The following is a 975,175-nucleotide window of genomic DNA, read 5'->3' as shown; positions in this document are numbered from 1 at the left end:
GGGTGCCAGGCAGAGTTCCCGCAGGGGTCCGAGTCAGCATATATAGCCCTAAGCTCCCAGGAATCAGCTAGGTTTAGGGACAGATTCAGCCACCTTGTCCCAAGGGGGTTGGAGGGCAAATCTTGCTCCTAGAAGGACTAATGTGGGGAACAACCAGTGGGGACACTGGACGATCAAGATGCTAAAGGAGCACTCAAGGACAATAAGGCCATTGTGGAGAAACTAAACGAATTATTTGCATTGGTCTTCATGGCGGAGGATGTGAGGGAGATTCCCAAACCTGAGCCATTCTTTTTAGGTGACAAAACTGAGCACCAGTCCCAGATTGAGGTGTCATTAGAGGAGGTTTTGGAACATTTTGATAAACTAAACAGTAATAAGTCACCATGACCAGATTGTTTTCACTCAAATGTGAAATTGCAGAACTACTAACTGTAGTCTGTAACCTATCATTTAAATCAACTTCTGTACCAAATGACTGGAGGATAGCTAATGTGATGCCTATTTTAAAAAGGGCTCCAGAGGTGATCCTGGTAACTACAGGCCAGTAAGTCTGACTTCAGTACCAGGAAAACTGGTTGAAACTATAGTAAAGAACAGAATTGTCAGACATATGGATGAAAAAACGGTTACTCACCTTTTAGTAACTGTTGTTCTTCAAGATGTGTTGTTCATGTCCATTCAAAGTAGGTGTGCGCGCACCGTGTACACGCCAGCCGGAAGATTTTCCCCTAGCAATGTCCGTAGGGTCGGCCCGGGTGCCCCTGGAGTGGCGCCACCACGGAGCCCTATAAAGGGGCCCGTCGACCCTCCATCCCCTCAGTTCCTTCTTGCTGGCACTCCGACAGAGGGGCAGGTGGGTGGGTGTTGGAATGGACATGAACAACACATCTCGAAGAACAACAGTTACTAAAAGGTGAGTAACCGTTTTTCTTCTTCGAGTGGTTCTTCATGTCCATTCAAAGTAGATGACTCACAAACCTAACCTTAGGAGGTGGGGTCGGAGATCACTGCTGACTGGAGTACTGTGCGACCAAAGGCTGCATCATCCCTAGCCTGGTGTGTGATGGCGTAGTGAGACGAGAATGTGTGGATGGAGGACTACGTGGCTGCTCTACAAATCTCCTGAGACGGAACCTGAGCCAGGAATGCGGCAGAGGAGGCCTGTGACCGTAGGCACAGGGGTCTTAGCTATATGGTAGCATTCCCGGATGCAAGTTGTGATCCACTAAGAGATTCGCTGAGAGAAGACAGGGAGCCCCTTCATCCTTTCTGCCCCTGCGACGAAGTGCTGGGTTGAGCGTCTGAACGGCTTGGTACGCTCTATGTAAAAGGCCAAGGCCCTGCAGACATCCAGGGAGTGCAGCCTCCGCTCTTTGCTAGAGGAGTGTGGTTTTGGATAAAACACCGAGAGAAAGATATCTTGGCCCATGTGGAACTGTGAAACGACCTTGGGTAGGAAAGCCGGATGAGGTCTAAGTTGGACCTTGTCCTTGTAGAAGACTGTGTACGGGGGTTCAGATGTTAACGCTCGAAGCTCCGACACCTGTCGGGCCAAGGTTATCGCCACCAGGAAGGTGGCCTTGTACGACAGGTACAGCAGGGAGCACAAAGCCAGAGGCTCGAAGGGAGGCCCCGAGAGGACGGAGAGGACCAGATTCAGGTCCCAAGCAGGGGTTGGCTGACGCACATGCGGGAAGAGTCTGTCCATACCCTTGAGGAAACGCCCAACCAGCGGGTTCGCAAACACCGAGGCACCCCCGTCTCCCGGATGAAAAGCGGATATGGCCGCCAAGTGAACGCGAATGGAGGAAAGGGAGAGGCCCAGTTGTCTTAGGTGAAGCAAATAGTCAAGGACAGCTGGAATTGGCATCCCCAGTGGGTCGAGACCCCGCTGGCCTGACTGGAGAAGTGCTTCCATTTAGCCAGGTAGGTGGCCCTAGTTGACGGGCTTCCTGCTACCCAGCAGCACCTGCCTGACCTGCTGGGAGCACTGCAACTCCACCGGGTTCAGCCATGGAGCATCCAGGCTGTGAGGTGAAGGGAGTCGAGGTTTGGATGGTGGAGGGAGCCCCGGTCCTGCATGATCAGGTCCGGGAGGAGGGGCAGTGTTAGGGGCACCTGAACGGACATGTGCAGGAGTGATGTGTACCAATGCTGGTGCGGCCACGCCGGAGCTATCAGGATTACCCTGGCGTGATCCCTGTGAACCTTTAAAAGCACGCTGTGTATCAGGGGGATCAGAGGGAAGGCATAGAGCAGACCGTCCTCCCATGGCTGAAGGACGGCGTCTGACAGAGACCCCCGACTGCGGCCCAGGAGGGAGAAAAACCGTCGGCACTTCCTGTTTTCCCTTGAAGCAAACAGGTCTAACCGGGGAAATCCCCAGAGCTGGAAAATTGAGTGCACCACATCCCATCAGAGGGACCGCTCGTGACCCTGGAACGAGCGGCTGAGGGTGTCCGCCAAACCATTCTGCTCCCCCGGAAGACAGAATGCCGTCAGGTGAGTGACATTGTGAACACAGAAATCCCACAGCGTGAGGGCTTCCCTGCAGAGGGGAGAGGAGCATGCACCTCCCTGTTTGTTGATATAAAAGACTGCTTCTGTGTTGTCCGAAAGGACTGAAACACCTACTGACCAGGTGAGACCGGAAGGTCAAATACGCCAAGCGGACCGCTCTCAGCTCCCTGACATTGATATGCAACTCGAGGTCCTCCGGCGACCACAAGCCCTGCGTCCTGAGGCGTCCCAGGTTCGCTCCTCAACCTCGATCTGAGGCATCTGTCACCAGGGAGAGGGAGGGCTGCGGGGCAGCAAAGGGGACACCCATGCAGACTTCCCGCAGGTCGAGCCACCACCATAGCGAGCTCAGCACCAAGCAGGGAACGGACACCACTGAGTCCAGGGGGTCCCTGCCCGGGCGATAAACTGTCGCCAACCAGGACTGCAGCGGGCGAAGCCGGAGTCTGGCATGGACCACCACGTAGGTGCACGCCACCATGTGGCCCAGCAGCCGGAGGCAAACTTGTGCCGTGGTGACCGGGGCACAGTTCAGTCCAAGGATGAGCTAGGAAATTGCACGGAACCTGGACTCCAGCAGATACGCTTTGGCGTGTGTGGAGTCCAGAACCGCTCCTATGAATTCTATTAGTTGCATCAGAGACAGGGTGGATTTGGCTTCATTCAAGAGGAGGCCAAGATCGAGAAAGGTCCGCCTGATGAAGCGCATCTGGGTCTCTACCTGCTCCTTGGAGTCGTCCAGGTAGGGGAATACCTGGATGCCCCGCCTGTGCAGGAAGGCAGCCACGACTGCCATGCACTTCATGAAGACCCTGGGAGCAGCTGACAGGCCGAATGGGAGCACCGTGAACTGCGGATGGACGTTGGCCATGACGAACCTGAGATACCGACGGTGCCGTGGAATTATGGCAATGTGGAAATAGGCGTCCTTTAAGTCGAGGGCAGCATACCAATCTCCTGGATCCAGGGAGAGGATAATCGAGGACAGGGAGACCATGCGGAACTTGAGTTTCCTCACAAACTTGTTCAGCCTCCGCAAGTGTGGGATGGGTCTCAGGCCCCCTTTTGCCTTTGGTATGAGAAAATACTGGGAGTAGAAGCCTTTGCCCCTGAACTCCCACGAGACTTCCTCCACTGCCTCTGCCTCCATGAGGGACTTCACTTCTTGAATTAGAAGTTGTTCGTGAGATGAGTCCCTGAAGAGGGATGGGGAGGAAGGATGGTGGGGTGGAAGGGAGGAGAGCTGGATAGAATATCGCCTCTCTACCGTGCGGAGCACCCATTTGTCCGACGTAATTCGGGACCAGGCACAGTAGAAGTGGGACAGACGTGACCCAAAGGTAGGGGTAGAAGGATCCAGAGTCTCTATTGGTAGGTCGCCCTCGACTGTACCATCAAATAGAGGGTCTAGGTCCAGATGGTGGTCTCGATTGGCCAGACGCCTGGCCAGAGACGTGGCACTGGTGACGCCTCCTGCCATTTCTGCCCTGCCTGCGCCCCAGCTCCTGGCGAGCCTGTGGCTGGTATGGGCGAGGGGCCGCCTGAGGCCGAAATTGTCTGCGCTGGGTCGCGGGGGTATGCAAGCCCAGCGAGCAAAGCGTGGCCCTCAAGTCCTTTAAGCTATGGAGACGTTTGTCCATTTTCTCTGAAAACGGCATCTGACCTTTGAAGGGGAGGTCTTGAACCGTCTGCTGGACCTCATAGGGCAGGCCCGAGACCTGGAGCCAGGCTCCCAGCCGCATGACCAGGCCTGTGGCCAGAGTGCGTGAGGCTAAGTCCGCCGCATCTAAGGCGGCCTGGAGGGAGGCTCGAGAGATCAGTTTGCCCTCCTCCACAAGGGCTGAAAACTCTGATCTCGAGTCCTGGGGAAGGAACTCCTCAAACTTCGACATGGCCGAACATGTGTTATGTCCACATCAGCTTACTATTGCCTGTTGATTGGCAATGTGGAGTTGGAGTCCCCCCATGGAGTACACCTTTCTACCAAAGAGCTCAAGTCTTTTTGCATCCCTGCTCTTCGGTGTTGACCCCTGAAGCCCTTGACGCTCCCGCTGGTTAGCCGCATCTACTACCAGGGAGTCCGGGGAAGGGTGGGCGTACAGATGTTCATGCGCTTTAGAGTGGACGAAGTAGCGCCGCTCCGTCCTCTTGGCGGTAGGGACCAATGAGGCTGGTGTTTGCCATAGGGTGCGGGACATATCAGCTATAGTCTTTATCAGTGGGAGGGCCACTCTGGATGGCCCTGAGGGGGCCAGAATGTCCACTACAGGGTCCACGTCCACTTTGATCTCCTCCGCTTGGATTGCGAGGCTTTGAGCTGCTCGCCGAAGCAATTGTTGGAGGATTTGAGTGTCCTCTAGGGCCGGTGCCGCAGCTGTGCCTGAGCCACCTCGTTCGGGGAGGAGGACGAGGAGATTACATGGAGAGGCCCTTCCTCCGGTGCATGCGGCCCCTCGGGGTCCTGCGGCACACAGTATTGAGGTTGCGGTGCCAGTTCCGAGTCTAAATGCGGCACCATGGCAGGTACTGGGGTCGCCAGTGAGCAACTTGGCGTATCATGCGGTGCTGGCGGAGCCCAAACGAAAGCCGTTGCCGGTGCTGCTGCCAGTTAAGGGGTGCTGAACTTGACAATGGCACACCCGTGCCCGGCGACGGTGCCGGAGGCAGCTGCGCCGGGGCCACCGACGTCGAGGACACCGAAGCCGACCATGACTGAGAGCCAAACGCCTGGCCTACCGACTGATGGTAGGCCCAGGGAGTCCAAAATGGCCACTGCGAGGGCGGCTGCCATTGTTGCTGCCACTGCGGGTAACGTTGGTGGCTCACCCCAACACCGATCTCCTGCTCCAGGACCGGCTGGAGCGATAGGAGTCTGCCTCTGAGTCTGAGGTCTCTGAGTATGAGGACCTGAGGGGAGCAGCGCCTGGTGCCGAAGGAGAGTGGTGCTGAGGCGGCGGGGAGCCTCTCATCTGGCCCTGTGCCGCCTTCACAGCGCGGTGTGGGGAGGGAGGCAACAGCATGGCCTGCTTGCCTCTAGATTGCACTAGTGGACAGGCCACAGTAGGCAACTCCCTACGATGCGGGGAGGCCGGTGCCAGGAGACCCATTAGGCCTGAGGCCGCCTCGAATGCCTCCGGCGTTGACGAGGGGCGTATGTCTCTGCTGAGGTCTGGGGAATTAGGCTGGTCCGGACTCGACTGCCCTCTCTGCAGTGCAGGAGTCGACGGAACCGCTGAGGGCTGCAGCCCAGCCTGTCCGCTTACACCTGCAGACGGCATTGTCCTCGGATCCTGGTGGGGTGACCGATCCCTCACTGGCCTCCTTCTCTTTGTGGGCACCAGTGAAGGTGAGCGGTGCTGCACTGAGGCTGACTTCCTATGACCCGACTCCGTCCGGTGCCGGGTTTTCGATGACTTGGGCTGGGCCGTAAGTCCTGATGCCGGTGCTGGGGCACTCCACACCGAGGACGACGTGCTGGGCCCCGCCTCGGCTGGCTCTGGGTCCAAGGGTGGTCATAGGGCCGCCTCCATCAGGAGGACTCTAAGTCTTTGAGCCCTGTCCTTAAGAGTTTGCGGGCGGAAGCCTCTACAGATAGAGTACTGGTCCTTTTGGTGGCTCTCTCCAAGGCACCTCAAACACGCAGAGTGCGGGTCACTCTTGGGCATGAATTTCCCGCAGTTCTCACAGAGTTTGAACCCGGGGGACCCGGGCTTGCCCCGGCGAGCGACGAAGACTCTGGGGGGGAGAAACTCCCCAACTACGAAAACTATATACGAAAATCTATCTAACTATAAAATAACTGAATACACGGACTAAATGGTAAGGATAGGACACTGCCAAAATGCTACGCAAGAGAAGTTCCAGCTAGCTGTCACTGGCGGTAAGAAGGAACTGAGGGGGTGGAGGGTCGGAGGGCCGCTTTATAGGGCGCCATGGTGGCACCACTCCAGGGGGCGCCTGGGCCGATCCTACGGACGCTGCTAGGGGAAAATCTTCTGGCTGGCGTGCACGCGGCGCACACACACCTACTTTGAATGGACATGAACAACCACTTGAAGAAGAACATAATTTGTTGGGGAAGAGTCACCATGGTTTTTGTAAAGGAAAATCATGCCTCACCAATCTACTAGAATTCTTTGAGGGGGTCAACAAGCATGTGGACAAGGTGGATCCAGTGGATATAGTATCCTTAGACGTTCAAAAGCTTTTTGAACAAGGTCCCTCACCAAAGGCTCTTAAGCAAAATAAGCTGTCATGGCATAGAGGGAAGGTCCTCTTATGGATTGGGAACTGGCTAAAGGCTAGGAAACAAGGGGTAGGAATAAATGGTCCGTTTTCAGAATGGAGACAGGAAAATAGTGGTGTCCCCCAGGGGTCTGTACTGGGACCAGTCCTATTCAACATATTCATAAATGATCTGGAAACAGTGAGGTGGCAAAATTTGCAGATGATGCAAAACTACTCAAGATAGTTAAGTCCCAGGCAGCTACAAAAGGATCTCTCAAAACTGGGTGACTGGGCAACAAAATGTCAGATGAAATTTAAAGTTGATAAATGCGAAGTAATGCACATTGGAAAACATAATCCCAACTATACATGTAAAATGATGGGGTCTAAATTAGCTGTTACCACTCAAAAAAGAGATTTTGGAGTCATTGTGCATAGTTCTCTGAAAACATTCACTCAATGTGCAGTGGCAGTCAAAAAAGTGAACAGAATGTTGGGAAGCATTAAGAAAGGGATAGATAAGAAGGCAGAAAATATCATATTGCCTCTATATAAGTCCACATCTTGAATACTGTGTGCAGATCCAGTCGCCTCATCTCAAAAAAGATATATTGGAATTGGAAAAGGTTCAGAAAAGAGCAACAAAAATGATTAGGAGAGATTAATAAGACTTGCACTTTTCAGCTTGGAAAAGAGTTGACTATTGGGGGGATATGATACAGTCTATACAATCATGACTGTTGTGGAGAAAGTAAATAAGGAAATGTTATTTACTCCTTCTCATAACACAAGAACTGAGGAGTCAGCAAATGAAATTAATAGGCAGGAGATTTAAAACAAACAAACGGAAGTATTTTTTCACTCATCACGCAGTCAACCTGTGAAACTTCTTGCCAAAGGATGAAGACCAAGACTATAACAGGATTCAAAAAAGAACTACATAATTCATGGAGGATAGGTCCATCAATGGCTATTAGCCAGTATGGGTAGGGAATGGGTGACGGGGGTGGATAACTTGATGATTATCTGTTTTCTGTTCATTCTCTCTGGGATACCTGGCATTGGCCACTGTCAGAAGACAGGATACTGGCTAGATGGACTTTTGGTCTGATCCAGTCAGGATATTCTTATGAAAACTCTGTGATACCCATCTCCTCCCACAGAGCCCTTTCTGAAGGCATTTAATGCAGGAGGGGATGAACTAGTTTACTGAAAAGGCCTTAAGGGGATAACCTCTCAGTTGCAAACTGAAGGGCCAAAATCTATTTGCTGTGGATGTAAAATCTTAACTACAGTTTCTGCTAAGAACTTTTTATATAGGCCCACATGAGGACTAGCTAACAAAGAACAATATATAGCTAAGAGAATGCTGGGGTAAACAGATAACCTTGTGTGTTTCAAGTCAGTGAGGAGTCAGCATAACTCCAAATGTAATTGGGTGTCCTTATCATGACCTTATCACGGTTACTCCCCAATGTAGAGAAGAGATAGTGGCACAATACCCCTCAGATCCCAGACAGTGTTCAGGGAGAGGCCTAATATAATTAACATCAGTTATGCATCAGAGGGGTAGCCATGTTAGTCTGGATATGTAAAAAGCGACAGAGTCCTTTGCCACCTTACAGACTAACAGACGTATTGGACCATAAGCTTTTGTGGATGAATACCCACTTCATCAGACATATTAGCATAAGTTATGACACCCTCCCCTCACAGATGTATGCCAATCCTAGCCCACAGAAATGCAAGGGTAAACTTATAAACAATTGTTATTGTTAAATACTGATTACTGCTTTTTTGCTTTAAATCTCCAGGAATGTACCTGTTGGTCATTCCTCTGTACCCCTCCAAATTAGGATTTAACCTATACACTTTAATAGACATAGTTTGGGGTTACCTGTGTGTCAGCAATATGTTAATTTAAGCCTTGGGTGAAGCCATTATGTAATCTTTTAGACTATTGGCTTATTGTGCTTATCTTGTCTTGCTGCTAGAACCTATCCAGGGGCTAGGGAAACCCATTCCTGTTGCTTCTCTCCGCCCAATGAACACCCTATATAATCTATTGTAATTAATTGTTCTGCAGTGTCTCTGAGCCTGATAAGCAAAGTGACACTCCACCAGCGCTGTGCGTAATAAACTCCTGTGCTTGACCCTACACGGTGTCCATTTTTGATCCTTCACGAACACATTTCCCTGCCTTGCATTAGACCACCAGCTATTTATTACTAGGGCTGGGCAGACACATTTTGCCTAACTTAAGGCATTAAGAATTTGTAACTAAACTCGAACCTTTCAAGGGCCCAGAGTTAGAGTTGGACTGTGGTCTGCAGCAGCCCTGGGCTGGGCTCACATGCATTGCTGGCCACGGGAGATAACCTTCCCACCTCTTGTGCAAGTGAGGGCTGATGTAGAGAAGACCCTAACTCAGTTACCTATCTTCTGTGAGGAGAAATGAGAACAGCCCTTTGGCCTTCCATCTCTGGGGAGAAAAGACAATCAAATATATAAGCTCACTTAGAGATGGGAGGAAACCTTCTCTCTCTTTCTCTTGTGGAGGTGGGAGAAAATCTATCACATGCATTTTAACTGAAGTAGAAATGTGTGAAATTACAAACCCATGAATATAGAAATAGCTTAAGATGTTCAATCAGGAGAACAACATTCATTCTTTGATATTCTCCAAGAAGGTAAAAATTAACAAGATGTTCATAATTTCCCAACTTCTTTGAAAAATCTGAAACTATTGGAGAACTCCCCACTGCTTTGAAAGTATCAGACACTGTAGTCAGCCAGAAGTAAGCGATTACCATGAAGAGATTGCAAAGAGACCACCACACTGATGATTACTCTGTTAATATGTGTGAAGCCCTGTTTTTGCCCTCTTTTGATTTTTTGCTTGTTTATCATCATGCAGGTCAGGTTTTACTACTATAACAAACTCAGACTGGAATCCATTTGAAAATACAGCTTTAGGATTATTGACAGGACCTACTTCAGTTCTGCAGTACAGATCCGGGGGGGAGGGACAGCAAGTGTGTGAAAAGCTTTCTATGGCTATATGAAAAGGCTTCTGTCCAACATAGACTATTATGGAAGAGGAAGATAGTGTAAGAACAGCATGGCACATTAAGTATTTGTTGCTTCTCCGAGTAATAATACATCAGCTAAAAAGCTCATTAGAGTGTTGATTTTTTAAAATATGTATTGTATTCAGTATTAGCCTGTGCCTTCTTCCTTCAACTGGGAGGCCTGTTCATTATGTAGCAGCAGCTTCCTCCCAACTCACCATGGGTTCAATCCAGCTCCCACTGAAGTCAATATGAATCTTTCCATTGACTTTAATGAGCGTTGGATCAGACCCCTTTGCTTTTTTGCAGCCACAGTAAAATGCAAGTCAGTTGGGTGTCTCAGAAAGAAGGGGTGTCTCATGATCAGGAGCATGCTGGTGAGACCATCGCTAGCAGTCAGCTTCAGTTCCCTGCTGGACTGAAGATAGTTCTCATGCAGTGAATCCTCCTCTCACAGCAGACAGCAAAAGCTTCTCTGGATTAGAGGCGGCAATGAGCTTCAAAGCACACAAGACAGTTTGTTCTATGAAACCCTTTTCTTCACCCCTGCTGGGCACTCCTGTAAAGTACTGCCTCTCCTGAAGGATGCACTGGCCGGAGACCGGGAAGGAGGGCAAGGGTGAGGGGAATACAGAAAGCTCGCTCTGAGCTCCTTTGTGTTCCATCTGAAAACTGTTTCATCCCCACTCTACCCCTAGGTATTTTTGCCTGAGGAATAACAGGCTGTGAGAGCAAATATTTCCACTTTCAGGGCACACTTTGCATGAGCTTCACTCTTTGTTTAAGCACTGTCTGTGCAGTGCCTTGTCCGTATTATCCTGTTTGACTAGGTTACTGACCTGATGTATTTTAGAATCCCTGTCCCTTGAGCAGTCTCTTTCAACACACACATTCTTAAATGTGTGCGCTCTACAGGCAAAAACCCCCTGCCTCCCTTGGCTGATGTTTTAAAAGACCCTTGTAATCATTATCCTAGGAGAATGCACATGCCTGTGGAGAATCCAGTGCTTAATTTGTGCCAGGGCTAGCCAAGGTTGAGCCCTGGCACTCCTGGCTTGGCAGTTCATAGCCCCAGCACCTCTGGCCGCTTAGGGCATCAGTTACGAAAGTAAAAATTGCTTGAGCCCTGGCACCTCTTTCATTATATATTAAGCACTTGGAGCATCTCCCATAAAAATGATCCTCAGAAATGCACTCTGTAGAGTTTAGTCTGGGTTGCTGCTAACTGAGAACCTTCCCTTGAATAGACATTTCCAGGGAAGCCATGGAGAGTGAGAAGAAATAACAGTGTTACTAGCATTTCAGAAATATGCAGGGGTATAATTTGTCACCCTGCTATATCATTTTCAAACAAATGGAGCAAATTAAAGTACACCAGTGGATCCAGTAGTAATAGTAAATCAATGATATAAAACAGGTATTTAAATCTACCATAGAAATTTCAACAGTTTATGGGCTGTATCACAGCAGCGGTATCCTGCTATTGTATTTGGAGGCTGAATTGTTCTCTAAAATACCTTGAGAGGAGAATGTTATGGCAAAATGCGTATGTGTGAGACAGCAAGCGAGCTGAGAGTTCTTCATTCCACGAATGAGCTATAACAGTGACAGGCAACATCATAAAACCAGCTTGGACTCTTTTCTTCTGTAATTTATGACAATCACCTCTCCATCCCCACTCCCCCTCACCCCCGGACAATTAGATGTAAAGAAAAACCATGAAGGTAAAACTATCCATTAGGGCCATTACCTCACCCCCTCCCAGAAGCATTTAAGCTGGAACAAGATGGGTGCCCTACTCTACTATAGTGGAGATACTATACAGTTTTTACTATACTGGGTTCATTTTTTTCATTAGAATTATTCCTCCCCTCACCCTGCCCCCCCAAAAAAAACCCCAAACCCCCCAACTCTTTCCACAGCTTCGTCCTCTGTTTCTGTGTTTTTGGGTTGACTGAAAAAATGCTTTATTATCCACCTCTGTCCCCTTACAGGCCCCCCTGGGACTCCCAGGTCTATCAAAACACCCCTGTTCCACATCCCCTGACTGCCCCGGGACCCCTGTCCCTTATCCAAACCCCGTGCTCCCCACACCCTTACCATGCCACTCAGAGCACCAGGACTGGTAGCTATAAGTAGTACACCATAAGTAGCACATTCCTACGAGGAGCAATTTAATACACTACACCTGTGGCTCTTGCAACTGCGCTGCCTGGCAGGAGCTTGCAGCCCAGAGAGCTGGCGGCACGGTGAGCTGAGGCTGTGGGAGATGGGGGACAGCAGGGGTGGGGCTGGGGGTTAGCCTGCGCAGCAGAGAGCTCAAGGGCCAGGCAGGACGGTCCCGTGAGCCATAGTTTGCCCACCTCTGAGTTAAAGTCTGTGGTGGCAGCCCCACGTAGTGGTAGGGGAACCCAGGCTCTCTCACTCCACCTGGTTCTGGCTCAGGGCCTTTTTTGGGCAACTGTACTAAGCTACCTGGGGTCCTACTAACTCCCTCCCCTGGGTCTCTTCCTACCGTACTGTCCCTCCTTGGGGTTTCCATGGGCCTCTGCAGGCTGAGGAGTCCTGGCTTCACGCAGCAGTCCTCCTCCTGGGGATACCTTTCTGACATAGTCTCTCCATGGCAGCGAGTTCAGGTTTGACTCTCTCAACCTGCCACCTTGCTGTGCTGAAGAGATTCCCTTGTAAGCCCCTCCCCCAAATGAAGCACATCCAGCTCGGGTGCGGCTTCCCAGATTCAAAGTTGTTCCTGTATCCTTATCTCTTCAGTGTGAGTTTATCTGCTCCCTATTTTTGACTCTCCTCACCTCCAATTCTCCCTCCCTTCCTTTCCTTTCTTCTCATAATCTCTCTTCTGAAAGGAAAACCAACAGCATCATATTAGTACTGCACCATCAAACTCCTTTGGTCATTGTGGTTTCTAAGTTAGGCACAGAAAGTTTACCCATCCTTACTATGGAGGCTTGCACCATGCACGCTGGATGCACAGCAGTCTGCAGAGGTGGCAGCCTGCGCTATCAGATGCAAAGAATTCCATATTAAAATAATCCACAGCTGAGAATTTTTACTGTTTTCTTCACCACTAGCACGAGAGGAATGGCACTGCCAAGGAATAGTCACTCTATGTAGCTGATGATGATTGTACATACATTGAGGCATGCAGGTCTAAACCTTCCACAGGTGATTCTCAGACCTCTCTCAAATGTTTGGTTCATCTAATCTCAAGGTTGTACGTTAATGTTTACGAAAACAACCAATCCACGTAGTTTGCTGAATTAAATATAAGTAAACAACTGGATTAAAAGCACAGGGACCTTATAAGGACTAATAAAAAACTATGGCTTTGGTTTATAACAGTGGCCCAGATCAGCCCCTCTCACACTATAACTTGTGCGGAGGATAGTGCTAGGAGAAACTGTCTTTGAGGGTCCATTTGCAGAATTCTATTCACATTCTCATACTGGGCTTTGAACCCTCCACAGTAGAAAAGTCATGAGGCCTACACCCAAAGCTGCCAAGTCTGCCTAGAGCCACAGGGATATGTGGGAAGTCACAGCCATCCATGCAGAGCTCCTTTGTTTCGCAGATTCCAAGGCAGAAAGAACAACTGCGGTCATCTAGTCTGACTCCGGAATAACACAGGCTGTAGAAGAATCCATAGACTAGATCTTTTAGAAAAACTTCCAATCTTGATTTAAAAATTGTCAGACATGGAGAATCCACCAAAACCTTTGGTAAGTTGTTTCAATGGTTAATTACTCTCACTGTTAACAATATTTCCGGTATGAATTTGTCTACTTTCAACTTCCAGCCATGGGATTGTGTTACACCTTTCTCTGCTAGATCCAAGAGCCAATTATCAAATATTTGTTCTCCAATCGAAGAGCCAATTATCAAATATTTGTTCTCCATCTAGATATTTCTAGACTGTAATCAAGTCACCTCTTATCCTTCTCTTTGTTAAGCTAAACAGATTGAGCTCCATGAGTATATAAGGCATGTTTTCTAATTGTAATCACAAGTTGTAATCATTCTTGGATCTCTTCTCTGAACACTCTCCTATTTAGCAACACCCTTCTTGAATTGTTGTCACCAGAACTGGACACAGTATTGCAGCAGTGGTTGCACCAGTGCCAAATACATTGGTAAAATAACCTCTCTACTTCTAATCAACATTTCCCTACTTATGCATCCAAGGATTGCATTAGCTCTTATGGTTACAGTGTTACAATGGGAGCTCATGTACAGCTGATAATCCACTATGTCCTCCAAATCCTTCTCAGAGTCACTGCTTCCCGGAATCGACTCCCTGACCTGTAAGTATGGCCTACATTTTGTTCCTAGATGTATATATTTACATTTTTAGACATATTAAAACACAAATTGTTTGCTTGTGTCCAGTTTAACAAGCAATGCAGATTGCTACATATCAGTCCTCTTCATTATTTATTACTCCTCCAATTTTTGAGTCACCTGCAAACTTTATCAGTGATAATTTTATGTTTTCTTCCAGGTAATTAATACGTATGTTAAAAAGCATAGGGCAAGAGCCCTGGGTGACCCAACTAGAAACACACCCATTTGATGGTGATTTTCTGTTTACATTGAGACCTATCTGTTAGCCAGTTTTTAATCTAATTAACATGTGCTATGTTAATTTTAATCATTCTAGTTTTTTAATCAATATGTCATGAGGTATTAAGCTTTCACATGAGCTCAGCCTGCAAGTAGCCTGGTGTACTGGAGTGATGCTTCCAAATATTCACCCTGGCCATGCCTGACCCTGCCACCTCTGGAGCAAAGAGGCTGTGCAGAACAGATGATAAAGTTCAGGCTCTCTCTCTCTCCCCCTCTATATATTTAGGGGAAAGTTCCTTGTGCCCTGAAGAGGGATGATGTGATGTGTTTCTCTCACTCGCTACCGCCAAATTCCTTTTTGGCCCACTCACATACACATACTTGTCCACTCATTCTTGCCTGGTCCCCTCAGTCTTTGCCTATTTTCTCAGCACCAGACACTGGGACCATTTAAAGAGGCTTCTGTGAGGTCTGGGAATAAGTGGAATGAGTCCCCATTTCCATAAGGTAGCGGGGAAAAAAAATCTATGTGCGGCAGGCCCCCTCTGTACACAGACCTAGAGTACAGGATCTGCAGTAAATTTAAACCTAAGGCTACATTTTTATGAGTGAAACTCACCCCAGTGCAGAGGGCCACACAAGGCCTTTGCAGCTTTCTGTGCAGAAGTGAATGTCATCCTACGATTTTAAATTAAAGGAGTTAACACAAGTCAGCTTACTAAGTGTTGTTAGCCTGTACCAACAGCCCTTTCACTGGAAATTCAGGCAGGCCAACCCTCACTTACAGTCTCCCAACCTGAAGCAAATACTCACCAGCAACTACACACCACATCACAGAAACACTAACTCAGGAACCAATCCCTGTAACAAACCCTGTTGCCTTCTGTTTGTCCCCATATCTATTCTAGCGACACCATCATAGGACCCAATCCACCAGGGCCAGCTCAAGGCACCAGCCGAGCAAGCTCATGCTTGGGGCGGCAGATTCTACGAGGCAGCATTCTGCCAAAACCTAGGGTGGCACGCCCCCCCTTTTTTTATTTGTTTGCTGCTCCGGTTGCCCTGTAGGGGACGGTGGCGCGGAGGAGGGGAGCGCCCTGCAGCAAACTTGGCAGGGCAGCCCGCATCCTTCCCTCCCCACGGATGGAGCGGCACGGAGCCCTCCCGGCAGGCGGCGCAGTGGTCGGGGCCACGTAGCAAGCACCTTGCTGAAGCGCTGGCCACCCCCCTTCTCTCACTCCCCCCTGCACCCTCCCCCTTCTCCTCCCCTCCACTAGACCGGGCACGCACTCTGCAGCACAGGAAGTCCCCCTGCACACTGGCTCCAGCTGCCCTGTAGGGTTTTTTGTTTTGCTTTTTTCCCCCCACTTTGCTGGCCATGCTGTTGTTCTCCCCTCTCCCTGTGCTGGCCGTGCCGTTGTTCCCTCCCCTACTTTGCCACTGCAGCTGCGCCGCGTTCCTCCCTGGCTTTGCCGCTCCATGTCCCCCCCCCCCGCTTTGCCGCTCCAGCCGCACCGTGTCCTCCCCCCCTTTGCTGCTCCAGCTGCAGTGTCCTCCCCCCCCGCTTTGCCAATCCGTGTTCTCCCCCCTTTTTATTTTTTTGCAGAGCTGGCCCTGTCAACCACATCAGCCACGCCATCAGGGGCTCATTCACCTGCACATCTACTAATGTGATATATGCCATCATGTGCCAGCAATGCCCCTCTGCCATGTACATTGGCCAAACCGGACAGTCTCTACGTAAAAGGATAAATGGACACAAATCAGACATCAGGAAAGGTAACACACAAAAGCCAGTAGGAGAACACTTCAGTTTCCCTGGACATTCAATAACAGATTTAAAAGTAGTCATTCTTCAACATTAAAAAATTCAAAATCAAACTTCAAAGAGAAACTGCAGAGCTACAATTCATTTGCAAACTTATCATCATCAATTTGGGCTTGAATAGGGATTGGGAATGGCTGGCTCACTACAAAAGCAATTTTCTCTTTCTTGGTATTGATACCTCCTCATCAATTACTGGCAGTGGACCACATCCGCCCTGACTGAATTGGCCTTCAACACTGGTTCGCCACTTGTAAGGTAACCACTTTTCTTCATGTGTCAATATATATTTATGCCTGTATCTGTAATTTTCACTCCATGCATCTGAAGAAGTGGGTTATTTACGCACAAAAGCTTATGCCCAAATAAATCTGTTAGTCTTTAAAGTGCCACCGGACTCCTTGTTGTTTTTGTGGATACAGACTAACATGGCTGCCCCTCTGATAACTGGAAATTCAGAGAGCTAGCTTCTGAACTGCAGTGTACTACACTGCTAAAAAACTGGCCTGTTCATATTACACTTACCACTATGGGATCCCAGATACACACTGACTGCCTTAATAGGAAGCAAGACCATCACAAGTGTTATACAGATGTTGGATAATATTGAAAAGCAATCATGAAGCCACTGACAACAATTTGTAACTGGGTGTTGGTACTGTGACGCTGACAGAACAGCTCAGGCCAGAGCCTTAGGCCAATTCACTTGTGAATATCAAAGGAATTAAATGTATTAGTATATATTCAGGCCAATTCACTTGTGTGTTAATAGATATCAGAGGCAATGTTAATTGTACAGTTTTCACCTATGCTTATCTTGTGGTTTACTATTACATTACATTATATATACACACCTCTACCCCGATACAACGCTGTCCTTTGGGAGCCAAAGAATCTTACCCTTTTATAAGTGAAACTGCGTTATATCGAACTTGTTTTGATCCACCGGAGCACGCAGCCCTGCCCCCCGCCACCCGGAGCACTGCTTTACCACATTATATCCAAATTCGTGTTATATCGGGTCGCGTTATATTGGGGTAGAGGTGTAATTAAATAACCCTAGATCAAACTGTGTGTAAATGTAAGAGTGTATCAGGTATTAGAACTTCATGAAAACTAATGGAATGTTACTTGTATTGTTTTCACTTCTCTATTCCTATTATAATGTAATGACAAGCATTTCCATTTTGTATATCCTTGTAACTAAATAACTCATTGATTGCAAAGTAAGAGAGCTAAATTCAAAGAAACTGGCCATTGTGCGGGTACAGACACTTGTCAGCTTGTTGTCTGTGAAAAGAAGCTATAAGTACTGATCCAAAGAGATCCTTTATCTCTGGACTGTTTCGATTCTAACAGGGTGGAATAACTGAATGAGAAGATGGAGATCACCGGAGTTATTCTGGCTATCTCTGAGAGACTTCTGGGAAGCTGGCAGATTGCTACATCTCTGCTATGATTTTGGATTTACAGACTTTGACTCACATGTTGTTATATTTTACCTGCTTTAATCACTCAATAACTCTCATTCTTTTTTCTTAGCTAATAAACCTATAGTTCATTTACTATAGAATTGACTGCCAGCATCGTCTTTGGTGTAAGATCTGGAATACCAGTTGATCTGGAGTAAGTGACTTGGAACTGAGTAAGTGACTCTTGGGACTGGGAGCAACCTGATGTGATGCGATTTTTGGTTTATGTGACCATTATCACTAAGTCAATGTATCTAGGTGGCAAGATAGGTTGGAGAGCCTAAGGGGACTGTCTGTGACTCCATGATAAGACTGTATAGTGATCCATTTGTTACTGGTTTGGTGAAATCTAATTACAGAACATACCACCATTTTCGGGTATCTGCCCTTGTTTTCTGACAGTCTGCCCTGAGACAGACACTCACATTTGAGAGTCATTCCAGACAGCACGACAGGTACATTATTGGGTGATGGGGGAGTGTTCTGATACATCTCTTGCATTATCTTCTGAACTGCTTAATGTCATTAAATAAGTCTTAAAACTACATTTATTCATAATGCATAAAATTCAAATGAGAGCTTTATTTACAGTAGCTCTGGGTGCTGTAGCATACATAACAAATTTCAGACTACATTTTTGTAGAAGCCAGGAAGAAAAGCTGATCTACAGAAACAATTTGTCAAAACTGCCAAAGCAGAAAATGTGTCAGCTCATTTTTACAGCACTTCACTGTCATTTTTTTTATGGTCTCCTATTGTTCAGAGTGTTTCTGATGTCCTGGTTATAAAAACAGGGAGTTCAAATTGCCATAAATGAACCTAATTCTTTTAGTAAATTTTACAGTCCTCCATTGATTAGATGTGCAGGTGAATGCCCTCCAAATCTTTACTGTCTTGGCAATTGTCTCACAAAGCCATTACAGCTCCGAGAAGGGAAAAGACTAACTCAATCCAGGAGATTTTTATCAGAAAGAAAGCTGGATCTTTGAAGCAAAGGAGGCAGAAAGTTTAATTTTATGACAAACTGATTTATAATCTACTACTATGTGGAAAACAAATTATACCATAAAGATTAATCAAGTAACTTCATTCTGCAGCAACCTATATGAGCATCTGGGTAAACAGAAACCTCATGAAATGTTTTGCTGCAAAGCTGACTTCAATAATATATGCAAATGATAAATTCAGCAATTCTGCTCACTGCCAGAAATAAAATAAATGGCTTCAGAAGCAAATAACACTGACTCATACTGTGCTCAAGCACTAGTCAACCAATCTATTAAACTACACAGGGGGAAAAAAAATCAAAGCAGCTTTGTTATCTTACTTGTGACACCTTAGTTAAATCTCAGGCATTACCTCTTTATATCAGCATAAATATGTAGCCTTCTACATCTTTTATAATGTGGTTACAGACACAAAAATGTTATAGTCAAAAGCAAGAGCTAGTTCAAGGAATTTCAGACTTCCAAATAGGCAAGACACAAAGCTAAAATTCATATGTTCCTTTTCCAGTTATGAATACTTTCACTAAAACATAAATATTTTAACATATATTAATTTTTCTGACATTCAAAATTGTAAAGTCAATATGGCAGAATTATTGTTAAAAGCACATATGTACAAATATTCTTTTTTCCACACATAAAGTATTTGGCATAATTATAACAATCTTACTGCATACACAACTGTTTGCTTCTTTTTTCACATAATGGTACACTCCTTATTAAAATTAACCAGTTATGTACAAAAATACTTGAACATTTATTATAGAAAACCTCTATAGCTACCATCAACAGCACATACCTGCTGAAGGTTTCACTGAGTGAATATAAAAAGTGGTCACTTTCTTCCAGTTAAGCTATCAACAAAGCAAACAATTAAAATCAACATGAGCTTCCCCAAAAAAGAAGGAGAATATTTTTAACAACATGATTTAAAATACAATTCATAAATCTGTTGTCAACCAAGTGTTAAAAACAGTAAGAAAAAGAAAGAGCTACAAAAAATACATACACAAGGTGCTTTTTCCACACTCCTACAACTGGGCATTAGCTTTCCATAGTTTTACAGACGCTATCTAGTGAAATTCAGCCTAGAACTGTCTGCCATCATCTTCCTTCAGTAAAGATGACAATGATCAACTAAGTTAAAACAAACAATCAAAAATAAAAATCAATAACAAACAACAACAAAAACCTGCACTAGTAAGAATATACATGAAGAGCTGTTAGGAATTTTGCTAATTTGTGCAGCATTGTGAATTAATGCCCTTTATCTTTTAAAAATTTACTGATACATAGCCAGTGATTTATATTCTTTAAATTTGTTCACTTGCTGCATTAATTTGATACTAACCAGTATTGATTCTTGTGTATCCTTATTAACGAGACACTTCATTTATGCCTTTATAATATCTGGATATTTGTTCTTCTGGTACAGAGGGTTTTTTTTTTTTTGAAGTTAACTTTCAAAGACAGGAGAAAACTGCCAACTAACTGTTAATGGGATTTTTTTTTTGTATGGGCTAACTGAAAGAGTAAAGGTAAATCACACCTTAAAAAGAAAGAAGTGCACCAGATACAGCGGATGAGCTACTGTTATAGGACTAAAGAGTTTCTCAACAATCAAATTAATTCCCAGAAAGGTGTTCTACACTGAATGAAATGTGAATATTTGTCACTCTTAGAAAGCAACACAGAAGTAGTATTCTGTTTCAAGAACTCACTCCAACCTATGTCCTTACAACTTTTTACTGCAGGGTAACTTGCATTGATACCCCCCTCCCCCGCCCCACCCCTAACCCCACACGCACAGATACTTGAATTGACCAACTTGCTCATGGGGAAATGGGAACAACCTTCAGTCTACTTGCAGAAATGTCCTAGCCTACAAACAATGTTGTTAGAAAGTGTGCATTTATTTCTAGTAATTAGCTCAGTTAGCATAGTCTACATTTTGTAAGAAGCACACAACTAATGCAAATGAGAGCTTGTGGGGTTTTAGATTTAATTAAATTATATTTTATGAAAATGAACATAAGATACCAAAAAGCTATGCATCCATATTTACCACCTTGAAATTAACAAAATTCTCTCATTCATGCTTCCTGCATGAATATCTGGCAATCAAAATTATTAATTTTATTTAATAATGTGCAACATAATATTAATAAGCATTTTAAAAATCATTTAAAAGAAAAATTGGGTAAAATATTAAAGTGCCCACACTAAATGTATTTTACTTTTTTTAAATATTATTTCGTAAACGGTAAATAATTCATTGCAAGTAAATATAAAAGTGACGTCTTATAACTGAGACACTTTCCGAGGAAGAGGCCTGGGCCGAGGAACCTGTTCAGTCCTCCGGCTGCTGTTTTCCAGATTGTTTGGCCGCGCCAGCAGGGGTTTGGGTGGCAGTGCTGGTGGATCTGAAGTGACAGGGATGGAGAGGCTGTGAGGTAGCGGAACAGGCCGTCTCAAAGTTCGTTCATAAACGCTGTAAGGTGGTGGAGTTTTACTTTCTTTTCTCATCGGCTCCTCAGAAACACTGTAGTTTGGAATAGTTTGTTCACTCCCTTGACTTTCAAAGCCAGAAGTTTCTGATGTGCTACATCGGCTAAGTGAAGAGATTCCACTGCTGTAACTTCCTGACAAGACTGGGGAGTTGGATATGAGCCCCGAGGAATGACATTCCACTGGAGATGGGGTAAATGATTGCATGGATCCCTGCAAAGAAGAAAAGAGAAGGATTCACGTGAAGGAAAATTAAGAGCTATGTTTCTCCATGAACACTAAAAACCCAGGTAGATTTTTTTTTTGCACTGATTCTTGGGAGCTTAATAGATGGAACATGTATTTATGATCAAATTAAGATCCAGTAAAAACCTAGTCCAAGGTTGTCTACAGAATGCTTATATTTTCAAACTATACATCAAATACTGCTCATGTCAACAATTTATTGTTGTAAGCAAGCTATATTAAAATGTTGTATTCCTATCATCAGTCTCTGGAAAAATCTGTCAATGTTTAAAAAGAAATAACTTTCATAGTACTGACAATGGAATATAGCTTGCAGCGTAACTAGTAGCACTGTGCCCTCTACTGCCAGAACACTGTATCTATATCACATTGAGTACTTCTGCTACTTCAGTCTCTGGTTTAGAATATATTTACAGCTTTCCTCCCATTTTTTGTAATGAATCATGCTATAGAAAGAGCACACATGAAGCAGTGTTGTATCTAATATTCCATGTATGATTTTTTAAAAATTAACTACTTAATCATTTTAAACACAGGAATAATAGCTGTGTAAATTAGAATAAAGTTCTATTAAATTCCCCTGCATTGTATCAGTGTGGTGTCTGGTTTCAGGACCATAACTTATTACCAGATACCATTAACAGTGCAGGTAGCTTCAAATTCTGCAGTGTGCATCAATGTTATTGAAAATTTTTAGCATCTTCTGCTTGGGAGAGCCACAGGACTTCCAGGATTGGGAATATACTCAAATTACCATTACCAGCCTGGTTTAGAAGTATTGTTTGCTCTGAGCCAAGTGGTGATGAGGCAGCTCAAGCTATTGTATATGTGATAAATATTATTTATTAAAGATATTATCCACTAAGATTCTCATTTATGAGTCCTAGCTCCTCAGCACAAGATTGGTAGAACTCCCTAAACTCTTAAAGAATTTTTATCCTCAAGAACAACAGTACTGGAGTAGAGTATTAAACAGACCCTCTGTTGGCAGTCATGTGCCACCCTCGACACCTGAAGTCATAGGTATTGAGTTCATGGTCCTCAGCACTGAGTTCTTGGGTCCTCAGAAAAGGCAGAGCCTCCCCCATAAGGATGAGAGAGGGCCAGGATCTCTCCCATGTACTCCTGTTGAGGCCTCCAACTCAAGGCAGCTCCACATTATGGTTTCCAGACTTCCCCTTTCTACATTCATGTTATACAAGTGGAGATGGGAAGAGTGAGTCCAGCTTTGCTGGTTCACTTGTAATCTTTTGCAAGGATACTATTCCAACTTCACGGCACTGCTTGCATTCTACATTGACAAATATAGGATTTCTCGGCAGAGGCAGACCGGTTTTTGCACTGATGATGACATCAAACATCAGTGCTCTTGGGGCATGAAATTCTACCGTTGATGCAGAGACTATACTGGTGCTACCTTATGTCATTTTTCTGCTGGCACATTTCTTAAGCTTCTTACCTTCCAGAAGTGAGAATCCTGGCAGTGAGAATCATTAGAGAAGTGAAAATTACCTGTAATTATAGTTTGCTGTGGATTTTACCCCAATAGGTTTCTTATGCACTTACCCCACATATAATTTGGGGATTATTAGAGTTGGTTGTGATTTTTCTTTTTTTGAAAAAACAAACAAACCTGTTTAACAGTAAAAATCAGATAGTGAAAATTATACTTTTTCTTCTCCTCAACTCTAGTGATCTTTTTTTAAAGTGTCTCAGTGCTTGCACTTTGTTTCTAATTTTTCTCTGGATCAATTTTTTCAGTGATGATTAAATATTTTTAATTGGTCTCTCCTGGGAACTCTGCCACCGATGTAAGTGGAGGATCTGACTTGCAATGTTTGTTGGGCAGCATTAATACCAGATAAGAGATAGTGCACAATGGTCAAAGTGGGGACATGACACACACTACTCCATTACTGCTATCTGGGTGGGTCAAAATTCTTCATGAACCAACGGAATTTTGTTGGTCTGACGCTAAGGAGTTAAGAGAGAAGAAGGAAAATTTTAGCAGAACATCTTCAGGGAAGCAGAATCATAGTAAAATAATTTTCCCTTTTGATTCTGATTTCTTTACAGCACTCAACTGAATTGTGAGGAACTGAATGCGTTAGGAAAGGTGTAGACTTCTAGAGATTTGCTGAAAACTCAGTTTTTCCTAAGCATTTTTATATAATGCCCATCACTGCAATAATTAGGCACCAGTAGTATACTGTCCATTAGAATCGCCTTATTCTCCTCTGACTGTCCTGGAAGTTACTAGGCCACACGGTACTACAGGCCAGAGGCTCACGATTCTGCTGAAGAAAGGAATGAAAGAAGCTTGGGTTTGAAAAACTGTAAGAAACAGAATTAGTTTTTAATTATGACTTAGTCATAAACTCAGACTTCTTAGTATTAAGGCATGAAATATACAACAACAAACAACTGAAGAGATAAGAAAAGATATTATACATACAAAAGTTTGTGCTAAGTACCAAACACGTTAGACTTATGCTAGCTAGTTTGAGAGATAGTTCGGACACACCAGACTCAGTCCTCAGCTGAACATTGGTGGAGGGATGTGGATCTAAAACAACTTTCTGTTTCCCTGATCTTGAGCTGGCTGGTGCCCAGCTGTTCTGTTCCAGATTAGGATCAGATAGCTGTGAGCACTGCAGTGGAGTGGAGACATGTTTAGAGCTGGCTTCATGCACCTCCACCCCATGCCGGGGGAATTCTTGGCTTCCCATCTAGGGATTGATTCAAAGCCCACTGAAGTCATTGGAAACATGGAAAGATTTTCATTTACATCAATGGAACTTAGATTAGATTCTTAGGGGCAGCTTTCTCAGGCAATGCAAAGGGGCTGGAAGAAGGGCCAAAGATTGAGTCCAATGTATGGCAGGGGAGGAGTGAAGAGGCTTTTATTTAATCTTCACTGTGGGCTAAGAAAGTTGGTGTATTCTGGAAATCCTGCTAAACTGCTTCCTTCAGGTTGTGTTCCTTTGTGTAGTAGGAGGCTTCCACAATTGTTAAGGACATTTCATCTGATATATTATCTGGACAAAGTCTTAGGCCAAAATTTTCAAATGAGAGCTTCTGGGTGCTCAGAACTTCTGAAAATCACGCCACTTAATTTCAGTGCCTAAATATTTAGGATCCTAACTTTAGGTACATGGTTTTGAAAATCTTAGTGTGAAGGTTTTAGGGCTGCTACTGTCAGTTACATTTGTGAATGCGAAATGTGCATAAATGCAGTAGCACAAGAAACAATCTAAACCAGACAATATAAATTAAAAGTTATACATCACACAACATAGACATAACAAGCCCCATGGAATAGGCCAGTACCTTCATTGGCGATCTGCCAGCAGGAGAAGGGGAAACTGAAGCTACATGCCTTGCTGGTGAAGCTGTGAAGTTAGAAAGGTTTCAATTTAATTTCACAGAAGCTAGGCAGATTTTAGAATGCCACCCTCATGAAAACTGTAAATCAGGTTTATTACAGAAATTCTACCAGATACAAAAGTCACCAGTATGTTTAGATGGATCACAGAAACAAACAAACAAAAAATGATACAAAAGGTATTCCTGGGAAAGCTTTGTTAATGGAAAAGCGATGATCCAATTTTTACTACCCACTACCTCCCCCCGTTCCATTCTGTGCATCTTGCTCAAAGGCTGTGCAGACTTTAGAAGATTTCATTTGTTTCCAAAGTTATGCAAAGGTTCTCTTACAAGAGAATACATACAGCATGAAATATTTATGCACTCATCTCCCCTGGCAATTTTTTCATCATTCTAAGCTAACTGGCAATGTGATCGTAAAAATTTCCTTATCATGCTCTCTTCCCCTCCCTTTGTTTTTTCTTTTAAGGAAAAAATTCTGTACATATGTGTTAAACAAGCAATAACACATCACAAAGCATCCTTCTCCCAGAGGCCTGCAGGTCCACAGTGTATTGTGAGGATAAATGGAAAATATCTTCAATCACTTGAAAACAATCATACTTAAAGTAGCACTTAAATATCTTTCCCTTTAAATTGACAAAATGATTTTTTGAAGGGCAAACTGGTTAATGAAACTGAAACCATGTCCTTACATGACTGCCTATATAGCATCACCCAATAAGATGCTTCTTTTCATAGTCCCCAGGTTGTGATTACTAACCTCCAATCACTGTAAGAGCAAAACACACAAAAAAAAAATCAATCATCTCTTCTGGGTATCAACATGAACTGTTTGAATCTAATAAGTCATTAAATGAAGATGCAGGATATTGAAAATGGAATGTTACAAGAGTACAGAACGTTAGCAAGATGAAAGTAACTGCAATTCTACAGCCTTCCATCTGAGGCAATGAACTGATAAATTACCCGCCCAGGGAGTGAAGTGTTAATCACAGTGGAAAGAGTCAAAGCCATCAAGTAAATCATTTTGTATTGGAGGTTGGCCTGAAATGTTCCTATACTCACCAGTTTGTGTGGGTCTTGGTGGCACAGGGGGAGACATAAGCTTTCCACTTTCTGACATGTTCCTGGCTTCTTTTCCACTGTCCAGACTCCAGCTGCTGGGGGTGGTGTTTACAGCTGGAAGAGAATGACAATGCTGACACATCCACTAATATTTCCAGCTCTCAATTCCAACCTCTCCACCTTTCCTATAGCCATGAAGATTACAAATATGTAGAGTTAAAATGTTAACCAACTTAACAGCAGGCCTGAAAAACTCGGATGATTACAATAGCATTTAAAAAAGTACTTAAAATCATGCATGTTAGACTCCTGGCCTGCTTGATGTGTGTATTTGGCTCCCTAGGTGTGTTTGAGATTGTACAGCAATTTGGACCTCATAAGAACATAAGAGCAGCCGTAACGGGTCAGACCAAGAGTCCATCTAGCCCAGTACCTGTCTACTGACAGTGGCCAATGACAAGTGCCCCAGAGGGAGTGAACCTAACAGGCAATGATCAAGTGATCTCTCTCCTGCCATCCATCTCCATCCTCTGATGAACAGAGGCTAGGGACACCATTCTTTACCCTTCCTGGCTAATAGCCACCATGAAATTATCCAGTTCTCTTTTAAACATTGTTATAGTCCCAGCGTTCACAACCTCCTCAGGTAAGGAGTTCCACAAGTTGACTGTGTGCTGTGTGAAGAAGAACTTCCTTTTATTTGTTTTAAACCTGCTGCCTATTAATTTCATTTGGTGACCCCTAGTTCTTGTATTATGGGAATAAGTAAATAACTTTTCCTTATCCACTTTCTCTATATCACTCATGATCTTATATACCTCTATCATATCCCCCCTTATGAGCAATAGCAACTGAAAGAGCACTCTGGTGCTTTGCACACACAGATCCAGCTACAGAGGGAAACAGACTATGATCCCATGAATACGGTCAGGGCTACTCTACACTAGAAGCACTACATAAGACGCAGCTGCACTGATGCAGTTGTGCTCCTGTAGTGCGTCTGATGGAGACGCTCTATGCTGACAGGAAAGTGCTCTCCTGTTGGTATAATTACCCCACCTCCAAGAGAGGCAGAAGCTACGTCAGTGGAAGAGCATCTCCCGCCAACATAGCGCCAGTGTGGACAGCGCTTAGGTTGCTGTAACTTGCGTTGCTCAGGGGAGTGACTTTTTCACACCACTAAGCATGGTAAGTTACAATGACTTAAGCAATAGTGTAGACCTGTCCTCAGATTCCCTCTCTAGCAGGCTCCCTGTTTAAACAGTTCTATGTGGAATGAAACAGACTGTTCCTAGGCAGTTTCCTCTGAATCGCTTTACATATGGAAAGACTGGAGAAGTGAACTGACTAGGATTCCAGCCAAAATTCCCTCATAATATCTTCACTGTTAACACACTTCTATTGCCCTGGCATAGACACCACCCCCCACCCCCAAAAAAACAGAGAGAGAGAGAGAGAGAACTTAAAATGGAGGAGTAGAGGAACTGAACAAAAATACATAGGCTGATGGAGAAGAGAAAGTTAAAACGTTAAAAACTGCACAAAATAAAAAATGGAGCGAGGGCAGCATATGACCCTTACTTTGTATCCATGAGGTCCAGAGCTTCTTATTAAAAATTTAATTTTACTTGGTCGCAGGATGACTTTGGCACCCTTGACTTGTATAAGATCATTGTTTGGTATTCATCAGTGTCATTTTCTGGGGCTTGTACATCTTTAATTGAATTGTAGTGCATGGAATAGCAATTACTGCACAAAGCATGGAATATTCTCTATGACGGGAACCAGAGAGATCTCATTCTATAATATTCTCCACACTTGTCCGACAAAAAGACATTTAACACTGGCAGGCCCAAAAGAGATCTTAAAAATTGCAATTTTCCTTAAACCTACCCTCTAGTTAATGAAAAATCTATTACCTTCAAAAAAATAAGGACTATAGAATTGGTAAAAGCCCTTTTAAGCTGAACCATCTGTTGACAATAAATTAAAAGTGCTTCCAAGATATAGGGAGCACAAGCCCTGTCTATACCAGGGGCCAGCAACCTTTCAGAAGTGCTGTGCCGAGTCTTCACTTATTCACTCTGATTTACGGTTTCGCGTAACTCATTTTACTGTTTTTAGAAGGTCTCTTTCTATAAGTCTATAATATATAACTAAACTATTGTTGTATGTAAAGTAAATAAGATTTTTAAAATGTTTAAGAAGCTTCATTTAAAATTAAATTAAAATGCAGAGCCCCCCGGACCAGTGGCCAGGACCCAGGCAATATGAGTGCCACTGAAAATCAGCTCGTGTGCCGCCTTTGGCACGCGCGCCATAGGTTGCCTACCCCTGGTCTATACCATTTTTCTCTTGGCCTGCCCTCCATACTTGTGTGCAAATATGATACTGAAACACAAGAAGGACCTTGTGCTCATTTACGAGAATGGAGTGAAAGTCAGAGTGCAGTGTCGTTGTTATTCATTATTTCTATTGAAGTACATTTAAGGACTATCAGATTCCTATTGTACCAGGCACTATACAAATAACACAAGGATAGTCCCTACCCCAGAGATCTTACAATTTAGAAAATACATAACAGGAAATAAATACCCAAATGAGGGGAGCATAAGGTAAGAGGGAGAGGGAGGTGTGTTTAAACCAGTATCCAATTGGTTTCTATAGTCACATGTGCCCTGATGTTCATGTGCCCAGATAATAATGACCAATCTGATATTGGTCTGAACCAATCTTGATAGTAATCCATTTGCAGAAATATTGCTCACAACCTGTCACTACATTAAAAAACAGAACAATGACGAAAATTTCCTGACATTTTATGACACATTCTAAAGCAGAAACATTTTATAAAATGTTCCCTGTAGATATTACAAAGAACTAATTCGTGATGAGTGAACAATTTTATTCAAGGGGAGCTAAATAATGCAATTGTTTGCTTAGAGAACAACAAATTCATGAACTAAACTAAAACAAATGTATTTAAAGCACCAAGAATCCTTGTATATTTAATTTTCCAGTCCTAATATCCAGGATTCAGGTTTACCTGGCAACTCACCATTTACATTTTAATATTCATTTATTCATTTATATTTTCTTTATAGCAAATAGCGGATGTTTCTTATTTACTTTAACATGGCAAAGATAATTAGATCTATTTCCACTAGCATTCCAGATATAAACAGGGAGCAGAAGTGAATTATGTATGGCTAAATGGGGAATGGATGAGCCAAACTTCAGGGTTCCCTCCCAACCCAAGGCAAGATCATCTCAACCTCCTCTTCAGCCTCCAGATGAACATGTATCTTTCTTCCACTCCTGAGCCTTTAAACTTCCTCCCAAGTGATCCAGTCCAGCCAGCTCAAGACCACACTAGCAGGCAGACAGCCGCAGCAATGCCTTGCCATCTGCTGTTCCATCTCTGAGACTCTGACTCCCTGCTATCTCCTGGGCCCTTCTGAACGCAAGGCTCAGATCACAGGTACATTGTCCTTTCCTTGTGAAGCACTTTGAGATGTATGGATAGGAAGTGCTATATGAGATCTAGGAACAATTATTATTCACCAGCCAGTCAGGAGGAATGACATTCTACAGTGACAACTTTAGTTGATCTTCACTGATACTCAGATTGGCAGTGGTATAGGATTCTACTCACCTTTCTCAGGGCCAGCCAGGTTAGGATCACTTCGGGGCAAAGCACCATCTCCAATATGATTAAACAGCATTCTCTGGAAATTCAGAACAGTGCATTTTATGGGAAAAGACAATGGTAACCCAATGACCTTTTAAAAGACAATTACATTAATTTTGCAGAAACAAAATGTTCAAAAGAATTTGGCTCAAATTATTTAAATAAGGAAAATGATCTTGAAAACTGAGGTAATCCAAATATACAGAGCTGGTAGTTTTGTATGTTTGTTTTTTTGTTTACTAAAGAGGCATATTGGGGTAATCCTCCCCATGCCCTGAGAACTTAAAATTGTATGGAAATGAGCAGGAAAAAATGGAGATTAATTTCTCCTTTTTGGAAACGTGTGCATATTGGAATAATTTGAGATAGTTATTATTTATTGGCTTTAGCAGTATATAAGGCAGTTCCCTGTCCCATTACAATTACAACCTAAGGCCCAATCCTGAAGTAAAATCTGTGTGCTTTGACTTCAGTTGGATACCAAATGGGTACAGAGGTCCATCTGCAAGGATTTCATTGTAGGATCAGGACCTAAATCGGATACTGATATTTGGTGATATCTAGGATGTTGCTATCTCCTTGGTAGAGGGTCATTTTCCTAATTCTGCCCAAGATCTGACTCTTCATGGTAGTAGGGTTTCTTAGATTTATAGTGGGTAAGAATTATCCCCTGCATTATGGCAATTCCCTCCTACCTGAATATTGATTACTACAGAAATCATAGGAATACAGTGCTATGAAATTATTCTAAGTTCCTAGGTATTTCTATTGGCAACATTCACACAGCATATTGATCACTTTTTGGAAATCCTCTTTGACATTAAATAACGAGAAAATAAAATAAGTAGCTATTCCCACAAATAACTCAGATCTATTTTTTGAGGCAAATCTAAATAGAGTGCTGTATTCTGCAATTTAAATGCAGACCAGACCAACAATCAGTGAGGGAAAATCAATCCAGCCAAATCCTGTTATCACATCTTCTTCCAGCATAAACTACTGCTCTTTGACAAGAAAGTGAGGCAATAAGTAAAAAAAAAATCTGGTTTCCCTTCTGAAGGAAAAGTACAGGGGCTGAAAAAGCACTGAAGTCACTGGTAGGAATCAAGGAAGCAAATTCATATGAAAATAAAGGAAAGAGGATAGACTGAAACAAAAGAATGACAGTTATGTAGTTTGCAATGCTGTTGCAGTTGTGTAGGTTCTAGGATAAGAGAGAGACAAGGTGGAAGAGGTAACTTTTATTTGGACCAACTTCTGTTGGGGGAAGATACTAATATTTGGTTATGTCCAAGATGTTGAAACTGATCATGGCATCCAGGAACAACGGCACAACCAACATCAACTTCCTGGATAGCACAATAAGCTTCAGCAATGGAACCCTACAGACAATTATATACAAGAAACACATGAATCACCACTCCTACCTTCACAGATCCAGTAGCCACCCCAAACACACCAAGAAATCTGTTGTCTAAAGCCAGGAACTCAGATTCCACAGAATATGCTCCAAGGATAGATCCTGAACATCTTTATAACTGTTTTCATCAAACAAGGACACTCCAGAGAAGCAAATCACATTAGGGAATGGGCCACCCAAATACCTCAAGAGAACTTACTTTGATTCCACCCTCCACCCCCACCCCAAAACAACAAAACACAAAAGAAAATACCAACCCAAAACCCACCCAAACAAACCCCCAAATGCACATCCCTGCTTGTCACTCACCAACCCATACTGGAATCCATATAGAGTATCAAACAATTACAACCCATACTTGATGGGAACCATATCCTGAAAGAAATCTTTCTCAAACCCTCTCTTCTGGCCTTCTAACAACTCCCCAAATCAGAAGCAAGCCTCCCATAGACCAGGACACACTAAGTCAAAGCAGCACCAGACCCTACCAGAACAGATGCAATACCTACAGACAGAGGCGGATTAAGATCTCCTGGGGCCCTGGGCCAGAGCAAGTGTGTGTGTGTGTGCGCATGCTCTGGAGCCGGAACCGTGGCCCTGCCCAACCCCATCTGCCTGCGGTCCCACCCTCCATGGCCCTACCCCATTCCACCCCTTCCCCTGTGTCCCCTATCCACATTTTGCCCATGATCCCGATCCATTCCACCCCCTCATCTGTGGCTCCATCCCTCTGTTCACTCCTTTTGACACTTCCCCCACACCCGACTGTGGTTCCAAGACCATAGAAGCTCTATCTCCATGCCACAGCCCCAGGGCCTCAGAGGGGAATGAGGGCTCCTCCAGTCCTGGGGCTGCAGCCAGGGTCTGAGTGCTGGGGCTTTCCATGCCACCCCGTCCTTCTGCTGGGGACCAGGGTCCAGGTGCTGGGGCTTCCCCTGCCCCACCTCACCTGTCTGGCACTTCTGCCAGAGACCAGGGTTGGGGATCTGGGGCTTTCCTGCCTGCCCCACAGATTCTGCCATGGCTCTGAGCTTCTGCTGCCCCATGGCAGATTTCTGCAGGGGCACCCATTTTTCCAGGGCTGCCCAACTGGCCAGGACTCCGGACATGGGCCCATGGGGTCCATGGATAATCTGTCACAGCTCACAGACTTATCTCCACTGCTAAAATGATTAATGTCTGACATAACACACAAGATCCATGGGTCCTACGTATGCCTATCACAATAAGTGGTGTACCTCATCCAGTGCATCAAATGCCTCAACAACTATATGGGTGACACCAGACAATCACTTCATTCTTGAATGACCTCACAAAAAAAAAAATGATAAAAGACAAAAACATCCTACCACCTGTGGGAAAACACTTTTCACAAAGTGATACTCCATATCTGACCTCTCAGTCCTCAGCCTCAAAGGAAATGTGCACAACACCTTCAAAAGTTGAGCTTAGGAACTTAAATTCATAACTCTTGTAAATACTAAAAATCATGGTCACAACAGAGACACTGGGTTTATGGATCATTACAACATTTTGTAACCTACTAACCTTTCTTTTTTCCTATGACTGAGAGGTGTTAATTGCCCACTTCATTTTAAGTAGTTTCTTCCAACATGTGCTAACCTCTCATGTTTAACAATCTGTCCCATCCTGTGTTTAGCTGTTACACTTCGGTTATCTTTTCCAGACCTGAAGAAGAGCTCTGTGAAGATTAAAAACTTCTTTCTTCCACCAGCAGAAGTTGCTCCAATAAAAGATATTACCTCACCCACCTTGTTTCTCTTATGCAGGACAATGACTCCAATCATGGAGCAAATAAGGACTAAAAAGACAAACCAATTATGGGGGCAAGTGTCTATGGAGATTTTTCAAGCTAGGTCACCAACAACAGGCATTCACATTCTTCATATTGAGAACAGGTAAGAGAGACAAGGCATCACAACCCATCCAGAGACCAAGCAGCTAGCACTGAAAAGTAGTCAGTAGATGGATAGATGTAATCTTAAGCAGCCACTCAAGTCCAATACTTCCATGGCTTGGGTCCTACTCAGTCCTTGTAACTTCCTCAAACGAGGTGTGCAGTGCTCTGGCAGCACTGGATTGGAAGAGCAGGCACATCCCTTCGTGCCTCTTCTCTTTCAGGTTGAAGACAACAGTATAAATTACTCTTTTCACTTGGTGACAAAGAAATCCAGGGAGTATAGTATGAATGCTCTGATAGAGACCCTGAATGCAAACTAGTGCCAGAATAAAAGTAGTAGGGACTGGTGTCAGCATCCATATCTAATTTTTATAAAGTGCTAAAGATGTCTCTGTAAGGAGTGTGATGATTTGGCCTTTAAAATCTCTCAAGAGTGAATATGTTTTTCTGATGATAGAGGGTTAGAACGGTATCTTTTGAATATGACCCATTCTTGCTATCCTAGAAGGAAGGGGCTCTGAGAAGGATACCTGCCCCTTTCCTAGAAAAGTTAGACTCCCTTTAAGGATGAGAGGAAGAGGGGGAATAGTTGAAACTTCCTGCCTTTGAAATATACTTCTTTCCATGAGAAAAGTAATTTTCTACTTACCTGGTCTGGGGACACTGAGGGTAGAGATAGATTGGGAGATTTTCCTGTCAGGTGAGCCTCTGGGAGAGTGGAGATTGGGCCTAGCGGCTCCTCATGCTCTCTTGGTGAATCTCTGGTACAGCGGGGAACGGAGGCCACATTCCACTTGGCAAAGCAAAAGTGTACAGGCTGGAGGCAAAAATGGCACAGTGCTTTCTTCATGGCTGACTGAAAAGCCACTTTACATACAGAGTATCTGCAGGTCTTTGCTCTATGCAGCTTTGACTGCTCTGCCATTCTGAGTTTGGCAGGAAGCTGTCAGTTGAGAGTACTCATTTTGTGGACCCTGAGAACTGCTTCTCAGCCTGGCTAAGATTAAGTATTCATTCTGAGATTGTCAGCTATCATGATGATGGGCATGGTATAAAAGCTTAAATAGAAAAGAGGAGAATATTTTCTCTTCAAGAACCACCTTAATAGTCAAGAGGTGGAGAATGAGTGAGAGAGAGGCAGAACTAAATCTTAAGAGAAAGCAGCAAATAATTTCTAAAGTAAAAGAACCAGAACTACTGAGTTTCATGTTGTCATAGGCAGAATTTCTGGGGGGGGAATCAGAATGGATGTTGTTTGCCACTGTCATAGGCCTCCTTGTCAAAGTGCTTCAGTTTCTCCCCGTCTCTGCAATAACGAAGGCCATGCTGTGGAGACGGAATGGACTGGAAGTGCTTTTACATGTATAACAAAGGGAAAAGTACTGGAAAGAAAGTAGGCCCATTAATAAAAAGCATTTAATTAATGAAGATTCAAAACTAGCTGGTACAGAACTCATTTTGTAAGCCTTTTTAATTCACAGAACTAAAAGGATAGGGATATTCCTACACAGGATTCAAAGATGGTGATTTTAAAGTGAAAACTCATTTCTCCTCTCTCTCCTCCCTTCTCATCCCCATGCCAGAAAAAACGCCTCCCCTTTCCTATTTGTCCCTCCTCTCTGAAATGACATAAGGATTTAGAAATTGCCATATGTGATTGGCTTAGTAGCATATCTTGCCTTTGACAATGGCCAGTAATTATGATGTTTCAGAGGAAGGAGGATGGAAGCTCACTATGGACAACTGCTATTGTAACAGCCCTTCTACCTTCCTTGCTCCTGACCTCACACAAGAACAGTCACGTAATGGCTGGGAGATGGACTATATGACCTTCGCATCTTCCGCTTCTTTGATTATATATCAAAACCAGGTCTAAACTGGGCAGATGGTAATCACAGATTAGATCAATTTAAGCAGATTCACATTTCAATTCTTGCTTCTTCTCTTTAGTATGTACTGTATATTATACTAATATTACCTATAAATATGCAGATAACCTTTCCTTTTTCCCATTGAATTCATAACGTTGCCAGTTCAGAGGAATACCTACCTACCAAAAGCAACAACAGTGGGTAGAGGTTGTAGCGGTAGGCAATTATCTGTCCTATCTGAAAACATCTGAACATTACCAAATGAGGAAGTGCCCAAATTTTCTCATACTGATTTCTCTGATCTCTTCTAAAATAAAATTTTCCTGCTGAATTAGAGACATAGTTAAAGAAGCTTTATTATCATATTCACCAGAGTAAATGTGAATAGATCTCCATAACAAACTGTGTACCTGTGAAGGTTCTGCAGGAATTGGGTAGATGGCACTGCATGGTCTCTCTCTTGGGGACAGGCAAGAATTTTCTCTGGAATGTTTATGTTTGTCAGACAACAAAGGAGAAGCTGGAATATAACCCCCCCACCAAAAAAGATAATTTAATGCACTGAAATACTGATCACTTAAATTCTGTGGGCCAGTTTCATAACACAGAGACGTCCTATTGTGCCCGTCCCAACAATTCACCTTCCTCTGACAATAAACTGCATTCTGTGTCACACAGGCAATAATTTGAGATTCAGTGGGTTAGTGTATTGAGAGCCATTTAACTCAGTGGACAAGCACTAACCTCTGGCACTGGATGGGGCAGAGCTGGTCACATTCGGTGAAGCGGAATGAGTAGAACTCAAGCTTGAGGTAGATGGACTTGGCTGGAAGTTGATGAGACACTCTTATGATCACATCGTACATACAAGTTTGTAAAATACAAATACACTGCATATGTATTACACAAACGTTTTGCCAAGAGCAGAGTTTTATAATTTATTACATTCATTTTCCAAGAGCTCTAAGCAGCAAACTGATGTAAATAATATGAATATCATTTATTACATTTTGAACTTGCTGCAGTGTTAATGATAATTAGACTGAAAGGTCTGATTAGAGAAAATAAATGGATTTGTGTTAGATTGTGTAGCTTTAAATAACTTTTCTCACATGCATTTATATCTTCAAATTGGACTGTATAGTTATGTAAATAATCACTCTTTATAACTAAAAAGGCTGACAGCACATAGAATATGAAGGTCTGTTTATAAAAAAAGTTTTTAACACTGTTTCAATCACAATTCTAAAGTAAATAGAAGATGATAGTGAGTAAATAAATCTAGTGCTTTCTTGTGAGAAAACTCACAATAAGATTGTATTTAGCTTAACTATGGCAATACTTTGTACCTGCATGTTGAAAACTTCGTCGGAGCTTTCTGATTGCCCAGTGATATTGCTGACTTCAGCAGAGGCTTGTGATGACAATGATGAGGATGAATATCTGTTTACAGCTGGGTAACTTAACGGACTGTTACAGGAAAAATAAAAAATTGATCTAGTCAATTCCTATTCCAAGTTCTCCAATTTATTAAACACCAATGAGGAACAAAGAGAAAATAAACACTATCTCATCTCTTATCTCTAACACTCTAATTTGGGTTTATTTATTATACTCTGATTTTTATCAGCTATGGATGTCCGCAGATGCCTGTGGACTGATATATTAAGAAGCATATATATGATAAATGACACCACATAGAAAAACTGTTCTAGTATATCATATGAAAGTGCCAAAAACTAGAAATTCATGGTAATTTAATCTTTGATTTACCTGCGCCTAGGAATTACCCTGGCACCATCTGGGCTCATAGAAGCAGGCACTGAATTTCTACATACACGAGGGCTTCCATTTGGGAAGTGAACAGGACTAGCTTGCACACATGCAGAGAATTCCTAATTATTGGTTAAAAGAAAGGTTAATTAGAATAGGAAAAGCACCATCAAGCATTTTGTGACATACTTTTTCAATTTACTAGCTGTACATTTTCACTTTGAATCAGGTGCATTAAATATTAATATCTAAGCAGCTAAAGTATTTTTTCTGCAATGATGTTCAACATTTTCCTTTGATAAAGTCAATATTTTTCTTTACGTCGCAAAGATAATTTCAAAAAGTGAAGAGAAGCTCCAGCTACATCAATGTAATGCAACCAAAAGATGTCACTATTCATCACTTAGCAGAACTAACAACCATGTTCAAATGAAGCAGTCGCTGCAGCTAAGCTGTGTCCAGAGCCGGCTCTAGGAACCAGCATTCCAAGCACATGCTTGGGGTGGCACTTTTCAAGGGGTGGCACTCCAGCTCTTTGGGGGCAGCACTCCATTTTTGTTTGTTTGTTTTGGAGGCAGCATTCTGCCCACCCCTCCTTTTTTTTTTTTTTTTTTTTTTGCTTGGGGCGGCAAAAAACCTGGAGCCGGCTTGGCTGTGTCCTATGGCCTGTCAGTACATCTGCTCACATACCTGTATTCCCAAACTTGACTTCATCACAAAGAACTGATCTACTAGCTTTTTGTGTAAAGGTCTCATATCCTGAGGCACAAACTTCTCATGTACAGCTAATCCAAATTCTAGAATCTGGGCCTTCACAAAAAAAGGTGAGAAAAAAAGACATTTATTTGTTGCGTTTCAATTTAATTTTTGCTTTCCATCATTAACCACCATGCTACAATGCTATGAATTCACAGAAATACATATTTTAGAAGGACCTTGATATTAAACAAGGCCTAAAGCCAAAACCAGGCATCTAGACAAAAATATTTACTTTTCTCCTCTTTGTGCTACTTGACTTTCAGAAGAATTTAGCTGGCTTGATACCAATGACTCAGTGTGAATGTGTGAATAAGCAGTTCTAAAAATATGAATGAAGACTTTCCCCAAACAATACTGGGAAGAAAATGTCACTGCATAGAAATGTGAGAGAGGATAACTCTGGTAAGGAGCCAGCAGATCTGGGGCAGGCAACATGGATGTGTGCAAACACAGTTCTTGGAATGCACATCCTGACTATAGAGCCCATGTTATTCCACTACCAGGTATCTCCTAAGCAGTGATAATTAATGTGGTGGCTTTATATGAAGGACAAAGGTGCACCAGGCTTGAGAGTAATAGCACCAAAACATATCACTTATTATCTTGTTCAGATTTACTTAGACGGATTTAAAATATTGGCTTAGTTAAATGATGAGCCAAATTAACGTAAAATAGAATAGTTACATTACGTTGTAATATCTTTGAATGAGAGCATCCAGCGGACATTCTGGGCCAGCATCTCAAAGGGTGTAAATCAGCAGAGCTGCACTGACTTCACCATCACATGTGAAAATGACCATTTTGTTTCAGGGCAGGTCAACATTAATCTCTGCTTCTGAGGTGTTATGGTGCCTCATGGAAGTTTACTCTTAGATCCCTTGTGCTCCATTCTCTCGTAGGGGCCCTGCTCTCCAGCTGGACTATATCTTCCATGATGCATCATGGCTTTCCTTGCAACTGAGCCACTGCAGTGCATCATGGGAGTCTATGCGGTCAACATGCAGAAATAAAACATTTCATCTAGGTTTTTCCCAATGAAAAATTGATTTTTCCTACAGAAAATTTCTAATTTGACAAAAAAGGATTTTTTTATTGGAAAATGTTTTGTTGGATGTTTTTGACCAGCCTAGGAAGTAGGTAAAGTGTATCTGGCTTATCACTTAACCAAGTGAATATTTAAAGTTCCTTTTTCACATTTTATTTTATTGGTGAAACAAAGGGGAAATAAGATATCAAAACAAAAAGTAGACATAGTAATTAATGTCATTTCCGAGCAGATCTCTTCCTTTCAATTCATCACAAACTATGCAGCTCATCTATCTTTATTTTCCATAGATAGTAACTTCTACACTAAGCAATTCAAACCACATAATAAAAACAAATACAATACAAAAAAAGGAACAATACAGTTCAAAGATCAAATAGCGATCCTAAGTTTTAATATAAAGTGCAACCTCTCAATTCCTTAGTTGCTGTCTATTTTTATTTCCTAGTCAGGCAAATATTTGTGGAAATTTTTTTTTAACATAATACAAGTTGTATTATTACTACACTTGTAATAATTTTTAGTCAGAGCAGAGTCAGTCTGTCGTAGTGGTAAAATATGTAACAACATGCAAATAAAACAAATATTTGCAAATGTCATCATATGAAAGGATGTTCTGCCTCTTACTGGTCCACTTACAGTTTTTTTGGAGAGAGGAAAAGAGGATGAAGAGGATCAGAGAGATTAAGTTAACTACAGTTGGAAACCTACTTATAGAGAGTTGCAGGCTATCTGAAAACTTATACAGCAAATATTGAGGGCCACTGAGCAGCTAAACATTGCAATTTCATATCTTATCCGGGCACATATCAATTTCAGCTAGAATACACAGTAGGCTCACTGCTATGTCTTTTCTCCATTTTACCTGCTCAAGCATCAGCTCTCTCAAGCGTGTGATCTTCTCCCCATCCTCTGGGTGGTTCAGGATATATTCCTTCACAAAGAATGCCTAAGCAGAACATAATCATGGCACAAAGTCACAACAAGTTTGATGAATATGTTTACAACAGCTTTAGGGCACCACGTTTTTCAAAACAAAACCCCAACCCTTCCCACAGCAGTACAGAATAATAAAATCACGTATCACAGTTATAGACCCATTTTTATATTTAAAGATACTGCTGTTCTTTTTTAACAAACTGAAATTCAGCTTATACACAGAGAGCACCTGCACAAATAAATGGCATGAAAAGCCTTTCACCAAGGTCCAAGAAGTGAACCGCTTCCATTTGGCCAGGTAGGTCGCTCTGGTAGGAGGCTTTCTGCTGCCCAACAGGGCCTGTTGAACACCGGCCAAGCACTTCTGCTCCTCTGCATTTAACCACGCAGCAGCCAAGCCATCAGGTGCAGCACTGCCAGGTTTGGATGCAGAAGACTGCCGTGGTTTTGGAACAGCAGGTCTGGCCTGACCAGCAGCTGTAATGGAACAGTCACCGAGGGGTACAGCAGTGTGCCGAACCTGTGCTGGTGCGGCCAAGCTAGTGCTATGAGGATCACCTTTGCCCTGTCTTGCTTGAACTTCATGAGGACCCTGTGAATTAACAGCACTGGGGGGAAGGTGTACAAGAGAGCCCCCAACCATGGGAGTAGAAAAGTATCCGACAGGGAGCCTCTGTCGATCCCCCAAATTGAGCAGAAAATGTGGCATTTCCTGTTCTGCCTGGGTGTGAACAGGTGCATCTGGGGAGTCCCCCACATCTGGAAGTTGATGCTGACCACTTCCAGATGGAGGGTCCACTTGTGGTGAGATGAGAAAGTCCTGAAGAGGCAATCTGCCAAAGCATTCCTGGCCTCGGTGGGTGGCTACGAGATGAATGTTGCGTTGTACACAGAAGTCCCAGAGCCTGATGGCTTCTTGGCAAAGGACAGATGATCTGGCTCTGCCTTGCTTGTTGATATAGAATATAGCCACTGTATTGTCTGGCAGGACCTGGACCACCATGCTTTCTGTGTGAGATAGAAAGGCTTGGAAGGCCAGGAAAACTGCACCCTGACGTTGATGTGTAGGGAGCGATGGTGACTTGACCAACAACCTTGTGTTCTGAGATCGCCCAGGTGGGCTCCCCACCACAGGTCTGAGGCATTGGAGATGAGGGTCACTGATGAGGATGGAGCTGTGAAGGGAACTCCCTCCAACACTGATGCAGGATTCTGCCACCAAGTGAGCGATGACAGTACAGGTCCAGGATCCTGACCACATGGTCCATGCTGTGTCTGTTGGGGATGTAGACCAATGTCAGCCACACAGAGTCAGAGCCATGCGTGCCGGACTATGTAAGTGTAGGCCACCTTGTGGCCCAACAATTGCAGGCACGTGAGAGTGGCGGTGAGAGGGTGGGCTTGCATGCACGAGAGAAGATCCACCATGGCTTGGAACCAAGCTGTGGGGAGGAAGGCTCTGGCCCAAGTAGAGTTGAGGACCACTTCAATAAACACTATATGTTGCACTGGAATTAAAGTAGATTTTTTCTCATTTATTAACAGCCCCAGGTCACGACAGGTGGAGCAAACCAGATCAAGATGCCACTGTATCTGATCCTGGGACCAGCCCTTTATCAGCCAGTTGTCAAGGTATGGGTAAATTTGAACACCCTGGCACCTCAGGTAAGCGGCCACTGGCACTATGCACGTTATCACTACCCTTGGGGCTGACAAGAGACCAAAGGGCAGCACCGTGAATTGGAAGTGGTGCTGGCCCAGCAAAAACAGAGGAAGTGCCTGTGCCCTGGGAAAATGGAAACATGGAAATCCTTCAAGTTGAGGACAGTGTACCAGCCCTTCAGATCCAGGCAGGGGGTGATGGAGGCCAGGGAGACCATGTGAAACTTCAACTTCTTGAGAGACTTGTTGAGGCAACACAAGTCCAAAATAGGTCTGAGGTCCCCTTTTGCTTTCGGGATTAGGAACTAGCGGGAGTAGAACCTTTTCCTTTCATGTCCCGGTGCCTCTACTGCTGCCAGGTGTAGGAGGTTCTCAACATCTTGGACGAGAAGTTGTTTATGAGAAGGGTCCCTGAAGAGGAATGAGGAAGGGGGGTGGGAGAGAGGGTTGGCCACGAACTGCAGGGTGTACCCGGAAGATATTACGTTGTGCACCGAACGGTCCAAGGTCAGCTGTGACCAGGCCAACCGGAAGGGGTACAGATGGTTGAGGAAAGAGAGTGGGAGGGTGTATCCTGGGAACTGACTGAGGCAGTGTCCTCGAGGACACTCTCAGAATGACTTCTTCTGGCCTCCTTGACTCCTGGAAGGGCCAGGCTGAGCAGACAAATGGGAAAACAAAGTGTAATGCCGCTTAGACCCCTTGTCTCTATCCTTTCTCCTATAGGTGCCCAGCCGGAGAGTCCCCTAGGACCTAGACCGGGGAGGTGGTGGGACGAACAGTTTCCTGGTCTGTGGATATGAAGCCCCAAGGAGCGGAGGGTGGCATAAGAACGGCCGTACCGGGTCAGACCAAGGTCCATCTAGCCCAGTCTCTGTCTACCAACAGTGGCCAATACCAGATGCCCCAGAGGGAGTGAACCTAACAGGCAATGATCAAGTGATCACACTCCTGCCATCCATCTCCATCCTCTGATGAACAGAGGCTAGGGACACCATTCTTTACCCATCCTGGCTAATAGCCATTTATGGACTTAACCACCATGAATTTATCCAGTTTTCTTTTAAAAACTGTTATAATCCTAACCTTCACAACCTCCTCAGGCAAGGAGTTCCACAAGTTGACTGTGCGCTGCATGAAGAAGAACTTCCTTTTATTTGTTTTAAACCTGCTGCCTATTAATTTCATTCGGTGACCCCTAGTTCTTGTATTATGGGAATAAGTAAATAACTTTTCCTTATCCACTTTCTCAACATCACTCATGATTTTATATACCTCTATCATATCCCCCTTTAGTGTCCTCTTTTCCAAGCTGAAGAGTCCTACCCTTTTCAATCTTTCCTCACATGGGACCTTCTCCAAACCCCTAATCATTTTAGTTGCCCTTTTCTGAACCTTTTCTAGTGCTAGAATATCTTTTTTGAGGTGAGGAGACCACATCTGTACACAGTATTCAAGATGTGGGCGTACCATCGATTTATATAAGGGCAATAATATATTCTCAGTCTTATTCTCTCTCTCCTTTTTAATGATTCCTAACATCCTGTTTGCTTTTTTGACCGCCTCTGCACACTGCTTGGACATCTTCAGAGAACTATCCAAGATGACTCCAAGATCTTTTTCCTGACTCGTAGCTAAATTAGCCCCCATCATATTGTATGTATAGTTGGGGTTATTTTTTCCAGTGTGCATTACTTTACATTTATCCACATTAAATTTCATTTTGTTGCCCAATCACTTAGTTTTGTGAGATCTTTTTGAAGTTCTTCACAATCTGCTTTGGTCTTAACTATCTTGAGTAGTTTAGTATCATCTGCAAACTTTGCCACCTCACTGTTTACCCCTTTCTCCAGATCATTTATGAATAAATTGAATAGGATTGGTCCTAGGACTGACCCTTGGGGAACACCAGTAGTTACCCCTCTCCATTCTGAGAATTTACCATTAATTCCTACCCTTTGTTCTGTGTCTTTTAACCAGTTCTCAGTCCATGAAGGGACCTTCCCTTTTCTCTCATGACAGCTTAGGGAGTCTTTAAGGCCGTGAAGCCTTGTGTCTGTGAACATGGCCCCTCAAATTGGAGTCCTGAATAGTGACCTGCATCTCCTGGGATAACCCGGAGAACTGCAGCCAGGAGATGCACCTCATGACCACCACTGAGGCGACCACCCTGGCCTGTGAGTCCGTAGTGTCCCAGAGGCCATCTGGAGGACCCCTCTTGCCACAGCTGTGCCTTTTCCAGCAAAGCAGCGAACGCCTGGGGTTGGTCCTGTGGGAAGGTCTCCTTGAATTTGCTGTTAAAATGGTACCTGCCTAAAAAGGTCCGTTGGTTAGACACCCAAAATTGCAGGCTGGCAGGCGAATAAACTTTTCTGCCAAACAAGTCCAGTCTCCTGGCTTCTTTGTTTTTTGGCGTGCCACTGACTTGGCCCTGCCTATCCCTTTCCTTAACAGCAGACATGACCAGCGATGCCGCTGGAGGGTGCATGTACAAATATTCAAACCTTTTTGCAGGGATGTAATACTTCTTTTCCACCTTCTCAGAAATAGGTGGAATGGAAGAGGGGGTCTGCCACAGCAATTTGGCGATCTTAAGGACCCCTGGGTGGACAGGCACTGGAGGAGGATATAACATTAACGAGGTCGCTGGACTCCTCTGCGAACTCACTTTTTAAGTTCATATTGGTAATCACCCTTTTAAGAAGGGTCTGGAGTTCCTGGAAGTTGTCGGGGAAGGACCTGCCACTGCTTCATCCAGAGACGATGATGATTGCACTGCGGGGGAGGGGGGAGTTCACCTTCCCTCTCTGGGGATGGCTCCTTAGGTGTTGGGGCCTGCTGCACTGTCCCCGCATTGGATTCGGTGCTGTGTTCAGAGGCGGCTTGTCCGAGGTGGCCAGGGAAGACTGGTGGGAATATGGGACGGGCTTTATGGGCACATCCCACAGGTTCCAGCATGGCTATTGAGCGGGACACTGTCCCTGCTGCCATGACGTAGCTGCAGATGCCGCACCTGTGGGTCAGCAGTGACTGGCTTGCCCTTAGATGTTTAGGTCTTAGTTAAGTCTGGTGCCTGGTGCGGCAGCAGCAGTACCAGATGGCCTGCTTGTTCTTTAGCCCTGGGGCCGCTTTGGGCAACGAGTGACCTAGGAGAAACCGGGGTCCCCTGCCGCTCCCAGGACTCGGAGGCAGATCTCTGGACAGGCCAGGGGGTCCGACGGCAGCGGTACCCCCGGGAAGCCTCAGTACAGGCACTTGACTTGACATAGGTCCTTTGCTTTAAGTCCCTTTCCCCTCTGGTGCTGGGAGGCTCTTCTTCTTTTGTTGCTTCTTAGGCATTAGCGAGTGGGAATGGTGCTGAACAGAGCCCGGTGCTGGCAGTGCACTCCATGCCGATGTTGAGGTACTCGGTGTGGGGTCCGAGCGGGAGGGCTCTGACACAGGACAAAGTGCAGCCTCCAAGAGAACGGCCCTCAAGCAGATATCCTGCTCCTTTTGGGTTCTATGATGAAAGTTTTTACAGATTCTGCACTTGTCCTTCCTATGGGACTCCCCCAAGCACTTCAAACAGCTCTCATGGAGGTCACTAATAGGCATCGGCCTGTTGCATGACGAGCGTGGTTTGAAATTGGGGTAACAGGGCATGCCCTTCTCTGGGGCGAAATCCCAGCAGGGACTCTAACTAACCTGACACTTAACTTAATAGCTAACTAAGTACTTACAAACTATATACAAAGAAGATAGACAATGGGCTAACGGCTACCATTCTTGCAACATAAGACAAGGTGCTCTGACCAACCATCCCAGGTGGTAAGAAGGAAGTGAGAGGGTGTAGGGCCGGCATCTCCTAATATACCAGGGCATGGGCACGACGACACTCAAGGGGTGTCATAGCCGACCCTTTGATATTTATTTTAGGGTAGGTGATTATGTATAATGCAGTGTCTATTAGTACTATTTGCACCCATTATATATAATACCATCTGTATGTTTTTATACAGAGCAAGAGTTAGACAGAAAGAGCTTAAAATTAGTAAAACTATGCATGAAACAGATGATACAATAGATCCGTAATATATATTTTATAAATAAACTGCTTACCTCTTGGTACCTAGCAACTCCACCATTAACTGCTGCATCTATGACCCCATTTAGACACATTGTGAGTGGGTTTATATTCTGCATCTGTCGGGTCTGACACTGACTAATCAGAGTTCTCAGCTGCTGGTTCTTATTTTCTAGCACTTCAATAGCATTCTCAAGGGGACTCATTTCCACCTGGGGGAAAAAAAAAATCACCAAGAACATGCTTAATTCTCAAATATTTAAGAGATAATTTATTAAAGGCTGTTTTTGCTGAATTCTAGACTCTAAAGAAGGTTATTCTATATTACTAATTTCTCCTATATTTGTAGATAATTCCTACATGCTTGAGTTGCCTTGTGATATATGAGGTCAAAGACAGAAAGACTTTAACCACACAAGCAAGGACCAAATTCCACCAGCAAATCATATTATCTGACTCTGCAAGGCTGGTGAGCACCTCCTGCAAAATACTGAGCCCTTTAACTCCTGGTGAAATTAACAAGGCACTCATTATCAGGCCTGGAGTGATATAAATTTCTGTGCCTTACTAAAGGCTCACAGGATTTTCCCTAGCTGCTAATATATACTGCAAGAAGACTGAAAGGCAGAAGAAAGTTTACAGTTCAGTAGCTAGAGTAGAGAATAGACTGTTCTATGGCCTCTATAGTTGTCATCATTTACCAAATGTTACCACACTGTGGTATTTGAGACAATGCAATTACGCGCTATGCTAAGCATAGAGGAAACTGTAGTATTTCAGATATAATTGTTGGCAAAAACTGATTGTAATGGTGATAAAGGTACCTAAGGTAGGGCCTCCTGCTATTTTGGGGTGACGTTTTTCATGCAAAATATTGGGCTGTGCAGTATTGATCTCAGAATTTACGTGTATTGGAGCAGCAGCCACAGTACCAATCAGCTAACAGATTTTCTCTTGCTTTACACAGAATTGTGTACTAAATTTGTACTAAACTGAGTAGCTGTTTTTCAGTTGGGACTATACCAGAAGGATGACAGAAAGACTGACAAACAAAATAACAAAATAAAAAAGAGAGAAAAAAGTACATTTTTTCAAGGAGATAATTTGTACAGCAGTAACTGTGCGTTGAATGGGGACTAATTAGTATTGGACTGTCTTCTTTGGCAAGAGGGAGAATATTGGCATGTGCCAACCCTCTGGGCCTGAAACTTGCCAGGTTAGCTAGAGAACTTTGAACAAGAAGGATTATTTTTCAGAATATATTTCGAATGTATTAGAGAAGTTTCCCTGAAATTTAACTATGAAGAAAAACAATAAATTACAAGCTGTTCGTAATGGGCTGCTACTTTAGACCTTGATCTTACAATGAGCTTCATGTAGGCAGGTTTCTGTGCCCATGCAGAGACCCAGTGACTTTAAGAGGACTCCATGCAGAGAGAGGGATCCACCCCCGTCACTTATAGCAGAACGAGGGCCCTGAGAATGATTACCTTTCAAGTACACCAAAGACATGTTAGGCTAGAAATATTCTAAGCCCTGAACCCTGTCATACCAGGTTCTAAGAAATAACTTGCTGACATTAAGTGTCACCTCTGACTATATTTTTTTTTCTTTTTTTTTGGCTTGAATTGTTTGAATCAATCACAATGACAGTTGGTGGTTCCTATCTGTGCTATTCAATTATTTATGGGAATTAGATATCATAGAAGGATTTAAAAATCATTTATTAGCTTTATTCAGCATAAAAAGCAGGCTGAGATGGATTCCTGCCACTAGCAACTCTAGATATTACTAATAAATCTTTAAATCTGGTTTATTACATGCTGTACATATAAAGAAGTAACTTAGTTGCTAACCCAGTATCCAAAATGAACTCAGAAGCAAGAGTCTATTAACGGATCTCTTCATACTCACTACTTCACGTTTTTCCACTTCGAACCAGCGGGAAATCCCAGGCAAACTCTGCACTAAGATCAATGTTGTTCTTTCCACCCATAGACTCTGCAAAATACAAAAGCAAATTATTTTGTGTGTTGTTCTTTTGGAGACATGATCTAAAATGCACATTGCTATTGCCATCTTGCCCTATTTTCTGTGGTTTGTTAAATCTTCTGCAATTTTTTTTTTTTAACTGATGGATTTCTTCATTCTTGTGATATTGAATGGCAGAAATGTGGTAATAGCCAAAACTGCTCAAATGACTACCCAAAAGTGTACAATATGCAATCTTCTTCACCGTTTAGGACTGACTATTAATTTCTGTTGATCTCATGAGTGGAAGATACTGTTTTTAATAATATCCTGGTCTGTCCTCTAAATGGACTACAGATGAAAGCTACTCAAAACCTAATCAGCTGGGAAAAAGGACAGTTTCTAGTTTTTGTATTCCTGAGATACGGAATAAATGGGAAAAATACTTATGTTTAAAAAGAGTGACTCACTCTCCTTTATCAATTCCTACAATATATCAGAGTGTATTGCATATGTCACGCACCCACACACATAATACTATTAAGTGCCTTTTAGAGAAATATCTTAAAGTAATTTAAAAGCATTTATTATGACATAAAAGTCTGTTGAATTACAAGATTCCTTCAGTATACAATATAATACTTACATAAAATACAGTTAAAGAATCCTAAACCTTGATCAGAATATAGAATTGATTCATTGAGCTCATTTTTATGGTGCTTTTTATTACCCTTATAGTTCTTACTCTAAGTTTACAGCAATACCAACATGTGATAATGCACTTTATCAATTTGAATAATTCCCTTATTGAAGCACAAGATATACAAATGTATTTCATATATACATTACTAAGAGATGAATATCTTTATACATGTATATAAATAAAACCAGGCAGGCATATGCTGAAAGAGTTTCTAAGTGTCTTGTGGGTCAGTGTTAAGGTTGGCACTGGAAAATAAATAGGTGAATTTTCCGCACACCAATGTTTTTGTTACTAGGATTAATAACAATTTATTTATTAGGGACTAAATTGTGGCTAGGACCTGGATTACAAGATAGCATGTAGTTGTCATGTCACAAGCTCAGACCAGGAATCATATTGTAACTTAAAGAGTCACAGTTTGGTCCCAGCTTCCCTCTTCTTCTACAGGAGGAATCACCTGTGCCAGCCTTATGCCTGGCGCAGATTACTTTACTTCCCAGTCTGTGCCAGTTTAACTGTTTTAGAAAACTGTGTGGACACTGCTCTCCCCCTGCAAAGCTACATAGGTAGTTTATGCAGGTAGCGTGTGGAGGGAAGTAAGGGAGCTTCTCACGCTTTCTCACTCTCACTCACTCAGGTATGTAGGACAAGTGACAATCTTGCATTATGTTTGTCTTCCTTATTAATTAAAATCAGAAGAGTATGGAAATGACACTTGATTTACCATTATTTGCATGGTCCATTTAATTTATTCTTATCTACTTCATTCAGCACATAACTATAAACCATCTTATGAACAATGTTGAACAGCATCAGTAGCACAGGAAACTATACGGTACTGTACCTTGAATTCATTCTCCTTGTCTTTGGTCCCTTTGTGGAATGGCCTGTCATATCGGAATCTCCAGATGTGATTCACTTTATAAAAACTCTTGATGTTATCTGGGATACCCTCTCTCTGCAGGACCTCCTGGCTTTCAGGAATTGGTGTCACTGCATAGATCTGCAGATCTGTGTGTAAAAAGTTAAGGGCCAAACTAGCTTATTACCAGCAAAACAAGCAGGCTCATTCCTGAAGCTGGAAGGAATAAAAATTCTGAAAGTTCACATCCTTAAGCTTCCAGACCATTATTTTCTTTTAACAAGTCACAATTACTTCTAAAATGCAGCTATCTAGTATACAGAAATTAAAATATTTAACAATGGATATTCCTTCAGATTTCACCATAGCCTATGATGCCATGCTCTGTAAATCAAGAACTAGAAGCATTGCAACTTAAACTGACATACTAGTGCTCCAAGTCTGACAGTTCTGCAAAATAATTTAAATGAAATCAAAATGTTTAATCAGTAATCTCCTATCAAGGATTTTTAAAGAAAGAAACAAAAACATTGAGAAGAATGACTGGATATAGTTTACCTGAGGAAATCATGAATAAAAAAAGTGTTACATCAGGAAAGAATTTGACTTCTAATTCCAATTATTTCAGTGGAATTAGATCATATGTGAATTTGGCTGTAACAATATATATATATATATTTTTTTTTAAAAAGTGTGCAAAAATAAACTGCAGAGTATGATCTTGTGAAAGTATGGATACACTGTGCTTCTGCCTGAAAGATCGTCTCATCTGGCTGATTGGCATGTTGCATCGCAATGGCATGTGGGAACTCATTCAACATTCGCTGTTGGAAAGCCTCCAATCTCTCATAGTCATGTCCTCGGCAAACAAACTCCTTGTTCTGTACAGAAGAAGCAGAGCTAGTTACATGAAAATAACTGGGTACCATTAAATAAAGACACACACTTTTAAAAGAGGGCTTTTGGGGATGCTTATTGCACTAGCTGAACAAAGGAAAAGGTAAGTAACAAAAGGCAAAAGCAGAAAACGAATATATATCGAGGGAAAAAGTGATTTAGTCAAAAGGAACAAATGTAATTGTGTCATATAAAATACATTTTATTGCTTGAGGCATTCTGAAAAATCTAATCATTACATATTTCTGTAAGCTGTGATCTGAAAGGCAAACATTTTTTTTTACTAGCTGAAAGTATGCACGGATAATGTAAAGTAATGGATGGTGAAGGCAACAGGAGAGTCATAAGTCCTTTGTGTGGTGTACTGAATTTTTTTGCTCGTTAGTCCAAAATCTTGCTTTATAGATATGCACCTTGGAGAAAGGGAAGGGACAAGAAACCTTCAAAATGCATTATTATTGCCTCTTCCTCTAAAGACTGCGCAGATCACCAGCCTGATATATTCTGCCTGTCCTGCCTTAGAGGGGAAGAGAGAATAAGGGTAACTGAGCCTGCTCCAACTCTGAATCTTCCACATGACCACTCACTGTTCCTCTGCACTACCAGGTCAGCTTGGCCGTTTTTAAACATTTGTGTGTGCAACATGAACCTCACATAAACCATCAAATGCCAATGGAATTCCCAATGCAGCACTGATTGTTTACAATGGTTGTGCTGATACCTACAAGTGCTATGGAAATAATTCTTCATTAGCTTCCTATACCCGTGGGCAGAGGGCACAGGACTTAAGACAGGGCCTCATCTTTGTATAGTATAGGATCTTATCCAAGTTATCAGGAGTAAATATGCACATTCACCATTTCCCAAGCAATAATGTTAAATCAGCTGGGTCAACACAAGGGGAAAACTAGGGTAAAAATATTCAAAGGCACTTAAATTCCATTTTCAAGAGTGACTCAGGCACTTCAGAGCCTAAGTCTCATTAAAAATCAATGGGATTTAGGATCCTAAGTATTTAAGCCCTTTTTCAAAATGAGACATAGGTAGCTGAAAAAGTTATCCCTAGTCTGTACTTGGTAAAGGGGTGGTGTTGATTACTTTCTCCAATTGCCCCTTTGCCCAGTAGAACCCACCCCACCCCCAAAAACACACCAACAGGTTTCTGGGCAGTCGCTAATAAAAACAAAATGGGAGTAAGGTTCTTGAGGAAGCATTGCTCCCCTAGTATCCCACAGCTGATGCCTGATTTCTCATTTGTATGCCGAGACATACTTGGAGCTCAAGACATGTATGGTTTTGGAGGAGCTGTTGTCCACTCTGTGGAAACAAACATCTCAATCCCCTAAAAGAATATTAAGAGGCTACTCCATTAGATAAAACACCTGGAGTTTTCTATCTCCTACAAAGAAAGAACTGGCATAAGACATAATCAAGTTCTCAAGTAGGGGAAGAGATGATGAATGAAAGCATGACTAATAGAATTAGTGAATAAAATTGATTTTGAATTTACTCACTCTCAAGAAAAATGGAAACTTTTTCCCATAAAATCCAACTCTGAAAAACTCTGGCTCCAAACGTTGTTGATCCATGATTTTATCATACAAAGAAGCTTCCATCATCTGAATAAGATAGAGAAAAAGAAATATATGTTTTATACTTAAAGCTTTTACAGAGAAGAAGCTGCTCAGTGCCCCAAGGTATTAGAATCACATTTCAGTTCTAATTAGCAATAAGGAGAACTAGATGGCTCTTTTATAGTGGATTGAAAGCTTCCAAGAATTTTTGTGAAGATATTTTCACTTAGGAAGAACAGATATTACCTTTTGTTTTTGTTTGATTGTTTTCGGGTGAAAAATCAACACACAAATCTCTTAGAATAATAAAGATGTGCACATTTTTCTTCTTTAATCTTCCTAATTTACTATCTACATTCTTATTATATACACATACACCCACACACAGACACTCCCCCCCTCACAGCCAGTTTGAAAGTATTTTGCTGATTACTCAAGTATTTAGCTATAATATGGGCACTTTCATGAGCACAGGGCATTAAAGTTTGGGATTTTCAAAGAATCCTGCTTAAGGGAGCTAGGTGCCCAAATCTAATTTACTATCAATAGAAGCTGAGTATTTAACTTCCTTGGGATCATTTGAAAATTTCAGTCTAGAAAATTTATAAAAATCCTTTCTTTGATCAATATATACAGTAGTTGTTTCACTCAAAATATTGGCACAAAGTGACTTGGTTTCAAAAGTTTCCTGTTTTTCCTTGATGTGATTCAAGAGACAGGTTCTCTGTCAATATTTTACAATAGTGTTAAAAAAAAAAAAAGGATCAACATGAGTCAGTTATTGATACAATTTTGTTAATTTGCTAATACTGAAGTCTCTGGGGGGAAATGTAACCAGAAGTAATATTAATTGCCATTCTCCTTAAATTACTTGAAGAAACCTCAGTTTTATACAAAGTCAGATTAACATCAACAGTGCATACGTACTGGATGACTACTTGGCATTTCAGACTTTCAGATACTCACAACATAGATATGTCAAGAACCAATTAAATAGGGAAGACTAGGGATGCAGGTTTGTCATGATGTGAAAAAGTGTCAGGTAGCAATCTTCCCATCATTTGTGACTTTTTTAGTGTGCCTGTGATGCAACCCGCAGTGGTGGCTCCTGTCCGACAGGGCTGGACCTGGCAGCCCACTCTGGGTGTTGTGACCTGGGTATGCGGGGTTGTAGCACTGGTCAGGTTTGGCTCAGCTGCCTCTCTGTCATGACTGGGGGTAGGAGGAGGTGAAGGGGCCAAACTTCAGTGAGCAGCACTGGAACCTGGTGCATGGGGCTGCAGTGCTGTTGAGGTTTGGCTGCCCCTCCATTGTAATGTGGTGCTCCATCCCAGTGACCTCTCTATTCTTCCTTGTCCCCCCAGCCTCCCTTCCACACTGGGCCAGGATTAGGGTTGCGAGGTCTGGGTGGAGGGATGCTGTTACGAATGGTCTGTGCCCCACTGTCAGAGTGAGGAGGAGGAGGAGGAGGAAGACATGTTTCATTGAAAATCATAGAGCAGTCACAGTAAATTTAGTGACCTATGACTTTTAGTAAATTTACTGTGTCTGCTCTATGATTTTTGATAAAAAATGCTGAGACAAATCTGCTGCCCTATGCATTACTAAGGGAAAAATTTTCATTGTAATACCGAATTTGCTGCTGCTTATATGTGTGGCTCTATCTCTCCAATAGAGCAAACTAAATATTAAATATGCTTTTGAGTTCCTAAAAAAAACTTTTAGTGGAACAGGAAGGTTCTAACAGGAAAGAGGACAAAACCCTCATTTAGGTTCTGAATTGCTAAACTGTCATTTAAAAAAAAATCATGGCTCTCAGAAAAATATTTATACAAAACTAATGATCAATCGCTCTGCTTTTCAAGCAATTAGAATAATGAAGGTGGGTGGCTGCTCATAACAGAGTGATTGTGTATAGTGTTAGCTAGAAATATGAATACAACAAAAGTACAGCTTTGAACTCACTCGTGTGTTAAAAGTGTTTTGCAGCAGCAGTCCAATTGGATGGCTGCCCAAAATGAAAGCATTGAAAATCTATCCATTTACTGTTCTGCATATATTCCAGAATACTTATATACACACACACACACACACACACACACACACACCCACCAGGTGTGGCCAACCAGTGGCTGTTTTACCGGTAAAATGTGGCTAATGGAGCACCTTTCATGTCCCCCCTCATTTTTCACCTACCAGACAGGGGGGAGAGGGGGCTCAACACTTCTGCCTTGTGGCAGGGTGGTGGGGGTAGGGGCTTCTGCCAGAGATGACTGGTGCCTGCTGAGCATGGGTGGGAACACAATTTAAAGGTTCAGACCCCCACAACAGCTTGAGTCAGCACCTGCTCCCCTCCACCCCCCAGCATGACCTCCTCTTACCCTCAGGGGTCCCTCCCTAGAACTCCCAGGTGTTAGCTCCATGGGCAGAGGCAGCAGCAAAAGCGGCAGCTCTCCCTGCAGCTCCCAGCTGTTTGCCGCTGCCTCTCCCTATGGCTGCAGCTCCCAGCTTCTGGCTCCAGCAGGTGTCGCACAAGGAGAGGGACCCAGAGGCACCATGTGACTAAGCGGAGCCAGCAAACCCTGGAAAAAATCGGGGGTGGGAAGGGGGAGGCATGTGAACCCATGTGCCCCCCCGCATGCATCACCTCTGGCTTCTGCCTAGCTGGGAAGGAGGTCTCGGGGCTTCAGCTCTGTGGGAAGCAACTGCCGAGGCTCAGGGCTTTAGTCCCACTTCTGCTGAAGCCCCAAGCCCAGGTAGGTGCACCCCAGCTCTCGAACTTCTGAAGATTGTCATATGCAGCTCAGAGGGTCAGTAAGTTTGGCCATTTCTGACATATACATTATAGGGAACAAATAAGAGTTAAAGGTAAGGACTGCATACTAGTCATACTAGGCTTACAAGGCCAAATTTAATACGCTAAGAATTATTTTGTTAAACTCTAATCAAAAGGGAGCTCCGTATTATGAATGACCAAAATGCACCCAGGTACATTACCCTCATCTTGCTGAGATTTCTGTAGTCATAATAGCTCTCGTACTGCTCTGCAATCTTCCTGCATAAGATGATGCCATTCTCCCAACACTGAAGACAAATAGGTTATAGAAATATTCAAGAGAGAGAGGAATCATGCTTTGTGGTAATTTCAAATAGCTTTCCAAATATCTTCTATTATTGCTACAATTTCCCAGTAGCCAACAAATATGAGGCAGGCTGCTACCCCAAGGATATAACACAGACAACACCTGTTGTGTGACAATTCACAATATGTTATTAAAGCTCCTTCTTTGTAGGCTGACTGAACTGCACTCCCAGTTACTAAACACACTTGAACATAATACCCACTGTCTGCAGTACCTTGATAAGGGCAAAACTCCCTAACTAAACTTCTGGACTCTTTGAGGCATCAAAACACATATTTCCAGAATTAGTAGATAAAAGGAATCATCTGAGATAAGACACACTGTGCCACTGCAGAAGGTAGAGATCACTAATGAAGTGATATCCATCTCCTCTAGCACTGAACATGGGATTTATTAGACTGGTTATATGCTCCTATACAAAACATAAAAGAGTAGAAAAATTAGGAAAAATATTCCTTCCTTGAATTTTTTTGGGTGAGGAGGAACAATCTGGTTGAAAACAAGTTTTCAGTTTCACAATCTCAGAGTATCCTTAAATTGTTTCTGACTCGTTGCTAACAAGCATTCAACATCAGTTTTAATTCTACTACTTACAAAAATTTACATGGCTATTACCCCAGATACAAAAAATTACAGTGTATCTATCTGTACTTGTGTAACAATTATCAAGGAGAGAGATTTAATTAAAAATTAAGCAGAGTATAATTTTTAACCAGATAATATTGGTAGCCAATATTTGTGCCAGTTTTCAGACCAATCAGCTATGGTTTCCTTCTAATTTGGGATAAGATTTCTGAATAATGACAATATACTACGGTCACCATTAAAACTTACCAACAGCAGCATCTGAAATATTAGTAGTAGTACTACTGCTGCTGCAGTTGCTATTCAAGGGAGCCAGCCTGGTTCTGTAGATAGAGGACAGGCCTAAGAGTCAGGAGACTTGGGTTTTAGTCCCAACTCAGCCACTGATCTGTGTGAATTCAGCATGTTTCTGTCCTTATGTGGCTCAGTTTTCCCATCTGTAAAATGGGGAAAATGACACTATCTTTTGTAAAGTTCCCTGAGACTTCCATTTGAACAGCACTATGCAAGTCCTAATCAACAGTATTTCAGACACCATGTGTGGTAATTTATGGCAAATGCTCACTTTTATATGGCAGTCATTTCCCTGAATATAAGAAATAAACACTGCAAAAACTGGAGGGGATTTTACAATCCTACTAACCATTCATGATAAAATCAATAATCAAACACACTTACCTTTCCCCGGTCAAAGTTCTGGATGATTGTAAGGTGAAGATACTCTTTGCGCTGCCACTCTGTTTGCATGGGATAGTTTAGAAATTCTCTCAATGGTCGGTCAGACCATTCTAATAGCTCATCGTATAGCAGCAGTGTGTAGGCAGCCTCTGTCAGACAAGTTACAAAGTGTTATATGTAAATATGAAAAATATAAAATACCTCAAAAGCCATGTTATTTAAACCTGCACCTAGCATAATATTCTCATAAGTTATACCTCTGCATAGAACGACTACTTTACCTAAATCATTATAGGGGGAGCTGGTAGCACAAGGTTGTTCTATACTTCCCACAATAATATGTTGTTTTCAGTTGCTTATAACTTTGCCATACTTTAACTGCCCGGGATGAAATTTCCTATGCTGGGTGTCTGCCTCAGGCTGAATATTTTTGCAAGTTTTAGCAAAAATGGCCCAGCCATTAACAAGAATGAGATTAGGGAAAAATATGTTGTTTTGCCCATGTTAAAAAGTTCTTACAACTGTTTTGCTGAGAAGCTCTAGGTCTGCTATGCTTTGGAGTATGGACGTGAAGTTTGGCAAAGGGATGGGCCTGTGTGTCAGATATGTTCCTTTTGCCATCCTCATGAAAAAATGGCCAAACTATAGGACACTGAAAACTGTCAGATGCTCAGCAGAGACTTGTTAGAGTGTAGCACCTAATTTCTCCAAAGATTCCATCTACGCTGGGCATGTTCACTGCAAAGGCTGAGCAGGACTTTCCCTGCAATTGCTAATCCTGGCTGCTGCCAGGCACATGGATTGAGAGCAGGGAGACTGTCTCTCTTGTGCTCTGAGTGTTCCCTCAGCAGCATGGAGAAGGAAGAGGAACAATCTGATTAGAATGCAGAGGAGTAAGGAGCTGGACCTGGGGGCAGAAAGAGCAGAGGGAACAGACTGGGTGAAGGAGACTAGGGAGAAAAGGGGAAGACTAGGAGCCAGGAAAGATGGGGTGTAGGGGGGGAGAAAGGATAATGGCTGTATAAGACGACAGACAGGGAGCTGGGGGATGGGGGAAAACAGGAGAGGAACTGGGACAGAGAGCCAGTGTGGGGGAAGGGTATGTAAATGACTGGAAAATGAGAGGAGGGGCAGAAACTGGCACTGTTTAGACAAGGAAACTAGGACTGGAAGGCAGTGGTGAGTCACTGGCATGAAGAGCTGGGGTAAAAAGACAGAATTTGTACAGGGACAAGCTGAAGGGTACAGGGCAGAAGGGATCAGGGCTGGGAGGAATGAGGGCAGAAGGATCTGTGCCCACTAGAGCACACTCCCCTGCAGCCTGCAATGAAACCCCAGAGTCAATATTTCCCTTCTGTCAAAAGTATCAGTGAAACCCTCTGGCACAATGTCTCATTCCCCTCTACTGCTGGTCCACATAACAACAATAAATTGTCATCCTCTATCAGTTACTGTTAGCTTCAGTGGCAAGAACTGAGCTGTGGATCTAAAGGTTCTAACCCGGCTGATGATACCCATAGTGGAATCTGTTTTTTCAGTTTGCTTTTTTAAAAACCTAGGAAATTACACAAACACACACACAAAATTGTGTAAAAAGAACATTATTAAGGTTGCAAAGTCAAACAATCAAAAGTTAGGATATGCTAGAATTAAGGTTGCTTGTGCAATCTTCATTTGGCCCTCCTGTATACATGCATTAGGATGTAGTCTTTAATGACATGATCACATACTATTTTTTTCCTCTGCCTCATTCAGTGCACATGATGGACTATGCTACGGGAATGCATAAGGGTTGTGAAGTGTTAAACTGTTGTGTGTAGGACCCCCGCTTCATTTGTTGTAGGATTTGGAAGACGTGTAGTGATTGAAGCACAAAGGCAACCTTAATTCTGGCATTTCCTAACTTCTGAGTGCTTGTCTTTGAAACTTAAACAATGATATTTTAATATAATTTTTGCATATATTTTATATTTAAGATGTCCAATATATTTATTTACAATTTTATTTACAACTAATTGCTATAAGATTTATATAGCTTGACTTCTTTATTGCTAACAAACTACTAAATCTAAATACACACTAAAAGAAAATTTATTAGTGTTCCTTTCCTTTTCAATTTCTACCATGGAAGCCTTAGCTTGGAAGATTTCTGTAGTACAAATCTGTATTTGCAAGTTCTTGGATACATTGTATTGTATTTAAGTAACTTATTAACATCACTGGCATGCACCAAAAGAAAGCAAACAGGAGGGGTTGATTTACGATATGGAAAAATCTGTCTGAAGAGGAAAGGTTCAAAGAGTTAAACATTTCTGCAATTAATGGAAACTGAAAGGTTATCTCATTCCAGTTTTGAGGTCTCTGAAGGGCACCCACAAGGAACTAGGACATTATATATTCTACTCACAAGGGGATTAAACGTATACCATGACTGGAAGCTGTGGAAGGAAAGATTTATGCTAGATAGATTTTAAAAGGCCTTTTCTCACCAAGAATTATTAGAATGTGAACCAGTCTTGTAAATCATATTGTGAAGGCAGATAAAATAAATGAGAATAAGAGAAAGCTGCCTGCATCACTGGAACAAAACTATATAACTAGATGAAATAAAAGTGTAACATACTGGAGTGCTGGTAAGAGAGGGTAAGAGAGTGAACTTTACTTCCTGTCCTCAAGCAACTGACAAGGGTCAAGGTTAAACTAACCTTTTTATATGTGTTCTTTTCACTGAACATCAGTATGTAAGGCAAAGGAATGGACTAGATGAATCTTTGCTTTTCAGTGTAAGGACCGTTTCTATCCTTTGTCATGGACTGAGGCCAAACCTTCCTTAATCAGGTAGTACTTAAGACTGACTGACTGTCACAAGAAAAAAAAAAAGCAAGTGTCATGGATTGCAAATGCTATGAAAGAAAAAAAGAAGAAAAATCTATAGAAAAATGAAAAAAAACTGTCATGGAGGCATTATTTTGAGCAAAATATTGCTTAAAATAAGAAGTGAATAGTTTATAAACAAAAAAAATCAGGTCACAATCAGTGCTCAGACTACACTGGACATACATATAGAAACTAGTGTGTAAGGATCCATTGACGTGCCTTGCTCAGTGGATTATTAAAACCTGTTATGTAAAAAACTATAAGTCACAGTTACGTCACAAAAATCATGGCTGTGGCAACCATATATCTCTAGTTGGTCATTATGCCCAAATTATATGAGAAGGTCCCTGAAGCTATACAACAGGGTCATGAAAAAACTCTCTCAATACAACTTCCCAATCCTCTGACACACTAAACATAGAGAGGCCAGACAGGTATGGTGGAGTTAAAAAAAATCCTCTCTCCTTTGTACCTTAGGAAATCCAAGCTCCATGTACCCAACACAACTCCACCTTGCCCAGCTGGTCTCCTAATGACCTTTTTTTTATATACTACAGGTTTTGGTATTGAACCCTCATAATTACAACGTGCAAGTTACAGAAGAAAAGCTGGAGTTTTTTTGGCTGAGTCGATGTCAGCTGGATTGAGGCCTCTAGTACCCATACGACAGAAGGTCAGTTTGGGATTTTGCAAACCCCAAGTATTGATCTCCTATTTCCTTCTTCATTTTGGACAGAGGCTAATGTGACATAAAATTCAGAGTGAGGCAACTGAAAAAACAGTTACCTACCTGGAACTGTTCTTCGAGATGAGATGTAGACATGTATTCTACTTAGGTGTGTGCATGCCCAGCACACTGGAGCTGGAGACTTTTATCTAGCAGCACCAATAGGGGCAATGCTCACATCTTGTGGCCATAGCCCTGCTCCTAGCCTTATATGGGGGATGCCACCCCAATCCCCTCTGTTCCTTCACATCAAACTTCAGATGTATAGACTCAGATCTGGAGGGGACTGAGGGTCAGATGTAGAATACACATCTGCATCACAGAATAACAGTTACAGATAGGTAACGGTTTTTTTTAAACAGACGCAGCAATGTAATCTACTAAGGTGACTCAAAAGCAGGACTAATAGGAGGTAGGGTTCAGAGTCTGCAGGACTGCCTTCCCAAAGTTGCCATTTGACTTGGATGCAGCAATAATGGCATAGTAGTTTGTAGAAGCATGCACAGAAGACCAAGTTGCAGCCCTGTAAATGTCCAATATAGGAATGTCACTTAGAAATACCATGGACATTGCCTAAGCTCTTGTGGAATGAGCTGACACCTCTTGAGGCAATATAGCTCAGGCTACTTTGTATGTTGTCAAGATACAGGAAGTTATCCACCTGAAGACTGTTTGTGAAGAGACCATGGTCAGAGATCTCAGTGGGGGTTGGGGGCAGATGTGGGGACCTGCATGAAAGACCCCCCTAAGCTTATATTCTAACAGTGTAGGTTAAAACTTCTCCAAGGCACAAATTCCTTTCCTTGTCCTTGGACGGTATTGCTGCCACCACCAAGTGATTTACACAAAAATTCAGGGAAGAGTCACTTGGAACCTCTATACCCCCAAAACATTCCCCCAAGTTCCTTCACCCCCTTTTCTGGGGAGGCTTGAGAATAATATACCAACCAGTTGCCTTAGCAATGTGAGCACAGACCAGACTCTGTCTTCAGAACACTGAAATCAATCAGATTCTTAAAAGAACTTTTTTTTTTAAATAAACAAAGAAGAATCGCACCTGCAAAAATCAGGATGGACGGTAACTTTATAGGGTAATAAAAAGATTTAAAACACAGATGTTTTCCCTCTGGGCTCAGCATCACAGTTACAAAAACAGGACTAAAACTACCTCTGTAGCATAGGAAAATTCACAAGCCAAAACAAAAGATAACCTAACTCATTTCCTTGCCCTACTTACAATTTCTGTGGTTTTAGATAGATTATATCAGGTATATTTTCAGGAGATATTCTACCTGCTTGGCTTCTCTCTCCTGGAGAGGGAACAACAAAAGAGAACAACAAACAAATCCTTCCCTCCCAGATTTGAAAGTATCTTCTTTTCTCATTGGTCCTTCTGGTCAGGTGCCAACTAGGTTATTTGAACTGCTTAGCCCCTGACAGGTAAGGCAATCCAGTACAGCTGCCAAGGAGGGATTTTAGGCTACTGCATACATAAAGATTGCTACTCTTCCCGCTATTTTCATGACAGACCACTTGACCCTCAATTTGGCCTGCATAGGAAACAAACAAATGAGATGAGGAACAGAAAGATTTGGTCCTCTCCAGATAAAAAGCTAAACATCCCCTGACATGTAGTACATGAAGACATTTTTCCTCTGGGGTTGAATGCAGCTTGGGGAAGAACGCTGATAAATATATAGTCTGGTTCAAATGAAACTGGGAAACTGCCTTGGATAAATCTTAGGGTGCAGCCACAGGGTTACTTTGATTTTAGAAGAGCCTGAACGAAGACCCCTTCGAGAGCAAAACAGATGGCATTTCTTATTTCTCTCGTGGCAAACTGGTTGATCGTCGGAATGCTCTAAACTGCAAGATGGACTTCAGGACCCTGGCTTCAGAGACCATTAATGATTCAGGAATAAATTTCATCTGAGGTGATCCTCCAGGTGATTCTGTATCCCAGGGAAGTGATCGGCTGTGGAGGTAACGTCTTTCCCAATGCAAAACTGCCGTAGCCTAATCGCTTCCTGGTACAGCATGTTGGAGTGTTCTCCCCCTTCACCTGTCCACGTAATTCATTGCAGTGGTATTGTTGGTAATTATGAGTGCCACTGAGCCCATGATGTGATCCTGAAAGGTCTGACAGGCACTGTAGATGGTTCGAAGCTCCAAGGCATTGATACTCAGAGAATCTTCTTGTTCTGACCAAAGACCTGGAACTTTCAGCAATCCCAGATGTGCTCCCCAACCTATTAAGGGGGCATTGGTGATTACAGTCTTGGTTGGTGAGGACTGATTAAAAGGAATGCCCTGGAACACAATATCTTAATCATTCACCACCATAAGGAGTCCAGGATTGGTGGACCAGCCAGTCCAAGGGATGATGAATCGGATGATAGATCAACTTCAGCCACTTCTGAAGAGGATGAAGGTGTTGTCTGGCATATTGGACTAGCTGTGGATCTGCAGCCATATGGCTTAGGCTGTGATTAAGCGTTGAGACTGCAGTTCCAGACATAGGTGGGGAATTGCCTGGAATTGCTCAGTTGGCAGAAATGCTCTTGAGCTCAGAGTAAAGCAGGGATGCAACGAACTCAATTCTTTGAGTTGGAGCCAACCTTAATTTCCCAATTTTTAGGATGAGACCTAGATGATCAAGTAAGTGTAGTGTGAAATGAACATGAAAGAGGACTTCCTCTTTGGACTTGCCCTCAATAACCAATGGTTGAGATACAGGAAGATAAGAATTCTCCTCTTCCTGAGGTATGCTGTTACCACAATCATACACTTGGTAAAAACCCAGGAAGTGCAAGACAGGCCGAAAAGCAGCATGATGTATTGCTTGAGGAACCTCCTGTGGCTTGGCAGGATTGCTATATGGAAGTAAGTGTCCTGAAGGTCCAGGGCAGAAAACCATTTGTTGTGATTTAAGATGGGAAGGATAGCTGCTAGGATTACCATAACAGATTCGCACGTACCTGAGGTATTTATTGAGATCGCAGAGGTTGAAGACATGTCTCATCCCTCCCTTGGTCTTGAGGATCATGAAATACTGGGAGTCTCTTGCCACTTGAGTCCTTTTTATGAATGACTTACCAGTACCTCATCTGCCTTTAATGTGCTCTTCACTGAGACACAACAAGCCCCTCATGTGAGGATATCTGTTGAGGATGGCCCCCACACACAACTAGCAATGCTTGAACCCCAGTGAGGTCATTGCACAGGGCAGCCAGTGCCTGTAACCAACGCTATACTAACACTAAACTTAACTTAAGATACTCTTAACTACTATACACAAGAAAAATTAATCAGAAAACAGACTGAAAGCATGAGGTAAAAACACCACACAGAGCTTCAGCTCTAGCCAAGGATTGTGAGATGGAACTGAAGGGATCATGGGAGCTGCAGGGAACCAGCAGGTACTGCTAAGCAAATGTATTTGGCTTTGGAGTGCTTTATGTGCACATATTTAAGTAGAATACACAGCTGCATCTACTTGAAGAATATTTTGTTATCCACTCCAGTAATTCTCTACAGCATCTACTTGCCCAACAATGATAAATACCACTGTTGGGCATCCAATGCTGTATGTACAACAACGGATAAATACAAATAGCAATATATTTAACAACACTGACATTTAAATGACCATATCAGGCTTCAGAGTTAATTCCCCATTCAGATGAATTGATACAGTTCAGACTGCTTAAAACAGTGGATCTATAAGATGCATGAAGACTCAGGCATACATAACTGCACTGGTTACGTTCCTTCACATTTTTAAGGGTATTAAGAAAATAACAGGTCAATGAAGTGACCATATTACTGCATTAGGAACCAGCACCTCATATCAGTTTCCTGGGTACAATTCTATGGCCCGTGATATATGAACTGGAGGTCAGACTAGATCTAATGGTCCCTTCTGGCCTTAAAATCTATAAATGAATGAACGGTGCCAAACAGTGGGAAATACACCACTTGGAGAAAATCCAAACTCTCTCTGTTTTACAATCAACTTAAATGTGTTAAGAATACAACATGTCCTATTTTTTCTTATCTGCATGGAATCACAGGAGTATATGGAATACAGCCAGAAATACATGTTCTAGTTGCATTCGCTCAAAGGACTCCATCGGAACAGGAAAAAAAACTTTGGTATTTCCATTCTCCATTCATGACAGAAACACGTGAAGGCTCAAAAGCCCTGGTAATTCAACCTTAGCAGAGAAACACATCTGATTTGACCAGCCCAATCCTTCATACTCTTTTAAAATTATTGAACAGAAAGAATGAAAATCCAGGAGTTGCCTCATTTAACTCTGTAGTAAGAAGAGGCCCTGAAACATAAACCCTTATCAGAGGCCCATAGGGCCTAAGGTCTGAACTAAAATAATGGTCAAGACTTTGCTAACATAAAGCAAAGTTAAGCTGTGAGCCAGAGGCAGGCCCTGCTCACAGAAGCTGGCAAGGAAAGGGCTAATGCTGCAAAAAGAGACATACCTAAAAAGGTAATGGACACCAGATATCAGAACATTTGCATACTTGTACACTCCACACAGATAACAAGGAACAGGCTGACCCATCCCAATGACAGGGCCAAAAGGGTAATATGATGGAAAGAGTTGTTTTGTTCGAACCAACATGTACAAGGTGAGAGGTGGCACCTTACTATGTAGAGGGGTTGTACCTTGCTACGTAGAGGGGTTGCACCTCAATACATCAGGAGTGATGTGTAACTTGTTTGTACCTCCGTATAAGAATGCACCCCTGAGTGGATGTCTTTGTCCAGCCTAGGGGGCAGTGGAGAGTCCCGCCACTGACTGAGCTGAGTCCATTGCCAGGGGGGCACATATTTGTAGTATGTTCTGTAGAGTAGAGTCTAGAGAACTGTGCTTCGTTTGACAAAAAAGCTGGCCCAGGTGCCTTCGTACCTTACTAGAGTCTGTGGTCATTGGGGGTTCTCTCAAGATCTGCTGTGCCAGCGATCTGCAGAGTGGGGGCAACACACAGAGGGAACACACGCACGCAGCCAATTGATATCAACTTTGAACAGAACAGAGCACCACACTGGAAGTGTCTGAAGAAAAACTCCAAGTCAGTTTTGTGAATCAATATGGACTAAACTGTGACTGGAGACACAATCTGAGGTGGGTTGTAAGCCACACCAACCCAACAGGCACTGTGACTCAGAGAGAGACAGCTTAATCACAATTCCGTCTTTCAATCCTACTTGTTCCTGGGTGGGAAAGAGTAATAAATTCATTGCTACCTTATATTGTTACTGTTTACCCCACGTAGCACAGCTACTCTGAGCAGCATGTAGGGGAAGTGTGTGAAATAGAGCCAAGGCTCTGCATATTCCCTGCTCACCTGTTTTGGGGAAAGTAAGCTGGCAAGTAGCCCCTCTTATTTTACTTGCCTGGATCTAAGATCCGGCTGACCTGCAAAGGGGTTAAAGGAGATGTCTTATTGCCTATGACCTCACTGTGACTGTGAAAGGGCATAAGTCACAATCTAACTCTAAATATTTTTTTCTAGGTTGTATGTACCAACAATTACCTGTGAAGTTTTGTGCCTTCAGATGCAGGTCGTATAGCTTATGGATATAGCGAATATACATCTCCTCCTTATTCAGTTCGGTCTTATAAAAGTTCTGCAACAAAAAATTATATAGGTGGTTAAACAAAATGTTTGTGACAATGTAAAATGGCAGAATAAATAGCTGAAAATTGGTGTTGGAAGTAATTTTTAAGTGTATAGAACATACATATCAAACCTAATGTTGCAGAAATACATTCAAGTTTCAAGAAGTTGCATGTTTACAAGGCCAATTGATAAAGGTCAGTACATATAGCAGTACATGTAGTCCCTTATAAATAGGCCTCTGACATTTTGTTGAGAACAATCCCAATATCCAGAATATTTTTAAAATTATTCTCCCGCACAAGAGTCAGAATCTGCTAGAACTAAAATCCCATAATGTTTTATCTATTTGAAACATTTTATTCAAAAATACCAGTTCAGCCATCTAAAAAATACATCTGTACTTCTATCAAGTGCCGGTGAAGCCACTTAATGTCTCATTGAAAGCTCTACATTGATTTAAAAAATTGAAAGCACTCTGGCTTTTATATTCATATTTTAACAAAATACCTACTCTACTATATATCCACCCTTCACTGTGTGATAGCACAATGCCAGGATGACTTTGGCAGCATTGCAAAGAACTATTCAAGTGTTATAAACAAAATAACCCTGAAAGAAAATGTGATTTCTTCAGCTCTGGCTTACGCTCATTAAACTGGCAACTGATGCATGACTATTGCATACCATATCTCAAATATAAAAAACATTCTATTTTGAACTTATGTTGAAGGAGGTGGAATCAGGTTTTCAGAGTTACTGAGGATTTTTAGATGTGTCAGTCTTAGTGACCGATGTGGGCATCACATGAATAAAGTCCTGCATGCAGTTTTGAAACTTTACAGAATCATAGAATATCAGGGTTGGAAGGGACCTCAGGAGGTCATCTAGTCCAACCCCCTGCTCAAAGCAGGACCAATCCGCAGACAGATTTTTGCCCCAGATCCCTAGATGGCCCCCTCAGGGATTGAACTCACAACACTGGGTTTATCAGGCCTATGCTCAAACCACTGACCTATCCATGATGTTCAATATTTAATTCTGTTTGTCAGAGTAGTACAGGCCCTAAAACAGGTGTTCCAAGGCCAGCAGTAGGAGAATGGTGTCTTACACCAAACACCACAAATGATGTCATCTTGAAGACAGAATTGCAGGGAATGCACATACAGGTCCCAGCATGCAGTGCTTAATTTTGTAATTGGTCTGCTCAGATCAAAATATATCACTGCACGCTACAGCCTTAATGCTGAAGGGTTCGCCTGCACATTCAAGATTGTGATCTGTTCCACGTTAGTATGCATCTCTTCTGGACTCTTAGCAAGTTGACAATGTGCCCCTCTGTTGGAATAAACTGTGGATGTTCTTGTTCTAGACCACAGATTCCCAAGCTGTGGGTTACAATCACTAAAGTGAGGAAGATCGGGAGGAGCACTGTGAAAGAATCTCAGGGAAGGCTGTTGTAAGAAGTCAGAGAAAAAATGTAAAATGTTACAAAAATAAGTGTATATTTTTAAAAAGATAAAAATGGAGACACAACATGAGCTCTGCAATAGCATATCCCTTTAAGGCCACCATAATACTATAATCTGAGAAGCACAGCTAGCAGTGCAGCAGCTGCTGGAGCATCTGCTAAAATACAAAAAAGACAAAATATTAAATCCATACTTGCATGTGTGCCTAGAATGCAAAACAGCACCAGGCCCATAAAAAATGTTACTTGGACACCAATGAAGTGCAAGCATCCATGCATGCAGATCATGACAAGACGTGGCACTGAACTGTAATACCAGACTGGCTCTACTTGCTAAGGACTAAGAGCTCTGTTGCTCCTCACGCACCTGTATTGCATAAGTTACTCAAGTCTTTGTTGAAGCTAATTTCTGACTGGAAATAGAACATTCTGTGGAATGGATAGTGGTAAGTTGCTCCATTAATAAAATAAAAATAATTTGTGCAAATACAATGAGAAATATGCTACACGTTTTCTCATCAAATGATTCTAAGGCATAATGTGCAGTCTATGAAGAGTATTACACCTTCAAAAAAGGTAATATTTAGAAATTAGACAGCCATTAATAGGGATTTTTTTCCCAGACAAAATTAGGGAGCTTGAAAAATTCAACACCACTTTTTTAAACTAGCAACATCAATAAAAATGTCTTTTTCAGGTGGTATCTTTATGAATCACATGATCACGTAAAGCACAAACTCTTGCAGAAAATCTTATAATTCCCTGCACAGTAGATATGGTTTCAAAAATCATAGGGCCTGTAGCACCTAATAAACTGAAAACAGTACTTTTGTCAAATAAAACTGTTTTTTGTCCGACATTAGTGACATGGTTCAGGATGTCTGAGAGCAAGTACTTTAACAAATCAGCACTGAGCGATTCAACTTGATGAGTCAAACAGCATGTCCGGTGTGACACAGCTCCTAACGTTCGTCAGACCGATGATTTTGCTGAAGACAACTAGCTGTGCTGTAAAGCTGTGACAGTGTGCACTACAGAAAAATGGTAATCTGAGACATTTTAGGAAGCAGTACAAAATGTCCACATTCAGTGGGAATGGTGTATTACAATCTACATGGATAGTATCAAGACAGTGAAGTTTAAGAATAGTAGTCTGGTCACATGAAACCAAAACACTACACTTAATGAAGCATGACTTTACAATTTTGTATATCAGTCACACTCTTGCTGCTAAGAAAATGTTTGAAAAAATATAACTAATCCATCATGAAGCTGTTGAAGGAGCAAGCTTCATTAAAGGCCATCCAGTAAATTATTGATTTTTTGCATTGCTCTGTGGTGGACATACATTTATTTCACCAGCAACTTCTCTTCCAAGCTGAAGTGGGGCTCTCATGCAGTTGAATGACAATAGGACTTTTCAGATTAAGAGCAGAAGCGCAGGCTTCCCTCAGCAATCTTCAGAAATTCATCTTGAGTAGCATGTTAGCCTATTGTGCTGACATCTCAGGGCAATTATGCAAGCTGAAACCTTCTCTGTGGTTGGAATATAACTATACTGGACATTATGGTGGGAACATTCAACAGAAACTTGGAAATTGGCCTTCGTGGACACAAAAAAGAAATCTGTAGCTGTTTCCTTGTTTCACCATTCACAAAGGGAAAGGGGCAGCTGTTCAAGAAACATCAAAATTTTAGAGAACTTCAGATCCAGGTGACCTTTGGGAGTGGGGGAGAGGGAAATAAGTGGATCACTAATTCCTTCATTCAAGGTACAATTTGACATGGCAGCACTGACTGTGCCACTGTAAGGCAAAATGAGACGCCTTTCCTGTGACAAGATGCCGCAATGAACTTGCTCTAGGCAGGAACTCAGCAGATTTTGGATGTTTCTTTGGAGGTTTATGACCTAGGTTCAGTGTGGACCCTGAAAGCTCCATTTCCATGTCATTTCCACCCTCCTGCTTTTGCAGGTCAGGTTTCTTTTCAATGGTGCCGATAAAAATGAAGTATCATTGCCTCCTGATGATTGACAGTGATTAAAATCAACGTATTTCCCCAGTTTAACCTTGCGCAGAACATCTTTTGAGAGCATGATGGGCTCATCCATCATAGTGTTTTAAAATTTGTGTACTTTCTGCATAATGAAGGTTCACCTTTCACACTCTAAAATTAGTTAATTCTTGGAGTATGTTAGAGATACATAGTTTTGCTTACTGATTGTTAGGCTATGGTTGTCCCAGTGGAGGGAATCACAAAATATTTCTTAGCCTGACAAGAGATCACTAGTTGTGAAATCCCATTCAAAGATGCTGTTAGAGTATTCCATGTTTGTTTTGTTCATTTTTGTGTGTGTTCATTCATTCTATATAAATTATGGGTCATTTCTTGTAGTAAAAATTGACTTCAGAACACAAATAACCAAAATGTTTTTACTTCTTTTTAAACCATGCTGGGTAACCTGGTAGAAAGCAAGTTGTCCTATAATCAAGTTACATATACTGTTCCTATTTTGAAAGTATTGTGCCCATATAGAAGAAATCCTTCATCGTTCAAAAACTTCTCCAGGAATACCTAATAATTAGATTTGTCTTTGTGCCCTATAATTCTCAGTTACTACTTAAAACAGCACAGTTGCACTGTTTCATAACAAAACTTGAAAATTTCTGAAGTTCACAGCCTCTCAATAAATCTTGGTCTAGGATCAAAATACACCTCACTAATAGGCAATAATTAATAGAAAATAATATTAATAGGGATTCACAATTTGCACAGAACATTCTTGGGATATTGGATAATGGGAGGGTGTATCTCAAACCTAAAATGAGATAAAGGCCCATCAAAAGTGAGAGCAGCAGGCCCAGAGGAACATTTTCTAGTTTTATTAAGAGGGGAATTGGTAGAACAACTCCTCAAAAGACATTTTTTCATATATAAGAGTAGCTGAGACCTGTTGCTGGGAAAAGGAGAGGACAGAGGTAGGAATCCAGGTGAGTTTTGTTGTGTATTTTTAAACAAGCCACAGAAACTAATCAGATTTACAGAAATGTACAAATCTTTGGTTTGAATTTTCTGTGAAAGTTACTTTCTAGTAAGATTTATTAAACGCCTATGAGCTGATACTAAGGGGATTCTCACTATGAACACGGAGGATAAAGCACAAGAAAACTGTATCAACTTCATTCTGAAATATCCTGAACTTTATCCTATTCTATTAGGGTCTAGCTATTGTATCATATCAGCAACTTGTAGTCATACCATCAAATTATATTATAGTGAACTATAACAGTATGTATTTAAATATCACCCATCTTTGACAGCATAAATATACTTTCTGAATTCACTGGCATTAATTACACCTGCCATTTGGAGTGTACTGTGCATTGAGAAGTAGGTTAGTAAAAATATACTTCTCATACAATGTATAGCTTTTTATTATGTAAGGTTAATAGCTTGAGTATAAAAGAGATAAAGATTATTATACAAACCAACAGGCTAACAGTGCAGCCAATCTTTTTACCATCCACTTCTCCTATTTTCATGCAGTCCCTAAAATCAAAATGTAACAGAAGTCAGAACATCTGCACTGTAGGACAATACAGTTTTCCCCCTCTGAACTAGGAACACATTTCATAAAACAGAATTAAGTAGACGCAAACTAATTAAAACAATTCAGCCTCAGGGCATTTTGCACTGCCAGAAAGCAGATCCATATGTGTTTGCCCTTATGTCTCCTTTTTCTTGCTTGCACAGGCTGTATATCCCACCTCTAGATCAAAAGTTAAGATAAAACTACTCAGGGCCGCTAATGACAACACATGAAGAAAAACAGTACAAGCATGACAGCCTTGCATTAAAATGATGGAAATTACTCTCACACAGTTACTAAGGAAAAATAAAACTGCCATTGAATGCAGAGCTTTGAAAGGTGCTGGACTGACAATCCAGGAGATTGAAGTTCTATTTATCCAAAGAAGAGATGTAGCACTAGCATTTATCTAGAAGTTAAGAGTTCAGTCTCCATGACAACTAAATCCTTCAGCTTTTCTCAAACTGTAAATAAGGATGACAACTGTGATAGATTTTGATGCGTGGACCCTTCCCTTAGGGTCTGGAAACACAGTATCAGCCCTGGAGGTTCAGACACTGGACTGGGACTCAAGAGATCTGGGCTCAATTACTGGTTCTGTCACAGACTTCCTGGGTGATCTTGGGCAAGTTATCCTTTGTGCCTCTGTTCCCCATCTGTAAAAATGAGGGTAATAATACTTCCTTTCTCCCTCCTCTGTCTGTGCTGTCTATTTAGATTTAAGTTCTTCAGTCAGGAATGGTCTCTTGTTATATGTACCTGTAGTGTCTACCACAATGGGCCTAATTTTGGATGGCACCTCTAGGCACTACTGAAATAATATTAACAATAATTTCATTTAGGCTGTGAAACAGCTGTTAGATGATGACTTCTGGTCACTCCCAACCCAGAGGCGTATTTGAACTGGTAACTTGGGCCACGTCCAGACTAGGGTATTAAAATCGATTTCAGATACGCAACTTCAGCTACGTGAATAACGTAGCTGAAGTCGAATTTCTAAAATCGAGGTACTCACCCATCCAGACGGCGTGGCATCGATGTCCGCGGCTCTCCGTGTCGATTCCGGAACTCTGTTTGGGTTGATGGAGTTCCGGAATCGATGTATGCGCGCTCGGGGATCGATACATCGCGTCCAGACTAGACGCGATATATCGATCCCCAAGCAATCGATTTTAACCAGCCGATGCCGCGGGTTAGTCTGGACGTGGGCCTAGTGGTGGAAGTCTCCATGTTCCAGTTATCAAAACCCTGCAGGAAAATTTTGTTGTCAGAACTTTGAATGCTTCCATATTCTGAATATAAGCCATGTGACAATTACTCACCTGTAGTCCAGTAACCTTTCCATTAGTCGAGTCACAGTGGCAATTAATGAAACACCACTTTCTCTCCACGTTTCCCGCTCAATTTTCTTCAGGAGGCTGGAAAGAACAAACCCAAAGCAATTTCAACATTTATTTTTATCTATCACCATGGCAACCACTTTACTTTCAACAGTATCTTAAATGCCTCGGCAATGTCTGCAATATTCACAAATTTAATTTTGGACTCTTCTCACAAGCAGCACAATTTACAAACAACATCTTACCTAGGATAGGGACCAAACAGTGGAATTCTAATCCAGGAAGCATTGACAAAGCAAATGGATTTCTAGGTTAGCCATGTCAAAACCAATACACATATAAATATAATCAGATTTATAAAATATATAAACATTTTAAAACCTTAATACATTCCCAGATTTATAACATTTTTTGGTGTTCTCAGATTTCATTACACGCTAACTGCGTGGGTTATATGCTAACACTTCAGAAAATAGAAAGAAACAAAGACTAGAGCGGAGTGAATAACTGATTTTCCAGTTTGGTAGCTAAACCAAAATATATGCAAAATAATTGATTTTTTTCCAATAGAAACTGAAATTTTTTAGGTTTTCTTGATTAAATGGAAAACACAAAAACATTTAGTTCAGGTCCATTCAAAATGACATTTTCTAAATTAAATGTCAATTAGAAATGAAATATTAAAATTGTTCATTTAGAAAATGTCCGAACAAACTTGACTTTTTCCAAATTTTTCCTTTTATTTTTTATTCAGCCAAAAGTATTCACTGAATTCAACCTGAATTCACAAATAGTTTCAGTCTTCCCAAAACTGCGTTTTCTGGCAAATGTACTATTTGACTGAAAAACGTTGCTCCACTCTACTGAAGACTGTCATCTAGAAAAGAACATCGAGCATTTCAAAATTCCCTTTCAATGGGACATCCAACTTGTTAACACAGGTTTTTCCTCACTCATTGTACAATAGTTCTGCACCCACACAGTTTAACTGTAGCATAATTGCTACAGGAAAAGCTTTTTATTGAGAGGTAGCTTTTTAAAAAAATTCTCCTTTAATTTAACATTTGCCCACTCAGTACATGCCATTTATACACTGATAGTTTCATTCCTTTAAATATTAAATAACCAAAAGATTCTGAGTGGTAAATGTACTGTGCCTAATTCTCCTCTCCCTTATATTAGGGTAAATTAGGATTACACACTGAAGTGAACAGATTTCCTGGGGTAAAAGTAATATTGTATGGGAACTGGCAGTGACACTTAGAATGAAGGTGCCCTAATACTTTCCTTAATAAACCCCTGGTTTTGGTTGCTTATAGCGCTGCCAAGTTTGAACCATTTGGAATCAAATTTTCCACATTTCCTCTCTACCTAAACTAAGATTTTTTAAAATTTCAGCAAAAATTGTTCAGCCATTTCAGAGACCAGGGTTTGCGTAAAATAGGAGGTTTTGTCAATGCTAAAACATTTCCCCCCAACCGTTTATTTGAAGAGCTCTAGGGCCTCTGTGCTTTGGTACACAGATTTAAAACTAGGCATGACAGTGGATCCTGTCCCCATGAAAATCCATGAATATTTGGTTGAGTTAGGAGCCAGAAAAAACTACTATTTGCACATGCCCAGTAGGCAAAATCTCAGAAGATTTCTATCTGCTGTGGGAAGGCAGCCAGCTCCACTCACCTTCAGCTACACTGAACATGCTCAGCCCCACAGAACTCTTGTACATCAGCTTCACTGAGCATGGTCTCAGGCCTCATTCAAACTCCAATATACACAGTGCTCCCTATCCTTTGACATAGGGGAGGGTATACAGAGCTGGGAGTTAGGAAGAGACCTACCACTGTCTGGTGCTACCTTTGTGTACTTCACAGCCCATATCATTGAGCAAGGCATCACACCTCTATCTTAGGAGGCAGACAGGTATCATTCTCCCAATTTCAAAGAGGGGAACCTTAGAATTATAATATGGCAAATCCATGTCTTTCACTAGCCACACTGCTTTTCAGAATGAATGCACGAGCAAACTTAATTCTGGCATTTCCTAACTTTTGAATACTTACCTTTGCACCCTAACATTCTTTTAACACCAATTTTTGTATGTAACCTTACTTTAACTGAGATTATTTCAAACTAAATTTAAAAACAAGAATATTTAGTATGCTTTTAAAAACTGCAGAAGTCTAACTTTTCTAAAAAAGATGAATCTTTTGTATATCTGACTTACATAAGTTCTCTTTTTATATATATATATATATATATATATATACACACACACACACAATATACACTATACAGTTTCTACTTGAGAATGTATGAATATATTAAATGTCTTTATCCAAACAACAAATTGCTTTCTTCAATTTGACAGCTTACTGACTCCTCTTTTGCATCATTCATACTTCACAGATAATGCACAGAGAAAACATTCATAACAGAAGAGCCACTCAAACACATCCCCAGGCTTCTCACAGCAAGATCAAAATAGAATTTGAGAGAGATGACTGGTGTTTCAGTTAAGCTTCTGTTCTTTCCTGCATGTTGTATCACAGGGGTAGGCAACCTATGGCACGGGTGCCAAAAGCGGCATGCAAGCTGATTTTCAGTGGCACTCACACAGCCCGGGTCCTGGCCACCAGTCCGGAGGGCTCTGCATTTTAATTTAATTTTAAATTAAGCTTCTTAAACATTTTAAAAAACTTACTTACTTTACAAACAACAATAGTTTAGTTATATATTATAGACTTATAGAAAGAGATCTTCCAAAAATGTTACAATGTATTACTGGCATACGAAACCTTAAATTAGAGTGAATAAATGAAGACTCAGCACACCACTGCTGAAAGGTTGCTGACCCCAGTTGTATCAGAAACTCTGTGAACACTATTTTCTCCTCTGTGATCTCTCTATCACTGCTTTCCAGCCCCTCCCCATTTTTGTCTGACCTGGAGAATGCTTGCTTTCATCATTCAGTTCTTGTTAGATACTGGACTTTATGCACAGCACAGGTGAAGAGTGTTGTGAAATACTGTGCAAATGTGATGAACAGGACAGATAGTTCAGTGGAACCTGACTCCGCATTCCTGAGAGTGCTTCTACCTGGCCTCATTACTCCTCACTCATAACTGCAGTAACTCTAAAAAGGGGAGTATGATACTCGATGCCTCAGCACCATCCTTACCACTTTTTTACTCTGTGCTCTTAGAAACAAAGGCGTGGGTGTTAAAACGAATTAGATCTGCAGAGTGTGGAAGAACACACACAGTTCTTAATCCTGGTATTAGCTAGATTGTACACAACCACTTTGCCATATTAAGGTCTTATTGATGAAAGAATTGATATTTCCCCACCTGATTTGGGTGCTAAAGGTTAGTTGTCAGGAGTGAGTTCCTTCAGCTGAATTTGAGGATTAGCCAGACCTGCTTCCAGGCAGATTAAAGAGTTCAGATGGGTTGTGGTAGGATGGACTGATTGACTGGCCCTCTTGACTGGCTGAGGGGATCCAGCAGCAGGCAGTTTAAACTCAGCAGCAGCAGGGTTGCTGGCTGCTCAACGTGTATGCCCACAGTCACTATCACTTCTATGCCTGTCTTGGTTCTAATCTTGCTCCAGTCCTGAATATAAGAACAGCCATAATGGGTCAGACCAATGGCTGCCTAGACCAGTATCCTGTCCTCTGACAATGGCCAATGCCAGATGCTTCAGAGGGAATGAACAGAACAGGGCAATTATTGAGTGATTCCCATCTCCTGTCATCCAGTCCCAGTTTCCGGCAGTCAGAGGCTTTGGGACACAGAGCATGGAGTTGTGTTCCTTACCATCTTGGCTAACAGTCATTGATGGACCTATCATTCATGAGCTTATCTAATTCTTTTTTGAACCAAGTTATACTTGGCCTTCACAACATCCCCTGGCAATGAGTTCCACAGGTTGACTGTGCGTTGTGTGAAGAAATACTTCCTTATGTTTGTTTTAAACCTGCTGCCTATTAATTTCATTGGGTGAAATTTCATTCATAACCTGGTTCGTGGGTTCTGCGAAGGGGTAAATAACACTTCCCTATTTCTCCGTGCTATTCATGATTTTATAGACTTCTATCATATCTCCCCTTAGTCATCTCTTTTTCAAGGTGAAATTTCCTAGTCTTTTTAATCTCTCCTCAAATGCAAGGTGTTCCACACCCCTACTTATTTTTGTTGCCCTTCTCTGTACTTTTTTCAATTGTAACATACTTGCTCCAATCCACTTTAGCCCCACTTTCCTGCTTGCTCCTGCCTATGGCTCTGACGCTTGGCTTGACTCCTTATTCCTAACTCTGACCCTTGCTTCTGGTTCCTGGCTCCTGACTCAATCCCGCTTCAAGCTTACATTACTCAGGCTTCTCCCTCTAAATTTTCTGGTTGAGCATGTTGGGCATTACTATCCGACAAGTCTCTCTGTAACGCGATAACTTCTGACAACAACTCAATTCCAGAATTTCAGGGTCTGTTGTAGGCATTAGTAGGTAAACCTGTTGATTTTGGTGAGAATCAGAAAAACAGAAGAGGGAAATGGGGACAGATGGAGCTCCTGGCATCTGCTTAGCAGACCCAGCAACTTCAACCACTTGGTAATGGTCTATAGATCAATGCACTGGTTGATGGTAGACATTAACATCTTCCAGTATAGCAACACCCAATCTCAGCTCTACCCATCCTCCTAATATAGTTTAAAATGTTGACATCCTGAATGACCAAGACAGAAAGAAAAGAAATAAGATTGGTGGGGCATAGGGAAATGAGATGCAGGGGAAATGGTGTGGACAAACAGAACCCCTGGCATGGGAAGAAAATGGGGGACTTGGTATGGGAGGGAGAGGGAATAGGGGAACACAGTGGGACAAGGAGGAGAACACAGAGTTCCTGGCATGGGATGAGTGGAGACATGGGGGCACACAAAGCCTTTGGCATTGGGGGAGGGAAACGGGGGAGGAGGGAATGGGGCAGCATACAATGTCCCTGGCAGGAGGGAATGGGAGACACACAGAACCCTGGCACGAAGGAGGGGATGGGGAGCTGCAGGGAGTCCCTGAAATAGAAGGGGATGGGAGGGTGGCACACCAGGAACTCATGGGAGAATGGGGAGATACCAGGAGTGCCTGACAGGTACAATAAGCTGGCCCTCTATTTTATGTGTAGCCCTCTAGTTTAATACCACTGGAGCGCATCAGCTGCAGTTTGCAATACATACCATATAAAAATGAATGGCTCGTCCAGTAAGTTCAGAAGGTTGCGGTAATTTTCTACACATTATTTAGCATGAGAGGTTTTTGGAAAGGAAGGGCCTGTGTAAAAGTCATACATTACTTAAAAACTAAAAGTGAGCTTCTGATCTGAGCACCTGTGCAGCACAACACAAAGATTTTGTTCTAATTGTCAATCTTTTTGTAAAACAAACACGTATTTCAGTTAGATCCCTCAATTGTTTTTAATTTCAGATTAACAATTTAAAGGGAGATCAGGGGTTCTTTTTCTGTCTGGATTATATTAGGCAGCAAATACAGCAACTGGCCCTTAAACACAACAAAACATCTACGGCTCCGCCTCTTTGGTACCATTCATTAATGACTAAGCCCTACAACTATGTCACTGAAGTCACAGAATCCGTGACTTCCAAAGACTTCCATGACATTCTCTGCCCTGGGGCTCGAGCTATCAGCAGGCAGTCCTCAGACACTGCTGGCGGTAGGTCCCCAGCAGCTCCTAGTTGCTATGCAGCAGGGGGACCCTGGAGATCCCAGCCCTTGCGGGTGGCAGGGGGATACCCCAGAGCTCCCAGCCCTTATGGGCGGGGGGTGGGTCCCCTGGAACTCCCAGCTCCTGCGGGAAGGAGGGTCCCCTGGCGCTCTCATGGGGGGACCCTGGAGCTCCCACGGGTGGGGGGGCTCCCCACAGCTGCCCAGCCATGGTGGGCAGTGAGAGGACCTTGCAGTGGCTCAGCCACGATGCACAGCAAGGAGACTCAGCAGCAACTCAGCTGCTGGGGGTCAAGGGGAGGGCAAGGGGAACCCAGAGTCCCCAGCCGCTGTGGGTGCTGGACCCTCCTCATTCAACATTTCATCAGGGACCTGTCCGTGATATTTACTAAAAATATCCCTTACAAAATCTGAGCCTTATTAATGACATGTTGGTGTCTGTGAGACAGCTAACCTCTAGTCACTTCTAAATCTCCCTGGATGATGCCTACCAAAAGATAAATAGCAGCAATGTTTCTTCCTTTGCATTTTATAGGATATTTAATCAGAAACATCAAAATCCCAAACATACAACAACATTTTAAAGATGTCCAACGGCATCTATAATTTGGCTATAAAACCATGATGTGTCTTCAGTGGAAAAGTGCTTATGGATTGCGCCAAAAAATTAAGTTAAACTGGGAACATGGAGATATACTGTTTTCTGATTCATGCTATCTCTAGAGAGAGAGAGAGAAACAGGACAAACACTCAAATGCTATTTAAATTGATATGCTGTGTCCAGACAATGCATGAGGATTATCTGTGTCCCCAAGACTCCATACAGTAATACAAATACTAAAAATTATGAGGGGGCAATTTCAAGACTCATATTTGATCATGTAAAATGAATGTAGTTCCATTTCCCAAAACAAAGCTATGATTGCTTGAAAACTGTGCTGGCGCTTTCCACTTCCTTGAACTGATGTGCACATCATTTTATTATCACCTCAGTCTAATCATATGTGCATTATTTTTAAATCAAGGAGGCATGTGAAAAACCCTCCAATAATAGCTGCTTAAATTGATGATGGAAGAAAATCTCAGACTCCTTGACACTAAGAATCCGATCCCTTGAAATAATGATTACAAAGCTTTTAACATTTTCAGGACTCCTTTTCTCAAATCATGTGTTACACTAGTGTCCTCCATTTTAGATCCATAGGCACATATGCCCCCAGTCAGGAAAAGTACTATGAGACTTCTTATAAATTAAAATTACACATAGTTATTCTTAACTAACTGGGTTTACAAAATGCTTTACCCATTCTTCCACTACCTTCTTAAATCTATCTCAAAATCAACACTCAGCTTTTTCAAGAATTATATTTCAGATACCAATATATTTTCTGAGATCACTAGAAGTCATTTCAATCAGTGAATGACACACTTGCGCACTGGATTAAATGCAGGCTTTGTAACTTCATAAACGAACAACTTCTTTAATGCTGTTGTCTTAAAATCACATTAAATTTCTGAAAATTTTCTTAGCTTTTATTATTTTTACTTCATCTAACTTAATGTTGAAAGAATGATCCCTACACAAATTATCTTTTACTATACTCTTCAGCTGTAATTTCACCTAATAAACTTCCCTTTCCTTCTCTGTATGTTATGGTCAGAAGCATTTATTTTGGTACTTTTTTTCCCCCACAATGGAATTAGAGTATTATCTGCTTGGCATATGTACCAACAAAAAGACATAAATGCAATTGTTTTTAATTCTAGAGCAATAAAGCTAAAATATCACTTTTCCCTTCCACTTAAAAAGGATGAAACCTAATAAAGAAAAAATACTGTATGTGCAATAGTACTGGGAAATACACAAATAAAATGGAATCCAGTGGAGGAATAATATATCTTGCTCTAAAGTGACTACAAATAGGTCTCCCACATCATTGGCATTGAAATGGGAGGGAGAAAAAATCAGTTCATGTTTTTGTGTCCATGATGGTCACCAGTTTCAGTCAGCAGGGCTAACACAAGGGCAGTCCTCCGAGTTTCATTATCAGGGAAGCATTTGTCCTCTTTCACCACTAGATTCTAATGTTCTGAACCAAAGACATGCCAATTACTAAAACATGCAATGTCTCATATAATAATTCTAATCATTCTGTAATCCATCAGGAAATCAACAAGCGAAACATTATTTGTACAATAGCAAATGTTGGTCAGTTATGAGAAAGATTTAACAAACAACTATTTATTAAGTTCTTGTTTTACAAATGCGATGTACAAAATTCATGTTCTAACTGCGTCCCACCCACTTACTAAGCATTTTTGGCTTTTCTGATTTTAAAATTAGAGTGATAATAGAGAACAGTTTATGGTATAACATAGACACAACTAGTCATCAAAGATACAATAAGATACATTACTTTATTTAGGCAACGAGCCTTTATTTCACAGGTTTCAAAAAAAGCATTCCAAGATGACAGCTCTTTCTGCAGTTTTTGTCTACAATGATATTTAGCAGCTAATCCATCAAATTGAATAAATGAATGAATTAAAAACCAATTTATTACTCACATGCTGTTGAAGAGCTCTCGGTACGTTTCGTCACCTTTGCCTTCTGACATCAAGCTATCCAATTTGTCAATCAGTTTCGCCTCCACCTGGAACATATGCATATAAAAGGCTTCTTTGTACTTAAATTATTGTTTGAGCAAATTGAAAAAAAAGGATTTTTTCTGTAAGAGGTTTTGTTAAATGGATTCCCTAGTATTATTGTAAAAGAAATGTAAATTTCAGGATAGGTTACTTCATTTTCTGTTATCCCTAAGGATTTTTTTGGACTAATTTAAATGAAGCAATGTGACTCTAAAACTACAGGCTGAGTAGCATTTGCTGCTGCTAAGGCAGCTATCTATTTATAGAGTCAAACAAAAACGCATGCAGCCCAACGAGACTGCCTGAATTCTTACTGCAGGGCTGCAAGAGCAAGTCATTATTTGGACCTTAATATAAAACCAACTCTCTCTGATTTCCACATCCCACTCTTTAAATCCGGGGATTAACAGTTTGGGGCTCATAGTTACTCCGACTGCTATTGAAAATCTACCCTGACTCCAATGTAGGGTGACCAGATGTCCCGATTTTATAGGGACAGTCCTGATATTTGTAGCTTTTTCTTATATAGTCTTCTATTACCCCTCACCCCCGTCCCGATTTTTCACACTTGCTATCTGGTCACCTTACTCCAATGTAATGTATATAGCAGATGAACTGAAAATCCGAGTCATCTGTCAAGAAGAGTTGGAGAATAAAGGTTTTATAGCTGAAAATCATTGCATAAAATATATGTAACTGTATTGATTATTGAGAAAATGTAGACAAGGTTGCTTTGTTTATTAATACATCAAAAGAGAATAACCTCCCCTCCGGCAATAAAGATACTTAGTGACTGAAAAACTAGAGGAGAAACTAGTCTATTATCGAAGTGCTCTATTAAATCATGAATCATAATTACAGTGTACCTTTAAGCCAATGATCAATACAGAGAGAATCAGAAAGTCAGTCCTTTGCTTATGCAGAATCTGTTTTTCAATTAGCCCTCATCAACATTTTTACAATTATTTTAACAATGTGTTTAAAAAATGTGATGGAAAAAACCCACTTACATCACATGCTTCTCCATTCGCATAGTTTGTTTTGTGTTTCCAAATACTCCAACTGCTCCTACAGCTCCCACTCCAATCCTGATCATTGCCTGAAACTAATTCAAATACTTTCTGCTTTGCTTCATTTGAAACAGCAGGAAGCAGAGCACAGTGAAGAGGTTTGAGGCAGCCTGAAAGAACTGAGTGGGAGCCGAAAGAGCAGATGGTATACTTAGCAGTTCCTTACTTGATGCCTAAGCTGGTACTTGAGAAGCAAGAATAGTTGGATACTTGCAGAACTTGGTTTCTCATAAAAATCAGTCTTTTGCTGGCTGGGCAAACAAATATCAGACATTATGTCAGTAAGCCATCACTGTATCGTTCTTGAGTTTCTTCTTCATTATTTTTTTTTTCCAAATTATATTACTAAAGTAGAAAAATAAAACAACCCCAACAGGAAGATTTCAATGGGGCTAGAATACCCCATCCCCATCTTAAATTAGCCGCACCAAAATATTGAACAGACAAACACACAGAGAGCTTAGAGAGCCAAAGGGTCTTCAAGAGCCATTAGCCTAGAATCCTACCATCTTCCCTCAAATGAAGGTTGTCATTTCTCCATCTGCTCCATCACAGATTCCGCTAACAAGTTAATAGTTCAGTGCCAAGGCTGCCTCAGAAAAATTTGAATGTCAATCTTCCCTGCTAAACAGCTTCACACACATTACCTGTTTGAAGTTGCCACTGCGCCTTTGTTCCCAATCCATCATGTCATGGAAAATGGGGATCATTACATTCCGCAGGTCAGGCTGAGGTATCAGTGTCACTTCTAGGAAGGGGCCAATGAGAGCTGGGATGAAGTGAAGTTTATGTTCCCCTAAAATTAAAAGGAAGCTGAACGTGAATTGGGTTCACTCTTGGGTGAGTTACCAAATGATCCAAATTAAACAACACTGTATGAAGAATTATGAAATGGCATTCTAAATGTTTACAGTTTGGTTGGCTGATAGTCCATGCCAGGCATGGACTATTTCTCAAACACCAGGAAAAGGAAGAGGAAAAGCCATAGAAAAGAGCTGAATAGAGGATCAGCCTGACGCATCACCTTTTACAATGAAGTTCTGAGCTCATGAATGATGTTGGGTTGTTCACTCTTGATGCTGTTTTTTTGGCAGGGAAAGAGGGAGCAGTAAAGGGTTCAATGGGCATTGCTTTATTTAAAACTCATAGACTCATAGGTCAGAAAGGACCAATCGGATCATCTAGTCTGACCTCCTGCACAAGGTAGGCCACAGAACCCCACCCATCCAATTTTATAACAACCCCTATCCCAGGACCGAGTTATTGAAATCCTCAAAAATGGTTTGAAGACCTCAAGCTGCAGAGAAACCACCAGCAAGCGACCTGTGCCCCACGCTGCAGAGGAAGGCGAAAAACCTCCAGGGCACCTGCCAATCCACCCTGGAGGAAAATTCCTTCCCGACCCCAAATATGGCGATCAGCTAAACCCTGACCATGTGGGCAAGAGTCACCAGCCAGCACCCAAGAAGGAATTCTCTGCAGCAACTCAGTACCCATCCCATCCAACATCTCCCCGCAGACCATTGAGCAGACCTGTCTGGTGGTAATTCAAGATCAATTGCCCAAATTAACGATCCTATCATAACATCCCCTCCATATACTTATCAAGCTTTGTCTTAAAGCCAGGAAAGTCTTTTGCCCCTACTACTTCCCTCGGAAGGCTGTTCCAGAACCTCACTCCCCTAATGGTCAGAAACTTTCGTCTAATTTCAAGTCTAAACTTCCTAATATCCAGTTTATACCCATTCGTCCTCATGCCTACATTAGTACTAAACTTAAATAATTCCTCTCCCTCCCTAACGTTAACCCCCTTGATATATTTATATAGAGCGAGCATATCCCCCCTCAGCCTTCTTTTGGCCAGGCTAAACAAGCCAAGCTCTTTGAGTCTCCTTTCATAAGGCAGTTTTTCCATTCCTCGGATCATCCTTGTAGCCCGTCTCTGAACCTGTTCCAGTTTGAATTCATCCTTCTTGAACATGGGACACCAGAACTGCACACAGTATTCCAGATGGGGTCTCACCAACGCCTTATATAACGGTACTAACACCTCCTTATCCTTGCAGGAAATACCCCGCCTGATGCATCCCAAAATCGCATTTGCTTTTTTAACAGCTGTATCACATTGGCGACTCATAGTCATCCTGCTATCAACCAGTACCCCAAGGTCCTTCTCCTCCTCCGTCGCTTCCAACTGATGCGCCCCCAACGTATATCCAAAATTCTTATTATTAATTCCTAAATGCATGACCTTGCACTTTTCACTATTGTATTTCATCCTATTTCTATTACTCCAGTTTACAAGGTGGTTCAGATCTTCCTGAATAGTATCCCTGTCCTTCTCCGTGTTAGCAATACCCCCCAGCTTCGTGTCATCCGCAAACTTTATTAGCACATTCCCGCTCTTTGTGCCAAGGTCAGTAATAAAAAGGTTAAATAAGATCGGTCCCAAAACCGATCCTTGAGGGACTCCACTAGTGACCTCCTTCCAGCCTGACAGTTCACCTTTCAATACGACCCTCTGGAGTCTCCCCTTTAACCAGTTCCTTATCCACCTTACAACTTTCATATTCATTCCCATCTTTTCCAATTTAACTAACAGCTCCTCGTGCGGAACCGTGTCGAACGCCTTACTGAAATCTAGGTAAATTATATCTACCGCATTTCCTTTATCTAAGTAATCCGTCACCTTCTCAAAGAAGGAGATCAGATTGGTTTGACAAGATCTACCTTTAGTAAATCCGTGTTGCAATTCGTCCCAATTACCATTGACCTCTATGTCCTTAACTACTTTCTCCCTTAAAATTTTTTCCAAGACCTTACATACTACAGATGTCAAGCTAACAGGCCTATAATTACCCGGATCACTCTTATTCCCTTTCTTAAAAATAGGAACTACATTAGCAATCCTCCAGTCATATGGCACAACCCCCGAGTTCGTCGATTGCTTAAAAATTCTCGCTAACGGGCTTGCAATTTCACGCGCCAGTTCCTTTAATATCCTCGGATGGAGATTGTCCGGGCCCTCTGACTTCGTCTCATCGAGCTGTTCAAGTACGGCCTCTACCTCAGCTGCGGTAATATCCACTTCCATATCCACATTCCCGTTTATCATCCCTCCATTATCGCAAGGTTCCTCACTAGTCTTATTAAAAACTGAGGCAAAGTACTTGTTTAGATGTTGGGCCATGCCTAGGTTATCCTTAACCTCCATTCCATCCTCAGTGTATAGCGGCCTCACTTCTTCTTTCTTTGTTTTCTTCTTATTTATGTGGCTGTAGAACCTTTTACTATTGGTTTTGATTCCCTTTGCAAGTTCCAGTTCAATGCAGCTTTTAGCCTTCCTCACTTTATCCCTACATGTTCTGACCTCACCAAGGTAGCTTTCCTTACTGATCCTGCCTTTCTTCCACTCCCTGTAAGCTTTCTGCTTTTGTCTAATCCCCTCTCTGAGTTGCTTGCTCATCCAGGATGTTTAGGGCATCTTTTGCAAAAAGGTTTTTCCCTTTTGCAGGTACAAATTGCTCTTACATGTTTGTGTCTCCAAATATGGTTTACTACTTGAGAGCATATTAACATTAGATGGAGGCACAAGTACTCAGATTTGCAGCCACCCTTCATTTTGGGGGCACAGAAATGGGAGTATAAATTTTGCCGGCAAAAAATAGATTTCTGGACTGTTTAGAAAAAAAGCTGATGCCTCTGCCATTAACTCACTATGTTCTACTTGGATGTTGTAGAAGGTCTCCAGATAGTAGGTAAATTTACACCCCATAGTATATGTTGCACAAGGAGGTGAAGTTAAATTAGGAGATTTACCCATAGCTTTGAATTATTTAGCTTCTGTCACTTGCAGAAAAATCTTTTGGATCTTTTTCGAGAGTTCTGGTCTGTTACAATTGCCAGATATGCGAAGAGGTTGAGAAGGGGGAAACAGCAAACAACAATTGTGGTGAAAGAACAAACAAGAAAATTTGTATAGAGCAAGATTTTCAAAAGCACCTCTGTCATTTAGGAGCACTAGTTCCAATGTAAGTTGAAAATTGCTTGTTATATATTTTCATTCATTTCAATGGAACTTGTGCTCCTAGGTCACCTCGTTATTTTTGAATATTGATTCCATAGTTAACTATCAAATTCAAGAGCAAAACCCCTTTAGAATATGATGCTTTATCAAATGTCTATACATAATTAAAGTAACCACCTTATACACTGCCAGCACCTGGTTCACCGTTGTGTTTCTCCAATTTACACCAGTGTAACTCCATTGACTTTAGCTAGAGTTACACAGATGGGAAATCAAGCCTCTAATGTTTAAAACTCTACAATAAATTTAGAGAAGTATTTATTTAATCATTCTTTGATTGCATAAGGTTTGTTAATTAATTGGTTTAGGAAATTAACATGATTTATTGTTGCTTTTACATTAACTGTAAGGTGCATAAATGAACTTTGCACACTTTTAAACAACTAAATCAATTTCTCCAGGCCTTAGAAAACATGCATCCAGAATAAAGCCACTTGTACAGGTATAATTAAATCAAATAAGCTTCTACAGTAGGTGTGTCCTTCAGCAGAGCAGTCCTCCAGCCTGTGATACAGCAGGGTTCCTTGTATGCTCCTCCTCCATGAATACTGCTTGTGAGTCACCTTGTTGGTGGCCATTATTTGGACATTTCTTGTTCCCTTGAGACACAAAGTGATTCCCACAAAAAGAAAGATGCTCTTTACACCAAGTTGTGTAGTTCCTTTGTTGAGAGGATGATCTTTTGGTGAATGCATCAGTTCCAGAGACAGGCAGTTTCTATTCAGAGAAGGAAAGGACCTTGCTCCTCCCTGTTTGTTAATATAATAAACAATTGTCATGTTGTCTGACATGATCTGATGATGAAAGGTACTCAAAGTATTCAGCCACTTCTGAGGTAGCTCCTACACCTGGTTGTTGTCAGGTTGGTTGCTGTTTTGTTCCAGCTCTGCTCCTGTCTTGCACTCAGCCCTGCCTTTGATTCTGGCTCCAATTCCTGGCTACCAACACCTGCACTAACCACTAGGTCAGACTCCTGTGCTAATCACTAGGCTTGACCGCCCACATCCTAGTCACTGACAGGTATGCTTCTTATGAGTACCTGGTGAACCTGTACTGGTGGAAGGAATCCCAGCAAACTTAAAGGTGGTGTGGAGGTGTGTCAGAAAAGTCATCATCATCTTGGATGAGGACTTAGAGGGAGATTTCTCACTTTTCACGTGAGAGTATCTAGTCTTACCTGCCTCAGGTCTCCTCTGTTTCTCAGAGTCTTTGACGTGCCTTCAGCAGTCCTGGAGTCAGAAATCATTGTGTACAAAGGTGCACTTCTCAGTATCTGGGGGGAAGAGGAGGGTCTGACAGGCTCGGGTTGGACTAAGGTCTCATTGAACAATCCATGATGAACCTTGGAAGCCTGAATTCATGGGATTGATGGGTTTGTTGAGGAAAGGATTGAGATATGTTACACTTTGAGAGGATATAAGCTTCCCTGAGACAGAGGCCCAGTGGCAGGCCACGCAGAACTTGAAGCTGAATTTTTTGTAAGTGTTTTAATTTCCAAACCTTGATCATCTTGATTGATCGGTCTTTCAGCCCTCATATAGATTGCACTGATTACGACATGCTTTCCATTCATATTTCCAAATAATAGGAAAAATACACTAGAAATGACATACAATAAATACAGGTCACTCAAGCTGAGCTCAGTGCACATCAGTGGAAGGGGTATAGGTGGCCTAATGCCAACTTTCAATCTCTGCAATCCAACATACACCCCAGCTAATTTCCCTGTGAGATGTTCCACAGTCCGAGGATCAATTGGAGTGTTGGAGCGTACTGCCTTGACCCCTTTCGAGTCCTGCCATGCTCCTTAACCGTAACAAGTAGGAGCGGGTGGAATAAAGGCCTTCCTGGATGGAGCTGATGCTCCTCTGTTCACTGACCAGTCTGTGATCCTAGCTGCGAGGCCACTGGCATACAGTTCTACATGGTGGAACAGAGACAGATGGGTCTCCAGTTGCTGGGGTCGTCTCACTTGCCTTTCTTGTAGACGAGCACCATCATAGATTTCTTCCAGGAGCTGTGAGGACAGTGGAACTGTTTGCATTTGTTGAAAATGACAGTTAATACCAGGCAATCGGGGTCTCGTTTTTTCAGGAAGTTACAGTGAATGCCATCTTTTCCTGGAGCTCTGTTTTTGGTCTTTGTAAGTCTGGTCATTACACCTTCCTGTGATGTAAAGTCTTCTTCCAGGCCCCCTGCATAGTCAGTCTGGTGTAGAGGATGAATGCATCCTAGACGCTGTGTGTCATTCTGGACACCTTAAAGTAAGAGAAAAGTCTCTTGGACGGGATTGCGCAGTAAGATGAGGGCCCACCAAGGATCTCTCTCAGAATCTTGGGGGCATTTGACTGATAGAGCTTCTGGATCCTGGATGCTGCTGCTGGATCATAGCAGCAACTGATGTTCCTTCTCCTCACTTCTCTGTTGTTTTTGTTATGGCTCCACACAGGAGTTCTGTGAGATAGTTGGTGTGTTCTCCTGAGTTACTTTCCTCCCAGATACTTTACCTGTCAGTGGGTATTTTTGATTTACAAGTCATGGGAAGATGATGGTTTTGAGAAAGGAACAGCTTTAATTAATAAACAAGAGTGCTCGAATTACTGGGATGGCCAGATGAGGAATACACACTTACTTACAGAATTTTTGTATGTACAAATGTAACCCTCTTGTCAAAAAATAATATCTATCATTTAGATTTTTCTTATCTTTCAGTATCTTGGAAAACAACAGTTTCTCATAGAGGAAAGAAGACGTCACAATGATGATAATGCTTTGATTTGAGCATTATGTTCATTCTCAGTTTTTTCAAGAAATAAATGGTATTAGACCTAGTGGACAACATTTGTATCCAAAACATTAGGTGAGTTTCAATCAAGAGGACTGGTGTATGTCAAACAAACTACTTTCATCAAAGGATCTGAAAACACTTTGCAAATCCAAACAATTAATTCAACTCCTTAACATTTATGAAAAGAATTAGAACTGTTTTCCAGGAGGACAAACCAAGAAACAAAGAGGTAGTGGCTTGCCCCAGATAAACCGGCAGAACCAGTAATATAATGCAGGAGTCTTAACTAAAATTCATTACATATTTTGTTCAACTTTTGTGTGCTACTTTGTTTCACTGTCAATCTTCATTGAGATTTTTTTCAATTCCTTACCTAAATTTTGCCACATGCTGAAGATTTCACACCCCATTGTTACCCGCATGTCACCATATCTGTGAAATATTTAAAAAAAACACTTAAGCAGAATATTATTTAGGAAATAATTTTACAATATCATATTATAATTTAGGTTCCTGTGTAGCAAGATGAACTGTGAGATTTCCATGCAGTAATGATTTTTCCTAAGTTTTGGATGGATGTAGTACACAGAAAAGGAAAAAGGAAGTTTGCTACTGTCCAATACATATCTAATCAAATGGCTTGTTTCACAAAGATACATTAATTTCCACATATTGTTAGTACAAACTCCCTAAACGTTACAAACAGTAACAATGATATGACAAAGTAGTGATACCAATCTATTCTCTTAATATGCCTTAGATTTTTTCCCTTCTCTTCCCCCCAAGATAACTAATAATTTTATTTTACCCTGTGATGTTCTTTTCTGGACACCCAGAACTATAAGGCACTATGTTACCGCTCTGTCTCAGCAAGCGTGAACTTCGCTGGAAATAGACTGGGTGTTAGACACCGTAGTCTAACTCATCAGCAAACTCCTTGAGATTCTGCAAGCCTAAACCTTGATTTACAAGTAACAATCACTCAACCCAGTTCCTGAGACATGTCTGTCTACAGTGTCCAACCCCTCTCACTGTGACTCTCACAGACATTATCAAGATCACTGCCTCCAAACACCCAGAGCACATACTAGTCTGTTAGCGTTGAAGCCTCATACTTTACTTTAATAGTCAGTACTGAGATGGTTTTGTAATAAAACAAGAATAAGCTTTCTAATAAAGAACAGAGATATAAGTGATGCTAAGCAAAAGAAAAAGAGACAAACAAAACAAAAACAAAACATACTTTCTAGTGTCTAAAGCTTAACAAATTACAATCCTGGTCTCAGGCAAATCTTTCGTATACAGTCAGTTCTCTACACTTCAACCTACATGGCTGAAGGAACCACCTTTCACAGTTTCCAAGAGCTCTGACTCTTCTGTCCCTTAAGTGATGGACAACTAAAATAGCTTTCAGCTCCCTTTATATTACCCTAAATCCACTATCTATTCTTCTAGAGCCAGGAAAGCTTCCTGGGGTGAAGACTCCCTTTGCCTCTCATTAGCTTGATGGCTTTGTTTAACATATATGTAAATATACTTTATTGTCCCTGGCCTGTAACAGAGCCAGTCAGACAGGGGAATCCACATTCCTTTGTCTAGGGGAGGACTGATTTACGCACTGCCTCCCAAACACATTTTAAGAACATATTTCCAGCACACACACACAATTCTTTATATACAACACATATATACATCACACAAATGATTTTCGAATCCAGCCTTCCACCAGTTTATATATAATACCTAACAAAACATCTTTTAAATACATATTATCACAACAGTGTGTTTGGGTAGTAAGTGCATCAGGCCTGATATGAGCCACACTATAGTGGGCCCTCAGCCAGTGGGCATTGAGGGGCTCTTTGGGTCAACAATTTTATTCTTGGGGGATTGTGAAGTCACATAGGACTTGATCCAAAGCCCATTAAAATAAGCAAAAAGACTCACCTACTTCAACGGGTTTGGGATCAGGTCCATATGCTGCATAATGCTGTTTTATAAAACACAATTGTTTGATCTGCAGTAATTTTATGGAACCTGACTGGTACTTACTTTTCCAACACCTTTTTCTTCTTGGAAGGTGTGAACATCTCCAGTTGCAGACATAATTGGTTTATAAAAATGACAGCAAGGTAAAAGTAGGAATCCCAGATCTACAATAAACACAAGATATTTGGTTATTTTCCATTTCTCAGCACTAACATTTTATGTCCACTCTAGGTGCAAATTTTCAGTTGTACCGCTTGTCTTATTCTTCACCAGTAGAGCTGGTTACAATATTTTTGATTAAATGTTTTTTCAACCAAATATTCTGCTTTGTTGATGCTGAAATGTTTTGTAGAGACATTCTAATTTTGATGATTTTTTGGCGAGAAGGTTTCTGGGGTCCATGCTGGACTCTCACAGAGACAATGAGAACTAAATTAAAAATCCAGCCATTTTGATCTGAAAATAAATTTTGACACAATTCTGTTCTGCAAAAACTTTCAAAAGAATTTGTTTTCTCTAAGTGGAATGAAAACAAATACAGAAAAAGGTGTACTCTGGGCAGCTCTGCTTGCTACTGATACAACTTGCAAGCATCAGTGATTACAGTGTCTCAGCAAGGCAAAGATTAAGTAAAGCATACTGCCCCATAACTGACTTCCGTGCACGTGCACGTGCACTGGGAGGATCAGCTGCTGAAACTTCTGTTTTTTCAAACTTTTGCACTGGTGACCTCTTTCACATAGCAAGCGCTGAGTGCGACCCCCCCCCAATCAATTAAAATACTTTTTAATATATTTAACACCATTATAAATGCTGGAGGCAAAGCAGGGTTTGGGAGTGGAGCTCACAGCTTGCCACCCCCCACATAATAACCTAGTGACCCCCTGAGGGGTCCTGACCCTCAGTTTGAGACCCCCTGCTCTAGGCCAGATTATGGCTGCTCCAATGTAGCTATGCAGGAGAGGAAAATAGGTGCAGGAAACAGTAATAACCGCTAAATAAGCCTGGGGAATAGCCCGTTAGCAGTTAATGATGTGGGCTTTAGCTCCTGCACATTGGCAGAGCTACACAAGGGAGTACTGGCTACATAGTTTCATAGTATCTAGTACTTCAGGCCAACATTCTCTCCAATGAGTCCTGAGGCGTAGCATGGACCTAGATTTTCAGAGATGCTGGGCATCCACAACTGTACTTGAAATCACTGGCAGCACTGGGTGCTTAGCACCCCTGAAAATCAGCCCCTGTGCCTTATAACATGGCACAGCTAGAATAATGCCTCCAAGCACTATTGCTTGGGCTGTATGCTCACTTGCCCTTTCCCCTATGAGTAAACCTCTTTGGAGCCATCACTGACCCTTTTGTTTTTAATCCCCTAAATAACACTCTGGCCATGGGTTATTACAGATATCACAGCTCATTGAACACAGGCTAATATCTTTAACAATATCCAGCATGACATATCATAGCATTATAATTTTAACAGTACATGCCATGTTAATTGGTCTTGAGAGAATTTTAAAAAAGATCTAAAACCATATTTTTGGCAAATATGCCAGGGAATAAGTAATAAAGTTCATTTTATTTTCTGAGATAATCTTGAAATACGAGCAGAACAGAAAATATTTTTTTAATCACGAAACCTTGATCCAAAAAACATGACACAGGTGCACTTAACACTTCAAACCAGAAGGCAAAAAAAAGCATCCCAAATACAAAACACACAATCTAATAATTTTTAAACCAATCTCATGAGTTTTGAACAGCTGAGACTGGTAGCACCACAGGAATCTAACAGCTCAGAAATTAGAGGTAAATTTAATCCAAAGAGTAACAACCCAAAATCAAAACAGCCACAGGATTGACAAGCTTTTGCACTACTTATGTCACTGAACATATATTTTGGGGGAGTGCACTCTTACAGTACCTTATAATCAAAGTTTTCATTTAGGAAGTTCTTACGAAGGGCATCCGAAAGATACAGGACTGTTGTAATAATAACACTGGTAACAGAAAAAGAAGTATTACCTTTCATTAACTGGAAAAATGTAACTTTGATTCTTTAAGTACTAGGTCATTTTTCAATAAAATAAAGCCAGGCACCACGCGTAAACTACAGTAATTACTATATTCTAAGCATATATAAATAATTGGATACCAATATGATCTGTTGCCAGAAAATACATACGTCAAGAAACAAATTGATGACGACAATATGTACGGTGTAGCTGTATGAACAGTGCTTGTAAAAACAGTTGTGGTAAGATAAAATTAACAGGAAAAATACATACCACATTATTGTGCAACCCAAACCACGTAGGTATCTTATAATCTCTATTTGGTCCTATCAGTGATCATGTATGCAATGAGAACAACTTGTTCTAAACATTCTTTTTAGTGTGTGCGTGAAAGAATATTTAATATTGCACCATTTGCAAACATTATTTACAGACAGAAGAGACAGAGACAGTAGTAGTGTAAACCACTGCAATGCAAATCTGCATCAATAATACCTGAAGGAACTACATCTCTGGCTCTCTGGACTGCCAACAAGAGGGCAGTGACACTGTGACAATGATATTTTACCATATTGATACTTATCTTGAGGATATTAATCTATCCCAGCTGGACTGAGATAGCCAAACTCGTTTCACATTATTTATCATTAGTACTCAGATGGTGGTAACTTTGGTGTAACTTTTGGTCACAACAGTGCTAACCTGGCTTGAATGAACAGGCAACAGAGACAAAAGTGCAGGTTTTGAACTCTATGAAGATGGAACATATTCATGGACCACCCGAATACATCCTGTCTGAATAAATCAAGATTCAGCTGACACCTGCTGTGCCTCTGTCACAATGCATCTCACTACATTGGGCTGCAGTACTTCGTTCTCATTTGTAATCACACAACAGTTTGTGAACTAACTGCAAAAGACATGAAAAATTGAAACTGAAGTAGAGCAAATACACAGTATGTAAAAGGCCCTTAAAGGGGGTATCTGAATAAACAGTGACAGTTCTAAAAAAATAAATACTTAGTATTTGGGATCTAGCATTTTTCATCTTAAAAATATACTGGATAGTTATTCCTCCAGCGCCTATTAGAGGTAGATAAATATTAGTGTCCATTTTTTAGAGATAGGGAACCTGAAGCACAGAACTTCAGTGACTTGCCCAAGATCATAGGAGGAGTCAGTGTAAAAGCCAGGACTCCTGAATTCCTCGATACCAGTCCTGCACTCGGACTATTAGACTATCCTTTACAGGAACCCAGAGGACAAAGACTCAGCAGGCCCTTTCCTGCAATCTCCATATGGGCTATTGGCATTCATGACTCTTCTTGGCTGGTGGCCTCATACACAGTACAATGTGTAATCCAATGGGTTTTTCAATGCTGTATCTGCCAAACCAACCTCTTATTGTTAGAATTTGACAAAGCAAAGTGACACATACTTAGATGCTCATAGATTTCCAGCCAAAATATTTGCTCAGCCTCTCTATAATTATCAATTTTTCTTCATGCCCTTATTGGTGGATTTAAGGTTTCAGAATAAGACATTTTTCTCTAAGTAAACTCAGAACTTCACTGGTTACAGAATTTGGGTTCCAGTTCCTAATTTGCAGACTGGTCCTGCAATAACGCCAATCCCTTTTTTTTCAAATCTGTGAAGTGGCTGAACATCTGGAATGAATAAAATCATAGATCTCTTTTGGAACGCTATCTTTGGTTCTCAAATTTCACTAGTTTTAGTTTTATGACAATTTCTAATCACAATATTTATTTATTTTCTCAATAACTGTACTGCATCCTGGCTTCTTATTTGTCCAAATATTGTTCCATGTTTGTCGTTCATCTTTGTAGCTCATTCAAATTCCCCTCTTAGCCTGTGATCTTAAAATAAAAAAATAAAATTTGAATATAAATTCCTGTGGACAAATGGCAAAATATTCATCTTACGATAAAAAAAATGACTTAATTCCTTAGTAGCACCAGCCATTGATATATTTAGAACTGCCAATCATTTTACAAGAAAAGACTCCAAATCTCATCCATTGAGTTGTTCCAGACACATATCAAGAACTCAAAACTTCAATTTTACATTATTCTGATGACATCCACAAGTACCCACTTGCATCCACTTTGCACTAGTATCCACTATAAAGCAATGCTTTCAAGTACAGCTTCTGATCCTCAGCTGGTGTGCTATTATTTCAAAATGAAACACAAGTACAGAAATCCTCAACAGAGAAAAACTTCCTTCACAGAGAAAAAAATTACATTCTCGCAGACCCATGTAGATATATTTATACACATACATGCTACAAAATTAGAATTGTGGGCAAGTATTTCATATATTTAACTGTTTAAGCCACATTGTTATATCACAAAACATACTTGTATCAAGAATTTATTGTACATCTCTCAGATTACAGCTAACAGGTGAGCTAACAGGATGATCCTAAGTGGTCATAATGAAGAAACTAACACTAATTTGACATGTTCCTTTCTTGCGTATCATCACAGCATTCCGGAATGTGCTGCCCAGATCAATAATGAGTTGTTTCAACACTTGCCATGCAGTTTTAAGTGCCTTACAATGCTTTTGCTGCTGTAGCTTCCAGTTTGCCTTTTGCGCTGTTTACTCACTTTTACTCTTTCGTTTCTTCTATTTTCATTGCCCAAAATAATCAAACAAAAAAGTAATATAACTGTAACCTTTCTTTGATTGTTCCCAGCCTTTTCACTTCAGAATCATTTAAAACTGTTTTACGAGCGCTTGAAATGTAAAGCTCAGTTAAAATAGCCTGCTGTGGGTAAATCCTGCCAACTACCCTAGTGTCATACTTTTCGGTGCAATCCAGACCAGTGAGTGGTTCTGTTCCCGCTTAACCTTAAGTGCCTCTCAATGATTTGCTACTGTTGCTTTCTGCCTGGGACACTCTTGGTCAGCAACAAGCATGCGGGTCACACCCAGAGTGTTTGTGTGCTATGCAGCCAGTCCTGGATCACCAACTCTGACCCCAGGAGTCTGTCCACAGTCCCACATTCCCACTCTGGCTTCCACCAGACTTGGTTACAATCAGCAAGGTGACTAACAAACTCCCAGTCCCAAATTTCCTGAAACCATGTTCCCTGAAATGCCCAGCTCCCTCTTAGACCATTCAGAAAAATAATAAGGTTCATTTACTCCTCTAAACACACAAAATGTACAGCTTACCATTTTAATTGAAGTTACCTAACACTTTAATTCAAGAACAGTATTGTTGGTTTAAATTAAAAGTAAAACAAGTTTATTAATAAAATAGGATTTTAAGTGAGATCAATTAAAAAAATGCTTTCTAATGACTAAACACTTAACCTAGCAAGATATAGACTTTCTTGAAGATGTTTTTTTTATCCACAGTCTTCCAGAAAAATGGATGATCCCCACTCTCTCTGTCAGAATCTCGCCTGGAAGCCAAAAGAGCTAGTTCTTTTGTCTTCTTAAATGGAAGCGATAATTTGGGACTTCTCTGCCCCTTTCTTATATAATCCAGTGAACCTTTGAAATGGATTCTTCAAGCTGTGAGAAGCAACATGGAGTCTGATAGTGAAGGAAGCTTTATACTGTTCTTTTCCCCCACTGGTGTTTTCCAAAATGTAAATTGTTCTGTTTCTTTCAATTTTCTCTCCCTGCTGTCTTGATCTTCCTATTTATGTGTATATGTAAATTGAGGTAAATCCACATTCCTTTGTTTAGGACAGACCTATTTAACCTTTGCCTTTATTTAACTATTTGCCTTTATCTAGGTAAGGCTTAGCTCTGGTCTTGAACATGTTCTAGTAATATCATTCAGGGGGAATTCATAACTTTACATATAATGTTGCTACATACATTTCACCACGATATTGTTGACCAGCGAATTAGTTTTTGAATGATATCTACATGACATATTCTGTACAAAGATTATCACAATTGTGACTACCCGGGTGCTTTGGGTCATGTGTATATTCTGCTTTCATTGATGAAAAGAAGGTTTTCTAAATGACATTACAGTCCTGGTCATATTAAGTTCAGAGGAAACCAAGAGAGTCTTCTAAAAGTTAATGTTATGGTTGTCAAATGATATATCTGGGATCTTCATATACCCAAAAAACAGAATATACCAAAGCTTATTTCACAGAGCACCTGCTTAACTATAAATATGAACTTCCATTGCCTTTTTTTCGCAAGTGAAGACATATTAAAAAAATAGCCCATTGGGTTTTAAGAGACAGATGCCCTAGCATTTCTAACATTTAGAAAACTGCTGAAAGAAACCACATTGGTTAATATCATATAGACAAATGAGACTTCTGCAAATTAAGTGATCTTTTAAATGAAAGCAACTTGTTGTGCATCAGGAGTGGAAAGATTAATGCACAGTTATATCATACTGTATCAGAATATTATTTAAATATCAAATCTCTGCTTAATGTGTAACAGAAACCTCACTTCATTGTCAAGAAACATTGTCCTTCATTGCTAACGAAATATGACGGTACTGGAATTCAGGCAAGTCTGTTAAATACCCTGGAAAGATGCCAACCAACAGAATCATCCAGACAAGGGAAATTATTCTAACCTAAGGATTATTTAATTAAATGAATAATACTGGGTTATTTCCAGTTTTTGACAGATGTATAGTATGGCATTCATGTGGCAGAATTTTGGATTCCTCTGTGGAAGTAGACCACAGAATATTAGGATTGGAGGGGACTTCAGGAGATTATCTAGTCCAACACCCTGCTCAAAGCAGGACCAATTCCCAACTAAATCACCCCAGCCAGGGCTTTGTCAAGATAACTGATTTAGGAGTCCTTCAATCACATGGCCTTCCGCTGCAGTTTATGATTAGAAGCATTGCTAAAATGGCATTTAGTTTCAGTTAACTTAGGTAGTAAGCAGATGTTATACTGAACAGAAACATGAAGAAAATATTTTCCATTATGAAGACTAAAACACACTTGTAATAGCAACATTCTTGCCAACAATGCTTAGGAGCTTAAGTAATTACCCTTTTTGTTGCATATATAATTATGGAGTCTTGATTTGTCCAGTACAGATTAATGTCTGACTAATTATATAAAATATATAGAACAAGACAGTATCAAATGAGGGCTTTTATTTTATTCCATTGTTTAGTCATTACAAGTGACAGACATAGGAGACAAGATCTTTTCCATGTCCCTATTTCTGTCACACGACATTTGAAAAATATGTATTTCTCCTATTTTTATACCATTTCTCTCTTTTTGTTTGCAACTGTCTCAGTTTCTTAAATTTTGGAAGAGTTCACTCACATTTTGTGCCACCTATTCTCAAAGTGAAAATATGTCAGCAATTCTGGTGGTGCACATTTGGCAATTTTGCAAAGCCACTCAGTGATATTAGTCAGTGATGGACATTCAAGCACTCAGAATTGTAGCAGCTGTCATACAATGGACGCTTGATCATAAATCATTCATCTTTGGCTCCTTAAGTACAGAACACTCCTCCCTAAGCCTCTCTGTTTTTGATTTATAGCAGACAGCATCCAACTAAGGATGACCTTATTTGAAAATACACATCAGATGCCACATCATTACTGACAAGATAGTGAAAAAAGAAAAATTTCACAGGAGCCAGGGCAGCAAAATAAAAATATATCCCCATATGAATCCTTCAGCATCAGAAGACCCAAGAAGCTTTTAATTAATAGAAGTTCTGCATGTGTAAAGAGGAAAAAAATAAGTGAAAGACAGATATTTGTAATGTGCTATAGCTTCTCTATGTTTACACCTCTCCCCTGGTCGCAGACAATGTGGTTGCACATCTCTTCCTGAAAATACTGGATACAATTCAGACTTGACTCTGGGGACAGGAGGGTGACAGGATAGGAGTCCCACCTGTCCCCAGTGCTTCTGGTGATCTGACTGCTGTTGAGGGAGTCTAGGCTACATCTTTCCTGGAAGCTGTTGCTTTTACCTCCTCCTTTACCTTTCCCTCTTCCCAGCACAAGCATACATAGCTGAGGGAGGGCCTATCTAGCCCTAGTGCTGCAGCTGCTCCAACCATAATTTCTGTCTGATTGAACTAGGAAGTGCCCCTTCCCTCAAGTGATCCTAAGTCCCAACTGCTCATCTCTAGGAAGTTGATAGTTTGGAGCTTTTCTGACCTTGACCACATTCCTTATGCATTGTGCTGTCCTGGACATATTCCCCAACCTGATGGATTGCTATCCATTGTTAGAATTTGGGGTCCAGTTGTGGCTGATTCTCCCATCACTTGGGCTTCTGATCACCACAAACTGAGGGAATGAATCACTCTGCAAGGTAACTTCACTCTCCTTTGCTTCTGTTTGGAATGGTTTCAGGTCCTTTACGGGTTTGTCTGCACTGCAACAGAGAGGTGGGTCTGCAGCACACTTAGACATACCCAATCGAGATACTTGCTAAAAAGGGCTAGCTCATGCCATCGTGGTTGAGTATAATCCCACCTAGAACCTTGAGTACATTCTCCAGCAGTTAGCCTGTACCACTGCCCATGTTACCACAACTGCACTGCTAATTTTAGTGACAAGACTTGATCAAAGATAACTCAGGTGTGCCCATAAGTGCTGCAATCACACTTCCCAAATGTAAACATGCCCTAAAAGAAAACTCTGAAGTTCTCACCCCCATGGAATAATGAGACCAAAAGATCTACAAGCTAAAGATGGATAAAATGACACTCAGAGTCACAGTAAGTGGCTGGAGGGAGAGATGAGTGAATCTTGTTGAACTCTTCCTGGAGAAGGAAAACAGAATCTTTGTACTCTAGTACCATGTAGAGTTTCAGGGCTTGCTGCTTAAGGTCTTTCCCTCTGTTTCCAAGTCTCCCTAAAGTCTGTCTGAAGGAGGAGGACTTAAAAAAGATGGCAAATCCTATTTAGTTTTTGGAGAGGTAATATCTATCCTTGAAGTTAGCCAGAGAAAGAGAACAAGCAGGTTGTCTCGTGACGGCAGCCACCAACTTCCTCTCTATTGCTTCAAACATGTCTGGGGAAAGAGCCTCTCGTGACTCAGGCACCCCTTGGTGCCAACTCGTACAGGGCATGCACAGGGTCTTATATATACCCCCTAAGTCGCATATCTGAATGTTAGGTGGCATGTAAGGTTCCAGCAAGAGCTAGTAGCCCACTGGTCATCATAACTATTGTAGAACGTACATACATATAATATGTAAGGAATTATCTATCTATATTAAAATTATGTTTTTAAGGTCTTGGAGTTAAGGCAAATCACTAGGAGGTAACATGTCTCAGACATGTTTCTTTCAGGCAGGAGGTAATGGACACCTATCTCCCTGTCCAGGCCATTGTGTATTGTTTGCCGCACAATGTATCCTATTTGCACATTAGCCAGAGCCTATATAAAAGACTGCAAAATCTACAAGAGAGAAAATCTATAGGAATAAACAATATTCATATATAGGACACTCCTGTGCTGTAAAGACAAAGGAGTGGACTGTTATACCTCGGGGGGCAAAGAAACACATAGCGTCCTTCACCTGGGAGACAAACTGACAGTGTACATGGCTCATGAAAGGGGGATCACAGCCAATCTGGCTGCAAAGTGGTACAAAGGTTTTTGGTGAGCGTTACTTTATATGACATGAGAGTATCCAGTTAACTAAGCCTAGGATCCCAAATGGATGTTATGGTTTTATTTCATACGTAACCATTTCATTCCAATACTTCTACTTGGTACTACGCCAGTCTCTTTGCTTTGTTAAGTAGATTTATACTCAATTTCACTCTGAACCTATCAAAGTGCTGTGTGTTGAGGGAAGTGGTATCTAAGGTGTAATTAGTAAGCTGGGGTATTTCCTTGGAAACAGCAGATCCGTGAATTCTGCAAATGTCCAGAGGACCAGAGGCTGGATGCTCCAGGGAGACACTCAGAGAGTTTGAGGGTGGGAGTATCCAATGCTAATTTGTAGTGTGACAGTGTGGGCTGTAGCCTACAATAGAGTGGTTAGGTTGCTCATGGCAAGTGGAGTTGGGGATCTGACCCATGGCAGGCTTCCTCACGCTAAGGGCAGGGGGCAGTGAGGAACCTCACAACCCTGGATTCCCCTGGGAAGCACCACAACCTCTCTCCTACTTCTCCAGTTTTGGGTTATCGGGATCCAAAACAAAGTTTCCCTTCTTCAGGGGAGGAACCACAGTTTTTGGAAGAAAAATTAGGCTCTGGAGTGCTTTTGAGCTTTATTCTGGTGGATTGGGGGGGGATAGTGGTTTTTTTTTTGGCCTTTCGGTTTACTTTTGGCTCTGGTGGAGATGGCTGTCATTAATGGAGACCCAGCCTCTTTTCTTGTCTGATGTTCCCTTTTGTGTCTTAGCCACTTGATACCACTCCCCATCCAATATATAATTGATGAAGTACAAGGGAATATCCCTTAGAGAACCCAGATTTTCCTTCTGGAAAGAAGGGAGTCAGAAAAGATGCCAGATTTCTCAACAATTACACTCTTAAGAACCTGGGCTAGCATCTTGTAGTTCTTCCCATTAGAGGTGAATTGGAATAATGAGTTCAAGAAGAGTCCTAGGTCAGTGAGAACAGCTGGGTTTGCTGAGCCACAGGAGCTAAAGACTATTGCCCCACAACTCCAGAAGCATCTCTGTAGTGATCTCATCTGCTGTGTCTTAGAGCCTCAGAATGTCACCGAACTCCTCAGTCCCTTCCTCTGACTCAGGAAGGTGCTCTGGTTGTGGCTCAGCTACTCTTCTGTGGCTTCTTGCAGGAAGAGAAGTTCTTAGCTTTGGGCTTTTCCTGGGGCCCTGCTCCACATGACTAATAAATGGAGAGCAGTTCAGCAGATGGTTCCAATTAGGTTAAAAAAAGGCGGTTACTCACCTTTGTAACTGTTGTTCTTCGAGATGTGTTGCTCACATCCATTCCAGTTAGGTGTGTGCGCGCCGCGCGTGCACGTTCGTCGGAAACTTTTTACCCTAGCAACTCCAGTGGGCCGGCAGGTCGCCCCCTGGAGTGGCGCCGCCATGGTGCCCAATATATATCCCTGCCGGCCCGCCCGCTCCTCAGTTCCTTCTTGCCGGCGACTCCGACAGTGGGGAAGGAGGGCGGGTGTGGAATGGATGTGAGCAACACATCTCGAAGAACAACAGTTACAAAGGTGAGTAACCGTCTTTTCTTCTTCGAGTGATTGCTCACATCCATTCCAGTTAGGTGAATCCCAAGCCATACCTAGGCGGTGGGGTCGGAGTGAGAAGTCGCGGCATGGAGCACTGCAGTTCCGAAGGCCGCATCCTCTCTTGACTGCTGGACCAGGGCGTAGTGGGAAGCAAAGGTGTGGACCGATGACCAGGTCGCTGCCCGACAGATTTCCTGGATGGGCACACGGGCGAGGAAAGCCAGCGACGACGCCTGCGCCCTGGTAGAATGCGCAGTCACACGGCCCGTAGGGACATGGGCCAAGTCATAACAGGTCCTGATGCAGGACGTTACCCAAGAGGATAACCTCTGGGAGGAGATAGGAAGCCCTTTCATGCGGTCCGCTACTGCCACGAAAAGCTGGGGGGATTTGCGGAAGGGCTTGGTCCTCTCCACGTAGAACGCGAGAGCCCTACGGACATCAAGCGAGTGGAGCTGCTGCTCCCTGCCTGAGGAGTGAGGTTTCGGGAAAAAAACCGGGAGGAATATCTCTTGGTTGACGTGGAAGGCTGAGACCACCTTGGGGAGAAAGGCAGGGTGTGGTCTCAGCTGCACCTTATCTTTGTGGAAGACCGTATATGGGGGGTCTACCACAAGAGCCCGGAGTTCCGACACCCGTCTAGCTGAGGTGATAGCTACTAGAAAGGCAGTCTTCCAAGATAGGTAAAGCAGGGAGCAAGTAGCTAACGGCTCAAAGGGGGGTCCCATGAGCCGGGACAACACCAGGTTAAGATCCCAGGTTGGAGCAGGGGGACGGACGTTAGGGTATAAACGTTCCAGCCCCTTAAGGAACCTAGACACCGTTGGGTGAGAAAAAACAGAGCGACCATCCGCACCCGGGTGAAAGGTGGAGATAGCTGCCAGGTGGACTCGCAACGACGATATGGCCAGACCTTGCTGTTTGAGGGACCAAACGTAGTCTAGGATGTCGGCCACCGAAACTTCCATAGGGCGGAGATTTCTCTCCACGCACCAACAGGAGAAACGCTTCCACTTGGCCGAATATGTCGCTCTCGTGGACGGCTTCCTGCTGCCCAAGAGCACCTCCCTCACCGGCGTGGAGCAGCGCAGCTCGGAGCCAGTCAGCCACGCAGGAGCCACGCCGCTAGGTGCAGCGACTGCAGGTCCGGGTGACAGAGGGTCCTGTGCTCCTGGGTAATCAGGTCCGGATGAAGGGGCAGGGGAACTGGGTCGGCTATGGTCAGGTCCAGCAGCATGGGGTACCAGTGCTGTCTGGGCCATGCCGGGGCTACCATGATCACGTGAGCCCTGTCCCTGCGCACCTTCAGAAGGACCCTGTGGACCAGAGGGAACGGGGGAAACGCATAGTACAGGTGGGTCGACCACTGAATAAGGAATGCATCCGCTATCGACCCGGGCTCCCTGCCCTGAAAGGAGCAGAACGCTTGGCACTTCCTGTTCCCCTTGGACGCGAAGAGGTCCACCCGGGGATAACCCCACCTCCGGAAGATGGAGAGGTCGACGTCTGGGCGAAGGGACCACTCGTGCGACAGGAAGGATCTGCTCAATCGATCCGCCAGCGTGTTCCGTACTCCGGGGAGGAAGGAAGCCATGAGGTGAATGGAGTGGGCTACACAAAAGTCCCAGAGTCGCATTGCCTCGTGGCACAGGGAGGAGGATCTGGTGCCTCCTTGCTTGTTGACATAATACATGGTCGTCGTGTTGTCGGTGAACACCGCGACACAGCGACCCTGAAGCTGATGACAGAACGTTTGACAAGCAAGGCGGACCGCTCTCAACTCCCGCATGTTGATGTGTAACCCCACCTCCTCCTGGGACCACAGGCCCTGCGTCCTCAGGGTCCCTAGGTGGGCCCCCCAGCCTAGATCCGAGGCATCCGTTGTTAGGGACACCGAGGGCTGAGGTGGGTGGAAAGGGAGACCCGCACATAACACGGACTGGTCTAGCCACCAGCCGAGAGAATCTAACACTCTCTGGGGGATTGTGATTAACATGTCTAGCGGCTGTCTTGACGGCCTGTAATGACTGATGAGCCACAACTGAAGGGGCCTCATGCGGAGCCGAGCGTAACCGGTCACAAAGGTGCAAGCCGCCATGTGGCCTAACAGGGTTAGACATGTCCGCACTGACGTCAAGGGGGCTGTCCGCAGTCGTTGAACGATCGCCGACAAGGCCTGGAACCGCTGCAATGGCAGCAAGGCCCTGCCCACAGTGGCGTCCAGGACGGCCCCGATGAATTCCACCCTCTGTGTGGGAATCAGGGTGGACTTGTCCGTGTTTATCAAGAGGCCCAGAGTGGCGAACATGCCGGTGATCACGCGGACATGGCTGCAGACTTGTTGTTCCGACGTGCCCCGAATCAACCAATCGTCCAGATAAGGAAACACGTGGATACGATTGCGCCGAAGATGCGCTACAACAACTGCCATGCATTTTGTAAACACCCTCGGGGCCGTGGACAGGCCAAATGGAAGGACTGCAAATTGATAATGAAGGGGGCCCACCACGAAGCGGAGGAAACGTCTGTGGTGTGGCCAAATGGCAATGTGAAAATACGCGTCCTGCATGTCGAGGGCGGCGTACCAGTCTCCCGGATCCAGGGATGGGATAATGGTCCCCAGGGATACCATGCGGAACTTCAACTTCACCAGGTATTTGTTGAGCTCTCGCAGGTCGAGGATAGGCCTGAGGCCCCCCTTGGCCTTGGGGATCAGAAAGTAGCGGGAATAAAACCCCTTGCCTTTCTCGTTTTCCGGAACCGCCTCTATAGCTCCTTTGCTGAGGAGCGTCTGCACCTCCTGTCGAAGGAATTGCTCGTGAGAGGGGTCCCTGAAGAGGGACGAGGAAGGGGGGCGGGAAGGAGGAAATGAAACAAACTGCAGGCGGTATCCCGTCTGCACCGTGCTTAAGACCCAGCGGTCCGATGTTATTTGGGACCACGCCGGGAGGAAAAACGAAAGGCGGTTGGAAAACGGGGGGGAAGGATCCATGGGGGAAACTGTTACTGCGCCCTCGGGCGCACCTTCAAAATGAAGGCTTAGGTCCAGGCGGGGGCTTAGAGGAGCCTTGGTTCTGCCCCCCTTGGTTCCCCGAATGCCTGCGCCTTCCATTCCTGCCGCGGCGCCTGTTAAGGTCCTGCCGCTGGCGGAATTGGGAATACGGCCTGCGCTGTTGTTGTTGCTGTGGCCGGAAGGGTCTGCGTTGCGTCTCCGGTGTGTGCATCCCGAGGGACCGCATAATGACTCGGTTATCTTTCAGGCTCTTGAGCCTGGGGTCTGTCTTTTCAGAGAACAGGCCCTGGCCTTCGAAAGGGAGGTCCTGTATGGTATGCTGGAGCTCCGGCGGAAGGCCAGAAACCTGCAGCCAGGAGATGCGACGCATTGTTACTCCCGACGCGAGGGTACGGGCAGCCGAGTCTGCAGCGTCCAAGGAGGCTTGCAAGGACGTGCGTGCAACCTTCTTGCCTTCATCCAAGATGGCTGCAAACTCTTGGCGAGCGTCTTGTGGCAGCAGCTCCTTGAATTTGTCTGCTGCCACCCAGGAGTTGAAGGCGTATCTGCTCAGCAGGGCTTGCTGGTTGGAGACCCTGAGCTGCAGCGCCCCAGCCGAGTACACCTTACGGCCGAGGAGGTCCATTCGCCTGGCCTCTCTGGATTTGGGGGCTGGAGCCTCCTGCCCATGACGCTCTTTATCGTTGAACCACCAGGGAACACGGTGTCGGGTGCACATGGAGGTACTCATAGCCTTTGGAAGGGGCCATGTACTTCCTCTCGACGCCCTTCGCAGTAGGAGGGATGGAGGCCGGAGACTGCCAGATGGTGTTGGCGTTGGCCTGGATGGTTCTTATGAAGGGTAGAGCGACCCTGGTGGGAGCATCTGCTGAGAGGATGGTGACGATTGGATCCTCTATTTCCGAGACCTCCTCGGCTTGCAGACTCAGATTTTGAGCTACTCGCCTGAGGAGGTCTTGGTGCGCCCTGAGATCCAGCGGGGGGGGGGGCTGTTGGAGGAGGTACCAGCCACCGCTTCATCCGGGGATGAGGATGAGGAGACCCCCGGCAAGAGAGTGTCTAACGGCGGGTCTCCTTCGGCCCTCGCTTCTGCCTCAGGAGCCAAAGCGGAGTCTTGTTGCTTGGACCCTTCCTCCCCATCCGGGGAGGGAGGAGGGCGAGATAATGAGGCTTCTGGTGCTCTGCGCTCCGCCGTCGCCGGCCTAGCAGGGAGCTGTTGGGGGCCCTGGGCCTGATGGTATGCCCAGGGTGTCCAGAATCCCCATTGATGCGGGCCTTGGTCTTGTTGTGGCGGATCGCTAAACAGCGCCGCCTGCCGGTCGGTGCCCAGCGCATACCCACTGTCCGTTTGAGAAGATACGGACGGCTGTCTAGAGGGCCATGGTGGGGCTGACCCTGGATGGTAAGGGTCTGCGCGGGTCGGCACGGACGAACGTCTCTGTGCCGGGGACCGGTGCCGGGAGTCATATCGGTGCCGGGATCGGGACTGGGACCGGGTTCTGTCACGGTGCCGGGATCTGGACCGGTACCGGGCGCCGCTTCGGTGCCGGGATCGGGACCTGCCACCAGCTCGGTGCCGGGAGGTCGACCGGGACCGGGACCTGCCACCAGCTCGGTGCCGGGAGGTCGACCGGTGCAGCGAGTAACGCCGGGACTGGCTCCTGGAGTCGCGGTGCCGGTATCGGCGGCTGGAGTCCGACCGCGATAGTCTTGATGTCGACCGGCGCCGCGAGTGCGACCGGTACCGCCGAGGGGAGCGGTGCCGGGACTGCGAGCGGCGGCGGGATCTGGAGCGACCGTGGCGTCGGGACCTGGATCGTGAGCGTGAGTCCCGAGACGGTGCCGACATCATGGGCTTGCCTCTGGACACGACCCGCACCGGAGGTACCGGGGGAGGCAGCTGAGTGGACTCAGTGAGAGCTATGAGGTCCCGAGCCGAGGCGAAGGTCTCCGGTGTGGATGGGACCACTATCTCAACCCCAGATCTTATGGGGGAGCTTGGCGGCACCGGACTCGACGGACCCGCCGGGCCCGGAGTCGACGGTGCCGGCGGCGCCGCGGCCGATATTGAGGCCGGGCGCTCCAGTCGGGTCTGCCTGGCCGGAGTAGCAGACTTCGACGGCCTCGGCTCTGTCCCCAGTGCCGGAGAAGGTCGGTGCCGGGGAGTCTTTTCGGTGCCGGCGCGATCCGGTGCCGGCGCCGAGATCACGGCCTGCGAAGCCGCCGGGTCAAGTGCCGCCTCCATAAGGAGAGTTCGGAGTCTTTGATCCCTCTCCTTCTTTGTTCTTGGCTTAAAAGCCTTGCAGATGCGGCACTTGTCCGATCTGTGCGATTCCCCCAGGCACTTCAGGCACGCGTCGTGGGGGTCGCTGGTGGGCATAGGCTTCTTGCAGGCCGCACACTGCTTGAAGCCCGGCGAACCAGGCATGAGCCCGGTGCCGGGTGCCGGGAAGGGCTAAGCCCCCGGCGAAGAACTATTTACAACTTACTTAACTACTATTATCTACACTTAACAATCTAATTAACAACTATAATAGTACTAGAGATAATCGAGAGATAACGAGGAGAGCTAGGGACGTGGAGGACAGCTATGCCGCGCTCCACAGTTCCAACGACCGACACGGCGGTAAGAAGGAACTGAGGAGCGGGCGGGCCGGCAGGGATATATATTGGGCGCCATGGCGGCGCCACTCCAGGGGGCGACCTGCCGGCCCACTGGAGTTGCTAGGGTAAAAAGTTTCCGACGAACGTGCACGCGCGGCGCGCACACACCTAACTGGAATGGATGTGAGCAATCACTCGAAGAAGAAGCCCCAGATGTGTTGGTTTCCTAAGGCAGAGCAGAGAATGAGGGCTCAATGCTGCCCTCAAAAGCAGGTATAAAAGATAGGATTGCACTGGATAGGGTTGGAATGATGAATTTCCACCTTGATTATCCTGACAGAGGCACAACGATGTAAAGGGCCTGGCCAACATCCCCCACCCCCAGTTTTGCAGACAAGCCAGAGCTGCCTCTGGTATTTACAGTAAGAGAGGTGCAGGCCAATATTATCAGAATGGTGGAGAGGCCAAGATCCAGAAACTCCTTTCTACAGGAATATTTTTCTCTTCACAAATCGCCATATGATATAGCATCAAAGTGAATTTTTATCTCCCTTATTCTCTCTCATGGAATCAATTCCCAGCATGAGCTATTATCATTATTCCAGTATCTATCTTGTTTGGTGATGGAGCTGGTCACATGGTTCCCACCTAGGCAGTCAACAATGGCATGATGTGAATTCAGTAACAGCAATGCTTGTTGCTAACTAGGATAATGGTGAGGCCAATAGCCTCCCCGCAGAGCTCAAAGACTTCACCTTTAGCTGATTTGATCATCGTCAATCTGGGGAATGAATGTCAAGGTCACTCCTAAATCTCAGTGTTCTATATGTCAGCTGTTGCCAAGCCATCTGACAACCCAGCTGTTTCTGAAATATGTAACACTTTCTTATACTACGTTCTCATTTTGAAGGTTCTTGTGTTTTTCTCTTTCACGTTTCTCGATTTATTTCCTCAGTATGATTACTCAGCCATATGTTCTCCCTCTCTGTCTCATCTTTCGTAAACCTCACGAAGAAATAAATGATCACATCCATTCCTTGATTATTAGCATTTCTCACTGAAATTTAAACTCAGAAAGATGAGGAGAATTAAATCAGGTGAGAAAAATAAGTGAGGGAAAATATTTGCCTCCTAAATCGCAAGAAAGCTTGACAAATGCTCACACACGGACACACAGTCATGGGACACCAAGTATTGCTGAACTGAGCCATAATAGGCAGGGACTGTTATAATGAGTTTGTACAGCATCATTGGAGCCTACAGGCACTGCCACAATACAAACAAGTAACAATAACAGTAATGATAATGGTTTAATTCCTGTCAAGTGTCACCCCTGGGACTATAAAAACAAAACATTTAGCTATTTAGTGATCTTGGTGAAATTAGTTTGGTGGTTTCAGTCCAGCTGCCAGTGATCAGTATTCACATCGGAAAAACTGAAATGTTGTTGGCAGCCTCTTAGGTGCAAGAAATGAATAAGCAAAGAGGTGGCTTCATTGCAGTCACTGAGGCACATTTGCAGGGCAGTGGATGGAAGCCTGCACTATGACTGCTGCACCTCTACCTGTTTTGTGAATAGAGATGATGAATTTGGGCACTTTTCACAAGCCCTATTTTTTTAAAAATGTTCTTGCAACAGTTTGATTTCCTTTTGAGAACAAGCAGATCTGAATCATTACCAACGTATTATTTTAATAAACAGTTATTTAGATGAAGTTCTGTAATAATTTGCCATTTGCAACTTGGAAAAGAGAGATGGCAATTATTAACAACTGCCTTTCTGTAAACATATTGAAGTGGGCTCCAGGTTATAAAGAGTTGATTAAAATTAATTCTCAACAGTATAAAGGATACCAGTTAGGTCATGTGACAATTAACTGAAAGGATCAGGAGAATTATAAAAATATTTTGTGTCCATCGAATATTGTAAATGGAAAGATTTAAAGGAAATTTTGCATATTTATTATACATAGCTCACAAGTATATTCACTCCTCTCAAATATTAATTATACTGTATTTAAAAATGTCTTACTTGTTAGCAACCAAACGCATCACAGTCCAGTCTTTTGGAAACATCTCAGGTCGTATGAGTATTCGAAACACAGTAAAAATTTGCAGCAGGAAATCCTAAGGAAGGAAGACAGGAAACCTCACTATCTTTTTGTTTAAAATAAAGTAAAAATGAACTCCAAAAATATTTTCCTAACCACAATAAAAGCAATTACAGAAAAGAGCAGAACCACAAACATTGTGACACTTGTTTCCAGGAGTACCTTTTTTCCCACACTTCCTTGCTTCCCAAGGAAACATCAATACATTGTTTACTCACTTTTCCTAAAAATAGCGAAAATGATTTAATGTGTTATATTTGAGCGACAACGACATACAGAAGGGAGAAATCTCAAAGATACTCCAAGTTTCCCACACATACATTTCCACAGAGGTGCTCCCACGAGCACTTTGCAAGCCAAAGCAACATTTCCTGAGTATTACAGAGATCTTAATGCCTCAGTGATCATGTCCATTTTTCATCACTCCTAAAATGTGTAAGCATATCTCCACTGTATGCAGCAGGAGGTCAGAAACTGAGGGGACACACTTATAGGACTGGGCAATAGGGATGACTAGGCCAGAGACTTTTAACCCCAGCTGTCTTGCTTTAGGCAGGTCAATTATTCTCTCTGCCTCATTCTTTTCACTTGTAAAAATAGCTAATGTTTGTAAACTGCTTTGAGGATACAAAGCACCATTTTTGAGCTGAGTAATCTCAAATAATTTAAATCAGTAAGATGAGTGAAATTAAAGAGCCACAGTAGAGAGTCTTTCAAATCTTTATAAATAAAAAATTCCTGGATAAGGCATTACTTCCAATAGCCTATTCTTATTTCGTTTAACATTGTCTGTATTTTTCTAGTAAGCAAAGTGAGCATCATATCATGAAAAATGTGATGCGAAGGGTATTAGCTGAACAGAATCAATTGCAGCACATGACCTTGGAACAACAGTATTTGATTCTGCCTATCTCAATTGTATTGAATTAGCTCCCTATATAGATTTGATGCAGATACAAGCTGAGGATATCCAATAGTTCTGAATGCCCAGAACTATTGGGCCCTTCAAACCCAGTATTTACTGAATTGTAGGTGATGGACATTGCCTGATGCTGAGATGGTTCCTGAAAGGGGAGTACAGCACCTAAGGATGACTTTCAAGATGCCAGCGCCCAACAAGCTGGAAGCAGATTACACTGACCAGACTTTTTTTCCCCACAGCAGCATGCTGAAAAAATCCCTGTGTTTATGGTATGGAGGGCATTATTTTTCATGGATGCCAGGATAGCTACATAGCTGCCCTTTCTTGGGGTCTCTCTGAATGCATCCCTCAAAGAGGTCAGGCCTTGGGCCTTTAGCTCTCTGAATTTATCCACTCTCAGAGTAGAGTATCAGAGGGGTAGTTGTGTTAGTCTGGCTCTGTAAAAGCTGCAAAGAATCCTGTGGCACCTTATAGACTAACAGACATTTTGGAGCATGAGCTTTCGTGGGTCAATACCCACTTCGTCAGATGCATTCACCCACAAAAGCTCATGCTACAAAACGTCTGTTAGTCTATAAGGTGCCACAGGATTCTCAGAGTAGGACACTAGTTAGGCCCTCTTGATACCAATCACATCTAATTCAGCAAGTCTAACTGGGGATGGGTCCTGCCAGGGTTTCTCTTTGGGATTCCGTGATAGTATATGTTTGTAGTGAGACACAAATGGCTTCTTCAGAACAAAACCTGATTTATTTTGCCCAAAAGACACACAACGCTTAGGGAACTATATTTACAATGACAGAGACCTGCATGCATAATCTCCTCCCTAAGCTTAGCCTCTCGGCATAGAGAGAGAGAGAGAGAGAGAGAGAGAGAGATCAAAGGGGTCTGGCTTATTCCTTGTCTCTGAATTGGGAGAAACAGCCTGCACTGCTTGCAGCCTTTTCCCTCTGTCTGTATCTCAGCCCTTGTCTACACTACGAGTTTAGGTTGAATTTAGCAGCGTTAGGACAATTTAACCCTGCACCCGTCCACATGAACGAGCCTGTTTTGTTGACTTAAAGGGCTCTTAAAATCGATTTCTGTACTCCTCCTCGGCGAGGGGTTTAGAGCTAAAATCAACCTCGTTGGGTCCAATTTGGGGTAATGAGGACACAATTTGACAGTATTGGCCTCTGGGAGCTATCCCAGAGTGCTCCATTGTGACCGCTCTGGACAGCACTCTCAACTCAGATGCACTGGCCAGGTAGACAGGAAAAGCCCTGGGAACTTTTGAATTTCATTTCCTGTTTGGCCAGCATGATGAGCTGATCAGCACAGGTGACCATGCAGTACCAAAATCGCAAAAGAGCTCCAGCATGGACCGAACGGGAGGTACTGGATCTGATCGCTGTATAGGGAGAAGAATCCATGCAGGCAGAACTCCGTTCCAAAAGACAAAATGCCAATACATAAGCCAAAATTTCCAAGGGTATGATGGACAGAGGCTACAACAGGGATATAGAACAGTGCCGCGTGAAAATTAAGGAGCTCAGGCAAGACTACCAAAAAACAAAGGAGGCAAATGGTCACTTCAGGTCAGAACTCCATACATGTTGCTTCTATGATGAGCTGCATGCAATTCTAAGGAGGACCTCTACCCCTACCCCACCAGTGTCCGTGGACACCTGCAAGGGGGGAGTCTCATGAATCTGGGATGAGGATTTTGTGGATGATGAAGATGAGGAGGAGGTTGTTGAGGATAGCGCACAGCAGGCAAGCGGAGAATCCCTTCCCTCTGGCAGCCAGGAACTGTTCATTACCCTGGAGCCAATACCTCCCAACCCTCCCAAGGCAGGCTCCTGGACTATGAAGCCAGAGAAGGCACCTCTGGTGAGTGTACCTTTGTAAATATAATACAGAGCATAAAAGCAAGCATGTATAATGATTAATTTGCCCTGAAGACTTGGGATACATTCACAGCCAGTATAGTGTAACCCTTCTGCCCCTCTGAGTTGGCAGCAACAAGGGCCGGGTTCAGTATCCAGGGGTTCCGTTTCAGTAACACAATGCATAACCAGCTCGAGCCCCCACCCAGTGACCTGGGACACTCACATACCACATCCCCCTGGGCGCCTCTAGGAGGCAATACTTCCCCTCTCGCAAGCACGGAGTCTGAGTGTAGCAAAATCTTTTTAATAAAGGAAGGAATCAATGCGGCATCCCATTGGAGAAACACCACAAACAGAGTTATAACACAAACCATAAACAAAAACCCACCTCCAAGTATGTTTGGCAATGTCCCTTTTCCCCTTGGGGTTTTAAGTCCAATCACCCCAAAGTCCAACAACTCAAAAGTCTCTGGTCAATGCCACCCCAGAGTTCGAGAGTTTATCTGTAGAGGTCCCTCCCCCCAGCCTGGGTAGAAAGGGGCACCTTACGTAGTCCAGGGCCAACTGCCCTGCCTCTCCGTGGGTTCTGCTTCTGGCTTCTCCACAAACTGCTCCGCTTTACCAGCCACTCCACTCTGCTCCTCCAGCCATCCTCACAAACTGCTCCGCTCCACCAGCTGCTCTGCTCCATGAGCTGCTCCAGTTCTCCCTGCAAACGGCTCGGCTCCGCTCGCTCTGTGGGCCGCTCCACCCCGTCCCACAGCTACTCCGCTCTCCCAGTCGCTCCGCTCCACCAGCTGTCCCGTGATCCACTCCAGCCATCCCCACAAACTGCTCCACTCCGCCAGCTGCTCTGTTCCTCAGTATAGCTTCAGGCTCCCCCACTAGTTAGCACAGTACTCAGTGCTCTCACCTCAGTAATTTCAGCTCTTTAGTGATTTCAGCTCTTAGTGATCTCAGCTCATAGTAGGGGAGCCCCAGTGCTAGTGCACGATTAGCCCAAAGTGAGTTCAGCTCAGTCACCTGTATCTAGATTCTTAAGGGAATAAAAAATCAACCTTGACATTGCACAGTGGAGAGAAGAGGGGGTGGAACTGGTGCTTCTGGCTCCACAAGGAGACTGCACCACCAGGCACAGATACCTGTCCCCAGCCTCTCTCAATTCACTGGGTTTTGGAACCCATGTCCCTTGTCTAGCAAATACCACCCAACTGAGGTTGAGTCATTTCTGTCACAAAGCAGTCCCACAGCTCGGCAGCCTGGGATGGGGTAGGCGTGCCTATGCAAATACACTCTCTGAAATTCTTTCCACCAGATGTCAGGGTAGAGCTCATCCTGACTCTGCTTACATCAGCTACTGGAAAAGTCTGTTAATGTGTCTCGGGATGGAGTGGAAATCCTCCAGGGATATCTCCATGAAGCTCTCCTGGAGGTACTCAAAGCTTTTGCAAAAGGTTTCTGGGGACTGCAACCTTATTCCACCCTCCATGGTAGGCCACAAGCTAGTAGCAAGTAGTCTGGAATCACTGCAGAACAAAGCATTGCAGCGAGTGGGCCCGGGCTTTGCTGGATTCAAGCAACATCCGTTCTTTATCTCTTTGTGTTAGCCTCAGGAGAGTGATATCATTCGTGGTCACCTGGTTGAAATATGTGAAATTTGTTTAAGGGGACATTCAGAGGTGTCTGTTCCTGCTGGGCTGTTTGCCTTTGGCCGAAAAGAAATCATCCTCGCTGTTAGCCATGCGGTAGGGGGAGGCCTGTTCATGCGGAGCTGTTCACGTTTGGCTGACAGGGAACTTCCCTGATACTAGGCATGCAGTGAGGGGGTGGTGGTGGTGAAGCGATCATCCCAGAGAATTGGGGCAGGGGTGCTGTATATTCACCCTAAAACCGCAGGCACTCTTTTTAAATGGTCAACCCAGTGGCTTGGTATGGGAAAGGAGGGTGCTGCTGTTTGAAACCATTCCCACATGTTATGAATGTTGAAGAAGCCAAAACCCTGTGCCTTACCATGACTGACTGCAAGCTGAATTCTGTTGCCCAGCTGAGCGTGTGTGATGTCTTACAACAAACCGGCAGGCACTCAATATGAGAGGCAAAATGCGACCTTGTACCAAAAGCACATGTGCTATGTAATGTGAATCACTTGGTTCAGTGAGAAATAGTTGTCCCTTTGTTCTCTAAAATGTATCTTTTTAAATACTATTCTCCTTTTTTTATCTCCAGCAGCTGCAACTGTTTCAACACTCCATCATCTCCGTCCCAGAGGCTAGCGCAGATTAGAAGGCGAAAAAAAACACACTCGCGACGACCTGTTCTCAGAGCAAATGCAGTCCTCCTGCACTGAAAGAGCTCAGCAGAATGTGTGGAGGCAAACAATGGCAGAGTCTAGGAAAGCATTAAATGAACATAATGAGAGAAGGGAGGAGCATGCTGAGAGGAGGCAGAATGCAATGCTGAGGCTAATGGAAGAGCAAACTGACATGCTCAGGCGTCTGGTGGAGCTGCAGGAAAGGCAGCAGGAGTACAGACCGATAACCACTTGCCCTCCTCCCCAAGTTCCATATCCTCCTCACTCAGATGCCCAAGAACACAGAGGGTGGGGGGGAGAGGAGGCTATGGGCACCCAGGCACTCCACCCCAGAGGACTGCCCAAGCAACAGAAGGCTCTCATACAATAAGTTTTGAACTGTAGTGTGGTCTTGTCCTTCCCTTCTCCCCTCATCCACCACCCCACCTGGTGCTTCCCTCCTCACCCACCCCTCCCGAGCTACCTTGTGGGTTTTCCCCTTATTTGTGTTGCATTAATAACGAATGCACGATTTTGAAACAATAGTGACTTTATTGCCTCTGAAAGTAGTGATTGAAGTGGGGAGGATAGTCGGCTTACAGGGAAGTAGAGTCAACCAAGGGGGCAGGTTTTCATCAAGGAGAAACAAACAGAACTGTCACACAGTAGCCTGGCCAGTCATGAAACTGGTTTTCAAAGCCTCTCTGATGCACAGTGCACCTAGCTTTGCTCTTCTAATTGCCCTGGTGTCTGGCTGCTCAAAATTGGCTGCCAGGTGATTTGTCTCAACCTCCCACTTCACCATAAATGTCTCGCCCTTACTCTCACAGATATTGTAGAGGACACAGCAAGCAGCAATAACAATGGGAATATTGGTTTTGCTGAGGTCTAATCTAGTCAGTAAACTGAACCAGTGCACTTTTAAATGTCCATATTCACATTCTACCACCATTCTGCACTTGCTCAGCCTATAGTTGAACTGCTCCTTACTACTGTCCAGAGTGCCTGTGTATGGCTTCATGAACCATGGCATTAAGGGGTAGGCTGGGGCCCCAAGGATAACTATAGGCATTTCAACATCCCCAACAGTAATTTTCTGGTCTGGGAAGTAAGTCCCTTCCTGCAGCTGTTCAAACAGATCAAAGTTCCTGAAGACGCGAGCGTCATGCACCTTTCCCAGCCATTCCACATTGATGTCAGTCAACTGTCCCTTGTGATCCACCAGCGCTTAAAACACCATTGGAAAGTACCCCTTCCGGTTTATGTACTGGCTGCCAAGATGGTCTGGTCCCAAGATAGGGATATGCGTTCCGTTTATTGTCCCTCCACAGTTAGGGAACCCTATTGCAGCAAAGCCATCCACTATGACCTGCACATTTCCCAGAGTCACTACCCTTGATAGCAGCAGCTCAGTGATTGCCTTGGCTACTTGGATAACAGCAGCCCCCATAGTAGATTTGCCCACTCCAAACTGATTCCCGACTGACCGGTAGCAAACTGGCATTGCAAGCTTCCAGAGGGCTATCGCCACTCACTTCTCAACTGTGAGGGCTGCTCTCTCTTAGATTCTTGTGCTTCAGGGCAGGGGAAAACAAGTCACAAAGTTCCATGAAAGTGCCCTTACTCATGCAAACGTTTCACAGCCACTGGGAATCATCCCAGACCTGCAACACTATGCGGTCCCACCAGTCTATGCTTGTTTCCTGGGCCCAGAATCAGCGTTCCTTGGCAGGAACCTGCCCCATTACCACCACAATGTCCAAATTGCTAGGGCCTGTGCTTTGAGAGAAGTCTGTGTCCATGTCCTCATCACTATCGGATCAAGCTGTCATCACCTCGTCACCTGCTTTTGCAGGTTCTGCACATGCTGCAGGATAATGCACGACGTGTTTACAATGCTCACAGCAGCAGCAGTGAGCTGAGCGGGCTCCACGCTTGCTGTGGTATGGCATCTGCAGGAGAGCAGAGTTGCAGTGGAAGATGATGGATGCCTTGAGAATAGATATTTAGACAGAGTGACAAGAGCACCTGCGAGGTGGATTCATAGCACCAGGAGAGCAGAGTTGCAGCAGGAGCGGTGGATGATGACATATGCCCGCAGAATAGATATTTATACAGAATGATGAGAGGACCTGCCAGGTGGATTCCTGGCACCAGGAGAGCAGTGGATGATGACTGTTAGCAGTCCTACTGCACCGTCTGCTGACAGCAGCACCCAGGACACAACAGCAGCAGTGACAGTGAGCTGAGCTGAACGGGCTTCATGCTTGCCGTGGCATGGCATCTGCACGGAAGAAAGGCGTGAAACGATTGTCTGCCATTGCTTTCACGGAGGGAGGGGCGACTGACGACATGTACCCAGAACCACCCGTGACAATGTTTTCGCCCCATCAGGCATTGGGAGCTTAACCCAGAATTCCAATGGGTGGCGGAGACTGTGGGAACTGTGGGATAGCTACCCACAGTGCACTGCTCCATAAGTCGATGCTAGCCATGGTAGTGAGGATGCACTCTGACTTAATGTGCTTACTGGGGACATACGCAATGCACTGTATAAAACTGATTTCTAAAAATTGACTTCTATAAAATCAACCTAATTTCATAATGTAGATGTACCCTCAGTCAGACTGGCAGCCTTTTCCCTGATACATCCTGGCCAGTCTCTCAGATCATCCAAAAAATCCATCCTTTTTCTAGGGGAAAAGGAGCTAGGTCTTTGAGGAGCTAGGTTTCCTGACACCAGGCTTAGCCTTGGGAAGAATAAAGATGGATTGAGCCAGCTAGGTGAATTTTCCCCACCAATTGATGGCCCAGTCATTCTTATCTTAATTCCTTTGAAGCTGTTTATGTGAGGCTGATTTATCCCTTTCACTGTTTTACTTTCCCATCAGCTTCTGTAACAACCTCTTTACAGCCTTCTTTGATATAGCTCTCTGTATTCAGTCATACAGCACGGAAAACAGTCACACGTAATATTCATAAAATATAATATAGATATTTTCCTAGTTTGTCTCACTGTTTCTGGTCAAAATTTGTTCAATGCAGTTTTTCCTCTCTAAATATGATTAAGTTAACAACAAAAATCCCACCCTAAAAACAAACAAACAAATCAAAAACAAAACAAAAAAGTCGCACAAGCCTTGGATTTCAAGGGGTCTTAAAATAACTATACATTTAGATACCTTGATAACAATCTGGGTAAGCTACACCAGAACAATTATTATCTAAATTGTGTAATTTTAACAGAAAAATAAGAATATTGCAAATCTGTTTCATAAACCCAGCGACAAATTATATTAAAACAAAACATGCATTGAGGTGCCTGATACAGTAATTAAAGTTGTATGGAAATTTACAGTTGTGATTTTATACAAATGCAATTATTTTGTTCTTTTTATACACACACACACCCCCCGTATGTAATTAAGGTTGTAAATTTGCAGCTGTGATTTATATATATGTAAAGCACAATTGCAAATGTCCAAACAACTTTAATTATGGGGCACCTTAAAAAAAAATATACACACACACACACACACACACACACAAAGAGCGCGAGCGAGAGACAGAGAGAGCGAGGGCGACCTATGAATTATTCTGGCTCTATATAAGTGGGAGAAAGGTGAAGCAAGGGGAGAGGAGTAGGAGGAAAGAAACATTTTCCAAAACTGAGCTTTTTGTAATATTTGCTGATAGGCTATAATGTCTTCAAGAGAGCAAATAATCCATAGATAATTTTTAGTTTATTTTATTTCTTAGAAATCATACAGTGTTTGGTTTTTAGTTTTTGTTTAGGTTTTTTTATTTTGGTAACACGTTTACCCAAGGATCCACTACAGCTTTGTGAGAAAATGGACGTGTACATGTATAAATTTAGTAACAGTTCAATTATTGGTGTTTTACTGTCTAGGGCATTAGTTGGCTAGAATCCATCCATATGTCAGCACTACTCCTAAATACTAAGTGCCAAGCAGTTAAACTCTATAATCACTTTAAAATAAATTCCATAGCACATTTCTTGTCAGAATTAGGCCTCCAGGTGGCATAGGATAAAATTGCTCGTTTCTGTTTCATGGTCCCTATATTCCAAAATCCTCATGAGGCGTTACTAACAGGTACTACTTGCTGCAAATCAATTTAATAATCTGAAATTCCAAATACATTTGCTTTTCCATAAACTATTGTCTCACACAGCTGTACCAGCCCCAATGAACCATCATAATGATTCAGGAACAGATTTTAACATTTAAAAAGCATTTCAGCTGGCAGTATAACTGCAGTAACGTTTGGTCGGTTGGAGTACAGTTATAATTAATGTCTCGTATATGTCAGATTTTAATTGGCAGCATGGGAGTAGTTTCTCCTTTTTCTATGCTCCAGGCAACCAAACATGGTCTCTTAATAATCCTAACTGAAATTTATATAAAAACTCTTCCATATTTTACTGCAAGATGCAAGCCACTTCACAAAAGTGACATTTTGTGCTATTTCTTCCAGCAGCAATATTCTTTTGTGCCAACAAATGGAATATGTGTACTGTTGTGATTCAATGCAAGGCACAGCCTTTTGAAATAGTGAAGTTGTTTGTTGATTTCTTCCACAAGTGCCTTTGAGCTTTCGTCCATATAGTCTTCTTACATGGAAGAAACTGCCCCAAACTAGTGAAGCACAGAACTCAAAGCCTACAAGCTAAGGGGGGTAAATTGGCTTTAAACCACTTTTGCACCCTTCCAACCATCGGCTGCTGTAGGGGCTAGAGTGTGGCTGTCCCATAGATAGGGTGACAAGATAGCAAGTGTAAAAAATTGGGACAGGGGGTGAGGGATCATAGGTGCCTATATAAGAAAAAGCCCCCAAAATCAGGATTGTCCCTATAAAATTGGGACATCTGGTCACCCTATCTATAGGTCACAATACTACATCCTGCATCCGTATCCTTGACATGCCACTCCTTCCCCTAGTCTATCCCTCTGCATTTGGGCTTGTGATGGGGTACCTGGAAGGCAGTCTGAGAACGGTCTTCCACAGTGCCTGTGCTGGGGAGAATCCTCCCCAGATTGCAACTGGGACTTTTAAGATCCCTTTATACCACTCTAGCCCTCTTACGTATTGTGTGAGGGGCCAGAGCAAGGACGAAGATCTCACCCATAGTCTGTAAAATTACTATCCTGTCCTCCTTCAAATCTCTCCTGCAGACCCATTCTGTCACTTTGTCTATGGTAAACTATAAATTGATAAAAAGCAACAAAGAGTCCTGTAGCACCTTATAGACTAACAGCTGTATTGGAGCATAAGCTTTCGTGGGTGAATACATGCATCTGACGAAGTGGGTATTTACCCATGAAAGCTTATGCTCCAATACATTTGTTAGTCTCTAAGGTGCCACAGGACTCTTTGTTGCTTTTTACAGATCCAGACTAACACGGCTACCCCTCTGATACGATGAATTGACAAAGGTTAGGTAGATGGCCAGCAGGGACTTCTGATCTGTGCACATAGTTGGATTTTGTTAGTGCTCATCTTGCTGTTTCCTATTCCTCCTTCTCCTCCTCTTTCCCACTCCTTTTTAGTTTTTGTAATTCCAACTGTTCCATTTAATGTTAAATTAGATTTGAGCTCTTTGGGGCAGGGACTGTCCTTCCACAATAGTGCTCTGAACCTGACTGGTGCCCCTAGGCATTATTATAAAATATATACATTAAAAGTTATATAAAATTAGTTTGTACTTACTGGTGTCCCTCCTCCCTGACCCCCAAAAAGAGAAAGAAAGCAGTAGCTCTGCTACTATAAAATTATACTGAAAGGTAAACAAAAAGACATACATAATCTTAATTATATACACTTGAAAGTGATGCTGCCAAACGAAATTGCATCAGTTTCAAAAACTGAGTAAAATGGAGTTTCAAGTGCTATATTTCTGTCCCTGAATTCTTTGTCATTTTCTTGTCATTTTACAGCCTCATTTCCTTTCAAAATATATTTTTTTCTTTTCCCTACTGCAAGGTGAAAGAACCACATAAACAACTTGGAGCACTGACTAAAATGAAACAGTAACTATATTCAAAGCACTGTCAAGTATACAAACTAAACCAAAGAAAGGTAGGAAATATTTGTCTATATACACATCTTTTTCAGTTACAACAATCTGAGGTATTACTTGTAGCTGTATTAGATAAAAAATGATTAGATACAAACGTTACTTTTAAATTGATGGTTTCCTTTAAATTATCTTGGGTGGTATATAGTAATTAATGAACTGTGCAGAGTCTTTAGTAGAGTTAGGTTAATACTGTAAACAAAATTACCATTAAAAATAAAATTCCAAATTCCACTTTGATAGTACCTGTAACACTTTTAGTTCCCTTTTCACAAGTGTTCACATGTGAATTTTTGTTTGCACAAGCATTTTTGAAAAGAGAAAATGTCATAAATATTGTGCAAACATATTCATGCAAATGTTCGCACTGCAAGTGTTCATAAGGTCAACTTGGAAATCAGTAGTTTAGGTGACCTATCATTCAGCACAAATAGCAAATTACAAAGACAGAATACTCAAAGCAATATTCACAGTGAGAGCAATATAAAGTCTGGAATATGTTTACATAAGCCATTTATAAAGTCCCAATCCCTCTAGGTTTTCAAATTACCTTAGACAAGCACTCTGCTCAAATACCTGGCCAAGGTGCCAATGAACTGGTACCATAATGCAATCATCTGATGTCTACTATCACTGATGTCTTGGCCAAGTCACCCACTCTGTCATAAACAGATAGCTAAGGGTTAATGTCTCTTTCACCTGAAGCACCTGACCAGAGGACCAATCAGGAAACCGGATTTTTTTCAACTCTGGGTGGAGGGAAGTTTTGTGTCTGAGTCTTTTGTCTGTCTGCCTGCTTTCTCTGAGCTTTGGAGAAGTAGTTTCTACTTTCTAGTCTTCTGTTTCTAAGTGTAAGGACAAAGAGATCAGATAGTAAGTTATATGGTTTCTTTTCTTTGGTATTTGCATGAATATAAGTGCTGGAGTGCTTTGATTTGTATTCTTTTTGAATAAGGCTGTTTATTCAATATTCTTTTAAGCAATTGACCCTGTATTGTATCATCTTAATACAGAGAGACCATTTGTATGTATTTTTCTTTCTTCTTTTTATATAAAGCTTTCTTTTAAGACCTGTTGGAGTTTTTCTTTACTTCAGGGAAATTGAGTCTGTACTCACCAGGGAATTGGTGGGAGGAAGAAATCAGGGGAGATCTGTGTGTTGGATTTGCTAGCCTGATTTTGCATTCCCTCTGGGGGAATAGGAAAGTACTTTTTGTTTCCAGGATTGGGAACAGAGAGGGGGAGTCACTCTGTGTAGTTTCACAGAGCTTGTGTCTGTGTATCTCTCCAGGAGCACCTGGAGGGGGGAAGGGAAAAAGGATTATTTCCCTTTGTTGTGAGACTCAAGGGATTTGGGTCTTGGGGTCCCAGGGAAGGTTTTTCAGGGGGACCAGAGTGCCCCAAAACACTCTAATTTTTTGGGTGGTGGCAGCAGGTACCAGGTCCAAGCTGGTAACTAAGCTTGGAGGTTTTCATGCTAACCCCCATATTTTGGACGCTAAGGTCCAAATCTGGGACTAAGGTTATGACACACTCCCCAAAAAATACATCAGAGTATCTGTATAAGTCTCCAGCTGTTATGAGAGAACTGGACTTGACGTAACCTGTATCCATCTTGTGCACTTACCGACCATAAACTGGAAGTGAGGACATCACGTAGCAAGAAAGAATTTGGCCTTGCTTAGGCAGATAAAGACATCTGCACAGCTGCAGTGTTATTAACAAGGATAGCTGACCTTGTTCTGAGTGCCTGTGTTTGCAAATTTCTTGCGAGCTGTTTTGCTGATAAGTAAAAATGATGAGTTCTTTGCTGCTGTTAGGGAAATTATTAGCTTATTACAAGTTATTTTGAGTTAAGCGCTTTGTCTGAAGAAACCTATAAAGAGTTTAGTTAGTGTGTGCACTTTGGAGAAGCCTCAGAGAAACTTAGATTTCTATGAGCAAGATGACACTGACATTTATCTCCCTAACAGCGAGGAGGAAGGCTGGCCACTGGAAACTTGCTGTCACTCAACACCACCTCCGATTTTGGGTAACTATATTCTGAGGTGCTCTAGACTATTGCTATTTTAGATGTGTGCTTTGTACTCAATAAAAACAAGGATTTGGGGGTGGAAGTACTCTTGGGTAGCAATCATTTATCAGACAGAGGTGCTGTGTTCCTCTCTGATTTATTTCTGGACACCGCCTGGAAAATAGAGAATAGTTCATCAATCATCATCCCTCCCATAACCACATTGGTCATTGGGGCACCATCACTGATGAGCAATCAACTGATTGTCTCCACCCCGATGATTGTGTGTTAGTGCGTGAGTCTCTGCGAAGTCCATTCCTGTCCACTCTTATGTTGTCAATCCATCTCTTCTTCTCTTCCCCTGTACTATCCCTTGGAGAATGATCTTAGATGGGCCAGATGATCTTGTTACATGGCTGTACCACTTCAGTTTGCACTTCTTCATGGTCATCAGGAGGTCTTCATATGATCCAGCGCATCGGGTGATGATGTGGACTTCTTCATTAGTGATGTGGTCGAAGTTGGAGATGTTCAGGATTTTACGAAAGATCTGATCTCTACTACCTATACACCTCTACCCCAATATAACGCTGTTCTCAGGAGCCAAAAAATCTTACCGTGTTACAGGTGAAACCGCGTTATATTGAACTTGCTTTGATCCATGGGAGCATGCAGCCCGACCTCCCCGGAGTGCTGTTTTACTGCGTTATATCCAAATTTGTGTTATATCAGGTCACATTATATCGGTATAGAGGTGTATTTTCTGTTCAAGTTCTGCTGTAAAGGTCCATATCTCACATGCATACAGAAAAATGGAGATGACCAATGCGTATGGCCGTTTTAGTTTGGATTCCAGGGAGGAGTTCTTATTCCTCCAAATTGGTTTTAGCTTTGCCACTGCTGCTGCTGTTTGTGAAGCTCTGGCCCGAATTTCTGCCTTGTATCCTTCATCAGTTATGGCTGCCCACAAATATTTGAACTGTTTCATTGTCTCCAGCTCTTGTCCACTGATAGTGACGTGAGCTGAACCCATCACATTTGTTTGTCATCAGCTTGGTTTTCTCTGCACTCATTTTCATGCCATATTTTGGGGAGGTTTCATCCAATCATTTCATAAGGTTGGCAAGTTCATCTTCGCTGCCTGCCAGACCATCAATGTCATCAGCGAACCGAAGACTTGAGATTGTTCGCTCGTCAATGCTGACTGTGCATATGTGATCTTCTAGGGCATCAGTCATTATGCGCTCCAAGTAGATGCTGAACAGTGTGGGCAAAAGAAGGCAGCCTTGCTGGACTCCAACAGTGGTACGAAATCACTCTCCTATTGTGCCACTGACAAGAACTGCACTGCTGGCCTTCGCATACAATTGTTGAATGGTAAGAATTAGCTTACGACCAACATTTTACTTCTTCATGGTTGCCCAGAGAGCTTCATGCCATACTCTGTCAAACGCCTTCTTAAAGTCAACGAAGATGTGGTAAATGTCCTGCTGGTGTTGTAAGTACTTCTCACGTAGAACACAAAGGTTGAAAATCTGTTCTGTGGTGGTACTTCTAGCACAAAAGCCAGTCTTGTTCTTCAGCAATGATATTGTTTTCTCGTCGCTTCAATGTGTTCAATATGACTTCCAACATCATTTTGCTGGGATGGCAAATTAAGCTTATCATCTGGTAATTTTGACAATTGCAGGTTGCCTTTTTTTGGCTGAGTGATGACTAGTGAGTAGAAAATAGTTATCATAGCTTTGAGTTTAGATAACCCCGGCTAACACAGAAACATAGGAAAGAAATGTCACCAGATGACAGATGCTTTTACTTTTAAAATTTGATTTCATGTTGATGGTGTCTTTTTTTTAAAAAACACTACAAACAGTATATCATGAAAATTCAATGCTCAAAATAAAACAAACATAAGAATACAGAGATAAGTGGCAGGATGTAGTTTAGATGGGTGTTGGACTAAAGCATACCTAAGTCAAACAAAATGATTAACATATCAAATGAGAGAGAGAAAGAGAGAAGATTAACACAAAACACTGATTCTTATCTTTGCTTTTTCCTTTGATTTATAAACTTCTTATGTTGCATCTGCCATATTCAAGTGAAATTATAAAAAAAAACTTGTGGGGTTATTTCAAATTGAGAAGTGCAGGTATGCTGCTCATGTGTACTGAACATATTCTCAGTGAAAATCAGTATCAAAGCTCACATTGATTTTGATGGGAGTAGGGTTCATCTCTTGGGGAATAAAAGATGCTGGAGATTAGGCAAACACTGAAAGGGTGCAGGGATGCCACATACTCTGCCCATAAATTCTGTCTTCAGTTGATGGTATTCTTTTGATGACTTGATGCAAAAGGTCGCAAAATGTATCCTTTTCCTTGGGGCTTGATTTGAGTATTGGTGCATAAGCATTAATGATGTTCACGGAGCCAATGGTCATCTGAAGTTTAAATGAGATGATAACGCTCTGGCTTCCCAATGGGTGTTTTTACGAGCTTTAACCACTTGTTTCTCACAGCAAAATTGACACCGTACAGACGATTTTCTTCACTGCTTTTACCTTGCCAAAAGAAGGTATAATTGGCCTCTTGGACAGAACTAGCACCTGCAAGTCTTGTTTCCTGGAGTGCTGTAATGTCAACTTTGAGTTTGTACAGCTCACAGTCTATCAAAGCTGACATCCGCATGCTGCTTGTGTATTGTAGGTTGTCATTGTCTGTCAGTCCCAGACACATGGTCCTGACATTCCAGCTTTCATGCCAGAAAGTTCTTGGTTTTTTATTTTTGCCAGGTGCAAGATTTCTGTCTGCCTTTCAACTTTTGGTCTAGCCGCACGCACCCCATGAGGCAGACAGACTGTGGTGGGTCAGCACCCAACTCTCTGGGAGCTGCCCAGCTTTGTGGTGGGTGGGGCTGACCAATGGAATGCAGTGATTCTTCCCATTGTTGAAGGTGACCTGTGACACTCTCCTTTATGCCAAACAAGTGCGAGCTTATAACCCATAACTGCCACCTTTCATGTTGTGTCCAAGGTGCCAGAAAGGATGGAGTATCCTCTCCATGTGATGTGGCTGCAACAGTCTGGGTGGTTGATATGGAGGTGCTGCTTCGCCCATGCATCAGCATCCCCTTCTCAACTTCACTGGTTTGGACCAAAGGACGGACTAGAGTTGATATATTTGGAACCAGCTATGCTGTAGGAGTTGCCAGTGCAGAGGAGATCTTCCCTCTGTCCTCCTTTCGGGGCTCCACTCCTAGATTGGTTATCAGCCACAGCTGAGGGGCCAAATCTATCCTGTATGGATGTCATTGGCAAAAATCACTGAGTGAATTTGCTCATACACCTTTTGTACCTTGTTTTTGTGGACCTAGCATTCAACACAGTCAGCAGAGCAGGTCTATTTGCAATACCAGAAAAGATAGGATGCCCATCAACCCTGTTAAGTCTGATATATTCATTTCACAACAACCTGAGAGCAACTTTCCTATTTGATGGGTCCACTCTGGACAGCTTTGAGATGAAAATTGGAGCGAAGCAAGGATGTATTCTTGCCCCTACACTCTTTGTAATCTTCTTCTCGGTACTCTTGAACTGTGTGTTTAAGGACACGAAAGATGGAAAGTATCTCCACACAAGACTGCATGGGAAAACTCTTCAACCTGTCATGACGTAAGTCCAAGACCAAAGTAAAAAAGGTGCTAATCAGGTAACTTCTATTCACTCATGATGGTGCCCTCATAGCCCATGATGAAGATCTACTATAAGAAATTCACGGACTGCCTTTCAGGTGCTTCTCTGGCATTTGCTCTCACCATCAGCATTAAGAAAAAGGTTGTATTAGGACAAGAGATTCCACAAGATGCTTCAATCAACTTAAATGCAAACCAGCTAGAAGTAGTCCAAAAGTTCAGCTATTTAGTTCTACAGTGACCACCATCCATCTCACTGGATGAAGAACTAACTGTTTGTATTGGAAAGGCTGCTACAACTGTTAGCAGACAACTAAAAGAGCATGGAACAACTCAAAGCTTACCATCAAGACCAAAATGGTAGTGTACCAAGCTTGTATTCTCTCAGCACTCTCATGTATGGTGGGGAAACATGGACAACTTATGTTCATCAGGAGAAAAGCTTAAACAGCTTCCACCTATGTTGTTTATGCCACATACTCAACACCAAATGGCAAGATAAAGTAACCAATGTAGAGGATTCTTCAAAGGGCAAATTTACCAAGTGTGACATAAGGAACATGCTAATTTCTCTGTCCATATGAGTGAAGTCAGCCATAGTACTGGAAGATGTTAGGATAATAATAAGATGTTGCGGAGGGAAATGGCACTTTAAAGCTTTTAGTGGACAGTGTCAGGGATCTACAGAGTTTCATGACCTGTGGGTAAAGGTATGTTCTTTCTGAATCTGGTACTAGTGTGAATGTGTTTTCTTTCAGCTGCCAGCCTGCCATTGCATCGTGTCATATCAATTAAACTGTGGCTGATAGGAAAAATCCAAGAGAATTTTGTCTCCCTGGATGTAAATTTTTCATATTTGTTACTTGGATTGTGATAAGTTTATTCTCTGTGATGGGATTAGAGAATAAGGAAAGGACTATAAACACAATTCGATAGTTTTCCTTTCCCCATTCTTCCCAGCTTTAAATACAGAAACAACAAAATCCAACCCACAGCCACAAGAATTCCCCTGAGTAAACATGAATGAAAAAAGCTTATGTAGCTATTAGTTGTCATCAGCGTGTCTGAGAAACAGATTATATTTAAACATCAAAACACCCCTTCACTGAGACAGGGGAGTTCCTGAACAGAGGCAGAAAAAGAAGAGGAGAGAACATTTAAAGGCATAAAACTAAAGCTCTGTTACTTACTCTCAGCTCATCCTTTGTGTTGAATCTATCAAGAAGTTGCTGGTAATGTCTGTCTGTCATTTGTCGTAATAGTGACAAGAGACAGGAAACAAATTCCCCCTAATGCAAACCAAGAGAGGAAATGTTATACTTCAAGCCCAAAATATAGAAAACATCAAAACAATCATATTATGAAACTCCTAAAAATAAATTACTAATCTAAAGAAAATGAGCACTATGAAGTGTGAACATTTTTTCAAAGACATTCCCGGATATTTTGTGTAGTATTTTCTTAATAAAAATGGGGTTATAATCCTTTAAAATGTCATACATTTTACCTATGGATTTTCTTCCCATTTACATTCTTTTGTTTTCCAAATGCAATATCCTCTATATGAATCAGTTCAAAAGAAACTAAAACAATACAAGCATGACATGAAAAAGTAATCAATATCAGCTGATAGTATGTTTACATAATCATGAATTGTTTCCCTTGCATCTATATTTATGCAGATAGTTTACACTGCAAAAATTCCAGCTCTTCCTGTCAATTTGCTGTTGAAAGAAAATAAAAATATATTGCAACAATTCTGGGAAGAACTCTTGTTTACCTGTGGGGAGGAAAATGAGGAGGGAGATCATAGGAAGGAGAAAAGGACAGACAAAAACATTTTAGAGTATTTATACACACTGTTTCGATAGTTTGCCATCCCATATTTTGGGTATATTTTCCTCTCTCGTTTAAAAATTGAATTTTTGAAGTACTAATGCTATATCTTCACTGCAAAAAGTGTGCTTTTACAATGAAATCGCTAACTAACATTGAGAGTGCAAAGGCACTATAGTTTCTGCCTAGATGTTGCTAGTTGAGATAAACCCTACTGGGGGTGGAGTGAGAAGGGTATTTGTTTTATCTAGACTAGTGACACCAAGATAAAAAATACCTGTGCCTTGTCTCTACTAGGATTTTACAGAGAGATGGCTCTCTCAAGATAATAAATATTTTTTTTGCAGTGAAGATGTAACTTCAGATTATTATACTAATAATAGCAGCCTGGGATAATATATTTCTCAACTCCAGGCATAATCACTCAGGCTACCACTAGTACCTTGTAAACAGGAAGCAACTTTAAATGATCATAATATATCAGGAAATTTATTCCTGACCCTTGTTGATGATCTTCTCTGGTAATGAAGCTTTTATAATATTTAAAAATATTTTATATTTCATTATATCTCCAGAGATTCAAGCTGAATTAATGTGTCTCTGAATACAGTGTAGAAAAGAAAAAAATGGTGGTCCAATTAGATTAGCTGTTTAAAAAAACAGCTATAAGTTTCTGAGACTGCTGTTCTCCTTCAGTTACAAGTCAAGACCCCTGTGTGTCATTAGGTTACTCAGCTCAAACAAACAGTAGAGTAAGTAAAAATGGTCTTATCTTACTTTAATCACAGCTAGATCAACACATTTGAACATGAACCTCAAACTCATATTCTTTAAATAAAATGAACTATGCATACGTCTTTCTTTTTGTTTCTATGTTTAGACCCTTCTAACCACTTACACTGCATATCTTTTGTGACCCCATATTAACTTTATATTACAGATAACACACTGAAGTTAAAATAATATAGTACAACATCTATATTACATTATATAGTTCTACATTGTTACTATATGGTACACAACTTGATTTTCAAATGAGAGAGAAGTTGTAGCCAAGATTTTTTAAATGGGTTCCCAAAGCTGAGTGCCTAGTTCAGACAGACACCTAAAAAAGTGGCCTAATTTTCAAAAGTGATGACCACTCAGTAGTTCCCATTGAAATTAACTTTGGAACCTATTTTGTAAAACCTTGGCCTAGCTTCCTGCCAATGCCATATTCACAGAGTCAGGAAGTGTAAGCAACATCATTAATTTCTTTGTTTGTTTGTAAGATTGAAAGCATAGTCTGCATGTCTCATCCTCTCATATTATATAGCATAGGGTAGAGTCTACCACCCTAAGGGCATGTCTACACTTACCTCCGGAGCGATCAATCCAGCGGGGGTTGATTTATTGCGTCTAGTGAAGACGCGATAAATCGACCACCGAGAGTTCTCCTGTTGACTCAGGTACTCCACCGGAGCGAGAAGCATAAGTGGAGTCGATGAGGTACAGTCAGCATTTGACCTACCGCAGTGAAGACACCACGGTAAGTAGATCCAAGTATGTCGACTTCAGCTACATTATTCCAGTGTAGACCAGGCCTTAGTCACTTACTTCCACAAGTAGTCTCATCAAGTTATTTTCCATTTTCTCCCGTAAAGAACAAAATTATTTAACACATATAGCATTGACTGTGTTGCAGTAGCACTCAGTTCTAGCTCATTATGCTTCACACGGACTGTAATTCTAAGATTTCACATTCCTTTCATTTAAATTTTAAAAGTATTTTGTAAATAGGAAAAGCTTCATTGTAATTGGTTTCCTTTCAGCAATCTAATTGTGTGCAGATACATTTCTCATAAAGCAACCTAAAGGGCTAATTTATTGACATCACTGCATTACTCCAGTTCTTGCTGGTGTAACTGAGATCACTGGACCTGGAAATTATAAAGTTTTCTTTCAGGCACACAGCTTCATCCATCCCACAGAGTGCACTAAATAATTCACAGCACAATATAGGGCAAGATTGAGATCAAATATACATTTGTGCAGAAACACAATACAGTCTGGGCCTATGGCAACACACTGAGACATAGTCTTGAGACTACTTGCAGACTGAGGCAGTACCCAACGAGAGGAAGAGTGACAGAATTTAACCCATTGTGTTGCCATAAAACCTATATACCACCTCACAAAGAGCATTTAACAATACATGATTGACTCATGGCAACATGCTGGGCCAGATTCCACCATTTGTACTCATGTTGGGTGGTGCCTTACTCCACAAACAGTTCCAAGAATCTGGCTCAGTGTGCTGCCATAAGCCTATACTGCATGATGTTCTCACATTAATGTACATAATCGCCTTATGCTGTGCTGTGAGTCACTTCCTCATTAAGTTTTCTGTGAGGCGCATGTAGTGATGATGACAAGCGTTAGTGATGCGTATAGAACTAATGAAAACTTTACATCTTGCAAAGACCTTCAGAGTCTAATGTTTGATAGAGTGATAAATTAGACCTCTATGCTACTTTATAAAAAAAATGTATCCACAAACAATTGGATATTTTAATGGAAACCAATTACAATGGAGTTTTGCCACTCTTCCAACCCAGTTCTACCACCCTTTATTTAGTTAAAGCAGAACTTCCCTATGCAAGAAGTTTGAACTTCAGAGAAGATTTTTGTAGTTTAAAATTAAAGAAATGTGAAATCTTAGAAGTACAATGCCAATATTTGGATTTTTGGGAGGTAAAAATGTTAATGTTCTGCCACACTATTTCATCTTCATGAGTGCTGTGTACTAGTACTTCCAGGAAGCTGTTAAACGCTCAACAAAAGCAGCATAATAAAATTGCCACTGACCTAAGAAAATGTCAAATGGAAGAATTTCACCCCCTTAATTTTTTGGCTACTACAATGAATAAAATATATATACACATATATATACACATACATACATACATATACATACACATACATACATATACATACACATACATACATATACATACACATACACACACATATAAAACCGTACAGCACTAATGATTCCATTGAAAGTCAGAAAAGCAAGTAAAATCTACTTCACTTCAGCCCCATAATGCAATCTTTTCAAACCAGCAGGTAACCTGATTAAAAATGAGCATTAAACACAGTGGGATGAGTTAAGAGCCCAGTGACTGTCTTAAATCGGTATGGGTCTGTTTTATGATGAAAACCTTACAGTCACATCTTGAAACTGCAGGTGCATTGCAGACCCTGACGGCTGAGGTCTGCTTGTGATCTCTAATATGGTTCTCAGCAGTATATCTAGCAGGCTGTTCACAATCACATCTATTTCTTCCAAGATGGATTTTTCCTAAGATAAAGAAAATTATTTTTTCAGATTGCTATTATTGAAAAAGGAACAGACACATGCAGAATTTTCCCTAGGACAGTGTTAACGCCTGGATTAGTTTAGTTGAGGTGAGAATTAGTTTTCATCATGGCTGCTGCACTTTATAAACCTCAGTAACATTTTCTACCCAAGATAACATAGTCATTCCATTTACTTGAATCCTCTGTTCTCAAATGAATTATGTTACTGATATATAGAAGACAGTTATAAAAACAGGAGTCTAAGTACTCATCATACAACATAATCCTTTTTCCAAGGTACAGTATAAAGGAAAGTAGTACATGGTTTATGAAGGCTATTTGGCTAAGATTTTTAAAGTCAACACTCATACATTTTAGCCATAGAAACTGACAGAGGAGATTTAAAGTCTAAAGCATAGAGAATTCTGTTTTGAATACTTTATGTGATCAGCAAAGAAACTACCACCAAAAACCAACAGATGGGTACTAAGTATAGCAACTTTTTAAGGCCAAATACCCAGTAACGACCAGCTACTTTGCAGCACTCCAATGACAGAAAGCAAACATATATCTGGCCAGTTACACAAGTTTATAGCTGATTTGCATCATCAGAATAATGCAAAGGAGCCACAGAATAGACCATTGACCATGGCCATAAATGTTAACTAACAAGGAAGAACAAAGTTAGTGCAATGTTAAAGTTGCATAGTTATTACAAAAACCAGGAAACATATTTTAATTTTGCTATCTTACACATATGTAGCAATCTCCCCATTTTAGTTTTCAAATTAAATTTTTATTATATTTGTTATTCATTTTATTTAATTAATGTACCTATTAATTTATTTTTATTTTATATAATCATTGATTACATTTTCACCCATTTACCAAATGGTAGCAGATTTTGGGTCTTGCAGGTCAATTTTCTATTGGAGAAGAAATCAGCAACACAGAATCTGGGTATTTTCTTAGTGTAACTTCTTTTAGTTACACTTTATACATCAGTCCTTGAACAGAGGTGATCACATATGACACATAAGCAATCCTATCTTCCAGTAATCTCTGCCCAAACAATCTGGTCCAAGAATTCCACCTCTCTTTTTAGAGGTCAAGGAAGGGAATAAACTCTCCTGCTGTAAGGCAACAGCTCTCCCAAGAGAACCTGCATTACAAAATAAACCCTGCATTTCTTCAAAGACTGTATGCTGCTCGCATACTAAGAATAAGAACTTGTAGGACCATGTGGAAACAGCACCATCTGGTGATTCCTGTCAAAACAATATGTTAATGTTCATGGCCCCAGTCCTTGAAGGTAATTCATGAGTGTGCATACTCCCTTTAAGAGATACGGGCCTGTCTTAAAATATGTACCATATTCCTAGGATTTGCAATTTAGTTAATATTTCTGTAAAACCCTGAACTTCTGCACTTCCTGAGTTTATTTAATTTTTACTCAACATTCTTAATGTCATATTAATTTAAATTTCAGTTAGTTTGGGAGGCTGATTTCTTTTACTGATTTTTACAAAAAGCAACTTATTGTGATAGTAAATATTAACATTTGAATGGTCCCAGTTATTCTTTGTGCACCTGTGCTACAACTGCCAGTTGCTTTCCCTCAGGCAAGGACACAAATACAAGTTCTGAGAAATCATGTGGTGGCTTCCCTCAAAACACTAACATATCCTCTCTGTCTTGTCTTGATTAGTCACAGACAGCTAGCCCGTATCCAAGCCCTTAGTATAAACACTGGGTTATTGGCTTCACTTCTCTGGCCTGGTCAAACATGGAGACATAGCATAATGAATGCAATGTGGTCTATTGTCTCACCACTCACCCTCTCAGTGCTACAAGTTGAGCAAAAGGGGTGACAATACAGACTCTCTGCAAATAAGAACCCTGAGGCAGAGAAACAATTGCCTACAACTATCCCTGAGCAATATTTCTAGTGGCCAAAAAATGGAGCTATTTAATAGCAATTCATCCATCCATACTAGGATCTACAAACAAGTCAACAAAATCTCATGGTCAATGGTATCAAAAGCTGCTTATAGATCTAAAAGAGTCTGCAGACACTACCTCTATCCATTGCTATGGTAAGAACACCAGTTAAGGCAGCTGCCTCAAGTTTTCTGTTACCTTTCCTCAAAATGGGAGATTTGGACACTCATTTATTACTAGAGTAAAAATCTGGCTTCTTGAACATTGATCTCCCCACGATTTCTAGTGCCTCACCCTCTGTAGGGAAATGCTGACAACTTCAGTTAACTATGGACCAGTAATTCATCATTGCTCTCTTTTTCTCACCACCCTAGAGAGACAAAATTGTAGCACAAAGCTGCACACCTGCACCTCTCTGAGCTCAATCAGTTGTAACTGAAGCTTTTTTCCGCCCTCAATACACTGTTCTGTTTCCATGGCAGTAGACTGCTCTGTCCCTAGCTGAGCAATTTTATCTGCAAAATAACGTGACATTTCTTCACAGCAAGAAACACTTGACTCTGTAACCAAATAGAGACAACCAGCAAATAGTCCAATTAACTCTTTTGCGTGGGACTTTGCAGATGCTATGATGGAAGTGAAGAAATTTGTCTTTGCCTCCCTCACAGCCAGAGCATCTGTTCTTTAAACAACTCAAAAAAATCCTCTATGTCGCTATTGTTTGGACTCAGCAGGAGTCTGGGGCCCTAGCCATTTCCTCTCTCTCTTCACCTGTAAATCCAGGTGACTTATGAAGTCAGAGCCAGCACACAGTTTACTTAGGGTCTGCTGTATCAATACGGGAGGACAAATGATTATTATGAACTCCTACCAAATTATTGTCAGAGGGCAATGGAAGAATAACCTCATCCTTCAAAGCTGCCTGGAAATGGTTTCCGAAAGCAGACCATCCAAACATTTTCATCGCCCTGTCAAGACAAGCATATTCCAACTTCAGACCAAAAGAGACAGTGGTCAGTCTGTAGCTGAGGAGTAATATCTCTCCAATCTACACTCGTGACCCCAACATCAGAGTGTTTAGAGTAAGTCCAATGTTTATCTTGGCAGCTGTGAAACTGTGAATTGATCCCGAAAATTCAACACCGATAACACAGTGATTGAAATGTCTAGGTACTATCAAGTCTCAGTGACTCAAGTGAGGAACATGATCAGCTCAGCCTCTGACTTAGAGAGGGACAACCTACATAACACCACCAACCATGTACTTTGTCCATCTTTGGACCCTGGCCAGGAGGACACATTCAATGTGACATAGCTTCAGGATGCAAGATCTCTTGTATTTGGAGGCGAGATGAAAAAAACATAGCTACCCACCAGCCTAGATCATGTATCACCTCATTCTGAACTATATACCTTTCCAGGGCAGCTGCAACAAAAATGTGTCAAAATAACAGCTCCATATCAAGTCATAGATGGTATTATCCAACATCATGAAATGGAGATCCAGATCCAATGTCCTGCATTCCCGACAATTGTTATAATGTGAGACCAAAGGAATTGAGACTAACCATGCTGGTCATGGTTCACACTTACTACACTGATTAGTGTATGTTGCTATTTTCTTCTTGCCTTGTCTCTCTCTCTACCACAGGGATTGAGGGGACCTAACCCTCACAATCAGGATACTTCTCCATATCCCCAATATGCAGCACTGTCATTCAACCTTCACGGCCAACCTAGGACGGCCTTCAGAGGGATGCAGCCATCACAGCTAGATGCCCCAATAAGAACACTGAGACCCATCAGCAAAGTCCATCATAACCAATAGCCCCACAAACAGTCTCCAAATATATCAGATCAGCCCTCTCCAACAGTGCATAGATTAGCTCAGAGCACATCCTCTTCACTTATCCTACATGAATAAATGGTCTATTAATTCCAACACACTTCCAAACCACTGTGGGTCAACCTTCAAATTGACAGCACAATGATCCCAGCAGGACAGTTCTACTAGAGGGGTCTATCCAAAGGGCTAAGAGTCCATCACAACTGGTGACTCAACAGTCCCATAAGAGCAACCCAACACAAATGATCAATCCTGTTAAACCCTTTCATAAATTTCTTCCTTGCCTACTCCACTCAGTCCCTGGGCTTTTAAACAGTCCTCTTATCCTCCATCTATGAACTCATTAAGAACATCATCTTTCTCACAGTCAGTACACCCTTTCATATCTACTCTCCATGAATGGGTCACCCAACTCAATCCCTTCATCCAATACACACACAAGAACTATCGTCAGAATGTCAGCTTCCAACAAACCCACCAAAACAAGGTCAATAATAAGGGCCAGATCAGGCTACATGTGGAGAAGCAGCCCTGGGTCCCTCGATTCTTGCTTGGCTGTAGTAAGCGTCCCTCTTAAAAGATCTCCCTAGTTTGCTCTTCTCAATGGAAAAATAGCAGGGCAGGCTGCAAGTGAAGAAGCATTTCTGACTCTAAACTTTCTCAAGTCCAAGTGGGCTGAAACAGGAAGGTGGCCTCTTTTAAAGTTCCTACAACCTTAAAATATGGGCCTGACAAGAAGGTGCTATTTATAACAGAATTTATAACTTAAACCAGACAATCTTTCTCTGTTTCTCTTTTAAAACAGATCTGAATTACTGTATGTTAGAACACTGGAACAGTGTCAAAGCTCAGCAGAACACAGAGTGCTAGATTAAAAATACTCTTGCAACAGTCCAAAAAATTGATGAAAAATCAAACTGACACATTCATGAAGGTTCCATTCGTAGAGAATGCTCTAAATGTCACTTTTTGTTCAAGGGACAGTTTATTTTATTATGAGGAGCCAAATAATGAAGTTAAAAAAAAACTACTGTTCATAACCTGAATTTACTTACTGAGCTATTTTTCTTTATGAAACAAAATATGTTGCTAAGGATACGTGCACACATTGTAAGATCCTTCTGCTCTTGTAAATGCATGTGGAGGTGATGTAAAACTACTGGAAGAAGAATATATCTGGAATCTGCAAGGAGAGAGAAAGGGTATGAGTGGACTCCTTTCATGACACTTTCATTTTATATATATTTTAATAAAATATAATCATATATAAACTGTAAATGTGTCTTATATCCATACAAATATTCCTGAACATCAGATGCTTTCAGAAGCTTCACACCATATCATAACAAATACAAAAATTTCACGTACTACCTTTTCCTGAGTAAGAAGAAATCGCCTCTAGATATATACATTACTGTGTGTGAAATAAAACTACATATTTATACAACTTTCATGCAGAAAACGTTAGCATAATAATGTAGGTATAGGAAATGACATGGAAACTATTTCCTCCTACTTCCTCGTTTGTCACTGGCCTCTTTTGAAACTATATCACTTTCCAAATTCAGATCTAATTTACTGTCCACTACTAACCTCAGTTCTTTTTCACTAATACTGCTTTTCAGATTTCTCCCTCCTACTGAGACTGTGTAATACAAATTATTTGTCTCTATTGGAATTAACCTGCATTTTTCCTAGCTGAATTTCATTTTGCTCCCAGTCCTTTTGTTATCATTTTTCTTTTCTGACTTCTCACAATTTAGTATCAGCTGTGAATTTCACTCATGTACTGTTTACTTCCTTTTCTGATTATTAATTAAGATATTAAATGAGAGCAGTCCTAACACTGATTTCTGTGGTGCTATACTAGACACCACCTTCCTTCCTGACAGATGGAACTTGTTTTTATCCTTTGTTTTAAGTTACTCTAGACACACACATACTTATATATATATATATATATATAAAACATACACACACACATATATTTGAGACACTTTTTATTTTAAATCTACTCTAATTAGTATTTCTATTAAGATATTTTAAAAACTAAACCCACTGCTGCCATTAATTCATTAAGTTTGCCATTATTTCACTAAAGGAAGCAAGTTTGTCTAGCCAGAACATTTTTTATAAACTCATGTTGCCAATTGCTTACTATTCCATTAACCTCTGAATGATCAATGATTTGTTTCTCTTTTACTATTTAATCTACTTTTAAAAAGGATACAGAAGTTTGATTTACGGGATAGTAGTCTCTACCAGGATTAAGCTTCTTTCCTACACTGAAAATTACCGCTGCTCTGCTTTTCCTCCAGGTCTTCCCTCATTGTCATTGCGTCAGTAAGTTCATTTGCTAGTTACCTATATAACCTTAGACAAGTGCCATAAGGACCTGTGGCTTTGAAAACGCATTTCGAAGTACTGTACTCCTTGTCTGCTCTTTAACTATTTTACAGGATCTCCTATCCTTGCTAGTTATTCACGTGGAAGCAAAATTTAGCACCTCAGCTGTCTATGAGACATCTTTAATTTGACTCCCCTCCTTATTTATTAGTAGACTTCTTATCAAGTTTACTTTTGCAAAAGTGCCTTGGAAATCTAAAGTGCCACAAATGGCTAAGACCTGTGTTTTACACCTCAAATAAAAGATGGCATAATCAAAAGCACAAAGCCATCTAATACTACGCTGACTGACTTTGACTGACTCAGGGAAGGAGGGGATAGTGCCACCTACTGAGTTACTCGGATCACTTCCTGCACCACCTAAAGGCCATGTTCCTTAAAAATGTCTAACCGAAAAAACTGATCTGTCACAATTGCTTTAGGTTGTGAGATCTGATGAGATCACTGAACAGGATGAGATAACTATAGTCTCCACCACTAAAACCTATTCGTGAAAGTTCAGAGACAGCAATGTGTATGTTTTGCCTACAGGCTTTACTGTTTTCTCAACAACTGTCAGGTACGTCAGTCACTGTAGATAGTCAAATTATTGAATGCTCGTACAGCCCAATATTTAGAAGCCTTAGCCATTGGCCACTCTGTCCTAATTCCCCTTACCCGCTCCAAAAATCAAATTAGCTGACTGTTTAAAATGTTAATACTCTTTTAAAAATATTATACAGAAATTGGAAAAATACAATTTTCACGACATCAATCTTTCCAAAAGACACTCAGGGCATCTCTGTGCCTTTTTTCTGCAATACTCCTGGCAGAATTCTGTGCCACTACGCACATGTACAATTCAGGTTCCCTGCAGTTTTTTTTAATTCTCAGCTGAGAATACATTCTGCTGGGAGGCACTGCAATTATATCTTTTACCCACCAGGGGCTGCTGTAGCGCAAGAGGAGAGGGCAGCTGACTCAAGGCTGAGCAGCCAGCAGTGGAGAGAGACGGGTCATAGGCTGCTTTCCTCACTGCGCCCTGCCCATAGGGCCAGGTGAGAGGAGACAGGATGAGGGAGGGGAGAGAAGATGGACAGAGCAGGGCACACAGGGCTGCTGGGGATTATGTAGACGGGTTCAGAAGGGCTAGTGGAGGGACAGAGTGGCGTGGGGGCACAGAAATTAGTGGGGTGACAGCACTGAGCCAGAGGCTGCATGAGAGTGGGCGTGCAGGGACATATGGAGATGGGTGGCTGGGGGTGGCTGACTGGGGTGCAGGGACACATGGAGACAGGGGAAGGAGGGTGCAGGGACACACAGGGATGGGGCAGATGGTGCCAGTTGAATGGGAGAGGCTAGAGCCAGAGTTTGCATAGGGAGGGTCCCCAACTCTCTAACAATTCCCCCCCCGCCACAAACAAAACCTGTTCCATACTTCTCCCACCCACAGCTAGCAACCCTCCAGGTTCACTCCCAGGATCCTTCCCAGTGGTTACTTTCCTCGCCCTCTGCTTCTCCGTTATCCCTGACTCCCCCAAATCTTTTTTGTTGCCTGTATTCTTATAGACATACTTGCTAATAGGTATTTTGAAATAAATTACTCAAATAATTGAAACAGGCATGATTATATTGTGTTATTTTGACAAATAAAATATGCCGAATTTTGTAATATTGTGCACAGGATTTTTAGTTCATTGCTACGTTACTAATTACAACCTAGACCTTGTAGACAGAAAGAATTTAAAAAATTCAATTAACTTTTCAGTATGTATTCTGTTTGTATTTTATTTTTCTTTCTGCTTGAGCATGAAAATCAAGGAAACCATTTGCTTTTTTTAAAATCAGTTTCATTTGCACACACTCAATTTTGCATTTATTAGGTTGGAAGCACTGTGTGGGAATGTTTAGTTGCACAAGAAGAAAAACAATTCCCACTGGAATTCTGAAAAACAGACAGACATTTCTGGTCTGTCTAAACAGAGCATTTCAATTTCCAGAGCTCTTAGTCTGACACTTTTCATAAAGCATTATTTTCATTTTAAAAGTAGTACTAGATAGAGTGAAAACTCCACCAGAGAGGTCCTTTGGGGCCATCTGCCTGTCCCAAGTCAGGATAAAGGAGGAGGGCTGGGCGTGGGGCTAGCAACTCCACCTCGTAAAAAATCAACCTGCTACAGAAACGCCAACAATAGAGACAACAGAGACTTTTACCCTGGAAAAAGAACAGTCTTCAACTCGAAGATGCATGACGCTGGGTGGTAAAAGCCGTGAGGAAGCCACTAAGCCGATTACCCTTCTTGCAACCAGGAGGATTACCAGAGGCACATGGAACGTGAGGACCATGTACGAGTCAGGAAAGATGGCGCAGGTTGCAGCTGAGATGAGGAGCAACAACCTGACCCTATTAGGCATTAGCGAGACAAGATGGACGCAAGCGGGACAGAGATGACTGTTGACAGGAGAGCTGTTGCTGTATTCAGGACATGAAGAGAGCGATGCACCCCACACACAGGGAGTAGGCTTCGTGTTGTCCAAGCAGGCACAGAGCACTGATTGGTTGGGAGGCACATGGTCCCAGGATCATCACAGCATCCTTCAGAACTAAAATGAAGAGGATTAAGATGAATGTTGTTCAGTGCTACACTCCAACTAACGACAGCAAAGAGGAGGACAAAGATTATTTTTACAACAGACTCCAGAAAATATTAGAGATTCTCCCAGACAAAGACATCATCATCCTTACGGGAGACTTTAATGCCAAAATTGGACCTGACAACACAGGATATGAACAAATCATGGGGAACCACGCTCTGGGAGAGATGAGTGAGAATGGAGAGAGATTTTTGGATCTGTGTGCACTTAACAACCTGGTCATAGGAAGTAGCATCTTTCCTCACAAGCGGATCCACAACAGTACCTGGGTATCACCAGCAGGCACGACAGAAAATCAGATCTATCATGTTTGCATTAGCAAGAAGTTCAGAAGATCCTTCCAGGACGTTAGAGTTAGAGGAGCAGACGCGGCATCCGACCATCACTTAGTGATGGCCAGATTGAAGCTGAAGCTGAAAAAGAACTGGATAGACGCGTCAGACAGAAGAGTGAAATACAACGTCAGCCTTCTGAAGGACCATAAGACCAAGGAAGATTTTGGACTGACACTGAAGAATAAGTTTTCAGTATTACAGGATCGGTCTGAGGAAGACAGTGTACTAAACAGATGGCAGAAAGTGAGAGAGACACTTAGGTCAGTATGCCAGGAAGTGCTTGGAATTAAGAAACACCAGCAGAAAGAGTGGATCACAGCAGAGACCTTGATCAAGACAGAAGACAGAAAGAAGAAGGCGGCAGCAGTCAATAACAGCAGGACTAGAGCAGCAAAGGCCAAGCTCAAAAAGAGTATGCTGAAGCCCATAGAGCAGTGAAGAGGAATATCAGGAAGGACAAGAGAGAGTATGTGGATGAACTGGCAGCAGAAGCAGAGCAGGCAGCATACAGCGGTAATATGAAACAGCTGTATGATACTACCAAGCGACTCTCTGGAAAGTTCAGCAAGCCAGAACGTCCCGTTAAAGACAAGCAGGGAAAGTCTATAATAGGAATAGAACAACAGATGAACAGATGGGCGGAGCACTTTGAGGAACTCCTGAACAGACCAGCACCATCAAATCCACCAGATATCAACCCAGCCAATGAGGACCTCCCAATTAATTGCGATAAACCAACCAGAGATGAGATCAGAAAAGCCATCACCGTGATGAAGAATAGGAAGGCTGCTGGACCTGATGACATCCCAGCAGAGGCCCTGAAAGCAGACCTGGATGCTTCAGTGGAAATGCTGTACCCCCTCTTTGAGAAGATATGGGAAGAAGAAGTGATTCCAGTAGACTGGAAAGAGGGATATCTCATTAAAATCCCCAAGAAAGGAGATCTTAGCAACTGTGCCAATTATAGAGGAATCACACTCCTGTCAGTGCCAGGGAAGGTCTTCAACTGAGTCCTCTTAGACAGAATGAAGGATGCCGTCGATCCACAGCTACGAGATGAATAGGCAGGTTTCCAGCAGAATAGATCATGCACGGACCAGATAGCAACGCTTCGCATCATAGTCGAGCAGTCCACGGAGTGGAACTCCGCGTTGTACATCAACTTTGTTGATTATGAGAAAGTGTTCGATAGCGTGGATCGAGAGACCCTCTGGAAGCTCCTTCGGCACTACGGCATCCCAGCAAAGGTGGTCAACCTGATCAAGAACTCATATGACGGTATACACTGTAGAGTGATCCATGGAGGGCAGCTTACTAACAGTTTCCAGGTGCAAACTGGAGTCAGGCAAGGATGCTTGTTGTCACCATTTCTCTTTCTCCTCATCATCGATTGGATTATGAAGACATACACTTACGAGCGTAGGAACGGAATCCAGTGGACGTTGTGGACCCAGCTTGATGACCTGGACTTTGCTGACGACCTTGCACTCCTTTCGCACAGTAAACAGCAGATGCAAGAGAAGACCAACATAGTGGCAGCCACGTCATCACAGGTTGGCCTCAACATTCACAAGGACAAGACCAAGATCCTTAGGATTAACTCCATCAGCAATGACCCAGTCACACTGAATGGAAGCCCCCTGGAAGAAGTGCAGTCCTTCACCTACCTAGGTAGCATCATCGACCAGCAGGGTGGCACAGACGCAGACATCAAAGTAAGGATTGGTAAGGCAAGAGCAGTCTTCTTACAGCTCAAGAACATCTGGAGCTCCAGAGAGCTGTCTTTGGCAATAAAAATTCGGCTGTTCAACTCCAATGTGAAATCAGTCCTACTGTATGGAGCTGAAACCTGGAGGACAACCAAAACAACCATTAGGAAGATCCAGATCTTCATTAATAGCTGCCTCAGAAGGATTCTCCAGATCCGCTGGCCACACCATCAGTAACATCCACCTCTTGGAGAGGACCTGTCAACTCCCAGCAGAGGAAGAAATCAGAAGGAGAAGGTGGGGTTGGATAGGACATACACTACGTAAGCAGCCAACTATCACCACCAGACAGGCACTGCGGTGGAACCCCCAAGGCAAGCGGAAAAGAGGCCATCCAAGAAACACCTGGCGACGCGACCTTCAGGCTGATAGCAAAAAAATGGGCTATACCTGGAACCAGCTAGAGCGAATGGCCCAGGATAGAGGACTCTGGAGATCTGTGGTTGGCGGCCCATACCCCGATTGGGGTGATGGGCATGAGTGAGTGAGTGAGATACAGTGAAGAACAAGAAACACTGTTAGGGAGAAACGGTGATTTTTTTTAATTGAAGGGGCATTAGTCAGATGGCTGCAAAAGTGTGTTTGATTGTCTGCCAGGTAAGTACTTAGAGAGAGAGAAGATGGGTGAGGAAGTATCTTTTATTGGACCAACTTCTGCTGATGAAAGAGGTTAGCCTTTGGCCATGGCTACACTGGCGGTTTACAGCGCTGCAACTTTCGCGCTCAGGGATATGAAAAAAACACTCCCCTGAGTGCTGCAAGATACAGCGCTGTAAAGCCTCAGTGTAATCAGTGCCGTAGCGCTGGGAGTGCAGCTCCCAGTGCTGCAAGCTACACCCATAGAGGATGTGGTTTACGTGCAGCGCTGGGAGAGCTCTCTCCCAGCGCTGGCACTGCGACCACACTCGAAACTTCAAAGCGCTGCCATGCAGCGCTGCTGGGGCAGGACTTTGAAGTGCAAGTGTAGCCATACCCTTTGAGCTTACATGGAGCTCTTTTTCAGGTACTTACAAAGATACAGATATATTAATGACTGAAAGATTTATCTCTGAATTTATATAGGTTTTCAACTGAATGTAAGGATTACACAATTAATGCTCTTTTGATGGGCAGTGTAACCTCACATAAACCTATCCACAGTGGGATGAACTGAGGTAAAGATCAGCCCCCAAAAGAAAACAGTTGGGTAATACATTTTCCATTCTGTACCTTGTCTTCCTCTAATTTCTTACTGTAATAATACAGTGAGTATTAAAGAGAAACAGAATGTAGGGAAGCAAGAAAAGGAATCTATTTAGGCACTATTCCGTGGGGATCCTTGCTTCTCTCGATACTGGTGATGTGATGAGGAAGATGTGAGACAAGGAGACTAACTTCAAGGTGTACCCCAACTTCAGGATCTCCAGTACCCATCTGTTTGATGTATAGTGAAGCCAAGGGTCTATAAATTATGAGATTCCTCCTCCCAGGACGCTATCTGGTTGAATGCAATACCCACTGTAGTCACACTGAAAGTTTCAATCAGGAAAAGGAGAAGTTATCACCTCTATAAAGTTTCCCTCTGGGATTGCAATTCCATGATTTGCCTCTGCAATAATGAAGTCTCTTCTCTCATACCTTTGCTGAGAGGGATGACAGGATGCTTGGTTCTGTGTGAGGACCTGTAGCACCAGCTAGGTTTAATCTGGAGTGCATGGAGAATGTTTAGACAGGGTCAGCTCCAGGCACCAGCCAAGCAAGCTCGTGCTTGGGGCGGCAGATTCTAACGGGCAGCTTCCGCCCAATCTTAGGGCGGCACGGCTGCCCAATTTTTTTTTTTTTTGCGCTTTGCCTCCGGGTCCAGCCGCCCTGCACCCAGGGTTTTTTTTTCTTTCTTTCTTTGCTTTGTTGAGCTGCCCTGTGCCCTAGTGTTGTTGTTTGTTTTTTTGTTTTGTTTTTTTTTGCTGGGGCAGCAAAAAAGTCAGAGCCGGCCCTGTGTTTAGACACTTACTACAGACAAGCAGGAGTTGAGGGACCAGGATGTAAATGGTTTACTATTTTCCAGATCAACATATCTTAAATAATTCAGCACAATTTTTATTTTCCCCTATGGAGTCTTAGAGAGGGCTCCCCTCTAGGCCTGGGTTGATGAAAAGTCTACATGCATTTATTTTTAGGAATGGAACATTACAGGACTGAAAGAGGTGAAGACTATGAGCTCCAAGAAATCCTCCCCTAATTGGTGACCGAAATGACACTGTACAATATATTTCCAAGACGTGTCTCTGTTCCCTTATCATTTATACTAGTTGTTCATATTACTGATTTTGGTAATAATTTCTTTCATATCCATTATGCTTAGGACAGAAATTCTCTCTAAATTCCTTTGGTACTCTGCCCTTTCTTCACATTAATACCACATTGTCATTTTTGTCAGGGCTTGTTCTCTTAAAGGAGTATTCATTTTACCAAATCTAGTTTCACTGACACTTTTTTACTAAGAACACTGTATCATAGGCACTGTCCTTATCGTATCATTTCCAGACCAGAGCAGGATACAAAATTCCTTATAGGGAATTAAATACATTTTCTCTTAATTTCATTCTGTAGGCAAGATTCTCTGCTCTGGCTGAGCTGCACACAGTACAGGATAGAGAGAGGGAAGAGCAAAGGTGGCTTTAAGTCACCTTTACACTGCTTTGATTGTGAAGCTTTCAGAGTGATTTAGTGGACATAGTGTATTTGGACTTTCAGAAAGCCTTTGACAAGGTCCCTCATCAAAGGCTCTTAAGCAAAGTAAGCTGTCATGGGATAAGAGGGAAGGTCCTCTCATGGATCAGTAACTGGATAAAAGATAGAAAACAAAGGGTAGAAATAAATGGTCAGTTTTCAGAATGGAGAGAGGTAAATAGTGGTGTCCCCCATGGATCTGTAGTGGGACCAGTACTGTTTAACATGAATGATCTGCAAAAAAAGGTGTAAACAAGGAGTTGGCAAAATTTTCTGACAATACACAATTATTCAAAGTAGTCAAGTCCAAAGCAGACTGCAAAGAGTTACAAAGTGATCTCACAAAACTGGGTGACTGGATACAAAATGGCAGTTGAAATTCAATGTTGATAAATGCAAAATAATGCATATTGGAAAACAATCTGCAAATAAGGGGTTGTACCGTATGACTGGAGAATTGCTAACATAGTTAATTTGTTTTCCTTTCTTAAAAATAGGATCCGGGTAACTACAGGCCTGTTAGTTTAACATCTGTAGTATGCAAGGGCTTGGAAAATATGTTGAAGGAGAAAGTAGTTAAGGATATTGAGGTCAATGGTAATTGGGACAAAATACAGCATGGTTTTACAAAGGGTGGATCATGCCAAATAAACATTATCTCCTTCTTTGAGAAGGTAACAGATTTTTTAGACAAAGGAAACACAGTGGATCTAATTTACCTCAATTTCAGTAAGGCATTTGATACAGTTCCACAAGGGGAATTATTAGTTACATTGGAAAAGATGAAGATCAATATGAAAATTGAAAGGTGGATAAGGAACTGGTTAAAGGGCAGACTACAATGAGTCACACTGAAAGGTCAACTCTCAGGCTGGAGGGAGGTTACTAGTGGAGTTCCTCAGGGATCGGTTTTGGGACCAATCTTTTTATTACTCACCTTGACACAAAAAAGTGGAAATGTGCTAATAAAGTGTGCGGATGACACAAAGTTGGGAGGTATTGCCAACAGAGAGAAGGACCAGGATATCATACAGGAAGATTTGGATGACCTTGTAAATTGTAGTAATAATAATCAGATGAAATTTAATAGTGAAAAGTGCAAGGTAGGTCATGCATTTAGGGATTAACAACAAGAATTTTTGTTATAAGCTGGGGACTCATCAGTCAGAAGTAACAGAGGAGGACTTTGGAGATTTGGTTGATCACAGGATGACTATGAGCCGTCAATGTAATATGGCCGTGAAAAAAGCTAATGCGGTCTTGGGTATTTCCAGTAGAGATAAGGAGCTGTTAGTACCGTTATACAAGGCACTGGTGGTACCTCATCTGGAATACTGTGTGCAGTTCTGGTCTCCCATGTTTAAGAAGGATGAATTCAAACTAGAACAGGTTCAGAGAAGGGCTACTAGGATGATCCCAGGAATGGAAAACCGGTCTTATGAAAAGAGACTCAAAGAGCTTGGCTTGTTTAGCCTAACCAAAAGAGGCTGAGACGAGATAGGATTGCTCTCTATAAATATATCAGAGGGATAAATACCAGGGAGGGAGAGGAATTATTTAAGCTCAGTACCAATGTGGACACAAGAACAAATGGATATAAACTGGCCATCAGGAAGTTTAGACTTGAAATTAGACCAAGGTTTCTAACCATCAGAGGAGTGAAGTTCTGGAACAGCCTTTCAAGGGGAGCAGTGGGGGCAAAAGACATATCTGGCTTCAAGACTATGCTTAATAAGTTTATGGAGCAGATGGTATGATGGGATAGCCTAATTTTGGCAATCAATTGATCTTTGACTATATGCTCAATGGTTGTGATGGGATGTTAGATGGGGTGGAATCTGAGTTACTACAAAGAATTTTTTCCTGGGTGTCTGGCTGGTGAATCTTGCCCACATGCTCACGGTTTAGCTGATTGCCATATTTGGGGTTGGAAAGGAATTTTCCTGCAGGGCAAATTCGACAGAGGCCCTCGGGGTTTATCGTCTTCCTCTGCAGCATGGGGCATGAGTCACTTGCTGGAGAATTCTCTGGAGGATTCTCTGCATCTTGAAGTCTTTAAACCATGATTTGAAGACTCCAATAGCTCAGACATAGGTTAGGGGTTTATTACAGGAATGGGTAAGGTGAGATTCTGTGGCTGGCATCGTGCAGGAGGTCAGACTAGATGATCATAATGGTTCCTTCTGACCTTAAAGTCTATGACTCTACTTTGAATGGTACATGGCACTAGCTCAGGGGTGGGCAAACTACGGCCTGCGGGCCAGATACGGCCCCTCGGGGCTTTGGATCCAGCCTGCAGGATTGCCCCCCGTGGTGCCGTGGGTCCCGCACTGCTCTCAGAAGCGGCCAGCACCACGTCCCTGCAGGCCCCGGGCGGGGGGGCAGAGGGCTCCGTGCATTGCCCTGGCTTCCAGGCACCATCCCCGTGGCCAATGGGAGCTTCAGAGGAGGTACCTGGAGGCACAGCGAGGGCAGAGCATGTGGAGACCTCTGCCCTCCCTCCCCCAGGGGCCGCAGTGCTTCCTGGAGGGGTGAGGGGCTGGAGACAGGGCAGGTGTGCAGGGAGCCTGCACTGGTCCTGGTGTGCGCCGCTGCCACCCTGGAGCCATTTTAGGTAAGCAGCGCTGGGCCAGAGCCCAAACCCCTCCTGCACTCTGCCCCCCCAAAACCTGCCCTAAGCCCCCTGCCTGCACCTTGCACCCCAACCCCCTTCCCTGAGCTCCCTGCTGCACCCTGCACACCCCAACTCCCTGCCCTATTCCCTCTGCTGCACCATGCACTCCTCCTGTACCCCATCCCCCTTCCCTGAGCCTCCTCATACACCCTGCACCCCTCCTCTGCCCCAATCCCTTGTCCTGAGTCCCCTCCTGCACTCAGCACCCACACCCCAACCCCGTGCCCCAGCCCTGCATACAATTTCCCCACCGAGATGTGGCCCTCCGCCCACAAAGTTTGCCCACCCCTGCACTAACTGCTAATGTTCCTACTCTTCCCAGATCATTCTGAAATATTCTGCCACTTCTGTTTGTATTGAGCCTGCCCTTCCAATTTTGTTTTATCATTAAATTACTGTAAGTGTGGGATTTTCAAAAACACCTATGCATCTTTCATGGGGCTTGTGCTCCTAAGTCACTGAGGTGCTTTTGAAAATTCCAATTAACGCTTCTTCCATTTGTTTTGCCTTTCCAAACTTTGCTGTGTTAAAATTCAACATCGTTGTCATCTCATTTTTGGTGTCACATTGTACCAATAAACAGAGACAGATTAAAGTCACTCTGGCTAGGATGCAGCCAAAAATCCACATATTCAGTCCTTCCCATGGACATAAAATAATAGGCCAAATTCTCACTGCAACAAAGCTCTGCTCGGAATAGCCAAAGGGAGAAGGGAGCAGAGTGTATTCTGACAAATATGTTTGTAAGCCCCTCTGCATTCAGGGACACTGGGGCTGATTTGTTCACAAGTGTAACTTAGAGCAGTCCAATTATGGTTTCCCGGGATAGATAGAGCACAGCAATATTCTGGCCCTACTTGTGATATACTTCTTACACCAAGAGGGTCCCCAAGTAGTCGGATCTGCTAGATTTCTATCTGGTTTGCATTACTGAAGTGGTACAAAGCAGACAAGGAGCTATGGGGCTGCTGGAGGATCAGACTCTGGGAGCTGGCCACTTTCACAATGTACAAGAAGAAATTGCAGTATGAATGGGGAAGTGGTTGTGTTCCATTCTCATAAAGTACTGTCTCCAGTGGTAAGTCTGCTCTTTCTGCAAACCTCTTTGATTTTTCTATTACATAGCTACCCTGGTACCACACATTTAGGTATTACTACAGTTTTATGCTGTCATGACTCCACTGATCTCAGTGGAGACACAACAGCATAAAACTGGTGTAGGGCAATGGAGGATCATAGGTCCTGAACTTGCAATACTTACAGAGACAAAACTCCTTTTGGGTGTGTAAGAATTAGACTCCAAGACTTCCCATTAAGATAAAGAAAAGCTTGTAACTTTCACAAAAAGACACAATAGCAGAGGTAAATATGTAACAAAAACTCCACATGCCTACACCTATCCAGCACTAGCTCATGGTTCAAACACAACCACAGCTTTGGCCATTACTAGTCTCACTTTTACAACTGGAATCTTACTGACCACATTGTGTAAAAAAGAGACTTTTTTAGTGTAACTGTCCTTGCAAAACAATGCTTTGGGAATTGTAACTTTCAAAAAACATAACTATGAAACCCTGCCTCTGTTGACCTGTGCATGAGAGACGTCATTAAGGCTTTTCTGACTGCAGGCAGCTCAGGATGTTATCACCTTACCTGGATTAGTGTATAGTTGACTTTCCACTGTTTTACCAATGCACTGCAGTTTAACAGCTTGAAGGGATTCATCCACATGCATGATGGTTGGCAAGCTGCCTAGAGTATCATGCACCAAGTTTGCCACCTCTCGCACATCAAAGAGCTTCAGCAGCTCAGAGTATACAGCTGGGAAGGAGCAGAGAAACACAGCCTAAAGAAGGTTAAAAAATAACAATGAAATACAGTGAAACACTTGAAATTTTCAGCATTTACAGAGTGACCAGTGACAAGAGCATCACACACTCTTAGCAGTCATGGGAACCTATTTTCACATTTCAATTTCAAGTTATAAAATGTGATTCTGATTTGAAACATTCAAATAAATTAGTTAGAATTTAAGAAGAAATATCCTCCTTACTCAGATTTAACGCTGTATATCTATTTTCTTTTAAAACATGATTCAGCCTATTACTTATTGTTCTTTGTTTTTCTCTCTCATGAACATCCCAACTTTTATCAAATAAAAAAACTGGACTTTGACTACAGATACTTTACCACTTACAGGCTTCACAAGAGCCACAAGTAAGAGGAGATTATTCACTCACAAGGACAACAAACTGGCAGACACCACGAACAGGTGACATTGAGGTTCCCCAAGTAAGGAATATAAGAGTCTCTCTCATTTTTTCTGGTATTTAAAGAGGTTATTTTGGATGGAAATGGCACTGGAATTATCAGTTAACTTTAGAAACCTAAAAATAGAGCTAGTAGTTCATTGGAGAAAGGAAATGGATTTGGAAGATAAACAAGAAATACTGAAGAAAAAGAAAGTTACGTTACGTAAAGATAGTTAGAACCTGGAATGTCTTTCCTTCTACCTTTCTGACTCTAGTTCCAGGGCTGCCCAGAGGATTTGGGGGCCTGGGGTCTTCGGCAGCAGGGGACCCCACTGCTGAAGACCCGGCACTTCTTCAGATAAAGGGTTATGGATACCACTTGGAATGTGGGAAAACCCCAGAGTTGCTCATTTATATGATTCTGCCAAAATACTTCAGTTAAGCTGCTCATATGAGATCTGATGGAAGAATTTGGCCTAATCATCTCTCTGCTCTTTTGCTACTAACTTTGTCTTTCCCTGAAACAGTTTTCTGTGCAGCTCAAAGGGATGAACTATCATGGAAAAGCAGATCTTTGGTCAGGAGAATCTAACATGGAGAGGGCTGGGGATGCACTCAAACATTTTCTGAAGACACCTAGAGTCCAATGTTTTTCCCAAAGTGAGAGCTCTGTTCATTGTATAAAATTTTGGATTTTTAGACTTGTTCTCAATGTGTTTTGAACACTGCCTTTTGCACTGGTCAATTTTAATAGGCCCAGTGTAACTTAAGAATATGATTACAGCAGAATGTGCTCATTAGCAAGATTATTATAATAAACCTTTAAAAGTGAGAAATCTTTTTGAGGGTTCAAGAGATCAGGTTTCAAGGTGCTTAAACAAGCTGGGCAATGATGCAACACTGAATACCCAAAATCATGTGGAGACATCATTTGATTTCTGTTTTGCAGTTATGATTTCTTCTAACCACTGGAGCAGGTATTAACAGAATACAATCCCTTTCCAATTCAAAACAAATAGTCTGGCTAAGGTAACCCTAGTTCTGCTATTCATAAGTTAGAGATATGGAAAATTTCCACTATAAGCCACAACCGGTGCAAGCATTAACTGGAACCATCAATTTACTACAGACAACATGAATTTGATGTTCCATGTAACAAACACACGTGAGCACACATTTTCCCATTGAATACTGGTAATGATGATAATCAAACCGAGCAAACTCATGATACTTACTTGTGATTGAGATAAAGCGCTAGCTCCTTTACTCTCTTGGGAAAGGAAAAATCGTATTGACATAAGCAGCTCTTGAATACAGCAGCGGAATTCCTCCTCATTTTGTCCACCAGTGGCAAGCGAGAAGAGCCTCCGAGACTGAACTATATATTTAAAGATATATTCTTGTGCCTACAAATGTCAAAACACAAAGATCCTGAATCATATTGAACTCATTCTTCTTTAAAATTAGTAAACATAAAACATAGAAAAATTATATAACTCAAACATATTTAGAGCATTTGTCAGTATGGAGAACATGCCATTTAATTCTGGAAAGTTTTTAATCTTCTTATTAGCAGTGATCTACTGCCAATCTTTTAATAAGGCCTCTCAACATTTTTTACTCTTTTTCTTTTAATAAAATCAATACACCAGGGAGTACCTGCTCATCAAGAGGTAGCACTGAGGACTAGGAAATCTAGTTATTTGTTTTCCCATTTAAACAAAAATGCTTTCCCCTTAACGGTAACCAGAGAATGAGGCATCATCAGTGACAAAACAAGCTGACCTGAAGCTGCAAATTGCTCGAGTATATACTAAGTAGATTGATAATATAACACAATGTTCAACTTCAAGTAAGAGGTGAGACGAGACCTTATGCCAACAGCTGCAAGTGAGGAGGGAAATGGATGACAGAGAGGCAGAGAAAGAGGAACAGAGAGGGTGACTGATGGTAGCTTGGTTTGGCTGAAACCAAACCAAAACTCCATTTTTAATAGAACTGTCTGGGACACAAGGACTGTCACATTAAATTGCTTTATCTGGTCATTGTAGTCTTCTATTTTATCGCAGACATAATTACCACGTGTGTAATCTAATAAGGTTTCTTGAAAGCAACCACTATCCGTATTGCAATCAACAAATGAGTCCTCAGTTCTTGAGTTCTACTGGAGTGAACACCATGAATCAACTCTTTTTCACAATTAAGAGTTTCCAGAAGGGTGAATAAACTGACTGACTGTACCCAACTGGTGTGTGAGTGAACTGAATAGGTTTTGAAATTCTACTGCTCATTCCTACTATGCATGTGAAATCTATTGATTTAAATTAGTACTGCTATACAAATGCACTGGTCAGGTATATTACTGTCTCTGATGATTTCTAGTACCTTTAACACTTCATGGATATGCTCTTGTATCTCCATGTCTGTTACTCGATCAACATGCCACTTAAGTACTTTTATGAGATCTCTAGAAAATAAAAAGGAAAATGATTACAGTGCAGAAGCGTGGAAAGCGTGCATACCACTTAACAAATTTCCTAATATGGACTATCATAATTTAGGATTTAAAATGTGAACAAATAGCTTTCATACAACACAAAAAAAAAGTTTCAATAACACAAGGTGTCTTCTTCCAGCCATTACCATTTTGCTCAACTTATAAAGGCAGTGTCTTGTGCATAATAACAGAGCCAAACTTTCACTCAATTGTAGATATGCTACAAAGTCATCTGATAGTTAATGAAAAATTTGAAAGTGGTATTAAGTATAAAAACTTAAACACCTTTTGATAAAGATGCAAAAACTCATTTAATGCATAAGAACAAATCAATTTGCATTTAAAATAGTCTCTGCGTCTCCCTGAAGTCATGTGATTTTGAATTGTGATCTCATTAGATCACTAAAACTAAGCAACATTGGACCTGAACAGTACTTAGGCCCTGTCTCCACTACGGGTGGAGAGCGATCTAAGTTACGCAACTTCAGCTACGTGAATAACATAGCTGAAGTCGACATACTTAGATCTACTTACCGCAGGGTCCATACTACGCTATGTCGATGGGAGACACTCTCCCGTCAACTCCCCTTGCGCTTCTCGTTCAGGTGGAGTACAGGAGTCGACGGGAGAGTGTTCTGCGCTCAATTTAGTGGGTCCTCACTAGACCCGCTAAATCGACCTCCGATGCATCGATCGCAGCATGTTGATCCCCCAGTAAGTGTAGATAAGCCCTTAGATCGTAAATCAACAATGACCAAGCAGAGTATGGAAATAAGGGATGTTCATGATTCAGTATTCAGTACTGTATACTCTGAGGCAGTAAAACACCATGATGGTAGGGGTACTGCATTGCTGGAAGCAGTCTCTCTTGATTTAGATGTATAAGAAATGTCCTCCTAACCATTTACAGTCATTAAAGATCCCATGGTATTTTTCACAATAGTGGGGCTATGAGCCATAACCTGGCCAAATTCCAGTGTGGATACTTGCATTCTGAATACCTAAGAATCTTCAGTTGGATATAGTACAAAGTCCTGATCATGCAAAGACTTACGCATGTATTTAAATTTTAAAGTACTGTGGGAAGTTCCATTGAAGTCAGTAGGACTTTTTAGGGCATAAACTTAAACATGTGTGTAAGTCTTTCAGGATCACCACCATGATCTTCACTTCCTGCCCTAAACAGTTATGTAGCCATATAATATCCTCCAGGTGGCTGCGGTTCATAATGAGATGAATAATAGGAATATTAGAATTTACAGTCCAAAAAACCCAGACATCAATTGCTACATTTCAGGTGGGCCTGAATAAAAGGACACCACTGGTGAGATCAGCATTTGAAAAGTTTGGGGAAGAAGTGGATTTTAAGTTGAGCAGGCTGACGGGAGCAGAAGGCTGGCAGATGGACAGAATATTTTGCAAAATTTTTCCCAAGATTTTTGAAATTTGGAATTTAAAATTTCAACTGGCTCTAGTTTTAAGATCTAGCTAGCTAAAACGTGGTGGTAAGTAACAAATGTTCAAATCCAAGATCAAAATCTGGTTTTCACCCATTATGCTCAAGCTAAGGATAGACTATTCTAAGTCTAGTTCTTAATCCAATATTAGAACTGAAGGGAGTCGTTTCTCTGATCATTTAAAATTATTTCAGCAATTATTGGACTTCATTTTGGGGATAAAAATATAGGATCAGAAGAAATTAAGTTCAATACATGTATTAATTGAAGTTTATGGCTGGCTCTGCTTAGTACCTATAATTGTCAAAATTCCAAACAGTTACAAAAAGTTAGGACCTTACCTGTATGCAAGTGCACCTGCAAAATGACTTTCAATGTAAGTGTCCATTACTGGCTTAAAATGATGAAACTTGCTGTCCTGCAGCAAATTTATTATGTGAACCTAAAGAAAAAAGGAAAAAGAAAAATGATAATGCCCTTTCTCATTTCTTAAAGTGTTAAAATCTTATTCAAAAATTATCAAGTATCTTTACTGTAAGCATGGTTATGCAGAACCATGAAAAATACAACTTACCAAAGAATCAAATACTTTTGACCCATATTTTTGGGAATTTTCATCTAAAATGCCAAATAAAGTATCCAGTGTGTCTTGAAGAAACTATAAGTGGAGGAAGAACAACAATAATTAATTATCAAAGGTACTTCTTTGTAAGATGTAAAGAAATTATTTTCTTTACATTAGTTAATTCCAAAGCAAACAAGAACAATATATACCTTTACTATTTCTGAACCATCGATTTCTTTTAGTTTTGTGAGGCAGCCTGCAATTTTGTCTGGGTGGGCTCTCCACTTAAGAAGGTCAAGCATATCCCCTGCAAAAAACACACTGAAAATTACAGCTGAAAGAATGCCAGCACTTCAGGTTTTAAAATTCTTCAATTGCAACCCATATACAAAAGATGAGCTTACATTATCTCATAAGGAAACTGCCTATGGTCTGCAGTAACATGGTCTGGCCAGCTTGTTCACTCACAACTTGCAATTGCTCCATTAATAATTTTGAACACTTGTCAAAGAGATCATGCTTGATTAAGGCCAGACTCAGTACCCCATTCCAGGAAAGGGACAGGAGTGTTGGAACAATTTGTATAGGGGAGGTGCTGAGAGCCACTGAACCAAACTGTAAACCCTGTGTATGATGGAAACCACTTTAAGTCAGAGCGTGCGGCAGGGATTCATGCAGTGGACCCTTAAGTCCCCATGTAGAATTCAATGGAATTCTGCATGGGTATAAGGACCAATGCTAGATTGCAGCTCTCCTTACTTCTTCAAGCATATGCGCACCATATCTTTGATGAAATGCAACTTTTGGATGGTGCAACTAGCAATGTAACTTGATTCTTGGATCATCTCTGACTCATCAAGTAGTGAGACTGGCTAAAGACATAGCAGGAAAAATGTTTACGTTCACTTTTTTCTGAAGGAACTAGACGGGTGGAGGGTTGATTCTCATTACGAAGGATTTGTTGGGGATAAAAAAAATGCAACTCTCAGACGTTCACTTCAAATAAATCATTTAAGGGGAAAAATACAACTAGGGAATAGTTAAGTATAAATGAAAAACTGAATACGAGAACAATATGAGGTCTGAGAATCCCAGGTGACAGGGAAAAGAAACCATCACTTTCACATGTCAAGAGAAACCAGAAAATGAAACAGTTCTCAGAGATATGAGAATATAACATACCCTTCAGGAAAATAGAGGTTTGAATGGAGAAAAAGTCAGTTTGAATAGGGAAAAAGTCAATGGTGGTGAAAAAAATTGCACTCAAGAAGAGCGAAAAACTCACATTTCACAAGCCTACTCTTTCAACGTGAGCTGATTTTGTTTGGCACTATGGCAATGGCTTTGATCTAACTTCTTGAGTTAAAAAAAAAAGGGTTACAATCATCTTTATAAGGAAAACATTCGGGATTAAGTTTCCATCCTTCTCTCATAAATCCTAAAGTTTTCTTGTGAGGGAAGGTCATGTGGCCTACTATTCTCCAAAATGGAATACGAAATTCCCATATATAGTATGTATAATATTCTGAAAAGTTCAGTTCTGCGAACTCCAGAATCCCCCAAGTGCAGTCACTCCCGTTTTCTTATTAATTATCATCAGATATTGAATGGTGTTTGTTGGAAAGTGAATAGATTAATTTTAAGTACAGTTCCATCACTTGAAATACACACACTAATATAGCATGTCTTTCACTGTGGAACAGCTGCTTCTTTGCGCTCATTTCAACTGGTAGTGAGCATCAGTACTGAATGCACGCCAACTGTCTAAAATGTCCTCACCTCCTATTTACAGACAGGGTAGATACTCTTTGTGTCTAGGCACATCAGGATCTCTCATAACTTTGAAAAATGAACAAACAGACCTTAGTAAAATTTGTACTAGTTAATTTGATACAGTTGTTTGCTGGATAAAAGTAAATCTATGTATAATCTAAATTTTGTTGACTATTTTTAATAAACATGCAGAATCCCAACAGAGTTAATGCTCACATGACCAAATATCCATGTCCTTTGCATTAATTTCCTAAGCATGCAATGTTCTGGCATTTTTTTGTTTATTCAGAATGAGAGGCTGGAAACTCACCAACACAAACCTTCCCAAAGAAGATACTTGGGAGGGAGAAGCTTTACAACAACACCCTCCACAAAGCATAGAGGAAGGTCCTGTAAAGGAACTCAAGTGAAACCACATAAGTTCCTGGAAACTGTAGATTTGCAGATCAATCTAAAAAACTATGACCCACAGAAGGATAAGTGCTTCTCTGGCAAAGTCAGGCCTAAGTCCACCCCATGTCCTAAATTCTCAGTCTGCATGCTGGGAGACCAGCAACACTGTGATGAGGCCAAAGCAGTCAACAATCCTCACACAAACACAGAGGGTCTCCAGAAACTCAACAAGAAAAAGAAGCTAGTGGTGAAGTTGCCTAAAAAAGTACGATGCCTTCCTGGCTTCAGAGTCACTGATTTAACAGATTCTGTGTATCCTACGTCCAGATCTGAACAAAACTGGTAAGTTCTGCTCTCTCCTCATTCACATTGAGAACATGGTGGCCAAGGTCAATGAAGTTATGTCTACTATCAAATTTCAAATGAAAAAGGTCCTCTGTCTGGCTGTGGCTACTGGACATGTGAAAACGACTGAGAACTAGCTAGTCTACAACATTCAGCTGGTCATGGACTTCCTGGTGTTCCTACTGAACAACAACTGGCAGAACAGACCCCATGGGAAACCACAGCATCTCTACTAAACTGGCAGTAATAAATGGTATCAGAGCACTCAAAACAAAAAACTAACAACAATGAAACCAAAACACACACAAAAAAACAAAAACAAAAGAGGATATCAAAGAACTGTCCCAAGTGTATATAAAGAATATTTATGAGAAAAAAAGATCTAGTTGTTTGTGAGTAGTTTCTGTGACAAAGTCAGGCTGGATGGCTGCAAGCGGGTGCTAGAAGGCAGATACATTAGCCTCAGAATATTAAAGGTCCTCTTCCCTACTTGCTGAGGAGTTAGCTCAGGTCAATGAGGGACACCTGATTCCAAGTAAGGGCTGCCTGAGGCCTTTAAAAACCCCTCCTCTGGTGAGAGAAAGGAGGGAGAGAAGCTGCTGCCAGGCTAGTGGCAGTAGGGAAATAAGCATCTCCAGGGTGAGAGGTTGTGTTCCTTCCCACAGGGGAAAGGACCAAACCTGAGTGCCTGCCAGGGGAAGGACTGACATCCCAGAGCAACCAACAGGACGACACCCTGCACCAGTGAGAAGGCAGCGAAAGGTACCAATCCTGAGTTTTGTTTGTTTGTTTATGAGACTGTTTCCTTTTTGTTTGGTGGAGGATCACCCCTTAGGACAACCCTCAGGCCTACCCTGAAAATATGACCAAGGGAGCACCAAAGGGGGAAGGCAACCCCTGCCTGAATGGGGCTGATGACCCCAGACCCCCCATCGCCAGAGGGGGGAAGTGCTAAGTGTGGCGAGACGAAGGAGGTGCCCTGCCACACTTTCTTGCTGTAATGAATCCTACTATTAGGCATACGGGACCAAGCCAAGAATCTTATGTGGTATACTGGAAAAACTCATAACAGAAATCTGCCTGTATGCCTCATCACAGATTATATATTCACAACACTATCAGGAATATAAGGTTCTTTTCATTAATCTTGACTTGCTAAATGATCACTGACTTAAAAGGGAGGAAAGCAATGTTATATCAGAAAAGCAATAACCATCTAATTAAATGAAAACTGCTTTACCCTAAAGCCTAAAATAAACATTTTTTTAAAAACTATCAAACAAACAGATTAAGAGATTTTTTTTCAAAGCAGCTGGGTTTTGATGACTGAGTCTAAAAAACATATGTGATTCCAATATTATGTTAATTTAAAAGCATCCTTGAACTGCATAAATTCAGTGGTTCGCCATGTACCATTTGTTTCCATCTGGTCATCAAAATGAAGGAAAAATACTGATTTTTAAAACCTCAAAACAGAGCATCAGCTATCTTTTATGTCACAACAGGAGTGCTTTAGTGCCCGTTTGGTGTTGAAAAGACCACTCATCAAATTCACTTGAGTTCATCACGTTTAAATAATCAACATATCATCCTACCATTTTGCGTGAGTTTAGTGGAGCAGAGAAAAGACGTAATCCAGAAAGACTCTTTAGTAGCTTTTATTGCTTGGTGGTTATTCCCTAGGAGAATTCCCTTTGAAAAGGGGAGTTTGAGGTAGCGACTAGAATCCTGAAGGTTTGTGTTTTCTTCACACTGTGAAAACAGCCAAGCGAAAATCATTGCAATTAATAAAAACAAAGGATTCATCTTGTGCAAACTGTGGTAACTCTGTTGAAGTCAATGGAGCTACGACAATTTTCGCCAGCAGAGGCACTCACCCAACTGCATTGCAACAAGCAAAATCTGTTAGAAACAGTATGTTTTTTATTTCAAAAACTTTACATATAAAACGTTGCATTGTCTTTGTTGCTGACTGCTTTATTTTACATAGATAGCCTACAATCTTTAATCAAGCACCTCTCAAAACACAAAACTTAAAATAATACACATACAAATCATTGAATAAATTATGAAGCAACCAGACATGTCTCTTAAAGATGTTTAAACATTTATAAGAACAGTACAAATGTCCAAAGATTAGATTTGCATTATAAATGCACAGAGAAACAGCAGAAAAACTGAGCACCCTGATGTTTTAAGCCACCTTATTTCAAAAATATACTTAAACATCTAGTACAGAGGTTGGCAACCTTTCAGAAGCGGTGTGCCGACTCGTCTTTTATTCACTCTAAATTAAGGATTACGCGTGCCAGTAATACATTTTAATGTTTTTAGAAGGCCTTTTTCTACAAGTTTATAATATATAACAAAACTATTGTTGTATATAAAGTAAATAAGGTTTTTAAAATATTTAAGAAGCTTCATTTAAAATTAAATTAAAATGGAGAGGTCCCCAGACCGGTGGCCAGGACCCAGGCAGTGTGAGTGCCACTGAAAATCAGCTCATGTGCCACCTTGGGCACCCGTGCCATAGGTTGCCTACCCCTGATCTAGTATGTTATCGGTACTAGAGTCTAACACAACAAAGTATCAGAGGGGTAGCCATGTTAGTCTGGATCTGTAAAAAGCAACAAAGAATCCTATGGTACCTTATAGACTAACAGACGTATGAGAGATTAAGCTTTCAGACGCATCAATGAAGTGGGTATTCACCCACGAAAGCTTATGCTCCAATACATCTGTTAGTCTATAAGGTGCCACAGGACTCTTTGTTGCTTAACACAACAAAAAGTTTTTATAAGTCTTATTAATTCTTTATGTCTTCTCTCCAGCAGAGTCTGTCTCTGGCCTTCTCAGCCACTGACTGGCTCCAGAGTAGCTTCAACTATTGACAAGATGAGTCTGCCTGTTGCATAATTAAAAAGGACTAGTGTTTTCAAATAGCAAAGTTAGAAATAATTTTAAGCTTGCTTCTCAGCATAACAAGAATGTTTGCCCATAAAAGAGCTTTCATGGGTGGCTCTTGTTATAGATAGAAAATCCTTATTCAATCTGTGGGTTTAGATAGTACCCAAACATCTGGTGTAAAAGACTAATCATTCTGCATAGTTTTTTGACTAGAGCAGCACCTACACATTGCAAGTTTTATTTATTAGGTGTATATCAAATTCCATCTCAACACAGATAAAGCTTCTTGAATGCACGTTTGAATTAAAAATTTTTTTAATGAGCCTCACATAGAGATCTGCTGCAGAATAGCTGGCCCTGGGAGGGGTCAACCTGGTCAAATATATTCCAAGAGTGACTATTTTTACATTGTGACAATTTTTAGCTTTATGGAATTATTTATGCAGCTGAGGTTTTATTTATATCTACATTCAGAGGTACTGTGACTTACAGTACGTGCTGCATTGAAATACATAACTAGGTTGAACTGCAATTATAAGCAGAGGACATAAGCTCAACAGAATGTTGAGAGGACATTTTAACAATAAGACTATCACTCATTTGCTAACAGTTCAGTCTTCCCTTGTTTAATGCCTCTGGGCATTTGGCACACTTTTCAGAGGAATCACCACAAAATGATTTCTGACTGAAATTACCTTGTGCACAATGAGTTCATGAGTGCCATCTGGCAATGTCCTCCCATTTTCCTGCATCAGGGGCACGAAAGAAAAGCCAAACAACTTCTTCTCACCCTTTTCTTTTGCTGAAAACAAATATAAATAAAAACATGCACATTCTGGACTTAGGTTTATACTGTATGTCGTAGCGTTTTTCTTTACTGCACTGTTAGCTTGAGGTATAACCTGAGTTTTGCCCCACCCCAACTCTGTCCACACACAAAAATCTCTAGCTTGAGTTAAAGTGGTTCTTTAAACTCCAGGTAGCTGGCCAGTCAGGAGTAAAGGGGTGGGTGTGTGGGTGTGTGTTGAGGACTGAGTGCTGCTGACACTCTGCTAATAGTGCAATAGGGATGCAGCAGCTCCAGTTACAACAAATCATCAACTGCTAATCCAATCACTCTGTGTAGCTGCTGTGTTGTTTCCCAGTATGGTTGTTCTCACTTGAGCTAGGCTAATACCAGTGGAGTAACTTGAGTGCATTTATGCTAAGCTTTGCAGTGAAGAAAGACCTTAGACAAAGCAACTGAAAATAATCCAACATGTGAATGTGTATATTTGGCATCCATTTGCATCTAGTTAGCACCAACACAGCTTATGTCTCTTTTCATGTTTGTTTATGAAGTGAATCCCCTTTCTAAAGTTATGAGTGTGTTGTTTTTCTGGGAATTGATGCCAAATTTCCAAAAATTACTAAGGGCTAATCTACACTGGCAACGCCCCTAAGTGAGAAAGTTGCAGTGCTGTAAATTGCCAGTGTAGACAAGCCTTTAGATAAGTCAAAGGGAATTTTCCTTGCTATATCCATTTGTCGTTTCCTTTGGTGTGATGAACTTGTAATTTCTTTATGCAATGTATTTACTGCAGGTGGGCCCAATTCAAAACCTAGGACCTAACATCCTAAAGTTCAAGGGAAGTTGAGATCCACACCTGAGCTTTGCAGCTCAAAGTATTTGCAACTGTGCATATGTCTTATGTTTTAGCCCTGCTGAGGTTTTTGTTTTTATTATTATTAATGTTACATAAAAACCAGAAAGTCAGAAAATGTCCACTTCCAATAACAACATTATCCTGGCTACACTACAGGTATATGTAATACTTTCTGTTACTGGGTTAGACTGCTACCTGTGTAAGTGAACAGATATCACTGTGCAATTAGTCAAGTTAATTCTGGGATTGGATTTTGCATTTCCTGAATTTGTGTTCAAATTTGCACCCTTCATGACCAATAAAATTAGGTCGGTTTCTCAAGGTATTACATTTTTTTCCTATTTCACCAAAGCAGACAGCAAAACCTGAAAAACTGTCATGAAACTTGATAGGTAAAGAATATTTGCCCCATGTCTCTGTGCTGTTTAGATGCTATGAAATTCAATACGTGTAATGCAACTGTAACACAAAGCACTGCAATAAATCATGAACGCTTACTAGAACAATGCCGAAATTCGAAGCGGATGTGTGCTCCCCTGAACTTATCCACAGGAATAGGAAGTTTCAGAAGCTCAGCCCATCTGGGACTGTTGTTGTGATAAAGCACAAAGGAATGGAACTTGCTAGCTGGCGGTTCTCCAGAGCCAAAGGAGATAAAATCCTAATGAAGAAAACAACTGGGTTAAAGGTTTAAAGATGGATTAACTATATAGTGTTGTGAGATCATCCCTGAAATTAGTGTTCTCCAGGCTCCAAGATCTTTGGGATAATCTAAAATAAACTTGTTTGTTCTCGTAATAGTGTGTACCTGCATGCATGGGGAATGCAACTGTGTATTCTCTGAAGGCGGTTAGCACACAGTTTAGAGTGCCTTGTGGTCTATGGATTCTTCTCTGCAGGGTAGCAGGTGGGCAGGCTGATTTGTATTGTTTCAGTCTCTGGGCTGTCTGCCCACTTCCTATAGGTAATATAAGCTGGAACACACTCTTCATCCTTTGCAGCCATGACCCTATAACTTTTTTATACGTAATACGGGCCATTTGTTTTGGAAGTTTCTTCACTTTGAAGTTTCAGGTTACCTATCATTACATATAGGAGATAAGTGGTGCTTGCTAACATGCTAAGGGCAAGAGCTGGCCACCAAATCTGGAGAAGGGAAGGAATATTTACCCCATTCTTGTGACAAGATCATGGTGATTTTGGATTTCCTCTAGAGCAGCTAGCAGGTACCATTGCTGTGGGCTCTGCAAATGTCCCAGCTTCACCTAGTGTTATTACATGAGGATGAGGTTTAGCCTTATTTGTTTTGTCCCAACTTTGCAACCGGCAAGAGTCCATTCTCATTTGGTACATTAGCAGGGTCACATCTCACAATAAACCTGACTATAGTTGGAAATGGGTGGGAGGATATGCACTGATGTGGTATGAGAATCTAAATGGGAGCCATATTTAATACTGTACAGAGATTTAGCACATTCCGTGTGTGACCTCCCATTCTCCTCTCAGGACCTTGGTCTGCTTGGTCAAACATTAAAGTGACTCAACACATGTAGAACTGACAGGCTATAATTTAAATGGAACAGGACAAAACAGGAGGGATAACGATTGAGAGTCTTGATTGATAATGGAAATGCTCAATAAAAGCTGCAGGCTAAGGCATTGCCATCTCTGCCTTGGGTCTTAATCCAAGTCCTACTGGGAGCAATAAAGACACCATCAGATTGCCTTTTGAATTCATCACAGAAAAAAAGGTAAATTTTCAAAGAAATGTACCTGGAATTGTAAGTGAAAATATTGGGAAGTCAAGGACACTTGTTTACATATGAATGTCTTAGACAGGTGGTACTTAAGGTTCCAATCAAGTAAAGAATTTAGGCAAATGTTCAACTCTAAGTATATAAGTATTTCCACTTAACTGAAATATTCATATGCTTAAAATATAAGGACATAGAGCTCTGCTGGATCTGTGCCTATGCTACAAATTCAGGAAAGTATTTAAGCACATGCTTCATTATAAACATGCGCAGAAGGCCTATTGACTGAAATGGGAATTAAACATGCACATTAAATACCCACTTAAATACTTTCCTGAAGAGGGATACTTTCCTATATTTGCACTTTAGAGTGTAAAATCAATTCTGTGCCTTAAAGGGAGTGTAGAAATAAGTGGGTGGGTCTGGGAATGGCTCATTTATTTAAATAGGCAAATCTACTTTCAATATAATTAAGTGAACTAATTATGCTCTTAAATTAATGGGTTAATTTCCACATTGTAACAATTATGAATTAATTAAAATAACTTCATTTGCTAATCTTTGTTGCCTTTTCTCTAAACATCAAATAACAGAGATATATTTGAATGTGAACATATTTATTAGAGGTTTTCATTTTTATTTTTAAAAACCTTCCTCAATATTCAAGTATTGCAACATTAAAAGTTAGCTGCCACAAAAATATCCAGAAAACCTATGACCAAACAACGAACAAAAATGGAAGACAGAGTAAGTGGTTTGTAAAAAACATATTAGTTATTACTGATTGACTAAACTACAGTAGTTGGGGTAGCAAGTAGCTTATTCTAAGGAGAGAGAATTCTGAATTTAATTTATATCTCACAGTACAAGTGAAAATATTTGCTCTAAGGCTAGTTGTCACGTATCTTTTGCTAAAAGACGGTTACTCACCTTTGTAACTGTTGTTCTTCGAGATGTGTTGCTCACATCCATTCCAGTTAGGTGTGCGCGCCGCGCGTGCACGTTCGTCGGAAACTTTTTACCCTAGCAACTCCAGTGGGCCGGCAGGTCGCCCCCTGGAGTGGCGCCGCCATGGCGCCCAATATATATCCCTGCCGGCCCACCCGCTCCTCAGTTCCTTCTTGCCGGCGACTCCGACAGTGGGGAAGGAGGGCGGGTGTGGAATGGATGTGAGCAACACATCTCGAAGAACAACAGTTACAAAGGTGAGTAACCGTCTTTTCTTCTTCGAGTGATTGCTCACATCCATTCCAGTTAGGTGAATCCCAAGCCATACCTAGGCGGTGGGGTCGGAGCGAGAAGTCGCGGCATGGAGCACTGCAGATCCGAAGGCCGCGTCCTCTCTAGACTGCTGGACCAGGGCGTAGTGGGAAGCAAAGGTGTGGACCGATGACCAGGTCGCTGCCCGACAGATTTCCTGGATGGGCACACGGGCAAGGAAAGCCAGCGACGACGCCTGCGCCCTGGTAGAATGCGCAGTCACACGGCCCGTAGGGACGTGGGCCAAGTCATAGCAGGTCCTGATACAGGACGTTACCCATGAGGATAACCTCTGGGAGGAGATAGGAAGCCCTTTCATGCGGTCCGCTACTGCCACGAAAAGCTGGGGGGATTTGCGGAAGGGCTTGGTCCTCTCCACGTAGAACGCGAGAGCCCTACGGACATCAAGCGAGTGGAGCTGCTGCTCCCTGCCTGAGGAGTGAGGTTTCGGGAAAAAAACCGGGAGGAATATCTCTTGGTTGACGTGGAAGGCTGAGACCACCTTGGGGAGAAAAGCAGGGTGTGGTCTCAGCTGCACCTTGTCCTTGTGGAAGACCGTGTATGGGGGGTCTACCACAAGAGCCCGGAGTTCCGACACCCGTCTAGCTGAGGTGATAGCTACTAGAAAGGCCGTCTTCCAAGAGAGGTAAAGCAGGGAGCAAGTAGCTAACGGCTCAAAGGGGGGCCCCATGAGTCGGGACAACACCAGGTTAAGATCCCAGGTTGGAGCAGGGGGACGGACGTTAGGGTATAAACGTTCCAGCCCCTTAAGGAATCTAGACACCGTCGGGTGGGAAAAAACAGAGTGACCATCCGCACCCGGGTGAAAGGTGGAGATAGCCGCTAGGTGGACTCGTAACGACGATATGGCCAGACCTTGCCCTTTGAGGGACCAAATGTAGTCTAAGATGTTGGCTACTGAAACTTCCATAGGGCGGAGATTTCTCTCCACGCACCAACAGGAGAAACGCTTCCATTTGGCCAAATACGTCGCCCTTGTGGACGGCTTTCTGCTGCCCAAGAGCACCTCCCTCACCGGCGTGGAACAGCGCAGCTCAGAGCCAGTCAGCCACGCAGGAGCCACGCCGCTAGGTGCAGCGACTGCAGGTCCGGGTGACAGAGGGTCCCGTGCTCCTGGGTAATCAGGTCCGGATGAAGGGGCAGGGGAACTGGGTCGGCTATGGCCAGGTCCAGCAGCATGGGGTACCAGTGCTGTCTGGGCCACGCCGGGGCTACCATGATCACATGAGCCCTGTCCCTGCGCACCTTCAGAAGGACCCTGTGGACCAACGGGAATGGGGGAAATGCATAGTACAGGTGGGTCGACCACTGGATGAGGAAGGCATCCGCTAACGACCCGGGTTCCCTGCCCTGAAAGGAGCAGAACGCTTGGCACTTCCTGTTCCCCTTGGCCGCGAAGAGGTCCACCCGGGGATAACCCCACCTCCGGAAGATGGAGAGGGCGACGTCCGGGCGAAGGGACCACTCGTGTGACAGGAAGGATCTGCTCAATCGATCCGCCAGCGTGTTCCGTACTCCGGGGAGGAAGGAAGCCATGAGGTGAATGGAGTGGGCTACACAAAAGTCCCAGAGTCGTATCGCCTCGTGGCACAGGGAGGAGGATCTGGTGCCGCCCTGCTTGTTGATATAATACATGGTCGTCGTGTTGTCGGTGAACACCGCAACACAACGACCCTGGAGCTGATGACAGAACGTTTGACAAGCAAGACGGACCGCTCTCAACTCCCGCATGTTGATGTGTAGCCCCACCTCCTCCTGGGACCACAGGCCCTGCGTCCTCAGGGTCCCTGCGTGGGCCCCCCAGCCGAGATCTGAGGCATCTGTTGTTAGGGACACCGAGGGCTGAGATGGGTGGAAGGGGAGACCCGCACACAACACTGACTGGTCCAGCCACCAGCCGAGAGAATCTAAGACCCTCTGGGGGATCGTGATTAACATATCTAGCGGCTGTCTTGTCGGCCTGTAATGACTGATGAGCCACAACTGGAGTGGCCTCATGCGGAGCCGAGCGTAATTGGTCACGAAAGTACAGGCCGCCATGTGGCCTAACAGGGTTAGACACGTCCTCACTGACGTCAGGGGGGCTGTCTGTAGTCGTTGCACGATTGCCGACAAGGCCTGGAACCGCTGCAATGGCAGCAAGGCCCTGCCCACAGTGGCGTCCAGGACGGCCCCGATGAATTCCACCCTTTGTGTGGGGGCCAGGGTGGACTTGTCTGTGTTCACCAAGAGGCCCAGAGTGGCGAACATGTCGGTGATCACACGGACATGGTTGCAGACTTGTTGTTCCGACGTGCCCCGAATCAACCAATCGTCTAGATACGGGAACACGTGGATACGACTGCGCCGAAGCTGCGCCACAACAACTGCCATGCATTTCGTAAACACTCTCGGGGCCGTGGACAAGCCAAATGGGAGGACTGCAAATTGGTAATGCAGAGACCCCACAAGGAAGCGAAGGAAACGTCTGTGGGGTGGCCAGATAGCAATGTGGAAATACGCGTCCTGCATGTCGAGGGCGGCGTACCAGTCTCCCGGATCCAGGGATGGGATAATGGTCCCCAAGGAAACCATGCGGAACTTCAACTTCACCAGGTACTTGTTGAGCTCTCGCAGGTCGAGGATGGGCCTGAGGCCTCCCTTGGCCTTGGGGATCAGAAAGTAGCGGGAATAAAACCCCTTGCCTTGCTCGTTCTCCGGCACCGCCTCTATAGCCCCTTTGCGGAGGAGCGTCTGCACCTCCTGCCGAAGGAATTGCTCGTGAGAGGGGTCCCTGAAGAGGGACGAGGAAGGGGGGCGGGGAGGAGGAAATGAAACAAACTGCAGGCGGTATCCCGACTGCACCGTGCGTAAAACCCAGCGGTCTGATGTTATTAGGGACCACGCCGGGAGGAAAAAAGAAAGGCGGTTGGAAAACGGGGGGACAGGATCCAATGGGGAAACTGTTACTGCGCCCTCGGGCGCACCTTCAAAATGAAGGCTTGGGACCAGGCGGGGGCTTAGAGGAGCCTTGGTTTTGGCCCCCTTGGTTCCCCGAATGCCTGCGCCTTCCGTTCCTGCCGCGGCGCCTGTTAAGGTCCTGCCGCTGGCGGAACTGGAGATACGGCCTGCGCTGTTGTTGCTGTTGCTGCGGCCGGAAGGGTCTGCGCTGCGTCACTGGAGTGTGCATCCCCAGTGACCTCATGATGACGCGGTTGTCTTTTAGATTCTTTAGTCTAGGGTCTGTCTTATCCGAAAACAGCCCTTGGCCTTCAAAAGGAAGGTCCTGTATTGTGTGCTGGAGCTCCGGCGGAAGGCCGGAAACCTGCAGCCAGGAGAGGAGACGCATTGTTACACCCGACGCGAGGGTACGGGCAGCCGAATCCGCAGCGTCCAGAGAGGCTTGCAAGGACGTGCGTGCGACCCTCTTGCCTTCCTCTAAGATGGCCGCAAACTCCTGACGAGCGTCTTGTGGCAACAGCTCCTTGAATTTGTCTGCTGCCACCCAGGAGTTAAAGGCGTATCTACTTAACAGGGCCTGTTGGTTGGAGACCCTGAGTTGCAGCGCCCCCGCCGAGTACACCTTACGGCCGAGGAGGTCCATCCGCCTAGCCTCCCTGGATTTGGGGGCTGGAGCCTCCTGGCCATGACGCTCCTTATCATTGACAGATTGGACCACCAGGGAACACGGAGTCGGGTGTACGTGGAGGTACTCGTAGCCCTTAGAAGGAGCCATGTACTTCCTCTCGACGCCCTTCGCAGTGGGAGGAATGGAGGCCGGGGACTGCCAGATGGTGGTGGCGTTGGCCTGGATGGTCCGTATGAACGGCAGGGCGACCCTGGTGGGAGCGTCTGCGGAGAGGATGGTGACAATAGGGTCCTCTACCTCCGAGACCTCCTCGGCTTGTAGACTCAGGTTTTGGGCTACTCGCCGGAGGAGGTCCTGGTGCGCCCTGAGGTCCAGCGGGGGGGGGCTGTTGGAGGAGGTCCCAGCCACCGCTTCATCAGGGGAAGAAGATGAGGAGACCCCCGGCAAGAGGGTGTCTGAAGGGGGGTCTCCCTCGGCCCTCGCCTCTGCCTCAGGAGCCAAAGTGGAGTCCTGTTGCTTGGATCCTTCCTCCCCATCCGGGGAGGGAGGGGGGCGAGACAACGAGGCCTCAGGTGCCCTGCGCTCTGCAGTCGGCGGCCTAGCAGGGAGCTGTTGGGGGCCCTGGGCCTGATGATACGCCCAGGGTGTCCAGAAACCTCATTGCTGTGGGGCTGCGTCCTGCTGTGGAGGCTCGCTGAACAGCGCCGCCTGCCGGTCGGTGCCCAGCGCGTACCCACTGTCCGCCAGTGAAGACACGGACGGCTGCCTCGAGGGCCATGGCGGAGCGGACCCTGGATGGTAATGGTCCGCGCGGGCCGGCACGGGCGATCGTCTCGGTGCCGGGGACCGGTGCCGGGAGTCGTAACGGTGCCGGGAGCGGGACCGAGTTCTGCCACGGTGCCGGGATCTGGATCGGTACCGGGCGCCGCTTCGGTGCCGGGATCGGGACCTGCCACCGGTTCGGTACCGGGAGGTCGACCGGGACCGGGACCTGCCACCAGCTCGGCGCCGGGAGGTCGACCGGTGCGGCGAACGTCTGGATCGGCTCCTGGACTCGCGGTGCCGGTAACGGCGGCTGGAGTCCGACCGCGATCGTCTCGGTGTCGACCGGCGCCGCGAGTGCGACCGGTACCGCTGAGGGGAGCGGTGCCGGGACTGCGAGCGGCGGCGGGATCTGGAGCGACCCTGACGTCGGGACCTGGAGCGAGAACGAGAGTCCCGGGACGGTGCCGACATCATAGGCTTGCCTCTGGACACAACCCGCACCGGAGGTACCGGGGGTGGTAGCTGCGTGGGCTCGGTCAGGGCTATGAGGTCCCGTGCCGAGGCGAAGGCCTCTGGTGTAGATGGCACCACTATCTCAACCCCAGATGTCATGGGGGAGCTTGGCGGCACCGGACTCGACGGACCCGCCGGGCCCGGAGTCGACGGTGCCGGCGGCGCCGCGGCCGATACTGAGGCCGGGCGCTCCACTCGGGTGTGCCTGGCCGGAGTAGTGGACTTCGACGGCCTAGGCTCTGTCCCCGGTGCCGGAGAAGGTCGGTGCCGGGGAGTCTTCTCGGTGCCGGTGCGATCCGGTGCCGGCGCCGACATCACGGCCTGCGAAGCCGCCGGGTCAAGTGCCGCTTCCAGGAGGAGAGTCCGGAGCCTTTGATCCCTCTCCTTCTTAGTCCTTGGCTTAAAAGCCTTGCAGATGCGGCACTTGTCGGATCTATGCGATTCCCCCAGGCACTTCAGGCACGCGTCGTGGGGGTCGCTCGTGGGCATAGGCTTCTTGCAGGCCGCACACTGCTTGAAGCCCGGCGAACCAGGCATGAGCCCGGTGCCGGGTGCCGCGAAGGGCTAAGCCCCCGGCGAAAAACTATTTACAACTACTTAACACTTAACTACTACTATCTAACTAACAGTCTAATTAACAACTACAATAGAGATAATGATAGAAAAACAAGGAGAGCTAGGGACGTGGAGGACAGCTATGCCGCGCTCCACAGTTCCAACGACCGACACGGCGGTAAGAAGGAACTGAGGAGCGGGTGGGCCGGCAGGGATATATATTGGGCGCCATGGCGGCGCCACTCCAGGGGGCGACCTGCCGGCCCACTGGAGTTGCTAGGGTAAAAAGTTTCCGACGAACGTGCACGCGCGGCGCGCACACCTAACTGGAATGGATGTGAGCAATCACTCGAAGAAGAATATGCAGTTTAGCAATATGGCCTGCTAATACGACATTCAGGTAAAGGTTAATATGACAAATCATAATATGTCAGGAAATAAAAAAAGGATTTTGAGAAAAAATATAGTTAGTTTAAATTTACAATAATTGCTCAGCATCAACACTACACACAAGCCTTCACTCTCGCTATTTTTGTTCTTCACAGTTAGTGTCAAAATAGTACCTTTAAAATTTGGCCACCACTGTCCACAATGTGCATCATCACTTCCACGTTTCTGGCCACACTTTTTCCTCCTTTTTCAAATTCTCCTCTTTCTATAGTGATGTATAAATCATTCCTCATTTCGCCTATAGAAAGGAAACAAAATCCAACAGTATAAGGGGCAATGCAAACCACATCAATACAGCCTGAATTTTGCAGGAAGGAAGTAGAAAGGCAAATTCCATATGAGAATGATAAATTCCTTTGACGTGTATGTTTCAAAGTAAAAGCCAGTCTGGCTTTAGCTCTCTCTAGGGATGAGATTAATTAGAGCTGTTTAGCAGCAAAAGGACAGAACTCCCAGTCAAACTGTGTCAACAATGATGGGCCACAACCGTGACTTTAGGAACTTCCTCTTCACAGCTCACCTCTAGGTTCAGTAGAAGTCAAATTGAGGCTACACTCCTATAGCAAGTGGAAGCCAAACTGTAGAATAAAGTTAAATATGTTCCATAATTTAAATATCTCCCCTTAAGTAGTACAATAAATTGTCTATTAGGGTTTAGTTAAATCAGGCATAATACTTTTGCGGGTCAGTTTATTTAAAGTTTACTCTAATCTGGCCAGCTCACCACAACTGGTAGATCATCTAATAAGAGGTTGTTCTATAACAAAAATAAGAGCTCTCACTGTGGTGACATGAAATATACAGAAACTAAAGGACAGAGATAATACATTAAGACCTGAAAGATGTTCAGCACTGATTGTAAGATAACTTGCTAGATACCGCATCAATGTAGCTATCTTCAGCAAAACCAGATTTGCAGATGAAGGTTACACAAAGGAATTAGGAGGTGGCTATACCTTCTTTCGGGAAGGGAAAACAACAGAGGAAAACAGAATGTATGGCATGAGTTTCTCCATTAAAAACAGTTTCCTGAAATCAGTGAAAGACTTACCTATGAGCAAAAATGAACACCTAATGACTCTGTAAATTCCCTTAGAAATTCATGCTTTGTGATTTGTATCAGTGCTTATGTTCCAACCATGAAGAGTACAGAAGAACTAAAAGAACAGTTCTATTCTGATTTGGATGACATAATCAAATCTACATCCAGTGAAGACAAACTCATACCTTAGGGAGACTTTACTTCCAGAGCTGGAAAAGACAGTGCAGACTTCAATTAGTCTAAGAAAGAACTATAGTATCAGAAAAATCACCAGCAACTGTCTCCTCCTGCTCAAGAAGTGTGCTGAACATGAGCTCGTTATCATCAACATAATCTTTAGGCAAGCCGACAAATATAAAACTTCATGGATGCATCTGAGATCAAAGCACTAGCACCCGATTGACTATGTCATTATACAGCAAAGAGACATTAGGGACATCAAGATAAGCGAACTGTTGGACCGATTACAGGATGACCAGAGCCATTTTCATTTTACAAGTGGTATTCCACTCAATGAAACAGTGCCGAACAGATCAAACTAAAATTGAACATAGCAAACTTGAAATGTTCATTTCATCAAGAAAAACTGAGGGAAAACAGAGAAAAAAAAACTGATAGCATTACATCATCCAAAAAATACACTCAGTGGTATATACTGATATCAGCCAACCTCTAAGCAAAAGAAGAAACTCTAGGCAAAAATCAAAGATGGCACTATGATTGTTTTGATGAAAATTATGATGAAATCAAAAAGATCCTCAAGGAAAAAAATGATGCATTTATGGCTTGGGAAAACGATAAAGAATCAACATTAAAACAAAGAAATTCAAGCACCTGCAAGCCAAGGCTCAAAAACGGCTTTGTGTTCTACAGGATAACTGGTGGGAAAAGAAAGCCGAAGAAATACAGCATTATGCCAATAGTAACAACTCAAAGTTGTTTTAACTCCCTCAAGGCCATTTATGGCCCATTGAAATCAGGTCCAGCTCCACTAAAGAGTTCAACTGGATCTACCTTAATCAAGGACAAGACAGACAACTCTGAAAGATGTGTGCCACTTTACTGAACTACTCAACCTTCCCTCTACTGTCAACTCACAGGTGCCAGAGGAACTGAACTAACACAGCATCCCATACATGAAGAAATTGTGAAGTTACCTCCCACTGAAGAAATGCAAAAAGCTGTGAACAAATGAAGACAGGTAAATCACCAGGGAAAGAGAGAACAGCAGTTGAAATCATTCAGTTTGAAGGCCTCCAAACTGTCAACTAGCTATATGAAATTATTAAGGATATTTGGGAAATGGACAAAATTCCTCAGGATTTCAAAAGATGCAATAATAATTATATTATACAAAAATAAAGGAAATAAATCTGACTGTGGCAACTATCAGGTTGTCTTCCTTGCTATCAGGGCTTTACTATCAGGGCTTCCCTGCTATCAAGGCTCCTCCTTGGCTCTACTGTTACCAGCAAAGTAGATCTTGATGTTGAGCTCACTAGTATAATCGGCAAAGTAGCCAGGAACTTTGGTCTTTTCCAAGACAGAACCTGGAACAGTAACAAATTGTCAACTAAAGTAAAAATCCATATTTATGGAGACATGCGCCTTATGCACTTTTTTATGTAGCTCAGAAACATGGACGACTTATGCCAAATTTACCAAAAGACTAAACAATTTTCATATCAGATGCTTGTGAAAAATTCTTTGAATAAGACAGCAAGAAAGGGTGACAAATGTGGAAGTGTTAAATCATGCTGGTATGTCATTCATGGGAATGTTGATTAGTAAGAAAAGACTCAGGTGGCTTGGACACGTCAAGCAAATGCCAGATTACAGGATCCTGAAGATTGTGCTGTATTCTGAAGTTCGCAAAGAGTCTAGAAAGAGAGGCAGACCGCAGGATGCTTGCAAAGATGATTTACTATCCTTTGGAACCTCTGTGGATGATTGGGAAAGGAGTGCAGAATGCAGCTCTGGTTGGCAGAGTCAGCTTGTAAATGGAGCAAGGCATTGTGAGGCAGACTGGATCACGCTTTGTGATGACCAGCATCAGAGGAGGAAAGAATCTGCTGCTCGGACTCAGAGCATTGCTAGTGCACGGGTGTGCCCTACCTATGGATGGGACTGTAACTGATGCATCAGACTCAGCAACCAAAGAACTCATCAGCATGTACACCATGCTCTGTAAAGATCAAGTGTACCATTCTTCTGTCAGCAGGGTGGTAAGATCCTTGCTTGTACTTTGCTGCATTGGCTTGTTGAAACAGTATCAGAGAAACTTCTATCAGAGACCCAACGTAAATTTAGATCACGTCCAAGCACTCTCAGTCACTCATGAACCAGCAATAGGGAGGATCCAGCCAATTCCCCCCAACTCCCCAGCTTTGCACCCGAGAGCTGTACTGTCTTGCATTGGTCAGAAGCCTGTCTAATGTAAGTTCATTATCCAGTCTGCCCCTCCCATGATGTGGAGAGGGCACATACTAGGCTTGGTAAACTGAGCTGAGATTTCCAAAGCCCTTCATCCAAAACACACTGTTTTATATAAAATATAAAACAGATTTATTAACTACAGAAAGACAGGTTTTAAGTGATATGTAGCAAGCATAGAGATCAAAAGTTGGTTACTTAAGAAATAAAAGTAAATTCGCAGTCTGAGTTCTACAAACAAAATAGGATTTGAATCAAGCAGTGTCTCACCCTGACAGATGATACAGACAGATCTTTAATACACAGGCTGGAACTGCCTTCCATCCCAGGACCACCCTCGGCCAGTTCAAGGTCTTTGTACTCTAGACGTTTCTTCCAAGTGTTGAGGGGTGGGGTGGGGACAGGCCAAGTCATTATATCACTTCTCTTTTATAGCTTTTGACTTGGGAATCAGGCAGTCCCGATTGCCTACAGGTTCTCTCTGAGAAGTCTTCTAGGACGGCCATTGGGAGAGTGGATTCTCTTTAATTGGCCATCAGAGCATCTGGCTACTCCATTGTTGTACCTGAAAGGTTGGTTGTGGGTGTTCCCAACCTCACAACATATTTCAGTAACACACACACACACCCCCCAGAACTTCATAACTTCACACACAAGGATAGTACACACAATCCAATGGATCAAAACTTTTTAAAATTATACGTCACAAGGCATACTTTGTACAAAACACATCATAATTACATGACAGTGGTGACTATGGGGGTTCCAGGGTGCTACTCTGGGGTAGAGTGTCACAGACAGATCAAGTTATCACAATGGGTGATCGCAGACTCTCAAAAAAGTCCTCTATGGTGAGCTGAAACTCAGAAAGAGCAGGAAGGGTGGTCATTGTAAACACTTCAAAAATACCATTAAGTTGAATGTTAACTCTTGTGGCATAAATATGGATGACTTCGAAGACACAGCCAAGGACAGACCTGAACAGAGAGCAACTATGCATAAAGGTTGTATATACTTCAAAAAGGACAGATGCAAAAAACTGACCGAAAATAGTACGAAGAGTCATGCCAAGTCTTCACTGGGAGCATACACATTCCTATACAACATCTGATCATGACCTTGCTGTACACAGATGCGGGCTACACGACAAAGCCATATGTATGTACTTTTTAAAAAAATCATCAAGGATGCCCAATCATCAAGGGTGTTCTTTTTATTGTAGAATCATAAATATTCAAATAAATATTCTATAAATAATAACAATGACGACACACCAATACAACAGTTCATCTTAAGATTCAATCAACTTAAACTTTGCAGGATAGAATCATATTGTGTCACTTTTCCTTGCCTACTTTCTACTTCATGCGTCTAACGATTTTCAAGTAGCAGAAATGAGTGAGTGTTTTCACATTATTCAGCTGATACACGTGAGACTGTTAATAAAATCATCCCACCAAAACATCATCCAAACTATGGCCCTATGAACAAAAGGTACAGAATTTTTTTTTTTTGCTGCACAACCAATTTCGTTTTAGCCCTTTAGGACTACACCATAACAAAGAGGAGGATGGGATCTAAATTATGTTATTCAAGTGGCAAGCAAACCAGGAATATTAACATTTTGCTATTTCTGGATTTTACAGAAACTTTGTCTACTCTTAAAAAACAGCTTATAAAATTTTCTAGAAATGATAACACAGCATGCTAACTAACAGAAATGTGTGACGTGAGGGCCTTGTGTGGCACATGTTTACTCAAATATTGGTTCTAGTTTCTCACTTTGAAGAGCTTTAAATTCAGATAAATTGTTAAGAAATGCATCTCTTTAATTAAAAAGATGATTTGCAAGAGGAATAATTTTGGCATGGAAGTGAGAACTATGAATACAAAGGCGATGCATCTGCTGTAAATTCAGTAGTTCCACTTCATAAGGAGTTGTGCATACTTTGTATGTGGTCTTCATAAAAACACATACCACCAAGTTCCAGAAATATTAGGTCCTAATGAATCTGCAATTCAGCTGAAACCACAGAATCCTCCTGATTCTATTTTTTTCAACTGTGCAGAAGTCTGATGCAAAACAAGATGATAGTTCTGGCAGGCCCAAAAGCTTTACAAATTTTTGTGAAGCTTTCAATGACATGGCCCAAGTTTCAGTTTTTTAACAAAATGCCAAACCAAGTCATTTTTTGTTGCCCACAGAGCTCTAACTGCAGGGAAGAAGGGACAAAAGAGGAGGATGTGCCCTTCATAACATCAACATGCTATCAGAGGAATGTGCCACAGCAGACTTTAGTGGGGCAGAGGGGGGTGTATAATTTAGACAATACACTTCCTGACCTAAATTCACTCCGGAAACTCTACCCTGTTTTTGACATCTCAGATAAACCCAGTCATCTGGGTTGCCTTACTGGAAAAAAGATGGATTTTTCCAATGGTAATTAAAACAATGAAAAGCATACATCTCTCATGCTGTAGGAGGAACAACGTGGCTTTATAGGGTAAAAGATGGGTAGAAAAGCAAGGGGAAATGATTGAGTCACACAGAAAGATGAATCATGTAGAATGGCTGCTATACTTAAATACCCATATGAAGCAAATACACTCAATGTCAGGCAGATAAAACAAGAAGAGGCTAGTCACAAGGCCAATATCAAATCTGAAGCACTACAATGCAATGCTTTTGATGTTTTTATTGCATCATAGCCCATTTTATTTATATTAAATACCTTTAGATGATACAGTTAGTTCAACAAAACACATATACACGCTGTAGACATAACAGTACTGGGATGCTACAGTACTTGAAGCCAAGATCTCAAGAAATCTTTCGCATTTTCTATATATGTCTATATATTATACACAAAAAAAAATAATGTTACAAAGTACCTCCTCTACCTTGGTGGGTCCTGCGCTTATTGGCAGATTTGCTCACCTCAGTGATCTTCCCCACAGTCTGGATCAACTCCTCCTGTGTCTGATCAGGAGTTGCGAGGTTTGGGGGGAACCTAGGCCCGCCCTCTACTCCGGGTTCCAGCCCAGGGCCCTGTGGATCACAGCTGTCTATAGTGCCTCTTGTAACAGCTGCATGACAGCTACAACTCCCTGGGCTACTTCCCCATGGCCTCCTCCAAATACCTTCTTTATCCTCACCACAGGCTCTTCCTCCTGGTGTCTGATAACACTTGTACTCCTTAGTTCTCCAGCAGCACAGCCTCTCACTCTCAGCTCCTTGCGCCTCTTGCTCCCAGCTCCTCACACGCACTTCCTCTCCTCTGGCTCCTCCCTGCCTGACTGGGAGTGAGCTCCTGTTTAAACCCAGGTGCCCTGATTAGCCTGCCTTGGTTAGCTGCAGGTGATCTAATCAGCCTGTCTGCCTTAATTGGTTCTAGCAGGTTCCTGATTACTCTAGTGCAGCCCCTGCTCTGGTCACTCAGGGAACAGAAAACTACTCATCCAGTGACCAGTATATTTACCCTCTACCAGACTCCTGTACTCCACTGGTCCGGGTCTGTCGCAATAGAGTAAAAGAATGTTTAAGTTGTAAAGTCAAGTCTTCCTAAATTAGTAAATGTTAGAATTAAGGTTATGTGCGCAGCCTTAATTTAGCTCCCTTGTGCATATGTGTTATCCTACAGTTTTAATTACATGATACCATGCTATTTTTTCCATAGGACCACTGCCTCAATCAGTGCACAAAGCGGATGGTCCTCTGGGGACAAATCAGGGCTGTGTAATAAGAAAAGCAGCTGAAATCAGGAGCAGTAATTGTAGAGATGAAGCATGATCAGTACAAATTTAGCTGCCAAACTAGTAAGTATATGAGCATATGGGTTTTGTTTGCTTTTTAATATGGGAAAACAATGTATTTCCCCAATCTCATTTCTGAAATATCTGAATTCCTTGGGTGAAGCATATATATTTATTTTTTAAGAGTCATCCTGAGGCAGATACCTAGCATGGTAAATTAAAACCTGTTAAGTTTTCTAAAATTATAAGAAACTGAGATCAAGATCTTCTAATGGGTAGTGTCAAACAACTTTAAGTATAAATGGCACTACCAGCTCTACCTATTATATACATATTGGGTATAAAAAATACAAACACAGATGTGACTTGTGCATCTCCTCAAAAACTGTGTGTGTATAGATAGCATTTGTCAGTTATCACAAACTCCAGTGGATCACAGCTGGTATTATAATGGCCCACCATTAAGGGCTCTTGATGTAGAAGGAACTCTCTAGAAAGGGGTAGGTATAAATCAGGTATATATCAACAAGGTCACTAATGAAGCTAATAATGACCAGAGTCTGATAACCAATCACACAGCTATAGCAGAGCTAAGAGCTGCTTCTCTGTGTGGATCTGGAATCATGAGATGAGAGTCAACAGAAGGTCTGGCAGACAGTTCTGGCTTGTGAGTCTGTCAGTCCTTGTAAAAGACAGAGGCAACATGGTCATTTCTTGGACAGGACCTAGGTGCAAGGCCTGAGGTTTCTGCTAAAGGGATTTTGCTGTTTGTTACCATTCCTGTTTCAGAAAACAAACAGATTATACAAAGAAAGCACCCTGACTCTATGTCACCAAACAGGCGACTGGCCTGCATGGCCCTGAAAATCTGGCACCACTTGGCCAAAAGGTAACAGTATATTTTTCCTTTTCTTCTACATCAGATCGGCCATACTGAGTGGGAGCAAAGGTTCATCTAGCCCAGTATCCTGTCTTTTAACAGTGGCTAATGCCAGGTGCTTCTGAGGAAATGAGCAGAACCGGTAATAATCAAGTGATCCATCCCCTGTTGCCCATTCCCAGCTTCTGGCAAACAGACACCATTGATGGACCTATCCTCCATGAATTTATCTAGTTCTTCTTTGAATCCTGCTACAGTCTTGGCCCTCACAACATCTTCTGGCAAAGAATTCCACAGGTTGACTGTACATTGTGTGAAGAAATAGTTCAATATATTTTTCTACCACATCAAAACCTAAACATTAAAAAAAAAAAGCAGCTATCTACCTTTTTCTAACTGTTGTTCTTCAAGATATTGCTTGTGTTCATTCCATTTTATTTGTAGGTGTGTTCAAACCCATGTGCACAGTCATCATAGATTTTTACCTTAGCAATATGTGTACCTTCAGCTATAGCGCCCCCTTGAGTGCCATGCCCATGTGTATATTAGGCACTGCCCACTCTATGCCCTTCAGCTCCTTCTTGCCTGCAACTCTGACAGAGAGGAGACCAGGTAATGGAACAGACATGAGCAACACATCCTGAAGAACAACCTACCTTTTTGTAACTGTTTTTTCTTCTTCGAGTGCTTACTCATGTCAATTCCATTCTAGGTGACCCACAAGCAGTATTCTTGGAGGTGGGCTCGGAGTTCACAGTCTAGTGGCTTACAGTACTGCTCTACTGAAGCCAGCATTCTCCCGGGCCTGCTAGGTAAGTGTGTAAAGGCATGCAAATGTGTGGATGGATGACCAGGTGGCTGCCCTACAGATACCCTGTATAGGCACCTGGGTAAGAAAGCTGTGGAAGAGGCTTGTGCCCTGGCTGAATGGGTGGTTACAACTGCCAAAGGGAGCACCTTTACTGATCACATCAGAAGTGAATGCAGGCAGTGATCCAAGAAGAAATTCTTTCAGCAGACACCTTTCATCCTGTTGGCCTCTGAGACAAACAATTGCGTTGACTTGCAGAATGGCTTGGTCTATTCCAGGGGTAGGCAACCTATGGCACGCATGCCGAAGGCAGCATACAAGTTGATTTTCAGTGGCACTCACACTGCCTGGGTCCTGGCCACTGGCCCGAGGAGCTCTGCATTTTATTTTAAGTTTAAATGAAGCTTCTTAAACATTTTTAAAACCTTAGTTTAGTTATATATTATAGACTTATAGAAAGAGACCTTCTAAAAATGTTAAAATGTATTCACTGGCACGCAAAACCTTAAATTAGAGTGAATAAATGAAGACTCGGCACACCACTTCTGAAAGGTTGCCAACCCCTGGTCTAGTCAATATAGAAGGCTAGTGCCTTCCTGATGTCTAGGGAATACAATCTATGCTCCTCCTCCGACTAATGTGGCTTTGGAAAAAAGACAGCCAAGTAAATGTCCTGGCCTGTATGAAACTGCTAGACCACCATGGGCAGGAAAGCCGGGTGGAAGACCATATAGGGCGGTTCCAAGGCAAGCACTCTAATCTCAGAGACCCGGAGGGCAGATGTTATCACAACCAGGAATGCAAACTTCCAGGAAAAGAGAAGGAGAGAGCAGGAAGCCAGAGGCTCGCGGGGGGGGGGGGGGAAGCAGGATCCCATGAGCCATGACAACACAAGATTCAGGTCCCATGGTGGAACGGGTTCCCTAACATGTGAGTAGAGGTGCTTGAGTCCCTCGAGGAACCTGGCAGTCATGTCCTGGGTGAAAGCTGACTTACCATCGAGCGGCAGATGGAAGGCCGAAATAGCAGCCAAGTGGACCTTGACAGATGAAAGGGTCACCAACAGTGACAGAGCTGCAAAGGGAACCCCCTCCAACATCGATGCAGGATTCCGCCACCATTTGAGTGATGACAGTACGTGTCCGGGACCCTGACCATACAGTTCACACTGTGTCTGTTGGGGACATAGACCGAAGCCAGCTACGCCTGCAGGAGCCTGAGGTGGAGCCACGTGTGCCAGACCACACAAATGCAGACCACCATGTGGCCCAACAATTGCAGGCAATGTGAGCGTTGGTGAGACGGTGGGCTTGCATGCACAAGATCAGGTCTGCCATGGCTTGCAACCAAGCCTCAGGAGGAAGGCTCTGGCCTGAGTAGAGTTGAGGACTGCTCCAATGAACTATATGCATTTTTCGGGTATTAAGGTCCATTTTTTTCTTGTTTATTAACAGCCCCAGACAGAACAATGGACTGTAAGAACCATTAATGCTCTTGTGATGCATAACAAAGCACTCCGACCAACTGTCACAAGCGGTAAGAAGGAACTGAGAGGGTGTAGGATTGACAGCACCTAACGTACCAACGCATGAGTACAGTAGTCAAGGGGGTTTTACAGCCCACTCTACGGACACTGCTAAGGTAAAAATCTCAAGATGATTGTGTACATGGGCACGCACTCACCTAGAACTAGAATGGAATCGACGTAAGCAAACATGCGAAGAAGAACTTACAGATCTGAAGATTCTCACATGGACTTCCACTGGGAGTTGTGGGATTAAATCTCCACGCAAATCTTGGAAAATACAGAAGTTATGGTATGGTCATATTAAATTAACGGAAGCCGGGGAAACTGCAATAATACCGTCTGTGATTCAGCCCTAACTTTCCCATGAATCCTGAGTATTTGCTGCACATAGTGTAGGGCTATTTGCCTGATGCTCCATATGATCCTGCAATTGTATGTCAACCTCGATGTGAAGAAAACACCTCCAGAGCTTGGTTGCCAGGCTGAGAAAAAATCTTATTGCCCAGAAGCCTGGGGCAAGTACAATTGCTATCTGACCTAGTAAAAAAGTGTTGAGTTTCCTGCCTGCCTAACAAAGAAGATACAGGATCCCGGAAGCAGGCTTAATGACATCAGACAAGATAGCATTGACCAGCCATTCAAAGGGAAAAGTATCTAAAAGGGGCTGAGTGGGAGTGGAGCAAAAGAGAAAAAGTTGCACCAGTCTACAAAAAACTTGACAACAGCTAGGCTGCTGATGTATGGAGACAACTGCCTATCATGCTGATTAATATTGTCTCAGGTGTTTCCAGACTGTCTCTACCCATCTGATTTCTCTTGTCTTAGAGTGTAAGTTCTATGGGGCAAGGACTATCTGTTCTGGGTTTGTGCACGCTGGGATCCTGGTCCATAAATAAGGCACCTACGTGCTACAAAATGAAAATAATAGTAAGTCATAGTGGGAAGAGAAACAGCTGACTAGAGAAGCAGAACTGAGCCTACAGGAGCTTAGGCAGCCAGGAATGGGATATGCTTAGCTGATCTCAGCCACCCATGCAATGGCTTGGGAGGAAGGCGTGGGACCAAGGTAGAAGTGCACAGCTGAGTATCTGTTGGAAACTTATAACTATTGGTGAGCGAATCAAATATTAGCCATGTTTTATATGAAAAGTTAATTGATAGAGAGTTAATAAATGTTTACTAAAACATGTTATAAGTATGTTACAGATACCACCAATATGCGTTATTGAGGGTTATAAATAAGTACAGCAGAAAATGGTGTTATAGATTATTATCCATGGATATAAGCAACTTATTTTGATTTTTTGGGGCTCTATTGCAATCTGTAGCATTCAATAAACCTTTTATTAAAACATCTATTCATCATTTATTAACAATTTATGAATAGAACCTTAATATAGAATCTGATCCAAATTACAATTGGGTAGGGGGAAGAGGTAGGGACTAGTTTGGGGGTTTTCTGCTACAGCGAGCTAGTGCAAAGGGAGGTAGTGCAAAGACAATTATTTTTTTTACAGTAAAGCAAGCAACAATTTTAATTTTCCAGCCAAGCCAGAGCAGCCTGCAGAATGACTTGTACAGCCTTGCAAACTTTTTGAGACAGGACATTATCTGAGGTGATTTGAAGATGGGGAGTAAGGTTTAAAACCTATAAGCTGCAGTCGAGGGCAGTTTTTTCCTTTTCTAGCAAAAAAAAAAAAATAATGACAGTTTAAGTTCTAACCATGTTGGAAAAAGCTTTGTGGTGAAATAAACTACAATTTGATTACTTGCTACTGGAGCCAAACACAAATTGATTGTATTTTAGGTGGGCGATGGCCTCTTCCTGACGCTTTGTTATGGCTTTGCAATTGTGAATGAAGCTGCAGCTGCCAAGGCCAGTTTAGTTTGCAAATAAATCCTTGACTTACATAGTATTTTCAACACATTCATATAAAAACTACTCTCACAGAGACTGTGTTGATTTTTAATTGAAAAATGTGTGGGGTTTGGGGAGTTTAATAAAATGAATCAGCTAAACAAAAACGAACCACTCATCAGCCTGAATCAGTAGAAACTAATACTGAGCTAAGTTCACGTATGTCACATGACAGAATACAATTATAAGAAATATGCCATTTTTTAGAACTCAGGGAAAGCTAAATATCTATGGTTATAAGTCCAGAAATATGCAATATTTTGTGCAATTTCCAGAAAGCATGAAGAGCTTTTTGATAACGGTACACCTTTTGGAAGTCAGCTTTAAAACTGATTCCCTATGTCTACTTGATCACTCTGCTGCAGTGCAATATATGTAAGCAGAAAAGGTATAATTTTATCCACAAGAGGCTTCTACTAGTAATATTGCATCACTCTCTGATACAACATAAGGAGATAGCAAAGGTTTTTTGTACTGTTTTTGAGCACCACTTACACAGCTGTTAAACAATATGATATCAGTTTGCAACTTGCAGGCCAAAAATGGCCTTAATCTTGGATCAAATTATACTAATCACTAAGGGAGCAAAAGACTGTACAGAACCAACCTCAAAGCTTATTAGAGAAGTGTCTCTGACATGCATACAGAAAAGCTATTTCTCTTCTTGCTGATAGATCTAATGACAAGATTCTAGATGAGAAAGAATAAGATTAGTGAAGCATAAGAGACCTTGTATTCCCTTTGCTGGCACAGGAGACTTGGAATCTGGGACAGTTGATGGTCTCTCATAGGGAATAAACACAGCTTAAGGAATTACAGGGTACCAGGCAAATGAGCTCAAATCAAAACTGTTTGGGCCTATTTGGATTGTGCAAATTCTTCAAATATGTTAAATGCGGTTATAAAAAAACAGTGATCAATTGTTCTCCATGCCCACTGAAGATAGGGCAAGCATTAATGGGTTTAACCTGCAGCAAGGGAGATTAGGTTAGATAGTATGAAAAACTTTATAACTATAAAGCACTGGAATTGGCCTCTAAGTGAAGTCATGGAATCCTAAAAACAGGAGGTTTTTAAGACCAGATTGGTCAAATACCCGTCAGGGATGGTTTAGGTTTACTTGATCCTGCCTAACTGCAGGGGGCTGGACTTGATGACTTCGAGGTCCTTTCCAGCCCTACGTTTCTATGGTTTGGCTGCCATCCATACGGGTCATATTGCAGAAGTAGAACTGGAGCTGATATAGTCTCAGGCCTGCTCTACACCACACAGTTAAGTCGACATAAGTTGTCTAATTATGTCAGTATCTACACTACAGCCTTGCTCTCGCCCGTTTAAATGCCCTACTACACCAACATAATTCCATCTCCATGAGAGGTGTAGGGCTTATGCTGGTTTAGTGAGGGCGACACAGTGTCTGTGTAGACACTGCAGGAGCCATGAAATTGAGAAGAAAGCCAGAGGGCTAGAGACCAGCTGTCTCTCACTCTTCTGGGGAGCTGGGCAGCTGGATCCTGCCCCCGGCTGGGAGCCGGGGCGAGAAGCCTGGGCAGCTGGATGCCGCTGTGAGGCTGTATGATGGAAATATAACCACTGATATAATTAATACTGCTACTGTTAGATAATTGCAACAAATCTTGTACAAAGTATGTCATGTAAGGTATCAATGGACAAGTTACAATCCATCAAATATGATTATCCTGTTTGTATGCATATATCATATTTGCATCTAAAGATACCAGTATTGACTATGTACCAGTATTTCAAATGTGTTTGCTCCTGGGGTAACACCCACAAGCTAGTCTACTTCTAGTCTAGCCAGCACATTGTGAATGGTCCATTCAAGAAAGAACTCCTGACTCAATAGTTTTGTAATTTTGTCTCATACAGGATTTTAACTAGTAGACTTAAAACAAATTCTTTCGAACAAAAGTGAGGTAAAAGATTTACAAAGACATAATAAATAAAAAATAATATTAACAAAACACAGGCCACAACAGTACTAATTAAATTATGCACATATTTACCAGGAAAGGTTGAAATTAGTGAAGCATTTTTCACCAGATTTCCAACAGTTTTCATAAATTGATTCTAAAATAGCTTTTGAGTCCTCAACAGGATTTTGAGACACCTAAAGTTTTTTGCATGACGATTTACGAAATTCAGTTATTTTGCCTATGCTAGCTCATGCAGAAGTAGATTCCCAGACTACTTTTGCCAGCAGTCTCTTTAAAGAAGTGCTCTTCCCCCTGGGGCTTTTAGGGAAACACACCTGACAGTGCCTTGCTGAAATCTTGGGTGCACTTGAGGTCAGGGGCATCTGGCTAAATGAATTTGCTTACCACACACAGGTTGCTCCTCCACTTCAACTGCAGAAGCAGCAACCTGAAAGCAACCAGATCTCTGAAACACTGTTGAATTTCACTTTGCAGGCTCTCTCTACTCCCCTCTCCAGACTCATAAGCTATAATGGGAGCAAAGCTGCAATTAACAAGTTCTCCGAGCACTCCACAAGTCTAACCCCTTTCTCAGCCCACTACTTTCACTACCTTGTCTCCCAATGCACCAAGCAAATCAACACAGCAGGAGGAGAAAATTGTGTGTGGAGAGAGAAAGCTCATTTTACTCATCCATCTTGAGACGTGCTCATGTATATCTCCTCCAGTCCCCCACTCTCCAAGGCTTGCACAAATGGTAGCTTGTCTGGCAGAACTGAAGATTTTAAAAAGGAATTAGAGCAGGATTTTGAATGCAGAAGATATATTCCTCACAGATCATAATAGTTTTATGGACACTGGAATTTACTTGACAATATTCTTTTAAACTCATTTCTGGGTACCTAATGCAGTCAGACAACATTACTAGCAGAGGTAAAAAAATTTACTAACTTTTGTAGTCTTGGCAACTAGGAAAAGAAACAAACATAGAAAAAGTAGGAAGCCCTGCGTCATCTAATGTGGAAGGTGAAAAATTCACACCATTTCTTCATGGAAGAATACACAAGTGTGTTTTGTTTCTCGCTGCATGCACATTTATTTAATAAAAGTACTGGTTCTTTATTAAGTAAATAATGTACAATCAGATGCAGAGGTAAATGCTCAACATGATGAGCAGTGAATTAATGCCACAGCTCTCATTAGCATTACTTTTAAATTCACCTGAGCTCTTGTATGCTAAACATGCAATTTTCCTTCTCAAAGTCATAAATTATTGAAAATAACTTATAAAGAACATGCTCACAGCTTCATCCATCATAGGCTATGAGGTTATTTTCATAATAACTACACAACCCACAAGCCTCTACGTACAGCATTTTTTTAAATTCCAGAGAAAGGGGGCAAAATGTGTGAGTGGAGGAATAGATTTATTGGAACATGTGTTCCTACACACAAGCAGAGAAAAGAATAGATCCAGAAGTGACATTGGTAGTTATGGAGTCAATAGCTTCTTGAAAAGTGGACTGTCAGGAACTTCAGAGACCTAACACAGATAGGTGAATGGGCAATGCAATGCCAAGTGAAGTTCAATGTTCACAATGTGAAGTTATGCACACTATGGGGGAAAAAATTAAGTTACAGTATAGAACCCTGTGAGGGTTCTATATTAACTGTAGGAAAGGGAGCTGAGTGTCAGTGTACACAGCTCAATGAAGACTTCAGCTCAATGTGCAGTTGTGGTCAAAAAAAGCAAACACGATTTTAGGATGCATTAGGAATGGGATGGAGAATATTAGAGAAAAAATAACGTTGCTATATAAATGTTGCATTTCCAATGCTGGGTGTAATACTGGTCACGCCATTCAGGAAGGATATTGCAGAATTAGAGGAAGTTCAAAAAAGGGAAGTGAGAATGAGTGGGCAAGGAAAAGAGACAGTTACCTTTTCTGTAACTGGTTTTCTTCGAGATGCGTTGCTCATGTCCATTCCATAATAGGTGTGTGCGCTCATCACATGCACCAGTGCCAGAAGTTTTGCCCTCAGTAGTATCTGCAGAGGACCGTCTCTGCCGTGCCGCGGAGTGGCACACATTTGCCACAATGCAAGGGCTGCCGCCAGATCCCTCCACTCTCAGTTCCTTCTTGCTGGAGACACTGACAGTGGGGAAAGAGGGTAGATCATGGAATGGGCATGAGCAACACATCTCGAAGAACACCACTTACGGAAAAGGTAACTGTCTTTTCTTCTTTGTGTGCTTGCTCATGTCCATTCCATATTAGGCGACTCCCTAGCAGTACCCCTGGAGGTGGATAGGAGTTAATGGACGTGTAGCTTGTAACACAGCTCTGCCAAACCAAGCGTTGCCTCTGGTGGTGTAATGCGCCATGAATGTGTGATCATTGTTGCTTTGCAAATATCCTGGATAGGAATGTGCCCCAGGAAGGCCACTGAGGGTGCCTGAGCTCTGGTGAAATGGGCCCTGACGATTGGCAGCGATGGGATCTGTGGCAGCTCGTAACAGGTCTGGATGCAGGATGTGATCCAGTTGGAAATCCTCTGCAAGGACATCGGAAGGCCCTTCATCCTGTCTGCTGTCACGATAAAGAGCTGGGTTGACTTGACTGGGCTGACGATAAAACGCTAGGGCACATCTGATGTCCAGGGCATGCAGCCTCCTTTCCTCACTAGTGGTGTGCAATTTGGGATAAAACACTGGGAGGAAGATGTCCTGGTTAACCTGGAAGGAAGACACCACTTTTGGCAGAAAGGCCCGATGTGGTCACAGCTGAATCTTGTCCTTGTAGAACACTGTATATGGTGGCTCTGATGTCAGGGCTTTAGTCTCAGACTCGTTTTACCGATGTTACCACTACAAGGAAGATGACCTTCCATGACAGGTGGGAAAGGGAGCAGGAGCCCAGTGGCTCAAAAGGCAGGCCTGTGAGCCTAGAAAGAACCAAGATAAGGTTCCACTGTGGGAATGGAGCCCGGAACAGCAGGAAGCGCCTCTCGAGACCTCTCAAGAATCTGACCGACATGACATGAATACCTTCTGACCTTGGATTGGCAGGTGGAAGGCAGAGACGGCCATGAGATGCACCCTGACTGAACAGTGTGCTAGACTCTGGTTCTTCAGATGGAGTAGTTAGTCTAGGATAGACTGTACAGATGAGCATGAAGGAGAGATACCGCACTCATATGCCCAGTGGGAAATCCTTGGTGGCCAGGTAAGTTGCTCTACTGGAAGGCTTTCTACTTCCCAGGAGGACTTGTTGGACCTCATGAGAGCAGATCTGTTCCTCCAGGTTCAGCCTTGGAGCATCCATGCGGAGAGGCAGGGGGTTTGGGGGGCATGGTTGGGAGGTAGAAGACATGCGTGGTTCTGAGACAGCAGGTCCAGATGGTTGGGCAGGGGCCAAAGAGGGCCCGTTGCCAGAATCATCAACGTGCCAAATCAGTGCTAGTGCGGCCATGCCAGGGCGATCATGATAACTTGTACCTTGTCTCTCTTGATCTTTGCCAGGACCCTGCTGATGAGCGGAATCGGTGAGAACATGTACATCAGGCTCCATGACCACAACAGGAGGAAGATATCGGAGACAGAATCTTTTCCCAGATCCTGCCAAGAACAAAAATGATGGCATTTTCTGTTTTGTCTCATGGCAAACAAGTCCACTTGGGGAGTTCCCCACCTCTGGAAGATCATGCAGGCTACCTCCAAGTGGAGCAACCACTTGTGGTGACAGGAGGACTTGCTGAGGTGATTCACCAGCAGGTTTATGATGCCAGGGAGATGACAAGTTTCCAAGTGGATCCTGTGGCTGATGCAGAAATTCCACAGACAGCGTGCCTATTGGCAGAGAGTTGATGAGCATGCTCCCCCTTGCCTGTTGATGTAGAAGATTGAGGCTATGTTGTCTGTTAACACTCTCATCACTTTGCCCACAAGATGCGGTAAGAAGACTCCGCATGCAAAGCAGACCGCTCTGAGCTCTTTGACATTTATGTGCAATGTCATCTTCTCCAGGGACCACATGTCCTGAGTCTGGAGGTTGCTGAGATGCACTCCCCAGTTGAGGGCCGAGGCGTCCGATATCAACTCGATTGAGCGACAAGGGCTGTTGAATGGAACTCCCTCCAGGACCACCCTGCGGTCGGTCCACTATTGCAGGGAGGTAAGTATCATTGGTGGGATGGTAACAACCTTTTCCAGATGATCTCTGGACTGGGAATAGACCATAGCCAGCCACTGCTGTAAGGGCCGCATCCGGAGCCTGACATGGTGGATATATACACATATACATGCTGCCATATGGCCCAGCAGGTGCAGACAAACCCTGGCAGTGGTCAGGGGGAACATGGAGACTTCTGCGATAAGGTCCACCAATGCTTGGAACCTCTCAGTAGTATCTGCAGTTCATGTGTGAACCAGCTGATGAGAAGAAAGAAAAGAAGGTTCTGGTTTTTACCTGGAAGAGGTGGTGGTCAGATCTTGAGAGTGGAACTTCAGCAATATCTCCTATGTCCCTCCTAGGCTGAAGACAGTGTCCATTCTGAATGTGTGGGTCAAGAGATGGCTTGTGAGATTCCTGTTATTGCCAAGTGAGCCAAGAGATCAACCACTAAAACAATGCATGACCTACTGCAGTGTTTTATGGATTTAGAGGAGTATGACATTGACAGAATCTGGGACAGTATAGATCATTGCTGCAACCAAGGTCCTGTAGTGGCACCAAATCTTGTATAAAGGGGATCAAATAAGGTGTCTAAGACGAGGTAATGGTTTGCTGCTTATGATTATGCCATTTGTATGCATGTATCATTTTGTATTTAAAGTCATAAGTATTGGCTCTATACTGTCTATAGTTCAAACTTGTGCTATGCTTCTGGGTGACACCCCAGACAAGTTGGTGTCAGTTCTTCCTAGCCTGTTTGATGGCCCATTAAGGACCATCGGCTATACAACTGACCCATTGAAAGAAGGCACATACACCTTGTGACTCAGCAAGGTATGCAGGGACATACTAATGGACAGAACTCTGAGGTTTTTCCATGCCATGTGATGGACAGCTTATCTTTGGGACCCAGAAAGCAGAGACCACATGGTAAGAGACTATAAAAAGCTCCTGCAGCTCATCCATCTTGTCTTCAATCCTGCTTCATACTCTGGATGGACTTTGTGTAGAGCTTCTGTTTGTAGCAAAGGACTGATGATCCATTCCAGCTGTGGATGTACTCCAGAGACAGAATAAAATGCAGGTTCAGATCAAATCACTGCCACAAGCCTGAACCAAGAACTTTGCCATTACTGTTTGTGATTGATTCCATTTAACCAATTCTAGCTCCCATCGATATCTTTTTCTTTTATGAATAAACCTTTAGATTTTAGATTCTAAAGGATTGGCAACAGTGTGATTTGTGGGTAAGATCTGATTTGTATATTCTCTTGGGTCCTTTGGGATCGAGTGAACCTTATTTCTTTTACTGGGGTATTGGTTTTCATAACCATTCATCCCTATAATGAGTGGCACTGGTGGTGATACTGAGAAACTGGAGTGTCTAAGGGAATTGCTTGTGTGACGTGGTTAACCAGTGGGGTAAAACCAAAGTCCCCTCTGTTTGGCTGGTTTGGTTCACCTTAGAGGTGGAAAAACCCCAGGCTTCAGCTGTAACTGCCCTGCTTGAAGCCATTTGTCCTGAACTGACACACACAGTTGAGTCTCACCAAAGCCAGCATCGTTACAAGGGGGTACTAGAAGGACAGCTTTCTCCCTAGAAGTTCATAGCCTGTGGAAGTCAGCTTTAGTTATTAGATAGTTGCTTTCAAATGTGATTCTGTCTTAATTCATAGGAAAAACAAAGGAAGAACTCAAGGACATGAGAGCTTTAAAATCCCTTCTTTGAGTTAATTGAGCATATGGGGAAAGATAGCACCCTACATAAATCCAAGGGATTAATTATTTTATGTGCAGATGTCTCAGACCTGTAATATTATAGCTAAAACAAGATTTCCTTATGATCAAACAAACTGAGTAACAAGCCAACCATTAAGAGAGAGAGGCTGAACACTGTTCGCAAGAAGGTCCCACAAATCAGACTTTTCTCTCTCTTGACCCCATAGAGGGAACTGGATACAGACCGAGACACACTTCTGTTATCATTTCAGCTGTGAAGAGTTCTGGTGACACACACTGAAGGTTAGACCTCTCTACTCCAAGGACTGCCTCTGAAGATCAGAGAAAGAAGGCATATGAATGTGTGTGGTAGAATAAATGAGTATAAACACATTACACAAAAGCTGTACACTGTGATTCAGATACTACAAATCGGACTTATATTCCAGTAATGTGTGCTGTACAAACAGCCAAAAAGTGTATAAAACCTGTATAGAAGAGTACAGTAGAACTTTTACAACAAACAGTTATTTAAAGGTCGTTTCAAGTACCGGTCAAGATGTCTGGCTCGCTTGTTAATATTCAGTGTAAATATTTATATACTAAACAACTGTGGTACTCTGTCTATGAAGGTTACTTGGAACTGCTAAGACCTAAATTCAGGGTTTAAATAAAACTACACTGAGTTTAACTCTCCTTAAAGCTTTCTGAGCAATCCTGGAAAGAGAACTCTGGCCCGTGCTTCAGCCCACTGATAAACTGAGGTGCAGGAAAGTGTGTGTAGCTGTAGTTGTACAGAATCTGCCCCAATATCCCACTTACACTTAGAAAATACATTTGTAGTTAAGCATTTCCTTCTCCTTGCTAGCTATAGGCTCATGAGCCGCACAGGACTTGAATAAGGTTGACATATAAGTGGCTTTTCCTGTCCATCAGAGTCTATCTCCCCATTTCCTAAAAGATGTGGGGTTTTAAACTGTGTTACATCTGCCCTGGAAAGAGCATCCTGGGGCCTCATCCTGTCAGACTTCAGTGTCAGAAAAAGGCACTGTTTTATAAAAAACATGCATAATTGCTTTCAATAGTAAAACCCCCCAAAGAGAAAAGGAATAACGAAGATAGAAAATGAAGGGCAATTATAGTTCAAAAAGCACCAGTAAGGGAACGTGTTTTCAGATTTGACATGTTCAAGGTAGACACTGCAATTTGTGCTAGAGAATCTGAACTACACTGTACAGCAAGCTTATTATTTAATAATTCAACTATGATTTGATTATGAGCATGACTTGATTATGACTTGAGTTAATTGAGCTTGACATAATACTAAATTGCAACAAAAAGAAAGGAATCAATAAAATAACGGATGTTTCCAATATGAAATGACTATATACGTTCCCTAATATTTCAATTGATCACAACCTCAAAAGCATTTCTGAAGAAAAGAAGCTTAAAGAGAAAACAAAAATGAAAAAAGAGCTTTAAATTTTAAAAAGTCCACAGCATTTGTAGTGACCAATCTTCTGCATGAATTTCACTCTCTATAGTTTACTGTTCTGCCTAGCAATGTGGAACTTGTCACGACTAGAGTACAGTAATTATCTGAGTACGATAAAAATCTCATTTACATCAGTAAAGATAGACAAAAGCGATTTGATTTCAACACAGAAATATGCAGGTAATTATTGAGCACACTGAAATCTATTTACCATGTATACATAGACAACTTTCAAATCAATCCGCACAATACTTAGCTGTGAAACTGAACTGTGAAATTTCTCCAGCAGCTGGCTACAGTACTGCTGTATTATAACATGTTTTTCATAATATGTTAGTATATCACTTTGTCTCTCACCAGGAAGATAAGGAAAAAATCTAATGAGGAAAGAATTATTTACAACAGTCATAGACAATGTGACAAAGCAGCAGCAGCTCATTAACTCGTACATGAACAATGAGCTGTAGATTCTTCCCTTACTGGGAATTATCTTGTCCTCAGTAAAGCTACATCCACAGTTGTCATTTATATAATTTTTAAAATGTTACTTATTTTAAATTATAGAACACCCCACACCGACACACCAAATAAATAAAATTAGATAGCAGTCCATAATATTTAAATTTGACTCTTCTGTTAACGTACATGTAAAATTGATATTTACAATATGGTGTCTGACTCATTTGGCAATAAAACTTCCCAAATATTTACACAACAATCATGACTTTTTTTTTTTTATTAACTTACAGATTGTGTACATCCAGTTGCTGGATTTAAGTGATCTGAAATACTGATACTGAAAGTCAGATATTTTAACAGGTAGTAAAAGCATAAGAATGATTTATCAGCTGCCAGATTTTAGACACCAATTCAGGAAGCATGTGCTTAAATTCCATTACTTCAATAGGGCTTAAATTGGAGTATAAGTGCTTTCCTGATTTGGAATGGATTTAAGCATGTTCTTTCTTGAATTGGGACCGTGATTTGTCTCTAGTTTGACTGTCTAAGAGTGCAAGGATACAGCTTTATACAAGGCAGAGCAGTCCCTATTAAAAATCCGCACTAAGTCATGAGGACAATTTATACCACTGGTGCATTTCAAGGATTTTGTCAGTAATAATATCAAAGTAATAAGGTTTCAGGTCATTATGGTTTTAAGTTTGGTTTTCTTTCAAAGAGATATTGGCTATATAAATTCTATTACATTTCTTTAAAAAAATCATATTTATTTTATACAACCAACCAACCAACCATTAGGCTAGGCCAGAGAAAATGGTGATCAGCATCATCACCAGTTATTTTACTATATTCACACCTCCACATTCATATTAATTCTTTATCCAGTCTTTCTTAATACTTGTTTAATCACATGCTTTTAAAAATACCATTTAATTTTAGTAAAACCTTTGAGCACCTCACATCATCTGCATCTGTGCAGTTATTTATCTGCCCCTTCTTTTTCATCAAATATACATACAAGAGACTGGTCCAACTATCTACCATACGGAAAGTGTCAGCCAAGTTACATGAGCCTTTATTTAGAATGGCAGCTTTTAACAACAAACTCCCTAAAAACTCCACTGATCACACCTTACTTTACTTACAGCTTGATTCTCCAGTGCATTTCATCTTACGTAGTCATTTGCACCTGTGCAAAGTTAGGATTAAATTTTACCAAATCACGAGGCATAGGCAGAAATGACTTCCAAGGCGTGGAAGAACAGACCAGTGGGTTGACATTTAAGAATTGTTGAAGTAAAGAATTTCTTTGGAAAGGAATCACAAATTAAATGATTTCCATTTTTTGTTATTTCTTTCTTATTAACCTACCAGGCATGATAATATTGGAAAAACCCAGCTTCCTTGTTATCGATACCCCATGAGTAAACATAGATGTGTAATCTCTCCTAATTTGTTCAATGTCTCCATGAAACAGTTGAAGAGAAACTGCCAGACCTGGAAATGAAAAGAAGAAACAAGAGACATAAGAATGGTATAATGCAACATTATGTCTAACATCCACTCAAACATTTTGTTTCAAACGGAAACATGATATTTAATATTACAAGATTTGCATAATTCATTACAATCTTTCTAATTCAAAAGTCAATAACTCTAAACCAGGGGTAGGCAATCTCTGGCACGCAGGGCCAGCTCCAGACACCAGCCTACCAAGCACGTGCTTGGGGTGGCACCTTGGGACGGGGCGGTGCTCGGGGTTTTGTTTTTGTTTTTTTTGGTTCAGCCAGGGAGCGCTGAGGCGGAGGGCTTGGGCAGAGTGGCTCGGCGCTGGGGAGGCGGTGACTTGGGTGGCGCAGTGCGGTGCTCGGGCAGCACGATGCAATGCTCAGGGGGCAAGGACTTGGGTGGTGCGACGCTTGGAGGGGGCGGGGACTTGGGCAGCGAGACACGACGCTCAGGGGGGCAGGGACTTGGGCAGCGCGGTGCGGTGCTCGGGAGGGGTGAGGGCCTTAGGCAGCACGGCGCTCAGGGGGGCGGGGACTTGGGCAGCACACTGTGGTGCTCGGGAGGGGTGGGGGGCTTAGGCGGCATGGCGCTTGGGGGGGCGGGTGGAGCTCTTGGTTTTTTGTTTTGTTTTTTTTTTTTTTGCTTGGGGCGGCAAAAATGTTAGAGCCGGTCCTGCTCGCACGTGAGCTGAAGGTGGCACGCAAGCTGATTTTCAGTGGCACTCACACTGTTCAGGTCCTGGCCACCCATCTGGGGGGCTCTGCATTTTAATTTTAAATGAAGCTTCTTAAATGTTTTAAAAACCTTATTTACCTTACAGACAACAATGGTTTAGTTATATTTTATAGACTTATAGAAAGAGACCTTCTAAAAACATTAAAATGTATTACTGGCATGCGAAACCTTAAATTAGAGTGAATAAGTGAAGACTCAGCACACCACTTCTGAAAGGTTGCTGACCCCCGCTCTAAACCATCTCAGAAGTTGTATGCATTTGGGAAGGGTGAACACTGTAGAAGAATCCTCCATGTAGAGAGCCAGATAAGCACTAGACAGCCATCCACAAGCAGTAACAAGGTGGCTATCATTGGTCTGTAACTGAGGCAATTACAGCAACTCAAACCTTAGCCAAATATACCTAATAAGACCTTACAAGAACTCACTGTGACATTGCACTCCATGTGTTTTATGAATATGTGCTTATGAATGTGTATATAGCATAACTGGAATATGCTTTATGCAAAAGGTCTCTTGTAATGTATCATAACAAAGATTATAACCTACTGAATATATTCCTCCTATTTGTATGTATGTATAGTTCTTGTATCTGAAGCTAGAAATATCAAGTATAACTCTGAAGTCCTACTGTAATTATGCAAAGTGTGGGCCATTAATGGGGGCTTAGAATCTTGATGGCTCCCATTGACAAAGACAATTGGTTGTGAAAGGGTTTATTTACCTGCAAGCCTTCCTGTGTATGTGTGGGCTAGCTCATGGGTAAAGAAGAATGAGGTCTCATAGGACACGTGACCATGTCACATGATACTGGAATCCATCTTTAATCTGGTACTTTTCCATTTAGAAAGAGGGCTGGGGACCCAGAGAGACAAAAAACTCCGGCCTTTTGCCAAAGCTATAAAAGGAGGTGGAAAAGAACAAAGGGGACTGCCAGTCATGAGAACACCCCTGCTTTCCACCTAAGATGTTTGCTGGAACTAACAAGAACCGTACCATGGGAAAGGATTGCACCCAGATTAGGAAGAAGTCTAGTCTGTGAAAGAAGCTTATTGGGACATTTCTGAGGGTGAGATTTTACCAGTAATCAGTTTCTTAATGTATTAGGCTTAGACTTGCGTGTTTTTGCTTTATTTTGCTTGGTGACTTACTTTGTTCTGTTATTACTTGAAACCACTTAAATCCTACTTTTTATATTTAATAAAATCACTTCTGTTTATTAATAAACCCAGAGTAAGTGATTAATGCCTAGGGGAGAAAACAGCTGTGCATCTCGCTATCAGTGTTATAGAGGGCAGACGAATTATGAGTTTACCCTGTTAAAGCTTTATACAGAGTAAAACAGATTTATTTGGGGTTTGGATCCTACTGAGAACTGGGTGTCTGGGTGCTGAAGACAGGTGACCTGGTGAGCAGTTTTTGATTAAAGTCTGCAGTTTTGGGGGCATGGACCAGATGTGGGTCTGTGTTGCAGCAGGCTAGCATGTCTGGCTCAACAAAGCAGGGTTCTGGAGTCTCAAGATGGCAGTAAAAACGGGCTCAGAAGTAACTTCAGCATGTCAGGTGACAGTCCCAAGGGGGGGGTCTCTGTGACCAAACCCATCTCACGCACTTCTGGGAAATATCAATTAGTAATACTGTGCTGCCACTTAATCTTTTCATTTGCTTGTGTATCAAACCAATCACCGCCTAGTCTTACAAAAAACTAGAATTCAGCATGTATCTTAAAGCAGTAGGACAAATGCATCACTCTCCTCATTGCCAATAGATAGCCACATGCTGGAGAGCCCAAGAAAAAATGTGCATATGAGAAAAAAAAATTAAGGTGCAGAGTCACAAAAATACCAATCTTGATAAAGGTTCTACAGAGGTATTTCTATAATTAAACTCAATGTTTTTATCGTTACATGTCACAAAGGTATTTGAACATTAATCAAAATAAAAAAATGTTCTGATATCAACATTTACATAATAGGAAGTCACACCATTTTTCTTGAAAGGCATTAATTGCATTGGTCTACAATTTTTGAGAAGTCGTCTGCTTCAGAGATAAAATGTGATATTTATTATGTATTTTGATGTGCTGAATTCAAATATGACAATTAAAACAACTGATTGGCTACTGTTTCTAAGATATTTAAGTTTTTACATTTTATGTCTATGTTTATTGTGTAGATAGTAGAGTTTTAATCATAAATTGTAAACCTAGGTCTTTTCATGTGTTTAAGGTTGCTTTACATGATAATATTTCACCTGTCCTGTTTATGTAACACTTTAAAAATCAGCAAAAGGGTTATATAAATAAAATTTATTATGAAAAAAAAGGCAAAAAACTAGTATGTACATAGTTTAGTCCTATTCAGTGTCTACTCGGCGCTTCCTGGCTTGTCTCTTGTATTCATTAAATGGAGCATCTCTTGTCAGTGTCCAGCAACAGTCTGCAAGCACTGATGGGCTCCATTTGCCCTGATAGCCTGCCAGGAGATTCCACTGCTGTAGTCTGGAGCCCAACAGCTCTGCCTTACTCTTGGGTAGTTCCAAATCCCTGACAAGGTCATTCAGTTCACCTTGTGTTAGGAGGTGTGGTTCAGAGGAGGAGGATGGGAGAAAATGTGGGTCCTGTGACACTGATGGTTCAGGACCAGAAGTTTCATCCTCTTCCTCTTCTTCATCTGACTCAAGTGAGAATGATTCTGGTGCATCAGGAACCGGCAGTCCTTCTCCGTGGGGTACTGGGCGTATAGCTGATGGAATGTTTGGATAATGCACAGTCCACTTTTTCTTCTTTGACACACCTTTCCCAACTGGAGGCACCATGCAGAAGTAACAATTGCTGGTATGATCTGTTGGCTCTCTCCAAATCATTGGCACTGCAAAAGGCATAGATTTCCTTTTCCTGGTCAACCACTGGCAAAGATTTCTTGCACAAGTGTTGCACATATGTATGGGGCCCACCTCTTGTCCTGATCTCCAATTTTGCAGCCAAAATAAAGGCGATAGGCTTTCTTAACCATAGTGATTATACTGCGCTTTTGTGATGCAAAAGTCACTTCACCACAAACATAGCAGAAGTTATCTGCACTGTTCACACAAGTACGAGGCATCTCTGCTCACTCTGGCTAAACAGAAATGTGTCCCTTTGCAAAATCAAACACTGACAAATAAGAGAGCACGACAATGTATGATTTCTAGAGCTGATATAGGGCAATTTCTTCAGCAGAGTGATGTAAGCTTCGTTATGATGGCATCATCCATGACTTCTAGGAATAAAATGATGCAATTCATATCATGTATGACGCAATACCCGCTTCAGATTGCATCATTCATTGTTTTGCCTCAAAAGCAAGTACTGTCCAAACCCAGTCATAGATTTATTCATAGATCCAGTCAAAGATGTATTTTAGTCATTCTGGGTTAAATTGAGATCCCTTCCCTTTATAACTCACTTATCCTCCACCATTCCCAAGTCAAGGGTCGTATATACTGACCCAATAGCATATCTTGAAAACTAGAGCCATCAATTTTAAGCGTCATTTTTGTTCTCAGTGACCCAGAATTAGAAAAGTTGGACTACATTTATTTCAGAAGCATTTTGGCTGTAGAGCAGTGTTGTCTAAGAAAGTACTATACAAAGGGAGAAAAACGATAGTACTGCTTGCAGTGTCCTGAAAATTTAATAGAAAAGCAGATGCAAATAAAATACTGTCTTGCCTGATGCAGAGCAAATGGTATAGTGGTTTTGAAGGTGACTACCTTGTGGAAGAATGTAGGAGTCTCAATGAACACCTGTTATCATTACATATGGCTACATCACCAGTGCACTTCTAATCACAGCAAAGCTTATGAAATGCTTGCTATTAAAACTAAAAGCTCAAGGTAAATTAGAACAATGTAAGAAAACCAAATCCTTGCAACTTTTCTGCTTAAACACAACAGTGTGTGTTGAACACACTTTAACTCTCATAATGGCTCAAGTTATAAACAATCATTTTTTCACTATGTTTAATTCACTCTAACAGAGGCTCTGTTCTGTGTGCTGGAAGACATGGTGCTCAAGGGTATATATTGTATATGAGTACAATATACTACTCCCCTTCCAATGAAATAATGGTTCTAGAAGAAAGGAATGCCTCACCTTTGATAATTTCAGTATAATAATGTAACTGGAAGCACCATGCTTCATCATAGCTGAAATTAACAAAAAGGATATGGTTGCTTTTTGGTTATTTCAATATAATCATTGTGACAAATATCAGGATGACATAGCTTGTAAGGATTAATCCTCCCTGATCTCAGCAATACTTCAACTTATTTTATGTGTCAACAGACACATATGGATGCAGATAGGGACAAATTCCTGACCTACATTAATAAGCAGAAACAAGCAGATTAACTTAAAAAGTCATGAAGAGGCTTAGAAGATAAAGGAAGGCACAATAAATAAATAAATATACACACATATAACAGCAGAGCAATCATTCTGTGGGGTTAGGCTTTCCCCACTGAACAGTTTATTTTGTAACTGATCATTTTGTGGTTGTTGTACCATTGCTTACAAAATCTGGTAACAGCTATGGTCAGTCAGAATACTGGACTAGATAGACCACTGGTCTAATCCAGTAGAGCAATTTTTATCTTTCTTCTATAGTTTATTATTTACAATAACAATTTATTATTTTGATGAAGTGTCAGCTACAGGACACGTAGTGCCTTTGATCAGACAATTTCTGATAATATTTATGTAGTGTTGTTGTAGTAGTGTTGGTCCCAGAGAGGCAAGGTGGGTGAGGCAATATCTTTTATTGGACCAACTTCTGTTCGTGAGAAAGACAAGCTTTTGGGCTTACACAGAGCTCTTCTTCAGATCAGCTCGGTGTAAACTTGTCTCTCTCACCCATAGAAGTTGGCCCAATAAAAGATATTACCTCATCCACCTTGCTCATTAATACTTATGGCAGTTCATTTTGGTATTAATGAGTGACTAAATCCCTCGAGGTAAAAGTGCGCTTGCACCTTAGGTTGTTAATTGCGCTAAATAGCAAATGGTTAATATGAATATGCTCAGCTCACGAATGGGCCTTTTCATTTACTTTGATTTCATTTGCAAATCGCCACCACAAAAGACTGATGACATCCACTCCATTTCTAAGGTACTGCTCCCATTCCCAACAAAGCTACAGGAATTGGTTGTCTCAGTCATAGACATTTGTTCTGTAGGAACTGTACAGGCCAACCAACTCATTTCATATAAGCAACTGAACAGCTGTGAAGGGATAATGACTTTCAGTTTCTATCAACCTGGACCACATGACAAACCACGACCTAGAGAGATAAATTTTATCCCGTTACCAAAACCTCATTCTTTTTATATATTAAGAAATATTTCACTACTTTATCAAAGATTTTTTTTTTTTAATTACAATGTTGTCTCCCGGGAAACCTGAGAAATATTTGCCATGAACCCAGATCACATCAAGTAGAAGAACAGTGTTAAAAACAATCAGATATTGTACACTGCCAGGGGTCATGTAATGTTGTTATCCTCCCTAAACATTTTAAGTTTAAGTTCAAGACTTTGAATCCAATTAGCATTTAAAGATTTCTACAATCTTCCTTTTTCGTTTATCTCACAGATTTGCTTTGGAGAATTCTATTTTGCTCATAAAAATGAGACATTAAAAAATATCATTGGCAAAAGCAGTTTTAACCAGGGAATGGAACTGATTGTCAAAGGAGTGCATACACTGACTCCTGCAAGAGAAGTCACGTATTACAGCTCTGTGTTTCATAGCGTTCACTGTTTCAAACTGAAGGAATAATCTTCTGATCTACAAAAGCTTAAAGAAAAACTCTCTAAGGGATCTATAATTTAGACACATACAAAGATATATAATTCAATATTTTTATTTTGTGTACCAACTATACCCCAAAATACATTAGAATTAAATAATGCAAAAGATAGTATTTAGACACAAATCACATACTGTATGTGGCAAAAGATTTTAAAAACATTAAAGACATTGTATGGTAAGTACATGCAAACATGCAGTAAATGCCAATAAGAAAGAGAGAGAAAAAGTTAGAGGCATAGGCAGATGGGAGGCAAAATATGTTTGAAGATAAAATCTGAAAAAAGGGAAGGAGAGATACAGGTAGGTCAAATGGAAGAACCTCTGAAGGACAAGTATAATAAGCTTATACTAGGGGACTCAGCTGATAGATGAGAAGAGGAAGTAGAAAGGTGAGAAGAAAGAGGAAATATTAGCAAGGTAAACTGTAACACATCTTTCATGGTATAATTCCCCACTCTGAACCAAAAGATTCAAAAGCGTCCAAAAGATGGGGTACCAGCATGAATTCCTCTAAGCTCAATTACCAGCTAGAACCTGTAGCGCTGCCACCAACCAGGAATTACAGTGCCTGGTACACTCTGGTCCCCCCAAAACCTTGCCTGGGGACCCCCAAGACCCAGACCCTCTGGATCTTAACACAAGGAAAGTAAACCCTTTCCCTCACCGTTGCCTCTCTCAGGCTTCCCCTCCCTGGGTTACCCTGGAAGATCACTGTGATTCAAACTCCCTGAATTTTAAACAGAGAGGAAAATGCACCTTCCCCCCTCCTTCTCTCTTCCCCTCCCAGATGCTTCCTGAGAGAGACAGTAATCCTAACACAGAGAGAAATGAGCCTCTCTCTCCCCCTTCCCTCCTTTCTCCCCACCAATTCCCTGGTGAATCCAGACACAGTCCCCTGAGGTCTCACCAGAATAAAAAAACAATTAGGTTCTTAAACAAGAAAAGCTTTTAATTAAAGAAAGAAAAAACAATAAAAATTATCTTTGTAAATTTAAGATGGAATATGTTACAGGGTCTTTCAGCAATAGACACTGGGAATACCCTCCCAGCCTAAGTATACAAGTACAAATTAAAATCCTTTCAGCAAAATACACATTTGAACTCCTTCCAGCCAAATACACATATGCAAATAAAGAAAACAACCATAAGCCTAACTCGCTTTATCTACCTAGTACTTAGTATTCTGAACTTGTAAGAGCCTGTATCGGAGAGATTGGAGAGAAACCTGGTTGCACGTCTGGTCCCTCTGAGCCCCCAGAGTGAACAACAACCAAATTCTAACAGCACACACCCAAACTTCCCTCTCTCAAGATTTGAAAGTAGCCTGTCCTCTGATTGGTCCTTTGGTCAGGTGACAGCCAGGCTTACTGTTCTTATTAACCCTTTCCAGGCAAAAGAGATATGAAGCACTCTTACTTATCTGTTTATGACAACATCCATGAAGAATTTAAAACACAAGAAATGCAATTTTGAACTAGTTCACAGCAATTAATGCATATGAAGACAGAAGTGACACGAATATGGTGTAAAGGTGAACCAAAGTATTATGCATAGGCTAGAGAGCTGAGACTTTTACGGTACATCTAACACTGAAGCTGGGAGTATGCCTCCCAGTTTAGGAAGGCAGCCTCTGCTCAAGCCAGAGCGCTAAAAATAGCAGTGGGCATTTTGTGGCATAGACAGCAGCACAGATTAACTACCCAAGTACAATCCCGCTCACACACCTTGGGTCCATACTCCAGTGGCTAGCTTGTGCATGCTCTCAGCTGCAGTGTAAACGCACCCTTAGAGGTAAACAAATTGCAACAGTCAAGGCAAGAAGAAAATAAGGCATAAATGAGGATTTCAGAAGGAGAGTCAAGGCAATAAGATATATGGGCAACATTGCTGAAAGCTGTGATAAGTTGATTTACAAGCATGGGAGAGAAGAGGAGGAGATGTCTCTAAATATTTAGCTGAAAAAGTTGAGGACAGAGCCATAGTTTTGACTCACCCAGAGAAAGGTGAGCAAAGGCATCATAAGATTACACAGTATCTGAACTGTACATTCAATAAGACTAAGGTCTGGTCTACACTATGAGTTTATGTCGAATTTAGCAGCGTTAAATCAAATTAATCCTGCACCTGTACACACAACGAAGCTATTTTTGTCGACATAAAGGGCTCTTAAAATCGATTTCTGAACTCCTCCCTGATGAGAGTAGTGCTGAAATTGACATTGCCATTTCGAATTAGGGTTAGTGTGGTCGCAATTCGGCGGTATTGGCCTCCGGGATCTATCCCGCAGTGCACCATTGTGACTGCTCTGGACAGCAATCTGAACTCGGATGCACTGGCCCGGTAGACAGGAAAAGCCCCGTGAACTTTTGAATTTTATTTCCTGTTTGCCCAGCATGGAGCGTTGATCAGAACAGATGAACATACAGTCCCAGAACCAAAAAAGAGCTCTAGCATGGACCATACGGGAGATACTGAATCTGATCTCTGTATGGGGAGATGAATCTGTTCTATCAGAACTCTGTTCCAAAAGACGAAATGCCAAAACATTTGAAAAAATCCCCAAGGCCACAACAAGGACTCAACATAGTATGGCGTGAAACTTAAGGAGCTGAGATAAGCGTACCAGAAAACCAAAGAATCAAATGGACGCTCACGGAGGGAGGGGTGACTGACGACTGTAGCTATCCCACAATTCCCGCACTCTCCGAAAACCATTTGAATTCTTGGCTGAGCTATGAATGCCTGAAGGGTCAAAAACATTGTCACAGGTGGTTCAGGTTATATGTCGTCACCACTGGTGAAAGCAAAAAGCAAAAAATAGTTCTCTCGCCTTTTTTCCATTTCACCGTATGTCTACTGGATGCTGCTGACAGACACGGTGCCGCAGAGCTATACAGCAGCATTCCCTTGCCTTGCCTTGCGAACAGCAGACAGTGCAGTATGACTGGTATCCATAATCGTCATTCCGTGGGTGCTCCTGGTAGGCCGCAGTGAGGTCAGTTGGGGGCACCTGGGCAAAAATGGGAATGACTCCAGGTCATTCTCTCCTTTAAGTTTTGTGTAATGGAAATTCAGTCCTGCCTGGAATATCATGCCAGCTGGAGGCTTCTGCCTCAGGCTGTTCTTCCAATCAGCAGCACTGCGTGGTTGCGCCTACCTCAGCCTACTCCTTGCTACCAGGGCTCACAATCAGATACTTAAACCTCCACTTTTTGCTGCAAATAAAAAAAATTAAGCTGCCATTTAGAACTGTCCCCCAACATACATATTCTGGGACATTTTGCATTTTACCAGTGTCAATCAAAGGCCCACACACAAATGGAGATTCAGTCCTGCCTGTGCTTCTATCCTAGTGCTTATCACAGATTCTCATTTTCAGCTATAGGCTGAGCAAGTGCAGAATGGTGGTTCACTCTACTTCGCTGTAAGCCAATCGCCCTCCCCTCCCCCTTTGATCTCTGCTCGCAGAGGCAATAAAGCCAGTGTTGTTTCAAATTCATGCATTCTTGATTATTTTATCACACAAATGCAGGGATAACTGCCACGGTAGCCGAGGAGGGAAGCACCGGGTGATGTTGTTATAGGGGCACCCCCTAGAATGGCATGCAGCTCATCATTTCTGCGGGATGTCTGGGGCTCTGACCTGGAGCGGCCATTTGCCTCTCTGGTTCTTTAGTAGACTTGCCTGATATTCTAGGCAGGACTGACTCTCCATTAGACAAAACTTAAAGAAGACAATGACCTGGGGAGTCATTCCCTTTTTTGTCCAGGTGCCTCAGATTGACCTCACAGAGGCCGGCCAGGAGCACCCATGACAGCAGCAGATGGTACAGTATGACTGGTAACCATCTTTGCTAACTTGCAAAGGCAAGGGGATGCTGCTGTGTAGCACTGCAGTACTGCATCTGTAAGCAACATCCAGTAGACATACGGTGACAGTGAAAAAAGGCTGAATGGACTCCATGGTTGCCATGCTATGGCGTCTGCCCGGGCAACCCAGGGAAAAGGGCGCAAAATAATTGTTTGCCGTTGCTTTCACGGATGGAGGACTGACTGACGACATTTACCCATAACCATCCGCAATAAATTTTTGGCCCCATCAGGCATTGGGATCTCAAACGAGAATTTCAATGGGCGAGGGAGACTGTGGGTAACTATGGGATAGCTATGGAATAGCTACCCACAGTGTAATGCTCCAGAAGCCCACTCTGGCCTCGATACATGGACGCACACCGCCAAATTCATGCGCTTAGTGTGGCTGCGTGCACTTGACTTTATATAATCTGCTTCCAAAAATTGATTTCTGTAAAATCGGAATAATCCCGTAGTGTAGACATACCCTAAGGAAAGAAGTAAGACAGAAAAAGCATAGTGGCTGAGATTTAAACTTCGCGATTTCCACACAGGAGGCATTTTAAAACAAAGTTAGAACAAACACCAAAGAGGAAGCAGTGTGATCGATATAATGATAACCATGACAGTAGGGAAACAAACATTAGCGCATAGCTCTGGGGGCACTTTAGGAGGATGGACTGCTGCACAGTATTGAAGAGACTAGAATATAGGGACCTGTTATAACTCAAGTTATTTGACTGTGAGTGAACTCAAGCCAACACCTTCTATAATCTAGGCACCCCACAGACGTTTGTTCTAGGACATTAATATTTTAAAATGTTATAACTCTAGTTAATTTAAACTGGACCTCAAGTCCTAGTCTAGACATAGTGCAAGACAACGAGAACCCATGAGTAGCTGGAAGAAACAAGATTTTTAACTACAACTACAATGTGCTATAGAGTTGTTTGTTTCCACGCTATGACCAGAGACCAGGGGCGTGCACAAGGAGGAGCAACCAGGGGCACGTGCCCCTCCCCCAATAATTGGAGGGGGCACAGAACTCCTCCAACCCCGGGGCCGCAACATGGGCACAGAGGTTCTCCAGCCCCAGGGCCGCAGCGGGGGCCCTGGTGCCACAGCAGGGGCACAGAATGTGCCCCCACAAAAGCAGTCAAATTTAAATTCCTGCACACACGCCTGCCAGAGAGAGAAACTCAAGTTGCAAGTTATCAAAATTAGTTTTATATGGAAGGATTAGAAAGATGAGAGAATATTGCTTTTCTGTGAAAGGAAGTTTCAGTGACAGGACAGTATGCGGCAGACTTCAGGTGAGGTAGGTTATTAAGAGTGTGGTCAACAGTAGATTTGAGAGAGGTGAGGAAGATACCAGAAAAAAAGGAATGCAGTCATGTTAAGAACTTGGAATGTAATAATATGATAATACTATCGTTTCACCTCTGAAAACTTGCATTCCTTTCTGTCTTAGGTCAGGTCATGTATCTGATGGCTTCATATCAATCCCCACTAATCTATGTCCCTATCACCTCCCAACCCCACTCCCATCACACAATCAGTCAAGTCCAGAGAGGCTCAGTGTTAGTAAAAACTGGAGTGAACCTGTTAGAACTTAAGTGCATTGACAACAGGGTGCTGCAAATTTTACAAAAATCCCTGCAATGTGTCTAGCTCTAGCTAACACAATCAGTATTTCAGTAGCCCCCCATGAAATATAAAGTATATATTTGGTACTCTTAGAAAAATGTTCGCTAAAATGTGCAAAGAAACCAATTCATCTGCCTCCAAAAAGTTACTACACTATTTTTTCCCCTTAAACCAAATCTCTTATGTTTTTATCCTCTTAATATTTAACACAATAAATGCACATTAATCCAGTTGCAAGAATAATACTAAAAATAATATTGTATGGTATTGCAAACTGTTTTTCACTCCTTTCACTTGCAGCTTCAAGAGATTTTTCCCCATTTAGTTGCATTACAATTTACCCTAGATTATTATTCCCATTCAGAACAGAGATGGTGTATAAAATAGACAAGTTACTGAATGAGCATTCTACATTTTTGTTAGGTCTGTCATTTTATATTAGGCTGGTTCTGATACTGCTGTATTGATTCCTGTGTGTAGCTCTGAAGTGAAGAGAAAGGAAAACTCTATTCGTTATGCCCACAGCGTATTCACTTATGTTTGAGGTTTTCTGAATAAAAAGTGTTTACATTCAATTTCTATCCACAAGCAACAGAAACTCCTATTAAGAGGAAAATGTCGAGCAGCTGCTCAGGAAGCTGACATGAAAAACTTGGACAGACCACTAACCAGCATTGCTTGTTTTTCAGAAAGGTAATAAAATAAGGCATCTGTCCAAACAAAGCTCTCAAAAGATTTTAAAATAACTCTGAAAGCGCACAGGTGTTTGCATTTCTGACAGTTTTTAAAGTGTCCACATTGCAATGGCACAGACAACAATGAGCACAGTCGGTATCTATCCTGCCCTAAAATTACCGGTGTGTCAATTCACTGCAGTTTAAAACAATGGAAAACAGAGGGTGTACGAACCCTGTGAGTTTCGATTCACAAAGGAATTCATGAACTAAAGTACTGTTCAAGTTGGGGGGAAGGGGGGGAGCCAGCCAACCCCCACAAATTCACTTGAAGGCATGAGTCTGATTAATCTGAATTGTCAAGGAAAAGTCCAACAGCTTTCCCTCTGTTCCCAGCCTTTGATGTCTGAGTGAGGATTCTTCAAATCGCTGGTACAGGAAGGGAGGTTCATTGGCTTTCCAATTCACTTTTGACCACATGCCCTGCAGCTCATAAATGAGCTGAATACTTGTACCTAAGGCCTGGATTCAACGGGATTGAGGTTGGATGTGAATACTGTCAAGCCCTCTTAAAGTGAAGTAGTTTTTTTCTACTTCTATTTTTCCTAACCTCACAGAATGATGGCCCTGCTGTCATATGTATGTATATTTATTGATTATGCCTTTCTTTATCTTCTAAGGTTCTTCAAGACTTTTTAAATTAATCTGCTTGTTTCCACTAATTAATGTAGATGAAAACAAAGACTTCTATGTAAGTGGTGTTTCATGGTAACAAGAGTGTATGCCTGGCATTTCTTCACCCTGGAAATGGTGGAGACTTACTTCACCACCTGGGAATTGCAAGAAGCACTGGCTGATTAGTATCTGGAAGATCATCTTCATAAAGTTCAAGGCCAGAAGGGACTATTATGATGATCCAGTGTGACCTCTTGCATACAGAGTGAAGAACCTCTCTCATTCAAGCTTTTCCGAGTAGATCCCATAGCTTCTGTCTGAGCAAGAACATTTTTTAGAAAAACATCCAGATTGAAAAGATTTCATATAATGAAGACTCCACCATGTTCTTAGATTTGTTCCACAGATTAATTACCCTCACTGCTAAAAAACTGTCTTATTTCTAGTCTGAATTTGTATAATTTCAACTTTCAACCATGGAATCTCACTCTGCCCTTTTGCACTAGATTCAAGAGCCAATTATTATCAGAAATCTCTTCTCCACATACGTACTTGTAGACCATCTTCAAGTCACCTCTTAACCTTCTCTTAGATAAACCAATTAGTTATGTTAGTCTCTCACTGTAAGGCACCTTTCCTTGACCTCAAATCATTCTTGAAGTTCTTTTCTTAACTCTCTCCAATTTTTTAACATCCTTTTTGAAGTGTGGATACCAGAACTGAACACAGTATTCCAGTAATGGTCTCACTAATGCAAAGTTTAAAGGTAAGACCACATTCTTACTTCTACTTGATACTCCTTTGTTTATACATCTAATAATCTCCCCCCACCCCTTAATTACAGCACTTCACTGGGAGCTCATGTTCCTTTCAGTTTTCTACCATGTTTCCTAAGTCCTTTTTAGTGCTACTGCATTCCATGGTACAGTACCCCATTTGTAAGTGCAGCACACATTCTTTGTTCCTAGACACATGACCTTGTATCTGGCTTTATTAACAGTGACCATGTTACCAAGTGATGCAGGTCACTCTATATAAATACTGTATCTCCACACCCTGCTGAGAACAGCTGCACATGACCGGGTGATAGGAACTCCTCCTTATACCTCCAATGGATCAGTGGCATCTTTTCTTCAGACAAAGCGATACTTGGCAGGTGATATCATTGCATTCAAACTTCCCTAGAGTTGACATGCTAACACATTTTTAAACATGACTGTCTTTATCTACCCTACGTGATAAACGTATTAATGAACATGTTAGCAGATATGTTGTTTTAAAACAAGTCATTTTGCCCCCATCTGGGAACCAGGTGGGTTTATTTTTCCATGCTAATTTCAAGAGTAGTATTCTACTTTCTACATTGTCTACCTTGCTCTACTGATTACAGACCTTCCTTTTCTTTTAATGAGACATACAATATGTAAAGTCTGATACTCACATTGCATTGTTTGAGATACAAAGTCAAGACATCTGAACTGAACATTAAACTTTGAAATGGGTTTTTATGCATTTTATGTTAACTAAAATCTGTACCTAATCTACAAAATACCCAATCTCACATTTTTAAATACTTTATGTATCTTTTAATTGCAATTAAGATGCTAAAGGCCCAGAGGGGAATATCTGCTATTTTCTCCTTCATTAAGTGAATCTCTGTCAGCTTTCACTTCATTGTACTAGAAATATTATACAAAGCTATTTAATCTCCAGTTATTACTTAAACCTGGTTTCACAAAGAAATCCAATCAAGATTTAACCGAGACCTAAGGAAAGACTTAGAAACATATCCCACAGCCAAGCAACCCCAGAGATTTTTGGTAATAATTCTGTAGGTATAACCCCTGGAGGAGCTAAAACCTTATAGGCATGTTCATTAAACTGTTCATTTAAAGTTTCCTTAGTGCTAGCTATTCCTTCAGTAGATAAAGTTAAGCAAGTCAGCAGCACTACGCAACAATAACCAGCAGAATGAATTTGGGAAATGAAAAGGCTTAAAAAACTTCACCAGTAAGACATCGCCAATTATTGAAAAGCTGGAGAACTGCAAGAATGAAAATGGGAATGAGCTTTTCTCATTCTGTAACCTTACCACAGAAGTTCAGGCTCTAAACTGGGAGCCAAGGCTGGATAAATCACAGGCACAATACAATGTGGAGGTGAACAGTAAGCCATCCAGTGTCGCTATTATGCAGATGCCCCTTAAAATCTCACATAAAGCCATACATTTTTCACCCTTTGTAGAAGCAAGAAAAAGTGTATTCACAAATACTTCAGAGTGCAGTTCAAGATGAAACTACTTATTATTGAAGCCCCTCTCTCCCCAGCAGCCTATTAGTGGAGCCATACTACACAGCAATGGTACATTAAAGTTATCTTCCGAAAATCACTTCCAGTATACAAGCAACCAGAACACCACAAGGACTGGCTCGCTGAACCTGCCTTGAAGAATTAGTATCATCTTTGTCTCACAGTAATATGTTCCCTCAGTAGACTAGTCTATATTTATTTTGACTATTCCTGTATTCAGATACTAGTTAATTTGTTGTTAGTTGTAAAGCTATATTCACTACTTGAAAAAATGAAGGGAGACAAAGTACTCTAAATCCTGTTTAAAAACTGTCAACTCTAATGCAGCTTTTTTCTACTGCAAAAGTTATCATTCAAGGTAATTTAGCAATACTTTCCCCACAAAGTTCTCTATAAATATTCAATCTTGCAGCCTTCACATTTATTGAGAACAAAGAAAGATGCTTTTATGCCTTGTGTACTTATATCAAAGCACAATATCTCAGCACTGCTCCTACTTTAAATGTATTTCAAATAGTCTTCAGTGACAATTAATTCTTAAACACATGAAAACATCATATACATAATCCCTTGTCACAAAATATAACGAAGGATTACACTGGCAGATGAATAAACTGCCACAGAAGTGGCAAGTAATTAAACAAAAGCACTCTGCTGTATAAATGCTAGCAATGTGTCAGTAGAAAAGCTTCAGGAGCTCTGTTGACACATCTGTGAACCCTGGCAAGAATCAGACTCACTACAGTAGTTCTGTTCTTTTAGCTGAGAGAGGACACAGAGGGTAGGTTTGGGTGACTACTCATATGCCTAAAGGGCTATTTTATATGGTGCACAAAATTCTCATGTCATCCTTTCTGTTCAATAAGTATGAGAGGACATCAGAGGAGATAGTATGAGCTATGGAGTCTCTAGCCAATAGGAGAATGACACTGAGCCATAAGGACCTGATTCTCTATTTTATTCTGCCACCTGCATGCCTCTTTATGTCACACAAAGGTGGAAAGTTGCTGCTCCTGAGTGCAGGGGGTGCCTCAGCAGCTGGCCTACTGTTTCTTTAACACCTCCACCCCTCACCCCAGCCCTGTTGTGAGCATCAGGTATGAGCAAGGGATTAGTTTTGATGGAGAAGAGGGAGAACAGCTGGAGCACATTGGTCTCCAGTGATTCTCTGCTTCCTGCTGCCTATATGCGATGACAAGAAAGAGAATGTAACTTAGAATTGTAGGTGACGACCCCGACAGTTGGTGGGTGGGGGCTGGGCATATCAGCTTCCCCAGAAAACTGAACCACTCAAGTGTCTCAGAGCCACCCAAACCCCTCAGTTACAGCACTGAGCACAGGAGCAAACAATGCACAGTTGGGACTTAAGTCTCTATGGGTATGTCTACACTGCAATAAAAACCCTGTTGCACCAAGGCTCTATGACAGTGCTGCCCGTGGGAGCCAGCAGAGGTGACTCAATCAGAGTGAACTGCAAACAAAACGGGGCAGACAAACCCCAAACGCTGGTGGTTATTTCAATACTTAGATTTACCAACCAGCACAAAATAGGTTCTATAGTACCTCACTGGTCACATAGAAGTCCCAACAACGCAGTTCCCTTAAAGTGCCCAGCCTCAAGCCTCCGTCCAGACACACCTGTCAAACATATGATGATGATTCCTGAAAATCTTACTTCATCATATAAAAGAAAAGGTTCTTCCAATCCCAAAGGATCAGCCACATACCCAGGTCCAATTACAACTTAGATCTTACCCAAAATACATGCTTATAGCCAATTCTTATTGACTAAACTAAAATTTATTAGAGAAGAAAAGACAGAGTGTTGTTAAAAGATCCATATACATACAGACTTGAATTCAATTCTTGAGGTTCAGATACATAGTAGAGGTGAGTCTGTAGTTGCCAAAAGTCCTTTTAGAAATAGTCCATAGGTTATAGTCCAATTTCCAGATTCAGGGAGGTTCCAGTCAATGACTGAGGATCTCAATCCTTGTGGCTTAAAGTTTCTCCCTCTTGAAACCCCAAAGCAGATCTGAGATCCAGCAGGATCGTGTCCGAGGGTTCTTATACATTTCCAGTAGCCTTTCGGCCTGAGAAAAAAATAGGCTTAACTCTCCTTCCAAATATCCTGGCAATTAGTATAGGGTAATTTATTCATTAAACAGTTCAGATACTGGTTACCACAACCTTCAAAGAGACACATAGACAATAATACTATTTCATTCAAGTATCATCTTAAATGCTAATATTCCTTTTTTGATCTTTGAATTAAAACTATAGCAATAGACAAGGCTTGTTTGCTTACATCACAAGACCTGAGCAAACATCTGCCCTTCTTCCTCTAACAATGCAGACTTGCATTTCAAAGCTCTATTCATTTACATATCTTGCTAACCAGTTCTTAAGGTTCACCCATGGGTCAGGTCAGTTGGTGAGGTGTGTTAATTAACTCTTTCTGGCCCTGTCACCTTTCAATGAATATTATATTATACTCATAACGTCACAGGCTCATAGCCCTGGTTAGCTGGCTTGGGCTCATAGGACTTGAGCTGAGGAGCGAAAAATAGCAGTGCACATGTTCAAGCTCAGGCTGGAGCCCGGGTTCTCAGACCCATACCCCTCGTGGGGACTCAGGGCCCAGGCTCCAGCCCAAGCCTGAACACCTGCACTGAAATTTTAGAGTCCTGCAAGCCCGAATCAGCTGACCCAGGCCAGCTGCAGTCATGCCATGGGTCTTTTATTGCAGTGTAGGCAAACCCTACTTTGTCAGACCTGGCTGATGTTGCAGACTGATTTGCCCAGTGCCTTTCTTGGACTGGGGTTTAGAGGAGAGTGAGCTGGTTGGATTTAAAACAAATAAGACTATGGTGAAGTTGATACATTAGGACAAAATCAACTGAGATGACATCAGCTCCCAAATCAAGGGACTTTGCTCTACTTTAGTTTCCCAGTTCTGCAACTGCTGATCCTGTGGATCGTCAGCTGCTTCTGGATGCCAAGATAGTATCCGAGCCCAAGAACATATTTATTTATTTAGTTTTACCAGAATGCCGTGACCTTTTCCTTTGTATACTTTCCCTTTCCCTAGCCCAATATGACCTAAGCCTATGCCATCTCCTAATTAGATACCTGAAAAACACCTTAATGAGAACTGGGCCTTTCAGCCACTCAAACTTCAGATGGTGCAGCGTGAAGTTGCCCACTTGTTAAGCAGCTCTGCTATCAGTAGGATAATATTATGCCTGTACTTCATGACCAGGACTAGCTTCAGATTTTGTTTTAGATGCAGCTGAAGGTATTGAGTTTTAATGTTGGACTATTAGGGCGGTATTTAACAGCATCTGATATGTAGGAGGTCAGACTAGATAATCTATGGCCTCTTCAGGTTTTCAACTTTATGAAACCTATACATCTTCAAATGATTTAGATCCTAGACTCCTCCATGAATCCTCCATCTGGATTCCACCTCTTTCCTCTATGATACCACAGAAGTTGAATTCAATGCAGGCACTTAAATTAACAGTCCCCCAACTTAAACAGGAGAGATCAGAGACAGGATATTTCCAGAGAAGGGTCCCTCCAAGTTACACATTTAAGTTTGTCTTATTAGTTTGAAAAAGCAAAAATTTGTTGCTCTTTAGATCACATTTCAATGCTTGTCTTTTCAAACAAGATTTTTCTGGGGAAGAGATGGCAGGGGCTAAGTGGATGCTAGAAGGCAAGATAGCAGTGTCTTTGTTTCGGAGGATAATCTGGGCAGGGTTTTCCGTGTGGACACTGATTCATTTGCTGATGTACTCTGTACAGAGCTTCAGATTTTCAGTTGTATCAATTATACAATTTATTCTGACTGCTGCAAAACCTAGTGCAATTCCTCAACCAAGTAACTAAGGGGCCACTTAATGGATTCTGTTAGCAAGTCTGGTGCAATTTACTTGAAAATGGAATTCATAAACACACATCTCTAGGGGACCAATCATGAATGGTACCCAAAATACGCATAAATCATCCACTTCAGTGGGAGCTGGGGCACCCATCACCTCACTGGTTAAGGCCTCATGTGCACAAAAAGAGAAACAACTAATATATTATCAGAAGGTGCACAAACTAAAGAGTGGGAGAGGATAAAGTAAACAGGCTAAAACTGATATAATACTGAATAATACCATAATATTCAGAATCTACCTACACAAAGGTGTGTGTATAAAAAGTATAAATGGTCTTAAAAGTTAGAGGCGCAAGAAGAAAAATGTCCAGAAGCTAGTGTAACGAATGCATCCACCTTTATCTGACCTTGACAGCAACATGGAAATACTGCTTTCCACAAGAATGAATGATATTTGAACAATTTCTCTAACATATTCTCTTGTTCATAAGCTTCCTTATTCATCATGTCTCGTTGTTGAACAGAGGCGACTGAGAACAAAACAAGACAGTATCACCCAATTCATGTTCTAATTTCCTCTACAGTGGAAAGATCAAGTTACTGCACAGTTATCAGAGGAAAGAGAGAGAATTTACTAGGGATGGTGAGCTAGGCATTGTAAGAAAGAGCCTGAATCTCATCCCTCCTTTCAAAGTTTGGGGTTGGTGCACTCTCTTCCACAACTCAACCATACCAAGCCCTGGCTTTCTCCCTCAACACAAGTCACCTCCCCATTTAGGTCTCACACCCTGCCCCTCCCATTTCTCTTTCTCCATGCCCTGCACATATTTAAAGATGATTTTCAGGGTCCTGCCTAATCCTGGCCCCTGCATGTTCATTTCTCATGTTGGTCTTGGACTACATATGCCCCAGACTCATGTAAGAAGATGAAATATTTGTTTCAAGTTTCAAGAAAAACTCTCATCTTGACCCCCACAATGCAGCTTTGAAGATAGATGGTGCCAGAAGACTGAAAAAATATTTTTTTGGAGTCCTACTCAAGCTGAAAGTAGGAGAAAAACTGTATAAAATTTTGGGTTTTTATCTGATCTAAACCTTGAGGTCTGCCCATCAATTCAAGTTAATATATAGTTAAAACTGTTTCAACAGTTACTATGTAGTCAGTGCATTACTGCCACAAAACAACATGCTGCTTCTCAGTAAACATGCAATTAAGTTGTGTCACCACTGTAAATCTCATTAAGAGCATTTCAAGATACTGGGATAGCAAAAGATTTTTCCCCCATACTTACTATTTCTGTGGAACCCCTTTGACAGAGGCCAAAGTTATAAAGTAGTGTGGGAGAAAAATGAGTTCTCACTCTGAAGTTGGCTGCAACATGCCAGAGGCAGCTTTATTTTCTTTAACATATGCAAGGGGAGAGAACTCACAGGCAGGAGTTCCCTTCCCGAGTCCCCCTCCATTCGATAAACAATTAAGGCAAGCATTTATACCTTTTGTGACATACAGTAATGATCAACAACTGCACTTTGTTTATACATATTCCTTTCTGATATCTTACTTTTCTCAGCAATTTCTGCTCCAGTCTGCATTCTATTCTTATCTAACACAAGGTTGAAAAACAGCCTCTCTTACAGTTCTTTTCCACTCGCCGAGGCCCTGCTTGGAAGTCTCATGTTATCAGCTGTTAGAGTTAGCCTGACACTTGCTCTTTCTGGAAGACTAAGATGTCTGCTTTTTTCCCAACTTCCACAGTAGCTAGTTAAGTTTATAATCTTCACCACCCGTATTTTAATTTGTATTGGATTTAAATTGATTTTATTCCTCCTGGCATTAGCTAGTGAAAAATTGAAAGTGTATTTTTGCCCCCTAGTCTTCTCTCTCAAGAGCAAAAATACTGCATCAAGAGCATAGGAATTTTAAGGGGCTTTTATTAGAGCATCAAAGTTGGCATCTGCACAACTGTTGGACCTTTCCTGTCTGATCCTAGGCAATCCATTGCTCTCTTCTGCATGCAGATGGATTTAGTCTGGGTAACGGAGATATATGAAAGTAATAGTTTACCTCAGAACTTGCCGAGTTATTTCACATTGATAAATGAAAGCATTAAACAGATTTAAACTGTATGTTGAAAAATGTCAAATCAAATCTATTCTATTTGTGTTTCTCCTTATCTAGCTATTTTAGGGCCTGGACTCAGATGTTAGGCAACTAGACATTTGGTCAGTATGTTGATTCCTGACAGCAGCCACAGGGCCAGTGGAGAGCAGGAGCTTTACTCTGCATTCTGTTACCTGTGCTGCTTTAGCACTATGATAGGTATTACTACCAGACAGCAAAGCCCCTTCGTTTTCCGTTTAAATCGATTTTTACTGAAAATTTCCCAGGTTTTACAAAAAGTATTACTCCGTTTTTTTCTGATTTTCACCCTACTTTTGTATCATTCAACTATATAAAAATAACATTAGGAAAATACTATACATTGCATGAGATACATGTATTATGATAATACATTAGTCTGTGTGTATACGCAAAGTTGCCTGTTGAAGTAAGGCTATGTATTAGTCTAGAAGATACATACAATAAACAAAAAGGCACGCACACAAGCTCTGAAGTGTGTGCACATCTGAACATACTGATGAATCTCACACCCACCACATACACATTTCACACTGTTAGTAGATAATGGTTTAAAGATTTGATACACTAAAATGGGAAGAAAATGAAAATCTGTATTGGAATACGTTTCAGAACACAAGGAAGTATTCAAAAGTTTTTAACAAAAACAGGAGAAAAGGATGAAGTTGAGTGTATGCACTGCAAATGGTATAGTCCAATTAATAAATGTAAATATTTATAGGTGAATAGCCCTAAGTCTACAAAAGTAAACTGTTTATTCAAATGAAAAGTTTTATTTGGGGATTAGAGATATATTGTTTTCTTAAGCTCAGAGGTAGCATTGTGTTTCGAGTTTTGTTTTAGTTCTGCAGCAAAACACACTCATGAACGGAATTCAAAGCATTAATCTACTGAACACTTTTCCCTGTCTTTCTGTCCACCAAAATAAACCCGATATTTACTCAAAATTATTATTAATAGTTTTTTGCACTGACTGTCACCTGTTTTTGTTGTGGTGGTAATAAACACTGATAAATTCCTGGGAAATATTAAATAAAATAAAAATTGAAAACAAAGGCCCTACAGATAGTACACTACGGCTACCTCCACGAAAACCTAATTATGATTTGTCCATGAAGCTTGAACCTTACTTTCCTCCCATTTCCCTCCCAACAGGCAGGAATATGAGATCATAACAAAACATCCAGCTACTACTCCATCCTGGCCTGTGACATGGGGGAGCAAGTACAGAAGATCCGCCTCCCCTTTGGAAAGAAACCAGGATGAAAATTTATGAGGAACACCAACCTTCAGGCTTCTGAAATAAACCAATCAAGGAATTGGCAGTGTCTGCTCTAAGGGCTAAATACAAAAGCAGTGGAAACATTTGACATTTATATTTAGTATGTAAGGAGTCAAATTCTGGTTTTGATCTGGATTTCCCTCTTTTCAGATGAGGAGAATAATTGAGTGTTTGAAAATAGAAAAACCACCAGTTCGCTTTGAAAATTAGTCTCTACAAAAATGGCAAGGCAAAATGTTATGCAGAGAGTAAAGAGGTTGAAATGGGGTTTTGGATTAAGGGAAATCTCCACCAGGCTGCTTATTCCAGCTTTCAGTCCACATCTGCACTGACAGCAAGGTTGAGGACCTAGCACTGTCTCTGTTTTCTTATACAGTTAAGGAGTGGAAATCCAGTAACATATATATCAGTAATTCAGAAACAGAATTTTCAAACCTTTTTTCTTTTCATCAGACAGCTACCACAAATCAAACAGCATTCCCCTGATTCTGATTATACCTCCTATTGTTTACCAAACAACTATGAGTTGGTTGTTAGGGTGCAGTTCAGACTTCTGCTGGAGATGCAATAGGCAACTGTTTTTGCACAAGAAAGAAGTCTTGTTGCTTTGTTCAGCATCAGCACTTAAATAAATAACGATGCTGAACAAGAAAGAGGAAGATTCAAATGCAGGTTTTTCCTCTTCTTTTGGAAAGTATAAGACATCAAACTCTGGTGGTGGTGGTAGTACTGGGGAAGATTCAGATCTTGTCATGCTAGCTTTTGGAAGGAAAAGACTGATGCTACAGAATATGTGTTATACACTTGTCATAAACAGATAGCTAAGGGTTAATGTCTCTTTCACTTGAAGCACCTGACCAGAGGACCAATCAGGAAACCGGATTTTTTCAACTTTGGGTGGAGGGAATTTAGTGTCTGAGTCTTTGTTTTCTGCCTGCCTGCTTTCTCTGAGCTTTGGAGAAGCAGTTTCTACTTTCTAGTCTTCTGTTTCTAAGTGTAAGGACAAAGAGATCAGATAGTAAGTTATATGGTTTCTTTTCTTTGGTATTTGCATGAATATAAGTGCTGGAGTGCTTTGATTTGTATTCTTTTTGAATAAGGCTGTTTATTCAATATTCTTTTAAGCAATTGACCCTGTATTGTATCATTTTAATACAGAGAGACCATTGGTATGTATTTTTCTTTCTTTTTTTATATAAAGCTTTCTTTTAAGACCTGTTGGAGTTTTTCTTTACTTCAGGGAAATTGAGTCTGTACTCACCAGGGAATTGGTGGGAGGAAGAAATCAAAGGGAGATCTGTGTGTTGGATTGCTAGCCTGATTTTGCATTCCCTCTGGGGGAATAGGAAAGTACTTTTTGTTTCCAGGATTGGGAACAGAGAGGGGGAATCACTCTGTTTGGATTCACAGAGTTTGTGTCTGTGTATCTCTCCAGGAGCACCTGGAGGGGGGAAGGGAAAAAGGATTATTTCCCTCTGTTTTGAGACTCAAGGGATTTGGGGCTTGGGGTCCCCAGGGAAGGTTTTTCAGGGGGACCAGAGTGCCCCAAAACACTCTAATTTTTTGGGTGGTGGCAGCAAGTACCAGGTCCAAGCTGGTAACTAAGCTTGGAGGTTTTCATGCTAACCCCCATATTTTGGACGCTAAGGTCCAAATGTGGGACTAAGGTTATGATATGGTGTGGCAGCAGGTGGGATATAGACAGAATCCAGAAGCCAGTAGGAATATTATATTTTTCTTTTCTCTGCTAAGGGCTTTTTAGCAGAGAGAAACAGTTTGGTTTTAAAAGGGAACCAGAGAGAATTTTTTTTTCTGCTCTCTCTGGCAGTTTGTGGCTTGCATGTTAAGCAAGAAGCCATTACCAGACTGTTAAGGGTCTTTTGTCACACAATAGCACTCCCATTGAGAGTCATTACCAGCACTATATATATATGCAAATAAAGTGTTTTTTCTAGTTTACGCTAGAGAGAGAAAAGGAAAAAAGCACTGTTGCTAGGCAGACTCCAGGAGGCAACAGAACCTGCAGTTCAGAAGATAAACACCGGAGGGCACCCCAACACAAGAAAACAGGAATCATGACTTCTAAGGCAAAAATTGAGGCCGAAGAGCAACTCAAAGAAGCTGAACACAGGCGACAACTGGAGCTGAAAGAAAAGGAAGAAAGCATCAAACTGGCAGCCTACCAAAGAGAACAGGCAGCCAAAGAGGCAGCACACAAAAGAAAACTAGAAGAAGAAGAGGTGGCCTACCGAAGGAAGCAAGCAGAAGAAGAGTTGGCCCACAGGAGGAAGCAAGAAGAAGAAGAGTTGGCCCACCGCCGAGAAATGGAAAAACAACAAAAAGAGAATGAAGAGAAGGAAAAACAGAGAAAACATGAACTGGAGTTGGCAAAAGCTGGGCTGCCTGTGCCAGCCAACCCTAACAACCCGGCGCCCATTATTGCTCCACAGCACAGGAAATTTCCCACCTACAAGGCAGGTGATGACACCGAGGCCTTCTTGGAAAATTTTGAAAGAGCCTGTCTTGGGTACAGCATTCCCGAAGACCAGTACATGGTAGAGTTAAGGTCACAGCTCAGTGGACCTTTAGCAGAGGTGGCAGCTGAAATGCCTAAGCAGCAAATGAATGACTATAAACTTTTTCAAACCAAGGCCAGATACAGAATGGGGATAACCCCAGATCATGCCCGTCGGCGCTTCAGAACCCAAAAGTGGAAACCAGAGGTGTCATTTCCCAAACACGCCTACTACATTGCAAAAAACTATGAGGCCTGGATAACAGGAAACAACATTCAAACCTTGGAAGAACTGCACCTCCTCATACAAATGGAGCAGTTCCTGGATGGTGTTCCTGAAGACATCACACGGTACATACAAGATGGAAATCCCAAAGATATCGCTGAGGCGGGGGAGATTGGAGCCAAATGGATGGAACTGGCAGAAAGCAAGAAAGCTACTGTCAAGGGGAACGATTACCCCAGGGGGCACACAGACCATAAACCCTACAACCGAGGACAGCCAAAGACCCCACATACCACCCAAGTAAAGCCACAGACACCCTACCCTTCCACCTCACCAGTCTCCAGTAACTCACCTCGGCCCAGTGACCCATCAGATGGAAGATGCTTTAAGTGTAATGAACTGGGACATATCAAGGCCAACTGTCCCAAGAACACCATGCGAGTGCAATTCATTACACCACCATCACCCCAAAGATCCCCAGGCCCGGATGCCTCTCAAATACCCTTGGAGCGAAGGGAAAATTTGAGAGTGGGCGGAAAGAAGGTTACTGCGTGGAGAGACACGGGGGCACAAGTGTCAGCTATCCACCAATCCTTCGTTGACCCCAAATTCATCAACCCAAAGGCCAAAGTTACAATTTACCCCTTCATGTCACAAGCTGTAGACTTGCCTACAGCTCAACTGCCTGTCCAGTACAAAGGCTGGTCAGGAATGTGGACTTTTGCAGTCTATGACAATTATCCTATCCCCATGCTACTGGGGGAAGACTTGGCCAACCAGGTGAGGCGGGCCAAGAGAGTGGGAATGGTTACACGTAGCCAAACCAGGCAAGCTTCCAGACCCATTCCTGTTCCTGAACCGTCCACAGATGCCCCGTCTGGGTTACCAGAGACCCAGACAGAGGTAGTGGACCCAGATTCCATGCCAACCACTGAAACAGCCACAGCACCTCCAGTCCCAGGCCCGGAACTGGAACAGCAACCAGCACCAGCAATTGCAACCCCATCTTCAAACTCAACGCCAGTGGGCGCCAGCGAGCCAGAACTGGCAGAAGCAACAGACAGCCATACCCAAAAGGCTCAGCCAGAGCCTGAAATACCCTCAGGTGCACCAGCGGAGAGCGGTTCACCAGCAACGGAAACAACCCCATCACCTACATCGCTTCCAGAGGGACCAAGCCCAAGTCCACAGTCTGAGGAAGAACTGGTGACCCCAGCCTCAAGGGAACAGTTCCAGACTGAGCAGGAAGCAGATGACAGCCTTCAGAAAGCGTGGGCGGCGGCACGGAGCACCCCACCGCCTCTCAGCTCTTCTAATCGATCCCAGTTTGTTATAGACCAAGGACTTTTATACAAGGAAATTCTTTCTGGTGGACACCGGGAAGAATGGCAGCCGCAAAAACAGTTGGTGGTTCCAACTAAGTACCGGGGGAAGCTCTTATCTTCTTTTGGAAAGTATAAGACATCAAACTCTGGTGGTGGTGGTAGTACTGGGGAAGATTCAGATCTTGTCATGCTAGCTTTTGGAAGGAAAAGACTGATGCTACAGAATATGTGTTATACACTGCATACAGTAATGCAACAACAATATTTTCCATGAGGTGTCAGCAAATCTATCTGAACATACTGGCAATCTCTTCAAAAAAGCTTTTTCCTGGTTGCTAAGCAACCACAGAGGAGTTAATTTAATTAGTTAATGTGAAGGAAATAAAATTACCGGATAGCTACTGAATACTCCACTTATATTACTGTACTGTACAGCTACTGAATACTCTACTTAGAATGACATCATTCTTGCTTGAATTACATGTCCAAGTCTCTCTGTCACCCCATCCCCCTCACACATCATGGCTTTCTCAAAATAGGGCTGATCATCAATCATGCAGGCTTTAGTTACCAAACCTTCCTGTTATCTGTAACAAGTTCATGCTCCCCAATGTCTTGTGCATTGAAAATTCATATAATTATATTATCCAAACCTGCTAACGGTCTTCTGGGACACATGAATAATTACATCTGAGCCACATTACTTCATGAAACTGGAATATACTATACAATATATCTGAGTAAACAAATAGGATAAGTTGTATTGTGATGTAAAATCATGACCCTATCATTTTTCAAGTTGACAATTTTCTGATTGTTCTTTTATATTCAATGTTATAAGTCTCCTTTCTTCTCCCCTAAGCACACTTTGGATCATATCTTTAAATAGTAAATCTGTTTTTCCTCAAAAGTGTACAGAGATGTACAAGACACACGATTGGAACCATATAAATGCTTCCTTGCAGGGATGAACTATGATGAGGGGTACCATAATCCCAGGGCATTGTAAAGATAAGGATCCTGAGTCTGAGTTATGATGCCTGGAAGAACTGATATTCACAATAATCCTACACACCATAGGTGCTGCAGCTACATAAAGGGCCTGATACTGTAACCCTTATTCACATGAGTAGTCTCCTTGATTTAAGTGGAACTACTTGTGTGAATGGGGATTGATGGAGCAGGCCCTTTACGTAGCTGCATAATATGACTAGATTTTCAGATTAGAGCAAGAGCATTAAGGCTTTGCACACTGAATAGGAGTATGCTGTCTACTGAATTTTTCACTAGTGCAATTATTGGCAGAACTGGTCTGAAATAAAATAGGAGAAAACTTCTTTTGTCAACTTGTTTAATTGTGAAATGCAGTTGCAGTTATTTCAGTTGGCTGTATGCATAACTTGCAATACGGTGGTCATACAGCATAGAGCAGCAGACAATGTGTTCACAACTGTACTTTTGGTATTAACATGGCTACTAGAAAGAACAGCTTCTATTCCTCATTCAGATACTCTGGCTCCTCAGAAGCAGTATTCATAATCTCATAGACCAGGGGTCAGCAACCTTTCAGAAGTGCTGTGCCGAGTCTTCATTTATTCACTCTAATTTAAGCTTTCATGTGCCAGTAATACATTTTAACGTTTTTAGAAGCTCTCTTTCTAAAAGTCTGTAATATATAACTAAACTATTGTTGTATATAAAGTAAATAAGGTTTTAAAAATGTTTAAGAAGCTTCAATTAAATTAAATTAAAATGCAGAGCCCCCCAGACCGGTGGCCAGGACCCGGGCAGTGTGAGTGCTACTGAAAATCAACTTGCATGCCACCTTTGGCATACGTGCCATAGGTTGCCTACCCCTGTCTTAGACTTTAAGGCCAGAAGAAACCATCGTGGTCCTCATAATCCCTTCCCTCTGTTCCCTGCTGTTCTATCATTCATCATCCTGTGCCTCTCCAACCCACCCTGGGATTATCATTTTCGTTGTAATCAATTCCACTGAGATTGTAAAATCCTTGAGGCAAAATCATTGGTCTGAATTAATCCCATGTGTAACTTCATTAGCAAAAAAGATACACTAGAGATGAATCTGGCTCATTGTTTTATGTGCCTGTAAATCACTGTGCACGCCAATGCCACAACTATATAACAGATTAAATAAAATGCATTAAAGGAACATTGTGGTTGCAAAGTCAAGGACTCAAAGTTAGGAAACTCCAGAATTCTGGTTACTCGTATCATTGTGTGCATGAATTATAATAACTTCCCATTAAAAGTCAAGGGGAGTTGAGCAACTAATGCCCATTGGCATCAAATATATACACAAAGGTAACTTTCATTCTGGCATTACCTAAACTTTGAATAATTGAATAAACATTCTTAATGTTGTTTAAACAGGTCCTTGTGTGTAATTCCCTCAATTTTTTAAATAGGAAGCTGAAAAAACAAAATTACATCATGTGGAGCCATACTGGCCCATGCAAACAGGTCATCAGCAGGCTGGAACTCAGGACTGTGCAGACTTCTACCACTTGAGCTTAAGGTGTCACTGGCAGCAATAACAGACCTGTTTACTAAGCAGATCACCTACTAAAATGGGATACAACATCTCTTGGAGTACGTCTACACTACAGGAAAATTCCGATTTTACATAAACCGGTTTTATAAAACAGATTGTATAAAGTCGAGCGCATGCGGCCACACTAAGCACATTAATTCGGCGGTGTGCGTCCATGGTCCGAGGCTAGCGTTGATTTCCGGAGCATTGCACTGTGGGTAGCTGTTCCGTAGCTATCCCATAGTTCCCACAGACTCCCCCGCCCCTTAGAATTCTGGGTTGAGATCCCAGTGCCTGATGGGGCAAAAATCATTGTCACGGGTGGTTCTGGGTAAATGTCATCAGTCATTCCTTCCTCCGGGAAAGCAATGGCAGACAATCATTTAGCGCCGTTTTTCCCTGGATTGCCCTGGCAGTCGCCATAGCACGGCAATCATGGAGCCCGTTTAGCCTTTTTTTTTTTTTTTTTTTCAGTCACTGTATGTGTACTGGATGCCGCGGATAGAGGCGATACTGCAGCGCTACACAGCAGCATTCGTATGCTTTTGCATGATAGCAGAGACAGTTTCCAGTCATTCTGTACCGTCTGCTGTCAGTGTAATTTGGCAATGAGATGACGGTTATCTGTCCTTCTGTGCTGTCTGCTGCTATCATGGGTGCCCCTGGCTGAGATCGGCCGGGGGCACAAAAGCAAAACTGGGAATGACTCCCCGAGTCAATCCCTCCTTTATGGTTTCTAAAAATAGAGTCAGTCCTGCCTAGAATATGGGGCAAATGTATTAGAGAAGCAGTGTTTCAGAGAGCATAGCTGCTCCGTGTCAGATCCCGCAGAAATGATGAGCTACATGCCATTCACGGGGGGTGCCCTTGCAACAACCCCACCCTTTGCTTCCCTCCTCCCCCAACCTTCCTGGGCTACCGTGGCAGTGTCCCCTCCATTTGTGTCATGAAGTTATAAAGAATGCAGGAATAAGAAACACTGACTTGTTAGTGAGATAAAATGAGGGGGAGGCAGCCTCCCTGTGCTATGACAGTCCAGGCAGGACATTAAGCGGTGCGGGGGAGAGGAGCCCAGCATCCCACTGCTATGATAGTCCAGGCAGGACAAAATCTTTTCTTTACACAGGAAAGGGAGGGGGCTGATGGAGCTCAGCCCCCAATGGCTATGATGAAGACGGTTACCAGCCGTTCTGTCCCATCTACTGGGAATGACCAGGAATCATTCCTATTTTTACCCAGGCACCCCTGAGGCCAGCCAGGGGTATTCAGCAGTTATAAAGCAAGTTCTACCATCTGCCACCAGGGAGGGAAGAGGAGCGGATGCTGCTCTTTACTGCCGCAGCATCGCGTCTACCAGTAGCATTCAGTAGACATAGGGTGACATTAAAAAAAGTCAAGAAACTATTTTTTTCCCTTTTCTTTCACATGGTGGGGGGAAGGGGGTACATTGACGAGCTATTCCCTGAACCATGCTGGACAATGTGTTTGAACCTACAGGCATTGGGAGCTCAGCCAAGAATGCAAATACTTTTCAGAGACTGCTGGGAACTCTGGGATAGCTGGAGTCCTCTGAACCCCCTCCCTCCCTCCATGAGCATCCATTTGAGTCTCTGGCTTCCCGTTACGCTTGTCACACAGCACTGTGTAGTCTGTAGATTTTTTTTTCAAACGCTTTGGCATTTCATCTTCTGTAACAGAGCTCTGATAGAACAGATTTGTTTCCCTATACAGCGATCAGATCCAGTATCTCCCATATGGTCCATGCTGGAGCTCTTTTTGGATTTGGGACTGCATTGCCAGTTGTGCTGATCAGAGCTCCACGCTGGGCAAACAGGAAATGAAAATCAAAATTTTGCGGGGCTTTTCCTGTTTGCCTGGTCACTGCATCCGAGCTGAGATTGCTGTCCAGAGCGGTCACAGTGGTGCATTGTGGGATACCGCCCGGAGGCCAATACCGTCCATTTGTGGATGCACTAACCCTAATCCGATATGGTAATACCGATTTTAGGGCTACTCCTCTAGTCAGAGAGGAGAACAGAAACCGATTTAAAGAGCCCTTTATATCAATATAAAATGCCTTGTAGTGTGGACATGTACAGCGTTAAATCGGTTTAACGCTGCTAAAATCGGTTTAAACGCATAGTGTAGACCAGGCCTTGCTCATAGAATACTTAACTGTTTTGCTAGACAGCAGAGGAATGTGGGAATCAGGAAGGCTGTGGAAGTGAGTGTGTTCTAATGGTAAGAGAAAGCATAGCCAAGTACTCAGATTTGGCACAATCATTCTGAAAGGCAATGGGCTAAATTGTTGAGATTTCTCATATTAGAAAGCTTAGGTAAATGTTGAAAGATATGCAGCTGCTTCCTACAGTAGGGGTATGGGATCTTGTTCAGTAAGAGCTGTGAAGTGCACAGAATTAACACCAGTCAGTGGAAGAGCTGAGACTGGAACTTATGGTGGTCTCTCAATCCAGTTCACTTTCCCTTGGGCCAAAGTGGGCAATGTCTGCAGCTACTGCAACATGTCCCCATCCAGAAATATAGCTCTGTCTACCCAGTAGGAACAGAGAACATGCTCAGTGGCATGGACATGCAGGTAACTCTTTGGGGCTGGGGCACGTTCAGTGGAGATTTTAGTAGCATCCCTTTCACAAGCTATAAGAATATGTGCAGAGGGTGATTTTCAGAGGCTTATAACTTGTCCAATTATACAGAGATTTTCACAAGAAAAGCAAAAGGCACTTCTGTGATCCCAGAACTATCTCCCTGCCCAATTTCAGCTTTTTGTCCAAAAACATGGAAGCACTAGAGCAAAGAAATTGTTGGATTTTTTTTTAAATTGCCAAAATTATCATTTTTTCACTAATCTTGAATCATTTTCGCTTTTCTGAGACTGAAGTAGGTAGATCAAGCATGGTACGTTTCAGTATGAATGGTTAAAGTATGTCAAAGTTACAAACAACTGAAAATAGGTTTAAAACAAAGTGTGAGGCAATCTTAACTACTGGTGTAGTTACTGGCTCAACCTATAATATTGGAAATGTAATCTAAAATGAGCAAATTACATAACATTTTATTAAATAAGGACTGGTAAAAACAGATTGGGTTACCCTCCCCACTCAACCCGAAATATTATTGATTATGATCATTCAAAGCTTTAGAAGACACTGAAAATATTTCAGCCATTATTTAACCAAAATTTAATAAGCAAAGAGACAATGCAGTAACTTCCTACATCTCACTTTCAAGGTGTTACATTTGAAGGGATATTTGTGATATACTGTGAAATAGCCCAAACTTTTGATTCTGAATACGAAGGGAACTAACTGATTGGTTTTCACTAATGTCATACTCATGTCAATAATATCCAGTAAAAGGTTGGGTCTGATTTATCATTTTAAAAGTTATATATATTTTGTTAGAGTGAAAGCTTTGCATGAAGCATACATGCTGAGGATTACAGCAGATCTCAGATGGTTAAAAAAATCACTCTGCCATCAGCCTTGTGTCTCGAAGCATACCACTACTCAAGGCAGTCAATAACCACCCAGAAAAGCACTGTTTCTCGTGTCCTATTGCTTAGTGAGTGATTCAGTGATCACCAAATAATGCCAATTTTGCCTTTCAGATAAGGAACTGAAATAAGCAATATTAAGTCTCATATCTCATGTTAATATCAATATTTACAGCAACCCACATTTATTAAAACAAACCACCTTTTGTAAACTGTGAATTTATCTAAATCTATTCAGAAGCATACCACATGTTTAGAAACTGAAATTAACTGTTTACTGCTTATATTAACATTATGTCTATGAGTTCTCTCACTGATTAAAACGTAAACATATCAGATCTTCCATCTGTTTAATATGAAGAGGAATTATTTAAACTAATCATAATTTAAATAGCTTTTTCCACTGATTGGGTTGCTGAAAGGTTTCATCAATCATTGCTCAGGCATCTTTCCTGGGATTCCAAATGAATGTATCTTAGGCAAAAATACATGGTTGTAAGGTGTTGTTTTTTTTTTAAATGCAGGCAGGTATGAACAGCCAACAGAACAGAACAAAACAAAACAAAAAAAATGAAGACAGCTCTGTAGAGCCATAAATATTTTCATATAGTCCACAAAGATGTCAGGCTTGATAACAATATACATCCCCTCTACATTAGGAGTCACTCACAACCCATTAAGAACTTTAAGACAAATGTCAATTTTCTGAGTGACAAGGTGGGTGAGGTAATATCTTTTATTGGACCAACTTCTGTTGATGAGAAGGATAAGCTTTTGAGCCACACAGAGCTCTTCTTCGGGTCTGGAAAAGGTAGTCCCAACCTCACAGGAAAATGCAAGGTGGAACAGATTGTTTAGCGTAAGTGCTTAGCACAATTGCAAGGGACCATTCAAAGTCAAGTGGCCTATTAACACCTCTGCAGACACGGAACTAAAAGAGGTGGTTAGTGGGTTACAGATTGTTATAATAAGCCATAAATCCATGTGCCTCTGTTAAATCAAAACCATGCCTCTGTTAAATCCATGGTCTTTAGTGTCTAGAATAGTTATGAATTTAAGCTCCCAGGCTCATTTTTTGAAAGTGTTGTAAAGGTTTTCTTTGAGGATGAGAACTGGCTATATCAGATACCTAGTGATTGCTTTGGGAAAAGTGTTCACCCACAGGTGACAGATTTCAGAGTGGTAGCCGTGTTAGTTTGTATCAGCAAAAACAATGAGTCCTTGTGGCACCTTAGAGACTAACAAATTTATTTGGACATAAGTTCTCGTGGGCTGCATGGAGTGTAAAATATAAACACACAGCACCTGCCTACTGTATTTTCCACTCCAAGCATCTGATGAAGTGGGATTTAGCCCACAAAAAAACTTAAGCCCAAATAAATTTGTTTGTCTCTAAGCTGCCACAAAGACTCCTCATTGTTTTTACAGGTGATAGAGTGTTTTTGTCAACACACCTACATTCACAGATTCAGTAACGACCCCAAAACAAACCAAGAAAGCAGTCAGGCACTCAGCAACTACAGAATACGCTCTGAAGAGAAAGTCCGGGATATACACCTTAATATACTTAAAACCACCTTCATCAAACAAGGACACTCAACTATAGAGGTAGACCACATCATGGAACAGGACAATCGCATATCCTGAGAGACCTTGCTTCAATACAGAAATAAAAACCCCACAGACTGCGCATCCCGAGTTGTCACCTACCACCCCAAACTGAAACACATATAGAGCAACATCAGTCACAACCCAAACCTGATGGGGAGACCATGCTGAAAGAAATCGCTCCTGAACCTCTACTTTTGGCCTTCAAAGAACCCCAAACCTCTCCAAGCTCATCATCAGAAGCAAGCTCCCCCTAGACCAGGACACACTAACTTAAAGCGGCCAGAACAACAGATGCAAAACCTGCAGACATATCTCCCCTGCTACAATGATCAACACCCACCACAACACCTGTTTCAAGATCCATGAACCCTACATGTGCCTATCACAACATGTGATGGGGTATACCTCATCCAGCACACTAAATGCCCCCAAAACAACTATTTGGATGAAACCAGACAATCACTATGCTTTTGAATGAACTCATACAGAAAAAAGATAAAAAACAAAAACACCCTAACACCTGTATGTGAACACTTTTCACAAAACAATAATTTTATATCTGACCTATCAGTACTTATCCTCAAAGAAAACTTGCATAACACTTCCAAAAGATGAGCCTGGGAGCTTAAATTCATAACATTGCTAGACATTAAAAATGATGGACACAAGAGACACGCTGGATTTATGGCTTATTATCCCACTTACAGCCCCGCCCTTTTGCAGAAGTGCTAAGGGGCCACTCTACCTTGAATGGTTACTTACAATTGTGTAAACAATCTGTTCCACCTTGCATTTTGCTACTACTCTGGGCATAGAGGACCTGTGCTCAGAGACAAACCGTGCCCGCTGATAGTAGGGGGGCAGCTGGCTTCAGTGGTGTTACTGAGCATTCTCAGTACAAGCCAAGCAGCAAATCCGGTGGGGGAAGAGGGAGAAGCACATGACCCGCATGCTACCTCTCCCCACAACGCATTGCCTCTGACTCTAGAAGTACCTTTTCCAGACCTGAAGAAGAGTTCTGTGTAGCTCAAAACTTTGTCTCTTTCAGCAACAAAAGTTGGTCCAATAAAAAGATACTATCTCACCCACTTGGCCTCTCTAATATCCTGGGATCACCACAGCTACAAGTACACTGCATACAATTTTCCTAGTGTCATTTTTTTTCCAGTGGCTTACGGATCATGATATCATACTTACTATTTTTGATGGCTGAAATGTGTCACATATTTGCAAACATTTTTAAATGAAATAATTTAATAATTTTAAATTTAAATAATTTGGGAGGAGGGATAGCTCAGTGGTTTGAGCATTGGCCTGCTAAACCCAGGGTTGTGAGTTCAATCCCTGAGGGGGCCATCTAGAGATTTGGGGCAAATCAGTACTTGGTCCTGCTAGTGAAGGCAGGGGGCTTGACTGGACTGGACGACCTTTCAGGGTCCCTTCCCATTCTATGAGATAGGTATATCCAGTGATGAGCTGCTAAAGTCTTAACAACCAGTTCCCTATAAAAAGTTCTGATTTAAGGGATGTGCCACAATATGTATTTTTTGTACCAAAAGGGTTACCATAGGTCCGTATATTCCTGGGAGGAATTTTTAAATTTTAAAAATTCCGCCCGGACAGTGTTTTAAGAACCAAAAAGCCTGACATCTCCAGGAAAATACAGACGTATGTTAACCCTACGTGAAGTTTTTTTTTAAAAAGATCGGCCTGAACTAGAAATGAGCTCCATTTCACATGTGTGGGTCCCCACCACTTCCTGGGGATGTGCTAGGGTGACCAGGTGTTCTGATTTTATAGGGACAGTCTTGATTTTTGGGTCTTTTTCTTATATAGGCTCCTACTACCCCCCACCCCATCCCGATTTTTCTCATTTGCTGTCTGGTCACCCTAGGGTGTGCACATGTGTGGGTCCCAGCTGCTCCCTGCCCCCCTCATTGAAACAGATGTGCAGGGTTACTGCCCTGGGAACTGCAGGGCACCAGTGGACGTGGGGCTGGCTGCAGACAGAGATGTGGGGCAAGGGCTGGCTGCGGGCAGCGTGGTGCAGGCAGGGGCTGGCTGCGGGCAGGGAGTGTAGGCAGGGGCTGGCTGCGGGCAGGGTGGTGGGTACTCACATGGGGACAGCAGCCCGATCAGCAGGACGCAGCCCAGGCCCAGCAGAGCAGCTGGGGACCCACCACGTAGCAGCAGGAGCCCCAGGACCAGAGGTCCAAGGAGCAGCAGCAACAGGGCCAGGAGGCAGCCCACATGGCTCCCTGAGCGCAGCGCCCCCCGTCTGCCGGGTGGAGGAATTACATGCTTCCCAGCTGGAGCCCATCAAAACTTGCCTCGCAGGGAAGCCAGTTAACAAGTTCTGCTTCAAAATTTAACAACCGATTCGTGCAAACTGGCTCCAGTTCACCACTGGGTATATCTCCATATATTATTAATATATATTATAATTCAAACAAAGAACAAGATACCTGGGTTTCTCCAAATTAATTTGTATATTCAAAACTCAGTAACTTCAACTTCAGTACAACAGTTTATTCCAATAGGTGGTGCTAGTAATTTCTGCATTAACTGTAATAGCCATTCCTTTCCTCCTCTGTTAGCAGGCTCTAATGTGAAATGTAAATTGCTGTGCACTCACAAATGAAACTGAGAAAAATAAATTACTTTTACTTTTATCGGCAGCTGAACAAACTCCAGTACTTTAAGTGGACCCTGTCCAGAAACATACAGGGAGACCCAGGGCCGTCCTTAGGCATAGGCAGAATAAGCAGGTGCGTAGGGCCTCACTCTGCCTGGGGGCACCACTCTGCAGGCAGCCCAGACAGTGTAGAAGCAGGGCTGCTGGGTCCTAGAGAGAGCCGAATGCAGCACAGTCTGAGGAATGGGATTGGCTGCTGGGGTCTCTGGGAAGGGGTAGGGGTAGGGGTAGGGGTAGGGGTGGGGAAAAGGAGCTCACCTGTGAGTGTGACTCTTTCCCTTCGGCTGAGGTCAGGTGAGGCAGGCTCTGTGGCTCTGGAACCAGTATCCTTTGTTGTCTCCCATAACATCCATTCTTCTCCCCCTTGCCCCACGGAGCACTCCCTCCTTTCTCCCTCCTCCCCAGGAGCACCCCTCTCTCTCTCCTCGCTCCCCTCCGTCAGGGCTGGGTTGGGTGAGGTGCTGGGGGATAGGTGGGGGGAGGGCTGGCTAGCTGCCTGCTGAGGAATGAAAGTGAAAGTAACTCACTTCCTCGGCAGGCAGCCAGGATTGGAATGTCACACAGGGCTTGGTTGGGGTTAGCCAGATGTGTGAAAAATCAGGATAGGGGATTGGAGTAGGGTGAGCAGATATCCCTATTTTATAGGGACAGTCCCAATTTTGGGGTCTTTTTCTTATATAGGCTCCTTTTACCCCCCCACGCCCACCCATCCCTGTCCTGATTTTACACACTTTCTGTCTGGTCACTCTAGGTGGGGGTAATTGGTGCCTATATAAGACAAATCCCCAAATATCGGGACTGGCCCTATAAAATCAGGACATCTGGATCTATCACCCTAGCTGGAGAGCGCCTCTCCCCCGGGCTGGCAGCTGCCAGCGATCCATCTCATCCGGGGGGAGCTGCACAGGGCAGGATGAGCTGCTGTGGCTCCACGGGTGCCCCGCCCCTGAGATCAGATGCTGTGCTAACTTCACCATGGTCTGTTGGGCTGGCGGCGGTGCCCATTGGCGTGTGATTGGACCTGAGGGTTTGCTGCTGCTGTTGCCACTCTGCACCCCAAGAGGTGGATTTTGGGGTCCTGCAGTTTTCCACCTATCTCCTCCTCTACTGCAGCTGTTGGACCAGCAGGCTGGGGGGTGAGCCAAGCATGAAAGCAGTACTGTGTTGCCATTTAGATTGCCAAAAATTCTTGCTAACAATCCTGAATCCAATTTCAATGTTTTTTTTTTTAAATCAATATCTTAGCCAAAAACAGAAAATTAAGTTGTTAACAATTATTAGTGACAGGTTTGGTTTGAGGCAGGGAGTGGGTCAGTTTTCATCAGAGAAACAAAAAAGGTTGACTGACTTTCCTATAGCCTGTTACTCCTGATAAGAGCCCTCCAACAACTGTAATATGCTCATCTCCTTACTAGTATATAAAGCAGGGTTCGGCAACCTACGGCACACCTGTCAAAGGTGGCAGGTAAGCTGATTTTTGATGGCATGCAGCAGCACGCTGAGCGGCTCAGCCCATCACTGCTCAGGGGTTCCAGCTGCTGCCCTATTGCCAGCTGGGATACCAGCCATCGGTCCCACTCAGCACCTGCTGCTGGCCTGGGGACCCCCAAGAAATCCCAGGCTGGCAGTGGGCTGAGCAGGCCAGTTGAACCACTCAACTTGCTGTCAGCCTGGGGTTCCATTCACTCAGCCGTCAGCGGGCTGAGCAGGCTGGTGGCGGGCTGAGCGGGCTGGTGGCGGGCTGAGCAGGGCCGGTGGGGGGTTGAGTGGCTCAGTCTGCTGCCAGTCTGGGGTGCCAGCAGCACTCAGCCTACTGCTACTCTGGGGTTCCAGCTGCCGGCCCCTTGCCAGTCAGGAGCTCAGCCGCCAGCCCCACTCTGCCTCCTGCCAGCCTGGGTGAGCAGAATTCCAGGCTGGTAGCGGGCTGACTGGGGGTTGGCGGCCGGGATCCTGGCTGGCAGGAGTTGGTGGTCAGAACCCCAGACCAGCAGCGGGCTGAGCAGGGCCTGGGATCCTTGTCTAGGGTTCCAGCCACCAGCCCGCTGCCGGTTTGGGGTTTCATTTACTCAGCTGGCAGTGGCCTGAGCAGGACCGGTGGCCAAGACCTCAGATAACAACAATAGTTTATTTATATAATATAGACATAGAGAGAAACCTTCTACAAACATTAAAATGTATCACTGGCACGAGAAACCTTAAATTACAGTGAACTTGGCACACCACTTCTGAAAGGTTGCCGACCCCTGGTATAGAGTGACCATATGTTGTACTAAGATTCTCCTGCTTTTTTTTTTCCCTGTGAGTCAGTATAACTTTTGCCAGCCCAGAAGTTGGGCAGTCAATGTTTTACGTTTTCACAATGTTTTCTCCAACTTTCATAAAGTAAATACATAGTTAATATGAGTTAAAAAGGCCAGGGACACTTCTTTGTGAAGAATCTGTACAGCAGATCATGCCCATAGACGATCCAGAAAAGAAATTTGAGGTTGAATTTTTTAATGTTGTGATGGATAAAGCAGTATCTGCTGTTGATGAAAGGTTTACTACCTTGCAAGTACACCATGAACAGTTTGGATTTTTGTATGACATAACTAAATTCAACGAAATAGGAAAACAAGAGCAACTAATGACAAAGTGCAAGAATCTAGAGAGCCTCCTGAAGCATGGTGATAGTTTTGATTTAAATGGACTTGAACTGTACGAAGAATTGAGTACACTGTCATCAATGTTGCCACATGCAAAATTGGTGATGGACATTGTACAGTTTATTCATACCCGCAAACTTGTTGACATATATCCTAATGTGTACATTGCCACTCGTATTCTACTGACAATTCCTGTAACAGTAGCATCAGGAGAACGGAGTTTCTCAAAACTAAAGCTCATTAAAAACTAACTCCGCTCTACAATGAGTCAGGAACGCTTGACTTGTCTTGCGTTCTTGCGATCGAACAAGACACGACTTTGTCTTTGTCATACGATGACATTATTACTGATTTTGCAGCCAAAAAAGCCAGAAAGATTGCTTTTAATTAAAAACAAATCTTTGTTTCAATACCTCTTCATATAAATTTCCAATAAAATTTTGATAAATTAAAAAAAATATATTATTTGCATCATTCTGTCATATCAGAATTTTTTCTTTAGTGCTGCTTCTTTAGTGCTAGTCCATCAGCATTACAGTGTGCTTAATTAAGTTAAACTGGTTTTAATAATGTAAATGTGGCAAGTTTTCCAATACTATAAGCTTATGTTTGTGTTGCTAAGAGCAGATCAGGCACAGGGGCACCAGTTTAATAATCTCGCCTAGGGCACCATAAATCTTAAGGCCGGCCCTGGGGAGACCACACATCACAATATCAAACGCATGAACAATCAGAAGGGTTTACCACAGAAATATACCCAGGCAACTCTGTTTGAAGAATAAAATCTTCCTGGGGAGTGTGACTACCAAGTAGCAGGCATTCACATTTGCACCAATAGTGAATATTCCTCTCTCAATTTCAGAATGTTTTTTACTACACATCTCAAAGAGCATTTGTCCTAGAGGGCGTATTGTATTCCAAATGTTAAATTCTAGCCCACCATCCTAAATACAAATTGTCCAATATCACTGCAAACACTTAATACTTTGGTGCTACTATTTTTTCCTTCCACTTCCATAGAGGGGTGAGGCTCAGTGTCTGAGGAACCCAGAAAGTAGGTTTCTTATTATATACACTGAATTCACAAACAAATATTCTCTTTGCATCATAATACCCTTGCAAAAGAATTTAAATGACAAGCTACGGCTATCATAGCCAGGCTTCATATTAATTACAGAGCCTTAATTAGTGTCATTTTAATTCAATTAATTTGAATCTTTAAAAATGAAATGGAGCATTAGAGCTTTTTTCCTCATACCTTGCTGAAGACCATGTTTCATGTAACATTTCAATACAAGCTTCACATTCACAAATCGAGTTAACTGAACTGTACAGACCTATTTAATCTACTAAATTTATGGGCTTACAACTTCAATAGATAAAGAATTGCAGTGAATCATAACATTAAATTGAAAATTAGCTCATCTGAGTTTATTCTGCAGTTAAATTTAAAAGAATGCATTTTCAGGACCAACCTGGAAGATACAGGATTTGAAAGCAAAAACTAAGGGCTTGTCTGCACAGTTGGGTCGTGCGCTCTATAGGGTGTGATTCCTAAAGCGCATCAATGTTCTACATGTTAATGGGTCCATATAGACCCCCTTGGTATTCACTAAACATTCCCTATAGCACTTAAAAGTAGCACACAACCTTTAGTGTGCACAGGCAGGGACTACGTGGATCAGTTAAGGTGCATCACATTAGTGTGCTTTAGAAATCACATACTCGTAGAGTGCATTACCCCACTGTGTATTCAAGCCCCAAGACATTGTAGTATACATCTATGGGTTTGTCTATACTATAATTAGACATCTGCAGCTGGCCTAGGTTGCAAGGTGGGAAGGTCCCAGAGTGTGGGCTCCAGCCTGAGCCCAGAAGTCTACATAGCAATGAAAAAGCCCTGCAGCCTGAGTCCCAGAAGCATGAGTCAGCTGGCATGGGCCAGGTGCAGGTTTTTAATTGCAGTATAGACTTACCTTATCTTTCCAGATGGAAAAGGTTTGATTGCTTTCCTGTAGTGGTTAAAAAAAATTGCCAGTTCCAGGAAGCATGTAAATCCCAGAGTCTCCTGTCCGCCAATAAGGAGCAGTATTACAAGACCAGCAGCCCAACTGTTTCTGTCCCTTAACATTGCTTATTGCTCTTCCCCCTTTATCCATTCTGATGACAGCTATGGATGCTGGCTATGGAGGCATAGCAAATGCTTTAGATGCCAACAAAATGTAGGTCCCTCACCTAGTAAGCAAGAGGTTCTGCAAACAGTGTGGTGGCCTCCCACTTCCCCTTTCCTAGAGATTTTGATGCATCATGTCAACAATGTGATCAGTTTTCTATTTATAATTCAAGATCAGCAGTATTATTGACCAGGCAGTACTTCAAGTTGGATATCAAACACCAGCTCACACCAGCTGATGATTTAGCCTTATACGTGACTACTACATCTAGGGACTTGACTGTAATCAAAGTTGCATAGCAACTTGGCACCCCCTCAAAATAAAAGTTACTAATCAGTTGCTTCTGTAAGGGAATTCAGTGATGGCCTTTTAGGTTTTTAAGTTGCAGATGAAAGGCAGGTTGTGCAATTGCTGTGACACTCCTCAAGTTTGTACCCAATACAACAACAGTAACAATAGCATTCTTTTTTCATGAGTAGAAAATAATAGTAATAAACCCTTCAAAAAGAAAAAGGTTTATTTGTAAAACTTTAAAAAATAACTAAAATAATGCAATAGAACATTTTGCAACATACACTCACCAGCATTGGAGCCTGTCAAGTTGTAACGAACATTTAGCTTTTTGATGATGTTTTCATGGATCTGATACCAATCACTCTCTGTGTTGCACCTATGAAAATGGTAACACTCTTAAATCTGAAATGAGAGCTCACAGTTGTCAGACCTACTGTAACAAAGTTAACTGGCTTCTCCAAATAAATCCTCTTCTGCTCACCAACTAGCAGCTTGCGATTTATCTAAATCAATAGGTCATATTGTTGGCACAATGTGGGTTTTGGCATGATGCCCAATGAAACAGCTTCCCAGAACAGGGAGCAGTATCATGGCAGTGCTCAGATGCACTGGTTGAGGATGTCACCGTAGGGAATGCTCACTTTGCATGGGAAAATTTGAGCATAAGGGTGTCCTTGGTGGCACTCAGTAATTCAGCAGTAGCTGAATTACTCATGTGTATTAATCTCTTCTTCAGCTCTAAATTACAGTGAAACTTGTCTAACGTGACCATTCAAGAGCTCAGCAGAAACAGGACATCTAGTAGAGATGATGTTTACTAAAGGGCAAAAGAAATTATGTTCTTAGTCTCACAGGGATAGGTGGCTGCCTGTAGGAGAAAGCCATTTGAATAGATTAAAAATTTCATAAGTGCAACAGGATCTTGCCACAACTTTAAAATATAGCATTTTCAGTTGCTTTAATTAAAAGTGTTTCAATTCCATAATCTGACCATTATTTGAGAAATATTCCACAGAACTTTTTCTTGTCATTTAGACTAAAGTTAGTCTCAGTATCAAATTTGTTCTGTTTTATCTGAACTGAAGTACTAATGCCACATTTATTTTTACCAATGACAGACTTTGAAAGCGGAATTCAACTGTCCAACAAATACATTAACAGTGTGCTATCCAACAGAGAGCACTTTAATCTAGACTGACAGAAAATTAAAGTAAAATAAAAGTCAGCCACCTGTCCACCATCATAGTAAATTGCTGTCAGAAGCACTGCTTCCAGCAGTTCTAATTCAGCACAGTGGGGAATAAGAGACAGGTGAAGGGTTGCTTTTTAGAGACTGAAGTGCCTTCTAGGCTCAAGTACTAAACTTTACTGGAAGAGGAATCCCTTAAGTGTCTGACTAGTGTATCTCAGTTTATACCCTTAGAACAGATCATTCCACAAAATATTTCTTAACTTATGGAGCCCAAGGTCAGTGGAGAATTCTATGTTCTGTGTCACTGCATCCAGGAAATTGAACTTTCTGCCTGTCTACTGTCTGCCAAAATCTCATCTGCCATTTAATAAACCCACGCATTTACAATAATTAGATTCTGAGTGAGATGTTTTGGTTTTCCAGTCCCCTGCACTTATGGCATTGTTAATATTTTACACTTTTTGCTATTGCAGTTTTGTAATTGTTTTACATCATTATATATAAATGATTGCCCTGCCTACTTCTTTCTGGAGTGATAAAGTACTCTTGGCAGACATCTGGGTGGTACAGGGAACTCAAAAGAAGTCCCCCAAACACTTCACATTGCCAGATAAAGATCAGCAGAGAAATTACTATAATTAAGATTGTTTAAGCATTTCCATTCTAAGCCTCCATTTCCAGTGGCTTTTAAAACTTTCTGAAACTTAACCTCTCTCAAGCTCAAGTCTTCCAGGTTTAGGCTTTGCCCAAAGGAAAATCATTTTGAAAAGTTGGAGCAAAAGCAATTCAACTATTTTGGAGTATGAGTAGAGTGAAAGACAAAATACACTTTCACGGTTATCAAAACACTACTCGGACACTGAAACTGGCAATTAGAGGAAGGAAGTATGTAGGAATATGAACTATGAACAAATGAAAAATCCCACTCTAGGAAAGGAAAGTACATTTTTCAGGGAGCTCTTGCAAAATGTATAAAGTGTGCACTAAAAACAACCTGACTGTAGATGAATGCATGGCTTAGCTGCACAGTGAAAACTCTAGTGAGGGTGTGCAGCAAATTGTTCACTGTGTTTCTTGTAAAATGGCACACTAAATGAAATTACACAGATCTCAATCCTGCAAACTTAACAGGACTGTTTGCATGGTCAAGGTCTATAGGTATAGAAAACAGTTATGATATCCTAATGCATCATTTGATAATTGTAAAGAGTCAGGGCCAGATTAAAGTAACACATGTGCTCCAAATTCACATATTTCCTGATTTCTGAACGTTTAATTGTGCAATTTTTTTAACATAATATTTTCATTTTTGAAAAAACAAACATGAAGAGTTGATGGAAGTTTTTCAAACTTCAACAAAAATGATGAAAAATTCTGATTTTTTAATGACATTTTTTATGAAACCCTTTCCCCAGTCTTTGACCAGCTCAAAAATATACTATTTTATATTATGGGGGATTAGAATGGAAATGCTTAAACAAACAACCTTAAAGGACTAAAGCCCTTTACTTACACTAATTAAAAACCATTGCTTCTTGGTACAGACTGATATAAATAGACTCCAAAACTCTTAAAAAATTGAAAGCTAACAATCTCTTACATGTATACTTTTAAGATAAGGTCATCCTTTGAGTCTCCTGCCAGTAGATCTGCAATGCTGAGGACTGCACAGCCAAAGGGCCGTCGGTACTGTATGTTGCAAGCATTTTTCTTTTCTCCAGCTCCCATTCGGCCTGTCAAATATAACAAAAATATGATGCATAATCCACTAAAATGCCTCCTTCTAAAGCCACAGAAGAGGGAGAGACCAGCTCAGCTGATACCTGTGGATAATGTAATGGTTTTTATGAAATTATGGCAAGCGTAGTGGTTACAAATCTCCTCCATCTTTTCGTATTTTCCACTTAAATTAGAACAGTAGAAAATATGAAAAGTGCATTACACTTCTAGTGCATTTGTAAGGTCCAAAACTGAGGGGACACTGGTTACCTTCCCCTGACCTCCCCTATCATACACTTTCTGTGTCATACCCAGAAACTATATTCGATTGGGCAATGCTGCACCAAATTTAACATTCAGGTATCATGTACTACTGGACATTAGGTCTTATCACATTTGTAAATATTATTTCACTATGGTTGTTCTTAATAGTCCTCTGTCCTGTGACTGATAGGAAGTGCTGTCTCTGGCGATGACAATTAAGCAGATGGGTGCTGCCCCCATAAGAGGCAATTCAGTAACATGGTGATAAGTGGACTAATGCAAGAACAGCTATTAAAGATGAAAGACAAGAGGAAAGAACAACAAGAAGAGGAAAGATGCTGGAGCACAAGAAAGCAAATAAGTACAAAGAAACAAACAAGGAAGCAAAAGGAAGTGGCGATTGAAACCAGACCTTTTTCTAACATTCTTTCCCCTTTGATTCAAAAACAATAGCCCAACTGCATGAACAAAGCAATAGTCCAACATGCAGCTGCATGTCCTGCATCAAAATAGAGGGGAATCCCTTCCTTCACCTATTCTGTTCAATCACAGCTATGCACCTTTCCTACCAGGTGCATATGCATTAGATGCCAATTTCTGAAATGAAAAGCACCTGGTCCTAGCTGTTGTCAGAAAATACCTCTCCATAACATTTCCCTGCATCACAGCAGCTAGGACAGTAATCTTTCATTTTCACCAAGTACACTGTCCAAATCTTATTTTAATCTAAATATTTCAGCAAGTGTCCTTGGTCTTTCAATGGTGCTCTCTCATAATCCCACATAAGTGCTATGTTTATGCAGTGACAAATGGCCAACTATTTATGACTCTGCAGCGTTTCTTGCTCCTTCTCTCTCTTTGGAATAAAAAGATGCTGGGTTCTCTACTGAAGGCCCTTAAAAACTGCACTGGCCTTTCAGATGGTCTGACTGTGGAGCTAATAAACATATAGAACCTATTTCAGCTTTACAGAATCAGAAGACATAGAGGCTTTGAATTGATGCAACTCAAATAGCATATGCAGTGAGTAGAATATCAAGATTATCATACAAAATTCATAGGCATACTTTCTGGAATCTTAAACTGATCTAAATGCAAAGACTTGAGGTTTTTTCCTTGCTCTAAAAGCCTAGATTGTCAGTATTTTAGAAAAATGGTGAAACAAGGAGGATACTACGCTGTGCCCTTATTTTAAAGGTTTATTCTCACCAACTTGGCTCATTGGCTCAAAAGTTAACATTTTACACCATTTTTGCCTCAAAATTCTTTACTATCCAATTTCCTACATCTTACCCATTAAATGAGTACATGTCTCCCAGCTTTGAAGTCCTGGTTACGCACCACAACCATATAAAAAGGAAAAAAGTATACAGAAAAGATCTGACACACATTGCTTATTCTGTATTAAGACAGGTGTGTATTACAGTATCCAAACCCAGAGTGCAGTACAGAGGATTATTACAACAAAAATAAAATACTCTTCAAAAAAAATCAGGAAGAAATGAAGGTACACTTTGTGCTGTACATCAACTATACCATTATTTTACAGGCAACAATGCATATCTCTAAGAAGAGAAATACTCAGGAATGATGTGAAGATTACTGGAGTTAACTCAATATAGCCACAAGACACTTTCTTAAAGAAATAGATTAAATAAAATATATGCTCTTCACTTCTACAGATCATAAGCATTGTCTTTGGAAGAAAACAGATTTGTTCATATCATATGTTAAAATATTCTTAAAGCGAACAACAACATCTCCTCCATTGCAGTTTTTTCTCTTATTGAATTCATTTGAATTATTTAAAAGAAAGGGTACACATTGTCATCAGTCCATTGATGCTAATTAGGTCTGTTAAATTTCAAGACAAGTTGTTCTACTAGTGCAACATGCCTGAAGTTACTCTGTGGGAGTAAAGCAGGTTTTTTGAACTCCTTTTAAAGTCATTTATTATGCTAAGACAGTTCATATGATAGGCATGCATGTGCTTTTTGGTACTAATGAGAATAGTATCCTATATTGTTACGGGGCCTCTGTCCTTAAGGGATTATAAATTTAGCTTCTTAAAGTGTTTAAAATATTAACACAGAGCAATGCTGGGAAATTCTAGGCACACATTATTTGCTATTGCGTATCAGAATGTAAGCACATTCTTTTCAAAGCTTACTCAGACATACAACCAGCGAATGACAGATGCCAAAAGCAAAACTCAAGCACATTGTCCTTCCTTTATTTACTGTCCAATGCCTTCCAAATGTACAGTTTATGCTGGCAAGCTGTCGTACATACCTATGCGGATAATGTGCACAGTGATGTAGATGTCCTTCCTGAGTTCACTGCTACTCAAATCCTGCAGAGAATCAGAGTCTCATTATTTTTGACCCACAATTAAAACATGACATTTAAAGATCTTAGCATATTATTATATGTGCCAATGAAAGTGATAAATGAATATGGAGTGCACTTTTAACAGAGGATTTGTTACAATATAGTATTGAAAAATTATATCCTGGAATACTTTAAATTTGTGGCCATGCAGGAGTATGGGCAACTTCTGTCCTAAAATGCTATGGAACAGATTGTGCCCTACTGCATCAAGGCTGCACAGGGGCAGGATGCAAGGAGCTCCCTCGTGTGCCCCTGCACATCAGTGATGCATGACTGCAGTCCCTACACTCTTTAAAGCACAAGGATTGCTGTCTCCAAGCAACCCCAGGGTGCAGGAGAGACAAGGAGGAGTGGGGTCTGCCCAGCCTTGCAGGGAGGACTATGCTGTACTTGTGCACTGGGAAATCACCAGAAAGTAGGCACGCTGTAGCCCACGAAAGCTTATGCTCAAATAAATTTGCTAGTCTCTAAGGTGCCACAAGCACTTGTGTTCTTTTGCGGATACAGACTAACATGGCTGCTACTTTGAAACCTGTTTGAAAGCAGGCAGAATTCTTTCTGGTGTTCCCCCAGGTGACGTGCAGCACTGCAAGACCTTTAGCATTGGTCTGTGCCTCAATGATATAACAGAATCTTTCATTAGGATTCAAATCAATAGCTAATCAAAATTGCTCCGACACAGCACTGAACTATTTAATGACACAACAGTTAATTTACTCCATATTTTATTTAAAATATTCAGTACAATTGCATGAAATGAGCATAAAGAATGTGTAAAGCTCACCACAAAGAGAGAACAATGTCTTTCTGGCTTCTCTGGACATTTTGGCAAACCATTCCTATTCAGTCTTAAAAAAAACCTCTCGCTGAAAGAAAATAAATAGAGTAGGCTGAGTAATGTTAAGGCAAATGAAACTTCAATCTGAATTTCTTTCAAGGTGAAATCTTCCTCAAAATATAGAAGAATTACATTTCTATGAACTTGATAATAAAAAAGTATACTGAATGTTGATGTACTGTTTATTGTAATTACAACAAATCTGAGATTAAATAAAATTATTTTTTGGACTGTGATTTTGTAGAATTGTATTCACTTCCTGTGAAATGATGTACATACATAGAAATATGAAAACTATAAAATCTAGGTACACTGGACATTATTACAGAAGGTTTGCAATATGCTGCTATGGATTCTAAACTGTGCAGGTATTGGCATAATCACACAAACTGGCATTCAGTCAGTATCTCTCTCACAGATTAATAAAATTGTCAGAGAAAAAGGTGATAGGTAAGATGATGTTGACGATAGTTGTCCCTACTATTAAGCCTTAACTTCGACCCTCCCTAATGTAGCTAGACTGGATGGATTTTAGTAGACTATGGAATAAGAGCCACTATAGCTGCAGTCAGGAAAGTATTATTTCCAGAATTCTGCCTTGAAAAATCTGTCAGTGTTTGCTAAATGCTATTGTGGAAACAAGTATCAAAACAAAGAGTTTGGCAAATTTAACACTGCCTCTGCTAAAGCAGAGAGAATTTTAGAGCCAGTGAGGGGGCAGGACCTATGAAAAAGGGGAGAAAGGGTATTTGTTTCATTAAGGAAAGATTCCCACTGAATTTTAATGGGAGTTGGATCAGGCCCATAGGAAGGTTCACTATATGAAACAGGCAATTCATGTGTGGAGGAAGTTCACAAGAGAGACAGAACCCTTCATGCGTTGGACCAATTCTAATGGGATGGGTTATAACCCTATTTTTAAAGGGTGGGAGCAACAGGGTCACAAATAGTACTTCCCTCCCACCCCCAGCTAAGCAGCTGTCTGGATACCCCAAAGTTATAAAATAAATTACCAAGAGATCATCCTGCACATACATTCTTAACTACAGCTTTCTCAGCTGTTGCTATCTCTTCTGCCTATGGCTAAGGCCCGAACATTTTTGCCAATGTTTTATACTAATATACATCTTTTAAAAACAGCAGTAGGAATATTTATAGGAATATGCCGGATGAGACACAAAACCCTGAAGATGAGTTAAATCTTTCTTTTTCTGTCATTCCCCAGTCACAAAATCTGGAGACCAATCATTTAATCAAAATCATATTTAACCTGAACTACAGTTGCGTGTTGGTTTAATTTGTATAAGTCAGCCAATCTGGGCAGTTTGAATCCCCAGGTACTTCGACTTTTTATTGCAGTAGTTCATTTTAAACCACATTCCCCATTTGTAGCTACCTAGTTTCCCATTTGATGGCAGAATAATTGGAAGCTAAGAGTAGGGTAGTCTAAACTCTTGTATATTTCATAGGCAGAGACTTCGAAATGTCATTTCTCAAGCACACACACATACTTTAGTGTATAGCCATCTCCTGAAGCCTAAATCTCCATGGTAACTTTAAAAGAGGATTTAAAAATAAGGTCACTCAACATTCTGTGCAAAACCCAACTGTTTTCTGCTGCATATGAATTTAAAAGATGAAGTGTTTTTCAAATTAAAAAAAAATAGCTCATTTTAATACAAATAAAATACATTAAAAGAGTGCTGTTATATCAGATGCTGCATCTCCAGGCTCTAAATAAACTTCAAGTTAGCAATCAGCATACCAAGAATATTACTGTGTGTATTATATAGCACTTAGGGGCCGCAGTTATTGGCCAGGATGTCATTATGGTAGATGCCATACAAGCACATAACAAAAAGATGGCTCTTATCCCACATTGGCTGCACACCCTGTTTATATGATCTGCAACCAGCAACGAATCTGAACTGTGGCAATATAATTTTAGTCCAGGCAACCAACAAGGCTGTGCTGAATTTCACCACCTTATCTCCAGTCTATAGACCTGTCCATCAGTCATGCCTATCAGCAGCAGTGGATGTTTCACTGCATGATTTGTGCTTAAAGCAAGCAAATGGAAATGACTGTCCCAAACAAGAACAGCAGCTTCCAAGAAACTGGGTCTTTGGCAGACTTACGGTGTTTATAAATAGTTTTTATAGGCTGGCAAATGTTGAAAGAATATTCATGTCCTCCAAAACCCAGTGCCTGTTGTAACAGCTTACTGTACATTCACATGTCACTCATCTTTCAGGTGATCCATTCATTCCTGCTCTATACCTTCTCATATAGCAAAATAGCTTGTTATCGCTTACACACGCTTGAAAAATTTACTCAGCACCTCGTAGCTTGAGATATAAATCAACCAGTCAGGGTAAGAACACATGGGCTGTCTGCCTGTAGATTTCCAAAGACACTTAGCTCACATTTGGAAGGTTGCTTGCATAAATATAAGAGCTAGGAATTTATTTTTAGAAAAAAAAGTACATTTCAATTCTGCAGATGTCAAAGGCACTGCCCTAGTAATGCTTCCTACTTGCCACAGGTGTGTGGATTTTTCAAGCCCTGATTACACTCGCTCTCTGCAAGGCTACCCAAGTGTAATTCAGGATACAATTACTAAAAACCAGCAGGCAAGCGCTGTCATGCTACATACAGAAATATACCGATTGAGATGACACTTAATTGGTGATGCAGAGCTAAATTTCTCAGATGTATTTTAAATGTAGCGTGATTGAAGGGAAAAAACTCTAGATGCAGTTTCCACAGTATGACTTAAACAAAAAACAAGCAAAAAGCTACAGTTCCAACTACAACATTAGAATACGTTGGCAGAGAGCAAATGTGAGCAGTCAGCCTTTTAAAATGTTAAAAAATGTTGATATTCAGTTACTTTTAAGTACAGAGGGCATGTGTGTTCATAAAACCTCATGTGGATTTCTTCATAGAAACCACGTTAGAAAATGAATGAGAAAAGTGAACTGCTTTACTAAAAGAAAGAGAAAATACAGAATTTGAGAGAGTTAAAGCTTGGCTTCAATCAGCCAAAACTCCAGATGATTAAAGCTGAGGTTAGCATTTTACTTCTCAGCAGTCAGTCACCGGTAAATATACCTGGCGATATGCAACGCAATAACCCAAAGGAAACAGATCTTTTCTTTGTATTAAGGGCATTTGATTATAGCTTAGACTTCTAACCATTTTTATGAGTGCTAAACTTGGCACTAAAATATGCTGTGCACATTCTACTCTACTGTCTTCTGACAAGAAATATAGAAATAACGAACACTGAAGAGATTAATTTAAGCAGGTCAGCAAGGGATTTTTGTACTGAAACATCCTCTGTAGTACTAAAGTAACAATGTGCTCCAAATCTGCAGTTTACCGATTGCCTTTAAAAGGAACATGCCATAAACTGTTCTATTTTCATAACTGATTTTTATTGATTTATATTACTACTTGTGTGTTATTAGTCTAGACAGATTGCCTATTGTATGACTTTTAAACATAAATCTGGCTGTCTTTTTTAATATTATGCCACATGACATGTTGTAGAAAAGATTACCTTAGAAATTGGCCAAATTCCTCAGTATAACATTTAATTTTTATGTAATCAACATAAAATGTATGTCTTCAGGTGGGGAATAAAAGACAGGAGTCTTCAGTAATTGATAACATCAAATTAGTTGCTTGCTGTAAAATTCAGCAGAACAATAGAAGCAGATGAAACTAAACAGCACAAATTCTGTTTTACATACAAACGTTGTGGGTGATAAACATAGGAAGACATTTGTTTGATATTTCCCCACTGACACAAAATGTACCTGCCTCTTTTGTTTGTATAATATTTTGGACTGTATTTCTACTCCTTTGATTGGTTCAGTATGGCAGTGTGTGTCATTTTGAGCAGGGTGAGGTAAAAAGATGGATTCGAGCTGGATGCTTATGAAAACAAAGATGGATGACTAGTTTTTTCATTTTGTCTTAATGGAATAAATGCTACAGATCTAAGGACTGCCCATCTAGGCTGGAAGATCATCAATTCCATAGAGCAGATTCAGATTATAACATTTTGCTGATCTGGGTTAGGAAGAAGATTGCTGCTGATACCATTAATTAAGAAAACAGAAACCTATTTGCTTAGATAGGTACACCAGGAATGGATTTGTTCTGATGGCAGATAGATAATAAAATGGTAATTGATTTGTTCTTTTTAGTCCTCTGATTGGCATGAACTTTATTATTTATAGTTAGAAGCTACTGTAGGTGCTTAATTACAAATCTGAAAAAAAATAAATTACATAAACCCGCTCACAACAGGTAGCAGTAAAAACTTTGGATCAGATCCTGCTTGGCTCCTGCTTCATGCCCTTTGTGTTGTTGATGTGGTACAAAGGGGCCAGAGAGCTGGCTTCAGCAATGAGCTGGGGATCCCCCAGCATAGTGGGCATTCCAAAGGGTGTGACAGTTCTGAGCTCAACCAGTTTTGGGACAGTGGGCCAGTCCCTTTGGGGCTGTCCAACCACTGCAAGCTAGAGCATCGCAATACTAAGCCTGGTTTGATCCCTGGCTCCCAGCAGGATGGGATGGGAGGTAAATAGAAAACCACTTCTGCACACCCCTGAAGCTGGTTTTATAAGTGAACCTTACAAGAGAGCAAATACCAGAGCCAGGGACCCTCATCTGAGGGAGCATCCCAATGTATGGAGATTCTCCACTAGCATAACACTCTCCTGCAGTCTCCCCATGCCAGACACCACCCTCCAATACCAAGCGTAAGGGAAAGAGGGGTTCGGGGCATGGCAGAAATGGGGGACTGGATATGGTGGAGCAAGGCTGCTCTACGGCCAATTCGCCACTGGTTTAAGGTGCCTGAGGGAACTTGCATCACAGATAAAAGTTAAAACTGCCCCCTTGTAGCTTTAACTTGAGCCAGGGCTCGACAGCTGATAATCAGTGAGCTGTAACCAGTTCTTGACCCACCTCAATCTCCATTGCACCTGAGCAGCGCTGGCCCACATCTTTAACCGTTACAAATATACCAATAATGTGACCTATGCAACAGACATTATGTATTAAAACAATGTATGACTGTATTGCAATTTTAAAAGACATATATTATCAAAGGCCATAACCCACTGCTATCTGTAGAAGTTTTCTGAATGCAAAGATCGAGGGTAAACGATAACCCTTAATTGTGGACAGGAAAAATAAATTATGGATGAAGTAAAATTACTGAACATTAAGTGTAAATTTATGCTGGCTGAAATTCACTCTACTCACAAAGTAGAAGTGCCCATACTATGCTGACAGAATGACAAATGGTTGGGGAGGTAGAGTCCATCCTCCAGTCAGGACAATAGTGGGGATTTGCCATACACCTCCTATTGCAGCCTAAAGGTTAGAATAATGACGGCAGCTCCTCCACATTGGTTGCACACAGCGCTGTGGTCTGCATAAACATGCATCAAATAGCCTCCCCCTGAGGCACCCAAGTGGCCTTCCGTGTTGGCCTATATAGGGCTAGTGCAGAGATCTGTATCAGTGTGTGCAGGGTGGGAGCAGGCAGTCTCTACAGATACTCAGCAGACAGACTCCACTCCCTATATCCCAGTGCAGCCTGTACACGGCATGAAAGGGTGCAGATGAACCTGCACTGGCCTTCAACGTCTCAGGTGAATTTCACCCACTGAGTCTAGCTCCAAATCAATTACATCAAGCAAGACAAAGGGGCAAAAAAGGCTGATTACGCTTTCCTGCTCAAATACAAGGAAACCTTCACCCAAAAATGAGGGCAGATACAGGATCTGCAAGAAATACTGAAAACCAAATGGGGGAGGCTGTTGGGTTCTTTCCCTTCTTTGTACAGAAAATGTGACCAAAGGAAACTAGAATTTGTAACTTGGATGTTAAATGGGAGACCCACTTAGTTTGTATAGAAAACCAAGTGGGGTCGCAGGCAAAGATGGTAGCCAATATTCTGGCTGGGACATTCAAGAAATATCTCACAACTCCAGCAGCGCTGCCTAACTGTCAGACAGAAGCACTTGAGAACTCTGCCAGACCTAAAAACCTCTCCAGTCTGGGAATCTGGTCTCTAAAACAATGGACAAAATCTATGTGGCCCAACCACCAGCCTCCTGTACTTGCCATGCAACAAGAGAAGGAGCCTGCACTGTGCTCTTCCAAAGAGCAGATGAGCTGACAATTCAGCATGGAGTCTCCTAGAATCTTAGGAAGAATTTTTGAGCTAACTAGAATTCCTCCTGCAACTGTCACCATCACACAGCTCCTCCTCTACTCCCACCACAATGACAAGCTGATCCTATGAATTCTCAAGGTCTAGCTGAAGCAAAAAGAAAGGCAGCATTCTTTCTATATCTTAAAAAATATCAAGCACTGAGAAAACTGCATGTCTCATTTGCACTATTGCCAACACTAAGCATTCAAAAATTGAGAGTCTGGTGCCAAAAAAATCATGAGATTGGCTTATAAGTCATGAGATATTTTTTAAATAATGTGCAGATATTGTTTATTTGTCTTCTTATTTTTGAGCCTTTAGTTACATTTCCAAATTTCCATAACCCGGAGAGCCAGAAACTTCCCTTTTATTAAAATAAAAGCTGAATTTCTCTTGTAATTGCATGAACCTGGGGCTTTAAGAGATGTTGTAAGACTTGCATTAAAATCATGAGAGTTAGCAACATTACAACTGCTATGCTTATTTTCAACTTGTTGGGATGACAACACTTTGAAGTGATGCCTGTTGTAAGGGGCAGCTGTGTGAAATTATACCAAACACTGTGGTCAACTTCAAGCTAATGCCTCATGTACATCTTTAAAAATGTATTTAGAAACAGTTCTGCTGATGAATTTTGTTTTTAATTTCCTTCCCACCAAAAAACAGTAGCTTTATTTTTTAAGAATTCATCACATCCTGCTGTTTTATTTCAAGTCAAAATCCCATTTTGTGACATCAGAGTCATGTCCAAGGCAACCACCAACAATGTTACAAAGGATGTGGATTTAAAGTAAGAAATAAGCAGCAGGATCCGATTAACTTCTAAGCAACAAAGATCCTGGTTTTCATGCAAATGCCACAAGTATTTAAAAACAGAGCATGAAAAATACCAAAAACATAACCATACTCTTTTCTAAATAGCAGGGTTTTCAAATTTTTCCATGAGTTGCCAGTAGATATTTAAAGTGCAGCTGTAATCAAAAAGTGAATTCAAATTACATCATGGAGTTCTATGATTATTTGCTTGCCATGACTTCCACATCAGATTTCCTCAGTTTAAAAATAAAAACATCTTTTTACTTGTAAGAGCTAGCGCTGCAAATTTAGCCTAAGTTCGGAAAGTTCAGCTGTGTGCTTTACAGCTCACTCATCAGTACTAGAGATTCTATTACTGGAACTTGTTTAGCAATTCTCTTTCTATTGTGAAAGGCAAAATAGAATCCAGCTAACTCTCACTTAGCTGTGTTGACTCCACAGTGCAACCAGGTGTTAGAAAGTAGCCATTCAAACACACCCAGGAATAGGCCATTGCACAATAAAGCATCATTTTACATAGTCACTTTTCTGACTATGCCTGCATCTTAAGACTATGTGTGTTGAGTTATGTTTTAAGTGCATGTTTTAAATATCATTTAGCATCCAATGTAGAAGATGACAGGTATGTTCACACCAGATGCCAAGTGGTGATTGTGTTGATCAAAGCATGTTAGCCAGCACAACTCATTTTCCTAGCATAGATGAAGCCCACATAATTACTACGGGTCCAGACTGAAACACAGAAATGAAGCTTATAGATAATGAACCTCAATAGAGGGAAATGCTGAGGTATGTGGTAAAGAAGAGGGGTTTTTAAGCTACAGCATTGCAGTTCTCAAATTTGCATGTATAAGAACATAATAGACATCTGAAATCATTCCTTCCCAATTGGAGGGGGGTGGGGATGTTGTCAGCTTATTAACACAGAAATTAATGGTTCCTAACTGTCAGAAGCTGGCCAGAGGAATAGGCAGACCCAGACTTGGGCCTTCTGCCAATCCAGGGAACAGTGAACCTTACAAAGAGGAAGGCATGTATATAGACTGTTTTATTGTTTAAGATCTGCTTTCTCTATATGGATTTTGTTCTAATACTTCACTTTAAGGAGGCTGTTTGGTTATTGGATACCACCATCATTGCCCCTGGAGGGGACAGAACTTGAGGCACTGAAGATAAGTCAGACCTGCTGAAGTCATCATAGGGGATGGTAGTCCAGGACCTGATCTGAGACGATCTTGTGATTCCACCCAGACAGAAGAGCATTGGGCTGAAACCTTACCGGGTTGCACTCAAGGAGACCAAGAGGGGCCTGAGGTGCAGGAAGCCTGGGAACAGAGTCACAAGTGATCATGTTACGCACATCCCAGCTCTTCTTAACCAACATTCATTATACAATGAGCCATGTGTCTGAGTCCACCGAAAAACCCTTCTAGAAAATCCTAAAAACAAACTAGCCTGCCTTACATTTCTAAGCTTCTAAATGTCATCTGTGCCTTTCACAAACAAACCTCTCTAATGTTTTCTCTTTTCTTCACTTTCTGTAAAGGATTAAGCTTATCTGATTTTGCAATTAGTGCAGCTATAATAATGAAAATATAATCCATTATTAATTAGCTTAACTCTCAGAAAAACACAACAACAAAAATTTCTCTCTTCTTTTTTGTGCTAAGTATATTTGCTGAATTTGTGGAGTCTCAGAGCAATACATGCTAAATGATATATGAAATGAAAACTCCGTGCACAGTGCACAGAGAAAATTACAGACAATACTGAGCTGTCTGCTATCACATCAGTACTCCATGCTACAGCACAGACATAGCCAAATAATATCCAGCTCCTCAACTACAGAAAAATCCCAAGATATGTTCTGTCTCAGGCAGGTGACCACAAGGAATTAGTGCAGACTTGTGGGGGAAGGTGAAGAAGAAAGGAAAGGGAGACTTTTAATCCTTTATATGGAAAAAGGAGTGCGTTTAAGTGACAAGAAAGATGGTCAAAGTGATGGGTAATAAAACATTTCTTAATTGTTGCACGCTGTACTCTACCAGCAATCCTATTCACACATTCACCCTGAGACAAGAAAGGCACAAAACCAATACCAAAACATATGCAAACTTCTATGCTGGTGAGAAATACCAGCTTCAAAAATTCAGACTAAACTGTGTCTATATAATCAGAGTTCACCCCAGTTGAGTCATATTTTTCCACTAGGACTGGATAATTAAACAGGAAGCCTCTTTTTAGACAACTTGAAAGTGTACAACTTCTTTAGTGTTACCTTGGTGGATGGCATTAGTTCTTTTAAATGGTAGTGGAGGCCAATCCTTCTCTTCAATACCTGTCTTCTTGTTTACAATACAAACCAAAACATTCTGCCAAATTTGCACAACCTTTAATAACACTGGATTTAACACAATGTCTAGCACTTAGATGCTGGTTTACATGGTCAAAGCATGTACAAATATTATCTGCTGTTAAAAAATATTTTAGTTATAGACTTATTTTCTGTTCCCTGCCCAATTTAGATACATAATCTACGTAAACGGCTTTCCAAAACTGGATTTTAGACCTGCACTTGACTTCTTTCCTCTCTTTTGAGGTATTACTTTGTTCTCTTATTGCCATTTGAGAGAAGAGCCACAATATCAAAAGACTAGAAAGGGCAGTAACCACATGCCCCACACACATCAGAGAGGACCAAAATAAAATTCCTGGTTGGCCATTGGGCTTGGTGGTCACATTACCAACTAACCATGAGGAAATATTCAAATTGTTGTGTTTCTCTACCATAAATTTCTTATTTAAATGACATCAAAGGCACCGTTGCAACTGATGGACAGTCGTATCCTGAAATTCTTTACCACCAAATCTTGACATTATTCCTTGCCAGGACACCTTTGTAAGAGCCACCAGGCTGCTAATCACCCTTTCTAATAGCCCTTTGGTAGCCTAAGCAATGTCTACTTGGAGAAGGAAATGAAAAACAACAAAATAAGTAATACTAGCCATTAAAGCATGAGTTGGTTGCAACTAACTGACTTGCCCTCTTTTCAGAAAAACTGGAGGAAGCGATGTCAGGACAACTGGCTAATGTTTCCCTCAACCTGGGGAACCAACACAGCACTGGTAGCAAATTCTCCAGTAGCTATCACCACATACAAACCCCTTGGAGAAGAGAGTTCTCCTAGAGGAGCCTCAGCCCTCTACAGAATAAGCTCCAGCAGTCTTGCACTGACCACACATGACCCTTCTGAGGACAGTCTATCCACAGCCCATCTCCTCTGCTTACTTTCAGGAAGTGTTGTGTACTGCCATGCAGGTTTGAATTGTTCTGGTTTCCTGCATTCACAGGATGGCAATGTTTAGGACAGGGGTTGGCAACCTTTGGCATGCTGTCCATCAGGGTAATCTGCAGGCGGGCCCTGAGACATTTTGTTTACATTGACCATCCATAGGCAGGGCCCCCCGCAGCTCCCAGTGTGATTGGAAGGGACCTCAAGAGGTCATCTAGTCCAACCCGCTGCTCAAAGCAGGACCAAACCCCAGACAGATTTTTGCCCCAGATCCTTAAGTGGCCCCCTCAAGGACTGAACTCACAACTCTGGGTTTAGCAGGCCAATGCTCAAACCACTGAGCTATCCCTCCCGCCAATGTTTACCTCCCTAAAAACAGATGCTGTAATGTTCTTTTATTCCTGAAATAAAAATCATTAGTAGCAGCCCAACCCTTGAGTAATCTTACACCAAAAAATCAACACGCATGCAAAGAAGGAAATATTTTGATAAATGGACAGATTACAGTTCATAGGTTGCAATGGATTTTCAAAAGTACTGTTTAAAAGCAATTGTAAAATAGAATGAGGAAAAATGTGAAAATATTAATTATTTATATTAATGCCACTTAGAAAGGTGAAGTTAAAAGTACTACATGGAGATAATGAAATGATAATTCTGATTTATTCTTTTATATGGTTGAGAAAGGGAGTATATTATAACCTTTAAGTATATAACTAAGTGCACAAAAGGAAAAAATGCATAATACATCTTACTCATTAGCCTTGGATAAATGATCTACCTCTACTTGTCTATACAGTTTATGAATCTGTGCTCATCTGAGGACAATATGATATTTATAAAACAAGTGAGTTCAAGGTGATGGAAAGAGGGGGATTTATCTTTGCTTCTCACATATATGGGTCCACAGGCATCAGTCATTTGTGGCAAGACTTTCATATCATATTGACACAGACACAAAGTATACACATCTCTATTTTTTTGAATTTCTACCTTATAATTGTTGCGTTAATAGACTACCTTATTTGGAACAATGTTAACACCATAAACCAAATGGTTTAGAAAAGACATGATTAGATGGAAGCTTTGTGCCTTGTTAGCAAATGTAAGTTTTACTCAATAACAAGAGACAAATCACTTCCATGTTCTGCTGCAATGCATCAGATGAAGTACAACATACAAAGACACAGATACTGTACAGATTTCAAGGTCAGCAAAGCAACTGGAATTTTAGGAAGGTGCTGGTGCACTGTTCTCTTGCATACTAATCTATGATAAGAACCTAATACTTGTGATCTGAACAAACACACATAGGATATGTATACTCTCTATTCCCTTTTCCATTTCAGGTTTCTGAGATGACGACAGCCTGTGTTTTAAATAAAAAAAGCAGCAGAGATCTCTAGTTAGCAATGTGTTATGAATTTAAATTTGTGTTAGCAGTTTCCACACACTACAGGTAAAAGCCTCTGAGGAAAATGAGATAAACCGGTTATCTGGAGAGTAGATATAATTGCGTCAATCTGCATAGGGTCTTACCATCTAATTTAGGATTTTCTATAGCACTTACCACTGTAGTATGTAAGCACTTATGGTCTGTAATTTCAAGACTGAAGAAACCTAAAAATATTAAAAACAAGATTACCCTGCTTCCACACACAACTAAGCTTTTCATACAGTTTGCCTCAGAAAATGTTAACTATTTGGAAGACCCTGTTTAATACTATCTGCATCCACTTTGTACTCATTAAGTCAATCCCAGCTGCAAGAAACTGGCATGTGCTATTGTACGTTAAACTATCGCCTTCAGGTAGCAATGTGAGGTAACACTAGATGGATGTAGTACTGTTAAGAAAAATGCCTATACTTCACTCTGATACACATATAGAATTAATATAGTGTTCTACTGGGCAAACCGTATTATTCTGAAGTGCTGTACATAATTAATAATATTTAGCATTGCTAGAGCTATTTTTATCAGAGGATCTCAAAGCATTTAATGAAGAAGGTGTTTTAATCCCCACATTATAGATGGGGAAACTAGGACACAGAAAAGCTAAAAGGTCTCAACAGAGTCACCCAACTTATGATGGTATCCCTTGTTGCTTATAAAACTAATTTGAATTAAAACAGATAAGCTGCATTTTTCTATGATCTGATTTAAAAAAATCAATGTATTTTTGATTAAAGAATCAGTCTTATCAGAGCTCCAACGTAATTGGGCCCTCTGGCTATGCTGAGGCCACGCTGTTTCACAAACTACCACAGCTGGCAAGTTGCAAAAGGGGAGGAAAACACACCATGATCAGATGTCATATTTATTCAGAGAGAAATAAAGAGGCAATAACCACAAAATTGTCATGGATTCCTAAGTGTGTGTAACCTGTTAAACACTTATTAGCTCTGTCATTCTGACCTAATTACAATAGAGATTAATTTAAATGATCTGTTTGTGCTGGTATGAGGGCAAAAACTGCCCCAAACAAATCCAAATAACCACACAGCACTTTGCACGATAATAGAGGAGTGTCTATATGCAGACTTAATAGCAGACATTCAAAATGCTGCATGTTTACCACTGAAGACAATGTCGCAAGGCTAAAGGACTTTCCAACTTTCCGAATATTTGCCCATCAATACTACCATCCATGGTTTTACATCAACCCAGAAAATGAATTGTTGTATTCTTTCAAACACAGTAAGTTATGCTAACAAGGTTCCAAGGCTACGTCTACACTGACCCGTGGTTCAGAGTATGGGTATTTGCACCAAAATGCTGCACTGAAATTCCCCCTTGTGGACAGTATGGGCATGAACTAAAAGGTTCCTACTTCGTATTAACATTGTCTTCTCTAAATAAGTCTGCATTAATTACCTGGTCTGAATAAGGAAGAACATGGACTTGACCCTGGGACTATCACATCCCAGGAAAGTGCTTGATCCACTGGGATACGGGCTATTCTGAGGTCTCTCTCTTGTTTTTCACAAAAAAGAAACTGAAAAGTCTCAGTTTCATCCCATCCCAGAATGAGAAAATATTTCAAGTCTCAAAAGATTTTGGAGGATGGGAAAACAATTTTCCAATCAACTGTCATGATGAGGTCACTTCAAATTACTAGAAACCAGGATTCTCCTGAATTCTACTTTTAAGTTCTGACACTGACTCCTGCTCCGATCCTGGGCAACTCAATTTACCTGTTCTTACCTCAGGCCTTCCCATCTGTAAAATGGTAGGAATTTTAGTTATCTATCTCACAGAGTACATTGGGAAAATTAGTATGCTAATATTTCTTAAATTGTTTGAAGATGACAAGTGCTATATAAATGCTAACTACTGTTATCAGTGACTTGCCAATATTTCCTTATAAAACACAACATAGAAAAAGAACGATTGATTAAAAATACTGACTCAAGACTAGAAAAACAAAGTAGTACAAGCCAGAAGTTATGGAGAATCAATACAGTTTTAATTTCAGTCTCCTGCTGGGTCCAGGGTGTGTGTGCACACAAACTGTTTTATGAACAATCAATCAGGTTAGGCCCTGAGAAGTCACCCATTATCTCAGGACACATTTAGCTGTTAAGATGTGAATCCCATAAATGTACACATTGACAACCACGGTACTGAAATGAGACAACGCTCAGACAACAACTAAATCATTAAAAAATTACCAAAATTTCAACATTGATAAAATAAAAATAATTTCCACGGTATATACAGTATACAATATATACTCAGTATCGCACCCTTTATCCAGGTACTCTCTTAAGTGCTTTGTAAACATTCTATATCTAAATCCAAATAGAGACTATATATACACACGGTAGAAGTGCATCATCTTCACGAGGTGATTTCCTATTTATTCATGTGGGGCTTGATTCTGTTCCCAAATGAAGTCAACGACTAAAGCTCTTACACCATTATTCTCTCTGTCCATTGTTTGGTTTGGCTTGCTTGCTAGGGTACACTTGTGTCAGTGAGAATCTCTCAGCCCTGCCATGGGAACAACCCCTCAGTCCCTTTCATAGTGCAAAGGCTAGATTGTAAATCTGGTCTGCTTCTGAAAATACTGTGAGGAAAATTAAACTTCACCATGGCCAGAGGACAAACTCTTTCTTGCACCTTAATATGAAACTCAGTTTATTAAACCATCCTTTTCCCAATATTACTAAGTTTGTTTGTTTATTTATTTTCAAAGCACAGAAATGTACAGAGATATCATGAATCACTTCAATATCCCCAAAGGAAAGAAAGAAGCTAACATCAAACCCTTCCAGCTCTATTCTGAAACTTAAAGGTCCTACCTACTGTGGATTAGAAAATCAACAGTTGTGAATTTTGCAGACATAACATGATCACAACAAGATCGAAACATCAAAATGTATCAAAGTCTAAGATTATATACCCTATCCATTTATGTCAAAATGCTTAAAAATGTGCAAATAACTAACACTGTAACTTGTAAAACACAACTCACTATGTGGAAAAAATAAGGCAATATCAACCTGACTTACTTTCTAGTGGGACAATGTATTTTCCCCCCTTAGTAAAATACAACAAAAAAATTCAGTTTAATTATGCATCAAAAAATTTTAGGAACAATGGGGGGGGGGGATTTGTTGTCCTGCACCCTTTGTGACACTCAGATGACACAAAGGGAGTGGAAACAAACTGCATTGCTCCAACAGGGGATTTCCAGTGTACACAGAGCTGACAGTCAGTTCTTCTGCCTCTGCCTTCTAAAGCCCCAAAATAGTGGGCATGTCATGGGAGGAAAGGGAATGTATAGCTGCAGTATGCTATGCTCCATCTATTTTCAGCTGGAAGATAGCCCCTTGTGAACTGATGCCAGTTGGCCTAGTTAAGAACAACCTGGAAGCTTGCAGACTAGAGGCTGCTCTAAAGTACTCCAGGTTGCAATGGGGCAGAGAAGAGAGGAGCTGTAATCAACTCCCTAAATTCCCACTCATCCTTGCTGCGCTCAGCAAATCTCTGCCACTGTACAGAATCTAGCCCAACGAATGTTCTTTAATCAAATTTACTCACAAAGTACAGGTAAATGAAACTTCTGATATAACATTCTCTACATTTTGTGTAGGGAGAAAATATTTTCTAAAAAAATCATGTGTTCCACAGGAAAAAAGCAAACCCCTTCTGTTAAACTTTATAGGCAATAATTTTCTCTGACTACTTTTTTAAACTGGTATTTCAATTACATACAGTCTGTCATATCTTCAGGTTATGAGAAAAAACACGAACTTTAAAAAATACAGACATATTGCAAACCATATGAAAGGGAGTTGGGTGCTGCATGAATGACAAAACAGTTGGGGAATGAAACTGGACACAAGAACAGCCATACTGGGTCAGACCAAAGGTCCATCTAGCCCAATACCCTGTCTTCCTACAATGGCCAAAGCCAGGTGCTTCAGACGGAATGAACAGAAAAGGTAATCAGCAAGTGATCCACCCTCTGTCACCCATTCCCAGCTTCTGGAAAACAGAGGCTAGGGACACCCTCCCTGCCCATCCTGGCTAATAGCCATTGATGGACCTATGCTCAATGAATTTATCTAGTTCTTTCTGAATGCTGTTATAGTCTATATCAGTGGTCCCCAATGCGGTGCCCGCAGGTGCCCGGGTCCTGGCCCCCAGGATAGCACCGGCCGAAATGGTGCCAAATTTCAGCGGCATTTTGGTGGGGATGTCTCTCGATAACGCCGCTTGTCACCAACAAGTGACATCAAGAGGCGTCATCCCCGAATTTAGACGGGGACGCCTCTCGATGATGCTGCTTGCCGTCGACAAGTGACATCATCGAGAGGCGTCACTCCTGAATTTCGGCGGTGACGCCGCTCGATGACGTCGCTTGTCGACGGCAAGTGGCATCATCGAGAGGCGTCGCCACTGAAATGCAGCCGAAATTCGGCAGCATTTCGGCAGGTGCTCCACCGCCGCAGTGGTCCTTCGTCTGGCGCCCGCCAGACTAAAAGGTTGGGGACCATTGGTCTATATACTGCCATTAGGACACCCACTTCTCTTCTATTTTCCCTCCACATGCACTTCATACTTAGGAGATTAGCGCAGACCATGTCTCTTATGACAGATCAATGTAGTTTGTTAATGTACTTTTTATTACTATTAAGTTTACTGAACTCTGAGTAATTGGCCCCAATCTGTAAAAGACTTACACTTCAGCAAGTAATTCCCCTGAAATTGGTGAGACTATTTATATGAGTAAAGCTAAGGACATGACTAAGCGTTCATAGGAACAGGATTTAAGATTGCAAAATTATACTTAAAATCTACTGAAGTTTGTAAAAAAGAAAAAATTAAAATGCTTTCTCAACTTCACTATCATTAAATATTCACATTTGTATGACTAAACAACTACCAACCAATGTCTCCTTATAATTATTTACTTACAACTTGTATCAAATAGTACTTTTTTCAAAATGCTATTATATATTTACTCATTACTCTGAAATTGATTAAAGAGTATCAGTTAGTTAACACAAGGTGCACAGGCTGCTACTAACAAGAAAATTATGCTAGCATATAGCCTTGTTTTTGACAGAGAAGGCATCAGTGCTGTGCATCTGTAGTTTTCATTCCATTGTACAGATCATGTGGTTCTAATGCTTTCTGGAGGGTAGTAGTGGTTAAGACACTCTCCTTACCCACTTAAGATAATGATGATGGGGATTCTTCCCTCATACAGTCCCACTGAATTTATTTATTTACAGCAAAAGCATCTTCCCTTCCTACCAAATTCACACACACACACACACACACCTATTATGAAAAAAAGAGAGCCCATTTATCAGTAGGTAGCCGTTATAATACAGTTTAATTCCACTAATGCCTTTAATGTCTTAACTCAACAAGCAGCAACGCCCTGCAAGAAGTGCCATTTCCTCAGCTATGAAAATAATTTCTCAAACACCCCAAATAGTTTGGTGTTTTGTCTTAAGGAATATTTACAAAAAAGTGTTTTCAACTGTGACAAAAAGCACATCTCTACAGCTGCTACTCACTCCAGTTTCACAAGGCTTTTGCTATTTCTAGACAGCTGTCACTTAATTATTTTAATTTGTGCTACTCATCAAAATAGCAAATCCTGAGAGGTTCCAATTCCCTTGATTTTGAATTTTAATACAATTTAAAAAACAAAAACAAAAATAACTCCACAGCCCTAGCAAAAACAGCAACAAATATATCATGGATGTGTTGAACACTGACCTGCATGACAGACATTTGTACACACATGGGGTGCCATAGTCTTCAGTTGTCTGAGGGATCTCTCAGTTTTTAGGTACACATTCCTTTATCTGACTATTATAGGTAAGGTTTTTGGAAAGTTTATATTGTACTGCTTTTACTGTCAAGTCCTGAGAGTCTTTACTGGCTCGCTGAAGCCCTCAAATAGGTCCTGATCATTTTAAGTTTGTCAAGTTTCATTCTACAGAGGCAATATTAACAGGCAGAAATGTGAGAACATGCAGTGCACCACTGCAGGTGTGAAAATAAGCCTGCTGCAGTCTATTCTTCACAAGAAAACTGGTGATCAAGGTGAGGCCTGTATCATTTCAGCAAGACTATGCAACTTCTTTGTAAGAATGATCTTTGTTTTGTCTACTGGTATTTTATTTTGAGATCTCTGCTTTACTCGCAGTACATTTTCTGAAAGATTACTGCATAATGTGATGTAAGGAAAAATCCACATTTTTGTTGGAATTCAGAAAGTAGCTGTAAACACAAGTGAGGCTAATGCTGTAGAAATCCACTTTGAATTAAAGTCCTGGACTGTGCATGTTCTCATCCTGCCATACCTAATGAAAGATCTTTTCTTTCTTGTTTCAAGGAATTAAAATTATAAATCTAGTTCCTTAACTACCGTAGCAGTATCAACAGGAGGTTGATCAGCATTGATTCCACTGTTTTTTCTTCTAACACACCATGACTTGCACAAAGAAGCCTGAATTAGACAGACGCCTTAGTTGAAGCATTCTGAAATACCTTGCAGACATGGTTCAGGTCAAGCAGCACATCACACCATTCTTTTACACGCATAATGAATGTGTAGGACCTGTGTTTCCTATAAGCTACGCAGTCACGCTGCCACCTAGGAGTGAATCAAGTGCCATGCACTTCATTAGCAGAGCTGTGCATACCCGTGTGTTCAGGTGCCCCTCCCCACGCTGCCTTGCAGACATGTTGCTCCTGCCCTCTGCCTTGAAGCCCTTGGCCAGCTGCTCCTGGGCCCCTCCTGCTTGCTGTGCAGAGCAAGGGGAGAGAGAGAGAGGTGCTGAAGTCAGAGTGTCCCCCTCCCCCTTGTCCACGTATGCCATCTCTGCAGAGCTGAGGAGAGGGACAGGGCTCAGGATCAGGGGAGCTGCAGCGATCTGAGGTCTGAACGAGCCTGGTGAGTGAGTGCACAGTCTCTCAGACTTCCCTAGCAGCTAGTGCACACTCTCTCTCTCTCTCACACACACACACAGTCTGTGTGTCTCTCACTCACACTCACTCACACAGTCTTTCACACTCACCTCCCAACACATACTTTTATTGTTGTTGTTACTTCTTGGTACTTCCTGCAATTCACATATACTCTCTGTAATTTTATTCAAAGTGAGTTATTTTAGTTTTTGACTGGTCTATGCATTTCATAATTTTTATTTCTCTCTTGTACTTAAATTTAATTCTTGGAGTAGTGAGTTCTAAAATGCTAGTAATTAGCATAACTAATTACTTACTTAACTTTTAAAAAATATATACTATATCTAGGTTTTTCTGTTTCTACTGGTGGTGCACATTCACACATTACCTCAATATTGGTGCACACAACAAAATTCATTCCGACATGGAGGAGAAAAAATTAGAGGTAACATTGTATAGTACTGATATTTCATTTACCAGTTTGGCAACATCTACAAGGAGTTCATGCTCTACTGGTTTCAATATTTTCAGCATTCTTTAGTAGTGCATCTCAAAAAATGCTTCAGTGCATAGGAAACTGCTTTCACAGAGTTCACCCTGCTTTCCTACTATGCTCCAGGAAGCTATTTTGGAGTCATGGCAACATGCTTTAAGATTTGCCAGTGAGGTGATGAGAAAGCACAGATTGTAAAGCTACTCTAAACAGCTATAGAGCAACTCCACAATTTCTGAGGAATGGACTGTCAATAACAACCTGGTTCAGATCATGGCAGGCACATGGGTTGCAGATAACCCTAGAAGTTGTGCATGCTCACACAAAAGCATTTCAGTTACTTGCTTTTCATACTACTCCTGCCATACCCTTGCCTTCAGCAGTCCTAAATTATGCTCCTTCAAGTTCTGAAGCTCTCTCTCAATTAACCCTTCACCTGTTCTGCCATTCATTGGAATTAATTCCAGAAAATATTCCTTGATGTCTCCTACTCACAGATGACCACAATTCTCAATACGACAGTAAACTGTTTTAGGAGACTAATGTCAGATGTGTTGTCTAGGATTACATAATAGTACCTAGCAGTTTTGATCCTAGTAACAAATGTTTGTGCGATTTCACTAGCAACAGGAATCAATTTATTCTAGGTGGTTTTCCTCCAAAATAGCGGGCAGACATCTCCTTGCCCTTTTTCTACCAAAAATGGTCAGATGTCATTTTGTCAAATTCTGTCATGATTTCCACTTGATCCAAAACATGCCCTCGGCCATGAATGAAAAGATTCTCACAGATTTCATTTAACATCATTTGCTTTCACACTACTAACAACTATCATCCTATTAATGATCCCATACCAGTGACTTATTTAACTCTTTCTGAGGTCTTGTGCCATCTTATCTAAGATCTGTCTACCCTGAGGTCTGCTCTCAAAATTCCTTCTCTCCCGAAAGACATTTCCCACTTCTATCCTACACTCCGTCTATACCCAGGAGAGCAGGAAGCATTACATGATTTCACATTCCCAATGTCCTCGAAACACTGCCTATCAGATCAGACCCTTGAGACTCTTGCACACTGGGCTCCCCTCCCTATGCTCACATACGTTGAGTGTGGACAAAATGCAGCATGATCCTATCTCCGCATTATTTTCTCTCCTGTCCAGAGGAGTGCAGAGGATGGGGGTGAGCACCATACAACACTTCCATGGCTCTACCCCCATCTCTTGCTCCTCCCCATCTTGCCCACAACACAACAGTTCTCTTGTGTCCTTCTGAGAAACATACAGCACATGTTTGCTGTCTGGGGCCCAGCACTACCAGTACTGGTGAAACTGATGATCCAGATTCAAAAGGTGACTAAAAAACAAAACATAGGGAATTAAAAAATACGAGCCCCACAGAACTATAGAAGCCAGTTTTGCAAGTGGAAGGGGGAAGATGATATTGTCACAGCGATGAGCAAGGAGGATGACTTTAGAAGTTGTATTTTGTATGAAATGGAAAGGGATGGCCTGGCTATTAATAAGTCCACAGACGGTTACAGTAAGCAAAACAGGAGATAAGGTCTGGACAGAATTTTGGCTGTCTGAACATAAAGCATATGGATCTTAGAAACATTATGGAGAAAGTGGAAGCAAAATACGGATGCAACCTGAATGCTGGAAGAGAAGGAGCAGCTAAAAATGACCTCCACATTACAAAGTAAACACTCATTATATGTGCAAACATGCACATGGGGCACACACCTTCAACCTCTCACACAAAAACAAAATAATATTTGAAAAAAGTGAAGAACTTGGTGGATAAAAGAAATATTAATTTGAAACTACATTTCCGAGTATTACAGAGGTTACTAATGCTCCTCTAATAACCAAGGCCATCCTATACCTGTTTCTGAAAATATAACTAAGGGCTTGTTTACACAGTGGGGTGCAGCACACTACAGGGCTGTTATTTCTAAACTTCACTAACATGTTGTGCATTAATTAGTCTGAGAATCAACTGGGGCAGAGGTTCTCAACCAGAGGTCTGGGGCCCCCTAGGGGTGCTGCAAGCAGATTTCATGGGTGTGACCGATTGGATCACAGAACCCCCCATGGAAGCTGCCACCTGATGTGCCAAGACTACTTCTGCCCCTGCTTTCCTGCTCCGTTATCTTAGGACTTGAGTGCCCTGCCCAGTTTGAGCCAGACTCGCTAGCCTACTGCAAACCCAGACCCAGGTCTGAATCATGTCCCCAAACAGCTGCAGGCTTACCTGAAAGCACCTTACATAAGTGTTCTTGTCTTTAATACTCCCATTGGGGTCTAAACTCAAATAAATCTGTTTTATCCTACATAAAGCTTATGCAGGATAAACTCAAACTGTTCACCCTCTATAACACTGATAGAGAAATATGCACACCTGTTTGCCCACCCAGGTATTAACACATACTCTGCGTTAATTAATAAGTAAAAAGTGATTTTATTAAATACAGAAAGTAGGATTTAAGTGGTTCCAATTAGTGACAGACAGAACAAAGTAAGTCACCAAGCAAAATAAAATAAAACATGCAAATCTATGTCTAATCAAACTGAATACAGATAATCTCACCCTTAGAGATGCTTCAGTAAGTTGTTTCCTCAGACTGGACACCTTCCAGGCCTGGGCACAATACTTTCCCCTGGTACAGCTCTTGTTCCAGCTCAGGTGGTAACTAGGGGATTCCTCATGATGGCCCCCTTTGTTCTCTTCCATCCATTTATATATCTTTTGCATAAGGCGGGAATCCTTTGTTCCTCTGGTTCCCTCCCCCAGGTTAAAGATGGATTCCAGTTCAGGTGACATGATCACATGTCACTGTAAGACCCCAAGCCTTCATTCCTCCCAGCCTGATTTACAGGAAGGCTTGCATGCAAACAGAGCCATCCATAGTCCCATAGATGATGGGAGTCATCAAGATTCCAAACAACCATTAATGGCCCACACTTTACATAATTACAATAGGCCCTCAGAGTTATATTTCATATTTCTAGTTTCAGATACAAGAGTGATATATTTATACCAATATGATGACCACACTCAGTAGATTATAAGCTTGTAATGGTACCTTACAAGAGACCTTTTGCATAAAGCATATTCCAGTTACCTTACATTTGCTCATTAGCATATTTTTATAAAATCCTAGAGTGCAATGTCATAACGGGGTCCACCAAGCAGGGTGAGCGTTGGACTCACTGGGACTCCGGGCAGAAAGCCAAAGCCCCACCACATGGGGCTGAAGCCCAGGGCCCTTAGCCCAGCCACCTGGGACTGAAGCTAAAGCCTAAGCAATGTAGCTTTGCGGGGGCCCATGTGGCATGGGGCCTCAGGCAACTACCATGCTTGTTACCCCCTAATGCCAGCCCTGGCTTTTATATTCAAAAATCCAATTACTGTGACACAGGTGGGCCGAGTCTTTATAGTGTGGCGGGGGGGCCTCAGGAAGAAAAGGGAGCCCCTGAACTAGTGCACATCAGCAAGGTGTATATGGACTAATCAATGTGTAATGCATAGATGCCAACTTTCTCGTGCACTGGTGGGAGCACGCCCCCGCCCCCTGACCTCACCCTTTCCTCGCCCCTGGCCCCACCCCCATTCCAACCCCTTCCCCAAATCCCCAACCCAGCCCCACCTCTTCTCCCAGCGCACCACATTCCCCCTCCCTCCCTGCCCCGCGAAACAGCTGTTTCATGGCACAAGTGCTGGGAGGGAGGAGGAAGAAGCAGGATGTGGCAGCACGCTCAGGGAGGAGGCAGAGGAGGTGGTGGTGAGCTGGAACAGAGGGTGGGGCCATGGGGAGCACCCACGGAGTCAGTGCCCATGGCGTAAGGCATCAATGCACTTTAGAAATCACACCCCCATAGTCAGCTCTGCCGCACTGTGTGGACGAGTCCTAAAAGTATCACTATCTCCAACATGTAAGATTCATGGAACACACTAATCTAAGTCTTTCTGAACTGTGGTTTTGAAATATTTACATGAAAACTGATGTTATTACCTGATTGGTCGATTCTCTTTACTATCAAACAGTGAGAAGATAACTTCCAGTTCCTCTCCCAGATTGGAGCACATCAGACTCTTCATCTGCACAAAAAGATGGTGGCTGCTTGCTGGGATAGGAGTGTCTTTCTTTCGATGACGATGCTCCATCTACATATTAGCATCAACAACAACCACATGTATCAGGAGGTTCAAATATTTATAAAAAAAGTCTAATACATTAAAACAGTACTAGTTAAAAATTCTAAATGTGGAGTAATTTCTTAATCCCAAACCCCTCATTTTAGATGTAGCACCTGTTCTGCAATGAGCCAACTGATTTTCATCTATTTCCCAGATAAGAGGCATAAGGTGCTGGTGTGACTTAATCAGAGTTACCCACTGGCTCAATTGGGACTGTTAGATCTATTAACCCCAACCTTCCAGCTCCTTCTTCTAACCACCAGAACCCAAAACCACCTTAAGCAGGTATGTACCCACACTTTATTTAAAATCTGGTTTAAAGAATTGCTCCCGAAAAAGCTTTAAAATAAACTATATAGTTGCTTTGTAGTTATTATTCTAAAACCAAAAGGTTCACTTCCACATAGCATAATCTGTGCCAGACTGCTCTTTACGTCAGTTGCTTTTTTCCTTAAAAACCTCATTTATCAGTTTATAGTTTGACCATTTTAATGGAACCCGGGATCAAAAAAAAAAATCAAGTAGTACTATTTTTGTGTCTTACATTTTGATTAAAAGAAAACATAATTTTAAATGCTGACACTTCCAAAGTACTTAATTCTCAATGTAAGCAACATCTTTTGCTTTTCTCTCTCTTTTATTTTTAAAATTAATATTTCTTAGCTGATCACTAATTTTAGTAAGGTAGCCCACGTTAGCAATATCTAATTTTATTTCTTTTATTCTTCTTATCTAATTTAGCTAAACTTATGAAGTAGTCAACATTTTTCCACTTAATTGTATTTTTCATTTTTCTTCACTTGATTAGTTTCCTTTCTACATAATTAGAAAAATATTTCATATTAAGTGTCCAAATATGATTCTGTAATACTACATACAATTTTGAAAATTGAGAAAGACTAACCCAGTGTTTTCAACACGTAACCCAAATACTTAACTGACACCACAATGAAACAGGTGATCTGTAATGTCAAGTCAAATGACAATCAGAATGTATAGTAAAAAAATAATATTAGCAAATGTAAATATGCCAGCTCACATTTATATGGGCCCAATCTTCTCATCTGTGCTTTATTCTATGGCCCAGGTTAATTATTCAAATACATTTGTGTTAACAAGAGTAAAACTTAGTTTAAAAAAAGTTTTTAAACTTAAGCAGAGAAGACTCTGTTCTATATTACTGTAGCAATTTAACATTACCATAGGTCATATCCAAATCCTACTGAAATCAATTGGAGTCTTTCCATTCACTTCAATGGAGTTTCTATGGATCAGGCCCCTTGAAAAATATTTATGATAATTTCCCATACAATAAAATTGATCATTCTGCATCCAGAGAAGCCGAAATGAGCGTTGTCTCATACAGCTTTATTGACATCCATGTTGTTATATTAGCTGAAGAGACCCCACAGTCCAATATGATTAAGAGTGACAATACTCATACAATGGATATATTATTACAATTCCATTAATCTTGGCATAGCCTAATGCAACTGAGGGCCCAGTTACAGTATGAAAGAAAGCATCTCATATGCTTTAACTCATGATTAAGCTTTTATGGAACCATTCCAGAACTGTAATGGTTTCACTGATGATATATCAAATCCACATAACATGTGGAGTGAGCGCGCGCGCACACACACACACACACACACAGTCAGTAGAAAGTTTAACTCAAATGAAAGCATCTTTCAGAACTACAGACTCATCAAAATAGCCCCAAAGAAATTTCCGATATCCAGACAAATTCCATTATTTTATCAATAGAAATATACTGACTCAGATACTAGATTCTATTTTATTTTGAACTCTCATAGGACACAGGAGGTGCATTGGGTTTTATAGAGATCCTCTGGGAGCGATATTTACATAACAGTTCACCAAAGGGAGGAATGTGAAATCTCTACCGAGAGCCAATAGCCCACTGGTCATCATGATCATTGTGAAATGTATATACGGATAATATTTAAGGAGTTATGTATCTATACTAAAAATTATGTTCTTAAAGTCCTGGAATTAAGGCAGTCACCAGGAAGCAACACACTTTGGATATGTTCCTTTCAGACAGGAGGCAATGGACAACTATCTCCCTGTCTGGACTTTTGTGTATTATACGCCTCAAAATGCATACTGCATACGGAGCCAGGGTGGGCTGAGAGACTGCGAAATCTATAGGAGACAAAATGTACAGGAATAAACCAACAGCAAGGAATGGGGTATCTGGTTTATGAATAAAAACTACGGAATGTGTTTTTTCTTGGAGTACAAGGGGATACACAAAGTCCTTGGAGGAGACAAATTGACAAGAGTTTTTTCTCATGAAAACAGGGTCACAGCCAGCCAGGCTATAAAGCACTGCAAGGATTTTGGGTGAGCATTACTCTACAAGACACAAGAGCAAGGGTCAGCACCACCATGTTGTGTGACGGACACTTGACGAAATTACTTGACTCAGTGATGGACATTGGGAGGGGCAGCGGGAGGGCTCTGGGCTGGAGCAGGGGGTTGGGATGTGTGTGGGAGGACTTCAGCTGGGGGTGAAGGCTCTTGTGTGGGTCTGTGGATGAGGGATTTAGGGTGCAGAAGAGGGCTTTGGGCTGAGACTGAAGGTTTGGAGTGCTGAAGGGGGCTCCAGGGTGGGGCAGGGTGTTAGGGTGGGCAGGGGGGGTGAGGGCTCCAGAGGGGGGTGCAGGCTCTGGGGTCGAGCTGATGGATTTGGAGTGTAGGAGGGTGCTCCAGGTTGGGACCAAGGGGTTCGGAGGGTGGGAGGGGGATCAGGGCTGGGGCAGGAAGGTGGAGGTTATGCAAGCTCCATGCAGCACTTACCTCAAGTAGCTCCCAGAAGTAGAGTCATGTCCCCCCTCCGGCTCCTATGTGGAGGCATGGCCAGGCAGCTCTGCATACTGCCCCATCCGCAAGTGCTGTCCCCGCAGCTCCCATTAGCTGCAGTTCTCAGCCAATGGGCGGGAGTTGCGGAGTCAGCACTCAGGGAAGGGGGGAACATAGGCAGCGTGCAGAGCTGCCTGGCCATCCCTCTGTCAACAACAGCAGGGACAGGTACCTGCTTGCGGGGACCCGCCCATGAGCGCCCTCCATGGACCTCTAATTTTTTAGAGTGGACACTTGTGTCTGTGTACGGACACATTGCTGACCCCTGCACAAGACTATCTTGTTAATTAAGTCTGAAGTCTAGAATGCAAGTTCTGATTTTATTTATTATGTAACCATTTGTTCCCAATATTTCTATTTGCTACTACTTGAATCTCTAGCTTTGTTAAATAAACTTAGACATGTTTATAGTGAAATAAAGTAAGTGCTTTGATATGTTTATAACAGGCAGTGATCTGAAGTGGAACCGGTAAGCTGGCGCATACTGCTTCTTTGGAAGCAGCGAATCCGTAAATACTGCAAGTGTCCAACAGACATGGGGCAGGATGCTCCAGGTACACACTTGGAGGGCTCAAGCACTGGAGTGTGCCAATGGCTAACCTGTGGAGAGACAGCAGGGCCTGCAGAGGCCTAAAGGGGGGTCCTTGTGTTGCCCATGTCCAGTGGATTTGGGAATCTGACCCCATCAGGCACAGACAAGGCTTCCTCATGCTAAGGGTAAGCGGTAGCAAGGGCTCTCGCAACCCTGGGTGCCCGGGAAAGCACAGTTGCCATCTACTTACCAGCCTATAGAGTTCTGTAATACTGATCTCGTCAGGATCCACCATAGCATATTCTTTTCTTGGAACCAAGTCTAGCCCCAATTGCCTGTAAATGAGAATATGGAAATAATGGAGAGAGATTCCAGGGCACATGAAAAAATTATATTTAAGGACTCTTACTTTCCATATTTGCTTGTGCATATTTTGAACTCATTGTTTCCCCCATATTAGAATTTTGATGGAAACAGCGTTTAATATTGTGCATGGATTCCAACCAGCCACTAATATTTATTTTAGAAACCATTTTGTCTAGTTACCTAATTAGTTATAAGTTAATTGATAACTTCTCCCTCCCTTTTGCTGTGTAACATTTACACTGGGATATGTTCCACCACAGCTTTTAGAATTACATAATATTGTTAATTTATATTTCATGCCTCCAGCCTGACTCTTGTGCAGATAGCACACTTTGAGGTGACTTGTAATGTCAAGTCAGATGGAAACCTAAAACAGAAAAAAAAATCCTGTCCCAATCTTACTGCTGCCTCAGAATCACCCCTGCTCTTGCTTTCCCTAACTCCTGGTAATCTAGTTCTGACCCTTGGCTCTGATTCCTGGCTCTGACTCTGTCTCGACCTTTGGCTCTGGCATTTGGGCTTTGACTTTGGTTCTGATGTTTGGCCCTGGTTCCTTGTTTTGATCCTGTTTTGCCCCTTGACTCTGGCAGTCAAATTCTGACTACTAGGTCTGACCGCCTACAAATCTGTCCCGACATTTTATTTCAGAGCTAAGGTACTTTCAAAGTATGCAGCGCTGGCTCTGTCGGGAATAGCAACAATTTTCATGTGCACTGGGGAAAACACTTATATAAATTCTTTTATTTTCAAACACTTTTACTTATTTCTATCTTTTTTCAAGTTAATGAAAGAAAACACACACGTTCACTCTCCAAAGCAGGTGGTTTCCTTAAGAATAATATCCATTGGAAGATGTTTTAAAGTACACATTATGTCAGACAACAGAGCAGAAAGTACTAAAATCTGTTACACTTACAGAGGAAAAAATAACAATGAAAGGTTGTGGCACATCCAGGGTATCACCAACATTTTTTTGACTAATTAATGGGAATTCATATTCTGCTACATTTTAAAAATTTGTTTATATGTGGCAAGAAAAAAAAATCACTGTTTTACCAGAACATTGGTATCTACTAGTAAAAGATATACCGACAAAAGAATTCTCAATCTGAAGCAAGATATAATCATATACAGTGACTGTACTTTAAAGATTATTCCAGTTTGTCAGCTATTCTCTGTACTTAAAATGAGAAAGGTTAATATCTCTCAAACCACAGAAACGTTTTAATTGTGACCACTGTGTGAAGTTTTTCATTTTATTCATGTGCTAACTATTAAGTAGATCCAGCATTGCTATACAAAATGTTGCCTGGTTATGTTTTCTGTGGACTTACTAGTTTGTATTAAATGTTTTTTAAAAATAAATGCTGTATTTTACACAACTTTATTATTCTCAATATTTTTATACTTCTATTTAAGGTCTTAAACTACACGTTAATCTGGCATTTAGAGAAAACTAAAAAGCATTATTCATCGTACTCTTACACTCAATGGGAATTTAACTTCTCACACATTGCAATATTAAGTAATCAATAAACTCTAAGCATAAGAGAGATCTTATCGAGACTGAAATGGCTGTAAAGTTCAATAATGAAAGTTGAAGGCGCCCTTATGAAAGGAAGACAAGATTCACTTACATTTAAAAGGTTTGGAAGATTATCAACAACAAATGAAGTATTGTCAAGTGAAATGGAATTCAGAGTTCTTTCTCCACCACCCATTACAATATAGATGTGAAGCACTACCCTTGTTGGTAAGAAAAGGAGTGTGGGGGACAAACACAGTGACTTATGTCCACCCGCATAAAGGGTTTCTGTCATTAATGGGAATTATGTACACACATCACTGAAATACAAAATCATGGGTTCAGTTAGGCTTATTATGGAGGCCACAGAGGGCACATCTACACCTGGCTAAGAAGCCCATGGCTGGCCTGGGTCAGCTGGCTCAGGCCCTGGGGCTGAAAAATAGCTGTGTAGACATTTGGGTTCGAGCTGGAGCTTGAGCTCTGGGACCCTGCCAGGTTGGAGCCTGAATGTCTACACAGCAATTTTTAGCCCCGCAGCCCCAACCCCACGAGCCTGAGTCTGCTGACCTGGCGAGCTGTGGCCATACCGCACGTCTTTTACACTGGCTACACCTACACAAGGATATTGGTCAGCAGGATTTGGAACCCCCGTTGCACAGGTATAGCAGTAGGCCTACTGATATGAAGTGAAGGGGAAGTGAAGTGATGCTACAGCCCTACTCTCATCTTGCCTCCTCTGAGGCTGGTCCTTCTGATGGTTGTTATAGCTGGTCCCTGACTTGCTCTCCCCAAACCTGCATCCAAATGATAAATCTGCCTCTGAATGTGTGCGCTGGGTCCTTGACCTCACAACGAACCCTCTGCTGGCCAAGTCTTAATCTTCCCTAAGTATCCAAGCTAATAAATCAAACTTTTTAGCTTTCAAATAGAGATAATGATTCTAAAGAGGCTAAATATGAAAAGAAAGAAGATAGGTGTAACCAGAAGGCTTAAGTTCTGATAATGAAATATGGAGCTTTAGACTTTTAAGTCACTTGTTCAAATCTAGTCCAAGTTTGGTAGTTTGTCCAGTTTTCAGTGAACAGATGTTCCCATTATAAAACTCACTATCACAATTGACACCCATGCTGGCATTTTCAGCAGTGGCATCAAGAACTACATATACATAGATGCTGATATTGCCCTCTTTTTTCCTTTCTATCTCCGTATGTGCCTTGTTGGGGCAGAAAATGGGTGGGAGAAAGAACATAACTCTGTAGGGTATCCTAGATTGGTAAATAAAGGAATCAACTGCTATAGAGTGTATTGTAGCTATAAGCTTCAAAGGATTTGATTATTTTTATGCCTAGTAAAAGCATGTGCACTATGCAAGTTCGAGTTACCTAACTATTCAAATCACATACTGTATGTCAAAGTGCAAGCTGATGTCTTTAGAAGATCAAGAAGAACTTCCCAACTATAGATGTACAGCATTATATAACTATCTAGATATGTAACTGAGAAGGCTTCCTACAGAACATGGTACAGACCACTGCCAGACATAGGACACTGTGACCAGCAAAGGGCACATCCAACCACAATGTTGTCAGAATAACTAGTCAATTAGTGTTTTGTAAGATATCATATGAAAACTGGTGACATGCTGGTGACCTCCTGAGGTCTCTTCCAACCCTAATCTTCTATGGTCATGAATATCGTTGTGTGATTGTATGTATGGGTTGTGCAGAAAGAAGGGTGGGTGTGTGCGCGCGCTAGAAATAAGTTCTGAAAATATCTTTTGGAGACAGTTGATAAAACAAGCCTGCCCTAGACAAAGGAATTTACCTGTCTGCATGTATCAAGCTAACAGGCGGATAAGAAAACAGCATGGCTTGATTACAAGCAAAGGGCAATGAAAGTACATTTGCATCTAAGATAAACAAAGTGATCAAGAGAATCAAGAAAGCAAACTGACCAGATGATGAAGAAGAGGGGTGGAGCTTGCACCCCAAAGAATTTGCAGCAGGGGAGAGGGACTTTGTCAGGGTTTACTTTTTAAAGAATACATTTCAAAGATTTTCCAACCTGTAAAAAGAAAGAAAGAGAACTCCTTTTCTATCCATCACTTAAGGAACAAAGGGATCAGCACCCTCTGAGTCTGTCAATGGTGGATCCACCTACCTGTGGGGCTGGAAATGGCAGAAGCTTGATGTGATACTTTTGTGGGAATTCTGTGCCACTGCACAATGCAGGATTTTGAAGAAATTAACATTGTGCACGCAGAATTTCCTTTCTCCCACAAAAATCGGCTGCAGTACTGATGGCCACCATTAGGGGTCAGTGGACTTGGCAGAGCCCAGCTTGCACATAGAAGACACTGCTGCAGGGAGGGGGAGGGAGCGAGAAGTTTCCTGGCAGCTGCAGTTCCCAGAATGCCCTGAAGGAAGGAGATGATGGTGCACAGGAAACTCCATGCAAGCCTGGCACAGAGCATTAGGCTGTTTCTCCATCTCGATCCCTGGGCTGTGGGGGGAAGGGAGGCTGGGTGGGGAAGGGGTGGGGGTATCTGGGCCAGAGGGACCCATGGCTGAGCTCTTGGGGGGGAATGAGGGGTGGGTATCTGGGCTGGGAGGCCCACACAGTTGGACTCTGGGGAGAAGGGTTCGGGTTTATTGGTTGGGGAGGCCCCGCAGGTGGGCTCTGGGGGGAGGGGGTGTCTGGCCCCAGCTGGGGGCAGGGTGGAAAAGGAGTAGAGAAACAGCAACTGGGTTATCACAGGGATTTCTTTAACTCTGTATTCCTCGGGAAATTTTTGTGTCTGTCTGTTTTGTTACAGACATACTTGCTGACAGGTATTTTGACATAAATTACCAAAATAACAAACTGGCATGATTATGTAGTGTTATTTTGACAAATAAAATTTGCAGAATTTTAAAATATTGAGCGCAGAATTTTTATTTTTTTGGCACAGTTTTTAGTTTTTATTTTTTGGGGCATAGAATGCCCCCAAGTGTGGGTCCTTGGCTAGACTAACAGGCTGGTGTGTGCACTCTCTCTTTGGAGGAAGCAAACTTGGTAATTTCTATGAGTGACAAGTGACAGGGGCTGGATGTTATGGACATGTTTCCAGGAAACTCAGGAACGTTATCTGCAAGGCAAGCTGAAGACTGGCAGAGTCTTAAGAAGTTTGCTGGTGAGGCAAGGAGCTGACACACCATTAGCTTGAGAAATAGAAGGGGAAGTGAAGAAGATGGAATATAGACAGGTAAAGAAGAGTAACAGGAAATTATGTCAATGGGGAAAAAAATCAATAATTTATTTGGGAATGATCTGGCAAGGAAGAAGATTCCACCTGGAAATCAGGATTCATTTTTCCTTCCTTACTCCTTCTCCCCAATTCTGTTAATTATTTTCTCTGTTTTGCCCCCTTTTACTGTATTTTTAATTAATCTTTCAAATCCCTTATCCTGAGAAGCATCACTTGTGCACTTTATCTTCTTTCGAATTCTCCGAAGTATGGATCTCATCTTAATCCACTGTAGTCATTGGAAAAACTCCCATTGACTTCAAAGGGTTTTGGATCAGGCTTTATGCTCTCACATAATAATTACAAGTCAGACCATACTCATTCCTCATGGCTCACAAAAAGAACAAACATAATGGCAGAAAAGCTGTCCAATGACCAGTTGTTTATAGAGGAAATTGACATACCGCTTCAGAAACGAGTGGCCTGATTTTCAGAGTTGTTGAGCAGTCACAGCTCCTGCTGACTTTAACAGGAGTACATGTGGCTCACCACTTCCAAAAAAAATCAGACTAGAAAGTCCTTGTAATTAAGACAGCAGCAAAAGACAAGTAATGTATGACAGGTCAGCTGCAGGTTAATCTCAGTGCCGTCTGTCTTCTTCCCTCTCCTCCACAATCTCAGCTTTTCAAAATCATGCTGCAAAGCTCGAGGCAAAAGCTAGATACATATACAGATGTCGTCACTCTAGGAATACTCTTCATTTTCTGGCATCTGTGCTGTTCAGCTGCCAAACATGGCCCAAGCCAGGAGACAACAGTTGGCACTTCTCTAGAAAAGAGTCACAAGAGCCTTATGCCCCATTGCCAGCTACAAGAATAGGATATCAAGTAAGTCTTGATTTTGAATGCAAGCGCCAATGTGCTTTTAATCTGTGCTGCCGTTTTCAAAAGTAATATTGAGTCGAGAGTAGCCTATTGTGTTTACTTTTCCTACGTGCAGCGTGTCTGGAATAGAGATGAGCTTGCTGGCCTTTCAAACTGTGCAAGATAGTGTCAAGATCAGCATGAACTGTATCTGGAAAAGTTAAAGCCACATTCAACATCAAAACTTTAAGCTATTCATTTTTTATTTCTAGAATTCATGATGTTGTTATGCAGTTAGTAACAGTGAAGTGAAAGCCTTTGATATGGTACGAGTTTAGCTAAATAAAAAGGCAGAAAAATACTTGTTTGCTATCAAAACAGTGACAGCATATATGATTTACTTAGTGCTCCTAAATAAATATTCAGGTGAAAGCAAAATGCAGGCATCTAATGGGTTTTCTTTAATAATTTTTGTTTGTTTCTTAATATATTTTGAAGCTGCCCAGGTAAAAACTGACCCATGACAGAATTAAAGTAAAAATCTTGGACCAAAACCTCATCTGGCATCAATCAGCATATGGTGATTTGTACCATTTGAAGATATGGCCCTGCATGTATTGATAAGGTGTTAAAAAGGAAGTCACCTTTCACCTCAAGATTCCTGCTAGCCCTATATTTCTAGGATTGCTAGGTAAATGCCAACATGAAGCAAATATTCTTTTTTTGTTTTATTTTTGTTTTTTTTTTAAATAAAGGAAAGCTATGAATCATTTATTTTCAAAGTGTAGAATGTGCTGGTTCAAATCCACTCCCCTTGCAGAAGAGAACTGATGGGAGGGGAGAAGTCCTCAGAAAATGCTGACATCAGACTCAGCATTTCTGCCACAAACCAGTTCTTTATTTTAACGTTACCATGAGCATACAATTGTGGCACAGTGATTCATTTATTATGACTGGGTTACCATAACTGTTTCTATTATTAAGCTCTTACTCACTCATTGCCCCAATCTAGGCGAGCAGTGATATGCCGTTTTACATCCTTCATCCGGTCATGGGTGAGATGGCCAACAAGCACCTGCCTTCTCAGGTCCAGGATTTCATTCATTATGTGCCATAGTCGATGAAAAAGATCCCCTTCATTTCTCTGTCAGATATACGAACAACAGTTATACCAACTGAGGAGGTCAACAATGCGAACAGGTACATTGTGAGGTGGGGACAAAAGCTCTTCTAGGACCCTCCCTAACTTCTCCCTCTGTGCTTCATTCTCTCTTGGCCCCATCTACTGTGATCCTCCGTCAAAGAACAGGTGAGGAGGGTAGAAACAAATCCAGAGACTCAACATCACTTCAAGCACAACCTAATTGTGTTCACTAAAGGCTAATTTTGAACCACTGCCTCCATAGCCTTCACTACTTCTTGCCGGCCTGAGAAGCAAAGGGTCCGTTTCAGTCCTTATTTAGACATGCCTGATTACTGGTAGTATATATCATGGGTCAACTGCAAATACTTATAAGCACAAGTTTTGAAATCTTTCCTGACAGGCACCTTCTGCTTAACTTGACTCTCAAACAGGGGGAAATATCTGAATTGCCTTATGACTTCTTCACCCCACATTTTCCCACCTTAACAGTGGTTAAGGGTATATTTCATTTCCCGTAAAAACCAAGGACATCAACAGTCCCCTTCCCTCACCAGTTCCAACTCTCACTAATTAACGTTGTCATATTTCTTGTATTGTCTGGAGAACCTTGTTTTGAGGAAGTGCTTTGAATCTTTAAGATCTGATGACGTAACACAAAGTTTTGAAAAACATTGTGTTCAGAGCTAGTTCTTCTTATCCTGGCACAGTATCTCCTCTTCCTCTTTTCCTTGTTACTATGAACAGCTGCATAAACACAGGAACATCAGCTGCCCCTGCTGCACAATTCCCATGAGAAGTCAAAATCCTCTGTCGCATCATTACTGCGTATCTGTAACTTCTGTACCCAACAACCCCTCCCAACCGCTTTGTTTTGTCTTCCTTATTTATTTCATTTACAGCATAAATCCTTTGAGGCAAGCACCAAGCCCACTTTTGGTGCCAAATAATCATAATTGGTTGCTATGAAGAAGATTAAGCAACAGGATCCTATGAACTTCTTAGCAACACAGGTCTTGATACTCATGCACAGGTCCCTTAAAACAGAAACAAACCAGAATATCTAGATGATAGAGCTGCTTCCAGATGGAAAACTCTGAAAAACATTCCATCAGGCACCAGTGGGTCAATATTCCTTTCAGTAAGTGATAGCAGGCCCTAATTTTGTTGAAGAAATATACTTTTTCAAATAGCTCAACTCCAATATCAAATATAGGCTAGGCCATGGACAATGGACACCACCACAGGACACAAAATGTGACCTTCCTCACAATTATTTTAGTCTGATGTTCAATATCTTACAAGCTCTATAAATATTTTGGATATTTTATAATTATCTGCATTGTGGTTATGCCTAGTGGCCTTGATCATGGATCAGATGCTGTACAGAGACAGAACAAAAATATGGTCCCTGACCCAAAGAACATCTTGTTTTTCCAATTGTCACTCTTGCTGAGAAATTAAAATATCCAAAATATTAATCAAATCTATGCTTTACAGCTGCACTTTGGTACAAAAGGTATCCTAGTATTATTGAATACATTGATATACTAAAATGCTTTTGCCTACAAAATTATAAACTTAAGGAGGGATTTTTTTGTTTTGGTTTTGAGGCAGAAGACGAGGGAGGCTTAAGAAAGACCCTAGAGATGTATTAATTTCACTTTTATTAGAAACGTAGTGCAGAAAAATACAAGTTAGCAGAGAAAGATTCCCATGAGTTAAAATAATGAAGAACAGTTCTAAGCACCTTAATAAGTACGTACATTTAAAATAATTGTATTTACAGACTATTTGGTGATATATTAATTCAACTAATCATATATGTTACGAAATTAGAGCCCACATATCTTACTACAAAAAGGAGTAGATTCCACATCCCTGTCATATTAAATATGTACAGGAGCCTTATTTAATGAGATCTCTTTGCTTGACTCACATTAAATAATGAAGCACTGAAGCCTATCTCAAATTAAGAAGTAGTGCATACAATTTCATTACAGCTTCACTGTCAAATTTAATTGCTATTGTGTTACCTGAAAAGCAAGAGAATCCCAAAGGGAGACAGACATGCTTTTATAGGGTCCTGTACAAGATGAAAACACACCAGACAGATTAGCAAACGCACGCAGTCTTAGGCTGAAAAATAAACTGTAGTGCCATCAGATTAAAAATGTGGTAGACTAGCTGCTTCTATAGCACTCTGCCTTATACGAGCTCTACTGACACTAGCCAGGCCTGTTGTTTTATGGACCATAGAGAACCATTCTTTACTACTGACAGCAAAATGGAAAATGACTAATTTCTGAATTTATAATTCTAATTTTACTCTTCTGACAAACGAATCCTTGCAGTCACTTTTGGATCTTTAAAAAAGTTTGATTTCTACTTAATGGCAAAACAAAACAAAAAACGCAACTTTCAACTCCCCTACTGCTCAAATATTCTTAAATCAAGAAAGAAATGAAGGTTACTTACCTATAACCAGAGCTCTTTGAGATGAGCCTTTACATATTCATACTTGTGGGATCAAGGTGCCTGTGATGCGAGCTTCCAGAACATTCTTACTGGGGCCACTTGCCCCTCCCTCTCCCTTCCATCCTGGAAGGTTCAGACAGTATAAAAGGGGGAATGGTCCTGACCAGCTCTCAGTTTCTCCCACTAATTCCAGAATTCTTAACATGAGACTGAAGAAGTGGGGAAAGGCGGTAGGGAATGTAAATATGCAGAGGCTCATCTGGAAGAAAACCGGGTACAGGTAAATAATCTTCATTTCTTCTTCAAATGGCATCTGCATGTTCTCACTTGTGGGAATTTAGCAAGCAGTTTATCCCCCAGGAAAGTAAGCTGAGGAGTTCTAGATAAACAAGCATCAGCTTTGGATGACAGTTCAAGAGTGAATAGAAACCATTGATCTTGCTCTCCCGAAACAAAGTTAACGAAGAAACATTTTTGCTAAAAGCATATATAGCTGCAGTATCAATCATGCAACATGATGCAATGGAGATTATGTCAGGGCATACCATGGAGGCTATATTTGTCCAGTAAGTCAAAGCCCTGTCAGGTCCCAATAATTGTGAAACAGAGCACATTAGATGGGCAACCTTTGTACTATGATGGATTAGCTCCTCATGTCAGCTCCGTTTCTCCAAGGGGTTGGAGAACTAGTAAATAGGCTTTGCCCTGGTATTAATCATGACAAAGTTCTCTGAGTATGCAAAGTATGATACCTCTCATTCTGAATGTAGGTGATGCCAAAGGATGTACAGACATCCTAGTGGTCTGAAAGAGATGCACATCTCTGACATTTTAGACTGATGAGATGGAGATGTCGGCAAGATCACCTGTTCTGTAAGAATGCAACTTAAAGGACATGGAACTATCTGAGCTGTCATGAAGGCATCTTCTTTTAAATAATGTACAATAATAGTTCAGGAGTTAATGAGGTCCATCCAGTTAAGAGATGCCCAGATGGAAGATGTCTTCCAAGCTACAGAGAAGATTTGACTGATCAAAAACTCCTGCTTTTCATTAGAATCTTTTAGATCTTAGAATAAGACTCATAATCAAGAGATCAAGCAATCTGGACTCAAGATGTCTGTCAGAGAATTTCAAACCTGGATGGAGACTTGTGTCTCATCTTTCAGGCAGGAGACCCAGTAGTTTGGAAACAAGGACTTTATGGATATTAATATCATACCCATGATACTGATGATAGAAGTGCCGATCAGTAACCATACCTAATGATAGCTAATGATTGGAGGAGGGATAGGTCAGTGGTTTGAGCACTGACCTGCTAAACCCAGGGTTGCGAGTTTAATCCTTGAGGGGGCCATTTAGGGAACTGGGGTAAAAATCTGTCTGGGGATTAGTCCTTCTTTGAGCAGGGAGTTGGACTAGATGACCTTCTGAGGTCCCTTCCAACCCTAATCTTCTATGACAGCAACTTGGTACCAACTGGACCAACATTCAAAAACCCTGTTACTTCAATGGCAACATATAGAGACTCTTGGTACTGATGTTAGGACTTATTTGTCTTTGGATCAAAACCATCCATAACCATGGTATCCATGTGGGGAAAGGACTTAATTAGTATTTCACAGAATCATAGAAATGCAAGGCTGGAAGGGACTTCATGAAGTCATCTAGTCCAGTTTCCTATGCTGAGGCAAGACCAAGTATATCAAGACCATCCCTGAGAGGTACAGTAACTCCTCGCTTAACACTGTAGTTATGTTCCTGAAAAATGCAACTTTAAGCGAAACGATGTTAAGCAAATCCGATTTCCCCATAAGAATTAATGTAAATGGGGGGGGTTAGGTTCCAGGGGAATTTTTTTCACCAAAAGACTATATAAACACACACACACACACACACACACACACACACACACACACACACACACACACACACAGAGTATAAGGTTTAAACGAACAATTTAATACTGGTACACAGCAATGATGATTGTGAAGCTTGGTTGAGGTGGTCAAGTCAGAGGATGGGATATTTCCCAGGGAATACTTTACTGCTAAATGATGAACTAGCAATTGGCTGAGCCCTCAAGGGTTAACTCATTGATAATGTAGCTTCACACACTACAAGGCAGCACAAAAGGAGGGAGGGGAGACAGCATGGCAGACAGAGACAGAGACACACACCATGTGTGAGAGATTGATGCGCATTGCCCCTTTAAGTATGCTGACCCCACTCTAAATACATTGCCTTGTTAAGTAGATCAACAAGCTGAGATGGCAGCTGCTGCCAGGAAGCTACCTCTGTCCTGAGCCCTGTCGTGTGTGTCCCCTGCTCTATGGAAGATGGGGTAAGTGGGGTGCAAGAGAAGGGGGAAGGGAGCCACCCTTACATTACCCAACCTTTTACACAGACAGACACACACACCAAGCAGGAGGCTCTGGGGAGCAGCTCCAAGGCAGAGGGCAGGAGCAGCACAGGGCAGTGGGGGGGAGGGACAGCTGAACTGGCAGCAATTGATAGCCTGCTGGGTGGCTGCTGCACAGGGAACTTAGGGCAACTGGGAGCTGGTAGGGGGGCTGCCAGTCCACCCTGGTTCCAAGCCCCCACCTGCTAACTGCAACAGGCTGCTCTATCTGCAAGCAGTGGACAAAGCAGGCGGCTATCAAATGATGTTATAAGGGAGCATTGCACAACTTTAAACAACCATGTTCCCTAACTGATCAGCAACATAACAAAACAATGTTAACCAGGACAACTTTAAGTGAGGAGTTACTGTATTTGTCCAACCTGGTCTTAAAATCTTCAGTGATGGGGATTCCACAATCTCAAGTGGCAACCTATGCCAGTGCTTAACTAGCCTTACAGTTAGAATAGTTTTTCCTAATATCTAACCTAAATCTCTCCTATTGCAGATTCAGCATTAACATTACTGCTTGTCCTACCTTCAGCAGACACAGAGAATAACTGATCACCATCCTCTTTATAATAGCCCTTAATATACTTGAAGTCTGTTATCATGTCCCCCTTCAGTTTTCGTTTCTCAAGACTAAACATTACCAGTTTTTCTAAACCTTTTACCATTTTGTTGCTCTCTTCTGGACACTCTCCAGTTTGTTCACATCTTTCTTACAGTGTGGTACCCAGAAGTGGATACCCTACTTTAGCTGAGGCCTCACCAGTGCCAAGTAGACGGGGACAACTACCTCCTGTTATCTCACACATACCACTTGCGTTAATATATCCCAGAATATTAGCCTCTTCACAGCTGCATCACATCGTTGACTCATATTCAATTTGTGATCCATTATAACCCCTAGGTCCTTTTCAGCAATACTACAACGAAGAAGCTAGACAGTGCTCAACAAACAGAGTGGACGAGCTTATTCTCACCTGTGGACGCTTCAGTCATGCCATGACTCATCAGGAGCATGTAAAGGCTTGTGACCAGATCACACGATACTAAACTCCATTTTGGTATCTGTACTTTTTCACAAACTAGGCTGGGAACCTAGCTTGGAACAAAGGGGTGCAAGCCATATGGAAAAACTATATAAGGGGGAAGTGACATGATGACTAGGACTCAATCCCCTACAAAACAACACCTGGAAACACTGGAGGAACAAAGACTGAACTGGGGAAGGGGGCCCCAGGTGGGAAAGAAGAAAGCCCTGCCTGTGGAAGGAAGCTAAAACCTCAGTCAGAGTGAGATATTGCTGATTCAAATCCTATCTAGTTTGTATGAGACTTAGATTGTGGTTTTGTTTAATTTCCTAGGTAACCTGCTTTTGATCTGTTTATCACTTATAACAACTTAAAATCTATCTTTCTGTAGTTAATAAACTTGTGTTATGTTTTATCTTAACCAATATGTCTTTGAGTGAAGTGTTTGGAAATCTCAGCTCTAGTAACAAAGGCTGTTGCATATTTTCCCTGCATCACGGGGGATGCAGACTAATTTAATAAGCCTGCACCGTACAGACCTCTGTGCAGTGCAAGATGGTATAATTCTCAGTTTATACTCCAGTAGTGCTGCAAAGCTGGGGAACTGGGCAATTGGTTGGTGCCTCTATTGTCGGTCCATGAGTGGCTTAGGAAAAGCCCTCAGGTGACTCAGTTGGATGTATGGCACAACCTGCTGTCATGTTGGGTAGTAACAGTCCCCAGAGCGGCTGGCTGGTTATCACAAGCAGAGCAGTGTGGGAGGCCAACCCAGCTGAATGGTTTGGGGGCACAGCAGTTCCAAGGCTTCCAGGCTTGTGTGTGTGTGTGTGTGTGTGTCCGTGTGTGTCCGTGTGTGTCCAGTCACACAAGTTATTCATGAAAATATTGAATAGTGCTGGACTGGGATAGACCGCTGTGGGATTCCACTAGTTACGTCCTCCCAGTTTGACAGAGAACCATTGATAACAACAGTACTCGGAGTACAGTCTTTCAACCAGTCGTTCACCCATCTTATAGTAATTTCATCTAGACCACATTTCCCTAGTTTGCTTATGAGAGTGCAATATGCCTTACTAAAGCAAATCAAAAGTCTTGCTACAATCAAGATATATTACATATGCAGCAGCATCCCCCCAACCACTAGGACAGTAACCTTGTCAAACAAGAAAAAGAGGTTGGTTTGCATTGATTTGGTCTTCATAAGTACATGCTGTCTATAACTTATTACCCCTATTGTCTTCAGGATGCTTAAAAATTGATTGTTTAATAATTTGGTCCAGTATCTTTCCAGGTATGGAAGTTACCCAGGTCCTCTTTGCTTCCCTTTTTCAAAAGAGGTACTATGTTTCTTAGACCTTTCAGACCTCACCTGTTCCTCATGAGGTCTCAGAGATAAATCACTAATGGGTCCAAGATTGCGTCAACTATTTTCTTAAGTACTGCAGGCTGAATTTCATCAGGGCCTGCCAAACTGAATATATCTAACTTAACTAAAAATACTTTTCTTTTCTTGTTTTGGCTTATGTTCCTTCCCAATTGTTGTTAATATTAATCGTGTTAAGTATCTAATCACAGATCTTGTTCGCAAAGACTGAAGCAAAATAGGCAATAAATCCTTCAGCCTTCTTGAAGTCACCTGTTATTAGCTCTCCTACCATGCTACGTAGAGGACTTGCACTTTCTTTTGTCATTCTCTTGATCCTAATATACTTATAGAACCTCTTCTTCTTGCCTTTTACGTCCCTTGCTAGGTAGAACACATTTTATGCCTTAGCCTTTCTGATTTTACCCCACTTGTAGAACAAGATAATATAAAATGGACCTATGGTTAGAGAACTTGTACAGTCCAGTGAAAAGCTCTTAAAGAATCTATGAATATATCATTTTCCTGTGGTAGATGAGATATAGGACCCATACAATGAGGATACTGACCTTTATGATCAGGAAATTTGACTGACAATTGGCTAGCATAAACTTCTTTTTGGTGATGTGTATAACGCATTCCCATAATGCTGTCCCATCAGAATTTAGACAGATTCTGACTGCATCTTCCACTGAAATCACAAACATTGGAGCAGACGAATATCAAGGTGAAGAATCCCTTACATCTTCTAGGATTTTTACTGCAGATGTCAGGAAGGAAGGAACTCCCTGGAAGGATGTTCTTCCCCATGTTATGAAACAAGGAAACTGGAAAGTACTGAGACATTATAGTTCATGTGTTCCTAGTCTCAAGAAAAGATGGTAAAGTCACAAAAAGCCCAACCAAGGCCTCAAATATAGCCTGGTATTCAGTATATCACATCAGAGCACCAATACTGAACCTGTCCACTGCCTGAAAGTTTCAAAGTCTGGAATATATCAAGGCATCAGTGAGCACACATCTCCTAAATGAGTACCCTTGTTTGTGCAAATTACTAGTGAAGAACCATCTGGACACTCTACTGATGGACAAGTCTATGCAAAGACTGATACCCAATCATTTGTCAGCCAGGTATTTAATGGAACTCTTGCTGCCACAGAAAAGAAAAGCCAGGTAGTAAGGTACAGTTTTATTGACAGAGGTCTTCTTTGACTCCAGTCAGAGTTATTTGTAGAGACAGACAAACATGTGACCATGGCACAGAAAGAGTACCAACTCTGGAATATGTCTGGAAATTAGGAAGAGTTCTGTTTCTGGAACCCAGAGAGCAATACAATGAATCTCAGGGAGTTAGTACAGCCAGACATTTTGCCCAGTGACACACACTGTATGACAGATGGGCAAATCTCATTCGCATTGTGGCCAGGAAACAAATCTTATGCACCATTAAGTGTAGGTGATGGATGTCTCAACACTTAGGCCTTGTCTATACTGGCAGTAGTGTGTGCAGTAAGTGCAGCTACATGCTGCACTGAGAAGGCTGCATTCGCACTGTGGCATGTAGCTACATGTAGCTGGGGGAAGGCACTGACTGAGAAGGAGGCAGCATGGAGCTGCTGGAGACTTTCCCCGCTGCTGGAACCTTTCCATGTTGGGAAGCCTGAGAAAAACTCAAGTTCATACCCAGAACCAAGGGAACTGACAGGCCCAGAACTAAGTAAACTTGCTTTTTCCACTTCCGATAATAAGAGAGCCTAACAATGGACAGTCCCTTTTCTCACCTCATCTCAGGGCAAGAGTCTGACAGATAGAACGCTGGAAGGGAAAACTTTCTCCCAGACAAGCAGGGGATCTGAAAATGGCCAGACAGGAAACACAGTGTGTAAACACTGTCATGTAAACTGAGGGATCCACCATTCCAGATCTGATCATTTCTTTTTTTCCAGTGTTGCGAGACCTCCACACTGATCTGCTTCTTTACACCACTCTGCTGGGCAAAGAATCAGTGAGGCCAGAGTGCTGCAATAATTTTTATAGTGGGAAGTGATGATGATGAAAACCATGTATTTGGTGTTTGTTATTTCTATTTCAAGCTAGTGTGGCAGCACCCCCAGCACCCTAGTGCCAGCACCACAGAGTGAGGCAAGCAGTTCTGCAAAGATCACGGTGTTGGAAATGTAGCACTAGACTCCATCGATCTGGGTGAATGTTGGACCTTAGTGGTAAAGCACCTGTAAACAAGTGACTCAATGGTCAAAGATGTCAGATCCTCATGCTGGCTGGATCCCAGGTAACAGATCCCTTCTTGAAGAACTGCCAAGCACAGTTTCCATGTTTAACTGTAGAATCTGGATTCAGACTCTTACCAGCGATCCAAAGCAATATTTATCAGACATGGATTCATATACATTTTTTTGGTTTGTTTGGGTTTTTTTTTGGGGGGGGGGGGGGAGGTGGGGAGGTTTGGTAGCACTCAATCAGTGCTCTCTTGTGGATCCAGGTTTTGCAGCCCCAGATCCACACTAGGCTGCTGGATCTAGATGTGAGTTTCGTAGCTCCATATCCACATTGGGTGGCAGAAATTGGAAACCGTAGATCCAGATCCTTTGGAAACATCAAGAGAGACACTTTAAGCACATAGGCAGGTCTCCTAGGTGAACCTGAACAGGGCCAGGGACCTTGACAGTGACCAGACTGAGATGCCTCCCCTGTGCAGCAGTGTGAGAGGCAGCCAAACTTACTTCTAAGGGACTTTTTTGAAGGTGACACTGAACTTATTCAGTGTCATCTTAGCTGACTGGGCCTGGTGAGCTACCATACCCGTTAAGGTGTGTGATGTGGTCCAAACAAAGCAAAGGCTGGATGGAGATTGCCTTGTGTCATTTAAAGGAAAAATCTGGCTGACAAACTATAAACAAAATTTGCATCAAAAGGGCAGAAAAAGGCAAAGAAAAAAACAAGAGGCAAGCATCAAGGACACTATGTGCAACTGGAGCTTGCTGAACCTTCAGCAGTTAGAAAGGAACTGAGGGGTAGTCGGAACCACTCTCCGTTTTATACCTTCAGAACCCATCAGGATGACAGGGGGAGGGAAGGGCAAATGGCCCCAATGGACACTGCTTTCCAGAAGGTTCCAGAAGCTTTCAGTGCAGGAACCTTGATCCCGCAAGTGGAACTATGCAGAAGAAATACCGCTTTGGACATTTTAAAGGCTGCCCCTGGGATTTGTTTGGCTGGAAATTTGCAAGACCCAGAGAGTACTCTGAAGAATCCTGCAGTTCATCCTGCCAGTTTAACACACTGTAGAAGTACTATGTTTATAAGCAAACACATTTTTTTAAACAAACTTTCCCCAAGTGGCAATCACTGCAGCAACTTACTCCGGAAAGCAAGAGGTACATGTACACTACTAAATTACTACAATATAGGCCTGCCTGGGGGTTCAAATATACTGAAAACGAAATGCACTTCCAATGCGCCTCTGCTCAAAGTGCTGGAGTGGTGAGGGTTCACAGAACAAGAGATGCAAGCCACCTAGGCAGCACCACTCTATCTAATGACAACGCTACAGATCTGACTCAAAACACTTAAATCAAGAGCAGTCTTTCCATTAACTTCAACAGGCTTTGGATCAGGCCCTCTCTCTTTATATCTGGTCTGTGCTAACCACAGTAAAATAGGTTCTTTAAAAACACAAATGCCATGCAACCTGTGTAGAAGATGCCTGCAGAAACAACTCTCAAAATTTCCTGATCTAAATTTTCTAAAAATCACTAGTGATTTTGCACATCTCCATTTTTAAGTGTCCAGCTGGAGATATCTTAAAGGGATCTGGTTTTTCAGAGGGCAGATACTCAGCGTGTTTGGAAATAAGGTCCCTTAGTAAAAATAAAATGTAAAAGTTAAGTCTAGCAATGAACAATTAAGGGATCCAGTCAATTCCCCTAATATTCTATGACTCAATATGACCCAACGTATCTTAAGCTTGCCCCTTATTTTGTTCTGTATTGAAAAATATGCTGTTAGACATACATTGTTGAATCTATATGTAAGTTCAGCATGCAAAGATTGTGAAAGGAACATCGTTCGAGGAAACATTCAGATTGGTCAGTTGTATAAATTCTCTCACTGATGTGTGGGTGCAGTAGAAGAATATTTTACTCACAGAAATAGCATGATTGCATTTGTTTAGTGCTATAAAGTCTGTTGATTATAGGATGTTTAAGTGTATGCAAGACCCTTCAAGTTCATACTTATAACTACATTATGTAGTAACTAACTCATATAGTTTTTTTTTGCAGTCAACATCATAACATAGTTTACTGGAATACCACATATGAACATGTTAATAGTAAGGCAAGTTAGAAGAGTATCCTTTAGATAGGAAATTGGATTTTATGATATACGAGTAATTTGTTATTTTGACCGTTGCTTATATTTTACCTAATTATAGGGTGCATAATTAATGTTGGGTGGGTTATGTAAATTAGACCTGGCAATAGTCAATGATGGACAACTGGCTGGAGCCCTTAATCAGCCATTTCCAGATTCAATATTTGACTTTTATAAAGCTGTGGAACTGTCACAAAGAAAATGTAATTCTGGGGAGATGCTAGCTAAATGCCAATGAAACACTTTCTGCCTTATCTCTTTCTAACAAACTTTGGGGGAGAGTTCCCTTTTTTAAAAAACAAATTCCTGAAATTTAAATGGAGTTTGTGTGTAGTGTCTGCAGGTGGGGAGATCAGTAAGGCCGAAAGTGACATACTACTTCTACTTATTGCATTCATAAAAGGTGATGGGAGGGAAGGAAAGAAAATTCAAACTGGGTAGGGTATAGGATTAAGAATGGTGGAGGGAATGTTCAAAGTGGAGGGCTTCTATCAGTTTTGTGTATCTACAAACCTTTTAATGTAGATGAAAAGGCTGCATCTATCTATGGTCCTCTGTCTCTATGTCCTGGTGTTCCCTGCCTCTCTCAGTGCCAATCCTCTATGCCCTATAGTTCCCCCTCTCCATGTCCCATAAGTCCTGCCCACCTCCCCAGAATCCCCACATTTGTAGTCAGGGAAGAATGGGACCATGTCCCTTCCACTCCCCTGTCCCCCTTTCAGTCAATTTTCTTAATGTTTATAAAACATTACTGTTTATAGATTTAAAAACCATTACTAACATGGCTGGGCCACAGCTGCAGGTATCAGGAAAGGGAAATAAAACAAGGAAAAAAGAAACAATGTGTTGTTCATGGCCACTATGTTACAGGCATCCCTGCCCAGAGCAATTCCTTGGCCTGGCTGAATACACTGGTCTACAATTTTTGAGAAGTCATCTGCTTCAGAGATAAAATGTGATATTTATTATGTATTTTGATGTGCTGAATTCAAATATGACAATTAAAACAACTAATTGGCTACTCTTTCTAAGATATTTAAGTTCTTATATTTTATGTCTATGTATATTGTGTAGATAGTAGAGTTTTAATCATCAATTGTAAACCTAGGTCTTTTCATGTGTTTATGCTTGCTTTACATGATAATATTTCACCTCTCCTGTTTATGTAACACTTTAAAAATCACCAAAAGGGTTATAGAAATAAAATTTATTATGAAACAAAAAGGCAAAAAACTAGTATGTACATAGTTCAGTCCTATTCACTGTCTTCTCGGCGCTTCTTGGCTTGTCTCTTGTATTCATTAAATGGAGCATCTCTTGTCAGTGTCCAGCAATAGTCTGCAAGCATTGATGGGCTCCATTTGCCCTGATAGCCTGCCAGGAGATTCCACTGCTGTAGTCTGGAGCCCAACAGCTCTGCCTTACTCTTGAGTAGTTCCAAATCCCTGACAAGGTCATTCAGTTCACCTTGTGTTAGGAGGTGTGGTTCAGAGGAGGAGGATGGGAGAAAATGTGGGTCCTGTGACATCGATGGTTCAGGACCAGAAGTTTCATCCTCTTCCTCGTCTGACTCAAGTGAAAATGATTCTGGTGCATCAGGAACCGGCAGTCCTTCTCCGTGGGGTACTGGGTGTATAGCTGATGGAATGTTTGGATAATGCACAGTCCACTTTTTCTTCTTTGACACACATTTCCCAACTGGAGGCACCATGCAGAAGTAACAATTGCTGGTATGATCTGTTGGCTCTCTCCAAATCATTGGCACTGCAAAAGGCATAGATTTCCTTTTCCTGGTCAACCTCTGGCGAAGATTTGTTGCACAAGTCTTGCAGCATATGTGTGGGGCCCACCTCTTGTCCTGATCTCCAATTTTGCAGCCAAAAGAAAGGTGATAGGCTTTCTTAACCAGAGTGGTTAGACTGCGATTTTGTGATGCAAAAGTCACTTCACCACAAACATAGCAGAAGTTATCTGCACTGTTCACACAAGTACGAGGCATCTCTGCTCACTCTGGCTAAACAGAAATGTGTCCCTTTGCAAAATCAAACACTGACAAATAAGAGAGCACTACACTGTATGATTTCTAGAGCTGATATAGGGCAATTTGTTCAGCAGAGTGATGTAAGCTTCGTTATGATTGCATCATCCATGACTTCTAGGAATAACAGGATGCAATTCATATCATGTATGACGCAATACCAGCTTCAGATTGCATCATTCATTGTTTTGCCTCAAAAGCAAGTACTGTCCAAACCCAGTCATAGATTTATTCAAAGATCCAGTCAAAGATGTATTTTAGTCATTTCTGGTTTAAATTGAGATCCCTTCCCTTTATAACTCACTTATCCTCCGCCATTCCCAAGTCAAGGGTTGTACATACTGACCCAATAGCATATCTTGAAAACTAGAGCCAATCAACAATTTTAAGCATCATTTTCGTTTTCAGTGACCCAGAATTAGTAAAGTTGGACTACATTTATTTCAGAAGCATTTTGGCTGTAGAGCAGTGATACATGCAGTGTCAGGACTGAAGCCTTCTTGAGCTTGGTCCAGAAATAGCAACAAAAGATAGTTTGCTTCAAATAAGGGAAAAACCAACCAAACTTACTGACCCTCTGAGCCACATATGAAAATTTTCCGACATTCCAGAGCTCGGGCACACCTGCCAGGGCTCATGGCTTCAGCCCCGTGGGAGGCGCCTGACAGGGGTTGTGGCTTCAGCTCTGCTCCTGCTGAAGCCTCGAGATACCCCTCCCCACTGGGCAGACGTCTCTACACCTATACTACTCCACTGCAAGGTAATGGTTCCAAGTTGTCCCCCCACTCCCCGCCCCATCTAGTAGGTGGGAAATGGAGGGAGTTGGTGGGCTCCGCAAGCCACACTTTAATGGTAAAAGAGCCACATGTGTCTCACAAGCCACAGTTTGACCACTCCTGAAATGGTCCCTATCTTACACCATCCCCAACAAGCAATATATTCTTTCTACTTAAACATCACAGTCAATTTCCCAAATTCTCCTTGCTTCCTGGTCTAGGACATGATAGTGTGTCCTCCCTGGACCTGGGGACAGAGTGCACTTCCTCTTCCCTTTAGAAATTCTCCCTTCGCCTCTTTTTTATGCCCTAGCTCTAACAAACCTCTAGCAAACCTAAACCCTACCTTCTTAAGCCTTACGTATGTCCATTCTATCACAAGATCTTTAAATCATATTCAACTTTGAATAGCTCCCACTAATCCTCTGCTACCCAATCATCAAAATATTAAAATGGTACTTTTGCTCAACGAAGCGAATTTGGAGTTTGTAGGAGAAGGCATTTTAGAAGCATGAACCAAATCCTTGAAACGCTATAACAGGGGTCAGCAACCTTTCAGAAGTGGTGTGCCGAGTCTTCATTTATTCACTCTAATTTAAGGTTTTGCGTGCTAGTAATACATTTTAACGTTTTTAGAAGGTCTCTTTCTATACATCTATAATATATAACTAAACTACTGTTGTATGTAAAGTAAATAAGGTTTTTAAAATGTTTAAGACGCTTCATTTAAAATTAAATTAAAATGCAGAGCCCCCGGACCGATGGCCAGGACCCGGGCAGTGTGAGTGCTACTGAAAATCAGCTCGTGTGCCACCTTTGGCACACGTGCCACAGGTTGCCTACCCCTGCACTATAACTTTAAAACTCCTTTTCAGATTTTTTTCTCTCCAAACTTTCAGTAGTAAAGGTTCAATAGATTTTATAGAAACGGATGGAGGGTGGTCACAATTACAAGTTTTTGTGAATCCATGGGAAATAACTTTTAATCAGCCTCCTTTCCACAAGTAGTGCTGTGATTTCACCTTTTACAATCCTCCTGAATTAGACCTCACATAAGAAGCACATTTATCCCTATTTAGCGAAACTCTTATACACATGCTTAGCTTTGGGCATGTTAACTTAAGCACCACTGACTTTAATGGGACTTAAGCAGATGTTTAGGTGTGATGCCGAATAGGGATGGCCTGACGTCAATGCTTTGCTGAATTTGGGCTCTACTCAGGAGGTGCTGAGGTAAGTGAGAATGGATTCCCTCTTTGAAGGCTGGACGCAATCTATAATCAGGCCTTCAAATTAATGTATGGGGGTTGGTTTCTTTGCAAGCCTTGCAAACAGAATAATAGGGTTCTCAGATCACAGGCTGACCCATGCTGAGTTTGCAGGGTTTTAAGTATAAACAAGGCAAAAACAATAAAATTGTCCTTGCTAAGAATAAAGTAAAAGGTACAGCAAGCCAAAATAAAAGCTGTTCTCTCCCATCCTGCCAATATTTTTAAAACTAACCTATATGCCATACTTATGTAACTGACAACTTCAGTACTTGCATTTTAACATCTCTCTTCTGTCTGGCAGCAGGTCATTGTTTCAGGTCGGGAATCACACTTTTACTTTGTGCAACATATTTTATCTTACTTTTTACCTAAGTATCAAGCTGTTTTCCTTCCACTGGCTATTCAGCATTTCTTTCAAAAGAAGTTCAAAGTCAGGCTTGTGGGTACTTGACTTTTTGCCCATCAAAAAAATCTTCTTTTAAAACAATCTTTGCAAAATTTAACCTACCATTCCAAAAGCTAAGTCAAATCAAAGCCACAGCTACTATAAAGGTGTCCGATTTTGGAAAAGTCTTTTTCACTCTTTCCCCCCTACAATAGCTGCAACTAACTGTGGCAGTTTACTTTCTTGTTTGATTAATATTATGGACTGAAACTGCAGTTTTCATGTTACCTTCTGGTTGTTACTATGTTCTACATTATTTCCTTTACCTTATTGCTTGTAGCTTCTGATTGTTTATATTTGAAAAAGAACCATTTGATCTTCTTCTTGATCTCTTTTAGGTCTTTGTCTTTTAATAGCCATGCTAATATTATCATTCGGATTTCTGCAGTCACAGCTCCCAAATCGTACCATTTTTAAATCTCGACTTTGATAACAGTGTAAGCCATTCCCATTTATTCATTTATGTTACTATCAATTACACAGTCAACAGATGTCTTAGTTAGTCTCTGGCAGAAAACCATAATATTGGATTTAAAAAAAAACAAACACTGGGGGAAAAAAAAGAGGTTTAAATAAATGCTGCGAGGGGCAGGGGCAATATGATCTTTGGAAGAATACTTTTTTCCTTTTGTTTTTTCTTAAATACAAACCACTTTCTTTTATTATTTGTAAGCTGACAGAAACTATTTTAAACTGCATTCAAGCGAGGCAATATTATATAGTATTTACCACATAAAGTTGTTTCCACATGGTCCCCCAGTCTCTTAAAGTTGATGTCATCTCTGTGATAACGGAGTCTTCTGTTGGAATAACCATTTCAAACTGCCTGTGGCATCCAGAAGAATATATGGCATTATACAAATAATATAAACTACACTGCTGTTGCTAACATAAAATCTCTCTCTAACCACTGATATTTATTAACCTCCATGGGACTTCTTTCTTTTTACTTGAAAAAAAAAACCAGAGGGTGAAGGGCTGGTCCCACTGAAGTCATGGGAGTTTTGCCATTTTGTCTTCAAAGCGAGCAGGATTTCACCCATAGCTTTATATCAATACAATTATTTCAAGCACATTTGTATATATCTATTCAACTAAAAGGAAAGTTTGTTGGTGCTACTACAATTTAGTGTCTAAAGTGAACATGTCCCCTTTTTGTTTTTTACTTCTGTTTATGTAAATGACTCCAGAAACGCAATTTCCATAAAAAGAGGTGATAGAATGGAAGCAAGAACTCAAGAAAGAAAGCTAGCAAGGTTGTTCAGTATAGAAACAGGGGTTGTGGCGTTATTGCACTGGCTAGGAAAATGTATAAGTCAAAGTCTGTGGGCAAAATCCTCCATTGTGTTGCACTGATTTTACACTAGTGCAGCTCCATTTGTTCAGAGTTACACAGATGTAAAAACAGCACACACAGTGGAGGATCAGGTCTAATCTGGAGGAGGAGGAAGCTGTTTGCAATAAATAGTTAATTATGGCCTGACTTCTTTGCTGAACTACATCTCCCATGAAACACCACAGTCTCTCCTTTTGTTGAGTTGTTGTGGAGCACCATGTGATTCCCTGGCCACAGACATCATGGGAGACGTAATTTGGCTACAGAACAGAGCACATAAAGGAAAATTGGGGCATGAAGCAGCTGAAATTTTCCACACAAAGCCATTTTTGTGCACTTTCAACAAAAAGTTTTATTTTGTCAAACACCCTATTTTCTGTCTACAAACAATTTCAGTGGAAAATTTTCAACCAGCCCTACTGAATGGCTTAACTGGCTGGGCAGAGACAGCATAGTAATTTAGAAATGTACAGACAGTGGCTTATTCAACTGCAATAAGGAATTCAATTGCACTTGTCCTGACCAGGTTTCCAGTTGTTAGAGGATGCCAAACAGGAAGATTTTCTTTGCCAGTCATGGAGCTGTGACCTTCTACTTACTTCCTTATTCTCGCCTCCCATAAGGGAGATGTAGTTTTAAACCTTCAAGCATTTGTGTAATACATGCTATCCAGGTCCTTTCAGTTCAAAAGGACCCTGAAAACAAGAACTCTTCCATGATGAGTAATTCCAAATTATTTTTGCTAATTTCAATCAATAATTCCTCTCAATGCATCTAGCAAAAGATGGCCAATTCTAGGAAATAAATATTCAGGAATTGTGCGAACACCTAAGAAAAAAACTGTGCTGGCATGATAACCACTGATAAACAGGATATTTTAAATGGGATGTCAAGTTAAAAGCTGCACCTTAAAAAACAAAATGTCACTCTCTCTTTTACTCACGTTCATTTTTTTTTAATTGAAAGAATTTCTAATCTATTGGTTTTTACTAACTCTGCTTTCGATAATGAAAACAGACTAGCAGACATCCAAAACTAAAACAAAAAAATGTTTCACTGTAATTCAGAAACAAATACATGAAAACAATGCTATTAATTTTAGATTTGTAAAATCTTTTTCTAATGCGTACACTGACTTGAAAACGTCCCTTTCAAAGTTGTGTGTGAATGCCAGGAGATTGTTTCAAATAATGGCAACCTAGTTCTGCCATGAAGCAGCTGTCACCCTAAATAAAATGAGCAATGTTCAGCAACGGCTAATAGACTATTCTATGCAGAACCCTGTAGGGAGCTGTGTTTAAATAAGAGAGCCAGCCTATTAAACTCAGTCTGATTAACACCAATAGTTAAAAACAAGTAATTGTTTTCTGCATATGCTAGACAACACAGAAATCATTTCTGCTCCATGTATTTTTAAAATAAGTGACTTCTACCTTAAGCTTGAATAAAAGTGCCAGGCTGGTTAAGGATATTCACTTAAATCCTTTGGGGCAGTGAGCTGAAGTTTTACAGGGTTAAATACAAGTTAAATTTATATCGTTATCCTGCCTGAAATGCAGCCTTGTTACAACAATCTGGACAATTTCAGATCCTTCTCCCCAGCTAACTTCAATAGCTGAATACAAAATCACCACCTACCCTTTGTTCTTAACACATGCATTTTTCAGGTGGATATAGTTGGATGGAAATATACCCTGAAAGAGAAAATAGTTTAATAAATGCACAAAGTTTTAACAAGCTGCCTACTGTAGGAGAGAATCTTAGTTTAGGCTAACCATTTCAGGGAAAACCTTGCACAGTGTATAGCGGATTCTTTTTATCAGTGACAATATTTATGACAAAAAAAATCCCACTGCGACTATTTAGTATATAGAGATTTAAATGACAAACTTCAAATATGAAACAAAAATTTGTATAGAATGTATAGAACAGTGCAGTATAGTTCTTTGATAGTTACCATTTTTACTAAGTCCTATTTTAAGGAGATAACGTCAAATAGTCTGTGGCCAACATTTATCTATGACATCTTAAAATTCACATCTGGAATGGATTTTCAAAACACAGTGGTTTTTAATGACTCCACTGTTTATTTGGGATCTACTCAAGAATACACTATTCTTTTATGTTCTCTGGTAGCAAAGCAGCAACAATTCACCACCACCAAGCAATCCTTACAGAGCACTGTGATTCACAAGCAGGGCAGTAAATAAAGCAGGCAAGTTGACGTAAAGAAAAAACTGCAAGAGAAAGCCCTGATGAATTTTCCAAAAAGGACTAAGTTGCTAGTTTTAAAAAAATCTTCTGATAGAAAATTTAAAAATAAAATCCGTCGTGGTTTAAGAACCGTTGGTGGTGCCCCATTTCGCTATGAGACAGATAGTAGAGTAGCTAGTGAAGAGGTCTGGCAGAGCAGCACTAGCAGGCCATGCTGCCCTCAGGAAGACTTGTTTTCAAGGTCAAATTCAGAAAATCACCTTCATCCACAAAAGGTGACAACACTACACAAATGGCTAGCTCATTCCCTCACAGAGCTTGAGTTGTGTTTAGGACGTCCCATTCATAACTTTTTTTGACACATCTGGCAGGGTACAAACTTACACTGACCGTAAGCACATGATGATCAAATGCAATCAATATTCACTTTAGGCTATAGAACAACTCCAAAGCCACGCAAGGGTAATTGCGAATGTCTTACAAAACAGATTAAGATACAAAAATGAGAAACCAACATCACCACAATCTAATTCTGAACCTATTTTCATCCAAAAAAGTATAAGTCAGAAAGAATAAGAGGTCTCACTCTAGCATTATGACTTTCACTAGCATCAAGAAGTGTCATATGCATGTAATGTGCATTTGCAAGAGGTACGATACTTAACTGGTCTCTGAGGCCACACTTAGTCTGAACATTAAAGTTAAAGAATCTGATCAACACTATTTTCACCATGCATTCATGGTAGCTAACTCTCTATACTTTCATTTAGCTCTCCCGTAAGTCCCCTACCCTAACTTATGTTGCCTAAACAAAAGCTAATTTTGCCAAGAGATCTTGACATCCAAGGGACTCACAGTATTAACATGAGAGCATTTCAAAAAAAATATAATCCACTATCAAGGATACTTCTGTCAATGTTGATTTTAAAATACATAACACCAAATACCATAGTATCTTATCAAACTGTGTCATTCCCATAATGGTAAATATCTTTCTTACACTCAGCTATGAATACGTTTGACTGAATTCACATGTCTGTCAAAGAATTCAAACTATAGTTAGAAACATTTGGGTTTTTACCTTGATATTTGGGTTTTTTACCGCAAATCCTCTGTACCAGCCTGTGGAGAAATAACATTTTTGGTTTTTTAACTATGTAAACCATTGTCATTTTCAAAAACTTGTTTTATATTTTTCTTTTGGACTGACGTGACTATTACATACCACAATGTAATAGACTATGTTCTGTGCATTGAAAAGTAATTTTTTAACTCGCTAAAGTATCAACTGAAATTACTTCATGGTTATTTTCTGCTATATCTTCCAAATATGACCCCAACAATGCACCTTAATCTTTTTATATCAAGCAACATGTCAAATATTAAAAGGTGGACAGTACCATTAACTGTTATTATGAACTATGATTATGCTGACCAGGCTAGGGCTATTAGCTACATTTTTATACTAAAAATCCTAATGAACTAAATTCAAAATAACTAAAGTAGATTTAATGCATTTTATGACAAAGATTAATCACTCATGACTAACTAGATCAAAGTTTTAAACCCCCACATATACGCCAACAAATGTATGTTATCTTAAACAACAAAAATACAGCTTTGAAAAATAGACACTAGGTAAAAGCAGCCAAGAGTCCTATGGCACCTGATGCATCCAGCAAAGTGGGTATTCACTCACGAAAGCTCATGCTCCAATACGTCTGTTAGTCTATAAGGTGCAGCAGGACTCTTTGCTGCTTTTACAGATCCAGACTAACACGGCTACACCTCTGATACTTGACTTTAGGTAGGATCTTAAGGAATTCTATGAAAGAAATGCAGTTTTATTTCCTTTATTCTAGTTCTGTAGCTACATTAAAATCAAGTCTAAAAATATTTTTATTCCAGGACAAATATTTTTATTCATATTTATTCCAGGACAAATATTTTATTCCATTCCAAAACAGAAGTAGGTCAGGGATCTTTAACACTGCTCTAGGATTTAAACTTGTGATTTGGCATGAAGTTTGAAAGCCTCCTGCTGAAAGTCAAGCTTCCCTTGGAAAAACCACGAGAGCAAAAAGAAAAGCCACAATGAGACCTCCGTGCTGTTTAACAATTATTTTTCTCCCTGGATATTAATTAAACAGAGAAAAGAAACAAAAAGGAATACAGTTAAAGGTAAAACCTAGTCATTAGAATTCCTTTGACATACAGAAACATATGAAGGCTCAGCAGAATTTAATTTTTGTTTATTATACTTTTGGTGGATAATATCAATATTTATTTGTAAGCTTATTTTTAGATAGTTAATTTAAATTTTCACAATTGTGCAAATATTATGGGTTTTAAGCATTCTTTTATTTTTATTGATTTTAATTTGCACAGTCGTGGGAACTTATGGTGGTCAGAATTTTTATTTAATGATAGCAGACACAGATTCAAAAACACTGTTAAAACACAAGTTGTCAACATTACATGTCAATATATACACAAAGTAAATATTCTTAAAATAAAATTCTAAAGTTCTCAAGTACCATTTTTCCTACTTTGTCTATCTGCAAATTTCATAAGAATGCTAATACTAGGTCAGACCAATTGTCCATCCAGACCAGTATCCAGTCTTCCGACAGTGGCCAGTGCCAGGTGCTCCAGAAGGAATGAATAGACCAGGCAATTAACAAGTGATTCATCTCGTCATCCACTCCCAGCTTCTGGCAATCAGAGGCTAAGGATACCCAGAGCATGCACCCCTGACCATCTTGACTAATAGCGATTGATGCACCTATCTTCCATGAACGTATATAGTTTTTTTTTTTTTTTTAATCTTGTTATACTTTCGGCCTTCACAACACTCTCTGTCAAGTTCCACAGGCTGACTGAGAGTTGTGTGAAGAAGTACTTCCTTTTGTTTGCTTTATACCTGCTGCATATTCATTTAATTGGGTGACCCCTGGTTCATGTGCTCTGTAAAGGAGTAAATTCTTCTTAATTCACTTTCTCCACACCAGTCATGATTTTATACACCTCTATCCAGCGCCTGATTTAGGGGTAGGTGACTGGACCCAGGCAACCCCCTGGGGTGCTGGGCTTAGGGAGCCTGGGATGCGCCGGACTCAGAGTGCTATAAGGTATTCAAAAAAATTTAAGAAATGGATGGGGGGGGCACCGAAGACTGTCCCCGTCTGGGGCACCATTTGATCTAGGGACGGCCCTGCCTCTATCATAACCTCTTCGGGGTGCAAGTAACTTACAGGACTTACCAGTACTGCCAGAGTCCTGAGGGGGCGTGGCCTCATCCGGAAGCGGTGTGGCCTCAACCAGAAAAGGCAGGACCTCTCGAGATTTAAAGGCCCTGGGGCATTGGTTGTGGCTGGGAGCCCCAGGGCCTTTATGTCAACTGGGGCAGAAGCCAGTGCAGTCCGGCATGGCGTACTGGCTCCTGTTGGTATGCCGTATCATACCGCCTTACTTTCACCTCTGAACCTCTTAGTCATCTCTTCTCCAAGCTGTAAAGTCCCCGTCTTTTTAATCTTTCCTCATACAGAAGCTGTTCCAGACCCTTATCATTTTTGTTGCCCTTCTCTGTACTGTTTCCAATTGTAATGTTTTTTTGAGATGAGGTGACCAGAACTGCACACAAAGTGTGGGCGTACCATGGATTTATATAGTGTCATTATGATATTTTCTGTCTTATCTATCCTTCTCTTAATGGCTCCTAACATTCTGTTTGCTTTTTTCACTACCGCTACCCTTTGAGCAGATGTTTTCAGAGAATTATCCACAATGACGCCAAGATCTCTTTCTTGAGTGGTAACAGCTAATATAGACCTCATTGTTTTCTATGTCTAGTTGGGATTATGTTACCAATTCTTATCAATGGAAATACTTTTTCATAGATTTCTTTGTGCACAGCTAATCAATATTTACTGACATTTACAAAAAAAATCTAATCCTTTCAAGCCTAAACACATGCAAGCATAAATATTCATTTTTGCTTCATTTATATTTTAAAATTAAACAAAGAGTGATGGGACTCAAATTCGCATCAGCACAGTAACAATTCATTAAAACGAGAGTTTTAACCTGTGTACTTACCATCACATTTTTCTAGTATTTGAACTGTGTCTCCAATCTCCAATGATAAGCCATGTGGGACTGTTCCTCGAAAACTGGCTATCACTGAAAGAGATATTAAACTGCAGTTAATCACACCACTGGAAAAAAAATCAGGCGCGCTCCTTGTTATTAAATTTTTATGCAGCAGGGAAAGGGAATGTGTTTAACAAGGACGTTTCATGAAAATTATGGAGTTGTGGGCTGACTCAAATACACAAAGACCAAAGCACGTGATTTTTGTTAATGGAATGCCAAATACACAACTGGAAAAATCCACTTGTTCACTCATAAAAAACGATGGGAAAGACAGTCCTGGAGAGCAGTGTAGCCTAATCCATCGATTTCTGGATAATTTAATTTTTTAATTAAAGTTTCTATCCTTTACAGCTGTGATAATACCCTTTCAAATTTGAACTGATGCATTTCAGTCTTCCTGAATCTGCAAGACAGACAACACCAGTGGTTGTATTGCTGCTTCTATCTTTGCCAAACACCAAGATGAAATTAACATATACTGTATCTGGTCAATGTAATGAAAGCTATTCAGGACCAGTGGAGAGGAAATGCTTGGGAAAGCATCGAAAGCAGGTAATGAAGTTATTGAAAAAGGATGAGATCCAAAAATGGAGAATGGGAAAGAGAGAGAGAGAGAGAGAGAGAGAGAGAGAGAGAGAGAGTAGGAGAGACCTTTTCCTAATCTCAGATCCCTCTCCAATTCAGCCAAGAGTAAAGACTCCAACCTCACAGATGCAACTCTGGCAAAATGGAAGGAAGAAAATAAAGACATCTAGCAACTAGAAGGGGTGGTCTTCCAATTTACAGGGTACCTACTAGCTAGAAATATGTGAGATGGAGCCCCCCAAAAGGGTCCACAGACAACAAAGTTAGAAACCTATGCATCCTCCCTCTTCTTAGTACCTGCTCTTATCAAGGGAGTACAGATTCTCACCAGTGGGTTGTCCCTGGACCTAGCTAATAGCCCTCTGCCCTTCACAGTCTTAAGCCTCTACCTTTAGCTATCAGGTAACCCTCCAGCTAATACTGTGTTTGTTAAATTCTCATGCCCTGCAAATTTGACGTGTCAGATGCACATTTTGAAGCAAGTAACATTTTGTGAAGCACAACATCAAAGAGGACTCTATTCTCTATTGTGGATTAAAAAAAAAACTAAACTTCTAAGTATATTCACAGAAGCAACATGACAGCACCCATGTCTTACTTGATTGAGGTGGGGAGTTATGACACCTCACTCCTTTGCGGCAGTGAATAAGTTCCACCTGGACTGTGGGTCCAGGTCTGGTGTGAAGTACAGACCCTGCTCTCTGATATGAGCAAGTGGGCTAGGCCTCTCCTCCTCCCACACACACCCTAGAATATCTGGCCAAGTATAAGGAGGTTGGCATGGGAAGGGATACAGTGAAGTACTTCCCCTCATAAGAAACAGGGAAGAAACTGTACCTCAGAATCTCAGTGCCTCTCCCAGGGCTATTCCTGGGCCATGTTATTCAGATAAACACAATTTAGCCCTTAGTATGATATTTACAGTTTAAAAAAAAAGCTGGTAAAGCCTGGGAAAAATAAAATGTGATCAAAATCCAAAAGTCAAATCAAAAGCCAAACAGCGAGAAAACCCAATTATCCAGAAGTAATAAATTAGATGTTCATTCACACAGCAGATATCAGCTGGGCTCCTGATCACCCTATGCACACAGGATTCTAGGTCCTGAATTAACATGCCAAGTAAGATCAAGCCAGTTGTGATACTAGCTTATTAACATTAGGAGAATGTGATTTGATTCTCTGAACTGCTAATCTTTTGGGGCTTGATTTTGCAACCACAAGAAACATATTAGGATACAGCTAAACCAGAATATGCTACTGGATCAATTGATTGGTGGGGCATTTCAGAAGGCTACTTACAAGAATAGAAGTCACATGACATGAATCTTAACATGTGTAGAAAAGAATCGAAAGTCAGAGAGGCAGACGAAACAAAGATACCTACACTAAAGGAAAAAGGAAACCACATGTACATAGATGAGCTACTACCCCAGCCAAAGAACTGCAATAATCTCTAAATCCCAACTGCAAATTAAGTGTCCATTTTACAGCCTCTCAACTACACTTATTTGTCTGATTCCCTGTAGGCAATGAATACATCCAATTAGGATATAATGTACTGTCCAGCCTTGTGATCTTGTTGCACTTATCTTCAGAAGCAATTAGCTGTAAACAACCACTAGAATTTAAAATCCATTTCTGAGTCTTCACCTAAAAGTCTCAGGTTTGGATTTTGAAGCAGCATGACGAACTCTTTTAGAACAGATACATCGAGTAGTAATAGTTTAGCCTAGGGAAACATTTTATTTTAATATCATGCCCATTTTAAAATGTCCTACAAGAACTGTCCCCAGCACTAAACATCAGCTAAGGAGGATTATCCAACTCTGCAGCCAACAAAGTTGCAAAGTATTTGTAAAAACAGAAGAAATACTCTGTTTCATTTTAGATTAGTTACGTTCTGTATTCTAAGGAAGAAAATCAAAGGTAAAATTAAACATACAAACATTGAATTAATCAGTGTTAAACTGTCGTTTCAGTATATGACCAAGACTGGTGTGAAACATTAATGGAATTAACTGGGTAATTCAGAAAACTATTTGCTTGTATAATTTCACACACCAGAAATTTAAGACGGATTTTTTTCTTGTTGTTGTTGTAATTGCTTCAGGGAAAAACAAAAGGTTCAAGTTTTCAGTGGCTAAAAACAGCATCAGTTTAAAAAATTCTGCCCCCCCCCCACAGCGATACTGAGACTAAAACTTTTGAAAGAAACTTGCTCGTGTCGATAGCATATTATTACATATTCCACCCTCAGCTTTGCACACAACTCATGGGATTCAGTGGAAGTTGGATATACACAAGCACCTGCCACAGAATGAGGTCTTTCAGAACCCTATATGCTGGATTGCTGCAGGGACAAGTTGTATGCTTTGTGGCCTTTGCACACATAGAACACCCAATCTCACTTCTAAAGTTTAAATTCTTGCCAAATTTCTCGTTAAAGAATTCTAATGCTATCAGATTCACTGAGTTATATGGCTCCCAAGGGCCATAATTTCTCCCACTTGTAAACAGCCTGTGAGTCTAGGTGCCTAACAAGGCAAGCCCAGAAGGTTACCACATACCACACAGCCTGAACTTGTAGCACTATGAACACTAGTTAAGCATATATACTTTTATTTATTATTTTTAGAAATGTAATTAATATACTCAAGTTTAATTTAGTGATTTTATATCGCCTGTCTTCCTCCAATGAAATATAGACTATCCTAGTTTAGGTCTATTACAAGGAAAAGAGCTATAAAAACTCAAACAATTGTCATTTTTGCAAGAGGAAGAGGGTTAATATAAATATTTGAGTAAGAGAATAATTTGCTAATGATAGTTAAGTCATCCATAAGCAAATGAATTGAGTATTTATTTTTCAACTAATTCTTTTGTAAAGATTTGGGGCTAACAAAATCATTAAGTAGGGAGGATATTTCAAAAAGCACCTAACATCAGTTCCCCTGAGAGTCAATGGAGCTTGTGCTCCTGAATCCTTTTTTTGCTTTTGAAAACCTCCTCTAGAATGACAAGGACCATTCCGTCAATGGCACTTGTTTAATAGAAGTGTCTTTAGGTTATGAAGGCTACCAAAAGTGACTCTGCATTTACAGTGTAGTTGAAATAAAAATCAGAAACTGATTGAATTAACTCAAAGACAATAACTGCAGCAGTATACCGATCTTTTCACTTTCAGAGTAACAGTAACAAATAGCACTGACTGTAATTTGCTCTTCAAAAACCAACATATCCGGTCACATTTTTGTTTTGTTCTATTATTGTGGCTGATTTTGTTTGACACTATATTTCTTGGATGTCATATATGCTTGGGGTAGGAGAGAAACACTTAATTTTTTTAATAGATCTCTTTTCCAAAAGGAAGTTTTAACATTAGAAACTTTTCAGGAAAAGTAACAACTAAAACTAACAAGCAATGGAGAAAAAAACAGAAGTCTTTTTGGAACACTGATGGAACAAAATTGTACCTTGATACATCTAGCAAAGGGATATTCTCTAAAGTATCAGGGAGAAGAAAGGAAGAAATGAGGCCAACACCCGTCCTACTGAGCCAGCACATTTGCCTGTTCCATTCCCAGAATACTGGAAGAATTCTAACAGAGGTCTTGCATCAGGTCAGATTCAATACAACCAATATGTGTTCCTAGTTGCACTGTTCAAAGGACACTAAAAGTGCATTGCAGAGAGACAGAGAATTTAAAGTAAAGCACAAAAATCCCCAAACTATTACACACAGAAAAGTCAATCTGCTTTGAAGAAGTTTAGCTTTGTTTTCTACATTTATAGTACTCTCAGTCATTTAGAATTCGTTACTACTTAATGTTCTGTGTTTGTGATATATAAAAGCAGCCTACAGCGAAGGCATTTGTGGAAAGAGCACTTGGGTTCATCCTTAAAGAGTAGACTCTCGCAAGGATTATGCCAAAGTGGTGCTCAATGTCTTGAGGCAGGGACACAAGAATCTTGACCAATCCATGGTTCAGCTTTAATGCATCATCCTTTCTTTACAATCCTTTCTTCCTTTGCTACATATAAGCTCTTTGTGGCAGGAATTTGCCATATGATTTTGTAAAATAGCTAAAAATTCAAAGTTTTGTAACTGCAGTCAGTACTTTGAAACTAAGTAAGGCACATGTCAATATTTTAAGGAAATAAAATGCAGCAAAAAAGCTGCTAAGCATTTTGAAGAAACCTAAAAAAAAAATCACTTGCAAAATACACTATGTTTCGTTTCTGATGAGAACACCACACAAAGTGTCAGCCTGTCTTGTGCATTTCAATATGTTTGCTGGAGATGGTCCTTGTCTCATGCACCACGGAAAAGAGAGGAAGGAAATTTAGCATCCCTCTTCCTTCTAAACCCGTAAGGGCTGGGCTCTAGCTGACAAGTAAAACCTTTGCTTTTTGTTGGGGAGTCAGTTGATGTTGCAACTTTCACTTCATAAACTATGTGAGAAACCAATAGATTTCCTAAAATTGATTCTAAGGAGTTTGTGAGAGGGAGAAGCATCTGCTGTCATTTCCAATGTGGTGCATGTATTTCACGTGTATGTATGTGCGTGTGCGGTGTCTGATAAAATCATGAGTTTGCACTGACAAAAATAATGCAATTGGGATACAAACACCAAAGCCAGAAAACTTCTTTAGGTTTCAATTAAAGTCATCACTTAAGGGGGAAAAAAAAAAAAAAAAAAAAGAACAGAACTTATTTGCTGTGTCTTCACACCGTTAAAAGGCTTCCCTCTTGCTTCATGTGCACCTCAACCCCCAAAAAAGAAATCCCCCAAATACCACTTTACCTACACTTACATACCTCTGGTGACTATACTGTGCCCTACTTTTAAAGGCTGTAGCCTGGGGGAGCATAACTCTGGCTCAATCACCTCTCATGGCCATTGGTGGCTTGGCACAGCAGAGGGACATCTACCATACTGAACATCTGCTGCCTGCCCATGCACACTACTTCTCTCCACTGGAGGCTGAAGCTGCCTCCTCTCCCAGTGATCTTAGTTGCAAGTTCTTCTGCTTCCTCTCCCCTCTCTGGCTCGGTTTTTAGGGAATGGAGAACAGAAGCATCATATGGACCTGGAACTGCAGCATTGCACAAGTCCAAAGTTAGCTTTGTGAGCATGTGTACACGCAACTACAGATGACAAGAGATGCAATAGTGGTGGCAGCAGCAAACTGGCAGAGATTAGTTGTATTTTCATAGCACAGACCAGGGGCCATACTGTAGAGTAAGAGACAGTCGCTGCCCCAAACATCTTAACAGAGAAGGACAAAAAGTGGGAGGGAAAACAGAGGCAGACAGCAGCACACAGCAGGCTGTGGCAGAGTTGGGAACAGAACCCAGTTCAGTGCTCTATCCAAAAAACACTGCCTCCCCTAGAAGAGGAGCAAATGGAGCAGCTGAAAGATATTTGAGACTGATGAGGCAGTGGGGGTGTTAAACTGATTTGGTGACAAGATGTGTCAAGGCAAAGGCACTAGTTCCTTGCGTCTGTCTGGGGGACTCTTTAGACTGGAGGAAGCGGCTCTGTTGTGTTGGAGAAGCGATCGATGGATTTGAAGCAGGACTGGGTGGCACACTTCAAAGTTTTGCTTGTGGTCTATTCAAAAATTGTTATGCCCCCGCTGTATTAACACATACTGTGGCTATTCGACTGATTGCTCTGTTGCTAGGGTTTGATTTCATTTACCATGTTTAACCAGCCTTTTGGTTTCTCAAATAACTCTCAGAAATCCCATGTGAATTTGCCCACCCTGCTCCACATATTCAAGTCACATGAAAAGATTCTGTTCTTTCTTTTCCATTGCACCTCTTCATTTCTCTCCTGGTCTGCTTTTAAGATACTGACATGCAGGGGTCCAGCCACACAGATCGATTTGCGGGATCAGGGCCCAACTATTAAAACTGTATTCAGCTCTATCAGGCACTCAAGAGAATGCGTCTGGAAAACTCTTTACAAAATAAGGGCCCAATCCTACAAACATTTACCTACTCAGAATTATTACATTCTTATTATCAGAGGTTTCTACAGGATCAAACCCTAAACTGTGTTATTTAAATAAATAATAATATATTGAACTGATATTTACTTTGAATGATGAGAATCTGCTCACACAAATACTTCAAACCACTTAAAATACTATAAAAAAGAAGGTTGTATCAGCTGTAGAGTTGCCAGGCATCCTAATTTTGACCGGAACACCCGGAAGAAAAGGGATCCTAGCAGCTCCGGTCAGAACTGCTCACAGGGCCGCTAAAAGTCCAGTTGGCAGCGCAGCAGGGCTAAGGCAGGCTCTCTGCCTGCCCTGGCTCCATGTGGCTCCTGGAAGCAGACAGCTTGGTCGGCTCCTAGGTGCAGGGATGCCCATGCTTCTCACACCCCAAGTGCTGTCTCCACAGCTCCCATTGGCTGGGAATCGCCCCTGGCCTCTCCACCTAGGAGCCAAACATGCCGGCTGCTTCTGAAAGCCACGCGGAGCCAGGGCTGGCTGGCAGTCAGGGAGCCTGCCTTTGCCCCACTGCGTCGCTGACTGGGAGCCGCCTCATCTAAGTGCTGCCCCTGGAGCCTGCACCCCTCACTCCCTTCCACACTCCAATCCCCTGCCCCAGCCCTGATCCTCCTCCTGCACCCTAAACCCCTCAACTTCTGCCCCACCCTGGACCCGAGAGCTCACAGACCCTCCCACACCACAACCCCCTGCCCGAGCCCAGTGAAAGTGAGTGAGGGTCGGGGAGAGCGAGCAACTGAGGGAGCAGGGATAGACTGAGTGGGGCCTCGGAGAAGGGGCAGGGCAAGGGTGTTCGGTTCTGTGCAATTAGAAAGTTGGCAACCCTAATCAGCTGTCAGGACTCAAAAATAATATGCAGGCAAAGTCATTAGCGTTGTCCAAAATCTGTCATCTGATTGTCTGAAAAAACTGAATGTTATCTTCCCCACCTCTGGTCCCTCATGCTAGTGTAGCACTGGCTACCCATAGAGATGAGTTTTGCACTAAATCTGGCATATGCACAAATACACAGCTGAGACTAGAGTACTCCCTCCTCCGCCCCCTTTCATTACTTTAATTCAGCAAGGTTGTCATCTTTGGTCAGATTCTTGGCTAAAATACTAATGGATATAAACACAATGGATGTTTCTAGCTGGAATCAGTTAAAAGCAAACATAAAAAGTTGTTCTAGAGACCATTCTAACCAGGATGCAAAATTCAGAGTGCTGCAATCAAATAAACTATGGTCAGTCAGTTTTTGTCTCACTTCTGAACTAGACAGGAGAATTCTTCACATGTGCTGGTGGAAGGAGAGAGAGAAGGAAAGGCTGTTCTCTAACCCATACAGTCAGTGCTGACCTCTCCATTTTTAAGTGGTTAGCACCTGATGTCCATTAAAGTCAACAGACCAAGAGAAGACAAGGCTCACACAGGAGAGGTCAGGGCCAATCTGGCCTGGAAATGCAATAGTTCAGCACTTCTCTGCAGCAGAGCTTCAAGTAAGTCTTAACCTGACTCTACATAGCTTCTTTGCCAAGTGAATCTCCCCCACCCTCTCTCTGGCACATCTTAACCCCATAAGTGCAGAGCAATATACAAATTATACCCACCCCGTACCTGTAGGGTGGATCTAGCCAGTGAAAGTTGCATGCCTAAATACCTACATCCATTTTGTAAAACTGACAAGGTATGAGACACAGTGCATCAATTCCTTATTTGTCAAACACTGTTAGACTACTTCATTCACTCTTATACACACCAATTAATTTTTCCTTTCAATCAAAGCATTTTCAGGAACTTCCAGGACAAGAGAAAGCCCCTTGTACAATGGTTTGGTCAGTTCCCTCAAGATTTTTGCTTACCGCCAGAATTTTTACCAACTTTTCCCTCTGATTCCCGCAACTAATGAGTCCCGCACTGTCTCTAGCATAATATCAAGTGTAGAATTCCTGCTTCAACTGTTAACCCAAAAGGAATGGATGCCAGCCTACATCATCACATATGGCATCATTCAACATGCATCAACAGTGTTCCCAATAGTGAAATTCTACCCACCGTGATTCTCATGCTGGCAAGTATATTTGTTTTTTAAAGCCTTTTACTTCACTTAGACGTCTGATACAACTGGTGAAGTCAGCATTTTGATCCTGCTGAGCTTGTGAAAGACAAATTTCTTGGTTTATATTTGTTCCTGAAATAGAGATATAACAACATTCCTTAGAGGCCTGAACACTCAAACAGCCTCTGGAGCCTGCAGGCATGTTGATGAAGCTCATCAGCAGGAAAGTCTGCCTGTGAGCAATCTCCTTCATAACAGCAGGCATCACTGTAGCCTATGCAAAAAGTCTCAGAGATTTCTGAGGTGAGCTAGATGCAACTGACTGCAAAGACCTCATGAAACTTGAAGGCAGTCAAGTGGCTAAATAAAACTCATGGCAGCCAGCTGGCTCAATAACATATACCTTTACATTTAGAGAGCAGGAGACTAAAGGGGTGGAAGGGTGAGGGAAGGGAACTTCTTCATAAGAACCCAGAAGAAAAGGCTCAGATATAAATCAAAGGGCCCTCCAAGTGACTGGGTGAGAAATAAGTAGTAATTAGGACAGGTTCTATTATATAGAGAGAGAGCTCCAGGAGGGAGATTGGCTGATGGGACAGGCAATGGAACAGGAGAAGACAGTTCTGGAGAGAAAGGCCTCTCAGTCCCTGCAGCTTGTGACGGCTGAAGAATAACTTTGTTTTGTGTTAGCTTGCTAGATTTTTATTTGAATTAATAAACCGTACACTGAGGGAAGAGCCTGAAAAAGAGTTGGATGACGTGTTAGTCCTTTATTGTCTGGGGAAGACAGGCCAGCAAACCACTTGAACACTATCTATCCCATCACGAGGGGTTCTCCCATTGGCGTAGGTAATCCACCTCCCTGAGAGACTGTAATTAGATCGATGGCAGAATTCTTCCATGAACCTAGCGCTGTCTACACTGGGGGTTAGGTTAGCTTAACTACACTGCTCAGGGTCACACCCCTGAAGAACATACTTAAGCCAATTTAATGTAGATCAGGCCTAAACTGGAAGCACTTTAGGAAGAAAGGAAAGTAAGACTGGCATGGGAGTTACAGTGCAATATTATTCCTTACTCTATCACTTAACAGTCATTCAAGGGGAACATGTGATTAAACAGTAGCTGTGAAATTCCATATAGTTGGTGTTAAGCTGATGCTGAGAAATTTGGCTACTGACACTGTTTTTCCCCTTAAAATTCCATGTTTACTCTCATTCAGACAGTAAAGATAATCCAAGAAGGCCAAGCACAGCAAATGAGTAAGTATTGTATTCTCACTAATAGCAAGGAAGCATCACACCTATCTCACAAAGTAAAATCTTCATAACACAAAAGCCCATCAAATGACCTCATGTCATCTGAATATAAAAAAAAAAGTTTCAGGCTCTATTTTTCCCTTCCAAAGAGCAGGTTTTAACTCTGTACTTGGGACACTGTCACTGGAATACTAATGAGGCGGTGGAGGGAGAAACAGCACTTTATACGCTTTTGAATGACAGTATTTTTCAGCCTTGCCAGGTATCATTTTTCTTAGCATGGACTTCAGCCCTCACACTTGGCTGTATTTATCTCATTCACATTCAATTTTATTGCACTATAAAGTCCAAACAATGTCACTTTACAGAAAAAAGCACTCTTTAATCCTCATAGTGTTGTCAGCAGCACTGTTTATCTGTGATTTTGTTGTCGTTTTGGATTTCGACACATTGCACATTCCTTTCCATTGCATTTATAAGCTATTGAGCTTGTATTATTCTTTTTCCATGCTATAAGTAACTGTGTGCCTTAATGAGGTTGTTATATAGCAGACATGTAATTTTTGCTATAAACCCACTACAACTCTATAAGCAAATAATCATTTATTTACTAATGAAAACTAAACCTCCTCTCTCCTAGTGTTTTAGTAACATTTTAAAAATAAAATATGACTATTAATTGTGGGTCTCCATAGCCAGTCACATAATTAAGTCAACTGTACCAATTATCTCTAGTTGAGATCTTAGCTACTATACAACCACCTTGTAACAACTTAACAGCACAGCAAGGACCAAATTAATTCTATTATAAGAATCAACAATATTTTTTTACAATTATTCTCAAGAATAACAGTGACAAAAGAAAAGCGTTTTCACTTTGATGGGAAGTTTCTTAAGAGAAAGAACTTCTGGATGGGTTTTACCTCAGATAAAAAGAGCCAGCTCACCACTTGATTTGCTATCAATTGCAGGAGGAAAAACTACACTGGAGATGTCACTCATGATTATCATAGTGGTATTTTCTGATAACAAAAACTCTTTAGCACTGCATTTGTCTATCCAACTTAGCAGAAGTTTTTAATAGATTTTTAAGGCGAGAAGGGGCTATTGGATCTCTAGTCTTATCCTGTATAACACAGACCATAGTACTTCACCCAGTTACTCTCACACTGAGCCCTGTAACTTGTGTTTGAAGCACATCTTCCAAAAAGTTAGGGCTCCAGTTTTTTTAAAAAGGTGCTGACACAGTTTTTCTTCTAAATGTGTGCTACATGGCTATTGTTCTCATATGTGTACATCTAGCCTTTTTTAAAGGTTTTAAAACAAAACTAGGTGTATACTTGTTACACTATTAGCCTCATATGTTTTTCGAAGAACAACTGTATGATCATCTTTAAAAATCTGGAGCCTTAACTTCTAGTAACGCAGGTTTGGAGGAGATGAAGTTCAAATTTTTGTGAAAAATTCCTACTGGTTAATCAAAAACTACTGGGAAGAGAGTTTAGATCCAGATGGATGTTTCCAAGAGCGTGCAAGACAGACAGAACCTTAAAATATAGGCAGAAAGATACAAGGGAAGCTTGTTGACCAAGGACCAAATAGTACTTTTTGACACTAAGGTAGAAGGAAGATGATCAAATTTGGCCACAATTCTGTCAAAGGAAGGGTTTGAGCAAACACCACATCTACCCTCTTTTATACTGTGCCTGTCACTGTAGTGGTATCAGAACATATATATTTTACAGAGAGGAGTAAGACCATCATTTTTGTGTTTGCCCAAGTGCTTAGCACAAGGGTGGGCAAACTTTTTGGCTCAAGGTCCACATTGGGGTTGCAAAACTGTATGGAGGCCTGGGTAGGGAAGGCTGTGCCTCCCCAAACAGCCTGGCCCATGCCCCCTATCCGCCTCCTCCCACTTCCCGCCCCCTGACTGCCTCCCTCAGGACCCCCAACCTATCCAACTCCCCCTGCTCTTTGTCCCTTAACTGCTCCCTCCCGGGACCCCCCGCCCCTAACCGCCCCCTGGGACTCCAACCCCATTCAAACCCCCGCCCTCGACAGGCCCCCGGGACCCCAAGCCTATCCAACCCACCCTGTTCCCCGACCTCTGACCGTCCCCCCCCACCCGAACCTCCACCCTATTCCAGAGCCAGACATGCTGCCACCCTACTCAGCAGGACCACGCTGAGACGTAACTCTGCAGGGGATGGGGGAATAGTGGAGGAGGGGCTGGGGGCTAGCCTCCCCGGCCGGGAGCTCAGGAGCTGGGCAAGACAGGCCCACAGGCCAGATATGGCCCGTGGGCCGTAGTTTGCCCTCCTCTGGCTTACCATGTTGAAGTCACCAGAAACAATTATTATAACAATTCTCTCCAAAACACATGTGCATAAACGTGACTCTATGTGTGGGATTCTTTGGGTCCAGTAGGATGCGGCTGAGAAGAAAACAAAACAAAACAAACAGAAAGAGAGCAAGAGCTGTCCCACGTAAAGTAATACTGACCCAACTGTCATTCTGTTACATGGACTAGCACTCTGTAGTGTGAGATGTCTCCTGACTGGGTTTTAGTCCAGTCTAGGTGGGTTAGGGTGATCAGATGTCCCAATATGATCGGGACCATCCCGATATATTAAGTCTTATGTTGGCACCTATCATAACCTTAGTCCCAGATTTGGACCTTAGCGTCCAAAATATGGGGGTTAGCATGAAAAACCTCCAAGCTTAGTTACCAGCTTGGACCTGGTACTTGCTGCCACCACCCAAAAAATTAGAGAGTGTTTTGGGGCACTCTGGTCCCCCAGAAAAACCTTCCCTGGGGACCCCAAGACCCAAATCCCTTGAGTCTCACAACAAAGGGAAATAATCCTTTTTCCCTTCCCCCCCCTCCAGGTGCTCCTGGAGAGATACACAGACACAAGCTCTGTGAATCCAAACAGAGTGACTCCCCCTCTCCGTTCCCAGTCCTGGAAACCAAAAGCACTTTCCTATTCCCCCAGAGGGAATGCAAAATCAGGCTAGCAAATCCAACACACAGATCTCCCCTGATTTCTTCCTCCCACCAATTCCCTGGTGAGTATAGACTCAATTTCCCTGAAGTAAAGAAAAACTCCAACAGGTCTTAAAAGAAAGCTTTATATAAAAAGAAAGAAAAATACATACAAATGGTCTCTCTGTATTAAGGTGATAAAATACAGGGTCGATTGCTTAAAAGAGTACTGAATAAACAGCCTTATTCAAAAGGAATACAAATCAAAGCACTCCAGCACTTATATTCATGCAAATACCAAAGAAAAGAAACCATATAACTTACTATCTGATCTCTTTGTCCTTACACTTAGAAACAGAAGACTAGAAAGTAGAAACTACTTCTCCAAAGCTCAGAGAAAGCAGGCAGACAGACAAAAGACTCAGACACAAACTTCCCTCCACCCAGAGTTGAAAAAATCCGGTTTTCTGATTGGTCCTCTGGTCAGGTGCTTCAGGTGAAAGAGACATTAACCCTTAGCTATCTGTTTATGACAGCACCTATTACCCCCCACATCCCAATTTTTCACATTTGCTACCTGGTCACCCTAACGTGGGTTGTTTTTTAGCATCAGGGTTGGGAGGAATTGGGTATAATATGTACACATTGGGTTATTTAAGCAGATTTCCCACCTATCCACTCATTAATCAAGATTGCAGCAAGGTGTGAACAACATATATCTCTATACAATGCTTTACAACTAATGTAAGTAGCATTCTGCTCATTTTACAGTTGGGTAAACTGAAGCTCAAAGAGGTGAAGTCAAATGCCTTGCTTAAAGTCTCACCACTGGTTAGTGGCAAAGTCAGGAACTGAAACCAGGTCTCCCTGCTAGTAGCAAGGGGAATAGCATAACCTTTTAAGAGACCAGGTAAAGACAGTCTGATGCCATCCAAGAGATGTCCGTCATTGAATGAAAGCTAAGAAACACAAAAAGCTAGTATCGGACATGGTCAAAAGTGACCATCAAGAGATGACCACCATGTAGAGCCCGGATAACTGGGCAAGTTTAGTACCATTGATACCAAAGAAATTCTGAACTCCATTTTGTACTCCTAACCTCCATTTTGTATCACTGGCTTCCCTCTTCAATAAGCAGGAGTCACTTCACAAACTGTAAACTGAAGATCACTTATCCTTGGACTTTGTAACTCACATGACCAGAGCTGAGAGTAGAATGAGGTATGGCCATGAAGTATCTATGGGCTGAGCAGTCCCAGTAGCTAAAGTTATATAAAATAATGTGATGAGCTGCCAAAATCTTAAGAACCGGTTCCCTAACGGTTTTTCAGTGGCATTTCGGCGGCGAGTCCTTCAATGGCTCCGGGTCTTTGGCAGCACATCCGCAGCAGGGCCTTCAGTGCCGCCGAAGACCCGGAGCGAGTGAAGGACGTGCCGCCAAAAACCCGGTGGGGAACCAGCCGGTGAGTATAAGCCCCACGTGCCTTCTAAAATAGCCCCCCACCCACATCCTGCCCCCGATTGCCCCTCCTCAGAACCTGCAATCCATCAATCCCCCCTGCTCCTTGTCCCCTGACCACCACCCCCAAGACTCCCCACCCTAACTGCACTCCAGAACCCCACTCCCTGTCCCTGACTGCCCTGACACCATCCACCACCACCCCAACAGGCCCCTGGAACTCCCATGCCTAACCAACCCTCCCGCCCCCGTTCATCATCCCCTAACCGCCCTCCCAGAACCTCCACCCTCTCCAACTGCTCCTTGCCCCTTAACCAACCCCTCCTCCCAGCCCCTGCCCAGCCCCCTTTCCATGCTGCTTAGGGCAGCGTGTATGGATGCCGCGCGGCCCGCTGGAGCTTGCAGTCCCACCCCCTTACCATGCCGCTCCCAGGGGCAGGAGCTGCAGAGAGTTTGCCCACCCCTTTAACAACTGCTTCTAAATCGGATTCTAAATTTAACAACCTGTTCGTGCGAACCGGCTCCAGCTCGCCACTGGGTATGGCCACAAAGTAAGCTAGATCTGGAGCATGGGCATAAGGTCAGATGAGGTAATCATGGCTCTGAGGTAAAACAATGCAAGTGAGCCTGTGCAGAATGAGATAATGCTTAGCAATTATGTGCAGTAGCACGGTAGGGAGAGATCAAACAGCTCCAGCCTGGACTGATTTGGCACTGCTTTTTCTGGTATTACTGAGCATGTGCAATAAACAGGGATGAGGTAATGTTTGAAAGCGAGCATGCTCAGGAGAGGTCTGACAGTATAAAAGACAGTGTGTGCTGGCAGGCAGTCAGTCAACTGGGAGCCAGTGAGAAGAACAGCTGAAGAGAAAGTTCTGAGAGGCTGCTGAAGAGACCTGACACAGAACCATGCTGACTGACCAGAACTCACAGAGCAGCAAGCAGCAGCAAACAGCACACAATGCAGCAGAATCAACAAACAGACTAAGCCTGCTTGTTTTAATTATATTGTAGCATAAGTGTAGTGTAGAATAGTATTAGTAAGTGTATGCTTGAGATGTGTGTTTTCTCATATAGGATTTCAAGTTAAGTTGAGAACAGCTGTCAGTGATCTGTCACAGACTGGCCATCTGTGGCAGAGCACATCATTTAGACTATATGCTACTGCAGTTTAGATGCTCTTTAATTTTAATAAGGGATTTGTGTCTGATTTTTATTCTTAGAATACACTATAATAGGGATTATTAGTTCATAAAAGATACTTTGTTTTTGGAAAAAACACTGTCATTTTATCAGAAGGTTATACCCAGTCCTTTAGCATTTCCTTAACTGCCCCAGAAACCCATACTTCAGGAGGGTCAGATTAAGGGGGCGATAGGCAGGTTATTCTAGCGTGTCCCAAAATCCATTTTTCAGGGTAACACCACTATTACCCTAATGTTAAATCATTCATGTGTTATAGCACTGGACTTTATCTGCCACAAAAGTTCTCATAAGTTTTAAATTAATCTAGACCAGCAGGCCGAGGAAGCTTTCAGCAGCTTCTATTGGCTTGGAGCAGTGAACCGTGGCCAGTGGGAGCACAATTGGCCGGACCTGCGGACGCGGCAAGTACACAAACTGGCCCAGCCCGCCCCGCCAGGGGCTTTCCCTGTACAAGCAGCAGAACAAGTTTGGGAACCACTGGTCTAGACGGAACGGTAGGGGCCTCAAAGGATTTATGCAAATATCTGATGTGGTAAATGAAAGGCAAAGGTATATTTTACTTATGTTTAATGGTAGGGCTTAGTAATAGAGTTTTGTGAAAAACAATTGCTGCTTCAGACAAGAAAGTGGAAGAAGAGATTAGATAATCTCCTAACAAGATAATTTAGAAATAAATTGAGAAAAATGCATTATTTGTAGAAATATCTCATCCTCAAAGTCATTAACCACTGTGTTCATAGTTTTAATTATTGGGGTGTGAGAAAATAAAATATTTCATCAGGCACTGGAGTGTGCACTGATCTTCCCTGTAGCACTGACATCTCAACAAAAGGCGAGGTATGCCATCTGCATAAGATTCACATTTGGTAAGGCTTTTCTGTCCTTTTGGTAGACTGCCCCAGTAGTGAGTGATATGTTAATTACAACTAAGTAGAAAAAAAATCACAAACCACTTGAAACAGTTCAATATAAAAAAAAAATTCAAGTGATCATTGTATATGTCCCCATATCACAAAATGGCTGGCCATTGTGCCAATAACTAAGACGCATACAATTGAATAGTCAGCATACAGTATATAAGGAACAATTGTAACACATTTCACAGAGACCATCCTCTGCATTTTCTGCTGCTGTACTTATCAGTTTTCACTGACCAGCCAGAGACCACAGGCAGCCCTTCAACCGTAGCATGAGAAATAATCTAGATAAAATAAAAATCCTCTGGTATTTCTCCATTTTTGAAACTGGACCTTTCAAATAAGTCTGGCAACTGAAGCCTACAAATCAATGCATTCTGAAGGGCACAAGCCCAGAACTTGCACATAAAAAGTTGAAGAAATCAACAAAGTTTTGCCACGTCTACTGGGGGACCTTCAGATGTCAACTTTAAATTAGGCAATGAGGGACTGTGGTGGAAATGCATGAGTCTAATAGTGGAAAGAATGGTTGGTGGACTGTAAGGGAGGGTTATAAAGCTAAATAAAGCATGCATTTAAAATTGCTAAGATAGATAACACTGTGCTTGGGCTGTATACAATTTTTAATCACTTATTTCTAGGGCTGCCAGGTGTCTGGTTGAAAAGGGATCCTGGTGGCTCCAGTCAGTACCGCTTACTGGGCCGTTAAAAGTCCAGTTGGTGGGGCTGGTAGGCTCCCTACCTGCCCCTGTGCCGGCTCTGCAGCTCCATTTGACCAGGAACCCCTCACTTCTAGCCCCACCCTGGAACTCCCACCCCCTGCCTGGAGCCCGAACCTCCTCCCACACCCCAACCCCCTGCCTCAAAGCATAGTATCTTCCCACACTCTGAATTCCCTGGCTCCACTCCCCAGTCCAGAGCCTCACCCTGCACCTCAACCCCCTCATCCCTGGCCCCATTCCAGAGCCTGTACCCCAACCCCCTACCCCAACCTGAAGCCTCCTTTCATACCCTGAACTCCACATTTCTGGCCCCACTCTAGAGCCCACATCCACTCCTGCACTCCCCTACCCAGCCCAATAAAAATGAGCGAATGAGTAGCGAGTGACAGAGGGAAGGAGAAATGGAGTGAGTGGGGGGTGGGGCCTCAGAGAATGGGCAGGGCAGTGTGGGCCCTCAGAGAAGGGGCGAGGCCACAGAGAAGGGACGGAGCAAGGGTCTTCAATTTTGTGTGATTAGAAAGTTGGCAAGTCTACTTATTTGTTTACAAAAAATATTCAAACTTACTGAACAACAGGTGCTTTCCTAAGAGTAAACCATATGCCAAACTTGAAGTAACGTGAGCACAAATAAAATATATGAATTAATCACAAAAGTAGCTCTCCAAACAGATTTAATCCAATTCCTTTCCTCCATTTCCTTCCACAATCCCTTTCCAGTCCTCCCTTCCCCTACTTCATATATATCTCCAACTGCTATGGGCTCACTTCGCCAAGATTTTAGCTCAAAAGCAAAATCTGAGAGTACATTTCGCATGGATAAAGAGGGGTTTAGGAATGGATGGGACAGCTTCTTAACCAATGTCTCCACCATGACATACATGATAAAGAATTTAGGGTACAAATACATGAGTAAGTTCACTGAGCAATTGTCAAACTATTACAGCTATAAAAATTAAGATGCCTTTGTAAATTATTAGTGTCCCCACTCCCTTTTTTGTATACTAAGTAATGGAAGAGTATTGTACGACAAGTATCAAGGCATAGCCATGTTAGTTGGGATTTGTAAAAAGCGACAAAGAGTTCTGTGGCACCTTACAGACTGACAGACATATTGGAGCATAAGCTTTAGACATGCATCTGACGAAGTGGGTATTCACCCACGAAAACTTATGCTCCAATACGTCCGTTAGTCTATAAGGTGCCACAGTACTCTTTGTCGCTTTTTATAGTAAGACAGACATTTTCATATGCTGTTAAGGTATTCACCAATCAATAAACACAGATAAATCAGGAAGAGAACAAAAGAAAAACTGGTGCTTATAACAAAGTACCTAATTTGCCTTTGCAACATATATTTATTATATTTAACTTGATTACAAAATATATGCAGTTTATTAACCCTCCAATTACCCAATTAAAAGGAACCACTTTTCCATTTCAGTAGGGTTAGCTAAAAGCTTAGCCGACAATCACTCTTGGATTTCCACTGAAATTCATTAGTTCCAAAAAAACAACAGTGTTAATGAATATAATAATTACACTCACTGGGTGGTTTGGTTGCCTGGGGTGATAGAAGGAGATATCATTATGTGGCTAGACTAACACTATGTGGCTAGACTAACACTATCTAATCCTTGGAAGGAGCATGTGTAAACCACTGATGCATCACAGAAAAGAAATTACATGTAAACAAAATCAGCGAAGTAAAGTATCATGATTTTTCATACCACTGTTTTTTCCAAAACATGGAAATTAGAAGATTTTATGGCTGCAATCTGGAAAAGAACTGAAGGTCTCAAACATGCCAGAATAGGATGCTCTTATTCAAATATGTCTTGCAAAATTTGCAGCCTTTATGGTTCAACTGGATTAGATACAGGTAAGACAAGCTATAAATTTTACTAGGAAATAGCACTGCTGACACTTCACCTTTTCCATGCCTTAGAAAATGGATCCTTTTTTTTTTTTTTTTTAAAGAAATCAGACCTGTCAAGTTATTGTTGTTGTTTTACTATAAAAATTTTTTTTAAATGTAATAAGACCACCAATACTGGCACAAATCAGACAAGACCCAGTGAAAATGGTAACCAAATACCAAAGTATGGGATACACTAGAATTCCAAGTTAAACTGACCTGATCTTAATTGACAACACTCTAAAAAGATAATACACTTCTACCTCGATACAACGCGACCCGATATAACACAAATTCGGACATAACGCAGTAAAGCAGTGCTCCAGTGGGGCGGGGCTGCGCACTCCGATGGATCAAAGCAAGTTCGATATAACGCCATTTCACCTATAACGCGGTAAGATTTTTTGACTCCTGAGGACAGCGTTATATTGAGGTAGAGATGTAGCAAGTGTTAAGCACAGATTAAAATTCTGGTCTCTTACACGGATGTAATTCCATTGACCTCCATGGAATTACTGTATACTAGTGCAATAGTACTGTAAATAACGGTAGAATTAAGATAATAATCAATCATCAGACTGGAAGGGACTTTGAGACGTCATTTAGTCTAGTTTCCCATACTCCAGGCAGGACTGAGTATTATCTTCTAGAACAGGGGTCAGCAACCTTTCAGAAGTGGTATGCCAAGTCTTCATTTATTCACTCTGATTTAAGGTTTCACTTGCCAGTAATACATTTTAACATTTTTAGGTCTCTTTCTGTAAGTCTATAATATATAACTAAACTATTGTTGTATGTAAAGTAAATAAGGTTTTTAAAATGTTTAAGAAGCTTCATTTAAAATTAAATTAAAATGCAGAGCCCCCTGGACCGGTGGCCAGGACCCAGGCAGTGAGTGCCACTGAAAATCAGCTCATGTGATGCCTTTGGCACATGTGCCATAGGTTGCCTACCCCTGTTCCAGAATATCCTTGGCAGGTGTTTGTCTAACTTTCTCTAAAATATCTCCAATGATGACGATTCCACAACCTCCCTGGGAAATTTATTCCAGTGCTTAACCACCCAGACAGTATCAGCCTACGGTCTTGATCCTGCAACTGACTTGGGGAGGGGGGGCCCTGAGCCCATGCACATGCTATTTCAGGGGTAATGTTTCATATTTACATATGCTATTTCACATTTTTAATATTAAGGTTTTGACCTGTTTCTATCACTATTAATATTAATGTAAAATAAGGGGTGTTTATTTTGGGAGTGTTTTTTTTCCTGTCTCTTTCCCTTTTAAATAATACTTAAGATGCACATTTGCCTATCAATTTGAAATGAATAAAACCTGTGGGATCTGTGCTTTTGCAAAATCTTGATTCATTTTTGGTTTTTTTAACCAAATCAAAGCCAGAGGTGGTTTAGGTCTGGCTCTTATATTGTCCAATCCCTCCATAATTTTCAGGACATGATGTGTGTATAAACTAAGAATGGCCATATTGGGTCAGACCCAATGGCCAATGGTCCACTTAGCCCAGTATCCTGTCTTCTGATAGTGGCCAGTGCCATATGTTTCAGAGGGAATGAAAGAACAGGGGAATTATCGAATGATCCATCCCGTCATCCAGTCCCAGCTTCTGGCAGTCAGAGGGTCAGGGACACCCAGAGCATGGGGTTGTGTGCCTGACCATCTCACTGATAGACAGTGATTGACCTATCCTCCATGAACTTATCTATTTCTTTTTTGAAATAGATAAGTTATACAGTTATACTTTTGGCCTGCACAACAAGTGAAGGCCACAAGTTGACTTTGCATTGTATGAAGAAGTACTTCCATATATTAATTTAAAATCTGCTGCCTATTATTTCATTGGGTCACTCACACACACACACACACACACACACACACACACACACACACTCCTGTTCTTGTTTTATGCGACAGGATAAATAAACACTTCCCTATTGACTTTCTCCACACCGTTCATGATTTTATTATCTCTCATTTTGACTCATTTATTGTTTATAGAAGTTCTCTCATTGTGGATGAATTTTTTTGTTCTCTTAGAGCTGGATTCCATTTTTTAACCAATTGAACCAATTGCTTACAATACTGCATGACAAACTGTATACCAATGTGTGAAAATAAGCAAATGCACATGGGCTTACTACTTTTAAATTGATTTTTACTATTATTTCTTTTATTTCTTAACACATTAACTTGATACTTTATTTTAATTTGATTGTGGAGGGAGGGAGGAAGAAGGAATGAGAATTTATGCTCCAGCAAAGACAGTTTGGCTATTTTCAGCCCAGAGGAAGTGTTTACAGTTGAGTTAACTCCTGAAAGTAGGTATTCGTAATGGAAATGCTGACAGCCAGAATTATAGGAAAGATGAACCTGCTTCTGAAATGCTGTATCAGACATGCTAAATTAATAACGTTGTTTTTTTTAAGAGTTAAAAGAAAGCAAACTGATACAAACCCAAATGTTAATTATTGGCCCAAGGTGACACACTATCCATTATCACCATACAAAGAAAAGTGGAAAATATAAAATATAAATGCTAAAAAGTACTGCAGTCTGAAGCAAAGAAATCAATGGAAATGTTAATCTTTCTATAAGACCCTTAAGTAGGTCATGGCAAGCTTAAAGAATTTTGACAGCAAGCAAAGAATGATGGGTCAAGTTATGCAAATTACCTTGCTAGCAAAGTTAGTACATATTTTCATGATTTGATGAACCTCAACAATAAAGACACCAGACTCTCGTGAACAGAAGAATATTTTTATGCAGAAATTACAACGTGTACGTGATGAGCGTTCGCAAATAGAGAGGACTTCTAGACCATCCTTAATAAATCTAAAATTCTTCCAGTTTTTATTTTCCCTTGGGTAGTGACTTACTGATGGTCAGTATTAATTTAAATGCACTGATTAGAAGGTATTAAGAGAATAAATAAAATAGATTTAATTCTGATTCTCAATATACTGATCAGAGTATAAACTCTCAAAATAACATAATTTATTTTCATAACTCAGATTAAAATTCTCCATTAAATCTTTCCAACTTTTAATGGGATCATCTTTCATCAATTAAAGACATTTTATAAATAAAGGAAACACTCCCGCAGAGTAGGGAAGGAGAGGCAAAGTGATTTATTTGTAGACATTTTTTTGTAAATAAAATAGCACACTCACTCTTTTTCTACCTCAAATGTCAGTGCATCCTGAGAACAAAGCAAGTACCATTATGTGGTAAAACTAATCCTTGAGAGAGTATCAACATAAGATTAGAATGATAAAACAAAACAAAATTTTGAGAAGAATTAAGCATTACCACCTTTCAGAACTATACGAAATTGCACTGTAAAAGGTTGATATTTGGAACATCTCTTTTGATATTGTTAATATGCACACAATCAAGTAAATACAATAATATGTCTTCCCTGCATTCAGTGGGTTAAAGTGGGGAAATGTAAAAAACGAACATCTTAAATGGATTTTCTCTTCTCAGAAAGATCACTCTCTCTATATAACAATTCTTAGCCACTAGTAAATCCCTTCTGAACAATTTCCACTTCACACTTTTAATTCTGATGTTTAGAGCATTTAACTCAATATTTCAGAGGTGTAACTTGGAGGATTTTTCTTGGTGTGCTCACCATATATAAAAAGGCAAGGACATGTGGTATGGATTTTAACCAGGCACAACTTTATTAGTCAAATTACATCCACAGTTTCCATCAGACGAAAGCCCAGTACAGTCATTCGTACCTCCTTGATCCTTTGCCAATCTTATTGTGCTCCAGGGAACCAACTGTCAGATTAGGAGGTTCTTTGGCCACCTCCATCCACCTGCTGGCATCCCTCCCCTTTCAAAGGGTGGAGGCAAAAGGGGATTCTTCTTCCCGCCCCTACCAGCACTGCTGCAAAGTGAATTGAGGGGGGCAGTTCCCCTAAGGTAGTGTCTCGGCCCCTAGGGAGTTAGATATGTTGCCCCCATCTCATAAGGAGATGCCCTTGGATCGCCCACTCTGTTACCTGTTTTTGGATCTAGAGCCTCAATCAGTGAGTTTCTGCACTGGGCATCTAATAAAAGTTGTGACAACTAAATGATCCTCTCACAAACTCAAATGATGCCCTCCAGGAGGCAGAGAATCCCAGCCCTCTGGTTGCCCAAACCCTAAATGTTTTGCTGTGAGCTAGGCGAATCTCCCTACTCCTCCCTGACTAACCTTGGCTGACTTGGTGGTATGGGAGAAAATTCCTTCCCAGCCCCAGTGTGACAAGTAACATAGCTTGCAGTAACCTAGATATGGGAGAGAAAACGGGTTAACTACTGGACAAACCAGCCAACAGGAAGTGGCCCTGAGCACAGGGCTACTTTTATGGCTCCACATTTCATGCAAAATCCCATGAGATTGTCAGCCCACCCAGAAGTCCTGTAGGGTCTGGAAATCTTGCAGGGACCCAGCCCACCCTGTCCTTATATGATCTCTCTGATCATCGGAGACACCAAACTAATCCCTTGCTAAGCTCAGGCCCCCTTTGCAGTGCTTATTTTTGGAAGGTTCCTAACTTTCCCAAAGCTTATAGATTTCGCTCCCTATATTACAGCATCCCATTCGTGACACCATAATTAAAAGGTGAGGTCCCATTTTGACCACAAGTCACCACTACGAGTGGTTTAAACATTCTGCTGTTTTAATTTGGTTTGGATTTTTAAAAAGTAGAAGACACTTAGCATGCAATGGGTAGTTTATTTCCTTTTAAATGGATTTTATAATCCATAAGACAGTTTGGTTGCAGAAAAGTATTGTCATAATGTTTTTGTCTCACTTTGTAAAAGAATGATCTCCAGTTCTAGGCAGTTTTCTCTCATGAAAATAGATCTTATTTTTAAGGAACGAATTTTCCTTCAGGTGCACTAGTGTCTTTTGATTTAAAGGGGGGAAATTAAAATGTCACACAGTTTGGGGAAGAAATGTCACACATTGGCTATGGAAGAGATGCCTTAACCACTTCTCCTAAATTCAAAGCATGTGTTCTCTGTGTGTTACACAGAAAGCAACATTATAGTTCTCTGCACTGGACATTTGTGGTATGTTTGTGCTTTCTGGTAACTCCATTGCAACAAAAGCTACAGTGCTTCAATGAGGGCTCAACATATCTCAGAACTTCCTCAAAACACCACAGCAGAGATTTAAACTGAGATCTCAAAACCAAACATCAGAAAACATTTAATGATTTGTGTATTTTAAACACTGTTTGGTTGGTTTTTTTAAGATCCAAAATTACTGTATGAATTTTAAGGCCCCGGAGGCTGCAGTTCTATATTTCTCCACAGAACAGGTAAACTACTGGCAGTGGCAATGCAAGCTGCCCTACCATTGTACCTCTAACCTTATCTGAAGGACAGTCTCCAAATCCAGTTTGTCCTTGGCTTGTCTGAGGGAACTACCAGCAAACTAAGCTAATTAGTGCTAGTGGATTTTGTGATGAAGCGGACACTGGTCTTGAGAGAACTGGACTGAGACCAAACACATTTCACATAAGCCACTCAACAGCCAGCAGATTGCTGTAAAACTTTTGGATTTCAACCAGGAACTTAGAGGTAAATGTCTCTCATTACTAGTGCCCTAGCCCATCTTCTTATATACCTGTATTAACGTTCAGAAAGCATGTAATTTACATACAAGCCAACAAAAAGAAAGAAATTAACAGTTAAGAATGAAAATCTATTCTAAAGTGACTTCATAGTATACAGTAAACAAAGGCCTCATAGTGTTGTGATTTATTATACCAGAAGTGCTGCAATATAAACAGACCAATTTAACGATGGAGCAGCAGCACGACTATTTGCACCTCCAACCTTAACATTGGTTTAACCTTCTATTTTATATTTAATCATACAAAACAAAAATGTAACGAGGAACAATATAGTAGCCTAAGGTAACTACATTTTCACAAGTCAGATTGATGAGGCAGATAGACAAACCAACTAAAACATGGGTTTTGGGGGGAAAAAAAAGGAAAAGAAAAAAAGGTAAGAGCTAATGTTTGTGGGAGAGTTAATTAGCAGCAAGTTCTATAGGAACACAGCATCAGTTTACTATCCTGAGGGGGCGTACAACAAACCATAAGGGGGGAAATTAGAAAAATCCTAAGCAACAGATGCAGGGCGGTATTCTAGGTCAGTGTTCCAACAGAAGCAGAGCACTGCTGAAGGCTGGGCAACATTGGTACTGTAATATCGCTGCTACCAACAGATGTTGCTGTGGTCACGGACTCCATTAAAGGAGTGAGATAGGAAACCAGCCCTTTCAACAAGTTGATACCACAGTGACAACAACATATCCAGTCCATTGGGATTCCTTTGCGCTGACCATGAAGACACTGACATATTTCAGCTCTGGTTATAATTTACTTGTTACTTTCGAAAGAAAAAGCAAAAAAGGTTTTATATAACACTCAGGGGGATAGCACTTTTCATATCCCCATAACAAGAGACAGCTTGGAAGAGAAAATTTGGGATTATTTTCTCAAAACCTAAAAGCTTGACTACAGTTTGTATTCATATTGGTGATTTGTTCTGCTTAAACCATGTGCAGGAATATATATGTTATCGCCTGTGAAACACTATGTTTTCAGCACATACGTTATCAGTAGAGATGAACAATGCTCTCTATTGGAAACTTCCAAGTGACAACTCATTTTCACATCCCTCTGCATTATCCTTTTGAGCACACCTGAAAAGCGCTAAGTGCATTTCACCTCTTATTTTCAAAGAGTACTCGCTGCTGCTACCCTCTTCTCTTTCCTCTTCTCAGCCAAACTCACCCACCCCTCAGCATTACACTTCACTGTATGGGTTGTATGAAAAAAGAGGGGATCAAGCACTCTGGAAGGATAGCTATGGCAAGAGTACTGCAACTGGCTTTTAAGCAGTTTTCATTGCCAAAAAGAAAAATATAATTCACATTGTTAGTCAGTCACCTAGCGTGGGAAGGGGTATGTCTTGTCTATTTAAATTATCAACTCTTTGAGGCAGGCATCTTCTACTAATCTGTTTCTCTACACCATCTAGCACAATGGGATCTCATTCATGACTGGCACTTAGATACTTCTGTTGTACCAATTATATTAGACCAGTAAAAACCAGCAGGATCTTATTAAAGGGGACAAGGCAAAGATGCCACATTTATTATTATAACCATTTATGACTAATAACTAATATCTTAATTCTTATACACACACATTATACCTAATACCTATACACACACACATATTATACCTAATACCTATACACACACACACATTCACACACACACACCCACATTCATCAGGTGTTCTGCAGCTACTGCATAGTTACCAGTCCTGAAGATACCTTAAGTTCATGGCTTGATTTTGCAGCTTGGGTTCGTAGCTTGTGGCAGCTAACTGGCCAGGAAAGCTGGGCACAAGGCTGAGCTGGATCTCTGCTGGGTAGGCACCGATGTTCTTCCATGTTGGCAGCAGAATGTTACCCAAAGTCTCTCATCTCACTCTTCTTTTTTATAGGCTTTTAGTTTGGATTCAAAGTCTATAGGTCTTGCTGTGTCACGCTGCCTCTGGGTTTAGATTGATCACCCATCAATTGCAGGCTTGACTTTCAGCCTTGAACCTGGCTTTGATCTTCCTTCTGTTGTTCTGTTGTCCTTTTCTTTTTAGGGTGGATGCTTCTTACTTTGTTTAGGGCTGTTGTCTAGGTCTTCAGCCGTTGGTATTTGAACTTTATCTCATCAACACAGGCTGGGGCTGGAGGTTGATTCCATCATTCATACATACCTCATTCACACATCTAAACTAAACTAATAAGATTACAGCAGGGTTTGCAAAAATGAAGGTTGGAGGAAGCTTTTACAAAATGGAGTGAGTGTTTTAAAATGGGGTTTGAATTACAATATGGAACAGAAGTTACAGTATAGGCAAGTGTAGTGAATGGTGAACAGAAGTTACATTAATAAAGTGAACAATTGAAAACAATTTCATTTATCAGTTCTACACTTCTGTAATAAACAAAAACAAACAACATTTATGTAGCATCTTTCATCCCAAAGAATGCCAGATTGCTTCACAAATGACATCCATCTACAGCAGTGGTTCTCAAACTGTGAGGTGCACTGGGGAGTGCAGAACATCAGGGGTGCAGCAGGCCACCTGGTACCAGGCCAATCCCCACAGGGGGCGGGGAGGGAGTGGCACCAAGCCCACTCTGCCTCTAGCTCTGCTCCGGCCCCAGTCGCAGCCCCAGCTGTGGCTTTGTTCATGGTCCCAATCCTGCCCCTAGCCATGGCTTTGCTTTGGACCTTGGCCACGCCCCTCAGCCCCTAGCCCTAGCCCCATACCCATCCTCCAGCTGTGGCCCCAGCCTGGGACCCTGGCTTCCTGCCCAGTCGCTGGTCCCAGCTCAGCCTCAGCTCCCTAACCCCTGTCCGTGCTCCCCGCTGGGAGCTACAGCCCAACTCCTGGCCTTAGTTCCCGACCATGACTCCTGGGGCAGGGGACCACACACAGGGGTAAGCAGGGTGCACCATGAAAAGTTTGGGGACCACTGCTCTATGGCCTTTTCTTCATTGTTAACGCGTGTTAAGATAGCTTTTTCTTAGAATAAACATGACTTATGTCTAGAGTTTTTAGCTCAAGTTCCTCATGCATCTGAGGAAGTGGGTATTCACCCACGAAAGCTCATGCTCCAAAATGTCTGTTAGTCTATAAGGTGCCACAGGATTCTTTGCTGCTAGCTCAAGTTAATTGATGGCCAAGTATCTCAGGGTAATTATTTCATTTGAAAAGGCTAGTCAGGACATCCCCAAACCTTCATTCCAGGCTACAAATATTTGGGGTTTATGCTCTAGCCTGGAACAAATGTTTGGGGAATGTCCAGACTAGCCTTTTCAAAGATGTTAACAACCTTATGTTAAGTGACAATTAACTGGTAGCTACTAAAGTAAGAGAATTACTAAGGTAAAAAACTGTAATGAAGATAAGAAAATACCTGTAGGGTGGCAGCAAAATGGTATAAAGTCTGTTACCCAGGAAAGGAAGTTTCTGGTAGAGAAGTGAAAATAATGCCCTGCTCTTGTGGGAGATCTTTAAAAGTTTAACAAGGACAGAGAAGAATTTGGGTCAATGTTTTCAAGAGTGATTTTTGGTGCCCACCTTCAGACAGATTGGATCTGATGATTTTCAAAAGTGCTACACCCACACCTGTAATTGAAGTCAACGAGAGCTCAGTACCTCCATAAATCAGACCGAAGGTATTTCAAACTGGGCAGCCAAAACCTAAATCCCCTGAATCAGTAATTACTTGATAATTTGGCTCTTGGTTTTTAAAGTTTCATCTGAAACAGAGTAAACTGCATAGCATCCACTTCATACACCCACGAAGAAAAAGGCAGACTCAGTACTGGTGGAATTTGAACCCGTAGTTCAAAGAATTCTAGGTCTGAGAAAGTTGAAGCTTAGAATGGTAAGCTACCAAAAAAAAATTTAAGGAGCAAAGAAAAAAGTAAGAGGGGAAGGAGAGCGAAGTTAAGGGAAGAATTTGAAGTGGAAATTCTTCATGTAACCCTTCTGCCCCTCTGAGTTGGCAGCAACAAGGGCCGGGTTCAATATCCACGGGTTTCGTTTCAATAACACAATGCATAACTGGCTCGAGCCCCCACCCAGTGACCTGGGACACTTACATCCCCCACCCCCCTCCTGGGCGCCTCTAGGAGGTAATACTTCCCCTCTCGCAAGCACGGAGTCTGAGTGTAGCAAAAATCCTTTTGATAAAAAAGGAAAACAATGTGGCATCACATTGGAGAAACACCACAAACAGGATAACACAAACCATAAGCAAAAAACCCACCTCCAAGTACGTTTGGCAATGTCATTTCCCCCTTAGGGTCTTAAGTCCAATCACCCCAAAGTCCAACAACCCAAAAGTCTCTGGTCAGTGCCACCCCAGAGTTCAAAAGTTTATCTGCAGAGTTTTACCCCCCCTCAGCCTGGGTGGAAATGGGGGGGGGCACACAGGGTGGTGGGGCCTACACAGAGTGGTAAGGGGCACCTTACGTGGGCCAAGGCCAACTGCTGCGCCTCTCCATGGAGCTCTGCTGCAGCCTTCACCACGACCAGCTACACTTCACCAGCTGTGCCGCTCCTTCAGCCGACCCGTGAGCCACTCCAGCCATACCCGCAAACAGCTCCACTCCGCTCACTGTTCCATGGGCTGCTCCAACATGCTGCAAACTGCTCCGCTCTGCCAGCCGCTTAGCAATAGGTCTTCAGGCTCCCCCACTAGTTAGCACAGCACTCAATGCTCTCAGCTCAGTAATTCCAGCTCTTTAGTGATTTCAACACTTAGCGATTTCAGCTCATAGTAAGGGAGCCCTGGTGCTGGTGCACCACTGGTCCAACATGAATTCAGCTCAGTAGCCTTTAGATGGACTCCTAATGGAATCAAAATTAGCTCTACTCTTTAACAGTGGAGAGAGGAGGATGTGCAATTGGTGTTCCAGGCCCTCAAAAGGGGCCCATACCATCAGGTACACACACCAGTCCCCAATCTCTCTCTCTTCACTGGGTTCTGGAACCCATGTCCCTTGTCTAGCAAGTGTCACTTAATTTATATTGAGATATCTCTGTCATAAAGCAGTCTCGTAGTTCCTCATTCACATAATTGGGTGGCAACACTTTATTTATCCTGTCCCAATAACAAAGAAATTGGGGATCCCAGAGCCGTCAAAATAACCATCCCAGGCTGCCTTGGGCTATGCTAGGTGTGTCCATGCAAATACCAGAGATTCCAGACTTTCTGAAATTCTTTCCACACTTCCCATAATTCACCACCAGATGTCAGGGTAAAGCTCATCCTGACTCTGCTTACATTCACAATAAACCCCGAGGGTAGCTACCTTTTGCTATAACAGCCAAGAGACTTCCACATTATCTTTGAATTGGCTTTGAAGTTTGGACATAATAGTTTGTCAAGAAATTTTAGGTAAATTTGAGCTCAGGCAGAATAAGGTCAGAGGTTCCCTCCAGTGACTTTGCTTTTGGTGAGTTATGGCTGCTGGTATTGTATTCTCTAGGAGAGTTTCTTCTCCCATCCCACTTAAACTACTGACCTATGGATCCTATGCTCCCCCTACCATCCTTTTGCATATTCCTCATTGGGGGCTTCAATTATCAGCATCCACTTTGTAGACAGGCAAAGACACTAGAAGCGGCAATTGGTATAGCTTATACCAGTTTCAAACAGCTACAGTGACGGCTATAATGAGGGCAAGTTCCCAGCATAGACACCATTGAAGGACCATTATCACTGCTGGCAGAACATGATGAAACCACTGAGCTAACCTTCCTTATTGGCACTTTTAGTGAGCAGAACTTTCCATTTCACTTCTATTGGGAGGGGGAGCAAAGAAATGGGGGCTTCCTCAAGCCCAGACCCCTGTAACAAATGCTCCCCTCACTGCATAGCGTCACAGGATCAAAACACCAAATCCCAATGAAAACCTAGTACACTCTTCTATACCATTGCCATGTCTCATCAATATCAACCTCCCAGACAGTGAAGAAAATAACCTTACACAAAAATGAAGAATATTCAGTATCGCACATAGGCTCAAAACAGGAATTGCTGCTAAGGTCAAATCAAAACATGAGAGATCCTTGCATAAAGTGGACACACTAGTAGATTATTGTCACCACAGTGAACTGTACAAAACTAAGTCAGATTGGTAATGAATACAGCTTTAGCAGATAGAAAACAAAGATGGAAACTGGGAGACACAAAGCGCAGGCCAACCTGAGGGACAGATGACTGTGCAGTGAATAAGACAAAGGGGAAATAGACACAGATATTTACTAATCCAATATCTAAATACAAGAAAGTCTGAGAAAGGTGCTTCCTCCAGTTATCAGAAAAAGCAAAGACTTCTGTAAAAGAGCAGAGGATAAATTGTGCATAACCCTGGAGCAGAAATAGCTTCATCCTGGATAGCAATCTGCCACCAAATCAGAGACATATAACAATAACAAACTACCAATCACACTGTCTAACTCGGACACACATGACACGAGATCTGTATCTTCTTTTTACATGTTGACAACACTTGTATACCTTGCTATGCCAACAAAGTGTTATTGAACTGGTAGTGAGAAAGAGATTTGCACATAATACTACTACTATATATAGTGCTTTTCATCAATAGGTCCCAAAGTGCTTTACAAAGGGAGGTAAGTATCATAACCTCATTTTCCAGAGGTAGAATCTGAAGCATGAGCTGAAATGACTTGCCCAGGGTCACCAAGCAAGCCAGCGGAACAGCTGGGACCAGAATCCAGGTCTCCAGTCTCCCAGTCCAGTGCTCTATCCCCTTGACCATGTTGCATATGTAAGTGATTAGAACACAGTTTTCCCTCTCCTTCTTTTGCATCTACCCCAATGGAATTTTGCTCTGCCAGCCAGGAAACTCCCTCTCACTTCCCCAATCTGTTGGCCCTTATCCCCTTCAGATCGTGCCCAGCGATGGCAGATGTTACTGGGTTTTAAGCCTTGCAGGGTAGCGAGCAACAGGATCTCTCTGTTGCAAGGTCCAGCGACAAATCTTTCTGCCTCCTCCAGCCACTATACAGTACAGCTCCCTTTAGCATCGTGCTCTCTGTTAACAGAGAGACTGGTGGCATCTGTGCTACTAGGAGATGACAGGAGCCATGCACAGAACTAATGGGAAGGGAAAGGGCTTAGGCCTTCTAAGTCTAAGATCACAGGAAGTGTGGAGGGTGTTTTGGGGGAAAATTACAAAGAAAAAGATGTTTTCTATGTGATGAGCAGGGGTGGGGCCAAAGATGGACTACTAACTCATGCCATTCTGCAGAGCTGCACGAGTGGCTTTGGAGAGCTTGGGAATCCAGAACTCCCATGGCCAAGCTTGATTGGCTGGAGAGCTGAATGGCCACGCTGTAAGAGGCCCCTGCTCAGCATTGAGATAAGTGGCCATACACTCAGCCAGGCAGTATTATCTCACTGAGTAGGAAGGGAAAAGCAGTACAATTACAGAAGTGGTCTTAAGAGCATGCAGTCCTTGTAATCCTACAGTGAAGATAAAGTCCCAGTGAGTTTCACACATGAGGTAGATATATAACACTTAACTTACAGAGCCTGATACTCCTATTTCAGAAGTATTAACTTTTGAGGGAAGGGGATCTATTTGGAAGTGAGACATTGGAGAGCAGTTGCCACAAATTTTACTTTTTTAAAATTACTTTCAATCAATTGGCAAGGAAAGAAAAAAGTACTTTTCACATCAGACCCAATGAGTGAACCTTTTTCATTGTGGTTCATTCAAGGGGTTTTCATAGCAAAGATGAAAGTGCTTCAGGCAATGACTCAGAGGTATAATAGATGCTGGGACGATTATGAAGAGAGAGACTGACTGTCTACAGGTAATTAACAAGGGATGGGAAAGTCCAGGACCCAGTAAAGCTCATATTTGTAAAGCACAGTCATTTTTATTCATATTAAACAGCACGAAAACAAAGTTCTCTGCTATTTAATTTTAATTACATTCTGGATTCCACATCAGAGCCCTGGAATTTGAAGATGTCATTTAACTAAAACCCAGAGGGTTCTGCATCAGGACCAGTCTGTCTCTGCAGCTGAGCTCATCTCTCCTGATAGATCAATTGGACAGATCTTATCCTCTTCTATAGAATCTGACAGGTCCCATTAGGCCTGGTGCATCTTCAACAAAAATCCAGCCAGGTTTAAAAACAAACCAGAACACAAGGACTTTGTCCTTCTAAAAATATAATGCATTTCTATAAGGCTTTCTGTCTGAGGATTTCAAAGCGTTTTACAAACATTAAGAAACTAAACCTAACAGCCCTCCTGTATGAGACAAAGTATCCTCCCCCTTTTGAAGATGAGAAAAAGGACCAGCTCTAAGACACAGTGAGTCAGTGGCATAGCTCCTCCACCATGGACAAATTACAAATGCTAGTGTGATGTCCACTGTACAACCAGTGTCACAAGACATGCAGTGTAAATAGCTTCATGCTGGGAGCCATGTGATGATGCCTTGAATTCTCTGAGGAATTAGAGTATGTTCCACTTTATTGCAGTCCTGGCTGGGGCACAATTCAAGGTTCTCCCTTACAAGGAAATTTCCATCAGTCATTCCTCAAGCTCCTTAAACATACACAACATTTTGGGGCCATCTCTTACTTTCCTGCTCTCTTCCCCTACCCAGGGAATTTGGTCCTATTATTCTCAGTTTCCTAACATATGTAACTAAAATCTCAGCCTGACCAGATTTTTGCACATAATAATTTACATATTCCAGATGAAGACAAGACTTTATGACAGGTCCAGTTTTATTCAAGCTGCATTAAATACATTAAAGAAAATATTCACTTCAGACGAAAATTTCATCTCAAACAAGGCCTGGAGCCTAGTCTAGTATTCTGTAGGTCTTAGTCACATCCTATCAACAAAAGCACTATTCATTCCTGAAAATGACCTTTGTTTGAGGAAAAGAAGGCATGAGAGCAGCTGGTCTACATGCAGGTAGATTTGTAGGGTAGAGGGGCGGGGGGCAGGGAAAAAGCTTATGTGAATGTAACAATTATGTTAATTTTTTATTACATTGTAAAACATACTGCTGATTAAGTTACCTTGACCAAATTTGCTTTTAGTAAAGCTAGCCATTAGGATCTCCCTACTCCAATCTTCTGGCTTCTTGGATAGTCTTTTCTGCTTCTGCAATATTTCATCCATTCAATGCACACAAAGGTGGCTTGACTTTGAAATAAATATAAAGCACAGACTATATAGTCTGTGCTTTGATTATGTCTGTCTGGTTCCTATACCAATTTGCCATCTACTATGTTTTTGTCTGTTTTTTGGATCCTGCTGTAATGAACTGAACAAAGGCAGGAAGTGTTTAGAGCGACCCCCAACCTCCTTCGACACAGGGATAGTTGTTGCTTTGATTGATGTTTTGGAAAGAAGCAATCTGACCCGTACCCCTCCCTGCTAATTATTTTATTATATTAATTGAGAGAGATTAAAGGAATTCATGCACTGCATAACTAAAAGCAGCAAAGAGTCCTGTGGCACCTTATAGACTAACAGACGTTTTGGAGCATGAGCTTTCGTGGGTGAATACCCACTTCGTCAGATGCATGCACGAAAACTCATGCTCCAAAACGTCTGTTAGTCTATAAGGTGCCACAGGACTCTTGGCTGCTTTTACAGATCCAGACTAACATGGCTACCTCTCTGATACTTGCATAACTAAAGTAAATATTCATATGTAATGAGTCTGAGCTATTTTAATCAGTCAAAAAATCCCGCTAATAAAGAGATTCTGTTTTCCTATTATCAATAAAACAGAAAATTTAAGCATGCATCAGAGTTTTAACCAGCTATAGCATAATGCAGAACTACAACTTGAGTATTTTATAATTCTTCCTTGGATCCAGTTCAACAGTTGCAGTGCAGAAATAAAACAGGATATGGCACAGCAGAAAGTCACATTTCCTCTGGGTCTAACAGGCGATGACTTAAATCATCTAAACATGTTCTGTTTTTATCATAAAATGGGTTTTACATATTTACACAGCTTTTGCGGATGAAAATAAACTCACTGCATTTTCTATTGGTTGTCAAGATTCCAAACCAGGGCAGTGTCATTGAACGAACCAAACTGGTATCTGACTTCTTGCAGTTGGCAATACCAGGGGCTCTGGAGGCAAGTAACAACAAAAACACCACACAGAAATCACCGTATAATGATCAGAAATGAGGGCATGGATATTTATCTAACCCATACAGGCAATCAATATAAAGCAGGAAGCTTGACTGTAGCTTTTGTTGCTACAAATGTTACTAATATTCATAAAAATGTTAAATCTTTTTAAAATCTTGTCAAACTATGTGTGTCAATAACTTCTTGTAGTTGCCTCTGTAGTATAGATTAACTACATATTGCATAAAATGACTTTTTTCAGATTCTTGGAAGGTCCCTTGGTTCTTGTTTTAGGGGGCAAAGTGATTGGTAATCATGTTTATCTTCTGCAGGGACCAGCTAAAAAGGGAGCGGGTCATTCGGTTCCCAAATATTTCTTGGCTTCTCTATTAAAATTACCAAAGAGGTTGTCAATTTCTGTCAAATGGGATGGTGCATTTAGATGTAGACATATGCCCACTAGGAACTGAACTGAATCACCACCTCATCTCACACAGTTCCATCAAAAAGAATTAGTCGATAACCAATTTCCATAACTTTTACTTTTGAGCAGGGATGGATCTGAGCTGATAACCTATACGGTGTATCCTTTTTGAGTTGAGGATTCAAAATTAAACACTACTCCAGGTGAAGGTGTATCACCACTTCATGGCAACATTTTCTGATTTCTCTAGTCATTTTTGCAGTGTATCCAAGAATCTTATATGCTCTTAAAATGATGTTGCAAATGGGATAGAATCATTCATTGAGCAATTCAAGAGGTCTCCCCCAAACCATTTTCTCCTCCTTGAGAGAATCCATAGAGCACAGTGTGTGAGTTTAAATTAATTTGTGTTAATGTGCATTAATTTACACTTATCTATTTAATTTCTTCTGCTGTTTTAGCTACCTTGTCTCCTACGTTGATTTGAGACTTTGGTAATGCCTACTGTACTTTTTACTAACGTTAGTAATGTTGTGAAATCAACAAATTTCATCAAGTTGCACTCAGTGTCTTCCACCAAAACTTTACTAAAAACATGTAACAACACTTTTTCCAAAATAACCCCTTGAGACCACTATTGATTTCTCTTCACTCTGAGATGAGTTCAAGCAAGACTTTATCCTTTGATCCAAGGTAATTTAATTTCTTCAACAGTCTCTTTTGAGGAGACCTTTCAAAAGCTTTTGTACTATTCAAAGAGGCAATCCATGGGATTCCATTTATCTACAATTTTGAAACCTCCATAATGCTTTGGAATTTTGAGTGCAAACAAGATTTCTGATTTTATGAATACCACTCTAATCTCTGTGATTTTTCCTTTACAAAATATCCTCCAAGGTAGAATTAAGGAACTACCGTGAGATGTCATGTGAGGTAAATGGAATATTTCACAGATTGTCATAACCCAGAATTAAACTCTGTGCCTACTGTTGCTGTTCACCTACTAAAGTAAGCCATCTGGAGAGCTCATTTTAATTTATTTAAACATCTGACAGCAAAAAAATGGTAGACAATTGTATTCTGACATCTGCAAATAGGATCTTTCAAACACACACACTCAGCATGTATGTTATACTATTCCTAAAAAGAAACACACAATGAAACTGCAGGGTATTTCCACACTTGCCATCTGCATTAAGGCTTCCTGTTTCTACACTGCAATGTTCTAAAATAAGTTTTATTTTTATTACTGCCACTAAACCATTCTCTTTGCTGACTTTGGGAGACTCAAGAGAAGGAAGTAGCAAGTTACCGACATCAGTAGAAGGAGTAGGGTGGTAAGAGTGGAAGTAAATAGAAGGACTAAAGAAAAGACTACAAAGGAAAATGACAAGATGGTCAGAAAGAAAATGGGAATTGTAAAGGAAGGGAGATGGAGAGAGTACTTTCTCCCTTTTTAACTTCTGCAGAACCTCCCGAGTCCCAGCTCTTCTGCCTCTGATAGAGTTGTTCCAACCCCTTTTGTATCCTTGTTTGAGTTTACAACATGCTTCTGTCACACTCTCTCTCTCTCAGCCATAGTGAACTTGATGTGAAGAGAAGGGTTAAAGACCTGACTGGATGACTTGGAAGAGCCCTCTTTCCCTATCCAGGACCTGTTACATGTGCATCTTACAGATCAGTTATTTAACTTTCAGGTTACTGGAGACTAATCAGTCAAATATAGAGAATGATCATTTCTGGTATTTTTATATCTCCTTGTCTTCTTCCCACTGAAGAAAAGATCAACTTTCACATTTTGTGTCAGTCCCTGGGTAAAAAAAAGAGAAATAATCTGACAATAAGATGGATCTAAGTTGAACTTGAACCTCTATTCCCCCCATTTCGGTTCCCAAGATGATTTACAACCCCATAATCCTCCAAAAAAAGGTTTGACAAGTGAGAAAGGGTGTTAACAATTCTTTAATCACTCTAGACTAGCTGTGAAATCAGAGATATGCCCACTACAGTAAATCCACTGCAAATCCTTCCTGGATAAAATTGGTGGAGAAGAGGAATAGAGAGGTTATTTCATGGAAAAAATAAAGTTTAGAATAAAATACAAGCTGAATGTATGAATAGACTAACCCAGGGATTGGCAAACTTTGGCATGTGACCCGCCACGGTAAGCACCTGGCAGGCCAGGCCGGTTTGTTTACCTGCTGCATGTGCAGGTTCGGCCGATCGCGGTTCCCACTGGCCACAGTTCACCAGGCCAATGGGGGCAGCAGGAAGCGGTGGCCAGGGTGCTTACCCTGGCGGGCCACATGCCAAAGGTTGCCTCTCTCTGGGCTAGCCACTAGCGTTCTCTGGTTTGTCCCCCAAAACTGTCATTTGTGAGCACATCAAATGCACAGGTCATAAAACAAAAGAACAAGCTAAAACGAAGGGAAGAGAAGATCACAGTTGCCATGTAAGTCAACATGTGCAAGGACTGCAGATGAAAGGATACCACTGATTGGTCTCAGAATAATCTCAGAATTGAGACTGAAGATGAAAATAAAGACAGGTAAAGGAGTTTAACAGGCATGGATATGAACTACATTGTAGACCTAAAACACAAGGGTTTCAGCAATACCACTGCAAACACCAGCTCTTTAAACAAAAAATCAAAAACAACAAAACAAACAAAGTAATGACCATGATCTTACAACAAGACTGTGAGGTTGGAAAATTATCCTTGATTTAAAATGAGGAAGCTAAGTTATTTGCCCAAAGTTTAGACAAGCAATCTCTGACAGAGCCAAGAATAGATCCATGGGCCCCAGACTCCCATCCCCGTGTCTTAACCACAAGAACATTCTTCCTCTCATTGCTTCATGATGAACATTTAACTCCCTCTCCTATACTGGCAAGAAATTAAATTAAGAGCAGAGTGACAAGGGCTTGCACCTATCCTTTGCAGAGACATGTCACTTTAAAACATTAATAATTACAAAATTATGCTGTGGAGCACTTTCAGTTTTCCTTTATTTGTGTTTTTATCAACTACTTAAATCAGCCTAGAATGGGGGAAGTGGAAGATTAAGGATACAGTTCAAATAAACGCTCAACCATAAGTACAAAACACAGCAATAACCTAAAAGAATTGCTTTGCATTCATCATTTGCCTATTTAGCCTCCTTGCTTCTATCCTGTATTTTTTTTTCCACATTCCTCTCTCTGTAGCTAATAAATAACATGAGTAAAATTACAGAGACACTGGCTAACTAGGTGTTTGCCACAAACTTGCAATACTGATGATCTGAGGCTCTTTGATTAGCATAATAACTGGACATTTACTTTTTTTAATCAGACTCAACAGCCACCCAATCCAACAGTTATAATCAAGTCTGAGGAAATGGCTTGCCGTCTCTGCTACCAAATTACCCCTCTGGGAAAAAGTTGCACTTTCTAGGTCTACATCTCAAGTGAATGATAGTAGTTAGAGAAGGAAGAGACTCACTGGGTCATCTAGAATCAACAATCCTCCTGCCAATGCAGGGTTATTTCCTACAGTACACTTTTATAGTGCTTTTTCCAGTCTTGTTTTAAATGCCAATTAATCACACAAAGAGATCTCCGCATTAGGAACTCTTTCCTCCGCTTCAGCCTAAGTTTTCTGTTTATAATTTCAACTTATCATTCCTAGTTTTATCCCTCATGACACCCTAGACATTTTTTCTCAGCCTTGCTGCTAGCAGCCTTGCATTGGTTATCAATGTACCCCTAAAGTTTAATGTGCTTTCCCCAGTTTCTTTCCTAGAAGATAATATGGTCTTGGAACAGGCTGCCAAGTGTGACACATCACATGTGATACTCAAACACTGTCACCCTGTCAGAGATTCCCACAACTCTGGGTACGTCTACACTACAGAGTAATTTTGAATTAACTTAAACCGGTTTTATAAAACAGATATTATAAAGTCGATTGCACGCGTCCACACTAGGCACATTAATTCGGCGGTGTGCGTCCATGGTCCGAGGCTAGCATCGATTTCCGGAGCGTTGCACTGTGGGTAGCTATTCCGTAGCTATCCCACAGTTCCCGCAGTCTCCCCTGCCCCTTGGAATTCTGGGTTGAGATCCCAGTGCCTGATGGGGCAAAAATCATTGTCGCGGGTGGTTCTGGGTACAGCCTCACCCCTCCCTTCCTGAAAGCAGCAGACAACCATTTCGAGCCTTTTTTCCTGGGCGAACTGAAAGCAAACGCCATAGCACAGCAAGCATGGACCCTGCGCAGATCAATAGCGCAATCATGGACGTTGTAAACACCTCGCGCATTCTCATGCAGTCTATGGTGAACCATGAACTGCAAAGGCAGGCAAGGAGGAGGCAGCTATGGCAGGGCGGCGACGAGAGTGATGAGGACATGGACACTGATTTCTCCCTAACCGCGGGCTCCCGCGCTTTGGAGCTCCTGCTGGTAATGGGGGAGGTTCTACCCATTGAACGCCGATTTTGGGCCCGGGAAACAAGCACAGACTGGTGGGACCGCATAGTTTTGCAGGTGTGGGACTATTCGCAGTGGCTGCGAAACTTTCGCATGCGTAAGAGCACTTTCTTTGAACTTTGTGATTTGCTTTCCTCTGCCCTGAAACGCCATAATACCAAGATGAGAGCAGCTCTCACAGTGGAGAAGCGAGTGGCAATAGCCCTCTGGAAGCTTGCAACGCCAGATTGCTACCGGTCAGTCGGGAATCAATTTGGAGTGGGAAAATCTACTGTGGGGGTTGCTGTGTTGCAAGTAGCCAAAGCAATCATTAAGCTGCTGCTACGAAAGGTTGTGACTCTGGGAAACGTGCAGGTCATAGTGGATGGCTTTGCTGCAATGGGATTCCCTAACTGTGGGGAGGCCATAGATAGAACCCATATCCCTATCTTGGCACCGGAGCACCAGGGCACCCAGTATGTAAACCGCAAGGGGTACTTTTCAATGGTGCTGATGGCCAGGAAGGGTTCATGACGCTAGTGTCTTCAGAAGCACCGTTCTGTTTAAACGGCTGCAGCAAGGAACTTACTTCCCGGACCAGAAAATAACAGTTGGGGATGTTGAAATGCCTGTCGTTATCCTGGGTGACCCAGCCTACCCCTTGATGCCATGGCTCATGAAGCCATACACAGACAGCCTGGACGGTGGTCAGGAGCTGTTCAACTACGAGGTGAGCAAGTGCAGGATAGTGGTAGAATGTGCATTTGGCCGTTTAAAGGCTCACTGGCGAAAGTTACTCACTCACTCAGACCTCGGCCAAACCAATGTCCCCTTTGTTATTGCTGCTTGCTCTGTGCTCCACAATCTCTGTGAAAGTAAGGGGGAGACCTTTATGGCGGGGTGGGAGGCTGAGGCAAATCACCTGGCCGCTGATTACGCACAGCCAGACACCAGGGCGATTAGAAGAGCTCACCAGGAAGCGGGGCGCATCAGAGAAGCGTTGAAAATGAGTTTCATCACAGGCCAGGGTACGGTGTGACTACTGTGTTTGTTTCCCCTTCATGAACCTCCCCCCCCTTTATTGACTCCTCCTTTAAGCAACCCAGCCTCCCCCTTCGATTACAGCTTGCTTATGGAAATAAAGTCACTATCGGTTAAAAAGCATGTATTCTTTCTTAAAAGTCATTCCCTGTAAGCAACCCACCCTCCCCCTTCGTTTAAAAAGCATGTAATTATAAAAAGAGGAAGAGAATTAACAAGGTATCCCGGGAGTGGTTTGGGAGGAGGATAGGAGGGAAGGAAAAGGCCATTCAGCACATTTCAATGTAATAACAGACTTTTGGTTGGACTGTCCACGGGGGTGGAGTGGGCTGGTGAACAAAGCCTTCCCCCACACGTTCTTACACATCTGGGTGAGGAAGACATGGAACATGGTGAGTAATGAGGGTGGTTAAACATGGGCTGCAGCGGCACTCTGTGACCCCGCTGCTCCTCCTGAAGATCCATCAGACGTCGGAGGATGTCAGTTTGATCACGCAGCAGCTCCAGCATTGCATCCCGCCACCGCTGATCTTCCTGCCACCACCTCTCATCTCGAGCGTCTCTCCTATCCTCACATTCACTGGCATCTTTCCTGTACTTTGTTACCACATCCTTCCACTCCCTCAGATGAGCTCTTTCATTGCAGGTTACTTCCATGATTTCTGAGAACATTTCATCTCGCGTCCTTCTCTTCCTCCGCCTTATCTGAGCTATCCTTAGGGATGGAGTAGGGAGGCTTGAAAAATGTGCAGCTGCATGAGTGGGGGAAAATAGGGAGAGAAGGATTATAAAAGATACATTTTACAGAACAAATGGTTATACTCTTTCACAGTGAACAACACTATTCACCTTACATAGCACATGTGATTTCACTACAAGGTCGCATTTGGAATCTTTTAATATTGAGTGCCTGCGGCTCTGGTGTTACAGATCAACACAGACGCAGGTTCGGGCATCACAATTCAGCTTGCATGCTGTCATGATAAGGCATACCGTCTACCTTTGCTGCTTCTTTCCTGTTAACAAGGAGCAGCAGACGCCAAACCCCTCCCCCACCATCCAATTCTCTAGAATTGCTTTACCCCTCCCCCCATCGCATGGCTGGTATCACTGCTAATGACCAACCTCTCCCCCCTCCCCCCCCCCCACGTGGCTGGTAGCTGGGAAGATTCCTGCTGGCCAAACACTAAAAAGCTCAGCACTATCCTTCCTCCCCTCCCCCCTCTCTCTGTCCCCTTACTTAAATTCCTTAATTTCAACCAGGTTACCATGAACGATATCACTCTGCTGAGGATAACAGAGCAAGATAAAGAACGGATATTTCTTGAATGCCTGCAATCACCGGGACCATATGCAGCTAGGCTTTGTCATGCAATGATACCCGATTACTTGCTACATGCATAGCGTGGTAAAGTGTCCTACCATGGTGAACGGAACGAGGCTGCCTTGCCCAGAAACCTTCTGCAAAGGCTTTTGGAGTACCTCCACGAGCGCTTCATGGAGCTGTCCCTGGAGGATTTCTGCTCCATCTCCAGACATGTTAAACTTTTCCAGTAACTTTACTGGCTGCTAATGCATCCAAAGCCCTCATGGCAAATCAGTCATTAAAAAAACGCTTGCTTTTAAACCATGTTTTATATTTACAAAGGTACACTCACCAGAGGTCGCTTCCATGGCTTCTCTGTCTGGGCTAGTGGCTTGGGAGGGCTGGGAGGGTAATTCCATCTGGGCCACAAAAAGCTCCTGGCTGCTGGGGAGAATGGAGTGCTGTGTGCTCTCTGCAAGCTCTTCCTCCTCTTCCTCATCTTCCCCCTCCGCTGAATCCTCATCTATGGTTGAGATTATAAGCCCCACCTCGGAATCCACAGACAAGGGGGTGGTAGTGGTGGCGCAGCCCCCTAAAATTGCATGCAGCTCAGCATAGAAGCGGCATGTTTTTGGCCCTGACCCTGATCTTCCTTTTGCCGCTTTGGTTTTCTGGTAGGCTTGTCTGAGCTCCTTAACTTTCACTCTGCACTGCACTGAGTCCCTGCTGTGGCCTCTCTCTATCATGGTCCTGGAAATTTTTTCAAAAGTTTTTTCATTTCGTCTCTTGGAATGCAGTTCTGTTAGCACTGAATCCTCTCCCCATATAGCAATAAGATCCAGTACCTCTCGTGCGGTCCATGCTGGTGTTCTTTTTCTATTCTCAGGAGACTGCATTGTTACCTGTGCTGACGACCTCTGCGTGGTCACCTGTGCTGATGCGAGCTCCACGCTGGCCAAACAGGAAATGCAATTCAAAAGTTCGCAGGGCTTTTCCTGTATACCTGGCCAGTGCATTAGAGTTCAGATTCCTGTCCAGAGCGGCCAGTGGTGCACTGTGGGATACCGCCCAGAGGCCAATAACTTCGATTTGCGGCCACACTAATCCTAAATCAATATGTTAATATCGATTTTAGCATTACTCCTCTCGTCGGGGAGGAGTACAGAAATCGATTTAAAGAGCCCTTTAAATCAATATAAAGTGCATTGTAGTGTGGATGGGTACAGCGTTAAATGGATTTAACGCCGTTAAAATCAGTTTAACTGCGTAGTGTGGACCAGGCCTCAGGCAGATCCTCACACACCCCTAGGCTATGGACAAGAGCCTCAGTTCTCTGGCTGGCTGCTAGAGGCTGCTGTTGTGCAGGATTCCTGAGTCCTGGAGGGAAGGTGGGAGCCATGGTTATTCAGACAAGCTGGGGGCAGACTGAACAGCTGAGAACACAGTCCTGAGAAAGGGGAAGATGGGGGGGGCAAGAAGAGAGTATGGCAGGGTCTCATAATGGACAGAATGCAGAATATGAGGGCTAAAAAGGGACGGAGTAGAATGGGGGAGGCTGCCCTAAGTCCTCCACACTTTCAACACCCTCAAGGATCTCACTGTCTGTGCACCACAACCCTCAGGGCTGTGCCAGGTTCTCTCTGTACCAGTTATTTCTTCACTGCAAGTGGAAGAAGTCTGTGCTGCAGCTGTTAAGCTTTCTGCTAATGACCCATTTGGCGATGAAGTAGGAAAAAGCACAGGATCATATCTTTAAAGGTTGTATCATAATTTACATGCAGAAAGGGACAGAATGAAGGGTGCACAGCCAACCCAAGTTTGGCATTTTCCAACTTTCTAGCACGTGACTTTGCAAACTTCATGTTATGTTACAACAGTTTATGTGTGTGAGATTACAATGAAATAAAACCTTCTTACAGTTAGCACGTATTGGGGGACACTAGGCACTAGGGCATGGCAAAAAGGTTACAAAGCCCTACACCTGTAGATCTCCAATTTGATGTCTGGCTGACCTTATCTGAAAGAGGTTAGGTGAGTTCTTAGATCCAACTACCGCAGGACAAACTCACCACTGTGCTTTGCACTAACTGATAGACTCAATAATTCAATGGGTCATAGAGAGAGAACGACTCATTATTCCAAGCGGAAGCCCCCACCCAGCCCCCAGATCAGGGATGAATCATGCTGGCAGGGAAGTGTGTATATGTTGGACACTTGCCCCGTCCCTACCAGGCAAAATAAATAGAAGGTTTCATTCACTAGGGCTGCCCTTCACCAGCTATAAAACACTTGACACCTATGAATCCTCAGGTATATCCTGTCCCCCAGACAAGGCAGAAGAAATGCATTGTACAGTCTGCTAAGTAATAAAGCATCATTAAGACCCACCTCTTTAGAGCACACCTCCCTGAAAAGGGCTTCCATATATAAAGAAAATAACCTTAAAACAAATCATTATTATTATTCTATTTATATATTACAATAATGTCCAAATACCTCAGGCAGGATCAAGGGTCAATGCTGGAGTCTAAGACTCCCAAATAATATCTTGAAGAAATAAGAAAAATATTATTTCCCACGAACACTCTACACGTTTGTACAGCACTTAACACAATGAGAATCCTAACTGGGGTCTCTAGGTGCTTCCATAATACAAATAGTAACAAATAATAAAAGCAGTTCTGGCTCTCTTGGTCTCTGCCAAAACTTGTTCCTTTAAACAAAGAACAACAACAAAAACTTGCATCAGGTGCTCTGGGAGTTTATTTTTGTTGAATTACCTTCTCTACCATGGTACAATGCTCACCATGTCACCAACCTTGATTTCTATGCACATGCAAGGTGAGCAGCATTGGTGACTAGAGATTTCCCAAACTGAGTCAGACAGAATGTAGTCTACAAAAAGAAAATAAATCCCATGGTTCATTATGAGTTAATACTGCCCATAACAGACATTCCCTCCTCAATCCTAAGCATTCAAAGTTGCAGTAACACAATTTCCCTCAAGATTAAGGAAGACATGAAGCAGGGAGAGTCTGTAAAATAGCAGAAAATTATGGATTTTTCAGCCAACACAGAAGGTCACTCTGAGACAGCTCTTTGCATCTTTGGGCAGATCTTTAGTGTCCTACATATCACCCAGTAGATCAGTCTGGCTTTAGGCTTTATAGAAAACATCATTACCCAGGCAGAGAGAAAGAGATAGTTCCATAGGAATTTATTCAGAAAAAGCAGGGGGAAAAAGTAGACAGACAACTAATACTGCTAATACTTATGCAAAGCTGTTGTTATAACAGAGACTGCTGTAGACAGAGGCACAAAGCTATTCCTTCCTTTCATAAGGGAATATTTTCACATCCTTTTGTGCACTTATTTTTACATAAGACTGGACTTCATTTTTAAACACAGGAAAAATAACTGTCATTTACAGTCTCACATTTCCCTGGGCAGCCACTTTTCCCCTTAAATCTAAAGGGAAGCTACAAGCTTGCTTTCATCATAGAGTTGCCAACTTTCTACTTGCACAAAACTGAACATCCTTGCCCCACCTATGCCATGCCCCGCCCCTTCTCTGAGGTCCCACCTCCTGCTCACTCCATCCCCCCTCCCATACCTGTCACTCACTCTCCCCACCTTCCCTCCCTCACTCATTTTCACTGGGCTGGCTCGGGGGCTGGGGTACAGGAGGGGGTGAAGGCTTTGGCTAGGATTGTGGGCTCTGGGTTGGGGCCAGAAATGAGGGGTTCAGAGTGCAGGAGGGGGCTCTAGGCTGTGGCAGTGGGTTGGGATGTGAGAGGGGGTGAGGGATCCAGCTGGGGGTGCGGGTGCAGGGGTGGGGCCAGGGATTAGGGGTTTGGAGTGTAAGGGGGGGCTCTGGGCTGAGGCAGGCATGTGGGAGGAGATATGGGCTCTGGGCTGGGGGTGCAGGTTCTGAGATGTAGTCAGAAACGAGGGGTTCAGGGTGAGGGAGGGGACTCTGGGCTGGGACAAAGGGGTTTGGAGGGTGAGAGGGGGAATCAGGCCTGGGGAAGGGGGTTGGGGCATGGGGGGGTGAGGGCTCTGGCTGGGGTGCTGGCTCTGGGGTGGGGCTGGGGATAAGAGGATTGGAGTGCAGGAGGATGCTCTGGGCTGGGGCTGAGGGGTTCGGAGGGTAGGAGGGAGATCAGGGCGGAGGTATAGGGTTGGGGCATGGGAGAGGGCCAGGGAGTCAGGCTCCGGGTAGCGCTTACCTCAGATAGCTCCCAGGAAGCTGCAGTATGTCCCCCCTCAGCTCCTATGCGGAGGCTGCAAAGGCAGCGCTTGGGGCGGGGGCAGCATGCAGAGCCCCCTGACTGCCCCATGCTTAGGAGTCAGAGGAGGGACATTCCTGGGAGCCACATGGCACGGAGGCTAGCAAGGACCCTGCCAGCCCCATAGCGTGGCACCGCCAATGGTGCTGACCAGAGCCTCCAGGATCCCTCTTTGACCCGATGTTCCGGTTGAAAACCGGACACCTGGTTACCCTATTTCATCATAATGGAATTCAACCAGCCATGTAACTTCCAATAAATTAGAGCCAGCATCCCACAGCTAATAATTATTAAGTCTGGCATTAGGTATGTTGGCAGCACACAAATCACTGGATCAAACTTAAGAATGTAGTTTCCTTGATAGTTTCTGAAACCTGAACTTCATGTATATTCTAGCACAGGATAAAGACAGAAGCCAAACATACCATTCCACACTTCCACATTTCATCTTCAGCACTATAGAGCTGTGATTATAAATGACATCTTAGTAACGCATAAAGAACACATTTCCACCATTAGGCTGCTTGCTAGTAAAATGACCTTTCACTACAGAGACATTAGCAGGCAGATTCATTTAGATAGCTTACATACCACAAGAGGGGAAGCCTGAACTAGTTCTGCACACATTTTCATGCATGCTTTGCAGATCTAAGACATGTGGTTTCCTTGATTATTTATAGTACTCCACTTGAAGACCTTCTGGATGAGGTTCCTGCACACAAGTTTTGCAAAACCTAAATATGCCAAGCTGGTGTTTCTGGACACATTTCAAAAAAAAAAAAAATCAATCAATCAATCTCAGTGTCAATATTGACTTTATTCTCTTAATTTTTATTAATTAATCTGAGTCTTACGAAAAATCTACACTCTTGTTACTAAATTTAGATTAAAAGAATATCAAAACCCATTGTCCATGTTGAATAGTTGCCACTAATAGACATTCACTGATAAGGATATTTGATATTGAGACTTTGAAAACTGTTAAACAGCAAACATGAGTCTGTACTTCTTTTAAACAGTCTTTTCTGCCCAAAGTATTTGTAAGCATCAATGTCTTGATCTTCCATGAAGAGAATGCAAAAATATTTTTAATAAAAGTATGACTGAATATGCTGCTGCTGCTTTATTTCCAAAAGTACTCAACGAAGAGACTTTGGACATCTTTTTCTCGTTTGATCAACATGCCCGACACCACCACATGTGCAGTAAATGGACATGCTTGATTTTACTGCATGTGAAGCTGGTCAGGAAGGGGGATGGGGAAAAAAATCAATAGGGCATTGCAAGGAGTGAGCTGAATAACTGAACTCTGTCCCGTTTTCTATGTAAAGTAGGTTAGTAACGTAAAAGCCAAAAAAAAAAACAAAAAAACAAATTCTTTACTAAAGTTCTTCAACATTTAAACTCTGCTTGACTTTTTCACCTTCCTCGCTCCCCCCAAAATTGTAACCAATCTATTAATGTACCAATTAATCTATTAATATATCAATTAAAAACCCTAGGTAGCTACATTACCTATATAGTAATTGCACATGAACAGAAAGGTTTAAAAGAAGGTAAGTGAAAATAGTGATTAATGTTAAGAGAATACTTATAAGGAATCGTAATATATAGTCTACATATGGAATATTCAATAAAAAATGTAATAAGTGAAACTGATTTTGTTGTTTCTGCAATATTAAGAATCCTCAAAGACGACCAGTTTCAGACACACACACACACACACACACACAAAAGCAAGTATGTGTTTTTGTATCTTTCTTTGTAAATAATACTAGTGAGCAAAGGCAAGAACTCTTCCAGTAACAAAAAAACATTAGAAGAACCTCAGAGTTACGAATAGCTTGAGAAGGGAGGTTGTTCCTAACTCTGAAATGTTTGTAACTCTAAACAAAACATTAAAGTTGTTCTTTCAAAAGTTTACAACTGAACATTGACTTAAGACAACTTTGGTCAACTATACAGAAGAAAAATGCTGCTCCTTCCCTCCTCCTTTTTAACACACTACTGTTCTGTATTTGCTTTGGGGGTGGACCGTAAGGCGGCTCTGCTGCTGCCTGATTGCATACTTCTGTTTCCAAATGAAGTGTGTGGTTGACTGGTCAATTTGTAACTGGTGTTGGCAGCTCTGAGATTCTATTGTACACAGTAGATTCTACACAATATATACTTACGAAGCATCCTTGCCATACATTACACGGGCACTGCCAGTCCCAGGCACATATAGTTATGCACTAGTCATATCAGCCATAATACTTTGTCTTCACCAAATCCCTTAAATCTCACCGTCACTGAAACACAATTAACAGTTTCAACTCATAAGCGTACCAAACTCTGCATACACTCCAGTTGATCTATAAAAGTATGAATGATTCATGAAGTACTTTGCCTTGTACAATGTTGAACCAGAAGCTAGGGAAGTACACTTTAGTTGAAGCAGTGCCATCCCAGACCCTGAATAACTGCTCTATCACCACCTTGTTTCACTGCAATTGTTCAGTGCACAACCATCTCTGCATGCAAAACACGTGACAATGAAACTACTGAATACAATATTAAACTGAGAAACTTTTTTAAAAGATTTATTACTGCTACAGTAGATTTGCAAAGTACTTATTAGCATATATAATGAGAGCTATAGTCTCCTGCTGTTACACCTGTGTAACTATTGTTACAGCTGAAGACATATGCAAGATGCCCAATTCTGTGAGGCACTGAACAACAACTCCTACTGACTTCAATGGGAGCTGAGGGTACTTGGCATGCTGAAATTGGGCTGAAAAAGGGAAATTGCCCCCTGCAGGATTATAAACTGCAAAATAATTTTAACAGAGAGTTAACTAGATATAGGAGACCTTTAATTCACATGACGTCCCCCCACCCCCCAGCCAAACAGTATGTATCATTAATTTAATGATTATAAATTCACTGGTTGAACAAGGGCTCAGTTCCAAAAAAAAGCTGTCTAAGTGGGACTGTATGAGCCTGAGCAACACAACCAAGTTTTTAACCTCTAGGTCATCAATCTGAAAGCTACAAGATTAACAATGATTAACGTTACCCTCACGATGGCTGTTCAATAGCCTGTGCAAAATGAATTGGTGATCCTGAATCAGTTCCTAACAAACAGACACTCATGTCACAAAAACAATTACTGGCCCCCTCATTGGCAGTCTCAAAGAGACATGGAGACTGAAGTAGAGAAGATCCATCAAGGTTAGGGTTTGGGCATATTATCAAGGAAGAGAGCTTGGACAACCTTCACAACCAATCAATTCACTTAAACAAAAACAGGACACCACCTCCTCTTCCCCCCCCCCCCCAAAAAAAAAACTCATATGGTAATTCAAAACAAAAATAAAATGTATGTGCTACCTGGCTCAAAATGGAGCTATTGCCACAGATATAACAAAAAGTATTTTCTAGTACAGGGAAAGTTAAGGTTGTTCAATCTGAAACTCTCCAGATCCTTTAGTGTGAAGCCTTTAATTAAGCAGAAACAAAGTGGAGAATAATATTGCTTAATATCCTGTTTACATTCAGGTGAAATGAGGGAGAATTAATTCTCTAACTCAGAGACAATATACAAAGGAAAAATTAAGTGTAACTTTGATTTTTTAATCTCATTTACACTAATTAGGATTTTATTAAAACATTCTTAACTAATGCACAGCATTGGCTAACCTAAGAGTTTTGGTGCCTATGGATCATTATCCACTTTTCACCTTCCTTCCCACTAGGGTGACCAGATAGCAAGTGCAAAAAATAGGGATATGGAGTGGGTGGTAATAGATGCCTATATAAGAAAAAGCCCCAAAAAATCAGTACCGTCCCTATAAAATCAGGATCTTGTCACCCTACTTCCCACACAACTTACACATCTACAATATTTTATGAAAAAAATTAGTTAGGAAGATAATAAAGGAAATAAACTAAATGGACTCCAAAACACTTATGCTGCTCACCAAGATAGAAGGAGGAAATGAAAAAATGCATGATCATAGAGGGCAATCATCCCAAATTGGTGTATGCAAGATTCAGATATAGCATAAAGGATGGGATGCAGGGGAAGGTCTCTCTGCCCCTTTTTGGCTTCTTTACAATGTATAATGAGACAGGTTTCCTGTTTTGGTTACAATCCCTCCAAAAACAAGCAAGAATGGGAGGGAGAAGGACTCTCAATGGCCGTGGGCTGTGTTCACACACACACTTTTAAAAACACAAAACACAAGAAATTCACATCTTGCCTACCCTGTTTTCCTGGAAGTCTCTAGGGATGGCAGGAGAACTGGTAGGATTTCAATCAAGTGAAGCCTGACAGAGAGTGTAAATGATCTGTCTGATGGGAGGTTCAACATCCTCTGTGTCTTCAATCATAGACTGAAAAGCTCCCATTACACAGAATCCCCTAAGAAAACATCCAGCAAAGCTACAGAAAACCAGGCTTGACATTCCTGATAGTTTAAGATAAAACCGTAAAAAGTAAAAAAAAGCCAAACTTTTCAAGCCTTCTTTATTCATCATATAGCAGGAATTCAGGGGAATCCAACAATCCCTATTTCTACCTCCTTTGTATGTCACTGTTATCAGGTAAAATCCTATTTTTTACATTTTCAGATTCACTAGTCCATGGCACTATTGGGATCTGCATAGCAATATCCTTTAGCTGAAATGAATAGGGAAGGGAAAATTACAATTACCATCCCTAATCATGCATCTTAGCCCAATAAGTCATTATAAAGCACTAGTGCCAGGAAGAAACCAAGAGTAACATTCAGGTCTGGAGGAATTTCCCACTTCATGGCAATATTGGTCTGCAAACAATATTGGCACCACAGAATGAATGGGGTTTGGGGAAGCTGAAGAGGCTGAACCTGTGCCTATTTACTGTATCTGCATGCAGAATACATGCAAGACCTTCCCTCCTGCCTTTTGGTCCTCTCCCTCCCTCCCTCAGTTATGGTGTTTAACAAGGGGAGCGCTGAGGGAACTATGCAAAGGCACTTAAAGTAGATGAGCCAGAAGCAGTCAGAGTAGCCTGATGTAAACGTGTACAGCGGGATTTCAATCTCTTGCTTTTTCTCTGAAATAATCACAAAATTTTCTTTCCTCAGAGCTGGAGTAAAAACTGGTAACATGCTTATTGGCTGGGCAGAGTGAAGAAAGCCTCCCCCCTTGGTTTCAGGTTACAGTGATTGGGGAGGGAGGGTATTTTGTTCATTTTGCTTCTACGAGACAGTCCAAGTATTATTTAGACTAAGTTCTTTGTGGCAAAGACCATCATTTTGTTCTGTGTTTATACGCCACCTAGCAGAACGAGGTCCTAGTCCATGTCTTGGGCTTCCAGAAGGTACCACAATACAAGTAACATAACAAAGATTAATTTGATTGTAATTTTATTTTTTTGTACTGAACATTACAGTAACAGTCTCAGAGCAGCTGGGGACAAGGGATGAAAAAACTGGAAAAAAATTAACCTTACTCCCTAAAAAAGTAAAACAAGGATGGTGGCATGAAGCTGGAGACACCCAGGATGTGCAAAAATGATTTGGTCTCTAAATTACTGTAGAAATCCTGTCTACTAGGAAAGTCGGAAAGTAACCCGTCAGGCCTGGATTACTGGTTCAAATTGTAGAATTATTGTTTTATCTCCCTTGCAAGACAGATGGCCACGCGTACCCAACAACATCTAGGGGGAAAGGAAACTGGTTCACTTCAAGAGCCATGCTGTATATCTTCTGAGCAGCATTTCTCTGAGTTTTCCAGAACCATAAGCATAAGCAGAGGAAGCTCAGATAGGAGCATCAGAAGCATTATTTTTTCTGCCCTTGCACTTAGATTTTTGCTGCAGTGCCTTTTAATAATACATGCATGCTACACAGGAACCCTAGTGTTCTCCAGTCCAACATCCAATACTGACACTAGTGCTTTGACTCATTTAGTTCAATGTACAAACTGGGCTTGGCATAGAATGCACTACACAAGTGAAATAGCCCCCTGAGCTGGTCCATAAGGCAACTATTCTCTTCTCATTCAAATCCTTCTTTAAGAAAGGATTTGATGCAATACCTACCACAAATAAGCCAATTAACAATGGTTAAATAAAGGGACATGTGGGGATAGTTTATATGATTATTCTGGTTAAGAGCCATGGAAATGACAAGGCATGTGCCAGCATACTCCCTTTATATCTTTTTAGATTATATGCCAACATTTTCAAGAGTGACTAGAGTGAGGAGTGCCTGATTGGAGACATCTTTAAGGAGTCTGATTTTTCAGAAGCGCAAAGTACTCATCCTCTGGGGGGAAAACCCCAGGCTTTTTAAGATGCCTCAAATTGGGTACCCCAAAATTACTAGTCACTTGAAAACCTTGGCCATAAACTCTGAGGGATCTTCCTATATGTCCATATAGCGCCTATCACCACTTGGCGCTACTGTAATATAGTTCAGCATTATCTGCTCTTTGAAGCCTTTAATCATGAATGACACATTATCAATACCAGCTTGAATATTTCCTCATCACTGGCAAAAAAAACAAACCAAACCAAAAAAACCCACACACAACACATATGCACTCCACAAAGAACTATCTAGCTAAAGTATTCTTCATATGACACTGACTGCTGGAGTGTGTAGATGGAAAACACAGTTAAGATAGGCATATAACTGCTAATTAATGACTTGGTTCTTGCCATCCTGGGTTGAACTCAACTTCAGTGGCACTATAGTGCAATTTTTTGAAGTACTGCAGAACCCTCCTTTGTATCTTTCACAGTCCAGTTGTTAAAATACATCACACTGATGACTTGCATTATAGTATTTGATCAAACCAACACAAAGAATTAATGTTGTGAACAAGGAAGATATCATAGCAATCGTAACTGAAAGCAGTAAAAAAGCACATGTGTTCACTGGAGCAGAGAAAATGCACACTTACTTGCACTAGTATTTCAGAAAGGAAAAAATCAAAACCAAAAAACAATGATGTGGTCAAGTATCAGAGGGGTAGCCATGCATCCGTTAAAGTAGGTATTCACCCAGAAAGCTCATGCTTCAATATGTCTGTTGGTCTATAAGGTGCCACAGGACTCTTTGCTGCTTTTAATGATGTGGTCAGTTATCTTAAATCCAAATAGAAAACAGCCTATGCTTTACAGAAAGAGCAATTTGCAACAGCATTATCGCATTTGAAATGGACTTCTGAAGTAACTGTAAGATGTGTTTGAGACAAAGCCTAGGGAGAACAGAAATCTATAAGCATTGTTGTTTGAACAAGAAATTGGTGGATCTTTATCATGAATTGCTTAAGTGGTAATGGAAAACATCACATATGAGTAAAGGAAATAAGAAAAAAAAACTATAATGGTAAGTAAGGTTTTTGTACCATATTATTAGGGATATCTATTTAGTTTTATACAACAATATGTACTTATTGATTAAACTGGAATTAATGCTTGATTGTCTCAAAAACACAGAGATATTATTGCAGAAATCTCCTCTCTTCTTAGGGAATCATCTTTACAGAACTCTACTAGGTTAATTTCACTATGTTATTGCACCCAAAATCAAATCTCACTTCAATTCTGTTGGTTATTTATCTAGTCACTATCTTCCAACTCAAAGAATCATTAGTGTAACCAAGTGTTGTCACACTGTATTGATTGCTGTCCAAAAATCTAGTACATCAGACACTCTAATCCTTATTCTGCCATGTAGCATTAAACAAAGGTACTACATTACCCACAGCTCCGTTCCAGGCATGACACATTAAAGTTAAATAGAGGTGCCTAAGGCCCACTCCTGAAGACAATGCAGGTAAAAGTCAGAGAGCTCTGTGATTTCCATACAAATGGCCTCTTTTTCCCAGAATCTAACCAGATAACCCTTCAAAAACAGTCAGGAAGCCATATAAATATAGTGTAATAATTGGTGTGTGTGTGTGTGTGTTCTTCTCTTTACCACTCAACTGCTCATTTCACCATTTGATTTTTTTGTTTTCTCTCCTGCATTTTCGTATTTGTCCAGTATTGTTGCTCCCTCCTTTGACTGTTTTAATTTGTTATTCATGAAAAGGATTTTTTAATTCTGTGGAATCCGTCTAAAATGCCAGAGGGGTATTCCTGATGGCTGTATACAGCACCTAGGGTTGTGAGTTCAATCCCTGAGGGGCCACTTGGGGACTGGCCCTGCTTTGAGCAGGGGGTTGGACTAGATGATCTCCTGAGGTCCCTTCCAACACTAATAATCTATGATACTCTATGATATTAAGGGCATTATATGCATACATACCACTAGTGTCCAACTCACTGTTCTGAGAATCTTTCTGAACGAAACCACAGTGTTCTTTTCTACCAAGTTAAAAGGCAGAAAGGTAAGAGGGAACAGTCAAGAAGTTAAATAAGCAGCTCGGAGACATTGTGAGCTCAGTACATTTTTACCTAATTTAATTTAGTTTGTTAACATATCCACTGATGCAGTCTAAAGAACATGCACACTTGAAATAGTCCTGGTAGCATTAGTCTCATCTATCTAATAATGTGAGTGGCGCTGATGCCAATTCACTAAGGAAATAATGTGTTAGAGATGTACACTGCAGAGTGGACTGCACTTAAGGTAGGTTTGCAGAACTCTTGAGAAGCTCTTTCTTACTGTACCAAAGGCTTTGCAGAGGTCTCATTAAAACATTTTTATTGCTTTCTTATCAAAATGATAAACATGTTCTAACCTAATGCAGTTAGCTTTGTTACTCAAAGGAATTCTGAGGACGTATATATGCCCATGGACTCCAAAGGATTACAAACCATATTCATTATGAAGGTGCTAGTGTAGAAGACTATTATGTGCTCCTTTGATGTCATTTCAAAATAATGACAAACACCAAACAGCAATCAGTCTCTGAACAACCATTTTTCAAGCCTATTACAGACTTGCGTATTACAAAGCAATAAATTAAGTCCAAGCCTAAATACTAAACACCATTTTTGCTGCTTTAAATAACCTTATTTTAAAGCCTGTTTGAACTTCTTCAGTGTTTGAGTCAATTGTAAAAAACACTGCAAGTAACCCCAAAATGAATGTTCTTTTGCAGCATTAGTTCCAACGGTGCTGCAAGCCCCTTCTTCCCCCTGCCCCTTCTCCTTCTTTCTAACCTCCTATTGAGAGCTAGTTGTGTATTAATGGGCTTTAAGAAACAGAATCATGCTGGTTCTTTACATCTGAAGATTCAAAGTCTTGTAGATGAGATTTTCCCCCCTTTAACTGGTCCAATCTCACTGCTTCTTTATCCACTTGGAGATAACTGGTTACCATTCAAACAAACAGACACCCCTCCCCACCCACCTCCTCCCAGCTGCCATAAACTTTACCTTTCAGATCTGCTAAGAGAGGACCATGTGGAACAGGCCCTCCCTGATCCCTAAACACTGGAAACATCCCATTCACCACCCTCTACGATCTGAAATCAAGTTACAAATACCATTAGCACCACGGTGCAGAGCCTGTACATCAGAAAATGTAAAGTAATAAGCAAGAAGCAGCACTTTTAAAGTAATTCAAAAAGGAAATTACTTTTAAACAAAGGTTGAAAGAAAACTGGATTACATTAAATGCCATCCAAAAACCTGACAAAAACATATTAGAAAGCAGTTATCACTATTTTACCTTTAAAGTTACTACCTTCCACTGTCATAAGGACACAGGACTATTTATTAACATGCTCAGGGTACCTTTTTATATTAACACTTATGTGCCTAAAAATGCTGAAGTGTTTGTATCCTCACTGCTGTGGGCTGTTAGGAGAGTACAGAGAGACAAAGGGCTTGTCTACATCACAAAGTTGCAGCGCTGGTGAGGGGGTTACAGCGCTGCAACTTAGGAGGTGTACACATCTGCAGGGCATCACCAGCGCTGCAACTCCCTGTTTGCAGCGCTGGCCGTACTCCCGTTTTGTCTCGGGTGCAGAGGATCCAGCGCTGGTAATCAAGTGTAGACACTTACCAGCGCTTTTCTTGACCTCCGTGGAATAAGCAGGTATCGCAGCATACCTGAGGAAGCCTCTCTGGTAATCAAGCAGGTCTCCTTCCCCGGTTTGCTCTCGCGTTCCCCGAACCCCCGAGCAAGCAGGTTTTCTTTCCCTGCGGTTTGCAGGGGGGTTCGGGGAACGCGAGAGCAAACCGCGGGGAAGCAGGTCTCCTTCCCTGCGGTTTGCTCTTGCGTTCCCCGAACCCCCCTTGAAGCCGCCCAACAGCGCTGCAGTGTGGCCACATCTAACACCACTTGCAGCGCTGGTTGCTGTAAGTGTGGCCACTCTGCAGCGCTGGCCCTATACAGCTGTACTAATACAGCTGTAACAACAAGCGCTGCAAAATTGTAGATGTAGACATACCCGAAGAGAAATCTAAGGTTTTTACAGATCTAAAACTAAACATGTCAATAAGATATATGAACTCTTGAGCCACAATTCAGTAAATAATATCAGAGGAGTAGCCGTGTTAGTCTGTATTCACAAAAACAATGAGGAGTTTGGTGGCACCTTAAAGACTAACAGATTTATTTGGGCATAAGCTTTCATGGGTAAAAAACCACTTCTTCATATGCAAATCAGTAAAGAGATTTATCAGCTCAGTTCTCACAAAACTGGATTACAATCTAGCACTGCCAGCCATGTAGAGATAACCACACAGATTGGAAAGCAGGGGAGGAGGAGGAGGATGGGGGAAAGATTTAGTTAAGACAGTGCATGGCACTCCATTTTTAGACAGACATCAGACTGCCCAGGCCAGCTTTAGTAGAAATGTGTGTATGCAATGTGTAGAATGACCACAGCTTTACAAAATGCCTCATTGGGAAGGGGACGAAGGGTGAGAGGTCACACATTTTACATTGTTGCTCTGCATTTAATTCTTTCAGGCCAATTGATTTCTCTTCTATTCAACAGAACACTAAGCTAGTGTAATCATCCCATTCACTTACTACTCACTAAAAATAATGTACTCCATAGTTCAGTACCATTGATTTGTTGTAGATTAAATTAACAGTGATCATGCAATTAAATGGAAAACTGGAGTATTAACACTACAGTAGAGTCCAGTGAGGACTACCAAGAGGACTTTTGATATGATCTAACAATTCTAGGAAGCAGAGCAATTTGTTCTGGGATTAATGTGTCTTCAGTGGAGTTTGGATCCAGCAATGCAGTTTTAATGAGAAATGCTTTATAAGCAAGAAGTTAGCAAAGTGAAAAGTCTCTGGTTGCAGTAATAGTTTATTTCGGTGGTATTCAACACACAGGGTATTTTCAAGTCAGATTTACAAAAAATTCAAGTTATAATCTTGCCATTCTAAACATTAAGCCAGCAACAACAAATAATTTTTGCATAAATCAAGGTTTGGGGTTTTTTTTAAATATATCTGTGCTATGCGGAGGAAGGTGAGGCAGGATATTCCTTTAATCCAATTTGGTCCAATTGAATATTTATTTACCTGTTGCATTTTTGTGAGTGCCAAACGGCAGTCTGCAATGGCAGAGGTTTATGCGCAATCCTAGATTATGTCTACATACAGAGGCTTCATCTGTGTATCTATCTATGATGGCACAGCCCCCTAGCATAGACACAACCGACACCGGTACAGGAGGAGTTTTGCTATGGTGCAGGAACACTACCTCCCTGAACGACACTGACAAATACTTTTCTCACTGGGTGTTTTGTCTACATAGCGATGTCAGCCAGTGAGCCAGAGGCGTGGTTTTTCTCCCTCACCTTGACCAACAGAACTATGCCGATATATTTTTTAATTGTAGAACAAACCTTGACAGGAGGTAAGTTTACCAACCTTTTTTGGCTATCCTGGCATTGACACACTTACCTTACACATGACGTGCTATTGCCCTGCTTTGTTCTGTTAAGTTTAGGTGTCAAATGAAGCCAAACAATGTTTTACTCAACGATTGTGACCAAAATGAGGTTAGAAATCGCATGTAATTGCAATTTGAGAGTGGTGTAAATGCCACTGACCATGATTGGTTAATGAATCATTTTTAAGATTAAGCAACTGTAGTGGTAACATCAACAAGTTTGCACTTCTGAAACTCTATTATCCAGGGATCTCAAATTACAAACATCAATTAATTAAGTCTTGACATCTCAGATGAAGTAAAGGATATGTAGATCACTTTACCGTGAGTAATGTTAAAAATAGCATGACAACACATTGGAGAGGATGCATATTATGCTCAATTACAATCAGTGCATGATTTCCATAAACTAAATTTATGATGAATATCTAAGCGTTACCTACATAATTACAACATTGCAGATTTTACCTCAGTGCCTTTAAAGCAATGAATGGTTTTCGTTTTTTAATTAACTACAGAAGAATTAAAAAATTATTATCCAATCTGCACTTAAATCAATTGCTGCAAGCCCGCTATGTATTACAGGAAGGGTGTCTTAGAAGTCACCACAAAGTGACTATTTTAGTCAGAAACTAGGTATGCAGAAGAGAAAATATAGTGTGTCTTCGAGTCTGAGTGAAGGGAATGAAATATACGTACATGCAAGCACAAAGCCAACTGAATTAATGAGACTTGTGTTCAACTAGGCAAAATATGAACAAACACATGTGAGTAACCCTTGCCGGTTGTCTGAGGACCTCCCAAGTTCTCCAAGACCTGGGGGGTAGGGGAGTTAAGCACTCAGCTACCATGGTAAGAAGTGGAATATAAATAAATCTATCCATCCATTTATAATTTTTCTGGGATGGTTTATCAGTCTTTGGTGGTTCTGTCTCAGCATAGTAGCTAGAGAATCCACCAATGTTCCCAGTGAAGCCATTCTAGCTGGGAAGCCACATAATCTTTAGGGTTCCCTAGCAACTATACTAAGATTTATGGTGTATCATTGCCCTGTTTTCTTAGTGTAGAATGCACTGTAGTAGAAGCTTTCTCCCCCATTTCTGCTAAATTGCCTATCTCTCACACGTTTTGTTTAAGCAACAACGAGTACTGTGGCACCTTATAGACTGTTGGGGGGTGCAGGGCTCCAGGTAACTGGCAATATGGCGTGGAGTCAGAAGTTTACATTCTCAGGCCTACGACTGCCTTTCGAGTTAAACAATATGTTCCTTTAAAGTTAGCATGAGTACATGTATTCATTTATCATTTTCTTTTGTTCTTTTGTTTATAGTATAAAATGTAATCGAGCAAAGGGGGGCTCTGTAGTGTGGGTAAAGGATATAGTTTAATTAAAGATTCCGGTACTTAATGAATCGTAAATGATGAATTGTGGCACCTGTGAGCATCTTTGTAAACAAGTGGGGTATATAAGGTGGGGAAAAGGATAGTGATTCGTGCATGATCTGAGATTTTATATCTCCTTGCACCTTATTTGACTCAAATAAAGATGCTTGCTTCTCCACTCCGGTGTGGTCATTGGGGATACGCACACCGGGTAAACGAACCCCAGCTGTTGCCCCCCTGCAACAGCTTTGGCGACCGCGGCAGGACGTCAGAGGCTGAAAATTAGCCTTGCCCGGACCCTCTCCGGTGGCCGACGGATTGAGACAATCGCTGATGCCCAGCGCGCACTGGTGCTTTCACCGGGGGCCTCAGTGAAGTCTGGTACGGTCGACCTCGGGAGGCACAACGGTGCAACGCCCCAGAAGGTGGAGAAGCTTTGGTCCAGAGCGACGGTGAGGAACCGGCCTCGGGGATAAGGTAGGATATAAGTTAAAGGGTTTAATCTGTCACCTGCTAAGACCTGGGGACACCCAGGGTCTCCCGGTAAGGAATGGGACAGGGACAGTCACAAGATAAGGTAGCGTGCACGCCTTTAGAACGCATTCTGGTTGCATTCGCGGTAATTGGAAAATCTTTGGAATGGATCCACTAACTAAAGGTAAACTAAAAGATATTGTACAATAGACTGGCCTCAATATCAGCTGGAGGATCAGAAACCGTGGCCACCGGAGGATTTGATTAATTATAATACAATCCTCCAACTTCTTTTATTTTGTCAGCAAACTGGTAAATGGAATGAGCATATGTATGGTCAGATATTTATGTCATTATGGAACAGAACAGATATTTTGAAGCAGTGTAATTTGATTCCAACAGGCTTAGGGAAGAGTTGTGAAAATGTTTAAAACTCATTATTTGCTGTAATAGCAGGAGCGGGGTCACATTCGGCCAGAGAACCCTCTCACACGTTTTGTTTAAGCAACAACGAATACTGTGGCACCTTATAGACTAACAGATGTATTGGAGCATAAGCTTTCCTGGGTGAATATCCACTTCGTCAGACGCATGTAATGGAAATTTCCAGAGGCAGGTATAAAAACGCAGGCCAGAATCAGTCTGGAGATAACAAGGTTAGTTCAATCAGGGAGGATGAGGCCCTCTTTTAGCAGTTAAGGCATGAACACCAAGGCAGGAGAAACTGCTTTTGTAGTTGGCTAACCATTCACATTCTAAGTTTAACCCTGAGCTAATGGTGTCAAATTTGCAAATGAACTGAAGCTCAGCAGCTTCTCTTTGAAGTCTGGTCCTGAAGTTTTTTTGCTGTAGGATGGTTACCTTAAAATCAGCTATTATGTGGCCAGGAAGGTTGAAGTGTTCTCCTACAGGTTTGTTTAAGCATTTTACAATCTCTTATTACTTGTGCTTATCTTCCAAAGAGAAAATAAGGGGCTGTACTAGATCTTGTGTTAACATTTTGTTTCCACCACAAACTCCAGGTAAATAAATCATTTGTTTAAAAACAAAATCACTTCTGAGTCAAGAAGTTACTCACATACAAACCTCAGGGTATGTCTACACTACAGGATTATTCCGATTTTACATAAACTGGTTTTGTAAAACAGATTGTACAAAGTCAAGTGTACGCGGCCACACTAAGCACATTAATTTGGTGGTGTGCGTCCATGGTCTGAAGCTAGCGTCGATTTCTGGAGCGTTGCACTGTGGGTAGCTATTCCACAGCTATCCCATCGTTCCCGCAGTCTCCCCCACCCCTTGGAATTCTGGGTTGAGATCCCAGTGCCTGATGGGGCAAAAATCATTGTCCTGAGTGGTTCTGGGTAAATGTCATCACTCATTCCTTCCTCCGGGGAAAGCAACGGCAGACAATCATTTTGCGCCCTTTTTCTCTGGATTGGTCTGGCAGACGCCATAGCACGACAACCATGGAACCTGTTCAGCTTTTTTTTACTGTCACCATACGTGTACTGGATGCCGCTGACAGAGGCGATACTGCAGCACTACACAGCAGCATTCATATGCTTTTGCATGATAGCAGAGACAGTTACCAGTCATTCTGTACCGTCTGCTGCCATTGTAAATTGGTAATGAGATGACTTATCTGTCGTTCTGTACCGTCTGCTGCTATCATGGGTGCCCCTGGCTGAGGTCGGCTGGGGGCGCAAAGGCAAAAATGGGAATGACTCCCCGAGTCAATCCCTCCTTTATGGTATCTAAAAATAGAGTCAGTCCTGCCTAGAATATGGGGCAAGTGTACTAGAGAACCAGTGTATCAGAAAACCAGAGAGCACAGCCGCTCCGTGTCAGATTCCGCAGAAATGATAACCTGCATGCCATTCACAGGGGGGTGCCCCTGCAACAACCCCACCCATTGCTTCCCTCCTCCCCCAACCTTCCTGGGCTACCGTGGCAGTGTCCCCCCCATTTGTGTCATGAAATTATAAAGAATGCAGGAATAAGAAACACTGACTTGTTAGTGAGATAAAATGAGGGGGAGGCAGCCTCCAGCTACTATGATAGTCCAGGCAGGACATTAAGCGGTGTAGGGGAGAGGAGCCCAGCATCCCGCTGCTATGATAGTCCAGGAAGTACAGAATCTTTTCTTTACACATGAAAGGGAGGGGGCTGATTGAAGCTCAGCCCCCAGTTGCTATGACAAGGACAGTTACCAGCCATTCTGTACCATCTACTGGGAATGACCAGAAATCATTCCTATTTTTACCCAGGCGCCACCCCCGGCCGGCCTCACCTGAGGCCAGCCAGGAGTACTCAGCAGCTGTCAAGCATATTGTACCGTCTGCCACCGGGGAGGGAAGAGGAGTGGATACTGCTCTTTACTACCGCAGCATCGCATCTCCCAGCAGCATTCAGTACACATAGGGTGACATAAAAAAAAAAGTCAAGAAATGATTTTTTTCCCTTTTCTTTCAAGTGGGGGGGGAGGAAGGAGTAAATTGACGAGCTATACCCTGAACCACGCCAGACAATGTGTTTGAGCCTACAGACACTGGGAGCTCAGCCAAGAATGCAAATACTTTTCGGAGACTGCTGGGGACTGTGGGATAGCTGGAGTCCTCAGTATCCCCTCCCTCCCTTGCTCCCTCCATGAGCGTCCATTTGATTCTTTGGCTTTCCGTTACGCTTGTCACGCTGCACTGTGTAGCCTGGAGATTTTTTTCAAACGTTTTGGCATTTCATCTTCTGTAACGGAGCTCTGATAGAACAGATTTGTCTCCCCATACAGCGATCAGATCCTGTATCTCCCGTACGGTCCATGCTGGAGCTCTTTTTGGATTTGGGACTGCATCGCCACCTGTGCTGATCAGAGCTCCACACTGGCCAAACATGAAATGCAATTCTAAAGTTCGTGGGGCTTTTCCTGTCTACCTGGCCAATGCATCCAAGTTCAGATTGCTGTCCAGAGCAGTCACAATGGTGCACTGTGGGATACCGCCCGGAGGCCAATACCGTCGATTTGCGGCCACACTAACCCTAATCCAATATGGTAATACCGATTTTAGTGCTACTCCTCTTGTCGGGGAGGAGTACAGAAACCGATTTAAAGAGCCCTTCATATCAATATAAAGGGCCTCGTAGTGTGGACAGGTGCGGCGTTAAATCGGTTTAACGCTGCTAAAATCGGTTTAAACACGTAGTGTAGTCCAGGCCTCAGAGTAGGCAAAGGAAAACAAACATCATCACATCCATTAAACAAGATACTCAGCACAGGAATCTACTGCTAGTACAGATCCCAGATACTCATCATAAGATTCTTAACCAAATGAGGTATCTTTACATGAAAGGTCTGTCCAATCCTGGAATACTTTTGCTACAGAGATTAGAATAATATTTCAGAAGCTATTATTCTTTAACACTCTATCTAGATAGAGTGAGAACCCTGAAAGTCATTTTCACCCTCATTCTGCCTGAGTTCATGACTAATAGGAAAAAAAAAAGAAAAAAAAAAGAAATCATGTCTTGTCAATGGCATCTTTTTTAATTAGCCTGGGCCGCAAAAAAGAAATTTGAGCGAAAGAATAACTTCCAATTCTACATTCATCAAGACTCCAGAGAGCATTTAAAAGAAAGAGTGTCTCTGTTGCAGCATCACAGTAAATATTAAAGCAGCTAGTTTGAACATTTTGACTATACAGTGCTCTTACCACTATCAGAAAATGAAACTGGTTTCTAACTGGCCAATTTTCCTATTTTAATAAACTATTCTAAAAATGAAACAGGATTAATTTTCAAATTAATGTTTTCACCTGCAATGTTAACAGAACAATACTAATATTTAATTAAACATATAATGGAGGTTAAGTCAAACGAAAGACCTAAAGCAGAACCTTTTTTTCTTTTTTTTTCCAAAATAAAGTGTTCATCCATAACAAAATGTTATGAAATTTGAATTTTCTTTCATGAGAGAGAAAAGGCAGGTGAGGTAATATCTTGTATTGGACCAACTTTAGTTGGTGGAAGGTGAAAGCTTTCAGGTTTACACACAGCTCTTCATCAAGTCTGGGGAAGGAAATCAGCAGTTAGTCCAATAAATGGTATGACCTCACCTACCATGTCTCTCTCCTATTCTGGGGTCAACCCAGCTATAACACTGCAAACATTCTTTCAGGGGCCAATCAAATACAAAACAATTTTTTTAAAACTTCAAATTAAAAATGTAGGTGATTATAGCATTATTGGACATGTCAATGACACTCATATATTTTGCAGGTCTGTGATGCATTTCCACATAATTGCTGAAATGTCACACACAGAGAAACATTATCCCACCAACAGCCTAAAGCAGAGGTAGCCAACCTGTGGCTCCGGAGCCACATGCAGCTCTTCAGAAGTTAATATGCGGCTCCTCGTATAGGCACCGACTCTGGGGCTGGAGCTACAGGCGCCAACTTTCCAATGGGTCAGGGGGTGCTCACTGCTCAATCCTTGGCTCTGCCACAGGCCCTGCCCCCATGCCACCCCTTCCCACCCCCTCCCTTGAGCCTGCAGTGCCCTTGCTCCCCCCACCCTCCTGCACGCAATGAAACAGCTGATTAGGAGGTGTGGGAAGGTAGGGGAGGCGCTGATTGGTGGGGCTGCCAATGGGTGGGGTGGGGAAGCTGATGAGGGGTTGCTGACATATTACTGTGGCTCTTTGGCAATGTACATTGGTAAATTCTGGCTCCTTCTCAGGTTCAAATTGGCCACCCCTGGTCTAAAGGGAAGGTACATTCAACTACAAGCCAAGATCTCAGGAGTTCTAATCCTAGCTCTTCTGCTGTTTGTTCTTAGAATTTTTTAGCACTGCACAATCCTTATTATCCAAGATCTCATCTGCCAACCTTAGGGAAGGCAGCTATCAATGACCCATTTTGAGAAGGTAGACACAGTCACAGCAGGCAGATGTAGGAGCAGAATCCATGTTTAATATGGTATATACCAGGGGTCACTCAGCTCACTGCTGGTCTGGGGTCCCGTCCATCGGCACCGCATAGCCAGCTGCCAGTCAGAGGTTCTGGCTGACGGACCCTTGACTGGCAAATTATGTGCTTGTCTAAACCACATAAACCCAACTATGGATCTTTGTTCCTCTCTAGTGGCTAGAATAAATATAGGGGTTTACGAGTCTGCTTCTGGCCCCGCAGGCTGATCTGTATTATCCTTTAGCCTGGGTGGTAGGTAGAAGCTTATCATCTTAGTTATAGAGATCCCACCTTCAATCCTCGCAGATGATCCATACCAGGATCTTGTTACATACTACCAGATCCAGGAACAGAACTCAACATTCTAATGATAGTTAACAAATAATTAGGTAACCCAGTGATAATGTGGCTGTTGTCTCATCTCCTATGGGTTGTCCCTAACAGAGGGTAATAATTTGCCTCTGCTTTAGCTGGAATATTAGAAACCTATGCTCTAGGCCTGAAGGTTGTGGGTCCAAACCTGACTGGTCACCTACAGGAAAACATCTATATTTTATTCTTACATGATTTCCTATTGCAAAAATATTTTTAGATCTGAATTTTGATGATGTGATAATTTGTTTTATTATTGTATTTTAGTGTTTATATTTTGGTTAATGGGAGCTATCCCTTTAAGAACAGGGGTGCACATATAAGAAGTTTTCTTTGAAGACAGAACAGCGTGTGCAGAGAATGGCAGACCTCTGTCCATGCAAGCTCGAGAAGTCAAAACTTGATGCAGTAAACGTATCCTTCCAGAAAACAAGCTGCACTCTCACAGGTGTTAAATTAAGGGTCTAGAAGCCTCAGGATATTGCTAATGACCTCCACGGCCTTTATTCTACCAGTATGAATCCCACTCAACTCAGCAAGCACATATAAAGCTGTTCCCATCAAATGGATGTTTGATAGAAGTTTGTTGGGTCTTAGTTCTACCTCCCACGTTATAAACTCACCACCATACTGTCCACTAATTAGCAGACACAGCAGAGAGGCCAAGAAACTCATGGACCATGAAGACTGAACTATCTGTGTTACCCCTAACTAAGTGCCCAATATTGATGTTTCTTAATCACAAAACTGAAGTTGTAATCAACACTGATTTAGTAGCCACTCTCTTTTATCCTATTTAACAGTGTGATGCAAGTCATTTGTAGTGGTATTTCTAACTGACAGCTCAGCAAATCCAAGCCAAGACCAGAAAGTTAAGTTGTATTCTTTCTGGTTTCAAGTATCAGAGGGTAGCCGTGTTAGTCTGGATCTGTAAAAGCAGCAAAGAATCCTGTGGCACCTTATAGACTAACAGACGTTTTGGAGCATGAGCACCTTGCATCTGAGGAAGTGGGTATTCACCCACGAAAGCTCATGCTCCAAAACGTCTGTTAGTCTATAAGGTGCCACAGGATTCTTTGCTGCTCTTTCTGGTTTGAATCTCAGCAGCAGAAAGGAAGATTCAGTAGGTCCAATTCTGCTCTCAATTTACCCATCTTCAAAAGTCTTCAAAGATACAATTGAGGGTAGAATTCAGCCCTCCAAATGAACCTTAAGAATTCTGATCATTATGTTCCAGCACGATTAGAACGCAGCTTCCTCTCTCATAACTTGTTGGCGTTATCATGAGTAAAACATGATAAAATAATTTGTCAATAAAGTAATCAGATGTAACTTTGAATAAACATAAGTTTTGTCCTGACTAGATTTTAAGAGATGTGTTGTTAGATTGTATTAGCTACCATGCTTAACTAGGAGAGTTAAAAATTAAGCTCCCCCTCTAAGTTGTGATTTCAGAAGGTTAACATGTGCTATAATTAGGGCCCTACCAAATTCATGGCCATGGAAAATCAGTCATGGGCGGTGAAATCTGGTCTCCCACCATGAAATCTGGTCTTGTGTGCTTTTACCCAATACTATACAGATTTCACGGTGGAGACCAGCATTTCTCAAATTGGGGGTTCTGACCGAAAATGGAGGTGCCGGGCGGGGGTCACGATGTTACTTAAGGGAGGCCCCCCCTACTTCTGTGCTGCCTTCAGAACTGGGTGGCCAGAGAGTAGCAACTGACGGCTGCAGAGCAGCAGCTGGTGGCCGGACACCTAGTTCTGATGGCAGTTTGCCATCAGCAGCAGCACAGCTGGGTGGTAATATCATACTATACCAGGGGTCGGCAACCTCTGGCACACAGCTCGCCAGTGGAACTACCCTGGTGGGCCGGGCCAGTTTGTTTACCTGCTGCGTCAGTAGGTTCAGCGGACCGCGGCTCCCACTGGCCACAGTTTGCCATCCCAGGCCAATGGAGGTGGCGGGAAGCGGCGCAGGCGAGGGATGAGCTAGCCACGGCTTCCCGCCAATCCCATTGGCCTGGGACAGCGAACCGTGGCCAGCGGGAGCCGCAGTCCACCAAATCTGCCAATGCGGCAGGTAAACAAACTGGCCCGGCCCACCAGGGTAGTTACACTGGCAAGCCGCGTGCCAGAGGTTGCCGACCTCTGTACTATGCCATCCTTACTTAAGCACTGCTGCCTTCAGAGCTGGGCAGCCCGGGAGTGGCAGCTGCTGACTGAGGGCCCAGCTCTGCAGCAGCAGCGCAGAAGTAAGAGTGCGAAGAACATACCATGTCATCCTTACTTCTGCACTGCTAACTGAAATCTCCCAATGGAGCCATGCTGGTCTCTTCCTATTCTTCCTATCTTTCCTTTCCATTGGGATAGTTCGCAGTTGGGCCTTTAATATTGTCTCCTGAAGAAACTGCCAGCTCTCCTGAAGTCCTTTCTTCCCTTAAATAGTCTTGGGAGAAGATGGCTGAGGAGGACCTGTTTATAGTCCTCAAATATGATAGAGGCTATTATAAAGAGGACAGTGATCAGATGTTCTCCAAGCCCACTGAAGGTAAGACAAGAAGTAATGGGCTTAATCTGTAGCAAAGTCTTATAAATCTCACTTAGGAAAAGCTTTCTAACCATAAAGGTATAAGATCTGGAATAGGCTACCACAGAGATTGTGGAATATCCTTCACTGCAGTTTTTAAGAAAGGTTGGACAAACATCTGTCAGATATGGTCTAGATACACTCAGTCCAGCCTCAGCACCGGGGCTGGACTTGATGACTTCTCAAGACGCCTTCCAGCCCTACACTGCTACAATTCTGTGCTCCAACAACACACCTTTAAGTCCTAGACAAACCCAACAAAGCAGAAGTCAGCTTCTCCCTCACTCCTACTAATGAAGAAAAACTACTTTGTAACTTGTAACACTTCTGACATGAAAGGTTGGGATAAATCACATCAAAAGCCAATTTTTAAAATATTATGTATTGTACTCCAGTTTAAAATAGTCTTCTCTCTTGCGAAAAGAGTTTCCCCAGGGGAAGCAAGAAGCAGAGTGAGAGCAATGCACATTTTAGGAGAGGTATCTGGATGCATTAGGAGGATCTCTGTGGGAGTTGGGGAGAAAAATAATCAAGGGGAGAACCCAAGACAAAGGAGTGAAAAGCCAGACCAGATAAGACTTTGCAAGGAAAGGTGTGTCCGTGGCTGGAGGTCTAAGCAATTCATTGTAGTTTGTCTGGCAGAGTCCTATGAATTTGATAAATTTACTCCAGAATACCAGCTCTAAAGTTACATAATGAGCACAGCTCATTTCTGCTGGCAGACTGTTGTAACTGAAGTTTAAAGTACTAGAGAGAAAACATTAGCCTCAACTCTCATTAACACTAACAGGCATTGTGCAACTGAAGAGCCATGCAGAGAGTAGAGAGTAATGCCCTAAGTTTCCAAAGTATAATTGAAAAGAACCAATTCAACAAAAGATGGCAGAGCCCCATTAAATACAAACTCACTGCCTCGGTCCGCAGGAAAATATTAAGGCACTAAAATGAAAAAAAGACTCAATTCCTCAAGAGTCTTTATGCTAATAAAATAAAAGGATTCAAGCTGAGCTCAGCATTTTGAAAATTATGGTCATCATTTGTTTTAAGTAATTTTAGGAGTCATATTTACATATGAGTATCAAAATTCACCAAATTTCAAATATAGGTCCCAATCCTGCCAAGTTTTTTGCATGTGCTTATCGCTCTTCATGTGAATAATGCCCTTTAACTTCCGGACATGTTGGCAAGTGTTAACAGAGTTATGGCTTTAGGATCTAATCAGGCAATCCTTACTTGTATGAATCCCCGCTAGAGATGTAAATATCCATTAAAAAAAGCTAACCATTTAAATGATTAAAATGTCATCGTTTAATCAGTTAACCAGTTAAAGGGAGAGGGGTTGAGGCTGTTCTGGCTGGTGGGTATGTTACCCAGGGTTCTTTTAACCCAAAGCTCTTAGTAACTTTTACTCTGTGGTATTAGGAAATAAATCAAGGGAGAGACAGCCATCCGACGGATAGATGGCTGGCACAAACAGAACACCACAAGAGTGCTTTTACTTAAAGCTAAACTTTACTTAGTCTCAAGCATTACACAAGTCCGCAACAGGTTAGTGAAACACCCCTAACCCTCGATAATTACCGAAGCTGAGCGTGGCTTTCGAGTGGCACCATGACAGGCTTCAACTGGCCAGGCTTCCGTCTGCTAGTAGGGACCCAAAGATGCTTCCAGAGGGAGCATCCCTGAAGACCCCCTTCTGAGAAGTCCAATTACCGCAAACTTTCCCCCCCCTTATTTATACATTATTAATACAATGACATAACCCTTAAAGAAAACTTGCTAAGCAAGCAGGGTTAAAAAGTCAGACGCCTTATGACTGGAAAAAAAAAAGTATCTCTGGTTAATTGGCAGAGTGTCCATTCCTTTGGGCCCTGACAAACATTCCTGGGGGCACATATAAACAGACTTGGTTTTCTAAAATACGTGCATCAGCAATTTTAACACTCTTAGCAGGAAGGGCGTGGGGTCAAGCTGCCCTGTTTGTGACACCCAAAACCCCCACCCCTCCTGTCTGGTTACACTGAGGCTCCTGTGTGACCAATTTATGACCTGCTGACTTATCTACTTTTGTTGGCAATAAGCAAGAATGGTTCACTATGGCCTGCTAACTTGACTACTGTTAGAAACAAGCGATAGTGGTTCAGGTACTTCACTGGTTTGCCAAAATCTCCATCAACAGGTGCAGCTGGGGCTGTGGGCAAACCAGCCCAAGGCTGGGCTGCTCTGACCAGCTGGCCTGGGGTCGGCGGACCAGCGCAGCTGGGGCTACTCGAGCTCGCTGGTCCACCCTGGGGCTGGTGGTTAACGGTTAGGATCGGTTAATCAGCAAGACTAATCCTTAACAGTTAACTGTTTAACGGTTTAGTATTTTACATCCCAAATCCTCACATCCGAGTACAGGTTTGTAGGATCAGACCATCATCTTAGATGTATTTACCAGAAAACAGCTAGTCACAGATGAATACCTTTGGCAGCTTCACAATTTTTATATACATATCCTATATGACTCAGATCCTAGCTTAAAAGTACACCTATTGCATCCAGATGACTTTAACCAAGATAACGGTGGCATAAAGATAGTTTCAAATACTATCTTCAAATGTCTCCCTCTCCCTAATTACTGATGTACCTTCCCCTTATATGCTGATCCAAGCTACTACTATATTGTTATACACCTGGTGGAATTCTGTGCCACTACACAATGCAAAATTTGCACAAAAATAAATGTTGAACATGCAGAATTGCCTCCTCCTCCCCCCTGCCAGAAATGGGCTGCTGGCTGCCACTAGAGGCCTCTGGATCTAGCAGAGCCCAGCTCGCAAATAGAAGACAGTGCTGTGGGAGGGGGGTTAGGGATCTGGAGGTTTTCTGGCAGCTGCAGTTCTCAGCACTCCCTGAAGGCAGGAGATGGCATGCAGGAAATTCCATACAAACCTGGGACCCAGCATCAAGCTGCTTCTCTATCTGGATCCCTGGGCTCTGGGGGGTAGGAGACATGGTTGTCTGGGCTGGAGAAAGTCCGTGGCGGGGCTCTGAAGGGGGAGGCGTTTGGATGTCTGGACTGGGGGAGGGGGGCCTGCAGCTGGACTCTGGAGGGGGTGCAGATGTCTGGGCTAGGGTGGGGTCACACCAAACTGGGCTCTGTGGGGGGGAAGGACGCAGAGAAACAGGAACTGGGTTGTTGTAGGGGTGTCTAACTCTCTACTCCTGCGAGAATTTGTGTGTGTATCTGTATTGTTATATGTTGACAGGTAAATTTGAAATAGATTACCAAAATAATTGAAATTGGTGTGATTATATAGTATTATTTTTACAAATAAAATATGCAGAATTTTGCAGAAATCTAAAATATTGTGCATAGAATTTTATTCTTTTGGTGCAGAATTCCCCCAGAAGTAATTGTTAATAAAAAATATGAATATCATTTTAGCCATATTTCAAGGCTTGATTCTAGAATGATATTAGCCACTCTAGAAAGCAGCTTTAAAATTGACATATACTGGATTCAGCCTTCACAAATTATATAAATTATCTTCCAGTCACAAATACCCCATACTATGACAAAAATACTGTCACATTTCTTTTCTAACCATTAAGGCCCCTGTCATAAACTGACAGTTAAGGGTTAATGCCTCTTTTACCTGTAAAGGGTTAAGAAGCTCAGTGAACCTAGCTGACACCTGACCAGAGGACCAATAAGGGGACAAGATACTTTCAAATCTTGGTGGAGGGAAGTCTTTGTTTGTGCTCTTTGATTTGGTTGTTGTTCGCTCCTGGGACTAAGAGGGACCAGACGTTCATCCAGGCTCTCCAAATCTTTGAATTAGTCTCTCATGTTTCAAAATTGTAAGTAATAGCCAGGCAAGGCGGATTAGTCTTACTTTTTTTTCCTCAACCTGTAAATGTCCTTTTTTTTGCTGAGAGGATTTTACCTCTGCTTGCTGCAACTTTGAACCTAAGGCTAGAGGGGCTTCCTCTGGGCTATATGAATTTGATTACCCTGTAAAGTATTTTCCATCCTGATTTTACAGACATGATTTTTACCTTTCTTTTTAAGAACCTGTTGATTTCTCCTTGTTTTAAGATCCAAGGGGATTGGATCTGTGTTCACCAGGGAATTGGTGAAGTCCCTCAAGGCCACCTAGGGAGGGGAGAGTTTTGGGGGGACAGGAAGTGCTCCAGACACTAACATTTCTGGATGGTGGCAGAGTTACCAGATCTAAGCTAGTAAATAAGTGTCCATGCAGGTCCCCACATTTGTACCCTAAAGTTCAGAGTGAGGAAGGAATCTTGACAGCCCCGCAATCAGATCTGTGCAATCAGTATTCAATGGACTCCCCCGAAGTACAAGGGTCTGACCTCACATATCTGAGTGCAGGACCAAACCACTCATAACAGTTTCGCACAGGATCACCTCTCACCATTTAGCATACACTTGATAGTCCTGACGCAGCTCCAAACTTTGACAAATGCAATTTCATTGAAATGCTCACTTTTTGTAAAGGCCTGATCTACACTGGGGGTGAAGGCGGGAGAGCGAGCTAAGTCGGTCTAAGTTATGCAACTTCAGTTACGAAAATAGCATAGCTGAAGTCGACATACTTAGAGCTACTCACCGCTGTGTCTTCACTGTGGAAGGTTGATTGCTGACGCTCCCCTATTGACTCCACCTCTCGCATATGTGGAGTACCGCAGTCAATAGGAGAGCACTCGTCAGTCAGTTTATCGTGTCTTCACTCGACGCAATAAATCGACCACTGCTGGATCGATCACTCTGGAGGTAAGAGTAGACATGCCCATAGGGATTAGTCAAGCCTGCTTGTCCCCATTTCATTTATGGAAATATTTAAAAACAAAAGTTCTATGAATATTTGATGTGAAATAAAGTATTTCCAAAAATGTGTTTTCAATGAAGAGTATTTAGATAGTGCAGCAGAACTTCAGAAACTAACATTTTTCCTCAGAGCACAAAAGCAACAGGTTCCCAGATTCCCTGCTATATTAAGGTGAAAAGCAACAGGTCTTCCGATGCTAGAACTGCCTGAAAGAGACCAAACTAGAGGCACAAGGGATTGGTATGTTTTTAATATTCTTTCTACATAATATCCCTTTTTCCCTTTACGTCTCCCATTTTCCCTCATTGTACTGGCTACAGTTGTGAGCAATGATTCCAAAACTGGATGGGATCCATATGATGTTCTCAAAATTTCTCAATATATTTCATGGTTGTTTGTAATAAGCATCATTATCCGCTTTTACCTGCATCACCACACACTGAAAGTTGTGATCATGGTAAGCAGTACTAATTCCTGAAAATTAACACTTTGCACTAAACCTCTGTGCTCAGCTCCCATATAGCAGTTATAATCACTGTATAATACACAACTGTATCCAACATTATATTGCTAATATGACAAAAATAGCACAAAGACTATAATAAAATATTGTCAAGACAGCCTAAATGCTAGATCTGTCTATTAATTTCTTTAGTATGTCTAACAGGACTGACCAATGGCCTATCTAGAAAAGGAACAGTACAAAGAAACCAATATACATGGATGTGCCTGGGTTTTTTGGTGGGTTTTTTTTTTTCTTTGAAGATATTGCAAAGTCTGTCCCCCTACGAATGCAACACAGTAGCTGAGCACTACATGCTTCATGTTTTTTTTTAAATGAAAGCATCAGTACTTGAGACATTGACTGCACACACCCAGGGAAGCACCTCCATACCAAGACACAGAGAATGTTTGATATTGAAAGAAGAACAAACAAGTAAAAGATGCACAGAATATCTGCCAAAGGGAAGTTACAGATGTACATTGGAGGTAAGTATCTTCAAAATAAGGAGAAGCACTTAGAAAGGGAAAAGTCAGACTCTGATACAGCTCAAACTATCTGCATGTACATCTGTGCAATGGACCTTTTCTCACAGAAGGCTTTTTGCGTGGAAGAAAGTGGGCCCCAGGCTGGTAGTTTTTCCTGGCACACAGGCATTGCTATTATTGTTTATGTCACAGTGAGACATAGGTTTCCCCAAAGGGATGTTTTATCCACAGTGGGAGCCCTTTTCGGGGGGGTCTTGTCTATACAGGGTGACCAGACAGCAAATGTGAAAAATCGAGGGTAGGGAGTAATACGAGCCTAGACAAGAAAAAGACCCAAATATTGGGACTGTCCCTATAAAACTGGGACATCTGGTCACCCTATGTCTATACAAGAAAGCCTGTGTAACTCATTGGTGATGTGCTTTCAACAAATCCACATGGCCAGAGTTTTAGTCTCCAGAATATCTATTATATAGAGAAAGTTTTTTTTTAATTATTATAAAACCAAGGGAAACCCTCTTGTAAAATAAATAAATAAATAAATCTAGTGTCTGTCTCTTATTTAGAACTGTGTTTTCTCATGTTCATGTTCCTGTTTTGCTTTTGGTCTTTTAGGAAGTTAGATCATGATCTATTTCTGGGCTTGCATTTACCAAAGAGAGAGAAAAATCGGTTGCCAGTTTAACTTTTCATTGTTTTGAAATAGTTTTCTTAGGTTACTTAATTTTCAGTAGCTGCCGTTTATATAGAAGACGGTTTCCTTCATTTTTTTAATCACTCAAGTAAGGTTTCATTTATTTGCATTCCTTCCAGAATTGCCTGGCTCAGCTCTTAAAATAGGATGGTCGGTAGTACCAGGAGAAAAAAAACTGTAATTTCACAATTTCAGACAATTTACTTCTCTTTACACATCAGTGACTAGGCAAAGTATGAATAAAAATGTTCTGTTATAAATGTGCACCTCTCCTCTTCCCTCCCCCAAACAAGCCTCTGAAGACACACTTCTAGACTTTAGCCAAAATTGCACAGTTCAGTTTCTGTATATATCACGCTTTGTTTGCGCTTAGAAAATATTCAGTGTGAAGTCTTCGAAGTTCATGTGTAACCTGAATTAATTAAATCATAGCAGATTTCAAATGTGTAAATTACTACAAAGCACTGTTATAAATAAATACTAATTCACTTCTGAGCCACTTTGTTAGAATTCAAATTTAAAAGAACAGTTCATTTTGCATGCCTGAACCATGTGCTATGTTTCATGTCACAGCTTAGAACAAACACGGGATCTTCAGTGGAAGCCACTGATAGCCCAATTCATCCTCCCCACAAGAAGTGAAGATAATTCAGGGAGGTCAATAGCAGGATCCCTGAATGACACCTGATCCTTTCTGCTGACAAGAAAAATGAGAAAAACCAAAACATATTTCCCGTCATATAGACTGAAACTTAGCAATTGATAAGCTCTTACAAATCAGAGCCAATTAATGGATTTGCATCATACTTTCCTAAGCTATCAAGGCACGTGAGAGAATTAGAGGCCCACCCAGGTTCAAAACTTCATGCATTACCAACACCGAGGAGAAAGAGAATATGGGAACATGGGGGAAAAGAGCAAGACTGAATGGAAAAGGCGGATGAATTGTGGGATGCTAATTTACTGAGAGCCATTTTCACTAATGCCAGGGAATTGGAGATTATAGCTAACAGGAAATGTTTTTAACCATTCCTGGTCAATTTTCAAGAAACCCAAAAAATTTCCCATCCCCAATTAGGATGTCAAAATTTCAACGTTTTCACTGACAATCGAAAATATATATTATATGTAGATTGGATCAATCAAAATATTTTGTTGTGATAATTTCAAAATGTTATATATTAATTTTGACTTAATTTTTTAACTAGAGTTTAGATTTCAAGATTTCAAACAAAAAAGCCAGAAATTTTTCATTTCATCAATTTCAAAACTGCTCTCCAAAAATTTGTCAAAACGGACCATTTGCCACAAGCAGTATTTATTTGATGAACTGGCATTTTTCAACAAAAAAATCCCAATCAGTTCAAGTGATGGTTCCCTGTCAGCCTGAATAAGAAGAGAGCTGAGGGAAGTGACAAGTCTACATTTAAATACACCAAGGAAAACTCTGCTGCAAACAGAATGAAACATCACAGCACCTATTTTTATCAACTTAAAACTCACCAACACGAAGGCCAACAAGAACACACAATTTAAATATTGAGCCAAAATTTTACAAAGAATTTACTATATATTGAATATTCAAGTCAGAATATTGTCATATTCCATTCCAAAAATAGAAATGAAATACAATAAATGCTCCCAGATTTTTTAAAGTTACATTTACGGAGCGTACACATTGTTACGTAGAACATTGTATTTTACTTTTCAATGTTATTGGAGCCATGTTGGTCCCAGGATATCAGAGAGAAAAGGTGGGTGAGATAATATCTTTTATTAGACCAACTTCTGTTGGTGAAAGAGAAGCTTTTGAGCTATGCAGAGCTCTTCTGTCAATTTTGAGACACCCTGCAAACATTATGTAGCCAAAACTATGGTTTGGCAAATAAGCGCCTAGCTGAATTGAGGCATAAATTCATTGCTTGATTTGAGTTTGAAAATTAAGTATGTGCTTAACTTTATGTACATAAAGCATTTGCTTAACTTTATGTACACTTTAGTCCCATGTTGTTAAATGCTTTGCTGGATTGGGGCCAGAGCCTGCAAGAACAAGCCTTTACGGCCTGATCCAAAGCCAGCGAAGACAACGGAAGGCTATTGACTTCAATGGGCTTTGGATCAGCCCGTAAATCCTCATTGAATCAGAATCTGAAGTCCCATCTACATTTCCACATCCATCACAGAGCACTGCTCCATGCAGATGAATCTCACTGTCCTGACCACATGCTCTTCCCCTTCTGACAATGACCCTTCTAACCATAGTTTTGTTTTCTTGTGCATACACAGCAAGAATACATGACAATCCCAACTGGTAAATTTGTAAACTTCTTGGGATTGGGGCAAGAATGCACACGTCACTCCTCAGATCCCAACTGGTTTGTATTTTCTGAAGCTTGATTTTATATAATTTAATTTTTTGTCTTTTTTTTTTTAATCTTTCAGACAATTAAATACCCTTCCTCCCCTAAAATATGAGGCACATATCCTATATTAAAAGACATCATATCTACTGTGAGTTTAATTGGCCACACAGCAGAGTAGCAACGAACAAGGCTGAAGACACAGAAGCTATATTTTAGATTCTTCACTAGCAAAACCAGCCTGCAGTTGGAATTCACCGAGAATGGAGGCAGGTGTCCAGGCTTGTGGGTTAATGAATCAACACATCTTGAAAAGAGGATAGATGTGATTATCTTAACTTGATGAAAGAAGAAACTATGGCCTCAATCTGGCAATCGCTATTAGCCAGGATGGACAGGGATGCAAAACCATGCAAAATAACGCAATAGTAGTGGATGGGCCCTTGTGCATGTACAAGGTCTGAACTGGGCTCTGCACGGCAGAGGAATCTGCCCAAACTGACCGAGCCTTTGACTGTGTCTGCACTGGTAGACTACAAGAAAACTGAGTAAAAGCCTTGAGGGACAAGGCTATGACAAGAATTGCTCTTAGCTATGACTGTAGCTTAGGAAATAAATATATGTTTGTGGTTCATGAGTTTGTGGTTTAACTTTTCTTGTACATAGTTATTTTTAACCTTCTGCTTACTTTGTGTTATAGTGTGTTATATTTGTTACTACTTTATATCTGAATAGTTACCCCACAATTTTGTTAGACTTCTAAATAAATGGATCAATTTTTTCCCCTTTTCTTCTGGTTGTTCTTTTAGGCTCTAATTCAACAAAGCACTTATACATACAAAAAGTCGTATTAAGTATGCCAGGGGTTGGCAACCTTTCAGAAATGGTGTGCCGCGTCTTCATTTATTCACTCTAATTTAAGGTTTCGCGTGCCAGTAATACATTTTAGCATTTTTAGAAGGTCTCTTTCTTTAAGTCTATAATAACTAAACTACTGTTGTATATAAAGTAAATAAGCTTTTTGAAATGTTGAAGAAGCTTCATTTAAAATTTAATTAAAATGTTGAAGAAGCTTCATTTAAAATTTAATTAAAATGCAGAGCTCCCCAGACTGGTGGCCGGGACCCAGGCAGCGTGAGTGACACTGAAAATCAGCTCGCATGCCGCCTTCGGCACACGTGCCAGAGGTTGCCTACCCATGAAGTATGCTCTTAAGTATTCTGTTGAATTATGTCTTAAATCTCCAAAACAGCAACTGAGAACGAAATCCAGGAGTTGAATCCAAGTTAAACATACATCCCCAAAACATACATGTAGACATCTTTAGATGGTGACATCCAATGGATAACAGTTTGTAGGGGCTAGTGGATCTCAAACTCTGTTCTGTGAACATTCCTTAATGGAGACATTCCCAGTGGTCTGCAGAATGAATAATTTGAGAACCAAACCAATGGAACACTGGGGTGCTGGAAGGTAGAGGTGGGTCCGCAGGAGACTCTTTCAAATCAAGTGAGAATGAAAAGACCAGAGAACTGCTATATTAAAATAGGAAGGGCCTCTTGGTGGGAGTAACATTATTTATACAGCACTTTTGCGCCAGGTGCCTGTGCTAGACTCAGAACCCCTCAGAGAGTATACCATATTTCCTTCTTAGACTTGGTCACTAGGTCTGTATTAAAAATTATGTGAAGTCATTACTTTATTGCATATTTTTCTGTAGTTTTTCTATTGCATCTAAAGGATTTTCTTCACTTATTTATATTACTGTAGTACCCTGAAGCCTGAAACGAGATAAGGTCCATATTGTGTAGGCACTGTACAAATAGAGCGAGACAGACAGATACACACCCCCAAGAGCTTACAATCTAAAGAGGCAAGACAAACAAAGGTGTGTTGTGAGTAAGACACGAGCAGTCATTCTTCCGCTCTACTCTGCACTGGTTAGGCCTCAACTGGAGTATTGTGTCCAGTTTTGGGCACCGCATTTCAAGAAGGATGTGGAGAAATTGGAGAGGGTCCAGAGAAGAGCAGCAAGAATGATTCAACGTCTTGAGAACATGACCTACGAAGGAAGGCTGAAAGAATTGGGTTTGTTTAGTTTGGAAAAGAGAAGACTGAGAGGGGACATGATAGCAGTTTTCAGGTATCTAAAAGGGTGTCATCAGGAGAGGGGAGAAAACTTGTTCATCTTAGCCTCTAATGATAGAACAAGAAGCAATGGGCTTAAACTGCAGCAAGGGAGATTTAGGTTGGACATTAGGAAAAATTTCCTGTCAGGGTGGTTAAACACTGGAATAAATTGCCTAGGGAGGTTGTGGAATCTCCATCTCTGGAGATATTTAAGAGTAGGTTAGATAAATGTCTATCAGGGATGATCTAGACAGTATTTGGTCCTACCATGGGGGCAGGGGACTGGACTCGATGACCTCTCGAGGTCCCTTCTAGTCCTAGAGTCTATAAATCTATGAAAGGATAGTGTGGGTGGGAGAAGAGGCACAGAGGAAGCATGACTTGCCAAAGGTCACAGCAGGTCAGTGGTAGAGAAACAAATAGACTGCTGGTCTCCAGACACCTGACCCTGTATCCTGTCCACCAGACTATACTGCCTCCCCTTCAGTTAGATCAGCACCGTCATTATCACTTATAACGCAGAACACAGTTGTACGTTACGATATAATTTTGCTAAAAAAAGAGGGGGGTAACAAAATGTCAGGCTATTTCTCAGGTCTCACAAACTTTGCACTGTGCAAATGACAGAAATGAAGTGAAACTGAGCAACAACTGTTTTCAGCTTGATAGTTAAACACAGTAATATTCTGTAAAACAATGTACCTCATCATCCAAAGTATCCACTTAAATATATCAAAATCTGAAGGACAATAGAAGTGACCTTTACTCTGCAGCCCAGATGCACCCTGACACTAATCTTGGCAGTCGGTGCAGGATTTGGAAGTGGCATAATATTCTGATCATCCTACTGTTGAACTGCACTTACTTTGATGTAAATTTACTTGCAATTAGTACTTTAATTATACTAGGTAGTTTTCAATATGCAAATATTTCTATTAGGTGAACTCCAGCATGGTACTGTGTGAAATACTGCATTTTTCAAAAGATCACCTGAACGTAACCACTGCAACAGAAGACATTGCAAATAGATTAGCCAAGAAAAGCTGGAATCATTTTGCAAGATAATACGACTTCTACAGTAGAAAGGTACAAATTAAATAAAAAGTTAATACACCATAAACAAAAGAATTTAGTAATGGTGGGAAAGCTCAACAGAAGTTTCCCCTCTACCAAACCCAACATAATAATATTCTATACATATGGAGTGTGGAAAGCAATGTGAGAAAAAGTCCCCATATAACTAGCAGTTCCTTGAAGTAAGAGACTTCTAATAATATCACATTGTAAACCAAGCTTGCACAAGACCAGCTCCTCTTTCTGGAAGGGGACTGATATGTCAAACATACTAGACAAAAACAAGGAGGCTCAATGTTTTAAGATGCACCAAACAGAACTGAAGTTAGTACAATTTTATATTAATTGCTAAGTGGTCTCTATAATTGTTTTTTTTCTTTCTTGAAGTTTGCTTTTATGTCAGTGGAAGGAATCTGATGAACAAGGTATACGCTCTGTGATAATACAATGTACTCTGATTGAAGTTAAGATAGTGAGACCATGCCAGATTCCACATTTGTCAAATAGGTAATATTCTTACCAACTCATTCTGCAGAAGGACAGGCACGTTAGCCCCGTTGATTATGGACAGTTTAAGTAAGACACCTCAATTAGACCAAAATTCCGATCACCACATGACAATCTATACAAGGTTCTCTGCCCATTTTTGCCTTCAACCAGTCAATCAATAAATAAAAGTACGTGAAGAAGATGGAACTAGTTAAACTGAAGACTCAGTCCTGAAAATACTTATTTAAGAAACTTCACTCACTTATGCACGTGTATTGAGAATGGGAAAAAAAACATGGTTTCAAATTTGGGATACCATCTTTCAGCTCAGAACATCCATTATTTATACAGAACAATGCCATAAATTTTCATTTCAGTTTACAGGCTAAGGAAGGGCACAGTCCATGCCCCAAAGTATCTGACAATTACTGCAGCATGGTGATACGATATCCCGATGAGCTATGCCCATGTACTGGTAGTGCAGCATTTAGACTACAAATTCTCCCCATTTCTGGATGCAGCTTGCTCCCCAAGTTTTTCTGAATAATCTCTATTTAAATCTAAAACTCTTTACTCAGTTTCAGCATATCTTTCAGGCAAGAGAACAACCTTTGCTTGTCTAAATTTGTGGTGGAACCTTGAGGATGCTGAGGTATATAACTCTCACTTTTTCATTTTCAGTTTATTACCAGAGGTTTTAGTGTCATTCATCTATAGACCATTTCAATCCCTCAATTTTACTGTTTTCTGTCCAAGGATAATCCCCCAGTTAAACTCTATAAAGCAGTGGGGACAGAGACACTCCTGCCTCAGTCATCCCATTAAAGAGAACTTGTTTGCAGGTGAATTATTTGTATATGCCTCAGCCAATGGTGTTGTTGCACATCAAAACAAGTAAGCCCCTTATTTCATAATAGTTCATAACTGTACACAAATCACTTAATTGTGGTTTTGAGATAGCTATCACAGGTCCTAGATTTTGCTTGTTATTCCCTGTAATATTTTCCTTAGATCATCCACAAAACACCCCCCTTTGACCAATCCCACTTAATATAGGCGAATTAGCTGGTCCATGGGGTAGCCAAAATTTTGCTAACAGTTCACAATTGCACTTTAAAAGAGAGAGATATATAGTTCCTGAATTCTAAGAGACATTTGAATTTTTAAAATATATAATGATACAGCAGCATTATTTGTGGTTTTAGGCAGCATTTCTACTCTACGTATATGGTTCAAAGCACTCCCCAGAAATGGAGTCAGTTGACAATTAAACTTTTTTTTTTTTTTTTTTTTTTTTTTTTTACAAAACTCAGCGGCACGCTCATTACACCCTGGGGACTACTAAAATTTATCAGACCTTTCTTGACTTCCCTCTCCCCCACTTATTTTGCATAATCAGTTTAGACAAGATAGCCATGCCTAAATATTCTTTCCACTCTTCTTACCCACTGCAAACACAGATCTTTATGGTAAGCCCTAAATCATGTATTTTTGCCTGAGTCTTGTCAGAGGCCCCTTCTTGTCTCAACACCTATTGTTTCTGTCTCTCAGTAATTCCTTGTGCCAATTTCTGGCTTTCACCTGCCAACAGCTTGGCGATTTGTCTCAAATATCCATCCTATTTGCAAGGGTTAAGTGGGTACTGCTGACTAGCTGATGCAGGTGGCTCAATCCCCATTCAGATATAAAAGAGTTGCATTCTAGACACAGAGAGGATTTAAGAAATGTGCTGATCAGTCAAGCAAGGGAAAATGGCTTGAGCTGAAATTTGTTATTGTTAATAAAGCCAAACCTCAGAAGGGGATGAGTTTTTGACATTTTTTAGATTTTGGCGTAGGGCAGGATGGAAAAGGCATGCATTCATCCCTCAAATACCCTTTCTCTGTATATTAATGGTTCTGCTGTGCAGTATTCCCTCCAGCTCATTCCTGATACCTTGTACCTTAATCCAATTAGCCTTCGTGGGCTGCTTTTTGTTGACTTTGTTGAATTTTAAGTGCCTCTGCTAGATCCTTAATCTCATTTCCAGCACAGTTTTCCTGGCACTATAGCATCTAATTATTTTTACTCAGCCAACTGCCGTTGTTATACCTCAATTCCAAAGTGCATTTAGATTTCCTAATCCCACAAATCACTGTGTGCAAAGTAGTCTCTCTCCTCCATTTCTTCAGTAGAACCTGTGCAAAACTTATTCACCTCAGTATGATTAAAGCATTCAACTGGGAATCAGGCAAACTGCATTGTGATCTAGGCTTTACCATGTGCCCTGAGTCCATGGGTAAATCACAATTTCACTGTGCACATACTCCTTCTGTACTCTAAATACAATAAAACAGAAGAAGAGGAGGCAGAGACACACCTACTCTCATCTTACAGAGGCGCTGTGAGGTTTCATTCATAATTATCTGTAAAGCAATTCAAGAGCCTTTAACCCAAATGCAAGGTAGTAGTATTTTTATTAAAATATCTTTTAATAAAGACAAATTAAAGAGAAAGGCAACAAAATCATCAAGGGGCTGAAGGAATTTCCTTAGGAAGAAAGACTGTGGCCTGGTCTATACTACACGTTTAAACCAAATTTAGCAGCATTAAACCGATTTAACGCTGCACCCGTCCACACAACGAGGCCCTTTATAGCGATATAAAGGGCTCTTTAAACCAGTTTCTGTACTCCTCCCCGATGAGAGAAGTATGACTGAGACCAGTATTGCCATGTAGGATTAGGGTTAGCGTGGCCGCAAATCGACAGTATTGGCGTCCGGGCAGTATCCCACAGTGCACCATTGTGACCGCTCTGGAAAGCCATCTGAACTCGGATGCACTGGTCAGGTAAACAGGAAAAGCCCGCGAACTTTTGAATTTCATTTCCTGTTTGGCCAGCGTGGAGCTTTGATAAGCACAGGTGGTGATGCAGTCCCAAATCCAAAAAGAGCTCCAGCATGGACCATAAGGGAGATACTGGATCTGATCGCTGTATGGAGAGACAAATCTATTCTATCACAGCTCCGTTACAGAAGACGAAATGACAAAGCATTTGAAAAAATCTCCAGGCTATGATAGACAGAGATCATAGCACAGTGCTGTGTGACAAGCGTAACGGAAAGCCAAAGAATCAAATGGACGCTCATGGAAGGAGGAAGGGGGACTGAGGACTCCAGCTATCCCACAGTCCCTGCAGTCTCCGAAAAGCATTTGCATTATTGGCTGAGCTCCCAATGCCTGTAGGGTCAAACATTGTCTGGGGTGGTTCAGGGTATAGCTCGTCAATTTACCCCGCCTCCCCCCCCATGAAAGAAAAGGGGGAAAAAATCATTTCCTGACTTTTTTCAGTGTCACCATATGTCTACTGCATGCGGCTGGTAGACGCGGTGCTGCAGCACTGAACAGCAGCACCCTCTCTCCTTCACTCCCCGGTGGCAGACGGTACAGTACAAAATGACTGATAGCCGTCACCATCCTGCGAGTGCTCGTGGCTGGCCTCGGAGAGGTCGACTGGGGGCGCCTGGGCAAAAATAGGAATGACTCCCCGTCATTCCCGGCAGATAGTACAGAACGGCTGGTAACCGTCTTCATCATAGCAACTGAGGGCTGAGCTCCATCAGCCCCCCTCCCCCCTTCATGTCTAAAGAAAAGATTCTGTACTGCCTGGACTATCATAGCAGCTGGAGGCTGCCTCCCTCTCATTTTATCTCACTAAAAAGTCAGTGTTTCTTATTCCTGCATTCTTTAGTACTTCATCACACAAATGAGGGGACACTGCCACGGTAGCCCAGGAGGGTTGGGGGAGAGGGGAAGCAACAGGTGGGATTGTTGCAGGGGCATCTCCTAGAATGGCATGCAGCTCATCATTTCTGCAGGATCTGACATGGAGCGGCTGTGCTCTCTGGTTCTCTGGTACATTGGTTCTCTAGTACACTTGCCCCATATTCTAGGCAGGACTGACTCTATTTTTAGATAAAACAAAGGAGGAATGACCCAGGGAGTCATTCCCATTTTTGTCTTTGCGCCCCTGGCCGACCTCAGCGAAGGCCAGCCAGGAGCACCCATGACAGCAGCAGATGGTACAGAACGACTGATAACCGTCATCTCATCGCCAATTTACAATGGCATGGCAGACAGTACAATAGGGATGGTAACCATCTCTGCTACCTTGCAAAGGCAAAGGAATGCTGCTGTGTAGCACTGCAGTACCACCTCTGTTAGCAGCATCCAGTACACATATGATGATAGTAACAAAAAGCAAAACGGGCTCCAGGGTTGCCATGCTATGGCGTCCGCCAGGGCAATCCAGGGAAAAAGGGCGCGAAATGATTGTCTGCCGTTGCTTTCCCAGAGGAAGGAAAGACTGACGACATTTACCCAGAATCACGTACAACAGTGTTTTTGCACCATCATTCACTGGGATCTCAACCCAGAATTCCAATGGTCGGGGGAGACTGCGGGAACTATGGGATAGCTACCCACAGTGCAACGCTCCAGAAATCGACGCTAGCCTTGGTACATGAACGCACACCGCCGAATTATTGTGCTTTGTGTGGCCACATGCACTCGACTTTATACAATCTGTTTTACAAAACCGGTTTATGTAAAATTGGAATAATCCTGTAGTGTAGATGTACCCTAAGAGAACTGAGCACTAATCACCTGGCTTATGAGGCAAGACAAGGGTGGGAGCAGTCAATGAGTGTCTAGAGACATGTGAAAGGTATACATATAAGTGAAGCATAGGAATTTTTAGGGGGATACCAGGGGATAACTAGTAGTAATGAAAAGAAACTAAGGAAGGGGGAAAGTGTGGGTACATTATCAGGTAAATTTTCCCAACTGTGAGATTTAAGATTGTAAAAGAGCCTCCCAAGAAAACTGGTGGAAGCCTCTTAATGCAGGTCATTTAAAACTAGGCTTTATAAATCAATGTGCACTGTATGGAACAGACCTGTGTTGACGGGAGAGTAGGGGGCAGGGAGATGGACTAAATCGTTCGATTATATAGCTTAACATACATTTATTCAGAGTCTTAATTTTTATATTTAATTATGTTAGAAAATGGTGAATGATGCCTCTCTTATTTACTAGATGAATATTAATTTTTACTTTGATTTGTGTCAAGTTGCAGTTAGATGGAAATTGAAATTAAATTATTATATACAAAAGTAACATTTTAAAATTGGGATTTTTTAACTAGTTAAATAAAACTACCTTAGAAGTGCTGGATACATAAGAAAAACAGGAAGTTTCACAAAACATGTTTTGTATTTATAACTAACTGATTTATTAAACAAAGGAAGTATTATCTGTAGTTAGTGAACTGAACTGACTGCTTCTGGTCACCATGTCCTTTAAGATTTTAGAACTAGTAGATCTCATCCCTGCATACCTGTTTTTATTCATAGATCGGAAGAGGAAAACAAGATTTCAGATCTTTTCATCTCCCAATCAGTTTCTCAACTTTGAATGAATGAACTAATCATTGAACTGAACTAATTAAATAAACCAAAATGAAAAAAATATTCTCTGTGCAAAAGAGGCGACTGCTGTCAAAACTAATTTAGCACATCAACAAATTCTAGTTCCAGGGGCTTAGATAGTCACTTCCATCAGTTCAGTGATTTGACTTCCTTTAAAATGATGGCAACAAAAATGCTTTTTTTTTTTTTCATTTAATATAAATTATTGTAGTAGATTGTAGTAAATTTAAGACTTAATACAGCTTGCCATAATTTGAATTAATTTTAAATAGATTTATGCTTAAAAAGAAAAATGCATTTCTTACATTAAAATATCTGTTTTATCTTCTTTTTTTTTTAAATCATCAATTTTCAATCCACGTGGCCCACTGGATCTGTCACTGTTTCATTTCCTGCCAGTTCCCTCCTCCTCCACCTTCTCAGATTCTAACACCATGCAGTCACCCAGAATACTATTGAGCAAGTAAACTGAGATACACAAAAGATTCATATAAAATACCACCAATATCACCCTCATTCTCAACATTTGAATATTGTTGAGAAATAATATCTGCTTCTCTTCTACGCTATGGATGGTTCCTATGGAAGCTGCCTGGTTTTCTAGCTTTCATGCAACGTTCCCTGTTTTTGAACCCTTAGCCCCTATGAAAAAGTAGTGATCTTCATAGTTTTAAAAACTGATTAGATGGCCTTGAAGTCACCTGGCTTCTAGGGACAGTAAACACAACTTTCTCATGATTTACTATTTTCATAGATGGTATTATCTTTCTTCCTTGACCCTTTCAAAACAATATCTTTACTGTGGCATAGTGTCCAAAAATGTCAACAATATTCCAGATGGGGTCTTACCAGTGCTTTATATTGTAACTTTACCTTTTATTGTGTATTCTCTCCATCAGTACAACATAATATCTTATTGCCTTTTATTTCTATTACAGCTTCTGCTGCGCACTGGGCTGACTGCTGAATAAACGTGGCTCCCAATGTTGTGCAAATGCAAAAATTAAATCCTTTGTCTTTATGTGGGATACATTTTGAGCTATGTCTGATTAAAGCAGGATTTTTTTTTTTTAATTTTAATAGTCAGTCTTGGAATTTAACTTCCAAATATTATCATGTAGGACATTTTCTTCTACAATCCTCCTATATAAACCAGAGTAATCCAGTTAAACATAATTCCCTTTTGTATCACTGATAAAATGGCCAATGATACAGCCACTTAATCTGATCCTCGGTCAAGCAAGGTAACCTAAAGAAATCTATTCTAAGAGCTAGCAGCAGTTCTTTTGGGAATTCAGAGATAAACTGTTGAACCTTTATACAAACTGGTAACTAATAAATCTACACCTCTACCTCGATAAAACGCTGTCCTCGGGAGCCAAAAAAATCTTACCGCGTTATAGGTGAAACTGAGTTATATCGAACTTGCTTTGATCCATCAGAGTGCGCAGCTTTACCGCATTATATCCAAATTTGTGTTATATTGGGTCACATTATATCAGGATAGAGTTATAGGATCAAAAGTTCCATTCCTAACCTTCACCAAGTTGCCTTATAATCATGCAATTGAGAAACAGAACTATGAAGATTTGGTGAGGGAAGGGATTTCAGGAACACCTTAATGACGTAGACACCTAAATCTCAAAGGAGTTAGTCACTTTAATGCTTTTGAAAATGTTCAAAAGCATGAAAGTATCAGGTTGCAACTAAAGAGTGCAGTGAGAGAGATAAAGTAGAACATAGTGCCAAGAATGAATCCTAAAGAATATACAGTCTCCAACTCTGGGTCTGTTTCAATATATGGCCCCAGTCAGATTTGCTACAGTGCATGAAATAACGTTCTTTCATTCTCCTAAATTATTGTTTCAAATGTATTAGACTGCTAATTGAAACAATCAACTAATCTCGCATGGGCAGAATAATGTATACCAATAAAGACTAATTATCAGCTTTGTTAAAAGATTTTATTTAACCGAAGAAATGAAACAGGCACCTCAAATGGATTTTTCCCCTTCAAATAAAATACCTTACAGAAAGACAAGATTACCTGGAATGTAGATTTCTCTTAGTATCAATCCACTATTCTGGACACAAATCCAAGTCATAACGATAAATATTTCTCTCCGATGCAGCAAAATTAAGACCATTCCCTTTTCTTTTTTCATTAAGCTGGAAAGCCGCTCCTGTTGAATTAACCGAAGTATCCTAACCCTCCCCAATCCTAAAATGAGAATTTCTGGAAACAAAATAAAACTAGCAAAGAGTCCTATGGCACCTTACAGATTAACAGACGTATTGGAGCATGAGCTTTCAGGGGTGAATACCCACTTCGTCGGATGCAAGGTATAAAACTAGAACAATTATTATACTATGAAACTGAAGAAGCAATACAATCACTGCATTGATTTTGTTATTGCAACACTTTAGCCCCACTACATGTTACCTCTTATTTTTTCCTGACTTGAGTAAAACCACTGGCTAAGGCCCTGATGCTGCAAAGATTAAGCACATGTTTAACTATGCACTGAGAGCAGCCCCAATATCTACCACATAGACCATAAGCCACTATTACCACCACATAAAGACATATGTAAGTGTTTGCAGGATTGGGCCTAATTAAAACATGTACAGAAGAATAGATGAGCACAAGGAAGGTCTGTCCAGCACTATGGATTTATACAAGGAAAACTCAATTACAAAACAATGTATTCTTGCCTTCTCCTGCAATGGCATATTACTCTGGATGGATGCATAATAACTTATGCTAAAGCAAACAGTATCCAACAACCACAGAGGAAGGGTAACACAGTGCAATAATGGCCATTATATATAAAGGAAACTTGTGACTATGGATCAAACAGAAACAACTAAACAGGTAGCTCTCTCAGGACTAAAATGAGCCAGTGATCAGAATTTGATTCACAACTTGCTGACTTATTCACATGGAAAATGGATCTGGCGAAATAGAATTCGGGATATTATTTAGGCTTTTCCTGAGACTGTCAAACACCTCAAGAAAAGCCTAAGCTCCCTCAGTCTCATAATTTAGACTCATCTTTTTCATAGGGTCTCTTCCAAAGAATGAAAAAAAAAAAATCATTTCTAGATGGTGAATACTGATGGACAAAAAAAAAAAAAAAAAAAAAAAAAAAGAGGAAAGGGGCGGACTCCTTTAGGTGAATCACAGTATTCTAAGTTAGTCACAGCCCAGGGATCATTTGGAGAGCACCCTTATTCGAGGAGCTGAAAATAAATTACTACAAAAGAAAGAAAAGAACACCTGTTTCCTCAATCTTTCAGCCCAAGTGAAGCCATGTAAAAAGAGGTCAAAAAGTCAAAAATTAGGGAGATATCATGGTGGTCTCTTTGGAAACAGTTTCCATGAGGGTTTGAAAAAATCACATACCACCACCTTTCCCCAGGTTACCTTGTAACTGAGTGATTGAAAGCCCACAAAAGGAGTGAGAAACATTGGGATGTAACAAAAAACAGCTGCAAGTGATAGAATGCATGATACAATCTGATATCTGAATTCAGGAAAGGTCCTTCTCAGCCCTTTTGGGGGGAAAAAAACCTCTTCTCTTGGTGGAAGGGTAATGCACTGGGTGAAATCTCTGGTGGTAAGAGAATCCACCCTAACTTCTTAAGCCATGCACTACATTTCAAAATACAAACATCTGGAGAGGATGGGGGAAGAGAAACAAGTATCCCTAGGGAAAACAATTCCTTGCAAAAGCTCTCCTATGGATTAGAAGAGGAAAAACATTCTCCATGGAGAGGGAGATAATCTGGAGGGCATGTGGTTAGTTCAGCTAAACATGCCAGCAGAACAAAAAATTCAATTTCAACCAAAAAAATGAAAGGGGGAGGGTGGAGGTGGAAGACTCCTTCAGTCCGCTGGATTACACAGATACACTGAGAGTTATGACTCCTGTTACTCTAGTTCATCCAAATATAGAAGAAAGGGCAATTACCTATTGTTTTTGCTAGAAGTGACCAGTCACCATTACCACCACAGCAGTCTCTACCTTTTCATTAGGTTTGTTCCCTCCTGGGAAAAGTGATGTGAAGTACAGAGGGACAGACAAAATTAGATTGGCACCAGCACAGATTTACAGTTTAATTCTTGACTAAGAAGCCAAAATAAGTCTTTTGCACCAAAACAAAATTTTTATTGACTGTTTGACATACTTACTCTCTTTAAGCCAAGGGAAGCTATTGATCTGAGCGTTCCAGACTCTCTCGTGTCCCATGGCAGTAAGCTGTCTTGTTTGCAGATAACTGGTATTTTTTGCAAAGCACAGCAACAAGTTGGGTACATTTCAAGTAAATCCTGTTCTACTTTTTAAACTCATTTTTGGTAAATTTTTAAATTCAGTGTTTGAAAACAAAGGTAATGAACAAACAATACTTTTAACTATTCATACACCTTACTGGGAGTCTACACTAACAATAATTCCCCATGAAAGAGACATACACATTATTAGCAACTCAATGAAGTCATCTACTAAATGTACAACAGCAGCCAAAAAAAGCATTAAGATGCATAAAAAATGAGCTACAGAATTACACTGAAAATATTATAATAATTGGTATACCCTCACTGTTTGAGTTCTGGACACTGTCAGAGAAGTGAGGGTGATCTGGGATGGGTGAGAAGAATGGTACGGGTCATGAAAAAACTCCCCTATGAAAGAGAGCTTAAAAAGATCCCTTCCTTCTCTAAAGAAGAGTCCTAATAAGAAGGGACCGGTAGAGGTATTCAAAATAATGAATAGTACAGGGGAGAATAGGTCAGGTACTTCATTTACAAGGGGCAGTCAATGAAACTGAAAGGCAGCAAATTTAAAACTGACAAAAGGACGTATCTGACCATCCAAACAAATAAATAATGTAGAACTGCTACAAGATATCACTGAAGCCAGGAACTTGGCAGAATATAAAAAGGGATTGGATATTTATGAGAATAATGAAAGTATCCAGAGTTACTTTAGTAAGAGTTAAAAATAAAATGTTTAGAAGAGTTATATAAAGCCTCATGCTTCAGGGCATAAGCCAACCTCTAATTGCTGGGAGTTAGGAAGAACCTTTTGCTACAGGCAGATTATTCTGTAACTGCCTGTAATAGGGCTTTTTGCACCTTCCTCTGAAGCAGCTGTTCCAAGTCTCTGTTAGGGTATGTCTACATCTACAATTTTGCAGCGCTGGTTGTTACAGCTGTATTAGTACAGCTGTATAGGGCCAGCGCTGCAGAGTGGCCACACTTACAGCAACCAGCGCTGCAAGTGGTGTTAGATGTGGCCACACTGCAGCGCTGTTGGGCGGCTTCAAGGGGGGTTCGGGGAACGCGAGAGCAAACCGCAGGGAAGGAGACCTGCTTGCTCGGGGGTTCGGGGAACGCGAGAGCAAACCGGGGAAGGAGACCAGCTTCGCCGCGGTTTGCTCTCGCGTTCCCCGAACCCCCCTGCAAACCGCAGGGAAGGAGACCTGCTTGCACGGGGGTTCGGGGAACGCGAGAACAAACCGCAGGGAAGGAGACCTGCTTGCTCGGGGGTTCGGGGAACGCGAGAGCAAACTGGGGAAGGAGACCTGCTTGCTCGGGGGTTCGGGGAACGCGAGAGCAAACTGGGGAAGGAGACCAACTTCACCGCGGTTTGCTCTCGCGTTCCCCGAACCCCCCTGCAAACCGCAGGGAAGGAGACCTGCTTGCTCGGGGGTTCGGGGAACGCGAGAGCAAACCGGGGAAGGAGACCTGCTTGATTACCAGAGGCTTCCTCAGGTATGCTGGGATACCTGCTTATTCCACGGAGGTCAAGAAAAGCGCTGGTAAGTGTCTACACTTGATTACCAGCGCTGGATCACCAGCGCTGAATCCTCTACACCCGAGACAAAACGGGAGTACGGCCAGCGCTGCAAACAGGGAGTTGCAGCGCTGGTGATGCCCTGCAGATGTGTACACCTCCTAAGTTGCAGCGCTGTAACCCCCTCACCAGCGCTGCAACTTTGTGATGTAAACAAGCCCTTTGAGATGAACCTTTAGTTCCCATAGAAGGATCATGGCATTTTCTGGCAAGAGCTAATATTTGATTTTACAAGTTAATTATGTACACTAAGGAAAACAAGGGGAAAAAATTGTTGGTCATGTATTTTAAAGAGTATCAGAAATAAGAGCAGCTTTACTTAAACATTGATCTATTAACAGTCATGAACAATTTCACCACCAGTTTAGCTTTTTGTCACAAGCTTGTTCACGTCAACCTCTCATATCCATTGTCTTCTCAGTGCTACGTAGGTAGAGAATTCTATTTCTCATTTTGAACTAGTGGTTATTTTATTGCCAACCATGCCAAGTTTCCCATTATAAAGGAGAAAATCAGGTCTGGTTAATTCTTGGATTATTAATATTTTCAAGTACGAGAGGTGAAAAATAGTAGCTAGTCACATCTATTTAACTAACACCTCCTGCAATTCTACAGCTTTGATTAAACAAACTCAGTTTGCTTATTAGCCAACTGTTTTCTAGTTGGTAAGATTAACAACATTTTGTAGGCTTTTAACCTAATATAATAAATAGTCCTCTGAACTTTCAGAGCTGCTAATAAATTCAGAATAAGCAGGGTGATAAAAATGGACCTTCCTAAGCTTTTGTTTTTATCATTTCAGCCTAGAGGAAACTGAAATTATGCTTAGTGTTTTCTACACATTTACATTAAAATGGAAGCAGACTGTGAGTAAAAGACTGAGAGGTGATTAATTTTGTAAACGTCCGTTAACTCCTTGATCTTTCTAGATTTTGGTTGATTTAAAGGAATTTACTGCTATCCAAATACATGAACCTTTAGCCCTGAAACAAGACAAAAGAATTATTCCCCACAATTTTAAAATGGTGTTACTTACTGTCAGTTAAATGAATTGCCAGGTTAATTAAGTTTCTTGTATCAAAATCCCAACAAACTGTAGAAATTCAGTACTGCCTGGGATTAAATAGCTGGAATATAGCAAATCAAAGATGAGATACTTTGGCAGAGCTATTTGTGGAAAATGTATTTATTACACACACAGTTGTATTTTAGCCAGTGCTATCAGTCTGACTCTCACTGCAATTTACCAGATTTAAGTAAACATATATGTAAATACATTATAGCCACTTAGAGAGGATTTTTTCTCTTCGGTTTGCATGCAGGTTGAACATGTATAAGGCATGTTTACGAATAGGACCCTAGGACTCAAGACATAATTTCTGACAACACAATTCCCTCCCACTCTTGCTTCTTACCTTCAGCTGTGGGACTGCATTAAAATTTCAGTTTGACTGCTATTCTACGTATTAATTCCTATCATCTTTATTGACTGTACATTCTGTATTATGATTCTTGTATGTCTCCTGTAGTCAGTTCCATACACTGTCTATGCCCTACAGGAGTTGATATCTTATATTTTACTGCCTAACTTATCTTACGTCACTTTGCAAAGTGACAAATCAAATTAGTCATTTAACACCAACATGCTCAGGACGAGAGAAACAATCTCTATCCTGAAGAACGTATGTTGTAAGCGATGCACACGTGAGACACAAAACGTACAGGAAACTCTGCTTCTTGCACTCACAACTTTCACCCTTGGGGTCCACTACCCCATATTGCCAGAGGAACCTGACTGATGAGAAACCATCTCTTTGAAGCAATGCCTTGGAGGGTGGCTTTGAAGATGAGAATACTTAGAATTCAACTTCAGTATTCTGTAGGAAAAATATGAGGAGTCCTTGTGGCACCTTAGAGACTAACACATTTATATGGGCATAAGCTTTCGTGGGCTAGGACCCACTTCCCAAATAAATTTGTTAGTCTCTAAGGTGCCACAAGGACTTCTCTTTTTTTTTGCTGACACAGACTAACACGGCTACCACTAAAACCTATTCTGTAGGAGTGAGTAGAGAATGGGAGTGATGTGGTCTCAGTGACTTATATCGTTAAGAACCTGACCATCACCATTTGGAGTCAGCTTAAATTCTCTTAGTTTTTGTTGTTAAAGAAAAAAAAAAAGAAAAAGAACGATTATTTTTATTGCTCTGTTTACTACATGTATGGTCAAACTCACTACTTTCCTGGGGGTTACCTCTATTAACAGAAGTAGTATACAACAGAGGCCTGTCTAAACCTTTTCCTTAGACTGGATCATTTCTAGAATTCTGTAGGACTTCTGCCCCAGACTCTAGATCCCTCAGGATCATTCCTTCCACTCTTCCATTCAGGGTAGAATTAACAAACTGCCCCTGCTATAGTGAGGCAACAGGAATAAATTAACTCCCAGGAGTGTCCCAACACCTGTTAATACATTGGATCAAAAGAAAAACCTTGCCCACTGTTATTTACCCTCTTCCCTGGATTGTGGCACTCAGACTGCCAATAACTATTGCAATGGCTAAGGGGAGAAGAGGGAGGCCAAAGGTGCTCATAATTACATATGGTTTCTTGGTAAGTGTGAGACATCACTGGATGGGCCTGTCCCCTTCCCCACTTAATGCCATAGAAGGAGAGGTTCTTCATCACCACTATTCTACTTTTGGCTGATTACCGTAACAGATTGCTCTGGAGGAACATGACATATATAGTTTTCTCTACCAACTGATGTGAGGAGAAATTTACTCTCTCCAGCCTCATTCTACAGAGTCAAGGCAACACCATGAATGTTCACTGCCACTTCCATGTTAATGCTGAGTGCCTGAGTGCAGCCCCTCAGCACAGGACAAGATCAAGTGGCCACAGAAATGCTGCACAGCAGCGCTGTGTGTGGTGGTTGGCCCTCAAGATTGCCTCAGATCTCCACAGCTGCATAATCACACTAAGCCATGCAGTTTCAGGTGGCTCCACTGGAGGTAAAGAGCCCAGGATTTAGATAAATCGCAATGCAGTAATGTTTCAAGTTGTAGTAAAGTGGTCTACATAGGTAAAATACATTCATCTTCATAGCACCTGGTTTAGAATAATGTGAATATTTAATAAATATATGTAGTCTTTCGGTAGTGCTTTACAACAGATGTTCCACAAAGTGACAGTTATGGAATTGATAACTGGGTCAACATGTAGTACAACATGCATCTTAAGATAGAATACCTGTGTTGTAAGACTAGAAATCACTGATGTAGAATACAAAACTATGAACCTCAAGTTTGCAGAAGATTCTCCTCTTACAGCAACTATGAAATTAGATACCACTCCTAGAACAAAAAAGTGACCCTGAACAAGGACTACACTAAAATATAAGAAACAATCCAACCCTGACATGCAGAAGGATCAGATGACCAAGTCTTGCTCACCCCTAATTTCCAGGATTTTGTGAAAATCATAATGAAAGTCACCACAATATTTTAACAGTGAAAATACTCATTAAATTTTCCATTACATCAAGGCCCGGTTTCTGAAGAACTAATCTGATATTAAAATACAAAATTCAGTTCTCTAGGTAAACACAAAGGAGAAGTCAATGCAAAAAACAGTTAAGAAAATCTTCACATATAATGCAGTCAGAGAGATTATGAATTTATGATGATTTGGAAGGAAAGTGTTTTGTTGAACAAATTTTCAATGTTAAGTTTCTAAATTCAAATCAGTTCAAATGGTCACATGTAACATGTCCAGTTTAGTAATAATATGATATACCAATGCTAGTTTCCATAGCAACTTTCAAGAGCATGATTTTTGTTAACAGATGGAGAAATATGCTTTCCTCACGCTTAAATCTTCCTTCAGACACTTTTATTCACCTTTGTCAGAACAGGAATCATATTTGCATAAGTACTATCTTCACAGTTTTGTCAGCAGTGTTTCTTTAAGTGGAAACAGTTTAGGAAGATGAGATCAGATTAGCTAGGGGACTAATACTTTAGTTACTGCAGATCACTCATTTTGGCAATTTACATAAAACACGTTCTTAAAAAACAATGTTGGGAGAATTTTTAGGGAATCGTGGCTTGAAAATGTAGTTGAATTCTATTACAGAACATTCTGAGAATGTAATATTATTTACAAAATAAACTCATTTCCCATGAGTGTATATCCGAAGGCACCAAAAAGCATTTGTGATGCTCTCCCAGGGTTTTGAGGCACCTCACCACCACCCATCCTTAGCATGAAGAAATCTTGTGTGCCCCTGCTGTGGATCAACTCCCTGAAATCACCAGCTTCTGGCAACACAGTTACTGACTTCCAGGCCTCTGCTAACTTCACACACTCTGTACAGGTAGCAATTGGTGCACATCAACTCCCCCGAATCCTCAGCGTGTTTCCTTTAGCCACTGAACACTCAAAATTTCAGGTCTGCCATTCCCAAAGGAACACCACATACCAGCTTGTAAGATTCAACACAGGATCACCGCTTTGCTTAATGTCACAGAAAAAAAATAGGTATATCTCCATATATATATATGGAGATATACCTATCTCACATAACTGGAAGGGACCCCGAAAGGTCATCGAGTCCAGCCGCCTGCCTTCACTAGCAGGACCAAGTACTGATTTTGCCCCAAATCCCTAAGTGGCCCCTCAAGGATTGAGCTCACAATTCTGGGTTTAGCAGGCCAATGCTCAAACCACTGAGCTATACAAAACAAAAATAAGTTTATCATCAAAGATTAGAGAGTCAAGAGATAGTGTGTAAGAATACTGGAAACAAATGGTTACATATAAAACAATCATAACAGACTTTCTAAAAATTTAACAGGTGAACACCCTTTCTAAAGAAATTTACCTCAAGCCAAGTTCTCTCCAGCATTTTCCACCAAGTCTGGGTGTGATGCTGTATGATCCAAGTATGGCCATTTATATTGCTACTGTTATGCAATTGCAACAAATCTTGTACAAAGTATGTCATGTAAGGTGTCAATTGAAAAGTTATGATTTCATAAGTATGTTTATCTTGTTTAAATCCATGTACCATCACTGTATCTGAAGTTGTGAATATTGGCTATGTTTCTGTATCTCAAATGGGTGTTACCGCAGGAACAAACACAACAGACAGACTCACTAGCCCATTGTGAAAGGACTAGTCAAGCTTGATGGCCCATTAAGGGAACTTCATTCTAACAATGGGCCATAGAAGAAACTCATTCCACCCAGACAGTGCTTCCTCATGACACTTCAGGCTTCAAGGGGCCAATGGCTACCCCCTGTGCGTCATCAAGCCATGTAAAAACATGTGACATACTCATGAGACACTGGACTCCATCTTGTGCCAGTAACTTTCCACCAACTGGGCTGTGAGCTTTGTGTGAGATAGAAAATTTCCAGGCACATGGCAAAGGGCATGAAAGCTCAGTGGTTTTAGCATTGGCCTGCTAAAGCCAGGATTGTGAGTTCAATCCTTGAGGGGGCAATTTAGGGATCTGGGGCAAAAATCTGTCAGGGGATTGGACTAGATAACCTCCTGAGGTTCCCTCTAACCCTAATATTCTATCATAAAGCCCCTGGGGATGTGTCTATTTTGCCTCTTTCCTGCCCTGACTCTCTGGACTGTGGATTTACAACTAAAAGGAGCATATTGGACTACGGGCTGATGACTTTCTAATCTTTTGGAAGTTACCAGAGAGGCTTTAAAGCCAGAAATCAATACCATCATTGCTACAAACCTGATATAAGGACTTTGCAACTATTTCTATGGCTGTGATCTATTAACCAGTATTAACTATCTTCTTCCTGTCTTTTATTAATCAACCTTTAGTTTTAGTCACTAAAGGACTGGCATTAGCATGATTATTGGGTGAGATCTGAGTTATATATTGACCTAGCTAAGTGGTGATCTCTAGGGCTCAGAACAGGGGCGGGCAAACTTTTTGGCCTGAGAGATGCATCGGGTTTCGTAAATCGTATGGAGGGCCAGTTAGGGGGAGGAGGTCATGCCCCCTCGGGGGTCGTGCCCCATCCAACCCCACCCCCCTGTTCCTGACAGCCCCTCTGGGACTCCTGCCCCATCCACACACCCCGACTCCCTGTCACCTGACTGCCCTCAGACTTCCGCCACCCCACCCAACCCCTCCTCTCATTCCTGACACCCCCCTGGGGCCCCTGCCCCATCCAATCATCCCTTCTCCCTGTCCCCCGATTGCCCCCAGAACCCCTTCCCCTGACTGCCCCCTGCCAGCCCATCTAACCCCTCCTCTCATTCCTGACTGCCCCCCTGGGATCGCTGCCTCCATTCAACCTGTTTTCTCCCTAACCACCATCCACATCCCCGACCACCACCCTACACTCCCCTGCCCTCTATTCAACCCCCCTGCTCCCGGCCCCCTTACTGTGCTGCCTGGAGCACTGGTGGCTGGCGGCACTACAGCCACGCCGCCCAGCTCAAGTTGGGTCACACTGCTGCCACCGCCACCACACAGTACAGAGCACCGGGTAAGGCCGGGCTCTGCAGCTGCGCTGGCATAGGAACTCACAGCCCCACCACTCAGAGCATTGCGGTGGCAGTGGGGCAAGCTGAGGCTGCAGGCGAGGGGGAATGGGGGCAGGGGGCTAGCCTCCTGGCCCAGGAGCTCGGGGGCTGAGCAGGACAGTCCCATGGCCCAGATGTGGCCCGCAGGCCGTAGTTTGCACATCCCTGGCTTAGAAGGGCCCTATTTGTGATTAAATTGGCTTTCAATAACCACTCATCATAGAGTTCACAGGCTGGGTGGTAAGATAAGGGCTGGAATGCCTAAGGAGACTGCACTTTTTACTTCTTATTAACTAGCGTGGTGAGATAGAAGTTAACTTTTGCTACTGCCTTGGTATAATCTAATGATAAAATAATCACCAGTCTGGGGTGAATCTGCCCTATTTCTCAGAAGTTTGTCCTGAATCTGTCATTCACAGCTGTGACCCAGTGAGGCATCGTGACACTGGGTAAGATCACAATTTCATTAAGTAAATTTGTTGCCCATTTTTTTCCTAGGTGAGGGATGGCAGGGTCTCTCTCTTTGTCCCCCAAACACAGTGGAGCAAACATTTGATATATACATCAAGTTAATTTTCTTCCTCCTTCCCCTCTACCCTCCGTGCATTGTTTTTCAATTCCTGTTAGTTTAACATAAGAACAGTCATACTGAGTCAGACCAAAGGTCCATCGAGCCCCGCATCCTGTCCTCCGACAGTGGCCAATGCCAGGTGCCCCAGAGGGAATGAACAGAACAGGTAATCATCAAGTGATCCATCCCGTCGCCCATTCCCAGCTTCTGGCAAACAGAGGCTAGGGACACCATCCCTGTCAATCCTGGCTAATAGCCATTGATGAACCTATCCTCCATGAAGTTAGGTAGGTCCTTTTTTAACTGTGTTATAGTCTTGGCTTTCACAGCATCCTCTGGCAAGGGTTTGTGAAAAAAAAAATACTTCCTTTTGTTAGTTTTAAATCTGCTGCCTATTACTTTAATTTGGTGACCCCTAGTTCTTGTGCTATCAGAAGGATAACAACACTTCCTTATTTACTTTCTCCACACCAGTCATGATTGTATAGACTATCATATCCCCACCCTGCCCCCACCGCCAGTCATCTCTTTTCCAACCTGAAAGTTCCCAGTCTTATTAATCTCTCCTCCTATGGCAGCTGTTCCATACCCCTAATCATTTTTGTTGCCTTTTTCTGAACCTTTTCTAATTCCAATCTATCTTTTTTGAGACGGGGCAACTACATCTGCACGCAGTATTCAAGATGTGGGTGTACCATGGATTTATATAAAGGAAATAAGATCTTTTCCATCTTATTATCTATCCCCTTCTTAATGATTCCCAACATTCTGTTCACTTTTTTTACTGCCGCTGCACACTGAGTGGATGTTTTCAGAGAACTATCCACAATGACTCCAAGATCTCTTTCTTGAGTGGTAACAGCTAATTTAGACCCCGTCATTTTACATGCATAGTTGGGATTATGTTTTCCACTGTGCATTACTTTGCATTTATCAACATTGAATTTCATCTGACATTTTGTTGCCCAGTCACCCAGTTTTGAGAAATCCTTTTGTAACTCTTTGCAGTCTACCTGGTACTTAACTATCTTGTGTAGTTTTGTAACATCTGCAAATTTTGTCACCTGTTTACCCCTTTTTCCAGATAATTTATGAATATGTTGAATAGGACTGGGCACATTACAGACCCCTGGAGGACACCGCTATTTACCTCTCTCCATCCTTAAATTCCATTTCTTTAAAGTTCTTGCAACACTTTGTTTACATTCAGTTCAGATTGGTGTCCCATTATGAACATACAATACTTAAGTTACATGTAAATAGCCAGTTAGATAAATATTTGTCTGACAACAAATTTGTTTTCACCCTTGCTAGTGACCAGTAGCTAAACACAGACTTTAAGAATATAACTTGCAGCACAAATATACACAACTCCTTACACCACATCCGGACATGCGTTTTACAATGATATTGATGACTAGGTTCACACCAGCTTTTATTTGAGACCTCCTACAACACTCTCTTTCTGTAGCAGAAGACCAACTTTGATGTAGTGACTAGACTGAGCCTATTCCTCAGTTGAGAATGGATGTATCCAAAGTTTGAGAAGATTCATTTTATGCTTGCTCAACCTGCTGGACTCTGATGTAATTGCACCACCAAGTTATATGAAATCAGATGGAATACTAGCATTCTTAAGATTTTTCCACCATGTTGCAGGGGAAACGCTTTCCTTAATAGTGGATGAAAACATGCATTTTGGATACGGCACTTCTACTGTAGATGCAAATAAATATGGCAGAAAGTTGAGATTTTTGCTGAGCAACCACTACCTTGCAAATTCTTCTTGTTCAGCTAACAAACTTCTTTTCTGCCTATTTTAGATAAAACAGGTTGGCCAACATGTGTACAGGAGAAATTGCCTCATGAAATCTCTTTTGTACTTCTGCTTTGTGTGGTGTAAAATCTTTATTGATCAGTAGATCCAACCCTACTTTGCACGCAACAGCAATTGTTGGCGTGTCCTTTTGGAGAGCGTCAAGTGGCAAGCAACTGATTTCAACTGACTGATCAAGTTATTTGCTTCCCTGTAAATCCCTTGATTATTAATTACACTGACCGCTCTAGCTTCAAGCTCTGCCTCATGATCACTCACAATCCTGAGATAATGCGACTAATTTTTAAACATATGTTTCCAAGCATGTTGTTTGACTGTTCTGACACCATGTGTCACCAAGGATTTGGGGTTTTACATGATGTGGCATTTTTACCAGGCTCTGCGATGACGGTAATTACAAAAATACTTTTGTAAATCTACGAGATATTTCATCAAAGCACTTGATGTAAGGTCTTGTCCAAGCAGATTTAGCCAATGTGATGCACATCCATTATCCATATGTAACCAAAGTGTCATCTTGTTCCAGATCACTTCTCATACTTTGCATCTATTTCTGATTGTCTAGCAGCTCTTAACACAACCACACTGTTCATTTTCCAATGCCTTGGCCTCTCTCGCCAGTGTAGCACAGGTCATTCCAATCTTCTTATTGCTTCCGGTATCAACTGCTGATACATAAACCAGTTAGCTATTATTGGGTCATTGTGCATGTTCCTCCAGCCATTTATATTAATGTAACTGCTTTTCAATATCGTTTCTTGTGTTCTTCCACCTTTAAGCCATCAACAAATGTGTCTAACAGTTCAACTGCTACCTGCTTTCATCTGGGTACTTTGTAGCCTGGCCTTCGGCAACTGATCATTGCTTGAAAAACTGGATGCTCAGTAACAAAAATGGAAATATTACAGCAGGGGTCAGAAACCTTTCGGAAGTGGTGTGCCGAGTCTTCATTTATTCACTCTAATTTAAGGTTTCGTGTGCCGGTAATACATTTTAATGTTTTTTAGAAGGTCTCTCTCTATAAGTCTATATATTATATAACTAAACTAGTGTTGTATTGTAAAATAACCAAGGTTTTCAAAATGTTTAAGAAGCTTCATTTAAAATTAAATTAAAACGTTGATCTTATGCTGGCAGCCCACTCAGCCCACTGCTGGCCTGGGGTTCTATTCACCTAGGCCAGTAGTGGGCTGAGCAGGGCCTGCAGCCAGGATCCCAGCTGGCAAGGATCCGGCAGCCAGAACCCCAGACCAGCAGCAGGCTGAGCGGGGCCAGCGGCCGGGACCCCAGACCAGCAGTGGACTGAGCAGCTCAGGGGTTCCATCCACCGGCTCCTGCCAGCCGGGATCCTGGATGCCGGATCCGCTCAGCCCGCTGCCAGTCTGGAGTCCCGGACCTTCCCTCATACAGTGGGTATCTACCTTCTCCCTGGTTCTTGCTCATTGTCTTCCTCTCTCTGCACTGAGCTGAGGGTAGGAGTGCACTAAGCACAGGGCTGGGGGTGAAGGGTCAGGCCAGGAGCTAAAATGAGGAAGGGGGCTCAGGGTTGGGGCAGGAGGTTCGGGTGTGAGGCACTTACCCGGGCAGCTCCCATTTGATGCAAGGGGTGCAGGTGGGAATGTGGGGGGGTGGGGCAGGCGGTGCAGGAGCTCCTGTTTGGTGCTCCAAGAGGGGGTGGGGATGTGCCAGGTGCATGGGGTGTGGGAGTGGGATGTGGGAGGTGCAGATGTCAGGGCGGGGGGGGGCTGGGTATGTGTGGGGGTGCCAGAGTCAGGGCTAGGGTTGTGGGGGGGGATGAAGGAGTCAAGCAGAGGACTGGGTGTGTATGAGGGAGGTACAGGGCTCAGGGCAGGGGCCTGGGGTGTGTGCGGGGGATCAGGGGAGCGGGCTAGCTGGCTGCCCCCCTAGAACTCCCAACCCCCCTGCTCCTTGTCCCCTGACTACCCCCTCCTGGGACCCCTGCCCCCAATGGCCCCAGGACCCCACCCCATCTAAGTCTCCCTGTTCCTTGTCTCCTGACTGCCCTGACCCTTATTCACACCCCCACCCCCAGAACTCCCATGTCTATCTAACCACTCCCCACCCCCGACAGGACCCCCAGAACTCCGGTTGAGCGGGGAGCGTCTTTCCCTCCCCGCAGAGCCAAATAATGCCCTGTGGGAGTGCGCAGCCCCGGTCCCCAGAGTGCTGCATGCACGGCAGCAGGGCTCCAGGGGAAGGGCCAGCAGCTTGCTGCGCTCGGCCCGGCGCTCTGGCTCAGGGGCACAGACCCCACAGCTTGCGGCGCCAGAGAGGGGCCATTTGCCCAACCTGTGTGCACTGCTATGTTTCTGCTCCCTGCCCCGGCGGTGAGAGCAGAGGGCAGAGGAGAGAAGGTCGGGCTGGGCAGGATGTTTAATGGCATGCTGAAGTCCCGGCAGGCTCCAGCGTGCCATTAAAAATCGGCTCATGTGCTGTCTTTGGCAGGCATGCCATAGGCTGTTGACCCCTGTATTACAGTCATAAAAAAATCTACGATTTTTAAGTCTATCTTTTGTTTCAATTCTGGAGTTTTTTTGTTTTTTGTGTTTGTTTAAAAAATATATATATATATATATATATATATCCATCTGTGGTTGAAAAGCAGTGATACTTCTTGCTCATCTTTGGCTGACCCGGATATGGCTTTTTTTGGATATAATTGGCTGTAGTAATGCAGTATTATCAGTACCTTCAGTCTCAGAGTCTGATTCTAATACTCGCATATGTTTAGTCAAAGTCAGTGTTTCTCGTGTCTCTTTGCTCTTTCCACTTCATTTTACAAAACGTTTCCTCAGACGTTCTGCCTTCCCATATACTTTTTCTTTGCAGTTTCTGCATCTAAGACTCTCTGCCATCTTAATGAACTTCTTTAAGATCGTCATGAATTGGGCCAAGTGAAGTGGTCTTCCACTTTTGCTCATGTTGAAATATTTTGACTAGTCAGATCAAGAGATAGAGGCTGGACTAGACAGTTAGTTTAGCAGGTTACCTCACACAAAAACTGGAACTTCTTAGTCTGAAAATTCTCTTGTCTGCTGAACAAAAATGTAAATGTTCATTGCTAAACAAAGGACAGAGAATTCCCAGATTGAGAAGTTCCAGATTCTGTGTGAGGCAGCTAAGGCAATACCACACAGCTTCATTTTTTTGTTTTAATTTATTTCCTTTAAGTAAAATTTAACAGACCATATTACCGCATAATTATTATCAAACTACTAAATAGCTGTCTTTAATTTTCTTCATTAGTGTATTTTAATATTTCATTTTTCCTGCTTTTCCGTTGAAACCGGTATTTACCAGCACCCTGTCCTAAAGTAATTTTTCTGGGAAACCTGCCAACCTTGTGTATCTGTGGTAGAAAAGTGGTCTAAGAGAGAGAGGGAAACCACTGCATTGCAACAGAATACCAGAAGAGAGAGAGATTTCTGAGAGGACTGACCATGTGTATTATGGTAAGTGGTTTCTCTAAACAAACTACTTGATCTGTACTGCATTTCTGAAACATATATGAATGCTGTCGATCACTTTCACATTCCTTCAGGATGATTTTCTTAAAAATTTAAGGAAACTTCCCTGTTTCCTGAATAAAAATATTATTCAGTACACGAAGTACTGTCTACCATACCAAGATAACCGTCCTCTGCAAACAATCTGCAAAGATGGAGATTGGTATTTTTCCTCCATATTTCCTCTCTCATATTTCCCAGGAATATTGGCACAGATTGTATATACCCACAAATGTAAGACTCTAATGCAGCTGATGTATCAGGGTTCCTGTTCCTAAATACAAAGAATATACTTCATCTTGTTGATCCCTTGAATCTCCATAGGCCACATAATAGAATATTAATAAGCACTGCCATCGGAAGAAATACTGTACTCACAGGAAAAAAAAATCGTAGTGCAGAAATACAAGTACATTTTAATTTAAAAAAATCATTTCAAAGCTCTCATTTCACAAGTGTTTCAGGAATACATTGTGCAGTCATTTAAATCAGCTGAGAACTCGAAGTATCTTCCGAGTCTCACAGCTCTTATTAATTCTTCCCTTTTGCTAGTCTGCCTTGTTGTCTAAAGTACTTTGACATTACTGAATAGAACATTAATCACAAAGTGACACTTATAAAAGTAAACAGACAAGGTGCCATTTACAAATTACGATACTTTACGAACAGGGCCTGTTAAAACAGGACATTATCTATGTTAAATATAACAAAGTAATACCAAAAAAATTGCTCTTGAATTTAGTATCTGACAGCTTATCTGTCACCTTCTATGAATTATACTAACATAGACTAGTATCATATTTTGTACTTAAAAGCATTAGGATACACACACATGCACATGTTTTAGAAGCGTTTTTACATTAACGGGAGAAATTTTGCTCTGTTACTCTGGATTTACATAACTGTAAGTAGAGTTGCTTGAAATTCACAACAACACTAACGGAAAACATAATTTGACTCAACATGTACATGTTGAAAGATTTATTCAAGCTAATTTAAAACTCTCTCATCTGAATGCTGTGGCATTCAAACTCATGTGCAAAGTAACAGGCTCCCTGAGTATTAACATAAGTGCTTAATTTCTTGTGTCTTACGGGTTCCATAAGGACTTATCAAAATAGCCTCCTACTCCCAAAATAGCAAGCTCCACTTATAGTGCACAAGTAAATCCTTTTAGAGTTTCTATGCATACGGTATAGATTATTATATGTATGTTAACAATCAGTGCTACTTTAGGACTTTTTAAAGTTTATATTCATACACAAGAATTTTGTTAAGGTGGTTAGTTTGCATAGCCCACAACACTATAAAGAGCAAGGACACAAGCAGACGAATCATTCATTACCTCATCTATGCTTCCCTCAAACTCAAAGATCTTCACTACACCACCGACAGACCACATGCTCCCTAATCTTGTCCTGAGTCCCCAATGTGCTGCCTTAGCTCAGACCATAAGTTCATATGTTCTGGGTGACTGACATAGTTTGGATGTGTAAATTACATTATATGCAGCTTCATACATTAGCGATATAATTTTTAGGCCTGACCTGAACCCAAGAGGGTCAAGTTGTTTTCCAACCTGACCCTGCAATAGAACGATAAACTATGGTATAGTGTTTGTCCACTAGGTTGTGCCATGTGTAAGATATCTTATGTGAACACACAACAGATATGCCTGGCAGCATATTAAAAGATCTTTTCGTTAACATATGTGGTGTACCCCTCTGGGAAGAAAGCTCTGTCGCAGTCCTGGAACCCACTATGTACACAGTGTTCATGACATGATGTCAGAAATAAACTAGTGCCAGAGGAGAACAGAAACAGAAGGAAAAACAGCAACAAAGCTTGCAAACACAAGAAACAATACAACAAAGGTTGCAGGATAGATCTCATCAAGATGAGACTCTTCAATGTTCCAGAGAACTTCAGCTTTCATAGACCTTCCGAATGGACAGACTGGAAGCAGTGTTTTGCAGACTTTCAATTACTAAAAAACTTCATATGGAAACTGAAGTTATTCAGGTATCATCTTTAATTTATGTTACAGGGAAGCAAGCAGAGTATATTTTTAAATCCTTTGACTTTACTGAAGACAGTCACAAAGGTGACTATGAACAAGTTCTGGCTATGTTTGATGCATACTTTATACCTCAGATACATGTTATTTATGAAAGAGCATGTTTTCACCAGAGAATTCAGGAACAAAGAGAAAATGCTGAATCTTTTATAAGAGCCCTGCATGTATTGGCTGGAAACTGTGCTTTTGGGTCTACAAATCATGAAAACATCAGACAGACTGATTACTGGGTTATCACAAACCTCTCACACAATTAAACACTACACAAATAAAGTCTATCCACAGCCATACAGATAGCAAAGTGGACTGAACTAGTCAAACATCAAAATAAAAGGCAGGAGCAACCTGAAACTAGCTTAGAAGCTGTAAACAGACAGCACAAGTGCTAAAAGTTTCATCATCATAAAAGCCCTTGGACTATGAGGCAGGCCAAGGCAAACTACAAAGATTTCAGTACAACATGTGGAAAAATTCGTAGCTCAACAAGCATGTTTAGCCAAAGGTGCAAGGTATAGTAAATGTACAAAATGTGGACATTTTGCAGCTGTTTGCTACACCAAAGCAGTCAGGGAGTTGACTAATATTACAGACAGACAATCAAAAGCCAATGTTTCTGGGCTCTATCACATGTGACGAGAGAGAACCTGGCTGGAGGGTGAAAATTGAAACAACTGACTAAGACAAAAGCTTTACATTCAGAGTGCACATGATCAAAGCATCTAAGACCAACAATCTTCTCAGCTGCAGCCAGGCAGCCATGATGGGCCTAGCGAAAAAGGTGGAAAAGAACTCAATGGCAAATTTGGTGATATTGAACTTCTAAAAGGAGATCAGTAGAAATAACCTCAAGGGACAACACTGACCTGTCCATTGTACAAACACCTCTACGACACAGACCGCTGAAGAAACTAGATGCATACTCGTGCAAATTCAGAGGACATCATTGCTGGGTTATAATATTTTTCCAAGTATATGTAAGAGAAGCTGAGAGAGCTGTATGGACAGTCAAGAAAATGCTACAACAGGAAGTTCTATTCCTTGCTCTTCTGTGCTACATATCAACACTGATAACAGCTACTGGATATAGTCCAGCATATCTTCCCATCAGGAGCTAACTCAGAAAGAACTTATCATCAAAGTGGCCAGACATGAAGAGAGAAGTCCAATCAGATTAAAAGGCAGAGAGAGTTTATGAGCATTTTTACAACAGAAATCACTCAGAACTGCAGGATCTAGAACTTGGTGACTGGGTCAAACTGGATGGAGAAAAAGGATGAAGAATTCCTGCTGTTGTAAAGGAGAAGAATGAATCGCTTGGATCCTATGTGATTGAGACCAACAGTGAAGAGTTCAACAGAAACCATCAACACCTAGAGATTTTTCCTTAGAATGAACTATCAACAAAGCAAAATCTACAGATAGTGAATGCAGAACAAGAAGCCAACTCAAGGATTCCAAACCAACCAGAGAAAGTTGTTGCAACTAATGGACTGCCTGATGATCAAGTTGTTACGTGTTCAGGTCATTTAACTAGAAAACCAGTATATTGAGACGCACTTAACAGACTGATCCATACTGAACTTTGAAGATAGTGTGAGAATGTAAATTTTGTAAATGATAGAAACGTAAAACTTAAAGGGAGACATGTAATATGAGAATGGGAGAATGTTAAACTGTAATATATTGCTCAGCCACTAGGTGGCAACATGTGTAACATACCTTAGCTGAGCATACAACAGACATACCCGGCAGTGCATTAGAGGATCTTACAGTGAATACATCCGGTCCATCTCTATGGGAAGGAAGCTCTGTGGCCAGTCCTTATCTGGTCCAGAAGCCTGACTTGTTAATAGCAGTCCTGCAACCCATCATGTACAAGATGTACCTGACAGACCATTTCCCCCAAACCTGAGTCACTGCTCCCACCTCCTGCCCCTGTAGTTGGCTCTCCTCCTACTACCTGGGATTTAAGCGGCAGGAGCTGCATACCCTGCGGCTGCCATCCACCTCCTCGGCTCCACTGTGTGTGTGCTGCAGTGTGACAGCTGCTATGCAACTATACTGGTCAGCATTGTCGCTGGAGGCTATCTGTACTGATCTCCTTTCAAAAGGCAGGCTTACATGCAGTGCAGCAAGGCAGTAGCCAGCAGGAGCGAGGCACACATATGCTGCCATGTTGACCCTATGTGCAAGAGGAAGAGCGCCAACCTGGCCCAACATATGGAAGGTCCAGTGGTTTACCCACCCAATCTAGACCAAACACTTGTACCGCCAGGTTTGGTCGGGTTGCAGGGCTCTATTGTACATAGTTTGTATTGATGCAATCAATGGTATGTGGTCAGATGGCAATCAGTGGCTCCAAGAATTTCTCCCAAACGTTACAGAAAATGTGCAAGGATTATCCCCGTTAAAAATTCATCACTAATTTAGAATGACTATCTAAAAACTGCAGAATTGAATGTGTGCATACAGTGGCAAGTATTATTGATGGCCCCATTTAAGGCCTGCATGTTGCAAATTAAGGCTTGCATGTGGACCAGAGTGAAGATTTGCAGGCTATGCAAGAGAGGTAGTTATTTTGGAAAAAAAATTTTTTTTTATTACACTAGCACCTGGAGGCCTCACATAGATCACTACCCCATTGAGTTAGGTGCTGTATAAATACAAAAAACAGGGGTGTCCAACCTGCAGATCAGAGGCTCCTTGTACTCCTTTAAGACTTAAAATTGTGGCCCTTGAGGGTTATTGGTATGATGTATTTGGTTATGACTTTAAAGTGTGCCCCCTGAGCTGTGTATGGTGAATTTTAAAATCAAGTGTTTGAATTAGCCTTATCAGTCTGGATAGGAAGTAGGGGGCACTATCTCCCCCAGTGCACTGCATCGTTTCCACTACAGGAGCAGGATCAGCTCCTATGAGACTCAGGAGCACTCTGAACAGCTGCTGTTCCTTCACTGCTACAGGTGCACGACAATGGCAGTAATATGGGCATGGTGTGTAGTTTGTATGCAGTGAGATTTTATGTATTTGGGAGGGAGGGAACACATACAAAGAAACAAACATTGCAGTATCAGTAGTACTGACTGGCCACTGTACGGGGAGACTTTGGCAAACCGGTAAAGTGCTTGAAACCACTATGGCTTACTGTTAAAGGCAGCCTAGTCAGCAAGCTGTAAATTGGCCATTCAGCAATCTAAGCTTGACCAAGCCAGGAGGGGAGTGGGTTTTGGGTGCCAAAGAAAAGGCAGCTTGACCCTGTGTCCTTCCTGATAAGAATTGTGTTGACATTGCTGATACATTTCAGAAGAGCAGTATGTGTCCCAGGAATGTCTCTTGGGGTCTTAAGGCTGCAGGCTCTGGAAAAACCCACACTTGGTTAATCAATAATCAGAAGGAACTTCTTGCTTGATCATTGAAATGCTTACTTAAGGGACATGTCATTCTATTACTAATGTATAAATAAGGGGGAAAATCTTGAGATAGTGGGACTCGTTTGGGGACTCTTTGGGACAGCTCTCCCCCTCTGGATGAATCTTCCGTTCCCCAGCGGCAGACGGGCTGCCGCTGTGTCACTCGAAAGCCACACTCAGCTTTGGTAATTATCGAGGGCTAGGGGCGTTTTACTAATCTTGTTGCGGATGTGTGTAAGTGCTTGAGACTAGTAAAGTACAGCTTTAAGTGAAAGCAATCTTGTGATGTCCTGTTTGTGCCAGCCATCTATTGGTTGGACAGCCGTGTCTCCCCTGATTTATTTCCTGAAACCTCCTCGCACAGAGTTAAAGTTACCAAGAGCTTTGGATTGGAAGTACCCTGGGTAGCAGCCATCTGCTTAGCAGTTATCAGTCAGTCCGCTACCTCTTCCCCTTCCAGGTCCTTTCTAGCCCAACTCCCATTTTTATCTCATGCTCTCCCCACCCCGAACAGGCCTGCACATGCTACACTACCATTGACCCTCCCCTTCCCTTTGCAATCTCCTAAGATCTGCTGTATAGTGTTCCCAGAGAATCCAGCAGGAGGGTAAGTGAGGATGTTAGGATAGTAAGGGAGCAACTGGAGATGTGAGAAAAGGAAGATAGATTTGGGTTGAGGTGGGTCCAGCACTGCACAAGCTGCCACCCCAGCACCAAAGTAGAGGCAGTGTGGTCTAGTGGTTCTAGCACAGGTCTGGGACTGAAGTCCTGGGTTCTATTCCCAGCTCTGCCACTGGGTGATGTGGGGTACATCATATCCCCTCTCTGTGCCTCAGTCTCTTCATTTGTGAAATAGGGATAATGATCCTGACCTCCTTCATAAAGCACTTTGAGATGTTCTGAAAAAAAAAAGCACTATATAAAGAGGTTTGGGAAAAGGAGGAAGGATTTATTTTTAGGGCTCTGTTGTCTGACAGTGCTGTTTCTGCTTTCTAACAGCAGCACCACGGGAAGCTCTTGATGCTCCAGTGACTCAAAGCAGTCACTTGGCTCCCCCGATGCTGTGCCTCTGTGTGCTGAGGAGCTGAAAAAGCCATGCCAGGGGAACCTTTCAAGTCCCAATGTCTGGCAATAAAGGCACTGGGCTCTCCTATCCCCACATCTACGCGTCACACCTTCCTTCCCACCTGTATCTCCCATTTGACTCCTGATGATTCCCCACCTCCCAAATTCCCGCTCTCAGCCTACGCCTCCATGTGTTGTTCCTTGACACCCAGCCTGCTTCCCTGATCACTAGGCATGCATGCAGAGAACGGCTAGTGAGCCATGGACAAAGCTGGTTGGGAAACTTCAAACCCACCTCTTCAAAAAGTTTTCTTTCCAGTCATAGGGCTCCTAGGTGCTATGCTAACACAAATCATACAATAATCATGGAGCTAGATTGACAGCATCAGAAAACAGACACAGCTGTCAAATTTGTTTGGAAATTGTGTGGTGATAGGGGATTTGATTTTCTGTAAACAGTAAAAATAGAACCCAGGTGCATTGCTTGTAGATAAATCAGTGACTTCTAGGCCTCAAAATAAATTTGAAGCATAAAAGAATGAAAACCCAGCTTTACTGTTCATGTCTTGCCTTTTTGGACTGGTGACATTGTATATTATCATGAGATACCCTATTCCTTCTTCAGCACTGGTAGCCTATGTCTACACTACGTTGGTATGCCAGCATAGTTACAGCACCGTAGTTTTGCCTTTATAGTGCCTGTATTGTAGACATGACCTAAAGTCAAGCATTGAAGTTTAAAAAGAGCAGTTTTAGTCTTGCCTTAAGTGCAACTCCCAATGCAACTTTAATCGTAAAGATTACTAACACACACAAAAATAAATGCTACACTCATAAGGCTTTCTAACAACTGAATACAGTGCCAGTGCTGAAGGAAGATTAGGGTATCTCATGATCCTATGCAGTGTCACCACATGTTGATCTGGAAAATAGTTTTATGAATTATGATGGAAGTAAACACAGAAACAGCTTATGCTAGCTGTGCATTGTTGAGAATTAGACTTAGTATTGAGAAATTGTATCCTTTTAGATTTTTCATTGAATTCAGAAGTTGTATATAATCTGAGCAATTTTTCTACTTCCTGCAATCTCTTTAAATAAGAAAACATCTTCCATCTCCCCAAACAGAAATGCTATTCACAATATGCTGCAACCTGGCTATAAAACACCGTCTTTCAAACAAACAGTGAGAAGACAAGGCAAATAAATACTTTTCTTTCATTTGGCACAGAACATTTAATTGAAGAAACTGCCATTTTATCCTGCAACTCAGCAAGGAACATTTCTCCTCAACAGCTGACAAGCTTTGAGTTTGATTGACAGAAATGGGTAATCATAGGGTTTGGTTTTGTTAAGGTATTGGGATCAATCTGTTTACCATGAAGTCTGCTGTTTCAAGTGAGGTGTTTCTAGCTTAAAGAAGCTTAAATGCTAGAAGTAACTGAAGTAATAGAATCATTTCCTCCATTTTTACCCAACACGCGCACGCACACACAAAATGAATTACTGTCTCTTCAAACTGAATAAAAGTTGCACGAACAGAGCAATGATTTATTCATGTAGTGAGGGAAGGTTAGACTCCCCTGGGTATAACAGCTTGAGAACTGAGACTACTCTCTCTGGACAACTTAAATAGTATCAGTAGTTCACTTATGACATTTATACATCCTGGTTAATGTGGCATAACAAAATAAACTGCTGAACCTTTAAGCCACAGTAATTCTTTCCCCAATAACAATAACTAAGGAATGACATAAAGAGCATTGATCCTTTTTCTCTCTGACAACATGGAGAAAACTATTTTATGGTGCTATTCTCACCCTCTCGAAGTGTTATTTGACATTAGAAAAGAAAATTGAAGTTTTTATTACTAACACACACAAAAATAAATGCTACACTCATAAGGCTTTCTAACAACTGAATACAGTGCCAGTGCTGAAGGAAGATTAGGGTATCTCATGATCCTATGCAGTGTCACCAGTCCAAATATCAGGGTGATTAAAAAGGCAAGACATGAACAGTAGAGCTGCGTTCTCATTCTTTTTTGCTTCAAGTTTATTTTGAGGCCCAGATGTCACTGATTCATCTATAAGCAATGCACCTGAGTTCTATTTTTACTGTTTACAGAAAATCAAATCTCTTATCACCTTTACACCTCTTTCTAAGAAGTCATGTGTCTCAGATTCCAAGTAGACTAATCCCCATGCCTCCTCTGGAGAGGTGAGATACTCTAACAATTATCTATTACGGGTAAATCAAGACAAGCAGTTTACTTGTAATCTTAAAGCCAAATACTACTCCCAACCTGCAAAGGTAAATGACTGGTATATATCCACCTACTTCTCAATCACATGCCTAACACAGCATGTATTGTGCAGAATGAAAACTATTAAGAAGTACAGTAGCTGACTGTGTGCACCTAGGGTTGCCACTAGTCCAGGTTTCCCAGTTTGTCATTTGATTGAGGTAGCTGTCCTGGAAAATCTGTAAGGGTGCTCAGTACATACTTCCAGCTGTCTAGTTTTATGAGTTCAGGATCATCCAGTTTTTTGTACCTCCGAGCTGCTAACAGTTAATGATTCATGCTTTGCAATTTAGGAACGAATGCGCTTCTTAATTGGAACAACATTAGGTTATCAAACTCACAAAATTTTGTCACTCAGGAAGCAGAATCCTTTAACAGCTCACAATACCAGAAGTCTTCTCTGAACCAGATGACACTGTTTGTTCAAGGATAAAAATTGCAGGCATGGGATTAGGCTTATCTGTTCTCACTGCTTGATTTTGGAGCTGCAGCTGTATCTGCCCTGCACTCAAAGCAATCCCACAACCCCTAATTGCTCTGGGTCAGATTTTTTAACAACTTATTGTTTTATTGTTGTGATTTCATTATGTGATAGATTCCTTTACAAAGAAAAACGGGGATGGCGAGATTGGAAATTAGGTCCTTGGCTCCAAGCACACTGCTTGCACTAGAGGCATAAAAATTAAAACAGTCCAAACTTGTACAGCACACAAATTTCTACTGAAAAAGCCGAAAAGAGGCAACTCATAAATATTGGATCTTTAATTAATTAAGTCATTGCCCAAACTCTGGGTATTCATCTCTGTACTCAAATTGTGCACCCAGCTAATGAATTCAGCAGTATGAACTATAAAGCCTAGTTCAGTGGTCCCCAACCTTTTTGGCTGGCAGGCACCAGCCGAAGGACCACTGCGGCAGTGGAGCACCCGCCAAAATGCTGTCAAATATTGGCAGCATTTCGGCGGTGACGCTTCTCGATGACGCCGCCGAAATGCCGTCAAAATTCGGGGGCATTTCGGCGGGTGCTCTCCCAGGGGCCAGGACGCGGGTGCATTAAGATGCCCCCGCGGGCGCCATGGCACCGGTCGGCACCGCGCTGGGGACCACTGGTGTAGTTCATAGTCATTTTGTATACTTTTACCCAAGAGCCATCCTTACCTGTCAAAGCCTTGAAGATTCTCCATTTCCTCCCCCATTGTATTCAAGTACATATTCCCTCATATTTCTGGATGATGTGCGCGAGACAGAGTGCTCTTCGGGAACTGCCAATATCAGTCTTCAAAGAGTGGGAAGCGTGATTGTTAGCCACCACAGAACCTTTTCTTTCCTTCTTGCCCCAATTCTGCAATATCTGGTCACGCTACCTCCAGAAATATCCCAGCCATGCCAGCCTGGGGAGCATGCAGGCCTTGGGCTACAGAAATAATTGTTTGCACTCAAAGTTCTTTACACAAATGGGAAGGAGGTTCAGTGAGGTTAAGTGACTTGGACAAGGTCACATAGCAAGTCAGTGGCTTAGATGAGAACAGAAACATGGATCTCCAGATGCCCCACTCTCTGCTCTGGCCACTACACATGGTGGGCTCTCAAGTGAAGAGAGTGCAGTGTATAATCACAATGCCTGTTATAATTTACATTTTGTTTTGTCTTTTAATTTTTCATGTTGACAAGACGAGAACAGTCACAATTGATAAACTGCATGTTTTGAAAGTTTAAAGAACGTAATTGCACTAAAGCAGGGGTTCTCAAACTTCATTGCACTGCAACTCCCTTCTGACAACAAAAATTACATGACCCAAGGGGCTGAAGCGTGAGCCCACCCAAGTCCATCCACCCGGGGGGGGGGGTCAAAGCTGAAGCCCAAGAGCTTCATCCCCAGACATGGGGCCTGTAAATTGAGCCCCAATGCCCCCAGCTAAAGTCGAAGTCTGAGCCCCAGGTGGTGGAACTCTGACTTGGGCTTCGGCACCGGATCTCAGCCAGTCTAACACCAGCCCTGGCAACTGACTCCACTAAAACAAGGTCACAACCCACTTTGGAGTCCCGACCCACAATTTGAGAACCACTGCACTAAAGTAACAGATGGCCACTGTTACAATATTGCCCAGCTAGGAGTACAATCAAGATCTCATGCAGACAAATGTATTATAGGAAGTTCAAATGGCTGTTTTACACAAAATGCATAGCAACTGAAGTAGTCTAGGAGTGCAGACTCTGGTCGAGCGATTTAATTTCTTCTTACAAAAAATATCAAAGTTGAGAAGCCAGAAGATCAACTAATATCCTACATTTGCAAACAGAACAGAAAAACAGAAGCAGGTGGTGAAGTAGCTAAGCTGGTGCAGCATTTGGACAGTAGCCAAATGGCCTGAATTCAATCCTCACTGAGGTCACTAGTGATTCCCTCAATGCACACAGCTGTATTATGGTTACTTAAAACTTTTAAAACATGTTTGTGACAAGACTGAACTCAAAGCAGATTAAACTGTGTATTTAAATTCACGAAGGTTAACTCCAGAATAGATGTCAAAAATTACAATTCCAGCAATGAAAAGTTCTCCGCGGTCATTCATCAGTGAAAAAGCTATTTTGCTAATGTTATGGGCATTTGTTACACTGTTTCCACACATGATTCATCCTAACGCAAGTTCTCATCTCACATCACATTCTCTGCAAAGGCCTTTTGTGATAGTATCTGAATACCAAGGGTGTACGTATGTATGTATGTATCTATGTATGTACGTACACGCACACACCCCTGTTCTCTAAATAAAACTGCTTGACAGAGCTTTCTAATCTTCCAGAGCACTCTCTCTAAACAGCAGCCTAGTGAATGTATGACCTCAAAAATCCTACAAGCTGAGTATAATCAATCCTTGTTCAACTTTCCCATTCATTATATTTTACACCTTAAGCACCCCATCCCACCCCATTTTATTCTACAATTCATACTTTCGGTATAAAAGATATATAAATCCCCTATATTTCACAGTTTTGAAAAGCATCACTGTATTGTACGAGTAGCCAAGGAGTTCTCATTTTTTGCACACTGAACAGGAGGTTTTTCTTCTAACAAACAAAACACGTTTCAATAGGATCATGTGCACCACTTTAAAACTGACCTGGAAATGACTTTCCATTAGCACTAGGATTCTAAAGGATCCCACTACTCAGGTTAAGAGGCAGTCAGTATAGTAAAAGAAAATTCACTTTCCCTTCCACTTTTTTTTTTTTTTTTTTTTTTTAAAACATCAACCCCAATGTTGTGTCTTTGTCATGTATATGTTAGGTGAACTCTTTGGATCCTGCAATGTCAATTAAATATTGTCTATTCCTTATATAATGCAAATCATAGACATTCAGTGAAGAAACAATTGAGTATAGTCACATTTCCAAGTTCTATCTCCTTGCCTCTCTTCATTTTGCCAGTCTTAGGGCACAATACAGTAGTCCTTACTCAGGCAAAACTTTCCAGGTGACTTTGAGAAGTGAGAATTTTGAATTGTTAAGCATGAAAGAACCAGAAAAAGAATGCAAGTCCCTTACACTGTCAGCTACATAGGACAAGGATCATGTTTTTCTCTCCTTTGATCAACATTAAGCACCCAAAGAAACAAAAGCAACTCTTGGCTGGAGTTACCACACAGCAGACTGAAAACGCCTTGAACCTACAATTTAATTGTACCTTCAATATAAAAGAACAAATGAACTGGTGAGACCTGACCTGTCAGACAACATGTGCAAATCTGGGAACCTCATCCACGAAAATCAGAGCTCAATCAGGTATTCCAAACAAAAAAAAAAACATGAAGTCAAGGACTGACTGTGTTTCAGTGATGCCTAGCTAGCTCTCTAAAACACGAATTTTTTCTTTAAAAAAAGAAAAGAAAAAGAAAAAAAGAAAGAAACCCCAAGTAGTAGATTTTTTGGAAATTAACACTTGAGATCCAGTTCCACCAATGCCATATAACCCTTCCCGTTTGTCACTCTGTCTGAATTATATCACCTGGGCAGGATGGGTGTTAGAGGAAGGCAGACAATAGATACAACGCAGAGCCAGAAAGCAGCAGGCAGCATGAAAAGGTAGAGAATGGTGAAGTTGAAGCAGCTTCAAGGAAGACAGTCCCTTGAGGACGACCCATCTAATGGGATTGAGGGGCCACAAAAAAACTTGGGTTGGGGAAGGAACAGGTGCAAAGTGAAAGCCCCCAGGGAGAGGGCCCTAGAAGAGCTCCCGGTCTAGTTAGGTGCAGGAACCAGGAGGTAGGAGCAAGCTGGAAACTAAGGAAGGAAGAAGACATTGACCACTCACAGGGTGGGGCTCTGATCCAGTAAGCTCCAAATGCTTGGCCAGACTTGCAGGACTGTCTCTTCATGCAGTGAAAGAAGTGAGGATGAACACTAGTATGATGTACGGAAGAGAAGTGAGAACCTGCACAAGCACTGGCCAATCTTCTGTGGATTCCCCTCCAAATGGGGAACACCCTTCCCCAACTCCCAGGACCACAAGGGTTAGTGTCTGTCAGAACCCACTCTAGCCACCACCCCCACCCTCTATAACTCTCACTCCACGCCTCCCAGTGCCCTGCAACCACATCCTGTAACCTTCTCTCAGTCCCCATATTCTTGTTCCATGCCACTTCCCAAACTCCTTTCTCCTCCTTTGAGTCCTCCAATGAGCTCCTCCTAAGCACTCCCATTCAATGTCCAAATATAACTGCATTCCACTCTTGTGACCCCTTCATCATATAACTCTACCTATATCCATCTTTAGACCCCAATCTCTGCCCCAATGATTCCCCCACCAATTCCACTGCCCATGGTCCTGACCCTTCACATTTCCCATGTCCCTTAACCCCCAATTCATGCCCTCTCACACCTCTGGCTCAGCTCTGGAGCTGCTGCAGCAACCCTGAAACCAACACAAGGTCAATTTATATCATAGGTGTTGATATGTATATTAACTGGTAATATTACTAGTTTACTTTCTACATTTATGGCTTAAATCCCTTACTAATCCATCTAAACATATTTATAGGCATTTCCCCTTAGCAAGACAAAGGAAACAAATGTGGAGTTTCTAGGCAAAGTCATTTTGTATACGTAATGAACAAAAAAAGAACACATCCATAAAATACTCCTGGGAGAATTCTGCACCACTGCGCAATGCAGAATTTGCAGAAATTAACATTCTGTGCTCAGAATTTCCTTTCCCCCACAGAAATGAGTTGCAGTGCTAATAGCCACCACTAGGGGCCACTGAACTCAGCAGAGCCCAGCTTGCACATAGAAGACATTGCTGCAGGGAGTGAGTGGGATCTAGAGGGTTCCTGGCAGCTGCAGTTCCCAGCATGCCCTGAGGGTAGGAGATGGCAGCATGCACGAAATTCCATGCAAGCCTGGGACCCAGCATTAGGCTGTGTCTCCCTCTGAATCCCTGAGCTCTGAGAGGGATGGGGAGGGATATCTGGGCGGGGGGAGGGGGGGGGGGCTGCAGCTGGGCTCTTGGAGGGGGGGGTGCAGGTACCTGGGTTGTGGGTCTCTGAGTTTGGGGGGCCCCACAGTTGGGCTCTGGAGGTGGGAGCGTAAGGGGGTAGAGAAACAGGAATTGGGTTGTCATAGAAGTTTCTTTAACTTTCTACTCCTGGGGGGATTTGTGTGTGTGTGTCTCTATTGTTACAGACATACTTGCTGACAGGTATTTTGACATAAATTACTAAAATAATAGAAACTGGCATGATTATGTAGTGTTATTTTGACAAAAAAAGGCAGAAATTTAAAATTTTAAATTTTAAAATATTGAGTGCAGAATGCCCCCAGGAGTAATAAAACTCTTCAGTACATTTTCAGACCACCATAAATGTTAAAGTTCCTTTTCCAAATTTTACCAAGCTTTCAATAAAATAATGTGTGTAAAGTTCTAGGAAGAACAGTTTATTTTTGGGAGAAATTGGTATATGGACTAATTTTAAAAGAAAGAAAATGAGAAGCTTGCTTTAACCATACCAAAGAGCTAACTCTGCTCCATGGTAAATTCTGCTGTCCTGGCTGCAGGTCAAGAGCCACAAAAGCCTGCAAGTTAAGAGCATAAAGTGCATTTCAGGAGGACAGTTAGAAAAATAAGAGGTTACCATATGGGCTATATAGCCTCCTGTTTCCATCTCCCAATTCATAATAAGAGTACACACTGGTTGGGTATACTGCACTGCTGAATAATGTACCACAACATTTTGTAGTAATGGTAGCAGCATTTCAAAGCCACATCTGAAGTCTTAGCATGACATGCTTCCTACAGGCTTGCATGATGTACCACAGACTGCATGAATCCTCTTTCAAATTAGGTAAGTCAACTTCCATTCAGAATCATGATACACCTTTACCCTGATATAACGCTGTCCTCGGAAGCCAAAAATATCTTACTGCATTATAGGTGAAACCACGTTATATCTAACTTGCTTTGATCCACTGGAGTGCACAGCCCCGCCACCCCCAGAGCACACAGCCCTGCCCTCCCGGAGCGCTGCTTTACCGCATTATGTTATATCGGATCGTTTATATCGGTGTAGAGATGTACTCTAAAACAGTTTAAAAAATTAAGATCCTCATCAATACCATGTCTGAAAAATAATTATTTTTATCATCTGTTCATGGGTATCTTGAGATGACGTCCTCTGCAGAGGGTCACAAATTCACCATGTGGTGAAGTACTACTTCTAACCTTTAGAACAAAAAGAGGTGTAAAGACCCACATAGTCAGGCAGCTTTGTATTAGACACATCTAAAAAGGATGAAGTGATTCCTTTCTGAAAAAGTTGTAATACCATGCTCACTAAATTACCTACCTCTCTTCCTTTTCAGAGAAAGTAGTTTAGCTGTGAACAGAAAATGCCCATTTTTACAGGTTCATCATCCAAAGCGATGCAGACATACCGAGATGATTTTTTAAGCACTCTAGGGAAAGCGAAAAACAATGCTAGCTACTGGTAGCCACTTAACTCTGTAACATTCAAATGTTTCAGAGATCCAAGTACAAACCTCGAAATAAAAACAATAAATCAAAAAAATTAAAACAAAATTACATATTTTCAAACTCAGCTACACAAAGTATCATTGCATAACAGAATCCAAGATTTTAGCCCTCTTCTATGATTTTTGCATTTTCTTCAATTTTATCACGGTTCCTCTCTTTTCCACATCTGGCTGATCACTTTTTGATGGGGCTCAACAGCAGGGAGGATCATCAAGTTCAAATCTCAGTATGATGATGGTTTGGAAGCAGGTTCAGCAGCTGAGACTGGTAGAGCAGAAAGGCTGAAATAATACCTGCCAGGGTTGTAGTACCAGTTTCCATCATCATTATAATTCTCTCATACAGTCACACCTCACCAACCAAAGAAAAAAACATACTCACAAACCTTTGCCTTCCAAAGGAATTTTAAGTAGAGGGCAAAGGGATGCCTTTGAATATACGTGAAAGTCAGTTTACAATTATTCTAATTAAAAGGATAGAAAACAGTCTTTTAGTAAGATAAAAAATGAGCAATTATGAACCTGTGTAACCTTAGTTCTAAAATGATATTGAAGACAGCCAGTACTTCAGTAGCTCAAACATTGTGCTGGATCCAATGTAATTTTTCTTGTTTTAAAATTTACTTGGTTCACATACAAGTTAAACAGTTTTATGCACTCTTAAAAATATAATCCACAGAAGAGCACAATTTCCCTCATGTCAGGTCTGAGAAAACAGAGCCAAGTACAATAGCATATCTCAGAGAAAGTTAGGTTTTCAAGCAGTTGTGCAGTGTAACTGGTATTAACTCAATACAACAAACAAATGTCACTTCTGGACAATAACTGTTGCTCTTCTGAATTGTGAATTGGGTGGCAGGCCAGTCCTCGCCCACAGGCAACCCGCCAACCTGAAACATATTCTCACCAGTAACTGCACTCCGCACCATAGTAACTCTAGCTCAGGAACCAATCCATGCAACAAACCTCGATGCCAACTCTGCCCACATATCTACACCAGCTACACCATCACAGGACCTAACTAGATCAGCCACACCATCACCGGTTCATTCACCTGCACCTCCACCAATGTAATATACGCCATCATATGCCAGCAATGTCCCTCTGCTAAGTACATCGGCCAAACTGGACAGTCGCTACGGAAAAGGATAAACGGACACAAATCAGATATTAGGAATGGCAATATACAAAAACCTGTAGGAGAGCACTTCAACCTCCCTGGCCACACTATAGCAGACCTTAAGGTGGCCATCCTGCAGCAAAAAACTTCAGGACCAGACTTCAAAGAGAAACTGCTGAGCTTCAGTTCATCTGCAAATTTGACACATTCAGCTCAGGATTAAACAAAGACTGTGAATGGCTTGCCAATTACAGAACCAGTTTCTCCTCCCTTGGTTTTCACACCTCAACTGCTAGAACAGGGCCTCATCCTCCCTGATTAAACTACCTCATTATCTCTAGCTTGCCTGCATGCATATATTATACACACACATACATATATATATATATATATACACACACGCACACGCCCCTGGAAATTTCCACTACATGCATCTGAAGAAGTGGGTATTCACCCACGAAAGCTCATGCTCCAAAATGTCTGTTAGTCTATAAGGTGCCACAGGACCCTTTGCTGCTTTTACAGATCCAGACTAACACGGCTACCCCTCTGATACTTCTGAATTGTGTTTTATTACAATTTACCAAGAATTTAGTGGTGAAGCAACTCTTCTGTAATTAAAGTGGCTACTGTTTTGTTGTCCTAACAGAATCATTTCATATAAAGCACAAAAATCTTTTAATAATATTCTGTTCATTTAAAAGCCAGGAAGAGAATTTCCATTTCAACAGGAGAGGTTTTGGATTTTTAAAAAGCCTTAACATTTGTTGTCCATGTAAGCACAACACGTTCTACAGGTAAATCACAGAGCCTCTAAAATTAGCCACTGACAGAAAAAAAAAAAGATGCTTTATCTGTACAATAAAAAGTGACAGTATTGCAAACTCTTGGTTAACTATTTCAAAAGATATTTCAGTGGGTTTGTTTTTTCATTGGTTTTCTTGTTAAGCAAAATTTTTTAAAAAATTGATACAGACATTTCCTTTCTAACCAGCTGGGATTCAGTGGGCATTTCACTTGTTTGTTTGTTTTTAACTTTGATTCATTTCCCCCTTCTAAAGTGGAGTAGAGCAAAGCACACTATGAAACTTTTAGTGTGCTGCAGCAGGATTCACATAGACACCTAGTGTGCGGCAGACTGGTACAGGATAGATTTACACCCCAGCTTGCCATGAACTAAGTGTTTGTAATCGAGACTGATGCATGCAAAAACGGTCACTTGGCAATGTAGGGTTTTCTGTTATTTCAATAGGTGGAAAAGCTATTTTATTACCTCCAGCCTCATGAAATCTAATTACAGGTTCTCAAAACTCTTATTCTGACCATATTCCTAAAGAGAAGCTCTGCTTTCCCCTATAAAAGTAATTGACAGTGCTGTTAACATACTCACTTCCAGTAAAAGATAGCAATGTTTTTCCTTGGTAGAAAAACATTAGGGAAAATAGTGTCAAGTATCAGAGGGGTAGCCGTGTTAGTCTGGATCTGCAAAAGTAGCAAAGAATCCTGTGGCACCTTATAGACTAACAGACGTTTTGGAGCATGAGCTTTCGTGGGTGATGCACGTCAGATGCACGTAGTGGAAATTTCCAGGGGCAGGTATATATATATGCAGGCAAGCTAGAGATAATGAGGTAGTTCAAATCAGGGAGGATGAGGCCCTGTTCTAGCAGTTGAGGTGTGAAAACCAAGGGAGGAGAAACTGGTTTTGTAATTGGCAAGCCATTCACAGTCTTTGTTCAATCCTGAGCTGATGGTGTAAAATTTGCAGATGAACTGAAGCTCAGCAGTTTCTCTTTGAAGTCTGGTCCTGAAGTTTTTTTGCTGCAGGATGGCCACGTTAAGGTCTGCTATAGTGTGGCCAGGGAGGTCGAAGTGTTCTCCTACAGCTTTTTGTATATTGCCATTCCTAATATCTGATTTGTGTCCATTTATCCTTTTTCGTAGCGACTGTCCTGTTTGGACGATGTACATAGCAGAGGGGCATTGCTGGCATATGATGGCGTATATTACATTGGTGGAGGTGCAGGTGAATGAACCGGTGATGGTGTGGCTGATCTGGTTAGGTCCTGTGATGGTGTCGCTAGTGTAGATATGTGGGCAGAGTTGGCATCGAGGTTTGTTGCATGGATTGGTTCCTGAGCTAGAGTTACTATGGTGCAGTGTGCAGTTGCTGGTGAGAATATGTTTCAGGTTGGCAGGTTGCCTGTGGGCGAGGACTGGCCTGCCACCCAAGGCCTGTGAAAAAGTGTGGGATCATTGTCCAGGATGGGTTGTAGATCCCTGATGATGCGTTGGAGAGGTTTTAGCTGGGGACTGTATGTGATGGCCAGTGGAGTCCTGTTGCTTTCTTTCTTGGGTTTGTCTTGCAGTAGGAGGCTTCTGGGTACCCGTCTGGCTCTGTTGATCTGTTTCCTTATTTCCTCGTGCGGGTATTGTAGTTTTGAGAATGCTTGGTTGAGATTTTGTAGGTGTTGGTCTCTGTCTGAGGGGTTACAGCAGATGCGGTTGTACCTCAGTGCTTGGCTGTAGACAATGGATCGTGTGATGTGCCCGGGATGGAAACTGGAGGCATGAAGGTAGGCATAGCGGTCCGTAGGTTTTTGGTATAGGGTGGTGGTAATGTGACCATCACTTATTTGCACTGTGGTGTCTAGGAAGTGAACCTCCTGTGTAGACTGGTCCAGGCTGAGATTGATGGTGGGGTGGAAGCTGTTGAAATCGTGGTGGAATTTTTCCAGAGACTCCTTCCCACGGGTCCAGATGATGAAGATGTCATCAATGTAGCGTAGGTAGAGAAGGGGCGTGAGTGGACGAGAGCTGAGGAAGCGTTGTTCCAGGTCAGCCATAAAAATATTGGCATATTGAGGGGCCATGTGGGTGCCCATAGCGGTGCCACTGATCTGGAGATATATATTGTCATCAAATTTGAAATAGTTGTGTGTGAGGATAAAGGCACAGAGCTCAGCAGCCAGTTGTGCTGGTTATAATAATAGTATTATTCTCTATTCACCTGCAATAAACCTAACAGTGATTTGTAATGCTGCCCATTATTGTACTTTAACCGTCCCACATGGAGGGAGACAGAGCACTAAAGCTCCCATGTCAGAATTTTAAGAATCAAAACTCAATTAGCGCTGTCCTGAGGACATAGTTACCATTCACATTCTTTACAAAAAAAAATTTTTTAACGAAAAACATTTTTCTTGGAATAAATTTAATTTTAGTGAAAGGCGCTGAACTGATGGCCAAAGAAACTTCAGCCTTTGAGTTTTCCATAGCTCCAGCAACAGCAGACCAAGTTTTCTCTTCTCCCACTGTCCTGTGACCGACTCAAAGCTCTGGTGAGACTTTAGGGGCAAGAAAGGTTGTTTAGTTTCCATGTAGTTATGTAATATTTATCTCTATTGAGAAGGTTGACAAAGGTGATACTTTAATACTAATGATGGTGGTGGTTTTCATTATGTGGGCACTTTGTGATCCAAGGACCACTTGGTACAAACTAGCAGATGCCACAGGCAGTCCATAGTTTTACAGGGATCCTGTGGGTCAGATATATACATAATAATTCACTAAAAGGGTGGCATCTGAGCTCTCTGCCAAGAGCCAGCAGCCCAACGGTCATCCTAATCATTATGAAATGTATGTATGGATAATATTTAAGGAATTGTGTGTCTATATTGAAAATCATGTTCTTAAGGCAGATCAGCAGCAGCTGACATGTCTCAGACAGGTTCCTTTCAAGCAGGGGATAACAGACACTTATCTCCTAGTCTGGTCATTGTGTATTGTGTGTCTCACAATGTAGGCCTCTGAGTAGATGCTGATTAAGAGACTGAAATCTGTAAGAAAGGAGTATGCAGGAACAACCAACAAGCAGAAAGGCATCCTGTTTATGAATAAAGACAATGAATTGTTCTGATATATCTGAGGAGACAAAGGGACACCCTGCATCTTTCACAAAGGAGGCAAGCTGACAGTATGACTTGTCTCATGAGCGTGATGAGTTGGATCATAGAACCCCCATAGAACTGCCAACTGATGTGCCAAGACTACTTCTGCCCCTGCTTTCCCTGCCAGCTTGGGACTCCAACACCTTGTCTTGTGGAGCCAGACATGTCAGTTTGCTCCAACACAGACCCAGGGTCTGAACCATGTGCCCCAAAGCTGCAAACTTCAGTGAAAGGCACTTAAGAAGTGTTCCTGTCTATTACACTCAGATGCCCAACTCCCAATGGGGTCCAAACCCCAAATAATTCCGTTTTACACTACATAAAGCTTATACAGGGTAAACTCATAAATTGTTTGCCTTCTACAACACTAATAGCGAGATATGCACAGCTGTTTGGCTCCGCAGGTATTAATACATAATCTGGGTTAATTAATAAGTACAAAGTGATTTTATTAAATACAGAAAGTAGGATTTCAGTGGTTCCAAGTAGTAACAGACAGAACAAAGTGAATTACCAAGCAAAATAAAACAAAACATGCAAGTCTAAGCCTAGTAATAAAACTGAATACAAATAAAATGTCACTCTCAGAGATGTTTCAATACATTTCTTCCACAGACTGGTTGCCTTCCTAGTCTGGGTACAATCCTTTCCCCGGTACAGCCCTTGCTCCAGCTCAGTGGTAACTAGGGGATTTCTCATGATTGCAGCCTCTTTTGTTCTGTTCCACACATTTATATATCTTTTGCATAAGGCAGGAATCCTCTGTCCTCTGGGTTCCCATCCCTCCTTAATGGAAAAACACCAGGTTAAAGATGGATTCCAGTTCAGGTGACATTATCATGTGCCACTGTAAGACTTCAGTACTCACTTGCCAGCACACACGTGTACAGCAAGACTTACAAGTAAGACAGAGCCATCTACGGTTTATTGTCCTGGTTAAGGGGAGCCATCAAGATTCCAAACCACCATTAATGGCCCACATTTTGCATAATTACAATAGGCCCTCAGTGTTATAGTTCATATTTCTAGTTTCAGATACAAGAGTGATACTTTTATACAAATAGGATAACTATACTCAGTAGATTATAAGCTTTGTAATGATACCTTACAAGAGACCTTTTTAATGAAGCATATTTTAGTTATATTATATTCACACTCATCAGCATACTTTCATAAAATCATATAGAGTGCAAAGTCACACATAGGCCAAGCCTGTCTGTAAAAAGCTGGAAAGACATTGGGTGATATTTGTTCTCTAAGACATGAAAGTACATAGATAAGTAAGTCCAGATTCTAGAATACAAGTTATGATTTTATATGTAACCCTTTGTTTCCAATACTTCTATTTGCTATCACTTGAACCCATATGCTTGGTTAAATAAATATATAATTGTTTTCACTGCTGTGTGTCAAACGGGGAGGTGATCTGAGGTGAAACTAATAAGCTGGGGTGTTCTCCTTCTCTGGAACCAGTGAATCTGTGAATACTGCAAGTGTCCACTGGACCAGGGGCTGGACACTCTAGGGAGATGGACTCGAGGGTTGGAGTGTGTCTATCACTAACCAGTAGAGAGACAGCAGGCCCTACAAGCCCTAGGGGGTAGTGCTTGTATTCCCAGTGTCCGGTGGAGTCAGGGAGCTGACCCACACCCGGCTCACACATGGCTTCCTCACACAGATAGTACCGCCAGGAAGTATCACACCCTTACACAACAAGAGATGGAGAGATACCACACAACAATTCAACAACAGCCCTCACACAGTAATAACGATTTTAGACTGCTACTGGCCTAGGCTTGATTTGAACCAAAGATCAAGGGGTTAATACTCCTCTCTCCTATTACCTTGTCTCCAAACCATACAGTCGCTCTCTGTGCAAATCCTTACAGAGATGTGAACCAAAAACAACAAGTCTTCATCTGCATACCTCATGCAATCAAGAAAATGGTACATTTGTAGTGTTATTGCTTTAGCAGGCAGGCAATTAATAAAAATCTGTTATCTGACTTGTGTACTACGAATGATCACCCTTTTTATCAGATACAATTTCTCCGTGTTGCATAAACAGCAGTGAGTCAGTTTGAGGGGTTTTACCATCCCTCAACACGTGGCCCTCATATACTAAATCACAGTCAGGGAGGATGAACAGCCACTAAATCCAAGAGGAAGCAAGGGCATGGAGATGTTGAGTGCCATCTCTGTACCCAGGGGCAGCTCTAGGTATTTTGCCGCCCCAAGCACGGCAGGCAGGCAGGCTGCCTGCCTTTGGCAACTTGCCTGCGGGAGGTCCCCGGTCCCGTGGATTCGGCAGCATCCTGCAGGAGGTCCGCTGAAGCCGCGGGACCAGTGGACCCTCTGCAGACATGCTGCTGAAGGTAACCTGTCTGCCGCCCTCCCGGCAACCGGCAGAGCGCCCCCCGTGGCATGCCGCCCCAGGCACGCGCTTGGCATGCTGGTGCCTGGAACCACGCCGTCTGTACCCCTCTTCTCCCAAACACTGAGATTGGCTTCTCCATGCAGGAGTTCAAGATGTGGGAAGATAATCAGCTACTCTAAAGTATCTACTCTCTCCAAAACCTACACGGCTTTAGTAGCAAAGTTGGCACTGATCCAATTGGCATTATCTTACTTGCTTTTCCCTCACTCTATAATGGGAATTCCCCCAAGGAAAACCTGTGGGGACAGCAGATAACAGAAGGGCTTCCATAGACCACAGTCAGGCAAAACCTGTCCCTCAAAAAAGGATGTGAAGGAAAAGTAAATTGAGTGTCTTGTCCCATACACAGAAATAACCTGTGGGCAACAAGGCTCTGAGAGGGAGGCTGGGAATTATTTCAAACAGGATTGTCAGTAGAATACACAAAGGAAATGGGACACATACATAGTCAAATTCATAGTGGTCTAAATGTTCAAATAAGGTTCTGATGATCATTTTTCTTTTAATTTATTTGTAATACTCTCTACTGGACTAGCATGAGTGTAGTTTTCCTCAGTTTACTTATGAATGAGTTAATGCCTGTTTGAATTTTCGTCAACATCTCAAAAAGACGTTGAATAATAATTATAAAAAAGAAGTTGTGTCAACAAAACAGAAACCGTTCCCTACAGAAATAGCTAGATGTGTCTTACTTGCCCTGTGATTGCAGTGTAATTTGTTGTCTATGTGGCAAGAGAAACAAAAGGGTACTATGCACTTTGCCATTATGAGTCATGGTATTTATTTTTGATCAACAAACCAACAAGAAAATCTTGATTCCCTCCTGAAAGAGAAGGACTACAGATTAACTCATGCATCTGTTTTGGGAGGAGAAATTGGTCATTATTTGTTTACAAAGAAAGGACAAATTACAAGCACATTGATATTTCATAATAAATACCATACGTCTCCACTCTTCCACAAGAGTTTCAGGCCAGCTTCCACTGTAAAGCGTGGAACCACCATGAGAATTAAGGATTGTCTAGACTAACGTTGTGGTCTAGCAGCAGACAAACACACTGCGGAAAAATAGGGGTTATCCTAAGCTCAGTTCCTAGATCTTGGGCCAAGAAGGTCTGGAAATGTTGTGGAAGGAATGTATTTAGACAAGGGGATTGAGGGAATTAGAGTAGGGAGTCTCATTTCAATCTACAAATTTCTTGCCAGACAATAAAGTATCTTGACAGGCTCCAGGAGGATTTCTACAAGCCATCCATGACAAAAAAAAAAGGGCATGGGGTAATTACAAGGGTATTAGAGGAAGAGTTGAAAGTAGGCAGAGAGATGCCTTCCCAGAACTATGGAGCTATGATAGGGCAATAATAATGCCTAGCAAGCTTCACCCTGTAAGAAGATGCAATTCTGACTTACTTCTGAGTATTCTAGGTTTTTTATATCTACTGTATACTCAGCAAAAATCAAATTTAATTACAAAGCAATGGGAAAAAACTATGAACTCCACCCTGTGTTCAAAAGACTAGGACAGATCATTAAAAGTGCTATACGCCGGTGAAATGTGGACAGCTGAAAGGTGCTGGGAGTATTAAACCTATGCTGGCTTCACTTTGACTTGACTGCCCAATTTATTTGCGTTGTTTTTATGAACTCTTGCTATTGCTGACAGGCTGTCAGACCTTTAATGTGGAGATTTATGTGGATACATCGCCACATAACTTATGCTGCATTAAGAATAAATACAAAACATTTCCATATCATTAAAATTAAACAGATTCACAAGTTTTAATTTTCAAGTTACTTGTCAGCTTCCTATATTATCAGTCACCGTCCCATTACAGTGAAACCTGTTTTAGTGACCAATAAAAACCAGTTGTTAAGTTAGTGTTCAAAATGAGATAGGACAGAATTCTGCTCAGTACATCTGGAGACACTTTGAGGCAATTTCTTAAGATAGAAGACTGTCTACTAACCATCATCTCTACTGTAAGTTTCATTCCCCTTATAGGAGAGAGGAGCTTACTGCTGTAACTACTCAAAAAGGGATTTTCTCAGATGTCCTTAGCTGAACAGCTTAAGGCTGAGACAGTACCTGAATAGCGCAGCCACCAAGAAATAACCCAAAGTGCTACAAAAAGATGCATTGGTAACTCAGTAGGCAGCACTCATTCCAATGAGGCATTGCTAAGGCTACGATTTAGTCACGGATATTTTTAGTAAAAGTCATTGACAGGTCACAGGCAATAACCAAAAAGTCACGGCCAGTAACCTGTCTGTGACTTTTACTAAAAATAACCCTAATTAAATCTTACCTGCTGAGCGGAGTAGGGGCGGTTTTCCAGCAGATGCTGCTGCTCTGGGGCCCTGTCACCACTGCTATTCCTGGCGGGGAGGGCAGCCCATGGTCCTGCTGCTGGTCCAGGCGGGGATGGCCTGTGGCTCCACCACCACTGCCACTCCGGGTGGAATGCAGCTCGTGGCCCCGCCACCACTGCTGCTGCTCTCCCAGGCGGGGGCGGCCTGGGGTGCCACTGCTGGTCCCAGAGCGCTGCTCTGGGGCAGCACCTGGGACCAGTTACCTGGGGCTGCCGGAGCAGCAGCCGATGCGGCTGCAGAAGTCACACAGGTCCCAGAATTCGCGACCTCCGTGAAAGATTCACAGCCTTAGTCATTGCTGCCAGAGGATGCATAGGGCACTGTTTTTCCTTTTAGATGTAACCCTTCTTCCCCTTAGAGTTGGCAGCAACAAGGGCCGGGTTCAGTATTCAGGGGCTCCGTTTCAATAACACAATGCAAAACCGGCTCGAGCCCCCACCTAGTGACCTACGACTATTACATACCACCCCCCCAGGTGCCTCTAGGAGGCAATACTTCCCCTCTCACAAACACGGAGTTTGAGTGTAGCAAAATCCTTTTAATAAAGAAGGGAAACAATGCAGCACTATGTTGGGGAAACACCACAAACAGGACTGATAACACAAACCATGAGCAAAAGACCCACCTCCAAGTAAGTTTGGCAATGTCCTTTTCCCCTCAGGGTCTTAAGCCCGAATCACCCCAAAGTCCAACAACCCAAAAGTCTCCGTCTCTGGTCAGTGCCACTCCAGAGTTCAAAAGTTCATCTGCAGTTTTACTCCCCCAGCCTGGGTGGAATTGGAGGGGGGCACACAGGGTGTTAAGGGGCACCTTATGTGGGTCGAGGCCGACTGCCCCGCCTCTCTGTGGAGGTCTGCTGCAGCCTTCACCACGAACAGCTCTGCTCCTTCAGCTGCTCAGCTCCTCCAGCCGTCCCTGCAAACTGCTCTGCTCCACTCGCTGTTCCGTGGGCCGCTCCAACCGTCCCACACACTGCTCCGCTCCACCAGCCATCCCATGAACCACTCCAGCTGTCCCCGCAAACTGGTCAGCTCCACTCCACTGCGCTCGCCACTCCAACCATCCTGCAAACTGCTCTGCCAGCCGCCTAGCAATATATCTTTAGGCTCCCCCACTACTTAAACACAGCACTTAGTGATCTCAGTTCAGTAATTTTAGCTCTTTTAGTGGTTTCAGCTCTTAGTGATTTCAGCTTGTAGTAAGGGAGCCTCAGTGCTGGTGCACCATTGGCCCAAAGTGAATTCAGCTCAGCAGCCTCTAGTTAGTCTCCTAATGGAATTCAAAATTAGCTCTGCTATTCAACAGTGGAAAAAGAGAGAGAAGGAGGTGCAATTGGCATGCCATGCACTCAAAAGGGGCCCATACCATCAGGTACATACACCTGTCCTCAGCCTCTCTCAATTCACTGGGTTTTGGAACCCGTGTCCCTTGTCTAGTGAGTGCTACTTAGTTGATGGTGAGACCCTCGGTCATAAAACAGTCTCATAGTCCTTCCTTCACATATTCAGGGTAACAACACTTTATTCCTCTTACCCCAATAACCGAGAAATTGGGGATCCCACAGCTGTCAAAGTGACCATTTGGGGCTGCCCTGGGTTCATGCTAGGCAGAGTAGATCAGCCCTCTAAGTTCTTTTCCACACTCGCCATAATTCACCACCAGATGTCAGGGTAGAGCTCATCCTGACTCTGCTTACATAGATAAGATGTAAAATTAAGATCCTGTCCATTTTTGGTCATTAAAGATACTCTAGACATTTCTTTTCACCCCACAAGAGTAGGCACGTTCCCCTCGGTCTAACAACTACTCTTACTGGGTAATTACATTCTGACTACTTACTTTTCCCTGCATGTTCAGACTGCTAAGCTATTCTGAATTTCCTGAACCACTGTATCATATGGTGCTGAAGTGAGCTGTGTAAAAGCTTCCATGTTTCATCCAAGAGTTGGTTGTATATCAATAATGGGTGATGGAACCCCCTAATCTGTACCTTGTAAAGTGTTTTTGGACTACACACACTGGTTGTGCATTAAACGGTATTAAATAATTTAACTCATGATAATTTGTATAGGGAGTTAGGAGAACTGAAGACATACACATTAACATGCCAGTTGAGCTCTGTAAAAGCCTATTTAATACATTTAACCAGCAAGTAAGAATTTTTGGTGAAAATGTTAGTTGGCCAGCAATGGGTTCAATGAATTTGCTTTGCTCCTTTACCACTGCTAGTCTCAAACTATGCGACCTTTCCTTATCAGCCTCACTCTACACATCCACTACATTTTTACTGATGAATCCAGATGCCTGGGCATCCCTGATATTGGTGCAGACTGCTGTTCCCGGTCTCTACAAGCTGCTGAGCTACTGCTAGATTCCAGTCATTACACAGAGCTATGAGATTACTCAAAAGAGGACAAGTAGCAATACATATTCATTCAAACTGAAATTCTTCTCAGAAAAAACCCATAGGTTTGCATAATGAATGATGCCAGTGTCCTGAAGTTTAGCTCTATTTTTATTAAGCAAGAACCGGAAAAAAAAACTGGCATTTGTTTAGGAGGGAGGAAAAAAATGTACAAATGAAGATGTAGGCCCAAATTTAACCTCTCTCAGTGTCCCTTTGAAATTTCTGATAGAAGTGCACTAAATATTGCAAGTATAGGTTGTTTAGTCCAGGTTTGAAGATTCCACTCAGCTACTCACCAGTACCAAGTAGGAACCTTTCCCTGCTGAGCTGAGGGGCCTGTGCCATCAGTTTCTGCAGCTTCCTTTACACACCAAAAATAAAACAAAACAAAAAGTTTCTATCCCTCAGGTTTTAAAGGAAGCCTTACTAGACATTTAACAGCATTACGATTAAACCTACTAGTCTGAGGCTGATATGAATGAAGGGCACCCACCAGTTAAGTCCAGAGGCAGAAAGCCTCTGAACAGAGGCCAACACTCTTCACTGAGATTAAGGGTCCTAAAAAACAAAGGTTGACAGGAGCAATGGAGAAGCAGAGCTTCTTCCTTGCTACATCACAGAGGAAGCTTGAGTCTCTGGTGTTTCAGAGAGAGAACTTTCTCCTTTTCCACGGCCAGAAGAGGGGATTGCAGATTTAACAAATAATTTGTAGCTAGAAGGTGAAGCAAAAAATGACGCTTTCAAGCAGAGTCCATGGAGAGCATCTTGGAAAAAAAAAATCCGGGAAAATGGTTGCGGGGTTGCACTTCTCAACATTATCCTGCCTCTAGACTTAACTGGCGGGTGCCCTTCATTCATATCAGCCTCAGACTAGTAGGTTTAATCATAATGCTGTTAAATGTCTAGTAAGTTTGCCAAGATTTGATTTAGCTTCTGTAAAAAACTAAAAGTATCCCCAGCAAAATCTAAACAATAGTGAGAGAATTTTTAATAGATCACAAAGCAGCTATACCTTCAAAAATCAATTTATTTGTACTTCGAAATTTGCACTTATGCTTTACTGAAGATTTACAAGGGACAGACAACAGAAAATAACTCATTTTTTTCATTTTTCTACATCTTGAACAATGTTGCTTCTGCAATGGATTGAAATACATTTTCAAACGATTATTTTCTTAATAAGTGCGTGTGCAGTCTTAACTATACAGTGGATTAATTTAACACAACTGAATAGTTTCCTCTACCTCTTTCTTTTATCTAATTTTGAAAAATAAAACAAATCTATAAAGAAAGTCACACCACAAGATTATGAAATTCACTTCCTGAATAATTAAGTGTGCTACATCTCCAGTTACTTTAGGAATTAGAAATTATTAGTCTCCTGAGAATCTAACAATTATGCTAAAAATATTTTACTATGTATTCAGCTGAGAAAAACTACAGTAAGTCTATGTGGTCAGCTACCATGCCTTCCCTTATTTAGGTGAGGAGGGGAAGGGTAGGGCAGTCCATTTGTTCAGCACAGCTGAATATCTAGAACTATATCTGGCCCTGTAAAAGAGGAATTTTGTTTGCTTTAAAAGTCTTCTGTTGTTCCGGGGGAAGAAAGGCTATCACAGAGTGATGACATTTTGGCTCCTGTTACAATGATTTATTCTAATTTTTTTCTTATTGGGAAAATAAGTGCAGATAGTGAATGGACTCTGATCAGCCTTGCACAGTACAATTTAAGAGTGATACATGATGTAAGTAGGAAACCACCAGTTCTTCTGTTAATTGTATTTTTAAAATGATTCCTTGTCTATTTTTGTCTAGGAAATTTTACAAATCTGACAAGAAAAAAATTGTATACAATAACTGAAGAATTATTCAAAAGCTTCTAATATCTCTAACAGGGAATAATGTGTTTTTTCCTAATTTATTAACCTTATAAATAGACGTTCAGTGAATTAAATGCAGTGCATAACATGCCCATGAATTTTAAGTTTCTGCTACACTACCAAACTTAGTAGTAACTGTTTTCTGCCACAAACTAGAAATACAAAAATAAAACCACTGCTGTTACACAAATAAAATAAATGGAGCAATTTGAACTTCCAGTTAGCAAAGAGGACTGCAAATAAAACTCTTTAACCTCTCTGTGCTAGCAGAAGTGCCCGTGAATGCAGGTGGCCATGGCTGGCTACAAATGCAGGCGAGAACAAGGCATGAGCAGCACCATTTCAGAAATCATGGGTAAACCTCGTTGAGCTGCACACATCATTGCTAGAAAACAGGCACATTTTTTATTTGCAGATAGGGTCCTTGAAAGAAAAATGCTGATTGTTAATTAACATTATTCCTTATAACAGTCACCCTTATCACCTACAAAAATGTATAGTTGCAGCTTACGTACCATCCGTGGACAATTTAGTTTAATAGGATGAATTGGAGAGCAAGTTATTGTTCATGGAATCAGAGCTAACTTTAGAAACTCTACAGAGAAGTATAAAAAGAGAAGTTACTTCATCCAAAAATAGGAAGTTATTATAATGAGGAATTCATATCATTATCTTTACAGAGGACTCAACTCACATTTAAAAAAAATTCCTCTTTTTATTAAATTGGTACTATTATCCATTAAAACAAACAATACAATATTAACAATATTTTAATACAATAAAATATAACTATTCAACAGATTTCATAGCCTATATCATGTTATAAGAGAAACCAGTTAATTTTCATTATTGTCTGTATAATACGAAGCAGTTTATGTTGTGTTCTGAAGACAGTCTGGGTTGAGGCAGTTTTCTTTCATATAGCTCATGTAAGGATATAGATTAGTTTACACTCAGTACTATAGCCTCTTGTGTGATAAACACTTGTTTTCCCTAGAGAAAGCGTCTTGTATATTCTGAGCTCATTATGCCTACCTCAGTGGAATAAAGAACAGAGTCCTTTTTTTTTTTTTTGGCAAGACACCTCTTTTTGAGTTAAAGATGTTAGACACACTTTAACCCTACCAACAGCTATACCAGCCCTACTTTGGTGATTTGTGCCACTATGGATAGAATTTTCACATAGTTCCGATTACTTACATTTTTGGACAGCCCTGTAGAAGCTGCTTCTGGGTTTACACCTTTAGCAGGTGGGGCTCAGCTCCAGTTGTTCGTTTACATGAGATTGTGTGAGTTCAATACAAACTATTAAAGAAAAATGCTTTTCTTTCCTGTTTTCTGCTCCCTAGTACACAGACCAATCCAACATTTAAAGAGAAAGCTGCTCATACCAAATACTGAAAACAATAGAGAGAAAGAAAAAAGTGTTTAATGGAACATTACAATCACTGGCTCAATAAGGTAAAAACACATCAAACATAGACAACCTGTGACAGCATCATCAAAATAATGCACCTGAAAAAGCACTTGAGTCCATTTCGCACATACCCTTTCCTCCTCTGCTGGGGAAAAAGAGGGGGACAGGAAAGCTTATCACTTATGCATTAACTTTCATGAGATCAACCACTTAAACCCCCGAATACTCAAAGGACAAAGACATTTGATCTAGTCTTTTTTTTGTTTTTTTAAAGGGAGCTAGAACAAAATTCAAGTACTATACCTTCCCCCATACCCTCCTGTCTGTTTCTGTGATTTTACAATCACGTTTCCCTACCTACTGTTTGTTTTCACACAGCAACAATAAAGGGAACAATATAGCTCAGTGTATACGTCACAGCACAAAAGTAAACATATTTTCCCCTCTACTCATTCACAGGTAACAATCTTAGGTATTACATGAAACAAAGCAGGTAACAATTTTCAGACAGGACTGTGTTCCTCGACAACTGGCACAGAATAAGCAACATCCAGTGAGCCTCAGCAGTTATTTTTCCTGACCCAGTCCAGGTGGTTTGTAGTAGAATTAGGGCTTCTTCAAGAGCATAGTTCTGCCTCTATTTCCATAGCAGCAATGATCACTTTCACTGCATAAATTATATTTTATGTGGCCCCATTTTCGCATCCAGAAAAAAATGCTCACAAATTACAGGATCTGAGGGTAACTTTCCTTGTTCCTGATACTAATCACTTAGCGGACTAATATTTGCAGCTCCTATATCCTTGGACAGTCTCCTCTGCAGCACCTGGAAGTAGGATCAGCACGATCTCCAAGTGAAGAGTTTCATGTGGCCAAGACCCTAGAAATATCAGGTCCCTGCCTTCTTCATTTGAAGAAGAACTATAAATATATATTATGGAGAAACCCTATTTTCATGGAGTTCTAACTAGTTTAGCCCCTTCAATCTTTTTCCCTTAAGAGATCTGAAACAATACCAGCCTGACATCCAAAGATCCGACACTAGTGTCAGGTCAGCGTGGCACCCCTTGGAGCTTTCATACACCAACCACGTGTCTTTCAGTTGTTAATTATGCTTAGTTTCTGCCAGAATCTATGTTTCCTAATATGCTTCTCTAGGAAAGAGACTATAGGCAAAGATGCTTCCAAGCTGCTTATATGACCAAGGGGATAAAACATGATAAAACTAGGGACTGAGTTGTATGGGTTTTATGCGGTTAATATTGCTGCTGTCACCGATGTGGGAAACCAAAAGACATGAGTTGTCTAGAAGGAGAATAATTTCCCCAGAATGTGAAGATCTTTGATACCTGGGAATGCGGGAGGCAGAAATCACATGAAGGTTGCCCCAGCAAAGTGAAGAAGAGCATACAGATAGAATGCTTTATTTAAAAAAACCTTTCACTGATGCAGTCACATGCAACGAACTCCCAGACCAACAGAAAGGTAAACAAGACCCTTTCAGTTCAATACTTCTCCACAGAAGAAGCCTAAATAAACAGACAGGCCTTGTAATGAACCCAAATGATCAAAACGTTCTGGCTGTCAGACCCAAGGGGAGAAAGGGAAGAAAATTCCAGAGTTGAGAGCTCTACACTGAAAATACCTTGTCATCCACTGCACAAATCTAAGAATTGCCAGCTCAAGTGTTCCAGCTGATCTTAACTGTCAGAGAGCCTCTTTCCTGAATTTTCCCTAAGATACACAAGAACCCAAATCATGAAGGGCTTTATAGACCAAAACAAACATTGAATTATAGTCAGAAATAAGTTGGAAATCAGTGCAGTATGAGATATATGTTCTATGCATAAAATACCAGATAGACAAAGACATGGATATGAGAGCCACTTCTAATTAAGAGAGCTCACACCCTTTTAGTCAGAAAAGGTGGGAGGAAATAATTGTAGCCACATCTGCTATTTCAACATCCAGAATTCAACAGGACCTAGTAACAGAAAAGTAAGCATAATTTCAAGAAGGGAGTTAATCCAAGGCAATGGCAGAAGTGATATGTAACCAGCATTACCTCACTCATATTTGGATTAAGCTTTACCGGTTAACCATCCACGCCCTGGCACTGGAAAGTTCACCACTGGCACCGACCAGGTGCCAAGAAACAGACAGAGCTTAATGTCGTCAGTGTACACGGATTCCGTGACTTTCCGGGACCTCTTCTGCAGCTGCAGCAGCTGGTGTGGCTGATCCCAGGGCCACCCCAGCAGCTGCTCTGGTGGCCCCAGACAACTGGTCCCAGGCACTGCACCACAGCAGTAGTCCAGGAACAGCAGCTACACCTCAGGCCACCCCCACCTGGAGGAGCAGCAGCAGTGGAGCCCTGGGATACCTCCCAGCTGGGGGCAGCAGGGCCCCAGTAGGCACTCTCCCCACCCTACCCCTGGAGCAGGAGCAGTAGGCCCTGGGATGCCCCCCCCCCTTCTCTCCCACAAAGCAGCAGCAGAGCCCTGGAACACCCCTCACCCCCAGCAGGTAAGATTTAGTTAGGGGTATTTTTAGTAAAAGTCAGAGGCAGGTCACTGGCCATGACTTTTTGGTTATTGCCCAGGACCTGTCCGTGACTTTTACTAAAAATACCCATGACTAAATCATAGCCTTACTGATGAGCTATCACCCAATACTATTCTCTGGGTTGTTTTCAGGAGAGAAGAATGGAGGCACTCAAGCACAACTTTATTCATACCAGGGCTTTAGACATGTCACAGACACTTTGAGGTCAACAGCAGGGCCGGATTAAGGCACTGGCAACCTATATACCTCTGGCTGGTCTGGCTCAACTACTGCTAAAGGAGCCAGCCCCACAGAAGTGCTGCTTGTCCCACTGTACACTCAGGTTTGGCCGACCAGTCTCGTGTAATGACATGGAGTGGCAGGGCCAAAACTGCGTGAATGGAATTGCGAACCCCATGCACCAGGTTGCAATGACACTCCCTCAATTTTGGCCATGCTGCCCTAGCCCTTGTAATGACAGAGGGTGGGTGGAGCCAAACCCAAACAGGCGGGAGGGGGCAGTGCTTTTCCTCCTCGTCACAGCTGTAAGGCCAGCTCCTGCACTAGTACCTCAGCCATAACGTTGGACAAGGAGTTGCAATGACTGCCTGCACAAGGGAGCTGATCAGGAGAGGGGAGTCAGGGTTAGCCTAGGGCCCAGTGATCTGTTAATCTGGATCTCGTCTCATCAACAGTACTGAATTGCTTAGCAGCACAAGTATCTATGGTGAGATTTTCCACTTTGATATTTAGCAGCACAATTTCTATCATTTCACTGGGAACTGTGTAGCTAAATTTCCTAGCCAGCTCTGAAAATCTCAACCCTGATCTCTGTCCTTCACCAATATCATGAGTTGAATATGTTCTGAGATGAAAAGTTTATTTAAGCTTAGATCGTTAAAAAAAGGTTTTAAATACAGAAAGTTATGGGTTAAAATTAAATCTGACAGAGTGTGGGTGCTGTATGAATAATCCACTGGGCAACAGCTTTTTAGAAAATTGTGATGAGGCCAATAAATGAAGTGACATTAAATGAGATGAAAATATTATAAAAATGTAAATTATTGAGTTAAGGGCATAGCTGAAATTTGAGATACTACCTGGATATAAGAATCAGGAATTCTGGTCATGGGTTTTATTTGTACACTGCCTTTGTTGTGTTAATTCCTTCATGCTATACTGAATGGAAGTTCAGTTCTCAGCTTTGCCTTGGCCATACTACGTGATTTTCAACAAGTTACTTAACCTCCTCAGTTCCTCCCTTTATAAAATGGAGATGTTCATCCTGTACACACTTTGTGAAGCACTGTGATTTATGGCTCAACAGCACAATATAAATGCCAAGTTCCTTTGGACTTATGTTATCTGTATGAGTTTAAAAAGTGCATGGTGCTATATTGAATGACTACAGTGTCTGGGTGAACATGCTACTTGTAAGTTGTACACTGTGTTCAGCTGTTCTTAATTTTTTTCCAACTTTCCCCTCCTCTCTCTTACTCTCACACACATGCCCCATAACTCCCCAGGCTAACATCTGCATTCAGTGACTAAATCAATATAAAATGATCACAATCTAGAAAATGTAAGTATATTCTCAGATACAGGATTTATCAAACTAAAATGCTGACAGATCTAGCATTGCGCAGTATGTGGAATTATTTTGGGGGGGAATAAATCTATTATTTATATTTGGACTACTCATTTAGCAATCAACTGAACTTCCTTTTTCCTCTTTAAGTAGCATGTACAAAATAAGCAGTGCATTTTCTTTATTACAATTACAGGTCTCAGGTTTGCACCAAGCAGTAAGAATTGGCTTTGAAAGATGCACCTACTCACTGATCTATATGTGCAAAATATCCACAGCTATATATAGTCTTGCTCAAACCACTTTTGATACTTCTAGAGTAGATTATACAGTGTAGGTCATGAAAGTCCTATGGGATCCAACTCCATTTGTGATTTGTGTAAGATATTTACCAGGCGCGTCTACCACTTTCAGATATGCTCACAAAAATTCCAAAGTTGCATCTGTCCTACCGTCTCTTTAGACTCTCCATGCTAGGGTTTAAGTGTTATTTGTAACTGGACAACGTTCTTTTATTGAGTATTGTTATCAGTCTGACACAGCATCATGAGAAAACAGAAAAGCGTTTCCCTCCTTACACAAGAAAGCAAGCAAGCAAGCAAGCTTCTGGAATGATAAATATACTGTATATATTGCATACATCTTTATCAATAGCATCCTGGAGGACAACTTAATGCAGATTCCATATGAAGGCAGAACATGACAAAGATAAAACTGCCCCACACTAAACTGGGAGTAAACCTTAAGACAACGTCCAACTCATAGCAGAAGATTAAGTTTATACCAAGAACCTTTGCATCAAGGTTTACTATCATTCATAACTGACTTGCTCCTAACCAAGTCAGTATGCAATAGCCATTATTAGTTGAACTGAGAGTAAAGCAACCTGGTCAGCGAAAAGGAATTTAAAAAAAATTATCTGCAGTTAGCTGGCAGTAGTTTCATAAACACAGAAGATGGGGAAGACTGTGTTATTCATGTATAAAATACTCCTTATAGTGAGAGTCAGCCAGGCTATACGAGTGAGCAACAGCCACCTGGTTACCAGCAGTCTCTCAGTGCAATTAGGTGGCTGTTGCTTGGTTATTCATCCATTTTGGCATGCCACAGTAGAAGCGTGGATCGCACAGCATGTGCTGCAAAATTCAGATTGAAAATGCAGATGAGATTTGACGTTGATCTGAGCCCTGCGCACTCATACAAAGGATACATATGCTTGGTACAACTAATCAGAATTCTCAAGGGGGCTTTATAATGTACCCATTTTACCAAGGCAGTTTAACGTGCCAAAGTAACATAGAATAATTGTTCAGAAACATACCATTTCCAGTGATTGGAAAAGGAATAGTTTAAGCAAGTCTTTGAGGTATGATATTAGATTTTGAATATATAAAATCATCTTCCTAAGAAGCTTCAGGAAATAGACATAGGAGGATATTATACTATTTTCCCATATCCCACATCATCACTTTGTGTTGCAATTGCAGTTTAAGACAAATTTTTGTACTCAGAGTGCTGTTCTTTTAAGGATAAAGTTAATATAATGTAGACTGTAAAATACTACTCCCAAAGCAAGTGAAATTGTTTAATATTTCAGTAGTTTGTAATGAGGATGCACAAACAGTGATGGGATGCCACTAGATGAGGAGTATTTCGGATGGACTTTTGGAGGCAAGTGAAAAAGAAACAAAGAACTGGTTATTATATATAAGCAGCAAAGGACACTTGAAAATCTTTATATTTGTTCTTAAGTAATCCAAAGGAGGTAGCGGGAAGGGAGGAAATGGGACACTTACTGAGTTTACAAAGATACTTCTCCAGCAGTCATAAGATTTCTGCAAACATTGGCATGCACAATTAGATGTTTATGGTTAAGTACTCAACCAAGACTTACTAGCACAGAAAAATTTAACTGAAGGATACTATTCAATTGTTCAGCAGCCACAGGCTAATTATTCAAATGGGGGGGGGACTGATTTTGTTTTGGGTTTTACCAGTGGAATAGATAAAAAAGCAGATTACTAACAAACATTTTTTCAGATTGTAAACAACAAAAAGGATATTTCCATTACATGCATCTGAGGAAGTGGGTATTCACCCACGAAAGCTCATGCTCCAAAACGTCTGTTAGTCTATAAGGTGCCACAGGATTCTTTGCTGCTTTAACAAAAAGGAAGATATGTTTCAGCTGCGCAATATTCTCCTTCACTCAACAACAAAAAAGGAGGGGAGTGATGCAGCTTGAAATACTTGACTGGTAATATTCTACATGCCATTCCAGGAAATCCCAGAGTGGATTTTAAGCCTCTGCCCATCCTAATAAAGAAAGAGGACTGGAGGACTAATCGATATCTAGCAACCCAGCTGTGACCTGGCACATAAAGAAGTCAAGAAAATAAATTATAGAGACCATGAATGGGATTTAACATTTGGAAGACAGCAACATCTGGGATCAACTCCAAATGGGACATAGTCATATTGAATGAGTCTTGGCTCCTATGCTAATTGTTAAACAGAGTGAGATTACACACACGCACACAAAGAAAATGTCTTTATGTTCATCATGGATTTTCCATAACATACACAATTCAATGTACAAATACAACCTGGACATACAGTTTCTTGCAATGCCAATGATCTGCGAAGCACTTCAACTACATTTGTGTGAAATGGCAGCTATTGTCTGGGACGAGTCACCAAAGCCGATCAAGTATTAGTGGTTTTAATAGATGGTGTCAAAAACTACAACGAGTCTCTTTAATCACTTCATAAGTCAATTTAATGGGCTCCAGAGTCCTGCCCTCAGGCAGAGCTGAACAAATAATAACCAAGTGCAAATGACTTCCACAAATGTCACTTTGTTTTGTTTTTACAAAATCAAACAAAACCAAAAACCACACACACAAAAATCCCAAACCACACACGCCACATGAAAGATATATTTTTCAACGTTTATACAGTAAGCTGTTTTGTTTTTTTTTACTAAAAATTGTTATAGATACAATAGTGGGTTATTTCCCAAACAAACTGATAGGATTTTGAAATTGTTTTATTGTTGTTAGAGCTATTTATATAGCTGGCAGGAAATCTTAGCCATTCCAAAAAGTATCAGTGGGATCAGGCTGAATTCAATAGTTGAAAAGAAAAATCTGAGTTTTAAATATGGAACTAAGGGGGGAGGGGCAGACAGAGACGGGGGGGAACGTTCCTTATTCTGTAACTCGGGGCGGGGGAGAAAAGATGAGAAAACCCAGATTCATCAGTCAAACATCTAACATCCTTTGTTGTTCACTTTTTGAATAGGAAGATAATACGCTGTCTCTTCTCCTCACAAACAGGACCTTGAACTTCAAATACTGAAACACATTTCCCTGCCTCTGAGTAATCCATTTCCCAGTCAAACAAAACGTTAGCATAGGAAGTAAGCTACTGTCCTGATTAAACACCGTCCACACACACACACACACACACACACACAAACACATACAACTGCGGACTGGTGCCTGTGTCTCGAAAGATGGCAGTAGCTTAAACTGAGCGTGCCCGTTAAGCGGAATACCCGTTTTTAAACAATTGTGTGGTTTTCTCTCCCCCCTCCTGCCTCCGGTGCCGAGGTTAGTGGGAAGGAGTCTCCCGACGGAGCTGTTTTACTAAGATGCTATTCAATCCTCACCGACTCTTTGCAGAGGTGATTAGGCTACAGGGAGACTTATGCTTTACGACTGTTTCTGGTTTATAACCCGGCCCCCCTCACACACACACTTTTAATCACTGCAGCTATTCACTGCCCTGGGGGAGGGAAGGGGTGTGATAACAGGGATCCATTCCCTCCCTCCCCATCTGACACACGAACCAGCAGCGTCCGCTTGCAAACTCCTCGGACAGCGGCAGAATTAGGGGCATGCCCCCACCCGGGAGGTTCGGGGAGGGGTTACATTCTTATCGCCACCTGGACCAGCCCCACCACGGCAGGACACCGGTGCCAGCGGCCCCACTCACCCACGCCGTATTTCTCGTGCTCTGTAGGGATCCACATGCTCACAGCGTAGCTTGTCCCTCTCCGAACAATGAGCGCAGCGGCGGCCAGCGAGCCGCTCTGCCCAGCGCCGCCGCTGCCGCTGCTCAGCGGGGCTCAGCCGCGTTCCTCGGGCGGCAGCGGAGAACTCATTGTTGTGATTGACTCAGCCCCGCTCCCCCGCCGGCCACTCACAGCGGCCGCCCGCCTCCCCTGCCCCGCTGCATGCCGGGAAGCGTAGTTTCCCCACGGAGTACAGCGGCGCGGGGCGGGGCCCAACCAAGGCCCTACCCCCTTTTGGAGTCCGCTTCCTTAGAGAAGACAGACTACGAGTCCCAATGAGCTCCGCGTTCTGAAGGCGGGGCCGGAGCCCTCAAGGCTGTTTCCTATTGGTTCAGGCGCCGTTCCAATGGATGTACGTCACGCCAGGGGCCATCTGCGAACAGTGGCATGGCAGCCTCAGGCGTTTCTGCGGTGGCCGACAGAGGTGGTGAGTGTGGTGCGCTCCTGAGTGTCGGGACGGGACCCCTCCTGTTCAAGTGTCCTGTCCCTTCTAGTGAGTCTAGGTACCTACGTGGAAAGCTGGGTGGTACTGCAGCATACCCTTGTTGGGGGTCCCTGGGCCAAGTTAGAGCTGAGCTCTGTCCCCGAGCCTTATAGTCATTACTTATTAATACTTCATCACAACACATTACAAAGGGGGCAAGCAAAGAATATGAAAACAGCTGCAGTCTATAGCACAGCTAGCAATACACTGTTCAGAAAGTGTGCCAGAGAAGGGATGCTTAATTCAAAGTTACAGGAAAAAAATCGTTTCTAATGCAACAACAGGTAATGTACATAGAAACCCTGCCAGTGTTGACCTCGCTGACCATCTCCTGTATATTTAAGAAAATGCACCGTGAAAGTTAGATGCTAATAGAGTGAAAAGTCAGTAAGGTCAGAGCAGGTAGCTTTTAACCCATGGAGTAGAATGTACTATCTTTCAGAGTGGTAGCTGTGTTCATCTATATCAGCAAAAATAATGAGGAGTCCTTTTTGCACCTTTGAGACTAACAGATTTATTTGGGCATAAGTTTTTGTGGGCTAAAATCCACTTCATCAGATGCATGGAGTAGAAAATACAGTAAGGAAGTATAAATACACAGCATATGAAAAGTTTGGAGTTTCCTTACCAAGTGTAGGGGTCAGTGCTAATGAGCCAATTCAACAGTTGAAAAGAAGGGGTGAATACCAAGGGAGGAAAAATCACTTTTGTAGTGATAATGAGGGCAGTGTAAGCAAGGCGGCCCATTTCAAGCAGTTGACAAGAAGATGTGAGTATCAGCATGGGGAAATTATTTATTGTAGCCACTCATCCACTCCCAGTCTTTATTTAGGCCTAACTTGATAGTGCCCAGTTTGCACGTTAATTCCAGTTCTGCAGTTTCTCATTGGAGTCTGTTTTTGAAGTTTTTTTGTTGAAGAATTGCCACTTTTAAGTCTGTTGTTGAGTGTCCACGGAGATAGAAGTGTTCTCCTACTGGTTTTTGAATGTTATAATTCTTGATGTCTGATTTGTGTCCATTTATTCTTTTGTGCAGAAACTGTCCAGTTTGTCCAGTGTGCATGGCAGAGGGGCATATATCACATTGGTAGTGATATATCACTGTCTTTGTGGCCTTTGAACTTACATGTACCATTGGCAAGCTTATCCTCCACCTATCACAGCACATACATAGCTTGCCTATACACAAAAGCTATATCACATTATATATACTGGTAATTAAAGCGATGCACTCTTCTTCCCACCTACGCAAACTCAACCCCTAGTGTGGATGCACTTGTATTGGTTAAAAGGTGCATTACATCAGCATAGTTATTCCTGCATAGGAAGGGGAATAAGCCATACTGCCTCTTTATACTGGTATAACTGCATCCATACTAGGAGTTGTACCAATATAACTATTTGTGTGGAGAAGAAAAACATACCCCTAACCGAAATAGTTATATTGTTACAAAAAATGAATGTAGACCAGGCCTAAGAACCAGACAGCACTCTGGTAAAAGGAAAGTTAGCCTGAAATCTCTAGTGTGGACGAGATCTAAAGCCACTTACCATACTGCAGAGTAAGTTTGTTCCCACTGGGGTTTGGAGATCTAACCTAGAATTTTTTTCTGTTTGTTGTTAGTTCTTTCTCATGGTGAAATCAAAGTATCCTAGCTCTTCTAATGAGTTGTTGTTTTGTTTTTAACAATGCTTAGTGTTCAGGACTTTCAGTCTTTCTTCACATTCTCTTAACAGCAGGTGCACTGCAGTTTGTCTCTCTAAACATTCCTAGGTATCAGTGAAAATGGCTTCTTCTGCCCAGTATAGAAAGCCTGAGAACTATGACAGGATCCAACTGCACCTTTTACCCGTCCTGGTCTCTTTGGGTATGTCTGCACTACGGGATTATTCCAATTTTACAGAAACCGATTTTTGGAAACAGATTCTATAAAGTCGAGTGCACGCGACCAAACTAAGCACGTTAATTCAGCGGTGTGCGTCCATTCTGAAAACTGAGCATTTATTTCTACCCTTTGTTTCTGTCTTTTAACCAGTTGCCAGTTCATGAAAGGACCTTCATGACAGCTTGTGATATGATATTCCCTCGCCCCTTGACTCTCCTTCCTTCTTCCTTTTTCTCCTTCCCATCCCATCTCTGTCCTCCTCCATGGTCACAGATGCAAACGTTTCCAATCTGTTCTCCTGTTCTAACCCCTCTACTTCACCTGGTAACCCCATCTCATCACCTGATCTCCTTTGAACCCATTCTGATCCCCTCTCTTATTCTTCTAATTACCCTCTCACTCTCCTCTGGCTCTTCCTCTCACAATACAAACACGCTTTAGTATCACCTGTCTTTAAAGAACCCACCTTTGACCCCACTTGCGTCTTCAGCTACCATTCCATTTCCCTTTCATTTCTAAACTCATTGAACATGCTGTTTATAATTGCTGTCTGGAGCGTCTCTACTCCACTTCCATCCTGCAACATCTCCAATCTGACTTCTACCCCTTGCTCTCAACTAAGAACTCAACATTCACATTGAAGTCACTAATGACCTCCTCTTAGCCAAATCTGAGAATCAGTCAGAGGCTGGGCACTCCAGAAGGCAGCTCTGAGGACTCAAGGGTTGGCTTGTAGCTGTTGTTAACTTTTAAAGAGAGAGCAGGGCCTGCAGAAGCCTAGAAGCAACTGTTTGTGTTGCCAAAGGCTGGTGGATTTGGGGCATTGCTCACCAGTAGGGACAGACAAGACTTCCTCATGCTAAGCACAGGTGGTAGCAAGGTGTCTCACAACCCTGGGTACTCCCAAGAAGCATCACCCCATGATTCCTACAAAAGACGTGACTCTACTGCCACTGCTTATCATGCTGACTAATATTGTCTCATTGTTTCCTTGTATTCCTTATCAGTCTATCTGTATCTGCCTCTCGTCTATAGTCTTATACTTAGCCTCTGCCTCAAGGAGCTTACAGTCTATCTTTTTATTTTTCAGTGTGTGTGATCGTGCTAATCATGGCTCTAGCATAGTGGGGTCCTGAGCCAGGATTAGGGCTCGTAGGTGCTATGATAACACAAATAATAATACACTGAGATTCATAACTGGTAACCAAACTGCCTTCTTAAAGCAAACTGTTTACGTAGAACCAATTGACTTGAGAAAACAGATCTTACAAAGAATAAACTAACCTGTCCACATGCTTGCCTTTCCTAAGGCTTACCATTCCCTGGATCCGGGGAAAGATCCAACTCATTCAGGCTCCTCTGCAGACTGTCAACCTATCTCCCTGACAGTTGACCCCTCTCTTCTCTCTTGAGAAGGGCTTTTTATCTGTTTAATGTTCTTTTGATCTCTTCATTCCAAGCATTGGCAGAACAGCTGTGTTGGAGACAGGCTATAGGATGCTCAAAGCTAATAGCTTCCCACACTTTCTTTCAAGTGCGTGCCTGAATGTTCTTATCTGGGATCACTGTGTTACATTCCTGCTTGTTCTTCCAATAGCCTCCTTTTCTTTATTCTTGTCCCACAAATCCTTTCACTCTACTTATCCCAATCTCTTACCTTCCCTGATGCCCTTTATTTTTTCCTCTCTCTCTCCTCCCCCAATACTTTCCTCTGATGCCCCTTTTAAAAATGCTACTCTCTCGCCTTCCTCAGCTGTCGCACTTGGGTTCAGCATCTCCTCTCTATTCCCTCCCTTCACACACACTTTCTGCCATTCCATGTTCCTGCTTTGCTCTTCCTCCCTCTCACCCCTCCCCCCACATCTTCTGCCACCTTCAGTTCTTATGTCTCTCCCCACCATGGGTGGTGCATGACTCCTGCATTTGGGGAAGCTGAGTGTGAATGCCAGAAGCTCCCTAGAAGTGACAAACGGGACAAAGGGGGGCTCAGGTGCAGGCAGAGCAGGACTGGGGGACAGACCGTAATAGGGGTTAGTGGCACAGAATGGGGTGGGTTGGGTGGGACAGAAACATCTATGCACTGGTCACGGTGAGTGGAGACAACCTGGGGTGGAGGATTGGATAGGCAGTGGCTGAAATTAGGGGAAACTGCTACAGGTTTCTCCACTTCTCTTCTCTTTAGAAACCTCTAGCCCCTACTCCTCGGCTACACACTGTAGGCCCACTCTGACAACCCTTTTCTCCTCCGAGCAACCATTGTTCCTTTCAGGCTGACAGTCTCATCTCGCTTCCCCAAGTCTCCCAACCCCTGTCAGCTTGTATCCTTCCAAGCTGCTGCAGAGGGGTGCAAGGAGTGCTCCTTCCTCTCCCAGTGTGCACAATGTATGTGGGCCTAAGAAATAGTGACTTTTTTTTCTCACTGGTGAGAAATTCATACAGGGAGCTGCATAAAGCATTGCAGCCGTCCTGATGGGTCTTTGCCTTGGGCACACCACTGTCACTTGTTTGTAAGGTCAATGGAACTCTGATGAATAACACCTGATGGAAGGTGGAACATCCAGAGGACCCAAGCCCATTGCCCTTTGCATTTGAATGCTGATGGATTTTAAATTGCTATACCCAAAGTACCTCAAATGTCATGTAAAAGTCCTGTGACATCATAATTTACCCAGACCCACAGTGAACACTCCAAATGCTTTTGGTTGTTTAAACCTCATTATTGATGCCATGTGGGATTCTAAGTAGAGCTCTGCATGGGACAATTTTTTTAAATCTTACTCTTGTCCTGCCCCACAATATCCACTCCCACTCACTCCTGCATTGTTTCTTGCAATATTATCCCACTCCTAACAGCAAAAACCTTAGATCCCTGCAAATCTCACAAGAGAAACAGATTGTGCCATGCTACCAAAAACAAAAAAAAAGTTGGTGTGTGTGTGTGTGTGTATATATATATATATATATATATATATATATATAAAAATAAAAGTAGAATTCAAACACAATTTTACCACTAAAAGAATAAAACAAATCTTGCTTAAACCATGTAAAAAGAACTTTAACTACTGTTATAACAGACATCAAATCTTTCTATCCCTCACTTAAATTTAAGTATTAAAATCTTTGTTTTAAAAAAAAAAAAGAATTTCAGCAATGTAAAGCAAGTCTTTCTGTTTGTGACAGACTGATGTAAGATTTCATGTTTTCCTGCAAATTACTGCAGCCTGTTTTATTCCCTCACCCAATCCTGCCCTCCACAAAGTACATTTATCTGCTCCAGCTCTTGTGGCAGGGGGTCCTGCAGAACCTGCAGGGCTCTAATCCTAAGCATCCAAAATACTGTTGATTCTCTGGGAATTTCTCTTGTTTCTGTGCCTGCATCTCATTCAGTTTGAAGCATTTCCAAACTTGTACCTTTCTCAGCCTCCTTCCTGAAAAGGGAAACAGACCACTGCCCTCCTACCTATAGCCTCTGTCAGAACCTTTCAGGATACTGGATTGTTATAGTGGTATAGGTTAACAATTATAAGCAGCAACATTTAGTGATTGCTGCTGAAATAAATTTACTTAATGCTTAATGACTTCTTTGTTTTGGTCTTCACTGAGAAGTCTGAAGGAATGTCTGGTATAGTGAATGCTTACGGGAAGAGGGTAGGTTTAGAAGAGAAAATAAGGAAAGAGCAAGTAAAAAATCACTTAGAAAAGTTAGATGCCTGCAAGTCACCAGGGCCTGATGAAATGCATCCTAGAATACTCAAGGAGTTAATAGAAGAGGTATCTGAGCCTCTAGCTATTATCTTTGGGAAATCATGGGAGACGGGGGAGATTCCAGAAGACTGGAAGGGGGCAAATATAGTGCCCATCTATAAAAAGGGAAATAAAAACAACCCAGGAAACTACAGACCAGTTAGTTTAACTTCTCTGCCAGGGAAGATAATGGAGCAGGTAATCAAAGAAATCATCTGCAAACACTTGGAAGGTGGTAAGGTGATAGGGAATAGCCAGCATGGATTTGTAAAGAACAAATCGTGTCAAACTAATCTGATAGCGTTCTTTGTTAGGATAACGAGCCTTGTGGATAAGGGAGAAGCGGTGGATGTGATATACCTAGACTTTAGTAAGGCATTTGATACAGTCTCGCATGATATTCTTATAGATAAGCTAGGAAAGTACAATTTAGATGGGGCTACTATAAGGTGGGTGCATAACTGGCTGGATAACCGTACTCAGAGAGTAGTTGTTAATGGCTCCCAATCCTGCTGGAAAGGTATAACAAGTGGGGTTCCGCAGGGGTCTGTTTTGGGACCGGTTCTGTTCAATATCTTCATCAACGATTTAGATGTTGGCATAGAAAGTACGCTTATTAAGTTTGTGGACGATACCAAACTGGGAGGGATTGCAACTGCTTTGGAGGACAGGGTCAAAATTCAAAATGATCTGGACAAATTGGAGAAATGGTCTGAGGTAAACAGGATGAAATTCAATAAAGATAAATGCAAAGTGCTCCACTTAGGAAGGAACAATCAGTTTCACACATACAGAATGGGAAGAGACTGTCTAGGAAGGAGTATGGCAGAAAGAGATCTAGGGGTCATAGTGGACCACAAGCTTAATATGAGTCAACAGTGTGATGCTGTTGCAAAAAAAGCAAACATGATTCTGGGATGCATTAACAGGTGTGTTGTAAACAAGACACGAGAAGTCATTCTTCCGCTTTACTCTGCGCTGGTTAGGCCTCAACTGGAGTATTGTGTCCAGTTCTGGGCACCACATTTCAAGAAAGATGTGGAGAAATTGGAGAGGGTCCAGAGAAGAGCAACAAGAATGATTAAAGGTCTTGAGAACATGACCTATGAAGGAAGGCTGAAGGAATTGGGTTTGTTTATTTTGGAAAAGAGAAGACTGAGAGGGGACATGATAGCAGTTTTCAGGTATCTAAAAGGGTGTCATCAGGAGGAGGGAGAAAACTTGTGCACCTTAGCCTCCAGTGATAGAACAAGAAGCAATGGGCTTAAACTGCAGCAAGGGAGATTTAGATTGGACATTAGGAAAAAGTTCCTAACTGTCAGGGTAGTTAAACACTGGAATAGATTGCCTAGGGAAGTTGTGGAATCTCCATCTCTGGAGATATTTAAGAGTAGGTTAGATAAATGTCTCTCCGGGGGGGTCTAGACAGTATTTGGTCCTGCCATGAGGGCAGGGGACTGGACTCGATGACCTCTCGAGGTCCCTTCCAGTCCTAGAGTCTATGAGTCTACTGATTAACTTAAATCAGTGGTTCTCAAACTTTTGTACTGATGACCCCTTTCACATAGCAAGCCTCTGAATGTGACCCCCCCCCATTATAAATTAAAAACACTTCTTTATCTATTTAACACCATTATAAATGCTGGTTGCAAAGCGGGGTTTGGGGTGCAGGCTGGCAGCTCGTGACCTCCCATATAATAACCTCACGACCTCCTGAGGGGTCCGAACCCCCAGTTTGAGAACCCTTGACTTAAATACAGTAGGCTGTATATTATTAAAGTAATATAATTACAGATATGGACCTTTAAAAATATCACACTTTCTTTCTATTAAACCAGTTCATATATTTAAAGAAAAAACTTTTAAAATTATTTATAGGAATCTAGTAAAGTTTTCTTAAGCTATTACCTGCTGAACACATTGACCTTTAGAGAGGACTGAAATACAGTGGAAGTTGATTGGTTTAACAAATTCCTTTTCTATGTGGAGTTGTGTCAAAATAGCAGCAGCATCCTCTTAAATAAATGTTTGTTACAGTAACAGAATTTTAGTGCAACAAGGCTAGTTAACATTCTTCCACAGTGTGTTTTCTGTATAACTTAGTGACAGGAGAACATAATGAGACTAAATATTTCAATAGAATATATAATGAATTATTTTACTTTGTGAAACAAGTCTGTATTGTCTATGATCCCACCATAATTCTGCAGATAATTGTATAGCATGAATGTGTGTTGTGTCTGCTCTGATGACATGCCTGTATAAAACAATAGGGGATCTCTTCGAGCTTTAGCGTGTATACATAGCTCCCATTAATGTTAGGCATAGACTGTTATGTTCTGTGAAAAAGCCAGTTGAGGCCAAACAGTTTGAAAGCTCTGGATATTTGAAGTTATAACCATAGCTTAAAAATTAAACTGTAAGTCAACTATCCTAAATAGAATACCTTAAATATATATTAATAGGCATGCAGTTACACTTAATTTCAGCAGTCTGGGACATTCTTATTTACTTATTAGTGATTCAGTTGCTTCAGATCTTTACTTCACTTCAGTTACCTACCAAACAGTAGTTTTTGAGCGACAAGGAGAGTAAGGTTGCTAGGTGTCCGATTTTTGACCAGAACACCCGTTGAAAAGGGAACCTAGCAACTCCGGTCAGCACTTCTGACCAGACCATTAAAAGTCCAGTTGGCGGCAGCCCCGGCCAGAGCCTTGATCCTCTCCGCACCCCAACCCCCTGCCCCAGCCCAGTGAAAAATGAGCCAGGGTGTGGGAGAGCAAGCAATGGAGGGAGAGGGGGTGGATTGAGCAGGGATGGGGCCTCAGAGAAGGGGCAGAGGCCTCTGGGAAGGTGTGGGGCAGGGCAAGAGTGTCTGGTTTTCTGCAATTAAAAAGTTGGCAACCCTAAAGGGGAGAGAATCTATCATGGATATTTTTCAAATTACAGGCTGCTGATTCATCTGTGATCTAAATGCACTAAACTGAATCAATAATAGCTAACAATATGTATTCTTTCTAACTTTTAGTAGAATTCTCTCTCATTACTTGCATAAATGGACAGGCCTAAAGTTGTTAATTGTCCAAAAAAACTCTTTTAAAAAAGTAATTATTTTTAAAATCTAGAAAATAGTTTTTTGGGGGGAGGGATCTTTTTAAAGATTTTGTGTGTGTTTTTACATGTAATATAGGAGCTTTTTTATGTTAGTTGGATCCACAGAACGTAGTTTCAACCTTACTCCTTACTTAATGTGTGTGTGGGGGGTTGTTTTTTTGTTTTTTATTTTGGTTTGGGAATTTCCCAGTTTTTTGAGTGAACACCAAAAACATAAATTTGGTTGGGATCTAAGGGACCCATATATACATGATATATGTTATGAGATGTACTAAAAATGAGTGTTTCTCCTTTTACAAGTCTATATGATGTGGAAGTGAGAGGGAAGTTATACATGGGTGGGACTGGTATACAGTGGGGAGAGAGGGGATGAGGACTTTTATCCACATGGAGAACATTAAATGCTTAAAACCTTAAATCTGGGAAGATTAAAATACTGCATTCTACTACATTAAGGCAGGCATGCCTCTGTTGGGAGCTGGTCCTGTACTTCTGCACAGGATCCCTTTGAAGTCAGTGGGGCTCATGTGTGAGTAAGCATCCATGTTTATGGGGTGTGTTTTTCTTTTGTTTCTGGGGTGGGGAGAGGATTAGCATCTCAAGCAATTCATTCATTATAACCAATTGAGAGTGAAATATATAGTATCTCCAGTAACAATGTTTACAATAGTTTGAATTAGTTAATAGTTTGAGTAGAATACTGTGCTACATAATTTGTAATAACAAAAGCTCTGATTTTTCTGTATGATAACACAAAGCATCAGTTCTTGAAAGGTACAAAACGTCTAAAAGATTTTGTCTGCAGTAACTCTAGGAACATAGACCTATTCAAAGTGGTACATAAGAATGCAAAGCCTTTTGCCAGTAATGCATTCCACCAGTTCTGTGATACTGTATCATGCGAGGAAACTTTCCTGACCCAACTTGTGATCACTTTATGCCCTGAAGTATAAAGAAAAACACTTGTACTAGAGAACAGCAACAGTCCTCACCCCTGTTAATTCATATACAAAATAAAAGTCATCTCACACCGCATTTTATCAAAGATTTAATAGGAGAGGGCTATAATGAGGTCTCAAGTTAATACTTCATTGCTGTTACAAAATCTGCTAGAGTTATGAAAGCTAAAGTATACTTGTGAAGTAAATGAATGAACTACACTCTGCATTATGCTTGGGTATTTTTAATTGGCTTTGTTCACTACAATGAGCTCTAGCTCATTAGTATGAAACAGTGATGCTCATCTTTAAATGTTAGAGCTAGAGGAGGTGCAGTAGTTGGAGATCATGTCTGATCACGGATACTGGAGTATAATTTCCTAATCTATCATTCTTCTTTAAGTGTTTGTGTAACCCACACACCTGGGTGTGGTGTTCTATCCCATCTCATGGGCACTGAGACCACTTAAAGAGAGAGATAAAATGAGTCTTCTCTACAGCCTTAACTAACAGCTAGTTGGCTTTTAGTTCATGCAGTAGAGGCTTATGCACTAAGCTCCAAAGGTCCCCAGTTCGATCCTGCCTGTTGACAACCTGGGTCTGTCAGCGTTACACTTACTCATGTCATTTCCATTTTAGGTGGGCACACACCCACATGTGGTCATTGGAGATTTTTGCCTTAGTGATACTCATAGGGTTGGCTTTGACGCCCTCTGGAGTGCCATGCTCATGCCACGGTATATCAGGCGCCAGCAGCCCTGTGCCCTCTCCGTTCCTTTTTACCTCCCATGGTGGTTAGTTAGAGTGCCTTCCTTGCGTAAGCAAGAGCTAGTGGTTTTTTCTCTTATGAACTTCATGCTTTGGGCCTTTGTACATAGTTTGTATACAATAGTAGCAGTTAATTAGCAATTAAACATTTGTTAGTTAGTAGTTAGGGCCCCAGTCTCCAGGTTTAAGTCCTGCATGGACTGCAACAGGCTATACCTGTGAGTGACCCCCATAGCAGCTGTCTTAAGTGCATGGGGGAGTCACACGTTAAGGATCAGTGCCAGATTTGTAAGACTTTTCGGCCCCACACCGAGGAGGAGCGGGATATCTGCCTCAGGGTCTCCTGATGAAGTCTGCCTTCCTCCCAGCTTCCAAGCCATCCAGACAGATCTCACCGAGTGCTTCGGCCTCTGTGTGCTGTGCACCACTGGCACTTGGCTCCTCCTGGCATTGTTTGACGTTGTCGATGCTGAAGAATAAAGCTATGAAGTGCTCCTCATCACCAAGCAACATGGCCCAAGGGTCATCGACCAAAGGACCCGGGCCTGGCTGCCAGGTTACTCTGGAGCCATGTGATCATGCCTCCCCAGTTGGGTCTCCCGGCCCTCCTAAAGATATGCCACCAACTCCTTGGAGCAGTATGGGACCCACATCCCTGCCTGCATCATCATCGTCCCAGGCTCCCCAGGCACTGAAGAGCACAAGTCTCCACCAGCTCCGTTGATGACTCCAGTGCCGCAGGATTTGGCTATGGCTCCCCAAGAAGGAAAGCCAGCCTCTAAGAAGCTTCAAGGGGAAGGGGAACACTGCCAGTCGCCGGACAGGAGGTGACGATCCTCTCTGCCACGTCGAAGGTCCCAGGACAAGTCCAAGTAATGTCATCCGTCGCCCAGACCAAGACGAGATTCCTTCAGCATTACTCACCAGTACGGGGTCAGCACTCCCCATACTACTCCTGACACTACTCATCCTCTCATCAGTCGTCCTCCAGACATTGGTTCCGATGGACTGCTCAGTGATCCCCGTCTCGGCACTGGTCTCCCCAGCACTGGTACTGCTCTCACCAGTACCGACACCAGTCTCCCACGTCTGGTCAGTGGTTGCCGATAGCCATGAGCAGCAGACAGATGCAGTCATCAATGGCCCCTTCTCGGTCGCCAGAAGGTGATTCCTCCAGCACAGAGGGCTAGTTGAGCCCACTTTCTAGGTCCCATTGGTGAGATTGGTTGCCAGAACCTGCACTGTCGTCTGCGGCACTGCAGTGGCAGCACAGCCAGCGCAATGTCCTTATTGGACCATGTAGGATGTACTGGTCATGACGATGCCCCTTCTTAGCGCTTCTCGGTTGCTGTGTCCAAGCATCGACCGGTGGCACTAGGCTTGGTGCCGGGGGCCTGTTCGGAGACCAGAGTGGAGGAACTTGTGCCCACCCTGAAGCCTCCATCCCTGGCGGTAGTTGGTGCTCCGGAACCTCCCCCAGCAGTTCAGTCTTCCTCCTTGTCCCCGGATGAAGTGATCACAGGACCTTTGAGGGCTAGCCCCCTGGATGACTTCAGGGTGCATCAAGCCCTAGTTCGGCGCGTGGCTGAGAACTTGGGGCTGGAGGTGCAGGAGATGGCGGAGCAAGAGGACACCCTTTTCAATGGCCTCTGTGCCCACCCAGGTCGCACCTCCTGTGCATAAAGAGGTTCTCAAGATAGCCTAGGCCCTGTGGCAAACCCCCTCCTACATTCCTCTCACCTCGAAATGGGCCTAGAAAAAGTATGTCATTCTGGCCAAGGGTTTTGAATACCTTTATACCCACTCACCCTCAGGCTCAATGGGTGTGTCTGCGGCCAACGAGAAGGACAAACAGGGTCACACCTCATCGACTCCCAAGAAGAAAGACTCCAAAACGATCAATCTATTTGGGAGAAAGATTTATTCTTACGCCAGCTTACAATTTTGCGTGGCAAACTATCAGGCCCTGTTGGGCAGATATAACTTGAACCTCTGGGATGATCTTAAAAAGTTCCAGGAGTCCCTCCTGCAGGGTCTAGCCCAAGAGTTCGGCACCCTGGTGGAGGAGGGTACTGAAGCGGCCAGATGCTCCCTGCAGGTGGCCTGGGATGCAATGGACTCGACGGCTTGGGTGGTTGCATCAGCAGTTGTGACACCGTGCAGTGCCTGTCTTCAGACGGTGGGCTTCTCCCAGGAAATGCAGATGGACTGATGCAGGGTTGGTCTTTTCTCTGAGCAGATGGACACCATGCTGCACGGGTTGAAGCACACTAAAGCCACCCTTCACTGGTTGGGCATGCATATGCCACAGTCTGCTAGAAAGTCCTTCCTGCCACCCCCGCCACCAAGACCCTGGCAACCCCTCAGGCCTCTGCAAGAAGAAGGGACATGAGTTTTAGTCATTGACGCCCTTCTTCCTCCCACTCACTTGTGCAACCTGGGCCTGCCAAACATCTAGAGGGCCAAAAGTGCGGAATAAATTTTGTTATGCGCACCGAGGTAATGTGCAGATGTGCGCCACCAGTAGAAACAAAAAACCTAGATATAATGTATATATTTTAGAAGTTACTAATAGGGATAATTACTCCAGCCAGGACAGGTTAGGCATTTTAGAACTCACTACTCAAAGAATTTAAGTGTAAGAGAGAAATAAAAATTATGAAATGCATTGACCAGTCAAAACACTAAAATAACCCACTTTGAAAGAATAAAATTGCAGAGAATATATATGCATTGTTGGAAGTACCAAGAAGTAACAACAAACAAAAGTAACACAAGTATGTGTTGGGAGGTGAGTATGAAAGATTGTGTGTATGTCTGTGTGTGAGAGAGAGAGAAAGGGAGGGAGAGAGGGAGAGACAGACAGAAGACAGAGATTATGTGCTCTGGGGAAGTCTCTGGGAGACCATGCACTGCCTCCAAGGTAAAGGCACTCACTCACTGCCCGGAACAGTGTTCAGACCTCTTGGGGCTGTCCCCTCTCTCCTGCTGGGGTACAGGGAGAGGGGGATACCCTGATATCAACACACACACCCCTCTGCACAGCCAGCAGGAGGGTCCCAGGAGCAGCAGGGGCTCCAAGGCAGAGGGCAGGAGCAACATGGCTGCAAAGCAGCAGGGGAAGGACACCTGACTACACGCTGCTGGCTGGATGTGAGCGGCACTGCTAATCAACTGCATGGCACTTCAGTTACTCCTGGGCAGCCGCCCAAGTGCGCAGCTTAGAGGGAATGCAGCGTGGCGGCCATTTCAGCGTTCTACCCTCCTTTTTAAGGCAGGCCGGTCTTTGCCCATCCCATAATGACACTGTTCCTGAAAGCTCTGGAGCGAGTTTTCCCGCATGTCTGGGACTCGGTTACCCTGTGGGATCTGAATCTTGTGCTGTCAAGGCTCGTGGGTCCCCCCTTTGAGCCCTTGGCTTCCTGCTCCCTCCTGCTTCTCTCCTGAAATGTCTCCTCCTTGGTCACTATAATTTGGGCCCAGAGGGTGTCCGAGATTAGGGAGCTCACGTCGGAGCTGCCTTATACACGCTTGTGTAAGGACAAGGTCCAGCTGTGTCTGCACCCAGTTTTTCCGCCAAAGGTCATCTCCCAGTTTCATACTGGTCAAAACATATACTTGCCAGTGTTTTGTCCAAAGCCCCATGTGATGGATGAAGAACGCAGGCTGCATATCCTGGATGTCAGACAGGCACTGGGCTTCTGCATAGATAGAACAAAGCCATTCCATAAGTCAGCACAGTTGTTCAGTGCTGTCGCAGACAGGATGAAGGGGTTGTCTAGTGTCTGCCCAGAGAATCTCGTCTTGGATCAGGGCCTGCATCCGCTACTGCTATGAGCTGGCAAAGGTGCCCCTGCTGGCAATTGTGACTGCTCACTCGACTATGACACAGATATCAGAGGGGTAGCCGTGTTAGTCTGGATCTGTAAAAGCAGCAAAGAATCCTGTGGCACCTTATAGACTAACAGACATTTTGGAGCATGAGCTTTCGTGGGTGAATACCCACTTCATCGGATGCATGACATGCTCCAAAACGTCTGTTAGTCTATAAGGTGCCACAGGATTCTTTGCTGCTATGACACAGATGTCATCGGCTGCCTTCCTGGCCCAGGTGCTGATGCAAGAAATCTGTCAGGCTGCCACCCAGTCGTCCGTCCACACATTCGCATCCTTACCCAGGAAGCTCGATATGACACTGCCTTTGGCAGGGCAGTACTGCAAGCTGCAAGACTGTGAACTCTGAGCCTGCCTCCAGGGTATACTGCTTGTGAGATACCTAGAATGGAATCGGCATGAGCAAGCACTCAAAGAAGAAAAAACAGTTACCTACCTCTTTGTAACTGTTGTTCTTCAAGATGTGTTGCTCATGTCCATTCCCTTACCTGCCCCCCGCCATCCTGCCCCTCTGTTGGAGTTGTCAGCAAGAAGGAACTGAGAGGGTGTAGGGCCAGCGGTGCCTGATATACTGAGGCATGAGCGTGGCACTCCAGAGGGCGCCACAGCTGTCCATACGGGTACCGCTAAGGCCAAAATCTCTGATAACCATGCACATGGGCGCTTGCAGACGTAAAATGGAATGGACACGAGCAACACAGCTCAAAGAACAACAGTTACAAAAATATAGGTAACCGTTTTTTCCATTACCATTGCCTTAACATTTGCCACCTTCTCATCTTTTGATATACTAGTTCCTATTAGTAAAATATTAACAGTACATGTTTTTGTTAGTGGCTCAGAGACCCCAGAACTCTCAGATGGTTGCCATCTGTTATTAGTGATGTACTGCAACTGAATTTCTTGAGCTGTTTTGTTACCTCGCTTTTATTTTCTTTTTGATAACTCAGTGTGGTTGTCATAAACAGATAGTAAAGGGTTAACAAGTCCAGTAAACCTGGCTAACACCTGACCGAAGGACCAATCAGGAGGCAAGATACTTTCAAATCTCAGTGGAGAGAAGTCTTTGTTTTGTGCTGTTTTCTTTGTTCTCTGTTCTCTCTGGGTTCTGAGAGGGACCAGACACGTAAGCAGATATCTCCAAGTTTCTGAAACAGCCTCTTCTGTTCAATTTAGTAAGTACCAGTTAGAGAGGCGATTTAGTCTTTTTGTTTGTTTTTCTTTATTTGCAAATGTGTATTTGCTGGAAAGATTGTATCTCTGTTGCTGCAACTTGTATTTGTGCTGAGGGGAGGATTCTCCCTGGTGTCTGTAAGCTGAAAGACCCTGTAACATTTTCTATCTTGATTTTACAGAGACAACTTTTACTTTTTTCTTTCTTTTATTAAAAGCTTTTCTTTTTAAGAACCTGAACAATTTTTTGGTTATCTTGTGTAAGACCCAAGGGGAGGGAGTCTGCACTCACCAGGGAATTGGTGGGAGGAAGGAGAGAAGGGGGGAGGAAAAGCCTGATTTCTCTCTGTGTTAAGATTACTGTCTCTCTCTCAGGGAGAGTCTGGGAGGGGGAGAGAAGGTGGGGAAGGTGAATTTCCTCTCTGTTTTAAGATTCAAGGAGTTGAATCACAGGGATCTCCCAGTGTTACCCAGGGAGGGGGAATCTGGGAGGAAGAAAGGAGGAAGAAATGGTTTATTTCCCTTTGTTGTGAGACCCAAGGGGTTTTGGGTCTTGGGGTCCCCAGGGAAAGGTTTGGGGGCCAGAAAGTGCTCCAAAACACTAATTTTTGGGTGTGGCAGCTCTATCATTTCTAAGCGAGTAATTAAGCTTAGGGGGGTTCATGCTGGCACCCCATCTTTTGGATGCTAAGGTTCAGAGTGGGGGTTCATACCATGACAGTGGTGTGTTTAATCTTTCTTACCTAAACCATCACTTCCACAGGAATATTATTCTCTCCTTCCCATCCCCCGCCCCGTATTTCTTTTAATCTTTCCAAAATTTCTTTGCTTTTGCAAATTACAATAGGTGATACTTGGCTTTGTTTCCAAAAATGAATTTTAAAAGTACACTGTGTAGAATAAACCTGTGTTGTCTCCTTGCCCGAGTGGCTCATTCCTGGTTTGAAGCAAGCACAGATCCTGTTTAATTCAAAGAATCTTGGAATACAGGTGAAATTTATATTTGTGTGATATTATGTTTTCTTCTTACTAATCTTGCCTTTGTTTAAAAGCGATAATTCTGGAGAGTCAGCCCATTATTTCAAAAAGATGCAATAGTACTTTTCACTTAATTAAGAAACAAGATTGTAGCTATTTAAGGTGTTCCATTTCATTCTTAAATTAGCTCCCTTGGTAAACTACCATAACATTTAGGAAGTAAAAGAAGCTTTATCAGAATAATTGACACTATACTAATAAGCATGTATATTTAATCAGAACATAGCACAGTGTATAGGATTAATTAGGCTCCATAATTAATTTCCCCTCTACCAGGGTGAAGCTTACAGACCTAGGATCTCATAGAATAATAGATCACCATCTCTTTATAACAGCCTTTAAGATACTTGAAGATTATCATCAGGTCCATCCTCAGTGTTCTTTTCTCAAGACTAAACATGCCCAGGTTTTTTTTATTTTCCTCGTAGCTCAGGTTTTCTAAACCTTTGATCACTTCTGTTGCTCTCCTCTGGACTGTCTCCAGTCTGTCCACATCTTTCCTAAAGCATGGCATGCAGAAATGAACACAGTACTGCAGCTGAGGACTCACCAGTGCCTAGTAGAGCAGGACAGTTACTTTCTGTGTGTTACATACAACACTTATGTTACCACACCCCAGAATGATTAGCCTTTTTTACAAATGTATCCCATTGTTAACTCTTACCCAGATCCTTTTCTATGATACTGCTGCCTAGCCAGTTATTCCCGATTTTGTAGTTGTGTAGTCAATTTTTTCCTTCCTAAGTGGAGTATTTACACTTGTCTTTACTGAATGTCACCTTATTGATTTCAGACAAATTGGAGAATTCATCAAAATTCTTCTGAATTCTAATCATAGAATATCAGGGTTGGAAGGGACCTCAGGGGGTCATCTACTCCAGCAGGACCAATCCCCAGACAGATTTTTACACCAGTTTCCTAAACAGCCCCCTCAAGGATTGAACTCACAACCCTGAATTTAGCAGGCCAATGCTCAAACCGCTGATCCTGTCGTCTAAAGTGCTTGCAACCCTTTCCAGCTTGGAGTCATCTGAATATTTTATAAGCATACTCTCTGCTCCATTATCCAAGTTATTAATGAAAATATTGAATAGTACTGGATCGAGGACTGACCCCTGCAGGACCCCACTAGATATGCCACCCTAGTTTGATAGCAAACATTGATAACTACTCAGTACAGTCCTTCAGCCAGTTGTGCACCCACCTTATAGTAATTTCATCTAGACCACATTTCCCTCATTTTGCTTATCAGAATGTCATGTCACAAGCCTTAATAAAATCAAGATGTGTCACATCTGCAGCTCCTTCCCTGTCTCTCTCTCTCCCCCCCGCATGCCTGTAACCCTGTAAAAGAAGGAAGTTAGGTTGGTTTAGCATGATTTGTTCATGACAGATCTATCTCAGATGTTATTTATTACCCTATTATCCTGTGGGTGCTTACAGACTGATTGTTTAATAATTTATTCCACTATTTTTCTGGGTACCAAAGTTAGGCTGATTGGTCTATAATTCCCCGGGTTCTCTTTGTTCCCCTATTTAAAGATAGGTACAATGTCTGCCCTTCTCCAGTTCTTTGGAACCTTACCTGTCCTCCATGAGTTCTCAAAGATAACTGCTAATGATTTACAGATTGCTTTAGCTAGTTCCTTCAGTATCCTAGAGTTAATTTCCTCAGGCCCTGCAGACTTAAATACATCTACCCTATCTAAATATTCTTTAACATGTTCTTTCTCTATTTTGTCTTGTTCCTTTTTCTTGTTGTTAATATTAATTTTGTTAATCATCTGGTCACCATTAATTTTATTAGTGAAGACTGAAGCAAAATAGTACTCCCTGGGGGAATTCTGTACCAAAAAATTAAAAATTCTGCAAAATTCTGCTTATTTTATTTGTCAAAATAACATTATATAATCACACCAGTTTCAATTATTTGGTAATTTATTTCAAAATACCTGTCAGCAACTACATTTGTAACAATACAGACACAAAAATATTCCCTCAGGAGTAGAGAGTTAAAGAAACCCCTGTTTCTCTGCCCCCTCCCACTCAGAGCCCAGGAGAGGGGCCAGATACCTGCACCACCTACCCCCAGAGCCCAGCTGTGGGTTGTCCCCCCAGCCCAGACACCTGCACCCCCTACCCCAGAGTCCAGGCATAGGGGCCCCCGCAGCCCAGACACCCTAGCTCCCAGAGCCCAGCTGCAGGCCTCCCTGCCCAGACACTCGCACCCACTAATCCCCCAGAGCCCAGCCACGGGGCCTCACACATCTCTTAACCACCAGAACCCAGGGATCCAGAGGGAGAAAAAGCCTGATCCTGGATCCCGGCTTGTGTGGAGTTTCCTGCGCACCATCTCCTTCCTTCAGGGTGTGCAGGAACTGCAGCTCCTGAAACCCTCCAGCTCCTCCCCCTCCCACCTCATAGTATCTTCTGTTTGCAAGTTGGGCTCTGCTGGGTCCAGCAGCCTCTAGTGGCAGCCAGCAGCTCTGCAGCCCATTTCTGTAGGAGAAAAAGGAAATTCTGCATGCACAACATTAATTTCTGTGCAAATTCTGCATGCACAATGGTGCAGAATTCCCCCTGGAGTGAAAATAGGCATTCAACACCTCAGCCTTCTTGATGTCATCTGTTATTAGTTCTTCTTCCCTTCTTTTTCCCTCATCACTCTCTTGCTCCTAATGTGTTTATAGCACCTCTTATTGCTTATGTCCATTGCTAAGTATAAATCATTTGTTTCTCATTTGTAACACAGCCTTTCTGATTTTGTATATGCTTTATGTATCCCTGAATGTTTGTATATTATTCTTTTGTACTTATCCTCAGCCATGTGTGCATGCTTTGACTTTTGTAAGATTCGTTTTTTGATTTTTCAGGTCATTAAAGAGTGCCTGATGGAGCCACATCGACCGCTTACTTATACTTCCTCTCTTTCCTTCATATCAGAATAATTTGCTGTTGTGTCTTTATCTTTGTCTATATCTTTGTAAATCTAAACCTTTGTTGTTGTTGTTGTTGTTGTTAAGAAAAGAGTGGTTACTCCAATTTCTCTGCAACACATCAAAAACCAATATGAGCTTGCTTTTGTTGCAAAAGGTAACTTGCGTTCACTGTAAACTGAGCTGTACATATTCCTTATTATGACATAGTTGGTGACGCTTGTGCGCTGATGAATAAACAAAAGGGAACTGTACCAATTTCTGACTAATCAGAAATAGAAGATAAAAATCAAAAGTAACCAAATTGAGCATCGGAGGAGGGAGAGTCCATATTTTTTGTGTGTAGGATTTTCCTATGTCAGGAAACTGGAACTCTGTGTTTCAACTTATGGTATTTGCTTGTAATTCTTCCTTTTGGGAGGGTTGGGCAATGTTTGCCCACCCATACCACCTCCTCCACTTTAGGTAGATACTGTAGCTCTAAACTGCCTTTCCTCTTCATATCTCTACACAGTATTCTCAGGTAACATAGGCTCAACATTTGTTTTGGGGAGATGAATAAATATTGCACAATTCCTGCATCACTGTTAGGAACCAGAATAGGGAAAAGCCAGTTACTCTTCTCCATAGTTCTGTCATTATTTAACCATATTTATAGGATTCTGCAAACTTACATGATTCTTTAGAAAGATATTGTCACAAGCAGGATATGGGCAGTCTGGCCTAGCAGGTGGAACTAGGAGTCAGGCCTAGTGGTCAAAGCCCCAGCCAGGAAGCAGGAGTCGAAGCTGGGAGACAAAAGTGAGCTGAGATGCAGGTCTGTCACTATGATTGACAGAGATGTATCTCATAACACAGACATCTCCTGGAACTCCTCTTGGGCTGAAATAGGGTTTGTAGACCAATCAGGGACCATGAGGGAAGCAGTCAGTCCAACCTTCTGAGTGGATACTTCCTGTGCTATTTATCTCCAGAGGGTTTGTGTGACAATGCATGCGGCCGTACCACAGCTGTCAGGTAGTAGCACAGAGGCACTGTTTGTCACCCAGACCCAGGTTCCAGGCCCATCCTCGCATAACCTTGAAGATAAGATGCCCCATTAATTTACAACATCAGGCCCCAAACTTGCAAAACTCTTATGGACATGAATATCCTTACTTACCTGAGTAGACCCATTTAATTTTGTAACTCTTCTGCCTGTCTGAGTTAGCAACAACAAGGGCCGGGTTCAGTATCTAGGAGTTCCGTTTCAATAACAAAATGCAAAACCGGCTCGAGCCCCCACCCAGTCCCCTGGAACAATTACATACCACCCCCCGGGCACCTCTAAGACACATTACTTCCCCTCTCGCAAGCACGGAGTCTGAGTATAGCAAAACCCTTTTAATAAAGGTGGGAAACAATGCAACATCATGTTGAGGAAACACCACAAACAGGATTCATAACACAAACTATGAGCAGAAGACCCACCCCCAAGTAAGTTTGGCAGTGTCCTTTTCCCCTCAGGATCTTAAGTCCAGCAACCCAAAAATCACCCAAAAGTCCAACAACTCAAAAGTCTCTGTCCCTGGTCAGTGCAGCCCCAGAGTTCAAAAGTTTATCTGTAGAGTTTTACCTCCCAGCCTGGGTGGCAATGGGGAAGCGGGCACAGGGGTATTACGGGGCACCTTACATGGTCTGAGGCAGACTGCCCCACTTTTCCATGGGATTCTGCTGCAGCCTTCACCGCGAGCCTCTCCGCCAGCCGCTTTGCTCCACTCCACACATCTGTCCCATGAGCCACTCCAGCCATTCTGTGAACTGCTCCACTCTGCCAGCCACTCTGCTCCACCAGCTGTCCCATGAGCCACTCCAGCTGTCCCATGAACTGCTCTGCCAGCCGCTCCACAATATCTTCAAGCTCCCCGACTACTTAACATAGTACTCAATGAGTTCAGCTTTTTAGTGATTTCAGCTTATAGTAGGGAAGTCTCAGTGCTGGTGCACCGATGGCCCAAAGTGAATTCAGCTCAGTAGCCTGTAACTAGACTCCTAATAGAATCAAAATTACCTCTGATATTCCACAGTGGAGAGAGAAGGGGGTGCAATTGGTGTTTCAAGCTCTCAAAACGGTCCCGAACAATACTTGTCCCCAGCATCTTTCAATTCACTGAGTTGTGGTACTCTTGTCTAGCGAGTGCTACTTAGTTGATGGCAAGTCTCTGTGTCATAAAACAGTTCCACTGTATTTGATTCACCTAATCAGGGTAACAACACTTTATTCTTCCTGCCCCAATAACAGAAACTGAGGATCCCACAGCAGCCGAAGTGACCATTTGGGCTGCTGTGGGCTCATTGCTAGGCAAGGTGGGTGTGCCTATGCAAACAAGAACAGACCCTGAAGTTCTTTTCCACAACTCACCACAATTCACCACCAGATGTCAGGGTAGAGCTCATCTTGACTCTGCTTACAATTTAATGGGACTGGAATACTCAAATAGGTAAAGTTATTCACATCCGTAAGTTGTTTGGAAGTTTGGGCCCTAAGATAAACAAGATAAACAAAAGTCAGACCTAAAACCAAAGTTCAGGAAGAGGACAGCTGTGGAGAGATTGTTGGAAAGAAGAAGGTAAGTAATGTTTATGGAAGAGTGTCTTTTAAAGAGGATTTTGTAGGAGATGAGACGGGGCCTGATGGTATAGCATGCTAAGAGTAAAAAAGAAACAATGCAATAAGTAATGCAACAGATAGGGAATGAGGGCAGGAATAGGAGGAAGTGAGGCAAGAGAAGAAGTCTGATGCAGTATTATATAAGGCAGGGATGGGCAATTACCAGCCTGGGGGGTTGCTTCTGGCCTTCCAGATCATTTTATTTTGGTCAACCACATCCCAGCTTGGGATAGGGGATCCAGTGGCAGCAGGGCCAGGAAGGGAGAATGGTGAGGGCCCTGCCTTCCCACAGATATGCATGTCACATGACGCTGTGGCAAGACCAAAGGGTTGGAGAGGGAACTTGGGCCAAGATCTGAGAGACAGGAGCTGCCAGTGCAGGGTGAGCGCACACTTGTCTCACTCTCCACCCCTTCCTTGCTTCTGGAACCTGGACCTGCACCATCCGTGGCACACACTCCAGCCTGCCAAAGAGTTTTAGTGGATTCCTTGACCCTCTAGGACAGTGGTTCTCAAACTTTTGTACTGGTGACCCCTTTCACATAGCAAGCCTCTAAGCCCCCTTATAAATTAAAGACACTTCTAAATATATTTAATCCCATTATAAATGCTGGAAGGAAAGGGGGGTTTGGGGTGGAGGCTGACACCTCGTGATCCCAAATGTGACCCCCAGTTCGAAAACCCCTGCTCTAGCACCTTAAAGTTGCTCATCCCTGACATAGGGCATTTAAGATGCAAGCAAAGAACTTGAATTTGATGTGGTAAGAAATGGAAAGCTAATGAAGAGGCTTCAGGAGATGACGGTGACATGACTGAAATGACTGGAGGGGCAGAAAACTTTGGTAATGGTATCTTGGCTGCAGTGGAGGAGGAGTAAGTACGAAGAGGGCAAACCAAAAATAAGGTTGCAGCAACTAAGGTAGGAGAGCACCAATGGATGGATGAGAGATTTAGCAATGGGGATAATGAAGAAGGAGCTAATACCCTGAGTGTCTGCAGTTGGTATAGGTACTGATGTGTGGTATTGGGTGTGAACCAGTGCCAGGAGGAGAGAGAAGCAACAACAAATAAGTACAGCAAAAGCTATAATGGGTCGGCAACCATTCAGAAGTACTGTGCCGAGTCTTCATTTATTCACTCTAATTTAAGGTTTCGCGTGCCAGTAATATATTTTAACAATTTTAGAAGGTCTCTTTCTATAAGTCTATAATATATAACTAAACTATTGTTGTATGTAAAGTAAATAAGGTTTTTAAAATCTTTAAGGAGCTTTATTTAAAATTAAATTAAAATGCAGAGCCCCCCGGATCAGGACCCAGGCAGTATGAGTGCCACTGAAAATCAGCTTGTGTGCCGCCTTTGGCACACGTGCCATACCCCCTGAGCTATAATAAGGCAAAAATAACTTGCTGGCAAAAGAGGTGGCCAAAAGTGTGCTCGAAACCTGGCGAGTGCTTTAAAGCGATCATTGACAACAAGGCATGGCCTGCTATGAGTGGAAACCAAATTACACATCGTACTGTCAGTGGATGAAGTGACCATGGCCAGCCCTAGGAGTTTTGGTGCCTATGGTAGAAGATATTTTTGACACTTCCAACCAGCTAAAGAAAAAAAGGGGGGGGGGGGGGAATTTGGTGCCCATGAATATTTGTGCCCAGTGTGATTGCCCTGATCACCCACCCCTATGTCTTGTCCTGTATAGGGTGGGTGGGTTGGTTGGTGAGTTTTATTTGTGTTGATTATTTCAAAGAGGCACAGTGGCAGCAGGTGTTTCAGTGAGGGCTATTGCCCCAGACTTTGAGAGAGGAGTCATGACCTTCTGTGACCCTGACTAGCCAGCAGTTAAAGTCCAACTCTCACCAGCCCCACTCTCTCCTGTGCCTCTGGGGCTGTGGGAGGGGCTGTTTGCCCCTTAAAAATAACTGTGGGACACAGTCTCCACCTGTCTTTCCTGCCCTACAACAGTATATGGGTCCTACTCTTCCCTCCCATCCATTTGGGCTCGCCCCTCCCCCCATCCCTGAGCTGTACTCTCCTCCCACCTAGCTGCCTTGCCATACTGTCCTGATGGGCTTGCTCTGTGTAGGCAGGGATGGAGAGTGATTGCCTGAGCCAGTTAAATGCATGGTAAGGGCCCAGAGATGCTTCATTTCATTGCCTGCTCCCTCCCATGACCTGAATGGCAGCAATGACTCTTCCTGGGCATTTGGCACTACTCTCTCCCGCCCCCCATTAACACCAGGGCAGCTGCCCTCAGTGGCCATCCCTTGCACTGGTCCTGGAAGTGAAGTGGTGATCCTGTGTTGATGTGACAGATAAAGCAATTTCCTAGATAAACCTTATTGTCAGGACCCCAGTATTAAACCCAGGCCTAGCAGGTCCTTAAGCGGCATCCTTAGCTGCTGTGCCATGGCAACCAACAACCTTAGTGTTAAAAACCCACAGCAACCACACCCCAGGCCCTGATTTGATGGACAGGCAGCACTCTCATTGAGTGTCTGTACTAAAAATACTCTAACAGGAAGAGAGAGCTGTCTGAGCAACCGACCATTGCCTACTCGTTGCTCCCCATACAAGAATTTGTACATTTGTAAGTACTTGTTCAATATTTTGAACAAATAATTGTTTCATGTTGAGTGAGCTGTTCATTTTGACTATTCAGTGGAGGGGGACATATTCACTCCTATGCAGATGACTTGCTCAGAGCTGTGCAACCCTTAATGGGTACATAACCTTAGCATTTCTTGCCACCTTGCCTGACTTTCCTTCCCCAACCAAATGACCTGGACCCTTGGATTGGATCTTCTGGCTACTGATCCTAGTGAGAATTCTGACCCTTGCCCTGGACTGCCTCTGATACAGCTTTACCTGCCGGCTATCCAACCATCTGCACATACTTGACTGTACTGCACCTTAGCTAGCCTCAGCCACTGGGCATCACATTTATTTATTTGAACTTAATTCAGCATGGTTTCACTTAAGTATCTTTAGGAGTTTGTTGTATTAAAAAGGTAGCTGTGAATGTATTATTGTGGAACTATGTGTAAGGTCTGAAGGGGAGAGAGCTGTCTAATGTAAACTCTGGGAAATGTTATGAGCTTCAAAGGGTTGTTTGAAACAATGTAAACTTTGAAATTGGATTTCCTGGAAATCTCTAGAGGGATGTGTATGCAAATATAACTTCTCTAGTTATGGAAAAGCCCAGCCTTTGGAAGCTATCCCCTGAGAAGAGATCCCGTGTACCTAGTCTCAGATCAAAGGCCCAGGCTGTACAAAGGAGAGACTAAACTTGTCATGAATATGCTTGTCCTGAGCCAAGGCGGTTATGAATGTCTGACCACAGGATTGGTGGGGTTTAAGGACTTCACCTGCCAGAGCCATTGTTGGAGTTGGGCTGATCTCTGGTAAGCTTATTAGCATGTATGTAGGTTCTTTTATTGTTTTACGTATAATACTTTTTAATTTAAGATTAAATGTGCTTGGTTAGAAAGAGCTGTGTGTGGTAATTTAACTGTGGGCAATTATGCTGTTTATAGCCTCTTAGGAAGGTAAGCAAAGCAGGCCTGCTGAGACAGTCTGATTTGCTGGGATATTCATAATCAAAGATGTAGGCAGGGAGCTTTGCATCCTGGAAATACCCTGGTCAGGAGTGGGAGAGAGATGTGTGTCTCTACCCAACAGAAGTGATGGGGAGAGGGAAGCTATAAGCCTGAAATTGGGTGCCCCTTGCTGAACTACGGAGGGGGAATACAGGTTCAGGTGTTCTGAACCGTGGTAGATGGAACAACAGTATATTGTGCTTAGAAATGATTTGTCATGGCACATTTTGCACTATGACTTCGGAGCTATGAAAGGGGAAAGTTTAAACACAAATATCTTTGATAATTAGCAAAACAAGAAAGAGAATATCTTATATTTTAAAATAGGAGGATGTGTTCTGAGTACAATACATCTTAATTTCTTCCAGTGTAAATGTCTCTTAAATATCAGTACTAGATTATTAATACTTTAAACATTTAATTGATGTGGGTTTTATTCTCCACAGTCAGGATGGTGTAAAACCCGAGTAACTCCACTGAATACAGTAGCATTACTCCAGATTTATTGAGAGCAGTTTAGCATTGTTTCCTGTTTGCTCTGTAGGGGTCAGTTTCTCTGCTTAGCTACATTAGTGTAAACCCTTAGTAACTACGTTGATGTTAGTGGACTTATGGCACTCCAGATTTGCACATGATTTATCTGTTTATAAAAGTATTTAATATACTATAAATGGAAGAATGGGGATGTTTATGTATTGTTACGTTGTGCTCATAACAATATTTTTTAAAGAAGTATTTGTCAGTTTAATTTAAGGTTGAAATAGGTACATAATATATACAATCTTAAGAGATCTCATGGTATTTTGTTTTGCCGTGTATCTTTTGTCTTTGTTGAGGTAAATGATTTTTTTTAATTAAAAAGAAAAAATTATGACATTCATTGGCATATGCAAGTCAACAAACTAGGCAGTGACATTAATAAATAGCATTTACGTTTTAAATAGGCTCTTATTGGCAGGCACATTGGTTTTGTTTTATTTACTTCTAACACTGAAGATTTTTATTAATCAGTTTTCCACCTCTTCCATTCACTTGTTTTCTGATGCCTCCACTCTGGTACCCATAGCAACACTTGCTAATGCTAATGAAACTGCATCATGTTAAGCTCCCCGACAGAGCAGCCCTGTTAAATATGGCTATTAAACACAGTTGTTATTTCTGTTACTTTCAGCTCCCAGCAGAGACCTGCTGTATGGAAACTCTTTCCTGAGATACCAGGATTTGGTGACTTACTGCTCTTCTTAAACCTGTCTGATTATGACTGGAACAAAGTCTCCTATTGGGCTGTGGGTGCTCCAGACTATATACAATTTCTATAAAACTGACAAGGTTTAGCTGTAGGATGAAGTAATCTTTTTGAAGTACTAATTTGCATTCAATGAAATGCTGTAGACTAGAGGGTAGAGGCTGATTGATCTTGGGGAAGCTTGGAGATGTGTTGTCTCTTAGAGCACATGGACATTTTAACTAACTCCCATGTATCATTGATAGTGTTTTAATGAGCAGAAATAATGGCCAGATAATCCTTCATGAACTAAAGTTAATCGGAGTGCTTGAGCTTTTTCAATAGAAAACTGGGAAATTGTTCTGTGTATTGTGATTCTTCTTTCACTGAGAACATGTTTTTGATGTGCTATTTGGATGGAGGGGGAATAGCATGCTGTATGTGTAATTAGTTGTAAATACTGTTGGCCAGTTGTTAATCATCTTTCATGCTCTGTAAAACAAAAGAGAAATCCGATAACAAATGGAAAAACTCTTCCAAGGGTATCACTATAAATTAAATGTGAGAATGTTGCTAATACTGAACTAATTTACTGGCACAGCAAGTCAGCAGCAGAGAGAAGTTGTAATATGTATAAGACACGTGTGGAGCCAATGTGTTTGCTAACCTATTATAGATTTTGGATTTTTTTCCGTTCCTTCTATTAAAGCTTTTAATGTAGCTATTTCTAGAAGAGTGTCTATGCATAGGTTTGCATTTGGTGCCAACTTACTTTAGGGAATTTCTTTAAGTACCTAGATTAATATACTTTTGCTCACAATGACAAAGACAGTAATATTCTCTCACTATCTAGAAAGATGTCTGTTCCTCTTATGTGAGGTGGTAGTTTTGGGGGGAGAGGCTGTTTAATGAGTCTGGGATTTTTTTTCTTTTTGTCTTCCTCTTCTCTTACCTTGTGCCCATTGTGGTAAGTCCATTTATTTGCCTGTGTCTTTTGTTGCATTCATTTTTATTTTAGAGTTATTTCAAGTTCCTACTAATCTCCTCATGATATTAACCAGCTGTATTAATGAGATAATAAACCAGGCTTGTTGCTAATAAATTGATTCATTCAACTGCTGAATTTAATTAGAAAGACACTAAACATTCCAGCAGATGTTCTTATTTGGTTTCATTATACTTGTGTTGTCACACAGAGGGTTTATAAATATATACTGTACAGCTCTATTTACATAATATAAACTTAAACCTAAAACCTTGTTGTACCAGAAATCAGAAAATATTGACATTCAACCTAAAAAATGAGTTTTTTATAATTTTATGTTAAAGATTATAAGTGAGGTTCATGTTCTTGGATTTTTTCCAGGCTTGACTTTTTTAGTGCTGTTCTAATATAAGTTAACACATGTCTGTAACTTCAGATATAGACACTTCACAAACTTTTGTTCCAGGACTCAAATGTTTGTTTCTAATAATGTTCTCTAAGCTACAGATGTGTGTCCTGTAACAAACATTTGTGAATAATAGACCTTACAGTTGTGTTAGTTAATGTGTTAACTAGCAATTAGCTAACGTGACTGAAAACTGTAGTCTAGATAAACACTGAGTAGGCTACGCATAGTGCACTGCAATGGAATCAGCTGGACTTCCATGAAGTGTTTGCTAAACCTTACTCCAAATGAATTGCACCCACTCTGTGCTTCTGAGATGATGATCTCCCCTTTGTGCAAAGTAGGTGAAATGGTAGTTCATAGACTGGAAGACCAGAAGGTACCATTACGACCATCTAGTCCAGTGGTTCTTAACGTACATACCTCTGTACGCAGAGGTCTTCCAGGGAGTACACCAGCTCCTCTAGATATTTGCCTAGGCTTACGACAGACTACATAAAAAGCACTAGCAAACTCAGTAGAAACTAAAATTTCGTACAGATAATGACTTGTTTATACTGCACTATATACTAGACACTGAAATGCAAGTACAATATTTATATTCCAATCGATTTTGTAATATGATAAAAATGAGAATGTGAGCCATTTTTCAGTAATGGGAGCCAAAGAATCTGATGCTTTACTTCCTTGCTCCTCATCTGACCTTTTACCCTTGAGCAATTAGGTATAAATCACTACCAGAGCTGAATTAGGCACTCTGTGCACACCAGTGGCAGTGTTTTACACTCAGTTTGCACAGGTCTAAATGACCACACCCTGGAGAATCAGGCTTGGTGTGTAAGCTCTGAAAGGCGTGTGGCTGCTCCAGTATCTTTGGCTGCTCCCATTAGCTAAAGCTGCTGGTATCCACACTTATGCGCTTCATGAGTAAAAACTAATGGAGAAGCAGAATGGTGTAACCGAGTAAGAATTAGCCACAGAACTGCAGCATACACTTGTGACCTAGAGTCAAGCCCTGTGTGCATGGACTGCTCCCATTGTGTTACGCAGGCCAGAAGAGTAGACTCCGTATATGGAAGGATATGTTGCATGTTTCCAATGAGGGAGAACACTTTAACCTGGCCGTGTTTTGCTTTCCTTTGTGTATCTGATAATCTCCTAGGGAAAACATTCTTTAACTGACAAATAAGTAGAAAATGTTTAAAGACTTTACCACTTGCAGCTGATCTTCTTTTTGAGCACCGAATCCTTGCCTGTGTTCTACTGTTATTTCACATCTACTGTATCAGCCATAAAATGACCTGATTGTAGTAATATCGGTATCGCTGATAATTTAGTGTGGGAGTACACAGGCAGAATACCTTGTCTGGAACACTTGATATAAAACACCCATATACTGTAATAGGTGATCTTTTCTTTTATCTGCATAATGGCATTTAGTTAGCCTGATTGGAACTAAAAATGTTCCAGTAAGGAAAATGAATAAACATTCTTACATCTGTTGCACTATTTGCAGCTCAGGTTCGTTTATTCTATATAGCTTTGCTCAAGGAAAACCAAACCCAAACTATCACCTCCTTCCAGTGGCGGATTACCAAATGAGCCTGGGGCCTCAGCCAATTGGGGAGCCTCCGCAAGCCGGAACTCCGACCTTCTCCCTGGGGCCCCCCCACCCTGCTCCTCCTCCTTTCCCCTTGAGGCCACACCCCTTGGTAAAGCCAGACAGATGCAGGAGCTGTGGTAGGGTGAGCACTGAGCATATTCCTCCTGCCACTCACAAGTACCCCTGGTCCTCAGTAAGGAGGTCAGTTTCTTGTCCATGGCAAGAGCGCTCTCTCTCCCCCCACCATGCTAATGTATCTTTTTAAACAGGTTTCTTGTGATGGAGATGATGAGATTAAGAGTACAGATAAATAAATGGCCAAGCTGTGGAAATAGGGCATTCCAACAGGTCCAACTCAGAAGAGAACAGATCAGTAGTCTGCCCACCCTAGATACACATTAACTGGTTGACAGACTATTTTCTGTAGCTCTGTGGCATCAGTGAGAATCAGCAGCTGCAGAGAAAATGGAATTGCTCTGCTTTCCTCCACAGAAAGAGTTCACTAATTTTGCAGGCTATAATACAATAGTTACTGTAAGGATTCACAAGCCTTAGAAACTTTCATGCTGCAGGTAGAATCACTATTTTGGTCAGGAAAGCAGAGCCTATTGCTTGTTAGTCTGCAGAGCCAGAAAGGGCAGATAAACCCACCGAGAGCAAATGAGAAATGCTTCTCCATTTACTGTAGCCACTGTTGTCCCTAAAAGAATGAAAACTACAAAACAAAAACATTGGTACTGCTCCAACTCAGCTATGAAATAGATTGGGGAGGATGAGGAGGAAATGGGCTGACGCAGTGAAATTATATTCAAAGTTTCTTTCTTATTATTACTTCAAAATAGAATTAGGTTAGCTATGCTGTTGCTCCTAGGGATGTTATAGTGCAGAGATCGGCAACCTTTGGCATAGGGCCTGTCAGGGAAATCCGCTGGCAGTCCGGGACGGTTTGTTTACCTGCTGCATCCACAGGTGCGGCCGATCGCAGCTCCCACTGGCTGTGGTTCACCATTCCAGGCCAATGGGGGATGCGGGAAGCAGCGGCCAGCACTGCTTCCCGCAGCCCCCATTGGCCTGGAACCGCAGCCAGTGGGAGCTGCAATCGGCTGAGCCTGCAGACGCTGCAGATAAACAAACCATCCCGGCACACCAGCGGATTTCCGTGACGGGCCGCATCTCAAAGGTCGCCGATCCCTGTTACAGTGTGTGTGTTTGCATGCTTATAACCAAACAGCACAGAAAATGTTTTATCATGGGAGCTGAATTCAATGCATATTGACTATCAGTCTTTCTTCAGCCAAACTTGTTGGTGCATTTCCAGAAAGTTTGGGTTTCTTGAACATCATGAGTCAGAAAAAAATAAATAAAAGCAAAATATAAACGCTTGCTAGTTTGCCATTACTAAAAAGACAAATTGTCCACAATCCCAGATTCCAACTTACTTTAGGATTATTCAATCACTAGCTATTTATTGTGCAGGCCAATATTTGTCACTCATATGCCTAAGGGACCTTCTCTCTTGTCATCAGGAAGTATTATTAGTCTTGTTAATTACACTTCTCCAATCCGCCTGGAGATTTTCAGATAAAAGGTGCTCTATATTATGTAAGAGTAAAGTGCTGGGTTAAAGCAAGATTTCTTTGAGATAAATGTATTAATTTCTGAATCATCAAGAGAGCTTCACAAATGCAGCTGCATCATTTTCCAGTGTGCTGTTCCTGCGGTAGTGTGAATCACAAAGAGAAAATGGTTTATTCCCTCTTCCCCCACCCATCCAGCTGAACAAGTTGTGAGGTTGGTTACATGCCAAACATGTCAAAACGACTGCTTGATTTTGCCAGAACACAGGAGCTGTGTCTGATTTACTTAGCTTTGCTTTCTAATGTTCATTGCTTAAAGCCTACGGTCTGTGTATCTTTGAAACTGGTGTTCTTCTGTCATGAAGATTTCTTTGGAAAATTAGTGCCACAGTTTTATTAGTTCCAAGCCAGTGGAACTTACTGAGATGCCCTTTATTGAGCTAAACTCATAGGGACTGCTGGTATAGGCCTCAGTTGCTGTATATCAGGCTTCTGTGAAGGTACACTTATTTACACCAGCGAAGGATCTGGGCCATCATCCCACTGACGACAAATTTTGGGCATGCTGGGCGCATGGCACATCACTAATCTGTTGTGGGACAGGGAGAAGAGGCAGCCCTGCTTCAAGTCCAGCCCATCCATCTACTGAGGGCAATCCATGAACTCCAAACCCCCATGAACCAGAAGGTGGTCAGTCATTGACTTAGCCCTGAATAAATGATTAACTGTACTCTTGTTCCCATTCGCTATTGTGCAGAACTGGGCCACTGGAAATAGTGATGCCTTAATATATGGGTCATAACAGCTCCTTTCCCAGCCCATGCATAGCTGAGAAACGTTTCAGCGGATCCAGCTCCTCCAGTGGAGGCCTCTCCATGAGCAAGAACCAGGTCTGTGTAACAAGAAACGTTTTGACAGTCAAACTAACAGATGCCTGGTGGCATAAGGCAAATTATTTATATTATCATACAAAAGTGAGTGAGTGATAAAAGGTTCTTGTAAACAAGAGATGATCTGTACTAACAGGGATAAATCCACATGCAACAACAGCCCACTTTATACAATTTAACCTTTTATTATCAGGGTGATGAACCTAACACAGACCTGAGGAAGCGTTCGAAAGCTCATCTCTCACACCAACAGAAGTTGTCCCAATAAAAGATATTACCTCATCTTCCTTGTCATCCTAACACACACCAGCATGTGGACTAGTTTCTGAGAAAATAAAGTAGGTCCAAAACTTTTGGGAAGAAACTTCCCTGCACTAATAACCAACACACATATCACCCAGACCATACTGCATGACACATACACCCTGCCTTAATGTCAGTCATGGATCACAATTAGAGTTTGTACCCCTGTTCTATGAAAGCCTCATCAACCCACTCTAGAAGTGGAGCCATTGGCTGGCTTTGAGGAAGAAACATTTGGTGGCCTTGCTAATAAATTTTCTCCTTGCTATTGTTGGAGGAAGCCAGGTTAAAGTAACAAAAGCTCTTTTCCCTTGCTTCTGATTCTATGTACACTGCTTACGAGTCATCCATACAAAATAGGTTTTTGAAAGAATGTTGGTTTATTTAAGATTATTTTGGAGATTTAAGGAGAAATTGCAGTCCAACAAAGATTTTTTCTTTTTTTTGCTTTTGTTTCCTTCAGATAGTGAGTGTATTTTGGAGCCGCTGTCTTTGCCAGAAAGTCCAGGTGGTGTAGCTGCTGTGGAAGAGTCTCCATCTGTGCCTTGTATTTTCTGTGAAGAATGTTCTCCGCGAGCAGAACAAGACCAACTTCTGAAGCACATGATTATTGAACACAAGCTTGTCATAGCAGATGTCAAGCTGGTTGCAGATTTCAGAAGGTAAATTCTTCTCAGTTAAAATAGATCATGCAAATGTGTAAATAAGATGTGTACCATGGATCCCCTGGTATGTAACTTTTTGATACATTTTTGGGACATTTGCAAACTGCTACCTAACAGTGTTGGTTTGATGTTATTTATAGTGTGTTACTTAGAACATAAGACTTGGTAATTGTGATTGGTAGTTAGGACATAGGAATTGCCAACTGGCAAGAAACCAGTTGTCCAGCTAATCAAAAGCAATGTCAGTTTCTTCAGATGAAGTTATTTCCTTGTATTGACAAGCTCTATTCATTTCATAAAGCACACTGTGTCAAAGGGCTGACATCTCCAGGGTGTCCCCTCGTGGTCTCAGGAAGGGCTCTGCAAGGAGCCCGATGCCTCAATATCCCTTTTCTACGCATTCACAGTTCCCCTCTTCCCGTTGTCCTTTCACCTGCCCACATTCATTATCCTATATGGTATGGCAGCCCTCCTGGCACACCTTCAGTAATGGGCTACGACAGAACAGATGAGTCTGCCTTGCATTCTCCTTTCTTCTGCAGTCCCCAGTATCTCCACACCAGTTTTCAGAATAGAAATAGCCCTCTGAGAGAGAGAGAAATTTATTACAGGAAGTCCCACAACCATAGTCCAGTTTCCCCAGCCCAGTCCAACCTCTGTATGCACTTTTTCAATCTGAATAGTCCATCCACACACCAAATACAGCTCCAGCATCCCATCATACCTACAGCTCTCAGGTACAGCTCTGATGTTTTGCACCACACCTCACTCCAGCCCCTCTGGCTGCGATGTTTCCTTCCCAGTTACCAGCTCTTGCCTGGAGACATCAGCAGACTCTCACCCCTCCATCATTCCCCAGCCTTCTGCCCTCTCTGACCGTTTAGCTTCAGCTCCCTGACTCAGAGAACCAGCAGGCACCACCTTCTGCTGCTGTCAACCTCCAGCCATTTCTGGCCATAGCTCTCTGGCCTGGAGAAGTTTGTAGGTGAACCCCCCCCCATACCCTGACTACCCTCTGCTTTCACCCACTTGATCTGGCTCCACTGCTGAACGAGGGAGCTCGCACCACTCCCTCTTTTGGGCATCCACTCTGAAGACAGAAAATATCATATCACCTCTATATAAATCCATGGTTCCCCCCCATCTTGAAAACTACATGCACATGTGGTCGCCTCATCTCAAAAAAGATATATTGGAACTGGAAAAGTTCAGAAAAGGGCAACAAAAATGATTAGGGGTACGGGGTGTCTGCCATATGAGGAGACATTAATAAGACTGGGACTTTTCAGCTTGGAAAAAAGACGACTAAGGGCGGATATGATAGAGGTCTATAAAATCATGACTGGCGTGGAGAAAATAAATAAGGAAGTGTTATTTACTCCTTCTCATAACACAAGAACTAGGGGTCACCAAATGAAATTAATAGGCAGCAGGTTTAAAACAAACAAAAGGAAGTATTTTTTCACAGAACGCAGTCAACCTGTGGAACTCCAGAGGATGTTGCAAAGGCCAAGACTATAACAAGGTTCAAAATAGAAATAGATAAATTCATGGAGGATAGGTCCATCAATAGCTGTTAGCCAGGATGGACAGGGAGGTGTCCCAAGCCTCTGTCTGCCAGACGCTGGGAATGGGTGATGGGATGGATCAATTGATGATTACCTGTTCTGTTCATTCCCTCTGGAGGCACCTGGCATTGTCCACTGTCGGAAGATAGGATACTGAGCTAGATGGCCCTTTGGTCTGACCCAGTATGGCCACTCTTATGAAGCTCTCAGCCCAGCTCTGCTCTTCTTCTGAGCTCCCTCTCCGGACTCTGGTTACCGAACTCTCTCTTTCTGGACTCTGTTCTCTTTCACCTTTGGGCTGTCTCTCATGTATAGCTTCTGAGGGACCACCCCCCTTCTTCCCCCTCCGTTGTCCTCATTACACCAAACTGAACTGGAGGAGGAGAGCTGGACCTGATTTTATTTAAAGGACCAGCATCCTTGTTAGACACACATTCTGGTCTATCTACTTTTTTTCTATTTTTGACTACCTTCCTCTGAGGCCTTATTCTCATCTCTGCATGGTTACTTTCTAGCTAGTTCTTTCTATCTTGCCTTGTTCTCTGTCGGGCATGAGTAATTTAGAATTTAGTGAAGGAAGGATTGCCCAAGACAGTGGTCTCCAGCGTGGTGCCCTCGGGCGCCATGACATTTGTGTGCCTGCCTAGTGCCCAGCAGGGGAGAGAAGCCGCGGCCCCACGCCTGATGGGGACAGAGAACTCAGGCTGCGAGCGTGGTGTTCTCTGTTCCCAGCAGGCGTGGGACCCGCCTAGTGCTTAGCAGGGGAGACAAGCCATGGCCCCGTGCCTGATGGGGACAGAACTCCGGAACTGCAGGCTGTGGGCACTGGTGTTCTCGGTCCCAGGCAGGTGCAGGTCCGTGGCTTAAGCTGGAGAGAAGCCATGGTCCCGAACCTGCCAGGGACAGATAACTCCGGGACTGCAGGCTGTGGGCGCCGGTGTTCTTTGTCCTCGCGGCTTCTCTCCAGCTTCTCTCTTCTCTCTGGATTCATATATTATGTTATATTAAATTTGATGTTTTTCATATTATTTAAGGTACAAATACAAAATAAGCATTGAAAAACTGTTGGCACACGCCACACTCTTCTGAAAACATGAATGTCCTACTGGCCACAAAGAGGTTGGGGACCACTGGCCTAAGAAGTCATATCAATTTACCCTAATTAGGCCTATATTGTTCCATATAATTTCCACTTGACTGTGCCATGCGGTATTGTCATATCTGTGTTACTGAGACCCCTTCCACAGTTACATCATTGGACATCCCAGCTCTTTCCTCAGCATCCAGCTCAGGCCCAGCTGGCTCACACAGCTAGATGTGGATTTGTGAATAATCTCTTGCTTGGAACGCTACCCTGCCACATGATAGTGTGTGGTATTAGGCCACCAGGCTGGCTCCTATATGCTCTCTTTTGTTGTTTGCTTTGTTGGAATGATACATTTTAGTAGGTAAATTATCCAGTTGAAACAAAGTAGGTCTTGGCGCTTACACAATACCCACTTTTCTAGATTCTTGTGATCAGGCTCACAGAGCAGTGATTTATGTCTAAATACCATGGTTTAATGTGAAAGATTAAGATGAAACATGGAAAATGAAAAGTAGGCCACATAAAACCCTAAGAATAATTCCTTGTTCAGAAGTGTAAACTTAACATTGCTAAAATCAAATAATGGCACTTGTTTCCGTTTTAATGCTGAAAGCAAGAATGCAGTCTTCTTTGGAGATAATGCTAGTTTCTTCATATAAACAAAAAAAGAAGTGTTCACTAAAGGAATGCTAATTAAGGTCTGTTGGGATTGTTCTGGCTAAACAGAAATGTAGCTTAAAATCACCTCTTCTAGAAAATTGCTGTTTAGATTCTCTTCTCTGCTAATGCAAGTGGAAAGAAACCAAACCTGATTGAAAGTGGCAGCAGGATGTGAAATGGTGAAGCTACAACTTTGCAGCATGCTTTGTCTTGCTTGCTGTACCCTCTCCAGTTCTGCATAAGCCCTGTTACTCCTACCCTGTGAGGTTAGACTTTTTTAGCTATTGAAAGGGCTTGCCGGGGTAGGAGGGAGCTGTAGGGACGTCTGTCCACAGCATTTTAGCCTGCAAATCTCTGGAGATTTCCTCCTAGAAGATGACTATTCAGGGCAACAAGGAAACTTGACTATACACAAAATAAACCAATTGAAAAAAAAGAAAAACATTTTTCTCCTGTCTTTCAGTTGTAAAAATTTTAATGGATCCTTACAACAATAGTATCTGAAATGTTTTAACTTACCAATGTGTATTTTTTTAAAAAATTCTTAGCATCTACTTAACAGAATATAATTTCCACTGACAATTTGGGCTCTGATCTTGCACACATTTACACATTATGCTCGTGAGTCGTCCCACTGTGTCATCTCTTCAGTAAAGTTAACCACATATATGAGTGTTTTCAGGATCATGTTTAATTTTAGGATTCCAAATAGCTAGCAGGTAGAGTGTTCTAGTTTTCATTTTCCCCACTCCCCCCCCCCCCCGCCCATATCTGTAAGCTTTTTGGAACAAGAACTGTCTTTTATCTGTTTGTGCAGTGACTTCTAACATATGGGGGCCCTCATCTTGGTTAGGGCTTGTTAGTCCTACTGTAATACAAGTAATAAATAATAACAAAATCTTGGTTTAAACATTAATTGCAATTGTTGCAGGATTTTCTGGATAAATCTTTCCCAGTTGAGGGTGGTTAGAGTTGGGGGGAGGGGTTGTTGTTGTTTTTGTTTTTTGGCAGGTGGCAGGGGAAGGATGTTTCTGCATTTCTATTTCTGTTAGCCTAGCTACAGGCCTCAATCTGTTTCTCTGCAAAAAAAAATCTTCTCTGAGTGGAGTCTCTTTTTTTGTCCCAAATTTCTTGTAGAGACGTTCATTATCTCTTTGTTAAAGTTGAGATGCGGTTATGATATTTTGGAAGTTATTTCGGTTTCAGAGCAGAGCAGAGAGACCTGGAGCTTCTTTACACAAACACTTTGTTTGTGGCAGACTGGGGTATACACAACCCTGTACTAGCCTGCCATACACTAAATTTCCATGTGGACATTGCTGCAGTGCACTAACATTTCCACAGTGCACTTTGACCTACTGCTTTGAAATGGGATTACAGCTCTTTGTGGAACTCTTAGCATGGCAGTACTGTCTGAGTGGACTCTTAGGGCAGGGCAGATTGTTATACCAAGAAAATAAAAAGCAGCAGGATCTTATTAAAGGGTATAAGGCAATATGCCGCGTTTGTTGTGAATACAGAAAGAAGCATAGTAAGCAGTCAGTTATAGCTATAACATTCCATTCAATTTCACATTCACACATTCATTTATACACACACAGGTTCTGCAAGGTTGTTATCATAGTTACCAGCCTTAGAGTTGCTTGTGCCAAGCCACTGGCCAGGTGGCCAGGATGCAAGGAGGGAGCAAGGCCTTGTCAGATGCGCATCTGATGCTCCTGGAAGTTGGTTTGCAGAATCAGACCCAAAGTCCTCAGTCTTCAGGATCTGTTTATATAGGGATTTATCCTCTCACAAGTTTACAGGGTTTGCTTCATCATGTTGTTTTCATTTTTGATGTGATAATCAATCACTGTTCTCACATTTGAGGTGATAGTCAATCACATAGGGTATGCCTACACTTGAAATTTCAAAGTGCTGCCGCGGTAGCGCTTTGAAGTGTGAGTGTGGTCGGAGCGCCAGCACTGGGAGAGAGCTCTCCTAGCGCTGCACGTAAACCACATCCTCTACGGGTGTAGCTTGCAGCGCTGGGAGCTGTGCTCCCAGCGCTGCAGCACTGATTACACTGAGGCTTTACAGCGCTGTATCTTGCAGCGCTCAGGGGGGTGTTTTTTCACACCCCTGAGCGGGAAAGTTGCAGCGCTGTAAAGTGCCAGTGTAGCCAAGGCCGCAGATGGCACAGCAATGATGAAATGACAGTACGTTTTCATCTTTGTTCTTTGGCTCTTCAGCCCCTCTGTCCCGAGGGCAAGTATGCCCTCTGGGTTATCGGGCTATCTCATCCACTGTATTCTTCAGCCTAACGGTCTTATTTTAAGGCTGGCACCTCAACCTTTAATCTTTCATTCCTCATTCAATCATACATACAGTCACACTCACACTCCAACGTATATCCTGTCACATCTGCATTTTATCAGCTACCCAACCTTTAACATAATCATTCTAAAATCAGTGGGACATGGCAGACTTCAATAAGCCTATTTATCCCACTTGTAACATCTAAAAGGAAACAAACAAGATAAGCATGCAAGAGTGGAGGGGGTTCACAAATCTTATTCTGGAGTTCAGGAAAACAAAGTTGTACCAGCCATAAAGGACAGGTGTTATCTTGTTACTTTTAGTACAAACTCTTTGTCTCTGGATGTTTTTCTACAATTAGCACAGACCTTGCAAACTGGCAGGCCTGTTTCAATTAGCACAAACTCAGCAGGTTGAGAGAGCAGGCTGACATATTTCTTTCTAATGGTCAGGCTAAATCTGGGGTCTGTTCTGGAATCATTCTTTCTTACTTTTTCTACAACATAAATTATGAATTATTACTTTTAATCCAACAAGATTAACACCCTAGCTTGCTGGAAAGTAAGTTGTGTAGACAGGCCCTGGATTGCTATATTTCCCTATGAATGCAGCCATAATTAACTGATTATAAAGCCAGAAGGAATCACTGTGATCCTCTAGTGCAGCGGTCCCAAACTTTTCAGCATCATGCTCCCCTTACCCTTGTCTACAACCTGCTTTCCCCCTGGGGACGGGGACAGGGATAAGGGGGTAGAGGCTGGGGCCACAGCTAGAGGCAGGTCTGAGGCAGGAGCAGGGCCAGGGCCAGGAATGGAGCCACGGCCAGGGGCCGAGGGTGGGGCCAGGGCTGGGTGCAGAGTTGCTGCTGGCCTGGGGTCAGGAGCCAAGGCTGTGGGTGGGGATGGGCACAGGGACAGGAGCCTGGGTTGCAGCTGGGGGTGGGGCCAGAGCGGGGCTGGGAGCGGAGCGGGGCTGGGAGACACTTCCTCCCAACTCCCTGTGGGGGCTGGTCTGGGCTCCACTGCACCCCCCGAAATGTTCCTGTCCTACAGTTTGGGGACCTATGCTCTAGTATCTGATCACTTGCATAAAATACCCTCTATAGAATTTCCCTTGAATTTGTTTGAACTGGAGCATATCCTTTAGAAAAACATCCAATCTTAATTTTAAAATTGCCAGTGAAGGAGAATCTACCACACCCTTGGTAAGTTCTTCCAGTGGTTAATTTACCTCACTGTTAAAAACTTGAATTTGTCCAGCTTCAGTTTCCAACCATTGGATATTGTTATACCTTGTGTGCCCATTACCAAATATTTGGTCTAAAAGCATTCAGGTGTGTCAAGTTGATGCTTCAACATGTCTTGTATTTTTGCATGTGTCTCATAACTCTGAGTCTTAACCTGCTCCAGAAAGAGTAAGCACTGGAGTGCTGTTAACGCAATCTTGTGAGATGAACTTCTAACTTGATTTTTTGTTATGCAGCATCACTCTCCTTAGAACTTCAGAGTAGGAGAGGTTCACTAATTTAAAAACAAACGTGAAAATATCTTCCTATTTTAAGGTTTGCTCCAAAGTAAATGGAAATGGTAAAGGGATACCACATATAGGAATATCCCGTTTATAGCTAGTATTTTGGGAATGTAGAAGTTCTTTTTAGTGAAAATGTAACCAAGTGATGGGTCTTTCTAAAGATGTGACCAACTCCCATTACTTATGTGAAGCTTGATCCAAAGCTCATTGAAGCCAGTAGAAGTCTTTTTCACTGACTTCAGTGAACTTTGCATCAGGCCTGTTTTTGTTGAAATCTGCTTCAGTGAATCTGAATAACTTTCATGAACTGGAGAACAATATCACTTTATTAAAATATAGTCTCACAATACATGGCAGCTCTACAGAATCAGCATTGGATAAGTAATTTTACATTTAAAAAAACCCTGAAATGAGAATTAAAAGGATGGGAGTAGGATACAATGGACCAGTAGTTTAGGAAATACAGTATTTTATAGTAAAGGCTCCTCCTTCACACATGCACACTCTTTTTTTTAAAGATACATTTTATATTGGAAGAAGAGATTCACGGAGCAGCCCATCACAGATTTCTGTAGTGTGATAAGAACAAATTCAGAAGCTCCAATAGGTAAGTGCACTCCTTATCTACGCTGCTCATTTCCTTACCTGATACACTGTGGCCTGTGCTACAGACTCAGTCCTTTAAAATAGTGAGCAATCGGGCACCAGTCCAGCAAAGTACTTAAGTATGTGCTTAACTTTAACCACATGTGTAAGCTCCTACCTATTCAGCTCAGCACTTACGTGCATGCTTAGGTCCACTGACTTCAGAGGGATTTAAACATGCGCTTAAATGTTCGGCTGAATAGGAGTGAGCCTAAGTACATGCTTGAGTGTTTTGCTGGATCTGGGCCAGGGTGCTCCACAACTTCCAGGATCAAGCCCTGGAAGCAGCATTGCTCTGCAAAGGGAGCTCAGATACTGGCTGTGTGAATGGGAGGCACAGTTCTCACAGAGCTGCCCCAATGTGCAGGGAAGCACACCCACTGAACTACTTCAACTCCGCACATCCTACCTCTACGGCTAACTCTTATTCACAGTTGGGTCATGGCCTCACTTCTTCTTCCACTGTGTGGGAAGTATCAGAGGGGTTGCCTTGTTAGTCTGGATCTGTAAAAGCAGCAAAGAGTCCTGTGGCACCTTATGGACTAACAGACGTATTGGAGCATGAGCTTTTGTGGGTGAATACCCACTTCGTTGGATGCATTCTGTGGGAAGTATTGCCGCAGGAGGAACTATTCAGTGCACTAAGAGTGCCAAGATGGCAGTTGTGTCTGGCCTCTGCAAAAGATCATCTACAGCGCCGAGATGAACACTGTGGTCAACAGCTCTGCTTCTCTGGCACCATGGAACATTCTGTCTGGGCAGGAGACAGATCATTCTCAGGGGCCAGTCGGAGGCTGTTGAATGAGCTCCCTCAAAAACTAAGGACCATCACAAACCTGACCACCTCTATATCCCAGTTCAGGTCAAACTTCTTCAGCCTTGTTTTCTCTAATATAAACTCATAGCAATGTGTATATAAAAAAAAAACACTATTTTCACACACACTCTCTCTCTCTCTCTCTCACACACACACACACACACACACACACACACACACACACACAATTCTCTTTCTGGTGAGCAAAAGAGAGTGAGAGAGCTAATCACACATTGCAGATGTTAGTTGCATCGTTAAATACACAACCAGAACATGTTTGGCTACGACAGTGACAAGGGCAATATAAGAACCTATATACAGCAGAGGGGGCACAAGAAAGTGCAAGGCTATGCATATTCTGGCCTTATATAAATTGACTGGTGGTGTAAATGGCTGCAAGTCCATTTATATTAATGAGATTTTACCTAGCTATGCCTGGCTTTGACCCACAAATAACTCCAGCAGTATAAAAAAAACTGTAGTTCTCTTAAAATGAAAATTACATTAATTTTTAAAATATTTAACTGAAACAGTCTAATTCTATCTGAGGCTGAGGGAAAAAATAAAGGTTGAGCATGTTACAGGGCAGAATATATTGTGACAAGGTCAGGCCAGATGGCTACAAGAGAATGCTCGAAGGTAGATACATTAACTCCAGGTTAAGCAGGTCCCTTTTCCCTGGGTAAGATAAGAGGGACTATTCCAGAACACTCAGGAACTTGCTAGAACCAATTAAGGCAGGCAGGCTAATTAAGACACGTGTAGCCAGTTGGGAAGTTACTAGAATTAATTAAGGCTAATCAGGACACCTGGTGTTAAAAAAGCTCTCACTCCAGTTAGTGCTGTGTGCGTAAGGGAATGAGAGGACGTGCTGCTGGAGGACTGAGGAGTACAAGCGTTATCAAACATCAGGAGGAAGGTTCTGTGATGAGGACAAAGAAGGTGTTGGGAGGAGGCCATGAGGAAGTAGCCCAGGGAATTGTAGCTGTCGTGTAGCTGTCCCAGAAGGCACTCTAGACAGCTGCAGTCCACAGAGTCCTGGGCTGGAACCTAGGGTAGAGGGCGGGCCGGGTTCCCCCCAAAACCTCCCAACTCCTGATCAAACACAGGAAGATCTCTGAGGTTAGCAAAATCCGCCAATAAGCGCAGGCCCCACCAAGGCAGAGGAGGAACTTTATCACAATATGCAAAACAGCTGCAAATGTCTCCTTTACATTTATTTCCTAATCTCTTAACAGAGGAACAGGACAATTATTTTCTTTTATGTGATGTTTTACCAGAAGACAGATTACTAAGAGAACAGCTCCAGCAAAAGAGACTGGTAAGTAATTATTTTGAGGACTAAGTACTTTAAGAACTGAAACAACATAATGTAAAATCAAATATGTACATTTGTATGGACTTAGAGGAAGGCATTTTGTGCTAAACTGCAGAGATTAATCTTGATTTTAGCTTGTTTTCCGATAGCTAGTTTAAAAACACAACAAAACACATTTTTTTGGAGTAGTTTTACCTGCAGACTGTGTGTCAGTGTTCTACTCCAGTGGGAAATATTCCCAGAGCAAAAAAAGAGCTGAACGTGCTGAATAATTTTTCCTTGCAAGAATGCGCCACACATTAGCACAAACTTTCCTGTGTGTAATAATAATACACCAATCCTGTGGTTTAAAAAATGGGAATACCAGAATGGCATTTTGAGAGTTTACAAAGGCCAAATCCTCTTGCTAGCCACCCACCCCGCCCTACCCAGTAGTTTTGGCTTGGCAGATGAGAGGGAAGCTATATCTTTTCTTAGCCACTCTGCAGAGCTACATTAGCCCACTGATTGAAGAAGTGCTCTGTAGTCCAATGCACCCCACCGACACTTGAGTGCGCACCAGAAGATTGGGCCGCAGTGAATCCTCTGGGCCTATGGAATATGTGTATCCCTGACACAATACTCCAAATCCTCCTTTCCCTCCCTCCTCCCTACCCCCTCCCCCACACACACATTAGCTTCACTGCCAGGGGTTCTCTGTGCCTTCAGAGGAGGAAGCAGGAATTGCCCTAAAATGTGAAATCTTCATTGCTGTGTACATCTTGTGAAAATGCTGTGATGGTACCAGTGGGTGGGTAGATGGGGAAGGGGAAACGGGCAGTAAATCCATTGGTCCCTACCCTGCTTCTCTTCTGATCTGTCCCCAGAACCTGGGTACACTGAATTGTAAATTCTTTGGGGCAGGGTCCACGTCTTCTAGCATGTGTTCACAGTGCCTACGTACAATAAGGTCCACTCCCAATCAGGGCCTTTGTGCGATACCACAATAAAAATAGCCCAGGGAGTCTGCAGAACAGAGCTAGGCTGTGCATGGGGTTTAGGGTTTATTTGCGTCAGACCCACACCAGCTCATCTGCAATTAGGGACTTCCTCGACTGCAGCCAGGAGTGCAGGATTTGGCCCAAAGCAAACATTGCATTTATCAAAGGTTAACCATGAAGTTTAAAAAAAATTTTTTAATGTTTGTGCCTGTCACGGTTCCTTTCCCAGTCTGAATTTTAGGGTAGAGATGTGGGGACCAGCATGGACACTTCTAAGCTTAATTACCAGCTTAGATCTGGTATCGCTGCCACCACTCACAAGCACTACTTTGCTTCCCTGGGTAGTCTTGAGAGACTTCACCACTTTCCTGGTGAACACAGATCCAAACACCCTAAGATCTTAAAACAAGGAAAAATTAACCATTCCCCCCCCTCCTTTTCCCACCAACTTCTGGTGGATCCAGATCCGATCCCCTTGGATCTAAAAACAAGGAAAAATCAATCAGGTATTAAGAAAAAGGCTTTTAATTAAAGAAAAGAAAGGTAAAAGAAAAGCCTCTGGGAGAGATTAGCAATCAAGCTACTCTCTCAGACAACAGATTCAAAACACAGAGGATGTTCCCCTGGGCAAAAATCTTAATACACACAAGAATACCCAAATTTGATAATTCCCTTAATGGTACCAAGACAGGTTACAGAGAAAATAAACATAAACATATTCATCCCTTTCTAAAACTTACTACTCTGATAAGAGGCTGGTTCCTTGATCTTTTTCACTCCGGCTGAAACTGAGACTCTAAACAAAGAAAAACTTCCCTCCTTCCTTTTGAAACATCTTGTTCCCCCATTGGTTCCTCTGGGCAGGTGTCAGCTAGGCTAGGTGAACTTCTTAACCCTTTACAGGTAAAAGAGGCATTAACCCTTAACTATCTGTTTATGACAGTGCCCTTTACTGCTGTTTTGTGAAAACTAAAGAATTCATAATTTTTTCTGCCCTTTTCTGAATGTTAGAAATGTCAGATCCTGACTTTCCTCCTTTTATTGAAAAAATGAGACTGAAACCAGAGCTGCAGCCACAGTTGAGGCTAAGAAAGTCACAGCTCAGGTTTCAGCAATAGAGGCATCCAGTTTTTCACTTCCCTTTGCTCCAATCTGAGTGTTGATTTGCAAGTTAAACAGTTATTTTGCTTTGCGAAGCCCTCTGCCTCTGAACAAATCCAACAATTAAGGGTCAGCTGGCAAATAGGTTTGTGTGGAGTTGTACAAAAGAAAAGATACTAATATGGCTTCCAATGATTTCCCTTGCTTCTGAATTCAAACCTTCTGTCTCCAAGGGTTTGTCCACAGTAGGATAAAAGTTGTTTTTAAGATATATTAGCTAATACATTTTATTTAACATATTTTAAAGTGTAGATAGGGCAAGTTGTATTGTGACACATAAGTTGGGCATTGAATCCTATGGGGGGTTAAATATCCGTTTTATCCTAGTGTGATCAAAAAACACCAAGTGGTTGCTGCTAGCAATACTTACTGTTCTTCATTCAGTATCTCAAGGATTGCCTCCAGCATTTCCTTGCTTTAGCCTGATCTTTCTTGATCTTTGCAATCACTGGGTCGCTGAAAATACTGTCATGTCTTCAAAGACTCCACTTCCATTTTATAGCTATGCCACATCTTTGGTGGTCACACCAAATCCTACACTCCAGCCTTGCCCATGCTCATTCCTCACATGGCATCCTCAGATGCCTCCTGCATCCCTGATACCTCTGCGAGCAGCTAGCTTCTTAGAATCATAGAACTGGAAGGGACCTTGAGAGGTCATCTAGTCCAGTCCCCTGCACTCAAGGCAGAACTAAGTATTCTCTAGACCATTCCTGACAGGTTTTTGTCCAACTTGCTCTTAAAAATCCCCAATGATGGAGATTCCACAACCTCTCTCAGCAATTTATTCCAGTGCTTAACCACTCTGACAGGGAGTTTTTCCTAATGTTCAACCTAAGCCTCCCTTGCTACAATTTAACCCTACTGCTGCTTGTCCTATTCTCAGAGGTTAAGAAAAACAATTTTTCTCTGTCCTCCTTCTAACAACCTTTTATGTACTTGAAAACTGTTATCATGTCCCCTCTCAGTTTTCTCTTCTCCAGACTAAACAAACCTGATTTTTTCAATCTTCCCTCATAGGTCATGTTAGACCTTTAATCATTTTTGCTGGTCTCTTCTGCACTTTTTCCAATTTGTCCACATCTTTCCTGAAATGTGGTGCCCAGAGCTGGACACAATACTCCAGCTGAGGCCTAATCACCGTGGAGTAGAGCAGAAGAATTACTTCTCGTGTCTTGCTTACAATACTCCTGCTAATACATCCCAGAATGATGTTTGCTTTTTTTGCAACAGCGTTGCACTGTTGACTCTCACATTTAGCTTGTGATCCACTATGACCCCCAGATCCCTTTCCACAGTATTCCTTCCTAGGCAATCATTTCCCATTTTGTATGTGTGCAACTGATTGTTCCTTCCTAAGGGTACGTCACAGTATGAAATTAATTCCAAGTTATTTTATTCGAATTTCCTGAATCGAGATCATACATTCGATGTTGTGTCCCCACTAAAGTGCGTGAATTCGGCAGAGTGCCACAGTACCGAGGCTAGCATTGAATGGCAGAGCGTTGCATTGTGGCAGCTATCCCACAGTTCCCGCAGTCTCTGCTGCCCATTGGAATTGTGGGTTAAGCTCCCAGTGCATGATGGGGCAAAAATATTCTTGCGAGTTTTTCCGGGGGGTGGGGGGGTGTCACTCACTCCTCCCTCCGTGAAAGCTACAGCAGACGCCATGCTGCCAGCAGACGGTGCAGCATGGTGCACCGCCTGTCTCCTGGTATGTTGAATCCACTTTGAGTGTCCTCTCCTCTTTCTATCTACTCTTTCATCTAACCATTTCTCGGCCATCATGAACAGAACTGCAGAGTTTCCGCCGCAAACTCTGCTCACGTTTCCACTGCAAACTCTGCTGTCACCGCTTTTTCCATGTTGTCGGTCCTGGGCTCCCATGAAAGCTACAGAAGGCAACAATTCCCTGCTATTTCTCGGCCATCGTGAACAGAGCCACACAGACAATCTGGAGAAAGCGGTGGAAGCTGTCCTGGGCTCCCGTGGAAGCTACAGAAGACAACCACATACCACCTTTTATCAGCCATCTTGAACCGAACAACTAATTTTGCACCCTTTTTCAAGGATTACCCATGCAGGTGCCATTGCATGGCAAACATGGAGCCCGCTCAGATCTCTGCTGCAGTTTTTACCATTGTAAATACCTCCCGCGTTATCCAGCAGTATGTTCAGTACCTGCAAAACCGAGCAAGGAAGTGACGACAGTGCGATTGCTATACTGATGAGGACATGGACACAGACGTTCTTAGATGCACGGCATGTGGCGATTGGGAGATCATGGTGGCACTGGGCCAGGTTCATGCCTTGGAACGCCAATTCTGGGCCTGGGAAACAAACACAGAGTGGTGGGTCGCATAGTGCTGCAGGTCTGGGATGATTCCCAGTGGCTGCAAAACTTTCATATGCATAGGGCCACTTTCATGGAACTTTGTGACTTGCTGGCCCCTGCCCTAAAGCGCAAATACACCATAATGAGAGCAGCCCTGACCATTGAGAAGCGAGTGGCCATAGCACTGTGGAAGCTTGCAATGCTCAACAGCTCGGTCAGTTGGGAATCAGTTTGGAGTGGGCAAATCTACTGTAGGGGCTGCTGTGCTGCAAGTAGCCAATGCAATCACTGAGCAGCTGCTATCAACGGTAGTGACTTTGGGAAATGTGCAGACCACTGTGCATGGCTTTAAGGCGCTGGGATTCCCTAACTGCAGTGAGGTGACAGACGGAATGCATATCCCCATCTTGGTCCCGGCATATCGTGGCGGCCAGTACATAAACCACAAGGGGTACTTTTTCCATGCTGCAAGCACTGGTGAATCACAAGGGACGTTTCACTGACATCAACATGGGATGGCCAGGAAAGGTGCATGATGCTCGCATCTTCAGGAACTCTAGTCTGTTTGAACAGCTGCAGGAAGGAACTTACTTCCCAGACCAGAAAATTACTGTTGGGGATGTTGAAATGCCTGTAGTTATCCTTGGGGACCCAGCCTACCCCTTAATGCCATGGCTCATGAAGCCATACACAGGCACCCTGGACAGTAGTAAGAGCAGTTCAACTATAGGCTGAGCAAGTGCAGAATGGTAGTGGAGTGTGCTTTTCGACGTTTGAAAGGGCGCTGGCACAGTTTACTGACTTGGTTAGATTTCAGCACAACCAATATTCCAATTGTAATTGCTGCTTGTTGTGTGCTCCACAATATCTGTGAGAGTAAGAGGGAGACTTCTATGGTGGGGTGGGAGGTTGAGGCAACTCGCCTGGCTGCCAGGGCGATTAGAAGAGTGCCACAGGGCGCGCTGTACATCAGAGAAGCTTTGAAAGCCAGTTTCATGACTGGCCAGGGTACGGTGTGACAGTCGTGTTTGTTTCTCTTGAAGTTACCTGCACCCTATATATGTGAAAGGAAATAAAGTCAAAATTGTTTAAAAACTGTTCTTTATTATTTGATGCACAACACATTGAGAGCAATTATAAGGTAGACTTGAGAGTGGGGGGGTAGAGGGATGGAGGAGGAGGGAAGGAAAAGTGCAGAAACTAAATCAAAGGTTCGCATATGCCAGCTTTCTGGTGCTTGGGCGACCATCTAGGGTTGAGTATGTGGATCCCCGTAGCCTCCCCGCTCATGTTCTTGGACGTCTGGGTGAGGAGGCTATGGAACTTGGGGAGGAGGGATTTTGTTTATACAGGGGCTGCAGTGGAAATCTGTGGTCTTGCTGCTTTTCCTGCATTAGATCCACCATACAGTGGAGCATGTCAGTTCCCCCTTCAGCTTGACCATAGCATCCTGCCTGCTCTCATCACGGGTCTTCTTCCTGTTTTCGTGTTCCTGTAATGCTTTACGGGACTCCGCAGTTGTTTGCGTCCATGCATTCAGCTGGGCCCTATCAGTGCGGGAGGACTGCATGAGCTCGGCGAAAATGTCGTCCCAAGTTCGTTTTTTCCGCCTTCTAATCTGGACTAGCCTCTGGGACGGAGCAGATAGGGGCCACGTTGAAACATCTGCACCAGTGGGAGGAGAAAAGGGGAGAGCAGTATTTTAAAAAATACATTGCAGAGAACAAAGGGGGCATTTTGGTATGAGTAAGCTATCAGACACAGCTGGGCAACAGAATTAATCTTGCAGGCAGCCCCTAGGGGCACGCAGGGTTCTGCTTCTTCTACATTTATTTCAATGCTTTCAAACTGCTGGGCCCCCTTTCCCACAGCAAGCAGTGCCTGGTGGGTTTACCATATAAAAGGAGGGCCTGTGGGCTCTCTGGGATGATCACTGCACACAACAACACCCCACCCCCACCCTCCGCCGCGTAGCTCCGGTCAGGCTCAGAGCAGGGATGAGCCATTTACTGTAAACATGTGTGGCTGGGTTCCCCCCTCCAGCCCCCCACTGCATGGTTCCGATCAGACTCTCACTCACCAGAAGTACCTTCTCCAGGGTCATGGAACAGGAGCCCGCCTTGGGAGTGAGGGGAGGCTATTGGATCCAACATTAAGATTAGTTCCTGACTAGGGGGGAAATGGATTCCCCACTTGCTGCCTGTGCACTGTCGTCGTCCTCCTCCTCCTCTTCGTCCTCCAATGTCTCATCCTCCTCACTCCGTGCAACTCCCCCCTTGCAGGTGTCCATGGCATCACCCCCCATAATTGCATGGAGCTCACAGTAAAAGCAGAATGTATGGGGCTGTGACCCAGAGCACCCGTTTGCCTCCCAGGCTTTTTGGTACGCTTGCCTGAGCTTGATTTTTGTACAACACTGCTCTGTGTCCCTGGAGTAGCCTTTTTCCGTCATGGCCCTGGAGACTTTAGCGTAGGCAATTGTTTCTTTTTTTGGAACGTAGTTCTGCCATAACAGACTCATCTCCCCAGCATGCGACGAGATCCTTTACCTCCTATTCGGACCATGCTGGGGCTTGTCTGCGAATCTGGAACTGCGTGATCTCCTGTGATGGTGGACTCTGCGTGGTCGCCTGTGATGGTGGACTGTGCTGATGGTGACCAAACAGGAAATGAAATTCAAAAGTTCCTGGGGTTTTTCCTGCCTACTTGGCTAGTGCATTGAAGTTGAGAGTGTTGACCGAAGCAATCACAAGGGCGTATCCTGGGATAACTCCCGGAGGCCAATAACATCGATTTGTGTCCACAATACCTTTAACCCAGGATTGCAATCTCTATTTAAACACTACTCCACTTGCCTAGGTGGAGTACAGAAATCGAATTAAAGAGCCCTTTAAATCAAAAAAACCCGTTTGGTCATGTGAACGGAATCATTTTTTTTCGAAATGACTCGGCTAATTCCGAAATAACAGGCTAGGATAGACCAGGCCTAAGTGAAGTACTTTGCATTTGTCCTTATTGAATTTCATCCTATTTACTTCAGACCATTTCTCCAGTTTGTCCAGATCATTTTTAATTTCAATCCTATCCTCCAAAGCACTTGCAACCCAACCCAGTTTGGTATTGTCCGCAAACTTGTGTACCCTGTATGCCATTATCTAAATCATTGATGAAGATATTGAACAGAACCGGACCCAAAACCAACCCTGCAGGACCCTTCTCATTATACGCTTCCAGCATGACTGTGAAACACTGATAACGACAGTGTCGGAATGATTTTCCAACCAGTTATGCACCCACCTTATAGTAGCTCCATCTAGGTTGTATTTCCCTAGTTTGTTTATGAGAAGGTCATGCGAGACAGTATCAAAAGCCTTACTAAAGTCAAGATATACCACGTCTACCACTTACACCCTATCCACAAGGCTTGTTACCCAGTTAAAGAAAGCTATCCGGTTAGTTTGACACGTTTTGTTCTTGACAAATCCATGCTGTTACTTATCACCTCATTATCTTCTAGATGTTTGGAAATTGATTTCTTATTATTTGTTCCATTGTCTTTCCAGGAACAGAAGTTAAGCTGACTGGTCTGTAATATCCTGGGTTGTCCTTATTTCCCTTTTTATAGATAAGCACTATAGTTGCCCTGTTCAAGTCTTCTGGAGTGTCTTCCATCTTCCATGACTTTTCAGAGATAATTGCTAATGGCTCAGATATCTCCTCAGTAAGCTCCTTGACTAGACTCATTCTAGGATGCATTTCATCAGACTCTGGTGATTTGAAGACATCTTACTTGTCTAAGTAATTTTTGACTTGTTCTTTCCCTATTTTAGACTCTGATCCTACCTCATTTTCACTGGCATTCATTATGTTAGATCGCCACCAACCTTCTTGGTGAAAACTGAAACAAAGAAGTCATTAAGCACCTCTGCCATTTCCACATTTTCTGTTGTTGTCTTCCCCCCCCCCCCTCATTGAATAACAGGCCTACTCTGTCCTTGTCTTGATCGCTTGTGGTTCTTATACTTGAAATGCATAATTGCAGTTTCCTTTTAAATTGGTGGCAAGTTGGGAATCGTGAAAAACTGGTATGCTTGAGTGTTCAAAAGTCCCTCTGCACTTCTCCCAGTAGTCTACCAAATACTGTCTCCCTTCTTATGGAGTTTGGCTACTCTGGACATCAAACAAGCTATGAGGCTGACCTCTAATATGCTGGCAGATAGCCAAATCCTCTCTGTTGCCTCTCTTGACTGTCCTTAGCTATGTTTATGAGCTCAGCAACAATTTCTCTCAGCTAATCAAATTCCTTTGCTGTTTGCTTAGCATTCTCGAGCAGGTTTTTTTCATGCCTGCTATCATTAGTTAAGCAACTCCTGTTCTGGATCACTTTGTGACGTATGTTTGAAAACTTGCAGTTGGCAACTTCTCTGTATGGCTATTTTTAAACTATTAGTAGAGAGTCCCAAATCCGAGAGTGGAGCTGCTCTTTCTCGCACTCCCCAAAAATGCTCAGGCCGAGGTTTTCTCGCTTTCCATGACAGGGACTCTAAAAATCTGAAGTTGATCTGATTTTGTTTGCCTGTAACATTGATACAGATGGTCTTAACTGATGATTTGAAGATGAGGGGAGATGTTTTGTGTACAATTATTAGCAGGTTGTTTCAAGCTCATGGGACAGCATGGAGTGATGTGGGGGAAAAGAGACATAGTGACTAGTGAGGAGGAGGGGCTTGGGCTGGATACAGAGATTCTCATACAACTGTGTTAATGAAAGCTGAGATGTAGGCCAGCAACTGCAAGTTTGCATAGTGTTGTGATGCTTTTTATATTTATAATTTTGAGCATTTTATATTTCCACCTTTGAAGCCCTCTTTTCTCTCTCCACCAGTCATAAACACAATACACGATTCAAAGCACATTCTGCTGAAACTGTAGACAGAGGGCTGAATTCTGTTCTGTTACTCAGTATTTACACCAATGCAACAGGGAATACAATTTAGCCTGGTGTTACGAATACCTGCCAATTAATTTTCTCTGCCAGACTGGTAGAGAATGGCTGACTATTATTGCATCTCATCTCACCAATTCTAGTCTGTGCCTTAAAGTACTATAGCAGTGCACTCTTATTCATTAAGTGTAAAACGTGCCAATAACTTCCTGTTGCCGTCTCTGCATTTTTTTTAATTAGAAGCTGTTTTACGTAGTTCATTTGCCTGTAGCAATAGACAGCTAGTTTCTCTGAGTAGTCTGCAGTGAAATGTAACTTTTATTTAAACAGAAAGCCACTAGACATAGAGGTACTTGGTGAGTTTGAGAGAGATCTGCTGGTGAGTTTGAGAGAGATCTGCTGGGGGATCTTGATTTAAAATATGTGTTCTTCCTGTGAAGATTTTAATCACTATTCTTTAGGGCCAGATTCTGCCACCCTTGCTAATCTTGAGCAGTACCTTTTTGTTCAGGCAGACACATGGATATCAATAGTCAATTCAAGGAGTAAATTACTTCCCATTGTAAGTAAGGGTGACAGAATATAAGCTCTTCAGAGCAATCACTTTTATGCATTTGTATTGTGCCTAGCATAATGGGGCTCTGATGCTGACTTGGGTGTTTAAGTGCTATCAAGCTATCTATAACAACCACATAATAGCTTTCTCCTCTGTGAGAAACATGGTATATTTAAACAAATGGACTTCAAAACAATTTCCCAGTAGGGGTGGCACTTTTTACAATAAGAACTTGTTCCATGACAGCTAACTATATGCTGTACACTGACCAATAGCTGTCTGGTGTTGCAAGCTTCCATAGTTCAATTGCCACTCGCTTGTCCAGTGTGAATGCACTTGTCATTCTAATGTGCCTGCACAGGAGATGCTGGGGCAGGCTCGGCACACAGATCCAGGAATGTGGCCTTTCGCATCCAAAAGTTCTGCAGCCAGTGCTTGTCATCCCAGATCTGCATTACAGTGTGATCCCACTCATCAGCACTCCATTCTGAGGCCCAGAAGCTGTGGTCCACTATGTGGAGCTGCTCCTTGATGCCAGGAGCAACCTGGCATTTTTATTCACTGTCCATTGGCATCCAGTCATTGTCGTCGAACATCTCCTCCTCACACACCCAATTATAGTTGAAGTTTCGCAAATACAGAAGAATTGGGCGTCCTGTATTAGCAGTGAATAAAATAATGCTGAGCTCTGAAGGGTCCATGCTGCTGTCAGAGACATAGTGGAGACTGAAAAGTGGCTCCTGGAACTATGAGAATTTAAAAATGGCACGAAAATTACAGAATGGAACAAACACTATGGGATAGAGAATGTGGTATTCTGGGAACTTGGCTCCTACTTTTCTGAAATCACTGGGTGAATTGCTGGTAACCCACAAAGCACTGCAAAAATGTCCCACAAGGCATTGTGCTGGATGGTGGCATGGGACTCACAGGCATATCTACCCATGGTGCACTGCATTTTCCCTCAACACCGACTCATGATGAACACTCACGGCGCCAGCCAAGAGTGCATATACCCAAGCAATATACAGAAGTTGGCAGCTTTCGCTGACAGCTTACATCAACCAAACTTTCAAAGTGGACATGGCCTCAGTCTAGAGAGAAACTGATTGAGGGGCCATATCTAATTACATGTGACGGGCTAGAACCTGCAAGATTCAGAGCCATCTGGCCCCACTCCAAGAAAACTTTTATGCATATGCTTAACAACAGAACAGTTCGTGCCTAAGTGTTTTGCTGGATCAGGGCCAGAGTGCTTCTTGCAGGATCAAGGCCTATAACAGTAATAACACCTCTACTCTCCTACGGGCTTTACAAAGGAGGATAAGTATTGTTATTTTATTAACTGGGAAACAGAAGAACAGAGTGGTCTTAATGGGGAAGAACCAGGAACAGCCTTCATTCCTTTGCTTTAACCACAACTTTAGAAATTGGGTAGTCTAGGGGATAGGATGCTGAACTGAGACTCAGAAAACAGCTGAATTCTTACTCTATTCACAAACTCCCTGTGTGACCTAGTCCTACTGAGTGTACCCTGTGCCTCAGTTCCCCATCTGTAACAATGGGGATAAAATCCTTCTGAAGATAAAATCCATTAATGATTGCAATTTGCTCAGACTCTATAATAAGGTAATTTACATTTTTAGACAGACCTTCTGTCCCCTATTCCCAATGCTTGTCAAGATCTGTTTTTCAGAATTTCTGAAGCTCTTTCTTTAGAATTTTGAGGCATTCAGTGCTATCCCAAGAACTAAGAAGGAGAGTATAAGAAGACACATGTTTTTTCATTAGTCTGAGCCTTCTGTCTTTTCTAATTCAACAATTCCTAGACCTTTTGTTAAGGTCAGGTCTATTGCATTTGAGCCACATGGAAAAGTCATTGATTCATAGACCTGCTGTAATCTGCTAGCCATACAAAAGCTATTTTAAGTGCTTCTGGGAGAAGCTGATAATTCCTACCAAAACAATGCTGCCAAGAAGAGAAACACTTGCAATTTCTCAGACTCCCTTGGGGGAGACTGCAGTTTTTATGCCAGAGACTCTGGACTTCTCACAACCTCAACTGGAGCATCATGTAAGAGTGACATTTTCTAACCTCCAAATTTCACATTTCTTCTCAGTGATCAAATTTCTTTTGTATTCCCAGTTTAATATAATGGTGCAATTGAAGACTTTTGCCCTGGTCTCTGCAGTTATATGCTATTATTCTGATCCTTTCCATTTAAATGGAAAGTGGACATTAGCTCATAATCTGGTTGAATTTTTCCATATTGGCAGATCAGCATTATAGAGAGCAATATGTAGTAGGAGATTTAGGAAGGTTTTTCACGAAGACCAAGAAAAGAGGGAAGTGGAAGTGGAACTGAAAATGTTTATTGGCAACTTTTGAATACATTAGCTTCTTTGTTAAAGGTGATTTTTAGATGTTCTATATCACTTGCATCTTTCTTTTACCTGTAGCCTCGTTTGTAGATGATGAGGGAAACATATCCAGGAATTTTCCTATGCATAGACTGTGAAGGTCAGGGCATAAAAGGTTTCCATCAACTTAAGTCACATTTCTGCTGTCACTGTCGTCTTACTTGTGTGACGCTAATTTTCAAACGCCACACTCGGGATCACTGCCTCGTTGTGCTAATCTCAGTATAAACACATAGTTCGAAGAATTTACTATCTAAAAATGTTTACTTTTGTCTGAAACTTGTTACATTTCTTACAAGCTACATGTAGGATTGCAGTCACAAAGAGATTAGAAAAAATTCTTTGTCTAATTTAACATTGCATTTGATAGCACTTTGCATGTATATCTGTACATATTAATCTGTATAATTATTTAGTCAGTTCCCCATGTTGTTTGTGTGGGTCTTTCCCTCAGCAACAGAGGGGAGAGGCAGTTTAAAAATCATAAAAAATGGCTGGGGGACTTGGGGATGTTACTTTTAACTCATATTTTGAAATTGATTAGATTGCAGATTGACATTGTCCCTTTAATACAACGTACTGATGAAGAGGAAGGGGTGGGGGACTCCATTAAAATCCATATGTTTGCCATTTGTCATGTGGGCTTGGCATTTATATTGTAAATTAATTACCTGAAAATAATAATTCTGGTTTTGACATCTTGGACTCTACCCATTTCTGTCTGTGCTTGAAATCTTTATTTATTCTTATTTTGTGTAGTTTTGTAACTTCCATTTATTTTGTAATCTGTTCTCTCCTGTTTTCCTCCAGTAACTTCCATTGCCCAAACATTCATCACTCTGACATGATAGTGTGCTGAAATTGTCTTGGAACATTCTTCTAAATTTCTAAAATATTTTGTGTACTTCTGTTTGCAGTACGCATATTTAATTGCAGAAATATATTTTGAAGAGTTAAAACTGTCTCAGAACTTAATGCAGCTGGTGAAATGAATTACTGTGCCAATGCTTTTCCTCATAACCTGAGTTCAAACCTTGGCTTTGGTCACAAAGTTTAAAAACAAAACAAAAAAGTCGTTCTTCATGCAGATCACAGAACTGCTACACAGTTTGGTACAATCACTATTCTCGATTAAGCAGAATCCCAGGACTGTAAAACAGGGTGCATTGGCAGAGTTGTAGGGAAATCTTGCACAACTCCTTGTTCTCACTATACATGACTCAAGTCAGTGCTATTAATCCCTCACCTTTGTAAGCACTAAATGCACTTATCAGCTTTAAAAGTAACTTTCTACCAATGAATAATAAAAGAAAATGATAAAGTGAATACTTTGTTTGGATAATTTGAATGAGATTTTTAAAAACTCCGAGTGAAATATCAGAACAGTGATGCTGTATTAATGGCTATATCTCACATCTTCAAATAATGCCTTTGAGCTGCCAAACATGCCTATCTAGGGGAAAACAAGAGATTTGTGCTGCAGAATAGTAAGTACATTACCTTTTGAAAGAGATAGAAAAAGGAGTTTTATGTGAGGTGAGAATCATGAGTTATCCAGCTAACCATCAAATATTACATAACAGTGTCTTCCTAGTAGTACAGTACAGTTAGGAACCTATCTAGGAAGTTCATTCTGTTTTTTTTTAACTCAAATCTTGTATTTAATTAAAACATTTAAAATGAACATGGCATCTTTCATTCTAACAGATCCCAACCGATATGTTTTAAAAGTTCTATAGTGCTAGTAGCCAGACATCATAGGGCACAACACTGGGTGGAGGACCATGTTGACCAAAGACACCAGTGTGAATCCTATGAAATGCTATGGAACATTTTGTGTCCATGGAAAGCAGACAGGCCTTTTCATTTCGTATAGTCTCCTCTGACGGACCCCCACCATTTATATTGTACTGTACTCCATTTATTTGCCTCAGGAGTCAGCACTGGTGACATGTGAATTGGTGGTTTTAGGGAGTCTGGTGGAAGGCATTTCACCTTAGACCTCCAGGTCATCTCTGTCTTTCTCCATCCCCTTCCTGTTTGAAGTAGTCATTATTAAGCATGGTTTTGATTTTGAAAGATATTATAACTCAATGGTGTGATGTGGTGAATGCTTTTAATTTTGCAACTTTTTGATGTGACAGAATCTTAAGCCGAGGTTGCTGATATGTACTATCTGCAACCTCTGAGAGGCTTGGTTGGCTGCAAGTAAGAAGACACTATTGTCCCAGTTGCTAAGCAATCAAAAAGAGGTTTTGGAATTCTTGAGTGGGTTTCTTCTTATTGGCAGTAAAATGTTTGATCTCGATATGTGTTTTGTATCCTGACAATCAGTCTCTCTCTCTTCATGCCTCATTCCAACAGTTGAAATTAGCTGTAAGACACTTCTGACAAGTCCCTGAGGAGATGGAAACAGGGTGTTTTCAGTGAGGCTCTACACTTCGAATGTGTTTCACCTGTTGATCCAATAACATTTGAGTTTGTTGGCTTCCAGGATATATGGCAAGACGTTAATATTTTCCCTTAGTTTATGTCTGAGAAAGTGGTTTGAATACACTGAGTTACTTTGCATTGTCAAGTCACAGTCCCTGCACTCTCCAGAGAGCAGAGCTGGCTGTCCACAGAGGAAGCACTCTAAAGAATGCAGCAGCTCCACTCTGCACAGAGAATGAGCACCTTGCCAATACATCATTTGGGCTGAGAAAAAGGATGAGAAATTTTAGCCCAAGGGTTAAGTTTTCCAGAAGATGACAAACTTTATGGTCCTGAAACGCATAGAATGAAAGTGCCTCCTCAAGCATAACTACCGTATTGCTATTGAAACAACATAACAATTATCTTCAGGCACAATATGATTTGTTATAAGGGTTTTTTTGTTGTTGTTGTTTTTCTGCTAGCAAAGTTCTGTGAGCACAGTGTTGTGAAATTTCCAGCCTGTCACTCTAAATCAAATGAGGCTAATGGCAAGGATAGTCAGGCCTCACTTTTCCAGTGTGTTGCTTTAACCCCATAACTACTAGTAGGAACTCAGACTACTTTTATGATAGCTGTTTGTATTAAAAATGTCCTCACCTTATCTGTGCTTATGTCAGAACATTGAGGATCAAATTTAAATTAAGCGTAAACATGTACAGCTCCATTGCACCTATTTACACCAGCTCTAAATTTGGGCCTTAAGGTAAATCCAGTTAATATATTCCTTGATAGATCATTTAAACAGTTGAGGAAAATAACTCATTGTCAATGGTATTTCTTTCCGTCTAATCTGTACTGGATTATTTGAGTTTCAGAGCTTCTCTGGATTGTACACTACCATTATGTATACTGTTGAAATCTTTCTAACTTACAAGATTCAGCTGCATATTCTCATTATTGTGCATTAATGATTAAGATATGACATGATACAATAGTCCAAAAAATAATATTTCTTGGTGGAATGATTTTAGCTAGACTTTCTTTCTTTCTTTATTTTTTTAAGGTTGAATATTCAAATACTTTTTCTATTTACGCAGAGAGAAATTCTGGAGCAACAACAGCGTGAAAGAAATGATACAAGCTTTCATAGCATATGTATGTTTTGCGATAAAGAATTCACAGGAAACAGGTTTGTAGTTTGAGCGTATTTACTATTGTTTTCCTCTTAATTAACTGTTCATTGACGCTGTTTCAAAATGTCCTCAAGCCAGCTCAGTGGCATAACAGTAGGGCTCTGGAACCGGGGAAGGATTCTGATGTGATTCTTGGAACCAGACTTCTGTATCCTATACTGTAAAGAGCTGGAATTGTTGTTCAGCCCAGGGATTGGGAGTCTGTGAAACAGTCTTAAACCAGATCTGACAAGCTAAATATCAGCGTTTGAAGGGATCGTCATCTAATAATCCTCAGATGGAAGTTGAAAGTCATTTTGTCTAGCTGCATGGGAATATATAAAAGAAGGAAATATGAATCGTCATATGAATAAATGTATGTAGAAGTGGAACTGTTAATGAAAGGTGGAAGGACTTCAACAAGCCCTCTGCATGAAATTTAAAAATTAAATGGAAATCCTCCCTAAATATTTTTAAAAGATGGTGATTAAAAAATAAATAGAGGTGACCTTTCAAGGAAGTTCCCTAATAGGGAGCATCTTGCTTAATTTCTTCCATTCCAAAGAGATAGTGCCTGATTCCTACTTACACCAGGGCCTCATTACATCACAATGATTTTTTGGGTGCATTACAGAAGAAACTTGAGAAGTATATAGTATTTTTGAAAATACAGCCTTAAATTTTTTGTTAGATAACCAGCAGAGAGCAAGCTGAGAAATGACCTCTTATCATGTTTCTTAAAACACCTGTACACATTAGTAGATGAACTGTAATAATAATAATATGGGTCAAAAATAAAACTGAGTTGTAGTTTTCATTTAGCGGCTCAGATTTCATGCATGTGGACTAAGTAATTGAAGTGTTACTGAAACATGCAGTAGGGCTGAAATTTAAAATTTTCTACTTCAGTAAGTCAAACTAATTCCATCCCTACTAGCAACAGAAACATTATTATTGCTGCTTATTTGATGCTGGCTTGTCTACATTTTAATGCAATTAGTGTATGGTAAAGCACTAACTCAATAATTCTCACATGCTTACACAGATATATCCAATGTTCTTTAATATCTTTTGTAGGTCTTTTCTTTTCAATCACATGGCAAGAGATCATGCTTTTAATGTTGGGCTGCCCGATAACATTGTAAATTGTAATGAATTTTTGGCTGCATTACAGAAGAAACTTGACAAGTATGTAATCTTTTAGAAAAAATAGCCTTAAGTCATTTTGCTGTTAGTCTTGGAAACAATTTGGGCTAAAATGTAATTGTGCATTCAGGGGGACTTAAAAAAATAGGATGTTGCTCTCTCAGGTGTAATTTTAGAAAATATACTGTTTTCTTTTCAAATTTCATTCTGGCTACTTCATAATTTCTTGTATTATGTACATTGATTTAAGTGATGCATTAAAGGTGTGATCTTTCAACCCTTATGCACACAGAGATCACATTGACTTCAGTGAGATTTGTGTGCAGTAAGGGCTACAGTATCAGAGCCTATGTGCATTCATAGAGCCCAAGGACAGAGGAGACCATTGTGATCGTCTAGTCCAGTGGTTCTCAAACTGTGGGTTGGGACCTCAAAGTGAGTCACGACCCAATTTTAATGGGGTCGCCAGGGCCAGCATTAGACCTGGGGCTGAAGCTGAAGCCCAAGCCCGAGTTCCACCTCCACCTCCACCCAGGGTGGTGGGCTCAGGCTGCAGTCCCTTCTCCCCACATCTGAGGCAGCAGGTCTCAGGCTGTGCCCCCACTCCCATGTAGTAACTTTGTTGTCAGAAGGGGGTCACAGGGCAATGAAGTTGGAGAACCCCATATCTAGTCTGACCTCCAGAATAACATGGGCCATAGAACTTCCCCAAAATAATTCCAAGAACAGAGCTTTTAGAAAAATATCCAGTCTTTATTTAAAAGTTGTCAGTGATGGAGAATCCACCACAACACTTTGGTAAATTGTTCCAATGGTTAATTACCTTCACTGTTAAAAATGTATGCCTTGTTTCTAGTCTGAATTTGCCTACCTTCAGCTTCCAGTCATTGGATCATGTTATACCTTTCTCTGCTAGATTTTCATACTTCTAGGCAGGTTTTCATACTTCTCATTTTAACCTTCTTTTGGCTAAACAGCTCCTACATCACCCAAGGCCGCACTCCTCTGTCTGCCTCCTGTTATTTCTTTCTTTGTATACCAACAGTGCAGGCCCCAGCCTCCTGCATGCTCCTATGAATTTTTCATAGTTCTCCTAGCTCCCCTAGGATACTTGTCTCTCTGCAATACAGGTCTGTCTCAACTTACACTGGGTTTACGTTCCGCAGTCAGCAGAAATCGCGTATAGTCAAAATTACATTGAGTGTAATGGCGGGCGGAATCGCCCGCACTACAGAAACAATATTTAAATTGTTTTTCTCCTTTTTTTGTTGTTTTTTTTTCTTGTTTCTACCAATCGCGTAAAGCTGAAATCGCGCATGTTAAATGTGCCTAAGAGGCAACAGACCTGTACTCCCAGTATCTGTGGTGATACAAACCAGAAAGCTATGTAGACGTGATCACTGTGGTGTCTGTAAACCCTAGCTCTCCTTTCAAATAAGTATTGAGAAAGTAGATGACAACCATGGCTTGTAAGGGATTTGTTGGTACACACATGGAAGGTGAGCCTCATTACAGGCAGCATCTCTCTTCTTACCAGGCATGTACACGCATGGACATTGTTGGTTTCCTGTGGCACCCAAGGTTGTGAGATCAGACAGCTGAGCCAGTTGCCCAGTGGCAAAGCTACTGTATCCATGGCTATTTAAAGAAATTTTATTTGAAACCGGAACAGTTTTAGGAAGTAATTGATGATTCACTGATTGAAAATGATGTAATCTTGTGCTTTTTAAAAGATTCTGAATCAGAAAACCTTGTGCTGCCAACTAAGTGGTAATTCTGTGTGTTGCAAAGTGAGAGATCTGAGTCCAAAAGCCACCCTTGGCTGCTTGTTCTCCACGTAAGTAGGAGTTGGCATAATTTCAGAGGCAGAGCACTCTTTTGTATATGACCAAGGCAGAGAGAGTGAGAGAGACACTTCTCAGTGTCCCATATTAGTTAATATACTACAAAATGGAAAGCATAGATAAATCTGTCTAAATATTATAGTGCTAGAAAAGTTTGATGTAGCATAAATTTACAAAGTGATAAGATCCATAGGAGAACCTCATCAGCGGCAGCTAAATTAATATATTAGAATACGTCTAATGTTCATCCACACTGTAAGCCTGTCAGACTCCTTTGAAATAAGGAACTTTTGTCAACACTCATTGAGATGAGCCACGTTTCAACGTTCACGATCACTCCATTACCAAATACAGAATAGTCCCAATAGCTTCCATACTTTGCCTACTAAACCAGTGACAGTTTTTGTCTACAAGGTCCAGAGATCCATTAACCAATGACCTCTCAGCCTTTATGTGATTACGTAGCCAGCCACCAGTTTTTTGTTCTGCATCCATAGGTGTGGGAAGTTTTACCAGACTTCCACTTCAGAATAAAAACATTATTAAAAAAAAAATTGTACATATACTTGCCCCCAACTCAGGCAGTGGAGTACACAAGCCCAGCTGCAACACAGGCCGGGCAGCTAGAGAGGCTTCAAAGGGGGACTTGGGAGAAGTCATTAAGAGGCAGGCAGCACAGACTCTTCTTCCCCCCACCTCCCATGGGTTTCCCTAGCAGCCTGCTATCAGCTCATGCAGGCAGTGACTCAGTCAGTGTGTTTCCAGCTGCTCCATCACAGGGTTTTCCTACAGCTGTCAGTCCTAGGGTATTCCCTCCCACTAGAGCAGGGGCAGGCAAACTTTTTGGCCTGAGGGCCACATCGAGTTTTGGAAATTGTATGGAGGGCCACTTAGAGGAGACTGTGCCTCCCCAAACAGCCAGATGTGGCCCAGCCCTGCCTCCTATCCGACCTACCCATGCTTCTCACCCCCTGACAGCCCCTTTCCCCGGGACCCCAGCCCCATCCACTACCCTGCTCTCTGTCCTCTGACAGCCCCCAGAACCCCTGCTCCTGACTGCCTCCCATTGCCCCATCCAACCCCTCCTCTCACTCCTGACATCCCACCCCCTGGGACCCCCGCCCCATCCAACCACCCCTTCTCCCTGTCCTCTGACTGCCCCCAGAACCCCTGCCCCTGACTGCCCCCCATCCAATCCCCCTCCTTCCTGACTGCCCCTCCCCCCGGACCTCTGCCCCCATTCAACCACTGTTCCCCACCCTCTGATTGCTCCAGCCCCTATCCACATCCCTGCCCCTAGCTACCATCCTGAACTCCCTGCCCTGTATCCAACCCCCCCTGCCCCTTTACCGCTCTGCCTGGAACACCAGTGGCTGGTGGCACTACAGCTACGCCACCTGGCTGGAGCCAGCGACAGCAGCGCGCAGCACAGAGCACCGGGTCAGGCCAGGCTCTGCAGCTGTGCTGCCCCAGGAGCTCACAGCCTCGCTGCCCAGAGCATTGTGCTAGTGGCGCAGTGAGCTGACGCTGTGGGGGAGGGAGAATAGCAGGGGAGGGGCCAGGGGCGAGCCTCCCAGGCCAGGAGTTCAAGGGCTGAGCAGGAGAATTCCGCGGGCCATAGTTTGCCCACCTGTTCACTAGAGCCTGATCCCTCCTGAACACTTTCTATCACTACTAGCCTTGGTTAAAGGCAGGGGAGGAGTGTCAAATTCTGAGATTTACCGTCATGGACTCAAATCTGGCATAGCAGTTCTTCTCCAGGGGAGGCCCAATAGACCTACTGTGCTGATCCAATAGACCTACATGCAATACAAGTGAACTGCAAGGTCTCCTCTTTTTTCTCCTGAGAGGGATCCAAGGCCATTAGGCACAGATGCTGTCTCTTGAAGGTCTCTTTTTCCCTGCTAACCAGAACTATCCAGAAGGTCAGGAGGGAGAGGGCACGGGTAGTATGGATGACTCTGTACTGGCTGAGGGGTCCAAGTTCTCTATCTCCTCAACATGGCTCACTATGACCCCATTGTCCTGCCCTCCCACCGAGCAATGAAGTACATGAGTCCAGCTGCCACACAGGCCAGGCAGCTCATCCCCCGTTCCCTTCCCTCTTCCCAGAGGAACCTGAGGCTGGAGAGGGCTAAAGAGACCTCAAAAAGGGGAGTTGGGAGAAGTCATCAAGGGGCAGGACCTTTTCTCTTGGGGACCAATTTGTCAGCCAGAGCATCTAAAATAAACTGCCTGGTTTTGAGTGATAATATCACATGAGAGGAAGGATTCTCGGAAGGTGTAACCTCCACTTTGCGGGCATCTAGAAAATCTTCCGCAAATTCTTCCCATTCCAGAACTTGGTGGAAGTTCAAGCTGTGGTGCAGGTACCACAGCTTCTCTCCTTTGCCATCTTGGAATTCTTGGGTATAAAATTCTGCTCTGCAGTAGGAATTGATAGTTTACAGTAACAATGCTTAGAAACAGTGACTGACCAGTCTGGTTCTGCCGATGTAGCTGCATGCAGGCTGAGAGCCCAAGGGTTAACAAATCTGTCAGTCCTATAACTTGCAGAGGGGGATTTTTTGGAGAATAAAAATAAATAAATTAATAAAATCTTTTTATTTTTACTTTTTTTGTTTGTATTTTAATAGTTTCTTAGCTTGTCATCTGAGTGCGTTTGGTTGACTGTGCCATGGTCTGACTCTGTCCTGCACCACTTTAAGATGCCTCCAGAAAAATTCTTGAATATCTTTCATTTAGCTTGCTTTCACATTCTTAGGATTAATCTTAGGGTATGGCTACACTTGCACTTCAAAGCGCTGCCATGGCAGCACTTTGAAGTTTGGAGTGTGGTTGGAGCGCCAGCGCTGGGAGAGAGCTCTCCCAGCTCTGCATGTACTCCACGCCCTCTGCGGGTGTAGCTTGCAGTGCTGGGAGCCGTGCTCCCAGCACTGCGGCACTGTTTACACTGAGGCTTTACAGCACTGTATCTTGCAGTGCTCAGGGGGGTGTTTTTTTCACATCCCTGAGCGCGAAAGTTGCAGCACTGTAAAGCACCAGTGTAGCCATGGCCTTACTGTATATCTTTTCAGTTTAATTAAATATTATTAAATTGTACTGTTTTAACGCAAAAGCTTTCCACTGGTTATCATTCGACTCTCATTACATATTTTTGCAATAATCTGTGTCAGCGGTTCTCAAACTGTAGGTTGTGACCCCAAAGTGGGTTGTGACCCCATTTTAATGGGGTTGCCAGGGCTGGCGTTAGACTTGCTGGGACCTGGGGCCGAAGCAGAAGCCTGAGCCCCACCACCCAGGGCTGAAGCCTGAGACTCAGCCCCACTACCCAGGACCGAAGGCCGAATGCTGCAGCCTTAGGTGGCAGGGCTCAGGTTATAGGCGCCCAACCTGGGGCTGAAGCCCTTGGGCTTTGGCTTCCCCTACCCCCAACCTGGGGCAGTGGGGCTCGGGCAGTCTCAGACTTTGGTCCCCCCTCCTGGGGTCGTGTAGTAATTTTTGTTGTCAGAAGGGGGTTGCAGTGCAATGAAGTTTGAGAATCCCATATCTATGTTAAATTGTCTTTTAATCTGTTTTCCTTTTTTATCTTAGTTTGCAGTGTTTATACTGTGAGAAAACCTTCAGAGACAAAAACACACTTAAAGATCACATGAGAAAAAAGCAGCATCGCAGAATCAATGCCAAAAATACAGAATATGACAGATTTTATATCATTAATTACTTGGTAAGAGGTTTATATATAATTAGTAAATTGACTGGAGCTGCATAAAATATCTTGTTAAGACTGAATAATTCTGAACAAGCCATTAGCATAAAGGTCAAAATTCAAGTGAAGGACACTTAAGAAGTATGCTTAATTATCAGATGGTATTTTGGATAATTATTGAACTACAGAATAATAAATGTTTAAGAATTCTGAGACACTCAGGAATACTCCGTTTGAAGGCACTTTATGATTGAAGTAATTAGCATTCAATCTCAGCTTTAATAAGCAGGAGGGAAAATTAAATACAATAATGAAATAAAGGGAGAGCTAATTTGAGTGTTGTGGCATTGGAGTTTGTTTTCTAGTAAATTTAAGCTGAAAATATTCTTTAGACTACACAGTATATGCAAGGTAGCTAATCAGTGGCTTTCAAGTGGAATAGAAAATAAGGTTGAATTTTTTTCGCAACATGATGTGCAGTCTGTGATAGGTATTAACAAATTCCACCTAGGTACTTACATTTGGTCTAAATCTCCTTCTGTGTATATACAGCAGTTTTTCACTCCATCCTTAATTTTGGTGTGGAGTAGCTGTTCCAAAATCTGCCACGTTCTGTCCCATAAGTTGCTGCATTTCAGTTGTGGGTAAAGTGTTTTATATCTATATTACATTTGTGTTGATATCCATGTGATAAACTATTTTTTTCATGTAACTTTTAGACCACCCCACCCACTCTCTGCTCCTTAATCCTCCTCCTTTCCCCCTCTCTCCCCAGACTTTATGCTAGTAATCAGACAGCTGTCATTGTTTCTAATTCTCTGGAAAGTTCATTTCCTTCTCCTCCCCAGTGTGAAATTCATTCCCTTGTCCCCTTCCACTGCTAAAGACCACAGAGGCCTGAGGACTAGGACAAGAAAGATTCAGTCTAGGAGCAGCGATGCCTTTTCTAGATGCAAAAATGGCACTGCTCTAAAGCAGGGGTGGGGAACTTACAACCTGCAGGCCGGATTCGGCCCGCTGTTTCATTTAATCCAGCCCACAGCAACTCACTGCGCTGCAAACTGGAAGGCCTGACTCTCCCCCTGCCCGCTGGGGCTGGAGCTGTGAGTGCCAGCTTTTCCCACTGTGGGGCAAAACTGGGGCTGTCAGTCCCAGAAGCGACACACATGGCCCTGCAGCCCCTAGGAGCAGGGGCGATCAGGGAAGCTCTGTGCGTTGCCTCTACCCTCCAGCGCTCGCTTTGCAGCTCCCATTAGCCAGGAACTGCTGGTTATGTGAGCTGCAGGTGTGGGCAGTGCATGCTGCGCAGAGTCCCCAGCCCCTCCACCTAGAGGCCGGACATAGCGTACGCTTCTGGGAGCAGCACCGAGCCAGGGCAGGCAGGGAGCCTGCCTTAGTCTTGTTGGGCCTCCGATCAGAAGCCACCTGAGATAAGCACTGTCTGGCTGGAGCCCGCACCCTGAACTCGCTGCCCCATGTCGGAATTCCCCACACACACCCTAACCCCCCTGCCCCAGCCCTGAGCCCCCTTCCACATCCAAACTCCCTCCAGGAGCCCACACCTCCCTCCAGGAGCCCATGTCCTCCCGCACCCCGAACATAAGAACGCCTGTACCGGGTCAGACCAAAGGTCCATCTAGCCCAGTATCTGTCTACTGACAGTGGCCAATGCCAGGTGCCCCAGAGGGAGTGAAGCTAACAAGCAATGATCAAGTGATCTCTCTCCTGCCATCCATCTCCATCCTCTGATGAACAGAGGCTAAGGACACCATTCTTTACCCTTCCTGGCTAATAGCCATTTATGGACTTAGCCACCATGAATTTATCCAGTTCCCTTTTAAACATTGTTATAGTCCCAGCCTTCACAACCTCCTCAGGTAAGGAGTTCCACAAGTTGACTGTGCGCTGTGTGAAGAAGAACTTCCTTTTATTTGTTTTAAACCTGCTACCTATTAATTTCATTTGGTGACCCCTAGTTCTTGCATTATGGGAATAAGTAAATAACTTTTCCTTATCCACTTTCTCAACATCACTCATGATTTTATATACCTCTATCATATCCCCCCTTAGTCTCCTCTTTTCCAAGCTGAAGAGACCTGGCCTCTTTAATCTTTCCTCATATGGTACCCTCTCCAAACCCCTAATCATTTTAGCTGCCCTTTTCTGAACCTTTTCTAGTGCTAGAATATCTTTTTTGAGGTGAGGAGACCACATCCGTACACAGTATTCGAGATGTGGGCGTACAATGGATTTATATAAGGGCAATAATATATTCTCAGTCTTATTCTCTATCCCCTAACATCTTATTTGCTTTTTTGACCGCCTCTGTACACTGCGTGGACATCTTCAGAGAACTATCCACGATGACGCCAAGATCTTTTTCTGACTCGTTGTAGCTAAATTAGCCCCCATCATATTGTATGTATAGTTAGGGTTATTTTTTCCAGTGTGCATCACTTTACATTTATCCACATTAAATTTCATTTGCCATGTTGTTGCCCAGTCACTTAGTTTTGTGAGATCTTTTTGCAGTTCTTCACAATCTGCTTTGATCTTAACTATCTTGAGTAGTTTAGTATCATCTGCAAACTTTGCCACCTCACTGTTTACCCCTTTCTCCAGATCATTTGTGAATAAATTGAATAGGATTGGTCCTAGGACTGACCCTTGGGGAACACCAGTAGTTACACCTCTCCATTCTGAGAATTTACCATTAATTCCTACTCTTTGTTCCCTGTCTTTTAGCCAGTTCTCAGTCTGTAAAAGGACCTTCCCTTTTATCCCATGACAGCTTAATTTACGTAAGAGCCTTTGGTGAGGGACCTTGTCAAAGGCTTTCTGGAAATCTAAGTACACTATGTCCACTGGATCCCCCTTGTCCACATGTTTGTTGACTCATAGACTCTAGGACTGGAAGGGACCTCGAGAGGTCATCGAGTCCAGTCCCCTGCCCTCATGGCAGGACCAAATACTTTCTAGACCATCCCTAATAGACATTTATCTAACCTACTCTTAAATATCTCCAGAGATGGAGATTCCACAACTTCCCTAGGCAATCTATTCCAGTGTTTAACTACCCTGACAGTTAGGAACTTTTTCCTAATGTCCAACCTAAATCTCCCTTGCTGCAGTTTAAGCCCATTGCTTCTTGTTCTATCATTGGAGGCTAAGGTGAACAAGTTTTCTCCCTCCTCCTGATGACACTCTTTTAGATACCTGAAAACTGCTATCATGTCCCCTCTCAGTCTTCTCTTTTCCAATAGGTAGCAGGTTTAAAACAAACAAAAAGAAGTTCTTCTTCACACAGCGCACAGTCAACTTGTGGAACTCCTTACCTGAGGAGGTTGTGAAGGCTGGGACTATAACAATGCTTAAAAGGGAACTGGATAAATTCATGGTGGCTAAGTCCATAAATGGCTATGGAAAATGACCCCTTCAAAGAACTCTAATAGATTAGTAAGACACGATTTCCCTTTACAGAAACCATGTTGACTATTGCTCAACAGTTTGTTTTTCTATGTGTCTGACAATTTTATTCTTAACTATTGTTTCGACTAATTTGCCCGGTACCGATGTCAGACTTACCGGTCTGTAATTGCCGGGATCACCTTTAAAACCCTTTTCAAATATTGGTGTTACATTAGCTAACTTCCAGTCATTGGGTGCCAAAGCTGATTTAAAGGACAGGTTACAAACCTTAGTTAATAGTTCCGCAACTTCACATTTGAGTTCTTTCAGAACTCTTGGGTGAATGCCATCTGGTCCCGGTGACTTGTTAATGTTGAGTTTATCAATTAATTCCAAAACCTCCTCTAGTGACACTTCAATCTGTGACAGTTCCTCAGATTTGTCACCTACAAAAGCCAGTTCAGGTTTGGGAATCTCCCTAACATCCTCAGCCGTGAAGACTGAAGCAAAGAATCCATTTAGTTTCTCCGCAATGACTTTTTATCGTCTTTAAGCATTCCTTTTGTATTTTGATCGTCAAGGGGCCCCACTGGTTGTTTAGCAGGCTTCCTGCTTCTGATGTACTTAAAAAACATTTTGTTATTACCTTTGGAGTTTTTGGCTAGCCGTTCTTCAAACTCCTCTTTGGCTTTTCTTATTACACTCTTGCATTTAAACTGGCAGTGTTTGTGCTCCTTTCTATTTGCCTCACTAGGATTTGACTTCCACTTTTTAAAGGAAGTCTTTTTCTCTCTCACTGCTTCTTTTACATGGTTGTTAAGCCATGGTGGCTCTTTTTTAGTTCCTTTACTTTGTTTCTTAATTTGGGATATACATTGAAGTTGGGCCTCTATTACGGTGTCTTTAAAAAGGGCCCATGCAACTTGCAGGGATTTCACTTTAGTCACTGTACCTTTTAACTTTTGTTTAACTAATCCCCTCATTTTTGTATAGTTCCCCCTTTTGAAATTAAATGCCACAGTGTTGGGCTGTTGAGGTGTTCTTCCCACCACAGGGATGTTGAATGCTATTGTATTATGGTCACTATTTCCAAGCGGTCCTGCTATAGTTACCTCTTGGACCAGCTCCTGTGCTCCACTCAGAATTAAATCTAGAGTTGCCTCTCCCCTTGTGGGTTCCCGTACCAGCTGCTCCATAAAGCAGTCATTTAAAGTATCGAGAAATTTCATCTCTGCATTTCGTCCTGAAGTGAAATGTTCCCAGTCAATATGGGGATAATTGAAATCCCCCACTATTATTGGGTTCTTAATTTTGATAGCCTCTCTAATTTCCCTTAGCATTTCATCATCACTGTTACTGTCCTGGTCAGGTGGTCGATAATAGATCCCTAATGTTATATTTTTATTAGAGCATGAAATTTCTATCCATAGCGATTCTATGGAACATGTGGATTCGCTTAAGATTTTTACTTCATTTGAATTTACATTTTCTTTCATATATAGTGCCACTCCTCCCCCTGCACGACCTGTTCTGTCCTTCCGATATATTTTGTACCCCAGAATGATTGTGTCCCATTGATTGCTCTCAGTCCACCAGGTTTCTATGATGCCTATTATATCAATATCCTCCTTTATCACAAGGCACTCTAGTTCACCCATCTTATTATTTAGACTTCTATCATTTGTGTACAAGCACTTTAAAAACTTGTCCTTGTTTATTTGTCTGCCCTTTTCTGATGTGCCAGATTCTTTTTTATGTGACTATTTATCATCTGATCCGGCCCTTACATTATCCTCTTCCGTCCTTTGTTCCTGACTATAACCTGGAGATTCTCTATCTCAGACTGCCCCAGCCCTGAGCCCACTCCCGCACTCCATAGCCCTTGGCCCCAGCCCAGAGCCTCCTCCTGCATCCCAAGCCCCTCATCCCCAGCCCCACCCCAGACCCCGCACCGCCAGCCAAAGCCCTCACTCCCTCCCGCACCCCAAACCCCTGCCCCAGCCCTGAGCCTGCTCCCGCACTCCAAACCCCTGGGCCCCAGCCCAGAACCTCTTCCTGCACTCCAAGCCCCGCACCCCCAGCCAAAGCCCTCACCCCCTCCTGCACCCCAACTCCCTGCCCCAGCCTGACGCCCCCTTCCAGACCCCGAACTCCTCATTTCTGGCCCCACACCAGAGCCTAGGGGAAGCCTAGCACTCTAAAAATAGCTGTGTAGACAGTGCTTTGAAGTTGCGGCTCAGGCTAGACCTTGGACTTTGGAATCCACCCCCTTCTCTTGGCTTCAGAGCCTGAGTGTCAGCCTGAGCTGTAACTTCAAAGTGCTATCTATGCAGCTATTTTTAGAGTGCTAATGCAAGCCCTAGTAGCATAAGTGTGTAGCTCAGGCTGGGAATCTCGCTGCTATGGATTGTGTAGACACACCCCGTGTCACCTGGCTTTCTAGGTGAAAGGATACAAAAAAGTACAGATATTTAAAAAAAAAAAAAAAAAAAAAAACCTCTGAAATGTGTGTAAATCAGTTTACTGTAAAATATGTAACAAATGACATACTAGTGTAGGATGATATAAAGGTTTCCTTTAGCATCAGTCTGAAGTGTTAAAACCTCTCCTACGCTGGGAAAGGTACTTGCACTCTTAATATCCTCTGGTGCCTTTTTAGTTATTTTTACACAGAGGAGGCAATGAGATTAAAGAGAATGCAGACTGTAACACATTCAATGGGCTTTCAATGGATTACCCTGTACTCATGAAGACATAATGTTAGTTCCTACTGCGCACATTTGGACCATGGTGATAATGTTAATGTGATGAAGCTGTTTTTGAGTTGATTGCAGGTTCAGCACCAGAAGCTAAAGCTGCCCAGGGCCTGTTTTCCATAATGACATAACACATTGCTGTTCCTCAACTTTTTGCATTGTTTGTTTGTAGAGATGTTTAACTGTTTAAGACAAGCCATATTAAGCTTTTCTGGTTTCTCATCCCTGGTGAAAGCTCTTTCCTTTTGCTGTATTTGAAATGTCCAGGAGAGTCACAGCTTTCAATAGCTAGCAGAATGTGGCTGTTACATGTCTGTCATTCATTACAGAGCATTGCTTGATATAAAAATGTGTGGCTTCCGGTTAAATGTGACTTGGTTTTTGGGATGGGGTTTTTTTTGTTCTGTTTAATAGACAAACTAGAGAGTTTTCAGAATGAAACAGCAAATACCTTATCTTTCCAAATGTCAGTTGTGCGAAGCTTAGTTTTGTAAAAATGGATCTTTAGTAGTGAACACCATTATAATCTCGTTTTAATCTACAGCCCTTTTTAAATACACACAATAAACCTCTGGAAATGGTAGCTGGATCTTAACCTATTTGCACAGAAACCTATTTATATGTTGTAATTAAAGGTATTTCTTTTTAAAACAGACTTGTATCTGTGTCTCTGCTCTTATAATTTTGCTTTATATATAAACCCTCACAGAGCACTGTGTTAAATAGTCTTTATAGTTATAGTCAGGCCAGGGCTGAAGATTTTTGTTTTTGTTTTTTGGGGTATTTTAAATAGCTCTTTTTGTTCACATGTATTGAGACCTTTTATTGAATTGCCTCACAAACTTCCGGCCTATTCCTGCTCCCATTGAAGTCAGTGGCAAAACTCCCATTGACTTCAGTTGGAGCAGGAACATATCCTTTGTTTTTCCGAATTATGCTTTTAGGCTTCATTAGCATTTATAGCGTAATTAATTATGAAGATCTCCTTTCTGAACTGAGACATTGCATTTTATGGCTGGCTGGCTTCTGTGTGTTCGTCCTTCCCTGCCTTAAGTAGCGTACTTGACATTGCTGGGAATTATGTAAATGTAGAGTCATGTGTCAATAAGTCATCTTCTGATTTACCAAGAATCCTTAGATGTCTGACATCATTTAAAAGTTGCTTTTGTTGTGCTGCCTCGATAATTAATCACATACTCTGAGTTTTGCTTTGTAGGTTACTATACAGTAGTACACGTGCTCTTTAGTTATGTAAGGATAGAGGTTTTTCTTAAAACCCCATTATGTATGTAATTTCAGCCCTAAGCAACAATCAAAAGATTATTTATGATATATTTAATATTCCCGTTGCATTAGGGTGGGATTTTCAAAAGATAGGAGACTCAGGCTCACAAATCCCATTGAAAATCAAGGGCTTCTGAGTCATTTAATTATGTTTCAAAATCCCAGAGGCCCCCTTTAGGATCAGGGACTCTGTAGGCTTTATATGAGCACATTAGATAGGGCTCCTGCTCCAAACAGCTTACAGTATAAACAGACAAGACTAACAAGTGATCAGACAACCTGGAAACATCACATCACAGTGTATAGTCTTTTTTTTAAAAAGGATTTTCCCAGAAGCTTTTCCACTCCAATTCCCCTTACTTGTGTCCCCATTGCTCACTCTGCCCTTTCCATAATAATGTTCGGGTCCAGTGGGGAGGGGGAAACACTGACAGTTGGATGGTGTCTGTTCTTACAGAGCTTGGCCCAAAACCCGTAATTCAGGACCACAGAATGGCAGTAGGCAGTCTTGCTGCTTCCTCCTCCACCCTGAAAGGGGTTGAGGGCACTGTCTTTAGGGGCTGGGTCACAGCCAGTCTGGCAGATCCTTCCCCTTTGTCTATCCATTGGAGTGTGGCCAGGAGGACTTGAAATACTGAGCATGCACATCCCTAATCAATTACACATTTCATTTTAAATTGGCAGATAATAGGCCACAGAGTAGATCCCTGCATGAGACTATTTTTTAATACCACTCCCATCCGCTCCCACTATTATGGTAGCTGGTCCTGTGGGACCCACGGGATCCCAATCCTGCTGCAGGGCTTTACACTAGTCCCATGCAGGGGCGCTATCATAGAGTACAGCAATGGCACTATAATGAATGGGTTTATTTTCAAATTGTAAAAACTTGCTGAAATGTGTACATGTTTCGCTCAGTCATTTTATTTTTTAAAGTTATTTTTGATATATTTTTTAAAAGAGTAAACGAATCTTTTTTTCTTGTGGCCAAACTGCAAATAATAGTTACCCTGTATGTTTTGTTTTCTTACTACTTGCTGGCTGAGCTTGGGAAGGTCTTGTGCTCAGCTTGATGGCATTTCTCTGTCTGTAATGTGATAACTTTTGAATACCACATCCAGTCAAATCCAAAATTTCAGGGTATGTTCTAGGCATCAGTGACCAGACCTGATTGATTTGAGGGGAAATCGGAAGACCAGAAGGGGGGAAATAGGATGAAACCTCTGCTAGCCACAACTGGTTGATAGCATCCATTTACCCCTTCCTTCCTAACACTTCTCCTATCTCATCTCTTGTCTCTTCTTCCAATAGAATTTAACATGTTGACACGGTGAATGACTTATCTCCCAAACGGAGAGAAAAATTATGGTGGGTCTGGGGTGGATATGTTATATGCACACAGCCCATGGCATTGGGGAGGAAGTGGTGGGGTCACACAGACCCTGGACAGGCAGGAGGTTGGGGGACCCTGATACAGGGAAAGGGAGAAAAGGGGGCACACAAGGCCTCTAACATGGGGAGTATGAGGGTCAGACAGCCCCCATCATGGGAAAAAATGGGTAGAGAGAGGGTAATGAGGGTTCACACAAAGCCCCTGCCATGGGGGCAGAATACAGAACCATGGAATGGATGATGGAACGAACGTGAGAGTATACAGAAGGCTAGATGGGGAGAAGTTGGGGGACCCCAGTATGGGGGGTCAGAGGAATAGGAGTGCACATAGAATCCCTGCCATGAGGGGGATAGTAGGGGACCCTGCAATGGGGGAAGGGGACACACACAACCTCTGATGTGGGGAGAAGAATGGGAAAATCTGATATGGGAAAAGGGGGGCACGCAGAGCTTAGCATGCAGATGAACTGGAGTAAGAGTAATAGGATGAAATACAATAGTGAAAAGTGCAAGGTCATGCACTTAGGGATTAATAATAAGAATTTTAGATATACGTTGGGGACGCATCAGTTGGAAGCGACGGAGGAGGAGAAGGACCTTGGGGTATTGGTTGATAGCAGGACGACTATGAGCCGCCAATGTGATATGGCTGTTAAAAAAGCAAATGCGATTTTAGGATGCATTAGGCGAGGTATTTCCAGCAAGGATAAGGAGGTGTTAGTACCGTTATATAAGACGCTGGTGAGACCCCATCTGGAATATTGTGTGCAGTTCTGGTGTCCCATGTTCAAGAAGGATGAATTCAAACTGGAACAGGTCCAGAGACGGGCTACTAGGATGATCCGAGGAATGGAAAACCTGCCTTATGAAAGGAGACTCAAAGAGCTTGGCTTGTTTAGCCTGGCCAAAAGAAGGCTGCGGGGGGATATGCTTGCTCTATATAAATATATCAGGGGGGTTAACGTTAGGGAGGGAGAGGAATTATTTAAGTTTAGTTCTAATGTAGGCACGAGGACGAATGGGTACAAACTGGATATTAGGAAGTTTAGACTTGAAATTAGACGAAGGTTTCTAACCATTAGGGGAGTGAAGTTTTGGAACAGCCTTCCGAGGGAAGTAGTGGGGGCAAAAGACTTATCTGGCTTCAAGACTAAGCTGGATAAGTATATGGAAGGGATGTTAGATAGGATAGTTTAATTTGGGCAATTGATCTTGGATTATCACCATATAAGTCTGCTCAATGGTCTGCGGGGAGATGTTGGGATGGGATGGGAACTGAGTTACTGCAGAGAATTCCTTCTTGGGTGCTGGCTGGTGACTCTTGCCCAAATGCTCAGGGTTTAGCTGATCGCCATATTTGGGGTCGAGAAGGAATTTTCCTCCAGGGCGGATTGGCAGGGGCCCTGGAGGTTTTTCGCCTTCCTCTGCAGCGTGGGGCATGGGTCGCTTGCTGGTGGATTCTCTGCAGTTTGAGGTCTTCAAACCAGTTTTGAGGATTTCAGTAACTCAGTCCTGGATTAGGGGTTGTATAAAAGTGGATGGGTAGGGTTCTGTGGCCTGCCTTGTGCAGAAGGTCAGACTAGATGATCATATTGGTCCCTTCTGACCTATGAGTCTATGAAGAAGGGACTAAAGGGCTCCATTTCCATATTTCTTAGGAGCTGCGCATCTAGGAAAGGTGCCTGCCATGCAGAGTTCCACTAGTGTGGTTTCAGAAGCCCTGGATGCCAGGTGACAGCTTCTGTAAGCCCTCCAAGCCAGTGCTTCGGCCCCTTCTCCTCATGATAGTGCATGCTCCCTCAGCTAGGCACTCAGTCCCACATCTGTGGAAGTCTGAAAGTGAAAGGCAATGGCAGGAAAATCCATCTTTATGGATTCATGCTATATCTTGGGAAGAAGGAATATTAAAATATGCAGCCACTTTTGTCTCCGGAACTCATTTTACACAGAGCCTTAAAGGTCACCTGTAAAGGAAGTTTCAAAAACTATTCTTGTTTGGATTTTTCTTTGTTTAGTTTTGGTTTTGGGGGGCTGGGAAGGGTGGGTCGTCTTTGTGGTATAAAAAAAAGGCCCGCTGTTTTAAAACATGTATTTTCTACTTTTTGAACTATTAATAATGTTAAGTTTAGCTTTTCCCCTGGCTTTGCGCAAAAAAAAAAAATGGTGTATTGAGGTCTCAGGAGATATTTATAGAATTCTCACATCTTAGATGAAGAGGCAGGGATGTTGAATTTTTTTTAAGACAGCCTTTGTGCTAGATGCTCAGTAGACACTAGAATTTAGATGGGCACACAAGTCAAAAAAAAAAAAAAAAAGAATTTTTAACAATCTGTCTAAAAGTCCCTTCCCCAGAGTCTCTTGGTTCTTATGATATTGTAGCTTCACTACTTCACCACTCACCAGGGAAGATCAAACCTGAATTTTTTATGTAAAAAAGCTAGCCATCAACCAACCAACCAACCAAAAAAAAAAAAAAAAAAAAGCCCCTCTTATGTACTTTGCCTTCTGTGTAAACATCGCAAAGAAACAAAAGCTTGTGCCCAATTATTTTTCCCCTTCCCCTTTTTGCAGTTCATATTTAACCAAAAGGTAAAGCTTGATTTCCCCCCCCCCCCGTTTCTTTTGAAGATGCTCTTGTGCCCATAGATTTCAAGGTAGTGGAGAAGAAAAATTGTGAAAACATCTGTTAATTTTGCAATCATGAGCTGCTATGCTGTCATTACAGACTGTAGTGTTGGCAGCCACAGTTTCCATAGGAAATGGTGGTGTGCAGCTGCGACAATGTGTGGGGAGAGGTGTTAACAGCTGCACATTATCTTAGAAGAATGGTAACATCAATGAGTCTCCACTGTAACTTGGAAATTTACACACTAGAGCGGAACATCTCTGAATTAATTACTGAATCTTCATTCTGTAAGTGGTAATGGCATCACGTTAAGGGCTATCAGAGATGTTTGTGTGTGCTCCATTTACCTGATAGATTGTAACAGCTTTGGAAATTCTCATTAAACTGTTAAATGATGAATATTTTTATTATTTTTTTATTTTATTTTATAAATAAAACCACATTGATGATAATAGCATTTGTTACCAGGGTATACTTAATAATGAATATCTTTATTAGAGTGACTGAGTATTTTAATAGAGGGAACAGGACTTGTTCAAATATTTAGGCTCCCTGTTTAAAAGTTTCCCATATGTATCTGAGATGTTCAAAAAGTTAGGGCCAATATAATTAAATATGATATGTGTATAAACCACAAGTGTAAAAAGTATGAGTACAAAACAACTATGGTCCTTAAGTTGTTGGTTCTGGTTTACTTTTGAAGATGGCAAGACTTTCAGGGAAAGAAGCACTAGAGAGAGAAAGTTAAAGGATGACTGTTGGGATATAGAACAGTGGTCTTCAGCCAAGGACTGGCTCTATAATTATTGTTTATATTTCAGTAGCACCTAGTGGTCTCCACTAAAATTGGAGCCCCATTGTGCTAGGCACTGTGCAAACTAAGTGACAGGCAGTCTTTTTGCAGAAGAGTTTAAGATCCAAATAGACAACACAAAAGGGAGGAAGAGAATGGGAGTGAAGTGACTTGGTCAAGGTCACACATCTAGTCCAAGGCAGAGCTGAGAATAGAACCAAGGTCCCAGCCCTGTGCCCTAACCCTTGGATCCCACTGCCCCTCTCCAATACTCTACAGCCAGGTCTACATTACAGCTGTTTGCTGGCATCCCTATGTTAGTCAGGGATGTGAAGAGGTATGATCCCTGACCAACACAGCTGTGTGAGCAGAAGTCCCTAGACTGAGTTAAAATGTACTTTTGCTGGTATAGCTGCTTATTTCACTCAGGCCTGGTCTACACTATCAGGGTGAGACGACTTAAGTTACGCTACTCCAGCCACATGAATAACGTAGCTGGAGGCGATGTAGCTTAGTTTGACTTACCGCAGTGTCTATACTGCGCTGGATTGACGGGAGACACTCTCCTGTCGACTTACATTACTCTTCTCCTTCCGGTGGAGTACCAGAGTCAACGGGAGAGCGATCTGCAGTTGATTTAGCGGGTCTTCACTAGACCCGCTAAATTGACCTCCGCTGCATTGGTTGCAGCAACGTCAATCCCTATAGTTATGGCCTCAGGAGTGTGGGGAATAAGCTTTACCAGCACAGTTTTCTCAGTATAAGCTGCATCCGCACTAGGAGCATCTACACCTGCAAAGCGCTCCTAGCATAGCCGCTCTGGAGGGGACCATATGTCTGATCATGACACTGTTCCTATTGCTAGGTCATATGAGTGCAGTACTGATTAAAGTCGTGGTCCTCAAGCTGCCAGATGTTTAATGCAAGTGTCGGGCAGTGTACTGAGCAAGTGGGCACATATATGTGGGAACTTCTCAACCACCTATAGCTAGTAGATGGGGAGAGAGAATAGGGCCCCCACCCCTTTCTTTATGCAGGAAGAAACCAGAAGGGGTGACAATGTTGCATCAATACTTGATGTGTGGAGTCATGACTGTTTGCTAGAAGCTGGAAATGGGTGACAGGAGAGGGATCACTTGATGATTACCTGTTCTGTTCATTCCCTCTGAATCACCTGGCATTGGCCACTGTTGGAAGACAGGATACTAGGCAAGATGGACCTTTGGTCTGACCCAGTATGGCCATTCTTATGTTCTTGTGACACTTTTGGCATGATTGCATTCTGATACCCATCAGATGATGAAGTGGTCCTCCAATGGTTACAGATTGAGTACCATTGTGTTAGTGCATTTTGCAGCACATCTCACTTACAGTCATAATGTTGATTTGTTCCTGTGTAAGCAATATATCAGAAAATAGAGTTCTTTTCATAATATTCACAGCATTGAGGAGGGGCAGGACTTTGTAAAAAAATTAAAATCTTCAGCCAGCTCTAGTACTGGAAATTGTCTGTTGTGATGTACTCCTCTCTTCAGAGATCCAAAAGGGCTTCTAGTAAGTTGATGGAATTGGAAACCGTGTGTATGCATGGAAGGTCAGCTTTGACCTGTTGTGTGTAAATGTAAATCTCTAGGCAAACATGACTTTCCTTTAAATTGGGGACCTCTCACTCATTTTTTGTTATGAATGAGGTGAATAAAGTTATGTTTTAAAAGAATTATGCATGTAACAACATTACTTTAATTTAAATCCACAAACATATAAGAGTAAATCCAAACTAAGATGTTGACTGTGACTTAAGAAGTTTTACGTTTATTCAGTTGTTTCTTAACATGTGGCACCTGTGTGGAAGTTACTTTTCCTTTATCTTGCATTTCCAGGAATTTGGAAAGTCCTGGGAGGAAGTTCAATCAGAAGATGACCGAGAACTGCTAGATAACGTGGAAGAGTAAGAGTTATATAGCCATTTCATGGAAGTTAAGAGTTTAATGGGGAGTTTGTGCTCAGTATACAATTTGAAAAGACTCACAACATAATCAAATCAAGCTCAGTTTTCATCAGAACATTTAATCAAAGGCACTTCCGAGCCACATTTAGTCTTTCAACCCCGCGCTGTTTTGACTGCAAAACTGTTCAAAGGAGGGTCATCCCCCTCTTTTTCTTAATACTCAGAAATGGCTGAATTGCTTTTCATTTATTGGAGCTGGGCAAATGCTCAACCCTACTTCAGTGAATAAGGAAATCATTAATAGGTAGGAAGCATTTTCTAGTGGTTAAAGCACAGAACTGGGCTTCAAGACTACTGATGGTTGTTCCTTGTTTTGCCTGTGATTTGAGCTTCAGTTTACCTACATGTAAAACATGGGTATAATAATACTTTTCTACCCCACATAGGTGTTGTGAATCTTGATGAATCAGCATAGGTAAAGTACTCTGAAATCCTTAGGTGAAAGCTCTGTATAAGTGCTAAGTATTATTATTTCAGAGTTATCACTACAGGTCTGGATGTAACTTATTGCTTAAATAAAATGCGTGTGCACTTGCACTAAATGTAACAGAAACAAGAATCTGTTCTGTGGAGTAATAATGTTTGATAGGTACATAAAATTGAGAAGACTCCAGCTGCCTGTCATTTGTGTCTTTTGTTAGTATATGAAAAGATTAGCAAGGCACAGTAGGGTGTGAAAGACTTTATGAAAATATACAGTTAAAAAGCAATTTGCCGTGGCTTACCAGATTCAATTTACTAAAGCATTACAGAATTTGCTTGCACTGCTATTCACTGCACTATCAGGGCCCTAACTGTAAATGGAGTTAATTGTGCAGCAGTTCAGAGCCCCAGTAGCCTAAGAAGGAGCTCTAGTACTTCTCTTCAGGGAAGTTCACTAGAGTAGTGGCCCAAACAGGTTCTGAGAGCCGAATTCCAGCAAGATTGTATATTCATTTTTGGCTGTATTTTGCACTCAGAGTAGCCATATTGAAGTCAGTAGAGTTACTCTGAATCTACAATACTGTAACTAAAAGCCAAATCTGACCTTCTGATAAACTTTACCTTTGTACTTTTTAGTCAAGGGGCTAAATTCTACCAATTTGGTAGCATATTGGCATGCTGGTCCATAACTAGGGCTTCTAGGCGCTATAATAATAGAATTAATAATAAATCCAAATTATGGTAACTCAGCTGAAGGGAAATGACTTACTCTGTACTTACATTAGTTCAGTGAGATGAAAATTTGGCTCACACTTCCACATCAGCTATCTTTCAAAAAAAAAGTCTCTTCAGGCCCTTTTCAATTAAACAAACACCTTGTCTCCTTCGTCATAGAGACTGGTCTGACTGGGAAGAGCATCCTGTCTGTGCAGTTTGCCTGTTTTGTGAAAAGCAAGCAGACACTACCGAAAAATTATGTCTCCACATGAAGGTAAAGCACAAATATGTTTAAATCACATTTGATTTATCAGTTTGAAGTGAACAGGAGGATTGTGGCAGTGCTGTTGAGATCAGGTCTTCTGTTGCATTACGAATACAACATGCATTCAGAATTATGCAAAATGCAATCATAGAATGGCCTTTTCAGTGCAGAACACAGTCATTGCATCTCCAATGTCTACTTTATGGAAAACTCATTGGAGCCAAGTTTTACAATGAGAATGTGAATCACCATCTCTGGCAAGTTTACATAGTAAGATGATAGAGGCAGCAATAACATTTTGTTAACTACAATGATTTGCTGACTTAGCATTTATTACAGTTAAACGTGCTACAAAATTGAAACTTAGATGCTAAACAGAGAATGGTAATTAAACTAACACATACAAAAATTTCTGGCAAACCCAAATCTATCTATCTGTGTTAGCCTGACTACATAAAAATTGATCTGCTTTCAACTTGGTATACCAGAAGTAGTGGTAATAATAATAAGCTATGTTTTTTTTCCAGGAAGCACATGGATTTGACCTTCTTAAAATAAAGACAGAGCATGGTGAGTAAGAGATGCTGTAATTGTCAGCATCTGTCATTAGTCTGGGAAAACCACAGCATAAGAATACTGGAAAACAACTGCATCACTTTAATTTTTTCAGATTTTAACTTTTCCTTTATGGAAATGCTGCTTTGCCAGCTGACAAAGCCCAGTCTATTCTATTTTTTGGAACTGCTGCTAATACTTTCCATGAAATAGCTGTGGCCAGGGTATTTGATATTTTCTCTTGAAATTTGGGGTTCTTTCATGGAATAACTTCTGCAGATCCCCAATCGAAGGGTCTAAGACTCTTCCACAAGACCATTTCAATCATCATTTCAAAAATGCTGTTGCGGATCCTTCCACTTTACGTAACAAGAAGCAGAGTGCACCCTGTGCCCAAAGCCATAGGGCTTTATGCCACGCGGTGAAGGGAAACAAAGTGTCCTTAATTTTTAAGCTGTATTACTGACCAATTCTGCTTTACCAACAAGAAAGCATACAGGAATAAACTTTTGCTGTACCTGTGTATACCTTCAGTAAAATTCCTTTGCATTACAAGTGCTTCTTTGTATTTTGTATCTCTTAAGTTGTTGTTTTCTGCCATTTGCCAGGTTTGAAGTTTTATCAGCAAGTGAAGTTAGTGAACTTCATCAGAAGGGAAATCCACCAGTGTCGATGTTACAACTGCAAGGAGATGTTTCAGTGTAAGACTGAATTAATAAGTCACATGGAAATTACCAAACACATTACATTCCTGCCAACCAAGTCTACGTGGGATCAACCACAGTACGTGCTAACTTGTGTTTTTCCTCCAGCATTTATGTTCCTATTTGATACTGCCCCACAGGAGTATGGTCTGAAAGCTCCATTCTGTGGCAATACTATGGTACCCAGAACTACCTAGCTCTTTGCAGGCCCAAGTGATGGTATGAGCACAATTGCAAGCTGTCTCAAGCCTACACTGTGTGAAATTAGAGGGGCTTTGGCACAGACTGCTGTCCCAGATGCCTCAACACTGTGTTGCCGTGGTTTGGGACAATATGCTACACAAGAAGAACGAACTGGCTAAACACTTACTTCCCCTAGTCTTTATGTAGCTCTTATAAGATACACTAGCAACCTGACTTTTCAAATACTCTGTTCCGCTTTATGCTTTATAACTCCCATCTCAGAAAGCCAGCAGATTCATGCCCCCTAGAAGTCTGCTTAAAAACAGCTTAATTGCCCAAAACATCTTCAGGGGCTCTACTGGGAGCCATTGAATTCTGGACTCTTATGTTAGAACTATATGGCTGTATCTATACTTAAAATGCTGTAGCACTTCAGTGCAGATATTCACTCCAGCAATGGGAGGGTTCTCCCTTCACTATAGTTAAGCTGGGTTGATGGAAGAATTCTTCTGTCAATTTAGCACCCTCTACACCAGGGGTTAGGTCAGCTTAACTATGTTACTCAGAGGTGTGGGTTTTTCAAACCCTGGGGTGATGTAGCTGGATCAACCTAACTTTTTAGTGTAGATGTAGCATTATAAAGGTAGTTCCCATCTCCTGTGCTTCATCATACTGACTCTGGTTGTGAAGGGGTACAGTTGACACAACAGCTTAGCTTCCACTAGGATGCTGTTTTCTTACCTGATTCCTTTCCTCTTGCTCAGACAGCTGCAACAGTAACCCCAGCCTGTGCCTTCTACCAGGCAGTGGAGTGCTGAGCAACAAATATATATATATAGCTTTTTTTTTTTGTTTGGTTGGCTTTTTTCCAATTAAAAGTGTCAAGGGAAGAAAAAAAATTGAGGTTTTACTCTCAGGAATCCAACTGTGCTGTGATAAGGGTATAACCACCCTTTAAAACCAGAGCACAAGAAAATACATAATGAAAACAACTAAAAAGTAATCTTTCCTTGCAGAATCCTTTAGGGTAGGGATAGCAAATCTGGCAGAAATCTCTATAGTGAGGCACTGGCTTTGTCCCATGGGATCTGTAAAAAGCTTGCAGCAATTGTGAACAAGTGTCTAGCTGTTTGGTATACACAGCATAATATGCTATGACTGACCATTTGTGGTCCAGTGAGTCAGACTTCTTGCCTGATTTAAATGTGACACTACACTATACTTGATGGCATTTCTCTATTTGTCTGTATGCAGCATGATAACTTTGGAATGCTGCATCTGATCAATTTCAAAACTTCAGGGTGTGCTCAATGGGCAGAACCTTATTGATTGAAATCCAAAAAAGCTTGATATCCATTAAAGTCAGGCTCACAGTGTATCCATTTGGTGCTGTGGGCAGAGAAATCTCTCTGCAGCCCTCTACTGCTCTCTACACATCACAGGCAGCAGCTTACTGAAAGGTTGCACACTTCATTGCTGTGCACCTAGCTACATCCCTCACTGTCCCACTCCAGGCTGACCCTTCCCACTCCCACTCCAGCCAGTCTTCCCTGGGCCCCCACTAAAACCTCCCCCCCCCCCCTCGCCATTTCCTTCTCCACATCTCCCCCTCCACCACCTGGATGGCCAGTCTCCTCCCAGTCAGGCTTCCATTTGCACTTAAGTTGAATAGATACAGTTAACTTCTAGCACTCAGCCTACATTCGCAATGCAATGTGTGACCCTCTAGTAATATTTTATTCTTAAATTTTGTCGCTTTCAGGTATTATTTTCCTACCTATGAAAATGATACACTCCTATGTACACTGTCAGACAGTGAAGATGAACTGACAGCCAAGGATCAAAGCGAAGATGTCCCTGTCATTAGTGAAGATCTTTCCGACCTAGAGGCTCTGAGACAAAGCAGTGTTTTAAACCAACTTCTGCGTGAAGAGAACTCCGATTAATGGAAGCTTAAACATTGAGAGAGAGATTTACTATTCTTCAGGCATTCTACCTGCAAGACTAACAGGAAAAATCTGATCTCACCTATATGCGAGTGTGATTTAGCCCATGATTGCTATAAACACACTGATTGTAAATGAATTGGAATACCAAATAAAGAAAATAGGCAATAAAAAACATATATAAACTCGTATTTTTTCTTGATTGTTGCTGCTTTGTTTTTAAACTCATGCTGTGGTTTTTCTCCGTTTAATTCTCAGTAGCATATTGTTTATTTGCAGTTTTATTTTATCTGACCATCTACAATATAGCAATACATGATGGCTGGCATTTGATGAGCATCTGGTGCTAGAGATGAGAGCACCCAGACCACCATACGAAGAATGAATGAAGCTTTGCTATGTTATATATTTTGCGAAAAGTCATATGGGGAAAAAAAACTGACTTCAATTAGAATCCTAATCACAAAACTATTCTTTAAAACAAATGCCAATATTTAACTTCAGATAGAGATCATTTTTCACCTTTAATATCTAATTTCATCGGTAGTACATCTCAAGGTTTTTACTTTACAATCTTGGGTTCCTATCCTGAAAACTGCCAACTCGTTTGTCTGTGTGGAGTCCCAGCAACTTCAGTAGGGCTCTGCATGAGCACGAGCATCTGCACAAGCATATGTGGAGGTGCTTGCAAGATCAGGGCCTTGATTTGTATTTGTAATGAGGACCATCTTGGATGTTATCGGGGATTTCAAGAATTAAAAACATGAGTCTCTTCAGCGTGAGCTAAAGTTCTGTAGCTGAGGGCTGTAACAGACTCACACGTCGTCTATACCTGAGGCAGTGTGGGTATAATATGCACGAAACCAGAGGTTGGCAACCTTTCAGAAGTACTGTGCCGAGTCTTCATTTATTCACTCTAATTTAAGGTTCCGCATGCCAGTAATACATTTTAACGTTTTTAAAAGGTCTCTTTCTATAAGTCTAATATATATAACTAAACTATTGTATGTAAAGTAAAAAATGTTTTTAAAATGTTTAAGAAGCTTCATTTAAAATTAAATTAAAATGCAGAGCCCCCAGACTGGTGCCCAGGACCTGGACAGTGTGAGTGACTAGCTTCAATCAACACAGGGTTAGAGGCTTTAGCCCTATCTACATCAGCACATAAACCATTGTCAACTCTGGTGCAGATGGGCTGCTGACAACAAGTACAAAATATACTACTGCAGACAAGGCATTAGAATTTGGCAGCAGAGCTGGCACTTCTACACAGGGATTGGAGGAAGCTCCTTATAAACGATTCTGCTGCCACAACCCTCTGGTTCAGGAAGTCTGCCCCTGTCTTTCCATTTATAATTGATGTTGGGGGTTGGTTTACTTCTTCCCCTAACCATGGGTGCCTAACCTCATATGCTTCAAGGGGCACAAGCTCTAGCCCTCTGCAGCTCTTCACCTCAGGTTGGTGCCCTCACCACTGGACTGTAGAGCCATTCTCTCTCTTTCTGTCCCAATGCATATGTCCTGATTTTATAGAGACAGTCCTGATATTTGGGGCTTTGTTTTATATAGGCACCTATTATCCCCCACCCCTTGTCCTGATTTTTCACACTTGCTCTCTGATCAATCCAATGTGTTGGTGGAAAATGGTGTGAAAATAATACGCCACCACCTGAAAAACAATGTGCAGTCAGATTTTGAGCTATATTTAGCACTGTTAAATTACAGAATTGTGGTAATTTAGCACTGGTAATTGCCAGAATTGTGGTAATGTTGTCACCTTTTTTTGTTCAATGGAAAACTGAAAATAAAATTGCCTCTCCTGTTAGAAACTGATGTCAGAATCACTAGTGACTTGCTGATATATAAAGAGACAGATAAAGCAAAACAAAAAAGCTCAGTATGATACAGGGTCCTGGGAGCTGCCACCACTTTATGAAAATAACACTGTAAGTATCTATGATGGACAACAATGGTGACAAACAGCAGTGGTGTCACAAGGTTGTTACATGGTCATATGAGGTTGTCATCCCAGCAAGATGCACACTATATAGGTGAAGGGACAGACTATATCTCCTCCAAATACCAGCAGGGAGGGAGATAAGGGACTCTGAGTCTGCCATTTTGCCCAGGAAGGTCTCGGGCAACAGCCACAGGAGACTGAGAGTGGAGCTACAAGACATGGAACAGCTAGAACAAGGGAACTTGCTGCTGCCTTATGGCAGTAGTGTTGATGTTCCAGGAGAGCCTTACAGGGTACAAGTGACAGTGCAATGCACCTCAGTGACTGTTTGAACACTGTTAGTAAGTTTAATGATTAGGTTGGCTATAAGTATTTGTAATTGTGTTATACTGTTTTTTAAATGTTCTTAAGTTTTGGCTTGGAAGGCAAGATGTGGTATTGGAGACTGTGCCTTTTAGGGCTGAAGTTCCTAGACAGAAAATCTGTGTGGGATGCTGGAAAGCTCATGTTGTTGTCATTATGCGCAGCCAGCTGGAACCAAACACAGAATAAAGCAGAGCTCTTGCAAGCACCATAAGCACTGAATGATTACTGAATGCCACAGGATGTAGTTGGCTCGCAGTGAAATGGTGAAATAGCTAAGACATTCTGCCTGCTTAAATTCTTTATCTATTTTCAAGTAGATATACTTCTTATCATTACGTGGGGCCTGCTAGCTCCCTTTGCCAATCGGGGGAGGAGAATTGGGCCCTTCTTGTCCACATCAAAGTTCTGGAGTGATCCTACATACTCTTAAACGAGCTGCCACATTTCATCCCAAATATGGTTATATTTCAATGATGGTATTCTATATGTCAGACAGAACTTGTTTTCCCACTTCAAAGGGCACAAATCCATTATTTCCCCTTTTGAAGGTCACCTTTAAGGAGAAAAGGAGAATGTTTGTTTATGAAACAATAATTCAACATTCTGTGTAAGCTGGCAGCCATGTATAATTTGTCCACTGAATCTGGCCTATTAAATGGCTAATTTCAATCCTTTCGTATGCTAAGCAATGTTTACTTAAAAAATATCATGTTTTATTTTTCATAGCAACCGTGTGGTACCCTGCTTGGTAAAAGCAGCCCTCTTGCTTTTATATTTTTCCCAGTGTATTAAATGACAGTAATAGATGTACAGAGCCTGGAGCAGTGAGTCTTCTAAAAGTCAGGTAGTTTGCAGTCTGTCACTAGTGACCAAATTTTTTTTAAAGATGAACAGAGACTTCAATGTGAAAAACAACAGATGAGACCTCTGTAGTTCATTATCAAATACTGACAACCTTGTGGTAATAGCTATACCACATCACTTAAGCCTTTTGGGCTTCAGGAAGTTATATGTTTTTTCATACGAGACAACCGTCTCAGGCCACAATTGTGAAATGGGGTGCATGCGGGCAGACCCTTTTGAGTCACTGGGACTCTGCACAAGCTCAAGAGTTCACCCTCATAAATGTGATTGCAAGATTGGGACTTTACTTTTAGAGATTAATAACCACGTGACTCTTGAGAGTCCATCCATGGGGATTTGATTGCAGGTTTGTGAACTGAGACAGTGGACTTGTGTTAAAAGTATGCAAATTCTTTGACAAATCTGGGTCCCAGCAGTTTTATCACTTCAGTGGAACAGGGACTGGCTGTTGTCATGAACTAGGTGCAGGAATGGGGCAGGGGGCCAGGGGTTGTGGCTCCATCACTTTTTAAAAGTAGCTATGCCCTCCCACATTTTACTGGCTGTAACAGTGAGCAATGGAGGGGAGGAGGCAGAAAGGAGCGAGCGTGGGGCAGGGTCTTCGAAGGAAGAGGCGACGTGGTAGCGGGCCTCAGGAAAAGTGGTGGTGCGAGAGTGAGACCTTGGGGGGAATGAGCTGTGCAATGGCAGGGCATCGGGGGAAAGGGCGGCACAGGAGGGAGAGGCCATGGTTTGGGCACCGGTGCTCCCCCCGCTTTTAGGGACCTTCTGCTGCTCCTGGGTGCAGCTCAGGGTATGTCTACATTGCAATAAAACACTGACTCTGACTCGCAGGACTATAGAATTAAAGTGTAGACGTTCAGGCTTGGGCTCCAGCTCAAGCTCTGGGACACTTGGAGCTCAAGCTAGGTCTACACTGGAGGGGGAGTCGACCTAACATATGCAACTTCAGCTATGTGAATAGCATAGCTGAAGTCGGCGTATCTTAGGTTGATTTACCTGGCTGTGAGGACGACAGCGAGTCAACCGCTGCCACTTCCCTGTTTACTTCACTTCCACCTCTCACGCACGGCGGAGTTCCAGAGTCGACAGCAGAGCAATCGGGGATCAATTTTATCGTGTCTACACTAGACATGATAAATCGATCCCCAATAGATCGATCACTACCCGCCGGATCGGCAGGTAGTGTAGACATATCCTCAGGTTCCAGCGCAAGCCTAACCATCTACACTGCAATTCTATAGCCCTGCAGCCCAAACCCCACAAGCCCAAGTCAGCTCATACAGGTCAGCTGCGGTGTTTTGTGGTAGTGTAGACATACGCAGAGAGAATCTAATTGTCTCAGTGGCTTTATTTATATAGCTACCTATCTAAGGATTTATACTATGGTCATCTTACTAGTCTTGCCTCTCCACCCGAGGCCTGTGAAAGTGTGGGATCCTTGTCCAAGATGGGTTGTAGATCCCTGATGATGCGTTGGAGGGGTTTTAGCTGGGTACTGTATGTGATGGCCAGTGGAGTCCTGTTGGTTTCTTTCTTGGGTTTGTCTTGCAGTAGGAGGCTTCTGGGTACACGTCTGGCTCTGTTGATCTACAACTCATCCTGGACAATGATCCCACACTTTCACAGGCCTTGGGTGGCAGGCCAGTCCTCGCCCACAGGCAACCTGCCAACCTGAAACATATTCTCACCAGTAACTGCACACCGCACCATAGTAACTCTAACTCAGGAACCAATCCATGCAACAAACCTCGATGCCAACTCTGCCCACATATCTACACCAGCAACACCATCACAGGACCTAACCAGATCAGCCACACCATCACCGGTTCATTCACCTGCACGTCCACCAATGTAATATATGCCATCATATGCCAGCAATGCTCGTCTGCTATGTACATTGGCCAAACTGGACAGTCGCTACGGAAAAGGATAAACGGACACAAATCAGATATTAGGAATGGCAATATACAAAAACCTGTAGAAGAACACTTCAACCTCCCTGGCCACTCTATAGCAGACCTTAAGGTGGCCATCCTGCAGCAAAAAAACTTCAGGACCAGACTTCAAAGAGAAACTGCTGAGCTTCAGTTCATCTACAAATTTGACACCATCAGCTCAGGATTAAACAAAGACTGTGAATGGCTTGCCAACTACAAAACCAGTTTCTCCTCCCTTGGTTTTCACACCCCAACTGCTAGAAGAGGGCCTCATCCTCCCTGATTGAACTAACCTCATTATCTCTAGCTTGCCTGCATATATATACTTGCCCCTGGAAATTTCCACTACATGCATCTGACGAAGTTGGTATTCACCCATGAAAGCTCATGCTCCAAAACGTCTGTTAGTCTATAAGGTGCCACAGGATTCCTTTCAAACTTTATTAGCACATTCTCGCTTTTTGTGCTAAGGTCAGTAATAAAAAGGTTAAATAAGATTGGTCTCAAAACTGATCCCTGAGGAACTCCACTAGTAACCTCCTTCCAGCCTGACAGTTCACCCTTCAGTAAGACCCGTTGTAGTCTCCCCTTTAACCAGTTCTTTATCCACCTTTCAATTTTCATATTGATCCCCATCTTTTCCAATTTAATTAATAATTCCCCATGTGGAACCGTGTCAAATGCCTTACTGAAATCGAGGTAAATTAGATCTACTGCATTTCCTTTGTCTAAATAATCTGTCATCTTCTCAAAGAAGGAGATCAGGTTGGTTTGGCACGATCTACCTTTTGTAAAACCATGTTGTATTTTGTCCCAATTACCATTGACCTCAATGTCCTTAACTACTTTCTCCTTCAAAATTTTTTCCAAAATCTTACATACTACAGATGTCAAACTAACAGGCTTATAGTTACTCAGATCACTTTTTTTCCCTTTCTTAAAGATAGGAACTATGTTAGCAATTCTCCAGTCGTATGGTACAACCCCTGAGTTTACCGATTCATTAAAAATTCTTGCTAATGGGCTTGCAATTTCATGTGCCAGTTCCTTTAATATTCTTGGATGAAGATTATCTGGGCCCTCCGATTTTGTCCCATTAAGCTGTTCCAGTTTGGCTTCTACCTCAGATATGGTAATATCTACCTCCATAGCCTCATTCCCATTTGTCATCCTTCCATTATCCCTAAGCTCCTCATTAGGCTTATTAAAGACTGAGGCAAAGTATTTATTTAGATATTGGGCCATGCCTAGATTATCCTTAACCTCCATTCCATCCTCCGTGTTTAGCGTCCCATTTCTTCTTTCTTTGTTTTCTTCTTATTTATATGGCTATAGAAGCTTTTACTATTGGTTTTAATTCCCTTTGCAAGGTCCAACTCTGCATGGCTTTTAGCCTTTCTCACTTTATCCCTACATGTTCTGACCTCACTAAGGTAGCTTTCCTTGCTGATTCTGCCCATCTTCCACTCCTTGTAGGCTTTCTGCTTTTTCTTAATCACCTCTCTGAGATGCTTGCTCATCCAGCTTGGTCTACAACTCCTGTCTATATGTTTTTTATCCCCTTTCTTGGGATGCAGGCTTCCGATAGTTTCTGCAGCTTTGACTTAAAGTAATTCCAGGCCTCCTCTGCATTTAGATCCACAAGTTCTTCAGTCCAATCCACTTCCCAAACTAATTTCCTTAATTCTTTAAAGTTAGCCCTTGAGAAGTCAACAACCCTAGTCCCAGATCTATTTTTGTTTATCCTTCCATCTAGTTTGAACTGAATTAGCTCATGATCACTCGAACCAAGGTTGTCCCCTACAACCATTTCTTCTATGAGGTCCTCACTACTCACCAAAACCAAATCTAAAATGGGCATCTCCTCTCGTTGGTTCTTCAACTACTTGTTGAAGAAATCCAACAGCTATCACATCCAGAAAAATCTGAGCCCTATTATTGTTACTAGCACTTGTCCTCCAGTCTATATCTGGGAAGTTAAAGTCTCCCATGATCACACAATTCCCATTAGTGTTTACTTCATAAAAAACATTAAAGAGGTCTCTATCCATATCCAAATCAGATCCCGGCGGTCTGTAGCACACCCCAAGCACTATCTCAGGGAAGGCTCTAGTAGCTTTCTTTCCCAGTGGGATTTTTGCCCAGACAGACTCTGTCTTATCCATTCCATCACTTCTTATTTCTTTACAGTTAACCTCATCATTGATATACAATGCTACTCCACCACCTTTGCCTTTATTTCTGTCTTTCCTAAACGGCACATAGCCTTCAATATCTGTGCTCCAGTCATGACTACTATTCCAACATGTTTCTGTTATCCCTATAATATCTGGTTTCACTTCCTGCACCAGTAGCTCTAATTCCTCCATTTTGTTACCTAGGCTCCTCGCATTAGTGTACAGACATCTTAATTTTTGCCGTTTGGCTTCACTGACATTCTTTACCCGGTTAGGCACAGTCATTCTACCACCAGCATCACCTGTTAGATTGGTATCTACGCTACCCTTCCTCCTTATGTCCATTCTTCTGTCCACAGCTGTATCCCCTCTTACTTTGTTTTCTTCCCTCTCAAGGTTACATTCTGGTGTGGAGATCACCCGGACATCTCCCAACCATATCCCCCAAATTCCTAGTTTAAAGCTCTCTTAATCAGTTGGGTGAGCCTCCATCCTAGAAGTCTATTTCCCTCCTTACTCAGGTGAAGTCCATCCTGAAAGAACAGTCTTCTGTGCATAAATGCTTCCCAGTGGCCATACATCCCAAAGCCCTCCTTATAGCACCACTGCCTGAGCCATCTGTTGATCACCATAATCTTGTCACACCTTTGTTGCCCTTCTCTAGGAACCGGCAGAATCCCACTGAAGATCACCTAAGCCTCGATTTCCTTAAGCGTATTCCCCAGTCTGGCATAGTCTCCCTTGATACGTTCCAGTGAGAATCTAGCTGTATCATTTGTTCCCACATGAAGGACAATCAACGGATTCTTTCCCGCTCCTGTTAGGATCCTTTTCAGCCTCAGGTCCACATCCCATATATTAGCACCCGGCAGACAACACACCCTTCTGTTCTCTGGATCAGCTCTAGTTACAGGCCTGTCTATTCTTCTCAGTAAGGAGTCCCCAATCACGTAGACCTGCCTTTTCCTGGTGACAGTGTGATTCTCCAGTCTATCCCCTGCACCCACTGGCTGTAAGTCCTCTCGATACCTATTCACCCTTGCAATCCTCCTGGGGCTTATATTCGGTGTTGTCTCCATTGACTCCTCCCCTCTTCCTGTAGGACTAGCAGCTCTTCTCTTTTTCCTTGCCATCTCTCCTTCAGTGGCCACCTGCTGTGCCACCTCCTCACTGCGGCCTGCTGCTCTGTGAAAGGAAATTGAAGCTTCACAGCTTGTGCCTCAGATGCTCCCTCATCAGCTTGGGTGGCAGACTTCAAGAAGAAGGTGACTGAGGGGAAACAAAGGAGGGAAAACAAACTGACTGAAGCAGAGAGGAGACCGTATTGCTGTCAGTCTAGGCAGAAACTGGATTTTTTGCAATTGTCAGATACACTGAGGAATTGTTTCTCAAGAAGGGATTGTTTAGGCTGAATAGCACGAAAATCCTTGCTTAGGGGCTGTCTATATTGAGACCTTTTTCTAACTGATTTTTTAAACTGGTTAAACTAGGTTTAAAATCTGTCAGTTTGAACTGGGTAGAAATTTTTCCTAATGTAGACAGGCCCTTAGTGAATAATATAATTACATATGGGAAACCCTGTCTTTTGGGACATTTAAAAGTCACTAGCAAACATACAATCAGGAAAAGTCCAGCATTGGCAGGGAGATGAGCCACAGTAATACCAGCAGACTTCCGCCCAGGGTTGGCTCCAGGCACCAGCACACCAAGCACGCACCTGGGGCGGCAAGCCGTGGGGGGCGGCCTGCCAGTTGTCATGAGGGCAGCAGTCAGGCTGCCTTCAGTGGCATGGCTGCGGGAGGTCCGCCGGTTCCATGGTTTCGGTGGCAATTCGGTGGTTGGTACGCTGAAGGTGCAGGGCTGGCAGACCTCCCGCAGGCGCGCCACAGAATCCACATTACCAGCAGACCTCTCACAGGCATGCCTCCAAAAGCTGCCTGACTGCCGTGCTTGGGGCGGCAAAATACATAGAGCCGCCCCTGCTTCTGCCACTTTAAGATTCCTTGGGAGAGATTCTGTGTGCTGCCTCTAACAATACATCTACACTGCAGCTGCCGGTGTAATTTCCACCTTGGATAGACGTACTCGTGCTAGCTTTGATTGAGCTAGAGCACTAAAAGTAGCATAGCCTCGGCAGCACAGGCAGCAGTATGGACTAGCTGCCGAAGTATAAGCCTGTCAGAGACCCTGGGTATGTATCTGAGTGGTTAGACTGTGCCACTGTGGCTATACTGCTGTTTTTAGCGCTTTAGTTCGCTCCATCTGCACTTGGAGCTAGGAGTGTGATTCCAAGTATAGCCAGACCTTAAGAGGCATAGTCCAGCAGCCTGGGCGAGGGTGTTACTATGACAGCTTTAGCATACTTTTTTATCTTGCTGGGTATGGGGGCTGTCCAAGTTATGGCCTCCATCCAGTGCCATGCTATGGGCTGCAGCTCTGCTCAGGATTTCCATCCATGTCCTGCTCCTGACATGCCCCCTTTGCTCCCAGCATGTCCCCTATGCCAGAGATTGCAAGGAGAGTCCTCAGGAGGCAGACTTACTGCTTCTTCCCTTGGCCAGATATTGGGCTTTTAAGTCCCTTTTGTGCATCATAAATAGGGCAGCAAGGGGGTGAGGCCACCATAGCCAACTCTTGCTGTATTTTTCCCTGAGTGAGAGGATTTTGGCTGGGGCTGGAATCTAGTCGCAAGATGACATGAGAAGGTCCAGCATTCTAGTGAATTTGAGCCATGTGATTGGCTGCCTGTCCCCTCTCCTAGGAAAGAACAAGCAGTTGGAGCTGCTGCAGTCAGAGCTCTCTCTCTCTCCCCCCTTAATAACCCCAAGCCGTTCTCACAGAGAGGTGGGAGCTAAAGACCCCACAGCTCAGGATGGCTCCCTCCTCCCCCCTCCTCTTCTGGGGCCAGCAGGGACAGGATGGTGCCTCTGCTCCTTCCCCTGCCCCTGCAGCCCTCAGGCCTGGGAGAGGGGACAAAGAACGTCCGAAAGCACATAGTTGAGGCTGGGCGGGGAGTGGTACTGAACTGAGCGGGGAGTGAACTGCTGGGAGGTGGGGGATGGGCAGAACATATAGAGGGTAGAACAGATGAGGTGAATGGGTAGGGGCCGGGGGTGGAGGTGGGGCAGAACTGATGTGGGGATTGAGGGACAGGTTTTATTTGGTGGTTGGGGAAAAGAATTAATTGCTTGGCAGGGAATGGGCAGATGTGGGGATGAGAGTTCCAGCAGTAGGGGCCAAAATCACCTTTCCCAATAAATTAGGGAGAGTGAGCAACACAAATTGGCCACATACCCACACCACTCCCTCCCCTCTCCTCCCCCCCCCCACCACACACTGGAGGTGGGTAGAGGGAGTTCAAATGAAACAGGACCAAAAAAGGCAGTATAATCTTTTTTTTTAAAAATCTCATGTTTTTTGATCTCTTGGGGTTGGCAACACTGTAGAGGATCTCACCTCAAGGCTTTTTCTCATGGTTTATGTTTACAGAAACAGACCGGTGGCTTATTATCTTAACTGAAAGCCGGCCTGACTGCACTTCATGCATTTCACCCCGTTCACTTCCCCCAACTCCATTACAAGTGGAACACTGAGGCTTCTACTTAAAAAGAGCAAATCAAAGACTGTGGTAAGTTTGAGGAGTGACCTTCTTCCAAGCAACAACTGTGAGAGAAAGAAAATGCGGGGTAAGTCTCCTCTTACACAGCATCCGCTAGAGAGAGAGCCCCTTCCCGCGCAGCACTTAGGAGATGAGAGACTAGACCCTAAATCTCCCACCTCAGTGCCCAAACCACCAGGCTACAGAGTCATTTGGTCCAATAAGTCTTTAAGTATGTACATACATTAGAACAACTTCAATAGGTGAAGTATAGCTCAGTGGTTTGAGCATTAGCCTGCTAAACTTAGGGTTGTAAGTTCAGTCCTTGAGGGGGTCACTTAGAGATCTGGGGCAAAAATTGGTCTTGCTAGTGAAAGCAGGGGGCTGGACTCCATGACCTTTCAAGGTCCCTTCCAGTTCCTGGGGATTGGTATATCTCCAATTACTTACTTAGAGAGTGAGGGGAACCTTAGCTCAGAGTATCCTATAGCTGAGTTGTTAGGGCACTCACCTGAGAGATAGGAGCTGTCTGTTCCCATGTGAATGCTCTAATGGATGAGCTAAAAGTTATAAGGCAGGCTTTGACTCCTGGGGCTGTTTTGTGTGGAGTTAGGCGAGTACCTAACTCATTCTTGCAAAAAGTAGCGTAGGTGCCTAAGCCACTTGACTCAAGGAAAGGAGTTCCTGGCTGTGCATAGCAGGCCATGATGGGTGCCTCCTGGCAACCCTGACTTAGGCACTGAATTCTGTGAGAGTAGTAGGACTTAGGACACACATACCCTTTGTCAGCATCTCCCATTAGCTAGCACAAGGGGGCTTCCTACCTAGAACCCTAGCTTTTGTGGATCCCATTCTTAGGTGCCTATCTCTCCCCTTTCATTGTACAGGAAGTCTAGGCACCTGACTCAGACTTTGTGGATCCCATTGTTGTTCTAGTGATTTTCCAGGTGTCTAAAAGTTAGACATTGCAATGTCTAAGTCCCTTTCTGAATCCAAGGCTTTTAGTTACCTCTTAAGCTTCTCACTGATAAACTAAAAGATCAAGTAAAAGAACTTCTACAAGCTGAATTAATTTATTAAGGAAGTGCCAGAATCCTATTTTATCTATCAGGTTTTATATCTGTGAAGTAACTACTATAATCCAATTCCCATTTTACAGATCAGGAAATTGAAACACAGAAAAGTGTTTCGATTGTAAGTCAGTGGCAGAGTCAAACTAGAAGTTTCCAGACATTGTCATATGCTCTAATTACTAAGTGCCATTCCCTCACCATTCCTAATCCTTGTCCTTTTAATTTAGATTTTAATATTCTCTCATCAAATCTTCTCTAAATGATCCCTTGTGCAACACAGAAATATTTTATCACTGATGGGTCAAATCTTTGTGTGACTATCTACAAACTGAATAAATACAGATATGTTTCTGAAACAACCGCAATAGGCAAACCTCAACAACAGACTTGAGATGTAAAACCAACCAGAAGCTCAGATGCTTATCTGACCTGATCAACTCTGCAACAATGAGGTGGGCCTGTTGCAAAAACAGGCTCTCTCATGAGATGTCCAGTAACAGCTGCAGCTGTCTGTGCTGGAAATGTTACAAATCTCCCCTTTCCTGCATGCTATTCTAGCACTTCCAGGAAATATAAAAATGAAAGATAAATTAACCCTACTTTCTCGAACCTCAAAGAAGGTTTGTTTTGGGTATAGGAATAAGTTTGTTAGTAGTTTACCTAAACTGGTTTTACTGCATCATAATGTACAGTATCAAAGAATAAGAGGAACCTGCACAAATCAGCCAGTCTCTGAAATTTTGATGTATCTGATTGTTCTTTGTAATTGAGAAACACCTTTGGCATGGACTTTGCAGTTATTAACTGCTCAACCTCAGCACAATCTAAGTCTTGCACTAGAGACCTGCCACATTCCGAACTCTCTTCTATTGTAGATGTTGAAGAGGGTTGATGAAGTGTTTCTAGAGCTTCACTTTTCTGATAAATGGCAATGCTAGGTCAATATTTTAAACCATTTAGGAATGAAACCTGCCTGGATGGTGTGAACCTGCCAGCATTTGGACCCTTGAGTGTAAAGTCCATGTGAAAGGTAGTGTTTTTATTTAATTTCCTTGATGGAATGATGTCCCTTGCAGCTGTCATGAACCACACTTTCTCTGTGATATAAACTGATAAATGATTTGTCAGAATAACTTGCTCAAATGTGTGTATTTTAAAATAACAATTAGGGAATAGTAATGTATTGCTTTGGTTTCACACTAATCTTCTTTTACTTCACACCTAAAGGTTTGTCTCATCATAATTTCCTGCTTTATATTCATAGTTTAAGGTGGGTGTCAGGATACTGGTCACACTTAAATAAGGGCCTTTTTCCATCCTATTTTTGAGCAGAGTTGCAAACTGTTTGCTTTGCAAATACTTCTAGAAGGGAAATACCTGTCATTTTGAGTACTTTCTAATACCTTTTCTGCCATAATTTATAACAATTTTTGTACTAACTTATGTCAAGAGCCATCTTAAATTAATCATTATAAATCACAATTCATTTTCTGGAACGTCATTCCAACAATTGTCTATAAGACAGTTTCAGTGCTAGCAGGGAGGGTATAATAGTTCCACATTTGCATTTAGTATGTTAAAGTTCATTCTTATTAAACACTTCTGTATTGCAATAGTGGCCTGAGGCTTCAGCCAGTTTGAGCTCAGTTGTGATAACTGTTGTAGAAAATGAGAGTTCTTATCCTAAAGCAATTAGAATCTGAACAGCAAGACCTGATGGGAGGATAAGGCTAGGGAGGTGTATGTCCTGGGAGTAAGGAAAGGGAAGATGGGGTAAAACTCACAATTTAGTCACATGACTCTAAATGAAATTAATGAGCATTGTATGGTTGACTCACCTAATTAGCAAGGAAAAGTTCATCCCTTTTTTCTGCCAAATCCAACTTTTAGAGGCACTTCCAATAAAAAACGGGGACATGATAATCTAAGGGTCAGAAAAATGACCCAGTCTGCTAGAGGGGAGCGACCTAAACTAGCCACTAGGGAAAGCTGAGGAAGGGGTGTGGCCTAAGACCACCCCTCTCTGGGAGCTAGCCTTCTATCTCTATTTGGTACTGAGGAGAAAGACAAGGGTAGCACTCCCCTTATAATCATTAGCTCAATTGTTAGGGCGCAGAGGGATAGCTCAGTGGTTTGAGCATTGGCCTGCTAAACCCGGGATTGTGAACTCAATCCTTGAGGGGACCATTTAGGAATCTGGGGCAAAAATCTGTCTGGGGATTCGTCCTGCTTTGAGCAGGGGGTTGGACTAGATGAACTTCTGAGGTCCCTTCCATCCCTGATATTCTATGATTCTATAATTCACCCTGGCTGTATGGGAACCAATGTAAATCCCCCCTTCTGCCTGATGTAAAGAGGGAATTGACTTGGGGTCTCCCACCTCTCAGCAGTGCCCTAACTCCTGGGCTATGGGGTATGCTGGTGTTGGGTTTTCTGAGTCTCTCCTGTTGAAGTCTTTCCCCTGTGTGTATAAATAATTGGGGATAATGAAGACTAGCAAAAATGCAAACTGCTTAAGCTTTATATCCAATGAATTTCAGGCAATTGTCAGACATCACTAGGTCAGGTATACCATGTCTAGCAAAAAATTGATATGAACAATCTCCTGTTTAGCTGTAATATCTTCTAGTAAGGTTATGCTAAGGAAGTGAGAATAGTCTCAAACAAATACATATTTTCTCCCAGTCCTCATAAACAAATTATGCATACTTTGCTCTAGGGGACTAAATTTTCTTGTGCCACCAACATAGGTTACTTCACTTGACCTGACCTGTGTTTCTGGAATATGCGACAAGCCTTAACATTTTCCTCAATGTCACTGTTTATTTAAATCCAATAAAAAATATCTCTGGCCCTTTTCTCAGAGCAGTGCCTTGACTTGTGGTATTTGCCACATTGTGTGCAATGTGGTGATTTTGCTGGACTCCAACTTTCAGCTTTGCATGTTTTTCTGCCTCAGGTCTTTTTTCTTGTAATATTTTGGATTCTCTGTTATATCTACAGTGCCAGAACACTGTCCAGTCTCCATAAGCTTCATTCTGGACTGGGTGACTTCCTTTGCTTGGAAAATTCTAATTGCTTTGTTAAGAGTCAATTGTAGGTCTTCCAGGAGTCTCTCTCAGGTTTTTGTTCCAGATGCCATTCACAGTCTAATCTCTTATCAAGGACTCAGTGAGCCAACCAGAACTGAAAGATTGGCTCTTCTCCCTTAGACAGTCAAACTTTTCTATGGTTTCCATCTTCTTTTTGTATTATCTGTTTAAAAATCCTAAGCATTCCCGTTTGCTCACATTTCACTTTTACATGGAGTGCAGTACTCCTCAGTACTACTGTACTACAGTTTAATAGTTACCCTTCTCTGCCTGAGTTAACTGAAAACTATTAAACACATCAAATGCTTCAGAACCACCTGTTGTCAGAAATAAGACTATCTTCTGGCTGCCTTCCTTTTTGCTGGCACCCATTGCTTGCAGTTACAGAGTGAAGTGCAGTTTAAAACCTCCAGTTGTCCAGAGAGTTTCAACTCTGGTGGGATGTTTAACTGCTCCATTCTTTCACTCAGAGTTTTTCTTAATTCCTTTCTTACTCCATGTGATGTTCAGTGATCACTCAGTGCTTAGCTTGCTTGTAATATACCTGTTTTATTCAGTGTCTGGTTCCAGCTGGTTGTGCATGACAACAAGAGCTTCACAGCACTCCAGCTGAACTCTCTGTCTGGGAAGCTCGGACCTTAAAGGCACAGTTCCCAATACCACATATCCTGCTATGCTATGCTTCATTTTATCATGTGCAATGCAAAAAGCAAATATTCAGTTACTCATCTGTAGTATTTTATGCAGTAAACTTTTATAAGGATACTCATCTGAGTGATAAAGTTATTGAAACCAATTCCTTGAGCCATTTAGTCCAACAGCATTAAGTAAGGTTCAATGGATTAAGACTCAAACACAGACCTGGTTGTCTTTAGTTACCAGTTCAAATCCAGTTTAGGCAACAGTAGCTAAAAGTTGCCATCTAATGGCTGCTTTACAGCTTATGTGAAATGAGTTTTGTAGTCTCCACCTACTGAGCTCCTTGGCTCCTTTGCTGGTGCTCAGTTGAGAGGCCATGGGCAAAGTAAGAGGCATGGACTCTGAAAAATCTTCTCATCATACAAGTGGTTCTTCAGATCAGGGTTGAACCTACTAGGGCACTATCATGGAACTCCTACTGTAGCGGTATATATTCTCTAACTAGGCATTAAACTACAATACCATCAACCCAGCACTTTGCTGAGCATTACATTCACATAATTTTATTTTATTTTCTGGTAATTATTACTTTCCTCTTCCCTCCCCAACCTTTGGCTGCTTTGGATTTAACTAGTTTGGGATCTGGCGAGTGTCAGTGCCTGTACCACACACCAGTGTCTTTCTTTATAGTAGTAGATCAGGCACATGCTTTATTTTTATCTATTTAGAATTCTGCTCACTGTGGTAGCTTCATAAGATACACATCCCGTTTTTGTGAGGAGACGAGTCTTTCTCCAACTTACTTTAGTGCAATACAATTTAATGCAGGGCACGTGACCTAGGAAAGCAAACAAGCATTAAGCAGCCACAGTTTCTTTTCCTTTTTTTACCACTGACAAGGCTTTTTAAGATAAAGGATTGAAGGTTTCTAGCAATGTTAGTGACTCTTTGTGGCTTATTCTAGATACAGCCTCCAAAGTCTGCCTCCCGTTATTGCCATTGGCGCTGAACTCTTGACAGCAAATAGACTGTGTTGAGTAGAGGGCATAATGCAATCGGTATTAGATAAGATTGCTGGTACCAAGCCAAGAACACTTTAATCCAATGTGGTAAACCAATGTCATTGCCTTTCTTGGGTGACTGGCAAGGCAAAGCTGAATCGTGTTTCTGGTGCATTATCTTCATCAGTTGATGGGACCTTCCTGCCTCCATGTGGCAAGTTTGTAGTGGTGCTTTCTTGAACTGTAGAGCAAGTTTCTTTCAAGGTGTCACACTAAAGCTTTATCAAAACCCTTCTTAGAAGTGTCCTTTTGTATGAACAATGTTTGGTTGTCATAAACAGATAGCTAAGGGGTTTTTTACCTGTAAACGGTTAACACAACAGTAACCTGAAACACCTGACCAGAGGACCAATCAGGAAACAAGACTTTTTCAAATCTGGGTGGAGGGAAGTTGTGGGTGTGAGTCCTTTGTTCTTGGTCTGTTCTTTTCTCGGCTCTGAGAGTGATCTTTCTATCTCCTGGCTTTCTAATCTTCTGTTTCCAAGTTGTAAGTACAAGGATAGTAAGACAATAGGTTTATATTGTTTTTTTTGTATTTACATGTGTGTAGTTGCTGGAATGTGTTAAATTGTATTCTTTTTGGATAAGGCTGTTTATTCATTTTTTCTTTTAAGCAATTGACCCTGTATATTGTCACCTTTATACAGAGCCTATTTTTAATGTCTTTTTCTTTCTTTTTTATATAAAGCTTTCTTTTTAAGACCTGTTGGAGTTTTTCTTTAGTGGGGACTCCAGGGAATTGAGTCTGCAGCTCACCAGGGAATTGGTGGGAGGAAGAAGTCAGGGGGAAAATCTCTTTGTGTTAGATTTACTAAGCCTGACTTTGCATACCCTCTGGGTGAGGGGGAAGAGAGATTAGATCTCTCGGTACTTGTGTTTCCAGGACTGGAAGCAGGGAATCTCCTAGGGTCATCCAGGGAGGGGAGCCTGGGAGGAAGTAACAAGGGGAGGGGGTTATTTCTCTTTGTTGTAAGACTCAAGGCATCTGAGTCTGGGGGTCCCCCAGGGAAGGTTTTGGGGAGACCATAGTGAGCTAGGCACTGTATAATTCCTAGCTGGTGGCAGTAATTACCAGGTCCAAGCTGGTAACTAAGCTTGGAGGTTTTCATGCTAACACCCATATTTTGGACGCTACGGTCCAGATCTGGGAAGAAATGTTATGACATGGTGTGCAGCGTTGTGGGAAAGATAGAATCCAGAAGCCAGTAGGAAAATTATATTTTTCTTTTCTCTGCTAGGGGCTTTTAAGCAGAGAGGGTTTGGTTTTAAAAGGAACCAGAGAGAAATTTTTTTTTCTGTTCTCTCCTGGCAGTAGCTTGCATATTAAGCAAGGAACTATCAAGCTGTGACAAAGGGTCTTTTGTACACAATACAGCTCCGATTGAGAGTCAAGTACCCAGCACAATACACATGCAAATAAAGTGGTTTTTCTGATTTACTTTACATTTAAAAGATTAGCTAGAGAAAAAAAAGGCACTGTTGCTAGGCAGACCCAGGGAGGCAACAGAGAACCTGCATTTCAGGCAGTAAACACCAGAGGGCGCCTCAGCACAAGAAAGCAGGAACCATGACTTCCAAGGAAAAAAGGGAGGCAGAAGAACAAATCAATGAAGCAGACCACAGGCGACAACTGGAAAAAAGAGAAAAAGAGGTGGAGCTGAAAGAAAAGGAAGAAAACATCAAACTGGCAGCCTACAAAAGAGAACAAGCAGCCGAAGAGGCAGCCCACAAAAGAAAACAAGAAGAAGAAGAGATGGCCCACAGAAGGAAACAAGAAGAAGAAGAGGCAGCCTACAGAAGACAGATAGAACTCCAGAGGGAGACCCACCGACAGGCCATGGAATTAGAAAAGGCTAAGCAACAAAACACAACCAATCCTAACAACCCTGCACCAATGATTGTTCCACAGCACAGGAAATTTCCCTCTTACAAGGCAGGTGATGACACCGAGGCCTTCTTAGAAAATTCTGAAAGAGCCTGTCTTGGGTACAGCATCTCTGAAGACCAGTACATGGTAGAATTGAGGCCATAGCTCAGTGGACCTTTAGCAGAGGTGGCTGCTGAAATGCCAAAGGACCGAATGAACGATTATAAACTGTTTCAAAACAAGGCCAGATTAAGAATAGGGATAACCCCGGATCATGCCCGTCGGCGTTTCAGAACCCAAAAGTGGAAACCAGATGTGTCATTTCCCAAACACGCCTACTACATTGGAAAGAATTATGAGGCCTGGATATCAGGAACCAATGTTAAATCCATAGACGAACTGCACCTCCTCATAAAAATGGAGCAGTTCTTGGATGGTGTTCCTGAGGACATAACACGGTACATACAAGATGGAAAACCTCAAAAATCTCACCGAGGCGGGGGAGATTGGAGCCAGATGGATGGAAGTGGCAGAAGAAAGCTACTGTCAAGGGGAACGAATACCCCAGAGGGCACACCGACAATAAACCCTACCACTGAGGGCAACCAAAGACCCCTCCTACAACTCAAGGAAAGCCACAGACACCCTATTCTTCCACCTCACCAGTCTCCAGTAACTCACCTCGACCCAGTGACCAGTCAGCTGGAAGATGCTTTAAGTGTAATGAACTGGGACATATAAAGGCCAACTGCCCAAAGAACCCCAACCGAGTGCAGTTCATTACACCACCATCACACCAAAGATCCCCAGGCCCAGATGCCTCTCAAATACCCTTGGGGCGAAGGGAAAATTTGAGAGTGGGCGGAAAGAAGGTTACTGCGTGGAGAGACACGGGGGCACAAGTGTCAGCTATCCACCAATCCTTCGTCGACCCCAAATTCATCAACCCAAAGGACCAAGTGACAATTTACCCCTTCATGTCACAAGCTGTAGACTTGCCTACAGCTAAACTGCCTGTCTAGTACAAAGGCTGGTCAGGAATGTGGACTTTTGCAGTCTATGACAATTATTCCATCCCCATGCTACTGGGGGAAGACTTGGCCAACCAGGTGAAGCAGGCCAAGAGAATGGGAATGGTTACACGCAGCCAAACCAGGCAAGCTTCCAGACCCATTTCAGTTCTGGAGCCGTCCACAGACGCGCCGTCTGTGTTACCAGAGACCCAGACAGAGGTAGTGGACCCGGATTCCATGCCAACCACTGAAACAGCCACAGCACCTCCAGTTCCAGGCCCGGAACTGGAACAGCAACCAGCACCAGCAATTGCAACCACATCTTCAAACTCAACGCCAGAGGGCACCAGCGAGCCAGAACTGGCAGAAGCAACAGACAGCCATACCCAAAAGGCTCAGCCAGAGCCCGAAATACCCTCAGGTGCACCAGTGGAGAGCGGTTCACCGGCAACGGAAACAACCCCATCACCTACATCGCTTCCAGAGGGACCAAGCCCAAGTCCACAGTCTGAGGAAGAACTGGTGACCCCAGCCTCAAGGGAACAGTTCCAGACTGAGCAGGAAGCAGCTGACAGCCTTCAGAAAGCTTGGGCAGCGGCACGGAGCACCTCACCGCCTCTCAGCTCTTCTCACCGATCCTGGTTTGTTATAGACCAAGGACTTTTATACAAAGAGATTCTTTCTGGTGGACACCGGGAAGAATGGCAGCCACAAAAACAGTTAGTGGTTCCAACTAAGTACCAGGGGAAGCTCTTAAGCTTAGCCCATGATCATCCCAGTGGCCATGCTGGGGTGAACAGAACCAAAGATAGACTGGGGAAGTCCTTCCACTGGGAGGGGATGGGCAAGGACGTTGCCAAGTATGTCCGGTCTTGTGAGGTATGCCAAAGAGTGGGAAAGCCCCAAGACCAGGTCAAGGCCCCTCTCCAGCCACTCCTCATAATTGAGGTCCCATTTCAGCGAGTAGCTGTGGATATTCTGGGTCCTTTCCCAAAAAAGACACCCAGAGGAAAGCAGTACGTACTGACTTTCGTGGACTTTGCTACCCGATAGCCGGAAGCAGTAGCTCTAGGCAACACCAGGGCTAACGCTGTGTGTCAGGCCCTAACAGACATTTTTGCCAGGGTAGGTTGGCCCTCCGACATCCTTACAGATTCAGGATCTAATTTCCTGGCAGGGACCATGGAAAAACTGTGGGAAACTCATGGGGTGAACCACTTGGTTGCCACCCCGTACCACCATCAAACCAATGGCCTGGTGGAAAGGTTTAATGGAACTTTGTGGGCCATGATACGTAAATTCATCAACGAACACTCCAATAATTGGGACCTAGTGTTGCAGCAGTTGCTGTTTACCTACAGGGCTGTACCACATCCCAGTTTAGGGTTTTCACCATTTGAACTTGTGTATGGTCACGAGGTTAACGGGCCATTACAGCTGGTGAAACAGCAATGGGAGGGGTTTACGCCTTCTCCAGGAACTAACATTCTGGACTTTGTAAGCAACCTACAAAGCACCCTCCGACACTCTTTAGCCCTTGCTAAAGAAAACCTAAAGAATGCTCTGGAAGAGCAAAAGGCCTGGTATGACAAACATACCAGAGAGCGTTCCTTCAAGGTAGGAGACCAGGTTATGGTCTTGAAGGCGCAACACGCCCATAAGATGGAAGCATCATGGGAAGGGCCGTTCACGGTCCAAGAGTGCCTGGGAACTGTTAACTACCCTATAGCATTTCCCAATTCCTCACTAAAGCCCAGAGTGTACCATGTTAATTCTCTCAAGCCTTTCTATTCCAGAGACTTACAGGTTTGTCAGTTTACAGTCCAGGGAGATGATGCTGAGTGGCCTGAAGGTGTCTACTACGAAGGGAAAAAAGACGGTGGCGTGGAAGAAGTGAACCTCTCCACCACCCTGGAACGTCTGCAGCGGCGACAAATCAAGGAGCTGTGCACTAGCTTCGCCCCATTGTTCCCAGCCACCCCAGGACGGACTGAACGGGCATACCACTCCATTGACACAGGTAATGCTCACCCCATTAGAACCCTACCCTACCGGGTGTCTCCTCATGCCCAAGCTGCTATGGAACGGGAGATCCAGAACATGCTACAGATGGGTATAATCCACTCATCTACCAGTGCATGGGCATCTCCAGTGGTTCTGGTACCCAAACCAGATGGGGAAATACGCTTTTGTGTGGACTACCGTAAGCTAAATGCGGTAACTCATCCGGACAATTATCCAATGCCACGCACCGATGAGCTATTGGAGAAGTTGGGACGTGCCCAGTTCATCTCTACAATAGACTTAACCAACGGGTACTGGCAAGTACCGCTAGATGAACCTGCCAAGGAAAGGTCAGCATTCGTCACCCATGCGGGGGTGTATGAATTTAATGTCCTTCCTTTCGGGTTGCGAAATGCACCCGCCACCTTCCAGAGGCTGGTAGATGGTCTACTAGCAGGACTGGGCGAATATGCAGTTGCCTACCTCGATGATGTGGCCATTTTTTCTGACTCCTGGCCCGAACACCTAGAACACCCGGAAAAGGTCTTTGAGCGCATCAGGCAGGCCAGACTAACTGTTAAGGCCAAAAAGTGTCAAATAGACCAAAACAGAGTAACTTACCTGGGACACCAGGTGGGTCGAGGAACCATAAACCCCGTACAGGCCAAGGTGGAAGCTATCCAAAAGTGGCCTGTCCCAAAGTCAAAGAAACAGGTCCAATCCTTCTTAGGCTTGGCCGGGTACTACAGGCGATTTGTACCACACTACAGCCAAATCGCTGCCCCATTGACCGACCTGACTAAAAAGACCCAGCCGAATGCAGTTAAGTGGACTGATGAGTGTCAAAAGGCCATTACCCAACTTAAGGCAACGCTCATGTTTGACCCTGTGCTAATGGCCCCGGACTTTGACAAGCCATTCCTAGTAACCACGGATGCATCTGAGCGTGGTATAGGAGCAGTTCTCATGCAGGAAGCAACAGATCACAACTTCCATCCTGTCGTGTTTCTCAGCAAGAAACTGTCTGAGAGGGAAAGTCACTGGTCAGTCAGTGAAAAGGAATGCTATGCCATTGTGTACACCCTGGAAAAGCTACGCCCATATGTTTGGGGATGGCGGTTCCAGCTACAAACTGACCATGCTGCGCTAAAGTGGCTTCATACTGCCAAGGGGAACAACAAGAAACTTCTTCATTGGAGTTTAGCTCTCCAAGATTTTGATTTTGAAATTCAGCACATTTCAGGAGCTTCTAACAAAGTAGCTGATGCTCTCTCCTGGGAGAGTTTCCCAGAATCCAGTAGTTAAAAAGTGTTCTTAAAATGTACAAGTCTGTTAGTTATATACTTAGTGGTATATGTAAAGGTGCATGTGTTGTATTAATCTGTTTATTTTAAAGTTCTAGGAAGAAATCACCACTAGTGAGGTTCCCCACTGTCTGCAATTTGGGGGGTGTGTCATAAACAGATAGCTAAGGGTTAATATTCTTTTACCTGTAAAGGGTTAACACAACAGTAACCTGAAACACCTGACCAGAGGACCAATCAGGAAACACGACTTTTTCAAATCTGGGTGGAGGGAAGTTGTGGGTGTGAGTCCTTTGTTCTTGGTCTGTTCTTTTCTCGGCTCTGAGAGTGATCTTTCTATCTCCTGGCTTTCTAATCTTCTGTTTCCAAGTTGTAAGTACAAGGATAGTAAGACAATAGGTTTATATTGTTTTTTTTGTATTTACATGTGTGTAGTTGCTGGAATGTGTTAAATTGTATTCTTTTTGGATAAGGCTGTTTATTCATTTTTTCTTTTAAGCAATTGACCCTGTATATTGTCACCTTTATACAGAGCCTATTTTTAATGTCTTTTTCTTTCTTTTTTATATAAAGCTTTCTTTTTAAGACCTGTTGGAGTTTTTCTTTAGTGGGGACTCCAGGGAATTGAGTCTGCAGCTCACCAGGGAATTGGTGGGAGGAAGAAGTCAGGGGGAAAATCTCTTTGTGTTAGATTTACTAAGCCTGACTTTGCATACCCTCTGGGTGAGGGGGAAGAGAGATTAGATCTCTCGGTACTTGTGTTTCCAGGACTGGAAGCAGGGAATCTCCTAGGGTCGTCCAGGGAGGGGAGCCTGGGAGGAAGTAACAAGGGGAGGGGATTATTTCCCTTTGTTGTAGGACTCAAGGCATCTGAGTCTGGGGGTCCCCCAGGGAAGGTTTTGGGGAGACCACAGTGAGCTAGGCACTGTATTATTCCTAGCTGGTGGCAGCAATTACCAGGTCCAAGCTGGTAACTAAGCTTGGAGGTTTTCATGCTAACACCCATATTTTGGACGCTAAGGTCCAGATCTGGGAAGAAATGTTATGACATTGGTATCCTCTCTTAATTCAGAGCTGCTTATCCCATCCTTGTTCTGCTTTTCCATATACCATGAATAGCATTTATTTTATATGAATGGATAAACAAAACAAAAAAGGATCAAAAATAAAGTTGCGATGAGAGCACAAAGTGTATGTGTGTTTGCAGCTCCTCAACTGCCCCTTCACTATTTAAAGACAGAACTAACAATCATAACTGTCTGTCTTTCTTTTCACACACACGGAGAAATAGCTTGTTTAATTGACAGGATTATTTTATTTGCTTGAATGTGCAAGTGAGTGAGTATGGGAAGAAGTTATTGGGAGAAGACTCGGTTGAAGCAATGGAGTTTTTCCACTTAGTTCTAAGTGGTTAGCTCCCTGATCGTTATTTTCACTTGTGGAATGAGTTCCATAATCTAGTCCTAGCTCATTGGTGCATTCTTTTTTACACACTCCTAAGCATTCCCCTTTTCTCTGCAGCTTCATTGTCCCACTGGAACAATAGCTGTTGTGAGAGTTCATGTTCTCAGAAGGAGACACACTCTCTCAGCTCAGCTAGGGCACCACCAGAAAGGATTCTGCATATCAAGACTGCAGTTCCTCAGATCCTATAGTTATGGATGTATTATAAGAATCTAGATAGATGAGTTAAGGTAAATTGGATGAAATCCTTGTTTGCATTTCATTTCTGTGTACTTGTCTTAGGGAATTAACAGCTATTTTCACTAGTTAGACAGCTGGCCTCTTTAGTGAGTCACTATTCTCATTAAAAAATCCTAGGAAGCATTTGATAATCAACAACATTTTTTTATTCATTACTGCTGCTTTTATCCTCCACCTCAGTTGTCTTGTTCCTATTTAGGTTCTAAGCTCTCTGGGCAGGAACTTTTATATCTGTGCAGTGGCCAGCACAATGGTTTAGGACCCCTTAGTTTCGGACTCTAGGTGCTACCCTAGTACAAATAATGAGCAAATAACATAAGCTACCAAACTCTTCCCTGGTCAAACAGTTGATAATGTAGCATAAGCAAACATCGTTCTGGGATGTATTAACAGGAGTGTTATAAGCAAGACACAAGAAGTAATTCTTCTGCTCTACTTTGTGCTGATTAGGCGCAACTGGAATATTGTGTCTAATTCTGGGTGCCACATTTCAAGAAAGATGTGGACAAATTGGAGAAAGTCCAGAAAAGAGCAACTGAAATGATTAAAGGTCTAGAAAACATGACCTATGAGGGAATGTAGTGAGGGGGAATGGCCTCCCGCAGAGACTGAGGGTCTCGGGGGCAGAACCAGACCAGACCCACCCCTCATGCTGGAAACAGAGGTGGAAGGGGAAGTATAAGAGGCAGAGCATCCAGCTCAGTTGAGCCAGAGTCAGGGAAGGAGTCGGACAACTCTGCTTTGCTGCTAGCCCCTGGACTGAGTGATGCCACCCCCTGCCTATGGAGGAGGACTCTGCGGAACTGCTGGGACTGCCATCTTATGAGTACCCCAAGGATCTGCCATGACTGCCTGCTGCTGAGTACCCCAAAGAGATGGAGGACCCTTGGACTACAGAATCCTATCCCTGGACTATGGTAGGAAGTAGCCAAGGGAAACCAGACTTTAGTCTGGTTTTGCTGTCAGAGCACAATCAGCGTGTTTTGGCAGGATCCCTGCCAGCCCAGTGGTGGGATTCCCTGACACTGTTAGTGCCATGGCCTGGGACCTGGAGAAGTAGGGTGAGCCTGGGTCCTCCTACCCCTGCTGCCAATCCAACCCCTGGCGTAGCAGCCTATTCAGCTTAGGTTGAACGGCCTGTGTTTGTTTGCTGTCTGCCCATCTGGAGAGCTAGGCTTTAGACTGCTGTTGCTTGGCCCTGCCCAAAGGGCTGAGCCTGACTGTGTTTGTTTGCTGTCTTCCTCGCCCAAAAGCTGGGTGCTAGACTGCCTATTGCTCTGCTCTGCCCAGAGTGTCAAAGCCTTTAAACGGCTTATTGTTCTGCTCTGCCCAGAGACCCAGGACCTCGAGACTACTGATTGTTGCTGAGCCCTGCCCAAAGGGCAGGGCTACAGACCGGTGCTTTGCTAATTCCCCTGCTAATTAATTTGACCACTGTGATGCAGTGAGGCAGAGTGGCCTCACTCCAAGCCTGAGGGGGAGGGATGACTGCCATCACACTACCGGGAAGATTGAAAAAATTGGGTTTGCTTAGTTTGAAGAAGAGAAGACTGAGGGGGGAAATAACTGTTTTCAAGTACATAAAGGGTTGTTAGAAGGAGGAAAATTGCTCTCCTTAACCTCTGAAGATAGGACAAGAAGCAATGGCCTTAAATTGCCGCAAAGGCGAATTAGGTTGAACATTAGGAAAAAATTCATGTCAGCATAGTTAGGTACTGAAATAAATTGCTGAGGGAGGTTGTGGAATCTCCATAATTGTAGATATTTAAGAGCAGGTTAGACAAACACTTGTCAGGGATGGTCTAGATCAGTGGTTCCCAAACTTGTTCTGCTACTTGTGCAGGGAAAGCCCCTGGCAGGCTGGGCCTGGCTAATTTGTTTGCCTGCCATGTCCACAGGTTCAGCCAATCGCGGCTCCAAGTGGCCACGGTTCACTGCTCCAGGCCAATGGGAGCTGCTGGAAGAAGTGGCCAGTACGTCCCTTGGCCTACGCCACTTTCAGCAGCTCCCATTGGCCTGGAGCAGCGAACCGTGGCCACTTGGAGCTGCGACTGGCTGAGCCTGTGGACACGGCAGGTAAACAAACTGGCCCGGCCCACCAGGGGCTTTCCCTGCACAAGTGTCCGAACAAATTTGGGAAATACTGGTCTAGATAATACTTAGTCCTGCCTTGAGTGCAGGGGACTGGACTACATCACCTCTCAAGGTCCCTTCCAGTCCCATGATTCATTGATACCCAGGTATCATCAATTTATAATTAGACTCAGCTGCTTTGCTAGCATAGGCTACACAAATAACACAGCTGACATATATGGCCTACAGGGTATGTTATTAGTCCCACAGGTGCATCTTCTGCCAGATGGAGAAAGAATAAAGTTTGTGGTTTCTGCAAACTGGAGGAAAGAAAACAAGGTTACTTACATACATCATAAAAGTGTGCAAATGTAGGCTTTACACTACACAATTATTTATTTGTAAGTCACAGAATAATGTTAAATCCAAACTTCTTAAGATGGATAATTTAAAAAACCAATTTGATCATTCAAATAATTTACAGCTTCACAGCACAGTAATATGTTTTGGTGACTGATACCAGAGCATGTCTCCATTCAGTCTATTGCAAGTTAAATGGGCTCTTCTGAATTATTTAAAGGATATTTTCTTAATTTCTTCATAAAAAATGTACTTACCTTTGACACGACACCCTGCGGAGTTATTGCACAAGTGTGTTACATTTATCCAACAATTGATATTTTCTAGAATAGGACCAATTATGCACCATTGAAATTATTGAAGTTCTGGTGGTGAATTCATTGATGGCAGGTTCAGGGACTTAAAGAAGAATAACATGATGGTTAAAACAGAGGTCTCAAAGTTAGGGATTAGGACTCTATGCTTGGTAAAAATTCAGGTGTAGAGCTGCATTCTCAGAAGATAGGTTGCCCTTCAGAGAGTCTGGACCATAGCCTGACCTTGTGGACATAAGTTAAGTATTCTGAATCATTAATTGGAAACTAGGGAAACTAATACTGCTTTCCTAACGGACATGGTAAGGGTTAATTCAATAGTGTTTGTGCAGTTGTAACAACACCCTAGTTGGGTTGTCTGAGGGGAGTGAACCTGGTTTGACATTATAAGTTCATAGTTTTCACAGTGTTTTGAGATCTTTAAATAAAAGGCACTAAAATGCTCAAATATTGGAACTAAAAAGGCACTTTGTCCATTTATAACTAATATTGGACGAAAGTCAAGGATATTATGCACTATCAGCTTAAAATCTGCTAACAGCCAGTGAAATTGCTGATACAAATTCAGGTTCTCAGTCATACTATATGGAGTCATTTATTAGCAACACACATGTGATCACTGCCTGTCATTTTTGCTTGCTTTATGGTTTAGAGAATATTTTTGGATGCTATACAATGTCTTTTCCCCTTACTGACACACTGTTCCATGCACTCACATGGGGACACATTCTGCCATCCTACTAACACTGAGTTATACCTTCCTTTGCAGACTAAAGATACCACTCAACATGAGTAAGGGATTAATGTGACTTACAGTTAGTGAAAGGAAATAAGGAATAAGCTTGAAATCATTACTTAGTTCATTTTCAGCCTAATGCACAGGGGGTTACAAATATATCTCATGTATCTGCCCCCCACATACCTTTCTATAAATGTTCCCCCTTTGCTAGAGCTGTGAAAACATAGATGTGCCTGCCTATCCACGCCCACTCATGTCTCAACCGCACCAACAAACGGCACCTCCACATTATTTATTTATATTCCCACCACCAGTCTCAACACATTCTTGCACAGCCAAGTATTTACAGTCATTTCTTGCCCTTTCCCACAGGGCCAGAGACTCCTTCCCCTGGGATCTCAGAGCATATTGAGCTCAGCCAACACAATCCTCTCTTCCTTTACTTCTGTCCTGTGTAGTCTTTTATAGCCCTCAGCTGAGGGCTAATTGGTTTGTCAGACCCCAGACTGGTCAGCTAATTAGTCACATATTCCCCACTCAGCTTTCTCCAGGGGAACTAATTGGTGCCTAAGTGATCAGAAGGCTAGCTCACTTGTTAGCCTGCAGCTCTATGTCACACAGTTGCTAGGTTTTCTCTTTGTTTTGCCCCTGGGTTTTGTTCTGAGTGTAGATTTCAAGCCTGTCAAAGTTGAAACCACTGAATTTTACCAAGCTCTGCATAAGGCCTATGTTCTATAGCAATGAACATCTTACAAATGGACAGACACTTAAAGATGATTCTATGGTTTGTGAGAAGTCAGGCTCAGGACAAACGTGCTTGAAATGTATACAAATTGAGCTGCCTTTATTAAAGGCTCCTTTTACAGCAGCACCACAGTGTACTAGGGCCCAGATCCACCAAGGTACTCAGGCACCTAAACCCCAGATTCAGGTGCCTAAATCCCAGTTTTGTCTCCCCTCCAATCCACAAAACTTGCACCAAGCTGTCTAGGTATCTAAATCCACTCAGCACCTAAATTTTCAGGGTAAAAGTTCCTTCAGCACCTAAGTTTCAGCCTCTGGACATGCGCACTGCTTCCTCCTTCTAGGCATCCAGATGCCTATCTCCTGTCTGAGCCACAGAGTGATTCACAACTGGAGGGAGGACTGACATTTGTCTGCCTAAATTGTGAGCAAAGACCAGTCCAGTAGGCACATTCAGAGGCTGCCTACTGGGTCAACCCCATTCAAAATCTGGGCAGGGAAAGAGGAGGTAGTGGTGCCTACTTTATAATTTTTAGCCCAGTGGTTAGCACACCTGCCTGGGATGTGGGAGACCCAGCTTCAAGCTCCCCCTCTGCCAGATGAGGAGAAAGGATTTGAATGGGCCTCCCCCACACGTCTCAGGAGCATGCCATTACTAACCACTGGACATCTGATGTGGGAGCTTTTTCAGTGTCTCCTGCCGAGAGTGTTCCACTGGGGATAAATAATGAAACAGTGATTGGAGCCAGGTGACTGGCTATCGGGTCTCCCACAAGGGTGCCCCAATCACTTGTTGATAGAGTCATTCTCTTGTTGGCCCAAAGACTATTTAAGTATTTAGCAACAGTAGAACAGCCATTGGGCCAAGAATGAGAGGTACTGACTTGATAATCCTGTGGTTAGGGCCCTCACCTGGGACACAGGAGACCTGAGGTCCAGTCCCCTGGTTCCAATCGTTCTTTCATTAGTTAGCTACAGTGGAACAGCTTCAGCAGAGGATCCTGTTCTCAAAATATCTCACAGCTCAGTGGTGTGACTAATCTTGTGAGATGTGGGAGACCTCTGTTCAAATTCTGTTTCCCCTCCCTGATAGAAGGGGAAACTGAACCTGCAGCCCATGTCTTTACTACGAAGCTACATCACTGCGGATGCAGCAGCATCAATTTAGCGGATCTAGTGAAGATGTGCAAAATCAAAGGGAGAGTGCTTTCCTGTCAATTTTTGTACTCTACCTCCCTGAGAAACATAAGGTAAGTTATGTACAATAACTGAAGCGTCAGCTGACGCTTCAGTTATTGTACATAACTGAAGTAGTGTAGCTTAGATCGATTTACTGTAGTAGTGTAGACCAGGCCTAAGTTTCCCACATCCCAGCCACATGCTCTAACAGCTGAACTAAAAGTTCTAAGGTTGACTCCTTCTCCAGCTCTTTTGGTGGCGCATGGCAGTTGGCTAAATCACGTCTGCAAGCAATTCATTAGGCACCTAAGCCACCTGACTCCAACAGGTTCCCATTTGTGGATTGCTCAGCAGAGATAGGCACCTCCCTGCAGCCTGGACTTAGGCACCTATCTCTAAGAGAGATGGGGCTTTGCACACACTTTTTATTGGCATCTCCCATTGGCTAGCTTAGGTGACCCCCTGCCTAGCATGCCAACTTTTGTGGATTGCACTGTAAGGTGCCTGTCTCCTCCCATTCACTGTACAGGGAGACTAGGTGCCTTTGTGGATCACAGGGCTGTTCCCATGATTTTCTATGTGCCGAAAATTTAGATATTGAAATGCTGAGCATTCCAGTGCCTAAGGCCCTTTGTGGATCTAGGTCTACACGCTTTCCGAATACCCGACTTCTCTGAGGTTTGCACAATCTAAGAATAGAGAGGCAGAGATTAGGGTAAAAGAAACAATAAGCAAATTTATAGATGCACATTCAGCCCAGGTTATTTTTCATTGTAAACATGTGACACTCTACAATTGACTGCCTACCTCCACAGTTCCTACCTCTAATTCAAATGGCACATATTACTTTTATCCTATTACTAATATTACTTTGCAAAGGAGACATTATATTTAAAGTGTGTTACAGATTGTTAAATCATACTTTGGCAAAGTCACTCTTGAAAAAAATGTTGTATAATAATCCTAGTGAGCTCTCTGCTGCATTTGGAGAAATAATAATTCAGATAGATATAACACTCTCCCCACTCATCATCAGAAGCCCAGGGCCACACGCAAAAAACTCATGCACAATGGCAAACCTCAGTCATTGTGACCTCCTTGCAGATTTGGAATTTCTAGTAATCATCCATGCAAACTAGGTGTGCTGTGCACACTGATGATTTGCAAATCAGGTTTAAAAGCCCAGAAGCAAGTTAGGAGAAAACAGCTGAGGCAGGGGGCAGGCCGGATGGCTGTTTGTTAAGCTGTTGTGTTGAAACAGGGCTTTATGCCAGCATATCCTTTTCTACTATGTTTTCCTTTCAAGTTTGGCTCTACTGTCTACCTCTGCTTCTTTTGAAATTTTTTCTCTTTGAACATTGTGTTCTTGTTTCATGGGGAAGCACAGACATGAGAGCAACAGCAGAGAAGCTTTAGCAGCTCCATCAGCATCCACAATTCTGGCCTCTTGGTTCATGTCCTTGGGGCTCCCCAGCCAGCTTCAAACTTCCTGCACTAGCAGTTGCTGCTGGGAGAAGTGTATTAACCAGCTATTTACTTTCTCAGAGCACCCCAGATACTTATGACCTTGCTATCACAGGAGATGGGGATATTATGGAAATGCATGCAGCAATTGTTTCCTTGAGAAGATAGATAGACTTCAACTATTTTTTTTTCAGTCATGGCTGGATAATGTTTATGAACCTCTGAAATGCTTGGTAAGACTATTGATACACATGGCACTAAATTAAATTCTCAGCTGGCAGCTACAGAAACTTGTCTTAAGAATATTTATTAAAAAGACTGAATATTGGGGAAATCTGATTAAATGTAATTTGCACATTTTGCCCTTGCCCAATTATGTACATAGGATAAAAGAATAAAGCCTCATGTCACTTTCAAAGAAGAGTCAGTTGATTGTTAAAGCTGGGAATCCTCCTCCTTTGGCAAGAATTAATTTTCTTCCAGGTAAGAGAAATTTTCCCAAATATCCCAAATTTAGGACTAGATCATAACTTGGGCTACATACCCATACAGGAAAGGAAAAGTCCCCTGAACAAGCTCCCCAGATCTCAGGTCCTGGCATGCAGGAATAAGCATGCACTGCATACCTGCTATTTTATCCTCACTACCCACCGCTGGATGATACGGAATGGTCTTCTAGACAGCACAGTCAAGCCAGTTTACTGCTGCTATAGACCAACAGCAAGTTATTAACTAACCCTCACCTCCACAATCCTCAGGAGGACGTTTAAATCAGCAGGACCAGATAGCCAGCTCCTTTAAAACACTTGGAAGCATGTTGAGGGACTCATTGGACCATTAATGTTGCTTTTCAACAAGTCTTGCAACACTGGGTAAGTTCCAGAAGAATGGAAGAAAGTTAACATTGTACCAATATTTAAAAGGGGTAAATAGGATGACCCCAGTAACTATAGGCCTGTCAGTCTGACAGATAATGGAGCAGTTGACACAGGCCTCAATTAATAAAGAATTAAAGGAGGGTAACATAATTAATGCCAATCAACATGGATTTATGGAAAATAGATTTTGTCAAACTAACGATATCTTTTTTTGATGAGATTACAAGTTTGGTTGATGTAGGTCGGGGTAGGCAACCTATGGCACGTATGCCAAAGGCAGCACGCGAGCTGATTTTCAGTGGCACTCACACTGCCTGGGTCCTGGCCACTGGTCAAGGGGGCTCTGCATTTGAATTTAATTTTAAATGAAGCTTCTTAAACATTTTAAAAACCTTATTTATTTTACATACAACAATAGTTTAGTTATATATTATAGACTTATAGAAAGAGACCTTCTAAAAATGTTAAAATGTATTACTGGCACGTGAAACCATAAATTAGAGTGAATAAATGAAGACTCGGCACACCACTTCTGAAAGGTTGCAGACCCCTGATGTAGATAATAGTGATGATATAATATACTCAGACTTCAGTAAGGCGCTAGACTTGGTATTGCATGACATTTTGATTAATAACCAAGAAAGATATAATATTAACATGGCACACATTAAATGGATTAAAAGCTGGCTAACTGAGTGTATGTCTACACTGCAATTAGACATCCTGGGCTGTCCAGTGCCAGCTGACTCATGCTTGTGGGACTTGGGCAAAGGGGATGTTCCATTGTGGTATAGATATTTAGGCTTGGGCTGCAGCCTGAGCTCTGGGACCCTCTCACCTCACAGGTTCCTTGAGCCCAGGCTCCAGCCCAAGCCTGAACATCTACACTGCAATGAAACAGCCCCTTAGCCTAATCCCTGAGAGTCCAAGTCAGCTGGCACAGACCATCTGCAGGTTTTTAATTGCAGAGTAGACATACCCTGATAGGCCTCAAAATGTAATTGGGAACAGGGAATTATCATCAAGTGGCTGTGTTTTTAGAGGGGGTCCCATAGTGCTTACTCCTATGCTATTTAACATTTTTATCAATGACGGGAAAAATATTAAAACATCACTCATAAACTTTGCAGATGACCCAAATTGGGGGGGGGGACTAAATAAATAAGACAACCGGTCATTGTTACAGAGTGATCTGGGTCATTTAGTAACCTGCTGTGAACAACTGGGGGTCTCAGGGTCCCCAGCCACCACCATCAGTGGAGAAGAGGCCTAGGTTTTCAAGGGCTCCATCAATGAAGCTCCTCAGTGGGGATGACATCTGGCCTCGCCAATTGGCTTGGATGCACTACTTAAGCCAGAGGCGGCAAAATAAGTTGTCTAAGCAGTGCGTTGAATCTCTGCATGCCTGCAACTTTGGATTTGTTACTTCTGACTCCTGATTCCTATGTCCCAGCCTGTTCCTTGTTACTGCTCTCCTTATCCCAGATCCTTCTTCTCTCCTAGTTTTTGCCTTGCTCCAGGGTCCTGCTCTCCTCCCTATCCCCGAGTCCAGCTGTAGTTTTGACCCTTGACTTCTACTCTGACTCTGGTTCCTGGCTTCCAACTCAGACCACTAGGCCTAACTAACCATGCGCTGGTCCTCACAACTGGGCACAAACAAACAATATGTGTTTTAATACAGCTAAATATATACCTCTGGGAACAAAGAATGTAGGCCATACTTATAGGATGGAGGACTCTACCCTGCGAAGCAGTGACTCTGAATAGAATTTGGAGGTCATAGTGGATAAACAGCTGAACATGCACTCCTGATGCAAGGCTATGGCTAAAGGGGCTAGTGCAATCCTTGGATGCATAAAGAGGAGGATCTTGAGTAGAAATAGAGAGATTATTTTACATCTGTGATTGGTACTGATGCAACTGTTGCTAGAATATTGAATCCATATCTGGTACCAACATTTCAAGAAGAATGTTGAAAAATTGGAGACAATTCAGAGAAGAGACGTGAAAATGAGTTAAAGGTTAGGAAACATGCCTTATAGTGGAGCCTCAGGGAGCTCAATCTATTTAGCTTAAGAAAGAAGGTTAAGGGATGACTTGATAACTGTTTATAAGTATCTACATGGGGAACATTGTTATGAATGGGCTCTTCAGTCTAGCAGAAAAAGGTATAGCATGATCCAATGGCTGGACGTTGAAGCTAGACCAATTCAGACTAAAAATAAGGTATATTTTTTTATCAGTGAAGACAATTAACCATTGGAACAATTTACCAAGGATCATGGTTCATTCTCCATCATAGGCAATTTTAAAATTGTTTGGATGTTTTTTCTAAAAGATCTGCTCTAGGAACCATTATGAGAAAGTTCTATAGCCTGTGTTAGACAAGAGAGAAGACTAGATGACCACAGTAGTCCCTTCTGGCCTTGGAATCTATGAACCCTCAGAGTAAAGAAGAAGGAAATTGTGCCTCACCTAGCCCAAGGCTGTGCCTCTAGGCACAATCTAACCCTAATTTATTTAGATAACTTTTGTACTTCTAGACCAGTGCAGATGGAAGAAATGCTCTACAATACTTGTCTATGACTGTGACTGGATATTAAGGGCTATATTTTCAAAGCTTTGCACCTGTAAATAAAGCTCACCTGCAATAGCAGCATGCAAGTGCTGTGTGCATCAGCAGCACATTTTCACAATTTGCAAACGGGATTCAGGCTTATGAGGGTGCAAAATTTTTTACCTGCAAGTCAGTTAGGTTGACGACAAGGCCAAGAAATAGCACCTAGAATGGAATTCTCAGAAGTTTACCTGCATTATTTCTACCAGACAGCATATTGGCTTATGTAGCCCCATTACTGATATACCTGAGCACCACACAGCCCTCTTAATGCTATTATCCCCATTTAGGAATGCCTAACATAGTGAATGCTAATGGGAAGGGGGTAAGTTTGGAAGATAAAATAAAAAAAGAACAAGTTAAAAATCACTTAGAAAAGTTAGATGCCTGCAAGTCCCCAGGGCCTGATGAAATGCATCCTAGAATACTCAAGCAGCTAATAGAGGAGGTATCTGAGCCTCTAGCTATTATCTTTAGAAAATCATGGGTGGCAGGAGAGATTCCAGAAGACTGGAAAAGGGCAAATATAGTGCCCATCTATAAAAAGGGAAATAAAAACAACCCAAGAAATGACAGACCGGTTAGTTTAACTTCTGTGCCAGGGAATATAATGGAGCAAGTAATTAAGGAAATCATCTGCAAACACTTGGAAGGTGGTAAGGTGATAGGGAATAGCCAGCATGGATTTGTAAAGAACAAATCATGTCAGACCAATCTGATAGCTTTCTTTGATAGGCTAACGAGTCTTGCAGATAAGGGAGAAGCAGTGGATGTGGTATACCTAGACTTTAATAAGGCATTTGATACGGTCTTGCATGATATTCTTATCAATAAACTAGGCAAATACAACTTAGATGAGGCTACTAAAAGGTGGGTGCATAACTGGCTGGATAACTGTACTCAGAGAGTAGTTATTAATGGTTCCCAATCCTGCTGGAAAGGTATAACAAGTGGGGTTCCGCAGGGGTCTGTTTTGGGACTGGCTCTGTTCAATGTCTTCATCAACGACTTAGATATTGGCATAGAAAGTACATTTATTAGCTTTGCAAATGATAGCAAACTGGGAGGGATTGCAACTGCTTTGGAGGATAGGTTCATAATTCAAAATGATCTGGACAAATTGGAGAAATGGTCTGAGGTAAACAGGATGAAGTTTAATAAAGACAAATGCAAAGTGCTCCACTTAGGAAGAAACAATCAGTTTCACACATACAGAATGGGAAGAGACTGTCTAGGAAGGAGTACAGCGGAAAGGGATCGAGGGGTTATAGTGGACCACATGCTAAATATGAGTCAACAGTGTGATGCTGTTGCAAAAAAAGCAAACATGATTCTGGGATTCATTAACAGGTGTGTTGTGAGCAAGACATGAGAATTCATTCTTCTGCTCTACTCTGTGCTGGTTAGGCCTCAACTGGAGTATTGTGTCCAGTTCTGGGCACCACATTTCAAGAAAGATGTGGAGAAATTGGAGAGGGTACAGAGAAGAGCAACAAGAATGATTAAAGGTCTAGAGAACATGACCTATGAAGGAAGGCTGAAAGAATTGTTTGTTTAGTTTGGAAAAGAGAAGACTGAGAGGGGACATGATAGCAATTTTCAGGTATCTAAAAGGTTGTCATAAGGAGGAGGGAGAACACTTGTTCATCTTAGCCTCTAAGGACAGAACAAGAAGCAATTGTCTTAAACTGCAGCAAGGGAGATTTAGGTTGGACATTAGGAAAAAGTTCCTAATTGCCAGGGTGGTTAAACACTGGAATAAACTGCCTAAGGAGGTTGTGGAATCTCCATCACTGAGGATTTTTAAGAGCAGGTTAGACAAACACCTGTCAGGAATCATTTAGATAATACTCAGTCCTGCCATCAGTGCAGGGGACTGGACTTGATGACCTCTCGAGGTCCCTTCCAGCCCTAGAATCTATGAATTTTACAGATGGGAAACTGATGCTTGGAAAAACTACAGCCCAAATCCATAACAGGATGTGGGTGCTACAGCAGCTAACTTTTAGGTGCTTATCCACCCAGTGGATTCCACCCCCCTGAGTAAGGCACCTCAGCTCCCTGTACAATGCATGAGAGCATCCCACCAGGGGGCAGGCGGTATTCCTCACTATCAGTCTCCAGGGAGGCCCTGCCTCCTCCCTACAGGCTTGCAAAGGGAACTCCTGCACAAAAGATGCAATGATTCCGTTATGGTGGTGGGTATGGAAGGTAGTGTAGTTAAACTGTGTCTGTTTGGTGACTAGACTGTCCTGAGCCACTTTTGAAAGCAGCACATTTGCAGTCTTGTGTGGTATATCATGAAGGTACACGCTGCCGAGTCCCACAACAGCCGAAGACAGTTCTTGACCATGGTTTGAGGGTTGAGATGGATTGTTTTGACTATGTTGGAAAGGCCAATGAACCTGTGCAGGGGGAGGTAGGCTCTTGCTGCTCCTGAACTGAACCCACACCTGATTATTGATTAGTCAGAAGGAACCTCTCGCTTGACCATTGAAACTGCTTGCTTGACAAGTTTTCTTTAAGGGACATATCATTCTATTACTAATGTATAAATGAGAGGGAAAAGTTTGAGGTAGTGGGACTCTTCAGGTCTGGTCTCTCCCTCTGGATACATCTTGTGTTCCCCACTGGCAGCCACTGTGCCACTCGAGAGCCACACTCAGCGTTGGTAATTATCAAGGGTTTGGGGGCGCGGGGTTTACTAACCTGTTGCAGACATGTGTAAGTGCTGAGTAAAGTTTAGCTTTAAGTGAAAACACTCTTGTGTTGTCCTGTTTGTGCCAGCCATCTATCGGTCAGACGGCTGTGTCTCCCCTGATTTATTTCCTGACGCCACCTCGCACAGAGTAAAAGTTACCAAGAGCTTTGGGTTGAAAGAACCCCAGGCAACAAGGGGTGCCTCATTTCTTGTGATAGGTTTTAGTTTCAATAAAAAGAAAGGATTGTTATTCTGCCATGTCTGAGTTTCTATAAGGTAAACAGCATGCATTGGTTCCTGTATGTATCTTCATGCACAAAGAGCAAACAAATACTGTCAGTCAGATTAACTATTTTTTAATAAAAAAAGTTGAACATAGAGTGTGTGGGTCTCTTCAGCAGTCTGCACTGAGATTAAAGAACAAAGTAGCCACTGAACACTGCACACAGCAAGCAAGTGCTTACCAATTTAGAGGGGCAGTAGACAGAAAATAAGAGGTAACTGTTCCATAGCTATATACATGACACTATTGTGATGTCCTGCCCCTTTTAATGGTTGGGCCCTCTGTACTCAGTGCAGAGCCTCACTCACTTCCTTGGATTCCTGATGTTGCCAGAACAATAAAGCCACCCCAACAGATACCAGTGTTTAAATCAGCTCCCTCGTGTCTATCTCCTTCATTGCTGGGTCCAAACAGAACACTGGGAACAAGGATCTTTTATCCCAGGAGTGTCCAATGCTCCACTGAACAAGAAGAAACAGTAGGTGAATAATAAAAAAGAAAATAAGTTCATCTAGAAACACAAAGTGGCAGATTGTTGCTTTCACTGTAGAGACAGCCTGGGTCAGCCAGCAAGAGCAGGGGTGAAGGCAAATAAAAATAAAAGAAAGGAGTGGTGCTGCAATTATTGCTGGAGCTGCTGCAGACAAGGCAGTGAGCGGAAGCAGCAGCCATCTTGGCCTCATCCACGCCAAGAGCAGAGAGAGCCTGTACCTTGCACTGAGTCTACAGCCAGCAGAAAGTGCCCAAGTACAGCCAAAGGAGGGATTCTGCAGTCTGCAGTGTAAGTGCACAACCAGCAGAGAGAGATTAAGTGCAGACAGTTTGCCACACATGTAAAAAAAGTGCAATCTGAAGAGAGAATCTACAAACCAGATAGCAAACAGAGAGAGAGAGAGAGAGAGAGAGAGAGAGAGAGAGAGAGAGAAGCTTCCCTGTGGAAGAGAAGACACCCAGAAGGGTATAAAGTTCAACAAGAGAGAAGTGAAATAGCAACTTTTGTGGGCAATGCTGGTGAAATCAACAAAAATTGCGAATTTAGAGTGGTGACTGTGATGAGTCTGAAGACATACAGACTGTTGCATGACCTATTGTTTCCAACTGTGCCTGGAAATTCTGCATTTAATACAGCAATGCAGGAACATTTTTCTCCTATCCCATCAATGATAGCAGAATGATATTGGTTCCATCAGTGACATCAGGGAAGTGGAAAGTCTGTAGTACAGCTTACTGATGCTGTAAGGAAGTAGTCAGCAGTGTCAGTTTGGACAAACATTAAGTGATGCCCTGCATGACCAGTTTTTCTCTGGACTATGCAATGACCAGGTCTGGAAGAAATTATTGACTGTATCAGTGCTTATATTCAAGAAGGTTGTTGAAGTAGCAATTGCCATGGATACCACAGAGAAGGATTCTCTGGAATTTATGGGGAACTGAAAAGTTCAGCTCCTGAACTAAAGAGACAGAGGACCACAGGAACATAAAGAATTTCTCTGTGGCCATTGCAATGATGCACGCTGAGAAGGATTGCTGGGCATGCCAAGGCATTTTCAGGACACATTGCTGTTACCTGTCATACAGCTCAACAACCAGCAACACAACTGTCCATCCAAGTAGCCACCTGTGAAGACTGAACCTAAAAAAGGATGGAAATTGAGAATGCATAATGTGGAAAAGACAAGAGCTCTAGTGACAGAGATTAAGACTTAGCACCGCATATGTTATCAGAAGAAATGACATCTGTGTCATATCCTTGATCACGGGGGTTCCTACAAGAATGGAGCTTCATACTGGAGCTACTGTCTCACTGATTTTTGCACCTGCCTATCACCAGACTTTGTCAAAAGTTCCTCTGGAAGAACACTCCATGGGTTTGAAAACTTATCAAAGAAAAGTTAGTCTTAAAATTAAACTAGATGGGCAATTAGTCATTTTACCCTTTTATGTGAATGCATTCACCATTATTTGAGAGAACTTGGCTGGAGACACTCGAGGTGAATTGGACTGAGATTAAGGCAATCACAAAAGCACCTCCATACAGTCAAGAAATACTGGACTGACTCTCCAAAGTTTTTGAAAAAGAACTTGGACAGATGAGCAACATATCAGTGAAGCTCACTGTTAAGAGTGACAACCAGCCAAAATATTGCAAGCCCAGAGTTGTGCCTTATGCTTTGAAGCTTTTGGTGGAAGCTGATTTGGACCATTTAGTGAACACTGCAGTCTTGTCATCAGTTTCACACAGTGAGTAGACTACACCCATCACACCAGTCACCAAAAAGAGTAGCTTTGTCCAAATTTGCGGGGATTTCAGAGTGACATTGAATCAAGCTTTATAGGCAAACCAGTATCCACTACCTCTTACTGAGGATTTGTTTGCTGTTCTTACTGGAAGACAGTACTTGAGGAAATTGGATTTGCACAACGCATACCTACTATTGAAGACTGGTCTGGCGTCTCACAAATATCTCACAATCAACATGCAAAAAGGCTTATTTTGCTATTCCTGGTTGCCTTTTGGTATCACATCAGCACCAACCCTGGTCCAGAAGGACGTGGATGAGATTCTGAAGGAACTGACTGGAGTTCAGTGCTATTTGGATGACATCCTTGTTACAGGAAAGGATAAAAAAAATCATCTTCAAAATTCAGATGCTGTCTTGTAGCGTTGACTGAGAACACATCATGACAAATGTGAGTTTTTCAAACCATTATCTGAATACCTTGGACATATAATTGATGCATGGGCTTAAGGAATAAGACAGAGAAGGAAAAGGCAATTCTTCAAATGCTACTGTCAGCAAACATGTCACAGTTACTTTCATTCTTAGGACTACTTAACTGGTACGGTAAATTTCTGCCTAATCTGGTAACAGTACTGGCGCCTTTACACTAACTGTTACGAGAAAAAAAATGGAAATGGACTACAGAACTTGAGTGTGTGTTTAAGGAAGCAAAAAAAGTGTTGACTTCAGCTGAAGTTCTTTTGCACTTCAGTGCCTTGCTGCCATTGCAATTGGCTTGTGATGTTTCACCATTTGGAGTGAATGCAGCTCTTTCCCATATTTTTTCCTGATGGCATGGAGAAATCAATTGCCTAGGGGGTGCTGGGCTCGGGACAACCCCCCCTCTACTCCATGCCCTGCCTCCACTTCACCCTCTCCCCCCAGCTCCCACCCCCAGCCCACCTCTTTGCCCCCCACCCCACCTCTTTCAGGCTTCTACCCTCTCCCCCAAGTGATGCCAGGAGTTGGCGGGCTAGACCGGAGCAGGCTGGGGTCACTGCTGCCGCTTCCCACCGGTGAGTGCGGGCCCGATCCCCGCTGCTGGCGCCAGGCCCCCCACTAAGCCCCGGGCCAGCCTGCCCCCACCCGCACTCTAACCCCACGCCCCCTGGCCAGCCTAACACGCACACAGAGCCATCCCTAGGGTACAGTGATTCGGGGCAGCTGCCGCAGGGACCCCCAAAGCGCAGGACCTGGGGTGGCTGCCCCGATTCGCCATACCCTAGAGACGGCTCTGCTGATGGATCACTGCCCATTAATTTAAATTTTTGGACCAAAATTGAATTCTTTATCTGCTGCTCAGATGCAATGATGGGCATTGCTACTTTCAGCTCATTCCTATGCTATTTAATTCCGTAAAGGACTCAGTATGGCAATGTTGATGGGCTGTCACACCTGCCATGCCCAACCTCCCATAAACTCAAAGAAGCGATGAAGTGTTACCCACCACTAGAACAGACATCAACAAAGAAACTGCTTTATGGACTGGACATGCTACATGCTGATTTTGCCTCATGAGTAGCCAAATCCCAAGCTATGCAAACTGATCAATGATGTAAGACTCATCATCATTCTTTTCAAGTAGGAGACTTTGTGTGGATTCACAACTATGGTTATGGAGTGAAATAGGTACCTGGAGAACTTATCAAATGCACAGGCCCTGTCATTCTTGATAAAACTATCCAATGGTGCTTTATGGAAATGACTTATGGACCAGTTGTAGCCTCAGCAAGTATCAGCATCTGGGAATGTTCCAGTAGGATTTTCTGTTCCGCCAATGGAATCTCTTCCTGTTACAACTCCTAATTTGAATGACTTGTTGGAACACATTTTGGTACTAGATCCAGTTAATTCCTTACTACTGACTGTTCCTGGTTCACCCGACAATGCTGTACCACCATCACCACATGATCCCAAGAGGATATGAAAAGAAGTAGTGTGCCTGTATTTATACCTTGTTAGCTAGTGAGTTCCTGTTCTGGGACAGAATAATCCCTTGCAACTTAAAAGTCTACAGTAGTCTACCTACAATGTTTAGTTAAGTTATGTAGTGTTTTATGTTAGCCATGCAAACAATAACACATACATATGTGGAAAGTATTTTGAAGTAAAGCAGAGGACTGTGATGTCTTGCCCCTTTAAATGGTTGGGAACTCTGTATTCAGTGCAAAGCATTACTTCTGTATGTTGCCAGAACAATAAACATACCATAGCAGATAATCATGTTTAAATCAGTTCCTCTTGTGTCTATTTCCTTCACTGCTGAGTCCAAATATAACTACTATGTTTTGCATAGCACTATTTTTTTTTAAATATTAAAGGTGTTGCATATATTGACTATTGGCAGCTAAAAACACCCAGCTGCAATTTATAAATAATATGAAAGGCTAGTCCATCCCCCCGCCCTCCCTCCTGCCGCCACCCTCTGTTGAATAAAATATTTTCAGCTGGCTTCCAAGAGAAGTTCAAAGCCAGATCCACTGAAAGAACGGCTCATATAAATAACAACAGGGCTCTTCAAATGTCACAATTGGTCAAATCATAAAATAAGCACATCATAGCGTGACAGGAACAAAGTGGCTCACATGTTAGGTTTAGGAGCAATTAAACCAGCTGTATTCTTCTCAGAACTCAGAGGTGCTGATTCTGATCTCAGTTACACTGGTGTCATTTAGAAGTAACACCTCTGAACTCACGGGAGTTACTCCCAATGTAGAATATGGTTGTCTTTTGGGGCTTGTATATAATAATTACCTACACAATTTTTTTGGGACCTGGTATTAAAATTGTATAATCTACATTACCACCACCATTAACAATCTGGTTTAAATCTGTTCCACGTGGTCTGATTTCCTTCCAGAGTTTCCATGAATTAAAAATTTTAGCCCCATTGCCATATGCCAGCTAAGCATAATTGTCACATATGTCATTGTTATTATTGTGGGTACTGGTAGTACTAATACAACAGAATACATTGAAAGATTAGATTCTCTGACATCCCTACAGTAGGAATTGGAATATTACACTGAACAAGGCACACTATTTTACATCTTAAAAACAAATGTAAAAAAAATCAAATCATTCATGTGAAGTTTTACCAATTGACTGATTCTTCCACAGCAAAATTCAGTCCTGGCTTAAATGAACAAAAACTCATACTTCTCAAGGCCCAAAATGAGGTATAATGTCGTGGGGCAAGTATATCCTGTCCCCCTTTTGGGGCAGGGTAGAGGCATTGCAACCCTGCGGGTAAGCATGGTGGGCTATCCTCTGCTTCTGTGTAGCAGGGACCTAGTGGCCAAAGTCTCTATAGAACTGCCCTTGCTTTCAGGGTGGTGTTGCCCAATGGCCAGAGTCAGAATGGCTGTCCTTGCCTCTAGAGCTGTGTGGCCTAGCAGCTAGAGTCAATATGGTTGCTCTTGCCTTCAGGGCTATGTGGCAGAATGGCCAGAGTCAATATGGCGACCCTTGCCTGCAGGGCTGTGTGGCCTAGTGCAGGGGTGGGCAAACTATGGCCGACGGGCCGCATCTGGCCCGCCAGCCGTTTTAATGTGGCCCTTGAGCTCCTGTGGGGGGTCTGAGGCTTGCCCTGCTCCGGTGCTCCAGCCAGGAAACAGGGTTGGGGGCTGCTCCACGTGGCTCCCAGAAGCAGTGGCATGGCCCTTTTTGGCTCCTATGCTCAGGGGCAGCCGGGGGCTCTGCTCCACACACTGCACCCCAAGCACTGTCCCCACAGCTCCCATTAGCCGGGAACCGTGGCCAATGAGAGCTGCAGGGGTGGCATCTGCAAATGAGGCAGCACTCAGGAGAGCTGCCTGGCCATGCTTCCAGGTGGGAGCCAGAGGGAAGACATGCCGCTGCTTCCAGGAGCCCGCTTGAGGAAAGCACCGCCCGGAGCCTGCGCCCTTGAGCCACCTCCCTCCCCAACCTCCTGCCCTAGTCCTGATCCCCCTCCAACCCTCTGAACCCCTCGGTCCCAGCCCAGAGCACCCTTTTGCACTCCAAACCTCTCATCCCCAACCCCACTCCAGAGTCTGCACCCCCCCAGCCAGAGCCCTCATCCCTGCCATGCCCCAACCCTCTGCCCCAGCCCTCATCCCCCTCCCCTCCAAACTCCTCGGTCTCAGCCCAGAGCACCATCCTACACCCCAAGCCCCTCATTCCCAGTCCTACCCCAAAGCCCGCATCCCCAGTTGGAGCCCTCACCCCCCCTGCATCCCACCCTTCCTACCCCAGCCTGGAGCCCCCTCATACACCCTGAACTCCTAATTTCTGGCCCCACCCCAGAGCCCAAACCTGCAGCCAGAGCCCTCATCCCCTCCTGCACCCCAACCTCAATTTTGGGAGCATTCATGGCCCACCATCAATTTCCATTCCCAGATGTGCCCACCCCTGGCCTAGTGGCTAGAGTTAATATTGTTGCCCTTGCCTTTAGGACTGTGTGCTCAAGTGGCCAGAGTCAATATGGTTGCTCTTGCCTTCAGAGCTATGTGGCTGAATGGCCACAGTCAATATGGCAACCCTTGCTTTCAGGGCTGCATGGCCTAATGGCCAGAGTCAATATGGTTGCCCTTGCCTTTAGGGCAAATATAAAGAAATGAATTTTTTTTTAAATCTCATAATTCTAAATCCAATATTATCTGACCTTTTGGGACCTGATTCATGATTTTTGAATGCTTGGAGTTCACAATACTGACGATGCAAGTCCACAAGACATTTTAGGAATGGTACAAAGCCTTTTAAATGTACTTCAATCCAACTTTTCTGTGTTTTGACCGTATGTGGACCTTTGGCAAAGGGTTCTCCGTTCTTTGTAAACAATTCTCATCTCAGACCTGACAAACTCACTGTACCAAACACATATCTTGCAGAGTATTTATTTCTAAGGGGTAACATGTAAGGTATCTAACAGAAAGCTTGTAACTTACCAAGACTCATAATCATTGTGAGAGGTAAGTACATGTAATATTTAAGGAATAATGTAGCTATATTGAAAGTATGTTTTATGGTCTTGGAGTTAAAGTTAGTCACCAGGGGGGATAATATGTCACGGTGATGGCCCATTCAAGCCAGAAGGAGTTGTAATCTCGCACTGGCTAGCTAGTGAAATAATGCAAGGCTCAACTGTCTAGCCTTGCTGCATCTCAAGACTATCCATGGAAAACCATCAGAGACAACTGCAAACTGTCAAAATCAGTTGGAGGTAAAAAAGAGACAAAAACCTGTTTCAGTATAATTCAGAGGGAGGACAGGTGCTCTGTATCCTTTTACTGGGGAAACACCTTATGAAGCAGGGTGTATGTGTGTGTGTTTTCCTTAAAGTTTGGATCCTGGTTCCTGTGAAGCCAGCTAGCTTTGCAACAGACTGAACGTTGCGGGGGAACCTACTTTATTAGATAGGCAGTGTAGGCCCTAGTTAGCTTTTTATGATTTTATTTTATATTGTAACCATTTGTTTGCATTTCTCTCTCTCCTGTTTCTAGTCTAATCTTTATTCTTTCTTAAATAAACCTACTTTTGTTTTATTATAAGTACTCACAAGAGCTATGTGTTATATAGGAGCAGTGATTTAAGGTTAAACTAGTAAACTCAGGAACACTGCTCTTATTGGGGGTGGAAGATCAGGAATTTCTGTGAGTAGCCCAGTGTCAGGGGCACTCTTCAAAGGGACTTGGGATTTGGATTGTACCTGTTGTTAACCTGCAAGGTGAAGATAGGGCTGGCATAGCCCAGAGGAGAGTGTGTAAGTGCTGAGAAGTTAATGGTGTCAGCGAGCTAACACCCAGTTACCACAAGCAAGACTCCCTCATGCGGGAGGCAGAGTAACAAAGTGACTCACAGTCCTGGGTACCCCAAGAACCATCACACCATTTTCCACAAATTAACTTCTTCATCAGAAACAAATGAAGATGTCCCTAGAAATGACACATACCTTTTGTTGCATTTGCCTTCCTTGGAAATATATTAGACATGCCTAACTGCCAAGTTCTGTGTAGCTTGTCAAGTGATATTACATGCAGGGGTGAGTGGGTTTTCTCAGTAAGGGCAATGGGATGAGGAGCAAGCAGCAGCTTTCTGTTGAGCTATACGGACACATTATGGGTAATTGTTTTGTGTGGGTTTGGGTCCTGGTGTTCCCTTCCTATGTTATGTTTTTGGTTCCATCTTTCTACGCCACTCCCCAGTGCGCTTATTTGAATACCTATGTGCACAGTGTGATGGGCAAAGCTTCAGTTTGAGGCACACACTGGAGTGTTTGATACTTTTACTGTGAACTATTTCTGCCCTGCTTCCATAGTCCCAGTTTCCTAACTTTTAGGATTTGCTGGTTATTGGCTTCATTACACTGAGTGGAGGGGAATGAAGGAGAGGACAAAGGGTAGGAAAGCCTCAGAACCTGTGGAATAGAGCCAACATGTAGTTCTTCTCCATAGCTTCTTTCTACCTCAAAAAGTGTGTGATGTACAGCTCTTGGGGAGATGGCAAATGGATCTGGGATGTCAGAGAGGATGGGGAAGCCAGGCAGCAACAGTTAGGAGCAGGCTCTCCTTGTGCATGACCCAGCATATGAAGAGTTGGAGCCTAATCTCCCTGGCTACTTCCTTGGCCTCCTTTTTGCTGCTACAAACACCTTCAGATGGAAGGAAGGATTATCAAGTTCCCCACAACTGTAAAGACCCTGAAATTTCAACTTGCACTTCCACTGCCAGTGGATTTTATCAGGAGAGAGGAACATGTATTTATTGAACAGAAAACATCAAAACTATTAGGAAAAATAATTTTATTTTCAAGTCTTTAAGAATATTTCAGACTTAAAAGATCCCCACAAAACCAAAAACATTTACTAGTAAATATGTTTTTGAAAGTTTCTTATTAGTAGAATAATGTAACCCTAACAACCAGGGAGGTCCCTGAAACAGGCTTTGTTGCACTGGGATGATTTGTAATAGCCATTATTATTTTTAAGTAACAGCCATTATTGTTTTTCTAAAAACATGGAATTACTTAAAATTGACCATCCTGTTAGTAATTTAAAACAAAGGGTGTATTTCAAATAGTGTCAGAACCAGCCTTTAAGCAACAGACTGATGTAGAAATTCTTATACTGTTTAAAGATACATTCTTGCAATTCTCTTTGACTTCAGTAGTTGTTGCATGTGTCTAGCTGAAAGCAGAACTGGCTCCTGTGACTTCACTGTACATATGAGGAGAGACAGAAAATGTGCTATGCAGGGCTGGCCCAATCCCAAGTAAACCGTGCTGGGATCTGCAGGGCTGTGGAGGAAGAAACTGTCCACCTCTAGCCATGGAGTTGCAACTGAGCCTCTCCATGGCTGCTACTGAAGCCTCAGGTCTGTAGTAACCCACTGCGCCTGGTGTGATCCACAGCCACAGGGGAGGATAGACACTGGATCTGCAGACATGGAATTTCCCTCTCTACAAACTCCCTCTGAATGCTGGGGGCAGGCATAGGCGCTGGAACTATGGGTTCTGGGGGTGTGGGAACACCCCGTGGCTTGAAGTGGCTTCCATCATATACAGGGTTTACAGTTTAGTTCAATGGCTTTCAGCACCTCCACTATAAAGATTGTTCCAGCACCACTGTGGGCAGGGAGCTCTCCAAGCTTATCAGTGTTGCATCTACATCAGGACCGCAGTGAATCTGCTAGGCAAAGGTCCTCCACAGCTCTGGTCAGAGCATGATTTGGCCCATAATGAAGTTGTGTATTCAAACTGTAGTAACCTATCAGGCAGTCTGCCACACTGAATTCTATTTCTCATAGACAGGGCTGGCACACAGGCAGTGAAAAAAGCCAAGATTTCTCAATGCAAAAAATATGCAGTGCAGAGCATTCCCGCTGCTTCAGCATATGCCAGCTAGACTTTTATGGACGTGTGTAACCAAGGGAGTTTGGCAGATGAAATCAAGTATAAATTCTAAGAACATTTAGAGGTAATAAAGTGGCTTTGGGAGGAGAAACTACAGTAAGTTGCACACAGAGACAAACACAGTTGGCTTGTGTTTGCTTGCATCATGAGAAGGAAAATCTAGAATAACACCTCTCTGATTTACAACCATTCAGTACACTATACCAGGCAGGGCCCCTAGAATTGTGAACATAGAGCAGTAAGTTTGATCCGCAGCTGGAGTAAATGGGCACAGCTCCATTTACTTCAACAGAGCTATGCCGGTTAACACTAGCTCAGCATCCTGACATGCAGCACACTGAAATGCAAATGACTTCAGCTTTTGTCTGTTCGTTCCAGTCACTGGCATTAGCAGAGGTGGAGAAGATTGAAGTGGCAAGCCAGGAGTGAAATTACAGTAGTGTGTATGCGGAAGAGAGTTCAGGCTGACTGAAAGTCTCTTTCATAAATAAGAAACCTTTCTAACTCCTGCTTAGCAAGTCTATTTCTTTATATGCTTTTTAAGTTGTACTACCTACTAATAAGAGATCTCTTTAAATCCACTTTGCAGTCAGAACACATACATGTTATTTGAAGACTGATGGATGTTTGTTGAGGCTCTGAAGCTGCACGTGTGAGTAACTTGCTGTGAGGGTTTCACTGGAACATGTAAAATGGCTGCCTCTTAAAGTATTTGTTTTAAATGGGATTATATAGTATATTTAATGGATAAAAAAAATTCTCTGGTTGCCCTGTTTTATTTGTGTTCAATTCAGAGTTGTTTAGCTAAGAAGGCCCATAGACGCCTGAGATATATATGTGGAACTAGTGACAGCGAATTGAATTTCATATTTTTGGAATGGAAAATTACTTTTTGCCCATGGAAAGTGCCTGTGTATGTACTGGCTTTCTCTGGGAGAAGCAGAGTGCAGTGTGTTACTGCACCCCCTATTGGTCTGCCTCATTATAGAATCCCAAAGTGCATTACAATACAATTTCGTTTTTATATTGATTCTGTCATTTGAACACGCTATCAGAAGATACTGTGCGAAAAAAGGCAGGAAAGAGAGCAGACACTTTGTAGACTCAAGTTCTTACTAAATGAATGTGACAAACACAGATGGGATGGATAAAATAGAAAAAGCTGAAGCTTAAAGGCAGAAAAGATACAAATACCTGTGCTTACTAGCTAGTTACAGTGTGTGGGAGGAGGTGAGAAGTCAATGGAACAAAATAATGAGTAAGGCAAAATGAATGGGAGTTTTCTGCCAGTCACAGACTGATGCAAAAGGAAGAATTTAATTCAAGGGAGAGAAGTTATTCATTAGCTTGGCTGGGGAGCAGTTGAGGATGAGAGAAAGGAGAAGGGCTTCCTCCAAATGACCGGAGGCAGGCTGAGCAGGCAAGGCGGTATTTGGAGATGGGGTCAGAGAAATGTTCAGAAAAATCAAGAGGGCAGTTTTGGAACTCATGTCAGAGATGTCTGGGAAACCAGTGAAGGATGAGGCTGACATGGTCCACTTCCCTCAGGTGAGGGTAGCCTGACCACAGCCTTCTGGACTCACTTTAATTCAGAGACGGGGTGTTAAGAAGGCCACAAGACTAAAGTAAGGATAAATTCTGGAAATAGCCTGAAGCTGGTGACATACACATTACTGAGCAGGCAGATGGTGGAGGAGTCAGAGCATGCAGCAACAGGATCACACCAAGATGTTTGTCTTGAGAACAAAGTAAAAATCTGAGCTAAGGAGATGGATAGCAGTGTCAGACATCATGTAATTTTTCTTTTAAACCAGGAGGGAGACTTAGGCCAGTTCCTCAGCTAGTGTATTTCACCATGGCTCTGTTCACTTCAGTGGAGTTCTACCAATTATCCTAGCAGAGGCTATGCCTTTACATCTTAAACCATTACTAGGCATTTATGGTATAGCCAAGCATTGTGTAGAGAATATTTCCTACCTTTGCCAATAAATTCAATAAAACTATATTATAAGCTGTTGATATTGGAAGAAATGACTCACTAACTGTGAGTTACATTAGGGTTTAACTGTACCTGCATATATCAGGTTATATTTAAGGCTTCTTCCTAAATCTTGTTCTGATTGGTATCTCTGCTCTGCTGCCACCTGCCCTTTAGGGATTCCACCATCATTCCTGAGATTAACAGATGACTGAGGCTTAACTGTTTTTGGCACTAAGGTGTGGAATTCATTCCCCTATTCCTCTGACTCAGCTAGCCCTTTCCCATACTTAAAAATCTACTGAAGACACTCTTGTTTCAGGTTTGCCTCTGTTTTAATCAGTGTTGGTCTGAGTGTACGACCCTTACCCTCAATAGCCATTAGTTTTTGGTTCTGATTCAGCAAAGAACTGGTGTCTTAATGATGATGCTTTGTTATTTGCAATTTAAAAAAATATTTGGTTTCTAGCTTTTTTCTTTGACACCATTTTAAAAGGTGCTGATTGTTATATTTTAACTATGCTGTACCTTAACTTTGTCAGGAGGAGGGGAGGATGAGACTTTCACTATAGAAATCTGATTATTTTATGGTACTTTAAACATATGTTTCAGCTGAGTGGCTATCAAACAATCCTCTCTCCACTGAAATCTTGATTGAAATCAAAACTGGTGAACCTATATAGCTTATATAGGTCAGAACTCACTGAGTTTAACAGTGGGGTGGAGACTACCCTACTGACTGCTGCACGTAATTTGGTGTGATCTGGCAAAGCTGTTAATCCATGTTGGAGAGCAATGCAGAACTGAATTACTTCTAAGAGAGAGGAGTGGGGTTGGGAAAGGAGACTGTCTGCCAGTCAGAGTTTCTATGACTACACTGGTGATGCAGCGGATGTGTCAGCTGTCATGGAGCAGCTTTCACACTGGCTAACATATTCTATATTAATGATATTATTTACAATTTGGTAAATGCCGACAGAGTGCTCAGCACTGCACATAAAGGAAGGTTCAATCCCTGCTCCAAGAAATTTACAGTCCAGTGGCTACCTTCAATGGAATACAATGGCCTTTCCCACCTCTTATTTTCTCTTCCACCTGTGTATCCATAGTTCCCCACAGGAAGCTATCTCATTCCATCAACTGTGTGCCACACAGAGAAGCAGAAGGTTGATGTTGCACCAAATAGAACACAAAGAAGCGAAAGCTGCACACGAACCCCAGCTAGGGTGACTTGCTAGCAAGTCTGAAAAATCAGGACACTTTTTTTGGATGGGGGAAGTGTGTGTGTGTGTAAGTAAAACAGGTGCCTATATAAGACAAAGCCCCTAATATCAGGACAGTCCTGATAATATTGGGACATCTGATCACCCTAATCCTAGCACTGGCAGGATGCCCCTCCCCTCCAAGCGTAGGTCCTTTCGTGGCATTGCACCACCTGTGAGCACTGGGGGCATCAAGAATATAATATGTGAAGAAAATGGTCATGTCAATAAGGGCACAGTTGTGCCCTTATATTCAGCTCCTATTGCATGTGCATAGGGAGAGGACAAAATCAGTACAAGTTACAACAGCCTCTGGCAGCTTGAACCTATGCTGCTAGACAGAGTATGTACCAGAGCATCCAAGGAAAATACAGATACAAAAGTGCAGGCTGCAGTGCGAGAAACCAAGAGAACAGCAGCTGTGAAAATGAGCACTAACAGAAAGCACCTAGATACAATGGTGATGGACATTATAGAAACACCCTAGATCAACAGATAGAGACATGGAGGAATGATGAGATGATGCTTGTGTGTGAACATTTCAGTGCAATTTTCTGCACGTTTCTCTCTGCCTTACACAGTTCTGCACACTTGAGGGACAGAGGGGACAGGCTTTGCACGTATGCTGTCACAGCCAAGTTTATCTGAGGGGAATTCCTTGACAAATCACTTGTGCTCATGATCAGAACTGACTATGACAGCTCCCTCCACCTTTCATTATTAAGAGCCAAAAACAATTCTACTTATTCAAGCACTACAAGGCAGCTCAAGGTAGTGCATCTCTCAGCCCTGCATGGGACTCATAGATAGAAGATGACATGGGACTTTTCCCCTAGGGGCTTAAGGTTGTCACAATGCAGTATTTGAATTCTAAGCCTATACATTTTGAAACCTACAACAGGAAATGCAACAGATACTAGACAGTTAGATGGCTGGATAGCTAACCCTTAGTGCAACCTTCTTCTGTTATCTCTTTCTGTCACCGCATATCACTCAACAGTGGCATTTACTGAGTTCAGATGAAACATAATCATTGCACAATGCAAGGTAGATATACAGGGAAGGGGTTTGTTATGCTTATAAGGCAAAAAAATAGAGCTTTCATGAGAGTGCATGTGATCTAAACTCCCCAGCTCCAGCATGCTGCCCTGGGCCCTGATTTTAGTCCTCAGCCATATTCTCCATTGTCTACAGAATGTATCATGGGTCAGATCTGGACAATGACTGTGCAGACTGAAGGAGACCTTTATGCAAAGGCAGCAGCCATTATACAGTCAAGTAACATGTTAAAAGCAGCCTTCAGCACAGGAACCTGTATCACTGAGGGTGGGAATGTTGGTCCAGGAGCAAGGTTATCTTCTACTCTTTTCGAAATGGACCACAGGGACTTCCACGTGAACATCCATCATAGGCAGGCAAGTCTGTCTCTCCTGCAGGCTGGTATTCACAATATTAGCTCAACAGAGCATATTCTTAGCCTCTGGGAATAGTGTTACCATAGTCTATTTTCAGTGTTTCACATTTACTAGTCTTGATTAGATATTCAATATTTGTGTTTCTTCCTGTGTGAGCTAACCTAGATCTTCTTGCTCCTCCTGTGACATATGGGCTGTATCAATCATCTATCCTAGCATTCAGACTCAGAGGACAGAAATGTAACAACATTAAACAGACACATTATGGAATAAAAGGCTGTATTTCAATCAGTCTATCTTGCTCCATTCCATCCTGGAGATGTGATTATTGCCTGATGAACACAACCTACCTTGCTTTATTATTTCATGATTGGTATTAACACCATCTCAGTGCAGTCAAACAGCATGTGACCTTCCGTCATTAGCATGCATATTTGCAGGGAATTCTGGACAGATCCAAGTAGCTTTAAGAATTCAGGCTTTGTCTCACTGCATCACATTTATATTCTAAAACTTCAGCAGAGTCATCAGAATGATGAAACATGTCTCATGCAGAATCTGTCATTGCTCAGAGTATACCATTTACTTGGCAGTACAGTTTTGTTTATGACCTGTCACTTTGATAGCTAGTGAGGGGCATGCTCTTTCTTCAAGAAAAGCGTCAACCTGTCCAGAGAAAAATTTCAGGATAGCTCTAATTTTGAATGTCAGTTCAGCAATTCTTTGTATCAAAATGCTGCAGCAATAAATGTTTTATTAGGGGAGTAAACACAGCCAGGGAAGTGTTCTGACTGCATCTTCAAGCACCTAAGACCATAAAGGGAGTCTAAATTCATTGGCCCCCAGCCCACAAAGCCTCTAAAACTTTTTGTAACAAGTATTTGTCCTGTAGAATGAATCTAATAAAATATTTCATATTTCTAATTATTAGTAATATTTATCATTTGTATTTCCATAACACCTAGGAACCCAAGTGCTAGATCAGAACCCCATTGTGTTAAGTGCTGTACAAAGAACTTATCATCAAAGACCGTTGATGGATACAGATAGACAGGAAACAATGAGACAATATTGGTCAGCTGAACCTTAGGATCCAGTTTCCAATATACTTTAGTTTTTAGATAGTGTGTGTGTGTGTGTGTGTGGGGTGCGGTGACGACTCACCAGTGTGGCGCCACCTGCTGGTCGTCTTGGGAATTAGCTCTTTTCCATCTCAGAGCGCCCTCTGCAGGTAGGCTGATTTCTCACCGGCCACTGGCCCCATGTCTCTCCCCAGAACCCTGTGCCCCTCTATGTCAGGGTCCTGCCCCCAGCAGTAACCCCCTCACTCTGGGTCTCCCCTCCCAGAGGAACCTCCAACCCCCTATCCTCACCTTGCCTCAGTGGCTACTGCCAGTCATCATCTAGCCCCTGCTCCCTGGGGCAGACTGCAGCCTATAAATCACTCATCAGCAAGGGGGGTTGGACCAGCTGCCTCTGCCTATTCCTGGTCTGCCCCTCTGTAGCCCTACTACCCTTTTTTGGGCCCTTAACTTGACCTGTGGCCTAGGGCTTTGCTAGGCTGGAGCTCCCCAGCTCCCTCTGCCCTTTCCCAGCACTGCTGCACCCTAGGTACACTTCTCAGCTTCCCAGGCAGCCAGGTCCCTCACTCTCCAGAGGCTAGAGAGAGAGTGTCTCTGCTTCTGGTCCATTGCCCTCTTGTAAGGGACAGCTGGGATCTGATTAACCTGGCTGCAGCTCTGACTGCTTTCTCAATCAGCCCAGCCTTTCCCCTGCCACAGCCCTCTCCCAGGGCAGTTTTAAGCCCTTCAGGGCAGAAGCGGGGTAACCACCCCGCTACAGTATGTATATGTGTATCAGAGTTGCTAGGCTAAGAACCCTGGTAACTGGAGTCCTGGATTTATCCAAGGAAAGGCATAATGGACATTTCAACATCTGCAATTCAACATCTGCCCCTAATGTATGTCTTCTCCATTTCTAAGGGCAAGAGCATAGTTCATTCTTCAGGCCTATCCAACTCTCAATTTCTCCGCTGGGACAAACAATATGGCTGATGATAGCATCACCACAGGGGAATAATAAGACTGATAATAGTAGTAGTGGATGTATTTTCTGGACAGTGGTCCATTGGGAACTGAACTGGGACCACAAAACAGCCAACAGTTGGTAGCAATTTTCAGTCACTAATAATGCAGGCTGGATTTAAACTAGTGATGTAGAATGGAAGGCTACAGAGTCCATGCTCATGCTTCTGGGTCATTTAGGTCCCCATCATCAAATAAGCTTTGAAGAAATGGCAACTCTTCTTACCCGGCTATATGGATGGATAGGCTTCTTTAAAACATGGACAGCTGAGGGAGGGTAAATCCTCAAAGACTGCGTTATCTTATTAATGACGAACAACACAGTGAGACCTTACTCTATAAATCCTAAGGATCTCCAAAGAGAATAGCATGAAGGATTAAATGAGAGGAGGAGCAAGCAAAACAAACATTAAAAAATTGAAAGGACCGAAATGATTGGATATTGGTGTTCTAAGAGCTTTCTTCCATATGTCACATTGTTAAATGCCTAAGATCTCAAATGTCACAATAATCATGGCAGTGAGATTGCAGTCAAATAAATCACTAAACCATCTAGAACCCTACCTGTATCTTTCTCTTTAACATGCTTTAAACTGTAGCCTAAATGGTGTCATTGCATTGCCCCTTAAAACTTTAAGATGATTAGTCTAAATCCAGAATGTGCAAGGTTTTATTTACAAGTCAGTTAAATAACACAAAACAGCAGCCACTTGAGTCACTGACTTCTGCAACTTTAGCTATCATGCGCCTGGCTCTGTGGTACCTGAAGGGCTACCCTATTACAGTTTCATTAAATGAAACACTAGTGAAGGGTAGGGCAGATTATGTGTCCTTTCAGGAGGCTCATCTTAATGGTACTAGTCAGGGTAAACAAGTTAGATGGAGGGTAGATGAGATTTTATTCCTTGGATAAGCCCAGAAAGCTGAGATTTAGCTATCTGAACTAGGGGAACTGTTCCTCAGTTCCTTGTTACATCTACAATGACACACACACAGCAGAGAGATTTGGGTCAGTCCTCTGTAGTATTGATGGCCACACAACTAAATATCACAAATCTTTATGGCCCGAGGAACAGCAGTTTGTGAGCCAATGCAAGATGCCACCTTTTGCTGCTCTGAAATTATGTGGAAATCATATGGTGCTCTTGCTTTTTAGCCATTTAAGAGAGAATCCCTAGAGAAAATACTTGCTGAGCAACAACACATGTTCTTCATTTACTCCTCTTTCCCAAAATGTACAAATGCACATCTAACTGCAGCATTTCACTCTGACTGTTCACATCTGCAAATATTATCTGGCATAGAAATAGTTAACCATCCTTTTTGTGCCTGCGCTAGATAAAGTGAGCTTTCTTACCAAGAGGAAATGTCAGCAGCAGAGACTTAGTGACATGAAAAGACACAAAGATTCCATAAATATTTTATATCATCTGTGTACTCTTCATTCTCATCCGCTCTAAAAGAAAACTATGATTCTAATGTCCATCGCTATGCCTTGCCTTGAACTGCACTAGACAAGCTACCTACCACCATTACCACCAGAGTAGCATCATGCATGTATATTTATTTACACTCTATTGTTTACAATGTAGTGCTATATGTAGTACTGAGTAGATCTCATTTATCTCTAGATAATATCTTTTTTAATTAATTAACATTATTGCACGTATTTTAAAGCAACTCAATCATGTCACAGATGAATTAAGAAAGTAATTCATACAATAAAGATGATATAACTTTGCCTAGAATATTCCATACAACTATAATACTTACCACTTCTAAAAAGGGGTCTAAATTCGGCTCTCAGTTATCCTTATGCAATTCTAATGGAATTAATTGAGTTCTACCAGAGTAACTGAGAATGTATTTGGCCTGTTGAGCATTTTCCATCTTGAGAATAGAGCTGGGTGGGAACTGGTTTTCCCATCCCACAAAACTTTTCAAGATTTCAAACATTTTCCCATTCCACGTTGGAATAAAACTGAGACTTTTCAAAAAAATTTTTTGCAGAAAATCAGAGAGAGAAAAAGAGCTCCTAGAACAGTGAATAGCCTGGTGGTGAGGGCTTTCACTTAAGACATGGGATATCCATGTTCTAGTGCTAGGCTATGGGCTAGAAATTCCATCCTGGACCTGAGAAATCTTCACAGTGAAAGTTTTGTCCTAATTGGTACATTCGCATAAAAAAATGTGGATTTGACAAATTGACTTTTGATGAAAGAACATTTTGTTGAAAAATTCCTGACCAGCTCTACTTGAAAGTGATAGAAATACTTCATCTAATTAATTATGTGAGGTTAAGATGCTTTACCTGTCCTGATTATTATACTCTAATAGGAAAAGTAGCTTTTGCTCATACTATATTCTACTTCTCAGGGGCTCTGGTTTATTTTGATATAAAACCTGTTTGTATAACATACAGAAGTATAGTCCAGAGAGTGCTGTGACCTATGAAAGCACACTGCCAGGATAACTTCACCTGATCATATGGAAAACACACTGAACTCAAGAAACTGCGATATCAGACTGACATGCTGGCAGGCAACATGAATCAAAGATATTCTGTCCTTGAAGATGGGGAATGTACATTGCTGGCACAAGTTTTTAAAAAATCATGAAGTGCTGTTTCTTGGCCAAAGGACACTTGGCACTACATGATTTTTGTTCTGCTAAGGGACTGTGTAGTATAACCACTGAAATGGTAACATCTGCAGGGGAAGAGTAGAATCCACAGATGAGATGCAGACTTATGGCGGGGCTGCTTAGATAAGAAAAGAGAATTCAGAGTGATGAGCACAATAACAGTCGTGGCAGAGATCACAAATCTAAATAGTACTCCATCATCCTGGATAATAATCATGATATGAATTGCTAGGAATTGTTGTGACTTGCAGTTAGAGTTAAGTGTCACTTCAACAAAGATCGAGGAGCACCTTTTTGGATTCTCAAAGATTAGTCATTCATCACAGCAAAGAATGACAGAACTGCTTCTCCAAACACTGAACAAAAATGAGCTTGACATATACAAAGCTCTTGTGAACAAATCTATGTTGGGATTTAATTTGAATGTAAGATTCTTAATATTAGTTAATTTAATTCATTAAAGAAAAGAACACTTCTTGAATGGCTTCTTTTAAATACTTTCTTTGGTTCTATAGGACTTAGTTAAAATCACTCACCTTTGCCCATTTTAAAAACTGTTTGTTACCCCTGATAAACCAAGCAGGACTCATTGGCCTATAATGAAATTCCTTTGCCAATCTATAAACTGTTCCATTATCTATTATACTGGTTGGGAGGATAATATAGTTTGGTTTAGTTTTACTTAGAGAAGCATGTCCCCACCAGCATCTTAAGGAGTAATAGCTGTTGAAAGCTAGTCTGTTAAAAGCACTTAGATGAAGCCTTTCCTTTCCACCATGTGGCCTTGGGGGTCAATGGCAGAGAGCAGCCAGCCAGAGACTCTAGCAAGGAGAAGCAGGAGCAGCCAAAGCATGGGACTCTGAACATTCCAGTCAAAACTGTAGTACTTCCTCTGACTTTCTCTGCCCTGTTCTGATTGGCTGTTTGCTTCAACCTTTCCCCTCCCTAAGAATCTCTTCACCTCAGATTCACTCCACACCTGCGTCTCCTCCCCTGCCCTGTCCTCCTCACATCCTTCCCTTTTCTTTCCATTTAGCTTATCCCATCCTATTTAAATCCACCCCCAAACCTCCCCAAATCATGAAACTAATACGACTTTTACCATCTGTGCATTGTTAACTTTGGTTTGTGTTATACCCCTTCCCTGATGTCTCTGTCTTGTCTATTAGACAATATTGTCTCATTGTTTCTTTGTACTCTCCCATCTGTCTGTATCCATTTGCTTCTCTTGTCTTATATGTAGATTGTAAGTGCTCTGGAGCAGGGACTGCCTTTTTGTTCTGTGTTTGAACACTGCCTAGCACAATGGTCTTGGTCCATGCCTGGGGCTCCTAAGCACCACATTCATACAAATAGTAACTAATAATAAGAATAAAATAATAATCCACTGAGAGATAGAGAAGAAATTGTAACTGAATTGTTTACTGCTTGTGGTTTGGTTTTGTATTTTTTTCTTTCCTTTCCTTTCTTTAATAATAAAATAGCCCTAGTTAATAATTATGATCATTTTGCTTGTCTTTAATTGTGGTACCCCCTCTGGAAGGCAAGAGCCCAATGTGTCTAAAACAGTGGGCATGACATCCTTGAACAGGCATTAAGAGATGCGATTATTAAAGATTTGGCCTATCATTTCTTGTTTCTGTAGACTATACATTTTGAGTAATTTTGAGGACAAAAGTGATGCTCAACACCTTAACACACCCTCTCCTAACCCACACCTTACAGTCTAAGCAGCATGACTTGTGTAAACACAAAAATTGACTGCTTTAACTACATGGAGTTCAAGTCGTCTAACCCCCTTTAGTGTGGAGGCAGTTACAGCAATATAAAAGTGTCTTGTACCAGCATAGCTAGTCCTGTCGGGAAAGGGACTAAACGTAGAGGTAGGATGGGGTAGTAGTTAAGACACTAGTCTAGGCCTTCAGAGGCTAGTGTTTAATTCTCTCATCTACCACAAACTTGCCATGGGTAAGTCATTTAACCTCTGTGTGCCTCAATGCTGCATCTGTAAGGTGATGATAATAACACCACCACCAAACAGGGGTGTTGGAGGTGCATTAAAGGTTGAGAAGTGCTTTGAAATCAAATGCTCTTTATAAGGGCTAGATATTAGTCTGAATAAGCTATGTTAGTATAAGGCACCTTTATACCACTATAGCTGTATTTGCAGTAGATGCTATGTCATTTTAACTATTTTGGTAGTAAAATCACAATCCTAACAGAAATAGTTAAACTCGTACAAAAAAGGTTTGTGGATCAGACCTAAAGAAACAGATGACAGGTAGATGCAACAAACAGGTGGGGTAGCACAAGGAAACAATGAGACAATAATTGCTAGTGATGCAGCATCTTCACTACAGCTGCAGCTATTTAGTCTGACTCTTCACTGCCGTGCACACTGCATAGTCATTTACACCTGTAGAATGCATACGTAAAATGCTAGCAACTCAGACCGGTAATGTTTTACACCCACTCTGCACAGTCATAAATGACTTCACAAGGTGTCAGGCAGTGGAGAAGCAGATTCATTATGGGCCCAATTCTGTCGTCATCATGCTAAGTAGTACCTTACATAAGAAAGAGGCCTGATGTTTTCAGTTGAACTGTTTAGGGATTAAGGTCTGGTCTACATACAGATTTTGTCGTGGTAGAACTAATTCGGTTAGGGGTATGATTTTTTTTTACTGATATAGTTATACTATTACAGCCTCTAATATGGAAGTAGCTACATCAGTATAAAGGTGTTTATACCATTATAACTCATTCCCCTTCCCTACATACAATAGATATCACAGTATAAGGCATCTTTATACCAATATAACTTCATCCACACTAGAGAGGGTTGTACCATTTCACTACACTGATACAGTTAAAGTGACAAAATTTGTGTGTGTACACAAAGCTTAAAATACTACTTAGCAGGAATATGGGTGATAGAATCAGACACATTGTTTATTTTGTTCTCCGTCCTAAAAATATGATGCATCAACAGCTGCCAACTCTCAAGGGCTGATTGGGTTGATCAGCTATTATCTATCAATAATAATCAGCCTGTTTTAATGATACACAGATGCCAGTTGGGGCATTGTTTTTTGTGATGTGAACACCTGAGGAATTGCAACTAAACTGAGATGACCAATTTACCTCACAATAGCAACTTGAAGTAGAAGTTTTCATTTACAACTAATCTTCAAGGGACCTGAACCAGAAACTGTGAAGTGAAAGACTGTAAAACGTTTAATTCACTGAAGTCACCCAGTCATTATGCATCTGTAAAACCCCAGAGCTGACATTTCTATTGGTGTCACATACTTCATTAAACGTCAGTCAGAGCTTAGCACAGGTACTAAAGGGCTAGAGCTGGCCTACAATTACTGGAATCACAATGAGCCTTTTTTTGAACAAGCCCATGCTATGTTGATCTCAAAAGAGAACTTCTTGTGTTTTGTAATGAGGATGACAGAAGTGAGAAGAATGATGGATGAGATCCTTCTGAACGTCAACCAAAATAGATGAAACATAGGAAATCTGAGGGCATTTCATTTTTCTGCTGTTTGATGTACAGAGCAATAACATTCTTTAGCAGACAAGTTTCAACAGTTCCTTTAACACAGGAGCATGGATATTGCCATGCCAAACCAATGGTGTATCTAGTACAATTCCATGCCCTGATTCTCCTCTCATTTACATGGGAGTAAGGGAGGAGTAACTCCACAGAAGTCAGTGGACTCACACTGATGTAGGGAGAGAAGAGATGCAGGTCCCCTGTCTCTGAAAATGGTCAGTACTGGATGCTTTAGAGGAAAGTTGAAACCCCCCTATAATGGATTGTTATTCAATAAAATGCCTATGGAGAAAGTTTCTTCCTAATGCCAGGCAGTCAGTGGTTTTTTGAAGTCTTGATGCATAAAGATTCATATCTCTTATGACTCCATTTTTAATTCAATCCATCTTTTCACATGGGTTGGTTTGAATGTGAGTTATCTTAGTACAACATGACTGGAATGCAGAACTCTCTGAAAAGTAATACTGATTAGACAGGACCTATGATGTGTTCCACATCAACAATAGTGACCTAGAACATGAATGAAGGCACAAAGCAACACTCAGAGCATTGCATTTCTTTGTTGGACAGGTCTTATAGGAACATAAGAATGACCATACTGGGTCAGACATATGGTCCATCTAGCCCAGTATCCTGTCTTCCAACAGTGGCTAATGCCAGGTACCCAGAGGGAACGAACAGAACAGGTAATCATCAAGTGATCCATTCCCTGTTGCCCATTCCCAACTTCTGGCAAACAGAGGCTAGAGGTTAGTCTTGTTTGGGGTTTATTCAATGTCAGTACAATAAAATCTCCAATACAGCCCAGTAACTGAGGTCGCTGCAGAGTGCAATGCAGCTTCAAAACTAAAACTCACTGGGACAAAACCTCTCGTCTCCCTTTGTAGAGGAACTCTCACCTAGCAGGATGTAGAAGAGAGGAGATTTGGTGGTGTGAAGCTCTCCTGTTTCTGAGGTTAAAAGGTTAAAGAAGGGATCATTAGAGAGGGCTATTTGAAGCATGGTAAAGAAGGATACAGGATACAGATCCAGGGCAAGGAAGCAGGAACAGGGAGCAAGGTGTGGTAACAGGAACAGCGAAGAGGCATGGCAGCAGGAACAAGGTGGTGTAGCAAGAACAAGGAGCAGCAACCAGGCAAGGAAGCAGGGACTTGACTTCCAAGGTCTACGCAGCAACAAACCTAATAACTAGTTGCTCAGACAAGTTATGGGTCAGGAATAGGAAGCTTTATAACCAGTGGTGTCCAATCAGCAGTCTGTGTTAGTCATTTGATCCTGCTGAGCTAGTGAGTGTAGCTTCCAGTGTGGGGTTTTAGCAGCAGAAACTTCCCAGCTATTGTATCTTGGTGCTGCAGAGGCTAAGGTCCTGTTTAGAAGGTGTGGGTTTGAGATCTGGGATGTCTGACATCTTCATTAGTACCAGACAGCCTTGAAACAGGGAGCAGAAACCAGTTCCTCCACACATTCCACTGCATCCAAGCTCTGCTGAGAATGGGGAATCAAATCCATTGTGTCATATAAGATTTTACCAAATATGCATTTGAAGGCACCTGCCAAAGAACCCATGGAAGTAGGTAGCCAGAGAGATCAGATGAGGGACCTAAGCATGTAGCAGACAGTTAGAAAAACCTTTCTTTTTCTAAGCAAATGTTTCTTTAGTTCCAGTGAGCATTAGGACAGAGAGTGATGATATTATACAGGATGTGTATGAGGCAGGATGCAGTTGGGCAAGGGGATGTATACAGCTATGGTGTAAACAGGTGCTCCTCCAACTGAAATTAATTAATAGCTCACATATAATATGATTTATTGAGGTCTCACTAATATAATACATGTATTTTATTGAAGCCTAATCTAGGTCTATTGATGGCATCTCAGATTACCAGAAGAGCTAGGCTATCAGGAAGAGCTGTAGGAGAACCTGCATTAGAGGGTTCTGGCCTTTTTTTGGAGCCAAGGGAGATCCTGGGGACTCCAGGGGCAAAATCTGATTAAATAATTGAGGGAAAACTCAGTGACAGTTTCCTTGTGGGGTTTTCCATCCCCCACCAATAGCTATTTCCACAGAAGGAGTAATCCAGGCTTTGACAGTCCTCACTAATAGGTCTTTTCCCTAACTACTAGACAACATTCTCTCTCATTACCAAGTTACCTTTGTACAAAGTTAAGCATGCATGTAAGAGTTTGCAGGATTGGGGCCCCAGTCGGAATCCAATCAATATCCTCTCAATTGACACTAACCCATAGGATGACGCAGATTCCTTTCCCTCACCCTTTCTAGTTCATACAGAAATATGAAACAAAGAAAAATAACTACAATTAAAAGAAATTAACAAGCTATGAATGAGAAAATAAATCTTCCTGAAAGCAGCAGTTAGATGCCGGAGAAAAGTGTTGCAGGGGACATATACTAAAGACATTGAAGAGACACAGTCAGTGAAAAATTGCATTTGTTCGTGGAGGTGTTTTTGCCTACTATTGTAATAAGTAACACATAAGAAGCCTATAATTGAAAGAGATTAGAAAAAAATTTACATGTATTTTTGGAGAACATTTGACAGCACTGCTTGTATAGTCAGTTTTACTGTTCACTATAGTCACTGTCCCCCTTTCATTTGTATGGACCTTTCAAAAGGCAAAAGAGAGAGAAAAACAATTTTTTAAACTAGGTAAATATAAAACCACAAAAATTGCCTGAGGGCTACAGATCCAGGTATAATGTTTGAAATCATTTTTAACTCACTTTTGAAAATCACCAGTTGACTTCCATGCATCTGATGAAGTGAGTATTCACCCATGAAAACTCATGCTCCCAGAAATTTGTTAGTCTATAAGGTGCCACGGAACTCTTTGCCGCTTTTTCAAAGATTGTAATTGTACATGAAGTTCACTCTTTACAACAGCAGATGGCAGCAATGCAAATTACTATTCACCCATCATTCCTATGATTCATTTAGCACTGAGCAAGTCAATCACTGAAATGATGGCAGGGTGATGGTGGTGCAAGAGAAACTGTTTTAATAACTTTGTAAAAATAGCAGCCCAACTAATACCACATTTACAGTGACATGAGAAGAAAAAATGAAAAATGTTGCTGAAATTATTTGTTTGATTTTTGGAACTGGAGGCTTGGGATTTTTTTTAAATGTTTACATTCTGATGGTCAGGAACACTGGGGCCAATAACTACTGATTTTGGATGTCATGAGCTTCCCAAGCCATCTTGGTTGAAAAAGTCCAAAACTCCTAGTTTAGCAATCTTCAGGGCATGCAGCAAGGGACATTTGATTTCCTGAGCTGATAGAAACTGGGAGGACTCTGATGGGAGGTCATAAAGATCAGAACTATGCTTCTAGCTGGTGGATGATTGTGATGGGGTGACCACCCCACACAGGACTAGAAGGGGCTAAGGTGACCAGGTAAGCCTATTAACTCCACAGGCTGCATCTGGAGGAGGAGCCAGGGAGCAGGGAGTTGTTTGCAAGCAAATTCAGCTGTGTGGGAACAGGCAGGGTCTATAAAGCCAGGAAGCTGACAACAGACAGGTGCAGCTGCTGGGAAAGAGCATTAACCCCCTGGGAAGATGGAGACAAGTTTGGAGCTGGTACACCCAGAGAAAGGAGGGGAACTAGGAATTGTAGGAAGCAGCCCAGGGAAGGGTTGAGGGTCCCTGGACTGGAACTCAGAGTAGAGGGCAGGACAGGGTTCCCCTACCTGCCACTGGGAACAGGGCTGGCTTTAGGCACCGCGGGGCCTGATTTGAAGGAGCTGCTGCTGAAGTCCCGCCCCTGTCTTCAGCGGCAGCTCAATTGCTGCCGCAGAGGGAGGTCCCTTTGCTGAAATGCCACCGAAGACAGCAGCAACGATTGAGCTGGTGCCGCCGACAGTGCCAGGACTTCGGCGGCAGCTCAATCGGTTGCCGGTGCCTTTGGCAGCATTTCGGTGGCATTTCAGTGGAGGGACCTTCCTCTGCGGCAGCGACTGAGCTGCCGCCGAAGCAGGGGCAGCTCTAGACGTTTTGTCGCCCCAAGCAGGGCGGCATGCAGGGGGGCGCTCCGCCGGTCGCTGGGAGGGCAGTAGGCGACTCCGGTGGACTTCCTGCAGGCGGGCCTGCAAAGGATCCGCTGGTCCCGCGTCTTTGGTGGACCACCAGAGCCGCGGGACCAGGGGACCCTCCACAGGCACGCCTGCAGGAGGTCCATCGGAGCCGCCTGCCGCCCTCCTGGCGACCAGCAGAACGCCCCCTGCAGCATGCCGCCCCAAGCACACGCTTGGCGTGCTGGGCCCTGGAGCTGCCCCTGCGCCGAAGACAGTGGCAGGACTTTGGTGGCAGCTCCTTTGAGATGTTGCGGGGCCCTCATAGTGGCGCGGGGCCCAATTCCAGGGAATCGGCTGAATCACTCTAAAGCCGGCCCTGACTGGGAAGTGGCACCAGCAGGGCAGTGACTGGGAGACTTCCTAGGTCCCTGTGGGAGCCACAGAGAATTTGGAGGACTGTATCACAGAAGGGGGGGAAATGCTGAATGACCTAGCCAGAAGTCTGAATCACAGAGAGGATGCTGCAGTCCTTGGGATGAGAGAGGAGTGGCAGACCTGTGAGAGAGACTGTGTGACAGCATGTGATGGGTCGTCAGCATCAGCCTAGAGATAATCCTCAGAGTGACCAGGAGGAGGCGCCAGACAAGCAGTGAGTGGTGTGTCCTGTCACGGTGATATGATTTAAGTTAGTGACCAGGTAAGAGGTGGATCCTGGAATAACCTGTTTATATAACTGTATTTTAAATGTCTCTGTGAGCATCTAGAGCAGTAGTTAGTGTTCCTTTACATGGAAGGGCCGTTTACATTGAAAAATATTAAATATGTATTTCCCATGAAACAAACAGTCGTTAGATCTATATTATCAGCATTATTTAGCAGCCACTGATGAAGAAGGTTCCTCATTGCTCTACAAAATTATGTATCAATCTTTGGAGCTACAGTTAATCAGGTCAATGGATGTAAATCTGAGTTGGACAGTACCCTTTATGCTTTGTGAGGCCTGGTCTACATTATGCATTTAAACCGATTTTAGCAGCGTTAAACCGATTTAACGCTGCACCCATCCACACAACGAGGCCTTTTATATCGATATAAAGGGCTCTTTAAACCGGTTTCTGTACTCCTCCCCGATGAGAGGAGTAGCGCTGAAGTCGGTATTACCATATCGGATTAGGGTTAGCGTGGCCGCAAATCAACGGTATTGGCCTCTGGGCGGTATCCCACAGTGCACCATTGTGACCACTCTGGACAGCAATCTGAACTCGGATGCAGTGGCCAGGTAAACAGGAAAAGCCCCGCGAACTTTTGAATTTAATTTCCTGTTTGGCCAGCGTGGAGCTCTGATCAGCACTGGTGGCGACGCAGTCCCAAATCCAAAAAGAGCTCCAGCATGGACCATACGGGAGATACTGGATCTGATCACTGTATGGGGAGACAAATCTGTTCTATCACAGCTCCGTTACAGAAGACAAAATGCCAAAGCATTTGAAAAAAATCTCCAGGCTATGATACAGAGTCCACAGCACACTGCTGCGTGACAAGCGTAACGGAAAGCCAAAGAATCAAATGGATGCTCATGGAGGGAGGGAGGGGGTACTGAGGACTCCAGCTATCCCACAGTTCCCAGCAGTCTCCGAAAAGTATTTGCATTCTTGGCTGAGCTCCCAATGCCTGTAGGGTCAAACACACTGTCCGGGGTGGTTCAGGGTATAGCTCATTAATTTACCCCCCTCCCCCCGTGAAAGAAAAGGGAAAAAAATTGTTTCTTGACTATTTTCAATGTCACCCTATGTCTACTGCATGCTGCTGGTAGACACGATGCTGCGGCAGTGAATAGCAGTATCCTCTCCCCTCCCCTCCCCGGTGGCAGACGGTACAATATGACTGCTATCCGTCATCATCATCAGCCCGTGAGTGCTCCTGGCTGGCCTCAGGTGAGGTCAGCCGGGGGCGCCTGGGTAAAAATAGGAATGACTCCCGGTCATTCCCAGTCGATGGTACAGAACGGCTGGTAACTGTCTTCATCATAGCAACTGGTGGCTGAGCTCCATCAGCCCCCTCCCTTTCATGTGTAAAGAAAAGATTCTGTACTGCCTGGACTATCATAGCAACGGGATGCTGGGCTCCTCTCCCCAGCACCATTTAATGTCCTGCCTGGACTAATAGCAGCTGGAGGCTGCCTCCCCCTCATTTTCTCTCACTAACAAGTCAGTGTTTCTTATTCCTGCATTCTTTATTACTTCATCACACAAATGGGGGGACACTGCAATGGTAGCCCAGGAGGGTTGGGGGAGCAGGGAAGCAATGGATGGGGTTGTTGCAGGGGCACCTCCTAGAATGGCATGTAGCTCATCATTTCTGTGAGATCTGACACGGAGCGGCTGTGTTCTCTGGTTCTCTAGTACACTTGCCCCGTATTCTAGGCAGGACTGACTCTATTTTTAGATACCATAAAGGAGGGATTGACTCGAGGAGTCATTCTCATTTTCGTCTTTGCTCCCCCGGCTGACCTCAGCCAAGAGCACCCATGACAGCAGCAAACGGTACAGAACGACTGATAACCGTCATCTCATTGCCAATTTACAGACGGTACAGAACAACTGATAAACGTCTCTGCTATCTTGCAAAGGCAAATGAATGTTGCTGCAGTACCGCATCTGTTAGCAACATCCAGTAGACATACGGTGACAGTAAAAAAAAGCTGATCGGGCTCCATGGTTGCCATGCTATGGCGTCTGCCAGGGCAAACCAGGGAAAAAGGGCGTGAAATGATTGTCTGCCGTTGCTTTCACGGAGGAAGGAATGACTGACGACATTTACCCAGAATCACCCGCGACACTGTTTTTGCACCACCATGCATTGGGGTCTCAACCCAGAATTCCAATGGGCGGGGGAGACTGCGGGAACTATGGGATAGCTACGGGATAGCTACCCACAGTGCAACGCTCCAGAAATCGATGCTAGCCTTGGACCACGGACGCACACCACCGAATTAATGTGCTTAGTGTGGCCTCGTGCACTCGACTTTATACAATCTGTTTTACAAAACTGGTTTATGTAAAATCGGAATAATCCCATAGTGTAGACATACCCTGAGAAATGGTTAATAACGTCTGAAAAAAAATTCTGCTGTTAATAATTCACCTTGATTTATAAATGTCAATATTTTCAGAATGGCATCAAAGACAATAGGACCTACCAAACCCTCATTATGAGCACCATAGATTTTAAAAGAAATTTATCTTCTAAAGGTGAAAGAAATACAGCCCAGCATCTAGATATACTGGGCTTCTCTGCTTGAAAATCTCACTACTACTGCCTGGAGATGTCCCCCCCATGTAAATTGGGTTGCTGATTATCTTGATGTAAAGTAACTTGATCTAAAAGAATAACAATTCAGAACAAGCCTAAATGAGGCACATAAAATAATTGTATCCATGAGGCTGGCTATCTAGTAAAACAAAAACAACTATCTCTGGCACTGTACAGAAACTTAATACTGTACAGTGTATTCTGCTTCTGAGGGCACATACTGCCACCAGGGAAATGGAGTTTTGGATCTCTAATTGTTCATATGATTGGCCTGGATCAGAAGGCCCTCTCTCAGAGGACCAGAATATTATTACCTGTATCAATTCTTTCTTATGATAAACTACACTGAACATCCTATCTGGGTCTGTCGTAGTTTGAAATGTAAATCTGGCTCCCCACCACTGCTTATTTCCAGCTGCTAAACTGCATTAAAAAGCAGCATTCAGTATGTTCCTGGAACTATCCAAGGAATGTTGTGTAATCAGAAATGGAAAGGGAGGTAGTCCAGGAAACAATCTTTCTGTTCAGATGAAAATCTAAATTGAAGTTAATCTACTGGAGAGATTCTTACTCCCTCTCTGGCCCCTCTATACCAGATAAATGGTCTGAAGAGGATTAAAGGAGCTCTAATAGCATTGGATCCAGAGGGGGGACAATTCCCCATGTGCAGGAATTGAGGAAGACACCTCCTCACAAGCCCTAATGTAGAGGGCATGCCAGAGGTGTGGTTGGGGTGGGAGGGGATATGACAGGGGCAGGGCCACATCATGCAGTGCTATGTGGACAGCGTGACCATATTTCCCTATGCTGAATATGGGACACCTGGTAAAATTACTTGTATTAATGTGAATTAATGGCAATCAATCAGAACTATGCCATACAAATGTTCAAATTAACATTGAATTGACTGCACCCGTTAAAAAGGAATACTAAGTAGTTGTGTTCTTTTTATTTACCTTCTTATCCTTAAGGCTTTAGGGTTCACACAGGGAGGAGTCTCACACAGACACAGACACAGACACACAGAGGAGTGACCGACTGACCTGATCCTCCTTGCCTGATGCTCTCCGCCTTCCATGCCTGGCTGGGCCCCTGGAAAGGACTCATAGACTCTCATAGACTCTAGGACTGGAAGGGACCTCGAGAGGTCATCGAGTCCAGTCCCCTGCCCTCATGGCAGGACCAAATACTGTCTAGACCATCCCTGATAGACATTTATCTAACCTACTCTTAAATATCTCCAGAGATGGAGATTCCACAACTTCCCTAGGCAATCTATTCCAGTGTTTAACTACCCTGACAGTTAGGAACTTCTAATACCTCTCCTAATACCTGGTGCCATATCTTCCTGAGGCAACACATGGGTGAGGGGCACACTGGATCACATTCCCGGCCCCACAGATTTCTGCCAGGGTTCATACCAGAATTTGGCCAGCAAGCAGCCTTTCGGCACTCTACGGGAGGGAAGGGATGGGAGCTGCTTCCAGCTGCAGGGGAGGAGGGGGCGGGGAAGGGATGACCTGGCCAGCTAAGTTCCCTGTAAGCTCTGCAGCTGAACGGCCAGGCAGCAGGCTATCAAGGGCCTCTCAAGAGGGGAAAAGAGCCCCTCTCAGCCAGGCCCAGGCCTGCCAGAGCTGCTGGGGAGAGTAGCCCCTCCCCCAGCATGGCCAAGCCCTGCTCCGCCAGAACTGCCATGCCCTGGGAAAGGTGCCTCTCACCTGGTCCTGAACTGCTGCGGCGAGAGAGGGCTGGGGGCCATCCTCTCTTCCTGCCGCAGCCCTGGGGCAGCCTGCACCCCAAATTCTTCATCCCTGGCCCCACCCCAGCGCCTTCACCCCTAGCCAGAGCCCTCACCCTCTGCACTGAACCCTCTGCCCCAGCCCTGAGCCTCTTCCCATACCTCAAACCCCTCATCTGCAGCCTCGCCACAGAGCCCACACCCCCAGCCAGAGTCTTCACCCCCCCACACTCCAACCTTCTACCCCAGCACTGAGCTGCCTCCCGCACTCCAAACCCCTCAGCCCCATCCCCACCACACATCATCTGCATATTGGTGCACATAACAAAATTCATTCTGCACATGAACGTAAAAAATTAGAGGGAACATTGCTGGAGGGTGTCTTTGCAGAGCTTCTCTCTTCTCCCCGACCCTCCAGCTTGAAGCAGCTTGTCCTTTTCTGCCCGCACGCTGTCAAAAGGCAGCTAACACCTCAAGGGTGCTGCTGGCCGCCAACATAACCCAGCTGCCTCTTGGCTACAGTGTGTGCAGGAAGAGGTTAAGCCCTAAGGATGTGTTATGCACCAAGACCCAGGGAACCTGACTGCAGGGGCTTCAGCAAACCTGGCCAGAGAAATGGCTCAGCATGGGAGGGTGCCTAGAGGACAGAGAAGCCCCAGGACCCAGTGCCCGGGTGGCTGCTTTGGAGCCTGCAGGGTTGGGGTGCAAACAGGCTGCAAATCGCTTCTCCCTGCCCCCTGCCACAACTCCAGAACTTAGCTGAGGGGCAGAGAGGCTTCCCCATGCCAGTACTGCATGGGGCTTTAGCTCCTCCTGAGCAACACCCTGGGCTGGAGGGCCCTGGGTTTTCCCAGGGTGCCTGCCCAGCCAGAGGCAGTGGGAAAAGGAAGGAGCCTGCCGGCAAGGCTGTTGGTGACCTGAGCACTCCAACCAGGGGCTGGGAACATGATGCACCCTGCTGGGAGGGATATCAAGGAGCAGGAGGCTACAGGGGGGCAAAGGGGGAAAACAAGGAGAAGACAGTGAGAGGGGGAGCACATAAATGGCTGATGGCTGAGCAACAGAAGCAACACATAACCGGCCTCTCCCTGGCACCTGACCACACTCACCAGCCACTGCAGCTCACAGTGCACAGCCAGTGCTGGGCAGAAACTGGAGAGGGGGCAGGGACCTGCTGGCCAAGAGCCAGCACGCAGAAGGGGCTGCCCTGACAAACCAGCAGAGGGAGCAGCTGGCCGCATGTGCTGCAGCTTTGCCCCACCATCAATCTTGCACGCTCACTCCCATGGTTGGCCACTGGAGCCCCTCCCCTTTCATTGCTGGTAGAGGGCGGCTTGTGAGCAGGAATCTGGCCAGCAGCAGGACCTGCCAGTACTATGGTGCGAGAGACAGAAAATATGGGACAACGTGCCCATTTTTAAGACAAAGTTGGGACACTTAAAGAGGGCTTATATATGGGACTGTCCCTTCAAAAATGGGATGTCTGATCACCCTAGTAGATTCTGGGCACCTGAAGAGGCTGCTATGATTTAAATAGCTCTTCAGGCATCTCCAGACCCTAGAGCAGCCCAGAATCAGAAAGGTGAACGTGTTGCTTAAAGCCATTTTAGTTCCCCCTCCCTCTGAGCTGCAAGTTCTCTGCTGTGTCTTTTAGAGGTGCAGCACAGAAGCTCTATTAAGATGAAACACACTGTGAAAAGGACTGAGAACACTTGGTCTAAATATAATTGTATTGCCCAGGCTGGGAGATTGGTTAGTTCTCCTGAGCACTAGCAGAGAAATGGGATCTGCCTTTATATGTAATAGTGAAATCTCCAGAAATCACTTCAAAATTAAAATAAAATAAAACCAAAAAAGAGACTCTCTCTTTCCTCTTCATTGGACAAATCCAATAATCTTACATTAATAGCAGGTATGTTTTACAGCATCTCTATTTTTTTTCATGATCATTTTATTCTCTTTGGTCCTAATACTGATTTCAATGAGGTTAGTAGGGTTTTGCCATTGACTTCTAAGGCATCAGGATATGACCCTTTAACAACATGGTCAGTAGGTATGGTTAGATGCCAATATCAGTCTGTCTGGTTTGATATGTTGATCTCAGAGGTGAAAGAATTTTGGCTGACTTACATGTTGCTATTATTGTGTTTAATGACTCAGTTCATATGACACCAAATTTGTTGCTATTTCCATTTGTGTTTTCTGCTACCATACATATGATTGTATCCATTAGAAGTGTATTTGCATGGAATTTCAACCCCCCTCAGGAATTTGTAGGTGATTCATCTTTCCCATGTTCAAGAATCTTTCTTCTGACTGTAGTTAAAAACTATAAAAAATTAATTGTGTGTCGATTACAAAGGAGTTTTCTGGGTCTGACGACACACATTCTGTTTGAAGGAAGCAGGTACGATTTCATTTAGAAGCTGTTCCACATATTGAGTCATGTGGCTTAGGCAGGGAAGTGAGCCTATGTTCAATACTGAGACTAACATACCTGACCAGTCAGACTGATATTGACATATGGCAGCTCTGTTCTCTCCCTGTTTCTCTTCCTTCCTTTTCTACAGCCTGCTCGTCCTTTTATCCCTTAGGATTCCCTTGCTAGACATACTCAAATATCAATAGGGAATTGTATGTTTGTTACCTAGACAATTTTTCCAAATTGTAATGACTTACAGTACTTTCAATATTATACATACGATATGCAATGCAATATACTTTGCAACACCTTATTTTGAGGCAGGGAAGTTAAAAGCTTTCAAGTTTAAACTTTAACTTGGATGATCTACAAAAAACAAGTTTCTTAAGTACTACAATATAAGAATAGCACAGTATGAGGAGTCCAGTTGCCAGCCAAGACTGGGAAATCTGTATGCTAGCTTAATCCTGTAGGGATGCAGATATGCACATTTCTCCACAGTATGCAGAAGTCTCTCTGCACATTTACTGGGGAAAGCTGAGAACTGAGCATGAGCCATTGGTAAAAGCCATTAAATAGCTGCAAGGGTCTAATAAATTTACAAAACAGAAACATTCTGAGCTTTAAAACTCTCCCTTGTTCCACTCAGAGAATCTTTAAGCAACCTCAGGAACAATTAACAATGTCACAGTGGTTGACATTAGGAAACCAACAGTTGCAAAACAGGCTGAAAAGCAAAGTGAAGGAAGACACACAGTGACAACATATCTACAAACTTTGCAACAGCAGCAGAGTTCTTTGTCCACTAAGAAGACACCACAAGTAATATCAAATCAGAGCCAAGTCCTGAGGTCCTTACTCAGTTTTCATACAAATTTATTCAGACCTTACACAGGCAAAATCCTATTATGAGATTTTGTTTAGTACTGAGTAAAAACTGAGTAAGGATCTCAGGATTCAGTGCAGTCTTTTTGATATGAGGGATATTTGCACAGTAAATCTGTAACTGTTAGGTGGAAAGTTTGGGGTTGATCCGTATTGACTGTGGCAATTTAGGTTCTTAAAGCCAAATTCTGACATGAAATTTACAATGGCATATACACAAAGAACTAAATCCTGCAGTGGTTACTTATCACTTACCCAGGAAATGTTTCCTCTGAAGTCTAAGTAAGTTTTGCCTGTGTAAGTCATGAATAAGGACTGAAGGATTGGGGTAAATAAGTGTGCCAGTGTAAAATCCTCTACACATATAAAATAATTGTGCCATAATCCTAGCTGAACCTTCCTACTTTGGAAAGTAGGTCTGCAGGTGCTGAGCAAGTGCAAATGTGAAGCAGGGGAAACTGTGTATCATATATAAAATGCAGAAAAAAACACATGGGCATCTCATCTGAGTAAAATATTCAACCTTTGATAAAGCACATGCATAAAGTACTGCAGAAATACTTGTTAACTCAGGTTGTAAATTCAGCAGGGCAGGGACCATGTATTTTTCTGGCGCTGTGTATATAGTGAACAGCAATAAGCCTTGTAAGAGAATGATATTTTAAACCTCTCCTTGGCTGCTGAAGTGATTTAGTGGACATGCCCCTATCTAAGCAGGCAGATACATGGTATCTATGCTAGACTGACTGCATCCATATTCTTACCTGTTATAATTGTTTCTCTGTGAGATGCACTGTTCTCCTTCAAAGTGGCCTGCACATCTTTCTGCCTGCTGGATGTGCCCTCAGGCACTGCTGAGTTGGGGAACCTTCTGGAAAGCAGTGCCTCTTGGAGCTGCATATACAGCTTCTCACAGCACCAAACATTCAGAGCTAGGGTTATAAAAGGGATGCATGGCCACAACTGCCTCAGTTACTCTGGGTGTAGGGAACTTTTTTCCATGTCTTCTAAGCCTCAAGCAGGTGCTCATTTCAAGGATGCTTTGATTCCATTCTTGGTTGTCCTCAAATTCAACAACGAAAACAACAACAAAAAAGAAAGGCCAAGTATTTTTCAGTAGCAAGTTTTCAGCAACATCATACCAGAAGCGGAAAACACATAATTAAGAGGTCAAGGAACCATGCAATTCCTACAATTTCTGGTTCCACTCCTCCACCTCTAGCTGCTTTGCAGCCCTTAGCATTATCAGAGCATGTGATCATGCCTCTGAGAGCACATTATCTGGGGATGACTGGATATGCGGAGGTCCTCTCCAGAACAGATATTGGTCGAGATTCACTCACAGATGCATTCCTATTAGTTTGGGGAAAGGAGTTTCTTTATTCTGTCTCATTTCATGGATGCTTTGGTGCTATTTTCAGGTGAATCTTACTGCTGATCAAAAAGATACACTAAAACAGAGCCCAGCTCATACTGGTTGCTGCAGCATGGGCTGGACAGTATTGGCATACGGATCTCTAGGTGTGTCATGTGATCCTACCTCCATTAACAGATCTTATATCTAAAGGTGACCTCTAACCCTACATCCCAATCCAGTGTTACACCTTGCGGCTTGGTTCATATAACATTGACAATGTCTGACCTGACATACTCTATCGAAAAGCAAGAGTTTCTGAAGTAGTCCTGAAAATAATCTACACTGAAATGTTTGTTTCCATTTCTAAAAGTGTTTCCTCTGTGGGCAGGAGACAACAATCTTTCTCTAGATTCTGCATCTATATAGTGTATTGTGGACTATTTATTGTTCAGTATCTGTGTCTTCTATCATGGTGCACCGGACTGTCACCTTTGCCTATAACCCATCAGTGGATAGTTCTACTGTTTTCACTCAATTCCCCGTCATATTATTCCTGAAAGGTCTGGTAAATACCTTCCCACTGTTCAAAGTACCTATTCCTTTACAGGATCTTAATCTGGTGCTGAAAAGGTTAAATCATCTTTTGAGCCTTTGGGAGACTGCTCTTTGTTCCTTCTGTGATTAAAGACATTGGGCTGGAGCTCAAGCTGATGTAAATCAGCTTAGCTCCATTGACTCAAGTGGAACCATTCCGATTTGCAGCAGCTGATGATCCAGTCCAGCATTTTCAACTGCAATTACATATGTGACAGAAGAGCAAAAGAGTTGAAGGCTTTAGTAGCTGATCTTCTTTTCATCATATTCTACAGGTACAGAGTTGCCCTGTTAAATTTATGCCAAAGCCTGAGTTCCTTCTGAATCATACTACCAATGTGTTGTTTTTCAGAAAACGTCAGCTAGCAGAAAATAGACTCTCTACCCTAAACGTCAAGAGGTCTTCCAAGGTTTTTCTTTGGATAAGACTAGGGGCTGGTCTACATTGTGGGTGGGGAGGTCGATGTAAGATACGCAACTTCAGCTACGAGAATAGTGTAGCTGAAGTCAACGTATCTTATTCTGATGTACCTCCCGTCCTCACGGTGTGGGATCAACGGCCACAGCTCCCCTGTCGACTTCGCTTCTGCCTTTCACCTTGGTGGAGTTCCGGAGTTGACGGGGAGCATGGCGGGGATTGATTTATCACGTCTAGACGAGACATGATAGATCGATCGCTACCCGCCGGATCGGACATACCCAAAGGCATTTAGAAAATAGACATGATTTGTGGTAGACTTTGGGGATCAATGGAAAGAGAATGCCGTTTTCACTCAATGCCTGTCCAAGCGGATTAGACTGGGCATTTAGACTTGTAATATGTTAGCTAAGCAGACAGTACCTACAGATCTACCAGATTAAGATGGCTTGCCTCTAGAATGTTTCCAGAATAAAAATCTACAGGGCTGATACGTGGAGTTCTGTGACACATATATCCAGAGGGTAAAAAGAACAGGAGTACTTGTGGCACCTTAGAGTCTAACAAATTTAAACTTATGCTCAAATAAATGTGTTAGTCTCTAAAGTGCCACAAGTACTCCTTGTTCTTTCTGTGGATACAGGCTAACAGGGCTTCTACTCTGAATCCAGAGGATAGCATTGGATAAAACATATGGATCCAATGCTCACTTTGGGAGGGTCGTTTTGCAACCCTTGCTTAATCAAATCTGGCGTTGAACTGCCCCCTAGATTTCCACAAGTAAAAATATGCAGAGGTAGAAGAAATAGTTACTCTTCATAAAAAACAGGGTGGATAAAAATCAATAATTAAATCCAATTTTTTTGTTTAAATCCAATTATTTTATACTTTTTTTCCTCAAAGGATTTTATCTAAAGATAGTTTTAATTAAGATACATTATAGCCCAAGATATCTCATCATTGTATAGGGATTATAAATTCTAATTCTACAGTGTGAGACAATATAGTCGTGTAATGTTTAGGAAAAGTTTTGTAAATGAGTTCATGGATTAGGGACCCAATCTTATGGGGTTCCACAGGCTTCTGTACAGATTATTTAGGTTAATCTTTCTATCTACCCAATGGGACTCAGTGCTCAAACTAGAAGATACCATCAGAGATACTTAGTTTTGCAGTTCTCAAACTGCGGATTTGTGTCTCCACAGACAAGATTCTTGTTAACAGCAAAAATGTTTTTAAATAAATAAATAATATATAGAGGTGAGAAAAACAGACCTCAACTCTATTATCTATTAATCTGACACTAATTGCCACTGAAATTCAGCATTTGTAAGATGAAAAACTTTGCATGAAAAAAAATCAGGCACACTTGAAACACAGCCTCTAAATCCAAATGTCCCACACTAGTCTTTTTAATGTGTGAAAAAGACTCCCATTGATTTGCACGCATGAAATGAAGGGTTCGTTTCTTCAGCCTGCAGCGAGATTTGCACAGCCTCATTTTCAAGATTTCACATTTATGACCTAAATAATCAGAAATAAACAGTGTGATAAAACCAGGTTTGTGTGGGAAAGAAATGTGTCTAAAAAAAGGTTATCTGCTGGCTATTTATGTACAGTTAAGAGGCTGAGTAAAGCACTTGAGTTTTACCAGAATTTTCCACGAGATGAATATTGTAGAAGATTCCATCTTTCACCTTATATCTACAGCAGTGGTGGATTAAGATTTATTGGGGCCCTGACCACAAAGAACACTGCCTCCCCCCCACTCCATTAAAAAACAGAAATGTAAAAAAATTGATACAAAGACTCCATTCAGTGTTTACACACCACATTAATAATGAAGCAAGTCATATCCCAGTTCATTATGCCTAAATTAACTGCTCAGTTTTTCCACAAAGAAAATGAAGATGGCTAGATATGATCCATAAGCATCACACAAAGGTGTTCACTGCTAATTTGGACAACATTAATGTTACACGAATCAGTCATTTGCAGGTCAACAAGTGGTTCTTTCATCTACCCCAGTTTTCTTGAACCTGACCATTACGCACTGGAAGCCAATCACCAGGGCTGCGACTCTTGCTGGTGGCTGCTCTCACACTTTTTCCTAAAATACTTAATTAACTTTAGAAAAGGCAAATAAATATGCATATATACATTTCCAAATCATTATAATTTATTTATGTATGGTTTTGAAGACTCAGTAATAAAAATAATATACCGGACTTAAACAGAATAGAAACATAAATAAGGTGCTTTGCACGTTCTTGTCTTTTTTGTAATTTGGTTGGCTTTTGTGGTTGCATTTTTTTTTTATTTTAGATTTGCTAGCTAGTAAGTCTGCAGCTGTGAAAAGTGACACTTGTATGTTAATATCACTTTTCACAGCCTCCCAGATAGCTACTAAGTCTGCTGTGAAAAGTGATATTAACAAACATACAAATATCACTTTTCACAGCAGACTTATTCAGCCCCAGCAAGCCCAGGGACAAATTAAGCCCTGGATAAGGAGGTGGATAGGGAGGCAGTGGGGGCTGGAGTGACGGGGGGGAATGGATAGGGAGCCGGGGGAGGCAGTGAGGGCCAGGGCAATAAGGGGGAGTGTGAGAAGCCAGGAGCGGCAAGAATATGGCCAGGGGCCGGAGCCCGAGAGCCCAAAGTCCCATGGCCAGATCCTGGGCCCGAGCTTGAAGCCCTGCAGCCAGGGGATGGAGCATGTGGCTGGGGACTGAGAAGGCAGCAGGGACCACAGGCGATGGGGGAGGGGTGATGAGCCTGGGGCCTGCAGCTGTGGGACAGAACCTGCCACCGTGATGCCGAAGCCTGGGGCTGTAGAAGGCAACCGGGGCTATGGCAATGGCAGAGGGGTAAACCTGGGGCCTGAGCCACCCCCCCCATGACTGGATTCTGGGGCCCATGGCCAGACTTGGAGACTCCCAAATTGGCTGGGGCCCCTGGACACAGACCTTGTGCGTTAATCTGCCACTGATCTAAAGTTATTTTTAACTAGAATATTAATTTATGTTAAATTCTATACAACCAACTACATCCCCAAATGGCAGAGAAATGATAGATACTACAGTGATGTGTAGTATAAGACCCTATGTAGAATAGAATAGCCTGTAGATACCTTAATGGCAGAATAAACACAATAATAATGTTTTCCTTGTCTGGACTAGCAGATCTGTGCCTTTTGATTTTATCTATGAACATTTTTGCCTTTTGTAATCTTTATCCATAATTAACATTTTATTTACATTTCACCTCCATTGGATAACTATTGTACATTGAATTAAGAACATCAAGTTACATTTATAATTGCTCTATTAAATTCTTGTATGCGTGCAGTGTTGATTGCAGGATGTGAGACAAGATGATATAATGTGAGGTAAAATCTTTTATTGGACTGTTGGTGACAGAGACAAACTTTTGAGTCACACAGAGCTCTTCTTCAGATCTGGGAAAGGTACTCCCAGTGTCACAGCAAAATGCAAGGTGGAACTGTTCTATGTCATATGAATACATCTTTTTAGATGCCTCCACCCTCTCTCATTCACAATTCCGTGGATTGCCTTTCCTTCCATTCATGGTCACATAATATCTCTGTAGCAATCCCACAGCAGACTATTAGTAGTTAAATATTCAATGTATTTTTAGCTGTCTTTAATGCGATATGGCAGCTGGATATGAGGAGAGCCAGACTAGCATCGTGTGACCAGCCAACTCGTCTCCACCACCCTCCGGCACGTGCGTTATGGGGTAAATTAAGACACAAATAACACATAACAGCATGCTACAAGCCATGGAAAGAAAGAAAGAGCGCTCAGTTCACCTAATTCTCAGTGCTATTCTCCTCCCCTTGGTGGGGAGGGGATTGTGCTGTGTTTCACGAAAAGTCATTTTTACGATCTCTTCCCAGATCCATGAGCCCTAGCAGCACCAAAAGGCTCTGATCTGACCCAAGCGCCTATGTGAGTCTCAGCCATGTTTTACTCCAACTTCTCCTCCCGAGCCTGCACCATCCACTCAGCGGGTCAGACGGGGACACGCCTGTAGGAGGGAAGCCGACGTGCGCTCCACGGCGTCCCTACCATAGCCCAGAGAGGCTGAGCCTACATTTCCCAGCATGCAATGGTGTCTGGGGATGCCCTTGCACATTACCAGCGCGGCCGCGGGACACTGGACTTGCTAGCCTGAGGGAAGTGGTGATCCTTTCGGGACTACAAATCCCAACATGGAACGCGCTACCACAATCGACACCAGGCGCGTATGAGTCACGAGTCCTGTAAACCAGAGCTGATTATAGGTCATATCCGGTTACGTCATCAATGAGTCACTCTGCCCGCCCCCTTTGCCCGTTTGGCTATAAAAGCGGCGTCGACGCCGTCTCTTCGCCTTTAGCTCCAGGTGTCTCACAGGAGAAAGATGCATCGATTTTGTTCACGGGCCTTCACGGGGATTTTTACCGTCACCACCGACTTGTCCTTCGCCTGCCTCCGCCAATCCCCTCCACTGCCTCGGTCCGGGAAGTCAGCCCCGCAGAGACGCTGTAGTAAAAAGCGCTCCTGCTCCTCCATCGGCTGATTGTCGCTGAGACCCGGGCGGGGGGGAACCGAGAGACCGAGACCCACAGAGGGGAGCCGCGCACCGCTGGTAGCCATGCCCAAGTCAAAGAAGCGAGGGAGCAACCACCAGCGCGGAGCAGGTAGGAGCCGCGAGGCATCCTGGGAGGGGTAGTTTTCTCCTGTGGCCTGTCCCAGCCTTTTCTGTTAGGCGCTGAGAACGAGAAACTACATTTCCCGTGATGCGCTGGTGCTTGACGGAAGGGGGGGTCTTGGCGGGTGGGGGGCAGCCGGGCCTCTGCCAGCGGAGCCGCCCTGTCTGGCTGCGCGGCCGGCCTTTGGGCGGGCGCCTCCTTTTAGGTTTTCCGGGCAGGCGGCACCTGCTCGCCTTCCTGGGGCCGCCTGAGCGAGCGGCCCTATCTCCGCGGGGCTGACGGGAGTCCGGATTGGAAACCGCCACCTCACACACCAGCCGACGCATGCGCACAGCCTGCTGCTGAACTCGCGCGTCAGCTGCTTCTGCCGCGGGCGGCGAAGTGCGTGTCTCGGGCGGCGCCGGAGGCAGGGCTCCGAGGCAGCTGGGCAGGTCCCCTGCAGTGCGATGGCCCCTGAGCCGAGCGTGCCGTTCCCGGAGTCACCTGCGAAGCCAGCGAGCAGCTCCAGGGCTGGCGTCACCGCTGATGGCTTGGCCCAGCCATGGCACTGGCCAGCCGCCTCCGCCTGCAGCCTCGGGTCGCCGGCCTGGGGTCGGAGTGTTGCACGTGCCCTGTCGCCCGGGGCTGGGGAAGCTCGAGAAAATGCTCAGTGGGTTCCTCGAGCTCTTTATGTGCAGATCTGTCACCCTGAATTAAGTGAGGGCACCTGAGAGCTCTTGTTGCTAGACTTCAGTTTCACTCTGGGAATGAAAGCTCAGTGTCCAAAGCCCTAGGACATGGGTAAGGGCCTTGTTATGCCTGCTAGGAAATGAGAGCTCTGAACTCATCTGTTAGCTTATTGGGGATTGTCAACTCACAGGGACTGTGGTGCTATGAATTGTTTTAAAACTTCCGGAAGCTGAGTGGATAGTACATTTTATAATAATAATAATAATTGGAGATATATTTTCTCCTAGAACTGGAAGGGACTTTGAAAGGTCTTCGAGTCCAGCCCCCTGCCTTCACTAGCAGGACCAAGTACTAATTTTGCCCCAGATCCCTAAGTGGCCCCCTCAAGGATTGAATTCACAACCCTGGGTTTAGCAGGCCAATGCTTAAACCACTGAGCTATCCCTCCTGCCTTTTCTGAAATTGGCTTCTCATCTTAATGTTCACCTAATTAGTGGTTCTCAGTCTTTTCCATGCTGAGACTGTATAGGCATATGGGAGTGACAGGGTGGTCGTGCTCCCAATATTTGTTTGGGGTTCATGACCCTCCATCTTGAAAATCCATGCACTAGATCAGGGTAGGCATGTGACCTAATTTTCAGTGGCACTCATGCTGCCTGAGTCCTGGCCACCAGCATGGGAGATTCTGCACTTTAATTTTAAATGAAGCTTCTTAAACATTTTAAAAACCTTATTTATTTTACATACAACACTAGTTTAGTTACATATTTTAGACTTATAGAGACCATGTAAAACATTAAAATATATTACTGGCATGCGAAACCTTACATTAGAGTGAATAAACGAAGACTCGGCTCACCACTTCAGAGAAGTTGCTTACCCCTGCACTAGATGGTAGTTTCTTGCTCTGAGGGTATGACTCCACTTAACTGCTATAATGGCACAGCTGCAGCTATGCCATTGTAGTGCTTCAGTTTAGGCACTGATGCTGATGGAGGAAAGGGGTTCTCCTTTTGGCATAGGTAATTCACCTTCCCAAGAAGTGGTACCTGGATTGGCAGAAGAATTCTTCCGTTGACCTAACAGTGTCTACATTGGGGATTAGGCCAGCGTCACTAAGTGTCTATGGGGCATGATGTAACTATGGCAATATAAATTCCCAGTGTAGCTTGCTGGGGCAATTTGGAAGCAGCTGATTGATGTGTAGTGACTACCAAATGTTACTATGTGAATTTCATTCAATGTGCCTAATGTTCAAGGATATGGCAAGAACAGTGAAAAGTAAGTGCTGCCTAAAGTAAATTGTAAATATTGTCTCAGGCTTTGGTAGTCAAATTAAAAAATGGTTGATCTCAAATTGCAGTCAAAATCAACTATATCAGTAAGGTAAACTTTTTCTGTGAAATTGAAAGGACAAACATTGAGTTTAGAGCATCCTGCAGATGAAACACCTAAGTTACTGTGACTAATTTTCTCTGACAGCTTAAGTATCTGTTCAACTGTTTCCAGCAGCCCTTCAGCATCAGATTAAGGAATAATTGCTGTTACCTTTTGCACCTACAAATGGCAAAGATCATCAGTTTTCTTATACTATAAAAAGAGACAGGGTAAAGATGGACATTTGAGTGAAGTTGCAATTTTTGTTAACATTGACTTCACTATATAGTGCACACTGGATATATGTGCCACAGAACTCCATGTATCAGCCCTGTAGATTTTTATTCTGGAAACATTCCAGAGGCAAGCCATAGCACACACTGAGTAATTTGAGGAAATGGCAAATCATTATTTAATAACTTCTTAATGTCTGTAGGAAAGAAGCAAGTTCAAAACCTGTTGGCAATTCAAAAATTCTGCAGCCATCTCCAGTGTCTTCGTTGCTTAAAGGACTTTTTCAGGCATCTTCCTAGTTAAGAAAGATTCATGGAACTCAGTGTCTGCATTTTCAACCTTTAGGTGACTTGGAAACAATGTATTGTATAAACAAGGATTTTGCTCAAACATCATGTATATTATACAGGAATTCTGGAGGCATTAAACTTCCAAAAACAATTGGAGGTTTTGGAGAGACTTGACAGGTTACAGGCCTTCACTGCTGTTTGTAGAAGTCTGGCTTGAGCTGCTAATAAAGCTGGAATTGAACAAGAACAAAACTGGGAGGAGAGGGGGGGAAAGGGGCTACAGAAATGTGGTTCTTGACATCAAATATGAAGGTCTGGGTTGAACCAAGACTAAAGGACACTTAAATGGGGCTGGAACATAATCCTGAATTCTGTAATCCTAACATTAAGACTGGATGTTTTACTTAGATAGCACTACTGCAATACAAAAAAGAGAGAGAGAATCATGTAAGGAAAGTCATGGATTGGATAGTCGGTTCAGTATCAGTCAGATTTGTATTTAGTGCACTTAGCTGGGTTTGCTTAGCTGAAATCTTGTAATGTGCTAGGTGCTGAAGAAACAAGCTGCAATGAACTACATAATGAGTTGCATTTTGTGTCATAGATCTCTTGGGTATTTTCATTGCCTTTTTTCAAGGAAAAAGTGGGAGGTTGGTTTTGGGAAAATCGCAACAGCCTTATCCACCATGAATGCAACCCCCCTTTGCATGCACTGGCATGGACAGCACTTTGTGCCTATACCAAAAGCATATTTCTAGTTGGCTCATGGCTCAGTGTTGCCATTTATATGTTTCATGAGCAGCAGATACTGGGTTCTTGGTGTACTGTATTTCTAGATGTATCCAGGCTACTCTGTGGCAAACGCATCTCCAACATTTTCACAATTCCTTCTGTTGAATGAGTAAATTTTGCCATCGCATTAGTGTATTTGGTGGTGCTCTGCTTTGGTATGTAAAGGACTATTGTGTATGTTTGAACATAATCTTGGGCAAAATTTTAAAAGGCTGTAGGGTTGCTTCAGGGCGTCACCCATCCAAAATGTTCATACTTTCATAGTGTAAGGGCAGAAGGGACCCTTATATCATCTAGTTTGGTGTCCTGTATATCACAGGCCACTAAATTTCACCAAATTACCCACGTATTGAGCCCCAAAACTTCTTTAGTTAAGGTATATTTTCCAAAATGGCATCTTTTATTGATGTGAAGATATCCAGAGATGCAGAATCCACCAGTTCCCTTAGTAGATGGTTCAGTGGTTAATCCACTGTTTAAAAAACCAATTGTACCTTATTTAATCTTTATTAAAATAGAATTAAAAAAACAAGGAAATTCGACTATTTTTGACTGTGGGCGTTGTATGTGTGAGCCGAATACATTTGCTAAATGTAGACATGTGCTGTTTGAAAGCCCAATCAAATACAGTAGCTAGACGCAGCCTTGACTGAAGATGTTGCTCCTCTGTAATTCTAAATTCCACCAGTACACTGAATACTCTGTATCATATCTTTTCATTATTCCTGGTATAAATCTGTGTATATGTAGTTTTTAAGCCTAGGAAAGTATTCCCTGAACGCCTTTTTATATCCTGGACCCCTAAGTAGGGCCAGGAAGAGATGGAAGAAGGGATCTGTAGGGAGGAGAAACAAACTTTGACATGGTAGTCCCTTATTTCTCCCTACTTTTTGCATGGGGTCAGGGAGAACAGGGGGCAGGACAGCAATATATGGGTCTGTAGTGTTTTCCAAATATGAAAGTAGTCACTAAAGTGTTTTTTTAGGTGGTCAGCACAGAAATGTGCAGCCTTTCAGTGATGAGGATGCGTCAATTGAGACTATGAGTCACTGCAGTGGCTTCAGTGATCCTGCTAGCTTCACTGAAGAAGGTATGTTTTTTGATTTTGATCTATGCATCTTATGAAAATTTCTTTAGAAACAAAATTGATGTTTCTGACACATACCTGTTATCTAATCTTTAGTTACAAACAGTGCAGTAATCTTCAAAATAACCAAAAATTTGGGGTTCTCAGGGTATTACTGACCCCCATTACTATAGCTATTTTAAGAAATACCCATTAAAGTATTTACAGCTAAATGTACAACATGTTTCATAGACTTTTAAACCTCCCATGGTTTATTCTGTGAGTATACTGTGCTAATTTCTAAAGCAAAGTTTTGATCTAATTAGAAATTGATAATGCCTTTATTCAGATGTAACTTTTACCACCTGTCTCAGGCCACGTCCAGACTAGGAATTAAAATCGATTTTAGATACGCAACTTCAGCTACGGGAATAACGTAGCTGAAGTCGAATTTCTAAAATCGAGATACTCACCAGTCTGGACGGGGCGCCATCGATGTCCGCGGCTCTCCGCGTCGATTCCGGAACTCCGTTCGGATTGATGGAGTTCCGGAATCGATGTAAGCGCGCTCGGGGATCGATACACCGCGTCCAGACTAGACGCGATATATCGATCCCCGAGCAATCGATTTTAACCCGCCGATGCCGCGGGTTAGTCTGGACGAGGGCTCAGGTACAATAAGAGGGCCTAGGATGTCAGCCCTCCTGCATTCATGACAGCTGCTTCATGCTGAAATCTAATATGTACAAACTCCTGGGTCAGAATTGATTGGCTGTTAAAATCAAATACTCTTCCATTATGTCCATTGGATATAACTAGGTCCCACTCCTGGATGTCATTCTACTCCTGTAGTATCCCACACTTGTTGCTAAGGTCCCTGTTACCTGAAAAAAGGTGGATGTTGTTGAGATTTAAATACAGTAATCAGTTTCTCATACTACACATTTCTAATAATCTAAACATGAATGTTGTAATGTGCATTAGGATTAAATTATCTTGTATTCATTAGGACCTGAAGTTGATGAAGAACCAACTCAAGAAGACTTTGAGTACAAGTTAAAGGGATTCATTGACCTTACCTTGGACAAGAGGTATAGGGTGTTTGGAAACAATGCATTTAAGCATCACCAATCTTCGCTTGACTTCTCTAATACAAATTAGTGATGTTGCTGCCCCATAGAAACTTAACCTATCTTTATTTCTGTTGCATAGTTACTAAAATCAGTTTAGCAATTCACACTGGGGGCTTGATTCTTCTCTCCTATGAATCAGGATAGCTGCCCTGGAGTCATTGGTGTTTGATGTAAACTAGAGAAGTAGGCCTGGCATTTTTTACTAATACAAATCTAAAATGCTTGTGTATTGTCAGATCACGTGCAGTGTTCAAACAAATTGGTCTTGCAAAATTGTTTGCCTCAGAAAGGCAACTTTAATTATACACAATGTAAACACGATAAAGGATGGGTGAGTTTTTCTGGGCTGGTAAGCTACCATGAGTTTTGCAGTGCTGCATTAAGCATATGCCACAGCCTTCAACCAAAGTTTTTACCCCTGTGCATTCTAGCAGAGGAAAAAGGTGAAGGAAAATAAACCAAGCTGTAAATGAGGAGTTGGTCTGCCCAGAAGATTTGTTCAACAACTGTACTAAATGTTTCTACTTAATTCATAGGACTTCTGTAGATTTTGACAGCACTAGGTAGATGTGTAATGTACACTGCTATAAAAGTGTACTAAAGCAAAGCCTTGAGCTTTAGCTTACATGAAGACTTATTTGTATCAATCTCTGTTGTTCCTCCAACAGTGTGAAGACAAGACAAGCAGCTCTTGAAGGTCTTAAAAATGCTCTGACTTCTAAAATACTATATGAATTTATCTTAGAAAGGAGAATGACTTTAACTGATAGTGTTGAACGCTGCATAAAGAAAGGTAATAAATGCTTGTATGCTACTGGAAGGTAACAACTATAGGATAGGGACTGATTTGTCATACTACTGTAGTGTTAACTGATGTGATGAGACTTCGTAGTATTTTACAGAAAATTTTAGTAGATCGCATACATTTGTTAGCTAAGCTTCTCTTGTCCTAAGTTAGATGTTAGTGAGCATTTATTGCTCTTTGATCACTGAGCTACAAAATTACGTTGACTTTTGCTTCCTTCCTGTTGGCTGGAATTAGTGACAACCTAGTACCATTTCCAGTGCTGTTTTCTTCATTTGGGTTTTGTTGCTGAATCTCCCTTTACAAGTCTCTAAACAAATGTGTGATTCAGTGCAGGATAAAATTTGCAGGTGATCACTCAATGTATTTCCTTATTCTGCAGGTAAGAGTGATGAACAGGCTGCAGCGGCAAGGCTGGCATGTCTTCTCTGTGTGCAGTTGGGGTCGGGAATTGAAAGTGAAGAAATCCTTAAGACCCTTGGACCAGTTCTCAAGAAGATAATCTGTGATGGAACAGCTAGTATCCAGGCTAGACAGGCTGTAAGTATAAAATGTACTGGGCTATAGAAGAGAGGTAGTACAATGGTTTAAAGCTTTGGTACTTTGCTCTTTCCTTTGCAGCCAAAATACAGATTACTTCACTAGTGTGTTAATGCAAGTCTATAATTTAATTCCTGCACTAATGTACACAGGTGTTGGGCTGCCAGAAGCTTTCAGTGATGGCATGAGATTTGAGAATTGGTGTTAAGCTCATTGGCTTGAAAGTGTTGCATGTTGATGTTCACTTAAGTGCAGAAATTGAAGTTTCAGGTTATCATTCTTTTCAGTACCAAAACATTTTTTGTCCGTCAGAGCAGTGTTCTGTGGAAATTGGGGCACCATGTAAAATATCTTGGTTCCTTTGTGCTTTTTCCATCCCAAATCTCTGGTTACATCTTATGATGTGATTAGGTGTTGGTCAGTCAGTTCTTCCTTCAGCTTGGACTGTTAATATCTCTGTCCTGGACTACATTATCAATATGACTCCTACCATGAATTAGTGCATGGTCCTTTCACTTCTACAATTCCTCTTGTATTGCTTGTCCGCTAGGATTATTTTAAGTGTTTCCAGAAACAATATACTGAGTACACAAATACTTATGCAAGTTGTAATACTTGCGGGATAGGTATAATTATACCTAGCAGAAAAGTGTGTAAAACTGCATGTTGTCCTCAAGTCAAGGGTCCCTTTTTGGTAGGGATGGTAGCCTCAAACCCAAGTGCAGAGAATCCACGTGTATCTCTGTTCTTATATCTATCAAACTATTAACTAAAAGCCCCTTCAAAACAGTAGCCATTGCTGCTAATGATATGGGTTTTTCTGTAACTTTAATGTCTTGGGTTTGTTGATCTAGTTCAATTTAACTCTTTCATTCACTCTCGTACAACTGGTTTGCTTGTTTTGTTTTGCTCAGTAGTGTCAAAACAAGCTTCTAGCTTGACTATGGTTGCATGAAAACATAACTGAAACACTGCTTTAAAACTAAAGCAGCCCTAGCACTTAATACAGGTGTTTAGGAGGAGCTTGAATTGCCCTTTGGGTGTTAGAAAATGATACCCACAAGAAACTGGAAAAAGTACCACATCGAATTGGTGAAACTATATGTAGAGTAGACCCTAAAAATGCTGTTAATCAGAATTGTGGAAAATCCTTCCCACAGCAGTGAGTAGATGCCAGCCATCCCTTTATTTCATTGTGCAACTTGTAGTTCACAGTAGTGAGCTTTTACTAGCTCTTCTGATTTAGCTAATCAGGTGAAAGGCAGGCTATATACAGTTCTTGTAACAGCTCAGTCTGGCAATGTATTTAACTTTGTTTAGAGGTACATACATAATCAGAAGTGCAAATACTTATGCAGAGCAGCATATGTTGTAAAGTGGGCCAGATATAACTATGAAGTAAAGCCAAAAATATGAGGGAAGAGTTCATTCTGCTTAAGGAATAGTTCCATGGGCACTCAACATAGAACTTATTTATACAAGCAGTTGGAGTAACAAAGACCAGAGTTTAAAATTTTGGACTCTTGTCAGGTCTGGTAGAATTAACATAAACTATGAAATACTGACTTGTTTTACTTCTCTTCCACCTCTAGTGTGCAACCTGCTTGGGAGTTTGCTGTTTCATAGTCACTGATGACATTACTGTAAGGATAAACACTTAACCCTTTATCAAGTTTTACACAAATTTTAATACTTGAATTTAGCCATTTACACTGTTTTTTTTAAAACCAGGAACTGTATTCAACTATGGAGTGTCTGGAAAACATATTCACAAAATCGTATCAGAGAGAGACAGACACTAATGGCATTTCTAGTACCCACAATACAGTGCTTCACATCAGTGCACTTTTAGCATGGACTCTGTTGCTGACCATCTGCCCAGTGAGTGAAGTGAAGAAAAAACTTGAAATGTATGTTCCTTTCCTGGAAGGCAACTTTTACAATGAACTGTTATTTTGCCTTAATGTTGTTCTATTGTAAAAATTGCTCTTTACAGATCAATAAAGTGTAGCTCATTTTTTTCCTAGGCACTTACACAAACTTCCAAACTTATTATCTTGTGATGATGTCAACATGAGAATTGCTGCTGGAGAAACACTAGCTCTTCTGTTTGAACTGGCACGAGAAACAGAAGCTGTAAGTATAATGGATTTAGCTGTAACAGGTTTCTTCCATTGAAACTGTTGCAAACTAAACAGGGTGGTATGTAATGCTATTTCACATACCATCCCTAATTCCAGAGGACCATCTCTTAACAATCTAGTTGTATCTGTCTGTACATTCTTGGTGGGAAAGTTGCATATAAACACTCCACAACTTAAAATAATGAAGAAAAATCTATCTATACAGTAGAATGAAATTAGGTAGGCACACTAGAGCAGGGATCAGCAACCTTTGGCACGTGTCCCAGGCCATCTCTTCCTGCAGCCCCCATTGGCCTGGGACAGTGAACTGTGGCCAGTGGGAGCTGCGATTGGCTGACCCTGTGGATGCTGCAGGTAAACTGTCCTGGCCCACCAGGGGCTTACGCTGGTGAGCTGCATGCCAGAGGTTGCTGATCCCTGAACTAGAACTACTCCAGTTAAAACAAACTTACTTGCGCTATCCCTTCCTTTATCTTCCTGTGATAACTTCAGGGCTGCTGGAATGCTAGTCAATAAAATCTGATACTGACATCTAAATAACACTTTTAAAAAAGAGAACTGCAAAGAAAAGAAATGTATATTAGCATCTTGTACCCCAACAAACCATGGTGAGGGGGGCATTTAGTACAGACTCTTACCCTTTTCAGCTTCCCTAAATCTGCCAGTTCCAGGGACTTCTGGAAAGCACTGCTGTGTGTTGCCAGTTGCAATGCACTCTTGTGTTTAGACAGTATCTTGAGTAGGGGGCTTTCCATTTCCTTATGTTGCCTCAAAGGGGGACCCAATGATGAAGAATTGATAAAACATCATTATGGGACTTGTCTGATGCTTTTGAACAATTTCTTGGCATCTGAAAGTAGATTGATGCATTTTGCCAGTAGCAATTTTGGAGTAAGACTTAAGGCATTAATTACATATTTATGTTGTGCTACTGAGGTTGTGATTGGTATTTTCCTTGTGATTCACCTTTGCACTGGATGGTTAGATATTTTAAGTAACTTGTAATTTGTCTCTTAATGTTGCCTGACAACACAGACTTAATCTGTTTTGTTGCCCTTTGATGTAATGTGCCTTATTAACTTAACTGTTTTTTTGACAGCATTGAAGAAAATAGTCTCCAATTATCCATGGGCACAGCTTGGGAGGGCTGCCAGAAGGGCTCCTGGCAAAGCACATCAACCTTGACCAAGCTAGAACATGGTCTGAGGGGGAAGGGTAACTGTAAATGAGTCAGGATACCAAGCACAGTAACTTCACATGTACCTCAATTGTGCTGCTTTTTGTAGTGCTCCTAAATAGAGGAGGTATTTGGTTGCAAGATCCTAGCTATTGAAGCCTACTTTGAAAGGGCTTGACAGTGAAAGTGAAGTTATTAGGCCTGGCACGATGAGTCCAGAGCTTGAACTCTTTTCTTCACTTGGACTGTGGCTGCAAGTGACTGAAATTTTTGGTTTGAACTTAATTGGCTTTGATTAAATAATGTAAATCTGCATTCTTAAGATATTAAAGGAAGTGTTTTAAGAAAAGCACTTCAGTTCATATGCAAGTTAACCAGTTCAGTGGCTTGTATAACTGAGGCTCCTAGGCACTACTGTATTTAATAGCTGTCTTGTGTGTTTCTGTTTCTCTGTCATTGTAATTTTTTAATCTTATTTTACCTCAGTGTCCTAGTCTGCCCCATATACCATACCACACAAATATACTTAGTGTCATCTGATCCTGTGATTAAGTTGGTAAATTTAAGAGTGAATACTGCATGTAGTTTGAAAGAATGAATGCTAAATAAGGGCAAGGAATGTAGTAAAAATATTTGCATGAATGGGAGTGGTGTAGCTAAGATTAGCATCAGATGGGTTACAGGGTCATTGCAAGAACCCTTCTGTCACAAATTCTGCTTATACAAGCCACTGACTTGGGTAATTTACATATGGACTGAAGTGCTTTTCTTGAAGTGTTTTAAGATCTTAAAGCCTCAGTTAAGGTGCAGGGTTCTATTGTTTTAGGCATAGTTAAAAATTTAAGATGGTCCATGCCACAAATAGTTTTACTTTGACAGTATGCCATCATTTGAAAGAGTAACGTAAATAATGTGGAATCAATAAAGACAAAACAACTTATGCACTTGTAATTGGTTAGGAATCAATCTGGCCTTCATAAACTGTTCAGACTTATTCTTAAAAAAATTAGAAATCCCCTTTGTAAACTCTGGGCTCCCTCTCCAAAACGTAATTTAACAGTAATAAATGGCATTAAACATCCTAAGTCAAATGTCAGCATCTCTGCAATCCACCCCAAAACTTACTTAGCCTGTACCAGTAAGCATCTCCTCGACTCCAAGTGCCAGAGAGCATGTCCAGAGGGCTAACAAATCTAGGCACTAGCAGGCCAAGTGGGGAGTTTGTTCCATAATCCAGGGGCCTTACAAGAGACCTTGTTGGTGGCTGCTTTCATATTAAGGGAGCTTCATATTAAGGGAGCTGACAACTGTCCCAGCAGGTGCAAACAGATCACACTTGGGTAACTGGACCCTGATCACTTAACTTTTCAAGTACAGTTAATATATTTTACCTTATAAATGCATCGTGATCCAAATGACAAACGATACTTTGGGAAAAGTTGATGTATTACCACTTAAAAAAATGGTGGAAAGACCAGAAACTGAAACTTCTCCTTTTGTCTGGCTAGGATTTCTTTTATGAAGACATGGAACTTTTAACACAGAAACTAAGGGCCCTGGCTACAGATGGAAACAAGCACCGTGCCAAAGTAGACAAAAGAAAGCAGCGATCTGCCTTCAGAGATGTCTTGCGAGCAGTAGAGGTACTCTTGATTACTTCGAAAATACTCATCTGTAAAGCAGAATGGCAAACAATTTATAAAACAGTTGTATGAACACTAGACCATTGACAAATTTTTCTTACAATTTTAGATGAATTTTAAACGTAAGCTCCAAATAACTTCAATTTTCAGGTTCTTAACTTTTAAATAAAGGCAGGATTAGTGTTAACTACATCTTTCAAAGGTTCATGGTTAGTAATCTAAAAAGGATCCAAAGGTTAACTAAAGTACCTCATTTTTAGATTAGAAATACAAACCTGACTTCCATATTGGATATATGATTTTCTATAAAATGGATAAAACATTGGAATATGAAGGTTAAGTGCCCCTTTATTTAATATATTGAGTTTTTGCTGTGAGACTTGTCCTTGACTGCCAAACTCTGATTTTTCTGAATTATGGAATTGTTCTTAAAATCTATCAGTTCATTAGCAGGATTACTGCCTTGCAGTATAGGCAAGAACCAGCTTGCATTATTCAGCTGGTGTGGATTCAGTTTATAATTGCTCCACTCCAAGGGCTTAAATAATTGTCCTTTACAGCATATCTCTGTGCTTAGATTAACATTGCTGTAGAGAACACTACAGAATATCATTGCTAAAAGCTCTGGACAGTAACTTTCAGCTCTTCACCAACAAAATGTTTAGAAGTCATTAAGCCACATAAGTTTGACTTGATGTAACAAATCATGAACTTACATTTCGTTGGTAAGTTAGATGACACTTGAATCTTTAACTGGGCAAAATCAGGTCAGTACCAGCTAAATGGACTATAGTACTTTCAAACAGTCAAAAGTTCTCAGTGGTAAAGGTAGTTCTGAGAGCTAAATTAACTAAGAGGATGGGATGCTTACACTGTGTCAGAAGTAATTGTCAGTTACATGAATGCAGGAGAAGGTGACTTGGTCTCTAACAGCCCCAAAAATGAATTAGAAAACATTCTTTACTTAAGGTCTTATATTGGCACCCATATCTGCATTATCTGAAATGCATACCCATAAGTATGGTTTGCATCAAAATACAGCATTTTAAAGGGAGTTATAAAATTTCCTTTTCAACAGTGTTAAGACCTTGCCTGGATCTTTAAAGATCCACTGAGACCTGACTAATTTACAGATGCAAACCAAGTGAACCAAATCCCATGGACAGAGCCCATATCAAGTGAACATTTCTTCTGATCATCTACTTACGTATTCATACTTATATCATTGTCCCTTCTAATGTTACCTGTTGCAGCATCAGTGGTCTTAAGGTTCAGTCCTGAATCAGTCTGTGCAGTAAAATCAGCAATTGTTCTATATGTGCATAGTAGATTACTTCACAGAATAAATTATTCTTGTCCTTATTTTGTGTAGGAGCAGTCAGTGAAAGGAAAACTACACTAGTTCTTACCATGCATAAGCTTTCTAAATAACGTCTGTCTGCATAGGACTTTCTCTAAATCAGGGGTTTTGGTAATGTAGTCTTCATGTTTCGTCTTGTTTTTTGGACAGGAGCGTGACTTCCCTACAGAGACTATCAAATTTGGACCTGAGCGCATGTATATTGACTGCTGGGTTAAGAAACAAACATATGATACCTTCAAGGAGATTCTGGGATCAGGGATGCAATATCATTTACAAGTGAGCTGTTATTTTCACACAATTTCCTGTCTGGCCACTTGAGTAATTATTGCCTATTAGAAATTATCTTGTTTTCTATTGGAATTTAGCCAGTAGATTTGTTAAAGATGTTTCCCAATTTAAGAATAAAGCAACATGTCTTGAATTATAGTTATGGTAAACTGGTTCTAAAGTAACTATTTTCGTTCAAACTTCTTAAAGTAGACTAAGGGTTTTTTACACTGGACCAGATTATCGAGTGTGATCAGTCATGCCCAGCTGAAAATACCCCTTACAGAAGGGAAATCACTTCTGGTGTAGTTTACACCAGCCCACACCGGTGTGGGTAATATGGCATCGAGGTCAGGGCATTGCAGAATCAGGAGGCTGTAATTGGCTCTGACAATTCCTGTACTAAGCACTGATTGTCTAATGCAAGCAAGAATTGAGCCCTGATTACTTATAATAAAATGGTGGAGGACAGAATTCACAAGTGTAAACTACTTGTGTGGACTCAGTGTTATGTAATTTAAATCTAAAGATTAAAGCTGCTACAGTATTCAGTACAGAACCTTGCTTATTGACTTTTTTTTACTCAGTCCAATGAGTTTCTTCGGAATGTATTTGAACTTGGACCACCAGTAATGCTTGATGCTGCAACACTTAAAACAATGAAGATATCCCGTTTTGAAAGGGTATGTTATCACATCTTATGTGTCACTTGCACTTATCCTGTTATCATATTCCCTTTGGGAATTAAATAACATTCAAAATCTGAACAGCTGCCATTTTATAATCAACCTGCTACAAATGTTTTAATGAAAAATGGTGGTTCTGGGGTGCTTCACAACGCAATCTGTCCTGGACGGAGTTTTATGTCTTATGTCTGTCTTGTGACTGAGCTAGTAATCAGAGCTGTATACACTTGGACACCTTTTGCGTGGTGGTACAGCACTTGCTTCTGTCCCTAGATGGTCCTGAGATATTACACCAGAGGGTGACAACTGAAGCCTATGGAAAGGTTTCTTACCTCAGACATTAAAGTTTAACTCTCTCCTGGTAAAGCTTGTATAGTGGAGTTCATGGCAACTAGAAGACCTAGCTGTTCATGAGAAACGGTCCTGACAGAATCTTCAAAACTGCTGTAAAATGACATTCAGAACGCATGATGAGATGTGGAGTATAGGATTTGTGCTGGTATGGCTTTTGGGTGATTGGGTAATCCTTGTTTTGACACTCTCCAACAGTGTGACCGTTCTATATTTATATCTGCAAAACTTACTGTACCATTTTATGTAACCCAAACTCACCTACAACAGAATAGGGTCCACACCAATTGGATGTGTAATACAACCTTTCAGAGGCAGGGGGAGGGTTTTCTTGACAGTTAATACTAGAATATTAAGAACAAATGTTTTCTAGCCGTAGTCAGATTACTCAAATGTATTTAGAACACAGTGTTATGGAGCAGTGTTGTCAAACATGCGTCACTTGTGGGTCAGATCAATCAAACTTGATGGTTTTTGTGGTCTGCATGATATTCAGAAGTCATGTAAAATATTTCTTAGCTTTGTGGGTTGTGAAGATCACTTTCCCGATAACTACAGTGTAAAAGTGATTCAGAGTTTTTCTGAATCTGAAGACTGAAATTAACTTGGTAGAGGAATTAACTAACTTTAAAGCTTAAATGACTGACCCTGTGAGAATTTTATTCATTGAGGATAGTATGTAGTCCTAAATCATTCCTTGGTGTGTGGACCATAGTTAAAAATTTAATTTTGTCGTTTTCACAGAATGAGTAACACTTGTTTGGGAGCCTTGAAGAAATAGTCTGGCTTCTAACATTTAACACATTTGAAAGTTTTACTCCTTATCAGAAGCACCAAGTCACTTCCAGTGAAATTTAGGAACTTAAGATCCTTTCATTGAGACTTAGACTCCTGAATGCCTGTCATCTTTTCTATTTTGAAAAATTTTGTCTTGTTTCCATATGATGACAGTCATGCTTATTAGTGGCAGTTCTCCTTTAATCTGTTAGATCATTATGTACTAAAATGTGGAACCTATGACCTTCCTTTAACATAAAATTTGTATTAATTTTGTACCACAATTTTGACACAATCTAATGACATTTAAATCATTTAAAATCCTTTACATCCTAATCATGTAAAGAACCTAAACTAGTTTAGGCATAGATATTTCAAACATCTGACTAAATCTTATCTTTCACCTTGTAGCACTTGTACAACTCTGCAGCATTCAAGGCTCGAACAAAGGCTAGAAGCAAATGTCGTGACAAAAGAACAGATGTGGGTGAATTTTTCTAAATCTTCCATGTGGGATCTGAGGTTGAAGACTTTCATAATTTCATAAATTTCTATAAATTGTTGTTAACCTTGAAATTTGAGATTTAATTTATATATCCACATAGCTTAGACTTCACTGCACAGGGATAATATCTAATGTATATCTGTAAATGTCATGCATGTTATAATTGCTTTAGGTGTGTGTGTGTATATATATAGGATCGGTTGATCTACAATTGGGTGGAAATGTAACTTGTAACACTTATGCAGGATCAAAATCACTCACAAATTTGGTAAATATACCAACAATTCAGTTGTTAGATGGTGCTGAAAGCTATATGTATTAAACTGCCAAAATTGTCTGACCCAGCTCATCTTGGATTGGTGTTAATACAGCAATGAAATTGCATAGAAGAGCAAGTCGTCTTTCTAAGAAGAGTAGAGTACCAGGACAAACATGCCTCTGGAACAGCTGCTATTTCTTTATGATCAATTATACCCTGTAATTTTAATACTTTTTTAAACTGGCTGATGGACTGACAAATGGCACAAGATATGACCTTACTATATTGTATTAGTGCCATGAAGTCCTGCTGTTGGCACTTAAAATGAAGTAGTAAATAACATAAATATACTTGACTACGTTTAACTTTAAAAGTGGTGACACATTTTACAAATGCTTGTATAAGACTGTTCCATCTTTCAAATAAAAATCTTTCTCACTGAAGTCTTTTCAGATGTGGTTGTTATATACCTTGTCTAAAAGTAAATGAGATCAGATAACTGCACACTTAGTTTTTTCATTATCACTGAAATGATATAGTAGCTATAAAATGTATTATAAAAGTATGCTTCTCACAACTAGTGTTGGCATGACCTGATTTCAGGATTGAGTGCGCAAACTTAGTCTGACAGCTCAATCATAACTCTGTCCACTGAGTCTTATGCCTTAAATTTGTTTAACTTGGAGGATCCAGGGGAATGTCAGTAAGGTCAGCTGTATGATGATTTACCTTTTTCTGTTAAATATGGTGCTTTTACAGTAGCAGGCCAGATGCTTTACAGAATCCTGGTCATGCTAATACTGTGGAAACATGGTTATGAAGTGAAGTTCACCTTACCTAAAGAAATAATTGAAGAAAGATGAGGAACAGCAAAGAGAACGCTCATCAACTGCCTTCATTACATTCACCTGCTATAGAGTAACATGACTTAATTAGAAGCAAATTTAGCTCTAAATTCTGACCCAACTTGCCTTTGCAAGAATTCATTAACACTTAGGGCAGGCTTGCATTAAAAACCTGTGCTGTTATAATGTCTTAGGAGTGGCACCCCCAGGTTTTAGGTGAGGCTCTGCTCCTGGCCTCCCTTCTTGGGTCCTGTCTGCTGGCCTGCAGTGGGTGCTCCGCTCCTGGCCCTGCTGTGGGCAAGGGCACTGGGCATAGGGAACTGTGCATGGTTTTGGGGGAGACATGCTGTGGTTCTCAACCTGCAACCAACAATACAGAGGTTGAGAACCACTGGTCTAGATCACTTGAAAATTGCTGAGCCTCTTGGCGGACCACTTAATGATCTTTGCAAATGTTTGTGCCATTAGCTAGCTATTGTAAAGCACTTTGGATAAAAGTGCTATATTAAAAAAACCATAACATTTTTCTACAAATAAAAGCACACAAACTCGTATTTAAATATCAGTAGTCTTATCTTTCTATTGCAATGGATATGCCCTCTTTCCCCCACCACAGCAGCCACAAAGCTGAGGCTGCGAAGGAGAGACGATTGTCCCTGGCAGCCCCAGCCCTGGAGCTGGGGGAAGTCGCCTCTTTCTCTGGCTGCTGCAGCCCTACATGTTTCAAATTCCGCTGCCTCCTCACCTCACTGCCCCTTCCCGCCTACCCTCACATCCCTTCAAGGCCACCACCTCACCTTACATGTGCATCTTCTGCAGGGTTCAGGCACCTAATTAGTGGAGCCATGCCTGCATGGCTCCACTAATTAGGTGGGTGGCACTTCATTCTCTTGTGTGGCTGCCCAGGCGTGCATCTTAGAGGGAACTATCCATGGACCACCTGAATGGACCTTGGTTCATGGACCACAGTTTGAGAACCTGTGGTCTAGATAATATTTATTCCTGCCTTGAGTGCAAGGGACTGCACTCCTTTCCAGTCCTACAAGTCTGATTGCACACTTGTTCGTTGCCTTTAGTTCTGAGTGCCTTGTAAGAGGATAGTGTAACTGTCTTCTGACTTCTTGTATTTGTCATGCCTCAATTACAGATGTGAACAACACATCTCGAACAGTTATGAAAAGGTAAGTAACCTTTCTTCGAGGGCTTGTTCATGTCCGTTGCACATTAGGTGAATTACAAGCTTACCTTTGGAGGCAGGTAGGAGTCACGAGATGATCGGAGGACCACCCTGCCAACAGGGAACTGGGGGGTGCGAGTAAGAGAACACCTCTCCAGACCTTTGAGGAATTGCCCCACCATTGGGTAGGAGAAAATCGAGCTGCTTGAAAGCCCTGGGTGGAAGGTGGAGGTAGCTGCCAGGTGCACCTTAATAGAGGATGGGGCCAGCCCTTGCTGCTTGAGGTGCAGTAGGTATTCTAGAATGGCTGGCACCGGGGCCTCGTGTGGCTGCATCTCGTGACCCACACCAGCATGAGAACCTCTTCCACTTGGCTAAGTCAGTCACCCTGGTAGAGCGCTTCCTACTACCAAGCAGAACCTGCTGCACAGGAAGGGAGCACTGGCTCTCCAAAGTGTTTAACTGCATGGCTTCCATGCTGTCAGATGCAGTACTTGCAGGTCAAGGTGGAGAAGCCACCCTCCGTTCTGCATAATGAGGTCCCAGTGTAGGGGAAGGGTTACTGGGGCCTCCACTGACAGCTCTAGGAGCATGGTGAACCAGTGCTGGCAGGCCCAGGCCAGGTGATGAGAATGATCGATGCCCTATCTCTGCGCACCTCGTGCACCAGGGGAATTGATGGAAAGGCGTATTTCAATTCCCTTCCCCACAGGATTGCAAATCCATCAGCTATTGTGGGCCATGACCCTAGAACGAGCAGAATTGTGGGCACTGGGCGTTGCCCTCAGTAGCGAACAGGTCCATCTGGGGAAACTCCCACTTTCGGAAGAGCAAAAACACGTCTGCTCTGAGCGTCCACTTGTGCATGCGGTCAGACCTGCTGAGGTGGTCTGCTAGCCTGTTTTTCTTCCCCGGGAGGTACACAGCCTGTAGGTGAATGGTGTGGGTTATGCAAAAGTTCTAGAGGAGGAGAGCCTCATGGCTGAGTGGGGAGGAATGGGCTCTGCCCTGCTTTTTTATGTAAAACATGGTCGTGTTGTCTGTCAGGACTGTCACGCTGTGACCACTCAGTGGTGTGAAAGGTCTGGCAGGCTAAACGAACCACCCTGAGCTCCTTCACATTGATACAGAGCAATTGCTCTGCCCCCAACCACACGCCCTGGGTCCTGAGGTCCCCTAGGTGAGCCCCTCATCCAAGGTCTGACGCATCTGTTACCAGCATAAAGTCCAGCTGTTTTGCGGCAAAGAGGATGCCTTCACAAACCGTACGCTGAGACTGCCATCACATCAGGGATTCCAGCACGTCCCCTGGGATTGTCACTATCAAGTCTAGGGGGTCCCTGCCAGGACAGTATACACAGGCAAGCCAAGCCTGCAGAGTCCTGAGTCTGTCTGGCATGCTTGACCACATGTGCAAGCTGCCTTAGGCATGAGGAAATAGGAGTAGAACCCTTTCCCCATTAGGTCTAAGGCTACTGTTTGTACCGCCCCCGCCTCTAGGAGTGAATGAACTTCCTTTTCTAGAAGATGCTCTAAGAAGGGTCCCTGAAGAAGGACAGGGAAGCGGGATGGGGGTTAGGAAGGGAGGAAAACTATAGTATGTACCCGCTTTGCACCATGTATAACACCCAATGGGCTGATGTAATGCTGGACCATGCATGAGAGAAGTGGGACAGATGGTTGAGGAAACAAGGGGATGGATCTGATAGTTGATCTGATATGCACCTTCAAAAGCCTGGCTTAGGGCCCAGCTGAGATTTATGTTGGCCTTTGCTCTGGCCCAGCCTATTGGAGTTGTTGCATCACCTCTTGTCTCCACCTCGCCTGCGGTAAGGCTCCTGTCAAGGATGAGGCTGGCGCTGGGGAGGAGGTTGTGGCTTAAATGGCTTCCTCTGAGTCGCCAGGGTATGCATACCCAGTGACTTGAGTGTAGCTCTAGTGTCCTTGAGGCTATGCAGCTTTGCGTCCGTCTGGTCTGAGAAGAGTCCAGACCCTTCGAAAGGAAGGTCCTGGAGCGAATTCTGGACCTCGAGCCAGGTCTCCCGCTGCTGAAGCCACACTCAACCCAACACGATTGTCCTGACTGCTGCGTCCGCTGAGTCCAAGGACGCTTGGAGGGAGGTTTTCACTATGGCGTTGCCTTCCTCCACCAAGGCTGTGAACTCCTGCTGAGAGCCCTGTGGGAGGTTATCCCAAAACTTCCCCACTGCTGCCCAAGAGTTGAAGTTACGCCTGTTGAGGATGGCCTGCTGTTTAGCAATCTTCAACTGAAGGCCCCCTGACGAATACACCTTCCTGCCAAACAGATCTAGACGTTTTGCCTCCTTGGCCTTGGAGTCCTTCTGCTCAACCATCTCCTCGGCTTGCAACCCCAAGTTATGGGCCACCTTATGTAGCAGTTTTCGGTGGGCTTTATGGTCTATTGGTGGAGGTCCTGTTACCACTGTGCCTGCTACTGCTTCATCCGGGAATGACAAGGAAGTTAGCAGCTGCTCAGCTTCCTCCGGCTGGTTCCCCTGGTCCCCCTCCCTTAAGGGAAGGGGTTCTGGCTTGGCCTGGAGACAGTGGCCATGGGGTGGCACCGGACACGGTGCCGGTCTCTCGCTCAGCGAGGCCGCAAGTGGCTTGGACACCATAGCTTCCCTTACAGAAGAGCGTCAGTGCGGGACCTGGATTTCTGTACCAAATAGCTGGCCCTAGTGGTAGCATCTTGACACTGGTGGTAGGCCCAAGGGGTCTAGAAGGGCCAGTGCCCTGGTGGTTCCCATTGTGGTTGCCATCCAGTTTGTTGATACCTGCTGCGGAGCCCGCTGTGGGTAGCTGTATCGTTCCGAGGCGGCGCCGGACTCCAGCGACGCCGAGCATGAGGGCCATGGCGGTGCCGTTGATCTGTGTCAGTGGGAGGCTGACAATTGGCTTCTTGCTGATTGAGAGTGGGACTTGTGCCGATGATCCCGTGACTGGAAATGGTGCCTTCTGGGAGCCCTCGGCGACTCCTGGCTCGTCTCCTCCTGGTGCCTGTCCCGGGGAAGCGCTGGGAAGCCCCGTGTGTCCTGCACTAATCCCCATGTGTTGACTCGCCTCCGGTACCGAGACTTCCCTCGGAGTGAAGGGTAACTGGGAGTCTTCTGACTCTGAGCTCTACCGAGACCAACGCCGGGAGCAGTGCTGGGATGGTGACCTCAAGGGGCGCGCCATTGCCGGCTTTCCCTTTGGCGGCACCCTGGGTTTGGGTGCCGGAGGCTTCTCCCTGGCCGGGAGAGGGCTCGCTGTCGACAATCCAATGAGGTCTTTTGCAGCCTCAAAGGTGTCAGGCGTGGATGGCTGACCTATTATGCCCTCGAGTCCTTCATCTGCACTGAGTTCACTTTTGGATGGACTCGATGGGATTTGTGGCGCTAGTGCCAAAGTCGGTTCAGTGTCCATCCCGCTCCTTCTGGTACCCGGTTCCTGATATGGTGCCGGTCTCCTTTGTGAGGAGCGTCCACGCCCCTCCTTTGGTTTTGCCTTGGGCCACACCAGGGAAGATGCGTGGTACTGGGGCCTACTATGGTGTCCCAAGGCCAACGGCTTGTGGTGCTTGGCCGGCACTGGGTCTCTTAACGACTCTGGGGCACTCCGCACTGAGGAGGCTGGGGCTGGCATCAGGCATTCCGGGCCTGGTGGCTGCAGCGCGGCCTCCATCAGCAACTGCTTTAAGCAAAAGTCTCTCTTTGTTCTCAGCTTAAAGGCCTTGCAGATCTTACACTTCTCTGTTTTTGGTGAGCTTCCCCCAGGCAACGTAGACAACAGACTAACCGGCGTAGGCTTACAGCACGTGGCGCAAACCTTAAACGCTTGGGTCTGCGGTATGTTCTGCGGCCTGGGGCGGGTGCTGGAATCCTCCAAGCACCTAATCTATTAGTGTCCAACAACAATGAAACACTAACAAACTGATAACAGCTATGTACTTCTAATACTAAGGGATTGCTTCTCCTATGACAGCAAGAGGTTGTTCCAACACCGCCCCAGATGGTAAGAAGGAAGTGGAGGGGGTTGGGCCGGCGGGGCTATATACATATGGCACAGTGGCGCCACTCTGGCGGGGGCCCTGCCGGGAGCCACAAGGGAAAAAGTTTCAGATGCTTGTGTGCGCAGCGCACACACCTAATGTGGAATGGACATGAACAAGCACTCGAAGAATATTGGTTTGATTAGTTTATCAAGCCTGTTTAAAATAGTCACTCAATGTAAAATATTAGTAAAATGATATGTCAGAAGCATATGTTAAAAACTCACCATAATAGTAGTAAATATTTAAATTTCATAGTGACTCTTGTCTAATAAGCGAATTAAGTGTGCGTGTGTTTTAAATAGGTCAATATTTGGAAACTAGACTTCTTGGCCAAAATGAACGCTAAATATAGATTGAAAGGGATAGTCGGTTTCATAGCTGTGTTTATGGGTCCTGTGGGAGTTTGCAGGGTCTAAAAGTGCAGGGGAAAACTACAAAGCAAGTTTTCTTCTCATACTGGATGACTTCTTCCATCCTGAACTTTTAGCTGAATATGGTTAAATTGTAAGTAATTTACACTTCATTCTATTGTTTTGCTAATCCATTTAGTCTTGATTTTATTCATAAGAATTTTTAGGTATTTATTTTACAGAGTGGTAACATTACCAAAAATAACTTATGTTTAAAAATATACCGTTATATTTTAATGCTTATGAGGTGGTGGCCTCTAAGCAATATTAAAATACAAATTACAATGACTCATTTAAAAGCTTTGAGGGTTGGTTTAGCCTTGTGAAACTAATTAATAGGAGGCCAGTGACGCTAATATCTTGTTTGTTTCAAGGTGCTGATGTGGAAATAAATCATAAAACAGAGCGTTCATAACATGCTGTTACGTACAGAAAGTGAGTGTACAGTGGGGAAACTGGTTTTAAATACTTAAATTCACAAGTTGTAGATTTTTGTAATTAACATGTATCTAAAACTATCAAATCAGTTACTTACATTTATTAGAGCTCAAGTCTTTAGGAGAGGTTTCCTTTAAGTTGTTGCAAGGAAGTCTAACCAAAATGGAAAACGTTTAGGGAAAACAACTGCCCTTCTGAAGCTAAAAATAGCAGGAGGCCCTTGTGTGTGAGAGGTGGTGAATCTGTAGAATGCTGCATAACTGTGTCTGTAAGCAATACAGCCGGGCATGGATGTGGTCAAAGACAGTAAAGATATAGCTACTAGAAGTTGTTACCTTATATATTCTACTGCATAGAAGCCATCTGTCCTGAAATTACTGTTGCATATATAAAAGCTACTGGATTGAGCTGATTGGTTGCAATTCTAGGTTTTTCGCCTTATTTGTGTATTTTTTTTCAGTAACTGCTCAGAATGAAAAAAGAAAAAGGAGCTGTACTCATTTTCATGTCATTTCCCCTCAACTGAATCAAGAGTTTACTCTTTCTGTCCACGTATTTACAGAGCTATCAGTCTTGTTTTCCCTTATGAGTGCTAGTCCCCTTTCCAAAAAACACCTGAACTAGTTAGGAGCCAAAGTTTCACTGAAAATCAATGGATAGTTATTTGGCTGTGTCTCCAACTTTGGGAGTGACACAGAGCAGCGTGAGTTGGCATGATGCTATGATTATCTGCTCCTGCACGTGCCTGGCAGGAAACAGCCCCCGTTTTCCCCATGACTCTTATTAAAATGTTGGTACAGAGGGAACCTGCTCTTCATGATGTCATACTATGGAAAGGATGAGTCAGGAAACTTACCAGTTGTGTTTGGTAACTGAGTCAAGAAGGAGGGAGCTGGATAAGGTCCCATGTTTCTAGAGAAAATGTACTTTTGAACATTACCCAGACTAGTGTGGGTACCAGTGCTGAAAGATCACCAGCATAAATGGTAATGTTGAGTAGATGTTTATGGGCTTCGGTATGGTAAAGGCCTGATAAAAGCTTGTATGCCTGGTTGACTCTGGCCAGCTCTAATCCCTCTATAGATATCTTTTTCCATAACTCTGAATATGTATTTGTTAAAACATACATGTGATTCACAGTTTCCAAGCAGTGGGGCTTTCTATCACAGATGCAGAGAAGCCATCGGGGCAGCTAAATCCCTTCTAATTCTTTCTTAAAGGTGAGGGGGAATAAGAGTTTTTATACTCTGCAATGACATCAGAAGGGGCCCACAGTTAGTCAAGCAGTCTCTTTTGGGTAGCTGATAGCTGCAGTTTCAAATTCCTTATTAGCAGAGATAGAACTGGAGCCTCACACCTTTGAGTGATTGAAAATTGATAAGATGTAATCCATTCTATATACATAGGATGTGATTTCTAAATGTCATTTTGTTAATTTGTGAATGTAAATTTCTAACACTTCCAAGGGCCTTGTGCTCATTGAGAGCTAAGCTTATGGCAAAGATGAGGTGTTAAAGGGTATGTCTACACTGCAATTAGAAACTCATGCCAGCTGACTCAGGCACATGGTGTTCAGATAAAGGGGCTGCCTAATTGCAGCACACGCTCTGGGACCCTCCCACCACACTGAGCTCTACAACCCAGGCTCCAGCCTGAGCCTAAATGTCCACACTGCAATTAAAGAGCCCCTTAACCTGAGTCAACTGGCACAGGCCAGTCATGGGTTTTTAAATGCAGTGTAGACATATCCAAAGTTAAGCTGGATATCCGAGAATACCAGAATAATTACCTTAAGGCATGGAAACTGTGTTTTCTTCAAGAATTGTCTGACCTTCTTTGGAAGGGCTCAGGCCTATGCTACCAGCCCAGACCCTTTTCAAAGTAGGTCATGTGTGTCAACCAAATCTAAAATAAAGAAAGTAGAGCAATTATGGCAAGCTATAACTTTTGGCTGACCACCCCAACCCCAATCATTTGTTTAACCAAGAAAAAACAAGCCACAGTAATGTTTCAATATTTACAAGCAAATGAATGAACTTGTCATTGTAACCCTTCTCCTTCACTCCCCTACCTGCTCCCTTGGTTTTTACTTATCACATATCCCTAGTACTTAGATTGTGAGATAATCAGGGGAGAGACTAGGGACTTTTGCCATTGACTTCAATGGGGCCAGGATTTCACCCTGTTTTATTGGTCTGTAAAGTACCTTCCAGGCTTTGGATGTTATACAAATAAGTAATAATTTCAACCTGAATCAATGCAGGAGCTAGAAAGGTGGAACAGTGTGCTACAATATTCTGATGTGGCAATTAACTTTCACACTTGAGGTTCTCGAACAATAAACTAGAAATGTTAACTAGTGAGTTGCTCACAACTTATATTGGTCCTTTCCTGAAAGGTTCTGAATATCTCCTACAAAGTCCTAATCATCCTCAACTCCCACTGATTTTAGTGAGAGTTAAAGGAGCTCGGCACCTCACAGGATCAGGCCCCTTAACAGTAGTCATTATTTCCAATATCCATGTTTTCTTTTAGGTACAATGGAGAGTTCTTCTCTGGAAATTGACTTACCTGATACCAATGAAGAAGGAAAACTTTATGTGGTTGATTCCTTAAACAACCTAAACAAACTGCATCTATGTTCCGATGGATCTCAACACCTGTTAAGTATGTATGCCAGAAAATGCTTGGCAACTATTCTCAATATACACTAGGTAAAAAAAGAGACATGTACAGATGTATTTGATAATTTAAACTACTGCTTATCATTCTGGGATTTATTTACCATATAAATACATGCACTACACATTTTAACAAAATGGGCCAGATTCCCAGCTGGTGTAAATCCAAATGATGTATTTCCACCGATGTCAACAGCACTATGTCAATTTACAACAACTAAGGATCTGGCTTAAGTGCATTTCAATTCAGGCATTTAAAGGAAATTGAATTCTGATAAGAGATAGCTATGACAAAAACTACCAGCACAACTGGAATCATGTGCACAGAACGCATAGGACCAGTGGTCTAACTATTCCAGTAACCTGTAGGTGACAATTGCCAGTACAAGATTCTTGTTGGTGACGTCCACAGCATGGCTAAGTATTCTCTGTGGAAACTGAGCTACCTTTCCATTCCTAGCCGGGCCCTTCACGTCATGTCGGAGGCACATGGGTGCGACATGTAGTAAGCCTGTACTGTCATTCCCAATATGTATCCATTGTGGGAATAAAAATGATGCCCTCTTTCTTCTGTCTGGCAATTTTCACAATTATTAAAATGCACACAAAAGCTTAAAAGGAAAAAAAAAGTGGCAACTAAAAGTATTGTGATCCTCAGGAGCGGCACCAGGGTTTTTGGCACCCTTCCAAGCTCCCAGTCGGCGGCCATTCTGTGGCGGGGGGGGTCCTTCCGTGCTCCCTGTCTTCGGGGCACTTCAGCAGTGGGTCCTGGAGCTAGTGAAGGACCTGCCGCTGAAGACTCGGAGTGCGGAAGGACCCCCTGCCGCCGAATTACCGCTGAGGGTGGCAAAATGCCGCCCCCCCCAAATCCTGGCACCCTAGGCGACCACCTAGGTCACCTAAATGGAAGCGCTGGCCTTGGTGATCCTGTTTTTGCTTTTAAGGAATGACTATCACCTGATGATCCCAGCCATTCCTGAGGTATTCGATGAACCTTCTTTAGATCTTAATTCAGGGAACTTATTTCAAACACATTCAGAATTGTACTATCCTCCTGATTTTACTGCTTTTATGCACTTTATCTTTGACTCACACATGGCAACAAGAATATTTTTAGCCAGCAATATTCAAGATGTGTTTGACTCTTTTGTGGTCTGGAAGCACTTTATAAATGGCAGTTTCTTGGCAGCATTCCACATTATGCTATTTAAGGAGGTACAGTATTCTGTAGTTTTCTCCTTAGTTTAGCAGCACAATTTGTACTTTTGAAATTTGGCTGAAGAGTAGCTGTACAGTAAGACTCATAATCAAGTAGGCTTCAAATAGGACAAAAATGCAGATAACCACTCAATCACTACCTTGCTTGATTTTATACATGTATGAATAATGCTGGGAGAAATGATATAGGTGACACTTGAGCTTTGATGGAAGACGAGTTAGAAAGACATCAACATCTTAGCCCAGGGGCTGAATATTTTTCTGATGTTAATTACTATAGTGATGCAGCTGCAGACACCAGGATCCCATACTGAAAATTATAGAAATCTGCCATGGTATTGTCTTATGTAGGCGATCCTCATTTTAACAAGAAATGGCACAGAATGAATCAATTCTAGTGTCAGATCATTTCTCTTTTGCCTACCTAGAGTCTCCCTGTAATTTTAAATAGATGTTGTTCTTCACTTCTGGACTAAATTGTTATACAGTACCCTTGGTGCAGTTAAACAGTTACCTACAGATGGCTGCATTTCAGCAGAAAATGAAAGCAGTGCTATGTATAGTTTGTATGCCAATTTGCCTCTTTCTCTGATATATTTTAGATGTTTCTTTAATGCCTGGAGTTTTATGTAAGTATCTGATTGCCCTCACACCAGTAGAATATATTCCAAGAGACTGCCCTATTTACAATCCTCAGCTGCTGTACCAAGAAATGTTATATTCTGGATCTCTTTGGTACAGAACTATTAAGACCATAGAATCATAGGACTGGAAGGAACCTAGTCCAGTCCTCTGTGCTGAGGCAGAACTCGATATTATCTAGACCTCCCTGACAGGTGTTTGTCTAACCTGCTCATAAAACCCTTCAATGATGAAGATTCTACAACCTCCTTAGGTAATTTGTTCTCCTACCCTTAACAATCAGGATTTTTTCCCCCTAATGTCAGCCTAAATTTCTCTTGCTGCAATTTAAGCCCATGGCTTCATGCTCTGTCCTCAGTGGTTAAGGACAATTTATCACCCTCCCTTTTATAACAACCTTTTACATACTTGATGAGTGTTGTCATGCTTCCCCCCCATCTTCTCTTCTCCAGTTTTTTTCAGTCTTTCCTCCAAGGTCACATTTTCTTGACCTTTAATCCTTTTTATTGCTCTCCTCCGGACTTTCTCCAATTTGTCCACGTCTTGTGCGCCCACCTTATAGTAGCTTCATCTAGGCTATATTTCTTTAGTTTGTCTGTGAAAAAGTTCTGTGAGATGGTAGCAAAAGCCTTACTCCAGTCAAGCTATACTACATCTACTGCTTCCACACCTATCCTTGAATTGTGTGAGCATTTTTCACCCTCTGGTAATCATTAAAAATACATAGGACAGTGCTATCATTTTCTACAGAAAATGCCAGATCTGGGTTTAAAAAAACAGACATTTCAACAGTGCTTTGATGCAGTACCCATAGCATTCCTTTAGCTCAGTAGCTTAATATGATCTGACATAACCAACCCTAAGGCAACACATTAGCCATAAATTTTAAAGTAGTTTAAAAAAGAAAGGGCTTCTAATTTTGGTAGGTGCTCCACACCGATTACTTCTCGCTTCACAGCATAAAATGTTCTCATTGTTTGCAGGTTGACAGGAATCCTTGTTCACTGGTTACTTACAATAGTGTAAGCTGGCACATTTGGCAAGTTGGCTAGTAAGATGCGTTCATTAGGCAGAGCAGACAAGTGGCATTTATGAGAATTCTATTCATAGCTTGTAATGCTTGAGAGACTGTGAAAGCAGCTCCCCCATCATTATTATTCTGGCTAGGAAGCAATGTCAGTGGTGGTGGCATTTAGTACAAATTGTATTTGTTATGAAGGCTGAGGGCATGATAAAAAAAATAAATAAAAAAAAGGCTGCAGGCTTTACTTTATCCCCAAACAGGAACACATTAAATACAATAAAAGACAGCAAAAATACTCCTAGAGATCTCTGACTAGTTCAGTGAACTCCTAAACCATAGGTTTACTCATCATCAAAGTGCTGTTATGGCATATGCAATCCTTTTTCTTCTTTATCACCATCAGTTTTAATTGCAATGCCCTTCAAGAGTCTTACCAGATTCAACACAACACCGATGGAAACTTGGAAATACATTTTTCATAGTAGATAATCATATGAAGCTGTGATTTCTGTCACAGCTTCAGTGTAACCCCACCTTTAACCTCCCCAATGTGGTCTGCTCAAGGACTGCCTGCTCCAGTCTCAAACCTCTAGCCTTCAGCTCTCTATGAGCAGAGATGCACATCTGTCCTCTTTCCAGATTGGGATTTTAGACTGAGAATCATAGATTCTAAGGCCAGAAGGAACCATTGTGATCATCTAGTCCAGTGGTTGGCAACCTGCAGCCCATGGGCCACATGTGGCCCATTAGGGTAATCTATTGGCAGGCCACAAGACAGTTTGTTTACATTGACCGTCTGCAGGCACAGCTGCCCGCAGCTCCCAGTGGCCGTGGTTCACCATTCCCGGCCAATGGGAGCTGTGGGAAGCAGCGTGGGCTACAGGGACATGCTGGCCACCGCTTCCCACAGCTCCCATTGGCCAGGAATGGTGAACCACGGCCACTGGGAGCTGAGGACAGCTATGTCTGTGGACGGTTAATGTAAACAAACTGTCTTGTCGCCTGCCAACAGATTACCCTGATGGGCTGCAGGCCGCAGGTTGCTCACCACTGATCTAGTCTGACCTCCTGTCTAACACAGGCCACAGAACTTCCCCAATGGTCTCCTAGGGCAAATGCTGCCCAAATGGGAAACTAAGGTTCACATAACTCTCGGTTGTGCTCAGGAACTCTGACGAGGATTCAGATCCTGGTTCCCACTATCTTCCCTACCCGTAGGCCCATATCCACCCCACACTTAGCTGTTATATTTTTTATGAGGGACTTGTCCTTTCACCCACCAAAGTTTCTGAAGAGCAGCAAGCTGGCTTGCCCCACAAATTTCAGGGAAGGAGTGGCTAACTGGTTGTCCTTCAGTCCCCTTTCTTACATCTGCAGGAGTGGCAGCAAGTGGGCATACCTCTCATTGTCATGCCAAATGTGCTCAGTTTATATATAGTAGATCTGGCTGAAGAAAACAATTCCATTTCATGACAACTTTTGAGGTCTCAAACATTCTTTTCATTCTGCATAGGAACAAACCAAAACATTCCGAATGTTTTCATAAAATGGAATTGTGTTGGGAAAAAAAGGCCATTTGCAGATTCCAAAAATGTCAGTTTTCTATTTGCATCTCCCATTCTCTCTGTTTTCCTGGAAGTGCCAGGAGAGTCCATCCTGGACCTTGTGAACTTGGCAGGCAAAAATTTCAGTGAAACAGTATATTTAAAGAAAATGTCCCAACAAGTTCTAATATAGTCTAACTTTCAGCCCTGCCCATTCAGCCTGAACCTGGGAAAGTAAAACTGTATTCTTCCTTTCTCATGTTACATTGCAAGAAATAAGGGTTCTGCAGGCCAAATTAGGCTCTCAGCCTGTGCAGGCCCATTGCTGTCAGCAGAGTTGCACAGAGGTAACTGATGGGAAGTTAGCTAGCCAGATAGTTGATGATTCACAATGTGGAAAGGAATGTTGCTCACACTTTCTTAGCTGTATGGCTCCAGTGGTTATCAGGAGTGAAAAGCAGCAAAATATTTGTTGTGACTAAGGTGAGCCACTAGAACTCTGAATACATAAAGGGAGTTAAGTAAGCACTGCCATTTTTACATATCTCCTTTTTGGAATAGGACTGCAATTTAACAGGAGAGAGCCAAAGTTATTAATAACATGGTACCTGTATCCTGCTTAGAAACAGAGATGGATCCAAGTCAGAAAGGTTGGACTTGGCTCTGAACATTTTCTAAGTTTGGGTGTATCTGGCATCTCTCTGCTTAGAACCAGAGGCATTTTGTTATTTGTTTTCCTAATAACTTCCCATCAATTTCATATCGGAATATTATTTTCATTCCATAGCAGCCCAGGAGGAAGAGAACACTGGCGGTTTGATGACATGGAGCAGCATAAGTTGCCAACATTTGTTCTTCGTCACACTGATCATTATTTTGATTGTCAGTTTGGCGCTTGTTTCATTTGTAATATTCTTAACAAGTAAGTAAAGTATTTATGATTCTTGTAAATAACATGGCCTGTCAAGGGTAGGAAGTGTTGGACTATATTGGGCTCCATTGTAACAAGCTATTGTAAAATTGGATTGGTAATTGGCATTAGGCATTGAATCTGTGGAACCTCTGGATCTAAAAGCACGACCTTCTAGTCCAGTAGTTCTCAACATATTTACAATTGTGGGCCATATATGCAGCCCATGTTTTATGTGTGCCCCATCCGATACTACCTGTATGGCACTGAGGATGTCACATGGGCCACAGCTCTGTGCTGATTGGGCTGCAAGTGGCCTGTGGGCTTCAGATTGAGAGCCACTGTTTTAGTTCCTGAGCTAAGGGGACTAGAAGCCACTTCTGAGACTTCAGACTTACAAACCTCTCCAATCCAACTACTAGAGTGGCTAGAAAGTCACACTGTGTAAGCAGGAGCTTACAACACTATTGTATTGAATCATTTAAATATTTTGCATTTTTGAATGGCTGTGCAATGCAGCCTTGCACTGGGAAGGCTAGTGATGTTTCTTAGGGTATGTCTACACTACCCACCGGATCAGCAGGCAGCAATTGATCCAGCGGGGGTTGATTTATTGCATCTAGTCTAGACATGATAAATCAACCCCCAAGAGCTCTCCCGTTGATTCCTGTACTCCGCCGCCGCGAGAGGCAGAGCAGAGTCGACGGGTGAGCGGCAGCAGTTGACTCACCACAGTGAGGACATCGCGGTGAGTAGGTCTAAGTATGTCGACTTATGCAACTTCAGCTACGTGAATAACATAACTTAACTTAGATCGAGCCCCCTCCCAGTGAAGACTAGGCCTTACAAACTAAAACCTTGATAAATGGTGTCCCAAGATGGGAGAGTTGGGAAGTGACAGATGTTCACTGGAATGTGTCTTGACAGGGAGGTCAAAGAATTATTCAGATTTGCTTACTTAGCCCCAGAACAAGGATTTGGGTGGCTCTCTCCCTAGCACTGCAACAGTATTAAACTCGAATCCATTCCCTCAGGACAAGGGATAGAAATTAAGCTAAAAATGTCTTGTAGGGGGCTGCTGCTGTGTGCTAACTTACCTGAATTAAGCAAGGCTGGCAGGGCAACTTTTAAAAAGCTAGTTTCTTTCTATGCTACTTCATCAGCAGAGCCCAACAACAGGTTATCAATGTGACCCATACCTTAAAGGAGGATTTTAAACAACCTGCATTTAATCTTGACATAAGAACAGTAGTTGAAATATAGCTCAGCAGTGCTAGGCTATGGTTTCTGGAAATGTTGATTGTAAAGCAGAGTGTTTCCTTTTCAAGTAGATTGTGTTGTCAGGGCATGTTTTGAAAACATTCTTTTTCTTCTCCAGAATAATTTTGTTCCTGGTGTAATTCCATTAAGGCTGATGGAGTAAAATGGGGAGGGGGTGTGAATTTAGGTCAGTTAACATGGAGATAATTCAATGTGTGTTATTCAGAGAGGGCTTCAGATTCCAGTGCTAAGAGCTGAGTGGAAATAATCTGGAACAAAGAATTCCCCAAACAAAAAGAGCCTGAAAAATCAGATGTGATCTCAGAATTGGCTAATAGCATCACCTCTGTGGGGATAATTATCCATTTATTGCAGGGGTGGCCAGCCTGAGCCTGAGAGGGAGCCAGAATTTACCAATGTACATTTACCAAAGAGCCACAGTAATATGTCAGCAGCCCCCTCCCCCCCAGCGCATCCTGCCCACCAGCAGCCCTGCCGATCAGTGCCACCCCCTCACTCCCTGCACCTTACGATCAGCTGTTTCATGAGGTGCAAGAGGCTCTGGGAGGGGTGGGGAAGAGGAGAGCGAGCATGTGGCAGAGCCAGGGGTTGAGCGGTGAGCACCCTCCGGCACACTGGAAAGTTGACACTTGTAGCTTCAGCCCCAGAGTCGGTGCCTATACAAGGAGCCACATGTTAACCTCTAAAGAGCCGCATGTGGTTCCGGAGCCACAGGTTGGCCACCCCTGATTTATAGGCCAGTAATGCTGCCAAGCCAACAGCCACAGGCTACCTCTGAATCCCAGGGACCCACCAGTTTGTTTTTCACTGCTCATGCAGTGGTGTTAGATAGGGTGAGGTGCATTCTGCTAACTGAGGATGCTGTGGTGAGAAGAACTTGAGGCCCTTGGGCAGCAGGATGTTTCCCCCTATGGTGTGGCTCTAGCTGGGGCACATTACAGGTTCCTCACTCTTTTTTTTAACAGGAAACTTTCATCCACTGGTCCCTGAACTGCTTCCACTAACGGCAGTTCTGGACTCGTAAGAGAGCCTGCTGGCAAAGCAGATGACTGTCAAGGAAGTAAAGGCTGCACAGGGAATCTTGTATGTTGTACCTGGGAAGTTCAACTAAATTGCTTTATGATGACGCCAAATTTGCTTAAACAGGATGTGTCCCTGTTGCACGTATTGGCTTTATATTATGTATAACTGAATGAGTAATGTTGCTGTGTAATGACTAGGTAGCAGAGAGGATAAGGGACCCACTATTACAGTTGATTACAGGAGTTCTTCTTGGACCCAAAGGGGTAGAGGCTTGTTTTTTGGGAGCTGAAGTTAAGTTTTTTCTCCCAGCCATAAGGTTTATCTAGTGTTATGTCTGTAATCCACAAAGTCATCAAGGATTGGCACCCTGCTGTTGGATTTAAGCTATCAAACTCACAACCTTGGTGAGAGTTTTGTCTAACTAGAGAAGGCCCAAGTACATAATGTACTGGGCTTGATAGATATAGAAAAATAAACGAGTGATATTCTCTTGTGTTCCACAGAGAGGATGAGAGGCTACTAATACTAACAGCTGTTGGAGTTCTCTTAACTCAGATGGTAGAGGCCTAGGCTTTGGGAAATGAAGGGTTCTGTTTCTAGTCCTAAATCTGATTTATTTAGGGATTGTGCCTGAAGGCACGTATGAATGTGTTGTGTCCAGACATAGGGATAAATCTTACAGACCTTAAATTAGCAAATCTTCTATGGATGGTAATGAGAGGGTTGCCCGCCTTAAAACAGTATATGCTGACTCTTAAGCAGTAAATTTTATTGCATTATACTACACCAGAATGAAAAACAAAAATCTGTTGTAAAAGAATTCAGTCAGCCCATAACTTCTCCACACACCACCTTTTCCAACTAAGCTTCTGAACTTGCTATCATGTTATGTGTCTGACAGAATTATTTCCCATTCAATTTCCCACAGGGATGCACCAAGTGACAGTGATCCACTTAGTTTAAATGTTACCAGTTTAACATAATGTCCTTTCCTTTTAAAGTTCACACTGGCAACAGGATGGATGAAGTGACAAGCAGACTAGCATTTGAAAGGAGGAACACAGAAAATCTTCAGAATATAAACAGTATGATATTAAAGCATCTAAACCAATCAGGAATTATGGAGAAGGAAGAAAAACTCTTCACAGGTCAAACACCATCCACTCCTTATCTTCGTAACTATTTATTTCCCCGTTCAAAGCTGGATGCAACAGTGCAGTAGATCCCCTTTGCAATGAAAACTGTTCTTTGTCTATTCGTTTCCTTTCAACTGTACTCCCATGTAACCAGGTGCGTTATTTAATTATTCAGATTTAGCACGTGCCATAATACTTGAAAAGCAACCTGAAGAGAATGGAGCTATTAACACTGTACAGATTTACATCCACGTAGCTTGAATATATGGATGATACAACACGTTTAGCTCTGGCATTTGACTCTGAAATGCTTTACTACAGCTTCGCTCCTGCAAATAGCTCTCTCTGTGAGCAAAGTATCTTGCAGGATCTGGGCCCAAATTTCTAACAGCTTCTAAATTAGAAACAGAAAACAGTACCTGATCCTGGTTTGTGTGTAAAGTTCTGCAGGATTGAGCAATTTACAATGAAAGGGGTGGACCGTCAATGGGTCTTCACACATAGGTGCTGACTCTGTGGGTGCTCTGGGGCTGCAGCGCACCCACGGAAAAAAATTGGTGGGTGCTTAGCCCTGCCCTGCCCCGCCCCATCCCCCTGCTCCAGCTTGCCTGTGCCTCCGCCTCCTCTGCGAGCATGCCACTGCATCCTGCTTCTCCCCCTTCCCTCCTAGCGCTTGTGCCACAAAACAGCTGATTTGTGGGTCAGGGAGGGAGGGGGGAGTAGGAGGAACCCAGTGACCTGGGGGAAGAGGCGGGGATTTGGGGAAGGGATCCAACAGGGGCAAGGAGGGGGAGGAGTTAGGGTGGGGACTTTGGGGATGGAATGGGGGCAGGGCCAGGGAAAGAGGTGTGGGCACCCACCAGCCCCCAAGAAAGTTGTCTCTATGTGGTCACAGGGTCAGGGCCTCTAGGTTTTACTGCCCACAAAGGAGAATGGCTGTTTTTCTATTAGAGAACAATTCAGTTTTCAGTGAGAAGTGGTTCAACTCAGATCCTTCAGTGTGTCTTTTTTTTTCTGGAGTAAGTTCTACATTACTTATATATTGTTTGTATTAAGAGGATTATACAACTTCTAAAATATACCTGATTCTGCCCTGTGGCCTGATGTTTTACTGCTTCACTAAAAATATCAATATGCTGCTTAGTTTAAATATCAAAACCTTTAAAAAAATAGATTCTGTAACATGACAAGTCCAGGCCAGGCCAGTAATGACTGAAGGTGGCTGTCAGTTGTTTGTGGCATCATGTGTGAAATGATGGTACCCCAAAATCTGGACCCAAGACACCCCAATAATTGCTTGCCTATAATTGTAAACCAATTGTTAATTTGGCCCGCTTCAATGGGTAACAGGAGGTGGCCCGCCCTAGAGGAATTGCCAGGTTTTACCAGGGAGTTTGTCTCTGACCCTCAGAGAACTCCCCAGAACAGACTAGTTCTGTAACCTGTGAGGGGATATGGATACAGCCCTCTGCTCAAAGGACTGGCACTCAAGCAGTAATTCTTCAAAAACAAAATATTTATTTTAAAAGGAAATAATCAGTTACAATACACTTAATACTCAAAAAAGAATACACTGCATAACACAATTGCATTGCATTTAGAAAAGTGTCATGTATCGCAATCATATACTAAGGCGATGCAATAGACTACACCAGGGGTAGGTAACCTATGGCACAGGTGCCGAAAGCGGCACACGAGCTGATTTTCAGTGGCACTCTCACTGCTCAGGTCCTGGCTACCAGTCTGGGGGGCTCTGCATTTTAATTTATTTTTAAATAAAGCTTCTTAAACATTTTAAAAACCTTATTTACTTTACATACAACAATAGTATAGTTATATATTATAGACTTATAGAAAGAGACCTTCTAAAAATGTTAAAATGTATTACCGGCACGCAAAACCATAAATTAGAGTAAATAAATGAAGACTCGGCACACCACTTCTGAAAGGTTGCCGACCCCTGGACTACACAAACCATATAGTACATAAAATGTTGCATGATATGGTACACATTGACCCCTTGTACATATGTATCAAGCCTTAATACAATGCTGCACTATAATATTAAACCTATTAATGTAACATACAGATCCCATATATATAGGTATAAAGCAACATTACACCTTATAGAATATTATTCAGTAAATTTCTATGTGTGGTGCTCAGGCAATCATATAATGGGCAGGGTAAAATCCATTCAGACACAGGCATATAGCTTTATTTACAATCATACCCAGGCACTCCTTATAATTAAGAAAGAATTATACTTACTCTCTTTCTAGAACCCTTCTGTACCATCTCTGGTGGTGGTGGTGGTGCATTCTCTGCTCACTGCTATTCTTTTATGCTGCTTCTGCTCCACTCACATACCCCACACAAAAGCCAGCCAACTCTCTGCCTTATATGGCCTTTTGGCCTTCTGTGATTGGCTGCTTTCTCAATTCCAGCTATTAGCATAAATCCTCCCAGTGGGGTGATACCTGCTTAGCCAATCAGCTCTACCTGTCACAAACCACTGAACCTAGTTGAGATCCTGCTCTTGATCCCTCCCTGCAAGTATTCTGGAGTGAACTCAGCTTTACCTGTTGAACTTTATTTCACCCTAATCGCCTGTCCACTATTGGTCAATTTGATCTGAGTCCTCCATTTTGATTTTTCTAATGTAAAAACATTGCTATGGCCTTTTTAGATTTCTAGCGATACCTACTCTAAACTATTACTATTTATTACTCATCAAAAGCCTTAAATCTTTCACTAACTACATGTTTATGCATGTTTAAATATTATGCTCCTGTCACCACTTTTGTTAGGATAACTGGGGGAGGTGAATTTTATGATGTTTTTCTGCCCCTTTTTGCATGCTTTCAGCTACATGGGTGCTATTCTTGGTGCTGATGATTTTCTTTACACAGTATAGAGCAGTAAAAAGCCTCTTGTATCAGTGAGCTAGTGAGACTCAGTCTGGTTCCTAGCAGACTAATGTCCACCACACAAAGCGCATTATTTGGTCCTTCTTAGCGGTATTTGTTACCAATTTCAGCAGAAAGACCGAGTCTACTGACTGATTTTATGAGGTGATCCCAGGAAGTGTGCAGCACTTCACAGGATGCACCTGGAGCCTGAAGTGCCCTCTTATCCAAAATGTGGTCTCGCCAGGTTAGGGCTGGTGCCCATTGAAATGGTAATGGCTGGAACGAGAGAACTTGCACTGTTGCTACCTTTGCCATACCTACTCTGTGGATAAATAATAGATTTCAGCCCTCAGGGTTTTCAGTATGGCACCTTTCACATACACTAAACCAAGGGTAGGCAACCTATGGCATGCGTGCCGAAGGCGGCACGCTAGCTGATTTTCAATGGCACTCTCACTGCCCGGGTCCTGGCCACTGGTCTGGGGGGCTCTGCATTTTAATTTAATTTTAAATGAAGCTTCTTAAACATTTTAAAAACCTTATTTACTTTACATACAACAATAGTTTAGTTATATATTATAGACGTATAGAAAGAGACCTTCTAAAAACATTTAAATGTATTACTGGCATGCAAAACCTTAAATTAGAGTGAATAAATGAAGACTCGGCACACCACTTCTGAAAGGTTGCCGATCCCTGCACTAAATCGACTAACTTCTTAAAAAAAAGATGCATAATATAGTTGAAGTGCAAAATAAAAAGGCAAGAAAAAGGCTGGTTACAAAGACCTACTATTACATCATGGAAAACAAAAATATCTTCAACACAGTTCTACTTCTATATAATCAGTGTGTGTTTTCATAATAACTTTCACCTGGAGTCATCAGAAGGGACTGAAGCCCATACCTTTAACACTAGAAACACAGGCCTATACTTCTTGAGCTACAGGAGTATTTTCTTCTGCTAGCTGTGGAAGCTGCTCCCTATCTGCTATGTGGTCCAGCCCCTAGGAAGGGGACATATGGCATACAGAGGTGTAGTCTAAACTTTTCTTTTTTTATCTCCTATTCCAGTTTTTTCTTTTCTTTAGTTACTTAGTTTAACACATTCACATGAAAACAAGATTTTTTAAAAAGAGTTCATCAGCTTCAGCTGCTAATTCCCCAGCTAGAGTCATAATTATCTCTTTTCGACACCACAGTTAGCTGCTGTGAAGATTTATAATGTCCCCAACAGATGATTATAACAGCAAGTGAGAAATAAACTGTGACAGAAGTTGAACCCTAGAAACAAAAATCTTATGTTTTTGTAAATGTCTTTAGTGATAAAGAATTTAGGAGAAACTTTCCCAACACTCTGAAAATATGACATTCACAAAGAGTTATTGCAAATCCTTCCTGCAGCTGTCAGTTGCTTTTTAATGGAACATGAAGTTCTTATGCAATCTCTCCCACTTATCTTCTAGTTACCATAACTGATTTCTGGTTCTGTCTCTTGCTGACACACATCAATTTTTGCAAACCAGTGGGGGAAAATGCTAGTATACATGTGAATTTGTCAAACTTCTAGTCACAAGCACTGCAGTCATTAGGACAGTTTGTGGTTTCACGTGAAACTGACACGTCTAACCTATAGATTTTTCTGGCAGAAGAGAACATAAATTACATCTGTTTTACCAACACCTATCTCCAGGAAAATAAACACTTCATCTTCTCTGTGACATAGGTCTCAGTTACTGCTCATCTGGTAGCTAAATGGCAGTCCAAAATACAACTGCTATAGCCTTTCTAAGGCAGATTAAATATGTTGCTGTTTTCTTTATCTTGCAAAATGCTTAGCAATATTAAACTTTTATTAACTTTAACAGTAGCTTATCTGGCTCAACACCATGTAGGATTGAGCCCTAAATCACTCCTATCGTAGAAATTAAGTCTGGAAAAGATTTTGAGAGGTCATCTAGTCCAGCCCCCTGAGCTGAGACAAGACCAAGTATATCCAGACCATCCTTGACAGGTGTTTGTCAAACTTGTTCTTAAAAACCGCCCAGGATAAGGATTCTACAACCTACCTTGGAAGTTCTTAACTGCCCTTATAATTAGAAAGTTTTTCCTAATATCTAATCTGAATCTCCTCTTCTGCATACTGAGACAATTACTTCTTATCCTACCTACAATGGACATGGAGAATAATTTTGTGTTTTGCCTAGAGCCGTCAATTGATTAAAAAATTAATTGCTATTAATCGTGCTGTTAAACAATAATAGAATTCCATTTATATAAATATTTTTGATGTTTTCCACATTTTCCAAATATATTAATTTCAATTATAACACAGAATACAAAGTGCACAGTGCTCACTTTATTTTGATTATAAATATTTGTACTGTAAAAATAAAAGAAAGTATTTTTCAATTCAATTTTTCAATAGTATTTAATACAAATGTAGTGTTATGTACAAAAAAAACTGCATTCAAAAATAAAACCATGTAAAACTTTAGAGCCTACAAGTCCACTCAGTCCTACTTCTTGTTCAGCCAATTGCTCAGACAAACAAGTTTGTTTACATTTTCAGGACATAATGCTGCACACTTCTTGTTTACAACATCACTTGAAAGTGAGAACAGAAGTTTGCATGGCACTGTTTAGCTGGCATTGCAAGATATTTATGTGCCAGTTGCACTAAAGATTCGTATGTCCTTTCATGCTTCAACCATCACTCCACAGGACATGTGTCCATGCTGATGATGAGTTCTGCTCAATCATGATCCAAAGCAGGGCAGACCAATGCATGTTCATTTTCACCATCTAAGTCAGATGTCACTAGCAGAAGGTTGGTTTTCTTTTTTGGTGGTTTGGATTCTATATTTTCCGCATCAGAGTGTTGCTCTTTTAAGACTTCTGAAAGCATGCGCCACACCTCATCCCTCTCAGATTTTGGAAGGCACTTCAGATTCTTAAACCTTGGGTTGAGTATATTTAGAAATCTCACATTGGTACCTTCTTTGTGTTGTCAAATCTGCAGTGAAGATGTTCTTAAAACGAACAATGTGCTGGGTCATCATCCGAGACTGCTATAACATGAAATATATGTCAGAATGTAGGTATAACACAGAACAGGACACAGATAATTCTCCCCCAAGATGTTCAGTCTCAAATGTAATTAACACATTTTTTTAACGAGTGTCATCAGTATGGAAGCATGGAATGGTGGCCAAAGCATGAAGGGGCATATGAATGTTTAGCATATTTGGCACATAAATATCTTGCAGTGCCAGCTACAAAAGTGGCATGTGAATGTCTGTTCTCACTTTCAGGTGACATTGTAAATAAGAAGCAGGAAGCATTAACTCCCATAAACGTAAACAAACTTGTTTCTCTTAGAGATTGGCCAAGGACTGAGTGGACTTGTAGGCTCTTAAGTTTTACATTGTTTTGTTTTCGAGTGCAGTTATGTAACAAAAAAACCCCCTACATTTGTAAGTTGCACTTTCACGATAGAGATTGCAGTACTTGTATTAGGTGAATTGAAAAATACTATTTCTTTGATCATTTTTACAGTGCAAATATTTGTAATAAAAATAAAAAGTGAGCACTGTATACTTTGTATTCTGTGCTGTAATTGAAATCAATATATTTGAAAATGTAGAAAAACGTCAATAAATATTAAATTTCAATTGGTATTCCATTGTTAAGTGTGATTAAAATTGCGATTAATTTTTTAATTGTAATTAATTTTTTTGAGTTAATCGCATGAGGATAATCAACAGCCCTAGTTTTGCCATATTACTTTTCCAACATTACTACCAGGTCTTGTGTTTTTTATATTCTATTCTTTGTTCTAGAAATGCCTCATCCACCACCTTCTCCTGATTTGGTGGCCTTTTGTAGACCCCTACTGTGATGTTCGCTCTTCTAGTCCCTTTTTACCTTCACCCACAGACTTTCAGTTGGTCTGCTTCTCACCTCCTTCTGGACATCAGCACGAGTGTATACACTCTTGATGTGTAATGCAAAACCTCTTTCCTTTTTTTTTGGTCTGTCCTTCCTGAACAAGTTTTACACCTCTGTATCAGTATTCCAATTGTGAGATGTATCCCACCAGCTCTCTGCGATGTCAATTACATTATAATGTTGCATGTGTACTAAAACATTCAGTTCTTTCTGTTTATTTCCCATTGTCGGAAGTAAGAACCTGCAGATAGCCTGTTTACGTGTTAGCTTAACCCCCAGGCAGTCTAATGAGTGCAGCCTAGGACCCAATTGAGCTGCCTAATTAGACCAACTGACTGAGGAGATGAGCACATCTCTTAAGTCAAGCAGTGGCTGCAGGGTGCTGGCTGCTCAAAGTCTTTGCCCATGGCTTCAATAGCTCATATGCCTGCTTGTTCCTAGCCTCCTGCCATGTTCTAACCCTGCTCCTGACTTGCCTCACTCTAGGGAACCCAGCTCTGACCCTTGGCTCCGATTCTTGACTGAGGTTCTGACAGTTGGCTCTGGCTTCTGACTCTGGATTCCTATTCCTGGCTACTGACTCCTTCACTATCCATTAGGCCTGACTGCACTTGTCCGAGCCCATCACAACTAAATTCCTTGCATTTGTGTACAGACATGTAAGATGTTGAGTAGACTCCTTCACTATATCCCGCCTTATTGCTTCTATGATCATATTGTAATTTTACATTCCTCCTCCCACCCCTGTCTGTCAAAGTCACCTTCTTATTCTTACTTTCTCATGATTAATCTCTGTCATTATAGGCATATTTAGATCAAATCAACTCTTTATAAAGTACTTCATATGAGAAAACCTTGACAGATCCATGCACTTCCTGGCTGCTACAAGCCAGTGAAGAATATGCCCACTACCCATAGAAATAGTCAATACTTCCTTCAGAAAAGCCCATCTGTGAAACTCCTTGCAAAATGCAGTAGTTCGCCCAATCCTCAGGAAGCCACCAGTCAGCTGTGAAGATCTCTCCAACTGCCTTCCCATTTCCAACCTACACTTCCTGGGCAAAATAACTGAGCAACCACCCACACTCCAACAACATGGGACCTCAGCCAACATCCTGGATGCCCTACAATCAAGGTTGAAATCAGGTGTCAGCAGATGAGGTTGTAGGTGGCTACGCCTACTGGTTGGAGTCAGGCCTAGTGTTTGCAGTCAGAGATCAGGAACTTGAACCAAGGTCAAAACTGGAACCTAGGATCAGGACTGAGTGACCCAAAGTGAGACAAGGCTGGGAACAAGCAGGCACAGAAGCTATTGCTTTGAGCAGCCACTGAATTGCTGCTGCTGGGCTTAAGAGCCAGTTTGCTGATTGGTTAGAACAATCAGGGGCAGTGATTCATCAGGCAGTCTAGCTACTGAGACCAAAGCTGTCTAAGCAGGTACAGCTATGCCAGCTGCCACCAGGGTCCAGCACAGAGATGTCTCTAAAGACACTAAAAATACCTTCCTCATAGTCGTGGACACAGGTAAGATCTCCTTGCTCATACTGCTGGATCTCTCTGGAGTCTTTGACACAGTGGACTACAAAGGTACTACAAATCCAACTACATGACATAGCAGCGGTAGATGGCCCAGCACTGCAGTGGCTCCAATTGCTCCTCTCCAGCAGAACTCAATGTGGTGATGGATTACTGTGCCTCCTCTCTAAAAGCCCTCACCAGCAGAATCCCACAGGGATCTATACTATCTCCACTTCTCTTCAGTATCAGAGTTCTGGGACAGATAGGGAAGTGCCATGGGCTCAGCTATCAACTATATATCTATCTCCTTCTCAACTGATGCAACCACAACCGCTACTAAAATGTGAGACTATCTACAGGTAATCAACTCTTGGATGAAGAGCAGCTGGCTCAAGCTGAACCCGGGCAAGACTGAAGTGATGCTCACTGGAAAGGGGAAACACTTTAATGAGCTGGCCAAGACTTTGAAGGCACACAGCCCCCATTCATCAAAGTGGTACAAAGCCTCGGGACCCCTCCTTGATTCCTCACTAAACTTGGATGACCAGGTACACCAATTTCAAAAAATACCTTCTTTCACCTCCAGTTTGCTAGGAACCTTTGTCACTTTGTCTCAAACAAGAACCTGACCACAGTGATCCAAATGTTTGTCACCTCCAGGCTGGACTACTGTAACTCACTGTATCTGAAGCTGACTATGAAGATGATGCACAGGTACCAGCTGGTACAGTATGTGGATGCCTGTCCTTTCCATGACTTAGGCTACCATGAGCACATGCTGAAGTCCCTCTGCTGTCTTCCAGTCAGCTTCTGATGCCAGTTTAAGGCCTTGATCCTAAGTTTAAAAGCAATAATGGATCACACCCCAACTACATCAGACACCAAATTGTGAGCTATGAATCACTGTAACAGTTGCACTCCCTTGGGACCATGCAGATCTCAAAGCCCCGGGTGAAGCATGTGAGAACTGGGGACAAAGCATTGTCTGTCATGGGGATCTGGCTGTGGAACACTCTTCCAGAAGAAATCAGATGAATCCAGTCTGACCAGCTTTAGGAAATATTGGAAGGCCTTCCTCTTTGAGAAGGCCTTTCTACTATAAGTGACACTCACAGTTCAAATACCCCCTTTATTCCCAAATCTGCCCCCACAATAAAAAAAAACAACAAAGTATAACTGTTCAGAGAATGACAACACTGTTCTGTTTTTGTTAGTTTTCAAGGTTTTGGAATTTACTTTCGTTCCATACTGGTATGAAAACCAAAACTTTTCAAAGGTTGCTGTGAAATGGAATTGTGTTGATGTCTGGTTTTGGTTTGACAATGTCAGGTGTTTGATCTCTCTCTCTCTCTCTCTCTCTTTTCCCTCCCCCACCATCCTCCCATTGGGGAGAGCCCACCTTGGACCTTCGCAACCTTCCCATCCAAAACTTCATTGAAATAGATACACATATGTGAAATGTTTCCATTTTGACAAAACAATGTATCTTGACAAAAAGGGTCTAATTGAATATATTCATATCAGCTCTAATTAGAACTAAGCAATGTCTGGACAGGAATGTCTAAAACAACAAAAAATACAGCATCAACCAAATATGGAACTGAAGTTCCTGGCTATTATTTGAGAATCATCTGGTGCTTATGTGACTCAAGAAAAAGGCCTTTCACTTGGTATTCACTGTAATGGCTAATGTACTTAATCCTGGAAGGTGCTGAGTGATTTACAGCACTCACTGCCGTTCTTGGGATTTGAGTGGGCTCAGCATGCTTTATGTTTACATCCTTAGATTGCAGCCCAGCTCTGCAGTGAACCGTTCTTGTCAAATGAACAATGTGATGTTTAACCCATTACATTCTACAATCTTAATTTTTCTGATAGATTAACAGGGATGCTGGGATCTAGAGCTAGGGACAGAGGGGCTGTATCTGATGTCACTTACACTGGTGTAAATCAAGAATAATGGCACGGAAGTCAATGGGATGACACTGGTTTGATATCAGAATCAGTTCCAGAGTCCTAAATTCATGGAAAGAATTTTATAGACTCTCTTTATTTCCTATCCTTTCTATGGTTTCTGAGCCGCATTTTAGCAGTTGAAATGCACTTCACAACTCACTGATGAGCCAGCAAAAAGCTCTGAATGATAATGAGATCATTCCAGTAGCAATACTGTCAGCACCATACTGCTGCTAATTGACAATTCTGAAACAAACAGTCATACAAATGGGGTGGAAGAACAATTAAAAACCGTATTAATAATTATGGTTTTGTTTTTCAAAGCTGATACTGCTCATTTCATCTGAATAACTTTTTCATTACTCAACTGACTTTGAAAAATACCTGCAGGGGGGACATGATCTTTTAGTGGGCTCAAAGAAGTACTCCAAGCTCTTTGCTACTCAGCAAAGGTTTGCGGTTAATTTTTTAATTGCCAAAAAACTAGTTAAAGTTTGGTTCTGTTCTGAACAGTGACTGTAGAAAATTTATCTTTACCTAGAAGATCTTCCTGTGTGTAGTTACAGCTGCAGTCGTGGATGACAAAAATAAGTGTTTCCTGCTTATTACTTTCCCATAGCTAGCTGAGGTCTGTAAAAGTCAGAGGGAGTCTATCCCTTCATGTGCATCATCAATGGAATTGTTTACTACGTTCAACTCAGAAGCTATGGGGGATAAAGAGGTGTTATTGATGATATTATTTAGCCTGGAGAACCTCAATTTGTGGTTATGATGAATGAGGAGAAAAGTATCCAGCTTGACACTCAGATCCCAAGCTGATCTTGCAGGGCTGAAAGTTAGAGAAAACATTTTCTTCTTATAAACATATGATAGGGAACCTTACAATGTTGTTTTTACAGAGTTTTCAGTGTGCTTGAAGGGATTAGAAAACAGTTGCAACTAGCTGGGGGGTGAGAGAGCAATTGGAGATTATTGGAGAAGAGCTTGTTATAAAAATCACACATCTAGGGTTTTACTCTAAGTGGATCACCACAGTTGAAGCCCTGACTTTAGCTAGACTCTGACTTGCATGTATTTGATGATTTAAATTCACTAGGATATGTGAAGTGCCCCAATGAAGCAATCCAAAGAGCCAGCAACAGCTGTACAAGTGTGTATCCTGCCTACTCACAAACTCCTCCCATGCAGAGTAGATGCTGCACATGAGCCAATGGGAGTAGGCAGTTGACGCAGCAATTGAGTTGCTGCCCATAAGTGAGTCAGTTTGTAAAGAGGTTTGGAGGATGAATGAAGCCTAGTGAAATAACTCCACACAAGAAAAATGTATTGTAACAGCCAGTTAGCCTTCTTCCTCAAGGTATATGTTTATAACAAGAAATCAGAATAAACTAGCAGGCAAAAAGGGAATCAGAAAGCCCTAGAACCTGGGTTTCAAAGCACTCCTATGTGTGTCTCCCTATAGTCCTGTAGGTATTCTCTCTCCTCCTTCTTCCAAGCAGCCAATTTACAGTATTTACTTTAAGCGTCTCTGCAAAAGGAAGGGGAAACTCTCATTAGTTCATGGAGCATTGGGCTCCCCTAAGCTTTTCAGCCTGCTCAGCATATTTCCCCCTTGTGCTTATATATGCAGAGTGCAAGAGTTTGTTATTAATAAACGGTTTTTAAAAATCTTCTTATCAAAGTTTTTCAAATATCCTGTTGGCAGATAAGTTTTGTAGTCCTGGAAAGGGTGTTAAAAGAGCTCAGACAAAAGAAAACTAGAATGTATATTTTATTATACTCTAGAAATGCCTTCTAGGAGTGTGAATGTCTTTCACAATGTGAAATTGACAACAGATTTTCTGTTGCTTTATAAGGTTAATTCTAGGATGATAACATACACTCATAAGAGGATACACATGAGCTGTGGCTGGAGGTAACAGTCACACTGTTGCTATAGAATCTCTGCACTGTCCGAACCAGTCAGCTGAATTAGACTTTGCCTTGTAGTAGGGTGAATCCCATAAAGGAAAAGATACAGATAGAATACCGATGGTGGATGCAAGTGGTGATGTGTAAGGAAAAGGGAGAGGAGCAGGAGGAATAGGCTAATAATTGCAAAACTGTCCTGAAGAGGTAGGCATCAGCCCATCTCCGTGGGCCTGGGGTACCTGCTGCTTAAAGGGGAATGTTAAAAAGCATATACATGAAAAAAAAAATAGTATACAGCTTCTTGTTCAGGAAGTCGAAGTGCATATCTCCACAAGGCCCACAGGAAAAGTGACAGGTCTGCAGTATTTAGAGGAGTGATTCTACCATTTTATGGTGCTCCGTTATTCAAAACTTCTCCTTTCTTTCCCTGTTGAAAAATTCCCCTTTGTGATATGGGTGGGGTGGGGTGGGGTAAGGAAAATGTCAACTGGCCACCCCTTCCAGTCATTACTGTAAAAGGCTAGATACTTGGCTCTTCACTATTAAGGGAAGAGGGACACCTGGTGGTAGGCTTAGTAATTTGTAATCAAGGAGCCATGGGCTCTGATTCTCCTTTGACTGCTTCTGTGTAGCTGCATTGAGTTGGTAGAGTTACTCCTGACTCATACAGGGAGAAATCAGAACCATGCTTTATTAAAACTGACTGGAGGAAGGGCGCAAGATACTTTAGGGAAAAAGCAAGAGGGCAAGGAAGGATCAAGTGAAAAGAACTGGCTAGAGTTAGGGAGTGAAGGGCTGGGACAGCAATGGAAGTGATGAGATAGTAGTAAGGAAAAGATGAAATACAATGGGTGGGAGATAGAAGAGGGCAGCTGAAGCAATGAAAAGGGTGGAAAGAAAATGAAGGAGATGGGGAAAAGTGTCTTATTTTAATAATATGAAAACTGCCAGGACTCTAATTCCTAACTTTTGGAAACAGAGAAACCTGGAAACCATCATAGAATATATTGTGGAGTTCACACAATGAGCTATAAATTAGGGGAAAATTTAAAGGGCTAAAAGTACTAGAGGGGAGTAAAGGTGGCCCTGTGCTTAGGGCAGTGGCCTAGACACTGAGATACCCATGTTCAATTCCCCATTCCTCTGTATGTCCTTGAGTTAGTTACCCTAGCTTCTGTATCACATTTGTAAAATAGATGCTGCTGCTTTCCTACCTCAGTGGGGTCCTGGAGAAAAATGGGCCCTTCAGGGATAAAAGCACTGCCTTTTGGGATGGTGCCCCTATAACCAAGTCAATTACAGGACACAATGTATTGTGTCCACCCTAATCTACAGGGCAGGTATTTTCCACACAGACTGTCAGATACTGGATGGGGCAAGGGGGTATATAAGCATTATCAATGTATACTGTAAGAAAAAAAATGGACTGTGCTTATGAGCCTAGCACAGAAATAACACCTTTATTTAGAATCTATGACTCTACCATCAAGATCAGAGTTTGGTTTTAACTGTTTTATTTTAAGTATGTTTTCCACTGACACCTGGAATGGCTTCATTTGGTTTTAGATTGGTTTTTTGTATCTTTATGGCAGATTGTCAAGTCCTCTAGGGTCCCAAGTTTACATAGAACATCTATAGAGAGAGGGTTTGCAAAACTTCATTTTATGGGAAAGTTTATGATTAAAAAATCAGTAAAGGTCAAGTATTTTTTTAAAGATGTGACTGTCCTCTGTTAGTGTTTGCAACCCAAACACTGTAGTGTTTGTCATCCTAGGCTCAAGAACCAGAATGGGACTCTGACTTTACCCCGAGGAGCCTAGGTTCACAGCCAGCATCCATGCTGAGTGAAGGCTAACAAGGAAGGAAACAGAAATGATCTTTAAAAGTCCCTTAGATTTAAAGCATTTCATTTCAGTGTCACCTTTTGTGCACTGGCTGATCCCAGCAGGCTGCCACCTTTTGGCAGGGGTGGAGGGCAGTGGGAGAGGAGAAGAAATGGTGAGGATCTACTGCCATATAGATCCTGCAGTTCTTCCTCCCACTGTGGGCAGTTAGTGGTGTGTAGGCTACATCCTGGAGCCCCTCCCATATTGAATTTTCCCTGAAGTGATGGTTAGCAAGCACTAGCCACAGTTCTCACAAGTTGCTTTTAGCTTATCTTCTTTTCTTTCCAGAGCTGAGATACAGTGACATCTTCCCAATCACTGCGCAATTGCTCATAGCGATGGAAAAATGCACAACTGATCTGATTAGGCAATCATTGACACAGACATACATATTTAAGTCATTAATCTGACAAGGGCTAGGCATAGTCATTGATTTGGGGGGATGTGGAACCACTTGAAATTGATTATACCATACAGAGCAATTTTACATCAGAGCCCTCCTATCCACCTCTTCACAGAGGCAGCATTTCTTAAATCACTCTGAGGACACTTCTAACCAGTCTGTCGGGTTAGTGAAGATCTGTCCATTTTATTCAATAAACAACCTTAAAGAAACTATATCTAGGAATATTATGTTTTACAAATCAACATTTCCCATTTACTAAGGCCCGTGAGAGCTGTGGTTTGGCTCAGCATTGCCCTAATATAGTATCTATGAAAACATCCCCAAATACAGGATTCCCTCTGGAAGATCTATCACCCTAAAGATGGCCAACATAAGCAGGCTCCTCTTGTCATCGCCAATATCCCAAACTAATCTGGTTCCACTCAGGATGGGTCTGATAAGTTCTGCTTTTCCCTCTAAGGAGATCCCAGTCTCTATTCGTATCCATGCTCGTGCCTGGGTTACTCTGGTCTGGTTCTGATCCTCTCAAGACAACTGCCACCTGCTTTGGCTTCTGTGTCCTGGGTGATCCAGACCTGGTTGTGGCCCCTCAAGTCAATTTCTGGTTTGTCTCCTTAATGCTGCCCTTCTTGTATGCAAGGTAACAGATTCTAGCACCTAGCCTATCTAGTTATTCATCATGAGCAGTGTCAGGTTCCTTATTTCTAGTGACTTATCACTTATTACTTATCACTGTAAGCCACCAGCCCCACTAGCTGGCTCCCATTTGAAGGAGTGTGGACTCCATCTCCTTGCAGGCCAGTGGCTTGCATGGAGGGGAGGAAGGCTTCCGATGGGCTGTCAGTCTTCCCTGCTGCAGCTCAAGCTCAGAGGTAGTGCTAGAAGGTGACTCTTGAGCCTGGAGAGATGAAGATTCTCCTTCCTCAACCGAGTGGGGTGGATAAAGACGCTCCCCAGGCCTAGAGGGGGTAAAGACCCTGGTGGTAGCAGTGAGAGTGAGAGAGAATGGTGTGATTGTGTGAACTGAGTGAGAAGAATGATTCCAGCAGCTGATGCCTCACTCTCTTTAACCCACTCCCATCTAGCACCCCTATCTACCCCTTAACTCCGTTTGGCAGCGTGTGTTCAGAGAGACCCAGGACTCTGAATAGCAACTATGCTGCAGCTTAGTAATGAGATACAGTGGTAGAGCTGCGTGGGGAAGCTTGCTCATTCCTAACCCACACTGTGCTTTAGCCTTCATGATTTGGCTCTTACTTTCCAACTCACTGAATTCAATAATAAATGGTCATGCAATTCCTCTGATACCATCACACATGGTCTATTTGGTAGGTAATATAGTGACCTCTTCATTGCCAGTTTTATATATTTGTATTGTAAACAGAAAGGTGCTTTAAAAAGAACTTTTCTTATTTGACTGGAAGGGAAGCTTGAAGGCTGTTGGGATGGGAAAGTCTAAAGCAGACCCCAGTAAGGGTGAAATACTGCACAGGGATTTTTCAATAGAAAATAGAGACTTTTTCCACTAGGTGGTGGAAATCTGCCATCAACCGTAGCTTTTAAAAAACAGAAAAATTCACTTAATTATGAAGGGCAGGCTGAATTAAGTTAGAAAATAGCTGTAATAACAGCTTACTATGTATCGATTAAAATGAGTTCTCTGCCTGTAGAAGAGACAATCATAGAAAATTATTCTTAATACTATCCCTGACACAGAGGCAAAAATGTCACTTAGGGAGGTTTTTGGATATGAAGGGAAAATTTCATCTAAATGAATTCTCTCAGCCTCTGCAGAGGGACTGTCATCTGTAATTTCAGACTATAGCAACTCAGGAAACAAATCTCTCATACACTTATTTATCTTCCACTGACAAAATATATATTTTAAATTGGCAGAGTTTTTAATTAACATGTTGTTTCATAGATCTCCCACAACCCAAGACCGGCAGGGATGCAAGTGTCGCTTCCAGAGGCATCCGGACGGTGGCAGCAAGACTATAAATTATTTAATATACCTAACTACAAGTTTGTAAATTACAGAGCTTTCTGGTGTCACCAGCATTATGTACCCATAGCTGCTATTGTAATCACATGCTGGGGCAATTACATGAGAGAAGGAGAAGGAGCCCAATATGCATTACCTGCCACCTGCTTGTGTAAGACCAGCAGGTAACCCATGATGCCCTCTCTCCAGTGCTTTTTTGGCATACCTTAACTATGAGTCATATGCTATGGCTCATGCTATGGGATGAAAGTGACAACTATGTACGATATGGACCTTTCGTAGGTTCTGAGAGCCCACAGCTCCTGACACCAACAATTGGTGTTATGTACATTCAGCACCTCAGAAAATCTGAGCAAAATGTGGGCATTCTGACTGCATGAATGCTCAGCCTTCAACTCCACCTGCACTCTTAGCAAGTGAGGGTAATTCCATATCATAGGAAAGGTAATTTTCCCCAGAACTTCAATAAGGTATTGAACTTGGCTGTACCTTAGATGTCCTAACCTATATACAGGCAGACAAAGGTGTGATTGTCTTTTTGGAGTGGGCAATAGTGCTAAAATTTTAAAGATAATTCATAAAAGTAAAGAATTAGTAGAACTCTGTTCATTTCTAAACTGATACTTACATTCCCTGAATAGACACAATCCTCTTTTCTGATTCATGTAAAAGGGAACAATGCTGTCTGTATTATCATCCTCTTTGATAGCTGCCTGGACAAAGGATTTTTCCTCAGTCTCAGTTTCTCTCAGTCCTCTACATGTATATCACATTTGTTTTAAACTTACTTTCAATGTTGCTATTGACAATAAGTATAGCAATTTAGAATATTGTAATGAATAAGCTACACTGTGTACCTCTGCCCTCTGTAAGATGAAATCAGAACTACTCAACTGTGTGTCATAGGCTCCACAGTGCTAACAGCTAATGATGATTTGCCTTAGCTCTAGTGGTTCTTTTGGAATAAGAGGATCTGAATTCTATCCCCACCAAGACCATGAAATGCCAAATGTCCTTGTTGTGCAGCACACTGACTGATGTGAAGTTCCAAGTTGGCTACAGATTTTTAAAAAATATTTAACAAATGCTTATAATAATGAAGCTTCTTTAAAACATATTTTCTTCATAATCCTCCTTTGTTGCCTTGGTGCTGCTCAGTGGGTGGAGAGACAACTGTACTTAGTAGTTAATATGGTTTGTATCGTCAATGGAATTTTTTAAAGTTGAGTTACAGCTAGATTAAAAAAAAACACTTTTAGAACCCTGCCAAGGAGCGGTCTTGAGCTCAGTTCCACTGAACATGATTAGCTTAAACCTCAGAAGATGATGCCTGCAGAGGGTTTGTTAAGCCCTTTCTAACTTACAAATACAGTCAAATCAAGGCATCAGGTTAGAACTCAGTTGTCCCCTGGCGGTGCCAGCATGGTACTAATATACTGCATTGTGTTTATTCTGAAACTAGAATGAAATTCCTCCTGCAAGACATTTCCACAGGTGTGTATATTTGGACAATCACAGATTTAGGTACATTGTACATATTTTGTGGGTACTTGAACTGAATAAGTGATCATTGTTCAATTAATATTTAACTGATCACAAATTCAGATATATGTATTATAGTAACTAATTCAGATCAGACTTTAGATACTCTGGTGACAGGTGTTATAGAAAACCCTGAACTAGCTAGTTAACAATACACAGAGATAAACTCATTATCTGTGTATCTGCCTATTTTTTCTTCTATTAATTAACAGCTTTATATGCACTTTAGCCTTTTCTGTGCTTTCTCTTTGCTGTTCAGAGTTTTAAAACTACAGCAAACAACACTGCACTACAAATGCTAATAAGGGAGGTAATTTTTGCATTTCTATTTGATTTTTGAAGTGTCGTTCAAAATGTTAAGGTTATTTGAAGAACTTAAGATAGCTTTTTTGTTCTAGCTACATAGAAGAAGCAGAAACTCTGCATTCCACAGACACTCTTCAAAACCTTCCAGCTATCCATTATTTATTAGGCATTACACCTAATTTTAGGTCTCTCATTTTACAGTGTTATGCTTCATCCTCAGAAACTCAGTATCACTTACACGAAGGTTATTGTAGTGGCTCCTAATTACACACAATTGTATTCACAATCCAGACCATTTCCTCTCTGCACACAGAGCTCCACCCAGTACAATGTTATTAAATTTCAGAAGTTACTGTATTTTCTTTCATCTTTTTTACTCAGAAACACTCCTGGTTTCTTAAACTATAGTTTAAGTATTTGGTTTATTGTAATAGGTTTATAGATTTATATTAAAGTAAGTTTGGCTGTAATGCAAGAGACCTACAGGCCATATCCTGTATGTTAAGCTAAGGCAACGTTAGCATATCTATATTAAGACCTTTTACTCAAAAAGCAAAGTTGACTTATAGGTTGTTACCTAAATAGATGAGTACCCACGCCTAAGTCTATGACCTTTTATCTAGACCAATAGACAATGGAAGATGGCATAGGGGGTTTTCCCACAGACTTAAGTACACAACAAGAGACTGATGTGCGTACGTACCTGTCGTCAATACACACATACATATTAGCCTATGGGGTAAGTGTACCCTAATATTTCTCTGGGTGAGGAATGAAATTTGGCCATAAGAGGAAGAATGTCTGTCTGGCATTTGCCCTCTAAAAGAGGTAACCCACCTCAATAGAGTATCTCCATTTCTCTCTCTCTGTTCTCCATTTCTTACTATCTCCGTTCTCTCTTAATTCTATTCTCACTTACTTCCTCTACCCTACCTACAATGACTGCTACTATTTGTAGGATGTACTTGTTCTTCTTAAACTTTAAGTTTCAAAGGAACTAGGCTAAGTTTGATTTCCCTAAGTTTTATTCTTGGTTTGTTGATTAGGTTTTGATTTAAGTTTAAGCTAGTCAGCTTTGATAGCATTTAGCATTTTCTGAGCACTGCATCCCTCACTCAAGAATTGAGAAACCTGAACTGCAAGGCTGGTCTTGTGTCTCTTACCACCAGGTTATGAAGGAAGGGTGTGAGTGTGTTAACCAATGCTTTGTTGCATATAATACTATATTATCATATGTATCTTTTGAATAGCAGCAATGCTATTGTAACTTTGTAACTCTGGGTATTTTACCATTTACTTACTATTATTAATTTTAATAAAAAGTCTATAAGGCTGTATCTGTCTCAGTGTGAGCTTCCTGTCATACCTCTGAGGGTCCTTTATAAATTCTGTGGAGCCTTATTCAGCACAAGAACTTTTATCTTCTGATCAAACAGACTGGCGAGCTGAAAACCCACACTAATTAATATTAATGATAATAATTAATATTAAGATAAAATAAATAAATAAATTAAATTCCCATATTATCCAAATGAATGTTAGCAGTACACCCTAAATCAGGCTACAATCTCCTGTCACTCATTCCCAGCTTCTGGCAACAGAGGCTAGGACATAAGACAACTGGTGCCTCCCCATACTGGCGTGGCACAATCTAAAGGGGAGGACATGTGCCTTTCTGCCTGCCAGGCCATGCTGCCCCTACGCATCACCTCTGATCTAGGGACATCATCCCAGCCCATTCTGGCTAATAGCCATTGATGGACCCATCCTTCATGAATTTATCTAATTCTTTTTTGAACCCTATTATAGTCTTGGCCTTCACAACATCCTCTGGCAAGAATTCCACAGGTTGACTGTGCATAGTGTAAAGAAATACTTCCTTTTGTTTGTTTTAAACCTGCTGGCTATTAATTTCATTTGGTAACTCCCTATTTCTTGTGCTATGAGAAGGAGTTAATAGCACTTCCTTATTCACTTTCTCCATACCAGTCATGATTTCATAGAACTCTATAATATCCCCCCTTAGTCATCTCTTTTCGAAGCTGAAAAGTCTTATTAATCTCTTCTCGTATGGAAGCTGTTCCATACCCTCTTATAATTTTTGTTGCCCTTTTCTGTACCTTTTCGAATTCCAGTATAGCTTTTTTGAGATGGGGTGACCAAATCTGCATACAATATTCAATCTACTCTGCTTTACAAGGGCTGGTGCCTATCCATTTCCCTTCGATGGACTGGTGAGCTGATTAATGAGCTTTCATTGAGTAAGAAGGTCTTGAGCAGTATAAGATGCACATGTCTTCAATGGGACTGATCAAATGATTAAGAGTTTACAGGATTAGGTTCCAAGTTTATAAATTGTTCTGGAAGTAACTGACAATGCCTGAGCTGTCAGATCAGAAGGAGCTTCATTTGAATAAAGGTGGGCAGATGTGATAAGTCTTAGCTTCATTGCTAATGTAAGGGGACTGTTGCCCCTTACTAACATTCAGTGGGGGAGTTTTGGTTGCTAGCTCCCAGCACTAAAAGAGGAAGGGTCGATGGGAAATCAGAAGCCTGTGACTGACAGTCCCCAGGAATAATGGGAAGAGGCCAATGCTCTAGATCAGCCTGATTGACAGGGCGGGCAGGCTAATCAAGGAGTCAGGAGGCAAGGGAGGGGTCCCATCCTCCATGTGAGCTGGAATTGCCCGAGTCAGACAAGTGAGGCTGAGCTAAGGAGAAAGCAGGGGCTCAAGCTAAGCTGCTGGAAGCAGAGCTGTAGCAACCAGAGTCAGAGGGGCCAGACAAGCAGTCCAGGAAGCAGGTTAGAGCTGGGAGCAGGGTCACAGAAGCAGCCTGCAGAGCAGTCCTGCCCTGGGAGCAGAGCTGCAGCAACCAAAGCCAGAGAGGCTAGAGAAGCAGCTCAGGGAGCTGAAGGCAGAGCAGCAGCAGTGCTGAGGCAGAGTGAAGCTTGAGCTGGGGCTGGAGCAGTCTGGAGCTGGGTGCAGTGAGCAGCCAGGGAGAGTGAGGGCCGGACTTGGAGGTGGATCATAACCCTGACAGGGCAGGGGCAACGCTGGGAAGAAGGGTCCTGCCACCTAGAGCCTGAGAGTGTGTGGCCACCGCCAGAGCAAGTGTCCAACCCGCATCGTCCCTGCAGCACAGCCAGGGCCTGAGAAGGAGACCTGGGACCTACAAGGAACAGACTGTGAACTGCCCTGACATTCCAAGGACACTGTTTATGATGTTCCCTGCCACAGAGCAGGGTGATGTGTTTTCTTTAACCTTTCCTATTTTTCCTTATTCTTTTTTTAAAATTAATTGTTAAACAACTTGTATTTGCTTTAAATTGTATAAAATGATCAGTGGGTCAGGGAGGTGCCAAGTGCAGAGAGAGTACTCCAGAGTGGGAACACCCTAGCCCATCCTGGGTTACCACAGCAGGGTTGGGGGTCAAGCCCCCTAGGAATCATGGACCCAGCCTTGGTGGGGTTACGAGGACTCTGCCAGACAGGAGAGCGGAAGGGGAGTCCTCAAGGGCAGGGAGGCCTCTGGGTAAAGGAAGTGGGAGCGAGGACTCAGATCCTTTTGCCAGCCCACTTTACCAGGGTAGTGCAGAAGCCAGGAATGGTTCCCTGGCTTCTGCACTACCACAATAGTGGGACCATTCCCCCACTTACACTAAGATGAGGAACATATTTTCATCAAAGTTTTTGGCAGATTCCTGTGGCAGTTGGTTTAAGGTCATCAGTGTCTGGCATTATAGTCTTCACTTTTAGTTCTCTCCCACAAAGCTGGAAAATGAGGCATTTGTTTTCTTTCTTTTGCTGCTCCAGTTTCAGTTAACACAATGCATGTTAGACTAGTTTGGCTGTAAAGAAGAATTCTGTGTAGACTGGGAAGGACACCTGATTCCTGTCAGACTGCAGAACTGAGCTGACACCAGAATCCAAGCATCCTCTAGTTAGTGCAAGCAGAGGCATTCCTCTGATTTGGACTTGATGTGATGCAGTATGAATGTCATGGATAATTCAGCCAATAGGAGAAACAGAATAAAAACACTGTTTAAACACATTCCATCCACCCCTCCCCACTTGAGGATGCCTGACCAAGGTAACAGCACAATACATATGCTAACAAACTTAAACAAAGGCTTTGTTTAAGTTTGTTAGCATATGTATTGTGCTATTAAAGCCATATAAAAATGAATGCCCTCCCTAGCCATGTTAAATTAATGGAGATATACCTACTCCTAGAACTGGAAGGGACCCCAAAGGGTCATTGAGTCCAGCACCCTGCCTTAACTAGCAGGACCAAGTTCTGATTTTGCCCTAGATCCCTAAGTGGGGCCCTCAAGGATTGAACTCACAACCCTAGGTTCAGCAGGCCAATGCTCAAACTACTGAGCTAGCCCCAAGTCTTTCTGGTACCTCCTACCTGCTAAAAATTTCTTGCTGGTACTGTGTTCTGGAGAGTACTACCTTACTTGCACTCCTGATCATAGTCCTCCCCCCCACCTCAGGGCTGGAAATAGCACAAATCCATTAATCATTCAGGATATGCTGAAAGGCCTGTTTATTCAGGTTTCTGGGAATGTGTGTGTGTGTTGGCAGGGGGTATCTTTGGATATTTTTGGTTGATTGGCTGGCTTGGTTTTGGGGTGAGGAGTAGTGACTGGCTCAGTTATTTTATGTAACTATTTTTAATTTATGGCAAAGGATCCTAGAACCTATAATAGGCATCTTTTTGTATATTTTAATTCTGACTAAATAAAATAGGTTCAGAGTCCCTGGCAGCTGTATGAAAACAAAGTGCTGCTGGCCCTTGCCTCTGGTAGCTCTCCTAAGATCTCTGTGGATATTGGCATTCTAAAACCCACCTTGTCACTTCTGTGGAAAAGGGAGAGGGACGGAAAACCCTATCTCAGCCACCATTGCAAGACAACACTGAAACCCTGTGTGAGCAAACAACATCCCTGCTCCTGCACAGAGCTATAACTCATAGACATAGAAGATGCACCAGACACCAGGGTTTGGAAAATGAAAGAAAGGATCAGAAAGCTTCATGTTTACCTGACCCCAGACCAGAGGCCCAAATAGGTCAAAGGTACATAGTTTACAAAGCTATTGTGGAAGCTGACAGGGGAATGGACCAAATATGATTATGTGGGAGAACGTATCTTTATGGGTTTTTAAAGTAGAGACATTGTGTCATGAAATTGGTGATGAATCACTAAAGACTTTTACGTTTGTAAATGATGTTGGTAAGTGCTTACAGTTTTCATGCAATTTTTTAATGACAGGTGTGACCCATGTCGGTTAACCCACAGAGCTGTGGGTAGTTACTATCCCCTGGCCAGCCTGCATCAGGCCATCTGTCACTAGGGAATTAGTGGAGGGAGTGTTGCAGACACAGCAGTGCCAGAGGCAAGCAACAGCGGTTCGTTGCCCAGAGTGCTTAAGCGCCAATAAACACACCAGGGTGGGGAAGCAAACAACCAAATTTATTTGAGCTCAGATAAGGTGCAAGGGAGAAATAACAATCTTAGATCCTGCACACCTAAAACAAGCAGTTTCTTCCTTTTATATCCCAGTTGTTTACTACAAAACTTTCTTGCTGACTAGCTGATTTCTCACTTCCCCCTCCTTTCCCATCCAGCTGCAGTATCTTTTCTCATTCAATCTTTTGACTTTCCCCTTCCTCCCCCCTCTCTGCTGCTGAGACATGTATACAGTATCTTAAAACGGCCTTGAGCGGGCTTTAGCCGAGCTTCAATGTATTACAGCAGAGAACTGGCTGTTACAACCGAAAACTAACTGCTAACACTACATTTTTGCCGCTATTAGTACATTAGGTTACACTAGGTTACACAAAGTGTTTAACATGGAGGAACATTGGTTCATTGAGGCCTACAACAGGAGGGCTTCATTGACACTTGTGGTTTACCACCCTCCCGAGTTACCTAGATTTATGCCTAGTGACACCAACAACTCCCTCCTTTGAGAATACTCAACAAACTTTTGGCTGAGTGTTCTCACATTTAAAGGATAACATGTTATTAAGCTCTAGGGAGCTGGAGTGCTTTACAGCAAGCAAGCAAGCAAGAGAAGAGTAACAATACACAACACCACACCAGTGAGCAGGAGGCGAACAATACCTTCCCCTAGTTCTCCCAGGTTGAGTAACCAGCCCCAGAGGGAATCAGAAATAGTAGGTTTCCTTTCCTGGGCCTTCCACTGTTCAAAAGCCTGTTTGGCTGACAGGATGTGCTTGTTAATATCCTGTGCGTTTTCTGGGACATAAGTACAGTATTCATCCCCTATAAGGGCGCACATCCCGCCCTGGGAAGCCACACTTCCACCCAGGAAGTGTCCACATATGTCTCCATGATCACAGATCAGATGGTATTCCTGATGCGTCTGTAAGGGCAGTGGGCCAAGTCTGGTACTCAAGATCACTCCGAATGGCCATCAGCTGGTCATTCAGGAAATCCCGAATTCCTAAACATACTAGATCCCGCTGCAAAGCCTTCCCAGCCTCAGTTATATTCAATACCATCTTTTCTTGGTGTAGTACTATAATACACCTGTTGTTTAACTATTCTCAGGTACTGTCAAAAGGCATTCCCATTAATAGCATACATTATTAGTCACTGGAATGGTTTCAATACGGGTAAAATTTCTAGTGGCAAAACAAACTCTTTGGGTACTTGTTATTTAAAATCCAATTAGAGAGAGCTATATATGCTGAAGGATTTATCCAAAACAAAGGGCGCAGCCTGTAGAATAAACCCCAAAATCCATTCAATACCACATTCCCAAACATGGGTCCCACAAATGTCCTCCCACCAGTGTATAATTCTTTGTTTCTTTACCAGGGTCAGTTCTTAATGTCCTTTTTAGTCAGGAATTCCTGGACTTTGGCAATTTCAGTGGAGCAAGTGTTCCTTCTTCTTTCCCAAAACAGTCGTGGTGCAGCATCCCATAGGGGAGAAGTTACTAGCACATCACCCTGTACTTTTTCCCTACTGTCCAGAAGGCACAGTGGAGCTAGAAGGTGAAATAGGCTAATCATCAGTAGGAGAATTATCCCGATGTGGAGGGGTCTTTTTGCAGTGAGAATCTTGGGTCCAAGCAGTCAGTCTTTGGCACTTCACAGCGGTATTGGTAGTCATCAGGACTTAAGGGCCTTTCCAGCATGGAGCCAAGGCAGTCTTTCGTCGGTGGACCTTTACATCAATCCCGTCTCCTTGTTCCAAGGAGTGGCAGGGCTGCTAGGGTCTTTGGGTAGCGCTTCTTTACCTGTGAGAAAAGAAACTTAACACATTTCATTAGTGCCTGGCAGTGTTTTTCAGATCTCATAGCTGTGTGGGCAAATTCAAGCCCTCCTTTTCCTAGTTGTTAGCCAAGTCTTAACTGTGAGCAGTGTCCTTAAATGGAGTCAGTGTCTTATCTATAGCCTGAGCTTGCTAGCTAATTCTTTTTTTCCGGTTAACTCATTCTGTTCTTTGTTCTTCTTCTTTTCTTGTCTTCTTTTAACCTGCAAAGGAAACTTCCACTTTTTACTTATACACCTTTTCCCCAACAATGAAGACATAAACATTGTCATTATACAGTACATTAGTCTTATTATTTAATACATGCCACACACACCCTTTTACTAAAATAACCTTATTACAGAGCTTTGGAGCAACAAGCCAGGACAAGCACACCCACTTTGAGGAATTCATTCAATTTAACCTCTAGTCCAATAGCTTTCCACCATCTCCAGCCCTCTGGCTAGAAATCTGAGGTAGCCAGAAAGATCCCATATACAATATGGGGAGTGGGTTAACTTTTCATGTCCTTGCTTTCAAAGACTGTTGGTATGCAAATTTTAACAACAATTTTTGCAATTAACAGTTTGACCAATGAAGTTTCTTTTCCTTACTTAAGGAAATACATTAGACTTTAGTATATTACATTCTCCTGATTTATTCAAACACTTTGTATTCCAAGTTGAACAAAACAAGTATCTGCATTTTAATTTAACCTTTTTGTTTAATTTTAAACTAGACTATTTCATAAAAATATTAAACACAAAAATTCTGGCCACAAGACAAACACCACAAGACAGAACATAGAACACAAAACATAATTTCTATTGTGCCAGTAAATGCATGGTACGTTGAATGCTGTTCAGCTGGCATCAGTTTTCTCTGATTATCTGAAAGACAAAAAACCAGAGGTCTACCCTTTCTGGGCAGACAATCATCGCTGAAAATATACAAATACCCTTGTTGACTTCAGGCAAAACAGAGGAATTACCCCATATTTTCTTGTATTTGTTTCATAGGCAGCCCAGGTTTTCAATTACATAACACTGTACAATTACATACATTCTTCAGCTAATTTAACTAAATTGTTCATAGCCAAACCAAATGATTGCAATCCAATAACTTCTTTGCCTGAATTTATTTACAAACATTTCACATACACCAAAAACCTTTTTTTCTTCAGCATTTTTACAAAGTTCAACTGCTGTTTCCTCCAGCAACTACAGAGTTAACTTCTCACTCTCCCTTAAATCACTTGCTTGTCTCCCAACAGCCACTTTTATCAACTTAAATCACCATTCCAAGCAGGGCCGTCCTTAGGCATAGGCAACATAGGCAGCTGCGTAGGGCACCTGAAAATTTGGGGCACCACTGGGTCTTAGTGTCCACCCTCTTGTTTTCCTATCCCTGTTCTGACCCTTCCTGCAGGCTTCCACAGATGGCTGCTCTAGCCTGGTGAGTCTTCCTTGGGAGGGAATCTAGTAGTTAAAAGTGAAAAAACCTCCAGCCTGCCAGACCTATTAGCACAACATTGAAACTGTTAAAGAGACATTCAAGGGGTAATAAAGCCATTTAACAGGCATTTGCCAACTCCAAGGTATATACTGACAGGTTTCAGAGTGGTAGTCTTGTTAGTCTGTATCAGCAAAAACAAGGACGAGTCCTTGTGTCACCTCAAAGACTAACAAATTATTTGGGCATAAGCTTTTGTGGACTAGAACCCATTTCATCAGATGTCCACTGTCATAAACAGATAGCTAAGGGTTAATGTCTCTTTCACCTGAAGCACCTGACCAGAGGACCAATCAGGAAACCGGATTTTTTCAACTCTGGGTGGAGGGAAGTTTGTGTCTGAGTCTTTGTTTTCTGTCTGCCTGCTTTCTCTGAGCTTTGGAGAAGTAGTTTCTACTTTCTAGTCTTCTGTTTCTAAGTGTAAGGACAAAGAGATCAGATAGTAAGTTATATGGTTTCTTTTCTTTGGTATTTGCATGAATATAAGTGCTGGAGTGCTTTGATTTGTATTCTTTTTGAATAAGGCTGTTTATTCAATATTCTTTTAAGCAATTGACCCTGTATTTCGTCACCTTAATACAGAGAGACCATTTGTATGTATTTTTCTTTCTTTTTATATAAAGCTTTCTTTTAAGACCTGTTGGAGTTTTCTTTACTTCAGGGAAATTGAGTCTGTACTCCCCAGGGAGTTGGTGGGAGGAAGAAATCAGGGGAGATCTGTGTGTGTTGGATTTGTTAGCCTGATTTTGCATTCCCTCTGGGTGAAGAGGAAAGTGCTTTTTGTTTCCAGGACTGGGAACGGAGAGGGGGAGTCACTCTGTTTGGATTCACAGAGCTTGTGTCTGTGTATCTCTCCAGGAGCACCTGGAGGGGGGAAGGGAAAAAGGATTATTTCCCTTTGTTGTGAGACTCAAGGGATTTGGGTCTTGGGGTCCCCAGGGAAGGTTTTTCAGGGGGACCAGAGTGCCCCAAAACACTCTAATTTTTTGGGTGGTGGCAGCAAGTACCAGGTCCAAGCTGGTAACTAAGCTTGGAGGTTTTCATGCTAACCCCCATATTTTGGACGCTAAGGTCCAAATCTGGGACTAAGGTTATGATATGGTGGCAGTGGTGGGATATAGACAGAATCCAGAAGCCAGTAGGAATATTATATTTTTCTTTTCTCTGCTAAGGGCTTTTTAGCAGAGAGAAACAGTTTGGTTTTAAAAGGGAACCAGAGAGAATTTTTTTTTCTGCTCTCTCTGGCAGTTTGTGGCTTGCATCTTAAGCAAGAAACCATTAAGGTGCTATTAAGAGTCTTTTGTCACACAATAGCACTCCCATTGAGAGTCATTACCAGCACTATATATATGCAAATAAAGTGGTTTTTTCAGGTTTACTTAACATTGAAGATTAGCTAAAGGCACTGTTGCTAGGCAGACTCCAGGAGGCAACAGAGCCTGCAGTTCAGAAGATAAACACCGGAGGGCACCCCAACACAAGAAAACAGGAATCATGACTTCTAAGGCAAAAATTGAGACGGAAAAGCAATTCAAAGAAGCTGAACACAGGCGACAAATGGAGATAAAAGAAAGAGAAGAACAAGCCAAAGAGGCAGCACACAAAAGAAAACTAGAAGAAGAAGAGGTGGCCTACCGAAGGAAACAAGCAGAAGAAGAGGCGGCCCACCGCCCAGACATGGAAAAACACCAAAAAGAAATGGAAAAACACTAAAAAGAAATGGAAAAACAACAAAAAGAGAATGAAGAGAAGGAAAAACAGAGAAAACATGAACTGGAGTTGGCAAAAGCTGGGCTGCATGTGCCAGCCAACCCTAACAACCCGGCGCCAATTATTGCTCCACAGCACAGGAAATTTCCCACCTACAAGGCAGGTGATGACACCGAGGCCTTCTTGGAAAATTTTGAAAGAGCCTGTCTTGGGTACAACATCCCCGAAGACCAGTACATGGTAGAATTGAGGTCACAGCTCAGTGGACCTTTAGCAGAGGTGGCAGCTGAAATGCCTAAGCAGCAAATGAATGATTATAAACTTTTTCAAACCAAGGCCAGATACAGAATGGGGATAACCCCAGATCATGCCCGTCGGCGCTTCAGAACCCAAAAGTGGAAACCAGAGGTGTCATTTCCCAAACACGCCTACTACATTGCAAAAAACTATGAGGCCTGGATAACAGGAAACAACGTTCAAACCTTGGAAGAACTGCACCTCCTCATACAAATGGAGCAGTTCTTGGATGGTGTTCCTGAAGACATCACACGGTACATACAAGATGGAAAACCCAAAGATCTCGCTGAGGCGGGGGAGATTGGAGCCAAATGGATGGAACTGGCAGAAAGCAAGAAAGCTACTGTCAAGGGGAACGATTACTCCAGGGGGCACACAGACCATAAACCCTACAACCGAGGACAGCCAAAGACCCCACATACCACCCAAGTAAAGCCACAGACACCCTACTCTTCCACCTCACCAGTCTCCAGTAACTCACCTCGGCCCAGTGACCCATCAGATGGAAGATGCTTTAAGTGTAATGAACTGGGACATATCAAGGCCAACTGTCCCAAGAACACCATGCGAGTGCAATTCATTACACCACCATCACACCAAAGATCCCCAGGCCCAGATGCCTCTCAAATACCCTTGGAGCGAAGGGAAAATTTGAGAGTGGGTGGAAAGAAGGTTACTGCGTGGAGAGACACGGGGGCAAAAGTGTCAGCTATCCACCAATCCTTCGTTGACCCCAAATTCATCAACCCAAAGGCCAAAGTTACAATTTACCCCTTCATGTCACAAGCTGTAGACTTGCCTACAGCTCAGCTGCCTGTCCAGTACAAAGGCTGGTCAGGAATGTGGACTTTTGCAGTCTATGACAATTATCCTATCCCCATGCTACTGGGGGAAGACTTGGCCAACCAGGTGAGGCGGGCCAAGAGAGTGGGAATGGTTACACGTAGCCAAACCAGGCAAGCTTCCAGACCCATTCCTGTTCCTGAGCCGTCCACGGAGGCCCCGTCTGTGTTACCAGAGACCCAGACAGAGGTAGTGGACCCAGATTCCATGCCAACCACTGAAACAGCCACAGCATCTCCAGTCCCAGGCCCGGAACTGGAACAGCAACCAGCACCAGCAAGTGCAACCACATCTTCAAACTCAACGCCAGAGGGCGCCAGCGAGCCAGAACTGGCAGAAGCAAAAGACAGCCATACCCAAAAGGCTCAGCCAGAGCCTGAAATACCCTCAGGTGCACCAGCGGAGAGCGGTACACCAGCAACGGAAACAACCCCATCACCTACATCGCTTCCAGAGGGACCAAGCCCAAGTCCACAGTCTGAGGAAGAACTGGTGACCCCAGCCTCAAGGGAACAGTTCCAGACTGAGCAGGAAGCAGATGACAGCCTTCAGAAAGCTTGGGCGGCGGCACGGAGCACCTCACCGCCTCTCAGCTCTTCTAATCGATCCCGGTTTGTTATAGACCAAGGACTTTTATACAAGGAAATTCTTTCTGGTGGACACCGGGAAGAATGGCAGCCGCAAAAACAGTTGGTGGTTCCAACTAAGTACCGGGGGAGGCTCTTAAGCTTAGCCCATGATCATCCCAGTGGCCATGCTGGGGTGAACAGAACCAAGGACCGGTTGGCGAAGTCCTTCCACTGGGAGGGGATGGGCAAGGATGTTGCCAAGTATGTCCGGTCTTGTGAGGTATGCCAAAGAGTGGGTAAGCCTCAAGACCAGGTCAAGGCCCCTCTCCAGCCACTCCCCATAATTGAGGTCCCATTTCAGCGAGTAGCTGTGGGTATTCTGGGCCCTTTCCCAAAAAAAACGCCCAGAGGAAAGCAGTACGTACTGACTTTAGTGGACTTTGCTACCCGATGGCCAGAAGCAGTCGCTCTAGGCAACACCAAGGCTAACACTGTGTGCCTGGCCCTAACAGACATCTTTGCCAGGGTAGGTTGGCCCTCTGACATCCTTACAGATTCAGGGTCTAATTTCCTGGCAGGGACCATGGAAAAACTGTGGGAAACTCATGGGGTGAATCACTTGGTTGCCACCCCGTACCACCATCAAACCAATGGCCTGGTGGAAAGGTTCAATGGAACTTTGGGGGCCATGATACGAAAATTCATCAACGAATTCTCCAATAATTAGGACCTAGTGTTGCAGCAGTTGCTGTTTGCCTACAGGGCTGTACCACATCCCAGTTTAGGGTTTTCACCATTTGAACTTGTGTATGGTCACGAGGTTAAGGGGCCATTACAGTTGGTGAAGCAGCAATGGGAGGGGTTTACGCCTTCTCCAGGAACTAACATTCTGGACTTTGTAAGCAACCTACAAAGCACCCTCCAACACTCTTTAGCCCTTGCTAGAGAGAACCTAAAGGATGCTCAGGAAGAGCAAAAGGCCTGGTATGACAGACATGCCAGAGAACGTTCCTTCAAGGTAGGAGACCAGGTTATGGTCTTGAAGGCGCAATAGGCCCATAAGATGGAAGCATCATGGGAAGGGCCATTCACGGTCCAAGAGCGCCTGGGAACTGTAAACTACCTCATAGCATTTCCCAATTCCTCACTAAAGCCTAAAGTGTACCATGTTAATTCTCTCAAGCCTTTCTATTCCAGAGACTTACAGGTTTGTCAGTTTACAGTCCAGGGAGATGATGCTGAGTGGCCTGACGGTGTCTACTACGACGGAAAAAAAGACGGTGGCGTGGAAGAGGTGAACCTCTCAACCACCCTGGAACGTCTGCAGCGGCAACAAATCAAGGAGCTGTGCACTAGCTTCGCCCCATTGTTCTCAGCCACCCCAGGACGGACTGAACAGGCATACCACTCCATTGACACAGGTAATGCTCACTCAATCAGAACCCCACCCTACCGGGTGTCTCCTCATGCCCAAGCTGCTATAGAACGGGAGATCCAGAACATGCTACAAATGGGTATAATCCGCTCATCTACCAGTGCATGGGCATCTCCAGTGGTTCTGGTACCCAAACCAGATGGGAAAATACGCTTTTGCGTGGACTACCGTAAGCTAAATGCGGTAACTCGTCCGGACAACTATCCAGTGCCACGCACCGATGAGCTATTGGAAAAGTTGGGACGTGCCCAGTTCATCTCTACAATAGACTTAACCAAGGGGTACTGGCAAGTACCGCTAGATGAACCTGCCAAGGAGAGGTCAGCCTTCGTCACCCATGCGGGGGTGTATGAATTCAATGTCCTTCCTTTCGGCCTTCGAAATGCACCCGCCACCTTCCAGAGGCTGGTGGATGGTCTACTAGTTGGACTGGGAGAATTTGCAGTTGCCTACCTCGATGATGTGGCCATTTTTTCAGACTCCTGGCCTGAACACCTACTACACCTGGAAAAGGTCTTTGAGCGCATCAGGCAGGCCAAACTAACTGTTAAGGCCAAAAAGTGTCAAATAGGCCAAAACAGAGTGACTTACCTGGGGCACCAGGTGGGTCGAGAAACCATAAACCCCCTACAGGCCAAGGTGGATGCTATCCAAAAGTGGCCTGTCCCAAGGTCAAAGAAACAGGTCCAATCCTTCTTAGGCTTGGCCGGATACTACAGGCGATTTGTACCACACTACAGCCAAATCGCTGCCCCACTGACCGACCTGACCAAAAAGACCCAGCCAAATGCAGTTAAGTGGACTGATGAGTGTCAAAAGGCTTTTACCCAACTTAAGGCAACGCTCATGTCTGACCCTGTGCTCAGGGCCCCGGACTTTGACAAGCCATTCCTAGTAACCACGGATGCATCTGAGCGTGGTATAGGAGCAGTGCTCATGCAGGAAGCAACAGATCACAACTTCCATCCTGTCGTGTTTCTCAGCAAGAAACTGTCTGAGAGGGAAAGTCACTGGTCAGTCAGTGAAAAGGAATGCTATGCCATTGTGTACGCCCTGGAAAAGCTACGCCCATATGTTTGGGGACGGCGGTTCCAACTACAAACTGACCATGCTGCACTAAAGTGGCTTCATACTGCCAAGGGGAACAACAAGAAACTTCTTCGTTGGAGTTTAGCTCTCCAAGATTTTGATTTTGAAATTCAGCACATCACAGGAGCTTCTAACAAAGTAGCTGATGCACTCTCCCGTAAGAGTTTCCCAAAATTCAGTAGTTAAAAAGTGTTCTTAAAATATAAAAGTCTGTTAGTTATATACTTAAGGGTATATGTAAAGGTGCATGTGTTGTATTAATCTGTTTATTTTCAAGTTCTAGAAGGAAATCGCCGCCAGTAAGCTTCCCCACTATCTGCAATTTGGGGGGCGTGTCATAAACAGATAGCTAAGGGTTAATGTCTCTTTCAAATCTGGGACTAAGGTTATGATATCCACGAAAGCTTATGCCCAAATAAATTTTTATACTGTCAGTTTCTGACTTTACTGACAAAAACAGTTGTGCATTAATGTAATATTTACACAGAACATGTCAGTCTACAGACCTTAGTTTAAAATTTGCTTTAAAAATATTTCATTAGTGAGCTGGTGAAGATTATAAAATCACATTTCTAAAAAATGCTTGCATAGAGTTTTAGATGCACAATCATCTTTAGCCTTAAATGTGTGGATCTTCACACATAGTTTTTTAAATAAATCCTTCAAAAGACCTCCCTTATCTAAAATACACATTTTAATTACTATAGTTAAAAAAAAAAGTGTTTCCAAGGCTTCCTGTCCTTTCTGTCCATCCCTTCACCACCTCTCCCCCCACTCCCCACTGAAGAGAGCCCTTAAAGGGACAACAGTCCTTCCCTTCCAGATAGCTGGACAAAGAGTTCCCTTTCTTTACTTCTGACTATCCGACAAATTAGTTTTAAAAGAACCTTCCAGCAAAATCAGTACCTTAGTAAGACAAAATCCTTGTTATAACTAAAATCTTTGGAAACATATTTTTTTAAAGTTGGTGAAATTTCATAACCATGTCTCTTGTTATGGAGATCACACAAAGTAAATTACTGTTCCCTTTTTCTAAAAGCAATGAACATTGTTATGAACACACTAAACCTCTCTGATTAATTTAAAAGAATGTCTTTGTTTCAGTGAGTTAAATATGTAGTAATCTGGAATGCTGGCTTAAGATTTGAGTACATTTAAAATATAAATTCAACTTAGAAATACTGATGAAGGAAATGTAAAACAGAGAAGAGCTGCATCATGTATTCCATTATATGTAATGTTGTATTCAGCAGGACAGCTGACTCACCCTTACTATGAAGTTTTTGCAAATAAATCTCTGACAAACTTCAGGGCATATCAAAAAACCTGTGACTGACATTTTTTATTCCCAAATTTTAGTGCTTTTAATTAGGTACTTTCTTCATGTCATTCTGCATGAGGGAGAGTGCATGGAAGTCTCTGTGGGGAACTGTGAATCTTCGCCACCATGAGGCAGGCTGGGCATCTCATTATCCTTTGCTGTCAAGTCCCTCCTCCCCCTCTCCCACCAGGCTGTGAGCTTGGGCTGCCATCCGGCATAGGGGCACCAGTTTAATAATACTGCGTAGGGCCCCAAAAATCCTAAGGACGGCCCTGATTCCAAGTAAGTCCTGGGTATTTGAAATCCCCATGCTTACACTTACTGACTCCTTCCTTCCACTACACCCTTAAAGTTTTCCAACCTGTTTTCCAATCTCTCTGTCTGTTGCCTGCCCGCCTGGGCCCGATCCTGCTTTTCTCGCTGAAAGTCCCGTCCATGGGCACCAACTTGTTCCACTACCAGTTTAGCTAGGAGGATGGGCTTCTCAACTAGCCCCCACCCTTCCTGGTCTCTTCCCTTAAACATTCTTACTCACAAGACTACCCGAGTCCTCCTTCATGAGGCTTGTCACCTGGACAAAAACACATGGCCCATTGGGCAAAGGCCGTTTACTTAACATACAATCCAAACCCCTTTAGAGGATTTTACCTAGAGACCCATCCATCTGTCTGCTGACACTTAAACAGAAATGTGAATTACACAGAGAGCAGAGGAAATTACAGTCTAAGCCAGACTTTCCCACTCCTATACACTGACCACTACAGGGGACGGGACAGAAGGATCTCAATTCAACCTCAGAGCTTTCTCGCACACATGGCTTCCACTCGGAGGAATTACGAACGAGAGGTTCAGTTCCGCCCACACTCCTAACGTCCAAATGAACAGAGCAGAAAAACAACAGTAACCGGTTAAACAGAACAGAACCAGAACCAGATAGTGTTTCCTTATCCTATTAGGGCTCACTTTTACTCATGCAGTTCTCAACATATAACACCAACAGTACCAAGCAAAGCAAACATAAAACAACAAGGGTAAAACAAATAGATGGTGTAAATTCTGCAGGGCTCCCCACTTCTTAATTGCTCACCAAACTGTGACAAATTTCTGTTACCAATCTATCCCTCATGTCAGGTGATCAGGCTGACACTACAGGATCGTTGGGGGAAGATAAAGAAAACACACCATATAACTGAATTTTAAAGCTTCATTAATAAAATAATAAAACAACAACGGAGAGTGTTGGGTACACTCCCACATCACTCAGGAAAACATTAATGCCCCAAGCCCCTTTCATACTCACACACGTACTTCCAGACTGGCCACTTCTGTGTATAATGTTCAGAGGAGGGGGAGAGGTGGACAGGAGATTATCCTGTATACAGCTTGTCCAGAATTTCCAACATGCTTCCGCTCTTGGGAAGGCAGTTCTCTTACACCCTGGAATCTCCTGCGGTGTCTCTTTCAGAGATTCCAGTCCAGGTCGGCTGCCTGTGGCTTCTTCGGTGTCACCAAGCCACACCGACTCCAGGGTCACAAAGGCACACTGTTGGATCTTACTGGACAGTTAAGCTTTGCAAATGTAATCTCAGTTCTGTAACTTGTATTGCCTTTGGTTCGCCTCTGTCTATATTTTTTCACAGCCAGCTGGGGCTGAAAGCAGCCCCTCCCTGCACCAAGCACAGTCCGCACCGATTCCTGACCCTGAACGCAGAGCAACGCCCCCCCCCTTTCTTCCATCCCTGGGCCAAGATGATTTTTAAATTAACCCGTTCCTTTCCTCAATAGACAAATTTGCTCACGCTGTGTCAGGGCTTTTTGGTGATTAAACGCTCCTCTTAGATGTATGATCTTATCTAGATTGAAGTACCTTCTAGTGGGCATTGTTTAGATGGATTTTCACGCATGTAAATATTCCAATTCTCTAAATACCTGCAGGTTGTTGAACCATAATGTACATACATGTAATATGCTGGGGTATCCTAGGGGGTGAGATGGAATGTTTAGACTGCCCCCCCCATTTTCCACTTACACACACAGGGAGGGTGCCCTGTCCGCACTAGCGGCTCATAAACTTAAGGATTTTTACCTATAGGGTACTCACACAGGAGAGGCTAACGAGGATGGCCACGACCCTCCTACACCTCCCTTCAGCAAAGAGCGTCGGCTAGTCTCAGGGAGACGGCGCTGCTTACTCTGATTGCATCCAGTGAGATGATCAGACTGTCAGTAGCCCACACGGAAAGGAAAGGGGAAGGGAAGATGGGTACACACACTCCTAGACCCAGGTAGCTTCCTCACCGGACGATGCCAGGCCGAGTCAGCCCACCATGGGTCGGACATCCTAAAGATCCACTAGTTACCGGGCTTGCGTTAGAGTAGTCCTGGTCACGAGCTTTTGCTTCACAGGGTACTCTGGGCGTCTTCCGGTAACAGTCACTCATACTGGCCCCCCCCCTTTTTTTTTTTAACTAGAGCTTTTCATACAAACAGTTTCAGAACCTACCTAGTCACTGACAAAACAGGAGTAATTGTACTGTAATTTACTGATCCTTCAGGTGGCCACCTTTCCTGACCCTCTAATTTGTACTGAGGCCAGTCCACTGTACAAAACCTTTGTAACCTATTTTTGGATAATGGATCTGATCCAAACACCTTCCAATTCTCCAAAATGCATTCTAAGGGTGTACACCTTACCTGGCGCCCCATATCATGCCCTTGACCCATTATATGACGCTCTATCATCTAATGGGAATTACAACGACTAGGCGTCCCCAGCCTCGGGCCTACGTCCACACTACTGGACTGTTCCTACCTTATCCAAGGGACCGGTTCCTCACCGTTGCCCGGGACCGGTTCCACACCGTCGCCCACAACTGCTTCTCCACTATTTGAGCGCGTTGCACCGTTGTGCCCTCTGGGGTCGCTCACACCGCGTCTCCGCCAAGGCCCCCGGTGAAGTCACCGGTGTGCACTGGGCATCGGTCGTTGCCGCGATCCGTTGACCACCAGGAGGGATCCAGGCAAGGCTAATTTTCGCCTCAGCCCACCCAGGGACGCCAAAACTGTTGCAGACACAGCAGTGCCAGAAGCAAGCAACAGCGGTTCATTGCCCAGAGTGCTTAAGCGCCAATAAACACACCAGGGTGGAGAAGCAAACAACCAAATTTATTTGAGCTCAAATAAGGTGCAAGGGAGAAATAACAATCTCAGATCCTGCACACCTAAAACAAGCAGTTTCTTCCTTTTATATCCCAGTTGTTTACTACAAAACTTTCTTGCTGACTAGCTGATTTCTCACTTCCCCCTCCTTTCCCATCCAGCTGCAGTATCTTTTCTCATTCAATCTTTTGACTTCCCCCTTCCTCCCCCCTCTCTGCTGCTGAGACATGTATACAGTATCTTAAAATGGCCTTGAGCTTCAATGTATTACAGCAGAGAACTGGCTGTTACAACCGAAAACTAACTGCTAACACTACATTTTTGCAGCTATTAGTACAGTAGGTTACACTTGGTTACACAAAGTGTTTAACATGGAGGAACATTGGTTCATTGAGGCCTACAACAGGAGGGCTTCATTGACACTTGTGGTTTACCACCCTCCCGAGTTACCTAGATTTATGCCTAGTGACACCAACAGGAGGGACGCCGGCACAGGTCTATAGCACGCCCCTCAGGCCGGGGAGTGCCAGCACAGGTCTATAGCACTATCAGGACTTTGCTACCCAAGTTGAGTTGGCCAGGGTAGTGGAACACAGGCCCACCCAGCTCCACTGCGTTCCAGCCCAGGGCCCTGACAGTGGCAGGGCAAGGGTCCCGCCACCGGGTCAGCTGGGTCCCTCCACTACACACTGACCAAACAGACTCACTGCACTGTGCAGTTCTGTTCCTGCCCCAGTCCTTCCTCCAGGTCAGGTTTCTCCTGGTCCAGGGCCTCCCCAGACCAGCAGCAGGGTCTGAAGGGAGCAGCCAGCATTCTGATTCTGCCTCCCTCCCTAGTGCTGCCCTGACTGGGCAGAGGGCCCTGCCCTTTGTACTTCCTGTTCACCTGTCCCTTTCTGGCGGGGTTGAGTAAGCTTGGTCTGGCCCCTCCCCCTCAGGCTGAGAAAGTAGCTCTTTACCCTCAGGTTCAGAGGGAAGCCACCCTGGCTCTCTACACAGGATACTCTGTTCTGGGAGATTCCTAATTTTCTTGGGACATTTTCTAGGGTAGAATCTTATTCAGCTGATTAATATTAAATAGGAGAAACCTGCTGCTCTGTACGAAGGCATGACTGGAGGCATCACGATTCTGCTATTCTGGTGGAATATTAATGTGCTTTTTCTGATGGAGTCTATACTTCCTACACTCTCCAATATGGATCACTGACTCAATATCTTATTTTTACTCTAGAGAAGGAGGAGTATGTGACGTTCCCCTGGTGTTATCCGTACCGGTGATCTGCTAGGTCACTTCAATCCTCGACTCTGGGAGCCAGACTTACCCTGCTATGCTGTGAGAACCCAGGTTGTTCCTGCACTGTTGTTAGCATGTAAGCTGCTACCAGCCAGCCACTGCTTGGATTGTGCAACCAAATCACTCTAGCCAATACCTCCGGTCCCAGACACAACCCTAGGAACCTCCATTATGCAGTGTCCAAACTTATATGAGTTCGTCAATTTAACAAAGAAATTGATATGTACCAGGCTTGTTATCCTAAGAGGAGTCTTGAACATGCTTCAAACCAAATGCACTGCTTCAGGTAGAATAAACAAACAAATTTATTAACTATAAATGATAGATTTTAAGTGATTATAAGTCAAAGCACAAGTCAGATTTGGTCAAATGAAATAAAAGCAAAATGCATTCTAAGCTGATCTTGACACTTTCAGTACCCTTACAAACTTAGATGCTTCTCACCACAGACTGGTTGCCCTTCAGCCAGGCTCTCCTCTTTGATCAGCACTTCAGTCGCTTGGTGGTGTCTGTAGATGTAGGGGAAAAAGCCAGGAAGAGCATGGCAAACATCTCTCCCTTTAATCATGTTCTTTCTTCCCTCTTAGCTTTGCCCCCGCTTCAGAGTCAGGTGAGCACTACCTCATCATAGTCCCAAAATGACCAAAGGAATGGGGATGACTCACTTGAGAGTCCAACAGATCCTTTGTTGCTGCCTAGGCCAGTGTCATTTGTTCTTGTGAGGTTGGGCTGGGTTTGTCTCATACATGCCCTGATGAGGTGTGAACTGCACCTCTGCTCTTGGAGAGTTTTTGCCTGGGCTTGTTTTAAGCCATGGGCACACATTTTCAGCCTCACAACTATACACATGAAATTACAACCTATAACATTACTATAACATTATTACAATATTGCTATAACAACAATGCTCAGTGCATCATGAGCCGAAGACACTCGACGTGACAAACTTTGCATTGGATACCACACAATCATATTATAAGGATGAACATGGGGGTGAAGGGTGTTCCCCCAAGGTACAGAACATCACAGGTGGAAAGGCTGCAGCATGTTGTGTGTAGATGGGTAATGTTAACTAGGTGAGTTGCAGGGCTTAAAATGTGATTTAGTGTATAGATATGATTTTTTTAATTGTCCGGGATCTTCCAGTTAGTCTTATTTTCATAATCTTATGCTATGCTTTTGTGATAAATGCTCTTTCAACTGTACACTTTACAACACCAAGTCTCATCAAAGATCTCTAGCTATAAAATGTGTTTACTGAGATTAATGAATTCTACCAGTCAACAGATCTGTAGGTGCGTGTAGAATTGAAGTATACAATCAAATGTATCTCCTCAGTAATGATTTATATTAGTTAATTGATTATTTTCTAAAAGCTACTATTCTTAGGAACAGAAAGGGCTTCCTAGTACTCTTCATCTTCAGTTGGTAAGATAAGAATATATGAACTCTTGTTCCAATTGATTTATCCCTTTTGCTCAGGTACTGGAAGCATTGATCACAGAGTATTGCAGGAAAGCATAAAACATTGGTTTTGCTTGCTTCCCTTCATTCTGTATGAGAGCAATGTGATCTGATTAGGTTAAAGCATAATTCAAAGCACCTGGTAATATTTTTATTCAGTATGCTAAATTATAGTTCTGGCCTTTTAGTCTCTGTTAACCACAGTATAACTTTTTTCTTCTTTTTACTTAATCACCTCTTCAGTCACTGGGGCATCAACCAGGGCCTAATTACTGCCTATCAGGTTTGCTCCAAGGCAAATTGCTTCCATGTCCTACAATGACCTGCCTATGTGCTCTCAAGCTCTACATTACAATTTGGGGCAAATATGACACTCCTGCATCTTTTACCTTTGATGCAGGCACCACAGTTTTCATCTTAAAGGTAGTTGCTGTATTTAAGTGTTCATTTTTTGATTAACTCCATTTGAACTACCTCATTTGTAGGTAATTCTAGTTCCCGTTTGTGGACAGGAAAATTACAGCTAAAATGAAGATTATTCTTCACACAATGACACTTTGTTGTATGAGTTAAATTTCTACATACTCTAGAGTAAGTTTGAATGAAATGTATTCTGCTAATTCGCTGGACTGGTTTCCTGCCTTGTAACCTAAATGGATTTAGTTTGGTGTTGGCTTGTTATGTATTACAATGGCTGGCCTGAAAAACTGAAGTTTGTGCAACTCTTGTGCTTAAAGTTAAGCAGGTGTTTGCAGGCTTGGGGCCTAAATTTGTAATTAGTCAGTTCCTTGTTGGCTCTTACTTAGTTTTTTGTCCACCGACAGCATGGTTAATATTTGATCAGCAACTGTGGCAGGTAACTGTGTTTTGCTGTAGCTACGTAGACATAGTCTAACACAACATTGTCTTTATGTAACTCTCTCTTTATTTACACTCTTTTTTGTCCTCAGTGTGTACAGGACCCTCGATGTAACCAATTTGGCCAGTTCTGCAGCTCTGTGTAGCAAAATATCCGAAAGCACACAGTTCCATATGCTATTGCTGCTGCTCTGAGTGCTGGTAAGTCCTCTTAGTACTTTCTCCCCCATTTAGACAATATGGGACAGCCACGTACATTGTCCCTAATTGCACTGATACAAACACAATTAGTCAGGTGAGTGTGGATGCATGAGCATGTTTGACGCATGATTTTTGTAACCAGGTCATGTGAGAGCATCACAAACTAATAACAAAAACAGGATTATACTTTCAGCCAAGACAGGGCTGAATCGGTCAACTCTGTACCAAGATATACAATTAACTATTCGAAACAGGAAAATGAAACTTACTTGCCTGAGAAATTATCCCCTACAAAGTAGATAAAAGTGTGCAGCTGCTCTTGGGAGAATCAATGGCAGTACCACATATAATTACACTATACTGCCAGGAAGGAGAGGAAAGATGCTAGAAAACACTGGAAAAGCAGTATCTCCACATATTCTAACATCTTGGTTCCCTGATTCTAAAGAGATATTGATCTATGTGTGTGTTCATGCTGGAGATAGAACCATGTAAATGAAGTAATATTGAGATGTTTGTGACTAAGACCCAGATGCACAAAAGGACTTAGGTGCCTTCCTCACACTTTAGGCACCTAAATCCTCCAAATTAGGTACCACCGAGCACCTCAAAACCCCTGCTGTCTAACTCTAGAGGTGCCCAAAATCCCTCAGTGCCTAAATTTTTGCTGTAAAATTCCCCTAGATGCTAAGTTTCTGACACTGAGCATGTGCACAATGACTTGGTATAGAGGCCTGGGTGTCTGTGTCACACCTAGACCACAGTGGGATGCTTAAAGCAAGGTGTTCCCCTGCCTAGCTCGCCTGATCTGGTAGACATTTTCAAAGCACACCTGCCTAACTCCATACAAAACAGCTGGTAGAGGGAGGAGGCGGCAGCAGCAGCTGCCTGCTTTATAATCCCTAGCTCAATAGTTAGGGCATTCACCTGGGAGGTGGGAAGTTGGAGACCCAAGTTCAAATTCCCTCTTTGTATGAGTTTCCGATCTCTCAGCTGAGTGCCTTTACCACTGGACCATAGAATCATCCTCTTTGGCCAAATGCATATTTAATTATTTATACAAAATGCAACAACTTCAAGAGGAAAAGTTGAGAGGCACCCATATCAGACGATCCCATCTCCCTGTAGTTAGGGCACTCTCGGGAGGAGGAAACCCACGTTCAAATCCCTTCTCATTGGGGTGTGTAACCAGGGTCTCCCAACATCCTACATTAGTGCCCTAGCTACTGGGATAAAAGTTATAAGGGAAGCTGCCAACTCCTGGCCACTTTGTGCAGGGCTTTGCATGCACCACCACCACCATTCTTACAAGAAACAGCTTAGGTGACTGATTCCAGGAGAGGGTTCTTGCTGTGGATCCCAAGCAAAGATATGTGCCTCCCTCTCACCCAGATTTAAGTTTCTACCTCTCTGGGAGAGGCAGGACTGAGGATACACCACCCCTCTCTTTGGCATCTGCTATTGGCTAGCTTAGGCAGTTCCCACCTAATGTGTTGGCTTTTCTGGATCCCATTATTAGTTGCCTATCTTTCCCCAGGCATTACATAGAGAGCCCAGTCACCTAAATCAGGATTTGTGGATTCCACTGGGTGCCTGGGTGCCAAAAAGTTATGCATTGCAGTTCCTAAGTCCCTTGGTGATTTTGGGCGTAAGTGTCAATAGCTAATGTGGAAATGTAAAACAAATCAGCTAATGGATCGTTCCGCTCATTTCCATTAATTTTGTGACATTTAAGATCTAAATTATCCAGACCAGCTAACTGGTATGTGTACAATACTGAGGCACATATTCAAATATATATGTGTAAAAATAAAAACATAAAAAAGCTAAGACATCCCAGACCTGTATGCCTAAAACTCAGTAAGCACAAGGGCACATTCTCAAATGCTGCACCCATGTTTATGTAACTTATAAATGGGTTTAATTTTAAAATGTTTGGGAAAGAGCTCAGATCCTGCTGTGAGGAATGCCACATGTGAATTTTGATATTTTGAAAAATGAAAATGGCCAAGATACCTACACTTGAAAAGCAGTCAATACACATGTACATTACCTTCTTTTCGTAAGGATTATTAATATTGTACCAGTTCTTTAGAAAGCATGAGGGGATATAAGGAAAAAAAGAGGTAGCTAGAAAATCAGCTGAAACAGCCACAGTTTAAGGAAATGCCTACAAACAATTTAAAAGACAATCTTATTCAGCCACATTTTTAAACTCATTTGTAACCTTTTGGCATATCAAACTATGAACAACTTAATCATGCAGAGAAGTGATTGAAGAAATCGTGATTTTCAGGTTTCTTTCTAAGGAACATCCCAATAGCTAAGCAGCAAAGTGACTTGAGAGGAGTCAACCTGCCGCTTCTCAATAAGACCAAGCGATAAACTTATTGCAGGAGTTAAAGGCCAAATGAGAGAAGATGCAAAACATTCTCGATGAGAAATGTTGGTGGTCCAGTCAGCACAGTTGGATCACATTCTTATTAAGTGAATGAATTTGATGGAAAATTGAAGCCATTGAAAAGAGATTGAAACGTGGAGAAACACTGTCCCTGACACACTGGCAGCTGACCTGTAGTTTTTAGAAAAACCTTCCTGAAGCAGATCAGATGAGAGCCTTTTCCAACCCATCACCATGCTCAGTGTCAGGTCCACAAGGATCAATTCTGACATGTGCATATACAAGTAAGATGAAGTGTGATCCTCAGCACTAAACACTGATAATTCTCAAGCACCCTACACACCTATTCACTGAAGGCCAAATTTGTAAAGGTATTTAGGCACCTAAAGATGTAGACAGACACCTAGAGGGATTTTCAAACAGGGCTGTCCTTAGCCATAGGCAGAACAGGCAGCCGCCTAGGGCACCACTAGGTCTGGGGGCACCACTTTGCCAGGAGCCCGGACAGACGGGAAGCAATGGAGAATGTAAGAGCAGGGCTGCTGGGTCCTAGAGAGAGCCGAATGCAGCACAGTCTGAGGGAGGGGATTGGCTGCTGGGAAGTCTCTGGGAAGGGGTGGGGGAAGGAACTCACCTGTGAGTGTGACTCTTTCCCCTGGCGTGAGGGCTGTCAGGGCTGTGTTGAATGAGGTGCTGGGCGGGAGGTGAGGCTGGCTGCCTACCTGCTGAGGAATGACAGCGAAAGTAACTCACTTCCTCGCAGGCAGCCAGGATTGGAATGGTCACACATGGCTGGGCTGGGGATAGCCAGATAGCATGTGCGAAAAATCAGGACAGGGGGTTGGGGTAGGGTGAGCAGATGTCCCACTTTTATAGGGACAGTCCCAATTTTTGGGTCTTTTTCTTATATAGGCTCCTATTGCCCCCCACCTCCCATCCTGATTTTTCACACTTGCTGTCTGGTCACCCTAGATAGGGGTAATTGGTGCCTATATAAGACAAAGCCCCAAATATCGAGACTGGTCCTATAGAATCAGGACATCTGGATCTGGTCACCCTAGCTGGGGAGCGCGTCTCTCCCCTGGACTGGCAGTGATCCATCTCATCCGGGGGGAGCTGCACAGGGCAGGATGAGCTGCTGTGGCTCCATGGGTGCCCTGAACCTGAGATCAGATGCTGTGCTAACTTCACCATGGTCCGTTGGGCTGGCGGTGGTGCCCATTGGCGTGTGATCGGACCTGAGGGTTTGCTGCTGCTGTTGCCACTCTGCACCCCAAGAGGTGGATTTTGGGGTCCTGCAGTTTTACACCTATCTCCTCCTCTACTGCAGCTGTTGGACCAGCAGGTTGGGGAGTGAGCCAAGCATGAAAGCAGTACTGTGTTGCCATTTTGATTGTCATTGGGCAAATTTGTTTGCCAAAAATGCTTGCTAACAATCCTGAATTCAATTTCAATATATTTAAAAAAAAATCAGTATCTTAGCCGGAAACAGAAAATTAAGTTGTTGACAATTATTTGTGACAAGTTTGGTATGGGGAAGGGAGTGGGCCAGTTTTCATCAGAGAAACAAAAATTGTTGACTGACTTTCCTATAGCCCTGTTACTGCTAAATAGAGTCCTCCAACAACTGTAATATGCTCATCTCCTTACTAGTGTATAGAACAGTGGTCGGCAACCTACGGCACATGTGCCAAAGGTGGCACGCGAGCTGATTTTTGATGACACGTAGCGGCAGGCTGAGCGGCTCAGCCCACCGCTGCTCTGGGGTTCCGGCTGCTGCCCCATTGCCACTCGAGGTCCTGGCTGCCAGCCCCACTCAGCACCCGCTGCTGGCCTGGAGACCCCCAAGGAACCTCAGGCTGGCAGCGGGCTGAGCCGGCCAGCGGCTGAGACCCTGGTTGAGCCACTCAACCCGCTGTCGGTCTGGGGTTCCATTCACTCAGTTGGCAACGGGCTGAGCGGGACTAAATTCAACAAAATAGGAAAACAAGAGCAACTAATGACAAAGTGCAAGAACCTAGAGCAGTGGTCCCCAACCTTTTTCGTCTGGCGGGCGCCGGACGAAGGACCGTGGTGGCGGACGAGCATCTGCCGAAATGATCCGAAAAATTCGGCGGCAAGCAGTGTCATCCAGAGGCGTCGGTGCCAAAATGCTGCCAAATTTCGGCGACATTTCGGCAGATGCTCGTCCTCTGGCCAGCACACGGGTGCACTGAGAGGCCCCTGTGGGTGCCATGGCGCCTGCGGGCACGACATTAGGGACCCCTGACCTAGAGAGCCTCCTGAAGCATGGTGATCATTTTGATTTAAATGGACTTGAACTGTACGAAGAACTGAGTTGTTGCCACATGCAAAATTGATGATGGACATTGTACAGTTTATTAATACCAGCAAACTTGCTACTCATATTCTACTGACAATTCCTGTAACAGTAGCATCAGGAGACTGGAGTCTCTCAAAACTAAAACTCATTAAAAACTATCTTCGCGCTACAATGAGTCAGGAACACTTGACTGGTCTTGCTATTCTTGCAATCGAACAAGACATCACTTTGTCTTTGTCATATGATGACATTATTACTGATTTTGCAGCCAAAAAAGCCAGAAAGATTGCTTTTAATTAAAAGCTAATCCTTGTTTCAATCTCTTCATATAAATTTCCAATAAAATGTTGACAAATTAAAAAAATTATATTATTTGCATCATTTTGTCAAATCAGAATTTTTTTCTATAGTGCTACTTTTTAGTGCTAGTCCATCAGCATTACAGTGTGCTTTATTAAGTTAAACTGGTTTTAGTAACATGCATGTGGCAAGTTTTCCAATACTGTAAGCTTATGTTCGTGTTGCTAAGAGCAAGACAGGCACAGGGGCACCAGTTTAATAATCCCGCCTAGGGCACCATAAATCCTAAGGACGGCCTTGTTTTCAAAGGTACTACACATCTAGTGTCAAATGAAGGCCTGCAGCTAGCTCTGTCTCCAGCAGACTAATGAACATAGACTGAATAGCAGAACTGCCTGATTGGCTGAAGGAACCAGCAGGTGTTCTCTTAAGCCCAGCAGCAGCAGGTCACTGGCTGCTGCTCCATGCTTATGCCTGCAGCTGTGATTACTCCTGTGCCTGCCTTGCTCCAGCCTTACTTCTACTTCATTCCACCTCTGAGCCTTGGCTGTTGTTATGGGCTTCTGGTTGTTGACTTCAGACTCCAACTCTTGACTCTGACTCTCACCACTAGCTCAGACCACACCCACAGCCTAGTTATTGTTCATCTAACAAAACAAAGTAGAATATCCATGTAATATTTCAATTGAATAAATTAAAAACACAATTTTTATGTAGTAATGCACAACGATAGATGAAATTCTTCTAAGGAGACTGTGCATACCAACTCATTTTATTCATGCTGGTTATTTATTAGGCTGAGAAGTAATGAGGGAACAGAGATAAACCTTCAGAATAACAGCTTAATTCTCCATTTCTTCACTGGAACGTGGTAGTAATAGGGTTGCCAACCTTCCTGGTTTTGCCAGGAGTCTCCTAGAATCAGGCTCTATCTCCTGCTGCAGTCAATCTGGGAGATTTCAAAATGTTAAAATTCCAGCATGGCAGTGGGTCTAAGGCAGGCTGCCTGCCCTTGCCCCACATCGCTCGTGGAAGTGGCCTGCATGTCCCTGTGGCCTCCGGGGCGCAGAGGGCAGGCCCGACTCCACAGGTCCTGTTGGCCAGGGACTGCAGCCAATGGGAGCTGTCGGGGTGGTGCCTGTGGGCAGGGGCAGCACACGGAGACCCCCGTGGCTCCCCGCCTAGGAGCTGCTGCCAGAGTGACGTGCCAGTTGCTTTCAGGAGCCACCCAAGGTAAGCGCTGCCCGGCTGGAGCCTGCACCCCTCATGCACTCCAACCCCCTGCCCCAGCCCAGAGCCTGCACCCAAAATCCCTCCCAGAGCACATACCCTGAACCCCCTCTCCCATGTCCCAGCCCCAAACCAAACTCTCTCCCAGAGCATAGACTCTTGCCCCAGCCATGTGAAAGTGAGGGAAGGGGCAAATGGAGTGAGGGGGCGTGGCCTCAGAGAAGGGGCAGGACCTTGGTGTAGGGGGTGGGGCAAAGGTGTTTGGGTTTGTGGGATGAGACAGCAATGGAAATTTAGGAAATGCCTGCCAAGGCTGCCTGGTAAATAACAGCAAGGAGAGTCAGTCAATATCAAATATATTCCAATAATTTTTTTTGGCAAAGATTTAAAGAGAATGTGTTTGGATTATGTGGGGTCCTCATTATTGCATAGCAATAAATCCTATTTACGATGGTGTTTAAGTACCTGGGACCCAGTTCTGCACTTCTTATTCAGTCAATACTCCCTGCACTTCAGGGAAGGATGGTTTGAGTGATTATCTGGGGACTGGAGGAGGGCAGGAAGAGAAGAAGGAGGATAACAAAATTTGGATATTTATGCCACGCTGTGGACAAGGCAGATCGCAAAGCTCAGCGGGAAGTGAGGGGGAGCGCAGGGATGAAGCCAGCTGTCATTGAGAAGCTCGGCCTAAGGAGCTGCCTTCCCGAGGAGATAAAGTGCATCTGGCCTGGGGGAAAAGGCCTTTCCAGCATGTGCCTGGCTCCCCCTCGCACCCGGCCCCAAGGAAGGAAACTAGCGACATCGTCCAGTGAGTAACAAACCAACCCACCCTCCGGCAGGGGTACGGGACCGGCTGCCCGGCCCTTTGCCCTGGCCAGCGCCTGGCCGCGGGGGCGGGGAGCGACGTGCCGCCGGCGGCCCGGGCAGAGGGGCGCAGGCTGCGGGGCAGAGCCGGGGTGAAACGCTCCCTGCGCCGGGCGTGTCACCGCACGGGGGCCTCCATCAGCGAAGGTGGCGAAGCTGGGTGCGAGGGGCGGCTATAGGGAGGCCTTAGTGCAGCTCTCACCCTTCCTGCGGCCCCGCCCTCCCGGTGCCTTGGCAACGCGGCCTGTTGTCCCCAGCGCGGCGGGCCGCCTGGCGCAGCACAGGGCTCCGCGTGGCCCGACCGGCCGCCTTCCATGGACTCGGCCAGGGCCTACTGCCTCCCGCAAGTCCCCGCCTCGAGCCCCGCCCTTTCCTTCCCCTCTTCCGCGGCGGCGGCGGGCCTAACCCGGGCGCGGGCGCGGGCCGAGGCGCAGCTGCGCTCCGCGGTAGCCTGCGAGCGGGCCATGCGCTGGAGCGAGGTGACTCCGCCCGCCTCCGCCAGAGGGCGCTGGGCAGGGGCCGGGCGGGACAGGGGATCCCCCCGCCCCCCAACGCTAAGCAGCGCCCGGCTGGGTCGGGGCAGGGGTGGGAGACAGCGCCCCCCCCGCCCCTTTCCCGGCCTAAGCAGTGCCTGGCTGGGTCGGGGCAGGGATGGGAGACAGCCCCCCCCCCCCTTTTCCCGGGCTAAGCAGCGCCCGGCTGGGTCGGGGCAGGGATGGGAGACAGCCCCCCCCCCTTTTCCAGGCTAAGCAGCGCCCGGCTGGGTCGGGGCAGGGATGGGAGACAGCCCCCCCCCCCCTTTTCCCGGGCTAAGCAGCGCCTGGCTGGGTCGGGGCAGGGATGGGAGACAGCCCCCCCCCTTTTCCAGGCTAAGCAGCGCCCGGCTGGGTCGGGGCAGGGGTGGGAGACAGCCCCCCCCCCTTTTCCAGGCTAAGCAGCGCCTGGCTGGGTCAGGGCAGGGATGGGAGACAGCGCCCCCCCCCTTGGGGGGCTAAGCAGCGCTCGGCTAGGTCGGGGCAGGGATGGGAGACAGCCCCCCCCCTTTTCCCAGGCTAAGCAGCGCCCGGCTGGGTCGGGGCAGGGATGGGAGACAGCCCCCCCACCCTTTCCCAGGCTAAGCAGCGCCCGGCTGGGTCGGGGCAGGGATGGGAGACAGCCCCCCCACCCTTTCCCAGGCTAAGCAGCGCCCGGCTGGGTCGGGGCAGGGATGGGAGACAGCGCCCCCCTCCTTGGGGGGCTAAGCAGCGCTCGGCTAGGTCGGGGCAGGGATGGGAGACAGCCCCCCCCCCTTTTCCCAGGCTAAGCAGCGCCCGGCTGGGTCGGGGCAGGGATGGGAGACAGCCCCCCCACCCTTTCCCAGGCTAAGCAGCGCCCGGCTGGGTCGGGGCAGGGATGGGAGACAGCCCCCCCTCTTTTCCAGGCTAAGCAGCGCCCGGCTAGGTCGGGGCAGGGATGGGAGACAGCGCTTCCCCCCCCTTGGGGGGCTAAGCAGCGCCTGGCTGGGTCGGGGCAGGGATGGGAGGCAGCGCCCCCCCTTTTCCCGGGCTAAGCAGCGCCCGGCTGGGTCGGGGCAGGGGTGGGAGACAGCCCCCCCCCTTTTCCCGGGCTAAGCAGCGCCTGGCTGGGTCGGGGCAGGGATGGGAGACAGCGCCCCCCACTTTCCCAGGCTAAGCAGCGCCCGGCTAGGTCGGGGCAGGGATGGGAGACAGCCCCCCCCTTTTCCCGGGCTAAGCAGCGCCCGGCTGGGTCGGGGCAGGGATGGGAGACAGCCCCCCCACCCTTTCCCAGGCTAAGCAGCGCCCGGCTGGGTCGGGGCAGGGATGGGAGACAGCCCCCCCCCTTTTCCAGGCTAAGCAGCGCCCGGCTAGGTCGGGGCAGGGATGGGAGACAGCGTCCCCCCCCTTGGGGGGCTAAGCAGCGCTTGGCTAGGTCGGGGCAGGGATGGGAGACAGCCCCCTCCCTTTTCCCAGGCTAAGCAGCGCCCGGCTGGGTCGGGGCAGGGATGGGAGACAGCCCCCCCACCCTTTCCCAGGCTAAGCAGCGCCCGGCTGGGTCGGGGCAGGGATGGGAGACCCTCGTTGGGAAGGGGTGTCTTTTTCATGTTAGATATGCAATAAGTGTTCTTCATCCCAGCCACAGCAAGTAACCCAGGACAATGATAACTTTCGCTGTGGCACTGATTTGTGGCTATTTGTGCTCTGGCATGTGGTCTCTTAGGCAGATGAGGTTGACCGTGGTGTCCAGAGAAGCTGACTTCAGCTTTTGCACTCTGCAGTGCTTCTCATTTCTGACTCTCAAAAACTCCCAGAGTCTGATACTGCCTTTAAGTCATTTTGCCATTTGTTTTTTGCTTTCAGGTCGTTGAACATTATACAGCACTCTTGAAAACTCTGAGCAAAGAGGAACTTCCTAAAGACTTTGAGCCTGGGCCTTACTATTCACAACTGGTAATTTTAAAAACGTTTCTCAGGTGATGAGCAGGATTGTTAGCTCTTGCAATTTTATTACAAGTCTTCTAATAGATGGTCTTTCTTAAAATCCCAGCTTCTGAAGTGATGTGATTATGTGAAAATACCAGCTTTCATTTTTTTAAAAAAAAGTTTCTGTCACGTTTGCAGAGAAAATTGGAACCCTAAAGGTTCAGTAACCAGAAGGCAAATAAAAAGATTCGTTTAAAAAAAGTCTCATAACTTTTAATTCGATCACATGATTTTTGGGAGACTTTGCTCATGACTTTTGAACACTCAGAGTTGACAGTACTGGACAAATGTTGTTTTACAAAACGATACAATGGCAGGCTCCAGTTCGGCAATCAGATCTTTGTGGATGGACCCTCGATATCACTCGGGCACTACATGTGTGCAAGAGTTCATCTGGATCTGGTTGTAGGATTGGAGCCTTCATTTGGATAACACGAACATGTGAATGTATTATATTTTAAGAACATATAACTGAATTATATGTTTGAGCCACATTTATCTGACTAGATGCCAGGGAAGCTGAGAGAGCACACTGTCTGGTCAGATGAAAAAGAGAAGCAGAGCTGTTAGCTTACTGATGCATGGTTGTGCTGGAGAGCACAAGGTAGTGGTGGAGAGCAGTGCTAATGTCAGTGTTGTCATCCGCGCCATGTTGATGTATCTGATGGGATGGGCCCTTTGTGCATCAGATAGAATGCTTGGGGGAGAGCCTTCAAAAGGTGCAGTAATATTCCCTCATAGGATTAAATTCTGACCCCATTGAAGTAAATGGTAAAACTTCTAATGACTTCACTGTAGGGTTGCCAACTTTCTAATTGCACAAAACCGAACGGCCTAGCCCCATCCTTTCTCTGAGGCCCCGTCCCCTGCTCACTACATTCCCCCTCCCTCGTGGCTCACTCTTCCCTACCCTCACTCACTTTCACGGGGCAGGGTGTTGGGTGCAGGAGGGGGTGCGAGCTCTAACTGGCGGTGCGGGTTCCAGGGTGGGGCCAAAAATGAGGGACTCAGAGTGTGGGAGGGGCCAGCGGGAGTGCAGAGCTGGTGTTTGGGGCAGGGGCAGTGCATGGAGCTCGGTGGCCCCCCTGCCTAGGAGCTGGACCTGCTGTCTGCTTCCAGGGTGCAGCGTGGTGCCAGGACAGGTAGGGACTAGCCTGCCTTAGACCTGCAGCACCCCTAACCAGACTTTTAGTGGCCCGGTCAGTGGTGCTGACTGGAACCATCAGGGTCCCTTTTCGACTGGGCGTTCCACTCGAAAACCGGACACCTGGCAATTCTTCACTGGGATTTTACCATGATGTAGCCCTATTTGTCTGTAACATTGGCTCCAGTGTGCAGCTGCCATATATTTCTTCATTACGACTACAAATACTTGTCTTTAGAAACCTGAAATAAATTAATGCAGGTCGGTTATGCTGTTCAGTTGAGGATTAAATCATTTTCTCGGCCAGGCTTTAGCGACAGCTGCAGTCTGGCAGAATTTTAGGATGGGCAATTTGCATGTGTTCTTACCTCTGCAGATTTACAACTGGGCCATTTTATTAATATGAGGCCTGCTTAGTTTTGTGTTCTGTTTGCAGTATTTTAAATTAATTTAGGTGATATACAAAATATCTGTCTTCTAGCTTATTAGAGGGACTACTGATTTTGTAATGTGAAATATTAATGATATTATAGTTCTCTTCTGGACAATGTACTTTAATGTTCCAGAGAATCATTGAAGGGCCAGACCTTCTGCTGACGTAAAGTGACATAATTCCATTTATTTCAATGGAGTTAAGCTAAGAATCTAGCCCGAAATAAATAGTACCTAGGGAGTAGCTGAGGGAATAAATTTGAAATTATTTTAGAATACAAATGTGTGAAACGATTGTCCAAGAGAAATGGTAAAACAAATTAAAAACTGGTCCCAAACATGTTCAGAACCTCAGCAATACTAAAACTTCAATAATAATTTGAGATTCTGGTTGTGTATTTCAGCTATTTGAAACCTATTATCATTTAGCTGTAGCTCTCCAAAGACAGAATCACCATAAGGAAGCAGTTCAAGAGCTTAATAAAGCAATAGAAGTTGCATCTATCCCTAAGGTAAAACTGCAGTAGTATTTATAGTATATACATTGCATAACGAGTACCTTTTTTATGTGTAAATTCAGTCAATTAAATCAAAGGAGTGTGCTTTAAGATATACTGTCCTGTGTCTACCTTGTGGTTTTATTATATTATATTTATTCTAAAGTGAATGACAGCTGCATCTTAGAGTTACAGCAACTGTACATCAAAATGAGATCATCCAGTATAATAAACACCACTGCATTTGGAGACTCAGGTCAGACAGAGCCACAAATAATCCATTTTCTAAATCTATTAGATTATTTTATGCTTGCACATTGCATTAAGCATATTAGAAATTGACCTGTAAGACATCTTTGAATAAAATTAGTGTGTGTTTTAGGTAATGGGAGGGAGGAAGAAGCTGAAATTTCCCGTTTCCTACCCTCACAACCTCCACTCATTAGTTTAATTCTGAGTGGTCACTATATTTGAAAATGTGGGATGGACCTTGACTGCTGCAAATGTTGGGACCCTTTATAATTATGAATCAGTGATGTCATCTACATCTAATGCAGGGGCGGGCAAACTTTTTGGCCTGAGGGCTGCATCGGGTTTCAGAAATTGTATGGCAGGCCGGCCCCCACCCCCTATCTGCCCCCCCCCGACTCCTGCCCCATCCAACCTCCCCCCCGATGGCCCCTCGAGTGACCCCTGCCCCGTCCACACTCCCCTGTCCCCTGACTGCCTCGAACCCCCATCGCCCTATCCAACCCCTCCTCTCATTCCTGATGGCCCCCTTGGGACCCCTGCCCCATCCAACCCCCCCTCCTCATTTGGGGTCACCAAATGAAATTAATAGGCAACAGGTTTAAAACAAATAAAAGGAAGTTCTTCGTCACACAATGCACAGTCAACTTGTGGAACTCCTTACCTGAGGAGGTTGTGAAGGCTAGGACTATAACAGTATTTAAAAGAGAACTGGATAAATTCATGGAGGTTAAGTCCATTAATGGCTATTAGCCAGGATGGGTAAGGAATGGTGTCCCTAGACTCTGTTTGTCAAAGGGTGGAGACGGATGGCAGGAGAGAGATCGCTTGATCATTACGTGTTAGGTTCATTCCTTCTGGGGCACCTGGCATTGGTCACTGTCGGTAGACAGGATACTGGGCTAGATGGACCTTTGGTCTGACCCAGTATGGCCGTTCTTATATTCCTTCCTGACTGCCCCCGCCCCCCCGGGACCCTTACCTCCTATTCCCCCCCCCCCGACCGCCCGGACCCCTATCCATACACACCCCCGACCACCGCCCTGAACTCTCCTGCCCTCTATCCAACTCCCGCCACTCCGTGCCCACTTACCGCACTGCCAGGAGCAAAGAGACCAGGTCAGGCTGGGCTCTGTAGCTGCGCTGCCCCAGGAGCTCACAGCCCTGCTGCCCAGAGCATTGCGCCGGCAGCGGGGTGAGCTGAGGCTGTGTGGTAGGGGGGACAGCAGGGGAGGGGCCGGGGGTGAGCCTACCGGGCCAGGAGCTCAGGGGCCAGGCAGGATGGTCCCGCGAGCCATAGTTTGCCCACACCTGATCTAATGCCCTTTAAGTTAAGGACTTGATCCTGTGAGGCCTGAGCACTCCTGTGAGGTGTTATGCTAGAATGTGTGGGCATTGATGACATTCACCACCTCACAGGATTAAGTCCTATAAAGACAAGTAACTTCTTTCCTAATTTTGATGTCTGAATTCCATTTACTAATGGCAATAGGATATTCTGGACAGTGTGACTAATGTTCTTCTGGGATAATTAGTCACTGGGGGCTCGATCCTCAACTTCTGATAACTTTGATGCCTCTTGCAGGAGATGCTTAGAATTTAGTGGGATCTGATCCTTGGTCTTTGACCTTGTGCTTTATATACTCTAAGGCGTGTTATACTTGCACAGGAATCCACCATTTGTCAAAGCTTATTAATTCATAATATTTTTAAATTTAGACTGAGTTTAAAATCGTATGAAAAAAGCAGAAACTTTTTCTGTGAAATAGTTGATTAAATTCTGTTCCATGTGAATATATAGGTCAAAGTACAATGTTTAGATTAATGTCTGAGATTTCACGCACACCCTAAAGTTTTTCCAATCTAGAAATTTTTGATTGCCAGGATAAATTATATCTAAGGTAATTGGAAACAATTGTGCCATGCTAGTCATAATTTTTTTTTACCACTGGCATTGACAGCAATTGAATTATACTTTAAGGAATAATAATAAATGATTTTGTAAATAGGAAACAATGTGAGTAACGAGCAGTAAAAATAGTCATAAAATTGATGAACAAATTGAAAATTAGACCATTAAAATCCTCTGGCACTGTAGGCTCTAAGTTTACTTGCTCTTTGTTCAGATAATATCATATAGAAATGGATGCTGCATTTTTTTTTTGTTTTTGAATTTATCTGTGTGATACATCTGTACTTTTTGATTAAACACAATGGTAACTGCACATTGGCTTTGTAGTTCATGTGCAATCTCATTAAATTCCTTCATTTTTTCCCTCCAAGGGAGTAAATTGATTTATATGAGCATGCTGCTAATGTTATAGCTCCTTGTCTAGCCCCTTGGGTTCTAATGTTTTTTAAACTCAGTACAATTATGGGAAATGTTACACTGGAATGATGACATAAATCATCCCCATAGGAGTCTGAGCAGTCTGGGGAATAATCTTATAGAGTCCTGCTGAGGTAAATAAGAACAGTAATTTGAAATAAATAAAAGACCAATGGTGCTAATGTGGATGGCTCAAGAGTATCATTAAGTTCATAATGACAGGTTTGTTTGGTGTAACGATGCTGGATGTAAAGTTGCTTTTTAGATAGTACCTGAACTGTAATATTACAATCTTCTCTCCAGATTGCTTGTCAAGTTGGATGTGTTTCCAGAACTTTCCTTCATACACCACTATTTGCGAGAAGAGCGTATGCATATGTAAAATGTGGTAAGACACCCTAGCTCCCTATCTTAACTTAGTAAATAAACATTGAAATTCCAAACTGAGAGATTTTTCTGGAACGCTTTTGCTCTGCCTTGCACTTTTATTGTAATTAGCAGCATGTGGGAAATATTGGGTGGAGATAAATATACATTCACTTAGCGTTGCAGCCTTCCAGAAAAGATTTATGTGCTGACAGCAGGGTAGACTTTAATGGATAGTAAGGGTGCTCAGAGCTACTTGCAGTCTCCAGATCCCCTGAGCACAGTGTGACTTTGATAAATAGGGATCCTAGTGGCCAGCTGCTTACTTGCTGCACTGCTGAGTGCATAGAACTATAGGGTTGGAAGGGACCTCAGGAGGTCATTTAATCTAATCCCCTGCTCAAAGCAGGGCCAATCCCCAGACAGATTTTTACCCCAGTTCCCTAAATGGCCTCCTCAAGGATTGAAGTCACAACCCTGGGTTTAGCAGGCCAATGCTCAAACGACTGAGCTTATCCCTCTCCCCCAGTGAGGGCTTCTCTTCTAAGACTGGTTCTTGATGACAACCCAGTCCCTTCATCATCTGCAGGTCAGCAAAGGAATAAAAATGCAGGTTTAAGAGTTAAAATGAAAACAATTTTTAAAAGAAATACTTTAAAAGTTTGTAAGCATTTATGCATTTATCTATACAAATGTGATTGAGTAATTAGAGAATGGAGCGTATTTACTATTGAGAAATACTTTACAGTCTTTAGGAACAAAGGGAAAAAATCCCCAAAGACTAAGTAAACAGCAAATTTAATCCAAGTTTTATCTGACCTACAAAATTCTCCAATTAAAATAAAAATAAAGCATAAAGGAGCTTCTCTGTTTCAAGTCAGGGGCTATAGGGGGGTGGGGAAATTTAACTATCTGGGCTCAAAGCATCAAATCAAGACCTGTGTAATACAAAGGGATCCAGACAGGAGGACCTTCCCCGTAGACCTTTTAATTTAAATGTGAATTGAGGCAGGCATAAAGGTCCATGTGTGGATCCTTTTGTAGGATCTTGGTTCAAAGAAACCCACATTCAGCAAGATTTAATAGCATTTCTATTTATGCATACATAAATAAAAAGTTTAATAATGTTACAAAATAGAGATGTATTTTATTAAATCTGAAGACAACAGCTGTATTTTTCCATCAGAGGCATGTGTGGGAAAATGCACTATAACAAATTGCATAACTGAAAGTGTACTCTGCTTATTCAAAAACTTAAGTGTGAAAATGTGCATACTAAATTGCAGGCATGATTTTAGGACCACTTAGAGCAGTGCACATGCCCAGAGGCAGAAAAACGGGCACAGAGGGAATTTTTTCCCTGAAAATATAGATGCCAGGTTAGTTTAGCCACCTACAGGGTTCGGTGAGAATTTTGTGGATTGCAGTGGTGCCAAATCTGGGATTTAGGTGCTAAATCTGGGGTTTAGGTGCCTAAATACCTTTGTGTTTCTGGGCCTAAGCAATTTCTTGGCTCACCAGCAGCACCTGTTGAAAATATTACAGCCCTGTTGCAAGCCCAGTTAGGCTTGTAATTGGTTGTTTTATTTGAACAAAACATAAACTTGAAAACAATGCATAACCTTCAATGTATTTTCAGCTCACAGTGAACACTAGAATGACACCAAACAAGCAAGCAGTCTCAATAGGATTTTGGGGTCGCCTTGCTTTCAAAAAGAAAACTATATAGCAGCAGAGCAACACGTACATATTCAGATACCCACAGTCACATTCATTGGCTAAATACCCTGTTCTATTTTGATGTGAACCCAGTGATAGTGAATGCACTCAGAAATAGTTTGAGACTATATGGGTAACAGATTGTCACATGAGGTCCTGATGAAATGTAGACGCAGTGGTGTCTAGTGATTAGGGCACTTGACTGGGGCTCAGAAGTCCTGGGTTTTACATCTACTGCTACCACCAGCTTGCTTTGTGACTTTGAAGATGTTGCTTCACTTTTGGTTTTGGTGCTTTTGTTTCCCTTCTTATCATTCATCTGTCTTGTTTGTTTAGATTGTATATTTTTCTGGATTGTCTCTTAGTGTGTGTTTGTACAGCCCCCTAACACAATAAAGCATAACACACAATTATATCATTATTCGTTATTTGAATTTCAGTAATGCCCAGGGGTCCCAAACTGAGACTGAGGTCCCATTTGCCAAGTTATCCTGTGACTGGCATATCTGAATTAAAAAACAGCCAGTTGTGGTTCAAAGATCCATATTTTGCTTTGGTTGGGACAGAGTGAGCAAAAACAACACAAGTATTATCTGGGAATTATCCTTTGTGACTCAAATCCAGTTAAAGCTCACTGCTGAATACTCTTGGGCAGTAAAGTGTCTGGCAACTCCACATCATCTAGGTGCATGTGGAAATTGAGCATATTCTCTTCTTTTCAATTCAGGTTCTGATATCTCCCTCATCACTGTAGTATCTGAATGCCTTCCAATAGTGCCTTAAATGATGTGACTAACATCTGTCGTGTGGTTCACGCTCTCATCCTTTTCCTTGCGGGAGAATTGTGTGTGCACTGTAGTGGTTTATAGTGGTAGAGTTTTTTTTTTTTAAGTAATATGAGTTAGGCTGCACAACTCAAGTTGACGTAAGTTATGTTGCTCACGGGTGTGAATTAGCCAACCCCTTGAGCGACATAAGTTATGCTGATTTAAGTGCTAGTGTAGACAGCGCTATGTAGGTGGGAGAGCTTGCGGGGGCTGGAGTAATGAAGTTGATGAGAGAGCTCTCTCCGGTCGGCTTAGAGCAGCTACCCAGAGAGCTTAGCTGCACTGTGGTGCAGCTGCACTGCTGTAAACTGTCTAGTGTAGCCATAGCCTTAGTAACATACTCTGCAATGGAGCAGGGGACACTATTAGCCATGTTATCTCCTCCAATGAAAAAGCAACAGGAGGTAGGTCAGGGGAAGAAATCTCCGCAAGGATCCTCCCTGTGTCTCTGCATCTGTTCTGACACCAGTTTCTTGTCTCATTCACTCCTTCTCCCAGCTCAGCCAGACTCTAGGCTGCACAAAAAGGGCTCTGCAAGTTTGAAAAGGAACATTCCAAAGGGGAAACTGAGGTCCTCCTTTCCTGTAGAAGAGGGGAGATTTGCACCCGGAGCTCCCCTCCATGTATAGATATAGGTATTCTGATCTGGCCCCATTAATTTAAAATGGCCATTGAAGCCCATTCCAGCATGTTTTAGGGAATTATGGCAGCATATGTTGTCCAAAAAAATCTGTTCTCCAGAGGCAAAAAGAATCACAGAGTTTAAGGCCAGAAAGGACCACCGTGTTATCTGATCTGACCTCCTGTATATCACAGGCCAACAACACCAACTAGTACCTGCACACTAACCCCAACAACCAAAATTAGATGAAAGTGTCACAGCCCACGGAAGATGAAACTATTATGTGTCACAGGCAGAGAATAGGAGGGACTGAGATGCATCAATATCAGAGGTCCCTGCCATGGCAGGGAATTGATAAGTGAGATATACGCAGAAACTCCTGGCAAGTGACCCACACTCCATGCTGCAGAGGAAGGCAAAATACCGCTAAGGTCACTGCCAATTTGACTTGAGGAAAATTCCTTTCTTGCCCCACATCTGGTGATCAATTAATTAGACCCTGAGCATATGAGCCAGAACCAGCCAGCCAAGCACATGAGACTGAGAATGCTCGGTGCCACCTCAGAGTACTGGCTCACACCATCCAGTGTCCCATCTCCAGCTGTTGCAATCTCTGATGCTTCAGAGGAATGAGACAAAAAAACCAAACCAAAACAAATGCAACAGAATGGGCAGGGTGGGGGGTAGGTAGAGGCCCTTCCCCACCTCTATAGATGACCAGCTAAAGCCCCAAAGCATGAGATTTTAGGAACATCAGGCAAACCAGAAGATACCCTCCCCCAGGAATGCGGAACCCCGCACACCATCATTACAGACAACCTCATACAGTCCCACTCATAAATACATTGATCTCTGTTTGTTTACAGTCAGTTTATACTCATTTCTTCATGTGCCAACTTTGTCCTATATCTTAAATACCTCTTCACGCTGCTGTTTGTCAGCTGATGGCAGTACATAGCACAAGGCTATTTCTTCTGTGGAGAATTTGTGATTTTGGCAGCTAATGCAAATACTGGAATTTTGTTCATTTTAACAACACTTCTAAAACTTCCTGCAAGGCTTTTGCTGACCATGTTAACCCTGATATGTATGAAGAAGTTCAGCAGCCAGTGATGGACCTGATGAAAAATCCAGATGTTGTTATTCTGCTGTGAATCCATAGTCATAAAGCAACACCATATAAAGAACAGGAGTACATGTGGTATGTTAGAGCCTAACAAATTTATTTGAGCATAAGCTTTCGTGGGCTACAGCCCACTTCATCGGATGCATGCAGTGGAAAATACAGTAGGAACGCACACACGCACACACAACAACGGGTGTTACCATACACATTCTAACAAGAGTGATCAGTTAAGATGAGCTATTACCAGCAGGAGAGAGAGAAACTTTTTGTAGTGGTAATCAAAATGGGCCATTTGCAGCAGTTGACAAGAAGTTGTGAGGAACAGTAAGAGGGGGTGGGAAATAAACAAAGGGAAATAGTTTTACTTTGTGTAATGACCCATCCACTCCCAGTCTTTATTCAAGCCTAATTTAATGGTGTCCGTTTTGCAAATTAATTCCAATTCAGCTGTCTCTCGTTGGAATCTGTTTTTGAAGGTTTTTTGTTGTAATATTGCGACTTTTAGGTCTGTAATTTGGAGATTGAAGTGTTCTCTGACTGGTTTTTGAATGTTATAATCCTTGGCGTCTGATTTGTGTCCATTTATTCTTTTACCTAGAGACTGGTTTGGTCAATGTACATGGCAGAGAGGCATTGCTGGCACATGATGGCATATATCACATTGGTAGATGTGCAGGTGAAGGAGCCTCTGATAGTGTGGCTGATGTGATTAGGTCCTATGATGGTGTTCCCTGAGTAGATATGTGGACAGAGTTGGCAACGGGCTTTGTTGCAAAGATAGGTTCCTGGGTTAGTGTTTTTGTTGTGTAGTGTGTGGTTGCTTCAGGTTGGGATGTTTGCTTCAGTTTGGGGTGCTGTCTGTAAGCAAGGACTGGCCTGTCTCCGAAGATCTGTGAGAGTGATGGATTGTCCTTCAGGATAGGTTGTAGAACCTTGATGATGCTCTGGAGAGGTTTTAGTTGGGGACTGAAGGTGATGGCTAGTGGCGTTCTGTTACTTTCTTTGTTGGGTCTATCCTATAGTAGGTGACTTCTGGGTACTCTTCTGGCTCTGTCAGTCTGCTTCTTCACTTCAGCAGGTGGGTATTGTAATTGTAAGAACGCTTGATAGAGATCTTGTAGGTGTTTGTCTCTGTCTGAGGGGTTGGAGAAAATGCTCTTGTATCGTAGAGCTTGGCTGTAGACAATGGATCGTGTGGTGTGGTCTAGATGAAAGTTGGAGGCATGTGGGTAAGTATAGTGGTCAGTAGGTTTCCGGTATAGGGTGGTGTTTATGTGACCATCGCTTATTAGCACTGTAGTGTCCAGGAAGTGGATCTCTTGTGTGGACTGGTCCAGGCTGAGGTTGATGGTGGGATGGAAATCGTTGAAATCATGGTGGAATTCCTCAAGAGCTTCTTTTCCATGGGTCCAGATGATGAAGATGTCATCAATGTAGCACAAGTAGAGCAGGGGCGTTAGGTACGAGAGCTGAGGAAGCATTGTTCTAGTCAGCCATAAAAATGTTGGAATACTGTGAGGCCGTTCAGGTACCCATAGCAGTGCTGCTGACTTGAAGGTATATGTTGTCCCCAAATGTGAAATAGTTATGGGTGAGGACAAAGTCACCATATGGTTTTTTCTGAGGCTAACAGTGAACTGAATAGAAAATTAGTTCTTAAGAGTAATTGTATTTCATTGTAAGGTATTTCTAGTGTATTTCTGGGTGTACCTTTAATATTACAGATCACAAAAGATCTGGTTCTCTGAGACAATGATCTAACATAAAAGCCTTTGATTAGTATTGTGACCAGCTTTAGAAACTTTGCACAGTCTGAATTTCGGCATCCAGGACGGGATGGATTGATTTAAATCACCAGTTTTAATCATGATTTAAACCAGCAACCAGGAAACCTTGATTTAAACAATAAATTTTAATCATGTTTTGCATTTGTACTTTTTAATTATTTTCATAGACAAAAATTGTTTTTTTTTTCATTAGTTGGTAACTATTAAACTATGTTGATTTGCAATTAAATGTAGTCTTTACACTAAATATGGTGCTTCTTTTTGCTAGTTAGTAGAATAAACTATATACACCTTTATTTGAACAGTTATATAGCTTAACTTACATTTATTCATTCTTAATTTTTACATTTTTATTATGTTAGGAAAAGGTGAATGATGCATTTCTGATTATTACCAGATGTTTAATTTTTTTACTTGTGATTTGTGTCAAGCTCTATTTGGATGGAAATTCAGATTAATTTAAAAATGCGTAAAACTAGCATTTTTAAATTAAATAAGTTTTTCTTAAAATTTATAAACTTTTTTCTTATCAAAATGTATCTAAAATATTTTGATATTTATAATTAACTGATTTATTAAACAGAGGAAGTATTATCTGTATTTAATGATCTGAACTGATTATTTCTTGACACTGTGCCCTTCAGGGTGTCAGAACTAGTAGATCTGACCCTCTCACATCTGATTTTTATTCATAGACTGGAAAGGAAAACAAGCTTTCCTGCTTTTTCAACTGTCAATTGGTTTCTTAATTGAGATCAATTACTAGTTTGTTCTATTTGAATAAACTGAAATGAAGAAAATATTCTCTTTGCTCCTGCAGAAGAGGCTGCTGCAGTCAGAAGGTGATTTAGCAGTTAAACGAACTCTGGGTCCAGGTTCTTAACCAATGATTTCCATCAGTTCAGTGGTTTGACCTTCTTTAAAACTTTCGCAGCAAGTGTGTACTGCTTCATGTTATTTTTTGTATTTAAATTGTACCATAGAATCTCTATGGATGGATAATTCCATGCTCTAAAAATAAGAATAGAGTAGTAGGGATGTATTACTAACTACCTGACTAGGATGGTGATAGTGACTGTGAAATGCTCAGGGAGATTAGAAAGGCTATTAAAATAAAGAACTCAGTTAAAATCCCCCATTATTACTATCTTCATATTGACTAGGTACATTTTACTTCAGGATGGGATGCAGTGATAAAGTTTTGTGACACCTTAAATGACTGCTTCTTGGAGCAGCTAGTCCTGGAAGCCACAAGAGGAGAGGCAATTCTTGGACTAGATCCTGTGCTCCACTTAGGACTAAATCAAGAGGTTAATATAGCTGGACCGCTTGGTAATAGTGACCAAAAATTTAACATCCCTATGGTGGGGAAAACACCGCAGCAGCCCAACACTGTAGCATTTAATTTCAGAAAGGGGAACTACACAAAAAGGAAGTTAGGTGAACAGAAATTAAAAGGTACAGCACCAAAAGTGAAATCCCTGCAAGTTGCATGAAAACTTTTTAAAAACACCATAATAGAGGTTCAACTTAAATGTATACCCTAAATTAAAAAAAAACATAGTAAGAGAACCAAAAAAGTTCCACCGTGGCTAAACAACAAAGTAAAAGTAGTGAGAGGCAAAAAGGCATCCTTTAAAAAGTAGAAGTTAAATCCTATTGAGGAAAATAGAAAGGAGCATAAAGTCTGGCAAATAAGTGTAAAAATATAATTAGGATGGCCAAAGAAGAATTTGAAGAACAGCTAGCCAAAAACTCAAGAAGTAATAACAAAAGATGTTTTAAGTACATCAGAATTAGGAAGCCTGCTAAACAACCAGGGGGGCCACTGAACGATCGAGATGCTAAAGGAGCGCTCAAGGATGATAAGGCCATTGCCGAGAAACTAAATGAATCTTTGCATTGGTCCTCACGGCTAAGAATGAGAGGGAGATTCCCAAATCTGAGCCATTGTTTTTGGTTGACAAATCTGAGGAACTGTCCCAGATTTAGATGACATTAGAAGTGCTTTTGGAACAAATTGATAAACAGTAATAAGTCACCAGGACCAGATGGTATTCAAATGTGAAATTGCAGAACTACTAACTATAGTCTGTAACCTATCATTTAAATCAACTTCTGTACCCAATGACTGGAGGATAGCTAATGTGACACCAATTTTTAAGAAGGGTTCCAGAGGTGATTCCAGCAATTACAGGCCAGTAAGCCTGATTTCAGTACCGAGCAAACTGGTTGAAACTATAGTAAGGAAAGTAAAAAATTGTCAGACACATAGAAGAATTTAATTTGTTGGGGAAGAGTCAGCATGTTTTTTGTAAAGGGGAATCATACCTCACCAATCTACTAGAATTCTTTGAAGGGGGGGTAAAAAAGCATGTGGACAAGGGGGATCCAGTGGATATAGTGTACTTAGATTTTCAGAAAGCCTTTGACAAGGTCCATCACCAAAGGCTCTAAAGCAAGATAAGCTGTCATGGTATAACAGAGAAGGTCCTCTTATGGATTGGTACCTGGTTAAAAGATAGGAAACAAAGGGTAGGAATAAATGGTGTATTTTCAGAATGGAGAAAGGTAAATAGTGGTGTCCCCCATGAGTCTGTACTGGGCCTAGTTCTATTAAATTTATTCATAAATTATCTGGAAAAGGGGGTTGTGACAGATCCAGGCCAGTGGGGTACAGGAGTCTGGTAGAGGGCAAATATATTGGTCACTGGATGAGTAGTTTTGTGTTCCCTGAGTGACCAGAGCAGGGGCTGCACTAGAGTAATCAGGAACCTGCTAGAACCAATTAAGGCAGCCAGGCTGATTAGAACACCTGCAGCCAATCAAGGCAGGTTAATCAGGGCACTTGGGTTTAAAAAGGAGCTTACTCCAGTCAGGGAGAGGGGAGCCAGAGGAGAGGAAGTGCGTGAGAGGAGCTGGGAGCAAGAGGCGCAAGGAGCTGAGAGTGAGAGGGTGTGCTGCTGGAGGACTAAGAACTACAAGCGTTATCAGACACCAGGAGGAAGGTCCTGTGGTGAGGATAAAGAAAGTGTTTGGAGGAGGCCATGGGGAAGTAGCCCAGGGAGTTGTAGCTGTCATGCAGCTGTTACAGGAGGCACTATAGACAGCTGTGATCCACAGGGCCCTGGGCTGGAACCCGGAGTAGAGGGCGGGCCTGGGTTCCCCCCAAACTTCCCAACTCCTGATCAGAACAGGAGAAGTTGCCCCAGACTGTGGGGAAGATCACTGAGGTGAGCAAATCTGCCAAATAAGCGCAGAACCCACCAAGGTAGAGGAGGAACTTTGTCACAGGGTGAACAGTGAGGTGGCAGAATTTGCAGATGATGCAAAACTACTGGAGGCAGATTGCAAAGAACTGCAAAAGGATCTCTCAAAACTGGGTGACTGGGCAACAAAATGGCAGATGAAATTCAGTGTTGATAAATACAAAGTAATGCACATTGGAAAACATAATCCCAACTATTCATGATGGGGTCTAAATTAGCTGTTATCAGTTAAGAAAGAGATGTTGGGAGTCATTGTGGATAGTTCTCTGAAAACATCCACTCAGTGTGCAGCAGCAGTCAAAAAAGGAAATAGAATGTTGGGAGTAATTAAGAAAGAGAGAGATAATAAGACAGAAAGTATCATATTGCCACTATATGAATCCATGGTACACTCACATCTTGAATACTGCATGCAGATGTGGTCCCCCCATCTCCAAAAAGATACAGTAGCATTGAGAAAGGTTCAGAAAAGGACAACAAAGATGATTAGGGGTATGGAACAGCTGCCATATGAGGAGAGATTAATAAGATTGGGACTTTTCAGCTTGGAAAAGAGACGACTAAGGGGGAATATGATTGAAGTCTATGAAATCATGACTGGTGTAGAGAAACCAAATAAGGAAGTGTTATTTACTCCTCATAATACAAGAACTAGGGGTCAACAAATGAAATTAGCATGCAGCAGATTTAAAACAAACAAAAAGAAGTATTTTTTTCACACAATGCACAGTCACTTTGGAACTCCTTGCCGGAGGATGTTGTGAAGGCCAAGACTATAACAAGGTTTAAAAAAAAGGACTAGATTAGTTCATGGAGGATAGGTCCATCAATGGCTATTAGCCTGGATGGACAGGGATGGTGTCTCTAGCCTCTGTTTGCTAGAAGCTGGAAATGTGCGATGGGATGGATCACTTGATGAATACCTCTTCTGTTCTTTCCCTGTGGGACACCTGGCATTGTCCACTGTTGGAAGACAGGATACTTGGCTAGATGGACCTTTGGTCTGACCCAGTATGACCATTCTTATGTTCTTAAATTAAATGCTTTTAATAGATTACAATAAGTTTAGCCCTTGACATTGACAAATCCCTGTATTTAAATTTAAAAGAATAATTTTTTAAAAAACCATCTTTTTTTTTTTTTGTCACCTAGCTCCAGGATGCAGTTTTAAATAGCCATCCATGGGGAACTTAAGGTCAACAGGAAGTTGTTTATCCATTTCTTATATGCCTCTTCTATTATCTCCTACCTGCACTGCAGCGCTTGATGTGTGCAAGTTTTTATCCAACAGGAATTAAAACTGGCTGTTACTCACCTGATTCAAGATGTGGTGACCCAGTAGAATTCTACTTTCAATAGTTAGATATTTTCAGGACTGTGAACAAGCTTTTGCTATCTTTTGTTCAGAAGTTCCTAGCATTCCACAGACCCAAACATGGTGGAGTCTCACAGAGGCTTGTCTTTATAATTCTTGTCTTGGAGCCTGTCAAGCCTGTATTTCTCTTGCGAGACCTGCAGTTTGAGCATTGACAGACGATCTCGGGGGTGATACCCAAATGATTGCCTATATATACACATGCACTTCTATTACATTTTCCCATTGGTATTAGAGTAATCAAAATCTAGGTTTTAAATTCCATTTCAGACTGGTTCAGCCACATTGAAGTAGAACAAGGATATACAGTTTCTTGCATGCTAGATGCCCAATTTAAGGCATTTTTATTTAGTTCTGAGATAGCTTGTGATGGACATTTGGTGCTGGTATAGCAGGAGCCACCAACATATTCTGAACCCTTTGGTAGCTCCTGTGGAGGCACTGGGATTTTAAGCTTACTGCAAAGGTGGAGATGTATAGAACTATGATTTTACCAACTTTATTGTAAGGCAATGAAGTGTAAACACTGAGGAAGGGTGGCGAGTGGTGGATTTATGTTTGTTTTTTTTTTTTGTTTTTGTTGTTTTTTTTTTTTACTTTTGTCATCTTTGTCAACTGCTCCACTTAAGGGGCAGGACAAGATCAGCAGTGAGGATATTCATAGCCGAACCCAGAAACCACCCCCATCAGGACTGGTTCAATTTTGGCAGTTTCTTGATATGGACATATTGTTAGGATGGAAGACCAGCGAGTTGTGAAGTGTTTACCAAATAATTCTGCTACATGGTGGGTAATCACAGGGTCACCAAAAGCTTCAGTAGTGAGATAAGATTGCCAGTGACAGACAGTCTGAACATCCAGCCAGACCATCTGAAGAACTGAGCTAGAGATCAGTCTGGGTGTGCTCCATCTGCAAGAAGGCTGTCCTCCTTTGGGATTTGCCTTGATGATGTCATGTGATATTGGAATATCTGCCACCTTGACATAAGTTGAAGGTAAACATGCACAGAAAAGCCAAGAATGGACAGCATGCAATAGAAACAGAGAGCAGAGAAACAAGTTAATTAGCAACCTCTTAAGGAAGTCACAGTAGATACTAAAAGCATGTGGAGTTACTAAGAGAAGCTATGGATAGTCTTCCATCTAGTGCAGGGGTTGGCAACCTTTCAGAAGTGGTGTGTTGAGTCTTCACTTATTCACTCTAATTTAAGGTTTCGCGTGCCAGTAATACATTTTAATGATTTTAGAAGATCTCTTTCTATAAGTCTAGAATATATATCTAAACTATTGTTGTATGTAAAGTAAATAAGGTTTTTAAAATGTTTAAGAAATTTCATTTAAAATATTAAATTAAAGTGCAAAGCCCCCCAGACCAGTGGCCAGGGACCCGGGCAGTGTGAGTGCCACTGAAAATCAGTTCGCGTGCCGCCTTTGGCACGCGTGCCATAGGTTGTCTACCCCGATCTAGTGAAATTCAGTGTAAAGGGAATTTTCTTTATACGTATTAGAGACCAGTTTGTCACAGGTAGCTCCTGCTGAAGAGTGGTGAGAACAAAATTCTATCAAAATCAAAATCTTTTCCTATTTGCAATGTTTCTTTGAAACTCTGCTCATCATTGTGTAATGTGAGATGCCATTTAGCATTTTTTAGGTTGTCTGATATGATCAGAGGTACAGATAGCTCCTGGCATGGCCTCCCGCAGCTCCCAGTGGCCATGGTTCGCTGTTCCCCGCTAATGGGAGCTGCGGGAACGGCAAACTGCAGCTACTGTGAGCTGTGGGGGACTGTGCCTGCGGACTGTCAATGTAAACAAATGTCTTGCTTCCTGCCAGCGGATTACCCTGATGGGCTGCTTGCTGACCCCGTCCCAGTACATTCTGTATAATTCCTAAATATCACAAATGGTCTAATCTTCCTCCGAAATGTACTTGTTCTGTGAATGAATTTAGTACTCTATATGCTGGAATTTTGGCTTTTAAAACACTGATAAGCAGTGTTATTTCAGCTCTTAAAACACATGGTAGTTATTTTTATTAATTTGCCTTAAAAACACCCAGGTGAAGGTTTGCAAAAATTGAGTGACATCCTGATTAACACTTGGTGTCTGATGAAAATTTAGGGTAAATAATAGAGGAATATTGCAGGGGGTGTTGTTTTATCTTTAGTTTAGTATTGGTAAACTGATGCATACCTGATTTTTGTTCTTTTAAAAAAAAAAAGGGATTTGTTCAGTTAAATAGAAGTGAATTGGTTTGTGATAAGTGGAATTGACCTATCACTTCAGCTGTTAGACCCGTTTAATCTCTTTCTGTAACAGAGAAGGTCATAGCTGTGAAGATGAGTTCTTGAAGCCAAGCTTATGCTTTCAAAACGAATTCATTACTTTTTAATCAGGGCTTTGAAGCTGTGCTCCAGCTCCGCTCCAGCTCTAGGCAAAAACCTGCAGCTCCACTGCTCTGGAGCTCCTCCGGGCTCCAGCTCCAGTCTCCACTCCGAAGCCCTGTTTTTGATGCGTTCTCTTTGTTTCTGAAGGCAGACAGCCCTTGTTCATAAGGATGCATGGGAGAAATGTTAATGGAAAAGCTTTAAATTCCTCAGGATTGATGCAAAAATGTTTGATTGTACTATTCCAAAGCAATATTAAACATCATTTAACTGTTAAATATTTTTGTTCTTTTTCTTCAGTGCTTCTCCCAGGTCCAGTCTGCTGTTCCCTGCAACAGCCTCCTAAACTCTGTCTAATACTCTCTCTCACCTCAAACCCTGTCACCCTTCTCATACAACCCCTTGTTCTCAGCAGTTGCCTATTTTGAACAGGAGTGGGTAATCCAGCAGACAGTGGATGGCTGAGTGGAGACCTTCTCCACCTGTGTCAATGTAATACACTGGCAGTGTGTGGGTTATGTCCCCCTCTAATGGCTGTTCCTCTAGAATATAACAGCCTATCACTGTTCCAGATAGTGGAATTACAGCTTTAGTTGTTGACCCCACACATTTCTGAAAATGGGCATCTCTGACTGTGCTCACTGCCTGCTCCTTTGTAAGCTCCCATCCTTCAACATGCACATGTTCTGAATGCCCGAACAGCCCGTTTGAAAATTGTCAACATATGCATTTCTTGTTTAACCCAGGATGTATCTGTATATAAGGATTTATGCCCACACAAGCCTCTTATTCTTATGTGGTTTGTTTTTCTTACCTATCTCACAAGGGTTTTGTGCAGCTTACTGGGTAAAAATGTGAGACACTTGCAGAGTTTCTAATAGAACCTAGGAGTTATGGTTCCCAATTCAGTGCTCTAACAGCTATACAACACTACCTTTCATGTGTCCATTTGGTTATGTGGATCATAATTTTAGTTGATATCCCAGTTACACTTTTAAAAATAAATAGGTTGCATCTCTGCTCAATACTAAGAGAAATATTACTCACCAAACTATCATTAAAAGCCAGAGACTTTAGAAAAGTTTTCCTGGCAGTTATTTTATACCTCTACCTCAATATAACACTGTCCTTGGGAGCCAAAAAATCTTACCGTGTTATAGGTGAAAACATTATATCAAACTTGCTTTGATCCGCTGGAGTCCGCAGCCTCGCTCCCCCCCTACCCCCGGAGCACTGCTTTACTGCGTTATATCAGAATTTGTGTTATATCGGGTCGTGTTATATCGGGGTAGAGGTGTAGTTTTAATTACTGAATAATCACCATTTCGCATATGTAATAGAATTTAGTGTGTCTCCATGTCATTTCACAAATTGTGGCCTCAAGACCAGCATGACAGCTTCATGGTATTCTACTGTAGTTGCCCACAAGGAGTCTGAGTTTGTGTCCTGACTGAGTTCACTGTTGAATGCTCTGGTGGGCAAGGACAAGAAATGTAATGTGGACACAGTGTTCTCAGCCCTTGTGGAAGCATAAGTGTCTCATATCACTATCCACTGAATATGTCTGGCCAACCACAGGAGTAGCTTTGGACAGGTGATTGAAGGAGCAATCACATCAAGCTTTCTTCATCTAAGGCAAGGTCAGAGCAATGCAGGGTCTTTGGAAGGGCATAGAAGAAGAAGAGTGATTCCAGAGGATCCTGTCTAGAAGATGTCATAATCAACAGTATTAGTACTACACGATCGTGCTATTGCATTTAATGCTCTGGTTTGTTTATGAAATATAGCTGGTCATAGAAAAATGATTCTTAAATTTTTATTTTGTGCTCTTTTTTTTCTGCATTTTAGGTCATTTGAAAGAAGCAATAGATGATGCTAACAAGGCTGTTGAGTTAGACCCTTTGAACCCTGTAAGTAATAGTGACATGAACTGGTCCCTAATACACATTGTACATGGTTTTATTCATATGTAATTTTACTCTTTTCTGGGAACTGTGCACAAAGTTAGTCTGTGCTAACATATCTTATTCCTGTTACCTCATTTTTTGCCTTGAGACTTTGTGCTGACTTGCTTGTCTCATCAGCTTGTTATAGCTTGATATTTTGGTGCCTAAATCCAAGTTTTAGGTGGTCAAGTGCCTGTTTTATGTTTCACTGAGATCCACAAAACCTCCACTCAGCTGCCACTTGGCCTGTAGGCATCTAAACTCAGTACTTAAATTTTCTGGGTAAGAGTTCCCTAGGTGCCTATGTTTCTGCCTCTGGGCATGTGCACTACTGGCTCCCTCTAGGCATCTGGATACTGGTCTCCTGTGAAGCCAGAGTGTGATCCAGAAACAAGGGGAAGATAGGCACGCCTCTGCCTGTGTCACCTGTGGAGCCCAATCTGGTAGATGTACTTAGAGACTGCTTACTGGATCAGGTCCCATTCAAAAGTGTGTGTGTGCGTGTGTGTGCAGGTGTGCGCCTGCCTTATAATGTTTAGTCCAGTGGTTAGAGAACTGTCCTGACATGTGGGAGACCTGAGTTTAGTTCCCTCCTCTGCCTCAGGGGGCGAAGGGATTTGAATAGGGGTCTCCCACATCTCTCAGGAAAATATCCTAACCACTGAGCTATGTGGTGTTCTGATTTGAGGCTATCTCAATGTCTCTTGCTGAAGCTGTTCCACTTTGGATAAATAATTAAATCATCAATGAAAAAGAGAAAAACTCTATAGCTTGGTGGTTAGGGCACCCGGCTTGGAGGTGAAAGATCTACAGGTCATTCCCTAGCCTGCTGACAGCAATTCTAGGGCCAGAGCAAGAGCTAAACCTAGAGGGGGACAGGGCCCAGGGTGGAAGTGACGAATTTGTCACTTCTGGGACTGCCTGTCACTCCCAGGCATGCATGACCGCTCTGGGCCCTGAGCTTTTGTGGGGACCCACAGGCCGTCACGATTAGCCAGTGTGGTCACATGCATAGGAGCCCTGTGGCCTGCCCAGTAAATTTAAAAGGGCCTGGGCCCCTGGGCAATTGCCCCATTTCCCGCCCCCCTGTCGGAGGGCCTGGCCATTCTCATGCTGCAATGGTTTAGTATTTATCAATAGTGGAACAGTTTCAACAGGATAGATTGAAGGAGTCCCACATCATAAGAACATAAGAATGGCCCTACTGTGTCAGATCAAAGCTCCATCTAGCCCAGTATCCTGTCTTCTGACAGTGGCCAGTGCCAGGTGCCCCAGAGGGAGTGAACAGAACAGGTAATCGTCAAGTGATCCATCCCCTGTTGCTCATTCCCAGCTTCTGGCAAACAGAGGCCAGGGACACAATTCATGCCCATCCTGGCTAATAGCCATTGATGGACCTATCCTCCAGGAATTTTTCTAATTCTTTTTTTAATCCTGTTATGGTCTTGGATGTCACAACGTCCTCTGGCAAAGAGTTCCACAGGTTGACTGTGCGTTGTGTGAAAAAATACTTCCTTTTATTTGTTTTAAACCTGCTGCCTATTAATTTCATTTGGTGACCGCTAGTTCTTGTGTTTTCAGAAGTAGTAAACAACACTTCCTTATCTACTTTCTCTACACCAGTCATGATTTTATAGACCTCAATCATATCTCCCCTTAGCCCTCTCTTTTCCAAGATGAATACTCCCAATCTTATTAATCTCTCCTCATACGGAAGCCCTTCCATACCCCTAATCATTTTTGTTGCCCTTTTCTGAACCTTTTCCAATTCCAATATATCTTTTGTGAGATGGGGCAACCACATCTGCACACAGTATTCAAGATGTGGGAGTACCATGGATTTATTTAGAGGCAACATGATATTTTCTGTCCTATTATCTGTCCCTTTCTTAATTATTCCCAGCATTCTGTTTGCTTTTTTGACTATCGCTGCACATTGAGTGGATGTTTTCAGAGAACTATCCACAGTGACTCCAAGATCTTTCTTGAGTGGTAGCAGCTAAATTAGACCCCAACATTTTATATGTATAGTTGGGATTATGCTTTCCAGTGTGCATTACTTTGCATTTTATCAACATTAAATTTAACATGCAATTTTATTGCCCAGTTACCCAGTTTTGAGAGATCCTTTTGTAGCTCTTCGCAGTCTGCCTGGGTCTTAACTATCTTTAGTAATTTTGTGTCATCAGAATATCCCCAGCTTATTGGTTAAGAACATGTTTTGGGTGATGAGGAAGAACCCTATTTAAATACTTCCCCCACTTCAAGTGGAGGGGAAAATTGAACCTGGATCTCCCCCATCCTAGATGAGCGTTCTAACCACTTGGATAAAAGTTATAAAGTGCGGGTCAAAGGCAGCACAACTATCATCATATATTCCTCTGGCCTTTTTGTGTGAAGAGGAGACAGCAACTAAGTCCTGGTCTACACTATGGGGCTAGGTCGAATTTAGCTGCGTTAGGTCAATTTTAAAATGAATGCCTCTACACAACCAACCCCATTCTGTTGACCTAAAGGGCTCTTAAAATCAACTTCTGTACTCTTCCCCAGCAAGGGGAGTAGTGCTAAAATCGACCTTGCTGGGTCAAATTTGGGGTAGTGCAGACGCAATTCAACGGTATTGGCCTCCGGGAGCTATCCCAAAGTGCTCTGGTGTGACCCCTCTGGACAGCACTTTGAACTCCAATGTACTAGCCAGATACACAGGAAAAGCCCTGGGAAATTTTGAATTTCATTTCCTGTTTGGTCAGCATGGCGAGCCCAGCAGCACAGGTGACCATGCAGTCCCCCCAGAATCACAGATAAGCTCCAGCATGGACCGAAAGGGAGATACTGGATCTGATTGCTTTATGAGGAGAAGAATCTGTGCAGGCTGAAATCCGATCAAAAAGAAGAAATGCTAATATATATGCCAAAATCGTATAGGGCATGGTGGACAGAGGCTATAACAGGGACACACAGCAGTGCTATGTGAAAGTTAGCTAGCTCAGGCAAGACTTTCAAAAGACAAAGGAGGCAAATGGTTGCTCTGGGTCAGAGCCACATACATGCCGCTTCTGTGATCAGCTGCGTGGTATTCTAGTGGGGGACCCTACCATGACCCCACCACTGTCCGTGGACACCTGCAGGGGGGAGTCTCACGCAACAGGTAGGAGGATTTTGTGGATGAGGAAGAGGAGAAGAATGCACAGCAGGCAAGCAGTGAATCCATTCTCCCTGGCAGCCTGGACCTTTTCACCCTGGAGCCAATACCCTCCCAAGGCGGGATCCCCGACCCTAAAGGCGGAGAAGGCACCTCTGGTGAGTGCACATTTGTAACTACAGTACAGGGTTTAAAAGCAATAGCGTTTAATGTTTGATTTGCCCTGAACAATTGGGATGCATTCGCGGCCAGTACAGCTACTGGAAAAGTCTGTTCACGTGTCTGAGGATGGAGCGGGAATCCTCCAGGGACATCTCCATGAAGCTCTCCTGGAAATACTGTGAAAGTCTTTGCAGAAGGTTTCTGAGGAGGGCTGCCTTATTTTGTCCTCCACTGTAGGACACTTTACCACACCAAGCCAGTAGCAAGTAGTCTGGAATCATTGCAGCACAAAACATGGCAGCGAATGGTCCTGGGTTTTGGTCGCATTCAAGCAACATTCGGTCTATATCTTTCTGTGTTAGCCTCAGGAGAGCGATATCATTCATGGTCACCTGGTTGAAATACGGGAATTTTTGTAAGGGAACATTAAAAGGACCCTGTTCGTGCTGGGCTGTTTGTGCTTGACTGAAAGGGATCATCCCGGAGAATAGCCATGCGGTGAGGGGAGGAGTGAAGGGATCATCTCAGAGAATAACCAGATGGTGGGGTGTGGGGAGGCATGTGCTGCACATCCACCTGAAAACTGCAGCCTCTCCTTTTAAATGTGAAACCCAACCGGCATTGCTTGCTATGGAAAAGGAGGGCGCTGCAGTTTGAAAACATTCCCACATGTTATGAAGGCATAAGAAGCCAACCCCGTGTACCCATTGGCTTACCATGGCTGCCCGGAAACCGAATTCTGTTGCCCAGCTGTGTGATGTCACCATACCGGCAGGCACTTGTATAAAAGGCAAAATGTGACCTTGTACCTAAAGCACATGTGCTGTCTGCTGTGAATTGCTTGCTTCACTGTGAAAGAGTCTCCCTTTTGTTCTCAGAAATGTATCATCTTAAATTTTACTCTCCCTTTTTATCCACCCCTCAGGTGCAAATGCTTCTGTGCTCCTCCTGTCATCTCCGTCCCTGAGGTTATCGCAGATTAGAAGGTGAAAAAACTGCATTCGCGATGACATGTTTTCCAGGCTCATGCAGTCCTCCCGCACTGATAAAGCACAGTTTAATGCATGGAGGCATTCAGTGGCAGAGGCCAGGAAAGCATTAAGTGAGCGCAATAAGAAGAGGCAGGAGGCGATGCGACTAATGGGGGAGCAAATGGACATGATGAGGCATCTGGTGGAGCTGCAGGAAAGCCAACAAGAGCATAGACCCCCGCTGCATCCACTGTATAACCACCTGCCCTCCTCCGCAAGTTCCATATCCTCCTCAGCCAGATGCCCAAGAATGCTGGGGGGATGCTCCAGGCACCCAGCCACTCCACTCCAGAGGATGGCCCAAGCAACAGAAGGCTGTCATTCAAACAGTTTTGATTTGTAGTGTGGCTACAATAAGCAATGTGGCCTTGTCCTTCCCTCCTCCCCCACCCCACCTGGGCCACCTTGTCAGTTATCTCACTTTTTTTTAATTAATAAAGAATGCATGGTTTCAAAAGAGTAGTTACTTTATTTCCTTTGCCAGCTGTGATCGAAGGGGGGAAAGGTGGTTGGCTTACAGGGAATTAAAATCAACAAAGGGGGCAGGTTTGCATCAAGGAGAAACACACACAACTGTCACACCGTAACCTGGCCAGTCATGAAACTCGTTTTCAAAGCCTCTCTGATGCACAGCACTCTTAGCTGTGCTCTGCTAATCGTCCTAGTGTCTGGCTGCTCAAAATCGTCTGGGAGATGATTTTGCCTCAACCTCCCACCCCAGCATAAAGTCTCCTCCTTACTCCCACAGATATTATGGAGCACATAGCAAGCAGCAATAACAATGGGAATGTTGGTTGTGCTGAGGTCTAACCTAGTCAGCAAACATCACCAGTGAGCTTTTAGTATCAGAGGGGTAGCCGTGTTAGTCTGGATCTGTAAAAGCAGCAAAGAGTCCTGTGGCACCTTATAAACTAACAGACGTTTTGGAGCATGAACTTTCGTGGGTGAATACCCACTTCATCAGATGCTTCGTCAGTGAGCTTTTAAACGTCCAAAGGCACATTCTACCACCATTCTGCACTTGCTCAGTTTAGTTGAACTGCTCCTTAGTACTGTGCAGGCTCCCTGTGTATGGCTTCATGAGCCATGGGAGGAAGGGGTAGGCTGGGTCCCCAAGGATAACAATTGGCATTTCAACATCCATATGCAGTAGTCTGAGTTTAGAGGCTGCAAGCAAAATTATGCCTCATAAAGACATAGCCATACAGAGAATGAGACGAGTAGGTGCATCACCTGAGCAAGAGTAGGTTTGTAAGGCATAATGTATCCAGAGGTGCTGTGAGGAGTGCATTGTGCAACTACTTTTACTATGCTAGTAGAAAAGGTGCTTCCCGTGGTGTTAGTATTGCATCATGCCTCCCTATTCTGCCCAGACGTGCTGTCTGCTGGCAATAACTAACTAGCTCTGCTAGCTCACACCCCTTAACTACAGAGAAATTGGAAGGAGAGGCCCCTTATTCCCATTCTCTTCTTTAGTTTAGCCATAATTTAGTCCTGAGTGGTCTTCCGGGATATAGCACACTGAACTCACTGTTACTCTTTCTATTTTCCAGGATGTATATTGTGTTCGAGCTCTTGTTTGGAACACAGTAAAAGAAAAGAAGAGAGCGCTTTTTGATTTAAACTGTAGCCAGAAGCTAAAGCCTTCTCATATTTCCACTTTGATCATAAAGGGAATTATTAAAAATTCTCTTATGGCAACAGAGGGTACGAAGTCTTTAGTGAAGAATAAAGATCATGAAAAGGTAAATGACATCTGGTTTAACTTATCTGTCTCATGCGGTGTTTAAAAAAGAAGACTGTGGCTCAGACAGGGGACCGAAATCAGCCGTGGTGTAAGCGGATGCAGTTCTTTTATTGCTGTCAGTGCTAATTCTGAGGCTGAATTTGGTAGTTTTGGTTACAGATTTTGCACTTGATCTGACCTTTCTGTGATATGAAGGACTTTTTCATATTATTGACTGCTTAAGATAGAGCATCGCCCTTCCCACCTTTCAGTCCTGATTCTGCCTCTTCTCTGCAGTAGCTACTAATACTTGGTTCTAAAAAACAAACCCTACTAAAAATGAAATGCTCCACTACTCTCACATATTCTTTCCCCAGGGAGAAGATGAGAGAACAAACAATATGTGACAGATATTAATTATGTCACCTAATGCATTAGTAGAAGGTGCTCAGATACTGCAACAATGAGCCACGGTATAAGAACTGACAGAGAACAGAACAGTTGTATAAAAAGGAAATATATAATCACTGCTGAGGGGGATATATTGAATTATCTAATTCCTGGCGACACCACTTTTCTGGGCAGCACCATGTACTTTTTGAACTGCACTTTACTTAGAATGGTGGTGTAATATGGGGTCTTAATCTGTTAGAGCTTCCTTGTGGCAAAATGGGGAGCTACACCAACCTGGCTCCATCCTCCTTATGCCACCACACCCAAATCTGTTTGTCAAGTCCTTGTTATGACTCAGCCCCTCCTGGCTGGGTTCTCAGTTGTCTCTGTCCCCTTCAGAATGGTAGGGAGTTAGAAATTCCATGGCTTTAGCAGGGGCTGATCAGTCCTAGGTCTCCTGGCTTTAACTTTAGGGTCTTCTCCAAAAGTTACTGGCTGGAATAGGTAGGGGAACCCAGGCTCAGGGTTCCAGCTAAGGGTTCTTGTTTGGAACAGCTGGAACCAGTCCTTCTCAGTCCCTTGCTGCTACCTGAACTGCTTTCCACCTCTCCTCCTCTGTAGGCTTCCTCAGCCTCTTGTTCTGCATCTCTCTTTGGAGTGTTGGCTTCTCAGACACGTTCTCACAGTTTACTGGAGAGATTCTCTCTGCAGTCCCACTACCTCTCTAGCAGCCACCTCTCTTACTTTGCAGCCCTCTTGTCCTTACAGCTGCTGTGGGGCTGTTAGTCAGTTCTGGCTGAGCAGGCAGGCAAGTGCTTCATTACCTTCTGGCTGCTGAACCAGGATGAGATGTACAGACCTCATGACAGGTGTCCTTGGCTAACAAGAGGCTGTAGGTTTTTTTCACTGCCATGACCATCTCCAAAAGAGGAAGGAAGCTGTTGTTGATCCTATGGTTAATGTAGCTCTTCAAAGGAGATTTTTTTTCTTTCTTAAATTCTGAAGCTGATAGGAAATCAATGATCATTTGTCGGGATGCATTGGTGTGAGGAGCCACTGCCTTTTGAACTGGTTAAACTCTGGAAAGTTGGGATTTAGAGAGATCATAAAAGATGAAATGATATTAGGCGAAGGGAGATGAAAACTTGAATATGAGTGTTTTTTCTAAGGAGTAGTCAAAATATTTTCTGATGTGGAAGTCGTTTCAGAGGAGATGGGAGTGAGTCTTAGTTCCTGGCAATAGGACTGAATGTGCTATTTGATTTTTGAAGAGGAGGAGTAAATTGACAGAGACTGGTCTTATAGAGAATTTGTGGAGTATAAATATTTGAAATGTGGGACAGAAGTAAATTATAATGGAACAAAGAAATGATGAGGTTAATACAGGCTGATAGTAAACAGTCAAAGCAGTAAAAGGGATCTGCAGTTGAATGTTATCTGCATAGAAGGGATATTCAAATTTGAATTCAGAAAACCGTTGAACAATGGAAAGGAGATATTGAAGAGGAGACCAGGAGATGAATACTGGACTATTTATAAAAGGAAGGGAGAAGAAAGCATAGAAAATGTAATATATTTTTAAAACACATTGCATTGAAAATGGCTAACATTTTTATACGTAGAATTACATTTTCTGAGCATGATATGTGCAGTGTAATTCATTTAGCAAAATAGCATAAAAGGAATGTTAGATATTGCTCAAGCCCACAAAGTAAAGGAAATGATCTGTTAAGTATCAAACATGTCAGTTCCATCAAACATACCACATTAAGAGAAGTGCTCTATTTGATTTGATAGTTGAGGATTAATCCTCTGCTGATTCCAACCCCCCCCCCATTTCTTTAGTGTTCTTAGGGCAGAATCATAGTTTTCTTTCAATATAATTTGTACTAGGTGTAAATTCTTTGGATGATGCAGTGTGTAAATCTGTTTGTTTGTTTTAGTTTAGAAATTAAAGTTGAGTCTGTATACAAATCACAGAATAACATTTTCAGAAGCGCCTAAGATTTATATGCAGTGTTTTTATACCTGTGTTGCGCTTATAATATTGCCTACTTCAAGAGATCAAAAATCATGAGATTGGCCCAAAAATCATGACATTTTAAAAAAAGAATGATACTGTGTTTATTAGGCCAGTCTCTTGATTTTTGAACTCCCCCTGCCCATCCCCAGGGCATGTGCATGTGACAGTGTTGCCCACTCTCCCACATGTACTGGATAAGGTGATTTTTGGCTCCTGCTGCAGGAGCTCTCCTTTTCCCCCCCATACCTGCCCATCTCCTGCCCAGCAATTAATCCTGTCTCCCAGTCCCCCATTAATTCTCTTCCCACCCAACCCCCCTCAATTCGCCCCCCCCAGTTCAGTCCACCTGTCCCTGTCATCACCACCCCATCAGTTCAGCTGGCATACCCCATTGACCCCCACTGCCCTCAGTTCACCCTCCCAGCACTCACTTCATCTGCTCGGAACCAGCCATCAATACAGCCTACCCACTCTGTCAGCACTCACCTTTCTGCAGCCCCCCTGCAGCCTCCAGCCTCACCTCTGCTTCTTAGGGTTCTTAACCTTCCCCATGCCTGGGAGAGGGGGCTGCAGTGGAGTCACCTCTCCTACTTCCCAGGCTGGCAGGGGAGCAGCTGCCCCGGGGCTGACAGTTGGAGTGGAGCCCCAGCTGTGCTTGGGGCAGTTGACAGGACTTCTAAGTAAAGTTAAGCCTCACTTTTATAACTCTCAAATGCCAGGATTTTTTTTTTTCATTTGATTCCATTGCTTATTTGAGGGTTGGCCCTCCCACCTTCTGTCTCAGATGAAGTTTCTCTTCCTTTCTGGGGTGTAGCAACACTGTCTCTTGTTAGCTTGATAGCTTTGTTTATCTGATATGTAAATTAATTCTCATTGTCTTTCAAAGTACTTTGGAAGGAGAAAGTACGTTCTTCTTCCAGTGCTTGCTCATGTCCATTCCAATCAGGTGTGCATGCGCTGTGTGCACAGTCATGGGAAGGTTTTTCCCCTAGCAGCACCTATCGGGTTGGCTGTGGATTCCCCTGGAGTGACACCTTCATGGCGCTGAATATAGGTCCCTGCCGACCTGCTGCCTCCTGAGTTCCTTCTTACCACCAGTGACGGTCGTTGGAAATCCAGTTGCTTGCTTTCACAAGTGCTCCCCTAGTTTGTAGTCTTAGCTTAGTTTTTATAAATAAAGTTCTTAGTAGTGTTAATTGTCAGTTGTAGGAGTGGGGGCTTTTCTGTTCCCCTTTGGGGTTTGGGGCATGCCTCGATCCCAAGGGTTTAAGTCATGTGGAACCTCCCATAAGCCCATGCAAGCAGGCAACCCCCATGACTCTTGTTTCAAGTGTCTGGGGGAGGCGTACCAAACAGACCAGTGCAAGATCTGCAAAGGGTTCCGTCCAAGGATGAAGAAGGAGTGGGACTTCAGGCTCAAACAGATTCTGATGGAGTCAGCCCTTCATCCTCAACCAGCGCCTGGCTGGCAGGATCTGGCACTGAGCTCCTCCATGTGGAGTGCCCCGGCCTCTGTGTGTGAGACAGCGCCGAGCAAGGACTTGGGCCATAGAGGCACTCAGCACTGACACTCCCTGGCACCGAAGGCGGTGTGGCACTGCTCTCATTCCCTAGTTCTGCATAAGTGGCACAGGAAGACTGACGGGGGCACTTGCCCACGCCGAGAGCTGCCACATCGGACAGTGCTTCCGGAGTGCGTCCTATACAGGAGCTGGCACTGTCAATTTCAGCCCTGCAAGGGGGGCCGTCGAGTCCAGTGCCAATGGATTCTCCTAAGCATGAATGCGAGGTGGAGGACCTGTAACTCCCCTCCACCCCAGACACTTTTGAGGCCGCTCGGGACTTGATTACTATGATGGCTTCACAGTCCCCTGCCAGTCGGGATAGACCTCTGGCTCCAGACAGTGATCTCCTCATCATCGATCCCCCAGGCTTTGCTCTTCACGGCTCCACTCCCCAGGGCACTGGTCTCATCTCCATCTCTGCAGCATCTGTTTCCATCTCTGTCTCTGCAGCACCATTTCCTGGCACCGATGCTACCGTGGCACCGTTCTTCAACCAGTCTTCGTTAAGCTCTAAGCAGGCCTTTTGAAGGTGCACCCGAGGACAGTGCACCAATCGATGTACCAGATCCTCATCCCTGTTTCCTGAACCGTCTGTCCCACTTTTACTGTGCTTGATCTCAGATAACATCAGACCACTGGGCCCTTTGCACAACAGAAGTGGGATATTCTCTCAAATTCTGCTTCCACCCCCCCTTCCCCATCCCTCTTCAAGGACCCTTATCATGAGCATTTCCTTATACAGGAGGTCCAAATGCTCCTCGACTCGAGTAGTGGAGTAGGTTCCTCAGGAGCTAAGGGGCAAGGGATTCTACCCCCATTATTTCCTAATCCCCAAAGCCAAGGAGGGTCTAAGACCCATCCTTGACCTGCGAGGACTCAACAGCTTAATGAAAAAGCTGACGTTCTGCATGGTTTCCCTAAATATGATTATCCCCTCTCTGGATCTGTCAGACTGGTATGCCACCCTTGACCTCAAAGATGTGTGCTTCCACATCTCGATATGTCCTGCGCACAGATGTTTCCTCAGGTTCGTGGTCAACCACAACCGTTACCAATTCATGGTCCTCCTCTTCGGCCTGTCTGCAGCACCATGAGTGTTCACCAAGTGCATGTCAGTTGTGGCCGCCTTCCTCCACCGGAAGCAGGTGCGGGCATACCTGTACCTTGATGACTGGCTGTGCAGGGGGTGTTCCAGGGACCAAGTGGAGGCACAAGTCAGCTTTGTGAGGTCCACTTTCGATAGGTTGGGTCTCCTACTCAACAAGCACAAATTTACTCTATCCCTGACGCAGAGGGTAGAGTTTATAGGATCGGTGTTGGACTCAGGCCAGGCCAGGGCATCCCTGCTGTAGGCTCGTTTCTCGGCAATGACGGACATCATACAGAGCCTCACATGGTACCCTACTACCAAGGCAAGGGGCTGCTGAGGCTCCTCGGCCACATGGCAGCATGTAGATATGTGGTACAGCACACAAGGCTGAGGCTCAGGCCTCTCCAAGCTTGGCTGGTGTCGGCCTACCATCCAGGGCACAGTCACCCTTCTGGTGCAGGTTATCAAACCTCTAAACTGGTGGCTCAGAGTCCCCTGAAACAAGCCCCAGCCCTCTCTGTCTCTGGTAACAGATGTGTCAGTGCTGGGATGGGGCACTCACCAGGGAAAACTACAGACGAAAGGTCTCTGATTGCAGGATAAGCTCTCACTCCACATCAGCATCAAGGAGTTGAGGGCCGACAGGCATGCCAAACCTTCCAAGCCCAATTACATGGGGGTCATGATGGACAACACAACTGCAATGTTTTACATACATAAGCAGGATGGGGTTTGTTCCTCTCCCCTATGTCAGGAAGCCCTCAAGCTGTGGGGCTTCTGCATAGCCCACTCTATTCACCTGGAAGCATCTTACCTCCCAGGGTCTCAGAACAAGTTGGCAGACTGCCTCAGCAGATGCTTTCACAATTATGAATGGTCCATCCATTCGGATGTGATACACAGCATTTTCCAGAGGGGGGGAATTCCCCCAATTGACCTGTTTGCTTCAAGGTGCAACAGAAAGTGCCCTCAGTTCTGCTTCTTCCAGAATCACGGTCTGGGCTCCCTTTCAGATATGTTTCTCCTCCCCTGGACAGACCACGTGTGGTATGCGTTCCCACCATTTCCACTCATGTACAAACTTCTGCTCAAGATCTGCAGGGACAAGGTGGCAGTCATACTGGTAGCATTGGCATGGCCTTGCCAGCACTGGTACACTATGCTCCTGGAGCTGTCAATGGATGCCCCAATCGCAGTGCCCCTGGTCCCGGACCTGATCACCCAAGACTATGGTCACCTTCACCATCCCAATCTCGAATCTCCTCTTCACTTCACGGCTTGGAAGCTTCATGGCTAAACCCTTTGGAGCTCGTGTGCTCTGAGTCTGTTAGGGAAGTCTGTCTTGGTAGCAGGAAACCTTCCATCAGGGCTACCTATCTGGCCAAGTGGAAAAACTTTGCAATCTGGTGCACTCAGAGTCACGCTCCTCCAATGCAGGCATCCATACCACTTATCCTAGACTACCTACTGCACTTAAAACAGCAGGGGCTAGTGGCATCATCCATCAAGGGACACCGGGCAGCCATCTGTGCCTTCCACCCAGGAGCAGCTGGGCGTTCAGTCTTCGCCAACCTGATGGTTAGCTGTTTCCTGAAGGGCCTAGACAGGCTATACCAGTGGTCCCCAAAGCAGTGCCTGCAGGTACCATGGTGCCAGCCGGGGCATCTGTGTGCACCCATGTACTATCCAGCGGATGAGCATCCACTGAAATGCCACCGAGAAGCAGCATCATCCAGAGGCGTCACTGCCGAAATGCCACTGGTATTCCCGTAGCTGAAGTTGCATATCTTACATCGACACCCCTTCCCCCAGTGTAGATCAGGCCTGAGTAACACAGGAGTGTTGATTTTCCATACCCCTGAGTGATGTAGTTATGCTGATGTAAGTTGCTAGTGTAGACCAAGCCTCAGAGTGTCGCAGCTAAATACAAGGTGGAACAGATTACCTCTACTTATGTTGAACAAAGTGGCCCATTTACACCCCTCCAGTCATAGGAAGGAAAAGAAGGGGGGCAGGGGAAGCAGCTGGTGTGTTGTTAGATTGTTGTAATGAGCCACAAATCAGTCTCTAACCCACTAATAATGCCCCCTGCTGCTTCCCCACACCCTTCCTTTCCTTCCTGTGACTGGAGGGGTGCTAACAGGTCACTTCACCTTGAATGTTCGCTGGAAATATGTGCTAACTACTTACGTTAAATAATTTCCCACACTGCTGAGCGACATAGTTATGCCAGCCTAAATCTCGGTAAAGACAGGGCTATGTTGACGGGAGGGCTTCTCCCATTGACACAGTGGCTGCCTCCTGGGGAGGTGGATTACCTACGCCGATGGGAGAAGTGGCATAGGTAGCATCTTCATGGAAGTGCTACAGCAATGCAGCTGCAGCCCTAAAGCAGGACTACATTTATAACACTGCATCGGTGCGGCTGCACTGTTGCAACTGTGCCACTGTACTGCTTAAGTAAAGATGTTCCTATGCCTATGGGAGAGCTTCTCCCATAGGCAAAGTTAATCTACCTCTATGAGAGGTGGTAGCTACATCGACGGGTTAGGTTGATATAACTATCCTGCTCAGTTGTGTGGATTTTTCACACCCCTGAGCGACGTAGTTATACCAATATGAGTCTGTAGTGTAGACCTGGCCTTGCTACGTTTCCTAGAATTGATGACGAGCTCTGTCTTGAAAGCTAGTCTCTCTCGCCCACAGAAGTTGGTCCAATAAAAGATATTACCTCACCCACTTGGTCTCCCAAAGAGGTTGTCTACAGTACAAAATTATGTTGACCTAAGTGTGTCAATATACAGCTGCAGCAGTAATTATATCACTGTTGCATGTCCGCACTACTCTCCTTGCATCGGCAGTGCACATCCTTGCTAGCAGCACTTGTATCGATGCAGTGAGCAGTGTATCGTGGTAGCTATCCCTCTGTGCAACTTCCCACCATCTAGTGCAGGGTGTTTTGGGAAGATTTTTGCAATGCCTTATGTGGGCAAATGAGTCGTGTACGGGTGACTGGGAACATGATTTCAACTCCCATAATGCAATGTTCTCCATCCCATAATGTTTCATGCCTCTTTTCAAAAGCTCTGGAAACCCCATCTATCTGAGAAACGTTGGAGCCTGCACAGCTCTGCACTATTGTGATGAATGTTGTGAGTACAGGGTGCCTGATCCTGCAGAATTTGCAGAGCTACCCAGAGGACCTGTGAGGAACATGACGATTCCTTGGAGGCTAGATTGCTGTGGAACGTAGAAACAATTCAAAATTGTTGGCAGTATTCAGGGAGCAGCTGCAGACAGTGGAGAGCCAGTTCTGAGCCTGAGAAACAAGCCCTGACTAGTGGGATTGCATCATTATGCACGTATGTGATGACCAGCAGTGTCTGCAGAACTTCTGGATGCATGAGGCCATATTCCTCGATCAGTGTGCGGAGCTCGTCCCAGCCTTCCAGCTCAGCGGCACCAGAACAAGATCTGCATTGACAGTGGAGAAGCAAGGGTTGATCGCTGTGTAGAAGCTTGCAATGCCACATTGATTCCCAACTAATCAGTAACAATTTGGAGTTGGGAAATCCACCATGGAAATTACTGTGATGCAAGGGCCATTAATCACCTCCTGCTTTGAAGAACTGTGACTCTGGGCAATGTGCAGGACATAGTAGATGGTTTTGCAGCATTGAGGTTCTTAAAGTTCGGTGGGGCCATAGATGGCATGCATATCCCTATTTTGGCAGCTGACCACCTTGCCTTAAAGTACATCAACAGAAATGGCTACTTTTCTATAGTACTGCAAGCACTGGTGGATCACGGTGGATTTTTTACCAATATCGATGTGGGCTGGTCAGAGAAGGTACATGACACACACATCTTTAGGAACACAGCTCTGTTCAGAAAGCTGCAAGCAGGACTTCCTTTCCAGACTAAGTATTACCATGGGGGAATGTTGAAATGCCAATAGTGATCCTGGAAGACCCAGCCTACCCCTTACTTCTGTGGCTCATGAAGCATACACCAGGGAACACTTCAGCTGCAGGCTCAGCAGATACATTATGACAGTTGAATACGCCCTTAGCTGTTTGAGTGGCCGCTGGCACTGTCTGCTTATGAAATTGATCCTCAGTGGAAAAAAAATTCCCAATGCTATAGCTGCGTGCTGTGTCCTTAATAATATCTGTGAAGCAAAGGGAGAAAAATTTCTGCCAGGGCGGAGGTTTCTGCAAGGCTGTCTGCTGATTTTGAGCAGCTGGATACCAGGGTTAGAGGAAGGGTTAACATGAAGCTGTTCGACTCACAGAGGCTTTGGAAGACCATTTTAATAGTGAGTTACGGTAATATGTGTTGCTGTAGGGTGCTGTGCCTGGCATTATAACGTTGCAAATGCACCTATTGCTATTATCTGTGAATGATGTCAGCCCTAGCCAGCATACATTGTGAGCTAATAAGATGAATTAAGTTTCCATAAATACTTTTATTCCAAACCTATGCAAACAGACACATTTATAGCTGAATGGAACTTTATAAATACAGGGGAAAGACAGTCATTTTTATTTCCCATACACCAGCTGCGTCTTTCATAGGTCAGTGTATGTGCAGTTGGGATTGCCTGTACTCTCCCCTGGGGTGGAATGGTTGGGGTAATGTAGTGGCCGTACACATTGCATGGAATAGGCTTGAGAGCAAGGTGAGCACAGGTCTGTTGAAGCTGAAGGCTAGCAAGAGTCTGCAGCATTTGTTTGCTGCTTGAGATGTGGTAGTATCTCCTGCTACATTTCTCCTTTCTGCTTTATCCCTACCCCTGCTGTCTGCATGGGTGATCCTCCAAGCCCTGTGCTTGGTATTTAAAGCAGCAGAGGCTTGCAAGATATCTTTGAATATGTCATCTGCCATCCTCTTCCTTCTCCTCCTTATCTGGCTGAGTTGCTCCACCATGGTGCATATCTGGTTGCAAAAGATACAATGCATAGAGCCACTATTCACAAGGTAAATGGAAACTTAGTATACTGAACTCACTCCCCTTGACCCACACAATTGCAAGCAGCACATTTTCACTTCTCACTGGGATTCATAGAGCTTGCTAGCAGTCCCAGCAATAGTAGTTACAGCTGGGGTGGTGGTGGTGGAGTGAGTTTGAACAATAAGGGGGGGGATAGCTCATGGGCACGAGTATATGCTTATAGGGCAATTGAACTGAATACTAGCATTGTTTTCCACAGGTAATGGTTATTTTAGCCAGAGCCGCCCAGTGGGTCGGGGGGGAAGAGGCAATTTGCCCTAGGCACTTCAGGGGCCCCCATGAGAACATCAGAGGCTCCCCCCCACCTCTGCCTTCCCCCCCCCATCACCCCCCACCTCAGCGCGCCACCTCCAGGAGCGGCCCTGAACAGCGCTGCAGCGGCATGGCTCAAGCAGGACCTGAGCTGCTCCTGCTCAGAGCTGCATGGTAAGGGGGCGGGGCTGCGGTGGGAGCTCAGGTCCCACCCGAGCCACGCTGCTACAGCACTGTCCAGGGCTGCTCCTGGACGTGGCACACTGAGGCTCCTTGAGGGGGATGGCGGGGGTAAGCAGCATGGTGAAGGGGCTGGGGAGGTTGGATAAGGGGCAGGGAGTCCCGGGGACAGTCAGGGGCAGAGGTTTGGGGGGGCAGTCAGGGGATGGGGAACGGGGGAGTTGGATCGTCTGTATTCTGGGGGTCTGTCAGGACTCGGCCGGGGCTGGATGGGGTCAAGGCAGTCAGGATTCAGGGAGCAGGTGGGATTCGTGGGGGTGGAGTCCCAGGGGACAAGGAGCAGGATGGGTCGGGGATTCTAAGGGGGCAGTTGGGGGGCAGGAAGTGGGTGGGCGTCAGATAGATAGGCGCAGGGCCAGGCTGTTTGGGAGGCACAGCCTTCCCTATCCTAAAGCTCATTCAGCAGTTTGAGGCTTGCAGACAGCTATTTAACACAAAGAGCCAAGCTGTTATCTTTTCCCTTAGGGCTGCCATCCCTTTCACTTCTCAAATGAGAAATTATAGTCTACATTTACTTTCGGTGCCATAGGGAGATTCATGTCAGGGGAGGGTAGCTTCATTTAAAATTAGCCACTTTAGATTAACAGTGATAGAGCCAAGAGAGCCATGGGGTAGGGATCACCTGAGAAGAGCAATATCCTATACCACCTACCTCCTTCCCAATCCTACCAAAGGAAACCCCCCTCCCCTGCATTCCCCAAGGCTCCAGAGGGGTTAATTCAGTAGTTCTCAAACTTTTGTACTGGTGACCCCTTTCACATAGCAAACCTGAGTGCGACCCCCCCCACATAAATTAAAAACACTTTTTTATATATTTAACACTATTATAAATGCTGGAGGCAAAGCAGGGTTTGAGGTGGAGGCTGACAACTCGTGACCTCCAGTAATAACTTTGTGACCCCCTGAGGGGTCCTGACCCCCAGGTTAATTTAATTTTAGCACCCTGTGTCCATTCACATGAATGTGCTATTTTGAGCATTTCAGTTTTCACAGATTCTGGAACAAGCTCAAATGCTCAGTTCGTGGAGTATGTACATAGTCTATACTAAAGACAAACCCACAGTAACTGTCTCCAGTTTGTGAGGGACCCCATGGAGCCAGTCTCTAGGAAACAGATACATTCATGGTGGTCAAGTCCATTAATGGCTATTAGCCAGGAAAGGTAAGGAATGGTGTCCCTAGCCTCTGTTTGTCAGAAGGTGGAGATGGATGGCAGGAGAGAGATTACTTGATCATTACCTGTTAGATTCACTCCCTCTGGGGCACTTGGCATTGACCACTGTCAGTAGATAGGATACTGGGCTGGATGGACCTTTAGTTTGACCCAGTGTGGCCATTCTTATGTTCTAACCTAAATGAACCCAAAGTTATGGAGAAAGATATGAGTCAAGGAAGCCAGCAGAGTATCAGAAACCTGGAAGAATCTCTGACTGGATGGGCTCAGGCGTTTGGTCACAAGCTGAGATGGTTCAAAAGTTTTGGATTTTTTTTAAGCAGAATTTTTTTTATTATTTCTTTAAACAATCAAACAGCAAGCAGCAAATATTTGGCCACACACTTCTGAAACCCCAAATCATGTTCAGGTTTTGGCAGACTAATTTCAGCTTTTCAATTAAAAAACCACAACAAATTTTGAAGGAAAGCAGACATTGTCCATGATTTTTTCTGCTTTTTAAAAACCTCAATTTTCGAGCCAAAAAAAGTTTTGATGGAAAATATTTGTCCAACCCTTTTAATGAGTTTAGTGCCTTTTAGCACTAGCTGATGCTGAGAACCAATGATACCTTGTAAAGGGGACTTGAAAAGAAGTTCTCAAAACTGAGTTTGTGCCAAGATGCGGAAGATTTTTAAATGTTTATTTTCCCCAGGGCCATTGGGGGGGGGGGAATGGGGTAATTTGCCCCAGCGGCCCCCACGAGAATATAGTATTCTATAGTATTGCAACTTTTTTTTTTTTTTAATGGAACGGGCCTCTGAAATTGCTTTGCCCCAGGCCCCCTGAATCCTCTGGGTATTCCTGATTTTAGCTGATATCTCACTTCAGGGCCATAACCAGGTTGGGGCAGGCAGGGCAGCTGCCTAGGGTGCTAAACCATGGGGGTGGGAAAAAAACTGGGAGGGGATGAAAATATGCTTGCTCGCCTTGCGTGCTAAAATGTCTAGTTACAGCACTTCTCACTCCTGAGGGTAACAGAGCCTGAAAGGGAACAGCTCCTGCAGATGTCCAGCTGCCAACTGGGGCTGTGTACTGATAGCCTGTATGCTGCATTGGTGCTGAGTGGCGTGGGAAGAAATGACAGCCCTCCCCAGAAACCTGTGGCAGACTACCTGCAGGAAAGTTTCTCTGAGATCTCTAAGGAGGATTCATGGGACATCCAAGTGCACATAAACAAACTATTCTGCATGGCCTTCTCTGCCTAACTGTACAGGGGAATGGGAAGCGGATTGCAACTCTACATCTTTTGGTTTTTTCACTAAATCTTACAGCATAAGTAAAAAAAGAGTACATAAACGTGTCCTTGCAATTTCCAAGCAAACTGCGTACTTACCAGAGGTTCCTTTCCCTGCATCAGACTTATCTGTGCTGGATTGGAGGGACTTCCTGGATTGTCTAGGAGTCAAAAACAGGTCCTGGCTTGCTGTGCCACTGGATCCCTCTGGTCACCTGTCCCTGTGACAGTGTGTGACTCACTGCTGTAGAGCCTCCTGCTGGTTGTCTCAGGGAATTAGCGTTTCCAGCCTCCAGAGCGCCCTCTGCAGGCCAGTGTCCCACTGCTGCTGGCCCACATGTCCCTCCTGGACCCCGGTGCTTTACCCTGGGGCTGCCCTCTCTGGGAACCCCCCCAAATTCTCTAATTCCCACCTTGCCTCAGTCTGGGCTACTGCCAGTCATCACTGAGCCCCCGCTCCCTGGGGCAGACTGCAGTGTAAAAGCCACTCATCATAGGCAAGGGGGTTCAGATCTGCTGCCTTCCTTTCCCTCCCAGTACCTATGGGTCTTGGACCGGGCCCTGCAGCCTGGGCAGTTGCCAGCCTGGAGCTCCCCTGCTCCTCTGGTTCTCCCAAGCCCTGCTTCACTCACAGTACCCTTTCTGCAGGCAGGCAGACCCTGGTCTCTCCCAGCCTGGAGAGAGACTTCTTTTGGGCTCCTGGCTCACAGCCTTTTTATACAGGCCAGCTGTGGCCATTTCCCCAGTCAGCCCAGTTTAGCAGCTTTCAGCCACAACCTTCTCCCAGGGCTGACTTTAACCCTTTTTCTGCTGGAGTGGGGGAGCCGCCCCACTACAGTCCCCCATATGCCTCCTCCTCATCACTGTTCCTGGGGGGGCTGTGACTCCTGCTCCCCCGAAGTATCCATGGAGCTTGGGGTGTGGGGGGTGGGGTCTCTGCAAAGGATGGCATTCAGCACTTTGTAAAAGTGGCATGTCTGCAGTTCTGTACCAGAGCAAGTGTTAGCCTCCCTTGCCTTCTGGTACACCTGCCGCAGCTCCTTGACTTTCATTTGGCACTGTTAAAGGTTCCTCTTGAATCCTTTCTCCTCCCTACCCTGAGCAATCTGCTGGGTGATACCAACTTTTCTACAGCTAGATTGAAGCTGTGCCTGCACAGCCTCTTCTCCCCAGAGATCCAGGAGATGCAACACCTTCTGGGTACTCCACTTATGAGCGTGTCTGCAGCATGGAGCTGGCATGGTCAGCTGGGCAGTTGCTAGGTATGGTTGACAGTTGCTAGGTGAGCTCTCCACAACAGGCAAACAGGAAATGGAATTTCAGAATTTGTAGGTCTTTAAAGGGGAGAGCATGTATCTGTGTATCTGGCCTCTTGACAGCAGAGTTCAAAACGGTGACCAGAGCGGTCAAGGTGGGGCATTGCTGGAGACTTCCTGGAGGCCACTGAAGTTGACCTAAGTAACACAGTGTCTGCACTGACGTTGTGTTGACCTAACTACAACAATCTAAGTGCTACATCTCTCACTGAGGTGGAGTTAAGTTGGTGTAGCAGACGAGTTACATAGGTGGGAGTGATATTTTGAGTTAGGTCAACGTAAGCTGCCTTGCATCGACCTCACTCTAGTGTAAACCAGGGTTATGTCACTTAAACAGTTTTGAAAACTGTACCCAAGTTTAGCGCACAGACTTATCAACGGTTCCACTTCCTTTGCTATATGCATAAGTGATTTTAAATAGTTTTAGAATCATGAGAAAGCATGCTCCCCGACAGCAGGATAAATCCTTGCCATTACAAAAAGTACCACTGATTCTTTAACATGCATGCAGAGCAGACAAGATCTCTGTTTTTTTTTAAGTCACCAGTACAACCCAGACACAACAAACTGCATAAAATTCAGTTTCTCTCTCTTGGGAACCTGAATGGTTGAGGTCACTCTGCTGGATGGGATTTGAACATGTGGTTCCAAGGAATTTTGCTAAAACAGGCTTGATAGTTAGATCCCAAAGTAAGGCCCTGAGAGAGCAAAGCTCTAAAGCATGTGCTCGAATTTTAAGTACAAGTGATCCCACTGACTTCAATGTGATTAACCATGTGCTTTAAATTGAGCACGTACTTATGTGCTTTGTTGGATTAGAGCCTAAACCATCACCACTGGCTTCTGAAGTTTAACATCTCTGTCTTCCTGTAGAACAAAACATTTTCTCTTTTATTCTTCTATGTTTGTAAATATTTGACAAATTGTTTGTGAGAGGAAGGAAGTGTATAAAATCTGTGTATGACACGTCTAATCACCGAATTCTTACAATTCAGGTGTTTCAGATTCATTTGCTGGAGTGCTTGTAATCTTGCAAGGCTTCTGTTTGCACTGTAAGAATGTGTGCTAAATACTGTAGTAATTAGTGTACAATTAGTAACACTAAACGAACACTTTGTTTTAAATGTTTAGTGTGAGTATAGAGCTGGATTATCAGCCATGGGGAATGCAGTCCCCCGTTATTCCAAAGAACAGATGCAACATAGATGACAGTAGTGCAAGTTTCCTGAAACTACCATGTCAATGTGTTTCAACCTTGCCCTGGAGGGGTCACGTCTGGGAAAGAAAGGATAGTTCAGTCTCCGTGTTTACTAATCCTTGGTGCCTCTGCAGAGGCTGCCCAAAAGTGCCAATTTATATTGGCGATTTGTGTGGATAGAGGCTATCACTTGATCTCCACAGGCCACCAAACAGCCTTCACATAGAAACAACTTTTAATCACTACTGACATGGGCTGCATCATGACTGGCAACAGGGCCATCCTTAGGATTTATGGGGCCCTACGCAGTGTAATTAAATGGGTGCCCCTATGCCCGATGGCAGTCTGGGCTCACAACCTGGAGGTGGGGGAGGGACGAGGCAGCAAAGGATAATGTGCCTCCCAGCCCGCTTCATGGCAGTGGAGATTCACAGTTCCCCGCAGAGACTGCTGTATTCTCTCCCTCATGCCGAATGCGTGGGGCTGGTACATTTGGCTTTGTGAATACGGCTCCTGCCTAAGGAGATTGCAGGGCACGCTGGGTTGCAGGGGCCAATCCGCTCTTACATGCTGTCATGGGCGGTGGGTGAAGCTGCCGCTTGGGAAGGCTAGCTCCCCAACCCTCTTCTTCTGCCTGTGGCCCCACCCATACTCCAATCCTGCTCTGCTCAGGCCCCACCCCACTCTGCCCAGGCCCTGCCCTTTCCCCACTGTCTCCCTCCTCTTTTCCCTCCCCCCACCCTGCTCACCCCCTTCCAGCCAAATCCCTGAACCCAAATGAAACAAGTGACATTTGAAAAAAACACTCTTCTGCAATTTCTTTCTAAATAAAATGGAGCATGTTTTCCACAGCATGCCAGATGGTGAAGACTGGACTTGCAGAAGGTACCTAATTAAAAGCACTAAACTTGGGAATAAAAAATATCAGTCACAGGTTTTTTGATATGCCCTGAAGTTTGTCAGAGATTTATTTGCAAAAACTTTGTTGTAAAGGTGAGTCAGCTGTCTTGCTGAATGGAACATTAAATATTATGGAATACATGATGCAGCTCTTCTCTCTTTTACATTTTCTTAATCAGTATTTCTATGCTGATTTTATATTTTAAATGTACTCTTAAACCTTCATGAAGTAATCATTCCAGATTTCTTCATATTTAACTCACTGAAACAAAGACATTATTGTAAATTAATCAGTTACAGAGGTGTAGTGTGTTCATAACAATGTTCATTGCTTTTAGAAAAAGGGAACATGAATTTACTTTGTGTGATCTCCATAACAATAGACATGTTTATGAAATTTCACCAACTTTAAAAAAAATATGTTTTCAAAGATTTTAGGCATAACAAAGGATTTGATATCTATCTTAGTACTGATTTTGCTGGAGGGTTCTCTTAAAACTAGTTCATCAGGTAGTCAGAAGTAAAGAAAGGGAAACTCATTTGTCCAGTTATCTGGAAGGAAAGGGGTGTTGTCCATTTAAGGGCTCTCTTCAGCTGGAGGAGCAGGGGCGGGGGGAGGGAATTGAAGGGAGAAAGAGATGGAAGGAAAGGACAGGAAGACTTTGGAAGCAAGTTTTTTTTACTATAGTAATTAAAATTAAAATGAACAGGAGTACTTCTGGCACCTTAGAGACTAACAGATTTATTAGTCTGTGTGTTCCGTTCTATGCATCCGAAGAAGTGAGCTGTAGCCCATGAAAGCTTATGCTGAAATAAATCTGGTAGTCTCTAAGGTGCCACAAGTACTCCTGTTCATTTTAATTTTAATTACTATAGTAATTTTAGTAGATTTTTAGATGCACAATCATCTTCAGCCTTAAATGTTTGGGTCTTCAGACATATAGTTTTTTAAATAAATCATTCAAAAGACCACCCTTATCTAAAATACACATTTTAATTTTAGGTTTCAGAGTAGCAGCCGCGTTAGTCTGTATCCGCAAAAAGAACAAGAGTACTTGTGGCACCTTAGAGACTAACAGATTTATTTCAGCATAAGCTTTCGTGGGCTACAGCTCACTTCCTCAGATGCATAGAATGGAACACACAGACAGAAGATATTTATACATACAGAGAACATGAAAAGGTGGAAGTACGCATACCAACTGTAAGAGTCCAGTCAATTGAGATGAGCTATCATCAGCAGGAGAAGAAAAACCTTTGAAGTGATAATCGAGATGACCCATAGAAGATGTGAGGAGAACTTAACATAGGCCTTGGCTACACTCACACTTTACAGCGCTGCAACTGGGGTGTGAAAAAACACCCCCCTGAGCGCTGCAAGATACAGCGCTGTAAAGCGTCAGTGTAATCAGGGCAGCAGCGCTGGGAGCGCGGCTCCCAGCGCTGCACGCTACACCCGTAAGGGATGTGGTTTACATGCAGCGCTGGGAGAGCTCTCTCCCAGCGATGCCGCTCTGACTACACTCACACTTCAAAGCGCTGCCGGGGCAGTGCTTTGAAATTCCAAATGTAGCCATACCCAACTTAAGTTAACTAATTGAATCTGTTTCCCTGTGTTAAGTTTTCCTCACACCTTCTGTGGGTCATCTCGATTATCACTTCAAAGGTTTTTTTTCTCCTGCTGATGATAGCTCATCTCAATTGATTGGACTCGTACAGTTGGTCTATCTCTAAGGTGCCACAAGTACTCCTGTTCTTTTTGCGGATACAGACTAACACAGCTGCTACTCTGAAACCTAAAATTAAAATGTGTATTTAAGATAAGGGTGGTCTTTTGAATGATTTATTTAAAAAACTATATGTCTGAAGATCCAAGCATTTAAGGCTGAAGATGATTGTGCATCTAAAAATCTATGCAAGGATTTTTTAGAGATGTGATTTTCTAATCTTCACTAACTCACTAATGAAATATTTTTAAAGCAAATTTTAAACGAAGGTCCTGTAGACTAACATGTTCTGAGTAAATATTACATTAATGCACAACTGTTTTTGTCAGTAAATTCAGAAACTGACAGTATATACCCGGGAGTTGGCAAATGCCTATTAAATGGCTTTATTACCACTTGAATGGCTCTTTAACAGTTCAATGTTGTGCTAATAGGTCTGGCAGGTTGGAAGGCTTTTTCACTTTTAAGTTACTAGATCCCCTCCAGAGTAAGGGCTTGTCTACATCAGAAAGTTGCAGCGCTGGTGAGGGAGTTACAGCGCTGCAACTTAGGAGGTGTACACATCTGCAGGGCACCACCAGCGCTGCAACTCCCTGTTTGCAGCGCTGGCCGTACTCCCGTTTTGTCTCGGGTGTAGAGGATCCAGCGCTGGTGATCCAGCGCTGGTAATCAAGTATAGTCACTTACCAGCGCTTTTCTTGACCTCCGTGGAATAAGCAGGTATCCCAGCATACCTGAGGAAGCCTCTGGTAATCAAGCTGGTCTCCTTCCCCGGCTTGCTCTCGCGTTCCCCGAACCCCGAGCAAGCAGGTCTCCTTCCCTGAGGTTTGCTGGGTGGTTCCGGGAAGGCGAGAGCAAACCGGGGAAGGAGACCAGCTTCGCCGCGGGTTGCTCTCGCGTTCCCCGAACCCCGAGCAAGCAGGTCTCCTTCCCTGAGGTTTGCTGGGTGGTTCCGGGAAGGCGAGAGCAAACCGGGAAAGGAGACCAGCTTCGCCGCGGTTTGCTCTCGCGTTCCGCGAACCACCCTGCAAACCGCAGGGAAGGAGACCTGCTTGTTCGGGGAACGCGAGAGCAAACCGCGGCGAAGCTGGTCTCCTTCCCCGGTTTGCTCTCGCGTTCGCCGAACCCCCGAGCAAGCAGGTCTCCTTCCCTGCGGTTTGCAGGGTGGTTCGCGGAACGCGAGAGCAAACCGCGGCGAAGCTGGTCTCCTTCCCCGGTTTGCTCTCGCGTTCGCCGAACCCCCGAGCAAGCAGGTCTCCTTCCCTGCGGTTTGCAGGGTGGTTCGCGGAACGCGAGAGCAAACCGCGGCGAAGCTGGTCTTCTTCCCCGGTTTGCTCTCGCCTTCCCCAAAACCCCTTGAAGCCGCCCAACAGCGCTGCAGTGTGGCCACATCTAACACCACTTGCAGCGCTGGTTGCTGTAAGTGTGGCCACTCTGCAGCGCTGGCCCTATACAGCTGTACTAATACAGCTGTAACAACCAGCGCTGCAAAATTTTAGATGTAGACATGGCCTAAGAGTTGCCAGGCTGCAGCAGCTATCTGTGGGAGCCTTCAGGAAGGGTCAAAACAGGGATCGGAAGAGTGAGAAGGGTGGACATTAAGACCCAGTGGTGCCCCAAATTTTCAGGTGCCCTATGCAGCCGCTTATGCTGCGTATGCCTAAAGACAGCCTTGACTGGCAATCTAAACTGGCCTAATTTCCTGTGACTGATTCATCGAGCCACCCACTGCCCCAAATAAATACATCAAAACCAATAATGATTTTTGAAATCCTAATTCTCTTAGCTTCCCAGCCCATACAAACTTGCTCACATCTCCCAAAATATCACTGATTGTTGTATTAGACTTTTATTTATTGATGATGATCTATCAACAGCTACATTTTTTTCTTCTCAATAGGCTTATAAACTGGACAAAACTAGTAAAAATTTCTTTGATGTAGAAGATTTCCATAGTCCTAAAATGGATGATTTCTATGATAGGTAAGTACTAGTGCACATGGCAACTGCAAGGAGAAGTAAATGACTTATTTTTATTATGGCTGAAGTTAGGATAAGCTAATTTTCTTATTATTGCTTTACTCTTTGCTAAGAAGAGACCCTAACCATTATTCCGTTATGGGTTGCCTTTTTCTTTGCACTTGTTCCTAATTTCTTTCCTAGTAGCTGTGTCATCAGAAGCCCTAGCCAATAAGAAGTCCTAATGGCATCTCTTTGGGGGAACTTTCCCCCCAGGATCAACATGTGGATATCCTTCTTCCTGTACTGACCTTTGTGGCACCATATTTCCCCACTACAGATGCTGTGGAGGACACTCCATAGATCAGGGTCCATCTGTGTAGAGATTGCAAAAGTGAGGTTCGGGTAACATAAGCGTTCCCTGATAACTACTGATAAATGTATTAAAAAGTCCATTCAGCCTGCATTTGCATGGAGCCCCCTTCATACTGGTCCCTTGTTACCAGATGTGCCCATTCCTTTGGGGTATGCTCATTTATTAGAGTTACTCTTCTGGGGAGAGGGGGGTTCTGTAATTCTATTAATGTACTGCTTGTGTCACTTGTGTGTTCATATGGAGCTCCTCCCTTCTGCAAGTCCCCTCCCAGTGGAGCTATCCTGCAGGACCTAGGTCTCCCAGGGCTGGGTTCCTCCAGCCCCAGAATTAGATGAGCGAACACACGCACACACGCGCACACACACACACTAACAGAGCAAGTCTGAGTAGACCGGGTCAATCAGCACTCTCACTCTTACCCCCTTATATGTCACTGTACTCAATAGGCTGAGTCAAGCAGCACTTTCAAGCTGCCACCCTTATATGCCACAGATTCAGCACGACCCTATCCCCACTTTCACATTACAATTGAACAGGTAGTAACCCACTTGATGAGCAAACCCCACAGTATTTTTGGATGCTACAGAGATCTATAGCTTAGGTAAAAGAAGCGTTTCTGCAGAATAAATGGGGAAGCTAAAAACACAAAGGAGTAAAGTTTAGAGAGAGAGAGAGAGAAGCAACCAGCTTACCATAAAAGATATTTATTGAATAACAGTGATAATTACACAAAGAGGGCTAAACAAACATAACAGTTACATTATTAAAGGTTAATAACTGAGGTAGAAAAGAAAACAGAGAGAGGGAGGCTTGAACTGGTCGCGGTTCTCAGGTGATGGTGGTAGCTCAGGGTCCTGAGTGCTGGAGACAGGCAGAGCCCCGAGCACGATCAATCAGGAGATGGAGTCCCAGTGGAATTGATGCAAAGTTTGGGTCCATGCATCAGAACGTTTACTTGAACATAGGTGGGGTTTTTTGTAGAGAAACAACAGTGTTTCAAGAGAGAACACTAGATTTGTTTGTGGGTAAACTGATGACTCAAGGGTTTTCTTTAGGTTAGACAATAGGAGCTGATCACCCTTGGCTATGGGTGGTGTTTTCTTCCAGGGAGCTCACAATACAATTACATAACATAAGAAGAACATAAGAACGGCCGTAATCGGTCAGACCAAAGGTCCATCTAGCCCAGTATCCTATCTACCGACAGTGGCCAATGCCAAGTGCCCAGAGGGAGTGACTCTAACAGGTAATGATCAAGTGATCTCTCTCCTGTCATCCATCTCCACCCTCTGACAAACAAATAGAGTCTAGGGATGCCATTCCTTACCCATCGTGGCTAATAGCCATTAATGGACTTAACCTCCATGAATTTTTCCAGTTCTCTTTTAAACGCTGCTACAGTTCTAGCTTTCACAACCTCCTCAGGTAAGGAGTTCCACAAGTTAACTGTGCGCTGTGTGAAGAAGAGCTTCCTTTTATTTGTTTTAAACCTGCTGCCTATTAATTTCATTTGGTGACCCCTAGTTCTTGTATTATGGGAATAAGTAAATAACTTTTTCTTATCCACTTTCTCCACATCGCTCATAATTTTATATTCCTCTATCATATCCCCCCTTAGTCTCCTCTTTTCCAAGCTGAAAAGTCCTAGCCTCTTTGTCTCTCCTCATATGAGACCCTCTCCAAACTCCTAATCATTTTAGTTGCCCTTCTCTGAACCTTTTCTAGTGCCAGTATATCTTTTTTGAGATGAGGCGACCACATCTGAACGCAGTATTCAAGATGTGGGCGCACCATCGATTTATATAAGGGCAATAATAAATTCTCCGTCTTATTCTCTGTTCCCTTTTTAATAATTCCTAACATCCTGTTTGCTTTTTTGACCACCTCTGCGTGGACATCTTCAGAGAACTATCCACGATGACTCCAAGATCTTTTTCCTGACTCGTTGTAGCTAAATTAGCCCCCATCATATTGTATGTATAGTTGGGGTTATTTTTTCCAATGTGCATTACTTTACATTTATCCATATTAAATTTCATTTGCCATTTTGTTGCCCAATCACTTAGTTTTGTGAGATCTTTTTGAAGTTTTTCACAGTCTGCTTTGGTCTTAAATATCTTGAGCAGTTTAGTATCATCTGCAAACTTTGCCACCTCACTGTTTACCCCTTTCTCCAGATCATTTATGAATAAGTTGAATAAGATTGGTCCTAGGACTGACCCTTGGGGAACACCACTAGTTACCCCTCTCCATTCTGAGAATTTACGATTAATTCCCACCCTTTGTTCCCTGTCTTTTAACCAGTTCTCAGTCCATGAAAGAACTTTCTCTTTTATCCCACGACAACTTAATTTACGTAAGAGCCTTTGGTGAGGGACCTTGTCAAAGGCTTTCTTGAAATCTAAGTACGCTACGTCCACTGGATCCCCCTTGTCCACATGTTTGTTGACCCCTTCAGAGAACTCTAATAGATTAGTAAGTCATGATTCCCTTTAGAGAAACCATGTTGACTTTTGCCCAACAATTTATGTTCTTCTATGTGTCTGATAATTTTATTCTTTACTATTGTTTCGACTAATTTGCCCGGTACTGACGTTAGACTTACCGATCTGTAATTGCTGGGATCACCTCTAGAGCCCTTTTTAAATATTAGCATTACATTAGCTATCTTCCAGTCGTTGACTGTAGAAGCCGATTTAAAGGACAGGTTACAAACCCTAGTTAATAGTTCAGCAATTTGACATTTTAGTTCTTTCAGAACCCTTGGGTGAATGCTATCTGGTCCCGGTGACTTGTTAATGTTACATTTATCAATTAATTCTAAAACCTCCTCTAGTGACACTTCAGTCTGTGACAGTTCCTCAGATTTGTCACCTACAAAGGATGGCTCAGGTTTGGGAATCTCCCTAACATCCTCAGCCGTGAAAACTGAAGCAAAGAATTCATTTAGCTTCTCCACAATGACTTTATTGTCTTTAAGCGCTCCTTTTCTATCTCTATCTTTGAGGGGTCCCACTGGTTGTTTAGCAGGCTTCCTGCTTCTGATGTACTTAAAAAACATTTTGTTATTACCTTTTGAGTTTTTGGCTAGCCGTTCTTCAAACTCCTCTTTGGCTTTTCATACTACATTTTTACACTTAATTTGGCAGTGTTTATGCTCCTTTCTATTTACTTCGCTAGGATTTGACTTCCACTTTTTAGTGGAAGTCTTTTTGTCTCTCACTGCTTCTTTTACATGGTTGTTAAGCCACGGTGGCTCTTTTCTAGATCTTTTACTGTTTTTTTAAATTTGGGATATACATTTAAGTTGGGCCTCTATTATGGTGTCTTTAAAAAGCACCCATGCAGCTTGCAGTCACTTTAGTCACTGTACCTTTTAATTTCTGTTTAACTAACCCCCTTATTTTTGCATACTTCCCCTTTTTGAAATTAAATGCCACAGTGTTGGGCTGTTGAGATGTTCTTCACACCACAGGGATGTTAAATGTTATTATATTATGGTCACTATTTCCAAGTGGTCCTGTTATTATTACCTCTTGGACCAGCTCCTGCACTCCACTCAGGACTAAATCTAGAGTTGCCTCTCCCCTTGTGGGTTCCCATACCAGCTGCTCCAAGAAGCAGTCATTTTAAAGTATCAAGAAATTTTGTCTCTGCATTTTATCCTGAGGTGACATGTTCCCAATCAATATGGAGATAATTGAAATCCCCCATATTATTGAGTTCTGAATTTTGATAGCCTCTCTAATTTCCCTTCACATTTCATCATCACTATCACTGTCCTGGTCAGGTGGTCGATAATAGATCCCTAATGTTATATTCTTATTAGAGCATGAAATTTCTATCCATAGAGATTCTATGGAACATGTGGATTCACTTAAGATTTTTACTTCATTTGAATCTACATTTTATTTCACATGTAGTGCCACTCCCCCCCTCCCGCACAACCTGTTCTGTCCTTCCGATGTATTTTGTACCCCAGAATGATTGTGTCCCACTGATTGTCCTCAGTCCACCAGGTTTCTGTGATGCCTATTATATCAATATCCTCCTTTATTATGAGGCACTCTAGTTCACCCATCTTATTATTTAGACTTCTAGCATTTGTGTACAAGCACTTTAAAAACTTGTCACTGTTTAATTGTCTGCCCTTTTCTGATGTGTCAGATTCCTTTTTATATGAATGTTTCTCGTCTGATCTGGCCCTTACATTATCCTCTTCCATTCTGTGTTCCTGACTATAACCTAGAGAATCTCTATCAATAGACTGTCCTCTAAGAGAAGTCTCTGTCCAATCCACATGCTCCTCTGCAGCAGTCGGCTTTCCCTCATCTCCTAGTTTAAAAACTGCACTACAACCTTTTTAATGTTTAGTGCCAGCAGTCTGGTTCCACTTTGGTTTAGGTGGAGCCCATCTCTCCTGTATAGGCTCCCCCCATCCCAAAAGTTTCCCCAGTTCCTAATGAATCTAAACCCCTCCTCTCTACACCATCATCTCATCCAGACTCTGAAGCTCTGCCTGCCTACCTGGCCCTGCGTGTGGAACTGAGAGCATTTCTGAGAATGCCACCATAGAGGTCCTGGATTTCAGTCTCCTCCCTAGCAGCCTAAATTTGACCTCCAGGATGTCTCTCCTACCCTTCCCTATGTCATTGGTACCTACATGTACCACGGCCACCAGCTCCTCCCCAGCACTACACATAAGTCTGTCTAGATGCCTCGAGAGATCCACAACCTTTGCACCAGGCAGGCAAGTCACCATACGGTTCTCCCGGTCATCACAAACCCAGCTATCTATGTTTCTAATGATCAAATCTCCCATTACCAACACCTGCCTTTTCCTAGTAACTGGAGTTCCCTCCCCCGGAGAGGTAACCTCAGTGCGAGAGGATACCCCAACACCATCTGGAAGGAGGGTCCCAACTATGGGAAGGTTTCCCTCTGCTCCCGTAGACTGCTCTGCTTCCCTGGGCCTTTCAGCCTCCTCAACAGTGCAGGGGCTATCTGACCGGAGGTGGGACAATTCTACAGTGTCCCGGAAAGCCTCATCAACATACCTCTCTGCCTCTCTTAGTTTCTCCAATTCCGCCACCCTGTCCTCCAAAGCCCATACGCGGTCTCTGAGGGCCAGGAGCTCCTTGCACCACTTGCACACGTATGCCACCCGCCCACAGGGCAGTTAATCATACATGCCGCACTCAGCACAATAAACTGGATAGCGCCCACTCTGCTGCTGGGCTTCTGCCTGCATTGTGTCCTAATTAATGAAGGGGTTGTTTAAAGCGAGAAGTTTTGGCTGTAGTTTACTTTATAGGTTTTAAAACAAAAATAACAGCAAGGGGCCTTTGGCCCCTTCCTGCTCCCCTTCCACACTCCCTTGCGAAACTCCCTGTTAGCAGCCCCCGGTTGCTAAGCTCCCTGGTCACTTGCACACTGCTTTATAAAGCCCTGGCCTGCTTGATAGCCCCACCCACTGACTAAGGCTCAGCCTATCAACAGAGGCTTCTAGCTTTCAAGTAGGCTGCTTCAGTATTTTGGATATCAATCAAGGATTTATTACTAGAATTGGTCTGATAACTGCTGAGCTGGGTGTGGGCAGGCGTAGGTTCATCAACATTTAGAACAGAGATCCCCATGATGCAGTGCCTCCCTGCTTTTCTGGTCCCAGAGTTCAGTATGGTTCTCTGTTCTCCATTCTGTATGCTAATGGAGAAGTCTCCCTGTCCCATCTTTCATGCATATGAGGCTAGAGGAGTTGTCTCTGTTTTCCATTCTGTATGCTAATAGAGATTTCTTAATCTTATCCTTCTTGTCAGGAGGGATCTAGGTGTGTCTCCCAATGCCCTTCACTGCTCTCTGCAAGCCTTTTCTCTGATCAGTTTTGGTTCAAACAGAGACTAGTGAGGGCGGGGGGTGTCTTTCATGTGTCCGACAGACTGGATACTGCACCCTGGTTCTCCAAGAACACAGAGATGACTGGTAACACCCTCCTCTCAGAGTGGGGATCTAAGGGAAGCTGCCCGAAAGGTGAAATGCTGCGCAATTCTTGAAAGAGGGGCAAGAAGTCCTGTAGATGAAGCAGACCCACAGGACCTCTTGTAATAATTGTGGTGTAGCAGGCCTCCTTTGTTTGTTAGCCTACTTGGTGAAAAGTGAGTGAAATTTCATGAATTGTCCCAATGAGCCATTATATGAAACTGGTTAAGAAAAGATGTGACTGAACTTCTTTAAACAGATAGGGTCTACTAATACCACTGAAGGATTGCGTTAAGATTGTAACTGATAAACAAGAGGAGTTGAGAGTCGGAAATCAATGAACCAGAATTGGTGTGGCCACTGGGAAGCATTCATGGACAGAGGACTGTTCTCTTGGGATGGACTTCATCTGAGTAAGGAGGGAAATAGACGTCTAGGATGGAGGCGGCACAACTAATTAAGACAGCTTTAATCTAGGAATTTGGGGGAGATGGTTGAGAGATGTCCAGGTAATCTCCACGCCGGAATTTAACATTGAGAGGTAAGAAAACAAAGTAAGAGAGGATACAGCCGTGGGCAGAAGAATGGACATAAGGAGGAAGGGTAGTGTAGATACCAGTCTAACAGGTGATACTGGTGGTAGAATGTCTGTGCCTAACCAGGGCAAAAATTAAGATGTCTGTACACTAATGCGAGGAGCCTAGGTAACAAAATGGAGGAACTAGAGCTACTGGTGCAGGAAGTGAAACCGGATATTATAGGGATAACAGAAACATGGTGGAATAGTAGTCATGACTGGAGTACAGGTATTGAAGGCTATGTGTTGTTTAGGAAAGACAGAAATAAAGGCAAAGGTGGTAGAGTATGTCAATGATGAGGTTAACTGTAAAGAAATAAGAAGTGATGGAATGGATAAGACAGAGTCTATCTGTGCAAAAATTACATTGGGAAAGAAAGCTACTAGAGCCTCCCCTGAGATAGTGCTTGAGGTGTGCTACAGACCACCGGGATCTGATTTAGATATGGATAGAGACCTCTTTAATGTTTTTAATGAAGGAAACACTAATGGGAATTGTGTGATCATGGGAGATTTTAACTTCCCAGATATAGACTGGAGGACAAGTGCTAGTAACAATAATAGGGCTCAGATTTTTCTGGATGTGATAAGTGATGGATTTCTTCACCAAGTAGTTGAAGAACCAACGAGAGGGGATGCCATTTTAGATTTGGTTTTGGTGAGTAGTGAGGACCTCATAGAAGAAATGTTTGTAGGGGACAACCTTGGTTCGAGTGATCATGAGCTAATTCAGTTCAAACTAGATGGAAGGATAAACAAAAATAGATCTGGGACTAGGGTTTTTGATTTCAAAAGGGCTAACTTTAAAGAATTAAGGAAATTAGTTAGGGAAATGAATTGGACTGAAGAACTCACGGATCTAAAGGTGGAGGAGGCCTGGAATTACTTCAAGTCAAAGCTGCAGAAATTTTCAGAAGCCTGCATCCCAAGAAAGGGGAAAAAAATCATAGGCAGGAGTTATAGACCAAGCTGGATGAGCAAGCATCTCAGAGAGGTGATTAAGAAAAAGCAGAAAGCCTACAAGGAGTGGAAAATAGGCAGGATTAGCAAGGAAAGCTACCTTATTGAGGTCAGAACATGTAGGAATGAAGTGAGAAAGGCTATAAGCCATGTAGAGTTGGACCTTGCAAAGGGAATTAAAACCAATAGTAAAAGGTTCTATAGCTATATAAATAAGAAGAAGACAAAGAAAGAAGAAGTGGGACCGCTAAACACTGAGGATGGAATGGAGGTTAAGGATAATCTAGGCATGGCCCAGTATCTAAATAAATACTTTGCCTCAGTCTTTAATAAGGCTAATGAGGAGCTTAGGGATAATGGTAGAATGACAAATGGGAATGAGGATATGGAGGTAGATATTACCACATCCGAGGTAGAAGCCAAACTCGAACAGTTTAATGGGACAAAATTGGAGGGCCTAGATAATCTTCATCCAAGAATATTAAAGGAACTGGCACATGAAATTGCAAGCCCATTAGCAAGAATTTGTAATGAATCAGTAAACTCGGGTGTTGTACCGTATGACTGGAGAATTGCTAACATAGTTCCTATTTTTAAAAAAGGGAAAAATGTGATCCGAGTAACTATACTGAAAGGTGAACTGTCAGGCTGGAAGGAGGTTACTAGTGGAGTTCCTCAGGGATCAGTTTTGGGGCCAATCTTATTTAACCTTTTTATTACTGACCTTGGCACAAAAAGTGGGAATGTGCTAATAAAGTTTGCGGATGACACAAAGCTGGGAGGTATTGCTAACACAGAGAAGGACCGAGATATCATACAGGAAGATCTGGATGTCCTTGTAAACTGGAGTAATAGTAATAGGATGAAATTTAATAGTGAAAAGTGCAAGGTCATGTATTTAGGCATTAATATCAAGAATTTTAGTTATAAATTGGGGACACATCAGTTGGAAGTAACGAGGATGACTATAAGCCGCCAATGTGATATGGCCGTTAAAAAAGCTAATGCAGTTTTAGGATGCATCAGGCGAGGTATTTCCAGCAAAGATAAGGAGGTGTTAGTACCATTATACAAGGCACTGGTGAGACCTCATCTGGAATACTGCGTGCAGTTCTGGTCTCCCATGTTTAAGAAGGATGAATTCAAACTGGAACAGGTTCAGAGACGGGCTACTAGGATGATCTGAGGAATGGAAAACCTGTATTATGAAAGGAGACTCAAAGAGCTTGGCTTGGTTAGCCTACCCAAAAGAAGGTTGAGGAGGGATATGATTGCTCTTTATAAATATACCAGAGGGATTAATATTAGGGAGGGAGGGGAATTATTTAAGCTTAGTACCAATGTGGACACAAGAACAAATGGATATAAACTGGACACTAGGAAGTTTAGACTTGAAATTAGACGAAGGTTTCTAACCATTAGAGGAGTGAAGTTCTGGAACCGCCTTCCAAGGGGAGTAGTGGGGGCAAAAGACATATCTGGCTTTAAGACTAAGCTTGATAAGTTTATGGAGGGAATGATATGATGGGATAGCCTAATTTTGGCAATTAATTTGGCAATTGATCTTTGATCATCAGCAGGTAAGTATGCCCAGTGGCCTGTGATGGGATGTTAGATGGGTTGGGATCTGAGTTACTATAGAGGATTCTTTCCTGGGTGCTGGCTGGTGAGTCTTGCCTACATGCTCAGGGTTTAACTGATTGCCATATTTGGTGTTGGGAAGGAATTTTCCTCCAGAACAGATTGGCAGAAGCCCTAGAGGTTTTTCGCCTTCCTCTGCAGCATGAGGCATGGGTCACTTGCTGGAGGATTCTCTGCAGCTTGAGGTCTTCAAACCACAATTTGAGGACTTCAATAACTCAGACATAGGTTTGGGGTTTGTTATAGAAGTGGATGGGTGAGATTGTGTGGCCTGCATTGTGTAGGAGGTCAGACTAGATGATCATAGTGGTCCCTTCTGACCCTAAAATCTATGAGTCTATGAGTCAATGAACCAAAATAATGAGAGGATGGATTATTCCACCCACCGCCCTTCTGGGGCCCTTATAAACAGACTTCGGAGGAAAAATGGGGAAATTTTTACCATCACCACAGCTGTGTCAGGACTGTTGCCGCGACATCAGACTTTGATACTCCAGTGGGGATATTTGGCCATCATTGTTGCATGAATGAGGATCCCAACGTGATATATGCGAGATTTTGTTTTGTCTTCCCCTTCCTCGTGTGCTTCTTTCTGTCCTGCCCCTACCCACATCTTCCTTCTGTCCCCTCTCTCTCGGCTTTTCATCTGATCCTGAAATCAACAATACTGCATGACACCAGCACAATGGGATGAGACAGCCCATCCAGCTCTGCTGAGCCAGAGAAGGATCATTGAAGGACAGGGATCCGACAAGAAAACCAGATGATTGACCTGAGTGGGGAGGTGAGCCGAGATCCAGAGCAACAGTTGTTGTGACTGACTTGTCAGCCCAAAGCATCTGTCCATGACTAACCAGCTGCCCTGTATTCTGAGAACATCAACAAAAGCCATCTTTCCCCCATCTTTATTATCTTATCTCTTCTCTCCCTTCTGTGTCTATGGGTATGGCTACATTTGAAACTTCAAAGCACTGCTGCGGCAGCGCTGCGGCAGCACTGCTGTGGCAGCGCTTTGAAGTGTGAGTGTGGTCGCAGCGCCAGCGCTGGGAGAGAGCTCTCCCAGCGCTGCACGTAAACCACATCCTCTGCGAGTGTAGCTTGCAGTGCTGTGAGCCGCACTCCCAGCGCTGCAGCACTGTTTACACTGATGCTTTACAGCGCTGTGTCTTGCAGCGCTCGGGTTTGTGTTTTTTTCACACCCCTGAATGCGAAAGTTGCAGCGCTGTAAAGCGCCAGTGTAGCCATGGCCTATCTGTTTTGCCTAAAGCAACAAAGTCACCATCATTTCCAACTCAGAACTGAGAAACAGAGCTAACTCCTTTCTTCCCTGCTATGAAGGACTGTTTCATTGAATAAGAGACTTTAGCCAATATTCACTGTCTCAAAATAGAGACTTAGGTTTTGAGTAAATTTATTTTGCATAATCAGTTAGTTTCAGTGCTCTTTGCCTCGTTTTGATTCTTTTCTTCTTGTGTGTTTCAATCAATACATTTATAACCTTTGGCCTGGATTTTAGTGTGTTTGCTCTGGTAATAAGTAGGCTGAGGTCTTTGTATACTAAACTATGAACTTCATTTAAAACTGTTTAATGTTGTACAGTGACTGGGTTACATTAACACCTTTGAGCCTTCAGTCCAGCTAAATTAATACAACAGGATCTGAAGATTCTGGTGGTCAATCCCCAGTTCATTCTGTCAGGGGGCAAACTCCACCTCTGAAACAGAATAAGCTCCTTCTAGGGCATTTTTTGGAGATTTCTCCTGTATGAAATTAGGTAGGGTGAGCTAGTTGATGTTTTCACTTTGCAGTGATGTATCATGGCTCTCCCTTTTATGGTCAGTAATGCTGGGCAGGGAAAAAATAACAGCCTACTTAAGTGTTTGTAGAATGTGATGTTTTTAAAGTTGACTTGAGTGTGCATGGCAATGGGAAATTTAAATAGAAGTCCTCATTCCAAGAGACAGAAACGCAGATCTCTGCTGTTATACCACCAAGTTGGGGTGGAAGTGGAATCTGTTAATTGTTGCTCACCTAATATGCAATTATCCCCTCAAGCTCTCCCCTCCCTCCAAAAGAGATTCATTTCAGCTCTGAAGCTGATTTTAGCTGTGTATCAATCTGTTTTCTTTTCAAAGCTTTTTGAAAGAGAATATTACATTCTCAAATCATCTTGTTTGCTTCTAGGGATGTGGAAATAAAAGCCACAAACTGGAACCAAATTTAAAACTCTCCTTAAACCTGAATAGACCACCGTCAAGGAGAATTATTGTTGCTTAGTTCTAGAGGTTTTTATTTTGAGCCTAAATTATCACCTGCCATTTGATTTGATGAGCTTTATAAATAGTTGTCTGCTAGGACTGAGATTGAAGAACAACATGCTGTTTTTGAAAACTTTGTTTCTTAAACAGCATGCCCCATTACATACATGCAACATGACTGCAAATTCACACACACAAGTAAAACAGGAGACGGAAACCACTCTGTGTAAGTCATGACTTTCTCAATAGTCTGCTTCTTTTTCAAGGTCACTGCTTCCTGAGTCTAAGTAATTCTAAAAAGGGTACCATACAGGGACATACAAATCTAGTGAGTGGTGAAAAAAGGCTGAGAGCCTCTTCAGTTCTGCAGTGCTCACAAGACAGACCTGATAACTTCCAGCCATTCAAGCGCTGAATACTGTTCCAGGAAAGATTATTGTATGTCTGGTTGTCTGGTGCAGATGGCTTGTAAGAGAGTTCATATACTGCAGTCCAAACACATGCTTCAGCTAAAAACAGTTTGACTAGTGACTTGAACCCAAGCCAAAGTGAAAGGTCAGTGAATTATATAAATGGAATGGTTCTATAGTTAATGCTGAAGGTAGCTGTGCATTACATTACAAGGCAACAAACAGGTTCCAGAATGGAGCAATGAATAGCGCACCCAGTGAGGAAGCAGGACTGTTACCAAGATAAGCAGCCAGGCTGTTACACTTGCAAGGATTTAAACAGTGGGAAGTCTTTCTGCTTAAACCTTGAAGTGGCAACAGCATATTTGATAAAGATGAATACAATTGTTGTTTTCTTCTTGTTTCTATCAGAGACTGTTTTTAAAAACTGGCTATTCATTTTATGCTTCAAGACAAAACAGATATTATCTAAGGAAAAACTCCCGGCATTTTGCTCAGTCCAGCAATCTGAAAGTTCCTGATAAAAAAAATCTGACCATCTGAATAAACTGTAAAATGGATCTGGCAGTAGTGTTCTTCTGATCTCTTTTGCTAAAAATGTGACAGGCAATATAGGAGAAAAACTGACATAATGGATAAAATTTTCAAAAGTGACTTTGTCAAGGTTTTTTCCCCACTTTGAACTTTACAGTACAAAAAGTGGGGACCTGCATGAACACTTTTAAGCTTAATTACTAGCTTAAATCTAGTACGTTGCCACCAGTCAGAATTTAGTGTCTGGCTCTCTTTCTGTTCCCTCAAAACCTTCCCTGGGGAACACAGATCCAAAACCCCTTGGATCTTAAAGCAAGGAGAAATTAACCATCCCCCTCCTTTTCCCCCCAGACTTTCCCCTCTCTGGGTTGCCTTGAGAGGCTTCACACAGATCCAAACTCCTTGGATCTTAAAACAAAGAGGAATTAACCTTCCCCCTCTTTTTCCCCCCACCAGTCCCTGGTGAGTTCAGACCCAATCCCTTGGATCCTAAAACAAGGAAAAAATCAATCAGGTTCTTAAAAAGAAAGCTTTTAATTAAAGAAAGAAAAGGTAAAAATTATCTCTGTAAAATCAGGATGGAAAATGCTTTACAGGGTACTCAGATTCATATAGACCAGAGGGACGCCCCCCCCCCAGCCTTAGATTCAAAGTTATAGCAAACAGAGGTAAAAATCCGTCCAGCAAAAAGAAACCTTTACAAGTTGAGAAAACAAACATAAGACTAATCTGCCTTGCCTGGCTATTACTTACAATTTTGAAACAGGAAAGACTGACTCAGAAAGATTGGGAAAGCCTGGAATGATGTCCCGTCCCTCTCAGTCCCAAGAGTGAACAACGAACAAAACAAAAAGCACAAAGAAAGACTTCTCTCCACCAAGATTTGAAAGTATCTTGTCCCCCTATTGGTCCTCTGGTCAGGTGTCAGCCAGGTTTACTGAGCTTCTTAACCCTTTACAGGTAAAAGAGACATTAACCCTTAACCATCTGTTTATGACAGACTTAGACTCTTAAGAGCCTATATCTTATTAAAAGTCAGTGAGGCAACTGCCTAAATCACTTTAGAGAATAGGACTTATACTTTAAGCACTTTTGAAAGTGTTAACCAGCTATTTATATAAGGTTTCCACAGCTTAGCCCTTCCATTTCTGAACTTTTAAAAAAGTTATTTTAATGAGTTAGAAACAGCACAAACAAGGAGGTGGGCAGAGGGAAGATTTCAGCAGAGGATAATTTGAGAGCTAGGAATAAAGATGATGTAGGGCTTGAGGAAAAGAGGAGCAGAGTTGAAGAGGAAACATAGATCCCTGGAGCAGAGGCTGATGGAACATAAGTGCCACATGTGAGGAGATGGGGGCATGAGGAAGGAGAAGAGAGGTGCTCCCAGGTGATGTTGGAGAGGTGCAGAGAAGGTGCAGAGGTGGTTTTGAGGCAGGCTGGCTGGCAGGGTGAGAAGCTACAGCTGTTCTATCTGATGCATACTGGGGGAGCTGGATGCGGGAGAGAAATGCAGTGGAGAAATGTTGCAAATCTTTGATCACAGAATGGCCCTGACTTGCCACTAAAGTGGTGCTACAAAGTAACAGATTTACTAATCAGAAGAAATCTTTAGTGTTCAGTTGCAATCAGATCCTTGGCCTGAAAATTTGGCTAACAATGTTACTGGGAACAGATGATATCAAGGGATCTCACCTTGAACCAAGCCTAGTTTAAGTTTTAGCAGTAGAAAGTGTTTTATCTTTATTTCTCTAGACTTTAATGCCTTTTAATTGTACTGTCTTAAAATCTGTCTTTTTCTAGTTAAATTTGTTTTATCTTTGACCAAAACTAATCCAGTGTTGTGGATTGGGTAATTCTATTTAAAGTAGCAAACTATTGTATATTGATCCCCTTACAGGGGCCACAGACCCAAAATATCCAGGAGAGGGCTGGACAGTGCAGAACACACATGGGGGCAGGGGAGGAATTTGGGACTGAGATCATGTTGGGGTTACCCTGCAAATGGTAATCTAGGTTGGTGAAAATCAAAGTGTGACTGGATTGCAGGCTGCAGCTATACACAGACACTCAGGGTGTGACCTGCATGCTGTTTTGCTGTTTCTGAGGGGCCCAGGCTGGGAACTACAGCAGCAAAGCAAGAATGACACAGCCTCTCTCTTGTGTGGCTTGCACCCCTGAGTATCATAGCCACACTACCAGTTAGAAAGATCACTTAAAAAAAAAAAAAAAAGCAAGATGGCTGTTAATTAGCAACAGGATCAGAAAGACTTTGGACAGAAACTCCTCCCAGTCAATGTTCAGGGAAAGCTCTGGGTCTCAGTTGTTGCTTATCACTGCTAGCAGCAGGACCGGTGCGAGGGGTTTTAGTGCCCTAGGCGCACGGCAATTTCACCATCCCGCGCCCTGGTCCCATGGCTCCGGTGGAGCTGCCGCAGTCATGCCTGCGGAGGATCCGCTGGTCCGCGGCTCCGGTGGAGCTGCCGCAGTCGTGCCTGCGGGAGGTCCACCGGAGCCGCGGGAGCAGCCGACCTTCCGCAGGCACGACTGCGGCAGCTCCACCAGAGCCGCGGACCAGCGGACCCTCCGCAGGCATGACTGCAGCAGCTCCACCGGAGCCGCCTGCCGCACCCTCCAGCAAAATGCTGCCCACCAATAATCCTGGCGCCCTAAGCAATTGCCTAGGCCGCCTAAATGGAAGCGCTGGCTCTGGTTAGCAATTGTTTGCAGGTTGGGTCATTGCAGTAACATATTCAACAGTTCTTTGTATGTACAGACTGCAAATTCAACATATGTGAATTCGGCTTCTGAATATGACAAGGCTGAGGCACAAATACTTCGTAACCATAGTTTTTTTTACACAGTGCCAGCCTGAAATTGTTGCTTATGGCTGATAGTCCTGATTCTGATTGCTATCTAATTTATGATGTCTGGTTGCTATGGTTACTGCTCTATCTAGAAACTAGTAATTTTGTGAACAGTTACAATAAATCTAAATAAGGGAATGAATAATCTGCAGAAATGGGTCTAAAAAACAACATTTATTTCTGTCTCTGTATTTGAGCAGGGCTCACAAGTAGTGATTCCACAGTAATAGGGCTCCTGAGATGATACATTGATATGAAGGTCTTTTTTTTTTTTTTGTGAACCAAGCTATTATAAAAGGAGACCTCATAATGTTACAGACAGATATAAGTATATCAGACTAATGATAGAAATAGTATCAAAGAGCTGAAACATTCCTCTTTTCCAATATAATTCATTATATTGGAATACGATTCATCCCTTCATTACTTCAGATTTGATCTAATGGTTCAGTGACCAGGTTCTTTAAAGCTATTTCTCAATAGCCTCTCCGTGAATTTAGAAGCATTAAATCTTACACTTGACACATGTCAGTGTTGAAGGGTCATGTGGCCTTTCTGCAGTTATTGAAGAAATACACTCCACTGGGAACTGCAGCTAGAAAATAAAAACTCTGGACTAGAGCTCTTTGGGGCAGGGACTGGGTTTTTACTACTTTGTATAGTACCTAACAAAATGTGACTCCGATCATTGACTGGGGCCTTTGGGCTCTATAAATAATAATAATAAATTAATTAATTAATAACGTACCTTTCCTTCGTAACATCCCAGAGAGGGGAAACAGAGTATCCAGAAAATTCACTGAAGTTTCATGTATCAGAGGGTAGCCGTGTTAGTCTGGATCTGTAAAAGCAGCAAAGAATCCTGTGGCACCTTATAGACTAACAGAGGTTTTGGAGCATGAGCTTTCGTGGGTGAATACCCACTTCTTGCATCTGAGGAAGTGGGTATTCACCCACGAAAGCTCATGCTCCAAAACCTCTGTTAGTCTATAAGGTGCCACAGGATTCTTTGCTGAAGTTTCATGTTCTCTTTTCAGCATGGAGGCGTATGTAGGTGGCTGGGACATGGTTCAACCTGCACAGCTGGGGAATCCAGAGGGTACTCTTTACTCAACACCGCTTAACCTAGGGCCAGTCATTAACAGCCCATGCTTCATTGGAAAGACCCCGTAGCAGTGCAGTGTAATTCATGGAAGGGTTCTGTGGGGAAAATAAAGGAAGAGATTAAAAAGAGGCAGCGACAAATTGAAGTAGGCAGGATCAGAGAAGCAAAAGAAACAAAGTGGGATGGAGAAAAGCAGGTCCAAAAAAGGGGACAGGTCCAAAAAACAAAGCAGAAACAAAAGGAGAGTGGAGAGGGTAGAAAGCAAAGCAGTGAAGACAAAATTCACATCTTCCTCCAGTCCTGCATATCCTTCTTCCTGTACTGTACATATCTCCCTCCTGCCCTGGTAGTCCTGAAAGTGTCTCCAGAAGAAGGTGGAGACTCAAAATGCATGGCTTCCTGACAATCATTACAAAATTATTGTGCACAAGAAAATAGTGGGGAGGCAGCAGACCCCACCGTGGGCAGTGAGTACCATAGGCTGGGGGAGGCTGTGCCACCCCAAACAGCCAGAAATGGCCCTGCCCACTCTCCACCCCCCAGACCCTCTGCTTCCGCTCTGCAGTCCAGCTCCAGGGTCTGAGGCCGTGCTGCTTGCCCTCCCTCCCTCCCTCCCTCCCCATGCTCCAGAGGCTGTGGCCACGCCACGTGCCCTCCCGGTGCTCCGAGGCTGGGGGCACTAGCCTGGGGTGAGGGCTGGCGGCCATGGTGGGCTCTAGGCTCCAGGAGATGGAAGGAGTGGGGCCTTGGGTGGAAGGGGCGTGGCTGGGGGTTAGCCTTCCCCAGCCAGCAGTTCATGCACCACCCATGCCAGCAGCAGTGCATTAGCAGACCCTAACAGGTAGCTGGACACCAGATTCCACTGAGTCCTGAAGCCTAATAGTGCTCCTAGACTCCCAGTGCTTCTCCGCTACTCCAAAATCAGAATACTTGCAGAGTTTTTAAGATCTCTAGTGTCCTGTCGGCCCAGCTGATCCTGCAGCCCTCTTGGCTTCAGAGCTGGGTTGCCTGAGTCATCTGCTCTCTAATCTCCATCTTTCCCTGTCCCACCTCAAGTTCCTATAACGTCTGCATGGGGCTTATGGTTTCTGCTCTCCTGCCATGGTTTGTAGTAGGTCCTGTGAACTTTAGGTTTGAGAGAGACAAATTGGGAAGGGGAGCAGGAATCAAGATATGGAGCCTGGCAGGCTTGGAAGAAGTTGGAAAGTAGGGGCAGCTTATTAACTGAGGTTGTTTGGGCATCTGGGAAGCCAGCACCCACTGGAGTTTCCTGCTACCCCACTTGCCCTTCTCTTTGGGGCTTAAGAGTTCTGCATAGTGTCCTGTCTCCTGGTTTCCAATACATGTCAATCTTTTAAAATATTTGAAAATAACCAAGGAAAGTCTGAGACAAAACACTTAAACTGGTATTAAGAATGGGAGTATCAGGGTAAAAGATATGCAGAGATGTTGTAATATTGGAAAAATCCATGGTTTGAATCACAGGAAATTCAGCATTAAGGTTAAATTATTTAAATACTTTAAATATTCAAATACTTGACAGTGCAGAAATGCACAGTTAAGGTCTTTCAAACAGTTGTAAGAGTACCCCCATAACAAAACCTTGAGGAGAAAACAAACTCTGGTATGCCTGCACTGCAATGTAAGCCTAGGATTAGTGGAACTCAAATCAGCTGATCTTGTTAGAGAACCCAGGGCTTGAGCATCTACACTGTTTGTTTGTCAACCCTCGGTTAAGAATTTTCTAATCTGGGCCTGCACATGGGGCTCCAGCATCCACAATGCAGTACTCAGATCCAAATCCAACAACCATATCCCAGACTTCCTAATACTCTTCCAAAATGTGGCTGCTCTAGTCCCTTGTTCATGGTGCAGTGTGGGAAAACTTGACTTTCCAGCATGCTTGACTGTCCACCGGATATAGAAAGTCAGTCCATATGATTGTGGGATGCATTTGGCAGACTCCCAGAGCATGAATCCAGAGGGGCTACGTCTACACTGCAGAGCAATAGGACTTGAACTCTGAGTCCCAGCTTGACTCAGGCTTGGACCTTCTACCCAGGATGAAAGGAACTTAAAGGACTTACCGGTACACTGGAGTCCTGAGCAGGAGGCGGGGCCTCAGCCAGAAGGGGTTTGGCCTCAACTAGAAGAGGCGGGGCCTTAGAGCCCCCAGTCCCTTTAAATTGAGATTGAAAGGGCCTGGGGCTCCAACTGCGGTAGTGGCAGCTGGGAGTCCTGGGCCCTTTAAATCACTGCCGGAGCTACCAGCTGCAGAGGTGGCTGGGAGCCCCAGGGCTCAGGAGCCATTTAAAGGGCCCAGGGCTCTGGCCGCTGCTACTGCCCTGGGACCTTTAAATCACCGCCTGAGTCCTGCTGCCAGAGCTCTGGGGTAGCAGCGGCGGCCAGGGGCTCTGGCGGTGATTTAAAGGGTCAGGGGCTCCCAGCACCTGCTACCACAGTGGAGCCCTGGGCCCTTTAAATTGCTGACAGAGCCACCCAAGCTCTGCTGCCAGAACCAGCGGACATTTAAAGGGTCCTGGGTGGTAGCAGTGGCTGAGAGCCCCTGGCTCTTTAAATTGCCACCAAAGCCCGGCTACTGCTACCCCAGGGCTCTGGCAGCGGGGCTCGGGTGACGATTTAAAGGGCCTGGGGCTCCAGCCGCTGGTACTGCCCCAGGCCCTTTAAATTGCCGCCAGAGCCCCACTGCTGGAGCTGGCAGAGATTTAAAGGGCCCAGGGCGGTAGCGGTGGCCAGAGTCCTAGGCCCTTTAAATTGCCGCCTGAGCCCCGCTGCTGAAGCCCTGGGGTAGCGGTGGTGGGGCTCCGGGAGTGATTTAAAGGGCCAGGGGCTCCCAGCTGCCACTACCGCAGCAGAGCCCTGGTTGGTTTAAATCGCTACCAGAGCCCCAGGGGTCCCAACTACCTCTGCTACCCGGTGGCTCTGGCAGCAGGGCTCTGGCAGCAATTTACAGGGCCTGGGGCTCCAGTCACTGCTGGGAGCACCAGGCCCTTTGAAACTGCCGACTGGGGAAGCCGGTCCAGTACACTATACCAGACTGTACTGTCTTACTTTCACTTCTGCCTCCACCCCTGTGTGGTCCTGGGACCCTGAATCTCAGCCCAATTTGTTTGTAGACAGGGGGATTGAGCAAGGGGCTAGGCTTGAGCCTGAGTTCAAACCCTGGGCTTGCACTGGTTTATAGATACCATTTATGACAATCTTACTCATAAAAAGGATGTCGCTTTAATCAGTAATCTCAAAAATTAGAATGCCTTATTTTTAAAGATGAAGCAGTGCAGTCAAACAAAAATGTATAATTCCTAATTAAACAAATAGCATCTTCATTCAAATTCTAGTGCAAGGTCCAAATACTCTGTGGCAAGCAGGAGCTATGTTCTGTGCAAAGTCACTGGCTGTGGCAGTGCTCTGGCAGAAATTTCTGTGGCATTTTCAGAAAAAAAATTAAAATTGAGGTTTTTATTGAATAAAATATGAAAAAATAATATAACGCAGTTTACACCACTCAGAGCTGTTGTTTCAGCCTGAGTCTGCAATCTCAAGAAGATGACATTGCATTGGTTTACACTTTGTGCATGTTTGTGCCATGAAGACTACAAGATGGAAGGCCAGCAATGCGAAGGAGGCAGTTAAAATTGTTTGGGTTATTTCAACTGTGCATGTCCATACTTTCAAATGGTTGGATTTCTTTTAAGTTTAACTCTGAATTTCCTGATTTTATCCTTTTTTTTGTTTCTACAAAATTCTTAATTTTTTTTTAACCCTTATGTTGTTGATATGTCTGTCAACCTTAACTCCAATGTAGCCAAGTTTTTCATCTGGGAAATAAAAATAAGCATGATTTATACTATCTTCTATCTAGTTTAGTACAAAAGTTAAGTTAAATGACCACACCAAAGAGCATATATTAACATTTTCATTCCAGGGACTCCATAATTAAACAGTGAGATTAATGAAAGTGAATAGTCAGGACAGAAAGTGCAACATTTGATATAAGCAGGAAGAATTGCTTGAGGTAGTAAAGCAGTAGTTTTCAATCTGTGGTCCACAGACCCCTGGGTTCCGCAGACTGTGTTAGGGGCCTTCAAAATGTTGTTGTTACAATAGAACAGTGGTTTTCAACCTGAGGTGCGCAGACCACTTGAGGTCCACAGACTAGATTTAAGATTTCCAAATGGGTCTGCACCTCCATTCAAAATTTTTTAGGAGTCCACAGATGAAAAAAGGTTTGCAAACCACTGTAGTAAACTGTTTGTAACCAGATAAGGGACACATGTAGTTTGATCCTGTTTTCTGTCTGAACTGTGAATCTATTGAATGAACCGTAGAGACAATTCTACTTTAGCATGGAAAGAGACTTGACTAATGTGTCTTTTCTCTTTCTAAGTTCTGATAGGTGACAATTTATTTAATTACAGTCTTTATTTCACTATAATGTTAGAACATTGATGTGCATGACACTTAAAACCTGAAGATGACTATCTCCTGGAGAGTTAGTCTGATATTCCACATACAAGTTTATTCTGAAAATGTATGTTTTAGAACTGTCCTTTAAGAGGCATGCACACATACACAAATAAATAAAACATGATAAAGAATGCCAAATATGTAGAATACTTGTGTAATAGTTTACAACATGCTAAAGCCTCAAAAGAGAACATAATAAAATAATATTCATTATAATATAAATTATAATTATTCATTAATTAAAAAATCAAAGTAAATATTAATCCAACTTTTAGTAGCACTTAATTTTTTTAAATGGGACTCCATATTTCTGAGTTGGCCCTTTGTGTAAAGTTAATAACATAATTTGTCTGGTTTAGGGACCACTTGTTGGGAGAATGGGAGGGAATTGAACCCACATAATGACAGTAACTCCTAAGAAAAATGTTAAGTGCCTTTTTTTCTTTTCTGATAAATGTCTTACAGATACCTGTGGTCCCTCAATGTTCCTCACACAATAATGCAAGTCAACTTGATGGCTGGAAGTTCATTCATTTCACATTTACCATCTGATTGTAAGAGCACTGAAAGTGTTTTTAATTACTTTGCTGCAATGACGCGTCTATTGCGCCTTCTGTGTTTAATATTATTCCTCTTCCTCCCGCCATGTTGTTAATCCTCCTTTTCTTCTTTTTTATCAAAATGACTGAAAATTGATACAAATTTTTTAGGTCGAAACTAAATGTTTCATTTTGACATTAACAAAACATTTCAGTGTTTTTTTGTGTGTGGTCAAAACTATTCAGTGAACTCCATATGAATTCATGAATAGTTTCAAGTGACTCGAAACTATATTTGTCAGTGAATAAACTATTTGAAAAATGTTATCCAGCTCTAGTTGTCCGGGCCATTTGTCATTATTAAAAGCACAGTGACATAAAAGATAAAGCCAGGAGTATCCCCTTGCCTCAAAACCCCTCAGATTGAAACATTCCCTCCAGTTATGGCCTGGCATTCATCCAAAGCAGATGGTCCAAATCCTCTTTATTTGATCTGCAATGTAACATGACATTTCCTCATGATGGGAGGAACTTGTATCAGCCATCAAGTGTTGATGGCCCAGTTTAACTAGGCTGGCCACTGCTCAAGACTAATATGCTGCTGCTGATGGGAAAGCATTATTTATTTTCCTCCTATAGTACAAGATTTAAAAAAATATTTATGGTGCCCTCGATCATGTTAGATATGGACCATTTTTGTTGGCCTCGTCTACACACAGATTTTGTACCAGTAAAACTGTGTTAGTAAGGGATGTGGGGTTTTTGTCAATACCTGTATAGTTATACTGGTGCAGTTGCTAGTGTGGATGCAGTTATACTGTTATAATGGTGCCTTATACTGCAGTAACTTATTTCCCTTCCTGTATGGGAATAAGCTGTATACTGGTATAAGCACATTTATATTTGTATAACTGCATTCACACTAGAGGGTTGTACCACTTTAACTGTACAGGTATAGTTAAAGTGGTACAACTTTTGTGTATACACAAGCCCTACAACAGGAATCACTATTTTTAATGGACAATATTTCTTTATAATGTAACATTATATTTACTTATTGCTAATTATTCCGTGAAATTGTAATTTTCTCCTCAAAGGTCTCTGATGATATCTCCCCCTAGCTCTACCTCATCACTGTTAAGGATCTGCATTGCTGCCACCTTTATTCCCGCTGAGGAGGGCTGGAGGGAAGCCCCTTTCAGATTCCCTTTAAGCAAAGAGTTCTCTGTAGAGAAACATGAAGCATTTCTTACCCAGGGCTCAGCATATTACCTCTGCAGAGCTCTTAGCCTCTACCTACTAGACTGTGAGAGACCTGGCATTGCACCATGGTATATTGTCTGACAATGCAATATACCTCTAAGCTCTAACTTCACCACAGAGTATTTACAAATAGTTATAGATTCGTGTGTGGACTTCAGCATAAAGTGTTTACTTATCTACTGATTCCTTCAATATAGTGACTATATATTACAATGGAATATGTCTTCCAAGTTAAAAAAAATCAAGTTTAAACTAATCAACCATCAAATAATTTTTTTATTTAAAGATACTGGGCTAGGTTCTCCAGCCCCTTTTGTGTCACCCAGCTGGCACAAAGGGACCAGAAACCTCCCATTACTCCCCAGTGGGCATAGAGCCAGTAGAGTCATCATCTATGCCTCTCTCTCTTTCAGTCCCCAGCACTGCGGCCATGTTGATGTGCAGGAATAGAGAAGGGTGAAGAGGGGCAGTAGCTAGAGTGCAAAGAATTCTTGCAGTCCCCAGATGGTCTCTACTAGGGACTTCCACAAATAAGCAAACTAGTTCATACTGAATAAAGATGAAGAAAGGGTTACATAAGCATCTGTTTCATAAAGAACCATCCATGGCAGTCTTTTTTATTATTAATAATAATTTTTGTTATATATTTTTCTTTCACCACTTCCCTAGTTGAGGCTTCAGGTCAAATGCCAGAATTTGTTATGTCCGCCTTACAAATCCTGCACCTGCTATTACCAATTTCTGGCGTAGGAGCAAGTTGGGTAGTCCTTTCTAAGTCAGTTCCCCCACATTGGAACAGGACCACACTGTAGGCAGTGGGAACTATGTTCGAGCAATAAAAGATGAAGGTCTCTGCACACTGTGTCATAATGAAAATCTTTGAGGCCTCACAATCCTGTGAATTTTCCAAAGAATAACATCCTCCTTTTTAAGATGAAACTCTCTCTTTTTCCTTACTACTTTAAATGCAGACTCTGCTTCTGTGTAAACTAGTTATCATTATTTCCACTCTGACTATTTTGTGCAACATAATTTTAGACCCTGATCTGAATATTCATACCATTATGAAACCACTTTAAAGGAAGATAGAGAGTAAGTTATATTTTTCAATATACTGGACATTTAAGATTACTCAAATTCAGATCTTTGTTCTGAATTCACTACAGATTTTATAAAGCAGTTCATGCACTTTTTCAAGAAATATATTAGTTCCCAAAACCTTTCTTCTAAAACCAGTTGAATTACACAACTTCGTGTTTCTTAGAAAGTCGTTTCTTCCCAAATCAGCATTTCACAGAGAGAAGAGAATGAGCTTACTTCCCGAGCAGAACGTGGGGTCCTTTATCTGTAGCGCTCCAACCAGTTATCTTGACAACACTGCCTTTGCAAGGAGGGCATCGTATGGAAAAGCATTGAAGGATTCTGGTTTAAAATTGAACGGTAATGATTATACAGAATGTTACTGGCAAAAAATAACCACTACCCCCTTCCTCAGTCCAGTTCTTCTTCCATTACAACACTCTCTGTTCTTATTTTTTATTAAGCATTTTTGTAGTACTGTAGACGTACATGGTGCTTTATGGAATATAAACCAGAATAACTCTTGATCCCTGTCCCAAAGAGCTTTTTCATAGACTGGAGATGGGAGAGGAAGGAATGGGAAGGTGAGAGAGGAGAAAATTACAATGGGTGGAGTTCAGGGGGAGAAAGGTAGATTTGGGAGTAATCAGTTTAAAGGGTGACAGCTGCAGTACTTTGCAGATATCATAGCTGGAAGTGTGGGACAAAAGTGATTCTCAGCCTTTTTTCACCCATGACCATAGTCTGTTTCTTGCTGGAACCCACCTAACCCTCAGAATCCTTTGTGGGTGAGTTGGGGTGCTGGCAGGAAAGGGCCGAGGCTCTGTGTACTAATCAGAACTGGTGAGAAAGTCCCATATTTCCTTGCAAACTTCAAATTGGTTATACTAAATTAGAGGTATAACTCTTTTTGTGCTTAAAGAGTGATCATGATTTTTTTTTAGCTCAAAGAGCCCTGCATCTGTGCCACTGTAAGGTCTCCCGTGTGGCCGCTGTATGCCGGTGGGAGAGAGCTCTCCCACTGGCATAATTAAACCACCCCTATTGAGCGGCGGTGGCTATGTCAACTGCTTCCTCCCTCTCCAAGCTGCAGGGACACAGGGAAAATTCCGCCAGGGGGAGCACTGCCTCCTCACGGCTGGGCGTCCTGAGAAATATGGGGTGGGGCATATAACTCTGCATGCCCCCCGCCCTCAGTGCATTGCCTCTGTGGCAGGTGCGGAGCAGCAGCAGCAGCAGGGGCTGCGCTTTGTGGCAGGGGAGCTGATAAGGTGATCAGAGAGCCTGGGCCACTGTGGGGAGCCCCAGACCTTCCACCTGCCGTAGATGGCACAGCCCAGGGGGCAGAGACAGGGGCCGGAGGCTGCTTTCATGCTCCCCTCCCAGGGCAAGTGGAGGGTCCAGGGTTCTCCACAGTGGCCTAGGCTCCCTGGGCAACTCTTTCCTTGGCCTGGCTCCAGCTTCCAGCCTGGCCAGGGGGTGGGGCCTCAAAGGGAAGAGGAGGAACAGGGGCTGGGCCACAGTTCTGGTGCTGGTGGCAGTCCCCCTTCTACACAGTTTCCAATGCTCCTGGGGCCCCCAAATTGTCTCATGTGTTAAGCCACCATTGCTTACAAGGAAATGCCCATGTAGATCCAGGAAACTCCATGAACTTTGCTTTCCAGAGTTTTCCTGAATTCTTCCATTGAGAGATAGGGTTTGCCCCAATGTGGAACGAACAAGGGTAAAGCTCACAAATACTATGAACCTCCAAGATCAGTGCTAATCCTCCAGGTCACAGGGGCATCTTTGAGGAACTCTGGGCCTCTGAATCAACTCTGGGTTCCTGTATCTCTGCCCCAGCCTCAGTGTAGGTGCACTGCAAGGGACTCCCTAGTTGGCCCCTCACTCCCCACCCTTTAATGGTATGTCTATACTACAATTAAACACCTGAGGCTGACCCATGTCAGGCTCGTGAGTCTTGGGCTAAAGGGCTCTTTAACTGTGAAATGGATGTTTGGGCTTGAGCTGTGTGGTGTGTGTGTTTATGTGCATCCACCACCCTACTTCCACTCCTCCTGCTCACTTCCCATCCCTGCCTTCTTGGATTCCTGAAACAGTACAGATGTTGAATCTAAGAGAAAGGGGAAAATATTGCTGTGGCAGCAGCTGACCCTTTTCTGCACAGAGAGAGGGAGAAATCCATGTGCAGATGGTCCTTTCTGCAGGCAGATCTTAAAGTTATGATCTGGTCCCATTTTACCCACAGCTTACATCTGGACTAAAAATGCTGCACAGGGAGATTTTGAACGAGATCTCAAGCTGCATGGAAGAATTAGATTCAGAATCAACATGCCAGTTTAGATTATAATTTCATCTCGGAAGCAAATGTGAAGGACTTTGCCTATAGCAACGGGAAGCAAAGTTGCCTTCATAGCTATTGCTGTAACAGTGCTATCGTCGCCAATAGGTGTCACTAGGTTTACATTTAGATTAGATTAGAAAACATTCATATAAATACAATTGGAGGTTCAACTATTGTGTTCTGTGAAAGTAATCAGAAAAAGGTTACAGGTTAGCTCAACAGTGGAACACATACAGAATTATATGAGAAAATTGAGAAAACACTGCAACTAGCGTATCACAAATGTGAAACTAATGCTGAGGTACAAAAGTGAGCTGAATCCTGCACATGGTTATATGTTCCTTAGCCAGCAAGATTTCAGAGAGGATTCTGAGAATTACACGGGTGGCTTCAGAATGGTCGGAAAGAAGGACATCCAGAAGCCCTGTGAAGATAGATTCAAAGACAATAGTAGCATCAACACCTGGCATCCTTGCATGGTAAAAATAATCCCTTGTCTGTGAATGTGAAGTATGGTTAAATACCTCTGTGGGCAAGTGCAAATTGATTAAATAGTTACTTATATTTTGTGCGCACATGTGTGTGCACAAGACTTTGGGAGTTGAGTTGGCTTATACATGTAGAGTGTTTCGTATGTAGCTCGCAAGTGCTTTATGAAGAAAGGTTAATATCACTATTTTCAGTTCCTAGAGGGTGAAATGACTTGCCCATGGTCACATGACAGAGCCTGGAATAGATTCATAGATTTAAGGCCAGAAGGGATCACACCAGATCATCTAATCTGACCTTCTGTATATCACAGGCTACCACCACCCAGGACCCTCACACTATACCCATCAACCAAAATGAGACCACAGTATTACAGCCCACAGGAGACTAGACTATTATGTACCACAGGCAGGGAATAGGAAGAACTGAGGTGCACCAGTGCTTGTGGCCCCCACAATGGCAGGGAAATGATTAAGTAAGAAATACCCAGATAATCTTAGTAAGCGACCCTGCCTTGACATGCTGCAGAGCATGGGCGGTGGGTGTCGTAGGCAAGGGGAGGCTGTACCTCCTCAAACAGCCTACTGTTGCCCTGCCTGTAGGGCAGCGTGCCTTCTGCAGGGACTCAGGACCGCCGGGGTGGCTGGTGCTGGGCCCAGTGCTGCCCGGTGCTCTGGGGCTGGCTTCCCAAGCACCAGGACTGAGGGCTGCCCGGAGCTGGGAGCGCAGTGACCATGCTGCCTGGCTGCCTAAGCACCGGGCGTGGGGACGTAGGGACCGTGCTGCCCAAGGGCTGTGGGCGCTGAGGCTGCAGTGCACTGGGGCTGGGGCCTTGCCCCCACCCCCACTGTCCCCAGCTGTCTGGCGCTGGGGCCACAGAGCCGCGGTGGGGGTGCTTTGGGCTTCTACGAGCGAGGGGAAAGTAGAAGAGGAGGGGAGGGGAGGGGAGGGGCCTCAGGCACAAAGGGAGAGGTCAGGGGTTAGCCTGGCCACCCATGCTGCAGAGGAAGGCAAAAAATCCCCAAGGTCACTACCAATCTGACCTGGAGGAAAATTCCTTCCCAACCCCACATATGGTGATCAGTTAGACCCTGATCATGTGAGCAAGAACCAATCAACCAAGCACCGGAGAGGAAAAAATAGAATTCAGATCTCTTGCTTCAGACTATTGGCCTATTCGGTAGACGAAGCTGCCTGTTGGAACAAAGCAACAATGAGTCCTGTGTCATCTTAAATACGAACAGGTGTATTGGAGCATAAGCTTTCGTGGGTGAACAGGACTCGTCACTTTTTACACATCCAGACTAACATGGCTACCCCTCTGATGTTGGAACAGATTCTCCCCTATGGTATATGGCAGAACTCCCATTGAGTTGAAAATGTGTTTGAAGGGGAGACTGGGCCCATTTTATTGGCATTGCATGAGAAGCAATAGAGGACAATGTTCTCCCTTCTGCTCCCTCGTGCAGAAGGGAGCAAAATTCCAGAAAAACCACAAAAATTTGGTAAGGAAAGGTTGTCTTAAGGGGAAGAGTAGCAATATTCTTTCCTGCTGTTTAAATATTTTAGACTCAGAGGCTGTCTGCAAGCTGATGCAAGCTACAGGCCTCAGAAGTAGTAAACTGCAGATCAAGAGAAGAATGACCAGCTGAACCAGAGTGATGTTGGGGAGGAGTGTCATATTCCTCTCAAAGCAGCATAAGATAACAATATAATCTACTTTTGTAACTTTATTATACTACAGAAGGACTGGGTAAGCGTGCATGGCTGGGGGATGTATAGCCAGTAGCAGCACAGAAGACAGGCTGCCATGCTATGCAAGAGCCTGGGCACATCATGGATGAGCCAAAATCCATGAATGGCCACCCTACTGCCCTGCTGTACACCTGACCACTAAGGACTGAACTGACATCACCAGCCCCTTTCACAGAAAAATGTAAACTGTGTTTTGATCCAGTCTAATTGCAAGACTATTTATAAACTAATTGATAAACAAGGAATGTGAATACTGAAAATATGCAGTTAGCTAAATATATGATTGGGGAGAGGGGATTGTGTTTAAATTCAAATTGTAAGTAAAGTCTAGAAAGTACATTTGGATTTTTAAGACATACTCCATTGAAAGTTTGTTTGTTGTGTGCTTGCTTGCTTGCTGTGTGCCTGCTTGATTGAAGTTTATAGTGTGGTCTATTTGGAGGACTGTATGCTGAGCCTAGCAGACCTTCCTAACGAGGGTCTAGTATCCTTTCATCCCTAATTCCTTTAGGATTCTTTGACAAGGGGGTGGGGCTAACTCAGGTAGAACAGCCAGCTCCTCAACAACCAGAGGAGATAGCAAACGGGAGTTTTGTGAGGGAGTTTAAAGCCAGATACACCTAACAAAAAAATCTCTAAACACAGGACAATAAAGCCCCACCCTCTAGAAAAAACAAACAAAAAGCACAAAGAACAAACAAAATCTCTAAACACAAAACAATAAAGCCCCACCCTCTAGAAAAAACAAACAAAAAGCACAAAGAACAAACAAAAAAATGCCAGAGTAAAAATAGTGCCAGTAGAGGTCCAGCAGCAGAGTGAGGGTTATCCAATTTATTGCATGGAATGCAGCATGTAAGATTACCTGCCTTGTGAGCAGGTGGTATGTGTGTGCATTTGGTGCAAGCAACTCAGAACTCTCAGAGACTGTGGGCTTTTCTTCACGTACAGCACTACAGCAGTGCAGCTGAACCAGAGCTGTGCCACTGTAGCGCTTTAGTAAAGATTATACTGTGCTGACAGGAGAGCTTCTCCTGTCATCATAGTTAATCCACCTTTCCAAGAGATGATAGCTATGTTGGTGGGACAAGGTCTCCCGTCAACATAGCATAGGGTGACTAGACAGCAAGTGTGAAAAATCGGGACGGGGGGGGGTAATAGGAGCCTATATAAGAAAAAGACCCAAAAATCGGGACTGTCCCTATAAAATCGGGACATCTAGTCATGCTAACATAGCACTGTCTACATGGAGGGTTAGGTCACTATAACTGTGTTGCTCAGGAGTATGGATTTTTCACAGCCATGAGCAACAACGTTATATCTATAGAGATCTGTAGTGTAGATCTGGTCTGAGTACAGACTCTTGAGATCAGAGTGGCTGAACTGGATGAGCTAAGGGAGACAAAGAGGAACATAGATAAGACTTTTCAGGACACAATAGAGCAGTCCCACTCCTAGCCTGATAACCTCTGTGCTGTGAAGGAGGATGAAAGTCTCGGGGAAGGAGAACAAGTTGCAGCAGAAGGAAATGATCCCATAGTTGGGACTGTCCTTCCAGATGATGGTGTCATGGCATCCTCTCACACGGAGGACACCCCTCTGGGGGAGTGTACCCCAGTTATTAGGAAGAGACAGACATAGGCGCCGACTCCATGGGTGCTGCGGGGCTGCAGCACCCACAGGGAAAAATTAGCGAGTACTCCACACCCACCGGCAGCCAAGCTCACCCTGGTCCCACCCTCGCCTCCTCCTCCCCCAAGCGTATTACGTCCCCGTTCCTCCTCCTCCCAGCACTTCCTGCCAGCCACCTAACAGCTGTTTGGGGGCACTTAGGACTTTCCGGGAGGGAGTGGGAGGAATGGGGATGCGTCACGCTCGGAGGAGGCGGTAAAGAGGTGGGGCAGGGGCAGGGACTTGGGGGAAGCGGGTGGAATTGGGGCAGGATGAGGGTGGTGCAGAGCTGGGACTGGGGGCGGGGGGGATTGAGCACTCAGGGGGCAGCGGGGAAGTCGGCGCCTATGGAGACAGATAATAGTAATGGGGGATTTGATTACTAGAAACAGAGATAGTTGGATTTAGGGTGACCAGGAGAACTGCATGGTGAATTGCCTGCTGGGTGCAAAGGTTGCAGGCCTCATGAGACATGTCGATAGACTGTTGTGCAATGCTGGGGAGGAGCCAGTGTTCGTGGCACATGTAGGTACCAATAACATAGGGAAAGGTAGGAGAGAGGTCCTGGAGGCCAAATTCGGACTACTAGGTAAGAGATTAAAGTCTAGGACCTCCATGGTAGCATTCTCTGGAATGTTACAGTTCCAAATGCAGGGCCAGATTGCCAGGCAGAACTGCAGCATCTCAATGCATGGATGATACATTGGTGTTTGGAGGAGGGATTTAGATTCATTAGGAACTGGAGAACCTTTTCAAAAAGGAGGAGCCTATAGCTGAAGGATGGGCTCCACCTAAACCAAAAGGGAACCAGAGTGCATGTAAAATTAAAATGGTTGTAGAGGAGTTTTTAAACTAAAGTCTGGAGAAAAATAACAGGTGCGGAGGAGCACACAGTTTGGACTGAGACATCCCTTAGGGGAAAATTTATTAAAGGGGATTATCTATATCTTAGTAAAGAGAAGAGGATAGAAGTTGATAAAGTACATGCAGGAACTGAACAGAAAGTCACATGAAAAAGAGTCCTATTTCCATTACATCAAATAAAGGCCAACAACTAAATATTGACAGATTTTATAAGTATGTGTATACAAATGCAAGAAGTCTAAATTCTAATATGGGTGAATTTGAGTGCCCAATATTAAATGAAGATATTGATTTAATACATATCACAGAAACTTGGTGGAACGATGATAACAGGACATGATACCTGGGTACAAAATACATAGGAATGACAGCATATAGTGAAATATAGTGTAAGTCTTAAATGAATCAAACTACTGTAGAATCTCTATGAACAGAAATTCCATGTTTGAATAATAAGAGTATACTACTGACACCTTGACCAGGATGGTGATGGTGACTGTAAAATGCTCAGGGAGATTAAAGAGGCTATAAACATAAAAAATCAATAATAATGGGGGATTTCAACTAGCTCCATGTTGACTGGGTATGTATCACCTCAGGATGGGATACAGAAATAAAATTTCTAGACACCATCAATGACTGCTTCTTGGTGCAGCTAGTCCTAAAGCCCACAAGAGGAGAGGCAATTCTTGATTTAGTCCTAAGTGGAGCACAGGATGTGGTCCAAGAGGTGAATTTTACTGAACCACTCAGTAATAGCCACCATAATGTAATTAAATTTAACATCCTTGTAGGGGAGAAAATACCAATGAAACCCACCTCAATATCTTTTTAACTTCAAAAGGGGGAACTACACAAAAATGAGAAAGCTAGTTAAATGGAAATTAAAAGCAACAGTCACAAAAGTTAAATGCTTGCAAGCTGCATGGAAACTTTTTAAAAACACCATAATAATCCTAAATGTACTAAATGTACACCTGAAATAATAATTTAAAAAACAGTAAGAGGGCCAGAAAAATGCCACCATGGCTAAACAGCCTAGTAAAAGTGGCAGTTAGAGACAAAAAGACATCATTTAGAAATCAGAATCAAATCCTACTGTGGAAAATAGAAAGGAGCATAAACTCTGGCAAGTCAAGTGTAAAAGTATAATTAGGCAGACAAAAAAGGGAATTTGAAGAGCAACTAGCAAAAGACACAGAAACTAACAGCAAGGTGCTAAAAGAACACTGAAAGAATGAATTCTTGTCACAGTCTTAACTGAAGAGGATGTGATGGAGATTCCCACACATTAGCCATTTTGTTTTAGGTGACAAATCTGAGGAACTCTCCCAGATTGAGGTGTCAGTAGAGGAGGTTTTGGAACAAATTTATAAAGAGTAATAAGTCCCCAGGACCAGATGTATTCATTCACGAGTTCTGGAGGAACTCAGGTATGAAATTGCAGAACTACTAACTGTGGTATGTAACCTATCTTTTAAATCAGCCTCTGTACCAGATGACTGGGTGATAGCTAATGTAATGCTGATTTTTAAAAAAGGATCCAGCGGTAATCCTGGCAATTACAGGCTCATAAACCTAACTTTATTACCAGGCAAATTAATTGAAAGTATAGTAAAGAACAGAATTATCAGACACACAAATGAACACCATACAGGGAGTCCTCGGACAAGTTGCCCGACTTTCGTTGGATACCACTTAAGACGCTTTTCAATTGACTGCCCGTTTCATCCCTAAAATGCTTGTTTTGCCCTTACGATGCTCTATTTACATAAAGTTCACTTGAAATCACTTCCTGGTTGCATTATATGGTATGGAGCTGGAAGGGGTCACTTCTAATTGGCTTCAAGGCATCAAGGTAGCTTGTTGCTGGGTGGGGTTGCTGCTTGTTTTTGATTGGCTGAGCCTGGGGCTGGGAGCCAATCAGAAAGCCTGAAAAGCGATTGGCTGAGGCTCAGGATGTGTTCCGTTCTCCCTGGCTTTCTGAGCCTGTGTTGCTGGCATTCTGAGCAGCATATGTGAGTTTATATGTTTATCTGAATGCTGTTTACAAAATACAGTGTACAGTAAATACATTGATATTGCAACATTAGTCATCTATAATTCATTTAGTACAAAAATCTGGGTTATTGTGATGAAAATAGTGTATCAAGCCTTGGTTTGGGAACCAATCCCCCCTTCATTCCGCTGATTCCTATGAGAAAAGTGGTTTCAACTTACAACTATCAGAGGGGTAGCCGTGTTAGTCTGGATCTGTAAAAGCAGCGAAGAGTCCTGTGGCACCTTATAGACTAACAGACGTTTTGGAGCATGAGCTTTCGTGGGTGAATACGTTTTGGAGCATGAGCTTTCGTGGGTGAATACCATGAAAGCTCATGCTCCAGAACGTCTGTTAGTCTATTAGGTGCCACAGGACTCTTTGCTGCTTCAACTTACAACGCAATTCAGAGGAACGAATTGTGTCGTAAGTCCAAGGACTCCGTGTATGTTGGAGAAGAGTCAACATGGCTTTTGTAAAGGGTAATCCTGTCTCGCCTAGAATTATTTGAGGATGTCAACAAATATGGACAAGAGTGATCCAGTGGCTATAGTGTACTTAGACTTTCAGAAAACCTTTTACAAGGTCCCTCACTAAAGGGTCTTAAGCAGAGTAAGCAGCCATGGAATAAGAGGCAAGGTTCTCTCATGGATCACTAACTGGTTAATAGATAAAGGGAAGGAATAAATAGCAAGTTTTCATAGTGGACAGAGATAAATAGCAGGGTCCCCAAGGATCTCTACTTGGACCTGTGTTGAGCTGGAAAAAGAGGTAAATAGTGAGGTGTGGCAAAAGTTGCAGACAATACAAAATTATTCAAAATAGTTAAGTCCAAAGCTGACTGAAGAGTTGCAAAGGGATCTCACAAAACTGAGTGTTGGGGCAACAAAATGGTAAGTGAAATTCAGTGTTGAGAAATGCAAAGTATTGCATATTGGAAAACATAACCCCAACTATACCTACAAGGTGATGGAGTCTACAATAGTTGTAGCCACTCAAAAAAGAGGTCTTGGAGTCATTCTCTGTGGATAGTTCTCCGAAAACATCTGCTCAATGTGCAGCGGCAGTCAAAAAAGCTAACAGAATGTTAGGAACCACTAGGAAAGAGATAAAAAATATGATGCCACTATACAAATACATGGTACACCCACACCTTGAATACTGAGTGCAGTTCTGGGCAGCCCTTCTCAAAATAGATACATTAGAATTGGAAAAAGTACAGAGAAGGACAACAAATGTGATTAGGGGTATGGAATAGCTTCCATATAAGGAGAGATTTTAAAAACGGGGGCTTAGGAGAGACAGCTAAGGAGAGGTCTATACAATCATGAATGGTGCGGAGAAAGTGAATAAGGAAGTGTTATTTACCCTTTCACATAACACAAGAACCAATGAAATTAATAGGCAGGAGGTTTAAACAAACATAAGGAAGTACTTTTTCACCTAGTGCACAGTCACTCTGTGAAACTCATTGCCAAGAGATGTTCGGAAGGCCAAAAGTATAACTGGGTTCAGAAAAGAATTAGATGAGTTCATGGAGGGCAGGTCCATCAGTGGCTCTTAGCCAAGGTGATCAGGGATGCAACCCTATGTGCAGGGTGTCCCTAAACCTCTGACTGCCAGAAGCTGGGATTGAACTATGGATCACTTGAAATTTACCCTGTTCTATTCATTTCCTGAACATCTGATACTAGCCACTGTTGGAAGACAGGATACTGGGCTGGATGGACCATTGGTCTGACCCAGTGTGACCATTCTGATGTAAATTAAGCACCCAGCAGATTTTATTATCTTTTAAATAATTTCACTGGGGAGAGAATATTTACAAGTATTTGCATAACCCTTTATATAATCAAAGTACTGCACAACATTAATGAATTATTGGGAAGAGCAAGGAATTCTCTCTCTATATATATTGTTTTAAATGGAGGTATGGTACAGAAGAGATAGAAGAATGAGGACATAAAAAAGAAAGCAAACGATGAGCCATAAGCAGAAGGGAGGCAGGAAGGACAAGAAGCAACCTAGAAATATCAGGGGTCACTGGTAATTCCTCAAGAAGTTTTTACTTTGCTCAGTAGGGCTCTAAACATTTGGAAGCTGCATTAGTACTGTACAGTATACTCAGTGGGAACTGAAAAGCATCATGACTTGGCTCCACATCTTGAACAGCTTCAGATTATCTTTTTTAAGCTTCCTTAACCACAGCTTCAAAGCAAGTGTTGAACTTGATATTTCAGACTTCCCTCCCTGGATGGAATCCTGGGTCTTCTTTATAAACAGACTCCTTAACTCTATGTTTGACCTTAGCAGTGCTATTTCATATTCCAGGGGTAGAAGAACACTAATTTCTTGCTATCGCCGTTCCTTCAAATTTGCAAGAAAGCTCCTTGAAGAAGCAGCAATTCTACTTGCTCAGTTTCTGGGTTGTTATGTGAAGAAATCTCTGGAGTCCAGTAAATCCTAACCATTCATCCAGCTTTTGTCCTAGCATACTTACCATCTGGGCATTCCTAGATTAACATAGAATCATAGAAATGTAGAACTGGAAAGAACCGCGATAAGTCATTTAGTCCAGTCCCCTGCACAGAGGCAGGACTCAATATTATTTAGACCATCCCTGACAGGTGTTTGTCTAACCTGTTTGTAAAACTCTCCAATGATGGAGATTCCGCAGCCTCCCTAGGTAATTTGCTCCAGTGCTTAACTAACCTTACAGTTAGGATTTTTTTCCTAATGTCTAACCAAAATCTCCCTTGCTGCAATTTAAGCCCATTACTTCTTGTGCTGTCCTCAGTGGTTAAGGAGAACAATTTATCATCCTCTTCTTTATAACAACCTTTTATGTACTTGAGGACTTGTTATCATGTCCACCCTCAGTCTTCTCTTCTCCAGACTAAACAAACAATTTCTTTCCATCATTCCTCATGGATCATGTTTTCTAGACCTTTAATAATTTTCGTTGCTGTTCTCTGACCTTCTCCAATTTTCCACATCTTTCTGGAAGTGTGGAGCCCAGAACTGAACACAGTACTCAAGTTTGAGACCTTGTCTTGCTTACAACACTCCTGCTAAAATATCCCAGAATAATGTTCATGTTTTTTTGCAATAGTATTACATTTTTGAGTCATATTTAGTTTGTGATATGCCAGTGGTTTTCAACCTTTTTTCATTTGAAGACCCCTAAAAATTTTCAAATAGAGGTGCAGACCTCTTTGGATATCTTAGGTGTAGCCTGTGGTCTCCCAGGAGTCTACCAGGGGTCTTGAAAACCACTGTGAAACACTATAATCCCAGATCCTTTTCTGCAGTACTCCTTCCTAGTAATTTCCCATTTTGTATTTGTGCAATTTGTTATTCCTTTCTACGTGTAGCACTTTGCATTTGTTGTTAATGGATTTCATACTATTTAATTCAGACCATTTCTCCAGTTTGTCAAGATCATTTTTAATTCTAATCCTGTCCTCCAAAGCCCTTATAATCCCTCCCAGTTTGGTATTGTTCACAAATTTTATAAGTAGCAAAGAGTCCTGTGGCACCTTATAGACTAACAGACGTTTTGGAGCATGAGCTTTCGTGGGTGAATACCCACTTCGTCAGATGCATGTAGTGGAAATTTCCAGGGGCAGGTATATATATGCAGGCAAGCTAGAGATAATGAGGTAGTTCAATCAGGGAGGATGAGGCCCTGTTCTAGCAGTTGAGGTGTGAAAACCAAGGGAGGAGAAACTGGTTTTGTAATTGGCAAGCCATTCACAGTCTTTGTTTAATCCTGAGCCGATGGTGTCAAATTTGCAGATGAACTGAAGCTCAGCAGTTTCTCTTTGAAGTCTGGTCCTGAAATTTTTTTGCTGCAGGATGGCCACGTTAAGGTCTGCTATAGTGTGGCCAGGGAGGTTGAAGTGTTCTCCTACAGGTTTTTGTATATTGCCATTCCTAATATCTGATTTGTGTCCGTTTATCCTTTTCTGTAGCGACTGTCCAGTTTGGCCGATGTACATAGCAGAGGGGCATTGCTAGCATATGATGGCATATATTACATTGGTGGACGTGCAGGTGAATGAACCGGTGATGGTGTGGCTGATCTGATTAGGTCCTGTGATGGTGTCGCTGGTGTAGATATGTGGGCAGAGTTGGCATCGAGGTTTGTTGCATGGATTGGTTCCTGAGCTAGAGTTGCCATGGTGCGGTGTGCAGTTACTGGTGAGAATATGTTTCAGGTTGGCAGGTTGTCTGTGGGCGAGGACTGGCCTGCCACCCAAGGCCTGTGAAAGTGTGGGATCATTGTCCAGGATGGGCTGTAGATCCCTGATGATGCGTTGGAGGGGTTTTAGCTGGGGACTATATGTGATGGCCAGTGGAGTCCTGTTGGTTTCTTTCTTGGGTTTGTCTTGCAGTAGGAGGCTTCTGGGTACACGTCTGGCTCTGTTGATCTGTTTCCTTATTTCCTCGTGCGGGTATTGTAGTTTTGAGAATGCTTGGTGGAGATTTTGTAGGTGTTGGTCTCTGTCTGAGGGGTTAGAGCAGATGCGGTTGTACCTCAGTGCTTGGCTGTAGACAATGGATCGTGTGATGTGCCCGGGATGGAAGCTGGAGGCATGAAGGTAGGCATAGTGGTCGGTAGGTTTTCGGTATAGGGTGGTGATAATGTGACCATCACTTATTTGCACCGTGGTGTCTAGGAAGTGGACCTCCCGTGTAGATTGGTCCAGGCTGAGGTTGATGGTGGGGTGGAAGCTGTTGAAATCGTGGTGGAATTTTTCCAGAGACTCCTTCCCATGGGTCCAGATGATGAAGATGTCATCAATGTAGCGTAGGTAGAGAAGGGGCGTGAGTGGACGAGAGCTGCGGAAGCGTTGTTCCAGGTCGGCCATAAAAATATTGGCATACTGTGGGGCCATGCGGGTGCCCATAGCTGTGCCACTGATCTGGAGATATATATTGTCATCAAATTTGGAATAGTTGTGTGTGAGGATAAAGGCACAGAGCTCAGCAGCCAGTTGTGCTGTAGCATCATCAGGGATACTGTTCCTGACAGCTTGTGTTTCATCTGTGTGTGGGATGTTCATGTAGAGAGCCTCTACATCCATGGTGGCTAGGATGGTGTTTTCTGGAAAGTCACCAATGCATTGTAGTTTCCTCAGGAAATCAGTGGTGTCACGGAGATAGCTGGGAGTGCTGGTGGCATAGGATCTGAGTAGAGAGTCCACATATCCAGACAGTCCTTCAGTGAGAGTGCCAATGCCCAAGATGATGGGGCACCCAGGATTTCCAGGTTTGTGGATCTTGGGTAGTAGATAGAATAACCCTGGTCGGGGCTCTAAGGGAATGTTGATTTGTTCTGGTGTTAGTGTAGGGAGTGTCCTGAGTAGATGTTGCAGTTTCTTAATGTATTCCTCAGTGGGATCTGAGGGAAGTGGCCTGTAGAATTTGGTGTTGGAGAGTTGTCTGGCAGCCTCCTTTTGGTAGTCAGACCTGTTCATGATGACAACAGCACCTCCTTTATCAGCCTCTTTGATGATAATGTCTGGGTGGTTTCTGAGGCTGTGGATGGCATTGCGTTCTGCATGACTTAGGTTATGAGGCAAGCGACGTTGTTTTTCCACAATTTCTGCCTGTGCACGTCGGCGGAAGCATTCAGTGTAGAGGTCCAGACTGTTATTTCGACCCTCAGGAGGAGTCCATGTGGAGTTCTTCTTCCTGTGCTGTTGGTGGGAGGGTACCTGTGTATCAGTGCGCTGTTCAGTGTTGTCCTGAAAGTATTCTTTGAGTTGGAGATGGCGGAAGTAGGCTTCCAGATTGCCGCAGAACTGTATCATGTTGGTGGGGGTGGCAGGGCAGAAAGAGATTTTATAAGTGTACTCTCTGTGCCACTAGCTAAATCATAAATGAATAAGGTTAAAATTTTGTCATGGTAATTTTTAGTAAAAGTCTGGGGGAAGTCATGGGCACTAAACAAAAATTCACAGAAGCCCATGACCCGTCCCTGACTTTTACTAAAAATAACGGTGACAACATGGGGTGGATAGGGCGGGGCAGGGGAAATAAGAGCCCATGCCCTGCTGCAGGAGGTAAAGCGGGGGTCCAGCCAGGGGTGAAAATAAAATACAGCCCTTACTGGTACGAGTCCTACTCTCCCCGCCCCCCCGGAAGGGGCGGTGCCTCAGATGGAAGGGGCGGGGCCAGGAGTGGAAGTAAGTTGCATTTCTTACCCATACAGTCCAAACACAAGCAACCCACCTCTCCTACATACTTCATGGATCCCTCCCACTGCATGACTTAAATATAGAAAATAAAGCTACTATTACTACTACCAGTCTTGTCTGTAATAAAACTTTACTATTGGAATAAACCTGAAAAACTGAAAACTCACTGTCACATTTTTCTCCTTGTCCTCCGTCCTCCTCCTCCTCCAGCCAGGCTACGGACAGGTCTAGGCTCCACGTTCCCCCAACTCCTGCACTCAGCAGGGGCTGCAGGGGCTTCCCTCTAGCTTGTAGCAGGGAGCAGGGGGACAGACTGAGGGAGAAGCCCCCCGAGGTCGCCTGCTGCCTGCATAAGAACAGTTTGAACATTCAGTCTGTGGTCTGAACCATGGGATTCGGGGCTATTTCTGGCATCCTTGTTAATTTCACTCAGAGTTGTTGGGGAGGGAGGATGGTGAGACCAAGGTAGGGGCAGAATACAATAGCCATTTGGCCACAGAGCTTAAATCCAGAGCTAATAAAAGTCTGTGGAAGGGGAAAACTCACTGTCACATCTGTTTCTCTCCTCCCTCCTCCTCCAGCCAGGCTGCCGACAGGGTTAGGCTCAGTGCTTCCCCCAACCCCTGCACTCAGCAGGGGCTCCCCTCTAGCTTGTAGCAGGGAGCAGGGAGACTGGCTGAGGGAGAAGATTTCCCAGGTAGCCTGCTGCCTGCATAAGAACAGTTTAAACTTAGCTGTTTGCTGGGTGGAGGGATTCGGAGCTATTTCTGGCATCCTTGTTAATTTCACTCATGGTTGTTGGGGAGAAATATACAAGATACTTAGAGAAAGTTTTGTCAATTGCTGCTCTGCACTCTGCAGGACACCGACACTGACAAAACAAAAAGATCTGAGCCCCTATGTCCTAAGCAGGGCCGACTCCAGGCACCAGCTTATCAAGCAGCTGCTTGGGGCGGCCACTCCGGAGCGGGGCGGCACTTTCAGGTATTCAGCGGTAATTCAGCGGAGGGACCCTCACTCCTGCCCGGAGCTAAGGACCTTCTGCTGAATTGTCGCAGATTGCGATCGTGGCTTTTTTTTGGGGGGGGCTGCTTGAGGCACATCTACTGCTTCTCCCCCATCCACAAGGCTTATTACCCTGTCTCAGAAGGATATTAGATTGATTATTTGCTCCATTATTTTTCTGGGTACTGAAGTTAAGCTGACTGGTTTATAATTCCCCTTTTTATAGATGGGTACTATATTTGCCCTTTTTGCAATCCTCTGCTATCTCTCCAGCTGTGGTTTGCTGTAGGAGGTAACTGGGAAGAATTTGTTAGGCTGTGTGGTATGTTGGGGAGCAAATCTAATAAATTGGAGGAAATTGGGAAAGTGGGGGCTTTGAGAATTAGCTGGAATCACCACTGGAGGGGAAATGGGGTAAAACAGAGCAGGATAAGAGAATGGCTTCAACAGCTTTCATTTATTATGGGGGGAGGGGTAGCTCACTGGTTTGAGCATTGGCCTGCTAAACCCAGGCTTGTGAGTTCAATTCTTGAGGGGGCCATTTAGAGAACTGGAGTAAAAATCTGTCTGGGGATTAGGCCTGCTTTGAGCAGGGGATTGGACTAGATGACCTTCTAACCCTGATAGTCTATGATTCTTTTGAGAGATAGGAAAGAACTGAGGCTGGAACCAAGTTTTTAAAAGATTAATTAGGGGATTGAGTGGGAAGTAGCTACGCTTCTGGAAATGGAGGGCTCCATGGTTAGTTAGAGGGGTGTAGGGCTGTAAAGTATCTCCTACCCCATAAATGCCATCCAGAAGCCACCCCCACCAATTTCATTTTTCTTCAGCTTTATCTCTTAGTTGAGGCTCCAGTTTTCCAGCACCACCTGAATCCAAATTGCAGGTTGCTCATGCACCTTCAGGAGATAACTTCAGGTTTCTGGGGGCAGTAATTGCTTGTCTTCTTTGATGGCACTTTTTGTTGGGTGCCTCTTAGATGCTCAGATAGAGCAGAGAGAACTCTCTTGGCTTGTGCAGTCACTACATTTACACACACACACACAACCATATTACTTCTCTACCAAGAATTTGTTTTTATTCTTATAACAAAAAAACAAAAGCATCCCATTCTATGAGAGGCAAGACTTTGGAGTCCATTAGGCATAGGAAAAATTACATGTGGTGCCTAAACTTGCTGACAGTTACTTACGCTTCTCTTTTATCTTCCACAGTAACAGTGAAACTAAGAAATAAAGTTCAACACTTGACATTCTAAGTATGAGAATAACATTTCTTCTTCAAGTGATTGCTCATATCCATTCCAGTTAGGTGTGTGCGCCGTGCGTGTACGTTCGTCGGAAAATTTTTACCCTAGCAACTCCAGTGGGCCAGCAGGTCGCCCCCTAGAGTGGCGCCGGCATGATGCTTGATATATACCCCTGCCGGCCCGCCCGCTCCTCACTTCCTTCTTACCGCCGTGTCAGTCGTTGGAACTGTGGAGCGCGGCATAGCTGTCCTCCACGTCCCTAGCTCTCCATTGTCTAGTTGTTCTAATAGTTGTATATAGTTATAGTTGGAGTTAGAGTTTTTAGTATTAGTTGTAGTACTTGTTGTATATAGTTAGTGGGCTTGGGCTCTAGCCCTCCCCCGCGCCCGGCGCCGGGCCCATGCCCGGTTCGCCAGGGTTTAAACAGTGCTCGGCCTGCAAGAAGCCAATGCCAACGAGCGATCCCCACGACACCTGCCTGAAGTGCCTTGGGGAATCGCATATCTCTGAAAAGTGCCGCATCTAAGGCATTTAAGCCAAGAACAAAAAAGGAGAGGGATCAGCGCTTAAAGACCTTCTTAATGGAAGCAGCGCTTAACCCTCCAGCCTCGACGCCGAGCGCCGGTTCCGCTCCGGCACCTGCCTTCCCTGGCACCGGGCCCCGAAGCAAGGCCTTTGACGTCTGCCACTCCAGCCAAGCAGATGCGGACGGACCGTCCGGCACCATCTACTGCCGCGGCACCGATGCCAGGGATTCCGTCGACTCCGGGCCCGGGAGGTCCGTCGACTCCGGTCCCTCACAGCTCCCCCATAAGATCCGGGCTCGAGCTAGTGGTTCCCTCGATGCTGGAGACATTTGCTTCGGTTCGGGACCTGATTGCTTTGACTGAGCCTACGCTACCTCAACCCCCGGTGCCTCCGGTGTGGGTTCTGCAGTCAAAGGGCAAGCCTACGGCCATGCGAGCTCCATCTCCGGGTTCACCAAGCCGGCACCGATCCCCATCAAGATCCTGGCACCGTGGACGATCTCGGTCGGGACGCCGCTCCAGTCCCGGCACCGCTCTCCGCTGCGGTACCGGTCGTACTCGTGGCGCCGGTCCTCTTCACGGCGATCCCGATACTCCCGGCACCGCTCTGGCTCGAGCCACCGCTACCGGCACCGAGATTCCAGAAGCCGCTCCCATCGTCGGCTTTCGACATCCCGGTCAACCTCCCAGAACTGCGCTGGTGTTAGGTCCCGGTCTCGATCCCGGCACTGGTATGACTCCCGGCACCGGTCCCCGGCACCGAGGAGGTCGCCATCGTCTAGAGCGAGGGACCCATATCAGTCCCGTTCGGCTCTACCTTGGCCATCCCGACAGCCGTCTGTCTCCTCTCAAACAGACAGCGCATATGCTATGGACACTGACAGGCCTGCTGCTCTCTTCCAGGATCCCCCTCCTCAGGAGCATGGACCACAGCAGTGGGGCTTCTGGACCCCTGGGCATATCATCAAGCCCAAGGGCAGCAGCAGGTTCCCCCACGTCCAACAACATCAGAGCACAGGGCTCCGGAGGCCACATTGTCTCGTCCTCCCCCGTCCCCTGCAGAGGAGAGATTGTCTCACCAGCGGGATCCTGACCTCCCTCCAGAGCCGGAAACATTGCTCCAGACGGAGCATCCTGCAGATCCGCTCCTGCCGGGTGTCTCCTCATCATCCTCCCTGGATGAGGCAGTGGCTGGAATAACATCCACCAGCCCTCCTCCGCTCGACCTCAGAGCGCATCAAGACCTCCTCCGGCGCGTGGCGCAAAACATGAATTTACAGGCCGAGGAAGTCTCAGAAATTGAGTATCCGGTGGTGAGCATATTGTCTGCAGATGCACCCACTCGTGTCGCCCTTCCCTTTATACGGACCATTCAGGCCAATGCCACTACCATCTGGCAGTCACCGGCATCAGTTCCCCCCGCGGCATGCAGCATGGAACGCAAATACATGATGCCCTTGAAAGGGTATGAGTATCTCTATGTCCACCCACCCCCGTGCTCCCTCGTCATACAATCTGTGAACGAGAAGGAGCGTCACGGCTAACAGGTCCCGGCACCGAAGTCTAAAGAAGCGAGGCGCGTGGACCTGCTTGGCTGAAAGGTCTATTCTGCGGGCGCTCTCCAACTTCGGGTGTCCAATCAACAAGCTCTCCTTAGCCGCTACACTTACAACACCTGGGCGGCAGCGGACAAATTTAAGGACTTGCTTCCACAAGATGCACGTCAGGAATTTGCGGCGATCCATGACGAGGGCAAGAAGGTGGCACGAACTTCCCTGCAAGCATCTCTCGACGCCGCAGATTCGGCCGCCAGGACCCTGGCTTCTGGCGTGACCATGCACCGAATTTCCTGGCTACAGGCCTCTGGTCTTTCTCCGGAGCTCCAATACACCATACAGGACCTCCCGTTTGAAGGCCAGGGCCTGTTTTCGGACAAGACTGACCCCAGGCTGCAAAGCCTTAAAGACAATAGGGTCATTATTCGCTCCTTGGGGATGCATACGCCAGTCACCCAGTGCAGACCCTTCCGGCCTCAACAGCAGCGCCGGCCCTACCCTCAACCTCGCCAGAGGCAGGACTTCGCCAGACGCCGAAGTAGGAATGGCCAGCTTAGACAATTGGGCAACCAAGGGGGGCAAAACCAGAGCTCCTCCAAGGCTCCTTCTGGCCCAAAGCCTTCATTTTGAAGGTGCGCCCGAGGGCGCTGCATCAGTTTCCCTCCCGGATCCGTTCCCGCCCTTCTCCAACCATCTTTTGTTTTTCCTCCTGGCATGGTCCCGACTGACATCAGACCGTTGGGTCTTACGCACATTACAAGCTGGATACCATCTGCAGTTTGTTTTGCGCCCTCCCTCCCGCCCCCCTCCTTCGTCCCTCTTCAGGGACCCCTCTCACGAGCAACTCCTCCTTCAGGAGGTGCGGACGCTCCTCGACAAAGGAGCCATAGAGGAGGTTCCAGAAGCCGAGCGGGGCAAAGGGTTTTACTCCCGTTACTTTCTGATCCCCAAAGTCAAGGGAGGCCTCAGGCCTATCCTCGACCTGCGCGAACTCAACAGATACGTCATGAAGTTGAAGTTCTGTATGGTATCCTTGGAGACCATTATCCCATCCTTGGATCCTGGAGACTGGTACGTTGCCCTCAACATGCAAGACGCATACTTTCATATAGCCATCTTCCGGCCGCACAGACGGTTCCTTCGGTTTGTGATCAACCGCTGCCACTATCAGTTCGCGGTCCTCCCGTTCGGCCTCTCCACGGCCCCGAGGGTGTTCACCAAATGTATGGCTGTAGTCGTCGCCCACCTCCGTTGCAGCCGCATACATGTATTTCCGTACCTCGACGACTGGCTGTTTCGGGGGTCATCAGAGGCACAAGTCCTCAGTCATATCCGCATGGTCAGCAGTCTCTTCGAGAACTTGGGTCTCATCCTCAATATAGAAAAGTCAACGCTAATCCCTACTCAGAGGATAGAGTTTATCGGAGCCCTTCTGGACTCGACTCTGGCCAGAGCCGTTCTTCCTCTATCAAGGTTCCAGACCTTGACGGCCATTATACGACGACTGCAGACAGCACCCTTGACCTCCATATGCACATGCCTAACTCTATTGGGCCACATGGCGGCTTGCACGTTTGTCACGCAGTATGCGCGGCTTCGCATGAGGCCCTCCAGTCCTGGCTCATCAGTCAGTACCGTCCGGCCCGGCACCTTCTGGACGCGGTTGTTACCGTTCCCCAGGTCATATTAGGTTCCCTGAGGTGGTGGCTGGACCAGTTCGTGGTATGTGCAGGGCTGCCGTTCCATCCGCCCCAGCCTTTGGTGTCCCTGACAACAGACGCTTCAGATCTAGGTTGGGGGGCCCATCTCGGAACCCTACGGACACAAGGTCGGTGGTCACCTCACGAATTAGCCCTCCACATCAGCGTACGGGAGCTGAGGGCAGTCCGCCTTGCTTGCCAAACATTCCATCTTCAATTTCAAGGTCGCTGGGTCTCGGTATTCACCGACAACACAACGACCATGTATTACATCAACAAGCAGGGCGGCACGAGGTCTTCTGCTCTGTGTCAGGAGACCGTGAGGCTCTGGGACTTCTGCATAGCCCACTCCATTCACCTCATCGCATCCTACCTTCCCGGGGTTCGGAACACGCTGGTGGATCATCTGAGCAGATCCTTCCTTTTCCACGAGTGGTCCCTTTGCCCGGACGTTGCCCTTTCGCTCTTCCAGAGGTGGGGATGTCCCCGGATGGACCTCTTCGCGTCCCGAGGGAACAGGAAATGCCAGATGTTCTGCTCCTTTCAAGGCCGGGAACCAGGTTCGGTAGCAGATGCCTTCCTTATCCCCTGGACGACGCATCTGTTCTACGCATTCCCTCCGTTCCCCTCGTCCACAAGGTCCTTCTGAAGGTGCGCAGGGACAGGGCCCGCTTGATCATGATAGCTCCAGCGTGGCCCAGGCAACATTGGTACTCCATGTTGCTGGACCTGTCTCTAACCGACCCTGTCCCCCTGCCCCTTCACCTGGACCTGATCACCCAGGACCACGGCAGGCTACGTCACCCAGACCTGCAATCCCTGCACCTCACGGCGTGGCTCCTGAGTGGCTGACCCAGTCCGAGCTCCGTTAGTCCACCCCAGTGTGGCAGGTGCTCCTGGGCAGCAGGAAGCCTTCCACCAGAGCGACTTATTCAGCGAAATGGAAGCGCTTCCCCTGCTGGTGTGCGGAACGCAGTTTCCTTCCTGTTGAGATCTCTATTGCCATTATCTTAGGCTACATCTGGTCCCTTAAGGAGCAGGGCCTGGCGATATCATCTCTTCGGGTTCATCTGGCAGCCATCTCCACCTTTCACCCAGGGGAGGATGGCCGATTGGTGTTCTCTTACCCTATGGTGATGAGATTCCTTAAAGAATTGGAGCTTCTCTACCCCCAGGTTCGACGCCCTACCCCTACCTGGGACCTGAACCTAGTTCTCACCCGGCTCATGTCCCTTCCGTTTGAGCCATTAGCGACTTGCTCCCTGCTCTATCTCTCCTGGAAGACTACCTTCCTGGTGGCCATCACCTCAGCCAGACGGGTATCGGAGCTCCGGGCTCTCACCGTAGATCTCCCCTATACAGTGTTCCACAGGGACAAGGTCCAGCTGAGACTGCACCCAGCCTTTCTCCCCAAGGTGGTCTCAACCTTTCATGTCAACCAGGACATCTTTCTCCCTGTCTTTTTCCCAAAACCCCACTCGTCCCGCAGGGAGCAGCAGCTTCACTCGCTGGATGTCCGTCGAGCGCTTGCTTTTTATATAGAGAGAACCAAGCCGTTACGCAAAACCCCCCAACTCTTTGTGGCAGTAGCGGAACGGGCCAAGGGGTTACCGGTTTCCTCTCAAAGAATCTCCTCGAGGGTAACGTCCTGTATCCGAGCCTACTATGACGCGGCTCGTACTCCTCTGGGTCACATGACTGCGCACTCAACCAGGGCTCAAGCATCATCGACAGCTTTCCTTGCCCACGTGCCCATCCAGCAGATCTGTAGGGCAGCGACCTGGTCCTCCGTTCATACCTTCGCTTCCCATTGTGCCCTGGTCCAGCAGTCCAGAGATGACGCGGCCTTCGGCTCCGCAGTGCTACATGCCACGACCTCTCGCTCCGACCCCACCGCCTAGGTAAGGCTTGGGATTCACCTAACTGGAATGGATATGAGCAATCACTCGAAGAAGAAAAGACGGTTACTCACCTTTGTAACTGTTGTTCTTCTGGATGTGTTGCTCATATCCATTCCACACCCGCCCTCCTTATCCACTGTCGGAGTAGCCGGCAAGAAGGAACTGAGGAGTGGGCGGGCCAGCAGGGGTATATATCAGGCGCCATGCCGGCGCCATTTTAGGGGGCGACCTGCCGGCCCATCGGAGTTGCTAGGGTAAAAATCTTCCGACGAACGTGCACGCGCAGTGCGCATGCCTAACTGGAATGGATATGAGCAACACATCTCGAAGAACAACAGTTACAAAGGTGAGTAACCGTCTTTTCCTTGTTATTTTGATATCAGAGTGTAAAGCAATGCAGTATAAAGATAAATGCTGTGACTGTTGAGTTAATAATTGACAGGTGAAAATGACAAATGGCACTTTCTATTCCATTTCTCTAGTAAGAAGAAGCCAGGGCAAAAGAAATCCGAAGCCAGCAAGATCAAATCCAAGAAGTAAGGTTTCTCTGTAAGTGTAGTTTCAAACAATGGCCACACTTTACTTTTCCCAATAAATAAGATCATGTGTGATATTTCCTGTGGGACACAGGCATAAAAATTAACTTTACCCTTTCACCCTTTCACAAAATTAGTTTTAGTGCTAACTTGATGAGATTCTGTCAATTTTATTTCACTATTTAATATATTTTGTGAGTATTGGAGGCCCCTTGTGCCTATATTTCACAGAGGAAAGCATCCAGAATGAAACTGTCAAACATTTGGCTATTTGGCCAGTCCATTTGTAGAGAAATCACTGGCTTTTTGTAAAAATTTTGTCACTCAGATCCTCAGCCCTCTCTACCTCCCAAGACCTTAGTCTACCTATGCCCCGGCTTGCCCTGATGCACTGAATGCAGCAGCTGGAGATCTGGCACTTTCTGTTTTAGCCAGGTCCTTCACCCTATACTATGTAATTGTGAAAGGGGATAAGGAAACCAATTCACTATTGTTCCATAACTAGCTGAAACATGAAAAGTCTTCCTGCCTCATTACAGTATATTCAGTATGAGACCAGTCTACTGTGTTACTCCAGTGGTAGGAGTAACTCAGTGACTCTGCTGTGCAGCTCATCCCAATTAAATTTATTTCTGTTTACATTTTTTTTAATTTAAAAAGTAGCTAAAAGCAGTTCTTGTTAATACAACTCAGTCTCTCCTGTCCTACCTCTTACTCAAAATAGTTCACTCTGTTCAGCAGAAAAATTGTAGGAACCATGCTCCTTACCTCCAAAGCCTAGGCTGGAAGGACATTGTATTTAAAATAAAAAAGTCTCTGAAGGGGCCTCATGCACACCTATGATGCAGCTCCTTTGTCCTACTTTTCTACCTGGTGGGACAGAGAATCTTTCCCTCCAGTTTTCTTGTGAGTGCCCATAAAAAATTATGTAGCACATGCCTCTCTGACACCAGTACTTCTGCCACCTCAAACAGTAGCTTCCTGGAGCACCCGAGTGAAGTTTTGTATGGTGAGGTAGTAGCACCAGTATGAATCAGAAGGGGTGGTGGGCCTCTCAGACTCTTTTCTTTTAAAAAAATAATTTCAAAATATTAGGCATAATGTTCAACATACTGTAAAGTACTACTGGCAAAATATTCTAAAATGAGGCAGTAATTGTTATACACCATAGCTATTATGAGTCACCAGTAGCTCAATAGTGTGACATATGGGAGGCTAATTCAGGCTAATTATGTGGGCTAAAATATCCTTATTCTCATAGTTTACATTGTGGTCCTGAACTAGGTAGAATTAAAATATATTTCTTTCTAATATAGCATCCATGTCCAAGCATACATTTTTCTTTCCATGCATTTAGTGGATGGGCACCACACAAGATGCTACCCCCAGCCTTTTCTTAGGCTTTAAACTATGGTTCTGTTCTGAAAAGTGACTGTGTAAAAAAGGCAGTGTCTTACTTTGAATCTTTGCTATGGGTATTCAAAACCAAATTTGTTTTCTTCGGTGACAAAAACAAGATTTTATTAATCTTATTATCTCTGCAGGGATAAACACAGCCGAGAATGTGAGCTGGATTCTAGTCCTTGTGAATCAAGAGAGATTTATTCAGTTCCAATTACAGAAAAGTTTACTCAGTTCCAATTACGGGACCATGGAAATCCAGTAAAGACAATGGCACTGTAGCCAAGGACATTATTGGGCTTGCAAAATCTATACCGTTGATGATACAGGACAAGAAAAGAACCCAGCTTGCCTTTCAGAACCCGGGTTAAGTCCACAGAGCTGCAGGTTAGAAATCCCCCCATCATTTTACTTGTAATGTGAGCAGATTTTATCTGGAAGTCAACAAGAATCAATAAATATGAAATATCACAATACCATTTTTCAGACTTGCTTTTCATATAACACTGTTGTGAGCTGGGTTAAACCTTGTTATGGGTTGAGTTAAAACTTCCTTCTTTGAGTAATGTCCCTATGAGTGATCCACTTGAAGTGTGGATGCCCTCATGCGCTTTCGATTGGAGATTTTCAGCAGCCATGCACATTTCGTCTCCACATACACCCTAGCTACTCTTGTACCCCACACCAGTGGTATAAAGGGCCATGACAGACAGACCACCCACAGTTCCTTGTCAACCACCTGGGCCTGAGACAGTTGAGCTTGCACAGCTACTTACCTTGCTTGTTCCTTGTACTTTACTAGTTTCGCTTTTATAGTTGAATGGGGTGGTTTGTATATGTGTGAGGGGGTTGATAAACTGAAGCTTTTAGCCTTCCTTCCACTGAGAAAAGAACGCTCCTTTTCTGAAGGGGCTTTCTTTTTTCCTCGGGGCATACCTAAAGCCTCAGGCAGGACTGGCCTTAGGGAAAATGGCATCTTGGGTGAACCTGTATTTTGGTTCCCTCCCATCACTCCTAGTCCCCACAGGCTGTTTGGGCTCTTAACCACCCCCCTCCCCATCACCTCTAGGCCCCGTTGCCTCCCCACAGTGCTTAATTTGCATTGAAAGAGGTGCCGAAGCTCAGCCTCAGCACAAATTAAGCACTGTCTGGGCGGCTGGAGAGCAGTGGTTGCTGGGCTGGCACCCAGCTCTGAAGGCAACAGCACTGCCAGGAGCAGTGCAGAAGTGAGGATAGCATGGTATATGGTGTATGGGCACCCTTACTTCTGTGCTGCTGCTGTGGCTTGTGGTGCCTGGCGCTCGGCATGTGGCTCAAGGCGGGTTTTGTGCTGTCATACAGGGGTTGCATCTTGCCAGAGCCCATGGCCCTCCCCCAGCCCTCGCTGGCCACTCCTGGCTCACCAAGGGCACCATTTTGGATTTTGAGGGATGGGGAGCAACTTTAACTGTGATTCCAGGAGCTACTTAGGCACCTGAAAACGCTAGGTTTTTTTGTGGATAATAACTTATGAATTAGCTGACAGGGACACTATCTAATTCCTATATAAAAGAAGAAAAAAATATATACAAACTTCAGTTAAGACTACATTTTAAGTTTATATATAAATTTAGAAGAATCAGGAGATAATGCAGCAAAATATTCCCAATTCCAAGCCTTGAGGTGTTAGTAATGAAGCTTTAACACAGATACCAGAAATACAAGTTTGATACTTTGTGCACTATCTTTAGTAGAGATAAATTAAAATCAATAAAATCTTAAAATCTGCTTACTTTCTCTAACAGACACACTCTGTTACTGCCATTATCTACCCTATTGTAGTCAATTGTTTTTCACGCCACTAAAAACATATTTACTTATTTTTAACATAGGTGATTCAGGGTTTTTTCTCTTTTATTAAGAAGGGAATTTATTTTTGTAATTATTTTAGCATTTATGTTTACCAATCACAACCATGTATGTGACTCACTAACATTTGACTCCATCATTGCTATTAATATCATACTTGGAACTGCCTTTATTTTCATACGAATTTTAAAGTTATTTTACAGATATAACTAAAAATACAATTTGAAAATAAGCTACCCTCATCTGCACAAAGTCTAAAGTTATGTGTCTAGCCAATTTTTTTTAAACTAGCACTGCTAAGGGGAGTACAAGCTAAATTTACATTCTAGGAGGATTATAATGAATAAATAATAAATGACAAAGCACAATGTGATAATAAAAGTAATAATGATAATTACTCCAGCCAGGACAGGTTAGGCATTTTAGAACTCACTACTCAAAGAATTAAATTTAAGCATAAAAGAAAAATAAAATTATGAAATGCACAGACCAGTCAAAAAACTAAAATAAGAGCACTGTAATCCTTAACAAACTTTCAAAGAATAAAATTTCAGAGAGTATATGTGCCTTGTGCACTTTGACAGGAAATACAAAGAAGTAACAAAAACAACAACAATAATACAAGTGTGTGTTGGGGGGAGTGTGTGAGAGAGAGTGTGTGAAAGAGAGAGACACTGGAGTGTGCACTGGAGGAGTGTGAGAGAGAGAGTCAGTGTGACAGAGATAGAATGTGTGTGTGTTGAGAGAGTGGGCATGTGGGAGAGACAGGGTGTGTGTGTGTGTATGTGTGTGTGTGTGTGTGTCAGAGAGAGACAGAGTGTGTGTTGGGAGAGTGTGAGAGACAGCGCAGTCACTTTAAGCACTCACTAGTCTGAAGGCTTGTTCAGCCCAGCAGCAGAGGCCAGCAGCTCCCATTCATGACCCAGAGGAAGCAGCACAAACTCCTGTCCCCTCACCCCAGCTCAGTGGAAACTGGGTACACGGGCAGGGGGATGGTGACACCCTGACATCAACCCCCCCGGCACAGCAGACAGGAGGCTCCTGGGAGCAGGTTGGCTAGGGGCAGGTCCAAGTGGAGGTGAGGGAATAGGATCAGGGGCACCAGAACAGCGGGGACCAGGGGACCATGGCCCAATCAGTTTTAAAAGTGGGAAGGCTATGCCCTCTCCCTTTTTACTGGCTGTAAGGGTGCGTAATGTGGGGCAGGGGATGGAGAGGAGCGAGCGGGGGCAGGGCCTTGGGGTGAAGCGGCAGTGTGAGGGCAAGAGCTTGAGGGGGAAGGGGTGGCAAGGGCTGGGCTTCAGGGGAAGGGGTGGCACAGGAGCCACTGTTTTGACACCAGTAGCCATCCCACTTTTAGGGAGTTTCTGTCGCTCATGGACAGGAGCAGAAACAGTTGCAGACAGCTGAAGAGCACAAGGCCACCATTAGGGAATTCTTTCCTGAGAACACCCTGTAACATTTTGTGAACCCCTAGGGGTTCACAAACCCCAGTTTGGGAACCATTGGTATAGAAGAAAACTATGAGAAGGAAGGTGAGCTCTCAGAGTTTCTGTTGGGCTTGTTCTAACAGCATAAGAGACTTTCTGGTTAGGAATCAGGAGATGTTTTTCAGATCCAACAGAAATATAGGTTGTACTGCATTGATCCAGCACAAGAGTGATATTGGGGGAAACCAACCCGTTAAACTGCCACCTTACCAGTTACCAGTAGCAAAAAGGGACGAGACAGATGTAGCAGAATCAGTCTAGCTTCCCACACTGGATTTTAAAAGTGGGTATTGGCAAGTGGAAGTGGATCCAAAACACAGGGAAAAACCTGCTTTCCCAGCAGGAAAAGACTTGTGGCAATTTAAAGCAATGGCTTTGGGCTTGTGTAATACACTAGCCACATTTGAGAGGCTAAAAGAATGTATTATATTTCACATCCCTCTCAGCCTGCCCATATACCTAGATCAGTGTTTCTCAAACTAGGGTCGCCACTTGTGTAGGGAAAGCCCCTGGTGGGCCAGGACGGTTTGTTTACCTATCCGTGCGCAGGTCCAGCTGATTGCGGCTCCCACTGGCCGCGGTTCGCTGCTGCAGGCCAATCGGAGCTGCTGGAAGCAGCACATGCCGAGGGACTTACTGGCTGCCACTTCCAGCAGCCCCCATTGGCCTGCAGCGGCAAACCGTGGCAAGTGGGAGCCGCGACCGGACAGACCTGTGGACGGGGCTGGTATACAAACCAGCCTGGCCTGCCAGGGGTTTTCCCTAGACAAGTGGCGACCCCAGTTTGAGAAACACTGACCTAGATGATATTCTGATGCATGCTAAAATAGTTCAGCAGGAACTAAAACATTTACAAATGATCTATGATAAGCTGAATGTGGTCACTTTGCAACTCTTTCAAAAAGAGTTCATCTACTTGGGCATACAATTAGTAAGGAGGGAATTTCCTCTGACAAAAAGGAAATTGAGGCTGTACAGAGCTGGCCAATGCCCCAGACGGTCACAAATGTGCACAGTTTTATAGTTCTCTGCTCCTATTACAGACGGTTCATTTGTGGATTTGCCAATATTGCCAAACCACTGCATAGGTTGGGTGAGAAAGGGAAACCATTTCAGTGGACAGCAGGGCATGATGTAGCCTTTTCAGAGTTGAAAAAGGCTCTTGTGACTGCACCTATCTTGGCTTCGCCATGTTTCAAACCCCCTTTCATATTGGACACAGGTGCTAGTGCTTATGGTTTGGGGGGCAGTAGTGACACAATAATGCAGGGGACTTGAGAGAGTAGCTGCTTATTATAGCAAAAGTCTAAATTCTCTTGAGAAAAATTACTGCACACCCGTGCACACCCATGATCTGATGGGCTGGTGGGAAGGTTCAATAGGACTTTGGGGGTTCAGCTGGCTAGTTTTGTGGCACCAGCACAACCCATTCCTTTTGATGGCTAATAGAGTACAAAGCATATCCCAGCGCTCCATATGTTTGGGCATGAGCTAAGGACCTCAGCAAATCACTGGTGTGGAGTTCCTGAAGAGGAACAGAGGGACTTGGACCATTTGGATTATGTATAAGCCCTACGATCCAAAATTGAAAATGTTCACACCTTTGCCAGGGAAAATTCAAGGATAGTCTCTGACAAAATGAAAAGGCTTTCTGATGTAAGATCGTATGGGGGAATTTTTAAAAGAGGAGGCCTGGTCTGGTTCCACAATCCTAGAAGAAAGAAGGGTAGGCGCCCTAAACTGGATACAGGTGGGAGCCTGGACTGTACTGATCCAAATCCATGAAATGGTTTACAGGATACCCTTGGGTTTGAGGACTAAACCCAAAGTTATCCATAAGAACCATTTGAGACACTATCAGGGGGACAGAATTTCATCTTGGCTGTCCACTGAATCTGAGAATGTAGCTGTAGAAGATGAGGCTGGAAAAGTTGTGATGGTAATGAGTGTCCTACTCAAACAGAATAGGCAGTTTCTGCGTTAGCCAGCAAATTCCACAGAAGCAACAGACATTCTTAGGAGTTGATTGAAAGGGGCCCTTCCTTGGTAGTTCAAAAAAGTCCATCAGAGAGAGAAAAGAGATTTGGGTGGGAATAAAATTATTTTATGCTGGTAATGTGAAACTATCCTGACAGAAAGACACTGTATATATGTAAATAGTTAAGCTTGTATCATTTGTAATTTTTTCAGTTATTTCTTTTCTCCCTGTTTGGGATGGTTTGTGGGGGTGTCACTATTTTAGGCCTCATAAAGATGATGGGCAAAACTAAAATCTGGGGGGGTGGGGGAGTTGTTGGGAGCTAGGCTAAACCTCGTTACAGGCTGAGTTAAAAATCTCATTCAAGCTGACAGGGTTGCCAATTTTGGTTGGATGTATTCCTGGAGATTTTATCATATGACATAATCTTTAATTAAAGATTAATCTTTAATTCCTGGATACTCCAGGCCGGGGAGGGTTGGCAACCTTAACTTGTTTTTCACTTGAGATAATTGTAACACACACACAAGGGGCTACACTTAAAACAAGGCCTAATAGAATCTGCCCAAAAACTAGCACCATGTAGTATTGTAGCCAGGTGTTCGTGTGGTGAGGGTGAGAGCGAACACACAGAAATTGGGGACAGACAAGAACACAGAGAGAGAGAGACAGAGGCAAAAAGCGAGAAAGCCAATCTGTAACCTGTGAGCACAGTGTGACCCTGCCTGGGAGAGGTGACAGAGAGAGCTTTTGGGTCTGTTGGCTAAAGAGGCTTGGGGCTGGTAAGCTAAGGCCTGGTCTACACTATGATTTTAGGTTGAATTTGTCAGCGTTACCTCGATTTAACCCTGCACCTGTCCACACGATGAAGCCCTTTTTTTCAACTTAACAGGCTCTTAAAATTGATTTATTTACTCCAGCTCTGACTAGGGGATTAGCGCTGAAATCGGCCTTGCTGGGTCGAATTTGGGGTAGTGTGGATGCAATTCAACAGTACTGGCCTCTGGGAGCTATCCAAGAGTTCTCCATTGTGACCACTCTGGACAGTGCTCTCAACTCAGATGCACTGGCCAGGCAGACAGGAAAAGTCCCATGAACTTTTGAATTTCATTTCCTGTTTGGCCAGCGTTGCGAGCTGATCAGCACAGATGACCATGCAGAGCTTATCAGCAGAGGTGATCATGGAGTCCCAGAATCACAAAAGAGCTCCAGCATGGACCGAACGGGAGGTACGGGATCTGATCACTGTATGGGAGATGAATCCGTGCTAGCTGAACTCTGTTCCAGTAAACGAAATGCCAAAACATTCGAAAAAATCTCCAAGGGCATGAAGGACAGAGGTTATAACAGGGACTCGCGGCAGTGCCGTGTGAAAATTAAGGAGCTCAGACAAGCCTACGAAAAAACCAGAGAGGCAAATGGCCACTCCGGGTCACAGCCCCAAACATGCCACTTCTATGATGAGCTGCATGGTATTCTAGGGGGTGCAGCCACCAGTACCCCAACCATCAATGGAGTAGGACGCAACACGGAAACGGGTTTTGGGAATGAAGATGATGATGAGGAGGAGATTGAAGTTAACTCAAAGCAAGGAAGCGGAGAAACCGGTTCCCCCAACAGCCAGGATCTGTTTCTCACCCTGGACCTGGAGCCAGTAACCCCCAAACCCACCCAAGGCAGGCTCCTGGACCCTGAAGGCAGAGAAGGGATGTCTGGTGAGTGTACCTTTGTAAATATTAAGCATGGTTTAAAAGCAAGCGTGTTTAATGATTGATTTACCCTGGCATTCACAGCGAGTACAGCTACTGGAAAAGTCTGTTAACGTGTCTGGGGATGGAGCGGAAATCCTCCAGGGACATCTCCATAAAGCTCTCTTGGATGTACTCCCAAAGCCTTTGCAAAAGGTTTCTGGGGAGGGCAGCCTTATTTCATTGTCCATGGTAGGACACTTTACCACGCCAGGCCAGTAGCATGTAGTCGGGAATCATTGCAGAACAGAGCATTGCAGCGTATGGTCCTGGTGTTTGCTGGCATTCAAACAACATCCGTTCTTTATCTCTCTAGTATATCTCAGAAGAGTGATATCATTCATGGTCACCTGGTTGAAATAGGGTGGTTTTATTAAGCGGACATTCAGAGGTGCCCATTCCTTCTGGGCTGTTTGCCTGTGGCTGAACAGAAATATTCCCTGCTATTAGCCATGCAGTGAGGGGAAGAGGTGAAGCCATCAAAATGCGACTTTTTAACAAAAGTACATATGCTATGTAATGTTAACAGCAAGGTTTACCGTGAAAGAGTGTACCTACTGTTCTCTAAAATATGTCTTTTTAACTACCACTCTCCCTTTTTTTCCCTCCACCAGCTGCATGTGTTTCTCCTTCCCAGAGGCTGGCAAAGATTAGAAGGTGAAAAAAATACACTCAGGATAAAATGTTCTCTGAGCTCATTCTGTCCTTCCACACTGACAGAGCACAGCAGAATGCATGGAGGTAGACAATGTCAGCGTGCAGGAAAGCACACTATGAACATAAGGAGAGGTGGCAGGCTGAAGAGAGTAAGTGGCGGGCTGAAGATGATAGGTGGTATCAGCTTGCTGACAGAAGGCAGGAGTCAGTGCTCAGGCTGCTGGAGCATCAATCTCATATGCTCCAGTGTATGGTTGAGCTTCAGGAAAGGCAGCAGGAGCACAGACTGCCACTACAGCCCCTGTGTAACCAACCGTCCTCCTCCCCAAGTTCCATAGCCTCCTCACCTAGATGCCCAAAAACGCAGTGGGGGGGACCTCTGGCCACCCAGCCACTCCACTCCAGAGGATTGCCCAAGCAACAGAAGGCTGGGATTCAATAAGTTTTTAAGTTTTAAAGTGCAGTGTGGCCTTGTCCTTCCCTCCTCCTCCACCCCACCCACTGTTTCCCTCCTCCCCCACCCCTCCCAGGCTACCTTGGCAGTTATCCCTCTATTTGTGTGATGAATTAATAAATAATGCATGAATGTGAAACAACAGTGACTTTATTGCCTCTGCAACCGGTGATCGAAGGGGGAAGGGTAGGGTGGTTAGCTTACAGGGAAGTAGAGTGAACCAGGAGTGTGTGTGTGGGGGGTCACCAAGGAGAAACAAACAGAATTTTCACACTGTAGCCTGGCCAGTCATGAAACTGGTTTTTAAAGCTCCCTCCTATACTCTTCTAACTGCCCTGTTGTCTGGCTGCACGTAATGAGCGGCCAGACAATTTGCCTCAACCTCTCACGCAGCCATAAACATCTCCCCCTTACTCTCACAGATATTGTGGAGCGCACAGAAAGCACTAATAACAATGGGAATATTGGTTTCACTGAGGTCTATCTGAGTCAGTAAACTGCACCAGCTCACTTTTAAACATCCAAATGCACATTCTACCACCATTCTGCACTTGCTCATCCTATAGTTGAACAGCTCCTGACTACTGTCCAGGCTGCCTGTGTATGGCTTCATTAGCCATGGCATTAAGGGGTAGGCTGGGTCCCCAAGGATAACTATAGGCATTTCAACATCCCCAGTGGTAATTTTGTGGTTTGGGAAGAACGTCCCTTCCTGCAGCTTTTGAAACAGACCAGAATTCCTGAAGATGCGGGCGTCATGTACCTTTCCTGGCCATCCCACGTTGATGTTGGTGAAACGTCCGTTGTGATCCACCATTGTTTGTAGCACCATTGAAAAGTACCCCTTTCGGTTTATGTACTTGCTGGCTTGGTGCTCCGGTGCCAGGATAGGGATATGGGCTCCGTCTATCACTCCTCCACAGTTAGGGAATCCCATTGCAGCAAAGCCATCCACTATGGCCTGCACATTTCCCAGAGTCACTACCCTTGATATCAGCAGCTCTTTGATTGCATTGGCTACTTGGATCACAGCAGCCCCCACAGTAGATTTGCCCATTCCAAATTGATGCCCGACTGACTGGTAGCTGTCTGGCATTGCAAGCTTCCACAGGGCTATCGCCACTTGCTTCTCAATTGTGAGGGCTGCTCTCATCTTGGTATTCTGGTGCTTCAGGGCAGAGGGAAGCAAGTCACAAAGTTCCATGAAAATGCCTTTACGCATGCAAAAGTTTCACAGCCACTGGGAATTGTCTCAGACCTGCAACACTATGCGGACCCACCAGTCTGTGCTTGTTTCCCGGGCCCAGAAGTGGCAGTCCACAGCATGAGCCTGCCCCATTAACACCATGATGTGCACATTGCCGGACCCCATACTTTGTGAGACGTCTATGTCCTCATCAGTCGCGTCACCATGCTGCTTGTCGCCTCCTTGCCTGGTTTCACTTTTGCAGGTTCTGGTTCTGCGTATACTGCAGGATAATGTGTGTGGTGTTTACAGTGCTCATAATTGCCGCGGTGATCTGAGTGGGCTCCACATTCCCAGTGCTGTGGCATCTGCACTGAAAAAAAGTGCAGAACGATTGTCTGCCGTTGCTCTGATGGAGGGAGGTGGCAACTGACGATATGGCTTATAGGGAATTAAAATCAACAAAGAGGGTGTCTTTGCATCAAGGAGAAACACAAACAACTGTCACACAGAATGGCCCCCTCAAGGATTGAACTCTCAAAACCCTGGGTTTAGCAGGCCACTGATTTCACGGAGGGATGGGGGAGCAAATGAATAGAAATGAATACAAAACAAATCTGGTCTATTTCTTGTTTTGATCCACTCCATCTATCTTGTCAAGTATCAGAGGGGTAGTCATGTTAGTCTGGATCTGTAAAAAGCAACAAAGAGTCCTGTGGCACCTTACAGACTATCAAAGGTATTGGAGCATAAGCTTTCGTGGGTGAATACCCACTTCGTCAGACGCATGTCTGTGTCTGACGAAGTGGGTATTCACCCACAACAGCTTATGCTCCAATACTTCTGTTAGTCTATAAGGTGCCACAGGACTCTTTGTTGCTCCACCTATCTTATACATCTTAGGCTGGCAGCACACAGTGCAGTATAACTGCTAGCTGTCATCATCTCCTGAGTGCTTGGCAGATGCTGCATTATAATTGCTAGCCATCATCATCTCCTGGGTGCTCACCAGAAGACGGTGCAGTACGACTGCTAGCCATCGTCATCTGCTGGAAGCTTACCAGAAGATAGTGCAGTACAACTGGGGAATGACCTGGATGAGTCACTCCCATGTCTGCCCAGGTGCCCCAACCAACCTTACTGAGGTCGGCTAAAAGGGCACCCACGAGTACCACCATGATGATGGCTACCATTCATAATGCACTGTCTGCTGCCAAAAGGCAATGAGTTGCTGCTGTGTAGCAATGCAGTCCCACGTCTGCCAGCACCCAGGAGACATATGGTGACAGTGAGCTGAGCGGGATCCATGTTTGCTGTGGTATGGCATCTGCATAGATAACCCAGGAAACAATTGTCTGCCGTTGCTTTCACGGAGGGAAGGAGGGAGAGGGGGACCTGATGACATGTACCCAGAACCATCTGCAACACTGTTTTTGCCCCATCAGGCATTGGTATCTCAACCCAGAATCCCAATGTGCGGTGGAGACTGCGGGAACTGTGGGATAGCTACTCACAGCTACCCACGGTGCAACGCACTGGAAGTTGATGCTAGCCTCGGTACTGTGGATGCAGTCCGCCGAGTTGATGCACTTAGAACATTTTGTGTGAGGACTTGCACAATCGACTGTATAAACACTGTTTCTAAAAAAAGACTTCTATAAATTCGATCTAATTTCGTAGTGTAGATGAATTGTTTCTTTTGGTTTTGGTTCTTCATGTGTTTAAGGAGCAGGACTTTGTACATTACTTGTAAATGAACAGGATGGCACCAAAGACAGACTGTCAATTTCTGCTTCCAACTGGAACATCTCCAGGGCCCCAAAATTTAATTAGCTGCTCCGGGTGAAAAACGGCAATAATACTGTGAAATTTATCTGTTCACTTGTATAGGAAGTTTGGTATATTTCTAATGATGAATAACAAATATATAGCACAAATTCCTGGACAAAAATGGCTGGATTCTTCACTCTGTTACACCAAATTTTTACAGTGTAATCCCACTGAAGTAAGTCAAGTTATATTGGCATAAAACTTGTAACAGAGTGAAGAATCAGATCCTGTGGGCCACATCCTTTGTGCAGCGGTAGCTGTAAACCACCTTTCCACTCCCATGATCTTGAAGCCACCAGTGGATGAAATGCCCCCTGCTATAATTTTATGGCCGCTGCAATAGTACCACAAAGGGAACTGAGTTTGCTCAGGGCCTCACAGGGTAGGTATGGAGTGGTTAACCCATGGCATTTGCTTGAAGCTTTAAGGACAGGTACTATTCATGTAAATCAAGAGTACATGTGTTTGGATCAACTTGTTAAACCCATGCATATTTCATGTAGGATCAACTATATAAAGAAAAAAAAAGAAACTTTCCAGCGCTATTAGAAATGTACCAATGTTGATTGAATTATACCTTTATTACTAAAGAACTGCTTTTGCCAGCTGGTGAGTGGAATGTCTAGGACTCTGCCTATTGCTCTTTCACAGCATGGTGACAACTTCATAATGAAATCAGAAATTCATAGAGGCATAAACACAGCTGTTTATGCCCATAAAATAAGTGATTTACAAGAAAAGGCATAATCAGTAGTATCGAGTGTTTTGTCAATTACATTAACAACAGAGAAATAGAAAATGGTGCCTATTTGACAAGAGACCATTTTCAAGACATTACATTTGCATAATACTAGTTTTCTTGTACTATGAAAAGCAATGAGACGTCATAAAAAAGATGTATCCATTATTCATGAATTTAAATAATCTGACTTGCATGGAAAAATAAGGCTGAACCAGATTTTATATTTGTAGACTTGTCTTCTCCTTAAAAAAAATTACAGGCAATTATTGTTTATATTTTAACTAATCCTGTTGCTTGGATTGCTGATATTCCATTTAATAGGATCATGCAGTTAGTAAATTAAATATTTTCTTATTAATTCCAACGTAATTGACACCTTACTATGAGTCAGGGCTCAAACAGTAAACATCTATGACAGAATCATCCCATCACATCTGCTGGGCAGATTAGGCATAAGTGTAAATGATGAGAATTTAGATTTGTTGCAGTACACATGGCTTATCCAGATGCTTCCATACTCCAAACAGAGATATGAACAGCCTGCTCACCAAGCCCATGTTGGCGCCATCAGATCATTAAAAAAAGAAGTGGTTTGGCCAAAAAATAAGGCTATGTTTTTCCATCATTCTAGGTTTCTATATCAGGCTCATTCATCTCAGGATAGGCATGTGATGGGTTTGATCACAGAAACCCGCTTGGGATTGTCACCTGATGTGCTGAGACTACCTCTGAGCCTGTTTTCTCCGCCAGTTTGGGCCTCCAGAACCCTGCCTTGTTGAGTCAGACACGCCAGTCTGCTCCAACACAGACCCAGGGTCTGAACCATGAGCCCTAAAGCTGCAGACTTAACTGAAAACAACTTAAGAAGTGCTCCTGTCTCTAGCACCAAGACACCCAGCTCTCAATGGAATTCAAACCACAAATAAATCCGTTTTACTCTGTATAAACCTTATACAGGGTAAACTCATAAATTGTTTGCCCTCTACAACACTGATAGAGAGATATGCACAGCTGTTTGCTCCCCCAGGTATTATTTACTCTCGGTCAATTAATAAGAAAAAGTGATTTTATTAAGTACAAAAAGTAGGATTTAAGTGGTTCCAAGTAATAACAGACAGAACAAAGTAGGTTACCAAACAAAATAAAACAGAACATACAAGTCTAAGCCTAATAAATTAAGAAACTGATTACAGATAAAATCTCACCCTCAGAGATGTTCCAATAAGCTTCTTTCACAGACTCCTTCCTAGTCTGGTCCCAATCCTTTTCAGACCAACGTTGTAGTTTATGGCCTGGGTTCAGCAATCACTTCCACCCCCGTAGTTACTGTCCTTTGTTCCAGTTTCTTTCAGGCATCTCTTTAGGGTGGAGAGGCCATCTCTTGAGCCAGCTGAAGACAAAATGGAGGGGTTTCCAGGGCCTTTTATATTCTTTCTCGTGTGGGAAAAAAGGTTTTTTTTCCTCTGTGCAAAATCACAGCAAAAAGATGGAATTTGTAGCCACCTGGGTAAGTCACATGTCCATGCAGGCCAATATCATTGTTTAGATGTTAGTTTGAATGTTCCCAGGAAAGCTCAGATGTGGATTGGTGTCTCCCAAAGTCCTTTGCCAATTAAGTGTTTCTTAACTGGGCACTTACTGAGAATAGTCCTTTCTCAAGAAGCTGACCAAATGCTTCACTGAGGCTACTTAGCATCAAACACATTGAGATACAAGTACATAGCCAATATTCATAACTTCAAATACAAAAATGATGCTCACATACAGACAGCACAATCATAACCAGCAAACTACAACCTTTCTATAAACACCCCACTTGACCTCCTCTGTACAAAACCTGGTGCAACCATAGAACCTTTGTTGCAACAATGATCTCTGTGGTCACAATTCATGTCAATAACATCACAAGGCATGGTGAGGGGAATAACTAGAATGATGAAAGGATGAAACACAGATTAAATGTGTCCATTTTTTTTCACCTCACTGACGTGAAACCTGATATGAGCTTCATTTCCCAGCACTACAAATCTGGATTCTACTGTTGCAGCGTGGGAGAATAAACCAAGCAGGCCTTGCCGAACGAACAGACTGTAGCTCTGGGTGGGAGGAACGAGTTCCAAAGTAGAGAGCCACTCATCAGAAATCTGCTATAGCCACCCTCTTCCTATTTAAATTAAGGAGCTGTTGGCTTGGGCACTTCAGCTGATATCGGTGACCAAGGTATCACAGAAGAAGAAAGGCAGTCCTTAAGGCCAAACCCTTTAGAGCAGAGGTTCCCAAAATGAACTATGGACCACCAATAGTGGACAGTGATGTAATAACTACCCATCTGGGACGTTTCCTTCTAATCCCCATCAGTTAGTGGCCAGTTTATGCCCTGAAGGATGAGGGCTCATAGTTCTTATATAATCCTTCTTCTAAACCTACTAAACTCTTGGTTTGAATGTTAGTTATAGTGTGGCAACGAGTTCCACAGGTGAAATATGTCCTGGGTAAAAGAACATTTCCTTTTATCAGTTGTAATTTGTTCCCTTTCTGTTTCTACGAGGCTATCAACCCTGTCTAAGAGATTTGGGTGCTCAATTTCCATTAAAATTATTTTGAAAATCCCACCCAGAATGTCTGCTAGCTCTTCTTTGAAAGATCCACGTGAATTCCACTTCTGGTGCGCATGACCCCCAGGCATGCAAGATTGGATTATTTTGGCCATCCATGTCTGTTGGAGTCAGGAATGAGACCCAAGGGAGGCGCAGCGCCCCCGTGTTGAACTCACCAGGCTTCTGTGTTTGGATCCAAGCACTAGAGCTGTGAGCTTTTCCACTCCCTTGGATCTGGTCTAGGGTTGTCAGGCATTTGGTTTTCGACCGGAACGCCCGGTTGAAAAGGGACCTTGGCAGCTCTTGCCAACTGGGCTGTTAAAAGCTGTTAAAAGACCAGCCTGCCTCAGTCTCCTCATCACTCTTGAGCATTTTTTGAGATTTTGTCTGTGTCCTTTCAGGATCTCATGTCTCTTTTGAACCTTACTCCTCCAACTCTGTGTTCTTGTCTCCTGCCCTAAGCTCTGTTTGTGTTTCTAACCCTCCCAGACTTCATGTTCTTAAAAGCTAGCACTAACATCTTGGTTCATTGTTCCTTCTCTTAGGGAGAAGGAATCTAAAAAACTGGAATTGTTCAGCAGAAAGGTCTACTCCTCCACTAGTTTTCAGATGTGCATTTTGAATTATCAGGCCCTTTTGTCAAAATATTGACTACCCGAAGTGGAACAAAGTGTCACAATTCATAGAGGAGCTTCCGGAGGAACATAGAGAGGAGTTGAAGTCTCTACCACCTAAAGGACAGTTAGTGGCCTACTGTTATATGCAGGGGTTCGTAGCTCCAGTCTTCTAGAATACTCACTGAGGTCCAAATGACCATTGCGAACCTGCCACTTGTAAGTTGTGAACCACTTAATGCACAAACCGATGAAGCCCTTCATGTGTCAGAAGTTTCAAGAGATGTCCTCCATTTGTTGTGTGTTTACCAGGGATCTCAAATTCAAATGACCACAAGGGCCACATGAGGACTAGTACATTGGCCTGAGGGCTGCATCACTGACCCCCAGCCCACTGCCCTGCCCCTGCCTCCACTCCACCCCTTCCATGAGGCCCTGCCCCTACACCGCCTCTTCCCACCCCTTCCCTGCCCCTGTTCCAACCCCTTCCCCAAAGTCCCCACCCCAGCTCCGCCCCCTCCCTGTCCTTATTTAAACCCCCTCCCCAAATCCCCGCCCCTGCCTTGCCTCTTTTCTGCCTCCTCTCCTCCCTCCTCCCTCCTGGAAAGCACGAAGCACCGCCAAACAGCTGTTTGGTGGTGGGAAGCGCCTGGAGGTAGGCAGCGGAGTGGAGACATGGTGCACTGGGGGTGAGTGGGGGACGGTGGGTGAGGGAGCTTGGTGGCTGCAGGAAATAACTTGGGGCGGGCTGGGGGTTTTGACCTGTTTCCTCCTCAGGACTGGAGTGTATACACCAGGGGTCTCATGCAGGATGTGGGATGCATGCGGCCCACGGAGTTACTTGCTGCGGCCCACAGGCCACATGTTTGAAACCCCTGGTGTATACACTCCAGCCCTGAGGAGGAAACAGGCCAAACCCCAAAGCTAGAGGCCTCTGCTTAATATTATTACAATCCCCTGAAGGCAGTTGGAACCACCGAAGACAGTTCCAGTGCAGAAGGCTTTCTGCCTCTTTCTTCTCCATCAGCTTGGAGGGTAGAGGGAAAGTCAGGCCTTTACGGTAGGTCCACCTTACACAGTGTTCCATAAAGATAAGGTGACTCGTAGGGCTTGCCCCACGTTCTTTCCTAGGTTGTTTCTGATTTTCATTAAAATCAGTTGAGTTGCCGCCCAATGTTTTTTCCCAAGCCTCATTCAAAAGGGAAAGCCAAACTGCACACACTTGATGTGGACAAGGCTCTTTCATACTCTCTGGACAAGACAAAACTCTTCAGGAGCTCCCCCTGACTGTTGTGGGTCAAACTATTTCTGGTAAAATAACTCTATAGTTCCTGAAGGATAGTGTGCACTGAGAACACTGATATATACCTATAGCTGTAACTTCACCATAGCAAAGTGTTATGCTTGGAATTATGCAGTATGTTAAACATTTTGTACCTTCTCTGTGAATATTATTAAGTTAGAAAAATCCTGTCCTTATTCTTACGCAGAAAAAATGGGCTTTGAGATTTTATGGCTTCCATGCTAAATCAGCTATTCCAAATAATACTGCTAATACAACATCCAGCCTTCCAGTCTCAGATGAATGATTTGAAATTCAGTATCTGTAAGTGTCTCTATTAAAATATCATTATTGACTCAGTAAATAATATTATCAAAGGAAGCTTTGCTTCATTCAAATGCATTTATATATAATTGTAAGGTGGAACAAATTGAATCTGGAGTTTGGTAACCAAATGCTGATGCTCCATTTCTCCTATTCCAGCATAAGACCCTGATCTTGCACAGACGTATGCTCAAAAGCAGTATTTACATTCTTAAAGTTAACCATGTTTTTGCAGGATGAGGCCAAAGAGTGCCCTTCATACTGTAAATGTACTGTCCACTGCTACTCTTTGTGTAAATATTTACTTGGAAGATTTGTGTTTTCTCTTTTAGCTCAAGTATGTGGTTAATCAGCATTAGATATTTTGATCCCTCAAATAAATTTTACAGTGAAGACATTTATTGCAGATTCAAGCACTTTGAAACACTGCACATTTAGGCCCAATTGGTCTCCCATTTAAATCAGCAGCAAAACTCCATTTGACTTCTATAAATACAGGATTTGGCTCAGATGCTCTGTTTGTGTTACACAAAAGTTGGTCTCTATGCTTGCATCTTTTTTGGAGCACAAATAACATTAAAAAGAACTGATAATCCTGGTAGCTTTCCAAACTATGGTTCAAGGTACTCATTTAATGGTTAATGGAATTATCTTTAGGAAATGCCATTTATTAAGAGGAAATCTTTCCTCCATTATCATTGCATAGATTTTTAGCATTATATGTCCTCATTTTTACAATTAGATAATACTCTTGGAAACTCATTAAGTCTATTTATGTTTGGTTTAGATAGATCTGATTTGTTTTGTAGGTGAAGTACAGCGCTTATGAACACTTGTGAGATATGAAATCAATCACCAACAAAGTAATATTGGTTAATCGGTCATGTAACTTTTCAAGATAACCCACTAGCAGGGTGGTGCAGATGATTTGGTGAGCAAAAGGTTTTGTGGAAGTTATGCTTTTTCATATTTTAAGGTTCAGTCTCATACACAGTAAAACTGTCACTTGTCCTTAATTATAAAATAAAACATTGTTTCTGTAGTAACCTTGGCTGATCGATTAATTCTCTGTATAACAAAGGAGGCTGTTTTGTCATATTTTTATTCTCAGTGGACCCAAATGATCCTAACTTTCCCAAAGTCTGAGGGTGGTTATTGTATTTCTGGCCTCTATCTTTATAGTACCCAAAGCATGGACTGAACCACATCCACTCTGTGGAAGTTAGCATCTGAACTTGGTGGTTTAGGCTGAACTGGAGTCCTGAATCTGTGAGATGTGGAGCACCTTCAACTAATCACAGTTAAGGGCACTCAATGCCTTGCAGAACTAGACCCCCAGGTTTGTGTCTATATATTTAGAGGTCAGATTGTTTTCCCCATATATGACATAGTGGCTTATTATCATGTAGCTAAGTGAGCATTGCTATATTTTTTAAAGTATTACCCCCTTCTCTTTCATTAAGTTCAGTAGCAGAATGTCTCTTATTTAGTCTAGTCTAATACTATTGGTGGTTTACAATTTCTCCATCTTGACAGTAATTTTCATTTAAAACTTCAGACAGTTATGCATTTCAGAATGGTCATCAGCAAACTTCTAATGGAAGGGTTACATTATATATTGGAGAGGGACTCAGGCTAAATAAAGGCAACACGTATCTTCAATGGTTCTAGCAGATTTATATCACCAGCAGTTATCAGTTTCAGTGATGCTCAGACAGGTCGTCTTAACTAGAGATTAATATAAATTGTTTTGCAATGAGGGATGTCAAAGTTCATCCAGTCATTAGTTTGTCTGTGACAGTACCCACTCATTTCTGAGACAGCAGAGGGCACTTCAGTGGAATTTGTCATCACAAATTTCAATTTGTCATCACATTAAGGCTCTCTATATAGACCATTTTTTCACTAGAAAGTCAAGATTTGAAGCCATTTGTTTCCATTCACTTTGGAATATTTAACGTTGGACTGTTTCTAATGGCTTTCCCATTATGGTGCTGATGTGATGTACTGTTCTATGTAATTTTATTATGAACACAACAGAATGGATGTATGCGTTCACTTTTGTTTTGCATTATTTTATCTTTGTATTTCATTTTTAGAGTTTTACTATCTATATTTTGTTTCTTTTTTGTGATATACAAATTGATTAAATAAAATAAGTTAATTTACTAAAAATATTGTCTATTATAATGTTGAGTTTTGTGCTACCTTTCTTGTTTCCTTGATTTCATTTAATTGAACATTTTCCCAATATTGTTTATTTAGAAAACAGTCTCATTCGCAGAGCCATTTGTCCATGCCTTTTTTACGTCTAATAGGACTGAAAATTGTTTCTTGTAAGTTTTGTTTATAAAAGGCACCTGGTGATTGCATTGATACTCTTGGTGTTCTATATACAACTCTGATATGATTGGATTTGTTCATATGAATTATATCATAATGGTTCTGTATGCAACCAAGGCTCCAATCCAGATCTCATTGAAATCACTGAAATCATTGACTTCAGTGGTAGGTGGATCGGGCCCAGCAAGAATGGCTACTTACATTTAGATCAGTCAAAAGTATTAGTGTGTCATTGTGGTTTGTCTGAAGGTATAGATTAATACTCATTCACTCTGCTTCCTTCTTAAGAGTTGGGTTCTACTGTAATACATTGGGATACATTGGGATCCCTACAGCCCTTACTCCTGAGTAATCCCATTGACATCAGTAAAATAATCCCATATGTAAATCCTGCAGGATTGGGTTCCTTCTTAATTGAATCGTTTACCAGATTGATGTATATATGAACCCAATCCTGCAAATTGCTGCTTTCCTCTTGCAAGCTGCTGAGATACTCAACTTCTGCATGCAGCAAGTTGTATCACTCCATTAAATACTAAAATGAGAAAACGGATTGCAAGAAGAAACATCATCGAAAAAGGATCCAATCTATGGGAATTCAGGGTACTTAGCATCTTGTAGGATACGCTAGTGCTTTCCAGGATTGGGTTCATATTTTCTATTTGTGGGAATCATCTCCTTAAAGGGACATGAATGCCCTCAACTCCAGCGGACTGAGGATGGCCAAAATCTAGCAGAACTGGTCCCTTATAGGCTGTTTACAAGTCACATGGTCTCATTTCAAATCGATTCTGAATGTGGCTGTATAGAAAGTATTTAGAATGACAGCTAAATTTAAAAAGTAATAAAGAATTTACGCTTCTAACCAGAAAAATTACCCATTGTGCTTGCATTTCACTAATCCTTGGGCAGCACATCCACCTATGATGACACAAAACAAGAAAAAAAACCAACTCAATAGCTAATCTTATATCAGTCCCTGATCACATGTAGCTTGTTTTACTAGGTGTGGTTGCAGCATAATGCACTAAAGTCTAGTGATGATCAGTTCTGCACCTGCATAAAATAATCAATGGAAAATAGTATGGAGGGGATGAAAAACAGGGGCCATATAAATGAAATGAACTTGTTTTGTGTTTTTATTTTGGCTGCTTTGCTGGTTCAGATGACACTTGATTACTGATTTTTTTTAATCATCACGTTCCTTCATTCCAGCACACGCACCAGTTTCATATAACTACCCACATCCCAGAGCCATAATTGGTAGGGAAAAGGGCTGAACTGAAGATATGACATACTGCACGCTGAATAGTTTGGTTTTTGTAAGTACCTCAACATTGGCAGACCCATAACATCATTTTAATGCATTTTAGTGTTTAGTTTCTTCTTTTATTTTAGCAGCAGTAAAGCTTTACCTTGAATTTTTATTTTGCTATATTTAAAGGATCCGCCGACTTCAATCCAAATTTCTATAGCATCATGATTTTATATCATAACACCATTCTGAAGAGCCCTATACAGACTTGCATTGGAATTCCTTTTATATTTTAATAGTACTACTGAGCCAGTAATGCCAGGTTTTTCCAAACTGAGGATATCTAAAGATAAGCACCCATGTAAATGGCCTGATTCTCAATGGTGCTGAATACCTGCAGTGCCTGTTGCAGTCCAGGACCACAAAGTTTGCAGCAGGTATTCAGAACCTGGATTTAACAGACTTATCAGACCAGGACGTTTCCAGAACTCTTCAGGCAAAGCTATGCTTATTACACGTTAAAGGAAAGTAGATGTGAAGCTAGGAGCAGTAAATGTCATGCTAACGTCTGGGCATCTGCAAGATATCAGGTGACTCATTTGACCAATTTCTTTAGCTGGCCTGGAGTGTTAGTCTTACTGGTCATTTTTGCAACATAATTTTACTTTCTAATACAAGGATTTACTGTACTTTGGTTTGAAAACTGAAAGCCTGTTTCTCCCACTAGTGGTAATGACAGCCTATGACTGGAGAAGGGCAAACCTTTTGGGTCGGGACGGCTCAGGGCAACACAAATATTTCACTCACAGAACTGTAAGCTGGGGAATGTGCTGATTTATTCACCTGCATCATAGACAAACTGAGTGTGTGTAGTGGGGAAGCTCCCAGTAACAAACAGGGAAATAGTGAGGGATGGAGCATGGCACCATCCCCTAATACTCTGAGTAATCCAGCTAACCCCATGATGACCACTTTACTGTAATACCCATAAGGTCAAATTTTCTAAGATGGCCTCTTGTTTTATAATCCCCTACAACTGTTTATATCACACCTGCCAGTCTGTTTAAAAAGCAGTGTTTTCCACCTCTGGTTGGTCCAAATACAGAAAAAAAAAGTGGTGAATGAAAATGTAAATGTATAATCTAAACTTAAATTAGACAGTAGAGACCTGTCAATTTAATGAGACATTACTATGAGAAATAACATAAAGGGTGAAATCTTGGTCTCATTGAAGTCGATGGAAATGTTGCCATTCGTTTCCAGGCAGCTGGTGACATCGCAGGAATTGTACGCTGGTACTGCACTCATAATGGCTTCAGGCACAGCTGCTGCTATGTAGAAACATTGTTTTTAAAGAAAGCATATTTGAATACTAATGGGGATTTCAAAACACTCAAATATATTTATATATAAATATAAACACACACTAAGATGCCTCTTTTCCTATGGCCTCCTATGAACCATGTGACCTCACTGAGTTCCTCCACTAGGTCCCTACCCTGCCAACATGTAAGCCCCTCTTAAAAACCCACTTACTGTCAGGTTGCCTACAGTGAATCTTGTTAACCTGCATAAAATTCCTTATTTTCCTCTTCCCTTAATCCCGGTTTACTTGTGTGTCTGTCCTTAAACCATGAGCTCCTTGGAGTAAGGACTGTCCTCTTCTGAATGCCTGGAAAGCACCTCGTGCATGGTTGGCCATAAATCATAATGATAGTAAGAGCTCTGCCACATGGGTCACTCTTTATATGTCACAGGCTGGAGAATCCTTGGTTCCAAAAAGTGGCCATTTCCAAAATGGTGGGATTGAAAAGCAGAAAACAGACCCATATTCAGCTTTCTCCAACAAACCATTCTGATGTCTCTGCATGGGATAGGAGTGGCTTATGGAAGGAGCTTAGCGGTACTATGGTTCCTCCTGCTATGTGCAGTTTGAAAGTGACTCACTTTCTTTAAAGATACAATTTTGTTCATGCCTTTCTGCATAATGTCTATCATATACTTACAGAGCATAGCTAGAAAACCAGACAACTTTCTATTGCCAATGTAACATAAGCTTATCTTAGGCAATACAAGAGTGAATCCATCACTCAAAAACTGACCTTTTAATACTAGAAAACGACAGCATAGTTTAGAAAAGAAGCCAAGCAGAGGTGAGAACCAGATGATTGCCTTTTCTTTTCCTTTCCTTACCCCGCCCCAGCAGGCTCACGTACTTAGGATCCTTTGGGAGCCAGGTTGTTATCGCCACAAGCTGATTTGAGGAGCTTGGCAGTGTGACCAGCTTGCAGGCTTACAGGTGGATGGACCCTAAGAATAACTGTGCTTTTAATATGGATCCAGTGTCCTTAGGCCTACCTGCATTTCGTTGACAGATTTTTGATTGAGTGGGTCGAGGTGTTGACTTGCTTACACTTGTTGTCTGCAGGATACTTTGCATTGTGGGATGTGTTTGATCCTGACAGAGACCAGCACCTTGTCTGCTTTTCTTATTAATTGGACTGAAACACAGTCTTTTTATAAAACAAGCTGAGCATGACTGAGAATCTAGTTTTTTTCCTCCTTCTGATTGTCATGCCTAAGCAGCTCAAAAATTAAAAGTGGAGACTGTCTAGAAATTACATTAAAATTGTGTCACCTATAGAGAAATGAGAGATTTACTGAAGCTTTAAAATGTTGTTTTTAGCACTTCAGCAGAGCTATGGTAGACAACTAGAGAGAGATAAACCTATATAAACAATGTCTCAGAGTGATACTACTATTAATATTAACTATATGCTGGGAGGGTGATACCAAAAAGGCGGATTTAATCCAATTTGGGTCAGTAAATACATTGGCAAAAATAACACATCTTTGCACGCTGGTGGACTCCGAAGCTATGGGGCCTTCTGAGGAAAAAGAGTTGGGAGTCATTGTCATGGAGAGGTTACTGCACAGTACAAGGTAACCTCTACCTTGCTCTCAGAGAGTGTCCTTCATATTTTTCCTATGGGAAAGAAAGGAGAAGGCTGGAGAAACTTGCAAGTTTTTTTGTGTTGTCAGGGACTCCCCGGTCAGCTGTGGTCATAGGACACACTCCAGGGGTTGGGGAGGAAATGGGAAACAAAAATGGGCACACTCATGCTGATTATAGAGATAGTCAGTATTGCATTCATAATATCCCAACCCTCTTCTCCCCCGAGACTAAGTAAGAGCTATGTTAGTGGATAGCAATGAACTAAGGTCATCATTTTCAAACCTAAAGCCAGACAGCAGTTTTGCAGTGCAATATAGAAAAAGTATAGATGAAACTGACTCTGACTAGTACAGTATTACCTGAACTACTTTCTATGCTGATCTGAAGAGCAGAGAGGATATCAAAGTCAATCCATTTTATGACTGTCTAGGACGATGAGCTAAAACTCCGCAACTAATTTAAGCCTAAATTCTCACATTTGTGTGCTACAAGGCACTTAAATATGTGGCTTGATTTTTGGACATTCTACAGCACCCATTGATTGAGAAAGTACTAGTTACTTTTGTAAATTGAGAGACAGTTAAAGAAATACTAATGGCATCTAGTGTTTCATCTATTCATTATGCTGCATAATATCTGTCTGAACACACACAGATGCAAATGTCCTACTTAGCCATAAAACTAGCTTTCCCTCACTCTTATACACATACAACTGTATCCTAACAAGCCAACTTTGTGTTAAAAGGCTAGGGGGATCTTTCTAGTAGCACAGTCTATTCAGAGCATATACGGAAGAGAACAGCAAAATCCCATTTAAGTCTGACATGGCAGGGAGAGATAAACAGACCCTCTTCTGACTAATGAATTCAGGAGCAGCTTTAACTCAGTGCAATTATTAAAGACTCATTTTTAGCCAAGGTATTGAAGACTTAATAGCAATGCAATTTATCTTATCAGCTTTACCAGATGGTGTCATATCTGTGACTGAGCTTTATTTACCTCACTGCAGTGAATTGTTGTACCTTTAAAGAGAAAAAATGGTAGAATGCCATAAAGACAAGCAGGGTCACTCTCCAGATGCTGCACCAGCTTACTAGAACGCCTCTTCAAAATGTATGTATTCTCTGGGTCAGCCTAATCTGCTTCGCTTGACAACACAGAGCAACTGTCAAATCCCTACCTTCAGAGCGATAGATATTAGTTTGGACTATAGTTCAAGTGTCAGTGCTATATTTTGTGTCTAATGGCCAAAAAAGATATGGGTTTTGTAGGCAATTTAAACCACTGTCAGATACTGAGGCAATGTATTCGAGTAGATTAGACAAGGGACTGGAAGTTGAGAATCCTGGAAGTAGCCTTCTGCTACTGAGTCACTTGACTGTCAATCTCTCCATCTTTAAAATGGTGATAATAAAACTACAATGAGGTGTCGCTTCCTACGCCCCTTCACAGGCGCTCAGGTGGCTTGGAAGAGAGAAAAGAGAATGACTGTGGGAAAGCAGGGATCCAGGACCAGGCCAAGGAGTTTTTTGTTATTCTTTGCTTATGTTAACCTGTTTTTGATATCCAGTACTGCATTATCTATTGAGGGAAATCCCTAGCCGACATGCACCCATTTTGTTTCTGCTGTGGCATTTAACAGGGTTACATTTCCTACCTCACAAAGGTGTTTTGAAGATTACTTTACTTTGCAAAACATGTCAAGCGTGCAATATGCTATATAACTGCTTAAAAGTGCCATTTTGATTAGCATTTTACAATAGCTAATTTCCTTCAGCACAGCTGTAATTTGACTATGACAATTCTGGGTTAAACTCTTTCCTCTGGGTTATTTTCTCTGCTGACTTCTTTTCAAAAATCTCTTTATATACAATGCTCCCATGACACACAGTTTCTGCCGGGCAGGATGGTAAATGTTGTGTAACTAATTCTGAATGTCAGTCTAATCACACAGTGCTAAGTCAGTAAGAGTCAGGTTTGCCAGTAAGAGGAAGCATTACATTTGCTAAGGTAGTATAGGGATGACTCTTAAAGGTCCTTACTGAGTTTGCTCAGTCCTTACTCAGGAAATCTCCCTCTGTCAGCATTTGCTTGATGAATAGTCTCAGGATTTGGCTTACAGTGAGGGGAAGAAGCATCGACTTTCAAATTTCCCCAGGGGTGCTCGACCCCCCCCAGTTCCACCCCAGGCCTGCCCCCACTTCACTCCTTCCCCCAAGGTCCCATCCCTGCCTCTTCCCACCCCATTCCACCCCCCTCCACCACGTGTAGCCTGCCCTTGCTCCACCCCCTGCCCCCAGCACCTCCTGCCTGCCGCTAAACAGCTGATCCACTGGTGGGCAAAAGGCACTGGGGGGGACGAGGAGGAGGAGCTGATCGGTGGGGCTGCTGCTGGGTGCTGAGCACCCACTATTTTTTTTTCCTATGGGTGCTCCAGCCCCAGAGCACCCACAGAGTCGGTGCCCATGGTGAGGGGCACAACAAATGGAAGATAGTGGTGTGGTTTGTCATCTTTTTTTGGTGCTTCCTGATAGAAGGGGGCCTTTCCCAACCTGGTGAGGTGTCCAAGTGTCTCCTTCAAAGAGCTGAAGACCCTCAACTCTCAATGGCCAAAGAGTGTGGTCCTCAGCTTTTCCTAAGGCAATGGGAATTTGGCTAACAACTGAGTAAGGACCTCAGGATTTGGCTGGGTCACTGACATTAATGGCTGTGGAAGGTGCTCAGCACCCTGAGGAATCAAGCCCACATACTTCAAGGAACTATTAGGTTTACATTCTTCCTTTGATAGACTTTATCCTGCACCAGTAAAATGAATGGGAGTTTTGTCATTGATTTCTGTGGTGCAGAATTGAGTCTATATTGCCTGCCGTTTTCCCTCTCAGTGGAAAATAGTGGGCCATACAGCTGTAACATACATATTTTATAGTAACAACACTATCTGTCTGGGCATAATAGAGCTGAGAAAGAATGTACGGGAAGGACCCTGGGTTTCTAACAGTGGTGATGTGTCTGTTTGAGGCAAGAAGAAACTGTAACCTTCATTTTTGGAAAAAAGTAGGAATTCCTGGGCTGTTATTTAAAAGCAGCATATTCCAAAGGTAATGCGACTGTCTGATGAATCACTGCCACTCACAAGCTGTCCCTGTGAAGTCATTTTACAACACTGATTAGAGGGTTTCAGAGAGGGTGGTTGGTGCAAATTAGATTTTGTTTAGAATTAGACACCGTACAGCTCTTGGCAAGAAATGAACGTGCAGATTAAACTCTTGTAATGTAATTACATGGCTTTGTACTATGAATCAGTTTAGAAACTAAAATGCTTATTTGATTAAAGAATAAAGGTGTTTTTTGTTTTTTTAAAGAAATCCGCTGTTCAGGGAATAGCATCACTGTACAAATAAGGGGCAGTAGTGATGTTTTGGTTATGTCTAAAGAGGTATTTCATTCTAAGCCCGTTTTCAGGTACATAAATCTTCCATTGCCAGGTTTCCAGTTATTTGAGTATTGGAAGATATTTTTCAGGCTTAAATGTTTTTTGTTTTAACCCTTCTTCATGTGGAAAAATCAAATAGCTTCATATTAAAAATTCATAGTTGCCATGGGCTTAGTCCTCACCTCAGTTATAACATGTTTGAAAAGTGTTGCTTAGATGGCACAAAGTGGTAATTTTTGGAGTCATGTGGATTATGCATGAAATTCTCCTCTAAATGTTTAGTGACGCATAGGGCATAGCTGTCATTATACACTCTCTCCACACACAAAATAAACACACGGCCAGTAGTGCATTTGCCGATGTAAACTACCTACTCTAGGTTTGGCTTGTTTCCTAAAGTGACTGTCATGCTCTTGAAAAGAGAGGCATTGACAGCCCTGGAGCCCAAAGTCCTGGATTTATCCACAGCATAGCAATGGTAGTGTAAGTTTATCCAGACTGTCCCCAGATTGGGCCTCCACTCAGACTTGAAGAGACAACCTCTAGGTGTGGGCAAGAGTCTCCATGCCTCTTCAGTCTATGGCCTCTGACACGGAGGCCAGCTCCACCTCGTTTGATGGGACTGGGAAAGCTGCATATAGCAGAGTTCTGAAAAATGAAGCCTTGTATGTCTACCTCTAGCCAGGAAACCGGTTATGCATTGAACTATTCCTAGAGAAGCTAGTCCACCCAATTAGCATTTTACTTGTCTTTTAGTGGAGAGGATTAGCTTAGCTAATGAGCTGATGGGTTGGATAACAGCAAGTCATGCTCTATACTAGAAATTAAAGGACAGTGATTCACACAGACTGTTGTCCTCACCCCCATCAGCAAACTCCTTGGTAGTCTATTGATCCAATGATGACAAATCTGTGCAGATCATCTATTGTTGGTCTCATGCTGTGCCCATCTGATGACTATAGAAGCCAATTCTAGAGGTGCACATTTGCTGCAGATGGTGCATGGGACGTTTGCAGTCAGTGGGTTGTGTGCTGCTGGTGCTCTGTGATGTCGGCCGCGTGCCTCTTGTAGACGCTGGCAGCGGTCTTCCTCAAAGGCGATGCAGGTATTTCTGACTGTTGCACGCCTCTGTGTTCTGTCACTGATGGTGTCCTCAAGGTCCCTAGGTTTGATATTGGTGTACTGCAAATTGGCTTTGATGGTGTCCTTGTAACATTTCCGTGGACAACCTATATGCCATCCTCACCCCCATCAACAAACACCTCAGTTAAACATGATACAGATAGATAGGTGATGGCACATTGTCTAGAGAAACAAACAGGGAACCAGGAATTGCCAAGTTCTAAGCATGGCTCTAAAATTGGCATTGAGCTACACACTTAAACTACCTTGGCCAAACTCAGGCCTGGCTTAAGCAGGTTGAAGTTCAGTAAAATGAACAGCATTGCACCCACTTACACCAGGCCTGTGTTTGCTTCTCTGCACCCTCTTTCCTCCGTCATACACTGGGCATAAGACTTCACAAGGGAGTTATGAGCCTTAACTAATGTCTCTCAAGTGCTTCAATGCTGCACTATAATCCCAAGTAGCCAGCTAGAAGTCTGAACCTGCATAGAATTGGGAAATAAAATGGTAACTTGTTTATAACATGCCGTAACTTGTGAAGGTGGGTCATATTCAGACGGGTGGCTGTCCTATAGCTTTTAGTTACAGTCCAAGGTTGTGGCAGTGCAGGGAAGGAAACCAGTCGGCCTTGCTAAGATAGTGTGTGTTGGGGGGGGGGGGAAGGGATGTGTGAATGGAACTATATTACAGCTTTAATTATGTGTAATATAAACAAATACATCATTTCAGAACTGGGCTAATGTCATCTTTGGTATAACATTAGTGAAGTCAACAGAGCAGTTACAGCAGTTACGGATTTGTCCAAGTGCCTTTGCACGCTGATTACTCTGAAGGTGTTGTTTGCACAGATCAGCATACTGTACTATCAGTCCCCAAAGCAACACCAGCTGACAGCTGCTAGGAACACACATGCTGTGTCACACTAGAGAGGATGATGAGTGTCAGTTGTGTAGTATCATTAATCATCAGATGAAATGGATTTGATTAATTAAAATGCTAATTCAATCTAAAATGATGGGCTTTTCATAGCGTGTATCTGTAAAATGTCCGTGGAGAGGCAGGCATTAGTATTTTGGTGCTTGACTTGAAGTGCGTGGTTTGAGAACGGGAGAAAGAAATACCAGCAGTAATTTAATATCTTCTGAAATTAGATTATTCTTGATGCTGGGGCTCTTTCTGGGCTGGAAAATCTCATCATCAACAGCCTGTGAAAGCTGATTGTGATATTTAACCCCTCACTTGCTGCCCTGGCACACATGTAGGGTTTCCTGAGATGAAAGGAAGGTGAGTAAACATTCATGTACTCCTACTTACAACAGGAGGATGTACAGGACAGAATTGACTGTACAGAGACAATCTGTTTCTAGCACTGTTCGCTGCCCTGAATACTGGTGAATTTAGTGCTTCCTTTGACTGAACTTAGAAGACATGCTGTGAAAAAGGGCAAGAGGACTCCTGATGTTCAGCTACCACAGGGAGGAGTGCAGTGGAAATGCCTAGATAAGTAGCCCATGCATGGCTGAGCCAACTCACTTTGTCCAGAGTGGACAGAGGAGATGCTGGTAAACTGGAAGCTCTGGCCAGGTTATCGGCCCTTTTGGTGTTTGCCCGTCAGCTGTCACTCAGGTGCCTATCCTGGGGACACTGTAGGGGGCCCATTTGCAGTTAGATGGTCACATAGCAGCAGTATCCAGGAAGACTTTTCCTACTTATGCCTGGCCAGAAGACTGTGACTGTTTCTGAAGGGCAGGACTTAGGGCTCAGAGCCTCAAAGGTATTTAGGCACCTAACTCCCATTGATTTCAGCTTTGGGTACCTGACTAGCAGGCCGGAGGGAGACACCTATCTCCACTTAGGATTCACATACATGAACCCATGCCTGGAGTTAGGGCTGACCTGACTTGAGTGCCTCTCTCTTGAGCAAGAGAGCCATCCACCCTGCTATAGCCAATGGCTCAATTAGTGCACCTACCTGGGATGTAGGAGAGTCAGGTTTAAGTTCCTGCTCCAATCAATATTTATTTATACAATGTAGCACATCAACACCCACCGTGCCAGCCTAGAATAACCAATAGTTTGATGGTTGGAAACTCTGCTGGAATACAAGAGATCTAGGTTCAAGTTCCTGCTAGGAATCCAGCAGAAGAGAGATTTGAGTCTGGGTTTCCCAGGTGAGTACCCAATCCCTGGGCTCTTGCTCAGATCATGCCTACCAGATTGGACCCTTCAGGTGAGATAGGCAGGGAACGGCTAGTCTGCGACTCCCACCAGGAGTTAGGTGCCGAGTTGCTTGGTGGTGGCAGGACTGAGGTGGCTGTGTGCATGGCCAGGGGCAGAAATTGAGGTGTCCAGGGGACTTTAGGCATCTACAGGGTGAGGTGGCAGCTGAGAGGTGGTTTTGGGAATGCCACTAAATGCTGGGCTTAGTGGCAGTTAGGCATCTAGGCCCCCTTTGTGAATCTAGCTCTCAGTGGGTGGGTTTTAAGCTACAGTGACTGGAGATCAAATGATGGGCAGCAGGAAAGGACAGGTACCTTTTCCGTAACTGGCATTCTTCAAGATGTGTTGTTCATGTCTATTCCACAGTAGGTATGCATGCACCAGTGCCAGAAGTTTTTCCCCTAGCAGAACCTGTAGGGGAGCACCCTGCAACCCCTGGAATGGCACCTCCATGGTGCGGTACAAGGAACGCTGTGCTCCCTCCCCCTCCCCAGTTCCTCCTTGGCAGACAACTCCGACAGGGGGCAAGGAAGGCAGTATGTGGAATAGACATAAACAACACATTTCAAAGAACGCCAGTTATGGAAAACGTAACCATCTTTTCTTCGAGTGATTGCTCAGGTGTATTCCACAGTAGGTGATTCCAAGCTATATCTGTTGGAGGTGGGTAGGAGTTCACAAATTCTCAGGACAGAGCACAGCCTTGCTGAACCCAGCATCATCCCTCGTCTGGAAGACAATCGCATAATGCGAGGTGAAAGTGTGAACTGAAGACTATCTAGCAGCCCTATAAATGTCCTAGATGGCGACATGGGCCAAAAAGGCAGACGACAAGGCCTGCGCTGGAGTAGAGCTCAGAGAGGTGTTTTTTTGAGGGAACAAACCAGGAGACTGATGTCTTCAAGATCCTGAGGCTAATCTTTGAAGTGGATTCTTCACCGGTTGGGATAGCAATGTAGCACACTGAAGGAAGGATGCACTCCTCGCTGTAGGCTAATATTGTCTAATAGACAGGAAGGAGCTTCTCCCTTCATTTCAGAGAGAGAATGCTATAGTAGTCTAGCCTAGAACTGAGGAATACTTGATTACGATGCCTATGTCCACATCTGCTAAGGGACTACAGCCTCTCAGCCAGGTGAACGGGACAAAGATCACTGAACAACTGAGTCATTTCTCACCTGTTTGCTTGTTAAGCACTTAACTTACCCTTATCTCTGCAATCGTTCTCTACTTTTGCTTGCCTTATTAACTTTTTAAAATGTCTTTTGAGCCCTTCATGCTGGGAGTAGATTTTCCTTCTATGTTATCAAGAAGATGGCCAATGTTATCAGCAAGACAGCTGGATGGTACGAGTACTAGCCCCACAGTCAGTTCTGCTTTGCTGCAGCCATTCTATGAGACCATTGGCAAGTCACTTAGTCACTATTGTTCATAGGAACAATAATATTTCCCTACCTCCCAGGGGTGTTGTGAGAATAAAGATCATGAGTTCCAGAGTGGTAGCCGTGTTAGTCTGTATCAGCAAAAACAACAAGGAGTCCTTCTGGCACCTTAAAGGGTACGTCTTCACTAGCGGCCGTGTCGGTGGGTAGCAATCGATTTCTCGGGGAATCGATACATTGTGTCTCATCTAGACGCGATATATATCGATCTCCGAACGCGCTCCTGTCAACTCTGGAACTCCACCAACGTTAATGGCAGTAGCGGAGTCGATAGGGGGAGCTGCGGACGTCGATCCCGCGCCGTGAGGATGGTAGGTAACTCCATCTAAGATACTTCGACTTCAGCTATGCTATTCACGTAGCTGAAGTTGCGTATCTTAGATCGATCCCCTCCCCTAGTGTAGACCAGCCCAGAGACTAACAAATTTATTTGGGCATAAGCTTTTGTGGGCTAGAATCCACTTCATCAGATGAAGGGAAAAATACAGGAGCAGGTATAAATACATGAAAGGATGGGGGTGCTTTACCAAGTGTGAAGCCAGTCTAATGAGATAAATCAATTAACAGCAGGATACCAAGGGAGGAAAAGCAACGTTTGAAGTGGTAAGAGAGTGGCCCATTGCAGATAGTTGACAAGAAGGTGAGTAACAGTAGGGAGAAATTAGTATTGGGGAAATTAAGTTTAGATGTTGTAATGACCCAACCATTCTGTGTTTATTCAGGTCTAATCTGAGGGTATCCGCTTTGCAAATTAATTCCTTTTCTGCAGCTTCACGCTGGAGTCTGTTTTTTAGTTGAAGAATTGCCATTTTAGGTCTGTTATTGAGTGACCAGAGAGACTGAAGTGTTCTCCTACTGGTTTTTGAATGTTATGATTCCTGATGTCAGATTTGTGTCCATTTATTCTTTTGTGTAGATCCAGAACTCTTGATTGCTCCTCTATTAGTCTATATTTAATATTGTTTGGTTTTATGCATCTTGCATTTTATCTAGGTGTTATCAAATATGGCTGTTTCTGGAAAACTTATGAGAGTGAGTTTTGCATGCTCTCTCTGTATTTTTTCAGTCTGTTAACTTCCTAATCAACAGCTGGATTATTTCTTCAACTGCCTTTTCTGAAATACAAGGGCAGAGCTATTTTAACCTGCTGTTCATATTGAATGCTCTCACTGAAAGTCACTTCTGTTTACATTAATATTCTATTTACATTACTGTGCTATTAGCTAGGTATGCTTTTATGTGAAGGATATATTTGCTTTCCAATTGCATAATACATTTAACAACATCTAAGGAAAAAAAGAGTTACTTTCTCTGTAACTGGTGTTCTTCGAGATATGTTGCTCATGTCCATTCCATATTAGATGTGTGAGCCCGCCACATGCACCAGTGCCAGAAGTTTTTCCCTTAGCATTATCCATAGGGAACTGGCTCTGGCACCCTCTGCAGTGGTGCCTGCATGGAATGGTATAAGGCCCCCTCCCCACCCTCAGTTCCTTTTTGCCAGAAACTCCGACCGTGGGGAAGGAGGGCGGGTTATGGAACAGACATGAGCAACACAACCAGAACAACAGTTATGGAAAAGGTAACAGTCCTTTCTTCTTTGAGTGCTTGCTCATGTCCATTCCATATTAGGTGACTTCCAAGCAGTACCCCTGGAGGTGGGTAGGAATTCATGGACATGTAGATTATAATGTTTAAGACAAGTTTTCTAAACGAGTTCCAATAGTTCATGGATTAGGGATCCAATCTTATGGGGTTCCAGGGGCTTCTGTATAGATTATTTAGGTTAATCTTTCTATCTACCCAATGGGACTCAGTGCTCAGTCTAGAAGATACCATCAGAGATTCTTAGTTTTACAGTTCTCAAACTGTGGATTTGTCTCTCCAGAGATAACATGCTTGTTAACAAAAATGTTTTTAAATAAATAAATAAATAAATAGGTGAGAAATAACAGACCTCAACCCTATATAATTGTTACTCTATGGTACTATCATTTTAGATGCAGTTGTGATAAAAAATAAATTGCTGAAATAGGTATATCTTCCTTTTACAATTTAATCTTTAAAGTAGTACTGTCAGTGAATGCAATGAGTAATACAAAATGAGCAGTATGGTGGTAATAATTAAACAACTGCATTGACTTGTTTTGTTTAGGAGAATCCATCCTCAACATACAGGATTCTGAAGACTATCCACCTTCAAGATCACCATCATTTTCTATAGTTTCAGAGTTATCTGCCAATGATAGTGTTTCAGTCACTTCATGTACGTCACATAGCCACAGTATATCACCAGTAGCAAAAAGAAAAAAAAAACAAAAAACCCTCTATCATCCAGAAACAACCATAAAGAAGTTTGTGATAAGAACCAGTGGATTACAGAAAGAGGTAATTGCCCGGTTTCTTTATGCAACAAACTCTCCTTTCCGCATACTTGAGAACCCTCACTTCATTAACACGGTTCGGTCATTAAGACCAGGACACAGTCCACCCAACAGAGCAGATGTCACAGACAAATTGCTGGATAAAGTGTATCAAAGAGAAATTGAGCAGTGTGCAAAAGGTCTAGAGAGTAAAACTGTTAACCTGAGTCTTGATGGGTGGAGCAATGTCCACAATGATCTCGTTGTCACACAAGCACATACAACAAAAGAAGGGAATATCTTCCTTATGAAACAATCGATATATCAGGAAATGCACACACAGCAGAATACCTACAAGTAGTAGCAGTAAAAGTTGTAACAAACTGAGAAAAAAAAATTCAAATGTCGAGTATGCAGCTTGGACACAGACAATGCTGCAAATGTATCCAAGATGAGAAGAAATTATTTAGAAGAGAGCCCCAAGCTAATAACATACAGTTGCAGTGCTCATTTGATGCACCTCGTAGCCAAAAAGACTTCAGTGTTCCAGAAATAAAGGCTAATGTTGTTGAAATTGCAAAATACTTCTGTAACAACCACTTTGCAGCAGCTTCTCTGAAAAATGGGGGAGGAACCAAGCTAACTATCCCACAAGATGTGCGATGGAACTCAGTAGTGGACTGTTTTGAGCCCTATATCAAGAACTGACCTAATCTGATGGCAGTTTGTGAACAAAATCATGAAAAAAATAGATGGCACTGTCACAGCCAAAGTTCTCAACATTGGGCTTAAGAGAAATGTTGAACACATGCTGAGTACCCTGAAGCCTATTTCTGTAGCCTTGAACAAAATGCAGGGAAATAGCTGTTTTATTGCTGACGCTGTTGAAATTTGGAAGGAACTGAGTGAGATCTTAAAAAAAAAAAAAAGAGAGAAATATGCAGTGACAGAGTTAAATTACAAGCACTAAAAATACAAATGGGACAAGCACAATCTCCAGCTTATTTTCTTGCAAATATTCTCAGTAGTTGGTACCAGGGTCAAACCTTAACTGCTGAAGAAGAGAAGTTGGCTATGACACGTACATCCAGCAATCATCCCTCCATAGTGCCAAATATAATAAACGTCAGAGCTATGGGTAAACTATTCAAGAAATGTATGTTTGCTGATGATGTTTTAAAGAAAGTGTCACCAGTGAACTGGTGGAAGTCACTTAAGCACTTGGATTCAGAGACTGTTGAAGTGATAATCTCACTTTTAACAGCAGTAGCTTCTTCTGCTAGTGCAGAAAGAATATTTTCTTCCTTTGGACTAATTCATTCCAAACTGAGAAATCGTTTGGAACCTGAACAAGAAGGAAAGCTTGATTTTCTTTTCCAGATTACGAACAAACAGGAAAATGAAGGTGAAGACGACTGAGTTAGCTGCAGAAGCCAATATTTTAAGTTTCTCATGTTGACCTGGCTGACATAGTTGATTTAATTCTTTTTTAATTTCATTTAACTATTTTAGTTAAAAATTTTAACAGAAAAACTTGATTTTAAAAAAACTTGAATGTTTAACTAAATTCAAAAATTCATATGCTTGTTTTGTTAAAATATTATATGTTGAAGAAAAAATCCAGAATACGTAATAATGTTGTTTTATTTAACTAAAAAATTTAAATGTCTGCCTGGTGATGTTCTCCTCCTAACACATCATGGCAAGAAAATCCTCCAAATATTAATGATTAATCTGTTGAACAGTTCACCTCTCAATGACTTCATAAATACCTGCTTCAATTACCTTTGGTAAAATGAAATAACCAATCATTTATTTTCTGATATAGCTGTTGGCTCGTAGACAGCACCAGTGGGGCGCTCCGTACTGATGCTGCGGTGCTCGGGACCTTATTGGACCTCTGCCCCAGTGCCAGGGTCAGCGCTGACTCCATCAGGAATGCCCTGAGACGGCTGTCTCTCTCTTTTTCATTCTTGGTTTGAACGTCTTACAGATGTGACACTTGGCACCTATGTGTCCTTCTCAGACACCATAAACAGCTAACGCGCAGGTTGCTGATGTGCATGGGCCACTTAGAACGATTGCATGGTTTAAAGCCTGGGGACTGGGGCCATGCCCTGTCCTTAGGCTGAGTCTGTCTGGGACCAACTAACTAAAGCTAACCCTAAGGGTAATTACTAAACTATATACAACTATTTTACAAGAAATGTTTGTGGGACACACTGAACTAAGCGAAAGCTAGTCAAAGCAGCAGAAGTTCCAGCATCATCACTGGTGGCAAGAAGGAACTGAGGGTGGGCGGAGCCGGTGGCGCCCCTTATATCGTGCCATGCACGTGCCACTCCAGAGGGTGCCAGAACCAGTTCCCTATGGATACTGCCAAAGGAAAAACTTCTGGCACAGGTGCATGTGGCGAGCACACACACCTAATATGGAATGGACATGAGCAAGGACTTGAAGAAGAAATTACAATTTTAAAGTTCAAATAAGAATTAAAGAGGGTTAAATATGTGCCATTTTCTACTAGAATCATGATCACAAGACTTGAGTTAGGTTATCCTATTTTCTTTTTCTTATATTGATGTAGGATCTCTCATTCCAAAGTCTTTAATAAATGTAAAAGCCTAAAGTACAAACTGTAGAGATCATGTCACCATTGAAATGCAGTAATCAGCAATATTAAATAGAAATTTAGGATAAGAAGTGAAGGATAACTAAATGAAATGACAAATACAATGTAAGGATAGCAGAATGTGATTACCTGAGCTGGAATTTATTCATGACACCTACATTAACATCTTTATTTTTGCAAGAAGTGCCCTTGGATCTTTAACACCACAAATAGTCAGGGTCTTAGCTATAGGTGTCACTGAAGCATGGCTCCCCCAGTAGCTGGGGACAGTTTTAGTATTAGTTCAGAAGGTAGAGTGCTGTGCAATCTGCTAAATCACCAGAAATACATCCTGCAGCACTTACATGTTCCACAGAAGTCTCCCATCCAAGCAGAGCCTAACTCAACTCTGTTTTTTTGTCAACAAGCAATGTGGTATATCTTTGTTACAAAAAAGTACTGTCGGAATCTTGTCAGTAGATATTGAGAGAGTAGTACGTACACTGTTTTGATTTCTTCAGCATTCTGTAGTGCCATTGTCTGATGATTTCTACTCAGTCTCCTAGGCTTGATCCAACTCAAATAGGAGTCTCTCCATTGACTTTAACTGAGAGTTGGGGTAAGCTGTTAGTGAAGAAGAGGTGGAATAATCAATCAGGCTAAATAAAATTGCTCATGCAGATGTAGCCTTTGAGCATTCATATTAGGCTGTCTACGGAGAGATAAGGAGGGGAAAAAATAGCCCAAGATAAAAAGATTCTTGTGTCAATGATTTAATCTAGTAATATTACTTTTAATTTCTTTTAAAGTATCAAATTTAAGAGCATCCTTGGGTGATATATTTTCAATCCGTGCTGCTGTGATTCTTATCAATGCACAATGTACTGGAACAAACCATGTTTAAAAACTATGTAAAATCGAGAGATTACAGTAAATGGAAGATTAATGCATAACAAAACTAGAGTGTCAAACCACAAACAAAAGAAAAAAAATGAAATGGAGATGAGCATCCAAAACAGCAAAATATATTTGAGCAATAATATTACAACACACAAATATTCATTTACAGAATCTAAAACCAACTATATAAAAAATCTCCCCAAACAAAAATTCTAACATTTATAAACAAGGAATTTCACCCAATTACACTATCCAGCACAGGCAACACACTGAAAATGCCATCTAACCACTCAAGTGTAGCACCCTGTTAGTTTATCACCTTGCAAACTGAAGAGAAGAAGAATTTATAAATTTAAAAAAAAAATCCTAGGAAATGTTTTATCTGAAGACAACAAAACCAAAACTCCCAAAGCACAAACAAAAAAGTGGAGATACAGAAGTGATAGTGCAAACATTTTAAAAAAGCAAATGGATTCATCCTGTGTTTAGTCAGAGAAAAACATCACTGTATATTTTCAATATGCAGTCCATTTCAAGACAATTGTTATTAGGAGTCAGTACATCTGTATGTTTCAGCAAGGATGTTCCTGTAAAGGAGATAACTGAAATGTAAACCAAGCCAACATAAAGTGAACCCACAGCTGTGGTAAAAATACATACCTTTTGAATGAGTGGCTGAATGTAAAGTGCAGAAGTCAAGTACCTGCAAAATAAGCTCAAATCTTGAGTCACCTGCTGACTCCATACTGCCCATTCCTAAGCATTTGCTCAAATGAGATACTCTTTGGAATCAGATTTAAATAGCACCATGTAACACTGAGATTCAAATATGCCCCAACCCTGCACCAGGATCAATTTAGTCAGAGTTCCATTGAAGTAAGGGCTGGTCTACACTAGGGAAGGGGATCGATCTAAGATACGCAACTTCACCTACGTGAATAACATAGCTGAAGTTGAAGTATCTTAGACTGAGTTACCTACCGGTGCGGGATCGACATCCGCGGCTCCCCCTGTCCACTCCGCTACTGCCGTTCACATTGGTGGAGTTCCGGAGTCGACAGAAGTGCATTCGGGGATTGATATATCGCGTCAAGATGAGACGCGATATATCGATCCCAAGAAATCGATTGCTACCTGCCGATACAGCTGGTAGTGAAGACATACCCTGTTTCACTGAGGTTTGCCTGCATGGACCTTGTAGCAGGGCTGGAGCTTGCAATTGCAAATGTTCCTAAAATCACTTCCGCTTAACACCAGGCAGGTCACAGTTCCACAGGAGTGTCATCATGTTGTCTACGCTCCAGTATCTGTCAACAAAATCAATAACCTGAGGTATCATTAAATGTTGTCTGTTCAATCCTGACCAACCTTAGGGATAAGTCATTGCCTCGTGCAGTTTCTGATGTATTACCCCCTCCAGAGGAGTTTGTAGCCACATGAAGTTGGGGCATGGCCCTATAATTGCTTGGATGCCACAACACCTCTAGAGAATTCCAGCTGCATCCCTGCTGATCTTCTGGCGCCTGTACAGAAAGCCAGCCACTTAAGTATGGAGTTCTGCAGTCATTGATGCTGCTAGACAATGGGGCATGGAAGTTAGTGCCATTCAGAATTAATGCGTTCGAGTTCTGTAGGCTCCCAACCCCTGTGGTTCTTTTTTTTTTTGATTAAAAACAGATGGACAGCATGTTCTTTTGGACAATGAGAAAGGAAGATTCCAGACAAAAAGCCCAGTTAGTATAGCTATAAACACATCTTCACATTTAAAATAGTATTATTAGAATACCATTGTTATTCTTAAAAGTCTGAAAGTGAGGGACTTTTGAGTTCAGGTTAAAACACAAGTATTTGAAACTCAGGAAGTTAGAATGTTGCAGTTAGAACACACACATGGGAATATATAGAGATACTCGGTTAAGTTTCCAAACACCAACTTTACCTCTGCCTTCTTAATCAATAGCAATATCCCTCATCCATCTTTCAACTACAGGCTAAAGACCATTCCCACTATCCTAGAGATAACACAGCAGGCCAGTAGATAAACTGTAAACCCATCCACTAAATAGAGGCTACAGGATCTGCCCCTTCCTTGCCTTCCAGGTACATGCCACAGCAGACACTATTTGACATACTGCCCTCTGTCCCTGCCCATCATTGCACTATGGACTGGCTTCCCCACACTAGGCCATTCACGCTCCCAGCATAGGTTAGAGATCTCACACTTTCCTATGCAGGCACAATATCAACATTTCTATATCTTCTCAAAACATATAGGCCACAAATCTCTAATATACTCTCCAATGATGGGCTCCCTCTGTAACCAATACTGGCTACAAAGATGAAAGCCAGTTATATCATTGTACAACAGCAGAATATACTGATGTAGTTCATATCAACACAAGATTTCTCCAGTTGCAACTACAGAGTAAAGGATCGTCCACCAGTCCATAGTGAATAAGCAAGAGGAAGAGTTAAGGCTGGTGATGAAAATCAACAGTATTTCCAGATTCATGTTTATGTTTTTTTGAATTACAATGTTCTAATTTCTTGACTTGTAAAAGTTTGTGTTATAACTACTATGTCCTAATAATAGGGTTTTAAAGAGACATAGTTAATTAGTTAAATCTGTCATTACACATTTACATTACATTACATCCAGATTTGTCTGGGTACTATGAGCCATCTAGATGGAACAGTCTATTATTGCAACTAAATTAATTGTTACCAAAACTGCAGCCAAAATAACGATCATTTTACCAAGACAAATAACTATTTGAAGATCCCTCCCATCCAGACCCAATGTTTGTCACTCAGAAATAGCTGAAAAATACTGTTGTAGACCAGCCCTGTAAGATTAAGATAGTGCTTCCCTTCTTGGAACACAGTGTTCTCTCTTCCTCTGTTGCTTTCTCTTTGGAATTTCTTAGTTACCCTTAGTTCAGTAGTTATTTTCAAATAGTTGAATGGAATGAAACTTGACAGTTTATTTGATTTGATTTGTCCCTCACCCACCTTAGCTCCCCATCCCTTTTTGTGGCAGGGAGGGCCATGGTGATTTTCTTGCTAATCTAACTTGCACAACACAGGAGAATAAAGGAATTTTAGGGAAGGTGCCCTAACTTGCCAGTGAATTTAACAGGTTGGAATTGACAGTTTGAAGGAACAATGAGTTACTGGGATTGCTGGCATGCCCAGCAATTACTACTAGAATATTTCCTCTCTTGTAGGGTTTACAAATTAATATGTACCAGGATTGGCAAATTATCTAAATGAGTTGACCATTAAGTCAAAAAACCCAGCAGGCTACGAACGCTCAGAAGTCAAAGAGTTACATAGTGCATAACATTCTTTTTCAGATGTTTAAACGACAGCTACATTTCAGGCAACTTCCTCAGCTAATGTCTTATTTATAAAGTGACTTGTATTTTTACTAAAATGCTGGTGAATGATGTAAATCCCAAATCTTATAAATTATTCTCACACACACACACTCTGAAACAACATTAAGTGGATCCACCCAGCAGCCTACAAATCTTGGTTTCCTGCACTTCAGGTGAACAAGGGCTAAGAGTACTGTGGTGCCAGAGAGTTCTGCGAATGTTACCTCATATTAACTGACAAACATCTCTGACTAGAGGAGCAATGCTGACAGGTCCCTCAAAAAGAGGGATACTCAGGGTTGAGGGGACTCATTTCCCCAACAAAGGGAAAACCCAGCTCTCCCTGTCAAATTGTCTGGTTTCAGTTAAAAAAAAACAAAAAACAGAGATTCATCCCCCTGGATCCAATCCTATACTCAGCACTCCACAGCCCTGGGGTCTAGGCACAGCAGATTTCAGATCAGAAACCTGGGGGCAAGGTTACCTCTGAACTTTCCATTTTGTTATTCATACATATGTAAACTTCGCATAATTTCTTTCTAAGTTGCTTCCTTTATTTTGAGTTTTTCTGCAGAGGAAATAATTCAAAAGCCAAACTGATGGAAGTCCAGGAGTTCTGATGGGACAGCCGCTTCCCGCCCCAACCTGTTAGCACATTTAATATGCCTTATATCTATTAACTCTTTTAAAAAAGAAAATATCACCTGAGAGACTGAATTTATTTTGAAAAAATATGGAACGTTTTAAAAAAAATCACATTTGAAAACCTCTCTCTGTTGGCTGTCAACAAGCACATGGTTGGAACCACACAATGTTCTAACAAAGACCCATTTCATTCCCTTCCTCTGTGTGGTCAACTACTATTGTTGTCAATGGGAGCCTCAGGCAAGTACTGAGAATGCTAATATAACTGAATCTAAATATCCTTGCAGATACCTACAGTGCTTCTTGAGTTTTTTATTTTTTGACTGTGTTCTATAATACTCTGAAACCCAGCATAGAAGTGTGAGAGCATAATAAAGTGATCTGAACACTGTCGTTTCCTTTCCTGTATTTGATGTTTGAGAGGGATATAATTACCATGTATCATCATATGAGCCATAGCTTATTAAAGCCTGTAATTTGTTGGCAGCTTTCTGTTCAGCACATATGAACATGCAAACTGTCTCCAAAGTGCATGGTCATATTTAATAAATCTTTTACATGTTTATATACAACTCAGTAACAAAATTCAAATAGTATAATCTTCTCCTCATTTTAGAATGAAGCTTCCAACGCTTTGCATATACTGTAATTGCTCAAAAAGCTGAACACAGTGAGTATAGCTACTGAAGTAGCAAGATTTCTTCAACAGAGAAAAACCTGTTACATATAAAAAATTGCAAGTCAATCACATTTGAGAGTGGGAAAGTTCCCCGAGCTCCCACTTTTACTCCTCTTTGGTTTTTAATTAAGATTTGACAAGTTTGAAGCCTTGTCCTGTGTCCAGCACTGTGGGAAGAAACCAATTCATTTTTAATCTTTTCAAGCATCTAAAAAAAGCCTTACAGACCCAGAACAGATTGAGACCACAAAACCAGTTTGCCAAATGCACCAATGGATAGGTAACACGAGGGAAGTACATCATCCAGTGTTTGGCAATATCACTTCCTGTTGGCAAATGTAGAGTATAGTCACTCCAGCGTTTTGACACACCATACACTGCTTTCACCGCACGGCCCTTTTCAGACCAGCTGATGCTATTGTCAGGGTTACAATTATATTCGACCCATTCTCTGGTAAAGTCACCAAGTTGTGGAGGGTCTGCTTCCTCAATGTCTACCACTCTGGCAAATTCTGCTCCTTGTACTGCAATATATAGATCATTTACTTTTCTTACTTCTTTAACCCAAGACTGGGAGTTCTCACAGTCTAACACAATTATAAGTCGTGAACAAAAAGACCCATTCTTCTCCCTCCACCATTCCAAAAGCGTGTCAAGCCGTAATGCATCGCCACCTGCAGGAAAGCAGAAAAATATACACATTAGTATAGTTAAATCTGCAGTTTCCAATAGGAAGCCTGTTTTAGCACCTTTTATGAAGGTGAGAGGGTTTTTCCACTGCAGGGAGATGCTAATTAATCCAGCCAAGTCAATGCTGTAGATGCAGTCATTAACTCATCCTTGTATTAAGGCAGGTAGGAGCAAAACCCTACCCTACTGTGAAATAAATTAAGTTGAGCAGCCTTAAGGAGGAGCTCTCTGCACTGAGGATGTGGTGCTCAATACTGAGATTTAGCACGGCTTCAAGGCTTAAGGCTGCCTCCATGAGGAACGTGAGGCACCAGAGACAGCTGGAGCCGACCCAAAGGATACTGCTAGGGGAAAGAATTCTGACAACTGTGCTCGGGGCATGCACACACCTACGATGGAATGGACATGTGCAAGCACTTAAAGAAGAATGGCTAAGCAGGGGCAGAAGGTGTGAGCTGGAGTTTACATTACTGGCTTTATGTTAATAAGTTCAAACCTCAGAATGGGGTATGTTTTAAACCTACATAATATGCCCTGACTATTTCAGAGCAGAATTAGTAAGCTACCTGCTCACACACCACCATAACCTTTGCCTTGGAAGAGTCATTTGACCTGAACGTTGATAAATTTACTCTAAAGGCAGAAGAGAATGTTTCTGTGAAGTCTAAAGAAAATGTAAATGGATTTTAAGTTACATGTAATCAAAAAGTTACAAATCAAAGTTTCAAATCATGGTATCTAATGTTTGTCTCCCTCTAGCTCAAAAACTACTTCTGATTAGTGCTTGAAACTTTCAGTATAATTTCATCTCCTTGAAAACTCAAACTATATTTAAAGAAAACAGACTGTAATTAGGAAAGTTATTAACAAGTTGGATCACTTTTGGCCCATTAAATTTAATGGGTGCCGTTGGTACTCAGTACCTAAGAAAAATCAGGCAACTTATTGAAAAAGCATAAAGAAAGAATCCTGATAACATTTGCACAGTGAGTGCAACTCCACTGACTTCAATTGGACTGCTCACATGATGAGCTTCACTCACACGCATAAATGTTTGCAGATTGGAGCTATAATATGGATTTAGATACACAATATTAAGGACCCAAGACTGAACATTTTGGTCTAGTTTTTAAAAATAATTTTTAATAATCTAAAGCAACATTAGTAGGACATTAGATTTTTAAAGCAGATATGAATTTTAACCTAGCAATGCACCTTTACAGACAACTTGCGCCAGGGAGTCCGAGTACATTTAAATAGTGTTTAAATTCTTTAAATTTATATACAAAACATGTAATCACCAAAGTATCTCAATTGGAAGAATAGATAAAGCATTTGGTACATCAGACAGGAGGCAACAAGTTCACGTATTAGAGGCTGAAAAAAGAAAATCCATATCTTATTTTGAAAATAGTTCTCCCCTGACAGCATGGTTTTAACCTGACTTCCGAAATATGCCCATTTGTTGTATGAGAATTTACATCAATTTAAACTGGACTAACTAGACTATTTAATGCTTTGTTAGATATGATCAAAGCCAATGTAATTTTATCTGCACTGTTTACAAGCATATTTCAGTCAGAAAAAGTGGCATCCATCTTCTTTTTAAACAGGTTTTACATTTTAGGATTTACATTAAGGATGCAGGTAATCCATCATGGAGAAAGCCAGTTCACTTACAACCTAGCTATTGGTGCAGAGTGGATATAATTTCAAGCCAAGAAAAAATGTGTTATAAAGATGAAGAAACTTTATTGTAGCCTCTGAATAAATGTTTATAAACTGACTCAAACCGGACACTCGAGTGTTTAATTTTTGGCAACTTTATAACAAAAGGAATCCTGTCTTTTGTTCACTTCCATACGACAATCACCAATCTAGGCTGTTATCTGAGTAGCATTTCCTTTTAATGCTTTAATGATTACTGTCTACATACAGACTCACCATACCCTAACTTGGAGAATGGTTGCATTTGAAATCAAGAATTTCCAATGACAAATATAAATCATGAGTATGAAGCTCAAGTGGCTGTAACTAAGACTTACTATAACTATAAATCTGAACATATTTTACTTTAATATTTACTTGATTCTATTCAATATTTTCATTACTTACTGTCTTCATACAACTGGATCAATTTCTACCAAAAAAATTCTGCTCAGATGCTTGATTTAGAATATTTGTAAACACATTTTGCTGCAAATAGCAATTTCTTCCTGCACCCATGTATTTATTTCATCCATTTGTAAAGTGCCTGATGCATCCAATAAAAAGAAACAAATCCAGTAAGAAGCACCACCAGCCAGAATATGTGGCTATGAGTCCAAATCGTACATCTCCCATATCTTTGGTCAACTGAACTCCAATTAGTCTTGTCAGAAGGTGGCAGTTTATTATTAGTCATGGGGATGTGTAGCCAGAAGAGGTATTCTTTTAAAACAGTGAATGTCAAGTGATACCCAAGAGTATATGGGATATCATCGCTGTCTGCAGATTCCTATCTTTGATAGATAGCAAAAATGCATTTGTAATCTGTTACTTCCAGAGAAAAACTACATTAAGGATGGAGTTAAGGTTCAGAGTACATATTGTAAGTACAAATGTACAGAGATGGAATCATCTCCAAAACAAAGATGATAAATCCAGGAAATTCAGCATCAGATTCATCTTATAAAAAACAGAAACCTATAATGTATACACACTAGTTTGGTGCAAAGTGGTGCGATTTACCCAGTAAATTATACCTCTTTTAGTCCCACTTTGCTCCAATGTAGTGTGTCTGATTTTGGGATTTGCACTGGTGAAAATCTCCATAATTTAGACAAGCCCTAAATGTAAATTAGGGAAAAGTATTTCCTTACTTTTTCACTTTTTCAAAGCCCGCAAAAAGGACTTTCCTACATTTCAGCATGATCATGTGGGGGCATAGATAATTCAGAAGAGACAGTACTGTGGATCTACTCAAAAGAGAGCAACTTACCGGTAAGTCTTTCTGACCCTCCTATATATACACAAGTGCTAACCCCTCCAACATATGTCAAGATCAGCCAACACCAGAGCTAGCCTCCATGCTGTGGAAGAGACCTATGGATACGTAGCAGCATCTGACTCCTTCGGCAAGTTTCACAGGCAGTTAAACTGACAGCTCCAGTAATACAGACAAAGCTTTATAGCCCGATTCTTGCCTTTTGAATTCAGTCAGTGAACATGACCTCCAAGGCTGTTTTACTGCTCATACTTTATGCATGACCAATTAACAGGTTTTTTGTACACCACTGTGCTACTTCCAAGCTTCCAACAATGAAAAACATTGTTAGTGAGCTAGTAAATACAGTAAGCTGCCCTTAAAGATGTCATTACAGCACAAAAACTACAGTGCTACTGCTGTGCTACATCATTGCTTAAGCCCCCAGAAGACACTATTTTCCTCTACTATATCTGAATGTTAACATTTCATTGTTGCCATCTCTATGAACCTGCTCCAGAGGTCAGAGGATAGTACAGATTAGAGGAGCTAATGACTGTCTGTTCCATCTGTCATGAAACATCACTGTCGGATAAACTATGCACAATTATATTATCAAATACCCTTCAGCTTTTCAGATTATACAGCTGGATGCATTCAGAAGAAGTTCTATCAGGCAGGAAAATCAAGCTACACACCATGGTTTACCTAGATCTCATAATGGGAAACTGATCATGAAAGTGATTCATGACAAATACTGATTGCTCCTTTTCTTGGTGTGGCTTTATACTATCTCTGTGAGAAAAAACTGGAGGTGTGCCAACATGCAAACCATTCATGGGTAACCCAGGAGGAACTTCTTCTCAAGAAAATTCAAATCCACTAAAAAAATGTTGTCATGGCTTTTAAATCCTTCATTCTCCCTATATTTTATGTTTTATCTTGTTGCCTCTATTTTTTTTGTAAGAGGCGCACTCTCACTATATTGGCCTTTATTGTAATTTGAAAACGGAGCTTCCCTACAGGAAGTCCTATGGCACAAATTGACACAGGTGTAAAAAATTAAGTGGCAATGCCTGCCAAGAAAAAAAAAATCTTTAAAAACTTGAAATACGTAGGGTATATCTACACCACGTGTGCTACAGCAGCACAGCTGCAACGCTGCAGCTACGCCACCATGTATACATGCATTAGCAACAGAAATGGTTTTTCTGTCGCTGTAGGAAGTCCACTTCCTCAAGAGATGGAAGAATTCTTCTATCGACCTAGCATGTCTACACTGGAGCTTAGGTCAGCTTAACCACATTTCTCAGGGGTGTGGATTTCTCACATCCCTGAGTGATGCAGCTAGGCTGCCCTAAGTTTTAGATACAGACCAGACCTCAGTGCTACAGGGATCCAAATTCTGCACCAAAAATTGAGTCCCCAACTCAACACAGCAATTTTAGTAGCCTACTTCCATGACACTAATGGCTGCCATCAAACAGTTCTTTGATATGTAATTAGAAAGGTGCTGGAAGATGGCTTTCTGCTAAAACAGATGGCAGAGGTATCCCGTGTTCTCATTTTCCCCATTTCAATGCTCCAATTTTCCCCAAAATCAATAGGGTTCTGGTGACTCCCTGAAATTTTGGAATTGATTGGCTGCTGTATTCAAAAGTTATCCACATAAATGGCACCAACCTGAGCATATGTAGGGCTTTGCAAGCTCAGCCAACAAAACCTGTATTAAATGCTTCATAAATAATGTTGAACAAAATCATCTTCCCAGGACATTATTGAATTGAATTAGATAAGATTACTACTTAATTCTAAGACTTCTGAATTCATTAAGTTTCATATAACTTCTTGATGAAGTCTGAACATTCCATTTAATTACATATATTTCACTTTGTTATTGCTAAGCATTTTATTTTTATTTTTAATGTGGTTATTAAAACTGTAAATTCATAAGTACTCAAGTCTGTAGATGACTAAGCAACAAGGAATTCAATTTATTTGAAAGCTTGATGTGGTTAACTTTAGCCATTTGTGTTTTACACCTCCTGTTCTTAGAACTATAACGTTCACACGTACATGTGTAGCTGTCACATATACAACTTCTGAGTTTTAATAATAGTACGGTATGATTTCATAAGAATAAAGCAATAATCTACTTGTAGGTTCTATCAATGAAAAATGTATTATCAAAAGCTCCAAATGCTGGTTACCTGCTAGTGCCCATTCACCAGTGCGATGGGAGTGACCACTATAATATAAAACATAGGTATCATGTCTGGGTCCATCTGCAGTTCGAAGTTCAAGAAAAGATTTCAGCTTAGAATGAACTGTATCAAAAGAAAGTCCACTTGTAGAATAGTCACAGCCATATGTTTCAATCATGTGATATGCAAAAAACCTCTGGATGGTATTGAGCATGCCTGTAGACCTCAAATTTAACTCTTGCACGTGCTCAGGTGGAAGAAGCGTGGGTTGACCATCAGGACTAAACAGAAGAAAAAATATTTAGTTATGTTTTATTACTGTATTCAGTACATACTTGTAGCAACTTGTGAAATCAGCTCTCTGTGTGGAATATTTTGCTCACTATTGATATTTAAGTGTTTAACTACTTTGGTGAAATACTTACTGCAAGGCTTGAAATCTAAATGCTAAATTGCAAACTGCATATAAAAGAGATTTTGGTAAATAATTAGGGCTTATGTGTCAGTAAATAACACATCAAAAAAGGGACTCAGATTTTGTCTCCCAAGCCAGTAAGGGTTGGGAGCACTCCAGAGGCTGTGCTCTGCCTCTAGTTGGGAAAAAGCATCAGTCATCCCTTTCCAGCAATGCCTTTCAACCACTTCAATAACTGGTATTGGAGGGTTTCAGTGAGCTGTATCAAAACTTTTCACTTGAGTAAGACTGTAGCAATGCACAGACTCTGCAAGGTGAAAATGTGAGGGGTTCTGTCTCAGAAAATCCCGCCATAGCAGAACAAGCAAAAGAAAAGTGATTTTGGTGCATATGTTTCCCATTGCTTTTGTTTGAAATAAGTCTTTTATATAATATTATACCTGTTTCCTTTTTTGGGCCAAACTGATTTGGTTCTATATCTCCTCACTCTTATAGGACCTAAATAGGTTTACATTGCACTGATATTATTAATATTGTCTATACTTTAACTGAACAATTAGAGAATGGGCTTATTAATTGACCTTTATTATTATTAATTATTATTATTATTATTAAGAAAGGGTAACATTGCAAGTGCCTCACACTGTTTTTCAAGACCTTACTACAATTTCTCCATGGATAAACTAAACTGCCAGTGACAGAATAATTTAGCACAACGCAGGAATTGGATTATTGCCAAGGACAAGGCAATATTATTTATACTGTAATGTAAGTGTATTAAACCTGCTTTTTAAGCCCTCACAATAATGCACCTAGTGGGATATTATGCCCTCAGTCTGGTTGCTGCAGAATGTGGGCAGCTAAGGACATTACAAGAACAAAGCTCAGGAAGTTGATGTGACACCGATAATTTTATTGTGGATAAAATATAAACCCTTCTGCTTTCTAAATGGAAAAGATGCAACAATGTACTAGAGGGACAAATTCATTCCTATCAGGATCATTCTTGTCACAGGAGCTTTAGCAGTTTTAACCCACTTATTGTCCTGGTAATTCTCTTGGTATTAAAGTTTTCACTTGGGAATAGAGGACTAAACCACTGGACCATCTCTTTCATCTAGACTGCAGAACAATTGTCATTTCATCCTCAGTGGTTTCATCACTAAGCTCATAGACCTGTGCATCTCTGCTGGCCATTAGTGGCATCCATGGAGAAATATCTTTCTTTCAAGTTACCACTCAGCCCCCACAGTCTTCTGGACAGCATAGTTCATGTGTTTCTCAGATCACAGCTGCGTCAGACACCACTTTGGAGAGGAGTCTTCCAAACCACAATGGGAGAAGCAGCATCAGTCACTCCACTTCTGAAATTAGGCAACCACTTGTCCCTTCCAAACTCACGAAGTCCCAACCGAGGGGCTTTTGTGGGGCCAGAGCTAGGGTAGATCATGTTCCCCATCCCCAGCAGGCTTCCTTTATAGAGTTAAGCAGATAGGGGAGCATGATGGCCATCATACTTCCCAGAATTTTTTTTAGTGGGTAAACACTTCCATTAAAAACCTATTTATGTTATATATCTCAACAGAAATAACCAGTTGAACAGTGGAAATCTTAATCTGTTCAATGCTACAGCATTTTCAAATGATTTACATGGTATCTAACAACTGAACATCAGCACACAATCATTTTTTCCTTTGGCTCCCCCCTTTAAAAAAAACAAACACACACTCCCCAAAAAACCAAAAACAAACAACCAACCAACCCCCGCCCCCCCCCCCCCGGATCTTTTCCTAGCCCATTAAATCCATAGTTTTCATAAACATTCCAAATTGCAATCCCATTTCCATGGAAACTCACAAAGATATGAATTTCATGAGTTCTCGTGTGTCATTTATAATATAACGCCTTTATGAAGGATTTAAATGATAGGAGTAAAAATGGGATTAAAATAGGATATTTCAACTTTAGAAGCTATTTTTTATAGCTGGATGAGCAGGTAAATGATTAGCAAAGAAAAAAATGTTTTTAATGCAACCTTTATTTTGAAAATAGGAATTACTGTAAATACGTAGATAACATGTAGTTTATAAGTAATCCAAAATCATTCTCACGCCAACATATTTTTAGTACTGCCACTTAGTTAAATCATTTAATACAGTTTATAAAGTTGTTCCGAACATGAGTTCATTGCCTGCTTAGATTATTAAGTCACTTTACACAAAATATCTGCACTGACTCCAGAATCTAAGGCCCTGATCCCGCAACATATATCACATGGAATCAGCAGTTTCTTTCACGCAGTACATTTTGAAGGACTGGGGCCTAGCATATTTATTGGCTTGTTAAAAGCAAGTCAAATATATACAGCATTTGAAGTTGTATTGTAAGTACCTAAATATTATATTTGGAAGGTGAGGCTAGGTAAGGAGAATGCTCATTCAAATATAGCCATTTAATATCTAAACTAGTATTTAATAGTTGAAAAGCTACACCACTGAATTGCCTCTCGTGTAACAGCTGCACTAATTCCAATATAAAGTTGCAACGTGCATACATTTACCATGGTAAGTATACCTGCAGAAGTTGGTGGGAATCACAACAGCATATCCAACACATGTTCCTCCCAAGCAGTTCCCCAGTTCATGGAAAAGCCCATGAGCCATTGACTCCAGAGGCAAAACAATCAGAAACACACTCATGAAGATCCCATTCTTTGGCTAAAAAGAAAACAGATATATTTATGTCTGATGATATCCACTTGTAAATTCAATGAAACAAAGTTATGTTCAGATTCCAGTTATGATTTTCTTTAAAACTTACCTCAGTGATTTGTGAAAATTATTTGAGCAAATCTAATTTGGTGCTGAAACATGAGGTGCAAATTATTATATGCTACAGACAGCCAAAGATAAACCTGATTACACAGTGCAGCATTCTAAAAACGGACTTTGGGCCAATTTCACTGGTCGCATAAGCAGGAGCAACTCCACAGAAATAAATGCATTTGTACCATTTAGGCGAGCACTGATTTTGGCCCTGAAGCCCTGATCCTGCAAATACTTAGATACATGCTTAGCTTTAAGTTTTTGACTAGTGCCACCGACTTCCATGAGGCTAATCATGTGTTAAGTTAAGCATGCATATAAGTGCTTGCAGGATTTGGGGGCTAAGTAAACACAATGGAGAATATTAGATACCAAATATTAGATGACAGTATACTGTATCATACAATAGGTATATAAAATTCAATTAATATTTTTCTTCTTCTTGCTTTAATCCCATCAAATGGGGTCTGCTGTATAAGTCCTCTCCCTCCAAAGTGTTCTGTTCAATGCCATATCCTCTATCACAGTGGTTCTCAAACTTGTGTACTGGTGACCCTTTTCACATAGCAAGCCACTGAGTGCAACTCCCCTTATAAATTAAAAACACTTTTTTAATATATTTAACACCACTATAAATGCTGGAGGCAAAGCGGGGTTTGGAGTGGAGGCTGACAGCTTGCGAGCCCCCCGTAATAACCTTGCAACCCCCTGAAGGGTCTCAACCTCCAATTTGGGAACCCCTGCTCTATCACAACACATGCTAACATGTCTTTCTTTATGACATCCCACTACTTCTTCCTGGGTCAGCCTATCTATCTTTTTCCTTCAATCTTGATCTGTTGGACTCTCTTACTTGCATAGTTCTCTGGACTGTACTTAACGTGCCTAACCCATAAAATTCAATTATTCATCAGCCTAGTTCATTGATATTTTAAAAGCTCCTTTGGTATTAATATCTCAATATCATATTCTACAATACAATTGTACTAAACAGAAGATTTATGGGTACTTTCAAAGCACTTTACTTGAAAATGATAATTATTTATCAGATGCAGAAAAGCAATAACTGGCCCTACAAACTGACCAGAATCCTATAGCAGCCACGCTGCAGATCTCCAGAAGATGGTTTTATGCCTTTTAGGGGCCGAGTGCAGCCCCTGCACATATTACTTCAATAATGTTCATTATTTTTAAATATATTTGTTCCCATATTCATCAGAAACTTCACCTTGACATTTCAAAAGTTAAGCAACAGCCGTTAACATGAATAAATCAACACTGATTCCTGAAAACTGAGGTTTCTGAATAAAGAAATCTCTGCATGTTTTATGTAATTGTTTTAATATGATGTAGACTGAGTTTAACAAGGTATTAAGTGCTTCTGCATAGTGAGTCAGCATGCACTACAGAGCCATTATAAGCAATTTGAAATCTATCATTAATTTTAGGTATGTCAGTGAAGTGAGAAGCTTTTCAGCTGTGGCCTTCTACTATCAGGTAGCCAAAATGCACATGTGAAATGCATCCTAAATGTCACAGGGTATATGACACAAAATTATTCACTCCCCACTGCGTAATGCTACAATACTAGTTATTTAATAATTGACCAGCATATTCCATTACTAACTCATCTTTCAAGTAATCAGTTGGGACCCTGATCTTTCAGCTTAACAAATATATCAGATAATGCTATACATAGTTGGAAGATAAGGTTTTAAGACAGTTATTTGTAACATAACACTAATTAGGCCTGTTCTCCATTTATGCACTCTCCTTAGATCTGTATAAGTGAGAACTGTCTTTCAGAACTGCACTTACAGTGAATTTATTTTTTTAAAATAATTTGTTATTTTTGTATTTTTTAAAACTTAACATTTTTTAAATTATTTTTGGCTTACAAAGTAAACACACTTTCTTCCAAAAGGCAATGTCTGGTGGTGAAAATTCAGTGTCTATCAGACCATAATGTAGCAATTGTATTTGATGTGGATTTCTATTAAAGCAATTCAGTACACGCTGGATATTGTTTAAAAAAATATTTTTTTAAACACTTCCCTCCTCACTTCTTCAAAACATCAAATACACACGCACTATTGTAGTGTTTTGGGAGGCAGTGATCCAACGGAGAATCTACAATTTACCATGCTGCTTCCCAGTGCAGCACATCTCTGGCAATGTTAGTTAATAGTCTTTGGCCACAACCATGCAAACACTACACATATGCTCACCTTTACTACCAAGAGTAGTCCCATCAAAATCAAGTTAAACAGCATGGATTTGTAAAGAACAAATTGTGTCAAACTAATCTGATAGCATTCTTTGATAGGATAACGAGCCTTGTGGATAAGGGAGAAGCAGTGGATGTGGTATACTTAGACTTTAGTAAGGCATTTGATACGGTCTCGCATGATATTCTTATAGATAAACTAGGAAAGTACAATTTAGATGGGGCTACTATAAGGTGGGTGCATAATTGGCTGGATAACCGTACTCAGAGAGTAGTTATTAATGGCTCCCAATCCTGCTGGGAAGGTATAACAAGTGGGGTTCCGCAGGGGTCTGTTCTGGGACCGGCTCTGTTCAATATCTTCATCAACGATTTAGATGTTGGCATAGGAAGTACGCTTATTAAGTTTGCGGACGATACCAAACTGGGAGGGATTGCAACTGCTTTGGAGGACAGGGTCAAAATTCAAAATGATCTGAACAAATTGGAGAAATGGTCTGAGGTAAACAGGACGAAGTTCAATAAAGATAAATGCAAAGTGCTCCACTTAGGAAGGAACAATCTGTTTCACACATACAGAATGGGAAGAGACTGTCTAGGAAGGAGTATGGAAGAAAAAGATCTAGGGGTCATAGTAGACCACAAGCTTAATATGAGTCAACAGTGTGATACTGTTGCAAAAAAAGCAAACGTGATTCTGGGATGCATTAACAGGTGTGTTGTAAACAAGACACGAGAAGTCATTCTTCCGCTTTACTCTGCGCTGGTTAGGCCTCAACTGGAGTATTGTGTCCAGTTCTGGGCACCGCATTTCAAGAAAGATGTGGAGAAATTGGAGAAGGTCCAGAGAAGAGCAACAAGAATGATTAAAGGTCTTGAGAACATGACCTATGAAGGAAGGCTGAAGGAATTGGGTTTGTTTAGTTTGGAAAAGAGAAGACTGAGAGGGGACATGATAGCAGTTTTCAGGTATCTAAAAGGGTGTCATCAGGAGGAGGGAGAAAACTTGTTCACCTTAGCCTCCAATGATAGAACAAGAAGCAATGGGCTTAAACTGCAGCAAGGGAGATTTAGGTTGGACATTAGGAAAAAGTTCCTAACTGTCAGGGTAGTTAAACACTGGAATAGATTGCCTAGGGAAGTTGTGGAATCTCCATCTCTGGAGATATTTAAGAGTAGGTTAGATAAATGTCTTTTAGGGATGATCTAGACAGTATTTGGTCCTGCCATGAGGGCAGGGGACTGGACTCGATGACCTCTCGAGGTCCCTTCCAGTCCTAGAGTCTATGAGTCTATGTGTAAATGTTTGCACAATCAGGGGCTTACATAGGAATTATTATTTATTATTTGTATTACTATAGAGCCTGGTCAAGAATCATCATGCTAGCTGCTGTACAAACACAAAACAAAAAGATGATCCTTGCTGTATTGGATCAGGCAAGTGATCCATTCTGTCCTGTGTCCTGTTTAGCCAGTACCTGATACTTCAGAGGAAAGGGTAAGAAACCCTTAGGGAACTACTATGAAAAATAACTTGACTATAGGGGAACTTTACTGCTCACCCCCATCTATCAGTGGTCATCTTATGCTCTGACACACAAAGGTATATATTATCCCCTTAAAAAGATGTATGTAAGATACCTATTTATCTTATATAATGTAATCAAGCATATTCTCATTATCCATTTAAATGTCTAATCATCTTCTGATTTCTATCTGCTGTGTAAAAGCACTGAGATCTACGGATGAAAAGTTTCACATAAGTGCTAAGTGGTATTATTACTACTAATCTCTTTGTTTCAATGAGGTTCTATGGCAATAACTTTCACAGGTTAATTATACTTGGTAAAGAAGTATTTCCTTTTCTCAGTTTTACAGCCTTGTTTCTTTATTATGAAAAGGGGTTAATGTGGCCATTTGAGTTATCTTTTCTAAATTAATAATTATTTTGTAAGCCCATATTGTGTCCTCTCTTATTCATCTCCTCTCAAAATTTAACAATCCCAGCCTTTTCACTCTGTTTCTAAATGGAAGCTTTTCCATGCCTCTGACCATTTTCATCACTCATCACTGAACTCCTTTTGTTTCTGCTATACCATTGGGTTGCAGTATGCTGATTTATACTATGCATTATAACAATGTCCGTAGTATTTTCCTTTCCATTCCTTAACCATCCTAACAATGTTTGCCATTCCAATCCCAGCTGCAGTGAGCAGAGATATTTCACTGAACTCTACAACTTGCTAGCTCTTCCTAGAAGCAATCACTTAAGGTATTACAAAATTGCTTCTCTAAACCTTACATCATGTGACGTTTGACTAGTATACATGCAAGTTGCAACAGTCACTCATTATTACCGGCTTATTAGATTTGGCTTATTCCTTTGATTTCCCTCAACACTGTACACTTCAAGCTGATCAAAGGCCCGATAACCCTACTGGTATGCTATTTGGAATTTGTAACCTTAAAAATTATACTGTGAATTTTTTCTCTCACTAGAATTTATGGATTCTTTCTGGTATAGTGCCACTCCCTAATCTCTATGAGCTGATGGCATTTTAATACGTATATCTGTGACAATTTGAAAGAACATAAAACAACATCTGATTAGCTTAATAATGACAGTAAAAATCTTAGAGAGGAACATCTTCAATAACATGCAGCTGGAGTTTGTCATTGCATCACTAAATTCAAAAGACTTGATGACTGTGGAGCTCAGAACAGATGGCATACACATATAAGTGGAGCAAGAAAAGATTTATGTTCTTTCATCTGCTCTACCCATTTTAACTGTTTTGAGTGTAGTGGCACAAAACCTTGCAGCCTGAGCCCTCAGTACCTCTGTGACCTTGAAGTGCTCATTTCCTTTTGAGTAACTCCTCACTTAACGTTGTAGTTATGTTCCTGAAAAATGTGACTTTAAGTGAACCGATGTTAAGCAAATCCAATCTCCCCATAAGAATGAATGTAAAGGGGAGAGGGGGGGAGTTAGGTTCCAGGGAAATTTTTTTTGCCATACAGTACAGTACTATAGTTGGGAGGTGCCCCTGCCTTACTCCACATAGGCACAGCCCACTGGCACTTGAGACAATGAGGCAGGCAAGGAGGCTGAAGGTGCTGTAGGCTACGAGAAGTGTGTTGCACAGCAGCAGCGTCTGCTTCCCCTACTTTGCAAGCATCAGGAGCACAGGGCTCAACCCTCGGCCTGCCCACGCCAACCCTTCCCCCAAGCACCCACCCTTAACCCACCTCCCCCTTTACTCTGCACGTTGTGTCCTCATTCCTCCCCTCTCCCTCCCCTGCTTCCTGCCTGCGGCAATCAGTTGGCTTGCAATGTTCACGGGGCAGGAGGGAGGAGCGAGGACTCAGAGCGCAGGCTCCCCACAGCAATCAGCTGGTATGCGGCATTCGGGAGGCAGGGGGAGCCTGAGCGCCGAGTCCACGCTCCTCCCCCCTCCTTAACGCTGCAAGCCAGCTGATTGCCGTGGGCAGGAGGAGGGGGAAGGCGCTGAGCTGTGGCATCTGCCGGCATGCGGGAGGCGCGGGGGGGAAGCATAGGGAAGCTGATGGGGGGCTGCCCGCTATGGACAAAGCGGGCAGCCAAATAACATTATAGCGAAGCATTGCATAACTTTAAATGGAGCATGTTCTGTAATTGAGCAGGGATGCAAGATTGAACCAACGTTAAGTGAGAGGACATTAAGTGGGCAGTTACTGTAACTACTCTGGAAGCAAACAGAATGCAGAGGGACTGGCAGAGTGAGACTACTGAAATCATCAACAGGCATTTTCTCTTGTTGCCTTTCTTTTTTACGTTGATAGTCTCTCCTGAACATTTAGGATGCATACAATTTGTGTGTGCTCATTTCAAGCAATGTGCGAACTGGGTAAAAATTGCCACTTGCTCTTCTCCTGAGTAACTATTGGTATGTTAGACAATAAGACATTTGTGATGTTTGTTAATAACAATCTTTCTACTTTAAAATATTCTAAATCTTTTCAGGTGACATTGTTAATGACAAGCAAGGGATATACCTTTGTTAACAGCAAATGTCATTTTACATACCAGATTGATACTTATTGATGGGACATTCTAGTTCTAAGGGAGCAAGCAATTATTGAAGGTGCCAGAGGAGTAACCAGAAAAGTACTCTACACCAGAGTATTAGCAGGAAAAGGTTGATAAAGATAACAGGAAGAAAGAAGAGAGTTTGAAAGTATTACCTGATGAAAATAAGTTAAACAGAAAGTATGTCACAAAGAACTAGGGTGACCATATTTCCCTATACTGAATACGGGACACCTGATAAAATTACACATATTCAAGTGAGTTCAATGGCAATCAGAACTATGCAGTACAAATGTTCAAATTAACATCAGATTGACTGAGTCCCTATTAAAAAGAAATACTGCGTAGATGGATTCTATTTATTTACCTTCTTATCTTTAAGGTTTTATGATTCACATGGAGAGAGGTGACACACACACTCGTACAACTCTTTCACACAGGAGGGGTGACTAACCAACCCAACTCTTCCTGCCACGCACTCTCTACCCTACATGCCTGGCTGGGCCCTCGGACTGACCTGCCTCTCTTGGTACCTCATCTTCCTGAGGCAACACGTGGTGGGGCATGCAGGGTCACATGTCCTCCTACCCCAGAATGTGACCAGCAGCAGCCTTTCGGCACTGTGTGGTAGGGAAGGGACAGGAGCTGCTCCCAGCTGCAGGAGAGGAGGAGGAGGGAGCGATGACCAGAGGGTCTTTTCCGGGGCACCGGCCCAGACAGAGGCAGTGAGGGAAGGAAGGCGTCTGCCTGCACTGGGACATGCCCTGCTGCGTCCCCCCCACTCCGGGGGGGGAAATGGGAGGAGATATGGAGGAGCAGTGGGGCAGGGGTATGTGCGACTGGGCAAAGCAGGGACAGGACAGAGAGAGGGGGAGCACGTAAAAGGCCGATGGGTGGGCAGCAGAGGCAACACGTAACCAGCCACCACCTGGCACCTGCCTGCACTCACCAGTCACTACAGCCAGTGCCAGACAGAAATGGGATGAGGGGCACGGCCCTGCTGGATGAGAGCCAGCACGCCGCAGGGGCTGCACTGACGGACCAGCAGGAAGACTGGCCAGCTCCGCAAGTTGCAACTTGGCCCCGCCACCAGCCTTGCACACCCATCCCCATCGTTGGCCACTGGACCCCCCATTCACTGCTGGTGGTGGTGGCGGGGAGCTGGTGAGCAGGGATCTGGCCAGCAGCAGGACCCACCAGTACTGATACAGGGGAGACAGAAAATATGGGACAATTTGCCCATTTTTTAAAAAAAGTCGGGACATCTGCAGGATGGCTTAAATATGGGACTGTACCTTTAGACACAGGACATCTGGTCACCCTACAAGGAACTATACACAGAACTACAATTTAAGGAAGAGAAACACATGGCTACAGTAAAGAAACAAACACACTACACAACATGTAACAACATTGGGGACTAAGAAAGAAATATGAGCCAAATTCTTTCCTCAGTTACACCCATGCAACCCAGAAGCTAGATTCTGACCCTATATGCCTGCAAAAGAAAAGACAGAGCTTGATACTATTGAAACAAGAAACTGCTGTGGACCCTTGACACAGGAAGAAGGTTAAGGAATTAGAAGACGGTCACAAAGAAAGAGAGAGAGACAGATAACTAACTATCTACAAATATTTGAAGGGTGTTCCCAAGGAGGGAAATTATATACTGTGGTACATGGGGGTCTAGACAGAAGCTAAAGGACAAAATTAAGAAAGGGAAAATTGAGGCTGAATATCAAGAAAAACATCATTTAGTCTAAAGGAAATAGACAAATATTCAAAACATAGCAATTTAGTTCTGCTTTTTAGTTTCCAATCATTTCCATTTTTGATTCTAAGGCACCAGGGCTAATTATAGCTCCCATGTGGTTAGAGCAATAGAAGGTAGAGATGGGGTAGTGAGAAAGAAATTAAGAGAGACTGAGTGGATAGGTTACAAAAGAAATAGTGAGATAGAGCACATGAGTTAAGTCAGGAAGGAGAGTGACAGAATGAGAAAGGACAGGTGATGGGGTGAAAGGGTAAAAGAATAGGAAGGAGAGGCAGAGAGACTGGATTTCCGAGAGAGAGAATGGAGTAAGAGTTTGGCAAAATTTGTGTGTGGGAGGGAGATCACAATGTGAGGGAAAAAGAGGGTAAGAAATATGAGGGAATGGAAAGAAATAAGGAACCAGTGACTGAAAAAGCCAGAGGGAAAGATATACCTAAATACATAATAGGAAGAAAGTGAAGTTGACAATTTAATGCAAAATATCTACAAATACTTGCATAGACCAGCTTTGCAAACTCAACAACTTAGTCCAAGAGTAACGTTTTTTGAAGGATAAGTAAAATATCACAATATTTTCACACCAAGCTTTCATGACAGTTTTGCCAGGCTGGTAGAATGAATGAACGAACGAATGCATGTGCGCACGCACACACACAGTACAATCTCGTTAATTCACACTAGAGAGTAGAAGATATATTGCAAATTACTGAATTTTGTAAATTAATAAATACTTAAACAATAATAATATATCAACAGCAAAGAGTTCTGAATTGATGGATAAAGTGTAAGTGGTGTGTTTATACAGGTGTACTTTTGCAGCTTTTAATTACCCTGAAAATGTGTAGAACCTCAAAAACTACAGAAATCACTAGAAACTACTGCAATAAGTGATATTTTATCGTACCTTGCTGTAATGCAAATTAGCGAAGAGAAGCACATATTTGACCTCTTGGGGACAGCTCATGCTGATCTATCATGAAACATTCACACTACCAAGGTAGAAATATGTCTAGTAGGTGATACATGCATTTATAATCTTAGCCTAATTCACTGGTTACTTTAATTTCTCCTTGCTCCGATTTATGACTAGAATTAATTAAGTGGATTTTCTAAAAGGGAAAATTATTACTTGATTCAAATACCTTTCCCTTTGATACTGCAGTTATTCCTTCCTTCCCCAACTGAATAGACAAGTATACATTTCTTTAACGAGATACAAGTGATATGCATCTGATTAATTGATCCATACTGAAATAAATACCCTCCAATTTCTACTAACTTAACTGAAAATAAATACAAAGATCTTAAGAGAAATAGGCCTGTTTGGTTCTCATGAACCTTTACAAGCATAAATTATTATGAGGATAAAAGTGTAAAGCATGTCTCTTCTGAATTACAAGTATCTGAAAATGTGCAACTACAGATGCAAATGTGTTGTAACTATTTTCAGGAATAAATAGAACATAGAAAGTTAATCTGAGATAGCTATAAACACAGAAACTGTTTACAACACTCAAATGAAAAAAACAAGATACTTTAAAGTAGCATCACATTTACCATATAGTGCTCCTCAGATTTTAAGAAAGGTTAGGACAAAAGTTGTCTTAGCACTCTATGAAATACATAGACGGCTAGGTGGGAACAGAAAGAATTATTCAGCAGTGATGAGTAACTTGTTTTATCATATAATAGTCTATAAAGAATCAAACTTTGGACTGGCCACCTCTAAACTTTGGTGCTTTGCATAATCCTCAATAGAAAAGTTACATGGGTCACCAGTGTTTGTGCTGCTGGTGTTATTTATCTCTTCCTAAACGCCATCTCATCTTTGTCAGGGCATTTGTTTCTCCTTTAGCTGTCTTTTCCCATTCTCTATCTTTTTTAATCCCTTCCCAATCACTCCCCTCCGCCCTTTTTCTCTACAAAGTCTGCAGCTGTAGCTATATACGATGATTTATGGAAGGAATGCTGCAGAGGAAAACTAACCAGGATTCTAGCCAGCTTCTCTCTGCAAACCACAAATGTGCTTTATGCACAGGAAAACTGATTCGCTGATTAAAAAAAAAAAAAAAAAAAAAAATTCAGCTTCCCTCTCCATCAAGCATTTCACATGAGTCAGCAGAAAGAGGCAATCTAGGATGACAAGGTCCTTCTGAATGGACAGCAAAATGATTTTCAAAGTATTGCAGGGGCATTTCTGCATACTGGACTTGCTAGTCATAAGCTCTTTTGGGGTGGGGCTGAAGACATAAAAAACAACTGTCATTTTAAGACCACTTTTAAAAATATCTACCTTAAACCAGCTCCCAAACTGCTGTGGTACCAGTAACACTCAGCATGCCTCAGTTTGAGACCTGGCTAAATATTTCAGACAAATGTACATTGGCTCAGTTTGCTAAGGAAAAAGGCACGTTCCTCCATTCAGAAAAGTCAAATGGGAAGAAAAGAACAAAACTGAAAAGTTTGTGGGTACTTTGTGGAAATAATTAGAAGATATAGTTTATCTTCAAATATATCTGCACATGGGGCAGATGCAAGGGATACATTTGCGAAGTAGTTTGTAAAGATTTAGAAGTTCGTTCTCGACTGAGATTAATAAGAGTCATATGGTTAAATTCTTGAAAAATGTATACATAAATGTTATCTTTTATTGGTTTCATTAAAACTACCCCATATAAAAAATGTTCCCAGACCAGCGCACCAACATATTTCAATTCATATTATAGGGCTACAGAAATGTGCGTATTGTCTGCTGTGAAAATACTGGCAATATAGACAGTGGCTTTGTAAAGTAAATACATTCAGATTTTAAATTATTTTAATACTTCTTCCAGCCTTGAATTAGTACCTCCTGTCAGTTTAATCATACCAGATTAGGTTGGTAGATTCAGTAGCCTCACTAAGCCATAGTCAGACAGAACAAAGTGCCAGAATAAAAGAATCTGCTTTTGAAGTCATCAGTTTCAGTTTAAAATTTGAATTGCTCAATTGTGTCTTGGCCCTAGTACAGTATTAGTACGGCCCTACCAAATTCATGACCCATTTTGATCAATTTCACAGCCAAAAAGTTTTAAAATTGTTTACATGTTCCTAGTTGTTAGGCCAGGCTGGGCTGGGAAGGGACAGGACTTCCCGCAGCAGCCATGCAGGGGACGAGGGAGATCAGACCCAACTCTGGGTACCTCTCCCAGGGGCAGGAAGCTCTGCAGCTGTGCTGCCTTCAATGTTGGCTGATATCCCGCTGACCCCACCCTGAGCAGCCATGCAGGGGAAGAGGATGTCCTGTCCCTCTCAAGCCCAGCCTGGATTAGCAGCTAGGAGCCCCTGGCGGGGCACTCCTAGCAGCACGGAGGAGATCAGACCCACCTCCGGAACCTCCTGTGGCTGCAGGAAGCTCCGTGACTGCTGCTAGTACAGCCACAGAGCTTCCAGCAGCTTGGGGAAAACCCGGAAGTGGGTCTCATCTCCCCCTGCATGGTCATTCTCAGGGGAAGAGGAAGTCCTTCCCCATCCAGACTAGCACTAGGAGCCCAGTGAATGGGAGGAGAGCACAGCTGGGGTACCCTCAGCACTGCTCCTTCCTTCCAATAGCCAGATTTCACAGGGGAGGTCTAATTTCAAGGTCCATGATGAATTTTCAGGGCCGTCAATTTAGCAGGGCACTAAGTATTGGATATCATAAACGTTAGAAAACAGTTCTTTATAATATCAGAGGAGCGAAAGAGACAAATATATTATAATTACCTGCCAAGTTACAGCACCCAAAACTGCAGTTGCAAGGAGACTGAAAAATACTAGTTGCTCTGAAATTAAACAAAAATGACGCATTCCTTTAGAAGCCATGACTCGGTCAAGGCTATTATTCTCTGCCCTGTGGGTATAATAGACTTTGTGACAGTCATTTAATTTTGTATGAAACCCCCAAAGAGTTATAAGAAAAATAATGTGGCAGATCATCCAGAAAATTCCAAAAATGGAAAACCCAGGTATAACGAAGTACCAGAGATCCAAGTCACCTAATTTAAATGCTGCTAGAATGAAAAAGATAAATTCAATTACTCCAACAGAGATGACTGAAAGCCTTCTGCAAATTCTACCACGGTACAAGTAGGGCATCCATCGTTCAGTAACTGAAAGTCCGCTGAAGTAGATATCAAGAAGAGGGTCTGAAATCAGGCAACTAAAGAAACAGGCCAAGGCAAATGGGTTTGTGGGAATAGTCAGGGAAGTAAAAAACAATAAAGATGCCAGAGCTCCAAAAATTGCCAAATTTGGAATTGCCAAGAAAGACTTCATCCGCAAGTCAATAATCAGCATGGCCAAAGCCACAACCAACAAGATGATACTCATGGATTTTTCAACCAGCATAGTTGTGCTGGCAATTGCAAATCCAACCAGCTCCAGAAATTCAACTGTTGTCAGCAGAGTTGGTTGGTGATGGACACAGCCACAAATCCTCTCCACCAAAGCACACAATATCCTTATAACTATGGAGGTAAGGAGCAAGTATTTGGTTGTTTCTTCTTTCACATCACTTTTAAAAGAGGAATTATCAAGAAAACAGAGGAGGCCAAGCAAGAATCCAAACCAAAGATTGGAGAGACTCAAACTTGCTGCTTCCATTGAAAAATAATAATAAAGTATGCTGGCAATTCCAAGAACAAAAAGTCCCAGAATAAATATTACCAGTATTAGTGCATCTGCAGACTTCTCCCACCTGACATAAAGGCCCAGACATATAGCAACCAATATGTTGATCCTGGCTAAATAGCCAAGGTATCGGACCGATGAATGCATGTTCACTTCTCTATTTGCTTCTTCCAGCCTTGTCATTGCTGCATAGAGACAGTGACTAACACAGTAACGCAGTGATCTACACATGTAAATAAACAATTAGGGGGTTTTACCCACTCTACAGAAAGTAACTGTTTGGCTTTCATCCAAAAAATGCAGTGCAGCAATAACCTCCTGCAATGTCATTTCATCAGTAACATTCCTGGATTATAGAAGTCCTGAAAGAAGAATGAATAGAAACGTCAGTGCTAAATTACAAACTTTAAACTTATTTACTAATGTATTAGATCAAAGAGTTTACAATCTAAATTAAAAACGTACAATAAATATCAACTATATACAATGTGTACGGTTTTTTAAGTATATTCTATAATTGGTGGATCATCGAAAGTTATTCAAAACCAATATGAACTGAAATTCACATAAGTCTCATCTCATAAAAACTACTCTATAATTTGAATAAAATAATGAGGAATATAATGTTAGCTAATCAAACCCTAATTGACAATACAATCTTTCCATGAATTACCTACACATTTCAGAATATTCCTGTGACACTTCTGTTAAATTCTACTGTCTGTTAATGGACAGCTTCTTAATTTTCTTATTCCAGTAAAATATTAAAAATACAATTTTATGAAACCTGCTAAATCCCTAGCCCAGATCTGTTGTTTCCAGTATAATCACTCCACATTATTTCAGGTAACAAAACTAAATCCCTATTTTTTGTTACACCTTTTTAGTATCCTTTGCAATATTTATTTATACAGGTACTTAATAGGTTTACTTGATTACTGAAGTATCTGGACACTCACAAACATTAGTAAGTTTATCCCCACAACACACTGAGACGGAAGTATCATTATCCCCATTACACAGATGGAGAATTGAGGCACAGTGAAATTAATTGACTTGCTCCATATCACAGCCAGGAACAAACTCCAGACCTTCAGAGCCCGAGCCCGAGCCCAGGGCCTTCATCACAAAGCCATCCTTTTAACCCCTAAATTCCCTGAGAAAAGTCCAATAACCATCAAATGTCTTTCAAACTGATTGATTTTTGTGAAGTCAAAGTTCTACTTATCTGCCACCATGAAATGAAAAATTTCACCAGAATAAAGACTGCTATATTTAGAATCTGCTATTTCACTACTTTGTAAACCATTGCATTTCTGACCCAATGTCCAATTTAATTTGTCAAATCTTGTTGGGGAACAGGAATACGATATTTTAATAAGACATTCTGTGACAGAAACTTGTAAATATTTTTGAAATATACAGATTCTCAAAACTGAACAATGGTCCAGGTAGTCTGGATATCCTATATCTGGCAGAGGCCAGTACTATTCTATAGCGAAAATTTCTTCCTGACCCCAAGCGACAATCTACTTGTGGCTTGAAACAAGAGTATTGGTGTAACATTTTTAATTTTGAATCCTAGCTAGCTTAGGTAATATTATTATCTACAGTAAATATCAATTATATTTTTAATTGAACTATTAAAATACAGCTATTTGTTTCAATATCTATTAATTTAATCATATTTTGAGTAAAAACGTATTTCAAAACTGTCTTATTTTTGCTGCATTTATTTGTATTAAAAGGATATCATGGAGGTTCCACAGTTAAAGCTGAATTCCATTCTGCATTTTTGAGGCTGAATCCATGCTATATATGAAAATATGTATTCTTTCCAAATTTACTGCACTTGCTCTGTGAGAATGAATCTTCTGAGAACTTACAAGCAAACTGATTAGTTTATGAGTTATAATTAATTATTTTATTGTACTGTCAAGAACCAGGGTGCCACTACAAAATAAGTATCAGACAAGAGACAACAGGTGGATACAGACAGACCGGGGAGCAAAAAAACACAATGTTGATCAGTGTGATAGACAGTGGTCTCAGTGTAAGATGCCTAACAGCTGTCTTTTTATTTATTTATTTTTTAAATAGGCATCATGGCAAAGGAGATTAATATTAAAAACTAGGTCCTTTGAGAAAGCCAACATGTCAGTCCTTTATTGCAAATGATCTTAACAGAACAGACTCTTCCAACGTCCCATACATTTAAAACTTGTAGAAAACTTGCATATAGGCTGCATATGAAGAAATTATGTCTAATTAAGTACAGCCAGTGAGTGCTGCACTCAAGAAATGCTGCAACACAAGTATTGGAATTGCTACCCAAAACATCACAAGAAGTGTCCCAGAATGTTCTGGCAGGACTCAAACACTGAATTGTTATGACTATGTAAGTTATAGGCAGGATCAGCTCAACAGGTAAGTTAACTCTCATGTGGGACTTCAGAGACATCGGCGGTAATTAAACCAATCCGCATTCTTCCTCTATAGCTAATTAGCAACAATTCAAGAGTTTGTAATGAGTTAGTGGTAGGGGAAAGACTGGAAACGTGCTAAGAGTGCTTACTGGTATATGACTGGCCCAACTGCCACTACTCTTTAAAGGTTCCATGACTGCATGCTAGTTTGGGCATCAGGACTTGAATGGCTCTCCTGAACAACGAGGCAGCATTACCAGAAGAAATGAGGCAGTAGCATAAGAGGGAGCCCTTGAAAATCAAATTAGGCCTTATCTAGGCAAGGCTTTTAAGGTGTCTTGTTGGAAAGTTTGACCTACGCTTCTTACTAGGTTTAACACAACCAGTTTAGCACATATTAAATCAAGTATGCATTGTCTACACCAGACTTCTAAAATGTGATAGTTAGAATACATACCAACAACCAATAGTTTGAGTCAGGCACTTCTCGGCTTGGCAGTTCATAGACCTGGCATATTGGGCTTGCTGCATCAGTTATGAACACAGATTGGCAACCTTTGGCATATGGCTCACCAGGGGAAGCATCCTGGCAGGCCGGGCTGGTTTGTTTACCTGGCGCGTCCGCAGGTTCGGCCAATCGCAGCTCCCACTGGCCACGATTCGCTGCTCCAGGCCAATGGGGGCGATGGGAAGCGGTGGTCAGCACAACCCTCAGCCCGCGCCACTTCCCGCATTCCCCATTGGCATGGGATGGTGAACCATGGCCAGTGGGAGCTGCGATAGGCCAAACCTGCGTACGTGGCAGGCAAACAAACTGGCCCAGCCCGCCATGGTGCTTACCCTGGCGAGCAGCGTGCCAAAGATTGCCGATCCCTGAGTTATGAATGTAAAATAATTGCTTGAGCCCTGGCATCTCTTTCAATAAAAATTAAACACCACTAACAACATACCTATAACACCCACACTATACAAAGCTTTAGTTAATTTGGTAAATACTTCTGTGTGAATACTCTTCTATCCATTTACTAGTGAAAATTAAACCAACATAATCAAGGTTTAAACAAAATTAAGACTCTGCTTAGGATTTTGCATGGGTTTAAAAGCACACCTCGTGTGTTATTTAGATTTTAGTCAGACAACATGGATGGATCAAAGACTTGTTACAAGTATGTCTGAACAATACAGTACAGTAACTCCCCACTTAACTTCCTCTCACTTAATGTTGTTTCAATCTTACATTCCTGCTCATTTACAAAACATGCTCCATTTAAAGTTGTGCAATGCTTCGCTATAACGTTGTTTGGCTTCCTCCTTTGTTTACAGCTGGCAGCCCCCCAATCAGCTCCCCTACATCCCCCCCACAGAGCTTCCCGCCTGCCAGCAAACCTCACAGATCAGCGCTTTTCCCCTTGTCCCCCCACCTCCTGCCCGCGGCAATCAGCTGGCTTGCGGTGTTCAGGAGATAGGGGAGGGAGGGAGAGCCTCTGCCCCCTGAACTTCGCAAGCCAGCTGATTGCCGCGGACAGGAGGGAGGGGGGAGGAGCGAAAACTCGGCGCACTCCTCCCTCCCTCCCGCCTGTGCCAATCAGCTGGCTTGCGGTGTTCAGGAGGAAGGTGAGGGAGGGGAGCGGGACATGGGTTGTGCAATAAGGCGGGGGAAGAGGCGGGTTAAGGATAGGGGCTTAGGGGAAGGGGTGGCGTGGCTGCACTGAGGGTTGAGCCCCCGGCCCCTGGTGCTTACAGCGTAGGGGAAACTGCTGCTGCGCAAGGTGCTTCTCCTAGCCTACGGCACCTTCAGCCTCCTGACCTGCTTCATTGTCTCCAGTACCAGTGGGCTGTGCCTATGTGGGATAAGGCAGGGGCACCTCCCAACTATAGTACTGTACTACATGGCAAAAACATTTTCCCTGGAACCTAATCCCCCCATTTCCATTCATTCTTATAGGGAAATTGGATTCACTCAACATCGTTTCACTTAAAGTTGCATTCTTCAGGAACATAGCTACAACGTTTAGTGAGGAGTTACTGTATACTGAAGAACAAGAAAGTGCAAGCATATCCTTCCTGGTATCCCCGAAGAGCCACCAGGAGAATCTGCATGGCAATGACTACTCTCTTCGGGGAGGGAGACAGGCACCTTAGAAGCGGCTTTTTCCCCAGGCAGCTCCCTCGGTCGGGGTTATGGGGTTTGCAACAGCCCGTCATTCTGACGCGTCTCTCAAATGTCAGCGGGGTTGTTTTTCTAACTTGGGCTTCACATGAGGCAGAGATGCCAAAGGGATAATCTGGCACTAAGATATCGCGGCACCTTTTAACGGACACACCTGCGCCCGCGGGCAGCTCTCCGGCGCCTGCTGCTGAGGCGAACGCGGTGCCCCGCGGCTCGCCTAGTGCAGCGCCAACCCCGTGACAGCAGCAACGTGAAACCGAAAGGAAAACATGTCAGCCCGGCCCAGGCCTCGCCTATCCCGGGAGCAAACTCCCCTTAAAGTTTCTCGCCGTCGCTCGCCCAGGCTCAGCCCCATGGGCGAGAGTCCCCCACGGGCCAGGCGCCCACGGGCTCGGTGTCACCCCGCGCCCCGGTCTCCCCCTAGCCCAGCGCCCCGGTCTCCCTCGCCGGCCCAGCAGCGGGAGCCCCATGGGGCGGCTTAACTCCCCCTTCCCCGGACTCACCCGGCGCCGACTCCCCAGGAAGGTCTCACTCCCACCAGGCCCGCAGCGCGCCGCCGCCATGTTGACGCTCCGAGGCTACGGGGACTGCGAGGGTTCAAACAGCGCAGTACAGCGGGGGTGAAGGCCCAGCAACAACTGGCAGGCGGGCGGCCCGAGACGAGGAGGGCGGGTCCCGGGCGTTTCTCTGTGGGAGGGTGCCCCGCCCCCCAATAGGAGCAGGAGCCTCCCCGCCGCTCGCGTGAGGTCACTCCATCCCGCTCACCAGGACAAGGGAGGAGCGCGCTCGTGTCAGGGAGCGAGACTTCCCAAATCTCTCGCGCTGCGGGGCCACGGGCCGGGCAGGGCCCTAGCACGCGGGCTGAGGGGGTGAGCAGTGACCTCCTGCGCCAGTGACGCCACCTCCCCGCCTGGCATACGGATGGGGGGGGGGGGGGTTCCCGGGGCAAACTGCTCCTGCAGCCCCACTCACTGCTCTGTAGTGTAGCGATACTTTATTTTCTAAATCTCCCACCTCATTTTCTTTTTGGTAGCTTGCTACAGTCCTCTTAAGCACAGGGCCCAGTCCCCTTTTCCTCTGCCCACTGAAGCCTGGAGGAAAGTGCTGCCCTTCCTTCAAAGAGTAAAATGACATTTACTAGAAAGCTGCATAACACCAGACTATTACCTGAAGAGCTGGATGTAGCTGGAAAGCTGCTCTCTCACCCACAGAAGTTGGTCCAGTAAAACATATTACCTCACCCACCTTGCCTCTGTAATACCCTTGGACAGGAGTGGGCAAACTTTTTGGCCTGAGGGCCACATCTGGGTATGGAAATTGTATAGTGGGCCATGAATGCTTAAGAAATTGGGGGTTGGGCTGCAGGATAGCTCCAGCTGGGGGAGAAGGCTCTGGGATTGGGCTGGGGATGAGGAGTTGGGTGTGCAGGAGGATACTCTGAGCTGGGACCAAGGGATTTGGAAGGCGGGGGGGATCAGGGTTGAGGCAGGGGGTTGGGACACAGGAGCGGCTCTGTAGGCAGGCTCCAGGCAGTGATTATCTCAAACAGCTCCAAGGAACAGCAGCATGTCCCCTCTCTGCCTCCTATGTGGAAGCATAGCCAGGCAGCTCTGCACACTGCCCTGAGTACAGGCGCTACCTCTGCAGCTCCCACTGGCTGTGGTTCCCAGCCAATGGGAGCTGAGGGAATGGTACTTGGGGTGGGGGCAGAGTGTGGAGTCCCCTAGCTGCCCCTGTGAGTAGGAGCTGGAGTGGGAATATACCACTGCTTGTGGAAGCCATGTGGAATGGGACAAGAACCTAACCCATTCTCCGTGGCTGGAGCGGGGCAAGCCCCAGACCCCTCCTTCCCAGTGGGAGCTCAGGGGCTGGACTAAATGTGGCCCCAGGCCACAGTTTACCCACCTCTGCACTATTTGGTCTGAAGCTTATTTACATTGTATATCACTAGTTACAAAATAGTACATCAAATTTTGACCAAAGGAATACTGTTTTCTTTTAAAACTTCCGTATAGTTTATATAGCCATGATTTCTCAATTCCATAAGCAATTTATGCAGTGGAGAGAAAGGGCATGGACCTTTAATACCTGGAGAGCATGGGCAAAACTATGGCCTTTGAACAGAAAGCTGGTGTTTGAGTTTGCACTGAAAAAGGTGAATCTTAACAGTGGGAATGGGTAGCAGAAAGACTAGTCTATTGGTAACCATTCCCATTATTAGTTAAAACTGCCAGAGCAGTTAAAAGATAGGAACTGATTTGTTCACAGTAGAGAACTAAGAGGTCTCAAGAGAAAGGAACTCCCTATCCCTAGTTTTGGCTCAGCTCCAGGAACACCATTGAAATTTTTGGAGAAATAAGTTGTGTACTAGGCCCTGGTAATAAAAAACTATTCTGCTGATTCATGCAGATGAGACCCACTAGGTCTGTTTAACAGTTGCAACTGCAGATTTATTTGAAAAGGTTTAAGCCCCTCTTTCAGGTAGGGAGAAAAGCATGGAAAGTTTCTTGCAGGGAGTAACATTAAGGGCTTGGCTACATTCGAAACTCCAAAGCACTGCCACGGGAGCGCTCCCGCGGCAGCGCTTTGAAGTGTGAGTGTGGTCGTGGCGGCAGCACTGGGAGAGAGCTCTCCCAGCGCTGCAGGTACTCTACCTCCCATTGGGGATTAGCTTACAGCGCTGGGGCACTGTTTACATTGGTGCTTTACAGCGCTGTAACTTGCTGCACTCAGAGGGGTGTTTTTTCACCCGAGTGAGAAAGTTGTCATGCTGTAAAGCGCCAGTGTAGCCAAGGCCTAAGAGCAGTCAAAGAACATTTCCTGCTGTTTAATAGTGAAGGAAACCCCAGCTATAGGTTAGCAGGGTGGGAACAGCATTTGCTTTCATATGGATTCTTAAACAACATCACTACAAGCTGGTTTGTACTTCAGCTATGTATTATGCTTGGATAAAACAGTATTAGCAGCTCTCATAATTCTTCCTTCTAAACTTCAAAAAAAACCCCAACAATGCATCCAATTCTTACAGTTTATTCCCTTCCAGTGGGTTATGGGAGCCTATTTCTAAGTGGGTAGGAGAAAGATGTACATTCCAAACATTTTCTATGCACCTTTTAGCTTGAGAATTGCTAAAACACCACAGAAAAATAAACTCTGAAGTGGAGTCCATTGTATTCATTGAGACAAGACTCATTACATTTCTCCTAAAATGGCCTTGGAATCCTGCATTTTCAATCTTCTGGGTCTACATTCTGCTTTCTTCACTTCATTCTTTCCCTTTTGCACTATTAGCTGCAATAGAAAACATCTCAGTAGTGCCTCTGTGATTGATAATGGCTGAGAGGAAACACCTATTGTAGGCGCTGCAAGGTTGTGCTCTGTAAAAGGGTAAGAGTGGTAAAGAAAAGCAGAATGTGTTCTGGTCTACAGTGAGGAACAGATTGGAAGAGAGAAACCAAGGGGAGGCATGTAGCAGACAGGAAGGCCAAGGAAGTGAGTTATGTTTGTTTCTGTTAACTATGAAGCAAAATTATAAAAAAAAATTAGAGGTACCAAATTTTGCATTTTAGTTACTATTTCTTGCTTTATAAAAGGTTATTCAATACTCCTCTCCAAAGTGTTTTATAAGTACCACATAAAATTGTTATGATTAATGTACACTAATGACAATCTAAATAAATAGCTTGCAAGAAAAGATGACAGTTCCACTGAAACAAAACACTTTGCAAAAGGCTTTTTTTTTTTTTTTTTAATACACGTGCTTTGTTCTCAAAAAGTAGTGAAATAAAGACAACATAAATGCAAACAAATATTCTGTGGTATGCCTGTTTCCCTCTCCCTGACACCTGGAGTATGGGGATCTTCTTTCACAGTATTGTGTCCAGTTATAATTTTAAGGAGTTTCAAAACCTAGAGATATTCTTCTTGAACCTCCAAAAACTGTATTTCTAGAAGACCATAACATCTCTCTCTTGTCTTGGGAGGCCTGAGTAGCAAGAAGCCATTTTTCCTCACACCAGCCCAAACCCTCCATTTCTGGAAAGCATTTAAAGGTATTTAGTTTGGACAGCAAAAAGAACCACAGCTTCTATAATAATCTGGGGTCCCTGATTCACAACCATAATGTCACCAAGCTGTCATGTAGGCTGAATTCAAACATTCCATGTTTAAAACTGTATCTGTTGAGTACACCTTGGTCTGAATTCCAAACCATCCCCATCTGAATGAATGGTAAATGGAGTGTAATTTACATTAACCAATCCAAATACATTTATGCTAGGTGGTAATAAATTTTGTATAGTTTTTTGTTTGTTTCTTAAAAGGAGTTCCAATTAAAATAGCTCATGCACACTTTGGAATATAAGCAGAATCAGTAATTTCTGTAAACAACTGAGAATTTATAGCACCAACATTTAGCTTTAACATAACCACTGACTCCAGCAGTGCTCAACTGAGAAGAATGCAGTCTTGATTCCAAGCATCTTAGTTTAGCAAAAAAGTGAAATTTTAAGCATTACATGTGAACATCAAGCTGTATTTAACTTAATTCAAAATACATGATGGATTTCATTTAGATCCGTGGCTTTCTGTTAAATTTTTAATAGTCTCTTAATTTTGCATGAGTTCTAATTTAACATTTCCATCTAGTTTTAAAATGTTTACATTTTTAAATATAATTCTTGTTTTGTTTATAAATAAACTGTGCCATTCATCGTTAACTAGAGCAATCAAGTTTGGATGATAGGGAATTCTTTTAATCTGTGATGTACAAGATGTACAAAAAGCTTATGTTGAAGAATAAAGCAACTTAATACAGTTTGTGAAATTTTTAGTATAAAGTAGGACCAATTGCCAAGAAAATACAGCATACAAAGAAAAAGCAATCAAGAAGTTGGAAATTGTGAAACTTCAGTGCAAAACTTCCATGGAAGTGTTTTAAAAAAAAAAAAACAAAAAAACAAAAGCCACCACCTAAAAATTCACACAAGAAATGGCAATTAGTAATTTCTGACTGATGAATACAAGATTAATTTTATATTGCCTAAAGATATTTTTTTAACATTTGTGAAACTACATTGATAACACTGGATAAAAATTTTTAAGCCTACTCTAAAGTTAGGGTCTTAAAACCCACACTTAGTAACCTAATTCAAGCTACTTCTAGTTAGGTAGAAGAATTTAAGACTAACTTCAGGTACCCAAGGTTTGACATTTTTGGCAATTCTTTTTAAATGGAGAGCAAAAGTATTTAAAAAAGGCCACAAAAAATAACCACCACTGTTTCTACATAAGTACAGCAATTTGTCTGCAGAAGGATATAGGTTTACTATACACATTTAAACAAAATATTTCAGAATGTGTACAGATCAGATTGTCTGTATCAAACTGCAGAGCAATTCTTAGAAAGTCACAGGAAGAGTGTCCAGCCAAATGCCTTATCTAGAATGGGGCCCAAATCTTGCAAACACTTAAGGGTGCCCTTAACCTCAATTATGAGAGTGGTCAGTGAGGTTACTCACTTACATGTATATACATCCTTAAATGTGTAGAATTGGGTCGTAGTACTTGCAAAATTGGCCTACTAGAGTTACCGTGTGGAAATTCTGAAATTAAGATCTACAGTTATAAAAGAATACTTAATCTTAGTATTTTTTCCCACCTATAAGTATTTTGCTCTAAAACTGTATGCAAAATAGGATTTCAGGAGAATTCAGAGAACTATCCAATGTGGGCAATACTGATATGTTAGTGCTACTATAATCATAAAATTCCAAACACTTTCCAGCTTTGAAGTAAAAAAAGGTATCTAAACCTATCAAACTATATCATTTGTCAGGGCTAGTCTCTCATCACCACACATCTAACTTCTGTTATGCCAGTGAGGTTTTACATGTGTATACAGATGGGAGAGTATGCCCCAATACAGTATTTTGGCATTACCTCAATTAACTGAAATAGAAAGATCAACAAGATCTTTAAGTTTCTTCAGCCCAAGCTTATCCAGAATGAAACTGCTTTCTGTGGCACAGTACAAGCTTTGTTCAATAAAAGAAATGGACAAGTTTAACCACCAATCAACTTACCCCAAACTTATTTGCACATTTACTATCAAAGTGCAAATTACTTCTCAGAAATCCACCAACTCCAGTGTCAGAAGCTCAACTATATTAAGAATTAAAAATATTGAAACGACATTTAGCAAAATTAAGTAGAATTCTCACTTCACAGCACTGAAGAAAAGAATGGTACCTTTCTGAAAAGTCCTAAAGAAAGTAACAGCAATTTATGCTATGACACGAGTCATTTTGCATAAAATGTGTATTCTTCACTTTTTGTACAAGAATAAATTTTAAAATTCAGAAGTAGAAAAAAATAGCAAACTCTGTAAACCTTTGCATTTTCTCTATGCAAACCATTTTTATGTAACAAGCCCATGTTAGTATAGCAAAATTTGTTAAGCAATAAAGAAGTTTGGACTTAAAGGGCATTTTAACTATTATATTAACTTGAAAGTAATATAGGATCTTCTAGCTCATAGAAAGGGACTGAGCTAGCCTGGCTTTCTCCAGAGTCTGAATCGTAAGGGGCATCAGGAAGCTCCATGAAGCTGTAAGCTAGCTGTTCGTCTTCAATATCTGATCGGACGTAGCAGGAAGTGTTAGAATATTCCTCATCTTCTACACTGTTGAAATCCTGTGGAATATACAGCATCCCTGGGTAGTTCCTGCTAACTAAGTCACTTTTAGTTTTCAGGGAAATTTTCCTAAATGCCATCAGGTGCATGTGAGAAAACTTTGAATACTTGAAACGCTTAAAGCCCAGGGATTCTATGGCAATTTTCCAGCTTTTCATCATCATAGCATGGCGATTCTGGTGGGAAGAGTCAGGAGTGATTATAAGCAACAAGCCATTCAGCACCAGAAGTTCATGGGCCTTCTTGCAGCATATCCACCGTTGATAAGGTGATGGAAAGTAAGAAAGGAGAAGTGAGAAAACCACGACATGGAAGAGTTCTCCAGGTAGAGAATCAATGGGATTTTTCAGCTGTTTAAGAAAGGCATCTATAGCATCTTGCGCAAGCTGGAGAGGTTGCTGAATTTGAAGGTTTAAAAAGTCACATTTGTATACACTCTGGTGAGAGAAAATATTAAAATAGATTAAGATTACGCTCAGTAACAAATATTATGCAAAAGGCATGTGATGATTATGAAAAGGCTCCTAGATATTCAGCAGCCTTTTAATCTGTCTCTTGCTACTAAATTGTGCTGTAGAATTTAAAGCTTTAAAAAAAAAAAAAAAAGTTAAGAGTGCCAGCTATCATAGTTGCATAGAAAGCCTTCAAAATGTGATTTAATGCATTGAAACCCAATAGCTCAGAAATGTGAACTACCCATTTTAATCTCAATTGATGTCATCTCTGAAACCATAAATTGCAGATTAAAGTGTCACACAACTATTTCACTGCTGATAATTTTGGTAGAAACATTCAGATAATGTGCTCGTTCCACATTGTCTTCTTGCATCTCCAAATGTTCAAATCCACAAATGTCTCATACTCAGTTGCCAAAATCCTCTCTCTTTCTCCAAGTGTAGCTGCACATTGTCAATGCAAAAACTGTGGCATATTAGGCAAAATGTGGGACAGTATAAAATGAGCAATACAATCTTAAACAATGCTGGAGCAGCTCCTGTATGGGTTTATACTTTTCATTTTTACACCTAAGCACCCATTTAAAAAAAAATTGAATCCAGGTAACTCAGAATAACTTTAGTCCAAATTACTGTGGAGTACAACACAATGGTAATTGAGTACACACAGAATCAAGCTCTTATTTCCTCTAAACATTGAATACTGTAAAAAAATAATTTAGATGTTAAAATGTTGTTCAATGTAACATATGCCAATTCATGACACTTTGAATAAATCTATTGGCGAATATAGTCTATTCACCAATTACCTGACTTCCCTTAGAAAAGATGACATTCCTAGAACAAAACATTTTAACACTCTACAGCCTCATTAATTTACACTGTTGACTGGACCATCTACTGTGAAATACTGAACTGCAAATTAGTAATTAAATGAAGATGAAAAGCAAGGATAGAAAAACATTTTGTAATGAACATATAACAAATGGAGCTTAATCTGATGCTATTTAAAAGCACAGTAAATATTCTGCAGCATTACTTTGTATAATAACTCATTCATAGAGACCTCAACGCTCACTGCGCATTTTTCAATGGTAAACGCTATGTAAAAGTTACTGAAGTGTGAATTAGAGAGACCATACTGTTATAAAGCTACTTGTCACTGTTTACATTAAGACTTTCCTCTTCTGGTTTTCTGGGTGTTTGTCTGTATAGAATTGTTTCTTCCTCAGAGAATGTATATCAGTTGTAAGATCTCATTAGTGCTCCAGGAATCTTTCAACTACTTTTCACAGGCTTGCACCGTGGCATGAAGAGAACAGAGAATATACAGTAACTGGAATAAAAAATCTCAGCTTTTGCCAAGGTAGCCACATTACAGGATCTGTGGTCTCTCATTCTCTACCACAGTATATGTAGAATAGGATGCAACTGTGGTAACTGCATTGTATTTGTTGGCAAGTGTTAAAATAACCCCATTATGATTTTCAGTGTATTGCCATCTGAAAATAGTACATACTTCAAGTAACACAAGATCAATAGCAGAAAGTTAGCAAAAAAAAGTATTTTTGAAAATAGTGCTTTAATCAGATTTGCTGATGCCTCTGTCAGTCGCAGATGCTGAGAAGACAGACACTCAATATAAACCAACAGGGATAAAGAGAAAGACATTTTAAAACAATTTCAGGACTTGTTACTTAGAATCATAGAATATCAGGGTTGGAAGGGACCTCAGGAGGTCATCTAGTCTAAACCCCTGCTCAAAGCAGGACCAATTCCCAACTAAATCATCCCAGCCAGGGCTTTGTGAAGCCTGCCCTTAAATACCTCTAAGGAAGGAGATTCCACCACCTCCCTAGTAACCCATTCCAGTGCTTCACCACTCTGAATGAAAAAGTTTGTCCTAATATCCAACCTAAACCTCCCTCACTGCAACTTGAGACCATTACTCTTTGTCTTGTCATCTGGTACTACTGACAACACTCTAGATCCAGCTTCATTGGAACCCCCTTCCAGGTAGTTGAAAGCAGCTATCAAATCCCCCCTCATTCTTCTCTTCTGCAGACTAAACAATCCCAGTTCCCTCAGCCTCTCCTCATAAGTCATGTGCTCCAGCCCCCTAAATCATTTTTGTTCCCTCCGCTGGACTCTTTCCACTTTTTCCATATCCTTCTTGTAGTGTAGGGCCCAAAACTGGACACAGTACTCCAGATGAGGCCTCACCAATGTCGAATAGAGGGGAATGATCACATCCCTCAATCTGCTGGCAATGCAGAGTGCTTTTATCAAAACTGGGATTAAAAAAAAAAAAAAAAAGTTAGCCAGTAACCACTATAGTTTTCCTTATGCTGCTTGCCAGACTGGTGTGTGTACATATGATTTCCCACACTGGCTGCTCTTGTGCTGTGTTAAACGAGAACTTCAGAATATACTGTGCTTTTATATGCTGGACAGAGATGAGAGAAAGCAAAAAGCTTCTCCCATCTTTTCCCCCTCCTCCCAATACAGAGACAACCAGTGCAAGGCTTGAATTTAGTGAATGGTTCATAAGGCCTTGTCCTGGATTTCTTCACAAGGGTGGGTTTTACTCAGCAAGAATATCAAGGCCACCTGTATACTAGGTTTCCTCTTTCTGCCTTAAGGGTTTGTCTATACATGAAAATTAATCCAGTATAAAGTAGGGTGTGAATTTAAAGCAGATTAGCTACTCCTGTTTAACTCCATATGTGAATACTCATATTCCAGAAAGAGAGCATTCATAAATGGAGTTAATCAGAAATAACTATTTTGGATTAACTCCCCCATGCAGCCAACACTTCAGAGACTGATATAACCAGCAAGGGCAAATATAACTTTGCAGTACTTTGGTTGGATGGGTTTGGCAAGCTAAAAATGATTGTTGAGCTTCCAGTATGATCTCAGCTAAAAAGTCTCCCCCACAAAACAAGAGTAACACAAGAACATCCTGGGCAACAGCTTTTCCCCAAACAAGGGATATAAAGTCAGTTCACAGAGCATCCAACTGGCTGTTGTATTGTACCTCTAGGTTCTTCCTGCAATTTTACTACAATCCAGGGAGCAAAAAATGCATTTTCCTCTCTTGTGATTTCCTCCTCACCGCCATTCTGTTTTGCCTTGAGACATAAAACTAACAGAAGAACAGGAGAATGTCAATTTAACACCTACAACTGACATCTTTTATTCCCCAACAAGCACATTTGCTGCCATCTGATAGACGTTCACAAAAAGATTTTGCCTTTAAAAATCTTCATCCAAAATATTAAGAAAAAGGATCAAAAGGTCAACTAAAGCTTCTTGTTAACTTTTAACTGCACTCTTCACCTTTCCCTGCCCTTTTTTGTTTTTTCATTTGGTATTGTACAAAAAGAAAAGTCAAATCCTCATGGATAGGGGAAACTGAACGCTTATTACTATTAATGTTATAGTAATACAAAAGTAATATATACAGCAACAAAATTCAAATATCCTAAAAAGCCTAATTCTCAGAATATGATATCCACATTTAAGATTTTCCAATTTACAAACGTGATCTTTAATTCCTACTCTTTATTTACTGTCTCTCCCCTAGTTTCTACTCCACGACAGTTTACTCTTCAACCCATTACTAGTTTCCATAGTAGCCTCTTCACACTTTTATGGGTCACATAATGAAGGTCCTGTAAGTACTTAACCATCTCTATCTCCTAATGCCTGACATGGATTAAGATCCATGAGTTACATTAGTAGCATCTTAAAGTTTATAAATAAGTCATTTGGGAAACCTCATTGCTAGAATCTGATCTTACATTCTTCTACACAATTACAAATAAGTTTACTTGAACTATGATCTTACTGAAAACGTATGATATTTTCAGACTGTGTAGTTAGTTTTTCTAAGTACAGTAATGCCTCACTTAACCTTGTAGTTATGTTCCTGAAAAATGCAACTTTAAGCGAAACGATGTTAAGCGAATCCAATTTCCCCATAAGAATTAATGCAAATGGGGAGAGGGGAGGGGGTTAGGTTCCAGTGAAATTTTTTTTTGCCAGACAAAAAAGGCATTATGTACAGTTTAAACAAGCAATACAGGTATAAGTTGTAAATAATTTTAAAGAAACAATTTAATACTACAATCATCATTGCTGAGTATGAAGCAATGGGAGGTGTCCCCGTCTTACTCCACATAGGCACAGCCCACTGGCACTGCAGACAATGAGGCAGGCAAGGAGGCTGAAGGTGCCGTAGGCTAGGAGAAGCACCTTGCGCAGCAGCAGCGGCAGCTTCCCCTACTGTGCAAGCACGAGGGGCGGGGGCTCAACTCTCAGCCTGCCCACTCCACCCATTCCCTCAAGCCCCCACCCTTAACCAGCCTCTTCTCCCCCTTTATGCCACAGGCTGCATCCTCACTACTGCCCCCTCTGCCTCCTGCCTGCAGCAATCAGCTGGTTGCAATGTTAAGGAGGTGGCAGGAGGGAGGGAGAAAGGGGGAGGAGCGAGGACGCAGCATGGATGCTCCCCCTCCCTCCACTGCCTCCTGCAATCAGCTGGTTTGCTGTGTTCAGGAGACAGGGGAGGGAGAGGAAGCCTGTGCACCGAGTCCTCGCTCCTCCCCCTCCCCCCTTCGAATGCCGCAAACCAGCTGATTGCCACAGGCAGAAGGCAAGGGGAGCAGAGGGAAGGCACTGATCCACGGGGTCCGCTGGCAGGTGGGAGGCGCTGGAGGTGTGTATGAGGGGGAGCTGATGAGGGGCTGCCAGCTGTGGACAAAGCAGGCAGCCAAACAATGTTACAGCGAAGCATTGCACAACTTGAAACAAGCACGTTCTGTAATGGAGCAGGGATGTAAGACTGAAACAATGTTAAGCGAGAGGACGTTAAGTGGGGAATTACTGTATGTCTGGAAATTTGCGTTTCTTTATATACTAGTTCACGCTAGTGTTAAATTGTACAGAAAAATATTATATATAGGACTTGCACAGACAAATTTTTCGATGATAACCGTAATTAGCTTAAAAATGGGAGGGTGGGAATCAGTAAGGGTTCATGGACCAAGAGCTAGACCCACAAAGGGATTTAGATAGTGTATTGCGGCAGAAAGAGATGGAATGACTATAGCCTAGTGGTTAGAGCACTCACCTGGGGGGCGAAACCCCCAGGTTCAATCTACTTCGCTAGATGGGGGGCGAGGGAAGGGGAACTGAACTGATTCCAGGTCTTCCACATCCATGGAGAGTGCTCTAATACTGGACTAAAAGTTAGGGCTTGTCTATACAGAGGTTTAATGCATGCCAAGCCACAGCATAAGGGCTTATCTATACCTGCAGCTGCAGAGACGCAGCTGTGCCACTGCAGTGTGTGCGAGAGGCGATAGTTATATCGGAAGGAGAAGCTCTCTTGCCAACTGTCCACACCAGCACTTATGTCATGCAGGGGGGTGATTTATTCACAGCACTCAGCGATGTAAGTTATGCCAACGTAAGCTATACTGTAGACATAGCCTTAGCCTACAGCATAGTAGCTTGCCGCACATTGTTGCTACATGGATGCTGCTGCTGCACACAAAAGTTCCTTAGTGCAACCTGACCTACTGCTGTAACAGACATCAGAGTTTACCAGCACACTTCAGAACTTTTGGCATACAGCAACAGGGGTCACATAGCGACTTTGTGCATGGCAAGTTAGTGCACTACAGAATTAAATCCTGGCTTACCAAGTACAGAGTCTCTGTGTGGGCAAGTCCTTATGAATGAGGCATACCCTCCCACACAAGCTGTGTTGTGCGGGGGTGAGGATTGCTCGGAGCACACCAATTGGATCGGACCCTATAGGCAAGCTAGAGGTGGAAGGCCTAGTTTGAGGATCCCACTGGGGCTTAGGCATGAGATAGGCACCCAGGCACCTACACTGAGGCAGCTATGCATATACTCACTGCGATAATGTAGCTTAAGCACCTACAGTAGCGCCTAAATGTTGACTTAGGCACATAAATCCTTTCAGGGATCCAGCATCAGAGTCTGGTGATCACATCAACATACATGGCATGGACTGCCTAAACACTGCTATACAGCAGCAAACAATGAGCCTTTATACAAAGCAGCAGCGAACAACAGAATGTACATCTTTGCTAAGGACAGCATTATCCTCAAGTTGTTAATATTACTGAATTCCACATCTGTCCTATATATTCCTGAACCCACTGTGAACTACTGTCTGAATCAGTATCAAAGAATACGAAAGCTGAAATATTACTGTGTTCAAATATGACAACTCCCTGTGTTTTTAATCAAATTTGGTCATACTACTGATTTGACTAGCACTACTCACAATGGCTGCTTTTACATTTTTACTTTGTCTTTACAAAGATTAGTTGTAATATTTATTAGCTTCCAATTACATTTCTAATATAAAGGATATGAAATTGCTCATTTGCTTCAGGATTCTTGGAGTCAGTGGATGTGGTTAAAGATTTAAAATAAAAATCTATGCTTTTTCTGTATCTTCTCATCTCCCTTCCACTCTCTTGTGACTCATTCTTGTTGAGGGCACTGTTATTCTGTTGGAGTCTGGTTATCCTCACTAACATAAATAAGGCCAAGATGAGGAGACAAAAGCAGTACATAAGGATTACAGCAAGTTAAAAACATTTCAGGACTTTTCCAAAACACAGAGGTTACACTGGTTTAACTAAGGATATTACGTGTCGCTCAGATTTAATTAAGCCAGTGCAATTTTGTGTGGGGACACAAATGTTAATGTCAGCCATAAATTCTGTGGTGTTTGTTGCATCCAGCCAATGGCTCTGATTATAGTATATTTACCATATTATAAATTGAAAAAAGTAATTTGTCTTCTCTTCCTTGTTCTTGACTAGTGAAAAATGAAACAACCCTTAAAAATATACTGCATGTCTATGACAGTTTTTTTCCTTGTTTCTTTTAACACTAAAATTTCATTATTATAGAGGCTTGACCAATGTGATGTTTAATGAAACAATCTAAGTTTATCAATCTTAAAGATATTTCCATTGATATGAATCTTGTTGGTGGCCTTCCTCACTCCACCCGTCCTCCAGAAGCCATACAGAATATCTGCTTTTCAAACAGACCCACATTCCCTTAAGTCTTTTACTATAGAAAGGACCCCTAAAATACAGACTCAAATTAAAAATAAATTCAGCAAACATTACATACCTCAACAGCTGGGACAATGTCTATGCCGACAGTCAAGAATTCTTCAAACTTCAGAAATGGATTAAAGCAGCTGCCAACATCAAGTAATCTAATTTTTCCTGAGGGGGGAAGCAACCTAAGAAAGTAGAAATTCAGTTTTATCAAATGCTATTTGTTAAAGGTATATTCTGAATTAGACAATTGGAGCAAAAGAACGTTATGTAGAACATTAAGTGCCGACTAAATAATAGAGGGGAAAATTTTTTATTATTTGTACTCTGAAGTTGCCTAGCAGAGGCCCATTGCGCTGAGAAGATGGCCCGTGCCCTGAAGATAGTACAACTAACCATAAGGTGAGACAATAGCTGAACACAGCAGAGATACCAGGTGGGAAGCACAAGGCAACAATGAAACTATTCTGATCAGCATAATAAATACTGAGTTTTCTGGCTGATGCTTACACTTGGTGCTATGAGTCAATTTTTTAAACATAAGTTCTACTGAGGGCACTGGTTGAACCAGAATTACCAAAATGAAAAGGCTGAGGATATTACAACAACATGTTACAATAACTAAAAAAAGATTTAGGAATACTTAGTATGTTTTGAATAACCTTGTTTTTGTAAGTCTGATTTCAAGAGCAGTTGCACTAGTTTCATTCTATAGTTAAAATACCTCTCAAACAAAACAGGAGACTATAAATAAAATCTCTAGGATATACAAAAAGGTTTAAATATTTCACATATAGCATTTTTGTTCTCTTTGTAAAGAACCATGCACACGACACTAAATTTTATACAGACTCACACACATACACACACACGGTTAAAAAAAAATGTCTACAGTATTTCAGGAAAAAAAGCGTCCTCACAGAGATTTATTATTTGTGTTGTCTCAATGTCTACAGGCAGAAGTCATGCCACTGTAAATGTCCAATGTTAGCTTCATTGTCAATACTGTATATATAGCAAAATGACAACAGTGCTCTTAATTGCAGATTTTAAATTTTTATTTCACATAATTTGGATAATTATCAGAATACACTTTTGTTTTATCAGAAATATATAGCATTAGACTTACATTTAAAACTATTTTTGCTAAGTACATTACTAGCAATTTAAATAAACTATTCAGATTCAGAAGTATCTTTGTAGGACAGCACATCAGATTACAGAATCCACCAATGTGTGCATCTTCCTCACAAGTGTTCAGGTGTTATTTTAAAGTTAATTTAATGTTTAGAAAGGATTTAAATTTGTAACCTGCATCCAAGGAAAAATAGCAAACAGATGATAACTAAAGTTACTACCTGACAGTAATCCAAAGTCTGATTCTAAACTAGAGATGAAAATTTTTTACCCTGATCACTGACTGGGGTTGGGCTTTTTGTCACACCTATTGTTTTAAAATATTAGATAGTAAACTTCCAGGGGACTGGACCATGTGTTTCATATTTTCATACTTGGGGCCCAGTCTGAACCTGTAATATAAACAAGTAATTAATTTATGTACTTGTAATTTATGAAGCATCAGCCCATGTGTCCTACCTTCATCACCGTGCAGGTGGTCTGTTGTTTTTAAATGAGTTTGGCTTTGGCACTCTTTCAGCTGGTATGATAAAGAGGACTTTGAGAGGTATAAAGAAAGCAGAGCAGCCGCGTCTACAAATTAGATAATTAAAGAAACACCTCACTCTTAATGATTCCACAGTCTGACAAATTTGTAGTTAAGAAAAATGAGTTTAGTGTGATCAAATGATTATGCAAGGACTAAAAAGACAACTGGCCTCACAGCTTGAGGCAGAGGAAAAAAACCAAAACATCTTTTGCAGAGAGCTCCTGCAGGAAAAAATCAGATTTTTAATAAAGATAGAGACATGCAGTGCTTTCACGTCCTTCCACATCAACAGAAAACAAGTTTGAAATAAATTGAGTACAAAAGTAGTAATTACTCACCATAATGGTTCTTCAAGATGTGCCCCCCATAGGTGCTCCACAGCCCTGCGCCACTGATTGGAGAACTTCAACAGGAATACGTCTGGCTCACCACGAGGCCAGCAAGCGTGCACAGACATTCCCTCCTCAGTTCCCTCTCCACTGCAGAGTCAACTAGTGGAACTCCAGAGTAGAAGGGAGGAGAGTGGGTCGTGCTCCCATAGGGATGAACATCTCAAAATGCCATTACTACTGAACAAAATGAACAACAACTTCTTTGAGTAGTGTCCCTTTAGGTGCTCCACTGTAGGTGACTCCCGAGCAGTACTCACCTCTGGAGGATGGGACTTTGGAATCGGCCGATAGAGATGACAGTACTATGGCACCAAATTGGGCATCTGTAGCTGAGTCCCCTAGAACAGCACAGCATTCTGCAAAGGTATGCACAGATGCCCAGGTAGCTGCTCTGCAGATCTCAGATATAGGGATACTCTTTGAGAAGGCGATCAGTGAGGAGACTGACCTTGTGGAATGTGCGTGTATTAAAATGGGGGTATTACCCCACGCAGTTGGTAGCAGAGTTTAATATAGCCAGAGACCCACACGGAGAACCTCTGAGCTGAGATCACTACACCTTTCAATCTATCCACAACAGAGAGGAAGAGTCTCAGAGATTTTCTAAAGGCCTTTGTCCTGTCCAAATAGAAGGCCAAGGCTGTTCTCACAGTGAGCATATGGAGGATGGCTTCCCTGTTGTTCTCATGAGGTTTGGGATAAAATGTTGAAAACTGAGTAAGTTGATTCATGTGAAATGCAGAAGTCACTTTAGGGGTGAACTTCAGATGTGGTCTGAGTTTGACCTTAGAGACGAACACAGTAAAAAGGGGGATGTGCCACCAAGGTTATCTCCTCTTCCCATCCTTAAGGCTGAAGTGATGGCAATGAGGAACACCGTCTTCATGGAAAGGTGGGCCAGCAAACAAGTAGCACTGGGTTCAAATGGCGGTCTAGTCAGTCCTTTTAACACTAGACTGAGGTCCGATTGGGAGTGAGGGCCTGGGTTCTGGGAAGAGGTTTGCTATGACTTTAAGAAACCTCTTTGTAGTTGTGTGAGAAAAGCTTTCTACCTGGCAGTGGAAGGTTGTGATTGCTACTAAATGAACCTTTAGCAAGTTAATAGAGAGACCTGATTTCTTTAAGGTTAACAGGTAGTCTAGGACCAGTGGCAGGGCGGCTGTATTAGGTTGATACCCTTGAGTTGGCACCAGATCTGAAACTTCTTCCATTCCTGGAAATAGGTACAATGAGTAGTGCTCTTTCTACTGTGTAATAGCATCTCTTGTACCTCCTCAGAGTGAGAGGTCTCTATGTGCTAGATCTATGAAGAAGCCACGCTTTGAGTCGCAGGATCCACAGATTGAGGGACAAACCTTCCACCCCATTCTTCGACAAGTAAGTAAGTAGAGTCATTGGAGGACAAAATGCCAGTTGCTACAGTTTGCATAGCCCAGGTGGGGGTGATCAGAATGATACTTTTCCCTTTTTATCTTGAAGGGACCTTCAGTAATAGAGGGAATAGGGGAAAGGCGTAAAGAAGGCCCTTGTCTCAAGGAAGGAGAGTGTCTCCCACGAAGCGTCATCCAATTCCCGCCCTGGAGCAGTAATGTGGACATTTCTTGTTCTGATAACTAAAATTTATTACCGGTGTCCCCCACTGTCGGACTATGTCATGTAGAATCATCAACTATCTCCCATTCATGTGGGAATTTGTGGCTGAGGCTATCAGCTATCATGTTGTGTATTCCTGGTAGGTAGGCCACTGATAGTAAGATGTTGTGGAAGATGCACTAGTTCTATAGCTTCTATGCACGGAGAATGAGAACTTGCACCTTTCTGTCGGTTTATATAGAACATGCAGGCCATGTTGACCATCATGACCTTTGTACACATGTTATTGAACAGTGGGAGAAAGCGAGTGCATGTATTTCTGACTGCTCGCAGCTGAAGCAGGTTGATATGGAGGCCTGTCTCCACAAGAGACCATTTGCCCTGTATTTTGTGACCATTGAGATGTGAGCCCCATCCTATGAGGGATGCATCACTAATCAGGAGTAGAGATGGGGAGGACTGAGTAAACGGGATTCCCAATAGATATCTTTACGGGTTCTTCCATCAGTTATGGGATAGTTTGACCCTGGTGAGCATTGATACAAGTTTATTTATGTTGTCTCTATTTGGCTTGTAAACTGAACTGAACCATGGTTGTAGGCATCTCATTCATAGTCTGGCATGAGCAATAACTGATGTGTCTGTGGCCATGTGTCCCAGAAGCTGGAGGCAACGCTTCGCCAAAATTTGGGGGCTGGATTGTACTGTCTCTATGAAAGAGGTAAGACTGAGAAATCTGTGATGTGGAAGGAGTGCCTTTGCCTAAATGGAGTCTAGGTCGGCTCCTATGAAGTCTAGTCTCTGCACTGGTATTAAAGGTCAATTTTTGTTTGTTGATCTGTAGACTCAGAAACAGGTCCCATGTGACCTGAGTGACCCGTTGGGCCTCTGTGTAGGACCATGCCCTGAGAAGGCAATCGTCCAGGTAAAGATAAAACATCATGCCCTGAGAGCATAAGTGGGCTGCTACACGGGGCGGGGGGGGGGGGGGGGCTGATGACAGGCCAAAAGTAAGTGGTCCTGGCGCAGTGTGAATCTGAGATAATGCCTATGACTTAGTATGAAAGAAATGTGGAAGAATGCATCTTGAAAGCTGAGAAAAATCTCCTCCTTCTCAAGGAGTAGCACTATAGAAAAAATTCTGATTTGACAGAATGATGCAAATTATATATTTTTTAATTTGTCAACATTTTATTGGAAATTTCTATGAAGAGGTATTGAAACAAGGATTAGTTTTTAATTAAAAGCAATCTTTCTGGCTTTTTTGGCTGCAAAATCAGTAACATGTCATCGTATGACAAAGACAGTGTTGTCTTGTTCAATTGCAAGAATAGCAAGACCAGTCAAGTGTTCCTGACTCATTGTAGAGCAGAGATAGTTTTTAATGAGCTTTAGTTTTGAAAAACTCCGTTCTCCTGATGCTACTGTTACAGGAATTGTCAGTAGAATATGAGTGGCAATGTACACATTAGGATATATGTCAACAAGTTTGCTGGTATGAATAAACTGTATGTCCATCATCGATTTTGCATGAGGCAACAACTCAATTTTTCGTACAGTTCAAGTCCATTTAAAACAAAACGATCACCATGCTTCAGGAGGCTCTTTAGGTCAGGAGTTCCCAACGCGGTGCCCGCAGGTGTCCCGGTGCCTGCAGTGGCCTTTCAGTGGGCCATGTACTGGCCAGAGGACAAGCATCTGCCGAAATGCTGCCGAAATTCGGCATCATTTTGGCAGATGCTTGTCCGCTACCACGGTCCTTCATCTGGCGCCCGCCAGATGAAAAAGGTTGGGGACCACTGCTCCAGGCTCTTGCACTTTGTCATTAGTTGCTCTTGTTTTCCTATTTCGTTGAATTTAGTCCTGTCAGCCCGCTGCCAGCTGAGTGAATGGAGCCCCAGGCCGACAACGGGTTGAGAGGCTCAGCCGGGGTCTCAGCCTCTGGCCTGCTCAGCTGCTGCCAGCCTGCGGCTCCTTGGGGGTCCCCAGGCCAGCAGTGGGTACTGAGTGGGGCCAGTGGCCAGGACCCTGGGTGCCAATGGGGCAGCAGCCGGAACCCCAGAGCAGTGGCAGGCTGAGCCGCTCAGCTCGCCGCTGCGTGCCATCAAAAATCAGCTCGCGTGCCACCTTTGGCACATGTGCTGTAGGTTGCCAACCCCTGCTCTATACATTAGTAAGGAGATGAGCATATTACAGTTGTTGGAGGGCTCTATTTAGCAGTAACAGAGCTATAGGAAAGTCAGTCAACATTTTTTGTTTCTCTGATGAAAACTGACCCACTTCATTCCCCATACCAAACTTGTCTTAAATAATTGTCAACAACTTAATTTTCTGTTTTTGGCTAAGATATTGATTTAAAAAAAATATTGAAATTGAATTCAGGATTGTTAGCAAGCATTTTGGCAAACAAAGTTGTTAAATGACACTTTAAATGGCACCACAGTACTGCTTTCATGCTTGGCTCACCCCCCCCGCCTGCTGGTCCAACAGCTGCAGTAGAGGAGGAGATAGGTGGAAAACTGCAGGACCTCAAAATCCACCTTTTGGGGCGCAGAGTGGCAACAGCAGCAGCAAACCCTCAGGTCTGATCACACACCAATGGGCACTACCGCCAGCCCAAAGGACCATCGTGAAGTTAGCACAGCATCTGATCTCAGGGGCACCCATGGAGCCACAGCAGCTCATCCTGCCCTGTGCAGCTCCCCCCGGATGAGATGGATCACTGCCAGCCCAAGGGAGAGATGCGCTCCCCAGCTAGGGTGATCAGATCCAAAAGTCCTGATTTGATAGGGCCAGACCTGATATTTGGGGCTTTGTCTTGTATAGGCACCAATTACCCCTATCTAGGGTGACCAGACAGCAAGTGTGAAAAATCAGGACAGGGGTGGGGGTGGGGAATAGGAGCCTATATAAGAAAAAGACCCCAAAACTGGGACTGGCCCTATAAAAGTGGGACATCTGTTCACCATACCCAACCCCCTGTCCTGATTTTTCACACATGCTATCTGGCTATCCCCAGCCCAGTCCAGCAAGACCATGCCAATCCTGGCTGCCTGCCAAGGAAGTGAGTTTACTTTCACTCTCATTCCTCAGCAGGCAGCCAGCCAGCCTCTCCTCCCCCCCAGCACCTCACCAACCCAGCCCTGATGGAGGGGAGGGGGAAAGAGAGGGGTGGCTCCATGGGGGGGAGGAAGAAACGGGGGGGGTGCTCTGTGGGGCAGAGAGGAGAAGAATGGACGTTATGGGGGACAACAAAAGGATACTGCCAGAGCCGCAGAACCTGCCTCACCTCACACTGGGGGAAAAAGAGTCACACTCACAGGTGATTTCCTTTCCCCACCCCTTCCCAGAGACACCAGCAGCCAATCCCCTCCCTCAGACTGTGCTGCATTCGACTCTCTCTAGGACCCAGCAGCCCTGCTCTTACATGCTCCACTGCTTCCCATCTGTTCAGGCTCTCGCAGAGCGGTGCCCCAGGCAGCTGCCTATTCTGCCTATGGCTAAGGACGGCCCTGCGTGGATGGCATTGGTGCCGGCGGTTGTCAGTGCCAAAAAAGACTTGTACCGACAGAGTTGGAGAAGATGACCTAATCATATGGTCCGTCAGTGCCAAACCCAGCAGGGTCAAGGTCCGTGCCAATGACTTCATCAACATAGCCTTCCCTGGGGCAGATTTTCCATGCTTGTCACACCCCAGCGGTACTGATACTTCTTTGCCTGTGCCCCTCAGGTCTTTGGGCAGACCAACTTGCTCTGTCGGCTCAGTACTGCGCATGCATTGGGTAACAACTCTAGATAGCTTTGGTGCCGTTGGTACCAATGATACAGATGGAACTGGAGATATTTCTGGCTTGACTGGGGTTCGTTACAGGGACTTGCAGACCTTTTTTTTTTTTTAAGTGGATTTGAGTGAGTGACATCTCTTTGGGATCACCTGCTTTTGAAGTAGAAGGCTGCGGTGATAGCTCTCACTGGGATTCCAGGGGTTGAAGGGCCAACTCCATGAGCAACAGTTTAAGCCTTCTTGGACCTGGGTTTTAGCTGTTGGCACCAACCACACTTTTGTGGACTGTGCTTTTCCCCCAGGCAGCGAACGCACTGCAAGTGTCCATCCATCACTGGGATGGATTCTTGCAGCTAAGACACTTTTTGAAGCCTGGAGAGCCAAGAATAGCCTTGTCTTGGGGGGGGGGGGGTTCTTTCCACTGGGGTTGGTGGGAAGCAACTCCCTTTTTTTTTGCATGGTCAACTAAAAACAAACAAGGTACTAAAAGGAAAAGGCTTCAAGGGAAGCTAAAATTTGCAAAAACTATAGGAGTTAATGATCCATGAACAGACAGCTCTTACCTCAGTCCGTAGCCAGCGATGGTTGAGAAAGAACTGAGGAGGAAATGCCTGCGCATGCTGGCTGACCTTGTGGCGGGTAGGGAGCCATGTGTGTGGGCAGGATGGACTGCTGTTGAAGTTCTCTGATCGGTGGCATAGGGGTGCACACTCACTTACAGATGAGCACCCATAGGGACACTGGACATTCCCATATATTCCACTGCTACAGTATGCCTGATAAGGGATGCAAGATAAGGGCAGAAGAAAATAAATGACTAAAATAGCAGGAGCCCAAAAGCTGCTCCCTGAAAATAGCCTCTTGGAAAAACTTCTTTACTGCTTTTGTTCTGTTCCAGAGGACTAATTTTTCCTTTGATCTCAGGATTTGAGGGGGTGTGTACTCTCTTCTAGGTCTTGAGCAACTGTAAAGTTTTCCTCAATTGCTGGACTTCCTCTTTTCTCCACTAAACTATATGTCTAGCATGGACAAGAAGAAGGATTTACCAGTTTTTAAGGCTCAGCTTACCCAGGAATCTGGCTTTTTGGTCACAGCCTCTTACACTGCTTCATCTTCTTGATTAAGGCAATATTCAGTGTTGACAGTGGGGCCCTATTCTGTTGCCAGCCTTAAAACATTTACTGTACACTTCAGTAATTAATCTTTGCCCTGTTCTCTTGGTGCGGTTGTGCTGTGTGCAACACAAAGAGAAAGCAACTTCTTTGCAAAAGCCTACTTTAATATTCATGGCTTAAAGTGATCTCATTTCTTGCTGAGGAAAGCAAAGTTGCAAGTGAAATCCCTAGACAGTTCCTATGCCTTGCCTTAAAATTCTGAATACTCAAACTTTATAGGTTGGAGTATATTGCATAATTAAGAGAGCCATTAAAGTGGAGATTTTCAAAAGTTGCCTAAGGGATCTGGACTCCCAAATCCCTCAATTTTGACAATCTTCTTGTGGATTGGGAAGGAAAGATGATTTCCCAAGCCCTCATCACAATTTCACAGTCACACACCTTTCATTATGGAAACTGCTAGAGACCTAAATTATAGTTTTATCTTCTGGCAAAGGGTAGCTGGGAAGAGAAAAAAAAGTCTTCAGTGCCATTGTGAGTTAGCATGAAGGTCAACTGAATAATGCAAGCTGTTCCCTCCCATTCTATAGTATTCAGCACCCAAGTTTATATTAGCTGCTCTTTTTTCAGGTGCTGTGACCATACAGTTGGCACCCATACTGAACTGCGTATAACTGCTGGTGAGAAAGGCTCATTTGAGTATTCTTGTCATTTAGACATTTTATTTCAAAACTGTTTTCTGGACTCTCTTGAACTCAAAGGATGTTTATCAGAAAGTAGTATTTAAAAGACAATATTTAGACTGTTTCTTTGATTGCAGAAGGAGCATAATAAATGCCAATAAGACATTATCCTTCCATTTTAATTTACTGTTTGTTTTTCATAAATTAGTTAAGAATTCTAACCAAGACTGACTGCATTTTTTGCCTTCTCAATTTTGACTAAAAAGGTCCTAGCAACAACGGAGGAAGTTTTGACAGGAGCAGGAAGGCGATGACAGGATCTTCCACAGATAGATTCCCTGAGAAAGCTCTGGAGAGATAAGACTGTTCCACAGGTCTTCTGCATGAAGGATTTGACTCACCTGGACAGAGATGGCCCCATCATCCTGAGAGGACGTGAACAGCTTGAATCCAAAGAAGCCCTACAGCTGCTGTTTATGCCACGTCATAATCAGAACCAACCTCTGGATCCAATCTGTGACTGAGAAGACTAATGCACACTGTTGGATTCTTGTTTGTCCCTATACTTCTTGGATATATCTGGTTCTATTTAAAACCACAAGGAGTGCCACGAACTAAAGAAGTGGCTGCTCTGCAAAAAAGAAAAGAATCCCAAGGCCTCTTGTCCTGATAGATGCAAGAGTTTGTAATCCACATTTTAGCCACGGTAAACTAGAAACAAAGGATGAAAATAGGTGGCTGAAATCAGTAGCCTTCAATTGGCCAAAGAGGGTACTAAGTCCCCATAACCCACTGCCAACTTGAGTGACAGTTGACAGAATAATACAAGAGACTTACAATTAAACTGTTACATTTTCTTGATCTGTGGGTAAAATCAGTCAAGGTGCAATACAGATTCTATCCTATCAACTGTACGTATTAATCTTTGTTATAAGGCATCCCTACACATACATTACTGCTATAACATACCAAAAGCATTTCCAAGTATGTGGTATTGGAGGAGACTTGGGGCAGGGGGAATAGAGAAAGTTAAAGTTAAATCAAGCCCTGAAAGGCAGTCTTGCACAATTTTAATTCCATGTTCTGTAACACTATCAACTAATTCCTGCCTACTTTCGCAGTATAGTAAGTAGTCCAATAGTCTGCATTTAACATGTAGTATATCAAATTATTATCAGTAGTCAAAACCTTTGAACATTATTGCTTCTTGAAATAAACCATAGTAATTAAAGTTTGTGACTTATCACACTACATAAAAGATAATTGAACAAAAAACCATTAGAATGTACTCTGGAATTAAACTAAACATTATCACTAATCTTTTTTGAAGGATAACTAGCTGAAGTATCATAACCAATTTATTTTCTATGTGCATCCCACACCTTATTCATTTGCATCTCACAAGCTGATACAGCATCTTTCCCTCTTTGTACTTCCGTTACATAAAACCAGAAATAATTAAAAACTAATTAACTTTTTGCTTTATGAAGAAAATTTGCACCAGCACTGCCAAATTTAACAATCTCATGCTTACAAATAGTAATTTGATTGTTAACCATTATATTATTTTCTTCTGTTTATATAATCAATGCAAATGCTAAGTTAGAGTTATATCAAGATTTTAAATTCAGAGGTAGGTGTTCTACTGTACACACACACTATGGAAGGTGCTTTGTTATATGAGGATAAACACAAACAATGAGATCTCATATGGCAAATAATTTACACATTGGTGAAATAAATGTGGAGATCTAGACAGAAGGATATCAGAGGTCACCAAAATAGTGTAGTCTTACAGAAGCAAACAAATTGTGAGACAAGTATTCCTCAAACTTATCTGATGGGGCCCCCTCTGCTTTGTGTCTGCAGTAGTTTATGTCCTCCCCCCCCCAGGTCTCCCAGCTCTGAAGGCAAAGTGAAGAGCAGCAGCTGCTGACTGGGCACACAGCTCTGATGGCAACACCACGCCAGCACAGAAGTAAGGGTGGCAATATGAAAAGTGATATTCGTCAACACCAACAGACTCAGCACCCTATTGTGACCCTTACTTCTGGGCTGCTGCTGCCACCTGGGACTGACAGCTGGAGCCCTGCTGCCTCCAAGTGAGGGATAGGTGGGTGGAGGGAAGGAGATACTGAGCAGCGGGATTTAAGCTGTCAGCCTCGGGGTGGTGGGGCTCCGGCTGTCCCCTTTATTCCTGCCCAGGGCCAATGAGAGGAGGCGGGAAGCTGGTACAAATTACCGGGCCTGGTGGTCTGGAAGGGGGCCCGAGGCTCGGCTTCGTCGGCTCTGTTTAGCCGGTCCGCCCTTGCTGGGGGGGCCCAAAAAATGTTTTTCACCAGGGCCCAAACCCACTCTCAGCAGCCCTGTTCCCACCTCCTGGGAGTGCAGGGCCCTTCTGCATGAGCCCCAGCCACTTGGGGCTGACAGCCAGAGCTCTTTAAATATAATAAATAATAACTACTACTACTAATAATAATATAATGCTTCGTGCTTGTATGTGATGTTATCTGCACCAGATCCAGATCGAAATTTAAGCTGTTTTTAAGGCAGAATTTTAACAAGATCAGTGTTTTTACTAGTGTTGAAATAAGCTCCCTTGGGCACTAGTTCATAAGTTTACTTCTAAAACTATTAGAAAATACTAAACATGAGGTACAGCTTGACTGTATTAGCTGCATTTTAACTAAATTATGGAAATTAAACTACTGTTCATTTTTAGACTATGAATACATGCCTTAAAAATGCCTGTAAAAGATCTGAGAAATGAGATACACCAAATCAGTTTTATTAGTTGCATCCCAGTGGACTAAAATCACGATGAAGTCTCAGTCATTTAAAAGTATTTTCTATCTATCTGGCATGTCAATAAGAATCATTATAGCATCCATCAGCCGTTTTCCCTGCAAGAATCTACAATACAAGAAGTGTTCAATTCTGTAACAGCAGCAACTTTAGCCACATCACACAGCATGTCAGTTACTAATCCTACAGAACTATGGATTTCCCAAGAGCCCCTAGAGTAGACCTTTATTTTATTTTATTTTTTTGGCTGCAGCTGTTGCCAGTATGATTAGTAGTGCAGGACTACAAGAACAACATTTTAAAACAGAATTAATACTACACATAGTCCCATCAGTTAAGGTTAGGGTGACCAGCTGTCCCAATTTTACAGGGACAGTCCTGATTTCTGGGTCTTCTTCATATGTAGGCTCCCATTACCTCCCACCCTCTGTCTTGATTTTTCACACTTGCTGTCTGGTCACCCTAGTTAAGGTCCTATGAGACTTTCCATTGGCTTCAATGGCTAGAAGATAAAAATTCACTCCAAAATGAAAGTGACAAATTCTCAGTTGGTAAGAAGTTTCCACAAAAATAAAGTGCTCTCCCACAAAATACTGATAGCTAGACGTGCAGAAACAAGAACACTTCTGATATTAAGATACTTTGTTCTTCTCCTATATAACAAAATTGATTAAACTTAAAAACAAATATTAATAGATGATTAAAAACAGATTTTGTATTTAAATACATTTTCTAAAAATAAACTATTTAAAATTAAATTTGAAGTTATATTAAGGCCTCAAGTTACTAGAATCTATTAAAATCATTTAAATTAAAGTATGCTGCATCAATGAGCCCTCCTCAAATTTTAATGTGTTAAAGGGTGCTGCTTTTTTAAAATTATATACAGAATCAGAGGGAAAACATTATCTTCTGAGGTCAACTCAACTTTATAAATGTGTCACAATGTCAGGTACTGCATTAAGTATCTAAGTTATTTACATTCTTTACAATAGAGCAAATGCTGGTATTTATATTTGTCCAAATATAACTACTTTCAGATTCTTTTGTGCAGAAAAGCTCTCCCTTTGGTTTTAGTTTAGGCAGCAGGTAAACAGAGGACATTTTCTTCATTTGGATTAGTTCATTCAAAGTTGAGAAACTGATTGGGAGCTGAAAAAGCTGTAAAGCTTACTTCCTTTTCCAATAAAAATCAGGTGGAAGATGATGAGATCTACTAATTCTAAAAATTAAAAGGAAACTGCGTCAGATTTTTAAAGGTATTTAGGCACCTGACGATGCAGAAAGCTACCTAATCTGCTTAGGTGGGTTTTTTTTTTTTTGTGGGGGGGGGGGGAGAAGAGGGAGAGGGAGTCAAACTACAAACCTACCTGCATTTTTAGGTACATAAAGACCCTTGAAAATCTGTCCCATGATGACCAGAAACAGTCAAACTACTGTTAATATTTCCTTTGTTTAATAAATCAGTTTTAAATGCAAAATATATTTTGACTAAATTTACTTTTTTTCTTATTTATCCAGCACATTTTAAAAGGTACTTGTGTTTAACTAAGAAGCAGCCATTTAAAAAAATAAATCTGCTTTTGTATATTTAATTTAATTCTAATTTCCATCCAAATGCAGCTTGACACAAATCCAGGAGTAAAAAAACCTGGAAAAAGTGTAAAACCAAAAAACCCCACATTTATTCAGGATGTTTATTTTCATGTTAAACTATATCATTACTTAAATAAATGCATGTAGATATAGTGTATCCTCCTGGTTAGCACAAAAGACTAAGGTAAAGGCTATATCTGATTGTAAATCAACAAGAATTAACCTATCTTTAGGAAGGTAAAAGTACAAATGCAAACCAATAATTTAAATCAAGGTTTCCAACTAGCTGATTCGAGTAATGATTACAATTCCGAACTCAAAGCACTGATTTAAATCAGTCCACCCTGTTAAAAATTAACCTGTCCTTCAAACTTAAAACAAAATTTTTTAATGTCAGTGTATCTGAAAACCTTGCAATACTCAAGAAACCATCTGGAACAATCATTTATCCCAATTAGATGTATTTACCTTACAGCCTACTTTTATAAGCCATTACTAAGTAACGTATAAAACCAGGTGCTGAGTCTACACAAGATTCCTTCCTCCCCCACACCTCCCACTCAAACCTAGCTGCAAACCCATCTGACTTATTTTATATAGCTCATGCATTCATGTGCCTTTAACATTCTATGACAGAATCAAAGGTGAAAGTATTCAAATTGTATTTTTACATTTTTAAGCTTCATCTTTAGGGGCAGAGATACCACTGAATAATTTGTTCCCCTTTTCTTAAGAACACTTGGAGAACCCCCCTTGGCTATTACAGTATAATAACCGGCTAGTACAGGGGTCGACAACCTTTCAGAAGTGGTGTGCCGAGTCTTCATTTATTCACTCTAATTTAAGGTTTCACATACCAGTAATACATTTTAATGTTTTTAGAAGGTCTCTCTCTATAATTCTATAATATATAACTAAATGATTGTTGTATGTAAAGCAAATAAGGTTTTTAAAATGTTTAAGATGCTTCATTTAAAATTAAATTAAAATGCAGAGCCCCCCAGACCAGTGGCCAGGACCCTAGCAGTGTGAGTGCCACTGAAAATCAGCTTGTGTGCTGCCTTCGGCATGCGAGCCTTAGGTTGCCTACCCCACAGCTAGTAGTTAGTATCAATACATCATCTTTCAAAGCCTTACACAGATTAAACCTTGTATTCTTAACAGAACCCAAATCACTGTAAATTGTGATAGCTATTTGTGATGTGGACATCTATCATCATAGAAACTGGGCAAATAGCCAGAATCCATATTAAGGCAAGAACAGTTATTTGTTGTTGCCTTGGACCAGATCTGGGCTGCTGATTTGGAGATGTTACCCCACTTCTGTGACAGGATTTAGATAACAGACCACTTATCTCATAATACTAATAACTTACACCGTGAACTACACATTTTTCAAAATAAGGAAACACTTTTCTGTGACAGCCCAAGAAGATACATCAGTATATCTCCAATATTGTGCACAAGATACAATACATTCTTCCAAGTGTGACAGTTTCTCCTCCTAAACCAAAAGAGGAAGCAAAAAGTTCCTTGCACTAGTCACAGTTGCAATGTGTGGAACGCTCCAGGAAACCCCAAACCTGCAATAAGCTTTATGCAGGCAAACTGCTGGGCCCATGCAGAGCTAATGGAAGGCCCAGGGCCTTAATTTGTAGATTGTTCAGGGCAGTGTGGACTCCTCAATTTCTCTTCTAAAATGTATTTAAATAAAATGCAGAATGATTTCAAGAGCAGACCATTTTAGGCTGCTTATCCCTTTTGAGTTCATCTAATAGTTCATAAAAGTATGATAAAAAATTGCATTTTATCTATTATAATAGCATGGCAGTGCCACTACTACAGTTAAGGTAGAGTTCACAACTTCTATTTAAAGGTCATACAATCACAGAAGATTAGGGTTGGAAGAGACCTCAGGAGCACCTGAAAGCAGGACCAACCCCAAATGAATCATCCCAGCCAGGGCTTTGTCAAGCTGGGCCTTAAAAACTCCATCATCCCTAGGTAACCCATTCCAGCGCTTCACCACCTTCAACTCTTTAAGTACTCTAAAATAGACATGCTTGGCTGGATTCCTTTGAAATTTGGTGTGCTTCAAGAGGATGCAAGGTAGGGTAGATAACCCAAATTTGGAGTACTTTGAGTTAGGGGTTGCAGAGATATACCTCCTGCCCCCAGCCATTTTTCAAAAATTTCCAGGTGGGGTTTTTTGCACAGAGCTTGAGATTAAACTATTGATGTAATATGGGTCAAAATGGTCTCAATCTGTTGAGTTTTACCCAAGACAGTGCATGGCACCCAGTAAATCTTTGGGGCACCCAAACAAAACATTTATAAAAATGTACACTTTTTACAGTGCACATATGCCAATACACACGTGCGCGCACACAAAAAGTAGAGGATTTCCATTCCTGCCATTTGATATGATTTAAATCTCAACTCTTAAATGCTCTAAAATCTGATGAGTTAATTGGATTGCTTCAATATTTAATGTTACATATAGGGGCACAGGATAGCATTAGTGATCAAGATTTGGGGACATATGACCAAGGAGTTCCTAAGTACCCTCTTCCCCCCAAAAAAAACCCATGCAAAAAAAGTTTCCTTCTGCCGCCTTGTACTGTTAGACTGAGAGGTTCTAATGTTTGGGTAAATCAGAGACCTCATTAAGATTGATGTGAACTCACCCTTCAGTTAATATAACTAACTAATGCTGAGAGTCTGCCACGAAGGTCACTGATTCTGTGACTTTCAGCGACCTCTGTAGCAGCTGGTGCTGGCCCAGGGGCTGTGCAAACCAGGCAGCCTATAGGCCAGTAGCAGCAGTTTGGGTGTGTGGGAAGGGGTTCAGGGCTAGGATCAGGGGGCTGGGGAGTGCGGGGGAGGCATTTACCTCAGGGTGGGGGGCTCCCCAGCTCCCTCTGGCATGGCCCCCCTACAGCTCCCAGGCAGTGGAAGGGTGGGGAGGGGTCTCTGCCATGCATTGCCAGTGGGCCCCAACCTGCAGCTCCCATTGGTTGCAGTTCCTGGCCAATGGGAGCTGCAGCGGCCGGCTGTTGCAGTTGCAGCAGAGGCTGAGACTCTGCCATGGAAGGACATGGAGCCGGGAAGGAACCCGCTGCCAGCCTTGCCAACATTCCTCCCCTCCCTCTCACCCCCCCAAGCATCAGCAGGGGTCCCAAGCCGCACACCACAGCCTGACCCTTCCCTCTCCCCAGCACCCGCGGCCTCCCCCGCCTAAGTTTTGGTCATGGCAGGTATTTTTAGTAAAAGTCATGGACAGGTCACAGGCCTGTGAATTTTTGTTTACGACCCATGACCTGTCAATAAGAACAGCCATACTGGGTCAGACCAAAGGTCCATGTAGCCCAGTATCCTGTATTCTGACAGTGGCCAATTCCAGGTGCCCCTGAGGGAATGAACAGAACATGTAATCATCAAGTAATCTAACCTGTCGTCCATTCCCCACTTCTGGCAAACAGAGGCTAGGGACACCAACCCTGCTCATTCTGGCTAACAGCCACTGATGGACCTATCCTCCATGAGGTTTTTTTTTTTTTTAAAACCCTGTTATAACCTTGGCCTTTACAACATCCTCTGGCAAGTAGTTCCACAGATTGACTGTGCATTCTATGAAAAATGCTTCCTGTGAAAAATGCGTTCTGGAAAAATACTTTCTTTTGTTTGTTTTAAACCTGCTGCATATTAATTTCATTTAGTGCCCCTAGTTTTTGTATTATGAGGAGTAAATATCACTTCCTTATTTACTTTCTCCACACGAGTCATAATTTTTTAGATCTCTATCATATCCTCCGCTTAAGTCTTTTCTGCAAGCTGAAAAGTCCCAGTCTTATGAATCTCTCCTGATATAGCAGATGCGCCATACCCCTAATAATTTTTGTTGCCCTTCTCTAAACCTTTTCCAATTCCAATATTGGAATTTTTTGAGATGGGGCAACCACATCTGCATGCATTATTCAGTATGTGGGTGTACCATGGATTTATACAGAGGCTATATGATATTTTGTCTTATTATCCATCCCTTTCTTAATGATTCCCAACATTGTTTGCTTTTTTGACTGCCCCTGCACATTGAGTGGATGTTTTCAGAGAACTTGCCACAATGACTCCAACATCTCTTTCTTAACTGGTAACAGCTAATTTAGATTCCATCATGAATAGCTGGGATTACGTTTTCCAATGTGCATTACTTTGCATTTATCAACACTGAATTTAATCTGCCGTTTTGTTGCCCAGTCACCCAGTTTTGTGAGATCCTTTTGTAGTTCTTCACAGTCTGCCTGGGACTTAACTATCTTGAGTAGTTTTTTGTCACCTTCAGATTTTTCCACCTCCCTATTTATTCCTTTTTCCAGATCATTTATGAATACGTTGAATAGGACTGGACTCAGTACAGACTCCTGGGGGACACCACTATTTACCTCGCTCCATTCTGAAAACTGACCATTTATTCCTACCTTTGGTTTCCGATCTTTTAACCAACTACCACTCCGTGAGAGGACCTTCCTTCTTATCCCATTACTGCTTACTTTGCTTAATAGCCTTCAGTGAGGGACCTTGTCAAACGCTTTCTGAAAATCTAAATGCACTATATCCACTGAATCCCCCTTGCCCACATGCTTGTTGACCCCCTCAAAGAATTCTAGTAGATTGGTGAGGCATGATTTCCCTTTACAAAAAACATGTTGATTATTCCACAACAAAATTATGTTCATCTGTGTGTCTGGTTGAAACTATAGTAATGACAAAGTATTCACTCACGAAAGCTCATGCTCCAATATGTCTGTTAGTCTATAAGGTGCCACAGGACTCTTTGCTGCTTTTACAGATCCAGACTAACACGGCTACCCCTCTGATACTATAGTAAAGAAGAAAATTGTCAGTTTACCCAATACTGAAGTCAGGCTTACTGGCCTGTAATTGCCGGAGTTACCTCTGGAGCCCTTTTAAAAAATTGGTGTCACATTAGCTATCCTCCAGTCATTTGGTACAGAAGCTGATTTAAAAGACAGGTTACAGACTACAGTTAATAACCCTGCATTTCACATTTCAGTTCCTTCAGAACTCTTGGGTGAATACCATCTGGCCCTGGTGACTTATTACTGTTTAGTTTATCAATTTTTCCAAAACCTCCTCTAATGACACCTCAATCTGGGACAGTTCCTCAGATTTGTCACCTAAAAAGAATGGCTCAGATTTGGGAATCTCTCTCACATCCTCAACCATGAAGACCGATGCAAAGAATTCATTGAGTTTCTCCTCAATGGCCTTATCCATGAGTGCTCCTTTAACATCTTGATCATCCAGTGGTCTCGCTGGTTGTTTAGCAGGTTTCCTGCTTCTGATGTACTTAATTTTTTTGCTATTACTTTGAGTCTTTTGCTAGCTGTTCTTCAAATTCTTTTGGCCTTCCTAATTATATTTTTACACTTCATTTGCCAGTTTATATGCTCCTTTTTATTTTCCTCACTAGGATTTAACTTCCACTTTTTAAAGGATGCCTTTTTGCCTCTCACTGCTTCTTTACTTTCTTGTTAAGCTCTGGTGGCTCTTTTTTGGTTCTCTTACTATGTTTTTTTAATATGGGGTATACATTTAAGTTGAGCCTCTACTATGGTGTCTTTAAAAAGATTCCATGCGGCTTGCAGGTATTTTACTTTTGGTGCTGTAACTTAATTTCTGTTTAACTAACCTCTTCATTTTTGAGTAGTCCTCTTTTTTGAAATTAAATGCTACAGTGTTGGGCCGCTGTGGTGTTTTCTCCACCATAGGGATGTTAAATTTAATTATATTATGGTCACTATTACCAAAAGTGGTCCAGTTATATTCACCTCTTGGATCAGATCCTGTGCTCCACTTAGGACTAAATCAAAAATTGCCTCTCCTCTTGTGGGTTCCAGGAGTAATCACTCCAAAGGTGTCAAGAAATTTTTCTCATCTCGATATCCCATTCTGAGGTGACACATACCAGTCAACATGGAGCTAGTTGAAATCCCCCACTGAGGGTTTTTTTTTTTTTTTTAATAGCCTCTCTAATCTCCCTGAGCATTTCACAGTCACTATCACCATCCTGGTCAGGTGGTTAGTAATATATTCCTACTGCTATATTCTTATTATCCGAGCATGGAATTACTATCCATAGAGATTCTATGGTACAGTCTGGTTCATTTAAGATTTTTGACTTAATTTGATTCTATGCTTTCTTTCACATAGTGCCATTCCCCTACCAGCACACCCTATTCTGTCTCTCTGATATATTTTATACCCTGGTATTACTGTGTCCCATTGATTCTCCTCATTGCCCCAAGTTTCTGTGATGCCTATTATATCAATATCCTCATTTAATACGAGGCACTAGTTCACTCATCTTATTATTTAGACTTCTAGCATTAGTATACAAGCACTTTAAAAACTTGTCATTTTTTAGTTGTCTTCATTAAATGATGTAATTGAATGAGACTTTTTCATTTTACTGTTTCTCATCAGTTCCTACCTATTTTATCATCTTCCATACTCTCCTTCTTACTAGGACAGACAATCCCCATTAGTAGATCCTCCTCTAATGGAGGTCTCTGTCTGAACCACGTGCTCCTCCGCACCTGTTGGCTTTCCCCCAGCCCAGTCCATGACTTTTACTAAAAATACCAGTGACTAAAACGTAGCCTTAAACATAACTAAGGATAAGTTCGTCACAAGCCACCGCAAAAGGAGTACTGCATGGGCATTTTTTTCCTTATTATCCTTTAACATCGTTAGATGGAATCCTCTGGGTGAGAGTGAATGGGTTGTAAAAGGAGGTGAAGAGCTTGTACGTTTCAGCAACTGTGGGGTTGGCAGAGTACAGGTGTATTAACAGGGCATACTGGGGCACACCCCTCTTCCATATCAAAAGCTATGCAGGAAAACTGGAGATGAACTCCTCCTGCTTCCTAGCTCTGTTTCTGGAGCTGATAGTCAACAGTTAACTTGTTCACCCCCCAAAAAAATCACCTGCCAATATTACTGTGAAGTGTCTAATCATTGACTCTGTTCATTGAAATTAATAGATAAATAAAATGAACCATGATTAATTTCTACTTGATTTTTCTTTTTTTAAGTTAGGTGAACATCTATTTCAGTTTATATGCTATAATTTATTAACCCCTCGACTGATCTTCTACTGATGAGCAAGTGTAACTCCAACAGAGTCAATAAAATTTTGAAGAGAATAATTTTTAGTTTGATTTTTGGGGGAGGAGGAAAGAAGCGGAGAGAAATCAGGTTCTGAAGGGAACTCAGGTTGCAACCTCAATTATGTAGTGGATACTGTGCATCTCTGTAATACAAAATAGTATTAGAGAACAAATTTTCTGTTTTGATTCTAAGCACTTTGTACAGGGACACTTATGGCATTTACAAGTTATTCTAACGGAGTTAAAGGCACAAAGATACTGACCGATGTGGACATAAAATATTCATTAACATTACCAACCTGCCCTTCATTTCCCTAATGAATAATACATACAACTTGTTCATAGGAAATATGGTACAGAAGCAAGATTTAGAAATGCCCCCGAAACTGCTAACAAAATACTGTGGCAGCTAAGCATTCATAAGAGTTGATCCATGAATTTAAGAGCATAAATTAAATTTAATTTTTAAAAGCATATTAAAATTGAATTAGTATATATTTATGTAGTCTCATTACTCTACTATATTTGTTGTACAGTATGAATCTCTTCCCATTATAATAAGGTGGCAGAAATTTTAAACTATAGTAAAAGGTACCAAAGTTAAAGTTGAAAACAAGTCAGAATCTTGAGGGAAAAATACCTTAGAAGAGTACTGCATCTGTTAATTATGTACTTTAAAAAAAATCATCCATCAGAAAACCAAGAAGTTCAAAAGTTAGGCTTCAAGAAGTCATTTGGAAGTACGTAGGTAATGTCAAAGGACTTTGCCCATGGTTGTGTGTGTGTGTGTGTGTGTGTGTGTGTGTGTGTGTGTTTGGGGGAGGGGGGAAGAGGGGTGTTAAAAAGAGAGTGTAATCATACGCACCTAATCCATATTTAGGCAAAGTGGACTGAGTTTCAAAAGTGCTGAATACAGTAGTTTCCCACTGATACACTTTCCTCTTAAATGTTCCCTTTGTCCAAACACAAATTGTATTATAAATTGCACACTAAGAACACTAACAAGATAGAATTGTTCCACAAGTGGTTGTTATGAGAGTTTTTTCATTAAAAAAAGACTATTGTCAATTTCAGAATAAGTTCTGGACCACTATTTTTGTAACATTAGCTTCTAAAAAATGTGATGATATATATTAATATGCTTCATGAAAATTTGTACCTTTTTTTTTTAAACTCTCTTTGCTTTTTTAAAAACTATAAAAAGTTGCACTGGAAATACATTAGGGCAATGCAATTTCACAGAAGTCAGTGTTATAAGATTGGGAAAAAGTTCTCTTTTGCAAACTTTTTTACTATAGCAAAAAGTTACAACTTACTCCTCTGATATAGTTTCATGATTTGTAAAGCTGAAGTTGGGTAAGGGCTCTTCAATTTTAGGAGTCTGGAGAACATTTAAGGCTGAAGTGGTCTTAGATGCAACAACTGCTCTTTTCTCATCTTTTTCAAGTGCTTTTCTCTTTCCGCCATTTTGAAAATATTCTCGGCACACACTAAAAGAGAAAATATCCAAAGTAATATTTCAGCAGACCAATGGTAATGAGGTTTAGCAATACTTATAACTATAGGTACTTTGAGTCTACATGTTATCTAAAACTTGCAGTTAAATTTATTATTATTAAAAACAGATTATATCAAGCCTTGAGAGGATCAAAACTTCTTTGTAAAAAGTAAGTATTATTGGGGTTTACCTACATTAATTTGAGCTCAGCAGCAGCATGACAAACTGAGAATGAAGGAAAACACAGTTTTAAATGGAATTTAATAAAGGATACAAACACTTAATAACTAGAGTTTCATAACAAAGTTCTATATTAAAGCTGCAATACATATTCAAAGACGAAAACCCACAAAGTTATCTGTAGAATGCATTGTTTCCAGTAGTTTTCAGAAGGCAATTATCCTCAATTCTTTGGACATTTATTGTCCATACAGATCATAAATGAAATGAGAAGTGACTTAATTGCTTCCAGATGCTTGATCCAGAGGCAGTAGTCAAAAGCTGGACTAAGTTAAAATGAGGTATATGGATTTTTTCCCCTTTTGGATAAGTTCCGTATTACCTATACATAAATAGATCCTAACTTTCAAGGAGAGGGAATGTGGATCTCGTGAAAATACCCTTATCAGAGCTACAATTAGAAGAATATTCAACCTTCTCCCCCACTTACATACTAGCTCTGTAGTTTCCAGAAATGGGGAGGGTTAGCAAATACTTGTAAGACACTTCTTGGAAAGGAGGAATATAACCCAGTCATAAGGACTCGTGTAGGTAAACTAGACAGAAAGCAGAGAAGACTTAATTATAAGCATCAAGCCCAGCCTTGAAAGCTACTCCAGTCTCACTCTAGAACCATGGAGGGCAAGAATGCAACTGTTTATAAGCATATATTAGTAATATCAACCAGAGCACAGAAGGTTCACCTTTGGATTACAGAGCTTTTTCCCTTATTATATAGTTTTGCTATTGTCGACTGCGTCATGGGTCATTGTAGGCTCCCAGTTTAAGACTAGAAAGGCTGGAACTGTCTCAGCATATATGAGAATATATGGCCTTGTTTGTATTTGGAATCTTGTTTTAAAACATTGTAAATGTTTAGCTGCCTTTTTATTTTGTTTATATCATGTGAAACTTGAAGTTGAAAAAAAATCTTCAATCTGTTTTTCCATAGATCAGAGGCTTTGCATCTCTTCTTACTGAGAGAGATATTGGTTTTGATATAGGGATCTAATGTCAGGTTCTTGGACAGTTATATTTTTTAAAACAGATTCTGAACTGAGACATGTCAGATGTTTTGGAAGAACATCTCTGGGAGCAGTTTCTCCCATTGAGGATTCCAAGGTCTGCACGAGAACAGAGAGATCTTGAGACAATTCTATCAGTTACTACAAGTTCAATGTTCTGATTCTGTTCAAACATTAGAAAAGCAATTTATGATTTTGTTACGATAGAAGAATTTTTAGATAGCTCTGCTGATCACCACCTTACAAGTGAGAGAAAATCCAGACTGGCATTTGGGGGGAAAAAAAAGACGAACAAGACAACATGGAATTTCATCTGCATCTAATTTAGGGCCCACTTCACCCCTTCTTTCTTGAAAGAACCTAACTAAATTATAGAACCACATAATTATGCTAGCAAAAGCCCTAGTGTAGATGCAGTTATAACAGTAAAAAAAGAGTGCTTTTGCCATAACTTATTTTGCCTGCAGAACCAGAATAGCTATACCAGCTGAAGCACTCTTTTGCCAATAGATACTATTACACAAGGAGAATTTTGCTATAACCACCAAAACCTCTATGTGGAGACATGACCTTTGATTTGGAGTTATTTTCCAAAATGTGTCTTTCTGCTTCCCTTTATATTACAAAGCTATAGTCTTAAATACAAAAGGAAAGTGGGAAGACAACAAAAAATAGAGTTTGAGGAAAGCACAGGCAGGGTATATGATTAATTTATTGTTCAAGCTTATTGCAATAGCACTCTAAGGTCATGGGATCCAAATTCTGGAATTCAGCAGACAAACCTTGTATCAATCCTATAACTAAAGGGTTCCCAGGTATTCCCTGAAACAAACAATCACATATACAGGGTGAGGAAGTCTCCTTATTTTAAGGCTGCGAAACTGACCATTTGATCACCATATATTGAATTTTTACAAACCACAAAGAAATATTTCAATTAAGCAATAAACACATTATATAATCAAAAATGAAAGACACACACAGAATGACATGCATCTGAAGAAGTGGGTATTCACCCACGAAAGCTCATGCTCCAAAACCTCTGTTAGTCTATAAGGTGCCACAGGATTCTTTGCTGCTTTTACAGATCCAGACTAACATGGCTACCCCTCTGATACACAGAATCTAGTTCATGAATTAATCTCAAAATATTTTTCAGACTCCCCAACTAGGCAGCAGAAAAAGTTTAAAAAAATAAATCTGCGTCACTGTGACTCTTAATACCAAAGAAGAGTATAGATGGTTTCTCTAATGACTGTACTGTGCTATGTAGGCTAGCCCTCTACATAATTTGCAGACGGTTGCTTTCTCAGGTATTCGGTTAGAAAAGATTGCATGGAGAAAAGAGAAAATGAAGGTAGAGTAGCTATACAAGTTTCTTCCAGCTTCTGACTAAAATCTTTCCTCATTACAGATGCCTAAGATCTGCCTCCAAAAGCCATCCTGTCCTCAAAATAAGGCTTACTGAAGGGGTTCTCCTACATTTTCAGTGTTCCTCTTCTGAAGAGAAAAACTTATGTTCACATAACTGTACCAACTACAATTAATTTTTCTATGTAATCAAAGTATTTTTTTCAGAACTATATTTTCATTCAGTTAAGCAGCAGGACACAAAGAAGGGCCAGCATCATGTGACCCATCACCTCTCCGCAGATCAGTCATACATAGAACAAAAGCTTGAGAACTCCAAGCGTCTAGAGATGAAGTGAGGAACTGCAAAGTATTTTCTCAGCTCTATTTACTAAGAAGTTGACAACCATCTGTCAGAGGATCAGTCTACCCAATCATCTGGCCTTCTAGGCATCAGTTTGTCCCCTGAATTTCCAAAGAATGCACATACACCACATTCAAATTAAGGTCATTTTCTTAGGATTTTGTTTCAGTAAACCACAAAAAGTTCACTAAATCTGCTTGCCCCTTCCAAGGCAAAGCAGTTCCTTTTCCTGGTCAGCAGGGTTCCACAAAATCTCTCTTTTAGCCTTCAAGGCTTAGTCCTCCTCTATCCCTGGGTCACAAACTTTGCACACAGATTCCTTCCTTTGTTCATGCCATTGCTTGGTTTGCCCCACGCCTAATATTGTCTCTATGGGAAAAATTTCCTGTTATTTTCTGTTCCCTTTCACTGTGAGAAAGGCAGCCCCTCTTCTGTGATGGCAGTCCAAAAGTGGTGCCTATGGTAATACTCTGGTCAACTGATTTGGCCACAGATCAGAGCTGGGGCCTAAACCCCAAAGGGCAGCACACCCTGAAATAGCACTGTTATATACTGTTTGACATTTGGGATTATGTGGACAAAGAGAAAAGGGAGTACCTTTCCCAGACCTGAGGAAGAGTTCTGTGTAGCTCAAAAGCTTGTCTCTCTCATCAACAGAAGTTGGTCCAGTAAAAGATACTACCTCATCCACCTTGTCTCCCTGACAAAAGGAAAGTCATTTCTGCAAGAGAAACTTTATATACGGAACACTGGGTATGAGAAGTAACACAGGGATAGATTTTTATACTCCACATCTTTAATTAAATCCAGGTGCAAAACTTGATATGCTTACAAAGCCACTGGGAAGTCACTGGAACATGTGACTCTTACACAGCAAAGATCTGTATTAAAAAAATTAGTACAGCTATAAAAAGCAGCAAGCAACCAACTTTTAAAAGTCCTCTGCAAATAAAACATTATGAATTATTTCATAAGAGTGTATTACTGTCATGAGGTTATAAGGGAGGTGGTGTTGCCTTATATATTAAAAACATATATGCTTGGACTGAGGTTGAGATAGAAATAAGAGAGATTGGTTGAAAGTCTCTAGGTAAGGATAAAAGGGGTAAAGGGTGAGGTCATGGCAGGGGTCTACTATTGACCACCAAACCAGGAAGAAGTGGATGAGGCTTTTTAAAAAAACACTAACAAAATCATCCAAATCACAGGAGTTGGTGGTGATGGGGGACTTAAACTAACCCCAGACATCTGTTGGGAAAACAGCAGGGCACAGATTATCCAACAAGTTCTTAGAATGTTTTGGATACAATATTTTATTTCAGAAGGTGGAGAAAGCTACTGTGGGAGGAGGCTGTTCTAGATTTGACTTTGGCAAATAGGGAGGAACTGGTTGAGAATTTGAAAGACAATGGATTTCAAGAAGACAGACCAGCAAACTCAGAGTCGGTAGGTAAAATCCCATGGGAAGCAAGTCTAAGGGGAAAAACAATGGAAGACTGTTGGCAGTTTTTCGAAGAGACATTATTAAGGGCACAAGAGCAAACTATCCCACTGCATAGGAAAGATAGGAAGTATGGCAAGAGACCACCCTGGCTTAACCAGGAGATCTTCAATGATCTAAAATTCAAAAGAGAGTCCTACAAAAAGTGGAAACTCGGTCAAATTACAAAAGAAGAATATAAACAAATAAACACAAGTATGTAGGGACAAAATTTCAAAAGCCAAGGCACAAAACGAGATTAAGCTAGCTAGGGACATAAAAGGAAACAAGAAAACATTCTACAAACACATTAGAAAAAAAGAGGAAGACCAAGGACAGGGTAGGTCCATTACTCAATAAGGTGGGGGAGAATAACAGAAAATGTGGAAATGGCAGAGGTGCTTAATGACTTCGTTTCGGTTTTCACCAAGAAGGTTGGTGGCAATTGGACGTCTAACATAGTGAATGCCAGTGAAAATGAGGTAGGATCAGAGTCTAAAATAGGAAAAGAACAAGTCAAAAATTACTTAGACAAGTTAGATGTCTTCAGATCACCAGGGCCTGATGAAAGACTAACGAAGGAGCTGACTGAAGAGATATCTGAGCCATTAGTAATTATCTTTGAAAAGTCATGGTTGATGGGAAACACTCCAGAAGACTGGAAAAGGGCAAATCTAGTGCCCATCTATAAAAAGTGAAATAAGGACAACCTGCGGAATTACAGACCAGTCAGTTTAACTTCTGTACTCAGAAAGATAATAGAGCAATCAATTTGCAAACACCTAGAAGATAATAAGGTGATAAATAACAGTCAGCATGGATTTGTCATGAACAAATTACGTCAAACCAACCTGATAGCTTTCTTTGACAGCGTAACAAGCCTTGTAGGTAGAGGGGGAAGCAGTAGATGGGGTATATCTTGACTTTAGTAAGGCTTTTTATACTATCTCGCAAGACCTTCTCATAAACAAACTAGGGAAATACAACCTAGATGGAGCTACTATAAGATGGGTGCATAACTGGTTGGAAAACCATTCTCAGAGGGTAGTTATCAGTAGTTCACACTCATGCTGGAAGGGCATAATGAGTGGAGCCCACGGGACAATTCTCTTCAATATCTTCATCAATGATTTAGATAATGGCATAGAGAGTATACCTAGAAAGCTGGGAGGGGTTGCAAGTGCTTTGGAGGATAGGATTAAAATTCAAAGTGATCTGGAGAAATGGTGTGAAGTAAATAGGATGAAATACAATAAGGACAAATGCAAAATACTTCACTTTGGAAGGAACAATCAGTTGCACACATACAAAATGGGAAATGACTGACTGGGAAGGAGTACTGCAGAAAGGGATCTGGGGATCAGAATGGATCATAGAATATTAGGGGTTGGAAGAGACTTCAGGAGGTCATCTAGTCCAATCCCCTGTTCAAAGCAGGACCAACACCAACTAAATCATCCCAGCCAGGGCTTTGTCAAGCTGGGCCGTAAAAACCTCTAAGGATGAAGATTCCACCACCTCCCTAGGTGACCCATTCCAGTGCTTCACCATCCTCCTATTGAAATAGTGTTTCCTAATATCCAACCTAGACCTCCCCCACTGCAACTTGAGACCATTGCTGCTGCTTCTTCTGTCATCTGCCACCACTGTCACTGCCACAGCCTAGCTCCATCCTCTTTGGACCTCCCTTCAGGTACTTGAAGGCTGCTATCAAATACCCGCTCATTCTTCTCTTCTGCAGACAAAAATAACCCCAATCCCCCTCAGCCTCTCCTCATAAGTCATGCACCAGCCCCCTAATCATTTTCATTGCCCTCTGCTGGACTCTCTCCAATTTGTCCACATCCCTTCTGTAGTAGGGAGACCAAAACTGGACATAATACTCCATCTAGGTGTGGCCTCACCAGTTCCGAATAGAGGGGAATAATCACTTCTCTCGATCTGCTGGCAATGATCCTACTAATACAGCCCAATATGCCCTTGGCCTTCTTGGCAACAAGGGCACACTGCTGACTCTCATCCAGCTTCTCGTCCACTGTAATCTCCAGGTCCTTCTCTGCAGAACTGCCACTTTGCCAATCGGTCCCCAGCCTGTAGTGGTGCATGGGATTCTTCCTTCCTAAGTGCAGGACTCTGCATTTGTCCTAGTTGATCCTCATCAGATTTCTTTTAGCCCAATCTTCCAATTTGTCTAGGTCACTCTGGACCTTATCCCTATTCTCCAGAGTATCTACCCACCTTAGTGTCATCTGCAAACTTGCTGAGGGTGCAATTCATCCCATCATCCAGATTAATATGTTGAACAAAACCGGCCCCAGGACCGACCCCTGGAGCACTCCACTTGATACCAGCTGCCAACAAGACTTTGAGCCATTGATCACTACTCGTTGAGCCCAAAAATCTAGCCAGCTTTCTATCCACCTTATAGTCCATTCATCCCATCCATACTACTTTAACTTGCTGGCAAGAATACTGTGGGAGATCGTATCAAAACGACAAGCTAAATGAGTCAGTGTAATGCTGTTGCAAAAAAAGGCAAACATAATTCTGGGACGTATTAGCAGTAGTATTGTAAGCAAGACACGAGAAGTAATTCTTCTGCTCTACTCTGCGCTGATTAGGCCTCAACTGGAGTATTGTGTCCAGTTCTGGGTACCACATTTCAGGAAAGATGTGGACAAATTGGAGCAAGTCCAGAGAAGAGCAACAAAAATGATTAAAGGTCTAGAAAACATGACCTTTGAGGGAAGATTGAAAAAATTGGGTTTGTTTAGTCTGGAGAAGAGAAGACAGAGAAGGGACATGATAACAGTTTTCAAGTACATAGAAGATTGTTACAAGGAGGAGGGAGAAAATTTGTTGTTGTTAACCTCTGACGATAGGACAAGAAGCAATAGGCTTAAATAGCAGCAAGGGTGGTTTAGGTTGGACATGAAGAAAAACTTCCGAACTGTCAGAGTGGATAAGCACTGGAATAAATTGCCTAGGGAGGTTGTGGAATCTCCATCACTGGAGATTTTTAAAAGCAGGTTGGACAAACACTTGTGAGAGATGGTCTAGATAAACTTAGTCCTGCCTTGAGTGCAGGGGACTGGACTAGATGACCTCTCGAGGTCTCTTCCAGTTTTATGATTACCTCAATTTGACGAGTCTAGATTTAGAACCAAGTACTAATCATGTTCTTTATAACAAGTTTCGCTGCTAACCGTTTCAACACAAAGTTTCACTAAAGCTAGTTGGGAATGCTTTAATCTGGATTTAAAATCAAAATTCAGATAATCACATGCTAAAATTCTAAGAATAGTGAGATAGAACAATGGGAAATCTGATGCTTACTTAAAAATAACCACACAATAAAACATGAGTGCTGGAGATAACAGAAGGCAAGAATATGCTCTGCTCTAAAGACTCAGATTGCCAGTTTGAGACAGTTCAGAATCCTATTTTGTTAAACCATACAAAGATTTACCTGCTACACCATTCAATTCGACCTTCCCCTTCACAAGATTTTGTCCAGTGATTATCTGCAAGGTTTTTCATTGCCACAGCATATTCACAAAGAGTTTCCTCATCCTCACAGTGTTCACGCCAGATCTTGTCAAAGTCGCCCACTAAACAAAAACAAAAACAGAGTGTGAGCATAATATACATGTTTAATGTTCGACACCAGAAAGCAGCATCTAGTCTAAATGTCTTCTTCACAATCTTTAAAGTGTGAGCCAAGCATAACTTGATGCAGTGATATCTCCTTAAGTCTCAAGGCACCCTAAAAACAGAGCAACAAAATTGCTCCCATTCATATCAAGTGTTAATATATTAAGTCTACTTATGACAACTTACATGTCCACATGCTTAGCTATTTACTGCTAATCAAAGCCAACAAGGAAGAAGAGGGATGATTATGAAGAACTGCATAATCTACCTTAAATAGCAATTTATTTTGGTGTCATGAGCGGGCAAAGCATTACCATTGTTTTTCCTCCCCCATTTGACCTCTGATTGCAGTAGGAGTAGGTATACAAAAATTTGCTAACTTGCATAACTGAGAAATTTAAGGGAAGCAGCTTAGCTCCTTGTTTAATCAGACTGCCTGTCCAAGTGTGGTTCAGGGATATTAAGCCTATTTCCTTTACTTGAAAAAGTTTCAGAAGGCACAAAATGCAGATATCAACAGAATAAGGTGTACTTCCAATCAGGCATTTGCATTCTCTCATCTAAGATGGCATTCATCTCGTAAGGCCAAGAAGCAAACCATATACAGTTTAAATCCAACAGAGACTGGGGAAAGAGGGCAAACAAAAAAAGCTCTAGCACAGATTTGGCTATCTGCTTTATGACTAGTAAACGGTAGAAGAGTCACTCTGCCCCTATTAGTAAATTGGCTGGCTGATCAGAACACTCGAAAGCATAAATATGGCACCTTTCATTCTCATTAGTCCCCAAAAGCACTGAATTAAGAGGTGTGTGTGTTAAAATGTGTAGTTGGCAATAAAAGACATCAGCAGTTACACAGACATCAGCCTGGGAGCATGCCTGAGTAGGATGAGACACAGGAGCACTCTGTTCCCCGGCTGGGTTTGCTTGGAAAAGGTGTTTCATGCAGCACCAACATAGGACTGAATAGACATTGGGAGACAGAAAGAGAAACTGTGCAGGGCTACGGCTACACTAGAGAGCTTACAGCAGTACAGCAAGCCTTTTAGAGTAGCCGCTCTAAGTGGACGGAAGAGAGCTCCCTGTCAGCTTAATTACTCCAGCCCCTGCGAGCAGATGTAGCTCTCCCGCCAACACAACACGCTGTCCACACCCGCGCTTAAGCCAGCATAAGTTATGTAGTTCAGGGGGCTGCCTAATTCAAACCTATGAGTGACAACTTCTGTCAGCTTATACTGTAGTGTAGCCATAGCCTAGATTTCTTCACCCCTCACTGTTTGGTAAGACACTAATACAACTCCTGTAATTTCTCTCTCCTGGTTAGTGGGTTAATGAAGCATGTTTGTGGCTATGCAAAAACAATTTAGGAAATACCAACCACTGATCAGTCCAAGCTTGGATATAAATAAACTTGGTAGTTAAATTCTAACACAACCTTAACTGTAGTCTTGCAACTGTTCCACCACAATACTCTGAATCTTGCTAAGTTGAGCTCCTGTTAATAGGCCCCACATGATAACCATAAGACTCCTGGATGAAGCTTATCTAAAAGTTACTGGTGCTTTGATTAGTTGCTCTGATTTATTATTTGTTTACAGAGCATTCAAAAGTGTGTTAGACACCTTACACACAAACATAGGACAGGCAGTCCCTGCCCTGAAATGCTTACAGTCTAAGTAGAAACAGGACAACAAGATGAGTCAAGATAAACACATAAGGGAGCAGTACAAGGGAAAAAAAGATTACAAATAAAAAGATAAATTAGCTTTGTGGTACTACACTCAGTTTTACTCTTTACCATTATTAGGCCAATGCCTAGTAACTACTTATCACTGTCTCCTCACAACATTCCTAACTGCCATTCTTTTTTTTCCCCCCCTTACTAGTTAGCCTTGTCATACCACTTTTCCCATATTTTAAAGGTTTTAACCCTAGGCATTCCCCCCTCAACATCGTAATGATGCCTCTTCAAACCCCTTCCCCAACTCTGAGCCCTCACCTACTATTGGTGATCCTTTCACTTTCTCCCTCATCTAAAAAACAACACTTGTCTAGAGTAGATTGTAGAACAAGTTTCGAATGGATTAAATTAGGCAGCCTCAGAGGAAGTCTGAGCTGTGTTTGTGGTTTTCATTAAGTGGCTGGCCCAAAAGTCACAAGGCAGCTGGGTCTGTGAAGTTGTTGCTGCTGTCACCAATTCTTGGGACTGTCAAAGAAAGACTGGCATAACCACTTTCACCTGTCCCGGGAGCCCTTCTGCTATTCCAGGGACTGGGCTTCCTTGCGTTAAAAGAAAAAGAAAAAAAAAGAAGGACATAGGAGAAAACATTACCCAAATTTTAAGGAAATGAGAAATTATATTTCTGCCCATTTCAAGTATAGCAAAAACTAAAAACTAGCTTTTAAAGTCTGCCTTATTGCCATGTCTTATTTCCCTAACCTACCTCCCTGATAGCATAAATTTAATGTGATTTAAATGATAAATATTTAACACTGCATAGTTGAGCTCCTTAACACAATTTCCCCTTTCTCCTCCATATTTTTTTTTCATATTTATCATGTTTACTCTAGTATTATAGCACTGAGAAGGCACTTCATTTTGAGGTACTCCCATTGCTCTCAAAGGCTTCACATGCAGCAAGACAATTAATCACCTGACAAGTAACGTATTCACAGTGCAAACTGAAAGGTTTCATGAACCTCCAACCATCCCCTGGAATTCCACTTTAATGACAAAAATCCTCAACTGACTTGAATATGTTTAAAAGCATACTTTTCACTTCAAACTGAATAGGATGTTGATGGAACAAGCACATTCACGTCCTTTGAATTGAAAAGAAAGTGTTGAAAAGACTCACTATTTGTGGACAGACTCCAGAAAGGTGTTTACCACATCTGGATTTCAAGTCAGAACTAATGGTGAATTAATATATTCTACCTTGGTACTTAATTGCTTACTCGCTTGCTGGTGGTGTCTCTGCAGCTTGAGGTCTTCAAACCATTTCTGAGGATTTCAATAACTCGGTCCTGGGATAGGAGTTGTTATAAAATTGGATGGGTGGGGTTCTGTGGCCTGCCTTGTGCAGGAGGTCAGACTAGATGATCAGATTGGTCCCTTCTGACCTATGAGTCTATAATTGGGCTTGCCATTTAAGTTTCAGAGTTACAATGGAAATGCAGACTGTGGTACATTGGTAGAGAACATAAGCTAATGAACCTTCAGAACTAGATGGGATAGAAACTGTTTTATGAATCAAAGCTTAGGTAATGGTAAATGCAATGGAGTTTACAGGAAGGACTTCGCATAGCAAATTTGAGCTGCATGGATCACTGGAAATAAAAAAACACAATATGAAAATGTCTGAGTCTTTCAAAAGAATGTTCTAAAGACTGATCATGGTGTGTCAAAGCTTATGTTCTAGAATAACCTAGAATTAATCAGGAATTCTTATATAAAATCAGAAGGGCGTCCTTGAATAACATTTTTTCATGTCCCTTATATCAAGCTCTGCACACCAGATAATCATTGCCCCCAGTTCATCTTCACTGTAGAGTTTCCTTAATTTCATTCACAGGGTGTGAAGTACAGATGTGAGTGTTGTCTCCATCTCTCCCTCTCCCATGCAACTTAAATCCTATTTGAGCATGGATTCCATAGAACACCCTTTTTTTTTTAAAATACCCCATTCCTCCCATAAAAGAAATCAGTCGTGTAAATGTCAGACCCCAGAGATTCTGATTTATAACAACTGCTCATGAGTTTTTTACAAGCCTTACAGGTCCCTGCAGCAGCTTAACTTAAAAAAAAATATTTATGTTTGTTTGATTCCCTCTCTCCAGGGTTGTTAAAAACATATCAACCAGTTCTGTATATCCTGGAAGATTAATTCTTTAAGCAGTTACTTGGTTACCTGTCCTTGCAATTCTGTCACTGACTGCAGCTACAAATGATGATCGAAGAGAGATTCCTTATAGCAGCATATTCTTGGATATGATGCACAAGTCCAATCTCATGTATCTAGCTAAAATACATTCCCCAGACTATGCTCTCCATCCACGTAAGCCTTCTTTAGGCTTAACAAAAAAATAATCTAGTTTGTTGTCCTACACTGCTCCCCACCCCATTCTTCCCCTAAAGGAAGTCCTCACACATACGCCTTTAAGTTGTGCTAAATGGGGTTTACATAAAAGGTAACTTTATCATCAATTAAAATGGGTAATTTCTTAGAGTTTACTTTAAGTTTAATTAGAAAACAATTCCTGACAGGACAAAGTTAAAGAAGCCAAAGACAAAGCTTATTTTACTTATATTTAGAGGGGGCAGTGAGGCTAGTCTAAAGAAAGTTGCATTCCCACTTCCCGTTTCTGAAATTGAAACAGAAATAAGTGATTTATTTGAACTTTAAATTTAGATGAACAAGTGACTTAATACCCGAGTTCTGACTATATACAGCACCATAAAGGATAAGGAACAGGATCCTTGCAGCAAATGTGACAGGACACTTCTATAAAAGTCTATTTCATTTCATTAAGCATAATTCTTTTCCTAAGTTTCTTCTGCATTTTAGCTCTGGATGTGTCACTGTCCAGCCCTCTGTCTCCAAGAGTCGGCAGCACCAGATGCTTCAAAAGAAGACGCAAGAACTATCGCAGAAAGCAGCTGTGGGATAATCTATCCCTGACACAAGCCTCATCCTTACGACTACAAATTCCTGATACTACATACACCTCTACCTTGATATAACGCTGTCCTTGGGAGCCAAAAAATCTTACCGCATTACAGGTGAAACCGTGTTATATTGAACTTGCTTTGATCCACTGGAGTGCGCAGCCCTGCTCCCCCGAAGCACTGCTTTACCATGTTATATCGGGTGGCATTATATCAAGGTAGCGGTGTTTTTGAGCATAAGACTCTAATGGCATTGATTCTGGAGATTAATCAGAGCTTTATTGTTGCACAGAAAAATAAGACCAACAGTTTTAAACACATGGATCAAGAAATCTGTGATATTTTTAATCAAAGCCCAGATTTATGCATTCTTTCCTTTCAGGAGGGTGCAGAGATTTAATTTGTGCTTCAAGAGTCAATGGGAAGAGTGACAACGTTAAACTTTTTTTTTTTTTTTTAAAGCAATGGCACTATCTGGGCACAACTGAGACTAAAAGTAGTCCACTGTAACAACTTCCACAAGAAAAACAAAAATCCTGACGATGGTTTCTAGTCTGTCATTCATCTCCTGAACACAGCTGTCAGGTGGTGACAGAGTCTATAGGTGAACTCACAAGCACATACTGTTCTTCTCATTGCAGTGCTTCCAACTACATTTCACAAGCGGATCATACCTAAGAGTAAACAAGAAAACTCACAGATCTGACCAAATATTACAGAGTCAATAGACAGCACTTCATTTCATATTCTGTGAGTTTCCTATACTATGTCTTCATAACATACCACATACAGTGATATTTCTTACCTGCTATTGTAAAATGCTTCGAGAACCTTAGATGAAAAGGTGTCATGTATGTGCAAATTATAATGCAAGTCCCCACTCACAGAAGACTCCACTGGGGCACATCAGCTGTTCGTATGAAGTGTGTGTAGTCATTACTGTACTATTAATCATGCTTCCTTTGCCATTCACCATATTTGAAATGGAACCAAAGATGCAGTTCTGGTCTGGCCTATAATGACTAAAGAGTTACCTTTCTAGCTGGCAACTGAAAGAGCAGAGTTCACTAAAAAAAATGCCACACACTACAACTCCTTCTATTCACAGTGGAATGACTTATTGCCTGACACAGATAGTGGATTTTTTTTGGGGAGAGGGGGAATAGAGAACAGAAAAAAAAAAGGTGTTGATTACCCAAATATACAATATCAGTTTCCACAAGTTAAAAATTATAAAAACTGTATTCTTAAATTATGACTATTAATTTTTTGACCACAGCTGTTTTTCACTTCACCAGTACATACTGAGTGTATTGGCATGTCACATTACATATGCAGCTTTTTTATTCACAATTTAAATATACATGACTGAAAACAGTCATTTAAAAAAGGACTTGCACTATTTTATTAAAGCACTTTTATTTGTAACATGTAAGAAATCTCATCAGCTGTTCTACTCTCAGAGGGTTCAAGTGCTGTAAGCTGCAGAGTAAACCAAAAAGTTAAGCAGCTTGAAATAAAGATAGTAAACACTGATACTCAGACAATATCCTTTTGGATACAGCACTGTAACATTACCCTATCTATTAAACACAAAACAGACCACACAAATGCAAAAACTCTGAAGTATACATGTTGGGTAAAACCTGTTTCTGGCCTGTTTTATGTAATGTCCATCATGGATTTGTAAAAGGACAGCCAAGCCTTCATCTTGGATACCCTTCTCAGATGATTTAGTGTCCTTTCAGCCTTTTTCAATCAAGGAGGGGAAAGGTCAGGGCAGTTAGAGTCATGTGACAGCCATAATCTGCCTAGCAACTGCAGGTTATTTAGTGAGTGGCATGCCTGTCACTCAGGGCTATCTGAGTGGCAGCCAGTGTCCTTCACAGTTCAGCTAGCTGCCAGAAGCCCCAGAGGGACCAGGATTCATAGGACTTTGGATTCTTGGTCTCTATTAACATACTTGCACTCAACTGCTACACACCATTAGTGAGCGCATACTTGCACTGGACTATGAGGTCAAGCAGAGACTGCGTGGGCAAGCACTGAAGACCTACCTGAGGGAGAAGATCTGCCCAAGAGGGAGGAGACCTGCCCAGAGGACCTGTCCGGGGAGGGGGAAGAATACCCAGTTCCTGTTCGGTGTCCAGTGCCCTGATTTTCACCACTGTCCCTGTCGGTATCCTGAGGTTTTGTCATTGTGTCCCTGTCTTCAGGATATGGTATTGTAATACCCATTGTGGTTTTCCTCTGTTTTACATCCATAGGTTAAAGGGGTTTAAGGGCTCTGAGCTTTATGCTCTGGTAACTTAACAAGCGAGTGTCTTTCTTATGTTGTTTATTGTCTGAATGGGGTCATTGTCTAGTTTACTGACTAGTGGCATAATAAATATTTGTGTGTTACATCTTATTCTGCCTCCATCTTAATAAATCACCCAAGGATAGATGCAGGAGGGGGGTGGGATCTGCAAACAGCCATCTTCTGATCTGTGTAAACCATAGTTAAACTGTTTTGGGCTAACAAACATACACAGAAGATAACTTAAAAGAAACTGAAAGTAAGAAGTTGTCCAAGCAATTTTAGAGTGCCTTAAAGTCCTTAGTACAAAACACCTCGCTATTTATTTTTTACTCTTGTAATTTAAGAGTGTTTTGGTAATTAAACTGATATTTATTGCACTAGAAATATATTACTTATTCATAACACCAAGAATTTTCTTAACTTATGGTAAACCTTCTGTGTTACATTTGTGCATAAAAGAAGATGTGAGTTGGGCAAAATTGAGGATAGCAACTCTGGTAAAGGTTTTGTTAGTAGAGTTTATTACATTTTTGTTACATTCATGTTGCCGCCAGGATAGTGTTCTATCAACACTATGCCAGTGTTTATTTATGACAGTATTTTTAACAGTTTGCTATGGCAATCCAGAAGTATAGACAGGGGCCTGTATGTAGGGTAGTACACATTTACTTCAATTTATATGTCATGTCACTAGCTTATACTTGTGTTTTAATTTTAATAAAAGGGATACAAACCATCGTATAACAATGGTAAAAGACAACAGATTTGGATATAATCTGGAGTGGCATTGTCCTCAAGAATCTCATTTTAAAAAAAAATCCATAAATGTGTCACTGAGAAATATAAAGTGACAATTAAGCTGATTCAGAACACAATGTGTGAGTCTGTCCCTGCTGCTCTTCATTTAGCAAAAAAATTCCTACAACTGTGCATCTTTTTGCTGGCCCCAGAGAGAAAAATCAAACATAGCATGTTGCCTACTGCTGCATTAAAAACAAAAACATATTTTCATGTTTCTACAAAGTTGCTTATAGATGCGCCCCTTTAATCTTCCATTTTAAAGGAAAGCCAAATCTGCTAGTTGCGAGGATATAATGATAATGCTGGAAAATTCAAAATTTCTAACGCCAAGCTATGGCAACATCCCATTTATACCTTAAAGCTTCTCCTTAGATTCTAACTAGAATATGTGCCATCAGTCTAATTTTTAATATATCCCAGTGTTCCACACAAGGATTATAATTTAAGTGTTTGTAAAAATACCTCTGGTTCCTCACTGAAATAGTATATCAGTTTACACAATATGATGATCATCAATAAATGGCAACAAACATTGTCAACTAGGGCAGTGGTTCTCAGCTGGGGGACCTCAGACTATGCCTAAGGGGTCCATGAAAGGCTGACATTACCATAGGACAGGGGTTTTCAACCTGTAGTCTGTGGACTCTTGGGGGTCCACAGACTAGGTCTAAGATTTCCAAAGGGATCCGCACCTCCAGTAGAAATTTTTTTTGGCGGTCTGCAAATGAAAAAAGGTCGAGAACCACTGAGCTAAGGCAAAGTTAGGTTAAAAAATTCCTAGGGAAACTCAACATGACAAATTCCACACTGTTCTTAAAGTCTGAGCTGACAACAACTCATTTTATTATTTTCAAACTATTAAATCAGACTCTAGAGTTCAGATACATCCACCTACTGTACCAACACTATTTTATATAATTTAAATGATTAAAATGGAATGTATTTTTACATTAGTCCACTAATTGACACACTCTCATCCTATCCCCATTATCAGAGGAAGTTAACATACAACTTATCTAATTCTTTGCTGTAAATACACCTCTACCCCGATATAATGCGACCCAATATAACATGGGTTTGCATGTAACCCCAGGCTCCAGCAGCAGGGAGTCCTGAACCCTTTAAATCACCACTGGAGCACTACCGCCACTACCCCAGGGCTGCGGCAGCGTGGTTCGGCTGGCGAATTAGAGGGCCCAGGGAGCCTTGAGCCCTTTAAATCACTGCTGGAGCCCTGCTGCTGCTACTACTCCGAAGCTGCGGCAGTAGGGCTAGGCCAGCAATTTAAAGGGCCCAGGCTCCCCACAGTGGCTGGAGCCCTGCCACTGCTACCCCAATATAACGGTTTCACCTATAATGTGGTAGGGATTTTTAGCTCCCGAGGATTGCGTTATATCGGGGTAGAGGTATATCTACTATGCGATGATGGAAAAATACCCAGTGATGCATTATGTAACAAGTATGCCCTTTTGGTGTTACAGTACTGGAAAATGTAGCTGTGGCTAAGCAGAGAAAAAGTTAATTAAATTAGGAATGCTACCCACTATCTTATTCCACTTAAAACATTCAGCATGTTCAAAATTCTAGAAGTTTACTAATCATCTGCCTCCTCATACAACATACTTACTATTTCAATGGAGTTCAAACTATTTTTCAAAACTAGTTTGTCTAATTTTATACTTGTCCAAAATGGAGTATACTTGAAGAATTATTTACAAGAAAAAAGTAAGGGTAATTAGATACTACTTATTTCACTTACTAGAAGTAATATTTGCTTTACAAACTTGAACTTACATTTCGTGATCTAATCTGAAAAAAGGATGACACTGTTAACAATGGCAAAGAAATATGACCAAGCTTTCATTTAGCTATACATTCCTCTGTCTGTCAACACAAAACTCTTTTGAGGCTATACAGTAAACGTTGGTGTCAATTTGCCCTCCCATAAATTTCAGAAGAAAATTCATAGCCGATGACTACATTAGTTAACTCTCTCACTTAATTTTGACTTACTATATTCGCTGGTTTATTTTTAATTTGATCTTCATAGAAAATTGCAAAAGTTGCAGTATAACAGTTCTTTAAACATACAATTAGGGATGCAAAAGGTTAACTTAACCCCAGCAGCTGGAGTGTGCCCCCAGCCGGAGTGACCCCAGCCCCAGCCCCAGCCATGCCAGGCCCGCCAGAGTTGCCTTGGTTCATGGTTAATTAAATATAATTGTAATCATTTAACTAGTTAACTTTTTAAACCACTATTTACATCCCTATATACAATAGCTCTGCTATTGCTACAGCAATGCTAACAAAAAACTTTCCACAGTTTATGTTATCCAAGGCTGATGCAAATTCTAGTTCATAATATCTCATAATCAGTACATCTAGACTACTTATATAAGCTCAAATGGAAGGTATTTTAACAAGAGGCCCAGTTAGAGTACTTTATGCTGGGCCTCAAATGAATATTCAGGATATACTGCATAAATAGATGTACAATACAGACCCAAGAATACAAAAGCAAATATCATGCACTGACCTGTGATATCAGTTTCAGAAATATTATATATAAAACCACAAATATACCAGAAATACTAGTCTTGGAATAACTTTGTTATTTGAAAGCAAAGCTTGAAAGGAACATAAAGGATCACATGACCACCTGTTGCCTATTTTTGGAGTCTTTAACAGGAGGTATGGGGATTTTTTAGAATTGTTTGAATCACAGATACATGCGTTTTGGGGTTTTTATTAAATCTCAATTTATAATACATTTCTCTACCAAACATACTGTGACAGTTACAGATGTACTTTCCCTTCTTTGGCTTTTTGTTTGGTCACTTCCTTTTTTTGCAGTTATATCTGTGATGCCACTGTTCAGGTTAGTAGAAACCCAATAATATAGTTTGTTACTTAACTTCTGCAGATACACAAGAGGGAGTACAAGCAGAGCATGAACTATGGTAGAGTATAACAACAAAAAAACAACAACTTATTTCTTAGGAAAGCACCTTCCAGCTCTCAAACATTTATTGTTGTAAGGTCAGTCAAATTTTGGGGCTTATTTACATGAAATCATTACTAAAAAATTAAAACCTTGAACTTCTGAATCTGATGGCTATTGTTTGAAAATATAACTGCAGGTATCTACAATTATTTTCCTCTTTCTAGAGAGAGATTAAAACAAATGATGAATGGCACTGGCTCTATAATGATATTTATATCTAAGTTTTTTAAAAGAATCTAGAAGTAGTAATGCTTATTAGACTGATGTTATGTGTTATCTATAGAAAAATTAAGTGGCTTTGGTATTAGTGGTCTTTACAGACATTTTTCTTTCTTTTTAAAGAAAGTCAGATAGCCCAGTATTTTAGTGCAATATCCTGTTTTGCTTTTTTACCCATGGTCAAATATCTTTTTAACTCTTCACACAGTATCTAAGGGGAGTTTTTCAAAGGCACTCAACTCCACTGGATTTCGATAGAAGGCAGGCACTTAACTGGCCTTTGTAAATTTCCCATCCAAACTATGTTTAAAACCTGCTTCTCCGTGGATAATGTTGCACAGAAGACACTCAGGAAGCTGTCACATGACTGTACTGCTACAAAAGGAAGAAGTCACTTAAAGAAGAAATCTACCAACAGTTATTTTTGTGAAGACAGGGAGAGAACTACCTGCACTGCAAAAGTGATTTTTGGCTGGAGTTGTTTTGTTTTTTGTGTTGGGGGGGGGGGTTTGGAGGAGGGGGAGAGGGAGGATTCTAGCATGTATACATAACTCTTCCTTCCTGTATTTTTTTTAAATTGCAAAATATACATTTTACATTCTTTTTCAGAAACTTAACATTGTTAAAAAGATTGTTTTTAAACAGTGGGGAAAATTTGTTTTGATTTTATTGTGTTCAAGAGATTGAAAACAGATAAACTGAAGGGTGAAGATAAGCTCTACAGAGCTATAAAAAAGCTTCAGTGAATGACAGCTGAACTCAAACAGAAGTGATGAATTTTTGATTCTATATAGCACTGCGAGAAGTGCTATATTAATTATTATAGGTGGCGCTGGCAGTGCCACTTGTAGTTAAGATTGCCCAACACTTCCCTTTAGAAGCAGTGTTTGCAGTTGCTTATAAGACTTTTCCTAACTGTTTGGGCTAATTTTTTCTATGCCCGGTGACTTCCTGAGGCTGAATTTTTTTGTGAAGTTTCAGCTAAAAATGTTTCAACTGTTTCTGGAAACGTTAAGGGGAACAAGTTTTGCCTATGTTAAAAAAAATATCTTGCAACTGAGTAGTTGAGAAGCTGTATGGCCACCAACCATGCTGTGGAGAAGAGACCAGATTTTTGGCAGAGGGGTCACACCCTAGTGTCACAGTTTTGACTTTTGCCAACCCTGCCACTCAAATTTGGTGAAGTTATAAGCTTCCGGGGGACTTATAAATGTAAGTTTGCATATACTCAGTGTAGTCTTCATAGAATTTGGTGGCCAGATTCTCTGAAGATTCCATGTGTTTGCTTCATCCCCACAAAGCCTGTCTGCCTAATGAACTGCAACTGTACCTTCCCCATAGAGCAACTGATGGCTGCAAATGCTGAGCAGGACTTTCCCAACAACTGCTTCTCCTGGCTGTCATGCCAGATACCAGAAAAGAGAACAGGAAAAATTTCTTTCGTGTACTCACACTGTCCCCTCCTTTCTTTGCTGTGGAAAAAGAAGTAGGTGATCATGTGATTTAAGATCAAAATGCATATTCAGGAAGGGGCAGAATTAGCGTGGCATGGGCAACCTTAATTCTATTTTCTAACTTTTGAGTGCTTGACTTTGCAACCTTAGCATTCTTTTGATATAGTTTTTGGGGATGCAGTTAATTATACATTAAATTTCACACTTCAGAGTTGAGTGTTTTTAGTTATCAGTTTTATTTATTCATTGTTATTTACTTATTTGAACCATAGAAGTCTATGATAGTTGCATGTACAGGTTACCTTTTAATTATCAGGTAAATTGGTCAGACATGGACTCAAGTGCCAGCAATATGCAGATAATGACACAGCTCCACCTATCCTTCATCACATACAACCACATCACCACCATCAAGATGGCCCAGTGCTTGGATGAGATCAGCTCATGAATGAAAGATAACTGTCTCAAGCTGAACCTGAGCAAAACAGAGCTGACTGTGGCGGGTAGAGGAAAGTATTTTGAGGAATTTGCAGCCACAGTATCATCTCATTTGACTGAAAGTTCACATCCACAATTGGTCAAATTAGTCTGTAGTCTAGGAGTACTCTTGGGTTCCTCACTGACCCTTAAACTCTCACAAGGCAACGGACATGAGTAATGCTTTCTACCATCTCTGGTTACCTAGGAGACAGCATCGCTTCCTGGCAGACAAAGACCTGGCCTCCATCAATCATGCCTTCATCACCTTTCAGCTGGACTACGGCAATCCAATGTACCTGGGGGTGAAATCCTCAGGACTTAGGAAACTAACCGATACAAAATGCTGCAGTGCGTCTCCACAGCAACACAAGCTATCATAAACAAATCACATCTGTCCCCGGCTCTCTATGCTGGCTTTCCACAGAATTATGAATCAAGTTGAAGATCTTACTTGTTATCTTCAAACTGCTTTCTGGCCTCGGCCCAGGATACTTAAAAGACCATTTAAAGCTCCAGGATAAAGATGCTGGTCAAAAACTTTGTTCCTCTGGCATTGCTGAGAGTTCCATTATAAGAGTAAAGCTCATCTGGGCAGAAGACAATCTTTTCTGGGTTGGTCCAAGACTGTGGAATTAACTCCCCCAGAAACTAAGGGCTATCATAAACCTCACCGCTTTCACCTCCAAGTGCAAGGTGCATTTCTTTGACCTTGCTTTCTCAAATATAAACCCACAGCAACAGGTATATTGAACAACCATGACCCAATCATAACAAGAAACTCCATTCCATGTTTCTCCCTCCAGTAAGAGGATCAGAGAGCAAACAATGTGAGACAGATGTGTAAGCACATTGTTTACTGTACTACTGTAAGGTGCTCAGACACTACAGAGAAGAGCATGGTATTAAAACCTGAATACAACAAAATACATCCTACTTATAGTCTAAGACAGCGGTTCTCAACCAGGGGATACTCAGAGGTTTTCCAGGGCATACTCCACTCATCTAGTGTTTCTCAATCTAGGTGTTGCAGCACCTGGGGGGAGGTCATCGAGAGATTGGTCTGGGGGTCACAAGTGCAGGTCTGGCATTAGGAGTGATAAGCAGGGCAGCTAATCAGGGGGCACCGCAAAGCTAAGTTACATGCGTCAGCCCCACAGCCTGGATTTGGGCTTCAGAAGGCTCACAAGTGAAAAACAACAGGCTCAAGTATCACACTGAAATGTAAGTACAATATTTATATTCCAATCAATGTATTTTATAATTATACGGTAAAAATAAGAAAGTAAGCAGTTTTTCAGTAAGGGTGTGCTGTGTCATTTCTGTATTTTTATGTCTGATTGTATAAGCAAGTAGTTTAAGAGAGGTGAAACTTGAGGTACACAAGACAAATCAGACTCCTGAAATGGATACAGTAGTCTGGAAAGGTTGAGAACCACTGATCTAAGATAAACAGTTCAGATGGGGAACAGAAGTAGAGTTTAGGGGCAAGATTACATTCATACAAAATGAAATTATGAAATAATTGAAGTTTATGCATATATAATGTTCCTTCCTCATTTTCTATTTTATTTATATTGCTTTGAAAGCATGTGCATTGTATCCAATTTTATTTTTCCTTTTTTTGTGGAAGACGACAGTTAGAAGTTTATTAGATTTTCTGTGAGAGAGATAGTTTACGGCCAGATCAGGAAGTCTCACCTCCTGCATTTCACAGGTCACCAACATCATCCAGCACCTGTACACTGAATCCAACAACCAAAATTAGACCGAAGTAGCACAAACCAGAGACTAGACTATTATGTGCCCCAGGCAAGAACTGGAGGGACTGAGATGAACCAGTGCCCGATGCTGCTGCAATGTCAGAAAAATGATTAAGTGAGATAAACCCAGATAACTCTGACAAGTGATCCAACCCACACACTGCAGAAGAAGGCAAATACCTCACCAATCCAGGTCACTGCCAATGTGATCTGTGGGAAAAATTCCTTCCTGACCCCATATACATTAATGGTCTGGCCCTGAGCACATAAGCAAGAACCAGCCAGACAAGCAACTGGTAGAAAATGCTCAGTGCCACCTAAGAGCCCTGTCCCTCCTCATCCCATCTCCAGCCATGGCCATCCCTGATATTTCAAAAGGAGATTTCCTCAACCAGCCCTTTCATCTAATAACTTCAGAAAATTTGTCTACACTTGTGCAGAAGTCACTGGCCTGAAATAGTTTAAAACAGCTTATTAAGAATTTAGGATAATTTGGTTGAAGTGTTTAACCACTACTGACAGGACTCAACCACGTAACAACTGTTAGAGAGAATTTTAAATGAGAATATCTAATACACACTGATTACCTAACCCATATTAAAGCCATTTTAGACTGAAACTATTTTAACCTTTGCTTAATAATGAATCAGAAAATATGGTTCAGAGATGAGTGTGGATGGGGCTGAAGGGTAGTAGAATCACAAAGCAGACTGTTATATAACCATTTTCGCTTATCCATTTTTCTGCAAAGAACTTTTCCCTCTCATTTACCAACTAAAAGCCAAAGGCAAACCCAACACTTGCACTAGAAGTGGGTCAGTGACCATGCCCTGCAAACAGAAAAGGGAAGTATTGGTTAAGAGATGCAAAGTAAAGATCTGGAAATAAAAATAAAATGCATTTTTGTGGTGAGTATTGCAGAGCTACAAAGAGAAACAACCATGTTTTCCAGTTTCATTTCCAGATTAAAGTGACAGGTTTTAGGTAATGAGAGGTTGACATGGTTGCCACGAAGAAAATTTAAAAAAATTAGAATGAATATGGTAATCCATCCTAGAGATTAGTCACATTACAAATAAAATAGCCAATATGTGGGCCCTCTAACATGCAACAACAGTGCTGTTGAAAATGGGAGAAGCCTAGACAAACATGGAAATGAGCCAAGATGCAACTTTGAGCAAAGCAACTTCATAGAACAGCATCAACTTTTGAAAGAACTGCCTGGCTCTCCGGATGACCTGTTGTTAAATAAGCCTTTCTTCAGTTACATACATTTTATTACACAAGAATATCTTTTAACTGGGAACTGCACATTAAAACAAACATTGCTTTCATATTTAAACACAAACATTTAAAACTGGTTGAGGCCTGCATTAGCCTGTAGTATTAAAGGATGCCAATGTCATTTTTATACTGATTCATTTAAAAAAAAAAAGAAAGGGGAGTCATGGTAGGCAATAAATCAAAGTGAGGTCAGTGATGCCAGATGTAAACAAGTCAGGTAAGGCATGAACTTGCCTTTTAAATTCACCTAATAGTAAGTAATTCCAGTAATCATCTCATTCACGTCAGCACTGAAATCTGCTTATTAGAAATAAGTCTGTATAGCTGCAAAGAATTTCATCTAAATGCCTTGAGGAAGGGACCACTTCACTTTTCTCAAAACAAAGTAACTATTAAAATCCCAATGACAGTATGAAAGTGCATTCTCGGAGAATCATCTATATTATGTTAAGTAATTATACAGTTCTCACTGAGGAAGTTGAGCATGCTCCCTTCTTCACTGGTAGCTCATTGTACATATTACAGAACCACTTGTGATTTCATATATTAAAAGTAAAGTTCTGCTGGAAAATCCATGAAACAACAACTTTGGTGTGGCCTGCTAGATACCATTCATGAGATGGAAATTAGCTTTACAGAACAAGGCTTGACAAATGAGGAAGTAAAAAAGATACAGAAAAAAGCCTAGTTGCTCTTAGATCTTAATGCCTTTATCAAATATTTTTGAAGATCAGCAGCTTCATTATTACTTGCATAAAGCCAGCTGGGTGCACTGCCTTGTGTCTACCTGTTGGATGTACATGTTTAAGGGTTTAACTTTTGCTTTGTTTTCTGAACCTTCCACACTGACATGGAAATTGAAATGCTGCATCCTATACAGCAAACAGGAAAACATTAAAAAAAGAGCTCTCCAACCTGGAGACTCTCATTAATAACCAAACTTCTATACAAACGGACTTCACTAGAATAAGACAGGAGATCTACATTACTCACTTCACCTCTCTTCAAAGGAAAAAGGACTGTAAGCTGTCTAAACTCCTACCTGCCACATGGGGCCACAACAGTGGTACCCCTAACCCACCCAGCAATATTGTCAATCTATCCAACTACACACTCAGCCCAGAAGAAAAGTCTGTCCTATCTCGGGGACTCTCTTTCTGCCCTGCCACCCCCACCAACATGATACAGTTCTGTGGCGATCTGGAAGCCTAATTTCGCCATCTCCGACTCAAAGAATACTTCCAGGACAACACTGAACAGTGCACTCCCACGGGTGCCCTCCCACCAACAGCACAAGAAAAAACTCCACATGGACTCCTCCTGAGGGTCGAAATGACAGCCTGGACCTATACATTGAATGCTTCCGCCGGCGTGCACAGGCAGAAATCGTGGAACAACAACATTGCTTGCCTCACAACCTAAGTCGTGCAGAACGCAATGCCATCCACAGCCTCAGAAACCACCCTGACATTATCATCAAAGAGGCTGATAAAGGAGGTGCCGTTGTCATCATGAACAGGTCTGACTATCAAAAGGAGGCAGCCAGACAACTCTCCAATACCAAATTCTACAGGCCACTTCCCTCAGATCCCACTGAGGAATACACTAAGAAACTACAGCATCTACTCAGGACACTCCCTACACTAACACCAGAAGAAATCAACATACCCCTAGAGCCCCGACCAGGGTTATTCTATCTACTACCCAAGATCCACAAACCCGGAAATCCTGGACGCCCCATCATCTCGGGCATTGGCACTCTCACCGAAGGACTGTCTGGATATATGGACTCTCTACTCAGACCCTATGCCACCAGCACTCCCAGCTATCTCCGCGACACCACTGATTTCCTGAGGAAACTACAATGCATTGGTGACCTCCCAGAAAACACCATCCTAGCCACCATGGATGTAGAGGCTCTCTACACAAACATCCCACACACAGATGGAATACAAGCTGTCAGGAACACTATCCCTGATGATGCCACAGCACAACTGGCTGCTGAACTCTGTGCCTTTATACTTACACACAACTATTTCAAATTTGATGACAATATATATCTCCAGATCAGTGGCACTGCTATGGGCACCCGCATGGCCCCACAATATGCCAATATCTTCATGGCCGACCTGGAACAACGCTTCCTCAGCTCTCGTCCACTCACACCCCTTCTCTATCTACGCTACATTGATGACATCTTCATCATCTGGACCCATGGGAAGGAGACTCTGGAAAAATTCCACCATGATTTCAACAGCTTCCACCCCACCATCAACCTCAGCCTGGATCAATCTACACGGGAGGTCCACTTTCTTGACACCACGGTGCAAATAAGTGATGGTCACATTAACACCACCCTATATCGAAAACCCACCGACCGCTATGCCTACCTTCATGCCTCCAGCTTCCATCCCGGGCACATCACACGATCCATTGTCTACAGCCAAGCACTGAGGTACAACCGCATCTGCTCTGACCCCTCAGACAGAGACCAACACCTACAAAATCTCCACCAAGCATTCTCAAAACTACAATACCCGCACGAGGAAATAAGGAAACAGATCAACAGAGCCAGACGTGTACCCAGAAGCCTCCTACTGCAAGACAAACCCAAGAGAGAAACCAACAGGACTCCACTGGCCATCACATACAGCCCCCAGCTAAAACCCCTCCAACGCATCATCAAGGATCTACAACCCATCCTGGACAATGATCCCACACTTTCACAGGCCTTGGGTGGCAGGCCAATCCTTGCCCACAGACAACCTGCCAACCTGAAACATATTCTCACCAGTGACTGCACACCACACCATAATAACTCTAGCTCAGGAACCAATCCATGCAACAAACCTCGATGCCAACTCTGCCCACATATCTACACCAGCGACACCATCACAGGACCTAACCAGATCAGCCACACCATCACTGGTTCATTCACCTGCACATCCACCAATGTAATATACGCCATCATATGCCAGCAATGCCCCTCTGCTATGTACATCGGCCAAACTGGACAGTCTCTACGGAAAAGGATAAATGGACACAAATCAGACATTAGGAATGGCAATATACAAAAACCTGTAGGAGAGCACTTCAACCTCCCTGGCCACACTATAGCAGACCTTAAGGTGGCCATCCTGCAGCAAAAAAACTTCAGGACCAGACTTCAAAGAGAAACTGCTGAGCTTCAGTTCATCTGCAAATTTGACACCATCAGCTCAGGATTGAACAAAGACTGTGAATGGCTTGCCAATTACAGAACCAGTTTCTCCTCTCTTGGTTTTCACACCTCAACTGCTAGAACAGGGCCTCATCCTCCCTGATTGAACTGACCTCGTTATCTCTAGCTTGCTTGCTAGCACACATATATATACCTGCCCCTGGATATTTCCATTACATGCATCTGAGGAAGTGGGTATTCACCCACGAAAGCTCATGCTCCAAAACGTCTGTTAGTCTATAAGGTGCCACAGGATTCTTTGCTGCTTTTACAGATCCAGACTAACACGGCTACCCTCTGATACTTGATACCAAATTAATGTAGCCTTTTACTTCTTTAGTAAGCTGCCATTTTGGATTTCATCAAGATAGTTATATGAAATGCATATTAAGAAGGCAATACTGAATTCTGAAAGCAAGAATTTTCAGGTACTGTAAGTTCAATAAGATGTTAAAGCTTTGGAGAGGGAGATTCCCAAGCATGCTTTTGGAAGGTTAGGGTGTAGTGGAAAAGATAATTACTTCAATTTCAATGTGAAAAACTAATGGTACTGATAGCTAGTAACTCATGAGGATTACAATTGATTAGATTATAATGGTGGAAAGCTCCATGCTGTAGAAGTATGATTTGTTGAACAGTTTTGTTATTCCTCCTCTACCCATCCAAAAAATACATGACACTGAAAATTCTCACTAATGTGAGAGATACAGTACATGAGGAAAAAAAACAAACAATAACTGTGCATTCTGAATAAGACAACTAGTATTAGTACCAGTAAATTATTCCCTACATATTCACTTGCTAATAGCACGTGAGAATCTTTTCCTGGTCAGAGGCATGCTTACCCTAATTTCTGCAGAATTTAAGCTTTCATAAAAAAAATAATTATATGACAATTAAAAATGTTAGGTGAGGGCTTTTCCACACAAGGGAAAAGGCCGAGAATAATTATTGTAGAATAGCTACTGCTGAATGGATCAACCTAATTCACAAAAAGGCACTTTTAGTGCAGAATAAGAGTATCCACCCAGGGACTTAGTGCCAAATAACTATTGCACTTTAAATCCGGTCTTTGGAGCTGTGCTCCAGCTCCGCTCCAGCTCCAGGCAAAAACCTGCAGCTCCATTGCTCCGGAGCTGCTCTGTGCTCCAGCTCTGGTCTCTGCTCCAAAGCCCTCCTTTAAATTCACAACCTAGCTATTTTATGCTAACTTCCCCATGACATTTCTGTGTAGAAAAGCCCTAAGTGTGAGCTGGTGTTATCTTTCTGAATCTGCAGATAGGCTGAAATAACAAAGGTGTGAACTGCCAAAAGCACAAGTCCTGGCAACAGAACACAATTTGAGCAGCTAAGGGCTAGTCTACACTGGCAATGCTTTAATGTGGTGCTCTCCCAGCACTCTAAAAAAAAAACAACCACCTCAATGAGACACATGGCTCCTAGCGCTGGTGCACTGTTTACACTGGTGCTTTACAGCGCTGAAACTTGCTGTGCTTAGGGTGGTGTTTTTTCACACCCCGAGCAAGAAAGTTGCAGCACTGTAAATTGCCAGTGTAGACAAGCTCTAAGCTGTGTATGTTGGTGATCGTTCCTCAGCCTGGAAGTTAAGCTTGAATGGAACTCTCTCTCTCGTGTGGCCACTATGCGTAAGCCTACACTGTATCTAGGAATGAGCTTCCCAGCCCAGTTGACAGACTTATGGTAATGGGGCTCATGCTAGTGTACTAACAATATCTATATACACTGCAGCTTGGACTGGAGCTTGGGTTTTCAAGACAGAGGAACAGGGGTGGGCTTGAGAGCCCAGGTGCCAGCCTGAGCCTCAATGTCAAAGCAACATTTATACAGTTATTTTTACTCTGTGGACTCAGACAGAGAGGCTCACTCCCAGATGTAGTGTAGACATCTATCCACTGGATAGCAAACAACCAAATCACATGCAAATTTGGGCTAGGAAGAAGAAGAAACATGTGAGGAGTCCCCACACAGAGCAGCACAGTATCAGCTCTGTAGCAAGATGGACTTCAAGCAGCCACAGATTAAGAGGCAGGAATTAGTTTGAAATGTAAAGCACTTGGAGACCTAAAGATTAGAAATGCAATACAAGAGCTAAGTATTAGTTGTATTGTTAGAACAGTTTCCATTCCATGAATATTTTTGTAAAATATATAGGCTATAGCTCAACCAGAAATTATGGCCCTGATGCAAGAATTACTGGAGGAAATAGTATAGCCCCTGTTTTGCAGGAGGTCAGACTAGAGAGTACTAGTCCTTTTTGTTCTAAAGATCTATTAATCTCAACTTTACAGTTTGCCTTATTCTAAATCTTCAAAACTGCTATGTCTAATTTCTGGGATGCTTCTGCTATCCCAATCCCACACAATAGTGTGAACACATCTGAAGCTCTCATGGAGAAGGATAAAGCAAGCATTTTTACTAGTGACTTACCTCCTGGATCATATGTCAAGGGCTGTTGGTCAGGTGAGATAATATACTTCATAATGTAAAAGTTTGTTGCAAGAGGTCACTACAGCATCAGCTATTAAGTTTTATGAGTGAGACTGATGATATGCAGATTAGACAGATTATATTGCACTTAGTTACTGATATAAATTAATAGTCTGTTTTTACATCACAGGGTATCATTTATCCATAGAACTTCTTCCTTGGGAAGTGCAGACAACAGAAGCTCAGAAATTTGAGCACTGCTGGGCCAGGAAAAGCAGCTTTAGGGGAGGAGGGAGGAAAAGAGAGAGACGTGACAGACAGCCGCCGCTGGACAAAGCGACACTTTGCAGCTGCGAGCAGCCCAACTAGCAGTGGAGCAGGGTTCTGCAGGATGAAGCACCGCGGGCACTTACGTGCACAAACACAACGCTCCAGACTGTGAGCAGCGCCTACAGCCGCACGCAAAGGCTGCAGCTCCCCACCTCCGGTTCAACTGGGGGGAAGCGGGCGCCACGAAAAGAGACAGGAGACCTGGGCCCCCTCTTTGGGGGGATGCGTCTAGCCCCCCCACTTCCCAAGCCCTAACTACTACACCTGGAGGGAGCTCCCCTGCCCCCGGGCCCGGCGCAGGGGGCGGCTCCTCGGGCCCCGCTCCGCTGCCCCCGCGCTCCGCGCAGGGGGCGGCTCCCCGGGCCCCGCTCCGCTCCCCTGCCCCCGCGCTCCGCGCAGGGGGCGGCTCGCCGGGCCTCACGGGCAGCTCTAAGCGCCCACCCGCTGCCGCCGAGGGGCTGGGGGCGGGCCCAGCCGTGCCCCGGCATTTACCTTCCCGGTACTTCCTGCGCAGCCGGCGGTGGACGCTCTTCACCACCCCGGAGAGCTTCTCCTGCTCCAGCTTCCTCTCCTGCTCCGGGGGCTGGGTCAGGACCGCGGCGGCGGCGACCCCAGGCCGCGGCTCAGGCTCCATGGTGTTACCGCGGCTCCGCCCCCCTCCGCACGCAGCCCGGCTGAGAGCGCTCCGCTCCCCTCTGTCTCTATGGCCCGTCGGAGCCAGCGCCGGGCATGCGTGTCATGTGATGTCCCGCGTTGCCTGCTGGGAAGCGTAGTCCTCAGTCATTGACAGCTCAGGGGCACTGACTCACTGGGCGGGGGCAGAGGCGGAGCGCCCTGAAGCCAGCCTTGTGTGCAGTGCAGTGGTGTGGGTCCCAGGACATTAGAGAGACAAGTGGGTGAGATAATATCTCCTATTGGACCAACTTCTGTTGGTGAGAGAAACGAGCTCCTGAGCCACACTGCACCCCTCCTCAGGTCTGGGACCGATACTCTCTGAGGTCACAGCTAAATGCAAGGTGGAGCAGATTGATAGCATAAGTAGCTAGCACATGTTGTAAGGGATGGTTCAAGGTGAAGTGGCCTGTTAACACCTTTGCAGTCATAGGACAAAAGGGGGAATTAGTGGGGTGCAGATTGTTGTAATAAGCCATAAATCTGATGTCTCTAGTCAGTCCATTATTTTTAGTGGCCAGCAGAGTTATGAATTTAAGCTCCCAGGGTCATCATTTGAAAGTATTGTGCAGGTTTCCTTTGAGGATGAGTACTGTTAACTCAGCTATCAAGTGATTGCTTTTTGAAAAGTGTTCACGCACAGCTGATAGAGTTTTTGTCTTTTATTATTTTCCTGTTTAAGAGTGGTAGCCGTCTTAGTCTGTATCTGCAAAAAGAATGAGGAGTACTTATGGCACTTTAGAGACTAACAAATTTATTTGAGCATAAGCTTTCATGGGCTAAAACCCAACTCATCAGATGCATGCAGTGGAAAATACAGTAGGAAGATATATATACACAGAGAAAATGAAAAAATGAGTGTTGCCATACTAACTATAAATAACTAGAGTAATCAATTAAGGTGGGCTATTATCAGCAAGAGAGAGAAAACTTTTGTAGTGATAATCAGGATGGCCCATTTCCAACAGTTGACAAGAAGATCTGAGTAATGTTGTCAGATGCTACCAGTGTGGTGCTCTGCTCTTTAACGTTTGTATCACTCGGCTGCGTGCGTATGTTCCCTCTTATGCGCTGCCCCAGCTCTGCAGATAGCTGACACAGCAGACTCGAAAAGAACCCCCAATGACCACAGAGTCTAGTAAGGTACAAAGGCACCTCGACCAGGTTTATTGCCGTATTGGACACAATGATAGTTCCCTGTAGATTTCTTAGTCTAACTCAGGGCATGAGACACCACCCCAGGGATGCATTCTTATATACAGGTACAAACAAATTACACATCACTCCTGACGTATTGAGGTGCAACCCTTCTACGTAGAAAGGTACAACCCCTCTACGTAGTAAGGTACCGCCTCTCACCTTGTACATGTTGGTTCGAACAAAACAACTCTATCCATCATATTACCCTTTTGGCCCTGTTATTGGGATGGGTCAGCCTGTTCCTTGTTATCTGTGTGGAATGTGCAAGTATGTGAATGTTCTGATTTCTAGTGTTCAGTACCTTTTAGGTACGTATCTTCTTGCAGCATCAGCCCTTTCCTTGCCAGCTTCTGTGAGCAGGGCCTGCCTCTGGCTCAGAGCTTCACTTTGCTTTTTGTTAGCAAAGTCTTGACCATTACTTTAGTTCAGGCCTTAGGCCTCATACCAGGCCTCTGATACCAAGGTTTATATCTCAGGGCCTCCTCTTACTGCAAGTAATAGTGTGTGTGTGGGGGAATCAGCATGAGGAAATAGTTTTTAGTTTGTGTAATGACCCATCCACTCCCAGTCTTTATTCAAGCCTAATTTAATGGTGTCCAGTTTGCAAATTAATTCTAATTCTGCAGTTTCTCATTGGAGTCTGTTTTTGAAGTTTTTTTTGTTGGAGTATTGCCACTTTGAGGTCTAACTGAGTGACCAGGGAGGTTGAAGTGTTCTCCGACTGGTTTTTGAATATTATTATTCTTGACGTCTGATTTGTGTCCATTTATTCTTTTGCGTAGAGACTGTCCAGTTTGGCCAATGTACATGGCAGAGGGGCATCGCTGTCACATAATGGCATACATCACATTGGTAGATGTGCAGGTGAACGAGCCCCTGATGGTGTGGCTGATGTGATCAGGTCCTATGATGGTGATGGTGTCCCCTGAATAGATATGTGGACAGAGTTGGCAACGGGCTTTGTTGCAAGGATAGGTTCCTGGATTAGTGTTTTTGTTGTGTGGTCTGTGGTTGCTGGTGAGTATTTGTTTCAGGCTGGGGGGCTGTCTGTAAGCGAGGACTGGCCTGTCTCTCAAGATCTGTGAGAGTGAGGAATCATCTTTCAGGATAGGTTGCAGATCCTTGATGATGCACTGGAGAGGTTTTAGTTGGGGGCTGAAGGTTACGGCTAGTGAAGTTCTGTTACTTTCTTTGTTGGGCTGTCCTGTAGTAGGTGACTTCTGGGTACTCTTCTGGCTCTCTCATTCTGTTTCTTCACTTCAGCAGGTGGGTATTGTAAGAATGCTTGATAGAGATCTTGTAGGTGTTTGTCTCTGTCTGAGGGATTGGAGCAAATGTGGTTGTATCTTAGAGCTTGGCTGTAGACAATGGATCATATGGTGTGGTCTGGATGAAAGCTGGAGGCATGTAGGTAAGTATAGCGGTCAGTAGGTTTCCGGTATAGAGTGGTGTTTATGTGACCATTGCTTATTAGCACTGTAGTGTCCAGGAAGTGGATCTCTTGTGTGGACTGGTCCTGGCTGAGGTTGATGGTAGGATGGAAATTGTTGAAATCATGGTGAAATTCCTCAAGAGCTTCTTTTCCATGGGTCCGGATGATGAAAATGTCATCAATGTAGCACAAGTAGAGTAGGGGCGTTAGGGGACGAGAGCTGAAAAAGCGTTGTTCTAAGTCAGCCCACCTTAATTGATTACTCTCGTTATAGTTAGTATGGCAACACCCATTTTTTCATGTTCTCTCTGTGTGTGTGTGTGTGTGTGTGTGTATATATATATATATATATATATCTTCCTACTGTATTTTCCACTGCATGCCTCCGATGAAGTGGGTTTTAGCCCATGAAAGCTTATGCTCAAATAAATTTGTTAGTCTCTAAGGTGCCACAAGTATTCCTCGTTCTTTTTATTATTTTTCTGTGTGAGTTCATTCGAGAGCCTAGTGATTCTCTGGTTTCACCCACATAGTTGTTGGGGCAGTTAGTGCACTGGATGAGGTACACCATATGTTGTAATAGTCATGTGGAGGACCCATGGATCTTGAAAGGTGTGTTGTAGGGGCATGTGAGAGTGCTGATCATTATAGCAGTGGAGATATGTCTGCAGGTTTTGCATCTGTTGTTCTGGCAGGGTCTGCTGGCACTTTAGAGTTGGTGTGTCCTGTTCTGTGGGGATCTTGCTTCTGATTATGAGCTTGGTGAGGTTAGGGGGTTGCTTGAAGGACAGAAGAGATGGTTCAGGAAAGATTTCTTTCAGGGTGGGGTCTGTGATGCTGGATGGTTGAAAATGACTATTTGTATTAGTATTGCTATCGGTGTATACATTTGAAACAAAATTTATACAAAGTGTATCTTATAAGATACAAGTTGAAAGGTTATGATTTGCTAAGTATGATTATCCTGTTTATATGCAGATATTATCTATGTATCTGAAGTATCTGTATCTTACATATGTGTTATGTGCCTGGATAATGCATCCCCCGTCCCCGCCCCCTGATAGATATACATCATAACCAGACAGCTATGTTTTGGTGGCCCATTAAGGACACTCCACTCTCACAATGGGCCATTGAAGGAACTCATCCTGCCCAGACAGCTCTTCTTGCAGATTCCTCAGACAGCAAGGAGCCAATGGCCACTCCCTGTAATTTAGGGGATGGCTACACTTGTGAGTTAGAGTGCATTAAAGCAGCCCCGGGCACTATCACAACGTGTCCACACTCGCAAGGCATGTAGAGTGCTCTGACTCTGCATCTAGAGCTTTCCTGGTAATCTACCTCAACAAGTGGAATAATATTTGATGCGCCCCTGCTGGAGTGCCGTGGCGCCAATGTGGATGCCCTGGTCTGTTAATGCGCTCTGATCATCCCCCATAAGTGTCCCACAATGCCTGTTCTAGCCACTCTGGTCATCACTTTGAACTCTACTGCCGTGTCCTCAGGTGACCAACCCTCAGACCCGCCCTTTAAATTCTCTGGGAATTTTGAAAATCTCCTTCCTGTTTGCTCAGCCAGGCGTGGAATGCTCTCAGTGAATCTTTCCTGGTGACCATGTCTCCACGCGCCAGGCGATCCCCAGTATGGAGCAGTGGTGAGGTGCTGGACCTCATCAGTGTTTGGGGGGAGGAAGCTGTCCAGTCCCAACTGTGCTCCAGCCGTAGGAATTACGATAGCTTTGGGCAGATATCAAGGGACATGATGGAAATGGGCCATGAATAGGACGCACTGCAGTGCAGGGTTAAAGCAGAGGAGCTGTGGAATGCCTACCGCAAAGCCCGCAAGGTAAACTGATGCTCTGGTGCTGCCTCCTCGACCTGCCGTTTCTACAAAGAGCTGAACGCTATACTTCACTCCAAGTACCACCATGGACACTTCAGACCCCAGTTCAACAAGGCAAAAGGAGGAGGAGGAAAGCGGGAGCAAGGGTGCTGAGGAGGAGGAAAACATCCTGACATTCCTAGATGCATGCAGCCAGGAGCTGTTTTCAAGCCACGAGGAGGGTAGCCAGTCATGGTGGCTAGTGCTTGGGGAAGGACAAACACCAGAAGAGGTGCCCAGTAAGCGGTTTTTATTTTGAGAAGGAAGTTATTCGGTGCAGGCTCTTGGGGCAAGGAGGGTTAGGGCTGTGTGCATGCCTAGATGTGGAATAAGGCATTGATGTGCTCTCTTACATCACACCAATTTTAGGCCTGGCTTCATGTGAAAAATTCAATCTAGTAACATGGGTGCTCTCACTACAAGACCATACTGAACCTTGCTATGAGGCACTCCTTCAGGAATATCATGACCTGTTTCAAGGGTTGGGTTGTTTGCACATGAACATACAATCCTGATAAACAGGCCCCTCCAGTTATCCATCCATGTAGAGATGCGCCATTTGCACTCTGTGACGAACTCAAGGCCAAGGCTATCAAGATGGTGGCGGAATCGGATGAGTTGTTTGATAAAGAGTCTGTGTTGCAGACAAACAAGACAGAGCTGCAGAACATACTGTACACCAGGGGTTCTCAAATTTGGGATGCCACTTGTTCAGGGAAAGCCCTTGGCAGCCAACACGTCCCTCGGCCTGTGCCGCTTCCTGCAGCCTCCATTGGCCTGGAGCGGTGAACCACAGCCAGTAGGAGCCGCCATCGGCCGAACCTGTGGATGCGGCAGGTAAACAAACCGTCCCGCCAGGGTCTTTCCCTGAACAAGTGGCGGCCCTACTTTGAGAACCACGGCTGTACACCATGTCCAGCAAAGTGGATGACCTGAGCACGTGCAATGACCTGATTGCCAAGAATGCCACAACACTGCAGCATTCCCTCAACGTGCTCCACGTGCTGCCCTTTCCTGCAGGCACTGCCCCCCGCAACTCCCATTGGCCAGGAACAGGGAACCGTGGCCAATGGTAGCTTTGGGGGTGGTACCTGCAGATGAGGGCCGGGTGCGGCCATCTGCCACCCCTTCCCCCAGGGGTCGCAGTAACATCTGCTTCTGGGATCAGTGCAGGGCCAGGTCAGGCAGGGAGCCTGCCTTCGTCCTGCTGCACACTGCTGCCATCCTGGAGCCGCTCAAGGTAAGTGGTGCCTGTCCTGAGCCTGCACCCCAAACCCCTCCTGCACTCTGAACCCAAACCCCTTGCTGCACCCCGTACTCCTCCTGCACCCCAACCCCCTGTCCTGAGCCCCCACTGCACTCCCTCCTGCACCCCAATCCCCTGCCCTGAGCTGCCTGCCACACTCCACAACCCTCCCTGCAACTCTGTCCTGAGTCCCCTCCCACACTCCGCACCCCCTCCTCCACCCCAATCCCCTTCACTGAGCCCCCTCCTGCATCTCAACCACTTGCCCTGAGCCCCTTCCTGCACCCCTTCCCACACTCCGCACTTCCTTCCGCACCCCAACCTTCTGCCCCAGCCCTACATTCATGGCCCTGCATGCAAGTTCCCCACCAAGATGTGGCCCTTGGGCCAAAAAGTTTGCCCACCCCGTGTTAGAGGCTTTGGCACTGCCAAACTTGTGAAAGCACTACAGCCATTATACCCATCTTGGACCTGGAACTTAAGGCATGCTTAATGAGGTGACTTGAAGCCCATGACTGGAATATCAGCCTCTATTTGCAACCATACTGCTTTAAATGCATCATCTATAGATGCTCCTTGTCAGCAAGAGTTTCCAGTGGGTGCAAAACCTTTTGACAAGCGTGGATGACTCCAATTACAAAGTGTATACAAGAAACCATTTTTAAAAAAAACAAAGCTGTTTCAGCTGGTAGTTTTACCCCCATTGTAGGCGGGGCACAATTTTGAAAGCTATTGTGTAGGGCTGTCAATTACAGCTAACTCATGCAATTAACTCAAAACAATTACTTGCGATTAAAAAATTAATGGGCTAGCACCACCTTTGATAGGCACCTTCCTGCAGCCTGGATTTAGATAGAGGAGGGGCTTAGGACACACCCTTCTCTTCAGCATCTCCCACTGGCTAACTTAGGTAGTTTTGTGTCTAGCATGCAGGCTTCTGTGGACCACATTCTAAGGAGCCTGTCTCTCCCTATTCGTTGTATAGGGAGGCTAAGGACCTAACTCATGCTTTGTGGTTGGCATTATTGTTCCAGGGAATTTCTAGACACCTAAAATTATTTTTGTGGACCCAGGCCCCTATGTGCCTAACTCTGGTTCATTTCATTGTTTTGGGAAGTGTTATTTAAAATAAATAATTTTCTATATCCTCTTAATACTTGAGTGCATATAAGGATTGCTCAGTGACTCTGTCTTGCTTGCTGTTCTGAAATTTCAAGTTAACAGGTCAAGTGTGAATTCTTTAAGACTAGTTTTCTCTTCCTACAAAACCTGTCCTCTAAGTGAAGATGACAACCAAGTTGCTATAATCTGAATTTGGCTTTCACTATTGGGGATTGCTGAATGCATATGTACTTGCTATGTCCCAGAAGTGAATGGCATAAGCAGCTATAATTTCTGACAGTAGTTGCTTATCAAATCTGATTTTGAATCTTTTATGTTCAGTGGCAAGATATGGGTCAATACACATAGTAGGCAATTTTCAGTAACTATTGCTTTGCACACACTATTTCTGCAGTAATTTTACAAATGCACAGTTGGTTCTAATCTAATATTTCAAGTCTTTATTTCTTTAATACAAATATACTAATAGCTCTCAGGTAACTCTGAAATGTTAGCATCTGACATGTCAGTGTGGAAATACTGATTAATGAGTAAAATGGTTGAGTAGTTTTTGAAAATGGCTATAGTTTTGGATGCAGGAATATCAGTCAGTTTGCCTCTACAAGATTTTTTTCATTGCTTTCTCACCATGTGTGTTGACCTTCTTACAAAAACACCAGTAGGTATTTGTACATTTCTCTCTCTCTAAACATCTTCCCATAGTTGAATCCTCAAACCAAAGCAGATTTTGCAGCCAAATTAATAAAGCTTGAACGCTAAGAATCATTTCCACAACCCTAGCTATAATATGATAAGTTAACCACTGTAATATAATGCATTTTCTAATCATTCATGTATCTAGATGTCTTGTAGTGTCCATATTGGAACACTTCACAAACCTTGATGAATTTAGCCTGATAACTAGGGCTTGATAAAGGCAAATGGGATTGTAAGCACAGCAGGGCCCTGAGAGACTCCTCCAGGAGGCAATTCCCCCACTCCAGAGCTACTCTTTCAGGTTATTTTCAGCACAGGCAAACATCAATATATTGATTGTGCTTGGTTCACATTTTGAAGCTTTTCTTCGTAATCATGAGGGCTAGAACTTTTTTTAAAATGAAAGCTTCAATTCTGATCCAATCACACGACCCCAGGAGGTAAGACTCTGTGCAAGAGGGCCTATAGTGCCTTTGGCTTAATCTGACTCTCCTCACAACATGTGTATGAGATAAAAAAAATTATCCCCACTGCACAGATAAGTGATTTGTTCAGTTTACTCAGGTCTATTGTGATGCTACTCCCCATATTCATCATAGAAATATTGTTATAAGATTATTATAGCATATGTAGGATGTATTTTATTTAAGATGAGTCTTGTGAGTTATTATTGAAAAGATGATGATTTACTGAATATGAGTACGGTGACAGACCCAGACGAGTGCGGTACAGGAGTCTGGTCCTATTGGCATCCAGGAGGTGGGCGGGCAAAGCCCGCCCACTTCTAAAGGACCTCCCCCCAGCCTAAGAGGAGGATCCACAGATCTGTGACACCAAATGATTTCATGGGACAACTAATGAAAAAACAGGATCGGGAGTGAGGTCATAGGGATGGATCACGTCCGCCAGCATGGACCCTAGCCGCATCGAGATGGCCTTCAGCGGCCGGATCCGTATGGGTCACCTGCAGGAAAACCCCAGAGTACCCCCCGGCTCCTGCGGAGACGCATCCTCCAGCCCCGGGTGTTTAAAGTGGCAAAGATGATCGGCGCCATGAGGAGGGCTGGGGGGGGATCCTCGCCAGCAGACACGCCCACGGCCTCCAGCAGGCCACGCAGCAATCACCCCGTAGGTGAGTAAACAGTCACGGAAGAGGCGGACCTACCGGTAGGCCGCAGCAGCCTGCTTCCCGGTCGTCTTACCCTCCCCCATGAGGGCCCTCGCAGCCCGGAGGATCTGATGGAAATCCCCCCACCGCCGGAGCGCAAGCTGGACTTTGTTACGGGAGCCACGGACGTCCTCAAGGAACTCCCGCAGCTCCTCCCTCAGTGCATGGGGGGGTGGGGTCACCAATCGATGACCGTCCCCCAGTGGGGCCCCCGTCACAGCTCCGTGGCCCACCGAGGCAGGCAGGCAGGGGGCAGACCCCCGATGTGGCATCTGATGGGCCGATGCCACTCGACCTGCCCCACTCCCCAGTTCAACAAGGGGCGGCGGAAGGAGAACAGCAGCCCCTAGTGAGTCGGAACAAGGAAAAACCACTGAAGCCGCTCCCTGGGGGGTATTCCCAGGGGCGGCACTAGCATCACAGGAGGTGTGGGGGCAAGGACAGAGCTGACAGGAGTAGGCTGGGATCAGGGAGAGAATCGGGGAAGGGGGAAGAGGCAGGGTCCTGAGCCTCTATAGTCGAGCCACTGGACAGTGGCCCCTCCTGGTTAGGCTCAGGGATCTGCGAAGTAGGAAGTGGACCCCTAACGATGCTGGGCTCAGCCACTGTGGTACGTGTGGCAGCCCCGGCATCCAGAGATAGATGTTCGTCAGCGGGGTCCCTGCCTAGGAAGGAGGGCGGGTCCCCCACACCCAAGAGGGACACCCCCTGGGAACTGGGTCTTGGCAGCGGGGCACTGGCCGTCGCCCCAATGGGCTCGGTGGCCATCAACAGGGTGCCACCCGCAGCCGGGATGATGGAAGATTCCAGGGGACCCTCAGAGGCAGGAGCAGAAGCAGCAGTTAGGGGAAGGGAACTCGGGGACAGGGGGACCGGGGTGAGGTCACCCAGATCGAGGGACAGAGGGGTCGTCCTCCCCCTGTGTGACTGGGGTCAGACCCAGGACCTCGATCTCGTAGATGGAAGGGAGATCACCATCCACCACCTCAGGGCCCCCCTCGCCAGCACCCGAGGCGACGCCCACCTCAGCGCTCACAGACGCTTCGAGGGGGAAAGGGGGGCAAGAGAGGATCCCTCTGGGGCTTCCACGGGAAGAGACCCCGGAGGAGGGACGGTGTTACCTTCCGGTGCTGCCACGGTGTCCCCAGCCGGCACCAGAAAACGGAAGTCATCAGGGGGCAAGGCGGAAGACTTGTCATCGGTGCCCCCCTTCCTGCTCTTCCGGGGGGCCTCCGAATCCAAAGGATGTAAGGAAGCTCGAGCCTTCCGCTTGCCCCGCTTCCCCTGCACTAAGGACCAGCCCTCCATGGCATCATCCAGGGGCTGGCTAACGGGTCGGGTCGGAGGGCAAGGGCAATGGCCCAGGGACTCGGGGAGGCAGTGATGGGACAGCAGAAGCAAGGGAGGATTCCCTCTGGGACGAGCCCTCTCCCACGTCCGGCGGTATCTCCGCCGCACTCTCCTCCACAGTGGTGGACCAACAAGGAGGAGGAGGGGCAGCTTCAGGTGCCGGGCAGCCAGGGGTACCAGTGATGACAGGGCCGGCGCCTTGCCGGGGCTCGGGGGTCCCGGACGCTCCTCCGTGCTGGGCCAAGGGGCAGTCCCTCTGGCCGTGCCCCATCGCCTGGCAGAGGTAGCACCGGGCCTCCCCCGTTGAGTAATGCACCCGGTAGTGGGCTCCCTGGTAGAGGACCAGAAAGGACCCCTCGAGCGCCTCTCCGCCACGCGCCGCCGGCGGCAGTTGAAGCTGCACTTGCCGGCGGAACGAGAGGACATGATGGAGGGCGGGGTCCTTGCAGCCCAACGGGAGAGGGCTGATGACGGAGATGGGGCGCCCCAGGGCAGAAAGGGCGGGCAGCAGGGCAGCATTGGGCAGGAAGGGAGGGACGGAGGTCAGGATTAAGTGAACCCCCAGGTCTTCCAATGGATCCAGGGGGACGAACACGCCCCCCACCGCCAGGCCTGTCTCAACTGCCTCCTGCGCGGTGGCCTCCAATGCCAGGAAGAAGACCACCCTCCTGTACATTTTGGAGGCCACCACGATGGCCGTGGGCCCCACCACCCTTGCCAATGCCCTCACGTAGGTCTCCACGTGGTGCGAGGCGGGCACCAGGAGTCAACGGACGCCAGGCTTCCTGGTCAAGGTGGGAAAGGAGCCCTGGCCACTGTAGATAGTAGCAGAAGCGGCAGTCGGAGGAGCAGCGGCAGGCGGGGGGGCCGCCGCCACCTGGGTGTACGCCCTGGGGGCCGGGGGAGGGACACCCGCGGAGCTGGTGGAGGGAATAGCGGGGAGGGATGCTGCAGCCGGTAGTGGGGCCGCGGCAGTGGGGGCAGTCTCTGCCATGGATGGCCTGGCCTTTCTAGCGGGGCCCTTACCCTTCTTCCCACCCCGACCCTTCCCAGCGGCTGGGGGGACTCCCCCTGAATTGGAAGGGGCGAGGGACGTGGCAGCAGCGAATGTCTCCCCAGTACTCGCCAACGCCAGTGCCCCAGCAGGGGCGGTGGTAGGTGGATCGGCAGCGGCGGTCGAGGTAGAGGCTTGGGCAGTGGACACGGGGGCAGGTGGAGGAGGGGTAGTGGGAGCATCGTGAGGGGTCTCCCTCGCCGCGTCCCCCGCCATAACGAGAGCAGGGAGGGGGACAAACAGCGAGGGGAGGGGAAGGAGAGGAGGCGGCCACTCCTCCCCACTAGGCTGCAGGCAGGGGAGGAGGGCGCCAGAAAGGGAAGGCTAAAGGAGCGTGGGGAGCAACCAAGGACCTAGGGGTGGGAGGGTTTCAGGGCACCGACGCAGAGGGGAGTTCCGGCTCCTCTAGTTGCACTAGGAGATCGGGGGGACAATGGCAGAGGGGGGGTGAAGTGAACAAGGGGAAACCAAATGGAGAAGGGCACAAGCGCATGGGAGGGGGCATGGGCGCACAAGGGGAGGGACCAATCAGGGCTGGGGGAGCACAGGGTGGCGGGGAAAGGGCGAGCTGGGAATGAGGTAGAGGGACCACAGGGACAGCTGCAGGGCTGGGGCAAAACTATCAGGGCCGCAGAGGGAAATAGATGGGGCGGACAAATGTGGCAAAGGAAAGGGGTCAGTCCAGGAGGAGTGGGGAGGTGGAGCGCCTACAGGAACTTGTGCAAAAGTCAATGGTTGGCTGCTGCTGCTGCAGGCCCAAATGATGGAAGCAAGTGTGGTGAGCCAGGCGAGCAGCTTAGTCCCAGAGGCAGGAGTCCAAAGCAGAAGGAAAACAGCCAGCAAGGGTGGTAGAGGGGGCAACGATGGTGGTGGGGGCGAAAGGGAACATGGATGGACCAGGGGCAGGCTCCACGCCACACCCCCGGTGTCCCAACAGACACAGTCCAAACCTTCACCACAAGAGCACAGTTAGAAAAAGACTCAGTCCAGGAATGCCCCCTCCACAGTGGTCCTCATGTGGTCTCCAGCAGCGGGCGGTCCTCTTCTTCTTCTTCTCCTCCTCTGGGCACCAACAGCTCCCCAGCAACAGCGACAGTAGTCCCAGCAGCTGCAGGTGGTGGTGGTCTGGTGTCCAGGCAGGAGGGCCAAGCTGATTAGAACACCTGCAGCCAATCAAGGCAGGCTAATCAGGGCACCTGGGTTTAAAAAGGAGCTCACTGCAGTCAGGGAGTGGGGAGCCAGAGGAGAGGAAGTGTGTGAGAGGAGCTGGGAGCAAGAGGCACAAGGAGGGGAGAGGGTGTGGGTGTGCTGCTGGAGGACTAAGGAGTACAAGCGTTATCAGACACCAGGAGGAAGATCCTGTGGTGAGGGTAAAGATGGTGTTTAGAGGATGTCATAGTATCTTTCCCCAATCTGAACCTTAGAGTCCAAAAGTTGGAGTACCAGCATGAATTCCTCTAAGCTTAATTATCTGCTTAGATCTGATAAGCTGCCACCAATCAGGAATTCCAGTGCCTGATACACTCTGGTCCCCCCAAAACCTTCCCTGGGGACCCCCAAGACCCAGACCCCCTGGATCTTAACACAAGGAAAGTAAACCCCTTTCCTCACTGTTGCCTCTCCCAGACTTTCCCTCCCTTCTCTTCCCCTCCAGGTGTTCCCTCCCTGGGCTCCTGGAGAGATAGACAGATTCACGCTCCGTGAATCTAAAACAAAGGGATTCCACTCTTCTCCCCTCCCTTCCCCTTCCCTGTTAAGTACAGACTCAATTCCCTGGAGCCTCAACAAGGGGAAAAAATCAGACAGGTCTTAAAAGCAAAACTTTTAATAAAAAGAAAGAAAAAAAGTAAAAGTTATCTCTGCAATTTAGATGGTAAAAGTTACAGGGTCTGTCAGTTTATACACACTAGAAAGAAGCCTCCCCCCAGCAAAAATACAATTCAAAATACTTCCAGCAAACTACACATTTGCAAATACAGAAAACAATCAAAAGACTATAACCGCCTTTCTTACTAAATACTCACTATTCTGAATATATAAGAGACTGTAGCAGGGAGATTGGCAAGAAACCTGGTTGCACGTCTAGTCCCTTCCAGGACCCAGAGAGAACAAAGCCAAACACAAAAAACACAAACAAAGGCTTCCCTCCACCGAGATTTGAAAGTATCTTGTCTCCTGATTGGTCCCTTGGTCAGGTGTTTGGTTCCCTGTTAGTTAACCCTTTACAGGTAAAAGAGACATTAACCCTTAACTATCTGTTTATGACAGAGGAGCCATGGGGAAGCAGTCCAGGGAGGTGTAGCTGTCATGCAGCTGTTAGAGGAGGTACTATAGACAGCTGCAATCCACAGGGCCCTGGGCTGGAACCTGGAGTAGAGGGTGGGCCCGGGTTCCCCCTAAACCTCCCAACTCCTGATCAGACACAGGAGGAGTTGACCCAGACTGTGGGGTAGATCATTGACTTGAGCAAATCTGCCAATAAGCGCAGGACCCACCAAGGTAGAGGAGGAACTTTGTCACAGAATCCTATTTGTATGCAAGTGTCATTTATGTATCTAAAGTTAGGAATATTGACTATATAACAATTACAAGTGGGTTTACGTCTGGGGAATGCTCACCAGACAGAATGCAATCAGTCTGGATGGGCCATTAGGGAGAACAATAGGACATTGAAGATGCTAATCTCCCACCTTCCTGAGAGGTCTTCCTGAGGACTTATGACTGCTTTGATATTACAGGGTTATGTGATCATGTCACCATGTCACTGGATTCCATCTGGACTACTAGTATTTTTCCACTTATAGGGGTTGAGGATCAAACTGGGAAACAAAGGATTCCTGCTGTGGAAGTACAGAAAGAACTGACAGGGATTTGTAGGGGATCTTAATGTATGACAGTCTTTGTTAGCAAGAGTTAGGATAACTGTAACCCTAATAACACGAGATTTGTAGAAGTGAGGATTGTGTGAGGCGAGTGGAAAAGAACTGTATGAGAAGTTGTTTTTTGACCTTGTGTAGATAATACGAAACGTAGACTGGAGTCTCTTAAGTGAGAAAAACAAGATATCAGGATGACCTATATATAAACAAAATGCAGCTGTTGCTTATTATTGTCTGTAACAAAAGTATAAATGCTGCTTGAATTGTTTACCTGTTGAGAGACCTGTCTAGGAAGGGGAGACCCTATGTCCTAGTGCACTCTGTCCCTGTTGTAGCTGCTAAACAGAATAAAGTATCTGACTCTGCTGCACCGAAACAAAAAGCAAGAACTGAGTTTTTCTCCAACAATTTGGGGGCTCATCCAGGATGGCAACGCCCACTGAGACACAGGCAGCTGCTACGGATCGTTCCCCTTCGAACCCCATGGCACCACAAGAGAGGTATGAGACCTTTTGAAATCTCTATTGAGGTATCAGAGGACTGTCCATGGGGCCGTCTGTCCCTGTTGGGCTTACACCATCTGAACTTACTGACTGTGCAGCAAGATCAGATGCAGAGTGGTATTGGGGGAACGGTTTTGCCAACCCCAATAAGGTTAGGTTGAAGCAGTACTGGGGAACTGCTTGTGGTTGGCCAGTAGGGAAATACATTAGGTATGCACTGCTGCTGAGGGGTTTTTACCGCCTCAAGAGGGGTTGTTATACCACCTCATGGTATTGGATCCGGATGTAAGGTATAGATGCATCATGGTATATGGAAATAAAGGCCTTGGGGCGGGTGTGTGTGTGTGTGTCTGTGTACTCCAGTGTGAGTGACTGTTACCGGAAGATGCCCAGAGTACTCTGCGAAGCGAAAGCTCATGATCAAGACTACTCTAACGCAAGCCCAGTAACTAGAGGATCTTAGAAGATCCGACCCACGGTGGGCTAACTCGGCCTGGCATCGTCCGGTGAGGAAGCTACCTGGGTCTAGGAGCGTGTGAACCCATCTTCCCTCCCCCCTTCCTTTCTGTGTGGGCTACTGTCAATCTGATCATTTCACTGGATGCAATCAGAGTAAGCGGCACCCTCTTCCAGAGATTAGCTGACGCTCTTTGCTGAAGGGAGATGTAGGAGGGTCGTAGCCATCCTCGTTAGCCTCTCCTGCATGAGCACCCTGTAGGGAGAGACCCTTAGTTTATGTGCCACTAGCGCGGACAGCGCACTCTCCCTGTGCATGTGATTGGAAAATGGATGGGGAACAGTCTAAGCATTCCATGTCACCCCCTAAGGGTACGCCATCTTATTTCATGTACATACATTATGGTCCTAAAACCTGCAGGTATTTAGACAATTGGAATCTTTACACATGTGAAAATCCATCTACACAATGCCGACTAGAAGGTACCTTCAATCTAGATAAGATCATACATCTCAGAGGAGCTTTCAATCACCAAAAAAAGCCTCTGACACAGTGTGAGCAATTTGGCTGTTGAGGGTGAGCAATTTGAAATTCAGTTTGGCCCAGAGATAAAGAGAAAGTTGCTCTGCGTTCAAGGTCAAGAATCAACGCAGACTATGCTAAGTACAAAGAAAAACTGTTTTCGGCCCCAGCTGGCTGTGAAAAAATATAGATAGAGGCAAATCAAAGGCAATACAAGTTACAGAACTGAGATTACATTTGCAAAGCTTAACTGTCCAGTAAAATCCAACAGTGTGCCTTTGCGACCCTGGAGCCAGTGTGGCTTGGTGACACTGGAGAAGCCACAGGCAGCCGACCTGGACTGGAATCTCAGAAAGAGATGCCATAGGAGATTCCAGGGTGTAAAAGAACAGCCCTCCCAAGAGTGGAAGCATGTTGGAAATTCTGAACAAGCAGCATACAGGATAATCTCCTGTCCACCTATTCCCCTTCTCTGAACATTATACACAGATGTGGCCAGTCTGGACATGTGTGAGTATGAAAGTGGCTTAGGGCTTGGGGCATTAATGTTCTTTCCTGAGTGATGTGGGAGTGTTCCCAACATCCTCTGTTCTATTATTTTATTAATGAAGCTTTAAAATTCAGTCATATGGTGTGTTTTCTTTATCTTCCCCCAACGATCCTATAGTGGCAGCCTGATCACCTGACATGAGGGATAGATTGGTAACAGAAATTTGTCACAGTTTGGTGAGCAATTGAGAAGAGGGGAGCCCTGCAGAATTTACACCATCTATTTGTTTTACCCTTGTTTTTATATTTGCTTTGCTTGGTACTATTGGTGTTATATGTCGAGGACTGCATGATTAGAGGTGTGCCCACTCTCAGCCACAGTAAGTCTGAGAACTGGAGAGGGGTTTAGCATTCCTCTCTCCACCCTGGTTGGCTGGGAAGTGTGGCAGGTGGATCTACCCCCAGTCGTAGCAGGACTGGGCAATAGAGAAGTTGGAGAAAAGGGAAGAGATGTGTACTTGATAACTAGAATTGAGCAATTAAGAGCATAGATCATGAACCAGGCAGCAACTCAAACCTATGCCCAGGGCAAGTTGCAGGCCTTGAGACAGGACTTCCAGTTAGAAAAGGAAGCCCTGGCTAAGCAAGTACCAGTCCTTCAGGGACTTCTCAAAATTTAACCATTTGTGCTCAGCATATGCCATAACAACAGTGTGTTTGGCACAAGAGGAAATTGAACACTTAAACGCAAATGGGCCATGTTTTTTGCCCAGGTGGCAAGCCTCATGAGGGAGGATTCAGGTAGTCTTGTGAGTAAGAATGTATAAGGGAAGAGACCAGGAAGGGTGGGGGCTAGTTGAGAAGCCCACCCTCATAGCTAAACTGGTAGTGAGACAAGCCGGTGCCCATGAAAGGGACGTTCAGCGAGAAAAGCAGGATCGGGTCCAGGCGGGCAGGCAACAGACAGAGAGATTGGAAAACAGGTTGGAAAACTTTGAGGGTGTAGTGGAAGGAAGGAGTAAGTAAGTATAAGCATGGGGATTTCAAATACCCAGGGCAATACTTGAAATGGTGATTTGAGTTGATAAAAGTGGCTGTTGGGAGACAAGCAAGTGATTTAAGGAAGAAGTGAGAAGTTAACTCTATAGTTGCTGGAGGGAACAGCAGTTGAACTTTGTAAAAATGCTAAAGAGGAAAGTTCTTGGTGTCTTTGAAATGTTTGTAAATAAATTCAGGCAAAGAAATTATTAGATTGCAATCATTTGGCTATGAACAATTTAGTTGAATTAGCTAAAGAATGTATACAGTGTTATGTAATTGAAATCCTATTAGCCTCTAAGGGGCACTATAAGAAGTGTTTGTTTTTCTTTCAGGTCACTGTGTGTTTGAAAGCAAGAGTTACAAGTAAAAAGGCCATCAAAATTCTGGTAAAAACAATTGTGTCCCTTTTTAAAAATAAGTATCTTTAAGCTGTGGATAGCTTTGGATCCAGAAGCAAGCCAGAAAGCATCTCTATTAATGGTTAAATTTTGACAAGTCATAGTCACTATTTGTGCTCAGCATATGCCGTAACAACAGTGGGGAAATGGATTTAGATGCACAGAGCGGCTGGCATTGATGCTCGCTCCCCCTCAGATGCTGCTCCTCCTCACGCATCCTTAGGAGGCTGTGAGGGGGAGAGCAAGGAGCGACATCAGGGCTCCCTGCATCCAGGTCACTTTCCCCACCTGGGCTGCATAAGGGGAGAGAAGAGATATAGGTACTACTGTGATTGAGAAAACACCTGCTCAGCTGCTGCCTAAACTTTAGGCACCTAAACTCATGTGGTGCCTAAACTAGCTATGGGAATAAAGGGAAACAAGATTGGGGAAAGAAGACTTTTTATCAATACATTAGAAGCAAGAGGAAGACCAAGGACAAGTCCCACAGGAAGGGGGGTGCAAGAGTTAGAGATGAAGGGGGCACAGGGCAGGGGTTAGGGGTGTAAGGCTGAACAGTGAAGGACTTAGATGCACGGGAGGGTGCAGGTATTAGGGGTACAGACCAGGCGTTAGGGGAACCCATGGGGGCCAGAGGCAATGGGAGGGGACTCCCTGCTCACAGGGAGTCATTTTCCCTAAGACTAGCCCATTGTAGGGGAGATGGCTTGGGCCCGAACAGGGTGGCAGAAAGGGGCTTGGGCCAGGTCCACACATGAGGGAGGGCCATGAGGGATTAGGTGAGTGGGTCTGACCTAGCCAGGAGGTGGGGCCTCAGAGGATGGAGGAGGAGCAGGACAGCGGGTCCCAGACAGCAAGGGGGGGGTGGGAAGAGGAGGGAGGGAGGGCCAGAGTCAGCCACTGCTCCCAGTGAGCATGTGCAGTGCCGATGCAAGGACGAAGTATGCGTGTGCACAAGTGACATACTAATTGCAGAAGCTTTATGCTGACGTAGCTTGCATCAGCAAAAGTTTGCAGTGCAGACATGCCCTAATACAGAGAGACTTTATAAAAGCAGATTTTTTTACCAGTTCCAACACTAAGGCTTGGGAGGTTGCCCAGGTGATCCACCCCTAATGCCAGTCCTGCCCCCATCCCCAGCATGGACTGGCCTGATCCTCTCTCCCAAGCACCTCCCCCTTGTGGACCTAGCCCAAGGCTCTCCTCTGCCCACACTTGCCCCCTGAACCCCACTGCTTGCCCATTTTTGCCAAAAAGGGGCTTGGGGGTATTTGTCCCATTTGCTCTTGCCAACTTATCAGTTGGCAAGAGCAAATGGGACAAATGCCCAGTTTGCCAAAAAAGTCAGGACCTCTGGGGCAGAGTTTAAAAAGGGGATTATCCCAGCCAAAATGGGATGTATGGCCACCCTAGGCTGTAGTAAGAGCTGCCCGGGCAACTCTGGGGAGCCCCAGACCCTCCACCTGCCTGTGTCCCTGCCCTAATACATGCTGCCCAGGGCAGGTGGAGGATCCAGGGCTCCCCCCAGTGAGCAGTTCTCACCACCACCCAGCTTCTGGCGGGGCCATGGAGGAAGGGGAAGAACGGGGGTGGAATCCTGTGGCTGGAGGAGGGGCCCTATGGCAGGAGGTGGGGTAAACCAAATGTTCTTTGGGCCAAGGGCCCCAATAAATCTTAATTGCCTCTGACTGGGAGTGCTTGTGTGTATCACAGCCCTAAGCCTATGCTCAAACATGGCATCTGTATGGCCAATTGTCGGTCAAAAGGTCACATTGGTACAGTGTGCAATACTGTAGTGCAGTGTTCAACATTATAGTGCCTTATGCATTTTCCCGCTCTTTTTCCCTGCTCACCTCGGGGTCAGGCTAGTGGCGTGTGCAAAAATACCAGTGTGCTGTGTGCATAAGGACAGTGTGCTGTGTGCAGATCCTGTTTAGGTGGAGGGCTCCAACTCGGAACCTGGAAGGCGAAGGAGCTAGGGACCAATCAGATGCTGACACGAGTAAGAGAGCTTTCGAATAAAACCATGTCTCACTCCAGGATCTGCAGGAGTATCCGCATGTTAGTTGGAAGACCTGAATCCTCCTTCCAGCTAGAAGGGTCTCTTGTGGATTTAGCCAGCTCGGGTTGGATGGGATTAATTCCCATCAATTCATTATGCTTTCGGTGTCTGTACTGCTGGTCAGCTGTGCCTGGAGTGTGGTATTTGTATTCTAATTTCTGTAATATTTTGTTTGCTTAGCCTCTTCTCTTTTTCCCTCCCTTATTTGATACAAAACTGTATATATTGTTGTTACTTGGTACCAAGCGGTGTATATAGTATGAGAGTTAAGTTGTTGTATTAATTGCTAATGTGGTTAATTGTTGTACTTTACAATATTTGGTTAATGTATATAGTTTACTCAGTTTGGTGTATCTGCTCCAATTTCTGATGAGCAGTTAATCACAGATCATTTGGTTTCCTGGTGTTGGTTGTAAATAGATTGTTTCAAGTTGTGTAAATATTCTTGTTCATTGTTAGTTAGTAAAAGCGCTCCTCCTCAGCCCAAGTTGGAACTCCTTCCTCATCAATAAACGGCCACGTGGTTTTGAACTTTCAATCTGTCACGTTTTGATTTTCCTCACTCGATCAAAAACTTACTCGAACCTGCATTGATCTCGAACAGTGTGGCTGTACAGTGAAGTGAACAATGGGTAGATATCCCAGTGTGCAACCTGCCATTGTCCAGTGCACTCTTTTGGGAAGTTTTGGCAATAATGGTGGGGCAGAAACCAGTCAGATGGGGTGACTGGGAGGAAGGGGTTAACATACCAGCATGCGACTGTCTCCATCCCATAATGTACTCTATATCCCATAATTTTTGCTCCTCTTTTAAAGAACTCATGAACCCATACATCCCTCTTCACTGTCCTTCATCTCTGAGAGATGCATGGAGCCTGCAAAGGTCTTTACTGTTGTCATAAGCATTGCAAGCACAGGACTCACAATCCTGCATTGTTTGCAAAGGTGCAAGAAGAGATGCAGGAAAAATGACAATTTGCTAGAGGACAGATTGCTATGGGACATGGAGAGAATCAATTCAAGATTGTTGGTGGCATTCATGAAGCTGCTTCAAATGGTGGAACACTGCTTCTTTGCCCCAAAAGTGGGCACTGACTAGTGGGATTTCATTATAATGCGGGCTTGAGATAACAAGCAGTGGCTGCAGAACTTTTGGATGCACAAGGCCACATTGCTGGATCTGTCTGCCGAGCTTGTCCCAGCCCTCCTGCACAGGAATGTCAGAATGAAAGCTGCATTGACAGTGGAGAAGCAATTGGTGATAACACTGTGGAAACTTGCAGCACCACATTGCTACTGGTCAGTGGAAATCATTTTAGAGTTGTAAAATCCGTTGTGGGGCCTGTTGTCATGCAAGTATGCAGGATTGTTAATTGTTTTCTGCTACATAGAACTAACTCTCAGCTATGTACAAGACATAATGGATGGATTTGCAGCCGTGGGGTTCCCAAACTGCAGTGGAGCAATAGAAGGCATGAGTGTCCCTATTTTGGCATCAGACCACCTTGCCACAGAGTCCATCAAATGAAAGGGCTGGCTTTTTTTTATGGCTATGCAAGCATTGGTGGATTGCCAGGGACGATTCACCAACATCAGTGTAGGTTGGTCATGGAAGGTGCATGACTCTTCTTTAAGAACAGAGCACTATTCAGAAAGCTACAAGCAGGACTTTGTTTCCTGACTGACAAATTGCCATTGGCAATGTTGAAAGGTCAGTAGTGATCCTGGTGGACCCAGCCTACCCCTTATTCCCCTGGCTCATGAAGCTGTACACCAGCCACCTCAACAGTGCCAAGGAAAGATTCAACTACTGGCTCAGCAGGTGCAGAATGACTGAATGTACTTTTGGTAGATGTTCTTTATTCACAAGATTCGATTTTCAGGGAAAAAAATCCCAATGGTTATAGCTGCCTGCTGTGTCCTGCATAATATTTGTCAAAGAATGGAAGTTGGGGAGTTGCTGTGAAGGTGAAACAACTGCCTGCTGAGTTTGAACAGCCAGAAACTAGGGCTATTGGTCTCAGGGAGGCTTTAAAAGACCACTTTAACAGTAAGCCATAGTAATGCATTGTAGTGACCTGTGCTCTACCTGGCTATGCTGTTTTGGGGCTTGTTAGGAATTGTATGGTGCTTGGTAAACATCTATGAAAAGAATACTGTCAATGCACCTATTGTTGTACACTTGTTTGTTACACCATGTCACCAATCCTGAGTTGTCACACTGTATAACAAGTAACTGGTTGCTTTCAATACTGCTATGTACTCTGCATGCATATGTTGTAAACAAATAAAGATGAATTATTTTTCTAAATTCAATTGAGTAACGAAACCTCTGCAACTTAAAAGCAAAAACATTAACTTAAGAAATTAATGAATGTTCTTTCCCCTTAAGTTGCATTCCATGTCAACTTTAGCTATACATAGGTCAATACATGTGAAGCTGTGGTTGTCCTTAATGCCCCTTGCGGGGGAGTGTTAGGGATGCAGCCCCTGATGCCACGTAGAATGTTGTGGGTGTAGGGATGTGTTGTAATGACATTTGCCATGGACTACTATGGCACTCTTTACTTCAAAGCAGCACCCTGGAACCCCCATATTAACCTTGTCATATAATTATATATTTCATAAAGGCATGCCATGTAAGATATATGAAAGGTTATGATCTACTGAAATCTATTGTTCTGTCCAAGTAGGTTTATCATTAGTGTGTATGAAGTTATGAGATTTTGCTGTCTGGTTGTTACTAAAATATGTTGTAAGTTTGAGAGTCATCCACTGCCAGTTCTCCAGTGACCCCCGAAGGAGGGGATCCACTTCCAGGAGGTTGTTAAATGACCATTAATCAGCAGGGTAGTTGAAAACAAGGGATTTTCAATGCTGGAAGAGCTGCACAAGCATCACACAATGGGGGATTGCTCAACTCTGACTCAGCAAAGCCCACCAGGACATATCTGGCCTCTTGTTTTTCTGGCACCTGGACTGAGGATATAAAATAAGGAACAGTGACATCCTGCTTTTACCTTTCTTTGCCCCCCACCTAGGCTGAAGCAACAAGAATGCTGGGAAGACAGACTTGAACTGAGGAGACTGCTCCCAGGCTTGAAGGGGAACTGTAACCTACCTGCAACATACAGTGGGGTGAGACACTGCTTGATCCAAATACTGCCTAGTCTAGTAAAGTTTTTAAGATTTAGACTGCATGCTTATCTTCTTATTTTATTTAACTTTCTCTGACCATTTGTGCCTACCACTTATCTCTTAAAATCTATCTTTCTATAATTAATCTCTTTTATCTTACCTAAAAGTGTGTTTTGGTTGAAGTGGTTGGGAAATCTCAGCTCAGCTTACAAAGGCTAATGTGTGTCCTCTCCACATCAAGGGAGGGTGGACTGGGTAATGAACTTAGACTGGTCAGGCTTCTGACCAAGGCAAGATGGTACAGTTCTGGGGTTCAAGGCTGGGGACTTAGGACATTTGTTGGTTCCTTTCTCTGTGATTTGTGAGTAGCTCAGGGAGCATTCACACAACTGAGCTGGGTGTGGGGCTCCACATGCTGTTGTGTTAAGTGATAATCACCTGGAGGGGTTTGCTGCTTGTTACTAGCAAAGCACTGTGAAAGACAAGGGAGCAAAGCAGTACCCAGTTACAGGCTGTATCCTGGGGATTCCATCACAACTACAAAGGGAGGTGGGTCCATGATTGTTGAACCTGTAGGTCCACAGGAGTCTGCAGCAGCATTGTTTGCTGCCAGAGAAGCCCCATCATATCCTGGTGCATCTATCTCTCCTTTTCCTGTGCCTTTCTTCTGTCTGCCAGTCAGTATTCACTCTTGAGGCCCTCTGCTCCTGGTCTGATGCCCTGAATACAGGGCAATGACACTGAACACTGGTACCATTTTCCACAGGCTGTGGTGATTTTTAGCGGATCTGTCATACCGCTGAAGCCGCTCAGGCCTGTATTGTGCTAGCCTGCTTACTGCAATAGTGCCTGCTGAAGTTACTGCTGACTGGTGTGGGAGGAAGAAATAAGGTTGCTATCTCAAACCCTTTGAGAGAGGATTGCAAAGTAACTCCATCAAAGCTTCGTGGAGATCTCTCAGGAGGATCCCTGTGTACCTCGGCAATGAGGTGCAATTTGTTTAACAGTACAGGGGAATGAAAAGCAGACAACTCCTCTCTCTCTCTCTCTCTCCTGCTAACTCTTCTGGTGTGAGTAAATTAATGAAGTCAATAGCTGTTAAGTGTGGGGTGCCAAATGTACATCCCTGTAATGGGAAATATATTTGCAGTTACCTGAGGTTCTTTCCCCTGCACCAGACTCACCTGTGCTTGACTGTTGGGACTGACTGGAGTGTGGCGGAGTCTCAAACAGGTCCTGGCATAGCTGGATCCTCACCCTCTGGGTTGCAAATCCTGCATCCTCCTGCTCTTTCTCCTCCTTGTCAACCTCACTGCTCACATTGGGGAGTGTGATTCACGCTCATTAGAGGCATCCACAGTGATCTGTTGTGTGGTGGTGGGTTCTCTGCCAAGTAGGCAGGCAGCGCTTTGTAAAAGCAGCGACTCTAAGGCTCAGTAATGGATCGACTTTGCTTCCCTGGCCTTCTAATAGACTGCTGCAGTTCCTTTGCTTTCATGTGGCAATGCTGCTGGTCCCTGTAGTACCCATTCTCCTGCATCCTCCATGCAAACTGCTCATAGATGTCCACATTTCTACAGCTGGTTTATAACTGTACTTGCAGAGCCTTGTTCCCCACAGCCCCAGGAGATCCAATTTTTTTTGTCTACTGTAGCTGGACCGCATCTGGAGCGTGTGGCTGGCATGGTCAGCTGGGCAGTTACACAAAACAAGGGAGAACTGCTAGGTGTCTTGCCAAGCTAGACAATCAAGAAAAGGCATTTCAAAAATTTGCAAGGCTTTAAAAGGGGAGCAGAAGGGTCTTCTGGTCTGCATGATCCCTGGCCAGTAGAGTGCACACTTGTGAGCAGAGCAGTCATGGCTGGGCATTGTGGGACAGCAGCTGGAGGAGTGTTAGGACTGATATACATAATATGGTGTCTACATCTACACTGCATCAACCTCAATACATCAACCATGGCTCAGTGTTGTTCAGGGAGGTGATTGCTGTGTCGCTACAATAGGTTGTTTATGCCTATAGGAGACAAACTTTAATACAGGCACATGCACAACTGGATAGACACTTTGTGTCAATGCCAGCCTAATTTGGGAGTGTAGACCAGACCTTAGAAGCAGCTCTCAGCACCTTTCACACTGGAATTAAATTTCAGGAGGCAACTTCTAACAATTCAGTTTACTGGGTTTTTGCTAGCGTAATAGAAGCTAGCAAGAGGAAACCATAGTTCAGTAGTAGGAAGAATATAAAACTTTTTTAATTAGCAAAAAGAGAAACAATATTACATGTCAGATGCATGCTGCCTCTTGATCCTTCTGCTATCTTATACTATCCTTCCCCTACCCCAACACACATACACATCTAGGGGCAAAACTGTAATGTCCAGTTCCAGTTATATTTGTCCAGAGGTGGCAAAGACAAAGGGAGAGCTTCTGCTGGAATCCTCAGGAATGCAAGTTACTGGGAGCACATTGAACCTGTCCTTCCTTCATTACACTTGCTCCTCACAGACTAAATATGTCAAATTCAAGATCTCAGCTCTCATCTTCAGGCTCTTAAAAATCTTGGCCTAGGAGACTACAAAAATCACTACTTTTATCTGAGGAGATTTATCAGCTCCGGCACAATGAATCTGGCTATCATCAAAAGAGTAAAGTCTGTGCAAGAGAAAGCTTTCTTGGAGGTGGTCTCAGTCCATGCTATTTGCCTCCCAAAGGAACTACAAACCAACTCAAATCTCACTACTTTCTGTTCCAAGAGCAAAAAGCACTCTGATCTTGCCTTCTCTGACAATGAATATGTGTACCACAACTCCCCTTATTGTTTGTTTGAGGCATAGCTAGAAGGCATTCATGCTGCAGTGTTGGGCATGGTATAAGAATCTGAATATAGCAGAACAGCTATAGCTGCTGGTGGAACACTTTATTCTCCTCAAAGGCTGGCCCAAGCCTCAGGGAAGTTTATTTCATTCAGATTCTGTAGTAGGGAGAGAGGGTCTTCAGGGGGCCTTGTGTGCCTGGGAGGCCCATTATGTTCATATCAGGGCCCGCACCATTCTGTTCCTTTGATTTAATACCCTCACATGTGTATACTTCCTGGGGACCAGCTTAATAACATATTAATTTTGCTTAGTCTGAACAATTAGTCAATATTTGAGGCCTTGTCAGGTTATTCCCAGTAGGAGGAGAAATTGGTTAGGAGCCAGGTATTTCCTTGGTGCAAACCTGTTCATTTACAAAAAATATATACACAGTCCTGTTCCCAGAACTCAGTAGGAACAAACAAAAGGCAGTTTCCTTAACCAGAAAGTCAAGCCTGCCTTTTCCAGTGAGTCTTTTACCCCCAGGAGCTCCCTGTGAGAGCGATGCTCTACACTACTGCTTTCTGTCTGCTCACTCTCTCCTGGCTTTCTGTTTCCTTTCTGCTTCAGACACACAGCTGCAACCAATCAATTCCCCAGCACTGCATTTGCAATCAATTTCCAGGGAAATCCCTCTGCCCACAAGACCTTAGCTTCTGCTAAGGCCATGCTGCATAAGCTTTGGGTGGTAGCTTCTGTTGTTTCAACTATCAACATGCAAAGGGACATTTAACTGCACCTTCATTTAGCCTGGTGAGTAAGCTCAGATGGTGTAAATCATGACTTTCCTTTTTCTACACTTGGGGGTCTGCACTGATATGGCTACACTCGCTGCTGGCCACCAATGTCCACATCTTAAGCATAGATCTTAAACCTGTCTTTTTGAAGCTTTCCTTTGTTTATCTACTTCCAAACAGCATATCCACTCTTTCTTTGTTCTGGAGACGTTATCCTATCTAAATTTAGATTATATCCTCTAAGAAGGCAGGGACTGAATCACTTCACATGTTAAGCACTGTGCACATTTGGAGTACTGTACTCCGTCAACAATGAATAAGCTATAAAAACCCTATACACTATATTGATAGCTGCAATGTATATTTTATGTATTCATGTATATTGGGAGCAGTCAGCAGATGCTAGCAGGATCCTATGGGGCCTGCAACCTAAACTGAAAATTGTTTTGACTTTTATCTGCAATGTACTGTATAGATCAGTAATTTTCTAAGATAACTTTGTCACTAGGGGAAGAAATGAATCACTACATAGAGTAGAAAGTAGGACAAGAAATATATGGCATGTCACAATCATTAGTCCACATTCAGTAAGTGGGTAAGAAGAGGAGCCACAGAAAATGTTAACCTCATCAGTAATATTGGGAGGACAACTCCAATTTCTAAATTAACCTCATAGCGACTGTTTAAAAATGGTCAATTTCTTCCTTATAGAGCATTATCATCAAATATTAACCTGATATATCTGAGAGTTCAGCACAATTAAGCTTTAAGGCAATTGCTAATTAGAGGTATCTTACCAAGTAAACTGTGTTTAAAGAACTGCTCAGAGTAAAGAGTAAAAATAGAGATTCTCATGGCATAGGTCAGGTAACAAACAAAGAAGAGAATAATTGTTATGGGCTGAATTTGTACAAAGTCAAAACTAACTAGTGTTTAGGGCTAGTGTTTCAGGTGAAGTCAGATCACAGTCCTATATGAGTTTTAAGAGGTGTTGTCTTTGGGTGTATTTAGCATGGGCTAGACCGATATTAGGTTAGTTAAAACAACTTTTAAAAGTATTTTTAGGAATGAGGGTGAGGAGTTATTAGACAGAGCTGACCTTGATATTTCAGAGTAGACCTCTATAAAACAATTTTCTTTTTCTTTCTTCCAAATTTCATTTTCTCATTTGAACACCATGTTCTTATTTTTATGCTCTCTTTGAAAAACTACTCTGCCTTCCCTTACATCTGTTCCCTTTCTTAATCATCTACTTTCTCTCTTCAAGGTCAGGTCTGGATGTCTTCTTTTCTAATTATAATACTCAGCCCTTATATACACTTTACAAATGTGGAACTAAGTTCTGTCCTGATTTACACCTTTTGCCATCCTGCTGAAGTGTTTTGAGTTGCTGGGAGTGTACATCAGGGCAGATTTTGATCCATCATCTACCACAAGGGTCAGCAACCTTTCAGAAGTGCTGTGCCAAGTCATCATTTATTCACTTTAATTTAAGGTTTCGTGTGCCGGTAATACATTTTAACATTTTTAGAAGGTCTCTTTCAATAAGTCTATAATATATAACTAAACTATTATTGTATGTAAAGTAAATAAGGTTTTAAAAATATTTAAGAAGCTTCATTTAAAATTAAATTAAAATGCAGAGCCCCCCGGACTGGTGGCCAGGACCCGGGCAGTGTGAGTGCCACTGAAAATCAGCTCATGTGCTGCCTTCGGCACGTTTTTCCATAGGTTGCCTACCCCTGATCTACCATATTTAGTCACAACACACAAGGTTTTTCTTGGATCTTATTAGAAAACTCTTCCTGGCCTTTATCAGAGCACTGGAAATCAGCAGCTAGGTTAGATAAATATGCCACATTTGTGTCTGAGTTGTAGTGAGATGGCCAGCGTGGCAAGGGCAACATATCAAATGTAATCATGAATTCAGGGATCTGAGCAGCTTTGTGGCAGGGCTAGCTATGACTAGTAAGATTTAGATTAAGTTCACTATTTGTGATTTGCAAAATATATTTTGCTATGTGAAATCTCATGGTGAGTTTCAATGTCTTGTGACCTTCCAGTACATGTGTTGTGTGGTCAACTTCAGCTTTATTTAGGGGGCTGTTTGGGGAGGGTGGTGAACGGAAATGCAACTACAAATATAGTCAATTGCCTCACCATACGGTAATGATTAATTCAAAATGGAAGCAATGAGCCTGTCTCCTGGGGAGGAACCTTGATGAAACATGCAGGCAAATTTGAATTTACCAGTATCCTGTAGTTAATATTTTGTGTGTCAAGGTCACAGAGTGATGTTACTGTGGATATATAAACACTGATACTTAGTGACTTCTTACCTGGCAAACAGTTGTCCTGCAAAAAGCTGTGTGAACAGCTGCTGCTGTTCTTAGACTGTAAAGATTCATTCTTCAGGCCTGACTCTGATCCTAAAGGAACAACTGAGTGTTCCTATTTACATAGGGGAATCCTTGGACAGTACAGAGCTGGTATATTTCTATTTATTTGTATTGTACTAGCCATACCAGAGCTCTGCTCTGCTTAGTGCTATACAAACACATAACAAAAATACATTCCTGCTCCAAAGGGCTTATCATCGATGTATGAGACAAGATTAAATAGGTGGCTATAAGAAAAAGACTGCGGGAGCTCAAGTTACCAATGAGAAAATGCTAGTTAGCATGATAGGAAGTGGTCTCAGCATACCAGCTGTCTAAACGTTGTCAAGGTATTTTGGAGGCCTCACAGCGGAAGAGAGTTTTGGGAGATATTTGAAAGAGGACAATGATGTGGCTTTGCAGAGGTTTATGTGAAGCTTCTCCTATGCATGAAGGGTATCGAGGAAAAAGGGCAGCATAGGAATGGCTGCAATGTCACAGTCAAGGTGTTTGTTTTAAAATTTTGACAAATGTGTAATCAAGTCTGGAATCCATGGCAAAGCCCAGGTGGGGGGGTCAATGTCTCAGTAGCAAAGAAGTGATGATAGAGAGCTGGTTTTATATCACCAGGTTCTGTTCTGCCTCAATATAAGAGAAGCAAACTGCTGCTCCTTGGTTCGCACAGTGGTCCCTAAAGTTGCTCTAAATTATGCCGGCGATAACTCTGGCCCCTGGATGGCCCAAGAGAGTGGACAGTGGCTTAGAACCATATTTCTTTACTGTTCTCCTCTCTCGGCTGAATATGAACTTGGCACAACTGAGGATTGAGCCTTCACGCTTTCATGCTCTGCTGCTTCACTAGTACCTAACTTGGCTCTCTTCAGTCTATGCTACCGCAGATGTAAGATTATCCTGGCTTCTATATGGGACCTGGTGAGAAATGTATTCTATCACCCCGTTTGTACTTCTAACTCCAAATAAAGTAACTGGGCTTGAGTCTTCACTGCTGTGCACCATGCATAATTATTTACACTCATACAAAGTAGTATAAAATGTTGCCAGATCCCTGCATCCCTTTACGGCGAGGGGAAATTGCAGGTTTGGAAGCAGCTTGCTTCCTGCATGAAGAGGATACCTGCCAACTGCAAATGTCAGCCCCTCTGCAGTTGATGGGGAGTCCTGATTCAGCTCTGAACCTGAGGATTATTCGTGGAGCTGAGAGTGCACCATATTTTGGTCAGATAGTCAGGGAAATTGTTGGGAGACCTCCAATTCCCTGAACTTTGCCCTCAAGCTGTTGGGTAAGGGCTTTCTTTACTTACTGTCTATTAAACCTGTGGAGGAACTTACCACTTTATCCCACATCAGTCTTTTGAGCTGTACTGCCAGCCTGTTGCTGCTACAGAAAACATCCTTGTCATAGGTCATCAAGGGCCCCTGCAAAGTAAGCATACCAACATGACTGTAAATTTTACTGCTGCTCTATCAGATCATGTGTGGGGAAATTCATGGGTATTACCAACATGGGGCAGGCACTGATGACCCTGAAAGTATTGATTTACTCTGATGTCATATTTACTTTCTGTTTAATACAGTTCCTGTGTTCATTATAGTGCGTGCGTGTGTGTGCATGTGTGTGTGTGTGTGTGTGTGTTTTATTCCTTCAGAGTCTCCAACTATCTGGCAAGTAACTCAGGGTTACCCTGTGGTTAGAATTTTCCTTCCAAGCTGCCCTGGTGATCTTGCCAGGAAGGAGCAAGTGGGGTGGAAGCACCACCAAGTAAATTTATCTGTGAGGAGAATCAGAAAGTTATGTCTTGCTGAGCTGGAAGTGGGATCCAGATGAACCCAGGCCTGCCCATTGAAACTTGAAAGGAGATTAGCACTAAAGGAGGCAACAGGGTATAATGGAGGTGCTACAAAAGGGATATTAAACCACTAAAGGACACTGGACCTAGAAAAAGAAGGGACAGAGTGTGTTGGTAGGGTGAACCCAGAGAGTGTTAGGCAGTGCTGACAGGGAGCAAGGAGAAGACACACAGGAAGCTTTTTGCTGCTTGTCAGTCTGCTTCTCCCAAGCCAGAGCTGGATGTGTCTGGACTGAATGGAACTTACTACAGTTTGCAAGGAAAGATTAAGGTTTAAGCAAGGAGAAATATGCATACAGGCCTTTTGTGTTGTATCCCTTATCTCTGCATGCTGTGCACCATTGGGTGAAGAAATAATGCTTTATTTTGAAGATGGTTTTTGAGTCACCATAATCAGTTGCTAATCACAGGCTCCCAGAGGAAAAAAGGGCTTACCCAGTTGGGTCAGTCAGTTTAGCATGGTTGGGAATCAGGGGGACTGCAGCTCACAGTTCCAGTCTGAATGGAAGGACCATGTAGTTCAGAGCTTAATTTGTGCTAGGGCTGAGCCCCAGCCCCTCTGGGCTTGCTGCATCAGTTATGATTATTAAAATTGCTTGAGCCTGGACACCTCTTTAATTACAAATTAAGCACTGGTGTAGTTCTCAGCAGAGGGGGTGACAATAGTGAAACATTGTCCCCAAAGGGGAGTACATGAGGGGAACTGAAAAGTGTCTGCAGTGCAGCTTGCACTATAACCATGGCAGTAATTAGTCATGGTATGTGAAATAGTGCAGCTGTTGAGAGGGTACCTGTTAAATGTCTGGAGGAGTTGGCCAGTCCTTGGCCTTGTCTGTACTAGAAATGTGCACCTGTTTTAATCAATCTAGTTATATGTGCAGACTCTTAATATAGAACCAATCAGCTTTCTTGTATCTGAAAGTTACTGACTTAAACAAAATCAATATAGGCAAGCATCAAGCTGGTTCAAGGGTGTCTACATTAGGAGTTTTGACCAGATGAATTTTATTTTTAAATCCTATTTAACTAAATAGGTGCTCTTTTCCTGTATGGGCTAGACCCAAGAGACAAGGCATTGTGTGATGGTAGCCTGCCCAGGGGAAGAGGATGACAGTTTTATGACGTCAATCAAGTGGGCCCAATCCTGCACTCATCAAACTCCTCTAACCTTCCTGGGAGTTTTGACTGCATAAAAAGTGCTGGGTTAGGATGAACATATCTCTCTGACTTACCTGAGACTAATTGAATTGTTATAATCCTCTAGGGGAGGCAGAAAGGGGTTGTTACTAATTAAGGCCTTGATGCTATTAATTTAAGAGATCATTTGGAAGGGTATATGATGTGTAGTAGACAGAAGACTCTATCTGCATGCATAATTGACAGGCAAACAAGTGGGGGGTGGCCTCCTGCCTCAAATTTCAGACACTTCCTGCATCAAAGGAAATTCTGTTTTTACATTAGAAAGGTCAGTTCCTTGCTTCACTACTCCAGCCCTCTAGCAAAGTGAGAGGTGGCAAATGATATTCTTGTAACCTGGACTGCAGCTCTCCTTCCCTCTCTCCCTGCTGAGGGGAACAGCCTCTCTTGGGGGAGGAGAAGCTGTAAGTCAGGTTTCACCTTGGTATGACATCAGTATTTAGGTCCTGCAGAGCTCTTGCTAGTATATTCCACCAAAATAGGGATGGAAGCAAGATGATCACTATCAAGAGGGTCACTAAGGGACCAAAACATTGTTTTTGCAGCTTATCTTTAATAAATAGAGATGTGGCTGAGCTGCAAAATCAGGATCTGAAGCCAGGCTGGCACCTTTTCTCTACATTCCAGTAATTCAGGAATGCTAGTATTTGATCTCTTGGTTCAGGCCCTTGCCTAATCTGCAGATACACAAAGAATCTTACTGCTCTTTTGCTAAGAATTTGGCAACACTCTCAACTGTTAGCCTTGAGATCTAAACCTCTGCCCATTACAGACTGCTAGATGTTCATGGTAATCTTTAAGCAAGATCATAAGTATCCTTCCTTATGTTTTTCTTTTAACTCCTTTATGAGTTAGGCATGTCTAACTCATAAAGCAACCACTGTGTTAGGTATGATCACTAAAGCTTGTAAGACTTTATCTCTAGATTGTATGAAATGTGGCCAGTTGACAGGTAGGAAAATAACTGAATGTTCATACCACAGCGTATGTGTGGTGTGCTTCTGTCATTAGCTACATAAACAGCCTCTGTATGATCAAAATCTTCGCTTAGCCTAATTTTTTTGTGGTTTTATAATTTGTGAAGCCCACAGATCAGTACTAAGACCTACATTGCATCGGAAAAGTCAGGTGTGTTTCAATATGTATTAATCCAGGCCGTGGCTTTCTGATGAGCAAAATGTCCATTTATAATAGAAGCTACAGCATTGTATTTCTGTTAATAAATTCCACATATTGCAGGGTCTAGTTCCCCTGATCCAGAATCTATTTGTAGGTCCATGATGTGTCCTCTTAAATATTTCTTGTCTCTTCATGCTATCAAGACACAGTATGACACGGACAGATGTCTCAAGACACAGCATGACCAGGGCTGGCTCTTGTTTTTTTGCCACCCCAAGCAAAAAAATCTGCCCCCCTCTTTTTTTTGTTTTGTTTTTACACATTTGCACTTTGCAATTTGTGTGTGTGTGTTTTTTTTTTGTTTTTGTTTTTGTTCCTATTTAGCAAATGAGAGAAGATGCAGAGTTACATGGAAAGACACACTGACCAGTAGAAGAGTAATAAAGGATTTTAATGTTTTGGGTGAGCTTATCATAGAATGAGTGTTTGTGTTTAAACACATGTGTATTATTGTGAAACGTGTCTGACATTGCAAGATGAAAAAGCAGCAGTGATTGATCTTGGGTAACTGGAGCACACCCAGGCGCCTCGGGGGCTAGAAAAGGGAAAGAGTAGGGAGAAAAACTTAAGGCTCTTTGGATCCGCTTCTCATCCTGAGTAAACTGCTTCAGGTGACAGTTTCCTCAGCCCTAGACCCCCCCTGAGTCAGACTTGTGGCTCAGATCCCAATCTGGAGAGAGAAAGCCACAATCAGGGGCGGGGGCTGTCATAAACAGAGTGTTAAGGGTTAATGTCTCTTATACCTGTAAAGGGTTACAAGCAGGAAACTGGACACCTGACCAGAAGACCAATCAGAAGACAAGATACTTTTAAATTCGAGTGGAGGGAAGTTTGGATGTGAGTTCTTTGTTCTTTGTTCTTCTCTCGGAGGGTCTGAGAGAGACCAGACATTACTACAGGCTCTCTAAGTCTCTTTTCAAGTAGTGAGTAAAAAACAGGCGGTTTAGGCTTTTTAATTATTTTACACTATTTGCATTTGTGAATGTGGCTGGTTAACTTTTATATGTGTAGTTGCTGGGAATATTTTGATTTGTATTGGTAGTGGGGGGAAAGTCTCTTTCTGGTATCTGTAAGCTATAGGACCTTGTATATTGACATCTTGAAGTTACAGAGATAATTCTTTACTTTTTCCTTTCTTTTATTAAAAGATTTCTTTTTAGAGAACCTGATTGATTGATTGTTTTTTCTCTGTTTCCCTTGTTTTATCCCAGGGGATTGGGATAACTCACCAGGACGGGTGGACGGGAGGGGGAGAGATAAAATCTCTCTCTGTTTTCCTTGAATCTGTTTGCCTCTTTGTGGAAGGGAAGGGAGATGCTTCTCTGTATGGTGATTTAAGAGGTTAGATCAGTATCTCAGGATAGCCCAGGGAGGGAAGTTCTGAGACGGGGAAGGTGGGGGAATGGTTTATTTCTCCTTGTTTTAAGAACCCAAGGGGTCTGGGTTCTTGGGGTCCCCAGGGAAGGTTGGGGAGGTCAGAGTGCCCCAAAACACTATATTTTTGGGTGGTGGTAGCCTATCAAATCTAAGCTGGTAATTAAGCTTAGGGAAATTCATGCTAGTATCTCATTTTCTGAACTCTAAGGTTCAGATCTGAGAAAGAATGCTATGACGGGCAAAAAGCAGATACATGCACAGTACCTGGATGGGGAGTGGGGAGCTGCGCTGACTGCCTAGATGTAGAAATACCTGACAGGCATCATGAGCTCTGCTTCCAGACCTGGCCCCCAAACCAGGCTCCTCTCTGCACTGACGGGCTGGAGGAGCCTCCACCACTTGCAAGAGCAGCAGGAGGAGAAGCTGTGCCCCATCCTGCACGGCACAGAGGTGCTGGAGCAGGAGCTCACAACTTTCGGGGACAGGGCACTCAGGGAGAGGCAAGCTAGCTGTCTTTGATTGGATGGTGCTTTGATCAAGCGAGAGTGAGAGCAATGACCTTGTTCTTCCGCTGCCCAGCGCAGCCCACCTGGCGGTGGATCGTGGGATCTGCCAGTGGAGGAGCCCAGCCCTGCGGGTGGCACACACCACGCTAACACTGGGGTGGGGCAGGGCCTGGGACGCTCGGTGGAAGGGGATTATCCCCCTCAGTGCTTGCCCCACCGACCAGTTCCTCACTGTGTCCCATGGCACCAATGCAGCCCCAGCTTCCTCTGGCCTCCTTAAGCCCAGGGGAGTTGTAGTGAGGTCAAGCTGGGCTAATCCTCCTGTGACTTCGGCCGGAATGCCGCCCCTGGACATATGCCGCCCCAAGCACGTGCTTGCTTTGCTGGTGCCTAGAGACGGTCCTGAGCATGACCCTTCTTCCTTGTGCCTTTGGATCAGCAATGGGGTGGGGAGCAGTACTCTAACTCCTGCCTCTTTTGTATATGTGCAGAAGGGCCAGGCACAACTTGCCCCTATACATTCTAATACATATAGTTTCTGTAAACTAAAAGTGATTTCATAGAGTATGTTGCCATTCGAGAGTTACTATTACTGCAGAACTACCTTCATTGCCCTTGAGGTCCTAATAACATAGCTGTGCTCAGCTTTAGATAATTCTTTTGTGGATTGCAAATGTAGACACTAGGAGCATGCTTCTCTGTTAGCTTGCTCCGTATGTGGTCATTTATTCTTGTGCAATAAGGAGGTTATAAAAGGTGTGCAGGATGGGGTTTAAAAATGCTATCACCATTGGCAGCAAGAATTCTGATTTGGTACTGCCTTACACCCAGCCCACACTCAGTTGATACAGGTGTCCACTTTCTGCAAAGCTAGTAAATGAGTTTAAGCGCAGGAATGTTTACCAAAATAGAGAATTAATTGAATATTGCAAAATATTAGTGGAAAGTAAATGCTGATTTTTTTTCATCTGCACATGGGTAAATTTATGGTCAGATTTACATTAATGCAATCAAGATGGAAAAACACCATGTGATATATCTTCAATCAAAACAGCTAATTTTTTAAAATATCAATTACTGGCAATAAACTACTCACTAATGAAGTTCAGGGTGTGAATTATTAGCTGAAATTAATCACTAAACAATTTGAGTAACACATTAAAGAAAATTGCTGTTCTCAGACAATTTGCAAACAGAAACAGATTAAATTAATTGCATAAAATTCTTCTTTATGAAGAAGCAAATGGTTCTGGTAATTTCTTTGCATGGTGGGAAAATGAGCCCTATTGGAAATGAAATGGACAACTGTAGTACCTCTGCTCTTTCTGCTGCTTCTGTCCAACATTAAAAGTGGCTACTAACAAAAAATTGTAATCTAGAATCCTCTACTAAAATGTAGAGTGCTATAATGTAATTTCCTTATTCTTTAAGGAATAGAGAGCTAGAACAGACTAATGAGATGAAAAAAATCTTGTTCTTTTGTGTGGGCCTACTCTGATTTTATACTAATGTGTAAAGATACATGCCTTTTGTTCATTTGTAATCTTTCTATCAATTCATTCATTTTCTGGGCACTTTCAGTATCATCCTTAATAATCTTCTTTATTGCCCTATATTCTTGGAATCTATTTTCATAACTTCAAAGGAAAAAGACTGAGTGTATTCTTTTGTCTGTTGTTGGTCAGCATTTCTTTTCAACCATGCAAGCACATATAAAGAAAAGTAGATAAGCTATAAGATAAAGTGAATGCAATGACATTGGACTTCATTTGGATATATAGTACGTTCTCCAAGTTGTATTAAGACCAGGTTGTTAAAAGTACTCAGGTGCCTAAATGTCTGGTGGGACTTTCAAAAGCAGTGGTTGACGTTGATTTCAGTGGTGGTCAGGGATCCAGGTGTGTTTGAAAATTACACTAGGTGCCTCTCTGCAATTTTGGGCACCTACATCCCTTTAACAATGTCCCTAAATTCTCTTTGTATAGTGTGACAGACTCAAACCAGTGGGGTACAGGAGTCTGGTAGAGGACAAATATACTGGTCACTGGATGAGTAGTTTTCTGTTCCCTGAGTGACCAGAGCAGGGGCTGCACTAGAGTAATCAGGAACCTGCTAGAGCCAATTAAGGCAGACACGCTAATTAGAACACCTGCAACCAATCAGGTCAGGCTAATCAGAGCAACTGGGTTTAAAAAGGAGCTCACTCTAGTCAGGCAGGGGGGAGCCAGAGGACAGGAAGTGCGTGTGAGGAGCTGGGAGCAAGAGGCACAAGGAGCTGAGAGTGAGAGGGTGTGCTGCTGGAGGACTAAGGAATACAAGCATTATCAGACACCAGGAGGAAGTTCCTGTGGTGAGAAGAAGGAAGGTGTTTGGAGGCGACCATGGGGAAGTAGCCCAGGGAGTTGTAGCTGTCATGCAGCTGTTACAAGAGGCACTATAGACAGCTGCAATCCACAGGGCCCTGGGCTGGAACCCGGAGTAGAGGGTGGGCCTGGGTTCCCCCTAAACCTCCCAACTCCTGATCAGACACAGGAGGAGTTGCCCCAGACTGTGGGGAAGATCACTGAGGTGAACAAATCTGTCAATAAGCGCACGACCCACCAAGGTAGAGGAGGAGCTTTGTTACAACTGGTGTCAGGTATGAGCTTTGGTGTGCACAGCGCGGCAGAAGGAGGGTGATTTTAAAAAAAAAAGGTAAAGGGTTTGTTTTTTTTTCACCACAATGGATGACTTGGTACGGGCATTGATACAAGCTACGGTGGCCCAGCAGGAGACTACCCGTGTCCAGGCAGCTGCCCAACAGGAGACAATGCGGCTGCACAGTGTCCCAGTGCTAAGGAGCTGCTGCAGTATAACCTGGGGAACTAGGCAGACACATGCTCCCTAATCCACCTTATGAGGGTCTCACTAACCCCACATATGTACACCAGACCAGTGAAACTAAATGGGGTAGAAACCACGGCACTGGTCGATTTGGGGAGTGCTATCGCGCTTGTCTCGGGGAAGCTTGTGAAGTGTAGTCAGCTGCTACGGGCTAAGCGTACGGGGATAACATGCGTCCATGGGACAGTTGGTTATTACCCCACCATCCCAGTAAACTCTAAATTCAGGGGAACATTAGGGACTACACCTGCTGCTACCTCAGTAAACTCTCATACCCGGTGCTCATAGAGAGGGACTCCCCAGGGTTTGGAAACTTACTTCCAGTAGGAGGATTGGAGGAAAAGGGGAACCCTGAAGTTAGTGAGGCCTCCACAGTAGACTGTCAACCCGCAGTCTTCTCTGAAATATCCCCAGATTTATTTTCCATTCCCAGACAGGGTAGAAAGTTGAAAAGGGAAAGGAGGGCAGCTAAGGCCTTGGGAACCCGAATACTGACTCAAAGCCAGAGGGTCGCTCTCGTAGGTAGGCGGACCCGAGCAGCTGAAAAGGAGGCTACCCAGGAGGGAGAAGCACCCGAGTCTGACCCCCACCCTAATGCTTCTGAACCAGTAGAGGCAACAGAGACTGGGCCTCTAGATCTTGGGCAGATTAGCCCAGGGAAAGGAAATTTTGGATGGGACCAGGCCGAAGACCCAAGGTATGTCAGCATTAGGAAGGAAGTGACTGAAATAGATGGGGTCCCCATGGAAGGGAAAACCCAGGGACCAGGACCCTACTTCATAATGAAGAATAATCTCTTATACTGGGTTGCACCAGTACAGGGGCAGAAAGTACAGCAGATCCTAGTATCTCAAAAACACCAGAACACTGTATTAAGTCTTGCACATAGTCATCTTTTTGGGAGGCATTTAGGGGTAGAGAAGACCCTGGCACGAGTCCTACAACAGTTCTTCTGGCCCAGAGTACATGAAGAAGTGCGGAGGTACTGTGCGTAATGCCCAGAGTGTCAGTTGCACAGTCCCCGTCCCCACCTGAGGGCACCTTTAGTACCCTTTCCCATCAGAGGTCCCCTTTGAATGAATAGCCATGGACCCAGTGGGACCCCTGGAGAAGACAGCTTGGGGCCACCAATATATACTTGTTGTTTTGGACTATGCTACTCGCTACCCAGAAGCCGTCCCCCTGCGAAATACAGCCTCTAAAATGATAGCCAAGGAGCTGGTGGGGATCTTTGCCAGAGTGAGGCTACCAAAGGAGATATTAACAGACCAAGGAACCCCATTTATGTCAAAGCTAATGAAGACCTCTGTACGCTGCTCCATATACATACCCTGAGAACTTCAGTCTACCATCTGCAGACTGATGGGTTGGTAGAAAGGTTTAACTGAACCCTCAAGGCTATGATAAGGAAGGTGGTAAGTTAGGATGGGAAGGATTGGGACACCCTACCTTATGTTCGCTCTCCGGGAGGTACCTCAGGCCTCAACTGGGTTCTCCCCCTTCGAGTTATTATACAGCGTCATCCCCATGGCATACTAGACATTGCCAAAGAGATCTGGGAAGAGGAACCCAATGAGGGGAGAAATATAATAGAACATGTAATACAGATGTGAGACTGTGTCACCCCTATTGTACGGGAACATTTGGAAAAAGCACAGGAGGCCCAGAGACCCTATTACAATCGCCAGGTATAAGTCCGACAGTTCCAACCAGGGGATCGGGTGATGGTGTTGGTACCCATGGCAGAAAGCAAGCTTCTGGTCCAATGGCAGGGGCCCTATGAGGTGGTTGAACCCATGGGGGAAGTAACCTACAAGGTGTGGTAGCCAGGATGCTGAAAACAAGAACAAATTTATCACATCAACCTTCTGAAACCCTGGCATGCACAAGAGGCATGCATAACTGTCCAAAAAGACCTAACCCAGGAAAACAAGCCTTCCAAACAGGTGAGAGTGTCTCCTGATTTAACACCAGACCAGAAGAATGAGGTGTCTGAGATGATTTTCTGGAACCAAGATATGTTCTCGACAAAACCGGGTCGAACAACGGAGACATATCACTACATCGTCACGAACCGTGGGGCCAGAATAACAATGAAGCCCTATCTGGTGCCAGCGGCCAAAATGGAGGAAATAAAAGCAGAAGTAAAAAAAATGCTGGATTTGGGAATCATCGAAGAACCCCACAGTCAGTGGTCCAGCCCAATTGTGCTAGTGCCCAAACCTGATGGTTCCACAAGGTTTTGCAACAACTGCCGGCGACTAAACGAAGTATCCCAGTTCGATGCATACCCCATACCTCGCATAGATGAGCTAGTGAACTGTCTGGGGAATGCCCAGTACTTGACTACCCTAGACTTGACAAAGGGGTAATGGCAGATTCCCCTTGCGGAAGATGCAAAGGAAAAGACTGCGTTCTCTATACCAGAGGGTCTTTTTCAATATACTGTCCTCCCTTTTGGACTACATGGGGCCCTAGCTGCTTTCCAGTGCCTCATGGACAAGCTATTACGCCCACATAACAGTTATGCTGCTGCCTACGTGGACGATGTGGTCATTCATACCCCAGACTGGGAAACTCATCTAGAGAAGGTGGGGGCAGTCTTTGATACCTTCAGGCGAGCTGGCCTTACAGAAAACCCTGCCAAGTGCACTGTAGGGTTTACGGAGGCCAAATATCTTGACTACATTATGGGAAAAGGTCTGGTAAAACCCCAGTGAAGAAGTTGGAGGCCATTCAAAATTGGCCCCAATGACGTTGCAAGAAACAAGTCCGGGCATTCCTAGGTGTAGTGGAGTATTACAGACGATTTATCCCCCACTTTGCCACAAGGGCAAGCCCCTGACAGACCTAGTAAAAGCCCGTGGACCTGATCTGGTCAGAAGGTCTGAAGCAGCAGAGGAAGCATTCACAGACCTAAGGACTGTCCTCTGCAGTAACTCTGTACTGATGACCCCTGATTTCAGCAAGGAATTTATCCTGCAGACAGATGCATCGGAAGTAGGGTTGGAGGTTGTTCTATCACAGATGGTTGGGGAGGAGGAACATCCAATTCTGTATCTCGGTGGGAAACTCCGTCCGAGGGAACAAAAATATGCAGTGGTGGAGAGGGAGTGCCTTGCCATAAAATGGACCATGGAAGCATTGCGCTATTACTTGCTCAGGCGTAGATTTGTCCTCGTGACCGAGCATACCCCTCTTCAATGAATGCAGCGGAACAAGGAGAAGAACACAAGGGTGACTAGGTGGTTCTTATCCCTCCAACCTTTCGAGTTCCGTGTACAGCACAGAGCAGGGAGCCGTCACGGCAATGCTGATGGCTTGTCACGTGTGCACTGTCTGCCATCCCAAGCTTCCCAACCCCTTGGTGTTGAGCAGGGGAGAGGGATATGTGACAGACCCAGGCCAGTGGGGAGCAGGAGTCTGGTAGAAGGCAAATATACTGGTCACTGGATGAGTAGTTTTCTGTTCCCTGAGTGACCAGAGCAGGAGCTGCACTAGAGTAATCAGGAACCTACTAGAACCAATTAAGGCAGACAGGCTGATTGGAACACCTTCAGCCAATCAAGGCAGGCTAATCAGGGCACCTGGGTTTAAAAAGGAGCTCACTCCAGTCAGGCGGGGGGAGCCAGAGGAGAGGAAGTGCGTGTGAGGAGCTGGGAGCAAGAGACACAAGGAGCTGAGAGTGAGAGGGTGTGCTGCTGGAGGACTAAGGAGTACAAGTGTTATCAGACACCAGGAAGAAGGTCCTGTGGTGAGGATAAAGAAGGTGTTTGGAGGAGGCCATGGGGAAGTAGCCCAGGGAGTTGTAGCTGTCATGCATGTTACAGGGGGCACTATAGACAACTGCAATCCACAGGGCCCTGGGCTGGAACCTGGAGTAGCGGGCGGGCCCAGGTTCCCCCTAAACCTCCCAAGTCCTGATCAGACACAGGAGGAGTTGCCCCAGACTGTGGGGAAGATCACTGAGGTGAACAAATCTGCCAATAAGTGCAGGACCCACCAAGGTAGAGGTGGAACTTTGTCACAGTAGTAAATGTAATATTTCAGTAGTAGTAATAAAACTATATAATATTGCTATCGATTTCATATCTTCTCATAGAAGAAAACTGATACAAATAAATATTTCATTTCATAAATTGGATATTAACTGGGGAGGACATACTCATTTTCATAAAGCCCTCAGTCTGCTTTAGGTGTGGAATTCATCCCCTTCCAAAGGACTTACTTAGGCTTGGTCTACACTACAGACTTATGTCGTTTTAACTACATTGCTCAGGGGTGTGGAAAACCCACACCCCTGAGCGACGCAGTTTTACTGACCTCACTGCTGGCTTAGACAGCACTATGTCAGTTGGAGGGCTTCTCTTGTCAATCTAGCTACTACCTCTTGAGGAGATGGAGTGCTTACATCGGCAGGAGAAGCTCTCCCGTCGGTGTAAGTAACATCTTCACTAAGTACAGTTGCACTGTTGCAGCACTGTATGTGTAGTCAAGCCCTTAATTTCTTCTTCCAAAGTGATTCAATATGGATAAACAGTCTTTTATGTATATCAGACTAACTGTGGTATAATCTGATTAGTCTTTTTAGTATATGATTAAAGAGATTTGTTGAAGCTGCTGGCCAAAAATGTAACCACTCATATCTGTTTTCATTTTCATGTCATTTGTTGGTGGTAGTTTCAGAACAAATGTTTCTGAAACCAAGCAAAAAACAAAAACAAACCTAGGCTTCAGAAGCAACCTTAAAATAACAAAGCAGTATAAAATAAAGGAGACAAATTCATTCCATGAGAGAATAAATTTCAACTGCAGGCTTCTTGGGTTTTCTAAGTCACTTTAAAAGTGCCAACTTTTCTACCTGTAGTACAAACAAGCTACTTTTCATACATAAACATACTCAGACAGTTCTTGATATGTGCAGTCTTTCAAAAATGAGTGACTGTGAATCACAGCTCAAAATTGATGGTAGTACTATATTTGTTCCTTATATAGTCATGTGCTGAAAAACAGAAAACTATTTTCAGTTCTGGGACTTTTTAAATTGGTTAATTCTTACAGAATATTCAACAAAATCAATCTGCTTTTTTGTCTTAATTGGGCCTTTATTGTGTTATGCCCTAGCCAATTTTCAGCCTATTAGTTAAATTACTCTATGCCGTAATAAAACAATGGTTGGTTGAAGAGAAGGTAATGACTCATTTTATGTGTGACTTTCTCCCTTAGCATGTGAACTAAAATAACTTTAGTGCTAACAAAAAAATAATCTTTTGAAAGTTTTTGCAATTTACTTCAATGAGAACAGAATCAGGCCCTAATTCACTTTCTCCTGTGACTTCATTAGAGGAACACTACTCATTCTCTTCTCCCCGCCTTCCTCCTACAAAATAAGAAACCCACTCATGAGATAGTGGCATTTTGGGAGGAATTTTGAAATAAAGTGATACAAAATTAAGATGAATTGTCTTTCTGAGGCAAAAAGCAATTTGGAGTAGGCCAAATATAAATTGTATTCAGATTTGACTAAGCCCATGAAAAATACATACTGGTTCCAAAGTGCACTCAGACATATAACTTAAAATTTACTTCCCATATATAGAGTGTGCTTTAAATGTGGCTAGTTATTAATCATAACATTCTGTGGAGTATTGTATAATGTGCAACCTTACCTATAACTACTACAACTTTTTTGAAAGTTAAAGAATACTGAGCTATATCAGTCACGTGCTACTTAGAAAAGGATTATTCAAGTACCCATGCTTCATTTTTATGATGTATTACTGTAGTTCCTTGGAGCACTGTCATGGAGTAGGACCCCATTGTGCTAGGCGCTGTACAGAACAAAAAGACAGTTCCTAACCCAACGAGCTTGCAGTCTGCATGTAAGACACGAGACAACATATGGGGGAGCACAAGCAAACAATGAAACGATACTAATCAGCGTGATAGGGGATGGCCTTAGCACACCAGCAGCCTAATCATTGTCAAGTTTTTTGTAAAATTAATGGAAAAGAAGAATAATGTGTTAGTTTTGAGGATGTTTACAGGAAGCTTATCCCAACTGAGGATATGTTTACACAGCAAAAAAAACAACTTATGGCAGTGAGTTTCAGAGCCCGGTCACCTGACACTGGCTCATGCTATGGGGCTAATAGCCGTGTAGATTCTCAGAACCCAGGCTCCAGCCTGAGCCTGAACACCTCCCCCATTTTCAGGTCTTAGAGCAGGGGTAGGCAACCTATGGCACACGTGCCAAAGGCGGCATGCGAGCTAATTTTCAGTGGCACTCACACTACTGGGTCCTGGCCACCGGTCCAGGGGGCTCTGCATTTTATTTAATTTTAAATGAAGTTTCTTAAACATTTAAAAAATCTTATTTACTTTATATACAACAATAGTTTAGTTACATATTATAGACTTATAGAAAGAGACCTTCTAAAAATTTTAAAATGTATTATTGGCACACAAAACCTTAAATTAGAGTGAAGAACTGAAGACTCAGCACAGCACTTCTGAAAGGTTGCCGACCCCTGTCTTAGCGCCTAAGCCCAGCCTGAGCCTGAATGCCTATGCTTAACCCAGTGGTGTGAGCCCAAGTCACTTGATCTGGGCTCTGAAATTTGCTGCCATGTTTTTTGGTGTGTTTTTGTCTGAGAGGGGTGGTATTAGAAACAGGATTAAGGTGTACATAAAAATGTAACAAGTGGGCGATGGAGGCTGGCATTATGGGCTGATCAGAGGTGGGAGTCGACCTCTTGATACTGAATGAGAAATGATAGGTTGGGAGGGAAGAGGCTGTGAAAAAGAAGGCTAGTAGCTTATGTTTGGTGTCAATTATACTGCAGGCAACAATGTCTTGCATGGTATTGAAAGTGCTTATTAGAAACACTAAGTCAAACATCAAGCTATTCTATGGTAAATAAAACATATGCTTTCATAGCAAGCAGGTCCCAAGAAATGTGGTATGTTTTGTGCAAGTAAGCAGCCTGAACAGTACTATCAATAGCCAGTGCAGCTTATGGTGCAGTATGAGGTTTCACATTCACATTTGGAAACTAGATATTCAATATAGACTTCTCCTGGCCACAGAACAGATATATCAGAGCTCTTATTGCTCCTGGAATGACCTTATGAATGTTTTTCTGTCTCAATACATAATACTGAAGAGTATTAAAAGGATAACGCTAATGCACATTTGCTGTTGAACAGTCTCTATTCATCCTTTATTGTGAAAACTTTTCAACAAATCAAGTAAAGTTCCAAGAATGTTATACATCAAGTTAATGAATGTAAAAAACGTAAGTGTAGGAGCATGCTGCATTGCAATTCTGATGCTGCTTTCTCTTTGACAAAGTAATAAACCTCATAGTCAAAACTCTTAATTTTTTCTGTATACAAAGAGCCATCCATGGTGAGTCTTAGGGTATGTCTACACTACCCACCGGATCGGCAGGTAGCGATCGATCTATTGGGGATTGATTTATCATGTGTCATGTAGACGCAATAAATCGATCCCCAATCGCTCTCCCGTCAACTGCTGAACTCCAGCTTGGCGAGAGGTGAAAGCGGGGGAGTCGCAGCGTGCCGTGAGGACGTGAAGTAAGTAACTTAAATTTGATCTAAGGCCATGTCTACATCTAAAATTTTGCAGCGCTGGTTGTTACAGCTGTATTAGTACAGCTGTATAGGGCCAGCGCTGCAGAGTGGCCACACTTACAGCAACCAGCGCTGCAAGTGGTGTTAGATGTGGCCACACTGCAGCGCTGTTGGGCGGCTTCAAGGGAGGTTCGGGGAACGCGAGAGCAAACCGCGGCGAAGCTGGTCTCCTTTCCCGGTTTGCTCTCTCGTTCCCCGAACAAGCAGGTCTCCTTCCCTGCGGTTTGCTGGGTGATTCGGGGAACGCGAGAGCAAACCCGGGAAAGGAGACCAGCTTCGCCGCGGTTTGCTCTCGCGTTCCCTGAACAAGCAGGTCTCCTTCCCTGCGGTTTGCAGGGTGGTTCCGGGAAACGCGAGAGCAAACCGCGGCGAAGCTGGTCTCCTTTCCCGGTTTGCTCTCGCGTTCCCGGAACCACCCAGCAAACCTCAGGGAAGGAGACCTGCTTGCTCGGGGTTCGGGGAACGCGAGAGCAAACCGGGGAAGGAGACCAGCTTGATTACCAGAGGCTTCCTCAGGTATGCTGGGATACCTGCTTATTCCACGGAGGTCAAGAAAAGCGCTGGTAAGTGTCTATATTTGATTACCAGCGCTGGATCACCAGCGCTGGATCCTCTACACCCGAGACAAAACGGGAGTACGGCCAGCGCTGCAAACAGGGAGTTGCAGCGCTGGTGGTGCCCTGCAGATGTGTACACCTCCTAAGTTGCAGCGCTGTAACTCCCTCACCAGCGCTGCAACTTTCTGATGTAGACAAGCCCTAAGATACGTTGACTTCAGCTACACTATCCTCGTAGCTGAAGTTGTGTATCTTACACTGGTTTCCCGCTACCCCCAGTGTAGACCAGGCCTTAATCTCTGAGAGAGCACACTGTGGGTTTGTCTACACTATGGGATTATTCTGATTTTACAGATTGTATAAAGTCGAGTGCACGCGACCACACTAAGCACGTTAATTCGCGGTATGTGTCCATGTACCGAGGTTAGTGTCGACTTCCGGAGCATTGCACTGTGGGTAGCTATCCCATAGTTATCCCCTAGTTCCTGCAATCTTCCCCACCTATTGGAATTCTGGGTTGAGATCCCAATGCCTGATGGGGCCAAAAATTTGTCGCGGGTGGTTATGGGTAAATGTCATCCGTCAGTCCTCCTGCCGTGAAAGCAACATGTGGTGCATGCTTTGCTTCACAGAATGGCAGCTGTCTCTTTAGATAGTAGATCCTTAGAAATTTAAATGTGTAGTACACAGAAACTCAAGACCTTTTCTAACGTTTTGCAACACTTCTTATCCTTAACCCATAACTGTTTCAACAATTCTGTTCAGTCAGAGATCATCACCTCAGCATGTGGTTTCCACTTTCTGCAATGTCTCGTAATCAGCTGAGACTGTTTGTTGTGTCTTTCAGTACAATAGGATCTGCATTTGGAATCACTCCTTGCTCTTTGTGAACTGTCATTACATGGTAATCATCAGATATCTGCTTCACTATACCCCTTGTCTTTCTTACAGGTGGCTTTCATTGTTATGTCAGCTGTTAAACTGTCAGGTTAAACTACTGCCTTTGCTTGCAGTGTTAGAACTGTCTTTGGTTTTGTACTACATAGTTCATGCCATGTATCTTTTGATTTCCATTGCAGTATCTTTTACTATAAATGAATTGGAGGCTGTATTATTCCACAACATTGACAGCCCATTCCCCTTCAGCTGTGGATTTCTGTTGTTTTGGATAGTAATAACCTTTGATAAAGGTTCACCATCACAACCAGAATGATTTAAAAACATTATGCACATAGCTCACACAGAGCTCCCTGGAAAGGGAGAGGAACAGAAAACTCTATAAAGTATCACACACCTGCAGGACCAGCCTTACAGATGGGTGACATGAGCAACTGTCTGGGGCGCTGTGGTTAACAAGCAAGGAGTGGGGTGGGCCTGGGGTGTGAGGCTGCAGAAGGGAGCTTGAGACAATGGAGGGGGGGAGTAGTGGGGCCTGGGAGTGATGGGGGATGGAGGAGGAGCCTGGGGAGGCAGCGGGGTCCAGGGGTGATGAGGTGTGGAGAGCCCAGAGAGGCAGCAGAGGCCAGGGGAATGAGTGGGAAGCCTGGGGAGGTAGCAGGGGTGAGGAGAAGCCTGCAGAATCATTGGGGGCTGGGGAGATGGTTGGGGAGCCCATGGAGGCAGTGGGAGCCAGAGGGGATAGGTGGAAAGCCCAGGGAGACATTGGGGGCCAAGGAGGATGGGTGGGAAGTCCGGAGAGGCAGCTAGGGCCAGTGGTGATGGGGAGATGAATATGGGGTGGGGGCGCAGGGGCTTGGGGCACCAAAATACAAGTTGTCCTAGGGCACCATTTTCCCTAAGGCCTACCCTGAAGTAATTGAATATAGTTTTTGAAAACCTTTCTTTCCATAAAGCCTCTGTTACTGTATGTATCTAATCTGTCACTTTGCTTGTCCCTCTTTCATCCTGTCACTGCCCTCTCTATGGTATTTAGTGCAGTGCGTTTGTGTCTGTGTTGGTTATTTAACTATTTGGTCTTTTGTGATAAAATGTGTATTTCATTCCATCAGAAAAACTAAGTTTCTAAGAACTTTGCACCTGACTAATAATAACCTCTTAACAATTGTTCTTTATTTTTCGGATCT

At 42.8% G+C, this 975,175-nt stretch overlaps 8 protein-coding genes and 1 pseudogene across 26 annotated transcripts; 6 read left to right on the top strand and 3 right to left on the bottom strand.

Moving 5' to 3' along the window:
- Positions 1-20,506: 20,506 nt before the first annotated feature.
- DOCK4 (dedicator of cytokinesis 4) lies at positions 20,507-444,221 on the bottom strand. Of its 6 annotated transcripts, XM_050935998.1 has the most exons (54): positions 444,099-444,221; positions 300,008-300,091; positions 296,991-297,031; positions 295,334-295,389; positions 293,089-293,185; positions 276,013-276,161; positions 269,285-269,369; positions 265,429-265,580; positions 242,075-242,156; positions 241,192-241,252; positions 238,517-238,649; positions 236,012-236,100; positions 192,978-193,103; positions 169,570-169,694; positions 161,069-161,231; positions 159,620-159,726; positions 157,613-157,769; positions 153,716-153,813; positions 153,516-153,599; positions 153,283-153,383; positions 151,373-151,454; positions 150,223-150,393; positions 148,389-148,581; positions 135,264-135,391; positions 130,288-130,422; positions 126,434-126,532; positions 108,278-108,372; positions 91,358-91,433; positions 89,497-89,597; positions 87,818-87,876; positions 81,217-81,365; positions 79,419-79,504; positions 71,365-71,391; positions 71,102-71,197; positions 69,679-69,739; positions 64,636-64,729; positions 55,473-55,621; positions 54,064-54,150; positions 51,007-51,111; positions 49,335-49,476; positions 48,578-48,744; positions 46,974-47,060; positions 45,095-45,271; positions 39,258-39,341; positions 37,279-37,398; positions 36,589-36,710; positions 36,165-36,285; positions 35,560-35,641; positions 35,226-35,335; positions 33,594-33,761; positions 29,568-29,640; positions 25,913-26,026; positions 24,788-24,849; positions 20,507-21,424 (listed from the first exon to the last, which is right to left on the bottom strand). In XM_050935998.1, the coding sequence occupies exons 1-54, from the start codon at positions 444,133-444,135 to the stop codon at positions 21,005-21,007; spliced, it is 6,069 nt and encodes a 2,022-aa protein (XP_050791955.1). In that variant the 5' UTR covers positions 444,136-444,221; the 3' UTR covers positions 20,507-21,004. The 6 variants fall into 6 exon arrangements, with proteins under 6 accessions (XP_050791955.1, XP_050791957.1, XP_050791956.1 ...); XM_050936000.1 differs by lacking the exon at positions 33,594-33,761; XM_050935999.1 differs by lacking the exon at positions 71,365-71,391.
- On the top strand, positions 154,226-156,253 carry LOC127038660 (60S ribosomal protein L10a-like; annotated as a pseudogene).
- Positions 444,222-444,531: 310 nt separating the features above from the next.
- ZNF277 (zinc finger protein 277) lies at positions 444,532-529,921 on the top strand. Its single transcript, XM_050936284.1, has 12 exons — positions 444,532-444,604; positions 477,857-478,055; positions 485,720-485,808; positions 487,902-487,984; positions 503,892-503,983; positions 505,044-505,154; positions 510,551-510,683; positions 524,805-524,872; positions 526,250-526,346; positions 526,865-526,907; positions 527,501-527,675; positions 529,542-529,921. Exons 1-12 carry the CDS (start codon positions 444,565-444,567, stop codon positions 529,723-529,725), a joined length of 1,314 nt encoding a protein of 437 aa, XP_050792241.1. The 5' UTR covers positions 444,532-444,564; the 3' UTR covers positions 529,726-529,921.
- Positions 529,922-610,236: 80,315 nt separating this feature from the next.
- IFRD1 (interferon related developmental regulator 1) lies at positions 610,237-626,862 on the top strand. Its single transcript, XM_050936285.1, has 12 exons — positions 610,237-610,329; positions 614,689-614,793; positions 615,779-615,860; positions 616,571-616,695; positions 617,090-617,247; positions 618,840-618,890; positions 618,979-619,157; positions 619,275-619,383; positions 622,077-622,211; positions 623,722-623,850; positions 624,429-624,524; positions 626,067-626,862. The coding sequence occupies exons 1-12, from the start codon at positions 610,284-610,286 to the stop codon at positions 626,154-626,156; spliced, it is 1,305 nt and encodes a 434-aa protein (XP_050792242.1). The 5' UTR covers positions 610,237-610,283; the 3' UTR covers positions 626,157-626,862.
- Positions 626,863-628,232: 1,370 nt separating this feature from the next.
- On the top strand, positions 628,233-645,551 carry LSMEM1 (leucine rich single-pass membrane protein 1). 4 transcript variants are annotated; one of them, XM_050936403.1, is made up of 4 exons: positions 628,233-632,999; positions 635,879-636,010; positions 641,240-641,374; positions 644,668-645,551. In XM_050936403.1, exons 2-4 carry the CDS (start codon positions 635,884-635,886, stop codon positions 644,886-644,888), a joined length of 483 nt encoding a protein of 160 aa, XP_050792360.1. In that variant the 5' UTR covers positions 628,233-632,999; positions 635,879-635,883; the 3' UTR covers positions 644,889-645,551. The 4 variants fall into 4 exon arrangements, with proteins under 4 accessions (XP_050792360.1, XP_050792359.1, XP_050792358.1 ...); XM_050936402.1 differs by lacking the exon at positions 628,233-632,999 and adding an exon at positions 633,188-633,340 and having other exon boundaries at positions 641,243-641,374; XM_050936401.1 differs by lacking the exon at positions 628,233-632,999 and adding an exon at positions 633,188-633,340.
- Positions 645,552-693,586: 48,035 nt separating this feature from the next.
- Positions 693,587-791,879, top strand: LOC127042845 (uncharacterized). 5 transcript variants are annotated; one of them, XM_050936311.1, is made up of 12 exons: positions 693,587-693,837; positions 695,716-695,805; positions 697,819-697,926; positions 700,793-700,877; positions 715,815-715,876; positions 721,801-721,992; positions 742,042-742,124; positions 763,755-763,843; positions 766,379-766,531; positions 768,862-768,994; positions 789,959-790,025; positions 791,557-791,649. In XM_050936311.1, exons 1-11 carry the CDS (start codon positions 693,673-693,675, stop codon positions 790,014-790,016), a joined length of 1,218 nt encoding a protein of 405 aa, XP_050792268.1. In that variant the 5' UTR covers positions 693,587-693,672; the 3' UTR covers positions 790,017-790,025; positions 791,557-791,649. The 5 variants fall into 5 exon arrangements, with proteins under 5 accessions (XP_050792268.1, XP_050792269.1, XP_050792272.1 ...); XM_050936312.1 differs by lacking the exon at positions 697,819-697,926; XM_050936315.1 differs by lacking the exon at positions 721,801-721,992.
- A 5,859-nt stretch (positions 791,880-797,738) lies between these two features.
- On the top strand, positions 797,739-799,669 carry LOC127042887 (uncharacterized). Its single transcript, XM_050936392.1, has 2 exons — positions 797,739-798,444; positions 799,092-799,669. Exons 1-2 carry the CDS (start codon positions 797,943-797,945, stop codon positions 799,136-799,138), a joined length of 549 nt encoding a protein of 182 aa, XP_050792349.1. The 5' UTR covers positions 797,739-797,942; the 3' UTR covers positions 799,139-799,669.
- Positions 799,670-828,914: 29,245 nt separating this feature from the next.
- TMEM168 (transmembrane protein 168) lies at positions 828,915-860,612 on the bottom strand. Of its 3 annotated transcripts, XM_050936180.1 has the most exons (5): positions 860,434-860,612; positions 855,596-855,696; positions 842,364-842,506; positions 839,381-839,655; positions 828,915-834,189 (listed from the first exon to the last, which is right to left on the bottom strand). In XM_050936180.1, the coding sequence occupies exons 2-5, from the start codon at positions 855,662-855,664 to the stop codon at positions 833,642-833,644; spliced, it is 1,035 nt and encodes a 344-aa protein (XP_050792137.1). In that variant the 5' UTR covers positions 855,665-855,696; positions 860,434-860,612; the 3' UTR covers positions 828,915-833,641. The 3 variants fall into 3 exon arrangements, with proteins under 3 accessions (XP_050792137.1, XP_050792138.1, XP_050792136.1); XM_050936181.1 differs by lacking the exon at positions 855,596-855,696; XM_050936179.1 differs by lacking the exon at positions 860,434-860,612 and having other exon boundaries at positions 854,429-855,688.
- A 3,694-nt stretch (positions 860,613-864,306) lies between these two features.
- Positions 864,307-927,276, bottom strand: BMT2 (base methyltransferase of 25S rRNA 2 homolog). 5 transcript variants are annotated; one of them, XM_050936318.1, is made up of 6 exons: positions 927,081-927,155; positions 906,716-906,897; positions 904,433-904,574; positions 896,344-896,517; positions 874,271-874,385; positions 864,307-867,061 (listed from the first exon to the last, which is right to left on the bottom strand). In XM_050936318.1, exons 3-6 carry the CDS (start codon positions 904,501-904,503, stop codon positions 866,432-866,434), a joined length of 990 nt encoding a protein of 329 aa, XP_050792275.1. In that variant the 5' UTR covers positions 904,504-904,574; positions 906,716-906,897; positions 927,081-927,155; the 3' UTR covers positions 864,307-866,431. The 5 variants fall into 5 exon arrangements, with proteins under 5 accessions (XP_050792275.1, XP_050792276.1, XP_050792274.1 ...); XM_050936319.1 differs by lacking the exon at positions 927,081-927,155 and adding an exon at positions 926,672-926,898; XM_050936317.1 differs by lacking the exon at positions 927,081-927,155 and adding an exon at positions 926,259-926,594.
- Positions 927,277-975,175: the final 47,899 nt, after the last annotated feature.

The sequence above is a fragment of the Gopherus flavomarginatus genome, chromosome 1, assembly GCF_025201925.1.
Source record: "Gopherus flavomarginatus isolate rGopFla2 chromosome 1, rGopFla2.mat.asm, whole genome shotgun sequence".
Taxonomy (NCBI): domain Eukaryota; kingdom Metazoa; phylum Chordata; order Testudines; family Testudinidae; genus Gopherus; species Gopherus flavomarginatus.
Note: the sequence above shows the minus strand (reverse complement) of the source record. Positions and strands in the feature narration are given on the sequence as shown.

Bases quoted from the DNA above. Each gene is read 5' to 3' on its own strand.
- DOCK4 (XM_050935998.1), bottom strand. From the start codon at position 444,135: ATGTGGATCCCTACAGAGCACGAGAAATACGGCGTGG. The intron at 241,253-242,074 runs GTGAGCTTTACA...GATTCTCTGCAG, and splicing joins GACATTGTTCTCTCTTTGTG to GATTTGAGTAGCAGTGAACT. The intron at 45,272-46,973 runs GTGAGTATGAAG...TTTTTCCCCCAG, and splicing joins AAGTGGAAAAACGTGAAGTA to GTGGAAATGAGTCCCCTTGA.
- ZNF277 (XM_050936284.1), top strand. From the start codon at position 444,565: ATGGCAGCCTCAGGCGTTTCTGCGGTGGCCGACAGAGGTG. The intron at 444,605-477,856 runs GTGAGTGTGGTG...TGTTTCCTTCAG, and splicing joins TGCGGTGGCCGACAGAGGTG to ATAGTGAGTGTATTTTGGAG. The intron at 478,056-485,719 runs GTAAATTCTTCT...TTTTTTTTAAAG, and splicing joins CTGGTTGCAGATTTCAGAAG to ATACATTTTATATTGGAAGA.
- IFRD1 (XM_050936285.1), top strand. From the start codon at position 610,284: ATGCCCAAGTCAAAGAAGCGAGGGAGCAACCACCAGCGCGGAGCAG. The intron at 614,794-615,778 runs GTATGTTTTTTG...TGTATTCATTAG, and splicing joins TGCTAGCTTCACTGAAGAAG to GACCTGAAGTTGATGAAGAA. The intron at 622,212-623,721 runs GTACTCTTGATT...TTTTTTGGACAG, and splicing joins ATGTCTTGCGAGCAGTAGAG to GAGCGTGACTTCCCTACAGA.
- LSMEM1 (XM_050936401.1), top strand. The intron at 636,011-641,239 runs GTATGTATGCCA...TTCATTCCATAG, and splicing joins TGGATCTCAACACCTGTTAA to CAGCCCAGGAGGAAGAGAAC. The intron at 641,375-644,667 runs GTAAGTAAAGTA...TTCCTTTTAAAG, and splicing joins ATTTGTAATATTCTTAACAA to TTCACACTGGCAACAGGATG.
- LOC127042845 (XM_050936311.1), top strand. From the start codon at position 693,673: ATGGACTCGGCCAGGGCCTACTGCCTCCCGCAAGTCCCCGCCTCGAGC. The intron at 742,125-763,754 runs GTAAGTACTAGT...AATGTCTTACAG, and splicing joins ATGGATGATTTCTATGATAG to ATACCTGTGGTCCCTCAATG. The intron at 766,532-768,861 runs GTAATGATTATA...TATGTTCCTTAG, and splicing joins TTCTGGTTTAAAATTGAACG to CCAGCAAGATTTCAGAGAGG.
- LOC127042887 (XM_050936392.1), top strand. From the start codon at position 797,943: ATGGACCGAACGGGAGGTACGGGATCTGATCACTGTATGGGAGATGAA. The intron at 798,445-799,091 runs GTGAGTGTACCT...TCCCTCCACCAG, and splicing joins AGGCAGAGAAGGGATGTCTG to CTGCATGTGTTTCTCCTTCC.
- TMEM168 (XM_050936179.1), bottom strand. From the start codon at position 855,565: ATGTGTAGATCACTGCGTTACTGTGTTAGTCACTGTCTCTATGCAGCA. The intron at 842,507-854,428 runs GTAATTATAATA...TTTTCTTTTTAG, and splicing joins TGGGTGCTGTAACTTGGCAG to CCAAAGAATGGGATCTTCAT. The intron at 839,656-842,363 runs GTATACTTACCA...TCTTCTGTTTAG, and splicing joins ATTCCCACCAACTTCTGCAG to TCCTGATGGTCAACCCACGC.
- BMT2 (XM_050936316.1), bottom strand. From the start codon at position 927,222: ATGGAGCCTGAGCCGCGGCCTGGGGTCGCCGCCGCCGCGGTCCTGACC. The intron at 896,518-904,432 runs GTAAATCTTTGT...TTTCTCTTTTAG, and splicing joins CGAATTGAATGGTGTAGCAG to TGTGTGCCGAGAATATTTTC. The intron at 867,062-874,270 runs GTATGTAATGTT...TTCTCTCACCAG, and splicing joins ACATTGTCCCAGCTGTTGAG to AGTGTATACAAATGTGACTT.